A 1153433-nucleotide genomic window follows, 5' to 3' on the forward strand; every position below is an offset into this window, starting at 1 on the left:
GCGGTGTGTTGAGGTTTAAATAAGCACTTTCTGCACAACGATGTAGAAAGTGACTGTGACTGCTGCAGACTGGCTCCCACCTCGGCTCACCAGCTCCGCTCACCGCTCCGCGGTGTGTTGAGGTTTAAATAAGCACTTCCTGCACAACGATGTAGAAAATGACTGCGACTGCTGCAAACTGGCTCCCACCTCGGCTCACCCGCTCCGCGGTGTGTTGAAGTTTAAATAAGCACTTCCTGCACAACAATGTACAAAGTGACCGTGACTGCTGCAGACTGGCTACCACCTCGGCTCACCAGCTCCTAAGAATTTTTGTTATTGAAGAATGATCCTGTCTACCTTGTATCATTTATTGTCAGGCTGGCTTCTGACTGTGTTGAATCAAGGGCAATACTGTGCATCAAATGATACCACGAAGTGACTAGAATATTGAATGCTTAGGTATTTTGAATTACTGAATTGACCAGTCTTGACTGTGCTCTCCAATTTGGGGGTATGGTCATTATATACTGGCTTTAAAATATTAGGGTCCTTGTCCCAATCAGAGTGCAATTCTCGGTTATCGGCTGTCACCAGTGTGGTTCTTTAAAGGTCTTAATTCCCCCACGATCACTGGTCTCTCGAGAATTCAGGAGGGCCAACCTAGACATACTCTTTCTGCAAGAGACTAGATGCATATGCGGGGAGGAACGTAAGGTCCTTTATGCCAAAATGGGGCTTGAATATTGGGGGTCGGACCCCCTACGAAAAGCAGGAGTGGGTTTTCTAGTTAGGAAGGGACTCAAATTTGAAGTTATAAAGACTTAGTCAGACGTAGGAGGAAGAGCCATTGTCCTAGTAGGTAGACTGCACAACACTACTCTAACTTTAGCATCCCTTTATGCACCTAATATGGGTCAGCCCCGTTTCCTTCTGCACATGATCCCAAAGATTATGCTCGAGACCGATGGGAAGGCTATTGTTGGAGGCGACTTTAACATGTGGGCTAACCCTGCACTCGATAGGCAAGCTGGTAACCCAGAGTCGAATGACCCGCCTGATGGTGGCCGAGCTGAAGTGATTCAAATGATGGACCTATATGGGTTACATGATATACGGCACCAGTTTCACCCTCACCACGCCGGCTATACCTGCACTCCACATTCACAAGAATATATTATATATCTTACCGCTGGCTTAAGTGACGCAGCATCTGCCTCAGAGATTTCCCTGATCTCCTGGTCGGACCATGAAATGGTTACCACTACTGTAATCCTCCTGGCTCTTCAGCATAAAAACTCGAAATGGCAGTGCAATGAGTCGCTGTGGAAGGACCCTGTCTTTCAAGAACTAGCAAAAGGAATCACAGAGTATTTTGATACGAATGATACGGGGAGGTATCCAAAAACACGGCTTAGGAGGCTAGGAAGGCGACCTGGAGGGGCATACTGATTAAGGAGGGAGCTGATAAGAAAAGGGAGAGGGCTTAAATAGAAAATAAGATCAGAAAAGAGATAGATCTGCGGGCACAAACCAGCGATGAGGGGAGAAGAGATAGAATAGCTGAAGAGGTCCAAAAGAGGGAGGAACTCTGGTGCTTGGAGGAAGGACTAGTCCTATGCAAGCTCCAATTTCTTAAGCAAAAACACTATGAAAAAGGAGACAAGGCGGATGCACTCCTGGCCACTCGGCTAAGAGGGCAACGAGCCAAGCGATGGGTTTCAGCTATAGAAAGAGAACATAACCCCCTACCAATGGACCAGAAGATTATTCCCAAGGCCTTTGTGGATTTCTATGAGCACCTCTATAAGCCTGAAACCATACAGGGGGAGGCGGAAATAAATCGTTACATGAATGAGATAAACATGCCAAATCTCCCACGGGACAAAGTTGAATCAATAGAGTCCCCTATATCTTCTGACGAGGTGGAGAATTACATTAAAAGGCTACTGTTGGGGAAAGCACCCGGAAATTACTGGTACACTGCAGGTTTTTATAAGACCTTCCTCAGACCCCTCCTCCCCTTCATGGTCGATCTATTCAATCATATCTTGCAAACGGGAATGGCACCCGAATCTATTTCACAGGCAGTAATCTCAGTAATTCCCAAAGACGGCAAAGACCCCAAACAGTGTGCAATCTCCCACCACATCTCCCTCCTTAATGTCAACGCAAAAATGTACACACGTGTATTGGCAGCAAGGCTGGAAACCCATATGCCATCCTCAATACATTCCGACCAGGTCGGCTTCATCCGGGGTCGACAGGGCGCTGACACAACTCGTAAGACTCTACATCTAATAAATGAAGCACGAAAAATGTCAAACGCCCCCTCGCTTCTGTCCATTGATGCTGAGAAGGCGTTCGACAGAGTGGAATGGGATTTCCTGGAAGTGGTGTTACCCAAAATAGGGCTCGGCCCGACACTCAGAAGAGTGGTTAAAGCAGTGTACACATCGCCCCAAGCGTCGGTTATGATGAATTCAGAATACTCTAGGTGGTTCACCCTTGAGAGGGGCACAAGACAGGGTTGCCCCCTCTCGGCAATATTGTTTGTTCTCTCTCTGGAACCCCTCGCCCAAACGCTCAGAGCTAACAGCCGGGTAGAAGGCTGGAGGGTACACGGAAAAGAATACAAACTAGCCCTATATGCTGACAACATCTTTCTCCATATACAGAACCCCCTGTCCTCAATGCCCCGGGCCATACAACTTATTGAGAACTACTGTCAAACGAGAAATTATATCGGACCTCCTATTGCAACGAATATGTGTATATTGGCCTACGCCAAGCTGCTTATAAGCCACTTGCGAAGAAGATCCGTGTTGCAAGGTCCTCACCTTAGAATCAATGTAAGCCGCCAATTTAGGTCAATCCGCCATTTTAGGTTCTCTCTGTAAAGTCACCCTGTGAGTTAAAATGGTGTACGATGTCAGTCCAAAATACAACATGGCCGTCTTGACCTCTGTGTGTAACTAATATGTAACTTGCCTGCAGGCCACTTGTTGGGGTGGTGAACTGAGACCTTGTCCTTCGCTGACCTGTGTGTAAAGGATTACTCGCGCCAATGAAACGAATCTGCGAGCATATGTTAAGAACAATGTATCCAAATACTGAACTAAGAACACTTGTTTAACTACATTGTATTAATGTTTGAGAAGACCTTTATGAGTAATCCTAAAATATACTGTTGCCGTGTAGGCTTGTTGACGTATGTATTAAAGGCAAACTTGTTGCATGTAGATGTGCGAACTCGGCATGAACCCTAGATCAGTAATGTATTAGAGGAATATTAACCCGTAGTAGGGTTGGACATCATGTTCGTAAATGGTATAAAAGAGCAACGAATTCTAATGTACAGGGCCACTCACTGAGCACACTGAACCACGCTGGAGATTGTTGTGTTGTACTGAGGGCCGATAGCTATCCGTTACTTTTCTTTGAAACTGTTCAGTATAAAATAAGGATCTTTGTATGTTCCTTTGTAACCTGTGTTCGGTGTATTTCCTTTTGGGGTACTCAGCTTCGATATTTTGATTTTGTTTTCACACTACGGCTCATCATATGGGTTTAAAATGAACCGGTCCAAATCCATTCTCTTTCCCTTACACAAACCCACTCCTGAGTCATCCATGAACTCTCTCAGCTAGGTTTGGTGATGGGAGGTTCTACGCTACACTATTTGGGGATTAATCTGACAAGAAATGTCGATAAAAATGTATGAGGCTAACTTCCTGCAGCTCCTCTCTGCGTTTCATGCAGACTTGGCGAAATGGCGGCATCTCACAATTTCCTGGATGGGGTGGTTGAACGCCTTTAAAATGGTATGAAAAGAGCCATGCTACATTTCCTGTGGGAGGGAAAGAAACCGAGAATTTCATATAATGTCCTCATACTCCCTAAGGAAAAAGGCGGGGTGGCCCTCCCAGACATCAAAATGTACTATCAAGCGGTCCAATTGCGTGTGCTGATCCCCCACCTAAGGAATAGGAAAGATCTAGAATGGGTCCAACTAGACAACGATAATCTAGCCCCGGCCAGAGTCTTTGTTAAGGAGAATTCTCATTCTATGACTAATTTATTAATTTCCCTTACCTAGTGAGTCCTGCAGCAGCTTTGCTGGATTTCTGGAGTTTGTTTTTCCACTTAGTAAGAGTGTACCCCTTTTTCCCACTCTTACTTGTGTTTTGCCATGTGTATTTCATCTGTTTTTGTTAATGTGGACTCTGGTGTACACCACTTCAGTAGCCCCCTTCTTTTGTGTGTTACACAGCACCTTCAGTGCACTGACACAGGGTTGTCTTTTGGACTTCCCACCGACTCCATTTCTGAGGCTGACTACTGTCCCCCAGAAAAGGGTAAAGTTACCATTAACTTTACTTAGTCATTTAACCACAGATCCAGTACACGCCATCTTACATGGAGTACTGGAAAGGGTTAATCCTTAGCCCTTTTTATCTGTACCTCTTAGAGCATTGTTTCGCTCTTTTAACATTTAGACTTGGCTGGTGGCAGTGGCATCTACCCTAACTTTTCTACCGCGATTATACTATATAAACGTGGTAGTGTTTTAGGCTATTATATTAGCCTCGAACTTAAAACCCACTTGACCAAATACTTTTTCTTTTGGCTCCGGTCGGGTTTATTCGCCATTTCTTTTCATTAAAGTCCTTCTTGTGTTTTACTTTGCGTGGCAAACCAGGTTTGCCTTCTTTGTTCACTGTCTTTTGGCTGGCTTCTGCCAAGAAGCCCTCCTCTAGGCGCTTGGGTATCTAGGTGGGCTGAATGTGAGGGAGGGGTGTAGTCACCCCCTGCACAGGGTATCCTAGGAAACCCGAGACGCACTTTGCCATGATTGGCTGAGGTGGTTGTCCGGGCCGGACAACCCCCCTGCTGCGTGATTGACAGCCAGGCTGTGTGAATGGGGGATTTTCGCATAAAAGGCAGGTCTCTTGGGCTAGAAGTCAGAGTCGCCACTGGAACTACAAGGAACCGAAGAGAAGCGGAGAAGAAATCGACTGCTGCAACTATCCCGTCCCGGTGAAGCCCTGCTGCAGTCCTGAGCTATCTACCCTTCGACGACCAGAGAAGATCCAGTCCGGAGTCTTCTTCCCTTGAGCTTGGTGGGGATAACCAGCTCATCTTCTACAGCCAGAGGATCCTCTTCGTGGTCGAAATCGCTGCACACTGTTGTAGTGGTCCAGATAGCCATCTGAAGAGCCTCTCCTGTTTTTAAGGAGCACACCTTTTATTCACCGTCGCTGCTGCCGGCTTCAACCCTGTGTGGTGCAGACCCCTCCAGACTTCCTCCTTCGCATCGAAGCTCCGGGACGCGTGGGTCTGCAGGAAACTACCAGGAACAACTGCCGTGGCACCAGCCTCTTCATTGAATAAGGTACTGTGTTCTGCTCGAGGAATTAGGGTGAATCCCTTTCCTTCGCCTCCAAGGCTTGTCCTTGTCTTCCCTCCTTCTTATAACTTTTGCTTCCTCTGTTGACAATATTTAAGTACTCCTGGCTATGTTGAATCGTGAACTATCCAACTGTGTGATCCTCGACAACAGGAACCCGGTTCCACCTGACACTCGCACCAGCCTATTGACTCTTGAATTTCTGTCTAAGAGTGTTCTTTGGTTCTGTCTGCCTTGACAAAAGTATTGCTTATGATTTTTGCCCCCAACTCTCTCTGCGTATGTCAGGTGCTAAGTGTGTTTATACCCCGGTAACATTTCTTGCCGCGGATACGCATTTCTTTAGTAAGACCGAACTGTCATTACTGTCAAAAAGTGATCGTAAGTGTATTCCCGGTAACGTCTTTTGTTCCACAACACCGGCCCACTAAAACACAGGGTACTTACCTTGAAGTTATACCGTACAAAGTGAATTGGTTAGTTGTAGTGTATTTTACGTGTGGTTTTCAAATTAATAGAAGTGTTGTGTTTATAAAAAATGGTTTAAAAATAAATGTACTTATATTTTTTACCTGCAACCTTGAGTCAGTGTTTGCTTGAATCACAGGAATTGTGGTCCCTTTGTGTAATCTCTGCTACTGGTCATATACTCTTGTGATAAGCCTGGTTGCTCCGCTACTGCTACCACTTTAACATAGTAGTACAGGCTTGTACCAAAGGTAAAACTTGTATTGCCACCTGTAGTCTTAATTGTGTGTAGTGATCCCTAAGGGCACTGCACAGGATTCTGCCTAACACTGGTGTACAGCGGTGAGGATTTGGAAGTAGAGTGATTACACTTCGAGTGCTGCTGTTGCTTGGGTTCAACTAACCACAAGGCTAACACCACTAATTCTATTTAACTAAAAAATCATGTCAAATATGGAAAGCTACACTGAAGAGGGTCTCTTGAACTACACTGCTGAGTTTGTGAGAACCATGTGTAGGGAGAGTAGTCTCTCTGGTAAAGGAAAGAAATCTGAATTGATTGCAAAGTTAAAGGGAAAACAAAGTCTGGAGAGTGGGTCAGAAGGGCCTACCCCTCCAGCGAATGTGGATACAGATGTTTCTGATTCTGAGAGTGTTAATTTTGAAGAAGTAGATGAGTCCTTGTTAGGAAACCCTACAACTCCTTTGCCTGCTCAGAAAGCACAACCTCTGTCCACAGGGACCCCCACAAGCCCTGCACTTACTCCTGAGTTTATTGCACTTGAGAAAATGAGACTTGAATTGGAAGTGAAACGTATTGATGCACAAACTGTCATGAAACATCAAGAGTTAAGGCTCAGAGAAATGGAGCTGAATCATGAACTAGAGATGAAGAAATTGTCTGTAGAAAATGCTTCTCTCCCAGAGTCTTCTAGGTCTTCCAGCCCTAAGAGACCCCGTATGCCAAAGGAAATGATTGGTATGTATGAGACTAAACTTCATGTTTTGGATTGGTTAGCAATGTTTGAGTACAATCATGGGATTCAAGGTATCTCAGGGAATCAGCTGATACCCTGGCTTTTCTCTAGGCTTCCCCCTGTTGCAAGTGATGCTTTAATGGAGTTGGGGGAGGAGGATAAACAGGATTATGAGTGTGTGATGCAGCATTAATAGCTAGATTTTGTAAGACCCCTTCCAGTATCTTAAGAGGTTTAGAACCCTCAAAAAGCATGATGGTACCCCTTGGGCTACCTGGGTGTGTGAATGTTTGAAAAACTTAGATGGTTGGATTAAGGGTTACAAAGTGAACACTTATGAGGGTTTGAGGAATCTTGAGGAATGTTGGAGTCTATTTTTGATGTCTGCTCCCCTGAGCTCAGACAGCACTTGGCTGATTCAAAGGAGATAGATCCTAAGAAGCAAGCTAAGGCTGCTGACTTGTGGGTTGGCAACAGGGCTACTCACAAGGATTCTGGGGTAACTCAGAAAAAGGATGAGGGAAAGCAGCCAAAGAAAGACAACAAATAGAATTCCACTAATTCCAATCCAAAAGAGGGCCCCAAACATAACCAGGGTAAGCCACAAGGGAAACCGAATCAGGCTAGTGTACCATCTGGTCCCAAACCAGATGGAGGTCAGAACAACCCCCCATTCCAGAGAGTATTTGGAAAATGCTTTGTTTGTGGGCTACCTGACCATGTGAAAGGAGATCCCAGATGTAAGGTTAAACCTTCAGGGGTCAACACTGTCTCCTTAGCCTTCTCCCAGGTGGATGAAGGATCTATGACCAGTGGAAACTTTCAGTTACTAGCTGATGAGCCCATGGGAGTCTCAGCTAGTGTTTCTTTAGTGTCATTGGGTCTTTGGAAACAACATAACTTAGATGTCTACAACTCAATCCCAGATAATACTAAAGAGTATTACAAAGATAGTGTTCTTGTGAATGGTCAGGAAACCCCTGCCATCAGAGACACTGGAGCCAGCTTAACTGTGGTTGGTGAATGTTTTTTCAAGGTGGAGGATGTTGCTAAGGCACCCAAACACCTAACAAAGTTAGCTGGAGGCCCTGTGCAAATGGTTCCCCAGTTACCAGCTCTCATCCACTGTAATGACATGACTGTCAGAATACCTGTAAGTGTGCAGAATAACGTACCTGGGAGGGTCCTGCTGGGTAATGACATTAAAACTATTGGAGTTGTGTCCAGTACTCACAGGACCCAAAGCAGAAGGAAGCAGGAGCTTACACGGTCTGCAAGGGAGAGAACCTTGAGAGGCTCTCCTGAGGACATGATAGAAGAAACTATCACCCCAAGTCCACAGGACTTACTTACTGCTATTGCAGGTCAGAAAGAGACAAAGGGGAAACCCAAGTCTTCCTGCAAGAAACCCCCAAGCACTCCTGTGCCCAGAAGCACATCTCCAAGACTGTCCAAGGTCACATCTGTGATCCTTGCACCAGCTGAGGCTGAGTGTGAGGTTCAACCCTGCATGGTTCAGCTAGATACTGAGGAATCAGATCTAGAAGAAGATCTTACTCTGGTAGGAGATCTTGAACCTGTTGACCACCCTGAGCTTCAGTCTTTACTGGCAGAAGGTGGGCCCAACAGGGAAGATTTCAGCAAGGGACAAAGAGAGTGTCCTACCTTGGAAGGTCTTCGCATACAGGCAGCTTCTCAGCAAATGGGACTGAGCCTAGGAAGTATAGGTTGCACTGGGAAGATGGCCTCTTCTACAGTGAACCAACTGAGTCAACCCCTGGAGACTGCAAAAGACTTGTAGTACCTCTAGTGAACCGACTCCAGTTTCTGCAGTTAGCCCACGAGATACCTTTGGCTGGTCACTTAGGTTTTAAGAAGACCAAGAAAAGGCTCTCTCTTTACTTCTACTGGCCTAAGATGGGCTCAGAAGTAGACAAATTCTGCAGGAGCTGCCACACTTGGCAAATATCTGGCAAGAGTGGAGCCAAGAATGTGGCACCCTTGGTGTCTCTCCCAGTGGTGGGAGTTCCTTTTGAGAGGGTCGGGATTGACATTGTTGGTCCTCTTGACCCTCCCACATCTTCAGGCAACAGGTTTATCCTGGTTGTAGTGGATCATGCCACTAGATTTCCTGAAGCCATACCAATGAGGGCTGTTACGGCTCCGGCTGTGGCTAAGGCCCTACTTGGTATTTTAACCAGGGTAGGTTTTCCTAAGGAGGTGATATCTGACAAGGGATCAAATGTTATGTCCCACTACATGCAAGCCATGTGGAAAACCTGTGTAGTCACCTACAAGTTCTCAACTGCCTACCATCTCCAAACCAATGGGTTGGTAGAGAGGTTTAACAGAACTATGAAGAGCATGATAGGTGCTTTAAAAGAACCCCTTAAGAGAAAGTGGGACCTTCTACTGCCATGCCTTCTCTTTGCATGTAGAGATGTCCCTCAGGAGGGAGTAGGATTCAGTCCCTTCAAACTTCTTTATGGCCAGCCAGTCAGAGGTCCATTGGCCCTGATTAAGGAGGGTTTGGAGAGTGCTCCTTCCCCCAAGCCAGTCAGAGTGACTGACTATGTGATAGGTCTCCGGAGGAGAATGTCACACATGATGGCAGATGCAAGTGATAACTTGAAGGCTGGTCAAGCTCTGGTCAAACATTGGCATGACCAGAAGGCTAACATGGTTGAGTTTACTCAAGACCAGCTTGTTCTTGTTATGGTCCCCACAAGGCAGAGGGCCTTGCAGGACAAATGGATAGGACCCTTCAAAGTTGTGGGTAAACTTGGAGAGATAAACTATCTGGTGGACTTAGGCAACCCTAAGGAGGCTCCCAGAGTCTTTCACACCAACCGTTTAAAGGCTTATGTCTCTAGACCTGATATAGGAGCTTTGCTTCTAGCTTCAGCTCAGGAGGAGGAGGAGAGTGAACCTCTACCTGACCTCCTCAGAGGCTTACCTTTAGATGAGCAAGTGGAAGGAGTTCATCTCTCTTCCAGTCTCATATCAGACCAGCAGGATGAGTGCAAGTTACTGTTAAATCAGTTTGCCTCCCTGTTCTCACTTTCACCAGGCTTGACCCCTTGGGGCCAACATGATATATTCACTGGTGACTGTTTGCCTGTCAAGAGCAGGGGGTACAGAATGTCAGACAATGTAAGAACCCATATAAGGAATGCGTGATCTCGGGGTTATAGAGCCCTCTACTAGCCCATGGTCTAGTGCCAGTCGTGCTTGTACCAAATGCAGGATCCAAAGAGTTGAGATTCTGGGTGGACTATAGAGCTCTAAATGCAGTCACAAAGACTGATGCCCATCCTTTACCTAGGACAGATGAGCTGGTGGACAAACTTGATGCAGCCAAGTACCTCAACACGTTTGACCTAACGTCAGGCTACTGGCAAATAGCCCTGACAGACCATGCCAAGGAGAAAACTGCATTATCCACCCCAGCTGGCCTCTACCAATTTAAGGTAATGCCTTTTGGACTAAAGAATGCACCTGCTACGTTTCAGAGGATGGTCAATCAAGTTCTGAATGGGATGGAGGACTTCTGCATGGCATACTTGGATGACATTGCAGTGTTCAGCCCTACATGGAAAGAACATATTGAACACCTAGGCTATGTATTGCAAGCTCTGGAACAGGCCTATCTGACCATAAAGGCAAGCAAATGTTAAATTGGTCAGAGTACAGTGGTCTACCTTGGACATGAGGTAGGAGGAGGTGAAATAAGGCCATTATCTAGCAAAGTACAAGCTGTACAAAACTGGGCCACCCCTACTACTCAAACCCAAGTGAGAGCCTTCCTAGGTCTCACTGGGTATTACAGGATCTTCATAGAGAACTCTGGGACCATAGCCTCTCTCTTGAATGTCATCTCCTCTCCCAAGTTCCCTAAAAATTTCAGGTGGAATGAGGAGTGCAATCAGGCCTTTGACGGTCTAAAGAAAGCCCTTTGTCAAGCTCCAGTCCTAAGAGTTCCTGACAATCACCAACCCTTCATTGTACAAATGGATGCTTCTAATGTAGGTATAGGTGCCGTCCTTAGTCAACTGGATGAGAAAGGTAGGGAACACCCCCATTTGTTTCATCAGCAGGAAGTTAAAGGATCCTGAGACAAGGTGGGCAACAATAGAACGTGAATGTTTTGCTATTGTGTGGTCACTGTAGCGGTTTATACCATACTTGTAAGGATCTACCTTCATCATTCAGACTGACCACCAACCCTTGGGATGGCTGATGCAAACGAAAGGGGAAAACCCAAAGTTACTCAGATGGTCAATCTGCCTGCAAGGATTTGATTTGTCTATTGAGCACAGAGCAGGAAGTCACCACCAAAATGCTGATGGTCTCTCTAGGATGTTTGTAACCAACTAGAGGTATGAGAACCATCCAGGAGTGGATTCAATCCTCCTGTCCCTTAGTCTGGGGGAGGCGAGTGGTAGGGAGAATTCTCATTCTATGGCTAATTTCCCTTACCTAGTGAGTACCCCAACAGCTTTGCTGGATTTCTGGAGTTTGTTTTTCCACTTAGTAAGAGTGTACCCCTTTTTCCCACTCTTACTTGTGTTTTGCCATGTGTATTTTGTATTTCATCTGTTTTTGTGATTGTGGATTCTGGAGTATACCACTTCAGTAGCCCCCTTCTTTTGTGTGTTACACAACACCTTCAGTGCAGTGAAACAGGGTTGTCTTTTGGACTTCACACCGACTCCACTTTTGAGGCTGACTACTGTCCCCCAGAAAAGGGTAAAGTTACCATTAACTTTACTTAGTCATTTAACCACAGATCCAGTACACCCCCATTTTACATGGAGGACTGGAAAGGGTTAATCCTTAGCCCTTTTTACCTGTACCTCCTAGAGCATTGTTTCACTCTTTTAATATTTAGACTTGGATGGTGGCAGTGGTATCTACCCTAACTTCTCTAGCGCGATTATACTATATAAACGTGGTAGTGTTTTAGGCTATTATATTAGCCTCGAACTTAAAACCCGCTTGACCAAATACTTTTTCTTTTGGCTCCGGTCGGGTTTATTTGCCATTTCTTTTTGTTAAATTCCTTCTTGTGTTTTACTTTGCGTGGCAAACCAGGTTTGCCTTCTTTGTTCACTGTCTTTTGGCGGGCTTCTGCCAAGAAGCCCTCCTCTAGGCGCCTGGATGTCTAGGTGAGCTGAATGTGAGGGAGGGGTGTAGTCACCCCCTGCACAGGGTATCCTAGGAAACCCGAGTCGCACTTTGCCATGATTGGCTGAGGTGGTTGTCTGGGCCGGACAACCCCCCTGCTGCGTGACTGACAGCCAGGCTGTGTGAATGGGGGATTTTCTCATAAAAGGCAGGTCTCTTGGGCTAGAAGTCAGAGTCACCACTGGAACTACAAGGAACTGAAGAGAAGCGGAGAAGAAGTCAACTGCTGCAACTATCCTGTCCCGGTGAAGCCCTGCTGCAGTCCTGAGCTATCTACTCTTCGACGACCAGAGAAGATCCAGTCCGAAGTCTTCTTCCCTTGAGCTTGGTGGGGATAACCAGCATATCTTCTACAGCCAGAGAATCCTCTTCATGGTCGAAATCGCTGCACACTGCTGTAGTGGTTCGGATAGCCATCTGAAGAGTCTCTCCTGTTTTTAAGGAGCACACCTTTTATTCACCGTCGCTGCTGCCGGCTTCAGCCCTGTGTGGTGCAGACCCCTCAAGACGTCCTCCTTTGGATCGAAGTTCCAGGACCCGTGGGTCTGCAGGAAACTACCAGGAACAACTGCCGTGGCCCTAGCCTCTTCATTGAATAAGGTGCTATGTTCTGCTCGAGGAATTAGGGTGAATCCCTTTTTTTCGCCTCCAAGGCTCGTCCTTGTCTTCCCTCCTTCTTATAACTTTTGCTTCCTCTGTTGACAATATCTAAGTACTTCTGGCTACGTTGAATCGTGAACAATCCGAATGTGTGATCCTCGACAACAGGAACCCGGTTTCACTTGACACTGGCTCTGGCCTATTGACTCTTGAATTTCTGTCTAAGAGTGTTATTTGGTTCTGTCTGCCTTTACAAAAGTATTGCTTATGATTTTTGCCCCCAACTCTCTCTGCGTATCTCAGGTGCTAAGTGTGTTTTTGCCCCGGTAACATTTCTTGCCGCGGATACGCGTTTCTTTAGTAAGACCAAACTTTCATTACTGTCAAAAAGTGATCGCAAGTGTATTCCCGGTAACGTCTTTTGTTTCACAACACCGGTCTGCTAAAACACAGAGTACTTACCTTGAAGTTGTACCATACATAGTGAATTGGTTAGTTGCAGTGTATTTTACGTGTGGTTTTCGAATTAATAGAAGTGTCGTATTTATAACAAATAGTTTAAAAAATCAATTGTGATGCTGGAAATGCATCAGAGGAACAGGGCCTCCGTTTCCTTGTCCTTTACTGTTTTTTATCGTGTGTTCTGTCGTGTTTTCCGCTCAGGAGTTCATGTGGGACTCCTGAGCGGAAAACAGCGCTCTCTCTTTTGGTTTGGTGAACAGACCCATGGGATACCCTTATGGCACCCATGGGTAGGGGTACAACCCTGTACCCCTAGTGTTTGTTTTTGTGCACCTGTGTGTGACCCACAGAGCAGGGTATGGGCTGATGGCAGCTCCGTGCTGAAATGACTAGTGCCCTGAGCGTCCTCCATTTTGGGATGCCTAGGCCCCGTCATTGGAATCGGTAGATACCTGATGGAGACAAAATGGCCCCCATGGCCTCTTGCCTTCCATCACCTGTTATCTTGATCTTCCCGAAGTCCCGGGAAGCCCTGCCTCTGTCCCTTCCCCCTGACTGGCTGTTGGGTGGAAGTTCCATATATGGTAGTGTGGGGGAAGTGCCGACCAGACTGGCTGGAGCCTTCTCAACGACCGTATGTTGTGGGTACTCCTGTGGGTGGGACCTTGGTGAATGGAGTGTGTGACGAACATGCATTCTATGTTGTGGGTGTCTAGTATCTGGTGGTTGACACAATGGTTGAGACAGCCCTGCCTCCGAAACCGGTATGAATGCAGCTTGGAGTGTTGAATGGCTCGGTACTTGTCCCAATACACATAACTTGTTGTGAGTGTCTGGAGGGAAGTGAATGGCCTGAATGCATTGTGTGCCTGATTGGCTGCCTACCTGAATGGCCATAGTCGTGATTGGATGCTTCAGTGTGACCCAGCGGAATGAATGGGAGATCAACAGTATATCTGGGGACCTCTGACTGCTAGGAATCGTGTTCAGAAGCTGAAGTCCACTACGACGAGTAACTGGAGTAACTGAAGCTTGATCTTGAAGCCCTGCTGGACGAGAAGAATTGCTGATGCTCTCCTTCGCAATCTGAAAGCTGCTGTGCCTCAAGGACTGACCCAGAGAGGACCTGGTAAGGCGCCCTCTTCCCGAGCTACGAGGGACCATCCTGCACAGCTGATCTTTGCCTAAGCTCCCTGGTAGACAGACCTTTGACAGGCTACTGACCCGATACGGGGATCGCTGCGGAACTCCAAGGAGAAGCGCCCAGACTGTTGTCCACCACTGTCGCCGACCGTCATCGCTGACTGGAGCCGCCGTGCTCCCGTTTGCCTAAGAACCTTCATTGATCCAAGGACGCTCTCGTCTGCATCATTGCTGCTGTATACTGCTGGAGAAGGCCTGACCGTCGGCGCGCCGAGGAGCATCCACCAGTGGGTTTCTCGCCACCCAAAGACCACAGAGACGCTGACGACTCGACGCCCTTTGCTGGGCCACAGTTCTTCAACTCTTTGCGGTCCAGAACTATTGACATTGAGGTGCCCCGCACAACTCTTCCTTGCAGGACGTTTACGCTTCCCCGTCAACGAGCACCGCTAGGAACGACGCGGCCACTTCACCGTCGTAGCTCGACCTGTTCTTCATTGGACGTTTGATGACCCGTGACTCCTGCCTGAAAGAGAGGACACTCAAGAAGGACCGTCGATTCCCCGACACGGAACGCTACAACACCAGGTACTTTGGGGTTGCAGAACTATTGGAAAGTCTAGGGTGAACAATATATGGACTGGGCTTGTATCTTTCTTCTACAGGTTGCCCAGGTGGGGGGATCACCACACAGAACTGTGTTTAATGGTAGTTACCAGTATTTGTCATGCCGCCGTCTTTTGGTGATCGCTGGCGGCTATGGAAGGCTTGGCGTTGGCGGCGCCATTATGATGTCCCGTGTTTTCTTTCTCTTCCTGGTTTGACGGTCTAGTCTTTTTCCCTTGCTTTCCCCTTTCCGTATTTAGCCACACCCTTCTCTGGGCTCTATGCGTTGCAACTTTGTTTCCTTTCGCTTTGTTGCCGTGCTACTCCATACCTTTGCTCCGTACCTGTTGCTCTGTTTTTCCCCGCGCGGGCACTTCACCCCATGCTAGCTTCCCTTCTCTTCTTCTCTGGTTTCCCCTTCCTTACGGTTCCTGCACCGTAGTGGTTTTTCCCCTTCTTGCTTCCTTTCTTTTCGGACCGCTTCCCTGGTCCCTGTCGGTGCTTCCCTTACAGCCCGTTTTCCCTGACCGGAAGGTTTTCCTCCTTTGCGGTGCCTATTTTTCTCTAGTCCTTTGCACTTCCTCCTGCTCATTACCAGTTTGCTGCAAGTCCGGACGTCTCCGGTCCTCAGCTGCATTGTGGAACTTGTACCTCCATCTCCGAGGTATCCTGCTGCTTCTGCTCGTCTTACCTGCAAGTCCGGACGTCATTATCTTCGCGTCCTGAACGGAATCGGCTACAGCAACATCCGTAGAGAGGTTTTTTTAAGCGGCTGCTTTTTTCCTCTCGTATTGGTTCCTGCGGGACAGGGGCCGGCTGCTTCCCTGTTTATCAGGGAATCAGGGTGGCTTCTTCCCACGGACGGCCGTATCGCTTCACAAAGAAGAAAAGACCCAAGCACTGGACTTCTAGACGAGAACCCTCCTCTGAAGAGACAGGTGAGGAGGAAGGGGAGGTGGACATTGATACATCAGATATTGTAGATAATCCGCTTGCTCCTATCAAATGTGACAGTATTCTACCAATTGCTCCACCATCTTGCTTTCCTTCCTCTCTCTACTGCTGGTTTCCTCTTTATTTTGATCTGTGTGTAATTCTGACCGTATGCACTTTAATGAGATCTGACAAGGTTAGTGGTACCACTTTAGAACTGTATATATTTACCATTGTTGATTTCTGAGTACAAAGTGAGTTATCGTGATGGTGTACGTGATCTTGAATATTAATTATATAAAGACTGTGTTTTAACTGATACAGTGTATGGACATTCCTTTGTGGGTGCTTGGGGACTACACTGTACTTAAGAACCAGCTCGCATCACCTCCCGAGAAGCTAGGCCTTGATTGCTCGACCACAACTACCAATAATAGAGAATCTTGGCAGTGGTCCTCTGTGCCTCTCCTCTTCCATATAGAGAGCGGAAGTACAGAACCCCCTCTGGTCTTTACATAGATGTACTTATATTTTTTACCTGCAACCTTGAGTCAGTGTTTGCTTGAATCACAATAATTGTGGTCCCTTTGTGTAATCTCTGCTACTGCTCATATACTCTTAGTAGTACAGGCTTGTAAAGGTAAAACTTGTATTGCCACCTGCAGTCTTAATTGTGTGTAGTGGTCCCTAAGGGCACTGCACAGGATTCTGTCTAACAGTCTAAGAATGGTTATGGGTTCCGAGACCCAAACTCTTGCGAAGACTTCGAGACCACCCCATACTCGGTACTGTATGGGATATATGGAAGGAAGGGGCGGACATGGAAGGTGTCACAATGTGGCCATCTGCCATAAGCAATTTATGGGCCCCAGGAATTTGTGAAGAGATGCCGGATCACTCGAGATACCAATCATGGTTCGATGCAGGCCTGGAGGGGGTCGGGCAGCTGTGGAGGGGAGGGGTACTTTTGACAGTCCCCGAACTTGAGGAGGTGCTCCAACTAAACCCGATCTCGGTCTTCCTTTACCTACGGCTTAAAGGTGTACTATCTAGAGAATACTGGTGAGTAGAAATACAAAGGGAACTCACACCATTTGAGATGCTCCTCGATACAGTGGCTGAAACTAAGGGTTTGATTACATACATGTTCCAAGCATTATTAGAAACCGGCTCAAGGTCAATTGCGAAGCTCAAACAAAGGTGGGAACTAGATTTTGGTAGAGAATTCGACCTACACACATGGGCGAAGATATGTAAAACACCCTCACAGGTATCGATTGCTGCACAGTTTAAATTACATGCTATTAAATTATTGCATAGGTGGCAATACGATCCTCACAGACTATCCAAAATGTTCCAGACTACTAGTCCTATGTGCTGGCGGGAGTGTGGAAAAGGAGCCAATTATTGGCACATTTGGTGGGAATGTCCTCGGGTGCAGGTGTACTGGAGTGAAGTCCTGGGCTGGATTAGGCAGATTGACGGAATCTTCAGAGAGGCAACACCTCTCCTCGTATTGTTTGGCCTGGAAGAAGGTGATGATGAAGTGTCGAAATTAGGTGGAATAGTTCCCCCCCTTACTACTTGTGGCACAAGCCTGTCTGGTGATCAGGTGGAGGGCGCAGCATCCCCCCTCTAAAAAAGAGTGGATCGGAGTAGCCACAAATATATGTACAATGGAAAAAATCACTGCTACCCTTCACGAAAGATTGGCCCAACATGAAGTCCGGTGGAATGACTTTGCAGATACGTACGCTCCTAACCCTGTAAGGAACCCTGCATGAATGCGACAATCGTTGATTCTCTAGTAAAACTGCATCATGACAGCCCAGTAATCTGTGAAGTAACTTGCTACTAATATTGCGACTCTTTGTATTGTTAAGCATGTCAAACACGCCAGAAAGATTGCCCCACATGATAGAAATATACATGCATGATAATGTGCTCCAAATGTGCTGATGACCTGCCCTGAAGCGAGGGGGGAGGGACGGGGGGATTATAAACTATTTACGCTGGTACAGTATCTCTGGAGAAAAGAATGGACCTAATTTTGAATAGAGATTGTAACTCGATACATATGGCAAATGTACGTCACATTTTTTTTCTTTTTTTTTTCTTGCATAAAACCAATAAAACTAAATTTGAAGAAAAAAATAGATAAATAAGGAAGAGGAACCTTGTCTGAGATTCAAGAATTCCAGGTCTGTCGCCTGTGACTTATAACGAGTATCAAAGACTCTGTTCATAGCTGTTATGTGCGCATCACAGTCATACAGGATATAACTGTTTCTCTCCAGTAAAGGATTTTCCCATGCATCGGCAGTGCCACCCAGCAGTAAGAGAACAAATGCTGCTTTGGTGGTTGATTTAGGAAACGCCATGGGGTGGCAAAAAAAGTGCAATTTGCAGTGGTTGATAAAAGTCTCGTATTGTTTTGGGTACCCGGAAAACCGTTCAGGCGGAGCCAACGGGAACTGGGAGGCCATGAGGACTGGAGTTGGATCCCACCCCGGAAAGGGCAAACCAGAACCAGAGGCTGTGGCCCCAGAGCCATCAGCTCCCAAAGAGCGGGAGCTTGAAATGTCCTGCAAAGCATCCATCCTATGACGCATTACGTCGTTAGCGGTGATCATATTGGATCTGAGATAAGCCACCAACTGGGTCAAGGTGGCCAGGGGGTCTGCGCTTTCCATGGCTTCCAATTCTGTCACTCACCGGTTGGATGCCTGAAGAGACCGGAGTCAGCCCTGATCCTGATTTGATTGTAGAGCCCTGGTTAGACCTAAACCCGGGCCTCCTCTCTGTCGAGGGTGAAAACTCTTTTCTATGATATGCCCCCAGACTGGTTTAGCTAGACAGGCAAGGGAGGCCGATCACCTAAAAGAGCGGGAGCACACACCGCCACGAAACCACCTGCAAGGGAAAGGTCACAGATTAGTATTTGGATGGAACGAAAGACCACAATGCAATAGGATATAGCCAATGAATGCCTGTACTATGCTATCTTGTTCCTCTACTGGAAAGGGTAGGAGAGCTGTTTTGAGCAGTACCACAATGAAAGGATAAAATAAAAAAAAGGGGGTTAGTACAGGGAACTACCCCGGACGGCATGCGGAGCGCTCTTGTGTCGGGGAGGTTACACATACAGCAGAGCGTTCCGGTTGTGCACATGTGACAACAATCCTTAGGTTCAAATGCCAAGTGAAGGAAAGGCATGGTAATCTTGAGGAGTCCAGAACAGCAGTGGAGATGCAGTAGACAGGCTAGCAAAAGTGGCAGTAAACAACATAGAACTGAGATGTACCTGCAGGTGAGCCGTGTAATGGTGGACTGGAGCTGATATCCGTAATCCAGGAGCAATCCGAGGTCAAAACGAGGAGTCGATACACAGGAGGTCGCAGTTGTAACAAGACGTGGTTTAAGGGCAGTCCGTGGAGAATGTGGAAGGTTCGGTACACAGAAACAGATTCAGAGGGTTGAAGACGGAAGTTCGGTAACACAGGTTTCAACTTCAATTGGAAGCAGCGCTTCCTGGTGCGCGTATGTTTTTGTCACAACGGAAGCGAGGCACTGGATGTGCATTCCATACCGCGGGCATGTGGTGCAGGCGAGATGGCAAAGGTAGTTCGGGCCCGATGTGGAAGACGACAGCAACGGCCCATTTCCATGGCAATGTCCAACGCCTATGGAACAGAGCCGAGAAGCGCCGTATTCTGTGGCAAAAGAGGGTGTGTGGCTTCTTGTAAGGACTCCGGACAGCAACGTGAGTGACTGTGTGTGCTCTGTGGGGCACAGACAACCCCTGAACCATAACAGCAGTGACTTGGTATCTGTTGGAGGTTTGTCCTTTGCCCCAGGCGGTCCCGTAAGCCCCCAACCTGGAAAGACCACACCTGACACACGTCTTTCCAGTTCGGGCTTCCCAGTCGCTCTAACGCGGCCGGGAACGCCCTGTTTATTTATACTGCACGCGGCGACGTGCAACAGCACGCCGCCGCGTGCGCGTCCCATCACGGGGCAGCGCCACAGTATCTAGTGGATTTTTGTAAGAGTTACCTCACAGAACCGATTGCAAATTGAATGGCTTTTGACACAATTTGTCACAGAAAGCGCACTCAAAATGCACTATTTGAACCCATTAATGAAAAAAAAAGATCTCGGGCGGTCCTCTCATACCCCCAAAACCTTGTTGCTTGTTTTGTGATGCCTTGAAATGCTCAGTTGTTAACGCTCCTTAATGTGAATATGTACCCCCCCACACCTCTATCGAAATAATTCACCAGCCACCACCGCCCACACGTACATATATATCACTGGGACCATGTCGGCCTGTAGCCAACTGGAATTATGGAGCACTTCACAAATTGAGCTTTGATAATGAGCCATAGATTATAAAACCTCATTGAGTGAAGCTAGAGCGCTATTAAGAAACCTGTAATTTCTCCCATGCCCGAGAAACACACTCCCCATTAAGGAAGCATAAGCACCACATGCAACACAGAGGGTCCACAGCCCTGGCTTCTCCATCAAAACCCACAGAAATCAATGCACATTTTCTGAACAAATGATTTGTGAACTCAAGAGCGGGGGAAAATACTTGTTTTCGTTTCTTAATTAGACAGACAAAAGATGGAGCTCAGGTTGCCTTGTCATGTGTGTAATCATCTCCTCTATAATCGCTTCCGGTAGCGAGAAGTGATTGAGTTTCTGTTTCACTGCCTATGCATCTGTCCGTGAGGTGTGCACTGCTACATGAATTCAGATGCTCATTAGAACCGATGACATTCCGATTTAGCTGTTGATTCAAGGAATATTTTTCTGTAAAGGGTTGCACAAATGACAAAGCCAAGTCATATATTTTAGAGGAAATAGGAGAATAACGCAGTTCGGTGAATTGCAGTTTTGAGGCCAGAATGTCACCACAGTATGGGCCTGCGTGATATTTGATATGATATGGCATTTGTAACGCGCCTAAACACAAGTGTTTCAAGGCGCGAAAACCCGGAGCAGAAGTCCACATAAACGAATAGAGAAATAATTATTTGCAGTATTTTCTATTGTGCAATCCCTCAACCAGGACGCGCTTTTTTTTGGCTACTTTCATTGCCTTTGCAAGGGTGAGAAAACGAAAGGGCACGGTCAGAATTCAAGCACATGCATGCAGGTGCCACAGAGATCTCTTGAGATCACCTATCACCTAACCTCCCCAATGCGGACCCTTTAATTCTCCCCAACCCCCTATGGCTCCCCACGGCCTTCTCTCTCTCTCTCTCTCTCTCTTTCTCTCTCTCTCTCTGTATTGTCCCACTTTTTGTACAGCAAGCAAGCTGTTGCTTGGCATATACATGCCTGCACTATATATAGTCCCATACATACGTAAATAGTCTCTTCTCTGCTGCACAACTAATCTACATGCAAAATAACTGCTGCACATGCAAATTCTACAGCTAGTACTGCAGACAAACCACTGCCTACTTTCCATAGGCAACTATTTAATTCACATTTCCCCACAAAAATATGCTGGAGCAGAGCCATGCAAGTTTTTTCTGTTAGTGCTGGCATTGCTAGCAGACCTCATTTTAAATATCTGTAGACAGAGGTGTGGACAGGGTATGGCCTTAGCTTCAGGCCCCACTTGTTAGACAATGCTGGCTACACATCAACCTGTATACAGAATGCAATTTAATGTGAGCCTAAACCCAAAGGCCGGTAGAATATTTCACACATGGAAATAGACAATCTGACATCCTGCTCAATCAGTCGTGCTATTTTCAAGACTTAGACAACCCAGAACATCCTTTGTGACAGTCACATACTTATAGTCATTTTTTCACAGTCGGGAAGCTTGGTTTGATCCATAACGTTCATTGCGTTTGCACATTTCCACAATTAAGTTTAACACGTTTCTTGTGCATCAAACAAGTACAGATAGATGCACTCTCATCAGCTGTCAGCAACACAGCTGAGCTTTCACCAGAACAATACCTGGGCCCTAGGGCGATGGGGCAACGAGGGTGGACTTTACCCCTAGGAGACACCCTGTCTGTAGCAATGCTTAAAAAAATTATGTTTTTTTTTTTACAGCAAGCTTCATGCCGGACTCCCGCCTCTAAGTGGACCAGTATCGAGCCTATGCAGCTTGGTGCGGTCTTGTTTCAGGCGCGTTGACCCTGAGCTATCCTACTTGTTGCCAAGAGGCACGTGGAACCTGCAGCTCACAGAGTCATATAAAAACAATGTTGATTCAGCCTTTCATTCTTGCCAAGTAGATACACTGGGTGGCGTTGAATTACGTAATAGCATAACATATTCATTCCAGTGCCACAAAACATGGCAGATGATAGATAAAAACACAAATGAGGAGTATGTTATTTTACCGAATTACATAAACCTTCAATGTAGTGAGGTAAGCCCATTAGGTTTTAATAAAATAAATAAAGCAGGCATGACATATGTGTGTGTGATGGTTTATTCAATGCACTGATTTCGAAAGAAAGGTTGTTTTTATACAAAGGCGCTTGTCATAGACTCAGGATTGGCATTAGGGCAATTTGCGATTAATTAAGTCTTCAAACAATCAAACTAATGCAGCGTTTAACAAAACCCATGCACTTGAAAAAGCTACCAAATGTTTGTGGGAAACATGCAGCAAAGCACCCGGTGGTTTTTGTCTCTGCTGGGACAGGGGGGTCTCTGTTTGCTGTCAGTCCTGGATGAATGAGCAGTTTTGGAAGCAACCTCCTCTTCAAACTGATATGAAATCAACATTTCCATTAAAACACAAATTCTAACTGCGCGTTACAAAATAGAATCTAGTGCCTTGGGCTTTTTAAATGAATTCTAGCTGTGTGTTACTAATGGAATCTGGCTGCCTAATGCTTTGTTTAAAACAACTCTAGCTGCGTGTTGCTAAATTCAGTCTGACTTCCCTCCTTTTCTGTGCAAAATAATCTAGCTCTGTGTCACAAAATGAAAGCTAGCAGCCATTTTGCCTCAACAGATCAAGCTTTGCTGTGTGTTGCAGAATCACCTTTGACGAGTCTTAAGCAACTCTCTTCCGTGTGCTCCAATATCGGTTTTGGACTTGGCCCATGTATGCCTTAAATATTCTTGTTCTCTGCACCTGACGTGCCAGTGGTTCATTTAAAACTATTCGAGTGGTGTGCCTTTTCTGAAAACGAAGTCTAACTTTCCCTCATGAACATACTATCAGCATTTATTAAGCGCGTTTAGTGCAACCTCTCTCCCTCCTGGCCCGACCTGTAGTCATTATAAATGCTTTAATATTCTCCATCTAAAAAACAGCTGTGCTATAAACTTCCTGCAAAATGGCCAACAAGGTTGCTTCTCATAAACTGAAAAAGCTTAGGTTAAAATGGAATCCTCGGCTGCCCACTTGAACTATATGGCCAATGAAAAGATCACAAATTCGCTGCTTTTCTACTACCCCCAGTACATGTATTCCTATCCTCCATGCCAACTGCACTGCCACTGACTACTTCTCTAAAGTGCCAACGACGAGTATGCTTGTCCTTTTTGCATAGACTTGCATAATAGCCTGGCACTTAAGGGGTTAATGGCAGCACTAGATGCTCTGTTTTTCCGATTTACAACAGATATTTTAACAACAGAACAATTATGGTTCAGGGGGTCCACAAAACGCTAATGTCTTTTGACACAAGCATCCATCCTGATAGCCCTCCAATGAACTCGTACCACCCAGATTTCTGCATGGGCTGCCTCCCTCCACTCCAGAGAGTCTCCGGGGACATGCAATTAACCGCCGGAACAACAAGGGACTAAAGTGAGGGCCGTGCTTTTTATCCTTCTTAGCCAACAACGTGCATGCACACCTGCCGGGACCTTTGCCCAAATTGTGTGTGGTCCATTTGACTCTGTTGCCTCTTCTGTCCCCTGTTGAATGCATCAAATTAAACACAGTCCTAAAAATGAGAACATTAAATACCAGGCCTGCTGCCAAGTAGGCCTTCAATACACATCATCTTCTACAAGATTGTGGCAACTTTCTTTTGGCTATAATTGAAATGTTATTATTTGACATCTTCCCTACTTTTTAGACATTCCCCGCCTAAACTGCTATAAAAACATTGTAAATAATGGACACAAGCACCCAGGTGGGGGCACCCCTCGAATTCATCCTGCATATCTTAATTTTCTGGTGATTCCCTCCAAACCCCACTGGCTCATCAGAGGGACTGGCATTGAAAACCTCCCTCAACTCTAACCCCAACCTAATGGCGGTCGTCACATACAGACCCCTTGGAGACCCCTCAACCTTCCTGAAGAAATGGTCAGACTACAGAAGCAAACTGCAATCCAAGTCTGAAAAGGCCCTCATTATGGACCATCTAAATATCTATCTCAAGGTCGCACAGAAGGTCACTGAAACCATCCTTCACTACAGCCAGAACCTCTCTCTTCAGCCCACATTGGAGACTTATGAGCAAAGCCACAGGCTGGATACACGCATCTCAGCCAACCTGTCCCTCTTGGACCCAAGCATCGCACACCTCGCCTGGTCAGACTACCGGGACCCCATACATAGAGTCTCTGATGGAACGTGGCCAAAATCCAGCTGGCATCCTAATCATCTAGAAATGTATCTCTTTTCGCACTCTGATATGGATAACCACCAAAAACCTCATTGCAGCTTTCACTACCTCGCCCCTGGACGCCTCTTCCACCCCATACGTTGTGCTTAAAACCATTAAGGGAGCCATCACCAGATCTCTGTTTATGCTGGCCCCTGCCCTGCAGAAAAAAATAAAATCACAAGTTAAAAACAGAAAGTAGGTTGTTGATGTGCTGGCACTACTAAAATGAAAGAAAACAGGCAAAATGACATCAAATGGCGCAAAAATAAACATAAAGATGACCGTGCTGTTCGCACTATAAACCAAAAAAGGCTTCGATTACAACATAATCAATCCAAAAAGGAAGGCTTTTCTTATGCTAGCCCAAAATAAATCGGCTGAAGTCTTCAAAATCTCCTGAGAGCTCAGAAACCCCACAGAATGGGGTAGAACCACCACCCCCTCACACAAACAAGCTTGCGTCCTTGCAGCTTTCTCTCAAAACGATATCAAAGAAATATTGCGTAAAATTAATACAGGGCTAGACCCAACTTGCCCCCAATGCTGCCCCCCTCCCCTTGTGCTAGCACATGTTCTTATTTCCAACTCATCACCCCTGAAAACTTGATCAAAACTGTTTTCTGAATGAACACCTTATCACTGCAAAGTCACCCCTTTGCAGCCATCACAATGAAAAAGAACGGAAACATCTTTCTCCTGCCTTGAACATCCCCATCAATTGCTCCTTTCCCTACGTGTAACTCCTTCTGGATCTTAAGAAATCCATCATTGTGCCGTTCATAAAATCAAACATCGGCGGATCATTCAGTTCCAACCATCAACCAATCGCAAACAATTCCTTCATGGGCAAGATCTTGGAGAAAATGGCCACTGAACAGCTCATGGATTAGAGTGAAAAAGAAAATGTCTTCCACAACATACAATCTGGGTTCTGTAGAACACACAGTATGGAATCTCCATTGCTGTACATGAAGGCGGCTCCCCAGTCTGTGGCAGATGAAAACTGCAATAGACAGGAAAGCCGTCTATTTATTAGACTTATCTTCAGCCATCAACACCTTAAGTCGCACTACCCTTCTCCTTCTCCAAGCACCACAGCATTCTCTAGGCATCCAAGGGCCAGTGCTACAACAGTTCTCCTCCTAACTTCAAGAACCTCTTAAGTGTAAGTAGGCTCCTTCGACTCCAAACCCTTCTACACTACCTCGGTCACTAACCTAGGTTCTATTCTTGTTCCACTCCTCTTTATGAAGCCACTTTCGGACGCACTTGAGACCTGCGGTGCTCCTTTCCAGCTGTACACAAATTAATCACTGATTGTCTTCAAGATTCAAAACTCAACTAAAACTTCCCAGAACATCACCAAGTGCCTGGTCAACCTCAAAGCGAGGGAATCAAATCAGAACCTTTGCTTAAATGTGTCACGCCTGGCTTCCAATGTGGAGTGCCTGGATGTACTTGCCTGCACAACACCATGCTACACAAATGGAGATCATTTTCCTAGGCATGAGCAGTTCCAGTGCCCTCCCCTTTGCTATGCCTCCCTGCATGGGCCCCATTTCCTGAAGTTAATCACCTGGACATCTTTGATTGACATCTCTCCTCCAGCAGGCAGTCCCAGGAACTCTCTAAAACATGTCATTTCCCCCCGCATATACGAATATCGATCCTGCCGTTATTCAATATGGGCCACAAAGTGGAGGTTCCAGGGCTCTAGACTTAGCCAGGCTAGACTACTGTACTTTGGCCCATACAAAGTACTGTACTTTAGCCTTCCAAAATACCTTGCACGCATCCTTCTACTAATCCAAGATAAAGCTGCTAGGCTCCTACTAAGACTTAAAGTGTATCGCCAAAACAAAAAATGCCCAGATGGCCCTGCACTGGCTTACATTGGGAAAGAAAAATGATCTTAAATCCCTGTAACTTATTCATCAGCATTGCACAACAAGATGCCAAAAGACTTCTTTGCTCGAATCAAAAGCCATCACCCGTCAGCAACCTTAGGATGCGCTGGTGTTCTCTTAACGATCGCCTTCTGCTTACAGGAAAAGGTGCCCAGGTTAAACTCAATCAGCGCACGGGGCATTCGGACGTAAATCAAAGAGAGATCTCTGTAACATTCAAGTAGTTTACCCGTTACAATGACTCTCCTTCTTGGAAATATTGTTGCCTCCTATGGTTTCTGAACAGATGCAAAACGTTGATTTTGTGATGCATTTTTGAACCACAGACATCAGGCTTTCTCCCAGACTACCATGGTTGTTGTATGTTTTTCCCAGACCTGAACGATCCGAGCCAAGCCATTCTCACACGTTTTTACTGCACTGCTCATGATTGCACTTGCCCTTTTTCCTCTTCCCTACTGGCTCTTACACGGATCTGAACGCACCACGACCTGGGAATTATCAACCTACTGTGCACTTCCTTTATTGTCCACCCCCGACCCCCACCCCCACCCCCTACCTTCTTGGGGTACCAAAAAATAATTTGCACTACAAAAGTCAACAATAAAAAATAAAACATTGAAACAAATTGAAAAGGGACGGGGATTTTTGGGAATTCGAACAATGTTGTCAATATGTCCCTATTTTAATGACCACACCTCCATGTAGCGCCCTGATTGGTCTTCTCTGTAATTAACATCATTGGGTTCATTGCATAATGACAGCGGGCCAGCATCCAATGGGGAGGCTGTGCAACAAGGATAGTCTGTTGAGGTTTAGGCAAATGGACACAATACAAGCACTATCGCATCAATGTCGAGCACTTAATAAATTAGCATGTTCCACCCAAGTTGATAATCATGGTTAAAGTTCTAACACTGCTTCCCTGGCCTTCTGTGTACTGGGGTAGACGTGGCCGATCGTTCGTTTGACAGCCCCAGAGTTCAACATAAATATTGCTGCATTCACCATCCTAAAGCAAAGACCAGCTCCTAGCATTGCAAACCGAGAACACGCTTGTCTCTTTTGGTAAATGCTGCTTTTTACCCCCCCAAAGCATACAAACATGAGACTGGAAGCTGACCGATTCACCAGGTGGTCATTATCAGTCTTGCTGTGTAGTTATACTTTGACCTTTGGGCTCCTAGGTTAGGATAACATTTGTAAATTGCAGCATCTCGCCCTGGAAGAGGCATCATGGCTTAGTTCTTAATTGTATTCTCAAAACGGTTCTAAATCACAGGTAGGGACCTACAGACTTCTTGCTCTGTGAGCATATAGTTTCTACATACAAAAAGAAAGTCCTATATTCTATCAAAAAAACCCTAACACTGTTAAACCCTGAAATACACTAACAGGAAATAGGCTGAAAATAGTGAGGCATAGGAATCAGTGTTATTTTTTTACACATTTGAGATCCTTGAAAAATTATTGTAACGTGACTCACACATGGTGCTTTCTACTTGTGCTGTTTTAACATATTGTATGTGTTTTATGTATTATGATCATTTTTATGATTGTTTTATGAAATTGATTGATTTATGATTAATACAATTTTGTGATATTTGATTCCACTTTTTGTGGGAGGAGTGTAAGGTGACACCGGATAGAATATAGGACTTTCTTTTTGTATATATAAAAGCTTAGTTCTTAATATCACGCAGTATCACAAGTAAGGTTAAATCACAAGTGACCTAGGAAAGAAGGCCGTTTTCAATGTACGCCTAAATTTAAGATGGCTGTGCTCCTATTCATCAAATGAGCCACTATTGGAATTAAAAATAATATTAGGATTGAATATTTCAGAATAAAAAGAACGTAATAAACGTCAACCTAATTGATGTTATACTAATCACAAAATAGCTTTTTACTAAAACCGCTATGTTGAAAAATCTGCTGTGTGCAAAGCATTTCAGTGGGGAATTAGAACCTGTTCTTCCTGCCATATAATGACCCTTATCCAATTTTACAATTTCGGGTGGTACAGTATGTGCTGGGGAGAGGGTAAGAGGCAGTCAGAGTGATGTTTGCAATGGTGGACTGGGATTAACTAGTTATACATGGACGCTGGTAATGACGACTGGTGCTGGGGAAGATAGGTGTGCGTGGAAGTGAAAAATGTTGCACCATAACATATCAGTTTTGCGGCATAAATAGAGGACTGCTGACAGGGTCGCCAGCTCCAATGCGCAGGAGTGGCACGAACCAACCACCCCCACTGTGGTTTTGGGACCTGCAAGTCAAATCTTACACAGGGCTCCACAACTCCAGCAGGGAAGGAGGGTTAGGGGAGTCGATGGTTGGATGGGAACAGGGAAATGAGGGAAACCGGAATGAGGGATAGGAAGAGGATATGGATAGGGAAGGGGTAATAGGGTAAGATCGGTCATCGTCTTTGCAATCTGTACCCTGTAACATGCACCCACGTCCTTCCATACACAGACAATGCCCCTTATGACAACAATAGCACTGGACAATAAAGAACTGCCACTCGGCACATTGCAAAAAAGCACATAGCTTAGGTTTTGGCTGGCCGGAGTGTCCATTGTTGCCTCCTGCGGATTCCCGTAGCCAAGTTACCCTGCAGTACCAGTTCAAAGCTGCAAGAAAGAACTACAATTAGTGCACATGTTGTTAACTGCCACACGTGGCTTTCCCCGTGCGTGTTTACTCAAGCTTCTGACGTTTGGGTTAGTGGTTTTAGTAATAGTGCCCCACGTGGCTAGTTCACGTGCTTGTCACATGCAGGGATTTGTGGGGGCCGCACGTGGCTAATTAGCATGCAGCTTTGGTTCCTAGAAACACATGGCTTTGTAACATGCAGCGTAACGTTCCTGCCCGTGAATAAGTTTGGGTACGCTCCAAAAGGCGAGAAACGACTAATAAGCCATTCCCACAGGCAGTGCGCATGATAAGTATGCGCTGGTAAGTATGAGCCGGTTAGTGTGCTCTGTGCACAGCGTTCTGCTCGCTTAATGCAGTGTGCAGCAGTAACCGGCACTTAGCTAGATGGGAAGCAGGGGCCAGAGAACTGGTGGGGCTGGGCCCCCTGTGCGAGTCCCTGCTCCCTGCAATGGAAGAAAGCACTGCAGGACTTCTCTGTTGGTTGTGAGGGGCCAGTATATCAATCTGGTGGGATGTGGCCCCTGCGTGTGTTTCTGAGGCCGCAGCTGCTTGATGCATCTCTTGTCAGCTAGGAGTCTCGAGCACAAGCCCCAGGCCTTTCTCATGCGGGTTGAAGAGCCACTCCCAATGTGGCCTTCAATCTGTAGTTCTGGGCATAGGACAGGGACGTCATTCGGGGGTCGCCAGAGGTCGCAAGTGCGACCTCTGAGGTCTCCCTTACGACCTATGTGGTCTCCCATGCGACCTCTAAAAAAAAAAAAATGTTTTTTGCAATGCAAGTTCCTGGGCTGTGGCTTGCACCATGTGGCTCTTTAATTCTGGAGTGTCTAGCTTTCTTGTTCAGGCCCCTTAAAAAAGAAGAAAAAGAAGAAAATGAGGGCCACAAGTCTAACACTTTCAGCACTGAACCTAAATAAGAAAGAATAGGAATGGCAAAAAATGTGTCTTTCTGGAAATCTATACAATAATTGCTAGACTCAATAAAGGTTTATTTCAGGCACACTTCAGGGTGGAGTCACTGATTTAGTCTGTTCTCAAACGCCTCAACTCAGCCTTTCATCCTTCTGAGGTCGATAAATGGGTACCAACACAGGTTGGGTGATAGAGGTTGTATATGTCTTCTATGGAAATCGCTTAAGCGTAAGTGCCATAAAATAACACATCATTATCATTTGGTCATGGACGTCTGCTTGCAATCACAGTAATTTGGTAATATGGGCCTTTATACACTGATCTTAACGATACATATGGCGATCCATTCAGGTATGGAATGTACATCACTGTGATATAGTGATATCGTAGCCATATTTTTCCTAGTGTACAATGCTACGTGATGCCACTTCCTGGTTTTGTCAAGGTGAAAGGTTGTGATCCATCGCTTCCCGCAATATCACTTTGGGGTGGGGTCAAATGACATCACTTCCGGTGATGTCATCAGGGGTCAAGGGTCGCATGATGTCACTTCCGCTACCCCTGGCATTTTGATGAAATGACGTCCATGGCATAGGAGCTGCTGGGAAATGCAGCTCTGTAAGCGTCTGCTCTGCAGAGGGCGTAGAGAAGCCCTTGAAATGGCTTTACTGTTCTTTTTATTTTGTATTTCAGTTCATGTTGTACTTTTGTTATGCTTTCAGCATACCTGATGCGCTCTATTGTTTGCCCTGGCCCGGACAACTTCTACTGGCAGGTAGGTAGTGCTTCAAGACTGGTAGTTGAGCATGCATTGAAGCTATTCATGAATGATTTCATTAGCACCATGCATCAGCCCTGACGTAAATCATAATGAGGGCTTTAACGATTGGTTAAAGCCCATATTCTGTGCATCCCAACTAAGAGCAAGTTAGGAATTGTGCAAATAGAAATCTCTTTATCCAAAGATCTCAATTCAAAAACATGTTTAACAAATCTATTTTAAAGCATTGTAAGTAACCTATTTCTCTAATCTTAAGTAGCACCCACCGATTCCAATATTGTCCCAAAATCCTGCTGTAAGTTTCAAAATTGCATTGTCACCCTGATAAAACTAATAAAGCAATCTAGGAATCTTACTGATTCTAATTCAACCCACAAAGTACGCTTCAAAATATATGATTAGAACAAATCCTGAAAATGTGTAGAAAGACTCAAACCTCTCTGCATTGAATTATTATTATGATATTTATTGAGGGCGGACCTAGCTTCGAGAAGCAACAGAGGTCTTTACAGAGGTGTACAACAATACAGATACATAACGGAGCGCTTCACAGAGATATACTAGAGTACAGATGCATAACATAGTGCTTTACGGAGGTAACAACAGAACAGATATACAGCAGAGGTAGGATACAGAGGGGCACAGAGGAGGGGTACAGCTGTACCGGGTGGCGGGGAGGAGAGGGGCGGGCGGCGTCTGGCGAGTCAGGTGGCGCAATGGGCGATATGATGGCCTAGGTGTTGAGGCAGAGGGATTACTCGAAGAGGTGGGTCTTGAGTTCTTTTCTGAATTGTATGTAGCTGGGTGACTTAAGGGTGACTGTCTTATAGATGATGCAGCAAGACTTTAAGGTGATTCATGTGTGAAGAATTTCCTGGTTGGCTCTCAGTGACTACTCGTAGTGCCGAGGAGAAAGTAAAAGTAGGTGGTTCACATACCATGTCTTCCTTTTTGTTCTGGTACATGTGTGGACAAAACCATGTGGTGCTGTGTGATCTTCCTGGGAATTCTTATTGAGAACTTTGAACTCAACAAAAATGTACATTGAATGATGTGATCACAAGTGTTTATTAAGAATTAACAGCCAGTGAAAGAAACAGGAGTTGGTTCTTGTCACTTAAGTTAAAGGCGCCATTGCTGTGTGAAGCGACAAAGGATGAGGCAGCGCTTCACTAATTCAGACCTGCAAACTGGGGTCTAAACTCTGATATCTGCAGACAGACCACATAGCAGCTCGCCAGTATTGTCTACTTTTGATTTAGACCCCTTTCAAGAAGAACGTTCTGATGGCGATCCAATCAGGAACGAAGATTCCGAGTAAATACTGGGCAAGATTACCTGCAATTTACTCAGAATTCTCTTCCCTGCATGAGTGAGCCAATCGGACCGCTTATGGGCACTCTCCCGTTCCTCCCCTCCCTGCTGTTCCGCTGATATTGGTTTTACTTGACCCAACACCTTTCTTTGTTGCTCTGGCCAGCCTTAAGTTTTTCTCTAAGGCACAGCCCCATTCCTCACACTTCCTCCTTCCTTTTTTGTGCGGCATGCCTCCTTACGCCACCAAGACCTGTTCTCCAACCTTGATTCCAACACCCCCTGTGTCCTCATCTTACTTGCTCTCTCCTCTGCCCTTGACACGGTTAACCATGCCATCCTACTGAACCTTCTCCGTGACAACCTGGGGATCACCGGTCAGGCCCTGGCATGGCTGACTTCTTTCTTTTCTGACCGATCCTCCCAGGTTCAACTTGGGTCCTTCCTCTCCTCTATTCTTATCTCCACCTGTGGTGTTCCCCACGGGTCTAAGCTCTCTCCCTGGCTGTTCAACCAATACCTGGCACTTCTTGCCCACAACATTGCTGCACTCTGCCCCAACTTCCAGTGCTATGCGGATGACACTCAGCTCATTTTCAGGCTACTCTCAGCCACCTCTTCTCCCTCTCTGACTCTGACTGACTATCCAGGAGTGGTGCATCACCAATGATCTCTGCCTTAATGCCAGTAAGACTGAGATTCTCCTCATCGGCACACCCGCTCCCTCCTTTCCTGTCACTCTCTGGCCAGCATCTCTAGGTCTTCTTCCTGCTCCCACCTGCGAGGCGAAAAACCTAGGGGTCATCTTTGACTCCACACTCTCCTTCTCTCCTCACATCTCCAACGTCTCTCAGAAGTCACACTACCAGCTGCACCTCATCAGAGGTATTCTTCCTTTCATCTCCTTCCCCCAGAAGCTCACTGTCTCCAAAGCTCTGGTTCTCTCTAGGCGGCACTACTGCAACAGCCTCTTTCTAAATCTGCCTGCTTCTACTCTCCAGCCACTGCAACTCATCCAGAACAGGACTGTGAGATTTGTCATTGGCCTCAAGCCCAGGGACTGAAATCTCTGCACTGGCTCCCAGTGGCTGCGAGGATTAAGTTCAAAACCCTCTGCATTGTCCACAAGTCCTTCTGGGACCTGGGGCCTCAATACCTTCAACTCTCTCTTCCTAAATATCTCCCTTCTAGAGCTCTTCGCTCATCTGCCTCCAACTCCTTCAGAGTCGGTCGCTTCTCCAAGCAATGAGTTGCTTGTAGATCTCTTTCTTTGGCTGGGGCCACCTTCTGGAACAGCCTCCCTGCCTTCCTGAAACTTGAGGAGAATCATCTTTGGTTCCGGAAGCACCTGAAAACCTTTCTCTTTGCTTCTGCTTTTTCTCCTCCTCTTCCCTGCTGAATTCCTGGCTGAAACTGAAACTGCACTGGCTACCGGTCCATCCTCTGATCTTGGGCCCAGGTCCCCTCCCCTGCCAGTCACACTCCTGCACTGCCTTCTGGGCAAACCCCGCACTTGGTGACTGCCTTCTGTATCCCTTCAGTCCCACTTCCAGCACTTGACACCTGATGTCTGCACTTACCCTTGCACTTGCCACCAGCTGGTCGTACTTTTACCTATTATTTATTCTATTATCCCATGTACTGCCCTGTGCCCTACCTCTTCCCCCTTCCCATGCACTTGCGCAATCTGAATGACACCTGGCCTAGGAGCATTGTGTTTGTCTTCCCTCTGTTCCCCCTCCCTTGCCTCGTCATGCCTTGAAACACGTGTGTATAGGCGCAATATAAATCCCATATCATATCAAGCTAACCCGGCTTCCAACTGCATGGCTATGGTGTCATGGCCATGCTGAGGAGTTAGGTCACAGTGCTTATCTCAGCCATACCCCTTTGTTTTTTTTATGGGTAACTTGCTATGATGTCTTAATGTATCCTTGTCCTGTCTTGCTGGCCACCTATGTATGCTGTTAGAATGTTGGTGTCTGAAGTGATTGGCAGCTCAGCAGAATGTTGGTGAGTGTTCCAAGAGTGTCAGTTGGGGCCTGAGCAGGGGTGTGAGGATGGCGAGTGGGTGCGCTGTGAGCTCCCTGTCCTGTAAATATCTTAAGAGTAACTGGAACCCAACCGTGTAAATATGTATAATACAGCTTACCTGCTTTCATACACAAGTGGCTCCATAGCTGGTCTGTGATTAGTCTCCAACTGCACACCAGGAATCACAACAGTAGGTATCGCTCACCCCACTGGTGCTAAAGGCCATAGCCCACATGGGGGCAGATTTCCCGGCCATTAAGTGACTTAAGCTCTCCTTAGTGGCCTTTGGATCCCTCTGCACCTTTAAGGCGGGCTTTCGTGCTCCTAATGGCCAGGAAAGCAACCCCTTGAGGGTGCTAAGCCTTAAATTGGCATCTTTGTGCCACCCTGCATGCCTTCAGCCAAGACCAAGAATTCCGTTGTTTTTGTTCGGTGATAACGCTGCTGCTGATTGAGCAGTTCACACTTCTGGTTGCATTGAATATGTGGAATGCTGCTGACAGTGAGCAGGGGTGTTGACTTTTGGATTTTGCGAGGAGAAAGGGAGATCATTGTAACTGACGTTATAGTGAGTGAGCTATGGAGGAACCAATGTTAGTATTTGAATGTGTAGCCTAATCAAATCACTTCAGGAAAGTTAGGGGATGGGGACCGACGTCTGTTAGAGCAGCATGATGCAGGCTGCTAAAACAGCATACAGGCAATCCTCCAGGGAAACTACCCCATCCCCAGCCTCAAGTGTCAGGCTTCTCATCTTCTCGAGAAAACCCATGCCACTCTTATTATTATTATTATTATAGATATATAAATATAGAAATGTCTAGGATAAGAAGTCTTGCTCGTGGGCCCAAGTTTGGGGGACATTGAGAGCCACTCATTGCATTAAACAAATAAAACAAACACAATACCACAGGATGAGGGATGTAGTGTTCTCTGAAAACACCACAAAGCATCCCTCCACTGCAAAGGGGTACCTCGTGGTTCATATAGTCAAATGAGGAAACCCATGCACACTGAAGCCCAGCATCGTTACTCACCAGTGGTGGAATGCTGGAGTCAGGCTGCGGTTGGGGTGAAACTGCCAGACTAAGATGGTTGACTGCCATTTTAAGATCTCTGTGCACAGAGGCCTGCGCTGGACCTCAATATAAATGAATGCACTTGAGTTAGGTAGTGCAATCATGACCGTGACAATCGGAGGTCCTGCTTTTGATTTCAGTAGAGGGAAAGACAGAGGAAAGAGGAGAGAGATAGGACAAAGTGATGCAAGAGAGATGGGGAGAGGAGAAACATCAAGAGAGAGAGTGGGAGAACAATGGAGGAGAAACATTGAGAGAAAGAGAAAAAAGATGAGGAACATCAAGAGTGAAACAAGAGAAAGGAGAGGTGAAGGGTAACATTAAAACATGGAGAGAGGATAGGAGGAGGAGGAGGAGGGACATCAAGAGGGAGAGGACATGAGGCAGAACATTGACAAAGCATTTGCTGAAAAGGCCAAACCTGGACCCAGATGACCTTCAGAACTGCCGTCCTATTGCAGGTCATCCCTGGCCAGGAAATGGCCACAATACAGTTTCAAGAACATATCGAAAGAGAGGGCCTTTTAGATCGCCTACAATCAGGGTTTCGGCATAAATTTGGTACCGAAACGGCGCTGCTCACGGTTTGGAATGAGTTGTTGCGAGCGGGAGATCAAGGTAAACTACCCCTACTCATAATGCTCGACCTATCCCCGGCCTTCGATACAGTTGACCATAATGTTCTACTTGAATACGTAAAAACTACAGGAAATGCTTCTGTGAGTGATCTTGAATGGTTTGCCTCCTTTCTGAATGGGTGAGGACAACAGGTGCAGCTTTGGGGCTTCATGACGGAAACTCTCCAACAAAGCTGTGCAGTCCCTCAGGGCTCCACGCTATCACCACTCCTGTTTAACCTGTATCTTCACCCACTGATGGACATCCTGAGAAAACACAATATCAGTTTTCAGTCTTATGCTGATGAATACGCTGCTGTATATTAGGTTCAATGATGTAGAAGATTCCCTCATCAGGGTGGGTAGGTATTTGGAAAAAAATGGGGTATGGATGGCCTCTAATTACGTACAACTTAACCCAAGAAAGACCGAGGCAAGTCTTTTTTGGTCCGAAACACCTGCTAGACGCTAATAGTAGTCCCTTCCTTATGTGTCTGAGAAGGATTGTGCTATAGTGGTAGGAGCCCTAGTGAATTCATTATTGCAATGGCTTACTCACTGGAGCTCCTGCCAAACAAATCCACCGGCTACAAAAGGCACAGAATGCAGCAGTCAGACTCGTTTTTGTGGTATCAAAATCTGCCCCAATATCTGGCCTTCAAGTGTCCATTCACTGGTTAGCAGTAGATGATTGCATTAAGTTTAAAATCGGCTGTTTAATATTTAAGAGTTTGAACGGCCTGGCACTGGGATACTTGAGGGACAAGTTAATGCAATATCAACCAACTCGGTCTCTAAATTCAGAACACAAGCACCTGCTTACTATCCCCCCAACATGATGTGTTTTAGAGGAGATTGCAGATTTTCGCTGTTTGCACCCAAACTGTGGAATAGTCTCCCACTGGAACTAAGGAAAGTAAAATCTTTGGCAATGTTTCAAAAAAGCTAAAAACTCATTTTTTTAAATGGACTTGTCAACAACCGTAGGCCACCGTTGATATATGATGGTGATGGTATTATCACATGATGATGTTATTCCATCTGTGCAGGGATACGATTAGGGTTTGTTGCGTGCGCCATATGAATTCCTCAATCAATCAGAAAGAAAGAGAGAGAGACAGGAGCGAAGGAGGAATATCAAGTGAGAGAGAGGAAAAAGGAAGAGCAAGAAAGAGAGACGAAGAGTAGGGACTTCGATAGAGAGAATGGAGGAGGGGAAAGGACAGATGTGTGACTGGGAAATTCAGCTAGAAAAGAAGCTTACAAGGCTAAGGGCTGTATGTGAAAAGCCTAAGAAAACAGTCCTGGCAGAACAAACGTTGAACCGCTTTAGTATTTTACTTACTTCACTTGTGAGCGGGCTGGACTGAGGTAACTGGGCCAGAACTGGCAGGTTATTCCGTTCGCAGTTGTGGCATACAGGCAACTTTCAATTTTTTCTTGGGTTCAAGTTTGTGAATTTTCAACTTCCTGTCAAACAAAAACCTCTATTGACCTGAAAGTATTATTAAGTTAACACGCATCGAGCATCTGAACTTTTCATATGTTTGAGAACTTCGCTGAACTCTAAATACCCTGAGAAGTTAGATGATTCAGGGTGACAACATGTTTTTGCACAAGCCTACCTGCGAGCATTGTGTTGCAGGGAGCCATGATGGGCAGATACTTCACATAACTGAATGAAGCACACGAATGAGCTGCTCAGTCTATTTGTCTAGGGTATGCAGTTATTTGTACAACATCTTAAAAGTGCACTGTTTGGCCGTGAGAATTTGATCGCCACAACCAAACAGATATATAGATAGCGAATGGGAGGGTGGGAAAAGAAGGGTATTGGTGGGCAGGGATGGGAAGGCGGCTCGCTAGAGGAGATTATGAGAAAGTGAAATTGATTTAATGGCTAGAATCAAAATGTCACGATTAAGCAGGCCACTTTTAGTATGGTGCAGGAGAAACCACGTGGATCCGTCAGCTGGGGTGCTTATTCAAGAGGAGAGAATAAGTTGACACGCCAAGTCCTTTTGGAGCTGCAGTGGATTTCTCCGCCTCCATGACCAGAGCCAGGTTTTTGTGCATCACATTAGTGCAGGGATAGTGAAAAAACATAGTAGGCTCTAGAGGGAGAGCAAAATTGCATTACAGTCTGGATTACCAGCCCCTTCCTCCCCAACGCCCCCTCCCACAAGTACTATGGATCTGATTCGCCTCTGCATGTACGTCACACACAAAAAATTATAATTAAAATAACCTATGTATGAGTATTTTCAAACACTGTCAAAATATGAATATGTGCACAGTTCGTCTGGACTAATGTGTTATGTTATCTTGCAGAAATGTCTAGTGTGGGGACATTCAAAGCCGAAGAGTGGAGAAGCCAAGACTGTATTGAAGCTGACAGAGGCACTTTCATAATTGAAATATTGTATTTCCTGGCCCCTCTGTGTTGCGGTGTCCTCTCCCTCCTCGATCCGCTTCTGCCTGATAACTAACCTTCCTCTCATCTCCCAGCCCGCCCACCACTCCTGATTGGGCTTCCCTCCTGTTCAATATTTGTCCTTCCAGGGCAGCCCTCTGCCCGTGCAGCCCTTGTGGCAAAGGGCCCCTGTGCAAAGGGCGGCTCCTTCTGAAGCGGCTCCAGCTAGTGTCTGCAGCTGTCAGCAGGGGAAGCCAGTTGCCAGCTGTCAACCAGCTGCGACTAAGGAAGGTAGGATTGGCCCAGGGCAGGTATAGAATCGCACTCTACCCTGCAACCTGTCCATATAGCAGACTCTCAAACTTGGGTATGTTTTTCTCCTGTTTAAAAATTGCACTGTGAAAGTATTTAAAATTGCATTGTGAAACCTAGGCCTTTTCCCCAATATTCAGGACTCTCGTACTTGGGTGGGCTTTTCTCCCGTTTTAAAATTACATTGTGAAAGAAGTGCCGTGCTGTGCCTTGCCTCCCCGCAAAGCATTCATCTAGCAAACCTTTCTACCACTATCTATGCGCCTCTCGTCCTGTCCAATTGTCAACGTGTCTCGTCTCTCTGTCTAGTGTGCTTCCTCCCTGCCCTGTGTCCTTCCCTAGTGTTCTCCCCTACTCCTTCCCACTCCCTTCCTCTCCTCTTCTCTCCCTACCTACACTATGGTGCTCTCTGTCTCTCCTATCTATTCTAACTGCTTCTTTATCGACTATCCAGCTCTCCTCACTAAATCTGGTAGGAAGAAGTTAAAAAAGGACATCCTGGTCGCCAACCCAGGCCTCCCTATTGCTGACACCTACACCAGTGCCTCCTCCAGGCAAACTTTCACTGACATCCTCTTTGTCGCTCCCTCGCCAGACCTATGGACTGTATATATGGTCTCTGTGCTCTCTCCCTTCTCTTCCTCACCCATTAATGGTGGCACCCAGTGGGAGGCCCTCCTGGCCTCCTTCCACTCCTCTAAGGTCATCATTAATGTTTACTTGAATGGTACCATCTTGGTCCAAGGCCGTCAAGCCATCCTTATCCTCTTTGACAGATGCTTCCCACGCCTCATCAATTTCCTTTCTTCTGCTGGCCCCTCTCTCCCCTCCACGGCTTCCTCGCCTCCCCCTGCTCTGTCCTCCTTGGCTACCTTGCCCTCTCTTCCTTCCACTTCTGCCCCCACCCCTTGGGCTGTTTCTACACCTCTGCAGGGAGTACCTCTGATTTGTACCCTTTCCCAGTAAGTCTTTCAAGGATGGCAACCTTCTCCATATTGCCACTCTAAACTTTCGCTCAGCTGTCAAACACTCCTCTGACATCTGCTGCCTCCTGGAAGAACTTGACCTCAATGTCCTCGGTCTCACCGACATGTGAGAAAGAGCACGGTGGAAGGTAAATACCCCAAGTCTCATCTCAAAATTTATTGGAATGATGTACAGGCGTTGAACTTCTAAAACTCAGATACAGAGAAACTCAAAATACACAAGAGAAAAACATAACAGTACAGTTTCATAATCAAACAAAGTGGGGTTAGTATGTGTTTTTTGGTTCAGCACTAGTTGGACAAACAGACAGTAGGGTAGGAACAGAGATATTATACTTATAGATGAGCCTGTTTTTCTGACAGTCTTGAAAAATATCTTCCTTCTCAAGCTCTTCGCTCATCCGCCTCAAGCTCCCTCGGGGTTAGCCACTTCTCCAAGCAGCGAGTTGGTGGTAGATCTCTTTCCTGTGCCGGGGCCTCCCTCTGGAACAGCCTCCCTGCCTCTCTGAGACTTGAAGAGAACCATCTCTGGTTCTGGAAGCACCTCAAGACCTTCCTCTTTGGTTCTGCTTTCTCTCCACCTCTTCCCTGCTAATTTCCTGTCTGAATCTGAAACTGCACTGGTTACCTGACTACCCTCTGATCTCGGGTCCAGGTCCCCTCCCCACCAGTTGCATACCTGCACTGCCCCCCTGACAACCCTTGCACTCGGGATCTGGTTCTGTATCCCTACAGCCCCTCTACTAGCACTTGACACCTGATGACTGCACTTACCCTCCACTTGCCACCAGCTGACCACACTTATTATTGTCTTATTTATTTTGTTATCATATCTACTGCACTGCCCCCTCCCCTTTCCCCCTGCACTTTTCCCCTCCCCCTCCCCTGCACTTGTGTGATCTCAATGTCACCTGGCCTAGTAGCATTGTTTTCTCTATCTTCCCTCTGTTTCCCCTCCCTTGCCTCGTCGCGCCTTGCAACACTTGTGTATTGGTGCGTTATAAATATCATATCATATGTTAAATCTTCCGATGAAGACTATTTGGACAGAGTAAAATGCGTTGTAGTGGGAGGAGGCACCTCACCCTTTCTGCTGTGCCTTAGTTGGCTTGCTTGGTAGTCACACTTTAAGTGGTCATGGGCTAGCTAGGGCCAAGCCCCAACAGCGTCTAAGATGGGTTACCCCTGGGGTCCTACCAGTGATCAACCCGACCAGCCCCAAGCCGCGCAGTCTTTTCTTTTTTCTAATCTGAAATGCTGACACCTGAAGTAGGGTGACCAGATTTTTCACACAAAAAACCCGGACAGGCCATAGACATAGAAGTAGGACTAACATAAATAAATAAAAAAAATACAGTCCTACTTCTATGTTTATGGCCTGTTGCGGGGGCTCGGAGGGTGTGTGCTCACATGCACACCCCTCTCATTGGAGGAAAGTGGCAGGGGGAGGAAATGGGGCCGTGAAATGCTTTTCACGCCCCCATTCTCGCAGTTAGAGTTGCGCCGGGACCCGATTTCGGGATTTCCTTATCGGGTCCCGGCACAAACAGTGACCGTGGTCACCCACCATTGCAAACCCCGGACGGGGTTTGCAAAATAAAAAAACTATCGGGACCCCGGGACGGAGGGCGATTTCCCCGGACTGTCCCGGGAAAACCGGGACGTCTGGTCACCCTAACCTGAAGCCAGCCGTGTAACCGAACAGCGATTCAGCTAAACCTGCTGTGTAATGTCTCTTTATTCAGAAAAAGGAGGAGGACTGGGTTGGGCAGGCTCTCCTTTTGTTTCTGAGTAAAGAGCTAACATGCAGCAGGAAGCCTATTAACCGTGCTTGGTTGAAGGGCTTCCACTGCATGTTAACTCTTTAGTCAGAAACAAAGAGAGGCTGGGTTGACCAGCCCTCATCCTGTTTCAGAATAAAGAGACATCACACAGCAGTTGTGTGGTGAAAGGGTTGCCTGGAGGGGTCAGCGACCCCCAAAGGCATTTCTTTAACCATGCGCAGCTCCTTGAATACAAGGGCTGGGGGTGGCCTACACACTCGTACTTAGACTACGCCCCTTAACAAGAGTCCCCCCACCCCCATTCAATTGACAACACCCCTTACTTAAAACACAGCTGGCAGCAATGGGAGTGATCAGCGATACATTGAACACCAGATTTAACCTGCAATGCAAAAGCACGGGAGAAGCTGATCCTCCTGTACAGCCTGGAAGCGCCCAGAGGTGATTCAGATGTTGATGCTGCATTGTACTCTTCTCCTCAATCATTAATTAACTCTCTTTCTTTGGGCTGACTATGAGAGGCAATCTAGCATCAACATAGAACCGTCTGAACCGATGGACAGACTTTACTGCTACCAGGACATGCAACGTTGGAAAAGTGCTGGACCTTCGCGAGCCAGACTCCCTGTAGAACGCTATACTAAGTAACTGTATTAACATAGGGATTCATTTTTCTAATTTAAAACTTTTTTTTAGTAGTTGAGCGACCATGTACCGCAATTAATAAAAGGTTATTTCGATGACCTGGTGTTTCTTACATTTTTTTAAAATTCTTCTTTAAATAAATATGACCGCTTTAAAGAGTAACATTTAAACAGTGTAAAGCAAGAATACGCAAGTATTCCTTAGTGCTGTGAAATGGCTGAGCGGAGGTGCAGCATGTTCATATGCTGACAGAGTTCGGCCATCTGCCCTCCATCTTCTGCTGATCGAAACGTGGTCGGTACGGCCCCAATCACTGCAGCGTGTCACATTGAGGCTTGGCTGTGCGTTTGCAGGACAGGCTGCAGGCTCCACCAATCCCTACAGCTGAATACGTAACCATCCAGAAGACATTTGGTAGAATGTATTCCATTACAATGTCCATGCGCTGATGAAGAGTTAAATGTGGGGTGGCATGTTAAACTCCCTTTCTCATCCTAGAAGCTCATGTTGTGAATTAAAGCATTTACCGGATTAATACGATTTACACCAGTGCTGTAAATGGAAAAAATGTACTGGGGGAACCCTCTCATCCTTGTGGGGGTGGGGGGCAGTGTCGGGAGGAGGGGGTGGCGCCGAGGGGTGTGGACCCAGGCTAGGTCATTCAATACAGTATCTCTTAATTAGAACCCAATCCTGGCGATTTGCATGAAAGCAAAGAGCATAATGGGAACATAATGTCCACAATTTAACATTTAAAAAATGTCTTATAGTTATTCATTAAGAAAACCTTTGAGTGAATAATGGGAGTTGGGCACTGCAGTTTTGACTGGTCACACTACTCGCCCTAAGAAAAAGAATTCTGTACATTGTAGGACATATATACCAGTTTGGACAGCTGCAACACATATGTGTGGCTTTGGCTGTTTCTTTATTCAGTTTCCTGTTTCCCATGCCGAGTCTACTGAAAGTATCTGCTTGTTGAAACATGGGTAGCTCATGCATGTGATAACTCGGCTTCAGGACAGATCGCGCAGGGAGGATGGTGTTCTAAAGCTGAGTTATCACATGCAAAAGCAACCCGTGCTTCAATGTGCATACAATTACAAGAGTGATATGCTGTGGACCCTATGTAAATGTTAAGATACTGCTAGGGTGCAGAGAGGACATGCAGCCGCACTTGGCACTACATCCATGTCTCCAAGTCATAGCATTAGTGGGCAGCATCAAAGATGGAGCAAGTTTATTAGTTGGTCACACACAACTCAGGGAGTTCCTTTCACACCCCAAGCAAGGTGGCATGCACCCAAAGCGCTCATACAGATTGAACTTTAGCGAGGCCCGAACCTGTCTCGCACCAACCCCAACAAATACCCTATGTACCACTAATAAGCTAGGAATCAGGCCGGTGTATAGTAATAATACATTTTTATTTAAGGTTTGACAAAATGAAATAGCAACCAAAAACCTCAACCACCAATACTGTGGCACTACACAATATCACAAATTCAAATTTCTTGCACCTATTGACTACTTATATTTCTAATGAACTGGTAGATACTATAACACACATATAAAACTTTGAAATTGTCAGTCACAATTTACATTAGATTTGATTGCAAATCAACCAATGGAAAACATTAACAATCTGATGGAAAAATCGTTTTGGCTTTATTTTGAGAAAAGTAATGTTTGGAAAATGAACTCAAAGAGGAAAATCGTTTTTCAACACACATTCAAAGGACATGTAGTGCTTTTGGGATTCCGGTTTTGGGAGGCACAGGGAAAAATTGGAAATTTCTCTTTACCACACACCTACAAATTAGATGTAATGCTTGGTAATTCTGGTTTGGGATGCAAAGGAATAAATGGTGAATTTCGTTTTGCACCCTCTACATTCACTTGAATAGCAGCATTTTAGGGTTATTTATTTTGGGATTATTGACACCCCCCCTTCGGTACAGAAGACAGGGGTTTCAGAAAGATAGAGTCACCCAAGTACTGTATTGTTTATACCGGCTCTAACACACTGTACTGTAACACACTGTACTTGGGTGACTGAACTTTGTTAGTTTTGAATTTTAACACTTATCCCATAATTTTCTAGATGGGAATTAATTGATTTAACTTCAATTCAATGCGCTAACAATCTACACAGCTTACCCTCTCCCTACTATTTAATTGGAAGGAATATGACAGGCTGTTCCCAACACAATTCATTTTAAATGAATTGGGTGATTTTCTATAATGGAATTCATTTTAATTGGATTTGATAAAATGTGCCAAGCGTCTTTCCAGTACCACCCCCAACCCGCTATGCGAGATAGAGATTAAGGCTGGCAGTCGCACCCCCACACTTTTGATGTCTTTGGGATAGATCTACTTACATGGGAGGCCTTGGTTATGTGGCATCGATGGAACAGCAGGTCTCCTCTGAGGACATCACAGATCTGGGCAAGGGCTTAAGTCAAGCATTTTCTCCTCCACCCAGATGTCCCCTGCTCCTCTGATGGGGGTCCCAGCTAGCTTCTAGATTTCCCTGTCACTTTCTCCAATTCAAGGATTGAGGCCTCTCTGCTAATTGTTCCTTGCAAAAATTCATCAGTAGACTACCTCCAGGAATAACGCGAAAAGCCCTTTCTGATGCAAAATTGACCTCTTATAGGGCTGTTGACACTCCTGCATTATCATAATTCCCATGTTATGGATTGGCTAGCACTCTCCCTTCATCGCCCACTGGCTGCTGATAGGACCAGGAGTTGGAAGATGTGTATGATGTAGGTTGAGGGGGGAGGAAAAATACATAATTTCAAAATGACAGATGGGTTTTACATTTTTGGGTTCTGAAAATCTGGCAGCTATGCACATTTTTCAGATAGCTACATGAATCTATATTTTCGAATTCTACATTTTATGGTGAGTTGGAAAATACTAATTTATTTCGGCACACCCTTTTTGGGCAGAGCTAAAATGTTTCATGCTTGGTGGCTGTGCCGTAATAGTTACACCTCTGACACTACATACTTCCAACAATAATTTCACCATCTACCACTTCATCAATTGTCCAGTTCCTCAGACTTATGAAAATCCCGAAATCATAATTTTGATCATAATTTAAGTTATGTACATCAAACACATTTTTACATGGTCCCAACTGGCTTTCTATCCCCTTTAAAATGTATTTACTGTTAATCAATGGCACTGCATAATAGGTGCTCTGTGTTTCACTCTTATGGCCCCCACCTTTTCCCCTCTAAGCTTCCATTTCTCCTTAAACAAGTGACCAGGCCATCTGCTCGGGCCAATATTTATTCTACCCTCGTCTCCTGAGCTTCAAAGGGTCTTGGCTCAGAGCGAATGCACCCTTTATGGGGATCCTGACCATAATGGTCTTGTCCGTTGGTCATGTTATCCTTATCACCATAGTTCTGATTTCTCTTGCAACATTTCTCTACATTTTTAACTGAAGCTCCAGGCCAGTTTCCTTGATAAACCCAGCCCAAATGTCTGGGGGCCACAGTTCCGGATACACCCATTTCTGTTACATGCACAATTCTGAGAAATAGCATTTAAATTTAAGAAACATATTTGCACATCACATTTTGTATTGCGCCTAGGCTTGCTGGCAAGAAATAAACTCTTTCTTAACAGAATTCTTGAACAGAAATAAGTCAATTCTTGGTATTATTTACACAGATAGGCTATAGTTACATAAGAAACCAGTGTTCAAATTTACAGCAAATGAAATAGGTCTTTCTCTTTACATGCTGTGATTTCATATGATGAAATTAAGTCTCTTTATTCCTGAAACACAGTCTGTCATTCAACTTTATTTCTTTAATGTAAGGCATCATTCCTCCTTGTTGGCTTCCAAATGGACAGTATTTCAAATGTATTTATTTCCTTCCATGTGCACTTCTGCAGCCTTAAATCAGTCATATGTGCCTTTACCCGAAGTCAATATCTGCAGTGCCACATGTCTTTTTGGAATCCATTGGACACAGTTAACAATATTCCAGTTCTGAGTCTCACTTTTCTTTAACTGAGTTCCTGTATATGCTAACAAAATGGAAGGAGGCCCATTCTTGCTCATTCACTAGGCCTTATGTCGTAATCAATGTTTTGTATTGGCTTTTATATTTCAATGGAACTCCACACTTAGCCAGATTCACTCTCACAATGGGACCTAGCTTGGCCTTTCCATCTCTGTCCCTCTGGGGCTGTCTGTTGAACCCATAGTGCAAAGTGACTTTGCTCTGCAAAAATGACTTTATACCAGTGCAATGTGACTTGTGCAACGCGCTAAACTTTCCATTAATTAGGTCCCTTAGGTTTATTTTATTTTGCTACCGTTGTATTCTGTTCATTACTTAGACTATTGTATCTCTCACATATTATTACGTTTTACATTTTACAGATGACTATGGGGTCTTCTGTGACTGTGGAGTCTTCTGGCCCATATGCCACATCAGGCACTTTCTGTATTTCTCCCTACTACACAGGGAAACTTCATCTCTTAGAATACTTGCTGCAGCGCACTCGATTTACATCATCGAACGTGGCCATGCTGACGCAAAGTCTTTTATGGCCTGCACACGGCAGCCGACGTTCTACGCTGCCCTTTTTCTGAGGTACTGTCACAGTTTTCCTCTAATGTGACATATGTTGGTTCCCTTACCTGTTACCAACCTGAGTCTTTCTCCAAACTCTGTTCCTTCATATCTCCCCCCTTGCCTCATCACTTAAATTCCATACCCAGAGATGCCTATTATTTTGATTTATTCAAAGGAGAAATTACTCTCCCTCAATAATAATCTTGACTTTTCCTAACTCCGAGCTCTCAATAAGATCTGAGTCAATAATCAAAATCTTCTTATTAATAAAAAATATAATCATACAATAAGTACAATAACACAGTAAATGTCAAGCGAGAGGACCAAAACAAAACAGAGGCCAGCAGATCAGAAAACAATAAAACAACAAACAAACTGAGGGCGCAATCGCCAGATTCACTCATCTGACCCCAAAGTGTCACTAAAAAAACATGACCATACCTCCCCACGTCCAAAGGCACATATCGTTTTCAAAATACAAATAATAAACATGGAGTGTGTAGAGGATATACTGCACTTAACACATAAGGGGGATGGGGGGATAAAATCCAAATAACTATCCTGGCAGACACAAAAATAATATTATGCTTTCTGGCTGAAATCTCGTACTCCTACACATTTCCCACCCATTCTCCCCTCTACCCTAACCCACCCCAGCGAAAGCCCAGTAAAGGGTCGGTACCACTGACCCTGAAGACTGTTCAGATATATTGTTCGTAAATATCCCAAAGCTGCTGCGCTCACTCCATTCCCCACCGTCTCACATTGGCTTGCCTTTCATGTACACAAACTCAAAACCAGTCCTTCCCACATTCCCGCAAGTGGGCACTCCAGGGATTTCCATTTAATAAGAATGGCTTTTCTAGCAGTGAACAGCATTGTATGCATCAGTCTAACCACATTAACATCATCATACCAATCCCCCACGCTTTCCCCAAATAATATAGATCTAGGCTCTAGCAGTAGCGTCGCTCCCAGGATTCTACACAGCTTCTCCTGAACCATGTTCCAGAATCTCTGGACAATCGGGCAGGACCAAAGCATATGCCCCAATGAACGTTGCTGCCCACAACCCCTCCAACAATCAGAGGACATCAGCAATTTCATTGCGGCCATCTTGACCGGTGTATAATAATATCTTTGAATGATTATACTGAATTTCTCCATTTCCCATACTGTACGAGACCTCATTAATCAGTGAAAAGAATGTGTATATATTTCCACAATCCAGCTGGATGTCTAAATCTGCTGCTCATTGTTCAGCCGGCATCACATTCCTCCCCACATTATTTGGATGCTAAGCAGATGCAAGGCTTGATCTCAGTTGACAGAGTTCGGACCAGGGAGATTATTGCCCTGTGTTCCAGCCAAGCCGTGCACTCCAGTCCCAGCACCACTTTGGCCTCGGCGAACGGCAGTGAAGCCGCCTCTTTGAACAGATCCCGTATGCGCACCACCGCCAGGTTTCACACCGGGCCCATCTCGCTCTCCCTCTCGGACACGTCAGAAGCAGTGCTCCTTACCCAGCCAAGGTGGCACTGATTTTGTGTCCACCCCAGTTTTCCCAAGCAGCTGAGACCAATATAGCAGCAAAGAACCTACAATGGGGTGTCAGGTAATGTGGGTGGTGGGCCCATGGCAAAGCCACAACCTCTTGCGGAGTGAGCGGTTGCAATATCGCCAACTCTGTGTTATGCTTGTAATCTTATTCAAGTTCAGCTACCGCTTGATCCAGCACGCCTGTGCTGCTAAAACTTAGGAGTTCCATGATGGATACGCTAACCCCCATCTTACTTGGAGACGTACAGCCACTCTGTTCTCAATCTAGCTCTCCTTTGTCGCCAGATGAATTTCCCAATGTGCCTATCGAGTTCCCGTCTCATCTTGGGGGGGCACAGGGAATGGAATAATTTGCGCCAGATATACCAATTTAGAGAGGGTATTCATGTTTACATTAATCCTACCCTACAGAGATAAGGATAAAGATGAGGATAAAGCATTCAACTTGAGCAAGTCCGATCGAATCCTCAGGATCAATGCAGGGTAGTTATCATGGACTACAGTTCCCACTGAGGTGCCTACTTGAATGCCCAAATATTTAAGGGTATACATTTGTAATCGAAACAGGTTCACACACCCAAGGATCCCAGGGGATGTTAATGCAAAGCGGCATCACTTCCTTTTCGGCATTGAGGGATAGAACAATATCATCCTGATCCGCCTTTGCAGCTACCACATTTAGGAGTCGTCTTACATTATCATAAGAATGCCAAATTTGGATAAAGCTCATCTGGTCTGGGTAGAACATCTTCAGAAGGATAAGATCTAGTCATTGCGCTAATCCTTTGGCCAGGATTTCTGCATCCATACTGATAAGGGATATTGGTCTATATACACTGCATTCGGCAGAATCCTTTCCAGATTTAGGAAAAATTATGTTAGCCAGCAGCAGTGATTCGGGTAAGGACCCCACATCCTTTGCATCATTAAAGACGGTTGCAAGCCTTGGAGACATTCTATCTACCGACACCTTCTATAGATCGATTGGAAGACCATCTGGGCCGGTGGCCTTTACTCCGGTCAATCTCGCCATGATAGCCACAACCTCATCTTCCTTGATCAGGGCATTCAGTAGGCATAGATCTTCCTCGGATACAGTCGCTGGATTAAGCCTATCCAGAAAATGTGGAAGAAATCCGGCTTTGGGAGCAGATTTTTCATCATAAAGCTGTCAATAGAATTCAACAAAGCAATCATTTAGTGTCCGAAAGCAATGAGATGCGTTCACTGAGACCCCTTCAAGAGGACAGGCAACTGTTGCAGAGGGCTATTAGTATTCTTTAAAAAAGCATTGAGCACATTTGGAGAAAAATTAACTTCTGAGCTGTCAGTGTGGTGCAACTCTTAAGGTCCCTCCATCATTGTTTAGTTTTACCCAGTAGAGCCCGATCCCGTGAAGCCTTTCGTGATCGTTCCATGCCCAGCAGATCTGCCTGAAGCTGTAGTTCGCGCTGCATCCACCCCTTCAATTTAAAGGCCCATTCAGTGATACATTGCCCCTCAGTGGGGCTTTGAATGTGTCCCAACATCCCACAGCAGTAAGGCCAGGTGCTCCACAAAGTCGGAGTGCTGCAGGGCCACAAAGTTCAGTCTCCAGTGCGGGGTTTAAAGCCACACCGTCAGAAGTAACATTTGCAGAACTATTGGGCCATGATCCAATATAGTGATGGGTCGGATCTCAAACAGATCTTCCATGGACAGTTTTGGTGAAACCAGAAGCCAATAATCAACACGTGCATAGTCCCCATAATGATTCCAATAGAAGGAGAAATCTCTTTGCTGCGGATGCAACTCCCTCTACACATCTCGCAATCGGAGCTCATTCATCAAGAGCAGACAAGTGCTAGTTTTTCTATGAAGTGAAGAACGGGAGGGTGGAGGAGGCTGTCCACCCATGACCTGTGATAAAGCAACTTTGAGATCCCCCAACAAACACAGGTTGGCCCATGTAGGGAGCGCTCTGTGTGAGGACATGTGAGAAAAAGTCAACATCGTCGGTCGGCTTCCCCTTCTCTAGGACAAATCTTTCCCCCGGATTGGACAAAGTACTCAAGGGGAAAAAGACTATGCATTTGTGAATGAGGATAGACACCCATCTCTTGCGAATAAATGGAGCATGAAAAGCCTGCCCAACCCACCTCCAAGCCATCTTCTCTGATTAAATAACATCCAGATGGGTCTCCTGGAGAACAAAACCAGCACTCTCATCCCACATCAGGTTCAGCATTCTACAACGCTTACCTGGGTCTCCTAAGACCTGAATGTTCAAGGTGATATGCCTAACCCTAGTCATGCCTGCAAGATAGCCCAACACAAACACACACCATTGGTATCAGTCTGAGAGGAGAAACACAGGTGGCCCCTCCAATATCCGGTCATTTCACCCCACGCACAAATGCATTTCCAGCCCGAATATTGACTACATCAATGTCATAATCCTCCCCTGTAATATCCATATCCCCCCATGGCTCAACCAAGCCCCCCAGCCCATCCGCCACAACATAAAGAGCAGGAAAAACATTCAAACATTGAGTACCCAAGTAGGGAGCCCAATAAGAAAGAGATAAAACCAATGCAGAACAGGTAGGTGAAAATCCACAGATCTCGCTCACATTTCGCAAGGAACTATGACCAAAAATTGGATCAAAACAGTTACAACATTAGAGGGGAAAGATGGGCCACTTAACTGTAATAGAAATAGCGGTTTCTGCCTTGACTCATAGTCACACCCCCAAGTGACCAACAATTAGCTCTGTCATATGTTGGAGGTCAATTGTTACATTGAATGAAGGCAGCAGCCTCTAAACAGCCTCTTCACATCGGTTGCTGGACCTGTGCCTTTCACCTCGCTGGTCGCCACAGGCCCTTAGGTCATCTGCTGTTTTTCTTTTGCCAGCGTGATCTCACTTCGGATGGGTTGCACTCCAAAATTGCCTCCTTAGTAGTGGAGGACTGCAAATCCAGAACAGGGATCGAATCGGGGTCTAGAATATAAGGACAGCCCAAATACTGCCAGGCCTCCATAGGAGAGTCAAACGAGTGCCATTTCCCATCAAGTTGAAAGCACCAAATAGCTGGGAATTTCAAATAGTAGTGATGCAGTGAACCTTTGAGTGCCTTGAAGTTTGGATTGAACTCCCTGAGCCGCTTAGGCATCTCCACCGAGAAGAGAGAGTTGAACCTTCACTCGGTCTAACCAGATAGGACCATGTTGTCAGTATGCCTTCAAGATGGATGATTTATGCTGCAAGTTCAAGAACTGCATATAGTGATGAGCCGGGGTGGGCATTCTTGGCAGGCTTTGGTATTATGAGCTGTGGGCTTGTTCGATAAGGAAATCTCGAAGATTCCCAAGATGAAGCACTGACTGTCATAAAGAATACAGAAAGTCATCAAGATCGTCGCCTTATGCGCCCTCTGGCAATCCGACAAGCCGCATATTGTTGCGGCATGACCGATTTTCTTGGCCATTCAGTTGGCTCCCAGACGCTGGATTTCCTTAAGAGCTGCATCCAATTCCAGGGCAACATCCCATTTATCATCTTACACTACACTGATCCGCTGTTCATTATGAGTGGTCCACTCAGCCTGGGCATCGAGACGACTATTTATGTCCTCAAGTTCCTTTGCACACATCTTGAACGGCTAGATTTAATGTGTGTGCTGGTTCAGGGTCTTCATTTCAGCCAAGATTGCCTTGAATTGTGCCTTGGTATCCATGTAGCCCTTATATGCAGGGTCTTGCGCTGTAATATCAAACTAATTTCCAATTGGCCGCCCGTTTGGACTGGTGGTGGACATCTCCTGCCAACCACAGAGTCTATAGGTATACCCTCACCAGTGGTACTCTGCATGGTCCCAACTTCAGGCGGAGCACCGTTTGCTCTCTGGAGTACTACGCAAGCAGGGGGGCAGTAGTTTTAGCCACCATCCATCCTGGGCAGGAAGGTTGGTCAGTCAGAACAGGGAGAAATCCTGCCAGCTGGGCTGGTGTCTCATGGCCACAGGGAGGTATAAGCAGCAGATTGGCATGGGGCACGTGCCCATCAGCACCATTGGAATCTCCAGCTCAATTCTTACACGCCTCATCAGTGTCTTCCACTGCTCGCCGACATTAGTTCAAGGCAGGCAGAGCTTCGTAGGTGCGATGAACACACCCACAGCGTCTGCTCTGATCGACAGGGCTCAAGTAGTATGAAATGTATTGGCTCACTCCATCTATCCAATGCGAATACAAACTGCGATCATTCCTCGTGGGTGTAGGGCATCCAGTTCCCCAAGCCAAATCCACATAACGTGAGGTAGGCTACCTCAGATCCTGTCCCTGCGGTCTCAGCACCTACGGCCCCAATGTGTTCCAAGATGGGCCACACTGCGTTGTTGCATCAGGGTGAGTCCCCCAGGCCCTGCTGTTATGCTGCTCCACAGGATCGGCAGGTCCTGATACCCATGCCCGCCAACACAGGTGTTCACTGTGCACAGCACCCGACCCGAAGCCGTCTTCCTACACCATGCGCCTAGCGCCGGTCCTGAGAGTGTTCACTCTTGGGGTGCCACACTAGCCAGCTCCATGTCCGGTGGCGTCTCCACAGGCTGCGCTGGGCCTCTGACAGAGCTCTGACGTTCGTAGTGTTTGTGGGCAGCTTCAGGGCTGTAAGTCAGAGGAAAACATGTAGCATGCAATCAGAGGTAGAATGGCCCCCCGCTACAGATGGCAAGTGTTCCGTTAATCACGCAAAACGCTCACTTCATGGCCCCGTCGTCCCGGTGCTTCACAAGAAGACTGCCATCTTGCTCTGGCTCTCGTACACCTCCCCTACCCCTATCCCCCAGAGTCAATAACATTTTGAGCAATAATATCCAATGGCAAAGTCCCTGCCCATTGCCCCTGTCTCTCCCCTCCGTTTCTCAAGCAGACATTGTTTATTTTAATTGTGCTCTCATCAATGCTAGGTCAGCCATTTGTAATGTCTCAGCTATTTTCGAACTCATTTACGATTACCTGGTTAGCAGAGGACAATGATAACAGCTTTCATAACTTAGTTCCCGCTAACTACTCTTTTAAATGGATAGAGTCTGCTGACACAGAGGAATAGAGTTGGTCAATGCAGAGGAGGAATTACTATTATTTTCAAATCTACCATCCCAGTGTGCAACTTTGAACCCCTTAAACTCAAGGAGTCTTCACATTTCTGCTCTTTCATTCTCCAAATGTCTAATTCCGATTCCAGCAGAGTTATTTATGGGTACAGACCCCATGGCCCGGTTAGTCGTTTCCTCGACAGTTTTGAGAACTACCTTATGTCCCTCATCTTTTCTTGTCACAAACCTCTGTTTTTTTTAGACCTCAACATGTGGCTTTATTGTGCTAGTGGTGCAGATTCTTCTGATCTACTGGCTGTAACTGGCTACCACTCCCTACCTCCTTCTGCCACATGTGAAGGCATCCTGAAGTAAGACACAGAGAACAGATTCAACTTTCTAAGAAAAGTTTTATTCACTTCAAATATCAGGATGGAGTAGGGCCTAACTTGCCCTATGCTAAGGTGGGGTTTCCCTCCCTAAAGAAAACCAAGGACAGTCAGTGGCAGTGAGTTTAAATTAAAGGTCTGTCTGTGCCCAAAACCTATACTTGCCCTCACAACTAAATATATACAATGTGTAGGGATGTCAGCAACAAAAGGAATAGTGTTCAAAAGTAAAGTTCTGAGCTTCTTCCAGCTCTTTTGGCTTTCTATCAGCTTCACCTTCCTCAGGTTCCAAATGGTTACACAAACACCTTGATGTTCCCTTTCCCAAGGGTTGAACACAGTTCAAAAGTTCCTCAAAGGTCTTGGTGTCTTCCCTCCCCCAAGGCTTCAACAGTTTCTCAAAGGCCTTGGGTTTCCCTTCCCCAAGTTTCAACACAGTTCCACAGTTCCTCAAACAAGGTATCAATACAGTTATGATATGATATGATGATATGATATGGCATTTATGACGTGCCTATGCACAAGTGTTTCAAGGCGCGGTGCGGCGAGGCAAGGGAAGGAAGGGGAACAAAGGCAGGACGGACAGCGATCCTACTAGGCCAGGTGTCATTCAGATCGCACAAGTGCGTGGGAAGGGGGCAGGGACAGTGCAGTACATGGCAAAGATGATAACAATAAGTAAGTAGCGGCCAGCATGTGGCAAGTGCATGGGTAAGTCAGCCATCAGGTGTCAAGGGCTGGGAGGGGGACTGTAGAGATACAGAGACAGTCCCCAAGTGCGGGGGTTGCCAGGTGGGCAGTGCAGGTGTGAAACGCTGGCAGGGGAGGGACTTGGTCCCGAGATCAGAGGGTGTCCAGGTAGCCAGTGCAGTTCCAGTTACAGCTAGGAAGTCAGCAGAGGAGAGGAGGAGAAAAAGCAGAAGCAAAGAGAAAGGTTTTGAGGAGCTTCCGGAACCAGAGATGGTTCTCCTCAAATTTAAGGGAGGCAAAGAGGCTGTTCCAGAGGGAGGCACTAGCCACGGAAAGAGATCTACCACCAACTCGTTGCTTGGAGAAACAACTGACCCATAGGGAGTTGGAGGCGGATGAGCAAAGAGCTCGAGAAGGAAGATATTTAGGAAGAGAGAGTTGAAGGTATTGAGGCCCCAGGCCCCAGAAGGCCTTGTGGATGATGCAGAGGATTTTGAACTTAATCCTCACAGCCACTGGGAGCCAGTGCAGAGATTTCAGTCCTGGAGAGATACGATCCCTGGGCTTGAGGCCAAGGATAAAGTCTTGGGGAGCCTTCCCCAAGATGCCCACTTTTCCAGCGTACAAAACCGAAAAGTCAGTTAAAATCATCTGGCTCTCAAAATAATATCAGTTCAACTTCTGGTTCACTCCAGTGGGACCACTCAGTCTAGGTGTATTTATCGGACTACCCGGTCCACCCATTACAGCTCACGTAACCGATGGCCCTGCTTTTCTTGGCTTTTCTCAAGTTGGGGTTTCTCGATCTAGGTGCAGTTACCAGACAACACGGTACACCCATTACAGATCACGCAAACGATAACCCTGTGACCTTTGCTGTACTTCTGTATTCTTCAAACTCTGGATAACACATATAGTTCTCTCTCAACCTGTAGTCCTGTGGACTATTGTAACTTGGATCAATACTTATTTCACATTCTTCTTGGCAATTTTTATTAGCTTTGCCACAACTTGTATTTAGTACAATTCACTCTGTGGTATTTTAGCCATTCTCACCACTCTTCTCAGCAGCCTCTTTGGCCTCGCCACAATTTGCTTTTACTTCATCTTGCTTTCACTTCATTCATAAATGCTCATAATGGTCAAGCACTTGTTTTGCTCTGTTGCCATATTCAAAACACACTCAACATATGCTTTACTTAGTTTGGTATTAAATAGAGCTTGTTGCACCCTTCAAAAGTACTTATTATGCTTGGTAGCTTGTTTGTTACTCACAGTCATCTTGATTGACCTTCCGTAGGATGTGCAATATCTTTTAGTTTGTTTGGCATTCAGGTACATCAGTTTTGCAGCCTTGGAGCGCCCCGGTATGAGTGTTCCCTTTTCTGCACTTAGCGGTAAGCGTTCACTCCTCCAGGCTTCTGGTTTCGCTCTTCTTTCTTTCGCCTTCCTGCAGGATCTCCAACAAGCAGTGCTGGCTACTTTCAAAGTTCACAGCCTCGCTCTTCTACAGGGGGAGCTTCTGAGAGCCCCTCTCGCTCTCTACGTGGCCAGGAAGATCTCGGAGGCTTTGGTACCCCACAGCTTTGGTTGTGGGCACAGGGGAGGAAGGATTTCAGGAGCCTCGACCCTCTCACGGCCTGTCTTGACATCAGCATCTCCTTTATGCTCCTGCTTAACCCAGCTTCCCTCCAGTTGGTTCCTCTCCAGCCCGCTCCGACTCCACAAGCCAGCTCCTTCTCACTATGCTGTCTCTCCCTCTCACCTTTATACACCCGAGGCTTGTTAACAGGCTACAGGTGCAAGTCCTCCACAATAATTGCCTGCCCTTGGTGAATCTGATTAGTAGGACATGGCAGGCTATTGTAATTGCACTCAAAAGCCCTCTTCCTTGTCTCAGTAGTAAAGTGGTGTGAATGCCAAGAAGTGTGTATAACTCCTAGTTTTTTCCTCCTTGTCCCAGTCTTTAGAAAACAGGACTGTGGGGCATTTTGGTCAGAATAAAGAGTAGCCTACAAAGGCAGGGCAAGGGAATGGGGATACCATTTCTCACCCAAAGACGTCCTCTCCTCACTCCCCAGGTTTCCTGCACTCCCTCCATTCAGGTGATCCTCCCCCGCTAATTCACCCCAGGGTCGGGATACAAAAGCAATGACCTTTCCCTGTCCATCTGAGCAGAGGATGCCGGGGGAAGAGAGGTGACGACACCCTTAGGTTCCTCACACACATCCAACTCGCATTACGCAGGACATTGCCTGGATGTGATTTTTACTCGCAATCTTAACCTCTTTCACAGCTCCACATTTCCCATATCTTGAACGGACCATTTTGTTAGGCATTTTATTAAAAATGACCTCTTATTCTAATGTCTTTGATTATTTCCCAGGAGGCTACACACTGAAGAAAGCTCCCCTGAGCATTCGTCCCGCCGATTTAGCCATCTTCCTCACTTGCTGCTCTTTGAAATGGCATGCCGACTTTTGTTTAATGGACGCTTAACCTCCTTTCGTACCATGATGGACACAATCACCCTTTCCACTCATCTACTCAGAAATTCTACTACTTCTTAGTATTCACAGGCATTTAAGACTCTTCAGCAATCTTATAGGAAAAAGGAAAGCCTATGGCGTAAAACTAGGAATCTACTTCACCTGCATGATACTCGCACTGCACTTCTCATACACAAACAGGCCAATCTGAAGGCTAAAAGTGATTTCCTTCATATCCATATCAATTCCACCCTTAATTGCCTGCTCAACCTTTCTCAATAGTAAGTACCTTCTTCAATCCACTAGTCCTAAGCAACACATTTTATCCACCAATGACTTGGCTGATGAATTCAATAAATGTTTTCTTAACAAAATATACACAATTTACAACAACCTTCAAAAAGAAGTAATGCCAGAAAGTGTAACTGACCTACTGGAGTGCAACCAGCTCTGTTTGGTCTCCCAACTACATTAGCTACCAAGGTTAAAATTCTCAGGGTAATCCTGGACTCCGAGATGTCCTTATCTAAATAGATTAATGAAGAATATGGCAATCACTCCTGCATCAGGGGAGGTGGAACGGCCCACCAGTCTGAACCTCAGTGAGGGCTCTGGATCATTACCAGCCATATCTGCCCCCTCCACCCCCGCGATGCGGGGGTGATAGTCATTTGCACCCCAGGTTCATCTGTGGTGCTCATGGTTGAATTTATTTTCTTAATTTTTTTTTTTTACAGGAGTTGGACTGCGTGGGTGGGGATTGAGGGAGTTGGGTGTGCAAAGGGTATGTTTTGTTTTTACGGGGTTGGGGCATCGGTGGGGATGTGAGGAGGCAACAGTGAGAAGCTCCCTGTTGCCTCCGCACAACCATGATGGCGCCAACCGGTGAAGGGCCTCAGGTTGCTGGAAAGAGCGGGTGATTACACTGTGTTCTCGCCAATTATTCCAGTCACCGGATTGTCTGAGCAACCTTTCCCAGCTGCAAATAGGTCAGGTACGCCTTCTCGAGCATTCAACTCTTCTGGCGCGTTCTGCCCCATCTTCCACTGACTGAGACTGCCCCAGTGGTTAGGGCCCTGGTAACTTCCAGGCTAGATTATGGAAATGCCCTTTGTTCAGGCCTACCCAAATACCAGCTTCATCGCTTGCAGCTTGCTCAAAATTAAGCGGTACATCAAATTCTTAAATTACCCAGAGAGACTCCAATCTCCGCGGCCAATCACTTTCTTCACTGGCTCCTCATACAATCTCAGATTCAATTCATGGTGTTGTGCCTCGTTGATAAATGTCTGCACCTAGATGTGTCAATTTACCATGATCGAGACGCAGCGGTGCTCAAAGTCAAACCTTTTCGAAAGCCCACAGATAAGAGTGCACTGCTAGATTATGGCAGCTTCCATCGTAAACACGTAAGAAGTATCCTGGCGTTTGGCCAATTTCTCCGATTGAGGTGAACAAGTTCCAGAAAAAAGGCTTTTTGAGAAGAGGCAGCGTTCTGGAAGAGAAACTTGTGCAACGTGGGTACCCCAAGCACTTGCTTAATCAAGCTAGAAAGAGAGCCCTGAATCACAACAGGGAAGCTCTTCTGGAATACTCTGACGAAAGACAGAGTGGAGACAAATTGTTTATTGTGAGCACTTTTTCTAATTTGTCCAACGACATAAAGAAGATCATTAAGAATTGGAATGTATTTGAAACACAAGGGAAGAAACTGGATCGCCCATTGTGTGCTTTCAAAATAGAGTAGGAACCTAAAAGAACTTTTAAGAATGACATATCCTTACCTAGAGAAAAACAGCAATCACTCACAGAAATATGGGGTTGCAATTTGATACACATTGTTGGGGGGGCTGGATCACCAGGCCCCCACCCGATTTGCATCCATGCAGATGGGCGGACCAGAGGGGGCACCCTCCAGTATCCGGTTCACCGCATGGGACATTCCGCTCCTGGCGGACTGCAGGGGGTACCCGTCGTCCTCCTGGGCTCCGGGGCACTGGAGCCACACACCAATCAGACTCGGCCCTGGGGGCACCCAGGCCGGGTCACCGCAATCGCCGTGATCAAACGGCATCACCACTCAAGATAGGCGGTGTTGCCCAGCAGGGGCACGGTCTTCATGCCGGGCCACGTGGCGGGCTCACGGCACGCTGCGCCGCACCAGCATGGTGCACAGAGACACAGGAGTCAGTTGGTGATCGAATGATGAGCTGGAACTCTTATTAACCTGGCCAAATGGTTGCCACCATGTGACCATGATACAGTTCCTGGAAGCCACCATGCAACACACATCGGACATAATGCGGATTCGATCGGCCATTTTGGACAAGATCAATAAGAGTGGCCATACAGCCATGGACAAAAAGAAATGATTATGTAAGGAGCAAGAGTTAATCTTCCTTACACGTAGTTTTGAAAGAGGTCTGAATGAAAGTGTGGAACAGTCGAAAACTGCAGGCTAGGTGTGCAGGCTAAAAGTGGTATCGGTGGGTGGATCACTTATGCAGTAGATCCGCACTTGTGTTTCTGTGTTTTGGCTGAGGAACTAGTGAAAACTAGCCTTAGGTGTTAGAATTTGCATCACCCAGGCAACGAAGTAAACATATAGATGAAAGGACCCCACTGCATGCTTGACGTGATGACGGTTTTCGACGAGCAGGCTTCTTACGAATATTAAGAAATCTGAATGTGCAATGCAGATGAGAAGGAGAGAGGATTGTTTGTTCGGCTGCAGTAAGTAAAGCAGTGTGACATGATCCCAGAGGAATATGTAGCTGCTGTGGAGGTTACATACATGTAATTGAGCGTGTGTGTTTTGCAGGCACCAGATGTCCTATTACTGTTGTAGTTCTTCCCGCACCTCAGCAGGTGTCTGTGAGCCCCCTCCCGCCACAGTCCTCACTCGGACACATCCGTGTGGTTCTGGCTCCTCGGTCGCTCTACGTGGCTGGGAATGCCCCCTTTATTTATACTGCATGCGGCGGAGTGCAACGTTACTCCGTCGCGTGCATGCAGCCCTTAAAGGGGCAGTATTACACTCCTTTTTCATAACAAAACAAAACAGATGAACAAAGGATTACTATCTATCGCACAATTAACTTCACCACAAACAAAACCAGGAGCCCCTTTAATAGCAGCCACCTAGGTCCCCCGGACATTCAGGACTCCCACTCACAGTCTTTACTCTGGGGATCCTGGCAGGCACATGGGGCCACCACCCTCGTCCGGTACCTTCACCACTTTCCCACTGTGCGCCGGTCCAGTTCTCGGTTCTCCCAGCCGTTTGAAGAAGCTAGCATTTCTTGTCACTGATGTGTTTCCATCGGAGGTGGTCACTATCGACCCTTTTACCGCCACCACGTCCAAGGGTTCCGGCTTTCAGGTCAAAGACAGCTTCCCTTGAGGGTTTCGGTTTATCACCAGTACCTCATTCCCAGGCGCCAGTCTCTGTGGCCTCAGTCCTCTCCGTAGGTTCTCCTGCACAGTTCTCTCACAGCGCTCCCGCTCAACTTCCTCATTGTCAATCACGGCGGGCTCCCGCTCACCAATTTCTGGCAGCAGATCTCATGGGCACCTCTGGAACATTGCCTCAACTGGGGACACCCCCGTAGATGTATGGGGAGTTATTCGGTATCCCCTCAGGAAATTGTACAGCGCCCTTTCCAGGCACTTGCCTTCCCCTTGTGCTATGCGAAACACCTTGTTGAGAGTCCGCATCATCCTCTCCGCCTCCCCATTGGCTCTCGGGGGTTACTTTGGGGTGGTGCACGCCGTACTCCTCCATCAGACCAGCGAAGCTCTCGCCCTGGAAGGGTGGGCCGTTGTCAGAGCATAACACCCTGGGCAGTCCATGAGTGGCGAAAATCTTCCTAATCGCCACCACCACTTTGTCAAAAGCCACCGACTCAATGAACTCCACTTCTGGATAGTGGAACAACTCGTCCACCACCACCAGGAAGTGGGTGCCCCTTGACGTGGACCCAAAGTCCGCGTGGACCACTTCCCACGGTTTGGTGCCCCGCGGCATGGTCTCAATTTCAGGCTCCCTCTGGGCGGGGGACGATGCCTGGCACCAAACACAGGACACCACAAATTCTTCTACCCTCCGCTCAAGGTCCGGGAACCAGACCTTCTGGCGTAGGCGTGCTTTGGTCTTAGCCGCACCTTGGTGTCCTTGATGGGCCAGCACGATCATCTGCTGGGTCTGGCTCTGTGGGATTACGATGCGGTCTCCTCTTAGCAATAGGCCATTCTCAGAGAAGGTCAGCTCCCCCTGCACTCTCCACAGTTGTTCCAGTGTGGACTTGGCCCCCTGGGTTCTGGCTGCCAGAGAATCTATGACCATCCTCCATGAGTCCTGCTGGATGGCTGCCTTGAATATCCAGAAGCAGTTGTCCTCCGCCGATGCCTGTTCGAGTTCTTTTACCGGCACAGAGTTGGGTGTAGCGGCCTCTACCACGAGCTGCAGGTGTTCGTCGGCCTCATCGGCACACATGGATGGCACCCCGTCAGTGTCCTCTTGCGGGTTTCTTGAGAGATAGTCTGCAGCATTGTTACTCCCTGGCCTGTACACCAGCGATACCCCATATTCCAACAGTGCCAATATACAGCGTTCTGTTCTGGCCAGAGGTTTGGATGATGATCCCGCCAGTATGGGCAGCAGTGGTTTATGATCTGTAACCACTGTCACGGGTTGTCCCAGGACATAGAGTCGGAAGTGGCAGCAGCCCCACAGTGCGGCCAGAGCCACCCGCTCAATTTGGGAGTACCATTGTTCGGTCTCTGACAGCGCTTTGCTGGCATAAGCGATGGGGTGAACTTCTTGATTCGTGTCAATCTGCATAAAAACTGCCCCAAGGCCAAACTGACTAGCATCCACCACTATCTCGGACTCCAGGGCGGGATCGGAAAACGCCATTATGTCTTCCGCAGTGAGGGCTCCCTTAATGTCATCAAAGGCCACCTGCTCGAGTGGTCCCCACTGCCAGGCCATATCCTTTATGGTGAGGGCCCTGAGTGGCTCCCATCTTGATGCCAAGTTCCTGATCAAACGGCCACAGTACGTGACCATTCCCAGGAAACTCCTCACTTCTGAGACATTCTCAGGGGCTCGGGCCTCCACGATGTCCTTTACCTTGCGTGGGTCAGGAGACACACCACCCGCCCTGAAGATGAACCCGAAGAACTCGATGGAAGTCCTCAGGACCTCGCACTTATCCCGGTGTAGGGTCAGGCCCAAAGTGTGAAGGCATTCAAAGGTCTTAGCCAGCTTGGCAAGGTGTTCAGATTCCGACTTGGCAAACACGGGAATGTCAACACTGATGTTTAGTACACCGTCTAGGTCTGCCAGCGGCCCACGAATGATGTTCTGAAATACTTTGGCCGCTGATGACACCCCAAAGCTCAGTCTTTTATATCTGTAGATGCTGCTATGGGTGGTGAAAGTTGTTATATCCTTAGATTCGGGGTGTAGCACCACCTGATGATACCCGGCACAGAGGTCCAGCTCCCAGAAGAAACGGGCACCCTGGAGTTCTGTAATTATGTCATCAATCGTGGGCGTCAGGTGTCGCTCCCTCTTAATGACCTTGTTGGGCAGGCGCATGTCAACACAGATACGAACAGAGTCAGGTTGTTTCGGCTTCCAGGCTACCACAATCGGAGACACCCATGGTGTCGGGCCCTCCACCTTCTCGATTATGTCCCGCCTCACCAAATTGTCCAGCTCCTTGTCCACCAGTTCTCTGAGGTGAAATGGGACCCGTCTGTGTTTGAGGGCAATGGGCTGAAGCGAGTCATCTATATGCAACTTCACCGGCTCACCAGCAATTCACCCAATCCCTTCGAAGAGAGCTGCATATTTCTCCAGGAGTACCTGAGTGTCATCAACGTATACAGAATAAGTGAAGGTGACAATGCCCATTCCTCTGCCGATGCACAACTCAGCAAGGTGTTGATGCTGTCTGGAGTCATGTAGAATCTGGCCCGTATTGCTGACCCACCATGTTTCACGTCGGCAATGAACGCTCCGTCCAGCGGGATAGGATCTGACCTCCAAAAGTGAATATGCGCCTTTGGCGTGGTCAGGCAGGGTGGACACACCATGGCGTCTTAGTGCTCTCAGACCATGATATTCACTGATGCACCAGTGTCCACCAGGACAGGGAAGGAGAAATCGTTCATGAGCACCTGACATCGAGGTTGTCTCCTTGTTTTCGCCCTCGTCACTCCCACACTGGAGACAAAGAAGACATTTTCTTCCTCCTCCTCCTCTTCCTCCTCCTGGGCTGGGTTGTCTTCGGCTTGATCAACTTCAGCAACATTGGATGACCGCTGCTGCGGAAGAACCAAGCCCTCACCAGCCCCCGAGGGACTACCACTGGAGTAGTGGCTCGGCTCATTCTTGCATAGTGGTCAGCACGCCCACACCTGCCACATGTCTTTCCCGCCGCTGGGCACTCCGCAGGATGAGGTAAATCATACCCACACTTGGAGCATGAGTTGACTGGGGCCGACCCCTTCTCTCTTTGATTCATCCCCCAGCGTCTGGCTTCTCTGCCACGGCCCACCGTACAGACATCTTCCGTTTTGCTGGGGCGCACCTCAGCCTCCATGCGGGACGCATGCCGATCGGAAACCTCCTGGCACTGCCCCAGCTCCACGATGTGTGGAAGGGTGATGCCCGGCTCCATCAGGACTTGTCTGCGCAATTTTCCAGACATGCACCCCTGGATTAGTTGGTTCCTGATCATAGTCTCTGGGTCAACCCATGCACATGCCACCGCCAGCCTCCTCAACCTCCCATAGAAAGTGTCTAATGTCTCATCATCTTTCTGGTGTGCTGCCCCTATGAGTAACCTCTCATAATCTGCATTTGAAAAGGGGAGAAAATAGCCATGGAGAGCGTCTTTGGCAGCGGCATAGGTGGTGTCACTTGGCTGAAGAGACAAAAATACCTTGTGCACCGCCGGCCCAGCACAGTACAGCAAGGTGGCCAACTTGCAGTCATCATTAGTCTCCATCGTGGCCCTGAAATACATTTCTAGTCTATGAATCCACATCTTCGAGTGTGGCCCCAGGCTCGAATGTGCACCTGAGATATCAAACTCAGGCATTGGTGGTGGCGCACCTGGGGATATTACCCCGGGTTGTTGTGCAGCTATTGCAGGGGGCTGCACTGGAGGTTGGACTGGTGGCACAGGAGGCTGCGCTTGAGGTAGAGCAGGCAATGCAGGGGGCTGCGCTGGAGGTTGAACAGCCACTTTAGGGGGTTGTGCTGGGGGTTGAGCTGACAATGCAGGGGGCTGCACTGGAGGTTGGACTGGTAATGGGGGAGCTTGCACCTGAGGCTGACCATGAGCAGGAGGTTGTTGTTGGTCTACTTGCTGGTGAGGCGCTGCCTGTACATCACCATCCATGGCACTGACCGCACAAGCACCCTTGCCTTGGCACACAAAGGCTGCAACTCATGCCACTTTCCTTGCAGGCTTGATGGAAGTCACCAACCCCTTGACCAGCTGAATCCAAGAAAATGTCCAAGATTTGTCACCAGGAGGAAATCACCACCAAATACACAGTGTTAGTTCCACACCCATGTGGTTGAGAGTCCCAAAAATGGAGCCAGGTGGGACCAGAGGTTATCCCACAACCCTAGCAAGCATACCCTGGATCCACCATTCACTCGGTGAAAACACGATGAAAATATGCAGAATCTTCATCAAAACCACATCATATGGTATAAGCAGCCTTCCGCTGCTAAGTGTTGCAAAAATTGGCCCTGGATGACCTACAGGTATTTCAAAATTGAAGACGCGACCTTCCTAGGTCCGGTCGAAAAATGGCCGCCGACTGCGTGGTCTGCACCCTTCCCTTCGGCATGTTCAAACAGTGAAGATGTTATGAAGTCCCACTTCGTCGCCACTGTTGTAGTTCTTCCCGCACCTCAGCGGGTGTCTGTGAGCCCCCTCCTGCCACAGACCTCACTCGGACACGTCCGTGTGGTTCGGGCGCCCAGGTCGCTCTACGCGGCTTACAATGCCCCCTTTATTTATACTGCACGCGGCAGAGTGCAAAGTCACTCCACCGCGTGTGTGCAGTCCTTAAAAGGGCAGCATCACAATTACTGAGGATGACTATTGTAACCACAAGTGTGGACAAGTTCGGCGTCCTGGTACGGATGTCCTAGAGTAAGTAAGTGGACATTTACTTTTGGGTTAATGATTTCAAACAACAACTCGCTCTAGTACAAGAGTAAAATCAGAAATCGGTTTGAGTTTTGAACATCCTGTTCACATGCCGTTTGGTTTCCTCTGGATTTAAGGCAACATAGTTTCATAAATAACTAGTAAATGGCACATGCGACAACTTGGGTGAAGGTTGGTGTTGACATGTACACGTGGTGCAGGGTTGTGTTCTATTTGTGGGTATAAAGGATCCAGTGACTTTTGGCTTATCCAGCTAGGTAAATGTACTGCTTAAATACAAGGTCTGGATAGGGTGAGAACAATTAAATAACGCAAATGGTGCAGGTGGAATTCATTGGTCTGTTTTGATGTGCTGAAGCATAGACATGTGTTCTAAAAAACATGGGCAGGTATGGATTCATTGCAGATTTAACCAAGAGAAAGGATGGAGTCCTCCTGGAAGATTGGAGGAAGTGATCATCCTAGAGCGATAGGACCTAGTAAAATGTGTATTAATGTTGTCATTAAGGATGAATAGCATTTGAAGAGAATTGGTTGATATTCTTAGTCCTCAGATCATATAAGAAAATTGACCAAGAAGTATATGGGCCGATTCATGGAATTATCTGCACAGAAAATAGAGTACTTGTGCACGCAACTGCGCGCAAATCCATCTTTGCCGAATGCACGGTACTTTCCCTGGACTTGCATGGATTTCACGCTGGCTCGGCACATCTGTGTGAGCCGTCGAGGGCCTTGTGCGAGACTATGAGCAGAGCGTGGCCGTGGCCTGCAGAGAGGGCTGGGAAGGGGGCGGAACACCAAAAATGGGGAAGAACTTACAAAAAGGTGGCGGTTCCAAGGGACAGCCTGCAGGCAGTCCCTCGCGTGCCCACTTTTGCGCAGCACACGTTTTAATGGATTCGATCGCGCAATGTCTCATTAATGGCCATGCAATTCCTTCATACGATCTGCCACCCGAAAGCAGGAGTAAGTACACTTGCGCGTAGGATTTTCACCGCACAGGTGGGGTTGCATGTTGGATTTCGGATGCGTGTACTCAACCGGGGGTTCTGATTCAATTTAGGGGTGCACGTAAGTGTAGTAGGGTGCAGCAACTTTTACATGGGTTGGCGTGCAGATTTTCCAAGATATTGCTGAGTTCTGATTTTTGACACGCATATTGTCTGGGTGCCGGATACTGTTATGGGGGACCACGCACAGGGTTCCAGAGTAGCAGGCCTGCGTACGGGGAACCCCACATGTTGTTTTAAGAGTGTGTGTGTACTTGCACCTGGGGGAGTGCTCAAAGGTAGTTGATCTGGCAGTTTATTGCTTTCCGTGTGGGCGTATTTGCGGCGTTCCAGCCGTGACTTGCGAATATGGTTACTTTGCGCAAACAATTCCATGAATACGTGGGGCGTGCATTTTTCTGTTCTGCGTGCAAGTTCATACAGTGTCCTTGGCGCGCAGCCCTTGAGCAATTTCTGCGCAAAAAACTGAATCTGCCCCATAGTGTAAGAGGGCAATGTCCAAAGACTCCTGAAGAAGTTCAAAATGACTAGATTGTGATTTCACGTTAAACGAAACATGTTGGGCAAGCGTGAGACAATATGTTGACATAAGAAACCTACAATTAACCACTGAGGGGTGCTGTTGTTGCATGGAATATGTTAAATAAACGTATATGTATTCTAGCAATGAGTGTTTTTAGACATATTTCTGCACTTTAGGCCAGTATGAATGAGGTGAGCATGGCGACAGAGGGCACTGTGTGTTATATTCATTTTTAAATGGTAGTCCATATTGATGTGTTCGTGACACTGCCTATGTATTAAGATGTACACTTGAGTGCCATACATGAAATATGTTAAAACAGATGTAATCAGAATTTGTAGACTTTGGCATTGTATTGAATAAATAAACATTGTTGTACTATATGCACATGGTTCTTGCAGGTTTTGTTGGCTTGTTGCACAGATTAGCCCCACCTTACCTGGCCCTACATATTCAACTGTACCAGTCTTCCCATTTGCTTCAATCTTCCAACACCGTCCGATTAACTGTTCCCTCAAGTCGCTGCTCTACTCTGTTCTCTGCCCGAAAATCTGGTACAGCCAACCCCGTTCACTTTGATCCCTGGAGGTCTCAGCATTGTTCTATAAATCTCTTTACATTTCAAGTGAACATACTTTGACATTTCCTAATAATATGGATAGTTCCCAATATATTCACCAGCGCCGGGTATCATTTCTATTGTTATGCGCATTACAGTTATGCGCATTACAAATCTATCAAACACATAAAAGGGGGTCTGTGTGCATGACTTTATTCATCCATGACAATTATATGGGTGTCTTGTGTTTATTTTAAAATCAATAGCTGAAACCCCATTTGAAAACCAGAGTCTTAAGTTCCATTGGTTGTTGAATCCATGGCACTGGGTACCACCAGCAGCGGCATTTCTGTCTTCGTTTTCATCTCGTCCTCAGTGTATTTAGGGGTGAGCACCACTCGGTCATAGTCAAAGTCCTGGTCCAGGCAGAAGGGCTCCACATCATCTCGCTGGACCTAGAAAGAGATGAGGGACACATTTGAGTAGTGATACTGGGAAGGAGGCTCAGGGACACCAACATCTGACGAGAGTTCTCTAAACGAGGGGTTTGCAGCCTGTGGCTAGTCAGATGTTTCGGACTGTGACTTCAATGGTCCTTCTCTACTGACTAATCTGATGAAGGTTGATGGGTGTTGTAGTGCAAAACATCTGGAGAGCCAAAGGTTGCAGACCCTGGCTCCAAACAAGTACAGTTAGCAGTTCCTGGCAGGTCATCTTTTTTTTACAAACTCTAAAAAAAAATCATATTGCTACTGTCGACAGCTATGCTATATGCAATACACAGTGAAGTCACACTGGATTTATAGAAATACCGTATGTTCGTTGAGCATGATTTACACCTGTCAAAAAGTACTGTGTGACATGACAAATGTTGTTGGAATGACCTAAATCCTACATTTATTGATTAGCAGGTAGACCCTCCAAGGGAGACAGTTACACCCTTTGCAAACCCAGTGCAGGAAGTGTATCTTGGGGTGGAGTTTTTATTCGATTGTTTGGTGATTGGAAAAGTGAAGCATGCTGCTATTGCACGTCGTCAGGGTGCATGTGATTTGGTTCCACATTTTATGCAAGATTGGATACATTGCTGCGTGAAGTGACACGACTGCATGCACATATCACATCATTAGAGGAACATGACCACTGAGTAATCATTGCAGGGAAGGGATGGGGTCTGACCTTGCATACATCAAGGGGTGTCTTTTTAAATGGTTCGGTCATTTGGGATGTGGCACTGGAATGGCTTGCACACCACGATAGTTTTTACTACTTTTACGTTTTTTTTTGTCTTTAAGCGGTCTGTGTGTTCCACAATCGCAGCCTCTGTAACCTTCCTTAGAAAGCAGCACACTATGTTTTTTCTCTGACAATCAAGTTGTAAATTCACTAAATAAATGCAGACACAGACTTTCGTGATTTACACAACCCTTCAAAACAGAAGCAAGTAATGTATGTGTGTACATAGATGCTTTTATGGAGCGGCAACTACATGAATTGCACATTCATACATGAAAAGGGGGTGGGGCTATAATCTCAGCCAATGAGGGTGCTTTCATTATCTTGCACCTTCTCCCCCACCTCTCCAATTTATTTTCACCATCTCAAGGTTGTCGGAACTGAAGTGTGCACAGAATATAGCGCTCAGTACTGACCACCACTGTGCTGTGCTTTGCACCTGGAACTGTTGTCATGCTGGTCTGAAAACATTACCCCCGCTCCTGTTATTTCAAATCAAAACTGAAAAAGGGATAGGGGGAAAACTGTACCCAGGCCGAAGTTGACGAGAAGCAACGGGAACTGCATTCGACTACTTTTGTTTTTTATTGTTAACAAATGTATTAATTTGTATAAGCATTTTCACAGTACCTCAATGGACCTTTCTTCAGACAAAGCATTCCTCTTCAATCGCTTTCCTAGAGCGCAGGCCAGATTATCAAAACTTTGCACCGGTGCAAGTGCACGTTTGCACAGTATTAGCACCAGGGCAAAATTGGACCCATTTTTAAAAATACTGGGACATATTGGAAATCCTATGACAAGTGCAGTTTGGCATGGCATAAATTAAGTGCAAAGAAAGATACATTTTCAATGCATTTATTCGCCTGGGCAAAGTTTGCCCTGCTGAAAAATGCATTGAAAATGTATATGCTTTCGAAAACCCTGGCGGAAATTGAACGGCCAAAACAAATAGCTTATTTCTTATGCCCTTTTGTTATTAAAGGTTTCCCCTCACAATGTTTGCAGACTCGGGGTGTGTTTATTATTCACACAAATACAACTACTACTGGGCTACTTTAGGATCATTATCATTATCAACATCCTCTCCCAAATCCTGTACAGAGGAAGAGGGGTAGATTTGGCATCACAATTTGGTTTGATTGAAGTCAGAGTATTCCTTCCTCAGATAGAGTGTTTGGGACAGCATAAGTCACTATACCACCACTTTCCTGTACACTTACACTATTATAAATTGAAATATAGTCTACTGTTCTGCAGTAGAAGGAAAACTCCACACTTCAAATATGTTTTGACCAAAGTGCACAAAAAGAAAAACAATCCAGGAGGACCCACTTCTTTTGCTCATCCTACCAACTACGCGGACATACTGCCCCACTCCCCTTGACAGATGTGCTTCTCCATGCTCATACACTCCTCCCACTCCTCCACACCCTCTGGGGTCACACATCCAACACTGATTTCATTGCCCTTCTACCCCTGATATAAGAATAAGGCTTCTATTTCCTTTAGGTTAATGTCCCAATTGCTGTGTGTGAAAGTGGCCAATCAGCAAGGAGGATCTAGGCACAAGCCTGGCTCCTGAATATTAATTTGAGAGTGGTTAGCTCAAAAGATGCATTGCATAGCCACCCCAATCAAAATGAGTGCATTTTGGGAACATCTGGAAGGCCCAAACATACACTGTGTAGATTTAATAAGGTAGCTTCATGAGTGCAACAGTGACAGCAGAGATATGCACGTGTTCTGCTGGTCTGCTGGTTGAAATCCTGGGATGATGACAAAACCATTCATTCTTCAGACGTCGATACATTGAATCTTATAGAATTGGTTAACTGTGACCTTTCGAATTTATGGAGCCATAAAATGGAGCGAACAGTGGTAGTGTTACAAACACGCCACCACCAAATTTAAATTCGATGAAAAAAGTGACATTTGAAGCAACAATAGAAGAGGGAATCCTCAATTGAGGCCATATCTCTACACATTCAGTGCTCTGCATTCCAAGTGGTCAAATGCCTTAAATAGGAGCAGGACTGATGTGATTGACTGGCATAACTCAAGGGCTTTTCTCGAATGGCTATTACAATATCCAGGTTGCAAATGGCTTCCACTCGATGAAGTGTCTGGTATATGGATCTTTTGACACCTACTGACAGTTATGGTTGGTTCCAGTTTCATCTTGGGGCTGATTATTGGTGTCTAATGCGTCCAATTGTTTTCAGTTAGTATGTTTATTTGACCAGTAGAATTACTATTGATGTTTCCACTGTATTCAGTTGAAGACATCTGTAACTGGAATAACCAACAGAGTTGTGGAAGGTCGGGAGTGGGGGTTCAATGTCAGCTAACCAAGCAATGTCTTGTAGGCAGGACTTTAAAAAGTGGAGGTCTTTGTAGTAATGTGTATCTGGGGTGAGGTGGTGACATCACTGCTGTATGGAATATGGTGATGTCAGAGTGTATGGAGTGTTGGGAATGTTATGCTCTGAAAGCTGGTTCTAAGGATTACAGTTGAGAATCATCAGCTGAGCTTGAAGGGACATGCCGATGTTCATCCTGGCAACTTATTGACTAATAAACCTACTGATAAAATGCTGGTCTGGGTGTTCTTCACGTACCAAGTTATTACACTGGCGATGAGGATGGGATCCTGTCATAGAGGGAGCAGCATTTGAAGACCAGGAACATCGCCCTCCAATCCTCATGTCCTAGTTACAGCCAGCAGCCCTGGCCCCAGTGTCAAAGATCTGGGTGCCACTGTTCAGCAGGCCGGGTGGTGCTGATATGAGGTGTTGAATCGGCACATGGTTCGTTGTGCAGTGGAGCGGAGAACTTTTGGTAAAGTGCTCCATAAGTGAGAGCCTAAGCAGGCAGGGAGGTGCTGAACGCTGGCAGTGTCGGTGGACTGAAACTTGTGTCAAGTGCCGTGCAAGGCGGTGTGCGGCAGCTTGGTGCAGTGAAGTTCTGGTCCCGGGTGAGCTGCAGCAGCACCGCTCATTCTGCGCTGAGTTTGTCCCTGGGGCGCATGGGAGCATCCTGCGGGCAGTGCAGGAGTGATGCTGGAGGCGGGGCCAAGCCTGTTTCGGGGGCGCAGGGGCACCCTACCAGGCTGTGCAGGAGTGAGGGAGGATCGGAGGAGCGTCCAGTGGCCAGGTGTGTGGCCAGCTTGCGGACTATCTGACAAGAAGGTGTCTCATTGGTGTGTGCTGGGACGCTCAGAGGATATGCAAGTGGAGGGCTTTGGGGTGAAGTATACCTGGTGCCATGAACTCTCGGGTGGCTGCCGAAGTAAGGTCGGGAGCGGTGGTGTGAGCTCCACGGTGTCTATTGGCACAATGATGATGTTGAGTGGTCGTCACAATTCGTTCCAGCGTGGGCTGCTGGGACGCGGAAGGAAACTGGAACGCCTGCGTAGCAAGGAGCGTGCACCGTGTGTGGACTGTAGTGGAGTTGGTCGCGCTGGTTCGCCGTTCTGCGAGGGAAGCGGCACTACATTGGGCTGTCTTGCTAGCGGGAAATTGGCTGCTGGTAAGTTGGCAGATAGCTGGAACGAAACTGTTTGCGGTTCGCTGCGGGAGTATGATGGAGGAGTGAAAGCCCCACCATTACAGTGCATGGAGGAGGACTGCGGTTTAGAGGACGTCATGAGGAAGAAGTTAAATTGGACGTGTTTTAGCGGAGAGGAGGACATATGTTCCCTTTTGACATTGCTCGTTGCTGTAGTGTCTTCTTCAGAGCCTGTGAGGGTTCCGTTGGTGACTGCGGCCAGTTCCACGTGAGGAGGACGGTTTGTTATGTGATGGAACAGTAGTGAGCATTGTGTGCCAGGCCGGTTTGTATGGTGTCTAGTGTTTATGTTGTGGCCTGTTTCATATGTGTCAGTCCTGCGGGCCGGTGTGCGTGAGTATGCATAAGTTTATGTTGTGGCCCAGTGGTATTTTACATAAATGTTTTCAGATGATATGCTATCCATTGATTAATGCATTTCTTGGTTAACCTGTTTTGTTTTCTTGCAGGTGTGTGTATCTGGGTATTCGGACTTGTGGGTGAGGGTGCATTAGTGTTCTGGAAATGTACTCTATGTTCTTTAATTGAGGATACATTTAATCTAACGTGTATTTTTTTTTTTTTACAGGTGAGGCCCGATTGGTCTTTGACCTGGACTCGCGGGTGGGAACTAAGGGGTTTTGGTTTCCAAAGGGTCTTGCAGTAGTGTGAATTCGGAGTAGAAGCCCCACAAGATGTAATTTGGACAATGATATTGGCATTGGTCTTCAATGTTCCTCCATCTTCTATGTAAGGGCTGTGAGGGTGGAGAGTGAATAATGCTTGCAGAATGTGTTGCTGAATTGTGGTCTGGTGTGTGTGGGTGTGACGTTGGGCTTGTGTCCTATCTGGTGAATGTTGATGTTACTGCAAGGGCAGTCTGACTGGGGCTTAGGTGTCCCCAGTGGTAGTGTGGTGTGCTGCGGTGGTGCAGTTGGCAGGGACTTGGGCTCCTCGGTGCTAGTGTGGTGTCCTGCGGTTGTGCAGTTGGCAGGGACTAGGGGTCCTCGGTGCTAGTGTGGTGTGCTGAGGTGGTGCAGTTGGCAGGGACTAGGGGTCCTCAGTGGTAGTGTGGTGTCCTGCGGTGGTGCAGTTGGCAGGGATTAGGGGTCCCAGTGGTAGTGTGGTGTGCTGCGGTGGTGCAGTTGGCAGGGGTCCCCGGTTTTAGAGTGGTGTCCTGCGGTGGTGCAGTTGGCAAGGGCTAGGGGTCACCGGTGGTAGTGTGGTGTCCTGCGTTGGTGCAGTTGGCAGGGACTAGGGGTCCCTGGTGGTAGGTTGGTGTGCTGCAAGGTTGCAGTTTGGCTGGACTAGGAGTCCTAGGTGTGTGTGGGTGTACTGCCAGTGGCAGTTGTGTGACGCGAGTGTCGTATTGTGGAGGTTATGAAGTTGTGTTTTTGCGCAGTCTAGTTAGACTGTATTTTCTTAGGTGTTCGTGGTTGTGTTAGGTGTGCTCTGTATGGGTGCTGTTGTGAACTGATGTAGGGATAGTGTGCTTGTTGTTGCTCTTGGTGAGCTGGGATCGTGCCCGGGGTTGGCATCCCTGGTGCCCTAGTGTGCAGACTAAGGTGGAAGGTTGTTTGTGCACAGATGGTTTGGCTAGTTAGGTAATATACTTTTGGGGAACGCTGGGGCGTGACCGGTCCTAAGTTTCAAGGGGCAGCTTGAAACAGGTAGTAGTGCTTAGTTTATTATTTTTGTTTCTCGAGGATATTTCAAGTTCTGTTTTATGGGAGGAGTTAGCCCTTATTAGACTGCGTTGGGTTCTTCATTGTTGTGTTTTGAGAGGAAGGAGTGGAGTTGGAGTTGGGTGTGTCCTGGAGTTGGAGTTGGGATGTGTTTGATGACACGGGTGTGGTTTGGTTGTACAATTTGTTGGAGGCACAGTAAGAGAGTGTATTCTTGGGGTGCCATGTAGGTTATGTTTGTCCCATGTTTCCATTGGGTTCGTTGCTAAGCACATTTCCCTAGTGTTATATAATTGGATGTGTTGAGGGTGATTGTGAGCTCCAGGTGGCAGTTTTTCTTGTCGTCAGTGGAGTCTGATTAGTTGGTGCATTACGTGCTGGCCACATGTGTATGTAGGGGTTTGTGTCAGTGATAGTTTTAGTGGAATTCCTCCTTGTTCAAGAAATGTAAGGAGGGAGAGGTGTAGTAATGTGTACTGAGGTGAGGTGGTGACATCACTGTTGTATGGAATATGGTGATGTCAGAGTGTATGGAGTGTTACGATTGTTATGCTCTGAAAGCTGGTTCTAAGGGTTACAGTTGCGAGCTATGCTGGCTTGAAGGGACATGCCGATGTTCATCCTGGCAACTTATTGACTAATAAACCTACTGATAACTTACCTGCTGGTCCAGGTGTTCTTCAGGTACCAAGTTATTACAGTCTTCTAAGGTTCTGGGCCAAGCAAGCCTCCAAAATTACCCTCACAAAGGGTTCCTAGTTCAGTGCTTTAATAGGCAGCAAACCTTGACGTTTCTCTACCTTCCTTAACCCTTTCTCTTCCAGCGCACTGAATGACAAGTACGGTGGTGAGCACAAAGACACAATTAGATTTATTGACACCTATTGTGCTGTTAAAACAGTTCCCATGGGGAAGAAGGGCTTGGGCAGACCTCTATGCCAAAATGAAGACAAAAGGTAAAAAACTCAGAACCACAACAAGTTGGGTCATTTTCCTAGTGATGTAGGCACCTTTTGTTTTTTAATGTACCTGAAGGTCCAAAATGCATTGGCTGCTGTCCCTTCTGCCTCTATTATGAAAATATAACCAACCTAACTATTAAAAAGGATGCATGTCATGAAGCTTAAACAACTTTTTAACGCATGTTTTTGCTTTGTTATTTTGAAGGAATATAAATAATGTGCAGGAGTAGTTACTACAATCAGGCGTCCCCAGTCCTGGTGAAGTTTCATCTGGATTCGTTACAGAGCTGCTTTTTACTTATAGAATTAGCAGCAGGCAGTCCCCCATGATATCGACACTGCAAATGTTTTAATGTGTGCCGATAATGTCCGATCCCTGTTTGTCAAAGGCAAGCCCGTCTGTAACCATCCACACAAGGACTGTGTCAGACCAAACCCTCGGACTGCAGTTCTGCCAACATCTACAATGTTGTTATGATGGTGGGCAAGTAATCACACTACTCGCAAGAGTTTTGCTCTTGCAGCTTCCTCTTAAGAAAGCTTAATTAGGAATAAAAATCACCATATATTTTAAATTGAACTTTATTAGCATTTTAGATAACACACTTCAACCAATATGGTTCCCCTCAACCAGAACCGATCCCCCCACCCCCAACAGTTGACACATCCTTTCACCCTCCCTCCCTTTCACTTCTCCCCTCCCCCCCTCAGGCAACATCACCGGCCACCAACATATCTTCCACCTCCTCCTCTAGCCACACCCTAAAAAGGAGCAACCCCCTATGTAACCCATCAACCCCCTTACTCCACAATAGAACTTCTCTCAGGTAGGCTTGTGGCAGCCCCACCATATATGACTGTAGTCCCCTTTCACCTGGTTACACTTCCAACAAAGTGGGTTATACCTCCTACACATCTTATCCAACACCGTCGGCGGGTAGTGCCACCTGTGCAGCGCTTTTAGGGCCTGATATCTATACTGCAGGGAAGCTGTTGAGCGGGAGACTTCTACACATCAGCACCCATCAAGTGTCATCTATATCCTTCCCAGATCCTGCCCCCATCTAATTCTGGCTGGGAGTGGGTCCCAGGGCTCCGCCAACAACATTATCTTATACAGCTGTGCAATAAGCCCCCTAGAGCCTACCCTCGTCAGCAAGAGCTACTCAAAGTCTGTCAATCCTCTCCATAGGTTCTCACCCCACTGCCAATCGATCAGCACTCCTTTCAAAAGTAGGTAGCGGAATACTGACAGCTTTCCAATGCCCAAACATTCCTCTAGTCTATCCAACGAGATGTAAGTCCCCCTCCCACATTTGACCAGCCCTGCTCAATCCCGCCTCATACTAAAGCTGGAACGCCAGCAGTTCCTCAACCCCATCCCGCAAAACCAGGGCCCAGATACAACTCAGGGGCGACAGCCATGTGAACAGCCACCTATTCTCCCCCCTGCCTTCCAAAGGGACCACAGGACTTCTGGAACAGGGTGATACAACACTGTCCTCGAGATGCAGGACCTTGGCACTCATGACCATTTCTCAAGGGACACTTGGGTCAGGATTGCATTGGCCATCTCCGCCCACTGTTTGTCGGTGTGTGGGTCCAGATGGTCTACCAATAGACGAAGCTGCGCAGCACTGTAGTATGTTGAGAGATCAGAGAACCCCACGCCTCCCTCTTCCTTTGGCAAAATTAGTGTCCTATAGGCGATTCTCTGCTTGGACCCCGCCCAGAGGAATTTGATCAGAGCTGCATTGACGTCATCAAAAAAGGACCTTGGGACCACCACCGGGAGCATTTGGAATAGGAAAGAAATGTGGGCAACACCGCCATTTTAATACAGTTTAGGTGCGCCATCCACGTAAGCTTCAACCTTGCACACCTCTCCATGTCTTTCCGCACCGCTGACCATAATGGCAAGTAGGTCTTGGGAGTAAGGTCTCCATACTGGCGGGACACTTGCACCGCTAAATATTAAAAAAAAGAGTCCTCTTGCACCTGAAATGGCAACCCGTTTATGTATTCCCTCTCTGCCCCTGGCAACCCTCCGACAGCATAGGCCACTGATTTCTCCAGATTAACTTTAAATCCAAATAGTTCCCTGTACCTTACTAAACTCTACAGTAAGCGCTGCACTGACTGCGCCGGGCTGTTGATGTAGTGCAAAGCGGTGTCTGCAAAGAGTCTGATTTTACACATTAAGCCCCCCTATTGCGACTCCCCTCATTTCCTCAATCCCACAGCCCACAACTCCATCACCAATGCATAAAGCAGTGGGGAGAGCAGGCACCCCTGTCTCGTACCCTGCTGCAACAGGAAAGCCTGCAAAGTACCCCTGTTCACCACCACCCTGGACGTTGGCTCAGAGTATAGCACTGTGATCTACCACCCCCATCTTGGGCCCATCCCTATGGTTGAGAAGACATCCCCCATGACGGCCCAACTCACCCTGTCAAAAGCCTTCTCAGCGTTTAATGCCAGCACATGGAGCGTCTCAACTCCAAAACATGGTTGCGGCGAAGAAGACCCACGACAACTCTGACAGCTCTGTTTTGTACAACTTGGAGTCTGTTTGTATCTGTTTTACAGATTCCGACCAGGAGGCTACTACATTAGTCAATCTTAGCATTGATAATTGCTCTCACAATCGATTCTGCATTCATCTGGGAAATGTACGGTCTGAGTTGCGCCAATAATTTAACATAGTAGACAACTGCTGAGTCCGTACAACCCACATTAGACTTCATGTTCAGCAGCTGATCCAAGAGCACGGCAAGGATTTTTACTTTCGGTTGCGGGGCTATTTTCACCTCCCCCAGTAGGAAGCTCTTGTAAGCATGGTCAAGCTTGGCCAATGTAGCTGAAGTACCCACAATCATAAGCTCAGGGTTCATTCTATTTATGGCAAGATTATTACACATCATCCAGTTCTCTATCAGGGTGAAGATTCTCAATTCATGTTCATCTTGTAAATGGATGCCAGTTAGGGGGATGACACACTGGGTGTTATCGGCGTAGTTAGAGAACATAACCCCTTATTGTTCCAGGTATGCAAAGAAGGGGGCCATAAAGATATTATAAATACAGGGAGAAGCACCCGCTCCTTGCAGCACCCCATAGTGCACAGGAATGGGGGAGGCCACTATCTCCTCGAGACAAACCCTGCTTTGCCTGTTAACTAGGAAGGAGCTAATCCAGTTCACACCGAAGGAGAAAAGTTGTCCACTTCAGACAATCTGGCTACCAAGAAAGAGTGGTCAACCAGATCGGATGCGGCTGACTGGTCCAGAGAGATTAGAAGGGAGGTGAGACCTTTGTTGATGCGTCCCAGTAGTTTGGACTTCAACTCCAATAAAGATGTCTCAGTACCAAAGCCTTGTCTGAATCCAAATTGGTAATGATTCAAGATTGGAAACTGGTTCATGTGCTGTGAAATCTGGATGTAGGCAACGCGATCTAACATTTTCAATAGAAGGGGCATGTTAGTAATGGGCCTATAATTAAGGGGGTTATCCATTGCCAGACTGGGTTTTTTCCAAATGGGAGTAATACAAGCCTGTTTTAGGTCGTCAGGGACAAGGCCCGCGAGCAAGGAGGTGTTGACAAATTTACATATAGACTACAAGAGAGAAAGGGGCATGACTTAATGACTATAGAGGAGCAACGGTCACCCGTACATCTAGTTGCCTTGAGTTGCACAACCACCTCCTTCAATTCATCGACAGATATCGGGATGAAGTTAAATACAGAGATGGATGGACTTCTGACAAAGGGTTTAAACCCACTATTGCCAGGTTTTAAGGCAAGCAGATCTTTTTTATGTGTGATGTCCTCTCTTATGTCTATTAGTTTATGTTGCATAGCATTTTGAATTAGCTAACATCATTTAGAATCCTTTACTAGCGAGTATACCTGAGGCTGGGGAATGATCTCTTGTTCTTTCAAGATCTTAAAAAGTTCTTTCACATCCGACTTAGCAGTTTGGATTCTGGAATTGTGGCCTTTTTTTTTTGCTTCCACTATCGCAAGTTTGTAAGTTATAGAAGCCGTTTTATTGACTGCCAGGGATGTAGAAATAGGGTTATCTTTCCAGCCATGGAACAGTTTGTGTGTGGATGATTTCAATTTTGGAATCTGAGCTGACAAACAGGGCTTTCTCTTTTTTCCCTCCATGTGTTTCTTTGGCTTCAGGGGGGCTAAGGTATTGGAAATACGATCCAAGTAAGCTGTAAAATGGAGAGAAATTGTAGCAGGTGAAGCTGAGTCTGCAAGATTAGTTGTGTGATCAAGTAAAGGTTCTATTTTATCAAAAGTGAGATGTTTAAGATTCCGAACCAGAGTGATACAGGAGTTCCTATTCTTGTGTTTAAGAGGAAACGCCACTGTGATGGAAAAATATACAAAGAAATTGTGGAATGTATTGACCCACTCCGCTATTCTATGCGGCATCACCCTGCCAGTTATGGGGATAGAAACAGCAACAATGGTGGCAAAACCCTTGTGTGCGCCAAAAACCTACAAAAACCGTGTGCCTCAGCACACAAAAAGAGGGATGCATAACCTGCCACCCATGGTGCATGTGCAGTGTAATAGAGCACATCTTGCAGAAATGTGCCCGTGGGTTCCATTACCAGCAAACAGAGTGCAGATAGAAAATCAGCACTTTGCAGATGAAACCCAAAAATGTGCCTACAAATGACATTTGTTTTGTTCCCAAAAACTCCAAAATGTCTATAACACAACACTTTTCAACATTAACAATCTTGCCTGGTGCTAAAAGTCATGTATCTAATGAAGCATTGTAAACATACAAAGTCCTGGTATGAAGAGCAAAACATTCATCAGAAAACTGGATTGTCTGAAAACTGACAGCCATGCCAAAATCTGGGTGCAGTACCCTGGGCCGCCTGAATGACAGCTGTCAGAGGAGAACTGAGGAAGCTTCAATTTGACATAAAAATAAAAGTCTGCTGAATTAGCGAACCGAAACAGGATTGTTGCCAAAAAGGAATACAGATTTTAGTTGTGTTTTGATTCCACAGATTTTAAGGCCAAGAAATAAATGTATTTGTATGTGATGCAACAGATGTGGGTTTTGCTAAGTTTAAAAAGTTAATTAGCTTGGCTGAAGTTGCCATAACTTGAAAAGCAGGTTTTTCTCACAAATGGAAGGCCTTCTCTCAGCAGGTATTCACAGGGAGGTGTTAATTGCAGGGTTTGAACAGAATCTGATCCAAAGGGCAAAGGAACAATGACCATCCTTCAACCCAGGACATTGAAGGTGTGAAAGGCCATAAAACTGCTGCAGCACAGGAAACTCCTGGCTGACAGAAGCAAATTCCAAAGGAGAGGGCCACCACATGCTTCAAGGAGTGACAAAGACTGACCATTTGGTGTTAACAGGATATGTAATGGACATTTTTAGAAAATGCACACTTATTATCAAAACGGGTGCAGAATCTGAAAATGGCAGATTAATTACCCTAATTTTTAGCACTGCCTTTGAAAACCTAGTACAACCGGGTAGCTTATTCTGAACAGGAATGGCAATAAATGTGGGTTTATGGGGTTTGTATTTCCGCTAGAATTGTGAAACTTTATACACTCATTCCCATGTTAAACACGCACATTTGTGGAAACTTGCATAAAAATTGAAAAGTGTGTTCATAGCGAAAAGGGAAAAATTCTGTAGAAAGGGGAAACATGATCCCACAGCTATGGGGTTTTGAGGAATAGCCGCTATGTAAAATATGCAATCTGTATATGTGAATTTTATAGAGGTTGCACATGTGTAAATATGTATTTTGCCAAAATTACACTGTGTTCCAGTGGCTAGGGGTAGATTCACAGCATCATAAAATTACACCATAAAGATGACACTCTGTTTCTCTCCTCCAATCAAGGCAGAGAGTAGACTCTGACCCAATCACCTTTCACAGGGGCAAGCTTAGCTAAGCCGGCTTATACACCCCTTTTGTGATGACATTGTTAAGGCATAAATAGAGACAGCAGAGAGCAGATAGGGACTGATTGATCCAGCCACCTTCCTGATTCCGGCAAAACACTATGATCCAGCTTCCAACATCCAGCTTTAAATATTCTTCCAGATCTAGATGCCAAATCTCTTGCCAGCAATAGAGACTATTGATTTCCAGCAAGGCCCCAATCCTCAAATGTATTCTCCCCACTCAGTAAAGCGCTGTGTGGTGTGAGAAGTCCATTTTGAACCAGTATCCAGAAATTTTCTGGCTTGCCACCACTAGGCTTGCCTGAGGAACTCGCCATCCAGCTGATCCAAATAACCACAGACTAGGAGAGCAGATCATGTGCCAAACCGGCGACCTGCCTTTAGGATCCAGCCCATGCCTGATGTGCTGTTTTCTTAGACCAGACCACATCCATGACCAGAAGTGACGGTCCCATTAAAAATGTATCCAGTGAGTATAAATAGGAGGAACTGTGTCCCATGGTATATTTGCATAGTCTTGTCCCTATTTCCAACCCATCATATCTTTCAGTCAAAACCAGTATTGTTATGAGTATCTTTGCCTGGTCTTATCCCTAGCTCCAACCCATCCTATCTCTCCTTCAGAACCAGTACTGTTAGAACTATCTTTGCGCTGCACCTTTGTTTCTCATCTGAAGAAGTCGGGTTTCCTTATCAGGTGGTGACCCTGATCCAGTGACTGTAATCCCTATGTGGTATTCGCTTCTTCATAGTCATCCCCTAGTGTAAGCAAACTCATTTGTCATTTTAAAAGTGCATTTCTGTTTTTCATTCTTGTGCCTATTTTACAAAAATGACCTTTACTAAAACCTCCATAACTCCCTCAGTTTTTGTGATAGAAACAACATTTCAACTCCGACGTGTAGCCAACATCCATAGAATCCAATACCGCACTGCAACTCAGTGCGAGTCTCCCGTTATCGCGAATATCGCGCACGGAAAAGTTTGCTGCAAATTTTCATTTTGAGAAATGTTTACACATGTAAAATAGCTTTTAACTGCTTCCGACCTGGACCTTAAGATCTCAATTGTTTTCTGCTGACCAAACCATTGTTTGTGCTTGTGTGCAACTATCCAAAGCGGCTCCCATAAGAATGTATAACAATTTCAGCAATTTTGACCATATTTGATGTTTTTGCCCAGTCCATTCTAAAGTCAATCTTGAAAGCCAGTCTGACAGCTGAAAGTCAATTCCGTTTTCTCTTGTGTTTCCTGGGGGAAAGTGGGACTGATATTCTGTTTGATTTGTGCCATTCCTGTATACCTGCTCTCTCCTCCTATCTCTTTACATTGCATATTGGGGGGTTGAGGGGTGTTGCAGGGGGAACTGCTAACCACAGTGCTATCTGACTTGAAACAACACAAAAGTATTATTTTCTGTGCTGCATTTGCTTTGCTTATTACCTATTCCTAGTGTACTAAAGACATCATTCAGTGTTCTGTCACTCCATTGGTGATTGTTGTTATCTAATAAAACATATTGTGATTACATTTTAAATACATAAATAAATATTTACCTTTGCAAACCAGCCTGATTCCTGGTTCAGTGTGACCGGTGGGGTTCCAGTAGAAGGGTGCGATATGAGTGGTATATCGTTCAGAATGTTGAACTTTTAGACAAAAATAAATAAGGATTTCAGTTGTGCACTATATGCTGAGCTTTGACTTGGGTGTGTGCCGGATTGAAACCACTTGCAGCATGATCTGACCAGGTCGTGAGAAGATCAGAATGTCATGAATAGAGATATTAGTAGCTAAGATCCAGTCCAGGGTGTGACCCATAAGATGTGTAGGGGCGTGCATTTTTTGTTTGAGTCCCACGTCTAAGAGAGACTGTTCTAATTCCACTGCTAGGGTATCATCAGCATGACATAGCCAGTAGTTAAAATCTCCAAGCAGAACCAGGCGTGCATTCGGCTTTAAAATAGGTAACAGATAGTTAGAGAGACCAAGAATAACATTTTCAGATAGAGAATGTGGGCAGGAGATTCACGGTAGATTCCACATTCATACCTACTTTGATGTGCATGAATTCTATGCCCTCCATTATATGTCCATGAACTTCCCAAATGGACAGTCTTTAAAAATCATAGCTACCCGCCCCCCTCGACCCGCTAGTCTTTCTTCACCATCTCCCCGTTTGATGCAGAGTAGAATTCCAGCCTCTTGTTCCTCATCTCTCCCAAGAGCCTCTCCTTATCAGCATCCTTTTGATTCAGCTGTGCTCTTAAAGCTTTTAGATCCTCGCGGAGTCTGGCCTCAATCAACCGCCTTTCCCTTTTATTCTTTGCCCCTTCCGCAATGAGCAGTCCCCTTTTTTTGTGTGCACAGTCTACTGAACATGGCCTTCGCTGCCTCCAATACCGTGGCCATACATACCTCCCCATTATCATTTGTTTTGAAATATGTCCCTATCTCCTTCCCCAGAAAGTAACAGAGCACCTGGTCTCTCACCAGCGTATCATTGCACCTTCAGCGTGACTGTCGTCGGGGTGGCTTCACCAACCTCCATTCTGCCACCACCAGCTCAGGATCTGACCATGTTACTACCTCAACTTTAGGTCCCCTCATCTCTCCCACCTGTTCCTCTAGGACCAGCAGCAAATCTATCCTCGTGTAAGACGGATGCGGGGGAGAGAAAAACATATAGCCCCCTGGCCTTGGACAATGACCCCGCCAGACATTCACCCAGTAATAACCTTGCAGGAGATACTGAGAGGCAATATTATCCTTACCCACCACCCTCAGACCCCTCCCTTTGCTGACCAGCAATACAACGCTTGGTCTGCCACTAGATTCAAATCACCCCCCCGGGATTGTGGCCCCCTCGCCCAGCCTTCCAACATCGTAAATATCTGGCCTAGGAATCTAACTTGCCCTACGTTGGGCGCGTATAGTGTAGCCAGTGTGACCCATATTCCATTGTAGAGACCCTTGATCCCCAAGAACCAGCCCCTGAACCCCCTCTTGATCTGGACTTCCATCATCCTGAATGCCTTTCCTACCAGGATACCCACCGCATCCTTCTTGCGATCTCTATGCGAGGCCCAGTAAGTCTTACCTATGTCTTTTCCCTTGATTGCAGATTCCGCCCCCTGTTTATAGTGGGTCTGGCTGCCTATGGAACATGTTGCTGGTTAGCGATCTGTTATTTTGGGAGTTCATCCCCATCACATTTAACATAGCCACCCTCAGCTCAGCCATAGCCCTTTGATACTTTTTCGCTGCATGTCCTTCCTATCCCCTATTGGACAACCTACCCTATCCTTCCTTGACATCCACTGCATGGAATCCTCCTCCCACCTCCCCACCCCATATCCCCTGACTGAGGCGTTCGGCCATGTGCCCCAAACATCCTGGTCACACCAGTCAAATACATTCCCTGTCCTGGTCGTACTGCTGACCCCGGCTACCTATCACCCCTCCACACCCACAGCACAGCTCATACCTCCCCTGATCTACTCACCCACAATGCCAAAACCATTATACCCCCATCCCAACTCCCTGTGTAGCCCCCCTTGTTTACCTGCCGCCTGTCTCCTCTAACCCCAACACCCAGAAAGAAACTCCAGGCCACGCAACAGACAAACACCCCCCCTGTCCTGCCCCTCCAGTTTCCCCCTTCCCAATCAACCAGGAAGGAGGATCACCCCAGGAGCGAGGTCCAGGCACCTTAAAACAACATAAGGATTAGCACAGCCATCTACACTCCTTTCATGTGCCATCTCTACGGGGCAATGGGGTATTGAGTTTCTGAAATGTCCTCGCCCCCTGGACCTTGCAGCTTCCCAGTGTGGGCTTCTGCCCTCTGGGCTCTCAGCGAGGGTCCACCCCGTTGCTGCTCTCCTATTGGGGGGATCCACTGTGGATCCACCACAGCTCTTCTGTAACACTCTTGATGTCCTCCTCCGTAACCAGGTGGTATCTCACCCCCTCCCACTGAAACACCAACGCAAACGGGTAACCCCATCTGTACTTTGCTCCCTTCTCTTGCAGCCATCTGGTAAGGGGCCCGCAACTAATGCGTCTCAATAGTGTGTGGGCTGACAGGTCTTGGAAGATGGCCACACTGGAGTCTCCATACTCAATGACCATACATTGCGTCTTCTCAAGGATTCTCGTCATGTCACTGTAGTAGTGCAGCCGTGCCAGGACTGAGCATGGTCCCCTGTCCCCCAGGCACAGTGCACTCTGTCCAGGGTCACCCACTTGCCCCCTTTGGAGCCCAGGCCCATCCCTATAATTTCTTGGATCTTTTGCTCCAGGCTCATGGGGTGTTCCCCTTCTGGCTCCCAAAGAACTAGAGGTTGCTCTGCCTCTCCCAGTTCTTGATATCATCCACCTTAAGACGGTTTCTCTTCTCGTCTCCAGGAAGTGGGCCTCCGTCTGCGCCTCCAGGATCCCCAATGAAGTTTAGTTGGCCTCTACCCCCTTCACTCTCTCCTCCAAGGTCACTATCCTTGCCGAGCGGTCAACCACCTTTGCCCCTATATCAGTCCGCATTCCTCCAATCTCCTCCAGGATGGCTCAGATATCGCTTTTGAATGAATCAATCTCAGCCGAGCAAGGGTGGGGTCCGACGTCACCTTTGGCCTTCACCATCTCCTCACCACCCTAATAGCGATACTGTGCAAGGGCTCCTCTCCAGCTCCTCCACCCGTGACCTCTCTTGTCCACATGAGGGGGCCGGCCCACTCAGGTCAATTCTGTGCTCTCCTTGCCCTCTCCCAACCTCACTGTCTCTGCACACCCAGGAGGGGGCACAGGCCTGCAAAGTTCTCTTTCACCACAGCCCTCCTCTACTGGGGGCTCCCGCAGTCAGTCGTTCTCCCTGGGCTCCCCCAACAGTCCAATTCACTCCACACTACCCCTGCCTCATGGAGGGGACAAGGGGGTATGGCTGCACCCCTGGTCCAGTGGCGTCACTCTGTTCTCCACTCTGCTAGTAGATCCTCCTCAGACTGCCCTCACCTTGTGCCTCTGATCACAGAGCAGGCCCCAAAATGCTCTCTCCAGTGCCTGGTGCGCACCTATAGGGCCACCCAGCGCCCGCAATGACATCTGTCTGTCTCAGGGAGGTGAGCTGTTTTAGGGAGTCACTCACTACCAGGGTGCCGGTGTTCCAGTGGCTGAGTTAAGCTCCCCATAGCCTGTGAGCTCGATTTCTCCCCTTCCTAGCCCGCTGGAGGGATGCACTCCTGCTTGCACACTGGTAGATGGGCCCTCTCGCCCCCGGGACTATCAGTTGCAGGGGGGTTGCCTCTCACACTGCCTCTCCCTCAGCAGCCTCACATTGAAGCCCAGGAGCTCCTGGTGCACTCTCTGCCTCTGCTCCGGCTCCCTGTGGAGTCGCCTTCTCCTCCCCATCCCTTGCCTCATCGTGCCTTGAAACACTTGTGTATAGGTGCGTTATAAATGACAAATCATATCATATCCACTCAGTCCGTCCCCAGGTGGGCTCTGGCCACTGCCAAACTGGCCCTGTTGGCTCTCCTCAATGCATCCCTGACTGCAAGCCGTGGCTGCCAGGATCTGTGCCGGGGGGGGGGGGGGCAGCGCTTGTCGCTGCCTCCTTTTCTTCTTTAGCGAGCCCTTGTTTCGCCTGGGGGAGCTCTTCCCCACCTTCTGGTGCCGGCTGCTGCAGCCTCTATGACCCACGGCCGGCAGCCAACAGCGCTCCTCCTCTTCCGCTGGGCCTCTGTGAGCACTTGCAGTGCGGGTCTCTGTAGCAGGATGTACGCCTCTCATGTTCTCAGGGGTATTGCCGCTCCTCCTCAGTACCGTCCATGCTGCACCACTTCAGCCGCTCAGTGGACCTCTTTCCCATTGCCATGCATGCCGCAACTCTGCCAAAACTCCACCAGTCTCCAGGGAAGGGGACGAAGGACCGCGCCTAGGCAGCCATGTTGCCCGCGCCCCTTGGTGGCCTCAAAAATCACTATATTGAAAGACCAACACATAGGGCAATCATCAATACCCACTCTTTCAGATCATATCTAGCCCTCTCACGACACCCAGTTATCACCTGCACCCACAGGGCCCAATATAAAGTGATCCTTAGTAAGCCACAATCTGACATTACACTGAAAGCTGAGACTTTGTTATTAGAGCTTGAGAAGCAATATCTCCAGTTTATTACAGAGTCTGGGCTCACCAAAGATACTATCCCGGCCATCAAAGAAATGCTAACTATAGAGTATAATATTCTAAGTCAGAATATTTTTAAATATCAGGAGGGAACATTGTTACTATTTTTTAAATTTCACTTACCTGTAAAATGTTTTCACACTCAGAGACACTGCTATGTAGGACTCTTTGTATTAATGTTCTTCCACGGAAATATGGGCATACACATTTGTACTAGTCTACATACCCCTGGGCTCACTCACAGAGATGAATGATTCACTAACTAGCTTGCTTGCTCCTTTCATTTGTGATCCTGCACATGCTACGTTATTGGAAGAGTTTTGCATAAGACTGTTTGACTCATCAAATGTTTCCCAATATTGTTGTGACTCATTGTTGATGTCATTCATTTTAGAACCCTCTTCTCTGAATGTCCCCACAGAAATAGTCATGTACTAAATATTGTCCCTAGGAAAAACAAGACTGCAGAGACAGTGCAATGGTTTGGACCAATAACCCCACTCTGAGGGGTACATTTAAGGCTTAAGGCAGAACCCCCCTACAACAAAAACTGCATTCCAGCAGTCGCATAAAAATGGCTGTGCTTTGGTCTGCTGAGCACATATGGGGCGAGAGTTGAACACAGCCACCCCAGGAATAGCTGCATTTTGTTTGTCATTTATGTGAATCCAGAGAAAACAACTCAAATTTGGATTGGCTGCGCATTGCTGTTCTGTCACTTAACCATTCCAGGCTGCACAGGAAAATGACCTACATTTAAAACAGCATCGCACTGGTGCTACTTTCATTTTTAACATCCCACAATTTGGTTCTATTAAAACTCGGCCCTGTCCGTGTATTTCATTTTGAACACCATCAAATAAGGCCATCCATCCCAGAACAGCATTGTTTCATCAGTAAAGTCCATGAAAATAGAGGTCCAAGTCTGCACAGCTTGGATGTACTTTTTTAAATAAACCAACACATGCAAAGTACCATTTTCAAGCATATCTCTGCATCCAGAAACTGACCAGATCTATAAAAAGCCTTTCAGAATCTAAATGCAAAGGAAACTGTGTGTGGAGGAAAAAAAACACATTTTGTGAAATAAACATGGGAGAAAAAGAACATGGGTAAATCTGATGTTGCAAAGCAGAAAATGACATTGGGAAAACTAAATGTGAAATAATACTGTAGCTCACACAGAAACACAATTGTACATGTGGGGAGAGGGGCTGCAAAGATATGTATAGTGTGCTCTGTTTTTCCCCCCAGAAGACAAACCATCCTGGCTGGGGCCCAGGAATTTCTGTCAAACCAGTTCGGCAGCAAAGCTAATTTCACACTTACCAGTGACTAAGGCTGCAAGGGCAGGGGCCCTGTTCTTATGGACCTGACAGTGTGATAATTACAGGTTCTCCCAGACTGCCAGGCAGAACTGCTCCCACAGACAAAGGATGAGGGTGAAGCCCTGTGTTTTGTTTCAAGGGTGTGATTTCCTCTACATTCAAAATGAAGGACTTCAAAGGGGAGTCATGGAAACCCTTGTGCAAGCTGACCCAGGGGAGACAATTTGGACTGTGGGGTGGCAGCACTGCTCACATCTTTGGCAAATCCACCTCATTGACAATACAGGACATTTATACTTTAAGACATTTTTCCCTGCAATCTGAATAAGCAGTAATATGATATTATGACAGTTTTAATGAGATTTTTTGACAAACACAATAAGACTATGTGCATCTCTCTGGCACGTGGTGAAATGAAATGGCAGATAAAATGCATTTCTGGGGGAAGCATAAATGGCACAGGTATTAAACCGGGGGAAAATATGCCAAATACGGTTTTGCATTTGTGTAGCCATTTGCAGAATTGCAGATAATATGTTTCTCCTGAAAACGGCAAAATTGTGCACAAGGGTGAAGCAACATCGCACAGAATTGGCGTTCGAACCGGCATATTCCTTGTGAAATATGGGATCTGCCTATCTGATTTTTATGATGGTGACTATTGTAAATATGAAGTTTTGTTCCATAACCCATTTTTGTGAAAATTAGGCTTATGAGACAAAGGGAGTCATAAAAGTACACGCACATAAGGTGAGGTCACATCCTTGGAACCAATCAGCCCGCAGGGAGGAGGGGACACCCGTAGTGTGGCCTATCCCATGCAAGGGGTAAGTCCAGAGTACTTCTGGCCAGAATTGTAAAATTCTATGATGTCACTCTGTCTATATAAGGGGTTGATGGGGAGACACAGGGATATTCAACATTAAAAATTCACCCTTCAAGATTCCAAGACTCCAGATGCAGGCAGAACAATCTATCCAGACCCAGGCTTACCCAATAATCCAGGGAGAAAGAAGGAAAGGCCACTGATCCCCTTTAGGAGAATCCAGTGACCAGACCTTTTGCCCAGCTGACCCCTCCCGCTGTCCAGACTTTGCCCAGCTGTTCCCCACCAGAAGAGCCCAGCTGACCCAGCAACCAGATCTCTTGAACCCGTTGCCCATGAGCATATCTGTGGCCCGGTGTCTAGAGGCCCTGCTGGCTGTCCAAATTACCAAACCCAAGCTCGCCTTTTAAGTATCCTATCACCTCATACCCAAAAACTGCATATCCCGCTATTTTACATTGCATCATGTTCAAACCCTATTAAAATCCCATAAAAATCCCTAGTCATTTCCCAAATTGCCAGTATCCTCTGTTCACCCTTTCCTTAGAAGGATCTGTGTAAATCCATATCTGTTAGCATATTTGTATTTCTATTTCCTTCAGTTACCTGTGTAAGTACATAGTATCATTTGGAATAAATTAATTAATTCCCCATTAAAAATTCACGTTCATTATTGTTGCACTTCGAAAGTAACAATTTTGTCAAGTGTTTTTACTAATTATAGCCTTAAAATATAGTTTCAATAGAACTAATCATTGTGCTAACAAAACCAATTTACCCATGTATTTTGCTTTCCTTTAAAAATCTGACTTGCATTTCGCATTATAAAACCCATATCATCATCCCATAAGAGTCATCCCTTCCCCTTAGCATCCTATCTGTTCTGTGTCTTTGTTTCCCCTCCCAAAAACTGATTACCGATCTTGCCTTTTTAGACCATTTTCTTAGCTGTTTGCCAGATTAAAGCCTGTTTGAAATAAGAAGTTGCAATTCTTCCACGTGTGATTTTGTTGCATTGTTTTACTCCCAAAATTAATCTTCTCATCTGTGTTCCCGTTGCTTTAGTGTCCTGCCCAGTAGCCTGTAAGCTTCCTTGTCTCTTTAGTGCAGCCACACAAAATTCAGTCCTATCTATCCTACCGCAAATGTAAACTGATCTCTAAGTAACAAGTGCAACCAGAGTATGCTATTTTGCCCATTTTGAAGTTTTTAATTTGTTGTTTTTGGCCTCCCGTTCTGGAGTGGCGGGTCAAATTTTAAAAAAAATGTTTCCCTCTTCTTGCTGACTCATTGCCACCACTTCCCATTCACACAGATTTTAGTTGGCAGGTGTTTGGGGCAGTGTTGCAGGGGGAGTGCATAACCTGTGGGTCATCTATGCTTGTGAAGAAAAGTGATTTTATTTCCATTCCTATTTAAGGTTTATGTAGATGATGTCATAAAGTTGAATTAATTGTATTATAACATTTTGCATTATATTGTCACCACGCTGGTGATTGCTGCCTTAAACTTTGTTTTGCTGTGATTTTATTTGAATTTTAAAAATAAATATTCCTTTGTTTCACGCCGGCCTGGTTCATGGTCCATTGCGACACAGGGTGTTTGTTAAGGTGGGTGTGAGACGGGTTGGGTGCCTCTGCAAGAAAGAATCCAGAGTTCAAATAAAAATAAAAAGCTGTGCTTTATTGTGCGCCACCTTCAGTGTCAGTAGAAGTCTCTGGCTGGAGTGTGCCGTGCCATCAAATCCGTTACAACTCCATTTTTAAGTCGCTTTACTTCACAATGGCAGTTGAAACATTAACACCCGTGCCAGGATCCTAGCAAGGAAATAGAGCTGTCTCGACTAATCGCTGCTAAAGGGCTAGCTCAAATCCACAAGACTCCCTTTGTGGCACCAGACCTAGATCACGTCAATGTACTGAATGCAGGATTAAGTAACACATCATTATCATTATCATTAATAGCATTCTAATCAAATAGTTCCAGTACCAAGGTAAGGAGAAGCTGGGTGCAAAGACAAATGAAAAAATGTTCTCTGAGAAGTAAAGCATTTGACAACGAAACTTGGATGACAGGAGAGAACTTGAAGAAAGTCCTTGATGAAGCATGAAGGAGCCATTAAACAAAAAAAGATGCATATGCTTAACATATCATCCAAGCGTCTAATGAATAGCAATAACTATTTAAAATTATTAACAAGATCAGAAACGCACCTGCAATGTCCCAGTAACAGATCGACCTATGCAATGATCTATCACAGTTCCTCCACACAATGACTGTACAGATTCAGGCGGAACTAATACTAAAACAAACATTGAGTTTGCCTGCCCTACAATGGAATTCCCCAAATTTTTTTTTAATTTTTTTTTTTATTGAATTGGTTAAAACAAATCAACCTTTCAAAGTGTTACAGAAAGAAAACAAATACACAAGAATAAATATTATACAGAATGTAAAAATGAACAAGAATTAGCAAAAGAAATAGAAATTATTATGACAAAGATATGATATAAGACAAAATACGACATCTAGTCGTATTTATAGTAAATAAATTAACAACAAAACAAACACATAAACCAAGTTAAAACATAATGACAAATTATCTCCGAAGATGCAATCATTAGTTCATAGCACAATTAACAAGACACAATATCAAGAGGCTAATGGGTAAACCTCGGAAGGTGTGACCAGATGAAAATGCAACTGTGTTAATGAGTTAAACATCTAAATTTGTCAGTGACAGGCTTTCAATAAATTTAACAACTGCAATTTGGATAGGCAAGTACGCAGAGTTCAGAATTGTGAGCCATGATGCCTCATAGTCTAGGAAACCTAAATGCCGGCAATGTCGACCCAGGAACTTGAGTCTATGAAGAGTGAGAGCAGGACTCTCAATAATAAGATGCTCCAAAGTCTCAGGTTGGCAAGTGTTCTTACAAAAGCGGCAAAAGTTATCACGATCTGTTATTACCTTGCGTCTGTGAAGAATGGCTTTGGTTGGCCAAATGTTAAAACGTAGACGCATGATTGCAGAGCGGATATTGACTGCTGGGGCTTTGACTAGACAAGGATGGAGTGTTCTCATCTTTTTTGGAGGAAATCGGAGAGCATTGCCATCACAATAAGATAGACATGATTCATTTGTCTTAATCCAGTCAGATTCATACAGCTGACATTTAGCCTTATCAGGATTATTAATTAATGTATCAAGGGAAATATCAGCACTACTCAATGCAGAATAAGCAGTAGTCACCCAAGAAACAAAAAATTTTTGTGTAGTATAAAACATATGAAAAGCGAGTTCTGAGAGTAGTGTGTGATCCCTAGATGCCAGGAGGCATTTTCTGAAAAGCGCGCACAGACGCCAAATGTATAAGGTTTCAAGTGAAATTAGGCCCAATTCATATCTAATCCACGAGATGGGGATGCAAGCTGGTAATTGTAATATCTTTTTCCAAAACTGGCTTTCCCATTTGTGAAAGACAAGTTTAGACTGACATGTGAGAGTTTCAAGCCCATACAATATTGATGGCACTGCTTTCTGATTCCAGTAGGCAAGGGCCGGTGTAATGGAGAATTTGCCATATCTAGACATAATCAGACTAGCTTGTGACGAGGCCGTTGTCACCTTTTTCAAGATCCCATCTACATGAGCATTGAAGGACCCACGCAACTCAAATATCATACCTAAGTAGGTGTACTGCGGAACAATCAGCAGATGTGCCTGGTTAATGTGCCAGTTAAATGATTTGTTTCTTTTGGTTGGTTGATACAACATTATCTGAGATTTATTAGAGTTAATTTTTAAATCATTACGGATAATATAGTAGTCAAAAGCTGTCAACAATTTCTGCAGGCCAATTTGAGTTTTTGATAGCAATACCATATCGTCAGCATACATTAGGGTTTGTACCTGATGGTTATTAATTTTTGGAGAATCTGAGTCAAGATTTTGAAATATAAAAACTATGTCATGGATAAAATAATTAAAAATGGATGATGCCAGAAGACAGCCCTGTTTAAGTCCACAAGCCGTGGGGATGGAAGTAGACAGGGCTCCATCAAGGGTTAATCGTACATAGATACACGTGTCAGAATGGAGAGCCAAAATGATATCAAATAATGTTTGCGGACAATGGTCACGTTTTAATTTGGCAAAGAGCAGAGGGCGGGAAATAGAGTCGAATGCAGAATGTAAATCAATGAACGCGAGAAATAAGGGTTGTTTCAATTATTGGCACTGAGCTTTGATAGAGTTCAGTGCGAAGAGATTAACCTGGGTACCCATACCCGGAATGAAACCAGTCTGAAACGGATCTCTAAATGAATTCTGGAGCGTCCACTTATTAAATTCAATCAGTACAAGTTTGGTGAAAATTTTACTTGGAGAGTCTAATAGTGCAATTGGCCGGTAGTTCTGAGGTAGACACCTTTCGCCTTTTTTAAAAATCGGGATAATAATGGAGGATTTCCAAGATAATGGGATGGTACATGAGTGCAATATGTCTTGAAAAATGCAATACAGTATGCGAGCCCATGTATCAGGATTTAGTTTCAACATGGCATTGGAAATGCCATCTGGGCCAACAGCTCGAGAGGGGCTAGCTTTTTTGATGATTGATACAATGTCCTCAGTTGTAAAAGCCAGCTTCCAATTTGAGGCTCCAACAGAGCGAAAGGTTTCAGGATCAAAGTTGGCATCAGCATACAATTTTGTAAAGTAAGAGATCCATTGTGATTCGTTTACAGCATTTAATTGTACATCGGCATCTCTAATATATGCATGATTGTGTAGCAGATGTCACATTTGGGCCGAGTTTTTATTGGCAAGTGATTTTAACATTATTTCACTGTCATGTTGGAACATTAGTGATTTATGGCCCTTTAACCAGTTTTTATATTGTGTTTTCAACTTAGTGAGCGCTTGCCAACGATTACAAGAAGAGGAGAATTGTATCTGCCGCTTTAAACGCCTAAACTCGGTCTTTCGATCTTTAACCAGCTGATCAAAGAAATGGGTATGTTTGGTTTGGAGTTGCCTGGGAGTCGAAATGGTATGCGCAAATGGTGCAAGTATATCAGTGTATTGTACGCCCAATGTATACAAATTCTTTTGAATTAATATTTCTAATTCATAAAGTCGGTGATCTGTCCATTTCAATCTAGATCTGGCCGAGTTGATAGCAAATCCCCAGCTGACTGAAGAAGATTTTAACGCAAAAGTTTGCCATGAAAGGGTCAAGAGAAGTAGCTTATGATCACTGCCAGGATATGCAGTAATTGCAAAATCCTGACAGAGTTTGAACAATGGCGAGTCCACAAAAATGTAATCAATTGTACTTGCACTGCTATTGCGATACCAAGTCGATTGAGAAGGAGAATCACCTTTCAGGGCCCCATTAATCATAATAAAGTTACGTTCATTCATAAGTTGAATCCACCGAGAGCTATCTTTTGAATATGGATTGTTAGCAATACAATTCATATTGAGATCCCCCAGTATGATGGTGAAGTTGGTGGTATTTGCCATATTTATAATATCCAACAAAGAAATGAGGCCACCATAGAAGTGATCATCAGAGCAGGCAACAGGATTTCTATACACATTCAACAATGCGAGCGAGGCAGTACCCAGATCAATTTTAACTAGTTGCAGATGAGCCCCAAAGGCAGCCCATGCATTTACATGAAGTCCAGCCCTTTGGAGGACGGCAACCAGCAAACCCGAGGTGGGTCTACCTTTAGTTCGAGTGGCCGGTAGCAGAGTGATTTCATACCCATCCCACACCGGGGGGCCTAACAGCCAGGTCTCCTGTAAAGCAAGGATGTGATAGATCACAGGCATAGATTTAATAGAGACATGTAGATGATTGTGCCCTCTGGTATTCCAACATGCAAGATACAAAGGATTGCCGTTTTGACACAATGATGGTTAATTCTGAATGCGGGTCCGAGTATCATACACTGTGTTAATATCACATCTATCAATTTGTTGTCTTTCATAGATGCGTGGATGTGGGGAGGGGACCCTTGATTGAGTCGTATTATCATTCGGTTCATGTGCCAATAGAAAACCCATTTCAAACAGAGCCATTCTCGCTCGCCAGATAGTGTTGGCAACAATGGTCGATGGTATCCATAGTCTGATGATAGAATTGGAAGAGGCAGAGATAAATTCAATTTGTGCTATATCAAGAGTAGAGATATCCCTCAATTCATCAATGTCACTAAAGATGTTTAAGACACTCCTTCTATTCAAGTTATAAACAGGATAAGAACCATCTCGACATTTTAAAATGAATGTGCATGCCGAGAGGGTGGAAGGGACTTCAGAGGATTGAAAGATTGGTGCGTTTGTTGTGGGGGCAGAACTTTAAACTCAGTCACTTGGGACTCGAGATTGTACTGCTCAAGACTAGAAAAGTTGGACGTATCAGAAGGTTTAGAAATGAGTTGAGAAGGGGCTGCCATAGTGGACGTGAATTGAGGTGTGGGCACAGCAGATAGCCTGTCCTCCAGAAACTTGTCAACAGCTTGTTTCAGGTCATTCAATGGGCCCTGATTCGGTACAGATGTTACGGAAGAGGGCCGTCTGGTACTTGAAGCAAAAGAGACAGTTTTAGTAGGTGGCATGTCGATCTCAACTCGTTCGGCACGCGGCTCTAACGTCTCAAGGGACTCAACCAGAGCATCCAAAGGGGGGTGGGGAAGTATCAATGCCGGAATAACAACAGGCGGGGCAAGTGCCGCTTCCTTTGTATGAACAGACGGCAGAAAACTCGCTGGCAACAATGCAGGATCAGGAATTGCCGAGGGTAACATGGGGGGGTGACTCTGGGGAGGATCTTTCTGCCCTGCTATCAAAGACCCACCAATAGCTTTAAAGAAGGCATTCAGAGTGTTTTTGTTGCCTCGGCGAGGGATCTGTTTTTTCGTTTTTTTCATTGCGACATGCGAGTTTTTTGGAATCGTTGTAGCCCTAGACTTGCCACTGGAAGCGGCCAGAGATGCTGCAACAACAGGGTTTGCCGGAAAGGAACCCTCAGGGATGGAGAGTGTGACACTAGGAACAGTGGTCGCAACCTGGAGGGGCACCTCAAGAGCAGGCACCAAATCAATGTTACTTGGGACTGGCTGAGATTGAGGCACAGAGACAGGAGTCATAGTGTTGGGAGGAGCGTCAACAGCACAAATGATATGATGAAAATGAGGCAAAGCAGAGGGGACATACGCGCTTTGCACATGTGAGACACAAATCACAGGGGGCACAGCTGTACTTATGTGCCTGTCTAGATTAGTATAGCTACCACAGGTGATAATTGAGGCTTCACAGCTCGCCAATGGCCTTTCTGGTGGAAAGGTAGGAAAGGGGCACAGCTGATCATGGCGACGACTCCAGTGTAATAGTTCCTCCAGTTGTGCGCCTTGGGTAGCAATTTTTGTGTGCAAGGTATCAAACATTTTGTGCATTCCCAGAATAGAGGTATTGATAGCCTGCAGGGCTAATTCAACACCAATATTGGAGCCTGAAGCAAGCGTGTTGCGAAAAGGCACGACTGCACGAGGCGTAGGAAGAGCAAAGGAAGCAATTGCTGAGTCTATCGGTGTGGAATAAGTAGCTTGAGGAGAGAGGCTGGATTGGGTCACATCACAAGGGAATTTCACAGACTGCAGTGTATCATGATGGCTGGCATATAAGGAAATGCTCATACTATCAAGGAATATGGGGGAAATTGGAGTAATAGACGAGAGAGTGTGGTTTGAGTGCGTGCTGAATTTCCTCCTCACATTCCGTGCTTTTAATGAAGCAAGAATCGTTTTGTCGGAAATACCACGTGAGCGAGCAGGAGTTGACAGCACTATGGATGAACTGGGGTGCACCACACAAGGGACCGTTTGCTGATCCACAGCCGGAAGGTGAGGTCCCGCAGACCCTTGTGACAGAGAAGGGATAGTCCGGAGAAGATCCGCCAACGGGCCCATGGAGGGGTTGGCAGAAGTGAGGCCAACTGGAGTTCTGGGGGACATAGTAAATGCTGGAAAGTTCGTTTGAAAGAGCCCAGTGCTAGGACAGCCAGGCTTGGGATATGAAGCCAAATCTGGCATGTTTGATTTCAGTGAGTACGGCACAAAGGACATTAGAGATGGGGCAACTCTCAAACTGACCTAGAAAACCTGGGAGAACGAGGTGTAGACTATATGGAGAGGACACCAGCACTAGGAAGCCAGACCGCAACCGCAGTAACGCGGTGAAGCGGTAAAGCGGAACTTAGCCGTGAACTTGCTCGTGCATGCGCGCGGTGCGCGTAGGGACGTCTTTAGTAGGAGAAAGAGTGGAAAACACGCCCTTTCCTGGGCAGGGCTAGCAGAATGTGTAACCAGTAAAGCAGTCCGCTTGCATGTGAAGTGAAACACTGGCTAGGCGAGAATCCAAATCCAAATCCAAAGAGCAGAACGAAGTCCTCACGAGCAGTAAAGCGGAACTTAGCCGTGAACTTGCTCGTGAATTCCCCAATACTATTCTCTTTTACAGAAGGGGAAGCAAAATATGGAAATCAGGCTTTTTCCCACTGCAAAATGAGCAGTCTGGTCTGAACTATTAGGTTGCATCCCTTCTGCAGGACCCCACATGTAACCTTAGACATATTTCAGGCTCCTTGGCCATCGTCGGTGAGGTGCAGCTTGGGTCTCTAGGCTTGAGATCGGTGTGGCGGGTCAGGTCATATGTTTTATCAGGACCCTGTGGTCTGCAGTTGATTAATTAACCTTACTGGAAGTGGAAGCTACAAAACACACTACTTTGGCCTTTGCAACGCGCACACACACCCACACATCCCTCCCCTCTCCAGCATGTACTGAACTCAGGCAAGATTTCTGGCTGATAGGCACTTCCGCTTAGTTATCTTTATTAGACACCCCAGAATACTCTTTGGGGAAGCTTTAGGGCGCCAGCCCTTCAATGCACGTAAGGACTGCCAACACATCCGTATGCGGGCGCCGGCGAAGACGCACACCTGCCTGGGTCGGATATTGATTTTTTCCAGGGGTCAAGCCCTAAAAATTAAAGTGGGGAGACTCATCAACCAACACAATGGGATGCGACGTTGCCAGAAATTAGCATATCAAGGTGCACAGGACGAATGGAATCTGCCTTTCATAAAATCAACACAAACACAAAACCAAGAGAGGATATTTTCCTCTAATAGTGTTTTTGAAAACGTTAAAAGAAGTGCAGGTTTTAAACTCGAAAAACCAATACAAATGTTGTCCCTGGGATTTGCAGTACCAAAATGCAACATTTCACCTTTAGTTGTTTGTCATTTTTCATCAGGTTATATAGTGCAGCACTGGTGAAGTGCCCGGCTACAAACCTGAGACTGCTGTTTGATCCACAAGGTCAGCTTTAATTCATAAATTCAAAGAGGTCATTATATGTTTTTCATTTTAGCAGGGGGGGTGGGGGGGACTGGGGTCCACCCTCTGAATAAAGTGGCTGGACTCCGTCCCCGCATGCCCTGCTTTTTGCCTTCAGAATTAGGAGGATTTTTTTTCGCATTGCAATGAAGTCCAATTAAGCATATATTTGAAATCCTCTTCGGGTGCCGTGGGAAGAGCACTCGCGTTAAGTGCTGTGGCGATTTATTCCTACGCAGCCATTTATTTCACAGAATCCACTTACAAATAAAAAGAGAATCATTTCGACGACTCGCATCCTCACAAAAGCACATAATAAGACCAAATGAACTAAATGCTAATATTAATGGCGAAAGGAGCACTTAGGCCCTTTGCATCAGAATCCTGCAAATAAACTGCCCATGGCGGTTGAGTTGTTTCCTTTTCTTTGTGAAAGGGGCCGTTAATAAATAGCGCGGGCATTCATTTGCAGGCCGCGCCCGGTATCATTATGAAGACTGTGCGATAAATGTGCTTGCAGAATTTATGGACCTTTCTCATCCGCTCTGCGCAGATCTTCATCTAGCGCGCCCAAAGCAGCCCCGGCCACTCCATCCTCTTTCCATGCACAACGCAAATAACTCTTATGTGGCTTTCTCGGAGAGTCACTCCCTAGCGTGGCAGGAGACGCGGGGCAACTCCGGAAACAGCCCTGCAATTTGGGAAGAGATCTGGTTCTCGCATTGTGGGCAAAGAAGGGAGAGAAAAGAACCAGGCATGTTGTGTGCTCCCACGCACAATGATACCACCACAGACCAGGGCAGTGGCGGCTGGTGAATTTGGAAGGAAAGGGAGTGTAAATACTTTCCTGGAATTGGGACAAGTTCACAGGACGTTTTGGGATCCACTCACATTAAACGGTATTACATAGAGCATGTTGTAGCACATATTTCAGAGAAACCGTTTAGAAGTCCATATGATGCATAATTGGTTCTGTAGGGGAACACATGAAATGCACCAATACATGCCAGGTCAGCAACCAGGGGTGCAAGGAAACCTACATTTAGGGGGTTGGGGGCTAACTGGTGATGGGAGGGGCCACTTTAAAAACATGGGCATTGCAAGTTTGGAAGCTCCGCCCCCTCGGTTCTACCCCAAGGGTTGTCTGGCATGGGCCCCAAGTATCAAAGGTAGCAGCCCAGCATTACACACAGGCGCACACGTAATTACACATTCACTCAGTCATTTAAACATCCCATTTACCATACACTAGCTCATTTACATGCACACCCAGCCCCCCTTACATCATACACTCATTCACACATGCATGCATACATACATACACAATGAGTAAATATGCACTACTAGTTTCAGAAAAGACTTTCCTCACGTCTCTGCCTACCAAGAAGCAAGTTTGCACATCAGCCCCTTCCCCTTAGATGTGAAAGAACATATAATGTTCGCACACATCCGTGGGGAGGGGGCTGATGTGGGTGTCCATTTGATTTTTGCTAGGCAGACAGGTGAGGGAAGCCTTTCTTGAAACTAGCAGCTTTAAAGTTTTGCTGTGTTTGTGCAAATGCATTTTTCTGCACAAACACAGTAAACCTTTAAAGTCGTATGTTTCAGGAAAGGCTTCTTTCCCCTCTTTGACTAACAGAAAAGTATGGCGTGCAATGCTATTGAGCGAATGGGGCTTCAGCCCCTGCCCCTCAGCTCACATTTCAGAGTGGGGGGAAGTTTGGGGGCAGGGGGCTGAAGCCTGGTTAGCTCAATGGCGTTGCACTCCCGTCAACAGCACTACACAGGAGCATTTTGAAACACATTTTAACGCTGTCTGTGCCCAAAGAAAAATCACGAAGCCTGTCTCAACAATGTATACAATCATTACCCCAAGCAGATCAGGAGTCATGTCTCAAAAACAAACGCCATAACTGCTACTTTAAAACATATGTTCATGCGGTTTGTGCACAAAGCAGATCATGTGGCTTATCAACATTACATGCTAGAGAGTCCACCCCCTTTTAATTTGATTGTTGTCAAGGAAAGTCATGAGATCTGAAAACAATATATCTCAGTGCTGTCCCAATTCAAGCCTAACATACATGCCAGCATTGCCACTGTAAACCCCATTATCACGTTACTTTTGGCTTTAAAAGATGAGGCCTCAAAACACAATCATATCTTTAATACAATGTAAATATTATTATTATTCTTTGTTGGATTTGTAGAGCACTCTACAGGCCACAGGCATCGAGGCACTTTAAGGAAACTAGAGGCTTGCTTGAAGGTTACAATAAGCGGCCCAAGGAAGAATGCTTAGATACAATTTGTTAGGTTGCAGTTGTTCACAGGATTCTTATACATAGTAACACATGCAGTACAGATAGGATTCTTATACATAGTAGTATATGCAGTACAGAGCTCATGGGGATATGCTCTTTAGAAAAAGAGCCTGTTTTTTAGGGCCTTGCGGAAGGCTGCGTGAGAGTCGATGGATCTGATCTGTGCTGGGAGGTTGTTCCAAAAGGTTGCTGCCAATGTTGGGAAGCTAGCGCTCTGTCCCTGTAAGAGAATGACGGCAGGGGGCTGTTAGTGAGATAGAGGCAGATGCAAAACCTGTGCTCTTGATGGGTGCCGTCCTGAATTATGAGTCCTGCTTTGGTTCTATGAGTTCTGGGTTGCCACTTTGTTTTTTTTTTATCCAGAGGGGAGAGCCCCAAATCTGATAGATTATTGCTCCTTGGTCTTGGTTAACTGCTGATGTGAAATGGTGTGGTAGAGCTAAGGAGGTGAGCCTTGCCATAGCTCCATTAATATTTGCCATGTGGGGGAGGGTTATGTGTGTAGTGTAAGGTGGCAGGAGGTCCTAGAGGAGAGTCAGTTAGTCAAGGAGAAGAGAGGAGTAGACACATGTGGGGTGCATGTAGTGGGGAGGAAAGAGTGCACCCAAGATTGAGATAATTTGGTGGTATTCTGGGGAATGATTAGGGAGTTCTGTAGGATGTTAGCAGTAGTATTGGTTTGATTCCAATAAGGTTGCGTGGGGTCTGACCCATGGGTGTCTGCTCCCTAATAATCCCTTGCAGAGGTTTTTCCCAAGGGTTTGTGCTAAGTTTGTATATGGTGTTGGGTTGCTTCAATTGAGATTGCATAGAGTCTGACCCAAATGTGTCTGCTCTCCTACAGTTCTTAGAGTGTTGTGTGTGGGTTTGTAGCATGTTCTTATAATTTAGGGAATGACATTCCTTGGTTGGGGTTCCTATGAGTCAGTGTATGCTGGTTGATGCTCTGATGTTGGTCTCACGGTCATATTAGTGAACAAGCCAGGAATTTAGTTGTTTCTTGACAGCCAGACCGTCTTCTTCAAAGCAAAGACGTTTTGTCAGAGTGATGAATTGCCATCTGGGCCTGTGGGCGCAGCTCAGCTGCAGAAGGGTTATGTGAATTCATTCCAGACAAGACTCCCCACTGGCAGGATTGTGGACTTGGGGGGGGGGGGGGGGGAGGCTGCTTCTCTTTGTTCCTTTGCAAAAGCAGCTAACACCCTTCCCCCAAAGACAGCCACTTCAAGGGAAGCTGGCCTGGCAACAGGAATACAAGGGCACACCCATTCACAAAAAGCTAGGCCTCACACCCAGGTGCTGCATTTCTACAGGCCTTTGATTTATATTGAGAAGGAAAGAGGGCAGGGTTTATGTAGCTAGAGAGAGAGATCTCTACAGTTTGGGAAGATTCTGCCATCTCGGCTCTCTATGCCTCACTTTCTCTTTCGTGTTCCATCCACTACCAAGAGCAGGGATTAGACAACTAAAGCAGGATAGCTTTAGTCCAATAAGCTGTGGGCCTTCACCTTTAAAGGAAGCAGTCTCACAGCACTTCTTTGAGTCATCTTTGGGATCAGGAGCAGGTGCAAGTGGATCTAGGTCACCTGGCCTAACCCCATCCACCTGGCGCCTTCCAGGTTGCCGCCCTTTTTCCCTACTTAAGGAGCCCTTCAGCCTCTTTTCCTTTGCAGATGGCGAGCAGATGCAAGTGGATCTAGGTCACCTGGCCTAAACCCCGCCCGCCTGGCGCCTTCCAGGTTGCCGCTTTTTTTCCCCACTTATCAAGCCCCGCCCACCTGGTGCCTTCCTGATTGCTGCCCTTTTTCCCTACTTAAGGAGCCCCCCAGCCGCTTTTCCTTTGTAGATGGGGAGCAGGTGCAGGTGGATCTAGGTCACCTGGCCTAAACCCTGCCCACCTGGTGCCTTCCAGGTTACCGCTCTTTTTCCCCCTCTTAGCAAGCCCCGCCCAGCTGGACCCTTCCTGGTTGCCACTCTTTTTCCCTACTTAAGGAGCCCTCCAGCCTCTTTTCCTTTGCAGATGGGGAGCAGGTGAAAGTGGATCGAGGTCACCTGGCCTAAGCCCGCCCACCTGACGCCTTCCACGTTGCCACTGTTTTTCCCCACATAACAAGCCCCACCCACCTGGTGCCTTCCTGGTTGCTGCTCTTTTTCCCTACTTAAGGAGCCCTCCAGCCTCTTTTCCTTTGCAGATGGGGAGCAGGTGCAATTGGATCTAGGTCACCTGGCCTAAGCCCCGCCCACCTTCTTAACCCTGCCTCTTCGTTCCTGATCTTAACACTTAGATGAAGGGTGTCTCTCACCCGGGTGTCCGAAGTGAAGGGCAGATGAAGAAAAGGGCAATTCCTGTTTGGACCTGTTCGGACCAGGAGGACCCAGGACCCAAACCCCTGCCCAGACAGCAGGTAAACATGTACCAACATGTGTTTACTCCCTCTGTCCCCACAGGCCATCCCCACCCCCTCTGGTCCCCTCGTGATGTTCCCTTGTGCCCCACTCCCTTCTCGTACCCAGGTGTTTCCTGTTTAGCTTGATTCTTCTACCCTGCTCCCCCTCACCCCCTCCAGCCTACTGCTGCACAAGTCTGTCCTGATACATTCTGGTTTCACCATCAGCGTCTGTAGCCAATGCTGAATTAGACTTTTATGGACTTTCTAGATTCACGGTGCGTCACCCTTACTCAACTCTCAAGCTGGACTTCCTTTGCATCTTGTACTCATGGTGGCCCTGAATCATGCTGTTTCCATCTTCATCTTGTATCATGGCTTGCAACATTATGTGTTACTACGGACTTCTGCAATTGTATTCGATCTCTCCTCTTGCTTCTCCACTCTTTTTGACTGCTTACTCGCTTGTTCCCTCCTCCTCTCCCTTTCTCCCTTTTCCTATCTCCTCCCATCCTCCCCTTACTTTCTTCTATGCACTTACTCTATCAGAATTGCCCCTGGTCTAGTATGATAGCAACCTCGTCTGCCTCCTCTTCCCTCCCCTTACTTGCCCCCCCCCCCTTCTAGCACTATCTGAAATGTTGTCAGGCCTAGTACGATAGTCACTTTTTTTGTTCCTCCCCTCCCTTTCTGCACCCCTCTCCCTCACATTTTGTTTTTCTCTGGCTCTACCAGAAATGTCATCAGGCCTAGTATGGTAGTCACATGTCTGTTTCTATTTCCTTCCCACTCTCCCCCTCCTTTCCCTATCTATGCCTTAGCTCTTGCACTATCTGAAATGTTATCAGGCCGAGTACGATAGTTAATTTCACATCCTTACTGTTCATGGCCTGTAAGAATGTCATTGTATTTTACATTCTTCCCTCCCTTGCCTTGAAGCGATTTGAAACAGATTGTGTATAGGTGCTATATAAATAAACTATCATATCATATCATATCTTTTGGACTTAAACTCTTGAAGAAGATTGTGTTTGAGCCATGTGCGACAGGAGCAGTCCTTTACAGAGTCCTCCAGTTATGAGGTGAAGGCAGGTGTTCCAAGCCGTAGGTGAGATCTGTCCCCTAACAATCCCTAGGGACCTTTGGGGGGTGAGCCTGCTGTTGGAACAAGACCTGGCTCTCTGCCAGCCACTGTGGTACCCAGGCGCTCACTCTGTTGAAGGACCTCTCCAGTTGTGTGCCAACCTCCCTGTGTTTGGAAGCCCAAGAACAAGGACCCATCTTGCCCCCAAGTCCCTGGATTGGGACTCTCAGCACCCTGAGAGCCAATAGAGCCAGGATCTTAGTTTGTGTCACTGTTGAACTGCTTGAGCTGTGTTTCCAGAAGAGTTTGACATATTGGAACCACCAGGACCATCCATTGCTGCCTTTTGTACTGTCTCGAGCTTCGCACAGTGCCAAGAAATCTGGTTTGGCGTTGCTAGACCACAAAGAACTGACAAAAGGTACTATTGATTGTTAACTGCCCCCGTGGACCATCTTCGGGCCCTAGAGACTGGCTAGGCCATGTTAATCCCTTTTTGCAACCTCAAGAAAAATCCTTTTTTGAACATTGTGGTATTTTAATTGCCTCTTCTCCCCATGTCGTATTAACCAGAGCATTGCCTGTTTATCTTTGCATAATGTGGAGGGTCAGAAGAAGGAAACAGACTAAGTTTTTCCATCTTCAACAAGGTTTTATTCAAATCATAAGATAAAGGTCTCACTTTCCCTAAGCTATGGGTTTTGCTATCTAACACAACTAACTAGGGTGCTTGTCGTCAGCTGTGAAGTCCAAATAGGTCTGTCCTCCTTCCAGAACTAATATACTCTGACCCTACTACTAATGCAAAACAACTGAAGACCAAGATAACCACTCCCTTCTCCTGGGACTGCTTTCTAATCAAGGTCTTCTGAATATAGGATTTTTAAATAGTTCTTGGCGATCAACTGCAACTGTTCATTCAGTTCACTGCAGGGACTTTTCCAATTCTCTGGCTTCCCCCTCCCCTGGCCTATTAAGATCCTCTTCACAGGTGCTCATTTTCCTGGAGGTTCTTTCAATCTGTCTTTCTCTTATATACTTGAACGTCTCTCTTTCTTTAATGGCCAACTTATCTCTAGGGGATTAAAACTAACCTTCCTATGGTCACAGTGTTCAGTCCTGTTATCACTTTGCTTTTCACTGAGACGAGTATGATGATCCCAGTGATGATTCCCACTCTTCTCTGGAATGATTCATCTCCCACTGGGATGAGTATGAAGTGCCCAGTAATGAATCTCACTCTTGTGGTTACTTTGTCTCTCAATGGGACGAGTATGATTGACCCAATAGTCATTCTCACTCTTCTTCTTTCTTTGTCTCTCACAGGGATGAGTTTGATGGGCCCAGTACTGATTCTCACTCTCTTGGTTACTTGGCCTCGCACTGGGACGAGCATGATTGTCAAAATAATACTGCTCAGTCTTCTTGTTACTCTTACTTGGACGAGTATGGTGGGCCCAGTACTGAGTCTCACTCTCTTGGTTACTTGGCCTCACACTTGGATGAGTATGATGGGCCCAGTATTGATCCAAACTCTCGTGGCCACTTTACCACCCACTGGAATGAATATGGTGGGCCCATTAGTGATTCCAACTCTCCTGGTTCCTCCTTGTTTCACTGAGATTAGTACGAGTATCATATTCATTACACTTGTTATCATCCCTGGGTCTCCCGCTCTTCCCGTTACCTTTGTGGTCTTGTTATGTCATGTTAAGATTTTTCATACTAAGATACAGTGCAACCGACACCCAAAGGTAACCTGGCGCTAAGACTGAGTAAGCACTATTAACAGAAGAGGAAGGGCTTAGAAGAGTAGAGTTTTCAGAGTGCTTCTGAATTGCAAATGGGCAGCCGCAGAGCAAAGAGCAATGAGTAGGGATTCGACAGCATGGCAGCCTTAACAGAAAATGAATGGCCACCAATTCTAGCATGACGAAACCTAGGGACAGCAAGAAGGAAGGGCCAACAATTCTAGCACGACGAATCCTAGGGACAGCAAGAAGGAAGCGATCCTCAAAGCGTAGCACACAGGTAGGAATGTAGGCTTGAAACTTCGACTGCAAATACTCAGGACCAGCTGCATGAAAAGCCCAGTGCACCAGACAAAGAGATTTGAAGTGCACACGTGTAGCTACTTGCAGCCAATGCAAAGCATTGAGAACTGGAGAGATGTGCTCCCAATAGTAAGAACCAGTGGCAAGACGGGAGGCTAGGCTGAATTTTGAAGAATTTGAAGACGGCGTAGCAGGTAGTGAGGCTGGGCCAGATAAAGAGAATTACAATAATCGATCCGAGTAAGGACCAAAGCAGAGACCACCAGAGCCCGCAAATGAAAAGGAATAGACTGCAAAACCTTTCTGAGTATCTTCAGCTGGAAATGACCAGCCTGACAAACTGAGCTGATCTGGGAGGTCATAGAGAGGGAAGCAGACAGCTTTACACCCACATTCTTGATCACAGGGACAGCTACGGGAAAGGAGCCAAAGGAAGAGGGCCAAAAATACGAAATTCAAGGAGACGTGACAGCAGTAGAACCCACAACCATAACCTCAGACTTATCCCCATTCAATTTGAGGCAATTGTCGCTCATCCACACCCCACAACAGCCAGACAATCTTGGAGCTCAGTGGCATGGCCAGGTGGGAGAGGTCCAGCCGAACAAGTACCTGAGTATCATCAGCATACGAGTAACATCTGAACCCATGGGAGCAGATAAGAGCGACCAGAGGCTGGATGTAAATGTTGGAGAGTGGTAGATAAGGCAGAACCCTGAGGAACCCCACACACCAGAGCAGCAGCAGCAGAAAGAAAGGGCTGGAATGAAAGCAGCTGACAGAACACTGATGAGGATGGAGTGATCAACAGTATCAAAAGAGGCAGAAAGATCCAAGAGGATCAATGCCGCCACTCCCTCCTGATCAGCAATGAGTGTCAGGTCATCAAGCACCGAGACCAGAACAGTCTCGGTACCACGTCGTGGCCTAAAACCCAACTGCAAAGCATCAAACAAGGACATATCTTCACAGAACTGGCCAAGCAGCGGGGAGAGCAGGGATTCCAACAACTTTGTAAAAAAAAGGCAGGAGAGAAATATGGTGAATGTTCGCAAGAACTAAAGGGTCCAAGGAGTTTTTTTTTAGCAACCATGATGTTAGACATACTCAGAGGCAGAATGGCTTTCACCATTCTTAAAGAGATAGCGTCAGTAGGAGAGGTCGACTTCATTCTCTCAACTGCTGAAGTGATATCCAAAGCTGTGAAGAGCGGAAAAGAGTCCCAGAGGGCACAAGATAGTAACATATTCCCCAGGAGCAAAGCAGAAGATAAAACTGGCATCACCTCAACCGGATTGCGAGTGGCAGTGATATTTTCCTGAATATTGTCTATTTTGCAGACAAAGAATTCAGCCAGAGAATCACAAAGTTCTTGGGTCGGAGGAATAGAGTCATCAGAAGTCTCTTTGGCAGACACAGAACGCACTCCACTTAAAAGCTCTTTAGGCTCAGTGAAAGTGTTCTCAATTTGGGAGGTGAAGAACTTTTGTTTTGCCTGTTTAATGGCCAAATGATAAGAGGTGATGGCACAGAAAACAGTCCTATCCCCAGCAGAGTAAGAGGACCGTCATTTACATTCCGCTTGTCTGCGTTTGAGATGAAGAGCCTTGAGGTCGTCACTAAATCAGGGCTCAGACAGCCGACCACGTACCTGGATCTCAACCAGGGGGGCCAGTGAATCAGCCACAGTGGTAAATATTTTGGAGAGAGCACCCACTTTCCCTACTCAAAGGGTTTCCCTACAACACAACTAAACTAGGGTGCTCATCGTCCGTCCTTAAGTTCAAAATAAAAGCCTTTCCTCCATCCAAAACTAGTCTACACTGACACTAACACTTATCTTGAATAACTACAGACCAGGAGAATGACTATTCTCCTGGGATTGCTTTCCAGCAAGTCCTTATCAAAATTGAATCTTTAAATAGCACTTAGCTATTTCTTGTATATGTTAATTCCGTTCTCGTAGGGGACTTCTCCACATACCTTCATTCCTTTTTTCTTCGTTTCTTAAATTCCTCTCTGTAGGCACTCGGGTAACAAAATACTCTTTAACTTGGTTCTTCCCAACAGTGGTTGACAGTCTTTCTAATTCTGATATTAGCTCTGTTAGTTGTACCAGTTTTCTTGTTTTACTTATTATAGCCTTATGACTATTTGTTTCCTCACTGGTATCTGTGTGATGTCCTCAGTGACCAATCTCACCCTCCTTTGTATCTGGCTCTTCACCGAGTCGAGTAGGTTGAATACCAAAAGGACTCTCACTCTCCTTAGTATTTGCTCCTTCAGTGGGACAGGTCAGATGAACCCATGAAGGTTTCTCACTCTTCTTAGTATTGGACCATTCACTGGGACGAGTAAGATTACTCGAATCATTCTATTCAGTTGTTGTATGGAAATGACTATGAATATGACAATCCTTATATATGTCTTGTTTCCCCGGTTTCACACTCTCCCAGTTACCTGTGATGCAATAGGATTGTGTCACTGGGACACAGTTCTCTGTCTCCAGTGCTTTGTATCTTGTCAGGATGGGACTGTCTTCTACTTCTCCTTCTCTGCCGGTGTTTCAGAGTTTCTCCTCCAGTGCAGTCTCAGCATTAAAAGGGGCTTCCTCTTCCTCCCCCTTTTGGCCACTGCTTCCTTCTCGTGTCCACTTCCTGGGACTCTCCACTGGTGAAAATATTCCTACCACACAATTGCTGATGCCGTGCAGCGTAGGCACTTCACCTTTCTGGCTGCCTTACACCAGTCTTCCTCAAACGTCCGTGTTGGGGCTTTGTTTGCCTCAACAAACTCTTGTTAGTCTTTTACCTCTGCAGCCCAGATCGGCCAGCTTTTTCTCACGGCTGCTTGCCGACCTGCAAAGTAGCATTCCCCACGGGTTTACAGCTTCCTTGACCCAGCTGTTTTGAAACTCCCAGCTCTCTCTCTGACACTCTCTTGATCCTGCTTCTTTTATGACGCTGTCCTGGGGCTTCCCCAGCTTCTCCTGATAGTCCTTTTGACATTTCAGCCATAATTATTATGACTCCTTTGGGCTTCTTTGTCCAAGTACCTTGTAGGCACTTATTCTGTATTTCTGTGGCTTTACTCGTCTCAGTACCAGGTATGTGTTTATTGTCTGGTGACACATCACAATAGCAAATAAGAGGCTTCTTCTGGTTTTCTGCCAACAGGTTTGATCTAATCAGACTTCTGAGTGAGTGTAAAGTGAAGGGAGTTCCTCTTTGGATTGGGAGTCCTTCTCCCCAGGGGTGGGAGGGTGTCTCCCTGTGAAGTCCCACTTGCTGCCAGCCCTGGGGGAAATATTGCCTACTGGGCACACCTTCCTAGCCTCACAAGGAAAGGCTCCCCCCTGGGGAGAAGTGACTGCATCCTGCAATTCGTCACACTGTTTTACCTTTACGATTGTGTTGGCTCTTGCTTTCTAGTAGTATGAGGGCTGAGAGGGCGCTTTAGGGCAAGTGTACTCCTGTAAGGCAGAAGTCCTTTTTTCACACAGAGTTCCAAAGATTGGTTGATAAGAAGGAGATCCTAATGGCGCGTCAGGGCATGTGTACTCCTGTATGGCAGAAATCGATTTGTCACAGAGTTCCGACGTTTGGTTGAAAGGAAGGCGATCCTCAGTGTCATTCTGGGTTGAAGGTTGGTACCGTTACTAAAACACAACAGAACATCTACAAACACCATATTCACAACGGTGCTATTCATAATGATGACCTTCATAAACAGGCCATGCAGAATGTTGTCTCACTGACGTTCTTTGGACTGCATAATGGCACAATGCTGCATGTTGTCCTGCTCAACAGATGAACGATGGAATACCAGCTGATTCTCTTACCTAAGTCCAGATTCGCTTGGGTGATGGTTGGACCTTCTCCTACTGGCATCTGGAGGAGCCTGCTGGAATGAGTATCACAGCCTGAGGTCACAGGAGTGATCACTTGCCACTGACTGTCACTGTGGTAATAGCACTGAGACACACATATGCTCCCTATGCAGCCTTCAGGGTACAGGATAGACTGGCACAAAGCAGCGCAGGGTCAAGTAAGGGATAGGAAGTAAGGGATGGGAAATAAGGGAGGTGAGTGCATAGTTGGAAAAGGAGGGTCACAGGGCTCATGTATGAGTGAAGCATGGTTATGTCTGAGAGGGAAAGTAGAGGCTTTCACAAGTAGAAAAAAACACTGTTTATTTTTAGTGTTCTTAGAAGTGCTAGCTTCTGTGCACTATTTTTATGTAACCCCTTTGATAAGAGCTATTCTAAGCTTATCCCAACACAATACATTATGCCAACAACAGCCTACTTTCATGCCTGTCTCCGGAATTCATTCATTCTTTACCAAATAATCACCTGTTTGTGCTGCTAGTTCCCAAAGAGAACATGAATAAATGCCTGTGCTTTCAACCATGCATGTTGGATGAAAGCAAGAAAAAATCAGTCTATCCCAACAATATTTGCCCCACTGCCACTGCTTCATGATGTTTATGCCCAAAGTAAATAACGCTTTTTCAACAATAGATGTCTTCGCTGCCCCTCCTTTGCTGCATGTGGGACCCTAAAAGTTTCTTTGACACCCTATACATGCAGAGACCCGCAAACATGCATACCTACCACGCAATGACACTTCCAGTTTTTTTTTTAAATATCTTTTTCTAGCCCAGTCTCTCAGCTCTGCAGCTCCACTTCATTCCAAGCTGATATTGGAAGTCCGTAACCCCATGAATACGATATGCGGTTTTAAGGGCTCAGATTTACAACCCCTATATGTGCTCTTCTATGCACCTTGGGCTTCAACCTTGATGCCTTCATAATCTGCTATGGACTGTGGTGTCTAAACGTAATATAACAAGCATGGAAGGATACAGGCCCCAACTGCTGTGATAAAGTCTGAAGGGCCAGGAAATGTGAAGGAAGCCACCAACTGCGCAGACAACTAAAGTGTTATAGCGAGGATCCCCCAGTGTCTCTCACACATTCCAAACCTACTTGATTGAGTTATAAGCCAGGACTGGATCATTATTTCATATCTAATATGGGACAACTTGTGGTCTCTGAAAATGGTCTTTTGGGTTGTACTCTATCAAGACTTAGACACATCAGAGAAGTTCCTTTGTGGAATATTCACATTTTTATAGATACTATTTGACAGAGGTATACCTCTCAAACAATCAATATTATTACCTAACAGTACCTTCGACTTTCGGGGAAAATGGTCATTCCTACACTATTTGAGAGGTCCCATTAGAGGTGCATTCCTGAAAAAAAGGGACAGTGTGAAACAAAGGATTTGCAGCCTAGGAAGCCTAGTGTATGGGCAGCTGGGGAACCTTTTACTTCTTGCAAAGCAAACAATGGGTTTTCGGTACAGCTTACAAGACCTCAGTTGTTAGAACAGATAGTACATGAATGAATAGACCAGCACTCTATTAGATAGGTCAGCGCTAATGTTGACATTGCTCATTGAGGCCTGGGCGCTGGGAGGTGTCATGTGACACTGGACACTGGAACAATGAACTTGACGGATTTGAAGGTGCATCTGAAAAGTTACTTGCTTGCGATCATGGAGGCAGGTGATCCCAGGTTACCGCTAGGACGGAACACTCTTCTAGAAGGCTCTGAGTTACCTTATCGGCACCACCAATGCATGTGCATCGACCAAGGACTAGTATAGGAATAGCTTACAAAAAGGAGCAAGGAGTCTTCCTAAGGATATTTAGGGACTTCTTTGTCCAATTTGTCTTAAGGTTTAGTTTCTTTCTCGTCATTGGGTTGGAACTTGCAACGTTTTAACAACCCAACAGTTTGCTGTTGGAAGGTCATAAGGGGGTGAGCTGTCATTATTGTCTTTTACTATTGCATGGCAATGCAATAATCTGCCTCTGTCCTTTGATACTCTTTAAATTATATTGTGTGAACTCCATTTCTCCAACACACTCGATACATGTGGTGTGAGTAGCAGTCTGCCCTCCTCTCCATTGCCCTCTTTTACTTTTAACCATTTAACTTTTTCGACTGGAATCGCTGCAAAAGTTTGAAACTTTGAGAAACCTTGAACCACCTGAAATTCAAGTGCTTCAAGTTTCCCTTAAACCAATTTGAGCGTTACTAATTAGGACTCAGTGATATTTCCTACAAAGGGAGGGGAAATAAAATGGAAGCTATGCAGGAAGTACAACATGCTATAAATATATCGTTTTCCATTTATAAGTATATATTTTTGTGCCTAATCCTGACTTCTCATGCTATCCTTTTCTGTGAAGTACAACCCAGTGCTTTTTGGGAAATCTCCCAATCACCCCCACCAATATTACTGACCAAGTTATCCCCCGATCACTGGCTATGCCTGAAATGATTTCTTTCAAACAGAACCCAAACAGAAGTCTTGGACTAATTTTAATTCTCTTATTCCTGAGAGCCCAAGATTCCAGGCAGCATCAGATTCGGAGCTACTCATACTTTGGCGATCTTTCATCCACCACCAACCCCATGATTAATAGTCAGAACTATTGCTGCAGTCTGAGGCAGTTATTGGCTAGAGTCTCTCTACAGTTTCCTCTGTTTTACTGGGCGGACCCTTGAAAAGCACCAGCTCCCAGCGGAGCGGACGCAGCGCTAACTGCGGATACGACTGCAGTCTGAGGCAGTCTATGGCAGCGTCGGCAGAGGTGGCGGGAGAGACTCTAAAACTGGAGCAGATAAAACTTCTGAACCACACTTAAGAAGTGGCAATATACAGCGACCCCGTGCTGGTGAAATGGACACTTGAGACAAGAACAAAAAGGGCAGCCTGCAAAACCAACCGGCAGATTCACCGATTGCAGGTAGGAAAAGTCGCCTAAACTCACACACAGCGCTCACAATTAGGAAAATACCATCTAGTCCATTGGAATACCCACAAACTGGAGACACAAATGTCAGTCTGTCTCCACTAAGTAAGACAGATTATATACTAGAAAATCCACTTGTGTCCATGACATTCACCCCCATTAAGTACTCCTTACTGCCCCAGCAACATCCTGAAATCAATGAATCATCGAAATCTCTGTTTAATGCGGAGCAACAACAACCTACAGCCCAGGTTTATACGGCTCTCTTACCGCGTGCCCCTGGAGGGGAGCTCCGGGAGGATGAGCCGGGGAAAGAGGTTACTGCGGCAAGGAATCGAGGAATAGCAGAGCAGGCGGCGGTGGACTGCAGCGCGAAGGAACGTACGTCCCGCCTGCCCGACGGGGCTGTAAGTGACTCACGCCCGAAGAATGCTGCAGGGGGCTGGAATCGGTCAAATGGGGAACTGGAGTCCCCGGGGGCACCGCGGTTGGACAGCCAGGTGGTCACTGCAATGGTGCATGAAGTGCGGGGCCGGGGGTGCCTTCTCTTGCTGTTGGGGGCGGACTTGGAGTCGCAAGCACCGCCCGTCCCTTCGCAGAACCAGGAAGCGGGAGGAGGCGGGCTGAAGCCAGTAGGAGTGTCGGCTCTTGGTTGCCGGCTACTGAAGACGCTGGAGACGGCGTCTGAAAAACAAACCCCAGATCATTTAAAAACAACTCAGGAAACCAACTTTAAGAAATTCCCACAAAGTCAGATTAATGCTGGCCTAATGAGTCAAAAGTTAAGAAGAGGACAGAGAGCACAAGTGAATCACAATGAGGGGTGTACCGAATAGTAAATTTACTATTTGGCCGAATGACGAATAGTTGACCAAAGTATTCTGCCGGAGCTGAGTAGTTACCGAATAGTAGATTACTACTGTGTCAAGGTATGCCTAACAAGCCACAACTGTTGGCTTTGCAAATGCTGGTTTTACAGGGCTTCAGTGCAAGACATGCTTGTGAATGGATCATAGCTCTAACTAAGCTTGTAACTAAGCTTTAGAAGGGGAGGACTCTGAAGAAAGAAAGAAAGAAACAGAAAGAGAAAGAAAGAACGAAAGAGAAAGAAAGAAAGAGAAAGAAACAGAAGGAAAGAAAGAAAAAAGAGAAAGAAACAGAGAAAGAAAGAAGAGAAAGAAAGAAAGAAAAAAGAGAGGAAAGAGAAAGAATTGCAGCGTGCCATCCTCCAGGGATAGGATTAGAGAGCACATCACTGCCGTGCTTTCTTAAGCCATTAGAGCTCCTCTCTAGCAGTCTTTGCTTTGGGGCATTCGATGGCTCCTCAACAAAGTGCCAGAGCCCTGGGTACAGCGGGAGGCCCTCCCTGGTCCAGAGGGTGCCTCCATGGAATACAATAGCTGCTCTCGGCTGCGATGGAAGTGTTAATGGCAGTGAAACCAGAGAGCCTGGGAGACAGCTGCAGGCCTTGCCCCCGGTATGTCCAGACAAGAATTCAGAGGCTACTCTCTCCCCAACCCCATGAGGGTGGGGTCTTTCTTCCCGACACTGTCGATTGAAGGAAGAGGGGGAGAGCCGAGCAGATTCCAACCACTAAGTTCAACAGAAGAGGACATGCGTTCCCCACAGGACAGTACTCGCCACACAATACATGTGCTTATACTAAAGAGCCCCAGCATGCACGTATTGTCATGCAGTTTGGGAAATGATTTGAATATGTGACAGGCGGCTCCCCTTTAACTTTCCCACCTCCTCGCTGGTACACCTCCCCTGCCCCCACTCCTCATCTGTGCCACAGAAAGCCTTTTCCTCGCAAAGCAGTGCTTCCAAACAGGGAAGCAGCCAGCGACGCATTCCATTGTTGAAATAACACCCACAGAGCTCCTCACGCTCTGTACTGTACAGAGATTTCTATCAGCTGTTTTTCTTTGTTTTTCTGATGCGCATGACTGTTTGGCACTTACTTCGATGTACCAAGAGTTTTATTGGTGTACAGAAGTTAAAGGGGGGCCTCTGGTGCACACACCATTAAGTGGCTATTAACCCCAGACACTGCTGAATCTCGAGAGCCAAAGTGCCACAGAAGGAACTCTTGCTCGCTCCTTGTGCTACAATTGGATGGGCTGGGACCTCCTGGGGTTCCTGCCCGCAATACGTGACAGCGTGCCTGCTGCCAACTGAAAGTAAATTGCCTTTCAGAACATCATTGGCAGTGGGTTCTTCTTCCACTAATGTACAAAAAGCAAAGGCTGAGGAAATCGGGACAGAGGAGAGTTGACAAAACGCAAAGGGGAACCTATTCGGCTTCAAGTAATAATTAATTAATTATTCGGCCGAATGCCCAATAGCTAATTTCAGCCGGAATTCGGCTGAATAAGGGAATAGTTTCTTACCTGTAACTCCATTTCTCCGGCATTGGTATCTTTCATGGATTCACATGCTTAGAACATTCCCTGTCGCCAGACTGGGAACCCTCGGTACACATATAAAGCCATTTTTCAATAGGAAAACTTTGACACTTTCGTGTCCTATCCACGTTGTTTTTGGGGCTGCGCACGCCTTCCCCAATAAGACGTGGCGGTATAAATGCCCCGCCCCCGCGGCTCCCCATTCAGATTTCAACCCCTCCAAAGAATATGGGGGGGAAATACAGCCTGTACACTGGATTCAGGGGAGGCCGGCGGGCGCATGTAAATCCATGAAAGATACCAATGCTGGAGAAATGGAGTTACAGGTAAGAAACTATTCCCTTCTCCAGCATTGGATCTTTCATGGATTCACATGCTTAGAATAGATTGCACAGCAGTAAACTCTGATATGGCGGTGTGAATGCAGTTAAACTTATTATTAGCACACACTTATATATATATATATATCCGGCCAATTCATAGAACGGCCACCACAATAGCCGACATAATTACCATATGCGCTTAACATCTCTACCCATATGTACACATATATAAGGAAGCATTAATACATACATAAATATATACACACATATATCATTAAAACATGGAGGAAAGAAACCGCACTCCAAATGTGAGGTCAGAAAGTCCCAGAACAAAAAGTAACAAACTTGAGTCAAATAAGAACACGAGTTTAATAAATGGTAAGAAAAATTAACAAAAGATTGGCAAAACACACAACAAAACAAAACAAGACGCCAGGGCAGTGTCCTGAACGACACTTTTTGCGCTTTACTGAGCGCTTGTTCACATATATACACATATATATGTACATTCGTTCCCGTTGGAAGGGGCTTACCTTACTGAAACAGATGGCGTAGGACTGCTCTTCCCATTTGCACACCATCCGCATGTTGCCTTTCAAGGCAGTAATGGCGGGTAAACGTGTGCGGCACCGACCTGGACGCCGCTTGGCAAATGTCTGTTAGCGGAATCCCTGCCCACAGTGCCGCTGAGGATGAGGTTGACCTCGTGGAATGAGCCCTTGTACGTCCTTCTAGCGGTTTTCCCGCCTTGGAGTGACAAAACGTCGACGGGCCATAAGCCACAAACAGCTGCTGCGTAGTCCTGAATTGTTGAAACCGATGAAGGTAGAATTCAGAGCGCTCTTCACGTCCAAAGTATGGAGGGCCTCCTCCGCAGGCGATGAGGGATTTGCGAAAAAAGTAGGTTGAATAATTGACAAATGTTTATGAAAAACTGTAGCAACCTTGGAAAAAAAAAGGATTAGTGGACAGTACCACTTTCTCCTTAAAGAATCTCAAGTACGGTGGATCTATGACCAACGCTTGTATCTCCGAGAGCCGCCTAGCTGACGTAACAGCTATTAGACAAGCCAGCTTCCACGATAAGAACTTCATAGACGAGGAAGCCATCGGCTCAAAGGGCGCTTTCATTAGCCCCGCTAACACCAAGTTAAGACTCCAAGTCGGTGGAAAGCGTTTAATCGGAGGGAACATACAGAATAGACCCCTCATGAAATGTTTTATGAGTGTGTCGCTAAACAAGGTCGACGACTGCCTCCTCTTTGTGAACCTCGAGATGGCCACTAGGTGTACCTTTATTGACGAAAAAGACAATCCACTGTTTGCCAAATGGAGCAGATATGGGAGAAGCTGCTCCGGAGTTACATTTAAGGGTTGCAATCCCGGCTGAGTTTGACACCACGCACAAAATCTCTTCCACTTGCCTGCGTACAACGTGTTCGTGGAAGGGGCCCGCGCGGCCTGCAGGATTCTTTGACAATCTGACGAAATACTTAGGGTACCGAACTCCGAAAAGTCAGGAGCCAAGCTGTGAGGTTGAGACTGTCCGGGTTGTGATGCCACACTGTCCCTGGAGAGGAGGTTCAGAGTTTTCCGAAATGTTATCGGCTTGCCTATTGACAGTTGAAGGAGGTCGGAAAACCACGCCTGTCTCAGCCAACACGGAGCCACCAGGATGACTCGACCCTTGTACCTGCGAATCCATTGCAGGGTTCTCCGTATGCAGGGAAACGGGGGGAAGGCGTAGAGAAACGTGTCCGTCCACTGGAAGGAGAACGCTTCCCCCAGCAAGCCCCTCTGTGACCACCTGCTGGCGTACAGTTCGCATTTCTTGTTCTCCTTGGTTGCAAAGAGGTCCAGAGATGGTCGTCCCCACCTCTTGAAGACGTTCGATAATTGAAGACTGTCTATTTTCCATTTGTGTATTTGGTCCATTTTCCTGCTGAGGGAGTCCGCTTGGTCATTCCTTAATCCAGGGAGGTGGTGAGCTACGATGGTTATATCGTGTTTCAGAGACCATTGCCATACTTTCTGAGCCTCGGTGGAAGGTGCATGCCTCCTTGCTTTCTAAGATAAAACATTGCTGTTGTGTTGTCTGTTAATATCCTCACTACCGATCCTTTTATGTGTGGGAGGAAAGATCTCAAGGCCCAGCGCACTGCCCTCAACTCCAGAATGTTGATGTGCAGGAGCGATTCCCTCGGAGACCACTGACCTTGTGTTTGGAGAGTGCCCACATGTGCTCCCCAGCCCGTTAGGGATGTGTCCGTGACTATCGTCACGCGAAACTCCGGTTCCTGCAGGGGTACACCCCTGGATAGGTTCTGAAAACTGCCACCACCGAAGGGCTCGCAGGAGACCCTCGTCATCGATGACCAGTTTGTCCGACCAGAGTCCTTGGGTCTGGGTCCACCGGTCCGCCAGGAACTCTTGAATTGGCCTCATGAAAAGGCGACAATTGTTCACCAGAGGAATGCAAGACGCCATAGCGCCCAGAACTGACATATATTTTCTCACCAATTCTCTGGCATCGATCCTCCACTGACTTGGTAGCTGGATGAGTTTGTGGATTCTGTCGATGGATGGTTTCACCAACCCTGACTGGGTTTCGAATTGCGCACCCGAGAACACCAAGCTTGTCGACGGAGTAAAGGAAGACTTCTCGAAGTTTACTGCAAATCCCAGCCGTCGTAAAAGTTGCATGGTGGCTTGCAAGCTTGTTTGAGTTGCTACAGGGGAGGATCTCCTCACCAACCAGTCATCGAGATACGGGTACACGTGATGGTCTTGCTTTCTCAGCCAAGCTGCAACTGGAGCCAAACATTTGGTGAACGTCCTGGGAGAGGACTTTAGCCCAAAAGGAAGCACTGTGAACTGGTAGTGAGTATGTCCTACCACAAACCTTAGGAACTTTGTGTCGTTGACGCATTGGTATGTGGAAGTACGCGTCTTGAAGGTCTAGAGACGCCAGAAAATCCCCTTCTTGGACGGATCGGATCACTTCCTGGAGTGTGAGCATCTTGAATTTTAGGCTTTTCAACGCCTTGTTGAGGTCGCGAAGGTCGAGAATGGGACGCCATTTTCTGTTTGGTTTTTTCACTACGAAGTACCAGGAATAAACCCCCTGACCCGTCTGTGATGCAGGAACTAGTTCTATAGCCCCTTTTTGTAGCATAAGCACTACTTCCTGCTGAAACATGCTCAGATGGGGTTGAGCTAAGAATGCTGGTGGAACATGCAGAGGGTTGCTTTTGAATTGCAGTGAATGTCCAAATCTTACGGTGTCAGCACCCACTGATCTGTGGTTATTTTCTCCCATTCGTCGACACAATGTGATACCCTGCCTCCCAGGACGCTCTGGCGCCCGTCATTGTTGGTCTTTGGCTTGCCTATCTCTCGTCGACGACGAGAAGCCCGTCCTCTTCCTGGAGGTCTGGTAATCCCTACGCCGCTATTCCGCTTGAAAAGCTCGTCTGCAGCCCTGCAAGGGGTACGCCAGTCTATTGAAGGATCTGTCTCTCAATGCTGAGAATCTGGAGTTCCCTGATGCTCCCCTAAAGGGGCGAAAAGAACGAAAATTCCTTCCGCTTTGGAGGGCACCCAATGAACGCGCCGTGCCAGAGTCCTCTTTCATCCCCTTTAATGCCTCATCCACCTTTTGTCCGAACAGAAGGTCTCCTTCAAAGGGCATATCCAGCACCTTGTATTGCACCTCAGGTTTAAAGTTGGTGCATTTAAGCCACGCTTGCCTTCGTAGAACCACCCCGTTGTTGACTTGCTTGAATCCTGATTCTGCGAGGTCCACTGCAATGTTTATGGAATGATTTGAGGCCTCTTCACCCTCTCGGACGAGTAAGATCGCCGCTTTCCTATGTTCCTCTGGGAGATGCTCTAGAATTGGTGCCAACCGGTGCCACATTTCTCTATCATACCTGGCCATTATAGCCAGAGAGTTGTCCGCCTTCACTGTCGTTGCACCCACCGACAACACCTTTTTTCCAAAGGCATCTTGCCTCCTGGCATCGTTCTCCGGGGGAGTCATGCACTTGTGCTGGGCCCTTTCTTTTCTCGCCGCCGCTGCTGACACCACCGAGTCCAGGGCTGGTTGGGAGGATAGGCGTTTGGGGGTGGATTCTGGAGCCTTAAATTTCTTCTCCAGCCTACCTTTTATTGCGGGCTCCGAGAAAGGATGACGCATTGTCTGTAAACCCTCCTGCCACACATGATCCAGGATGGGTACTGAGAACATCGACCTCCTTCTCTTTCCCATGTGGTCAAATAGAAAACAGTCTTTTTCTCCTCCTCCTGCACCAATCCAAATTCGGTACACTCCTTGCTCATCATGGCATGGAACGACCCAATGTCGTCCGGGAGAGACGGCTGAGCTGGGCTCCTTGGGGCTTCAAATTCTGCCTCTGACTCCCAGGTTGGATCCCTAGAGGGGGATACCGACACATTCGATAAGGACCTTGCGTCAGAGTCTGAGTACAGCAGCTCTCCCTCTTCCTGGCCTGCTGGTACAGTCGTCAATATCGTCGGAGTTGGCCGACGGGAAGGGCAGGCCCAGCTATCCTCTCACACTCCTCTTCCCCAGAGGACACCGACAAGGCCGCCTCTTGCTGCATCAAAGGTTCCGCTAAAACCAGTCGAATAAAATTGGGGCAGCCGTCGTCGTAGCCACCACCTGCGGCATAACCATAGACGAAGCCGACTGCATCAACGGCAGTGAGGGAGTCGACGATCGCCCTGCCGTCGACAACGGTGGTGCCTGCGCAGTTCCAGGAGGTGTTCCCGCCTTCTTTGAACTTGACTTGTATTTCTCGGACTCTCGACTCGAGATTGATCTATGGTGATCACCTTAGGAGGATTTAGACTTTTCCTTTTCCTTCTTCGATGATGAAGATGATGAGGCTTTCTTCAGGGAAGACTCCCTTGCGGAATGGCTTCCCGACGAACCTTTTTTCGTCGGGCGTGGTTTCTTCACCGGGGGTTCAGCCGATGCCGAACGGAGGGGGGCCCCTGAGGATTTTGAAGCAGAGGCCACGCTGCACGCGGAGCCTACCTCCGAAGGTGGGTACGCACCAGCCCCATCACTCAACCAGGCCACCAACTGCCGACTCCGGTCTTTAAAAGTCTTATGGACGAAGCCCTTACATATGTCACACTTGTCTGCCGAGTGGTGAGGGTGTAGACAATAAATGCAGTCCATATGTACGTCCCCCTCGTAGTCCTTCTTCAGACCGCACGTAGCGCACGGTTGGAACAGAGCTTTTCTCGACATCAGGAAAAAACAAGAACGAACAATCTTGACCAAAGAGTAGATGACGCGAGGTGATCCCACCACTTTGGAAGACGGTTGAAATCTGAAGGGGAGCCGCGGGGCGGGGCATTTATACCGCCACGTCCTATTGGGGCAGGCGTGCGCAGCCCCAAAAACGACGTGGATAGGACACGAAAGTGTTGAAGATTTCCTATGGAAAAACGGCTTTATAAGTGTACCGAGGGTTCCCAGTCTGGCGACGGGGAATATTCTAAGCATGTGAATCCCAGAAAGATCCAATGCTGGAGAATTACTCAAAACCGAATTTCGGTACACCCCTATTCGCAATGTGCCTACAAATATTTCTACAAAGAGACTTATAGCTACAAAGAGTACACCATATGACATATTGTCTAAATTCTTCACACGTAAACCCAAACAACGTGTGGACATCAGAACAGAATTAACAGATTCAGAGATTCTGGAAGCTGTACTAGAATGTCAACCGTTGTACAAAAGTCATAGGCTTGAAGTCAAAGCTGACGCGCAATCAAACAAAGCTGCCAGATCACCCATCGGGGAGGCCCAGGTTTCATTAAAAGATAACAAAGATGGCCAATCGAAAGGATCTACAATATGTGACCCTTTGAACCATGAAATGCCCAGGCACGTGGAGGAAGAGGATTTTCCCCTTCGGTCCACAGGAAAAGAGATAGTGCCACCAGAATACAACACAATATTAGATCATTTTGCAAAAAGTTTTGCTGAAGATCCTATATTACCAACACAGGTAACTCTGGTCCATTGAACGGTAATACAGATCCAAGACAGCCCGATATCACCACAACCTCCACAGGCTCGATCCGAGCAGAATGATTCTTTCACTACTACAAGCTTCAACACTAAAGATCCACTTGCACATCTGCAAAATAACCGAGCCGATTTAGTAGACAGTCTGGAAGAGTCTAAAGATCGAAACGTGGACAACTGGGAAGACCCAAGGTTGAGTGGGAAAGAACCTACCTTGCTTCGGCATTCACTCAAAACAAGAACAGAGACAGTTTGACGAACAAAGAGGTTCTAAAGCCAACAGAAAGGACATCGACATAAACAAAAGACTGTCTTTGGACCTAACAACCAAGAGGAATCAGCAAACATCACAGTCAAGTCGACAACTACAATCACCATCTCCAACTAAAACTCAAGCCCAAAGTATACATACGCCTAAAGACTCTCCAATAAAAAAAGCCTGACATCTTCTCGATTATGTCTGCCATTACCATTGCGCTAACCCCATTCACAAAACTAGATGAGTCGATCCATGAGACTTTGAAGGACCATACATCTATTCAGGCTATGATCCATACAAAACTAATATATTTAGAAGGCTGCGTCAAAGCGATGGATGAGGGATCCAAAAATTAGCAGGACATTCCACATCAATTTAATAACGACCAGAAGCTCCCGAAACAGCAAAGTACAGATGTTGGAACAAATACATCTATAAATCTGCAGGGAAAAGACAAATCCAGTGGGGATCCCCCAGCTCCATGTCTGAACAAACAAACCGATTTTTATCAAATCAACCGGTCCACCGTGAACATAGTGAAAGGAAATGACAAAAACGCAAATGCCAGTAATGAATCAGCAAGAAACTCGAAAGAGGTTGTACTGGTTATTGACGACGAAACAAAAGATGGGGAAGAAAACAAATGCGAAAGTCACAAAACTAATCAAACTAATCAAACATACTCCCTATTTACGACCCCCCAACATAGCGGGGTAAAATTGACAAATACTGGACAAACAAAAGTACCTCGGGGATTAGTACAAAAAACCAGATCCAAAATATCCCAGAAAACAACGGTCGTGAAAGAACAGCTGTCAGGATCACCAAAAACCAAGGAAGACTTTTTAAAGGATGAGGATTTAATGAATCTGACCCAACATTTAAACAAAGAGTCCCCTACTCTGGACTCTTCGGAGTGTAGCAAATCATCACAACGACAAACTAAAGCAATCCTACCTCGGCCTAACACTGCAATAAATTTAACAGATGACGAAAACAAAGTTTCTCCAGCGTTCCTCATAATAGAAGAATGTCGAAATAAAATAATCCCGAGAAACAGTGAACTCACAGAACGGACAAGCGCCCTGAGAAGCAAGGAATCCATTGAGAATGAAAGGTGACCCCAGGGAAACCGCCAAACCCAGGCCAAAGTTCTGAATCAAAAGTTAGACCCAAAGAGAGCGAAAGACGAACCATAAAAGAACAAGCGAAGACAGAATCAAAGAACTCGAGGAAAACATCGTACCATGAGACAAGTCGAGAATCGAGACCAAAAAAAATTCACTACAAAACAAAGACAGAGATATACCGGCGACTCATCGGTAAAAGAAAAATCTCAATGGCTTTTTAAGCTAGAACAGATCTTTGAGAATAAAGACGAAGTGATTCTTAATAGACGATCAGTGTTGTCCCTATTTCAGCCAGTCTCAAGATTACGAAAAATTTCAACAGAGGACTTATTAATCGTAGATCCAAGCCATAAAAATGTCAAAGCCCTTTGTCTCCTTCACATAACTTCGCCAACGGTCACCGACCTGTTAAAACAAGAAATGAAGGCCCTGTTGAAATAGGGATATGATCTAACGGAACCTAGGAGAAAAGACCCTGACATGCAGGCACAAAAACAAAAGCTCTACAGAAAAAAGTCCCCACAAAAGGACCAAGTAGAATGGAGGAATTCATATGAAGATCAAGTGGCTCCATCCCGAAGACTAGCTACACGGATAGAGAGTGCCAAAGCTGAAGACATACTCAAAAATCAAACAACTGTGAAAAAAATAGACAAAAAGGAAAGGGAAAATAACAAGATAGTGACTAGAATTTCACCAGAAAAGTCACACCATCAGAAATATAGAAGAGGCTCTAATAATTCTGTTACAAAAAGGACAATCACGCAGGACATCCAGCAAAAGGGAGGAACCAGCTAATACTCTGAAATCGATGACTCAAGGTTTATGGTCATGGCTGCCTAAAGCCTTATCAACAAAGCGTGAAAAATAGCAATTCAAGCTCGTCAACAACACCATCCCGACGAGCTACAAGACTGATAAAGAGAATACCACCTTGAGCCTAGGCTCATGGAACATGAGAGGTTTCTTACATCTGACAAGTCCCGGAGATGTAAAGCTGGGAGAATACAATATTCTGTGTCTGCAGGAGACGTGGCTCATGAAAAAACCTACTCCTGACGGCTACAAAATCATCTTGGCCCCAGCAAAAAAAGGTAGTATGGGCTGTCCTTCATCAGGCCTCTTCACTGCTTGTCGCAGTGGAATCGGACTTTCGATTGATAAAGTGTTAACATCCAATCAGTCAATAATAACAATACTTTTTCTTTGGGAACAAAAGACAAATTCTGATAAGCCACCAACACGGAAAACAGTGATAAACACTTACTGGAATCCGGCAAAAATCGATCCGCTCCACTACTTGACAGAAATGGAAAGAGTAATAGATGAAGTCATGGCTGAATACCTAGTTCCGAACATTATAGTGTGTGGTGACATAAATGCAATTTGGCAAAGTCAAAAACCTAAACACCCAGTCACCCTGGCAGAACAAAGAGGGAATCTTTGGTTAAAATTGATGAACTCACAACAACTACTGAATCTCAATACAACATTAGGTAAACAGGAGTCTTTGCCTACTTGGAGAAACAGAGAATTGCACTCAACAATAGATTATATATTTGTCACCAGACCTTTGCTACAACAACTAGTTTTCTTTGAAGTTGTTCAAACCAAAGCAAGTGATCATAACCTCTTACTCGCAACTTGGAAAAAGACTGCTCAAACCTCCAAACAATTGCATCTCGAGTTGGAAGTAAACAACTAAGGCAATAGATTAAAGTTGACTGAAAAAGCTATTAAAGTGTTGACCAGCAAATATAATGAGAACCAGGCAACAGCCATCGTAAAAGCAGTGGATTATGGCCCGCTGTTAACGGCCTATAAAATACCAGGGAAGAAAAAACCTCCATTGACAACCCCGAAACATAGCTATGATAAGATCTTAGTTGTTAAACAGAGGGAGTATCGCAACCAGAAAAGGAAAGCAAGCCAACTTGAACCTAATTCTGCAAAAACAAAGCTACAAAAATTGAAAAAAAGTTACCAGTCATGGATAAGAGAACATCGTCAGAAACTCTACCAACAGGATGCAGAAGCAATGTTAAAATCAATTTGTTCAAACACTGCTAGATAATTGTGGACACTCCTAAACTCTACAACTCCACAAAACAAAGATGCAATTCTAAATGGAGTCGGAAAAGCAGCATGGATATCACACTTCAAAAGCCTCTTTGCTTTACCGCTCGGAACAACAGTGATAAGCTCAAGGGGTAGCAGCGTGTTAGGGAGAATTCTCTGTAAAGGCGAATTTCCCAAACCTAGTGAGTCCCCCAGCAGCTTTGCTGGATTTTTTTGGGGTTCACTTTTTTCTCTCCTGCTAAGAGTGAGACTCTTTTCCTCCCACTCTTAGACATGATTTGAGGTGTTCCTTTGACTTTGTATGTGTTTTATGGGCTATGGGGTCCTTTACCCCATAGGGCTTCATGTTTTTTTGGTATGTGGGTTACACAGCACCCTCCGTGCCGTAACCCAGGGGTGTCGTAGCGACCCCCAAACATAGACTCCATACCCTGGGACTGACTACTGTCTCCCAGGGCATGTAAAGTCACCATTGGCTTTACTAGTCCCAAATTATGAACAGAAACCAGTACAAACCATCATATTGTGGACGTACTGGTCGGGGCAATTCGATTGCCCCGGGGTCTGTTGTTCGAGGGGGCACGTCTCCATCCCCCCTGATTGAGTTTTGGCTGGTGGCAGTGGATACTACTTTTTATATTCGACCACAAATATATCTCTATGGGATTTTCCCATTGTTCGAGGCTACCAACTTTAATTCTTTAATTCCTATACCTCGAACATACCGCTGGTTTATTTATTTAATATTAATTCACCGGTTGGTATCTTTTTGCCAGAACTTGATTCTAAAATGGCGTTTGTGTTCTCTTCTGTGACTCCAACCCAAGTCGAGCCCTTTGTTCCACTTTTTGGCAGGCTTCTCCACAGAAGCCTCCAAAAGTGGTGCCACTCTGTCTGGGTACCACAGGGGGTGTTGAAGGGGGTTTAGGCACCCTGGACTGAGTTGCCTTGGCAACTCAAGTCGCACTCTTGTGTGATTGGCCCAAGTGGTGAGCCGGCCGGCTCACCACTTCGCATGTTTGATTGACAGCTAGGCTGAATGAATGGGGGTTTGCTGCATAAAAGCAGGGCTTTGGGGACTGGAACTTCAGAAGTCGCCACAGGACCTAAGAATTCGAGGAGGGAGAAGCTGAGCCGGCCTGCAACGACGACACCACCGGTGGAGCCCTGCTGAATCGTCTCACCACTTTTCCCGACGACAGAGGAGATCTCCAGTCCGGAGAGTCTTCTTCCTTTGACTGGTGGGGATAACCAGTTTTGCCTTCTTTTCACCTTCCTGGAGCATCTCGTGGCCGCCTTGCCCGTGCCAAGCACCCCGGCAACCGGAATAACACGCTTTACCACTACCGCGAAGAGAAGGGTAGTACCTTTTAACCGGAGAACTCCACGGCTGGTTTCTTCCCTGGCAGTGCAACAACCTTCCTCTTTCCTCCACGGCGAGACCTCTTCTTCCTCTGGACAAAACACCGACTTGCACCTGCTGCCAGGAACAACTGCCCCCACTGGAGCTTCCTTCACACTTAAGGTACTGTGTCCCGCCTGGCTTCCCTTGCGACAGATCATTCGGGGTGACAGTAAAGCCTCGACTTTCAAACCTGGGCTGGCCTGGGACAATCTAGCTAACTATGCCTGACTTTAATTTCATCCTTTTTGTACGAACTATCTACAAGACTCTTTGGGCATAACCCCACTGCGTGAACCTGGACCCCTTCTGCTTGCTCTCTCCAAGAGTGGGCCTTGCAATTGACTTCCTTGCTCTCTAGTAGAACTCTGCCTATCTTGCCTTACTGTGGTTCTTTGTAAAAGTATTGAAACTTGTGTGCTTCCTTAACTCTGCCTTTTTCCTCCCTTTCTTTACAACTTATTAGAGTGTCATCTTATGTTAAGCGCTCACCTCTGTCTGAAAATAAGTGGTGTTTCTCACTAAGACTTGTCTAATAAGTGAATAGGGTTGTCTATATATGATAGTGACTGTGTGCTGAATTTACTTACCTCGTTTTTGCTAGTGTAAATTACAAGTGTGTTTTTAAATAAATAATTATATACTTTTACACCAAAGCTCTGGTCAGTGTTTGTTTGTGCTACTGTGTCTCTGTACCTATTGTGTATACTCTGCATACTGCCTAACTCTTCTTGAGGGAAGTCTGACTGCTCAGCCACAGAAACCAAGTGGGTTTACTGCCAAACACCTGTAGTCTTAAATCTTTTGCAGTGGTCCCTAAGGGAACTCCACAGGTTCCTGCCTAACACAGCGCGAACTGGGTAAATCTTGATGACATAGGAGATCTAACTCATCTTATAAAGAAATTGACCAACTCAAGAGCGCCGGGACCAGAGGGAATAACCAACCTGGATTTAAAAACTCATCCAGAAGAGTGGGCAAACGAAATCAGCATGGTTTCCAGGTGATGTGTGGAACTGAAATCTATCCCGCCATCGTGGACAACAGCCATAGTAGTTCCAATATATAAGAAAGGCAACAGCAGCGAACCGTCCAACTACAGGCCAAAAGCGTTGCTGGACCCTATCGGTAAGGTTTTCGGATCACTACTCCTCAAGAAATTCCAACAATGGTCAGGAGAAGCCCCCTGTAATGACGACTATCAGACAGGTTTCAAAAAAGGCTTAGGAACTACAGTCAACACCTTTACTCTTAACATCTTAAAAAACTAAATGTTGGAAGGAGGGCCTAAACTTTACATAGCGTCAATAGATCTAACACAAGCATTTGACTGGGTGGACAGGGCTCGCCTATGGACCAAGTTGATCGATTGGGAGTGCCCAAAGGAAATCCTAGAGACCATAATGGCGCTCTATACAAATACAGAGATGAAAGTGCGACTCAACCAACAAGGCTCAGTATACGAACCAATTCCCAAACTCAGGGGAGTAAAACAGGGGTGTCCCCTAACTCCAGCACTATTCTTGGCCTATTTAGGCAACTACCAATCAACGGAAGTCAACATCCGTTTGTTTCCACCAAAGCTTGGCAAGAATAAGATTAGTCGACTACTGTACGCAGACGACTTGATACTCCTGGACCACACGCCCAAAGGATTACAACGGCAACTGGACAACTTATTGCAATATATAGCAATAAACAATTTAGACATTAACCAGGAGAAAACTAAAATCATGGTGCTAGAGAATTCTACGAAAATAACACAACCATTCAAATGGCATCTGCATACGATTGAGATAGTCAAAACCATCAAATATCTCAGCATGAATCTGGACAGTTCGAAACAAGAGTCAGCCACTCAAGCTACACTTCAATTCAAAATCAGAAAACTGGCAGCCCAAGGAAAGGCAATTGAAAGAAAATGTGGCCGCTTCTCAACGATGCCGGTAATAAACTTTTACAAATCGAAAGTGGTTGTGACGTAGTGTGCACCCCAATCTCTTCCTCCCCTGTAAACACACTCTCCTCACCTGAGCTGCTGGAGTTCTCGGTCTCTTGTAGGCTCCGTCGCGCAAGGTAGTCTCTCCCCTTCTTCAGATGGATATGCTTGTCACGGAGGGAAGCCACACTGACTGCTGTATGAACAGCTGCCCCGTGACTCCCTTTCCGGAATCAAGCCAAAAATCAGGGAAAAACCCAAAAGGGAAAAAACCCTGTAGTGGAGCGTTGACACCCTCCAATCCTGATGACAAGACGGACCGCTGGCAAGAGTTATGATGAGAGGCAATACAACGGAGGTCGTAGCCCGTAGAATGTCCAAGTTTGTCGATGCGAAGGAGTCGCAGTGTCAGGAGAAGTCGGAAGCACCTTGTGGCAGTTCGTAGATATGGCACTGGATCCAGGAAGGCACCACCAGGAAGAGGAAGAAGGTGAGTAGAAAGCACGGCTCTGAGGAACCACAGAGGAAAAAGGGAACGGGGGGATGACTGGAATGGAGAGAGAGAGAGAGAGAGAGAGAGAGAGAGAAACAGGAAGGCAGAGTCCGACGGGACGGAACCCACCAGGAGAGAGAGAGCACAACAGAGCGCCGCTCGGAGCAGTGGCAGGAAAAAACAAATAAAGTGAACAGTAGAATACTGAGGGAGGCAGGAAACACCAGAGAAACAGGGAAAACCCTCTGGCAGATCCGCAGGAGAAAGACAGAGGACCGGAGCGAGGAAACCCGTAAACAGGGAAGCATCCAATAGGGTTGCAACGCAGCGTCATGCTGGGAGGTGGGGAATTAAATACTCCCAGTGGCGCTGCGCTACGTAAGTGGAGCTGGAAGACTGAACACAGAGAAGGGATTAAAACACCCTACCTCTGTGTCTCCAGCTCCAACGCGGAAGTATCCGCCAATTTCGGCTATGGCCGTGACGGCGGATGACAGTTGTCCCTTCAATCATCTACGGAGTGGAAGCGATGCCAAATTTACCCAGATAACTTTGGCCAAAGTTAGAAGCTTATTTCTGGAGAGCGGTCCTAGGCTTGCCCAAATCAACACCAGTAGCATCAATAAGACGGGAACTGTGCCTCCTCTCCCTTGAGGGTTTCTTAAACTGCAGTTCGTTGATGCTATTCAGAAATTGTCTACTAACCAAGAGCCCAGTGCTATACCAGCTGATAAACAGTGAAATGCAAAATTCAACCTGTAAAATGCTTCAATCTTGGAAAGTCGAAAATTGCCAACGCCTTCGACTCTTTGAAAGTGATGAAGAAGAACTAGAAAAAAATCCAACCAGAGTCATAAAAAAATTGAAGGAGCAAGACTGGAACAAGAAAGATCAGGATGTCATACATGAAACATTTTCTGCTAAATCCTCTGCTAGACAACAAAGAAGTCTGGTGGTACAGAATTATGAGCAGAGATAAGACAACTTAGTTATTGGCAACCTTCAAAATTTTACATCAAATAACGACACTGAATAGCTTAAATGTACCGCCGCCCTTTGTATCTTCGCTTCAAGATTCGAACTGACAGAAATAACAAAGAGCTTCTCTTGTCATCCAACTAAAGCCTGAAAACTGAAACTAAGGTGACGGATTGAGGGTATACAAAGGGACTAAGCAAGATTTTCAGATACAAAAAGACCAAATAAGACTTTCAACGGACAAAATTGATGATGGCTACTTTTGTAAAAATAATTTTCTTTTGATTATATACAAATATAAATAAATATTTTTTTTAAAATTCTTACCGCTCTCTGTTACTTGTAGTCTTCTCCAAGCAGCACCAATCTCCTTGTGTCTTTTTAACCTATATCCATAGACCTTGGCTAAATTACACCACTCTCAAAGAATGGAGTTCTATGGATATGCAGATGATATTCAGATATTGCTCTGATGGGATGGAGAACATACCACTAATACCAATGTTCTTTTCTTTTTGTGTGCCCTAAACTGGTCCAGTAACATCACATGGTATTCCAGGATGTGACCATCCATTCTTAGAGCTATCCCTATTCCAGTTAACAAAGTGGACAACATGGGGGTGATTCTGGATAGTCATTCCACAAATTAATAAAGTTGCTGCCATCTATTCTGTTAAAGTGAGATAGCTTGGGAAACTATTTGATCTTGCAAAAGCATTTATTACAATGCAAAAGGGTATATCTAGGCTTGCCAAGATATTAACTTTGGGACTTGAAAGCATGGAAAACACCATTCCTAGGATACTCCTCAATCTCTTCCGCCAAGCTCATAAACACCCAGTTCTCCGAAAGCTTTATTGGCTATTACTGTGTGAATGGCATTCATAATGTCCACTTTCAGAATGTTCCTGAATACCTCAAACCTAAGACCTCCCAGTTCTGCGGACCTCTACAAACCATGAATTCATGCTATGTAAAATGGAGACATTGATCGTTTGTGCCCCCTGCCAAAGATAATTGGAACATCACTCCAATCCACAACCGAAAAGAAGAAAAACTATTTAAAGTGTAGAAAGTCTGTCATGAATTTCCCATTTCCAGCTTAACCATACTGGTCATGTACATAACACTTATTTATCACAGTCTTCAATTTACCACCCAGGTAAACCTTCGGGGTAATGCTCTGTACGTAATACATTATTATTCCACATTTCGCTTTGGTATTCAGGGTCAGACCCTTTTAACTATTTGCTTGCTGAAAATTGTGTATATGTATTGCTCTTACACATACAGCTACCCTAGGACTACTTTGGGGACGTCATCCGTATCTCTAGCAGCATCTTCCAGAACCTGTACAGAGAAAGAGGGACAGATTCGACAACATTATTGTGTTAGGTTAAAAGTCATCAACTTAGTTGCTTGGAAAACCCAGGTTTCTTGAACCACTAGTTTAATTTACACATTGCATTATACAATGCAAAAATATGGATGTGTGTGCAAAAATGTAAAATGTCATCTAGGGTTCTGCAATGAAATAAAAGTCTAAATGGCCACCGCCTTTGCCTGTTTTCACGAATTCTAAGAATTTGGAGAATTAGAATAACCGAAAGCTATTACATTGTAACTGAAGGCTATTTGGACTGAAAAGAAAAACAATCAAATGATACAGAAGTCACCCTCTATTTTGGCCATCAAACCTTCTACCCAACAAGACCTTAGCATGTCTTACTCCATGCGAGTGTCGCTGCCAGAGTCACAGAGCGACTACTTCTTTTGTTAAACGTCTGCCTCTAACAAGGGTCTAGAAGCATGACCAGCTATACACTGGCTAGTTCCAGTCAATCCTCACAATTTAGCAAACAGGACACTGTTTGTTCTGGGACTTGTAGTTTTGCCTTTCTCACTGTAACAATTCCCAAAACGCAAAGTGCCGTTAGCCAAAAAGGAGTTGAGCCACTTGGCCGCTATGAACGGATGGGCTTATTTCTAGAGTTCAATTTCTGTTGATAGCCCTTGTTTTAATAGATTATTCCCTACAACACTTCTCATAGCTCCAAAGAACAATTCAACAAGTCTAAACATGTAAAGAGTCCCACCTGGTCCTGCCAGCTCTGGTCACATTTGATGGAGTATGAACCTAGAATCAAGGAGCAGGTTATCACTTTACAAAGAACATTTCAATGCACAAGTATAATGTGCTCCACATAGGACAATAATAATTTCAGATTAGATGATATAAACTAGAACGGTATAATGGAGAGGGTTACAATTCTAGACTGCATATGGTATGGTCAGTTTGCTTTATGTTGCATGTACACATCACTGGATGTAACTAGTTTTATTTGCAGAATTGTTATCTGGATGTAAAGCTGGGGCTTTGAGGAACATTTGTGGGGAGGGAAGACTCACCCTAGAACAGTTAGACAAAATAAACTACACAATAACATTAGAGAATTTACATTTTTAAGAAGAAACTAGTTGGAAAATAAGAACATGAGAAATAGTGATGGTGAGAGACACTTACAAACCTGTCATTTGAAAGGTATGCCAGTAATTAATGCTTTTTTTTTTAAGTACTCTTCCCCATATAGCCATCTATCGTATGCCTGTAACACCTTCTGCTGTACAGAGTTGGATTGAATCCCAAAGGTTGACTTGTGCTCAATAGATACCCAAATAAAATAATACATGGGAGTTCTGGCACTTTGAAGATGTTTGTTAAGATGTTAAAGGTTTTTCCATCTACGATATCCATCAAGTCAGCTATTATCAATGGTTAAAGTTAGTTAAAGAGTTGCATTCACAGTGAAAGCAGAATTATAAGATAACCTAAACAAAATGCCTCGTGAAAATAAAAGATAGTAATAAGATATGTGGATGGCGTAACTCAGCAAAATCAAGAGGTCTTTAGAGAACCAGAATCTAAACACATGCCAACTGGTCTGGGGAAAGGTCAACCATTAACACAATTCTGTGGCAATAATGCAGCGAGTGTGGGAAAAACCAGTAGATCGCCTGTGAGAAAATTGAAGAAAAAGGTGAGTCTTAGGGGGTTTGCTTTCTTCTGGGGATTACCTGAGGGTCCTGGTAAGTGCTGCAAACAATACAAGCAGTGCCTAGAAGCTATAGTATGGACAGGACAGGAGTTCAGGTATGATGCAGACTTACACCTAGGACTGGCTGTAAATTAGCAAAACTGCATCTTCAGACTTTAGATAAGAAAGACATGCCTTGAACACTTCAGCTATAACAAACAAGGGAGCGCTTCTAGCCTGTTGTCTTCTGACCTTGCATATCTGAATCAGAGAGGCTTTGCATCTATACATGCATATATACACACTTGAAGTTTTCCCTAGTCAACACCAAGCTGGGAAGCAACAAAACATTGTAAAAAAGGGTACACTGTACTTCTAAGCAATATGATCTTCCCCTGTGGGTCAATGTAGACAGGATTATTCCATCGTAAGGATGTGGCCTCCAGCAGGAGAATATCCAAGTGACCCAGGTGCATCGACACACCAAGGCCATGAAGCGAGAAGCAGAAATGCGGGGAGTAAGACTGTCAAATGCCACGATCCCCAGGCTCTGTGGCTGAACAAATGACTGTGATGGTGTGTGGCAATGGAACGTGGAGATCAAGGGCCTTGAGAAACCTGGATTCTAAGATTGCTATGCAGACAGGAATGGAAATAACGCCATCCAAAACTAAGCTGCATGTAGATAAGAAGAGAACAGCACCAGGTATGACAATGCTTACCATATACTGAATGATACATCAGCCATGTGCCATGGCATTCTCCAATCCCTCAACACCAATGCACAATAGCCGCCTCGACTAGACCAGAGAGTGGCAGATTCCAACTTTGCACTGCTGATGAGGGTGACTTCCCTGCCCCTGGGGGGTCAATCCCAAAGACTGCTCATGTGTCCCAGGAAATTCCTCCAATATTTTAAGGAAAGTAACTGCCTCCCGTTTGGTGCAGTCTGGAAAAAGGGGGTCAAAAAAGGGATGAAGAGGGAGAAAAGGGAGCGTGTCATGATGCTCATTTTTTTCCAGTCGCACATGTTAAGCGACCCCATGTTTAATACTCCTCATATTGAAGGCAAGCAATATTGAAAATCACAGCCATGAAACACAAAATGATGCCCCCTCTTCAGTATTCCTAAATGATGAGGTTGTAGCAGGAGTAACTGGGGGATGCATTTGGCGGGAAAAAAAGAATCCTAAATCACAGCATTGCAACAGATATTATCCAACCTTGTAAAAGCATACACCATGCTGACTCCTAAAATACATCAGATTCGCATACATATAAAGAACAAAGAACCGTGCAGAAACTTGCTCCCTCTCACCCCGAAAAAACATGAAGAAATTGTCCATTATTACAAAGGTTGGTTGAAAAAAGACATTCAGACAATTAGATGCAACAAAAACCAAGCAGAGCGTGTACCTTAATAAATAAATCATGGCGCTTTTTTGGAAAGTAGTAGCCATGAATCCAAGATGGAGTCCTTCTTTCAATAGAAAATACTTTAGAAGGTCGGCGAGTCCTGTATACTGGTGAGCAACCTCTGAGGAGTCACTAAGAGAAGGCGGTAAAAATCCACCCTAAGCCATAAGCCGAATAACAGTCATTTATAGCTCGATTTCCATCTCCCCCTTCAGCCGCAGACTTTATTACGCCGCCCTGCGGAAGCTATCGGGAGCCACAGCACTCCATCATGGTTTATAAGCTAATGATCTGCAGCAGGCTAGGCCTCTGTAGGCCTGTAAAGATGGGTTGCAGAAGCTGTAATCAAAGCAGAAGCAGTAAATGCCTCCACTACTAAATCTGTACAAAAATAATGATCCCTGGGAGAAAGGAATTATATGGACCGCTGATGAAGGAAGAAAACACAGAGCAGTCCAAGCAAGAAAGGATGGAGTTAACATGGATAACCCTGGTATGTTTCTAGGGAGCCAGCAGTTTTACATTATAAAATCAATCTTAATGCAGAGAGGTCTGTGCGGGTAGGTTTGGCCAGGAGTGGCCTTCTCAACGCGTTGTTCTGGATGCTCTGCCTGCACCTCATTGATGAGGCTGAATTTATGATATCATGCAGACGTGACGTGGTCTAGCATTTCGGCCATGCTGCTCCTTTTGGGGTGTCTTTCAACCGAAAGCCATTTGGTTGATCCCTTTCTTTAAAAGGAACACACAAACTAAGACATCATGGAATGGTCTTGTGAGAACGTATACAGAGTAATTAGGAGGCAATGGCTCAATAACGTACATCAAATTTGTGGGTACCCTGCACCCTTGGTCGTGTACCACAGATATCAGTGACAGGTCTCTGTAAATACATGCATGTGGTGGATTTGTTGTACTATTGGAAGTAACAGGCAAGTGTTGAAGGGAATCACCTGGATAAAGAGTACGTTTTGCAACCACTAAGCACATGACGACTAGATAACATGGGAGGCACTCGGTGAACTTATTTGGATGATGTGCCCATTTGGGTAGGAAAGGTGCATGAGAAAGGTGGTATCCTCCGATTCGTCTGAAGGGGTGAGTAGGTCATCCTGTAAGCGTGCCTTATCTTCCTGTTTGTTAAGAGGGCTTCACATGGATTTGAAACCCCAAAGCCATTATATTGCTGCTCTACGAGCTAGAGGATTGTGTCCGGGATTGCCATGATTGTATTGGCCAGCGTCACCACAAATAAACAAGGAGCGCCGACATGGTGACAGCTGAGCTACAAGGCACTGGGTGGCAAGCATTTGATAACCATCATGCCATCTGTACCAATAAACTCTTTCTAGACGCTGATTTCTTTGGTAGGACTCTAAAAGTCCTCTTCTTTTATCATGAACGTTGCTAACTGCCCGGATGGCTGAACCAAAATCTGTGGTCAACCTTCCGCCGTGGATTTGGGAGGGAAAAGAAAGTATTGCCACCCAGGCTAAGCCAGGACTCATCTGCTGCTAAAGCTGAACCTAGAAGTGGGAAGGGCCAGATCACTCACACGTCCAAGGTATTATACTTAACATGGTTACATGGCTTAGTTGCGTTTTTTTTTGTTGTTGTATGATGTTGGTTTGTGTTATCATTAGGCCACAACTGCACTTTGGGTTGTTACCTGAATGACGTGGACACACCAACTATTGTAATACAGATTCACGGGGTAATTCATAGAATCCAGCGCACAAGTGGCGCACGCGGCTGGCGCACAGTGTGCACGTGCGACAGTCTGCACCAGCCGCGTGCGCTAAAATCCATTTCCGCACTCAGCGTATTCATGGATTTTAACATCCAAAACCAGCCGTGGCGCAGCGACCCTGCAGCAGCACCAGTTACGCCCCCAAACCCTCCCTGTGCGCCATGCACAGCACACAAATCCCGTACATAGCGCAGAGGCCCCCAACCACAAAAACGCATGTAAAACTCCCCGCGCACCCCTCCGAATACATGTACACCCCGGCGCGGGAAGTTGCACACGCGATTGGCCCTGTACGAGCGGGGTACGTGTATTACTGGGGTTCGCGGGAAGTGTCACACGTGATTGGCCCTGTGCGAGCGGGGTACGTGTATTACTGTGGTTCGTGGGAAGTTGCACACGCGATTGGCCCTCTGCGAGCGGGGTACGTGTATAACGGGTTCGCGGGAAGTTTCACACGCGATTGGCCCTGTGCGAGCGGGGTATGTGTATAACTGGGGTGCGCAGGAAGTTTCACACGCGATTGGCCCTGTGCGAACGGGTTACGTGTATTACTGGGGTTCGCGGGAAGTATCACACGCGATTGGCCCTGTGCGAGCGGGGTACGTGTATTACTGGGTTTCGCAGGCAGGGAGTTTCACACGCGATTGGCCCTGTGCGAGCGGGGTATGTGTATCACTGGGGTTCGCAGGAAGTTTCACACACGATTGGCCCTGTGCGAGCGGGTTACGTGTATTACTGGGGTTCGCGGGAAGTGTCACACGCGATTGGCCCTGTGCGAGCGGCGTATGTGTATTTCTGGGGTGCGCATGAAGTTTCACACTCGATTTTGCTGTCAGAGCGCGTTACGTGTATTTCGGGGGTGCGCGTGAAGTTTCACACGCAATTTTTCTGTCAGAGCGGGGTACGTGTATTTCGGGGGTGCGCGTGAAGTTTCACATGTGAATTGGCAGTGTGGGTCCTCCCAGGTGTCCCCTCTACCCCCTCCATGGCCCCTGCAGGCAGCCCACTCCACAGGGGACTACCCTGCACCCCTGCTCATGTCCCACAGACAGCCCATCCACCATGGGCATGCCCCCCAGCCAAGCCACATGTCACGTTGCAATATGATCACCAACTCATGTCCCCCAGCACCCCCAGCCCCCAGCAGTGAGGGGCACCTGCCAGCAGGCCCCCACTCATGTCCCCCAGCACCCTCACCCCCCAGCAGTGAGGGGCACCTGCCAGGAGGCCCCCACTCATGTCCCCCTGCACCCCCACACCCCAGCAGTGAGGGGCACTTGCCAGCAGGCCCCCACTCATGTCCCACTCATGTCCCCCTGCAGCCCCACCCCCCAGCAGTGAGGGGCACCTGCCAGCAGGCCCCCACTCATGTCCCCTCAACATGTCAACATGATCCACAATCATGGCCCTCATGGCCACCAAAATCCCACGGCACGCCACCCCTGCCCAAATAACCAACCAAGCATAACATACACCCCACATTGAAATGCCCATTACATGAAACAACCCAAATGGCATGCATGTACATCAACACATGTCTGTCACACACCCCCAATGGGTGCCAGTGAATGTGAAAACCCACATCGTGACATGCATGAAACCAATGAGAGAATACCACATATTGAAGTACGGGAACAAATCTATTGAACAAAAAATGTGGTGAAAGAAAATCAAATACCAAACAATGGACATAAGGAAAACAATGCAGAATGTCACAATGATAAAAAAAGGAAATCAGAATCCAAAATATATGAAATCAAAAATGTCTCCAAAGTCTCCTCCAACAAAGCAAATCCAAACAGAAATGAAAAAGTAAAATCTATTGGTCCATGGAAAAATCAAAAAAGAAAATGCCGACAAATCCACACTCCAACTATTTACAAGGATGAAATCCTGGGTCCTGAAATGAAACCTACAAAAATACACTAACTAATGAAGAACTATATACAAAAATGTGGGGTATTGTCCAAGCGCCCCAAAAGAAAATGAAAACCAAAATGAAACCTAACACTAACTATTTATAATGGCAGCGGGCTAGTCCGACGGGTTATTTTTGGATGTCCCGGGCCAGGGCATCATAGAACTCCCGCTCTATGTCCTGAAGGCGGTCCGCTTCCATGGTCCCGAGGGTTCACAGGGACGATGACATGTTGGCCTCCAACTCCCTGCGAATTGCCTCGAGGCACTCGGCCCGCCTCCGTGCCCTCCGCATGGAGTTCTCCGCCCTGACCATTGTGAGCCGTGCCTCTTCCGCCCGCTGCGCTCCACATCTATGGCGTGGCCCAACTGCTGCCACACGGAAGACATTGCAATCCTGGGTCCTCCTGCCCTCTGGCCGATGCCTGCCCCTCCGATGTTGAAGGCCCCGAGCCATCATTGCTCCCACCATGTTGCTGCTGCCCCTGTGCCTGCGCCCTGGCTCTTGCTGCCTGCACGTCCTCCTCCGGCTGGGGTGCAGTTGTCGTGGTGGCCACCCCGGCTGGACGTCCGACTCCCAACTGTGGCAGGGATGTGTCCTCCACCAGCCTGGCCGTTGGGTCAGAGGCAGCTCCACAGGGTACCCAGGTGATACATGGGTGGGAAGATGGCATGGAGGACGACTGGTGCGTAGGGGGTTTAGGTGAGGAGGGGGGTCGCAAGAAGGTCCAGCACACGGAGGAATCCAGCACTGGTGACCCGTCCCAGTAGGTCAACGCGGTCCAAGAGGCATCCGAGATGACGTGCAGTGTCTTCACGAAAACACCGCAGGTCACCTGGCATGCCCCGCTGACGCAATGCTATCCCAGCCAGGACAGGCTCAACACGGTCCCGGATAGCCACGTCTGCAGGGATAGGAAGGCCAGTTGTTGTGCGCCCATCCCCTCCCTGAAAACGGGTCTGGACATAGGCATCCCTGCTGGTGCCGAATGATGCAGTCACAGGATCAGGGACAGGATCACACACAGGCGCCTCCGCAGCGGCCTGTGCTGCCTCCTGTCCCTGCCCCTGCACTGCACCACTGGCACCAGTGAAATCCCCACCTCCAGACCCTGTGTGTGTCCCTTCCACGGCCTCCTCCTCCTCCAAACCCCCCACAAACCTGGATGACTCCATGCCATCTTCCTCCGTTGGACCCTGTGGGGTCTCAGCTGCCCCTTCTGCTGCCGAGGAGTCGATCTCTAACCTCCGCCTCTTGGACCTACCCTCGGCAGCTACGGCCTGGGACGCGGCACCAGACTCCTCACTCCCAGAAGAGATGACAATCTGGGAGGGGAGCCGGGCCTTGCGTCTCCGGCTGGTGGTGCGATCCCTGCCGCTTCGCTCCACAGCACCCTCTCCGCCCTCTTCATCAGTTGACGCTGCAGACAGGGAGGGATAGAACACAGGCATCAGGGCACTGTACAATGGACTGATACACACATGACAGTTGTACATGAGTGGCAGTGTCAAATTTCAGACATGGCATCACACTCCCTAGCACACGTGTCATTTCTACTCACACACATGAGCAATTCCACAGCAATATTGCACCAGGCAGCAGCATCCATACACATACAACAGCATCAGCATCCGAAGGTGAGCCTGACGTCACATGAAACACAGGGAGTACTCAACACATGCACACACACCAACACACTTACATGCATGTGTGCATGTCCACCAACTGTCAGACTGATGAGATAGCCATCCATGTCACATCTGGCATTCAGCCTTCTACATATCAGTGCCACATGCATCCATTTTGCATCACAGTTGCACACTTGTCAAATCCACACAAATGCACATGTACACAGTGCAGATACATGCAGCTGGAACCAACATCCGTGTGTGACACCCCAACCATGCCAACATACATACACAGTAATTCAAACATGTGTGCTCCCACATCTGCATTTGACCTGCATGCTTATCCACACATACACCATCCATGTGTCTCACACATGAGAGGACTCGCATGTGTCAGCCTCACACCCCTGTACATACACATCCATACATGGCCCTACAGAAACACATGCGCAACCTGCACACTACTGGCACACCACGACACGCACAACGTCCAACAAGTATGCATGTACACTTACCGCTCGACTCCAGACGGGTCTGCCTCTCAAGGACCTGGACGTGGAGCGCTGGGCTTATGCGTTCCAGGACCCTCATTTGGTGATCGGACAGGTGGCCCCGGCGCCCCTTGGCATCCGCTTCCTTCAAGAGGCGCCGGGCCTTGTCGAGGGTTCTGGACCTGAAGACCTCCCAGTGCTTCTTGACATGTTTGATGTCGCGGACTGCCACCCCCTCCTCGTTGATGGCAGTCACGATGTCCATCCAGATCCTGGTCTGTCCTTCATAGTCGGCGCGTGAACTTCCAAAGAGGGCATCATACTGCCCCAGGACTTGCTCCACCAGGACACCAACTTCCCTGGCACTGAAGCTGGTGGCCCTCTGCCTCTCTGGCTGGGGGTTGCCAGTGGTGCCAGATGTTGTTGTGCCCGACATGGAAACCCCAGAGGCAGGTGTGGGTGGGCAACTGGGTCCTGGGGCTGGGCTGTGGAGCGATGGTATCCCAGTCGGGAGTCTTCAGATCCAGCAGGGGTGGTCACAGCAACTTCACCCCTGGCTGACGTGCAGGCAGCAAATAGCAGGGCACGTGGGCGGCAGCAGCAGGCAGGCAGGAGCAGATGGCAGGTGCGAGCGTGCTCGGGGCAGTAATTCGGCCTTCTGGGCAGGAGCGTGGTCTTCCGTGTGTTGTCGCGTGGCCAGCTTGATACGGAGTGATTTGGCACGTGAAAAAATTGCAAGGAAATGGCCTTAGCGCGTAAGCGCGTCTGTGATGTTACGCGCGCGGGTGTTTCCTTCGTGACGGGTGCATAGTGAATCAGCACGTGAATACACCGCACGTACGCAAATTCATTGGACCAAAGGCCCTTTAGGCCCTCTGTGACGTGACGCGCAAGGGCGTTTCCCTCAACACGGGTGCATGTTCATCGTACACGTGTAAAAACTGCACATCCGAGTGTCAGCTCGTGTAATTGGAGGACAGGGCCTTAGCGCGCGCACGCATAAGTGACGTTGTACGTGTGGGCCAGTTTAAAAGGTACATGTAGGACACCATTTACTTGTACGTGCTTTTCGTGGAGAGCGAGTGGGTGAATTTTGTACTTCTTGTCGGTTCACAGGCGATTACTTCACAGCGTTTCAAGTTCGTACTCCCCGTTACCTCTGACAGCGTTCACTTCTTCTTTTGTCCCGTTTCCTCAGACAGCGTACAATTCTTCTTTTGGCAGGAGTGTTGCCAACGCGCACACGTGCGTCTTTTTCATGTTCTTTTTCCAGGCATACGGTGAGTCGCGCACGTATTTACCAACTGTGCTTGCCCCGTGTGGCACGTACCCCTTCAGAGGTCATTGTAGGCTGCGTGTATTACGCGTACGCTTATTTTTGTGTTTCTGGGTGCCACAGCGTAGTGCGGGTTCATTTTTCCACGCACGTGGTCTACGAGGGGTTGCGTGCACGTTCATTTTTGTTTTCGGGCTGCCTGTGCATTGCGTGACCTGTCATCTTCCCCCTGGGGTCACAGACAGCCTTGCTAGAGTACTAGGGTACTAATTCCATCTAGTACCCTACCACTTTCACCCCCAATTGCCCAGGACAATAATTTACTGCTACTCCCATACGCACAACAACATCAGTGCCATGGTTGGGAGGCGACCAAGCGGTAAGGGAGGCAAAGGTGGCCGACCTTCAAAAGGTGAGCGTGGCGGGCGCGGTAGGGGACATGACCAGGATTTGCAGGGTGCCCCTAAGCCCCCATGTGTGGAGGACCAATCAGGGACACCCATGCCCCACCCCCCCCATGGTTGTGGGAAACGTAGCTGACACCATCCCAGCTCAGCCCTTGTTGGACCAGCCCACTGTGGCACCTGAACCGGCACAGGAAGACTCCCAGGCTGACTTCCAGGTCAGCATGTCTAACCCACATGTGGCGGTGCAAGTTGTTGTCACCAGGCCACGTGGATCTGGGGCAGCAATGTCATCTGCTGCCCCAAGTAGGCAGGGTGGGGAGGCTGCAGGGGCAGCTGCAGCTCTATCCACCCCAGCTCTGAGTCTCCCAGCCAGGACAGTGTCGGTCCAGGTCCATCAGACCGACGTTGCCCCTGCCAACATCACCCTGCAGCCAATGCCTGCACCAAGACCTATGGTCATTGTGCCTTCACACACTCCTAGTACACAGTCCACCGGCGCTTCTGCTCCTACTGACCAGAGCGGCGTAAGCCACTCAGGATCTGCACCACCTTTGAAAAAGAAGAAGAAGGGTGCTCTGGCACTACAGGCTGAGACCCCAGACACGGCTACACACTCCGGCACGTCAAGGAAGCCTAGCTTTAATGATGCCGAACTTGATGCACTTGTGGCCTATGTGTCGGAACATAGCCGGAAATGGTGGTGACTGCAGGGTGCAAGACCACACCTGGTCAACGTAGGGCACACTGGCAGACCATCGCGGACCACATTAGTGCCCTTGGATTTGTGAGGCGCACAGCTGATGATTGCTACAAGCGGTGGAATGACCTAAAACGCAGAGCAAAGAACAAGCTGGCCTCAAATCATGCCTCTACTCTGGTGACTGGCGGTGGGTCTCCACCAGAGGACAACCAACTCACTGAACATGAGTCTGTTGCTGGAACCTTCATCACAGAGGAACAGATCCAAGGCGTGGGAGACCTAACCGATTACGACGCATTGTCCGGTGAGTGCCCAGGCATGTGTGTGTAATTCATGTGTATGTTGTTTGGGTGACGGGTTCTGATTGAGTGCCAGGTGAGGGTGTGTAGTTCAGAGTGGTATGGGTCACCCATGTGCTTCCTCCAATACATTCACGTGCCTTGGATTTGGGTATGACAGTATCCCTTCTGCCCACAGTAGCCAATTAGTGCCACATTACTGCAGTTGCCCTTGACCTGTCATCTTGCAACAACATTGTTCAGATTTTTTCAGTGTTCATTCTGGCTGATTGTTTCAATTCTCCCATTTTTGCTACGCATTTTTCAGCCCTAATGCCACATATGTGACATGCTTCTGTCATTGATTACACCCCATATTGGCCCACATTTGTTGCCTTGTTATGTGAATGATTAGACCATTCAGGCTGATAGAGTATTGGCCTGCTCACATAAATTTTTGGGGCCTGTTTGAATGTGGAACAGGATAGTTGTTTGCTGTCATGTTAAAGTGACCAACCATTGATGTGTACTTCTGCCTACAATCACTGTATTATTGTACACTGGATGTGTTGCAGTGTGTGGCACATGCATCTTTTGCCACACTATTTAGCATTTTTCATCTCATCATGTCCATCTCACATGAATGGTTGACAGTACTCATTCACTGACATATCGCTGTAGTTATCTAATGTACCATGGCTATGCTACATGCCATCTGTGTGCTGGCATGTGTCATGTATGTGTATTGGACATGCCACTCACAGGCTAATGTGTGATGGCAGCTCTACCCACCATGCAGCAAGTGTGTTGCTTTTCCATCTTGGTGTCCTCAGTGTCTGATTTTTGCCTCCCCTTCCAACTCATTGACAGTGCATGCATGCCAGGGTTATAGTCATGTGGGACATGTGTAAACCATGTACAGGATCTCTGTCTTGTCAGGCCTATGTGTGTGCTATGGTGCTCATGCCCGTTTGCATTTGTTGTATTTCATGTTTTTGCAGTTGATGACGAACTTGATGCTGGTGAGGTTGAGGAGATGGTGCAGACCCAGGAGGGATCTCAGCCACGACCGGGCACCAGTGGAGGATGTGGTGTGGTGGTGGGTGAAAACCCTTTCTTACTGCAGACCATACTGTCCAGGGGTGCCTCTGGGTGCACCTCCCCAGACCTCTATTCAGGTGCTGAATCGGATGATGAGACTTATGTGCTGTCGCAGGTGAGTGCTTCTGGCAGGGATTCTGTTCTGTCCAACCCACCTGCACCAGGGGTAGAACCCTCTATGGGGATGTCAGTGTTGGTAGGTCCGCCTTTGGCAGTTACAGATGCAGGATCACACTCCACAACATCTGATCCTGTTCCTGGGCCAGCAGATCAGAGGGGGAATGCAGTCCTGCAGCCTCAGGCAGTGCCAGCACAGCAAGGTGCAGATCGCCTTGCCCCAAACAGGTGTGGTGCCCGCCGACGCGGTGGCCGTGCGCCACCAGGCAACACTGTATGGGAAAACTCCATGTACGGTATGGCAACCGAACAGGCAGCATCAGTTGAAATGATGGCTCAGGCAATGGAGAGGGTGGCCACTTCCATTATCCCTCCTGAAAGGCAGATGGAGCAACAACAGCAGGCAACAGACTCCACTTGCCAATCACACAGGGAAGACATGTTGGCGTCCAACAGGGACCGATGGGCGGCACTGGAGACTATGCGCGAAGCCATATCAATAGAGTCACAGGGCCACAGGGAAGCCCTGAGGGTAGAACTCCATAACATCAGGGAGACTCTGCTTGAACTTGAGGCTTCCCGAAATTTTAGGGCAGAACAGCAGCTGGAGCAGCTCACACGTTCGCTCTCAGCTGAGCTGCAGGCAACCCGTGAGGAGATCCGGGTATCACGCGAGGCCATGCGTGCAGAAATGCAGGCAACCCGTGAGGTGCTGCATGGGGATCTCCGCACTATCATCCTCCAGAATCAGACCTTCCAGACACGCATGCTTGCTGCCATGGAGGACCATACCAGGGCTTTGCGTGGGCTGCCTCCCATTGCACCACCACCTCCTGATGCAGCAGCAGAGGGTGAAGAGACCGACAGCAGTTCTCCCACAATGGCATAGCCGTGCAGGCCATGAGCCCCTGGTGGGTGTTGGTGTGTACCCTGTCCTCGAACCTCCTGGGTGCCCCCCCCACCCAGCCCCACGTGGCCATTTTTTTTTTTTTTTTTTTTTTTACAGTGTGTTGCCTTGTGTGGCTCCTGTGGGCATCCACTGTGAATTCCGGCTGGGCACATGCAGGCTTGTTCTGAGCTTGGGTTAGATGCTTGGGTTCGTGACACACACACCCCTCCTGCTTCCCATTTCCATGGGCTTGCAAAGGGTGTGACCAAGTGACAGTGACTTACACGGTGACATTGGGCTCCCATGAGCTGTGTGGGCAGTCTGTAGTCAATACTGTGTGGACATCCCTAGTGGGTATTGTTGTTGTATTGAACAATGCATGGTGTATTGATATGTGCTTGTGCATCCATGTCTTCCTCAAAATTTGCAGGTACCTTATTCAAATCTTCACAAGGCCGTCTCCTTTGCAGACGGAGTTCATGTTGTATGCAGTACACTGACACATTTGCGTGGCAGTAACACTCTGCAGTTGGAAGGGGTCGATGTGCTGGCTTATTCAAGTTGTAAGACTACCACTACTTTGACTTTGTACTGTCATGTTTTTGCAATGTTTCATGCTGTGTTGCTGTATTGTGTTGGTGGTAAGTATTTGGTCATGTGTGCTGTTTGTTATTGATTACTGGGAGCATATTGTCTGTGGGCTGTTTCCATTTGGGACAGTGCACTTTGTGACACTTGTGTCAGGTCTTGTGCATTGCTTTGTTTGCTTTCACATTGCATGACATGCCATGGTGTGTTGGGTGGCGGAGATGGGGAGGGGTTGGGTGACATGGCGCTATTTTCATGTTGTATTTTGCTAGGGGGTAGTCATTCATGCAGCATGAATGTATGTCTTTTAATGACACAGCATTGGTTGTCTTTCGGTAGGTAGGGATGCACACAATGTAACACTTGCAGGTGACCAATCTCAGGCTGGTATGGTTGTGACAGTTCACTGTCCCTTATGTCATCATCATTGACTGTCAGCTGGTATGTGCCAGGGCTGTGTGCACTCCACAGGGGTGTGATTTTAGGTGAAGTAATTAGCCACCAGCTGCATACAGGCTGCCTCACAACATGCCCTTTCCCCTCCCATGTGCAGCAGCTGTGCATGTGGTTGGGGATGTGGGGGCACCACCATGTCCACCGGCAGGCCCCGGCATGTTGCAACGTTGTGCAGGACACATGCTGCCACTATGATCCTGCACACTACTGGGGGAGCATATAGCAGCTGCCCACCAGAACGGTCAAGGGAGCGAAAGCGTGACTTGAGCACTCCGAATGTGCGCTCCACTATGCCACGGGTTGCAATATGGGCTGTATTGTATCTTACCTCGGGTGGTGTGTGGGGTTCCGAATTGGCGTCATCATGTGGGTGCTCAGAGGGTAGGCACTGTCCCCTGGGGAGGTGATGATGGGTATCATTAGTGGGGTTGTGACATTACTCAGTATCTGACGTGCATGCAGGTGCAGTGGCATTTATACTCACCAAACAGCCATGTATCGCCATGCCACCCAGCTTCTAGGTCACGGTTTAGTGTTGACATTCTGTATATGCAACTGTCATGGGTGGACCCTGGATAGTTGGCATATACTGAGGTGATGATTCCCTCGGCATCACATACTACCTGCACGTTGATGGAATGCCAGTGCTTGCGGTTTCTATAGATGTGCTCTGATGCCCTGGGACGACGTAGAGCCACATGGGTGCAATCAATGGCACCTAGCACTTTGGGGAAGTGTGAAACCCTGTACAAATCCTGGACAACAGCCTGCCTTTCTGCAGGTGTTCTGGGCAGGTATATGTGCCTGCGGACTGAGGGGCATGCAGTCATGATGGCCAAGACCTGGTGTAGGCAGCGTGACTGCGTGGCCTGTGACACCCCCCCACACTATGGCACTTGTCCGCTGAAACGCCCCAGTAGCCAAGAAGTGCAGTACATTGAGCAGCTTTTCCAAGGGGCTCAGTGCTTGGGAGCACAGGCTGGGTGATGTGAGGTCATCCTCCCACTCACTCACCAGGTCGAGTATTATGTGAGGTGGAAACCTGTACCTCCCATACACCTGGTCATCAGACATCCCAAAAAGGCTGGTCCTGGGTGTAAAAATGTTGGCCCAGACTATCCTCCTCCTCCTCCTCCTGCGGTATCCCACGACCACTGCTGTGAGGAACGGTATATTCATCGTAGCGTCTGAGCTGGTTTGTAGTTTGCGCATACTTTTATGCTGTGCGGGTCCACGTACGCCTGCTTCCTGCTGGCGTACCTGTTTCCGGATTAGCGTGTCTTTTTTGGCACACGCGTTAGCCCCGTTCGATTCCATGAATATGTGATGTAGGCGCGTGTGTGGGCTTTCTGTGCATTTGCCTCCTGTACTTCCCCGCAACGCCCACATTGTCACGCGTTGTTCCCCATTCCGCCTGTTCCGCCCGTGTTCCGCCTACTTTTGTTGTGTGCGCTGCGCTATGTGCGCTTTCGCTGTGCACGTAGCGCACAGTTTGATGACGTGTGCGCCCGTGTACGCCACACAGGTTTTTAGCAGACATCCATGGACTACACGCGCACGGACTTCCATGAATCGCTGTGCGCGGGTTTCGCTGCGATTTTCACACTGCTGCGATTCGCACGCTTTCGCACGCTTGCATGGAAATTTTCAGCGCACATTAATTCCATGAATCGGCCTGTCAGTGCATGTATCACAGCCTGTGTTGATAACATCTATATTAAAAAAACAATAAACAGATTTTAAAATAGATGCTGCTAAAGTTGAGTTCTTTGATCTCGTTGGGAATACAATTATTGCTGAGGGTGCTATAAACGCAACTAGGTCTGCTACCACAACGCAAAACAACATTGGAACAAAGAAGAGATAGGTTTCTTGAGCAGAAATGAAGCTGGTCGACCGGCAGGTGTCCATCAAGACTTCTTTTTACCTCAGCCTCCCTACCTGGCTCACCTTAGTTGGTAACTAATTGCCTCACTCTTACCTCACCTCTGAGACTAAGCCCAACCTCAAATCAATTGTTCTAATGCTTGAGATATCACACATTAGGCTCAGGAAGGTGGCTAAGGGGGGGGGCGGGGGGGGGAGACAAAATCTGTGATTCTTCCACTGCGATGCCTTGTCCGTGTATTTTGGCATTATAGTGATGGGGTGGGAACTGGCAAGAAAGCAGGTGAAGGTGCAAAAATGGTGCAGTCCAGAGAGCAAGGCGTGCACCAACTGAGCAATCTGGAAACCACAAATGGAAAAAGTGGAATGCCCACATTATGGAGAAAAAAAAACACAGGAATTTTATACCTGGAAGCCTTTATTGGGAAAAGTGTTGTGGTCCAGAGTGAAAGGCAGGCAGCCACTGTGCAGTACGGAAAGCACACATGAAAACCCTGATACCCATATTACGAAAACAACACAGAAAAATAATATACCCGAAACCCTATATATCTCAGTCAACATCCTTTCTACTCAACAATAATGTATCAGCTTCAATATGGGATAATATTAGCGCTTTTGTTGCACCAGTTCCACCACTTGAACATTGTGCCGCAAGGCACGATTTACCTGTACCTCCTTTGCGCCCCAAACCTCCCACTCCTCGTGTTTTCTGACTTGGAGTAGACTCTGGATTACATTGAAAAGAGAGCCTGCCGTCTGGTTGGGCAAGGAATGAATTGGGGAATGATATTCTGCCCATATCACCGATTCTTCCATCTGCTCAGCCAAGGCAGTGACTGGAACACGCAGGGATAAAGGATGGAGGGCAGGATAGCGGGTGGCAGAGGTTTCTGCAGCAGGAAGAAATAAGTGCACTCCAGGAGACTTGTATCATTAGCACAGTCCATGAAGAAAGGTAGACCTCATATCATGTACCAGCTCTGCCCTCAAGAAGAGGTCTGCCTAATTAATAAGGGTCTCAGAAACGTGCAGTTGTCTTTTCACAGACGGCTACGGGTTCTGATAATGTATTTTATTTAGGAGTTCCGGATACAGGAGCTGCTAATATGAACCGATTAACTTGTATAACACTGATGTATGTTGTATTCTACTTTGGAGCACTTGGCACACTTGATGGGACGGACTGAAATTAAATCTGAATCTAAAATCGGGGGTGCCTTATTGATAATGGGCAATTTTATTGGTTATATGAATAGGGAGGCATATGATAAAACCATTCAACAGAATTGTGCAATAAGGACAATGCCGGGAATGTATTATTCCTCCTTGGCAACCAATAACGTTTTCCAGAAGAGGATTATTTGCGTCGTGAATTTTGAAGACAGGGCATGATATGCCAGGAACAGTTCAGACACCCTGGCAGCTTTTAGGCTTCTATAGCACAGGGTACGTGTAGCACTGATTATAAGAGCAGTATGGTTACAACTGCTTACTTTAACTGGTAAGGGACATGAACATTGAGCTCATGGTCCAGATCAAACGTGACCCACTTCTGATATCAATAGGAAACTCCTTGGACAAGTATTAACTGGTTATCACACAAGCAATTACGTGCCTAGTAATGGCCAGTGTATTAAATAGGGCAAACATAGATGAGATGTTTTTTACCTGAGGCATTTTTACAGTGCCTTATGAAAGAGCACATTGGGCCTCATTACAAGTCCGGCGGTAACCCTGCCGGTGCTACCGGCGGGTTGCCGCCGGACTTACAATATTTATTGGCGCATGGCTTGTCGGAAACACCGGATGATTACGACCCCAGCATTCCGGGAAGTCAGTAGCCGGTAAATGTTAATCCCCATCCCAATTTGAGTCCCATTGGACTCAATAGGAATGGGGACCACGGAAGCACCGAAGTACTACTCCTGTTGGTGGTGTGACAAATCCTTAGATGTCATCACTTCTCCCTGAGTGGGGGGGGCCTTCCCATGAGACCAGGCAGGTGAGTGATACGCTCACCTGGTATCCACGGGGACGCCACTCAGCCCTGGTTGGATGATTTGCACTCTCAAACCCTCTCCCGGTCCCTTGGTAAGGCCTCTGGTTAAAGATGGATCTGCAATATAGGAGAGCTGGATTCAATACCAGATTGTCTTTATGTTTTCCCACCTCCCTTGGCCTCAACTCCTTCCTCCCCCTTGGGCCCTCTCCTCACCTTAATATTGTAGAAGGTGGATTCTCTGTCCTGCTTCTCGTGGCAGGGGCGCATAGATGTAGGGGGTGAGCAGCGACCAAGTTACTTCACTGGTGTAAGCACCCCCTGTGGGAATCCAGGCCTGCTGCGACTCCGTAGGTTTGCTCTTTACAGTCTTGATATGCAGTTCTTATGTTCCTCTTAGTTCGAATAATAATGTCTTGCTTCTTTCCTTTTTGGTATGGAAAGGCATTTTGGTGTTGTCATGCAGTTTGAAGATGAGCATGGGCCGGTCGGCGAAAGCGCGGTGTGCGCGATGCTGTCCGGTGAGTAATGCGTGCGCGATGCTGTCTGGTGAGTAATGCGTGATGCGCGGTGTTATTTCGCCTTTTATATTGCTAACCTGTGTCTTTTCTCTCCTTGCAGGTTGCGATGTTCCTCACCGAGCGCCGTAATGGTCCAGCAATGATACTGACCAGGAGATGACTACCCAGGTAAGAATTGTGTGGCTTTCTTCATTTGGGAGGAAACGTGAGTAAACGCTTACTAATGCTGTGTTTCTTTCTCCTCTTTCCAGGTTATGGTATACCAGGATGCATGCAATGCCGGATGATGGAGTTTGTACATTCAGGTGAGTGGAACTGAAGTCGGCGATGGATTGAAGACAGGATACCTTTCCAGGTAAGTTTCGTAGTGTTCTTTCTCTCTCTGCATGTCCTTGATTTCAGGTAAGCTGGCATCAAAGAACTGGACACGGTGAGCGTTACGCAGCCCACAGCAGAATAACGCAAAGCATGTTCTGCTGTTTGGGTGCGGTTTAAATAGTCTCAGGTAAAGTAGTCCAGTAAAATAGTCCCAGGCCTGCCACACCCAAAAGACTAGACCGCATAGCTCAGTTCCTTGTAACTGAGCTATGTGTGTGCCTCCATGTTGGCTGAACCCCCCCCCCACTCCCAAGTTAAATAGTCCCAAGTAAATAGTCCCATTCTAATGTTGGTCTTCAAGATGGTTATGAGCCTGGCGCCATAGTCGCCAGGACTGACTCCAAGAGAGTCTTGGATGAGGTTTGAAGGCCTTTGACCTGGCCCTAACTGGAAGGCTGACTTGCCAATGAGGGCCAGGGGCAAAGGTCATGACAGTGAGGCCCCAACACAATAGTCCCCCTGGGGGTGTTGCACAGTGGAAGGATCTCATGGGGAGAGACTCCCCCTCTGGGGACAAGAGCGACATCTCGGGAGAACTTGGTTTAACCACCTCACACCATCACCAGTCACAAAGCCCCACACTGTACACCCCGACACAATAATTAATGTCCCAATGTATATGTGTAGGGCCATCAGTCTAACACCTACTGGGATGAGGAAAAGTCCAGAGTACCCAAGAGTGTCTGATGTGATTAGCACTGGAACAAGGAGGTGGTGCAGCACTATGAAGAATGCTACCTGGAACCAGGGAGAGCATTCTAGTTGTCCACAAAAGCACCTTAAAGAAACTGAGATAAAAAGCGACAACAGACTAAGTGCGTTGTCAAGCCATCCCTGGAGGAGCTGCGAGCGGGGAAGCGGTGCGCCAAGGACAAGAGAAGAGGTTATTGACCGGGACGCTGATGAGAAGGAGGATACCTTCCTACAAGGTTTGGCAATGAAGGACTGACTTGGAAGCTGGCAGAGCCGACGTTTAGCCCCTTAGAGAAGCTGGATCACGAAATTGCATGCAAAAGCGCGGATCGCGAGAGGCCAAAATCTGCGGATCTGCCACAGTGTGTCAGAAGGCAAGGAATGCCACAGAAAGCCCGAAAGACAAGAATGAAGAGCTCAAGGCTGACTGGAGCATATTGGCGGAGACCCTGAAGGTACTGGGGTGGCCCCGACGGTTGGAAGGGGCACAGAAGAGTTATTGATGACCATGCAGGGGCAAGAAGGGAACCTCTGGGGTAAAAGCACACAGTAAGAAAGCCAAGCCTATGAGAAGAGAAACACGGGTCTGGGACCTGCACCCACAAGAGAAGAGAAGTGCAAGCCATCTTCCTTCTGACAGTACTTGGCAGGAGAGTAAACCAACTCTGCCCAAGACTAGAAATGGGGAAGCGTGGATCTGAGACCCTGAAAGTGAAAGACTGACAATGTGGAACTGTGAAGCCAAGTGGAAAGTGACCCGGCGGAGGGAGTCATTCCCACTGGTAGTGTTGAATCATTATCTGAAGATACAAAGAGAAGGGAGTCATTATCCTGTAAACAAAGGACATGGAAAGGGAGTAATTTCCTCCTGGTGGTGTTGTGCCGTTAGTTAAAGATGACAGGATAAGGAGGTCATTCTCCTGGAAAGTAAAGCCGCTAAGGAGGGACCAAGAAGCCTGGGGAAGGGAGTCAATCCCTCCAGGTTGTGGAAAAGCCACAGTCAAGAGAAGGGAGTCATTCACTTGACAATTAAGCAGGTTGAACACAGAAACTTAAGCCGGGGGAAGAGAGCCATTCCCCCTGGTTTTGTATGTGATACAGTAAAACTAGAAGGATCAAACTAAGAGACCAGGTTAAGGTTGTCCTTCCCCCTGGCAGGACTAGTACTGTGCTAGGCATGATTGATCTAGGCAAAAGGAGTCATCCCCCCTCGGGTGAAGAAACTGTGAACTTTCTGATACAGATTGCCATAGGATTGGTAGTCCTTTATTTGTGGAATTCTGGGACCAGGGGAATGGAGTCATTCCCCCCTGTAAACACTTGCAACCAGAACTGTGCTGCCTTGTCCAGGAGAAGGGAGTCATTCTCCCGGTCCAAGAACACTGACGCAGCCTTCTAGTTTAGTTATAAGTGTAAGAGACACAGTTAGAGTTTTGGCACATGACGGTGGACTCTTTCAGTGCAAGGACATTCTGACAGACCCATTAGAACTTTATTTAAGGCAGGGAAACCCATCATAGAGAAAGGGAAAGTTAGGTGTTCCCTTTATATTCTTGGTGAATAAAAGTCTATAGCAACCACTATGCCACCTGATTCCAACCCGGCACTTCACCTAAGTCAATGCCTAGCGTGGGATGCACAATTGAAACCCTTAATTATTTATTTATGTCTTTAAGTTCTTTTATTTCTGAATGATATACCCTTATATCACACCCATCTCTTTGAATCCCCCCCTGTCACACTGAACCAGGAAGCAGGCTGTTTTGCAAAGTTAAAAATATTTATTTTAAGTATTTCACAATATATATCACACTATTTTAATGGTTATACAATGATCACCAATAGTGTGATGTTACAATAAATCTCTTTAATCAGAAAGAGTAATGATAGGAAAAATAATGCAGCATAGAATAATACTTGTGTGGGTTCAATCAAAATGCAATGTGATTACTCTTTCCCCCTGCACACTACTCAATCCCCCCAATATGCAATATAAAGAGATGGAAGGAGAGACAACAGGTTTCAAGAATACAGAATTCAACCAAATAGTATCAATTTCAATTTCCCCTCAGAAAACACAGAGAAAAACAGGAATGATTGCAAACTTGTCAAATGGGTTTAAAGTTGGCTCTGCATGAATGGTAAAAACACTGAAAATGGATTTAATTCACTAAAATGGTTTCAATACTAGTGGGAACCACTTGGCATGGTATCAAACAAACACTCAAACACTAGCAATGAATATTGACTAACTAGCAGGTTGAAAACTTAATTCTGAGGTCAGATGCAATGAACAGCTATTTCACACGTGATGGATTTGAGCCAAACGAATAATGTGTGGCAAACCTTTCCGCATGCAGTAAGCGTGATTGTGGAATAACTAGAAGGAGTTGGGATGCAATTTTGGGTTTATTGGAAAGCTGGGGATGTTAGCTTCAAGTAGAAATTTCATTTCTAGCACACACAGTGAAGAAGTTATGAAGGTTTTGTGGAGGTCGTTTTTTCAGAAAGAGTCCAAATTTGCAAAATAACGTTGTGCTTTTTAAATTTTACAAACAAGGTTTCTTTACACTAGGGAGACTATGAAGCGGCAAACTACACGACAGCGCAGCCACCAGCCCACAATATCACTGGTTGATTTGGCTTGCCGAGACGCTCGCCTTTCTTCAAAAAATATATTAGCGCAAAGATGATTTTAACACTACTATTACCAAAGGACTATAGGGATGAGAGAAAGAGTTCAGGTAAGTCAAAGATTTTCTACAATGCAGTTCTGGATCTAATAGAATGGGTTTGGATAAGATTACTTATGGACAATACATATGCTATTGACAATCCTATGCTATGGATACTCACTACCAATGTTTGGAATGGACCTGTCAGAGATCTGGTCAGGGATACTTTCTGGACTGGAATTCTGCTAGCACACCGGACTGGACTCAAGGCGCTCTGGTTCTGCAATCAGCAAGGCACTCTGGACACTGCACGGCAGAACTGGACTGGATCTCACGGGTTCTGGTTCGCAGCTATCTGGTCACAGCTCTGCTCTACTGGGTTGCATCTTTGGATTCTGGCAATAGTTTTGAGCAAGAAAGCAGCACAGCACAGTCAGGCTGTTCTTTCGTTCCCCTTAGAGGTCTAGGGTAAAATCTGGTTTCAGGATTTTAAAGGCCAAGCTGGGAAGGGTTCAGCTTTGGAAATGGGCCTTTCTGCTTTCAAAGTTCTGGCGTCTGGAATATGGACTTCTCTTGCAAAGTGCTTCGCCAGCAATCAGTTGATGGATGAATGTGTGTCTCTAGGTCCTAAGCTATCTCTACTTTATGTATTTTCTAAAGGGGTGGGTATGCTGAATTATACTAGGCACACCTCTAGGTATTCTATTGGTTAGGGTCTTTCCTCTCCCTTGATTTGAGAAGAAAACAGGGTGTCATCATGATGAGTCCAGGGAAAAACCTCCCCTTTGTTTCTGCACATGAAATCTACTTTTCATACAATATTTTACAAACTTGATCCCAATGCATATTTATATCAGATATTTGTTGGAGCAAGTATTCATCCGAGCCCCGTCACGGTGAGAGCTTGGGTATAGATTTGGCAATTTTTCGCACTTTTAGTCTGGTACCCAATGTCGGATATGTTCACAATTTTACACATATGTGCGCATGATATCTGGGCATAATCATACAAAGTTTCATGTTTCTGACATCACTACAATTTCTACCAAACCACAAATTATGTAGTCATGTCCCTGAACATAGCACAGAGTTCTAAGCACTTTTAAAACGTGACCAGAAATTTCACACTAACAATACTGTAATTTTACAATTTTTACAATTTTCACAGTTCTGTGTCAGTCCTTTTCAAAAATATACTTTTCTGTGTTTTCAGAATATACAACACTGTCTGTCCCGCCACCAAAGTTTTGGTGGCTCAAGAGCAATCCCCACCCCTTTCCTTTGGCAGGGGTTTCTGTTGACACTTGCATCTGCATATTCTTTTCAGCCAAGGAAATCCTTTGTCTCTTCTAGGAGCAGCAGAGCAAAGTCCCCTCCCCTCTTCATTAACACCTGAATGTGAGTTCCTGGCCTTTGATGAGAAGCAGGAGAGGTGCCTTTTGTTGGGGCAAGCTGTGGAATTTGCTTTGAAGTTCTTTGGCTTGCATCAGATTTACTTTAAAGTCAATTGTTACATTTTTCTTAGTTGAAAAATAGACTTATCATTTCACAACAGGCAAACAAATCTCTAATTCCAGTCTTTTTAAAACGGAGATTAAATAGTTGCAACCTATATTGCTTTTGATGGCAAGTCACTTAATTCCAGCCATTTGATTTGAACTGCACAAGTTAAAGCTTCCAATGTGATTAAATGACAGCTTTCATACAGGCAGCCGAAGGTACTGTGCCCATATTTTACAGATTTTCACAGACAAGCACACTTTTTAATGTGGATATTCTTATGATGGATTCTGCTTCTCCTGACATTGTGTGCTTATGTGGATTCCTCAAATAAGGTGATGGGTAACAGCTAGCAAGGATGTTGGACATTTTCTGATGTTTTGAACCATTATTTTGAAATTTCAGCAGCCAAGGAAAAAAGGATTTCCTTGCAATAAATCACTGCCTTTCATGAAGTTTCCATGTGCACTCTGTGGGCAGCCCAATGACAGGTTTCAGCAGTGTGGTCTCCTGTTCCACCACTGACACAGGCAAAGTAGATTGGCAGCCATCTTTTCCGGTTTCACAGTGCAATTTTCAGAGGTTTAGCGCACATAGGGCTTTTTGCGGCCATTTTACTGGTTCTGGTACAATCAGCACACAGTGATGTCGCAGGGCAGAGACTAGTGGGTCAATACATCCCACAGCATCGCAGTGGCACAAAGCTTTCTCTGTACAAATAAGGTTACAATTAGTGTATGATGGTTCAACCGGGCCATGTGATGATGTGTTTTACATATAAATACTATAGGTGGAAAATGAGGATTAGAATGGCATAAGATGGCCCCACCATAGTGTAGGAGGATGCACCTAGCAAACTGATGCTCTAAAGATGTTTGGAGTACACCTCCTATGGTCCCTTATCATTAACTATGCTGGCTAGGCACGATCAGAGTTGTAGTTCAAATCATCTGGGAAGTGAAATTTTGAATACCCCCAACTTAGCATATAATGGCAGCATCTGGGCATGGGAGGCTCTCCAGACATACAACGGCAGTTTCCCCTGTTCAATGACTGCTCTGCTTGGTGTGCCTCTGGCATTTCATGAAGGCATTCATGGGAAGTCAAGGTAACCCCTTGTTAATACACAGCCATCAACTAAATCAGACTGTTGCCTGGTTTTGGAATATATATTTCTTTATTAATCTTACACTTATAGTATTTTTTACATTTGCGATCTCACTTGCTGTGTTGCAATCAGAGCCAGAGGTCATAATTTTATAATAATTGTATAGTTGGTTATTTATAATGCGCTTAATACCCAGAGGTTTCTAAGCACGGACCCGAGGATCGAACCTGTGTTGCTCTGCTGAGTCTTACTCCAAGCCGAGTACTTTGCCCCCGAGCTATCCTCCCGGCGACGTGTGACGATAGATCCTGTTAGATCCCTTAAGGTCATGTGACATTAGATCCTGTGATGTCCCTAAATTCAAAGATAATATAACATGTCCTCTAATTTTATCAGATGTGTGATGCCACTTCCACTACAGTTGGCCTTTTTGGAAAATCGACACCGCTCCTCCAGCCTGACTTTCCTGCCATTCTATTACTCTCTCCCGCTCCCTTGGCATTTATCTTTTACCTGACCAAGAGGTGCATGGAGGAGAACAGGCAATAAGCAAAGTGGAGATGATGCTGACACATCAGATAGACATTAACCACTTTCTTGTAAATACAAAATCTGAAATGCCCTCTTGCACCTTTTCTTGCTTAATAAAACAACCAGTAAATGCACACAGAAAACATTTACTTTAAGAAAAGCCCCATTTCATATTCAACAAGCATTGGCAAACCCAATAGTTCTGGCTTTTGCTGTTGTTCATTTCAGTTTGCGAATATAAATAGCCAGCGAGAGAGAGAGAGAGAAAGGTGCAGGTGATTATGCCAAATTGTTGTGTGGGAGGCTGCGAGCCTTAAAACATTACGATTTAGTATCATATACTCTCCTCCCAAAAAATAAAACTCAGTCATAAGATTGAATTGACTTTTTAAATATTTGTATGAATCGAATGTCACCTCTCCCTGATGAATAGCTAGACAACACAATGGACACCCAGGGGCCTAACGAAATAAGGAATGATGTCACAGATATCATAGGAATAAATAATGAACTGTTGCCATGGTTATAGATGACCAATAAGCACTGTTTGGGAGGCTGCGAGATTCAAAGTTGATCACAAATCACTAGAATCGCTCCACCCTAAAACATAGCGCTAATGGATTTTATAAATTTTACATCTATATAACTGATTGTTTTTATAATTTCGATGTATTAAATGTTATGTCCTCTTGAAGTATGAACTTGTACCAAACCTATTTCTATGTAACAACGAAATGTGAGGATGTTCTTTTATGGTTTAATAACCGATAAAAAAAATTAAAAGTGAAAGATTATGCCAGAAAAATGCTGGTGAGAGGATGAGAACACAGAGAGAGGTTGATGCTGTAGGCAGGAGGGGTGGAGGGGGTGCCAGTGGCAGAGGGTGCAAGCAAGGGCAAGCCAAGAGGCAATGTGAGCGAGAGAGGGGTGGGGCTGGATGGTAAGGGATCAAGGTAGTGAGAGAGGAAAGATTAGGGAGAAAGCAAGAGTGAGAAGAGATGTGATGAGGGTGCAAGGAAGGGATGCAGGCAAGTGTCCCGGAGAGAGAGGCTGAGTGTGCAAGCAATGGAGAGAGTGAAAGTGCATAGAGGGAGTGAAGGTGCAAAGAGAGTGTGAGAAGAGTTCGAGTGACAGCATGTGCAGAAAATAAGGGAAAGAGAGAGAGGGGAGAGCATGAGTGCACGTGTGTCCAAACTCCAATATATGCCAAGTTACCAAGTGTACACAAGAGCATTAACCAGCGCATTTTTGGGCTGTTTCTGCCCAAAGAAAAACTTAGGCTGGGCTCAACAATATTAGACAGCTATGCTACTTTTTAAAAGATTTAAAAGTAGAGGGGGCCAATTTATAGCACCATATGTGATAGCAACATCACTGTCTCAAAACTTGCTGTAAATTCCTAAATATGATTTTAATATGGCCAGTATAGCGAGCAAATATTTTTGAAAGCTAATTCCTGTGTGCAATTTACACAATGCACAGAGATATTGCACACTATTACATTAAGAATAGACATAATAAACAGTTGGTGGATGGAAGTCTTTTTGCTATGTCTAGTGTTTATGTAATAGTGTGCAAAACCTATCTTGCACATATGTTCAAGCTTGCAAAAGTGACTTTTATGCTTGAAGGCCATATTTTGGTAATGTTGGATAATTAACAGGGTGTTCCGAGATGGTGATATCTCCATCTCAAAAGGCGCTGTACTTTTAGAAGCTTAAAAACGGCAGCAGATTAGGCTGATGCAGTAGGAGTAAAAAGATGTATGTTCACAGCTGTGGTCCAAAGACTGAAGGGACCCTTCTCCTGAAACCCTTTCAGGTATGGTTTTTACTCGAGTCCCCTGCCACTCCCCAGAACAACTCCACTTATCTTAGTCAGACCACATAAATGGGGGCAGATCGGCTACAGAATCCATCCTGCCATAGCGGGCAGAGAACTCTAGAAGCATTGTCGAGTGACTTCACCACAGTGTTTTTCTCTCTTCTCCGAGCATGACACAGCTTCAGCGATGGCTATGTTAGGGCCAGGCAAAAACCGTGGTGTGTAAGAATTTCATAATGGAGCTGATGACTCTAGCCTTATGTAAATAAAATATCATGTTCGACCAACAGTTTTATTTACAGATGAAAGGTACTGCGATGGGAGCTGCTTTGGCTCCTGCCAGTCTCGATGGGAGCTACATTTGCTCCTTCCAGTCTGACAATTCTGTTCATGGCCAGTTATGAATCGAAACATGTCCCATCTGATCGAAATCCATGCAGAGAACAGACCAAGTGCTGGAAAAGGTATATAGACGACACAGTATTCATATGGGATGACTCAGAGGAAAGATTCAAAAAACCTTTCTCAGCTGGCTCACTGAGTGGGACCACAATATTCAGTTTACAATGGAATACAGTCACTCTGAAATCCATTTAATGGACCTCCCGATCAAACATCACAATGGGAAACTGAAATGCAGTTTGCATTGCAAAAGCAGCAACAGAAATACTCTTTTGCACTTGGACAGCAACCAACCGACCCATATCAAAAATAATTTAGCATACGGTCAATACTTGAGATGCAGGAGGAATTGTACATCTGTAAATTAATTGTATAAACATGCGAAACAGGTGGATTAAAGGTTGAAAGCACGTGGTTATCCCAGAACATTACTGTCTAGTCCAAGAAACGGGCAAGAATTACAGCCAGAGAGGCCCTTCCAATTCCAAAAAATCAGACCAAAGATGATACCAATAAACAAAAATGACATTCGTCATCACACATGGGTCTCACTTTTTTCAATAAAAAAAGTGATAAGCAAAACTGGACACTGGCACAACTCACCCTTCCAGAAGAACCAGTACCACGATTCGCCTTTAAAAGAGCCAAAAACCTACGAGACCAGCAGGTGCATTCCAGTTCATCAAAGAAGCACCTCACAAAGGCCTATGGAACCTCAGAGTTGTCACTGGACACTTTCAATGTGGCAACGGCTTTGCTTGCAAATTCACAAGAAAAATGCAAACATTTATAATAGGCGAAAGGACGTGGACACTCTGAAACATGACCAATTGCAAAACCATCCTAGTGGTTTATTGCATTGAATGTCCATGTGGCTTACGATGTGTGGGTGAAACTATGAAGGCAATTCATATCAGGATTTCTGAGCACAGATCTAAAACTTGCTGCAAATATGTGACAGCACGGATGGTGAGCCATTACATCGAGCACCAACATTCTCTGAATTATTTCCTTTGGTGAATTATGGAAGTAGTGTTGGGATGGAAATGAGTCTATCCCATCCCCCAGGCGCTTCCACATAAGGCAAACCCATATGAAGTAATCTAACCTACAACAGTCTGCATCCCTGGGCACCATATAGAAACCTTGTAGCACATTCAAGTGAATGTTAACACTAGGAATGGCCACACTCTGCGATGCCATTTTGTAATAGGCCTCAGACGAGAAAGGCCCCAGGCCCATGCTGCTCGTGTTCCCTATTCACAGAGCCCAATTCCTACATAGCATGAAGGCTCTGTATGACCCTTGTTCCCACAGAGGTCAATTTTCCTCTTGTCCCTGCTCGGTTGCGAATATTCAGTATCGCCTTGAGGAATGTGCACAACACAGAGCGTGAGACAGTACCAGGCCCCGGGATGTGTCTATTTATCTCCACTAAACTACCATTGAGCCTCTGACAACCACCCAGCCAGCCCAGTGCTGATCGCACATCAGTAACCTGACCCCCTTCTCCCCAGGCTCTCTGATAAGCACCCGACCCCCAGGTCCTAACCTCCATAAAGCGCCCACCAATGATCTAAAGCCCCCATGACTGTATTTCTCCCTAGCAGCATCACATGTCCAAGAAACATGAGATACAGAGAAGGGTAAATCAAAGATCAATCCCCAGAGGGGAGACATTAGGTTCAGGGACAGTGAGATCAATGGAGCCCTGAATGTATGGGTCAGAATGACTGTATCTTATTCTCCCCTCTCCTTGGCACCCTTTCCTGTGCCGGCCAGGTGCCTGCCATACTGAATGAATAGTCTGCCTTAGTTGCTCAGCTTAGCTAGGAAACAAGGTAGTTTATGTCCGCCCTGACCTTCACTGCAAGGATGAGCCCAGCTGACCCACGTGGAGCCAGATCGACGGATAAGAACCAGCCAATTAGTGCTTGGCATCCCTTATGGAGCAAGCCCATGTGTAGGGTGCCTCCAATCAAGAGCACCAAAATATCTCATATAGCGATGACGCTTTTTGTGCTCTAACCCCATGTCTGATGATGTAAGATCAGAGCGCTCTCGAACAGCAGAGTTATTTGCTGATATTTGTATTTTGTACTAGTAAACCTTGTTACCCTTGCAAAAGCTGTTTCTTGGCCTATTTCCCTAGCAGGTTGTATTTACTCTAGCGTGTGAGTATCAAGGGACTTGCCTTCATTTGGTGACCCCGAGATGTGATTCCTCAGCCCCGTACAGCGTCGATATCCAGGTGGCCTCTCCAGAAGGGCCGTGCTCACCTTCATTGACAAGTCCCCCAAAACGCGTACACAGCAGAAGTGGTCCTTGTGGGTACCAACTTTGCAGAAACCCGCCTGCTCTTTGGAACGGGGTGCGACCCCAAGGAGAGGCCCAGACCTGCTGTGGAATCCCCGCAAACGGAACCTGTCAGAAGAACGTGGACACGTGAGTACAGATTGCAAGGTCTAACAATGTCTAGGGAAGGGTATGGAGCTGTATGGTAGAGGGAAACACGCAATGAATGAAAGTGTATGGATGACGCGGATTGTTGACAGTTGAAATGTTTTATATATGGCCATGGTTTACTAATTTCTTACTTCTTTACGTTATATGGAGATATAAAAGAGGAAGGAAAGGGAGGTTCTTCGTCTGAGGAGAGAAGGTGGCAGCCACAGTGCATTGTCCTGACCAGTGCAGGAAAACAAGAATAAGGAGAAACTTAGGAGCACCGTATAAGTAGAGGGCTCAGGAAAAAGTAGTGGTTGCTGTTTTAGCTTGTTATTTTAGTTTGTTGTTTTCATAGTAATTTTTTCACATGTACGGAGGAGGCCCAGGAGGGGCGTGTATGGTGTGAATCAGAAGTGAGTAGAGAAAGTGTGGAGGGAGTGAATGGGGATACTCTTAAGTGGGAAGAAAAAGTTAAATGTTTTTAATGTATACATTCTATGATAGAACTATAATTGTGACAATATTGGTTGACAGTACAGGGATAATTGTAACGTGCATGCAGTAAAGGGTATTGATTGACACTACATGACTTAAAGGTGTGGGCTGACGGGGAGAACATTGTGCAAATATAGTGGTGACACGTACTCTAGGCAGACGGCGACCATGGGGACAGAGACACCCCTAACTCACACGCCTTCGGGTCCGTAGCAGCTCGACCTGTCGCTGAGAGACAGACATCCTTTTATTCGCAGATAGGTAAAAACACAGTTTTGCTTGAATTGTTTCCCTGCCAATAACTTTACTTCTGAGCTTGGGAAAACACACTGAGTACACCATATTGATTTCTGTTGCTCGCATTTTTAGATTTCAATACCACTGAAGAGAGCGAAGCATACATGGACTGCGGATCAATTGCATTAGCTTGCTCTTCTAATAAGATATATTAACACGGATTCAGGAATGAACATGGGCAGCACCCGCCTCATCTAAAAATGCACTCTAATACTCATGACTAGATCACACCCTCTGCACTAACACAATACTATGAGTGTGCATGCCATTCTCCCTCACTTAAACCTCACAGAGAAGATCACAAATGCCAAAACATTTGCTTTCCGGGTCCCCACACAGCCATAGCCCCGGATAGAGATTACATTCACTCTCTGCTAAAGGATAATTGGTCACGCTCCTCACACAGATGAATATAACTAGCTTTGCATACTCAGGGAAGTAGTTTAGAACTCCCTCACAACATTGTTTTCTTTGATCTTGTCCCCACACTGTAGGTAACCCACCTCTGACAACCATGAGGTCCCTTTAGGACCATTTCCTGCTGCCACTCACTAATTGCAGTGACAGTCCATCTGCCGCCATTGACCGACCGAGAGAAGAGTAGATGCCTGGAGAACCCTCTTGCCTTTCTTTTTAGGGTAAGCCGACGCAGGTGACAATTTGGCTTCTCTAAATAGGTTTGGTTAGTCTCTGTCACGAAACTAAAACACATACATATGTATTCACAGGGTCCATGAATATTCCCCGACGAAGGTGATCTGGTTTGAACACTGGACCGCGGAAACTTGCCACACCCAGCGTTTCTGAAAACTTGCCAGGATTCCCCTGAGACCTCCTCGATCCAACACACGTTGGCAGACACTATTTTGGAAAATTAACTCTAGAAATTGAAAAATAGAGTATGCAAGACATTCTAAGTGATGCAAAGCAAAAATAACTGAACAGGTGTATACTACTAACTGCAAGATTGGGTTGTATATCGTAATTGAATGCTGTTCTCCCTATTTGTTTGATTGTCACAAGGAATCATGGTTAAACATTTGATGTGAACACAAAGATAAAACAAATGAATTAATAATTTGTATTTATTATGTTACATGGAATTATTAAGCGAAAAAAGAGAAAAGTAACCAACTTCCTCTGCATCTTATCTACCACAGATTAAGTGGTTTCCTTATTCCCTTCTTGCTCCCTCATCTCCTGTTTCGTCTCATTTGTTTTTACTATTCTTGGCATCAAGGGCTAATTGCTAAAACTTAAGCTTGTCACACACTTTGGGCTTTCTATCTTTCTCTATATCCATTTATCTAATTATCCATGGTACTGTCTGTAGGTAAGACATCACGTAATGTGTTTAGTATGATGATACATTTGTCTTTACCAGATCTTGTAAACAAATATGGTTTCTATTTAAACCTATTATGGATTGTTTGAACCAGTAATAGTTATTGGGCCTCATTATAAGTTTGCCGGTCCGGGTACTACGGTACCAGTAAGATTGCCGGTACCGTAGTTCCTGCACCGGCAGACTACGATTTGTGCTCGTGGGTGCAATTGCCCATTCGCGGGCGCCGGAAAATCTTGCAAGTTTGGAGGCAGCCTGATGGTTTTTTCCGGCAAGGCTCCCGCCAAACTTGAAATGAGGCCCATTGTCTTATTTGTCTTTTGGTTGTCATACCAGGTAGGCTGAGCGGGCTATCAGGTTGAGATTCCCGACTTTATGGAATTAGATTATGAAAAAGAAAACTAAGAATGACCAATGGTGGAATCTCTTTTTGTTGAGCAGTGCAAGCTTCTGCATACCGCCTCAAAGGAGTCTGAGCAGAGAATGCATCATAACATTAGCACCCTTCTGGGGGAAAGCTAGCCAATCAGGAGGCGCGGAAAGCAGGCTGAATCTACCGTTCCAAACCTGTGTTCTGAGCTGCCTGATGGCTGCTTCCCCCACCGACCATCTTCATCCCACCCTCCCTTCCCTTAATTTCTAATCCCCCCTCATCTTCACTTACCTGATTGCAGAGGGTGTCGCTGCAGCAACTGCTGCTGCTTCCGCTCCGTTGTGGCCGCCCTAAAAATGAAGCGGGGCTCTGTATGGAGCCTGCCTTCCTGCTCCATGGCGGGAAAGTATTTTCATTCAATGAAAGGAATTGAAATACTTTCCACTTAGCCACTCCACAGTCTGTGGAACAGCTGATAATAGTGTTAAGCACCCGTTTGACGAGTTATAAGGCTCGTAAAGTCCCGGGGCCCTCGTTAAACACCATTGCTTTGCTCAGGCCTTTAACTTGTGCTCCAGGCCATTACCACCCGGTATAGCCAGTGGAACGGGTGCTTAACACTTAATTAAAACAGCCATTGGACCTCATTATGGGTCCGGTAGTAGCTATGCTGGTAAAACCAGCAGGTTGCCGCCAGAACCGTAAAATATTACTGGCGCCTGACTTTTTGGTGCCACCGGGCTATTCTGAGTCCGGCGGCCAGGAAGTCAGGCGCCAGTAATTTTGTAATTCCCAATTTCATTGAGTCCCAGGACTCAACGGGAATGGGGAACACAGAAGCACTGGCGCCATTAATAACGGTGCTGGTGCGTCTGTGAAACTCCACGGACGGGTGCCGTTCCGCCTGCCAGGTCTGCCCCTGGCGGGTGGGAGGCACCCACCCACGGAGTCTTAGTGTGCTGGTCTGGAAACAGTCCCGGTAGGTTTACTGGCACCGTTGTTTCCGGACCGCACACTCGTAATGAGGCCCATTGTCCATGTACTAAATCCTGATTTTCCTAATTATAGTAAAACAAGCCCTGACTAGTTGACATGGCAGAAAAAAACAAGCAATAACACTTAATGCGTGATACACAGAGAATTATCAAATGGGATTGCACCATTATAAAACACTTCTGTGAATAAGGACCTTAGTGATGTAACCCACACACGCTTTGCAATGGAAACCATATAGTTGGCTTTCAGACCCACTGTCCTCTGTCCCTTCACTTCTCTGTTCTGTTGTTTTTTGCCATAGGATGATGCACATTTTCACAGTATGTGCCAAAATAAAAAAATCAGAAATGCTCCTCCTACAGTTGGATATTTGGGAAATGTGCTAGGAGACCAGACCTAGGTTCTGCGTAGTTAAGTAATGTTGTTTCTACTTAGAGATTTTTTTTGTAAGCCGGTAAAATAGCTCAGTGGGTTGAGCGCTCACTGCTGCGATCAGTGTGTGATCTTCAGGTTGCAATCCCAGCAAAACCAACTCAGCCTTTCATCCTTGAGTACCAACTTCGGTTAGGTGATATTGTATGTAAATATGTTCTATGTAAAGCACTTTGGCGAAAGAGCTATTGTATGGGAGTGAGGGGTCCCTAGGCCCCCTCGCGTCGTACGCTCCTCAGTACAAGGCTTGGACCACGTGCCTCCGGTAGTGGGATTGCCCCTTGCCCTTATGTAAAGTTAACCACGGTTGACTGCTGCATAGATGGGACTACTGAGCAGGACACGGGTCATCCATCTTTTGTGCCCCCTTTCGACTCCATCTTGGGTAAACAGGCCTCACTGCGATAGTACAGCAATGCTCAGCTCCCCTTTCACCGCAGCAGCCAAGGACAGAGACACACACACAAGGCGCGCAGGCAGCTGGCTGACCCCCACCCTTGCACTCCCCCTGCGAAGGAAAGCTCTGCGCTTCCATTTCTCACGTTGAAGCCGGAGAAAGTTGCAACAACCAATATGATACAGTTTTCTTCCTCTGAGATCACTGCTCGCCTGAGAACCAGCATGTGAACCAGAATGAGCTAAGCACTTTCTGCTCGATTCATTCCCATAAATGTGCAAGCCACCCACCCCCATTAAGAACAATTTATTGCCATCTTGATTGACCCTGCGCTTCCTGTAAGGTATTTTCTTTCAAGTGCCAGACCCTCGCCTGTGCTGCGAAACCCACCCAACACACCCACTACTAACCTTAAACATCTTATCACAATATATGTTTTAATTCATACTAATAGGTTTGAAGTTTAGGAGAGATGGGAAACACAGCTTGATTCTTTTTACATGCACAATAAAAGTCAAGGCCTCTAATTAAAGCCACGAATGACCCGATTGTACTGACAATTATAATGTGTAACTTGTGTAGAAATATGAAAAGTAGCATAAAATGTTTTAGATAATTTGTTATTTAGTGTTTTTCGAATGCAACATATTAGCTTAGGTAGTGACCACAGTGACCAGACCCTGACCTGCGTGGAGCACAAGATATTTGACGTCTGTCATCTCGTCAGCCACTCAGCCAACCAGAAGGAAGAGATGCCACCCACACCTACAGCACCACACCGCCTGGCCAATCGGGTCCATTTAGCATTTTTTGTTAGAGTTACTTTAATTAATATATATACACGCACTGGTGTAAATGTTGGGAGTTTTTTGGGTTATTTCCTAGCTGGAGAAATAAACCATCCTTTGAACTCTTGCAGCCGGGTCTCGGTGCCTTCTTCCCCGAAAGGGGTTGCTTATTTTATTGTCTCTCACACGTACTAAGCCAGGGAAGGGCACCTACATTTTTGGTGACCCCCGCAATGTGATTTAGAGAGGTGCCTCGAGGCCTGCACCGCCTGGCAGCGAGATCCAGGGCGCCCCCCAGCAAAACCATCGCCTCCGCGGTTGACCAGACTGTGCACACCAAGAAGAAAGGGTCAAGGGTTCCCGGTTGACGAATACCCGATCGAGAAGGCTGCTCACCAAGGCAGGCCACGGCTTGGTTGGGGGACGGACCTGAGCGAGGTCCGGCCGTGAGCGGCGACTCTCGGAGTACCTGACTGAACACGTGGAGTCCCGGTTGCAAAGACCCCAAAGGAAGGTAAGGGGAAATACGGGAAGAAGGGAATTAGCAAGAAGGGAAGGTTGTTAAGAATAGGGTCTGTGTGAGTGACGGTGAGGCTTTTCTGATCTATTCTTTATATGGCCATTAGGTGTTGTAAGAAGTGAGAAGAAAAGAAGTGGTATCCTAGCCCGTACGGGGTAGTAGGCGGTGCCGCGTAGCATTTGTCCTGACCAAGTGCAGAATATAGATAAAGAGAAAAATAGTAGGGGTCTCGAGTAGACTCGGAGTAGTTTTTAGAATATTCTTTTTCCGTGGAAGGTAAGAAATCTTGAGTGTATGCGAAATAGTAGGTAGAATAGGGAAGAAGAAAAGCCAGGGACAGTAACGGGAATAGGGAAAGAATAAACGCGCGCAGGCAGTGCATGTGTATGTTGCATGATTATATGTTTGTCGGTCTGCTTTTGTGTATATGTCTTGTTGAACACGCTAAAGTATTTCAGTACAAGTAATTTGTGATTGATAAAAGATAAAGCAAAGAAATAAATTGTGAGAGGTGACCAGGTAACACCTCTCAGAAAGCTAATGCAACATATGGTAATTGTGAGCATTGATAAAGAACGTATTTTTTCCACATATTGTAACTGACATACCAAGTGAAAGGTGGGAAGAGATTCAAGGGTACAAGAACACACAAGAAAGGAAAAGAAACATTGCCATGGGGGGAGTAACCCCACTGGCACATATTTGCCAGCACCTTCCATTATATAGCGACAGGATACAGAAGTATCACGATCAGTGGATCACTGAGATAAAAGGAGACGGGGTTACACCAGTTTGGCCAGAAGGAGGATCATTTGACAAAAGAGTGTTGGACCTAGTATCAACACATTTGCTAGCACGATACAAATGGAAACAGTTACAGAACCGAAGAGAAGTATTAGATTTATGGCGAATGTTTGAAGAAGTTGCCCCCACGGCAGAGGTAGGTACAACCGAATGACATAAAAGCAGAAAAAACCTGAAGAAGTAGGCGGGACACCAAAAGGGGAATGCTCAACAACTACAAACGAAAATGAACTAACAAAATGACTAGGCTAGCGGTAGGGTTTAGTGAACCCCTGTATATACCACCCACCGCCATGCTCAGGGCGGGGCAACAGCCCCCGAACCTCCACCATATGACAAAGGAGGCCTGTACGGCCCCACAAATGCACCTCCTGTGGACATAGCACGTTTAACGGGTGATTTCAACCGCCAGTTAGCACACGCACAAATGGAAATAACACGGTTAAGAGCTTTATGTGACAAAGGGCAAATGCTGCCAGGGGGAGGGGAGGTACCCCCGCTGTCACTGGCAGATCTCACACCCCCGATAGGGGCAGCAAGCAACACAACCCCAGTAGCCTCGGTATCAGGACAATCTATAGCATCGCAAGGGATGTCATCACAGCAAAGACAAGAACAAGAGTGGCAGTCAGGACAGTTCCTGTTTCAATTGAATAACAAACCAGTGAGAATTATACACCCAGATACACCGGAGAGTCAACAAAGTGGAGATCAGGGTGAAAGACAAGGAAGTGAACCCAAGGAAAACTGGGAGGATAATAACGAGCTAGAGTCAGAAATAGAAGAAATATGGGATGATTTAGATGAATACGAAGAGGCAGCAGCCGCAGAGGGTTCCCCACTGCCAAACTGCCGTTACCCAGACACACTATAACCACCATTATGGCAAGGTAGATTAAGACAACGAACAGGGAGGACAGGGAACATACTGGTAAGTAAAACGGGAGAACAAGCAAAACGGGAGAACAAGCAAAACGGGAAAGAAACAGAAACTACAAATGCCACTGATACATAAAGGAGCAGGCAGGCCAAACTATATTCCGTAGGCCCAAATGGACAAAACCAACTTGTTAAAACTCCTCCCCCCGCTGACGGGAGGGGCAGGTAAGTGGATACATGTATTTGAGAAGGTAAGGTTAGGTAACCCGGAAGGAGACTGCACCCAATATTCAAAGCTGAAATATAAGGTCTTATGGTAGACCGAAACACGTGTCATCATAAAAGGGCACTTTGTATAAAAATAAATATATTTCAGCTTTGAATATTGGGTGCAGTCTCCTTCCGGGTTACCTAACCTTACCTATATTCCTTTTTGGGTTTTTTTTCTTGGCAAAACCCTAATACCCGGTGAGACGCGACCGTCTGCGCACAACACAGCTACTTCTTAATATAAGGATAAAACCAGCAGAATATGTCGCCAAGTTAGACCAAACCGCCATAGCCAAGAGTTGTTTGGAAAACATGTATTTGAGAAGAACACAGCAGGCGTGCCGTTAGCTATAGGTGATGTAAAAAGTTTATTAGTATCAGCAATCGGGGACCAAGCAGACACAATCTGGGAAAGAGCAGGGTTCCCGGGAGGAACAATGAGCTGTGATCGACACGATGGATCACCATTCAACAATGTTCGAGCATAAGTGTGGGATGCATTGCGGCGTGCATTTTCCGACGTTCCAGATTTACATGCAGTGATGCAGTGCACGATGGAGGAGAACGAGGATCCTGCGCTATTCATTTTGCGAGTGCAAGACTTATGGAGAAGCAAAACTGGTACGGCATGGAATAAATCAACAGTTTTATTCTATTTTATCATTAAAAAGGGGTTGCCGAAAGAAGTGCAGAAGGCCTTGGACAAAATAGCTGGGATCAAAGCCAAAGGGTGGCCTGAAATTCAGAGCATAATTGTACACCACTGGAGGAGGATCAAAGAGGAGGAAAAGGAGGTCACGCAAAAGAGGTTGGCCGACGAAGCAAAATTAGTACAGATGAAATTAGTGAATGTCACCGCCATTACTGCCAGTGTAACAGCAGAAAGAGGAAATGAAGGAGAGGAAAATGCGGGAGGAAGACCCGTTGGGATATCAGCGCAGTGGGTTGGAGTGGACCAAGGACAGTGGAACGGAGAGGAACAGCCATGCCAAGGTTCACAGTGGCAGAATAGACAGGCCCAAGGAAGAGGTGGGTACCGCGGGCAGAGGGGAGGATACGGAGAAATGGGAAACAGAGGGTATGGTGGGCAAGGACCAAGAGGAGGACTACAGGGGTCGTGTTGGAATTGTGGAAGATGGGGACATTATTCACGAGATTGTAGAATGCGACCATCAGGGTATTTTCAAGGGCAGCAGCCCATGGACAATGAACAGGGGTGGGGCTTCCCACACCCAGGTAGCCCTTGTGGAGCTCCAATGGAAAGGGGGGGACAACAAGATCAGTACTGCTATGAGCCCCAAATGCAACAAAGACAGCCAGCCCCACAACAGCATCAACAGCAGCAGCCACAACAGCAAAACGCACTACAGCCCATGGCAAGACAAAATCCAGTAGGGAACATAAACAATAACCCTTTTGCAGAAGCCGCAAACGGTGCCCCTGCACCATTCCGTGGTGTAACGGTCATAGGTGATAACGTTTTTTCAGTGCCAGGTCAGCAAAGATACCAAGACTAGGACAGCCCACAGGGAGTACTTGCGTGTCCAGTCCTATCCACCACACAAAGTGCAAATGAGGAACCACTAGTGGCGGCAGAGATAGGAAACAAGCAGTTTATCTTTATGGTAGACTCTGGAGCAGAAAAATCATGTCTTACAGAAGGGCGGTTTCAGCTCTCGGGAAGAAATTTGGGGCTATTTTAAAAGTTCCTTAAACAAAAGATCTTGATGTAACAGTAGGGGGAAAAACAGTGCGCGCACCCTTATTGTATTACGAAGACGCGCCAATCAATTTGATGGGATGAGACTTGCTCAGTAAGTTAAACATGACTATAGCCTTTACTGAAAGAGGAATAGTGTGCTCGACGCCAGGGGTATGCCCCGTACGAGCACTCTTGATAATAAGCACGATTGCAAAGGAAATTGCAGTAAGAGGGATCCCCATTGACATGGACATTTTCGTCTATGGAATACAGATATTAGCCCGAGTAGTGCCTGAAATAACACAAAAAGAGTGGAGAATACCATCAGACTTCATATTCCGCCCAATCACACCAACAGATGTAGTGCCAGGTAAAATTATATCTATAGACATTGAGGCAGTTCAAGTTTCCAACAAACGCATTGTGGTCATAGGCCTGGACACGCAGGGACGCGAGTGGAGAAGTGTGCTATGCATAGAGCCAAACATAATGCTAAAATATATAACTGATGAAGAATTGTTTACTGATTACGAGGGGGATGGAGAAATAATAATGGAAATAAGCATACCATGTGACATTATGATCCAATACAGAGAAATACACAACCCACTCATGGCTAACATAAAGGCCCCACTGACAATATTTGAGAAAGACATGGCCAGGGTAGCACCTGAAATTTGGACTACAGGGCCACACGATGTGGGATTATTGCATGAGGTGACTCCCATAAAGATAAAACTGAAACCAGGTGCCCTCCCGCCCAGAGTGAAACAATACCCAATATCCAAAGAAGCAGAGGAAGGTATTAGAGAAACAGTGAATGCACTCCTTAGCCAAGGTATCTTAGCTTAGTGCCATCAACTTCCCCATGCAACACAACGATTTTTCCGATTAAGAAAGCGAAAGGAGGGGCGTGGAGAATGGTCCAGGACCTCCGTCCACTCAATGACGTCATCCAAAAAGAGTTCCCATTAGTGCCTAACCCGGCATCAATATTGTGCAGCATACCAAAAGACGCAACTTGCTTCACTGTCATTGATCTGAAAAATGCCTTTTTCTCTGTGCCACTCGCACCAGAGTCGCAGTACCTTACAGCTTTTACATTAGGAAACAGCAGATATGAACATCGCAGACTCCCACAGGGGTATTGCGAGAGCCCAAGCATTAGTAGGGAGCACCATTATACAGTACGTAGACGATTTACTCGTCTGCAGCAAAACAGAAGAAGAGTGTAGAGAAGACTCGATAACACTGCTTAACGTATTGGCTGCCAAGGGATACAAGGTGGACAAAGGAAAGTTACAATACTGCCTTGCAGACGTTGTATATCTCCGTCAGCAAATATCTAAAGATGGAAAAAGAATACTACCAGACAGAGCAGCCGCCATTCGACACATTATCATACCAAAAACAGTAAAGGACATGCAGAAATTTCTTGGCATATGTAACTATTGCCGAGCGTGGATCCTCGATTACGCAGCATACACACGGTCAATGCTACAAGCACTGAAAGAAGCACAAAAGAACAGAGCCCCAATAAAATGGACACAGGAGACAATTGCCCGATTCTCTCGATTAAAAGACCTTATTTCAGACGCCCCAGTCCTTGCAAACCCAGATTATGAAAGGGAATTTTTCCTGTTTTCACACAGCAATGGAACATTAATGACAGCAGTAGTGACACAAAAGACATCGCTAGGCCACAAACCATTAGCGTACTACAGTGGAATATTAGATCCAGTAATGCAGGGACATTTCGCTTGCTAACAGGCCCTCGCTGCAGCGGCCTTCGCCATTGAGAAAAGTGCCACGATCGTAATGGGATGTTCAGTGACGCTATATGCGGAACACTCATTATTTGCTATCTTGGAAGGATCAAAATCTACTCTCACAACACAGAGAGCCTCTGCTTATGAAATAATAATATCAAGTCCAAATGTACATGTGGTCAGATGCAAGACAGTGAACCCAGCCACATTCATTACAGAGCCATGCACAACTGAAGATTTACAGGAACACGATTGTAGCACGTATGAGGGAGAGGGCGATGACATTCCCAAAGCAAGAGAAAATGCCCTTACAGAAGGAGAAATTTATTTCATAGACGCGTCAGCATCCATAAACTCAGAGACAGGAGAGAAACATGTCGGTATGGCAGTAGTGCGCATGGAAGAAGACACATACGAAGTGATTGTTCAAAAGCTCCTCCCCTCACACTACTCTGCACAAGCAGCCAAACTGACCGCACTAATCAGCGCGTTACACACAGCCAAAGATTGTGCCGTGACAATATATTCAGACTCAGCTTACGTCACCACCACAGTTCACTCAGGGCTATCACGTTGGCGTAGGAGAGGGTTCAGAAGAGCAGACGGGTCCCCCGTACAACATGCCGCGTTGCTAAAAGAACTAATAGAAGCTCTAGCAGAGCCATCGGTAGTAGCGGTGGTTAAATGCCAAGCCCATACCAATAACACAGACGCCGTCTCATTGGGGAACGCGCCAGCCGACGCAGCAGCGAAGGAAGACTCGTACTTCAATAAAACACCCACATCAGAGTACGTTGTAAAAACAGCCACAGCAGAACCACCAGCAGAAGCATACAGTAACACGCCCATAGCACAATTGATAGAACTCCAGAGAAGGGCCCCACCGGAAGAGCAGGAGTTGTGGGGCAAACGAGGATGTAAACAATCAGCCACAGATCTCATTTGGAGACAGGAAACGACAGGCAAGGTAGTGATGCCTGTAGAATTATTAGAAGTAGCATTCCAACAACTGCATTTCCCAGCTCACGTTGCAAAATAACACATTGCCTCAGATATTCAAGAGGATTGGTTTGTTCCTAATCTGCACGAATACTTGTCTAAATTTGTGATTGAATGTACTACATGCCAAACTTACAATTCAGGAAGGACATTACGAATTCTGCGTGGCACTTTGCCACGCCGTACAGGTAAATTCAGAGAATTACATATCGACTACGCCGATATGGGAGAAAGATGTAATGGAGCGAGATACTTGATTGTGGTAGTATGCCCTTTTTCACGGTGGGTGGAAGCGGGTCCCTGTCCCCATCCTGATGCAAAATGTGCTGCCAAGTTCCTTGTGCGAGAAGTATTCTCGTGGTGGGGAATCTGTGACGTGATCCGTTCAGACAACGCCACGTGACCTCTTCAAGGAAGTAACCTCCCTTCTGGGGGTGAAACATAAACTATGTTCGATTTATCATCCAATGGCCAATGGAGTTGTGGAGAGGATCAACAGGCTGCTCAAAAGCAATTTATCGAAATGATGCAGCACGTTGAAAAAAAATTGGGTATATTGTCTGCCCCTAGCACTGTTCCAACTCAGAAATCAACCATGCAAGGATTGTAACACTCACCTGACTCCCACGGAGGCGCTGGCCTGGTTCGCGCTGCTGTGTCCTCTTCTAAGGTGATGCGCAGGGTTCGGAAGATGGACTGGACCGGGCCCCTCAAATCTGGTTTGTCTGGCTCGCAGAAGTATCCTTCTGTAGGCGAAAATAGGGGATTAACTGTCTGCGGGGTAATGCAATCAGCCTCCCACTCTCCCCTCTCACCCTCCTCGAAACCCTTCCATGATTCCTCGTAGAGTCTCACCTTAGGGTCTGGAAGGACGAGCTCTCCATCCTGTTTCTGATGCAGGGGCGCGTTGGTATCCAGTTACTTCACTGGATTTTCGGATTGGTGAGAACCAAACTTGCTTGGCTTCCAGGTAAGTTTTTTGATAAGAGGTTCCCCTTGTGCCCATGCATTAATGTACTAATGCTAGTGTCTTTTTCCCCATAGTGGCCGGGGTACGGAATGCCGGGGAACAGGCATCGACCCGAGATGAGAGGTGAAATCCTTGTAGAAATCAGGTAAGTCTTTAATGAGCGTTTTTTGGTAATGTCTTTTCATTCGCTCATTAACGCTGATGTCTCTTTTTCCCCTTAGGGGCCGGGGTCCGGAAATGCCAGGATGCGGCGCGGACCCGAAATGAAGAGGGAATGAATCAACAGGTAAGTCTTAACATGGAGATTTAGCTTTCCTTATTCCCTTCTCTCTCTCACCTTTTGTTCTGGTCTTTTTCTCCCTAGGCGCTGGGGCGTGTCTGCGAATCCGGATGATCGCTGCTGAACATGGAGGCGCCCTGTAAAGGTGAGTGGAATGCGGCGCTGCAGCGATCGACGCAATGAGCTTTTAAATAAAAGTCTTCCTTTTCAGGATTTTCCGCGAGATATCTCCGGGATGCGGATTTAGCAGGTAAGGACTTTTCTTTCTTCTGTTCTCTTCTTCTCTTCTTTGCAGGTGATCCAGGATGCTGGGAGGCGTGGCAGAAGTCAGGATGCAGGAGCAGACACGGTGAGCGTCCAGCTGCTAGATGCAGAACAACGCGAAGCACGTGTGGCTGTTCAGGTGGGGTTTAAATAGCCTTGGAAGAAGTTCCAGGTATGTATCCTTCCTCCAATCAGGTATGTATCCTTCCCCGACCACGCCCGGATGGTAAATTAGTCCCACAGGTAAAGTAGTTCCTTTCAGGCCTCAAGGAGGCCGGGATCCTGCAGCATGGTCTGCATCAGGTAAGTGCACCCAAGCACTTCCATAATGAGCCTGGCGCCTATGGCGCCAGGACTGATGTCTTTTATGAGCCTGGCGCCATAGGCGCCAGGTCACTGTCCAAAGGGCCCCTATATGGGGTTGCTGGGTCCTTCTTGGGGACTGGATGTCCGCTTTCGGGGACGCAGGGCTTGAACCGGCTCCCCGGGAGCAGGCATCATGACAGCATCACCATTTAAGCCCGCACAAAATCGTGACGGGAGAAGAATGCACACGCCGCTCTCTCCTGTTAGGAGGGGGTCTGATGCGCACAGGGCTGCCACAGTGCTGGGAGAAGAGTTTAAGGAAAACCTAGCACAGCTAACGCGCGCAGTATGCAGCATAGCTAAACAAATTGTTCCACCATTTACTGAAGATGTAGCAACAAACACCTCCATGCTGACAGCAGATAGCCCGGAGGGGCCTTTAGTGCCAGGGGAACATATTTATGTTAGAAATTTTGTAAGAAGGTGGAATTCACCAAGATTTCATGGTCCATACATAGCGGTGTACAGCACCCCAACTGCAGTTAAGGTAAAGGGGTTGAAATACTGGGTGCACCTCTCAGATGTGAGAAGGGCGCACAGTGTCGCAATTCCCCAAAATGAAACTGACTGTGTGGATGCCATAGCTAACACAGTCTGACATGATGAAAACTGCAACTTAGATAGGGAAAGTATAGTGGAAAAGCAAAAGGTTTTAACATATTTTGTCTCTCTCTCTCTCTCTCTCTCTCTCTCTCTCTCTCTTTCTCTCTCTCTCTCTCTCTTTCTTTTCTTCTCATATAAATCGTGTTGTCTTTTCTATTTTTCTTCACTATTTTTATGATAAAATGAAAAGAAATTGTTAAATGCCTAACTGAGTAAAGAAATGAAAAAGAATGAGCAATTGCAAATATGTTTCTTTTCATGATGACTTAACGAATTTGTCTCGCCCACATAGGTTCAACATGACCCAATGCGAAGAAACGGCTGAGCAGGCTGAGATGTTAGATAGAAATAGGGATGCCACTAGGGCCAGTAGATTAAACAATGTGGAATGTGTTATAAAATTTGCTGCAATACTATTTGCAATAATAATGTTTTATTTTATTTGGTATAACGTTTGATTTGTGGCAAATGAAATGAACAAAGGGGGGAGCGGAACTGATATGACAAAACAAGGGTCTAAACTAATATGGACTGGAGCAACAACTATTTGGAAGGGCACTTATAACATTGAATCGAATAGTATAAGGACAACGTCACCCTATGAACAATTGCTTGCAAACAAAACTGCTATTCCATTGTTGAGTAATACTATGGCCAAGGAAATAGAGCTTGGATGGAATGTAAATGACAATTACTATTGGTTGACTAACTCCAGAAATACAAGCATGCACACACACACGGCACCAGAAACCACTACTGAATACACATATGTCACCATGAACAACATAGATGATGCATGGTCTAGAATATTCCCGCTGCAATATCCACGAGTTGGTACCCAATTAAAAAACAAAAGGAGGACAAAAACGGGGGTGGGAAAAACAGATACGATATTTATCATAACCTATTATTAGATGAAATAGAGGACCCCCGACACCCTGACCAATCAAATAAATGGTATTCAGACATGAGCGTCGCAGCAAAGCAAGCAAGTAATGAAAGTTGCTACGTGTGCTCACTTATTCCTCATGCAACTGGAACCCCAAAAATGTTAATCCCACAGGAAGTACCCTTGTCTCAGGCCCAATGTTTGATTCATCTGATGCTGTGTAGAATAAAAAAGACATTTCGAGCACACACAGTCACTATGGAAAAATTGGAAAACGAACAAACTTGCACCAGCAGACGACAAGGAGTAATCTGCCTCCAAGAGCCATTTTTCATCATAAAAGAGACAAGGTATGCAGACGACAAGTGGCATGATCAAACGATTAAATGCAAAGCTGAGGGGCTTCGAGGGCTGCCAGACGAAACATACGAGTGGGCAAAAGAAACGTGCATCCCCATCTGGTCACAGAATATCACCAAGCTGACATGGGTCACACCCCTGGAGAGACCCATAAAGATTCAAAAGGAAATACCGCACAAACTTTGCTTCCATGGAGAAGGGAAGGTGAATATGGGAACCGCGCAGCAGTGCAATAAGACTTTAATAATGCCAGATATGAAAAAAGGCATGGCTGCATTAATGGACATATACTGGATCTGTGGCAAACGAGCCTACCTGCATCTCCCAGCATCCTGGAGGGGCACTTGTGCCCTAGCCAAACTTCACTCAGCATTAATGGTGATACCAGAGAGCCACGTTCAGTTTACAACAAGGCCTTCGGCTGACACATCGACAGCAGGCCAATTGGCTGACACATCGGCAGCAGGGCAATCGGCTGAACCATCGATAGCGCCCGATGAGACAATCACTGAGCCCCCAGCATACAAACTATTGTCAGAAGAAACATTAAGAACCAAGTTGTCACGCAGCAAAATATCCAATTATATTTCGTCCAAATCATCAGAACTCCTTGCTGAAATCCCACAGCAGTATAAGCTTTTCTCATCTGCAGAAACATTCTTTGCATCATTTCTAGCACCAGGCGTTCAAACAAGGGCAAACGCGAAATGGCTGCAGATAACACGCTGGGAGCTCATCCAGCTGGCTAACGACACTGAAGAAGGATTCAACATCATAAAAATAGAGCTCTGTGCACTGCGCCTGATGACGATGCAAAACAGATATGTCTTAGATCTTATCACAGCGATAGACGGTGGTGTTTGCAAAAAAATTGGGGGGGCGTGTTGCACGTTCATACCAACTTCAGATGCTGATAACGGGACGCACGTGATAACAGCAGTGCATAATTTAGGAGAAAGAATGAGAGCAGAAGGTGGAGCAGACAACACGTGGTTTCGACGATCTGTTCATCATGGGTGAACATAGCAGCGAAGATACTCATTCCCATTATTGTCTTTCTTCTCCTAATATTCTGTGTGTGCCAACTGGGACTAAGATGCTGTGAAAATAATATGCCTAATTCTGCAATGATGATGGTAGCAGTGGGCCGACAGACAACGGTGGCTACCATGATAGATGCCCAAGTACAAACTGGAGAATACACCACACCGCAGTATAGGATGACTGCCATCTATAGGCAGTATGGGGACATGGTCGATAATCTACATTACACTACCATTAAAGAACCAAAGAACTTGCTGTGGTATAATGAGGTTTGGATAGATTTAGATGGGGATGGTGGGATATACTTAATGGTCACCCCAGAAGAATACGCAAGAAGAGGTAACAGCTTAAGAAGTTGTGTAAAGCATGGATGCCAATAAAGGGTGCACCTGCTTGGGATGAGGCTGTGGCTGAAGCTGAGCGCTACCGAAGGGAGAACGGAAAGAACGAGATAAGTAGTGTGTTACTTTAGATGTAACAAAAGGGGGGAATGTATGGGAGTGAGGGGTCCCTAGGCCCCCTCCCGTCGTACGCTCCTCAGTACAAGGCTTGGACCACGTGCCTCCGGTAGTGGGATTGCCCCTTGCCCTTATGTAAAGTTAACCACGGTTGACTGCTGCATAGATGGGACTACTGAGCAGGACACGGGTCATCCATCTTTTGTGCCCCCTTTCGACTCCATCTTGGGTAAATAGGCCTCACTGCGATAGTACAGCAATGCTCAGCTCCCCTTTCACCGCAGCAGCCAAGGACAGAGACACACACACAAGGCGCGCAGGCAGCTGGCTGACCCCCACCCTTGCACTCCCCCTGCGAAGGAAAGCTCTGCGCTTCCATTTCTGACGCTGAAGCCGGAAAAGTTGCAACAACCAATATGATACAGTTTTCTTCCTCTGAGATCACTGCTCGCCTGAGAACCAGCATGTGAACCAGAATGAGCTACGCACTTTCTGCTCGATTCATTCCCATAAACGTGCAAGCCACCACCCCCATTAAGAACAATTTATTGCCATCTTGACCCTGCACTCCCTGTAAGGTATTTTCTTTCAAGTGCCAGACGCTCGCCTGTGCTGTGAAACCCACCCAACACACCCACTACTAACCTTAAACATCTTATCACAATATATGTTTTAATTCATACTAATAGGTTTGAAGTTTAGGAGAGATGGGAAACACAGCTTGATTCTTTTTACATGCACAATAAAGGTCATGGCCTCTAATTAAAGCCACGAATGATCCAATTTTACTGACAATGATTATAATGTGTAACTTGTGTAGTAATATGAAAAGTAGCATAAAATGTTTTAGATAATTTGTTATTTTTTGTTTTTTTCGAATGCAACATATTAGCTTAGGTAGTGAACACAGTGACCAGACCCTGACCTGCGTGGAGCACAAGATATTTGACGTCCGTCATCTCGTCAGCCACTCAGCCAACCAGAAGGAAGAGATGCCACCCACACCTACAGCACCACACCGCCTGGCCAATCGGGTCCATTTAGCATTTATTGTTAGAGTTACTTTAATTAATATATATACAAGCACTGATGTAAATGTTGGGAGTTTTTTGGGTTATTTCCTAGCTGGAGAAATAAACCATCCTTTGAACTCTTGCAGCCGGGTCTCTGTGCCTTCTTCCCCGAAAAGGGTTGCTTATTTTATTTTCTCTCACACGTAGTAAGCCGGGGAAGCTCACCTACACTATATAAAGTAACACATCATTATAATTTAAGAATATTATGCAGCGTTTTTCTGACCGATAACAAATAATAACACTAATATCATACAACAGCCAACAATTCCCCCTTCCCTCATCAATTTTTTTATCTCTATGCACATCTTTAACATAAGAACACATCTTTCCTTCTAGTTCAGGCAAAATGCACAATAAAAGTAAATGTGCACAAGACACATCTTTTTCTTTACCAGTAAAAAAGCACCTTTGAAAAGTGGTAGACTAACCTACAAGCAGCTTTACAGCACTAATTGTCCTTTTTCACAAAAATGATGGCCAGGGAGAAATCCCCCGCTTTTAAAGCTTAACCATTGAAAATGTTTCTAAAAGCATCGATTTTACAGAAAAACCCAAACTCCCCTTTACAGCTAACTGATGGAAAAATAGACATGAAAAAAGAATCTGCCACAGATGGAGAGTTTGCGATTTTTTGTAACAGAAATCACTCCTGCCTTCCTGCAGTCATCCCTGAAAAGTGTTCTTTGAAATGCGCCATATTGACACTCTTTGTAAATCTTTTCCAGGGACTCGACTTCCCCATTTTCAGATGTTAAATGCTAAGGGCGAGTATGTTCGTCCTAAATTCCCATACAGAATCATTGTAGGCTCTTCCCACTTCCTCAGTTTGGTGGGTTTAAATGTCAATCTCTTAGTATTGCCAGGGGACGTTTGCATGTCTTAAAATCACGGGAAAAATGGCCGTGAATACAACATATCGTGGCAAAAATGCTGTGTTTTTTTGCGCCACAATCATGTAAAGGATGCGGGGGACACCCCTGCAACCCCCAGACCCATTATACCATTTAAGGGATGTGGGGGCCACCCCACACTCCTTAAATGGTATAATGGGGTACACCTTTACCAGGTCAAACCACAGTATTTTTGCCGCAATTTCTTTTACCGGCAACATTTTTGCCGCAATTTTTTTACCTGATACCCAGGGGACCCCCATAGACCTGGCAGGACCATGTGCCTCAGTCCTCATAGCAGGAGCCACATCAGCAGCGCTACTCCTCATATTAGCAGGACACCGTCTGTTCAATATTCAGGATATATTGTTCTTTAACATTTTTGCAGGCTACATTTTTTATAATGACTAAAACGTCTAATTGTATCACAGTCAACACCTTGATGTCGCATCCCCGCTGATGAAGACAATAACATTTATTTCATATGGCTTTCTTGGGCCCCAAGACATACGTTAAGGCCCACCCTAAAAAGAAATCCTGGTTACACCAGTAGCATCTTTGGCAAGTGTCTTAAACTGGCTGAATTCTAAGTTGTCCATCTCCACTGGAGTTTACAGTTCAAACCCAGGAGGAACTCTTTATTTGATCCAATGGTCCTCATTGAGCCAATGGGCATCATTATGTTAAACCGGCATGGCTGCCGCCGGAATCATTTTTTTCCCCCGGCGCCCGGGAATGGGCAACTACCGGGGCATTACGGCCCCGGCGGACCCAGTAATTGCCCATTCCCGGCCGCCGGAAAATATTGCTCCCCATTCCCATATGAATCCCATTGGACTCAATGGGAATGGGGAGGCCGGATGCACCGGCACCATTCATGAAATATTTCTCATGAATGGTGCCGGTGCATCCGACATGGTCTGCTCGCGGGTGCCGGTATGCCTGCAAGGTCAGACCTGGCGGGCGGAAAGGCACCCACGAGCAGACTTCTTTGTTTGCCGGTCTGGTAACAACAGTACCGGCAAGCTTACCGGTACCATTGTTACTGGACCAGCAAGCTTATAATGAGGCCCAATGTGTGTATGCATGCATTATGGGGTTTATACAATGGGGGAGAATACAGCAATAGAAAGACCTCAAGAGCCTTAAGAGAGGAGAAGTGCAAGAAATGCTATCAAGGGGGCAACAAAGTGTTCACAGAAAAGCATGAAAGATGGGGTCAATGTGATGTGTGTTATTTTGGGGTTTGGGTCCATAGCACGAGAAGGCCTGCTTTCGGATACTTTTCTTCTTGCTTCCCTTTGATTCTAGTCTGACGATATTGTGGCTTTTGGTACTCCAAGAACTTGGAGAGATGGTGAGTTGTTCATCCAGGTGGGATGAAACTTTGTCATTGCCTTGAACGTGATGCAGCAGTACTAAATGTACTCTTTGTCACAAAGTGGGTGTCTGGTGTTGTAAGCATGCAAACACGTTTAGCCTAAACATACTTACATTCAGAGAGTGCTGAGCACGAGCAAGGTTCTCATGTGTTTCCATGTAGGATGACCTGCCACACCTATTTCATTTTTATGCTTTGCATTCCGATTCTTGTACTGCTTTTGTTTTAGTCCCAGGATACAAATACGGAACCAGCTTCTACTGAATTTATGTCCAGTAGCACTAGCACCAGAGACCAATAGCCAATGCACCAACACAAAACATGAAAACATGATAGCCCAACGTCTATATTCAAACATGTTTTAAGTATTCCAAACTATACCAGCCTGGCTGCTGAACGTTTCTAATAAACGCAACCACAGCTATAATGCGGCCATCGTACAACTCGAGTGCCAGCTGCCAAGGAGTGAAATGTTGCCAGGGAAGGCCAGTTCTGCTTTTACCTCTAGCACATGCTTACACAGTGAGCGAGAAAGGGTCCATTAAGTATCCCACTGGTACATCGCATCGATTCGTTTTCAGACATCTACCTCGTTACGAGCTGGTTTGTTGTATGGCAGAGAGGACACTGGAGGCAGAAGCACATATTCAGTTCCCTACGCCCCGGCCCCTCACCACGCGAATGAATCAAATATGGCGTGGAGTAAAATTCATGCATAAAATGCATCTGCCTACATTTGACACATGAATTTTACTCTACACCATTACGGACACGCCTTCAATGCCCCAGTGTGTCTTCAATTTCTTTTTAGACTTGAATCTATGATCAGAAAGTCTCTCTCTCATAAATCTTGATCTAATTTCAAATGCCTCAGAGATACTGGCGCAGTGGGCACACAACAATAATATATATCCAGGGAGTGCCACGGCGTGGGCCTTGCCATGGCCAATGAATGTGCCAGTGCCATGAAACATGATCTCTCTGGCTTCAACCGCTGGGCCTAGGCCCTACCCTGGGCCGGCTACTGGAGTGGCATTGGTGCCACCTAGTCAGGAGGAGACCATTGACCAGCGCTGAGGTTGAGGTCCTTACCTTTCATTGGGCAGTGGCTTCTCTCTGGCGCTGCTGCTGGCCTCCTGCTGGGCTGGCTGATGCTCACAGTCAGGCTGGGGCAGACAGCGGGCCTCGCCACTATCGTGTCGGCATAGGCGCACATGTGCTGCTGCTGCTCACTGCTGAACCTGCCTGACCCTCCCTCCCTCCCTCCCTCCCTCCCTCTCTCTCTCTCTCTCCTGGCTCCAATCCTGGCTGCTGCATCTCTGCGCACAGTCTGCAGACTGCAGCCAGGTCACTAAGCAGCAGGGTGCACTTCACGTGCACCATCCGGATCCGGTAGTCAGCCAGGTGGTGGCCCTGATGCCTCCTCATGTCTGCCTGGGTAGGACACCGTGCCACGCCCTGGTTAAACTACTCTGGTGGGCAGGAATTAAAGCGACCAATGCAAGGTTGGGAAAAGGGAAGCCTGTTGATTGGACTGATCTCGGAACGTTGTTACAACTCACATTACCAAAGCCAAGAAGGGAGCAAGTAGAATGACATCCTTAAGGGCATTTTGGTTGTTGTTGTCAAAAAGCCTGCCCTTATGGAAAGTGAATAGTCAGAAGAAGAGTGCCTTTCTTAATTGAAGGTGTTGAGGTGCAGTAAAGTGAATTTTGTCTTTTCTCAAAAGTTGCTCTGCACAAAGATACAAATTGCTGAAGTTGTGGTAATACATTGTGTTCTCAGGAGATTTAAAACTTCAGACGCACAGTGGAATTTGGAAAACTATGGAGCAGGCAACTATACTCACATGGTGACCTTTACAGAAGTTAACCCGATATGAACATTATTCAGGTAAAATCAGTATTGCTGTGAGGTCATTCTGACAAAGAAATAAACTGTGACTTATACGATTATAAAGAATCTTAAGAAGTACTGCCAAAAGCTGTGGTTCTTTTACTTTGCCGGAAATTGTGTTTCATTAACTCTGACATTTATAAATTGTGGCAAAACCTCTTGACCTGGAACATCCCTGATGCCATTTACCAAAGTGGGAAATCATTGTTCACGGAAGAGGAGATACTTTTCTGTTGGTTGAACATTGGTTTACAGAATTTTCTTTTGACACAGTGAAGGAGCCAACAACTGAACTGAAACTTTATTTTGAATCCTGATTTCCTGGTTTCCTTTTTGTGGTTGAACACGAGAACTAAAACTAACTTGAAACCTGGAGAAGGGGATCCTCCTCCCACCTGTGCCTGTAGTGGGACTAGGGGACGCTCCTCTAGGCCTTAAACTGCTCGTAGTTCAGCTCTGCTTGCTGCTCTGCCCAATCTCATACAGTAGGGCATAAGCCAACTCAAGGTTACTGATTTTATCAGACTCAGGAGGATGGAATGCTGCTGCAGATTTCACACATCTCTGCATCAGGTGTAGCAAGCAAATTAGGTACCTTACACATTATATGTCCCATTGTATGTGTTTACCTACTTAAGGATATGTGAAATAATAATAGTTGCTAATTGAGAGGAAAGCAGAGTAAAATAAAAAAGTTATGGATGCAAGGTTTTGCATTATTCCTAAACCTTATGATTGCGCTGGGCAGCCTTCCATTCTATAATTGTTTATCTAGATTGTACAGTCATAGTCATATTCAAATGATTATTGGTCATTTCATTAAAAGGAGCAGTCCATTATGAACAGCTAGGCCATGTGCCCTCTGCATGAAAGCACAAGCAAGTCCAGCCATGTTTAACCCTTCTGGTCTAGCAGTACAATGCAACAGAAGGTTGCCTAGAGTGATGCCACTAGTTATGATTGATGATTCAATGCCTTCCAATCATTCATTTTTTTATTTTAGATTTATTCTTTAAGAGAGATAGAACATGCTCAGATATGGGTCCTGGTGAATCAAGCTTCTACTCAGTGATTAGTTCCAACAAGTTGAAACAGGTCTGAGGTGGCTGGTGATCCCATGCAGAGGGGAAACTGCCTAGCCTCTCTGACTGGACTGTTCGCATTGGTGGCAAGGCCAAGACAAGTTTGCAAACGGCTAGTGCCCTTCTGTAAAGGCTCAGACAGCCAAAATAATTGTGATAAGAAATGTTGCCCCAATGCCATTGGTTAGAAGTCCTTTAATCCGTCACATTTTAGTTTTGTTGGAAAGTGGGGTGGCGTCATTATGAAAAGGCCTAAACAGTATGTTGTCCACATTTAAGAGCCTGTTGTTCCACTTCCTATGATGGCATGCCATTGTGTTATGCCACTACCTTTGATGTCACTTCCCATGACATCACCCGAGTCAAAGATTGCACTAAAAGGCTAAGACAACCCAGTGTATTTAAAAGTTGGCACCCCTGCTTCAACAAGTGAATATTTAGTTCTTACTGGCTGATGTGTTTCTAGAGGTGAAGAGGTGAGTGGTTTACTGGAGACTCACTGGGCTCCGTGAGAGCAACTGGTGGAACTTTGAAGAAAAGTTGGGGAGGGTGATATGGTGAAAATATTTATATTTAAAGTGACACTTTCTTTTGGAAGCAATTGTGCGGTGTTGCAATCTCCAGAGAATAGCCTGTGTAGTGAGAAGCACAAGCTAACTGTGATACGCTCAGCGTAAATTATCTGCCATTTGTCACTGGTGGCTTTAATAACTCGCAGGTTCAATGGTTTTGGTTTTCAATTTTGGATTTTGTGAGAAACCAAAGGGTGTCTCACCCGCTAGTCCTCAGGGACTTGTCACCCAGGTGGCCAGGATACAGCCATTGCTATTGGATCCAGTTCCTGGGGGTGGACCGGTGCAGGAGGATCACCTGGGTGAGGGGGTCTTCAGGGAGTGGGGGTGAAGCAGCCGATGGCGAGACGCAGTATTCCTCCATTTACCATACCCATGATCCCTCCTATTTCATTGGATTCTCCGATGACCCAACTCCCCCCTCTTTCTGCACAAACACTGGGCCGAAGAAGAGGGTGACAGAGTAACAATACTAACACTTACACATCGCATTGGGCATGTTGCGCTAATTGGGTCAGACACTTCACTCTAAGTGCATACACCTGAGGCCAATTAGCTCTTCTCACATAGATAAAAGTCGGAAGATAGAGACACACTCTGAGCAAGGTGGAACACGAGTTAGAGCAGAACTTCAATGGCGAAGGTGTACCTACTGGAGCAGAGCAACAGACCGAGGGACGAAAGCCACTGATGGAGAAACGCAGGAGTTTCCTGCAGGAGGTTGTTGCCTCCAAAAGGCAGTGGACGACATGTGGAGCAGGCCGAATCCCAAACCAGAAGGCTTCATTGTGTTTCAAGGACGCCAGTGACCCTCTCGGGTGAACGGCAGAGTTGGGGAAGCGAGGCCAAGCCTGTGGTACTAACCTTGACGCGTAGACTGTAAGACAAGAAAAACAAGAAAGAAATGCACACAGCTGGTGAGGGGGGAAAGCGATCTGAGAGAGAGGTGTGTGCTGGAGAAAGACTGAAATGGCAAACATTATATTGCCCAATTGAAGGCTGCACGCGTATGTATGAGCTGCGAAGAAAGGCAGATCTGCGAATGAACCTTGAAGTGACGACAGCTGTAAAGTCAGCGATACTGAATAACCAAGTGGTCTGGAGAAAGGAAGTGGCCCATTCGAAAGTCTCTGTAAAAATGTGAAAAGTTTGTAGTGATAAAGTGAATAAACTGTAAAAGCAAAGTGATTGAAATTAACTGTGAGAAAAGGGGAGAGTAAAAAGGTGAATGTTGAACTTTGCTGCATAATACACTGAACTACCCACACCCGGAAGCACAGGGGTAATTGTGAATTAGAAGTTGGAAAGTGGCAGTGGTCCTGCAGAGGTCTGTAGAAAAGAGAGACACATATTTGAAAGTCTTCGACATCAGTAAACGGTCCGAGCCTGACTGAGGCAGACCGAAAGTGTAATAAGTTAGGGGAAGGGAACCCCTAAAGGAGGTGAATTAAGCCTGCAGGAGAGAATCCCTGCAAGTGTGTTTTTCTGTGAAAGGACTGTGTCCGACTGAGGGAGACCAACGTGAACTGTTTGGTGAACTTTTGCTTTAAGAGGTCTGAGCCCGACATAGTGGGGCCGGTGTGAACTTTTTGTCGAACTGTGTTTTAGAACCGAGAAAGAGAGAAAGAGATTTAACGTAGAAGGCCAGACAGGCCTCGGTCCATGTTTTGAACTGCCTATTGTGTAAAGAGCATGAGCCAGAGTGTGTCATCTTGCCGAAAGGGACCACCTTACTCCATGCTGTCCAACGCGGGGAGGAGAGCTGACTCAGCCACATTTATTCTTTACATTTGAACACTAACTTTTCTTTGCATACATATTCTCCTTTTCACATTTTTGTACAAGGTATAGAGCAGGCATTATGTTTTAGTTAGTATAGGACATTTGGATTTGACTGACACAACTAGGACTGTTTTATTTATTATTATTTGATGGTCGAGACTACTCCAATCCTAGTTATGGGGTAAAGTAGGAGTTTCTCCAACCCCATTGAAAGTTTAATAAAGGTTTTACATGTTGTACCTTTTGTGTCATACTTGTTGTACTTGTTGTACCATGCCTCCCTTACAATAAAAAAAAGAAAAGCTTACACTGTGAATGTGCATATTTTTCAATGTAACACTAGGTAGATTATGCAATGTAGAGATAGGCAGATTTATTTATTAACTGTTCAATTGTTAGGCGCTTATACAGGATGTATAAGGGCCACGCACAGCAGTGAAGCTACTGTGCGATTCGCACGCGAGAGAGGGATTGAAGGAAGAGGTAAAGAGGAAGGTCCTGAGGCTTTTCCAGAATTTATGGAGGTCCTGCTCAAGACGAAGAAGGAGGCTGTTCCAAAGAAGGGAGCTCGCTGAGGAAAGCGATCAACCACCTGCTCTCTGTTTAGCAAACTGCTTCACATGCTAGGAGTTGGTGCCAGAGGAACACAGGTGTCTAGTGGGGGAGTATTTGGCCAGAAAGAGTTGCAGATAGAGTGATCCCCAGACAGTCTTGTGGATAATGCAGAGGGAATTGAATTTAATATGTGCTGCAATCGGGAGCCAGTGAAAACTTTGTAGGGCAGAAGAGATGCGGCTCTTGGGCTTGAGACCAAGAAAATGTCTCGCTGCCCTATTCTGGAATAGCTGGAAGGGTTGCATAGTGGACGAAGGTAGATTAAGGAGGAGGCTATTGCAATAGTCAATCCTAGAGAGAACCAGAGCCCGGGCAACATTGAATCTCTGGGGGAAGGTGAGGAAAGGTAGAATTCCTTTCAGAAGGAAAAGCTAAAAGTGGGACTTCTTGGCAATGTCCTGAATATGAGGGAGGAAGGAGAGGGAGGAGTTTCTCTCTGAGGTTTCTGGCTTCCGAAGAGGGAGCAGGGGGAGAGCCCATGGATGAAGGCCTAAGTGAAGGAAAGAAGTCAGGTGCCGGGGTCCCAATAGGGAGGATCTCTGTTTTTCTGGCATTGAGGCAAAGATCATCAGAAGTACACCAGGACTTGATGGCTGAGAGGCAGTCGGGGATGATGGAAGATGCAAGGGTGTCTGTAGGAAGTTTGAAAAAGAGTTGTCTGTCATCAGCATTGCACTGGACGTTGGGAGAGAAGGGGGAAATGAGATGTTACAGCAGAGTAAGGTAGATGTTAAAGAGCCAAGGCAAAGGAATGCAGCCCTGGGGGATGCCACAGGTGGAGGAGGTAGTAGGGGAGGAGAGGTTGCCCATTATGAATTTGAAGAGCGATCAGTTAGGAAGGAGGTACCGGGCTGGAAAGGGAGGATTATTAAGGGTCGTCCCTCTCTCTCATGTGCTTGCCGTTCCCTTCCTAGCCACGGTGGTCCTGACTGCTAGGATGGCATTTAGAGATCAGTAACCTTTACTGCCTAAACTATTTGCCATCAGTAAGTGATGGCCGAAAGGCAAATATCATATCTGTCTAATCGCACTCTGGAAACAATTAAGTTCATCCCTGCTCTAGGTTGCCCACATTATGGTACAATGTAAGGGTTTGTGCCTTCCAGACACTCAGGCTCCACTGGTTCCTATCTTTCTGCACTCAGATGTTCCTCTCCCTATGTCTCTCTTTTGTACACCATGATTTGCTCTTACTCTTCTCCCTCCTACTCCACACTGTTTCTCCTCACACTACCTGACACTTCTGTCTCTATCCCTCCAATGTTCATCTCTACCCTTCAATCTTACTCACCACTACTCTCCAGTCTCTGCAACCGTACTAATCTCACCTCTCCACAACACTACTACTCTCCTCTCTCTACACAACTACTACTCTCACGTTTCCACACTACTACTCTCTGCTCTCCCAATTACTAATACTCTCTCCTGTCCACACTACTACTAGTCTACTCGCACCACTCACTACACGCTGTTCCTCACCTTTCTCTAAACTCTTTTCACACCCTACTCAGGGATATTCCTTCTCATGGATATAGTATCCTGCTCACTCTCCCAATACACTCACACCCTTCTTCTTGCACTCCAATCCTATACTCCACTCTACTACCCTTAATCTCTCCCAACACCTGCTCCCTCTCACTCTACTTACTATCTTCACTCCCCTATTCTGTTCTCCCACTCTACCATCACTGCTATCTTCAACTTCACACTCTCTCATCCACTGCTTCACTCTCTCAAACTGGTGCCAGCCCCCCTTACAAACACCTCAACTTGCACACTGCCTGAGTTATTCACCCCCAGCCCCCACTATCCTCTGTACCATCCTTCCTCTGCCTGGTCTCTTGGTCTGCCACCACCTCCCCCGACCTCACCAAACAACCCAATCTCTGCCTTTCCTTCCATCTCCTCTTATAATATGGTTCGAACTCCCCCTCCCTCTCCCACTGGCTCCAGCGCTCACCTGGATCTAAGAACCAATCTGTGCCGGTCGCTTCCACAGGGACTGTGTTACACAGGTAAGAGGCTTTCAACCCCCTCTAAACGCCTCCCTGGGGGCAGGGTGGATGGCTCACAAGTAGAGGGCACAAGTAGATTGCTTGCCTCTCACATGGGAAGTGCCTACACTTTGTAATTTCGAATCTCATGGAAGGGGCCATTTAGTTCTTCACCCATGTGAGGTTGATAACTTTCGTACCATAAATTGGGTTAATAACAACACCTGTTATTACAACTCTTAGAAACTGGAGAAATACAGCATGAAGCACTAAATAAAACACTATTATTGTTACTAGAAAAAGGTCAGACAAGTGGCTGGGTTTCAAATTAGCTCCTTTTTGGATTGGACATAAGAATCCTAGCAGTGTCATTCCCAAATAACCTAATTGTCTGAAGGACTAACCCACTTAAAGTGCTGCATATTTAAAACAATTGCATTTTAAAAATGCAGAAACAATACTTTCAAGTCATCCCCAGTAAGGGATGTAATATTTGACAAGTTCTGTGGCTTTTAGCTCACATCATTCTGTGCTAATGCACAGCATTTGTAGGTTCATTTTTAAACTATAAACAAAGACCTAAAAGTACCAGACCACACTGTGATTGTAGGCTAATGTCAACGACTGACTCTGGGTTTCACATGTGTGACATCTGCTTCATGCACTCATCATATTATTTATCCATAATACACACAATAAATACAAGTTGCATATTCTCCAAAAATTAAACAAATAGCAAATGCTCGAATCAATTGGCGGTTGCCAGTTCAAGAACATGGTTTTGTTTTGTACTGATGTGACAAGGTCAGTCCACTGACCTTGTCAAGAGGAGATTGCAACCCTTCTCAGCCTGGGGTGGGGGGAGCTACCAGAGAGAACTCCAGAGTCAGTCCTACCCCAGAGGTCGACAGGGGCAGTTCGGAGGATCCCAGTTCCTGCCCCCTCCCAATGTGCCCATTTGTTTATGTGCAGAAACAATTTACATCACCCCATGCTTATGACTCTAAATGCTAGCCAAGTGTTCTCTTTTCATACAGTGCCATGGGAGGGGAAGCAAAATAGGCAGGAGCCAGAGATCTTACGTGGCAGTTACCGAAGATGCACATAGCACGCCAGCCTCAGCCCACCCGATGAAAAGACCCGGGCGGGTCCTCTGGACCACCAGGGATATGCAATAAATACCTTAACCAAAGACTGGACGTAGGGCTGGCAAGGCTAGACACCCTCAACATGAACTGAGCCACTATACAAACACCATTGTTGGTCCGTGGCGGCCCCAGATGAAGAAAGAGGCAGGGCTGAAGGCACTATATGAAAACATAGTTGTATGTAACACTTCCTGATGGGGAAGAAAGGGACACCAGACCAACTATAGGCTTGGCAGGGGGTTAAAAAGCAACCCCAGGAAGCAGGAAATTGTGGATTGTTCGGATGAGGTCAGAGGAGGTAGTAAACCGAGAGACCAGCAGGAGGAACGACAGTGGAGGGGATTGTGGAGACAATCTTTGGAGCAGGTGAGGCATTTGTTAGTGCGTGCTAGTGGTACTGCATTGTTCTGTGCATGAAAGAGCAGCTAGCGTGTTTAGCAGAGGGAATACATGTGATGTGGTTGTATAAGTGAAAGGAGAGTGTTGGAGTAGAAGGTCAGGCGGAGGACTGAGATGACAGATAGTTGGAATTTATAAAAGAACCTACTTTTTTCTTAAATATACAGTGAACATTTTATTATCCAGCACTACATTAACCACAAAGTTCTATTATCAAACATCTCCAGTTATGGTGATGGGATGGTTCTGATTGATAAAAACGACGTATAGCATCCTATGTCAGATTTTTAGTGTATGGCTTTAGAATTGTGAGGCTTTGTAGTGCTAACATACCATTGGACTGCCCTATTTGGGATCAATTCATTGTTCCTTTTTCCCCAATTGCCTATGTGATAGGTTGATTTTATCAACTAATCAATGTATTAATTGAATCAAATTGTTATATTCATCAGTGTCCAGTTGACCTGGCTCCTCTCGCCGGAGAGATCATTTTTTCTCCGATGGAGATGGTGGCCTTGGCAACTGAACAGCTATTTGAGGGATTACTGTCATTCTCCCCCTGAATTGTTTATTGGCATTGAATGGTTTATTGCCTCCCTCCGTGACCAGCACTTTTTTTTAACACACATTGCACTTTATATCTTTGTATGTTTATTCTTGTGTGTATTCCTAACTATTTAATATCTTCTTAAATGAAATTTGATTAAAATAATAAAAATGTATTTTTTTTTAAGTTTTTCTGTGGTCTGTTTGGGGTGATCGGTGGAGTTGACCTAGGGTTACTGCTTTCATGTCTTTGATGGAACCATGTTTTCCTAAGTGAACTTAGTTTCATATCCGCTGGCTTGACCTTGTTCAGTATTCTGATTAATAAAAAGCCATACAAAGTTTCCAGGCAGGATAACCAAGTATCTCGATGGTAGTGAGCACATAAACTGATCAAACAGCTAGCAAACCCGGTTATATGGCCTTTTCACTGTGTTTTCCGGATTCCCTCCACCCAAGTAACCAGCATTTAGTTATGCAACATATTTGCTTATCTGGCATCATCCCTTGATGTCGGATAACAACGCTTTTACTGTACAGTTATATTTGGCATTCTGCTACACAAGAGACGAAAGAAATCAGCAGTCCTTCAGTGGGCATATGATGACTATTAGACAATTAGGAGAGTGGTTAGTAAAAAGCATATTGTTATTGCCATTGTTATTTTTCTTATACCGCGCCAAAGCCTGTAGGCATCCAGGTGCCGAGAGACAGACAACGGCGGCTACCAATGAAGAGGAATATACTAATAGAAGAGGTAAGTCTTCAAGAGTTTCCGAAACATAAATAGGTCCCGGGTTGGCATAGTAGAATATGTTCCAGTGGCACTATCATGAAATAGATCAATAATAAGAAAGAGGTGACAGCTGTTCACAGCTGAATGTAGTAAAGTGGTCCTTTCATTCAAACAAAAAATACTTAAAGATTGGTAGAGCGCCAAGAGGAAGAAGGATTCTCACTTCTCCATCACTTATTCATCCTTCAAGAACTTGGAGCCATACTTAATGGTTGCATTTGAAGCCAATCTAGTACAACTATCCAAATGCATGTTTATAAACATTTAATTCAGGCAGAAATAAGCGTAAAAAGACTACAGGATGAAGTTGATTTAACATACCAAAACATAGATTATGAAAATCTAGGTATACTAGCAGAAATTGGAAATTCATATTTTTTAAGTAGCACTTCAGATTTCCGGTTTTGCCTTGCAGCCCAGTGACTGTGCAACGTAACAGTGGAGAGGCTAAAAAATGTTATTTGTTTCCATTTGAAAGTGTTTCAAGAGCTACAGAGAGGTTTATCACATCAATTGAAATCAATCCAAAATGTCTTTATTTTGGTGGAATCCGCCATAAAAGATTACAAAACATTACACAAAATACATTTTTATCCACGAGGTTCCGTAAAAACATAACATTCTCTGCAAAAATACACTATAGCACATCAACCACCATGGTATGATGGAGTAAGGAGGCTGATGAGGTGTTCTCATTTTGGCTACAGACTTATTAATAATTCAAAGAAAGTAAACCTGTCTTTCCCCATCTCTAGAGGGGTTGTCCCTGCCTCAACAGAAATTACTTTGGTGCTCGTCAGAATATCAGTCAAAATAAAAAGGTGCCCAATCCAACTACTCTATCCCTGCCACTAAGAACTAAACCACTCAATGTTCCAGTCTTGGTTGATTCAATAGCCGTCTCTAGTGAAAGGGTTTGCTTTACCAAAAGCACTAGGACCAGGAGAATGACTCCCTTCTCCTGGTCTACTTGAAGATGTTTTCAAGACTGTTTCTTCATTTTCCCTTAAATACATTTTTAAAAGTCCTTTCACTTCCTCCCAAGGATTAATGATCAACTGGGCTAATATTTTCTCAATTACTCTTCTTACTGTTGATACCATCTTAGGGCTACTTGTATCATGACTACAGGGGCGATTGCTCCCGAATAGCTCTTGCTCCTTTTTTATCTTTTTCCTGCAAGTTAGATTTCCTACCTTGGCGAGGGAGTTCACTCTTGAGGCACTCTTGATGTTTAGGACTCTTGCCACCACTGTGACAAGGAAGTTCTCTCTTGATGTATTCTTTACTTTGAAAGTAGGCTTGGCATTTAGGGAGACTAACCCTGTGAGTCTCTTGCCTTTTTCCTGCTAGACTATCAGCACGAGTGTGCTGGCTTCTATTTTCAAGGGCTACTGGACTCTTGGTCTTTTCTCACTGTGATGAGAGAAATCACTCCCGAATAACACGTGACTCTTTATCAGACTTGAACCTTCCCCTAGACCCCACCTGGGCCTCCCGCAACCCCCATTACCTTGACAGTGGTCGATGTGTGTATCTGGTTCTTCCCAGGGTCTCGGGTCAACTTCTCGCTCACACCCATCTTCTGCATGTCTTTTCTTCCTTGGCTCCTGGTTTGTTCTGTCTCTGCTGCACCCTTCTGCTTACAGACGTCTGGGTGAAGTTTCCGGACCACTCGATCCACCTCCTGGAGGTCGTGCAACTGCCAAAGACCTTACAGTAGATGTTGCAGTCAGATCTGTCCCAATTCACAGAGCCCCTCCGCCAGGTTGGCAGCATATATTATGACATGAAGTCGGTCAATACGTGCAGTTAACTGGAGTTTCACGGTGGGGCATTAGGTGTGTACGTTATGAATTATGAGGTAACATTCAGAGACTCAGCGAGTCTTGTTTTCCAGTTTGGTGCATTATGCATGATTGTTTTGCGTGTTGAGATAAAAAAAAGTTCGTTTTCCCTTTTGTATCTTGAGAACAGGGTTGGCAGCTTGAAATGTATTGATCTTTGGTTGACAGCAGAACGTTATTGTATTCAGCTGCACGTGGTGCGTTGCCTTTCTTATTAACAGTTTTCAGCAGCACCAGTTCCATGGAGTGCATAAAGGCGCTTTAGTCACTACTCATAAATGTACTGCTGCAGAGTAGTAGTCATTTCGTCACACTGTTGAGAAGTAGTTGGGATCTTGCATAAACTGGGCTACAAAGTAGTCAGACAAAATAAAAGACGTGTACAGGCAACGTTGGAAACACTGCCAGGTCATTTTCTTGTAGATGGCCTCCTCGCCAGGCTTGAGACAGTCAGGCAAGGGGGAAGGAGTTTCTCATAACAAGAGGGCCAACAGGCCTGAGCTTGATACTGGCTTGCTAGCTGAGGAGCCATCTAGTGAGGAGATTGAGACTCAGCAGGATAATGGGAATCACAGACATTAAGGCACAGCAGTGGTAGTTATCCCTCTGATTAGTGAAGACGTACATCAGATATGATTGGATATTGTTCAGTGAGTTTGTATTATGGAGGGTGCATTCAAGGCACGGCGGGTAGCTGAATACTACTGGAGGGCCATCCTTAAGAATACATTGTCCTTAGAAGCCATACAAATCTTTATTTAAGGCTCCACCAGAGGTACATCTATACTTGCATGAGAGGTACTCTAGTGGATCAATGCTATGACATTAGGAAGCAGTATTTTATTGATTTAGGTGTGTTTAGGCAAACACGTGTGTTTGGATAACCTGAATTAAGGACATTTCCTGAAATTCATGAGCCCCGCACAGAGACAGTCTGGGATTCCTCTGGTGCCGAATCCCTTGGTGGGGTGCGAACAACCACACTCTGGCAGCTGTCTGGGATTACCAAAGCGTGTGTTTGCTTCCAGGAAAGTAGAGAAATTCTGGGAGGGGTTCCAATTGCAGAAAATTGTGCAAATAAAAAGGGAAAATGCAGGTGCCCTAACCATAAATTCCATCCAGGGTCACACAATCAAAAATGTGTAAAACGTCAAGGGAAAGGTCAGCAGACCCCAAAACACATTTTCAAAAAGATGGGTCCTCTCTAACACTGGGTCATGACACATTCCAAAAGACAAGCGGTGCTAGTTTTGGTGGGAACTATTCCACAAGAAACAAGTTAAATCCTGCAAAGGTTCACCCAGAGGAAAAGTAACTGATTCAGGAGCTACTTTAGAGGAGCCTCAAGAGCAGGTAGGAAGGGTTACCCTTGCCTTGTTCCTTGCAAAGGACCAGTGATAGACCCACATTATATGCCAGGGCGGCAAGGGGTAGTTGTCGCAAGACAGATCTCTCACCCCCCAGTACAGGGGACTGCAATCTGTGGCTCCCCAGAAGTTTTGGACTATAAGTCCCATGATCACTCACCTTTCACTACGCTGACTCGGGCTGATGGGAATTGTAGTTGATAATATCTGGGGAACCAAAGGTTGCAGGCCCCTGTCCTAGTAAGTGCATCCTGGGCAACAAGTTGCTGTTCCTGAGGTGGAGGCAATGGTTTACAAACCACAGGTGCTACATCAGCTGTGGGCTCCACCAAAGCAATAAGGTTTGGAGGCAGGGAGAAACTGCAGCAGTATGTCCTGGCCCAGTGGTCCCTCTGTGTTCTAGTTCTGAGGTAGAGGGGCGTAGGCCTTTGTGTGGCTTTCTCATGAAGGAGGGAGCACAGAGCAGGACGTGTTTGGTTTGTCTATTCTTAGTTGTCTGTACCACAGGACTTAAGAGGCCCAGACCAAACAGACCCTTCACACACATCTTTAATATTTTCCCCTTTATTTCCTGGATCATCAGGTTGGGGAAAGTGAAGGTGGGTTGAGCCTGCAGTTAGAGTGCAAGTTCCCAGAGGACCATGAGTTCCCTACAACTGAGGTAGAGGAACAAGTGGCTCCAGGAGAGAAACCTGGGCTGGCCCTAGCACCCCAAACATCAGCGTTTGGGGTCTTGCATGTTGTGACTGAGTTTCTGGTGGCACGAGGCCCCGATCAGGCTGACTTTTACCAGATCCTGGTGGTTCTCTGCATACAGGGTGACCTTTTGAAGGGGGGCACCCCGGATCTGGGTGAGGCAAGAGGGGAGGAGAGGAATCTATGCCTGTTGGATAGGCACCACTGCCCTCAGAAAACTGAGGTTTCTGCCTCAAAGGTTCCCTTTGTTCACTGACATAGCGGCAGCCTAGGACTTGCTGAGTGAGAATCCTGTGCCCAACTCAGTTGGCCTATTTTGCCACTGGGTTAGGGAAATTCTCCTTGACATCTCTGGGGAGAGAGAGGGGACAATGACACAGACAATGTTACTCTGAAAATGCTCCTGAAGATTTTTCAGAACTGGGAAATAGAGAATCCACTAAAAGAGCCAAGTCAAGAGATAGCCTGCCCAGGACTTAGAGAGGACTCAGATGGGTGTAGTTGGGCTACCCAACCCCTGGAAAAGGGCACCTATTCCTTGGCCTCTCTGCTGACAGTAAGGTCAGTGAAATAGCAAAAGCCTCTAATAAAGAGACCAACACTGGGGTAATGCATGTGCTGACTAATTGCAGACACCAGGAGGCCCAGATTAGGCAAGTGCATGCCAGGCACTGCAAGAGCATACTGTTCTGACAGGGCTTTGCCCATAGGGAAGTATCCAGATCCAGGAGAAAACGTCTAAAATGAAGGAAAGGGTCATGGAAAAGGACAGCGATGCCTGCTGGTTAGGCATCCTTTTCCCCAGAACACCTAGACAATGTTGCCTCATCCCGCTCTTATGGTCACCGACCTAGAGAAACCTAAACACTCTTCAAGTGGGAGGGGTCGGGTGGTACCTACTCTACTCCAAGATAGACCCTTCAACCCCTGGATGGGAAAGCTGCCCCCTGACCTCTATGGGGAGAGCCAGGGCACTAACTCAGATGGTGCTACCCTCACGTCTGTACATGAGGTTACACTCTCAGCAGTAAAGTGGACTCTCAGAATGTAGGCGCACAATAGGGCCCAACACAGACTCAGTGTGACCAGTTGTGGATTCAGATGGGTTACCCTATGTCTGAATTGCAACACAGTGGCTTGGCCTCTCAGCTGAGAAGCAGGCCAAAGATCAAGAGGTCCAGTCCCAGAGGGACACCTCTAAGACAACTAAGGAATATCCCAGCGTGAGGTGCCTAGGTCTTAGTGCTCTGGAACCATCGAATGAGATCTCTAAGAAGTGTGTATTGCCTCAAAGGGTTGGTTCCCATTTGGTGATACCACAGAGACTGGATTTGCCTAACTAATCCAACAGGGACAGAAGGCAATCGTTTCTTACCTCTAACTCCATTTCTCCAGCATTGGTATCTTTCATGGATTCACATGCTTAGAATATTCCCCGTCGAGACTGGGAACCCTCGGTAAGCTTATAAAGCCTTTTCCCGTAGGAAAACGTTCGACACTTTTGTGTCCTATCTACGTCGTTTTGGGCGGCGCATGCACGCCCCACTAGGACGTAGTGGTATAAATGCCCCGCCCCCGCGGCTCCCTTCAGATTTCGACCCCTCCAAAGTGGAACAGGGTGAAACAAAAATTACAAGATGATTGCATTTTGGGGAGGCCGGAGGGCGCATGTGAATCCATGAAAGAAACCAATGCTGGAGAAATGGAGTTACAGGTAAGAAACTATTCCCTTCTCCAGCATTGGATCTTTCATGGATTCACATGCTTAGAATAGAATGCACAGCTGTGAACTTGAAACAATGGAGGAGGTGTAAATGCAATCCAGCACCCACCCCATCCTGCAAAAGGCGAATCATAATCACATAAGATTCGAAACTAACAACATGCCACAGTACTGCACTGAGTAACATTTATATAAGCCAAAAAAGCATACATAAAACACACGCGTTTACCTCCATGCATATATATATATATATATATATATATATATATATATATATATATATATATATATATATACAAATACATATCCAAACCAGTATAGACCCTCCTCAAAGAGAAAGGGCTTACCTTATTGAAAAAGATGTCGCAAGACTGCTCGTCCCATTTGTATCTCGTCCGCATGCTGTCGTTCGAGGCAGTAGTGGCGGGTGAATGTATGGGGCACTGACCATGCTGCTGCCCTGCAAATGTCTGTCCGTGGAACCCCCGCCCACAACGCCGTCGACGACGAAGTCGCCCCTGGTCGAATGAGCTCTCGGACGTCCTTGTAGCGGTTTTCCTGCTTTTGAGTGACAGAAGGCAATCGTCGACGAGACCCATCGGGCCAGTCGTTGTTTTGAAATTGCCTTCCCCTTTGCCGAAAGCCCATATGCAACAAAGAGTTGCTGCGTAGATCGAAGTTGTTGAGTTCGATGAAGGTAAAATTTTAGAGCTCTCTTGACATCCAGGGTATGCAAGACCTTTTCCGCAGCTGATGAGGGAGTCGCGAAGAAGGTGGGCAGGACAATGGATGAATGTTTATGATAAGTCGTAGTAACTTTAGGGATGAAATGAGGACTCGTTGACAAGATCACTTTGTCTTTGAAAAATCTGAGATATGGAGGGTCTATGACCAATGCCTGTAAATCTGAGATCCTTCTAGCCGATGTTATGGCTATTAGAAAAGCCACTTTCCATGATAAAAACTTCATCGATGACATGGCCATCGGCTCAAAAGGTGCTTTCATTAACCCTGCAAGTACCATGTTAAGGCTCCACGTCGGTGGAAACCGCTTAACCGGGGGAAACGTCTGGAATAAACCTCTCATGAAGTGTTTCACTAACCTGTCACTAAACCAGGGCGTTGATTTCCTCCCTCTTGTGAACCTAGAGATGGCCGCCAGATGAACCTTTAGTGATGAAAAAGACAAACCACTCTTCGCTAAATGTAGTAGATACGGGAGAATCTGTTCCAGAGTAACCCTCAGAGTTTCCACTCCTGCCTGTCCTTGGCACCATGTACAGAATCTCCTCCACTTACACCTGTAAGACTTGTTGGTGGACGGGGCCGTGCAGCATGTAATATCTTCCGAGGGAATGCTCAATGCACCAAATTCTGAAAAGTCAGGAGCCAAGCTGTGAGGTTGAGGTTGCTCGGGTTGTGATGCCACACCGTTCCTTCGTCCCGGGACAAGAGGTTGGGCACCTTCGGGAACGTTATCGGGCAATCCGCTGACAGATGAAGCAGGTAGGAAAACCATGGTTGCCTCGGCCAACACAGCGCTATCAAGATGACTCGGCACCTGTACCTGCGTATCCACTGCAGAGTTCTCCGTATCAGAGGGAACGGAGGGAAGGCGTAGAGGAACTTGCCCATCCACGGGAAGGAAAACGCTTCTCCCACCGAATCTTCCTGTGGCGTCCCATCCTAGACCTGCGCAAACTAAACAGTTCTAAACTAAACAGGGACAGAAATTGCTTGCCCAACCTTAGAAGAGATTCTCACCAGCCTATTGGGCAACTCTAACCCTGAGGAGAGCGGCTGTACTGTTGCCTCTTATTGGAGACGCCAGACAGTGACCTAGGAGGACCCTCTCCTCCACAAAGTGCTGCTGCTCTTTACCCTTGTGGTGGAACGGGGCACTGTTAAATCTTTATACAGTTGTGCCTTTAACAAAGACAATGGTAAATCAGGAAGATAGGACTTCAGGTGGTAAACCTGTTCCCTGGAAGTATACACAAGAGTGTACAGAGGGATCTGTTAGTTGAATCAACTCCCAGTTGTGGTGATCCAGGATATTCAGACTTAGGATTGGGAGGAGTGTTTACCCCAAACCTGAGTAACTCCAATGGGCAGGACCTGGGAGATGACTGGCCACAGAGACCACAAGTAGACAATTTCACCCCCAATTGCTATAGGTTGCTAATCTACTCTTTCCCACTCAGGCGAAGGAATCCTGTAGAAGGGCACGAGCCTTGAACACTATTCTGAGGGAGAGTGGGCAGTTCTACTTCTGAGCCTTCTATTTCAGCAGAGGGTGGATGGGTCTCATGCATCTGGTTTGGATGGAGTCATTGTTCCAGACCGGGCCCACAGCTTTACCCAAAGGGTGGAAGGAGGGAATAGAGACGGGGAGGGCACATAGTTTGGCAATCACCCTGAGAACCGGGACATAACGCACACATTCGGGGATGCACTTGAACTACCAGAGAACATACAGTACTGAGAATCAGAACCCAATGATTAGGATTACCCAGAGGGAAAAGTACTTGGCCACTGGGTGGGGTGTAGGGTGGCAGTGGTAGTGGGTCTGTGTGATCCAGAGTCCCACAAAGGCTCCAAGGTGGACCAAAGGTAAATCCAGGGCACATACAATTATACAATTAGTTAACCACATCCTTACTAGGATTTCGAATGGACATAATGTTTGCACCTGAAAGATGCTATTCCAATGCAGTTAGCTCTCCTACTCATGTTGCTGGTGTAAGGGGGCAACTCAGTAGTGGGTAAGCTCCCCATTTGTTCTCTGGCGTGTGTGACGGATTTAAAATCTCCTAGATTTTCAAAATGTTAGGAGCTCTAGTAATGCATTCTGCCATGAATGTGAGATCTGCTCTGAACAGCCCACTTTCAGACAGAGGACAGTGTTTCAAAATAATGCTGAAATGGGACAAGTGAAAACATGTAACTACGCTGAAACTGTCTACTGAAAAACCCAGAAGATGGCATGTAGTTTAGCAACATGGCAGTCACAGATAGCATGCACATTACAGTAAACAGCCTGCTGGAACCCAAGTTCCAGCAGACAGGGGTCCTCCTTTACCCAAATAATATACGATTGTGTAGTCCCAGGGTCTGATTGCAGTTTAATATCTCAATGTAAGCCGTATCCTTTTGGAATTTTGACTTTTGGGCCTATACATTTATAAAGGCCAAATGCATTTGGTGTCATTTATTGTTAGCTTGGTGGACAGTGACTCATTCCTGGCAGGGGTTCAGCCCACAAAACTCTCTTTGATCCCCCCATCCCACCAGAAGGCTCGTCAGTCACCTTCTCTAGGGGACAGGATATCTCCCTGGAGACAGCTCCCACCAGGGTGCCAATTATTGGAGACCCTTGTATGTAGGAAGGGGCACAGTTGGAGTAAGCTAAGGGAGGACGGTTTGGGTATGTTTGACTAAATTATTTTTGTCCCCCGCCTCCAATTTTAAGGAAACGGGGGGGGGGGGGGAATATCAAACATGGGGAGCGGGTGACACCCCCACAAACCCTGCTCTCCAGGGTTGGTATTTTGCATTATATGCGACCAAATTTCCCCCAAGGCCAAATCACCCATGCAAAATTAGATCAAATTGGTCATTAGGGCAATTGTTTTAGGCCAAGTAGGCTAATACCGGGAGGACTTTCTAGAGGGAAAAGGATTCCACCATATTGAGATTCCCTAGGGCTCCCAAAGGTCCTGTTCCCCTCTGCACCTCCTGCAGACAGAGCACTCTGGGTATGGCATCAGAAGGCAACAGACTTGTGCTATAGCAGCATGGATTGTCCCTTCACAAAAGGCTTAGAATATTCCAGTCCACTTCGACATTTTGCCTATGTATGGGATAGTGGATTAATCTTGGCACACTAGGAGAAGAAGGATTCATCTGGAATCCGGTAAGGAGAACAGCCTGCTCCAAACTCCTCACCAGAGCGATGAAGACCAATATTTTTAAGGCAGAGGCAAGCTCCTCCCGTAACCATCCGAAGGAAAAACCTGTGGTGACTGGCTGGCAGGAAAGGAGCTACTTTAACTAAGACTATTTGTACCTAGGGACCTGCTCATTGGGTTGACAACCCCTTCAAGTGGTCTCTAAAAACGTACATGCGGGGAAGTGCCGAATAAAGCCTTACCTTGCCCCGACAGATGCTGGACAGAGTCCTGAAGCAACTGAAGGACCAAGTAAGTGACCACTGGCTCACCCTGCATTTCTAAACCATGCCAACGTCAGTTTGGGTGACTTTGTCGCAATCTAAGCTGCAGCAAGGCAACTGGTGGACCATTTTCGACCTCTCCCTCGTGTATCTCTGAGCTTTGCTCGATGCTAATGCTCTGTTACCTCTGCATCTGAGGACCACAGAGTGCTCTAGCACCCCCAACTTGTCACTGCCTGCCTCGTTACTAGCTTCTTCAGAAACAAGCCATTGCTGCTGCAGAACCACAATGCCTTATTGAGCCAGTTGAGCTTGCTCGCCACAGAAGGAAAGCTTCACTTCTCCATAACCAAGGTAGCGGAGTCTTCCGCATTGCTGATCTGACACTGCCTGCTGTTTCCCAGCGTCTTCAACCAGTAAGCCATTGCTGAACTGAACTGCATCACTGGATCCTGTCAACGCTGCTCCCAACTCAATCCCGGGTCGGCCCCAAAAGTGTCCAGACTCCCAGCTCAATGCCAAAAAGCCTGTAATGCAAGAATAAAGGGACTGGTAGTGGTTCTGTCACGATGGTCTGCTTTAAAAGGCCCCACTGAAAATGTAAAAACCCACTCCTGGAAGTGAAGTGGAACACTTGTTGCAGAAAGTGGTTGCCTGACTACCCCGCCCTCAAACTCAGAGTTTTTTTTTTATCAGTTATGTGCATTTTTAGTTTAATCTAACTATCACATTGTTATAGAGCCTTGGGTGGACAACTCTTATTTTGCTTTGTTTGCTTCTGCACCAGCTCAAATCCATTCTGGAGAGTATAGCCTGCCCACGCCCTGATCTATAGTAACAGGGGAAGGAGGTCAAGGATGGGTCGGTTTCATCTTTAATATTGGGATCACTGCAGGTTTAGTAGTAGTGCCGCACTGACGCTTAGCCAGTACTCGACACTGCACTCCTGCAGCAAAGAAAAGCAGAAAGGGGCTGGCAGATCTGTTATGTTATGCAGGGACCCTGTAACGAGCAACCCCCAACACTTGAACGAGGTCCCAAAGTTTGGTAACTGTCCTAGGCTTGAAATCAACCACAACAAATCAGTGGTCTCTAAGGCATGTCCCTTTTCTATGACGAGCAAAACAAGTGGCGGATTTACTACATGAATGGTGATGCTTCTAAAATTGTTTTATTTATAAACATAGCAACCAGTCTGCCCCAGGCATTCTTTTCGGGACCCTGTGTTTCCAGTAAACTGGTGTGGGGAGTTTCCTAGATAGCATGCGGGTACCATCCGAACACGGCGGCCTGCGGATCCCCTGATCTGGAAAATTCCTATTCTTCATTGTGCAGGTACATTATGATTGCTGTTGGGGTGATAGAGTAAAGCACCCCCCTCCTCGCCAGCAGCAGGAGAGGGCTGAGACGCATGCTCCCAATACAATATGCGGACTCTGCAGGGATCAAAGTCATTAGAGTGACAGAGTAGGCTCCTTGGGCACGCTTGGAGGCACACAACTGAATGGGTCTTCCCAGGGGCTCTACAGCACAGCTATATTTGGAAAAGGTCGACAGCATACAGCCGACATGTGATCCTGTTGTTGTTACTGCTTCACCGCATTGGCTCTAGACCCCGCCAGGGATAAATATTCAATAATTGAGAGGATGAACTTCCTTCCGGATTTTTGAAGGGGCCCCACTGACAGCAGAATACTTCAGAGCATGGGACACTTGAGATGTTATATCTCTCGTGCTTGCAAGTCCCATGCATGACGGAGGCGCAGCTGTGAGACATACAAAGACATACAAAGAACAAGTGCAATCAAACATGTAAACTGTGTCTTGCATGCTTTCTGTTGCGTAGTGAATACGCCAATGTATGCATGCGCGGGCGGGATCGAGGCTCGCGCATGCACAGTTGAAAATAAGGGCGGTCCGCTGGCAGTTGCCGCCGGGGACCCGAGCAAGTCACACGTCTCTGGCGTGGCTCATTGTGCGAGCGAGTGAGCGCACGTGTGAATGACGGCGGGGGCCCCTGGTACACCCCTGCCAACATAACATTGGCGACGAGGACGACTCCGAAGCGATTCTCCACTCCGACGACATTGGAGGGAAAAACGTCGCTCCGTGTCGGCACGGATCCATGCGCACGGCCGGCCGCCATTTTGCTTCACACGCAGATTGAAGTGGTTGCGGCCCGCGAGGGTGCTCGTGTGCCAGCTGCATTTTGTCTATCTTTTGAGACCAAGTTGTAGAACTTACAGAGACTGTGCTGCCATAGGGCTGTGGCATTAAAGAAAAGTGAACCAGTCGGAAGGAGTGCTGGAGGAAGACACTGTGTCGCAAGTAGGCCTACCCGGCCAGACCAACTCGACACCCACGAAGGACTACGTTCCCCTGTGAGCACCATACATCACAATGGGTGAGGAGGGAGAGCAAGAGGGTGCCATGGCCCCGGTCCCACGCAGGATGCACAGTACTTTGGCTCCCATGCCCGAATTCGATACCACGGGCCCTCCATCCAAATTAGGACCAAAATGGCTCCTGTGGGTCAAAAAATTAGAAATGTTCTTCAGAGCCTCGGGGGAAACGGAGGATGAAGCGAAGATAGCCATCATGTATACCCGGCAGGGACGGAGGTCCACAGAATATATGACTCGCTCAACATCCCAGTAGTCACATATTATGCAGTAAAACAAGCGCTCAGAGACCATTTCCTTCCCATGGCAAACGTGGACTTTGACAGGTTTGTCATGAGCGCCGAAAAGCAACTGGAAAAAGAGTCGCTGGATCAGTTTTGTGCACGGCTAAGGCACCTAGCTAGCTCCTGCCGGTGGGCGAACGAAGAAGAAATGATTCGTAACCAGCTGCTGCAAGGGTGCAGTTCCGGGAAGCTGAGGAGACAAGTCCTGAGAGAACCTGTGCTCACGCTGCAGCAGATTCTGGACACGGGGAAAGCCTACGAACTAGCTGAGGCCAGGGGGGCGAAGATGGACGCAGCATTGCACTCGAGAAAGGAGGAAGAGGCATTTGCGATCGGACGTTCTGGTCCAGGGAGAGCGAGGTGGACACCAAGGAGTGGGAAAGGCTCCACGACACCAAGCACTGCTCTGTCGTACTCCTACTGCGGGTATGACCTGCCGCACGTGGGTGAGTGCCCAGCCAAATCAAGAGTATGTGGCCGGTGTGGCACACCAGGACACTATGCTAGGGTGTGCAGGGCAGCGACACCAGTAGCGGCCTCGAGGGGGGCAGAGAGTCCTGGCAGAAGCAACGCTCGGAAAGTGAGGGGTGTATCGGCTGTCGAACAGGGTATGCAAGACCTCAACATCGCAGAAGAGGAAGAGTAAGAAGAGGACATTTTCTTTATCTCCAGCATTGCTAAGGGCCCTGGCGAAAGTCGACAACCAAAATGTACAGTACTCATCGGAGAAGTCCCTACTCCGGTCCTCATAGACACCGGGGCATCTGTCTGTGTGTTAGCTACCGAACACTACAATGCACTCCCAGGCCCGCCAAGTTTGACTGAGTCCACAGCACGGATATACGCATTTGGAGGAGATGCACCCCTTCCCATCCAAAGAGTGTTCGTGGCTCCAGTATCTCATGGACAGAACAGAATTAAAACAAGGTTCTTAGTCACCAGCGTAAGCCCACATTCCCTTTTAAGTTGTGCTGCGTCAGAAGCGCTGAACATTGTGCACTTCACTTTGGCGGTATATCATGCCGATCTGGAACGTCTGCTGCAACGCTTTGAGATGATTTTTGACGGCATAGGGAAACTAAAGGCCGATGATGGGTCAGTGAGACCGACAGCGCTCAAACATCGCTGCATCCCATTCCATCTGCAGGCTCAGGTAGAAAAAGAGCTACAGTCACTGGTTGACTTAGACATTATTGAAAGAGTGGAAGGACCTACCCCGTGGGTCTCCCCAATTGTGGTGGCCCCAAAGCCCAAACAGCCGGGCGCAGTACGCATATGTGTGGATATGAGGCTACCCAATGTAGCAATCAAGAGAGAACGCCACCTTACGCCCACCCTAGACGACATTGTTGGCGAACTTCAGGGAGTGAAGGTCTTCTCAAAACTGAACTTGAGATCTGGTTATCACCAGTTAGAGCTCCACCCGAGTCGAGGTATATTACCACTTTTACAACTCACGAGGGGCTATACCAGTACAAAAGGCTCAGTTTCGGGGTCTCGTCCGCAGCAGAGGTCTTCCAAAATGCCATCAGGGGGGCCCTGTCAGGACTCAAGGGGGTCATAAACATGTCAGATGACATCCTGGTCTTTGCACGCTCGGAGGCAGAACATTTAAAACGCCTGGAAAACACCCTTGAGAGACTTTGCAGCCTCGGTCTGACTCTGCACAAAGAAAAGTGCGAATTCCTGAAGGACAGGCTGGAATTTTGTGGATTCATATTCCACGCTGGGGGCATCTCCCCAGATCTCGAAACGGTGAAAGACATTCGAGAGGCAGCACCGCCAGCATCCCCAGCAGAAATCAGAAGCTTCCTGGGGATGGTCAACTATTGCGGACGATTCATTCGTGGCATAGCCTCCTTGTCAGAACCCCTGAGGGCTCTGACCAGAAACGACGTAGCGTGGACCTGGACCGGAAATGAACAGAGGGCGTACACGGCCATCAAGAATGCCCTGTCCGGACAAGAGACCATGGCCTATTTCAACGCAGACCGCGAGTCGGAGATCGTGGTCAATGCCAGCCCGGTGGGGCTGGGTGCAGGCCTCATGCAGGCAGACCATCAGGGGACCATGCGCCCCATCGCCTACACGAGCAAGGAACTCACCGAGACAGAGAGGAGATACTCTCAGATTGAACGTGAGGCCCTGGCCATATTGTGGGGGTGCAAACACTTCCGGATCTACATCCTAGGGAAGCCAGTTGTCGTGGTGACAGATCACAAACCTCTCATCCCGATTCTGTCAGGCACATCGTCCAAACCACCACCTCGCATAGAAAGGTGGATGCTCTCGCTCATGGAATATGGGGTCAGTCTACTCTACCGCCCAGGGACACACAACCCGGCAGACTATTTGTCCCGCCTTCCGGGTACCGGGCGACCCAGAGACTCGCAGGAAGTGGCTGACTGCGTAGAGGCTATACACCTGGTGGTGGAGTCGGCACTGCCTGTTGCCCTAGCGCGCCACGAGATCGCAGAAGAATCCAACACAGACGAGGCATTCATTGTAATTAAAGAAGCCGTTGCCAGTGGGGAGTGGCAGGAAGTCCTACAGAACAACTCCCGGAGGAATGTAGGAGCGCAGAAGGACCTACAAGCGGTCTGGAAGGCGCGCCATGAGCTGTCGGTTGCAGATGTCGGTCTCCTGCTGAGAGGCCACCAGATCGTGATACCAAGAACACTGGTGAACAAAGTCCTGCACCTCGCCCACAAAGGCCACCAGGGGATGGCTAAAACGAAAGCACGGCTCAGGTTGAAGGTCTGGTTTCCTGATCTGGAAAGCAGGGTCGAAGAATTTGTGAGGGCCTGCATTCCCTGCCAGGCAGCAAGTCCCGTGGAGAGGGGGCCACCTATTCAGGTAATGGAACGGAGTGACCGCCCATGGGGGATGGTGCATGCCAATTCCGGATCCACGGGCAGAGGAACACACTTCCTGGTGGTGACAGACCAGTGGTCGCGATATCCAGAGGTGGAGCTGGTCGAATCCACGGCCAGTGACCACACCATCTTAGCCATGGAGAAGATGTTCGCCACCCATGGTTTTCCCCTGGAGATATGCGCGGACAACGGAGCTCCGTTCAAAGGACAGCAATTTGCTCGCTACTGTGTGGAAAGGGGGATAAAACATCTCAAAGTCACTCCTTTGGCCAAGAGCGAACAGAGAAGTCGAACGCTTCATGCGAACGCTCAACAAAGTGTTCCGCATATCGATGAACGGGGGAAGAACTCCGACGCAACCTGTTTGACTTTCTCCGAGAATACCGCACGACGCCGCACCAGTCCACGGGAGTCGCTCCTGCGGAAACCCTCTTCAACCGGGTACCAAGAGGACTGTTACCGGAAGTGGAAGGGCGACGTCCGGGAGAGATTGACAACAACCACGTGCGAACGGAGAGGGCCGCTCAGAACGAGAGAGAGAATACGGCGAGGATTACCAGAGAAAGAGATTGCGGTGGAAGACATCATGCTGGTGCGGAATCGGAGACCTGAAGGAAAGCTGTCACTGCCCTACGAAACACAACAGCTGGGAGTGACGCACGTCAAGGGGTCTATGGTCACAGCCGCCAACACACGAGGGACAGTCACCAGGAACGTATCGTTCTTCAAGCGAATAAGATCGGTGAACACGGAAGAAATCGTCACGCAAGGCACAGGGCCGGATGCAGAAGTGCCACAAGAAAACGATGGACCGCCAGAGACTCCTGGGACACCAGAGACGCCCAATGTTGAGGCAGGCAGGTACCTGAGCCGGGAAGGGTGCAAGCCGCCCCAGAGGTTCCAAGACTTTATCATGGACTCTGCCTCGTAACACGTGACACACTGTCAGTTGCAGTTTGAATAGAACACTGTTAATTCTAATGTTTGATAATGTTTGTTGTTCAAGGGAAAAGGGAGGGATGTTGCGTAGTGAATACGCCAATGTACGCAAGCGCGGGCGGGATCGAGGCTTGCGCATGCGCAGTTGAAAATAAAGACGGTCCGCTGGCAGTTGCCGCCGGGGGCCCGAGCAAGTCACACGTCTCCGGCGTGGCTCATTGTGCGAGTGTGTGAGCGCAGGTGTGAATGACGGCGGGGGCCCCTGGTACACCCCTGCCAACATAACACTTTCGGACACATGCTACTACAATATAAATATCAGAACCCATTTTATTACGCCCAAATATATGTAGCCAGGTTTATGCCTACTTTAGGAAACGATCGACACAGATCCAATGGTGAATGGCCCATGTGGCCTGGCATTGACGGGCTGTACACAAAACATAGCTGGAGATTTGGAAAATAATGTTGACGGTAGTGATGCGAATTCAAGCTTCATCAGCTGAGATTTGTTTGATGGGATGCTGAAGTCCGATTAATTACCCTGTATGCAGATTTTGAAAATGACCTCTCTAGTTCCTAAGAGACAGATCACCAACAAATTGGCTGAGAGCACCAAATCCCATTACTAAGCAGTAGCTAGGAGAATTGCCATGGTGCAATGAAGAAGGAGAAACGCTCTGCAAATTGGGACGTCACACCAACCATTGGATCGATTTCCAATGCTATCTCGCAGAGCTAGTCTAAGCCGCTCAAGAATTAGCATGATTTATCACTGTATGCCTCAATGGGCCTCATTACGAGTCCGATGGTAGCCGTGCCGGGAATACCGGCAGGCTGCCGCTGGACCGGTAATACCATTCCGCCTCTGTGATTGCCGGAATCACTGGGGCATTACAACCCCGGTGACCTGGTAATTCTGGAGGCGGAATTCTGGTAATCTCTGTAGGACTCCATGGGAATGGGGATGGAGACCATGGAAACACTGGTTCTGTCTATGACAGAGCCGGTGTTTCCATGTCTGCCTGCAAGCGGGTGGTGTTATTTCCGTCAGGTCAGACCTTGCAGGAGTGACACCTCCCCCGCCTGCAGGGCTCGGAATCAGCCGGTCCGGAAACGACAGTGGCGGCAGATTTACCGCCACCGTTGCTTCCGGACCGGCTGATTTGTAATGAGGCCCAATGTCTTATTTTTTTATTTATTTTATTTTATTGTTCATTTATAAGACGCTTAATACCAGCGAGTGGTTACTAAACGCGGGATCGGGATTCATATCCATGTTGCGCTGCATTGTCTTTGGGGCTCATTCTGAGCCTGCCGGTTGGAGCCGGTCTGGACCGGCATATTACAAGTCTGCATGCCGGAGCCGCTGTTCCTGACAGATCAGACCCTGCCGGGTACAGTGACAACGGTATGTAGACCATCACGGAAGTACCAGTACTGTTAACAATGGTGCCGGTGCTTCTATGGTCCCCATTCCCATAGAGTCCTATGGGACTCTATTGGAATGTTGAATTACAATTTACCGGCGCCTGACTTCCCGGACCGCCAGGGTTGTAATCCCTTGGTGTTACCAGCAAGTCAAGAGCCGCTAAATATTTACGGGTCCGCTGGCAAACCGCAGGTAGTACGGCACGGTTACCGCCCAAGCCGTATTGAGGCCCAACGATTTAGCATTGTCCCATAGGACACTGACTGCTCGTAGCCACAGTTACATCCTATATGTGCTGATCACTGAGAGTTGTACTTCTGCCACTGAGTCTTGCATTGTTTGTGTTTTTGTCCATTCACTTAGCATGTCAAGCTATGTTGCATTATATGCAATAATCTCATACAAGATTTGCAAAATACATCTTCTAACAAGACTCGTCACTTCAAAACCCGACATTGCAAAAGCTTCTCTACTAAGACAGAGTGCATTCACAAATATGTAATCCTGAGTTGGCATCTATATTGTGTGAGGCAATGTGACCTTTTTGACATACATTTTTATATAAGAGAATTTGCATGGGGGCCGTATACAGATTATGAAATGTGTGGTCATCATGTGAGGGTCATCTTCACCAGGGAAGTGTGTAAAGCATTCCATGACAAGGTGTGTTGTGGGGACATCTGCGGCATGCAGTCCTGTCACAACTTCCGCACTTAAGCGATTCAGAGGGCATCCAGAGACCCCTGAAGACTGGGCTAGGTAGATTACATTTTTGGGGCAAATAGTGCATTTGTATAGTGTCAGAGCAATCAATGGTAAAACTTGTCATGCAATCAGTGTAACTTGGCATGTGAATGTGTATCTAGCACATGAGATGTAGCTGGTATATGAATTGTAGTTGCATATGGCTTGTAGTATGTATATGCTATACCTGGCATATGAGCCAGTATGTGGGCATATGGACCTGGGCACTTACTAACGGACCCATTACTTACCGGCAATCTTCATTACTTTGAGTCCAGGTATTTCTCGTCACAGTCCTTGACATGAGGTGAGTCCTCAGAGAATAATGACTGTGACGAGGAAGTAATGGCAAATATGGCTACTCCTGGCAAATGATTCTGGTGCCTGGGTAGGATACCAGTATGCGATCACAGGAGGCTGCATGAGTTATGTATGGCCTTTCCAAGGTACATGGACCAATGACTGTGTATATGAGCTCAACGGGCATTAGATAAAGTCAGGCCTATTGGCCTTGTCAATACGGATTACGTCATGAGAAATAAAAGGTCCTGTAGTTACCTCTTGCACCTCCTGACTGGGAAGGTGAACGGCTGGCAGTGTTCTGAACTGCAGTTCTGTTTGCCTGGCAAAGGATGGTATGTAAGACGTCACATCGTCCTCCGCTTCTCCTGGCAGCAACTGTGGTCCTGTGGAATACAGGTGACAACGCTGGGTTATTTCAGCAAGGAGGGTTAGTTTCACGATCTTGACATGAGACACAATTAGATCACTGAAAACCAAAACCCTAAATGTAAAGGTTTTTTTCCTCCATATTGTCGCCATCAAATTTCCGAAACTCTCAGTAGCTTCCAAAGAATTGTATTTATTAGTTTATTTATTTTGCATTTGAAGAGCGCGCAAAACCCTCAGGCATTAAGGCGCTACCTCGGGCATCAAAGCGCTATCTTCTTCATGGCACTGTTCTGGTTAAATCCCAGCTCCCGCAGATAACAGCCCCTGGAATTATCAGCACCCACAAAATTTACAGACTCAATCCCCTCAGGGAATCCTTGACGCCATAAGAACCGCTTTCTTTACGAGCCTTTAATGTATGGCCCTGGAGCAGCCCCACCACCTATTGGTAAAAAGAGCAGCAGTCTCCTTCAATCGGAACCTCAAAACATGGGTTTTACAAACTGGCATTACCAGCACTGGAACTGGAAAACCTGCACAGGGGGTGAGGGGGGAGGCTCTTGTGGGGAGTGGGGTAGGCTTATGGGATTGTCAGGGGCATGAGGGTGTGGCTGATGTTGACGAGCAAGGTGAAGAATAATGTGGGACGCCTTGAATGTGGACGCTGGCCTCTTTGCATGAATTTAAGTGCATTTTGGGAACGTAAGAACGGCCGCCAATTTAAAAAACAGGCCTAGGACAGTAATTCAAGCATGCAGTCCTGCAGATCATATAATGCACACTAGGCCTGATCCTCATTTCTTCTCTCAAAGTGCTCCCCCTTTTCAGTAAAATGTCTGAAAAGTATGAATCATATACTCCTTTGAACCATTTCATCATTCAGTCTTTGGCTGTTCTGCTGAGCGAAGGAAGACTTTTCTATGCGAATTGTGAATCAGTTGTAAATGGCCGTTCACCACAAATGCAACATTCAGTGTACAGGATGAATTGCAGTCACAGGCAGAGAACTTCCTCAACACGGAGAAGCAGGGGGGGGGCGGGATACCTAGGACCTCCACGGATGCAGTGCGATAAGGCAGAGTCGCCTAAAAGCTGAAACTATTGCATTAGAGTACAGATAGGGAGACATGTCACAAGGGCAGGGGCACGAGGCTTGAAGGTCTTTAGTTATTTGTCTGCCTATCTACTGCCCATAGACATGCTAATCCCCATGGCCAGTCGCTCCCAGTCAAAATGACCTCCTCATGGGAACTCTCCGAGATCGCTTTATTCGAGCCTTACCATCAAACTTTGCACTTGAAGTGCCTACCAGTGTTTTATCAAAGCAGTCCTCTGAGAGTTGACTTAATTGCAGCTGTAAACACGCTACTAGCGTCATAAAAATGTCTAAACCAGGTCTGCCTTCAGAAATTCTTGTTATAATCACTCTGCATGTCCTTCACTGAAGTCCTGTTAATACAAACATTGGCAAAGCAAACAGTTTTGGCTTGTGTATGTATTAAGCCTTTGCTGCCAGGCACTGCCATCATATGCCCAGGTACTCGCACCATTTGCACTGACTCCCATCAATAGTCAGTTAATACCACTATGGCAGTGCCTGGGAAGTGTCTTTCTCATGCCTGCACCGAAGCCAAACTGTTGGCATTGCCAATGCTTTTTTAAAATAAATGTGAACAATGTCCTTTGGCGGTCCTTTGTCTCATCCATCCCTCATCCCGCACCTGCGAACATGCTCCGGGATTGCCATGAGTGTAGAAAATCTTTCTCGAGCTCCCTTTCTTGAACTTTCATGGCAGTCACCTTTTTTTTTGTAAGAATTTGTTGTGGTAAACAAGCTTTTGCATCCCATGTTAAACTCTTCATTAAAAAAATAATTACCACCATGGCTGTTTTGCTTGTGTACTAATTTAAATATTAGAAAAACCAACCCATATTGTTTGTATTTCTTGTGTTCTGTGAGAGATGTGTTCTATGTTTTTATTGAGTTTCTTGTAACGTGATCATTTTAAGAGTGATATTTTCTATATGTTTAATAAAAATTGGTTTAATATTCATGTATGAATGTTTGGGTATTATATTATATATACCATCTGTCTTTTTCCTGTTATGGTTTAGACACCTGTTAATATACCTTCTTTTTGTATAACATGGATAAGAAGTATATGATCCCCATAGCATGCCATATGCCGTTTGAGAATATTGTATTCTAAATAGAACCTTAGCATACCCTCCGATCAAATGTACATGTGTAGCTTATTAGGACTGGCATATGATGTAGTTTGGCAGGCGATGCCACCTAGAACATTTTTTTTCTTACAAGTAATCCTCATTACATAGAGTCATATTCTTTCTCGTCCCAGTCCTTAAGCAATGATGTCACTCCATCATGGCAGATGAGGAAAAACCACTGAAACCTTGACCTGAGAACCTATAAAAATAATTCCCTTTCACACATTGGGCCTCATTATAAGTTTGCCAGTCTGGTAGAAATGGTGCCGGTAAGGTACCAGAGCCATTACTACCAGACCTGCAAACTACGAATTGTGCTCGCGGGTGCCTTTATGCCCACCAGATCTGACCTGGCGGGCAGAGCGGCACCCGCGAGCACAACTCGTCAGTTGCACTGGCACCATTCATGAATGGTTCTCGTGCATCCAACCTCCCCATTCCCATTGAGCCCTATTGGGCTCATATGGGAATGGGGAAGAATATTTTCCGGTGCCCGCGAATGGGCAAATACCGGGTACGGCAAGGCCGCAATGACCCGGTAATTGCCCATTCGTGGGTGCCGGAAAACAAATTATACCGGCACGGCTACCGCCAGTATCATAATGAGGCACTTTGTCATCATTACAAGTTTGCCGGTCCAGGAACTACAGTACCAGTAAACTTGCCAGTACTGTAGTTCCCGGACAGGCAAACTACGAGTTACTGTGGAGTAAATGTTTCCAGCCCATGGCAATGGGGAAATACAGGGTCTGCCAGGGTTGTAATGGCCCTATATTTCCCCATTGCCAGTGGCAGAAAGAATTTGCAAGTTTGGCATCAGCCTGCCGGTTTTACCAGCAAGGCTACCGCCAAACTTGTAATGAGGCCCATTCCTCCTGTCATTTGAAAGCAGCACTTAGGCATCTTGAAAACTCAACTGCTAGGTTGGGTGAGGGGTGTAAGGACTGGAGCGGGGCTATGAGTAGAACATTTTATTTCTCTTTAGTCACTGCTTCCTGATGCATAGAATATTCCACAGATTCCTCATTTAATTTAAATATCCTCCTTACCATGTACAGCAATGTAAAAATATTTAATAGCCACCAGGTGGCGCCATGCTGCTCTGGGGTTAGGTCATCGCGTCTCCCAAGCACCTATATTGAGCACAGCCTTATCCAATGACAAAAGAAGCTACAAAAATCTATTGTGAGGCACTACAAAGGGTACATTTCTACGTCCCGGAACCAACTTGAAGTTTGCACCAGGGACATGACTTGGGGAATAGCAGGCTCCTCCCAGAGAGCATCATACCAAGAAAAAATACTTTGAAGAGATCCCAAATCTTGTACTTTGACCTCTCACAGCTAGACATGAAGGCTTGAATTCCGGGCATTGGGGTGAATCAACCTGCAGCCTAAGAGGATCACTAGATCTTCCCTCCAAGGAGGGTGCATGATTGAGAACCAGGTCCTCCATGCCCAGTCCAATACGGTCAAGATAATTGTTGTACCGCTCTCCTTCAACTTCCTCAATAGCAAGAAATCAGCAAGATCAAAAAGGAACATCAGCAACCATTCCCAGTGGCATCACCCATGGAGCTCCCTGTAGGAAATTCCATGGAGCAGAAGATCTTGCACTTTCTGTTTTGAGGTGGTTGCAAACGGGTCGATCTGTATAAACTCCCAAATGTAGAAGATCTGCTCCACAATCCCGTGCGCACCTCCTATTGTTGCCTAAGTGGTCATATTGATTGCAAAATGAGAATCTGCCAAATTGACCTTGTATAGATCGCTAAGAGCCAAGGGAAATTGCATTCCTGCAGAGCCAAAGCACCCATCTTGGTGATGTAATGCATTGCAGTGGTGGTGTTTCTTTAGGATCTGGACAATAAAAAATGGCAAAAGTCCCAGAGTTACAGCAAGCTGATATGGAAGAACTTCTCTGGATCTTCCCTGTACTGCTCACTGAAAAATCCTGCAGACAAGTTCCCCATCCCCTCAGTGATAGAGCTGTGATTATGGTGACAGTCGGCCAGGGTTGACAGAATAAGCCCCAACCCCACCCGAAGGAGGTTGGTCCTGATTGTCTGCCAAAGCATATCCTCAGAGATCTTAAGGGGCCATGTAACAGTTGAATTGCATTCACTGGCTTCTGAGGGACCACTTTAGTGACTGTATCTGCAATTTTGCTTCCAGGACTATGAAGACACCGCTTGTGCATTCTCAAGAAAACCCCAGCAGGAGTCCCCCATTTGGTTGGAAGAGGCCTACTGTGACTGTATACTTGTCATGCTCCTTTGTGCCGGAAAAGTCATGCCTCATTCTGTATCCAGGACTGCACCTATAAACTGCAAGCGTTTGGAGGGGGTCACAAAGGACTGTCTTAAGTTTACTGGAAAACTTAATTGGTGGACGAGCTTGCATGTTGTTGTTGCCAGGTACAGAGGGGTCCCTTCTTCCGAGTTGGCCCTCAGCAGCTAGTCGTTGAGATAGGGAATAACATGCACCTCCTTCCTGTGCAGATGGGCCACCACCACCATGAGCTTTGTGAAGACTCTAGGGCTGATGCGAGACCGAATGGGAGCTGCTAACTGCTAGGAAGTGCTCCCAAACTCAAAACCAATGCTTGCGATGGCTAGGCATGTTAAAGCAGAATTTAGGTCTGTTTGACCGAAAAAAAGTGACCTTTTCCAATTTGACCAAATTATTTTTGGTCGTTTTTTTGTTAAAAAATGCAGAGGAGACCCCCTGCTTCCCCTCACCTTAACGTATTCCCTTACTCCACCCCACACACACATATATATATATATATATATAAAAAATTAATTTAATCGTAATTCCCCCAAAAAATCAAAGAAAATCAGTCAAATTGAAAATTTGGCCTGCGATCAAGCATATGCTAATACCCAAAGCAGGCATCCTAAAGATATGAACATACAAGCCAGTCATGAGTCATGCAACACCAAGGCCTGGAGAATCTGTGCCTAGGTGGACACCACCATCTTGAAGTGGTCCTTCTGGAGAAGCTTGTTGAGCAGTCTCGGATCAAAGATGGGTCAGAGTCCGCCATCCTTTTTTAGAATCAGGAAGTAGCAGGAATATTAGTCTTTCCCGGCTTCCTCTGCTCACTTGTGCATAAACTAGGAACACTCTTCGAAATTTGTGGTTCAAGAGGTTTTATTTTAGGGTTTGGACAAGAAGGGCAGCTGTGACGTCCCGAGTGTGCACTGGGCATGCGCGAGCCTCATTTGGGCCCGCGCATGCGTAATGGAATAAAGGAGGTCCGTGCGGCAGTTGCCGCCGGGTGATGCAACCGGCAACATCGCGTCCTGCATCTCTGTGTATGACTGTGTGTGTGCATGTGTGAGTGGCTCCCCATACACCGCTGGGCCACACAACTACTGGCGACGAGGCGGGATGCTGCACGAGCGCTCGCGAAACACATATGGCATTTTTTAGCAGCGACGTCACGGCAGATGAGTCACGGACCCGGCGGGTGCATTCCGACGACGTTCTAGAAGCAGGAGCACAGTGGTAGCGGCCTGAGAAGGTGCTCATGCGCCACTGGCTCCATTTCTACTAAATTTTTGGAACTTCTGGTTATCCTCCACACACAGAGGATGGCCCATTGAAGACAGGCGCCACATGAAGGGGACCTGAAAGCTGCAAAATGAAACAAGGGGGCCACCCCACGCAGTAAGAGAAGTGAAGGTACGTTCACTACCCTCCAGAGTCAGGTTTGCGGCCTCCAGCCCAGCAGGAGGTGCCTGTGCGACCTGTGAACATGGCAGACAGTGAAGGAGAGGCAGAAACTGCAGCGGTGGCGGCGAGAGCACAACAGGGAGCCTTGTTACCTATGCAAGAATTTGATGTGCCAGGCCCCCCCTCGAAATTGGGCCCAAGATGGCGGCTTTGGATCAAAAAACTGGATATGTACTTTACAGCAAGGGGGATTAATGATGACAATGCAAAGAGGGCCACCTTGTTATATTCGGCAGGCCTTGAGGTTTTACGCATTTACGAGTCCCTCAACTTGCAGGTAGGCACATACGCCGAGGTGAAGAAGGCGCTGGAGAACTATTTCATACTGCTCTCGAATGTCGACTACGAGAGGTTCCTCTTCTGCGGGGAAAAGCAGCGAGGAGGAGTCGCTCGACCAGTTTTGTGCCCGGCTTCGAATGATGGCCACCACTTGTCGATGGGACAATGATGAGTGCATGATACGTAATCAGGTTCTACAGGGTTGCAGCTCCAGCAAACTGCAGAGACAAGTGTTAAGAGAACCAGGCTGCTCCCTGCAGCAGATATTGGACAGTAGCAGAACATTTGAGCTGGCCGAGTCCAGAGGTGCGAAAATGGACGAGGCGGTGCGTCCAGGAGCATTGGAGGAAGCGTTCGCCATGGGGAAACGGTCGATGTGAAGAGACAAGTGGGGGCAGAGAAAGCAGGAAATTCGCTCTACTGCGGGGTCTGATGGCATTTGCCAGCAGTGCGGCTATGATCTGCCCCACTCAGAGGAATGTCCAGCCAAAGATAGGTCATGTGGCAGATGCAATGGACCTGGCCATTATGCCCGAATGTGTCGCACCCCCGCCCCGGTGTCAGTGCAGAGAGGCCCAGCCAGAGCACGTGGCAGTGGCTCGAGGAAAATGCGAAGCATCGCGGCGTTGGAGCAGGAGATACAGAGGCTTCAAATGGCAGAAGAGGAGGAGGAGGGAGAAGAAGAAGTATTCTTCATCTCGAACATTGCTTCAGGTGCCAAGAACAAGAGAGAGCCTAAGTGCGTAGTGGACATCCAGGGGGTGCCGACGCAAGTGCTCATCGACACAGGTGCATCGGTCTGTGTGCTGGCCGCAGACCACTATCAGCGGATTCCGGGACCTTCGGCGTTAAGCACATCAACTGCCAAGATTTTTACGTTTGGAGGGGATACCCCCCTTCCAATTGATGGCGTGTTCATAGCGCCCGTGTCCAGGGAAGGTAAGACCATAAAGGCACGTTTCTTCATTACGGACGTGAGCCGCCACTCGTTACTCAGCTGTGCAGCGTCCGAGGCCCTGAATTTGGTCCATTTTACGATGGCAGTTTATCAAATGGACATCGAGGAGCTGTTAAACAAATTTACAGGCATTTTTGAAGGGGTTGGAAAGTTAAAAGCACCACCGGTGCGGCTGCACATTGATAATACGATCAGGCCAACCGCCCTTAAGCACAGGCGGATTCCGTTCCACCTGAGAGAAAAGGTGGAAGAGGAGCTTCGCTCGCTGGTTAACAATGACATAATTGAAAGGGTGGAAGGGCCGACACCCTGGGTATCCCCCATAGTAGTGGCGCCAAAGCCGAAGCAGCCAGGGGCTGTGAGAATTTGTGTGGACATGCGTCTCCCCAACGCCGCAATTAAGAGGGAGAGGCACCTTACGCCAACGCTGGACGATATTATAGGTGAACTACAAGGAGCGAAAGGATTTTCGAAATTAGACCTACGAGCGGGCTATCACCAGCTTGAGCGCCACCAAGACTCTAGGTTCATCACCGTCTTCACGACGCACGAGGGGCTTTACCAATTTAAACGTCTGAGTTTTGGCATCTCCTCAGCGGCGGAGGTTTTTCAGAACACTATAAGAGGGGCACACGCAGGCCTAAAAGGGGTGTTGAACATAAGTGACGACATCTTGGTGTTTGCGGAACAGAAGCCGAGCACATGAGAAGGCTCGAGAGCACACTCAAGAGGTTGCACGACCTAGGCCTCACCTTGCACCGCCAGAAAGTTCCTCAAAGATCAGATTGGCTTATTTGGTTTCATATTTCACGCAGCAGGAGTGTCAACGGACCCGGAGCAGATCAGGGACATTCGAGAGGCAGAGGCGCCAACATACCCCACGGAGGTAAGAAGCTTCCTGGGGATGGTGAACTATTGCGGACGCTTTATCAAGGGCCTCGCCTCCTTATCAGAGCCCCTCAGAGCATTGACCAGAAGCGATGCAGTGTGGAAGTGGGAAGGCAAGGAGCAGGAGGCGTTTCAAGCCCTCAAAAATGCCCTGTCGGATGGGGACACCATGGCCTATTTTAACCCCGCCGTAGAGTCAGAGATTGTCGTTGATGCCAGTCCGGTGGGAGTGGGGGCAGTGCTTTGGCAGCCGGATGGAAGAGGAGACATGAGACCCATTGCGTACGCCAGCAAGGCCCTCTCTGATACTGAAATGCGATACTCGCAAATTGAGAGGGAGGCGCTCGCCATTTTGTGGGGCTATCACCATTTCCGCCTATATATTTTGGGAAAGCCTGTGATAGTGGTAACAGACCACAAGCCCCTACTACCAAAACTGGCGGGTCTATCTTCGAAGCCGCCACCAAGAATAGAGAGGTGGATGCTGGCACTGATGGAGTATGGGGTGCGACTAATATATAGGCCAGGCACCAACAATCCGGCGGATTACCTATCACGTCACCCCAACGCTGGAGGTACCAACAAAGGCGGAGAGGTGTCAGACTGCCAGGGACTACTCTGTCATGTGGTGGAGGGGGCGCTCCCCGTAGCGTTGTCGAGATCAACCATTGCCTCAGAGTCATCCAAGGATGAAGTTTTTGACATCACTAAGGAGGCCATTAGAAGTGGAGAATGGAGGGAGATGCTGCGCAACAACTCCCGGCGCCAGCAGGAGGCCCAGAGAGATCTTCAGGCACTCTGGCGGGTAAAGGAGGAGCTCTCGATCTCAGATGATGGTCTGCTACTGAGAGGGAGGCAAATTGTAATCCGGCAGACACTAAGGAGGCGGGTGCTCGAACTGGCACACATCGGACATCAAGGGGTGGTCAAAACGAAAGCGAGACTACGACCAAAGGTGTGGTTTCCGGATCTAGAAGAAAAGGTCGAGGGCTTCGTGAAGAGGTGTTTGGCTTGCCAGGCGGCGACCCCAGGAGAAAGGGCTCCCCCTATAAGCTCGATGGAGCGGAGTGAGAAGCCTTGGGGGACAATCCATGTAGACTTTGGTTCGATAGGTCGGGGCATGTATTTCCTGGTAGCCGTTGACCAATGGTCGAGATACCCGGAGGTGGAGGTGGTAGAATCGACGGCAACAGAATTCCCCACGAGGGCATTCGACAGAATATTTGCAACACACGGTTTTCCGGAGATGCTCTGCTCCGACAACGGGCCGCCGTTTACCGGCAACCAATTTGCGCAATATCTCTGTGATAGGGGAATACAGCACCGCAGAGTCTCGCCACTGTGGCCTCGCGCTAACGGAGAAGCGGAAAGAATGATGCGCACGCTGAACAAAGTGCAGAGGATCTCGTCCAACGGAGGTGATGACCTGCAGAAGAAGCTAGTGGAGTTCTTGCGGGAATATCGGACCACACCCCATCAGTCCACGGGTGTCGCCCCGGCGGAGGCACTGTTTGCCATCAACTGTGGACAACAATCTGTTGGACACATCTGTCCAAAGTACTATTTTGCCAATCCCTTTTGAGAAGTCGAATTATGTACCCTGCAGGAGACTCGTGATGATGCAAGACAGAAACTAAAGCCGTTTTGTGCCCATAGGACCAGAAGGAACCACTGTTGCTGTCTTTTGTTTAAGATCACCTCTGCCCCAAGCATAGAGAAATAAGCATTTAACTTGATGGTGAGGCTGATTCTGGGATACACCCCTTCTCCTCAGGGGAAAGGTCTAAAGGTTAAATCTCCCTCTTTCGGATGATGAAGGAGCAGAGGGAGTTGAAGAGCCCAAGGATTTAGCAGCTTGACTTGAATCCTTACATTTTCGCAAACTCTGCCTTGGCTTCGAAAATGTTAGATCCTTGAAAGAGCATATCTTAAAACCAGATTTGGTTAGGCATGTGTGTCCAGGAATGTTGCGGCATCCATCAAATGCCCTACACAGTCAGAAGAGTCTAGTTCCGTCTTTAACATTTTCCTGGCTATGCTTTTTGCTATTTGCCTAAAAGCGTCCGTAAATCTGATGGGAGATCTGTTCCCACTAGCTCATTGGCTTCCCAAATAGGATGGAGGTACTTTGAACAAAGTGCATTTGGCATTAAGTGTTCTAGAGGCAAGGGTCCAAGGTGCTAACATCTGGCGACACCCATGCACCAATCTGCTTAGATCCCCTATCCAGAAGGACAGAATGAAAGGCTGTTGCCCTTAAACAGGCGGCTGCAGCCTGTAATATTAAGCTGTCAGGGAACTGGTGTGATGTCATGAAAAACGGGCCTGTTGCTCCTGCTTAGATTTTTAGTGCAAGATCTTTGTCCCTAGATTTAGGCAGGCGACAATTTGTCAATTAAATCCCTGCTACATGGCAATACAGGAATTCTAGGTTTCTTTGAGTGTGGTAAGTCAGTGATCGTTCTTCGTAGGAAATTCCTCTGAGGTAGCTACTTATTCTCAAGTGTCAATAGCATGCATGACAATAGTCCTAAAGAGACTACTGTTGAAACTGGATCCCTTGCAATGTCGGAATCTGTGCTTGCGTCTAGGCCACTGGCCTCTTGTAGGTGTTTCTCAAGCTGAAGAAGTGAATACTCAGATTGATCGGGGAATTCCTCTGGCCATTGGTCTCTAGGCACCGCAAATAGGGGTTCCAGGCCACCAGGGATGTTATCATCCTTCTCCTCATCTTCTTCAAAAATGTCCCCAAATCTTTTAGTCTGAGTGTTCCTATCATGGGACCGATAAAAATAGCCATACAACTTATCTGACTCTGATAGCGCTGGTAGTCTCAAGCGGCGGTATCAAGGATTTGCATGTCAGTGAAGCCGCAGTGGCACAGCCTCTGAAGAGTCCACTGCCTTAGAGATTGAAGAAGAGGGTGGCACTGAACTGCAGGGAATAGAGGTAGGAGGCACCAAAAAGGCACTGACCCTTTGAACTTCAAACCAGGGCACCAGCTCTGAGGTGTACGGTGGCAGTGTACAAACTATCTGAAACTGCCATTTTGTGGAGAAGAAGTCTAATAATTTTTGCATTTTCAGGCACCTTCTCAAAAACCTTAAGCTTGTCATGTCAAAAGGATTCCCACAGCGGTTGAGGTTGGGAATGAAGATCCCTCTTTTATGAAGAGTGTGACCAGTGTGCAGAAGAGTGCCTTTCAGATTCAGAGGTAGGAGTTTTTTTCGGGGCCCTACAAGAAGATTTCTCAGGGTTGTCTTAGTTTGGGGCCATAAATAGCCTTTCGACAGACTTCCCAACTGCCTTGGGCTTCTGTCTCTGACATGAGATTCACTTCTCAGAATCATGGCCATTTACAAGACAAAAAAAGACACAAGGAGGGTGGATCTAGGACAGAATGGGGAAGTGGCATTCCCGGCAGGCTTAGGATACCAAATCTTTATGGACTGAAAAAATAGTTCCAGGGGATTGCAGCTGACAAAACAAAGTGAGGGAAAATGGCACTGGCAGCCCTGAGTATATATGGACACATGCCTTTCGGCACAAGATGCCAAGGAGTCGTGATGACTCAAGCGCCTAGACACACAGCACCACCTGATTGCCATTAAAACTTTCTAGAGCTGACTATCAGGAATCTGTAGGAAAAATGCATCCATTACAATTGGAGATTAGCGATAAGTAATCTGCGATTACCACCCTGCCCCCCTTCCTCTACCCTTTCTCTATGCAATGAGGAATTACAAAGCAGAACTAAAGTATTGAAGTCAGGTTCCTTTCAGACCACAGAATTTACAGTAGCTATATGTGAACAATATTCTCTTTGATGACACACAGCAACAAACAAAAACACTTTACAACAACGTGATGACTGACAAGAAGAAAGCTAACCTCAACATTTTTCTTCACCACGTCCACAACTTGTAGCCTGTAAGGAGGCGATATGCCCCTCGGTGGCAGGCTGGCCACTTAGGTAACAGCCTGCCACCCAAGTTAAGGGCTGGAACTCAGTGAAGGTCCCTTAACGAGGGCAGCAGGCCTTTACCTAGAGGGTGGGCCCGCTACTGAGGGGCATTTAGCCATTAGCACCCGTGTAGATGCCTACACGGGTGCTAATGGCGACTTTAAAAACAAACCCAAATAAAGTACCTTGCTTGCGTGTCCCGGCGCTGGTAGTACTGCTGCTCCTGAAGTCCGTAGTTCATGTTAATGACTGTGTCGTCATCAACATGAAAACGGACAGATAGCCGCACTCATTATGTGATTTTGGTACAGAGGTACAGTTTTTAAATGCAGCCTCTTCACTGCAGTGACTGCGGAGAGGGCACCTGTGATCTCTGAACCTGCGCTGTGCCACTGGAGAGCAGGCGCTGTAGATCAGGATACTTATGCAGAAGGTCATAGGTGCACACTATGCTTTTGGCATGAAGTTTGATAAAAGGGTGGGACTGATTAGCAGACCACCCTTTATGAGATAGATTACACGCATCATTTTACTATTAATAAAAATCAATAAAGATAGGGAATACCCACCCTTTCCAGACCGCATTCTTTTACAGTCGCCACACACACTTCCTTTGGTCATGGAAAGCTGGACACTGAAATAATTATCTCCTCCAGTGAAAATCGAAGTGCCAAAGACACCTGTAGGAGTACCACGTCAGACAGAGTTTGTGTTCTTTTTCAAACAACTGTAATTCAGCAGCAATTAGGAGAATACCTTTAAATTAGTCACGTTCTGTATTTTAGAGACAACTACATCTGTTAACTTCTAAAAATGTAAGTTTTAAAATGATGTCTAATTACAGCATGGCTACTAAAATACACTGCTTTGTCCCCATGATTTTCAGTAAAGTTCAGTTTAGGTATGCTAACTCTTATAGTGTGCACTATATAAATTGTCAAGGGGAAGGAGCATCATATTGACACGCACTGGCGGACATTTGAAAATATTCATGATATCTACAGCCTAATCCTTTGGATGGAAAAGATAGGTATGTAACCAGCTGGTTACACAGATCTCTCTGCAGTTTTGCCTGACTCACAAATGATCTCAAATGCCTTGACATTCTCTCTCACCATTCAATCAATTTATCAACTTTGCTTAGACAATCTACCCTGAGAAGAAAAAAAACACCACAATTTTTGACCTCCTTGCCTAGTAATTCTCTATTCTAATATGTCTCTAGCTTTGTCTTTGCCCTTACATAATAACAATGATAACATCACAGGTAACAAGATGTTTATGCAAAGTAAAGAGAACAGGCACAAACCCAAATCTACTGAAACACCATACACTACATTTAGTCTCCAGTCTTCTTTGCTCATTGCTTAGGATTATATTATGTATTTAAACCAATTTAGATCAATGGGAGGCAAGGGCCATCTGAACTTTCCAACTACCCTCCCTGCTGCAACACCATATTCCCAACGTAGTCTCTAGCTCTGTCTTTGCTCTAAAATTGTGAACTTGGCGATATATGAAATTTTGAAGCTTCTCATCCTTACACAGCACATTTATCAGTACCCTTTCCTGCAGCTAACTTTTGCAAATCTCGCTCCCTCTCCCACACACACACCTCTCACTGATGTCTCATGTGAGAAGAGCACAAGCATCGTGCAGTCTTCTCAAGTTATGTCTTCAATACAAGTAACTTCCTGTAACAATAAAAATTATTAAAAAAACACTGCTAAACTGATTAGTTGGAATGGTATTCAATAAAATGTTGATCAGCAAACTCTGCTAATCTTTTTTTGCAAACTAATTGATATACTGAGAGCCAAAGATTTGGGACAAGGAATCAGACCTGTGGAACTCCTTTTACGGTACATAAAGACTACCCTTACCACATGCAACAAGTGGGAGGTTGTCTCAACTAGACAGAAGAAGGGGAAGGTATGAGGGAGGAAGCATCACCTGAGCTTAATGAAAATCGGGAATCACCATTAGAATAAAGTAAGGCTCCAGACCAGAAATCAGCCCTGCTTCCTGAGATATCGACGGAGAACCCAACATAGGGGAATCCCAAGCTCCAACTTCTTCTGGCTGGGGTTACTTCAAATAGACAGGTGGCCTTGGCTGAAACCAACGTAAAGTAAACTTGCCGCCTGGACTCAGAAGGAAGAAATAGCTAAGCCTTTCTGGAATCCCTCTTGAAGAAATTGCAGTACAATATCTGTATCAAAGCGCATAAAATCAGGCACATTTTACTTTTGCCACACCAGTACCTGAATGAATGCCAGGGGTGCTCATAGAACTTCAGTGTCAAAGTTGCACCCATGAAACCCAGAACAACCAGGAAAGCCACTTGCCACCAAAAATGGTTTACGCCAGAGCGTCTCTGGCTTAAAGGTAAAAACACAAAAAATAAAGTGGCTTGGAAGCACCTGAAAAAAGCTACGAAGATAACATTACGGAAACCAAACTGACCTATTATAATGACCAGATAGAAACGGCAGGATACAAAACTAAGGAACTCATTTGTCTTTTTAGGTCATTGAAGAAACCCAGTGCATTAAACCACACCATTACCCCTACTCAGGATGATTGCATGAGAACTCAGAAGGCTTTCTCAGACAAATTGCTATGTGCCCAAAATAAAAATAGGAATGAGTTGGAGAGTTGGAAATCAGACATATACTCCCCCATTATAGAGTGCAGGCACTGGCAATGTGACTGACTATTTATTACCTAGGGAAAAAGACCTCAATCGGGAGACACCCTCCACAGGTTTTCATTTCCCAGAGATATCAGTTGCAGAAACCATTAACATCATGAAAGCGATGAATCCTACAACCTGCCGGGGGATCTTATCCCCTCTAAGATAATTCTGGGTCACCAGGACATCTTTACACATTTCCTATGCAGATTTGTTAATACGTCGCTTAGTCATTGCATTGTCTCGCAAGCTATCAAAGCTGTGGCGGTGACACCACTATTGAAGAAAGCAGGGCTGGACCCCAAAGATGCAGCAAACTTCCGACCTATTACGAATACCTTGTTCTTCTTAGAATTGATTGATAAGGTGGCCACAACCCACTTGCAACTCTATATGGAAAACTCTGGTCGGCTGTATGGAAGGTAATCGGGTTTCCGTTGCTTTCACGGCACGGAGAGTGTCCTGGTTGATCTCCAGACCCATTTGTTGACTATAGGGGAGAAAAGTACATCAGAGTTGCTGATATTACTAGATCTGTCAGCCGCTTTGATCTGCTAGTCCATGGCATCCTACTGAAATGGCTGCGAGACACAGGTGGGCTTGCTGATGAGGCAATAAACTGGGTCGATTATTTTCTGGAAGACAGAAGATCGAGGGTGTACTGTGGGACTTTTTCTCTGATGTGGAGACCATTATTTGTGGTGTCCCCCAGGGGGTGTGTTTATCCCCCCTACTTTTTAATATTTACATAGTGCCCCTATGTAGAGAGCTGGAAAGACTCCGATTTTTTTTAAAACAAATTATGCAGCTGCCTTTCAGTTGTCCCTGGAGCTGTCTGGAAATTACCAGGAGGATCAAGACAAGCTTAGTGAGGTCTATCAAGTTATAACAAATTGGATGACCACACATTGGTTGTGTCTTAATGCCGGAAAGACGGAACTAATGATATACGGATCAATGAAGTCAATGGAGAATTTAGCTCTGGTCTTTTCCAATTTCCTGCTTGAAGGTAGCCAGATAGCAGTACGTTAAGTAAGGTAAAAACCTTAGGCATGCATTTGGAAGCCAACTTTAATGCAGGGGCCCAAGAAGAAGCTATTGTAAAAAGTACCCAATATTACTTGAGAGTGCTCCTTTAATTAAAAAAAATAATCGAGCCAAGTTGGTTAGGGTCGTTATTCTTCCACACATGGATTATTGCAATTCCCTATTGGGCGGTGTCAGCAAAGAAGACATCTTTAAATTGCAATAAATCCAGAACGCGGCAGTCCGTATTGTTTACGGCATGAAATTAAATGAATCTACCACCCTTGCTAGGAATGAATTGCATTGGCTGCCTATATCAACTGGGATTTCTTTATAGCTATTGACTCTGTCACAAGTGTATCTACGGATCTGCACCCAGCTATCTTAAGGAAGGTTCTCAACTTACAAGCCTATGAGAGACCTTCGATCGACCACCGCCCATCTCTTGAAAGTGGATCGGGTCAAGAGAGTGCTTGGAAATGGACGTTAATTTCCAGTTTTGGTGGCATATGCATGGAACGAATTGCCCCAAGCACTTAGAGAAGCAAAGAACCACTTGCCTTTCAGAAAGTCCTTAAAAACGACACTGTTCATGTAAGCATCTGCCAACCAGTCTGTCTTTTTCCTGTAAGTTAGCACCTGGATGCCTTAGGTCTTTGGCGCTATACAAGTGTTATAACATAACATAACTTAAAGATGTCCTATCATGATGAAGAGAGAAAGACAGGTCTGTACTGAGACCAATAGGCTGAAGTGCTATCCTTTCACTTCTATGCCAACAGGCGAGGGTCCCATCGTCACCAAAGATTTTAAGTAAGGGCATGGCACACTGAAGATTCAGTAATAGCTGAACCCCAGTGGTCGAAGTGGGCGGAGCGGTGCTCCTATACTTTTTTTAATTAAGTTTTACAGTTCCTATACTTTTATGTTCTAAAGAAACCGTTTCGGAATGGTTTCGTTTTAAAATAAAAGTGCAGGAAGAGGTTTAGACTTGGACTTTCAGTGCAGTGCGCTGAACATCCCCTTAGTAGCAGGCACATGTGTTTGGGGGTTTGGATTGCACATGGCAGGGGCATGTCGATGGGGTTCATGGGTTGCGGGGGAAGCCCAGCAGGGAACATAGTTCCACTACTACTTTTCATACACTTCGACCACTGCTTAGCCCCAATATACTTGTCCAAATATACGTCACTATAATGTCCTTCTAGATCCCAGACCCCCAAATTGGATGCTCACACCACATGACCCCTAGTATGGGATCTAATTTCCAGATTCGGACTCAATATGGCCGCCTGCACATCTTTTGACAACATGAGCCCAGAAAATGCTGTTAACGGCCAGTTATCTGACCCCAGCCCCATCGATTACATTTGCCAATGCAGAAACCCATGAAACGGGTAGAAACTGGTGAACACGATCCACCCCTTAGTTTTACCAAGCTCACCTCGGCCTTGCAGAGAACAGCCTCTACCTCTGGAGACATTGTCAAGCAGTGGTACTCCATGCCTTCTACAGTCAAAAACAGAGGCGTGTACAGACATTCCCAGAGAAGGGATCCTTTGCCAAGGGAACACGTTAACAAAAATATATATGTTTGCCTGCCTCAGAGGATGCACCCAATTCATTACATGAAGATTGGGTCAAGGAGAGGGACACGGTGGCCAAACGGGTTAAAAAAGTTGGATCTGAGCCCTGCTGACATGAGGTGTGTGATGTGCCTTTACTTAACGGACTAGTGCTTTCGATGAAATAAAAAGAAACCTGTAGATTAACTTGACTATTGTGAAACCCTCTATAATTGCCTCACACCAATTCTTTTTGAAAGGGTCATGTGCACTCAATGAGTCGCATAGAGCGGTAGCATTGACCAAGTAGGCGGGCACTAAGCGCCTTTGGACACAGCATTGCCTCTAGTGAGGAGCAAGAGAAAGGCTTCGTTTTCGTTAATGGTGCACGAGCGCTCAAAACTGTAGCAGGCCACGTTACACGTCATCGACTATTCTGTGGTGAGTAACACTTTGATTTATGCCCCGTGATATGTTCCATTGGTTACATTAAAGGTGGCAATATGATCAGGATTGTCATAACTAGTGGATGAGGCCATGTAACACTTGTGCTTTGGAGGAATGCCTTGGCCACAGGTTTTAATCCTTACACATTAAAGCAGAAAGATTGCCACTTGAGTAACTACAGACATGTTGAGATTACATTGGGGCTCATTTTCGAAGTCCTCGTCATTACAAGGCCGTGTAATTTTCCTCATTTGCACTGTGCAGTGCAAAAGCGAAGTGTAAAAGGGTTGCGTGCATGCTGTCACACTACCCTTTTGCATTCTGCCAAGCAAATGAAGTAAACGCTTCCTGCCCTGTATGCATGACAGACAGCGCTCACAATGGACTCCTATGGAGTCTGCCTGCTTTCTGATGGTTTAAAAAACAAGCAGACTCCATAGAAATCCAGAACCTTTGTGCCAGCATGAACATCCTTACCGGTGCAAATGCTGGAGTATTTGTATGGTGGAGAGAAAGGGCGTGGCAGAATCATAACTTAGGATCCACTCCACCCCTCTGCCATACAAATGAACGCCTGACCCACTGTTGAATGCCTAACATGTTTCCACTACCGGGGCAGAGTTACCCAATATTACTGACCAATCGTCACTAAAAAGGAAGGGGACAATGGTTTCCAGACACCACAAAGAAGAAAGGAAAGGCAGCTTGGACTGCTGCTTGGAGCCACTGGCCTAATGGCACGGCTAGTACTAGTATAGGTGCACAAACAAAACCACATCCTTTTTTCAGATGGTAATTTTAACTAAGTTGGTTTACTTATTTGCAATACAAAATCATTCACACGTCTCTAGTCTGCATCAATGTTCTTGAATGATCTACCCTTGGTACCATGTTTTGTTCTACATTTACAATGTTCCCTTCCATCGAGTTGAACATTGGCCTTTGAAATGCCAGGGAACGTGGTAGTTGGAGAGATCCTGTAATAACCGTGAAGAAATGGTGGCTGGGCTCGACAAGGCTCGAAGATTCGGCCAACATTCACTGCATGGAGCTGTACTTGTTCAGCTGGACAAAAGCAGCAGCCAGAAGTGTTATCTCTAGATGTCTGGTTACAGGGGGGTACTTCTCTCAAACATCTCACCACCACCAGGAGCCCTCTTCTGCTCCTCCCCCTATAATCACACTATATCCAGTGGTAGAAGTGCACCATAAAAAGTTGTGGAACTGTGACCATAGCAGGGGACAGGGTAGGCAGGAATGGAGCCATGTGCAACACATTTTTCAAGGGTTGCTGCCATGCTGGTTGACAACCAATTGAGTTGAAACAGATTTCAGTTTAGTTGTAATTGCTATCAGGTGGTAAGGTGGAGAAGAGAGCTTTATCTCCAAAAACTGTTCCGGAATAGTGAAAATGGTTGCAAAAAGAAGTGGAACTGTTAACAGTAAAAACATTAAAAGTAGTGGAACGCCGCTCCCGGCCGTTCCCGCTCATTTCAATCACTGACTATATCCTTGTGGGTGTTCTGGGTCTCTGATCTTCAGCAGAAGGCAATCACCTTCCTTCTAGCAGAAAGTGCCTATTCTGTGCCTCAGGGATGTTAAGGATAGAGTATTTTTCTCCTTTTCCCTGTTTGGTATTGGGCTGTGAATCTACAGATTTCCAGTAAATTACCCTAAAGACTGAGTCGTTCCCACCCTATTGATTGACAAACTGTAATAGGGGATGTGCGTGTTCCAAGATCCCCCTAGCGTACAAAGGGGACATCTTGGTTGTGGAGTGCAGGGAATTCAAAATGGTGGAAGTGACTCACTGTCCACGTGTTCCCAATCTGCCTTAGCTGTGCCCATGTTCTACCTCCTCAAGAATGATGGACATTAGCTGAATTCTCTAATTCCATGTTGCAAGGCCTCAAGGGTCTGCTGTTGGGAGGGTGGTGGTACCTGCCCGACAATCAGTCCTAGACACACACACACACACACACACACCGTTCTGGGCTTGCCAATCTCCCTGACTAATGCTATACTTTCTCTGACCTTTATCTTCCAGTACTGATAAAATCAGCTGTGCCAATAGAAATCGGTACTATTTTAAAACATGTTCCTAATGTAAAAATTGGCTTTTAAAGGGAAATGCCACAAACGTTTGCTACAGTTTATCATGACCACATTTCAGACTGCAGGGATCTTGCATTCTAGCTGCCGGTTTGCCTTTGGACTGTTCACAGCAGATGTTTACATATATATATTATATATAAAAAAATTATAGGATATATATAAATATATATCTATCCTATAATTGTTTTTATTATTTGTGTTTCGGTTTACAAATAAACTGTTCACACAACATAGCAGCAAGTTTAATACACAATAGAACATTACTTTAAAACCTGATCCAGATAAAACACCAAAACATAATGGCGTCTCACGAGCGTTAAGAGTACCACTCCAAACCCCATGAATAGGTAGCGAGGTTTCACAGTGAACAAACCTCTTCCATACCTGAGAAGAACAAGTTACTTTCTTACCTGGTAACGTTCTTTCGATGGGATGGTCCGACGACGTATTCCATATCTATGACATGTAATCACCACAGCTGTGCTGCTTCGGAAACTTTTTCGGCGTCTGCGTCCTGCGTGTATGACGTCGATGCGCCGCCGTCGAGGACCTCCTCCGACGTCCGACGTCATCCGATGTGATAAGTAGGACGCACGACGCCAGTAGCCTCAGTTGTAGTTTTTTCCCCCAGAACGTGTGACATAAGTCAACTGCCAGTCAGACACAAAGCCTTGCGGAACGTAAGCTGCAATCGCAAAAGAAATTCTGCAGCGGGGAAGGCAGGGCGGGAGCGATATGGAATACGTCGTCGGACCATCCCATCGAAAGAACGTTACCAGGTAAGAAAGTAACTTGTTCTTCGAGGGGATTGGGTCCTCCGACGTATTCCATATCTATGACAGACTCCCAAAGCAGTACCAAAACAAGGAGGAGGGAAAGAATTTAGAATCAAAATTTAGAATAGCCAATCAAATAGCAGAGCAAAGGACCGCCTTGCCAAAGGCCAGATCCTGCCCTCTGATGGAATCGAGGGAATAATGCCGTACAAATGTATGTACTGAAGCCCAGGTGGCTGCATCACAGATGTTGCGAATAGGAACACCCCTCTGCAGGGCAGTAGATGCAGCCACGCCCCTGGTAGAATGGGCCCGTAAGCCAGCCGGTGGGTCCTTACCCGCCAAGCGGTAACACTCCGAGATGGCCAAAATAATCCATCGTGACAAAGTCTGTTTCGTCACAGCTTGCCCCAAGCGCTTACCAGCGTAACCAATAAAGAGTTGATCGTCCACTCTGACCCGGGACATGCGAGAAACATAAAAGCTCAAAGCTCTCCTAGGATCAAGCCTATGGAGCCTCTCCTCTTCCTTACCAGGATGCGGAGGAGGATAGAATGCCGGAAGAACAATCTTCTGGGCCAAATGAAATTCCGTCACTACCTTTGGAAGAAAAGAAGGACGAACTCGAAGGACAACCCTGTCCTTGTGAAAAACAGTGAAGGGTGGCTTAACAGAAAGTGCCTGTAACTCACTCACTCTGCGAGCGGAAGTAACCGCAACTAAAAACACAGTTTTCAAAGTCAACAGCCTCAAAGGGCAAGAATGCAAAGGCTCAAACGGAGCACCCATAAGAAACCTAAGAACAAGGTTCAAATCCCAACCGGGCACCAGGAAAGGCGACGGAGGGAATACATTAGTGAGCCCTTTTAGAAACTGTGAAATCAAAGGGATTTTAAAGTAAGAACATTCTTCAGATGAGCGCTTAAAGATGGACAGCGCCGCCAGGTAACCTTTAATGGTACCCACTTGCAAGCCCCTGTGGGCCAAAGAAAGCAAAAAGGACAGAACCATGGGGATGTCACATGCAAAAGGATCCACATTCTGAACTCTGCACCAGTCGCAGAACTTACGCCAACGGCAACGGTACAGAGACTTAGTTGCGGGCCTTCGGGCCGAAAGCAACACCTCCATCACGTCTTCAGGGAGGTCCCAATCCTTATACCTCAACCTTTCAGAAGCCAAGCGTGAAGGTTGAGGGATCCGACCTCTGGATGGAGAACCTGACCCCCCTCCCGTGAGAGCAGATCGTCTCGGTAGGGAAGACGACGTGGAGGGCAGATGGACAAGTCGAGAAGGTCCGGGTACCACGTCCTCCGAGCCCACGCCGGAGCAATGAGGATCATCCGGGAACCGAACTTCCGTAACCTCCGCAGCACTTGCGGGATGACGGGGACTGGAGGAAACGCGTACAGCAGCGGGAATGACCACTCCACCACAAACGCGTCTCCTAAGGCTCCTTTCGGAGGAAATTCCCGCGAGCAAAACCTCTCGCACTTCCGGTTGACACTGGAGGCGAAGAGATCCACTTGAGGGGTCCCCCAAAGGCCGAAGATCTCCAGGAGAATCTCCTGAGCCAACTCCCACTCGTGAGAGATCGCGCTCTGCCTGCTCAGAGCGTCCGCCGTCACGTTTTCGTCTCCGGCCAGATGAACTGCCGAGATCGAAACTTCCTGCCGGATGGCCCAGAACTCGAGCTGCATCGCCTCCCTGCACAGAGGAAGTGACCCTGCCCCCCCCTTTTTGTTGAGGTAGTGCATGGCCACAGTGTTGTCCGTCATGATCAGGACAGTCTTTCCTCGCACAGTCGGCAGAAAAGCCTTCAGGGCTAGCCTGACGGCCCTCAGCTCCAACAGATTGATATGGAGTCTGGACTCCGACTGAGACCAACGACCGCTGACAGTCAGCCCGTTGGCATGAGCTCCCCATCCCGTGAGGGATGCATCCGACACGATCGTCACCTCCGGCCAGGGTAGCCAAAAAAGAGCCCCCTTCATCAAGTTGCCTTCGACGGCCCACCACAGAAGGTCCCGGGCGACCGAGGGCGGCACCTGAACCGGGTCCGACATCCAGCCGGAGGACTGCGACCATTGCGTCTTGAGTGCCCACTGCAAAGATCTCATCCGCAGGCGAGCCTCTGGCACCAGAAGAATGCAGGATGCCATGAGGCCGAGCAACCTCAAGAACTCGAACGCCGGGAGCGTCTGGGCATGCTGAAACTTGTGCACCATCTGCTGAATGTGAAGAGCCCTCACCTGGGGAGGAAAACACAGCCCCAGGGAAGTGTCGAGCACCGCTCCGATGTACTGGAGCCTCTGTGTTGGCGTCAAATGGGACTTCTTTAAATTGAGGGAGAAGCCCAGCCTGTGAAGGGAGTGGCAGGCGACGGACAGATGATCCAGGACTTGCTCGGGAGAGCTCCCCTTGATCAACCAATCGTCCAGGTAGGGGTAGACGTGAATCCCCCCTTGCCTGAGATGCGCTGCCACCACCACCATGAGCTTGGTGAAAACCCTCGGGGCGGAGGTCAAACCGAACGGCAGGACCCGAAACTGAAAGTGCGAGTCGCCAACCGCGAACCTCAGGTACTTCTTGTGCTTGGGATGGATCGGCACATGGAAGTAAGCATCCTTGAGGTCGAGTGACACCAACCAGTCCTGAAGCTGAAGGGCCTGGAGGACTTGAGAGAGAGTAACCATCTTGAACTTGTCCTTCCTGAGGAGTTTGTTCAAACCGCGCAAGTCCATGATGGGTCTCAATCCCCCGTCTTTCTTCGAAACCAAAAAATAAGGGGAATACCATCCCTTGTTCCTCTCCGCTACAGGCACCAGTTCTATGGCGCCTTTCTCCAGCAGGGCTTGAATTTCCTGCGCAAGGAGCGGATCCGGACACTTCAAAGAGAGGTTCCCCGGTGGATTGTCGCGAGGCCTGTGCCGAAAGGGAAGACAGTAGCCGTGGGTTATGATCTCCAGAACCCACACATCCGAAGTAATGGCACGCCACTCTACAAGATGCTGCGCCAGCCTTCCCCAAACCGGCGAACCATGGGACATGGCCTCATGACTGAGTAGGAGCGGCTGCGGCGTTACCTGAGGGCAAAGAGGCAACTGCCCGAGCGGCCTTGGCACCACGGGTACCCTGTCGTCCACCTCTGGTACCCCTGCGTTGGCCCCTTTGACTGCCAGCTCCTCTTGCTTTACCAAAGGACGAGTAATAGCGAAAGGAGCCACCCCTCCACTGCTGTCCCCTAGGACGAAAAGGCGGAGGTTGGCGAACTGCAGCGCCCAACGACTTCGCTGCAGCTTTTGAGGTCTGCAACCTCTCAAGGCTCTCGTCAGCCTTGCTGCCAAAAAGATGTTCACCATCAAAGGGCATGTTGAGGAGCCGGGACTGCACATCAGGAGCAAACCCCGACTTCCGCAACCACGCAAACCTGCGTATCACGGTGCTCGCCGCCATGGACCTACTGACGCATTCAGCCAAGTCCAAACCCGACTGAACGGACTCACACATGGCATCCTTACCATCCTGGACCATAGCAAGGAAACCATCCCGTTCGACCCCTTCGGGAATATGTTCAGCCGCTAACGCAACACAGTTCCACAGAGTGTGCGTGAAACGCGACAAGGCACAAACGGAGTTGGCCGCCTGAAGCGCCATACCACCAGAAGAAAACACCTTCTTCGCCCAGCCATCAAAACGTTTGTCGTCCCTATCAGGAGGGATGGTAGGGTACGACGCCTGCTTCGCCGGGGCCGTGGCCGCCTGCACCACCAAACTTTCCGGAGTGGGGTGCCTGGTCAAGTAGCAGGGGTCGCCACTGGCTGGACGGTATTTACGCGACAAGGATCTGCCCACAGCCGGGAGACTCTCCGGAGCAGTCCAAGCCGCCGCCACCCTACGCTGTAAAGCCACATGGAACGGCAGTACCGGGTCAGATGGGGGACCAACATCAAGGATGTCCGTCAGATCATCCTGCACAAACTCCCCTGGGGGAGCAGACCATCCCAAATACTCAGACACCCTAGCCATAAGGCGCCGGTATGAGGAATCGGCATGGGAGCCAGGCTCAGGCCGACCAAATTCCACCTCCGGAGAGGTGTCCAGCCCACTGGCATCATGCAGCGACTGCCTCAAATCGTCAAATTGACTATGGCCCGAGACAATGTCATCTGGCACCTGACTAGGAACCAGGCCATCCGAATCCTCATCCGCCTCTGAAATATAATCCAAGTGGTGGAAAGGCACCCGAGAGTGCCCGCTCTTAGCCAGCGCCTTCCTAGGGGGAACACCCGAGACACGGGGCACTTCCGACACGAAAGGCGTCGATGGCGTCGAGCGAATCGGCGCCGACGCCGAGAAAACCGGCAACGGCGCCGAGAGGATCGGCGTCGACGTCGAGGAAATCGGCGTCGACGTCAGATGCAGCGCCTCCAGTATCGGCGGCGTCGACACAGCCCTCGAAGCCGGAGCCCCGAGCGTGTCCCTCGACGACCTGACCGTTGACGGCTTCGACGACTTCCTCGGAGCCGGAGCCTCGAGAAAGCCTGTCGACGCCCTCGACGCCTCAGACGTCGATGTCTTCCTCGAAGACAACACAGGTGCACACGGTCTCGATCGCGTCGAGGACCGGGACTTGGAACGGGTACGGCGAGAACGAGCCTCCTTGTCCGAACGGGACCTCTCCCGTGACTCGCGCCGACCACTCTTGCGAGCGGTGGCTCTCGACCTCACACGGCCGACCCCACTCGGGGGCGCGGACGGTAGAGTACCCTGCGACTCAAGAATCGCCAACATCTTCTTCCCGAAGGAAGCCCATTCCTCCGGCGTCGCACGGCTGGTGGGGTAACCGACGTGCCGGGCAGAGTCCTCTGAGGAGGACCTGGAAGGCGACCGGTGTCGGCGCTTCCGAGAATGCCTCGAAGAGGCTGAGGAGTGGCGAGACCGACTCCTAGAAGAAGACCGACGAGACTTCCGACGATGACGCGGAGAGTCACCCCTCGAATCATCCGTCGAAAGCCCCGCCGACTTCGACTTCCGGGGCTTGGACACCCGACCTACTGACAATTTCTTCTTACGTTCGCGTAAGGCCTTGGACGTGAGCGACAGGCAGTCGACACAGTCATCCGTGTCGTGGGCCTCCCCGAGGCACCAGAGGCAGGCATCGTGCGAGTCAGTCACCGACATCTTGGACCCACACTCCCCGCACTTCTTGAAGCCCGGACGCGGGGTAGAAGACGAAGCGGAAGACATCGTCGAAGGAATATTCACAAACGAACAGGTTCGAAGAACCAGAAAGAACAGAACTCCAATGAGTCGAGGCTAGAACCGAGAAACACGAAGCAACACGTTCGCGGAAAAAACGGAACTGAGGCTACTGGCGTCGTGCGTCCTACTTATCACATCGGATGACGTCGGACGTCGGAGGAGGTCCTCGACGGCGGCGCATCGACGTCATCGACGCAGGACGCAGACGCCGAAAAAGTTTCAGAAGCAGCACAGCTGTGGTGATTACATGTCATAGATATGGAATACGTCGGAGGACCCAATCCCCTCGAACGCAACAACAGTAAGGATGCACAACCAATGATTAAATGCTTCATGGTTTCAACCTCTAAGTCGCAGTGGCCACATAACCTATCAGCTCTTGCCATCCCATTCCTTGCACCACTAACCTCCATGGTTAAAAATAAATTCAGTTTCAATCTTAAAAAGTTGTTTCTAAAAACACGGGATGGGTGTTTCAATTAAAAATTTGGTACCACATTTAAAGGTTTGATTTCAAGTCTAAAATGGCAAAACAAATGATACTTCATAATCAGATCGCTATTACAAATACAATCAAATTCAAATAATTTATTTTTAACTATGTCAGCTCCTCTTTAGTCTCATTCCCTGTAGATAATTTGTCCACACATTTAGGTGCCCAAACCTGCAACACTTTACACAGAGTTTTAGTTCGCTGGTCCTGGATTTTTAAGACGAGCCTGTCTGCAGGCGGGGTCAACACGTTACTGTATAATTGGAGCAATTTCCAATATGCACGTGCTTGCAGAGAAACCAGCCCTAGCTCATGACGAATCACTCCGATCCGGACACCCACTATATGGATGTCAGTGATTTAGTTAGACGCCTTATGCGCAAGAACCCACCGTGGGTTTAACCACAGATGCAATGTTCTACTGCAGAGCAGATGTGCAAAGTAGGTTTGTTTAGTAAAGCACACAGATGTTGTTAGGTCCCACAAACATACTGGCATTTTCTAAAATATGTACGTAGTAGGGCTATCCTTACAAAAAAGGTTATGCACAGCTATGGAGGGTGGAGGTCAGGAGGGATGGTGGAGAGGATTCTTTGAGGAAAGGTGATGTTGGAGGGCAGATTCAAACACTGGGACTGTGGCGATGTCAGGGCGTGCCAGTGTTGGTAAGCAAGGAAGGTGAAAGAGTCGAAGCAAGCGGCAGTACGGATTTATGAATGTTTACCGGCTTTGTTTTGCCAAATGACATGATGCAAACATTTTGTTGCTGATTTTACCACTCTTTGTACCGCTGAGACCAGGGGTAGACCACCACACCTCCATCCCCCCTTGTATCTACCTTAACCAAACTTACCATTTATAATTTTGAAGCAAAAAAACAATCGTAAAGATTGTCATTCAGCAAACGTGTGCAATACCAGTAGTACACAGATGTGGGGGACAGAGAGATTAATTAGAGTACAGGATGCAAGGTAGGGAATGTTGGGAAATAGAGTTAGCCATATGGTGGGCGAGGGCAAGTCCTCGGATAGGTTTGAAGACTAGAAGTAGAACTTTGAAAAGGCATTGATGGATCATAGAGAGCCAGCTAGTGTGGAGAGGGAGCGTAGAGGTGGAAAATGAGCAAGCAAGGCTAGACACGGGAGAGTTGCAAAGTTGAGAGTTTTATTTAGGGGGAAAAGGAGTAAAGAGAAAAGCCCATCTGAAGTCTCTAACAGTAGTAGCATCTGCTGAGTACCAAAGCAAAGAAGGGCATGTTAGTGGAGCGGTAAGTGAGGAGCTGTCAGATCCTCCTAATGTCCATGAGGTTCAGTCTTGTAGCTGTGGTGGTAGCAGTAAAGAATTTGTGGTGGTCAAAAAGAATCCCATGGTTTAGAGCCTTAGAGGCTGGTGAGAGATGGCCAGGGTGAAATGATAAAAGGGAGAGGACGTACGCTGGGAGACTAGAAAGGTAAGCCACGTTGATCATGGAAGAGTTGAGCATCAGACATCAAAGCATATCCTGGTGGAGAGACATTTAGAAACTTGTGTGGCTTGTTCAGCGATACAAGATGCAAGGGAGAAGTAGGTCCCATGAGCAAAGAGGAGGTGTTAAGGATGCCAAGGGAAGAAGGAGAAGTGGTAAGGAGGGCAGAGCATTTAGAGACGTTGCTGGGAGATAGGTGGATACGATTGATCTAATAAATAGGAGGTAGTCCAGAGTTTGGCATGGTCTTAGATGCTGAGGTTGGAGAGGGGTGGTCAACAGTGTCAAAGGCTGCCCTGAGCTACAGAAGAGTGAGAATTGAGGCAAGCTTACAGATTTGAGTGATGGGCCTTAGAGAAAATAGAGCTCAAAATATATAATATAGTAAAGCCTTGAACAGAATTGCAGCATTAAGAGAAAGAGGTAAAGACATAGCTTCGGGCAAATGGCAGCTAGGGCAGGAGTCTAGCACCAATACTGCTGCGCCTATTGAGGTATTTGTGGAAAAAACATTGGACAAAAGATCAAAATCGATATCTTACATAGCAACCCAACACAATAAATAGAGGGAGGGTTGGTATTTTTGCACCAGGTGCAATGCATTTAACAATAATGCAATATGTTCACTACATAGTGTGGGAATGATACTGAGCTGAATGTTATTTTGTGATGGTAGTGAACTGACAGGTGATCCTATGGCCAATTAAGGGTGTAACTTCCTTTCTGAGAACTGTACACTATTAATGTACAACACTTTACTGACAACTTCGGACCCAGTCTATTCAAAATATAGCATCACCAATGAGAATTGCTGATACTAACCCGTTAAAAGTAAAGCAGTTCTTCAAGTACTGTCCATTAAAGGTACAGCCACCCTGCTGCAACCTACATGGACCGTCCTATTAAAAATATAGCCAATCTGGTGAAAGGTACCCATACTGCTCACAAACATTAAGATATACCTGCTAAGATACACTGGTACAGACAGTTTCAGGTATGGCAGTTCTACTACGCAGTACTGGTAATCCCCATTAACATTAAAGCAGTACTTGTTAAGTACCTGTGCACTTATTGAAGGCATGGTAGCACTCCTGAGAGGAGCTAGTATATGTGAGTTGATAGAATGGTCTGACTCCCGAGAAGAAGTGGTGCTGTCTCATCTATAGTCTGTCAGGTTTCATGAGCGGTGTTGGTTATATCCCATTACCAGTCCAGCAAAACCTCAGGTGAAGAGCTGATATTATCACAATAACAGATGAGCAACCCTCTTGAGAACAGCAGAACTCCTATGAGAAGTGTTGGGAATTGATGTTCAGCAGAATTGTTGGTACACCCTTTCAAAATGATAGGAGCACTGGGAAGAAGATGCTGTACACTCAATATCACATGACTGAAAGGACAGTATACGCAAGTGCTGGGCCCAGATAAGCGTTCAGCCCTACTGCGCGCCTCTTCCTCAAAAATGCACACAGGCATGGATGGGTCCATGCCGAACCAATCTTGGCATAACTTGTGCCATCTCTAGTTATGATGCCTGCTTACACATCTGGCTGGATTTTAACTGTCCATTGCACAGTCCTCCAGACGGATTAGACTACTGATCACTGGCCAGCATGTATTCCCAGAGAAAGGTCCCAAGACATTAGACTGGAGGCTCTCTGCTGTTGGTTGCAGGTTCATGTGTAGTCTATTTTGCACCCATAGTCAATAAGGCTCAAAGGCGTAAGCCAGGATGGTGAGCAGTCGGCACCAGAAGTCTTAAGTAGAGAGAAGGATGCTCGTAGGCTTTGGCTGGGTAACACGGAAAATGAAATGCTATTCTGGTTGCACAACTTACCAAGAGTGTGATCTTGAGCAAAACAAGTTTCCTATCCCTGAGCATGAGTTCCCTCCAGTATTAGGGGTGTTAACTGGAGATCAAGGTCAATACCATATATGTTGAATATCTCTGGGGTACAAAACGCCAAAAGAAGGCGAAGGCATCCCAGTGGAGAGCTGGGTCTAGAAGAAAAGGTTGCGAGGTAAGACTTGCCATAAAACAACCGAGGTTGGGGAGAGCGTAAAAAAAATGTAAATGCTTGGCACTGCAGACAGGAAGGAATAGGCGGGGTAAGAATGCAAAAAACAAGTGTGGTATGAAACATAGTCGAGTATAAATTCAGAGTGAGAGACAGAGACTAAAATGTGTTTACATCGCTACCGACCCATGGGGTCGATTGATTCCCACAGGTGTATATTCCATACAGTAAGTTTAACCCAAGCACAGTATCCCTCACCATGCTTTAGTGCCATCTTGTAGATGGCATTCAGTGCCTGCTCTGCGGGACAGTGGATAATGCAATGGCTTGGACAAAGCTTTAAGGGTTGCCAGGGTGGTTTGCAACTAGGGCAACAGCGTGATGAAGGTGGAGAGGTGCATTTAGTTTGACTTTAGGGAGTGATCGAAGTGAGCAGGAACGTCGGGAGCGGTGTCCCACTACTTTTATTCATTTCTGTTTAGATTTGTCCATTCAAATCCCTGTGCAAGGGTAAAGCTATAGGTGCGTTAGTTACTAGTCACTTAGACCATTGCAATACCCCGGCTGCGACACCTTGTCACATGTTGCACTATGCTTACGCCCCCCAGTTCCACTACTTTTTTAGGTACATTTCTACCACTGACTTTAGGACTATCAACGATAAAAGTAAATGAATGCCTGGAAGGCTTCTTGCCGAGGCAAAGGGTATTGCGGCAAAGGGTGCATCAGGTGCCATCCGCTATTTCAAACGTCGGTGACAAGTGCTGTGCATTAAGTGTTTGCAGCACTGTCAGGTAAAATGTAGAAACCCATATAAACAATGTATAGAATTAGAAATGTAGACGATTACATAAAGGTAACAAGTGCTTCTGTCTATTTCCCCCACCCCCGCCACACTGGGCACATCTCAACCCACCTGCCTCCGCCTCACACTAGAGAGGAGCAGTGCAATTGCCTCTCCCCGTCTTGTGATGTTTTTCAAATTAACAGTTCCATTTTCATTTGCAACTCTTTTGCAGCGCTTGTGGTGTGGCGGGGGCCGGGCGAGGAAGAGGGATGATGTGTGGGCCCGCCTCCTGGGGCACCTATGCAATGGATCAACGAGCGGCGCCAATAATCATTGCACATGGCGTCTGTAGATGATGCTCAGCAAGAAGGAAATTCAGAAGCAGGGGTGGGGCATGTTGGCATTCCATCAACGCCCCCTCTCTGCAGGCCCATGAGGAGGGGCAGCAGCCATTAGAAGGTCTCTCCAGTAGCTCTCAGCTGGCCCCAGGCGGAGCTGCAGCTACAGCAAATGATGATCCTAAATGAGCTGCTAATTAAGTTCTCGGTGGAGGTGATTAATTAGCAGCAGGAGTGCCTTGGATGCTGCCAGGGGCCACGCATAGCACGGGAGCGAGAACTCTAATTGAGTGAATATTGACACCAGAAGCTGGCCATGTACAGCTGGAAGATACCGCTTTAAGTGTGTGTGCCCATAATCTCTAGGATGGACTGAAAAGAGCGCCTCGTCCTCAGGAGGCAGCAGTGTGTTATCACCAACAACAGACGCGAGCAGCAGCAGGGGAAGGGCATCGCAATTATAATGTGTGATCAGTGTAGGCGGACAGAACATCTCCATTCGAGAGCGCTCTTAAAAAGGTGCCCAATTCACAATGTTGAAGGGATGTTGATACATGTGTATCTCGAGGCGAGAATGGCAAGCGGAAACGCGACAATACTGATTCGATTCACCTGACGGTGCGGCGACATGGCTGGAAGCGTACCTCACCTGACAGACAAAAACGTTGCGAACTAAGATACATCCTGGGAACTCACCTTTAAAAATACAAATATATTAGGCCCCCAGAACGTTTGGAGGATACCCCTAACATCTCTGAAGCTATAAGAGGCTGTGCAGCGGCATGGTCGCCAGCAGAATACTTACCTTGGCATGGAATATTGCCATGTGATTCCTTCTTTCGAGATAGACATGTGCTAACCAGTGACAGAGAAGGAACGCGAACGTATGTGAATCACGCAGGAGTTAGTTCAGCATATCTGAGTACTTTTGTAACTAGCAGTGCCTTCAAGAAGATCAACAGTGGTCGAAACACGCGTTGGCAAAGGCCAAGACTGTGCAATTGGCAAAGCCCAAGACTGTGCAAAGTAGATTTTTGTGATTAAACATGGATCCGCATAATTCATCCACAACACCAAAAAAAGAATCACAATATTTGAGCTGCTTCAACAGCTAATGAATCAACACGTGTGCTCAAAATCAAGAGGTGACAAATCACAATGTGTGGTCAACATCAAGAGACAACACATCACATTCTGCAATCATACACAACAACGACAACAAAAACCCACTTAGAGATTCCTAAACAGGCAAATCACAATCGGAAATGATTACGAGGCAGTGATCTTCAACAGCACAAAAAAAATCACAAATGATCGTTGTCAAGAGATAATAAATCACAGTGATCGGTCAACAGCAACAGACAAGATTCTACCATTTCAACCATTAACAGCAGATAAATTATCATTCTAGGGGATCAATGTGGGCAGACAACAAATCACAATGTGTGACTGTCCTCTGCAGTCACACAACTAACCAGAAAGAAATATCTGTACTGTTCTATTTTCTCGTCCAAGTCTAATTAACTCACTTCTTCACAAACAGGATTATGTTTCATCTATACTTGCTCTTGAACATCACATGACATCAGGACTGCCTTGCTTATCACGGTTTCTTTTTGTACAATATTTATTATAAAAGCATTATGTCCCCCAAGACAAATACGAACACAAATACAAATCTATGTCAACATGTTCCTTTGTGTGTTAACGAGCGAATATGTGTGTCAATGTACTCAAATAATTATAAATGTTATTACATCTGTAAAAAAATGCGATAATAGATATAACAATACAGTGAGATCTTTATCGATGTACCCACATCAGGATCAACAAGCTCATTTCAGTATAGCTGAAACTATTAAATTGGTCAGATATGTTTCTCTGTTGCACTTTTATCAGTGCGCATGGACAAGCTTCACATCTGTATAAATGCACCCACATTCAGATTTAGAACCATGCCCTTACATCACCTTCAACCTCCTAAATCATGTGCCAATATGCTTCCATCTTGATCAAGGATACTCATCGTGTGGCCCGCAGGCCACCTTCAGTGCTGTTGGTGCAAAGCCAATCCCTTCAGTGATGGAGAGGATGCAGGACCAGCTTGGTGAGCTTAGCCCTTTTCTGCTGAGCCTTTGAAGTGTTATTTATTTCACTATCAACTGCTTCAGGACCGAGACAGAAAGTCAGTCTCACACAGTTGAGGGAGGTAAGCGTGAACAGCTAACAAGAATTAGAAATCTAAACATTTCCCATTAACAAGACAGATACATGATGAAAAAATAAGCATTGACAAAGTCATATGGTTTGGCTTTGAATTGAATAGTTTTTTTTATTATTGGCATTTAGGTAGCACATTTTATTTTGGAATCACAGCATTACATGTACTGTCATTGCAGCCATCCGATTCCAAGTGCAGTTTCAAATGCCTCAGTCATACCATCCTATTGCAGTTAATGTCTCACATTCAGGCACTAATAAATGTGGCCTCCAGACAAAGACCAAACCAAAATGTTGGCACCCTGGAACATGTTTGTGGGTATCTCTCTGGTCATGATCAATGTGTGCACATTAGTATTAACTGTTGAGAATCGGAAGTTATTTTAGGGGTGGGGGGAGTGTTGTTACTAAGAAGACTTCTGATATTTTATCATATATTTTGATGTTCCCATCCTTCATAAAAGAGGGGTGTTATCAGTTGGTATGGGGAGCTGGGGACGAAGTCTGAGGCTTGCAGTAACACCTTTGTCTATTGTAAGGGTGCAGAAGTAGGAGACTGACACACAGGTGCAATGAATGTTGATATGAACCTTTATTATCAATACAAATATAGAGAAAACCTTACTTTCCCTAACTCTAGGAGGTGTTTCCCTACCTCAAGTAAAATACTATGGTCTTGGTGAGGATGCCTGTGTAAATAAATAGTTCACTGTCTTGTGTCGAACAACCTACTTTGCCCGTTACACCTATGAATAAACTAAAGAGGTAGTGGATTTTCTTGGTCCAGAAGGCTCCTTTCATCTGGAAAGCAGATCACATTTCTTGTTAGGTGGGATATTTACCTGAGGGAATAATTCTCTTCCCCAGGTCTCAATCGCTTTCTAAGGCACAAAACAAAGTTCCAGGTTATAATGGCAATAAGCAGTAATCTCAAAAGGTAAAGTTCCAGTTGAAACATCAACATTCCTTATTGTCCATAGTTGTTTCTTCACTATTGGGTTCCAAGAGTATGCCCCTCTTCTCCAGATTTGCTCTCAATGATTTTCCCCATACAAAATCAGGGGGAATTACAGCCTTCCCCTGCACTCTCTTCACTTGGTTTCACGATTTCAAAATGACACCTGCATGCCTCCCTTCCCATGGCTATCCTTGGCTTTGTTCTCACTCTCTCTTGGCTTTTACTTTCACAGTTCACAACCCCAGGGTGAATGACTCCCTTTGCCTGGATTTTTTTGGCTTTAGCTTCACAGTTCACAATGCCAGGGGAATGTCTTCCTTCCCCTGTCCGCTCTCATATATGTAGACTTTGTGATATGGGTCCCAGACCCGGCTTTCTTTAGGGCTTCATCTGGGCAGACCTGGTTCACTCGCCTGCCAGGTCATGCCACAAAGAAGATGGCTAGTGAGGAACATTTCCTCAAGTTGCTGGTCCCCAAGCACTGTTTTCTCCTCTGTATTTTGTTTCTGATAAACCTGGTTCACTCTTCTGCCAGGTACTATCGTATGGCTGATTGTTTAATATATTTTCATTTGGTATATCTGGGTCCCAGATCCAGGGCTTGACGTTGCTTTTGCCCCCTTTTTTCGACCCTGACAGCCCCTGTACCTTCTGGGACGCTGCCGGTTCTTCTCTGTTGGTCGCGTGCTTCTCCCACATCTTGTTCAGCTTCTTGTGCCGCTTCCACAGCTTCTCAGCAGTTTATTCTGGGAGGGTTGCACGTTGTTAGGGAGAATTCTCATTCTATGGCTAATTTCCCTTACCTATAGAGTCCCCCAGCAGCTTTGCTGGATTTGAAGGGTTTGTTTCTTTCTCCTGCTAAGAGGGAGACTCTTTTTTCCCACTCTTAGGCATTTTTGCTACGTGTGTTCTAGGCTATTTTTGGGTTTAATGTCTATGGGATTTTCTCACCCCCATAGAAACCATCTTTACTCACATGTGTTACACAGCACCCTCAGTGCAGTGACACAGGGGTGTCGTAGCGACCCCCAAACATAGACTCCATACCCTGGGGCTGACTACTGTCTCCCAGGGCATGTAAAGTCCCAATTTTTATGAACGAAACCAGTACAAACCATTTTACTATTGTAAGCTACTTCAATTCAACACTACAGCTAAGTCAATGCCTAGTCTGGGATGCTGATGGAAGCCCTTATTGATGTATTTTTATGTCCAGTTCGTTTACTCTGGATGACAACCCGTATATAACACCCCTCTCTTAGAATCCCCCTGACCCCACTGAGCCAAGAAGTAGGTTGTTTTGCAGATTAAAAGGTTTATTTGAAAATGAAACAATATATATATATCAAACTTTTATAATAACTTAATATTTGATAGCACACTTGTGAAGATGATAGTGATCAACAATGGATAATGTTACAGTGGTACACTCTTTTTGATGGCTTATAAGTGATATAGAGAGGATAAAGTAGCTGAGAATGCTTTTATGGCTTCAAGGACAATGCAATGATGAATGAAAATGCAGTACAGAAAATAAACTTGATATGACTTCAACAAAAGACAATGTAATCACTTTTCTTTGACAATTCACCCCCCCCTTTATGCAAGGTAAAGAGATGGGAGGAAAGCACACAGTTCTCAGGAATGCAATCAAATATAATTCAGTTCCCCCCTAGCAAGCTTAGAGGAAAACAGGTAGGAGTCTTAAACACAGGCAATATACTTTGATGTGGTTGCAATTAAGTGAAAAATATGCGAAAAATGCTTTTAATTCACTATAGGAGGTTCAGGGTAGGTGATAGCTACTTTGTATTAGTTCAGGATCACTTTAGCAATGCTCTATGAATGATTGTCAGGTTGCAAACGAATTTCAGCAAAGGAAAGAAAGGACAAATATTTTTACACGTGGCTGAAATTAAGCAAAATTTCAAATCGCAGCAAATTTAGTTGCGTGCGTCGAGCCCAATTACAGAGGGAGTATGAGTTTAGAGCTTGTTGTAAAGCTTAGAATCTCAGCTTCAAAATAAAAGTTAAATCTCGCTTCTATGACAAACGGTTCCGGAGATACTGCCGATTTAGTAAAGGTCGTTTTTCGGATTTGAAATTTTAAAGCTCAGAATGACAGATGACAGTTTTCAGGTTTAACGATGACAGAATGACACGATTCTAGGAGACAGTTCTAAATAGGTTAAAATAGTTTGGATTAGATTATTTTAAACTAAGAGATTGGGTTTTGCACAGTTCTGGCGGTACTCACACTATATTTTGGACAGGAATGCGACTTCGCCACGGATCGGGTCAGGATTGGACTGCGGTTCCCTCGCCACGGACGGTCTCGGCCTGGTTCTGCTCACTAGATAATTCTACCTTCTGGGTCAGCTCTGCTAGCTGCACTGCACAGCGGTCTGGATCTCTGGTTCTGACAAATGTTCTCGGCACTGCACGACGGTCTGGTCTCTGGTTCTGACAAAAGTTCTTGGCAAAAATTCAAACAGCTCGCCCGGCTGTTGAATAGTTTGCAAATGATTTGGAGGCCTGCTGAAAAATGATTCAGCTTGTGGATTCAGGCCTCTCTGCTACAAATTCTGGAGTTAATTTCTGGTCTCTGGAGATTGATGGAGTTGATCTCTGGATGTGAAGTGTGAAGTCAAAATGCTCCACAGAAAGTGAAATAGAAAAATCCTATCTGGCTTCAGGTGGCTCTTTTTATGTGTTTAGAAAGTGGGTGGGTCGGCTAATTCTGCATGCCCAACCCTCTCAACTTATCATTGGCCAGTTCCTCCTCTCTTCCTTGATTGGGGGAACCGGGTTGTGAGTCAGAGTGATGAGGTGGGTTTATGGTCAGAGGATCCTCCCCTTGTCAAATTGCACACAAATCTATTTCTGGTCCAAATACATATTTCCTAGATACACAATTTGTTGAAATTACATGTACATATTACTGATTATTTATGGTCCATGCTTGTTCGACTCTGATCTTCCTGGGGGCTTGCATTAAAAAATGACCACTTATTTTCGTTTTTAGTTGGTTTACCAATGTTAAATCTGTATCAAAAATTACACCACTGTACACCCTCCTTCTACACACATTCCAGTAATTTACTAAGTTTCTAGCATAAACCCAGTGTCTGTAATATCAATAAATAGCGGGGTTTTGCCTCAGAACATGGTACAAAGTTGAATCAAGTCTTGAATTGTGGGTCCATTTCTTGGATTAAGGTTCTCCAAATTGCACATTTTTGTGAGCTTAACACAATATTTTAGAAGCATTTAACTTAAACATATATTGCTGCAATATGATTCCACAAAAGTGTCTGGGTCCGCCCCCAGAAACTTGGGAGTACCACATGTCTCTCTTCTCCCAGGCAGGGCTCTGTTTACAGTCCACACTGAAAATTAACATACCCCATTCAATTGCAAGAGTCTATTGTTTCGGCTGAGGTCAGCAGGCCAGGAGGCCACTCTGCATTTGGTTAGCATGAACCTGTGATTTCCTGGGCTGTTGTGTGGGTCTCTGAGGTGAGAAGGTTTCCCAGCCTCTTGGCCTGTTAATGCAATCAGATTGTCTCTGGGAACAGCAGGTGGTTAAGAGTTTTAATTAACCAGCGGGCCTTTGAAGTTTCCAGCTGTCTCAGGAGGCTGATTAGCTTCTGAATTAGCAGTTCTCCTGTCAGAGTTTAGACCGCTAGCGCCGGTTTGTGGACAAAGCTGGTACTGCACCCATTTTTGGGATCTGTCTTGAATTAATGCATTTCAATAGAGTGATCTTTTGCTTGATAGTATAGGATCCTTGCTTAACATTGTTTTGATGGCATCCTTCCAGTAGAGTGGTGATGTGGAACCCCCCACAAGAAGGTTGTATCTTTAGAGTGGTCTTGTGCCCATGATTTTAGCAACTTTTTGACATCAATAAAAACAGATTTTGAACAGAACCATCTTTCTTTGCACTGGTGGGTGGCAGATTAGGTGACCATTTTGGTGTGCACAAACTGCGCGGTTCTCCTGAATTCTGGCGTGAATGTGGGCGGCGATAGCTCATCCCCACATCTACCCAGTCTATTGATTTAGTTTGTTCTGGGATAGAATAATGGGCGGCGACAGCTCATCCCCACATCTACCCAGTCTACTGATTCAACATGGGTCAAAACCCTTGACAAGCCCCCCCGCCCGACTGCGCTTTGATTTGGAGTCGAGGGGGAGTCGGGTGCAAAGGATGTTTTTGATCCACGTGCTGGTATGTCCGCATCATCTTCTTCCAATTCCGTAGATGACACAGTTCAGCATCTTTTCCTCCATCCAGTTAGATTGATCGGTTCTCCTTGCCGGTGCTGATGGGAATATTGGGCGGTACCCCGGGCCCCTCGGATCTTTGCTCCCGGTCCCCGGTCGTCCTCCTTAGTCAGTCTCTATGGTTTCATCTCTCCTAGGATGATAAAGCAAAAGCGGCAATTCCATTTCCAGTTTCATTTGGTCCCTCTACTTTGGAATGACCCTTGATCTTTTTCCAGTAGATGGTCATCCCATTCGAGGTGACCAGATCATCAATGTTTTGGATTAACTTCCCATGTTTCAAGGGTTTGTTATTAGCTCTTAACATGCCTCTGGTTTTTCAATTAACCAGGGGCTTCACGAACCCGTTCCGTACATAATCCGAATCTGTGATTATGACCAGTTCGTGGAGTTGATGTTGGACGGCAGTGAGGATGGCCTGATGCACAGCCATCAACTCTGCCACCTGACTACTTCGGGGACCAATTTTGTACCCAGCGGAGGGTTCTGGAAACTCCTTCACCCATGCGTTCCCTACCCCGGCCACGAGTTCTTTTTCCCCGTTGTCAACATGGTAAGAGCATCCATCCACATAGACAGTGGGCATTCCCTCACACTTGTCTTCTTCAAAGATTTTGTGTGGGGAATTAAGGTATGCCTCCATGTTGTCCTTAATTTTTAGACTTTCGTCCTCGAGACAGTTTTCTCTGGCACAATCATGCAAGTCAGCCAGACCTTGCGCGAGGGAACTCTTCTTGTTTTGGCCATGTCTGACCTCCACAGGAAAGCCTTGCATTGACAGAATCCAGGAAGTAATTCGGGAATTACTCACATTTCCGGCCCGGATTCTGTCACTTTGGAGATATTGCAGAGGCTGGTGTGGAGTCTCCACTATGATGTGTTCCCCCTGGATGAATGGGCGGTAATTCTTCAATGCCCACACCGTTGCCAGGATCGCCTTCTCACAATCGTTGAATTTTTCCTCCACAGAGGATAAAGTTTTGCTCACATAGGAGATCACTTTATTGACCTTTTCATGCTTTTGGTATAATACTGCCGTCAAGCACGTATTAGAGAACCCTGTCTCCAGGAAGAACTCCTGGTTTCTGATAGGGTAGGCTAGGCAAGGCGCTTGTGAGAGGCTTCTCTTGAGTTGTCTTACTGCCTCAGATTGTTCTGGACCCCATTCCCACTTGACCCCCCCTTCAAGAGATGAATCAGGGGTCTAGTGATCTCTGCGTAGCCTTCAATGAACTTTCTGCTGTAATTAGTCAGTCCAAGGAGACTCCTTAGTTCCTGCAGAGTTGTGGGGTCTTTCAGTTTCTGAATTGCTTCCACTTTCTTTTCCTGGGGACAGAGACCCTGAGGAGTAATCTCATGCCCCAAGAAATTAACACGGGTTCTACACCACTGTGCTTTCTGAAAGGAAAGTTTTGCTCCGGCGGCCCTCAACTGCGTCAGAACATAACGGATCTCCGCTATGTGTTCCTCCACAGATGAACTTTTGATGAGGACATCATCTACATAAGCCAGGTTACTCCTCGCACCCAGGTCGGGCATGGCCTTATGTAGGAAAATGTTGAATTCATTGCCGGAGTTGAGGTATCCGAAGGGGGTCCGGGTCCATGTGTACTGCTGGCCCCCAAAGGTAAAAGCCAGTTTGTATCGGTCCTCCCTACTGACAGGCAAGGTCCAGTATCCATTGGTTAGGTCTATTGCAGTGAATACCTGTGACCCCTAGATCTGGGCCAGCCCTTGGCCAATGTAGGGAAGAGGCCATCAGGAAGTATGGACCCGTTTGTTGAGCTCCCTAAGGTTGGCGCAGAGTCTCCACTGGCCGTTTGGCTTCAATATTCCCAGCACCGGATTATTGAAAGTGCTGTGGACTGGACGGATTATTCCCCGGGACTCAAGGTTCTTAATTATTTCAGTAAGGGACTCCATGGATGCGAGAGGCAAGCGATATTGCTTCACAAACACTGGAGTCATTCCAGGGTCCGTGGGAATTGTTGTTGTGTGGATGTCGGTGCGACCACAGTCATATGAGTCTACCGCAAAGAGATCTTGGAAATCCAAGAAAACTTGTTTCAACTTTTGCTTCTGTTCCAGAGTCACACAGGCATCAGCTAGGTTGACTCTCTCTTCCACCATTTGCCTGAAGCCTGGAAAGATTTCTGGTTTGGCTATCTCAGTGGCCTCCTCCAGCTGGGTGGAGAAGTCCCTGGTCAGAGTGCTGATTTCGACTGGAGGCTTCAGGTGGAAAAGGCAGCCCTCATGGACCTGGAAAATCACCTCATCCCTCCTGAAGTCCTAAGTCACATCTTCCTTACCACGACCCAACAATTATGGACTATGCTCTTGTTGCCAGTGGAGATTGTGAGCATACACCTGCTTGGCAGGAGATGTTTGGAATTGGGTGCTTTCAGGTCCATTTCCCATTTGTCTATCAGTTTGAATGTGGGAATGGCTGGATCTTTTGGGAGTTGGCGGAACATGGCTTCGCTGATGAAGCTCTTACCGTTGTTCACACACACTCGAGCGAGAACAGAGTCCTTCCCATCATTTAACTGAACAGGGATGAACAAATGCTCTCCAATTTGCTGAATATAGGCCAGGCTCTGAGCTGATTTCACATCTTTCTGGACTATAGGAGTGGGAGTGTCTGATTGTGGATTGGTAAAGAATTTCCTTCCAGTGTGGAATACCACCTTAAACTGGAAGGAAGGTTGTTTTTCAGAAATAGAGAGGACCCCCCATCACCAGTCTGTTGTCCTACTGCTATTACTGTCACATCTGGAATTTGGTTGTTCTGGAAGTGAAATTCAACTTGGTCGGATTTTTGTTCAACCATGTGGCAGGTGCCGTTTAAAATAACATGGTTGACACTCTGTTTTAATCTTATTGGTCGGCTAGTCTGGGTCCAGAGGACCTTGTTCACGCAATCTATTAGGGGTGACAACCTTCTCAGGAGGTCATTCCCTAGTAAACAAGGGGTGCCCTCTGGAGTCACTACTATGACCGGGTGTTTCACCTTGTGTCGCCCAATTTTGATGTCCAAATCTGCAGTCCCCTAGACGGGAATTTCCTTCCCGTCAAAGTTCTGCAGTTGTCCAGGAAGAGAGGTGAGAGGAATGCGGTAATTCTCCCCCCTTCCTGCATTTAGTTCATCAAAGGCCCTTTTGGACAGAAGGGTAGCTTGGGATCCAGTGTCCACCAGTGCCAAAATTGTACCTTGCCCCTGTACCTGTACCGGGGCATAGTATCTTCCCTCCTTCTCCTCAAGGGGGCACAGATAATGCACATTTTTGGACAACTGGTGGGCTAACTTTCTGGTTTTGGACATGGCGAGAGAAGAGATTTGGGCAGAATTCTGTGGAGAGCCTGGGGAATCTGAAAGAAAAAGTTGGCAATTTGATATGGTTTTGGGTTCCCCTGGTTCCAGTTCTGGGCCGCCCCCCCCTTTTTGGAGGCAGTCATCAGGATGGGTTTGACCCATGGGATTTTGGTATTGTTGGTTCTGGGATAGAATGATGGGCGGCGACAGCACAATCCCCACATCTACCCAGTCTAGATTGGGATCCCTTGGGACCCATTTTTCCTTGCGAGGAGTTCCCCCATCTCCGAAGGAGAAGATCCTTTTCCCAGGATCCTCTGAGGATCGCTCTCCCTCAAATTGGAAGACCTGTACCTCCTCCACAAAATGGGTCTGTTTGGGTACTTTGTTTCTCCTACCTCCTCTTTGCTCCTTGGGTGGCAGACTTTCAGGGGTAGGAGATTTTGTTTCCGGTTCCTGGGTTTCCAGGGGCTGTTTACAAGTGGGGAAGGAAGCTTCCTCCAAGGCTTTACACCCCCCTTCCCCTTGTGCCTCCTCCCTGGGAACCGGTGGGTTATCGGGGTGCTGCCCCCGTCATTGTTCTGGAGCACCAGGCCCAGGGTTTGGGGCATTCTGCGGTGGCATGCTCATCTGAGAGTTCTGTTGAGCCCTCAGTATGTGACCCAGATCCCGTGCCATATTCTGGACCTGGCGCTCTAACTGTGAAACCCGCTCAGGCTGATATGGGGTCCTGTTTTCTCCCCTGGGCTGATCCCGGGAAGGGTAGCTATCCCTTCTCTGGTAATACCCTGGGTTGGGAAGATTTGGGTACCCCTCCACCCCTGGCCACTCCTCTCCCGGATTAGGTTGTCTGGGCTCAGGGAATTGGGGAAAGAAGGATGGATGGTTTTGGGGTTGGAAATTGGGTGGATACCTGGGAAAAAAGTTCTGCCCAGTGTTTGGGGAATTTCTGCCCTCATGTGGGAAGTTAGGAGGGAAGTTCCCCAGGTTAGGCGCTTGGCTGGATCCCCCCCCTTGGGCTGGAGGAGTCCACATATAACCCAGGATGGGCCGGTTTCCCTTGTAGGGGTGACTTACATAATCAGGGGAGAGAGGGACCCCATTTGTGGGACTACCTCCTTGACTCCCTGTCTGTGACTGGCCCGAGGGCCTTCTGGTGTTAGAGTTATTCTGCGCAGGCAGGTTTTTGGGCCCCCCCATCTCCAAATCTAAAACCAAATCTACCTCCGCCACCTTGACAGCAGCAGGGGTGCTGTTGGTTTTGGGGTTTTTTTGCCCATTACTTTTATTTTCTATGGGCTTCTGCACCTCATAGATCCGGGTGGCTTGCTCAATGACCCAGTCTAAAGATCTTTTCTCGTGAAAATCTCTCACGAGCTGGGTCATTATGTACTTGGGAAGAGCATGGAAAAATGTGTTGATGAATTCTCTGCTGTCCGTGCGCACCCTTCTGGTGGTCTGCGCAAAGGCGCGCTTCAATTCTTGCACGAATTCTTGTGGGGCCTGATCCTCCCCACATTGCAAATTGTAGGCTGCCTTGCGAGCCTCTTGGGGATTTCTATGTACAGAAAAATGTTTCAAGATGGCCGCCCTATATGTGGACCATCTTGAATGGTTTTGGTCCTCCAGCCCCGCAAAGAAACTGGAGTATTCAGGGGAGAATGTCCATTTGATGTACTGGATGCAGCTACTGCTGTCCTTCAAACGGAAAGTCTCCATCATTTGCTCATAGAGCTCCAAGTGTTCCCAAACAGAATACTTGGCATTATTATGATAAGGCGTGATGACACTCCTGATTGCCTTCATCTGTTTTAAGGGGTTCTTAAGCAAGGCTCTTTTCACTTTATTGGCCTTTTTGATTCGGGTAACCCTGGTCCATTCATCCTCTGATTCAGAAGCACTGCTCCCAGAGGTGCCCGTCTGATCTTCCAGGTTTTCCCGGATTCTGAGAGCCTGGGAATAGCTGGCAGAATGTGGGGACCTGGTATCCTGTGTCCTGTGAAGCTCAGAGGAGTCTTCAGATCCCTCCTTGCTACCAGGATTTAATGGGTACCACCCCCCCACTGACCTAACTGGGCAGAGGTTTTCAGGATGCCCTTAGTGGGCCTACTCTCCTGGGGTTCCCCACTAAATTGCACTGTACTTAGGTGCCCATACCCGGATGCCCGCCCATCCATTCCTGGGTGGTACTGGCCTATGAGCCCCATCCTTTTGGCTGGATAGTAATCTGCCATCCCTATGGCCCTGTGCTCATGTGCGCCAGGGGACACGTGGGTGGCAGAGTTCAGGGACTGGGAGAGATGAAGGCCTCTGGTACTAGGGCTCCTGAGGTTATGCTCAGGCGTTTCCCTTTCCCAACGAACCTCATCTCTATCAGCCCCTGCTCCCTGTTGCAATGCAAGAGCCTGCGCTTTCAGTTCCTCAGTTAAGGCCTTACTAGACTATCACTTTCTCCTGCATGGCTACCTGTTGCTGGAGCCTATCATTGTGCTGACAGAGAGCCTCAATCTCTCTCTCTGCCTCCTGATTGGTCCTGGAGTACTGGGCCAGTCTTTGCTGCAGGAGGGTTACCTCCTGAGTCCCATCCCTACTGGCCTGCTCCTTTCTTGCCAGAGCCTCTTCCATCCTCCTGGTGTGCTCTAACAAGTTCTGATGCTCGTTTTGGAGGTCACCTAGCCCCTGGAGGGCCAAGTGATTTTCTTCAGTTTTTCTTTTTAAATGGCAGACTTCCTGGCCTAAGGTGTTCCTTTCCTGACTAAGAGTCTGCATCTGTGCCGCCAGGTCGTCCCTTTGCCTTTGTAAGGCACCAGCTTTCTGGCGCTCCTGATCAAACTCTGCCTGGGTATCCAGGTCTTTCAGGATCAGTTTATTGCTCTCTGCCTTTTCCCTATCTAGGTGGCTTTGCAGGGTAACTACCTGCTCAGCACATGCCCTATTGAAATCTAATTGTTGCTCCAGCTTTTTCTGGCTCTGCAGTAGGGAGTCCAAACCTTCTTGGTACTCCTTCTGCAAGGCCAGAAATCTGGTATCCTGGACAGACTTTTCCTGTTGCAGGATACACATGTCCTCTTTAATTTTAATGAGATACTGTCTGCTCTCATTTTCGGACTCCTGGCTTCTGTGCATCCTCTGTTCAGAAGAGACCAGGTCGGATTGGGCCTTCTCTAACGCGATCTGTTGCCTATTTGCCAGATCTTGGCCTTCAGCACATTTGTCCTGCATGGCTCCCATATATAGATACAAATATGCCGCTATCCTAACCATCTTGTCGTGTTCATCTTTAGCTTTAGGAGCCATGTATAGTTCACTCAGGGCCACATGTAAGGGACCCTGATCTCCCCAGATATCTAACCCACTTGCAGTGACCTGTTGTGTGATTGCCTGCAACCACACATGTAACGCTCACCTGATTCCCACGGAGGCGCTGATCCCGGCTGAGCTGCTATCGTTTCTTCAATTGAGAAGCGTAGAGCTCGGACGACTTTCAGGACTGGGCTTCCTCTTATCGAATGTCTGACTTGCAGGGTAAGTTTTCTGCAGGTGGAAGAAAAAGGGTTAATCACCGTTTGATGGGATTCCTTCTCCCACCAATCGCCAGTTTCTCCCACAGCCTTGCTTTCTACTTGTCTCGGCAAGCTCTCACCTTAGGCGTATAAATGCCGAGCTCTCCATCCTGCGTCTGGTGCAGGGGTGCGTGGATTCCAGTTACGTCACTGGACGAGTTCAGTGTTGAGGCTCAAGTCTTTTGCGGCCTTAGTTGTGGCACTGGTGCTGGGATGCCGAAGAGCGATGCCGCCGTTACTGCATGAGCAGATGCCTGTAAGTATACTGCAGTCTTTAGGCTTTAAAAGATGGGCACCTCAATAATGTCCCTTTTCCTTTGTTTCAGGCCTCGGGATGCTGTGGGCGTAGTTTTCCGTTGCCGCTGCACGTGCCGATGCACGTAAGTATAATGTTCGTTGGCCGCTTTTAATGGGACCTCTAATAATGTCCTTTTTCTAGTTTTCAGGTGCCGGGATGCTGCGGGCTTTATATCCGTTGCCACTGCACGTGCCGATGCACGTAAGTATAATGATCGTTGGCCGCTTTTAATGGCACCTCTAATAATGTCCTTTTTCTAGTTTTCAGGTGCCGGGATGCTGCGGTTGATGCGGCCGCTTCTGCGCGTGCAAAAACTGGTAGGTTAAGATGAATGCGACTGCCTTCACCCGAACCCCTTTTTAATTATGTCCTTTGCCTTTCAGGTGCAGAGAAGCTGCCGAAGAGAAGGCCGCGGTTAGCTCCGTTGCAATCACGGATGGATCAGGTAAGCGGGCGCGGCTGTGAGCAAGTTGCACTTTTCTAACCTTATGTTTATTCTTTGCAGGTTTTGCCTGTGACTGGATTCCGGGATCTGGTAAGTATTGTTCTGTGTCTTTCTTCATCCACAGGTTGCTGCGCGGAAGCTGAAGATGACTCTGGACCTGGAATGCAGGAGCCGACTCGGTGAGCGTCCTGCTGCTGCTGCAGAATAACGCGAAGCATGTGTTTTCCATCGGGCGTGGTTTAAATAGCAGAGAAGTGCTTCCAGTGTGTGTTCTTCCACCGGTTCCACCCAGGTAAGAAAAGCGTTCCGGAATGGAGGGAATAGTTCCTCCCAGCCCTGATGGCTGGGGACTTCAACCAGACTGGATTGTTCTGGGTAAATATGCAGCATGTTCTGCCTCAGGTAAGTCCACCCAAGCATTATTACACTGTTTATCAATATGAGCCCGGCGCCTATGGCGCTGGGACTGAAACCCTTCATGAGCCTGGCGCCAAAGGCGCCAGGACACGGTCCAAAGGGCCCCTGTAGGGGTCTGCTGGGTCCAGAGTAGTGGAAGACGGGTCTGCTTCCGAGGGCGCTGGGGCAGTCCTGGCCCCTCGGGAGTAGCGCCCATGACAACACATCCTGGCCCTGCTCAGTCCATTTACCTCTCACAAATAGCTTATGTAAGAAGTGCTCTCTGGCTATTTTGATGTCTACCAGTGTCGTCATTCTGGAATTTGAATTCCTACCTGATTTACAGAAGTTTGTATTTTATTTTGCAAAAGAGACTGTTTCCTTAGAGCGTTCCTTTGAGGGGTGCTTTCACAGTGTAAAACAGCGTGGTGATCTAACCGGATATGTGTATCCGGTCAGTTGGAACACTGTATTAAGCTGCACAAGTGGTAAATCTAACCCAGAATATCCCGGCTCCGAGCCCCCACTTTGTAAGCAACTTCAATTCAACACTACAGCTAAGTCAATGCCTAGTCTGGGATGCTGATGGAAGCCCTTATTGATGTATTTTTATGTCCAGTTCGTTTACTCTGGATGACAACCCTTATAAAACACCCCTCTTTTAGAATCCCCCTGACCCCACTGAGCCAAGAAGTAGGTTTGTTTTGCAGATTAAAAGGTTTATTTGAAAATTAAACAATATATGTATATATATATATATATATATATATATATATATATATATATATATATATATATGTATGTATATATATATATATGGGATACATTACTCACCGTAATCGTATTTCTGATGCTTGTATCTGCTTAGATTCACATGCTGTGCATAGGCCGACATCTAGTGGAAGCTGCGGAGTATTACAGTTTGTTTTTCGAAACTCGAAAATGGGTGTCGACACAGGCGTGCCAGTAATACTATCCCTAGTGTGACGTCCACTGTACCCAAGATCCCTCACGCGTCTGGGATCCTCAGATTGTATTTTTTCTGACATGAGGAAGCATGAGGAGTAGCGTGAGTACAGATAATCCAAGCAGATAGACAGAAAGGTAAGACTACAAGTAATCATGCGCCTTCTCTCGGAGGGGAGGAAGGGTGGGTCGCATGTGAATCTAAGCAGATACAAGCATCAGAAATACGATTACGGTGAGTAATGTATCCCTTCTGAGGCTTGTGGAATCTGCTTAGATCACATGCTGTGCATAGATTAGCGAGCAGTACCCGAAGAAGGAGGTGGGATGTGAGAAGGGTCATGAGCAAACAGGTGTCTTAGAACCGCTTGTCCCACTTGTGTATCTGTCTTGGAATGAGTGTCAATGCAGTAATGCTGAGTAAAAGTGTGAATAGAGCTCCAAGTAGCTGCTTTGCAAATGGTGTCGAGGGGAACATTTGCAATGAAAGCCAGAGTGGCACCAATGCCTCTAGTAGAATGGGCCCTTGGTGTAAAAGGCAGAGTTTTTCCAGAAAGAGAGTAACACGAGATCGCGCCTTTAGAGACGCGATCCCCCTCTGCCTGTAGCTACGGAGACAAACAGTTGATCTGTTTTTCTTAGCGGTCTGGTTTTATTTACATAGTAGAGGACCGCCCTACGCACATCAAGGGTGTGTAGTTTCACCTCAGCCGAGCTTTGCGGGTTCTGGAAGAAAGCCGGAAGCTCGATGGACTGGTTTACATGGAATTTAGATATAAATTTAGGTGAAAACCTAGGGTGTGTGCGTAAAACCAGTTTGTCTTTGTGGATAATAAAGAAAGGATCCTGCACTGACAGAGCCTGAATTTCACTGACCCTTCTTATGGAGGTAATGGCTACTAAGAAGGCCGTTTTATAAGTCAGGTGTTTGAGACTACTTTTATGCATGGGTTCGAAAGGGGGGCCCATGAGCTTAGCTAGCACCACATTGAGGTCCCATCCTGGCGGTGGGTTCGAAATAGGAGGGTGAAGTCTCTTTACTCCTTCCATGAAGGCTTTAACTACTGGTACTTTCCACCACGATACTTTGTTATGGGATGTGGTGTAAGCCGAGAGGGCTGCCAGGTGTACTTTCAGAGAGTTAAAAACCAAACCTGCGTCCAGCAGGTGGAGCATGTATGTTACCACGTTGGAAGGAGTGCAATCAACTGGGTTGATTTGTTTATTCTGGCACCAAATAACGAATCTCTTCCACTTGACAAAGTAACAGTGCCTTGTGTTTGGTTTCCTGGATTCTTTTAGGATGTCCATACACCTCTGTGGTAAATTGAGATGGCCAAACTCTATGACCTCAGGAGCCATGCTGCCAGGTTCATTGAGTTGGGTTCCTGGTGCACTGTTTGACCTTGTTGCTGGGACAGTAGGTTGTACCAGGCTGGGAGTTTGATGGGCTCGCACAGCGCCATCCTGCGTAGGTGTGGAAACCATGGTTGTCTCGCCCAAATGGGAGCAACTAGGATGAGCGTCATCGATCATCGATTCCTTGTTCATCTTGTACACCACCTTCCTGATGAGAGGAGTTGGTGGAAAAGCGTACGCAAACATCCCTGACCAGTTCATCCACAGGGCGTTCCCTTGGGAGTTTGGCTGGGGGAACCTGGATGCAAATCCTGGGCATTGTCTGTTTTCGCTTGTGGCGAATAGGTCTATAGTGGGGAAACCCCACTGAGGGAAGAGATCTTCTACGATCTCTCTGTGAAGGACCCATTCGTGTTCTTCTGGGAGGGAGTCTCTGCTTAGGGCATCCGCTAGGGAATTGAGCTCCCCTGGAACATGTTGTGCTGATAGGAAGATGTTCCGTCTGAGTGCCCATATCCAGATTTTCTGGGCAAGCTTGGACAGATTTGGCGAACGAGTCCCTCCTTGTTTGTTCAGATAGAACATGGCTGTCGTGCTGTCCGTCCGGATCTGCACCGACAAGTTTAGTAGATGGGGCTCGAACGCCCGAAGCGCTCGGAATACTGCCAGAAGCTCTAGCAGGTTGATGTGGTTCTTGGCTACTGAGTGAGACCAGAGACCCTGAGCTGTGTGGTGGAGATGGTGAGTTCCCCACCCAGTCAGGCAAGCATCTGTAGTTACCACTGCTTGTACTTCGGGATCGTAAAAGGGTTTTCCCCTTGCGAGATTCTCTTTTGTCCACCAGTGTAAGCTCTGTACGAGTGTTGGCGAAACGACCACTAGATCGTCCCACTGACCACTTGCCTGAGACCACTGTTTCGCCAACCATTCCTGCATGGGACGCATGCGCAGACGCGCGTGGGGGACCAGGTAAATGCATGACGCCATCATGCCCAGTAACCGCATTGCTTTGCGTACCGTTATTTGTTGACCTGACTGATAATGTGGAATTTGCAGTAGTATATTCCGAATTCTCTCTTCCGAGGGGAAGGTCAACCCTTTCTGAGTATCTAGGATTGCTCCTAGGAACTGTTTTGAGGTGCTTGGCACCAGACTTGACTTCTTCTCGTTGATAGAGAAGCCTAATTCGTGGAGGAGGTCGATAGTCCTCTGAATGTTTGACCTGCAAATTCTTGGGGTTTCCCCCGTTATGAGCCAGTCGTCCAGATAAGGGTACACTGGGATTGCCTCCCTGCGTAGGTGTGCAGCTGCCACCGCCAGTACTTTGGTGAATACCCTTGGTGCTGAAGCTATCCCGAAGGGCAGTACCTTGAATTGGTAGTGGCGACTGTCCACTTTGAAGCGCAAGTATTTTTTGTGCGCTGGGAGCATGGAAATATGAAAATAAGCATCTTTCATATCCAAGGTTGCCATGTAGTCCCCCTTTTTTAGGAGGGGGATTACCTCTTGTAGCGTGGTCATACGGAATTTTTGGGGCTTGACATACTTGTTGGCAGGCCGTAGGTCCAATACTGGGCGCATTGTCAAATCTTTCTTTGGCACAAGGAAGTAAGTTGAATAGATACCCTTGTTTACCTGGTGTCCTGGGACGAGTTCTATCGCGTCCTTTTCTAGCAGAATGGCGATCTCCTCGAGAAGGATCTTCTGATGTTCTAAGGAGTGTATTCTTTGTCGTGGAGGGTGGTTCCGGGGACACTGCAGTAATTCTATACAATATCCTGTGGACACTGTTGACAGCACCCATCTGTCTGAGGTGATCCCTTCCCAAGCCTGGGTGAAGTTGGAAATGCGTCCCCCTACTGGGGTTGCGTGAGAAGGGACCCTGAACTGAGCGTCACTGCTTTGGCGGAGGCGTGCCACCTCCCTTGTTGGGGCTGCCTCTGCCTCTTCCACGACCTCTTTTGTTACCCTTGCTGTAACTTTGGGTAGACTGCTGGTTGTTGTTCCATTGTGTACCCTGTCCTTGGGCATAGTTGCCTCTTTGTGAATTTTGGCCGCGTGGGCGACGAAAATTACTGTTCCCCCTCTGGTTCGGGGGTTTGTTGGTAAGCTGGCCAAGGGATTTGAGAGTCTCGTACTCGTCCTTGGCATTCTTAAGTGCGTCTTCGACCGCTTTCCCAAACAATAGATCTGGTTCCACCGGCTTGTCTATTAATGAAGCCTGTGTTTCTGTTTTGAACCCCGACTGCCGTAACCACGCATGTCTCTTGATAACAGTACCTTCTGCTATCAATCTTCCTGCGTTGTCTGCAGCGTCGAAAGTTGCTTTTAATATGCAACCAGACACGGCTCTCCCTTCTGCCGAGATCCGAGCCAACTGGCCCTTTAACGGTTCAGGAGCAGAGGCTATGAGCGCCGCGACCTCTTCCCATTGATGGCAGTTGTAACTTGCCAACAGGGTGGTGGAGTTTGCAATCCTTGCTTGGTAGGCGGACGTTGAGGCTACCTTCCTGCCAAACCCGTACAGTCTTTTGCTCTCCTTGTCGGGAGGAGCTTCTGACGATGATAAGGGTGTCCCAGCCCTCTTCCGAGTGTTGGTAACCACTAGGGAGTCTGGTTTAAGATGACCTCTTATATAAAGAGGGTCAGACTGGGCTGCCCGAAAAAGTTTTTCGACTCTGGGGTTGACGGCTCTGGTGAGGTTAGGATTCACCAGGGATGGATCTATTCTACGTTGGATGGATTTAAGGATAGGGATGGTCTGAGCGACCGGCCTCCTCTCTCCCACCAACTCTTCTGCGAAGTCCCTTTCCTCCTGTACACCGTGGGTGTCGATGTGAAAATGTTCTGCTGCGCGAGCGAGAACTTCATTAAGGAGGGGTTGGTTATCAACTGGCGAGTCGGTAACTGGGGCTTCGCTCTCTACCGGGGAATCTACTCTGTAAATTTCCTGCTCATCTTCTACCTCCTCCAGGTCCTCATCCTCCGCATAGTATTCAGACCCGGTTCGTTCCTCCATAATTGTAAACTCCTGGTCCTCTTCAGGGAAAGGTTTTCCTTGGTATCTGGGGTGTGGAGTAGAGTATGGAGTAGAGTAAGGCTGCACCTCGAAGGGGTCAGGTCTTTCGACCCGGGCCTTTTTACTTAGGGGGATAGGATCAGAGGAGCCTGAGGGTGTGGCCCCTTGAGGGTCATACGAAAGGAAATGTTCTGGGTTTTTGTCATAAAAATCAGCTAAGGAAGACATCCTTGACATGACCCTGTCTATGTCCTCACTGGACCATTCTTTGGAACAGAGTATGACTTTAGTAGGCAACTTAGAGGACTTATCAAGGGTACCCTTGCTGGATGTTGATGCCCCAGTCGATTTATGTTTATCTCTCTGCTTGGGGTGGAAGGATGGTCTTACAGGAGTGGAAGGCGGAGCTTTCCGCTGTTTCCCTCCCTCCCCGTGCGTGGAAAAATTTTTTCCCTGCCCTTTGGAGGCCCCAGAGACTTTCGACGCCTGGCGCCGAGGGTCGGGAGAGGTATCTTGCTTCGAGCGTGGGGCCTCGCTGGTGTTAACTGCGCTCTCGGTCTCTTGGAGCGCGGCCTGGGGGTGGAAGTCGTCTTCGTCTTCCGATGATCGAACTTCCGTTAATCTAGGGAGCGAGGCACTCTTGGCAAGAGTGGATGATTGCCTTGCGTCATGAGGCGATCTCGATCGAGAGCGCCCAGAGGACACCGAGTCGGACCGTTCTATCCGTGCCTCTTTCCGAGAAGTCGACGTCGTCGAGGTTCGGTTGGACTTAGTGTGCTTAGTGTGTGTAGGGTGTGTAGCGCTTGCGTCGCCGGGGGTCTTCCCCATAGCCACCCTGCCGGACAACCTTCCGAGGTCGGGGACCTGCGCTCGGCAGTCTTTCGACGCCGTAATGCCCTCGCCGTCCGAAAGTACGGCGTCGCTGCCATCGCTGAAGGCGCCCCCCGCTGCCATGGCTGCCTGCCTGGCGTGGTGGGCCCAACGCTTTGTCGAACGGTCCTTAAGTGTTTTAGGTTTAAACCTACTACACGCTCTGCAGTTCGCTTCGGGGTGGTCCCTCGGCAAGCAGAGATTGCACGTGGCGTGCCTGTCGACCCAAGGGTATTTGCGGTTGCACTTGGGGCAGAATTGGAAAGGGGTACCCTCCATACGCACCTTGAGGCAGCGGGCTGGTAAGTGTAGGAAATATATAAGGTGTACCTATATACCAAGAGTGAAGAGTATGTACCACCCCCCACTCTCCCTACTTGCAGGGCCGAGGCCAGCGGCCTACTAGGCCCGGGCCGAGGCCAGCGGCCTTCCGAGGCCCAGATCCGTCGTGCAGCAGCCGACGGTCGATGTCTTCTCCAGCCGTCGTCGAGTGTCGATGGTCGACGTTGGGGTGGGGAAGGATGTAAATAAATAATTTTAAATTGCAATAATTAGCAAAAGTATGGCTAAGGCCAGGGGACTCCGCAAGATGCTTCCGACCAGTATGGCAGAAAAAAACAATCTGAGGATCCCAGACGCGTGAGGGATCTTGGGTACAGTGGACGTCACACTAGGGATAGTATTACTGGCACGCCTGTGTCGACGCCCATTTTCGAGTTTCGAAAAACAAACTGTAATACTCCGCAGCTTCCACTAGATGTCGGCCTATGCACAGCATGTGATCTAAGCAGATTCCACAAGCCTCAGAAATATATATATATCACTCTTTTATAATAACTTAATATTTGATAGCACACTTGTGAAGATGATAGTGATCAACAATGGATAATGTTGCAGTGGTACACTCTTTTTGATGGCTTACAAGTGATATAGAGAGGATAAAGTAGCTGAGAATGCTTTTATGGCTTCAAGGACAATGCAATGATGAATGAAAATGCAGTACAGAAAATAAACTTGATATGACTTCAACAAAAGACAATGTAATCACTTTTCTTTGACAATTCACCCCCCCCCCCTTTATGCAAGGTAAAGAGATGGGAGGAAAGCACACAGTTCTCAGGAATACAATCAAATATAATTCAGTTCCCCCCTAGCAAGCTTAGAGGAAAACAGGTAGGAGTCTTAAACACAGGCAATATACTTTGATGTGGTTGCTATTAATTGAAAAATATGCAAAAAATGCTTTTAATTCCCTATAGGAGGTTCAGGGTAGGTGATAGCTACTTTGTATTAGTTCAGGATCACTTTAGCAATGCTCTATGAATGATTGTCAGGTTGCAAACGAATTTCAGCAAAGGAAAGCAAGGACAAATATTTTTACACGTGGCTGAAATTAAGCAAAATTTCAAATCGCGGCAAATTTAGTCGCGTGCGTCGAGCGCAATAATGGAGGGAGTATGAGGAGTAGCAAGCCGTTCTAGAGCTTGTTGGAAAGCTTAGCATATCAGCTTCAAAATAAAAGTTAAATCCCGCTTCTATCACAAACGGTTCTGGAGATACGGCCGATTTAGTAAAGGTAGGCTTTCAGATTTGAAATTTTAAAGCTCAGAATGACAGATGACAGTTTTCAGGTTTAACGATGACAGAATGACACGATTCTAGGAGGCAGTTCTAAATAGGTTAAAATAGTTTGGATTACATTATTTTAAATTAAGAGATTGGGTTTTGCACAGTTCTGGCGGTACTCACACTATATTTTGGACAGGAATGCGACTTCGCCACGGATCGGGTCAGGATTGGACTGCGGTTCCCTCGCCACAGACGGTCTCGGCCTGGTTCTGCTCACTGGATAATTCTATCTTCTGGGTCAGCTCTGCTAGCGGCACTACACAGCGGTCTGGATCTCTGGTTCTGACAAAAGTTCTTGGCAAAAATTCAAACAGCTCGCCCGGCTGTTGAATAGTTTGCAAATGATTTGGAGGCCTGGTGAAAAAGGATTCAGCTTGTGGATTCAGGCCTCTCTGCTACAAATTCTGGAGTTAATTTCTGGTCTCTGGAGATTGATGGAGTTGAAGTCTGGATCTCTGGATGTGAAGTCTGAAGTCAAAATGCTCCACAGAAAGTGAAAAAGAAAAATCCTATCTGGCTTCCAGTGGCTCGTTTTATGTGTTTAGAAAGTGGGTGGGTCGGCTAATTCTGCATGCCCAACCCTCTCAACTTATCATTGGCCAGTTCCTCCTCTCTTCCTTGATTAGGGGAACTGGGTTGTGAGTCAGAGTGATGAGGTAGGGTTATGGTCAGAGGATCCTCCCCTTGTCAAATTGCACACAAATCTATTTCTGATCCAAATACATATTTCCTAGATACACAATTTGTTGAAATTACATGTACATATTACCGATTATTTATGGTCCATGCTTGTTCAACTCTGATCTTCCTGGGAGCCTGCATTAAAAAATGACCACTTATTTTCGTTTTTAGTTGGTTTATCAATGTTAAATCTGTATCAAAAATTACACCAATGTACACCCTCCTTCTACACACATTCCAGTAATTTACTAGGTTTCTAGCATAAACCCAGTGTCTGTAATATCAATAAATAGCGGGGTGTTGCCTCAGAACATGGTACAAAGTTGAATCAAGTCTTGAATTGTGGGTCCATTTCTTGGATTAAGGTTCTCCAAATTGCACATTTTTGTGATCTTAATACAATATTTTCGAAGCATTTAACTTAAACATATATTTGCTGCAATATGATTCCACAAAAGTGTCTGGGTCCGCCCCCAGAAACTTGGGAGTACCACATGTCTCTCCTCTCCCAGGCAGGGCTCTGTTTACAGTCCACACTGAAAATCAACATACCCCATTCAATTGCAAGAGTCTAGTGTGTCGGCTGAGGTCAGCAGGCCAGGGGGCCACTCTGCATTTGGTTAGCATGAACCTGTGATTTCCTGGGCTGTTGTGTGGGTCTCTGAGGTGAGAAGGTTTCCCAGCCTCTTGGCCTGTTAATGCAATCAGATTGTCTCTGGGAACAGCAGGTGGTTAAGAGTTTTAATTAACCAGTGGGCCTTTGAAGTTTCCAGCTGTCTCAGGAGGCTGATTAGCTTCTGAATTAGCAGTTCTCCTGTCAGAGTTTAGACCGCTAGTGCCGGTTTGTGGACAAAGTTGGTACTGCACCCATTTTTGGGATCTGTCTTGAATTAATGCATTTCAATAGAGTGGTCTTTTGCTTGATAGTATAGGATCCTTGCTTAACATTGTTTTGATGGCATCCTTCCAGTAGAGTGGTGATGTGGAACCCCCCACAAGAAGGTTGTATCTTTATAGTGGTCTTGTGCCCATGATTTTAGCAACTTTTTGACATCAATAAAAACGGATTTTGAACAGAACCATCTTTCTTTGCACTGGTGGGTGGCAGATTAGGTGACCATTTTGGTGTGCGCAAACTGCGCGGTTCTCCTGGATTCTGGCGTGAATGTGGGCGGTGACAGCTCATCCCCACATCTACCCAGTCTATTGATTCAACATGGGTCAAAACCCTTGACACTATGGAGGTACTGGAAAGGGTTAATAGTTTTCCCCTTATGTTCATTTTCGAGAGGGTACCGTACAGTCCCTCTCTCAAAAGTTTCTGGCTGCTGGCAGTGGTTACTCCCGTAAATATTCGACCGCAAATGTTTCCCTATGGGATTTTCTATTGTTCGAGGCTACCACTTTTTCTGACAGCCTCTAACATACCCCCGGTGCATTTTAATATTAACTTGACTCCGGTAGGTTTTATTTGCCAGAACTTTAATATAACTTCTTTCTCGTGTCTTTCTCTAAACTCCTAACCCAGGTCGGGGATCCTTTGTTCGTCCTTTTGGCGGGCTTCTCCCGAGAAGCCCTCCTTTCGGCGCCACTGAGTCTGGGGTGGATCCATTGTGTGGGAGGGGGAGTAGGACCTCTGGACAGGGTTGCCTCAGCAACCCATGTAGCGCTCTATCCTGATAGGCTGGAGGTTCTCCCGCCAAGATGACCACTCCACTGTGTGAGTGACAGCTAGGCTGTATGAATGGGGATCTTTTTGCATAAAAGCAGGGTCCTGAGGACTGTAAGAGCAAGACGTCGTCACTGGAACTAGGAAGGCGAAGAGGAGAGAAGCCAAAGACATCTGCAATGACTGAACCACCGGTGAAGCCCTGCTGCAGCGTCTCACCACTTTTCTCCACACGACGAGAGAAGATCTTCATCTGCAAGAGCCTTCTTCCCTTGAGCTGGTGGGGCCAACCAGTTTGCCAATCGCCTTTCCGGACCAGCCTTGGTCGAATCTCCCGTGCCCAGTACTCGGAGGCCGGATAGCCAGGTACCAGCCCACCCGGACCGCGATTTAAAGGAGCGTACCTTTTATTCGTCAGGCAGTACCGCGGCTGATTTCATCCCTGGGTAGTGCAGTCACTCGAACCTTCCTCCACGACGAGAGCCCCTCTTCCTCTGCTGGATCACCCGAACTGCAGGAACTACCAGGAACAACCGCCACCGCAGGAGCCACTTCTTCATTTAAAGGTACATTGTTCCGCCAGGCCGCCCTTTTTTCGCGGTAGCACTAAAGGTGTTTTAAATCCTTTACTTACCTGTTGGGTTGGCCCCCCCTCTCTCTTAAAGTTGTCTTTTCACTTTCTGCATCCACCTTTTCAAAATCGTTAACCAAAGAATTGACTGCAGCTACAAGAACATTTTGCTCCTGGGCCCTTGCCCTGTACCACTGACTCTGGCACAGGCCTACTGACTCTGGCTACATTTGTTAGACCTGCCTTCTTTAGATTGATTTTCATCTAGAACTGTGTGGTGCACCTATTTCTTACAACTACCCTTTCCTTCCCATTCTTAAACCTTGTGAAATGCCATTTTGCTCAGTTTTGATTTAAGTATTGCCTATACTGATGCACGGTCTTGCTTAAACTGGCCCACAAACGTATGGGAAGAGTTGCTAGGGTGTGTAGGAAACTATTTCTATATAACTTGTGCTTTCCCTGCCTTGTAAGGAATTGTTAGAGTATCCCTTGTGTGTGGTTTTCACTGTGCCATTTTTCTCAGTTTTCACTCTGGTTCACTTGGTCTACAATTTAACTTGCGAGTGTGTATATCTTTCCTTTGACTTAATTTAAATTGCTTGATGACTGTGATACATGTGTTTAATTAGAAGTGTACAAAATAAATATATAACTACTTTTTAATACAAAGCTTTGGTCAGTGTTTCCTTGTGCCATAGTACTGCAGGCCTATTGTGTAAAACCTGAATACTGCTCATCTCCCTCTTGAGAAAAGTCTGACTGCTCAGCCACAGCTACCAACTAAATCTTTGTGCTACACACTGATACCAAAGGGGATTTATTGCTCTCACATGTAGTCTTAATTTTCTGTAGTGCTCTCTAAGGGAACTGCACAGGATTCTGCCTAACACACGTCACTCCACAACCACACGGTCTGGTTACTGCTTCCACCCGGACCTCCGCTCTTCCAGTTCCTTCGTCTGACCAGGCACGGCGGATCGGTTAGGGATGTCCTGGCTCCTTCGCATGTGTCCCAGTCAGCAGCAGCCTCTCTCTTCCACACTGGACGTTCTCCAGGCTCGTGGGTCTTCCTGGGAGGTTCTGACAAAATGGTAAGTCCTTCCTTTCTCGTAATGCCGAATGAGTGATGATGACTAGAACGCCGACTCAAGTTCTTTGGAGGGCTCATCATTGTTACGCACCTGCTCCTAGTCTCAGTACCTGTCAAGGGGATCTTCATTAAGTCATCCCTACTCTTCCTCCTCTCAGTCACTGTAAGCATATATACATGGAAGTGTATGGTATGGAAGTGAGGGATGTGAAGGCGAGCATCATGGACTGAGGGGAGGTAAAGGAAGTGGGTGGAGGGTGGGGGTGTTGTACCACGTTCTTCCTAGATGGTCGTCCTTGTCCCTAGAGGGGTAGCTTCTCTCCATGAGATCCTCCCACTGAGTACCACTCCCAGGGGGATTATTGTGTAGCAGCCTCACCACCCTGGCCTCATGGGGAAAGGCCTCTCCCTTGGGGAGAGGTGACTACATTCATGGATTTGCCACACTATCCATTGCACATTTATCCTTTTCCTTCTGACTTGCAATGCATTGCTCCCAGGGATGGAAATCTGATGAATTACCCCAGGTGCAGAATAAATATAAAGTCTGTGGATCCAGGGAAATCAGGAGCCCTAAATGAACAAGGCACCATCCTTACCTCAAACAGAATAGGCATAAGCCCCCACTATGTCATGACAGAGATCCTAGCCATTTTCACCTCATATTTGAATCTTGGTGCTGTCAAATGAGCATAAGTGCTTTGTGGTTATATTCACCTTACTGTTAGGGGTCGTAAAAAATGAAATCAGAACAAAGCCTAGCGTGCATTAAGTACTTAGCGATTCAAGCATACATTCATTTTATCACAGACATACTTATCAAATATAAGGACTTTGCTAGCTATTGGTAATATTTGCTATAATTCTAATCTCACAGAACCATTCATGAGACTCTATTTAATCCAATTTTAGCTCATCTTTCAACCTATGTTATTAATATTGTATATTTCAGTGTCTAATTCACAATAAGGGAAAAGTTGTACAACTCTAAAAAAATAAATAAAAAATAAATAAATATATATATATTTTTTTTTTTTACCTGATTCATCCAAATGTTCACTTTGAAAACAGGCTTGCCTTTTGATACTACTAGAGATTTAATAGTGAACCCGTCAAATGATATGCCAAGTTCGTCGGATCATGAACCTCTCCCACAAACTCCCTCAAATAAGGATACTCCTAAAATACAGGATAAGTCTAAAAGTGGGACGCGTATCTCAAAGAAAAACATAATTTTAACTCCAATTAATAAAACACCCAGCCAACATGATATTCGCAATTTTTATGAAAAATTGCAAAGTGGTAGAGCTATGACCGACCCGACTGACTTGGCTTCTCTTGCGACTACTTTAATTAATTTGCCCTTAGCTAAATCTGTTCCAAGTGATCCAAGTTCACCGAAAATCCTTTTCTTAAATAATGATATCCTTGTTCCCCCCTTAAGTGTTACTATTTCCGATCAAACTTTACTAACCATATCACATTCTCCAATCAAAAAATCCAAACCCGTTCAAACATTTGCCACAGTCATAGAAGAATCTATGCAAGAGTCTGTAAATATAATAAATGAAGGTCACACTTCAGCACGAGAAACACCTACCTTGAATGGCTCAATGGCATCTGTAATTATTGAAAATGTAGGGCAAGTTAGCCCAATTAAGTCTCTTTCACCCCATGCCCCACCTCTCCTGAATGTAGGGACTTAGAAAGTTCGAGGGCTTCAGTCACGACTGATTATGCACAACCATGCTCCATGGATTCGACAAGACAGGATGAGGTCTCCTTTTTACAATATAAGGTACTGTAATTAATTTGTTCTCAAAATGCTTGTTGATTTTTTGCTTAGCAGTCAGGAACACTCATTGGTGCCATTTGTCCCCTTTCCCTTTTTCCACAGGGGTATTTATAAAGGGTGCAAAAAGTGTGCAATAAGAGTGCATCAGACTGTCCATCTTCGATTATTACCTTCTCATTTGTTAAAAAAAAAGCTTCTTAAAAAAACCTAATAAAGTAAATGCAACATAACTCTGATCAGAAAATAATCTATATGATTATCGGAGGCTTTGATAATCTGCTTTGCTCAGTAAAAGTGTAAGTATAAGATTCATATTATGACAAATACTGAAAGTGATGATTAGAAATTAATATTATAGATTTTTTAAAACAATCGGCAATGCTTCTACAATTGAAGAATTCTTTTTTTATTTTATTTTTTATTTAAACAGCTTCTGTTGCCAGGAAACCAAACCATTTTGTCTCTCAAAATGTCCTTCTTTCTAGGAAAGGATCTTGCTCAAATAAGAATCAATCATCAGATTTTCTATGACCACCAAAGCAATTTTTAATATTTTGCAGTAGGCGATATGTTGGTAGTGCTTCCGGATCCATGCGTGCTTTACTGTACAGTGATTTGTGACAACGTATTAGCAAATTACTTTGTTTAGACTGTCACTTGCCTGCCACAACTCTGCCCCTAACCCTGCCTCAACCCATCACAAAGTACCCTCCCTCAAATAAGAAGGGGTAGGATCCCAATTTTTGTTCTACATTTTTCTTATTTAGAGCCCTATTGCTCCCCTACTACTACCAATTTAAATCCTCCTCCTCATTCCAAGATGGCCGTCGGTGAATGAACACCTCGCCAGCTGTACTCCCGACCCTCGGGACCCTCCTGATCTGAACGAGCCGAGCAGCCCTCCCCAGGTGTCGTTCAGCTTGTCGGGGCGAGCCGAGGAAATCCGCCACAGAGCCGTGAAGCCGAATCCATCGGGCAGGGAGCAGCGGTGAGGAAGAGCCAGGGGACGCCTGTGAGACGTGCGCACTGTCTAGGGTGCCCAGATCCCTGGCGGTGGCGTCGCGCCAGCGAGCTGCCTGGAGAGGGGTGAGCAGCCCGCCGTGGGGAGCACCGGCCGCTCCCTAGGGAGACGGAGCGAGGAGGTCTGCCGGTTGGCGGGGGCCGCGCGGACCAGGGATTGAGGAAGCCCGAGGCTGCAGCAGATCGAGAGGCGAGACCCGGAGGAGCGGGCGGAACGGGAGGCCCCGTACAACGAAGGGGTGCTGCGGCCTAGGAGGAGTGTGCGGTAGGAGGAGCCGCGGTTTCCCCATCGGCAGAGGATAAGTGCTGTGGGGGCCACAAGGGCCCCGGGGCTGTACTAGGAAGGACCATCATCAGAAAGGTACGCACTGTGCGTCCGCCCCGTTGGAATACTGAAACAAGTGGGGTACAGCTGATCCATCAGTACCGTGGATCAGGGGCTGGGCGGACTGCGTTGGGGGAACGACCAGAGAGCCCTGTTACCACCCGAGGCGAGGGGGGTTCAAAGGGGCCCATGGACAGTTAAATCTTGCTGACACTGCTGGCCCAGGGTGGTGAAAGAAGGCGGCGGTTAGTGGGGGCAGCCCGCAGATCGGGGCACTGAATGAGGGGAAGATAACTCCACCGCTATTGGTGTTGCTCCCTCTCCCGCCGATCTCGCAAGACCCGCCAGGAAAAGAGGCGGAGTTCCGGAGGAGGGGAAGACCGGAGCGCCCGCCAAGAGATTGGGACTTTTTGAACGTGACCACCGAGGACAGTGGATCTGCACACGCTGAGTGGTGGGGGATAATACAAAACAATATGTCCAAGAAAAGGAGTAAAGACATCGGCCCTGCACCCAAAAACATAAAGAAGAGTCAGGAGGGAGACCTCACACGCTTATGGGCCAAAGATACAGGAGGATTCGCGGCGCAGCAGTTTACAGAAGAAGTAACTGGGGTCCAGCAGGCAGGCCCGGGGGAGGAGCAAAACACCCCAGTTACGTACTCCTCGTTAAAGCTTCTACTTACAGGAATAGTGGACCAGATCACCGCGGCAGGCCAGAAGCAGATGGACACGCTGAGGGACGATTTAGCTAGTGTGTTGCAGGAAATCAATGTAGACATTGGCAAGGTGGAACAGCGGGTCGATACCAACGAAAGGGCTATCCAGGACTTGGCAGAGGACGCAAGGAAAGCAGAAGCCCTTCTGGAAACTTTGGCGGTGGCCACCCATAACCTGGAGCTCCAGGCGGAGGACCTGGAAAACAGGTCACAACGCTCCAATATACGTGTCAAAGGCCTGCCCGAGGCAACCCCAGATCAAGAGCTAGAGCATGCGATCAAAGGTATCTTTGCAGAGCTGCTGGAGACGGACGCCCCAAGTGAAATACTGTTTGGCAGGATACATAGGGTTGGCCCCAAGAGACAAGACCCGGGCTCGAGACCAAGAGACGTCTTGGTGGCGCTGCATTCATATTTAGTGAATGAGCAGATAATGGGGAAGGCCAGGAGGTCGAACAGGATCACTTACAACGGATCAGAGATAGCTTTGTACCAGGACTTGGCGCAAGAAAACCTCATAAAGAAGAGGAGAATGGGGCCTGTCCTGGCGCTCCTGCGCGTCCGGGATGTGCGTTACAGATGGGCTCATCCCTTTGCCCTGACCTTTAAGTGGCAGGGGAAGCACCAGAGGGTCTCAACGTGCGAACAGGGCATGGCGTTATTGGGGCAGGATATGGATGATATGCCTGAGCCTGAGAGGGTCACCCCACAGAGGGTGCTGAGAAAACCGTGGGAGTGGTCCACTGTTCGGCCTAGAAAAGCAAGAAAGGGGAGCGCCCAGATATCAAGCAAGCAGTTACCGTCTCCGGTCAACCGGGACCTGCAGGGGAGCCAAATCGCAGAACAAGGTTAAAACTACAAATATTTCACAAATCACCAGAACCATACAGCAAGCCTGTGGAGGGCGACTCAGAAGCAGAAGCAGTAAGACTTCATTTTTTTTTTTTTACGGAGCAGGAGCAAGTGGGGAGGGAGGAGCAAATCTTGTAATGGGATTGGGTGATCCCACAGGGGTGTACCGATGGGAGGCTGGTGGACCAACTCTCGAGATGGTGATTCGAGGGGGGCTGAAGGTCAGTTGGTCTGGCCCACTAGGGGAAGGGGGGTGGAGGGTGAGGGGTAGGGGTAGGGGGGATAAGAGTTTGAGGGTTCAGCGTAAGGTGCAAAGGGGTGGAGGCGACGGAACGAGTGGAGAAGGGAGGGGGCAGGAGGGGCTGGCCCGAATAAGGAGACTCACTTACCTTGGCCTTTAGTAACATGGTGGATTCGTGGTCGATGAAGATCATTTCGCTGAATGTTAATGGCCTGAACTCAGTAGTGAAAAGGAAAAAAGTGGAGAGATTTGTAAGGCGGGAAAGGCCAGATGTGGTTGCCCTGCAAGAAACCCATATTCAGACGAAGGACAGAAGGAGAATAAAGATATGGGGCTACTCTAGAATCCTGCAGGCTGCACAACCTGTAAAGAAAGCAGGAGTCCTCCTAGTGTTAAGAGACGGCTTAGACCTAAAGATAACGGGAAAAGAAACAGACGACCACGCTAGATTTCTAGCCGCAGTGCTAGAAGGGAAGGGTGAGTCGCTAACGATAGCCACCTTATATGCGCCAAATACGGGGCAGGAGGAATTCTTACTATCCGCGCTTCACCGCTTGGAAGGTATAGCAAAATCCTCAATAATATTCATGGGGGATTTCAACATGCCATGGGACCCCAACAAAGACAGAACTAGTGGACAGACCCTGCATCAGGGAGGGCCGTTGGGTCAGCTGAAGGGAAGAATGGCCGACCTATCTTTAGTGGATGCTTGGAGGGAGTTAGAAGCGGATAAGGAAGGTTTTACATTTTACTCCCATGCCCACCGCTCTCATTCGAGGATTGATTTCATTTGGATGTCTAGCAGATTGCTGGGAACTGCAAAGAGTATAGAGCTGGGCCCAATCACATTTTCTGACCATGCTCCATTTGTGATCACCCTAGCTAGAGAAAGGGTTCATTCGGTCCTGTGGAAGTGGACGTATCCAACTCCCCTGTTCAAGGACGACGTTCTGAGAGAGGAGGTGGACAGGGAAATTGAGACCTTTATCGAGACCAACAAGCTAGGGGATACAACTCATCAGATCCGATGGGACGCCTTTAAGGCTACCCTCAGAGGGAAGATAATCGCTATAAAAGCACGAAGAGACAGGGAACTGCAACTAGAAGAGGATAGATTGGAACGGCAGTTGAAAGAAATAATGGGCGAACTTGGCCCAGGGCATTCTTTAGCCACTAGGAGGGAATACAGGGCTGTCCGGGGTCAACTCGACTTGATACAGACAAGGGCGGTGGAGAGGAATTTGCTTCAACTTAAGCAAAAATTTCACATCAAGGCAAATAGGGCAGATCACTTGCTGGCGTGGATGCTTAGGAGGGAAGAGAAGACCAAAACAATAGCGAAAATAAGGGTAAGGAGAACCAGAATCAGCACGAATATTGCTGATATCAAAAATGAATTCACCAGATTCTATGCTGACTTGTATAGCTCGGGCAACCTACCGCAGCAGCTGGTGACCGAGTACTTGGGGAAAATAGAACTTCCTAGATTAACCGGGGAGGAACACGAGGCACTAGAGCAGGAAATAACCAGGGACGAGATCAGAGCGGCCATCTGGTCCCTTCACCCCAGCAAATCTCTGGGTCCAGATGGGTTAATCACAGAGTTTTATAAAAAAAAAAAGCATAGGGAAACGCTTATCCCCACCTCACAGCTCTTTATAATTAAAAACGTAAAGACGGGGCCGTCTCCAAGTCGACGGAAGAGGCGTAAATCATCCTTATTGCCAAAAAAATAAGGATCCCATCGGAATGTGGGTCATACCGCCCTATAGCTTTGATCAATGTGGACGCTAAGATCCACGCAAAGATCTTGGCTGCCAGATTGGATCAGATTATCCCAAGATTAATCCAGCCTGATCAATCGGGATTCGTCAGGGTGCGGCAGACAGGGGATAGTGTTCAAAGGTTGGTTCACCTGATAGAAAAGTCCCATAGGAAGGAGATCCCAGCCATACTGATGGCGATAGACACCGAAAAGGCATTTGATCGGATGGAATGGCCCTTCCTGTTTGCGACAATGCACAGAATGGGATTTGGCCAGAGTTTTTTGGCCCGCGTAAGAGCAAGTTACCAACACCCTACCCTCCGTCTCGCCATCAATGGCCAGCTCACGGAGCCGATCCTAGTGGCGAGGGAAAACAAACAGCGGTGCCCGATGTCCCCAATACTTTATGCGATATATCTGGAACCCTTTCTTAAGGCGGTTAGAGTCAATAAAAATATAGCAGGAATTCCTTTTGCGGGGGTGTCTCATAAGATTGCGGCATTTGCTGACGATATGATTCTTTCCCTAACTCAACCGGAAGAATCACTAAGGGCAGTGGAAAGGGAGCTGGAGCAATTCAGGAGGGTGGCAGAGCTCCAAATAAATGTAGCTAAAACAAAAATCCTGAACCTCACCCTTCTGCTGGGTAGGGCTCTCGACCTTAAATCAGCCTCTCCGTACAAGTGGGTTGAACACTCCCTTCCTTACTTGGGCGTCAAGATAACCAAAACGGTGGAAGCATTATATCAGGCGAACTATCCCCCTCTCCTAAACAGGTTAAAGTCCAAACTGGTTGATTGGGGTCCGTTAGCAATCTCATGGCTGTGGCGTTTTAATGTCCTGAAAATGGCGATACTACCCCGGCTTCTCTACTGCTGTGCGTCCCTACCGGCTAGCGTGCCACAATCCTTCTTTAGAGCCCTTCAAAAGATAGAAACCAAATTCTTATGGAACAATAAACACCCGAGAGTGGCGGCCAAATTAATGAGAGCCCCAGTGGACAAGGGGGACTTGGGGCTACCGGATTTTAGGGTATACTACAGGGCAGCCCAACTGCGGGTTATAAGGGATTGGCAAAGGGATGACCATGAAAAGATATGGAGACCCATGGACAGGGCGGTGGCAGGGGAAGATTTGGAGGGATTATTATGGAAACCCAGAGGGATAGGCCTCCAAGGGTGTATTGTAGTTCCCTCCTCTCAAGAGGAGTGCACGCATGAGATGAGGCAGGTAGAGCGGCGTACCTCACAACTTACCCGTCGCCGTACACACCATTGTTTGACAATCCGCAGTTTACTCCAGGGCATAAAACATCTACATATGCAAGTTGGCGGAGGGGGGATGCAGAGTGGTCCGCGATATGTTCGTGCAGGTTAACTTTAAATGCCAATAAAAACGTATTAAAAAGAAATCCTCCTCCTCTGTCAGGGCATAGGATTTATTGCTGATCCATAATGTAAACGTGCACAAACACAAATGCCCATACCATGTACGCTCTTAAAGCCCTCAAGTATCCAACATTACATCATCTACTAGCTTACAATTTGCCAAATCTACCTTGGAAACACAATTGTCAACACCTAAGTACATATCTTCCTTCTCTCATTTGCATTAAATTGTTCCATCTGACAGGATTGGCATGCACCCATGCTATCAGAAAACATTCTTCTTGCACTGCAGTTTGTAGCATTTATTTCCTACTTTCCCTTCTTTTCATCCTCCGGTTGCTCATTTGTTTTGCTCCAAGAGACTCAGGCCTGGTTACACCCAGCAGAGGCACAGTGCTCCACTCCACAGACATACTTATGCGCTCTGAAACTACTGTGGTGGTAACTTGGTGCACTATTCAAGCTGTGAGAAACCAAGTAGTCCGCGGGGATCTGCTGCTCAGGTGGCCAGTGTAAGGAACTCATGGTGGCAACAGTAAAGACAGATCAGTGATCACAGTTCAAGGGTGTTTATTAAACTGAATAAATGGGTGACAATAACCTAATCTAAACCTAAATCTAACATGGGAGCAAGCTACAACCATCAAATAATAAGGCAGTCCTAGTGGCGTCTTGTCAAATAAAAAAGGTCTATACTAAAAAAAAAAATATTGACAATCCTTACGGCTAAGTTACAAACTAGTGTGGGATAATGTTCACCAGAAAAGAAAGAAGTGTTCACAAAATGTTAAGTCAGGATTATATAACTGGGGTCTCTATTCCCCATATTTTTAGCAAGGTACAAGCTGGCACTCTCGAGCACAGCACCCTCCTGGGCTTCTCCAGCACAGGCTTACAGTTAGTTTCCAAAATATTAGGGATTTCTGTGGCCATGTCTCTTTTATACCAAGTCTCTTGCCACAGAGGGCCTGATGTGCTTTACACAACAAAACAAAATTCCTTTCCGTAATCTTCCCGTCTGGTGATTTCCTTTCAACCGTCGATCCCCCTCAACCGGGCTCCGATTCTTTTTGCAACACTGGCCTCTCTCAGTCGGGTTAACATTTGCCAGTTTAACACAGTTCACTTAGTTGTAACACCCTGCAGGATTCACTTCCCGTAGCTTTTTCCAGCCCCCAGTCAGGCTTTCTCTCAAGCCCCCAGTCAGGCTTCACAGATTTACCGTTCGCACAGCGTTTCCTGCAGCCGGGCGCACACGCCTGTTTCACAATGTCAAAACGTTGGTAATCAGTGAAGGACTTTTGATTGTTCAAGGGATTTTGGCTCAACCCTTGTACAACCACCTTAACTCTCTATGCCGGCCTTTCCTATGGCCTCTTGGCACTATAAAAGGAGACCAGCCAGAGTCTTTCGAATGGGCACCCACATGGTGCCGGACCACTCTGCAGCTGGTTTTTCCCATAGGCTTTAAAAGTTCATTAGCACACAAGTTCTTTGTTCATATCATGTTGCAGTTTGCAACCTTCCCTCAACACGTCCGGTTTACTATCGGTTCTCCGACTCACAAGCTGTGCTGAACTACATTTAGTTTCTTGCCTCTGGAGTCAAGGACGGTACCACGGTAGCAAGCGCGTCTACCTGCCTCAGTTATTAGTGCACGAGGGTCCTGTGCACCGTTGACATCTGTTACTCCATATGTCAGCTGTAGTTCCCGGTCGTAGGGTTCCTTTCAAGGAGGCTTTGCAGGTCTAGGTCTAAAAGGACAAAGGCACTTCCCTCATTGTTGTCCTTTCCATTCTCACTGACTTTCTGCTCTGTTTGAACTGCCGTCCTGGAATAGCTGCTTCCTCGTGCGTTTTTCCTTGTGCAAAGTGTGCTTTCGTGCTCCGCCTTTTATCCCTGTGGGGAAGGGAAAGGGCTGTCAGATGTGTGTAGTTATTGTCAAATGCCTGACTCTGCCTGACCCTTGTGTTGGGACATGTCAGGTAAACGGCTCTGGTGTTAGTCCGTTGTCTTTCAAGGTGTAAGAAAGTGAGCTTACCGGCACCATTATTTCCGGACCAGTGTAAGAAAGTGTTCATGTCGGAAAGGGGAGGGGTTGAGCTTTTAAGTATCATATGGGGTAGGATGGGGAAAAGGTGTTTTAAAGAAGGGGGTACTGCATCTCACCCATCAGTGTCCCAGTTCCACTTCTCGAAGACGCCCCATCCAGGTGATCCTCCCCCACTGGTCCAGCCCCAGGAACTGGATCCAATAGCGATGGCCCTGTCCTGGCCACCTGGATGACAGATCTCCAGGGACTAGAAAGTGAGACACTGTCAGGTTTCTCACACCAGGGGAGGGCCATCGCTCTTGGATCCCAACTCTGGGGGCAGACAAGCGAGGAAGGATCACCTGGGCGGTGGGTCCTTGGGAACTGTGGGGAGAGCATCCAAAGGTGAGACACAGTATCCCAATGGGACGATAAGTGGGGAAGTAGCAATCCCGGATGTTTTTATGGGATATGTTGGTTCCATCCTCCATGATGCAGGCCTCAGTAACCCTGATCCAATAAAGGACAAGAAAGGATTTTATTATAGAAAACTAGGTGAAAAAAAAGATCTAATAAGACAAAGACATGGGGCCTCATTACAGGTCCGGAGGTAACCCTGTCGGTGCTACCAGCGGCTTGCCGCCGGGCCCGTGAAAAATTACCAGCACCTGACTTCCCGGTGCCACCGGGCTATTCCAAGTCCAGTGGCTAGGCAGTCATGCACCAGTAATTTAATTAATCCCCATTTCCAAAGAGTCCCATAGGACTCTATGGGAGTGGGGACACGGAAGCACCGGCACCGTTGTTAACGGTGCCGGTGCTTCCGCAATGGCTTAGCCTGCTGTGACCGCTGCGCCTGGCAGGGTCAGCCCTGTTGGGCACAGTGGCTCCGGCAGGCAAACCCGTAGTTTACCGGTCCGGAAACAAGGGTGCCGGTGAGCTTACCGGCACCATTATTTCCGGACCAGCAAACTTATAATGAAGCCCATGGTCTTAAGGGAAGTATTCATTCACCTTCCACTACTTTAAACCACAGGGAATGCTATCAATTCCCATGCTCATATGTCAGTAGGTCAGGGGTAGAGAGTGACCTGCCGAGAGGGAAAGCCCTCCCTTTCAATAAAACCAAGGCTAGAGGATATTCCTATATCCCCTGTCACTCATCTACTAATGTTTCATTAAATAAATCCAATCTACAGTCACCTTTCATCTCCCCTCCCCATTTTCAAGAAATTCTGAGAGGAAGAAGATACAGCTAAGAACAACGAGGATTACTCATAGGAAAAACATTGGGAAGCAAGACAGGACCTATTATAACCTACTACTAGGGAAGGGAAAAGGTGCCAGAAGAAAGGTACAGGGAATAAGGAGAGGGGTTAGAGGTCATTGCAGTCACGCCTGGAAGGAGCAAAGAGCCCAGCGTTTTCGTAAGTCTGACACTACCTCCATGTAAGAACTGTACAAGTGAAAGGTACATCCTGACTACCAGGAGAACTTTGTTTGCTTGAAGATGAAAGGGGCCTAGGCTTGGGGAAGGGAACCCTGAAAGGCCTAACATGAATTGTGCAAGAGACATTGTTGAACTTTTTAAAGAGAGGCCTAGAATTGGTGAAGAGAACCCTGAGAGGTCTGACAAGCACTGTTTATTTTTGTTTGGAACCAGAAAAGTCTGAGCTTTGGGAAGGGAACCCCAAGAGACCCAGAGACATTGTGAACTTTGTTGATTTGCTGCAAGATCCCCGCATGGAAAGTCCCAATGGCTCCCCTTTTGAATTAAATCTTGCACTGGCAGGACTACACATATTGATAAGACTACCTGAAACCAGCTGTGGTTTACATTTCCTTTATTAATAACACATCCCCCCATTGTCAGTTTATTACTGAGAAAGAAACCTAGATCTCTTAACTGTCCCTTTTGCTGACCATCTAACCTCGGAATGGCAAAGAGGTGGATACAGGAAACTAGAAGGCATGTATATGTGAATGATACAGCGGAGTGCCCAGTAGAAGAATCCCCATAAAGTGTGTCATGAGACCAGGCTAAACAGGCTCACATCAGAGAGGGCTGGGCACATTGACCCGACAAAGATTAAACTCCAGTTAGCATTTTGGGGTATGTACTTCAAATACGTATGAGAAAACTTTACAATGAAGGCATTCCATTGGACATTAATTGCCTCTTCTTTTTTTATAAAGCACGTCTAGACTTCAGTGTTTTGTGCGTCACTAAGCATAGGCCTGTCAAGCAAGTCCATTATGGATAGCTTTTAGAGGCCTTTTGGAGATTAAGTTTGGGAGTTACAACCTACAAGATTACATATACTTTTCAGGTGCGATGTACACACTGTTTGCTGTTACTCTGTGATTTTTGAACAGATGTCACATTTGTTGTATTTCTGAATGTTTTAATCTTAATCAGTCTGATACTGCCTACCAGCTAAGACTTGCTTGGAGGCAGTGGGATGTTGGATGAGCGACATCTGGCTCAAGTTGAATGGGGAAAACACAGAGGTACTGGTTGTTTGTCCTCCCTAACCTGTCTCTCTCTGGACCCCAGCTTTCTGGCCTCCGGTGGTTGGTCCTTTTACCACTCCGGTTTCTGTGTTTAAGGACTTAGCCTCCAAAATGTCTCCTTCTTTATAGACTGAACCCCATATCAGTATTATTTGTCAATCAGGACATTTTCAGTTGAAGGTGTTGCAGAAAGTTTTGTATTTTCTCCCTTCACACTTACACGCCCCACGGGTGTTGCCTCTTTGGTCTTTAGCACTATTGACTACTGTAATTCTTTATTTCTTGCCCGACCTATGTATTTGTTTCGTCACCTTGAAATGCTTCAGAACTTGGCAGCTCCGGCTGCTACTCAATCTCCCTTTGGTACTCATATCTCCCCTGTTCTTGGCTCTTTGGACTGGCGGCCTGTTTCTAAGCGGATTCCGTTTAAATCTCTGTGCATAGTCCATCACGCATTTTATGGACTGGTGCAGAATATTTGTAATCTAAATTCTGCCCGTATGTCTCCCGTCGCTCACTTCGATCGCAGGATACTCATCTCATCCAAGTACTGTGTATCGTATTCTCTTGGATTGAGGATCATGTTTTTTCAGTAGTGACAGCTAAACTTTGGAATTCTTGACCTCCTTTTCTGCAAGCTACTGAGAAACATTTGCTGTTTCAGCGTTCCTTAAAAACTCTTATTGTTAGTTTTGCCTATTAGGTGGCACTGAAAGCGCTACCGTTAAGCCAAAACGATTGTCATTAAAATAAGAGCTTTAAGATAAGAGTTTTAAATAGGGGCTTTGAATGACGGTCTCTAATGCTTTTCAATGCAGATGACATACGAGGATGGATTTGTGTTTGGCTATGTTTCCCACCCATTTAACGCACATCTCTAAGTCAAATCTATAGGATTTTCCTCCCATTTCCACCTTAAACTGCACACCTTTTTGCACTCTTTACCTGCACTTGTATTTTGTGCTGAATTTGTCAGCCATTTTACTTCCAAAATGGCAGCCACCATGGGTTAATGTTAATAAAATGTAATTTGACTTGATTGATGCATTAAAAAATATTTACTGCAGCTTTTGAGATGTTACATATTTTAATGTATTTTGCGCTAAAAATAAACAAGTTACTGTTATATTTACGTTTTGTTCTAAAATGTCTCTCAAAATGTCCATGTACTTGCTTGTGGGTGTCTAGTGTTTCCTGCTGTAATTAGTACCCCATTGGATATACAATTAGTGATATCAGCATGATGTGATTGGATCTCAAGTCTGTGTTTCTTTGCCCCAGGCAGACATTTTATTTCAGCATTAGAAGAGAGCAGTAAGGATGTTTAATTTGTAGCTTTTTATAAAATGTGCACTGCTAATCCGGCACACTAGCATTTCCCCCGCATGCCAGGTGCCGTCGGTACTGCACTCCTGCTGCTCCCAGCAACAGTCCAAAAGAAACAGAGAGCGAGTGGGATCCTGTACGCATTCTCTTTTTCTCTGTGCACACCGGTGGCAGTGCGCCACTCGGTGTAGCTTCCTCACCTGCACTCTGAGATCTCCTGCTCCCCAGGTACTCAAGTCTTGGTTTGCAGGAGATGCTTGCACAAGAAGATAACCTGGAGGAAGGCAGTGAGGGCAGACGGCAGAAACTCTAGATAAGATCAGGAGCTGAGCCGTCAGTGGTACTGTGTGGTGGAGCAGCATGTGCTGTGGCAGTGCTAGAGCAGGGTGTGCTTTCCGAACTGAGACACAGAGAGCTCTGCAGACAGGGGGATCACCACACACAGGGGAGCCCATTTACATGGCACCAGTAAGCTCCTGGTGTGTTCTCACAGCAAATGTTATCTCGGGATTTAAGTCACTTGCTTGTGGTGGATTTTCACCAAAGGGAAAAGCAGTGGGCACTAACTCAGGGCGCCCCTTCCCTCTTCTCTCCCATCACTTTGATACATCTTATAATGGACTGGGGAACCGGGCTTGTGTGTTCACTTCTTGTAGCCCCCTTCCTGTGCCAAGTGGAATAACACGTGCAACAAACGTTTGAAAGCGTAAAAGCAGAAAAGTCAAGTCCAGTCATTTGGGCAGCTTGGGGAGGTCCCTGCTCATGTGTTGCTGGAGCCTAGTAGTCTGTGAGGCCCGGCACGGGAGGCTGCCAGGGAAGAGGACTTTCTACAGAGTATGTGGCTGGCTGAGTACGAGCATGGGATGCAGCAGAGTGCCCAGTGCTTTCTCCCGGCCGTACACCTGGTGCCCAGCCACAGACTGTGATGCCTCTGACCTCTAAGAGCCAGGCCTCCTCCACCCCCATGATGATCGATGAGGGGGCATCAACCCACGCTGTCAGAAACGGTCAGGGGCAGACGTGCCATTTGATGGACACGATGGTCATGAGAGGCCACAGTACCGAGGGGCAGACCCCGGTGCACCTCAAGCTGGTGCTGGCATTTGCACTCTCTGTGTTGGCCCTCAATGTGAAAGGGGCCCTTAGGGGTCCCTCGCGATATGGAAACAAGGAAAAAACCATACAAGAAAGGATGCGCCAGACACGAGGTTCAAATTCCCAATGCTAGGGTTTATTGCAAGCAAAATAGTCCCAATTGGCCAACTGTGGTCTCACGCCCCGCGACGTGTATTCTCTAGACCTCGAGGGATGCAAGAGAGCGAATTACGTACATCAGTTACATATATACAAAATGCATTTCATACAATCAGCTATGTCATGTTTAACACCCCCTTTTATTGAGTTTCTTTGAACTCGGGATGATGATGGACATTTCCGACGTGTATGACAATTATGACACTTTCGTTGTCTATTCTAGTAACAATGTGCAATTTAGAAAGTGCAGACGCATCAATAGTTGTTGAACAGAACACGGTGCTTCTGTTCTTGGAAGCAAGCTGCACACGGGGGAAGAGTCACATTCCAAGCTTTGCTATCTATGAGGTGCTATTCGTGTCCTGGGAGCCAACACGCTCTAAAGGGTTTTGTGAAGGGGGGCCATAAGAAGAACATAATTCAAGCCTTCAGCTGCTTTATTCTAACATATTCTATCACAGTACGAGACTGGCTGGCAGCTGTGAAATGATTAAATGCCCTGCAGCTCTCACTCAAGGCTACAGAGAGGGAGTGTGGGCATTCCTTTCTGGGCGGCTCATGAGGAGTTTCAACGAACTCCTCATTCCCCCGGCCTTGCCCTTTCATATTCAGACAACAATGTTAACAGTTGAGCAGAGTAAGCAGAATTCGCAAGAATTGCAAGCTGCAAAGCAGTTTAGACAGAAAGCAATGAGCAATGGTTAACAAGCAAAATGGCGATTCTTGCTACGTTTAAAATGGCCGCTTGTTGGTCAAGCATAGCAGTCTGTATTTCTATAATTCTGTGCATAAAACCGTTGGCCTTCCGCCATCAAGATACGTCTATCATCCAAATGAAGGGTATTCATTTTTCCAGATTGACAAACGTGGTCACCATTGTGGCCATCCTACTCAGCGTCAGGTTCGAGGAGTGCAGCGGTGTGGGTAGCCTGAGCCCCGCCGGCGGCATCAAGCCAGCAGAAGCATCCTGCAGGAGGCAGCCCCTTTCAACCAGCAGCAGGAGCATCTGGAGGGCGGGCAGGATTCCCTAGGTGGTTGCTGACCCTGAGGAGGTGGAGGTCTGGCAGCCCGGGATCAAGCCGTGGCTGCCCACCCACATGTGGCCCTTGCACTACAAGTTGCTCATCACCATCTTCATGGACAACTTTACGCTAAGAGAACATTACCACTTTTTTCACTTCCTCGTGACAGTCCTTACCAGCAAATCAAGATTGTGAGAAAGGAGTGTAGGACAGTGTAATGAGGATTACCGGTACCCAATGCACTTATTTGCTTTCACCAGGACTACAGTTCCACAATTTTGTGCAAGACTGCCCCACTCTACATGGACAGTTTCAGCACTTTAAAAAAAATGTATTTAAGGAATTTTAGACTGCCCCGATTAACCTCCAAGAATCAATAGAGCGCTTCTAAGTGAAAATTCATTGCAGCTGGAGCCTCTCAAACACGAGTATGTGCATGAAAGAATGTGGTGGTGTGAGTCTGCCCTAGAACACACATGATTATGTGATGGGGTGACAACATCAAAATGGAAAAATATTTGACTGGCTACCGCACAGATGTTTCTTTTACTATGTAAGGCTGTACCCCAGAAGGAAACACCTACTATTAGGCAGATAGTACCAGAGCTTGTTTTCCCATTTGAAAATACTAGTCAGGTCAACTTTAACTTTATTTAGACCAACTTTCTTTATTAGATTTGTATAGTACAAAATATGTTGCCTTTTGCCCATGTTGCACTGCATGATATAATTGGACCATGACGCAGTCCTTCTATGGTCCAGAGTGATGGAGCTTACTCCGATTCCTGTTTTGGTAGCATTCCTTTTCAGAGGGTGGCGCTAGCAGGTCTTTTTGATAGGTTCAGATTGAACCTCCGGTTGGCCTGGGAGAGATCAAAGTTACATCAGCCTCACTTTGCTCCTAATGCAAAGTAATTGTCCATTATCTTGAATTGAACATCGACGTGAAGATAGTTTGCTGCTATGGAAGCAGCAGCCAGAATACATTCAGCTATGCTTTTATCATTAAAAGCACTGCTTAGCATATTGTGTTAGCTAAACAGGGGTTACTTTCAGAGACAACTATAATGGCATGTTGTGTTAGTAAAGCAGGGTTTACTTTCAGAGACAAATATAATGGCATGTTGTGTAAGTAAAGCAGGGTTTACCTTCAGAGACAAATATAATGGCATGTTGTGTAAGTAAAGCAGGGTTTACTTTCAGAGACAAATATAATGGCATGTTGTGTAAGTAAAGCAGGGTTTACTTTCAGAGACAAATATAATGGCATGTTGTGTAAATAAAGCAGGGTTTACTTTCAGAGACAAATATAATGGCATGTTGTGTAAGTAAAGCAGGGTTTACTTTCAGAGACAAATATAATGGCATGTTGTGTTAGTAAAATAATGGCATGTTTGTTAGTAAAACGGTTTACTTTTAAAGACAAATGTAAAGGATGTGACCCTTTTGCAGAATCCCTTCCAAATAATCTATTACTTATACAAAACAAATGCAGGGCAAAATGTGTTGATTTCAGGTAATGTGGCAGATTTTGTCTTTCTGCACATGCTTAAGGTCACCATTTGAACAGGTTCAGGTTTTCCCTTGATCTCCCTTCTGCTTTTGTCACCTATGTTTCGCTTTTGATACACTTTTACATGCATGAAAGGTTTGGGGGCAGAAAGCCTTGCACCTCTTTGTAACCAAACTTCAAATTAGTATGCTATGTATTCCCCTTTTATTAGTTTTAGCTATTAGGGGGTACACCTGTAAACCAAACTATTGGATTGATTGGGTTACAATAGGAGATAGATGTGGTGCGAGGAGGGACATTCACCATTTCAGCATTGTTTGGTTATTTACTCCCCCAGTCCTTTGCCATGGTCCTTCCTAGGTACATTCCCACCGGGTACCTGCCCCTCCCCAACTAAAACACACCCTTCTGGAATGTCTTTGAGCTAGCTCCGTCATGCAGTAATATGAAGCTCTGCACTGTAAAAGGCCTGTCGGTCTTATTTCTAAGCAGTCTTCTGAGAATTAATGGTTTAATTACTTCTGTAAATAACCCCTTGGTTTAATAAACATGCCGTGACCAAGTGCACCTTTAGCCACTTGACTTATAAGCAATATCTATGTCCTTCCATCTGTGCCTTGCACAAAAGTCCTGTTAACAGCAAGCACTGGCAAAACCAAACGTTTTGACTTGTGTACATGGATTAAACAGGCGTTTTCCAGGCACTTAAACGATTGACATTTTGTGGCAAGGTGGTACCATTTGGCAGCGCCTAGCAAATGACTGTCCCATAACCTACACAAACGCCAACGATGTTGGCTTTGCCAATGCTTGTTTAGAACTGGGATTGTTTTGCCCTGACTGTCTTCCTGGTGGGGTTTTTACCGCCAAGATGCCTTTGGGCGAATGTTGCGCTATAGAAGTTGGGTTGGGGTGGGGGGAATGTTTACATGCTTTTCAAAGCGCTCTGAAGTTTCTGAAATGGGCCGTCTTGAATAAACAACCTGATGCATCTCTCCCCCTTAGCAGGTTATGAAAAGGGAAGGCGTGAGCCCTGTAGTACTGGTCCGCCTAGGTGAGCTCTACCTAAGCATAAGCCAAAGACTAGAATTGGAAAGAAACCCTGTGTGGGTACAATGTGGATGTGTGAGCGCGAGCCTGAGAGTGCATCCGCCTGCCTCTCAGCTACATTACATTAGTAGTGGAATAGAACACCACGTAATTAAATGGGACTTCCAGCGAGCAAGAAATCGATTTGTCAGCATTTGTTTTGTAACCAGGCATTGATGCTGCAGGAACTACACATCTGAGCTGGACACCGAATCAATCGCAAGCTGCCCTCTGGGGATCCGGATGCAGCCGCGGCTGAACCTTTAGCTGCTGACGGCTAGCTTCTAAAATAAGGAAGGCTGCTTTCCTTAAGTGTAAACCCAGATTAATATCCTCGATGTCCAATACCTTGCTCCGCCGATCAGTGCAATGATGTATTCACGTCGTAGGCCGCAGGCTTTGCAATGTTTGGTATAAAGAATCGTCGAGAAAGGCAACTCATGGCGACACTGGTGCTCCATTCTAGATACTTCCTCGTGAAACGTGTGGGTATCGCGATCCTTGGCGTGGTGAGACCGAAATGGCTGCATTAGATGCCTGCTTAATATCTGAGGCCAGCTTGTTGCCTTGCCTGGACGCCTTCGTTCACTGTGAATAGTAAGGGCTCATGTCGAGGGTACACGCAGGGACGACGTCGCCCCGTTTACTTTAGAGGCTGATTGTAAAATGAAAAGCATTGACTGTTTTTTTCTGAATTGATGCTGTCCACCTAGCTCGCTGCAGTTCCCATCTTTGCAGGCTGGAAGCTTCACCATTGTGCCATATAACATGATGAAAAATATAAGACACCTAATGTTGAAGTGTCACATTTCAGGACTGCATGTGTGCCATTCATACCATGTTAGTGCTCCCATGTCACGTGTCGGGGGGATAGGATGTTGCGGGAAGGGGAGGGGCGGGAGGTGGGTGTTGGGGGCTGCTCCGCGTCACCGGGCAGCCCCAGACACTGAGGTCGGGATCACCCGACGGGTCCCGCTGTGCGGTGATCACACCGCGGATAATGCCGTGGGGGTCACCCAACGGCGCTCCAGGGCACTGGAGCCCACACAAAGCTGGGATCACCCAGCACACGACGGCCCCGGCACTGGCGGCACCCAGGCCGGGGCAGTCTCCAATCACCATGGTCACATGGCCAACAAACAATGGAGGTCGGCGTTGGCCAGCAGGGGCGCCGGCCTCGTGGTGGGCCAGGTCCTTGGGCCTACACCACGCGGTGTTGCGCCAGGCAGGCGTGTGAAAGAACCACACCGGAGTCCAGGTATGGTGCGACTGCCGAGCCGGAAGCGGCTCGGTACTTTTATTATGTTGGTCAGGTGGCTACGGCCACGTGACCCCTGACAAAATCCTGGGAGCTCCCAGGCGGGGCACGATGCAACACCATTTGTTTTAATAACAACAAAACAAAACTTATGCCACTCCACAATACTGCTCCTATAACCACTCTACTAATTGTTCACCACTTTATTAACCTGGGTGAGTGGCTCTACTACCACAAAATAACTATCAGAGGTTCTGGCACCATGTTGCGTTGTTCACCAACAGGGCCAATTTATACCCATCCGTCTCTGCAGGCCCGGAGTCTTCATGGGGATGTTGGTGACGATACCCATCCTCCACACCTGTGGAGTTGCAGAAAAACAGTCCGTGTCCTCACCAACCATTCACCACTGTCACAAAGGGCCGGCAAAGCCGCACCTGGGGGAGGCCCAGGGGCCACATCAGCCAAGTCCACAGTCTGGGGGGGGCACCTATGATGGAGACCCGGCACCCTGACGGTCGGCCACCTATGATACTTCCTCTCCCTCCCGGGCAGGCGGCCTGATCAAATACCAGTGGCCAAGTTCCTGTGCTGCAGGGCTTGGAGGGGCACTGGACCACCGCCGAAAACCGACACCCATCCGCGGCACTCCTCTTTCCTTCTCGGGGTACACCCCATTTAGCCCTTCAAATGTAGTCAGGCCCTGTCCTGTGACTGCCCCAGATGTTCCAGGGGCTGCACCCCCTTTTTTTTTCTTCTTCTCCCCCGCTCCGGAGCACCTCTCTTCCATAGCGGGCCCCGGTGATGATGTGCCGCCTCCACATGGGGGGGGAGGGGCAGCGCCTCCTCACTGCGGAAACGGGCCGAGGCAGCGCTGTTTTCCTTGCGGCGGAGGCCGCCGCCCTCTGTTCTTTGTCTGCTCAGGGATGAAACCTTACAGCCAGTCATCACTCGAGGAGCCAGGTCTTGTTGGGGCCCGCCCAGCTCTTCTCCACAAGTGGGGGGGACAGCAGTGGCCCACATGGCCGATGCCGATTTCCGTTGTCCTGTTGTGGTCTTTCCAAGCCACGTTCCCTCCGACTTTTTTTCCAAAGAGTTTATTTTTATTTATTTTTATTTATTTACTTACTTATTTCACACTGCAGCGAACGTCGCTGCTCTGCACTCATGGTGGGGGAGGGGTGGTAGGGGCCACCGCAGCTCCCCACGTTCAGTGGGGCAGCAGCTGCTCACCCAGCATTTTTTTTGTTTTTCACGGCGGCGGTCACCGCTCTTCTTTGTTCCTTTTTTTTTTCCATACCGCCGCCATCGCCGCTCCTCACCTCCGTGGCTTGTGGGGGGGTGCAGCTCCCCTCCTCACGGGGCCGCCAGGCATCTCCCTCGTCTCGGTGTGGGAAGGGGCAGCCCCTTTGTTGCGGCAGAGGCTGCCCGCATTTTCGCGGCGCATTGTACCGTTGGGGCAGATGCTGCCTGACACAGAGGTCCTCCTCCAGGCACCACCTGGCCCTTGATGTTGGGAGGGGGCTGGCAGTTCCCTCCCTTTGTTCTCGGGACGCTGCGTCCCTCGACACGGTGGGGTGCACACACACACTGACCCTGGCCGCACGAGCACCCTCTTTGATGAGGGCCGCGGCCGGGCAGCGCACGCCCCTGCACCCCCGTCCATCCGGCTGGCAGCTTTTTTTTTTCCTGTGGAGGCAGCGACCGATGCCGCATGGCTAGCCGCCCGGATGGGGAGGGGCAGGTCCACTCTGTTTCGGGCATCATGCTGCAGTCCACGCTGCCCTTCCTTTTAACTGTGGCCGAGGCCGCAGGACAGTCCTCCCCCTCAGATGGAAGAGGGGGGCGCATCTCACGCGGCAACCGCCGCCTTCACCACACGGTCGACGCCGCAGATCAATCGTCCTTCACACGGGTGGGTGGAGCGGCTCCTCCACCCCCGCCATATCACTTCCAAACCCACAACGGTGGGTGGGGGCATCTCCGGGTGGCAGATACCGCTTGCTACCACGCATGCGGGGCCCCTCACTTCGTCGCCATTGTTGGGGGTTGCTCCGGGTCACAGGGCAGCCCCAGACACTCAGGTCGGGATCACCCGACGGGTCCCGCTGTGCGGTGATCACACCGCGGATAATGCCGTGGGTGTCACCCCACGGCGCTCCAGGGCACTGGAGCCCACACAGAGCTGGGATCACCCAGCACAAGACGGCCCCGGCTCTGGGGGCACCCAGGCCGGGGTCGTCTCCAATCGCCATGGTCACATGGCCAACAAACAGTGGAGATCGGCGTTGCCCAGCAGGGGCGCGGGCCTCGTGGTGGGCCCGGTCCTTGGGCCTACACCACGCGGTGTTGCGCCAGGCAGGCGCGTGAAAGAACCACACCGGAGTCCAAGTATGGTGTTGCTTGTCGAGCCGGAAGCAGCTCGGTACTTTTATTATTTTGGTCACGTGGCTACAGCCACGTGACCCCTGACAACATCCTGGGAGCTCCCATGCTCCCAGGCGGGGCACTATGCAACACCGGGAAGGGGCTGCAGTTCCTGTTTAGAGCTGAGAGAATAAAGATGCTTCCCTACATCCTCCTCTCGTGTCCGTCTCCTCATATGTATGGTGATTGAGTGAGACCGTGTGGGGCCTTAGGAAAGGCACGCTGAAGGATATTACATTTGTGACGAGGGGTTATCGAAACCCTACTCGTGCCAGCTCCTCCTCGTATTGTTGCGAGTAGAGTGGAAGGCTGCAAGTCACTCCGGGGCACGGACCTACCACCCTGCCTCTCTTCACGGGGTGGGTAGAGACCACAGGCGACTTAGGGTCATGCTGTGCTCCCCCACTTCTTCTCCCAGGGCGTGGAGCATGGCTCCGCCCGCACAGGCTTCGACAGAGTTGCTGAATGGCAAAGGCAGCCACAACGTGCAGAAGCGGAGGCATGGGCAGAAAGAAACAAGTGCCGGTCGGAAACAGAGGTGCCTTCACACACAAGTAAGGCAATTAGCAGTAGCAAATAGCAGGCATGGCAGGAGGAGATCCCATTTCCTCCTTAGGGGTTCTTCCAAAGCCCCTAGCATGCCCTTGAGAGTTTTATTAAATCTCTCAACCAGACCATTGGCCTGGGGGTGGTAAGAGGTGGAGAACTTGTAGGTTACCCTGCACTCTTTCCACATGGTTTTCATGTAACTAGACATGAAGTTGGATCCTCTGTCAGAGACAACCTCCTTGGGGAATCCAACACGGGTGAAAATGCCCAGGAGAGCCCTGGCAACCACCTTGGCAGTAACAGTCCGAAGGGGTATTGCCTCAGGGTACCTGGTGGCATGATCTACCAAGACCAGGATGAACCGATGTCCACCTGAAGTGGGAGGGTCAAGGGGACCGACGATGTCGATGCCCACCCTCTCAAATGGTGTGCCAACCACTGGCAATGGCTGCAGTGGGGCAATGACACTGCCTCCAGTCTTGCCAGACAACTGACAAGTTGGGCAGGTCCTGCAGTGGGACTCCACCTCTACTCCCATCCGTGGCCAGTAGAAATGGGCAGAGAGCCTCTGCTTAGTCTTCTTGGTCCCAAGATGACCAGCCAAGGGCACCTCATGCGCCAACTGCAGTAGGAAGGGCCTGTAAACCTGGGGTACCACCAACCTCTTGAGGGCACCAGGTTCAGGCTTAGTGGGCTAACTAACAAGGAGCTCACCCTCCCAATAAATCCGGAATGTCCTAGGCACTTCTCCTTGTGCCTGGGACAGGGCCCGTTTCCTCAGTCCCTCGAGAGAGTGGCACTCTCTCTGTCCCTTACAGAAGTCTGCCCGGGAGGGTCCCCCTTCAGCTAACAAGCATTGAAGGTCGGGATGATCCTCCGGGTTGAGAACTTCTCCCACAGGAGAGTCTTCTGTCTCTTTTCCCACAGGAGTTGAGTTTGGGTTTTCCACTGGACCCAGCCCGTCCGGAGCATGGATCCCAATGGGTGCTGTCGGAACAGCAGGAAGAGAAGGTGTTCCCTCCACAGAGGTGGCCTTCTTGGTCTTCCTTCTTCTTGCCTTAGGCCTCGCCTTTGGATCGGGTACCTGACTCACAGCCAGACCCGGTGTCGCCTGTGACCTAGTGACTGCAGCAGCAGTCATGGGAAGACCATCCGAGATCAACCCCAACTCTACTATATCATTTCCTAACAGAATGTTAGCAGGGACATTGTCCTGAACCAGGACAGGAAGCTTTGCTGTCTTGTCTCCAATCATGAGTGTGACTAAGGCTACAGGTGATAATTTGGGAGGCCCACCAGCTAACCTGGTGGTTCTCAGAGGAGCACCTGCATAGTCCTCTAGCTTGAGCAGGGTCCTGTCCACCACTGTCATGCTTGCCCCAGTGTCTCTCAAACCAGTAGAAGGCTGGCCATTCAAGAGGTCACTTCTCAAAAACCTACGGGTGTTCTGTGGGATAGTCGCCAGTACTTCTGCATACTGGTCCCAGGCCCCAAGGGACACTAAGGAAATCTCTACCGGAGCACCAAATGTGATCCCGGTAGAGGAGGGGAGGACAGTGGCCTCCACCTCAGACACAGGGTAAGGGTAGGTCAGGCTGACAGCCTGTACTCCAAGTGCCTTACCTTTACACTTGGAGTCACCCCTTTTGTGATCCAGAGCCCCACAGTCCCAACAAGCACCAGGAGTGCGGGGTACGGTACTGGAACCACTGGGAGCCTGCTTTGCAGCAGGTGTACCACTACTCTTATTCCCACCCACAGATGACTTATCCCCACTAGATTTTTGGGTCTTGGGAGAGGAGGGTTTAGGTTTACCCGACTGTGACTGCTTGTGGGACTCCTCAGCTTTCTGAGAGGCCCCCTTTTCTTTGTCCTTGTCCTTCCCACTGGAGTCCTTAGGGGACACCCGGTGGGAGACCCACTTGTCAGCCAACCTAGCCAGCTTAAAGGGGTCCAAAATGTTCTGGTCAGCCACATACTGACGCAGCTCTGGTGAACAGGCTTCAGAAAAATGCTCAAAAAACAAGAGGTGGGACAATTCAACAAAAGTCTTAACCTTGTATCCATCGATCCACCCCATCATGTTCATGTGTGCAGCACTCACCCAGTCAACCCAAGACACATTCTCTCTTTTCTTAAAATCCCTGAACCTTCTAAGGTATTGGGTAGGTGTCTTGCCAAACTTGGCAATCAAAGCAGACTTCATACACTCATACTGACCCCTTTCTTCCACACTCAGCTTCAGAATACAGTCATATCCAGTTTGAGGCACTCTGCTTAACAAACACTTAGCCCAATCTCTTTTATCAACATCATGAATCGCACAAGCCATTTCAAACGCTTCAATCCATTGGAGGATAACCAAAAACTCCACCATTAAAAATCTTGTAACGCTTTGCAATAATTCAGTGGGTATCCAGGCCTGTAAAGCAGAGATAGGACATAGCGACTGCCGGGCCATTCTTATTCTGGTAAACATCTATTGGAACCCAGCTAGCTCCAAACTCCGAGACTACATAGAAACTCTAAATGATCTATTCTCCACGGTTAAGATTAATTATATAGGAGCACAGATTGTCGTAGCAGGGGACCTGAACACAGATCTTATTAGTGTAGGAAATAGGAGAAATATCTTACCTAAAAACAGCACCACACAGAAAGGTAAACAATGGCGGGACTTCTTTCAATCATGGGATCTGGACATGATATCTGAAGAAGATAGCAGTACGGGCAATCCCGGACCAACATGGCGCCAGGGAAGGCTGCAATCAATAATAGACTACATCTTTGCCTCACCATCACTTACCCTGCACCCTCCTTATCTCACCTTAGATTGGGAAGGGGGTAGTGATCATGCGAGGTTGGAACTCTATTTTCCTGAAATTCAGTGTTCTACAAATCCACGCATCAGACAGGTCTTGGAAGGCTCAAAGGGGAAATTGAAAGTAGTCAAGTACAAACATGGGGGGGAAAACTTGAACGACCGTTTAGCAGTAGTTCACCCCTCAACATTGGCCGAAGAATGCCATCCAGAAAGATTCGGAAAGTTTGTATGGTCCATTTGCCAACCAAGTGAAGTACAAATGGTGGGGAAACAGACACATCTCCATCACTTCGATGAGGAAACTTTCAAAAGGAAAAGAATCCTGCGACAAACATTGCGAAGTATAAGACAGACCAGAACAGAAGATCCTCTAGGCTGTATCCAAAAGCTTAAAAAGACCAAACAAATTTACCGAAACTGGTCCAAGAACCACAAGCATTTAAAAATACAAGAGGATGGGGAGAGAATGCTTCTGCTTCTTAGTGCAAATAATTGCAGAAACTTTTGGGCAGTATTAAATCAACTCGAAACCGGCCAAAATAGCTCTATCTGCAACCTAGTCCCGGAACACAAGTGGGTAGACTACCTGGCCAAGAACTTCGAAGCAACAGGCTCAAGAGTCATTAGTTTTTGCAATATCACCTGGTCTCTGGAATTCACTGAAGAAGATATCGAAGAACTCATAACATCATCTCCTACCTCAAAAGCGGCAGGTCCGAACGGCCTCAAATATCAGGTGTTAAAAAGCCAGCCAAAACTATGGTCAAAATTGCTATTTCGTCTCTATCAAGGAATCCTGAGGGAAAACACCTTCCCACCGTCGTGGAAAAACGCAATTATCATTCCATTCTTCAAGGGGGGTCATAGGCTAAGTCCAACATGCTATCGACCCATAGCCCTCTTGGATATAGACAGTAAAATATTCGTGAGAATACTACTGAGGGAACTCTCTCTATGGGTGGACACAAATGAGATTCTCCCCCCGAATCAAACAGGTTTCAGGAAGGGTCTCTCTACCAGCCTTAATGGACTTATACTGAACCTGTTGAGCGAAAGCTCAAATGAGAAAGAAGGCTCTCCACTGTATGGGGCATGGGTAGATCTGTCCAAGGCATTTGACCTTGTGGACAGATCACTCCTTTGGCAGAAACTGAATAACTGGGGAATTCCAGCCCCCCTGCTGGCTATGCTCATCGAGCTACACATAAATACCATGATTAGAGTGAGGCTAGATGACGTTGGCAACCTTTCAAAAGCAATCCAGGTCCTCAAAGAGGTACGACAAGGATGCTTGGGTGCACCATTGTTGTTTAACCTATTTCTATCAGATATTGGAGACTTTCCGGCCTCGGCGTCGCTCATCTGTCCCGGGATTAACAGCAGAAGACTACACTGGCTGGCCTACGCGGACGATCTAGTACTCTTGGATGGATCAGCATTAGGACTGTAACATCTTTTGTCCAAACTCAATGAATATGCCAAGTTAAACGGCCTAATAATCAACCCACTAAAATCCAAGGTCCTGATTTTCAAACATCCAAGAAAAAAGGTAACATCAAGGATCTGGGTGTTGGACAATAAGGCAATTCCCCGAGTGGATGAGCTCACATACCTGGGATATGAAGTCTTAGCCCATCCAACTGCAAATAAGGTGATTTCATCAATTCTCAGCAAGATCGCGAAAAATCATCGCACAAATGAAAAACCTGAACGGAAAATTTTGTAAATTTTCATTGTCCCCACTCAAGAAATTTTACATAGGCAAAGCAGTTCCTGTCCTCCTTTATGGATTAGAGGCAAAACCTCTGCTGTGGAACTACGATTGGAACAAAATTGAGGGAATTATTTGGAAATCGTCCATTTCCCTACCAATGTGCACCTCGTCAGTCAGCCTGAGATTCGAACTAGGCCTGACCTCCTTGAGCTGCCGTGCAGAGTGGAAACTTCTGTCGCTTTATCGCAATATAATCATAGCCAGCAGGTCCACTCTTTTTTTCGATATAAACCAACATCTTAAGAAAGCAAAATCAAATCAACTATCGAGCTTAGAAGAAAAGATGGGACAGATTCTGCACAGGCTGGATCTACCTACAGAAATCCTTCTGCAAAACCCCTTGAAAGTAAAAAAAAATTAAAAGTGGCTGACTGGATTGAAACAATCACAGGAGTTAGAAACCTAAAAACACTAAACTCCTTCTTGACAGTAGATAAGAAACTTGGCACTATGCCACGTTACCTGGAAAAACTCCCAGATCGAGAGATAAGAAACAGTTTTCTCAGACTCAGCTTGAACTTAGCCCATACAGGAGAAATATTAGCTCAAAGAAACCAGGGAGAGAAGGCTACAAAATTCTGTGAAATTTGCAAAACTTCGAATCTCCAAACATTGAAACATCTACTGCTGGAGTGCGAAGGCACATGGGCCATAAGGGTGTCTTTACTGAGGAGGTTTGTAAACAGAGAAGGGAGTCTAAGCCAAAATGCATTCTGGAACAGACTGATCTCCGGCCAGGAAATCATGCTCACTGCAGCGATAGTAAAAGTCTCAGAGAAACTTACCATACTAACAAAGTATCAAAAGACGACACGGTTCAGCGAGCCTCCTGGTTGACATTTTCTGGACCTTCCAGTTATTTCCTGGTTTCCGAGATCCTATTGCAATTTTATCTTTGGAAATGCATTATTCTTTCGCAAACATTATTCTTTTGTAAAGGTTTTTTTTTTAAACCAAAAACAAATAAATAAATAAAAAAACAATTGGAGGATATCTGAACCCTCCACAAATACACCAACCAAATCTTTCATAAACTTGGTGGCTGGGGACCTGACACTCTCACTGGTTTTAGCTGAAGTCTCCACTCTAGCTTTCTCTAGCTGGATTCTCTGACATTCAGTGTCCTGGCTCTTGAGTTCAAGGTCCTTATTTCTGAGTTCAAGATCCCTATTCTCGAGCTCCACTTGTTGAGCCAACTCCTCTTTCTTAAATTCAGCATCTATTTCCAACTTGCGGTATTCAAAAGCCAATTTCATCCTTAATAACTCAAGCTCCAAGGAATTGCTGGGGTTTGCAACAGAGGCAGCAGGAATGGCGGCATTCCCAGAAACAGATTCAGCAGAAACCCCAGGGGCAGAGTCCTCATTGGTTGCATTCCCCCCCTCATCAAGAGTTTCACCATCAGTCTGGTAGTCCACCAGGGCAGCTATCAGCTCAGCCCTAGACTTATCTACAAAGTCTAACTCCCTGGCTCCACAAGCACTCTGGAGAGCCTCCAAGCTCATCCGAGTCAATTTGCCATTTGCAATAGACTCCATAGTTTGTAATGCAGTTATCTTGTACACAATTAAACCTTAATTTAATAAAGTGCAGATATCCTTTGTAAGTGGCACGTTATACACTGATTCTTAAAACCATAAGCATCCCACCGCTGCCACCAGTGTAAAGGACCGGTAGGGGGTGTCTGTACTTCTGCTCTCTATATGGTAGAAGAGAGGCACAGAAGACCCCAGCCAAGATTCTCTATTACGGTAGCAATGGACGAGCAATCGAGGCCTAGCTTCTCAGGAGGTGATGCAGGCTGGTTCTTAAGTACAGTGTAGTCCCCAAGCCCCCACAAAGGAATGTCCACACACTGTATTGGTTAGAACACAGTCTTTATATAATCAATATTCAAGGTTATGTACACTTATCATAATAACTCACTTTGTACTTAGGAAAATCAACAATGGCAAATATATACAATTCTAAAGTGGTACCACCCTTTGTATTAGATCTTATTAAAGTGCATCAAAAATACTGTAACAATGTCACACAGATCAATAGAATGAAACCAGCAATAGAGAGAGGAGAGAAAATAAGATGGTTGAGCAATAGGCAGAATACTGGCCCCTACCACAAGACAGTTCTGTGTGGAGATCCCCCCACCTGGGCAACCTATAAAATAAAGATATAGCACAAGCCCAGTCCATATATTGTTCTGCAAGTCTTATTCTCTCCTATAATGTTTTTACCCCCCCAATGTACCTGGTGGAGTCGAGTTCTTCGAAGAGGCGTCGACAGATCCTTCTTGAGCGACACCCTTTCAAGCGGGAGTCACGGATCGTCGAGAGGCGTCAAGGAACTCGGCGTTCGGCGGCGGGGAATCGACGGCCCTTCTTGAATGCCTTCCCTTTCAAGCGGGAGACACGGGGCGTCGAACGTCCGTCGACAAACAGGGTAGAACGGCGTCGATGAGGCGGCAGCTTCGTCCGAGCGGTGCTCGTCGGCGTCGGAGCGTCAGCGTCCTGCAAGGCAGAGGCGTGCGGGGCACCTCGGTGACAATAGTTCTGGACCGCAAAGATTGTGGAGACAGAGGCCCAGCAAGGGCGTCGAGACGTTCGAGTCTTTGTGGTCTTCGGGTGGCGGGAAACCCACTGGCAGGTTTCTCCTCGGCGCGTTGGTCGTCCTCGACTTTCTCCGGCAGGATAAAGCGGTCGACGGTGCGGACGAGGGAGTCCTTCGATTCAAATGTTCTTAGGCAAGGAGCGGACGGCTCCGGTCGTCGGCGGCACGGCGTCAAGTGGTTCCCACGGCTGGGCAACACAACTTCGACGGGCCTTCAGCGGTTACACAAACCTGCGAACCCTGGTCGATGGCAATGGACTTCGACAGCGGCGATGTCCGGGTGCTTCACTTCGATCTTCTCGGCGGTCCCGTCTCGGGTCGGCAGCCTTTCGAGGGTCTGTCTTCCAGGGCGCTTCGGCGAAGATGGGGCGGTGCTCGATGGTCCCTCGGAGCACGGGAAGAGGGCGCCTTACCAGGTCCTCTCTCGGGTCAGTCTTCGACGATTTCAGCAGCCTTCCGGTTGGTCGAAGCAAATGCAACAGCAAGTCTTCTTCTTCCAGCTGGACGTCGAGGATCAGCAGTTCCAGTTACTCTTAGAGTGGAGACTCAACTCCAGAACACTGAACAACTACCAGTGGTGAGAGGTCCCCAGATATACTATTCTGTCCCTCATCCACACTGCTGGCACACACTCAGCAGCCAATCATACAGAAGGGCATTCATGCAGTCAGTCAGCCAATCAGGCACACAGTGCATTCAGGCCACACTCCTCCCTTTCAGACACTCACAACAAGGAATGTGGATTGGGACAAGTACCCAGCCATTCAACACTACACACTGCATTCAGGCCAGTTTCGGGCAGGGCTGTCTCAGTCTTTGTCTCTCATGCCAGAAACCAGACAACCACAACAAGGAGTGAATATTGGTCACACACTCCATTCACCCAGGTCCCACCCACAGGAGGTACCCACAACATACAGTCACTGGGAAGGCTCCAGTCAGTCTAGCTGGGCCTTCACAACAACACCATATATGGAACTTCCACCCAACAGCCAGTCAGGGGGAAGGGACAGAGTCAGGGCTTCCCAGGACTTTGGGAAACAAGGTAACAGGCAATAGAAAGCAAGAGGCCACAGGGGCCATCTTGTTTCCTATCAGGAATCAACTGATCCCAATGGCAGGGCCTGGGTATCCCAAAATGGAGGACACCCAGAGCACCTGTCAAATTCAGCATGGAGCTGCCACCAGCCCATACCCTGCTCTGTGGGCCACCCACAGGTGCCCAAAAACATACACTAGGGGTACAGGGTTGTACCCCTACCCATGGGTGCCATAAGGGTATCCCATGGGTCTGTTCACCAAACCAAAAGAGAGCTGCACTGCCAGGAGTCCCACATGGACTCCTGGGCAGAAAACATGACAGAACACACGATAAAAAGCAGTAAAGGACAAGGATTCAGAGGCCCTGTCCCTCTGATGCATTTCCAGCATCACACATGGCAAACACCAAAGTATGCATCTATTCACTTGAAAACATCCCAAATAGCATCGGTGCCAGCAACTGTACCCATGTGGAGTTGGTGGTCCTACATCACAATGAAGTAGTCCATAGAAACAGAAAATATTTTCACCCAATCATTTTCCAAATGGCATGTGATGCAAACAAGACAATCACACATTGTTGTGCCAGACATCCTGGATCAACGCATGATTCAATGGTCCTGCAGAACTCAACCATACCAAGCAACATGGAGCGACAAGCTGGCCAACGATCGTGGCAACTTGATGAGTAGCAGGCCATGCACAGGGCGTTGTGATTGGGGGGAAGAGAACGATACACCGACTGTGAATTGTCTGGCGTGCGTGGGACAAATGGTCATACAGATGTACTTCAATGTCCATTGGGTGACTTCACAATTTACCTGATAAGACCCCACATGAAATGCGAAGCAGCACAACACTGCATACATTCCAACATTTCAAAGATGACACATCCATCCACAACCACATTTCACATCATGCCACACCACATAATACACAAATCATCATCTTGCCCTCAGGACAGTCATACAGAATTTGGGCAGCACAACATCATTACCGCAATGTGCCCTAGAATGCATGCAAAGGAATCAGCCCTAGCCATGGCACATGACCACAAACCCATAGCACCACTGAAGTGATGCCCCGCAGCACAGCAACATTGATGTAGGGATGGCTGCACACTGGCATAGCGGTACAAAATTTGCCTGGGCCCAGGGTCACCTGAGGCCTGGCCTCAGCCAGGACATTTCCATTACTTGCGGAGGCATGTATCAGGCATGTCGACTTGCATGGTTGAGCCCAGCTTTGTACATTGCAGTCACGCAGATTGTCTGCATGCATGCTTTCAGTAGTGACTTTCAATCACAATGCAAAGAAGACATGTGTGACATGTACAGTCCACAGCAGGGTGGCCGGTAACAGGTACCCATTCTTCACCCCATACAGGCAAAGCCGGCTATCTCCTGAAGAGGTAGCACCTAACCCCTGTATGGAACCCACAGAACCAGTAGGAAGAGGACAATAATATTGCACATACCTGTACCTGCGTCGTGATGGAGCAGGCATTCGGCCTCTCCAACGCACAGCTCTGGTGCCTAAGCGTGCCGGGTGAGGCTCTCCTGTACGGCCATCACAAAGTGCCGAAGATAACCATGGCATGTGTGATGCCGGACTAAATTTTCATCAGGCGGAATGTGCCTATGCCACCTGATATGCAAGCGCCAGATGAGGATGATGTGGATGGTGATGAGGATGAGTCAAAAGGCCCGCAGGGACATGCAAGTGGCAATGTCCAGGAGGGACACGATGTGCGTCAGCATCTGATGTATCAGATTCCATGACATCCAAGGTATGACTATTATGGATGCAGATGGGTATTACTGCCCTGATGCATGTGGTCAGTGCCACAAAGAACAATCTCCCAAATAAGGTACACACACACAATGATGAATACCAAGCCTGTGTTTCAACATTTCAACAGTGTATTGTGAACAAAAGACAATAATTAAGTGCATGGCCCCAACTGTGCAAACGACTTTACCCCCCTCCCCCACAACACTCCCAAGAACACCCTTACCACTCCTCCACCCCACAAAACTACAAAGAACACCCTTACTCCCCTCCCCCCACAACACTCCCAAGAACACCCTTAACCCCCCTCCCTCCACAACACCCCCATGTGAGCCTCATGGTGTGAACGTGTCCTTCTACACATGTGCCACCTAGTCCTTGCTGGCCCTAATTGTCAGTGCCTCCTCCGCCATTTGGTGGTTGGGATGTGGTGCGCCTCAGGTTGCGCAGAGACCGGCGTAGGGGGCTAGTTTGCCTGGAACTCCCAGAGGAAGTGGTGCCGGTTCATCCTGGGTTGTGAGTGGGCATCGGCGCTCAATCGCGTCTGCTATATGGTTCATGGCCTGCCTGAGTTGGGCCATTTCATTGCAGATCCTGTTGGTGCATGCCTCCATGCCCTCCCTTGTCTGCCATGCATACATACAGAGGTCCTCCCGCAGACGGCCTGCCTCAGCCACACGCTGCCCTACTAGCCCAGTGATCTCTGCCTGCCTCTGGATGATGGATGAGAGGTCATGTTGCATGCTAGGTGCTGGTGGGATGACTGCTGCGCCTTCATCCATGCCAGTGGCATCAGGTGAGAATACCTGGGGACTCCATGACCCTTCCAGGGTGGGGGTGGGTGCTCCTCCATGGCTACTCGGACCAGATGACAACCTTGGGCTTGCCAGTATGGAGCGTGTTGGTCTGGGGGTCTGGCTTTCATCAACAATGCCATGTGCTTCCTCCTCATCCGAAAGTGGGGCAGTGGCTGCTGCCTCACCAGTTGAACTGGTGGCAGCAGAGTGCGTGCCCGCCATGCTGGTTTCACTTGCAGGGAGACACACTACCGTGGGTGTTACGATGGCAGCAGGCATGGCCTCAGGCTGCGTGGAACTGGTGCTCCTGCTGCCTTTGTCCCTCTGGTCATGGTCACTCCTCCCGGTTCCCCTTGAGGCTGTGGCGGTGTCCCTTGTGGCATCTCTCCTGGGTTTTTTGGTGGATGGGGGAGCAGGTGTCGCAGTGCGTGGCTCCTCAGTTTCTGTGTGTGATCCTGTAGGGGTGAGAAATGGGGATATTCATCATTTATGGTTCGACCTGCCTTATGCTGAATCATTACGTCATGCCGTTCTATGCATTTGGCCCTCTTTATTGTGGATTCAGGTAATGGGGATGTTGGGTGGGTCATGCATGAATGGGTCTGTGTTGCACGTGTATGTGGTGATGCATGCATGCATGTGGCTGGATCCACGGCATTAATATCGACACATAATTCACACTTCACTGGGCATTTTTGGATGCATACACTCACCTCCATCGGACAAAGTGGCCACGCCATGCTCCATTTCTCCAACTCCCTCTATGGATTCCAATCCAATTGTGGATGTACAGGTCTCCTCTCACTCACTGAGTTAATAGGCGATTCGCTGCCTCCTTCTCCTGTGCCCATAGCCAGGTTGCGGTTCGCTGCCAGTATGTTCCTGACACGGAGCCGGAGGTCGTCCCACCTCTTTCGACAGTCTTTAACTGTGCGGGTGGTGGTGCCCAACGGGCTGACCTTGTTGGCAACCTCTGCCCAGATGGCCTTCTTCTTGAGGATGGTCTCCCGCCGCATGTCGTTGCTGAAGACCACATGTGCATTTGCCGCTAGTGTCTCAGTCAGCATAATGAGCTCCTCATTGCAGAATTTTTCCTTGCGTTGCCGCTCTGTAGATTTTTTTACGGCCTTGGGCATCTTTAGGGTGTCCTGGAAGGATTTTTGTCTGAGTTTCCTGGAAAGGTGTCCTGGATATGGAGGATGGCAATGGATTGTGTTTTTAAAGATGGCCGCCGTGCTATTTCCCGTTCCTGTGCGATGACGCTATTTCCGCATCCGTGTTTTTACGGTGACCGCAATTAGCGGTGACCGCTAATAGCGGTGACCGCAATTTGCATGCAGTAAGAAGGCAGAGGTGCTATTAGCACTTTGGTCGAATCCGTTAATGGACTTTTCGGGGGCTTTTACGACATGGCGGTAGGAGGATTACTGGCATGGCGCTATGCTTGTGTCCGTGTACTCGTACTACTCCGCAATTTGCAGGCTCTTGCGAGGGCGGAGACGCAAATAACGCCATGCCGGTAAATGCCTTTTTTTACCGCACAACGTGTAATGAGGCCCATAGTATCTTATGCCAGCAGGAGCCTCTCGAAGACGGAACAGGCCTACTCACAGGTGGAAAAGGAAGGACTGGCTGTGGTATGGGCCTGCCAGTACTTCCACCTCTTCTTGTATGGCAAACCATTAAGGGTAGAGACCCACCATCAGGCACTGACATTCCTGTATGGAAATCCACAGGCGAAGATGCCACCAAGGATAGCCAGATGGGCGCTACGACTTTAAGACTACAGCTTCAACATTATGCACAGGCCCGGGAAAGAGCACAACCCAGCGGACTTCCTGTCGCGGCATCCCCGCAAGGAACCTCAGAGCTCTCGCTCCATAGCAGATCAGTAAATCCACTACATTGTGCAAGGCTCCACTCCAAAAAGTTTTAATCCACTCCAGATTGCACAGGAAACAGAACGACCAGGGTTTACAGGTGGTCCTTCGTTGCATAGAAACTGGACACTGGAAACAAGCTAAACAAGCGGGGGAGAGCTTCTGCGAGGAAACGGGGCAAGCCACCACCTGCCTGATGGCAGTCAAGGATGAACTGTGCAGTAAAGCTGAAGGACTTCTACTAAAAGGCACCAAATTAGTAATTCCCAGAGCATTACGCCACAAGGTACTAGACCTAGCTCATGAAGGACACAGACGCATAGTATCGACGAAACACATGCTCAGACAAAAGGTATCGTTTCCATGGCTAGACACCCAGATAGAGGAACTTCTCAAAAATTGCCTCAACTGTACTGTGCTCAACCCACACACACGCCCAGAACCCCTATCCATGACAGACTTGCCGGAAAAGGCATGGGACGAGGTGGCAGTAGACTTTTTTGGACGACTAGAACGAGGGGAACACATCCTTGTAGCAGTGAATAAATACTCCTGTTTCCCTGATCTACAAATGGTATCCTCCACCTCCGCATATCACACCATCCCCACCATTGACAGGATGTTCACTGCATATGGCATACCATGCATCCTAAAATTAGACAACGGTCCTCCATTCACCAGACAGGACATTAAAGCATTTTCGGAGTACATGGCCTTCGTCCATTGCCGCATCACACCACTATGGCCGCAGGCGAACAGCACAGTAGAACGCTTCATGAGCAATGTGAAGAGGAGCGTACAAATAGCCAGACTCATGGGGGAATCCATAGAGAAATTACTTTGCGAGCCATTACGTGACAATCAAAATACCCCACACAGCACCACTGGGAAGACACCTTCCGAAGTGATGTTCGGCAGAAACATAAGGACTTGACTGCCCCACATAACCAACCGTCACGAACATTATGAAGGAGATGCTGAAATGAGAGAGAAGGATGCCAAGTGCAAGGAACAAATGAAGCAGCAAGCGGATGGAGACAGGCAAGCTTGATCGAGCACCCTTGAACCTGGAGATGCAGTCGTGGTGCATCAATCACGAGGAAAGAAGGCGATGGCCGCTTTTGACAAAGAGACCCTAACGGTGATGCATGTAAAAGGCTCCCACATCACAGCTGAGGGCACAACAAAAAGAGTTACCAGAAACTCATCTCACTTTAGACAAATGCAAGGCGCCATACTGGACATTGGCCCCAACGCGGAGGACGGCACTGCTGGGTGGGACTCGTCATATGAAGGTGATGGGGAGGACTCCTGCGTCAAGCAAATCTATTCCGGGCCAGAAGACAATGGGAGCCCGAGCCTGTGAGACTTACGAGCCGACCTCGGCGAGCTTGCAACCAACCTCAACATTTGATTAAGGAAATGAACTAGAGATATAATTCTGTTTAGTACCGGGGCGGGAGGTGGGAAGGGGCTGGCAGTTCCTGTTTTCGATTTGAGAGAGTAAAGACGTTTACCTGCTTCCTCCTCTCGTGTCCGTCCCCTCATGCGTATGGTGATTGAGTGAGACCGTGTGGTGCCTTAGGAAAGGCACGCTGAAGGATATCACAGCATGATCCAGGGAAAACATTGCTATTGATGCTTTGAGTTTAAAATATGCAAACCTTTTATTGTTTTCAAAACACTATTAGAAGAAAATATCCTCTCTAGGTTTTTTGAGCGTCTTGATTTTATGAAAGGCAAATACCATTTGTCCTGTGCAATTTGTATGGTTATGCAAAGGCAATTGAATAGCATTTGAATATTTCACCTTGATATGCTAACTTCTGGTGATGTCACGTCGCATTCCGAAAGAGACCCCCCACTTTTTTTTAGGACTTGACCCATACAGCTGGTCGTTAATAGTGTAGGAGTCGGACTTTGTAGATGGGAACCAACCTAAAACAGGGAGCACTACATTCCTTGTTACAGTATATAGCTGGCTGATAGTGATACGGCAGGAGTCAGACTTTGGAAATGGGAACAAACCCAAGACAACGAGCACTACATTCCCAATTAATGTATGCTGCTGGCCGATAGTGATAGAGCAAGAGTCGGACTCTGGTAATGGGTACAAACCCAAGACATGGAGCACTACATTCCTCTGTAATGTATACAGCTGGCTGATAGAGATAGGGCAGGAGTCACACTTTGGTATTGGGAACAAACCCAAGACAGGGAGGACTATGTGCCGTCCCCACTCATCGCACCATTCACACGCTGACACAGGCTCAGCAAGGACCACACAGCTATGAACTTGAGGAACTTAACTTTATTCACAGAGGTCCCTCCCACATAATCTATGGTCACATGACCGTGCTGGGTTTCCCGTGCCCTACTGGCACATGTCACATTGCAGCCAATGATGCAACAGTACAGACTAGATTCCTCGGTAATGTATACAGCTGGCTGACAGTCATAGGGTAGGAGTTGGCCTTTAGTAGTGGGAACAACCCCAAGACAAGGAGCAATAAAATCCTGATTAATTTACACTGCTGACAGATAGTGATACTGCAAGAATCGGACACTGGTAATGGAAACAAACCCAAGAAAGGGAGCACTACATTCCTCGTTAATGTAACCATATCTTACACCCACATCCTGTCTCTTTCCCATCCACAATATTTGTGAAAACCTCAAGCCAGGAAACACACAGAGGAAAGGAAAAACACTTTTCTTGTTTTATTTAGAAGAACAGGAAACACCATGATCTATAAGAAATCAACTGTGGTCTCTTCGGGGACTGGGAAAGTGAAGCATGAGTGTCAGAGTAGAAGTTAGGTTCAAAGCTACTTTTTTATTGTTGTGTAAGTAGCTCTGCAGGCCTCCCTGGCAAAAGCTGTCCTTCAACCATCTTTTGGCTCCACCCTCTGACATTCCAAACATCACACAGTTCTAAATACCAAGAATCAGCCCTACAGCTAATGGGTTATCAGCCACTTTTACCCTCTAAAAATAGACACATACTGCCAAAAAATAAAAATAGGGAGTACAAATAGTCCCAACAAAAAATAGGAAACTGACCTTGTGCCCATGCTTTCACCCACACAGCTCCATACATATGTTTGGAACAGTAGTGCACGTGCACGCTGTACGACAGGAAGAAACTACTATTATTAGTGCTACTATTATTGGCTCTGATTCTCTCTAGGGTGGACTATTGCAACATCCTCTTTCTAAATCTTCCTGCTTCTACTTTCTAGAACAGGACTGCGAGACTTTTCCTTGGCCTCAAGCCCAGGGATCGTATCTCCCCAGGACTGAAATCTCTGCACTGGCTCCCAGTGGTGGCGAGGATTAAGTTCAAAACCCTCTGCATTGTCCGCAAGAACTTCTGGGGCCCAGGGCCTCTTTAACTTCAACTCTCTCTTCCTAAATATCTTCCTTCTCGAGCCCTTCGCTCATCCGCCTCCAACTCCCTCAGGGTCAGTCGCTTCTCCAAGCAACGAGTTGGTGGTAGATCTCTTTCCTCGGCTGGTGCATCCCTCTGGAACAGCCTCCCCGCCTCCCTCAAACTTGAGGAGAACCATCTCTGGTTCCGAAAACACCTCAAAACCTTTCTCTTTGCTTCAGCCTTTTCTCCTCCTCTCCTCTGCTGACCTCCTAGCTGTAACTGGAACTGCACTGGCTACCTGGACACCCTCTGATCTCAGGTCCAGGTCATCCCACGCCAGCGTCTCACACCTGCACTGCCCTCCTGGCAACCCCCGCTCTTGGGGACTGTTTCTGTATCCCCACAGTCCCCCTCCCAGCCCGTGACACCTGTTGTCCGCACTTATCCATGCACTTGCCACATGCTGGCAGCTACTTACTTATTGTTATCATCTTGCCATGTACAGCACTGTCCCCGCCCCCTTCGCATGCAATTGCGCGATCTTAATGAAACCTGGCCTAGTAGGATCGTTGTCCGTCCTCCCTTTGTTTCCCCTCCCTTGTCTCGTCGCGCCTTGAAACACTTGTGTATAGGCGCGTTATAAATGCCATATAGCATATATCAGAAGAAACCTGTATCTTTAATGTGCATGAATAACTAGAAACAAAGGATTCATTTTTACAAAAACATTTCAGTTTTCCAGTTAAAACATATTTTTACCCGCTTATAAACTACTCCCACTGGGAATTGGACTTTTTACTCCCTAAAAAATAATTTTACTCCCAACTTTAAAAGAATAGGCAGTAAAATACTCCCACTTCAAAATCTTATCTGGAGCACTGCCAAGAACCTATCTAGGATGTAACCAAGGCTCGACATAAGAGCAGTGGTTAGTGGGAAAATTGAGGAAGAACAAGGGAAGAGAACAGAGGATGAATGCATACAAGAGAAGGCTCGTGGCATTCCCCAAAATAGCGATCAATTTACTGGACAGAAACAAAAAAGCACCAGTACAGCATGAATCATGCAAGGATCAACAGCTACAGGGGTGTGGTGTAGCCTATGGAGCTGCCATACAGGTGTCAATGATAAGCACAATTCCAGAAGAAGCGTGTTATCCATGCATGCTTTGGTATACTGTGTGGGGATTCTATTTTGAAGAGTGGATGATCACCAAGTTGATAGCAGCGTAAAATGCAATGATCTATTAGTCTTGCAATAGTAGCTTTTTTTGTTGAATTAGTCCGAAATCTGGCATAAAAATAGGCCTCTGGGAACCAGTGGATTTGACACCAGCCTTCCACCAGTGGTTTCTGGATGTACAGCCAGAGAACTGGAAACTTTAAAGTAGTCATTTACACTTGGAAACCTGGCGTATGAGATTTTATATCAGTCACATGCTACATGAGATCCATATAATCACAAGAGAAATTGTCAACAATTTTCCAGAGAGCCTATTTACAATATGTGGATCTCTAAGCGATCCAAGATGCTTTCAGGTCAATAATGAGCCATGTTTTTGTAAACAAAAAAAGTTCCTAGTCCATAGGAGTCTTTCCAGTTTAGCTGTCACTGAACATGACTGCTGGTGATTAACTCATATGTTGAGGGTTGGTCTGCATTCTACACTTTAGGAAATGGTTTTAGTTTCATGTTACACTTCCAGAGTCTGTTTCAGGAGATAAATGACCTCCTTGTGATAGAAGCCTGAACAGATATGGGAAGTATAGAGCGGGGGAGTTCTCAGTTCCATTTTGCCATACTTAAAGGTGGTGCCAATGAACGGCTCTCTGTATACTTTGAAACACCATTTCTTATTATTGAGTTTTGGCTTTTTGGGTGTGTGAAAACACTGCTACCAGCCGCAAACTCTCATGAGAAGTAAAGCTCGGAGAGGTGTGAGATGTGAGAAGGAACACGAAGCAAGTGTTTGGTTATTTACTCTCAGTGACCACCTAATACCATGCTATTTGCCATAGCAATTCCCACCTACTACCCGCCCCTTCCCACCAAAAAAGCATCCAATGTGCTCTCTGAATCTAGAAGTGTGTTTTCTGAGCAGCCTTCTTAAAGGTGTTGGCATAATTTCAGTGATATACCTGCTAAAGCAGCTCCCAGTGTACTAAAACGGTCTTAAACTAATGTTCCTTTACAAACGTGATTTATAAGCAAGTACCTGTCCTTGTATCTATTCCTTGTACTGAATGTCTCTTAAGAATAAGCACTGGAAAAGCAAAAGTTGTGTGTCTTACATATGAATTAGCAATGCATTTGCCAGGAACTGCCATAATATGCCAAGGTAATAGCATCATTCACCAGCTCTTGTCATTTTATGGCTTAGTAGTACCATTATGAACAAAACTGTTGGCTTGAGAATACTTCCTTATTATGATATAAGAGGAAATGGCCGGGTACTAACACTGAAGAAGCCTTGAGGTTGCTCAAACATCCATTGATATATAAAAAGGAAATAACGAAAGCAAAGAAACATTTTTAAGGGAACCAAATTGACACTGCAACAAACACCTCTAAGGCAGTGTTATCTTGTTCTCCGTTTGAAAAGAGCTATGTCATAAAGGTGATACTGGGCTGAATCAGGCGAAGTTTTGCCTCAATACCAATCTCGCAAGGAAACATCAGGGCCTCCACCCATTCCTCCTGCTCCAGCACGCCCATGTACCTTTCCCATTTTCCCTTCAGAGCGGTGAGCTCTTTGGTGCTAAAGGAGTTGAGGGTCTGATATAACGCGGAGCTAACCCTGGAGGGGATGCATTCCGCCAGGATATTGGCTTCCAGGGGGGAGCAAACCGGAGGAGGAGGGACGTGATGACAAGATCTTGGACATGCTTCACAGATTGATGGCTGAAATGTCTGACATCAAGGCAAAGCTGATCACCTCTGAAGAGAGATACCAGGACCTTACCTCAAAGGTAGTTTCTATGGAGAAACACCTTACAACAGTGGATGACCAGGTTACTCGTTTGGCGGATCGAGTCAGACATCTGGAAGAGGTGAATGAGAAATTGTCATCAAAACTTTCTGAGCAAGAAAATGTTTCAAGGCGCAACAATGTGAGGATTGCTGGTTTTCCTGAAAATGCTGAGCATGGTAATCCTATCGCATTCCTGGAGAAAGCACTTGTTTCCATGCTGAATTTGGACCCGAAGCAGCCATTGGAAATTGAGAGGGCACACAGGTCGCTTGGTCAAAAGCCCGCCCTGGGCCAGAGACCTAGACATTTTATTGTAAAGTTTCTGAGATACCCAACAAGAGAGCTCATCCTGAGAAAATCCCGTGAAAATGGTGATCTTGCCTGGGGAGGACACAAAATAATGATTTTTGCTGATTTGAGTAAAGACATTATGGAGAAAAGGAGATGCTTCCAAGTAGCTAAGGAGAAAGCAAGAAGCAAACATCTTAAATACTATATGATCTACCCTCCAATACTCCGTATTGTGGTTGAAGGCAGAGTACATTCATTTATGGATTGCAGGCAAGCTGAAGCCTTTTTAACTGACCTGGATGTGGGACCTATGGAAGCAAGTACTGCACCTACTTCTCAAAAATCTACACAACAGAAAAAGAAAAGGGATAAATAATAGTACTGAATTGCGCTTGTTTGATTTATTTATTGTTGTGTGGTATTTATTTTTATTTTTACTTATACTGTAATATTTCTCTCAGAAATCTATGGGGTTTTTTTTAATGTCAAACCGTTAGTTTAAAACGGTTTCTTTTTCTCAAGCACTGTTGTAAATTCGGCATGGCCATGGGAATCTGTTAGAAGAAGGTACCTTCTGCGTTTACTTGTAAGCGTGCCGTACGTGATACGGTGCATGGCGTACTACGCATTGCTTACGGAGGCCTGGCGAGTGGATTGCGAGGAAGGGTCGGTCTTCAGCAATTGGAAGTAATGTAATTGGCCGTGACGGTGATGGACAAAGGGATGTGAACTTGGATGATCTCTAGGGTACATGGTCAAGCGGATTTTTTTCCTGTGATGAGCGGCTCTGACGGAAACAGTGATTTTCGATGTCGGGAAAAAGGTATGACTGAGTCTCTCAATTGATATGTATATGGAGCTGTTTACCGGTCCTTGGGGGCTGCTCATATCGCACAGCACCATCGTCTCACTTGTGCTGACACTGAGTTTTTTTTTACTCATTTGTATCTCACGCAGCCTTCCCATGCGTGTTGGCGCTCTTGTTCTTCATCTTGGTGAATGTTTTCTATCCCAAGCTTGGTTGTGATCAGCAACTTGAGACATGTATGCGGCCTTGTACATCTTTACGCACGGCCCGTTACATAATGTATGGTAATGTTAGGAACAACCAGCTCCTAACAGTCCTCCAACTATGCGTCATAGCTGTCTGTGTGGCTCTTTCAAAATTTGCAATAACTTTCAAGTAGGGGGTAAACAGTGAAATGGTGTGGTGCTGCCACCTGCAATGCAACGTCGATGTGTTTCTGTCAGCGGCACGAGAAGTGCATATCACAAAGAAGGCACACCATTTCTTTCACCGTCATTTGTGGCTCGTTCATCATCAGTGCCCCAGGCTTGAGATTTGATTTGTCGGGGCTTTTCAATTCATAAAGATGCTTCCTAATAATCCGAGAAACACAGGAGGTTACTGTGACATTTATACAACCTGCACATTCTATGACTTCCTTTTCTCTCTCTTTTGCAATATGAGGGTAAATGTATTATTAGATCTTGTGGGATTTTGGTATAATTTTTGAAAAATGCTCATTAGAATGACATGTGATACAACTGAACATTTACCTTGGTGTTAGTGGATTGGTGGGGAAGTATATGTTTTTGCTTACTACTTGTGATGCTGATAATGTATTCCGGGGCGCCTTTTCTCTGGGTCTTGTGTGTCACTGTTTGTGCACTAGTTTCGGGAGCACCCTTGTAGTAATACATATTGTGGTTGCTGGGGTTAGTGCAAGTAGTCTATGGCACTGTTGTTATGGCTAAGGGGTTTGGTGGTGTGTGTTTACTTTTCTCATGTGATCTAGCAATCTTGTGCTGATGTGTGTACTGTGATAAGGTTGTCTATGTGCTTTTGTGTAGGGCTAATGTGGAGTACTACTCTCTTTCCCTTTCTCTTCTATTCAATCGTTTGCGCACTGTAGTCACTGTGCCACTAAGCACGGACGAGACATTGTTTTATATATATCTTGATTTGGTCATAGGTCGCTTGTTTTGAATGGCTGCTGATGGATAAATGTTTGTTTGCAGTGGTGAGTTTGTCTGAGACTATATACATAGTAGCGCCAGCATTTTTGGAGTGATGGGTCTTTTGGGGTTTTGTTGAGGCTTTCTCAGGTTCCTGTTTGGGGGGGAATATTACTCGTTGTTCACGACTTGTACTTGTTGCACTGTCTAGATGGATAGTTTATACCTTTTAAATTTGGGCACAGCTTTCTGGAGGGTGGTCATGAATAGGTCTAGTTTTGTATATATTGTAACTCATAGTGGGCCCAATCGCTGTTGGGCTCTTTTTTGTTCAATTTACTTGTATATTTGTGTCTTTTGTTTTGTTTGTCTGTTTAGCAAGGTGTGTGTTGTCTTTTGCTCTGACTCGATTATCCATTGTCAATTGCTTATTGTTCATCATTTTGATGTAATGCACTTTATTGAGGTCATGTGAATGGTGATTCTGCTGATTTTTGCTTTAGAGGGAACTAAAGTATGGGCTTATTGACTATTGGTACTTGGAATGTTAAAGGTATGAGGTGTCCTTCTAAAAGGAAAAAATTCTATCCAGATTATGGAGGGAAAAGATTGATGTGGTTCTATTTCAAGAGACACACCTTGAGGATGGCACTGAGAACCTCCTTACTAATTCTAGATATACGAAGGTGTGGTTGAATGGTTATTCTACTAATTCACGAGGAGTTGGAATTTTGGTTAGAAGGGGGTTGGGTGTAAGTGTTGATAAGATAGTTATGGACGATGCAGGTCGGGTCATTTTAGTTGATTTGAAATTTGAAGATAGGCTGTTTACAATCGGCTCAGTTTATGGCCCATGTGCAGTGGGGGGTCTCTTTTTTGATATTGTGACTAAACTTCTGGCTGAGCTGACATGAGGGGAGAAGTAATCATTTTAGGTGGGGATTTCAATTGTGTTATGGACTTCAAATTGGATAGATCTTCGGCGTGCTCCTTTACTGGCCACAGATCTAGTAGAGAATTTTGTGATTTTGTGGATACCTTTGATTTGATTGACTCTTGGAGAGTCTTGCATCCGAAGACAGTATAGTATTCATTTTACTCTCTGGTTCATGATTCCTTTTCAAGGATTGACTATTTACTTATATCAGATGATATGGCTGAGACGATAATCGAAGCTAGAATGTGTGAGCGGCATCTTTCGGATCATTCTCTAGTTTTGGTTAGATTGTGCCTTGCCCCGCACTCTCCGGATTCTGCTAGGTGGAGGCTAAAACCATTTGTTCTGAAAGAGGAAAAAGCATTACAATCGCTTTCTGGTTTTGTGTCAGACTATTTTGCTGTAAATAAGGGTTCGGCTGATAGTTTAATGGTTTGGGATGCGTTTAAGGCCTCAGCTAGGTGTGAATTGATTACTTGGACATCTAGAGTGAGGAAGGAAGGGGAGGCAAAAATGAGAGATCTTGAGCTGGATCTGGGTAAATCACAATCGGCTCATGCTCGTACTGGATCAGTGAGGGATCGTTTAAAGATGGAAAGGTTGTATGAGCAGTTGCGTCTGGAGTCTGAGATTCAAGCAGACCGTGGGACTTTTTATTCTAAACAACGCTTCTGGGAGAGAGGGGATTCTGGGGGTAAATTGCTTGCAAATAGGTTTTTAGTGTTTGTGCGAGAGGTCTTTTGTCCAGAAAATAAAAGATGAGTCTGGTAGGATTATTGTGAAAAGGAAGGATATTGGTGAGTGTTTTCGCAATTATTATGAATTGTTATACTCTGAAGAGCATGTGATGTTAGAAAGTGATCTGGTGGAGTTCTTTGATAAGATTGAAGTTCCTTGTCTGTCTGATGAGGCCAGAGAATTTCTGGATGCTCCTATTTTAGTGGAAGAGGTGATAGAGGCCATTATTAAAATGAAGTCTGGTAAGTCACCTGGCCCAGGTGGACTGCCGACTGAGTTTTACCAATCTTTTGCTGAGCAGCTAGCTCCAGAATTATGTGAACTCTATAATCGGTATCTTATGGAGGGTGTTTTATGTCCTTCAATGAGGGAGGCAGTGATTACGGTAATTCCCAAGGAGGGGAAAGATGCATCGAATTGTTGCAATTATCGCCCCATTTCACTTTTGAATGTGGATGCTAAATTATTTACGAAAATTTTGACTTCCAAGTTGGATAAATATATGGGTTTGTTAATTGGTAGGTCTCAAGTGGGTTTTATGAAGCAACGTCATGGATATGATAATATTAGGACTCTCTTGGATATTTTGAATTTGTCATCCTCAGGAATTGATGATTTGATTTTCATATATCTTGACGCTGAGAAGGCATTTGATAATGTGGCTTGGGCTTTTTTAAATTTTACTTTGGTTAAGATGGGTTTTGGTCCCCTATTTATAAATGCTGTTGGGGCATTACAGTCGGGTATTAGTGCAAAGGTCTGGGTGAATGGGGTACTTTCATCTTCTTTTAGATTATTTAAAGGCACACGTCAAGGATGTCCACTATCACCTTACCTTTTTAATTTGGCTCTTGAGCCATTTTTGTCATATATTCGGCCGTCGGATTGCCTATCCGGTTTTATAGTTGGTGAAGTTGAAGTTAAGGTTTTGGCGTATGCTGATGATATAGTTCTTGTTCTTAGTAATCCTGTAGAGGGGGGAAACATCTTGAAGAATATGATTTCTGAGTTTGGTGGGCTCTCGGGTTATAAAGTTAATTGGGAGAAGACGGTTGTTTTTCCAGCTCGAGACGCTCAGGTGTGTAGACGATTATTAGATTGGAATTGTAAATGGGAAAACTGTAGGGTGAAATATTTAGGTGTCTTTTTGTCTAGAGATGTGAAAGGTATGGTGGAGCTCAATATAGATAAAGTTCTGGAAAGCATGAGGACTATGCTCCGTAGGTGGAGTAGACTCTCTTTATCCATCTGGGCAAAGGTTAATGCTATTAAAATGGTGCTCCTACCTAAGGTTCTGTACATTATTCAATCGCTACCTTTAAGGTTTACGAAAAAAGTTTTGGGGCGTGTGGATAGGGTCTTTCAGGAGTTTCTATGGGGAGTTTCAAGGAAACCAAGGATACCCAGGTATTTAATGGTTAGGAGTGTACATGAGGGGGGTTTTGGTTATCCTAACATTGAAAAATACTACAAAAGTTTTTTGATTAAAAAATGTGTATCCTATTTCTCATTGAATGAATCAGACATTCCAGTTTGGGCTCAGATAGAAGAGTTTAAGATGAGACCCTTCCGAATTGAATCACTGTACTCTCTTGGAAAGTTACCTAAATCGGTCAGTACATTGCAGGCTGTCTATGCTTCCAAAGATGCAGTCACATCATTGATTGTAAGTGGAGGGCAGGGACTTCATTTCTATGGGGAGGCCTCCATTTGGCAGAATCCGGGGTTGCAGATCAATAATAAGATGCTATGCTGGAGGAGTTGGATGAACAAGGGTATATTACTTATTAGAGACATATGGGTTGATGACGGTATGATATCTTTTGAGTCTCTGAAGCGGAAGTTTATGCTACATAATAGGGAAATGGGGAGATATAGATTGTTGAGAGATTTGATTTCTGAGAGAGTATTAATGCTTACTGACCCTATGTTACAAAGACCAGAAAGGTGTAGTTTTATTGTAGTTGCGCCTCGTGCAGTGTCTAGTTATTTGAGGTTGTTCCCGGTAGAAGAGAAATTTAGATCTTCATGGAATGCTCTTCGACTTATGTGGTGTGCTGAACTGGGTGGAGATATTTCTGTGCAGGATTGGGAGGTTGTATGGAAGGTTCCAGTTAGGATGAAAATTGATCTAAATTTACGATATATTCAACAGAGGATTTTGGGGCATCTGTTTTGGACTCCAGTTAAAATGCACAGATTTGGCTTAAGGGAGGATAGTATGTGTTGGAGTTGTTCAACGGAGGAAGGCACTTTGCTTCACATGTTATGGAATTGTTCGAGGGTTAAAGGTTTTTGGAGTGAGGTTTTGGATAGAGTTGATTTGGTCGGGAACATCTCTTTTCCAAGGACACCATCATCAGTTCTTTTGAAATCACCAGTGGGCACTCGTCACTTTAGCTATGCGACTCTGTGTTGGGCTAATAAGGTGTTTTTGGTGGCGACTCGTCAAATTTTACGCCTCTGGAAGACGAGAAAGAAACCAAGTATTGATGAATGGTTATCGCAGGTGCAATTGCTGTCAAGATTTGAGAGGATTAAGTATTATGCTTTACATAAAGAAGAATTTTATAAGGAACAGTGGGAGGCTTTTAATGAACTCTGTGTGAATTAAGTGCTGATGGGCGATGGTTTTTGTTTCAGAGTGGTTAATTTACTGTAGTGTTCTTTTTATTGTGTTTGTCTTGTGTTGTGTGGTTGTGTTTTTTTATTTTTATTTATTTATTTATTTTTTCTCTCTTATTTTCCTCTGATTTTTTGCTAGTTATCATTTCAAATTAGGTTTGTTGCGATTAGTAGAGATAATTGATAGGTTTTTCTTATTTATTCTGTACTATTTGTATCAACTTGTATAAAGCTTTTTTCGTTTTATTTATCGTTTTCTTGTTATCATAATTGTTGTTTTGGAATGATATGTATTTCTTTTGATAAATCTTTAAATAAAGTTGTCAAAAAAAAAAAATAAAGGTGATACCATTTTACCAACATCAACACAAATTGTTGACAAGATGGACTCTGTCGGGGAAAGAACCCCCTGGACCCTGGTCATTCATTGTCTTTTCGACTGTGAGCAGTCCACAACTAAACACTTTGCTTCTCCCTACCTGTTGTTCAGGATCACCATTAGGACTAATACCACCCAAATTGTCAAACAAGTTATACTCTTTGTTTGTAGAAACTGTCCTCCAGGTTTTAAATATCTGTCTTTCTTCTCGAATTTTCCCAGACATATAAATGTTCTGTGATTAAACCTTTCCTGAAACAACCTATGCTTGACCCCACAGACTCAAATAATTTCCACCCGATTTCCCAGCTTCCATTTCTAGCAAAACAAATTGAAAGAAAAGTAGTCAGGCAGATTCAGGAATTTGTTGAAAATGTGAATATCCTTGATGCTACCTAAATGGGGTTTAGTCCATATCGGTCCTGCATCACTTGAGATTCTATGGACAGAGATACCAAAAGCGTCCTCATTTTGTTAGACCAATCAGCAGCATTTGACATAATCGCCCATCATATCCTACTTGATAGATTATACACTTTTAGATTTATGGGCTCAGTCCTCAAATGGTCTAGTCCCATCTCTCCAACCGCTCTCAACAAACCAGCTTGGGTCCCTACCTATTCCAATCTTGGCCACTGAAATGTGGTGTCCCACAGGGATCAGCTCTGCCCCCTAGCCTCCTCAATCTCTACCTCTACCCATTAATGGACTGCACCTTTTATGACAAGCAGGGGTTTCTATCTTTAACTAGTCAGAAGACACCAAGATTACGGTAGACTTAAAAGGCAGTGATATGAACACATCTGAAAGAATAAAATGCTGCCTAGTATCCATCAAAGACTGAAGTGCTTAAAGATAAAGCCCAGCAAAACAGAAATCATGCTGGTAAATGAAAAACCTAACACCTGGACGACCGACGGCCAACCGGATTTGGCCCATGCCCTGACCCTAAACCTCATGTCAAGAACGTTGGTATCTAACTTGACCATAAACTCACATTAAAGAATCAAATCTCTTCAATAACTAAAACCTGTTTTATGATGTTAACATGTATAGTAATATTAATTTAATCGGTTTCCTTTATTGTGGTTTGGGTTAAATTAACCAACCTTACACACATTCTCAAACTAAACATACAAAGTGATTCAACCAATTTAGTTCATGACCTTAGTAAGCAGAGTTTCTTTCCCACTAAACACTCTTTCCCAAAAGTTCTCTTCAAACAAAGAATTCTCATTATGAACAAATCTGCCAAATAGATGCACTTTGCAATCATGTAAAGCAGCACAGTCCTTATGAAATGCTCTCTTGTTTGTATGATCTCTTCCTTGTTACATAATTCACAATGTGTAATAATCTCATTCCTATGTGCAAGTATATGCATCATTTCACCAGTTTTAAGAAGAATTAAGCAGAGTCATCATAAAAGATCCCTGCAAAATGCATTGGAGAATAGATTGAGGTATAATGGAAGTGAGCCCAGTGGCTTTTCACATTTAGTAAGGTTGTTATAAAGCTTAAAAGCCCTCAATTGAGTTATTGTTTGAAACCAGTTCTCTCGAAACAAGATCTTCTTAACTAATGTTGATTATCTTTCAGATTATTTTCAGACATATGGATATGAGCCAAAATCAGTAAAGCTGTGTCTCTCAAGGTATTAACAAGCCATCCTTATTAGTTAGCATACTTGAATTCAGGTGCTCTAGTACTGAGTTTGGAAGAGGGGCCAATACATTCCTAAAAAATGACAGAGCCTTCCATCTCCACCATGCTCCCTTAGATGATAAACCCAGTTCATATATGAGGGCTATAATTGGAAGACAATTTGCATTGTTAAAGCCTTTTTCCAAATTATGCTCTGAAATGTAATATCCCAATTCACATTCCTTATCAAATGGTTAATCTTAGTAGCATATAATGGAGCCGGTATAACTTTAAGTTGATAAAATCCAATCAATGGGACAATGGAAAATCTGGCATACTTAGTTTTTCATCGCTTGATTTGCACAGCAAATTGCAATGCTCTAGTTTTTAATTAAGTTAATATGCATGCCCTACTCAGCGCTGCAAGACGTCACACCTGAAAAAAGTAATGTGATTCACTGTCAACATTTCTGAATATGCCATAGTCCATGTGTTGCACAGTTTTTTCAAAATCTTTAGTGAACCGAATGTTAGTTTTTCTTATATTGATAATAAATTAATTCTCCTTAGCATACATACTAATTCCCAGTAGTAAAAGTTGCAGTCCTCGCTGGGTGTGATCAAACAACATTATGTCATCAGCACTTGCAATCCAGCGAGTCCTAAAAATCCCAATTTTCAGAGACACAAATGAAAAAGGAAGCAAGTAGTCACCAAGATCTGAAACATAGACATTAAACAAACAAGAGGCTAAATTGCATCCCTGTTGGAGTCCTCAAAGTCTCAAACTCTTTGGACAAGCACACCAGTCTAATCAAACTTGTATGGTTATGCTTTAATGGATATGAATCAAAATGACCAGCAAAAGAGCCAGCAAATTGCAGTCTCTCAATTTAACACAAAGGTGTGACCAATTTACAGTATCAAACGCTTGTGTAAAGTCTATTGCAGCAGCATAGATTGGAGGAGCATTGTTCTGCCAAGTGTTCTCCTGAAAACAGTTCAACATAAAGCCATTAATGAAGGTATTTATTCCCTGCCAAAACCAATTTGGAGCTTACACAAACAGTCTGTAGCATCTGCCCAGTTTTCTATTTCTTTCAAGTTGATAGAGGCAAAAATGTTGTTATTGGCATCCAGAAGGGCGATCAGGGATAATTTAACAGATTCGCCCGACCGCCATTCTTCTATACCAGGATTATCACAGACTGTCTCCATGTGCTTGGCAAGCTTTATGATGAAAAAAATCAGATGTATCCTCCAATTTCTTTCGTTCTCCCAACAGGTAATGGTTATAAACTCTTATTTCATCTTTTCTATATTAGAAAAATAGCCGTTACCTTTGAATCCCAAAATATGCTATTATTCGACTTCAGAAAGTACAAAAGTTAGCAGCCTGACTGGTATGGAAACATAGGCAATACAACAATATTAGTCCAGCACTTCGATCTCTTTACTGGCTGCACATAGAGAGGTGAATCATTTTTAAATCTATATCTATTGTTCACACATAAATAGTATCTAAACTCACCCTGCAAATCCACAACCCCTCTCTACGCTCTACACTTGACAGGAAACTTATCATCCCAAAAGACTGGAAAGAGATGCATGCAGAGTGGCCGTACCGTTCTGATCCAGGCCCCTAGAATTTGGATTTCAATACCAGACTCACTTCATAGCACATTTAACCACCTGGCTTTCAGGAAACATCTTGTTACTTTTCTATTTGTGTGAGCCCCCAGTTATTGTTGTATGATGAATGAGCATACTGCCTGCCTCTATAACGCCAAGCTACCCTCGGTTAATTTGTTGCACTTTATAAAACTCAAATAACACAACATGATATAGGATCTGATGTAGGAATTTATTGAGGTTCCTAATTTTTTTTTTTTTAACGTGTCTTAATGTCATTGCAGGTACAGGATTTATTTTGTGTTAAATTTATTTTTCCCATTTTCCATAAACTCAAAAAGAAATCGCATAAAAAATTATTAGTCATACAATCATTAAAAGCAACAATATGAACAATGTAAATCACATAGTATTCAACCCCCGCCCAAACAACAACTCGGAACAAACAAAAGGGAGGAAGTCAACACACAAAACCACACATACACACACAGTCAACAATCCGAGCAACCCACAACCCTCAATCCCATCGACAAATAGAATGAACCACTCAGACTAACCATACAGTTCATTGAAAGATGCCTAATTCAAGATATTTCTCAGTCTTATCCTGCCTAGTAAACCAAACCTTCTCAAACTAGACATAACCTGCAACTCGTACATCCAATCGTCCACCTGTGGGTTTTTCTGTGTCTTCCAAACATTCATTATTGATTTAAAAGCCACTATTAATGAATTATCTATCCAGCAGCTATGATCCTGAGCAACTGCACACCTATCTTTCCTCGACAGCAACACAGACAGCAGCAAATGGGGAATGACTTACCCATGATCAAGTCCAATCTGTCCAAAACATCCATCCAACGCCCCACAACACATGTAACAAGGTTCCTGACGTGTACCACAACCCCAATACAAATCATAGGGCCTCATTACAAATCAGGCGGTGCGGAAATAACGGTGGCGGTAAACCCGCCGCCACCGTTGTTTCCGGACCGCCTGATCCCGACTCCTGCAGGCGGGAGGTGATGTTCCTGCCAGGTTTGACCTGGCGGGTTTAACACCGCCCGCCTGCAGGCGGATGAGGAAACACCGGCAGCATTACGAGATGCTGCCGGTGTTTCCATGATCCCCATTCCCATCGAGCCCGATAGGACTCGATGGGAATGGGGATTAACACCATTCCGCCTCCGTGATTCCCGGAAAACCGTGGTTGTAATGCCTCGGTAATTCCGGGAATCACGGAGGCGGAATGGTAATACGAGTCCGGCGCTAACCAGGCGGTTCTACCGCCGCGGTTACCGCCAGACTCGTAATGAGGCCCATTGTCTATCAAACCCAATGTATGCATGCGCACCGGTGTCCAATACAAATGTCCAAGTACTTTTTGATAGATTAATCCCAGATTCAAATCCAGTTTCGTCCTAAACCCTGCCCTCAATATAAAATTCCCAATGATCAGGCGTAATATCACATTTCAAGTCCGCTTCCCACTCCCGCCATAGCCCATCCCAGCGTACAACATACACTGGTTTCATAGGGATCAGTTTATGGAAAGTAGAAACCATGCGCAGAAGAGTGTTGAAAATCATACATAACGCCTGCCTCTCCTAAAGTGGGGATTGCAGCAGCCCCCAATCTGTGCACCAACAACTTTCAAAGCACTCTATACCTGACAGGCTCCCATTACCCCACGTGAAATCTGTGTCCGACAGCAGCAAATTCTCATTTATCAATACATCACCGATCTTTAGCACCCCCTAGGAAATCGAACTCTGCCAACTCAGAGACCGATTATCAATCTGCAATGCTGGATTGTGCCACACTGAATCTTAATAATTTAGTCACCATTTCTGCCCATTACCCTCAAACCAAGATACATGCGCCACACGAGTAGACTCCATTGAAGGTAAACATTTGCAAAAGAAAAAAGGGGGCGGAAAGCCGCCTTTTTTGTTAAAGGGGGGCTTGACTCAAAAAAGGCGTATATAACGTAGATCAGAGAGGAGGGAGAGGCAACAGCTACCCCTGTTTAACTGTGTCGCTACGGTAGGTTTACAAAAGGCAGATAGCTAGGTTATAGTTGCTAGCTATTAAGGGTCACAACAGAGGAGTGGAATATAATTACATTTATTCAGACATGCATATAGTAATGATCAGTTCACAGCAAGAAAAGAACAACGAAATTGAAAGATCACATATAAGCCTTGTTTGGCTTGTAGAAAAAGAGAGCAAAAACAATATAAATATGAACACATACAGAACTGAGTTAGGGTTAGTAACATATATATAATGTGGATTTCAAATACTACAGTTAGACTGGTAGTATGTCATTGTGGTCTATTGTTTTTGCTCTCTTTTTTACAAGCCAAACAATGCTTATATGTGAGCCTACCTATGACATTAGTGGGGCAAACATGAGGAAACTAGGAGTAATGAACACTAGTTCCTTTCACACTAGTACTGGGACGAGGAAGAGGTATTACCCAAAAATCTCGGGGGGGAAAAAAGTTTGGTAGATTTGACTGACTTTTGACAGTGGGAACATTTCGTACATCTGAAAAATTGCAATCAAATTCACTATACAGTACCATTGGGGTGAACAAGGGCAGCAAGGTTTGCAGGGGTGTCGCCCCACCCTTTTTGCTACAATGGTACCGGGTTGTGGGGTGGCCCCCGCTTCATGTACAGAAAGTTGTAAAAAAAAAAAAAAAGAGGAGGACACTATGGTGCCCATTCTCAACCACGAACCACGTAAGTGAAGGGAACCGCCATCACAGGGAGATGGGGGAGTCGGCGGCAAACAACGACGACTGACGCCAATAGGTAAGTAAGGGGGCAGGTTGGGTAGAGGAATGCGCTGGAAATCATGCAGCTTTTTAGAAATAGAAATTTTGCAATCTAGTGAAATCACGTAGATCCAAAGAAGATGCCTGCAAAGTACTGTGAAGGTCACGCATGTCCCTTTAACTATGGTCAGGCAAGTTCAATTGGGAGCTAAGTAGTTGCAGGTGTATAAACGCAGACACAAGGAGCAACACAGGAGCAACAGGGAGGCTGGTGTGAGAGCTGAGAGAAGGACAGGAATGAGAATGGGCTGGAAAGAAGAAAAGGAGAACCTGTCATGTATTGCAGTGGCAGGTGTGAGCAATCGAAAGCAGAGGTTGCGTGGTAGCAGAGAGGCTGTGGCAGACCGAGTTAGCGTCGGGGGCAGAGTGCACCGGGAATGAGGATTCGTGGATGTTTGAATCCTACCCCGTCAGTGGCCAAAAAGTTTGTACTCTGTGTGGCAAAGGTCACGCAGCAGAAGCACTGAAGTTGGAGATTGTGATGAAAAGTGCTCGTCGAATCAGACATGACGACCAAAGTGTCGAAGGAGCACTTAGAAGCCCCTGTGAGAAGACAGAAGCAGCAGCAGTTTGCATGAAGGTTCGCCGTGCAACCCAGCCACTTTAAAGAAACCAGTGAGTTTCTCTGAGCCCTGAAACCCCAGACCGCAATGCACTCGAATGCTGAAAAGTAACGCTGCAGTATGGTTAAAGCGATTCCCATTAACTGAACTAACACGCGAGCTGAAACTAAGTAGTAGACTATTGTGCGAAGAGTTACTTCACAAAGCAATTAAAAGGCAAGTTGCGTGTGAGGATTTTCACAGCAGGTAAGCGAGTCTTTGTATCCCTTGTCAATGAAAGCTTTATTTCGCGAATCGAAGGGAACGAGAGAAACACTCATTATAAAAGAAGCTTTATGAATACTGAACTGAATGAAAATTTGTTGCAAAACTAAATCGCAGCCACTGAACACTGAGTTGAGCAAAACATAATGGGCAAAGCTGTTAACTGATGAGTCAAACGAGAAAGTGCCCATTTGAAAATAACCTGCAGAAAAGAGTGCAAGTATGAAAGAGACAGAGAGGTGGGAAATGAATAAGTCCACCACAAAGTGAATTATATGAACAGAGAAGCTGCACATAAAGTCAAGAGGCTGACAAAGAGAAACTAAGTGAATGTAAATTGGAACACAGGGCAAAGGTAGAAGAACCTGTGTGGGCTGAAGGGCCTAGGGTTCCTGGTTGTGCGGCCTGTGATGGGTGGACCATGCGGTCTGACAACTGCACCTAGACCAGAGAAATCGAAAATTGTGAAAACCAAAAACATTGTGAAACGCACAAAGAAGGAACACTATAGGTGACCAGTTGATGCAACACAGAGGAAAAGTCAGGTTGACCTGGAGTTATGTTGAACTTTTGAAAACCAGAAACAAGTACAAGTTGCTACATTGAAGTCTTATGGAAGGGAACCCTAAAACTTCAGGAATTGCAGATGCTGTCTTGAGGGCAGAACCCCAAGACGCTTTTCATGTGAACTGTGTTGCCTTGAACTTGGGGAAGAAGACCACGTGAATTGTGTGGAAGTGTAAAGCTTTGAACTTGAGAAAGGTAATCTTGAGACTTTTGAGGAACATTCTTGAACTTGGGGAAGGGGAGCTGAAAAGGAAGCAAAGAGCTGGAAGAAGCTCAGAACTTTGGTTTGATCACCATTTCTTTGATTACTGACATCCATACACATTGTTTAGCTTTAGTTGTGAGGGCAAGAATAGGTTTTGGACACAGATAGACTTAAGTTGAACTCTTTGACTCAGACTTTCCTTAGTTTCATTTGGGTAGGAAAATCCCACCTTAGCTTAGGGCAAGTTAGGCCTACTACCATCCTGACATTTGAGTTAATAAATAATTTCTGTTTGAACTTTGAATCTGTTGTTTCACAGGTCTTGCTTCATGAAGCCTTCTCAATACAGATGAAAAACAAGAAAGCTAATGATACATCCTACATACAACTGCTACAGCCCTGTGGCCTAACCAGTGCAAACTCGATTCTAGTCAGACTCTAAGCTTGCAGTAACCATTTCCACAGTGGATAACCTTATTTTTCAAAAAATCCATTACCAAGTGATGGGCCCATAAACATGTTGCATCAATAATAAAGACTTTGTAAACCCTGTAAGGCTAAGGTCCATCAATGCAGTGCTGTTGGTTCCTATTGCGAGGAACCTCAGGGTGTCCTAACTCCTTTTCCCCAGGATCCTCCTCTCAGGAGGCCCGTGTAAGAACTCATGTTGGCAACAAGTAAGACGGACACAAATGATCATGGTACAAGGGTGTTAATTGAACAATGAATGCTGTATGCAGGTTGGAAAAACGCCTAATCTAAACCTAAATCTAAGATGGGAGCAAGCATTGACAGTTCTGTTCCAGTCTATTAAGGGCCTCGTTGGCCAAGTCTCATTTCTCTGGAAAGTCTCTTGTTTTCGAGGGCCTGAAGTTTTCAAATAACCAAAAAGTTCAGTTAACAAAATGAAAGTTTGTTTCCACAGTTCAATTTGGGCGATGGTTTCACCCCTGGGTCCCCCTCTTCTGGGCGCTGGCCCTTCAACAGTTCTTATCGATATCAAGGCCTTCTGTAGCTGAGTCTCCTGCTTTCGAGGGCCTGATGGGCTCACAAAAAACAACGTACACAAAGTTCTTTCACACAAGTCTCCAAGGTGATGACTTCACCTCTGGGTCCACTTCTTCTGGGCGGTGATCCTTCACGTATCGTATTCCACAATAACACTTCTTTTGTTACTGAACTTTGGGTGATAGCTTCAACCTGGATCTCCCTTGGTCGGGCTAGGACCCCTCTTGACTGCCAGTCTCTCAAATGTTAATATCTTTTAAAACAGTTCCAGTAGACATCCCTCGGCCGGGTTCACTTCAGTCAACACACTGCTTCTTGGAACTTTAGACTTGCCCCCTCTTCGTCAGAATCCCTCGGTCGGGTTCACTCTTGCTAACTTCACATTCACATTACTCTCAAGTGTTGCGGGATTCACTGCCCTTGCTTCTCTCAATGCAGGATTCACTTTCCTTTCTTGCCTTCTCTCAATGCAGAATTCACTTCCCTTGCTTTCACACAGTTGGAAGATCAAAGTCTTAAGACTGTGCAGGGATTTTACTAGACCTCCTGAATTACCACTTTGACCTCTTTTGGTAGCTCTCCTACGGCCTTCTGGTACTTGTAGTTTCGCTCAGATGGGGATCGACCAGAGTCTCTGCCGTTTTCCCTCTGCAGCTGTTCTCCCCTTAACACTTCTCACAGTTCATTGAACTTGGTTTAAACGCGCCAGTTTGCTATTCTCATTCAACACAGCCCAGTTCTTATTGGCTCTACCCTTGACTCACCGGCTGTGATGAATCGCTTGGTTTTCGGCTTCTCTGGAGTCAAGGCCGGTACCAGAGTCACAGGAGCTTTCCTCTCTCCTGCTTATCTGCGTAGGCTTGCCCGTGAAATGTTGGCATCTGCTGCAAGACACTTGCGCTATTGTTCGCAGTTTTAGGCTCTCTTCCACAAAGGTTTTGCGGGCCTGGGGCGAAAAGGGCACAGTCACTTCTCTTCTCCACACCCTTTTGATTCCTGCTGCCTTTCTCCTTGGCTTGAACTGCCACGCCTGGTTAGCCTTCTTATCGTGTTGTCCACTGTGTTTGCCTTGCTCGTACTGTGCTCTCTTGCTCCACCTTTTATCCCTGTGTGGAAGGGAAATGGCCGTCAGTGTGTGTGTGATTCTGATCAATTGCCTGACTTTGCCTGACCCTTGTATTGGGACATGTCAGGTAAACAGTTTTATTACAAGTCTGTTGTCTTCTACATCGAGGAAAAGTGTGGGTATCGGAATTATAGTCTTGTATGCAAAAGGGGAGAAGTTGGAATGTCAGAGTATCCTACAGGATGGGATAGGGTTTGTTTGTGAAATGGACGAGAATGGAGAAAATAGAAGAGGACCCAAAAAGTGGGGCCCTCCCGTCCCCTGCACACTGTTTACTGATGCCACATAGGGCCTTCAAATATATGGATATAGATATATAACAGCAGTTTGTTAGTTGAGCATATAACAATTTATTTGGCAAAGAGGAAAACAAAATTTGCCAAAAGGCACATTCTGTTGTACAAAGTAATTCGTGACGTTTAACATATTAAAACAAATTGCGAAGAAGCAATAAATGATGGAGAGGTGATGCTGTCCAATTGTGGAGTGGCCGACGCGTTTCGAGGGTAACCTCTTCTTCATAAGGGCCCAATTGAACTGTTGACAACATTTCAAGGAGACAAAAAAGTAAAATCTTTTATTTTATTTCCATAACAGTCAAGGACTGACTGACAAGCTGTACATAACTCGGGATGCTAGCGAGATGGTGAAGAGCAGAATACTGGAGATCTAGTATGGTGAAAAGAGTGAACTAACAGATCAAAGAGAAACACTCTATACTAATAGCTAAACACATAACAAAGGAGATGTATTGTGTGAGATCCACCTACATGGTGGGATCTAGAAAATGGCGTGATGAAGAGTCAGACAGATCGAGATAAGCCAAAAGCGGTAGTGGGTTCTAAATAGCAAGGACCACCCTTGAATAGTGAAAAAGCTGAGTCAATATGGGGAGCGTGTTTAAGAAAAAACCATACCCCTCCTGTGGACGGAGAAAGAATAACTCCAAAAGAGCGCTACTGAATAAAATAAATAATACTTAAAATAAACCGGAATTGGTTTTAAAGAATGCACTCACTCGAGTTGCGGGACGAGTAGCCAAGGCAACAGGGGCATCCGTGTGGTCAACAAGTATTCGAAACAATTATACGATGCAGGGCATCTGCAAAGAGACACGTACTGCTGGCACCTAAGTGGGGACATATACATTTCTGTTATACTGGAGAAAAATAAACCTGGGGTCTCCCAACCGGGCAAAGGGACCCAAGTAGCGGTAGCTTACCTGTACAGTGCGGGGAACACTGTTAGTGGAAACTGAAACCGGCAGGCAGTGGCTCCGCGCGGTCGTAACCTAGGGAACGAGCTGTGCTGGGGACACGCCGTCAGACGTAGAAAGGAAACTAAATAATAAACATAGAAAAGGGCATAGAAGCCGGTGAGTGAGGAATATGGAGGCCATCATGCAATGGCGCATAGTGCAAGCGTACTCATAGGGACTGACCAGAGATCAGGATAAATAAGAAAAGTAGAGTTAATATGTTCCATAATGAAACATAAGAATTCTGGTGTTCACCATCGCAACGCATTTTATAATTTTGGTTCTAATGGAACAGAAATTTGTGAATAGTACAATAATCGTTACAGTCATGATAGATAGCACAAATGGTACATGCAGTTTACTCTTAATAGTCCAAAACAAATCATGTAGAGTCATGAGGCTACTCATTATATAGTGAGACAAGTATAATTCAATGGCAAGGGGATAAAAGATTGCGATGTAGCCTATTACTCATACAAGGTTCGAACGAATGGAGAGATGGTTCAATTGGTCATTCGTGAACAGGTGCAAACATTTAAGTGAATATAGGCAAGTCAAACATAGGAAAATACAGTTCCCTTGAAGAAAACATCAAAGTCACAACACTTGTAATGACAAAGAAAAAAATTTTTTTTAAGGTCCGGGATACTGACACTTGTGTATAGTAGTTGGCGATGTAACATGTGAGTTTCACAATTCACTATAGAAAGCAACTCAAAGAGAATTCATCATTCAGACCCTTAGGTTGCAAAGTGTCAAGTGTGTGGATCCAGTACTTCTCTCGCTGTGACAACAGGGATTGGTAATTGCCACCTCTGTGTGGACGTTTGACAATTTCTATGACTTGAAATTTAATTTGTGCAATCGTATGTTGGAATTCGATGAAGTGCCTTGCCACTGGGGATCTGAGATTCTTACATCTGATGGTGGATTTGTGTTCTGACCATCTTTCTTTGACGGGTCTTGTGGTTTGTCCTATGTATAATTTACCACAGGGACATTTCAATGAGTAGATGACACCTGCGGAGAGGCAGGTGGAAAAGTCTCTGATTTTGAATTTCTTCCCAGTTTGTGAAATGGACGAGAATGACCAGGATGGAGAACAGAACATAGGGTATTGTGGGAACTGTAGTAATTTATCTGAGCAGGTTGGAAGTGTGGAAAATAATAATCAGAGGGACGGGAAGACGAGTGATTGGGAGTATTCGGATATGGAACATGAAAACAGGGAATCTGAGAGAGATGGTTTCTGAATACAACAGAGTATGGGATCCTAGGGGATTTGTTACATACAGAGAGGATTGTAGGTTTAGGTAAGATAAATTCAATGGGAGGGAGGTTGGTAAACGTATTATAGCATACAAAGGCCCCATGTATATCGTCTTCCTCTTCATCTTCCCTGGTACAACAATGCATCTCACGAGGGTAATTTCCTGAGCATAATCCTGGGTTCCGTAATCCAGGTGATCCTCCCTTGCTTGTCCGCCCCCAGGGCTGTGATCTGAGAGCATCAGCCCTCCCCATGCCACCCAAAGGGAGACACAGTATTATACGAGGAGGAGGGGGAGGGGGATGAAGCCCCTGAATAAGAGTTTCCCTGAGGTCTACTTGGGGGAATACCTTCAGGTTTCTCACACCAGGGAAAGGCCATCACGTTTGGATCCCAACCTTGGGGGTGGATATGCGAGTGGGGATTACCAGGGTGGAGGGAACTTGGGGAGAGGACGTGTTTAGGTTAGGTGAGACACAGTATCCCCCTTTCTCTTTTCACAATGAGCCCTCCATCCCTAAAGACTTTGTGGGATATTGTCAACCCTTTCTCTTTTCCTCCTTCCAAACTGTCCCCCAGAAACAACACTTTAGTACTGGGACGAGGAAGAGACCAACTAGGAGGTCAAATCTCAGAGACAAAACAGAGGTATACATGCTCCTTTTATTACACCAGATAGTTTCAAACACCACTCTGGTGCTGAAACGAAGAAGAGGGCCACAACCAAGCATGTCTGCCTAATTGCGTTCTCCCAAGTCAGGCAAGAAAACTCAAGGAACCACACCTGCAATCACTGAGCACACCTGGTGAATATAAAAACGCCAGCCGTTTTGAGAGGTGGTCAAACGAGCTGCAGGAAAGGAAGCTGGAGACCCAGGTGGCTGGAGCGGTGTTGTGCAGGAGACAGGGACACCGGTGGTCGGCTTTACGAGAGAGTCTGGAGGTCCTATTACCCGCCAGAGCGGGTCTGCTTTACAGAAGCTGTGGAACTCCCATTGTCCCCAGCTGCTACCGTGTGAACACAGGAGAGCGTGCGGTATGCTCGGTGGAGACTGCAAGGGAGAGGCAGAGTCTGGGGAAGTTAAGAGCCGAAAACACCTGGAGCAGCCCGTCACAAACGACGCCAAGAAGAGGAGCAATGCCGCATGCAACCAGTGAGTGTAAAGCAAATACACACTCATGCGGGGGTGATGTTATGTTATACATATTTCTTAAGTGCGCTTTCGCCAAAAGGGATCATGGTGCTGGCAGCAATAGCATGTTGTGAGGGGCTAGAAGAGATGTGTCTTCAGCAGATAGTGAAAGACAAGATGATCCACAGTGGATGGCAGGGCAGACGTAAGGGCATTCCAGGCCTTGGCGGCGGCCACCGAAAAGGAACGGTCACCGACGTGGGAGAGTCTAACACAAGGGACTGCCACTACAGAGGCTGACTGTGAGCAGAGACAGCGAGATGGCACATACCGTGGACATTTTTGTTGAAGATATTCTGCCCCTATGCCAGAGAACGTGCAGTGAACGAGACAGAGGGACTTAAAAAGAATCTGCTGTTCAACCGGCAGCCAATTAACCTGTCTAAGCAAGGGGGACATATGCGCACCATAGGGAGGACGAAGAATGGTCCTGGCAGGCGCATTATGCAAAAGTTGGAGGCATTTTATATAGGGTGTTCCGGTAGCGCATGCCAAATTCTTTTGAAAATGCCAAACGAACTAAGAGTAACTTAAAGTACTTTTGAATGCCGAAGGAAGTACTTTTAAGATATTAAATGAACTGATACTAAGTGAAAGCAGTTTTGAATGCCACACAGAGTAAAGAGCCAATTGAATACTCATAAATGGAGCGAAAGCAAAGTATTGCATGATACAGACATTGCGGAATGTGTTTCATGAAGCAAGCAATGACAAAGTCAAGAGGATACCCAGGAGGGTATGAAAGTGAGAATTCAAGTACTGGCCCAAAGCTAAGAGGGCCCCAGAAATTGCAGGCAAAAAGGAAACCTGTGTTGGCAAGAGCCAGAGGAACACAGAAAAGCATAACAAAGTACATGGCGGCTTAGTAGGACACGGACAGTGCCTGAAGAGTGTGATACTGAGGAATCAACTGAACATCACTGGCATATGGAAGCAGAGGCAATTGTTTTATGGAAACAGTAAGAAGGGGTATCAGTTTCGTGACCTGTTATGGGATGATCGGGCGGTCCGTCAAATGCAAGTAGAATGAGTGCCCCATATAAAAGAAGCCAAGGAAAGTTTGTTTAAAGAAGCTTATATGTTGTGTGAAAAACCGGAGGGTATTCTCCCAAGTAGACCTCGGTAGACCCTTATTCAAGTGGCCAGGGGAGGGCGGTGCTCTCAGATCCCAACCCTGGGAGTGGACAAGCGAGGCAGGATCACCTGAGTAAGGAAGCATGGGTTTATGCTCGGGGGCATACCCAAAGGGAGACGCAGTATTATACGAGGAGGAGGGGGAGGGAGATGAAGCCCCTGAGGTTTTTCTTGGTTATTCCACATCTACCTCCCTTCCATCCAAAGAAGTTCCCTTAACAACCTCCTCCCACCCTGTTACCCTCAAAACTCATAACTCCCAGAATCCCTGTTTCACCGGTTTCCATTCGAATACTCCCCATCCTTCGACTCCACGTCCCACTGGTTATTCTTTTATGAATACCCAAACTATTATGACAGCAAACTATCGGTCCCACAATCACCCATGTTCATTTGACGATAACGGTTATTCATGTTTGTCCCAAAAACTCTCCTACCCATTTTGAAAACCCTCCAAAACCCGCCCTTCTGAGATCACCAAAAACCCCTCTGAAACAATCCCGTAAGACAATCTGACCGTCCCTTTTCCGACATGAACACAGTTTTACCCCATGGAAGACAGCGATCTTCTAATAAAACTGTTCACCTGACATGTCCCGACATGTCCCGACACAAGGGTCAGGCAAAGTCAGGCAATTGATCTAAATCACTCACACCTGAAGGCCCTTTCCTATCCCCACAGGGATAAAAGGTGGAGAAAGAGAGCACAGTGCGAGAAGGGTAGACCAAACAACGAGACAGCTACCCAGGCCCGGCAGTTCAAGAGGAAGAGAAAGGCGGCGAATATCGAGAGGCTGACAAGGAGAGACACAACCTTGCCCTTTTCAGCAGAGGAAATAGTAAGGCCGAGGACAATAGCCTTAGTGTGCTGCAACAGATGTCAATGGTACACAGAGCGTGTCAATGCTGATAAGCGGGAGCGAGGGGAACTCCTGCTATCGGCCGTGACTCCAGTTACGGGGAAAGCCAAGCAGTTTATCACAGCACGTGAGTCGAGGGGAGAGCCGAAAAGAGCCGGGCTGTGGTGAATGAAAGACGCAGAGTGGCAAGTTGAACTAAGTTCAAAGAACTGTAAAAGTGTTGAGGGGAGACAAGCTGCAGAGGGAACCGGAAGCACGTGAGTGCTACCTCGAGAGACTCTGGTTGAAACTACAGGTACCAGAAGGCCGTAGCAGTGCCGCCAAGGTAGCGGTCATACAGGAGATCAAGCAAAATCCATGTACAGTCAAAAGCCTTTGATCTAACAACTATAAAGAAAGCAAGGGAAGTGGACACAGAAGGGGAAAAGTCTAAAGTCCCAAGAAACAGTGTGTTGACAAATGTCCACTGCAATGGTTTAAAAAGACGTCAAAGATTTGTTAGTAAAGGAAAAGCCATAGTGAACCCGGAAGAGGGAGGCTAAACGTAGAGAGGGGTCAGTGCCCAGAAGAGGGGGACCCAGGGGTGAAGAATTCTCACCCGAAGGAAAACCAGGAAACAAACTCATTTTTGTTGAAGGAACTTTTGGTTTGTTATTGAATAACACTTTGTTGAGAGACATAGTGAACCCGGCGGAGGGAGGCCACCTTTTGAGAGGGGCCCAAGCCCGAATGAGGGAAATCCAGGAGTGAAACCCACACACCCAAAATCCATTAAGAAAAGGAACTGTTATTGATTTATAGAATACAATTTGTGAAGGGTCAGCGCCTAGAAGAGGGGGACTCAGGGGTGAATCCATCACCCAAAGAAAACGTGAAAAGGAACTTGTGTTTATTTGTTTTTGGAATACGTCAGGTCCTCGAAGGCAAGAGACTTTCAGGTGAAACGAGATTTGGCCATCGACGGTCCTGATAGACTGGAACAGAACTGTTGACTCGTGATAGGAAAGCTTGAGTCTGTGCTGTGCTCCAAGATCCCACTTTACCCCATGCTCAAGGGAAAGAAGACCCACGCTACCACATCCTGACATATTATTTGACAACACTTCTTTCTTTCCTTGAAAACCATCCCACACCATTTTTGGAATTAGTTGTAAGGTTTGGCAATAGGGTTCTTAGAATATGCCCTTTTTATTTGACACAACTCCACTAGGACTGCCTTATTTTCATTTGATGGTCAACACTTGCTCCCATCTTAGATTTAGGCATTTTTCCAACCTGCATACAGTTTAATAAACACCCTTGAACTGTGATCACTTGTGTCTGTCTTGACTGTTGCCACCATGGGTTCCTTACAGTTGCAACAGCCTAATATGGAAAATTGAAGTTAAGAAACAGAACTTGGTAAGTGATCTTAAAAGGAGCTGGGAAGTATCCCAAAAACTGCATTATTTTTGAAAGGACGGGAGAATTGAACTCTTGGGGAAGGGAATCCCAATATTTTGTGAACTATTTGGAACTTGGGGAAGGGGAGGCTGGTACTAAGCCCAGAGCTGGAAGGAGCTCTGAACTTTCTTTTGGAACACTATTCTTTTGCTGCGGACTTCCCTACACATTGTATACAGTTAGTTGTGAGTGCAAGTAAAGGTTTTGGACACAGACAAATATTTGATTTGGGCATCCTGACACAGACTATCCTTAGTTTTCATTTAGGTAGGGAAAAACCACTTTAGCATATGGCAAGTTAGGCCTTACTCCACCCTGACTTTTTAGTTAAAATAAAACCTTTGAGTATGAATTTGAATCTGTTGTCTGTGTCTTGCTTCATGATGCCTTCACACTATACATGAAATCAAAGACCTAACTCCTATCTAGAACAGCCATATGCTGAGATGGCCTTCCTCTCAAACTAAAGGCCCGTGTTTTTCTCAAGTCCCCTACGAAAGCACTTGGGTAAATGAAGGCGGGTGGGGAGGGATGCCAGGCAGCCACCCCCCTTCACCTGCCAATCCTTGATGCTTGTTACAAAATATGTACACTGTATCACAATGTTTTGCTTTGCTAGTACATGTTCGACTTTATTTATTTTATTTGTTGTTAGCACCCAAGACCCAGAGGTATCGCAGCGCTAGAATTACATAGGTGAAAATACAATAGGCAGGTACATGATAACATGGCATGACAGTGTTGTTAACAGCTGGTACAAATTATCATGCACATTTGTTAGAGAACAGTTTTGATTTTTTTGCAGAAGATCAGGTAGGAGGGTTCATTTCTGATAGAAAGGAGGAGATTGTTCTGCAGTGCAGGCATGATGGTGGTGAAGCTAGATCCTCCTGCTCTTTTTCTGGTGAATCTAGGGGTGGTAAGGGAGGAGGAGGAATGCAGGTTGCACAGAGTGGACTTTCTGGTGATGCAGTGGGTGAGGTAATGGGGGGCGGTGTTGTGGAGGCAACGATGTGTGATGGACAGCATTTTAGATTCAATGCAGGCCTTGATAGGAAGCCAGTGTGCTTTGCGTCTGATTAAAGAGATGTGGTCTGATCATTGGAGGCCCCACACTACCCTAAGTGCGTAGAGCCTCAAACGATTATTCTATATTGTAATCATATATTTTGTATTATGTCATGCTATGTTGCAACTTGTTTTACTGTGTGCATAGTTTCATGATGCTTGTGATGTCCTGCTAGGTCTGTCACTGTGTCTGTGATCTTGGAAACTTTATTCTGTGAGTAGACTAGAGGGACGGGGCTCAGCAAACCTGTTTACTTTCAACTGTATTCTACTCTATTTGCTGCATAAAAACACACAGTGGTACTTGAGCTATTGCTGTTGTTGTCTATCCTGTTGTAGGTGGGCTATCCTCATATTATACGTACTGAGTGGAGTGGCAAACCTGGCTAGGGTTTCAACTATTTTTAGCTGTATTTGCTGCATACAAACACAAGTGCTGAGACCTGTGCTGATGTTATTGGGCCCTATTCCTTTTCCTGTTGCAGTGGGGAACACCAACAGTCCTTTAAGATGTCACCCTGAAATTGAAGTATTACCCTTCCCCACATCTTGCCCACCCTTGTAGTGGCCTTCTTACTTCAGTGTTAGGCCTGCTCATACAGCTCTGTCAGGCTGCTAGCTACCATTTTAGCATAACGACCGAGCAGTGACAATGACTAAGAAGAGACCATCTCTGAAGGACACTACGTTGTGTTCCTACCCCTGTGAAGGCATCATGAAGCAGGACACAGACAACCGATTCCAAATTCAAAAGCACCAATTCTATTAACTTGAAGGTCAGGATGGAAAAAGGCCTAACTTGCCCTATGCTAAGGTGGGATTTCCCTACCTCAATAAAACTAAGGAAAGTCTGAGTCAAAGAGTTGAACTGAAGAATATGTGTGTCCAGAATCTAAACTTGCCCTCACAACTTTATCTATATAATGTGTAGGGAGTTCAACAACCAAAAGTAAACATGTTTAACACAACATTCTGAGCTTCTTCCAGCTCGCAGCTTCTTTTCAGCTCCCTTCCCCAAGTATAAAACAGTTCCACAAAGAAAAGTCTTAAAATTGCCTTTCTTGGATTTAAGATTCAATAGTCTTATTCAGGTCTCAGGGTTGCCTTCCCCAAGTTCCAAGTGACACAGTTAAGTAAATAAAAAAACGTAGACCACCGGGGATCCGGACAGTGATGGCCGCCTAACCTTGTGCTCCATCAGTTCCAGCCCCTCTGTCGAGATTGGGAGCGAGAAGCAGACCAGTAGGCGAGCAAATGTGCTGCTGGTGTGGAGATAAAGTCCCTGTGACTCCTTGGGCGAAGTTTGAGGTCGGGTCCGTATCGCCGGCCATAATAGCGGGAGCGGAGGCTCCAGAGAGAGGTGGCAGTCCCCAGAGGCCTCTGGGTGCGCTGTGAACTGTGGCCGTGTGGGCCTGCCCAGCGAGATTGACGGTGCTTGGAGGGGTAAGAAGACCCTGCGGGACATTGTAGGTGTGGCTGGTAGCCAGGAGCCGGGGGGAGTGCACTTTGCAGCAAGCGGGAGGTGCCTGAGCAGCCCAGAGCCTGATTGGAGAATAATGGGAGACTGTGGCCTGAGCCTTAGAAGGGGGAGTAGGGGGGAGGGTGTTGCGTGCGAAGCGCAACCACAAGAGGCACAGTGTGGAACTGCAGGGGTGCCAGCCTGCTGTCATGGCATCCGGGTGGCCTTGATACTGAAGGGAGAGGGCTGTGCAGACTAATCCAGGCAGTTACCTGTGAGTAAGGGCCACTGAAGGACTGTGTGCCTGAAGTGCTTTTGACCAAGGGGAGGGAAAGAGGACGTTGGCCCTCGGGCCTTGGGCACCCGGAGGATGCAACTTGGCAGGGTGTAGTGGCAGGGAAGCAGATTCGGCTGCCCACACAAGCTTCACGGACGAGAGTCAGTGTGAAATAAAGGTGCCCTGCACAGGGCTGAGGGTTGGCTCCCACCTGAAGGAGGTTTTGCAGCTGTGACAGGAGTGGTGGAGTGGGCGCCACCGGTACAGGTGTACAGGGGGCTGAAGCCCATGCGACTGGAGTGGAGGGAGGAGGGGCTGAGGTCTCTTCTCCCTGGCGTTGCATGGAGGGGGCCTCCTGAAAGAAGCCCTGACACATGGTGGAAAAGGAAGCTAGAGCCTTGGCCGCTGCCCCCATGTTTGATCAGGAGGGGGAGGCTGGCCAAAAAAGGCTGGATTCAGAGGTCATTCACTGTAGTACAGCTGAGTGCTTACGCCGTTTCAGGCACATGACTAGCATGGACCAGATCAGTGGAGTAGGTCCAGTGATGGCATTGTCCCAGGTGGATGTTCAGTCATTGTCTACTAAAGAAGATATCATAGATGTCCTTCAGGAGATTATGGCTATGAGAAGCAAGTTGCAGACCTCAGTGTCAGACTTGAAGGGGAGAGTGGATGTGATTGAAAACAGGCTGGAGGGGATAGAGGCTAAATACCTCAACCCGGACATCTTCAACATTAAATTTGAAGGCAGACTGAGAGACCTAGTAATCAGGGGGTAGGAGGTACAATTTAAGCTGGACGATCTAGAGAACAGGGAAAGGAGGAATAATTTGTGGATTTTTGGGCTGAAGGAATGGAGAGCAGAGACCCTCACTGAGGTGCACGGGAAGGTGGAGGCCTTGGCCAATTCCCTGTTCGCAGATGAAGGTGGGAAGGAGGTGGTTATCAAGTGCGTAAACCGTGGTGGTATGAGTGGTTTATAGTCATAATGTCGACAGTCAAAATGTCGAAAAATAAAATGTCGACTTTTTTTTTCAATGCATTTTTTTTTATATGGGGGGGTTCCCCCCCCAACCCCCCCTTTTTTTAATTTTTCCCTTTTTTTTAGCTCCCAAACCCCTAAAATAAATATATAATTAAAAAAAGAGAAAGTCGACATTTATTTTTCGACATTATGACTGCACACCGTATGAGTATGGGATCTGGGCCCGGATCGGTGGTGGTTAAGGTCCTCTGATATACCAACAAAGAAGTAGAAGTCCTGGAAAGGGCAAAGAAAAAACACACATTCCAGTTCGAGGGAGCCACTATACAGATTTATCAAGACCTCTCCAGTCTTACCCTGGCAAGGAGGGTGGGCAGACCCCTTACCACTTGGCTCAATGCGAGAGTAGTGCGCTATAGATGGGTTTTCCCCTTCGTCCTGACTTTTGAGATTGAGGACGTGGAATATCGTGTGACGAAGGGGGCAGAGGCAGAGGAGGATCAATGGCACCTTATGGAAGAAGAAAAGGAGGGTGAACTGGAGCAGGAGGAGGGCGTAGAGGCAGAGAAGAAAGAGGCTGGGTGGCCAACTGCAATGAAAAAGAGTTCCAAGGGGAAGCAAGTACAGGCGTTTGAACACTGTCACCGGTGAAATGAGATCACTGTTCATAGGTAGTGGATACTGGGTTGCACTTGTTTTATAGTGGGCTATCATGAGTTTGGTCTGTTTCACTGAGGCATGAGGTTGCTGTATTAGGAGGAGCGAAATTTGGGGCAGTTGATCTTGGTGGCCCGTTGAGGAATGTTTATTAGTTGTTCTTTTCTCTTCGGTTTTTCCTTTCTTCTACTTTTTCCCTTTCCTATCTTCCCTCTTCAATGGGCAGCCCCCCCTTTGAGACCAAGGGGGGAGGGGTGCTGTTTGTTGGGTTTACTGAAGGGCGGGAGCTGGTACGGGGAACTTCATCAATGAAGAACAGACTAAGGTTGTGGTGGACTTCGTTATTCTCGCTCCAGCTTGGTATGGTAGTCAGCCAATGATATGGGGAGCCAATTTCAGGGGTGGGGGGCAGACCGTATGCGAACTGGGACCCTGCATGTCAAGGGGTTAAATTCTCTTAATAAGCATTCCTTGTTGGCCAGGGACTTTAGGAGGAGTGAATAAAATGTGCTATTTGTGCAAGAAACAAGATTGGTACGAGGGCTGGAAAGGAAGATCCTGTGTAGCTCGATTGGGCAATCCTGTTGGGCATCTAGCGATGTTAAAAGAGGAGGGGTAGAGATCCTCATGCATACGCGGTTTAGAACGGAGGAGGTGGCAGTGTGGAGGAATGTAGCAGGAAGGGCGTTGTTTGTCTCGGGCACTATCGGGAGTGCAAAACTCTCTTTTGCTATGCTTTACGCCCCCAACGAAGGGTAATTGAATTTCCTAACAGAGACTATTGTAGAGGTTAGAAGAGAGGGTGCTGGATTCCTGATCTTGTGCCTTTTGCATTCAAATAGATTTTAATAATAACTTCCCAAAAAACATTTGTCATGTTTGTCGATTTTGCATACAGCAGACTAAAACTGCATGTGGTGCCCGTTTTATGTTGAGATTACATACCCTAATCTTGTGCACTTCCTGTATTGTCAAGTGGAAGGGGGGTATAAATAAAGATAGTTTTCATTAGTTTAGGTAGCAATCGATCGAGGAAACAGATTGGAGACATAGAAACTGAAGAGAAGAATGATCCAAAGAGTGTCTCATCGATGGGCCGACTCTGGTCTTCCAAATGTTTCTCCTCATGTACATTAAAACAGGTCTTGCTGCCAGTCTGGCGTATGGTGTAGCCCATTTGCTGTTGCATGTATTTTTGGTTATGCTTTGTCTGATGCTTTGTCTGATGTTCTTTGAGCCACACTATGAATAGTCCCGTCATTAACCATTATTTGCCACAACAGAGGTCAGGATTACTTAGAGGTAATCTTCATTACTCATAGTATCAGTTCTTATCAGTTCTTAATCTATGTGGTGTCCCACCTCTCCAGAAAACCTTCTATTTCTTTTTCTCTTCCCTTAGGTCCCGCCCCTTGCTAGATGTTATAACCCCCAACCCGACAGGCCTAGTTATGCATAACCAAGCCATTGCTCTGTTCAAGCATGTCAGGCGGGAGAAGTGGGATGCATGTACTGTGAAAAGGAAGAGATAGACTAGGAGTAATGATGATTACGGTTAAGTAATCCCCACACTACCTCTACATCCTGATAGAAACATGAAGGCGTCCTCACTTCCTTCTCCCAGATATCCTCTGCTCAGGTGGACAAGGAAAGGCCATCACCTTTGGATCCCGACCTTGGGGATGGATATGCAACAGAGGATCACTAGGGTGTAGGAGAGTTGGGGAATGGAAGGAGGGTGTCTTTAGGTCAGACACGGCAACCCCCATTTCCATTTCACAATGAATCTTCAGTCCCCGATGCCTTTATAACGTACTGTCAAAACCCCTGCCTTTCTTCCTTTCAAAATAACCCTCAGGTGAATCATCAGTATAAAGGGACAGGAAAGAGAAAAATAATCAGAACATCTCCTTATATGGTCATGCTAGCAGGGTTGGACTGGCCGCATCGGCCGATCGGCCACTGGCCGGTGTACTTTGAGAACCTGGGGGCCGGTTTTTCGTGAAGCCACCCCCTGGGCCGTTTTTTTTTAAAATTTACACAGTACACTGTGGCACAGCAGTGCATGAGTGCAGTGCCATGGCGCTGCGCTGCTTGCGTGAGAGTGTGCCAGCAGTAGACAGTGCCACACCACCACGGGACTGGGCTGGGCACGGGCCGCCCGTGGGTGGCCCAAGCTGCCGGGCCCGGGCCGTGTTTTTTTTTTTTACATGTTTGCATCGACTCAGGGCCTGGGCCAGGCTGGCTGCTGCTGCTGCCTCGCTCGCAGGCGCAGCACGGATAGGAAACTGACACCGACTGCAGCAGGGGGTGGGCAGGGGTCAGGAGGGCTGTCACGCATCATCAAAGCAAGGTAACAACACACACGTTGTTGTTACCTTGCTTTGATGATTTGATAAAGCAGCACATTAATTAGCAAATTTGCATGATGCCAATCGATGCATTATAATTTATGCATCATGCAGATGCACCGTGCCAGCCATGGGCGTAGATGATGCTCACTGCTCACTCGCCTAGGGCCTGGGGGGCCGCCCCCCCCCGGCTCGCTCTGCTAATGAAATTAGCAGGCCTGCGCCGGCTGCGGCCTCCTCCTGCCGCCAGGGCTGGGCCGGGGGCTGGACTTGGGCCCCAGGGGGCACAGCACACAGTCTGGCGCCGGCCTCCACGCCCGCCCGGGTCCGGGCCCCGCCCCCAACAAGTTGCTTTCCAATTTTCAGGAAGGTGTTGCCCTTTGTGCAAAGTTGAAAGCAACTGTTGTGCCTGGGGGGCTGGGCCGGGGGCTCTGGGAATATGGATGTGGCTCAGGCTGCGGCGCTGTCCCAGACTCTGTGTCGCCGGGCGGCAACCACATGACTCGAGCTAGAGAATAAATTGGGCGTTCGTTGGGCCTCTCCTCCATGATCATCCCACTACGAGTACGAGAGACTCAGAGACAGCGAGACCGCAGACCGAAGTTCAGCAGGAGGAGCCACCGAGCCAGGCTGTGCTCAGGTAAGATGCACCACAAACCTTGCGCCCCCCCCACACTTCTTTGCAGTTGTGGGTGGGTGTTTGTACAGACTGCCTGTCTGGTTGGGGTTTCCATTTCCCTGATCCCTTTCTTTCTTTTTGTAGGGAGTCTTTGCCACCTTGTCCCACCGCCTCTCTCTCTTTCGACTTCTTGTGGTGGGGGGCTCCTGGGGCCTGCGACCCCTGCCCCCTTTACAGCCGGCCCGGGCGGGGAGGTGTATGTAGGCTTGGAGTGGAGCCCAGTCTTAGCTAACTCTCTTCTTGCAGGTGGCGGGTGCTGGCGGGCACTGGCTCGAAGTGGGGCATATAGCATTGTCTCGGGCAGACGGGCACGCACCAATGTGCCCACAGCTGGAAACGGCAATGTGTTCCTTTTGTGGCACTGTTTGAATAGTGCCCAAGGCGGAGTTTTCTGTTAAAATGTGATGCAAATTGTGCAATTTAAGGAACAGGGTGTGCGTGCGGGGCTGGGGGCTTGAGCTGGAAACGGCAATGTGTTCCTTTTGTGGCACTGTTTGAATAGTGCCCAAGGCGGAGTTTTCTGTTAAAATGTGATGCAAATTGTGCAATTTAAGGAACAGGGTGTGCGTGCGGGGCTGGGGGCTTGAGCTGGAAACGGCAATGTGTTCCTTTTGTGGCACTGTTTCAGTCTGTTTGAATAGTGCCCAAGCCTCTTGTCTATGTAGCAAGCATTGAACTCGCTGAGCCTTTTTAATATTGTATTTGGTAATGTATATGCTGTTGCCTATCTCCAAATGCACCACAGTATCCCTATCTAAATGATATGTGGAAGTGTACTTTTTCATGAGCGTTGTCAACTTTTTACATAACTGGCCATTTTAAATATGTAGAGTGTACTATTTTAACAAATACAGTTGATTAACTTCTGTACATCTCGCTTTTTACTGTGGAGAACGGCATAGGCGCATTTAAAATCCACTTTGCTGGATTGCATTCTAATTGCGCATACATACGTTATCCGTCGGGCTCCTTTGCCTTTTCTAAGTGTATAGCTGGTTTGCCTAATGTTTAGCAGTAGGTGGTCCACTGCCTAAATTGCAAACTCTATAATCTGAACACCTGGGTTCAAACTCCTCCATGCCAACTTCACTATTTTACATGATACATAGTGTTAATGTTCCTGTTGGCATGTATGTGGTGGGTTACGGGTAAGAGGGTGGAGGTGGGGCAGCGCCCTTCAACAGTGTTCTGTCAGTGCGGCCGACTTTCAGAAGTACACTGCCAATGCCTTGGGGAACTAGCAGTATGAGCAGTCATACGTAAGAATGCACAGTCACCGATAGAGTTTATCTATGGTTTGCCAGTTCTGTAGGACTCTTAACTGTGCGAGCTTACTTTACCGTTGGCTTGACAGCCGTGAAGTTTTCTGTTAAAATGTGATGCAAATTGTGCAATTTAAAGAACATTTATCCATAACAATGGAAAACTAAGAAGTAACCCATGCCCCTTTGACTCCCCAAAAAGTGGGCACACACGGCTCACACACACCACTCACTGAGACACCATTATTTTTCGTGTTTGGTTTTGGCATTGCCCTATTGTCCTGTAAGACAGTCCGAGTCTGTTGCTGGGGGGCTAAGCCCTCAGTTCTGCGCCCCGGTTTGTGGTTTTAGGGACACGGGAGTAGTCTGACGAGGCTGCTGCCCCCCCCCTCGTTCTGTTTCTGGGCGTGTACTGGGCCCGGGCCCCTCTCCCGTTTCTCAGGAGTATGTCTGGGTGTCAGGTGTGCGTGCAGGGCTGGTCACAGTACGCCCCCCCTCCCCGGACCTCACCCCCCCCTCGACGACGCTGGCCTGCACACCTGGTACCGGCGACCTCGTGCCTTATTTCAGTGCCAGTTTCCACACACCTGTATTGCATGTTGATATTGGTAAAAATATCAGTGCGCAAGGTTTTCATTTTTGAAACCAAGGGAGTGTGGGGTCAAGCGGGAGTCTAGACCTTCACATTTTGGGGGCGGGGCTAACTTGAGAGACTGTGTAGGAGGGGTCAAACTTACTTGTGTGCTGGCATCTAACTTCTTTACACAGTCTAATGAGACTATTTTGGTTCAGCTTCAATGTTACAAGCAGTTAACTCTCTCATTTAAGTCTGAAAGCGCCCACAGAAAGACTGCCGTGTGAATGAGCTGTGTCCTGTCCCCCACCACCCTTCCAATCACTCCCTTGACATGTTAGTACTAACACCCCATCACGATTTCAACTGCCTAAAAATGTATGCATTCAAATGCAGTTTCCAACAATGAAATGCTTTGCATTACTAATTGCAGGCCTTTGTTAGCTGTGCAGCTGCAGGCGTTGTCTGTGTCTTGTTCTGCCAACGCTGTGTAGATCACCCAGGACAAATCAACTTAACCCAAAATTTAGGGGGCGACTAAACCCCAATCTGCACAATGGTCGTTGCACCACTCGAGCATGTTGTGGCTTTGCTGCATGTCCACCACATACATGCCAACATGTAGGACCCATTCAATTTATGAGATGGTAGTCCATTCCTGTTTTTATCTTTGCCTTCTGTTCCTTGTAGTCTTGGAGTCATAAGGGGCAATCCTAGACTACAAGTCCCAGAACGCTAAGAAACAAGCAGCACCAGACTACCATCTTCTGAATGGAATGGGGCATGTTGACATGTATGACCATACCCTGTCTCCCCGACCATGCTCCACTGCGCCGGGTTCCCTTTGTAGGGCTGAAAGGGAGAAAGATGCCTTGGTGGTGTATGTTGTTCCAGAAACAGGGCCTTTACTGACAGTGTTTTACTGACGTGATGTTGTTGTTTTCAGGCTGGCTTTGACATCCAGCTAACATCAGCCTACCATCAGGTGCTCAAGGCCCTGGGATTGGCTGGCAGCTTGTCATGGACGTGATTTACTAGAGACTGCACGTTGGGATCTTAGAAACTACCCTCAACAGTCAGGCGCCATTGCCTTGTGTCATGCACTTGTATTTGCTGAGGCCCTTATCACACAAGCACTACCGTGGGCAGAGCCTGAAAAGTAGATGCATTGCACACAGTCTTGAAATGCGGCCAAATTTGCACCAGACCTGCAGATGCTCATTTTACTATAGCCGATATGATAGCTTAGTGGGTTGAGCGCTCGCTGCTGTGATGTGTGTGTGATCTGCAGGTTCGAATCCCAGCAAGGTCATCTCAGCCTTTCATCCTGAGGGCGATAAATGAATACCAAGACAGGTTGGGTGATATTGTATGCATATTTATTCTATAAAAAAGAGCTTAAGCGTAAGTGCTATACAATAACATTATCATTTGGCCTTGGACGTCTGCTTGTATTCACAGTAATTTGACAATATGGATCTATAGACAGATATTAATGATACATATGGTGATCCTTTCTTGTATTAAATGTATATCACATTAGTGAAATCATAACCATATTTTTCATAGTGTACTTAGGAACAATGCTATTTCATGGCCATTTCCTGTTTTGTCAAGGGGTGAAAGGTAGTGTTTCATTAATGGCACTGATTCTGTAGAAACATCTGTGTTTGCGCAGTGAGAACCGTGGTAGGCAATGCATTCCTTTCTATAGCATTGCGCTTTGCTGGGCACAGATTCCTCAGTCAGTGTTCACTCTGTATCAAGTCTCACTCACACACATTGTTTTTTACAAGCCCTTGTAGTTGATGTCTAGTTTAGAGCTTATATTCAAATGACCTTTACCTGTTTACTGCAATCCCAGTTCCCTGCAATAGCACATTACTATCTGGAAATGCTTTAGCAATTTGCATCCTCCAAATGAAACAAGGAATACATCAACACATCACAAATCATCCTCTATTGTTTTTTAGCTCAATTTGCATATAGCCTTTATGGACCTGGATGCTTTACTCCTTTTTTTGTGACAGACTACGGTTTAGCCCCTAGCTATTGGGGGATGGTTCGGTGCCCATCATATCTTTGTTACAAGCCCTGCACTGTATGTATATGCTATATACTGTGTTTATTGGGTTTTCGTCATCTTTACCTTGTTTCTTTTTGCAGGCAGGTCACTGTTCAAGTATCCACTCGAGTCAGGCCTTAGCGCGGAGCTACCAACAGCCAGCCAGGCAAGCTCATCCCTGTGGGTAAGTAACCACTAGTGACTGTACATATTCAATGCAGTGCAATGTAAGGTGGTCCTGTATAGCACACTCAAACTACTTTGGCAGCCTTTATTGTTCACACCTGTTGTCTCCCCCCAGATGCACGGCCACCCTAGGCTCCAGTCCAGCATATAAGCAGAACAGTGACCAGGCAGAACTCCTAGCCTATTCCTCCTCTTTCAATCTGGCCACGTTTTGTTATTGTGAATTTGCATCCAGGCCTAATGTATGCTAGGGCAAAAGGAAAACCTGGATTATACCACTCTCAAACACTGGGGTGGAGGGTAGGATGATTACACAAATGTGTGCATTTGTGTGCATGCAGCAGGCATTCACTTGCTATATGTATGTTGCTGCATGCACCCTTGGTGTTTTTCATAAGTTAATTACAATGCAGCTTTCCTTTTTGGGTACTATTTTTTTCTGAGACGTCATGCCATAATACAACGTCCAGGCCACTGCTTGCTCGCCTGGAGAAATAAGATGCATGCATCCAGTTCATTTACCATGCCATGGGACTGGATTACTGTTAGACTCAGCATTTTATAGACCCAGCTGGATATTGTTCTCTTTTTTGGGAGGGAGGTTATGGTGAGGCTGGGGACAGTCGCATCTGAAAATGCTGACAAGCACTTGTTTCCTCTTACTGAAATTATATTTTGGATGTTGGCACTGGCAGCCAGGTTACTTAGACCTACTGTGATAAAGGTAGGAATCCGATGCACAATTAAGCTAATTTTATTTTTTAGGGGAGAAATGGATTCAAAAAAAAGAAAGGGAGGAGCAGAAAAACTAAGAGAAAAGAAGAAAAGGCGAATTGAAGAGGAAATCCGGCAAAACAAAAAAATTGAAGATCTGTTTACAGGTCAGACCATCAAAATGTCAAGTGGTGTTGCTGGGAGAAAAGTGGATGAGGGTGACCAGCCATCTTCTTCAGGTATAAGTGTTAAACCTGGTTCTTCACTGGACCCATCAACAAGAGATCAAGATGTGAGAAGACTAGAAGCCAGAGTCTCTGCAGTTATTGGAGACATCTCAACAGAGGCAGATGCTTCAGCAACTACAATGTCAGCAATCATTGAATGTGCCCCCCAAGAGGAAGTGTCGGAATCAAGTCTGCCAGAAATAATTGAGGCTGTACATCTCGAGGAAGAGGCAGTCGGTGGTGGTACCAGTCTGCCACAAACAATTGAAGATTCCCCCAAGGAAGAAGTGTTGGAATCAAGTCTTCCAGAAATAATTGAGGCTGTCCACCTCGAGGAAGAGGCAGCCAGTGGTGGCACCAGTCTGCCACAAACTAGTGAAGATTCCCCCAAGGAAGAAGTGTCGGAAACAAGTCTGCCAGAAATAATTGAGGCTGTCCGTCTCGAGGAAGTGCCAGCCGGTGGTGGTACCAGTCTGCCACGAACAATTGAAGATTCCCCCAAGGAGGAAGTGCCAGAATCAAGTCTGCCAGAAATAATTGGAGACAACATCATCTCCCCAGAGGAAGTGGCAGGTACTAGTCATTCGGAAGAATCTTTATCTGCTTTACAACATACTGAAGACTCAGGGAACGGGGGTGTGAAGCACAGAGCACGGAAAGATGATCTACAGGTGGCAGACTACTTGTTTCAACATCCAAAACCAGATCAACTTTCCTATTTCTTTCAGCACCATCCAATTCAACCTCCCAAACATAGACACATCAAAGCCAGCTTAGCCTTTTGGAGGAAAGATGGGGGAAAACGGTATTGGTTAAGTTACTCTGAAATACAAAAGGCCCTTTTTTGCACAGTTTGTTTAGCGTTTACTAAACGTGGAGAGAGGGGTCTTTTCATCAACGGGATGAAAAACTGGAGGCGTATTTACCAGCGCATTGCAGAACATGAGGCAGGCCAAGGTCACCGGAGGTGCACAGATTCATATATGTTAAACTTTTCAGGGGTTGACATAGGCGGTTTACTCTTTCACCGACAGAAATTAGCTCGAAGTGAGCAAATCAGAAAAAGGAGAGACATATTGGAGCGCGTTATTGATGTTGTAAAAGTCATTGGGAAAAGGGGGCTCAGTTTTCATGGGAAATCAGAGTCCATGTCCGAGCTGGATAATGAAGAGCTGGATCATGGCAACTTCCTTGAAATCCTTCTGCTCCTAAGTAAATATGACAGACCTCTAAAGGAACATATTGAGGTCATTCAAACCAAATCCAAAAAGAAAACTGGGCAAGGCCGGGGTGCTTCTGTGACCTTCATGTCAAAGACTACAGTTGGGTATGTGATTGAAGCCATTTCCAAACTGATCAAAATGGTAATCTGTCAAGAAATAAAGGAAGCAGATATATTTTCCATTCAGATAGACTCAACCCAAGATGTGAGTGTTACTGATCAGTGCTCTATAATTATTAGATATGTTACTGACACTGTACATGAACGCCTACTAGCAGTAACCAACTGCACTTTGTCTACTGGAAAGGGGCTGTTTGAGTTGGTGCAGAGTGTTATTAAAGATAATGGTCTGGACCTACGCAAGTGCATTGGGAAATCAACCGATGGTGCATCCAATATGCAGGGGCAGTACAATGGTCTCACATCCTGGCTCAGTAAGGAATCCCCTGGTCAAATACATGTCTGGTGCTATGCACATGTATTAAATCTTGTACTTGTAGAGGGGACACAAGTATCAAATGAATCCATGGCTTTGTTTGGCCTGTTAAACTCCTGTGCCGTTTTTTTCAGGGAGTCCTACAAAAGGATGGATGTGTGGCGTGAGCTGTCTGTGGAAGGCCGCACAATCCAAATAATAGGAGAAACAAGGTGGTGGGCAAAGGATGCAGCACTACGGAAAGTTTTTGGCTCCTTTAATAACCCAAACAAAGCAATGTTCATTGATGTGGTTGTTGCACTCAATAATATTGGCTCAAATACAGATAAATTCAATGCAAACGTCCGTTACCAAGCTTTAAACTTTTCTGAATCTCTGTGCAAATTCCAAACAGTGCTCACAGCTCAGTTATATCTCAGAGTATTTAATTCGACAACTCCATTATCTAAGTACCTCCAGACAAGTGGAATGGACATCCTACAGGCACAAAGAATGGTCTTGGACACTACAAAAGCGCTTGCTGCACAGTCAAGAAATTTTGATTCTGTGTATTCTGCAGCTGAAAAATTTGCAGAATGGGCCAACGTGGGCTTGGAAGAGAGAGGCTATGATAAAAGAGTAGAAACTGTACTTCCAGAGGGGAGAGTGGCTCACAAAAAGAGGATGCCTGGAATGAATGCAAGGGATGAGCCAATCACCTTGGCTAAAGACCGGTTTAGAGTTACTGTACATAATGCCATTATGGACAACATTCTTCAAAGCCTAACTAGTCGTTTTAAAACCCACTCATCACTTGCCGCAGATATAGCATGCCTGGATCCCAAAAATTTCAATGAAAGTCTTCCCGACAATGCTCTTACAAATATGTGCTCCTTGCTTGAAAGACTGGATGACTCCATAACGCTACATGGGTTAAGGGAAGAACTCTCAGACTTTGCAAGCAAGTGGACTAAACTGAGGAGGACACTACCAGAAGAGTATGCCTTTGAAGCCCTACACAGTGAAGATCTAGCACTACAAGATTTTGGAGAGCTACCTTTAGTACAGAAATGCAATACATGCCGTAACTGTGCAATATGTTGCTATGCAATTCTAAAAAGGTATGAACTTTTTAGTAGTGCTTACCGGCAATTGTATTTGGCATACAAGTTCATCTTGACCTTATCTTGCACACAGGTAGCATGTGAAAGAAGTTTTTCAAAATTGAAGAATATTAAAACCCGCCTAAGAAACCACCTCTGCCAGGACAACCTCGAAGCCTTTATGCTCATGTCAGTGGAGCGTAATGTGCTTGTCCAATTGCAAAATCCGGACATAATGGACCTGGTTGCACATAAAAGTGCATTGTTGCAGGAACTCTTGATTGAGTGATTTCCAGGATTTTCATGAAGCTGGAAGCAGGATTTCCAGGAGCTGTGGACACTGTCACAGAACTGTATGCAACGTTATGTTATTTTATGAGTTGTGTTGTTATTGTGTCATCATTTGGCTGTGTACTGCTTATTAAATGCAACTCTATTTTCATTACTGGTGTCAACGAGTAGACATGCTTTGAGTCTGGTTCTGCAAAATAAGTATTTTACTAAGTGATGATGTTTTTATTTTTTAAAAAGAACAAAAGGAATGTTATAAAATAATAATAATTTAGCATTTATATAGCGCTACGAACCCTCAGGTATCTGAGCACCGCTTATTAATACCCATGGTGTGTGGTGCTCATTTATCGACCTCGGAAGGATGAAAGGCTGAGTTTGATCCTGCCGGGATTTGAACCTGCATCAGCAGGCTCTGCACAAATGTCAAAGCAAGTGCTCTAATTCTAATTTTTTTTTTTTATAGTGCTTTACTCGCTGTGCTATCGGACCGGTTATCACTTTCCCAGGCGTTTTACATAAAACATAACATGCAACAGACACATGAACCCTCCATAAGTAGCATTTTCTGTTAAGTTGTGAATTGACGCGATTCACGGATGATGGTTTGAGGGCCACTTTTTTTAGGTGAGGGGTGGGCCACTTTTCTGAGGCGAGGGGTGGGCCACTTTTTTTTGTGTGTCCGGGCCTATTTCTAGTCCCAGTCCGACCCTGCATGCTAGACCCACATTCACCTCCTCTGTTTAAATCAAGAAGTTGTCAAAACACATCCTACTTTCCCCCTACCGTTGTAGGTTATTACCAGTCTGCCCCACTGTCACACACATGAACTGTCCCACATTCATATCCCTTTAAGACTGGGACAAGGGAGAGGCAACAAGAAGTAATTGAATACCGCACTAAGGAAAAGATATGCAAAATATTTGGAAATACTGCACAAGTGAAAAGAAAGTGATGTACATTTGCAAACAAAGTGAAAACAAGTCAAAAGCATTTATGGGAAATGTGAACGTACAAGCCATGTGAAAGCCAGTAATGAGAGCTTGTGACGCAAGTGAAAAGCAAATGAAGGGCACTATTGGATATTGTGAAAGCAAGGTGGTGACAAGAATCAACACCACTAAGTAAATTGTGTGAAAGTCACGTGTTGGCATACTGTCAAAGTGAAACAGAAGTATAAATGGACTAATGACGCAGAGGTAAAGAGGAAGCCTGTGTTGGCAAGGAAGTCCAATGAGAATTAATACACATTACAAAGTGCCATGGGTTATCAGTTGGGTGACCTGTGATGGGTGGACTGTGTGGTCTGACAACTGCGCCTAGACCGAGTAACCCCTATTTGGAGTGAACAAAGGAACGTCAAAAGACTGAAGCCGTTTTGTCTAACAAGTGTTAAAGTGATTACAGAGAAAAGCAAGTTAAATGAATTGTTAAAAAGCCTGAAAGGTTACAAAGGGGATTTGGAATCAATATTGAAAGCTGATAAAGTTTGAATAGACTGTAAGCTTGAAGCTAGAAGAGCAGCCTTCTTGAGGATGCGAACCCCGCGAGTTTGTGAACTGTGTTGAACTTGGGGAAAGGAACCCCGAGGTCTTTTTGTGCAACTGTTTTCAACTTGGGGAAGGGAAAGCTGGAAAACAAGTCAAGAGCTGAAAGAAGCTCTGAACTTTACTTTGAACACTGTTGCTTTGATTGCTGACATCCCTACACATTGCATGTCTTTGTTGTGAGGGCAAGTACAGGTTTTGGACACAGAAAGACTTTTGAGTTGAACTTTATGACACAGACTATCCTTATTTTCTTTAGGCAGGGAAATCCCACCTTAGCATAGGGCTCAGCATAAGGCAAGTTAGACCTTACTCCAACCTGACATTTGAGAAATAAACCATTGTATTTGTAGAAAAGTGAATATTTTGTCAGCGTCTTACTTCATGATGCCTTCACAATCCCTCTTCGTTGTCCCAGTACTTAATCTATGAGGTATACCAATTGGATGTGCTGAATAAGAGTAACGAACACACAAACCACTAACATGTGCCACACTACCAGGCACAACTGTTTTCTTTGCAAAAAGAGGAATTCTCATGAATTACATGGCACTACCTCACAGTATCCCCGCAGCAAAAGTACCTGCAGCCACTCTGTAAAGATTAAGACAGAAGTGCAGTACAAAAGGGTTAGAGTTGCCAAGTGGCTGCCCTGCAAATGTCAGTAATCGACACAGCCTGAGCTTTTGCCCAAGAGGCAGCCATTGCCCTTGTGTATCTGCTTTGGAAACCCAGGTTGGAAGCAATACCAGTGGACTGATAGGCCAAGGATAAAGTCTTCCTCACCCATCCATTAATGGTAGGAACCAAGGCATTGCATCCAGGTTGAGAACCCGCAAAGGTAACAAAGAGACTGTTAGCTTTCTTGAAGGGCTTAGAACATTCTAGATTAAGTAATACTACGCCCTCCTCATTTTAAGATGGGTCCAGCCCACTTCCTCTTGAGAAGCAGCATTGGGAAGAAAAGTGGGCGAACCACCTATTATGACATGTGGAATATAGAGGCAACTTTGGGGAGGAAAGCTGGGTCGCGGCAGCAAAATAAGGCATCCTCCTGAATGATCCAATATGGGGGTTGCGATGAATGGAGGGAATTTGTAACTTGCATCCTCCCTAGGGGTTGAGGCAAGTGGGATCTCCCTGGGAGAGACTCCCTATTAGGGGACAAGGACTCCTGTGAGAATCGTCCTAATGCTGTGCACACTGTGGACTACATGGGATGCTCTAAAATACCAGGGACCTTTAAACAACAAGACTGATATGAAGAAAATCTTAAAAAGATGTCACTAGCACCGGGATAGAGAACATGTCCCTTTAAATTGAAGTATCCAATCCACTAGGGTGAGTAAGTTGAATAGACAGTACTCGGCGAAAGAGCAAGAGGAACACATACGCAGGCAAGGCACGGCTCAAGCTGCTAACATCTGGAGGAGGCATAGTAGGCGTGGGCCGTAAAGCCCGCAATTTTCAAGCTTGCACTATACTGAACAGGGAGACACCAGAGTTATGGCAAATCCCCACAGTGAGAAGCCGAACAGGCAGGAGCCACAAGGGAGGTGGTGGCATGACCACAAAAGATCTGTGGTGGGCATCCAGCCCACAAGCTATCAGAATACAGGGACCACGAAAGGAGAAGAGAAAAAACCTCAGGAAGGAAACGACAGCGAAAGCAAACTAACGGCAATAAGGCGCAAGAGGGAAGCTCCCAAAGAAACCAGAATCCCAAAGACGTTCTCCTTCACAGTCGGAAGTAGCAGGAAGAATGGTAATTACGGGAGGCCCAGTGAGACTCATTATACCATGCAAGAAACTCATCCCACAACAATTAACGAGGAAAAGTTGAACATGAAACTGATGAACTTAAAGTGTTGTGACATAAGAGGAAGAACTATAGAGAAGAGAACAACATAAGAACAAGAAAATATTATGAGCTAGAGCTCAGAGGAACTGTTCCGGTGAACATTATAAACAATCAAATAGATCAGAACAAGGTGAACCATAATTGCCCAGGAGAAAAGTCCTACCAAAAAAATAATATTTTTCAAGAATACTTTGAATCTAGTAACCAGGAATACAGAGCTTATAAAATATCCACTAAGGCTATGTACCATTTGGAGAGAAAAGCTAATAGCCCACTTGAACAGTTACAGAGAATGATACAAGAAATAATAAGAGAATATTTGAAGATTATATATTAAAAGGAATCCTAAAACTGGTACCAGAAGTACCCTTAGAAGAAGGGAGCCATTCTACTGACCTATGTTAGTTATCATAGTGATAGGGTCAGTTAGATTGGACAGTGGACCTATTCCTTTGGGCATTCACAAATGACTGACCAGCACCTTAGTAACATTGATAGGGAGCACCTATAGTGATAGGAAAAGTGAGGCCTAATAACTGTTCCTTTAATAAAACCATGTGAAACATGTCCTCAGAGTGTCTGTGTCCTTCTGATTCGCCACAGGGTCTCTACAAGTAATGGTGCATAGTGATAAAACTGTCTGATGGATACCATTTTCAAGGTAACCTCCTCAAAGGGCTAAAAGGGCACTTAGAACAAGAGGGAGATCACCGGGGGCAACCCAGAAACTGCATCAGGTCGGGACCGGGAAAAACCTTTCAGCAACCTGGACATTGGAGAACAATTAGCAGAGCCCATCCTAGTTGATCCCCGGAATGCTCTAATGGTTGCCCACTGAGCTATAAAGGTGGAGACTGTGATGAATCTTGCATGCAGAGTCATCACTAATTCCCAGCCTAAAGTCCCCTCCCATGTGGCCAAGAGAAGGCAGCCGCTACCTGATCTCGACCCTGCAGGTGGTATTGTGCAGGAGGATCACATGGGAGGAGATGGCTGCCCGGGAGAAATGGTGACGCCTTTGAGAGAGATGAAGTATTCAACCTTTTGTGAGGATGAAAATCCTATAATCCCCAAATACCTGATGGCCTATTGCCACTACACAAAACACAACCATGTAAAAAACCCAACGGTAAAATGGGAAAGACTACCGAAACAGAATACATTTTCCTGTTCTGGAATATATGAATCACATGTGATAACACCTAACTGCAAGAGTGTTGAGTAAATATCCTAATCCAAGAAATGTTATTAAACATAATGTTGATATGACATCTGATGTTTCCTCTAACCATCATTTGAAACAAAGTAACTTTGATAAACATAAAAACATTATGGATTCAATGCCCAGAATGCCTTCAGTACTGAGATGAGGAAGAAGAGACAAGAGTTAATGAGGATCACTGGTGAGGCTAAACTGAAAGTGCAGTCTAGTTATTCTAATTCTGAACACCCGAACTGGACATTTAAATGGCTCGGGATCCCTGCTTTCTGCTTGTATAGGAGACTGCTGTGATGTTGCCCATTTGCAGAAGAACATGTCTCCCCCATAATGCTGAGGTAAATGCCAGACAAGCCCAAAAGGCTGCCGCCAACTCCCTCCGGTTGAAAGACCTGCAAGCCTCTGTGGCTGACCACTCTTCTTGATGGAACTGGCTTTCCGTCACTGCACACCAGCCCTTCTTGCTGGCATCCGTAGTTAAAATGGTCAGCCTCGTCTGGGTCAATAGAAACCCCTTCAGTAAAGTATCCAGAGGCAACAACCACTGTAATCTCTTCAAGGATGAGGTTAACGGCACCAGAAATATGCAGGAGGCAATGTGCTCCAGAGTCCTGAGGAAGTCTCTTGCCATCCCGTAGGAAGACAACAATAGCATCTGGAGCGACTCCTGGATACTGGAAGGTCTTGCACTTGGAAGGACCCTCCCCCATAGTATTGAGAATCGGGCACCAATAAAATGGAGTTCCGGAGATAGAGCTAGGTGAGATTTGCCCCAATTGATGAGAACCCCCAGCTCTTACAGAGTCCTGCAAGTCAGATGAACATGATGGCTCAACACTACCCTGGACGATGCCTTGAGTAGCCAGTTGTCCAAAGGGGGAAAAATGTGGATGCCCTGAAAATGTAGGATTTCCACCAATGGCCCCATGATTTTTATGAAGACTCTGGGATCTGTTTTTAGACAACTGGTAGAGATCTGAATTGGTAAAGCCTCCCCCCTACCAGAATCCTCAGGAACTGTTGGCGACCTTTCCAGTTTAGGACATGAAAATAGGCATCCTGAAGGTCTAACAAGGGCAGAAAATGTCTTCCCTGGATCAAGGGTATAACTGTCTGCAGGCGTATTATCTTGAAATGATGAGTCACAATCGAGAGCTTTAGGCTCTTTAGATCTATTATCAGCCAGAATTTCCTGGCCTGTTTGGTTCCCAGAAACAGAATCGAAACCGCTTGAAGACAGGCCAGTAGGCCTTCTTCTTGAGAAGGTCCTATACGGCGAGGATCATTATTTTCTTCCAGGTCCAGCCTTTGGGTGTGGGGTTCCTAACAACCCCTGAACGGATTGGAGCAGTTATGATGTGGTAGCTCCGTATCACATACAGACTGGCCCAAGCACCTTTTGACTGGTGAAGAAATTCTTACCAAAACCATTTCAGGCAACCCCCCAACCAGACTGGTGTCAGAACATCTGCTGTTTTAGAGGCAGCGAAGGGCGTTTGTTCCTAGGGACCCTTCTAGGTCTCTCCCATCCGTGCCTAGGTCTGCATATTCTGAAAGCTGATGTTTCCTCCTGGAGAAGAACAGAGTCTTCATTTTTGCATCCATTGTCTTTCTAAGTTGTCCTGCATGCTTATCAGCACGGAAGACTTTGTGGGCTTTCTCCTCCAGGGAATCTCCATAAAGGGAATAGCCCCCAAACAGTTTCTTCACAGCCACTGTTTTGCTTTGTGTGAGTCTCTGTGACAGTCTTTAATATGTAAATAGAGTGGCCTGCAATGATGTAGCCCATGGCCATGGCAGATGCTTCTACTCCACCAAAGGCCAGATCCGACAGAAATTCCACTTGGGACTTAACCGACTGGAGGAGTGGTGCTGGATCTTTTCCTTCCTGTTAAGCATTTGAGAAAGAATAAAGTCCTTGAAGCACAATCTCTGCTGTGTAGGAAGAGCATGTTGCAGCTCGCATGGCAAGATATACCCCCCCCCATAGGCCTTTCTCAATGCGCCATGCGCCTTCCTTTCCATGACATCTTTAATGGCGTCATTGTGTGCCATGAAGGAACGACCCACCAGACTCAGGAGAATTGTGTCTACCTGTATCGTTTGGGGCAGGGGCTCCACTTATCCCTGAACAGGTTAAAGCTTGTTGAAGAATCTGAGCATTGAAACTCTGTCAGGTTAACTCCATTCATATCTCTTCCTTGATTTCTGTCAGTAGTGGGAACCCCGACTTTGGTACCTTTTTAAACAGAGAGGGTGGAATCTAAGAAGCAGGATCCGCAGGGGAAGGCTCCGGAGTAGCAAACCCCATAAAATGTGCCACCAGGATCAAAGCAGATGCAACCACCTTCTTGTGCAGGTATTTCCCCCTCTGATCTCCCTCCCTAGAGCCAGGCAACTGAGGAAGATGAAATAGAAGAGGAAGAGGAGAATGACTCTGGGGAGGGAGGAGAGGTTCTATGTTTCTTCCTTCCTCTACAACTTTCTTCCGAGATGGCTCTCTTGAAAATCTGAAGTAACCTCCTTTCAGATACCCCAGCTTTCTTTTTCATGGATCTCTCTGGAGTGATGGAAGTGGAACATGGGTCGACATGTCTTCTTTCCTCTGTTTGTTTCCCCCATTGAGTAATATTCCAGAGCTATAAATACAAAGGCCAAGGATAACAAAGCACACAAATAGGAAACCCCAGAGTGTGCGCTATCTGCCCGGTCAAAAGTGGCCTGGTAACCATTGCAACCGGCCTGCCTAAATCACGTAACCCATCGCCTGGGAAACAGCTCAAACATTGCAGTTAATGTGTAATGTTCCCTAAAAGGTGGAGCACTCCCTCCAACTCCTTATCCGCACCCCGGATGCAACTGGGGCTAGGTGCTGCCCAGGTGCGACCACTCTGCAAGGCTTCCAAATGAGGACTCCTGAAGCCAGGACAGCCACACCGCTCCGCAGGGCTGACTTCCCGGAAGTGACATGTCCTGACGGGCGATATCCAATGTGTTACCCGGTGCCGGGAGACCACGACCAGAGCCCGGCAGTGGTGTCACCCCAGAATCTCCTCAACTTGGTCTCCCATTGCTTCACAGTAGACCAGGCAGAAAGGACATGGAGAAGGCTTGCGGGGCCCAGCCCGTCCCGGTAGGACTGTCACCAGGATCACAACAGTGAAATCCCCCTGTTATGCCAGAAGATGAAGAAGATTAATCCAACAACAGGTAGATTCCTGCACGAGGAAGGACATTTTTCAACTGGGGGTGTCAGGTAGTGGGGGGGGGGCTATAACCCCTATGGCGAGGCAGGACATACTTGAAATAAAAAGAAAAGAAGAAAGGTTCCTGTGGAGGTGGAACAGAGATTAAGTACTGGGGCGAGGACTAGGGAGTTAGGGTAATGTGGTGTCACTCATCGTTGTTGTTTCAGATGTTGTTCTCACTACTGTTTCAATTGCATTGCCACTTTTGTATGAGAAAGGAGTACTCTTTGTGATCTGCATCTCAGGTCTAGGCTAGACATATTTAAGGTTTTCTGGTGCTTCTGCCAGATCTGAAAAACCTGGTGCAATGGGCCACTAAACATTTATGAACGGTGTGCTGCCAGATCCTTTAAGTAGATAATAGACCTGTGTGGGATGTTAAAAAAGCTAAAATATGGTTATAGACGGTGCCTGCTTCCGCTACTTGGTAGTAATACAATGTGACTAATCTCTATTATTTTTCTAATATTCAGATGGGCTGTTTGAGCTTTCCCTGAGAGTCACACACAGCATCACACAGCACATAGCTTCATTCCATTACATGCCTAAGATTGGCACAAAGGTGTAGTACTTTTGAGTGGTACAGTGTTGGAGTTGGTGTGAGCTTCTTGTGGGGAGCAAGATGCCATGGTGGAGATAGGAGAAAGGGAAAATAAGTCAAGGTGAGGGAGGTCACTTTCAGTCCTTTAAGTGAGTTAAGAAATCGAGGTGCGTCCCTAACAAGACACAAAACAATATCTGGGGGAGAATTTTAATGAGTCTATGGTGCAGCACAAAAATCACAAGTAACAATGAAACCTTTAAAAAAACGATGGCCTATGTAACTAAAGTAGTGGTCTGAAAGACACAATCGGGTTTCCTATCTGGCATGAACGAGAGAAACATGCATGTTAAAAGTGTGTTAACTATTATATAATTATTCTGCAGTCAAAAAAATTGATTAAAATAAAAAATGAAATCGAAATAGATAAATAACGGTTGTAAACCCTACGTTCTTTTGAAGGAACAGAATTATTCTTATGTATCAACTTTATTCAAATATTACAACTGCAAGACATAAATATCAAAATACTATGGAAAAAGGTATTAGTTACTTACCTGTAACTCCTGTAAACCAGCATTGGTATCTTTCATAGATTCACATGCTGTGAATATTCCCAGTCATTAGGTTGTGAATCCTCGTAACAGAGCAGTTTAATTTTTTAAACTGAAACTTCAGTTACTTCAGTGCTCTATTGTCATCATTTTGGGTCATACTGCCTACAGCCAGTGGAAATGGCTCCCTTAGCTCCACCCCTGGAGGCCAACTTCAGATTTCTGTCTAGCACACGTGGAGTGGCAGTATGAACCAAGAAGAGCCATGAGCGGGGTAGGCGGGAGGGTCAAATGTGAATCTATGAAAGATACCAATGCTGGAGACCAGGAGTTACAGTAACTACATCCTTCTCCAGCACTGGATCTTCATAAATTCTCATGGTGTGAAAAAGATTACAAATCAGTGCCATAGCGGAGGTAAGCCCCTTGTAGCAAAACTTGCCAAAGGAACACTAACCTCATGCAAACACTTTACGGAGTACCGCCTGACCGAATTTAGACTCTGCAGCTGCTCCATCTCTGTCGATGCAGTAGAACTTGATGAAGGTGTACACAGACCTCCACGTCGCTGCTCTGCAGGTGTCCAGAAGTGGGATGCCAGGGGGGAGTGCCATTGTAGCGGCCATGGATCTGGTGGAATGTGCCTTGGGTCTGCCAGGGAGAGGTCTGCGTGCCTGCTGATGACAGAAGGAAATGCAGGATGAAATCCATCTAGCAATGCAAGGTCTCGACAATTGTTTGCCGCTTCCAGAAGGGCAAAGTGTCACAAAAAGCTGTGAAGTTGCAAGGGCTTGTTCCTTCGAGTGTAGTACTTTAACACTCGAACAACGTCTAAAGTGGGCAAAGAGCGCTCTGCTGGAGAACCTGTCAAAGCAAAGAACGCTGGCAACACAACAGGCTCATTGAGATGAAATGTGGATGGCACCTTGGCCACAAATGAGGAACTGGTACGGTACGACCACCTTGGATTTGTGGAATGTTACGTAAGGTGCTTTGCAGGAAAGTGCCTGTATTTCACCTACCCATCTGGCAGAGATGATCGCCACCAGGAAAGTAGACTTCCAATACAGGAATGTCAATGGTGCCTTGTGCATAAGCTCAATCAGTTGATTCATTAGGATGGAGAGGACCACATTTAGTTCCCATGCAGGTGCTGGCATTTTTGATTGGGGGGAACAAACGAAAGAGACTATTTAGAAACTCCTTGATTAGTCTTTGGGACCAAAGGGAAGGTGTGGCCGGAGAAGGGGTATATCTTGAGATGGCTGCCAATGCGCCTTAATGGAAGAGTGATCCAACCGGGACCTGTGCTACAGACAAGTAAGGCAGCAGGGCTGCTGGTTGAATGGTGAAAGGTTTTAGCTTCTTGGTTTTGCACCATATCTTAAAATGTCTCCATGTGCTGCTGTAACAAGCAAGTGCTAGAATGTCCTTGCAGTCTTGAGGTAGCGGGATAGCGCCGGACTTTAGCAACATAGGTGCCAAGACATCAGGTTGAGGGAGGCTGAGTCGTGGTGGAGAATGTTTTCTTTGTTCCTGGGCAGCAAGTTGTGATGAGGGTAAACCTTGATTGGGGTGGGCAAGGAGAGTTCTAGGAGGTTGGAGTACTAGAACTGCCTCAGCTATGCAGGGGTCACTAAGATGAGTTTGCACTGATGTTGTCTGAAGGCCCTTAGCACTTGAGCCAACAGTGGAGTTGGAGGGAAAGCATAGAGGTATTTCACTGTCCATGGAAAAAAAGGCATCCCCGAGGTTCTCAGGGCAGGGAAACCTGCTGGCGAAAGCTATGCAACGTTTTTTCTGGTAGGTGGCAAATTATTCTATGTCCGAGGTTCCCTAGGAGCGGATGACCTGCTGATTCTCCTGTAACGCCAACTCATGACAAAAGCGGAGCTCACTGCTGAGGGAATCTGCCATGGTATTCTGCAGTGCTGGGAGCTGAAGGGGGATGAGGAACATGTGCTGTTGCAGCACTCAGTGCCACAGAGACTGCACCTCCAATGACAGTGTGGGAGACCTTGTACACCCCTGCTTGTGGTTGTAGAACATTGTAGTGGCGTTATCTGTAAAGATTTGTACCACCTTTCTGTTGCCTCTTGGAAGGAACAACTCAAAAGACAGTGCACATCTCCAGGAGACTGATATGCAGCATCTTCTTCTGTTTTGTTCAAAGTCCCCTGGCATGCAGGTTGTCAGATTGTGCACACCTGCCCTCCAGGGAAGTGCCTGTGGTGACTGTGACCTGGTGAAGAGGGAGTCAAAAGGGGGCGCCCTACACCAGATGAGCTTTGATGGATCACTTGCTTAGTGGCTTCCCTGAAGTCGCGATTCAGTCTGATCTGGTCCTGCCATGACTCCTCCATTCGTTTCCAGCAGGCATCAAGGAATTCCTGCAGGGGCCACAGGCTTAGCCTGCAGTGAGGTATAAGAGGGATGCAGGAGGACATCATGCCTACCAAGGACTTGCAGCTGCGAACAGATACTGATTGTGACTTTGCGAGGTAATGCACCTTTGCTAGAAGGGTGTCCACCCTTTAATTTGATGAGGTTGCTTTGCAAGACATTGGGCCTCATTACAAGCCTGCCGGTACGGAAACAACGGTGGCGGTAAAATCATCGTCACCATTGTCTCTGGACCGTCAAACTACGAGTTCTGAAGGCGAGTGGTGTCACTCCCGCCAGGTCTGACCTGGCAGGAGTAAAGCAGACGGAAATGGAAACACTGGCACCGTTATTTGCGGTGCCGGTGTTTCCATTGTACCCATTCCCATGGAGTCCTGCTGGACTCCATCGGAATGGGGATTAACGGAATTACGCCTCTGGAATTACCGGGTCACCGGAGTTGTAATGCCCCGGTGATTCTAGCAATCACGGAGGCGGTAATTCAGTCCGGGTCCGGCGGCAGCCTGTCGGTTTTTCTGGCATGGCTACTGCCAGGCTCGTAATGAGGCCCATTGAGTTTAGATTTGAACCCAGGTACAGTGCCTGCTACGAGGGTACAAGGTGGGATTTTGGGTAGATTATGGAAAACCAAGTGACTGTAGAAAGTGGATGGTATGAGCAGTGCTGTGAACTGCTTTGGCATATGACGTTGCCCTCACTAACCAGTTATTGAGATACAGCTAAACGTGTGTGCCTTCCCGACAGAGGGGTGCTTCCACTGCTGTGAGGCATTTTGTGAATACTTGCGCTGCTGAGCGGAGGCCAAAAAGCAGGGCTTTTAGCCAGTAACATTGGCCTGCTACTAAAAAACGCAGGTAGCAGCGGTATGTCCGATGAATAGGGATGTGAAAGTAGGCATCCTCTAGATCTATGGACACCCGGAAATCGTTGTGCTGCAGCTGCAACAGCACTTTTTGTAAAGTCACCATACAGAATGTTTGGGCTTTCAGATATTTGCTCAGCAATTGGAGATCTAAAATAGGTCTACAACCCTCAGACTTTTTTCTTATCAGGAAGTATCTGGAGTACATTACTTGACCTTGCTGTACATGTAGGACTCTTTGTATGGCTCCCTTGACAAGGAAAACTTGGGCTTCCCGCTGCAGCAGATGATGGAACCTTTCGCCCTTCTGCGGGGATGGTAGGTGGTGTCCTGAAAAATGCCAGCATATGGACCAGCTGGATAGCACCCACACGTCAGTGGTGATGATTCTCCATTCTTGGACGAATTCCGACAATCTTCCTCCCACTGTAGTGTTAAGTGGGAGGGTTCAGCCCTGGGTGTAGGGCTGCATGGAAGACTGACCCCTGGACTGAGAGTTGCTGCATCGGCATAGTTTTATCTGTAGGATTGGGATGTTTGCCTATACATATCTGGTGAGGTGTAGGCTGGAGCCTTGTAGGATGGAGACTGGCCCCTGGACTGAGAGGAGCCGTGTCGCAGGACGGTATTCCTGCAAAGTCCTGGAGAAGCAAGACTTTCCTGAACGAAAGTACTGTCGACTGTGTTGCAGGGTCACCAGAGAGCATGCCATGTCCATGTCAGTCTTGAAGGTTTAGAGGGTTTTGTCCACTTTTTTACCAAAAAGATCCACTCCATTGAAAGGTATGTCAACACCTTTAGTTTGGACTTTCAGATGGAAGTTGGTCACCTTTAACCATCCTTATCGATGCAGGACAGCCCCATTTCCAAGTTACCAAAACCCTGCATCTGCGATATCTACTGAGACCAAGATGGCATGGTTGGAAGCAGCTTCACCTTCATGGAGTATCTCCATTGCTTCTTTTATTTTATCTTCTACGAGGAACTCAACATAAACCATGATTCTCGGTATTACCTGGTAGGAATGGCCATGGCATTAGCCGCCTTGACGGTAGTAGTGGCTGCTGTGATAATCCTTTTCCCGAAAGCATTGAGGCGCTTCCCTTCTTTATCAGGTGGGACAGGGCAGGAACAAGAAGAATTTGCGGTTCACTTGCTTGCAGCCGCGAAACCCACAGAGTCTGGAGTAGGTTGCATTCGCAGACATGGCTGAGTCCGGAACCCTGTACTTCTTCTAGAACCTCTCCTTTTTGGAAGGCACCGTCAATGGGTTGGCCATGGTGAGAAAGACCATATTGCCAAATAGCAGGGGTATTGCCAGGACTGACTGCCTGTGCTGCTCACACCACTGGCACCGGAGGCTATCTTTCTTTTGTGTCTCTAGCATTAATCCAAATATTTTGGTGGCCCTATGCCATCATGGCTTGAAAGGACCAAATATCATCTGGCAGAGATACCCTAGCAGGCACTTCAAGTTCACCATCAGCTGCGATTATGTCATCAAATTCATCAGATGCATTCCGTGGTGTGGACAGATTGTTGTTGGTCATCTGGGTTGTGCTCATCTGTGTCTGTGTGCTGTAGCAGCCTTTGTAGATGCTAATCGTCTCTTGATTAACGAGGAACAGCTGGAAAACCACTGGGCGCTGTTTGAGGGACAACCACTCCTATAGTGGTTGTATTTCGGGTGTAGCTGGTACCCTCTGCTGAAAATCTGAGGATGTCCAGGATGTCCATAGAGATGTCCCTGGGGGAAGGCGTGCCGGGCTGTGCATTTGAATTGGAACTACCTGGAGTGGTGCCTGAACTGGCTCTGATTTAGGATGTCTGGCCCTGGATGCAAAGGGCTGAAATTCCCTTCTGACAAAACCAAAAGTGGTTCATCAGGTGCTTCATCCATTTTGGCCAAAGGTTGAAAAACAGGTTGTCGGCTGATTCTGAGAGCTAGAGGGTGTGGTGGTCATAGAAGCATCAGCAGAGCTGAGGCTGTAAGTGGTGCAGTGAGATAGAACCAGTGTTTTGTGCTGTGGACAAGGATGACGTGATGGTAGGTGTGCTGACACTTGGTTGCACCGTTGGTTAAGGTACCGTCGTCGACGATGACTTTGTAGTTTGTGAGGATGATTTTGTCATAGTTTGCATCAGTAGGACACCATTTTAGTTGTCAACGGTGTGGTCGACCATGACAAGGTCTTTTGAGTTGTCAACGATGTTGCAGACGGAGACAAGGTCTTGGTAGCCAATGGAGTTGCTGACAACAAGGTTTTAGTGGACAGAGTTGCCATACGACAACAAGGTCTGAACATAGTTGCCGACGATGAAAAGGTCTTAATGGTTGGTGTGGGTTTTGTGGATGATATTGACGGTCTAGGTGCTGCTAGCCTACCTTCTGCATGTGGCATGGGTGCGGTAGGAGACTTTTCCAAAGGCCTAGATGGCGTCTTTGTCACATTCAAATCGGAAGTGGCAGGGACTGCTTGATGCATCCTTTTCCTGCTTGACTGCTACGTTGTGTAATTTGACCTCTTACTAGTGGTGGTTCACAGGGCAGAGCTATTGTGCGTTGGCGAAGCATGACTGTACAGAAGCAGAGTCTGAGCCCTTCCCCCCACCCCCCGGCATCATCGAGCCATGCCATGCAACCAGTTGCCGATCACGGTCCCTCAGAGTTTTGTTGGAGAAGGACTGGCAAATTTCACAATCCTCAATGATGTGATGAGGGTGGAGGCAGTAGAGGCACTTGGCATGTATATCTTCTATGAAGAAATCCTTTCGGCTGCATCAGGTGCAGGCCTTGAAAATACTTTCTTCTTTGCCTCAGACATTCTGGTAGGCCCGAATGTCATAATCTCTGAAGACTGTTGTGTCCTGTGGGTGGGATAATAGCGGATGGGCCAGAATGACGCCACGTAGAACTCCGACGATGGGATACTGAATCTGTCGATAAAAAACATACATTTTTATTTTTATGTACTTGTAACTTTGAAAGAAGAGAGAGATATATAGAGGACTCCCAACACGAAACGTGCAGTAACAAATCTGAAGATGGCCTCCAGGGGCTGAGCTAAAGGAGCCCTTTCCATTGGCTTTGGGCAGTATAATCCAAAATGATGATAATAGAGCAGTAAAGTAACTGAACAGTCAGTTAAAATAATTAAACTGCTGTGTTACTGAAGATTCCCAGTCTAACAAAGGAAATATGTATAACATGTGAATCTATAAAAGATCCAATGCTGGAGAATCAATATATACTCTAGATTATATTTTTCCTTCAGCTAATTACTAAGCAGCCAATCTAACTCCAAATGTATGAAACAGACCATGTGCATCCAAACATGGGAAGATAATGACATCTGCTGTGCAAGAGTAGTATTGTTGCTAATCTTTTCATTGGCTGGGGGAAAAATTGTTTTGATAAGTCTGTTTGAGGAGCATCTGTAGTGGAAAAACACAAGAATACTTTTTTTAATTGGTATTTACAGTTTATAAGAAAACATTTATACTGTGAGAAACCGGAGGGTAGTCTCCCACCCACTCTCTCGGGATCTTCCATTCAGCTGGCCGGGGAAGGGCCATTGCTTTTGGATCCCAACCCTGGGAATGGACAAGCGAGGGGGGATCACCTGAGTGGAGGGTCATGAGGGTTTGGGACGATACCCAAGGGGCGAGACATGGTATCCTCCTGTCCCAAAAATAAACCAACCTACTCTACCTCAGCCTTTATGGGGTATCTCCAATTTCACCCGATATCCCCCTCCCCATTTCCTTTGAGACGAGGAAGAGGCAACTAAGATCAATACAGATTACCCATAGGAATAACATGGCAAAAGTAAGGACAACCTAACCTATAAAGAACTCTAGTTGTCCCACTAATAGAGTCAGGCAGTTAATAGTGACCATTTACACTTGACTCCATTTGACTGTTTTATTCACTATGAAAGGTGTGGTTTCACATAGATGGAGGAACGAGTTGCAGAGGGATTTTGGACCGGAGAAGCCATGAAGCTGGGAGCTGCAGGAAGGAGGATCCAGAGGAGAGCGGCATACTGCAATGCTGGCCCGGTGTGCAAGGAGTGCTGCAGGGTGAATGTGGAGCTGTGTCTCTTGCGAGCCGGAGCAATGCAGCTGGGACCCTGCTGCCAGAGTCTGTGTAAATACTTGTTCCCTTGGGCCGTATGCTGCACCCCAAGGGTGTCTGAGGGGCAGGTGGTGAGACCCTGACCTCGACCCAAAGCATCCCAGAGAAAGCGTTTGCCAGCGACACACGACCCAGTGAGTTTCTCATGACAGAGAGAGAAACTCGGCTGCGTGCGGGTGGCTGGACCAGGAAAGGGAGGAAAAAGCAAGATTGGTAAAATGGCATGAAGTGGAAACCAAGAAGGACTATTTTAAGAAGCAGAAAGTAGAAAGAGAAAAAGCAAGCGAAGAAAGGTAACAGAAGTAAAACGGCGCGAATGAGCAGCGCAGAAAGAAAGGAAAGGAAGCAAAGTAGGTTTGAAAGAAAGGGGCAAGCGGTGCGAAGGTCAAAGCAGACTGGAACAAAGTAAGAGGAGAGTGCGAGAGCGCACAATAAAGTGAGGAAGGGGCAAGTGCCCTTATAGCACAGTAAGAGAAGAGTGCGAGTAGGCACCGCAAAGGAAAGTGACAGTTCAAAGGTGCAAGAATGCACAGCCAAGGAAAAGAAGTGCAAGTGTGCACAACCCAAGACAGAAGTGAACTAAACAGGAGGGTGCAAGAAGCACAGTAAAGCAGGAAGGTGCAAGATGCACAAAAGAAGTATAGAGTGGAAAACAACAGTGCAAGTGTGCATGATCAAGGTAAGTGCAAGCAAGAAATCAAGAGGGGGTGAAGGATCAGAGTGGTTGCGCTAAGGAAAAGCAAAGGCATTTCCGAAAGCCTCTGATTCTACCCCATGGGAAGATGGTATGCAAGAAAAGCTGTGATTAAGAAAAAGTAATATCCTGACCAGCTAAATTTATGTTTGGATTTAGAGGGGCCTGAGCTTGGGAAAGGGCCACCTAAGAAACCTAGAAGAAAATTTGATATATTTTGTTTTGAGTTGAACATTGAAAAAAGCCTAAGCTTGGGGAAGGGCACCCTGAGAGGCCTACCTTAGAAATCAAAGTGCATTCTGATAAAATTGACTTTGTGCTTGAAAGCTGGAAAGGGCATGTGCTTGGGGAAGGGGGCCCTAAGAGGCACAGCCAAGATGGACACTGGAGCTATATGACTTTACTGCAAGGACCCTGTTGCAAAGGCCTTGCAAGTTACCCTGTTTGATTGAACTCATTTTGGTAAGCTTAAAACCACGCCTGGCAAGGTTGTCATCGGAAACCAACCCTGGTTTCCCTGTTTTTCTGTTGAACTACTACTTTTTATTTTGGCAAAAGACCCTCTAACATATTTTTGTATAGAGTGGGGGCAAGCATAGGTTTAGACACAGACAGACCTTTTATTTGGACTTTCAGACATTGACAGCCATTAGAAGCACTATTTCGTGGAAAGTCCTTTTCGAGTTAGGATTAGTTAGGTATAACACCAAACCTGAAACTCTAAATACATGTTTTGAAATCATACTTTCTGTGTCTGTGTCTCTCTTGTCCCCATGCGTGTCTCACAATAACTATAAATACTACAAATCAAAACATTACAGATATTGCCAGGTCTGAGCCCCAGCCTACTGAAAGCTCTGGCTACTAACACAAATAGAAGAGACAAAAGGACTAAGGAGCATGAAAGCCGATTTGCAGGGATAGACATTTTGTATATGGCACCTCTTCTCTCAGTGGTCTGACCTCACCTCTTATTGCCTCCACCTGCAAGCTTCTCCTCCTCCGAGACTTCAATATTCACCTAGACTCTGCTGATTCAGCCACTGGACTCTTCTGCAGCCTCTCCCTCCGGTCCGACACACTCAGCTGGAGCTTGGATGCTCTCAACTCAGCAGACATCCCCATCTCCAACCATCTCACTACACCTCTCTCCTGGTCTGACCATGCTCTCCTGTCCCCTCACCTGGATTTCTTAGGTCCACCGGCTAAGCATCTGCCTGCACTGCCAGTCTCCTTCTACATCATTTGACCGATGAAGTGAGTGTCAGTTGCTGCTTTTGGCACCACTTTCATTCCCCCTCCCACACAGACTCTGTCCTTGCAAATGTTCACCTCTCTATCACAAACACCCTTGACATCCTTGCCCCTGTCATGAGGATCTGCTTGAACCCTGCCTCCAAATGCAACACCTGGTATGACTACGACCTAGCCTTTTTGAAACGCACGTGCAAAGTTGCTTAGCGGAAATGGTGGGCATCGGGCACATCCTCTGACAGACTGGTCTGCCGCCTGCTCCAAAGGCAATACAGACTCACCATCCGCTGGAAGAAGAGGGCCAATATCCAAGCCTGCATCCCTGGGGCCACTAACAGAACAGGCAAACTGTTCAAAATCTGCAAGGAACTCACCAATCCTACTGTAGTCTCCACTTCTCCCCTGCCATCCCTGACCCTCTATACCACACTGGCCTCCTTATTCTTAACGAAATCTTAGGACATCCTGTCCTCACTCTCCTCTACCCCTACCTCCACAGCTCTAAAGCCTCCCATGGCCCCCCTGACCCTCTGGCCCCTTCCCCCTTTTCCCCGCTTTCTCACCCATAGTACCGGATGAGGTCTCTAGACAAGTCCTCTCTATGAAAGTCTCCTCCAAACAGCTGTTCTCCAGCTCCTCCAGAACAATCAAGGACAGCATTGCCTCCCTTGCACCAGCCTTGGCTGATTTCTGTAATCACTCCTTTGCCACTGGATCATTCCCCGCTACCTGCACCTCCTCAGAGGCATTCTCCCTTTTCTCACCTTTCCCCAGAAACTCAAAGGGGGTCATTACATGGTAGGAGGTAACCATGTCGCTATTAGCGGCTTGGTTACCCCCTTACCGTGTACCGGGTCCGGGTTCCTTGAATGAGGAATTACCGGGCCATTCCGACCTTGGAGGACCTGTTAATTCCTCATTCAAGGAACCCATCCCCATTCCCATTCGAGCCCCCATAGGGCTCAATGGGAATGGGGAGGGTGCTCGCGGAACCCGCTAAGGGCACCTGGCAAAATCAGGCGTCCTTAGCGGGTTCCCGCGAGCAGACTCGTAATGAGGCAGTAAGGGGTTGACGGCTCCGGCACCCTTACCGGCACCGTTAACCCCTTACCGCCTCACTCAGCATGACCCCCAATGTCTCCAGAGCTATGGTGCTCTCTAGGCTGGACTACTGTAACAACCTCTCCCTAAATCTTCCTTTATCCTCCCTTTGCCCCCTTCAACTAATCCTGAATAGGACTACAAGACTTATCCTTGGCCTCAAGCCCATGGACTGCATCTCTCCAGCCCTAAAATCTATCCACTGGCTCCCAGTTGCTGCTAGGACCAAGTTCAAGACCCTATATATCATCCACAAGGCTTTCTGGGGCCTGGGACTGCGCTACATCCAACTCTCTCGCCCTAAATACCTCCCTGCTTGAGCCCTTTGGTCTTCTAGCTCCAACTCTCTGCTGATCAGACGCTTTGCTAAGCAGAGAGTGGGGGTCGGTCTCTCTCCACCACAGGAGACTCCCTCTAGAATGGTCTCTCTGCCCCTCTCAGGCTTGAGCCAGATCTTCCTAAGTTCTAGAAGCTCCTCAAGACCAGCCTTTTCTCGTGCACCTTCCCTCTCCCGCTTCCCCTATGCTAACATCCCTGTCTGCCGCAGTGATTGGCTGCCTGGTTCCCTCTGAGTTCTAAAGGGCACAATGGCCCCTCCACCCAGTCCACTCCTTCCATCCTCGCACTTAGCATTTGGACCCTCACCTCCTGCACACCCTTCACCCCATGCACCCCATGCAATCCCTGCCACTTGCCCTCCTGTCCTCTCCTTAACACTCGCCTAGCCCCTGTTGCCCTCCCCTCTTGACCCACCTTTTTTCACTTGCACTCTCTCCTCTTTACCCTGAACTTCCCTTCCCACCCTAGCACTTCGCATTTCGCGCAGACTGGCACTCACCCCCCCACCACCCTCTCCCTCGCACCTCTTTTTACTGCACTTGCCCTATCCGAATGGAATGTCACAAGTCCTAGTAGGCCATTATTGTCATCTTTCTCCTTTGTTCCCCGCCTTTCTTTGTCTTGTGCTTCCTTGATACACCATTCTTGTATAGCCACCTTACAAATATCCAATAAAATAAAAATAAAATAGTAGTCGCTTTCAGGGGAGATTTTGTGATTTATTAGTTGTACATCCCTACCTATAAATCCAACAACTTCTGTTACGCTGATGTTTCACACCACATCAAACGGACCCTTAAACAATCCTGGTCCAGCCACCCGAAAAAGCTCAAATAAAGGATAGCTCAATGAAAGTAAGCTCCTTTTGTTCAGGTTGATAGCTCATGAGTTAAGTGCTTGCCTCGGACATGGGGACAGCCTGCAGTTAGTGAGTACAAATCCTCTGGCAAGGCATAATCCACCATTTATCCTTCCAAGGTATATTCAGTGCCATTAAATGGGTAACAATAACACCTGTTATTACAGCTCATGGATGCGGGGGAAATGTGGCAGCACAAAGAATACAAATCCTTATAAAAAAACATGTTGGTAGAGATCCATACAGTTGCTTATGTGGTCTGCTAAATCTGCTCTGTAGTTTGACACCAACTCTATACGCTTTCCTTTCCCTGTCCCTATCCTTACACTTTATTTACTTTTCCATTTTACTCTTTGGTGTGGCAGTATTTACAGAATTCAGCTCCTCCCAATAAACCCCTATTACAAACCTCTTCCTTCATAGAATGTATCATATCCATCTCAAACAGCTCTTACAGTCATTCTTCATAGCCACTCCCCACCCACTGTACTCTCCAAGCGGTTATATGTGATCTTAGCGACCAAAATTACAGAGTGGTACATTTCATTGTGAACAAAATAATGAAAAACACAGATTGAAAAAAAGAAAAAAAATTAAAATGCCACCCCAACCCCATCCCGACCCATTTTAACCCCTTTACCCCACTACCCGACCTTCTGGCCGACCGCACCCAAACACTGACATTGGCGTCCTATTTTTCTGCTGCTTCAGTCTTGCTGTGTGTGGTCCCCCAGGGATCAGCCTTGTCCCCTGCCCTTTTTAACATCTACATTCAGACTCTTGTTTTGCTCATTCGCTCTTACGGCTTCAGTTGTTACTCCTATGCTGATAAGCAAATCATTGTCCGGTTAGTTTCTTCCCAACCGGGCCTCACATCTCAGCTTAGGAGTTGCTTGTCGGCCGTGAATAGGTGGATGGGCAGCAAATGGCTGAAATTAAATGGGAACAAAACAGAGGTCCTGGTGTTGTACCATCCACACAGCCCTTGGGTGGCTGTTTCTTCGCTTGCTCCAACCTGGTCTCCGGCCTTTTGGCCTATGGAATTTAACCGATGTCCCTCCCCGGTTTCGGAGGTTAAGAACCTGGGAGTAATTTTTTCTGCTTCTTTGTCGATGGAGGGTCAAGTCAGGGCCATCTGTGAAACAGGAGTCTTTCAGCTTCGGGTGCTTCATAAGGTTTTGCCGTTTATTCCTGTCCGATTTAGGGCTTTAGTCACAGCTTGCCTAGTTTTAAATCGGCTGGATTACTGCAATTCTCTTTTCTTGGCTCAACCTCTGCATCTCCTCCATGGTTTGCAGCTCATTCATAACTATGCCGCCCATATTTGCACTGGTACCCCATTTGGTGCTCTTATTTCTCCTATCCTTCGTTCCCTGCATTGGCTCCCGGTTCTCCAGCGGGTTTGATTTAAATCTCTGGTGATAGTGCATCAGGCTTTTTATGGTTTCGGTGCGGATTATCTCCAGGAAAAGTTTTGTCCTTATGGGCATGCTCGTGAATTGGGATCTAAGGGAGCTTGTCTTCTCGTGATCCCCCGCTATCAGTTTGAGCGGATGGGTGGCCGCTCGTTTTCTATAGCGGCGGCAAAGTTGTGGAACTCCCTGCCTGTCTCTTTGAGGGATACAGAGAATCTTCTTTCTTTCGTCGGTTGCTAAAAACGTACCTGTTTTAAATTGTCCTTTTTTTGCATTAGCTAATTCTTCAACCTTCTGGTTACTTCTAGTGCCAAGATGCTTTGGCATCCGTGCGCTTTATAAAACAAATTAACAGAACATAACATAACATACCCTTTATTTATTTAATTAATGGTCTCCGTGTTTTTCTGTGTTTTTTCCACTCTGTTTTGTTTCAGATATTTTGACTGGATACCTCTCCAAGCCCATCCTTCCCTCTCCTAGTCCCCCCAAAGCACCTTTAAAAGTCATGAATGTGCATGGAGGGCCTATTTAAGTAATGATAGTTAATTTACAGAACGTTTTTAGTTTGTTATATAACAATTGCACAATGTGGATAAGCTCACCACTACTACTTAAAATAGACCATATGTGCCCAACAATTGCGTTTTATAGTGCAAGGAATATGCAACTTAATGTTAACATGCATGCAACATTTCTAAAAGAGATAAAGAAATACAGCTGTCCACTAAGTGGGCATATTTGTTTTACAATTGCTTTTAGAGCCAAAACCAGTGGCTTTGCCAATGTTTGTTTTCATCTTCCGTCTATCCTCCCTTTCCTACACCTGACCCCCGTCGAGCCTGTATGTCTCTATAACCTTTTGACGATAAAGCAGCCTAAACTATTAGCTTTGACAACAGATTAATAAAACAAGATGATGAAATACAGTTGCTGTGGGTAGGAGGTGAAATAATCAAGAAATCCTGTTGAAACAGTGAATAAACAGTGAATAAATCCGACAATATAGAACATGAAACTGACGAGTACTTTAGCATTCCAAATGACAGAGCGTCTGCAGTGTCCCACATATCACCTGTAGAGTATATGACAATGCATTACTTACCGTAAAAGCATTTCTGATGGTTGTATCTGCTTAGATTCACATGCTGTGCATAGGTCCGACATCCAGTGGTCACTGCGGAGTATTGCATTTTGTTTTTCGTAGTCGAAAAGGGGACGTCGACAAGGCGTGTCTGTAACACTATCCCTATAGTGACGTGCGTTGTACCCACAATCCCTCACGCGTCGAGGTCCCTCTGTTTGTATTTTTCTGCCCTGAGGGAGCCTTATAGACGTGAGTGAGTACAAAAAAGAGAGATATAAAAGGAAGTCTATGTTCCTTCCATCCGAGCGGGGAGGATGGGTGGGCGCATGTGAATCTAAGCAGATACAATCATCAGAAATGCTTTTACGGTAAGTAATGCATTGTCTTCTGATGTTTGTTAATCTGCTTAGAATCACATGCTGTGCATAGACTAGCGAGCAGTACCCGGAGTTGGCGGTGGGTTATGAGAAGGAACAGTAGAGAAAAGATGTCTTAATACTGCCTGTCCCACCTGGGAGTCAGATCTAGAGTGTGCATCTAGACAGTAGTGTTTTGTAAAGGTGTGCACAGAACTCCAGGTAGCCGCTTTGCAGATGGACTCAAGGGGAACATTTGCAATGAATGCTATGGAAGCCCCAGTGCCTCGAGTGGAATGTGCTCTTGGCTTGAAGGGTAGTTCTCTCTTAGCAAGAGTGTAACAGAGAGTGATGCATTGAACAATCCATCTAGATATAGTGGATTTTGAGACCGCATCTCCTTCTCTTCCTGCTGCCACCGAGACAAAGAACTGATTAGTCTTTCTCAGTGGTCTGGTTCTTTCCATGTAGAACATGACAGCTCTGCGTACATCTAGTGTATGCAGACTTTTTTCTCCCGAGCTGGAAGGGTTTTGAAAGAACGTTGGTAGTTCTATAGTTTGGTTTACATGAAATTTCGAGATGAATTTAGGTGCAAACCTTGGGTGTGTGCGTAGAACCACCTTATCTTTGTGAACTGTTACGAAGGGGTCTAGTACAGAAAGAGCCTGTAGTTCACTTACTCTCCTAATGGAGGTGATAGCTATTAGGAAAGCAGTCTTAAGGGTGATATCTTTAAGAGTTGCCTTGTGCATGGGTTCGAAGGGAGGGCCCATGAGTCTGGAAAGTACCACATTTAAGTCCCATCCGGGAGCTGGGTTAGCTATCGGAGGGTGTATCCTCTTTACCCCCTCCATGAAGGCTTTGATAACTGGTATCTTCCACCACGACACTTTAAGTTGGGAAGTGGTGTATGCAGAAAGTGCCGCTAGGTGGACTTTAATGGAATTGAACACTAAACCTGAATCCAGTAAATGGGTCAAGTATAGAATAATGTCAGTAGGAGAGCAGTCAACTGGGTTGATGCTAGTACCTCTACACCAGATAACGAATCTTTTCCATTTGCTAGAATAGCAGTGTCGAGTATTAGGTTTTCTGGCTTCCCTGAGGATGTCCATACATCTCTGTGGGAGTTGTAAATGTCCAAATTCTATGATCTCAGGAGCCAGGCTGCTAAGTTCATGGTCTGAGGGCATGGATGCAGTGTCCTGCCCTTGTCTTGTGACAGCATGTTGTACGGGCAGGGAAGTTTCATTGGGGGAGATAGGGACATGTCCATCAAGTGAGCGAACCATGGCTGCCGGGCCCACATTGGGGCCACTAGTATCATGGTAACCTGCTCCTGGTGCATCTTGTGCACCACTTTGTTGAGAAGGGGAGTCGGGGGAAAGGCGTAAACAAATTTCCCTGACCATTGAATCGACAGACCGTTCCCCTTGGACTGGTTCTGGGGGTACCTGGAGGCGTAACTTTGGCATTGTGAGTTCTCCAGGGTTGCGAACAGGTCTATTTCCGGGAATCCCCATTGCGTGAAGACGTCTAAGACGATGTCTTCGTGCAATTGCCATTCGTACTCTTCGGGCAGGGGGAAGTCTCTGCTGAGTTTGTCTGCTAGCAGATTGAGTTCCCCTGGTACATGTTGTGATAGTAGGAACATGTTGTGTTTGAGAGCCCACTTCCATATATTCTGGGACAGTTTGGACAGTCCTGGAGAGGGAGTGCCCCCTTGCTTGTTGAGGTAGTACATGGCTGTGGTGCTGTCTGTGAGGACCATCACTGTCTTTCCTTGTAAGTGTTCCTGAAAGGCTTTCAGTGCTTTGAACACCGCTAGTAGTTCCAGCAGGTTTATATGCTTGGATGCTAAACTCGGAGTCCACACTCCGTGTGCCGTCTGATGGGATAGGTGAGCCCCCCATCCTGTAAGGGATGCGTCTGTGGTTAGAGTGGCTTTCACTGCGGGTGTGGCAAAAGTTTTCCCTAATAACAGGTTTTCTTTTGTCCACCACCGTAGCGAGAGAACCAAGGCCTGCGAGACCACCACTAGATCGTCCCATTGTCCGCTGGCCTGACACCACTGGCTGTAGAGCCACTCTTGCATTGGGCGCATGCGCAGGCGCGCGTGAGGTACCAAATAAATACATGACGCCATCATCCCTAGCAAGCGCATTGCTTTGCGTACCGTCACCTCTCGGCCTGCTACATAATGGGGAATTTGAAACAGCATGTTTTGGACCCTCTCGTTGGAGGGGAATACGAGGCCGTCCTTTGTTCGAATTAGAGCCCCTAGGAATTGTTTGGTTTGGCTGGGGTCTAAGCTGGACTTCTTTTCGTTGATGGAGAAGCCCAGTTGGGACAAAAGGTCTACGGTCTTTTGGGTATTGGAGAAGCATGTTTCGTAAGAATCCCCTGTTATGAGCCAGTCGTCGAGGTAAGGGTATACCGGGATGGATAATCTGCGCAGGTGGGCCGCTGCCACTGCCAGTACTTTCGTGAATACCCTTGGTGCAGATGCTATCCCGAAGGGTAGTACTCTGAACTGGTAGTGTTTGTCCTCTATTTTGAACCTGAGGTATTTTCTGTGCGATGTCAACATTAAAATATGAAAGTATGCATCTTTCATGTCCAGTGTTGTCATGTAATCCCCTTGTGATAACAGTGGGATTACCTCCTGTAAGGTCACCATACGAAACTTTTGGGGTTTGACAAATATGTTCGCTGGGCGCAGATCTAATACAGGGCGCATGGTTAAGTCCTTTTTGGGTACAAGGAAGTACACTGAATAAATACCTTCTGTTACCTGTGATAGGGGGACGGGCTCTATAGCTTCTTTCTTCAGTAGTTCTTCCACCTCTTGAAGAAGAATGGAGAGGTGTTGCGGTGTCATGCGCCGGTTCCGTGGGGGTTTGTACTTCGGGGAACCGTTGAACTCGATGCAGTATCCGTGGGCTATGGTGGATAATACCCAACGGTCTGACGTGATTCCCTCCCATGCTGAAAGGAACGATGTTAGCCGGCCCCCGACCGGTGATGCATGGGAGGGGACCCGAATTTTCGGGTCATTTGCTGGTATTGGGCGTGGAACCTCTGGGGCTGGAGCCACGACCTCTTCCTTTGCCACGGCGTTGGCCTCTTTGACTGAACTGGGTGTTACCCTGGTTAGTGGGCCAGTTGGAGCCAGAGTAATATTGTTGTTGTTGGTTCTGCTGCTGTCTTTGGCCACGAAAGGAGCGTTTATTACCATAGCCTCGCCTGTTAGGGGGCCTAGAAATTTGATCAAGAGTCTTGATGGTATCAAACTCTTTTTTAGCATGTTCTAGGGCCTCATCTACTGCTTTCCCAAACAGATGCGTCTGTTCAATGGGTTTATTTATGAGGGAGGCTTGGGTTTCGGGCTTAAAACCTGAATTGCGTAGCCAAACGTGGCGCTTGAGAAGTATTCCCTGCACTAGGGAGCGGCCAGCCGTCTCAGCGGCATCTAGGGAGTTCTTAACGATGCCCTGGTTTACCAGTGTGCCCTCTGATATTATAGCTAGCAGGCGAGAACGCAGAGGTTCAGGTGCTTCCTCTGCTTCGCTGCGCAGCTTGTTCCACTGTGCATCTGCGTAGCTAGCTAAAAGTGAGTTATTAGCAATTCTAGTAGAGAAGGCGGCGGAGGTCGTGATTCTCTTCCCCAGTGCGTAGAGTTTTTTGCCTTCTTTGTCTAAAGGGTCAGAGGATGAAGGGCTGAAGAGCTTTTCTATTCTAGGGTTGACCCCTCTTACTAAAGCTGGGTTAGTAAGGGAAGGAGAAATTCTTCTTTTAATAGAAGCCAGGAGTGGAATAGATTGGCTAACAGGGGCTTTTTCTTTGATGACTTTTTCTACAAAGTCAATGTCTGGAAGAGTTTCCCCTGTATCAATCTCAAAATGCGCTGCTGCCTTGCGCAATAGTGCATTGAGGGAAGGTTGGTCATCTATGGGAGAGGAGTTCCCACGTGAATCCTTGAGAGGAGAAGGGAGAAAGGCATCAGGGTCTGAATGTACTGATGGGGATTGCCAAGGCTGCACTGACGGTGAATGCCAGGGCTGCGAGGTAGCTGTATCCTCTTCAAACCCTGTAGCAGTGGTGTAAGGATCTTCTTCGAACCCCTCTTCCTCAAGTTCTACCTCTTCTTCTCCACCCAAACACTCCTCATCTTCTTGGAGGTATTGCTCCTCCTCAGTGAGGTCAACCAGCCTAGGAATCTTGACTCTAGGGTCATCCTGTGGCCATTCTCTTTGTCTTTTGTGAGTGGGTGGGTCTTGGTTTCCTAGAAACCTTTCCATTTTCTCCATGCAAGAATGGAGTCTTTCAAGGGTCTCATGGGGTACCCCTGAATAGTCTAGAGGGGGGAAATTAGTGTTTTCGCCTTCGAATCGTTTCGAACGCTCCCACAACGTCGACGAGAGGTTCCCGTCTCCTTCTGAAAAGCCTTCAGGTAGTTCGGAAGCGTCCTTTGGAGAAAGGGGCAGTTCCTGGCTACTTTTGTGTTTTTTTGACGCGGTATTCGACGTTTGTTTCATCGTCCGCGTACGTTTGTCTTCGGCGACAATTCTCGCTAGGCTCTCGGCCACGATTTTGTCCGTCGAGGCCTCTGGTGTCGACGTTGTGTGCGTTGCGCGTTGTACCTCGACGGTCGCTCTATGGAGCGTTGCGTCGGATGTTTTTGGGGTAGCGCCCGTGTTAGATGGAAGCCCAATCGCTGGTCGCGGCTGCGTTTGCGGGTGGGGCTTGTGACCTTTACGGTCTGCGGTAGACGCCGGAGTGCCCTGCGTCCCCTTCGGCGCTGATGGATCCTTCGTTCTCGACGAAAAAGAGCCGTGGGTAGTGTGTTTAGCCTTATGGGGTTTGTCTGCGTCCTTGTCGCCGGGGTGTTCATCCCCATAAGCAGGGCGTGAGCCGAGCCCGTCGGGGCCGGGGACGGACGACGAGGAGCGGGAGCGCTCCTTCTGGGGGTTCATGACTTCCGTAACGGACGTCGAGTTATCGCACTCCTCGTCACTTTCAGTAACAGCGGCAGCGGGTGAGGAAACTGACTTCGACATCGCGTAGTCCGCCCACCTCTTAACCCTACGTTCTTTAAGAGTCCTGGGTTTTAAGAGCTTGCAGGCTGCGCAGCTGTTCTCTATGTGATCGAGGGGTAAGCAACGATTACAGAGCTTGTGCTTATCTTTCCAAGTATATTTGCCCCTGCAGCGTGGGCAAAACTTAAATGGTGTCCTCTCCATAGCTGAGGCAATAATAGCTGGCGATAACAACCCCAAGGGAAAGAAAAGGGAGAAAGAAAGACATTCTCAAAGAGAAGAGACAAAGTTCTAACCCCCACTCTCCCTACTGTAAGTTGGCCGTCGAGGCCAGGCCACGTGTTCGGCAGCGCCGAAGGATCTCCTCCGCTCTTCCTCTCCGTCGAAAATCAGTTCGGCGGAGAAACAGCTTCACAGCTAACGTCGAGGGGGAGGGATCGTTATCAGTATATTAAGTTATGACAAAAGGACCGAGGTCCGTGGTAAGTATAGCAATGTCTCTCTAGGAGCTCCGCGAAAGGCGACCAGAAACTGGGCGGAAAAAAACAATCTGAGGGACCTCGACGCGTGAGGGATTGTGGGTACAACGCACGTCACTATAGGGATAGTGTTACAGACACGCCTTGTCGACGTCCCCTTTTCGACTACGAAAAACAAAATGCAATACTCCGCAGTGACCACTGGATGTCGGACCTATGCACAGCATGTGATTCTAAGCAGATTAACAAACATCAGAAATGTAGTATGCATGCAAGTGATTTATATAGCGCAGAATGAGTAAGAAAGCAACAGAGTGCTCTGCAATATGAGGGGTTGAACATGGGGGGGGGGGGTTGGCCGTGCTTTGGCAGTCATGTGTCAGTTAAGTTCTTTTTAAGAGCTTGGTTATCAGACCTTTAGTGAATCACAGTACTCATGCAACCAGGCTGATGTTAGCAGGAAGGCTGCTCCAGAGTGTGGGAGCATAGCAGGATAATGATTGCTTTTTGGCCTTCTTGCGCTTTTTGGATTCCAGTCTGGCGATATCTTGGCTAGACAGTGATGTTTTCAGCAAAATAGGTATGTGCCCTGGCCATTAGAGCTTTGTAGGTGATGCAGGCTATCTTAGAGGTGATTCGAGCTTGAAGGGGAATCCAGTGTAGTTCCTTGAGAGAGGGGGAAATGTGGTCTAATTTCTTCGATCCTGCGATGAGGCATGCAGGACAGCATTTAGGTGGGCCAGTGTAATGGTTGGGACATCTGCCAGGAGAGCGTTGCCACCATTTAGGTAAACTTGCACTACGCCTTGTACAATGGATCTGAAATCGCAGGCGGGGGTGTAGCATTCAGCACAGGATTGAGAGCTGGTAAGACATACATTTCTCACCGTAATAGTATTTCTGGTGCTTGTTTCTGCTTAGATTCACATGTTTATAGTCTGACATCTAGAAGGTAATCGCAGAGTATTGCATCTTTTCTTTGAATATCGAAAAAAGGAACGTTGACCTGGGCGTGTATGTAGTGTACCCATGATCCCTCACGTGTTGAGGGCCCCCGGGTTGTTTTTGTTCTGTAATGAGGAAGCCTGAAGAGAATGTGTGATACCCCCTTACCAAACTACAAGAAATCTATGATTTTCTACCCTTGCGCAGATTCAGGGACCTAAATTCACACGATCCAGTGGTCTTGGTAGATCTTTTCCCGTCATAGCGACCTCCTTTTGGAATGCTTTACCACCCACTATCAGACTCATGTCTAATATGAAGCCTTTCAGGAAAACATTGAAAACTCACCTCTTAAAGTGATTTCCTTGACAGAGATATTCCATGCTTTGATAATTGACTTTCTCTTCTGATATTCCTATTATCCCGTCCTTTTGTTGTACATTTGTTTTCTTGTTGCACCCTGATGCCTGAGGGCTGCCGGCGCATTATAAACATATAAATAAATTAAAAAAGAAGATGCAAGACATCTGTTTCCTTCAACTACAAGAGGGGAGGAAAAGTGGGCGCATGTGAATCTAAGCAGATACAAGCACCAGAAATACGATTCACATGCTTATAAGCACATGCTGTGCACAGACTAGCAAGCAGCACCAGGAGATAGTGGTGGAATGTGTGAAAGAACAGCAACAAAGAGATGTCTTAACACCACCTGACCTACCTGAGAATCAGTTTTACAATGTGTATCTAAGCAGCAATGTTGTGTAAAGGTAGGACGAGAACTCCAGGTAGCCCCTTTGCAAATGTAATCTAGTGTAATGTTTACAATGAAAGCGACTGTAGCCCCTGTACCTCGAGTAGAATGTGCCCAAGGCGTAAAAGTTAAGTATCTCTTTGACAGAGAGTAACACATCTGGATACAATTAACAATCTATTTAGTGATCACTGACTTAGAGACAGGATCCCTTTTTCTACCGGTGGCAATGGAGACACAGGATTGATCTGCCTTTCAAAGTGGTTTTGACTTATTGAGGTAATACATCACTGCTCTCCTAACATCTAGTGTATGGAGGCTTCTTTCAGCTGAGTTAGTGGGATTCTGAAAGAAAGATGGACGTTCAATGTACTGGTTTACAAGGAACTTGGAGATGAATTTAGGTGCAAAGCGTGGATGTGTGCACAAAACCACTTTGTCCTTATGAATAGTAACAAATGGATCTTGAACTGAGAGAGCCCCTGCAGTTCACTAACTCTCCTAATGGAAGAAATAGCCAGCTAGAAAAGCAGTTATACAGGTGAGAGCCTTAAGACTAGCTTTGTGCATTAACTCAAAAGGAGAGCCCATAAGATTAAGCATCCAAGTCCCATCCAAGAGTTGGATTAGAAATGGGTGGGTGAAGTCCTTTCACCCCCTTCCATAAAAGCCTTGAATACTAGGACTTTCCACCAGGGAATCTTGCTCTGAGAGGTGGTGTAAGCAGAGAGGGTAGGAAGGTGAACTTTAAGTGAGTTAAAAACGAGTCCTGAATCTAAGAGACGAGTTAGATAAAGAACTATATGTGTGGGAGAACAATCAACAGGGTTGATGTTACTAGTACCACACTAAATGGAAAAACATCTCTATTTACTGGAATAACTGTGTGCTGTATTTGGTGTCTGTACCTCCTTAAGGATGTCCATACATCTTTGAGGCTGTTGGAGATGCTCAAACTCTAAGACCTCAGGAGCCATGTTGCTAAATTGACAGTTTTAGGGCATGGGTGCAGTGTTGTCCGCTGGTCCTGGAACAGCATGTTACAGGGGCAGAGCAGTTTCACCAGAGGGCAAAGTGACATTCCCATGAGATGTGTGAGCCCCTAGTTAATGAGCCCACAGCGGTGCTCTCAGGATTAGTGTAACTTGTTCCTGGTGCATCTTGTCAATTATTCTGTTTAGGAGAGGAATGAGGGGAAAGGCGTAAGCAAATCTCCCTGATCATTTCATCCAGAGACATTCCCTTTGGACACCTTTTGGGATACCTGGAGGCATAGTCTGGGCATTGTGCATTCTCCAGTGTGGCAAAGAGATCGATGTCTAGATGTCCCATTCTGCAAAGACGGTGTACAAAATGTGTTTGTGTAAGCACTACTCGTGCTCTATGGGTAGCTGAACTTCTCTGCTGACCACGTCTGCAAGAAGATTGCATTATCCTGGAACGTGTTGACAGAAGGAATATGTTTTGCAAATGCATTGCGACAGTTTGAACAGCCCTGGAGAGCGAGTACCTCTCTGTTTGTTTATGTAAAACATGGGCATGGTGCTGTCCGATAGGACTAGAATGGTCTTCCCTTGTAGTTGTTGAAAAGCTTTCAGGGCTTTGAACACTGCTAGTAGCACTAACAGTTTAATAGTGACCACACAACATGTGCTGTCTGGAGGAGAAAGTGAACCCCCCACCCTCAGAAGGATGCGTCTGTGTTGAAAGTAGCCTCTACTGCAGGAGTGGTGACTGATTTCCCCTTCAGAAGGTTGTCCTTCGTTCCCCACTGCATTGATAGAACGAGGGCTTTAGAGACAACCACTATATTGTCGCACTGACCGCTTGCTTGACACCTTTCTCTCGAGAGCCACTCTTGCATAGGAAACATGTGCAGGTGGGCATGTGGAACCAGGAAAATGCAGGATGCCATCACTCCTAATAGCCGCATGGCTCTCCGTACGGTTGTCTGACGACCGGCCACATATTGAGGAATCTGGAATAACAGGATTTGGACCATCTCGTTGGAGGGAAAGACAAGTTAGTCTTTTGTCTGTACTAGGGTACCCAGAAATTGTTTCACATGACTGGGGACAAGGCTTGATTTCTTTTCATTGATTGAGAACCCCAGTTCAAAGAGTAGTTCTACAGTTTTTTGGGTGTTCTCTAGACAACCCTGATGTGTGTCTCCTGTTATGAGTCAGCCGATAAGGGTACACTGGAATGGACTCTCTGCGTAAGTGAGCAGCTGCCGCTGCCAGAACCTTGGTAAAAACCCTTGGGGGTGAGGCAATGCTGAAGGGACGCACTTTGAATCAATAGTGAGTGCTCTCTATCTTGAATCTCAGGTACTTCCTGTGCGCTGGCAACATTGAAATATGAAAGTATGCATCCTTCATATCCAAGGTGGTCATGTAATTCCTGTGCTTCAGCAGCAGGATCACTCGCTGCAGAGTTGTCATTCTGAATCTTTGAGGCAGGGTGCAGGTCTAAAACAGGGCATATGGTTAGATTCTTTTTGGGTAGAAGGAAGTTTATTGAATACATACCCTTGTTTATCTGATGATCTGGGATGAGTTATATTGCTCCCTTTTGCATCACTTCTGCCTGAAGGATGAGGAGATGGTCTGGAGACATTCTTCTGTTCTTTGGCGTGTGGTACCGAGGTGTCTGAGGAAATTCAATGCAATAACCCTCGCCCACTGTCTTGAGCACCCACTTGTCTGAAGTGATCCTCTCCCATAAGTGGGTGAAGCATATCATCTGACCACCTACTGGAGATGCATGGGAGGGGACTTGGACCGGAGAGTCAGTTGTTGGCTGGGAAAACTCAGGCGGCTTCATTCCTATCCCTTCCTAAAACCATGCCAAAACGCCCACTGTTGAGGGGCTTGATATGTGTTGGACGCTCCTTGGCCCCGAGTACCAGGGTGAACCTCCTGTACCATAAGAACCATGATCTAAAGAAGGAGCAGCGGGTATTAAAAAACCTGTGCTGTATTACGGCTTGCTGGTAATCTGGTTGAGAGATTTTAGAGTCTCATGTTCTTTCTTTGCCGGTTTCAGAGCGTCATCCACCGCCTTTCCAAAGAGAGCAGACTCCTCTATGGGCTTATTGATAAGTGAGGCCTGCGTCTCAGGTTTAAAACCTGAGTTTTTCAACCAAGCGTGGCACTTGAAAAGAGTACCTTCCGCTTTCACTCTGCCAGCTGTATGAGTGGTGTCTATGGCTTGCCTATGGAATAGAGCTTTTTCCAGGCCTTGTCGGGCAGAGCCTCAGCCGAAAACATGGGAACACCTGCATGCTTTCTGGTCGTGGTGACCACCAGGGAATCTGGAATGGAGTGTCTCAGAATACAGAGGGGATCCGAGGGAGCAGGTCGAAACATTTTCTCAACACATGGATTCACTGCCTTAGTAAGGGAGGGTATGAGCAAAGAAGGTGTGATACGCTTCTTTATGGAGTTGAGAAGGGTGATCGACTGATTAACAGGTATCTTTTCTTTGATGATGTTTTCCACAAAGTTGGAATCAGGCACTGCCTCTTGGGTGATAATTTTGAAATGGTCCCCTGCCTTCTTAAGAATGTTATTAAAGAGCAGCTAGTCGCCAACAGGGGAAGCCTCCCTAGGCTGTGAAACAGGCACAGACTCTAGAAAGATATTGTCAGGCTCTGCCTTGTGAGCAGGGGTAGTGGCCCAAGTCCCCTGTTCATCAGTATTGATCCATGCGTCTGGGTGCTGGGAGGCAGATCTTGGGATGCATCATCCTGGTCTGGGACATAGAACAATTCTGCATACCGATCATACTGAAAAATATCCCCTCAGCGGTCAGCTATCTTAAGGACAGGAGAGGTAGAGTGAAAAACAGGGGACCAAAGTCTAGGAGACTTGTAGGGCCAAGGGTCATCCCCAAAGGAGCGAGTCCTCTTATGAGTGCTCTTTTCGAACCTGTCGGGGAAATCAATAGACTCAGAGACCTTGTCCATACGTTCCTCAAACCTTGCCCTCATCCAGGAACCTGTAGTTGGAGATTCAGGGAGTGGAAAAGCCAGCACTTCTTGAATGGAGCCCTTTTGACTTTCTAAGGACTGTGACGACAGTAGAGAAGAGACCTGGATATAACCTTGAGGTAAACCAAGGGGTGTCTGGGGACCAGAACCACATGAATCTGGCTGAGGAAGTGCCTTGGGCAACTTTTTCCTTAATGTAGGGTGTGCTTTACATAGGGACACGCTTTTAGACATGTCTTTCGACGGCTCTGAAACAGGCCCCAAAATTGTAGGGGGAGCTCTCTGTATAGTTGAAGACTTGGAACAATGCGCCAAACGCAGAGGTGTAGGCGCAGAGGGATGAGAACTAGAAGGTTCAACAGGCGTTGCCGATGATTTTGACAGGCCTGCGGGTGCTGGTGGCTTCTTTGATGGCACCTGTGTGCCCCTGTCGCCAGTGGGTGGATTCTCCATAGCAGTGCATTCAACATGCCTAGTGGGGCTAGGGATGGGCACTCGCGAGTGGCAGACTCCGCAACAATATCTTCGGCCTCCAAACTGGAGCCTTGGCTGCTGGAAGGGTCCTCATCTGAGGCAACAGTGCTGGTGGGTTGAATGGGATTCGGCCTGCATAGCGTAGGTTGCCCACCATTTCATGCACTGTTCTTTAAATGCCTTAGGCTTAAAGATTGAACAGGCCTTGCAGCGCCGCTCGTCTTGGTCACGAGGTAAGCAGTTATTAAACTCCCTAGGAGTGTCCCTCCAAGGGAACTTCCAATTACATGAAGGGCAAAATGTTAATTGAGTTTGCTCCATTATTAAGTAGGAATATAGGAGCTAGACAAGGGAAAGAAGAGTGAAAAGCATGGAAAAGCATTCTCTAAAGAGTAATGTCAAGAAGAAAGGCCCTCCCGCTCTCTACTGTGATAGGCCCAAGCCTGATGGTGAAGCCTGCCGCCAGCCATCGAGAATTCAGCTTGAGATTCTTAAGACAGAAACAGGAAACGTCAGTCGAACCAAATCGGGTGCGTTGAAGATGCAATAATATATAGCAACAAATCTCATTAACGCAAGCTCCGCATTAAAGGTACCGACCAGTATGGTGGAAAAGAATTATCTGGGGGACCTTGACGCATGAGGGATCATGGGTGCACTGCACGTCACAGTAGGGATAGTGTTACAGACACGTCCAGGTCGACGTCCCTTTTCGATCTTAAAAAAAGATGCAATACTCTGCGATTACCACTATATATACAGCATGTGATTCTAAACAGATTCACAACCATCACAACATGATTTTTGTGTCTTCTTGGTGTGTTTTAAGGCAAAGTCCTCAATTGATGGTGAAGCCAAGGGACTTTGTACTAGGGGTGGGGAGAAGCTGTGAGATCCATCATTGTAAGCAAGTTTTTAACTTGGGTGCATTTGGTGGGGGACCAGAGGAGGATGAACTCTGATTTGGTAGAATTGAGTTTCAGTTAGGCACAAGACATTCAGGCTGGAATGGTGGAGAGGCAGTGTTTCAATTTGTGAATATCGTCAAGCCAGTTGACCTTCAGGTATAGCTGTGTGTCATCAGTGTACTAGTAGATTATGATGTTGAATATGACAGAGTGTCCAAGTTGCTACACATAGAAGTTGAAGATGACAAAATAGAGGATGGAGCCTTGTGGGGCTCTACAGGTCACTGGACATGAATGGGATCTGCAGGCAGCCATCTGGACGAGATGGTGTCTCTTTGTGAGTTGGGAGTCAAACCGTCAAAGGACTGTGGCATGAAATCCCATGTAGATCAGGTGAAGAGTAGCGCTTTTTGGTTGACCATGTTGAATGCAGAACAGAGGTCAAGCAGGAATCGGAGGCATAGGTTACCTATTTCCATGATGACGAGTGCCTCATCGATCACATGGATGCTAGCCCCTTTGGTGCTGGATCATAGTCAGAAGCCAGACTGATATTCTTAAAGTAGTGTAAGGAAGGCATGGTATCAAACAGTAAAACAGACAAGTGATTACAGTTCAAGGGTGTTTTTTGAAGTTCAATTGGGATTGAAAACCGCCTATCTAATCCTAAATGTAAAGTTGGGCGCAAGCTACGACCATCAAATAATAATAATGCAGTCTGTCGAGTCAAAATAAAAAGGCATATACTAATAAACCTACTGCCAATCCTTACTTCTAAATACAAATAGTGTGGGAAACAATGTTATGCAAAAGAAAAGTGTTCAAGAAATTATATGTCAGGATATTCAAGCCATTGGCTTCCCTTGCCGAAGTTTTCAGCACTGCACAAGGCAGCAGACTCAAGCTTAGCACACTCTCTGGCTTCTCTAGCACGAGGATGCAGTTCAAAACTTCAACATCAGGGCCGCCTAGGCCAAAATCTCTTTGCCATTCAAAGTCTCTTATTTCAGAGGGCTTGATGCAACACGACAAAACATTAAAGTTCCTTTCTTCTTAGGATTTTCACTTATACACCTTCAAGTGATTTATTGTTCACCCTGGGTGCCCCTCTGCCGGGCTCAGATCAAATTCATGTACTTTTCCAAATTTTCTCTACTTCATCAAAATAGAAGACTTTCAACTGTGCGCAGGATTTAGCTTGACCCGTCGCAGGACCACTAAGACTCACATTTATTCGTTCTCTTTCAATCGATATACCTCCGTTGGGCTCCGACCAAATGTATCTACTTTTGTCACTTATCAGCTGCATACCTTACAGAGACCTTCGATTGAACACCCACGCCGTGCCGGACCACTCTGTCAAAAGTATTCTTGCTTGCTTTAAAGTTCAATCACTCATCAGCAGTTCAACTGCACTTACCTCTCTTATCACACGCGTTAACAATATTTGTTCCAGCGCTCGCCATACAATGTTGCTGCTTGCAACCTTGGCTTCAACTCAGATCGGTCTTGTATCGGTCTCCCTAACTCACTGGCTGTGTTGACTTCACTAAAGCGGTTTTATTCTTGGAGACAAGGACGGTACCACGGTGGCAGGGGATTCTCCCTGCCTTGGTCTTTGACACAGGAGGGCCCCGGGTATCTCTGACACACAATGCAGGATTTTTCAGCCTGGTTTCCTAGTCTTACGCTTTCTATTCTCGAGGTCTCTGTAAAGTACAGTTCGGTGTAGAAAAGGTCAAAGGAATTTCCCTCCTTGCAATCCCCTTCAGTTTTCCATCTTTCATCTCTTGCTCAGATGCCGTCTAGAAACTGCTGTTTCCTCATGTGCTTGGCCTCGCTCAGAGTGTGCATTCACGCTCCGCCTTTTATTCGTGTGGGGAAATGTAATGGAAGTCAGGTGTGTGTGATGGTCAGTAATTGCCTGGCCTCGCCATACCATTGTATTGGGACACGTCAGGTATACTGCTCGGGTGCTAGTCTGTTTTCTCTCATAGCGGGTAGGTTGTTATGCTGATGCGCCTGGGATGTTGGTGAGGGTGTATGGGTTAGAACTGGGATGATGCTTGGTGTGTGCTTAGTGTTTGCATGTGAGAGCTAGGGTAGATATAGGCTTAGGTGAACAGTGAGTGAAGCAGTTGCTGGTAGGGTTCTCTGGAGTTGTGCTGCGATTCTGGACATTACCCATCGTCCTTTCCAGACCTTAAACGGACCAGACAGGTGTACTGATTGAAGCCTTTGTCTTCATCAGCACTTTTTTAGGGTTACCTGGAAGAAGAATGCCTTTATAATGAGGATTTTAAACAATGGGGTGGGAGAAGCAAGGAAGGCAGACAAAAGTTCCCTGAGCAGGGACAAAAGAGTGAAAACGCAGCAAAAAACAGAAAAATGCAATCCAGCAAGCACAAAACACAGGGTCTTAAAGGAAGGAGATGGGAAAGTGGGAAGCAGTCACTGGAGCAGGGAAAAAGGGGGAAAAAAGCAGCAGAAAATGGAGATAAAAACAGACAATCAAGCACAAAACAGGTTTTTAAAGGCAGGCACAAGGAGGAGCCAAAAGTGGAAGAGAGGGGAGGCAGTGAGCAGAGGGGAAAAAGGGAGTATAAAACAGACAAAAGGAAGAAAACAAACATAAAACACAGGTTTCTAAAGGCACGATTGGAAAGAGGAACACATAGGTATGGTATTATTTATTTCTAAAGCACCTATACACAGGTAAGTGTTTCAACGCGCTCAAGGAGGGTGGAAAAATGGGGAAAAACAACAGTCGCTCAGAGCCCTTGAAATTCTGAGACGATAATAGTCTGCACAGACAGAGTAAGTGCCTAAAATACATTCAACAGTTGAGACACAGCAATTAGGCCTGATGGCGATTCTGCCGTTTTAACAGTGCAATTAAGGGGTGAAGACAAGGGAAAACAGACAGACGATCTTCAGGCATGGTGCATTTGGATCATAATAATAATTAATAATAATCATACAAGTGCATAGATGGTCACAGGGAGGGGGAGGTCCAAGTGCACCCGGTCGGTGAAGACTGGGGTAAGTGCAGAGAGAGCCACTCTCTTGGGTTATTTCTAAGTGCAGTGAAGGTCAGTGGGTGTATGGCCCTGAGGCAAGTGTGTGAGGACTGGGGGGTGGGGGGTGCCCGGGACAGGTGAGACTCTGAGGTGCACCAGGTGGCCAGTCAGCAAGCTGTAAGGAAGAGGAGGGAGAAAGGGAGAGAGCTAGGTTAGCAGGGAAGAGGGAGAGAGAAGGAAGAGGAGAAGAGGAAGGTCTGAGGAGTTTCCGGAGAGGAGTGTCATAGGGAGGGAGAGGAGGCATGAAGCAGCCTCAGGAGCAGGGGGAAAGCAGCAACTAAATAGAGACTAACAAGCACAGAGTTTTAAATGGAAAGAGTGGGAGGATTCAAACAGAGTGAGGTAGAGGAAGCAGGAAGAAGCCACAGGAGAAAAAACTAACACAAAACACTGTGGTTTAAAGGCAGGGAGATGGAGGAGCCAGAGCGAGGATGGGAGGGGAGGCACGAAGCGGTAAAAGAGTAAAATGCAGCCAAATGTTGACACACACAAGTATAAAACACAGGGGTTTTTAGGAAGGAAAGGAGTCCCAAGATAAGGGGGAAAATAGGGAAAGAACTTCAAGAAAACCGAGACACAATTGTAGTGTCCCAGAGAGGACACAGATAATGGAGCCAGGAAGCTCTGTCATGAAAGTTGTGCGCATGCGCATTAGGAAGCACGTGCAGCAAGCAGTTTGCCGCGGCGGGGAATAAAGATAGTGTCGCCCCATAACGGTGCCTGTATTTCATATCACCGTAATTGTATTTCTGATGCTTGTATCTGCTTGGATTCACATGCTGTGCATAGGCCGACATCTAGTGGAGGCTGCGGAGTATTACAGTTTGTTTTTCGAAACTCAAAAATGGGCGTCGACATAGGGTGTGCCAGTAATACTATCCCTAGTGTGACATCCACTGTACCCATGATCCCTCACGCTTTTAGGACCCTCAGATTGTATTTTTTTCTGACATGAGGTAGCATGAGGAGTAGCGCGAGTACATAGTATCCAAGCAGATAAGACAACAAGCATCCATGCGCCTTCTCTCAGAGGGGAGGAAGGGCGGGTGCATGTGAATCTAAGCCAATACAAGCATCAGAAATACGATTACGGTGGGTAATGTATCCCTTCTGAGGCTTGTGGAATCTGCTTAGATCACATGCTGTGCATAGATTAGGCAGACCTGTATATTGCTTACAAGTGCATTTATATTTTGCCTAGACCAATTGGCGGACTTTCATAAAATGCACTTAAATTTTGCTTAAACCGTAATTGCACTTAGATTTTGCTCAAATTATAACTGTATGTCTTTGTTGAAAGTAATGAATTTTATGTATTTGTTAAACACACTCTCTCTTTTTTGTGAAATAAATAAGTCAGAAAGAAAATACGTTTTTCTTTGTGTAAAATGATGTTGCTCTATGCTTCTTATGGTGACCTTGGGTTGTTCTAAGTTGGAATAAGTAGGATATCCTGCTGGATACCATTTAAAATCATTTCATAAATTTTCAAATTTAGTCTTTACGGCTTTTGAAACCCTTGTTATGTGTGCATAGATTAGCGAGCAGTGTTAGAAGGAGGTGGGATGTGAGAAGGATCATGAGCAAATAAATGTCTTAGAACCGCTTGTCCCACTTGAGTATCTGTCTTGGAATAATTGTCAATGCAGTAGTGCTGAGTAAAGGTGTGAATTGAGCTCCATGTAGCAGCTTTGCAAATGGTGTCGAGGGGTACATTTGCAATGAAAGCCAGAGTGGCCTCAGTGCCTCTTGTAGAGTGGGCCCTTGGCGTAGAAGGCAGAGTTTTATCTGAAAGGGAGTAACACAGCTGGATACATTTCACTATCCATTCGGAGATGGCACCCTTAGAGACGCGATCTCCTTCTCTGCATGTAGCTACGGAGACGAACAGTTGATCTGTCCTCCTTAGCGGTCTGGTCTTGTCTACGTAGTAGAGGACCGCTCTTCGCAGATCTATTGTGTGTAGTTTCACCTCAGCAGAGCTCTTGGGTTCTTGGAAGGAGGCCGGTAGCTCAATGGACTGGTTAACATGGAATTTAGAAATGAACTTAGGTGAGAGCCTAGGGTGAGTTTGTAGAACCAGTTTATCCTCATGAACAGTACAGAAAGGATCCTGCACTGACAGAGCCTGAATTTCACTGACCCTTCTTATGGATGTAATGGCTACTAAGAAGGCAGTTTAATAGGTCAGGTGTTTTAGACTAGCTTTATGCATGGGTTCAAAGGGGGGACCCATGAGTTTAGCAAGCACCACATTAAGGTCCCATCCTTGTGATGGGTTCGAAATTGGAGAGTGGAGTCTCTTTACCCCTTCCATAAAGGCTTTAACCACTGGTACTTTCTACCACGATACCTTGTTATGGGAGGTGGTTTAGGCTGACAGCGCCACCAGGTGTACCTTAAGTGAATTAAATACCAACCCTGCGTCCAGCAGGTGGAGCATGTAGGTGACAATATTGGAAGGAGTGCAATCAACGGGTTGATTTGTTTATTCTGGCACCAAATAACGAATCTCTTCCATTTATCAAAGTAACAGTGTCTTGTGTTTGGTTTCCTTGATTCTTTTAGGATATCCATACATCTCTGTGGCAGATTGAAATGGCCAAACTTTATGACTTCAGGAGCCATGCTGCCAAGTTCATCGAGCTGGGTTGAGGATGCATTGTTTGTCCTTCGTGCTGGGATAGTAGGTTGTGCCAGTACGGGAGTCTGATGGGTTTGCACGCTGCCAGTTTGCGCAGGTGCGGGACCCACAGTTGTCTCGCCCACATGGGAGCAACTAGGAGGAGCGTCATCGATTCCCTGTGCATCTTGTTGACCATCTTCCTCAACAGAGGGGTTGGTGGAAAAGCATAGGCAAACATCCCCGACCAGTTCATCCACAGAGCGTTCCCCATGGAGTCTGGCTCGGGGAACCTGGATGCGAATCCTGGGCATTGTCTGTTTTTGCTTGTGGGGATTCAGTCTATAGTGGGGAAACCCCACTGTGAGAAGAGGTCTCCAACGACTTCTTCATGTAGACACCATTCGTGCTCTTTCGGGAGGGGGTCTCTGCTCAAAGCGTCTGCTAGTGAATTGAGATCCCCTGGAACATGTTGTGATGACAGGTCTGAGTGCCCATTTCCACATTTTCTGGGCAAGCTTGGACAGATTTGACGAATGAGTCCCTCCCTGTTATTTCATGTAAAACATAGCTGTCGTGCTGTCTGTTAAGATCTGCACTGACAGGTTCAACAGGTGGGGTTCAAACGATCAAAAAGCGCTCTGAAGACTGCCAGAAGCTCTAGCAGATTTATGTGATTCTTGGCCACTGTGTGTGACCAGAGACCCAGAGCTGTGTGGTGAAGGAGGTGTGCTCCCCACCCCGACAGGGACGTGTCTGTAGTGACTATGGCCTGTATCTCTGGGTCGTAAAAGGGTTTTCCCTTTGACAGGTTTTCTCTTGTCCACCAGTGAAGACTCTGTACTAGTGTTGGCGAAAGGACCACTAGATCGTCCCACTGACCACTTGCCTAAGACCACTGTTTCGCCAACCATTCCTGCATGGGTCGCATGCGCAGGCGCGTGTGGGGAACCAGGTAAATACATGACTCCATCATGCCTAGCAAACACATTGCTTTGCGCACCCTTATCTGGCGACCAGGCTGATATTGAGGAATTTGCCGTAGTATATTCTGAATTCTTTCCTCTGATGGAAAGGCCAACCCCTCTCGCGTGTTTAGGACAGCTCCTATGAACTGTTTGGAGGTGCTTGGCACCAGGCTTGACTTTTTCTCGTTGATCGAAAACCCCAATTCGAAGAGGAGGTTGATCGTTGTTTGGATGGTGGAACTGTAAATTACTGGGGTTCCCCCCGTGATGAGCCAGTCGTCCAGGTAAGGGTACACTGAGATTGCCTCCCTGCGTAGGTGTGCAGCCACCACCGCCAGTACCTTGGTGAATACCCTTGGAGCCGAGGCTATACCGAAGGGAAGCACCTTGAACTGGTAGTGCTGACTGTCCACCTTGAAGCGCAAGAATCTTCTGTGCACTGGGAACATGGAAATATGAAAATAGGCATCTTTCATGTCCAATGTTGCCATGTAATCTCCCATTTTTAGGAGGAGGATTACCTCTTGGAGCGTAGTCATGCGAAATTTTTGGGGCTTGACATACTTGTTTGCAGGGCGTAAGTCTAATACTGGGCGCATTGTCAAATCTGTTTTTGGCACAAGGAAGTAAGTTTAATAAATACCCTTGTTTACCTGGTTGCCCGGGACGAGTTCTATCGCGTCCTTTGCGAGAAGATTGGCAATTTCTTCGAGGAGGATTTTCTGGTGGTCCAGGGAGTGTACTTTTTGTCATGGAGGGTGGTTGCGGGGGCGCTCCAGCAGTTTGATGCAGTATCCTGTGGACACTGTGGACAGCACCCATCTGTCCGAGGTGATCCCTTCCCAAGCTTGGGTGAAGTTTGAAATGCGCCCCCCTACTGGGGATGCATGCGAAGGGATCCTGAGCGGAGCGTCACTGTTTGCTGGGAGGCGTACCGCCTCTGCCCGGGCTGCCTCTCCATCTACCGTGGCCCCTCTTGTTACCTCTACTGTAACTTTGGGTATTTTGTTGGTTGTTACCCCACGATGTACCCTGCCCCTGTGAGTAATTGGAACCCCTCTGGGAATTTTGTCCTTGTGAGGGACGAAAATTATTATTATTCCCTCTTTGGTTCGTGGGTTTGTTAGTCAATTATCCCAGGGACTTTAGGGTATTGCATTCATCCTTGGCAGTTTTGAGTGCCTCCAGTACTGCTTTGCCAAACAAGACATTCGGTTCAACCGGCATGTCGATAAGAGTAGCCTGGGTCTCGGGTTTAAACCCTGACTGTCTGAGCCAAGCGTGTCTCTTGATGAGTGCTTTCTGCAATGAGCCGGCCTACATTACCTGCAGAGTCAAAGGTCGTCTTTAGAATGCAGCCGGACACCATTCTACCCTCTGACGCAATCTGGGCTAACTGGCCCTTTAGTTGTTCAGGTGCTGAGGCGATGAGGGCAGCTACCTGCTCCCACTGGTGGCAATTATTGCTTGCCAGCAGAGTGGTGGCATTGGCGATTCTTACCTGGTAAGCAGAAGTGAAGGCCACTTTTCTACCTATCTCATATATCCTCTTGCTCTCCTTGTCTGGGGGAGCTTCAGATGATGATAGAGGTGTACCCGCTCTTTTCCTGGTGGTAGTTACTACCAACGAGTCGGGCTTAAGTTGGCCCCTTATATAAAGTGGGTCTGACTGGGCGCTTCTGAATAATTTTTCAATTCTGGGTTTGACAGCCTTAGTGAGATTAGGGGTGAGGAGGGAAGGGTCAATTCTGCTTTGGATGGACTTCAGAATTGGTATGGCTTGGGCAATGGGTTTCTTATCCCCCATGATCTCTTCTGCAAAGTCCCTCTCTTCCTGAGCCCTTTGAGTGTCTATGTGAAAGTGCTCTGCAGCTCTAGCTAAAACCTCATTCAGTAGAGGCTGATTATCCACAGGTGAGTCAGTGACCGGTGGTTCTTTGTTAACAGGTGAGTCTAGATTATAGACCTCTGCCTCGTCTTCCTCCTCCTCATCCTGGTCCTCGTCGTCTCCGTAATAATCGACCCCCGCTTGGTCGTCCAGCATTTGTATGTCTGGGTCTTCAGCATACTGGTGGTAAGGTTGAATAGAAAATGGGTCTGAAATGAGGCCCTGAGCTGCAGTATCATTATGAGGTCTCTTACTAGGAGGCTGAGGCTCTTTGGACCCTGAAGGAGTAGAGTTGTCAGGGGTACTCTGATAGCTCAGAAAATAATCTGGATTTTTTTCATAGAAATTGGCTAACGAAGACATTCTACTCATCACCCTGTCGATGTCATCAGAGTTCCATTCCCTGGAACTGGGGATGACCACCTCCTGCAGAGGTTCTTCTCCCTGTAGAGTGGGAGGGATAACTTTCGGTTTAGAGACAGGGTCAGGGGTCTTCGATTTATCCTTATCTGAGGACCAATGTTTGTCTTTCTGGACCTGGGGTGCAGATGTCGTCTCTGCAGACTTTTTCTGCTATTTGTCCCCTTTACCATGGGTAGAGGAGTGTTTCCCTGATGGTTTCACTCTTTCAGAATCTTTCGACGCCTGGCGCCGAGATTCGGGGGTGTTTTAGAGTGTGTGCATTGAGACTCAGAGGCAGACGTGGAAAGTGCCCCCGGAACCGACTCTAAGAGTGCTGCTTGGGGGTGTTGGTCGGATTCGTCTTCTGATGACCATACCTCCGTGACTTTGGGGAGCGGGGCACCCTTTGCAATCGTGGACGGTTGCTGTGTGTCATGAGGCAATCTCCACCTGGAATGCTCAGAGGACACTGATTCTGTGGACCGCTCTCCATGTGCCTCTTTCTTCCCAGCGCTCTACACGCGTGTCAAATCTTGGCTGGAGTTAGTGTGCTTAGGTGCAGTAGTGTGGGTAGCGCTCGTGTCGTCGGGTGCGGTCCCCATAACTGCCCCGCCGGACAATCCTCTGAGGCCGGGGACTCACGCTTGGGTGTCTATCGACGACCCTATGCCCTCGCCGTCCGAAACGGCAGCATTGCTGCCATCACTGAACGAACCCACCGCCTCCATGGCCTCGAGCTGCTTGGCGTAATGGGCCCAATGTTTAGTGGAGTGGTCCTTTAGTGCTTTAGCCTTAAAGAGCTTACACACTCTGCAGTTAGCTTTGGGGTGATCCCTCAGCAAACAGAGATTACAGGTGTTATGCTTGTCAACCCAAGTAAACTTGCGGTTGCACTTGGGGCAGAATTTAAATGGAGTACTCTCCATATGTCACCTTATGGCAGTGGGCGAGTCTATGTAGGAAATAAAAGGAGTGCGATTATGTCCACCCCCCACTCTCCCTACGTGCAGGGCCGAGGCCAGAGGCCTTCCGAGGCCCAAAGTCCATCATGCATTCTCGACGGTTGTCCGTTCTTCGGACCGGCATCGATCTTCGGTCTCTCGACGTGGATTGATTTTTGATAAATTATGACAAAATGGCTGAAAGTCAGGAGACTCTGCAACAATGCTTCCGACAAGTATGGTGGAAAAAAACAATCTGAGGGTCCTACACGCGTGAGGGATCATGGGTACAGTGGACGTCACACTAGGGATAGTATTACTGACACGCCCTATGTCGACGCCCATTTTCGAGTTTCGAAAAACAAATTGTAATACTCCGCAGCTTCCACTAGATGTCGGCCTATGCACAGCATGGGATCTAAGCAGATTCCACAAGCCTCAGAAATATATATATACATACATACATATACACACACACACACGCTGCCTACACTGTGAAAAGAGGAATAAAGCAGCAAAAAACAAAAACAAAATGGACACAAACAAGCACAAAGCAAGGGGATTTATAGGCGGGGAAGGGGGTAAGCCACACAGGGGAAGAGAGGGAGCCGGGAAGCACTCTCAGCAGCAGGGAAAAGAAAGAGTGGGAAAAAGCAGCAGAAAATAGAAACAGAATTCAGACAAACAAGCACAGGGGTAGTGAGGAGAGGCACAAAGCAGTCCCAGGTGCAAGGGAAAAGCTGGAAATAAAGCAAAGACAAACCTCAGACAGACGAGCACAAAACACAGGGTCTTGAAGGTGGGGCGGAGCCCTAAGAAGAGGCAGTGGAGGCCGAAAGCAGTCCCCAGTGCATGGAAAAAGTAGGGGAAAGCAGCAAAAAAAGGAGACAAAATGAAGGCAAACAAGTAGAAAATACAGGGCATTACAGTTAGGGAGACGGAGGAGCCACCAAAAGGGGTACAGGGCAGGATGAAAGTAGTGCCAGGAGTAGGGAAAACGAGGCAATACAAAAGCAAAAAAACAGCAAATGCAGATAAGCAAACACAAAACCCAGGTTAAAGACAGGGAGGGGGAGGAGCTACAAAGGAGGGGGGAGAGGCACAAAGCAGTCCCAGGTGCAGGGATAAAAGAGGGACAGGGTAAAAAAAGGAGACAAAATGGAGACAAACATGCACAAAATAGGTAGTTTTATTGCAGGGAGTTGGGGGTTCCATAGAGAGGCAAAGAAGGCGGGAAGCAGTCCAAATAACAGGGGGAAATGGAGCCAAAAAGCAGAAAAAAACAGACAAAATGCAGACAAACTAGCACAAAACACAAGGGTTTAAAGGCAGGGGGGACGCTACATAAAGGAAGGATGGGGGCATAAAAAGTCACAGGAGAAAGGAACAAGAGGGGTTAAAGCAGCTAAACAAAGGAGACAAATGAAAACAAACAAACATAAACCAGCAGGGGTTTAAAGGCAAGGATGTTGAGGGGGAGCAAAACGGGATGGAGGTCAGACAAGAAGCAGTCACAGGAAAAAAACAGTACAAAAAACAGAGCCAAAATGCAGAGAAGATTAAGGATCTAGCCAATATCGCTACTTTTCAACATCTACATACTCATGCAGCACCCCAATGTAAATCATCAGCAATTCTCAACTCACCTATTACTTTTGCACGGACAATACTAAGGTCAATTACAAACGTACCCAAACCTCAACCCCAAATTAAGACATAAAAAGAACTTGCTTCTTTCAACTCCTTTCCATCAGCTCATCATGCCATACTAGATATTACCACATAGAACCATGGCAGGCAACCATCACCCAGTACTCTTCAGGCTGGATTAAATATTAGCTTCTTCCTAGGCATCCCAGGTTATTTGCTACAAATGCATCAACAATGAGCTCAACATGCAGCATCCAGACGCATCCTATGAAGCAAAGATGGGAAAACAAAACACCAGCTCTCCAAACTCTACAAAGGCTCCCTGACAAGAGCAGAATCCAATTACAAATGCTCTGTATATCCCACTGTGCCTTCCACTACAGGTGCCCAGAAGCCACCAAGAAGAAATTCATCCACTACACAACTGTCAGAACTCCTATTGGTAGTCTCACTCTTGAACCGGAAACATCAAGTAGCATCCTCATTCTCATTCCTGCCCAGCAATCTATGAAACACCATAACCATGCAGCTCCACGTAGAGGAAGGAAGACAACGTGGCATTCAGAAAATCTCTCAAAAGTTGGCTGTTAATGAAATAACCACAGATGGGCTAGTAGATGGAAGCACTATCCAAGACTGACCCACTGGTATCATTAGTACATACAAATAATCAAAAACTCAGACCGAGCACTAACACCCCAAACAAGACTGCACTCGAGACAAGGATCACCATTGTGTACTAAGGCACCTGCATATAATATCTAAATCAAGAACACTCTCGAGACTAGACTACATTGAGCGAGTCTCTCCAGCTCCACCTCATCACAGGCATGGGGAATTACAGGCCCTCCCTTATGTGGCCCAATAACAGACTGGCACCAGATGAACCATAACGAACAATGCACCAGAGAACAGCAAGAACTACGCCCTCCTGACTGATACTTACGGTACGGGATCTTCCCCTTTCTAGCCAGCAGCAGACTAAAAAACAAACTCCATTGGTTTAGTCTATAAACATCAAAAAGGAAGTCTCTGGAGCCGCCATACTATCTTCACTTCATCCCCTCCAAGTAACCTACTCACCTTTCAATCTAGTATCACCTCCACACTACAAACAAAGAGCCCCCATCCACACTGCAGCCCAGAACCTGCTATCACAGTATCACCACCATCATTACATTATATGATATGATATGGCATTTATAACGCACCTATACACAAGTGTTAACCACTGCAGGGCCACTGAGAGCTCACTGCATGGATGTTCACTCCTTTCACATACCCACTTCACCTCCCAGACCAGTGGCACTTCTAGTGCCAGCGTGCTGGAAGTTACTCGATCTTGGGCTCTCCTCTGCCCGTAAAATATACATGCAAGTATCACCACTAAACCACCAAAAGCATCATGCCAGCACACAGGAAACAGGAACTTCCACCCTGCAACCATCAACGTTTCAGGTGGCACAACTGCCTCACATTCTACCCCCACTAGCCACCCCTTCCTCTTTTATTCCAGAAACATGAGGAAGAGGCTGCTAAATTGTCAGGAGAGCACTATACAAGACCACTTCACATTGCATTACATGTTGCACTGTTATTCTTTTCAAATGTGTTCATTAGTAATTGTAATACATTCCCCATTAGAGTGGAACAAAGAACAATAAAACAAAACAATAAAATAGCCATTACCGGCGGTCTTCTGGTCCATCTCACCATCTGCTTCAAATGTGTCTGCTTCAAAGAAGTTGTCCACCTTGAGAAGGGATGTAAATGAGAAATTCAAGTTTATCAAATACCTACAGTCACACTGAAAATAGTGACATTGGACAAGAATAGTTCTATCTAAATGAAAACTCAAAACGAATTCCTGCCAATGTGTCATTGTTCAGTGGGAAAACCTCCGGTATCAGCGGTCACCAAGTGAAAAATCAAGAAAGGGGGTGATTTGTTAGGTGGGGGTTGTAGTTAAAGGGGAAGGAGGGCAGGAAGGCTGAAATTGGGTTTACGGGTTTATATCAAAGGTTTAAAGTTTTACCTACGTGGCTATTGACCTAGATGTATAGTGTTACATATTGTCTAAGCTACGTCCCATTGTAAGAGTCTGATCGGGCCATTGGTAGTCACACTTTACTATTAAAATGTAAATCAAACTGGCAATACCACTTTACAGGAAATGTTATGATGAATTATTTTTCCGTTTTTATGAATGTTCATTTAAATATAGTTATCACATCACAAGCCATTTACATAATACCATTATGTTCACTTAAGCCCTGATTTACTTGACCTATTCCACCATGTTTTACCTTCTGTTGTAACCTGCTGGAAAGAATGGAGTAGGACACCTAATGGGTGTAGCCCTACTACCGCCAAGGCAGTGTCTCCTACTGGCTCGATCCGAAATGGCAGTCAGAGACAAAACCGAAAGTTATTTTCGAATAGATAACTTTCTGTTTTTTCTCCATCGTTCATTTCGGCTTCGAACATATATTGGTAATCCCTACCAGACATCTCTGGGTAGGTCCACTCACAGTACTTTGCTCTGGGAACTCTTATGCAAAATTCCATTAGTTGCCATATGAAGAGAGCAAATACCTACTTTGCACTGGTCTTAGTGTTGTTTCGGTGTTACAATTCAGGCATGCCGTACATTTGTTCCAGACGCACATGTTTGATAACTCCACATACGACCGGTTTTCACATGACAAAGTATAACATTTTCGATCATGACAGGTTTCACGCCATATATCAGCTTATGTCGGATGGATGCTATGCTATGAAATGTGATGCTAAAATATGATATTTGCTCATATTCCATGTCATGTCATGATATGTTGCATATGAGTTGTTTACTTAAATACTTTTATTGGGTTCTGAATACATTGAAGTACGCAATCCAGAAACCTTTCAAGCTTTAAAACACACATTAAGAGCAGTCAGTTATTTAGGTGACCTACAGAAGGACATCCTCAGAGATTTAAATTAAGTTAATGAACCCCAGAACTCCCTAAACAACATATATGCAGAAGATGTGGTGGGTATTCTCACGGGCCCAGGGAACAATGGAAACAGTAGGCTTGTGTAGGTGGTTAGCAAAAAGACAAATTTGATTTAAAAAAATAGGATGTATTTGTGCAGGATTGTCCAACTCCAGGCCCGAGGACCAGGATACTGATGGATTTTCAGGATATCCCTCATTAATATTCATGAGAAGAAATATGCATACATTTAGAATCATTGGGCCTCATTAAGAGTTGGGTGGTATTCTGGCGGTAAATCTGCAGGAATACCGCCCAAATTAATTACCGTTACTGCCACCTGGTCCGGTGGAATTACTGCCAGATTACAAGTGGCGGTGGTGGTGTAAATCCCATTTTTTTATGAGTCAGTAGGACTCTATGGGGCTTGTTTGGCGGAATTACCACGGCAGTAATTGTGCCATGGTAATTCCACTGGTTTTTCAGATTTTTCAGAGAGTTGCAGGATTTACCTCCAGCATGATGCTGGAGGTAAATCCTCCACTCCAGGGCCATACTCTTAATATGGCAGAGTGGGAATATTGGCAGTAATTCCGTTACGGCCAATTATTTCCCGTTCAGCCACACTTGTAATGAGGCCCAATATTGTATGCAAATTTATCTCATGAATATTAAATAGGGGTATCCTGAAAATCCGACCTGGATCCGGGCCTCAAGGCCTGGAGTTGGACCACCCTGGACCAAATAAACAGGTGCACTTCTAATAGTGTGTGAGGGTTCAGGATGCTCAGAAAATATTGATAAGGCTCATGAAGTTTAGGCTTAACCCCTTAGAGGGCCATTTCCATAGCCCCAAAATAATTAAATTGTGGCACAAATCTGAGGCCAGACTGAGCTCCACTGACCAATATAGTAAAGATAACAGAAACAAGCAATGGTCACTAGCAGCTATGAAGCGCATGGTTCAGGCAAGACCTGACCTATGTTGCTCTTGTGTGGCCCTCTTGGTCCAGATGCTGGGCAGGTTCCTTTTGGCCCTCTTGGACTTGTTGCCTTGGTACTGACCAAAGTTGATTTTCCAAGCAGACCACCAGCCCTCAGTGGTAAGTGTTCTTTTGCTACTTTGATTAGGTTGACAGTGCTACTAGATGCCTAGACTTCCCTTTTCCAGGGAGTCCTTTCAGTTTTGGGCTCCCCCAGTGCACTTTTCCCCCTCATACTCTGGTTTGGAAAGCCCCAGATCTGTTCTGTGGTTTTGCTCCTTGGGAATGGCGAATGATCAAAGACTTAGTCCCTACTTTCCCCTTTTTTAGGTGGAAGCACTTGCAGGCTTTTTGTGGAAAGTGCGTCTGCCCAACCCCCTGCCAGTTTGTTCCTGGCACAAATGTACCCTGAAATCCAAAATGAGTGTGTCTTAACAAAAACAGTTGGATGGATGCAGAAAAGGTATTGCAGGGATTAGGAAATACATCTCTATCCTGCACCACTTAACCCCTTTTGAAGGTGAGGAGTCTAGAAGGACACTGGGGTTCCCATCAATGAGTTGGCCCCAAGTGACTTCATTACAGTAGAGACAGACATATCGTGGGGGAAACAGATGGCAAACGCACGTGTACTAGTAGAAAGCACAGCTAACTATGGTGTGGTTACTATTTAAGTTTACCATTAAAAAACATCACTATGACGAGAGGTTTAAAAAGGGACTCATTTTAATGAATATCTGCCCTTTTCCTTTTAATCTATAGGCTAGTTGCTCAGGGATGACTGGTTTGCGGCATCTGTCCTCTTCTATCAGAGCAAACTGGTACATTTTTACCAGTGCCCATAACACCCGCAAAAGAATGTGTTGCTGTAAATGCAGCATGTCCAGGCTTAAGCTGCCTGTTGTATGCCAACTAATTGCCTACGTCATACTGTTTCAGGCCTGTCTGCTTGTAAATCCGTTTCCACTCAGTCATGTTTTTTCGAGACATTTCACTCCGTACATTGTCGGTGCTGATATTTAACCCTGTTTATGCTTTCCTCTTATGCCTGTTGTCACTGTTTTGAATATAGCAAGTTCGGTGGCATTTTGTATTGACATCTATCACCCTTTTGCTTTAGTTATTACTCTGACCATTTCTACTACCTCTTGCTTAATTCCTGCAGCTGTTTTACCACTAAATGTTGCTGCTGTATCAGAGTCAGTGGGCCACCTTACGAGTATGGCAATCCGGAAACAAGGGTGCCGGTAGCAACTTACTGGCACCCTTTCCGGACTGCCGTACTCCAAGAATGTATGGCCACAGATCCCCTACCACCATGCCTCCCGCAGAAGCACCGCACAGTGTCCCCATTCCCATGGAGTCCAATCCGACAGCATGGGAATGAGTATTTACTGTTCCACCGCCACTTGTGATATCCTGGTGGCACTGGGATATCAGGTTGGCAGAATCAGTGTCACGTGGTTGGTAACACCGGCGGGTTAACGCCAACCTTAGTAATGAAGGCCAGTGCCTGTTCGCAGTCATCCCGTTTGTTATCCGTTTGTTTTCTCTTCTTGCCCCTTAACACTGGAACTCTCTCCCTTTCCACCTCTACTTCCTACTGTTCTTCCGTACTTCTCTAAGACACCATCTTCTCCAGTCTTTATTCTCTCCTTGAAAATGCTTGTAATTGAATACATCTTAATTTTCATTGTACTGTAACATTTTCTTACAGCGCTTTGTGGTAAAGTGCCCTATTAAAGCCGAATCGATATAAAATCAAAGAAATCCCACCGTCAAATCTCTCCTTCTGAGACCGGGCAATTAGTGCCCATCCATTCCTTTCTTCTCTTATTCCTAGCATTATTAACTATGCCAATACGTTTCTTCATCCTATTGCATTGAAGTCACCTGTTCTCTTCAAAATATTCCTACTTATAATAAGGAGAAAAATGGCCCAAAGTATGCCCTTCTTGGGCCCTCCTCCATCTAAATGCATCATGCCACCAGTCACAGCTGTGGGACGGACAGACGGCTGGAAATCATATAGGAGCTCACCATCACTTTCATTCTGCACATCAAAAGCAGGAGTTAGGTTTTGATCGGCCCCAGCAATGGGGTAGCTAATTGTCAGTGTGGTTCTCAAAGATGGGGGTCCTCAATTTCTCCCTCTTCCCCCCCTAATGTAGGACCACTTCCTCCGTGGTTCAACAGTCATTCTCAATCACTGGGATTCATAGTGTTGCAGACACTTCTTTCTTGGCTCTATGACCTATCGTTTCAGTCGATATCATGAGAATTGCGCATTATTCAACCTTAAGAACATATCCTCAAAACCAAATTCTCGAAGAGTGTTTTGCAGAAAAAGCCATGTTTTATTTTGAGATCACCTGCATTTTTGGGATTGATCATAATCTGACCCATAGGGACTCCCTCTGATCGACTGTGATGTATGCATGACCTATTTCTTGTGGCCTGTCGAGTTGTCATCTTGAAAGGTTTCAGGGTTAGGGTAAGTGTGCCTATTTCATGATGCTGCTTTGAACGGATTTAGAGGTACACATTTGGTTGCATGGATTTGGAAAGCAGGTAAGCCAAATACTTGCACATTACTTGTAATATTTTGGTGGGAACCCATCTGGGCCCAGGCCTTATCATTCTTCAAGTTTGTAACGGCCACCAGATCTAGCTACTTGAATAGTTATACAATTTGTTTTGTGTTACCTTGTACGTGGTTGGGTAGGGAACAGCAGCACCATTCAGTCACCTTAAGGTTCTTGAATTATGACTTGCAATGCAAATCCACTTATTGGAATTCCTAAGTGTACAGTGAACAATTAAACTGAGAAAACACCAACTTGCTTTCTTTTGGGTCTGTGGTAATGTTGCTTTGAGCTATATGTATGGGCCAGGGTGTGTTAAGACAGTTGTCACCGCTTTATGAGGTGAGCTTGGAGTCTGCTTGCTCCTTTACCATGTCCAGGGAAATAACATTCCACTTTTTCGTGGCCAAATGCAGATTTTTACATAATACGTATAAAAAAACGAAGAAAAAAAGAATGGTAGATTTGTTAGAATTTCGGCTGTACGAAAATTAGGTACAGCCGAACATTTTGAACAAATTGACCACACAGTACCATTGAAGCGAACAAGGGGAGCAAGGGTTGAGTGGGAGTCCCCTGCACCCAGTCGTCGAAGTGAGCGGGAGCGGTGCTCCTCTACTTTTTTAAATTACGTTTTACAGCTCCTATACTTTTATTTAAAAAAAAGGAAACCGTTCCAGAATGATTTCGTTTTTAAATAAAAGTGTAGGAAGACGTTGCAGCTTGCACTTTCAGTGCACTGCACTTGAACGTTCCCTTAAACAGCAGGTGCAAGTGTTTGGGGGTTTGTATTGTGTGTGGGAGAGGGCGCGGTGATGGGATTTGTGGGGAGTGGGTGCAGGCCAGCAAGGAACATAGTTCCACTACTGCTTTTCGTACACTTCGACCACTGCCTGCACCCTTGTTCGTTACAATAGCATCAGCGGTTGCGGGGGTGTCCCATGCTTCCCGAATAATAAAGAAACAAAAAACCCTGCAGAGCCAGTTCCCATCCAGCGTGGGTGAAGGGAACGGGAATCCCAGGGATGCAAGGTAACTAAGGAGGTGCGGGAGTTGACAGAAATGTCTGCAAGAGAAAAAAGCAAAGGTTCAGGTTTCGTTCAAATAAATTTCGTTTTTTTCTCCCTAAGACATTTTACTTTCCGATTAATTCATGGACATTCGCAATTTACGTTTGGATTTTATTTAATTTGTATTTAGCCATGTAAGTTTCTACAAATCCAAATGTATTCTGATGGGAATGTTTCAGGCCTTTGACAGAGGATTCAAGGTTACTGTGCATGACAATGTTTTTATTATGAGCGTCACCTTTGCTAATTGCCCCACCTTGCAGCACAGATTTCAAGGCATCCCAAGCCGTATGCGTGGATACCTTTCCATTTGTTTATTTATTTTTTTAAGAGCGCATAGAGAGCACACCACCAAGTGAATTGTTTCTAGGCATTGAGCAATGGAAGGAGGCAGGCTGAGGTGTAGGGAGAAGAGAGACAAGTCTTCAGGATGTATGAAGAACTGTCCAGTGTAAACACTCATGATACGTTAACGAATGACCCATGATGCTTCTAGCCCAAGCAGCGTCTGTTGGTGTTTAAGGAACCTTACTGAGCTTACTAGGTCTGGTAGCTGTACTTGTAGTCTCTGTTGGTAGTGGTTTGTGAAACCTGATAACCACTCTGTAGACTTTGTTGTGAATGAAAGACCCCAAGTGAGCTGGATGGAAATTAATGCTCTAGTCTGGTAGCTGCAGCTTGTAAGGGTCAGGAAATGGGTCTAAAGATGACTGAACAAGATTGAGACTACCACAGGCTCACTGATCCATGGATGGGCTAGGGAGTTGGCAGAGGGACAAACGGTCAGAGGGACACAGGCAAAGCACAGGGAGTCAGCCGCTACCAGCGTCAATGACGGGCTAGAGGGCCGGCATGCTGGACTGGTCAGCAGCCTAGATCAAACAACTGTAAAGGATTCCAAAGCAGTCTACCTTTTGGTTCAAGTCAAAATGTTCTTTTACATTATCATAATGAACTCGGACAATTCTGTTGGGGAGTTTAATAATGAGACTGTGTAGTTCCAGCCACCAGGGACTAAGAGTGTTTCAGGCACTACATATGAAATAGTCATCAGTGCATGGTCTGATATTCCCTCAGCCATAATCCTGGCAACTAGAAATCTTCTAGTATGCGATGTGTCCAACACAAAGTAATCTATTTGGTAGGAAGTCTTGTGTCTTGCAGAGAAAAATGTAGTCTGTTCTGTGGTGTTGATCAGTCTTGAGACATTTATCAAGCAACCATCCTCCTTCAAGCCATCAAGAGCAGATCTAGCCAGACTGTCGCTGCTTGAGTGGATGATTGACCTATCTGTTAGGTCGAATACCTCATTCTAGCAAGGTCAATAAATAAATAGAAGTGCATCCTCCAAAGCTTTGTTGAGAACATTGAAGAAGTACTTAACCATTTGGTTTGGTCCATTTGCAGAGACAATTGTCATCTCACATCCTGACAGACACTGTTGGGGAGTACATCCAACGCCCCAACATGCACGAAAATGCAAGCTCCGAAAATCCCTTTGAAGCAAGGCAGAGCCATAAAGTATGTATCCCGAGAATAAACATACCGGTGAACTGGAAGAGGTCGACTGACCGGGCGATGGGAACAATTGTCGCAAGGAAGAGTGTGGGGGATTTAGTATACTTTCATGGAATATAGCTGGCCTGAATAGATTGATGGATGACACAACCTGGTGCTCCTTTGTGAGGATTTAATGTAATAGCGCTCCAGGAGACATGGGCTACTGAACATGTCTTTTTTCAAGGGTATCAATCTTTTTTGTACCCGCTTTGAAAAATCTGAAGGGCAGACCCAGTGGCGGTTTGTTATTTTGGCTGGCTGTAAGCCTAGGATGGAGGGTAGTGGAGTGTGCAACAGGTTCCCAAGACATTGGATTTCTATCCATGGTAACGGGGGAGTGTGAAGTAATAGACTTATTTAATATAGACAATAGGCCCTCCAACATGCAGCGTAAGGAGACTCTCACATACATCAACGATACCTTAAATCCTGAGTATGCGGTGGAAAGAACTGATTTAAATGTCCAGATTGAACCTCTGGGAGCATTGAAGGATATCTGGGAGGACCAGAACTTGGCCTGGGACATTCCGGATGTAATGGCCGCCCCCACCCCTGCACGGATACACCTGTATTCTGTTCAACCAAAGTCTAGGAGCATGTAATTTATCGGCCACAATGGGTCGTCACTTATAGATTACATTTGGATTTCAGCTGCAGATTGGGCATGGGTTGGAGAAACCGAAGTATGAGCTAGAACAGAGAGTGATCATTACCCTGTAGTAATTTGCCATAAGTACAGAAAGGGCACTTATCAGAGACGTCAAGGGCCAAAACACAGTCAAGTATTGAATATAGAGGGACACGCCAGTAAATCAGTCAAATGGGTTAAAGTGCTAGGATACAAAACCAGTAATATATGCGTCAATTATATGTAATGTTGAGGCCATTTGTGACAATGAGGCCAATGACTTGGCCATTTTGGAGACCTATAAAAGGTTAAATGAAAGTATACTGCCACTTTTCTCTGTCCCCGTAGGGAAGGTAAAGGAGAAGTCAATTTGCAAAAATTAGTGGTACGACAAGGAGTGTCGTGTGGCCAAAAAGAAGATAGTAGCTTGCGTGAAGGCTAAGGAGGGGGTTGATCAATTGAACTTACATCAGGCTCGCTGTGAATATAAAAAGGTAATATGGGGGGGGGTATGTGCTTGACAAATGGAGGTCCTTGGCTGATGCCTTACAAGCCAAAAATAACGTGCTATTTTGAAAATTGGTTACAGATAAGGAATTGAAAGGTGACCAAACACTCGATTGTTGTATCAATGCAGAGGACTGGCGGCAGTACTTTTTGAATCTGTATGGCGACTAGGACTCTTCAGCCCAGTATTCCTCCCCTTGTAGTGTAGGCATTCCCCAAACCCTTGACCAACTATGCATTACCTTAGGTGAGGTTGAACGTGCCATAAATCACCAGAATCGAGGAAGGGCCCGACCTGATCCCAGCCGATTTGTTTAGGGATGAGGTGGGTATCTGCGCCCCGGTTTTGTGTGAGGTTTTTAACTCCATTATTAGGCAGGGTGTAATTCCAGATTCATGGCATAAGGCCATGATAATTCCTCTGTACAAGAAGGGCGGGAGGAACCTTCCGATTAATTACTGCCCGATATCCTTATTGGATAGTGCGGGGTAACTCTTTGGGAAGGTTATACTCGCACACCTCCAAGATTGGGCAGACAGCAATAATGTTATCAGTGACCTACAGGCTGGCCTCAAAAGGAACAAAGGCACTCTTGATCAATGTTTTATTTTGTACATGTTAATCAAGAAATATACGGTTGTAAAAAGAATGAAATTCTAGGCCGTATTCCTCGACCTAAGGACTGCATTTGACTCAGTCTCCAGAGAAAGCATGTGGAACCTTTTAAAAACACGCAAAGCTCCAGCTAATCTGGTCAGGGTAATTAGTCTGTTATACTCTGGAAACAGTGCTTCAGCCTGCTATGGTTTAGGGGGTGAAAACACAACGCCTTTTGTGGTTAATAAGGGGTTAAGGCAAGGTTGTGCAGTGGCACCCCTTTTATTCAATCTATACATAAAATAAATAATTGACGCTTTGTTGCAGGGGAGCCGAGACTGCCCCAAAATGGCATCAAATAAGTATCCCGCCCTATTCTATGCAGATGACACGCTGCTAGTGGCCACAACCCCACAAGTTCTGGAGAAAGTCTTGGCCATCTTCTTGTCTAAATGTAAGGAGTTGCAACTGCAATTGAATAAAGGTAAATCTAAAGTACTGGTGTTTAAACCACATTTCACAAAATATACGTCATTGGTGTTTAAGGTGGATGGAGAACAGCTTGATCAAGTTAAACACTTTGATTATCTTGAGGTAAGATTCCAAGAGACTGAAGGTTGGGTTGAGCAGGTAGGACGCTCTGTTAGTAAAATTTAGTTGGTCAATCAAGGCCTTCCATGTTAGACATGGAGGTGATGCAATTTCCCCTGCCTTGAACTTACATTGAAAGCCGGCCTTACCTGCAGTCCTGTATGGGGCTGAGCTATGGGGACATGCCAATGTAGCCAAACTTATCACAAGTGAGCATGTGTTATTTTTTTAAAATTAGTGTTACTACCAAAGAGCGCACCCTCAGCCCTGGTGCTTTTGGTACTTAACGTTATTTCCGTGGCTAAGGCTGTGGAAACAGGAAGGGCTGGGAAAAAACAGGGATTCACTGAGTCACCTTATGTTATTAGATGGTGGGAAATCAATAGCCTGGTTTCGTCACATTAAAAAATCTCTCTATGGCGTGGGAAGTGGCAATTTGTGGGTCAACCCCGAATGCCAGCCTATTGGAAGAAAGAAAAGAAGTAGGGATGCAGTAGTCAAAAGGAGCCTGTGATCAATTGGTGCCCGATCATATGAAACTAAAATTGCACCTGGCATATCTCGAGCTTAGCCAGCACGGCCCTAAGCCCTATTTGGATAATATTTCTCCATCATATGAAAGGTCCTTATATATGCGAGTAAGACTAAGTAAACTACCAGTGGCCGTCTTCACACAATCATGGAATAACTCAAATGAAGATCAGTGTCCGATGTGTGGGTTGGCAAGAGAGACTATGTTGCATTTTATGTTGAAATGTATTAAATCAAAGTCCTTGAGGTGCATGTATCTGAGACCACAATTGAGGGCGGCTGCGATTAGGAATACAGGTGCAGCCATGACATTTTTGAGGCAAAATGCAGATCCATTTGTGGTGTTTGTGACTGCCCATTATATCCATAGCTCTTGGCTGTTAAGGAAGAAGTTACTGAATCCCACCTCTAACTGAGCCCCAAAGACTTAGCAATTGTCCTATTGAGGCTGCGAGCAGGGCTCGCCTCTATGTTATTAATGTATAGTGTTTGTATTTTGAAATCAAAGAAATCTGCTATACCATGTTTGTAATATATGTTTTAACTTGAAGGTGCAACACCGAATAAAAGTTTGTTGACTGATTGATTGTATCCCCATTCATGAAGAAGTCCCTTTTCAGGCCGAACTCACACCAGCAACAGTGCAGTAGTAAACAAAGTCCCAGACAAGAAGTAATTTATAAGGTGCAAACCATATACACTGGTATACACCCCCATTCCTAACAAGTATAGTGTAAGGAAGACATGGTATCGATTAGTAGACAGAGACACAATGGATACAAGATTTGAAAACCTTTATTAAGTATTTTACTTGGGTTGTTAGAATTCCTAACTGGCCCTAACTCTAGAATGGGGGTAGTCTCAAACATTAACCAAATAACAAACACGTCCAAGTCAGTCTAGTTAAATAAAAAGGCCTATACTGAAAAAACCTAACCTGCCCTCCTTCTCAAATGACAAATGTGTTAAGGGAATATAAAGGAAAATACTGTCCCAAAAGAAATGTCAGAATGGCTTTGGTACCAACTCCCTTCCCCAGGTTCAACCCCAAGGGGTCAGAAAGTCTCTTAAAAACAAAGGATAGGTAGATCGCACAATTCCATCAATCTTGCACACTTTGGCTTACTGGTACAATTCAACGGTTCAGTCTTAGGCTTCAAACTTCTGGTAGTTCAATCACTTCCTTAGGCTTCATCCACCTTGTCCTCAATACTCTGTTCACATTCACTTTCTCAATTTCTCACAGTTCTGCACAGGCCCTCTGCTGGGCTTGAGCCGGTCTCTTCTTTGTGAGGGATCCCCTCCCCACGTTTTGTCTTGGGTATCTTTCACTTTTGAAACTGCAAGAATTTTACATAGACCTCACATGACCACTTTAACCTCTCTTTCAACAATTCTTCAATTCACAATCTTTCTCATTTTGTAACACCAATGCCTCTAGGTGCTTGTAGTTCTTATTCTTATTAGCTTGCCCTCTTGGCCTTTTCTAAAGGTCATATATTTTGCCCTCTCCGTATATTCCGAGTCCACATACTTTACTTTACTCTTATTCAACTTTCTTTCCTTATCGCGATTACTTTCTATGCTTTGTTTCCCACTGTAATATCGTTCAACTCTCAACATTTCACAGAGATTTTCGAATGTGTGACTTCAATTTGCAGGAATACTCTGTTACTTTGTATCCTTTTCTTTCACAATTGTCCTTGTTCATTTGGGTTTTATCGGCACACGTGCAACCTTCCACTTTCAGATTACAGTTACTTTTGTTTTAATACAAACCAGACTTTTGTTGCCTCCGACACACTGGTCGTGTCAATTCCTTCATATTCTTCATGCAGCAGTCAAGGCCTTAACCAACGCCTCCTCTGCTCCTCCCCAACTCTGTGTGCCACCCGGGAGGGTCGCTGGCTTCCTTCTGGTACCTTAAAGGTTTCTTTCCTCCGCTCATTTGGTTTCAGTCTGGGAACGCTTCCGGTTTACGGAAAGTGTGGAATTCTCGCCTGTCTCTCTCTCAATCCTTGCAATTGTCGATCAGCCAGTTGGCTTTCCAGCTTTCACAGCCTGGTTCGCATCAGCCCCAAAAGAGCTGTTCCTTCTCGTACCCAGCCTCGCTGAAAGTGTCTCTCTATGGGCCACCTTTTATCCTCACAGGGAGTGTTGACAAGTGGCAGGTGTGTATTGTTAGGACTACGCACCTGTCTCTGCCTGGCCTCGTTACCGGGACAGAGCCAATGCAGTGGAGGTAATCTTCCTGACCTCATTCCTCATCTTCCTTGGCACAGTACTGTTGTCAAAACAAAGTGGGGAAGAATTATCAGAGCTGTAGTTTCCCAGAAATAAGCAGGGATAGGGGTTAGATGGGTTGTGAAAAAAGGGGATACCGTGTCTCACCATTGGGTGCTTCTCCCCCACTTCTTGAGGACCCCCTACCCAGATGATCCTTCCTCGCTTGTCCACCCCCAGGGACGGGAGGCTTTTCCCTGGCCACCTGAATACAGGATCCCCGGGGACTAGGTTGTGAAACCATTAGGAGTACTGGTAACAGTAGTAAAGGAAAGCAAACTCTTACACTAATTCAATAACCAATACATAGGTAGGCCTCAAGACGAAACTCAGCCATGCCTGCAGCCTAGGACGCATCGTGAATTGGCAGAAAATATCAGCCAGGCCTTTACAAAAAGCACACACACAAAACACACACATACAAAGCTAAACTGAAGTCATAGAAAATCATGAGGGGTAGAATAAGCCACTAGGGCTAGGTATTGTATAGATTCACCTATAGTGTTAATGACGTTGCCCAATCACAGGCTGAGGATTTGTGAATAACCTGTAACATTTGTTGTCGCCCCACTCTTGATTCTCACTATAAATTCAGCCATTTTTTTAATGTAATTTTGAATGTCTTTTTGGTTATTCCCAGCCCAGGATGTGTGTAATAAACCTTTGTCTTTCTCACATCTCATGCATTCATTTTTGGCTCATTGGATTGATTTTCATTAGATGGGTTTTGGGACTTGCCTTGCATATTTGCTGACCCATACGGGTAATCCAAGTCTCTTCCAGACAGCTGCGGGCTCCTCTGTCGCACTCCTGGGCAAGACCAGCCCGCCTGCTCAGGAGTGGGAAGTAGGGAGAAGACTGTGCAGACCACGCCAGGTTTACCCAGAAGCTTACCTGATCAGTTCAGGCCTCGGCCCGCCCCCACAATTGCAGGCCCATTGTGGTGAGAAGCAGGCCCGGAGGAATTCAGAAACCGATAGCGAGCAAGTGCATCTGATCCGAGTAGTACAGCGGGAGAGTGAGTATTATTGCGAGAGTGGAGTGAGTGACAGTGTGAACCACGTGGTACCGTTTGCCTTGTTTTTTCCTTTTTTCCTTTTAGTTGAAACTGAAGAGGGCTACCATAGCGAGGAGCAGCGACATCACGGTAGTCATAAACTTGCTAATTTATTTATTTATTGTTCACTTATTAGGCGCTTATACAATACAGGAAGCAAATACTGTTTCAAAGAGCCCACAGGGCAACATGGAGGGGATAGGGGATGATAGACAATGTAATTACAACAATGTTAAATAATTAAATACAACAATATAAGAAGAGACAAGAGGGAGGGGAAGACAACCCTACTATGCCTTGCGAGTGTTCAGAACATGCGATTACATAGGGTAGAGGGTATTTGAGAGGTGCTTGTGTTCATGAAGAACAGCAGGTGAAGTGCTATGAAGAACGTTAAGTGCAACCTCCAGTGGTGGAGTGTGAGCCGAGGCAAGTGCAGATCATAGCCAGCAGCTGGGATGATAAGATGTGGGAGGTTAGGGCCAAAGGATGCATAAGGGCCATGCACACCAATCAAGCTACTGTGTGATTAGCAGGGGAGAGAATGAGGGAAGGAAGAGTTTAAGATTAAGGTCTTGAGGCTTTCCGGACCTTAAGGAGGTCCTACGCAAGATGAAGAGGGAGGAGGAGGCTGTTCCAAAGAAGGGAGCCCGCTAAGGAAGGCGATCACCCACCTGCCCTCTGTTTAGCAAACCGCTTTACAGACAAGGAGTTGGTGCCAGAGGAACACAGGTGTTTAGAGAGGGAATATTTAGTCAGAAAGAGTTGCAGATAGAGTGGTTCCAGGCTACAGACAGCCTTGAGAGTGATGCAGAGGGATTTGAATTTAATCCATGCTGCGACCGGGAGCCAGTAAAGACTTTGTAGGAATTGAGGCAAAGGATAAGTTTCACTGCCCTATTCAGGATTAACTTGCGCGGTCGCAGAGTGGATGAAGGTAGCCTAAGGAGGAGGTCATTGCAATAGTCAAGCTTAGAGAGAATCAGAGCCTGGGTAACATTGAGTCCCTGGGGGAAGGTGAGGAAAGGCAGAATTCCTTTCAGAAGGAAAAGCTGAAAGTGGGACATCTTGGCAATGTCCTGAGTATGAGGGAGGAAGAGGAGAGAGGAGTCTAAGATGACTCAGAGGTTTCTGACTTCCAAGGAGTCGGCAGGGGGAGAGCCCATGGAAGAATTCCAGAGTGATGGGAAGACGTCGGGTGCCGGGGCCCAATGTGAAGGATCTCCATTCTGCTGGCATTGAGGCAGAGATCATTAGAAGTACACCAGGCCTGGAAGGCTGAGAGGCAGTCAGGGATGATTGAGGGTGCAAGGGCGTCTGAAGGAAGTTTGAAGAAGAGTTGTGTGTCATCAGCATAGCACTAGAAGTTGGGGACAAGGAGGAAATGAGGCATGCCAGCAGAGTAAGGAAGATGTTAAAGAGCTAAGGTGAAATAATGGAGCCCTGGGGATGCCACAGGAGGAGAAGGAAATTGAGGAGAAGGTGCCCAGTATGATTTCGGAAGAGTGGTCAGTTAGGAAGGGGGTCAGTCAGTCCAGTGCCCGATCCGAGATACCAAGGGTGTCATGGAGCCTTTTTATGAAGATGAAATGGTTCATTGTGTCAAATACAGAGGAGAGATCAAGGAGTGTGAGGAGAGCAGGGGAGTTGGAATCAAGGGATGCGAGCAGTTCTTCACAAGTGTTCTGAAGAGCACTTTCCGATGCTCAGAATCCACATTGACGGTTCTGGTGACTGCCAACAAGTTCTGGGTGATGGAGATGGAGCGATAATTGGCTGGGCAGGAAGGGTCTGTTGATGTTTTTAAGGAAGGGGCGCACAAGAGAGTGCTTGAGGGAGGAAGGAGTGGTTACAAAGATCAGCGAGGGCAGGGCAAGAGAGGAAATGTTGTCCTTGATGGTTCTTGATGTGCAGGAGGAGACCTTCATGGAGTTGACAACTCTGGAGACTTCTTCCGGAGAAACAGAGGCGAAGGAGGAAAAGGAGGAAGGAGAAGGGTGAGTGGTCAGGGGAGACAAGAGGGGGGGAAGGATGGGTTGGAAGAGTGCGTGACAAGGCTGTTCAGTATGTTCTGGGTTTTGGAGATGAAGTGTGTGGCGAGTGCATTGCAAAGGGCCTGGAAAGGAGTAGGGGCAGAGGATACTGCGGACAGGTTGGCAAGTTCCCTGCAGATTTTGAAGAGTTCAGCCGTGTTGTTAGATGCGCCAGATACTTGTGCCTGAAGGTGGTCCCCTTTTTTGGCATGGATAGAGAGTCTGTAATGCCTTTGGAGCAGGCGGCAGGTCAGTTTGCCAGAGAGTGAACTTGAGGTTTGCCAGTACCGTTCTGCAGCCCTGCACTTACTTTTCAAGTCTGCAACTTCGGAACCGTACCAGGTGTTACGCTTGGAGGCAGGTTTCAGGTGGATCCTCATGAATGGGGCAAGGATTTCAAGGGTGTTGGTAATGAAAAGATAGAAGTTGCTGAGAGCAGAGTTTGAGTTGGGTGGGCAAGGGGGAATGAAGGTGGAAGTGAAGACAGCAGCTGACGCTTGTTTCATCGGACGGATATTTGTGAACAAGGTTGGCAGGGTTTTTGGAGGAGTTGTCACAAGGCTATAGGGACCCAGGTGGGAGGAGAGAAGAGAGTGGTCAGACCAAGTGAGAGGGGTGACCCGAGGAGATGAGAGAGGGAGGTCCGTGTGGATGATGGCGTCCAGCGTGTGTCCGGCAGAGTAGGCTGGACCAGAAGTAAGAATGGAGAGGGATAGAGCGGTGCAGAGGTCAATGAAGAGGGTGGATGCTGTGCACAATGAGTCTAATTGGATGTTAAAGTCACCCAGGAGTAGCAGGTTGAAGGTGGTTGAGAGTAAGGAGGAAGAGAAATTAGCCTACTCAGAGAGAAACAGACAGGAAGTGCCTGGAGGCCAGTAAATTGTAGCAATGTTCAGGGAGGAGGAGGAGGGAGAGATGATCCATTTGCATACTAGTCTCTCAAAGGAAGAATAGTGCTGAGTGGGTAGGATGGAAGAAGGAATCCACTCAGGGAACATTAAGACAAGCCCACTGCCAGCCCAGTGAGGTCGAAGCTTGGAGGTGATCTTAAAGCCGTCGGGTAAGAGAGTCAAAGGAAGAGACTGAGCTGGCATTGAACCAAGTCTCAGTGAGTACGAGTATGTGAAGGTCAGTGTCTTCAAGAAGAAGGCAGATGTCAGCGGAGTGTTTGTTTGCTGAGCATGTGTTTAGGGTCGCCAGGTGGAGAAGATCACTGCCTTTGAATGTTTTTTGAGGTGAAGTACAGGGGCGTGGTACTTCAGTCAGAGGTGGCAGAGCAGGGGAGAAGTAGGGGCAGAGGCAGGAGAAGGAAGGAAGTTGATGAGATACTGCAGGATCTGGTCAAATTGAAGGAGGTTGAAGTAGACATTAAGGCAGCAGCAAGATGAGAAGAAGCACGGCAAGAGGACTTCCCACTTGGTGTCGCCATTAATGGGAGAGGTAGAGTAAGGGGAGAGAGTAAAGATGAGATGAGAAATCCATGGGTCTGGAGATGGGACAGAGAAAAGGACGTGAGTGAAGATTTGTGTGGAGCATGCACTGACATATGGGCAATTGGGAGGCCAGGGTTTGCAGCAAGAACGTCTTTTGTATGTAATAACAACAAGCCAATCACAGCCTGTGTGTTTCATGCTGTCATTGCCCAATCCAAGATGGCCACTGGCAGTCAAGTTCCAGACAGAAAGTGAAGCCAAAAACCAGAAGGAATGACGCATGCATGCTCTTGTCACCTGATCGTCTAGTCCATCAGTGGTTATTTCTTCCTGATTGGTGTTGCAAGAGGACCCTCTTGTGGATTTCGGCTGGAGATGGAATTTGGTCCAAAATAGCTTCAGGATGTGATGTCAAGGAAGTGTACACATCCCTCAATACGAGGAAGAGCAGCGCTGCTTGAGAAATAGAGTAGGAAGTCCCGCACTAGTGAGGACTGTACCCTCTGTCCACGGTGAGGGACGAGATGCAGAGATCATACAAAATAGTGTGATTTTCAATTGCATTGTATTAAGTGTATATAAAAGAAGTATTTGGTGACCAGAGGCAAGTGTTTGATGTAAGGGTTTGAGTGAGGGGAAAAGATTGGGGTGGAGATCACATTTGGGAGGGAGTGTGGTTTTGGCGATTTTGTTTATGTGCAAAGACGCAGTGTGATTTTGTGGTCAAGTGTTGTTTCCTATGTTGGTCTTTTGTGGTTTTTGGTCAAGAGATAACTCAGGGGTGCGACAAAGGGGGTCAAGCCTTAGAGGTGTTAACCAAGATATTGTTCTGATCCCTTGTGTGGAGTAGGTATTGACCAGCTGCGTCTGTGATTTTGTTGTCTAGAAGAGAATGAGTACTACAGTACAGCATATGTGCAAGGAACTCCAAACTTATAGGGATAAGATAATTAAGTACAGTAATAAATGAACAGTGGAAACCGTTTACAGCATGGCCTGCTGAAGGGCGCACACGATACAAATATAATCCAGCATATGTACACCCATTTATTGTCTGCTTACGAAAGTAAAAAGCTGAAAAAGAGACAGAGTATATTAGAATTATGGAAACTGTATGAAGAAGATGAAGGTGGAGTAAAGGAAAGGAAGATACAGAAGATGCAACTGCCCCACCCCTTTCAGGTAGCACAAGTACGACATAGGCTTTGACACCTGCACAATCGTCACACCAGGTGCCCTCAGAAAGAGCACCCTTTTGGCACAGACTCAGTCGCCTGCACAGCCAAAAGCTACACCCACAACCAGAATGTATCCCTTAAAACCTGAAGCAGGTACCCCAACCCCTTGAACAAACACATGCATTTCGGGGAATGGGTACTCATATTGACCAGTGAGTTCCAGCTATAGTAAAGATAGAAAATAAAGCGCACACGGATTTAGAAGTCCCGATACGCAAAACAGAAGAGGAATTGCAAAGGGCAACGAGGAAGAAGGAGGGGCCTTGCCCTTTGATAGATGCTGACACTTGGGCAGCAGGAGAAATACTATTAAAACTGAATAAAACAATGATAAAAGATGTGAAAGTAGAAACAGAAGAGCCAGAGCAACAGGATGTAGAGTATGAATCTGAGGTGATTGAAAGTGAAGATAAGCAGGAAGGGTGTGACAAAAAATTGGGAAACCGAAGAGGATCAGGAAGAGAGGACCCCATGAGAGAGGAGACTGAGACCTCGTTCCAGATCAATGGCAGCAGTTAGGGGAAAGAAAAAGGTCAGGACAGATCATAGCCCAAAAAGGTAGAGGCAATTACCATTAATGCAAAAAGGAGTAGGCAGATCAGAATACATATCATGGCTCGACATGGATACAAATAATTTAATAAAGACCCAACCACCTCTTGCAGAAGGGATGGGCAAGTGGGTCCAGGTATTTGAGAAACACACAACAGGAGCCACTCCAGCGGTAGGATATATGAAATGTTTATTATCACATAATAGGGGATCAGACAAACACCATTTGGGAAATAGCAGGATACCCAGCGGTCCGATTAGAGAGTGACGCACATGATGGAGCTCCATTTAACAACTGTCAAGCTCGTTTGTGGGATGCATTGAGAAGAACAAGTTACCCTTGGTAAAGGTCTTTCAACAGGATGTTCCTCCCACGTATTCCTCATCTATGAGATCTCCTCTATCCAGCTTCAGCTGCTTCGGAAATCTTTTTTCAGCAGAGGGCGCTGTGCGTTGATGCGGTCGACTCTGTCCCTCAAGGGCCTCCGTCTCGAGGATGACATCATCAAAGATATATATGGAACGTGCAGCTTATGTTGGCTTCAGTTCTGTTTTTTCGTGTTTTTCTAACAGTAGAACTACCAGCATTAATGTGGCTTGGACCATGCCAGACTCTGAAGGAACGTAAACTGCAAAAACATAGAAATTCTACTGCAGTGTAGGCTGGGAGGGGCGATGAGGAATACGTGGTAGGAACATCCAGTTGAAAGAACGTTACCAGGGGTAAGTAACTTGTTCTTCGAATGGATTGTGTCCTCCCACGTATTCCTCATCTATAATAGACTCCCAAAGCAGTAATAGTTTTGGCAGAGGGAGTACGAATTTTTTAATCAAGGGTTGTGTGAGAAACCAGAAGGTGTCTTACCACTTAGTCCCCGGGGATATGCCATCCAGGTAGCCAGGACACGGCCATCGCTTCTGGATCCAGTTCCTGGGGGTGGACCAGTGCGGGAGGATCACCTGGGTGAGGGGTCTTCGGGGAGTGGGACACCGGAGGGTGAGACGTGGTAACCCCTTCCCTGTAACACCTCTACCCCATCTTACCAGGTAGGATATTTAGGAACTCCAACCCTCCCTACCCCAGCGGACCCCCACTTACAACACAAACCCATTCTCACGGACAGCCCACTATGAGAGAAAACGGACTACACCTGAGCCGTATACCTGACATGTCCCAATACAATGGTCAGGCAAGGTCAGGCAATTACCATCACACACACACCTGACTTCCATTACACTTCCCCATTCAGATAAAACGTGAGGAAAAGCACACAAAGAAACAGCAGTTCCAAGCTGGAAGTTTAACAAGAGGAGGAAGACAGCGTAACAGAAGGGGATTGCAAGGAGCGATGTTCCCTTGACCTTTTCGACAAGGAACCGTTACTTTCATGAAACTTCAAGAATAAAAAGCGTAAGACCAGGAAACCAAGATGAGGAATCTTGCATTGTGTGTGGGAGGTACCCGGGGACCCCCCGCGTCGATAATCTTGGCCCGTAGAATCCCCAGCTGCCATGGTACTGTCCTTGGCTCCAACAACAAAGCAGCGTCAGTGAAATCAACACAGCGGGTGAGTTGGGGAGACCGATACACGACCAGCCTTTGATCATGCCAAGGTTGCAAGCCGCAACATTGTATGGCGAGCGCTGGAACAAACATTGTTTGAAACACGTGCGATAACCAATACGAGTAAACTTGAACTGCAGATGAGTGAGTGAACTTTTGAAACCAAGATACGATACCTTTGACAGAGTGCTGTGGGAACGTGTGAGCTCAATTGAAGGTCTCTGTAAGGTATCCATCTGAGAATTGATAAAAGTGAAAAAGTGGCAAAGGATTGTGAATCGAAGTGGTCCTGCGATGGGTCAAGCAAAATCCTGCACACTATCAAAAGTCTTCAATGTTGATACAGTAAATAAAGTTTATGGCAAAGTTGATCAAGTTGGTCCAAACCCGGCAGAGGGAGACTAATTGAAGATTTTGTGTTTAAGTGGATCTGAGCTCAGCGCAGGGGGATCCGAGGTGAATAGTAAATCACCTAAGAAAATTGTGTATATGTGAGATCCTAGAAAGGAAAGGAACTTTATTATTTGTTTGTTGCAACAGGCCCTCTGAGAGAAAAGACTTTGAACAGCAAAGAGACTTTGACATAGAAGGACATGGTGTTGAAGTTTCAAACTGCACCCTCGTGCTAGAAAAGCCAGAGACTGTGCTAAGCTTCAGTGTTCTGCCTTGTCCCGCGATGAAAACGTGGGGAAGGGAAGTCTATGGCTTGAATATCCTGACATATGATTTCTTGAACACTTTTCTTTTGTTTCCCACACTATTTGTATTTAGAGGTAAGGATTGGCAATAGATTTTATTTTGACAAGACACCACTAGGACTGCATTATTATTTGATGGTTGCAGCTTGCTTCCATCTTTAGATTTAGGATTAGAGAGGTGTTTTTCAAACCCAACTGAAGTTCAATAAACACTCTTGAACTGTGGTCACTTGTGTTGTCTTACTGTTTATACCATCCCTTCCTTACAGTTATTATGAACCAAATGAAGGACTACTTTCCCAAAGCTTCCATCCTGGTTTAATGTGGAATCAAGGCAGTAATGCTTTGTAAACATGAGGATGGTAGACCAGGTGGCTGCCTCACAAATGTCTTGTATTGGAACCCCTCTTCGTAGAGCAAAAGAAGTAGCCATGCCCCTAGTGGAATGGGCTCTCGAACCGTCTGGGGGATCTTTCCTGGCCAGTCTATAGCATTCAATAATAGCTAATATAATCCATCTGGACAAGGTTTGCTTAGTTCCAGTCTATGACCAGTATATCCTATAAACAATTGGTCATCTAGATGAAACTTTGACATCCTTGAAATGTAGAAACTGAGAGCCCTTCTTGGGTCCAGTCTGTGTCACCTTTCCTCTTCCTTGCCAGGATGAGGTGGTGGGTAAAAGGTAGGTAATACCAACTTCTGTCCCAGATTAAAATCTGATGTAAACTTAGATCCAAATGAGGGTTTGACATGAAGGATGACTCCTTATATAAGACAGTAAAAGGTGGTATAGAAGATAGTGCCTGCAACGCATTCACCATAGGGGCTGATATTAACGCTACTAACAAAACGGTTTTGAATGTTAGCCTGAAAGGACATGAATATAGTGGTTCAAATGGTACAAACATGAGAAATTTCAAAACAAGATTAATAATAAAATAAGATTAAGGTCCCAAATACGAACTTGAAAAGGAGATGGAGGGAACACGTTAGTTAGTCCCTTTAGAAATTGTACTACCAAAGGTATTTTAAAATATGACGTTTCCTCAGAAGATGGAAAGTACCGCCAAATAACCTTTAATGGGACCAACCTGGAGCCCCAGATTGGCCAAATGCAGCAGAAAAGATAACATCTCTGGTGTTTTGCATAGAAAAGGATCCACATTCTTATCCCTGCATCAGCTGCAGAATTTTTCCAACAGCAGCGGTACAAAGACTTTGTTGCTGGCCTTCGGCTGAAAGCAAGATCTCCATTACGTCCTACAGGAGTTCCCAATCCACGTATCTCAACCTCTCCGAAACCATGCGTGAAGGTTTGAGCATGTTGACCTCTGGATGGAGAACCCAACCCTCCTCTCACGAGAGAAGGTCCTCTCTTTGTGGAAGACGTTTTGGAGGGCAGATGGATATGTCCAGAAGGTCTGTTTACCATGTCCTTGTGGCCCAATACGGAGCAATCAGGATCAACCTCCTGATCACGTGAGGAATTACGGGGACTGGAGGAAATGCGTACAGGAGTGGAAGCTCCCAGTCCATTACGAACACGTATCCTAGAGCTCCTCTTGGGGAAAATTCCCTGGAGCAGAACAGTTCGCACTTCCGGTTGACACTGCAGAATGTGTTGAGCCCTCACCTCAGGTGGCAAGGTTTTCCCAATGTATCCAGTACAGGCTCAATGAATTGAGATTTTTTTGAAGATATCATTTGGGACTTCTTGTAATTCAGGGAGAAGCCCAGTTTGTGGAGTGTGTGGCAGGTTAAGCTGAGATGATCCAGGACTTGTTCGGGAGAACGTGCCCTGATCAGCCAATCATCCAGGTAGGGGTAGATGTGAATTCCCCCTCTCCTGAGACTCGCTGCCACCACGCCATCAGTTTGGTGAATACACTCGGGTGGAGGTCAGCCCGAATGGCAGATCTCAAAACTGATAATGAGAACCACCAACGGCAAACCTCAGGTACTTTGTGTTTGGGATGGATTGGCACATGAAAATAAGCATCCTGAAGGTCCAATGACACCATCCAATCCTGGAGTTGAAGGGCATGAAGAATCTGAGAAATTGTGACCATCTTGAACATGTCCTTCCTGAGGAGCAAACAGATCCACTTGAGGGGTTCCCCAAAGGGTGAAGATCTCTTAACCCCTTAAGTACCAAGGGCGAGGTATCTCGTCCTTGGGATTACCTCCCTGTTGCCAAGGACGAGATACCTCGTCCTTGACACCTAAGGGGTTGATGAAACAGAAAACGTTAGAAGGCATTGAATCGCGAAATACCAATATCATCAAAAAACGCCTTGGCACTGGGGGGGAAACCCATGGCAGTTAAAAGGTTAAAGGGCTTCCTGAGCTTGTTCCCACTCATGGGAGACTGTGCTCTGCCTGCTCAGAGCTTCTGCTACCATATCCTCAACTCCGGCTAGGTGAACTGCTGATAGGGATATTACTTCTTGTATTGCCCAGAACTACAGCTGCATTGCCTCTCTGCACAGTGGTAGTGACCCTACGCCTCCTCCCTTGTTGATGTAGTACATGGCCACTGTGTTGTCCATCATTATCAGGACATTCTTTCTCCGTACAGACGGCAGAAAGCCATCAGCGCAAGTCTGATTGCCCTCAGCTCCAAAAGGTTGATGTGTAGTTTGGACTCTGATGGAGACCAGCGACCGCTGATTGTCAGATTGTCGGCATGGGCTCCACACCCCATGAGTAAGGCAGGAGTAACTACCGTCATCTCGGGCCATGGTTGCCAAAAATGTTCTCTCTTCAGACTGTTGTTCTCGCAGGCCCACCACAGGAGATCCTGTGCAACCCTGTTTGGATCCTGGAGTAGGTCTGACATGTTGCCCGAGAATAGAGACCATTGTATCCTGAGAGCTCATTGAAGGGATCTCATTCCAGGCAAGCCCCTGGCACCAGGAAAATGCAGGATGCCATGAGGCTGAACAACCTCAACAAGTCGAAGGCCAGGAGATGCTGTGCACTCTGAAATTTGGTGACCATCTGCAGAATGTGTTGAGCCCTCACCTCAGGTGGCAAGGTTTTCCCAATGTATCCAGTACAGGCTCAATGAATTGAGATTTTTTCGAAGATATCATTTGGGACTTCTTGTAATTCAGGGAGAAGCCCAGTTTGTGGAGAGTGTGGCAGGTTAAGCTGAGATGATCCAGGACTTGTTCGGAGAACGTGCCCTGATCAGCCAATCATCCAGGTAGGGGTAGATGTGAATTCCCCCTCTCCTGAGACTCGAGGCCACCACGCCATCAGTTTGGTGAATACACTCGGGTGGAGGTCAGCCCGAATGGCAGATCTCAAAACTGATAATGAGAACCACCAACGGCAAACCTCAGGTACTTTCAGTGTTTGGGATGGATTGGCACATGAAAATAAGCATCCTGAAGGTCCAATGACACCATCCAATCCTGGAGTTGAAGGGCATGAAGAATCTGAGAAATTGTGACCATCTTGAACATGTCCTTCCTGAGGAGCTTGTTCAAGTATCTCAAGTCCAAGATGGGTCTTAGTCCTGCATCCTTCTTGGGCATTAGGAAATAGGGAGCAGACTTATAAGAAAGGCTTATATTCGAACCCCAGAAGGGCCGAAACACTGTCGTGTAGACCTTGACTTTCTGAGCCTCAGTGCTGCAAAATAGTCAGATTTTTCCTATTATCGTGTAACTGTGTTCATGTCAGGCTGAGATCCTGGTGTCTGCAGAAGCTGCTGAGCCCCCGACAATCCACCCAAAATGTGGCACTCTGAGCTGATACTATAAACTGCTCAGTTTACCTCACTTCCAGGGGAAGGGGGGAAGGGACAAATTAACAAACACCAGGCTGGAAGCTAAGACTAGCTGGTTCTTCACCTGTGGTAAAACAAACATATAATACACCTTGTTATTCATGAGGCACTATACTAACCTTAAGTATCAATATCCTTTACCAAATAAAGTAAAAACCATACCTGGAACTTCTCTACAAAATGCCCAGAGAAGTAATAAGCTGACTAGACTTCCTTACTAGTTGACTTGAATCTCAACGATCATTCAGCCTTCTTAGTAGGTCCATGAATGTGAAATTAACTTTGCAGGAAATCTTCTTTAAACTCAAGAAGCTTGAACAAAGTCTTAGTTCATTAATAGTAAATGGAAGTTCTAGTGTTTCTGGAAAGTATTTATATTTCTTCTTATTAATTTCTTTTTAGAGTGTTTTTACTTAAATAAACAGTTCTTGAGACTTGCGTCAAAAATATCACGTGGAAATCTCTTGAACTCGCATAGGGATCCAAACTGCGTGAAGATCGTTGAAACGCTGCAGTCGAAACCGCGGGAAAAATCCACACGCGATTAAACGAAAACACGCACACGCGCTGAAGTCCAACCGCGGGAAATATCCACACGCGCTTAGTCCAAGATGCGAACACACGCACACGCGTTGACAACAAACCGCGGGTAAAAATCCACACGCGCTTAGTCCAAGATGCGAGCACATGCACACGCGCTGACGACAAACCGCGGGTAAAAATCCACACGCGCTTAGTCCAAGATGCGAGCACACGCGCTGACGACAAACCGCGGGTAAAAATCCACACGCGCTTAGTCCAAGATGCGAGCACGCGCACACGCGCTGACGACAAACCGCGGGTAAAAATCCACATGCGCTTAGTCCAAGATGCGATCACACGCGCTAAAGTCGGAACAGCGGGAAAAATCCACACGCGCTTATTACAAGATGCACACGCGCGGAAATCTAACCGCGGGTAGAAAAAACACACGCACAAGAGTATCACGCGACACAATAGAGCTCGCGCAAGAATCTCAAGCGAAGACTCTCACGCGCAGGTTTCTCTTAACGGAAAAACCGCGCGCTTGATAGAAAACGTAGCGTAGCAAAGCCAAACATGCGACAGCAATATAGTTCTTAGTAAATATTTTTTATATGAACTTGAAAATCAGATTAAATCTTCTACAATGACATCATAGAAAGAGTCTTGAGTTTTAAAAGGACTTATCTTGTGAAGAGTCTTTGAAACCTTGTTTTCTTTTCGGATAACTCGAAATCTTCTTACTCCTGTTCAGTGCCAAAATGAATCTCCGCAAGATTCCTGTTTGCTTTTCCAGATAAGCCGCTCGACCGCTTGAAACTTGAAACCCCTGAACAAGTTAAGCAGGAGCAGCTTAATACACGACCTCTCAGCTGGGCAAAGACGATGAAAGGCAGTTTAGAATGTTCACTGTCTTCCCTATAAACAATCACCAGCCAATCAGAACTTAGACTGAGGACCTCCATCTTGGCTTGGGGCATTCTCCATAGACTGCAATGAATGTTAAGGGCAAAATTGGCTGTTTTAAAATTAAACTCATAATAACTTCCAAAAACCTTTCTATACTAATTTTCCCCAGACCTAATGTCTCAGAATATGTCACTGTATCCTAACAGTACCTGACAGTTCACTTGTACTTGCATTCTGTGTTATATCTGTTCATTTGTCATGACCCCTGTCTTGATATACCTTGACAGTAGGATATGTACTTGATAGACCATGTGTACTTCATCCCAAGCGATGGGTCTTGTGGATATACTCATTGTAATTCACTTTGCCCTACCAATATATTATTGCTGTTCTGTGTTGTGTCTCCCAGTAGACATTTGTATGTGATTGTTCCAAGCCACAATGAACATTTTGAAACAATGAAGGGGTGTGACTATCATTGATTGGAAATTGGTTTTCCCAATGTGCCTAGACTGTTGATGGGTTTGTGTGTTTTTCTCTACCGACCTGTTCATTTGTGTCTAACGACAATTTAGCCCTCCTGGGGAGAACAGGGTGTTGATCAGGAGCCCCTTGTTCTGATCCTACTTGTTTAGAGGTCTTCTGACTCTCGAAAATGTTCAGCATTTCCTGCCTGAATTATTCTCATTCAACTGGGGTAGAGGCCCAAGTAGGGCAAGATATACTGAGCACTGGGGATGTGTCAGACGAGGGAGAAGAAGGAGGCAGTCTATGATGTCTTGTCTTCGATTTTCCAGAGGACGACGAGATGTGAGAGCCACTCCGCAACCTAGATGTTTTAGTTTTCTTCTGTCGATGAGAGTACCCTCTCGCTTTATTGGAGGAATGTTTTTTCAATGGGGTAGTCGAAGGGGATGTTTTGGGGAGTTTACCTGCCGCCAATTTCCCTTTACACTTCTTCAGAGTATTTCCTGTCATCGATTGACACAACTGACAGGCCGAGGTCTTGTGCTTCACACCAAGGCACCACAAACACTTCCGATATGGGTCAGTCCGCAACATTTTAGCGCTGCAATCTTGCCATTTCATAAACCCAGACTTCGGGGTTGTCGGAACTGAAGACGAAGACATCTTCACAATTACAAAGCAATAATCTGAACCGTGCCATAGTTCAAGAAGCAATAGCTTACACGGAAAAACTGAACTAAATCCAATGGGGGCTGCGCATTCCACATGTACCTTCGATGATGTCATCCTCGAGATGGAGGCCCTCAAAGGACATCGAGTCAACCACATCGACGCACATCGCTCTCTGTGCACATCGCTCTCTGTCGAAAAAATGTTGCTGAAAAAGCTGAGGCTAGATATAGGAGATATATATGAGGAATACGTGGGAGAACACAATCGATATGAAGGACATAACCAGATAAACCTGATGTAGGTTCTATCATGGCACGAAACACGATGAGGACCAAACCTTATATATTAAGTGCCTCCAAGAGATGTGGTATCAACAGTAAGACAGACATACGTGACCACAGTTCAAGAGTGTTTATTGAACATCAACAAGGGTGTGATAAACGCCTAGCTAATCCTAAATCTACAGATGGGAGCAAGCTACGACCATCAAATAATAATAATGCAGTTCCAGTGCAGTCTCGTCAAAAATAAAAGGGGCCTATACTAAAAAGAAAAACTATTAACAATCCTTACTGCTAAATAATCATAGTGTGGGGTAGTGTTCATGAAAAAGAAAGAAGTGTCCACAAAATTATATATCAGGATGTTCAGGTCGTTGACCTCCCTTCTCCACGTTTTTAGCACGGGACAAGGCGGTTCACTCAAGGAAAGCACATACTCTGGCTTTTTAGGCATGAGGATACAGTTCCATTACCAACATCAGTGCGTCCTGCGGTGAAAGTCTCTTTACTTCTGAAAAGTCTCTGGATTCAGAGGCCCTAATGTACAAAAATGATACACAAAATTCCTTTCCTCTTATAAGCATTCAATTTGGGTGACTCACCCTGGATCCCCTCAGCCAGGCTGGGTACCTTTTTATCACTAGAGTCATTTTTATGGATCCCCCTCTTCCGAGCTCAGATCCCCCTTTTATAATGTTTAGAGAATATTCTTTCTTGGGTGACTCACTGTTCACCCCGGATGCCCCTCAGCTCCTTTCTTCTACATAATTAGTCTCCCTTAGCCGGGCTCTGACCAATTGCAGTTCGCATTAAACTATCAAAGACTTTCAAATGTGCACAGTATTTACCTTAACCCATTGCAGGACCACTTCGATCTCAAAGTTCCTTTTACCACAGTTGCCAATCAGTTGGATACCTAACGGAAACCTTTAAACGAGCACCCACGTGGTGCAGGACCACTCTGTCTACGGTATCTTGCTTGGTCTCCCAAATTTCAACCACTCCTCTTGTTTTCAATTATATTTGCATTGGTAGTCACATACATTTCACACACTGTTCTCTTTAAAATCCTTCATACATTGTTGCCACTTGCAATCTGGTTCTAACACAGGCTAGTTTGGTATCAGTCTCTCTGACTCAGCGGCTGTGCTGTCTTTACTGGCACTGCTGTATTGTAGGAGACAAGGACAGTACCACAGTGGCAATCACTCCTCCCCACCTTTGCTATCGACGCGGGAGAGCCTTGGGTGCCCCCGACACACAATGCAGGTTTGTTCAGCTTTAGTTCCCGGTCCTAGGTTTCTTACTTTCCAAGGTTCATGAAAGTAAGGGTCTGAAAGGGTCAAGGGCATGTCCATCCTTGCAACCATCTCTGGTCTCACCGTCTTTCTCCTCGTATTAAACTGCCATCTTGGAACCGCTGTTTCCTTGTGTGCTTTGCCTTGCTCCGAGTGTGCTTTCGTACTCCACATTTTATCCGTGTGGGGAAATGTGATGGAAGTAAGCTCGGTGTAATGATCAGTAATTGCATGACGTTGCCTGACCCTTGTATTGGGACATTTTAGGTATACAGCTCTGGTGTTAGTCCGTTTTCGCTCATGGTGAGCTGTCTGTGAGGAAGTGTTTGCGTCAGGAAAAGCGGGACTGGGGGTTGGGTTCCTAGGTATCCTACCAGGTAGGATGGGGAAAAGGTGTTACATGGAAGGGGATACCGTGTATCACCATCTAGTGTTGCACTTCCAATCCCTGAAGACCCCTCATCCAGGTGATCCACCCGTACTGATCCACCCCCAGGAACTGGATTCAAAAGCGATGGCCGTGTCCTGGCCACCTGGATAACAGATCCTTGGGGACTAGCGGGTGAGACACCTTCTGGTTTCTCCCAGGAGACATGGGAAAAGAATATACTGTTTGTTTACCACATACTGCGAAAGGGTCTTCCCACAGAGGTGCAAGAAGAATTAGAAACAATAGTAGGCATGGAAGCGAACAAGTGGAGTCAAATATAGGCGCATGTAGTACATTTCTGTAAACTCAAGTGCGAGAATGAAAGAGCAGCTGAAGAAAAGGTGCAGCGTGCAAAGCAAAGTAAGTTCTTCTATTCTTACTCTTCTCTGTCTATCTGCAGCGTTTGATACTGTGGATCACTCCCTTTTTCTCTCTTCTCTTTCCACTTTGGGTATTTTGGAGTCTGCTCTCAAATGGTTGCGCTCCTATCTTTTCGCAACAGACTTATTCTATCACCTGGGCTGGACACTCTTTTTCCTCGCTCCCTGTTCTTTATGGTGTTGCCCAAGGCTCAGTACTTGGCCCACTCCTTTTTCCCTCTATACTGCTCCTTTCTCTGCTCTTATTTCTTCTTTCCATCTATCCTTTCAACTTTACCTCCACCCACTCTTTCCTTTACACTTTCAGCGTGCAATTTGGGTGTCATATTTGATCTTTCCCTCTTTTTCTCTCCATATTTCCTATACTGGCCACTCATGCTGTTATGCTCTGTTTAACATTTGCTGTGCTCATGCTTATCTTTCTTTTCACACCACTAAACTTTTTCTCTTTTCCATTGGATTTTCTGTATCGACTACTGTTTGTCTTTATAGCTCTATCTTCCTGACTGTCATTTCTTCCCTCGTCGTTCTATTTAGAACTCCTCGGTTCACATTTCTTCATCCCCTCTGACCTCTATTACATTTTCCTTGCTTTCAATCTCACCACTTCCTTTTGAATCCAGTCTCTTGTATGAGTTTCAATTGTCTTCAAATACACCCATGGCCTGGCCCCTCCTCACCTTTCCTCTCTACTCTCATTCTAAGTCCCCTCATACCCCTTGCATTCTCATAATTGATTTCTCTTGACTGTTCCTAAGCCCCCTTGTGCCTCATCTCGTTTCCATTCTTTCTCTCTTTTGGCTCCCAAACACTGGAACGATCTTCCTCTTTTACTACGCTCCTCCTCAGCTCTTTGTATTTTCCAGACTAATCTCAAACTCTATCTTCTTTCGTCTTTAGCCTCTAAAAATTCAAATTCTTTTTTTGCTGATGTAACTTTCTACTCATTTGTATCAACTTGATTGTACTGTTTATTTTTGATTCTTTTATTTTTCAGCATTTTGGTGAAAGATGCTGTATACATTTAATAAATACAATAGTACAGAAGAAAATGGCAAAGGTCAGCATGAAAAGCGCAGTAGTAACCAATCCCACAGATGGCCTGCAGCAGACAGAACTATCACAAGGATGGGCAAATCATTCTGATAACAATCGAAGAGATAGAGGAGGGGTGAAAGGGGCAAGGAGCAATTCACAAAAAGTGCAAGGGAGGATTTGGGGATTAAGACCATTATTTGGAGGAGCATGTTAGTCATGTGGAAAGGTGGGGCACATAGCCAAGGAATGTCGATGCAGACCTCCTATGCAATACCACCCTGAGCACTCCCAACTGAATATTATGCACCAGACTCCTTATACTGTGGATCAGCACAAGGGGTTTATATCCCAAACCAAGCCATGGCCCCAGGACCCATGTATGCACAGGATCCGCACAACCTGAGAACATAGGTCCAGTGCAAGTAACGGCACCCACAACCCATACAATACCCAACATCAAATATCATGCAGAAAGTCATGCAGCAGGCTCCATCCCAAGCACTTACAGTACCATGGGAACAATATTCCCTTCCACGAAGAACAGTAACAGATTATACTGGAGACAGTGTCCTAGGAAGCAATGCTTTTCCCCTTCCAGGATCAACCACATAAACACAATAGGACAGCCCACAGCAAGCCCTGACGTGTCCAGTCCTCCCTTTCACCCCAGAGCCAGACAAAGAGCCTAAAGTGGGAGTGAGGATAGGGGACAGAAGGTTCACCTTTAGGGTTTACACTGGGGCCACCCGATCCTGTATAAGGGAGTGATGGTTTTCATTGACAAGCCAAAGTATGAACACTCAGGGATTCTCTGGAGATATTATAAAAGGCTCCTTTTACAGAAGAATTACCCCTTACTCATGAGCTAGTAGCACCATTACTTTACAGCACAGTGACACTAGTGAACCTATTAGGCAGGGTTCTCCTCCAAAAGCTAAATATTTACTTCATTCACTGACAAAGTAATTGTGCGTTCTACACCAGGCATACATTACAACAGAGTTGTCATAGTAATACGACGACTCTGTATCACCAACACAAACCGAGCCCTACATGAGACTCTATTCACATATGCAGTGACCATTTTGATTGGCTGGTTACCAGGCGTGCAGAATGTAATATTCCGCCTATCAGCAGAATTCCTATTCAGACCTGCAGTACCAGACAAGACCGCCCCAGGGGCCATTTTCACACTCCACATAGAGGCAGCTATCACAAGGAAAGACACAATCATCTTAACAGGTACAGATGAGGAAGGAATGGAGTGGAGGACAGTACTATGCATAGACCCTGCACTGCCATTAAAGGACATCAAAGACGAACAGCTGTTTGCAGACATGGAAACTGACAGAGATACTATTTGAAATTAGCATACCCTGCCACATGGTAGTGCAACACATAGAAGTACCACAGACAATACTGACAGCCACAGCAACACCATCACAATTACAGGAGGATCTGGCATAAGTGCCCAGTTGTTTATGGACAAGTAATCGACACGATGTAGGGCGACTGAACAGTATAGGGACAGTACAAATCAAACTCAAACTGGGAGCAATTCTCCCCAGAGTAAAACCATACCTACTATCCAAAGAGGCAGGTGAGGCAGTCTATGACACCATGAAAGCACTACTTGACCAGCACATTATAGTGCTCCCCAGACTCACCATGAAACACAGCTCTATACCCCCTGAATAAAGAGAAAGGGTCATCATTGAAATTAATCCAGGATCTATGCCATCTGAACGACATAGTGGTAGCAGAATACCCACCATGAGTGCCTAAGCCTGCATCAACATATGCAACATCTCTGCAGATGCAGTCTATTTCACTGTAGTCGAGCTTAAGAATGCCTTCTTTACCATACCATTACAGCCAGGGTCCCAGTATTGGACTGCATCCTCATATTGCGGAAAGAAATTCCAACACACTTGTTTACCACAAGGATAATGTGAATCCCCTAGTCTTTTCAACAGAGTCCTCTAGATAAATTTAGGAAACATCCATCAGGCCAGCAGAGTACTAATATACGTAGACGATCTATTAGTATGCAGCAGCACAGAAGAACAGTGCAGAAAAGACACAATACAACTTCTGGCAATCGTTGAAGACAGAGGTTACAAAGTGAACAAAGAAAAATGACAGTACTGTCAAAAGGAAGTAATGCACTTCGGACAGTTCATATCCTCAGCAGGAAGGAGGATAAGCCCAGACAGAGCCACAGCTGTAAGAAACACACCACAGCCTAAGACATCAGAGAAAAGCAGCAATTCCTAGGCATGTGTAATTACTGTAGAACATGGGTATTATACCTATGTTATACCCCCGTTACATGCACTCAAAGAAGCACAGAAAATGAAAGGTACACTTGAATGTACTGACGAAATGACAGAATCCTTTGAGGACCTGAAAAAGGCTATCAGCAGTGCACCAATACTAGCAGTCCCAGGCTACAACAAACCATTTTTCTTATTCCCACATTCAAATGTGCAGGTCATGACAGCAGTACTCGCACCACAATATTCCCAGAAACACAACCCATTAGCATACTATAGTGGTCTTTTAGACCCAGTAATGCAAGGACACGTCCCATGCAAGTAAGCCTTAGCTGCTGCCGCAGGCCACGTCCCATGCAAGCAAGCCTTAGCTGCTGACACATTTGCTGTACAGATATCTACGACCATAGTGATGAGATGTCCAATGTTGAACATGCAGTCTTCTCCATTTTAGAGAGAAACAAATCAACCCTCACCACTCAGAGAGCTAGTGGATATGAGATAATCCTGACTAACCTAGCTTTCATGATAGTGAGATGCCACAGTGTGAACCCAACAATACCAAAACAATTTGAGCCCCAAGGCAAGGTACATGACTGTGCAGTGTGCAAAGGAGAACTAGACGAATACCACAGGGTGAGTGAAGACACCTTAGACACAGGAGAAGTGCTCTATGTAGACGGGTCATCAAGTATAGATCAGGAGAGTGGCCAAATAATCACTGGAGCAGCAGTAGTAGGATATGTGAGAGACCACGAGAAATAATTTCAAATAGTGATTCAACAGAGATTACCGTCACGTTATTCAGCACAATCAGCAGAACTTAAGGCACTCATAGAAGTGCTAGAGGCATATTCAGATGATGACATCACCATATATACCGACTCAGCTTACATGACACCTACAGTACATTCAAGCTTAACAAGGTGGAAGAGAAGAGAATACAGAAGGGCAGATGGATCACCAGTCCAACATGCCACCCTTTTAGCCAGATGAATAGAAGCATTGAAAAGTCCCATTCATGTAGCCGTCGTGAAGTGTGCACCGCACTCCAAGAGGAAAGACCTGCTCCCACGTGGGAATGCAGCGGCTGAAGCAGCCACCAAACAGGCAGTTTATATGCCCTTTTTTGATTGATTGATATTTTATTTCTATCGCGCTCGTACACAGGTGTTTCAGAGCGCGACAAGGCAAGGGAGGGGAACAGGGGAGAACAAAACAGCGATCTAACTAGGCCCAGTGACATTGAGAACGTGCAAGTGCATGGGAGAGGGGGAGGGGAAAAGTGCATGGAAGGAGATAAGAAAGCCTAGTGCCTGTTGCAGCAATACAATAAGTGATTACTAGACGTTTATAGTGCCTTATCAAAAGACACATTATTGAATTCCAGGAAAGCGCACCACCAGAGAAAAAGGCGCTGTGGGTAAAAAGTGAATGTGCTGACATAATTTGGAGACAAAACAGCAGAGGTAAATTACTTATGCCCCTGGAATTATTGAATATTGTCATGGAGCAACTACGTATCCCAAGCATGCACCTAAACAGCATATTGCTGCTGACATTATCGGGGACTGGATTGTGCCCAGCTTGGCCGAACACATCGACAAATCTGTGGCAAATTGCATCACATGCCACAAGTTTCATCCAGGTCACACTTTCAAAACATTGAAAACAACATTGCCCCGCCACTCAGGTCCCTTCAAAGAGCTCCATATCGACTACATCGGCATGGTAAATAGGTGCAGCACATACACGTACGCAATATTAGTTGTGTGCCCCAATTCCTGTTGGATCAAAGCAGGACCCTGTGTGAATGCAGACGTCAAATCTACTGCCCAAATTCTTGGTAAGGGAAATGTTTGCCATATAGGGTATTTGGGAAATACTGAGGTTGTATAATGGCCCTCAATTTGTAAACAAATGCTTCAATGAGGTAACAAGATTGTTAAGCTTTAGACACAGACTGTGCACAGCTTACACCCCCAAGCAAATGGGGGGGTCGAGCATTTGACCTGTCTACTTAAGATTAACCCTTTAAGTGCTATGGGTTTTTCCCCCCAGTGCCAAGCCCTTTTTTGGAGATTTCGGTATGTCGCCATTCAATGCCTTGTAACTTTTTTATTACATGAGATATCTCGGCTAAATTTGGCCCCTTTTTTTCCCACATGTAGGCGGTCGTAACACCACCCAGGAATCCTATGTTGCTGTAGGGAGGTGAAAGAAAATAACCGCAAAGGGTGAAAATGGTGAGTTTTTTTCAAAGAATGCCAATAAAATGATGTACAAAGAGCCTGTGTTTTTTTCCTTGTAAGAGCTAGGAACAAATGGTTTGCTGTGCTGAATTCCCCAATTTCCTGGCTTTCAGGAATAGGTTGAGTGGAAACGAAAAAACATTATTTTGATGTGGTTATCAACCGTTTTGTGAGAGGTAGGGGATTTTGGGCATTTTTGCCAATTGGACATGCATGAACGGAATGGAAGAAAAGGGTAGGAAAGCCGAATTGGAGGACAGAAAGGCATACATTTCTGAAAAGTAGACACACTTCCAAGTTTAGGAACGGGTGATTTGCGCGCGTCGGGCAACAACTAGGTAGGGGAAAATGCCATTGTTTGGGGAAAAAGTGGGAAAATTACCGAAAAAAAGATATGTGGTGGACATGGTTGGCTTGGTACAGCAATGGCTTCTATGAATTCTGAGAAAAATAATGCTCCGCTACATTCCCCCGACTCTTGTAATTAGGAAAGCACACATTTTTTGTAGTGTTTCACAAAACATGCAATACCACAAGCCAAACACTGAGCCATGGTACACAGGAGTTTTATGCTTACGGCCTGAACAGACATACTTAGCATGTGTAAATCAGGAAAACCAATGTGGTGAGGAACGGCAAGCATACCTTTTTTGAAAGAGCACAGGCAGGCCTTTTCAAGGGTAGGTGACTTGTGCAGGTTACAAAAGTGTTTGGTGCCTAAAGCAGCGAATAAATGTAGGGCACATTTGGGATATGAAAGGGTTGTGTGACAAAGGGCACCAGCAAATGGGTTGAAACGTATGAAAACCAAACAAACACAACAAATATCATACCTTCCCACGTTCACACACGTGTCCCGATGAAAAAGGTACCTCACATGTGTGGGCGCACCTACCTGGGTGCCAAGGGGAAAGCATAAAAGACCCCTAACCCCAAGTCTTTCCGACAACTGAATTTCACGATTTTAGCAGACAGGCACACCATACAGATATGGGCCCAGGTGTCCAAGCCACCAAGGAAAACGGGGAACCCCAAGCATTTCTGAAAAGAGGACATCCGTGGGAATCCGCAGAGGTCGGACTTGCACAAATCGGCCCAGAATGTATTACCCAGAAACCCAGGCAAAGTCCGAAACGTGACGAAAAAAACCAATTGTTCCGCACATTTCACTCGGCTCAGCCACCGAAACACGCCGCCAAGAACACATTGCCTACCGTCCCGCATTCCCACAGGTGTCCCGATGAAACCGGTACCTCACATGTGTGGGTGCACCTACTGGGGGGCAAAAGGAAAAGGGTAACCCACTGGTAACCCCAAGCCTTTCGACACAGCACATTTTGTCCGTGTGGGCAACCTACAGATTTGGGCCTAGGGTGTAGAAGCCAGCAAGGAAAGCAGGGAACCCCATGCATTTCCCAAAAGAGGACACCCGTGGGAATGCACAGAGGTCTGAATTGCGCGAAGCGGCCCATAATTTATTAGCCAGAACCCGAGACAAAGTGAACATTGTTTTTTTTCCCCACCAAATATCACACTTTGTCAGGGATTGTGGCTAATAAAAACTGGGGCAATTTGCGCAAGGCAGACCTCTGCGGATTCCCACAGCTTCCGCTGGGAAACACCAATGTTCTGCTGGCATGGGGGGCAATTTGTGGCCGGCCCCTGCAATTGTGTCCCAGCCCACCAAAATATCTGCCCAGACGACCCATTCCCACCCACACCACCAACAATCCAGCCCCACTCTCACCCACCCAACTGACAATGGGCCCTAACCATAGAATAATAAAAAACAGTACTCGCATAACGTTGCAGCTGCTCCCGTAGAAAAAGCTGTAAACAAAGCAAACTAAAAAACATGTGTTATCTACCGTCACACCAGCAAAAACAAACCAATACTTTCCAAGAATGCCCCCCCTTTTGAGCCGTCCCAGGTGGTCTACTGAACCTCACCCCCTGACCCCCAGTGAAAACCCATGTGGCCCTTCCTACAGGCAGATATCTGCCCCCAGGGAGGGCTGCACGAGGTACCCCCCCCCACACTCCATTTTGGTGGCGAAGCAGGAAAAAAAATGAAAAATGGCAGGCTGCACTTTAGGGGGGGCTGAGGGGCAGCTTACACTGATAGAGAATTTTGTAATGTGAAGGGGGGTGCACCTCTCCACCCCCTCCCCAATTGGAGGGGCGGCACATCTCATGTAGCCCTCTCTGGGGGCAGATAAGGGGGGGCTGTCCTGCACTCCTCCCTGGGCTCAGGTGTCCCTTCCTAGGAGCAGATATCTGGCCCCAGGGAGGGCTGCATGACATGGCCCCCACTCCATTGTGGGTGGGGGGGGTCACCACCCCTTCCCAGTAGAAAATTCCCAGTCAGTTTGGAGTGCCCCATAGCCTTCCTAAAATGCGGTCCACCATTTTCACTTTTTTCCTTTGGTAACCCAACTCCCCTTGGCGCAGAGGGGCACATTGGTGTGCCAATCTGGCCCCAGTGTGCCCAAACCTTACTGCCCCACCCACTGGAGGGCCTGTCCTACAATTTTTGGTGGCCCTCTCACCCCTCGCCCCAAATGGGTGGCGGGGGCACCTCACGCAGGCCTCCCTGGGCCTCCTACAAATGGCTGCTGCGTTAGGTACAACCCCCTCCATTTGGGGTGGGGGAGAGGGCCACCAAAAATTGGCCAATTGCCCCCAGGGTTCTGCACATATGTGGCCCCATGCTTTGGTGGCCGGGGCGAGAGGGCTGCTTACTGTAAGCAGCCCCTACCTCCACCCGGCTCTCAGACAGATCCCTGGTGTCTAATGGGCATTGCTGGGTGCGGATCGAGCGCTCTGTGCCTGATCCGCGCCCAATAATGCTTTCACAAAAGGTGTCATTGGAAAAGGGAGAATTGCCCCTTTCCAACAACACCTCCCTCGATCTCTGGCTTGAAATACAGTCGGAGATCGAGGGGGAGAAAGGTGCAGACTCACCTTTCATTTTCACTGCAGCAGCCCGAAATGGCTTCTGCGGTGAAAATTACTTTCACGCCAGCCCCCTGGCAGTGAGGGAGGACCTCCCCTCACATATCCTGGGGGTTGGTTACTGTTTTGAGTGATACCTGCTTTTCAGGGATCGCTCAAAACAACGTGCCAAAAAGGACAAGCTATCTCGTCCTTGGCACTACCAAGGTAATGTCAAGGACGAGATAGCTCGTCCTTGGCACTTAAGGGGTTAAAGTGTCCAAATGTTGTGACACTTTAAAGAAGACCTGGTTCTATTGCCTGTCTCTTGCAATGTTCAGTCCACGCAACCAGCCAAGGAAAGACCACCATTTGTCACCTCATGAGGTGGTGACAGGAAAGAGGATGCATACCCAGGCTGCGCCCACATAAACAGTATCGGATGCACATAGAAGTGCTGATTTGTTGGGGGAAGAGTTCAATGTTTATCTCAAAAAAAGTTAATCCTGTGCTAAGCTTATAACTTCCCAAATAAACATCAAAGTGCACTAACGAGCTCCGGCAGACCAACATGACACAGCAACAGGAGAACCCTTTCAGCTACAGCAAGGTGTGAGAAACTAGAAGGTGTCTCACCCGCTAGTCCCTGCGGATCTCGCACTCAGGTGGCCAGGGCACAGCCATTGCCTTTGGATCCAGACCCTAGGGGTGGACCAGTGCGGTAGGATCACCTTTTTGAGGGGTCTTCGGGGAGTAGGAGTGGAACACCGGATAACCAGACGTGCTATCCCTCTCTTCCCTGTAACACAGTTACCACATCCTACCAGGTAGGATACGTGGGAACCTTACCCCCCCTTTCCCTTCTCTAACACTTCCACATGGACAGCCTGTTCTGGGAGAAAACAAACTCACGCCCGAGCAGTGTACCTGACATGTCCAGCTACTATAGTCAGGCCAAGTCAGCAATTACTGACAATCACTCACACCTGACTTCCATTAAACTTCCCCACATGGATAAAATGCGGAGCATGAGAACACACTCCGAGTGAGGCAAAGCACACGAAGGAACAGCAGTTTTGAGTTAGCAACTGAATAAGGGGAGAAAGACGGGAAACTAATAACGGTTTGCAAGGAGCGAAATACTCTTGACCTTTTCAACAAGAACCCGTTACTGTCACAAAACCGTTGAGGCAGAAAGCATAAGGCAAGGAAACCAGACTGAAGAATCCTGCATTGTGTGTCGGAGATACAAAGGCCCTCCTGCATAGCTGACCAAGGCGGGGGGAGCAGCAGCAGTCGCTGTGGTATCTCCCTTGGCTCCGAGAACAAAAAGACATCAGAGAGATCAACACAGCCGGTAAGTTGGGGAGACCGTTGCAAAACCGGTTTGTCAAGGTTGCAAGCAGCAATATTGTATAACAAGCACTGGAACAAACATTGTTAAACGCGTGTGATGAAAGATGTGAGTAAAGCTAAACTGCTGATGAATATTTGAACTTGAGAAGGAAAGATGCAATACCGTTGACAGAGTAGTCCGGCACCATGAAAGTGCTCTATCGAAGGTCTCTGTAAGATATCCTGCGAAGAGAAACGAAAGTAGAAGATTGATGAGAACATTGTGTGAAGTGAATCGAAGTGGTCCTGCGACGGTTTAAGCAAAACCCATCGCACATTCGAAAGTCTTCAATTTTGGTAAAAAGAGGATCCAAGCCCGAACAAGGGAGGTCCATGGTCCAAGCCCGTATGAGGGAGACCAAATGTGCACATTGTGATAAAAAAGGGGTTCCGCGCCCTAATGAGGGAGACCCTGATGTACATTAAAAGCAAGAATTTACTGGTTTCTCTGGTCTTGAGAGTCTATCCAATCTTGTTTTTCTAGCTTTTGTTTAACCGCACAAGCATTGGATAGAAAACATTCTATAGTGGTGTTCAAGCGCTCAAGATCAAGAAGGCACTTATCATGCCAATTTTGTAGCAGCACAGGATAGGGCCTGTTGAATTCGATATGGGGTTACTGCATCCACTACCATAACTTTCCGTAGGAAAGATAAAGACTTCCAGACGATTATTGAGCTCAGAGATTGCAATCCCAATTCCACTCTGACCACTGCCATTGGTAAGCCTTTTGATGGTTTCAATATTTGTTTGCAAAATTTCCCCTCAAGGATATTCCAGATCTTCAATGAGAGATTTAGTGTTGTTTCCCCCCACATAAGTTAAGATTGGCACCACCTTTTGTTTGTAGAACACATTCCATGGGATCATGGTGAACTTGCCGTATCTTGCATGTATTATTGTGCCTTGGTGCGCTAGCATTTTGATTTTAACTTGGAGGTCAACTAGCCTGGCTTTTTCTCCCACATTTTTATTAAATCGAATCCCAAGGTGCTCTATTTTCTATTGGAAATAGCTTCCTTTAGTTCCCAGCTTAAACACAAAAGCGATTATTTGGGATTTCTCAGTATTTATTACCAGGTCATTACTCATTGTATATTGTCGAAGCATATTCAACAGTCGTTGGGGTCCAAGTTGGGTTTGTAATAGCAGCACTAAGTCATCCGCGTAAATCATTGAAGCAATTGCTTGATTGTGGATCTTTGGCGGATCAGCTGTTTTTATTTCCAGTGCTCTTGACAAGTCTGTTAAATACAGTTTATATTGTGTTGCGGCGAGCGAACACCTTTGTTTTACTCCTCACTCGATCTAATTTCACTTGAAAGTTGGCCTTCATTATTCAATCTAATACGCATCGTAGTGTTCATGTGGAAGGCTTTCATTGCATCTAGCAATTCAAATGGGCAACCCCATTTCTGAAGTTTAGCCCATAGTTTCTGCCGGTTCACACTGTCAAAAGCTGGTCTTAGATCGATGAATCCCAGAAACAGATTTGTTTTGTTTTTAAGAGCTTGTATTTTTTTTGTTTGTAAATTTGACTTTATTAAGTTTTGTTCATTGTAAATCACATAACATAAGAAACATTACGAACTTTGAAATACAGAGCAAGGCAGGAATTGAGTGAATATCCTTTGCGTACAACTTTCACTTGTTTCTGGCCCCACCATGCTGTATTACAACATGATTCCTTTCTTCCCTTCTCCTTCCCTCCTCCCTCCATGAGTCAAGCAGGCATTTACAAGGTCTTTGCAGCGTGTGTCACTAGGGATTTATTGCTTTCGGGTAGTATTGGGTATAGGGATTTCCAAAGGGGTGAATGTTTTTCGATCTTGTTATGGTGTCCATGGAGGCGATCCGTTTACTATGCGTTCTTAGACGACTAGTCTGTCTGGGACTGTGGTTTACTTGAGATGTGCTTATTTTTGTAAAGTCCATCCATAGAGCCTCACATTGTGCTGATCTGCCATGCAGTGCTGCCGTTATTTGCTCCATTACACATATGTTAGAGGCAACGTTGATCCATTCGCTTTTAATGGGGAATGATTTGGATTTCCATTTGATTACTAGTATTGCGCGGGCTGCTAATAAATGTTGAGATACCAAACCTCTGATTCTGTTCCAGTCATCGTCCTCTTTCTCGAGACCAAACAATATGAGGTAGGGGTCTGCAATTCTGGAGATGCCATCTATATCTTAGATCCAACCCAGGACTTCGTCCCAGAACATCCTCATGTTCGGAACATTTTGGAGAGCCTTAGGGGGTCATATTGCCACCTGTGTAAGTGTTTGATTGTGTGCAGCTTATACTGATTGGAAATGGATATATGTGTTGCGGCTGCACATATCGTTCCCCATAGATCAGCACTCATCTGTGCTCCCAGATCTCTCTCCCATCTACCTCGCAAGGGCTCTGTGCTCCCCTTCCCTGTGTCAATTAGTTCCTTGTACATCATTGATATCAGACCCTTTGTTTCTGTCTTGGTGTCCAATATCTTTTCAAAGGGGGTGAGGTCCCTGTTCAGCTTAGTCTTCCACACTGTTTTCATTAGGATGCCTTTTATTTGTATATATTGGAAGGTGGACAGGGGGCCTACTCCCAGAGCCTCAATAAGTTCAGGGAGAGGGATAAAATATTCTGTTTTCCGTAGTTGCCCCACCCTTTCTAGTCCAGCTTCATACCATGTTTGGTATCTTTCTACATTGGGGATGTGATTATTGATGCCAGGGGACCACAGGTGGCTCAATGGAGATGGCCATGTGGTGATTTTGTGCATATATTTGCCCTCCCTCCAGATATCCCATATGGTGCTCAATATTGGGTGGTCTTTGAGTTTGTTCAAGTGTCTTTTCCTAGGGGCTCAGAGCCACTCCGAGACCGGGGTCAGGTAGTGGTTGTCCATGTGAACCCATTGCAGGTCTTTTTAATTACACAGGTGGGGGATCAGGACTCGCAGCTGGGCCACTTCATAGCATTTTTTAAGGTCAGGCAGACCCACCCCACCTTTATCTTTGGGGAGTGTTAGGGTATCATAGGAAATTCTTGCCTTCTTCCCCTGCCAGAGGAATTTCACAATAGTGTTCTTGGTCTCGGAGAAGAAACTGTTTGGCATCTTGATGGGTAACATTTGGAAGGGGTACAAGAATCGGGGGAGGCATACCATTTTTATGGCATTGAGTCTTCCAAGCCAAGATATTGTCAATTTATTCCATCTAGCTAGATCTTTACGGAATCGTTGAAGGAGTAGGGGAAAGTTGGCTTCATATAAATCCGCTAAGTCTTTGGTATTCTGTATGCCAAGGTATTTCAATTTGGAGTGCTCGATCCGAAGACCTAGTGGGGAAAACTTGGTTTCATGGTCTTCTATCTTTCCCTGTAGGGGGAAGAGTGTGGACTTGGTTTTATTTTTTTTGAATCCCGAGAGTTGGCCATATTTTTCTAGTAGGGTAAAAGCCAGAGGAATGGATGTCATAGGGTTGGTGATGTGTAGGAGTACATCATCCGCATAGAGGGCCACCTTGTATTCCATTGCTCCCAGGCGAATTCCTTCTACCAAGGGGTCTGCCCTCAATGTCAATGCTAGGGGTTCAAGGGAGAGCGCGAAAAGGATTGCAGAGAGGGGGCATCCTTGCCGGGTCCCACATTCTAGCGTGAACCATCTGGAATATTCACTGTTCACAAATATGGATGCCTCGGGAGTCGTATATACTGCAAGTATTCCCTTTCTAAACCTGAGGCCTACGCCTATCTTGCGTAGGACTGCCATCAGGAATCCCCATTCTACTCTGTCGAAAGCTTTTTCTGCATCTATCGAAAGGAGGGCTGGGTCGTTGGACATGGTATGGGATGTGTGTATGAGGTGAAATGTTTTGCGCATTGTGTCTGCTCCTCGTCTCCCCAGTATAAATCCGACTTGGTCGGGGTGTATAATTTGTGGCATTAACGTCTCTAGTCTGGCGGCCAAGATTCTCGTGTAGATTTTTGCATCAAGATTGGGTAGGGAGATGGGGCGGTATGATCCACACTTTTTAGGGTCTCTTCCTTCTTTGGGAATTACTGTGATCAGCGCACGACTGAAGTAGGCTGGGGCTTTCCCTGTCTCTAGTATTTCATTAAAAAGTTCGGCCATGAAGGGTGTCAGTTGTGTACTAAAGGATTTGTAGAATCTGGCTGCATAGCCGTCTTCACCTGGGGATTTGCCTATTGTTAGCCTCTTTATTGCATCCTGGACCTCTTGTTCGGTTATGGGAGATTCGAGGAGATCCTAGTCCTGGTTCAGTATCTTGGGCATGTTAATCGAGGACAAGTAAGTCTCTATCTCGGATTGGTCAGGATTCGTTTCCGAGATGTATAGGGTCTGATAACATTTTGCAAGGCATTCTGGGATAGTAGGGGGATTGTTGGTTGTGGGAGGGGTGTCTTCTACTATTTCTAGTACTTTTCGTTCAGCTCTCTGTTTTTGGAGTCTGGCGGCGAGTAGTACGTCAGCCTTGTCTCCCTTTTCATACAATTTCTGCTTCAGGAGTCTAAGTTTGCGCACTACCTGCTTGTGTTGCAACAGTTTCAGTTCCTCCCTTTTCATTTTGACTTTGTCAATCTTAATATGGTCACACCCCGTACTCCTCCTGCTGTCTTCCTCAAGCTAGCAAAGTTCAGTTCTTAGTCTATGCGCTATGATTTTGCGTTCCCTCTTCTTTTTCGATCCCTCCCATATCAAGATCCCTCTCCATATGGCTTTCCCCGCCTCCCAGACTATTTGTTTGGGTACTTCCCCAGTATTATTTATTTTGAGGAATTCATTGATTTCAGTCTCCATCTCTATTTTGAAAACTGCATGTTTCCAAAGGCTTTCATTACATCGCCATTTCCCTCCCCTCGTCGGTAGGTTGTCCCACACAATACCTGCTATCACCAGGTCGTGATCGGACCATGTGATCGGAACTATGTCCGAGCGGGTCGTGGTGTTGGCTAGGTCTTTGGATAGGTATATGTAATCAATTCGGGTAATATGTGTTGTGGGTGGCAGAAAAGAAGGTATAGCCCTGATCGATTAGGTGCATGGCCCTCCACGCATCTATCAGTTGATATGTTTCCATCACTCCCGCAAGGTCCGTGCAGTCTCCCCTGACTTGATTTCTTATGTCAGGGTTACCTGATTTTCTGTCTTTGACCAGGTCAGCCCATTGGTTGAAGTCCCCTGCTAGAATGACGTGGCCTGAAGCTTCTAATAGTATCTTTGAGATGGTTTTGGTGAAGAACCTAGTTTGCCCCGTGTTGGGCAAGTAAAGTGTTGCTATTGTTACATTCACCTTGCCTATATTTCCTGTTACTAGCAGGGCTAGTCCGTCTACGTCGGACCAAGATTTGGTTTCCAAAGAATCTATACCCTTCCTGATGAGGATTCCAACCCCTCCCCTTCTGAGTGGCCCTGATCCCCAGAATTCCATCCCCTTGCATTTCCCAAGGATTTGCCTTTCCTCCCCCTTGATATATTTTGTTTCTTGTAGTAAGAGGATGTCTAATTCGGATCTATGGAATTCTCTGGCGACAAGTGATATCTTAGTAGGAGAGTTAAGTCCCCTCACGTTAAGTGTCCCCACCCTCAGGGAATCCCTCCCTCTTGCTTCAATGTTCGGTGTCATCTTTTGTTTGTATGAGGAAATGGCTTTTGTGACATGACCATTGTTGCATTCTTACCCTAAGTTCCACACTGCGTTGTGTGCTTTGGATTGCTAAAAATGCTGCTTCGACCCTGTCTTTTGCCCTGATTTCCCTCCCTCTCCACCCCTCCACTCCCAACTGATGGTGTTTGATTGGGCCCGGTTGAAAGCACCAGGTCTGCATCAAACCACCTGTGGGGGCCGTTTTTTAAAGCCCCTTGATCTGATGTGACATCTCAGTCTCGGTTGAGCCCTCTCAGTGTCCCCCCCTCAAACGATCATGTCAGGATCATAGTGGTGTCTCAGGTTCGAATCCCCTTTTTTGAAAACGGTACTTCCTTGAGCCTTTCACACGTTTTCTTCTTGGGCCTTGAATGCGCCATTCTCAGTCTTTCCATCTTGGTTCGTCTTGGTTGTTTTCTTCTCCTTCTCGTGAGCCGATTATTTCGTTGGTGCAGGTCTTGATTTCTTTTTCGGATCTCAGTCTGACCTTAGTCCCTTTGTACTCTAAGGAGAGGGAGAAGGGGTAGCCCCACCTGTACCGGATATTCTTTTCCTTCAGTCTTTTCGTGAGGGGTCCGCACATCCACCTGAGGGCGAGTGTCAGGGAGGAGAGGTCTTGGTATATTGAAATTTGAGCACCTCCCAAAGTGATGGGCTCACTCCTTCTTGCTTTCTTGAGTATCCTGGCTTTGTCTTGGAAGCGATGAAATTGGGCAAGGACCGATCTCGGGCCGCCCAGGGGGCCGCCAGCCCTGTGAATTTGTTCTATTATGGGCTCATTAATGGCATCGTCGGCGACCAAGAGTTTGATGATGTCATGGAGTGTTTTCCTCAGGTCGGCTTCGGTTTCTCCCTTTCGTTCCGTAATTCCGAAGATGCGGATGTTGTTCCGTCTTTCTATGTTTTCTAAATCATCCAACTTGAGCTTGAAGTCTTCCTCCCGTTGTTCTAGTTCAGTCAACCTTTGGTCGAGTTGTGCTTCTATAGTGTCTATGGATGCTTGATTGTTCTCAACTCCCTCAAGCCTTTCTTCCATATTGTCCAGCCTTTGCATGTTTTTGTCTATCTTGCCTCCTATGTTTGCCCCCATATTTTTGATTTCTCCTAGTAGGGCTGCGATGTTGCTTTTTGCGGCCGCTAGGTCATTTCCTGTGGTGTCCCCAGTCGCCATGTCGGAGTTGTCTGTTCCTATAGGTGTGGAGGCATACGCAAATGGGGCCAATTTCTATTTCACACTCATGTGATCTGTGTGCTGGTCTTGGTAGACCATTAGGGTTCTCGTGAGAGTTTGTAGGGTTGTTTGCTCACAGGAGTTTCAGGCACGATGCTGTTGCTTTGCTTTGTGACCTGTTGGAGTGTGTCTCAGTTGTAGTCCGTGTCCGGGGTGTTATAGCACATTTCTCACCGGGTGCGCCATCACTTTCTCCACTGTTTGTGAGTCTAGACGTCTCACTCCTGGCCCTCACTGGGGTGTTGTCCGCATGTGCAGCGAGTTTCTTAGCTTTATGCACTGGGCTATGGCGAGTTGGGTCTCCTTCTTTACTGGTAATTAGTCCAGGCAGCAGGGCACGATATTGGAGCGTTTAGGTTCATGAAAGGATGATTCCAGAATGATTTCAGGATCTTGGGTGCGGCATTAGGGTTTTTCCAGGTCCGCTCCGATTGTGTCCGTGGCCTTGTAAGAATGTCTGTGGCATGTTATGTGCCCCCGGGAGTGTTGAGAGTGATTTGTTGTTCGAGTACCCCGCTGTTGATCTAGTCCATGCAAGGAAGGCCTGCAGAGTGGCATCTGCCCAGAGTAGGCTTGTGCTTGGGCTGCTGTGCTGGGGTGCACTGGATTTCCTCTGCGGTGGGGCGGGAGGCTATGGCAGGAGGGAAGCGTTGGAGTTTTGCCTGGGCGTCTCCTGCGGGTCCTGGGTTGCCTGTGGCAGCACTCGATCACAGCCTATCTGCTGGTCTCACACCGGGGGCGTTTTGCAGGTGAAGTACTTTTATATTGCTATGAGTTCCGAGGGTATCCCATCTGTCACTCGTGCCTTGATTTGGGAGTAGGTGTGGGGGTTATTCAAATTGGTGCCCCGTGGGTTCTGAGGGACTCTGGAGTATTGCGGGTGAGGGGGCTTTATTCACGTGTAGCCGCTCAATGCCCGTTCATTTGGGGGTGTCGGGTGACAGGCCTGGTACTTATTTGGTGGGGGGAGCCCTTAGCCACTTCTTACTGTCCGCCCTACCTTTTGGTGCATGGAGCGGGCTCTGGTCCTCACAAGGCTCGCGCTCCGGAAGACCTGGTCTGTTGTCAGCACCTCTGATGTTCAGTGCGGATCTCCGGCGTCCGCAAGTCGGATGTCCTGCGGAGGGGGGACGCCTCGCTTCTTGGACCAGCCTTTAGCAGAGGTGTTCGATGTTTCTATTGTTTTGAGGCCGCTTGAGTCCCCCGGGTCCTGAGAGGAGGGCAGCTCTCTTGCTGGTCTCAGTACACGGGCTCAGATGCACTTTCGTGGTCTGGTGGGCCATATCTTTAGGATGTATTTTCTGACCGATCCCCAGTCCGTTTTCCCTGGGATTTTCTCACAGGGTGGGGGGCCTTTACCCGTCTGCCACTTGATTTCTGTCCGTGGGGGGGGTCACAAGTGGGGGCTCAGTCCACTTGTTGGGGAGGCGACCGCAGAGCTCACACAGGGACAATGTTAGTCTCTGCGCCCCGTGGTGGCCAACAGAGCTTGTATTTTTAATACGTTCAAGAGAAAAATATTGAGATCTGTCCCCACACCTTTTGTGAAACCTGTTTGTCTTGGATCGATTATATCTGCCTCAGTGCCCATTTTGTCAATCTTTTTTGGAGATTGGAAGTGAATAATTTCCAAATTACGTCTAATAACGCAATTGGTCTATAGTTCACTGAAGTCGTTCCATCTCCTTTTTTGAAAATTGGCACCACAATTACAGTAGTCCAAGACTTTGGTAATTCGCTGCTGATGGTTATGTGCTCAAATAGGGAGGCGATAAAAATTGTCCACTTTTCAGGATATTTTCTTAGCATGTTTGTTAGTCCGCTGGTCCTGCTGCACTGGACTGCTTTAGCGTATAGGTGGCTTCTTTAATCTCTTCTTTTCTGAGGTGCAAACTCCACAAATTTGATTGTGTTTTTTTTATTTTAATGTTGGATCCTATCAGGTGAGCAAAAACCTTGGAGAAATGATTGATCTAGCATTGCACTGCAACATCACTACTCATAATGGTAGTAAATGAAAGAAAACTCTTACACTAATTCAATAACCAATACATAGGTAGGCATTGAGACAAATCTCTGCTATCCCTCTAACCTAAGTAGCATCGTGAATTAGCAGAAAATATCACCCAGGCCTTTACAAAAAGCATACACGAAGACACAGCCTCCAACAGCAGGGCAGAAAGCTACGTGGGGATTGGTTGAGATAGGTGAACAAACACATTCTTGAGCTTTGAATTTTCAGCAGTGAGATCCTGCAAAGGCAACAAAGAAATAAGAGACCCTTGAGCTAAGAGACTGACACAGCATGTGATTCGTTAAGACCCATCAGCTCAGCGAAGTTCCCAAGTTCATGTTCAAAGACATATGACAAATGATGTTCCTAGTCAGCACATCAAAATGTAATACAGTGAATGTCACACTTTGATAGGGATAAAACAATGAGCAGTGGAAAAACATGTAAGTTACGCAAGTACAGTCAAAGAATAACACTGCCCCCTGTAGGGAAAAACCACACTGAAAGAGATCCAACCACATAGACAGGAACCATACATGGTATCATTACAAATAGAATAGTATTGATTATCCATTAATGGCCTTTTAGGATTGATGAATGGACCCAACAACATATATCCACAGTCCTAGTTTTTTTTTTTAAAACTTGTTTTTATTAGTGTTAGGTACAACAAGTAAATACAGAACTCCCACTCCGGGGCGACCACTGATGCCATGGCAATAAACCTCCTCTAAGCCTGGGGGCGGCCCTCAATCAGGGCCAGTAGCCACGACTCGGGCAAATATTCCCGTGAGGTTGGCAGCATTTCAACAGCTTTTTCAACCTCCTTCCAGAGCTGCTGTATATATCGGGGCATGCCCAGACCATGTGGAAATAGTCAGCCCCTCCCTGTGGCACCTACAGCATGAAGAGAATCTATCTGGATAAAAAACGGTGCAGTCTTGCCGCGGAGTAGTGTACCTGAATTTGAAATGGGTCAGATGTAACTGGTTGTTCAGGGACAGGCCTTTTGTCTGCATTCAAATAAGTTTCCACTGAGGATCTGCGAACCTCTTGCCCAGCGCCTCCTCCCATTGGGCTCTATAATTGTGTATATGGGGGGGGGGTTTCAAGGAGCTGATGAATTCATATATAGAAGAGACGAGCTTCGTAGTACACCCAGGTTGAGCCATGTATTGATGGAGTGGAGGGGGGGGGACAAATTAGGGCATTTAGACTGAAGCACGGCCCGTAAATCGGTAGTATAACAACATTGTGATTGCATTCCAGTCACCCCTCTCCTTTAGGACACCCCAGATGATAAATTGGCCCTCCACTAACATATCCTCCAGTGTGTGTACCCCCAGTCGCTCAAAGTGTTGGTGAAAAATCCTCTATGACCGGGACACACCTCACCGAATACACTTGAGTAGCGGGGGAATGACAGACCGCTGTATTGGTCAGACGCCACAAACACTCACAGGCTTTGAATGTAATTTCCACCGGCTGTATCTCGGAGGGGGGGGGCAACATTTCTTTCTCTATTGCACTATGGGACAGCCCAGGAGAGGGGGACCACCACCATGCAGAGTATTGTATCTGGGCGGCAAATAAGTAATGGTACAAGACAGGGTACCCTAGCCCACCCTCTGCATATTGTAGGCACAGAGTGCCGTAACACACTCTAGCCTGTTTGCCAGCCCACACCAATCGGACCAACAAAGACCGGAGTCTAGACCAAAACTCCGCCGGAGGCCAGGGAGGGGCGTTGTTGAATAAGTATAATAATTTAGGGAGGAGGACCATTTTGGCCAACAAAAAACACTGCCTTTCAGATATTCCAGGGTTTTCAAATAGTTCTCGGTATAGAGATGGACAGGGGATAGGGTCACCTGTATGCCTACACATCGTATCCCCTGAGGAAACCACCTGAAGACCCCGGGAATGTCACCCTGACATACGCCCGGTGTCAAAGGCATTAACTCAGACTTCGACCAATATATTCTGAGGCCCGACAGATAGCCAAAGTGTGTGATTGCTTGCACTAATGGTTGTTGGTTGTCACGTGAGTGCTTAATGGAAAGCAACATGTCATCCGCATATAGGGAAATGATGGAGACCTGTATGTATCCTAATAGAGCGGTGTGCATGATATTCCCTAGGAAAACAGGCAATCGGCTCCATGGCCAGAGCAAACAGGGTGGGAGAAAGAAGACACCCCTGTTACGTCCCCCGGGTGGGAAAGATGTACTCAGATTGCAGATGGTGGTGTATATTGCTGCTCTCTGGCCGTTTAGAGCCGTCTGAGCCACTGCAGTATACCAGGCCGAGCCCGGATCTCCAAAGAACCTCAAACAGGAAGGACCACTCTATTGAGTCAAAAGTCTTTTCGGCATATAGAGCGACAATGGCCAAGGGGATTTCTGAATCAACATTATGCATCAGCATAAATAGCAGACTAAGGCTATTTTGAGTGGACCTGCCTGCTATAAGTCCGGCTTGATCAGGGAGGACAAGTGCCGGCATGTGGGTAACAGACGGTCTGCAAGAATTTTTGCAAGAATCATATTATCAGTATTTATTAAGGATAATGGGCAGTATGAAGAATATTTACAGGGATCTTTTCCAGGTTTCAGCAGGACTGTGATTAACGCAGTCCTGGTAGACTCAGGCAGGACCGCTGAGGAGAATGAGAATTCAAACAAATTCCACATATGCGGAACGACTAGGTTGCTGTACTCCTTATAAAATTCTACAGTTATACCATCTGGTCCAGGGGCTTCCCCACTCGGGAGAGAGCACATTGCGGCTATGATTTCTTCCTCAGAGGGGGGCACGTTCCGACTCCCACCAATATCAGCATGTGACCCCCTGCAGAAATGTCCCCTATAAAGTTATGTGCACCCATACTGCAGGACTGAGAGGCTGGCGTGGCATATAACCCGGCGTCTGAGGTTTAGAACTGCCATCCAGATATATGCCATGAATATCAAAAGGACCCTTGGTATGATCATACAGCATAGAGCCTCAAGCTCAAATTCTGAGAGTAGGTAACATACACAATGGCAAAGCTGTCCACAAATCATGAAAACAGAAAGACACTCTCTGAAATGCGCCACGTGTTCATTCAGAAAGACACTCTCTGAAATGCGCCACGTGTTCATTTAACGTTGTTATTTATGCCCATTGGTCAACACGTGTTTCAGCCTATGTGCCTAGATACCTGTACATAGCATTGATTTGTCAAAACACATGATATAAATATGCAATGTTTTTTCATTTCCACCTCAATTACTATAGCACATTGCAGTTATTGTAAGCTCCTGTTAAATTCTAGTATTGGCACATTTCATATAGTACCCATACAAAATATAGATTATCCAAACACCTGACTAAAATGCATGATACTTTTCTTGCTTTCATGGTTACGTTCCTGTTTATACATCACCCTCCTGCCATTCTTTTTTTTTTTTCGAAATATATTTTTATTGATTTTATACATACACTATGTCACATGTGGCATATACTTTAAGAGCGCTGCAAGCAGCAAACAGTGCCTAAAAGTGCATGTAATAAACAAAAAGAACATAAACAACAACAGGTCAGAGAAATGTTTGTGGGGGGAGCCAAGAGGGGAGGGGTGCCAAGATAGTAGCTATTAGTTGAGTGAAGGTGGTCAAGGGGAAATGTTCATGCTTCTGGATCAGGGCGTCTTGGGCTTTCATTGTTTCATCTCTGGACTTGCAAGCATGGGGGGAGCTCCCCCGATCAGTACCTCTGCTGTGCACTGCCCCCTTATTTTTCAGTCAGTTTTGTCCATCCATCGTGGAGACGGTGGTTGTCGGGCCAGGCCTGGGTATTTCTGCGTATAGTCCAAGAAAGGGTCCCACGTCTGGAAGAATTTGTCTCTATTCCCGAACCGGAGGGCAGTTATTTTTTCCGCTGCAATTATATCCCAGCATTTCGTACACCACACTGCCGGGCCCTCTGGGTTCTTCCACAGCCTAGCTACATAGATCTTAGCGGCCGTCAGCAGGTGGGAGCATAGCTCTGCTTTGTGCCCTGAAAGTGGGAATTGGCCCTCCCCGCTTGCTCCTAGTAAGACAATGCCCGGATCCCATGGGATAGTCAGGCCTGTGATCCTGTTGATGTGATCCAGCACGGATTTCCAAAATTGGATGGCTTTGGGGCATGTCCAGAACAAATGGTAGAGTGTGCCTTTATCTGCGCATCCTCTCCAGCACGCCGGTGGAATCGTCGGGTTGCATTTATTGAGTGTTTCTGGGGTCCGGTACCACCTAACGCATACCTTGAATGCCCCCTCCTTGTAAGAGACACATTTCGAGCTTCTGTGTGCCCTCGCCCAGATGTGGTCCCACTCCTCCAGTTCAATGGACCTCCCAATGTCTTTCTCCCATTTAAGCATGTACAGCTCTTTGCGGGTTGGGTCTGTTCTATCCAGGATCCTGTAGAGGGTTGATATTCTGCCCTTTGGTGGGGATGCTGTGAGAGTGAGTTCCAGGGCTGTAAGGTCTCTGCTCCGGAGGTGCTTCACGTCCCTACTCGAGAGCCAATGACGAAGCTGGGTATATCTGAATCTCTCGCTCTCCGGCACGTTAAATTTCGTGGGCCTCGAAATCCAGGGGGTTTCACTCCTCATAAAAGTCTTGCACCCTTTCCAGCCCTCCTTTTTTCTACCTCATGAAATTCTGGGGTTATAGCCCGGGGTGAATTCCGGGTTCCTCCAGACCGGGGTGAGTGGACCCGTTCTGCTGCGGAGTTTCCATAGATGCGCCGCCTTCCTCCAGCTCACCACCGTGTTTTCGGTTGCCGTCAGGGGTCCCATGCCCTCGCATACGCTGGGTCGTTTCAGGTGTGGTAGAGAGTTTATTGGGTTTGGGCTCCAGTCCTCTTCCAGATCCAGCCAGCGGGGCCTTGGGGTGGAGGGAAGCCAAGCGAACGCATATGAGAGCTGAGCAGCCAGGATATATCTGGCCACACCGGGGGCTCCCAGTCCACCCAACGCCCGTCCTCGGAGCATGAGTTTCCTTGGGATTCGCGGCTGTTTTCCTCCCCAAATGTAACTCATGATGTTATTTTGAAACTTCTGGATAGCCTGCTTCGGGATGGTGGTTGGTAAGGCTGCGCACTGGTAAAGTAGTCTAGGAATCAGGTTCATCTTCAGGGCCGTGATTCTCCCGAACCAGGAAATCTCCTGTTTTGCCAGCGTATCAGGTCACTCTTGAATTCTTTAAGAAGCGCCGGAAAGTTGGCTATGTATAGTCTGCTGGGTGCGCATGGCAGCTGGACCCCCAAGTATGGGAGATGCTTTTTTGCCCAGGGTATGTGGTATTCTTTTTCCAGATCTGACATTAGAGGTCGAGGCAGGTTAATGCTCTGCGCTGTTGATTTGGATAGGTTGACCTTAAATCCCGATGCTTCCCCAAATTCGAGCAGTTCCCTCCATAGGGCCTTCATGGATTCCCTTGGTTTGATCAGCGTAAGGAGGACGTCGGCGGCGTACAGGGCGGCTTTATATGTTTGGGCCTTGATTGTCAGGCCTTGGACCTCTACATTTTGACGTACCCTGTTCGCGAATGGCTCCATGGAGAGGGCGAATACCAGGGGGGACAGGGGAGATCCCTGCCTGGTGCCTCTTGAAATTTTGATTATTTCGGACCTGACCCCATTGATCCTTAGTCTGGTAGAAGGCTGCTGATAGTTCGCTAATGTCCATTTTATGAAATTCCGGCCAAAGCCGAAGTGTCGTAGTGTTTTTTGGATGTAGCCCCAATCGAGCATGTCAAATGCTTTATGCGCGTCAAGGGATAGTACCATCAGTGCCCGCCCCTTCCTGTTGGCAGATTCGATGACATTTATGGTTCTTCTTATATTATCATGGGTGCTGCGGCTAGGGATGAATCCGGTCTGGTCCGGATGGATAATGGCTGGAAGCAAGGGAGCCAGCCTGTTCGCAAGGGTTTTGGTGAAGATTTTTGCATCATATCATAGTTCAGGAGGGTGATAGGTCTGTAGGAGGCACAATGACTCCGGTCCCTTCCAGGTTTCAATAGCAACACAGTTAGTGACTCTTCCATCGAGGGGGTGGTCGTTCCTGTTGATAGGAACGAGTTGAAGAGGGTTGCCAGATGGGGCGAGAGAATGTATGAAAACTTCTTATAGAATTGCGCTGTAAGCCCATCCGGACCAGGAGTTGAGTTTTTCAATTTTGCTATGACCTCGCTCACTTCTTCTGCCGAGATAGGGACTTCTAGGGCCGTGAGTTGAGGATGTGGATCGACCGGCTGTCCTCCTGCTAGATATTTGACTCGTGCTGATGCGGCCGTGGGGGCACCCGACATGATACCCCTGTGATGTGCTGTCATGATTTCCATTTTCTCCGTGACGGAGTAGCGAGGAGTCCCTTGTGCGTCCAGGAGGCAATGAATGGTATTTCTCGATTGCAGCTTTTTCAGTTTGTGGACCAGGAGCCGGTTTGCTTTGTTGCTGTGCACATAGTAAAACTGTTTGGTGTAAGTTAGTGCCCTGGCCGCTTTGTCGGCTAGGTGCATTTCTAGGGATCGTTTTGCCCTTTGGAGCACGCAACTCGCTTTCTTATTCTGGCCTAGTTTAAGGATGCATTCCGCTTCTGTCACTTCCGCCTCAAGTGCGTCTTGTTGCAGCTTGCGCAGTCGTCTGAGTCGGGCTGTGCAGTCGTTTGCCGTGCCCCTAATGACGGGCTTCATAGCGTCCCAAAGCGTGGCCACTGATGTGTCTTTGGTAGTGTTTTCCCTGAAGTAGTTCTTGAGGGCTTCTGCCATTTCTGTTCTGATTGCAATGTCTGTTAAGATCTGGTCTTGAAGCTTCAATTGCCGCTGAGGCGGCTCGGGGAAGCTCGCTACCCTCAGGTTCATTATGACTGGTGCATGATCCGAAAGGGCTCTGTGCCCAATTTGGATGGATTCGACGTCGGGAATGAGAGCGCTGGAGAGTAGCAGAAGGTCGATTCTTGAGTGCCCCAGATGAGCGTGAGAGAAGAAAGTGTAGTCACTTGTTCCCATGTTGGCCCATCTCCATGTATCTATAGTGTCGGTTTCCCTCAGGAATTCTGCCATGACGAGGGCCTTGCTGAAGTCCTCCTGAGATGGAGGGAGAGTTTTGTCCAGGTTTGGGTCTGGAGTCAAGTTGAAATCACCCCCTATGAGTAAGCATCCTTCAGTGAAGGTGATAAGTATGGGTAGGAGGTTTCGGAGGAATGTGCTCTGCGCTGTATTTGGGCAGTATATGGCAGCTATGGTGATGGGAAGCTCTACTAGGAGGCCTTTTAGCAGGAGATACCGACCCTCCGGGTCCCTCTTGATGGTTATGTTAGTTAAGGGTAAATCACGGCATAGCAGAATGGCAACCCCTCTTTTCTTGAGATCAGCAGAGGCGAAGTACCTTTTTGTGTAGCGTTGAAAGGCTATGCGGCGCTCGTCAATCCTGAGGAGATGAGTCTCCTGCAAGCAAATAATGTCGGGTGCCAATTGCGCAAGCCTGTGCTCCACGGACTTCCTTTTCCGGGGGGAGTCCAGACCCTGGACGTTCCAGGTCAGGATCGAGAGCTCCCTATTCGGCGTAGACATTAGTGGGTAGGTATGATGGCTGATTTACCCTGCATATTTCGGTTTGCGAAGCTTGAAACTCCCCCCCCCCACTCCGGTGGGCCAATCCGCCATTGCCGTGGCGATTCCGAACAGAGAGATGAGCCCTCTGTCAACTTGTGCTTTGACACTCCCTCCCGCCTCCAGTCCGCTCCCCCGCTCCAGCTCCTCCTCTCCCTCTGACCAAGTTAAACCAACAAAATGAACTAGAACAAAACCTAAAACAAGAAACAAATGACGGTATCCAGACCAGCCTTCTACCAACAGGGCTGTCGGCTGGGCCGTGGCTACCAGCTGTGTCGGAGACCAAGGGGTCTCATGCTGTAGTGGTGAAAATATTGCAGTTCGAGAGAGATCGCCGCAGGCCACCACGGCCAATGAGATTGTTGAATTGGGATTCTTTCAGCAGAGGCCGAGGAGGCCTGATCATTTGTGAGGCTCTGGGTTCAAAGTCTAGGCCCCTAGGGGGGGCGGCTGCTGTTCTCCGAGGAGGAGGTACCAGGATTAGGGCAGATGGGGCTCTCAGCGGTTATTGGTGTTCTTCCCCCTTGCGTGAGGGCCGCGCATCCTACGTTGACCAGATACCCGGGACCAGGGACGGAGAGACTCCCCACCAGCCCCCTCGGGGGAGCGGTCCGAGCCCTCCGAGAGCTCCTTCTCCGTGTCCGGGTTCATAAACGCTTCAGCTTCCCGAGATGAGGGGATTTGCTGAGTTTTTCCCTACCAGGTGAAGGTGAGGCCTGAAGGAAAGCTCCAGCAGTAGGGAATCTTGCGTTCGCGTAGCCAGTCAGCCATGGGTTTAAGAGCTCTTCGTTTGGCCAGGGTTGATGCTGCTAAATCTTGGAACAGGGCTATCTCCGAATCCTGGAAGTGGATGTGACCCATGGCCCTGACCTCCTGCATTATCTCCTCCTTGAGCTTGTAGAAATGGACCCTGACCAAAGTGTCAGCTGCCCCATTGGGCCTCTGCCTGGGTCTTGCCCTGTGCACTCTGTCCAGCTCCAGGGGAGAGTTATCTGGGAGGGTGATGATGTGGCGGAGGAGGTCGGAAACGTATGATGGGAGGTCTTTCTCCAAGATTGCAGATGGAATTCCCCGGATTCTGATATTGTTCTGCCTCGAGCGGTTTTCAGCATCTTCTTGTCTGGCTTCGAGTGCCTCGCACCTGCACTCCAGGGCCCTAATCCTGTCAGCTCCCTCTCCGATCTCAAAATTCTGGTCACATAGCGTGGTTTCAATTTCCTCGGTTCTTGATTCAATCTCCCCTACTCTCTTGTCCAGCCGGGCAATTCGACTCTTTACTTCTTCAGTACCCTTCTGGAATTCCCTGGTGAGGGCTGATAGGAGGTCATGAAAGTCTGCTTTTGTAACCGCCTGAGATGCCCCGGCTGCCCGGTCATCAGGGAGGCCATCCCCCGTCCCACCTTCGTTGCGCTCACCCTTCTTGTTTTTTAACCCCCAGCAGGCATGATTAATAGCGTTGAGATGTCCGTTTGCTTGGGGGATTTACTGGATTTGGACATGGCGACTCAGCGTGGCCCGTGCCAATAGGATAGAGGGGGGGAGAACCAGCGCCAGACCACTACGGGCACCCGCTCTCCAGCCAGTCCCAGGAGGCCACAGAGCATCCAGGAGGGGCCGAGGCCCAGTCAAGGTGATCAGCTGCCGGGAACTTTGCGTCGGGGGGGGAGAGATCAATAGGCTCCTCCGCAACTCCCAGGCACCTGCGGCGCTGCCCCGTTGAGCGTGATGGGGCAGGTGCCACCTTACCTTGTGATAGAGACGTAGAGAGGGCGATCCGCCCAGGAGAGGGGTACTATCAACTGGCGCAGTTTCGGGTCGTTGTTGACCCCTGAGGGGGTGCTCCGGGGCCGATTCCCCCCTTGGTGAAGAGCTAGAGCTGTGTGGTTAGTGATAGTCTAGGAGCCGGGAGGCACGGGGCAATAGCTGATGGGAGCACGGGTGCGGGGCCAATTGCAGAGTTGGAAGCGTGGAGAAGCCCTCAGAGGCCCCCGGGACAGGCAGACATCAGGAAGAGACTCTGCAGCTCCTGCTGAAGGCGGATCTGATGCAGTGAGATTGCGGATCAGTTCAGGATGGCAGGAGGAGTGTGGAGGTTATTGAGGGGCCCCGGGGCATAAGCGTAGGCAGAGGCAGGCTGTCCGGGAGGAAGTGTCTTTAGTGCGCCGCCGTTAGAAGCAACATGAAAGGGGGGCAGCAGCCCAAGAGGACCACCTTGCTGCAGGAGCGGTGACTAGCTCCGTTGGGCCTTCAGTCCGCCCGCCGCGGGAGATGGGCACCCCCCCCTGGGTGTCACGCTTGACGGAGAGACTGCCGGGGACCCTCCGGCAGTCAGGCCCAGTCCACTCCGACGCGGGCGATTCCGGACGCCGAGCACCTGACGGCAGCTACAACTTGGCGGGGGGGGTGAGGAGGCTGATGGAATGGATCAGGCCCCGGCCAGACTCCCCTCCATCGGAAGATTTATGAGGCTGCAGCTGGGGGGAATCAGGCCCTCCCCAGGCGAAGAGGGGGCAGAGGAGCACCCGCGCTGCAGTCCTGGGCGGCTGTGAAGATGGAACCTTGTTCCGGCACCGAGGGTGGGGGCCTCCTAGATCGCTCGGTGCGGTTGCTGGCTCGAATCCCGGGCAGTGGGTGCCGAGAGGAGTCGCCGCGGCCGGCGGTCCGCCAAGCGGAACCTCAGTGGAAACCGCCCCCACGGAGGTGCGGGAAGCAGAGAGGAGGCAAGCATCCGCAGACACCGATGGCCGGTAAATTCACTCCGGAGGGAGGGGGAAGCGAGGAGGCCCCCAGCCACCACACACCGCGCACACGAGTCAAGGAGTCAAGGCTGTTTGGTTGAAGTGTAGCACTCCGTGCGGGCCAGGGGGGAGGGAGACTCAAGGTTCGCTGGATCCGCGGTTGGCACCAAGGGTTCCGGGGCAGAAGAGGCGGGTGCAGTGAGTCACTGTATCCCGCTGGGTAGAAGGAATGCTGGTGAGCCTCAGGGAGGGTGACGGAGGTCCGTCGCTGCGTCTCTCCAGCGGTGTGCTCCGTCTCTGACCCCCAGCCCCGAGATCAGTGCCAGGCTAGGGAGGAGTCCGCAATCTTGTCCCCTGCACTCGCTACGTCCACAGCGGCCAGCCTGCGACCACCAGATCCATGAGGCTAGCTCTCGTGGAGCGTCAATATGCGGCCAAAGCATGCCGCCGCACTTCAGCTCTCGACAGCGCTAAATTTGGCTTAAGGATCTAAGCTTTCACCGGAGCATAATCGATGGTAGCGTGGCGCCAGCCGGGAGCTCTCACAGAGCAGATCCGACCGCCATGGCTCCAAGCCACGCCCCCCCCTCCTGCCATTCTTATCAGATTATTTTACTTCTACCTTATTTCACCCCATACTTCATATACCACATTAGGGATATGGTGAGGATTTAGTGTCATGTTCCAGTGTGTTAGAGCACTTGTAATGCCTTGTCTTAAGCTCCTTCATAAGTAAGGCTAATGGGCATTTTAGCAAAACCTTAAGTTATGAATATCAGTCACGCAGAGGAGATTATGAGGTTAATGAATTGATTGGCTGTGAGAAATTCAATGAGTATCTAAAGTATGCCCTTTTTTGTTTGTGTCCGTTTGCTCTTTTTTGTTTGTTAAATGTTTTTCGTAATTTTTTCTCTTACCGATTGAATACTACCCTACTGTAATCCCTTACTCTCTGTTTGGGATATGGGTATGTTATGGTGTTGGTTAATGCTTATGATTTGATAGCACATCTCTGGTTTTGAAAAAGGTCCCTAGGACAAAACACGTGTTAACCAATGGGCATAAATAACAACATTAAATGAACACATGGCGCATTTCAGAGAGTGTATTTCTGTTTTCATGGTTTGTGTGGAGGATGGGGAACACTCCTTTGACTCTCTAAATGCGACTTAGTTCACAGACTATATGTACACTTAAGAATTTACAATACTGTCGCAGGAACACTATCCCTGAATCCCCCACGTATAAAATTCTAACTTGTCCACAAATTAGCCACTAGAACATTGTTGGGAAGGAGAGGGGTCTTCCCATCCCTCTAGGCGATACCGAAGAAGATCTAGATGCTAACAGAGCACATCCAGGGAGCAGGGGGATGCACATATAGGGGGTGTGTGATCACCTTAGTACATGCATAATAAGCTACATGGTATATGTGGTTGTTAACACCATCTTGGCAATCGGCAGCCATCTAAGAAGTTAGGCCTACATGCGGCGAACAGTATTTTGTGCGTTAGTATTAGGACCCCTGAATGAGCGAGAACACCACCCCCACCCTGGCAGGTCTGAGAGATCCACAACCTTCCCCATTGTTCAGAAAGTTACAGGTCCTTGCGCCCTCGGAAGAATGCACTCTGCAAGATCATGAGAAACGAGCCGAGGGCCTCTTGGCAGTACCATCCCACGGAACAGATGGCAAGGCCCTCCTGCCACCAACGATCCCCACAGGAGAAATACAGTTCTGCTATACTTTCATCCCATGACCCCCTGCAAACGACAGTGACATCCAAACACAGACCACCAATCATAAAACTTTTTCACCCTCGATCACTAAGATCAAAAGGCAAGGCTATCAAGTCTTCAGAAATGGGTCATGTGATTTGTGTAGCGAGGTGCAGGGTGGCATCAGAGTTATAGCCTAAAACTAAGGTGGAGCGACCTTGAGGGTTGCTGATCTGTTGCTGATCTGTCAGAGACAGAGTGAAGTGTGCCAGTTAGAGTGACCTCGGTTCTCCCCTGAGCCCATCCCTGTATCTGCCACGTGCTTTGTTAGAAGAATAACATGTGTGTCAGAGTAGCTAATTAATCGTTAGGTCAGCTCACCGCAGATGTTGAGCCCAGCAGCCCCCACGTGAAAACAGATGGACATATGAAAATGGATCAATGGCCTGGCATCCCATATGGCGCAGTGCCTACATCTATAGACCACAGCCAATCTGTGTTGTAGTTACTTACCAACTATAACGTTCTTGCGATTGGATGTTCCTCCCACGTATTCCTCATCTTAGATATATCCTTACCTTCAGCTTTGCTGCTTCGGAAAAAATGTTCTCTCTCTCCACCAGAGGGCACTCCACTCGAGGCTGCAGCGCCGATATCCCTCGACGGCATCCGTCGAGCGCCGACGTCATCCGCTTTATAAATGCTCAAGCACACCTGTTGGCCTCAGTTCTGTTTTTTCCCATTGTAGCCAATTTATTGTAGCCAACGGCATGCCTCTTTTGACCCAAGCCTTAAAGGAATTTTGAGAGTACACCACGTAAACTGTACTGTGGGGTAGGCTGGGAGGGTCGATGAGGAATACATGGGAGGAACATCCAATCGAAAGAACGTTACAGTTGGTAAGCATCTTGTTCTTTGAATGGATTGTGTCCTCCCACATATTCCTCATCTTGGATAAACTCCAAAAGCAGTTTTGTATTGGAGGCGGGAGTACAGAGAGATTAGTCATGTATAGAATTAAGTACTTATTTAGCAAAAAGAGTTCCTTGTGAAGAAGCCGAATATAGGGCATAGTGTTTTATAAGTGTGTACATGGATGACCATGTGGCTGCTGCGCAAATATCTTGCACTGGGACACCCCTTTCAAGTGCTGTTAGAGTCACCATGCCCCTGGTTGAATGAGCCCTCAACCCATCTGGAGGATCTTTCCCAGCCAATCTGTAACATTCAGTTATAGCCAATATTGTCCATCTAGACAATGTTTGCTTAGTCACTGCCAGCCCCAATTTATGGCCAGTGTATCCCACAAAAACTTGGTCACACTGACGTAATCTTGCCAATCTTGAAATATAGAAACTAAGAGCCCTTATAGGGTCAAATCTATGTAGCCTTTCCTCTTACTTACTTGTGTGAGGGGGAGGGTAAAAAGCAGGCAGTGTTATTTTTTGTGCCAAGTGAAAATCTGAGACAATTTTTGGCAACAAAGAGGGTTTGATCCTAAGGACAACCTTATCTTTATAAAAGATGGTGTGAGGAGGCTCGCTACAAAGTGCCTGCAGCTCACTTACCCTGCGGGCTGATGTAATTGCCACAAAAAGTATGGTTTTTAAAGTAAGGAGCCTTAACGGACAAGAATGTAAAGGCTCAAATGGGATGCATGTGAGGAACTTTAGTACTAAGTTTAAGTCCCACACAGGTACTTGAAAAGGTATTGGAGGAAACACATTAAGACCTTTTAAGAATTGTGTAATCAAAAGGTATTTTGAAGTAAGATTCTTCATCTGAGGAGCCCTTAAAAATAGATAGCGCTGCTAACTAACCCTTTATCGTGCCAACCTGGAGCCCCAGATGAGCCAAGTATAACAGAAAAGACAATATTGTGGGAATATTACACTGAAACGGGTCCACATTCCTATCTCTGCATCAGTTACTGAACTGGTTCCAACGACATCGGTACAGAGATTTAGTTGCTGGCCTTCTGGCCGAAAGCAATATCTCCATGACATCATCCGAAAGGTCCCAATCCTTGTATCTCAGCCTCTCAGACACCATACGTGAAGGTTGAGTGTCTTGACCTCTGGATGGAGAATGTGACCTTCCTCTTGCGAGAGAAGATCCTCTCTTTTTGGAAGACGTATTGGATGGCAGATGGACATGTCTAGAAGGTCCGGATACCACGTTCTCCTTGCCTAATCTGGGGCAATTAGGATCATGGTTTTCCTGAACTTTCTCAACCTCCTGATTACTTGAGGGATCGCAGGGACTGGAGGAAACGCATACAGGAGTGGAAATTCCCAGTCCACTACAAATGCGTATCCTAGAGCTCCTCTTGGAGGAAATTCCCTTGAGCAGTACAGTTTGCACTTCCTGTTGACACTGGTCGTGAACAGATCCACTTGAGGGGTTCCCCAAAGGGAGAAGATCTCCTGAAGGACTTCCTGAGCTAGTTCCCACTCGTTGGAGACTGCTCTGCCTGCTCAGAGAGTCTGCCGCTGTATTTTGCTCTCCAGCTAGATGAACTGCCGATAGAGAGATCTCTTCCTGTATCACCCAGAACCTCTTTTGTTGAGGTAGTACATGGCCACCGCGTTGTCCGTCATTATCAGGACATTCCTTCCCTGTACAGAAGGCAGGAAGGCCTTCAGAGCTAGTCTGATTGCCCTCAGCTCTAATAGGTTGATGTGTAGTTTGGACTCCGATGGAGACCAACAACCGCTGATTGGCAACTAGTTGGTGTGAGCTCCCCACCCTGTGAGTGAGGCTTCCATCACTACCGTTATCTACAGCCATGGTTGCCAAAAAGATTCTCCCCTGAGGATATGTTCCCTGCAAGACCACCATTGAAGATCCTGTGCTACTCTGGTTGGAACTTGCAAAAGATCTAACATTTCCCCTGAAAATTGGGACCATTGAGTCCTGAGGGCCCATTGAAGGGATCTCAACCTCAATCTGGCTTCTGGCACCAGAAAAATGCAGGATGCCATAAGACCGAGCAACCTGAGAAAATCAAAGGCCGGTAGATGCTGGGCATTCTGGAATTTTGTTACCATCTGCAGAATGTAGTGAGCTCTCTCTTCGGGAGGCAGGGCTTTGCCCGAACAAGTATCCAGGACTCGTCCGATGAACTGGAGTTTCTGTGATGGTATCATGTTTGACTTTAAGTCCAGAGAAAAGCCTAGTTTGTGAAGAAAGTGGCAGGTCTTGGACAGATGCTCCTGGGCTTGTTCTGGAGAACGTGACCTGATCATCCAATCATCCAGGTAGGGGTAGACGTGAATCCCCCCTCTCCTGAGACTCGCTGCCACCACCGCCATCAACTTGGTGAAAACTGTCAGGCGGAGGTCAACCCGAAAGGCAGAACTCGAAACTAAGAATTGCCAATCGCGAACCTCAGGTACTTCCTGTGTTTGAGATGTATTGGCACATGAAATTAAGCATCCTGAAGGTCCAATGATAGCACCAGTCTTGGTGTTGAGTTGGAGAGCCTGAAGGATCTGAGAAAGTGTGACCATCATAAACTTGTCCTTCCGGAGAAACTTGTTCAAGCTTCTCAAGTCCAAGATGGGTCTCAATCCTCCGTCCTTCTTTGGTATGAGGAAATATGGGGAATACCAACCCTTGATCCTCTCCGCTACAGGTACATGGTCTATTGTACCTTTCTGTAGCAGGGTTAAGACTTCCTGCAACAGGAGCGGGTCTGGATGTTTGGCAGAGTTGTATCCCGGTGTGTGATACTGAGGTTTCTTTCGAAAAGGAAGGCAGTGACCTTGGGATACTGCTTCCAGTGCCCAAACATCTGAAGTAATACCCTGTCATTCTTCCAGATGCTGAGAGATCCTGCCTCCCACCGGGGTCTTGTGGGTCAAAACCTCAGAGTGGTTTTGTGGCAGCTGCAGCAGCGGCTGAAGGGACAGTTGCCGTTGCTGGGGCAGATCTAGTACCTTTTGCTCACCCCGAGGAAATTTCCATTGTCCTCTTTGACTGGCCTGTCCCCTTCCTTTTCCAAATGAGGAATAATATCAAAAGGGACGACCCCTGCAGGAAGATGAGCCTGTGTAGGGGCGTTGTTGAGGTTGTCGTATAGCGGCACTGAGTGATGTTGCTGCTGCTTTGGAGGTCTGCAGCTTCTCCAAACTTTCATCCGCCTTGCTGCCAAACAACCTTGAGCCGTCAAATGGCATATTGAGAAGCCTCGACTGCACATCCGTTGCAAAACCTGAGTTCCTCAGCCACGCAAATCTGCATAGTACCGTACTAGACGCCATGGACCTACTGATACTGTCAGCTGTGTCCAAACGTGATTGAAGGCATTCCTCCGAAGCCTCCTTTCCATCTCTTACTATGGCTAGGAACCCTTCATGTTCCTCGCCTTCTGGGATGTGTTCAGCTGCCGCTGTCATACAGTCCCACAAGGTATACGTAAATCTTGCAAGGGTGCAAGTTACATTTGTAGATTTTAAAGCCATGCTCCCTGACGTAAAAATCTTTCGAGACCATGCATCAATCTTTTTATCATCTCTACCTGGGGTATTGTAGGATATGCAACATTTCTAGTAGAAATAGCTGCTTGAACTACAAGACTTTCAGGTGATGGGTGTTTACTCAAATATCCAGGATCTGAAGAACAGGGCCTATATTTTGCAACATATTCTTTATTTACTGCCGGAATAGATTCAGGGTTTTCCCATGCAGTGTTCACCCTCCATTGTAAAGCCACATGAAAAGGAAGTATGGGGTCTTGCTGTGGCCCCCCTGAAAGGATGTCAGTCAGTCATGTCAGTCATATCCTCCTCCTGATAAACAGGTGAATTTATACTCCACCCCATAAATTCAATTACCCTATTCATCAACTTTCTATAGCCTGCATCAGCATGCTCAGCCGGGTCAGGCTTTTCAAATTCATACTCTGCAAGCACTCATATAAGTCTGCCATCTTAGATTGCGGGTCAATCAACTCCTCAGGGACTTGTTTTGTACCAAATTTCACACCAGCAGGTGAAACATCTTTTTCTGCTGATGAATCCCTCTCATAAATGGAGGACATGGTTCTAAGGAAATCCTGTCTATTTTCTGGATGAAATACCTTCTCAGGTGGCATAGACTTCGACACAGGTGTACATTTTGTAACTGTAATGAACCAAGACATCAACAAAAAAGCGTTGATGGCGTTGACGTAGTCATCACCTTTGAGATCGTCGAGGTAATCTTCGACACCTTCGAAGGAATTGTCGACCCCGTCGTAGGAATTGTCGACACTGTCGAAGGATCCTTCGACACCGTCGACTGTGCAATCGACGTAACCTTTTTAGGATGGGTTTTCGACACCTTGTGCTCGACCGCCTTCGATGGAGGCTTCGAGGAAGTTTTAGACAAGGATTTTGATGGCGCATGAGTGTCTGACGCCATTCTTTTGAGTTCTACCCCGATTTTTGCAGTGGTAGGCGTTTTTATGAGGCGTAAGGGAAGATTCCCTGGAAGACATCATTGACGATTTTTTTGTCCGATTTTCTCGTCTTAGATCTTCCCCTGTCACTTTTTAGTTAGTGACGCTTTTTGTGCTTATACAGTACCACACATGCCAATGAGCTTCAGAACGTTCTGCGGCAGCAGAGTTCTTTGTTGACGCTTTTCTTTTTGTATGGAAATAAACTCTTGTTATCCCTGTTATCCTTGCAAGAGATTCTTGGGCCTTTTTCCCTAGCGGGTTGCATTTATTCTGGTGTGAGCATATAGGGGCGTGCCTTAAACATACATCGCTAATGGTGCATGGTATGTACTGGAAGCAGCTTTGTGGGTAAGCCAGCATATTATAAAACCGAGCCCCATAGATACAGAACCATAGTTGAGATTTCAGCATGACTTCAAAATGGTAAACAGGCCTTTAGATGTTTTAGACCCAACACAGAGGGAACCACCACAGTTAAATAAAAGGAGACTGCACTTGCAGATAGGAAAACAGACAGCAGAGCAAGATTGAACCTAGCGAGGAATCAGAACGCTGAGACGAGCGAGACTTGAAAGCGCTGTCCAAGGAGGGTAGAGCAGAGGGCTCAGAGAGGGTTAGGAAGCAAGGCTGAGCCTCGGAAAGGCTTTAGAGGACCCTTGTCTGAATAGCTAGCTGGCCTCTTTATCCCTGGAAGTCACAATACCCGATATAATGGCACTGTGAGTACTGACTAGGAAGAGGGGCACTTTATCTCAGGAAGCCCCAGTGCAGGGTGCAGATCAAGCTTTGGCGCTATATTCCAGTGGGCACAGTGATCACTGTATAATGCAGCTTGGTCACTAAGACTTTGGAAAAGAAGAACATGCAACCACAAAACCCTCTTCAGTGCTGGGGCAATCACAGTGACAAAAGTCACTTCAAACTAAACAAATAGATAAATGTTCCCATTTGGTTCAACACTTCACATTTGGTGACACATTGAGTGTGCTGCAGAATAAGTGGGGCTCCTAATCCTGGAGACTCTGCTAGAGATGTAACTCAAGCTGCACACTATATCCCTGAAAAGGATAGTCCAAGCAGCAATGTGTGAGAATTGATCTGAGCACTAAATCCCTGGTTGCTAGAGACCAGAGTGATTTGCATTCTATTTCCCTGGATACCAAGTCATGAGATGTGTTGGGCACTTTATTCAGTCAAGTTAGCGCAGAGCAATGTTCTTGAGACTGGTAAAGTTGTAGCATGCTAGATATAATATCACTAGGATTGAGGGGGGAGCTATTGGGTGCAGGATCCATTAGCGGAGGGAAGTTTTCTGGCACTAGTAGTTTCCCCAAGTCTGTTGATCCTAGAACCACAACAAGTAGGTGTGGTAAGGAAACGTCACGTATAAAGTGCAAAACCCACCAAGATATGTCATATAGTTGCTGAACTGTCTCTACAAATATCAAAACCCTGCTTTCAATAAGACTGGTATCAGTGAATTCTAAAGTTCAGATGTCCGAATAGAGAACGAGCACCCTCTCCACTATGGGTATCTATATTTCGGAACAATGAGTAGACTGGCAGGTGATGATCTTATTGTTCTCTGAGGTTTATAATAATAATACTGATGATAATGAGGTTATTTATATAGCGCCTTAATCCAAAGCGCTTTCCAGAGCACATATTTACATACACTATCACCCAACCGAACCTCGGAAGGATGAATGGCTGAGCTGGCCTTGCTGGAATTCGAACCTGCGACCTGCAGATCACGCTCAGATCGCGGCAGCGAGCGCTCAACCCTCTGAGCTATGATACAGGCTTTCACAAAGCGATCACTCAAAAAATAGGGGGGCCTGAGAATAATAAAGACATATGCACCAGACACAGAATTTGAAATTCAATGCGTCTTTCCAGAGGTAATCAATGTCGCACCTGTGAGTTTGCAGAGATTTGCTCTCTGTGGCCCAAAACAAGCAGTAAAATGGCTGTGACATTCTGAACTACTAGAAACCTGTGCAAAGCGGATTTAGGCTTTGCCAGATAAACAGCACTGCATGAACTCAGCCGACTAGAAACAAAAGCATGAACCGACTGGACTTGTGTTAAAGAGAGAAATAATATAAACATTTTAGCGTGCGTGATCGAGTGTAAAGAAACAAGCACTGGGAACCATGCGGATTTGAGACTCCAGCTACAAAATGGGTTCCCAGTTGCACTCCCAGGTTCCTCGCCTTCAGTGATGAAACAGGGTGAGGCCCGAGCGCGGTGGGTCAGTAGCTGCCGTTTAATAGTTTCTCAGAACCATTAGTTGTGTGTAGTTGAACACAATTGATGATCTGAGATACTATTAAACGAAGCATTGCATTGTAGCCTGGGAGGTATAGTACACAACAGGGTTTCGGTTTTTGGAATATTAAACTTCAAACATGAAGGTTAATCGATTAGATAACTTGTTCCAAACAACATTTAAAACTGGTTTTCCTCAGCTAAGCTGTCATTTAACCAATTATGGTGCCACTGCAAAAGTAATGTGTAAAAAGGTTGGCAGCAAGTGGTTATTGTTATGGAAGTTTCTAGATATATTGTATCGATAATAAAGTACAGCTTCTTGATAGTCTCCATGGCAATATTCTTGCGGGAGTTTTGCCTTGATCCGGCAGGGTCCTATTGCCTTGAATTCAAGTGGTGAAGGGACCGAGTAAATGCATGCACAACATTCACGCAAGGCGACAGCACAGCCCTGAGTAATTTCAATCGGGAGGAAGCTGCTTCCAAGCTCAGACTGAGGACAGCACCAACCTCCTGTAGGGCAGGTAATTCCCATGACGGGGAAAATATGTTTCATCGGCATAATCAGGGAGTAACATGAGCATTCAATGTATTATTCGCCTCGAACCAGCCCAACATGAGACTGGCACCCGTGATCAATGGTACCATTATTTGCCAAGCCACCCTGTGTGTAATTGTGGGAGCTAGTCTCCACTTTGTCAATGAAATACATCACTTGCTTTTGTCACTGCCCAGGCAATTGACACACTCCGGCCTCCAGGTCAATGGCAAATTTTGCCAGCACCACAATTCTGCTTTTTCCTTTGCTCCGTTTCCCTGGCTTGACTTCTGGGCTCCTCTGGCATTCCAAAACTAGCACTAAGCTTTCTTTTTTCCTTCAGACATGGAACTCTGCCCTACCTTATGCTGCCTATTCCCTGAGAGATGCTAAGGTTACACCCAGCAAGTCTGCTCTGGGACCCAGAACCGGGCTGGTCATTGCACATCTTTGTATTGTCATCACCTCCCAGGCTCACCAGTCCTTGCTCAAAGCAGTTGCCAGGGATTTGGGCTAGTATCAACTCAGTGAATGCAGGTGGCCAGAACCATCCGCACTTCAGCCAGCAGCTACTTCTTCAGATTTCTTTCCCTAAAGGCCTTGGAGATACTGTGCCTAGACTGTCGCTTAATGTTGTGGGGCCTCTTTTGATGAAGCTGATGTTCTTGCTTCTGTGGGGTTTGAAACTTATTTCAAAAGATAGAAGTATCAACATCACAAAAGTTCATGATTTTAAGTCACCACGTTAACCATGGCTCTGGACAACCTCCCCTTTAGATTACTTTTGGATAAACACAAATAACCTTTTTTTAAAAAAAAATATTTTATTAATTTTAATCAAACAAAACAAAACCAAAATACAACCAAACACGCAGTGCATTTTGCAACAAAATAATCACATTAATTCTTAATCTTGGCCACTGCTTCCCCCCTTCCCACCCCCCTTCATGAGCCTGTCTGTTCATCGTTCTCCGTGTCCGCCGCATGCGGCGGGGTCTCGCTTCCTGTAGATTCGGTCAGATCTTGTATTGCTCCAAACAATTCAGCTATTAGTGATTTCCATGCCATCAGGGTCCCTGTCTCTTCTCCCCCCCCTACAGTGTTCGACTCTTGCCATACCATTGTTTCTGCCTCTGCCCATTTCTGTAACTCCTTCCACCATACCTCCACCCGTGGCCTGTGACAAGTCTTCCATCCCATGGCGATCCTCCGTTTAGCAAGCACATATGCTAGGTCTTTCAGTTTATTAACATGCTTACGTTTTGATGATCTGGGGAACCCTCCCAGCAAACAGGCCCAAGCTGTGTCTATAATCAGCGTGACCCCTTTATCGGCTAGCTTTTGTGCCACTTCTCCCCAGAAACGCTCAATTACTGGGCATGACCAAAACAATTGTGTCATATCAGCATTCTCCTCGTCACATTTGGGACATGCTTGTCGCCCAGCGTTTTCAAACTTGGATATCCTCATGGGCGTCATATATGCTCTGTGTGTTATATATAGTTGTATATGTTTTAGTCTAGCATTCCTTGACACCTTCTTACGGTGTCCGAGTGCCCGTTCCCACATCCCATCCTCCATCGGGGTTCCCACCTCCGCCTCCCAATCTAGCCTCAGCTGCGTCAGGTCCTTCCCAACTTTAGACATCACCATCTCATACAGCCTGGAAATCTCATGCCCTCCATCCGATATATCATATATTATTTCTATGATGGCGTCTGGTTCTTCTTCTAACACAGGTTCAGGCCACGTCTCCCGGATTCTCTGCACCATTCTGTGGTTTGTAATGTACTGGCTCGCATGCAATCCTGCCTCCACCCCAAGGACCTCAAAATCCAAAATGGCCCCACTCTGCCAGACATCTCCTAATGTTAGTAGCCCCACAGATTCCCAATGGGTCCTGAGTATAGCTCTCAGCTGCATATCTTCCCCTGCCAACGAGACCAGCGGTACCTGCGGGGAGCAAGGAAATGGGTTCTCCATCATCCGGTACGCCCTACGCCACATCTGCCACCCAAGCATCATCATCCTGGGGCGCTCTTTCATTTCGGACTTGGGCAACCAGATCATCTCCCTTAAGTAAAACGGGTACAGTCATGTCCGAATAACCTAGATTCAGGGGTCGCCTCGTCCGAAAGCCACTGAGCCACATATTGCAGCTGACTTGCTACATAATACACCTCAAAGTTGGGCAGTTTTATCCCCCCTTTTTTGTAAAAGTTCTGCAGCTTCCACAGCGCCACTCTGTTCCGGGTACCATGCCACAAGAAATCCCTGCACATACTGTTAAGTTTAGCAAAGAACTTCTTGGGTACCATGTATGGGACATTGCTAAAACAATGCAAAAGCCTCGGCAGGACCACCATTTTCAGCATTGCACCCCGTCCCATCATTGCTAAGGGCAACTTGACCCAAAACTGCATACACTTCTCAATTTTCCCGAGTGCCACCTTGGTGTTATGCTTGTGCTCCTCCTCCACCGTATGCTACACATCTATCCCAAGATACCGGAAAGAACTTACCTCCCATGGTATTTGTAACACCGGTAACCGCGTCTCAGGGGTTCCCTTATAGTCGCCTAGCGGAAACATGCTGGATTTCTGGGGGTTCACCGCTATACCAGACAGTTCTGCATACCTCGCCATCACCTCCAGTATGTACTGGCGATTTTCTTCTGGGTATCTTAAGTATAGCAACAAGTCATCTGCATATAAGGAGATCAGATGTCGTTCTCCTCCCACTTCAATACCTATCGTATCGTATTGCTGTCTGAGGTATATCGCTAGGGGCTCCGGGGCTAATATATAGAGCATCGGGGACCAAGGGCACCCCTGCCTAGTGCCTCTACTCAGTTGCCACTTCTCAGATATTACTGCACCCATTCTAACTCTGGCCAGTTGCTCACTATATAGCATTGTCACCCACCTCATATAACCGGGCCCCATGCCATACTTCTCCAAGGCCGCCAACAACCACGGCCATTTGACCGAGTCGAAGGCTTTGACCGCATCCAGGGAAACGATCGCCATTTCGCCCTCATCCGTACTACCCCATTCAATCACCCGTCGGAGTCGCCTATGATTATGGGTTATATTCCTATTCGGGACATAGCCCGTCTGGTCTGGGTGTATCAGCTTACTAATCACTCTCTGTAATCTGTTTGCCAGGACAGCCGTCAATATCTTGCTGTCCTGGTTTAACATTGAGAGAGGTCTGTAGGAGCCGCAGCTGTGTGCAGGTTTATTAGGCTTGGGGAGCGGTACTATGACCGCCTCTCTGAGTGATTCCGGCAACCGTCCCACCTCAAACGCTTCATTGAGCATATCCAACATCGGGGGGAGCACCTCTGCCTTGTATGTCTTATAGAATTCACTCTGGAACCCATCCGCCCCTGGGGTCTTGCAGGTAGGTAATTGCCTCACCACTTCTTCTAACTCCTCCAGGGTGATTGGTGCATCTAGCTCCTCCCTTTCCTCCTCACTTATCATGGGTAGTCCTATATCTCCTAATGTTTCCAATATTTTTTCTCGGCTACCCCCCATCTCATCCGCATACAGCGCTTTATAATATTCTGCAAACTCCTCGTTGACACCCTCTTGGATGTCCACTGCGCTACCATCTTCCCTCATTATTGTTCTGATCGGGGGTCTGGGAGCCTGGCTTTTGTATAGCCACGCTAACAACCGTCCTGTCTTATCCCCTCCCACATGCTGTCTCTCGATGTACTTCTTATAATTAAGGTTGCTGAGCCTCTCCCAGTGTTCCGCACATTTCTGTTGCAGCCCCAGTACCCGTTCCATATCTTCGCATCCGCCCTTCAATATTCCCTCCAGTTCCTCTTCTGTCCGTCGTAGGTCCGTTAGAACCCCGCCCTGCAGGCCCTTCGATTTTGCTATCGCAACCCCTCGCATCACTACCTTAAAGGCTTCCCATAATGTACTTGGCGAGTCAACACTGCCCGTATTCTCCTCAAAGTAATTTGCAATCTCCTCCCTTATATCCTCTCTAAAGACTGGATCCTTGAGCGCTTCAGCACGACGGCGCCATGTCGGGATCCGTGCCCTCGGGGGGGCGGTACTGCCACCCCAGAACCAATGGCGAGTGATCAGAGAGGACCCTCGCCTTATATTCTACCTGGGTAACCTCCACCATCACATCCGACGTGGCAAGGACATAGTCCAGCCTCGTATGTAGCTGATGAGGGGCGGAATAATGAGAGTACTGCCTTTCCTGGGGGTATCTAGTTCTCCACACGTCCGCCAGATGAAAATCATCTAGCAGTGTCTGCAATGCTTTTGCCGCTGGGGAGGGCCTATCAACCCTGCCATCCGATATATCTACGTTGGGATTCAGTACACAGTTAAATTCACCACCCCAAATCACTGCGCTACCCATACATATGCCGAGGTTGGCACTCAGAGTCCTGAAATATGCCGCTGTGTCCCGATTGGGGGCATATGTATTTACAATGCTTATCTCTTTATTTTCCACCAGTCCTCTCAGCATGACCATCCTCCCATCCGTCTCTGCCACCTCCTGCAATGGTTGGAACGGAACATGCAGCGCCACCCAGATTAGTACTCCCCTAGCATACGCAGAGTATGTCGAGCCCACCACCACCCCTTTCCATTTCTTAACAATCAGCTCCATCTTCTCCCGTGTCAGGTGTGTTTCCTGCAACAGCGCGATATCTATCCTCTGCCTCCTCAAATACAGCATGACCTTGTTCCTTTTCAAGTAGCTGTTAAGTCCCCTGACGTTCCACGTAATTATTTTAAGGTCCCCCATAGCTCATTCCCGTCCTCCTTTTCTACCTCCAGCAAATACCACCCTCCTGCGCGACACGGATTCAACCATACAGTTCTGCTATATAGGCTCATGTTTGAACTAAAACTCAAACTCCCCAAGACTATACACATATCAAACTCCACGCCTCCCTCCCCTCCCCTCCCCTCCCATCCCATCCCTTCCCCAACAACACCCTTCCCAACTGTTGCCCAGCTCCATCCCTGGATCTCAGGCACCCCCACATCTAGCCCCGACTAATATACTCAGAGCTCAGTAGGGTGAAGTCGCCCTAATGGCCACTTAACTATTAATACCAAATGGGGGTGTTAAGACTAGCTCTACAAGGCTCCTTAATAGAGCACCAGTTTCAGTGCGCACAACACATTATCTATCCTAATCTGGTCTCATCCACTAACAGGTCATATCAGTGACTATGGTCAAGTCCCATAGTCTTAAGCCGCTCCCTCTCCCAGTGTTCTCATTACTCATTACTTATCTCGTCCGTCTCCTTCTCTCGTCTGGATATCGGGTTCCTGGGGGGAACCCTGCATGTCAAGCCATCCCATGGCGTCTTCCGGAGTGTCAAAAAACAAAGTCTTATTTCTATGAAAAACTTTCAATTTCGCCGGGTAAAGTAGCATGCATTATGGCCTGCTTCCCTCAGTCTCCTTTTAACAGCCCCGAAGTTCATTCGGCTCCGCTGCACCATCAGGGTACAGTCTGGGTAGGCCGTTATGTTTGCCTCCCCTCGCTTAATTGTTCCACCTTTGCGGAAGTGTTCCAGTATCCTCTCTCGGTCCCGGTAGTTAAGGATCTTGGCAACTGGCCTAGGTGGGTTACCTGGCAGCGGCCTCCTCAGAGCCCTATGCGCTCGTTCCACAGCGAATCCCTGAGACAGGGCTCCTCCAGGTATCTCCTGCAGCAACATGTTTTCCACAAACTCTGTGGGGTTGTGGCTCTCCGTCCCCTCAGGCAAGCCCACAATGCGGATGTTGTTCCTTTGGGCGCGTCCTTCCGCTTCCTCCGCCCTACTCTCCAAGTTGCCCACTCTCTGTACCAGGATATGCAGTTCCGACTTGTGTGCGGCACAATCCGCTGTATTCGAGCTCGCTTCCTTCTCAAGGTTCTCTGTGCGCTCGGCCAGAGACCTTACGTCCTGTCGGAGTAGATTCACTTCTTCCTGCACTTCACCGACCTTAAGGTCCAACGCAGTTTTCAGTTCAGACACCACTATTTCGAGCTTGGTCTCCCAGGCCGCTTTCAAGTCTGCTTTCAAGTCTGCAATCGCAGCCAGGACCTCCTGATTCGTGCCCGAGGCAGCCATGCCGCCTGCGGGGGGCTTGTCTTTGCTCTTGGCGCTTTCCGGGCCCGGCGGTGTCCTGGCAAATTCGTCCAGCGTGGGTTGCTTCACTTTTAGTGTTGAAGGCTTATTAGACATGACGCTGCAGCCGTATGTTGTGGTTCAGCCCACCTCCTATGTTCCACCAGTGGGGGGGCACACACTCAGTTTCAATATCTTAGGCCTTGCCCAGGCTTGAAGGCAGCAGCACCACACCAGCTCATCCGGCCTACCCCTTTGCACATCTGGATCAGTCTGCCGTTACCAACAAATCCACTCAAACCCAACCACTGCGCAAACTGGGTGCCCTTTCATTCCGGATCCGCCCGTTCCGTGTCCTAGTCAGTTCGTGCACTGCAAAAGGTCAAGCCAGTGTGCCGCCCTCCTGCCACTGATACAGTGTAGCGGGGTCCCTGTATTTCTTTGCGTATTGGCAGCTCCACCTTATATATAGGGAGGCTATGTGTGTTGTGTTTGCCTTAAATCGTACAGTTTTGTTGGGCATTGATTTGTTCTAGCCGCCTTGCAGTCACTTAGTGATGTAGTCCTGCAGTGTTTTCCATGTCTCCTGTACTGCTCTCCTTCACCTGGTGTGGCCGCTCGTTCGTATATGCTTCCAGGGGTGTATCAGCTGCCTGCTACCCATGTGTCCGCTGCAATCAGCCCCTTTTCCGGGTGCTTAGCATCCGATCTTCAGGGGCCTCAGGCTTCTCAGCGCGATCACACGCGCACTCTCGCGGGGTTTTGTACCTCTTTCCCTGCTTTCCGTTGGGTCGCTTACATCCCAGGGTGACTCCGGCACAGGTGGCGATGTTCGGCTGCCCACTCCACTGCACTTCTGGGTGTGCCAGCCAACGTCCGTCCTCGTGTGCACTCACCCTCTCCCCTGTCGCAGCTGTCCTCACAACAGGCTCTGCACGCCCGTTCGGTGACACTTTGTTCAAAAACTGCCTCTGCCGCGTTCCCGGGCCAGCATTATCTAGTGTTACAAAGTCTCATCGCCCGCGTCAGTTTCGCTCAATCCTGCTGCAGCCGCATGTCCTTTTCGCATCCACCCTCCAGTTTCCTTTCAATGTGCACGGCCGCTCAGTCCTCTTATGTGCCGCAGCGCATCACGGCGCATGTGGCCGCTGTGTTCTACTCAATTTCTGGGCGCTTGGCATCCGTGCCTTGGGGGGCTCTAAGCTTCGCCGCACGATCCTGCTCACATTTATAATGGGTTTCACTTTCCAATCGCCGCCATCTGCAGGATTCCTCTCCGCATACGCCGTGCCCCAGATATTCCAGCATGGGCCACGACACACAGTCGCTCACTCCTCTTCTTGCCGGGTATCCCAGCCGTGGTCCGCCCTCACGAACACGCGTCTGTTCCTCCACTACAGCGGTCAGCACATTGGGCTCAGACCACCGTGCCAGAAGTTCCTTTGTTCGGATTCCGCCGCCATCTTTCCTTCAGCCCCGCATCAGCCAGCAGAAGCTACAAAGTGTCACAACTCCTGTAAATTTCACTCAATCCGCCCGCGGAAGCGTGCATCAGGTCCAGCTAACTTTCCCATTTCTTCTGGCTACATTTCTTGCTGCAGTAGACGGTGTAAAAGCTTGCGCTCGTCCGGATCAGTTGTTGGATCGAGGAGCACACGAAGAGAGCAGCCTATTCCATGGCTGCCAAGCCACGCCCCCAACACAAATAACCTTAAATAACATTTATATAACGTTGGATTATTTTCAAATTAACTGAATTCATCATATTATATAAGCTTCATTTTAGATTTGATTTTCTGTCGAAGGTTGGGACCTGCTGTATTGCTCCTTTTTCCCCCATCCCATTTTTTTACTATGAGGCTTGCCTGTGCCAGAGTATCCACTGCACCCAGCTGCCAGACGCCAGTGGCAGCCGCACATTTACATTTTGGGCTATGGGCTACTAAAACAGACCTGTGCCTGTCAATGTTGGGGCAGTAACTCCGTGTTCTGCTATGATAATTTTAGCATGAATGACTTGCCCGGGATCTGTGAGACTGGTAATGCCAAGAGTGCTCTTGGCTGCTCAGGAACATTTTATGGGAGACTTGAAGGTGATTTCACCCCATTCCTTAGTGTATGGTTTCCCAGGAACAGGCTGGGTTGTAAGGACACCCTTAGCATCACATAGCTGGCCCGTCAACCGCATGTGTAAATCCACACTCTGATATATACCATAGAATGGTGATAGCCCAGTCTGAAGAAACTTCAACTTCCTTTGAAACGTATTGGGACTAAACATTCTCCTTAGCTGGTTAGCTGGAAAGATATTTAGAACTGGGTCTAAACACTGCCACATGATTTCCAAATCAGGAGAAAATGGCTGCTGAGTGTGCAGTCCCTATCATGGAGGCAGCTGCTGCCAGTATCTTTTTGCCAGAAGGCTTTGCCTTCCGCTTGGAGGTACTGAACAAGGCCCAGAAGACTTGGATGATCTCTTGCGTGACTGAAGAATCTGTAGCAAGTATGACAGACAATTCATTTGGAGTATTTACAGGGAGCATGCACTTCTAAACATATTGGTTTTCTTCGTGGCAGTAGCATACATGCCCCAGGTTTAAAACCCTATTCCTCTTGGTATATAAGCCTTCAGCGAATGCCTAGAATGGTTGCACCACCAGTACTTACCTTCTTTGGCGTGATATAATCACCCCAATCATCCTATTCATATGAATACCTAAACGTGGTACCCTGGTGTTTGCTTTTCACTCCGTTTCCATAGATGTGACGGCCCCTTTCACAGGCAAGGCTCTCTTGTGGAAGCGTCTCTCACAGACCATGTTTCTGGTGATGAGGCCTTACATTAGATCTCTCATAACGGCGTTTTCAAAAGATCTGTCAAATACAAGGCCCCCCATAGATGAAGCTCTGTTATGGACGAGGCCTCTTGTAGACAAGGCCTCTAATGGACTAGGCCTCCAGTAGACTAGGCCTCTCACATACACGGCCTCTCATGGAAGAGGCTATCATGGACAAGGCTCTGTCAAAGACAAAGATTCTCGGATGAGGCTTCTCATACACAAGGCTTCCTGTGCACAATATCTCTTGTGGGTGAAACCTCTTGTGAAGGGGATGATGCCTCTCTTAGACGAGGTTTCTCAGACAAGGTTTCTTGTAGTTTCTCATAAACAAGGCTTCTAAAAGACAAGGCTTCTTGCAAGTAAGGCTGTCTTAGATGAGACATCTCATAGGTGAGCCCTCACTGCCGAACTTCTCGCAGACAAGGAAGGTTTTAGACAAGGACTCTCATAGAAGGGGTCTCTCATTGATGCGGCCCCTTGTAGATGAGGCCTCACGTAGACACGGCTTGGTCATAGACAAGGCTGCTGAACGACGAGGCTTCTCATAGAAGAGGCATCTCATTGATAAGCCCTCTCGTTGACGAGGACACTCACAGATGAAGCCCCTCATAGATGAGGCCTCTCATAGGTTAAGCCTCTCATTGATGAGAATCCCTCAAAGACGAGGCACCTCGTAGACGCGGAATCATTAACACACCTCTTGTAGAGAACGCTGTTGTGGGCTAGTACTCGCAATTGAGGTTTCTCGTAAATGAGACATTGCATAAACAAGTTTCCTGTGGGCGAGGCATCTTGTTGATGAGTCCCTCATGCACCAAAAGAAGTAAAAACTTAATTTATGTGAGTACCTGGAGATAGTTGTCGCATGTCCCTACTTGGGACTGTACCAGTCAGCCTTGGCTCTGAATTTAAAGGGAACTTTCCCCATCTCCAGGTCTAACTGAGAGCAAATTCTAGCAGCCTGGAATAGCAAGCTGGACCAACAGACAATGATTTAGACCATAGAGAACGTCTTCCCTCACCATTATTCAGCTCTGAATGTGCCCTTGCTACGATTTAATTTATTTACGTGGGCCTGGAGGTGTATTACCTCCCAACATCATTAGTCGCTTGTTGCAGTACTGTTAAGATGACAAACCTTCTTGCTTGTAACAGTGTTCTGCTAATTTAACAACCTACCAACCAACCTAGCTGTGTACTCATGAGCTCTCAAACTCTGCACACCCATTTTTGATGCTGTACCCAAAGCATACAACAGATATGATATGGCATTTGTAATGCGCCGATACACAAGTGTTTCAAGATGGAGAGAAAGGTAGAGAAGCATACTTGGCATCACATCACACTTAATGGATTGTTTGTCATTTTATCAATATACTGAAGTCACAAATGACCACGTTATAAAAAATAAATACATTTCATTTATTAATCAACTCCTCTATGAATTCTCATCTCCATAAGTAATAAATATATTGTTATAACACATCTTTTCGTCATCAGACGTCTCTCCGAAGTACTCTCTATTTGTACATAAAATCAATCACATTTGGTTAAGGATGACAAGTCACATCACTGTACTCGAATAAATCTACTATGCCCCAAACATGGGCTTTAAACCATATGAGCGTTTCAACACAAAGAGTCCAGTCTAGCCCATCACAGGCTCAATGACGCAAAATCCGTTTTGTCCAATACACAGACTCTGCTCAATTTAAATCACAATTCACAGTAATACTATGAAAAACATTTCAAACCTGCCCTGTGGTTACCCAACTAAACCTAAAGTTTAGATCAATACAGTAATCAACCTAAGTCAATATACTTTCATCACATATAATGCAAGCACATTTCTATTGCTTTAATAAAAGAAGACCATACTTTAGAGCAGAGCATTCAAGTCAGCAAATCCCATTGCAAATAAGGTGTAGCACAAAGTCAAAACACCCCAACCAGCCAGCGCCCGTATATGGGTGGTGTGTGGAGCGAAGTGAGGCAAAGTGGTCTTTACGTGGAACATACAGTCTTTTCTGTGTGACCATTGAGGAGGCGTTTCCTGACCCACCTGAACACTTTAATTGTGCAGAAGCAGCGCTGAGTGCTACATGGTGTGTGGAGCAAAGTGGGGCAAAGTGGTCTTTACATGGTCCTTATGGGGCCGACGGGCAAGGGAAGTGACATTGGAATGCCCATTGCATACAAAGGAATACGCGAGCGCTAATTGAGGTGAGCGTGTTAACACATTCTCTGTAAACCCAGCGCCAGGAATAAGGCACACCTTTCGCGTATGGCTAAGCCATACGGAGTTAGGTCCAAGAAACAAACAGGAAATGTTGTATTTGATACGGGCAGGCATCCAGAAACAGATACCGCTGAAGCCATGGGTAACTTGAGTGTTACCTATTACCGGTTGAAAATATGCGTTGTATGGCTCCAATGGGGTGAATCAGGAAATGTATCCGCTTACGACGACTGTGATAGAGGAAACAGGTGGTCCACATGCAGGTATAAATAATTTGCTGACTGATATTGACAATAATTCCCTGTTGGAGTTATGTTATGCCCTACATAACAGCATCCAAATGAGCACTACCTGTATGGTGAATAATGAAGCTCCTGTAGTAACCACAGTTGGAAGTGAGCCTGAAGTACAGACACAGGCAGTTAGCCAATAAAGACTCTCTGTAGGCCGAAGGCTAGTGTACGATTCAATTAGCAAGGTTACATTGCCAGCCGCCATCAATGTTCAATTGTCTCATAACTATTCCAGTGAAGATTCCGCGTTGAACACGAGCCTTGCAGTACTCCACTTCGCAATTAAAATATTGCTTAAACTATGCGGCACTATCCATGAAGACCTTAAGCACCAAGGTGAAGCAATAATGCAATTGCACAAGCTTGTTATGATATGATAGGTTATTTATAATGTGCTTAATACCCAGAGGTTTCTAAGCGCGGGCCCGGTGAACGAACCTGCATTGCTTCGTGTTGTCTTGCTTCCAAGGCAAGCACTTTGCCCCTGAGCTATGCTCCTCCTGTTGGTGATAAAGTAGTCACAGCTGGACAGGGGAAAGAGCAGGCCGGCTCTACGGCTCCACCCCAAATCAATGCCATTCAGTCCAGCATACAAGAAGCAAGTAATATAAATGAGGAAGGTCTAGTTTCCCCAGCAACCTATCCCACAGCTAAACAACAGAGGTTGGCCAAGCGTCTTAGGGGTAGAGGTAGGGGTTTTTAAAACAAGAGAGTACAACAAGCATTGGTTGACATACCGGTTACAAACCCTTTAAATTCAACAATAAACTAAAAAACTTAAGAAAAAGAGAAGCCTGTTTGAAAAGGAGATCAGCACAAAATGTGGGTACATTAACTAGCTGGCTGGTGAGGGACGATTGCCATGTGCAGGCAGTAGTACCCAAGATCCCATGTAATCACACAATCAGTGAATCTACACAGGTATACGGGATGGCAGCACCGCAGACTGTTGACCTAAGTATTGAGGACTTAAATTCGATACCTCAAGATTTTCAACAAAAGAACATTGTTGAGGTCCTTACATTGCAGGAACATGATCCAAAAACTCACCATTGGGTCAGTCTCAGTGACTGAAGGCAAACGGAATATAAATCGCTCAGCTTTACTGGATCTATACTACAAAGTACCGTTGTTGAGACTGTTGAATTCATGTGACTGACTTTGCATAACTGTTGGTTACAGTGCCTGGGAAGGTATCACAGATACATTGCTGCCTGCCAGAAACAGCTTCTTTGATGCGTCGCCACGAGGCATCCCTGAAATATTTGGGTTTCTTTCTAAACAATGTATCCTTTAAAGGTGCCATTGTGTTGTCCCCAATGTAAAGGAAATCAGGCTACAAACGACATTGTAAATTCAAAACCATGTGTTAATGTGGCTGCAAAGTATGATGATGCTAGAGGATGGGAATGGCTTCAGAGATTTGTACCCAACTCAGGCCACATTCAATGAAACAGCACGATCGCAAGTTGTAATACTCGGGGCTTTTCCCCATCTCTTTAAGAAGGGTGAATCAATGGACAAACTTATGTTATGATATATTTGCCCTTCAAAAGACATGGATAACGTTTGACATTGGGATTAATGGTTATGTTGTTTTCCAATCTAAAGCTGTGAAAGGTAGCACTGGTCACCCAAAGGGTGGTTTACTGATTGGAGTGAGGAATTACCTCAATCCCTCTCTTGTACTACCAAAGGATAAAAGAGGTAACTGACTGGCCTTTGAGGTACAATTGAAAGAAGGAGGGGTACTCACTCGAATGCTGGTTATAAACATCTATGGCCCTCCGGGTAAAAGTGTGTCTGAGGACATTTTTGATTATTTAGATGTGATCCTGACTCAGGGCCTCATCACGAGTCTGGCGGTAACCCTTAAATGCAGCGGGAAATCCGCCGGCGGTAATAGGGCGAATTTTCCCCATTGGGCCCAATGGGGAATGAGGAATTCCTGAATGGGCCCAGTGGGGAATGGGCAATAACCCTTCCACCAAACCCGTGATCCGGCACTAATAGCACCAGGGGTTTGGCGGTAGGGCTATTATAGCCGGCGCTAATAGCGCTGGCCTTACCGCCCAACTCGTGATGAGGCCCTCAGTGTGGAGAAGTGGCCATTATTAACCCGTTGGTAATATGTGGAGATTTAAACTCAACATGTGTGGATAGGAAGCAGTGTGTACCGTACAAAAACATAGTTGAATATAGTTCAATGATGCACATGGTATCGAATATCCGGGGGTTACAATGGCTCTTCTTCCTAAAGGAGTGGGACTTAACTCTACTCAATGGCTGTGCTTTTGGAAATCAGCCAAGTAAACCAAGAAGGTCCTGTAGGTCAAAGAAGGCCACACTATTATTTTGCTGGTAACAACTGCCTATTAGAAAATGTAAACACCCTTAATGTGACATCAAGTGAGTACAGTGACCATGCTATTCTTGTATTAAACATCAAGTTGAAGGCAAGAAACTACCACCACCTCCACATAGGACTCCACAGCCTCAACAGGCAGACCTGCAACTGCAACCACAGCTGCATCCATCCAGCAACCTCAGGTCCCCGTGGTCACCTCCAGCACTGCCGCCGCAGCCCCCTGTGGCCCCTCCAGTACTGCCACTGCAGGCCCCAGTGGTTCCTCCAGCACTGCCACCGCAGACCCCTGTGGTTCCTCCAGCACTGCCACTGCAGGCCCCCATGGTTCCTCCAGCACTGCCACTGCAGGCCCTCCAGCACTGCTACCACAGGCCCCTGTGGTTCCTCTAGCACTGTCACCTCAGGCCCCCGCGGTTCCTCCTGCATTGCCACCTCAGGCCCCACAAGCTGCACCCACCGCAGCAGCCCCAGAAGCAGCACTGCCGCCACTACTACCACTGCCACAAGGCCGTGCGCATGGGTGCTTTGGAGACGACACAGCAGACAAGGGTGGTGTGGAAACTGGAGACACGACAGACCACAGCATTGAGGTGCCCCTGTGTTAGGGAGAATTCTCATTTCATGGCTAATTTCCCTTACCTAGTGAGTCCCTCAGCAGCTTTGCTGGATCTCTGGAGTTATTTCTTTCCACTTGGTAAGAGTGTGAGCTTTTCACCACTCTTACTTGTGTTTTGGTATGTGTTTTTACCTGTTTTTATGATTGTGGACTCTGGAGTACACCACTTCAGTAGCCCCCTTCTTTTGTGTGTCACACAGCACCTTCTGCGCAGTGACACCGGGTTGTCGTTCAGACTTCCTCCCGACTCCATTTCTGAGGCCGAATACTGTCCCCCAGAAAAGGGTAAAGTTACCATTAACTTTACTTAGTCAAATTAACCACAGATCCGGTACACCCCATCTTACATGGAGTATTGGAAGGGTTAACTCTTAGCCCTTTTTATCTGTACCTCATAGAGCACTGTTTCGCTCTTTTAACATTTAGACATGGCTGGTGGCAGTGGTATCTACCCTAATTTTCTACCGCGGTTATCTTATATAACCGTGGTAATATTGTAGGCTATTGTGTTAGCCTCAAACTTAAACCTGCTCGACCAAATACTTTTTCTTTTGGCTCCGGTGCGGTTTATTCGCCATTTCTTTTTGTTAAAATCCTTCTTGTGTTTTACTTTGCGCGGCAAACCAGGTTTGCCTTCTTTGTTCACTGTCTTTTGGCGGGCTTCTGCCAAGAAGCCCTCCTCAAGGCGCCTGGGTGTCTAGGTGGGCTGAATGTGAGGGAGGGGTGTAGTCACCCCCTGCACAGGGTATCCTAGAAAACCCAAGTCACACTTTTTCATGATTGGCCGAGGTGGTTGTCTGGGCTGGACAACCCCCCTGCTGTGTGATTGACAGACAGGCTGTGTGAATGGGGGATTTTCGCATAAAAGGCAGGTCTCTTGGGCTGGAAGTCAGAGAGTCACCACTGGAACTACAAGGAACCGACGAGAAGCGGAGGAGAGGTCGACTGCTGCAACTATCCCGTACCGGTGAAGCCCTGCTGCAGTCCTGAGCTATCTACCCTTCAACGACTAAGAGGAGATCCAGTCCGGAGTCTTCTTCCCTTGAGCCTGGTGGGGATAACCAGCTTGTCTTCTTCAGCCAGAGGTCGCCTTCGTGGTTGAAATCGCTGCACACTGCTGTAGTGGTCCGGATAGCCACCCGAAGAGCCTCTCCTGTTTTTAAGGAGCGCACCTTTTATTCATTGTCGCTGCTGCCGGCCTCATCCCTGTGTGATGTAGACCCCCTTCATCGTCCTTCTTTGTGCCGAAGCCAGGAATCGTGGGTGTACGGGAAATTACCAGGAACAACTGCCGTGGCACCAGCTTCTTCTTTGAAAAGGTGTTGTGTCCTGCTTGAGGAATTTTGGGTGAAATCCCTATTTCTTGTTTATAAGGCTTGCACTTATTTTTTCCCTCCTTCTTATAACTTTGGCTTCCGAACAATTGACAATATCTAACGTATTCTTGGCAACTTTGAATCCCGAAATATCCGACGTGTGATCCTCAACACAGGAACCTGGTTCCAATTGACACTGGCTCCGGCGTCTTGACTGGTGTATTCTGTCTATGAGTGTTCTTCGATTCTGTCTGCCTATCTAACATTGCCTATGATTTTTGCCCCCAACTCTATCTGGGTATCTGAGGTGCTAAGTGTGTTTTTGCCCCGGTAGCATTACTTGCCGCGGATACGTGTTTATTTAGTAGAAAAAACTGTCAAAAAGTGATCGCAATCGTATTCACGGTAACGTGTATTGTTTCGTAACACCGGTTCTCTCAAACACAGGGTACTTAACTTGATTTATACCGTACAAAGTGAATTGGTCAGGTGTAGTGTATTTAACGTGTGGTTTTAAATTTTAATAGAAGTGTTGTGTTAATAACAAATGGTTTAAAAATAAATGTACTTATATTTTTTACCTGAAACCTTGAGTCAGTGTTTGCTCGAGCCACAGTAATTGTGTGCCTTTGTGTAATCTCTGCTACTGCTCATATACTCTTGAGATAAGCCTGGCTGCTCCGCTACTGCTACCACTATAACCTAGTAGTACAGGTTTGTACCAAAGGTAAAACTTGTATTGCCACCTGTGGTCTTAATTGTGTGTAGTGGTCCCTGAGGGCACTGCACGGGATTCTGCCTAACACCCTGCTCTTCAGCCCCATGGGCCCAATTAGCCCCCAATGTCCCCCGTTGCCCAGTGTGCAGGATATTGAAGGCCGCCTCAGCAGGATGGAGCAACGGCAGGATGCACTGACATCCCTGGTGCAGCAGCACCTTCAGGAGGCCAAGCTCATACGCGAGAGCGTGCAGGCCAGTGGAAGACATAGTACATATGCACTTGGTCGCTGCACACGTACCATTGTCCAGAGGTTGCGCAGGGTACGGGAGGGATATAGCGCAAAGACGTCCATCACCGAAACAATGGCTAAGTGGCTCCAGGCTTTCCTGGACTGACGGCCCATGGCACTAACCCCCCCCCCCCCCGCACCATCAAAAAGCACAACACCTGGTAGTTCTGTGCAGAGCAGTCCAAGGCGGCAATCTATGTGGCTGTCCCGCCCGGCACACAGCCGTACACAGGAGCCAAAAAGGGAATGAAAATAGGCCATGGACGCATACATGCCCTGTCTGTGACTTGTGCTAATGTGCATTGCAAAACATGACAGTAGTTGCCTAGAGACAATTGTGGAGGGGCAGTGGGGAGGGATAATTGGGGATGGGGAGTGGAGCGGGATAGTTGGGGAGGGGCAATGGGGAGGGATAGTTGGGGAGGGGGAAGGGGCTGGGATAGTTGAGGGGGAGTAGGGAGGGATAGCGGGGGGTAGTGGGGAGGGATAGTTGGGGTGTATAGTATTGGGAGTTAAGACATTTCACATTTGTATATATTTTCTCATCACAAATTATAGTTGGTGTTGCAAATAAATCATGACTGGACATTGATTTTTCAGTGTGAGTGATTGTATTTATGTGCAGTGCCCAGTGCCCAGTGCGATAGCTGGCTTGTGCCGCATGTGTGACAGGTGATTAGAAGTAGTGGTGTATACGTTCATTTCATACAACACTTCCATCCATGCCATCACGGCGCTGTGCAATTGCCAGCTTCTCATCACGGTCCTCCTCCGCCTCTGGTGGGTACATATCCATGTCGGGGGGGCAGTGGGACGTTGTGCTTGATACACACGTTGTGCAATATGGCAGAGGTAAGCACTTTCCCACCTTTTCAGGGTTGTACATTAGTGCTCCCCGATCTGCTCAGGCACCAGAATCTCGCCTTTAACAGGCCAAATGTCTGTTCAAAGGTACACCGAGTACATACATCGGCACGGTTGTATGCCTGCTCGTGGATGTTGTGTGGTTGCCTCAAGGGGGTCATCAACCATGGCATCAGGGGATAACCAACATCACCTGCACGGAGCAACAGAAAGTGTACTTCAGCCCATATCATGTTGCCACAGGCAGAATAGTCTTCATTTGAAAAGACAAACATGCACATGCAAAATGCAGTTTAGCTAGCTTATGTCCTATTTCGGGTACCAGAAATGCACATTGTGAGAATGCGTGTTGGGTGTGTGGTGTGCAGTGGCATTCAGATGGCCCATTCACAGACAACATGACCTTTGACCGTTTTAGTACAACACATAAATGGAACTGGTGTTGAGGGATGTTTTAAACCCACCAGTCCATGCCCTGCAAAATCATCGTGCACTGCTTGCATCAGAAACATCAAAAATGGCAGCCGGAAAGCATTATGCTCTCTAAAAATCACCCAGAAGTGCGCAGGAAAACCTGAAAAATAGGCCGCCTATCCACTTTTGCCTATGTCAGTGGTAACACAGCAGACCACTGCCAAAACCCACCATTGGGCTACCCACAGAGTAACCTGAAACTACTTGAAAAAGCAATGCTGCATTGTAAGGGAAACACAAGCTGTTTTAACAATGTGTTTTTCCTTGGCTGTTAAAAGTGAAAAAAATCATGGTTCTCAAACATCACAAAAGATCCAGCATCCTTGGTGGGTGTTCAACATCAACTTATTTAAAGAATTCACCTAAGCACAGTGTCAGCAGAAACATATTTATCAGAAGAAAATCCACCTTTAAAGATGCTTGAAAGAAAAATGTCAAAAATGGGCATAGTACCGCTGCTCGCCTGTGTCAGAAGCTGGCGATTACTTAAAACGGTCATTTAAACTGATACATTGAAATCATAGTATGAAAAGGAAAGACTTGCTATAAGAAACAATAGAGGTGGATACAATTCAAAACTATATTTTAAAAAGGCTGGAATTAAGAGATTGGTGGATATATTTGTTAAAAATGTAATTTGTATTTTAGGACAAGACTATGTTAAACATTGTGTTAAAAAGTTAAAGCCAGCCACACTGAGCTTCAAAGACATTCCACACCTTCTCCCAAACAAAGGAATCTTTTCCCCTGTGCTCTGCTGAGGATCTGACAGGCAGGTGTGAAAGGAAAAGGGAGGAGCACTTTGGCCTGTGGCTCTGAGTGGAGACAAAGGACTCCCTTGAACTGAAAGGAAATGCTAATTTGGGGTGTCAATAGAAACCAGCCCTGGCAGGAAGAAGCTCAAGTTACTCTCGGGCTCAGCCAAGCCTTGGAGGCGGGCCCAGACTTAGATGTGGATTTTAAACTGGAGAAAATATATGTTTGATGAAAAGACTTATAGAAAATTGTGCCAAACTGGCAAAAATATGCAATTTAGAGGTTATTAAAATGAAAAAGTTGCTCACAAGTAGAAACTACTACTAATTTGTGCGATGTTCAGAGACTGAACCACGAAAATGTTGATATTGTAGCAATTGTGATTATGCTTGGAATATGAAAATTTACAGGAATATGCCCAGATGGTATGTGTATATATGTGAGAAAATTGGTACAGAACTGGTACAGAACTGACACTGAGTAACCGACCAAAAGCGCGAAAAACGGTCATTTGTGAACCGAAGCTCTCCAGAAGATGGGACTTTGACAGACACATGCCTTAATTAATCTGTAATGTAATGGGATATTGGGATATTGTGAATATGTTTTTTTATGAAAAAATTGATTTTCTGGTTAGACACAAAGGGGAGTTTTTTTCTCCCTGGACCATAAACATGACACATCATGACACACTGTTTCCTTCTCGAATCAGGAGAGAGGGAATACTTAGACCAATCAGTTTCCTAGAGGGTGGGTTTAGTATAATCAACCTCCCCACCCCCTTGGGAAATACATAAATAGGGACTGTTGAGGGCAAAGGGACACACACACACACATTCACCCATCAACTGATCGACTGGCGAAGCGCTCTGCAGGAAGAACCCATATCCAGACTCCGGAACCCATATCTAGACTCCAGAACCCTGAAGCAAAAGCCCCAATCCAAAAAGCTGAACCCTTCTCAGCTGGCCTTTAAAATCTTGCAACCTGATTTTAACCCCTAAACTTCCAAGGGGCACAACCAATCCAACAGCCTGGCCGTGCTGTTTTGCTGCTTCTGGCCAAGAACCCTTGCCAGAACCCAAAGCTCCAGACCAGTAGAGGAGAGATGTAACCCAGAACCAACCCGTCAGATCCGATCCAGAGTGCTGAGTGCAGAGTCCAGGTGCCCTGAATCCTGTCCGGTGGCGAGCGAATTCCAGCCAAACCTTTGACCAGATCTTTGACGGGCCCATTCCAAACCATAGTTGTGAGTATTTAGCATAGAACTGTCCATAGCAAATCTCTTAACTTAAGTAATCCTATCCAACCCATTCCAACATATCCAGAACTACATTGTAGAATCTCTTTTGTCTATCCTGAATCCTTCTCTAATCCATATAATCCTGTGATAATTGTAGTGTTAATCATCTTTGCGCTAATATATATTTGCTGGAGAAAGGCAAGCGTCTCAGGCAGATAGAAGCCATCCGGGGCGCCTCTGGATCGGTGACTGTGCTGTCGTGTAGTTTGCGGCTCCATAGACTCCCTAGTGTTAAGAAATGTTTGTTCCTTATCTTCCAAAGCGCATCTTTCATTTTGAAATCTTGACTCTTTTGAGAAAAATCAACTACTAAACTAAAACCTCTGTAACTTTTGAACCGTATATGCTAGGAACAATATTTAAATGTCAAATTGAAGCTGACATCCTCAGCTTACAAATGAACCAAGAACCGCAATTCTGCATTTGGCTCAATTTCATTCCATATAAATTTGCTATTTCTTGCATTCAACCTCTGAATTTCGTTTTCAATCTGCTAATCCTTCAACAATCATTGCTAGTGTTTACTTGGACCTATCCAAAGCAACTCTCACTAGTTCTGAATCCCATTTAGCGATTTAAAATCCATTCTTAGGATTTTCCTATTCATTTCAAACCACATTCAAAAGCATTTGACCTGTTTAAAATCATTCCTGTTCTCTAACCTTGCTGGGGGGTAGTGGGATTAAACTGCATTGTTGATTGTATATTCCTGAAACCTGTGTGCCCTCATTCCATCTCTTCATCTTGCATAATAGGAGGGGATTGAGTAGTAACAGGGGGAAAAGAGTGATTACATTATCTTTGATTGAATTCATATCAAGTTTCATTTCTGTGCTGCATTAATTTCATACCATTGCATTTCAATGAACCCACACAAAGTTGTACTCTCTGCTATATTATTCTTCTCACCCATACTCCTATTGATTAAAGAGATTGTTGATTGTTGTGATATCACCCATTGCTGATCAGTGTATAAATATTAATAAGTGTGATATCTAGATATTGTTCATATTAATAAAAGTGTGATATGTATATTGTTTAATTCATCAAATAAATCTTTTAACTTTGCAAAACGTACCTACTTCTTGGTTCAGTGAGACCGGGGGGGATAAAAACAGAGGGGCGTTATATAAGGGTACATCGTCCAGAAATAAAAGAACTTTTGACATAGAAATATATAAAAAAGGGTTCCAGCTGGGCATCACACACTAGGCAGTGACTTAGGTGGAGTGCTGGGTTGAAACCACTTACAGTGTATGTGTCATTATTGTGTTACAATGCAACAATACCAATATGTCCATGACACAAAACCTGACATATGTACTAGAAAACATTTAGATTTCAAATGAGATGCATGTGTGATTGTGCACTTCTAATAGGCAGGGGGCCTGGCCAATTGGTGTGCAGGCAAATGGTGTTATGTGGGTGGGAGTATAGGTATTAGGAGTTGTGGGTTTGACTGTGTCTGTGCTTCTTTTTGTCACTTTGGTGTGGGGCATTCTGGTACATGTAGTTCTTTTTGTATTGCTGTACAGAATTGATATTGAAGTGTATGCAGTGGATCATTTTCCAAAATTGAGACACGCCTGTCAAGGCCTTGCACTCAGAAGTTAGACTCATCCAGCAGCCAGGTAAGGTATGGTGTTTTCTGCCCCCTCCCCCTAATCCAACAGTGCACATGCCCTTGTAGTTATACTCACCCAGCAGCCAGGTAAGCTATGGTGTTTTCTGCTCCCCCCCAATCCAACAGTGCACATGCCCTTGTAGTTAGACTCACCCAGCAGCGAGGCAGCGTGGAGTTGTGCAGCACCATGGAGTCGTGGGTTGAACCAGGAAATCTGGCAAAGCAATGGGTGATGAGGTGGCAGGGATCACAAACCATCTGTACGTTCAGTGAATGATAAAAGTTTTCTGTTGTGGTACACTGCCTCCACAGCATGCCTGGCCACCAGCTCCACATGTGTGCAGTCCAAAGCACCAATGACGTTTGGCATGCCTGCAAGAGCATGGAAGGCTACTTTTGTGCTAGTAACCTGGTCAGCAGTCCTGGATAGGCTGATGTTGTCTCTAACGTGACGCAGGAGTGCATCAATGACCTAGAACAGGACACACGAAAAACAGGGGTGCGATATCCCATGCAGCTCACCCACAGTGTGCTGGTATGTGCCTGTGGCTAGGAAGTGCAGCACAGACACTACCTTGAGCAAGGGGGAATGGATGTGTGGATATTTATGAGGCTGACCAGATCGTCATGGATCAGGGTCCACTATTGAAGTGATGGTGTCCCTGTCTAGCCAGTACAAGGTGTGGATCTGGCTTTGGCTCAGGATGAAAGGTGTGGCCCTTAAGCGTGGAATTGGTGGTTGCCTGCGGGCTGCAACCAGCTGGACACTGGGGTTTTGCTGGCCCATGATGGCCCTCCTCCTACTCAAGCGCCTTTGCTGCATCCTCTGCCTCCCTGTCTCTTCAAGTAGTAGGCCTGCAGGCTTGGCCTCCAGCTCCAGTACTGCCACTGCTACTGCTAGCATTGTGGTGTTGTAAGGGGTGTGGGAGTGGACCTTTTGCGCTGTAGCCCTGCTCATTGGGACCACCTGTGCTGATTTTGAGCACCTGTGGCATGTTGCTACACACCTGGTCCTTGATGCTGGTGTTTCCAGCACCTTTTTCATGTTGATACCGGCATTTCCATTCCTGTAATTGCCTGTCCATGCAGGTCGGAATGTGCACTTACTGACACCATGCGGGTATCTCAGGCACAGCTGCTGCATCTCTCCTTAGATTCAGGCAACGGTGTTGCCGGATGCGGTCGGGCACTTGCGGTGCCAGTGTTACCGGCATCGCTACTCAGACTATGCTGGTCTGGAAAAAGGTGGCGGTACGGATCTACCGGCAACGCTATTTCCAGATTGGCATACTTGTAACGAGGCCATATGTGTGGAATACATGAAGTGAAATCACATATTTTATAACAGTTGCATATTTGTGTCAAACATAGTGGATGAACATGCATATAGAACATACATTTTTTTGCAATAAATATGAAGACTCCGAAAACAGTTGTAAGGTACAGTTCATGGAGTTAAAAAGAAAATGTGTGTTGACCCATATATAGGCGTTCCAATTTCCCCAAGTTGTGACTGGTGCGGTTCAAATGCTGCATACCTCTCATAGACAAGGCCTCACATTGATGAGGTCACACATAGATAAGCCCTCTCATAGACGAGGCATTCTTTGAACGAGGGCTCTCCTAGACTAGGCCGTCTGAATACAAGGCCTCACCCCCACTAGTGGACAGAGAAGTCATAGTAGGCTGTTTAGTCAACGGGAAGGCTAACAAGTGGTCTTTCACCTAGACCTGGATAAGGCTGTCCCCTTTAACAATGTCATACCCTTTTTTCCATTAACTCACGTGGTAGATGGACAGGGTTCACATGTGTGATGCTGGAAATGCATCAGAGGGACAGGGCCTCTGAATCCTTGTCCTTTACTGCTTTTTATCGGGTGTTCTGTCATGTTTTCTGCCCAGGAGTCCATGTGGGAGTCCTGGCAGTGCAGCTCTCTCTTTTGGTTTGGTGAACAGACCCCTGGGATACCCTTATGGCACCCATGGGTAGGGGTACAACCCTGTGCCCCTAGTGTATGTTTTTGGACACCTGTGGGTGGCCCACAGAGCAGGGTATGGGCTGGTGGCAGCTCCATGCTGAATTTGACAGGTGCTCTGGGTGTCCTCCATTTTGGGATACCCAGGCCCTGCCATTGGGATCAGTTGATTCCTGATAGGAAACAAGATGGCCCCTGTGGCCTCTTGCTTTCTATTGCCTGTTACCTTGTTTTCCCAAAGTCCTGGGAAGCCCTGACTCTGTCCCTTCCCCCTGACTGGCTGTTGGGTGGAAGTTCCATATATGGTGTTGTTGTGAAGGCCCAGCTAGACTGACTGGAGCCTTCCCAGTGACTGTATGTTGTGGGTACCTCCTGTGGGTGGGACCTGGGTGAATGGCGTGTATGACCAATATACACTCCTTGTTGTGGTTGTCTGGTTTCTGGCATGAGAGACAAAGACTGAGACAGCCCTGCCCGAAACTGACCTGAATGCAGTGTGTAGTGTTGAATGGCTGGGTACTTGTCCCAATCCACATTCCTTGTTGTGAGTGTCTGAAAGGGAGGAGTGTGGCCTGAATGCACTGGGTGCCTGATTGGCTGACTGACTGCATGAATGCCCTTCTGAGTGATTGGCTGCTGAGTGTGTGCCAGCAGTGTGGATGAGAGACGGAATAGTATATCTGGGGACCTCTCACCACTGGTAGTGTGTTCAGGAACGTTCAGAAGCGTTCAGAAGCGTTCTGGAGCTGAGTCTCCACTCTAAGAGTAACTGGAACTGCTGATCCTCGACATCCAGCTGGAAGAAGAAGACTTGCTGTGGCATTTGCTTCGACCGATCCAAGGCTGCCGAAATCGTCGAAGACTGACCCGAGAGAGGACCTGGTAAGGCGCCCTCTTCCCGTGCTCCGAGGGACCATTGAGCACCGCTCCATCTTCGCCGAAGCGCCCTGGAAGACAGACCCTCGAAAGGCTGCCGACCCGAGACGGGATCGCCGAGGAGATCGAAGTGAAGCACCCGGACATCGACGCCGTCCAAGTCCATTGCCGTCGACCACGTTCGCAGGTTTGTGTAACCGCTGGAGGCCCGTCGAAGTTGGGTTGCCCAGCCGTGGGAACCACTTGACGCCGTGCCGCCGACGACCGGAGCCGTCCGCTCCTTTGCCTAAGAACATTCGAATCGAAGGACTCCCTCGTCCGCACCGTCAACCGCTTTATCCTGCCGGAGAAAGTCGAGAACGACCAACGCGCCGAGGAGAAACCTGCCGGTGGGTTTCCGGCCACCCGAAAACCACAAAGACTCGAACGACTCGACGCCCTTGCTGGGTCTCCGTCTCCACAATCTTTGCGGTCCAGAACTATTGTCACTGAGGTGCCCCGCACGCCTCTGCCTTGCAGGACGCCGACGCTCCGATGCCGACGAGCACCGCTCGGACGAAGCTGCCGCCTCATCGATGCCGTTCTACCTTGTTTGTCGACGGACGTTCGACGCCCCGTGCCTCCCGCTTGAAAGGGAAGGCATTCAAGAAGGGCCGTCGATTCCCCGTCGCCGAACACCAAGTTCCTCGACGTTTCTCAACGCCTCTCGACGATCCGTGACTCCCGCTTGAAAGGGGGTCGCTCAAGAAGGATCTGTCGACGCCTCTTCGAAGAACTCGACTCCACCAGGTACATTGGGGGGGTAAAAACATTATAGGAGGGAATAAGACTTGCAGAACAATATATGGACTGGGCTTGTGCTATACCTTTATTTTACAGGTTGCCCAGGTGGGGGGGATCTCCACACAGAACTGTGCCTAGTGGTAGGGGCCTGTATTCTGCCTATTGCTCAACCATCTTATTTTCTCTCCTTTCTCTATTGCTGGTTTCACTCTATTTATCTGTGTGACATTGTTACAGTATTGTTGATGCACTTTAATAAGATCTAATACAAAGGGTGGTACCACTTTAGAATTGTATATATATTTGCCATTGTTGATTTTCCTGAGTACAAAGTGAGTTATTATGATAAGTGTACATAACCTTGACTATTGATTATATAAAGACTGTGTTCTAACCAATACAGAGTGTGGACATTCCTTTGTGGGGGCTTGGGGTACACTGTACTTAAGAACCAGCCTGCATCACCTCCTGAGAAGCTAGCCCTTGATTGCTCGTCCATTTCTACCGTATTAGAGAATCTTGGCTGGGGTCTTCTGTGCCTCTCCTCTACCATATAGGGAGCAGAAGTACAGACACCCCCCACCGGTCGTTCTTTACAACATGGTATCTCTGAAGAAGCCCAGGTCAAGTGGTTGCCTTTTACCCTTTAATCCCCCTTTTCTTATTCTACTCTCAGATGAAGATTCTCTGTACAGGTTGTTCCACAACTTACGCTAATGGCCATTCACTTCAAAATACCTTTGATAAAATGAAAATAAACAATATATTAAAGAAGGAAAGGCAGGTCACAAGCATTTGGATGTCCTCTGCCAAGAGTCGTTTAAACCAAAAGGTATGATAATATCTATCTACAGAGAAGAAGGTTTGTAAACATCCCTGAACAAAATACATATAAAATAATCATACGGTGAACAAATAATATGAGGATGTAGGTATCAAAGAAGATTGTCCAGGAATCCTGTCAAGAAAATTACTATAAACCACAGTTCACAAATTCTAAATAAAAGTCACCATGTCAGCTGTGACAACTGAGAGAAAAAGGGTGGAAGAAATTAGGAGTGTAACTCCTAACAAGAGCACGTCCTTGAGAAGGATCCCTGACAGGACTTTTTCCTTCCCTGGAAAAGGAACCCTAAGGAGCTAAAACCACAAGAAACTTCCCAAGCATTGTTATCGATCTAGCAGGCCTATAATTCGTAGATATGTTTGATTGAATTTTTCAGCTCAAAAATATTGAGTGGAGTACAATTGTCTGAGGGCTCCCACGCACAAGATGTGCAGTAAAGAATATGAAGATGACACCTGTGGGATGAGTTCAGGGCTGCCCACATCGTTGGACAGGGGTAAAACATACAAATATGGTGGACAGATCACTGAATTAAATGTAGTTATTTTATATTCATATGTAAAACTGCTTTGTAAATGTACAAATGATTCCCAGCCTGTCGACTGGGAATATTCAACAGCATGTGAATCTATTAAATATTCACTACTGTAGAACTCTTGATTAATTTAGAATACTGTTCATGTCCCTTGGATTACCTTTGATTACTTTTAGTTTACTTTACGTTATATCATACCATTTTGGATTCCTTACAATTTAGCTTTGATTATTTTTATATTAACTCAGATTACCTTAATTTACATTAGATCACCTTTGATTACTTTAAAATCCTTTTGGATTATCATGGTTTACTTTAAATTACTTTTACTTTGCCATATATCACCTTGGAATACATTCAGATTATCTAAATTGATTTTGGATTATTATAGATGAATTTAGATTTATTTATTTTTATTTGTTTTTATTGGCATTTTCAACATATTCAAAACATTCCCACCCCTCTTTCTCAATGCCTTCCCCCCCGTCCCCGTGCATTATTTCGAGAGCAGTAAGACCCTGTGTGTGCTGTCACCACCAGCCGCAACCGAACGTCTACATTATGTCCAGTACTTTCAAATTTTGGGGGCACCATTGCTGCATATAGTCTCCCCGAAGGTAGTCAAATATCATTCCCCAGTCCTTGCAAAATGTGTCTCTCTCACCCTCTATCTCATATGTCACCATTCCATGGCTAGAATTCCCCAGATCTTGTGCAACCATTCGATGTTCGTGAGGCTGGGGGGCGTTTTTTGTTTCCATTTCCTAGCCAAGACTACCCAGGCCGCTATTAACAGAATCATGAATGCTTTCCGTTTGGGCTGCGTAGGAATCTGGACCTCGGGGAAGAGTTTACACATCCATTCCTTATGGAAATAGGTTAGCGATCCGCTGGCCATTTCTTGTACCTGGCCCTTTTTTTCTTCCCAGAAACCCTCCAGCATCGGGCAGTCCCACCATACATGTCTCCAATCCCGTCTCCCTGCCCCTCCAGCATTTTTGTGTTACCTCGGGGTACATGGAGTGCAGTCTTTCTGGAGTGCAGTGCCACTGTATCATCACCTTATGCCATGCTACCCTGGTTTGAATGGATCCAATTAATTTCGGTATTTGTTCCCAAAGGGTCTCGCAGTGCTTCACCGACTGTCTTCTGCCAACGCTTCATATATGTCGAGGTGCGGTCAGGGCCCTCCCCCTGTATGATCGTATATAGCTTTGATATCAGCTGTTTGTCACCTGTATGTGTTGTTATCAACTTCTTGAATGAGGTCAGACCCCTTAGTGCTGCCTTTTTTATGTCGGGTTGTTTCAACCAGTGCCTCAACTGAGTTGTTGTTTACAATTCTCGAATGACCTGACTTCGCCATCCACCATCATGTCTCCTACTTTTCTACACCCTCCTTCCCGCCATCTCGCAAATGAGGTTTGGTCCATCCCGGGGAAAACTGTGGATTACCGAACAGAGGGGTAAACGGAGATGGGATCGTCGTTAGGTGACCCGCGCTGAGAAGACGATCCCAGCGGTCGCAGACTACCATTAATATCTGACTTAACCGTACATTCCGGGGCCGGTCTTGTCTTTTTAGCCAAAACAGTCCCTCCAGGAGTGTCCCTGCTAACAGCTGATCCATCCTAGCCCCCGGCCTGGACATATCATTCAGGAATCATTTGCGTAGGACCGCAGTTTGGTAGCTTTGTAATATTCGATGAAATTCGGCAACCCCAGCCGACCCTTCAATCTAGGAGCCATCAGGGCCTCTAGAGCTATTCTAGGGTGTTTATTTTGCCATTTGAATTGTGATACCAATTTATTAACATATTGAAAAATTATTATGGGACTTTAACAGGAAGCACCTGCCAGCAGTTTCATTACTTGATTTTCTGTAAGCCCCAAGAGCAACAGCTTGGATTTGGTCATATTTATGTTTAGTTCTGCGACCTTCTCCATATCGGAGAGCTCGATGAGCAAAGCTGATATAGACATGTCTGGGTCTGTCAGGGTCATCATCATGTCGTCTGCAAAGGCCGCTACCTTGTGCTCCTCCTCCCCGAACCGTATCCATTTTATGGCTGAATTTTGTCTAATAGATGTCAGAAGCGGTTCTAGATACAGCGCGTAAAGAAGTGGAGACAAGGGACAGCCCTGTCTTGTCCCTCTCGAAATATGTACCTTTTCTGATAAGTGGGAGTTGATTGAGAGCCGCATCGTGGGAGTGCTATAGTTGGCCTTAACCATGCTTATGAACTTAGGGCCTATCCACATCCTTTCCATTACCTCAAACAGGAAGATGCATTCGGCCGAGCGAAGGCCTTTTCAGCGTCAAGCGAGATCAGCACTGCCGCAACCCGACAGCGCTCCATCTTCTCTATCATGTGGGCTAGCCTCTATGTGTTAGCGCATGTCTGTCCATGCCTTATAAATGCCACTTGGTCTTTGCCCGCCAGGTCCAGCCAGAAAGGTGACAATTTAGTCACTAGGACACCCGTGTACATTTTACATCTAGGTTTAGCAGTGCTATGGGGCGATAGGACCCACAGAGCGTTGTGTCTTTGTTGGGTTTGCTGAGCACCACCACCTTTGCCACTGTCATTGACAGAGTTACAGAGCCACTGTGGTTCATTGCGTTAGAGAGGGGCCAACCTTGGGCCCAATTGTTTGTGGAACTTTTGATAGAAACATGCTGGAAACCCATCTGGGTCCGACGTTTTGTTCCCCAGTAGTCCTTTGATTACAGCCTCAACCTCTTCCTTAGTGATTTCTCCCTCTAGTTCCTCCCTGTCAGAGGTTGCAAGCTTTGGCAATTGAAACTTCCCTAGGTATTGCTGTACTACATGTTGGTCTGGATTATCGGATTTGTATAATGACCCATAGAATTCCTCGAAGGAGCCCATAATCGTTTTTGTGTCTGTAGCTATTGACCCATCTGTCTGTCTGTCTGGTACCGTTATGGTACGGTTTGCTTCGGCAGGTCTCAATTGTCTGCCCAGGGGCCTGTTTGCCCTGTTCACGTTTATGTAATAGCATTGGCTTCTGTTAAGTAGAGAGTGTTCCGCTCTAGGCGATCAGAGTAGTTCTAGTTGTCCTCTGAGTTCTTTTAGTTTTTTTTATAAGTGACTTTACACTTTCTTCTGCATAAGGTCGAGATGGTCTCTTGTATCTGGGATTCAAAGTCTATTTCCATAGCTATCCTTTGTTTCTGCTTTTGGGTTTGAAGAGTTATGATCTTCCCCCTCATTACCGCCTTAAATGCCTCCCAGATCCCTTCCTGCGAAGTTCCCTGGTTGTCGCTACCCCTAGCTCCACCCGGATTAACTGTAGCTTCACTATGTTAAGGGGATCTTTCACATCCACATACATTATAACTGGAGTACTTTATGTTCCAAGCCCCCATTGGATTGTCATTTTTCATAAGTGGGAAGTGCTCATCCTGTCTTGGCTGGGGGGTCTCTCAATTTTGTGCTTATATTGCCCCGCCTTCCTCAAACTCACGTCCATTCTAAGGTTTTGATGGAAACCCATCTGGGTCCGACGTTTTGTTCCCCAGTAGTCCTTTGATTACAGCCTCAACCTCTTCCTTAGTGATTTCTCCCTCTAGTTCCTCCCTGTCAGAGGTTGCAAGCTTCGGCAATTGAAACTTCCCTAGGTATTGCTGTACTACATGTTGGTCTGGATTATTGGATTTTTTATAATGACCCATAGAATTCCTCGAAGGAGCCCATAATCGTTTTTGTGTCTGTAGCTATTGACCCATCTCTCTGTCTGTCTGGTACCGTTATGGTACGGTTTGCTTCGGCAGGTCTCAGTTGTCTGCCCAGGGGCCTGTTTGCCCTGTTCACGTTTATGTAATAGCATTGGCTTCTGTTAAGTAGAGAGGGTTCCGCTCTAGGCGATCAGAGTAGTTCTAGTTGTCCTCCGAGTTCTTTTAGTTTTTTTTATAAGTGACTTTACACTTTCTTCTGCGTAAGGTCGAGATGGTCTCTTGTATCTGGGATTCAAAGTCTATTTCCATAGCTATCCTTTGTTTCTGCTTTTGGGTTTGAAGAGTTATGATCTTCCCCCTCATTACCGCCTTAAATGCCTCCCAGATCCCTTCCTGCGAAATTCCCTGGTTGTCGTTGTCTGTAAAGTACTCTTCTATTCTATCTCCCAGACGCTCCGCCATCACCTCATCTGTCAGGATTTCCCTGGGGAATGACCAGGCCTACAGCCCTCTACGCGGTTCCCATTTTTTAAATTTTGACTAATAAAGGTGCATGGTCAGAATACCGATATAGCTCCTATGTGTACCTCCTCCATCTCTGCCAGAAGAGCCACTGACACCCAGACATAGTCAAACACTGGACACGGTCTGATGGACATGCAAGAAGCAGGTGAACCCACATTCTCCTCCTCTCTTCACTCACCAGTGATCTTTGAGAGCTAGGTTTTCAAAATCCTCTTTCAAGAGTTTAGTTGGAAGGCTTCCCCCATGGCTGCTCACTGAGCACCAGTCTTTATTGGGATTCCATGACAGGTTGAAGTCGCCAGAGAGGATATTTCCCCTACTTCACATGTTTCTAGCTTCAGCAGCAACACCTCTCTTAGGAAACCTTTTTGTCCTGTATTTGGTGTGTATAATGTCCCCAGGGTCACTTTCTTGAATCCCATTTGCACCTGTAAGAATAGAAACCTCCTCCCTGTAGATCTTCTAATGTGCATAGCACCTTTGCTTGAAGTGAGTTGTTGAGGCCTATTAAGACCACTGCTGTTCTACTCTGTGAGTTTGTGGTAGAGTTGTGTGAAGTGGCGAAAGCAGGGAACAGATTTATTGGTTCTTTTGATGCAAGTCTCCTGAAGCAATATTATATCCGCTCGATAGCGGTTTAGTTGCCCCTTCACTTTCTTGCGTTTAACAGGGGAATTCAACGCCCTTAAATTATGGGACAGGATTGTAAATGGCATTGGGCTTCATCACAAGTATGCCGGTCCGGAAACAACGGTGCCGGTAAGCCTAACGGCACCGTTGTTTCCGGATGGGCATACTAAATGTTTGTCTGCCGGAGCCGCCGTGCCCGGCAGGTCTGACCATGCCAGACACAGCAGCCATGTTAGGCAGACCGTCACAGAAGCACCGGCACCGTTAATAACGGTGCCGGTGCTTCCCTGTTCTCTATTCCCATAGAGTCCTATGTGACTCTATGGGAATGGGGAATTACTATTTACCAGTGCCTGACTTTCCAGACTGGTGGGGGTTGTTATAACCCGGTATTACTGGCAAGTCAGGCACCAGTAATACCGGCACAGTTACCGCCGGACCCGTAATGAGGCTCATTGTGTCTTTTATGGGACATTTCCTTTTTTCCCTAACTTTGCCAGGGTTTGAATGTGTTGCCTGCTTATTCTGCACATGTGGGTCTTTCTCACTCCTGTCTCTCTTCCCCTCCTCTCCCTTTCAGGCACTGTCCCCACCCCCAACCCACCCTCCCCAAAACTCAACTCCCCCCCCCCCAACCCCAATAACTTCAACTCCACCCTCCCGTCTTCCCTTCCACAGTCAGGGCCAGCGTTTCCAAGAACTACACCAGATACTATCCTGGGGCTTCGGGTCCTGATGAAACCCTGGGGACCTCCTCCGCGGGGTCAAACTACACCCCCTGTTGGATTCCATGATACCTCCCCGACATCCCTCCCTCCGTCTGGGTCGCTACCCCTAGCTCCACCCGGATTAAAGGTAGCTTCACTATGTTAAGGGGATCTTTCACATCCACATACATTATAACTGGAGTACTTTATGTTCCAAGCCCCCATTGGATTGTCATTTTTCATAAGTGGGAAGTGCTCATCCTGTCTTGGCTGGGGGGTCTCTCAATTTTGTGCTTATATTGCCCCGCCTTCCTCGAACTCACGTCCATTCTAAGGGTTTGATGCCCCCTGTTGGGAGACAAGGGTCTGGATAATTGCAGCGGGTTCCTTTCTTCATCTTCCTTCAAGTTCATCATTGACAGACCCTCTTCACATGTCGTGACTCGCTGTTGCCAGCCTTTCCAAAGGAAGAGAAACCAGAACAGGAATGTCCATTTGTAAAAGATATTTTTAGTAATTAGTGCTCTGGTCATCAGGTTCATAGCCTTACTTTTTCATAAGGTAGATGGCGCCAAGTTTTGATAAAGTTGGATTTGGGCTCAGTTGATTGTCACTCCTGGGTGGGCCCTTGCTGTGCGTAGCATGTCTTCTTTCATTGTATAAAATGATAGGGCCACTAGAACGTCTCTTGCCCTTGATCTTGCCTCTTAGGTACTACCCATGGACCCGGTCTATTCTCACGTCTTCCGGTTGCGTCCCTGTCAAAAGGCTTCCGAAGCATTGTTGTATAGTGTCTCTCAATTCCCTATCGAGGGTTGCCTCGCTCAAGCCTTTCCCCTGGATGTTTGACCTGCGAGAGCGATTCTCCAGATCCTCCGACTGCAGCTTGAGGTTGTGGGTGGCCCTAGCTGTTTTATCTCACCTCCTCTGCTATCTCCGACAGGCCTCATTTGGTTAGGTCCACTCTGACGCCCTGGTCAGTAACCTCCCTCCTGATTTCCTGTAGAGTGCTCCGCAACTCATCCATCTTAGTGAGTTGGTCTTGAAAGGAGTTCACCATTCTGTCTTGCATGCCTCTAAGACATTCCAGCAGGTCCTCATTGTTCAAGGCCATGTTATGGGGTTCCCCTTCTTTGGGCTCGCCTTTCGGTAGGCACCCCGAGCCTGTGGTCAAGGCTTCTTCCAACTGTTGGCGCCAGCACCTTTCCAGCTGTTCCCCCTGTGGGTCAGTCGTCCCTTTGAGTTTGACAGGGGCAGTCTTCCCCCTGGCTCCTGGCATCTGTGGGGCTCTCGGAAGATTCTCTGCAGTTGCACCCTCCTTGCTGTCATAACATACTGGTTCACCACTGTAGCCCCCTGTCCTATTCTCCCCTCTGGGAGTCCTCTCACAGTGGGGCGAATCAGCAGTATGATGTAGCATCAAGGCATGGAGGGGCAGCGTTTATCAGCCTGCCCCGGGTGCCATACAGTCTTCCTCAAGTCACAGTGTTACTTTAGCCCAGGGGCTTCTGATATGAATCAATGATGGTTCTCCCGGCGCTTGTGTCTTATCCCTCCTTTTGTAGTCCACTCCAATCGGTTACTCTACGCTAAACTTCCTGATTTGCAAGGGCTTAATGTGTGTGTTGTCCCTTCCAGAGCACTTCTGTGGCTGTTGGACTCCCTCAATGAACCTTTGAGTTTCTCTTAGGGAGCGGTGCTCACACTTATGGGCTGTTTGCCGCCTTTACTCGTGCCGCCTTCACTACTATGGTCCTGTTCTGTTCGGACGGTGCATTCCTTGTTGTTTCCCTGGTGTTGGGGACTCTCAGGACCTGCACGCCTTTCCCCGTAATACTTTGTCTTGGCAGCGGAGAGGGAGAAGCTCACGTCCGCTCAGCCACACATCCCCCCTGCCTTCTCTGCAACTCTGTTCTGTCGTTTTGTTGTCCAAGCAAGGGAGGGGGGGCACCTCTGCACAGCTCGAAGCCTGCCTTCTGTTGTGAGTGATGGTTCCCCCCACTCCTCACCTCCTTTCACTACAGATGTCCACGGCGGGGGGTCAGGCGCCGGGGAGAGGCACTGGTCCACATGATTCTTGCTGGTCTGGTCTTTCAGGGCCTCAACACGACCCCACTGCTTCCGATTCACTCGCCGGAGACCCCCGCTGTTACACCAATGGCCCAGGGAGGCGCGTCCCTTGCCTGCTTTCCAACAGCGCGTCGCAACCCACAGGGTTAGAGCTCCTCTTTGTCGCAGGACGTCCCAGCTACTTGGTCATGAAGGGCAACTTCACTCATTCATTTTCCGCTTTTCTGCTGTTCCCACTTCTTTTTTTAAAAATATGTTTATTTTAAACCAAGGCAGGGTGACAACAGTATAACATAAATCAAGGCATTTAGATCATCAACTAATAATCCCTTCCCAACCCCCAACCGCCTCATCCCATGCCCCTTGGTCTGGGGTCGCTTCCCATTAGTTTGTGTTTTCTGTGTCCGCTTCGGCTATAATTCCCTCTCAGGGAGCGACCCGGTCCCCCAAGGGCCACCGGGTATTGGCAGGCTTATAGGTCAAAGCTGGACATTTCTGGTCATAGTCCAACAGTGGGGCCCAAATGTTCTGAAAACGATGAAGGAGACCGGCCCTTGCCGTTGTTAACGTCTCCGCGATCAAAATGTCACATATTTTCCCCCTCCATTGGGACAAGAAGGGGCAGTCTGGGGCTTTCAAGGAGCAGCCTATCACTATTTTCCCAGCCAGAAGGCATTGGGTCAGCAGTTTGGCTTTATTTCCAGAGCGTGGATAGATCCCGGGGGCCGCTAGAAGGATGGGTCAAGGCTCCAGGGGGAGTGACGTCTGGGTGATCTGCTCAATGGTGTCTAAACAGTTTCCAAAACTGTTGGCATGCCCACCAGATGTGGAAAAAGGAACCTGGTCAGCCGCACACATTCCAGCAGGCGTGGTCTAGAGATTGGTTCATATGATGAAGACTGAAGGGGGAATAGTACCAACGTAGCAGAATTTTATACACGCATTCTCTATTGGTGACACAGGCGGACAATGTGTGCGTTCGGGTCCAGATATCCATCCAGGCCTGGTCCTCAACCGGATGCCCCAGATCAGCTTCCCACTGGGCCATGCATCAGGTTTTTGAAACAAGAAAGTCCCCTAGGAATCGTCTGCATACGGTGGAGATCCTGCCTCGGGCTGGGAGATCTTTGAGAGTTGGTTCGAGGGGGTTGAGGGGACGTGTGGCTGCTTGAAGAGTTTGGGGGTGTGAGCACCAATGGTGTAGCTGAATGTACGTGAATCTGCCTCTTTCTTGGAGTCGAAAAAGCTCCTTACATTGTTCAAAGGTGCAAGGTAGGTCTCCCACATAAAGCTGATCCAGGGTTTCAAGGCCTCCCGCTATCCAGTTCTTGAAGTTCCGGAAGTTCGACCCGGGTGAGAAGGTCAGATTGAGAAAAATTGGGGATAGGGGACTCAGACCACTCAGGATTTCCTTCTGTTTCAGCGCCCAGTCCCAGTAGTTCAGAGTATGCTTAGTTGCTAGTAAGAGTCCTTCCCCTCTTTCTCTGAGAGAGGGTGGAATGTGTGGCAGGAACCGCAAGGGGAGAGGAAGCCGTGATTGTTCTAGTTCCACCCATCTAGGTCGGTCAGTGGTTATTTACCATGCACAAATGTGTGCTAGTTGTGCTGCCACCCTGTAGGATTGCAGGTCGGGGACCCCGAGTCTGCCCAATCTTGCGTTGCCCAGCATTGTTTTTTGGGGGATCCCGGCTTTCTTTCCCCTTCAGATGAATAGGACCATCATTCTCTGCAGGTCACGGAGGGCGGGTGCTGGGATTTCGACGGGGAGGGAGGAGCAGGCATACAGGAATCTCGGGAATAAGTTAATTTTACAGTGAGATTTCTTGGGTCGCCTAGCGTTTCAACACCATCATCCGACTGCGGGACCCGCACGGAGTGATCCAATATGCGGAGCCAAAGAAGTAACAGCTAGCGGCCGACCACCTGGCCCGGGTTATGACGGCACCACAGAGGGATCTGAATAAACAGAAAGAATACCTACAGGAAGCGATCCTCCCTGGCTGCCCGACTCAACCAGGGAGAGCCTGGATGCTCCAATCACAGGTGAGAAGATCGAGGAGGCCATCAAGTCCCTTAAATCCCAGGCAAAGTTAGTGCCTGAGTGAAGTGTCCCAAGGTGGGGGGGTGAGATTTGTCTTTTGTCGGGTCTGGTACTGCATTGAAGTCTCCCCCAATTATGACTTGGCCTTCTGTGAAGTGGGAGAGGGAGGAGCCCAGTGAGTCATAGAATGTGGCTTGCCCGGAGTTGGGAGCATATACTGAGACGAAAGTGTATAGGTCTCCCAGCAAAAGGCATTTGGCTGCCACAAATCGGCCTTCCGGGGATATTTTTGTTTCCAGAACCTGGGGGTTCAGACCCTTCCTGAAGAGGATTGCAGTGCCCCCCTTCTTGGAGCCACCTGAGGTGAAGAGTTGGAGCGGATAACATCGGGAGCGGAGGCGCCCAAAGTCCACCGGTAGTAGGTGAGTCTCCTGGAAAAGAGCTACCGCTGCATCTCATCCTGAAGCCGTTGTAGGATCGACTTACATTTGGCAGGGGAGTTCAGTCCATTAACAGTGAGGGAGAGAAATCTTAGGGTTTGATGTTCCTGGGCTAGGTCCATCTCCGCTGCCGCATCGGGGGGGGGGGGGGTTGGAAGGGAGTGAGTTAGCCATCATCTCGAAGGAATGCTAGGAATGCGTCAACCTGCTCTTCGGGTTTTAACACTAGCCCCCAATGGGAGGCCGTGACTTTAAATGGCAGGGGGGCCGAGATTGTGGGTTTGGCCATCCCCCTGGCCAACTGGGCCAATCGAGTGAGTAAGAGTACTGGGGCATTCCAAGGACTCATAGGTGGAATGTACCTTGGAAATGGGCATGGGCTGTGAGCGGGGCCTGCTGCATTGGTTGTAGCTGTTCTTGGGCTAAGTCAGGGTCGGAGTAGTTCCTTTGGGACAGAGAAGGGAAATAGGTAGTAAGGCGAGGCATAGTTCCGAAGGCCACGGTCCTGCACCAGACTACCTTCTCCTGTTGCTGCGTGGCACCTTAGACCAGGAGGACCGCCTAGGTTTCAGAAGGGAGACAGCTCCCATGTCAGGGGTGTCCTCCGATCTTGATGATGTGGCCTCTTCGGGCGAGGATGGATGCATGATTTTGTTGGCGTCCTCAAGGTGACTGATTCTATGTAAGGTGCCGTTGTGTGAAAACTGTAGGGCTGCCGGGAATAGCCATCTGTATCGAATCCGACGCTCCTGAAGAAAGAGAGTTAGAGGCCAGAGGGATTTCCTTTTTTGGAGAGTGAGTAGCGAGAGGTTTTGGTAGATCTGGAGAGGTGAACTTTGGAAGGAAAGTTCATCTTGAGACCGGCTGATTACCGAGATTGCTTCCTTTGTGGTAAAGAAGTGCACTTTGGTTATGACGTCAGGGGCGAAGTCGGAGTCCACTCCTCGACGTGGGCGCAACCTGTGAGTGCGGTCAAGAAGGAGTTAAGGTTTGTCCAGTTGTGGGAGCAAGGATTGAAAGAAGTCTCCCACATATTCTGCCAGGTTTTTGTCAGGGACAGAGGTCGGTATCCCTCGAATTCGGAGGTTGTTACGCCGGGTCCTATTTTCAAGATCTTGTTTGAATTTGAGGATTTCACATTTGTCTGCAGGGTTCTGATTGACCGTTGGATTTCCCCCAGTGTGGTTACTTGTTCCTGGGAGCAGTCGTCTATCTCCCCCAGTCTTTGTTTCACCTCGGTCACACTTTGATCAGTATGCTCTAGCTTTGTGGTGAGCTCCGTCATGCAGGATCTAAATTCAGACTTAATGTCAGCCATGTAATCTTGTATGTCCTCTTTGGTAGCAAGGACTTCTCTATCCTCTGGGGATTTCTGTGGGGTAAGCTTGGGGGGGATCGTTTTTCTTTCCCTTGTCTGACGACGTGAACATGGTTACGATGTCTGAGTTCTTACCGCTTTTAGTTGCTTAGCCATTTCGCCAGTACGGGCTGAGGATTGGGGTAGCCTATTGTCTGAGGTCCGAGCCTTGTGAGTTGTTGGAGACGGATCCCGGAACTTTGGCTTGTCTCGTGTTGGGGTAGCGGTTTCCATCGAATGTGGCCTTCCAGAGAAAGGAGGGGAGGAGAAGGGGTCCCTAGTTCCTCCATTGGGGTGTGGAGATCAAAGGTTGAGTTCTAATTGTAATTAGGGGGGAGTCGCTGAGTGGGCCGGGGTGCCCCAGGAGGAGGAAGAGATGGAGGGAGGAGATTGCTTTCGTGGAGTTGTATTGTCCCAACACTAGGAAGCTTCAACTGGAGGTGCTTTGTTATTCTAGGGAGTCTGGGGGTAGTCTTGCAGGGCCACCAATTGACTGGGGGCAAACATTCTTTGTAGAGGGCCATCTGGGGCAGGAGTTATGGCCACATACCTCTCTCCCTTTTCTTTTCTTCCCTAGCGGTGCGGTGCCTCGGGAACAGGTTAGCTGGTTCCAAAGTGCTGGGTCCCTCCATCAGTATGAGGTGCACCCATAGGAAGGGCCAGGGCGGGTGCAAACAAGCTCAGGTGGCTCTGCTTTCCGGAGTGTGGGGCCTGGGACGCTGCAGTGCTGTGGGTGGGGGGGAAGCACCTCCTCTAGCCTCTCTGCCCCGGACCCCCAGAGGCTCTAATCCGCAAAGCGGGGCAGGCAGTCGGGGCACCGCACGAGCCCCAGGGTGTGCGGCACCGGATCCAGTGAGCGCGGCTCGGAGGCGGCAGAGCTCCCACACGACACGCTCCAAGTGGGGAGCCCTCCTTATCCGGAGCACAGGTGGCAATGAGGGGGAGTGAGGTCAAGGTCCCCGGAGAGGAGCCTGTTCCTAGTGCCCGAACTCCCGTCCGCCAACCTGGATTTGCGAGGCCGCGGGGTGGCTTCGGCAGGCTCGTTTCAGATCTTCCCAAGGCCATAGCTTCCCGATCCCTCATCGTATGCAGCCCTGGACCTCCTGACGGATCTGTAACTATTATGGGTCCAAAGGAGCGCCGCAACCATTGCGAAGCTCATGAAGCAGTGGGCCTGCCACGGAGGCCATTAAAGGAGCAGCCGCATCGCTGGTGCTCCAGGCCACGGCCCGCTGTTCCCACTTCTTAATGATACATTGGGTACTATTTCTTTTCTTAGATAGGCCGTGGCCTGCTACTGTAGACCCAGATGGAGGACAGGATAATACGTCCTCACACGGCGGCCATCTTGGAATCCCAAATTTAGATTTTTTTTTTAGATCACCTCAGATTACTTTTAGATGACCCTACATTACTATAGTTTACCACAGATTCCCTTTAAATTACCTTTAACATCTTAATTACTTATTTCCTCCTTTTTCCTTGGTACATAATTATAAATCCTTCACCCTTTTTCCTTCACGTTTCCGGCTCCCTCTTCCTTACGCCTCAGTGTATCCAGGTTCTCAGTTGTTCCCTTAAACAAGGCAATTACCGTAAAATCCCAGCTCGTCATTCCAAGTAAGCTCTACATTAGCAGTAAACTGCCAGTTTGACTGTCCCATTAACCTCCCAGTCTGAAATTCACAGTCGGCACCCATGAAATGTGATATCCCCAGTAAATGCTCAACAAGCTTGATATCCCCAGTAAGCTCCCAGTTTGACATCTCAAGTACATTTCGAGTTTAACAATGCCAGTAAACTTGACATTTCGGTAAACTCCAAGTTTGACATACACCGTAAACACCATGGGCCTCATTCGAGTATGCCGGTATCCAGGCGGGAGAGCTGCCAGGATACCCGCATTTGGTAATTTACTTTACCGGAACACAGTCCGGTGGATTACGAGTGCCGGCGGGATGTTGTAAATCCCCATTCATGGAGTCCCAGAGAACTCCATGAGGGGATTTTCCATCATTACGGTTTGGCCGGTTGGGCACCTGGGTTACCTCCAGCATTTAGCTGGAGGTAACCCCGGTGCCCCACCGGCAAACCCGTATTCGGGCAGTCTGGTAAAGTGGCGGTATCCACTTTTTTACCAGACCACCACCCAACTCTGAACGAGGCCCCATGTTTGCCATCCCCAATAAACTGCCTGTTTGTCATTTCACCTAAACACCAAGAGGCCGATTCATGGAATAAATGTGCGCCGAAAATCCCGGCGCAGAGGGGCCAATACGTGCGCTGCGCCGAAAATTAGCGAAAAGCGCAGGGAAACCAGCGCAGGTCGATTCATGGAAGTCCGTGCGCAAGAAAAGCAGAGGACGTGCGCGGAAAAAGCGCGCGGCGCAGGCCGGCGCACAGGTCAACCAACGTCGTGTGCCACGGCCACTGCGCTATCACTCCGAGCGCAGCGCACAGCTCTAAAGTAGGCGGAACACAGGGCGGGACACTCGGAATGGGGAATAAAATGGGGCACAACACTCGGAATGGGGAAGAATGTGGGCGGCACGGGAAAGTATAGGAGGCAAGTGCGCGGAACGCCCACACGCTCGCATACAACACGTATTCATGGAATAGAATAGGGCAAAAAAGCGCACGCTCAAAGCAGCGCACAGGCACAAACAGGCACAAACACGACCGCCACAAGAAAGTAGGCGGTAGCGTCTCTGCGCCTGCAAGAAATGTGCGCTAAAAGGTGCGCCAACAAATAGCACCTATATACAGACATGATCAATGTCCAATACTGTGGCCCTCCAGGACAAATGACGTACAAAGGGGTACCCACAAACACAGACACGCGCTGAGAGAAAAAATAAACGTGTGCGTGCATACCGGGGTGCGCGGGAAGTTGCACACGCGATATGGCCGGGTACGTGGATTACAGGGGTGCGCGGAAAGTTCCCCACGCGATATGGCCGGGTACGTGGATTTCAGGGGTGCGCGGGAAGTTCCACACGCGATATGGCCGTGTACGTGGATTACAGGGGTGCGCGGGAAGTCCCACACGCGATATGGCCGGGTACATGGATTTCAGGGGTGCGCGGGAAGTTCCACACGCGATATGGCCGTGTACGTGGATTACAGGGGTGCGCGGGAAGTCCCACACGCGATATGGCCGGGTACATGGATTGCAGGGGTGCGCGGGAATTTCCACACGCGATATGGCCGGGTACGTGGATTGCAGAGGTGCGCGGGAAGTTCCACACGCGATATGGCCGTGTACGTGGATTACAGGGGTGCGCGGGAAGTCCCACACGCGATATGGCCGTGTACGTGGATTGCAGGGGTGCGCGGGAAGTTCCACACGCGATATGGCCGGGTACGTGGATTGCAGGGGTGCGCGGGAAGTTCCACACGCGATATGGCCGGGTACGTGGATTTCAGGGGTGCGCGGGAAGTTCCACACGCGATATGGCCGTGTACGTGGATTTCAGGGGTGCGCGGGAAGTTCCACACGCGATATGGCCGGGTACGTGGATTTCAGGGGTGCGCGGGAAGTTCCACACGCGATATGGCCGGGTACGTGGATTGCAGGGGTGCGCGGGAAGTTCCACACGCGATATGGCCGGGTACGTGGATTGCAGGGGTGCGCGGGAAGTTCCACACGCGATATGGCAGGGTACATGGATTTCAGGGGTGCGCGGGAAGTACCACACGCGATATGGCAGGGTACGTGGATTTCAGGGGTGCGCGGGAAGTACCACACGCGATATGGCAGGGTACGTGGATTTCAGGGGTGCGCGGGAAGTACCACACGCGATATGGCCGTGTACGTGGATTGCAGGGGTGCGCGGGAAGTCCCACACGCGATATGGCCGGGTACGTGGATATCAGGGGTGCGCGGGAAGTTCCACACGCGATATGGCCGTGTACGTGGATTTCAGGGGTGCGCGGGAAGTTCCACACGCGATATGGCCGTGTACGTGGATTTCAGGAGTGCGCGGGAAGTTCCACACGCGATATGGCCGTGTACGTGGATTTCAGGGGTGCGCGGGAAGTTCCACACGCGATATGGCCGGGTACGTGGATTTCAGGGGTGCGCGGGAAGTCCCACACACGATATGGCCGGGTACGTGGATTTCAGGGGTGCGCGGGAAGTCCCACACGCGATATGGCTGTGTGCTCCCAGGCATTACCTGTACACCCTCCACGGCCCCTGCAGGCAGCACACACCACAGGGAACTACCCTGCACACCTGCTCATGTCTCCCACCACCCCCACCCCCCATCCACCAGGGACACCCTCCACCAGGCCCCCACCCATGTCTCCCACCACCCCCACCCCCCATCCACCAGGGACACCCTCCACCAGGCCCCCACCCATGTCTCCCACCACCCCCAGCACTGTGGGGAACCTGCCAGCAGGCCCCCACCCATGTCCAACCCATGTCTCCCACCACCCCCACCCCCATCCACCAGGGACACCCTCCACCAGGCCCCCACCCATGTCTCCCACCACCCCCAGCACTGTGGGGAACCTGCCAGCAGGCCCCCACCCATGTCCAACCCATGTCTCCCACCACCCCCACCCCCCATCCACCAGGGACACCCTCCACGAGGCCCCCACCCATGTCTCCCACCACCCCCAGCACTGTGGGGAACCTGCCAGCAGGCCCCCACCCATGTCCAACCCATGTCTCCCACCACCCCCACCCCCCATCCACCAGGGACACCCTCCACCAGGCCCCCACCCATGTCTCCCACCACCCCCAGCACTGTGGGGAACCTGCCAGCAGGCCCCCACCCATGTCCAACCCATGTCTCCCACCACCCCCACCCCCCATCCACCAGGGACACCCTCCACCAGGCCCCCACCCATGTCTCCCACCACCCCCAGCACTGTGGGGAACCTGCCAGCAGGCCCCCACCCATTTCCCCCTGGCCCCAGGTCCTGACGATACACAATCATGGCAGTAATGGCCAGCATACCCAGCACAAACACCCAGGCAAGGATTGCATGCACCCACATAGTGAATGCAATCACATGACACAACCCCAAAGGCAAGTATGCAAAAGAACACATGTCTGTCACACACACATACACAATGGGTGCAAGTGAATGTCAAAACCCATATCATGACATGTAAGAAACCAAAGAGAAAATAACACAAGTGTAAGATAATATAAAAATGTATTAAAAACACAAATCAAGTAAACCAATAAAACTTACAACTATGTGGCAAAGTAAATAAAAGGTCCATGTCCGAGAACAAAAATGATAAACCAAAAAACAAAGGATTAAAAAATAAATATAATTTGTCCAAAGCAAAACCATGTAGTAGGAAATCAAAGAAAAACCATTACGTCATGGTGTAAACAATAAAAAATTTAAAAAATGTATCTCCCAAAATATATCAATATATACAGGAATGTTCCAGGGTCCATGAGCCCAACAGCACAAATGAAACCTAATACTAACTAATAAAATAAATATGTACAAAAAAGTGGCCATTGTCCGAGCGGTCCAAAATAATAAAAATAAATAAAGGAAACCTAGCACTAACTAACTAAAAAACTATATACAAAGGCAGCGGGCTAGTCCTGTGGCTCACTTGGTGATGCTGGCCAGGGCATCCTCGAACTCCATGTCAATGTCCTGGAGGCGGGACTCTGTCCTGGCCCCGAGGTCTCGCAGGGACAACCCCATGTGCTCACCAAAATCCCTGCGAGCCTCCTCGAGGCACTCAGCCCGCCTCAATGCCCGATGCATGGAGATCTCCGCCCTGGCCATGGCGAGCCGCTCCTCTTCCGCCCGCTGCCGCTCCGCACCTATCCGCTGGCCAAACTCCTCCCACACGGAACACACCGCCATGCCAGGGTTGCCCTGCCCTCCGGCCGATGCCTGCCCCTCTGATCTTGATGGCCCTGAGCCATGATGCCTCCCACGTCGAGCCCGCTGCTGCCTCCGACGCCACTGCCTCTGCCAGCACAACGGCATCCAGGCTGATGGTAACCACCGACGCCGTCGTGCACGTGCCCTGCCCGATGATGCCGGCACATCTTCCATCTGCTGGGGTCCACTTGCTGTGTCGTCCACCCCTGCTGGACCTCCGACTCCCAACTGTGGCAGGGATGGGATCCCCACCGAGCTGGCTGCATTGGTCGGGGCAGGTCCACAGGGGGCCATGGTGGCATCTGGGCCGGAAGACGGCAAGGAGAACGACCGTTGGATAGCCTGCACAGAGGAGGAGAGGGCCGTCAGATTGGCCAACACATGCAGGAACCCCCCGAACATGGCCGATCCCAATTGGGCCACGTCGGCACGGTGCACTTCGTGATGACGTGCGTGCTCCTCCCGGGAAGCACGCACGTCATCACGAATCACAGCCGTGCGCATCGCGACCCCAATCAGGACCTGCTCCACGCGGCCAGGGGTTCCCACGGCCGCAGGTGGAGGGGAGTCAGTTGACATGGACATCCCCACTACCTGCGGACGGGCCTGGGACGGGGCATCCCTGCTGGTGCATGGTGGTGCACTCACAGGGTCAGGGACAGCGACATGCACAGGCACCTCCACGGTGACCTGTGCTGCCTCCTGCCCCTGGCCCTGGACTGCACCACTTGCACCAGCAGGGATGCTCCCACCAGGCCCCATGTGTGCACCAGTGTCGGCCTCCTCCTCCTCTGTGCAAACCACCAACCTGGATGGCTCCTCACCGTCTCCCGCCGTAGCAGGCCCCTGTGGGGGCTCACCCACCCCTTCCGCTGCAGCCGTGGGGGCATCCCCGCCGCCTTGCTCCACAGCGCCGTCTCCGCCCTCTTCTTCACTAGCCGCTGCGTAGAGGGAGACAAAGGACACAAGCATCAGGCTACTGTAAAATGGTCCCCTAGACAGGAAGCAATAGCAGATGAGCACCCCTGTCAAAGTACACTTCCATCATGTCCCTCCACAACACATGGGTCAGTCCAGGCAAAACACACACAGTAACAGGCATGGTGCATGCCATGCACATTTCCATGCATGTCCAATTGACTCTTGAAACATTCAATGATATGTGACTCACATGCATCATGGCTCATGCATATCACATGCACACACTTCACCTCAGTCACATCCATCTGGCCCCAAACACAACGAACACAGGCGAAACAAGGGTTAGTTGGGTGCGTCACAGAATCTGTGCATTGTCACACACATGTGTCATGCATCCATGGCATGCACAAGTCACAGACACGCAGGTCAGGCACACAGACATGGCTACCATATATGTACCTGGCATCAGCACCCATCCTTCACCCCCATCCATGTCCAGGTACAGAGACTGGCATGCTCTCATGTCCTAAATCTGCATAGGGCTCCCCATGCCACATTTCAAAACATGCAACAACCATGTGGGTCACACATCACTGGTCGCACATGCATTACCATGATGTCCCTGCACACATACATGCATACATGGCCCATGGCACACATACAGGCAAGTATCATAGAACCAGCACACCGCAACATGCCCTGTCTCACACAGTAATGTTTGCACACTTACCGCTCAACTCCAGACGGGCCTCCCTCTCAAGGACCTGGGCGTGGAGCGCTGGGCGTACGCGTTCCAGGACCCTCTTCTGGATGGAACTCATGCGGCCCCGGCCCCCCTCCACGAGGCGCCGGGCCTTCACAAGGGTCCTGGACCTCAAGTCCTCCCAGCGCTTCTTGATCTTCTGGACGTTGCGGGTTGCCACCCCCTCCGCGTTGATGGCAACCACACAGTCGGCCCAGATCCTCTCCCGTCCTTCCTTGCTGGCGCGGGACGATCCAAAGAGGGCATCATACTGCCCCAGGACATGCTCCACCAGGACACCAACTTCGGTGGCAGTGAAGCTGGTGCCCCTCTGCCCCTCTGGCCTGGGGTTGCCACTGGTGCCAGATGTCGAAGTGCCCGACATGGCAACCCCAGAGGCAGGTGTGGGTGGGCAACTGGGTCCTGGGGCTGGGCTGTGGAGCGATGTAATCCCAGTTGGGAGTCTTCAGTTCCAGCAGGGGTGGACACAGCAACTGGACCCCTGCAGATGGCTGATGTGCAGGCACCAAATGGCAGGGCACGGTGGCAGCAGGCAGGCAGGCAGGCAGGCAGGCAGCAGCAGATAGCACGTGGGAGGCTGCTCAGGGCACTGGGGGGGCAGTAACTCAGCCTTCTGGGCAGGAGCGTGGTGTTCCGTGTGTTTTCGGGTGGCCAGCTTGATACGGAGTGATTTGGCACGTGAAATTCCTGCACGTCAGCGTGAAATCCGAGGAAAGGGCCTTAGCGCGTAAGTGCATCAGCACGCATACGCGATTCTATTGGACCAGAGTCCCTCACCGCGTAAGCGCGTCTGACGTGATCCGCACGGGCGTTCCCCACTCAGCACGTGATGACGGAGCACACGTGGAAATACTGCACGTCAGAGTGTCATTGCGTGTAATTGGCCAAAAGTGCGCGTACACGCGATTGGCCAATGTACGTGTATTACATCGCGTGTAATTGGCCAAAAGTGCGCGTACACGCGATTGGCCTATGTACGTGTATTACAGGGGTGCGCGGGCACTTACACACGCAAGTACGTCAGCGCACCTGTATGCCTGCTGCGTGGGAATTTCCACACGCTATTGGAGTGGGAACTAGATTCCAGGGGTGCGAGGGTCACACGCTCGCCTAGAACACGCACAAGGCATTTGCGCACTTATCAATAAACAAGCCAGATGCCAGGATGAACATACCGTTCCTAGCAGCAGTGGCAGTGGGCTACCAAAGGAGGAGGAGGAGGAGAGTCAGGGCCAGAATATTCACACCCAGAACCAGCCTATTCGGGATGCCTGATGACCAGGTGTATGGGAGGTACAGGTTTCCAGCACACATCATACTGGACCTGGTCAGTGAGTGGGAGGATGACCTCACATCACCCACCCTGTGCTCCCAAGCACTCAGCCCCCTGCAGAAGGTCCTGAATGTACTGCACTTCTTGGCCACTGGATCCTTTCAGCGGACAAGTGCCATAGTGGGTGGTGTGTCACAGGCCACGCAGTCACGCTGCCTACACCAGGTCTTGAACATCATCACTGCACGGCCATCAGTCCGCAGGCACATATATCTCCCCAGGACTCATGCAGAAAGGCGGACGTGCATCCAGGAATTCTATGGTGTGGCTCAATTCCCCAAAGTGCTTGGTGCAATTGACTGCACACATGTGGCTCTACGTCCACCCAGGGCAACAGAGCACATCTATAGAAACCGCAAGCACTGGCATTCCATCAACGTGCAAGTTGTATGCAATGCCAAGGGAATAATCACATCAGTATATGCCAACTATCCCGGGTCCACCCACGACAGCTTCATCTACAGAATGTCTACACTATGCCGGGACCTGGAGGCTGGCCAGCATGGAGATACATGGCTGCTTGGTGAGCATGAATGCCACTGCACATGCATGCATGTCAGATACTGGGTCATGACACAACACCACTAATGATACCCATCACCACCTCCGCAGGGGACAGTGCCTACCCTATCAGCCCCCACATGATGACCCCAATCCGGAACCCCACCACGCCACCCGAGGTAAGGTACAACACAGCCCACATTGCAACACGGGCCATAGTGGAGCGCACATTCGGAGTGCTGAAGTCACGCTTTCGCTCCCTTGACCGTTCTGGCGGGCAGCTGTTAAATGCTCCCCGAATAGTGTGCAGGATCATAGTGGCAGCATGTGTCCTGCACAACGTTGCAACACGCCGGGGCCTGCCCGTGGACATGGTGGTGCCCCCACATCCACAACCACATGCACGCCCGCTGCGCATGGGAGGGGAAAGGGCACGGGGGGTGGCAGCCCGTACGCAACTGGTGGCCAACTTCTTCACCTAGGAATCACAGTGCTGGCTAGTGCACACTGCTCTGGCACATACCATCTGACAATCAATGATGACACTACCTGACAATGTCACAAAATTACTCGACAATAAACTGTCAGATACACATCAGCCTGAGATTGTTAACATGGAAGTGTCACTATGTGTGCACCCCTACCTACACATACACCAGCAATGCATCACAACGAGAAGACACAACTCCATCAATCAAATATGCATTGCCACAGGCGATTCACTACATGACAACATTGCCATGTCACCCATTCCCTTCACAGTCCCGCCACTGAGGACACCATGTCATGGTATGTGAGAGCAAACAAACTGGCCATCACAACATGACACCGGTGTCACAAATAGCAGTGCCCCAAATGGAACATAGCCGCACTTGAACAGCTAACCGCGCTGGAGCCACTACTACACACCTGTGTAAGAGTAATTTCAATCAAATTACACACCAACCCACCCTGAAGCCCACCCAAACAAGACACAATGCATGTAATCAATGGTAGTCTCATTACCTGATTCTGCTGGTATGTCCTCACCGTCCAGATGTACAGTGATGGCGCCACGCAAAAGTGTCAGTGCACATCTACCGACATGTAGTCTGACTCCAGAGAGTATGCCCGTGTGAAGAACTGTGTGAAATACCTGCAAAACATGAGCAACATATGTAAGTAGAGGCACATATCAAACCATCATGCATAGTTAGGTGCAACAACAATGTACACTATGAATGTCTACACAGTATTGACTATGGACTGGCCAACAGCTCATGGGAGTCCAATGTCACCGTGTAATTTGCTGTCACTTGGGCACACCCTTTGCAAGCCCATGGAAACGGAAGCAGGAGGGGTGTGGATGTCTGCTACCCAAGCATCTAAACCAAACTCAGGACAAGCCTGCATGTGCCCAGCCACAATACAGTGTATGCCCAGGTACCCACACAAGGCAACACTCTTGGAAAAGAAAAAAGAAAATTGAGAAAAAATGGCCATGAAAGGGCCGGCGGGGGGGGGGGGGGGGCACCTATGAGGTCCGAGGACAGGATGCACGCCACAATCCACCTGTGTGGATCATGGGAAACTAAAACACCCCATAGGCTCGTGGCCCACACGGCTACTCTGTTGTGGGAGATGAGTCGCTATCGCTCTGGCCAGACCCTGCAGCTGACTCAGGAAGTGGGGGAGCTGCCTCAGAAGATGGTGTGACAATGGGAGGCAGCCCACGCAAAGCACGAGTTTGCTCCTCCATGGCTGCAAGCAGGCGGGTCTGGTAGTTCTGGTTCTGGGTTATAATCATGCGGAGGTCCCCATGCAGTAACTCCCGGGATGACCTGACCTCCGCACGAGTTGCCTGCATCTTGGCCGAAAGCGTCCGTGTCAGACGCTCCAGCTGCTCCTCTGTCCTTCTATGGGATGAAGCCTCAAGCTCTAACAGGGTCGACCTGAGGTGACGGAATTCTTCCCTCAGGCCTTCCCTGTGGCGCTGGGACTCCATGGAAAGTGAATCCCGCAGAGTCGCCAGTGCCGCCCGCCTGTCCTTGTTGGACGCCAACATATCCTCCCTGTGTGCCTGGCTGATGGACTCTGTAGCCTGCTCCAGTCGCTCCATCAGCCTTTCTGGGGGGACAATGGAAGTGGCCACCCTATCCATGGCCTGTGCAATCATCTCGGATGATGCTGCCTGTTGGTTGGCCATACCGTAGATGGATTGCTCCCAAGCGGTATTGCCAGGTGGCATACGGCCACCACGTTGACGGGCACCACACCTGCCTGGGGCAAGGCGGACTGCGCCTTGCTGTGCCGGCAAGGCCTCAGGCTGCAGGACTGCATTCCCTCTCTGATCTGCAGCCCCAGGAACAGGATCAGAGATTGTGTGGTGTGGCCCTGCATCCGTAACCACCGGAGGCTGAGCTGCCGACACTGACATCCCCATTGAGGCCAATGGCCCGGCTGCAGGTGGGTCGGACAGAGGAGATTCTCTCCCAAGAACACTCACCTGCGACTGCACATAGGTGTCATCCTCCGAGTCTACACCTGAATACTGCTCGGGGGAGGAACCCCCAGAGACACCCCTCGACAGCACGACCTGCAGCACTTGTGGGTTTTCACCCACAAACACACCACGTCCCTCACTTGTGGAAGGTCGGCCCGGGTTGCCCTCCTGGGACGGCTCAACCACCACATCCCCAGCATCAACAAGTGCTTCGTCCCCTGCAAAGACATGAAAGAGAAAAATGGAAACAGGCATTAGCACCATGGCATGCAACAAGGGCTGATGAACAACAGAGGCAGTAGTTCTACGACACATGTCCCACATGACTGGGAGACCTCCTATGCATTCACCATCACTGGGTCTGTAGGGGAGGCTCAGGGCATACAATGTACAGATTGGAGAGCAACGCCTGCTCACCATGCTGCCTAGCACTGCCATCACACATTGGCCGGTGATTGCCATGTCAAAGGCACATGCCATCACACACATGGCATGTGACATAGCCACCAAGTGAAGAGGGAGAGGAGGGCAACTTTTTTGGATTTCTACCACTCTGGTCCTGACATTGCATCATCACATCAATAAGTTGACATGTTGTACATGGATCTGCTAGTCCAAATTGGCCACGATGCACAGTGCCTTGTCTACATCAACAAAATGCAGTAAACAATGAGATTCCACCTCCCCATCACCTGTAAAGGAATCATATAGCATTCGTGAAGCACCGGTCCAGAAATGTATGAAGGTACAGCGGAGCACTGAGGGGTGGTGGGGCAGTAGGGGATGCCAGTCAACAATCCTACTGGTGCTGGTGTCATTCATGTCACGCAAGTGCAGGGGTGGGTGGCACAATGATGTGCAAGGGGAAGTGGCGGCTGGAAGTGCTGTACAAGGTAAGTAGGACTTGACGTCAAGGGCAGATGGTGTTAGGCGCAGACAAGTGCTGGGGGGGGTGGCCTATAGGGGTACAGAGACAATCATGCAGTGCTGTGGGCTCGGAGGGGACAGGGGAGGTACACACTGCATCTGGCTCGGCAAGGTCCTTGCAGATTTCTATCTGTCCTGCAGAGTTGTCACATGCCGCAGATATGTGCCCTTGGATTGGGGATCTCATCTTGGTGAAAAGGGTGAGGCGCTATTGCCTTTGGAGCATGTGGCAGGCCAGTTTGCCAGAGGATGAGCATGATGCAGGACATTCCCTCTCTGCCACCCGGCACCTGTGGTCTGGGTTCACATGATCCGAGTCATGCCAGGACTCTGCATTGGCATGGGGCTTCAGACAGGTGGTCATGACCGTGGCAAAGACATCCAGTGTACCTGACATAGAGTGGAGCATGGAGTGGGCCCTGTCAGGATGGGAGTGAGCCTAAGGGGGAGCTGGATGGGGGGGAGATTTTGGCAGCATGAGCCTCGACTGACACACACTTCATGGGTTGGAATACCAAGAAGGTGTGTGACAGTGGTGAGGGTGGCTTTGCCTCTGGTGTGGTGAGGGTGAGCTAGGAGGAGAGGAGAATGTGATCACTCCAGGAGAGAGGAGTGCAGAGATGGACGGAGAGGGGAAAGTCAGATGAGATCAGAGCATCAAGAGTGTGCCCTGCAGAATGAGTAGGGACAGACGGGAGTCTAGAGGGTGAGAGGGAGTTGCTGAGGTCACAGAAAGGTCACGTGGGGGGGTCAACAAGCATGCAGGTGGATGCGTACAGCAACAAGGAAGAGGATTTCTGTGTCTGGGGACATGAGTGAGGAGGAGAGGTGAGGACACTCAGAAAGGAAGTAGTACATTTGACCAGTTTTCCCAGACACAGTACGCACAGTTTGTGAATGTCAAGGTGTGGTAGAGAGAGACGTCACACAAGCCATTCCAGAGTGGAGTAGGTCTAAGTAGGAGTGACAGTGGCAGGAATACCCTCAGGGAAGCCAAGGGCACACACCCCCTGCACAGTAGTGGCGGGCAAAGGAGAGGGTCTCCTGAACATCAGGTAGGAGTGTGTGAAGGATGCAGACAGAGCTGGCCGTCAGACATGTTTCCATGAGACCAAGGATGTCAAGGTGCATAACCTCATGTAAGTGACAGATATCGGAGGAATGCCTGATGCAGCCGCAGTGAAAGGAGTGTAATTGTGGAGGAGGTTGACAGCCTTGGAGGACTTACGGGCAGTGCTAGAGATCAGAGGTGCAGCATGTGTAGGAGTTGGAGTGGGAGGCGGAGAAGGATCATGGGAGGGTGCAGGGAGGCAGTGCAGGATTGATGAGGAGAGAGGAGGGGGGACAGCAGGAGAGGTAAGGAAGTTGATGAGATGTGGCTAGCATTTCTCAAGGAGAATGAGGTTGGCCTAAGGGCCTTGGACTGAGATGCTCCCATTACCATGCACATCAATTGTGGCCTCTGAGGATTGGAAGGAGGCCAGGAGTACACCCCAACGGGTCCCACCATTGATGGTGGAAGAGGAGCAAGAAGAGAGGACAGGGACCATGTGAAGGGTCTATGGGACAGGCAAAGGCATGTATGAGCAGATGTCAGTGAGAGTTGGCTTTGAGTAGGCTCAGATGCACTTGTCAGCAATAGGGTGGGTCGCATTGGAGGGCAGGGTGCCCTCATTTGACTGTTAGCAAGCAGGTGTCGTGAGTAGGGCACGATGGTCTGAACTGTAGAAGTCAGGGAAGATAGACCATGAAGAGCAGCATGGAGTGTGAGGGAATGGGGCTCGAAACCAGACGGTACCAAAGCACACAGGTAGGAGGTGGATGTCAAGGCAACATCCACAGTATGACAGCATGTTGGTTGGCATTTATATACAGAGGACGCATTAGCATGTGGTATCATTGCATGTCAGGCATGTGAAGATGAAACTTGATTGGCTGGGGGAAAGTATAGGAATGGTATGTAAGACATCAGATGAATAGACAGGGGAGTATGAGCAACAATGTAGTGACAAAATGACAATTCAAGGGCAACTTCCATGGTGTAGGGCCATATGTGCACTGTTGCCAGTTGGGATAGTGCTGTGGGCAGATGGTGTTGCACTGAACATACTGGATGAGGCACATGGGTGCCACTATCTACTCTGCCACACACCCCCTTGACAGGCACCCAACATGGATGCTTCACACACACACCATGCACATGGATAATACACACATGCATGTGCACTCACCGGATGATGCCTCGTAATCAGGGAGATCTCCCACACCTTGGAGTTGTCCCTCGGTGACGTAGGATCCAGCTACGGACTCGTGTGGTGTGAGTTCTATTTCCTGTGCTGGGGACCCACCTCCAGTCACCAAGGTTGCGGCATGACTTGAGGCCAGCTTATCCTTTGCCCTGCGCTTAAGGTCATTCCAGCGCTTCTGGCAATCACTAGCTGTGCGCCTCACTACTCCAAGGGCACTTATTCTGTCAGCAATGGTCTGCCAGTGTGCCTGGCGTCTGGCATGTGTGGTCTTGGACCCTGCAACGATGACCATTTCCCTATCATGATCTGACACATACTGAACAAGTGCATTCAGTTCGGCGTCTGTGAAGCTTGGCTTCCTTGATGGGCCGGACTGTGCAGCCGTGCCTGGGGAATCAGCCTGTGCCGGACGTGCACTCTTCCTCTTGCGCTTGGAAGGGGGTGGGGATCCAGAGTGTCCTACGCCGCTGTGGACACTAGGGGCAGGAGCCGTGGTGGACTCAGTACTGGGTGTGTGGGATTGCACACTCAGCATGGGAGTAGGTGCAGGCATTGGGGGTAGTGGGATGGGGTCAGGCCTGATCTGAGGTGCATGAACTAGGACCGACACAGTCTTGGCAGGGTGTATGAGAGGTGGGGTGGATGTAGCCACACCCTGGATACGGGGGCCAGCAGATGACCTATCTGGCATAGATGCGCCTGCCCTGATGACACCAATGTGCACCGGTGCAGGTGCAGTGGACCTGCTGACCTGGATGTCAGCGATGGGATCACCCTCGGACAGGTCTGCTGCCACAATGGGCTGGTCCAACAAGGGCTGATCAGGGTTGGTATCAGCCACATGACCCTCAACTGGGGGGGGGGGGGCATGGGTGTCCCTGACTGGTCCTCCAGACTGGGGGGGACAGGGGCACCCTGCAAGTCACAACCACGTCCCCTAGTGGATCCTCCACGGCCACCACGTGTGGCTCGGCCACCTTTGCCACCCTTACGGCTTGCACGCCTCCCAACCATGGCACTGATGTTATTGTGCGTATGGGAGTCGGTGTGCACAATTGTCCTGGGCAATTGGGTGTCAAAGGGGTTGGGTACCAGATGGTATTCGTACCCTAGTGCAGTGGCAAGGCTATATGACACCCCTGGGGAAAGATGACGGGTCACGCAACGCACAGGCACCCCAGAAAAGTTAAGGAACGTGCACAATACCCCTCCTAGACCACGTGTGCTGATGGAAAACCCTGCACTACGCTGTGGCATCCAGTAACACAATGAACGTATGCGTGTCACACGCAGCCTAGAATGACCTCTGAAGGGGTAGGCTACACACGGGGCAAGCACAGAAGTTAGATACGTGCGTGACTCACCGTCTGCCAGGTAAAAGAGCGTGAAAAATGAGCGCGTTTGGTTGGCAACACCCCCGCCAAAAGAAGATGTGTACGCTGTCTGAGGAGACAGGACAACAGTAGAAGGGGACACTGTTTGAGGGAACAGGCCCAGGTAAACCAGTACAAGAGGAAAAAGAGAAAAAGCTGTCAGAGGTAACAGGGAGTACGAACTGGAAACGCCGTGAAGTAAATCGCGTGTGAAACGACAAGAAGTACAGAATTCACCCACTCGCTCTCCACGAAAAGCACGTACAAGGAAATGGTGTTCAACACTACCTTATATACAGGCCCACACGTACAGCGTCACTTACGGCGTGTACGTGCTTGGCCCATGTTCACCAATCACACGCTTTGTCACTTCTGCGTGTGGATCCTTTTTCACCAATCACACGTTTTGACACTCCTGCGTGTAGCTCACTTTTCACCAATCACACGCTTTGTCACTCCTGCGTGTAGATCAATTTTCACCAATCACACGCTTTGTCACTCCTGCGTGTAGATCCATTTTCACCAATCACACGCTTTGACACTGCACGTGCAGGTAACTATAGACGCACATATGCTGGTGACGGGTTTTCGCGCGATTCGCTGAGTGTGGGGTTTTCACGTGCTAAATCACTCCCTATCAGGCTGTCCACGCGTCCAAACACGAAAGACCACGCTCCTGGCCAGGAGGCCGAATTACAGTCCCCCAGAGCCCTGAGCACGCTCCCACCTGCCATCTGCTGCTGCCTGACTGCCTGCTGGCCACGTGCCCCACAGTGCTGGTGGGTGGGGGTGGTGGGAGACATGGGTGGGGGCCTGGTGGAGGGTGCCCCTGGTGGATGGGGGGTGGGGGTGGTGGGAGACATGGGTGGGGGCCTGATGGCAGGTGCCCCTGCACTGCTGGGGGGTGGGGGTGGTGGGAGACATGGGTGGGGGCCTGGTGGAGGGTGCCCCTGGTGGATGGGGGGTGGGGGTGGTGGGAGACATGGGTGGGGGCCTGATGGCAGGTGCCCCTGCACTGCTGGGGGGTGGGGGTGGTGGGAGACATGGGTGGGGGCCTGGTGGAGGGTGCCCCTGGTGGATGGGGGTGCAGGGGGACATGATCAGGTGTGCAGGGTAGTCCCCTGTTTTGTGGGCTGCCTGCAGGGGCCGTGGAGGGTGTACAGGGTACACCTGTGAGGGCCCACCCAGCCTATTCGCGTGTGATAATTCCCACGCACCCCTGTGATACACGTACCCTGGCCAATCGCGTGTTCTACTTCACGCGTACCCCTGTAATACACGTTCCCTGGCCAATCGCGTGTTGAACTTCCCGCTACCCCTGTAATACACGCACCCTGGCTGTTCGCGTGTGATAATTCCCGCGTACCCCTGTGATACACGTTCCCTGGCCTATCGCGTGTTCTACTTCACGCGTACCCCTGTAATACACGTTCCCTGGCCAATCGCGTGTTGAACTTCCCGCTACCCCTGTTATACACGCACCCTGGCTGTTCGCGTGTGATAATTCCCGCGTACCCCTGTAATACACGTTCCCTGGCCTATCGCGTGTTCTACTTCACGCGTACCCCTGTAATACACGTTCCCTGGCTAATCGCGTGTTGAACTTCCCGCGTACCCCTGTAATACACGTACCCTGGCTAATCGCATGTTAAACTTCCCGCATACCCCTGTAATACACGTACCCTGGCTAATCGCGTGTATAACTTCACGCGTACCCCTGATATGCACGTTACCCGCTTTGCGTTCCTTGTTTGGCAGCCCTGTAAACTGGTCCAGGGTTAGCGCAGCCCTTTGCGATGATTTAGCGATTTTGATGGCTTTTCCTTGCGCGAGGGCGTTCTTGGGGGCGTTACTGGCGCTGCTGCAGGGTCGCTGCGATACTCTGCGCCACGGCTGGTTTGGGAGCCTAAAATCCATGAATACGCTGTGCGCCGGATTCGGTTTTGGCGCACGCGGCTGGCGCAGACTATCGCACGCGCACGCTGTGCGCCAGCCGCGTGCGCTATTTGTGCGCTGAATTCTATGAATTACCCTGCAAGTTTACGCAGGTCCAGTATACTGCACTGAAAAATTCCAAGGCAGGGCGTCAAACATTGAGGAGTTTAGTAAATAACAAACCAAGTATTCCTTGAGGTGGTCATTGACCATTTCCTCTAGGACCAAACCCAGGTTCTCTGAAACTAGTACAGTGGTGATTTGGAGCAGTATAAAAGTATATAACATAACTGGAATGGATTTTGGTAACTGTGTATTCAATATTTGTATTTTGTATTTATTTTATTTATATAGCGCACCATGCCCAGGGGCACTATATAATATAATGAGCGAAGCATGAATGTGCTAGAGTTTATTGCGGCCCAGGTGGTCAAAGACTGGAAAAAAGAACCCAAACATGGTTTTGCTGGAAGAGCTGAACTTCATGGAAAGACGCGAGACACTGGCATAGGTGGCAAGCATCAAATAGCTTTGTTTACCTAAAGAAAAATAATATGTCTTCTGTAAAGAGAGATTTATTTTCAGGGTGCTTCTCCCCTTTCTTCTTACTGCAGACTGAATTGTTAAGGAGACCAAACGTGTCTTGATAGGGAGAAAAAAAAAGGAACTTGTGTACAAGCTTGACACGAGGCCAGCTAATAAGGCATGTGAGAAATAATACAGAATTGGTGCTCGGAAGGGACAGTGTGATCTTGGTACAATTACACAAACATGTCGCTCAACAAGCTGGATCTCCTTTGACAAAATTAAATACTGATGTTGGAAAACAAGGATCTGAAAGCGGTTACTGCTCTATCCAAATTTCTGCAGATTGCCTCAATTACCCGAATTCCATCATTATAACCACATCTAATACCACCTTCAATGCACCATGATGGAAGCTGTGGATGGCAAAGCTCACCAGCTAACTTAGGGCCAACAAAGAAACTCAATTGGTGGTTATGCACACAATGTTGCTGCGTTGGCAGGGGTTGATGCTCAGAAACACTTGCTCACTTTACCTTATGTATGTACTTGCAGTGATTACAATGCAGTGGTTACAAGTCTCAACACCCACCACAAAACCCAGTTAAAGACATACTAGGAATGGTGATGAGACCAGGGAACAAGCCCAAGGGAAGCAAATGTACAGCTTTCACGTTCAGCTGAGTTGGGCAGCATCTGCACAAAGCCAGACATGGACAAAAAGGCACGTTCAATGTTATGTCATAGGTAATTTTAGGCAGTAGCGAGGCCTATATAAATCATACGTGGCATGTACAAATGGAGATAGACTCAGTCGTCTGCTTCGAGACTTCCCAGCAGTGCGTGGGACAACTTCACTTTTATTTCTATTACGACGAGCTCCCGTCATCACGTGTCCCACCAAACCAAATTCCAGAACCTCAGGATTCATCCGTCTGGTGCTAGTCCTCCACTTTTAGTCACTAAAGTATAAAGTTTGTACAATTGCCTGGCCTCTTCCTCTGCATTTGAACAAGGGACTTCGCGGCAGGAGTCGTAGCGAGACTGGTGCATGGTATGGGCTGCCAGACCCACTGTTAGTACAAGGCAGGTTGGGCAATGTGTCTTCGGCAGGGGTGGGGTTTCTACCATCCTGGCCCAAAGAAGGCTCTCTGTTAATGCTGGTTTCACCTTCGTTTGTAGATGGAGGGCGGGGGGGGGGGGGGGGGGGCATCTAAGGTACTTTGCCCAGTGTTTTAAAGTGTGTGTATTTCCGCATGAAAGTTGATATGGAGCTGGTTTGAACGTGCTGTCCTCCTGTACAGTAAATATAAATGGAACCCATTTAAAATGTTTAACTTCCCAAGAGTTATTTGGCACTTTATAGGATGGCATCTCCTATATGCAGGGTCAGCATGCCAGCTTCTCTCATACTTTCCCCAGATTGAATTTCATTCTCTGCCTCGTGACTCCTTCCTCATTATATTCTAGGGGCTTCCACTCAAGGATTGTTGGTATACTGGTTCTGACCTAGGAGAAGACTAGTCGGGTCGAACATTGGGTTGTCATCCTGTACTCCCTCATTGGGTTGTCATGCCATTGGCCTACTGCAATTTCTAGTACCTTGTTGAGTGTGTGCATTGACCTTTTGACATCACCTTTCACTTGCAGCCAGCAGGGGATAATTCACGGGTGCTGAATTTGAAGGGAGTCTAATAATTGACTTATCTCTCTTCCGTGAAAGGGAGGTTCATTGTGCTGCAAACATCTTCTGTAGCTTGGTCAGTACTCTAGAATAACTGTATCGTCAACTATCTCCACCTCAGTAAAAGTAAAAAGAAAAAAAAAGAAAAGACAATCCCCACCTCGGGTTAGCAGGCTAACTCATCAATTTCAAGTATATGTTGATCCGAATGGAAGGACCAGAGTCAGCACTGACATGTTCCAGGGTAGTTTCCCTCATGGCAATTACTGAATGAGCGCAGTATTTTGGGCAGACGTGTGACGTTACAGGTGATGCAAATCGCAAGTGCCAACTCCATGTCCTGTTTGAGCCCTGGGAACCATACTTTCTCCCTAATGTGAGCTTTGGTCTTACATAGGCCTTGATGCCCTACGTGGTCCCTTGGGACAAGAGCCACTGGTGTAATTAAGCATGAGTCGCTAAAGAGGAGTAATTAAGTGTCTGATAAGGGCTTGTCTTGTGTCATGAATAAGCTTTTCAACTGTTGCATGACATTTGCGTGTGGTGGCATTGAGCTTCCAGAATACCCTTCCATTTACTACATGCAAGTGCTTGCTTCACCAGACTTAGGCACGCCTCTACCTAGGTGGCCATCCTGACTTCTGTCACAGAAAATGCCTTTGGGGTGGCTGCAGCAACCACGAGGTTCACATGTTGCTAGGAATGATAGAGGCTTTCTCTTCTTGTACTGTTGCTTCTCTGGGATGACGTGACAGGAAATCTGCTGGATTACTGGCACCAGAATGATCGTGTATGCTGAACTCTTACTCCTGCAACTAAAGCAATCGTTTCTCGATTCTGGGTGGTGGGCAGTGTACTGAGCAGTTGAATTTGGGGTTATTGGCTTATAATCAGTTGTGACTTGGAATAGGTGACACCGTAGTGGTACAGGTGAAAATCGTGACATCCCCATACAACCACAATGGCCTCCTTCTTGATTTGGTAGTAGCTGGCCTTGGGGGAAGTGGGAGCCTTACTTGCAAAGGCTACAAGGACCACTTCTCCCGTCGTGGTGATCAGCACAAGGACCGCACTAAAGCCTCTAGGGCAGTGGTCTTCAAATCTTTTAGGGCTGGGGCCCCCCAAGCAAAATGAGGGCAGGCCACCCCCCCAAAACTGCCAAATGGACAGTAAGTCCAAATGGCTATAACTATCGCGTGCCGTCACCGTACCCCACTCGCAGTATAGTCCCTCGGCTCCCCAACCTGCTCCCATCACAGTCTCTGGACTCCCTCATCCCACCCCTAGCCCAGTCCCTGTGCTCTCCCTACCCCACCACAAACCCTGGTCTCTCCAAACCCTGCTCCCAACACTATCCCATGGCAGCCCGCTGACTCGGCTCCCAGCACAGTCCCAGGGCCAGTGGTGGCTGGTGTTTTTTTTTTTTTAAGTGGAGGGGCATAAATATTTCCACCAGATATGTCATAGCGACCGAGCCCAGCGAGGGAGCCCGAAACAATCAAAGGTCCAGTGGTGGCTGGTGAATTTCTTTTAATAATGGGTTAAACGTTGCATTTTGGAGCATACTTGAACAAAAGAAAATGGGTTAAAAGCCAAACAGTTTACAATTGGCGCTGGAGGGCCCAGGCGGCAGGTATGATTTTTTTTACTGGACATCTATGATAGATGTCCAGTAAAAAGATACCATATCTGTCCCCTGGGCCCCACAGTGCCCAACACAATCAACATGATTATGTGTCGTTGCAAGGTACCGCGGGGCCAAGAGGGAAAGCATGGTATTTTTTGCTGGACATCTATGATAGATATCTACCCAAGGCTTCACACCGCATCAGAAGGAGAGCTGATTTTGGCCCGTGGGTAGGGGGATTGTGCAACAAAGGTATTTTTAAAATGCCTTTGTTGTACATCCCTCCTTCTCCCCTCTACGCCCCCCCCACTCACCAAAATCTGCTCAATGGACCAAAACAAACACACACATTCACACAGCAATCACTCATCATTCACAGGAGCACCCATCACCATCCACTAACTCATAACACAAGCATACACATCCATATACATATTTAAATAAAAAAATAAATGAACATAAACATACCTTCTGCAGGGTCCTGAGTGTGGGTGCGCAAACGCCCGGCTACAGGCGGCTCTGACCGTATGTGCGGGGAGGTGCATGAGCTCCCTCTTGCACATACAGACATGCAGTGCCCCAGCCAGCATTTCCAATGGGCTTTGCAAGGCTGGCAAAGCAAAACACCCCCAGCCTTGCATTGCTCAGTAAGCATGTGCGGCTGGGGAACTGAACTGAACTGCGTTTCCCCTTTGACAGTTCAGCCAGCCCAGGAGCACTCTCTCAGCTGGAAAAAGCAGCTGAGAGCATGCTCAGTGTTTCACAGGGCTGGTTCCTCTGCTCCTCCATAATGGGTGAGGGGGCCCCTGGGTGGATGCCCCCTCGCCCATTATGGATGTGCAACCAGCCTCGGACTGGCCTATAGGGCAACAAGGCAATGCACGTACACAAAATGCTAGTGTGGGCCAGTCAAAATGGGCAATTTTTCTGGCCACTGTGGCCCAGTTTTATGAGTTACTTCACTATGCAGCTAATAGTTTTGACCATTGTTACTGAATATATATTCTTTAAATATCACAATTTGCTTTCATTTTAACAAAAAACACCCCCTTGGGTACATTAAACAGACTGACAAAAGGAATGAATATCCATTTGAAACTGCGGGACACTTTTTCATTGGTGCCCGAGACAGTTTTATACTCCAGTCCGATCATGTAAGCCGTCCCCGCCCAGTCCTCCAATTTAGACAAACATTATATATTTTTTACGTTTCATGCTGGGCTCTCGCACCCCCCTGGGGGAGCACGCCCCACAGTTTGAAGACCTCTGCTCTAGGAGCATCTTTGGTCATCTGGAACACCTCTAAAGTCTAAGTAAAGGGTATTTTCCTTTCCAGCCAGATGGTAAAGGATCTCCCTTGAATCTCAACTATCCCTCTCCATCCGCCCCAACATATATTACATGGCCTGCGGTAGCAGCCATGTAGTTATGGTTAAGTTACTAAACCCATAGGAAGAGCACTTTTTGGGTGGCTTATAACTTTGCTCTCCCTGGACGAATCCTCACCAAACTTTGCAAAAAAAGTACATGGCCCACTCGGAATATTTTGCAAAGTTTGGTGAGGTTTGGCCAAGGGGGGGCAAAGTTATAGGGGGGGTCCCAAAATGTATTTTTTTCCCATATACATAATGGGAAAACATTTCTTTCACGCCTAGAGCCCAAACCGCTGGATGGATTTTCACCAAATTGGCGGCAGAAGCGGCGGATTGGTTCTGAAAGTGTGCTTTTGTTAATTTGGTGTAAATCCGTCCAGTAGTTCTATTTTAAATGACCAAAACGTAAGGCAAAAAAATTAGTGATATCTATGTCCGCTCCGCGGACACACTTCCCTGTTCGCTCTGTGGACAGGACACCGATTGGATAATCGGCTTGCGTCATGTCCGCGGACATGCAACGTGTTGGCTGATTGGCTGAGATGAGGCGTGATGTGCGTCAAATTGTTTCGATGCGCCCGCCATATTAGATGCGCGGACATGCGCTGAAGTGAGCATACATCCAATTTTGGGGAGTGTGTTGGTGTGTATGAGTGCTTGGAGAGGGTGGGGGAGTAAGAGATGGGTCAAATGCTGTATTTGTTTAGGTGGGAGAAGGCTGTGATGTGTTTGTGGTGTCCGCGGTCACCGCGGTTGTCTGCGGACCTACTAACACTCAGACATACTAACACTGAGTGCACTACTGGCTATTTTACTTTAGTATGATGTTGGTTTTGGGTTGTGGGTGAAGAGGGTATGTATTGAAGAGTTTGTACGTTGGTTGTAATTATTTTTTAGAATGTTAATTGAAGTGGATAGTTTTGAGATGGATGTATTATGTTTTTGGGTTGTGGTCATTTGGCAGGTGTTTGTTTCTATGGGTGTGTTATGCTGCGGTGGTTGTGGCCAAAACCCGGTTTCCCAAGACTCAGCACCATCTTGCACTGTTTGTAGGTCCATCAACAGTGGTAAATATCCTCCACACCTAAGATTAACGGTGAGAACTAGTAGTAGGGACTTCCACTACCTCATCTTCTTCATCACTCTCCTCTGTATCCTGTCGTGTCTTCCCCTCTGCAGGCCCTCTGGGAGGTGTTGGGGGTGGGGGTGGGGGTGCTTCTGAGACAGCAGTATTACCAGCAGCAGCCATGGATGCCATCAGGACAGCTGTTTAAAAGAACAAGAGCAATCCAATGCAACAAGGAGCAGTCTCTGTCCTGGAAGCCCAAAAACAGAATAAGGAGCAGCTCTGGGGTGTGGCCTTTCATAGGGGTGCTGGGGTGGGCTTCGCGGACACCCGCGCTGTCCCCGAACATTTTGAACACCAAGAAAGGGCTAAAAAAATTCCAAAAAGTATGCAGATGTCCTGGGTGTTAGGCGCGACTTATGGTTGCTTAGCTTACCATAACTGGCGAATTACAGGGTTTTTTCAGTTTTACTTGGAACCATAGCATCCCTTTAACAGCTTTTTTTTCACTGAATTTCAGAGGTTTTTAGTAGCGCAACTTAACCATAAAGTCCCTTTAACAAAGTATTCAAAGTATTTTTTACTGCATATATGTATAGAGGATACATTACTACATTACTCACCATAATAGTTTTTTGATGCTTGTATCTACTTAGATTCACATGCTGTGCATAAGCAGACATCTAGTGGAAGCTGCAGAGTATTACAGTTGTTGTTTTCGAAATTCGAAAAGGGACGTTGACAGGGCATGCCAGTAATACTAACCCTAGTGTGACATCCACTGTACCCATGGTCTTTCATGCGTTGAGGTCTCACAGATTGTTATTTTTCTGACATGAGATAGCAGGAAGTGTAGCGTGAGTACAGATCTATCCAACCACATATGTAACAGACAAGCTCATAAACATCCATGCGCCTTCTCTCCGAGGGGAGGAAGGGTGGGCACATGTGAATTTAAGCAGATACAAGCATCAGAAATACGATTACGGTGAGTAATGTATCCCTTCTGAAGCTTGTGGAATCTGCTTAGATCACATGCTGTGTATAGATTAGCGAGCAGTGTTAGGAGAAGGTGGTGGATTGTGAGAAGGTTCATGGGCGAACAGATGTCTTAGAACCGCTTGTCCCACCTGTGCATCTGTCTTGGAATATGTGTCAATGCAGTAGTGCGGAGTGAAGGTGTACTGAGCTCCATGTAGCTGCTTTACAAATGCTGTCTAGGGGGACATTTGCAATAAATGCCAGAGTAGCTCCCATACTCCTTGTGGAGTAAGCTCTTGGCGTGAAAGCCAGTGTCTTGTCTGACAGGGAATAGCGCAGTTGTATGCACCTGACTATCCATCTGGAGATGGCATTCTTGGAAATGTGATCGCCTGCTCTGCCTGGGGCTATGGAGACAAACAGTTGGTCTGTTTTCCTAAGCTGTCTGGTCTTGTTAACATAGTAAAGGACCGCCGTCCTTACATCTAGTGTATGGAGTTTTACCTCAGCTGAGCTTTTTGGGTTCTGGAAGAAAGCCAGAAGCTCAATGGACTGGTTCTCATCAAATTTAGAGATGAACTTAGGAGAGAACCTAGGGCGAGTATGTAACAAAGAAAGGATACTGCACTGACAATGCTTGTAATTCACTAACTCTTCTTATGGCGCAATAGCCACTAAGAAGGCAGTCTTGTAAGTCCGGTGTTTAAGACTTGAATTGTGCATCAGCTCGAAAGGGGGTCCCATGAGCTTAGCAAGTACTACATTGAGATCCCATCCTGGCAGCGGGTTTGAAACCGGAGGGTGAAGTTTCTTTACCCCATCCATGAATGCCTTGATGACCGGCACCTTCGACCATGATACTTTATTGTGGGAGGTGGCGTAGGCTAACAAGGCCGCCGGGTGGACCTTCAAAGAGTTGAATACTAACCCAGAGTCTAGTAAGTGGAGCATGCAATTTAGAATGTGGGATGGGGTACATTCTACAGGGTTAATTTGTTTAGACTGGCACCAAATAACACATCTCCTCCACTTGTCGAAATAACAGTGTCTAGTGTTAGGCTTTCGTATGTCCTTCAGGATATCAATACACCTCTGTTGTAGGTTAAGATGTCTGAACTCTGACTTCAGGAGCCATGATGCCAAGTTCATTGTGTGAGGTTGAGGGGGCCCTGTTAATCCCCCATGCTGAGTGAGTAGATTGGTCAGGCACAGGAGCTTCATGGAATCGCACATCAACAGTTTGCGCAGATGTGGACACCAAGGTTGTCTTGCCCACATAGGAGCAACTAGGATGAGCGTCACTTGTTCCTTGTGGATCTTGTTCACCACCTTGTTCATGACAGGAGTCGGGGGGAAAACTTAAGCAAATTTCCCTGACCAGTTCATCCATAGGGCGTTCTCCTTGGAGCCTGGCTGGGGGAACCTGAACGCGAAGTCTGGGCATTGACTGTTTCCGCTTGTAGCAAACAAGTCTATTGTGGGGAAACCCCATTGAAAGAAGAGGTGCTCTACGACCCCTGTGTCTAGTTGCCATTCATGTTCCTCTGGTAGGGCATCTCTGCTCAGAGAGTCTGAAAGAGAGTTGAGTTCCCCTGGAACGTGCTGTGACGATAGGAATATTTACAGCCCGAGTGCCCATTTCCAAATTTGTTGCGCTAGTTTGGACAGATTTGGAGAACATGTGCACCCATGTTTGTTGATGTAAAACATTGCTGTAGTGCTGTTGGTGAGGACTTGCACTGACTGGTTTGCTAGGTGAATCTTGAAGGCCTGAAGGACCTTGAACACCGCCAGAAGTTCCAGCAGATTGATGTGGTTCTGCGCCATAGCATGAGTCCACAGACCCTGTGCTGTGTGATGAGGTAATGAGCCCCCCCACCTGGCGAGTGAGGCATCTGTTGTGACAATCGCTTGCACTTCCCGATCGTGGAAGGCAACACTAGATCGTCCCACTGACCACTTGCCTGAGACCACTGTTTCGCCAACCACTCATGCATGGGTTGCATGCTCAGACGCTTGTGTGGTACCAGGTAAATACAAGATGCCATCATGCCTAGCAAACGAATAGCTTGGTGTACGCTTATCTGGCGGGCGGCTTGATAATGAGGAATTTGCAGTAACATGTTTTGGACTCTTTCCTCTGATGGAAAGACCAACCCCTCTTATGAGTTTATTACAGCTCCTAGGAACTGTTTGGTTGTGCTCGGCACTAGGCTTGATTTCTCATTTATTGAGAAGCCCAATTGAAAGAGAAGATTGATAGTTCTTTGAATGTTTTGCCTGCAAATTTGGGGTGTCTCCCCTGTAATTAGCCAGTCGCCCAGGTAAGGGTACACTAGGATTGCCTCCCTGCGCAGGTGCGCTGCCACCACCGCCAGTAGCTTTGTGAATACCCTTGGTGCAGATGGTATACCGAAGGGAAGCACTTTGAATTGGTAGTGTTGGTTTGCTAACTTGAACCGCAAGAATCTTCTATGTGCTGGGAACATTGAAATATAAAAATAAGCATCCTTCATATCCAATGTTGCCATGTAATCCCCCCCGCTTAAGCAGAGGGATTACTTCTTGTAGCATAGTCATGCAGAACTTTTGTGGCTTGACATATTTGCTTGCAGGGCGTAAGTCTAATACTGGGCGCATTGTTAGATCTTTCTTTGGCACAAGGAAGTAAGTTGAATAAATACCCTTGTTTACCTGGTTGTCCGGGATGATTAATATGGCATCCTTTTGGAGCAGTGTTGCGATTTCCTCGAGGAGGATGCGTTGGTCTTCCCTCGAGTGAGTCTTCTGGCACGGGGGATGGTTTCGGGGTCACTGGATGAGCTCCACACAATAACCGCCCGCTACAGTGGACAGCACCCAATTGTCTGAGGTGATTCCCTCCATGCTTGGGTAGAGTTTGAAATACGACCTCCTACTGGAGAGACATGGGAGGGCACCTGAAGCAGGTAGTCACTGTTTTGGAGGTGTGGTACCACCTCTAGACGAGGAGGACCTCCCCCAGCCACGGGATCTGCGCTGCCCCCTTTGGTAACCTTGTGAGGCCTGGCCTTAATTGTTACCCCACGGTGCTCCCTGATTTTGACTGTAGCCTGAACCCCTCTGTGAATTTTGTCCACGTGAGCGACGAAAATGACTATTGCCTCTCTGGCCAGTGGGTTTATTAGTTAGCTGGCCCAAGTGTATCATATTCTTCTTTAGCAGTTTCCAAGGCATCTTCAATGGCCTTTACAATGAGTACGTTGGGCTCAATAAGCATATTAAGAAGCGTGGCTTGCGTCTCTTGCCTGAAGCAGGACTGGCGTAGCCAAGCATGATGCTTAATAATTGTTCCCTCTGCAATAATCCTGCCCGTGTTGTCAGCGGCGTACAGATTACTTTTTAACATGCAGCTTGAAACTGCCCTGCCTTCTGCAGCCACAAGGGTCAATTGTGTCTTAAGCGGTTCAGGTGCTGAAGATAAAGCTGATACCTCATCCCATTTATGGCAGTTAGAACTTGCCAGAAGAGTGGTGTTATTAGATATCCTTGCATGAAAGGCAGCCGAAGAGGCCACTTTCCTCCCCATCGTGTACAGCTTTTTGCTCTCCTTGTCCGGAGGTGCTTCAGAAGAGGCTTAGGGTGTTCCCCCTCTCTTCCTTGTTGTTGTAACTACAAGAGAGTCAGATATGAGCTGTCCCCTGATATAGAGAGAGTTTGATGGAGAAGGTCAGAAGAGCTTCGTCAATGCTGATGCCCAGCAAACAAGGGTCCCGCTACCAGCTATACCAGCGTTGTTACTCCTTATTCAAGCTCTAGGATAGACCATGAGAGCCCTAGACCAGGGTCAGTGCTGGGTCCTGTGCCCCAAGGGTGACCCTAGCTGGAAATAAGGGGAGGAGAGTTGAGAATAAGACAGTGAAAGGTTGTATGCAGAGCAGCTCCACCTTGTGTAACAGAAGAGACCCAGATGAGCATCTACCATATACGCACTGACTGGGATATCTGCAAAGAAGGGAGCTGGGGTTATATCACTGTGTCTGTGTTGGAGAACCAAGAAATAGCTGAGTGCAAAATCTCTATGACTTACACTGTAATAAAGAAGCATGCTCTTCACTATATGTCTGAGACTAGTTTCAGAATAGTGGTCATGGGGGAGGTGAGTAACCTCAGAAAGAAAAGATTCCTAGCACCTTTATGTTTGATCCATCCTAACACATTTTGCTTATTGAGAGCAACACCCTTTTTATTTGTAGATAAACCTTAGTTGCCATTTATTCTAACAAGAAATATTCTATTGCATCTATTCCACACATCTTAAGTCTAACACATGGTTACTCATTAAGCGGCCCTCCAGATGTTTTGGGCTTCACCTCCTATTATTCTTAGTCAGCATAGTGATGAGGCTAGCCCAAAATATCTGGAGTGCAGGGGTCAAAATTATGATTGAATGAGCAGGAGCTAAAAGCAGCTCCTGGGTATCCAGCTATAACCTGCAGTCGGGAGCTAAACTGGGGAACGAGGAACTAGTAATTAGCGTGCCACAAAACTAACTTCCACATTAGATGCAAACTTCTCATTTTGTCCATTATTTATGACCCCTTATGTTATAAATGTCATACAGATGTCGTATAGATGTGTTCTAATGTTTATTTATAGATTGTTCTAGCACACAAAGTTAAATTCACATAGGTGTGTTTGTTCCACATCAGTTGGCCTGGGGAGCCAAAACTAGCTCCTGGTTGCTGTTGGTGATAACCAGACTCTTCTAGGATACAAGCAGGAGCTAAATACCTCTGAGCTCTCCTCAATTTCGAAACCCTGTGGAGGGCCACTACAAAGTAACTATGTCCTAAACTGTAGGAAACCCACCAAGACAGTATGTGATGTTAGATGAATTAATTTCAAACAAATTATAATCTAGGGTTGTCGACAGAAATCAATGACTTTAAATGTGTCTCTGCCCAATGTCTGTCTGGTCTGCATTAGTTGACACATGCAGATTTTTACTCTGAGCCACTTTCGGAGCAGTTGAAGATCGTGTCAGGACACGTATGCATACCAATGTGAACTTTGGTCATGCTCAGAAGATAATAAAATAAGAGTTTACCTTAAACATGCCTGACAGCGGTCGATCATCCAAGTTACAGCCACCAACTAGCCGGCCTGCATCGATCACAATCTAAAATGGAGAAGTCAAAAAGGAAACCAGCTCAGACGTGAAACTGACAACGCATGGTGAAAACATGACCTAGGTGTCGTAGCAGCAAAGAGAAACTAAGAAACATTTTGAGGTTCCACAGTCCACATCAACATCTAAACCAATGATATTCACAGGCATACAGGTCTATTAAATGACTCTGTGCATGTGCGTGTGCAAACACAGGAACACCAGTCCACTTAATAGCCATTCCTTCAAAGAGAAGGCAACAGCCTGTAAAATATAATAAGGCACATAATCACAACTCTTTTTTAGTTTTTGCTATTAGGTGGCGCTGAAAGCACTACCTATAAAGCTGAAACTATTGTCATTAAAATAAGAGCTTTAACATGACAGCTTGAAACTGGGGCTTTGGATGCCTCTTTTTGCACTCTTTGGCTGATTTTCTACTGTGAGGCGGATTTGTCAGCCATCTTTCCTTCCAAAATGGCAGCCGCCATGTTTATAATGTTGATTGAGGCTTTAAAATATATTTCCTGCAGCTTTCAAGTTATGTTACACATTTTACAGTATTTTTTATTAAAAATAAACAAGGTAGTGTAAGAGTTACGTTTTTATTTAAAATGACACAGAAAATGTTCAGATTGGTCTAGTGTTTTATATGTAAGGAGAACCTGATTGGCTATGCAGTTAGTGATGTGATTGGATGTACAGTGTGTGTTTGTTTCTAGAAAGAAGCCATTTTGTTTCTATAATCCTAGCTGAGGACAAGTATGTGAATTTGTGTGCTTTGTATTTTTTGTATTAACGTAGTGAATCTGTGCTGGCAGCGGCGTAATATCAAGCCGCCGCCGGGAAATATTTGCAAAATTAGTGCAATTAATTGAATGTCAGCGGTGGCTTGTCTTTTTTCGATGCTGCCGCCGACATATCAATTTGCTTGACTAACATTCGAAATATATGCTGGCGGCAGATTAATGTTATTAACCCGCCGCCGGCACCCACTGATCTTTCTTTTGCATCTTTGCCGTCGTAGTAGACCGCATGCACCTTTTGCAGGTAGAGTCGAACATTTCCTCGGTTCTCTGCCATTCGAGCCCATCCCATCCTAAAGGTCAGCGTGATCCTGGGGAACGGCTGGCGCTGGCATGAAGGCTTCACAGCTACGAGGCAGGCCAGCCCCTGGTGATGGAATGGAGGAGCCCAGCAGTGTGAGGCGACAACCTCGAACTGAGCAGTGGCTCAGAGCAGCCACTATCTGAAGAAAGGCAAAAAGCTTTGCACTGATGCAATAAGGTTGATTGATTGATAGATATTTTATTTCTACCGCGCTCGTACACAAGTGTTTCAGAGCACAACAAGGCAAGGGAGGGGAACAGGGGAGAACAAAACAGCGATCTTACTAGGCCCAGTGACATTGAGAACGCGCAAGTGCATGGGAGAGGGGGGAGGGGAAAAGTGCATGGAAGTGGGGAGAAGTGGAAAGTGTGAAGCAGAGGAGAAACAGATAAATAACAAAAAATAAATAATAAAGGCAACAAACAGTGGTAATGCAGCCAGCAACTTGCAAGTGCTAGGTTTAAGGCAGCAGACAGGGTACATCTGATAAGTGCAGGAAGAAAAAGGGGGGGCAGTATGGGTACAGATACAGACCCCAGTGCAGGGGGTGGCCCGGAGGCAGTGCGGGAGGGTGGCAGGGTGAGCAGGTACCTGGGCCCGAAGGACAGAGGGTGGCCAGGTGCACGGTGCCAAGAGAGAACAAATCAGCAGGGGAGAGGGGGAGCGAAGGCAGAAGTAAAGAGGAAGGTCTTGAGGTGTTTCCAGAACCAGAGATGGTTCTCCTCAAGTTTTAGAGTGGCAGGGAGGCTGTTAGAGAGGGGGGCCCCAGCCGAAGACAGAGATCTACCCCAGCTCGTTTCTTTGAAAAACAACTGACCCTGAGGGAGTTGGAGGTAGAGGAGCGAAGAGCTCGAGAGGGGAGGTATTTGCGGAGGGATAGCTGAAGGTATTTTGGACCCAGGCCCCAGAAAGCCTTGTGGACAATGCAGAGGGTTCTGAATGTAATCCTTGCATCCACTGGGAGCCAGTGGAGAGATTTCAGAGCTGGAAAGATACGATCCCAGGGCTTGAGGCCAAGGACAAATCTCGCAGTCCTGTCCTGGATTCGTTGCAGAGGGCGGAGAATAGAGGCAGGTAGATTTAGAAAGAGGCTGTTACAATAGTCCAAGCTAGAGAGAACCGGAGCTTGGGATACCATGAGCTTCTGGGGGAAGGAGGGGAAGGGCAGAGTACCTCTGAGGAGGTGCAGTGGGAAATTTGACTTTTTAGAGACCTCAGAGATGTGGGTGGAGAAGGAAAGGGTGGAGTCAAAGATGACCCTGAGGTTCTTAGCCTCGCAGGTGGGGGTAGGAGGAGGGCCAAAAGAGGCCGGCCAGAGAGTGAGGGGAAAGGATGGTGAAGGTATGCCAATGAGGAGGAGCTCCGTCTTGCTGGCATTCAGACAAAGATCATTGGCGGCACACCAATCTTGAATAGCAGTTAGGCAATCAGAGATGGGAGAGGGAGAGGAGGTGGCAGAGGGCAGCCTGAAAATGAGTTGAGTGTCGTCAGCGTAGCACTGGAAATTTGAGCAGAAAGTGGCAATGCAGTGGGCGAGAGTTGCCAGGTATTGGTTGAAAAGCCAGGGCGAGAGGTTAGACCCCTGGGGAACACCACAGGTAGAGAGGAAGATAGATGAAAGGAGGACCCAAGTTGGACCTGGGAGGGTCGATCTGAGAGGAAAGAGGTCAGCCAGGCCAGAGCCTGACAGTGATACCCAGGTTTTCACAGAGACGGTTGAGCAAGATGGTATGGTTGACCGTGTCAAAGGCAGTAGAGAGATCGAGGAGGATGAGGACAGAGGGAATGTTAGAGTCAAGATTGGAGAGCAGATCTTCACGGATGTTCAGGAGAGCAGTTTCCGTGCTTCTGGCAGCTCTGAAGCCAGACTGGTGGTCATGGAGACAGCCAACAGAACTGGAATGAAGTTTAAGCTGAGAGATGGCCAACTTTTCCAGGAGTTTGCCAAGAAAGGGAATAATGGAAATTGGGTGATAGCTGGACAAGAAGGATCAGCTGTGGGTTTCTTGAGAAGAGGATGCACAAAGGAGTGCTTCAGAGGGGAGGGGAAGGATCCAGAGGCAAAGGAGTGGTTGCGAAAATCAGCAAGGGCCGGAGCGAGGGTGTCAATGTGGTCCTTGATGGTTTTAGAGGAACAGGGATGAACCTGTTTTGAAGAGGCTTTCATAGATCGGACTTGTCTAGCGACCTTGTCAGGGGTGAAAAGAGGAAAGGACGAGAAGGATGGTGGGAGGGTGGCTAAAGGAGGGTCAGCAAGCACAGATGGAGAGGGAAGAGGAGGGGTTTGGGTGGAGAGGATGGACAGGATGTCCTGGGTTTTCTAAATGAAGTGAGAGGCAAGGGCATTGCAAAGAGCCTGGGAGGTAACAGGAGGGGTAGAGACTCCAGCAGGGTTGGCCAGCTCCTTGCAGATTTTAAAGAGATCGGCCGAGTTGTTAGATGCCGCAGAGACACGAGCTTGAATGTGGACTCTCTTCTTGGTGAGGACAGAGAGTCGGTATTGCCTTTGTAGCAGGCGACAGGCCAGTTTATCAGAGGATGAACAGGAAGTCCTCCATTTCCTCTCAGCTGCCCTACATTTACGTTTAAGAGTAGCTAGGTCAGAGTCATACCAGGAATTGCACTTGGCTTTGGACTTCAAACGGATCCCCATGACAGGGGCAAGAGCATCAAGCGTATCAGAAATTGAAGAGTAGAGCAGAGAGAGGGCTGTGTCAGGATCTGAGACAGCCAAAGGCGGAGGGGGAGGGGGAGTGGCGGCAAAAGCCTCAACTGACACACGCTTCATGGGCCGAATGTCTGAGAAGGTAGATGGCAGTGTTGGGGTAGGCTTGGCTTGGGGGGAAGAGAGGGAGAGATGAGATGAGAAGAGGGAGTGATCGCTCCAGGAGAGAGGAGTGGTCAGAGGGATGGAGCGGGGAGGTCAGAGGAGATCAAGACATCGAGTGTGTGCCCTGCAGGGTGAGTCGGGCCAGAGGAGAGGATGGACAGGGAGAGGGTGTCGCAGAGGTCACGGAAGAGTGGAGAGGAGGAGCAAGGAGAGTCTAAATGTATATTTAGGTCACCAAGGAGGAGGAGTTGAGTGGTAGAGGCCAGGAGGGAGGAGGAGAGGTCAGCCCACTCAGAGAGAAATGAGGTGATTTGACCAGGAGGCCAGTAGATGGTATCCACAGTAAGAGAATGGGTAAGTGAGAGAGAAAGCCTACAGACAAGGCATTCAAAAGAGGAGTAGGTCTGAGTGGGAATGATAGAGGCAAGAATCCACTCAGGAAAGATCAGGGCTACCCCCCCCCTCCACCGGACCAGGAGGATCTGGGTGCTGAGAGGATCTTGTAGCCATCAGGAAGGAGAGTGTCAAAGCTTGTGACAGAGCTGGCCGTGAACCATAAGACCAAGGGACATCAAGGTCTAGTTTTTCAAGGAGGTGGCAGATGTCAGAGGAGTCTTTGATGGCAGAGCGAGAGTTGAGAGTGGCAATATGAAGAAGGTTGCCAGCCTTATAGACCTTCCGGGGAGGGGTACAGATCAGAGGTACGCCCTGCGGAGGAGAAAGAGACCTAGGAGGGCCAGAGGAGGAGGAGAGAGAGGGCAAGGTAGCCAAAGGGGTAGAGGAGGGGACAGCAGAAGATGAGAGGAAATTGATGAGGCGAGGGAAACACCTATCAAAGAGGAGGAGATAGGCCTGAGGGCCTTGGACCATGACAATGCCATTTAGGTAGACATTTATGATGACTTTAGAGGAGTCGAAGGAAGCCATGAGAACTTCCCAGCGAATGCCACCATTAATGGGAGAGGAGGAGATAGGGCAGAGCACAGAGACCATATGAGGAGTCCATAGATCTGGCGAAGGAACGACAAAGAGGATGTCGGTAAGGGTCTGTCTGGCGGAAGCATTGGAGTAGGTTTCGGCGATAGGAAGACCAGGGTTAGAGGCCAAGATATCCTTTTTGAACTTCTTCCTACCAAACTTGGTGAGACGGGAAGGATAGTCAATGGAGAAGCAGTTGGAGAAGATAGGAGAAACAGAAAGCGCCAGTGAGGTGGACGTGAGGAGAGGATGGAGATACTGGGGGGGCTAAGGCAGGTAGGTGTGGGACAAAAGAGAGTGGGGAGATCACTGGGCTGGCAATACAGAGAAGAACCAGTATACAAGCAAAATACAAAGAATTTCGCAATGGGCAGCAAGATTTGACTTTTTAGCACAAAGCAAAAACAGAAAGATTGACTTTTAAGAGCAAAGCAAAAACAGCAAGATTTGACTTTTTAGCACAAAGCAAAAACAGCAAGATTTGACTTTTTCAATCTTGGAATCGGATGTTAGCAAAGGGGTTTAGGAAGTACTGAGCAGCAGGATGACAACATGGGAGTAACAAGCAGAAAGAACAGTCATAGTCAAAGGCGGTAGGAGTGAGTCCATAAGGAGGGAACTAACCCATAATTCTGGAGGTGGCAAAGTCAAGGCAGTCCGGATTTCTTAGAGGAGTGAGGTGGCAGCATCATTGTGGTTAAGGTGCAGGGAGGACCCCAATTAGCATTCCGGAAGCGGACAGGAAGCAGACAGGGGCCTTGGAAGTGGGCCTTTGCTGGAAGGGCCGGCTGAAGCCTGCCGGTCCCTGATTGGATGGAAGAAAACACTCAGCAACCAATGGGAGTGCAGCACAGGGAGAGGTGGTTCAGCCCAGCCTGCCTACACAACAAAGAAAACCACAGTGGCCATCTTGGAAGGGCGAAAAACAGTCAAATAAGCAGCCATAGTAGGAAAAAACATGTGCTTTCAAAATAGCAAGGCAGCTCCAGGTATTAAAAAGCTCATAAAACGGCTGCACGATGAAAATGCCAAATAAAACAGTCCTTTCCAACAATATTATGCAAATTTCATCTTTTTTCCTTTTCTTCTTTTTTTTCCAATTTTGATTTTTCAGGTTCAATAATTCCCCTGCAGGTGCAGTAATGCACAGAAAGTGCACCTACCTAATGGAATTGTCAGCAGCCAGGCACAAACTCCACATGTGCAGGAGAACAACAGATGGCCAGGAGGGTGGAAACGGGACCTGACTCCCAGTGAGAAGCAGATGAAAGAAACCAGTTCCAGCCAGTGGGCCTTGCTGAGAGGGCCGGCTGAAGCCTGCCGGTCCCTGATTGGACAGAAGAAAACACTCAGCAACCAATGGGTGGTTCAGCACAGCCTGCCTACACAACAAAGAAAACCACGGCGGCCATCTTGGAAGGGCCAACAACAGTCAAATAAGCAGCAATAGTAGGAAAAAACTTGTGCTTTCAAAATAGCACAAGTTAGCACTTGAGCACATCAAAATCGCAGCACATTTGCCGCCTGTAAAATATACCACGAAGCAAATCGGTTGTGTTTCATGCTTGGCCAGGACACAGTATATAATATAAACCTACCTTGCATCCTGCTTACCTAACAAGGCACGCATTTTATAAACTTGGTTCGCCTGTAAATGCACATAACATGGCACTGTGTTTAATGCACGTGCAATTTGCTTGCTTCTAGATCACTAGTAGCCAGCACGGTGGCCAATCAGTGTGATTCTTTTTTTCGAAAGCCCCTCAGCAAACTGTTAATCTGATAAAGCATGTTTCCTCAGGAAAACCTGTCCCATTCTGTGCTATGCAACCATTAAAAATTGTGCAACAGGTTTGAAAACTACATTCTTTTAAATCCATGCTGAACAACTGGAGACATGACATGCATGATTTGCAAATCGCTGCGTTTAATTCCCGTAGCTAGTTCCGCACTCAAATACCCATATAGCACCCAAATATCATAATTCATAAAACAATATATTGGTTTATCCACTGTGCACAGTTAATCAATTTAGCTTGAGGAGCTAATAGTCTACGTTCAACTTCCTCCTTGGTTATTGTACAAAATATGTATCATGTATATTTTTCTTTCTTCAGAGCTTTTTATTTTCTAGCAGTGATTAGCATATTCCTGCCAACACGTGTTTCGACCTCTATTAACACAGGTCTTCCTCAGGGCCAGTAAATCACCTTCATCTTCACATATTTCAATGAAATCATTGTTAGCAATTTATCCAAAAAATAATAAACATAAATCATCCAACATTTTGTGTTATACATTTTCGTTGTGGTAATCCAAATAAAATCATAAAAATTGGTAAATACTGCATAGCGTGTGTGTCAGGGGTTGCGCCACATCATGGGGATGAAGAAAACATTTCATTGGAAGACAGAGAAAAAAAAATGTTGTGTGCAGTGCCAGCAGGAGCTGAAGTTATAAGCCTTGCAAATAAGCAAACTTCACAGACTTTGCAGAGAATGCCTTGCCTCTCCTAGATTTATTCAACGACTTGGATATGAAACTGATGGACACTCATGCCCCCCTAAAAGCCAGCCGCGCTAAGAGCAAACCATGTGTCCCTCGGTACATCTCTGCACTCACCTCCAATAATTGCTCAATCAGTGCCCTGGAGAAATGGTGGTGCAAAAACAGCAACCCTGGACATCTCACCAACCTCAAATCGCTTTGCACCAACCATAGGATTCGGATCACTGAGGCCAAAGCTGCTTACTACCCCTTGACCATTGTGGCAGCCTCTAATACGAGCATAGCCTTCTTCGAAGTAGGAAAGCAGTGTAACAAGTCCTCTCCTGACCCAAGATGCCACCAACTCAGGAACAAGCATTGGTGATGTCAACAGTTTTGGCTTTTGTATAGGGATAAGAAATGCTTGTGCAAGGCACTGCAGTAGTGGTATTAACGGTCAATCAATGGTAGCAGTTGCAAAATGGTGCAAGTACCTGGACATATAATGGCAGTGCTTGGCAAATGCCCAATACATAAAAATACACATACATTGTTGGCTTTAACAATGTTTCTTTTTCTTTGGGACAGACAGGACAGCACCAAAAGCTAACACAGCACTTCCGCTAGTAGCATTCCAACAGGGTCAAGAGGAAGTGACACCACAACCAGATAGAACATTAAGAAAACATGCTTGCCATCACTCCAAGTCAAAAGAATGAACATCTTTAAAAACAATACAGAAAGAAACATCCAGCTCACACAAAGAACAGACATTAATGCACGAAACAACAAAAAGAAAACGAGCTTCAAGACACACTGGGTTAGAACAAAGAATGTAATTATTCCTTCATGTGCTTTTCATTTTTCAAATCATTAGCTAGCCCCTTTTAGGGATGGACTTTGGGAATAGTAATTAAATAGGCTGTTATTTATTTGACTCCTAGCGAGTTCCCATCCCAAGACATTACACTGCCAGGAGCGATGGCAAGGCCTGCACCACGGACTTCTTTACAATTCTGCATTGAGATAATGGAAGCACACAGTGCCCCCACACGCCCCACATTACCCCCATGTCCCAAAAGACAATTAGGAGGTCTGTTGAGCAAAATAAGACCACTCAAGATCTAGGATGTGAGAGCAACAGCTTTAACAATACATTTTCCCTTCCTCTGCAACAAATTACACTTGTCAAACAAAGCTGAAGCTATAGTAGGGCACATGGAAAGTTAGATTTACCTAAAGCACCCTTACCTTAACACACTTGGCTACTCCTCTTAATATAGGATTCCTACCTGGTGGGTGGGGCAATTATTTATCAACAAATGAAAAGGCATCAGTGAATTGATAATAACCGAGCCACAGAGCGGAATATTGAGACGTAACTAAATCAGACCACAAAGATCCTGAAGAAACAAAAGGTACTACCTTCAGGTACAGGTGGCCAAGGTGGACACTTCAAACAAAACACTCACTGGGCCTCATTACGAGTATGGAGGTAGCCATGCCGCTTTTAGCGGCATGGCTACCCCCATACCGGGTACGTGGTCCCTGGAATGGAGAAATACCGGGCCATTCCGACCTTGGAGGGCCCAATATTTCCTCATTCCGGGGAAGATGCTAACAACCGGCTCATTAATGACAGACCCGTTGTTAGCATCCTGGTCTGCTAGCGGGTCCCGCTAAGGACGCCTGGTTTTACCAGACGTCCTTAGCAGCACCCGCCAGCAGACCTCGTAATGGGGCGGTAGAGGGATAACAGGGCCGGCAGCTCTACCGGCGCCGTTATCCCTCTACCGCATTCCTCGTAATGAGGCCCAGTGTTCCACCAAACGTGTCAACACACGATTCTTTAAATTTGCACTAGCTACTGGCAAGTCATAATTCACTCTTGTCGGGTAAGAAGTCGTGTGTGTGTTCGTGTACGTGGAGAGCTAGCAACTGCACCATGTGCTCATCCGCTACATGACCCTTCTAAGTGCATCCCTAGTTAAGCCTATTGTAGAGAGGAAAGTAAGGAGGCAAGCCAGGCTCTCGAGATACCTCACTTGCGATAGGTCTCCTGTATGGCACCTGACATCCAGCAACCACAGCACTTGGGCAAATGACATTCAGTAATAGTACAAACATGATAGCGAGTGGCAGTCTATGTAGTCTGTTTCCATGGGTTCAAGCAGTCTCTGGGGAGAACATGGTTGCAGGGCTGGTGTAAAGTCCCTCTGGAGAATGCTACACTGCCAGAGAGGGAGCAGAAGTAAGGGCCGCTTGTGACTTTGAATCCGTGAGAATGTCATTTCTACCCACTTTGTTGCTCTTGACACTTACTGCTGCAGGGTGTTTTAAGGCAATGCTCTGTGGATATGAGAATGTAGTGTTCTATGATGGCCACAGCACAGAGTTGTGTTAAGACACGTGAGGACGGGGTTGCAGCATACAGGAATGCTCTCCTTGGAAGCACACCACAGTTCTAAAGTGGCAATCCCCCCCCCCTTTAAAAAGAGAAATAAATAAGAAAAAAATATAAAATATCAAAACCCCCACAAAATATATGTTCCGTTTTTTTCCATCTTTGATGTGCTCCCTTCGCAGTTCCACCCTTCTCCTTCGCCCTCGCCCCCAAAACAGTCATTTTAAGGGACAACTAAAAATAGACAAAATAAAACGCCAACTGCACTAACAGACCACAACAATGTATTTTTCTGAAATGTTTCTTTGTAGCCGTGGGTATGGTGTTCATTGACTTTTTTCAGAACCGGAGTCATGGGAATATGGTTAAAAAAGCATGTTTTATATTTTTTTTATACATATATACATATTTATGTAATAAGTAGTCCTTAAAATGACCTTTTTGGGGTACACGGAGTGTAGTATTTCAGCCCATTCGGAGTACTGCTTTGATGTTATACTTTCTTTATTCTGACAATGTGCAAACTCTGCATTTCCCCTTATAAGGTCCATTTGAAGGTTTAAAAAAAAAATTAAATGGCCATCATTTCAAGTTATAATTTTTACGATGCCTGTGATTCCACCAATCCAGTGGTAAAGTTATCGGCTACCAGCATGGCGGAATCACCGGCAGATTACAACAGCTTGGGCGTGCGCATCACGGAGATCTGGGAACAGTGACACCGGAAATGCTTTAAAAGCGGATAAACTCACAAATTGACGGTGCCACGTCTGAAAGCATGCCGCTAACACCGGACGCATTCCCTTGATGACAGAAACACCAGCACTGGAAACACCAGCACCAGAAAAAGCATCATTGCAGGAACTGTAAATTGGCCAGCAGGCATTTTGGAAAACACAATCCAATTTAAATCAGGAATTTCCTGTAGCCATCCACCCCAGGAAACACTGCCAGGATGTCTGGAAGCAGCAAGAGCCGGGTCCCAGAAGTCTGGCTCAGGAAGCCACGTTTCTCGGTGGCAGAATTAACAGCATTGACAGACCACATAGTGGACAATGCATATACTCTCTTTAGCAGGGACAACCGCTGCACCAGCCAGTGGGGCAAGTCAGCCATGTGGCTGGAGATGGCCAGTCGAGTCACTGCGGTGGGGTCCGTCCCTGAACATCCAGGGACTGACGCAAAAGGTGGGACAACTTGCGGCTCAGGGTGCGGAACCTGCTGGCAGCCCACCGCCGTGAATCAATGGCCACAGGAGGTTGGACGGTGTCACCCATCTAATTGATGCAATGGGAGGAGTGATGCAGCTCAATCATGCACCTGGAGGGCATAGAGTGCGTCAGAGGAGCAGAGGCCAGAGCCGGGACCCAAGGGGATGGCGGTGAGTACAATGAGCCACATCAGAAAGCCCTTCACCACACAAACGCTTGACACTAAACAGGCCAGGGAAACATGCACACGGAAAGGGACAGTAGCAGTGACATCTACGTCTAAAGTTCCTGTGCACACATAGAAGACAGGAGTCAGGTACAATCTAACACATGCAATACCATCATACACAACCAGTTACCATGCCCTTGTCTACATGTCATGTGCACTATGGCATGACTGGACAGGTAGTACTACCCCAATTAACATACAAAAGAAAAACCATCAAGACATGAGTCAAAACTAAATGGGCAAACCCCATACATGCATGCACGCAGCAGTGCACAATCCACCTCCACCCCCCACATCTTGACCAGGCCAGGGAACATGCAATGTCCAAGTAGCGTAATGCAAGTGCATTCAAAGTCACACAAAGGCCTCTAACTGCTATGTTTTCTCACCCTAACAGGCACATCCAATGACCGCGATGGCGAAGGTTCATCCATAGGCCATGCAAGGCTCAGGAAGGTTTCACAAAGGCCCACCCATCCAACAACTGTGGCAAGGACAGCCACACAGGCACAGCCAGCAGCCCAGGAGGCCCAGCCATTAGCCCAGATGGGCCAGCCAGCAGCCCAGGTGACACAGTCAGCAGCCCAAGTGGCCCACTCAGCAGCCTAGTCAGCAACTCAGAAGGCCCAACCAGCTTCCCCAGAATAGCACCCCACCCCACAGGCCCATGCACTTGCACGCCCATGGCGGCCATCCAGAGCAGCCATCATCCATCATGCCCCTGCAGCACATAGCACCACCTCTGATGAGGCAGATGGTAGTCAGGACACAGATGAGACACCCCAGCGCTCCATCTATCCCTCCCCCACTTTAAGTCCATCTGACCTCCACAGCCCTCAACGTGCAATAATGCTGTCCATCAGGGGGATGGACGACAGCATCTGGCAGATGCTGGCCCATCATGAGGATTTGCTTGACACAGAATGCGACACTCATTCATCTAGCCCAGGGGCTCTGTGAAGGCAATGAGGGAGTGGCAGCACTGGCGGAGTCAGTGGCAATGTCTGTGTCGGCCAACCAGGATGGCATGGGCGCTCAAGGGTCAGACCACACCTCCAGCATGGCCACCCCTGTCAGGTCAACACAGAGCAGCCCTAGGCACCACTCCCAGACACATTTGGGTGTGCCTACCCGTGGCAAGGGTCCTCATGCCAAGAGGCACAGGGAGTGAAACACTGGACTGGTCGAATAGACAGTCCATAGTAATGTAGTTTGGGGAGGGAGTGGTGGGTGTGTGGGGAGGGGGTTGAGGGTATAAGGGGGGGAGGTGGGCAGAGTAGTATGTAGTAATAGTGAATACATTAAATGTTTCACTTGCAACATTGAGTGGACAGCAGTTATTCAAGTGTCTGAATTTTATTAAGTGAGCACATTATTTACAGTGTCATATCATGGGTGTTGCACAGTAAGATGACCTCAGAAGTAGTTGTCTATGATTTCCTGTCATACAATATGCCTGTCCCTGGCGTACATGTGCATGTGCAATGCCTGGCTGGTGCTGCCTCGCCATCACTGTTATCATCCTCTCCAGGCTCAGGTGGTGGCATGTCAAGGTCTGGAGGCAGGGGCATGTTTCTCCTTATGCAGATATTGTGCAACAGTGCACAGACCAGGACTATCTGCCTCACCTTACTTAGCCTGTACATAAGGGCACGCCCCGACCAGTGTAGGCACCTGAAACGTGCCTTTAGGAGACCAAAAGTCTGCTGTATAATTGCCCTTGTTCGCATATGGGCATGGTTGTATGCCAGGTCCTCCGGTGACTGTAGATCCCTCAGTGGGGTCATGAGGCAGGGCAGCAGTGGATATGCAGAATCACCTGCAAGGTGAGTCATGGCATGCATGTGGCCGGACTGACATTGTAATGGCACATTGTTAGATACCCTGATAGCCCATGCATCCAGTACCATAAGTTCGGCGACAGAGTTCAGTTGTGCCTACTATGTGTGAAAGACAGACATGCTGTGGGCTCGACTCCATGCAGCTATTCAGTGTATACACCTTTAAGGATTTGAAACGCTGCCTTAAACTGGAGCCGGACGCGTTGCGCTGGGGCTTGAGTTCGGCAACAGAGTTCAGTCATGCTTCAGTCAGGCTGAGGGGAGGCTGCTTCGCTATGTCATTTTCTGCTCCTGTTTTTTTGGTTCAAGCATTTGGTTTGAACCTGCATGGAGTGCTGTTTATAATTCCAACTGTGGTACATATGGAAACAGGAGCGCTGCACACTCGAAGACAGCTAAGACTTCATGATTCATCTTCATTGTTTCAACCATCGGAAGCAATGTTAAGTCAACCTTCCCTGTCGATATCTTAAGATTACTATTTATTACAATCATTGCAAGTATCATGCTCCCCGCCCTGTCAATTAATGTTAGCAAAAGACCTGGATTTTACAGACACCGAACTTTTGGAAGCTGACTGTGTGTTTTGATCTGTGGAAAGTGCAACGGAGGGGAGTGCTTTGGCTCCAGCACTTGAGACGGCAGGTTTGAGGGCGGAGGGGAATGTCCCTGTGGGAGGGGTACTGTGCAAGATGGACAACTTAATCAGGAGACTACCTGTACATCGGCTACTGATTTAAGACAAGTGACTGCAGGAGAGAGCTCCTAATTGTGAGCTGTACTAATTGTGATCTGGAAAAAAGAAACTCCATCTTCTGTACTGGCAGCAAGGCCCTCCCGCGACATTGCCGAGATTTCAACCAGAATGGAACGAAAGTTGGTGGGGACACCTGATGGCTCGCACCTATTAGTACATACAATACACCAAGATCTTCCTTGAATAAGCTAGCCTCTCCTGAACAGGTATATGGTGTATCCTACCATTTTCACAATCAGAAGCAGACTGCCTCGTCAAATCCCTTAACCTTAACCCCATGGTATAACCATCTATCTGTGGCTTTGGGGACTGATCCACGTAACACATCCACCTCTTCCTCAGATGTGTCATCCACAAATGGGTCTATGTTCTCACCTACCCAGGACACACACCCACAACAATATTCAGTCACAGTGGCTTTTCAAGCACAATTACAAATTAACAAGGTCTTCCATGACCATTTCATTGGCTCCTATCTTGAAAATGTACTAGACTTTGAATAGCAATTTTAAGGCCATGATCCATTCTAAATTAATTTTTCTCAAGTCATTTATATCAGTAGTACAAACGAGGTTAGACCAGGAGGCTGAAACTTTGGTACAATGGCAGGGGAGATTATGTGATTTGGCGCGAGGTGAAGGCGCAGATAAGTCTGTTATGATGGATGCGATTCCTGAATTGCTAAAATGGTCCCGCTCAATGTTTAAAATGGGGTCAATGAGCGGTTATCCAAATAACAAGGAGAATCTAGTCCACTCTCATGGTAATATCGATGTGGAACAGCCTCATATACTCCCAGGCCTACAAGGTGAAAAACACCAAACATGCACCTGTCAATTAAATCTGCAACGGTTGTATTCTAGCCTGACCACAGGACATCTTTCAGAGGAAAAACGATAAATCAGTGATCAAGCTAAAGCTACAACGATCTTAGATTTGTGGGGATGACAAACTATGGATCAGTTGGACGCTGGTAGGGTATGATGGTCCAGTGGTCGCTGTTGAGCGAATTAATCAAAAATAAGGTCCAGTCAAGTCTTTATCATTAATTTGGTTGTTTATTTCTGGTTAGTTAGCACCAAAGAAAACATAATTGTAGAAATGAATGACAATTTTTGATATGGTAAATCGCTACACAGCCAACGCGCGTTTCAACCTAAGTACTAGAGTCTTTTTCAAGGCCAATTGAGTTAGGGGGTGGGCTTCGAGATGCTGTAGGCTGGTCCTCCCAGATAAGGACGCCAGGGGGGCTGGATAGCCGATCGTTGGCCGGGTCCGGTGAGTTTGTTGCGTGCGAGCGTTCTCGGAAAGCCGAACAAAATCCCCCCTGGCGCCCTTATCTGGGAGGACCAGCCTACAGCATCTCGAAGCCCATCTTGAGTCATGTATGGATTGTGTTAGACTCCATTTGACAACAGAGGTTGTGAGAATTATGCTTCTGGATGCTTCTCCGGCCTTATTGCCAATGGGTTTTGAACTAAGAAATTACTCAATAATATCTCAGGCTTTGTCTAATTTAAAAAAGTTGGACACGCATGTGCAAAGAAACGTTGACATCCTCTAAGTCGAAAAGGAAAACTCCATTGTGTGCAGTGTGGTAATAAAGATTCTCACCTCTTAGGACAAACTTGTGGTCCATTATGAGTGACATTTGCAAACAGCACTGACCAAGACCGGAAAGTCATTGAAGAAGACAGATTGATTATCTTCAGTTTAAGAGCAAGAAGATTGGACCTGGAGGGGCCTTGGTAGCCACCAACAATAAACAGATCAAAATTGGGGGTGGTGGTGGAGATGTGGTGGTGGCTTCCTGGAATATCCGGGAGATTTGTAACCTGTTTAATGACAACCAACTGGATATGGCTTCTTACGACATTCTAGGCCTACAGGAAATCTGTCTTCGACATAGCCCGGTGTGTAATGGCTTTTCCGTACACTTAAATCCGGCAATCAAGGGTGCAAGGGGAAGACCCTCTTCGGGTCTGGATACCTTGATAAGAAACGGGAAGGGCTGGTCGCTGGTTGAGGTAAAAAGCCCGAACCCATTTGTACAAATGTTGATACAGAATTTTGACCACGGTGAATCTCAAGACCCAGAGGTTATGGTGCTATTTAACTCATACTGAAACCCGGTATCGATTCCTCCAATCATCTTTGATGAATGGACAGGAGATCTGATGGATGAAGCTTATATTCGATTCTGTAATCCATTTTTTATTATTTGTGGGGATTTATACATAGGATGTTTTGACGATTTCGGTAACCCCCTTGCACTCTATAAATTTACCACCACGCCCGCTCAAAAAAAGGCATCTCTATGGATGATAGAATTAAGAGATAGAGAAGTAGACATGTTAAATGGTCAGACAAGGGGAGATATTCCGGAAAGAACCACCTGGTTAAGGGAACTGCTTTCAGAGTTACCATTGAAGAGTAGCAATCATACTCTGGTGAGGATCACATCGAAGAACTGGAAGAGAAGACTGGAATCGGTCTACCCTACCAATCTGTATGATAACCAAGGGAGAAATAGAATACTTATCAAGTCATATGGTGTATCTATAATTCTTATTAATTATAAAGGAAATGTAGCTAATGGGAGTCTGGCTTGGGGTATGAATCTATTCTCTCGATTTTTCAGAGGTTAATACGACAAAGAAGAAACCTGAGTTTCGATTGAAACATGTGTATAACGCAGAACTGGTCAAACAGAGGAAACTTCTGCGTAGAGACATCGGAAATTTAAGGCAACAATAACCATGCAAATTAGACAAAGGAAGCAAAAATATAAACATTGTTTAATTTAATTTCAAATGATAAGATGCCAGCAAGAGGCTGAGCGAATGCTTAGTGCAATCTGCAAAAAAAAAATGCACGCTCTTTCTGAGAGCTATTGAATAATAATGCCTCCCCGCAATCATCCTTTTTATCAAATGGAGTATCTGAAGAAGGTTGGGTCAACCACTTTAAAACTCTTTTTGCTTCTAATTGTCTGTACAAGAGGGAAGAGGGTGAGGGCCTTAGCGAGGAATGGGTGTTTGTGTTGTGCTGGACTGCCCTTGGGCAGCACAAAGACTGATATGTAGTGGAAATTGCTCTTCTGTGAAAGTATGGTGAGCTAAAGATTCTGGTTGAGACTCAGGGATATAGGCTGGTAGTAGAGATAAACCCCCTTGTTTTTGCATATTAAGAAGCTTTGGGCTTTGGGATAATGACTATCTAGCACATTTTCTCACAGTGATCACTACTGCATGTAAAGTATGAGCTATGATGCTCACCACTTAATACTGTTCTAAATACCGTTTACTAACTGTATTACTTATTACTATGATACTTATTATTTAGAGAAAATCACCAGTCAGAACTGCCTCTTATATTCTCTCTCTTTCTTTCTCCTTCTCCTTCTCTTTTTATGTTGATTTTCTATCATCATCTATAGTACTCAAGATGACTATTCTGATGTATCTGTAAATCAGAGAATACACATCCTCCTGATGAACCACATAGATTGCTGGGAAACATGTGTCGAGGAATTGCACAATTTTAATTATAAGAGGATTTTTCACAATTTGAAATATAAGTGATACAGAACTAGTGTGTCAAGAAAATAAACTTCATAATAAGAACTGGAGTGCACCAATTGAGTGACTGGAGTTTCTCTTTTCTCAGTACTTGAGAGCTGGCACCAATCCATTTTGGTCCCCATTCTAAAGAAGCGGGATAAACTCATACCAAAGAACTACCGGCTGCTGGCGATGGTAGACGCATCCAGAAAATATTCACCAACGTGCTTCTGGAGCAACTGAATACCTGGATGGAAACAGAGAATATGTTGAGCACATTCCAAAGAGGATTTAGGAAAACCTATAATACAACCACCAACATAGCAACATTACAATATTTAAGGGCACTACGACCAAGAGGGGAGAACAAGCTCTATTGTTGCTATGTGGATTTCTCAAATGCATTCGTCTTGGTCTCCAGAAGCAGACTTTGGGGGAAATTAAAAGGCTGGGGTATTGACCCCATCTTACTCTACTACATACAAACACTTTACATTACAGGAATACAACGGTAGCTGTTCGCCTCAATCAGGAGGGGTCTCTGACAAAATGTACCTCCACCCAGCATGGGCTTAAACAGGGCTGTGCATTGGGTCCCATACTGTACAACCTCTATACGGCTGATATGGAACAAGCATTAAGGGCAACTAGAAATTTCTCGCCAACCATAAATGACGTAAAAATTATTGTAATGGCATATGCAGATGACATTATAATTTTTGATCAAATGCAGATTGGCCTCCAGCATACCTTAAATGCCCTTAATCAGTACGCTAAAGAAAACGTTATGGTTATAAACAAGATGAAAACAAAAACAATGTGCCTGAAGGACTCCCATACCAAACTAAAGAACTCACAGTGGCAATTGGACGGCTCAACCTTGGTAACTGTTAATAAAGTTCTCTATTTGGGTTTCCCAATATGGTCTACACATTGACCTCTCAATATGAAGACCATATATGTACTAAAATATGGAGGAGATGGGCAGCCATAAAGTCATATGTGGAACACAAGGGTGGCAGCAACATAGAAGGGTTTATACAAATATTTAAAACAAGTATATGCCCTGCCATCCTTTACGCACTGGAGATCTGGTCAATTCGGGAAATTGTATGGCGCCACAAATTGGAGGCTAAACTCCTCTGTTCCATTATGAATATGCCTAGAAGGGTCCCAGTGGAGGCTTTGCGCCTGGAGTATGGCCTACAGTATTTATCATCAAGATACTTAAAAGGATACTGTTATACCACAAAATGGATAAGATGGCCTTAGGAACGAACCATCTCCTTCAACTGTTGGGCAAAGACTTGACTAAAAGCTGTCCTAATAACTTTGTTAAAGACCTGCATACCTTCACAGAAGATATTCTGCTGAAACTAGGTCTTACCTTGGATATAATACAAGAGCGACCAGATTGTGTATCACCAATAAAAAGGAAAACGGCAGAGATGTATATGGGTAAGGCAATAGATAGATAGATTGAACAGCCTTAGAAGATGCAAAGAATATTTTCATCAGGCCTTCAAAAATAGTACACCTCAAAGTTATTTACTGAAATGGTCCAATCCTGCCCTCAGAAGATTTACGATGCAACTCAGGTTTAACATTCTAGAGACAAAGGAATTCTGGAATAAGTGGGCCAAAACAGAACAAGGTGATATGTGCAGGCATTGTGCTAGGGAAGTAGAGACTAGCAGACATATTGACAGCATGCAGAGGTCTGAAGCCATTGTACAGTAAAGGATACAGGGGTTTTGTGCGCTCGATAGAGAGTATAAGCGGAAATCAATTTTGGGCAGATTTAATAGGTGCTGATTCTATAGTAGTTAACGCAGCAGCTTTTAATATTTAGAAATTGGTGACTCTTTAGCTAGCCACAGAATTTTTATTAAATCATATTGTATGATTTGTATGCTTTGGAAATAGGATCTCTCCCTATTTTTAATTATGATGTCTTTTTTTCCTTTGTTGTTTAATTTTAATTATTCAGATTGACAAATGTGATGTTTTAATTTTGTTTATTAAAAGTGAAATACTTTTTGTTCTTAATGGAATATAAACTAAAGGCACACACAATAAAAACAAAATCCTAATCACCTATTCCTCCACAATCTTCTATAAAAGATTCAGGACCTGAGAAATTAGTAGAAGAGTTGTCAGCATCTTTTTCAGTATTTCAATACATTTTTTAACCTACAAAAATGTCCCACAAATATCCACTGAAATATATAATGTGAACTCTTCAATCTCAGAACTGCTAATGACAGGTCACTCTTAGTTGAATGCAAAGTAAACAACATGTTGCATAATATATATCATCAACCAATCAGACCTTGGTTTACATCACCTTGATAGCCACGGAAACAGAAGGGCAAACCACTAGCTTCAGCTACCCATGGCGGCCGTTATAGCCGCTGCTACTTAAGCCCGCCAAAATACACAACATCCAATTAGCCTGTAGGTAGACACGGGTATGGAAAACTGCGTAGTTATAACTACAGCTAGGTGTGCCACACTGTAATTGGTTATCTTGTAGCCATGGATATGACCTCCAGTCTTGCTGAGATTAACCACACATACAGTTCACCCAATCAAAACTGTTGTATCGGTAGCCACGGCTTTGAATATATATGTGTGTATTGTGAGAAACCTGAAGGTGTCTGCCTGTCTAAACCTCGAGGATCGGTCATCCAGGTGGCCAGGATACGGCCATCGCTATTGGATCCAGTTCCTGGGGGTGGACCAGTGAGGGAGGATCACCTGGATGGGGTGTCTTCGGGGAGTGGGACACCAACGGGTGAGACGCAGTATTCCCCTACCTGTAGCAACATTTCCCCATCCACTCACCTAGGACATTCCAAACCATGACCCCCCCTTTCTAACGATAACGCTTTCGTACAACACCAAGGACAACGGACTAACACCAAAGCTGTTTAGCTGACATCTCCCAATGCCAGGGTCAGGCAAAGTCAGGCAATTGATCAGAATCACACACACCTGACAGCCCTTTCCTTTCCCTGCAGGGATAAAAGGTGGAGCCAGAGAGCAAAGTACGAGCACGGCAGACAGCGCATTGAGATGGCTACCAGGCAGCAGTTCAGGAGCAGGAGAAAGGTGACAGGAATCGAGAGGGTGGCAAGGAGAGAAGAGAACTTGCCCTTTTCGTCCGAGACTGGCAGAGCATTCATGGAAGAGAGACTAAGACTGCGAACAATAGCACAAGTGTCGTTCTGCAGATGTGAATGGTACACGAGGCAAACATATGCTGATAAGCAGGAGCGAGGAAGGCTCCTGCACCTGTGGTGCCGGCCTTGACTCCAGAGAGGCAACAGCCGAGTGGTTCATTGCAGCTGGGGAGACAAGGGGAGAACCGATAAGAACCAGGCTGTGTTGAGTGAGACTCGCAAAGTGGCAAGTTCTGAACCAAAGCTGATAACTTTGAATGAACTGTAGAAAGTGTGAAGGGGAGACCAGCTGCAGAGTGAAACTGACACCATGTGGAAGCTAACTCAAGAGACTCTGATTGAGCCCCATATGAGAGAAACTACAGATACCAGAAGGCCATAGGAGGGCCAGCGAAATAGGTCAAAGTGGTCATACAGAGGGTCAAGCAAAATCCCTGTACAATCGAAGGACTTTGATCCACAAGCAGTGTGAAAGCAAGGAAAGTGAATCCCAATAATATTGGCCAATTTTGAATGTGACGTGAAGAAGGGTCCGAGCCCAACCAAGGGAGATCCAGGGGTGAAGCCATCACCCAAGCAAAAGGCAAGAGGGGTCCGAGCCTGACTGAGGGAGATCCAGGGGTGAAGCCATCACCCAAGAATATAAAGAGAAGAGGGGTCCGAGCCCGACTGAGGGAGATCCAGGGATGAAACTGTCACCCAAAGTTGATTGTTAAAGGAACTTTGATATATTTGTGGAATACAATATGTGAAGGGTCAGCACCCTGAAGAGGGGAACACAGGGATGAAACCAATACCCAGCGAACATGGAGTATGAACTTTCATTTGTTAAAAGGAAAGTTTGTGTTTTTCTTAGTTGAATAAGTCAGGCTCCAAAAGCAGAGACTTTCCAAGGAAATGAGACTTGGCCATCAACGGTCCTGAGAACTGCCATTTGAACTGTTTTCTCATGCTGGAGAAGCCCAAGACTGTACTGTGCTCCAAGCTCCCATCTTACCCTGTCTCCAAAATGTAGGGAAGGAAGACCTAGGCTACCGCATCCTGACATATTATTTGAGAACACCTAAGGCTTGGCAATTGGTTTCTTAGTAGAACAAGTTGCTTACCAAACTGGTAACGTTCTTTCGACTGGATATTCCTCCAACGTATTCCTGATCTATGACATGTAATGTCCACAGCTGTGCTGCTTCGGAAATTATTTCGGCAGAGGGAGTCCTTGCATCGATGGCGTTTGGTCAATGTCCTTCGAAGGCCTACATCGAGGGTGACGTCATCGGATGGTATAAGTAACACACAGCACCTGTACCCTCAGTTCATGTTTTTCCCCCTCACTATGTGTAGCAAACATGCCCAGAACACAGCATCGACTGCACTCAGCCTTGCGGGACGTAAGATGTAATGGCATGGGAAATTCTTGAGAGGGGTAGGCTGGGAGGGCGATGAGGAATACGTTGGAGGAACATCCAGTCGAAAGAACGTTACTAGTTTGGTAAGTAATTTGTTCTTCGAATGGATTGTGTCCTCCAACATATTCCTCATCTATGACAGACCCCCAAAGCAGTAATAATGAGTGGAGGAGGGAAAAGAATTTAGACATATCCAATTAAATGGCAGAGTAAAGCACTGCCTTACCAAAGGCAACATCCTGAGAATGGGAAGTATCCAGGGAGTAATACTTAACAAACGTGTGTATAGAAGACCACGTTGCAGCGTCAGATATTTTTTACCAGCACCCCCTTCTGGAGAGCTTTCGAAGTAGCAATGCCCCTGGTGGAATGAGCCCGCAAACCCTCAGGAGGGTCCTTGCCAGCCGACCGGTAGCATTCCAAAATAGTGGGGATAATCTACCTAGACAAGGTCAGCTTAGAAACAGCTTGCCCTAAACAGTGTCCAGTATACCCCACAAAGAGCTGGTCGTCCACTCGGAGCTTAGCCATCCTGGAGAGATAAAAGCTCAAGGCTCTTCGAGGATCCAACCTATGGAGCCTTTCCTCTTCATTACTAGGATGAGGAGGATGATAGAAAGCAGGGAGTACCACCTTCTGACTCCAATGAAATTCTGACATAACCTTAGGTAAAAAGGGCAGATGTACTCTCAATACAACCCCGTCCTTGTGGACCAAAGTAAAGGGTGGCTTAGAAGAAAGTGCCTGCAACTTGCGCACTCTTCTAACAGATGTGACTGCAACGAAAAAACAGTTTTAAGTCTCAACAATCTTAATGGGCAAGGGTGCAAAGGTTCAAACAGAGCACCCATCAGAAATTTTAGAACCAAATTAAGGTCCCAGACCGACACCTGAAACTGCAACGGAGGGAGCACATTCGTGAGCCTTTTCAAAAACTGAGTGATCAGTGGAATTTAAGAGCATTCTTCTGAAGAAAGCTTAAATATAGACAGTGCTGCCAAATAACTTTTAATGGTGCCCACCTGAAGACCCTTGTGCGCCAAAGAAAGCAAGAAGGAGAGAACCTCCGGAATCGAGCACTGAAAAGGATCCACATTCTTTCCTCTGCACCAGTCGCAAAACCTACGGCAACAATACAGGGACTTTGTTGCCAGCCACCTAGCCAAAAGCAACACCTCCATCTCGTCATCTGGGACGTCCCAAAACCTATATCTCAACCTCTCAGAAACCATGCGTGAAGGTTGAGAGTCTTCATTTCTGGATGGAGAACCCGACCTTCCTGTCGCGAGAGAAAATCCTCCTGTTGGAGAAGACGCATTGGAGGACAGATGGACATGCCTAGAAGGTCCGGGTACCACGCTCTCCTGGCCCAATCCAGAGCAATGAGGATCATGTGGGTCCCGAACTTTCTCATCCTCCTGAGAACTTGAGGGATGACAGGTATCACAGGAAATGTGTACAGTAGTGGGAAGAGCCACACCACGATGAACGAGTCTCCTAGAGCTCCTCTCGGAGGAAATTCCCACGAGCAGTACCCTTTGCACTTCCGGTTGGCACCAGTCGCAAACAGGTCCACCTGTGGGGTTCCCCAAAGGGCAATGATCTCCTGAAGGACTTCCTGAGCTAGTTCTCACTTATGGGAGACCGCGCTCTGCCTGCTCAGAGCATCTGCCACCATGTTCTCCTCACCGGCTAGATGAACCGCTGATAGGGAAATTCCCTCTCATATTGCCCAGAACTAGAGCTGCATTGCCTCCCTGTACAGAAGAAGTGATCCTACACGCCCTCTCTTGTTGAGGTAATGCATTGCAACTGTGTGGTCCAACATTATCAGGACATTCTTCCCCCGTGCAGACGGCAGGAAAGCCTTCAGCGCCAGTCTGATGGCTCTCAGCTCCAAAAGATTGATTTGAAGTCTGGACTCCGATGGAGACCAATAACAGCTGATGGACAGATCATCGGCAGGAGCTCCCCACCCTATCAGGGAAGTGTCCATCAACACCGTGACATCCGGCCATGGCTTCCAAAAAGGCTCTCCTTTCATGGGATTCTTTGCGTCGGCCTACCACCAAAGCTCCTGTGAGACCGAGAGCGGAACATGAAGGAGATCCGACATCCTGCACGAGAACTAGGACCATTGAGTCTGTAAACCCACTGAAGTGATCTCATTCTCAAGCGGGCCTCTGGCACCAGAAAACCTTAAGAATTCGAAAGCTGGAAGACTCTGGTCCAGCTTGTGAAGGCATGGCAGGTGACATTGAGATGATCCAAGGATTGTTCGAGAGAACGTGCCCTGATCAGCCAATCGTCCTGGTAGGGGTAGACGTGAATCCCCCCTCTCCTGAGATGCGCTGCCACCACCACCATGAGCTTGGTGAAAACCCTCGGGGCGGAGGTGAGCCCGATTGGCAGGACCCAAAACTGATAGTGGGATCCACCAACTCCAAACCTGAGGTATTTCCTGTGCTCGAGATGGATCGGCACATGAAAATAAGCATCCTGCAGGTCCAATAACACCAACCAATCCTGAAGTTGGAGGGCCTGAAGGATCTGAGAAAGAGTGACCATCTTGAACTTATCCTTCCTGAGGAACTTTTTCAAGTATCGCAAGTCCAAGATGGGTCTCAGTCCTCTGTCCTTCTTGGGTATCAAAAAATAAGGGGAATACCAACCCTTGTTCCATTCTGCCACAGGCACTGGTTCTATAGCGCCTTTCTCCAGCAGGGCGAAAATCTCCTGCACAAGGAGCAGATCCAGAACCTTCAAAGAGTGTTTCCCCGGTGGATTGTCATGAGGCCGTTGTAGAGAAGGGAGGCAGTAACCGTGGGCTATTGTATCCAGAGCCCACGCATCTGAAGTAATGGCTCGCCATTCTTCGGGATGCTGTGACTGCCTGCCCTCCACTGGAGAACAATGAGATTTGGCCTCAGAGCGGTTTAGCAGCGGCAGTGCCTGATGGCGAAGAGGCAGCTGCCTGAGCAGCTTTGGCACCTCTACCTCGTCCACCACGAGTGAACGTACATTGGCCATCTCTTTTGCCTTTCCAAATGAGGAGTATAGCGAAAGGAACCACCCTGCCATTGCTTTCCCCCAGGACAAAAAGGCTGAGGCTGTCAGACAGCTGCCCCCAAAGACTTGGCAGCTGCCTTGGAGGTCTGCAACTTCTCAAGGCCCTAGTCAGCCTTGTTGATAAACAGATGCGACCCGTCAAAGGGCATGTTGAGAAGACGGGCCTGCACATCGGGTGCAAAACCGAATTTCTGCAACCATGCAAATCTGCGCATCACGGTGCTCGTAGCCATGGCCCTTGCAACACTATCCGCAGTGTCCAACCTAGACTGAAGGGATTCACACATGGCATCCTTACCATCCAATAGCTAGAAAGCCATCCCTTTCCTCCCCTTCGGAAATATGCTCAGCCGCAAGCAAAATACAATTTCACAGAGTGTGCAAAAATGTTGCAAAGGCACAGGTGGAGTTGGCCGATTTCAGCGCCATACTCCCAGCAGGAAATACCTAGCGCCCATCCATCCATGCGTTTATCGTCCCCATCAGGAGGGATGGTAGGGTACGCTGCCTGGTTCGAGGTGGCCATAGCCGCCTGGACCACCAAACTCTCGTGAGTAGGGTGCGCGGACAGGTAACCGGGGTCACTACTGAATGGGTGATATTTCTTTGACGACGACTTAACCGCTGGAACAGACTCCAGGGCATTCCAAGTAGCAGCCACCCTCTTTTGCAAAGCCACAAAAAATGGCAACACCGGGTCAGTGGACGGACCCTGATACAAGATGTCGGTAAGGTCATCCTGATCACAAGCAACCGGAGGCCTGGACCAACCCAGGTACTCTACAACCTTCAACATCAGTCTCCAATAGGAAGATTCGGCATGATCACCAGGTTCAGGCTTACCAAACCCCATCTCCGGAGACTTGTCTAGGCCACTGGCATCATACAAGGATTGACGCAGATCCTCAATCAGACTTTCCTTGGAAATGAGACACTCTGGAGCACCAGGCATCCCATAAGGAAGACCAAAGGGCACATCCTCCTCCTCTGACCCCTCTTCCTCTTCAAAATATTCTGGAGAGACTTAAAGAACTCCTTCCTAGGGAGAGGAGTACACCCCTTATGAGGGACAGGTTTCAGAGGCTTAGCAGCAGCCATCCATTGAGGTGCAACAGCCACAGGGGCTTCCACCGGTAAATTCTGCCCAATAGGCTCTGACATCGACAAAGGCGCTGAAGGCTTCGAAGGCCTGATCAGGGGTAAAGACCCGATAGGCTCACTCGACGGACACAGTGCCAATGGGGTCGACACCTTCTTGGACAATGTCACAGGCTTCAACGGTATTGTTGGAGACGAAGACCGGGACCTGGACCTTGCACGTCTCTGGTGATCCCCCTGATGCCTTGTCCGAATGGGACTTTGATGGCTCCCGATGTTTATCGCGCTGACTACCCGGGCCCAAGGGCGCACAGGCGTCGGACCAAGACCGTTCCTTGCCGGCTTCCACCGAATACACAGACGGAACTGTACCGTGAGCTTGAAATATCTTTAACATTTGCTCCTGAAAAGACTCCCATTCCTTGGGGGTAGAGGATTTAGTGGGGCATGACATTTTCTTTGGGTAGTCGTCATCTGACGAGGACGAGGAAGGCAAGCGGTGACGCTGCTTCCGGGACTGCCTTGACGAAGAAGAAGAGTGGCGCAAACCACTCCGGGACCTAGACCTCCTGGATGTCTTCCGACGAGGAGACTCTCTCGACTCATCGGTCGACATGCCAGTACATTTGGATTTACAGATCTTGGAAACACTGCCTACCTTCAATTTGCCCTTTTGCTCCCACAAGGCCTTGGCAGTCAACGACTGCCACTTCGAGCAGTCGTCCGTAGCGTGGTCCTTGCCCAGGCACCCCAAGCAGATACGATGTGGGTCTGTGATGGACATCTTGGACCCACAGTCCTGACATTTCTTGAAGCCAGACCGCGGGGTAGTCGGGGTGGAAGAAGAAGACATAATCCCACAATACAAAGTAGAAGACACAAGGCACACTGAGTTCTCGAAGCAAACACGTTTGCAGAAAAAAACGGAACTGAGGCTACGGGCGCTGTGCATCCTACTTATAACATCCGATGATGTCACCCTCCACTGAGGTCTTTGAGGGACATCGACCCGACCCATCGACGCAAGGACGTCCTCTGCCGAAAAAAATTCTGAAGAAGCACAGCTGTGGACATTACATGTCATAGATGAGGAATACGTTGGAGGACACAATCCATTTGAATAGGCCCTTTTTATTTTGACACAACGGCACTAGGCCTGCCTTATTTTTCATTTGATGGTCGACGGTTGCTCCCATTTTAGATACAGGTCTAGATTAGGTGTTTTTCCAACCTGTATACATCATTCATAGTTCAATAAACACCCTTGAATTGTGATCACGTGTGTCTTACTTGTTGTCACCAGGAGTTCATCACAGTATTCACTAGTCCTTGTAAATTGTAGTTTGAGATATATAGAGTGAAAGAGATGGTGGGAGTAGGGTGCAGAAGAATTAATTTATTCAGTAGTGGTAGGGTGGGTGGGTAGGGGTCAAGAGGGTTAGGCTAGGCTGGGTAGGGGTTTAGAGGGTGTGGTTAGGGAGTATGGATGAGGGAAGAGATGGTAGGGGTACAATGGTAGTAAAAAAAGGTCATTAGGGTGGGTGTGGGTAGTCGGGGTAAGGTAAGGTGGGTTCGGATAAAGAAAGGTGGGTATGGTGTGTGGTTGGGGAAGAGAAGGTGGGGGTAGGTTGGGTGGATGTAGAGAGGATGGGAAGCAGTAGGTACGCAGAGCTATATATGTAATGAATATGAACATTGTTAATAGAATAATGTGGTTATTGGGCTTACAATTTGCAATAAGCATTAAATTAGGTATGGAGTCTTAGGTATAGCGAGAAGGGCAAAATGTGAGCTTTTCTGTCTGTAAAAAAAGAAAATATAATTAGAGAATATACTTTATGAAATACAATTAGTTACAGTTGTACACATATGTTCTTTTGACTCTCATAAGTAGTACATCGAATGCACTATCTTTCATACATTTGTGCATAGTACACTGTTGTAGTCTTCACATATAATAATCATTGGGTCATTGGTAAATAAATCCAAGAGGGAAGTAAAAACCCATACAGAAAATCCACGGTATACATTTACAGTTTCGGGGAGCTCCATGTGAAGGAGCACCATTCTCTAAAGGAAGTAGAGAAGGTGCAGTTTACCTTTTGCAAAAGGCTTCTGTGACGTGAACCATGGACCATCGCATTACAGAGATTGAGCACCTCTGTATTAAATAATCTAGTACGAGTACTTTGGTACGACGTGGATGACAATTACAGGAAGGCCCATGAACATCACAAGGAGAAAATGTATGGAACTTGTTCACAACTTCGGCGTGCTCCTGCAGGTGCATCTACTTCTTCTGCACCTCCATCATGACTTCCAGCCACCACCACTTCTGCAGCTTCTTCAACATCAGCTCCGGCCACCACCAGTCAAGCCACAACATCTTCACGTGGAGAACCAAATCCACTTGCTGTAATTTTACCAGTACCCAATCTTTCAGAGTTCAAAATTCTTTGCACTCTATGCCACAATTGGATTGTCCCGGGAGTTGCCACACTAGTTGATTGGGAATCACAGTGGGAGATACAATTCTTTTGCACAGAATGTTTATGACAAGTGTAAGCAAATACACCTTTAACCTCAAATCAACCTTCAACCCTCATCAAGACAAACATTCTATATGGATCAGTGCACCAAACCAATATATTTGCAGTGGACCACAGGAAAGGAATTCGTCCACATCTTCTTGAATCTCCTAATAGAAATAATTTTTGATACAGCAAGCTCTGAATCACAGGTCAAATGCACTAGCAGAATTTACACTGCAAATAAACCTGTACATATTTAATGGCACATATGGCCTCATAACTCCGGCGGTAGCCGTGCCAGTAAAAACGGCACACTGCCGCCAGAGTTATTCTTTTTTTTCAGCGCCAGGCAATGCGGAATCCACAGGGCATTACAGCCCCGACGGTCCCTGAAGAACTCGCTGGAAAAATTAACTCCCCATTCCCATTCGAGTCCCACAGGACTCAATGGGAATGGGGAGGACGGATGCACTGGTACTGTGTGCAACAGTGCCGATGCATCCGTCAAAGTCTGCGAGCGGGTGCCTTTCCGCCCGCCAGGTCAGACCTGGCGGACGGTAAGACACCCGCACGCAGAATTCGGAGTATGCCGGTCCAGTAATAATGGTGCTGGTAGCTTATCAGCACCGTTGTTACCGCACCGGCATACTCATGAGGGCCATACTATCTAAAAAGTTATCCCTTCAAAATAAAAAAGGACCATGTAGCACAGCATATCATTTTGTATTAAAAATCTAATTTGTAATCTTCAGCAACAAAAAAACAATTACTGAAATATAGCTGAGACACACCACAATGCAAATAAACCTTAAATATTTAAATATTTACTATCACTTACTTTCACATCAACCACAGACATATGCACAATGTGAGTTTGGCAATCAGAATGGCAAAAGTCAACAACATGGTGCCTATTATACCTTCCAAAATCAATGGCACAAAAAGATGATTAAAGTAAGCCAACTACTAAAATGGCTTACACATTTTCACTGCAACCTATCACAGATAAGTACACAATTGCAGCAGTAACACCAACCAATTGCAAAAACCAAAACACATACAAAACTTGTTCATCTTTTTTTATAAACGTGGCTTTTTCACCCTCGGCTATAAACACCCTCTTGTAGCCGTGGATACATGACATTTTTCACTAACTCAAAAACATACATTGCCAACCTTTAAAAGTTCAAATGACACAAGGGTAGAAGTAAGGGCATGGAATCAGAAATACATGCAAAATTGTGTGGTCTGACATCCACAGAATAATAAGAATATTGAACAGAAATGTAAAGCTTTATACCCGCAGCTCTATACATAGCCGCCTGTACAGTAGCAACCAATCAAATGACGTGATTCGTTAATGCAGCTATGTACGCCTGCCGTCATGTGCATACCAGCGGGTTTGCCAACAACCAATGACACGCTTTGATTCCATTTACGATAGCCGTGGCTATCAGGAAACATGCTTTTCTGCTCTCTCAGGCCCTCACCAAGTGCTACCAACATCTATACCAGCTCCCCCTGGCCCTCTCATGGCCCCCTCACATCCCCTGCCCTCTCCCATTCAGCGTAAAACACTTCTCTGTTTTGTGACGCAGTTTTACTCAAAATGTGGGCTAATCGTGGCTATACACCAGGCTAAAGTCAGTGCGATGCTCTATAACCGCGTGTGTGCTAAAAACCAATGGAACTACTTGTTTCCGTTTGCCATAGCAGCGGCTGTTGGGTCAAAATGGCAAACAAAAAATGCTTTCCTGCTGTCCAAGGCCCTCACCAAGTGCCCCCAACATCTTTACCAGCTCCCCCCACTCTCCTGATGGCTCCTCCCCTTCCCTGCCCTCTAACATTCCCCTGTAACATTTGTTTCTGGAACGCAATTTCAGTTTAAATGTCGGGTAGCCACAGCTATTCTGTCCAATAGCCGAGTTTACAGATAAGCTTTGTGTTGCAAACTTAGTCCATACACCCCCTCCAACTCCTAAATTTCACATGGTGTCCTCTTGCATCTCCCCTAACTATAGCCTGATTTAATTTGCATGTTTTTGACCTGCAAAAGGCTTTTTTTCTGACTTTCATTTTCTGATACCCTGGTCTATAGCCGTGGCTATCACTCGCCACGAGAAAAAAAAAGTTGGCAGTTGATTTATTTATAAACACCCAGTTTCTTGCCAATTTACCAGAGATATAGCTATCTATTTTGGGGAAGGGGGCACCGCCCTTTCCATCAAATATTATAAAAACTACTGGACGGAATAACCCAAAACCACAAATGAGCCGCGAGCCAACGCTTCATGGGCAAATTATTTTGCACCTGGTCCAAAATCCATCCAGCATTTTGGGCTGTGCGGCCCGTCAAAAATGGACCTTTTGTGTCTGTAAGAAAATAAATGGGGACAAGGCCGCAACTTCTTTTTCTTTTTGTTCTAAATAAGTACGTGTTAAAGAATCATTCCCAAAATGTGCAGTCTGGGTGACCCAGGCATACCTAGTTATCTTCACAATTTCAACCAAATCCATTGCACAAGTCAAACGTTATTAGCAATTCATTTTCTTGGATGGGAGTCTGACTAACCTCACCTATATGACGGCGACCGCTGCCCTATAATACATGCATTGAAGTCATCCATTATTACGTCTCATTAACTATTGTTTCCCATGTAGTCCCTCGGTTTTGTCTCTACCAGGCGTATTAGCCATTTCGAGACATGCAGTTGACACCATTTCCCCCTGCTGTCGTCTAACCTCTTTATTGAGATACAGATCTATTTCTTAACAGATCTCATCTTTTGATGTTAGACAGTTCACAGATCAGCCATGTTAGACATCTATAGATGGCCCATTTACTAGTTTCTGGCCACAGCATACTTTGCTTGGCTCCCTGGTATGTTGCACCTGTAAACGATTTGGCAGCATGCACTAAGCACTTTAACATTGATAGCTGCTATGCACCATACACTTTGATTCAGCACATTCATACCATAGTCATATTTCGTTGGACACCAGGTCAGTAATTCTTTCTTCCTCTGCCGTGCATCTTCACCTTACGAGCATGTAAAAAGAAATTGAGTAGCTTTTACATCACATCAGGGAGTTCCATTAGTTTGAGATGGACATTCTAGTATGTACCCTCCCACAGTGAGTACGATGTATTGTGAATTTGTTTTCATTTGAGATTTTTGTTTTAATAGTGCTGTACAAATTCCATAATGCGTATGATGTTTACATTGGAAGTGAATAATGAAATTCAAGTTAGCAGCTGTGTGAAAGCGTATACAATTGCACTTAAAGCAGAAAACTATTTGTCACTGAGGAGTCCAAGATGGCCGACAGGGTGCAATCATTGTAAGTGGCCGGCAGACTTTAACTGTGAAACTGATGACAGACTAGTAAACTATGTAAAAAGTATATGCTCAGTAACTAGCAATGTGATCAAGCATCAGGCGGAGTGGAACGCATAGCGTTTTTTAATTATGCCTCCCCGGGGCTTGGGCGTAAATAATAGCTTGTCTCTTGAATCACCGTATTGTGCCTTTCGATTGCAAGGTCGCTGGAGTGCAGTCCATACCCGCTCTGTGTGGGCTGTTCAAGATATTACACAGCCCGCGTTAGTGGCTGTGTAGTTATGGTTAAGTTGCTAAACCCATAGGAAGAGCACTTTTTGGACAGCTTATAACTTCGCTCTGCCTGGACGAATCCTCACCCAAAAAGCATATGGCCCACTCTGGATTATTTTGCAAAGTTTGGTGAGGTTTGGTGCACGAGGGGCAAAGTTAAAGGGGAGGGTGTCACAAAATGAATTTTTTTCCCATAGACATAATGGGAAAAAATTCTGTCGCGACTACAGCCCAAACCGCAGGATGGATTTTTACCAAATCTACGGCAGAAGCAGCGGCTTGGTCCCGAAAGCGTGCTTTTGTCAATTTGGTGTAAATCTGTCCAGTAGTTTTTATTTAAACGACCAAAACGTAAAGCAAAAAAATTAGTGATATCTATGTCCACTCCGCGGACACACTTCCCTGTTTGCTCCGCGGACAGGACACTGATTGGATGATCGGCTTGCGTCATGTCCGCAGACACTCGACGTGTTCTCTGATTGGCTGGGATGAGGCGTGAGGTGCATCAAATTGTTTCGGTTCGCCCGCCATATTGGATGCGCAGACATGCGCTGGAAGTGAGCATAAATCCAATTTTAGGGTGTGTGTTGGTGTGTATGAGTGCTTGGAGAGGGTGGGGGAGTAAGATATGGGTCAAATGTTGTATTTGTTTAGGTGGGAGAAGGCAGTGATGTGTTTGCGATGTCCGCGGACATAATGAACAGTGGGCGCACTACTGGCTATTTTAGTTTATTATGATGTTGGTTTTGGGTCGTTAGAAGAGCATTGGGTGTAGAGGGTATGCATTGAAGAGATTCTACGTTGGTTGTAATTATTTTTTAGAATGTTAAGGTTTTGAGGTGGATGTATAATGTTTTTGGGTTGTGGTCATTTGGTAGGTGCTTTAATGGGTGTGTTATGCTGCGGCGGTGGTGAGTTTAATTATTATATACCTAGTGTTTCGTTTGGTGAGGCTGCATGAAGAGTGTTGACCAGGCCATGCAGTCAAGATAGTAGTGTTTGGCAACATGCGCTGCAGCATAAGTTACCCATGGAAGCAAACATTTTGGATTGCGCTGTATGGTCAGGTGTTTTCTTGAATGGATGTGTTATGCTGTGGTGTTTGTGAGTCCAAGTTTCCTCTGAAGAAGAGTACCATAGCAATTCCAGGACATCCTTTGTTTTTTGCATATTTAAGTAACTTTGGGTCTCACTGTAAGTTACTAGGGCAATCCAGATGTTGACCCTTTTGTCACTATTATTAGAGAGGCACAGCTCCAAACTACTGAAGAGGTGCAACCAGACCGAAAAACGTGTCTGGGGTTGCTGTTGGTACTCTTGTTCAGAGTACAATTGCCTAGCTTTTCGGTGCTAGAGTGCCCCTGGGCAGGGCAAAGAGTGATATGATTGGGATATTTCTCTTCTGTGAAAGATAGTGAGCTAAAGAATCTGGGTTAGGCTCTTGCACACAGGACTACTGTCTGGCAGAGAGACTCCCAGGATCCCCCTTGTTTTTTGCATATTTACATATGTTTGCGTCCTACCCTAAGTTACTAGGGGAATGCAGACATTATTATTACATATTTACTATGTGTCTGTATTTGTAGGGTGGCAAGACCCCCCCTCACCGTTCACCTCGCTAGTGACACAAAGTGGGATAGTACAAACACACATGTGCACATTTTAGGACATTCTCGTATGAGCACATTTTGTCAGGGCTCCAGATTTGCTGCTTGCGAAAAATATTCACGTGATTATGCGTGTGAAGTGCAGATGGGCTGAGGTGACAGGTGGTCTGGACTGCCTGTGGGAGTCTCTGGGAGAGTGCAAAGTTCTCCATAGGAACACTGCGCGACTCACGATAAACATTTGTGGATCAAGAACAAAGAAAACAATTACCCATTTGCTTGAATATGGCAATCATCGGATGTTCTTGGAGCGTTTATTGTGAAATAAAAGTACTTTACAAATTGTATAGTTTTGCTATTTATTTTAAAATTATAGTTTTATATTCAAAATTGGGGCACGCTGCGTTGTGAGATGATGTGTGTTGATATTCCGGGTTCTGCGTCAACTAACGGTAACACGTAGGTGATGACTGCTGCACAGTAACGTCCTGGAGATAGGCAGAGAATATCACTAGGTTTGGTGATGTCAGCCTCAGGGGCGGGGCATATGAAGTAGTGCCGCCAGGGAAGTCCACCTTGGGGATGCGGCAACGGATACGATTATCACAAGATGGCCGCGCCCTGCTGGCTGATTTTGCTTGTGTAAAAAAGAGGAAAATAAGGAAAGGTGCATAGGCAATGTTTGTACGATCGATCAACGTATGCTTAAAAACACATGCCCGATCCCTTGGGACAATAATATTGATGAGCCTACTATTCTTTTAATAGATCTATTTTTTGCTCGAATTCGCTGCAGATAATTTTATAAGGTCTCTGTTTCTGTATTATTTTTAATGTCGTGTGGTCCATTAAAAAATGTGTTAAGTACACAAAGTAATGGTTATTAATTGGTTTATATAGAGAAGTGTAGGGACGTTATGGTTAAGTTGTACTAATAAAAACCTATGAAATTCAATGGAAAAACCTTGTTACAGGGATGTTATGGTTCCAAGTTAAACCGAAAACCCCCTGAAATTCGCCAGTTATGGTAAGCTAAGCAACCATAACTCGCGGCACCACCGTGCCTGCTAAGACTAACACTCATGACATCAAAGATGACATCACATGTGCATTTACTTTTCATGAAAAGCCTGTACAAGGGATTCTTATTGTAATGTTCATAAAAAAGTGTCAAGGATCATTGGAATAAATATCATGAGGTATGTAGTGCATTAAGCAATGCATTAATCCAAATAGCATTATATTATGAAGTTTTTTCCAGTATACTATGATACATATGTAGAAACATAGGTATAGTGTACAGCAGACATGATGGAGGTGCAATATTAATAATCTTGCCATGTTAAATACTAAAATTATATGTTTTTTATTACAGTTCTGCATACTGTAAACATAGAATAAGTACCTAATAAAACCCACTTACTACATAATTGCATTATTATATATACATATATATATATATATATATATATATATATATATATATATATATATATATTATAGGGTGGCGGTCACCGCCCTATAGTTAAAGTGAGTGCCTTGATCCATAGGGAATGAGAACAATTCTATTGCTAATAACTTTTGACTTGCAGGATGGATTCTGGCTGATATTTTCCTAACAAAAAGTTTGCCACAGTCCCCCCCCCCAGACTGGACACTTTAGGAAAGATTAGTTAAGAAATTAAAATGTTATTAAAAAAGCAAAAGAACACTGTTTTCAGCCTTCTCCCACTTAATTTTCCCATACAGAAAAAGTCCAAACTTTGTCAAGTCGAAGCACTTGACAAACCACTAACACTTTGTCAAGTCGAAACCCTAATAGACGGAATTGGACCCAATGGGGCACGTAGTCTCGACTCGATTTCCGGGACAGGTTTGGGGTAAATCCGTCCAGGAGCTTTACAAATATTCAAAGGGTAAGCGGCTGCCACCTGCTCCCAAAGAAATAGCTATACCTCCCATGGTGCTTTGCACCAGAGTGGCTGAGAAACGAAAAAGCAACAATTATTTCCAAAATTCTATTCCTAGTAACTTTTGACTTGATGGATGGATCTGGATGACATTTTCAAAACAAAACGTTTGTCAAGCCCCATCCCCCCAAACTGCCAACTTTGGGAACAATGCTTCATAAATTGAAAAAGTTATAAAGAAAACAAACAAAACACCACAGCTTTCAGCCCATTCAATTTCCCAAAGAGAAAAAGTGCAGTTTTTGAACAGCTGTACAGCAAAAACCGTTAGGCAGATTTGGACCAAATAAGAAAAAATGTGGGTACAAAGCGTTGACCTAATTTTCTTGCCTAGCTTGGGGTAAATCCATCCATCCAGTCGTTTCTAAATTATTCAACAGAAAACAGCGTGCACCCTGCTCATTAACATTTTTATATTGGTCTTCGGGTATCCCATAGTTACAACGCCAATAATTATTTCAAAGTAATTTACTTTGAAAATACTTCGGAATAATATATGGGGTTGTGGGCAAAGGTATAAAAAGGGGTGTGGGAAGGGACTTGGGTTAGGAGTGTAGGGGAATGGGACAGTATGGGGGGACCCACCAATTAAAAATTCTAAAGTGAAGTAAAATTTTAAAGTAATTACTTTGAAGTAAATTACTTCAAAGTAATTACTGGCATCTAAATGACATGGAACCGACCTTGGTGCTTTGCAGAAAAGCGGCTGAGAGAGGTAATAACTTTTGACTTGCTGTAATTAATCAAACCAGTGATATCAGTGATTTCATGCATGATGTAATTAGTGATCTTTTATGCCATCTGTTATGTCATCATTGGTCATACACTGCGCAACATGGGGCACATAGTTAAGGTGGACATGCTCGAAATGCGATTGCTGAATATATATAACGGGGCCTGCGGTAGCGGCCCTGTAGTTATGGTTAAGTTGCTCAACCAATAGGAAGAGCAATTTTTGGGTGGCTTATAATTTTAGTGCCGTACGATGAATTTGCAGGAACCTTTGCAAAAAAGGTATATGGCCACCTCTGAAAACTTTTGCAAAATTCTGTTTGGTTTCGTCACGGGGGGCAAAGTTATAAGAGGTGTCCCAAAACCTTTGAAATCCGGATAGACATACATTGAAAAAGAAAATTGCCCAAACCACTCGACGGATATGCACCAAACCTGCATGAGGAGATGCGGCATGGTCGCAAAAGCCTGCTTTTGTGAATTTGGTGTAAATCCATCCAGTTATTTATTTTTAAAATGGCCAAAAATAAGTTCACAAAAAATTGGTGATATCTGCATCTGGTCCGCAGACTCAATTCCTGGTTCGAGGTCCGCAGACGCCTCTGAACCAATCAGGGAGCCACGTGATGTTCGAGAACATTGTACGCACCCATTGATTGGTCAATTAAAAACGTGAGATGCGTCAAAAACCTTTGATACGAACGCCATGTTGGAAAGGCGAAACTGCACACGTAGTCCGCAGACATCGCAGTAAAAACATTAAAAAACACATTTCACTTGTCTAACAAATAAAACTATCTCTGCAGAGTTAAGGGTTGATGAAAATGGGATGGGATATGGCCAGAAAAAGCAAAACAATCAGGTTTTCCTTCTCCAATGTATGACATATACAAACGTCTCAGATGTTCGGGGATATTGCTGTGATGTTGGCAAACTTGACAAAAGTTGGAGGACACCATTGCATATTTCAGCATTACAGGGTCTGTTAAAAGCAGTTTTCGGATGGCTTATAACTTGGCGCCATCCAATGAAACTGCATGATACTTTGTAACATTATTTTAGAGCCGAATTCGAATGTTTTCAAAACATTTGGTGACGTTTCGATAAGAGGGGGCAAAATTAGAAGGTGGTCCCAAAATGTATGAACGGCTTATAAATTTGGTGCTGTTTGACCAATCTGTGGGTAGGTTTGCAAATCGATTGCAGACCCAAATTTTAATGTGTTTGCAAAGTTTGGTAGGATGTTGTCGAGAGGGGGCACAATTAGAGGGAGTTTACAACCTTTTTAGATGGCTTATAACTTTGGTGCCGTTTGACTAATCTGCACAAAGGTTTGCACAGAGATTATAGACCCAACTTTGAATGTTTGTGCAAAGTCTGAATGGATTTCGTCAAGTGGGGCTATGTTACATCACTATTTGTGTACCTACATTTTGACACCTTTCAAAAAACAAAAAACACACAGTTTTGCAGCAAACTAGTACGAGGAGCATTGGAAAGGACCCGAAAGCATGTTTTGCAAAAGTGTTCATGTTTTGTTTTTTGAAAAGTGTCATAATTAAGGTACAAAATATAGTGATATACCTTTGGTGACTGACGTATAACATGTGGCCACTGGTCATGGCCACTAAGAACTGGCAATGGGGTTAAAGGGGGCATGGCCACCAGGGACCGGCTATGTAGTAAAGTTTTTCGAAATCGGGAAAGCCTTAAATGGGAAAGAAAATGCTGGTCACAGCGGCAGTCCGAAGTGCTGCACGGGATTGCAGCAAACTTGCATGAGGAGCATCAAACACCCAGTGTTTTATTTTTACCAAAGTGTCAAAATGTATGTACAAAACAGAGTGATATAACTTTGGTGCCTAGGCAGTGGGCCCAGCCCTCGGCAAGGCCAAATGTTTACTGGGGCATGAGGCAAGGGCGAAGCCCATGCATCATGGATTGTGGAGACTGCCCAAGACTGCAAGCCATGAGCAAGGGTCATTGGTCATATTATGAGGGTATAGTGGACACTGGACCAGGATGTAGGCTAGGTGCAGAGGATAACGGGTGGGTTGGTGGTACTGGGGTCATGGTCAAGTCTCATGCCCTAGGCAATTCAGCCATGACCTGCATCCCCAACATGCACTGAAAATGACACACATCAGTATGCGCTGCAAAAAATATGTTTGTGAAAGGTTTATAGTTCTTTCATGTATGTTAAAAAAGAAATTATTAATAACTTATATTCTATGCTGTAACATCATGAAACATTTTCACTTATAAAACCATTGAAAATCATTGAAAAAGCTTTGTTCGAGGAACATTATGGTTACGTTGCACTAATATGAAATTAATTTTAAAAAACTTTGTTAAAGGAACTTTAAGATTGCAAGGTAAAATCGAAAAAACCAAATAAATTTACCAGATATGGTAAGATATGCAACCATAACTCACAGCACCACCATGCACTGCTAAGACTAACACCCCAGACATCAAACATGACATCACAAATTGCATCATTGATGACATCACATATAACATCAATTCTGATGAAAAGTCCCTACAAGGGGTTCTGTTTCGAATTTTGCTAGCAACATATGAAGGTTGATCGGAAGACGACTTATGAACTACTCCATGTATCACAAAATGTACTTATTGAAACAGAAACATTCTATTGAAGAGTTGTTGTTAATACAGCAGTAGTGGCTGTGTAGTTATGGTTAAGTTGCTAATCCCATAGGAAGAGCACTTTTGGGCGGTTTATAACTTCGCTCCCCCTGGACGAATCCTCACCAGACTTTTGGTGGTGAGGTTTGGTCCAGGGGGGCAAAGTTATAGTGGGGGTCCCAAAACGTATTGTTTTCCCATAGACTGAATGGGGAAAAAACTTTGCTCACGCCTGCAGCCCAAACCGCTGGACGGATTTTCACCAAATTTGCGACAGGAGCAGCGGCTTGGTCCCAAAAGTGTGCTTTGTATCCGTGCACTAGTTTTTTTTAAAATGACCAAAAAGTAGGGCACAAAAAATGAGTGATATCTATGTCCGCTCCGCGTAAACATTTCCCTGTTGGCTAATCGGCTTGCGTTGTGTCCGCGGACATGTGACGTGTTCGCTGATTGGATGGTGAAGAACGTGAAGTGTCAGATTGTTTCAATGCGCAGCGCAGCGACAAATGGGGGAGAAATACAACTTTGGCAAGTGTGTTGGTGTGTAAGAGTGCTTGGGGAGGGTGGGGGAGTAAGAGATGGATCAAATGCAGTATTTATTTATTTAGGTGGCAGGCACCCCCGTTGTGTTCGTCTTATCCGAGGACAGCAGCGCTGTCCTGGATGTCCGTAATTAACCAAAATGGAGGTGTCCTAAGGACACTATACCTGTCCGTGCTGTACGCAAGCAAAATCAAACTGTTCTTAGAACACGCACAGTGCCCGGGATGTCCATAATTATTCAAAATGGGGGTGTTCCAAGTACACTATACCTGTCCGTACTGTCCGCAGGTAAGATTAAACTGTTCTTAGAACACGTGCGGTGTCCGGGATGTCCATAATTGCCCAAAATGGGGGTGTCCTAAGGACACTATACCTGTCCGTACCGTACGCAGGCAACATGAAACTGTTTTCAGAACACATTCGGTGTCCAGAATGTTCGCAATTAACCAAAATGGAGGTGCCCTAAGGACACCATACCTGTCCGTGCTGTACGCAAACCCCGTTGTGTTCGTCATGTCTGCGGACAGCCGTGCTGTCCGCGGACATAAAAAATGAATGTGGTAGCTCATATAGCCAGTTAAAATGTTTGGTTCTATGGGTGTGATATGCTGCGGTGGTTGTGGCCAGGGCCTAGAGTCTTGGGTGCATGGCCGTTTGATTCTTTGTGTATGATATGCTGCGGTGGTTGTGGCCAGGTCCTCGAGTCTTGGGTACAAGGCCTACGGCATACGGCCTTTGGCCATGCACCCAAGACTCTAGGCCCTCGCCACAACCACTGCTGCATATCACACCCATAGAATTGAATATCTAAGAAATATTTGCAAATCTACAGTTTATGTACTGTTTGATTTGTATAGTTTGTATGTGAAGTTTTGGCTATGTCATGTCATTAAGATTGTAGAGTTTGGTAACAAGCACTGCAGTATAACATAGCCATGGAAGTAAACATTTTGTATTGTGGTGTATGGTTACATGTTTGCTTCAATGGTTGTGTTATGGAGCCGTATTTATTATAATATACTTACTGTTTGGTTTGGTAACTGGAGCACATATATTCTTTGTGAATTTCTGTGATAAAAGAAAAGATTATGTTAGTGTCAGTAGTTTAGAAAGACTTTTAACATTGAATAATAGACATTTCTGATTCATTTCGACCCTCATATTTAGTAGATTACAAACCAGTGTACTGTGCAGTTTTCTCAGTTTCTGTGTTTGTTGCTTAAATCATTGGGTCTGTGGGAAAAAAATCCATGTTGGATAAAAAAAAATATTTTTTTTGTTTTGGTATAGTACAGTTATTTCTGTGTTTTCGGTGTTTACTTGTTGCTGGCTAATGTTCTATCTGTTGGCTTGTTGCAGATTGTTAGATAGTTGTTGTTGAATTGTAACTGGTTATAGTTTTTTATTTATATTCTCAAGTTGCTAATCTGTTGGGTTGTTGCAGATTCTTGGGGCAGTTAGACACCTCTTGGCGTATTCTAACTGTTTATTTCTTGTTATAATTTAGTGATATTGATTTATCTGTTTGGTTGTTGCAAAATCTTGGGGCAGATGGATACCTGTTGGCGTATTCTAACTGTTTATAGTTTTCTAATTGAAGTTTTATTAATGTTTATGCACAGATTAGTTATTAAATTTTGGTTTTAAGAATATTAAATAAGCGTTTATAAGATTTGCTGGTAATCTTTGCTTTAAAGTAATGGTACTATCATTACATTCGAACCATCCACAATTCTTTTTTATATATGCAGTGTAGTGACCTCCATTGGTTGTGGTTCCTGCATGGTAGATGATACCTAGGGTTGTGAAGGTTTTCTTACCAAGTGATACTGGACCATGTGTGAATCCAGTCAGCTTGCAGTTGTTTTTAGTACCATCTGCATTATAAAGCAAAAGCATTACTATTACGTATTTAATATGTGTTTGTATTAGTAAGGTGTAGCGATTATCTGAATTTCAGGTACTACATAATCTGCCATGGTTTGCATTTTGTACAAGTTGCTGAAATTAAACGGATTCACAGTTCGGTATGGATACATACACAAAATGTTCATTAGGGATTACTTTGTGTTGCATATTGTTGCACAGAGTGCATGTATGTTTCCACATGTATGAAATCTGGAAGATTTCATTTATAGGTATGTTTTTGTTTTCCAGTACTTGTAGTAAGTACATTAGAATTTCTTGTGGATCTTCTTGTGAGTTTATAGTGAATTTCACCATTCCAGCACAATAGTCCAATTTCTGTCTTATTCCATGAACACTATATGCGTTGTCAGGATTGATGGTTGCATTTCTATGAAGGACTAACATTTGCAAACACAATTGGTCTCTACTGTGTAAGTAAATGTTGTTATTAATTGGTGGCAATTGAAATAGAATATTGATTGCTACATTTTCGTAGCAATTTACACCAGTTATATTTGAAAATTTGAATGGACCAGATAGTTCTGTGTCCAAGTCATTTTTTCGGAGTGTGTGTTGCTTCTTTGAAGAAGTACATGAGTTACTTTGAGTAATAGATTCTTCTTTGTTCGTAGTAATTGATGAAGTAGTAGCTTCTTTTACTCTCTTTCGAGGATTTGCAGTGAGATCCTGTTGCATTTCTGTTTGAAGTAGTTTTCTGTTACAACGTTTTGCTTTTTGTGGAACAGGATTAAATGCAAGGAATATCAGCATTTATTTTAATTGAATCGAAGTTGATTAGAAATAGACCGTCAAGTGTATGTAAGCGTGATTGTGCTACGTAGCTCATGCCTTCTTTAAAGACTGTGTTCCCAATATCTATAAAAGCTTTATCTAGGGTAAGACCTTGTGATTTGTGAAATGCTAGAGTTAGAGAAAATTGTTCTCTGCGTACATACATGTCTTTGAAAAGAAGGAATCGAGCTGTTTAGTGCCCTATCCTTTTTACTTCTGATAGTTTGTCAAAGAGAATATTGACAAACTGAATGTTGTTGTCACGTGGGTATGTTTGAAAACCAACAACTGTACCAAGTGCTCCATTAACAAGTCCTTGCTCCACATCAAGGTTACGTTTAAGCATTACTCTAAAGTTTAAAGATAATTTTAATATTTTCTCCAAACCAGCTGTGTTGGAAATAGAATTTTCTAAGGTATTTAGTCTTGTTGTGGCTTGTTGAAACATGGGTAGTGCCATATCATGTACGTCCAGTTTGTCTGTGCAGCAAAGTTCAATTATTGGTTGCATTTCTTTTTTCAACATTGTTTCATTGAATTTGGAACAGCTTTTAAGAGTTGGCATCAAGGACATACAATTGACATTTTTGTGTGCTAATTGTTCTATGACATCATCTATGACATCAGTAGCACATGAGTTATGGCCATAGAATGCGGGTTTTTAATATTCCTTGTGCTTCTTGAGCTAATACACCAACTCTGATACTTTTTTATAAATGTTGGCGTAGGTGAGGTCTGCAGACTGGCGCATGTTTTCTGTTATTGGAAATGTTGCAAAGGTTAACGTTTCCTATGCTGCCAACAGTTTTACTGCAGAGTTTGTGTCCTAAGGTTTTAAAAATAGGTTCACCTTTCACTGGTGTCAATTGAAGAAGATCTCCGAAAACAATAATGTGTTTTCCTCCAAAGAGCTCTTCGTAGTTTGCTTTAACTACTTCTTGTAATCTGAGGTGAATCAAAGCCAACATTAGGTTGGACACCATGCTCACTTCATCTATAAGTAGCATTTTCATTTGTTTTAATACGCTGCGTAGTTCCATTGGAGCTTCTGTAGAAAGTTTGTAATATTCTAATTTGTTTTGGTGTTCTACTGGAAGGAGTAGTAATCGGTGTAAAGTGACACTGCCTATGTTTGTTGTAGGCAGCTAAACCTGTAGGGGCAGTTACAGCAGCTGACAGTTTGTTGTTTGTCAATTGTTGAAGGAACTTGCTGATGATTTTGATTAAGAATGTTTTGCCTGAACCAGCTTGACCACTGACGTATAGTAGTATAGGTTTGTAATTTTGGCAGGTGCATTCTTTATTTTCATGTTGTGTACCATGTGCAATTTCTTTTGTTACTTCTTGAAAAACGGTACGCTGCTCTTTGTTCAGTTTTGATTGTAGTACAGTTAAGTCTTCTGTATCTTCTTCATAGTGACACATGGTGTTTTCTACTTCTGTCATAGCTAATTCTGCCTCATTTGCTATTAGTGGCTGTCCCAGTGGTTCTTGGCTTTCTGTTACAGAAGGTTGACTACTGTCAGGAGTGTCATTATCTAGTTGGGCCTGGAGGAGTTGTTCTTCATGTTGCTGTTCATTGTACAACATTGTTTTGTACTGTGTAAATTTTACATCGGTTATAGTGCTTTCATTTGCTTTGAAAGCGTCTTCATAGGAGTCATAGTTATCTAGTATCTCTTCTTCTTTTCTCCATGGTTTAAAAAGTTGTAGCAGGGACATGTAATCTAGTTCTTATGTTGAGGAGTTTTTAATGACAATTTGATATGATTAATTAAGCTTGGTTTGGTGAGTTTCACTAAGCTGCCTTCACAATTTGTCACTCTGTATCTACCTTTTTTTTCATCGGGTTTTATATTATTTTTGTATGTGAAGTTTTGGGCTATGTGGTATGACACATGGTTTCCAAAGTGGTACTCCTGTTTGGGTATTATGTGTCTAGTAAATTGTTTTTCAAAATTTCTTGGCTGTTGGGATCATTTTTGGCTATTGTTTCTATGTCATTGTATGATTTTAGAACTCTTTTTCTAGATTTAGCAAGTCCTAGACTTAGCCATTCTATGTTTTCAGATTTTCCATACAAAGCAGTACCTGTTAAACGATCTGCAGCTTCATAGCAGCCACATTCTCTATGAGAGAGCACTTTTATGCCTAAGCTGTACAATTTCTGAGACAGTCATTCCAGAGGTCTTGAAGCTCTGTTTTTTCTGCTTTCGTTAAGTAGGCTGTAACATATCGTGCAACTGCAGTGGAATTGTCTGCAATGTACTGCACATCTATGTTTGCATTCCATAAGAGGGCAATGCTTGCATTGTAATCATTGATAAATGTTGCTTCTTCTGTTCTTTTTATGTAATATGTGTTCTTAGGTGATTTACCTTTAACACTATGTCTAACCGAAGACATGAAGTTGTTCACTTCACCTGTTTCTGTAACTGGTCTAGGGAAACCAAAGCAGCATTTGGTGTAGTATTTCCCTTTGTTTTTTTATTTGCGACGACAATATTTCCCACATGTGTGTCTTTGAAATTGTACAATTTGTGCATGAAGATCACTATTTGTTGCTTCTGATGGAATTTCACAAGTGACATATTTTTCGATAAACTGTAAAACAGTGGCATCACTGTCTTGACCAAATTTAGGAGCATCTTTAATCCATAAAAGCATGTGAATATGTGGTGCTCCTCTGGCTTGGTATTCCTTTCTCCAAAAGAAGTGTTGCACTTCTCCGAGGGGAGGAACAGTTTTATTACAAATAAAGTGTAGCATTGCAATGAAACGATGATGGAAATATCTTGAAAAATTAACAGGATCTAGAGAGCAAACTTCTCCAGGTGTTAGTATATCTATGTTTGTTTTGTTTTTCTTTGATATGCGTAGGAAATCATGTAAATCTTCCCATGCATATTCTGCACAACTTAATGTAACAAACCAAGTGGGTGGGCAAAGGTTTCTTATCATAAAACGTGCATCTCCGTGACGTCGGAACCAGTACTCTTTAGTCCCATGCATGTTTGCTAACAGATTCGTAATGCTGGATTGTAAAACCTCATCTTTTTCTTGCACTTTTTGTAGTAATTGTGTAGCTGACATATTTTGAAAGTGGGTTCCTGATTTCAATGTGTGTGCAACTCTGTAACATAGAGTTGCTAGTTCACTTTCAAAGAGTAGGTGGAATATATATTCCACATTTTGTCTAAATCTGGGATCTTCAGAATACATTTGTAACGAGCGGTATTCTGATGCTGTTATCTGAATAGGTCTATCATCGTACCTTCCTCCTTTCCCAGTAGGAAAGACTAGAGGAAAAGCATGTGTTTCTATACTTTTTCCCATATGCTGATTGGTGATCCTTTGGTTTGTCGCATTTGGTACGTTTCTAGTGCATCATCTATGGTTTCATTAGAGTGTAATGGATGAATTGTATAATGGTCTAAAATATTGGATACTGGAGCAGGATCTAGAAGTTGAAATTGACCAGTTTCTGGTGACTCTTGAATTATTTCAGTTGTTTCCCTTAAGTTTTCTTCAATATTCATTTCTTTGTAGTATTCATTATTGTCTTTTAGATATTGCAAGGCATGTCTAACTTTATGTAAGTCTACGAGTTGTTGCCATATTTTTTTTGTCTTTTGTAGATACTCCATTTACTAAGACAATTAAAATTGCTCTATTGGATGTTGCACTCCCAGAGTGTGCACATTTTCTTTTAGATCTAATGGTAAATAAACTACTTTGCCACGAATGCCTTTCACCAATTCAGAGGGAGGTAATTTTGCTGTTTTTGGTTGAAGGCGTATTATTGCTTGAAATGGGTGCACTGTTTGCATTATGATGCTCTCATATAAATTAAGTTGTTGCAGGGGTTTTGGTAGTGAGAATAATTCCAAATTATTTGTGATAGCACGTGAAGGAATTTGGTTGTTGTCAGGTTTTGCAGTGCAGTAAATGCAAAGTATTAAGGGGTCAGTTATTTCGTATTTTTGTTTTCTGCTATAAGGTAGAGAGCTAACGCAAACCATTTGGAATCTTCATTGTTTTCTATTTCGTATGTTACGTCTATAGTTTTTGTTTTACTTTTATAAAAAGGTCTGCAGCAACACATACACACATGGTTTAGTACTTCAGCGGATGTGCTTTTACAATTTAGTATTGCTTTTTTGTATGTGTGTAGTAGAAGGTTGCCATCCGTACAATTGTTGGTAGTCTGTTGTAAAACTACTGCATTTTGTAAGTGGCTTTCACTTCCAAAATATTTTTTCTGGATATGCTCTATTTCTTTGAGTAGGTCTTTGGCTGCACCATGTAGACGATTGTTATTTAAATTGGCTAGTGCTAAAGCAGGACTTTCAGCATAGTACAGTTTATAGACTCGATTTCTCATAGTTGAATGATGTGTTGATATAATTTTGATATGATGGAAGGTGCTTTTGCAAATAGGTCCAGAAATGCAGGCTAATGAATGTCCTTGTAGTCCTGTGTATTTGCGCACTGGACAGGTATCCATATTTTGCAGCAGTTTCATTTTGATTTTGTCTTTGCTTTTCACATACTGATTGCGGAACTGGCGTAAAGATTTCAAAGATTTTTTGGCAATGTTACACATTGACGTGCATGGCCATTTGTATACTGGACGTTCTGGTTCAGTCGAATGGAGAGGTGATACTGAGTTTTCTGGGGATATTTTTGTAAGCAGTATTTCTTGTTGCATTATGGTATTATTAAGTTTTTCATAACCCCGTCCACTGCTGTGTATGGCAATTGTGTTTGTTTGCTTTTGTTTCTATGCTTCTTCATTAAAATATGGTTCTGTGCCCGTGGTGTGACTCCATTCACCTCCACAGATATTTAGGAAGTTATTTTCTTTTACATTCCATTTATTGAGAAGTCTTTTTTGTAATTTAGTAGTTAGTTTTGTTAGTGGTTTCATTCTGTTTAACACTAAAATAAATAACTTTCTTTTGAGAAGCATTGCAGTGTCTATCAAAGCTTCTAAGATTAATTTTCTACGGTAGGTTTTAAGGGTTGTGCATGATTGGTCTCTTGTTTTTATAAGATTCTGAAGGACTCTGTGGTGGAACATTTTTGCTAAAATACTTTTTTGGTATGGTTACTTGCCACTTTATCAAGATTTATAGGAGCAGTGTTAGCAGTAGTGGTAGCTGAATTCTTGTTAATCATTTACTGTTTCATTTTACATTTTGATAGAGGATGCAAAGTTTCTGTACTGGAAACTTGTGTTGTTTCGCTAAATGACTGTATTAGCTGTTTTGTTTGAACTTTTTGTACAAACTCTGCTAGAGATGGATGCTTATTTTGGACACTTGTTTTCATTTGCCCTATTTCTGCGTTGCTTTCTACACACTTACTTTTTGGTAGGCATTCTTTGGGGTCTGTTGAAAAAAAAAGAAGGTATGGGTTGGCCTGTTCTGCAATGTATGTGTGCTGTGTGCATGAGTGTCTGAGAATGATGGTAAAGATGTATTTGGTGGTGTGTCATTGTGCATTGGGCAGCTACAATTAGTTGGGAAGGCTATTCTTCTATTTGTGTGTTACTATGCTGCGGTTCAGATGACAGTAGAAAGTGAGATAGTGGTGAGGAGAAGCACTAATAGTAAATCTAATGGTATACAATTAAAACAGTTCTTTGTTTTGTAATACTAACATTCTAGGGGCTGAGTTATGTTGTTTGTGTTCCAAAAAACGGGGATTTGTGTGCCATTCTGTCGGCTAATCCCACTTGAATAAATGGGGATTGGTGGGCAGAATGGTGGACAAATCTCAGTTTTTTTGGTGCACAAATTACATGAATCAACCGCACAGTGTGTTTGAGTAACAGTGAGAATATTAAGGTAGTATTGTACTTACTCTTTTTTTGTGGAATGAGCAGTTTTCTTCGGAGTTGTTTTTGTACTTCAGATGCTGCTGCTTTTCAGGATAGTGGTCTTCACTGCAATTGTAAAAGAAAGAAGTAAGTAATGTCTTATGTTTATAGCACTGATGTTAATTTAGACATTGATTTTTATGTTTTTGTAGTAGTATTCTTGTTTGATATCTGAGCATAGTGTGTGCATGCACTTTCCTTTGACTATGTGCAGCCTTTATATTTTACTTACAATATATTAGTTCAACAAGCTTTGTAAATGAGTAGAATACTAAGTGTATGAAACTCACTTGGTTTCTTAAGGCTGTGTTTTTGAATGTTAGGAGAAAGAAGAAATAATGATATACTTATTTTGCAATTTTCATAAGGTAAATGGCAGAAACTGTATAGAAAAGCATGGAATGTATGCATTTGTGAAGGTGTGGGTAATAAAGCAGAAGGATGTGATTTACAGGCAGTGGTGTTATTTCAGCTGGGAGCTTTTCAATGATAGTGTCTATCTGTGTGAGTGTATGAAGATGCATGACCTTATCCTGGCTGTGTGTAATTTTATAATATATTACTAAGTGTTTTTCTACAATTATACTGTCATTTCTCCCATCTTTTAATATTATAATTTTTCAGACAGCTGTGTCTGTAAAAAAATGTTTAGATAGCAGACAGGTTTGGAAGTGACAGTTGATTATAGCAGATGGGAAAAATTACAGTAAGTTCATTTTATAGGTTATACAGGTTAAGTGGCAGTTACTCTGTTTATATGCATTCATAAGAGTTGTACATGTACTGTGCAGAAAATATGCATACCTGTAGTTTGTATTCATCCATGTGGATATGCATGCAGCTGTAAGTAGAAATCCTGGGTGTTAGTCTTAGCAATGCACGGTGGTGGCGTGAGTTATGGTTGCTTAGCTTACCATAACTGGTGAATTTCAGGGGGTTTTCGGTTTTACTTGGAACCATAACGTCCCTTTAACAAAGTTTTTTTACTGAATTTCATAGGTTTTTAGCAGCGCAACTTAACCATAACGTCCCTTTAACAAAGTTTTTTTTACTGAATATATATATATTCAGTGAAAAAACTTTGTTAAAGGGACGTTATGGTTCAAAGTAAAACCGAAAAACCCCTGAAATTCGGCAGTTATGGTAACATAAGCAACCATAACTCGCGCCACCGTGCACTGCTAACACTAACACCCAGGACATCAAAGATGACATCACAAATGTCATTGATGACATCACTGATGACATCAAAAATGTCATTGATGACATCACTGATGACATCACATGGCTGGCTCTGCCTTTTTATCCTTTACTGACATCCTTCAGTAACAGTCAGGAAGTAAAAATTGAAAAGGTACTATATTTGTAGACTTAGGGTCAAGTCACATCATATGAAACATATACATAGCGGAAGACACAGGCTTCAAAGAGAGCAATCCTTTCTGTGCATGAAGATAATCATTAGGGTTATCAGCACTTTCTCATAGTTTTATTTTTATTACTCTACCTTCCCTGTATATGCTCATATTTGTATACATTATACTCACTCTCCTTTCCTTTGGGTGCAGTCACATCATGTGATACACATACATATGGTAAGTAGCAGCTTTGAAACAGAGCAATAGTTTCTCTGTATAAAGACAGTTAGGTTATGAACTCTTTCTGCTACTACTTCTGCTTTTTTGTTTACTTCACTTTCCCTGTATATACTCATATTTGTATGTGTTGTTGTCTCTTTGTGTTTTGTCTGTAATAATTATGTATTAAGTGGGTTTTATTATCTACTTATTACATGTTTCACAGTACGCAAAACTCTAATAAGAAAGCAGTTATCATTTCAGTATTCAACATGGCAAGATTATGAATATGGCACCTTCATCATGTATGCTGCACACACTGCCTATGTTCCTGCATGAGTAGCTTAGCATACTGGATAGAACTTTATAATAGAATGCTATTTATATCAATGCATTGCTTAATGCACTAATTAGCTCATGATATTTATCCCAATGATCCTTGACAGTTTTTGGTCAGCATTATAAGAATCCCTTGTACAGAGTTTTTATGAAAAGTAAATGCACATGTGATGTCATCAGTGATGTCATCAATGACATTTGTGATGTCATCTTTGATGACCTGGGTGTTAGTGTTAGCAGTGCACGGTGGCGCAAGTTATGGTTGCTTATGTTACCATAGCTGTCGAATTTCAGGGGCTTTTCGGTTTTACTTTGAACCATAACGTCCCTTTAACAAAGTTATTTTACTGAATTTCATAGGTTTTTAGTAGCACAACTTAACCATAATATCCCTGACTTCATATACATGTAACATAGAACATACTAACCCCCTCGTAGTGATTTTCATGTCCGCGGACTACCGCCATGTCCGCGGACATATCGAAAATCTGAGCGTGGTGAATGTAAATTTAAATAGTGTGCCCCATTTCCCCTTTGAAGTTGGCTCTGAAAAGAGATGTTTTTTTGTTTTTTTTACAGATGCTTGACAGACACCTGTTATTTTGTATTTTTTTTCTGGTTTATTTTTCTTACTTTACTCCTAAAATCTTCACATAACCTTCTCCAAAGCAACCCTTACATTCCAAAATAGAAAGGCATTTCCCGTAAAAGATAAAGAAATGCCATCTTCTTTAAAATTAACAGCATTACTGGCATCAATATTCTCATTATTACAAAAGAACATACCAGCTCTAAGCATGAAGGCACACATGCCACGGTTGATGACACACCTAGCAATGTTTTGCTGAGGACAAAAAACTGAACTATTGTCCCATATTGCCCTAGGTAGTAATCCAGAAAAAATTACTTTGGCATTGGGAAGGATCTTCATTACGGCTTGAACCAAGCGTTCCAAATCAGCCAACAAAGTAGGGGCACTGACGTTGCCCAAATGGAAAGCACCATAGTGCAAAACTACCACATGCGGACTGTTCATCGTGGCCATATCCTCACAAACTTGTACAATTCCCTGTACATTGCAATCAGGCACAGTGCTCCACACCACCTCCACTCCTTTCACATCAAAGTTCTTTGCAACATGCCTGCATTGAGCGTACTTTTGTAAACCATACACAAACATATCTCCAAGCACCAACACCCTGACTTTCTCTACTTCTGCCATCTTCACCGCACACAGTCTCTATCAACACAAATCCACAACCTCGACATCGGATTGGCTGATCCGTACAGTCTTCTTTCCATGTTGGATTTCCTGGAAAAACCCGGATGTAGCACGCCCTGTCCACGAACAGCCGCGGTGTCCGCGGACGGCGTCCACTTTACTCTCTGTGCCATTCCCTCATTGCATACAGCTAAGTAATCACACAATACGAATAACGTCCTCAGAACACCCCCATTTTGTGAATTTTCGAACATTTCAGGACAATTATCATTTCATTATTCAACATATTAACATTACAAATATTATACTTTCATCTTGTACTCTGCACACAATGCTATGTATCTCCATTAGTAGCTCAGTATACTAGATAGAATCCCATAATACAATGCTATTTATATCAATGCATCGTTCAAAGCACTAATAACGGTATATTTATTGCAATATCCTTGACACTTTTTTCGCAACATTATAATAAAAATCCCTAGTACACAAATTCCATGAAAAGTACATACACATGTGATGTCATCAGTGATTTCATTAATGACATTTGCGATGTCACCTTTGACGTCTTAGGTGTTAGTCTTAGCAGTGCACGGTGGTGGCGCGAGTTATTTTTCATAGCTTACCATAACTTGCGATTTGCAGGGGTCTTTCGGCTGTACTTAGAACCATAACGTCCCTTAAACAAACTTTTTTTAATATCACGCAAACAATATACAAACATGGCGTGCAAAAACCAACTTCTACAGATGTCTTTACACAGAATGTTGCAAAGTAAGAATGTATGCTCGTTCACAGTGAAGGTCAGCTGCTTCCATTTTTTTCTCGGGCCCCGGAGAGGCTCACGAAGCAGACTATAAGGTTGTATTGTGTTTTAACCTTGACAGACAGAGATTGTGATGAAAGACTTCTCTTGAAGGAGTGTTGCTAAAACGTAAGAGAAGATAAAGATGAAATTTCTGAAACGAAACCACTATTATATATTATATTACTATGTGAAAGATCATTTGCACACGCGGAGTCGTATTTTGGGACTGCACCACTCGTAGACAATGGAAATTGCAATTGTACTGTAAGTAACCCTTTAGATTATTTTATACCAAATATAATTACAATAGCGTAGCATTAAAGACCGCTCAAGTTGAACTTGTTCGTTGAAAGTGGCATAATGTTTTCTACTGCGCACTATCACCGCCAAATTGATCCCCTGTCGTTTAGAGGGCTCTGAAAAAGGCAGACGACACAGGGTGGGTTAATAGAAATAATATAACCGGTCTATAGGCGGTCAAGCGCTCTACTCGCTGTGCCACTTCACTGTAGCCTGTCAAGTGGCACAGCGAGTACAACGCTCGCTTTGACATCCGTGCACAGCTTGCTAACGCAAGTTTGAATCCCGGCAAGGCCAAACTCAGCCTTTCATCCTTCCGTGGTCGATAAATGAGCACCACACACTGTGGTTAATAATAAGCACCGCTTAGATACCTCACGGTTCTTAGCACTATATGAATGGGAAAATATTATTATTTTATTATTAACATACTCTGTTGCACTATCTTCGATAGCAAATAGTTTCACGCCCTAATAAATAAAATGATGATTTTTAATGAAGATCGGCTGGTGAGACTAATTTATGTTTTTTAAAACAGGTACGTGGCCCCATTTTGCCTATGTCACTATTTACAGACTCCAGCGGATGGGGTCTTCAACTACCAGGTGCAGGTCCAAATATGCAACTTCATGACCCTCACCATTTTATGGGACAATCGCCAAGGACCAATATGCCCTTACGCAGTACTAGCGGCTACAAACAACATACCAACCAATAGGGTGGTCTAATGGCTCGTGTTTGGAGCAACCTTCCGATTATCAGAGCGACCATTTACTGCTTTTATCATAAACCAACAGCCTATCTACCGCAAAGGAACAACGCATGGCTCCAAACAAACTTTTCCTGATCGACAGCAGAGACAATAGAAAATCGCTGAATATTCACTAAACATTTCATGTGAAAAAAATGTACTTTACCAAATGTACAATCCTGCTGTTTACTTTTAAACCACAGTTTCATATTCCGAATTGTGGCGCACTGAGTTGTAAGCTGATCTAACACCCTCTGTACCGCAAAGGAACATCGCGTGCCTCAACATGAACTTTTGCGGATCGACAACAAAGACAAATGCAAATTGCTGAATATTCTCTAAACATTTGATGTCAAATAAATGTACTTTACAAAATTTACAATCTTGCTGTCTGCTTTTAAATCACTGTTTCATATTCCGAATTGTGGCGCGCTGTGTTGTGGGTTCTGTGTAAAGTCACTTAGGACTGCAGAGAATTGGGCCCGTTTGATGACGCACCCTGTAACGTCACGGAGAGAGGCAGGGAATATGAATGCTTTGATAATATCAGGCTTAGGGGTGGGAGATATGATTTAGTGTCACAAAAGCAAGTCAGCCAGGTCAATAGCCCCAGTCATAGGATTATCACATAATGTCGGCGCACACCAGCCGGATTTATCGTTTCTTTAGTGGACAAAAAGTCGGTTGACGCCCATAGGAAATTGTACTATTAGCGGACAAAAGGAGTGGTCTTAAAACACTTTCACCCTGACAACGAACAATACAAATAACGTTCTCAGAACACCCCCATTTTGTGTAATTGCAACCATATCGGGACACCGCGAGTGTTCTTAGAACACATTCAACTAGACAGATTACAATACGGACAGCGTCCTGAGGACACCCCCAGTTTGTGTATTTACGAACAATTAAGTACACAGCGAGTGTTCATAGCTCATTTTTACCTTCCTTGCGAACAAAAATGACACATACTCCGTCCTCTAAACACCCCACCATTTAGTTTATTTACAAAATGTCAGAACAGCCGTGTTCTCCGCGGACAAATCGAATGCAACAAAAACGTCTAGCACATAAAAAAAAAACATTGACCTATCTCATACTCCCCCACCCTCCCCAAACACTCTTACACACCAACACACGGCACTAAATACAATTTTTTATCCACGTCTCACTGCGCTGTACACGGTCGACGGCGAATACAAGATGGCGGGCGCCACAGAAAATCTGACGCGCTCCACGTCCCTCGCCGTCCAATCAGCGAACACGTCGCATTTCCGCGGACATGACGCAAGGCCATGGGCCAATCGGGGTGCTGTCCGCGGAGTGAACAGGGAAGTCTGTCCGTGAAGCGAACACAGATATCACTAATTTTTTTGCCTTACATTTTGGTCATTTTAAAAAAAACTACTGGACGGATTTACACCAAATTTGCAAAAGCACGCTTTCGGGACCAGGCCGCCACTCCTGCCGCACATTTGGTGTAAATCCGTCCAGCGGTTCGGGCTGTAGCCCTGCGCAAAGTTTTTTCCCATTCAGTCTATGGGAGAAAAAAAAGTTTTGGGACCCCCCCCTATAACTTTTCCCCCCCTGGACGAATCCTCACCAAAAATTCAGAGTGGGCCATATACATTTTTTGCAAAGTGTGGTGAGGATTCGTCCAGGGGGAGCGAAGTTATAAGCCGCCCAAAAAGTGCTCTTCCTATGGAAACAGCAACTTAACCATAACTACACAGCCACTACCGTGGCTGTGTAAAATATATATATATATATATATATATATGTCAACCTTTGAGTGGGGGGTTGTGGGCTTGTGGCTATGTGTATGTTCCCTATACAATTCCACACAGTTTCACCAAGCTGCACCAAAATCTGTGCAGTCACTTGTTAGGACCGTCTGGACATTACTGGCTACATGACATTTGGACACCCCACCCCTTTCAGCACCTTCAATCATGAGATGGTCCGTTCGGAGAACGGACACTTCTGCTAGTAATACATACACATAGGCAATGGCTGCAGCATGGACCACTGAAGTAGAGTAGTTTTAATATGGTAATATTGGCCAGTAGAATCATAAATCCAAGCCTATCAGAATCTTGTCTAATGTTAAACTTTAAATTAACAACAAACAATAAAATAATTACTACACCCATGTTAATCCAAAAATACATATGGAGAGCATCAATGCATGCAAATCTGATGCACATACAGGGAAACTCTGGTAAGGAGGAAAGAAACAGCATGAGCAGAAAATGACACTAAGATTAGAGTTCATCATCATGTATAAAAAATGAATGGTCTGTCTGGGGCCTGCTTATCCCATGTATGCGCTCAGGCCAAACCCTAAGGATAGAACCTTAAGAACATAGCACAAGGTTAAGCTCTACATATGCAGCACCTTTAGGGTATGTGTATCATGTTTTCAATGTATTATCACTAGATCAAGTCATCTGCTTAAAATGTTCACTGCCACTGAACAAAAACAATCGCCCCGGATATGTGTTGTCAACAGTGATGTCATCAATGATGCCATATGTGATGTCATCTTTGATGTTCTGGGTGTTAGTCTCAACAGTGCATGGTGGTGGCGAGTGGTATGGTTGCATAGCTTACCATAACTGGCAAATTTCTTTGGTTTTTCGATTTTACCTTGCATCCCTAAAGTCCCTTTAACACCATTTTTTCAGTGAACATATATATATATATATTCAATGAAAATAACTTTGTTAAAGGGATGTTATGGTTAAGTTGCACTAATAAAAACCTATGAAATTCAGTAAAAAAAACATTGTTGAAAGGACGTTATGGTTACAAGTAAATTCGAAAAACCCCTGAAATTCTGCAGTTATGGTAAACTAAGCAACCATAACTCACACCACCACCGTGCACTGCTAAGACTAACACCGAAGATATCAAAGATGACTTCACAAATGTCATTGACATTATGCCATGACCCAGACAATCTGGCTACTGCCCACGGACACAGGCTATACCTCAGTCACCAAAGTTATGACTATTTTTTGTACCTACATTATTACACTTGTCAAAAAATAAAACACAGGCACATTTGCAAAACCATGCTTTAATGTCTTGCCAAGGCTCCTCACGAGTTTGCTCGAAAACCGCCCACGTTTTATTTTTTTTAAAGTGTCAAAATGTATGTACATACAATAGTCATATAACTTAGCCCCCACTTGACAAAATCCATTCAGTCTTTACACAAACATTGAAGGTTGGGTCTATAATCGTTCTCAAAACTTTTGTCCACATTCCTCAAATAGCAACAAAGTTATAAGCCATCTAAAAATGTTAAGACCCCCCTCTAATTTTGCCCCCTCTTGAGAAAATCCTACCAAACTTTAGAAAGCCATTTATATCTAGATCCAAAATTGTTTTGCCAAATGTTGTGCAGATTCGTCAAATGACACCACATTTATATGCCTTTACAATATTTTGGGACCCCCCCTCTAATTTTGCCCCTCTTGACAGAATCCCACAAAACCTTGCAAAACCATTCAGGATTAGTTCTAGAATGAAACTGCTAAATTACATGCAGTTTCATTGAGTGGCGCAAAAGTTATAAGCCATCCAAAAACTGCTTTTCCCCAACCCTGTAATGCAGAAATAGGTACAGATGTCCTATGACATCTGAAGTGTCCGCAAACACCACAGGACTGCCCCAGGACAACTGGAGTGTTTGCAGACTTTCAAGGGGTGAAACACCCCATTTGTTGGCTTCTTATGGCCATATCCAATCCAATCCTCATCCGCCCCACATCCCCAGAGATTGTTTGTCAAGTTTGACAAGTGAAATGCTGCTTTTTAAAAAATGTTTTCACCGCGCTGTCCGCTGACCCCAAATAAGTCAGCGAATCCAAGATGGTGGGCGCTTCGGGAAAACCGACGCATTTCACATTTTCTAACCAGCCAATCGGCGAGTGCGCCCCGATGTCCGCGGACCACGCAAAAGTCCACACATTTTCTGGCCAATCGGAGGCCAGTCCGTGGACTGAACAGGGAAGTGAGTCAGCGAAGCGGACATAGATATCACTAATTTTTTTGCCTCACGTTTTGGTCATTTAAAAAATAAACTACTGGATAAGCGCGCTTTCGGGACCAAGCCGCCGCTCCTGCCGCAAATTTGGTGAAAATCCGTCCAGCGGTTTGGGCTGTAAGCATGAGCAAAGTTTTTTCCATTATGTCTATGGGAAAAAAAGAAATTTTGGGACCCCCACTATAACTGCCCCCCCTGGACCAAACCTCACCAAACTTTGCAAAACAATATATATACTTTTTTTGCAAAGTTTGGTGAGGATTCGTCCAGAGGGAGCAAAGTTATAAGCTGCCCAAAAAGTGCTCTTCCTATGGGTTAAGCAACTTAACCATAACTACATGGCCCAACCGCAGGCCATTTAATATACATATATATATATATATATTACACAGCCACAGTAGTGGCTGCGTGGTTATGGTTAAGTAGCCGTTTCCATAGGAAGAGCCCTTTTTGGGCTGCTTATAACTCCGCTCTCCCTGGACGAATCCTCACCAAACTTTGCACAAAAAGTATGTGGGTCACTCTGAATGTTATTGGGTTTGGTGCAGGGGGGGCAAAGTTATAGGGAGGGGTCCCAAAACTTATTTTTTTCCCATAGACTGAATGGGGCAAAAAACTTTGCTCACGCCTACAGCCCAAACCGTGCGACGGATTTTCATCAAATTTAGACCAGGAGCAGCGGCTTGGTCCTGAAACGTTCTTTTGCAAATGTGGTGAAAATCCATCCAGTATTTTTTTTTTTTTAAAAATGACCAAAAAGTAGGTCACAAAAAATTAGTGATATCTATGTTCGGTCCGTGGACACACTTCCCTGTTCGCTCCGCGGACAGTGTCCTGATTGGCCAATCGGCGTGCATCATGTCTGCGGACATGCAAGGTGTTCGCTGATTGGACGGTGAAGAGCGTAATGTGCGTCAGATTTTTGGAAACGCCCGCCATCTTGGATCGCGGACGTCCGCGGACAGCGCAGTGAAACTTGGTGGAAAAATACTATTTAGTAAAGTGTTTTGGTGTGTAAGACTGTTTGGGGAGGGTGGGGGAGTAAGAGAGGGGTTAAATGTTGTATTTATTTAGGTGGCAGGCACCCCTGTTGTGTTCGTTCTGACCGCGGACAATACGGGTGTCCTGAAATGTTTGTGAATAAATGAAATAGGGGTGTCCTGAGGGCACTACGCCTGTCCTTATGGTTCGTAGGCAAGTTGAAACTGTTCTAAGAACACACGCGGTGTCCTGAAATGTTCGTAAATTAACGAAATGGGGTTGTCCTGAGGACGCTGTCTGTATTGTCCGTAGGCAAGTTGAAATTGTTCTAAGAACACATCAAGTGTCTTGGGATGTTCATAAATAAACGAAATAGGTGTGTCTAAGAACACGTGCGGTGTTCTGAAATGTTCGTAAGTAAACGAAATGGGGGTGTCCTGAGGACGCTATACCTGTCCGTATTGTTCGTGGGCAAGTTGAAACTGTTCTAAGAACACTCGTCATGTGCGCGGACATTAAAAGTGCCCATATGGCATAGTTAAAATTATGACTATGGGTCTGATATGCTGCGGTGGTTGTGGTTAGAGCATAGAGTCTTGGGAGCACGGCCGTATATAGTGGCTTATCCAGTCTTGGGTGCATGGACAAGACCAAATTTATAAGCACCGAAGTTATAAGCTACTATGGGTGTGGTATGGTGCGGTGGTTGTGGCCGGGGCCTAGAGTCTTGGGTGTATGGTCAAGACCAAATTTATAAACACTGAAGTTATAAGTCACTATGGGTGTGACTTGCTGCAATGGTTATACTTATTAAAATATACTTACCGTTTGGTTTAGTAACTGCAATACATGTATTGCTTGTTAATTTCTGTGATAAAAGAAAAGATCATGTTAGTATTGGTATTTTGTAACGACTTATAACATTGAATAATCAACATTTATTTTTTTACCCTCATATTTAGTAGATTTCAAACCAGTGTACTGTGCAATTTGCTCAGTTTCTGTGTTTGTTGCTAAAATCATTGGGTCTGTGGGGGAAAAAAAATCCATGTTGGATAAAAAAAAAACCTTTTTTGTTATGCTGCAGTCTATCTGTTTGTTTGTTTTCAGTGTTCACTTGTTGTTTCTGGCTAATGTTCTATATGTTGCCTTGTTGCAGATTTTTGGAGCAGTTAGATACTTGTTGACATATTCTAACTGTCTATTTTTTGTTATAATGTAGTGGTATCCATTTATCTGTTCAGTTGTAGAATCTTGGGGCAGTTAGATAGCTGTTGGCATATTCTAACAGTATATAGTTTTTTAATAGAAGTTTTGTTAATGTTTAAGTACAGTTTAGTTAATAAATTTTGGTTTTAAGAAGATTAAATAAGCGTTTGTAAGATTTGCTGGTAATCTCTGCTTTAGAGTAATGGTATTATCATTACATTCGAACCATCCACATTTTTTTTATATATGCAGTATAGTGACCTGCATTGGTTGTGGCTCCTGTGTGGTAGATTATACCTATTGTTGTGAAGGTTTTCTTACCAAGTGATACTTGACCGTGTGTGAATCCAGTCAGGTTGCAGTTGTTTTTGGTACCATCTGCATTGTCACGTAAAAGCATTAGTATTACGTATTTACTATGTGTTTGTATTAGTAAGGTGGAGCGATTATCCGAATTGCAGGTAGTACATAATCTACCATGGGTTGCATTTTGTACAAGTTGCTGAAATGGAACGGATTCACAATTAGGTATTGATACATACACAAAGCGCTCATTGGGGATTTGTTCTTGTGTCACATTGTTGCAGAGAGTGCATGTAGGTTTCCACATGTATGAAATCTGGAAGATTTCATTTATAGGTATGTTTTTGTTTTACAGTACTTGTAGTAAGTACATTAGAAATTCTTGTGGATCTTCCTGTGAGTTTATAGTGAATTTCAACATTCCAGCACAGTAGTCCAATTGTTGTCTTATTCCATAAACACTATACGTGTTGTCAGGATTGTTTGTTGCGTTTCTATGAAGTACTAACATTTGCAAACACAATTGGTCTGTATTGTGTAAGTAAATGTTGTCAACAATTGGTGGCAATTGAAATAGAATATTCATTGCTACATTTGCGTAGCAACTTACACCAATTATATTTGAACGTTTAAATGGACCAGGCAGTTCTGTATCTGAGTGCTTTTTTTGAGTTTGTCTTCCTTCTTTGAAGAAGTACGTGGTTTACTTTCCCTAATAGTTTCTTTTTTGTTTTGGTACTTGATGAAGTAGTAGTTTCTTTTACTCTCTTTGGAGGATTTGCAGTGACATCCTGTTGCATTTCTGTTTGATTTAGTTTTCTTTTACAACCTTTTACTTTTTGTGGAACAGGATATGCTTTTAGATGGGGGGTGTATAGTGAACGAAGTCTATTGTATTCTTAAATGCAAGGAATATCAACGTTTAATTTACTTGCATCAAAGGTGATTAGAAATAGAACGTCAAGTGTACGTAAGCGTGATAGTGCTACGTAACTCATGCCTTCTTTAAAGACTGTGTTACCAATGTCTATCAATGCTTTGTCTAGGGTAAGACCTTGTGATTTATGAATGGTGACTGTATGCAAGAGTTAGAGAAAATTGTTCTCTGCATGCATACATGTCTTTGAAGAGAAGGAATCGAGCTGTTGAGCGTCCTATCCTTTTCACTTCTAAAAATTTGTCAAAGAGAATATTGACAAACTGAATGTTGTTTTCACGTGGGTATGTTTGAAAGCCAACAACTGTACCCAGTGCTCCATTAACTAGTCCTTGATCCACGTCAAGGTTACGTTTAAGCATTACTCTGCAATTTAAGGATAATTTTAATATTTTTTCCAATCCATCTGTGTTGGAGATTGAATTTTCTAAACTATTTAGTCTTGTGGCTTGTTCACACATGGGTAGTGTCATACCATGTATGTCTTGTTTGTCTGTGGCGCTAATTTCAATTATTGGTTGCATTTCTTTTTTTAACATTGTTTCATTGAATTTGAAACAGCTTGCAAGAGTTGGCATTAAGGCCATACAATTGACATTTTTGTGGGCTAATTGTTCCATAACATCCGTAGCACATGCATTATCGCCATAAAGTGCATGAATGTGCCGGGTTTTCAATATTGCTTGTGCGTCTTGAGATAGTATACCAACTCTGATACTTTTTAAGATGTTGGCATAAGTGAGATCTGCAGATTGCTGCATGTTTTTTGTTAATTCTCTGTATTGGAAATGTTGCCAAAGGTTGACATTTCCTATGCTGCCAACAGTTTTACGGCAGAGTTTGTGTCCTAAGGTTTTAAAAATAGGATCACCTTTCACTGGTGTCAATTGAAGAAGATCTCCGAAAACAATAATGTGTTTTCCTGCAAAGAGCTCTTCGTAGTTTGTTTTGAGTACTTCTTGTAATCTGAGGTGAATCAAAGCCAACATTAGGTTGGAGGCAATGCTCACTTCATCTATTAGTAGCATTTTCATTTGTTTTAATACTCTGCGTAGTTCCATTGCATTTTCTGTAGAAAGTTTGTAATAGTCTAATTTGTTTTGGTGTTCTACTAGCAGGAGTAGTAATCGGTGTAAAGTGACACCACCTATGTTGTAGGCAACTAAACCTGTGGGGGCAGTGACAACAGCTGACAGTTTGTTGTTTGTCAATTGTTGAAGGAATTTGCTGATGATTTTGATTAAGAATGTTTTGCCAGGGGGGCGTGGCCAGCAGCCGAGCGACGAGGACGTGAGCTTGCTTCGCTCCCGGGCCGCCTTTCCTGCAAGACTAAAAGTACCCAAAAGTGCCTACTCGATGTGGGTACCTCTACTGGACGTCCCTACCTGTTCCTGGTGAAAATCGGTGCCGTAGAACCCACTTGGCGAGACATTCAAGAAAGCAAGCGTACGCGCCACAGAGCACACAAAATGGCCGCTGCGGACCGCGGATGAACGGAGGCTACCGTGTGTCACCATCGAACCCTGCTCGAATACCGGCGGCTGGCGAGTGCAGTGCTGTGCTGGACCGCACGACAGGCAAAGGACCCTAAATTAGAACCAAGCGAACCCCGGTGCCCCTCCCGGACTGCGGGGAGCGGGACCCCACTGGGTGCCTCCCCGCCTCCCGCCGGTGAAACCCGTGGAACCGTGGAAATCACCCTCCAACGGCAAATCGTGAGGCGGAGGGGATACACCCTTGGAAGCGGCATCAGCGGTTATCGTTCACAGACAGTCAAATCCGCACCAACGTAGCGACGTACGCGCCCGTACACTGCTCCTGCCTGCTGGCACCATCGGAGCGTCCGGAACCGTTGGGGCTCCTCGGGCGTTCAACTTAGCGCTGGGCGCCCACCAGACTCCTGAGGTGGCTCCCGTTCGCTATCGGACAGCTACTGCCTCTATCCTGCGGTAAGGAGAAGGGGGGACGGGAAAGCAGGAACTTGCGTGTTTCCCCCTCGCTGCCGGTGGGCCCGCCACAAGGACTCTCCCAGCTGCCCCTCCATAGCGAAACAGATCCGCCACATTGAGACACACAGATTCCCTGGGATCAACCTACATCCCCATCCCCCCCCGCTGCCCGGGAGAACACTCGGCAGGGTGGCCAGAACACGGTAGCACACGGTGAAATTGTCTCACGACGCACCTGCCTACGTGGGAACACAGATGCAGCTACGCCAAAGAAGTGCTGGAGGGTGCGGTGTTGAACGCTGTGCAATCCCAAAGCACTAAACCTGAACACAGTATCCGGCAGATTGCACCCGGACTAGGAGGGGAAAGAAGCTCTACGACGAAACAATTGCCTCGGACGTTACCGATTAACGTTATAGACCATGCCGGCTGCTATGGGGAAAGACAAAGCAAAAAAATTGACAAGTCAAAGCAAAATGGACCAATTCACCACGGCCGCAGAAAGCGCACAAGCGGACCATGAACAATCAAACACCATGTTAGAAACAGAACAAGACATATCCCTGAAGGATATCATGGCTGCGATAACAAACTCCAGAACCTCCATGGAACAAAAGATGGATAGCATCAGCACATACGTCTCGCTCCTCCGTCACGATCTCCAGAAACTGTCCTCCCGCACAGGAGAAGCGGAACAGCGGATTTCTGGGACTGAAGACGGGCTGCGCACCATGGAACAAAGGATGGCCGGGGTAGTGGCACGTCTGAAAACACTGGAGGAGAAAGCAGAGGACAGTGAAGGCCGATCAAGACGAAATAACGTTCGCATCCTGGGCGTACCGGAGAAAACGGAAGGCCCTTCCATGGAACTGTTCCTTGAACAATGGATAACTGACATGTTTGAACCCCAGACATTCTCGAAGTTCTTTTCAATCGAACGAGCGCACCGTGTGCCCACTGGAAGACCGATACCCGGCGCACCTCCACGCACCATAGTTGCAAAACTGCTGAACTATAGAGATAGAGATGCGTTACTCCAGACGGCGCGAGCCAAAGGAACACTGACCTTCAATGGATCCAAGGTAACATTCTTCCCTGACTACACAAGGGAGGTCCAGAGAGCCAGGCAATCTTTTGATCAGCTCAAAAGACAACTCCAGTCCCTACACGTAAAATACGGCCTGCTCTTTCCGGCCCAGCTCAAGATCTACCACGGCGGGACAACGGTACACTTCACAGACCCAAAAGAAGCGTGGAACTGGGCAGAGAAACACATTGAAGGCGACTGGAAACTTGCAAACAACAGAACCAGAAACAGAAACCGACGTGAGCCACTAGACAGAAGGCATCCAGCTCCACAAACTCCGATGCAGGAACCACCACAACAAGAGGAAATGGGCTGAAACAGTAGCACCAACAAGAAATACTACTCCATCGCGGCCCATTTAACGAACTATCATACCACACTGATGTAAATGAGGCACGCGGCCCGTGAGGCACGGGAGCACTCACTGCATCGGCCAAAGCCACGCCCTCAGCTCAAGACTTGAGACTCGGAACACCAGACTTGCCTAAGAACAGTAAGTCGAGAGAAAGGTGTAAACAGTTCACATTAAGTTAATCTGGCAGTATAGTTGTTTGACGCCAGTAGAGTTAGGGCGACAGATACTTCATGTTGGGGAGGAGTATAGGGAGGGGGGCGGGGATTTGTTTCATGTTAGTTATGTTCCAAGACACCACACCATCTATAATGTCAAAAAGCACACCATCCCTAGCACACCAATTGTCACTCCGATCTTGCCAGCAGACCACACAACACAGATGGAAACGCATGTCCTGACAGAAAACCAGCCTGCCCTTAACCTTGGCAGATATTACCATAGCATGAAACACCACAATGCTATCGAGGGCCCGACGCATACTATTGTCATCCACACACGTGTCAAATGGCAGGAATCACTAACGTGAACAAAAACAGGACAGTCCGAGTGATGATTTGGAATGTAAATGGGATCGGCAATTGTATCAAAAGTCGTCTAGTACTGCAAACACTGCATAGACATTCCCCGGATGTGGTATTCCTGACGGAGACACATCTAGCCAGTACCAACTGCTCATTCTTTAGATGCACCAACTACAGACTAGCATTCCACGCCGGTTTTACCATGGGGTCACGAGGGGTACTGATCCTAATACATAAAAGACTCCCCTTTGTGCCCGCATCCATTACGCAAGACACGGGAGGGAGGTTTGTACTCACGACAGGTACAATTGGAGAACGCTCGGTGACCATGATGGCGGTGTATGCACCTCCTAACCTACTGACCCCCCTGACTAACGACATTACGTCTCTAATTATGAATAATCTTGCAGACCTTACATTGATTGGGGGAGACTTTAATGAGGTAATGGACGTGGACCTTGATAGAACACATAGAAGATCCAGAAATCCGAACACACGTACAAAACTTGCCACATTCACTAGCGCACTGGGACTGCAAGATGTATGGAGAAAGCTGCACCCTGCCACAAGGGAATATTCATACCATTCTGGCGCACATGCCTCGCTGTCTAGGCTGGACTATCTCCTACTGCCACTGAATAACATGCACGAAGTACGTGAGGCACAATTTCTCCCCAGAGGTATATCAGATAATTCCCCACTTGTAATAACACTTAATACCAACAGGTCGATCCCACCACCCAGCTGGCGATTGAACAGCTACTACCTAGGCTTCCCAGAGCTAGTTGAACATATCCAAAAGACCACTGAAGAATATTTTGAGAGGAATACCAACTCAGTGGATAACCCGGTAACACTATGGGAGGCATTCAAGACAGTACTCAGATGGGAAATAATAGCCTGGACCACAGCCCATAAAAAGAAATAAGCAGAAGCAATACGCCATGCCGAAGCGAAAGTGCAAAAAGCAGAAACCAATCACCTAACCCATGACAACTCGGAAACGCACCGCGCACTACAACTGGCGCAGGCGCAACTCCAACACATAGCCCTAGACAATGCAAAACAGGCGCACACTGCAATGCCCGCAAAGATATACGAAACAGGGGATAAAGCCGGGAAAATGCTGGCATGGCTGGAACGTAGAGACCTGGGCTTCAGCCAGGTCAGGCAACTAACAACAGGAGAATCAGAACCATTAGTGACAGACGTAGACATAGCGGAGGGTTTTGCAAAATACTACACTGAGCTATACAAAGCACCAACCTCACCACCCGTAATGAACATCCTAGAGGAAATTACCCTCCCCACCCTAAACACAGAGCAGTCTACTCTACTAGAACAGGTAATCACTGAAGAGGAATTAACCCAAGCCATGTCAGAACTCCAATCGGGCAAGACCCCGGGCCCGAACGGCTTCCCCATTGAAACATGGAAAAAAATAGGAGCAAATGTAATTTCCCCACACTTACTTTGCTTACTACAACACTCACACTCACAGGGCTGTCTCCCCCCTGACTTAAGGAAAGCCACAATTATAGTCCTGCCCAAAGCAGATAAGCCACCCGACAAATGCAGCTCCTACAGGCCCATTTCTCTCATAAACTGCGAGGCCAAAATATTGGCAAAGGTACTAGCCAACCGCCTCCAACAAGTCATACACACACTTATACATCCCGACCAGTGGGGATTCATGCCACAGAGATCCACTAGACAAAACATATATAGGCTGCACACAGCACTGGAGAAGCTATCTGAGATACAGGACCCTCTGGCTTTACTCGCCATAGACTTCGAGAAGGCATTCGACTCAGTCTACTGGGAGGCAATATGGACCATTATGCAACGTATGGGCATAGGACCGCACTTCATGAGTTGGGTCAAACTACTTTACAACCGCCCCGAAGCAGCCACAAAGGTAAATGGACACGTCTCCAATCCCTTCCACCTAGGCAAGGGCACGAGACAGGGTTGTCCCCTGTCCTCCCTAATCTTTGCAATAGCAATTGAGCCCCTAGCAATTCTATTAAGATCTACACAAACATGGAGCGGCTTCAGATGGGCAGACAACTGGGAGGACAGGGTATCCTTATACGCAGACGACTTGTTAGTATATCTGAAAGACCCACGCAAATCCTGCCCCATAGTGACTCGATTATTAATAAAATACGGTGCATTCAGCGGCCTTTGCGTCAACTGGACTAAATCCATACTATTCCCACTGAAACAAATAGACAACGCAGTGCCAGATGAGTGCCCATACTATGTGGAAAAGGAAAAGGAAAAATTCAGATACCTAGGCATCCAAATCACGAACAACCTGACAGACTATGTACCCAATAACCTGTACCCAATAATGACGAGATTTAAAGAAGACGTCCGGCACTGGATGTCCCTACCACTAACACTACTAGGCAGAGCCGCACTCTTCAAGATGCTGGCGCTCCCCCGCTTCCTTTATATACTTCAAAACACGCCACTATCTATAGCGCCCAACGAATTCCGTAAAATAGACCAGACGCTCAGAAAACTGCTATGGAATGGAGGTCACCCTCGCTTAGCATTAACCACACTACAAAGATCTGTATGGGAAGGTGGAATCGGACTGCCCCGATTGCAAACTTATTACTGGGCTAGTCAGATGGCAATAGTGAACGACAGACTCCACGCGGACATGACATTACCACACAACAGAGAACCAGGTCCTAACCGAAATGAACGACCCATACTTAGGTACCTCTACCGGAAAAAAGACCGAGCTACTACCCCATCCATGCTGTCACACATATCCCTCACATGGACAAACATCCACAAATACTTAGGCTGGGACAATAAGCTGACCCCAGCTCAACCGTTGTGGGATAACAAACTACTCCCGGAAGTGAATAAATTTCCAAAATGGCACTCTTGGACCCAAGCGGGCATCACTAAAATTGGCGACATAATAAAAGGTAACGAAATAATACCATTTGCGGACCTAATCACCACCTCCGATCTGACGATAAATGAGCAATATCGCTACACACAACTCAAACACGCACTACAGACCCATCTCCCTGAGATGATCGACATGCCTGAGTACACCCCTTTAGAACGTAACCTATTCCCGGACATGATTAAAAACAAAGTCACATCTACCATGTATAGTGCCAGAACATACTTTGCCACCAGAGAACTAGCGAGCCTGAAAGCCAAATGGGAGGGGGACGTAGGTGACATACTCCCAGAGGAATGGGTAACTGCCTTGATGTTCCCCAGAGAAACAGCGATCTCCTCCAGGCTAAGATTGATCCAACTTAAAGTACTGCATAGAATATATTACCCGAGGGTGCCACTATTCAAATGGGGTAAGATCTCCTCTTCAACCTGTTTGAGATGCAAACGAGACGAGGGCACATACTATCACATACTATGGGATTGTACCATAATCCGACATTACTGGCAGCAGTGCTGCGATGATCTCTCAAGAGTACTGGGTAGAACGATCCATAGAAATGCAAAACTGTTACTACTGGGGATAGATGATGAGGTCGAACTGTCACGCTACGAAAAAGTGCTATTATTCACGACCACTGTGTTAATCAAGAGAAACATAGCGCAACTCTGGGGCTCTGAAACGGCACCAAACTATGAACAATGGACCACAGACGTGAACATTTGTGTCGCAATGGAAAAGAGAGTCTACACGGCCAGGGGATGTCCTGAGAAAGGCCCAAAAATTTGGCAAAAGTGGGAAGACGCACACTGAAAGGTGGCCCCCGTCCGGAAGTGGAATGGCACCCAAGGACATGAACAGAAATTGTAAAATCATACACTACTGGCATAACAAAGACAATTGACAGTGCTAAGAAGCTCTATTGTAATGGGTACGTGGAATGCATTTGTTGGTGGGTGGGGTAGGGACATAACTTTTATCTCACTGCGCGAGACGTATGTTTTCTTTATGTGAAAAAACAATAAAAAATGTTGTATTAAAAAAAAAAGAATGTTTTGCCAGAACCAGCTTCACCACTGACGTACAGTAGTATAGGTTTGTAATTTTGGCAGGTGCATTCTTTGTTTTCATGTTGTACAGCATGTGCAATTTCTTCTGTTACTTCTTGCAAAATGCTACGTTGTTCATTGTTTAGTTTTGATTGTAGTATAGTTAAGTCTTCTTTATCTTCATACTGACACATGGCGTTTTCTATTTCCGTCATGGCTAATGCTGCCTCATTTGTTATTAGTGGCTGTCCCAGTGGTTCTTGGCTTCCTGTTACAGAAGGTTGACTACTGTCAGGAGTGTCCTTATCTAGTTGGGCCTGGAGTTCTTCTTCATGTTGCTGTTCATTGTGCAACATTGTTTTGTAGTGTGTAAAGTTTACATCGGTTATAGTGCTTTCATTTGCTTTGAAAGCGACTTCGTAGGAGTCATAGTGATCTAGTATTTCTTCTTCTTTTCTCCATGGTTTAAAGAGTTGTAGCAGGGACATGTAATATAGTTCTTTATGTTGAGGAGTCTTTAATGACAATTTGAAATGATTAATTAAATTTGGTTTGGTGAGTTTTACTAAGATGCCTTCACAATTCGACACTCTGTATCTACCTTTTTTTTCATCGGGTTTTATATTATTTTTGTATGTGAAGTTTTGGGCTATGTGGTATAGACACATGGTTTCCAAAGTGGTACTTCTGTTTGGGTAGTATGTGTCCAGCAAATTGTTTGTTAAAATGTCTTGGCTGTTGGGATCATGTTTGGCTATTGTTTCTATGTCGTCGTATGATTTCAGAACTCTTTTTCTAGATTTAGCAGGACCAAGACTTAGCCATACTATATTTTCAGATTTTCCATACAAAGCAGTACCGGTTAAACGATCTGCTGCTTCATAGGAGCCACATTCTCTATGGGAGAGCATTTTTATGCCCAAGCTGTATAATTTCTGAGACAGTGTTTTGTCTGATGACAGGTCATTCCAGAGGTCTTGGAGCTCTGTTTTTTCTGCTTTGGTTAAGTATGCTGTAACATATCGTGCAACTGCAGTGGAATTGTCTGCAATGTACTACACATCTATGTTTGCATTCCATAAGTGGGAATGATTGCATTGTAATCATTGATATATTTTTCTTCTTCTGTTCTTTTTATGTAATATGTATTTTTAGGTGATTTACCTTTAACACTATGTCTAACTTTAGACATGAAGTTGTTTACTTGACCTGTTTTTTAACTGGTCTAGGGAAACCAAAGCGGCATTTGGTGTAGTATTTCCCTTTGTTTTTATATTTGCGACGACAATATTTGCCACAGTTGTGTCTTTGAAATTGTAAACTTTGTGCATGAAGATCACTATTTGTTGCTTCTGATGGAATTTCACAAGTAACATTTTTCGATAAACTGTAACACAGTGGCATCATTCCCTTGACCAAATTTAGGAGCATCTTTAATCCATAAAAGCATGTGGATATGTGGTGCTCCTCTCGCTTGGTATTCTTTTCTCCAAAAGAAGTGTTGCACTTCTCTGAGGGGAGGAACAGTTTTATTACAAATAAAGTGTAGCATAGCAATGAAGCGATGGTGAAAATATCTTGAAACATTAACAGGATCTTATCGAACAAAGTTCTCCTGGTGTTAGTATATCTATGTTTGTTTTGTTTTTGTTTGATATGCGTAGGAAATCATGTAAATCTTCCCATGCATATTCTGCACAACTTAATGTAACAAACAACAAAGCAAGTGGGTGGGCCAAGTTTTCTTAGCATACAACGTACATCTCCATGACATCGGAACCAGTACTCTTTAGTACCACGCATGTTTGCTAATAGATATGTAATACTTGATTGTAAAACCTCATCTTTTTGTTGCACTTTTTGTAAAAAATGTGTAGCTGACATATTTTGAAAGTGGGTTCCTGATTTTAATGTGTGTGCAACTCCCTAACATAGAGTTGCTAGTTCACTTTCAAAGAGTAGGTGGAATATGTCTAAATCTGGGATCTTCAGAATACATCCGTAACGAGTGGTATTCTGATGCTGTTATTTGAATAGGTCTATCATCGTACCTTCCTCCTTTGCCAGTAGTAAAGAGTAGAGGAAAAGCACGTGCTTCTATATTTTTTTCCCATATGCTGATTGGTGATCCTTTTGTTTGTCGCATTTGGTACGTTTCTAGTGCATCTTCTACAGTGTCATTAGAGTGCAATGGATGAATTGTAGAATGGTCTAAAGTATTGGATCCTGTAGCAGGATCTTGAAGCTCAAAATTGACCAGCTTCTGGTGACTCTTGAATTATTTCAGTGGTTTCCTTCAAGTTTTCTTCAAAATTAATTTCTTTGTAGTATTCATTATTGTCTTTTAGATATCGCAAGGCTTGTCTAACTTTATGTAAATCTACCAGTTGTTGCCAAATTCTTTTGTCTTCTGTAGGTACACCATTTACTAAGATAATTAAAGATTGCTCCATTGGACGCTGCACTCCCAGAGTGTGCACATTTTGTTTTAGATCTAATGGTAAATACGCTACTTTTCCACGAATGCCTTTCACCAATTCAGAGCGAGGTAATTTTGTTGTTTTTGGTTGAAGGCGTATTATTGCTTGAAAGGGGTGCACTGTTTGAATTATGATGCTCACATATAAATTGAGTTGTTGTAGGGGTTCTGGTAGTGGGAATAATTCCAAATGATTTGTGATAGCCTGTGAAGGAGTTTGGTTGTTGTCAAGTTTTGTAGTGCAATAACTGCAAAGTATTAAGGGGTCAGTTATTTCGTATTTGTTTTCTGCTATAAGGTAGAGAGCTAATTCAAACCATTTAGAATCTTCATTGTCTTCTATTTTGTATGTTAGGTCTACAGTTTTTGTGTTACTTTTATAAAAAGTTCTGCGGCAACATACAAACACATGTTTTGGTACTTCAGCAGATGTACTTTTAAATTTCAGTATTTCTTTTTTGTATGGGTGTAGTAAAAGGTTGCCATGCCTAGAATTGTTGCTAATTAGTTTTAAAGCTATTTCATTCTGTAAGTGGCTTTCACTTCCAAAATATTTTTTCTGGATATAGCCGATTTCTTCAAGTAGGTCTTTTTCTGTACCATGTAGAAGAATGTTATTTAAATTGGCTAGTGCTAAAGCAGGACATTTAGCATAGTACAGTTTATAGACTAGATTTATTTTAGTTAAATGATGTGTTGATATCATTTTGATATGATGGAAGGTGGTTTTGCAAGTAGGTCCTGAAATGCAGACCAATGAATGTCCTTGAAGTCCTGTGTACCTGCGCACTGGACAGGTATCCATATTTTGCAGTAGTTTAATTTTGATTTTGTCTTTGCCCTTCACATACTGATTGAGGAATTGGCGTAAAGACTAGAAAGATTTTTTGGGAATGTTACACATTGACGTGCATGGCCATTTGTATACTAGACGTTCTGATTCAGTTGAATGGAGAGGAAATTCTAAGTTTTCTGTGGATATTTTTGTAAGCAGTATTTCTTGCTCCATTATGATATTATTAACTTTTTCATAACCTCGTCCACCGGTATGTATGGCAATTGTATTTGTTTGCTTTTGTTTGTATGCTTCTTCATTAAAATATTGTTCTGTGCTTGTAGTGTGACTCTACTCACCTCCACAGATATTTATGAAGTTATTTTTGTTGACATTTCGTTTATTGAGAAGTCTTTTTTGTAATTTAGTCATTAGTTTTGTTAGTGGTTTCATTTTGTTTAACACTAAAATAAATAATGTTCTTTTGAGAAGGATTGCACTGTCTATCAAAGCTTCTAAGATTAATTTCCTACGGTAGGTTTTAAGGGTTGTGCATGATTTCTCTCCTGTTTTTATAAGATTTTGAAGGACTCTGTGGCGGAACATTTTTGCTAAAATACTTATTTTGGTATGCTTACTTGGCAATATATCAAGATTTATAGGAGCAGTTTTATCAGTAGTGGTAGCTGAATTCTTGTTGTTTTCTGTTTTGTTTTACATTTTGATAAGAGGAGGCAAAGTTTCTGTACTTGAAGCTTGTTTTGATTCGCTAAATTAGTGTATTAGCTGTTTTGTTTGAACTTTTTTTACAAATTGTGCTAGAGATGGATGCATATGTTGGACACTTCTATTTTCATTTGCTCTACTTCTGTGTTGCTTTCTACGGACTTGCTTTTTGGTAGGCATTCTTTAGGGTCTGTTGAAAAAAATAAAGAAGGTATGGGTTGGGGTGTTCTGCAATGTATGTGTGCATGAGTGTCTGAGTATGATGATAAAGATGTATGTGATGGTGTGTGATTGTGCATTGGGTAACTACAACTAGTTGGGATGGGTATTCTTGAATTTATGTGCTACTAAACTGGGGTTCAGATGACAGGAGAAAGTAAGTTAGTGGTGAGGAGAAGCACAAATAGTAAATCTAAATGATATACAATTAAAACAGTTGTTTGTTCTATAATATTAAAATTCTAGGGGCTGAGTTATGTCATTTGTGCGCCGAAAAATGGGAATTTGTGCACCATTCTGCCTGTAAATCTCTGTTTAACAAATGTGGATTTGTGGACAGAATGGTGCACAATCTCTGTTTTTAGGCGCAGAAATAGCATGAATTAACCCTACAGTGTGTTTGAGTAATAGTACAAATATTATGGTGGTATTTAACTTACTGTTTTTGTGGAATGAGCAGGTTTCTTCTTAGTTGTTGTTTGTACTTCAAATTCTGCTGCTGCTTTTCAGGAGAGTGGTCTTCACTGCAATTGTAAAGGAAACAAATTAGTAATTTTTTTTCTATATAGCACTGATGTTAATTTAGACATTGATTTTTATGTTTTTGTACAAGTATTGTTGTTTGATATTTGAACATAGTGTGTGCATGCAATTTTGTTTGACTATGTGCACTCTTTATATTTTACTTTAAATATGTTAGTTCAACATGCTTTGCAAATGTGTGTGTAAAAGGAAATTAAATAGCAGATAGGTTTGGAAGTGACAGTTGATTATAGCCGATGGGAAAAATGACAGTAAGTTCATTTTATAGGTTATACAAGCTAAAAGTCAGGTAATCTGTTTATATGAATGTATAATTATTGTACATGTACTATACATAAAATATGCATACCTGTAGTTTGTGTTCATGCATATGGATATGCATGCAGCTGCAAGTAGAAATCTTGGAGACTTGTACAGTATTTCTTGTAGAAGGTGCTTTCCAATGATATGACACTTGTACTCAGAGTGATTAACAGTACATTTGAAGTGCTGATCTATGATGATGGAGTTAGATGTAGAAGTCTTGGATGTGATTGGTGGATGGTCGTGTGACTGCTTAGTTATATCCAATGAGGGAATGGCATATAGAGTGAAATGGAAATGGTAGAAGGACTGTCCATGTTACGATATTTCCGCGGACAAGGGATTGGTCAGTAAAGTTTAGTGGGTGTGCTGTGCCAAGAGAGAGTTTCTCAGACACTTTTTTTTCTGAGAGAAGAACAGATAGCTATGGCTGTGTGTTTCAGAAAACAGAATGTTTGGAATTTAGGAGACTCGTGGATACATTGGTTGAAGGTGCATGCAGAAAGCTGTGGAGTAGCTGTAGATCTTGGATTCCTACATGTGGAAGTGCACTGGCATGGAGTACGTGGAATGAAGTGGTTGGACTTGCTACCTCTCTGTGCTACTTTGGAGACAGAGCATCATCCAGACATAATTGTAATTCATTGTGGAGGGAACAGTTTAGGACACGTGTCTGGAATTTCTTTGCAATGAAAGAAGGACTTGGGAAGGTCATGGACATGTTTCCAAATTCTCAAGTAATTTTTTCTCGGATTGCGCAGAGACAAATGTGGCTGCGTTATTCTTCATTTGGTCCCCAAATGGAGAAAGCAAGGCGCAATGTCAATAAGGCTGCTTGTGCCTAAGAGATGTTGGCATGTCCTCTTTTCACAATGAAAATATTATGTTTCGTAGCACATACATTTTTCGCAGAGATGGAGTCCATCTTAATTATGCTGGCAATCAGATTTTTCTGAGAAATTTACAAAATGCATTGTGACCTTTTTTGGAATTACAGCATCCATTTTGTAGTAGGTGTTGACCATTTCAAGTTCTTCAAACACAAACAAACACCACCAAAAGGCTCTTTTCAGAGCAACCACCTCCTCTCAGACAAAACTGCAATGGTTATGGTAGGGCAGCACCCCAAAATTTTAGATGTTCGTGAACTGTCAGCGGACTTCTAAAAAATACACAAGGCCCGGCTCCATTTATTTTCCACTTCTATTTTTAAACTGTGAAAGGCGGCTCTGAAAAGAGCCTTTATTTTATTTTTGTTTTTTTTATATTTTTTTTTTGTTTTTTACACACGACACACTAGTAGAGGAGGGAAAAGGAGGGTATGGGGGGACACCAACCACCGGGATAAGAAAGGGCGGGTGGAGAGAGGAAGATGTAGGGTGGGCCTTACTTAGGTAGTGAGCAGGTCTTCTCGTGCTCTGAGACCAGACTCTCAAAAGCATTTTGAAGTCTCTCCCCCCTGCAGAGTACTGCGTCACAGTACATACACACAACTGTGACCCTCGAAAGGTAAGGGTCATCAGCATTGCGAATGGCCTGTGAGGCAGCTGGAGGAATACGCTCTCCCACAGGAGTGTTCCTTTTGGTGACAGGATCGGAAACAGAGGATGTAGTTGAGGAAGTCAACCTACTACGCTCTTCGCAAGGTACAACCTTGAGAATGGCCCCAGCGTGGAACGACCTTAGGTGTCGCTTCACAGTAGTCGTACCAAAGCTGTACGAACCAAGCCTCCCGCGACTGAGCACCATTTTGCACTCTTTGCAGGTGACTTGGTTCGCACGGGCCTTAGGTCCTTTACCATGAATGGTAAATAACTGCCACACCCAAGACTCACGGCGAGTGCTGGTAGTAGGGACTTTCACTATCTCATTCTCGTCATCCTCTTCATCCTCCTCTGCATCCTCACGCATGTTCCCCTCTTCAGGCCCTTGGGGTGGTGGTGGTGGTGGAGGGGATGGGGGTGGTGCTGAGGCAGATGTAGCACCAGGTGGCAGTAGTGAAGCCATGGATGCCATCAGGTTTCAGAAATAAATCTGGAAAATTGGCAGCAGAAATGCACTGTGTTCTGTAAGATAGCCAGAAACACAATGAGAATGAGCTCTGGGGTGTGGCCTTTTTTTTAGGGGTTCTTGTGCACGGTTTGCAGACACCCGCGCTTTCCGCGGACAGATCGAACACTAGAAAAGGATCAAAAACCCACAAAAAGTATGTAGAAAGTCAGGATTACTGTCTGGGACTTGTGCTATGGTGATTTGTTATTGAAAAATATTGTGGATTGCCTGAAAAGATAGTTTTAAATTGTTCGGGGACAAGAACAGTGTCCGCAGTCAGAACACATGCTCAGCGTGGGCGCGGTCACATGATAGCTTCGCAAACATGTCCACGAAGGGAACAGGTGTCCACAGGATACCAAATGCACAGGAAGTGTTTTGCGCATGCGCTTTGGTGTTCTACGGACACTGTTCGGGTTCTGAAACTAATTAAATGTGCGACACAAGCGAAACGAACAGTTATGAAGAGGCGTTTGTTCTTAGAATAGTTTTAACTCGCTTGCGAACAATACGGACAGCGTCCTCAGGACACCCCCATTTTGATTATTTACGAACATTTCAGGATATTGCCTGTGTTCTTAGAACAGTTTCAACTCGCCTGCGAACAATACGGACAGACATAGTGTCCTGAGGACACCCCCATTTTGTTTATTTACGAACATCCCGGAACACTTGATGTGTTCTTAGAACAGTTTCAACCTGCTTACGAACAGCACAGCCAGGTCTAGCATCCTCTGGACACCCCCATTTTGTTTATTTACGAACTTTTCAGGACACCGCATGTGTTAGTTTGATTACGGACATCCTGGACATCGAATGTGTTCTTAGAACAGGTTGGACTTGTTTGCGAACATTACAGACAGGCATAATGTTCTTAGAACATCTCCGTTTTGGTTAATTGCGGATATCCCGGACATCTTGTGTGTTCTTAGAACAGTTTCAACTTGCTAGCGAACAGTACGGACAGGTATAGTGTTCTTAGGACACCTCCATTTTCGTTTCTTCACGGACATTCTGGACACCCGCGCTGTCCGCGGACACCTCAACTGCTTTTTTTAAAAAAAAGAAATGAATTAGGACACAATATAATAATTTTACTTTATTATATATGGATGTTACATTTATGACAGAGAAGGTGAAGCAGAAACTGAGACAAACACAGGAGAATTGGGGGTTTCAAGAGGATTCATATGAGGTGAAGAAGGGATGGAAGTCTCAACAAAACGTTTTTGTTCATGGAGAGGGTTTGGGGATAATTGACTGGGATATGGTGAGGGGGACAGGTACATGTGGGACAATGGTATCTAGTTTTTTGTTTCAAGTGATCCGCCACAAAGTTTTTAAAATTGTTGAAATTTTCCATGAGTAGGTCAATTTTTTCTTCCATGTGCTGGAGCGTCTTATCCAATATTTCTTTTTGTTTACTATTTTCAATGTTTGTATGGTCTGTACAAAAAATAAAATGTATATGTTAAATGTATATAAAATAATATTTATTAATTGGTTTATATGGAAAAGTGTCTACCATTAGGTTCACTATCAGACATTTCCTCACGTGGGAAATTCTCCTCTAGCCACTCCAGAGTACTAGACATTTCTGTGAGAAAAAAAAATATATCACTTTTATGTATCTAATACAGAAATTTTAGAAATATAGGAGTAAAATGAAGTACACTTACTAGCTACTGGTAAGGTGTGTTTTTACTGGTCTGTACATCTGCTGTTGCTCTTAGTTGTGGAATTTCTGTGAGGTAATCATGTTGGAAGCCCATCTTTCTTCTTTTGGTATATTCCATTTTAGAACATATTGTTTTTAAATGAATGGTTGATGTGTTATATATATATATGGGTTACACTTCTTATTTATTACTATATATAATGTGTATGTGTGCTGGTTTGTGAATTTGTGCAGTGTTCATATGTGATGATATACCAAATAAAGATCACCCCAGACTTTTTGGGTAGTGCTGCTGTTGTCCGCACATGTCCGCGGACATTAGAAGAGTTTGCGGACATCAAATTCAGTAGAGGGGGCTCAGTATGTTCCATGTTACATGTACATAAAGTCAGAGATATTATTGTTAAGCTGTGCTACCAAAAACCTATACAATTCAGTAAAAAAAACTTTGTTAAAGGGACGTTATGGTTCCAAGTAAAACCGAAAAATCCCTGAAATTCGCCAGTTATGGTAAGTTAAACAACCATAACTCGCGCCACCACTGTGCACTGCTAAGACTAACACCCAGGACATCAAAGATGACATCACAAATGTCATTGATGACATCACCGATGACATCACATGTTTGGCTCCCCCTTTATTCCTTTATTGACATATCTAGGGCACATGGTTTTCTTCAGTAGGAGGTAGGAAATAACAATTGAAAAAGTACTATATTAGTAGAGTTATCCCTCAAGTTTTTTTTACAGTAATTCTCTTAGGGTCCAGTCATATCATATGAAACATATACATAATGGAAGACATAGGCTTGAAATACAGCAATTGTTTCTGTGCATTAAGATAATCATTAGGGTTACGAGCACTTTTGATATTTCTTTGTTTTATTACTATACTTTCCCTGTATATATTCATATTTGTACACATTTTACTCACACTACTTTCTTTAGCGTGCAGTCACATCATGTGATACATAGGGTAAATTGCACTTTTGAAACAGAATAATCATTTCTCTACAAAAAGATAATTAGTTAGGTCATGAACACTTTCTGCTACTGCTATTGTTATTTTGCTTATTTCACTTTCCATGTATATACTCATATTTGTATGTGTTTTATTTATTTGTGTTTTGTCTGTAGTAAGTAGGTTTTATTAGCTACTTATTACATGTGTAACAGTATGCAAAACTGTAATAAGAAAGTAGATATTTCAGTATTGAATATCGCAAAATTATGTATATTACACTTCCATCATGTATGTTGCACACAATGCGTATGTTTCTACATGAGTATTTATAATAGAATGTATTTATATCAATGTATTGATTAATGCACTAAGTAGCTCAAGATATTTATGCAAATGATCCTTGACACTTTTTTGTGGACATTATAATAAGAATGCATTGCACAGACTTTTTATGAAAAGTAAATGCACATGTGGTGTCAACAGTTATGTCATCAATGACATTTGTGATGTCATCTTTGATGTCCTGGGTGTTAGTCTTAGCAGTGCACAGTGGTGGCGCGAGTTATGGTTGTTTAACTTACCATAATTGGCAAATTTCAGGGGGTTGTCGGTTTTACTTGGAACCATAACGTCCCTTTAACAAAGTTTTTTTACTGAATATTACATGGCCGCAGTAGCGGCCATGTAGTTATGGTTAAGTTGGTGTTTCCATAGGAAGAGCACTTTTTGGGTGGCTTATAACTTCGCTCCCCCTGGACGAATCCTCACCAAACTTTGCAAAAAAAGTATATGGCCCACTCTGAATTTTTTTGCAAAGTTTGGTGAGGATTCGTCCAGGGGGGGAAAAGTTATAGGGGCGGTCCCAAAACTTTTTTTCCCCATAGACTGAATGGGAAAAAACTTTGCGCACGGCTACAGCCCGAACCGCTGGACAGATTTACACCAAATTTGCGGCAGGAGCGGCGGCCTGGTCCCGAAAGCGTGCTTTTGCAGATTTGGTGTAAATCTGTCCAGTAGTTTTTTAAAAAATGACCAAAATGTAAGGCAAAAAAATTAGTGATATCTGTGTTCGCTTCGCGGACGGACTTCCCTGTTCGCTCCGCGGACAGCACCCCGATTGGCCCAGCGGCTTGCGTCATGTCCGCGGACATGCGACGTGTTCGCTGATTGGGCGGCGCGGTGCGTGATGCGCGTCAGATTTTCTGTCGCGCCCGCCATCTTGCATTTGCGGACGTCCGCGGACAGTGCGGTGAAAGTTTGTTCAAAATGTGTATTTAGTAGAGTGTGTTGGTGTGTAGAAGTCTTTGGGGAGGATGGGGGAGTATGAGATAGGTTCAAAGTTGTATTTTATTTATGTGCTAGACGCTTTTGTTGTGTTCGATTTGTCTGCAGACAACACGGCTGTTCTGGAATGTTCGTAAATAAACAGAATGGATTCGGTGTCAACTTGAAAGTGTTCCAAGAACACTTGTGGGGTCTTGGAATGTTTGCAGGGGGTGTCCTGGAGACGTTGTCTGTATTGTTCGTTGGCAAGGTGAAAATGTTTTAAGAACAATAGCGGTGTCCAGAAATGTTCGTACATAAAGAAAATGGGGGTGTCCTGAGGACGCTGTTTGTATTGTCCTCTGGCAAGTTAAATGTCCTAGGACCTTCCCCCTGTCCGCGGACATAAAAATGGTTGCAATGCTTGCATCTATGGGTGTGATATGCTGCGGTGGTTGTGGCCAGGGTATAGAATGTTGGGTGCATAGCCATTTGGCCATGCACCCAAGAGTGTATGCCCTGGCCACAACCACCGCAGCATATCACTCCCATAGTGGCTTTTAACTTTGGGTCAAAAACTAATTTATAAGGAACAATGTTATAAGCTTGTATGGGTGCAATATGCTGCGATGGTTGTATTTATCTTGTTATACGTACTATTTGGTTTAGTAACGGGAGTCCATGTTTTTCTAGTTCATTTCTGTAATAAAAGAAAATAGCATGTTAGTATTAGTATTTTATAATGACTTATTACATTGTACAATCAACATTTTCTTCTTTTTATTGACCCTCATATTTAGTAGATTACAAACCAGAGTACTGTGCAATGTGCAAGGTTTCTGTGTTTGTTGCTAAAATCATTGGGTCTGTGGGAGAAAAGAAATCCATGTTGGATTAAAAAAAAACCCTTTTTCTGTTATGCTACAGTTTATTTATTTGTTTGTTTTCCGCGTTTACTTGTTCTTTCTGCCTAATGCTTTATGCATTGGATTGTTTCAGTTTTTGTGAGCAGTAAGATATTAGGTATTTGTTTGGATATTGTAAAATTTTGGCCCAGTTAGATACCAGTAGGCGTATTCTAACTGTTTATGTTTTGATATAATTTCGTGGTATTGATTTATCTATTTGCATATTTGTAAATTTTGGGACAGTTAGATACCAATTGGCGTATTCTACCTGTCTATTTTTTGTTCTATTTGAGTGGTATTAATTTATCTGATTAGTTGTTGTAGAATCTTTGGGCAGTTAGATAGGTTTTGAAATATTGTGACAGTTTATATTTTTTTACTACAAGTGTAATTAAGGTTTAAGTACAGTTCAGTTATCAAATTTTGGTTTTAAGAACATTAAATACGCGTTGGTAAGATTAGCTGGTAATCTCTGCTTTAGAGTAACGGTAATATCATTACATTCAAAGCATCCACATTTTTTTTTATATATGCAGTGTAGTGCCCCGAGTTGGGTGTGGCTCCTGCGTGGTAGATTATACCTATTGTTGTGAAGGTTTTCTTACCAAGTGATATTTGATCATGTGTGAATCCAGTCAGCTTGCAGTTGTTTTTCGTACCATCTGCATTGTAACGTAGAAGCATTAGTATTACGTATTTACTATGTGTTTGTATTAGTAATGTGGAGCGATTATCCGAATTGCAGGTAGAACATAATCTACCGTGGTTTGCATTTTGTACAAGTTGCTGAAATGGAACAGATTCACAATTAGGTATTGATATATAGACAAAGCGCTCATTGGGGATTTGTTCTTGTGTCACATTGTTGCAGAGAGTGCATGTATGTTTCCACATGTATGAAATCTGGAAGATTTCATTTATAGGTATGTTTTTGTTTTCCAGTACTAATAGTATGTACTATACGTGTTGTCAGGATTATTTGCTGCATTTCTGTGAAGTACTAACATTTGCAAACACAATGGGTCTGTACTGTGTAAGTAAATGTTGTCAACAATTGGTGGTAATTGAAATAGAATATTCGTTGCTACATTTGCATAGCAACTTACACCAACTATATTTGAGAATTTAAATGGTCCAGGTAGTTCTGTATCTAACTGCTTTTTTTGGAGTTTGTCTCCCTTCTTTAAAGAAGTACCTGGTTTACTTTCCCTAATTGATTCTTTTTTGCTTGTGGTACTTGATGAAGTTTTAGTGTCTTTTAGTCTCTTTGGAGGATTTGCAGTGACATCCTGTTGCATTTCTGTTTGATTTAGTTTTCTTTTAGAACATTTTCCTTTTTGTGGAACAGGATATGTTTGTAGATGGGGGGTGTATAGTGAACGAAGTCTATTGTATTCTAAAATGCAAGGAATATCAGCGTTTACTTTACTTGCATCAAAGTTTATTAGAAATAGACCTTCAATTGTACGTAGGCGTGACAGTGCTACGTAGCTCATGCCTTCTTTAAAGACTGTTACCAATGTCTATCATTGCTTTGTCTAGAGTAAGACCTTTTGATTTATGAATGGTTACTGCGTATGCAAGAGGTAGAGAAAATTGTTCTCTGCGTACATACATGTCTTTGAAGAGAAGGAATCGAGCGGTTGAGCATCCTATTCTTTTTACTTCTGAAAGTTTGTCAAAGAGAATATTGACAAACTGAATTTTTTTGTCACGTGGGTATGTTTGAAAGCCAACAACTGTACCCAGTGCTCCATTAACTAGTCCTTGGTCCACGTCAAGGTTACGTTTAAGCATTACTCTGCAATTTAAGGATAATTTTAATATCTTTTCCAAGCCTGCTGTGTTTCAGATTGATTTTTCTAAACTATTTAGTCTTGTTGTGGCTTGGTCACACATGGGTAGTGTCATTCCATGTACATCTAGTTTGTCTGTGGCGCTAATTTCCATAATTGGTTGCATTTCTTTGCTTAACATTATTTCATTGAATTTGAAACAGCTTGCAAGAGTTGGCATTAAGGCCATACAATTGACATTTTTGTGGGCTAATTGTTCCATAACATCTGTAGCACATGCATTATCACCATAAAGTGCATGAATGTACCGGGTTTTCAATATTGCTTCTGCTTCTCTAGAAAGTATACCAACTCTGATACTTTTTAAGATGTTGGCATAAGTGAGATCTGCAGATTGGCACATGTTTTCTGTTAATTCTCTGTATTGGAAATGTTGCCAAAGGTTGACATTTCCAATGCTGCCAACAGTTTTACGGCAGAGTTTGTGTCCTAATGTTTTAAAAATAGGCTCACCTTTTACAGGTGTCAATTGAAGAAGATCTCCGAAAACAATGATGTGTTTTCCTGCAAAGAGCTCTTCATAGTTTGTTTTGAGTACTTCTTGTAATCTGAGGTGAATCAAAGCTAACATTAGGTTGGACACCATGCTCACTTCATCTATTAGTAGCATTTTCATTTGTTTCAATATGCTGCGTAGTTCCATTGCAGCTTCTGCAGAAAGTTTGTAATAATCTAACTTGTTTTGGTGTTCTACTGGCAGGAGTAGTAATCAGTGTAAAGTGACACCACCTATGTTGTAGGCAGCTAAACCTGTGGGGGCAGTGACAACAGCTGACAGTTTGTTGTTTGTCAATTGTTGAAGGAACTTACTGATGATTTTGATTAGGAATGTTTTGCCAGAACCAGCTTCACCACTGACATACAATAGTATAGGTTTGTAATTTTGGCATGTGTATTCTTTGTTTTCATGTTGCACACCATGTGCAATTTCTTTTGTTATTTCTTGAAAAATGCTATGTTGCTCTTTGTTTAGTTTTGATTGTAGTGTAGTTAAGTCTTCTTTATCTTCATAGTGACACATGGTGTTTTTTACTTCTATCATAGCTAATTCTGCCTCATTTGTTACTAGTGGTTCTCCCAGTGGTTCTTGGCTTCCTGTAACAGAAGGTTGACAACTGTCAGGAGTGTCCTTATCTAGTTGGGCCTGGAGTTCCTATTCATGTTGCTGTTCATTGTGCAACATTGTTTTGTACTGTGCAAAGTTTACATCAGTTATACTGCTTTCATTGGCTTTGAAAGCGTCTTCATATGAGTCATAGGTATCTAGTATTTCTTCTTCTTTTCTCCATGGTTTGAAGAGTTGTAGCAGGGACATGTAATATATTTCTTTATGTTGAGGAGTCTTTAATGACAATTTGATATGATTAATTAAATTTGGTTTGGTGAGTTTTACTAAGCTGCCATCACAGTTTGTCACTTTGTATTTACGGTTTTGCTCATCAGGTTTTATATTATTTTTGTATGTGTAGTTTTGGACTATGTGGTATAGACACATGGATTCCAAAGTGGTACTCCTGTTTGGGTAGTATGTGTCCAATAAATTGTTTTTTAAAATGTCTTGGCTGTTGGGATCATGTTTGGCTATTGTTTCTATATCTTCGTATGATTTTAGAACTCTTTTTCTAGATTTAGCTGGACCAAGACTTAGCCATACTATATTTGCAGATTTACCATACAATGCAGTACCAGTTAATCGATCAGCTGCTTCATAGGCTCCACATTCTCTATGGGAGAGCATTTTTATGCCCAAGCTGTATAATTTCTGAGACACTATTTTATCTGATGACAGGTCATTCCAGAGGTCTTGGAGCTCTGTCTTTTCTGATTTGGTTAAGTATGCTGTGACATATCGTGCAACTGCAGTAGAATTGTCTGCAATGTACTGCACATCTATATTTGCATTCCACAAGTGGGCAATGATTGCATTGTAATCATTGATATATTGTTCTTCTTCTTTTCTTTTTATGCAATATGTATTTTTAGGTGACTTACCTTTAACACTATGTCTAACTGAAGACATGAGGTTGTTCACTTGACCTGTATTTGTAACTGGTCTAGGGAAACCAAATCGGCATTTGGTGTAGTATTTCCCTTTGTTTTTGTATTTGCGACGACAATATTTGCCACATTTGTGTCTTTGGAATTGTAAGATGTTTGCATGAAGATCACTACTTGTGGATTCTGACGGAATTTCACAAGTGACATATTTTTCAATAAACTGTAAAACAGTGGCATCACTGTCTTGACCAAATTTAGGAGCATCTTTAATCCATAAAAGCATGTGGACATGTGGCGCTCCTCTGGCTTGGTATTCTTTTCTCCAAAAGAAGTATTGCACTTCTCCAAGGGGAGGAACAGTTTTATTACAAATAAAATGTAGCATAGCAATGAAGCGATGGTGAAAATATCTAGAAACATTAACAGGATCCTGAGAACAAAGTTCTCCAGGTGTTAGTATATCTATGTTTGTTTTGTTTTCGTTTGATATGCGTAGGAAAGCATGTAAATCTTCCCATTCATATTCTGCGCAACTTAATGTAACAAACCAAGTGGGTGGGCCAAGGTTTCTGATCATACAAGGTACATCTCTATGGTGTCAAAACCAGTACTCTTTAGTACCTCGCATATTTGCTAATAGATTTGTAAGATTTGCCTGTAAAACCTCATCTTTTTGTTGAACTTTTTGTAATAATTGTGTGGCTGTCATATTTTGAAAGTGTGATCCTGATTTTAATATGTGTGCAACTCCGTAACATAAAGTTGCTAGTTCACTTTCAAAGAGTAGGTGGAATATGTATTCCACATTTTGTCAGAATACATTCGTAATGAGCGATATTCTGATGCTGATATTTGAACAGGTCTATCATCGTATCTTCTTCCTTTGCCAGTAGGAAAGGGGGAAAGGAAAAGCACGTGTTTCTATACTTTTTTCCCATATGCTGATTGGTGATCCTTTTGTTTGACGCATTGGGTACGTTTCCAGTGCATCTTCTATAGTGTCATTAGAGTGCAATGGGTGAATTGTATAATGGTCTAAAGTGTTTGCTATTGTAGCAGGATCTAGGAGCTCAAATTGACCAGTTTCTTGTGTGTCTTGAATTATTTCAGTTGTATCTTTCAAGTTTTCTTCGATATTAATTTCTTTGTAATAATCATTATTCTCTTTGAGATATTGCAGGGCTTCTCTAACTTTATGTAAATCTACCAGTTGTTGCCAATTTTTTTTGTCTTTTGTAGGTACTCCATTTACCAAGATTATTAAAGATTGTTGCATTGGACGTTGCACTCCTAGAGTGTGCACATTTTCTTTTAGATCGAATGGTAAATACACTACTTTTCCACGAATACCTTTCACTAATTCAGAGGGAGGTAATTTTGCAGTTTTTGGTTGAAGGCGTATTATTGCTTGAAATGGATGAACTGTTTGAATTATGATGCTCTCATATAAATTAAGTTGTTGAAGGAGTTTTGGTAGTGGATGTAATTCCAAGTTATTTGAGATAGCACGTGAAGGAGTTTGGTTTTTGTCAAGTTTGGTAGTGCAGTAACTGCAAAGTATTATGGGATCAGTTATTTCGTATTTGTTTTCTGCTATAAGGTAGAGAGCTGATTCAAACCATTTACAATCTTCATTGTCTTCTATTTTGTATGAAAGGTCTATAGTTTTTGTGTTACTTTTATAACACGTTCTGCGGCAACATACACACACGTGGTTTGGTACTTCAGCTGAAGTGCTTCGAAATTTTAGTATTTCTTTTTTGTATTTGTGTAGTGAAAGGTTACCATGTGCAGATTTGTTACGAAGTTGGTTGACAGCTAATTCATCTTGTAAGTGGGTTTCATTTCCAAAATATTTTTTCTGTATATACTCGATTTCTTCTAGTAGGTCTTTTGGTGTACCATGTAGAAGAATGTTATTTAAATTGGCTAGTGCTAAAGCAGGACTTTTTGCATAATATAGTTTATAAACTAGATTTCTTATACTTGCATGATGTGTTGATATCCTTTTGATATCATGGAAGGTTGTTTTGCAAGTAGCTCCTGATATGCAGGCCAACAAATGTCCTTGCAGTCCTGTGTGCTTGCGTACTGGACAAGCATCCATACTTTGCAGAATTTTAATTTTGATTTTGTCTTTGCTTTTCACATATTGATTGAGGAATAGGCGTAAAGATTTGAACATTTTTTTGGGAATGTTACACATTGAAGTGCATGGCCATGTGTAAATTAGATGTTCTGATCCAGTCGAATGGAGGGGTAAATCTAAGTTTTCAGGGCATATTTTTGTAAGGAGTACTTCTTGTTCCATTATGGTATTATTAACTTTTTCATAACCTCGACCACTGCTATGTATGGTAATTGTATTTGTTTGCTTTTGTTTGTACGCTTCTTCATTAAAGTATGGTTCTGTGGTTGTAGTGTGACTCCATTCACCTCCACAGATATTTAAGAAGTTATTTCTGCTCACATTTCGTTTATTGAGAAGTCTTTTTTGAAATTTAGTTATTAGTTTTGTTAGTGGTTTAATTCTGTTTAACACAACAATAAATACGTTTCTTTTGAGAAGAATTGCACTGTCTATCAACGCTTCTAAGATTACCTTCCTACGATAGGTTTGAAGTGTTGAACCTGGTTTCTCTCCTGTTTTTATCAGATTTTGAAGGACTTTGTGACAGACCATTTTGGCTAATATACTTTTCTTGGTATGCTTACTTTGTACTATATCAAGATTTATAGAAGACGTTTTATTTGTAGTGATAGTTGATTTTCTGTTAATAGTTTTTTGGGTCGTTTTACTTTATGATAGAGGAGGCAAAGTTTTTGCACTAGAAACTTCTTCTGTTTCACAACATGACTGTATTTGCTGTTGTGTTTCAACGTTTTTTTACAAATTCTGCTATAGATGGGTGTTTATGTTGGAGACTTTTCATTTGCTGTACTTCTGCGTCCCTTTCTACGGAGTTGCTTTTTGGTGGGCATTCTTTAGCGTCTGTTGAAAAAAATACAGAAGGTATGGGTTGGGGTTTTCTGCAATGCATGTGTGTTGTGTGCATGATTGTTTGAGTAAGATGATAAAGATGTATGTAATGGTGTGTGATTGTGAATTGGGAAGTTGAACTACTAGGGATGGGTATTCTTTAATTAATGTGTTACTAAACTGGGGTTTAGATGACAGAAAAAAGTAAGCCGGTGGTGTGGAGAAGAATAAATAATATAGGTAAAGCTATACAATTAAAACAGTTGTTTGTTCTACAACATCTACATTCTAGCGGCTGAGTTGGGTAATTTGTGTACCGAAAAATAGGAATTTGAGGGCCATTCTGACAGGAGATCACTGTTTAAGACGGGGGGGATTTTTGGTCAGAATGGTGGAGAATCTCTATTTTTAGGCAAAGAAATACTATGAATGCACCGTACAGTGCGTGTGAGTTATAAATCAAATATTATGGTAACAATCTACTTACTTTTTTTTCAAAAATGAGTAGTTTGCTTCTTAGTTCTTTGTAAATCAAAATCGGCTGCTTCTATTCAGGAGAATGGGCTTCACTGCAATTGTAAAAGAAAGAAATTAGTAATTTGGTTGCTATATAGCACTGTTTTCATTTTAGACATAGATTTTTTTTAATTGAAATGCTCAGCGCCTTCCTGAAAACCATTAAAACTATATTATGACTAAGAGTAGGAAAGAAAATATCTTTACTATGGTTTGTGGAATTCATAATCTAACAACGTATACCACTATTCTTGTAACTAAGCTTTTCCACGTAATAGTGAGTCATTGTCATCATAGCTCTCAACCATGTGTGTCGCAAAGGTGGGTGAAATCACCTGATTTTGTTTTTGGCGGGTGAGACGCCCATTGGAATGAATGGGCGTGCAGGAGGCTTGGCGGGTGAGTCAGTCCTTTACAAGGCGGGTGACACCCGCCAAAAGTGTGTGAGTTGAGAGCTATGTGTCATAGCCTGCTTTTGCACGTAACAGTGAGTGAATGTCATAGTCTGCTTGTCCTATATAAATGTATGTAAGTACTTATATAAACGAAAAAAATTAAAACCAATTATGTGTTTGTACAAATATTATTGTTTGCGATTTGATCATAGAGTGTGTATGTTATTTTGTGGATTATATGTTGTGTATATATTTTATTTAATAAATGTTAGTTTAATAGTATTTGCATGTGTGTGTGTATGAAGAAATTAAACGATATAAAGGTTTGTAAGTGACAGGTCATTTTAGGACAATGAAACAATGATCGTCCATTAATTTTTCAGATTATAGAAGGTAAAAGTCGGTTAGAAAATGTGTTCATGTACTGTGTAGAAAATATGCATACCTGTACCTTCTGTTCATGTATATGGATATGGACCAAGCTGCAAGTAGAAATATTGGAGATTTGTATAGTATTTCTCGTAGATCGTGGTTGTCAATGGTATGAGACTTGTACTCCGAGAGATACACCGTACATTTGTAGTGCTGCTCTATGATGATGCAGTTACATGTAGAGTTATTGGATTTGATTGGTGGATGGTCATGTGATTGCTTAGCTACATCCAATGAGGGAATGGCACAGAGAGTGAAATTGAAATGGTAGAAGGGCTGTACATGTTACGATACGTTCACGGACATGGCGGTAGTTCTAGGACACCGCGTATTACACCCGGGGAATTTGGGGAGGGGAGGTATGGAAATGAGATTGGATGAAGCAAGGGATTGGTCAGTAAAGTTTAGTGAGTGTGTTGTGCTAGGAGAGGTTTTCTCAGATATTGTTTTTGCAGAGAGAAGAACAGATAGCTATGGCTGAGTGTTTCAAAACACAGATTGTATGGATTTTGGGAGACTCGTGGATTAATTGGTTGAAGGTGCATGCAGAAAGCTGTGGAGTATCTATAGATCTTGGATTCCCACATGTGGAAGTGCACTGGCATGGAGTGCGTGGAATGAAGTGGTTGGACTTACTACCTCTCTGTGCAACTTTGAAGATAGAGGAACATCCAGACATAATTGTAATTCATTGTGGAGGGAACAGTTTAGGACATGTGTCTGGAATTTCTTTGCAATTTGCAATGAAAGAAGGACTTCAGAAGATAATAGACATGTTTCCAAACTCTAAAATAATTTTTTCACGGATTGCGCAGAGACAAGTGTGGCTTCGTTCTTTCTCATGTGGTCCACAAATGGAGAAAGCAAGGCGTAATGTTAATAAGGCTGTTTGTGCCTTCCTAAGAGATTTTGGCATGTCCTCTTAACAATGAAAATATTTTGTTTCGTAGTACATACATTTTTCGCAAAGATGGAGTTCATCTTACTTATGCTGGCAATCAGATTTTTCTGAGAAATGTACAAAATGCATTGCGACCTTTTTTAGAAATATAGCATTCGTTTTGAAGTACGTCTTACGTAGTTAAAATGTTTTACATTCAAACACCTCCCAAAGGCTCTTTTCAGAGCCACCACTTCCTGTTAGAGAAAAATGCATTGGTTTCAATAGGGTAGCAATGCAATTGTTTTTCTGTTTGCGGACCGTCCGCGGACTTTCACGAAATGGAAATGGCTATGCTTTTTGTATGTTCACTTCTATTTTTTAACTGTGAAAGTCGGCTCTGAAAAGAGCCTTATTTTTTTTTTTGATTTTTGTTATTTTGTATTTTTTTTGTTCTTTTTTATACACGACACAATAGGAGAGGAGGGAAAGGAGGGTAAAGAGAGGGGGACACCAACCTAAGGGATAAGAATGGGGAGCTGAGAGAGGAAGATGCAGAGTGGGTTTTATTTGGGTAGTGAGCAGGTCTTCTGGTGCTCTGAGATGATCGTCTCAAAAGCACTCCGAAGTCGCTCCCCCCTGCAGAGTACTGTGTCACAGTACACACATACAACTGTGACCCTCGAAAGGTAAGGGTCATCAGAATTCTGTATGGCCTGTGAGGCAGCTTGAGGAAGACGCTGTCCCACAGAGGTGTTCCTTGTGGTGACAGGATCAGGAACGGAGGATGAAGTAGAGGCAATCAAGCTACTACGCTTCTCGCAAGGTACAACCTTGCGAATGGCCCCAGTGGGGAATGAGCGCAGGTGTCGCTTCATGGTAGTGGTCCAAAAGCTATACGAACCATGCTTCCCGCGACTGAGTACCATTTTGCACTCATTACAGGTGACACGGTTCGCATGAGACTTAGGACCGTTTCCATGAACGGTAAACAACCGCCACACCCAAGATTCACGCCGAAGCCGGGTAGTAGGGATTTCCTCTACCTCATTCTCGTCATCCTCTTCTTCCTCCTCTGTATCCTCACTCCTGTTCCCCTCTTCAGGCCCTTGGGGAAATGGTGGTGGTGGAGGGGTTGGGGGTGGTGCTGAGGCAGATGTAGCACCATGTGGTAATAGTCGAACCATGGATGTTATAGGCTTGGAGATGGAAATCTCAAAATCTGCAAAGTATGCAGCAAAATGCAGTATGCTCTGTGGAATAGTCAGAAACACAATAAGAATGCGCTCTAGGGCGTGGTCTTATATTGGGGTGCTTGTGCGCGGGTCGCGGACATGCACGCCGTCCGCAAGACAGATCGAACATCAAAAAAGGTTCAAAAAGTCACAAAAACTATGTGGAAAGTTAGGATTAGTATGTGGGATTTGTGGTATGGTGATTTTTTAATGAGAAATATTGTGGATTACTTGGAAATGTACTTTTAAACTGGTCGGGGACACGAACAGTGTCCGCATTTAGAGCACGAGATGAGCGTGGGCACGGTCACATGATTGTTTTGTGAGCATGTTCGCTAAGGTAGCGGTCGTCCGCAGGATACCCAATGTACTGACATTGTTTTGCGCATGCGTGTTGAAGTTCTGCGGACAGTGTTCGGGTCCTGAACTAATTAAAATTGCGTCACATGTAAAACGAACAGTTACGGACAGCCGTTTGTTCTTAGCACAGTTTAATTTATTTGCTAACAATACGGACAGACATAGCGTTTCAAGCACACCTCCATTTTCGTTTATTTACGAACAATTCAGGACACCACGAGTGTTCTTAGAACAGTTTCTGCTTGCTATCGAACACTACGAATAGGGATAGTGTTCTTAAGGACACCTCCATTTTCGTTTATTTACGAACATTTCAGGACACTACGAGTGTTCTTATAACATTTTCAACTTGCATGAGAACATTACGGACAGATGTGTCCCCAGGACAGTCACATTTTCGTTTCTTTACAAACATTTCCGAACAACCGCGGTGTCCGTGGACACCTAAATTGGTTTTATCACAAGGAACTGAAAGTAATTACCACACAATATAAGAAAAGTAACTTTATTTCATATATATATACAATTATGACTGGGAAGGTGGGGCAGAAACGGAAACAAAAACAGGAGAATTAGGGATTTCTAGATAATTGGGATCAGGTGAAGAAGGGAAGGAAAGCTCATCGAAACGCTTTGGTCCATAGACAGGGCTGGGGTTAACTGCGTGGGATAGGGTGAGGGGGGACAAGTGCAGGTTGGACAATGGTGTGCTGTTGGGGGTTTCACATAATTTTCCACAAAGTTTTTCAAATCCATAAAATTTTGCATAAGGTCGTCCATTTTTTGATTAATCTGCTGTAGAGTGATATCCTCCGATTGTTGTTGTGAGATGCTTGGAATTTTTGTATGGTCTGTAATAAAAAAAGTATATGTTAAATGTATACAAAATAATATTTATTAATTGGTTTATATAGTAAAGTGTGTACCATTAGGTGGACTATTTTCTAACATTTCCTCTCGTGGGAAATGCTCCTCTGGCCAGTCGAGAGTACTACACATTTCTGTGAGAAAACAAAAATGTAATATGTTTTTTTTTCTAATGTAGAAAGTTTATAAATATATGAGTAAAAAGAAGTGCACTTGATATGTCTGGTGAGATATGTAATCAGTAGTGTATACGTCTGGTCTTGCTGTTGGTTGTGGAGCGTCTGTGAGGTAATTATGGTGGAAGCCACTTTATCTTCTTTTGGTATATTCCATTTTAAAACATATTGTATTTACATGAATGGTTAGTGTGTTACATATATGGGTAACATTTTTTAAGTATTACTACATATACTTTGTATGTGTGCTGCTTTGTGAATTTGTTAAATGTTCATATGTTATGATATAACTATTACACATACCTCCCCAGAGTTTTTAGGTGGTGGTACTGTTGTCCAAACATGTCTGCGGACTGTCAAATTCAGTAGAAAGGGTTCAGCATGTTCCATATTATATGTACATAAAGTCAAAGTTATTATTGTTAAGTTGTGCTACTAAAAAACTATGAAATTCAGTAAAAAATGTTGCTAAAGGGACGTTATGGTTAAGTTGCGCTACTAAAAACCTATGAAATTCAGTAAAAAAACTTTGTTAAAGGGACGTTATGGTTAAGTTGCGCTACTAAAAACCTATGAAATTCAGTGAAAAAACGTTGTTGAAGGGACGTTATGGTTCAAAGTAAAACCGAAAAACCCCTGAAATTCGGCAGTTATGGTAAGATAAGCAACCATAACTCGCGCCGCCACTGTGCACTGCTAACACTAACAGAGTTTGGGATTGTGTGTGTGTATATGAGGGAGTGCTAGAAATGTGGTAGATTGAGGGTAATATGATTAAGTGAGGTGTGTGTGTATGAGGTGTGCGAGTGTGAGGTGTGTGTGATTGTGTTACAGGAGCGTGTGACAGGAGTGTGTGAGAGAGAGGTGTGTGAAAGAGAGATGTGTGTGAGAGCTTGTGTGACAAGTGTGTGTGAGAGAGGGAGAGAGAGAGAGATGTGTGTGAGAGGTGTGTGTGTGTGAGAGAGAGAGGTGAGAGAGAGAGAGAGAGAGAGACAGAGAGAGAGAGAGAGAGAGAGAGAGAGAGAGAGAGAGAGAGAGAGAGAGAGAGAGATGTGTGTGTGTCACGTATATTTTGTAAACATATTCTGACAGGGTTAGGGACCTGACAATATCAAGAGGGAAGAGGTACCCCTCTCAACCTGGGACAAAAGGCCTATCAGGGTATTCCAGACCTGCCCCAGAAGTAGGTTGAGGGAGGGTCCCAGTCTCTATCCCTTATACATGTACTTGCCTGAATATACAATGTTGCTTGTCCCATACCTACTGTGCAACATGTGAGGAGCTTTGTTTCGGGACAGCCAGGTCCCATGCGCAACTTGTCGTCTTTATTCAAGGTTAGGCCTGCAGCCCGGTACATGGTTTTGTCAGGGAACCAGGCTCCATGGTCAGCGTCCGGGTGGCATTCTGGGCTGGTGGTCCGTCCGGGTGCCACCCGGACGCTGACGGACCACCAGCCCAGAAATCTGCTATCCAGCATCTAATCAACGCCCTACTCAGGGTTATTATACATATATTCCGAAGGGAGCCCCCACCCCAACTTCAATGCCTTGAGAAAGACTTCGGTTGAAACGCGCATCGGCTGTTTTTTCTATTGATTACGGTTCACCAACCTGGTACACTGTACCCCAGGTGTTATGCTGCACTTGAAACAATAAATATGCCTGCACACACAAAAACATCTTCAAAGTGATTTGTGTAATAACCAAGGGGCACCAACCCCCTTGCCAGCGCCACCAACAAAGTAGGTTTTGTCAACCCACCCTCTCTACTGTGCAACATGTTTCTGTTTTTGTCCTGTAGGACTGCATCTCCCAGAAATCCTTGTAGCGGAGACCCGACTACACAGCTCACCAGGAAGCAAGGTGGACCTGCATATGAAATGAGGGCAGGACTTAGGTCCTGTTTTATGTTCTTTGATGACCGTAACGGTGGTCAGTCAAAAGGCCGAAAAAAAATATCGAATGACAAAAATATCGAGAAAAAAAATTTCGAAAAAAAACAAACAAAAAAAAATTGCATTTTTTATTTATTTATTTATATGTATTTTTGGGGTCAGGTAAGTAAAAAAAAGGGGTAAAATAAAAAAAATGAAAAAAGGGGGGTCGGGGGGGACCCCCCATTTCGAAAAAAAAAACGTCTTGAAAAAAAATTAATTTTTTTTTTTTTCGAGATTTTTTTGTTTGACCTTTTTTTTCGATATTTTTTTTTCGGTCTTTTCACTATAAACCGACCGTAACACGGTCCCTGGGGAAAAAGAGGCAGCAATTGGCCCACAGAACCAGCTGATGCAGAAGGCCAATCAAGGGGAAGACGGATGACAAAATAGGGCAGAAAGAAAATGGCAGTGTAGGTTGTTCATGTGAGGTCAAAGGAGGAGATGGCGGACCATGAGACCAGGTGGAGGAAGGACAGTGCAGCAGAAATTGGAGGAGAATTATAGAAGGTATGCAAGGTGAGATATTGGTTGTTGAGACAAAGTGGTACTTAGGTGTGAAGAACAAGTCACTTACCAACTGGTAACGTTCTTTCGACTGGATGTTCCTCCAACGTATTCCACATCTTTGACATGTAATGTCCACAGCTGTGCACTTCGGAAACTTTTTCGGTAGAGGGCGTCCTGCGTCGATGACGTCGGGTCGATGTCCCTCGAATGCCTCCGTCAAGGGCGAAGTCACCGGATGTTATAAATAGGACGCACAGCACCCGTAGCCTTAGTTTATGTTTTTTCCCCCAGAACGTGCGGCACCAATCCAATGCCTGCTTGACTGCGGAAACGTAAGCTGCAATCGCATAGGAAATTCTCCAGAGGGGGAGCCTGGGAGGCCGATGTGGAATATGTTGGAGGAACATCCAGTCGAAAGAACGTTACCAGTTGGTAAGTAACTTGTTCTTCGAATGGATTGTGTCCTCCACCGTATTCCACATCTTTGACAGACTCCCAAAGCAGTACCAGAAAACAGAGGAGTGAAAAGAATTTAGAGTACCCAATCACATGGCGGAATAAAGAACCGCCTTACCAAAGGTCATATCCTGACTATGGATCGTATCCAGGGAGTAATGTTTAACAAAGGTGTGGATAGGAGCCCATGTGGCTGCATCACAAATATTCATAATAGGAACTCCCCGTTGGAGGGCTGTGGAAGTAGACACGCCCCTAGTGGAATGAGCTCTCAACCCTTCATGAGCGTCCTTACCCGCCAATCGTAACACTCGGTAATGATGAGGATGCCCCACCTGGACAGGGTCTGTTTGGTAACAGCCTGACCCAATCAGTGTCCAGCATATCCCACAAAGAGTTGATCGTCCACTCTGACCCTGGACATCCTAGAAATATAAAAGCTCAGAGCTCTCCTAGGATCCAACCTATGGAGTCGTTCCTCTTCCTTACCAGGATGAGGAGGATAGAAAGAAGGAAGAACCACTTTCTGACTCAAATTAAATTCAGATACTACCTTAGGTAGAAAGGAAGGATGTTCCCTTAGTACAACCCTTTCCTTGTGGAACCCAGTAAAGGGCAGCTTAGAGGAAAGTGCCTGGAATTCACTCACTCTGCGAGCGGAAGTAACCGCAACCAAGAACACTGTCTTGAAGGACAATAATCTCATGGGACAAGAGTACAAAGGTTCAAACGAAGCACCCATTAGAAATTTCAAAACCAAATTCAAATACCAAACCGGCCCCTGGAAAGGGGACGGCGGGAACACATTAGTAAGTCCTTTAAGAAATTGAGAAATCAAAAGGAATCTTAAAAGTAAGAGCATTCTTCAGATGCGCGCTTAAATATAGATAGCGCCGCCAGTTAGCCTTTAATTGTACCTACTTGAAGGCCCCTGTGGGCCAAAGAAAGTAAGAAAGACAAAACCATAGGAATGGAACACTGAAAAGGATCAACATTTTGTCCTCTACACCAGTCGCAAAACCTACACCAACGGCAACGGTACAGGGATTTTGTTGCTGGCCTCCTGGCCGAAGGCAACACCTCCAACACATCATCCAGGAGGTCCCAATGCTTATATCTATACCTTTCAGATACCAAGCATGAAGGTTGAGAGTTCTGACCTCTGGATGGAGACCCTGACCCCCCTATCACGAGAGCAGATCCTCTCAGTAGGGATGACGGTGTGGGGGTTAGATGGACATTTCGAGAAGGTCTGGGTACCACGCTCTCCTGGCCCAATCCGGAGCAATGGGGATCAAGTGGGAACCGAACCTCCGCAACCTCTGTAACACTTGAGGAATGGCAGGGACTGGAGGAAACACGTACAGCAGTGGGAATGACCAATCCACTATAAATGCATCTCTTAAGGCTCCTATCGGAGGAAATTCCCCTGAGCAGAATCTCTCGCACTTCCGGTTGGCACTGCTGGCGAAGAGATCCACTTGTGGGGTACCCCAAAGGGCAAAGGTCTCCAGAAGGACTTCCTGAGCCAAATCCCACTCGTGTGAGATCGTGCTCTGCCTGCTCAGAGCGTCCGCCGCCACATTTTTGTCTTCAGCCAGATGAACTGCCGAGATCGAAATTCCCTGCTGGATGGCCCAGAACCAGAGCTGCATTGCCTCTCTGCACAACGTGAGTGACCCTACCCCCCCCCTTTTTTGTTGAGGTAGTACATGGCCAATGTGTTGTCCGTCATGATCAGGACACTCTTCCCCCGCACAGACGGCAGAAAAGCCTTCAGGGCTAGCCTGATGGCCCTCAGCTCTAACAGATTGATGTGGAGTTTGGACTCAGACGGAGACCAACGACCACTGGCGCTCAAGTCGTTGGCATGAGCGCCCCATCGTGTGAGGGAAGCATCCGTCGCTACAGTCACTTCTGGCCACGGTTGCCAAAAAGGCTCCCCCTTCATCAGGTTCCCTTTGTTGGCCCACCACAGAAGATCCTGGAAGACCGAGATTGGAATCTGATGGAATCCGACATCTTGCGTGAGAACTGCGACCACTGCATCTTGAGGGCCCATTGCAGGGATCTCATCCTCAGCCTGGCCCCTGGCATCAGAAAAATGCAGGATGCCATGAGGCCGAGCAACCTTAAGAATTTGAATGCCAGGAGATTCTGGGCATGTTGAAACTTGTCCACCATCTGCACAATGTGATGAGCCCTCACCTTGGGAGGCGAGCACTTCCCAAAGGACGTGTCGTACACAGCCCCGATGTACTGGAGCTGTTGAGAAGGTGTCAGATGCGACTTCTTAAATTTGAGGGAGAAGCCCAGCCTGTTGAGGGAGTGGCAGGTGAGACCGAGGTGATCCAACGCTTGCTCGGGAGAAAGCACATGGATCAACCTGTCGTCCAGGTAGGGGTAGATGTGAATCCCCCCTCGCCTGAGATACGCTGCCAGCACCACCATTAGCTTGGTGAAGACCCTCGGGCGGAGGTCAATCCGAAGGGCAGGAACCAAAACAAAGTGCGTCGCCAGCCGCAAACCTCAGGTACTTTCTGTCTTGGGATGAATTGGCACATGAAAGTAAACATCCTGTAGGCCCAGAGACACCAACCAATTCTGAAGTTGAAGGGCCTGGAGGACTTGAGAAAGAGTGACCATCTTGAACTTGTCCTTCCTGAGAAGTTTGTTCAACCAACGCAAGTCCAGGATGGGACTCAATCCCCCGTCTTTCTTTGGGATCAAAAAATAAGGGTAAGACCATCCCTTGTTCCTCTACGCTACAGGCACCAGTTCGATAGCGCCTTTCTCTAGCAGGGTCAAGATTTCCTGCACAAGGAGCGGATCCGGAAGCTCCAAAGAGATTCCCCGGTGGATTGTCGTGAGGCCGCTTTAGGAAGGGACGACAGTAGCCATGGGAGATGGTATCCAGAACCCACGCATCCGAAGTAATGGCTCACCACTCTTCGAGATGCTGAGAGCTGCCCCCAAACGGCGAACCATGGAACATGGCCCCATGACTGTTTTGGAGCGGCTGTGGCAGCGCCTGAAGGCAAAGAGGCAGCTGCCTGAGCGGCTTTGGAACCTCTATTTCTCAGACCGCCACGGGTACATTTTTGCTGACCCCTTTTACTGGCAGCTCCTCTCATTCTACCAAAGGAGGAGTAGTAACGAAAAGAACCTCCCCTCCACTGCTGTCCCCTAGAACGAAAAGGCGGAGTTTGACACACAGCTGCCCTTAAAGATTTCACCGCAGCTTTTGAGGTCTGCAACCTCTCAAGGCTCTCGTCAGCCTTGCTGCCAAACAAATGCGTACCATCAAAGGGCATGTTCAAAAGACGGGCTTGCACACCAGGGGCAAAACCTGACTTCCGCAACCACGCAGATCTGTGTATTACGGTGCTCACAGCCATGGACCGGCTAACACTGTCGGCCGTGTCCAAACCTGACTGAAGGGATTCACACATGGCATCCTTGCCATCTTGCATGAGAACAAGGAACCCATCCGTTTCTTCCCCTTCGGGAATATGCTCAGCCGCTAGAGAAACACAGTTCCACAGAGTGTGAAAACCTTGCTAAGGCACAAGTGGAGTTGGTTGATTTCAATGCCATACTCCCCGCAGAAAATACCTTGTGAGCCCAACCGTTGAAGCGTTTGTCATCCCTATCAGGAGGGATGGTAGGGTACGCCGCCTGCCTTGAGGTGGCCGTAGCTGCCTGAACCACCAAACTCTCGGGAGTGGTATGAGTGGATAAGTAGCTGGGGTCGCTAAAGGAAGGGCGGTACTTCTTTCTTAATGATTTGTTAACAGCCGGAAGAGATTCTGGTGACTGCCAAGCAGCCGCCCCCCTTTTCTGTAAAGTGAGATGGAAAGGTAACACCGGGTCAGAGGACGGAGCTTGATCTAAAATGTCTGTTAGATCATCTTGTACAAAATCTTCAGGAGGACTGGACCAGCCCAGATACTCTTTGACCCTAGCCATGAGCCTCCTGTATGGCGACTCAGCATGAGCCCCAGGCTCATGTCTGCCAAATTACACTTCTGGAGAAGTGTCCAACTCACTGGCATCATGAAGGGTTTGCCTAAACTCCTCCAATTGACTGTCTCCAGAAAATACAGGAGTCACATCAGGCTCCTCAAAGTCAGACCTTTCTTCCTCCTCAAATATGTTGTCCAGAGGGAGGGAAAAACCTTGCCTCGGGACAGAAGAGGGCCTGGAGTCCACCACTGGCCTCACAGACTTAGCAGTAGCCTTCCTTGGAGGATCCACCGTATCAGAGAACTCCAACGGTAAATTTCCGGCAAAAATCCCCGAAGGCGTCGAGGGCTTTGAAGGCTGAAAGCGTCGACTGCTTCGGCATCGAGAGCGCCGAAGGCTTTGCCATCGACGTTGACAATGGTGCCCGCGGTGCCGAGGGCTGATAAGAAGGCAAAGCCTCTATGTCCGAATCCAATGGACACGTCTCTTGCGACTATCCTGAGCCTTGTCCAAACGGGACCTCAAAAGTTCCCTATGCGAGTCGCGTCGAGGACCCGAGCCCGAAGGCATGCGAACCATGTTACGAGATCTTCCTTGCCAGCTTCATCAGAAGGCGTGGCCGGAACCATGCCTTGCAATTGAAAAATCACCAACATCTGCTCCTTAAAGGCAGCCCATTCCTCTGGAGTCGCGGACTTCATAGGGCATGCCTCTTTCCTTGCAGCTCCATCCTCCGAGGAGGACGGGGAAGGCAACCGGTGACAGCGCTTCCTAGAATGCCGGGACGAGGAAGAAGAATGGCGGGAACCACTCCGGGACCGAGATCCCCGGGCCTCCTCCCGACACGTAGACTCACGTCTCGAGTCGTCGGTGGATACCCCCTTGGACGATTTAGATTTTCGGGACGTACTGGGTTTAGAACCCCTACCTACTTGAAGCTTCCCCTTATGCTCCCGCAAGGCCTTGGCAGTCAGCGACTGGCATTTTGAACATTTGTCGGTGTTGTGGCTCTCGCCCAAGCACCACAAACAAATGCGATGCGGGTCGGTGATCGACATTTTAGACTTGCAGTCCCGCCAAGTCTTGAGGCCAGACCGCGGAGTCGGAGGGGTCGAAGAAGAAGACATCTCTAAGATGAAACACATGAGGCGCACCGACTTCTCGAAGTAAACACGTTTGCAGAAAAACAGAACTGAGGCTACGGCGCTGTGCATCCTATTTATAACATCCGGTGACGTTGCCCTCGATGGAGGCCTTCGAGGGAAATCGACCTGACGTCATCTACGCAGGACGCCCTCTGCCAAAAAAGTTTCCGAAGTGCACAGCGTGGACATTAAATGTCAAAGATGTGGAATACGTTGCAGGACACAATCCATTCCAAAGTGAGTTTACAGGGATTGAATGAGGCTAAAGGAGACTGTAGGAGGTTTGAGGGAGTGTGGTTGGGAAAGGTGGCAGAGTAAAAGGAGGGTGTCTAGGAGAATGAGGGGCAGAGAGTGTTATTTAGTGGGAGGCGTGTAGTGTAGTTGGAGAGTATAAAGCGGGCAGGAGAGTGTAACAGTGGGAGGAGTGTGTCGTGCACTGGGAGGAGAGTGTAATATAGTGGGAGGAGAGAGTAGTATAATGGGAGAGAGCGTAGAGAAGACAGGCTAGGGTAGTGGAGAGGGGGAGTGCAGAGCAGTGAGAGTTGAGAGTGGTTGGCAGGACGAAAAGTGGGAGGAGGATGTAAGAGTAGAGGAGAGTGAGAAACATCGGAGGGACAGAAGAGGGAGAGCAAGAGAGAAGGGAGATATGGTGGGAGGAAGGACAGGGAGAAGAGTAGGAGGAAGGGAAAGGAGACAGAGTGTCAGGGCAAGGAGTATAAGGGAATGAGAGGAAAGCCCAAGTAAAACCTGAGTAATTGGAGGCACGTATCCCACTTGTTAAGACCATTGCAATTCTGGTGGGATCCCTTAATAAGATCCATCAATAGAAACCAGAGGGAGTCAGCTCGATAAGGCATTTGCCTTTAGGCCAACAAAGTAGAGGTTACCGATCTCTAGTGACCACCTGGATTTGGGGACTCCTGGGCTATGGAGGGAAAAGGCTTCAGGAGATGAGAGAGAGGGGCGGCCTATAGTGGGCTCCTTCTCAAGCATTTTAATAAAAACCATTGAACAGTCTTGGGGAATTGTTGCATCAGTGAATTGTTTATTGGCGACAATGAGTATAAATGAAATATGAATTCACATACTTCACCAACACCCATGAACAAAGTGCAGAAAATAATAAATGAGACGGCAACATGGTCAACACTTGTCACATATTTTCTACCTTAGTGAGAGCCCATTTGGATCCTTGCTAGTAAGGTGTGTGTCAAGTAGATCCACACACGTATAGTAAAGTAACACATAAGTCATCACTTTTCACTTTGTGTGCCCTCTACTTTCTTGACTTATTTTGTGAGTATCCGTGTGTGGTCTTCAATAGAATATTAACGAGAGAGGCAAAGAAAAGTAAAATGATGTGTGCCCCACTTCCCCGGAACATTATTTATTTAAAACAAATGCTAATAGTGTTTTGTTTATGTTAATTGGCCAACCATAGTGTAATGAGACATAAGTGTCTTTGATTGCTATCTACACAAAAGAAAATGCAGTGTTGGAAAAGTATTCCCCATAAACAAACTGTGGCACAATTCAGTAGACAATTATGTTAATGGAATTTGAACAAAGCACAAAGAAACAATACGAGGACTGAGGAGCAAGAGGACAAGTACGTTGTTTATTTTTTTCAAGAATAAATGAAGGCTTTCAATGTGTCTTAACTTTCAAGCAGGGGATTCCAGTGTCCAGGAGCTAAGACACCTGGATTGATTAAACAACAGAAAGGCAACAGCGCGTAGCATCCTTGGATGACTCGGATCGGTGTATGCCATTTAATACTGTTTCCCAGATAAAGGGGAGCCATACAGTGAAGAGCTTTGTACATCAGCAGTAATGACTTGAAGCCAACTCGAGCTTTCACTGGGAGCCAGCTCAGCATAAGGGATATTTGCGCCACATTAGGTGTTTTCTGACAACTCCGGCTACAAGACTTTGTAAGGTTTGTAAAGGGTGAAGAGACATGGCATGCCAGTAATCAAACTTCAATCCGATAAAGGCACCAGCGATGATGGCACAATGGGTCTCATAGGTCTTAACTCTTTAAATTACTAATGCCAGTAATGAATACTACTACTAACTAACGGAACCAACTAGTGGAGCTTCAGATTTTCTTCAATGGTATGTCCTCTGATACAACTGGATCAAGGGTGACTCCAAGCATTTGCACCTTTTTCTGGACTGGATGGAAAAGCCTGACCTGGGGATAGCAGGGTCGAGTTTTCAGGTCCTGCATATGAATGGGGAAGCTGTTAACAGCTGGAGCTCCTTTTTGTCTTCATTCAGGCTAAGCCAGTCTATCTCTTAACATGGCGAATGATCATGCATATATACAAGCAAAATTCCCTTCCTTATTATCCTCCAAATGGAAGATAATCTGTGATAAGATCATGGGATGATTGTCATATGTTTAAAAGAAGTGGCAAGGTACATAAACCCATGGGGACCCAACATGACACTGATTGCAGCTGAGATTGGAACATGCCTATGCTAACAATGGAGTTTCTATTCTCGAAGATGGAGCAAATCCACTTTTCCAAGTCCTCCGACACCCCACCACCTCATCTGAGCAGTTTTGTCTTACCCAAATGTAGGAAATGGAATAGGTTTCCCTTGATGTCCAGTAACCACACTGCCTCTGAGGATGAAAGCCTGATTGCCAAATACCCAACAAACAATGTTCTTCCAAAATAGACTGAAATTATTTAGTGGATGTATGTTCTAAAATGTTCCTGAGGAACGGCATGCTGGAAATGGGTATTCTAACTGGCACAGATCCAATTATGTTTTGGGTAAAGTGTGTATTGGTGGAGAGGGGTCACCAAGGCATCCGGCATTGTCGATTCCTTAAAGGAGTCAGTCACCAGTTTTACTACATAAGAGGGACACGAACCTCATGGGCAGTTAGTGGGCTTACGGTCTACCACGAAAGCAGTTACATCTGCTACCATTATATGTTTAAATTCAAACAGGTGAGTGGTTATTAATCTGACTTGATGGGGGGCTATTAGTCATGTATCTACAGCCAAACAGAGGATATTCCTCTGTAACAGATTTGCAGAATTGGAAATACCGATGTTAGCTTTAAAGAATTATACAAGATTGAATTTGATTACACCATGAAATCAGAGGCTGAGCCCTAGAAGACTGAGTACACAGTTTATCTAAGTTGCTCAGAATTTTAAAGTGCTCTTTAGAATAGTTCTCACCCAAGGCAGTAGGTTGAGCATAAAAGGTTTTCTTCGCATCTAAGATGGTCAGTTTGTGAAGACTTGCTGGCTGCTTTAAGATAGTGAGAACAACTGGATTTCACCAATTAATCTCAACCGTGCTGAAAGCTGTATTCAGGAACCTAAGATCAGCAGTGAACAATTTACTACATTTGGTACCTGGGTTTACTGTTTTAAACTTAAGTGGTGCTGGTTTATTATTAATGTTGGAGAAGGAAGAATTGCATAGGTCTACAATTTTGCCTGCACAAGCAGACGTCTTATTTTGTATTCCAATTTAGTCAAGGTACAGGTTGAGGCAGTACAGATTAGTTATCTTACTGATATTGCAATTGTACTGGTTACTTTAAATGACAGAGCAAAAAAAGTCAGAGGCAATCCAGCGGGCCTATTTACAGATCAGAACATCCAACAGCCTAACTAGAGGGGTGCAATATTCAAAGGGTGTAAAACTCCAAGTGATGACCCAGTATAATGTTTGACCCTTGATGTGAGTACAGTAAGAGGCCAGAAAATGAAAGCCAAGTCTCTTTTGCACAGAAGAAAGATTAATTGTTTGGGAGTCATTAGGATTTTTAAAATCCAGGTCACCTACTATATCAAGAGGAGCAGAAAGCTTCATTAGCACCAGTTATGTACTCAAAAGGTTTTGTGTGAAACTGGAACCAAAGGTAGGGGGGCGTGAATACCAGGCAGCTGGATAGCATAGGAATTATGGAGTGTATGTTTAGCACTCAGAATATTGTGAATCGAATAGAAGCACAAAATACCCTGCACACGTTCAAAGAGTTTGAACACAAGTGCTGTGCCAAAGGGCTTCCCGTCACCCCATTAACATTGAGCTGGGTTTTAGGTCTAGTGAGTAGATAAATCCTATTAGCACATGGAGATCATTACTGACCTACTAGCAGCCAATCGGAATGTTCAGAGTGGAGTCAATAACTACTGGCATTGACTGAATTCTAAACATTCTATCTTCAAAAGCAAACATGGAAACTACAATGCAATTTCCAGACACGTTTTCTTTCAACAAGGCAGTTTCTCTCTGACAGGAGGGTTTTTGCTGCAACATCCTACACAACAAAGAGAAAGCAAAAACAGTGAAAATGCTTTCACATCGTTATAGAGAAATCGTATACTTTTTTAATGCATGATCATGTTAAATCCGCTCCATTATAAACAGGTTTGCAATATAAATGCTTAACAAATGAAGTCAACCTTATTTAAATACAAATAAAAACACACTTCATTTATTAGCTCAGTCTGTCTATTTACTTTACTCACTATTAAAGTAACATTAATTCACCATAAAAACGGCAAAATATATATTGCTATTGCCACTAGGTGAGAATAGCCTTATACACCTCGGGGGGGGGGGGGGGGCCATTAGCATTATCACTTGGGATAATGATTCTACCCCTGCTTATAACTGAGTGGCGCGTCATTATCCCACGACAATGACCCCTCCCTCGGTCTATAAGGCTACATTATCAAGTATGAAGTCAAAATGATGAATGAAGCAAATATTTGGTCCGAGCTAGGATTGTGCTTTTCTTATAATTGATTTAAAATTATTTTAACACTTTTTTGATAATCCAAGTAAAATACCAAAGTGTTCATGATGAATAATGAAACCATTTTCGTTTGATTGTAACAGGGATGCTAGCGACTTGAAACGTGTGTGGATAAGTAAATAAGCCACAAAAACAATGTATATATGTACATAAGTATATTTAAACATGTATACAAAGAAATATGAAAATATAATTAAAGATTTAGAATCTTTTCCCTAGTTCCTCAATACAGCCACGGGGATAACAAATGGGTTTACTATTGAGCACCATACTTGATGAATCCCACCTCGAAGATAGTGCACCTACACTTAAATAAATAGAAAAAATGCATGGGAAAAAAGGTCTTTAATGTGCTTAGCTGTGTAACCTAATGGATAGTTTTCTACGTGTAACTGAGTATAGAGCATGTATCTGGTTGAATATCAGAGTGGAGCCAATTAAGTGAATTTAAGTGAATCGGAGTGGAGCCAATGCACTGAATTTAGGCGTTGCTAGAGTGCAATCATTGTGTAGTGTTTAGATGAATATCAGAGGGTAAGCAATGTGTGGCTAACCTCAGCTGCATCTACGAAACCAAGTAACCAGGCAGAGCACACAGGCACATATCACACTACATGCTTATGGAAGACAGCCGAAGGGACAGCACATCCCCAGAACATAAATGTGGTCTAGCTGCACACACAAGTATCCTGCTCTCGCATACTCTCCGGACTACCTCTTAGCACCCATCCTCATGCCTGCTCGACATGGGTAGTTAGCTGGGACTTGGCCACCCCTACTTACCCTCGTATTGACTAAAATGCACTCACTCATTCCAACCTCCTCTGACGAACTTCCCATACCTGGACATCAGTCCCCTGAGGGTGTTCAACCAACAGCGCGTGGTAAAAGGCGCTATACAAATGACTATTACAATACAATGTATATCAGTGATGCATGGCACAGCTCAGCTTTGCTTTGAGGCCCAACTCATCATGGGCCTGATTTATAAAGCCTTTTTCAATGGGGTTTTCCCATTCAAAGTCCTTTTCTAAATCAGGCCCCATATCTTTGCAAACTGAGGTACAGTCCCATTGTCTAAAGAGACTTTAGCAACTGTGTAACTTGCAAGATGACTCTTTTGTCTTAACTTGTGAGATCGGTGCTACCAGGGTGACAGCTATGCCGTTTAGGGTATATCCTTTAACAGCTGGGCAACTTTAGGGATTGTTCTACTCTGCTCTTTGCTTTGTTAATTATGAATGTGCATTGAGGGAGTCTATTCAATACAATCCAGCATATCGGAATTAACTTGAGTACCATCATATAAAGCAAGTCAAAAGTACTACCTACTCTTGCTATTTCAAAGAGATTGAATACTAAAATGTAACAACTCCCCCCACAACCATAGATGCAGATGCACATTTGCACGGCATAGTAGGAATAGAAAGACATTACCAGCTAATGACACAGCATAGGCGAACTACAATAAGGAGACCTAATCATTTCTTGGTCACCCTGCAGTTTTTTTTTCTGTGATGTAACATTATCCCTTGCTGATGAGGGAACCAAACCCTGGACGCAGTTATCTATGTTCGGTCTGGTACCAACTTTTAATACTTATACAATTTGCTTTATAACAACTAGCAAGGTTCTACTGATCCACATCTCAGTGTGGAATGGCACAGTTGTCTCAAAAAGGAGAGGCTTAGAACAAAAGTGTAGAAGGATCACTGAAATGGTGACCCTATTATGCATCCTAGTCAGAACCTTATCCCCAAAAGGTTCCATCCTATCACATGACCAGAAAAGGTGTTTGTTTTTGTCCGTTTATACTTTTAAATTCCAGCAGTGATCACCTGGGAGCAACTTATGCTAGAACATCATAGGTGGAGACCAGTATAAACCATGAACTATGCGCTGATGCGCATATATCTCAAGTCAAGGTCCCATATTATCTTGCTTTCAAGTATGTTATACAAAGTTGCAGCCTTGGAGAGGTGGAAGTAAGTGGGGGCTTATACATCTGATTGAGCAGAATTTCATTGAGACCCTGGAATAACTTTTTTAATGCAATCTATCTGTGGTACTCATCAATGTTTAACTTCTACTTAAATTGCAGCCTCTCAAACTCCACCAGGGTACCGTAAACACATCAGTGAAAAACCCAATACCAGCCTTTTGCCAGGATGTCCAATGGCATTTCCATCTCTCTAGACCGTACAGGGTCTATTTCCCTTCACTCAACTGGGCCCCACTTGCGTTGCATCAGCAACTACTGCTCCCCAGCAGCTACTACTCCCCACTTACCTGTGTCAACATATGTAAATGATCGACATTTGACAAACTGCATACAAGAGTAGGCACATTAAACATCCTACAGTGTATTCCATTGTCCGTCTGTGAACGTGCACGATGTCCTTCATAAAGAGCTCCCTCAAAAATGAATTGCTAAAAACAAAGTCATGGGTGTTATATAAATCATACTCAAAGTTACTCATTTCATAATAGTTGTTAGCAGTAATATTTGTTTTATATAGCTAAAAATAAAAAATGTTATCAAACTAATTGGGTCTTTTTTGTAACTATGTATTAATTCATTTTTATTAAAGTCCGTGATATCTCCTTTATACATCCAACTGCACTTATTTGAATACATTCTAACATACTGCTACTTTCAACACTACTGTCCTTAATTTGTCAAATTTAACGGTGCAGACTTTATCAGCCTCGATAATGCCAATGATTTCAAATTAAATTAACCTCCTTTCACTACACCTAAGACCTGCTTTTTCCTAATACCAAGATACTCATTTTTAACAATCCAATGCTGATCTTTTTTTTCAAATTCAATTATTTTACCAAATCATGCGGTATTTGCTCTGTCAAACTGACAGACAGGCATTTTATGATACTTGTAGCCTCTTTGTGAAATACAACGCTAACTTTAAAATGAAACACAATTATGTTCACCTGGCCAAACACCGCAGGATGTATGCAATGAAACGTAATAGTATTAATCATCAAATTCACTCGTACTGATGTATTGAACTCCGAACTACTGTGGTTTATCTCGTTATCCTCAATAATATTCATGTGGCAAATGTCATGGTTCGCAGTATATCTCTGATCCAGCGGCATGATCAATACTTTGGGATCTCTGTGCATTCATTGGCACGTGTATATCAATGAATGCTCTCTAAGGGTACTTGGAGCAGTCTGCTCCTAGCCAGGACATGATTTGCTAAGTTTGCTAAGTTTTTATAACTCATTTATTTCAGGAAAGTGTCTTTTTCTGCTGTTCTACAGGGTGTCAATCATGGTTCGTGAATTGTTTGCCGCTGAAAAATGCTTTTTTTTCAAAGAGAAAAGTATTTCCTGGTCAAAAGCTGTCTGACGCAATCACTATGACACCCTTCTACTCTTACAGGAAAATTCTAGGGCAGTTTGGAAAAAACTGGACACGGAATGACATTGTTACCTGAAGCCTGTTGCAGAGGGGCATTATAAAAGAAAAAGTGAAGTCTGGCTATAGGGGCAAGGACAGGATTTATGTTCATGTGGAAGTGTTTTGCTGTTTAGAAATAAGCGCACAAACCTCGTTAAGCATTTCTATAAAATTAGGGAAGACGCAAGGAATTTCTCCTTTAACTTTTGCGTGCCTCCAAAATGCCCACCCTCCACAAATACCAACCTGAATGCATTGGCAAATTGAAATCATGGCTCTTATATCTTCCATGCTTGCAGCTGTGGCACTGGACATCATAACAACATGTTCTCTGCTGAGCATGAGACAAGGCGATGTGGGGGGGGGTGTAGAATTTTTAATCACTTTATTTCTGGATGGGTGAATTATGGCAATGTTTTTCAGTTTATTGTAGAAGCCAACAAGGTTAAATTAAATGGGGTGAGAGGTTCCATGACGAGGAACTGCTTTGGGACACATAAAAGTACCCCCTTATATAGTGAATGTGAAACACATAAAATCATCTTTACTTCTAAATGAGTGATCATAAGTAGATAAAATTAACACAGACCTCCCTTCAATGTAATGCAATGACCGTCTTAGACTTTTTATGTCATCCCTAAAATCAATATGAGATCAAAATGGAAAGGGTTTAATGCTGTGACGATGTCCAATTATGCAGGCCCGCTCGACAAGACTGGGAGACTGGAGGCCAGTGGAAGCTTAGCACTATACAGTGAACCTGGAAGGAGATTCATGGGGAATCCCCGATGTCTAACCACCCTCCCCAACTGTTACCAGTAGCATAATAGCAACGTCCCGAAAAACCCATTTATGGCAGGTCTTTCCTCAGTGATGAATCATTGTATGTAATCTGTGGGTGCACATACGTGTCCCAGTTTGCCTGGGCCCCAGGCACTAAACTGGAGTGAGGATCATACTCCATTGGATCAACCGTCCCTGGACTTCTGAGCAATTCCAAGGGAGGCATACTCTTGTATTGTACTCTGTGACGATCAGCAGGATAGAGAAGGGCCCTCACTAGACATTCGCAAACAGAAGATGAAGGTGCCCCGAACCTCCATTCTAAACAGACCAGGAGAAATAGGTCTGCAAGCATGAACTGAAAGGCACTACTGAGAGAACTTAATTCCGGCTGCAGGATGGTGGACCATGGCTTAAAATCTTTGGTCTGCTTTCAGGGAAGCAATTGGGCATTCGGGGAGGAAAGTGGGGAGTCATTCTTGCACACCTTTGGGTCCAGCATGGGGGATTAGAAACACAAGGTAGATGATCAGTAAAAGAGAATCCCCTCCAATCACGTTTGCTGTACTAATATAAAGATTACGTAACAATACCCTGCATTATTGGGCACAGAAAGGGGTGAGCAGGAAAATAGGATTTTGCAAAATAAAACAGACCTAAAAAGGGAGTTAGGATGCCAATCCAGAGAACTGATGGTGTAGGAGGAAGAGCAAGTTTGAGTTGAGCGCATGGGTCCACAGCTTACTGAAAACTGTAACTCACTTCCTGGCACAAGTCAAACAGCAAGGAGGCTGTGGTGAAGAGAGCTTTCTTGGGTCTCTAGCCCAGATCCATGAGAAACCATAATGGAGACCAATTTGTTGCCACACGGCAGGGCTGTACCAAGGTCCTGCAGAGGCATGTGACTGCCAGAAGTAGAATAAGTGTTGCTAGTGGGCAGGGGGATATAACCCGGACCATGGCAGAAGTCAGCAATCCATAAAGAAAGAGTTTGACAGAGCCTGTTGCTCCCTGGCTGGTGAGTTAGAATAACCTCTATCTGGCAAGCACAAAGGCGGTGGTAGAAGTTCCTGCTGTTAACACTTGTGGGTATTCCCTAAGGGAGAGCGGACTAATGAGGATTTGCTGGCGGAAGAGTGTGGCAGCTACTTTCAGGAATCTGGAAGGAGAATCTCAGTGAGAGGGTGTCAATGTATGGACCAAGATGCAACCTGGAAGAAGTTAAGAGAGCTGGGTGCTCCACTCCAAGATCTGAGGACTTGAGACAAGGGGATGATGTACTTGGACGCTAGACCCTGTTGAAGGCTAGGGAATGTTTTTTTTTACATTATGCCCCGTTTAGAACAAACCTTTTGCATGCATTTTGTCATAACTCCATCCTGGCACTATTTGCCCAAGCTGTCTTCCTTCATTTTAGTTAGCCTCCATTCCCAGGGGACGGGCTGTGAATTTATATGGGAGGGAAAATGGAGGGAGAAAGATAGTTGGGGAGAGAAGAGAAAGAGCCCAGCAGGGCGATAAGAGTTAGTAACCACTAAACATATTTGTTTCATTCTTCTCATGTAAACAGTTGACTATTGCAAGCCGAGATGGTCTTCCTTCAGTGTTACTCAGACTCCTACACTTTACTGATTCTTCCAACCCCTCCTTGTTACACAATAGAGGTGTTGAACTTATATTGTAATAATAAGTGTTCTGATGATTGCCACGCCATCACCGTGTGTAGTATTTCAAAGATTCCCCCCCCCCGCTGTGATTTGATTTATTGCATGAAATTTTTCGGATATCACTTAACATGTTACTGCTTTTAGACAGCGAGTTAATTGAATGAGAATATCCATTTGCAATAAGACAGTCAATAGATAGCTAAATCAATAAAAGAAGTACATGCATATTATTATAGATTATTCTAATATAAAGTGTGCATAAATTGCACTTTAATAACAGAGCCTAACATAACATATTGTGAACATATAAAAACTGTCATGTGCGCAAATGGGCACATTCTTGAAAGTTGACAATTGCATGGTAAGTGTGCTATTTTTCACGGGAAAGCGCGGATTCCAAAGTGCAAAGCTCACGAGACAAGTGACTCACACGGGCCCAATCTCGTACCTAGCCAAATGTCATTTTTGTTAAAAAGTAACACTTTTCCTACTATGATTCTCTGAAATGTGCATCCATTTCAGTGCATCCAAGAAGACTGTTGTTGATTGTTTTAATTGGATGTGAATATTTGTATACACTTTTAGCAGCAAGTGTCATTACATCCTGACTTGAAATTGCACTTCTTTACACACCTGAGCCTATAATCTTCTGCCATAAACCCTCTTCTCCAACATGTATGTAGGTAAGTTATTTAAATTTGGAAACATAGTGGAATGGTTTCACACACTCTGTAACGGTATAGTAAGAGGCCACCCTCAACACAGGGAGTTCCTTTCCGCTCAAACAAGGTGTAACACAACAAACTGTTTAATGTCAGTTCTTTGTTCAGCCCTATGCCCGATTCATCCAACACCCCTTGGATCCATTCCCCTGAGAAACCAATGAGCCAAGAACCAGGCCATCGCTCAGGACATTTATTTGTATTTATTTGAATGATAGATAATGGAGATTGCACTAAACTATACAAGCACCCTTCTTTGTGGCTCACAATTAAATGTCTTGTTACATAAATAAATCACACAAGCTGGTTATAAAAAACACAAATCACAATACTTTACTTTCTTTGGATTTTAATTCAAGAAATATTCTACATTGGTCAATGAACAAAATCCATTTACATATGCATTGCTGTGCAATTTCGATTTTCAAGCATGCTTAAAAGGCTAGCAGTTTGGTTTACTGATTTGTACAAATGCATATGGCAATTATTATTTCACCCACACTTTTGCTTTAAAATAAACATAGGGTGATTTAGCAGTTGGTTTTTCTCAGATCTCCCACCCCTTATTATATTCTGTGTTGGGGAAACTGGACAGTAAATCATTGGGATGATTTAAGAATTTTGGATTTTAGACCCCCCTTCACTTAAAGGCCTGTGTTGGAAAAGCTGGTTGGTAAAATGGTATTTTTTTTTTAAGTCTTAGTTTAGGGACAAAGACCCAATTACATTACAGTCTATCGTTTTCAGTGCACACTGGGAACCAGCTTTGTTAATTTTGAATTTTTAACAGAAATCCCCCCCATGGTGTTCTGCCAAGGGGAATTAATTAAATTCATATTTGTAGTTAAATACGCTAGGGCTCTACACAGTTTTGCCCCCTCCCCACCCACTATAAAGAGAAAGGATGTAAGGCCAGCAGATTCCCCACCTTTTCGTTTCAAAGGGCTTAATTCTACTTACATTGAAAACCCCAGATTAAAGTTCAGGAAAGCCAGATGCATTTCAGGCCCCTCTGGGAGGACAGATGGTCACTCCACTGTCAAGGATGGTCCCCAGCTCGTCATCATAGGACCCAGTCAGCGTGTAGGCCTCACCAGCCTTAGCTAGCTCCACCCACATGCAATTTCAGCTAGATCTCCTTTTGGTGTTTTCTTGTGGCTGTCAGATGGTAATTTATAGAAGCTCTCTCCTTTTCTGTCATAGTGCATCCACTATATATATCAGTGATGACACCATCAAGATCTCAACATTGGGCAGTGCCCTGCAAGAGTTCTCACAATCAGGATTGGACTGTTACCCTTCTCTCACCTTCAAATCCAGCCTCTCTCTAAGGATCTGTTTAGGAGTTTGGCAAAAACTAGTTCAGTGGCAAAACTTTGTGATTGACTAATAAGTGCCATAATGTATATATTTTCCACTTCAGCTAATCATGGGGACTTTAGACTTTGCCCCTCTTGGAGATTCGCTTCCCTTGTTTCTTTTACAATGTTTGTAGATCAAAGTCTTTCCATTGTGCAGGGATTTTGCTCGACCCTCTGTATGACCACGTTGACCTATTCCGCTGGCTCTGCTATGGACTTCTCTGTTTCTGTAGTTTCTCTCATATGGGATAGGGCTCAACCAGAGTCTCTCGAGTTAACACCCACATGGTGCCGGTTCCCCTGTGCAGCTGGTCTCTGCTTAACACTTTTACAGTTCACAGTTCCTTGAACTTGCTTCAAACGTGCCATTTGCGGTTCTCTCACTCAACACAGCCCGGTTCTTATCGAGTCTCCCCTCGACTCACCGGCTTTGATGAACCGCTTGGCTTTTGGCTCTCCTGCAGTCAAGGCCGGTACCACGGGCGCAGGAGCTTCCCTCGATCCTGCTTATCGGCATAAGCTTGCCCCAAGTACCGTTGACATCTGCTACAAGACACTTGTGCTATTGTTTGCGGTCTTAGACTCTCTTCTCTGAAGGTTACATGGATCTGAGGCGAAAAGGGCAAGGTCACTTCTCTCGTCGCCATCCTCTCATTTCCAGATGGCGTTCTCCTTCGCTTGAACTGCTACGCCCTATTAGCAGTCTCGTCATGCTGTCTGCCGTGCTCGTACTGTGCTCTCTGGCTCCACCTTGTATTCCTGTGGGGAAGGGAAAGGGCTGTCAGGTGTGTGCAATTGTGATCAATTGCCTGACTTTGCCTGACCCTTGTATTGGGACATCTTAAGTAAACGGCTCTGGTGTTAGTCTGTTGTCCTTTGCGATGTGCGAAAGTGTTTATGTTGGAAAGTGGGGTGGGGCAGAGGTTTAGAATGTCCTATGTGAGAAATGGGGGAAATGGTGTCAAAGGAAGGGGGATACTGCATCTCGTCTGAGGTGTCCTACTCCACGAGGACCCCCCCATCCAGGTGATTCTCCCTCACTGGTCCAACTCCAGGAACTGGATCCAATAGCGATGGCCGTGTCCTGGCCACCTGGATGAGAGATCCCCAGGGATTAGCTAGGGAGACACCTTCAGGTTTCTCACACTATAGACCTCTGCAGGAGCATTTCAACGTTCCCTTTAGCTCAGATTCCTGTGTTATTTGACCCAGTGTCTCTTGGTCTGGGTAGTTCAGGATCATAAGCACAAAAGTTCAACATTGACCTGTTCGATTCCCCTTTAGTCGGGGTTATTCTTGATTGTTACGCATTTTTAGGAGTTCACTCACTTTGTTGCTTTATAACAAACCAATGCACCTTTCAAAGAAGCTTTTGAGTGAACTACTTTCTCTCGCCGGACCACTCCGCTACTCAGTATCACTGGCTTCACAGTTATCGGTAATTAAAAGCTCCCCTTTGGTCTGCCTTCCTTCACGTCTCCTCCACATGCGTGCAGCCTCCAATCGTGAGATATACTGTTGCACTTTCAATCTTCTCTGAACACATACAGCCTTTCATTTCACTTGCCAAATGACTGGCTGTGTGCATTCCTTTCTTGTCTTTACTGTTTGATTTCACAAGTCAAGGTTAATACCACAGGCTTGGCCTTGCCTCCCCACCTCTGTCATCGACCAGGGAGGGTTACTGGCATCCTTGAAATACAATGCAGTCTTCTTGTCTGCGATTTGGCCTTCTCTGTATATCTTTCACTGCGCTTTGGATGCAACGACCTCTTGCAGGGATCGCCTGGGATTCTTTACCGTTTGCTCTCGTCCCTCTCTCGGTCGCTCTGCTCCAGCAGGTTTGCCTTCACCCCAGAAGTTCTGCTCCTTCTCGTGTTCCACCTTGTTCAGAGTGTGTCTCTATGTTCTGTCTTTTAGCCGTGTGGAGAGAGCTAATGGGTATCGGATGTATGTCATTAAAGTCAAGTGCCTGACTTTGCTTGACCCAATTAGCGGGACATGTCCAGTGAAATGTGTAAGAGTTAGCCTCTTTACTCTCAGTCACCCTCTTGCTCAGCCCACTGTTTGTGTAGAAAAGGGGGGGTAGTTGGGATATTGGAGGATCCTATAAAATAGGATGGGTCAAGGGTACGGGAAATGGAGGAATATCGCGTCTCACCATCGGTTGCCTCACCCCCACTGCCCGAAGACCCCTCACCCAGGTGATCCTCCTGCACTGATCCACCCCCCCCCGGGTCTGGATCCAAAGGCGATGGCTGTGCCCTGGTCACCTGAGAGAGAGATCCCAGGGACTAGCAGGTGAGACACCCTTTGGTTTCGCACAGTACCCATTGATGACTCCATGGGGGATTTTGGCCGTATTACCGCCAGCCACAATACCACTGAAATTAGTGCATTTTGGTGCTAAAGCAGCAGAATTACCTCCAGAATTTTGCTGGTGGTTTTTACTCCACCTCACTGCCAAACGACTAGTTGGGCGGTGCGGTAATGCATGGTCAAGGTATTACCACTGCATTTTTACTGCACCACCCAACTTATAAGGAGGCCCAGTGAGAGGTACAGGAGGTTTTCACTCAGCCCTATAGCCCTATAGACCTTAACCGTTAATGATCATGATTAATCCACACTTAAAGATTTAAGAATATTTGCACCGCCATGTCCACTGTCTGGCACGTCATCTCTGAGGTGTAAAGAGCAGAGCTGCACGTCTCATACTTCACATAAAAGAATGGACTGTTGTACAGGGTACAGAAAAACGTAAAGGGAGGTGGGTAACCACAATACCTGATGATGCTTTGGACCCCTTTTCAAAAAGATCATGGAGATGACATATTCAGATCTCACAACGGGAGACCAAGGCATTGCAAAGATCCAGAACCACTTCTCCCACTTTTACTGGTCAGGAATCCGTAATTTCATTAAAAGCTTCCTTTCCTCTTGCCCCATATGCCACAACAGTCCAGTTCCAAACACTCCACTTCAGCCCATGCTTATAATTGTGATACCATTTTCAAGGATGGTGATGGATAAAGTTGGAAGCTTAGAGCCATCATTCTTAATAATCTTATAAGCATTATTAGTAGTTGGAGTATTATTGTCTTGGGAGCCATACTGCCCCAAATCTATGATGACAAAGAGCATCTGATTGTGCATACTATTCGGAAGCTGTGCCAATGAGAAAGCAATTATACCACCATTGTGCTGGAGGCCCTTGAAAACCTAGAATACCTTCTAGAAGGGAAATAATTCACTCTAATCACAGACCACGCCCCAGCTAGCTTTCCGTCACAACAAAAAGAAAACAATGCCTTGGTAACGAGCCAGCTCCTCACCTCGGGAGGATAGCTCAGGGGCAATATGTTTGCCTTGGAAGCAAGAAAACATGGAGCAACACAGGTTTCGATCCCCGGGTCCGTGCTTAGAAACCTCTGGGCATTAAGCGCGTAATAAATAAACCATTTTAATACACCGTTAAGGTGATACACCTATGAGGATACAACCAGAGGAATGCGGACAACATGAGCTGGTTCCATGCAGAAAGCTAAAGAGGGAGTCACAAAAAAGGCAAGGGTTGTGTGGGGAGTCGGTAGAATTCCCCATTCCCTTTTGAGAGGGGGCTGAGCCACAAGGGAATGGGATAGTTTATCTGGTCCCCAAAGTGCCTCTCAGAGGGTGGATGGAGCAGGATCTTTGAGGCTGATCACCCTCTCTAAGAAGCAGTAACAGTCCAACAGGGGCCTGCCTGCCTGCCACAAACTACAGATACAGACTACAACTCCCAAAAGGCTTAATTTAAATGTAGAAATGGTTCACAAACCAAAACACAGATTTACACCTGCCCTGCAGCTCAGTTAGCGATCCCACAGAGTTCACAGACCATGATAACAGGATTCCCCTTAGTTACCCGCTCAAATGAGAGAGACAGCGAGACAATTGTGGAACGAGGTCGAGCTGAAACAATGCAGCAGTGATCTCCAAGATGCATAACACCACCAAGTGGCGAAATTACAATCTCCGAAATCCAAGATGGCACAGTGCCTTTAAAGTTTCTTAACCCACAGGTGAAGCCAATTTAAAGATAACCCAATCAGGTGATACAATACCACACAATCACTGCCCCATCCAACTATATAGGCCTGTACAAACACACCCACCACCTAACTAAGAGATATAAAAGGAGTTGGGTTGCACCAGTATGGGGTGCAGACGGGAGAAGAAGGATGCATTCTTCAATGCTCACTGTAAAGACAGGGTATCTACCATGTGGTACAAGGTGGGCACATTTTAAAAGATGTCCAAGAAAGACTGACCAAAATACAAGGGTGTTCCTACCATAGGTCCTGGTAGAGACCAGTCAATGAATGCTGAGAAATAAGAGGTCAGAGACACACATGCCCATGAATGCTTAAAGCAAGCAGTCTTCAAGAGACTGGGCCATTGAAAGGCCTGTACTGGCATGATAAGCTGCAGGAGGCTCAGAAAAGACTTATTTGAGACCATTGAGAATGAAGAGGTTGTGGAGAGGCCCAACTGTGATTCGAGAGGCACTGAAGAACTCTAGAAGTGAAGCCGGAGATAAAAGTGGCTGTGCAGAGGCCTCAGGAATACGAAAAAAAGAGTCAAGACTATGAGTAATTCATGGAAGAACATTCCCAGGATAACTTTTTTGTGTTGCTTTTTAGATTAGGGCTAGACATTTGCAGAACAGGGATTCGGGAACCCGTGTTGGCCAAGCTTTAGAACGTTTACATTGAAGTATGGGGTTGGCCAGGGAGCGAAGCACTTGACAACACTAGGTTTGGATCTTTCTGATGGCTACTTTGTTGGATATTGCGTTCTAGAATAGGATGACCTTGGGACAGACAAGCATTCATTAATACTAAATTCATGATTTACTTAAAGCATTCTAGTAGGTTTTGGAAACACCGGGAGTATCCTACTTTGTCTTGCCCCATCCTTGACAATATTTTATTGAAGACTTTATTATGGTGAAGATTCTGTAACGCTCTCCTGGTATCCACGGGGACGTCACTCAGCCTGTTCTGACCTCTTACGACCTCAAACCCTTCCCTGGAGTCTACTCGAATGGAGACTGGGCCTGAAACACAGGATCGGTAGAGTTTAACTCCCTATTGTCTCTGTGTGCTTGAACCCCTTCTTCCCCGGGGTCCAACCCTTCCCTTTGATCCACAGCTCACCTTGTTTTCTTGGAAAGTGTGCTTTCCGTCCTGCTTTCAGCGCAGTGGCGCATTGATTGATGTGGGCTCGTTGCTGCCTAGTTACTTCACTGGCAAGAGTTCGACAGGTAAGTATAATGAGTCTTCGTTCCTTTCCTTCCTTAGATGATGGCCGGCGTCCGGGGATGGCGGCGTGCTGCTGAGATGAGTTGCGCTGAAGGTGAGTGAGAGCGCTATGCGCGATGCGACCCTTTCGTATTTGTATTGAACCGAGTTCTTTTTCTGTGTCTTTTAGGTGCTGCGACGTTTTCAGCATGGATGCCGGTTATGAAGAAGAAATGCGGTGAGTAAGCGCGGTATGCAGCGCCTCTAGATGTTTCCACGCTAACCTGGAGTGTCTTTTCCCTCTTGCAGATGGATGAGAAGTTCTGGAGACAGAGTTCCCCCAGAGCGGCTGGGATTCAGGTAAGCGTTTGAAGCTTGTACAGGCTTTAAAAATAAGCGAAGATTTGCTGAATGCTTACTAATGCCTTTTTTCTGTTCTTTTCCCTTTTCCTTAGTAAGCGGCGTGCCGGGATGGGAATGACACCACCGAAGATGCCCGCAGAACAGAAGAAGCGATGAATGATGGGCAGAAGCGCCGCAAGGTAAGGCTGTTCCTAACAGTGTTCTTGTTCTTGCAGGAGCTGAGCGCAGAAGAAAGATGCAGGCCTACTGGAGACCGATCCGAACACGGTGAGTGTCACGCTGCAGGTGCAGAAAACACAAAGCATGTTTCTCAGCCTGGGCGTGGCTTAAATAGTCTCTGGGTATCCCAGGTGTCTCTGGGCTGAACCACACCCAAAGGACTAGACTGCACATGCAGTTCTGGGAACCGAAATATGTGGGGGCATCCATCTTGTCCCCATCAATGCACTACAAGTCCAATCCCCAATGTTATCTTACGGGTGTGAGTGAGTCTGGTGCCACAAGCGCCAAGTCTGACTCCAAGTGGGTATTTGGAGGGATGGAGAGGCCCTTGAGGGCCATGTAGGTGATCGTGGCGTGGCTCCAGCCTGACATCTTGGAGGGCTGGGGAGATGAGGGGCAGGAATCATGACAGAGTTTCACATAGTTTCTGTAAGCCTTTTGTCCAAACCCCTACCTGAAAATAAAATAGATTGACCCTAAATATCCCTCCTGTCACTTGTATCATTGCTCAACCTTCCTAAGAAGGAGCCCATCTTGAATAAGAGGTGCTGTACACAAGTATTCTCCGATTACATTCAGTTCTATTTGTGCATTAACATCATTTTAGAATTTATCAACTGCGTGTAACCATCGGGGATGAGAAGCTGATTAGCTGGTTGAGCAAATCCAATGCTTTGATGGCTAGTTTTGTGTTCAATCAGTATGCCAATATTCATTTTTTCTACATAAAAGAATCCTTTGCTGAATCACTAGAAGGTATGAGGAGCAATGACAACATAGAATACAATTATAGCTTATCAAGTATTTGTTAAGAATGACAATATGAAGTCTTAAATTGGATGAATGCCTATCAGTACTGGGAAACTGTTCTAGCCAAAATAATAAAATATATAATTAACCCATGTCATGGATGATTTACCCCACAATGGAGTTCTCCATATGCTCGCTGTATCTAACAGTGATGAACTCCTTTGACATCAAAGGCTTTAGCCTATTCTTATATATTTCTGACCCTCCAGGGACACCCTATTCTAACAACCAAAGTCAAAATGTGTGGAGCTCTTGTCAGCACAGGTTCCTTACAAAAATGTGCAATTGTTTGTGGACAAGTGCAAACCCTCCTAACACTTATAATATAGATTGCGCAATTGAGCGCCACATGATCGCTTCTGCTGCGGAAAATATTTCAAGAATGTGAATCTAGAAAAAGAACAATTTATTTGTTAAGTTTATTTTTTAAATGTTTGTTCATAAACCAATTATCTTCATAAAAATAGGTACAAAAAGTAAAAAACATTCACTAGCAATTATTAAAAACCAACTCTAAAAAGAGAAAAAGAAAACCACACCACGCCAACCGGTGATCTCATATCACACACCATTCATCTCATACCCTTTCATCCCCATTCATACCAAAAAACATTCATACTTGTGCAATGACCGCAATATCTGTCTATTTGTCTCTTTTACAACAAGTACATCTAATCTATACCATAGATTTTTAAACACTAGACATTGTTTATCGTCTACTAAAGTGCATCAACATATATTTTCTTCAAAGTGGTATAGGTTATCAAGATTTCTTTGAACATATACTGATTGCCACACTGTTTTCTAGGTGAACCCAAGTCAGACCCAACTCCGTGTAGAGTAGGATTTACGTTTGTGTCTACTCGAGTTTCGGGCAACTGGACGGTTGTACAAATTCCAACCAGTGCACCTCATCAGGACATATAATTATTGAAAAACAATTTTTGACAATAATTCAAATTGCTGTGTGTTGAATTCTTTTCTTCGAGAGTCAACATGTTATATCTTGCAAATTTCAAGTTCCAAACTTCTGTGAATGAGCTGAATTGCCACTAGATTGTAGTTGTGGTGCAAGAAATGTGCCCAAATGTGTTGCCATTTAATGGAGAAGTAATGGTACCATTTACCAGGTCAGAACCTCACCGCAGTCAGTGATTCCTCTTCCAGTGACTTTGTTGCATCTCACAGGGCCGCCTTTTCTGATGGAAACCAAAGGAGGCAAAAAACAGGGCGGGACGATGTATCATTCGCCCAGATTATATCTGTAGGGTCAATCTGTTACCCTGCTTTCGAGGTGTTCTGCCCAATCGAGGGAGGTCCCATTAGCTGTGCTGGGTCACAGTGTAATTTACACTTTGTGACACCGCTTAATTCGGCTCCTTAGGCCTCTCCATATCTTATTGTTTCTTTTAACACATCAATCTTCTGAGGAGACTCCAATACCTCTGGCTTGCTCAAACATTGACATTTGATTCTAACAGGCTTCTCTCAGGTCTCTCCACAACTTGGTTCTCTCGGAACAACACTCTTAGCAATAATAGGTATTTCTCCCTTCCCTCACTCACAGTGTTTTTGGGAAGACTATATTCTCGACTTCTTACCAGTATCTGGCTTAGTAGGTAGGGCCTCTCCCTAGGTCCTCTGTTTAATGTATCACCGACTCTTGAGGTTAGTGCAGTGGCATACTTTGCACAGAGTAAATGATGTATAACTGACAGTAAATAAGCAATCTCCTACTTCCAGATAGCAGTCTTCCCCTGAATCCAGAGATTGGATAAAAGCATGTCCGCTTGCTCCCAGATTTTTCCTCACACTGAAGTTGTCCAGCCTCTTTTTTAGTGATGGGCTGGTGGACGATTCTCTAAGCCACTCCAGGATTGGTCCTACCATTGAGCAACTTGTTTTGAGTATCCTAGTTGGTTTTGCCTCCTACAAGGTTTTGTTTGAAACTCATTATTATTCCTCTTTTGGCATTGGTTAATTCTTAATTGGGATGCAAATAGTGTTTTCATCGGCTATGAGCATTTAAAGGAGCGCTGGGTCATTGGTGCCATTTTGGCTCCAAACCTGCATGTCTGGGGAGATGCAGGTTTGGCTGTTTCACCCACCTGCCAGCTGCATTTTCCATGGTAAAAAAGGTACACCGTGTCCCTAATATTCCCGCAGATGAATTCATTTCAAAGCTTGGCAGACTGAAAACAACTACAGTTCACTTTTTCTTTGGTATTCAGCGGTGTTAAGGGGATGTGGTTAGAGTTCTCTTTACAACAACCACTCTCTGCACGCATGGTTCTTAATAGTATTCCAATTTTATACTTAAAGCATTCACAATTGCCATGTTTCATGTTATCAGATTCTGGACGTTCTGAGGCATGCTGGAAACTGTAGACTCAGACTATGTTATCAGGCAAAGACAGATCCTTAATGTTAGGGAAGAGTTCCATAACCCCTCATAAAAACATGAGAAGTTTCTACAACATACCCCAAATGGCAACTTTAGGACCAATAAATAAAAAAAAGGTGTGAAAAGGGAAACGAAAGGGAGGGCGGGTTAGGTTAGTGTTGATACTGATGCAAAAGAGAATGGTAAGAAAGAAAATAAAATGGAGGGGTGTAATAGGGTTACTATAAATGTAACAGTTAGAGTAAAGGGAAGGAAACAAGGGGACGAATAAAGAAAAAAGAAAGTAGCTAAGAACAGAGAAATAAGGAGGGCATTTCATATTAAAAACAAATGGAAAACATAATTTTGTCAAAAGAAATTGTCAAAAACAGCAACATTTTCAAATTTATACAAATAAGAACTTTGTCAAAAGGGCAGGCTACTTCCTTTTATTGTGGCTTAGATCACGTGCCTGAAACGTAGAAGTATCTTGGCTGGGACCTAAAATATCCCAATAGGCCATTAGCGGTTACCTGGTCCTCCTCCGGTGGTGGAGATGAGGTCGGAGTGGTATTTCTGTGAGATAGCGGAGCAGTAGGAGCAATGTTTTCCACCAAGAGCCCATCAGGAGTCCGGCCTCGCAAATCCTTTGTCTCTGTGGGGGAGAGAAACAATTAGAGGGTAACACATTTTCAATTCATTTAAGAACAACCAGAACAATGGTAAACACAGTTGACACTTGACCCCAACATGTCCAAAAACGTTACCTAAATAGGATGGCCACATGGTCACAATCCTATGAAGTAACATTAATGAGCCTTCATTTAGAACTGGATTCAGACTAGGAATTGCCAAAAGTGTTTCAAGCATTGCATTCACTTTATAGAATACAAAGTAATAAAAACCGGTAGATAAAATAAAATGAAATGAATTAGTAAAACTACTCTAGTAAAAAAACACAATTTTAGTCAATATCATTGGTCAGCTTAAAATCACCACAAACGTTCTTAACCCCCTCCTTTCGAAGGCACTACATTTACAGATTTCTAATTAAAAAAATCAAATTAAATAGATTCTAAGAGCACCCTTGTAATGCCACATATCCTTTTCCTAAGGGCCCAAGATCATCACATGTACTAGGTGACTGCAAAACAAACTCCTGATTCACTGCACTATTAGCCCATAGAAGGGCTTCCTGAAGATGCCTTACGCCTGCTTCACCAAGAAGTGTCTTCAGCTTCCAAGCTGGAAATAGCTTGCAAGTGCATATTGTGATGAAGCACCAGGGCTCGTCACTGCTCCCTGGGGGGAGCCCTTTCCTGTGAGGCTTGGGAGGTGAGGCGCTAACCAATAGTTCCAATACGGGTGGTAATATGCGGCAGAAACTCATAGGGAGGGACTCCCCTCCTGGGGATATGGACGTTCACATGGGGAAAAGACTCCATGCCACCACCACAGTACATGAACCCCTAACCCTCATGGTCACCCTTTTAATCCACCCTTGATATTGGAACCATGTGCTACTGTAAACCCATGACTGTGACAAGTATAAGACCTACTGAGACGAACACGAATGTGAGAGGCATATGGACTAACCAGATGAAAATCAGCCAAGTATTGTAACAAGGTGGCTCACTGGAGGCATGACTAGTGACAAAGAGACTTTCACAGAGGGTGTTGAGGTTACATGAGGGTGGCGTCAACAGTATAAACAGGAAAGCGTGAACGGACCAAAGAGATCTCATCATGGAAGTCAGGAGTACGCAATCGAAGCCCAGGAAGTTCAAAGTTGGAATGCTGCAGCCAGAGAAATCGCTTCTCTCCGGGAGCGAGAGAGGAAAGGCAAGACGCTGCCGCAGTGTCCTGGGAGGCAGCAGGGAGCCAACCGACTTGGTGGTGGTGTGATCGGTGGATGGTGAACAGTCCCGTCCAGAAGCGACGACAAGACCATGAGCCTGTTGTGGAGCCGCTCAGGAAGCAAGAACGAGGAGGAAAGGCCCCCGTAACCTCGGGAAGAACCAGAACCATTTCCCCAATGCACCACAGGTGACGGCGGGAATACCAGGTGGAGTCCGGGTAGAGGTCCAGCTCACGCAGAGTGTATCGGAGCCATCTCCCTAGCTGCCGTGGCCAAACCCATACCACTGCTCAAACAGAGTGCATCGGGAGGCAAACCCCTCATCGCCGTGGCCATGCCAATAACACTGCTTCAGCAGAGTGCAACGGGAGCCCTCTCCCTCCTTGCAGTGGCCAAGCCCATACCACTGCTCCAGCAGAGTGCAAATAAGGTTGTGGGCTTTTCTACTTCCTGGAGACAGTTGAAAGAACTAGTACAAACTTTTAAAGAAAGTGCTGAAGAATCGCTGTGGAGAACTTTGATAAAGGAACCAGGGAAGGGAGTCATTCCCCTGGCCCTGTTTTGATAGGACAGTGAATGAATTACTATTACGAGAAGACCGAAACAAGACACCAGAAGAAGGGAGTCATTCTCCTGGTGAAGGAGCTTTACTTTCCTTACAGACTTTTTGTCTAAGTGTTAGGGCTAGATTGCTAGGTTTCGGTTGACATAGAACATATTTTGGACGTCATGAAACAATCGAGGTAAGCTCAGGCATACTGTTAGCACAGTTTAATTAGCCTCCCATCAAAAGAAGTAGAAATGAGGATATTATAAACAAAATTCACCTAGAATAATCAAGCGATGCAGGTCTGGTTTAAATAGATTTTAGAATCCAGTAGATAGCTGGCATGAAGTCAATAGAGCTTTCTTCCCATTTGAAACAATTGGAAGCATACTAGGCTACTGGGAAATCAGGAGTCTTCCCAATCAGCGAGTACTTGTTAAGAACAATTTTAGGCTGGGACAGAGTTTAATTCAGAAATTACCCAGGTTTCCATATCGGCAAAGCCGCCTGTTATTATAAATGGTTATGTCTCGATATGAATGTCACAAGGTCTAGTAAAATCGTTTGTTTCGTCATCCATCTGTCTGCCCTGCGTTGTCTTGTGGCACCTCGAAAAACGTGTGTAAAGGCGCGTTATAAATACCAATTCATATCATATATATATATTTTGTAAAGCACCCATGCATTAGAAGTGGCCACTTGGTACTAGATGGCAAATTACTTAACTGAACCCATGAACATTAGACACTGAGCTAATTCAAAGCCACTTCTATATTTGTGAACCTATAGCTCTTTAACAAAGCACAAATTGCCGGGAAGTGAGTTCCATAGCTTTGTGATTTCCAAAGAAAAGGCAGAGCCATCAGTTCATGTTTCCCTAAACTGGTGACTAATCAGAAGGTTTAGTGAACATAAGTGGAGTCCCTAGTTGGGAGGTGAGACTTAAAATATAAGGCTGTGTTGAATGTGATGATTCAGAAGTAGGGTATGAACTATTTAGGGATCCAGGTGACACAGACTTTGGAGGAGCCCTACGAGGCTAACTACCCCCTTTATTGGTCAGTTCATGCACTGAAGTGGATAAATGGCTAAACTGACCTTGTCCTGGATGGGTAGATTGAATGTCTTGAAGATGCCTAGCTAGAATTCCCCATTTACTCCAAATGCTCCTGCTTGCGATTCCAAAGAAAGTAAGGGTGGATTTGAAATGTAATACTCTACGTGGTTTGATAAGGCCACATTGATACTGGGGGTGGAGGGGAGAAGGGGGTTGCCCAGATATGAGGAGAAACTATAAAGCAGCCCAAATGAGAGCCTTTGTCCTGCATCTCAAACAGAGTTAGGACAAACAGCGGGTCGGGCTGGATAATGTCTCGATGCAGCCGGCAGCCATTGGGAATGGCTGTGGGTTCCAAAAAAGGAGGTATCAAGGTGGACTTTGAGACACAGGGTGGTCGGCATATATTGAGATCTCTAGGGTAGACACATGGAAGCCCGGCAGGTCACTTCTTGGCCTTCCCTTAGACACATATAGGCCCCTCCAGGGGGCAGCACGGTAGAAGAATCAAGCAAAACAGGCAACACCTGTGTGCGAGAAGGGAGTGGGGCACAAGGGAACATCAGAGGGGGGCGAAAGGGATGGGGTGTGGGGACAGAGGGAGTAAACACATGTTGGTGCATGCTTACCTGCTTTTTGAGCAGGGGTTCGGGCCCTGGGACCTCCTGGTCCGAACAGGTCCAAACAGGAATTTCCCTTTCCTTTGGCTGCCCTTTGCTTCGGATGCCCGGGTGAGAGATGCCCTTGATCTAAGAGTTAAGAACAGGAAGGAAGAGGCAGGGCTAAGAAGGTGGGTGGTGCTTTGGCCAGGTGACCTAGATCCACTTGCACCTGCTCCCCATCTGCAAAGGAAAAGAGGCTGGAGGGCTCCTTGAGTAGGAAAAAAAGAGCGGCAACCAGGAAGGCACCAGGTGGGCAGGGCTTACTAAGTGGGGAAAAAGAGTCTCAACCTAGAAGGCACCAGGTGGGCGGGGCTTAGGCCAGGTGACCTAGATCCACATGCACCTGCTCCCCATCTGTAAAGGAAAAGAGGCTGGAGGGCTCCTTAAGTAGGGAAAAAGAGCGGCAACCAGGAAGGCACCAGGTGGGCGGGGCAGGCTAAGTGGAGAAAAAGAGCGGCAACCAGGAAGGCACCACGTGGGCGGGGCCTGCTAAGTGGGGAAAAAAGCGGCAACCTGGAAGGCGCCAGGTGGGCAGGGCTTAGGCCAGGTGACCTAGATCCACATGCACCTGCTCCCCATCTGTAAAGGAAAAGAGGCTGGAGGGCTCCTTAAGTAGGGAAAAAGAGCGGCAACCAGGAAGGCACCAGGTGGGCGGGGCAGGCTAAGTGGAGAAAAAGAGCGGCAACCAGGAAGGCACCACGTGGGCGGGGCCTGCTAAGTGGGGAAAAAGAGCGGCAACCTGGAAGGCGCCAGGTGGGCAGGGCTTAGGCCAGGTGACCTAGATCCACTTGCACCTGCTCCCCATCTGCGCAGATTTTCAAAGTCATTTTGAATACCGAAGAAACAAACAGCAGCAAAACTATATGATAAGAAAGCCAAGAGACTGTAATGCTACAACTGTGAGTCTATGGAAACACCAGCAATATAAATGGGAAACATTGTCAAACGCGAACACCTACATGCATTGCGCAAGCCACGAGAGCCAAACTAAGGCAGTTACAATCTAGTTGATATTACCAACAGTAGCATGGGCTATTGGGAACACTTGTTGCTCACATATTGTACAACCCGTGGTGAAAGTTGGCATATAATCACATTATCCAAGTCAAGGAAAGAAAAGTATAAGATCCTTTTCCTATCAGTCATTGGTTACCTTTGAAGTGGGGAAACAAGAGGGGCACAAAGGCTGCCTTTCTGGAAAAAGAGATCCAGAAGGAGAGGAGCATTATTTTCAGAAAAGTGTCAAAGAGCACTAAAAGAAATCTTGTTTGTCCTGAAGAGTTGTTGGGAGTTTTTGAAGTTTGTTGAACAATATAAAGTTGTGTTGAAACATGCATCAATTGATATTAACCCCAAAAGCAATTGTGGTTGTGAATTGCTGTTCAGGCAGGGGAGTATACCCGGACTGCAAACTGTTGGAGGAGTGGGCCTGGCATGGGTGAAAACCAGGTCGAAGTGGCAAATGATCCTGACCAAGATGTAATTTATATTGCTTGAGATACTAAAGGTATACCAAATTGAGTTGGGAATTTCGATTAACCAGTTGAAGCTTTTAAAAAGGTATACCAAATTGAGATAGAACCTTCTGTTGACAAGTTAAAGCTGCTGAATGCAAGTCATCCTGAACAATACAATTATTGGTGCTATTGATGAACTGAAGAATTGATAATGAAGGAAAAAACCTTTTATTTACGGAGTTGGAACTTTCTATTGACAAGTTGAAGTGGAAACAAACTGTGGTTGACCATCATCACAAATAAAGATTTCCTTGTTTTCTTTTCTTAAACTGTGAGACAGATCACGTTTGAACCTGGGGAAGGAGCATTTGCCCAGGTTACAAAGAGACTTTGGTGATATTACCAATCCAATCATTATTATTTATTTGGAACTGCTATATATTTACTCATTCATTTGTTGTATGTATAAGTGTGAGGGATAGATATCCGTTGTCAGAGTGTTTCCTTTGGTTTATTTTAGGCAGGGAAATCCTCATCAGAGTGAGGCAGCAACCTTATTTTATAATAAAATTACAATTGTTGAGAAATCTTCACAAAGTTGTCTGCCTAACATTTCCTACCACTCTCACCTCTCAAAAGAAATTGCATGGCCTCAAGTTGTTGTATAGGTGGCAACACAACCCAGTACGCCTCTCTAAAATGTTCCTGACGATAAACCCCTGCTGTTGGAGGGAATGTGGGGAAAGGGTTACATATTGGCACATGTGGTGGGTTGTACGAAGGTACAAAGTTTTGGAAGGAAGTGCTTTGGTGGATCAGGGATCTGAGCGGATTGAGACAGAGTTGGACCCGATGTTGATGCTTTTTGGTTTGGAGAACTTAGACGAGGAGTGGAGGCGCCTCCCACATAAGGTGCATTTTGCCCTTCTAAGGCCTGCCTGGTTACACAATGGAAAAGGGTATTATTGCCAGGGGAGAAGGAATGGGCCTTGAAGGCAAGAGAAATGTATGAGATGGAGAACATTACAGGTGCCCTCCATAATCTGAGGCCCACTAGAGAGATGAAATGGTCATCGTTCTTGAGAAAGTATGGAGAATGTGAGGATGTCTCCAAGGAGATTAGTCATGAAGGTGATGGAGAGTGATATTGTTGACTTTCTGCTAAGATGGAATGTATGGTGGGATAAAGAAGCCCTGTTGCAGGATTATTTTAGTTTACTGAACTGCGTGTCTATATATTTGCTTTGCTCTCCCCATGCAGAATGTCTCTGATTTTGTGAAACCTTTATTTGGGGATGGAGGTAGGGGGTGGAGTGTGGGGAGAAAAACGACATGCAAGATGAGGGTATATATGATGATGAAACAATATGATTTGCATCTTGTTTTAAAAAAAATAAGCTGAAGTATGTCAGTGAAACACTTGCACCATACAAAGACCATCTCAAAGTTGCCACATTTGTCAAAGATTAGACAGCGTAGGCTAGGGCGAATAGAAGATATATGGCCCATGTTCTGCACTACCCAGTAGATATATTTAAAAATAATATTGTGGCAGTGCAGATACAATTCAATGCAATAGTCCAAAATAGTTTGAAAAAGTGCAGAGGAGAACACTGATGTGGTGTGCAATGGAAGGAATAGTAGAATTGCTTGGAGCAGTTTGAACTGAAACCACAATTAGCTAGAATATAACATTTTTATTATCATAACAGAAGTACTATGTGCTTAACATTTATACATTGGTCTGAAACATTTGGCTCTCGAGATGTTTTGGACTAAAACTCCAATCAGCCCTAGCCAGCATAGTCAAAAGGTGGAGAATCATAAGTCGTACTCCAAAAATATGGACAGCTGCAGATTGCAGACCCCTTTGGTGAGATTGGCATAGATCAAAGAAGAATAGACAGCAACATGGGAAGCAACACCGAAGGAGACTACTGTAAACTAATTTATATGTTTTGCAGTCGCTCTGCTCAGGAAACTGTTCTTCCTCAACTTTTTAATGATTAGAAGAGAAGGGCGTAGCAGATGGTATTTCAATGATCGCCATTCAGCCTTAAAAGAAATCTGGGTGTCGTCCAAGCATTTTCAAAAAAACAATCTGAATGAAGTAATCCGAGTAGCAAGAAACTAAGATAAAGACTGACTAACAGGAGTTATAAGACTAGATCCGTTGAATTTCTACAATCAAACAATCAAAGATTTCATGGTTCTCCTCTTTAAAATGTGAAGACACTCTTAAGGACATTAATATATATGCCACAACGCGAGATCAGGGTACAGAGAATGGCACAAAAGTATCAGGACACAAACACAACTGATATCTTTTGCATGGTAGAGATGATCTGCTAGGACCACAGAAAGTATTAAGGTTGCTCCTGCATGCAGAAAATCTGCTTGTTAAGGGTAGATCAGAGGATGTAAGCAGAATGATCACAGTGATTTACAGTTGCTTGACTGGATAGGACAAGTTGCACATCTAATGATAGTTGACTGGATCAGCAGGGTCAGCAGAGTCCATTGGAGGCTTTTTAATTATTTAGCACCGATTGATATTTTGAAGGTACAGTACGAAAAATATACATTATTTATCAAGCTATTAACAGGTCTACTTAAAATGAAAACCGCTCTATTTTCAGTTGACATATAGCTGTTAATTAGATGTTGGGAAACATGATTTTAGACAGCATAATAAAACTGTCTGTAGTCAGTTTCAACACTGATGTACTAGCAATTACAGTAGCCGAGGATGGTTATTGGTCAGAAGATATCTATAGTGACCATCACAAGACTAACGGTGTGGTGAATGAAGGCAATCAAAAGATATTGATAGATAAATCGTGTCATGGATTGGACTTGAATACCACTGTTCTAATTCTCAGGGAGCAGCAAAAAGGATGGAATATCTTACCCAGACAACTGCAGTCTTAATAATAGAGGTGAATCATTTCAAGATGGCCAACGTCTATATAATAGATTTCACTCCATCCTTAGGTTAACCTGTCCCTGATGAAGGGACAAGCTTCAAGATCGCATTAACATTTCTTAAAGTGATGCAGCCTACCATATAAAAAACAGCATTTAAGAAAAGAGGAGACAGAAGTCACGCTCAAACACACTTGCAACAAGTTGTTGGCATGTTTGAAAACGCCAAAATCTGGCTCCATGACATTGGTATTATGAAGAACTATATGCAGCCGGTGCAGACATTTCCCTCTAAAAATTCAGAAACCTTCAATGAAAACAGATGTTCACAATTAGAACACCTTGGTAGAAAGTTGAAGAGTGGGAAGGGATCATAGAGATAATCAATTCAGAACTAGGTTACAGTGTCACGTGAATCGTTTATAGTGCTTAGCCTATCACACTTTTCAGAGTCAAGAAGATATTTTCCTTTAATATTGTAAGGTCCACAGTTTCATGAACGGACTACCTTGATTTTCTAAATTACTTACCGCTGGTTATAATTAAGGCTTCCGGTTTTATGGTATTTATTTTTCAGCCATTTCCGTCTGTATTTATCCATATTTATTTATGGGCCTTGTTTTCTGTATTTATCCACATTTATTTTTTTGTAACATAAAAAGATACTTCACAACCAGTATTTTTCTGCATTTATTCTATTAAACAAATGTGTTTAGTAAAGCACACATGCAGCCATATAGGAAAGAAATGCTAGCTATTTTTTCCATAACAAACGGTTGCTCCTGTGACTTCTGCTGCCTTAAGATATATGCTGTCAGAAATGTGAAGAACTTTAATGCTATTTTATACAACTTTTACACTCTCCATGCTCCCAAACTGCAATTTGATTGGCCTACGATGTATGAGTGACATCATCGAGAACCAGACTGAAAGGCCTGTTTTTCCCCCATTTTTTATAAATAGATACAGACAGAAAGCAGATTGATTTCCGTCTGTATTTATGTGAAATAATCAGTAAAAACGGAAAAATGGAAGCCTTAATTAAAATGTATAAATGATTGATCGATAGGGCCCCACTTGGGTTCATTATGTAAGTCAGTTGAATGTATTTGCCTTTTTACATTATACATAGACAATAGGGGTAGGTGTGTCTATTGAGGGATGCAGAGGCAGTCTGTAGATGACAATGATTATTTGTACTGTCCAAGAACATATGTTTTGTCCCCCAATTTAAGCTCCAGTTGTCCAAAGCTATACCCTATCACAACTGTAGTAATAGGCTCCATCCAAGACAGAGGAAGCTCTGATTACAATTGGGGATCAGCCATTTCACCCTCTGCAATTCTCTCTGTCATGTATGTGTTAGAGTTAGAAACAGTTGTAATGGTTTATTATAGTGGCCGATTCTTATATGGCACTGAGGGAAACGGTGGTCAATGGGGCAATCGTCCTGCATGCAGTTTATCCCTTCCAACTCACGAGTATGTAACCTTAGCGTCCCCTTTCTGCTACACATTGGGTCTTGCAATGCTCCATTAAGCAAATGTATTGCAGAGGGAGCATTATAAATTAACAGATAAATAAATAAACTCTCCTAACTGCAAAATAAGATGCCCATATTTGTCAATATGCATTTGATAAAAGCACTGGACTTACTATTGTTCAGGTGCATACGCAAAACATAGAATAAACAAGAGAGACTACTCAAAATGTTAAATGGAAGATCTAGAAAACTCAAAATTATGAATTTCAAAATGCAGAATAAACAAGAAAGTAGAGTTTTAAAATAACCAAAGGCTGCATGAAGGAGAAGAAATATGAGGCAGCAAGGAAAGGTATTGCTGGGTAGCTGTTGAGTAGCCGTTAGGTGATGGTAAGGTGAGCAAAAGGAACTTTACTTCCTTTGTTCAGCCACTCTGTAAGGCCCATATGCATGTCATATCATTATTATAATTGTTCTTTTATAAAGGACGTAATATCAACGTTTGGTTTCTAAGCACGGGATCGGGATTTTAACATGTCTGGCACTGAGTTGTCTTGTTTACAAGACAAACGTGTTGCCCCTGCGCTATCTTTCCTCCCCATATGAAAATGACAGACGGAAATCATCAGGATTTAAATATTAAATCCATTGCGACTTGCTTGGAGCCGGAAGGTGCCCCATAAAGGAAGGACTTGGGGCCTCATCAGAAGTTGGGGGGTGCTGTAAAATCGCAGCAGTAATAGCATTAAAACACCACCCAATCACGAGTTTGGGGGAAAGATGACTTTCTGATAATTTTCGGCGCAATCGCCGCAAAAATGCCCTGTAGAGTCCTATGGACTCAAAACAAATGGGGACTTACTTTGCCACCGCCACTTGTGATCCAGTAGTAATTCTGCCGGACCAAGTGTCGTTCACGGTAATTGCGTTGGGCAGTATTCCAGCCGATTTACTGCCATGATACCTACCAATTCATGAAGAGGTCCGTAGTCATCTGAAAAGGGACCACCTGAAGGGAGAAGGGTGAACCAGATGGATTGAAGACTGAAGGAGTTGGGATTTTATTTATTTAATGATAATGTAGTTGGGTTGTGGGAGTTCAATTAAAGCCGCTCCACCATACCTGGTTTCAAAATTTGGGTAACAAAAATTCACAAGGTGCAGAAGTGAACCATTATGAGTTTTAATAAAAAAGAATATACATGAACTTAATTGTTGAACTTTGGAAGCCATTCGAATTTACAGTTTTGATTTTATAGTACTTATGATGCATCATTTTAAATTCCGGTTGTTCACATAGACTCGGTATTCAGTGACCCTCCACTATGTAAAGTGGCCTACGACAGGGCACTGGATTGTTCATGAGTGATCCACTTAGAGGGAGTGGGGTTAAGGCAGAATCGGGTGTGCCCCCTGACAGTCTGTAAATCAGGTATTCACTGGTATGATGTTTCATGCCCCCCTCGACCTCTCTGGCTTGGGCTTAAAACAGGAATTCACAGCACTCTGTATGAAATTTGGTAGTACTGTTTGTGGTAGGCCAAGAAATGACACACCAGACAGGAGTTATAAAGGTATACCTCTTTTATTGAGATGGTAAGAGGTAGGCATTATTTTGATTCCTATAGCACTAAAGGGCAAGCTACAACCAAGGACTGATTTGAAATAAAAGGGAACATGGGGAGGCAACTCAACTTCCTGACAGATCGAGGATATTTTCCTCCTTTTAAAACTTAAATAAAATACCCTATGATTATAAGTCTCAGCCTGTCTTTCTTCCAGGACACCCCTATACTACAACAGAAAGTGTTTTTAAAATGGTGGCCAAACTAATATTAAAACCTACTCTTAAGCAGTCCTTCGCCTTCTAGCGACTTTAACCTATGTAATAGAAACTTCTAAGGAATGGTATTGTTGAAGTCCAACACATTCTAAAACACAAAGCAACTCTTCAGGGTAGGCTCTTGCTCCTGGTTCTCATGAAGGGGGTGCATTTAGGTTACGACAGATAAGGGTGAGGGGTAACAGAGAAGCTGGGATGGACAAAAGGAGGAGGGGGAAGCTGGAGCTCCAAAAACCAAAGAGGGAGGATTAAGGCTGAGTGATGTGATGACAATTGTCGAGATGTTCTTTGAGGGTAGGGTCTACATGTCCTTCCTGAAGGGTATTGTAACATGTTCCAGAGACAGGGTGTGTTGCAGTGAAAGACACGTTTCCTGCTTTCTCCCCTCTCTTGCAGTTCTGTTTTTTCCAGCCTGGCAGTCTTGTGGCTTCGGGTGATATGTTGCCCTCCAGATATGGGAAGTTCATTGTAGGTAGTATACTACTCAGCACTCATTATTGACATCCAGAAAACCTGAGGGTTACAATTTGATAGATCTCCTCAACCTTCTCCTTATTTAATCCGTGTAAACCTTATCCTTCTTTCTCCACATGATTCCTTTTCTCCAATTGTGGAGAAGTCTAAGAGTTGTTATTTAGGATGTATTCTTTCAAATGTTAATGGAAGGCAGAATAAAAGCAGTTGTGCAATGCCAAACTCATACAAACATACACAAATCTAGGGCAGAATTAGCACTTCATCCAGATGAGGTTCTCTGTGGGCCAAAATAGATGCTCTGCCACATTTCCACATTCCAGCCGTTTACATAAGTTCATGCACTACATACGCCCATTAAAAAGAAACAGGGAGATTTTGGGGGACAGTGTGTAGAAAAATGTCTTACCTTAGTGGGGGACTGCAGTGAAATGAGAGAGCAAAATCTAAACTGGATGTGCAATGGTACAGATGTCTCCAGCCATGAGTGTGGGGGTGGAGATCAAATACAAGGATATGCCACTTCCTCCTGTTGCAGGTGTGAGCATTACAGGAGTCCAGGAATGCAGCCATCATAAAACATGGTGGGGGAGAAAGAGCGAAATAGGGAAGGATGTTTTCTGCAAAATTGCAGCCAGGTCCACACCATGGGAAAAGGAAAAGAGAAAATGCTAGGGTTCATTAAAATGGGGAGAGTTACCTAAGGCTTTGAGGAGAACAGGGATGAACATTTGAGCAGTGGAAAGGCATGCAGCGAGAAGGTGCCCTTTCAGTGTAAGCATAGAAGGAATGTTAAGGGGGTAGTACACAGATGTAACAGGTGTAGCCCAGGGAGACGGTTGTACAAAAATAGGAGAGAAAAAAAGAAAGGAAGAAAATAATAGAAAATAAATGTAGCTGAAAGAATGAGTCTGAGAAAAGGATGGAAGGTGTGGGCTAAATAACAGATTGGATGGAGCAATGAATAGGAAAAAAGGCAAAAGAGAGGGGGCTTGGTGGGTAGCCGGTAGCTGGTGTCATGAACGCGTAAAGATAGCAGAAGATGGGCTGGAAGTTGGCTTGTTCTACTATTTTGGTGAATGGTCTTTGGATGAATTGTCAGAGTTAAAGCAAATCCGTGTTGCCACTGACCCTCTGACGAGCCCACCAATATGCAACATCCGCGTGATAAAGGTCTGCCGTCAGTTATTAGTAGTTGGGCGACCAATAAGCAAAAAAAGAGGTATAATCAAAAATGAAAAGCACTAATCCAAATCATGCATCAACCCCTTGCTTTCTACTGCAGTGGGAGATTCAAGGTCGGTTTCAATTTTAAAGAAGGAAGAAATCCACATTCCTCAACCATCAGCATGTGCTGGGTGAATTTTAAAATCACAATCATGCTGCACACACGCTGATGGGCAACAAACATTGCCAAAGATTAAAGCTTGGATAGTTATACAGCAGGAGATTACAAATTCATTATTTCTAAGTTTGTAGTTGTCTGTTAAGATTCTGATAAAGAAAAACGAATAATAAAGAAAATTATGAATTTTTATATGAAATTGCTTTGAGTGAATGTTGTGAAACTATAAAATGTGTTCCTTCTGCCCAAAGTAAATATAGGAACACCCGCCTGCTGAATATCACTGTCGCTGTAGCTAATTTCCAGCCTTGACGGTTGGGGTGTGGGGAAAGTGGGGGATTCAAAAAAATGGTGGTGCTAGTGTTATCCTCATCTATAATGTTACACAAAGAGAAGCCATTTAGAACGAATTACCTGTTAAAAATAAACGTTTAGCAGCATGCAACTAATTTAAAATATACATAAAAAATAATGTCAGTAAAGTAAATTATTAATATTTTCATTGGTTTTTATTGATTTTCCATACCCCAAGGCCATTTCTGCCTTTCAGGTTCATAGTTGCACCAGCTTAAAGGATATTTAACGATCATTAATTCCATCCATTCAGCTTGTGGCCTATAACTGAACACCCTCCCAAATGGCCACTGTGTTATTTTGTGTCGCTGCACGAGCAGTTGGGCTGCCATGAGAGCCCCTGGTCTTGTGACCTGGCTGACTGGGTGGGAAGTCAGATGTGGCAGCCGACTCAAAGTAGGACCGCTCAGCCATAGTGGAATAATATTTTGTGTTTCAGGGTTAGCTCAGCTGGGCAGAACATTGCACAAACAGGAAGCAAGGCCTCTCTCCAGGCCCTAGCTCCCCGGCCTTCATTTCCATAGCAAAGTGAATAATAGATAACGGTCGAAAAAGGCGCACACCGTTTCATAAACAAGAGGTTCATTTGGCGCGTTTTAACAAGAGAAAAAATATGTTTCTTACGCACCAGATTCAACTGAAGTCAGTGTTGCAATGGAAAGGGGCCAGGTGAGAGAGCGTGATTTAAGGCGAATCCCAGCCTAGTGAGACTCATTACATGCATTCTGTTTACCCCCAGCCATCTCTTCTGAGAAGTGAATCTTTTTGTATCAGAAGTCAAGTTCTTTAATAGCAAAGAAAAAAAAATAGATTTACTTAGTATGACAAAGGGGTTTTTATAAATGTAGGATTTATATAACTTGTTACAGATCATAGTTTTTTATACGCTGATCTAATTTAATTGACAAGAAGTATAAAAGTAACTATGATCCAGATCTGGTACATCTGGCCACCAGGGATACCTGGCTGCATTTTACAACCCATCCCCATACCTCTTTCCGCCCCAGACACCTCCGGTTGCTTCATTCAACCAATCCAAGCCCTATTTTAGCCCCCGATGCCCCACACGCACCCCAAACTATACAGTGTAAAATGTGGTGGCAGGCCCCACCACAAAATGCATTATTTGATTAAAACATGAAAGCTACTGAACAGCAAATCTGTGCAAGGCGCCAGAGGTGTCATGTGGTTTGAAAATGATGAACCACGGTTTTGATCAGGTACTAATTTTTTAAGAGTATACACGTAGTACTAAATCACGTTTAGGTGCTAACAATTTTGAAATATTTAGAGTAGCATTTTTTTTTATACAGTTTAGGCACTGTATGATTAAATGGGTTGCTTGGCATCGCATACTATGTTTAAGTGGTTAAGCTGTCATTTGAGCCCAGTCTATCAGTTCCGCGCTTGACCACGTTTCCCAGTTTTGTCATTCAGTATGGTGCAATTGCTCGTGAATGTATGATGTCATTAATTAAAAGTAATACCTGGTAGACCTGACAATATATTTAAAAACCACACAGAAAACGTTATGCAAACGGAGAATTACGAACTTTAATGTGTCCTCCATAAATGGAAGTCAACTAACAGCCAGTGGAGTAACGTTGCTGAAAATGTTGGGGGGGACATGACATCTGAAAAAAAATGCCCCATTCAAATGAATGGGGACAATATCGTGTGCCATGAAAGTTGGGGGGACAAACACCCTTGTCCCCCCTAAAATTACGACCATGCTAACAGCAGAATATTAATTAAATACATCTAACAAATGAAAATGTGAGACAGGTGCAGTTTCTTACAGTCATCGTTTGATACAAATTTGAAAAATGTTATTTATGATGTGAAGAACAGTTGAAATTGTAGGGGGAAAGGGTAACATTTCTTGTCAAATAAGCAGACCTGAAAATAAGCTTGTATCACTGATGGCTTGAATAGTTCCACAAACTCAGAGAACACAGCTCAATGGTTTTTATTGTTTTCATTTATAACACATAAGTATAGTCTCCGTCAGATAGTTTTAGAGGTTTATTCACAAACACTACACGCCAACACGTGTTTCAGCCCTCTCTGGCCCGTCCTCAGGGCGTTTAGATAGGTGATAGTTAGGTAGTTAGGATTCACTGTTTAACATACATTGTAACAAAGTAAGGTGGCATTGTCATAATTGCCATGTGATAGATTGAAAATCAAGGAAAAACCATACCATAATATTAGATCATATTTAACACAATCAGCACCAAGTGCAGGTGCGAGGAGAGAGGAAAGAGACCAAAAATGGGGGAGGGAGAGGAAGAGAAGAAGAAAACAAATTAATAAGTAATACAGTGTGACCAGCCACTTGTAATTAGATGCATCTGGTAGAGAAACCAAAAATAATAATAATTAAGGTCAGCAACTTTATATTTACAATAAAGGCATCTAGTATCCTCCCACAAAATTAGTTGTATAAGAATTCTGCCGTGACCACATCAAAGAGAAAATATCCAATGGAAAACAGACTACTTTTTAGTCACCCTAGATGTTACTGCACTATACACATCTATTGAACATACATTAGCCCTCAAAACTATAGACTACTCATTTAGATCACATTCAGCATCACACGCAGCTCATGTTCAGATGCTCAAGTCCTTCGTAGACTTTACACTTAACCATAATCAATTCATTTTTGATGATGAGTACTACACCCAAACCAAGGGAATAGTTATGGGTGCTAAATACGCACCCGCCCTAGCAAATCTTTTCATGGCATACTTTGAGGATTCATATATCTTTCACAACAACCCATACATAAAATGTATTCCTGTATGGAGAAGATACATAGATGATGTGTTTGCAATCTGGGAAGGCTCACCCACGCAATTTGATGACTTTATGTTATTTCTGAACCAGAACCAATTTGGCATTCAGTTTACTGGCAAAATTGACCCCACTGAGATTATGTTCTTGGACCTTAGGATCTATGTAACCAATGAAATCATTCAAACCTGTACCTTTAGTAAAGACACTGCAGTTAATTCCATTTTACATGCTAAAAGTTGCCATAGAAAGAATGTGATTGACAATATACCACACAGAGAGTTTCTCAGAGCAAGGAGAAACTGCAGTGTAGATGCACAATTTGAAAGAGAATGTAAGTCTATAGGAACCAGATTTCAAGAGAGGTTACAACAAGTCCACCATTCATCATGCACTAAGGAATGTGAAAACAACGACCCGTTCCTCACTACTTACACAGACTGAGTGAGCAAACTAGCAATGCAACTAAATTTCCACAACATGTCAACTTTATCACTAAATTTTCTAGTGACTCCAAATTTATTTACCACATTTTGAATAAACATTGGAACCTTTTACATTTGGATACAGATTTGGGAACCTACATTACAGACAAACCAAGAATCATCTTTTCAAGGGCACCTACTCTTAGGAACCTACTTTGCCCCTCTTCTTCATGAAATCTGGCACCAACAGACAGGAAAATTGGCTCTCACTGAGTACTAGAGCAATGGTTTTCACAAGTGTGGGACCTGTAACTTTTGCCAGTTCGCCTTATCACCTACTAAAGTATTTACATGTCATGGTAACCTGAGCACTAATATTACTGAATTCATAAACTGTCGTTCCAAGTTTATTGTATATGGTATCTTATGTGTCTGTAAAAAAGTATATATTGGCAGTACCATCAGGGAACTGAGAGTACGCATTAGAGAACACCTGTCGAACCTTAGTAGCCAAGACATGAAATTGTCTTTTGCAACATATTGGCAAAAGGAACACCAGATGGAGCACAGAAAGGACATCAGATTTGTGGGCCTACAACATATCAAACCACATGCAAGAGGAGGTAACAGGCAACTGAAATTACGACAAGTGGAAGCTCGTATGATCTCTAGGCTCAGAGGTGTGCAACTTGGTCTCAACCAAGAACATGAATTAAATGTGCTTTTCTGAGAATTTACATGTATAACACTGATATCCGTGGCTGTTACCACATCACAAGAGAACAAGCAGCATGTCGTCTAGATCCCCAAACCAATTTTAATTTGGCACTTAGAATCCAAGTGTTTTAAGACTACTACTAGACACACGTACATATTTTGTTACAACGCTCATTAATCTGTCGAATTCGACTGATCAACCCCACACTAAATTACTTTAACTATTTGCATTTCCTTTCAAGCACATATGTGAGAGCTCAACATGGATCCTTTGCCTATCAAATTTGCAGTACTATTTCATACACTCAGACTCAGGCCGTATGACTTGTGACCCCTTATTTCACTATTGTTGTGCGACCACTCATGCTTTTGCAATACATGCATAGTATGTTTCATCTTGGACATTACCATCTTTGAACTGGCGCCACAGCCTTCTCATGCACGGACTAGCACTATTAGACTGTGTCAACATAACAGATTTTTCTAAACATCTGTCTTACTTTAAAGGATACATGCATTAAAAGCTAGGCATATATACTTTTTTCTACAAGCCAGACGGCTGACCAATCGCTATGGGATGGAACACTTAACTATATACTCAGCAAGTAGCATTAACACCCAGTATACTTTAGTACATTTTGCGCATATTTAACACATTGCCCTGTTAAACTACACTTTAAATGAGCATGTGATTTTTAAGAGAGGCACACCAAAATTCAGCATTCATATAACACGTTACTTTGTTAATCACTCCAATTACTTAAATAATGCAGCTGTAGCACTTAATATCCTTCTGCATATTCCTAAAACTGGTTGAAGTACCAGGATTGTCTGTTTTTCTCCTTTAAAACTCAATGAACACGGCAGTTTCCAAGTTCGTACTCGGTACTTGATTGCTTGGCAACCCTAATTGCAATGCATCACATGACCGTGGGCTTTAAGGCCCATCTGTCCTGTGAATGGCTAGACTAGACAACACCCACATTCCTTGAGGCACACGATTGATGAACGTGCTGGAGACAGCACTCAGACACGCATTGAAGCGATGAATGAGAAGCAGCCACAGGTAAACGGCTGCAAGCTCGGCTCTTCCTTTGAACAATACGGCAGAGCTATGCGCACTGCGACTAATGGGAAACCTGCCTTTTGTGCTTTCTTCCCATGTTATACTTAGAACTGAAAATCGAATTGCAGCAACGACAGTGTGTTATTCTTTGTAATATGCATTTAACCTGATTCTGTTGGTAAGCACAAGCTTTTTAACCCATTATCCAGATTTGATAATTATTTGGTAAAACTGATTATTTGACACTGCAACTAATACACTTAGTAACTAGTGGCACATTTTTCACTTCACAGTTAGCTTTGAAAAAGGAAAAAGACATTCAGCTAAGACATTTGATGAAGGGATCACTTTAACAGGTACCCCGCGCCCTTGAACTGCTTTTTCTCTCTTTGATGTGGTCACGGCAGAATTCTTATACAACTAATTTTGTGGGAGGATACTAGATGCCTTTATTGTAAATATAAAGTTGCTGACCTTAATTATTATTATTTTTGGTTTCTCTACCAGATGCATCTAATTACAAGTGGCTGGTCACACTGTATTACTTATTAATTTGTTTTCTTCTTCTCTTCCTTTCTCCCCCCCCCCAATTTTTGGTCTCTTTCCTCTCTCCTCGCACCTGCACTTGGTGCTGTTTGTGTTAAATATGATCTAATATTATGGTATGGTTTTTCCTTGATTTTCAATCTATCACATGGCAATTATGACAATGCCACTTTACTTTGTTACAATGTATGTTAAACAGTGAATCCTAACTATCACCTATCTAAACGCCCTGAGGACGGCCCAGAGAGGGCTGAAACACGTGTTGGCGTGTAGTGTTTGTGAATAAACCTCTAAAACTATCTGACGGAGACTATACTTATGTATATAGCTTCTGGTTACCAGTATGCATAAACAGTATATGTACCTATGCTAATAACACCTCCAACATACAAGTGGGGGAGAGCGCAACTTGTGAGACATTTTTTACTACACGTGTACACTTTTTTGGAAGGGATACCGGGAGAATCACCCTTCTTTGGCTCACTATTGCAGCTAACCTCTCGGACTAATCCAGTTTCACATTAACTATTTAAAGTAGTGCGCAACCACCCATACTAGGGACTTCTTCCCGGTTTAGTTCACTATTCATTTATAACACGGCAAGTGGGTCAGGCTAAGGAACGTCCCTGACTCACCAATCGACCTCCTTTGGGCTCCTTCCAACCTATTTTTATTTATTTACTTATTTATTGTATTTCTTGGGCATTTGTAAGGTGCTTATACATCAAGGGAAATTATGTTTCAAACCTTGCCCAGGCAAGCCTATTTCCGAGTGGTGTGATGCAACTAGAGATCTGTAACTGGCGTGGGATGTAAAATCATCTACCCTGAAGGCAAGTCAGGGTTTCCACACAGGAGAAAGACCAAACCTCCTCTGCAGCGGCATCTATGGCAGAACAGTCAGGCCTAGCTCAGGAACGAGGCTGCCAGTAAAGTACAATTAATCCCAATAGTTACCCCTAAAGGTAACGACATACTGTTATACTGAAAACTATACACTTTAATATAGAATCACACAGAGCCTCTATTTCTTAAAATAGGTACTGTAGGTTAAACATAGCACATAGGAGCTAATTCCGGGAAGAGTTTACTCACTTTGAACGGTGGAGTGCTAAAGTGCAGAACAAAGGCAGCATACACACGTGTACGTCGCCTTTTGCACGACACATTTGCACTCCGACGTGCAAATGAAGATTTGGTGGCGGGAACTTGGCTGCGCCTGAATGCAAACGTATCCGGTCCTCACTATCAAATTATGTTATTCAGCAAAATGAGCTCCGTACTCACAGTGCATGTATAAAAACAGTAATGGGCCATAGACAGACACTGCCCATTCCTAAACTAACGATATGCCCACAAACCGGATGGTGGTCACAATGCATATAGGCCTTATAAGTGGGTAGTAAAAAAGAACTCTAGACAACAATAAAACACATTTACAGAGCATTAATCAGGACCCAGATGCCTTACATGAATAGCCACCGTACTCCCCCCCCCCCAAACTCCTACTACAGAGCAGCACTAGTAATACAAATGTACACTATGGCCCTCATTACAAGTTTGCTGGTAATCGTTAAAAGTGCTGGTAAATCCATATACCAGCACTTTTAATGTACCAGCAAATTAAAAGTAGGCTGAAACACTGTTGGTGATAAAACCTGCCCTGGAGATGTGAGTCACTGGAATCACTGTTGCCGGTAATACGGCCAACAGGATACCGGAAGGGTCAGGCTCCTGCACCGGAATTACTGGCACATCAGTCTCATTGGCCAATTAAGAGTCCGGATTTGTGGTATTACCCGGACAAATATGCCGGTAACAGTGGCACAATGCTGGTGGAGTTACTAACACCTTAGAGCGGCTGGTAAAAGGACACAGGTGAGGGTAGACAGGCCACAGGTGCACCCAATCCATCAATGTGCACCCAATGTACACAGGGAGAGCAGAAGAGGGCCACACCTTCCCAAACACACTTACCAACAGAACCATGCACAGCCGGTCAAGTGGCACAGCGAGTAGAGCGCTCGCTTTGACATCCGTGCAGAGCCTGTTAACGCAGGTTCGAATCCTGGCAGGGCCAAACTCAGCCTTTCATCCTTCCGAGGTCGATAAATGAGCACCACACACCGTGGGTAATAATAAGCAGCGCTCAGATACCTGAGGGTTCGTAGCGCTATATAAATGCCTAATTATTATTATTATTATTATTATTATTATTATTATTATTATTATTATTATTATGCTGCCACATCTTTCTGTGACAATGGAACTTGAGCTGCTCCATGCAGACGCACTGCTGCTGGGGCTGCAATACCTGCAATGGCGACAGGATGCCAGGGACAGAAGGAGGAGGATGCGGAGGATGCAGCGGATGGCCATGCAGGTGAGAAGGAAGAGAGGTGCAGTGATCCTATGCACAAGGTCCACACCATGGACCTACACACACACCCAAATCATCACCTACTACCGCCTTGAAAGGGCCACCATCAGGGAACTCCGAACCCACATGCAGGAGGAAATGGAGAGCAGAATGGGCATCAGCATACCACTGGCGGTAAAGCTGGTGTTGGTTCTGCACTTTCTGGCCTCTGGCACATTCCAGCACTCTGTGAGCCAGCTGCACGGCATATCGCAGCCTGCATTCTCCAGAGTGCTGGTATAGGTGTTGGAGGCACACCTGCACCATGTGGTCCAACACATCGCCCTCCCAACCACCCTGGCACAGATCGATGCCACCAAGGCCCGTTTCTACGCCATTGCAGGCATGCCCAACATGTTGGCTGCACTAAACTGTACCCATGTGGAACTGGTGACCAGCCCACGCCTCAGAGGAAGTCTACAGGAACTGGAAGCAATTCCATTCCCTCAACATTCAGGTGACCTGTGACACCGACCCGACCTTTATGCACTGCTTTGCACGGTTCCCAGGCACAACACACACCTCTATGGTCCTGTGGAACAGCACCCTGGCTGTGTACATGGCACGTCACAGAGGAGAAAGGACCCAATGTTTGGTGAGTACATTTACAACTACTACTACCTTGCAGCCAGAGTGAGAGGCAATGGGGGGGATGTTAACCATGCCATGAATGCAAGTACAGAAGGCAACCTGCACATGCAGGCCCCACCAGCACACCCTCCGAATTGACAGGCCATAACACAGGGGTGGAACATGACTAGAGATACAGCAGTCACTGACCAGGCCATTACAACACCAACTGGACATTAAAACACACACACACTACAGGCACCAGAATGCAACACTCCTCCAACTCCCATGCAAATGCAGTGAGTAGATAGACATGGCCACCTAGGCACATCAAACGTATATGTCCTGGGGCACCCCCAAGAGTCCATGGGTAAGCCTGCAGATGACATGTAGCAGAAGCGACAGAGGGCAAGGCAGAGGAACAAACACATGCAGAGACACAGTCCAGGGATGCACAAGTAACCGTGCACATGCAATGGCACATTCATTGCCGGAACTGGTTGCTCTGGCCCACACACAGTTGGTGTGAACTCTGCAGGTGGGGCGAAGACTAGGTGCAGTGCCCAGAAACCACAATGTTGCACATGGCGAGGAAGTGGGATGAGGTACCCTTTGAATGCAAGGAATTGTACACTGTCTAACAGCCACTGAGGGACAATGCCCTGCCACCTGAGCTGGCATGCACTCTTTACACCAGAAGTGACACAATCCATCACGAATGGCAGACCTACAGACTACCTGCATGTGTGGACCGGACTGCCATTAGGATTCATGCATGTCAGCAGTTCACAGGCCCACACCATCCCACCATGGCACGCCTTCTTCTTAGTCAGATGCACTAAACGAAATGAGTGTTGGCCATGAGCAGCATGCAAGTATCGCCATGTCCGACTGGAAACCCCCCCATGCAGTACAATACGCATGCAAAGACCGGAAATGTGTCATGCACAGACTGTCCACTAACATGCTGCTTTCACAAGCAGTCCCACCGCCCATCTGACTCGACACCCGTGTCTTTACACTTTGTAGGTGACACTGGATACCCACTGATTCCGTGGCTCTTGACTCCTCTGAGGAATGCACAGACGCTACAGGAACATGCGTACCAGCGTGCCCACATAGGACCAGGGTAACATTTGAATGGGCCTTCAGCCTCCTTAAGGCCCAATTCCGATGTCTACACTGGTATAAGGTTGCACTCATATACAGGGCAGACCAGGTAGGGAACATTGGATGACAATAATGACGACGACAATGACCATGCCATGCCAGTTGGTCCCATGCACCCACACATGTGCGCATTACCCAGCAAGAACTCTGAGAACTTTTTCTGAGTACCCCATTCACTCTGCACTCCCCTAGGACCGTACTGCAAATAATGCATACACACAATAAATACTTGTTGCAAAAAAAGAAATGTCCACGCATTGCTGCTAATTAAAATTTTGTATTGAATAATGTAAGAAACCTGAAGGTGTCTCCATGACTAGTCCCCGGGAATCTGTCATCCAGGTGGCCAGGACACAGCCATTGTTATTGGATCCAGTTCCTGGGGGTGGACCAGTGAGGGAGGATCACCTGGATGGGGGCGGTCCTTGGGGAGTGGAAGTGGGACACTGACAGTCGAGACGCAGTATCCCCTTCATCTAACACCTTTTCCCCATCCTGCCATGTAAAATACTCAGAAACTCAACCCCTGCCCCCCGCTTTTCTGACATGAGCACTTTTGTACAGTACGAAAGACGACAGTCTAACACCAGAGGCATTTACCCGACATGTCACAACACAAGGGTCAGGCAAAGTCAGGCAATTGACCAGAATCACACACACCTGACGGCCCTTTCCCTTCCCCACAGGAATAAAAGTTGGAGCATGAGAGCACACTACGGGCAAGGTAAACTGCACCACGAGACAGCTATCCAAGTACGGCAGTTCAAGAGGAGGAGAAAGACGGCGAGCACAAAAGAGCAACAAGGAGAGAAGTAACCTTGTCTTTTCCAACCTCGGCCCGCAAAGCCTACATGAAAGGAACTGTAAGACCGTGAACAATAGCCAGCGTGTGTTGCAGCAGATGTCAACGGTAAACAGAGCCCTCCTACACTGATAACCAGAGTAGGGAGAGATGCTTGCTACCATGATACCATCCTTGACTCCAGGCGAAAGAAAAGCCAAGCTGTTCATCACAGCCGGTGAGTCGAGGGGAGAGCTGATAAAAACCAAACTGTGTTGAACGAAAGTAGCAAATGGCAAAGTAAAATGGGAAATTACAGAATTGTAAAGTCTTCAAGGGGAAACAGCTGAAAAAGGGGTCCGGCACCATGTGGGTGCTTGCTAGGACGACTTTGGTTAATTCCCCCCCATGTTGAAAACGACTGATGCCAAAAGGCCGTAGGAGAGCAATAGGATAATGTCAAGGTGATCATACAGGGGTCTTGCAAAATCCTCTGTACAGTCAAAAGTTTTGACCGGCAAACTGTTAGAAACCAAGGGAAGCAAAGGAATTGTAAGATTGGCAAGAGTGAACCCGACGAAGGGAGGTCCACAGTGAGCTGTGTGAAAAGACATTAAGATTTGTGAATACGAAAGGAGAAAATATCGTTGAATACAAGCTGTAGTGAACCTGACAAAGAGAGGCTGATATTTGAGAGGGTTCTGAGCCCAGAAGAGAGGGACCCAGTGGTGAAGAAGCATCACCCAAAGAGAGGCAAACATTTGAGAGGGGTCTGAGCCTGGAAGAGGGGTATCCAGGGGTGAGAAGTCTGAGCCCAATGTGTATACAAAAAGGAACTTTCGTTTGTTGTTTTGACCACATCAGGTACTCGGAGGCAAGAGACTTTTTGTAGAAAAGAGATTTAACCACCGGAGGCCCTGATATTTGAGAACGGAACTGTAGTCTCATGCTGGGAAAGCTTGAGCGTGGACTGTACTCCAGAGTCCCTCCTTGTCCAGTGCTCAAAACGTGGAAAAGGGAGACCCCCGGCTATCGCATCCTGACGTATCATTAATGAACACTTATGTCTTTCTTGTGAACCCTATCCCATACTCTTTTTGTATTTAGTTGTAAGGATTGGCAATAGGTTTATTTTAGTATAGTCCCTTTTATTTGACAAGACACCACTAGGACTGCCTTATTATTAGATGGTCATAGCGTGCTCCCATCTTAGATTTAGGTTTTTCCAACCTACTTATAAAGTTTAATAAACACCCTTGAACTGTGATCACTTGTGTCTGTATATTCTTGATACCATGCATTCCTTACAATACAAATGTGCATGCTCCCACACCCTGTGCCCCTCTCCCCCTCCTCACAAACCCCCCTCCCCTCACACCAACCTCACCCTCCACAAACACCCCATAGACACCAAGTGTATCTAAATGTCAGATCAAGTGTCACTAGTGCCGCTTCTTCAGCACAGGGCTCTTGGCTGGCCCATATGTGGATGATATCAACTGGGAGCGGTGCCTTGGGCTGCCTCCTGTGAGCACCAGGGGGGTGATGGATGTGGGTGGGACAGACCCCTGGCTCTGCAAGTGCTTTAGTGTCAGTTGCATTGCGTGTGTGAGGGACTCCAACATGGCTGACATCACCTCATTGCCCTTGCAGATACTTTGGGCCAGGATGAGAAGGGCAGCGGTGGTACGCCCATATGCTCTCACACTCCTGCTGGCTTAGATGCTTTCACACATCAGCCTCAACTCATCCAGCTGCTGCTGGGCAATTACGGTTATTTCCCCATGGTGGTCCCCCATCGCATGTAGTCATGCATCCATGCCCCGGATGTTGGGCATGGGTAGTTTAGGGGGAATGTGAGGGGGGGGATGTTGTGGGCTGTACAAGGGCGACGGGTAGATGGTACCATTGGTGTCCTCATCCTCATCGGATGGTTCCAGGCATGTTGGCCTGGCAGCTGCTGTGCCTGTGGTGGTGTGCTGGGCACAGAAGGGACAGTGGGGCGAGTGAACACAGGTAAGGCACTGTCGGATGATGAATACAGAGTTGCTGTGTCACTTGCTGCAGTTGGTGGTGATGCTGGTGACTGTGCTGTGGCAGTGAGTGAAGGTGACCCTGATGGGTCGCGGATGGTGGTGATGGCAGTGAGGCTGGTGGGGCTGCAGCAGCTGGTGGTGGTAGTGGGGCTGTAGCAGTTGGCGATGGTGGGGCTGTCCCAGCTGGCGGTGGCGGGGCTGTCGCAGGTGGTGGGGCTGATGCAGCTGGCAGCGGTGGGGCTGCTGGTGGCTATGCAGTAGCCCTGCCCTGCTGCCTGGCCCTGCTGGTGGATCTTGTGCCTTGGCAAGTGTGGGTGCTGCAGCTCACCCTCTTGATGTTCCCACTGCATCAATGTCGGAAGACTGTTTCTGTTGGGGAGACATGAGCATGGGGTCAGTGATTTGAGAGTCATGCCTGCGGCCTTGCATCTCACTCATGTGACGTTGTGTGTGTCCTGCTCTTGCCATGCAGCTTCTACGTTGTGTTTGCTACAATGTGTGCATGCGGGTGTGCACACCGACTGTTGGTCTGGCAAGGTGGCTTGTGGTTTTGTGTGCGGTGGGCCTACAATCTGTGTCCTGTCCTCCCTTGGCACACATGGACGCTCATCATGTGTTCATGTGTGGGGTTGTACATATTGGCTATGGTGCTTGTGCATAGCTGCTTCTACCCACACGCCTGTGCATGCATCTCTGATCAGGGCATTTACTGTGTCAGATATGTGTTGTCCATTCTGCCTGGGGATGCAGGTTAATGGACACAGTATTGACATTCACATGGGAGTTTTTACACTTACCACCATCATCTTGGGTCCCGGCTCCTGCCTCAGCCATCCCAACACCCTTGATACCATCCATGTGCAAGATGGAACGGCACCTTTCCTCACAGGGCATGAGGGTGAGGGGTGCCACTGTCCCTCCTCCTTTGGCTGTCGATTCCCTCCTGTTCGTGGTGATCATCTTGCGTACTCTCAACCGCAGGTCGTCGCACCGCTTGTGGTAGTCCCTCTGTGTGTGGGGGACAGTACCCACTGCTGTAATGCTGGGGGCAACCTCCCAACATATGGCTGACTAGCGCAGGGTGCTGTTCTTGTGGTGTCCAGCCCTAAATAGCTCACCAGCAGGCAGGACTACATTTTCCATTAATGCAGTATGTTCTGCCTCAGAGAACTGAGGCTTCCTCACTCTCACTTCAGGTATGTTGTGTTTGTCCCTCTGGCATTGAATGGAAGCAGCAGGTGGGAGATTGAGAGTGGATTGAGTTTTTTTAAGATGGCCACCGGTGAACTTCCCATTCCAACGTTGACTTTCATGTCGGTGCCAGTAATTCCAGCGCTGGTAACTCTGGCAGTTTGGGCTGCCAGTGTTGGTGTTATCAGCAAATCTCTGCCATTAATGCCAGCGATTTGCTGCGTTCGCCGGTAACACTGTGGTGCCGGTATCACTGTTTACAGAAGGGGTGTGTGCGCACACCCGTGTACTTGTGATGTCACAGTATTTCCAGCGGTCACCCTGCCGTAAACGGTAATGCTTGTGGGATGTTTTTACCCATGCATCCAAGCCCTACCACAGAACTGTGCATTACTGGCATTGAAAATATCATGATGGCCAGAACTCCCCAGAAAATGCACAGGGAAAACATGAAAAATAGGTTGCCATCCATTTTTGCCTCTGCTAATGTTAATACAAGAGACCATTGCCAGGCCCTATCCTTTGGCTACACACAGAGCAAAAACCAGTGCAAAGAAATATGGTGCTGTTCAAAATCTGAAATGTATTAATTCAAGACAGCTCCCAAAAGGGGGGCAGTACCGGTGCTCGACACTAACCGGCGCTAGCGGTCTAAACTCTGACAGGAGGCCTGTCTTTCAGGAGCTGACAAGGAACCTAACTCTGACAGGAGGCCTGTCTTTCAGGAGCTGACAAGGAACCTGAGTTAGCTGGAAACTTCAAAGCCTTGCTGGTTAATGAGAATTCTGAACACCTACTGTTCCCAGGCCCCACATCAGAAGGCAGTCTGATCTAATTAAAAGTTCAAGAGGCCTCTGTCCACAGGAAGCATTCACACCTGCCCTCACCAGCAACAGCACAAGGAGATCACAGGTTTCTGTTAACCATATGCAGAGTGGCACCCTGCTCTGCTGACCTCAGTCAACACAATACACTCTTCAGTTGAATAGGATTTGCTGATTTGAGGTGTATTTGTCAACAGTTGCTCTGGGGGAAGGAAGACATTTGATCTCTGAGTCAAGCCAAGCTCCTGGGGGCGGACGCAGACTCAGATGTGAATTCCAGTAAGGGCAAATGTAGGTTTTATTTAATTGTTTATAAAATATTGTATTAAGCTTACAGAAATGTACAATTTGGAGATTCTTTATATGAAAAATGTGCCTACAAATTGAGACTAAGTTCAACTCTGTGTGATGTTCTGAGACCGAACCCCAGGATTTATGAATATTGTGGGTACGGTGTTTATGCTAGAGACATGATAACTTATATTAATATGCTCAGGGAGAGGGTGCAGGTCTGTGTAAATTTTGAGGAAAAACCAATATGGCGAAAGTCACTAAAAAGCGAAAAATGTTGTCGTTTCTAAACCCAAGCTCGTAGAAACATGGGCCTTGAACCAAACTGTACCTTAAGCAATCTGTGATGTGTACGTGTAATTTTAACGACGTGTGTATCTGGGAAACCTGTTAGTTATGAAAAATTCATTTTCTAAGTAAAAGCCAAGGGGCGTTTCTTCAATAGATTGTAAATTGGTAGCCCTGGATGACTCACAACTCTGTTCCCCAGTCAGGCGACAGAGAATCCTATACCCTATCAGGATCCTCAGAGGGTTGGGCATAGAAAGTCAGCCTTCCCACCCACTTTCACAAGACATAAAAAGACCCACTGAAACCCAGGTAGAGGGTCACTTTCCACTTTCTTGCGAAGCACTTTGCCAGACCAGACAATATCCAGAAGGACCATAGACTCCAGATAGACTCCAGAACTTGAAGCAGAGAGGCCTGAACCAAAAGCTGAATCCTTCTCAGCAGGCCTCAGAATCCAGCCACCTAACCAAACTATTCAACAGCCGGGCTGTGCTGTTCGCTTCTGGCTAGAAATTTTGCCGGAACCAGAGACCCAGACCAGACCGCGGTGCCAGTGCCAGAACCCAGAAAGCAGAGCTGTATCCAGACCGCTGTGCAATGCCAATAGAAGACCACACCCAAACCAGACCGCTGTGCAGTACCAGAACTTTTGCCAGAACCAGAGATCCAGACCAGCAGAGCAGAGAGAACCGTAGCTAAACCTGTTGACCAGATCTGTGACGAGGCCCATTCCTTCCAAAATTAGGAGTGAGTATCCAGCCAGAGCTGTGCAAAACCAATCTCTAAGTTAAAATAATCTAATTCAAACCATTTCCACCTATTTAAAACTGCATCATAGAAATTGTGTGTCCATTCTGTGATTTCAAACCTGTGAAAGTGTCATTTGTCATTCTGAGCTTTACTTTAATTTTGAGAATCTGCCTCCACTAAATTGTCTGTATCTTTTGAACCGCACGTGCTAGGAACTAGATTTAACTTTCATTTTAAAGCTAAGATCCTCGGCTTTCAAACAAGCAATGCACGACTTTCTACTCCTTATAGTAATTTTACGCACTCGGAAAAAGTGCAGCAAATTGAAAACTAGCTCAATCTCACCACACGTTAAAAAATAGTCTCTTCCTTGCATTGCTGAAATTAGTTTTCAACCTGATAATACCTCCTGACTCATTGCTAGTGTTGACCTGGACTAATTCAAAGTAGCTGTCACCTACCCTGAATCTCCTAAAGAGAATTAAAATCATTTTTAGCATATTTTCACTTAATTGTAAATCACATTAAAAGTATTTCTGCATGTTTTAAAAGCATACCGGTTGCTCTAAGCTTGCTAGGGGGGAACTGAATTGGTATTGCATTCGATTGTATTCCTGAAAATTGTGTGCTCTCCTTCCATCTCCTTATATTGCATAGAGGGGGAGTGAATTGTCAAAAGAAAAAGTGATCATATTATCTCTTGTGGAAACCATCTCAGTTTATTTCTGTGCTGCATTCTTTTTCAACATTGCATTTCCTTGAAACCATGAAGTATTCTCAGCTACCTTATTCTTTCTATACCAACTCCTAAGTAATTAAAAAAGTGTGCTAGTTTAATATTATCCATTGTTGATCACTGTCATATTCATAAGTGTGCTATCAAATATTAATTTATTTATAAAAGTGTGATATATATCTTGTTTAATTTGTCAATAAATCTTTTCATTTGCAAAACGAATCTAATTCTTGGCTCAGTGAGGTCAGGGGGATTCAAAGAGAGGGGTGTTATACAAGGGTTTATCATCCAGATCTATGAACTTGTCATACAAATATATAAATAAGGGCTTTCATTGGGCATCCCAGACTAGGCACTGACTTAGCTGGAGTGCTGAATTGAATTCATTTAACATACCAGCACAACGGTATTACCAGCACTTTACCGGCAAACTTGTAATGAGGCCCTATGTAATGCAAATAGCACGTACAGGGAGGGAAAGGCATAACAAATTAGCCAACAATGCCCACACGGCCACCAAAAGTTAGAATAAAATTAGGTTGACAATACCAGACCTACAAGGTCACATTACACTCCTAGAAATTCAGTGATACAAAATAAGCCACAGCTAGATACAGTAACAGCTCCTTTTCATAGACAGGAGTATGATGGACCGATTGATTTAAAAATACAGAATACATCTTTTGAACCTATAACATCGATATGCAATTTTTAGAAATCAATGAGTTAACAGACAAACATGCTACAACTTTAGCATTCACAGAGGAGAAAGGTGGATAGAACACAAATCCAACACTAGGACACAATCTGAAATCTCCTGTTGCCCGTCACTTTATAGATGGAGGGCATAATATTTCTCTGATTAGATTCATGATCTTGGCGGTAGTGCACAGATTACTTAGTGATGGTGATCTTCCTAAGAGACTAGCACAAAAAGAACTCTACTGGATAGATCTTTCATATACACTGACTCTGAAAGGGATGAATGAGGAATTAAATTAAGGACACTACATCAAATTTCTCATAATTCAGGTGTGTATATCCTTAAGGCTGTATATAAACATTTACTTATAACTTACCTGTACACATTTATATTAAATGGTGTTTGCTTGGGTTCAAGCTATTGTCAGAATGAACATATAGTGTATATATAACTATGTACAAATCTCTGTTGACTATTCCTTGTACGGATCTCACTCACCAATGTTTGAATACTTAAGATTGTGAGTGATAACCATGGATGTTTCCCTATACAATTGCTATGATCATTCTATGGGCCTGATTCATGGAACGTTTTCCTATAGGATTGCGCCATTATAAAACACTTCCATGAATCAGACCCATATCTTTAACTATCCAATATTCCTTTATATTCCCCCCCTTTTTAATATACTTTTTCATTGCCATTTTAGGATCGAGCATTTTTACTTCACCGTCCCTCCCTTACCTTTATTCTATTTTTACCTTTTTAATTCTATAATTTTTATAATTACCATTTTTCTAGGTTTCTGTTTCCATTAAAGGTTCCAGTATCTTTGTTTTATAGTACCGCATCATTGACCGGACCAGGTAGAGACGTCATTGTGCACGCTACACAATGATGTCATTATGTGTATTACATTAATTTGGCTGCTTTGTTTTAGAAGAGGTAATGACATGCGTCACTGTACCTACCTGCCTCAGTCGCTGTTCCCTTCCTCCATGGTGAGCCCGCTGGAGGTTACTATACTGTTTTCCCCAGTGCTTCCTGCAGGATCGACCTCGGCTCCTGGGATCCACCATCTTCCCCGCACTGCGGCCACGCCGGGAACCAGCGGCCAAGTTTCGTGCATGTGCAGTGCACGCAGTGTGGGTTGTTACCATGGGCAATCAGCGCGGCATCCCCACTGGCTGCTGTGCTCTATTTAAACATGGCAGGAGCCAGCTCCGGTGCATCGCAACCTCTTCTTTTCCACAGGTAACGCTGCTCAGCTCTGAGTCCTTGTTCCTCTTGCTTGCAATAGTCCTTGCTCGCTCCCTTGGAATTTGCTACCTTTCCTGGAACTTGCCTTGATCCTCGTTTCCCTTTCCTTCCAATTGCCTTGCTGGGCCTTATTCCTCTCAGCCTTGCTCTGGCCCATGCCTTCCTTACATGCTTACCTTGCTTGGCCTTTTTTATTTTTTCCTTCCTTTCTGCTACCTTATTCTTGGGCTTCCTGCATCCAGTGAATTGCACTGCTTAGCACCACATTAATATCTGGGCAGTCCTGGTGCTGGTAGATTGGTTCCTGTTCCTGGATGGTGCCCACTATGTGGCCTGGGACTTGGTGTAGATTCCGTCACTAAATAGCATCAGGACTGGATTGGACACCAGCTTCCATACTATCCTGGACCGTTTTCGGGCCAAGCCAGCACGTAATCGGGAAGCACAGGGGGTACACCTTGACAATGAGTTAATGGGTTTATCTATTGGAGAAAACTAATATGGTAAAGATGTTCAAATGCACACTAGAATATAACATGTTATAAATGTCGCCACAATTCACCGAAAGATTATTTGACTCGAGTGTAAGGAAAGTAAGACAGCCTTAACTTAAAGGATATATCACCTTGTTTATTTCTAGATGTGAGGGCAATCGTAGGTTTTGACAGACATGCGTTTGATTTGGACTTATAGACACAGACTTCCATTAGTTTTCTTTAGGTAGGGAAATCCCCACCATAGTTACAGGGCAAATTAGGCATTCCACCATCTTGATACTTAATAAAGTTCCTATTGTTGAACTGGAATTCTGTTTTCGGTGTCATCTCTTGATACCATGCCTGTCTCACACTACCAAAACCTTTTTGTGACTGTCCTTTTGTGTGATTAGAAGGATGGTGTAGGCCAGCTCATGCAGCTCCCACTGCCCACTTTCACTTTCGAGGGTGCCCCGTCCTGCCACCACCACGCGACTCGCTCGCTCCAGGTCCTGCAGGTCCTCCGGAATCGTTGACGACATTCAGACCTCCTAGTCCCGTTCCACCACAGAAAGCTCTCCTCTGCCTGCTGGTGTGGGTCTCCTCCCTTTATAGCCATGAGCCCTATTAAGGGGCCCAAGGTGTGAGCCGTTGGCTTGTCTTGCCTCACCACAATGAACCCAATCAATGAGACATGCCTGACCTTCAGTATTGCATACCTTCATACCCCTCTTCTTCGTCCCAGTATTAGAGTGGTGTTTGTAATAGGAAGTGTGCATTACTTCTAGTTGCTTCTTCCTCTTCTCAGTACTTGAAGGGTACTCACAGGGAAAAACAAGGCATGAATGAAAGTAGGGAAGGGAGGGTAGGTCAGTATTAGGAAAGGGGGATACCATGTCTCGCCGTCTGGCCCCCTCTGCCCAATCCCCAAGGACCCTCTACCCAGGTGATCCTCCCTCGCCTGTCTGCCCTCAGGGTCGGGATCCAAAAGCGATGGCCCTTTCCTGGCCGCCTGAGCACAAGATCCTTGGGGAGTGGTTGTGAGAATACCTTCAGGTTTCTCACAGTAGCCAGCAAATCAGGCTGGCCTTAAAAACACCAACCACTCCAGTGAATAACCAGAGTATGTGTATTAGCCTGTCTATGGCAAGGGACCAGGCTAAACCTGCCCAAACCACTACATACGAAACAGGGCTGTGCGCATTTAGCCTATGTTTGCACAGTGGCCAGTTTAGGCCCTCCTTATGGTTTCCCCAAACAAGGAAAAGGCCCAAAACAATATGGTGATGACGGAAGAGGATGTAATAAAACACATCAGTACCTGAATGGCTACCATAAAAGGTACACTGGGCAACTAATGCAGTGAAAATCGGTTGTACCCCTGGTGAAGTCAAAAGTAAATTACGGCTGCCTCCACACTATTACCCAAAATTGATGTAGAGTGATAGAACCACGCTAGGCCAAAATGTGGTGCTTAAAACGCACCCCATGTCCATAGATGGAGTCATGTAGGATACCATAGGAATATATGTTTTATGTTTAAAAGAATTGCACCAACTTGATCCAGGTAATTGAAAATTATTTATTTAATCCAGGGGCTTCCTTGCGTAGCCTCAAACCACAGGGTTCACATGGAAATGGGCTGGACCCATAGTAAGGATGCACTGGTAATACAACCATTACTCCATTGACTACGCCTATGAAGGAATGAGAAAGCCATCCTCGCAATCTTCTTAAATTCTTAGTTGCAATGGACCCCAATGTTACCATACCTTGTCAATAAAAACCAGGCTTATTGAAGTTTACGCTTATTAAGATGGATTTCTGAACTCTGACCTGGTGAGAAGAGGTTCAGAAGGCAAGCCTAGTTTCTTGGACAATGTGCAATAACACACAGGGCAATCAGCGCACAAGGAGCAGAATTCCTACAAAAGAAAATAACAATCTAAAAGCCAACGAGACTCCTCAGATCAAGCAACAAAATCCGCCTGGAACAAAAACCAAAAGGAAATTCAGCGCCTCACTTTGGGACAGCAATGCCAATTAACCAAGCCACTAACAATCCCCCCTCCCCTCTGCATACACCTCTCAAACTCTAACCAAACACAACCACAAGCCTACAGCACAACAAACTGCACAAACTTCACTACACTGCAACAACAAAACAAAACACACAGACTCGCATAACAGTACACGATGACTACCGACCGTAAAACACCCCAGGCCCAGCCAACGGACCCACCGTGCCTAGGCTGCCAACAGCTGCCAACAGCACATCACTGCTCTCTTGTACTTTTCCAGCTTCTTCCCACTAACTCTCCCCCCTTTCCCTTTCTCAGAGCCGCCATAGTGCCAGGGGACCACTCCGGTGGGGATAGTGCACAGTAAAAATATCCTTTAACATTAACAAGACAGACCAATCAAGGTAGCATTGGTGGCAGTCAAAACTAGGTCTCAGGAGGGGTGGGAAAGCCCAAATTGTGCCTTGCCACCACGTAGCCTGGGGTTCTCTTCCTGCACCTACAAAGTACTTTTGCAGCAATTTGAGTGGTGATTGTTCCTGCTGGCTGCCTTTGCAGCCGACATCGCAGCACTTCCAAGATGGCCACCACTTTCTCTCTTTGTCCTTTGCTGCTCCTATGCTCCTCGGACTCCCATCTGCTTCCCCATTGGCCTGCTGTGTGTTTGTTAAGACCAATGAGGGACCGGCAGGCTTCAGCCAGTCCCCTCACCTAAGGGGCCCAACAAAGGCCCTGTCTGCCCCCATCCACTCCGGTAAGCCACCGCAGTGCCCACCCACCCCCGTCCTGCCTCCTGTGATGTTTGTGTGTGCTCCCTACCCCTCTTGCCCCCGTGATGGTGTGTGTGCCCCCCAACCCCCTCTATCCCCGTGATACGTGTGTTCACCCCCACACCCCTCTTGCCCCCTGTGATGCATGTGTGTACCCCCCACCACCACTCTTGCCCCTGTAATGCATGTGTGTGCCCCCCCTTGATGTTTGTGTGCCACCCACCCCCTCTTGCCCCCCGTGTTGCGTTATGGGCCCCCAACCCTCACCCTCTGGCCCCCTGTGAGGCTTGTGGGTACCCACCAGCCCCCCTCTTGCCCCTGTGATGTTGGTGTGTGCCCCCCACCCCCTCTTGCCTCCCATGTGTGTGTATCCCCCTCTTGATGTGTGTGTGTGCCTCCCACCCCCACTCTTTCCCCCCCTTGTTGCGTTATGTGCCTCCCACACCACCCCCTCTGGCCCCTGTGATGCGTGTGTGTATCCCCACCCCCCTCTTGCCCCTGTGATGTTTGTGTTCCCCACCCCCTCTTGCCCCCCGTGATGCGTGTGTGTACCCCCACCACCCCTCTTGCCCCTGTGATGCATGTGTGTGCCCCCTACCCCCTCTTGCCCCCCCATGATGAGTGTGTGTGCTGCCCACCCCCCTATTTCCCCCTGTGTTGTATTATGTGCCCCCCAGACCACCCTCTTGCCCCCCGTGAGGCTTGCGAGTACCCCCCAAACCCCTCTTGCCCCTGTGATGTTTGTGTGTGCCCCCACCCACCGCTTGCCCCCGTGATGCATGTGTGTACTCCCCTTTTACCCCCCTTGATGCGTGTGTGCCCCACACCCCCCTCTTGCCCCCTCTGATGCTGGAAATGCATCGGAGGGACCGGGCCTCCGAATCCTTGTCCTTTATTGCTTTTTATCATGTGTTCGGTCTTGTTTTATGCGCAGGAGTTCATGTGGGACTCCTGGCAGCACGGCTCTTCCTGTATTTGGTTTGGTGAACAGACCCTTGGGATACCCTTATGGCACCCATGGTTGGAAGTACAGCCATGTATTCCTAGTGTATGTTTTTGGGCACCTGTGTGTGGCCCACAGAGCAGGGTACAGGCAGGTGTCAGCTCCATGCTGAATTTACCGGTGCCCTGAGCGTCCTCCGTTTTGGGATGCCCAGACCCTGTCATTGGAATCAGTGGATTCCTGAGAGGAAACAAGATGGCCCTTGTGGCCTCTTGCTTTCTATCGCCTGTTACCCTACTTTTCCCAAAGTCCTGGGAAGCCCTGACTCTGTCCCTTCCCCCTGACTGGCTGTTGGGAGGAAGTTCCACATATGGTGTTGGAGGGAAGTCTAGGCCAGACTAGCTGGAGCCTTCTCAATGACTGTATGTTGTTGGTACGCCCGTGGACGTACTCCGATTTCCTCACTGCTAGAAATCGTTCAGAAGCTGAAGTTAAAACTGATGCTTAACTTTGAAGCCCACTGGAAGAGGAAGAACTGCTGCTGGCCTTCACTAATCTGAAAGCTGTCATGCCTTCAAGGAACTGATCCAAGAGAGGACCTGGCTAGGAGACCTCTTCCAGAGCTATGAGGGACCATCGTGCACCAGCTGATCTTTGCCAAAGCTCCCTGGTAGACATACGAAAGGCTGCACCGGACAGCCGTCCACCGTCGCCGACCACCGTTGCCGACCGCTGTTGCCGACCGGAGCCACAGTGCTCCCTTTGCCTAAGAACATTGTGATCCAAGGACTCCCTTGTTCATCACTGTCTACCACTTTCTTCCTGCCGGAGAAAGTCAATGCCGCTGATGACTGAGGAGAATCCGCTGGTGGGTTTCTTGCAACCCCACGACCTCCAAGATGCCGACGATTCTACTGAAGCCAGCTGTTGTCACATCCTGTTTGCCGACGCCAGACGCAGACGACCCGACGCCCTTGCTGGGCCAAAGTTCTTCATTGATTCTTTGCGGCAGCGAACACTCGTCGTCGAGGTGCACTGCATGCCTCAGCTAGCAGGACGTTTTCGGCCAATTGTCAATGAGCACTGCAAGAACCGAAGGTGATACCGCAACAACAGTGTTCACCCATCTCTTCACTGAATCTCGACGATCCGCGGATCCTACCTTAAAGGGAATGCAATCAAGAAGGGCCTGTCAACGATTTACCGAAGAACTCTACAAAACCACGTACTTTGGGGCAGTAGAACTTTTATAGAAGGCGATAAAATTCTAATAGACAATATATGGACTGGGCTTTATTTACATGTTGACCAGGTAGGAGGATCCTCATACAGAACTGTGCCTAATGGTAGGGGCCCAGTATTCTGCCGATTGTCTAACCAACTTGTTTTCCTCCTAAACCTATGGTTGATTTCGTTTTGCTGTGTTGATTCGTATGCTATTTGAACTGAGGACTGTTTAGAATAGTCAGAGCACAAAGTGTGTCATTGTGATTGTGTACATAACATGAACCTTATTTATATAAAGACTGTGTTTTCACTAACATGGTGTGTGGAGCTTCCTTTGTGGGTGCTTGGGGACTACACTGTACGTAAGAACCAGCCCGCGTCACCTCCTGAGAGCTTAAGTTTTGATTGCTCGGCCATAGCTACCCTACAGAGAATCTTGGCTGGGGTACTATGTGCTTCCACTCTGCCATATAGAGAGCAGGAGTACAGACACCCCCCTCCAATCTTTACATCCCCCTTGTTGCATTATGTGCCCCCCGCACTGCCCCTCTGGACCCCCGTGAGGCTTGTGGGTACCTCCCACTCCCCCTCTGGTTTCGCTGTGATGTGTTTGCCCAGCACTCCCCCCTCTTTCCCCCTGTGATGTTGCTGTGTGCCCCCCTTTCTTCCCCCCCTTCCTTTCATTGCTAGAGTTGTCTTGAGTCACAGAGGGTTCACCATCAATGACTTTGGCAATGCTTGGTTGACTTTTTTAGACACTTTGACTCTTGGGGCTTCACCCCCTCAACTCACATGCTGGACCTTCCCTGGATCTCCCACTCAGGTTGGCCCTGTATCATGATGTGCCCATTGTCTTAGTGAATCCTTTGCACACATTTTTTGTTCCCTTACAACATTATGTGCCTCACTAACCTCTGCAACTGTTTTCGCTCTCCCCTCTGCCTCTCTGCTCTTTTCACTGTTTTATTCTCTGTTCTCTTCTCCTCTCCTTTCCCCTTCCCCCTCTCTCCTCCACCCCTCTTACTTTTTTCTATGCACTTACTCTATCAGATTGGTCCATGGACCTAGTATGATAGTAACCTCGTTTGTCTCCTCCCCCCCTCCTTATTTGTTTCCCCCGCCTCCCCTTCCAGCACTATCTGAAATGTTGTCAGGCCTAGTAGGATAGTTGCTTGTTTTGTTCCTCTCCCCCTTTCTCCTCCCCACTCCCTCACCTTATGTAATTCTCCGGCTCTACCAGAAATGTCGTCAGGCCTGGTACAGTAGTCGCCTGTCTGTATCCCATTTTATTCCTATCGTTGTCTTAGCACTTGCACTATCTGAAATGTCGCTAGGCCGAGTATGATACTTTTTCTTCAACACATTCTTGTTGTTCATAGCCTGTAAGAATGTTTTGTTCTTTCCCTTGTTCCATCCCTTGTCGTGAAGCGCTTTGAAACACATTGTGTATAGGCGCTATATAAATAAACCATCATACCATATCATATCACAAAGAGCACACACAGTGAACAACACCACAAATTACTCTCAGTCGGGTGTATATATCAAAAATACATATACCTGTATTAAAGGCCTTTTAAATCAAACACAAAGCAAATCTCAGCAGTATTAACAAAACCAACACAACCCTAAATATGAAACATATATACAGTAACCAATGGCCTAAAGGAATATTACACAGTATAGATCCACAACCTGCAAAGAAAGGGGTCACACAGTGCGAATATGTTTTAGGCAGTCCTTCACAGTTCAAACCCCAGCTAAGAGGCAGTCCAGTCCCTAAGATGAGTGGAGCCTTCAGCTCAAAAGTACATTCGGTGCTGGCACACGCAATTGTGCGGTTAAGTTCAAAACGGGGTCTCTTCAAGGGGCTGTAGCGACTCAGGAAGGTGGGTGAGGCAGTGAAGAATAAATTCCCACTATTCAAAGAGGGTGTCACCAAGAGGGTAGACAAGGTTCCAAGAATTGGGAATAGCTTGGTAGCACAGGCTACCTCGATACAGAAGAGTGGCCCTCAGGGGACACTCATGCATAAAAGTGTATGAATGTGCCTGGGGTCACCAGTAAGGGTTGCAAGTACTTACCGACCCTCGGCGCACTCCAGGACCAAACTTCACCAGTCGAGTCCACTTCGGTCACAGGTTTGAATCCCGAAGTTGCGCAGTTCTGCGTCTTTCAGGGGATGTGTTCCCGGGAATGATTCTGTGGTGGGACAGTGGTGATTTCTCTGGTGAAGGGATCAGGCCAGTTCCACTGCAGCAAGTCTGAGGGCACAGGGGGGCACAGCACCAAGGCACCCAGAACGTTTGTCACCACAGCTGGGCGACACAGTGACCGCGTATGCTCTGGTTCAGGCGTACTCTCCGTATTCCAGACCTAGGAATGCTAGGTTTATGAAACTTGGCAGGAGAGTGCCTTATACCCAGAGCTTACTTACAATCGCCAGATGCTAAAGTCGAAACTCGAGGTGGCGGCGGTTCCAGGGCAAAGGTCCTGTACGAGCTGGTCAGTTCACTGGGCGGTCCAGGAACACTTCCGAAAAGGCTTGCTTACATGTTAAGCAGGAGGTGCAGAGAATAGTTGGTCCCACTATTCCAATTGGTCGAAGTGCCCTTGCAGGCCTTCCATAATCGATGCAAAACAGGGGCTTCAACGGGACAACAGCGGGCTCAGGGTGCCAAACCTTCCAGCGGGCCACCAGCGGTTCCACAGATCCGTTTCAGCGGTTCAGATTACTTGGCTCCTTTACTAAGTTCAGTGTGAACTCAGAAGATCGACCTGGAATGGGTGTAAGATGCCTTCTCTTATCCAAAATCTCCTTCGCACCAAAATGAAGAGAAACCAATACGAAATCTGCTCACATTGAGCCATCCCAGACATGGACCAATCACGGACCATGGTGGTCCCAGTCACTCCCAGCACAGACATCCTAGCACCCCAGATGTGTATTGGAACTAGACAGCTCCAGCCCACATCCTGGAGGCACACACACAAGGCATGCAAAAGCTTGCAAAAGCTTTGGTTTGGGCAGGGGTCTGCATGACCAAATAAGGCATTTCCTGGGTCTGCTCGACCTGGGGAAGGCAAAGGGAAAAAATGGCCAAAGGACAGAACAAAGGACCTTGTGGCATTGCCATGTTGGGCACAGGCCACTGTCCTGGGCCAAATGCAGTAAACACGGTTTGGACCATAGAAAATAGTCAAAAATATGTAAAAAGTAACTGCTGCTACCAACTCTGTCCTGGGCACACTTGTGCAATCACCAAAAATCCTAAGAGGGTATCTAGGGCCTTAAAATCGAAAAAGAGACCCCGGCGCACTATACTGGAAGGTACATTGTGCACTGATAAAATGTTAGTAATAGCACCAAAGTGAAAAACTAAGGGAAAAAAAGTCTCCCAGTACTGACACTCTGAAGGGATTGTCAGTTTCCCCAAAACAAAATGAGAAAAAGCCCAGCGAAGTGCAGCTCAAGACTGGGCTCCACTGACAAAAGTCAGGCTACGATGGTCAGGCAACAGCAAAAAGTTGGAGAGTTCACAACTGGAGGGAAAATGTCCCATAAATGTTTCCTAACACTTATCTATATTTTAACGCACCAGACACTTTTACCTCATCGGATATATTGATTTTTTTTAAAAAAGATACATATGCTATTATCATGGAAAACTAAAGGAGCTGGAGCTTACAAAATAATGTAATCTTAGACACGTTCTTATAACCGAACCTAATGTCCAAAAATATTTGTTATGGGCAAGCGATCCTACTCAAAGAGTCCCATTCACTAGAGCACAATTACATTGCTTTGCACTCAGCAAATACCGATTCATGGACAGGTCGCAATAGCATTTTAGATCAAACATGTTTAGTGTGCACTGCACCAATAGAGGACATGGCCCACTGTCTGTTCTCCTGCTCCGTTTACAGAGACATGACAACTGTGACCTTACTACCGGGTTTGAGAGAAATCACGTTTGTCCTTTATAGGCTCATACATTATTCCTGGGCTGATCTTCTTGCTTTTGTTGCCCCCCAGTACTGACCTTCCTGCAGCCTGGGTTGATTTATCTACTTATGGTCCTAAAATTGGTGATCAACTGCCTTCTTTACAGCCTTCGGTTATAGGTGACCTTACTGTGTTGCTTAATACATGTTGCTCCTTGCCTGCTCATGCGGATAATATCTATCAGGTTTTATCTGATCGCCTTCCTGATTTACTTTTTCTTACTGAAACCTGGTTACAGGAGTCTTCAGCTCCTGCTTTGATTCAAGCTATTCCAGATGGTTTTTCTACCATCCATGTTTATCGCCCTTCTCTGCAAATGGGAGGTAGTGTGGCAGTGATTTTCAAAGATTCCCTAATGGTTTCTAAATTGGATTTCCCTCATACTTTGACCATGCCAGATCTCCTGCTTCGTTGTGCTCTATCTTCTTCTCTTATTTGTCATTTTCTGCTCATTTATCGTCCGCCCGGGTCCTATAATGACCTCCTTGAGCCCTTACTGGACATGGTGGCTGACTTACATACACAATTTTCCCATCTTGTTGTGTTAGCAGATTTTAATTTAAAATTTAACAAACCTCAAACTCCTACACTCAGCTCCTTTTTTGATAGTATGACTGATTTGGGTCTTACTCAACTATTCCTTGAACCTACCCACAAGTTGGGCAATACTCTTGATTTGGTTCTGGCCAATGAAGATCTATTGACCATCATCTCTGTGGAACCAGTACTCTGGTCTGACCATCATCTGGTATCTTGCCTACTTAAGAGGGTTTGTATACATTGAAAAAAAGAAAGGCCTCGAAAATATGGCAAAGGGGCTGGCGCTCAGTTGACCTCTCTAATCTGATATTGTTACGGTCACCTGGTCTCCGCAGGGACATCGGGCATTGCTGGGAGGACAGCCGTCTGGACTGCTGGGCTCGATAACTCGGGAGGTGTAGTCTGCTCGGGGTCTGCTCCTAGGATGGGAAAGCGAGGTCAGCAGTGGGCTACTGGTACATGTGTTCGCCCAGACCTCCCTCCCTGTTTGCTCTTCCCCTTCCCTGGGTATTCAATTCTCCCCTTGAATGCTGCTCACCTGATACTTGCGTTTGATGGGCTATCCGTCCTGCTATTCTTTGCAGGGGTGCTGTTGCAGGGCACAGGCTCTGATGGACCAAGTTACGTCACTGGTCCGCTTGCCCAGTCCGGCTGTGGCCAAGACTAGCCTGCCCTGATTTGCCAAGGTAAGTCTTTCCTTGTCTCCTACGTGTTATCTGTCTTTCTCTTGACTTTTTCCGTTGTTTGCTCAGTCTTCCTTCTTGTCGTCTTGCTTACTCCCTTGGTGTTTTAGCGTCGTCCTTGCTGTTAGCATTAGCTTTTACATGCTGTTCTTTCTCTCACATGTTTTTTCCGTCCTCCGCAAGTGCCGAGGTGAAGTTGGTGTCCACGGGGCAAAATGCTCAGGCCTACTCCGCTTTGAATGAGCTCGCGGAGAGATGCAACGTTGCACACAGTAACCTGCCGGTAAGTGTGGCTGTGCGGGATTTAAGTTGCAGGGTGCATGTGAGTCTTTTGTCTCCCCAATCTGACCTTTTGTCTTTCTTGCTTTTCTTCCAGGAGCCGAGTAGCTGTGGTTCCGAGGATCGATGAGACTGCTGCTGGAGTTCTATGACGGCGTCTGGAAACAGGTAAGTGTTGTCCTAATTGTGTTTGTTTTGTCTTCTTCCTTACAGCTGGAGCTGGATGCATTTGGAGCCAAAGCGGGTCCCGATGCTGCAGAAAACAGAGAGCTGGTCACGGTGAGCGTCACGCTGCTTGGGAGCAGTGTAACGCGGAGCATGGATTTCAGCAGGGGTGGAGCTTAAATACTCAGCCACACCCTGCAACTCCCAAAAGACTAGTCTGCATACTCTATGTGCAGGCAGAAACAGTGACTCGTCAATCCTCAATCTTGGGATAAGGAAGGAGCACTTCCTGTTCCAAATGAGCCTGGTGCCAAAGGCGTCAGGACTGAGTCCAGACTCCCTTTGGTGCACAGCGGGATCTGTTCAGAGTGGGGCCCAGGAAATGTTTAAAGGCTCCCACTACATTATGGGGTATGGGTGCCTCTGAGCACCGAATTGTGACAGATATCTAGAGTCAGAAGTAAAGGCTGTGAGGCATCTGCAACTAAATTATCAGGACTCACCAAATGCATTGTGTACTGCTGCAGATTTGGTAGCCCCTTTACAGTTTATTTAGCCTAGCCGGCTTCCCTTAAAGCCTTGGTTCACGGAGAATCTAAAACTATTTTGGCTCACCATGAGGCAAGCCGAACGTAAGTGGCGGATCACATATGATCCCAGCCTAAAACTATGCTACAAATCATGTGCCACTACATACTCTGTTGCTTTTCAGGCAGCCAAAAGAGCTTTTTTTCACCCAGAAAATTGAATCCTCAATTTGCCAACCAAAATCACATTTTGCAGTGGTGAGATCTCTCTCATCAGCAGCTAGACTGACCCCCTTAGCTATTCCCAATCAGGATTGTTGTGCTCTTTTGGCTCAATCGTTTTTTACAAAGATTGAGACAATACACACTAACATTGCTAAGGCCATAACGACAACTACCATTGAGCCTGATATTGTGACTGAATCACATCCTCTCATGTGCCAGGCAGTCTCTGAGGGCTGGTCTTCATTTCCACTGTTCACAGAATCAGACGTTCGTACCAATATTCACCGTATTAAGTCTGGGTCCCCTTCAGACGCCATTCCTCTGGCTGACATCTCTTCTGAACTGCTTTGTGAGATTACCGGTGCAGTTAACAACTCATGTCAAACTGGCAATATCCCCTCTGAACTTAAAGCTGCCACAGTAAATCTCTTACTGAAGAAACCTTCTCTTTAACCACTGTGCCCTCGAACAATCGCCCCATTTCACTACTTCCATTTCTTATTTAACACCTTGAGTCTCTTGTCTCTCCCATGTTGTCATCCTATATGGAAACCACAGGGCTTTTTGATCCTGCCGAATTGGTTTTAGGCCAGGTCGGGGGACAGAGTGTGTCCTAGTCTCAGTTCTCAACGACATGGCCAGGCTGGTTGCTTCAGGAGGGGGGTGGGTGCCCCGATTTTATTAGATCTGTCACCCGCTTTTGACACCGTTGACCACCTCATCCTGCTTGACCGCCTGGCCGAAGTCGGAAGTTCTGTCCAGGTTCACACCTGGTTTACCTCATTCCTGGCCGAGAGAACTCAGACTCTTTAACTATCTCTGTTTCGCTCTTCTGCCTTTTTACTTCTCTGTGGTGTCCCTCAAGGCTCTGCCTTGTCCCCTATTCTCTTCAATTGTTACGCTTACCTGGTCTCTGCAGAGGCGTTGGGGCACAGTTGCAGCCCTCCTGGGGGTGAGGTCGCTCGGGTCTGACTTCACCCTCTGCGCTTATGTGGTGACTGGTGGTAATAGGTGATGCTGCTCGGGACTGCTCCCGCATGGAGAATAGGGGGTGTGAGCATGCCAGCTTGTGCGCCTGATCCCCTTCCAGGCCCCTTCTCCCAAATCGTGCTACCCATGGGAGGCACTGTCCCTGGAAAGCTCACCTGTTGATAGGTTTTGGCGAGCACTCCGTCCTGCTGCTTCTGGCAGGGGCGCTTGTATGATCTGGACCGAGTTCATTCACTGGTCCCTTGTGCGTGGTAGTCCAGTCCTGCTGCGACTAAGCAACTATACTTCGGGTAAGTGTTCCTGTTTGCCTTTGACTTTCCTCATCTGTTTTTGTTGTATTGTAAAGTTTGTTGTCTTGCATTGCTGTCCGTTCCACTTTTGATGTTTGCTCTTTTGCTTTCTCCCCTTGCAGGTGATGTTGCCGGCCCGGCAGAAGCTGCGGAGCTCGAGGCGACAGCCGGAGGGAATGAGGAACGAAGCTGCAGCAGTACAGTAGCTGGTAAATTGTTAACTAGGGGGTGCAAAGTTTTCAAATGTGGCGCGGCCCTGGAACGGATGTTCTAACCTTGTCTTTCTTCTTCTTCACAGGGTCCGAGTTCGTGGATGCGGAGTGCGGTGCTGCAGTGTCTGGATCAAGATCACTGGATGTCAGGAGATGAGTCTGCATATGAAGCAATGAAGCACCGGTTTCCTGGAGGTGAGTATGCAGGAGAATGCCTGGTTTCCAAAGATAAGTAAACTAGTCCAAGCGGCGGTGAGCATCACGTTGCACGCGAGTGCACAGTAACGCAAAGCACCGTCCTTAAGGATGGAGCAGCTTATATAGCTGAGCTTCTGAAGCCACGCCCACCAGGTTCAGTCTGCCTGCCACACTCAATGAGTCAGCACATGAGGATGTTCTCTGGAATAAAGGCTTTCAGCTCCTGGAAAGTTCTTGTAAAATAAAAGCACTCCTGCACTGAAATAAAGTAAACGCACTCCTGCACTGAAAAAAAGTGTTCCTGCTCACATCTCTATATGAGCCTGGCGCCAAAGGCGCCAGGATTGTGTCCAGCCAGGGCTCCTGTGTTTATAGGTCCCAAAGGGACATAAGTGAGTCAAGTGACTCATTGCCCCCATCACTAGATGGGGTGGTTTTTGTGTTCTGGGGCCTGTGGCCATGACACCAATATTTACATCTGGCCTCTTGTGTGTCGCATCCGCTCCTTCGGCGTCAGGTGCTACTTGTATGCCGACGACACTCAGATTCTGATCGGTTTAGATCTTGATCAGGCTGAGATGTCATCGCGCCTGAGAGAGTGCCTGGCATCCATTGGAGACTGGATTAAAAGCAATTGGCTGAAGTTGAATGGGGACAAGATGGAGGTGCTGGTGGTGGGCTCTCCTCCCGATCCTTCACTTTGGGTGTCTTCCTTCTGGCCTTCTTCTTTGGGTCCGCTCCCTGTTCCAGCTGACAAGGTGAGGAATTTGGGAGTCACAGGTTGCCGCTGTCTGTAAAGTGGAACATCTCCAGCTTAGAATTTTGAGGAAGGTTCTTCCTCTACTACCTCCTCATTTACATTCTCCGGTAGTGCCTGCCCTTGTGCAGAGTCACCTAGACTAATGTAATTCTCTGTATATATCACAACGTAAGGGAATTATACAGAGGCTTCAATGTTTGCAAAACATGGCTGCTAGGGTTGCTACTGGCTTCCCTTATGGTGCCCATATATCTCCTGTTCTACGTTCCTTTCACTGGTTGCCGGTTGCCCAGCGCATTGTCTTTAAAATACTTTGCCTGGTACACCATGCCCTGTATGCCCAAGGTGTTGAATATCTCTGTGAAAATTTCTGTTGCTACCTTCCTACGCGGACTCTGCGCTATGCTACATCTGGTTTACTTGTTGTCCCTCTGTTTCGACACTCCCGTTGTGGTGGCCGCGCTTTTTCCGTTGCCGCAGCTCAGCTCTGGAATGGCCTTCCGATTTTCTTAAAAATTCAGTGAATCACGTTACCTTTAGAAAGGCATTGAAAACGTATCTGTTTTAGGATTGTGACTGAATAAATGTGGTTGTCTCTCCTTATTTCAGAACCATGATACCTTTAGGTGAACGAGCGCTTAACAAATGACACTAACATAACATCAAATGACACTAACATAACATTATCGGCCAGCCCTAACCTACCTTTTATGGGCTTGGACGGGCTCTATTAATGTATCTGAAGCGTGCCTTGCATTAAAGGAAAGTCTTATTACCTTTTAAACCTTTTAACTAGATGTGTAGTCACCTGAAATTGCTCAGAGTTTTATTATCATCATTAATTCATTATAAGAAATGTTAGTCAGAGGAATTCTAAAGAAACAATCATACAACTAGATAATTATATTTCAAAAGACTGCTCCATTTTGATGTATTTGCACTCTTAATTGTTTACAGTCAGTCAAAAAGTTAATTCGGATTGAAAAAAAAATCCATTAAACACAAAGCAAAAACAGCACACAAAAAGCAGTTACAATCAATATACCATATAGTGGAATGGTACAGCAAAGAATTACTTAGGGAAAGAAAAAGGATAAATCAAAGGACCCCATCACCCTCTGGGTAACTCCCCTTGCCTGGACCTGACCCCCGAAAAGTCTGTCCGGTCATTGCCCAGGGGTATAATGTTTGCCCCAGACAGGGGGTAGGTCCTCCTGACTGGCCTCAAGGGGAATTCGGAGCCTAAATATGGGAGTGGACTGATTAGGATTCCGCTCCCCGGCGTCCCTCCCGTCCCCCCCCCAATTGACCCAGGACCCTGCTCGCCAGTCTCCAGTCCCAAAAGGCCAGTTTCACTATGTCCTCCGAACTCTTGCCCAAACTGGCCATTCTCCGACAGCCCACCAAAGTTTCCCTGGACACAAAGGAACATCCTCTCACGGATCGTAGACAGTGTACCCTTTTGTTTACAAGAAACTCCCTGGACTCCAACAATTTCCTTTCCATTTTTGGGACCCCGTGAAGATACACTGTAGCTCGACCAGGCTGGCCTTGAATAGGAGGCCAAGATGGACTCCATTTGTGCCGTGAACCACGGGTGATCCCCCCCCCCCAAGATTGGGGCTTTTTAGACCTACAGGACTTGGGGCATAGTCCGCCACCCCACTGAGCTCCCTGTGCTTGGTGCCCTTTGCCCTGGGGTCTTTTCCAATGGCTGAATGTACGATCCCAGACAACAGGCTAGGGCAGGAAGATATTGGAGCTATAATCTCGGGACTCAGAGGGTCTTGGTTCTTAGGATGTGCCAAAGAAGAGTCAGAGTGACCCTTACAAACAATCGGAATGGGAAAGAACTCCCCCTCCCTTTGCTCCCTACCCTGAATGGCTATTAGGGCTGTAAGCAAATTTCTAATAGCAGCCAACTCCGCCAAGACTTGGTTGCACTTACACCCTCCGAATGACAGATCCACCTCGACTGGGAGGTTAGTAACCGGCCCTATAGCCAGGGAGGTATCACATTTTGGTTGCTTGGATGCCCTAAGTGGGGATAGATGGGGAGAGGGGCTAGCCAATGGACACACTGTGGGCATGGGCACACTCCCAAAACTTCTGCTGCCCAGGGGGAGATTGCACACAAGGTCATCGTCAATAAATGGGCTGCCTCCACAATTGGGCTGACCAGAGCAGAGCTAGAATGAGTCTTTCCCGGGCTGGCACCAATGTTAGAGCCTGATGACGGTGTCGAAGCCGCGATGTAGCTTGCAGAAGTGGAGCTTACTAAGGGATGGCTGCTGACTAGTGCTCCGATTCTTGCATTGTCTCCCTCATTGGGCTCCGGCATCTCTGTTCCGGGACAGAGAATTCCGGGGACAGAAAACACCTTGGGGGGACAGAAGCTCAGGGTGGGGACAAGGAGAGAGAGCACAGCTGCAGAAAATGGGTTTGACAACAGGCCAGGATGTCTTCCTCCATTGTGGCCTATGATAGCCTGGGACTCCTGAGGCTTGGAGGTGTGACCCCCCTCCTTCACAAGGATCGGCCAGACTGCCATGGTTGGAAGGTATTGGACCTTCTCTGATCCCTTGGCCGGCAACTATACTGTTCCCCTGTGGCAGCCGACAGCCCCCATCTTTCTTCTCTAGTGGGGGTTTGGGGGAACATAAAAGGGGCTCACCCCCATGTGCTAGGACAGAGTTTTGCACAACCGGGAGGAGGGCTTTGACTGGCGCTCCCTTTTGATCCTGGGGGCGAGGCCTCTTCACAACCAGGACTTTTCGCTTGGGTATGGGTCCACTCTCTTGGCGGGCGGGATAAACCTCTGAACAAAATGGAGGGAGGGGGAAAGGTGAGAACACTGGTGACGGAGGGGGGGTTTCCTTGGTGGGCCGTGGGCTTTCCGAGATCTCAGGGTCTTGAGAAGTGACATTGCGGGCTTAGCAAACACCAGTATTTTGCCCCTCTTGTCCAAGACCAACAGGCAAACAGCTCCTCATACAGTCCCTCGCCTGCACTTACTTCACCCTCTTCCCAAAGGCGGATCCAGGCCGGGCCTCCCTCTTGTTTACAACGATTGTATGTTTTTATTGAAATTTTGTTTTTCCGAAATAAACTTTATTGATTTGTTAAAAGAGTTACAGTGGCAGTAGAAGTCCCTCTAACCACAAGAAGAATTTAGGGAGCCTAAAAAACACAAAAGAGAATCCTATAAAATGGGACAGGAGAACACACAAAAATGGAAATTTGCCCTAATGGCATACACCAACAGATTGGCTCTCTTTGGAATAGCACATCTGCAAGAAACCGCGACAAGATCACCGTCTATAACTCACTTCACACTTGTGGGGGCCATTGGATCAGCAGTTCCCTAGATACCCGCAGTCAGACTTTGTTGCCAAATAAGTCTTGAACTGGTGTTTTCTCTTTTCAAAGGAAGATTGCCCTTTTCTCTTTCTCAGTTTCATGACTATGCAGCAAGAGGCTGTTATCCGAATTTCAATGAACTTACTTCAAGTTTTTGCAATAGTGGCCAATACCTCATGTTGGTACTGCTTTCAGCAGTTCTTGACAACTATAGTGGGCGATATGGGCCCTGGACTCAAATCACACCAAAGGTTTTGATCTGAATTTTAAAGTCATCCAGACACTTATGGACACAAGCAGGATTCGTCCAGAGGATCTTTTTATATCCCTGGAGACTTATGGAACAGTAAATGATGCAGACCTCTAGACTACCTTCTAACCTATCAAGAATCTCCCTCAAAAAGAACCAGCTGTCCTGGGTCAGATAAGCAAAATATTACACATAAAATATGCCCCCTACAATCGTGGTGGGTCGGTCACATTTCCCATTTCCTGGCAGACTTTCTGGTTTCCTGCAAAGGAGCTTGGCAGACTAAGTGCTACCATCTCACTCTTTCCTACCGTGTAGAAAGTGACAAAGCATCAAAACTCTAGTGGCAAAATAAAAAGTGACCCATTCAGACTAGGGATTTCTGGCCTAGAAAAGAAAAGTGAGGCGGATTTGTTACTGTTCTGTTAAGATATGATGGGTTATTCATAACGCTAACGCGCTTAATACCCAGAGGTTTCTAAGCGGGGAACGAACCTGTGGTGCTCCGTGTCGTCTTGCATCCAAGGCGAGCACGTTGCCCCTGAGCTATCCTAAGTCAAATTTCCGACTGCACCTCCTCAGAGGTACTCTGCCTTTCCTCTCCTTCCCCCAGAAGCTCATGGTATCTCAAGCTCTGGTTCTCTCTAGCTTGGACTATTGTAACAGCCTCTTTCTAAATCTACCTGCCTCTACTCTCCGCCCTCTGCAACTAATCCAGAACAGGACTGCGAGACTTGTCCTTGGCCTCAAGCCCTGGGATCGTATCTCTCCAGCTCTGAAATCTCTCCACTGGCTCCCAGTGGAGGCAAGGATTAAATTCAAAACCCTCTGCATTGTCCACAAGGCTTTCTGGGGCCTGGGTCCAAAATACCTTCAGCTATCCCTCCGCAAATACCTCCCCTCTCGAGCTCTTCGCTCCTCTACCTCCAACTCACTCAGGATCAGTTGTTTTTCTAAGAAAGGAGCTGGGGGTAGATCTCTGTCTTCGGCTGGGGCCTCCCTCTGGAACAGCCTCCCTGCCACTCTAAAACTTGAGGAGAACCATCTCTGGTTCCGGAAGCACCTCAAGACCTTCCTCTTTTCTTCTGCCTTCGCTCCCCCTCTCCCCTGCTGATATGTTCTCTCTTGGCACCGTGCACCTGGCCATCCTCTGTCTTTTGGGCCCAGGTACCGGCTCATCCTGCCACCCTCCCGCACTGCCTCCGGGCCACCCCTTGCACTGGGGTCTGTATCTGTACCCATACAGCCCCCCCTTTTTCTTCCTGCACTTATCAGACCTACCTTGTCTGCTGTCTTAAACCTAGCACTTGCAAATTGCTGGCTGCATTACCACTGTTTGTTGCCTTTATTATTTATTTATTGTTATTTATCGGTTTCTCCTCTGCTTCGCACTTCCACCTCTCCCCCCTTCCATGCACTCTTCCCCTCCCCCCTCTCCCAATCTCTTCATGGGTTTTTTTGAACATCATTACATACACAGCACTCATATATTTCAAGACCATATTGTAGTATGGAAGAGATATATTGATGATATTTTGTTGGTTTGGAGCGGGTCTACAGAAACTTTTCAACAATTTACTGATTATTTGAACAACAATACATTTGGGATTGAATTTGTGGGACATATGAGCACCACTAGAATGGAATTTTTGGATCTCGTCATCACTATTGTAAATGGCCAAATACACAATACGCTCCAAACCAACAAAATATCATCAATATATCTCTTCCATACTACAATATGGTCTTGAAATATATGAGTGCTGTGTATGTAATGATGTTAAAAAAAACCCATGAAGAGATTGGCCAATGAGGGGGCATATTTAGCCCCCATGGCCACTCCTCTAGTTTGTGCATAATATTGACCATTAAATAGAAACTGGTTATGTCGAAGCCTGAAAGCCAAAAATTCCTTGATCATAGATATATGGTCAGCATAAGAAGCCGAATGATTTCTAAAGGAAAAATCAATGGTATCAAGCGCTAAGTTATGCTGAATAGCAGTGTATAGTGATTTAACATCATAAGTTACTAACGAAAAATGTTCTAACCACTTAATGGAAGTTAAAGTCTGAAGAGTGTGTGTAGTATCTCGTAGATAAGCAGGCAGTGTGGCAACCAAGCTTTTAATTGCAGTATCTATGTACTGTGAAAGCCCTTCTGTGGCCCAACCTAAACCGCTTAGAATCGGTCTCACTTGTGGTAGCTGGGTATATTCTTTATGAATCTTGGGTAAAAAGTACATAGTGGGCATAACTGGAGCCGTCCGATACAAAAAGCGTTGTTCATCATCAGTAATGAGTCCACGTGAGTGCCATTTTTGAATAAGGTTAGATAAATTGGAGACCGTTTGAAGATTCTGGCAGCACATTTATTGTACAATTTGTGTATCTTCTTGAGTTTGTAATGTTGCAATATGTTACTCATATATATATATATATATATATATATATATATATTCATTTTTTTCATTATTTTCATTATTTTTCCATGTGCTGCCGATGACATGTTGATTTACCAATTCTTCTGGTAATGTATATACCCACATTTCAACATTCTTGTTTGTTGTGTTCTCTGTATTTCATGTATCCTGGTTTACAAATGGGGACTTTTGTATGCACTGAAAAATTGTACACAATAACTGTTGAACAGAGTTTTGCCTTGAAAAAGACCGAGAGAGGTCGAAACACGTGTTGCCACATCACTCTGTTATGTGACATCACATACTGGATGTGAAGAATATTAAATTTTGCAATTTTTCATTCACGTGTTATTTGTAACATATATTGCACAGTGATTGTGCATGAGGACTTTTTACTATCAAGTTGTTCTAACTATTTGTTCTGGCAGCGCATCCAAAATGTTGGAATACCCAGTGTTCTATTCATTTTGTTAAGTGGGTTTGAGGTGCCCGCGTGTTCCCTCAGGGTGCAGCAGCCTGTCCTTTAAGTTTAAACAGGGTCAATTTTGCTATATTAATTGCTCAAGCGCTTACATTTACCTGGCACACCTCAGTCTTCCTGTTCTGTTTTCCACATTAGACCAGGTGGGGCGCAACTGAGCAACATAGTGGATGACTATTTTTTCTTTTAAATATACTTCATGATGGCCGAATACTTAGTCAACCGAGAAAGAGATAGGGTGGCATTGTTCTCCCCCAAGGGTACCCCAGGTAATGCCTTCACGGGCAGCAACCCACAGGCAGAGGCTTTAGCTAATAAATTTGTCAAATTAGAGAGATTAGCTAAGAGAGAAACCAATAAGTATTGGGAAAAAGTTTCACTTGCTAATTATTTAGAGCACAATATGATACCAAGAGGACTGAGAATTCTTAGATTTCCTGATTTTACCAATGATGCTGATCAAGATCTTGCTAGAGAATGGGAAGAAAATCTCACGGTTAGTTCAGAAAAAATGTTACAACTTTTGATTACACATGCAGAACGTGAACACGAAAGAGTCTCAACTCAAATTGAGACTTTACACAAAGAAATCGAAGCAATGGGTAATCCAAAGGCAGTTAAAGACAAGAATAACACTACTATGCATAATATATTGAAAGACTACCAGGACGAGATTAAAATTCACAAATTTCGCAAATTTTTCAGGGATGAGAGAGATTACAAGAATGATCGAGTATATACGTTTCAGGCTAAGTATGATAAAGACAACATAGGTCCATCAGTTAAAACACCGACAGGAAGTCCAGCTTCCTCAGAGGTTGATTCTGTAATGTTCACGGGTTCTTCCTCAGAAGGTAAAGTGGGAGAGAATCCGACTACCTCTTCAACATATCGTAGGAGGGGTTTCATGGCAGAAATTAAAAGGTATAAGAAAGGTAACTTCTCGAACTATGATGCTCCCGCAAACAAACACGTTAGATTTACTGTCCCTTTAGGGCGAGCTATTGCAACACCCAACACATCATCAGAGGAAGAAGAGGAAGAGGATCCAGGGCTAGATACAGGGCACACTCCAAACAAACGTCAAACCAGGGCCAGCCTCATGAACCTTCAAGCCAAATCAATTCTGAAAACCTAGTACATAATCTTTCTTCCAGAGCTCTTACCTCGGCTGAGGTGTCACTTTTGAATAAAGGTCTGTCATTTGCACCAAGTCGTCAACCTGACCTTATTGATTTTCAAATAGATCTGTTCAAGTTTATACGGAAGTTGAAGCTTAAAAAATTCTTTCACACAAAGGTAAAGCAATTTATACCCAGGAATATTCCCAGTTCTCCTAGTCAGATCACGATATCGGATATTGAAGATACGGCATTATTGTTGTCCTTGTCAGAGGCACCCGACTATCAGGAAGGTCAATTACAACAGGACCTGGGCATACAACAATTACCTCTTAAACTTGTAGAACATAAGAAGGCATCCAAATTTGTACCGCCATCTCATAATGAGAGTGTAATAGACACTTTTCATCAGGCTGTTATACAAGATTTACATTTTCTTATGGATCACCCCAAGAATAGATTGCGACATTATAACAATCTTTCCGTGGCAGAACAACAAGCTTTAACTACTTTGATGTTGGATTCGGGTATAGTCATTAAGGAAGCCGACAAAGGCGGTAATATAGTTCTACTAAACAGAGACGATTACATTCAGATGGCAAATGATCATCTTGCTACCCCAGGTTGTTATCAATTATTGCCAGGGAACCCAACTCTTCAAACGGTCTCCAATTTATCTAACCTTATTCAGAAATGGCACTCACGTGGACTCATTACTGATGAACAACGCTTTTTGTATCGGACGGCTCCAGTTATGCCCACTATGTACTTTTTACCCAAGATTCATAAAGAATATACCTAGCTACCACAAGTGAGACCGATTCTAAGCGGTTTAGGTTGGGCCACAGAAGGGCTTTCACAGTACATAGATACTGCAATTAAAAGCTTGGTTGCCACACTGCCTGCTTATCTACGAGATACTACACACACTCTTCAGACTTTAACTTCCATTAAGTGGTTAGAACATTTTTCGTTAGTAACTTATGATGTTAAATCACTATACACTGCTATTCAGCATAACTTAGCGCTTGATACCATTGATTTTTCCTTTAGAAATCACTCGGCTTCTTATGCTGACCATATATCTATGATCAAGGAATTTTTGGCTTTCACGCTTCGACATAACCAGTTTCTATTTAATGGTCAATATTATGCACAAACTAGAGTGGCAGCCATGGGGGCTAAATATGCCCCCTCATTGGCCAATCTCTTCATGGGTTTTTTTGAACATCATTACATACACAGCACTCACATATTTCAAGACCATATTGTAGTATGGAAGACATATATTGATGATATTTTGTTGGTTTGGAGCAGGTCTACAGAAACTTTTCAACAATTTACTGATTATTTGAACAACAATACATTTGGGATTGAATTTGTGGGACATATGAGCACCACTAGAATGGAATTTTTGGATCTCGTCATCACTATTGTAAATGGCCAAATACACACACAAACTTTCAGAAAACCAACAGCTGTGAATTCGATTTTACAAGCCACAAGTTGCCACAAACGCACAGTGATAGAGAACATACCGTTTGGAGAATTTTATCGTGCCCGACGCAACTGTAGTAATTTGGAGGAATTCACTAATGAGGTGGTACAGATTCGAGCAAGGTTTAAACAGAGAGGTTATTCAAATCGCAGTATTTAAAATGGCATACAACGGGCGAGTGCTATATGACGCGAGGACATGTTGATGGACCAGGGGAGGCAAAGACCCACCGGGTTCTCTGATGTACGTATTATTACCAAATATGTTCATAACTCGGAGATGCTATACAAATTATTGAATAAGCATTGGCATTTACTACAACTTGATCCAAATATCACACCTTATATAGCTGATCACCCTAGATTTATTTTTTTGCGGAATCGCACACTTAAGGGGCATCTGTGTCCTTCTTTTTTAGCTCCAACAATCAACTCGGCCAACCCCAGATCATGGTTACCCCATAAGCCAAAGGGCTTTTTCAAATGTGGGACGTGTAATTTTTGTCAATTTGCTATTCAGTCTGATATTTTTGTCTGTCATAATGGTTTATCAGTTCAAATACGTGACTTTTTGAACAGCAAGACGAAATTTGTGGTGTATGCAATTCTGTGTATTTGTGGCAAAGTGTATGTGGGTTCGACCATTAGGGAATTACGGATACGCATTAGAGAACATCTTGCAAGCTTGAGAAAATTTGATTCCAAATTACCCCTGGCAACCCATTGGCAGGAACATCATCAAATGGAAAATGTGCGAAATCAGGTTTATAGGCCTAATGCAAGCGAGACCTCATCCCAGAGGTGGGGACCGCTCTGCATTATTGCGACAATTAGAAGCACGAACCATTTGTAGGTTACGTTGCACTACTTTGGGACTCAACAGTGACACGGAATTACATGTTTTCTTGTAGATGGTCAGGTATAATGTGGCAAACGTGGGATTCATTGTTCATGTGTGCCACTGCGGGAGCCGAGAGGACTGGCAAGGCACCATCGCAGTATCCATGGGCCAAATTTAACTTGTAACAGCATTACTTTAATTATAGCCATATTTCTTCCTTGATTTGGTTTATTTTCTATTTATTTTCTATTTTTTATTCTGTTTGAATTAACAATCAGGATTAGAGTTGATATCGCCACTACACTGCACCTGGCACATTGCTACTACAATCATCCTATTTCACAACACGTCGGCAGATTGGTATTTATTTCTTTTATCATCCAATTTATTATGGGCTGATTGCAGATAAATTGCCCATTAATTACTAAGTTCATTCAGCAATGAATTAAGCAATTCTCCAATGTGTTGTCAAATATCTTGTTTAAGTATTTCGGGTGTTTTATATTATACACACTAGAGTAGGTGTATTTTATTTTAACTTGGTCGATTGACAGACACTACCTTTTTGTTTACGCATTATTTTCTCATGTGATCCATGTCCGAACACGTGACCAACTACCACGTGACCGGAACATATTCTTCATTGACTTCTACGCGTTTCATGTGTTCGGCGCCAAACACGTGATTAACTATCACGTGATCGTAAGGTGCCTTTCTCTATACTCTTTTTCTTTCTCTTATACGGTACGCGGGCTGAACCGCGTTTAGACATGTCTCTATTCTAATGGACTGCTGCAGACGAGAGATTATGGTTGTAAGTGATTTTTACACTATGTATGGGTCAGTGTTTACAACGGAATGGGATTCTGTACTGGATAATTGTTTCATATTAATATATGCATCGGTTTTCTTTAACAGACATGCCAATTGAGGCGGGATGTTTGAACTGAATTAGAATGTCCGATTCGACACAATCCATATTTTTGAAAAGGAAGGTAATGGCTTTCCTTTTAACACCTTCACTTGTTTCTAGTGGCTTTTCACCACTTGGATTCATCTATTATATGTTTCTCCAGATCTTCCGAGTTGGAGAAATGATCTAAGGCAGTGCCACGATACAACTTCAATCCGTTGGTTATCACCCTCAGACACCTAAATATTGAAATCCTAAATAAACGGTAACTTGTTAAATTCCATTTGGCAACTTGGCACAATATTAGTGTGGTGTTGGAACCCTTTTGAGCTCACTAGTTTGAATTGGTTCTATTTTGACATTTTAGAGGTCACTTTCGACATAGTTATAAGTTTTGACCCACTGGGTTCGGTGATATGTGCTGAACTGGTGACTTTTGGCCCCTGGCAGTGGCACGCACGAATTGAATTATAGAATAGATAGACTTTGCTAATAGTGCATGGAGATCTACGTGCACATCACATTCACTTTATGTGGGTTAGTGCTGATATAGGTGACACACGATTCTGGCAGCACATTTATTGTACAATTTGTGTATCTTCTTGAGTTTGTAATGTTGCAATATGTTACTCTTATTATATATATTTATATTTTTTTTTCTTCATTTTTTTCATTTTTTTCATTATTTTATTATTTTTCCATGTGCTGCCGATGACATGTTGATTTACCAATTCTTCTGGTAATGTATATACCCACATTTCAACATTCTTGTTTGTTGTGTTCTCTGTATTTCATGTATCCTGGTTTACAAATGGGGACTTTTGTATGCACTGAAAAATTGTACACAATAACTGTTGAACAGAGTTTTGCCTTGAAAAAGACCGAGAGAGGTCGAAACACGTGTTGGCACATCACTCTGTCATGTGACATCACATACTGGATGTGAAGAATATTAAATTTTGCAATTTTTCATTCACGTGTTATTTGTAACATATATTGCACAGTGATTGTGCATGAGGACTTTTTACTATCAAGTTGTTCTAACTATTTGTTCTGGCAGCGCATCCAAAATGTTGGAATACCCAGTGTTCTATTCCAAATGTTTAAAAAAGGACAGGTTGGCATACTGAAATGAACCTGCTCATATCTACTAACCTGCCACATAGCAGAAACACTCTCTTTCAACAAGTGCCTTCTTAGGGTTTGGCCAGATTCGACCACATGTCAGGCTTTCCTACACGTGATGCCCCGGTTCAAACCCCATTGGCTTCCCTGGGAGAGTCCCCTCGCTAGCTTGGCCTATGAGGGTTGTGCACGAGCGGACGGAAACCCTTTAGACACTTCTATATGAACTGTGGGGAAGTTCGGGCTCTCGCTTTCCACCCGACTTACCTTGCAGCTTGCAAGCGATTGTAATGTGTGCGACTGGCATGGCAATTGCAACACCCAGTAGATGCATGTCAGCTTGCTACGTTTGAATTTATGAAGCCTGCCCTTTGAGTAGCACGAGTAATCCATATGTACCGTCCTTCCGTTGTATGGTCCCTGCCTTTTTGTTAGTCTGTTTTTTTCTGGGTTGTATGCTTTTAACAAGTGTTCTATGGTTTACAATGCCGAGAAATACTTGAAACATGGCAACACATTTAAAATAGTACTTTAATTTCTTCGGCTGACAACTTGACTAACCATTCCATAGTCGGTCAAGAACGAAACCTACTATTTGGTACACCCCTAATTCGCAGTAATGTCCTTTGCTGCAGGATGTAGAAATGCTGGACATATTTCACTCCACTGTGTACTTGCAAGGTGAACTAACAAAGTACCGTTAAGTTAGGCGATGGTTAACACCTGTTCCTGCAGCATTTAGAAGGTGGAGGAATTTTACAAAAAGCACTCTATAAAATGGGATATCGGTTGTTACTATAATATTTCAGGCGGGTTTAGTGATACTCTTTTTAAGTCCTAGCGCCCCTCGCAACCATTACTATCCCTGACCATACATCTGCAGAGAGTGCCCTGAACGGTCTTTCCCTCACTTCATCACTGCACCATCTCTCACGCCTCTCCACTCATCCCTCTCTGGCCCTACTATTTGATTTACTCCTGGTAGACCCTGTTTGCAAGGCCTATACCGAAGCCAAAACTAGTGGCTTTGTCAATGTGTGTTTATATGTTTTGCATAGCCCTTCTTAATGAGGTCACTGTTTTATACACAAACACACAATTTTGACAAGCCAACTGAGGCACAGAGAAAAGGTGCTTGACCAGGATCACGCAATTTTGGTAATGTGGGGAAATCCAGCTTTTATGTTTCCATATTATACCAAGAGTTTCATATAAATAAGAATTGTCCCCCATCCCAAGTATTTATTTTGCAGTAAGCAGAAATTAGTTGCCCAACTTTGATGGTTGAACATGACACCAGGATGCAACATAGCTTTCATCGTTTTCCATTGCCTTATGGAGACACATACCACAGAGAAACTCCCCACCCACCAAACGTTATAACCTATCATTTGTTAGAATTTTCTGTGAAACAGGCAGGGCTCATTAGTGAGCCTGATAATAGTAAACGGTGTGTGTGGGGGAACTTTGAATGCTGGCCATGTTACATTAATTGCACGAATTAGTGTGCATGTGCTTTTATTATTGCATTTCCTTCTCGCCAAATGTTCCCCAGTTTTTAAAGTTATGTTGCTTTTTTGATTTAAATAATTAACCTAGCAGCGCGGGTCTCGGGCGCCTTTTATATTTTTCTGCCTACCTACTTGTTCAGGATTATTTCTTCCCTTGTGGCGGTTTACATGCCGCGTTTTCCGGATCAGCATTCATGTGCCACATAACCAGGCAGTGCAGCGGGCAAGCCTAATGCGCGCCAAAGGCAAGCAAAAGGCATGCCCGTCTGTGCCCATCCGTTGCTCGCAAGGCCTCTCCCTTTGCAACCTATAAAGGGATTTGTTACACAAGAAAGGCACTTTCCAAGCTTGCCCCTATAAATACTGCATGCCTTTGGGCCAGGCGCGCCATATAAATAAATAAAATACAAATAACAAATGCATGGCTGTGCAACTGGCAGGTTTGCGCCTCTTTTTCGGATCTTAACTCTCTTCAGGAGCCTCCAGTTGTACAGGGGCTGTTAAGTAATGCCTGGTCTTTAGTGTGCCATAAATATATTTATTATTTTTTGAGTTCTCATAACCCACACATATTGTGCATTACAGAAACATGTCTGTCATACTCCTCTACCCCAGATATCTTCCATGCTATTCCAGGGGACAGTGCTATTATTCATGGTGACCAAGAGTCCACCCACCCTGGAGGCGCAATGGCATTTGTGTTTAAAAACAGATGAACTGTACTCTCATGCATGATACTTCAAGCAGCAATTTTGAATCCATGTTGGTTTGAGCATCACTCTCTCCAAATTTTACTGCATATTGTTTAATAGTCTACCTACGGCCAACCTGTGATACTTCCTTTTCTATTGAGTTTGTAGACTTTGTAGCTACATTACAACGCAAGTATTCTCATTTAACCATCCTAGGAGATTTTAACTCATGGGTTGATGACCCTTCTGACCTATCTGCAGAGAATCTGATTACAGCTTTGGCTGATCTTAATCTACAGCAGCTAGTCTGTGGCCCTACACATTGTCAAGGCCAAACTCTTGATCTAATATTGTCTGAAAATAAGTCTATACTCCCTTGCCCCCACGTTTCAGGTTGACTGGACAGATCCTTTTGTTATTACTTTTCTTTTTGCTTCCTTTAGCTCTGCTCAGTCGCCCCCTTACTTGGCGTTTCTCTTGGGCCTTCTCCCAAGTGGAGCATTCTAAATTGTCTGATGCTATTCTTAAACATTATGAAGCTTGCTTGTCTAGCTCCTCCAGGAAGCCTTTATCAGCTCTATCTTCCGCCCTTAGTCTAGCGGCAGATGAGCTAGCCCCATTGAGGGAAAAAAAAAAAAGAAATCCACTAAAGCATCTGCCCCCTGGTTCTCTCCCCAGTTGCAGGCACTTAGATTGCAACTTCAACAAGCAGGGCGACATTGGGCCCAAGCTTATCCTATGCTAATAGCGATAAATCTTCTCGCAATGCCGTTCGTCTTGAGTATCATAAGGCTATTGCTGAAGGAAAAGATAGCTATTTCTCAGCTTGCTTATGAAAATGATGTATTATTGTGAAATTGACAATATGTATTGTTTTGCCATATTAAGACACATGAGGCGTTGATTTGTATAACTATGATGGAACATTACGATTGCATTTATTTCTTTGTTATGATATGAATGGACGTATGGATACAATTATTTATTATGATTTGTGACCAAAGTTTGGTACAAGAATATATAATATCACAGGCCCAGAGGAAGGACATCTTTGTCTGAAATGCATAGGCCTACAATGTGATACATCTGCCAATCTAGAAATTATTCACAATAAATTGAATTGGAAGAATTACATTATAAGGTTTCTTGAAGTGACTTTCTCAGAGCTAAACAAGATACCATTACACCAGTACAAAAACTAAAAAGTTATACCACTTTTCCGTGGTAATCATGGCGTGCAGTCCACACTGCTGGCCTCGCGGCCAAGGTCTCTTCTCTTGGATTACATAGTGCTCATCACGGAGGCACCTAAATAGTGAGTATGCATCCCAAGTCTAATGAACAGTGATACACAAAAGAATCATATTCGAATTTGAACATCAAGGTTGTGCAAGCTCACCACCAATTAAGCTATTTCTCAACTCTCATTAGTGCAGCTAAGAATCAATCTCAAGAACTTTTTTCTATTGTGTGAACTTTTTCCTCTCCTACAGTTGCTGGTTCCACAATGCCATCTTTACAGGAGTTGTGCGACTCACTTTCAGATTTTTTCTGTGATAAGATAATTAAGATTCGAGAAGACATCCGTGGCTCTCTCATGGCAGGCTCCGTTCAGTCCTGTCCGACAATGGCCATTAGTGACAGCAAGGTGTTGTTTCAGTCTTTTCCCCCTGCATCGCAGGATTAGGTCAGTAACATTATCCACCAGCTTCAGTCTTCCTCCCCTCTTGACCCTATTTCATTGAAAACTATCAAGGCTCTCGGTCTTGAACTTGTACGTCTACTTACCTCTGCCCTTAATCATTCCTTGAGTTTGGGCTGTGTTCCCGCTGGCCTGAAACAGGCGATCATTTCGCCACTCTTGAAGAAGCCTGTTTTGGGTCCTACCATCCTGAGTAACCTTTGTCCCATCTCTTTGTTACCTTTTTTGATTAAAGCATTAGAGACAGTTATCACAACCCAAATGAGAAATGTTGAGGATGCAGCCATTCTCGATGTTTTCCAGTCCAGCTTTCGCCCAGCTATGGGCACTGAATCGGTTCTTCATTATGTAATAGATGATCTGACCATGATTGTTGACCAGGGTGGAGTAGGGTTGCTGATTCTATTAGATCTCTCTGAAGTGTTCGACACAATCAACCACCTTATCTAGTATCAGCACCTGGAGGAGATTGGACTAGGTGGCTTTGTTCTTGACTGGTTTGAGTCTTTTTTGACTAAACAGATAGAGAAAAAAGGGGATAATACATCTATCTTCTTCTTTGTCACATGGAGTGCCCCAGAGATCTGCCATTTCCCTGCGTTCAACATTTATGTTCTCCCCTTGATTAAGTTGATCCACTCACATCAGCGTCATTTCTATGCTTATGCTGACGACACCCAACTGATTCTTAGAATTGATCGCGATGTAGATGCAACTGCTTCTCGGCTTAAGAACTGCTTGGTTGATATTGCCAGTTGGATGAATGCCAACTGGTTGAAACTTACGCCGAGAAAACTGAGGTTATGGTTCCCAGCCGTTCTCTAGCTGCTCAAACCCTTTGGAGTAATGATTTTTGGCCATCTTCAATGGGGCCTTTACCTATTCTTGTAAAAACCTTGGAGTAAAAAAAAACTGTCATCCCTCTCAGCCTCGCCTCAGGTAACAGCGAGATGTAGTGCATGCCATGCTAAGCTTAGGATGCTTAGAAAAATGCAGCCATACATTCCCCCTGAACTATGGTGTCTGGTAGTCTTGATGTCTATACCAGGAGCTACTGGCTACACTAATGCCACCCTACTAGCCCAGCCTAAGTTTCTGATCCTACGATTGCAGGTGGTACAAAATTCAGCTATTCATTTGACTGTTGGCTTCCCTAGATTTGCTTATGTTTCCCCAGTACTCCAGAACCTATACTGGCTACCTGTTGCAGCCAGAATTAAATGTAAGACCTTATGTCTGGTCCATCAGGCTTACTATGACCAGGGTGCTCTGTACCTCCGAAAGAAGTTTATAAAAGAGACCCCCTCATGGAATGTGCGTTCTGATAACCTTTTCCTTCTACGGGTTCCTCATTTTTCGAGAGCTACTGTTGGAGGACGTGCGTTTTCATTAGCGGCACCAGTCTTGTGGAACTCTGTTCCCGGGACCTTAGTGAACATTTGCCTTTCCGGAAAGGCTTAATAACGTATCTTTTGTAGGTCATGGTTTTTTGCTCCTACATGCCCTGTGGACTCTGTGGATAGTGCCAAGATACCTTTGGGTCGTAGTTTCAATACATACATTATTCATAATAACAGTAATAATAATATTAATAATAATATTAATAATAATAATAATATACAAGGTTATAGAAACATGTTGAGCATTTTGAAACACTTGCCTGTTTATAGTCGTCACATAAATAAACAAGGGAAAAATAAAGGGGTAGACCTGCGCTTTAAACCCTGATCCTTCAGGTATAGTACGTAAATATCCAAGATTGGATCAGTGAGATGGGATGACACTCCTTAGTACATATTCACATTTTATTAGCTAAATTTAGCAAATGGAAAAACATTTTTCACAGTATAAAAAATTCATAAAAAACTTTTCATATCAACATTCATAGCCACATACAAAGCTCATTCATACATTCGCACAGAACACAAGCACCCGTGATACTTATCATTGGGTTTTAAGAGTACGACTTCATTTCATATGTTGTACAATAGACCCAGTCCCTAAAATTAGGTGTTGTGACAAAGCTCATTCATACATTCGCACAGAACACAAGCACCCGTGATACTTCATTTATCATTGTGTTTTAAGAGTACAACTTCATTTCATATGTTGTACATTAGACCCAGTCCCTAAAATTAGGTGTGGTGGTGTGTCTAACACCAGATTTTGGTTAGTCGTGGTCTAACACCAGATTTGGTGTTAGACACACCACAACACCTAATTTTAGGGACTGGGTCTATTGTACAACATATGAAATGAAGTTGTACTCTTAAAACCCAATGATAAATGAAGTATCACGGGTGCTTGTGTTCTGTGCGAATGTATGAATGAGCTTTGTATGTGGCTATGAATGTTGATATGAAAAGTTTTTTATGAATTTTTTATACTGTGAATAATGTTTTTTCATATGCTAAATTTAGCTAATAAAATATGAATATGTACTAAGGAGTGTCATCCCATCTCACGGATCCAATCTTGGATATTTACATAAATAAACAATACCAATATGTTAGGCAAAACAAGCACGGTTCACTTTTAGAGGAGAAAGGAACACGACAAGGAATATATTATCTTTCAAAATTAATGGAGTAAAATATGAATTAAGATTTGACAAGTTGAACTGCTACATTTTGAAAAGAAAATGAGACCACACATGTAAACGCCTGCTCCCAAGTCACATGCCTGTTAGCACTTGGGGTTTCACCTCATGAAATTGTTTCGTCAAGTCTGATGTCCACGAGGTGAGAATGGCCCTGCAGAAGGGCCTGGCATATGGGCGGCAGGCGTTGAAAGAAATAAACAGCTGAATGGGAGGCAATATAGAGAAAGTATCTGCAGCTCGAGGTGCCCCCGCAGATACAGCACGAGGCCACCAAAACAAAATAAAAACTATATGCTCCCTTCAAACTGGCCCTAATTCCCTACACTCATGACAGCCCTGTGCATGAATGCACTTTGCTTGAAGAGATCACACAAGCCCAAAACACATGGGCCACATAGTCTTATTGAAGTATGTTTTGACTTGTTTTTTACAGACTTATTGAAATGTGTTTCAGAGTCTGTGCCAAACCTTCTGACACATTCCCATCTGTTTCCATCCATTATATGGAAGATTGCCAACAATCTAAGGGCATTGGAACTGTGTCTTCCTGTGTTAGAAAAAGTGTTAGAAAGGAGGGAGGTTGTCTGGTTTCTTCATCCTGCTGTCGAGAAACTGAATTAAACAACTTAATATTAAACAGATTATTTAGTAGGCACTGTAATGGAATGACTTGGTTGTGATACCAGCAGGTCACTCCTCCAAAGACATTTTCATGGTGACACATGAGAGAAGGAGGACAACTACCTTCTCCCACGTCACAGAATGCTGTATCTCATGCCACTACACCGCGTGCCCTGTCAAGTCTTTTTCTGTATTTTACACACTATTCCGCAGAACACAATCCTGTAGTTATCCTGAAATTAAACACCTCCTTCCTTAGCCATGAACAATACAGCCACACAAAATGTCACTTCTCTTGAATCCCAGGCTCTAATATGTAACTCTAAACCCCCCCTTCAAGTATCTCACATCTACAGTTACGTCTCAGATTACCCCACCACATGGGCACCTGGCATCTTTACTCCATAGACAGCTCAGCCCCCCTCCCTCCTGTGGATTGGATTGGACAACCTATATCAACAACAATGTTGAGTGGCAGTCCTGCAGGAGAGTCTGGAAGGTCTGTTGCCCATTTCTACTGTTTTCGGTGTGGGGGAGGACCCTTACATAAACCCCTTCCATCCGTGGAGCGGACGGAGAGTGGCAGTCCTGCAGGAGAATCTGGAAGGTCTGTTGCCCATTTCTACTGTTTTCGGTGTGGGGGAGGACCCTTAGATAAACCCTTTCCATCCGCGGAGCGGACGCGGAGTGGACGGAGAGTGGCAGTCCTGCAGGAGAGTCTGGAAGGTCTGTTGCCCATTTCTACTGTTTTCGGTGTGGGGGAGGACCCTTACATAAACCCCTTCCATCCGCGGAGCAGACGCGGAGTGGATGGAGAGTGGCAGTCCTGCAGTCATGACTGTCAGGGCTGCAAGGGCAAATAGAGAAATGCAGGAAATTGATATTAACTCGGAGCAGAACGAACCCCCGAGAGAGGAAGAAATGGAGGAAGAGGGTAGACGCCTGAGGAGCGCCAAACCTAACCAGAAACAGCAGGGTCAAAAACAACAACAAACATTAACCTCCAAGGAACATCTTGCGGCAAACATGGGTTTGCTTCAAATGGGCTCCCCAAAGCTGACGATGCAGCAAGAGCAAGCGACCACCATAAAGGCGCAACCCACCAAAAGCAAAGTCTACTGGCCACCAGTGGTCTTAGAAGACTTTAAACCAGCCCAACACGGCCCCCAGGGACGACCATCCTTACCTGGAGGGGCAACTGACGTGCTGTGGGCAAAGAGCCTGGAAGTCAGGACAGCCGAGGCTTCTGCCTGCCGGAAAGATGCCCTGTCGCCACTCCAAGCCGCTGCGGTTGAGCAGGACCCCGCAGAGGCGGCCCTCGAAGGGGGACCGCGGCCCGCGTGGGACGGCGAGGAGGGGCTGACGGAGAGGGAGGGCACGGCTGAGGAGGTTGGAGCCGCCGGGAGAGCGAGCCTTGGAGTGGGAGCCAGGCTCGACGGTCCGGCGCAGTCCTCCATACTTCCCTCCCCCTCGGAGCGCCGCAGGGCGCTCCCCGCCCCACAGCGGAAGCTCTCGGAGGAGGGCTGCCGGGCGTGGATGTTGCTGAGGGAGGGAGGGGAAAGGAGGAGGACAGTGCAACGGCCTCAGGAGAGGCAGAGCAAGAGGAGGCGGCGGGCCCCCCACCCGAGGAGAACGGGCAGGAGGAGCCCGATAGAGAGCTGCACACTGCAAGGGCATCACCGCCGTATCCACTAGCGGAAGCGAAAGTGAAAGTGGTGGCTCTCATTCACAAAGAGGCGGAGGAAAGTGCAGAGACCAGTCTGGTCTCAGAAAAAAATCAATGAACAATGGCAATCCAACCCTAATAAAAAGAAAAGACAGAGAACAAGTTCTTTGCCCCTCAAGAAACTCAAGAGCCGCAAAATAACGAAAAATAAGATCAGTATCAGAACGAAAAAAATGCCCCAGAAGCTCGAACAGCAACAAAAAACACCAGGACAATTGATGGACAAAATAAATGAAAACGAGCCACAGAGAGGAGAAGGAGGGGCACTTAAAAATTCTATAAAGGATTATTTTTATGCAAACATAAGGCAAAAAGCAACAAAAGAGTACTCCCAGAGGGAACTTACAGATCTTGAAATACTGGAAGCTTTAAATGATTGCTTACCGGTAGCAAAACTACGCAGAGTTGAGCACCACGTTAGTGATAACCTGTCATACAGTAAAAGATTGGCCTCAGAAGGCAGTAATAAGGCACAAGGACAGCCAAGTGTCAAAGAGAGGGCTGAGGGGGAATCACCGAGCTCGACGCCACCCCAAATGAGTCCTATGAATTCACCAAGAGGCCAGTTAAATCCGGAGCCGACAAAAGACACAGAGAAGGGGGAACACAAGAGAAATGCGGACAAAGAGTCAGAAATGGGGGCTGTCATGTCTCAGCGCAAAGGAAACCCCCATACCATTCAAGAGGAGAGCCTTACTACAGTTGATACTGAAGGTTCAAATGGCTTAACAACAGAAAATGAGGAAGGCTCCTGCAAGCTAAACCCTGCAACACCCTCACCCCCTGAGGGTACAGCCCCGAACGTAGACAACTTCATAGGAACAGACAGAGACAAAGCTCACAAAACCCCAAATAAAACGCTGGTGCCTGAAAAACTCAATCAACCAGGGCTCTCCGAAGCCCAAAGAGAGAGCACGACAATAGAAAGGCCATCCACAGCAGGCACAGACGATCTAAATCAAGTTAATCTTATGAGACCCCAAATCAATCAAAACTTGAATATGGGGGGAAATGACAACCGAAGTTCCCATATCGACAAAAATCGAAAAGGAAGAGCCTCATCAGAAACAACAAGGCCATCTCGAGGCAGCTGGACAAATCAGACAACAATGTTAACTGAATCACCTATGAGAAGAATCTCTCCACATCAACTGACCAGCCCGACGGATTCCTCAAATAAAAAAGAAAAAAATTGACTTATTGTCAATTATGTCATCAGTGAACATTGCATTGGCACCATTTATGAAGCTTTACGAAACTATTGCTGACTCCTTGAAAGACCATACAAGCATCCATGCGATGATCCACAGCAAAGTTATCTTCCTAGAAGCATATGTCATGGCTTTGGAAGCCAGAAAATCAAGCACAGTCATAACAAATGACGAGGGCTCGTCTTCCCGACAAAAAGAGCAGTATGGAGAAAAAGAACAAAGACTGGTGAGCAAAACAACGGGGACTCAAACTATAGCTACAATAGACCTCACAACAAATAACTTACCAACAGAGGGTGCAAATAAAGAGGCGAAGTTAATACCGACCGGGAGCCAACCAACAAAGAGACCATCACCTAGACAACCCACTATTGGAAACCAAACTGCAGAAGGTATTTTTCAATTTTTTACACGACCAGTAAATCAAAAGGAAATATCACTAATGAAAGCCAAAGAACCAGAGTCGAGGCAAACAAAAAACCTAGAAGTATCAGAAAAAAGAACCTCCAGCCTATCACCATCAATAATTGAACGTATTGAAAACGAAGAATTGATGAACCTGAGCCAATATCTGCCAGAAAACTCTCCTATGAGCCTAAAGGCACACAGCCCCAGCAAAGCTTTAACTTCACAATCACACAAAGAAAAAGAAAATACAGAAATCGCAGGGAGACATGAAGAAGCGACTAGAGAAAAAGTAGCAAAAAATTCTAGGGAAAACGCGAAAAACACAAGGAACAAGGGCGTTAGATCAATTGAAACAGATAGACAGTCAAAGCTAAAAAGGATGATGAAAGAAACAAAAAAAGAAAACGAAAGGACGAAATCGAGACCCAGAGACAATCAGACCCCAAGAAATCGGAAAAAAGAACAAAGACATAACTCCTTCAAACAGAAAGATGGTGAACGTGGTAAATCAAGAAGGAGATCAGAAGATAGATGGGACGAACAAAAACATAAAAGAAAACCGTACAGAAATACATCACCAGGCAGACCTCGTTCTCAATCCAGGAACGCCCACAACAGAACCAATGCTGAAAAGCGACTCAGCCCATCACAAGATAAAGGAGAAACGATCTTTCGGTACAGATCCAGAACACAGAACTACAACTTAAAACCGAGAAAAGTGGACAAAGCTAAATGGCGCATAAAGCTGACACAAGTGAAAGAAAACAGAGATGAAATAACCTTGAACCGAAATTCGGCGTTAAAACTTTTTAAACACATTCAAAAGCTGAATCAAATAAAATCAGAAGACCTGCTTGTGGTAGAGCCCAGCCATGTAAACGCAAAAGCAAAAACAAAAACGGTACTCTACGTAACATCAACAACGTTGAAAAACCTGATTCTCGATTGTAGTGAAGAGCTGGACGAAAGGGGCTATGATGTCAAAGTGCAATCAGCCACAAGCGAAGAAGATAACAAAAGGGAGGCTGAAAACAAAGGGCGCAATACGCCCAGCAGAAAGCAAGTAGGCAGACACCTAAAAAGCGCCATAGGAACAACCGGCCGTAAGAAATCCCCTGCAAAAAACAAGGAAAGAGCAAGAGCCCTGGAACCTGAAGAGAAACTGAGGGAAAACCAACAAGCCTCCAAAGAAAACAAAAACTATGAAAGTTCCGCAAAAACCAAAGATACAAAAAAACTTAACAATGCCAGGACAATCCCAGAAACAGCGGCCAAACTTTCAACAGAAAAAGTCCCACAAAAAAGATGTGAACCCATGAAAGGCATATGGTCCTGGTTGCCTAAAACTCTGAGGGAAAAAAAGCAAATATAGCAACCCGCGAGAGACGAGCACATTCTTCAAGATAGACATCGCTCGACCCCCCAAAAGTGCAAACTAAAAATGTGCTCGTGGAACACGAGAGGACACACCCACCTACTGTCTCCAAGTGACATGGACCTGGGGTCATATGACCTACTATGCCTCCAAGAGACCTGGCTGACCGAACCCCCTGCAATAAGGGGGTTCGAAGTCATCCTTGCACCAGCCAAACAAGGACGTCGAGGAAGACCTTCATCAGGTTTACTGATTGCATCTAAAAAAGACTCTGGGATCAAATTAGAAGAAACATTGATCAGCAAACAATTGATTCTGATGGTCAAGGCGTCATGAACCCGACGGAATACCGACAAAAATGCCTATGAGAAAGTCACCTTAATCGTAGCAAACACCTACTGGAACCCAGCAAGCATAGAGCCTACCACCTACATAGACAAAATTGAGGACGCGATATACGAGGCACTATCTGAACATCTGGTAAAATACTTCCTCATTTGTGGAGACTTGAACGCTACGTGCACGAGCTCGGACGAAAGGGAGGCGGACCAAGGACACAACTCAACAGGCAAACAACGTGGCAATCTATGGGTCAAATTGATGAATTCAAGAAACCTTCACAATTTGCACAAAGCATTCCCAGACTCAAATCGCCCGCCTTCATGGGAAAGAAATGAATCGACAGGTACCATAGACTACATCTTTGTCACCGAACCAATACTGGTAATAACGAAAGACTTTGAAATTACACGAGTAACAGTAAGTGACCACAACCCCCTGTCAACAACTTGGATGTCAACAAGGCCCCGGAATGATTACGCTGAGCACCAAGTCATAGTCAACACGAAGGGAAACCGCTTACATCTTACAACAGATTCCATTGTGGAAATAGAAAAAGGATTCAGCTCAATGTCAAACCATTTGGGCAATAATAAAACAGACTATACGCCATTTCTGAAGAAGTTCAAGAAGAACCGTAAAATAAAAACAAACAGTGGAAATCCCCCAAGACACGCGTATGACCTAACACTGGTGGAGAAACGCCGGGCACTGCGTAAAATACAACGCAAAGCAAAATCTTCCGGATCTCCAGGGGCTGTGAGAGCGGCGGAAGTGGAAACCAAACTCTACAAAGCTTGGGTAAAAGGTCATAGACTGTCCCTCTACCAACAAGACGCTGAAAATATCCTAAAAGCGATAAGCGGCAAAAACATAAAAGAATTTTGGAAAATCTTGAGAGCGGTTAATGAAACGCAAGAAAATACTATCATAACCGAGATTGGAGAAACTACGTGGACAAAATACTATACTACTATGTACCTGGCACCAACTACCAACTTAAAATTACAGGGCGAAATGTCTTCGGAGCCATGGCTAAACATAGATGATCCACAGGAAATCCGATTAAAGATCAGAGGCTTAAAAAACTCTCATGCCCCAGGACCCGATGGGATTACGAACATTGATTTAAAAACAAATCAAAATGAGTGGGCCAGTCTGCTAAGTAAAATCTTTGGCAGATGCTGCAGGTTGAAAACGATACCACCCTCATGGAAACAAGCACAAATGGTACCAATATTCAAGAAAGGAGACAAAAAGGACCCGACAAATTATAGACCCATTGCGCTCCTGGATGTTATAGGTAAAGTGTTTGGCTCAATGCTTCTTGACCGCTTTAAGATCTGGGCGGAGGAATCACCTTGCAACGACCCACTCCAAACTGGATTTTAAAAAAATCTGGTCATGACAGCTAACATTCTAATGCTAAACGTGCTGAAAAACAGAGTACTGGAAGGGGGAACAAGAATTTTCGTGGCGTTCATCGACCTGACCCAAGCATTCGACCGGATTGACAGGGTCTGCCTATGGTCCAAACTTGAAGCCTGGGACTGTCCACCTTCTATACTAAACCCGCTTAAGGCACTGTACACTGATACTTCAATACACATTCGACTCGACCAAAACGGTCTCTTATCACCCATTCCAACAGCGCGGGGAGTGAAGCAGGGGTGCCCTTTGGCCCCGGCCTTATTTCTGGCATTTATCGGCGACATCCAAGATGAGGATCCAGAAATTCGAGCATTTCCTCCAAAAATCTGCAAAACCCCGATAACGCGATTGCTCTACGCAGATGATTTGGTCCTAATGGATCACACACCAATAGGTCTGCAGCGCCAATTGACAAAGCTCCAAGAGTATATGCAAGAAAATAAACTGCAAATAAATGCAAAGAAAACAAAATTCCTAGTACTAGAAAAATCGACCAGGAAAACAGAAAAACTGAAACTAAAACTGGAAGGATCACTGATGGAGCGAGTGTTCGATTTCAAATACCTAGGAGTAATCCTGGACTCCTCTTCACAAGACAAAGCTATGCAATTGGCCCCGATGACCAAAGTCAATAAATTGGCAGCTCAAGTTAGGGCCACAGATAAAAAGTTCGGGAGATTCTCGCTGATCCCAGTGCTAGAACACTACAAGAAAAAGGTGATGCCGACATTAACATATGGGGGAGACGCAATGATGAACCTACCACCATCCATCTGGACAAAAATTGAGGCAAAGTTTTGGCGAAAAGTACTTAGACTCCCAAACTCAACCCCAATAGCCTCAATTCGACGAGAGCTCAGCTTACCATCTCTTAGAAGTTCAGTCTCACAATCGTCTCTAAGGCTGTTCAGGAAATGCCGGATGGCCGAGCCACCGTCAATATATTTTCTCATCAACCTCGAAATAGAAAGGAACTCAAGCAAATCCCTTAATAAATGGAAAGAAGAAAACATCAGTTTGCTAGAACAGGTACAGGCAGATGAAGAACAACTAACAAAGTACCCAAAGAGAACCTTCACCAAAATCAAAGAACTTGACTGGATAAACACCCTGGAGACAGCAGGAAAAAATAAACTAACCTTACACCTGCCTCCAAATACGAAAAAACTCAATGAACTCCAGGAGTATATAAAGAAGTTCCCATCCAGGAAGGGGAGAGATATGCTGATGAGGGCCCATTTAAACTTACTGCAGACAAACGAGATCTTGTCAATCAGAGGCCAGTCGGAAAATAATTGTTGTCGATTTTGTGCGGCACAAGAAAAGGAAACAATCCGCCATTTGCTCCTAAAATGTGCCTCAAACCAACATATAAGAAGCCGATACTTAAAATCAACCTTCACAGACTTCACCATAGAGGACGAAGAAATATGTTGGTCTCGTCTGATTGGAGGCGACAAAACACAATGGCAAATAGCCACTTACAAAATCTTGGAAGCCATAAACTGGCCGACAAAGGCACATTTTTAGAGAGCTGTTCTCTTTTTCTTTTCTTTTTCACGACCGCAGACAAAAGACAGAAACCTCAAATTTTGTAAAAATCTTTTGATTAAACACAAATAAAAAAAAAAAAAAATAAACAAAAGAAAACAACAATGTCCAATAAACCTTTGAGCCAATTTTTACTAACGCCCCCTAGTGGGCCCTCTCTATGCACAATCCGGCCCTTGCAATGCCATTTAGCTATAAAAACCTTTTAGCTCACAGAGCCACATAGATTTCTTGGCCATCACAGAAACAGGGCTAAAAGACTACTCAGGGCCCACTTTGCATCCTCCACCGATATACTCTACTATCACCGCACAGAAAACAAGACAGCAGAGGAGTGGCACATGTTATGTAAGGTTCTGCTCAAATCCACATCTCACCCTGGTTTGGTAGCCACGGCTGTGAAAATCTCAGTATTATTGATCTCAATAATTTAGGGTCCCACCGTGCCCCACATCTAATAATGTATTGAGCACCCCACTGCGATTGGAATTTTACTAAAAAGGTTTATGGAGATGTTTTTCCCCCCAGATGAAAATCCCCACCCTGCTAATGCTGCTAGGTAATTAATTTGAATATGGATTTTAATGACAGTAACAACCCTCCTTTATTTATGCTTCCCTCAGGGAGCTATACTTTCTTTTTCTGGCCACTGTGCCTACTCGTAAAGGACGCACATTAGAATGGGTTATTAAACATAACATTTCTCTAAGCAACCCTCATACACTAATGATTGACTGGTCTGACCAGGCTTTCACTTACCCTCCTCTCCTCATAACAATTCACCTACTTCAACAGGTAAAACCTCGATCATGTATCGAATTAGGAAAAAGATGTCAACCAGCCATCTCGCTCATCTGATCAATATCAATAAACAGAGGACATCGTTATCAACTAGTTCGCACCTCTCCCAAACGATCGACAAAGTCGCCCCTGTTCTCACTAAACAGATCAAATCTAATACCACTGGAAATAGATGTTCTGCAAACCTCGTTATCCTGAAAAATGTTCTCCTCAAAACTGAGCGAAAAAGGAGAAACACAAAATCACTCAAACAAACCAGATTGAAGTATAAACTTACCATTCTGAACGCAAAGGGAAACATTACACGCATTCACCTTCATTAACGAATTATTACATTATTAGAGGGTTTAGAAAATGCTCAACACACGACAGATGACGATCTGACTTTTCGGAAATGGTTAAAAACCTGGTTGCTTAACACTCCGGGTTAAAAGCTGATCCACTAATCCGAATATTGATTACAAACTATAAAGCAACCATTATGACACCATCTCCATACCCACTAGGCTTCAACAGTTACAGCAACACAATAACAAGCAGATATCAAAGAACTACACATAACACAACCAAACACTACCGCCAATAGTAATAATGCCACATGTCCACCAAACCAACCACTAAAGTTCCACACAAAACACACAAACAAACTGCACCCAAACCTGCAAACCAGAATTCCAAACCCGCCAGAAAATCCCACAAACTACAAAGACAGCTCAATCGCCCACGTGCCAATTCCTCCCAACCCTACTCGCACCAACAGATAAGCACACTCAATCTGCACTCCCCAGATACAGATCACCCTTCTTGGGTGCGGTACCTCATTCCCTTACAGTCACAGAGGCATTTCAAACCTAAGTACTTATGACAGTGGAGTGAGAGGACCTATCATTTTAATGCAGCAAGCTCTATACCCAAGTGTGTCAAAACGAATGCATTCCCCTAGACTGATAAGAGCAATACCAGCTTTGGAATATCCCAAACCATAATCTCTGCAATATCAGATTTTGTATCCTGTCCTCCATTCCCAGACCAGCCTGATATTACCACACCATGTTCTGAAGCTGTGCACTTCTCAAGCCTGGGTAAAGGTGGGTGCCACAAAAAAAAACGAATCGTACAGTTGCACTGTATCTGGGGGTTATCCAGATCTAGAAAACCAAAAATCTACTAACAACCTCCCACTCAACCACCCTCACTCACCATGCATGCCTCAGATGGCTAGAGAGAACCTCCTAGCTACAATGCTTGAAAACAGCACCTCTCTCTAACCGACTTAAAAACCTCCTCAATAAGCGCAAACACCTAAAAAACACACCCGCACAAACGCCAGTTACTGCTTGTTCTACACATATCAACAGCTGAGCAGACTGCCGGTCTTTTCCCTCTTCTCCCCTAAGCAGCTCATCCCCACTTTCCGTTTCAGAACCACGCGAGCACCGGGTGACCATAACAATTGTAGCAGTGCGTGGTATAAATCAAACTGGCATAACCCTACACTAGTATTTTACCACGCCTGTCCCCAACATGATGAGACAAACTGTAGACTTTTTTTGCTGACAAAATCAAAATGATCTCTCCCCACGAAACATTCATCAAACACCCACATGTGGACAAGCCTCTCATCCTCAAGGTTTCACAAAATGTTGAATTGTTTTGGTTTGAGCCCATTTCTTTTTTTCTTTTTAACTTTATTTAAAAAGTTAAAGGCAAACATCACATGGCAATTCAATAAGCACAGACATGAAAAGTAATGCAGTAGCCTGGTACAGATATTAAAACAGGCAGGGTATACAGTTATGAGTACAGCTGAACAAATCGACATACATTTGTGACATAACAGGAAGAGGAGAGAGACGAGTAGAGAGTGGAATGCAATTAGGTATCTAAATGGGAACCCCTCCATCTTGTCAAATCATACCTCACCCAAACATGGCCCACCTGAAGATGCCAGAAAGACACCACAAAAAGGAGTCCAAATATCTTTGGGCCTACACAAAGGAGGGACTGAGGTTATGTATGTTTCCTCCCTGTTGGAGGTACAGCTAAGATGAAGCAACCACTCAGCACGTGTCTGTCCACTTTTTGGTTTCCAATACCAAAGAACACATTTCTTGGCCACAATACATGCTAAGTTAAAAAAAAAAAAGTCCTCTGACCACCACCGACACTTTGCTTATGTACCCCAAGAGGTACTTGGGGGCTAGTATAGGGGAAATGTCTAACATCTCATGAAGAGTTGCAGCCACCCCTTCCCAACAACAGTGTATAACAGGACAATTCCAGAACATGTGCACTGCGTCAACCGGGGCTCGGCTGCAATTCACGCATTCATCAGAGGCGCCACGTGTGAATTTAGCAAGCTTTGCCGTTGTGTATTGTAGCTGGTTCAGCATTTTAAATTGGATCAATCTATATCGGGCACACAACCACACCTCTTTAGTGAGCGCACAAAATTCTGCCATTGGACATCTGAGAACTGGATCCCCAGGTCGTGTTCCCACCTTAATCGTATCGTAATCCTCGTTGGTAGAGCATCTAGCACTAGCTTATAAAGAATAGACACCACTTGCCTAGGTTCTCCACCCATAACAATGGCATCTATGAGTGGATGAGTTTCCGGCTTGTGTGGGAACATTGGCCACAACCGTTTTGCAGCAGCCCTTTTTCTATAATATTGCAGGATAATCATTGGACCACTAGAAAGTTTAGCCATGTACTCCACAAGAGACACTAAGCACTTATCTGGAAAGAGGTCACCCAGCGTCAAATCGGTGTTACCTCCCCAGGACTTTTGCAAGTCAAGATCAAAGGTTGGAGCCAAGTCAGAAAATTCCACAGTGGAACATTTGAATAATAAGGTGCTGTGAGACTCAGTCTCTGAAAGAACCAAGCCCTGGCGTTAAACGTGGTGTGTATCAGATCCAAAGTGCAGGAGTCTAAGTGCCTACCACTGAATATTAATGCTGTAAGGAAGGCATGGCATCAACAGTAAGAAGTAACCACAGTTCAAGGGTGTTTATTGAACTTCTAAAGGGGTGTGATAAACGCCCATCTAAGCCTAAATCTACCGATGGCAGCAAGCTATGACCATCAAATAATAATAACACAGTCCTAGTGGTGTCTTTGTCAAAATAAAGGGCCTATACTGAAAAAAGAAATTCCCAATCCTTACCTCTAAATACAAACAGTTTGGGGGAACAATTTTATGAAAAGAAAGAAGTGTTCAAAAATGAGATCCAGGTTGTTCAGGCCCTTGGCCTGCCTTCCCTACGTTTTCAGCATGGGACAAGGCGGTTCACTTAAGTGTAGCACAGTCTCTGGCTTCTGTGAGAAACCTGAGAGTATTCTCCCAAGTGGATGCCGGGAATCACTTATTCAGGTGGCCTGGGATGAACTGGCCCTCTCTTATTCTAACCCTAAAGACAGATGAGCGCAAAAAGACCACCTGAGTAGGGGAACCCAGGGTTGTGCTTAGGGAAATAACCCAGGGGAGATGCAGTATTATACAGAGGTAGGAGGTGAGGAGGGTGAAGTCCATGAAGCTTCTGTAGGCTACTCCAATTCTGCCCCCCCCTACACCCAATGAATCTCCTTTATCCAAAGCCAACAACCCAACCGTCTTCCGTAAACCCTGCAAGAACCCAAACCCCAGTGACGTGGGAAACAAATCTCCCAGAATCCCTGTCTTGCTGTTACATACCCGAATACTACCGATCACTCTTTTCCACGTCTCTCTGATTGTCATTTCTCACGATCCCAAACTGCTCAAACAAAACACTACCATTCCCACAATACCCCCTGTTCATCTTATGATAACAATTCCAGTCACTCCTGTTTGTTTCCCAAACCCTACCAATCTCTCCCATCGAAGGTCACCAACCCTCCTGATACGAGGGTTGTAATTCCTTATAACACCTCTTCCTCATCCTACCCCGTAGGGTACCCGGAAACTCTACCAACCCCCTTTTCCACTTTCTCCTGTCATGACAAACAACGGACTGACACTAAAGATGTTTACCTAACATGTCCCAACCTGAGGGTCAGGCAAAGTCGGGCAATTAACCAGAATCACACACACCTGACAACCCCTTTCCCTTCCCCAGAGGGATAAAAGGTTTCGGACAAAAGCACATGAGAAGCACGGCAGATCGCACGAGGAGACAGCTATCCAGACCCGGCAGTTCAAGAGAACGAGAAAGGCATCGGGAACTGATCGGGTGACGAGGAGTGAAGCGACCTTGCCCCTTCCATCCCAGACCCGCAAAGCCTCTGTAAGAGGAAACATTGACCGCAAACAATAGCCCAAGTGTGTTGCAGCAGATGTCAATGGTACATGGAGTGTGCCTACGCTAGAAAAGCCAGAGCGAGGACAACTCCTGCTACCATGGTACCGGCCTTGACTCCAGATATAATGAAAGCCAAAGCAGTTCATCACAACTGGCGAGTCGAGGAGTGAAACGATAAGAAGCCGAAATGTGTTGAATGAAAGTCGCCAAGTGGCATAGTGAAGGAAAGTTCAAAGAACTGTAAAATTGTTATGGGAAAACCAGCTGCAGAGGAGACCTGTACCAAGTGGGTGCTGACTCGAGAAACTCTGGTTGATCCCATGTTGAATGAAACTTCTGATACCTGAAGGCTGTAGCAGAGCCGCCAAGACAGGTCAAAGTGGTCATACAGGCGGTCTAGCAAAATCCCCATACAGTCAAAAGTCTTTGGCCGACAAACTGTCAAGAAATCAAGGGAAGTGAATCATGCATCAAGAAGAGAAAACCATTGAAAAGTAAAGGGGAGCGAATCCCGTTAAAAATTAAATGTGAATGTAAAGTGGCAAGAGTGAACCGGAAGGAGGGATGCCGATAAAGAGGAGCAAAGTCTAAAGTCTCAAGAAACAGTGTGTTGACAAACGTGAACCCGGCAGAGGAATGTCTACAGGAACTATTTAAAAAGACGTTAAGATTGTGAAGGAGAGGAAAGCCATAGTGAACCCAGTGGAGGGAGGCCGAGATTCGAGAGGGGTCTGCGTCCAGAAGAAGGGGACCCAAAGGTGAGAAATCAGCACCCTAAATTCATCGAGAAAAGGAACTTTCTAGGGATCTGCAACGGAAGAGGGGGACCCAGGGTTGAACCCATCAACCTTAATTAATTGAGAAAAGGAACTGTTTAATTAATTCAAATAAACAACAAGGACATCTCCTTTGTTTTGCACAAGTATTCACTTTGTGTGATTCACTATTCACTCCTGGATGTTCCCTCAGCTGGGTTCAGGTCTCTTTTCCACAATATTCGTCACCTTAGATCCCCCTCACCCGGGCTCAGATCCCTTTGACAAAATGTTCATGATATTCTTTTTTTTCAGCGACTCGCGGTTCACCCTGGATGCCCCTCAGCCGGGCTCAGGTCCCTTTTATACAATTAGTCTCCCTTAGCCGGGCTCGGGCCAATTTCAATTTACTTCACAGATCGAAAGACCTTCGAATGTGCACAGGATTTGGCTTAACCCGTTGAAGGACCACTTCGATTTCACAATTCCTCTTGTTTTAACATTTGTCACCTTTTTGTTGGATACCTAACAGACTTTCGAATGAGAACCCAAGTGGTTCCGGACCACTCCTTTAGTTTCAAAGTTCCATCACTCATCTACTGTTCTGATTATATATGTGATGCTGCTTGCAACCTTGGTTTCTATACAGAACGGTTTGGTATTAGTCTCGCCAACTCACCGGCTGTGCTGACTTCACTGGTGCTGCTTTGTTGTAGGAGCCAAGGACAGTACCAGAGCGGCAATCGCTTCTCCCCGCCTTGACGGTTGATGCGGGAGAGCCACTGGTACCTCCGACACACTATGCAGGATTCTTTAGCTGTAATTCCAAGTCTTATGTTTCCTATTCACAAAGCCTCATGAAAGATACTGGCTTTCGGTGAAAAGGTCAAGGGCACTTCCCTCCTTGCAATCCTCTTTGGTCTTGCTGTCTTCTGGCTTGAATAAAAACTGCCATCTTGGAACTGCTGCTCCCTCATGTGCATTGCCTTGCTCAGAGTGGGCTTTCATGCTCCACCTTTTATCTGTGTGGGGAAGTGTAATGGAAGTCAGGTGTGTGTGTGTGTGTAATGATCAGTAAATGCCTGACCCTGCCTGACCATTGTAGTGAAACATGTCAGGTATACGGCTCGGGTGTTAGCCCATTTTCTTTCACAGTGAGTGGGAAAGTGTTTGTGTTGGGCGGGGGGGGTTGAATTGCCATGTAGGATGGGGTAAAGGTGTTACAGGGAAGGGGATACCACGTCTCACCATCCAGTCCTACTCCCACTCCCCGAAGAAGCCTCATCCAGGTGATCCTACCGCACTGGTCCACCCCAAGGAACTGGATCCAAAAGCGATGGCCGTGTCCTGGTCACCTGGAAGAAGCCTCATCCAGGTGATCCTACCGTACTGGTCCACCCCCAGGAACTGGATCCAAAAGCGATGGCCATGTCCTGGTCACCTGGATGACATATCCCGGGAACTAGCAGGTGAGACACCTTTCAGTTTCTCACGCTGCCTTAAGGTTAGAGGGGGATATCTCTCAAGCATCAGATGCACAACCTCTGGCCCTGGAGAGTACCAGAACCCTGCATATTGTGCCTGTGACACCAGGTAGTGCAGTTCCATATCATCTTTAACAAAGATAGCCTACCATATAGTGTGATAGGCAGGTTAGCCCTGATTTTATGTTTGGCCTCCAGGAGTTGCATATATTTGATGTAGTTATCCGCATACAGAGTACGCTGTTGCCTAGAGACGATGATCCCAGATATGTGAACCGAGAATCCACCCAGCGGAACCCCTGCAGGTCGGGCATCTGAAGCCTAGCATCTGTAAGGGGGAACAACTCTGACTTGAATTTGTTGACAGTATAGCCCGAGCACTTGGAGAACGTGTGCACTTCGTCCATCACAGGGCGAAGGTTCACCTCTGGATCATGAATATACAGTAAGGTGTCATCCGCGTACAGAGATATGACCTGCTGTAACCCTGACATATGTTTCCCTCTATGCCCATGGTTAGATCTTATTATTGCTGCCAGAGGCTCTATGGTCAACGCAAACAGTAAGGGGGATAGGGGGCATCCCTGACATGTCCCTCTGTAGAACCCCATACTTGTTGACTACGTGAAGTTGGTCTGCACTCTGGCCGTGGGATGGGAGTAGAGTAGTTGCACGAAACTGAGGGAGTAAACCCCAAATTTATAATGCTGCAGGGCCCTCATTCAGTATTTCCGTGACACAGAGTCAAATGTTTTCTCGGCATCCAAGGATGCCACAACCACTTTGGCCCGTGGGTCTATTTGGGCAATAATGCCGAATAGCCTGCAGAGATTTAACTCTGTGGACCTAGCCGGGATAAATCCCGACTGGTCCGGATGAACCAAATCAGCCATATAAGGGAATCTTTGCATCTACATTTATCAGTGACAGAAGCCAATACGAAGCAACCTCGCTCGGCAGCTTACTGCGTTTCTGAAGGACTGTTATTATCATCTCATGCATAGACAGCGGAAGGGAGCTTGCAACCATAGGCTCCTCCCAGACTTGCAGTAGTTGTGGAGCCAGTATTGCACTGTATTCTTTGTGCAATTTAATCTCCAGCCCGTCTGACCCCGGGGGCCTACCCAATGACAGGGCAGTAATAGCACTGGAAATGTCTTCAGGGGTGATAGGACCATCGAGCACCAAATGCGCCTTTTCTGGCAATGCCAGGAGGTCAATGGTGCTACAAGTATTGTGTGAGTTCTATGTTAATGGATATTTATACCGCGCACTACCACCACCGGAGTGGTCCCCTGGCGCTCTGGCAGCTCTGAAAAAGGGAAGGGGTTTGGGGGTGAGTTAGTGGGAGAAAGGTGAAAAAGTGCAAGAGAGCAGTGATGGGCTGTTGGCAGCCTCAGCCCGGTGGGTCTGTTGGCTGGGCTTGGGGTGTTTTACGGTTGGTAGTCATCGTGTGCTGTTGTGCAGGTCTATGTGTGGTTTGTCTTGTTGTTACAGTGTAATGAAGTTTGTGCGGCTTGCTGTGCTGTATGTTTGTGGTTGTGTTTGGTTAGAGTTTGAGAGGTGTATGCAGAGGGGTGAAGTTGTTAGTGGATCTGTTAATTGGCATTGCTGTCCCTGCATTTATGTCTAGGTGTGATGCTTGCTATCATTCACCATTCCATTCGAGTGTGGCAATTGCTAATACTCAATATCCTATTGAGATGTGACGCTGGCTAAGGTTGAGCATCCCATCTAAGTCTGTCTAAGTGTGGCACATGCTAACATTCACACTTCCCTCCGGATGCAACGCCGGCCAATCTTCAAAGTTCTCTCTAGGTGCGGCACTAGTCAGCATGGGCAAGTAGATAAGTGTGTTTGCAATGCAACATTTACAGTCCAGCCATGGTGGTCACAAATCTCACTATGTATGCATGGTATCATCTATGGCAGTCTACGTTATCGTAAGGTAAGGAAGAGAGGTGGGGGCTTTCTGGAGTAGAGTAATTGCTCTACACCCCACCCATTTCATGCCCATTCTATATCACATCAGACATCCCTGTTAGAATAAAGTGATGCGTAGTACGCTCAGAATTCTGAGTTAATATCGGCCTCGGCCGTCAGGGTAACCCGAATGTCGCGTTGATGCCAGTAATCACCCGGGCCAAGTGAAGTGTCACCACCCTAGCAAGGGCCCTACCTGGTCTATCAGACTCTCCAAACCTGCGTGTGAGCACTGGTTTGGTGACATATAGAACCTCCCTGTCAGTTTGTTCTTGAAATTTCAACAGTTTGCCCTTGATTAGGTTCAGCAACGCCCTATCATTAGTCATACAGTGGTCATTTTCAAGCAGCCTAATCTGCTGCTCAAGCTCACAAAGGTCTAATCTGAATCACTTAAGGGTACCGCTAGCACTGGACAACAGTTCACCCCTCATAAACACGTAGTTTTCCCAGACCGTAGAATGACGTGACAAAGAGCCTACATTATTGCTAAAGAACTCCTCAATTTTGGCACAAAGTGCTTTAGTGAGATTGGGACCCTGCAGGAGACATACGCCAGAGGGGACAGGGTTTACATGAGTGTGTGAAGACCAGAGAGAGCACAATGGGTGAATGATCAGCGAATATGCGTGGAAGGACAGAGCACCTACGTACACTCCCCATCCACTTTGTGGATGGAAGTCAATAATCGATCCGAGACATAGAATCCTGGACCGTAGAGTAATATGTATATTCCCTCACCCCGGGATTTAATCTCCGCCAGACATCCGACAAGTGCAGTTGCGACATTATCCAAAAGAGAGTTTGTACTGCCAATGTCAGAGACCAGGGACTGGTTGAGGAGCGATCCATGTAAGTATCAAGGATCGTGTTCATATCCCCATCCCAGACCACAGGTATATCAATATCACCAAAAACGATGTCAGCAAGATCCCAGTCGAAGTCTGGCTCGTCAACATTAGAGCCATAGGAGTTAACCAGCAACATATTGTCACTCTTTAATGTGCCCTTCAACATGACATATCGTCCCAGAGGATCAATATAGCTTTTATCCACAAATAACGTGACCTTGGGGTCTATCAATGGCATTAACCCACATGTCTGCGAGGAGTAGGTGGTGACGAATCATTGGCAGCCCTACTTAGCGGCACTGATATTAGCGCATAGGTCTCCTGTAGCATCAGGATCTTCGGGGCATGATGCTCAAGAAACACCATCAATCTACTAGCCTTAGCAGGGTTGTTCAACCCCCTGCACATTCCAGGAGATAAATGTCAAACCCCCACGCCAGCCCCAGTTCACCTGTTCTCACCATGATCACATACCAAACTCCCTAGAGGACAGCACCACACAACATACATGTGGTGCATTAAAACCTTTGCCCAAACAGTTTAAAACGTGTGAACCCAAACTATGGGACTATGGGAGCATCACTACTCCCTTTTACCCCCCTCCCTCCATCTTGAACCCACCCCACCATCACCCCAAACTCGATGATGCAAACCCAAACCAGCAACCACAGAACTTTCCTGGGAAACGTTGCAAATAGAAACCTTTTCTAAAAGTACAGCCGGTGGCACCGGCTAGCTTGCAATTATAGCTCACTGTGCCTTCAGAACAACCCTCCCAGGCAAGGGACATGTCAGATGGCACCAATGCTCACTCTCCAGCGTCCAGAGTCATTACTACTACAGGAGGATTGATTACTCGAGCATTCCTTAGGGGGAAGCAGGATTGATGCCTCGATATAGGTGATTTTATCAGATGGACTGTCAAAGAAGTGTGCCCTGTCCCCATGCAGCATGCGTGATTTAGCAGGGAATAGAAGGGCATATTGGATTTGTCGATCACGGAGGAGACACTTAACTGGGTCATGGGACCGTCATAGCACCTAGGCACCAGCTGCAAAATCAGGATATATATGGACCTTACTTGATTCAAACTGTAGGGTCCCTTGCGCTCTTGATAGCTTAAAAATGAGTTATATGTCTCTGTGTTTTAATAACTTGTCAATAATTGTGCTCAGGCTGCCCCTGTCTTAGGAACAGGGGCCAAAACAGGATGGGCACGCTCAACAAGAAATTGAGCAGAGAATTGCGACGCCCCCAGACTCTGCTTCAAGAGCTCTTCGATGAACTGCTCCATGGGCCCCTTCCCTGCATTTTCAGGCACCCCGACAATCCAGACATTGTTGCACCAGGAGAGTGACTCCAACTCGTCACCCTTCATCCGGAACGTAGCTAGATCCTTCTTCAAGCAGGCTATGTCACGGTCGTGTTGTGTAACATTGTCCTCTGTGCCGTTAATCCTGGACTCGGCTTCAGTAATGCGCAAGCTCTCCTTGTCCAGCTTGGAGCGCATGGAGCTGATATTTGCGACAATATCAAGTTTCACATTGACAGTGGCAAATCCACTCTGAATAGCAGCCAAAAGGGGGTCAAAAGGTGTAGCTTCAGCCGGCACCTGTCTCCCAGCCTCCTCCCACAAGAGTCTCGGGGCTCACAGTCCTTACCAGTATGCTGGTAAACATATCCATTGTCTCCTTTTTCACAATGCCCTCTGTCATGCTCTGACAAGTCAAGGGACTCGCACTGCGGAGAACTTCAGGCCATGAAAGCGGGGATGGCCACCACACCTGGACCACAGACACTGGCTCACCATGCACAGACTGGCCCAACTTGAAATTGTTGTGCACAAGGAATAACAAAGGTGAATACAGTTCTCTAGGCATATCGATTCACTCCAGCAATGACTGGCCAGGATGTTGCAGACTCAGGATACCTTCGGTCTTGGGATCCTCTGGAGTGAGGCCCCACTTCACACCACTGATCTCGGAGCACCAGCAGAAAAATAAATGAGGAGACCACCCCGGGGGTCGTGATATCAGCGTGAGGAAGCTGGTAGGAAGTTGAGCATCAAAGAGCATATGGCCCACACCACAGGCTCTGGGATACTCACGAGAGTGGAGTTACACAGCCGACAGTCTGCCGGCTGCGTGCAGAGCAGAACGACCTCCACACGGGGTTAGTGCGGTCCAAGGGCCACACACCAGGCACGATACGTCTGGAAGCGAAGTCCCTACCCCACAGAGGTCACAGAAGCCATGGGCTGCGGTGAATGGGCTCTGGAGGATGTGCGAGCACTGTAGCAGACCACTGACACGTGCCAGCCACTGATGTTAGAGAGCAGATCCCGACTCTCCTAGCACGGCTTTCCCCAACGGAGTCAGGCAGCAGCCGCAGCAGATTAAATACAACATTTCTCTCCTCCTCAGCAGCTCACCGGTGGCACAATGAAGGATATTTATAATTTCAGGATGTCGCCAGGGCCAGAGCACATACTCAGACCACCATAGTCGATGCTGCCCAGCAGCGCCCCCAGGGTTTAAGCCCATTTCTATTACAGGCACTAACATTAACATTCTTTATGTTAAGCTCACAAGGTGTTAAAGTTACCCTATCTTTGCAACATCATCTAAGAATGTGCACATGTTCGGAGTCCTCAGATCAAAAAGTTAAACAATAGTTATTTTAAAGTGATCTGTCCCCAATATCCTTAAAGACACCGGAGACATCCCCTTACTTAATAAACCTTCAGTGGAAGCCAAGCTCTGAGCTAACTATCAACCCATAACAAATACATCTTTCCTTTTAAAAATACTTGACAAAGCAGCAACCATTCTTCTTCAAGCCTTTTTAGAAGCAGGCCATCTAGGTTTTTCACCTAGGCAGGAGTACAGAACTTGCACTCTTCGACATTAGCACATCACAGTCATTATAGAGCTCCTCACAGCCCATCAGAATCTTCGAAATACAGTCAATAACTACTGCTATTGGCTGTATTCCAGACATTTTATCTTTAGAAGAAGTCAGGGAAACAACAGAAAAGATTTCTCTGCATTCAAGAAACAGCAAGGCAATTCCCCAGCAATATTTAAATAGGACACTACAACCTAATTCAACAAAAAAATGTCGAAGCTAAAACATGAAACAATGCTTTCACTTTTGTAAAGAAAACCGTTCACTTTAACACTGCACTTAAAGCAAATATATTCTAAATGTTCCAGTTCAACAAAGTAAACAATTATAAGAATTCTTACCTTGTGAAGGCAGTAAAATACATGTTTCATTATGTAATATTTAAATAACTAGGTTAACACGTTTTCTCATTAGTAAACTAACATGCTTTACTTCACCACCAAAACTCCAAAACCATTACTGCTGCTAGCACCAGATGCTAATACGCTTATAGACCGCAGGAGGGGTAATGTTTGCTTGGCAATGTGACCCTTTCCCAACTGGGCCCTTATACAGTGGTCTTTGATACCATGGGCCACAGACTTCTACTCTGCCAAATAAGAATGTTGGACTGCATGCCTGAAAATAATATTCTTTGTCTTTAATCTTGTTTCAGTACAGGAATGTCATACGTCAAGGTTGGTGACTTTCAATTCAATGCAGATCCGAGGTTTGTGGTGTGTCCCAGAGGGTCTAGATTTCTCCTGTCTTTTTAAATCTGGTCTTAAAAGCACCTGCACGATGCTTAGGTGGATAAGGTGGTACATTTCCAAAACTACACAGACGATTCCCATTTGGTATTTCAATGAAATGGGGACCCCCAGGTCAGCACAACCCAGATCCAGCACAGGATGTCAGAGAACATGTTTGGACGGAATCGGGACAGAACCGAGATCGTGCTCACTGCTTCGCCCCAGTCATTGCAAAAAACCATTGAACTATATCCTCACTTTTTCTTATTCAGACACATGATTACCATACAAATCAAAGTTAAAAATGTAGGTGTTCTATTAGATTGAACGCCATCCATGATCCCCCAAGTTAATACTATACAGAGCTCCTCCAACCTTCTCATGATGCTGTTTCGACACATCAAGCCCATACTTTCGGAATCATATTGCTCAACTGTGACAGAGCCATAGTTGGAGCAAAATTGGACTACGGTAATGCTCTCTATGCTGGCACATTAGGATGCACAATCCACTAGCTGCAGTTGTTACAAAACACTGCGGCATGCAATGTTTCTAATTTCACAAGGTAGCTCACGTCTCGCCTATATTGAAACAACTGCACTGGCTACCGGTTGAAGCCAGAATAGCTTTAAAAGTCCTCACATTTGTTCATAAAGCATTAAATGGTCATGCATCCTTTTATATCAAATACCATCTTAACTGGCATACGACCGCACAGCATCTAGGAGTGGCAGAGAGAAGGACAAGGTTTAGAAAGCGCTTCAGACTCTCCAGTGCATTGAGTAGACCCGGGTCTGTCTTGGCTGGCAAACATTAAAAAAAAAAACCTGTATGAATTTAGGGAAAAATTACGATGTTGTTGTTCTAACTTCAGCTGCACTCCATCCATTCATTCATGGCTCCATCCTTAGAAATGAAGGTTGGACGCTTGGATACCTACTCGGGTCGTATAACCCCAACCCAAAACAGTAACAATGTCTCAAAATGTTGGGATTGTCCAACAGTGTCAAAAGGGAGAGGAGCAGATACTACCTACCCCAATCCTGGCCCGTACTAGTAGCGTGATTATTGCGAATAGCCCTTCTCAACAGCCAACAGGAATACAGATGGTGGGCTTGGCTACGATTGTGCTGTCAAATGTAGTCTAAAGAAAACAGGGGCATGAGCCCGTGATGTAGCACATCAGCGAGCAAGAGAATGACACATGCCAGCAGCATCAAAACAAGTAAAGTTATAAAACTGCCCATGCAGGACTTACGTTGTAATGTTGCCTCCTCATGCTTTCCAACCTACCACTGCCGTTTCCGCCCAAGGCCTGGTGCAGGCTCCGCCCCAGATCTGTCCTGAGCTGCATACTCTCCTTTCCCACTAAGTTGTGTTTTCATCAGTGAGTGATGTACGATTGTCTTCTGCCCTGTAGCCCACTCTTTCTACGTCTGACAGGCAAGAGTGTCGAAAGCTATCATGGACCCCAGATAAGCAGACCTTTTTATCTCTGATCCCTTCAGTCAGCTATTAATCGCAGCAGCAGCCAACAGTCCTTTTTCTTTTGCACAGTAAGGCAGCAATGCTGTGGTGTGCAGCTCACAAGGGGTGTGGTGGACTTGCATGTTCTCAGCAATTGTTCCCAAATGGTTGCACGTAAGAACCATTCTTCTCTTATGCCCAGTAGCATATTTAGGCTTTCTGCTGCCCAAGGCCCATCTAAGTGTATGCACACGCCATCTCCACCCACCTTTACTTTACCTCTGCCACATTCTGCCCTCCACTAGTTTCCATCTCTTCAAAAGACGTTGTCCGCCTTGGCCAAACTACACCCCTTCACCACCATCTTGTCCCATTTTGGCTCCATAACAACATAAGGAGATTTTTGAAGCCGACTGAATTAGAAAGTTATTGCTTCCACTCTAATTCATCTTCTATGTTATGCTAGTTCAAAGTATTTTCAGGTCTCTGCTGGGCAGGCTATGGAGAAGGCAGTGTTCTACAGTTGAATGCATTAGAGATCTTATTGAGGCCAACTGCGTACTTTCGGTTATGTCAGAGAACAATTCTTTGGAAGCTATTACAACATAAGCTGTCTGTCAACTGGACACAATTGAGGAACAGTTGGAACAAGGAATTTTAGTTTCAATGCGAATATCTGGCTTCCCCTGAGTTGCCTACTGCCACCCCTTGAGAAGTAGCTAGGCTGGTCTATATCCTGAATGTTTCAAGAAACATAACTACATTTCTACATTCAGTCGTATGACATGCTATCATTTACATATTAAATATATGCTGATGGTTTAGGCGCATCTCAAAAATGAAAAAAGAACAAAACCTTCTCATGGTTAATGTTCTGGTGTTAGCACGGGGCATAATGGAGATAAGGCAAGTTACCACCTGCTGCAGCCCACGTACCTCCAATACTTTGGGCTGGAATGTCATTAAAAGATGGCAAAATCACAATTAAAATGCATAAACTCAGCCTGGGCATAAACACCTCTTTGGAATAAAGACAGTTGGAGAAGCAGTGGTGGCTGGTGAAATTTTTAATTGGAGAGGTGTAAATGTTTGCCTCGAATATGAAGGAGTGAAGGCGCATAGGGAGGGAGCCCAAACCAACCCAGAGGGAGTCAGGAGGTTTTTGGAAGGGGGGGTTGTCAACTCGAGATAAGTTTAAAAACAATGCCTTAAAATGGTGCATCTTCTAGCAGACGTTTTGTGAAAAATTGTTAAAAAGCCACAAAGTCTGCAATCAGCTTTGTATGGCGATCATGAAAAATCCAATCCATGGAAGCCACCAACAGTGCACAGGAGTTTTTCCAATACATTTTCATGATGCCTTTGTCCACAATGTATGCATGTATAAACCAGTTTCTCATGCTGGCTGTGCCCATACATATCCATGCAGACGGCACCAATAGATGTCATTATTAATATATAACAACATACTCTTGTTGGCTTTTTCCAGTACAAATGCCATGCTACAGTAAGAAAGTAAATCCAAACTGACTGCACCAATGAAAGCCATTCTAGCATAGTATGAAAACTCATGTTTGCTTTACCCTATATGCCCAGTAGAAAATACCATGCCTCATAAGAAAGTATATCTAGACTGGCTGAACCCAAGTATGGCAGTCTAGCTATATAATAGCAGACATCATGCTTGCTTTACCCTTGATGCCTAATACTGTTAGGCAGAATCACATGCAGTACCCTTTGGGAACACTACATGCAATTAAGAATACAAGTGTAAGCACAATTTCACCTTTGGTACAAGCCTGTACTACACACTAAAGTGGTAGCGATGGCTGAGCAGCCAGACTTATCTCAAGAGTTTGAGTGAGCAGTAGAACAAGTTACACAAAGGACCAACTAATACAGTGATTCAAACAAACACTTACTCAAGGTTTCTTGGTAAAAGAATATACATTTATTTACTCTGTCAGTTAGGAAACATTACATTAGCATAAGCAGCTCAATATCACACACTAATAAACAACAAAAATACAACCGGTAAGTAGATGAACAAGTTTAGCTGCCCTGAAGTGAGAGCAAAATGGCACTTCAGATACTTATTAAAGGAGGAAAAAGACAAGGTTATAAGAATAGACGGCCCAAATACATTCATAGGCAGGGCAAAGGGTTTTAGTTAACTACAACCAGCAATTCAATTCGTAGGCCAGGGCCAAAGTCAATGGTTCAGAGTCTTTGTATAGGATAGCAGAGTTCTGGTGGATAACGGTTAAGTCTTTGCCACAGAGTTTAGAAGAATTTGGCTAGTTTAAAAGTTTGACGAATGTTTAGGGAAGGACAAGCCTTCGAAGTTGAGAAAGTTTCCACGAACTTCTGCAATGGCCGAAAAGATTTCCGGACCGCGTTGGCCCAGTACCTTGTTAGTGAAGAAGAGCTGTAGCTGAGGCAGTTGGTCCTGGCAGTTCAAGCAGATCTTGCTGTTACTGAGCTTCAGTCTTGGGGACAAGGAGGACGTCGGGAGGTTCCTGCACTGCCCAGGGATGAGGCCAAAAGCTTTAGCAAGACGTCGGTTTAAGGTGGGAGTGCCTTAAAGTCCACAAGCTGGTTTCCTTCCCTCTGGCTATCTGGTTTTCAACAGCACTCTGATGAAAATTCAACCAGATGGGGACGGTGTCCAGGTGGCTTGCGAGCTGGTTGTTCCCACCAAACTCAAGGGAAGAAGTTAAACTTTAAGGGCTTCTCTGTCGATGGAGTTTCAGGCAATTCGGACCTGCAGCAGGGCTTCACCAGTCGTCCAGGAGTTGCAGCAGTCCTCTTCCTTCAGCTCGTCTTTGGTTCTTTCGTTCCAGTGGTCGACTCTGCTTTCAAAGTCCCAGAGATCTGCTTTTAAACAGTTTTCCCCCATTCACTTCGAGCTTGGCTCTCACTCACACAGCAGGGTGGCTGTCCTTGCCGGACAACCTCCGAGTCACCAGCACAACACAATCCGATTGGTTTGCCACCAGGGCCAATCGTGAGCCGGCAGGCATAGCTGGCCTTCCACCAAGGATCTTCACACAAAGGATCAGTGCCTGTCTCGAGCCTGTTCCCCATTGCAGACTGGACACCGGAGGCGCAGGAGCCCTCCCCACTGCAGGAGCAGTGCCCCCAGCAGCCCTGCTGGGCTTACCACAAGCAAGGTAGGCTTCGAGCCCTATTTTGCAGCTACTTTTGCAAAATATCTTTACCCTGCCACCTCACGCGAAAACCGCATGTTATTTACCCATTTGAGCACCAGAGCTGCTGTAATTGCTTTTTGTAGCAATTTATGCAATTAAAAACGAGAATTGCCCCAACTACAGCCGAGTCGCCATTAGAACACACGAGGTGTTCCCTTTCAAAAATGGCCGTCGGCTTCAACACTGAGGACATCTGACCCTTCTGCTGAAAACCTCCTACTCCGAGTCACCAGCACAACACAATCCGATTGGTTTGCCACCCCTTTTCAGGGCCAATCGTGAGCCGGCAGGAAAAGCTGGCCCTCCCACCAAGGATCTTCACACAAAGGATCAGTGCCTGTCTAGAGGCTGCAGAGGCCAGGGCCTGAAACCCTGCCCATTCTCCACCAGCCCTCACATGATGTTGTGTAACTGGGTAAGAAACCCCAATACTCACTACAGTGAAATGACTTGGATGCTACCTCTGACTTTGCCATAGCTCAACGCTCATAATAGCATTCTTTGTATTATGAATTCCCTTGCTTTGCCCATACTATACTCTCTACTTGACACCATGCACTACAGCAGTGCAATGCAAACTTGTTAACCTGTGCCCATCTACCCATTGTGCATTATCCCACCCTGCCTGCCCTGAGCTGCATATTGTGTACTGGATTGCAATTGTGCATTAGCTTTTGAACCTAGATTTTACCTAAGTGTGCATTGGAATTTTTACCTAGTTGTGCATCACCATTTGAGCATGCTATCTACTGTTGTGCCGGTTCACGCCCCAGCACATTGACACAGGATCACTGAAACCCCCTGGCCAATCCAACATCAGCTATGTTAACCTGGACCTTCCTCATCATGTTTCCATTCTGTTTGGTCCCTCATGACATCCCTTGCACAGGGCTACACTTCCGCTCCCACCCCAATGGCCTTAGCAGACCAGCATGCCCAAGACATCATCCCATCCCCTGTCCTACCCCTTTCCTACCTAACATAAACCCTTTCCAGCCTGCCCCTACCACTGAATCTCACCGTATAGCAGATACCTCCAGCCTCCAAAAAGCAATACAGACCACCCCCCTGGCATTCCTACCCTCATGAACCTTACTACTAGCAACTCTTACCCCAGCATAGGCACATCAAGACTCGCCCGACTCAGATCTAGAACACACACCTCTTCGACCCTTCCCAATTTAGGCAATAAACAAAACAGCACCAAACTCAAACCTGCCATTCATCTCATACACACTATACCACCTACTGACCAGATCACTCCCTGCCCAAACGCCTCCTCCCCTCGCACCCTCATCAAAAAACCATGCCATACCAGCGAAACAATCAAAGGTGCACTCATTAACGCGAGATCCTTAGTCGCCCATGCCTTAGATATAGCCGACATCATCTCCCTCAATGAACTTGATTTCATAGCTATTACCGAGACCTGGCTCCACCCAGCCTCCGGCCCTGCACTAGCGCTAGCTATACCCAATGACTATACTATCTACCACATAGACAAACGGCCAAAGGCGGAGGAGTAGCCATTATCGCAAAAAGATCCCTCAACATAAGACACATACAAAACCAATCCCTCCCATCCGCAGAATTACTCACCATCAAACTATCCACAACCCACAAAAGCACAATCACCACCCACCTCATTTACAGACCGCCAGGCCACATACTATCCTTCAATGAAGACATAGCTCTATTACTCTCTAACAATACCAAACCAAACTCACGTCTACTCATCCTAGGTGACTTTAATCTAGGTCTCAACGACGAGAAAGATGATAAAGCAAACACCATCGCCAACACCATCTCAGAATTGGGACTCACCCACCACATCTCGCAACCCATACACAACAAAGGTCGCATCCTTGATTGGATAGCTGATCTTAATTGCAATACCACCATCCTCTCCAACACACCATGCACCTGGACCGACCACCACCTCATCACTTTCACCATCAACAAAGGCACTCAAACACCTGTGCCTCCACCTAATGCTCCAAGCACACTCACAAGAAATAACTAAAACATTACAGCAGAGAAACTCCTCCCTCTACTCCAACCTATCATCGACTTTTCACCCACCACTACTAACCTCACTGAACTAGTAGAGCTCTACAATACAACTATCCTTAAGGCCATAAACACTGTAGCACCACTTAAGCTACGGAAAGCCAAACCACGCGCACATCTCAATTCTTGGTTCACCCCTGAACTAAAAACGCTCCGCAAAACCAAAAGACAAGCTGAATTAGCATGGAAACAGTCACCATCCACCAATAATAAGACATCCTACGCACTGGCCTCCAATATCTATAAGTCAGCAATCATCCAGACTAAAAAAAACATGTATAATGAAAGAATCTGCAACGCCAAATCCAATACCAAAGAGCTCTTCAACATCCTGAGAGACCTCGAAACCCCCTCACCCGTTCCAGATACATGTAACAAAGACATCTCTTGGTGTACGAACATACAAGAAGTTCTCCTAGGCAAAATTGTCATGTTACAAGCCATAATCGAGTCTAAGAAAGAAAGTCTCACCTTCGCTGATAACACCACCCCCTCCAATCACACCCACACCCCACAAAGAGATGACAATAACCTATTTGAATTTTCCACCATAACTACCAAAGAGGTTGAAGAAATAATCAACTCGCTGAAACCCTCCAAAAGCCAAGGCGACATCTGCCCGGCCCCAGTCATCAAAGATGCAGCCAAACATCTTGCTCCTTTTATCACATCCCTCATTAACTCATCTTTCACATCCAACATAGTGCCTAACAACCTTAAGGACTCTTGGGTTCTTCCCTTACTCAAGAAGCCCACCCTAGACCCAAGTGTCTCTACCATTTATAGACCTTTCACGACTGTACCCTTCCTCCTAAAAATCCTTGACAGAGCTGCCTACCTTCAGATACAGAACCACCTTGAGAAAAACAACTTACTAGGACTTGGACAATCAGGCTTCCGCCCTAAACACGGCACCAAGACTGCACTGATTGACCTCAAGACACAAATGGACAACATCAAAGACAATGGCAAACTTGCACTCCTTCTCTTCCTCGACTTATCCACAGACAACACAGCACTCAACAACATTTACTCCATTATCCAAGAATGGATGGCCAAGTACGGCCTGTGCCTCAACGATGGCTTGAGACTGAGCTTCTTCTCCAAGGCTCCCAACCCAGACTCAACAAACTTGACAAACTCTACCAGTCATTCACTATCGACGGCAATAACATCTCCGTCTCCAACAGCGTCAAAACCCTAGGGATTTACCTCGACACCTCCCTCACACTGACAAGACAGATCAACGCCATCTCATCCGCCACTGCTTACACTTGTAAGCTCATCAATGCCAGCAGACCTTACCTCTCACCCTCCAACTGCACCACCTTAGCTAGAGCGCTAGTGCTTTCCAAAGTCGATTATTGTAACACTCTATACCTGGGCACCAGCCAGAAAAACATTAATAAGCTGCAAGTTATCCAAAATAACGCCCTTCGAGCAGCCCTGAACATACCCAAATGACATTCACTGCCGATCTCCGCAAAACAATACCAAAAGTCAAGTCAATCCTATTGATAACCTCCGTCCAAAACGCCTACACTCTCGAGCAATCCCACTGTAAATGCAACAAAGTACCACTATCAACATTACAACCCCAACACAAATCATTAGGCCGTAGCCCCAATTTAAACCTCTTAGCTGGCGTCCAATACAATCGCCCAACAACTTTCTGCCGGATCAAACGTAAACCCATATCAGGACCCAAATTCAAAGTAACCTTCAGAATATTTCTCCAATCTACTTCAGGAATTTTATCCTGAATATCATCCAACCAAATTTCTCGCAATCTAGACTACGCAACCTGGAGTTTCACATCAATAGGCATGAATTGCATATAAGTACGCACACCGTATTCTTCACCCTCCAACAATTTACTAATCTCTGGTTTCAGTCCAATATAACCATCAGCCATTTCCATGCTACTATCTATCATAGCCGCTAAAGACAAGTACCTATCTCTTTCACTCCGCCTCAAATTGAATCTATCCTGTAATTCCACAAAACTCAACAATCAATCCCCATCCATCACATCCGCCAGTTTCAGAATTCCTTTATTTATCCAACTAATCCAATTCAAACATTTATTATCAATCTGCAATGCTTCGTTAAACCATATAGAAGCATCAGGACTGAAACCATAACTCTGTCCATTGTCTCTAAACCACGCACCCATCAACTGTCTAGTTGCCACTATTGTAGCCAACTTCAATCTCCTAACTGGTAACTTATCCATACTGTACACATTTGCTAGATCAAATGGAGCACAAATTTCCCTCTCCATGCGCAACCAGATTGGTTCATTTGCATTCCAGTCTCTAAAGTAATATGAGCTTTTTTTAAGCAAAAAGGCTTTGTAATATTTAATTGAATCAGTGAATCCAAATCCCCCATCCTCAACCTTTTGTACCAGCATGTATTTCGGAACCCAAGGCCTTTTCCCAGAACCCCACAAAAAAGAAGAAAAAAGTGTATCAATATTTAATAATTGTTTTTTATATAACAACAACGGGATGGACTGGAGAACATACAAGATCTTTCGTAAAAGTGGTAAAAGAACCATTTTAATCACATTTATCTTTGCCCACAAATTTAATGACAATCTCTCCCATCTCTTAATCAATAATGACATATTCGCAGTTACCAAATCCAAATTAAATCGTAGCAATTTCTTCAAATCCCCAATAATATGAATCCCCAAATATTTAACCCCCCTTGGCGACCACTTACAAGTCCACGAACGCAAAACATTACAGTCACAGTGGCTAGACAAAGGAAAGACCTCAGTTTTATCCCAATTCACTTTATCTCCTGATAAATCACCCACTTCCTGAAACATTTTTTTAATTACCTCACCACACACTTCAGGATTAGACAACATAAGAAGCATGTCATCAGCATACGATAAAACTTTAAACTTCAACTTTCCCAACCACAATCCCTTTAATAACCTCACATTGTCTAATATAAGTAGCAAGTGGTTCTAACGCCAAATCAAACAAAAAAGGGGACAACGGACAACCCTGTTGCGTTCCCCTCAATAACTGAAATGAATCCGAAATAACTCCATTCACCAATACCCGGGCCCTAACATCTCTATGGACACACTCTACCATTGACAAATATTGGGCCAAAGCCCATTTTCATTAACGTGTATTCCAGAAACTTCCAGTTAACCCTATCGAAGGCTTTCTCAGCATCAAAAAACCCAATGATTTCATTCGAGACCTTTCCAAAACGCTCACCAACCACATTTAACACAGTTCTGATATTGTCATAGCCGTACCGCCTTGGAATGAAACCAACATGAGACCCATCAATCAGAATCCCCACACACAACTTTAATCTGTTGGCCCAAAGTTTAGTGAACATTTTAAGATCAACATTCAACATTGAAATAGGTCTGTAATTTCCACACCTAGTATGATCCTTATTAGGTTTCGGGATCACAACTATCAATGCTTCTTTTCATTGATTCACACAGGATTCCCGATGCTATAAATTCGTTATGAAGTTCACACAAAACAGGTGCTAGTTGAACCTCAATTTTTTTATAAAATTACGAGACTATACCATCAGGACCACATATTTCTAACCCTGCTTGTATCATTGACCTTGTATCTGGATTGTGCTCTAGATACTTAGTATTCGTAATATTACCAGCATATGAATTCACAGACCACCTTTGGATTGCCCTTAATTGAGAGTCGTCTGCCTTTGCTTTGGATTATTCCTGGCTGAGATCTTCAGATTCCTTGTGTTGCGGTGGACTTTGAGACTTTTTATTTTTATTTTGATCCCCTGGAAAGACACTGAGCCTCATTACGAGTTTGGAGGTAGCCCCTTAATAAGGGCATGGCTACCTCCAAACCCGGGTCCGGGTTCCCTGAATGGGGAAATACCTGGCCATTCCGACCTAGGAGGGCCCGGTATTTCCCCATTCAGTGAACCCGAACCCGGTCCATCCCCATTCCCATTTGAGCCCCCATAGGGCTCAATGGGAATGGGGAGCATGCCAACAACGGGCCTGTTAATGACGGGCCCGTTGTTAGCATGCTGGGCCACTCGCGGGACCCGCTAAGGACGTCTGGTCAAACCAGGTGTCCTGAGCGGGTTCCACGAGCGGACCTCGTAATAGGGCGGTAAGGGGATAACGGCTCTGGCACCTTTACCGGCACCGTTATCCCTTTACCGCCTGCCTCGTAATGAGTCCCACTGTGTTACTGAACTATGGACGCTATGCTGCATTGAAGACCAACAGAACTCATAACCACGCTTAGAGCATCTTGTGCCGCCATGGGGGAGGTCCCATTAACCCTACTAGCCTTCCCTCCTCTTTCGTAACACGGTCTCATTACTCCACTTTTCTCAAAAGGACTCTTCACCATAGGTGCAAGGTTAGCTATATTACTGTAATTCCCCTCTTGTGCATACTCTCTTTCTACACTATCCACAATATTGCTTTGTTCTACAGACTACAGAACAGAATGACAGAGCTTTTGACCACCAGTTGACTTGCATAAAAAGAAATACTAGTCTGGCATCCAGGTTACCTAGATTTGTGAACACCAGAATTTTGCATATGGCTACCTTGATTGTTGAGCTGTTTTCCCATTATTAAAACTATACTTGCATTTTCAGCCTGGTGTTTAACTGGTTGTATTTTGCCCTTTCATTTGAATCTTAGTCTCACCTATACAATAGGTGAGATTTTGCTTCATAGGAAAGGTTACCCTCATAGAGGAGACCACTTAGGGGTTAGTCCAGTTAAGATAAGTCTAAAGAGGTTTATATCTGTCATATATGTCCGTAAGAGTTGCATGACTGAATCAATAAGTACCTAATCCACGCTGGGTTGGGTGCACATATCCTTTTTGGAAAAAAACAAAATTCACTCTAACAATTAAGCTTTTCTAAATATGAAGAATATATATATATATATATATGTTTGACCAAAAAAAACTTAAGCTGTCAGAGTGCAACCACTGCTAACAGCCCCAAATCCCTCAACCGTTTTTGTGTGTCAGCCAAACGCTGAAAAGCAAAACTAAATTTCATGTAAAAAATGTCAAGTATATTGTAGATAAACTCTATACAAATGTTTTTCCAGTGGAAATCTACGGCCCTACGTCACTATGTCACTGCTCATGCCACGGAATGTGTAGGCAAGTTACACTGTCAATCTCGCTTTAACTAGTGATGCTAAGACCCAGTATACAGAAAGATTGTTTTAAGACATGCCCAGTGTTGGCCTTGATATAACTGGATTTAATTATCAAATGTTTCGTAAACTGTAGTGCTTGCGAACAGTTTCTCAGCACTTAAAACTCCCAACTACAGACAGCATACAGGATAAAATATAGTGCCATTTCCCCTCACTCTTGCAATAGGTTTCCAACCAACCCTTATGAGCAAAAAATGGTTGAAAGGTGAATAGTACATTTTTCAAGTGTGTTCCCTTCCATTGTTTGTTCTCAAGTCACAGTAGCGGACGTGGCTTACAATAATTTCTTAAGTATTGTGAGAAACCTGAAGGTGTCTCCCTAGTTAGCGCTGGGGGTCTGTCATCCTGGTGGCCAGGGCATGGCCATCGCTATTGGGTCCAGTTCCTGGGGGTGGACCAGTGAGGGAGGATCACCTGGAGGGGTGTCCTCGGGGAGTGGGACACCAACGGGTGAGACACGGTATCCCCCTTCTTTAAAAACCTTTTCCCCATGCTACAACGTAGGACATTCAAAACCACTGCCCCCCCCCGCCTTTTCTGACATGAACACTTTCACACGACACACCAGAGAATGGACTAACACCAGAGCCGTTTACCTGACATGTCCCAATAGAAGAGTCAGGCAAAGTCAGGCAAAGTATCAGAATCACACACACCAGACAGCCCTTTCTTTTCCCCACAGGGAAACAAGGTGGAGCAAGAGAGCACAGTACGAGCAAGGCAGACCGCACAACGAGACAGCTATCCAGACCCGGCAATTCAAGAGGAGGAGAAAGGAGGCGTATATCGAGAGGCTGACAAGAAGGGACACGACCTTGCCTTTTTCGATGCAGACCCGAGAGTCCTCTGCGTGCAAGCGCTGATAAGCGCCGACAGCTATGCAGGCATGGCAGTTCAAGAGAAGGAGGAAGGTGACAGGAATTGAGAGGGTGGCGAGGATAGAAGTGACCTTGCCCTTTTCATCCCAGGCCAGCGGAACCACAGTGGAAGAGAGCGCAAGCAACGCGAACAATAGCACAAGTGTTTTGTAGTAGAGGTCAACAGTACATGGGGCAAGCTTATGCCGATATTCAGGATTGAGGGAAACTCCTGCGCCCGTGGTACCAGCCTTGACTCCAGGAAAGCCAAAAGCCAAGCGGTTCATCACAGCCAGCGAGTCGAGCGGAGAATCGATAAGAACCGGGATGTGCGAGTGAGAGAATCGCAGAGTGGCAAGTTTTGAACCAAGTTCGTTGAACTGTAAAAATTGTTATGGGGAGACCAGCTGAAGAGGGGAGACCAGCACCACGTGGGTGCTAATTCATGAGACTCTGGTCGAGCCCCACATGAGAGAAACTACAGAAACTATCAGGCCATAGGAGAGCCAGCGGAATAGGTCAAAGTGGTCATACTAAGGGTCAAGCAAAATCCCTGTACAATCAAAAGACTTTGATCTACAAACCAAGTGAAAGAAAGGGAAGCACATCCCACAGTGAGAGGAAACCAGGGAAGTGAATCCCAAGAGGGGCAAAGTCTAAAGACCCAAGACGTCTAAAGTCCCAAGAAACAGAGTGTGGACGGACGTAAAACCCGACAGAGGGAGGTCCACTATGAACTGTTTGAAAAGACATTGGAAAAAGTGAAAGCAAATTTAAGAAACAGCAAGAGTGAACCTGAGGGAGGGATGCCAGAGAAGAAGGGTCCGAGCCCGGCAGAGGGAGATCTAGAGGTTAAGCTATCACCCAAGTACTAGCAGTCAAGAGGGGTTCGAGCCCGGCAGAGGTAGATCCTTTGAGGGGTGAAGCCATCACCCGAGTACTGCCAGTCAAGAGGGGTCCGAGCATGACGGAGGGAGATCCAGGGGTGAAGCTATCATCCAAACTTCAAGTAGGAAAAGAAGTGATACATAAAACAGTGGCAAAACATTAAGAAGGGTCAGCGCCCAGAAGAGGGGGACCAAGGGAGTGAAGCTATCACTATGTGAAACTGTGGTAAACAATTGAGAATGGTCAGCGCCCAAAAGAGGGGGGCCCTGGGGTGAACCCAGCAGACATTGGAAACTGAACTTCATTTGTTTATTAAAGGAAATTTTGTTTTTGTTAGTTGAAGACCTCAGGTCCTCGAAGGCAAGAGACTTTCAAGTAAAACAAGACTTGGGCATTTCTCATATGATTGGACTCAAAGCCTGGGACTATACTGTGCTCCAAAATACCACCTTACCCTGTGCACAAAACGTGGGTTAGGAAGACCCAAGCTACCGCATCCTGACATATTATTTGAGAACACTTATTTCTTTCCTTGAGAACTATCCCACACCCTTTCTTGTATTAGTTGTAAGGTTTGGCAATAGGTTTCTTAGTATAAGCCCTTTTTATTAGAAACAACGCCAACAGGACAGCCTTATTTTCATTTGATGGTCGACATCTGCTCCCATCTCAGATTTAGGTATAGATTAGGCGTTTCTCCAACCTGCATACAGTTTAATAGACACTCTTGAACTGTGTCTGTCTTTGGTGTATGCGTGTGTGGAAGGGGGGCATGGATTGGTATGATTTTGCCCGCGTCAAAATTGGGCTTGTGGAGAAATTGACTACTTCCGCCGTGAACAGTTATGCCACGGTCAAATCATACCAATCCATTTATTTGTATTTGCTTAATACACATTTAGGGACAGTTTTGGGTGCTGCAAAAGATATCACGAGAAGTATCCGCCATCCGTTGGCAGGGCACACGAGGAGCCATAGTGTGCTTGACTTCTAGTTGGAATCTGCTGGTAGTCGAATCTAGAAGGGAGCGTTAGACAGCAAGAGTGAGAGAGCGAGAGAGAAAGAAAGAGTGTGAGAGTGAGAGTCAGAGAGAGGATGAAACAGTGAGAGAGAAAGAGGGAGAGAGAGTGCGAGAGAGGTGGGGGGGGGTGGATTGACTACAGGCCGATCTGTCATAAATAGACTACAAGACACTTACGAAGGTTCTGGCTAGGTGTCTAGGAGACAACACAAGGCATTAGCTCCTGGCCCTGCATACAGGTAAACATGAGTTGATCTCAATAGCATCTGTGTAGTAGCAAATGTGTAGCCCGACATGGCAAAGACGTTTTGGCCGTGTCAAGTGAGAACACCAGTTTGCAACAATGAAGAGGATGGGATTTGGCCCGACGTTCCTGAAAATAAATCCTCCATGATCAAGGAAGACCAACATCATTTCATTGATTCTAATGACGTATACAACAGGAGACCAAACTGTGAATGATGGAGGACCCCGCCCCCGCCGCCCCCCCAGCTGGTAGGAGAGCAAGTGCTACGACATGTGATGTGCCTGGCACCCAGCAACCCAATCCAAGACCCAAAGGAAAGGAGGAACCTGAGGCTGCAAGATCCTGCTGACGAGCACCTTTCCTGCCGTGGGAAGTACAGACGGGGAAAGAGACACTGTAGACGTGAGAAGGCAGGTGAGACATATGCCAGTGGCACCACTAACCCAGAGAGAAAGGGATATGAAAAATGTGATGCAAGGCTGGAATAGCCAGCAAATGTATGAAGGATCATGAAAACATAACGGACATCCAGCCCCACTAATCCCAGAGAAAAGGGATATGAACACTGCAACGCTAGGCTAGGATAGCTGGAAAAATATGAGAAGTAAAGAAAATGAGACGGGCACATGGCCCCAATAAATGAGAGTGGAAAAGATACAGACTCAGTCTATCCAACCTGAAACAACCGCTAACAGGGAGGTAGCTGAATGGGTCAAGTCCTTCCTGGAAAACCGACTCATAGTGCAGAGACTGCTCCAGTGCAAATGCATTATGGGGTGCCGCAGGGGGCGTGTCCCTCCCATTCCTTCTATAACATATTTACGGTATCACTCTTTCAGATGCCAGAGCAGAGGGGATGCACTTTACAAACTATGCTGATGACACCCAATGCATAATCGCGTTATCTGGAATCTACGAAAAATATGTTGAGACCATTAACTCAGTATATGGACTGATTCATGTTTAGCTGGTTACAAATGGTCCAGCATTAAACCACAAAAAAATAGAGTTAATGATTGTTAGCACCGGCAATAACATTGGTAAATTGAGCGTAGACTACCAATATCTACAGGCCGCAGTTTGCCAGATAAAGGTGCAGCAGAGAGTTAAGACATTGGGCGTCTACTTAGACCAAACACTGAATATGCGAGCCCAGGTAAACAACCTGGTCTCGACATCAGCATATTATCTAAAACAGTTATCTCAAATGTTGACATTTCCTCTCTAAAAAGAGCTTCGAGACAATAACTGGGGTGATAACACAAAAATCGATAATTGTAGCAGCCTCCTTGTTGGTATCAGAAAACGAGACTGTGCTAGACTGCAAGTGATTCAAAATAGGACCATAAGAACTATTGAAAGATTGAAGAGAAGAGACCATGTCTCGGAAGCCCGCAAAAACTTGCACTGGTTACCGATAGAGGCAAGAATTGAGTTTCGATTGCTGGCGATAACACATAAGTGTTTGAGAGGGAATAGCCCAGAATATGTTAGCAAAACCCTAGAAAGGAAACCGGTCACTTGTCTAGAAACAAGCGAGAAAGCTGGTATATATCGACTATAGGTGCATATCCAGCTGTGTATACCATATTTTAGACCAGGAGACTGGAATCTACAGGCTAAAGTGAATGGGCAAAACTACAACCTCCACAATGCACGGCAGCCAGAAGACGGCATAAACAAGTGAGAAAGCATGCACATACTGATAAACAGTGGTTTACCAAATGATACAATTGGTGCGCTATGAAAAGTACACATTTTTCTGTTAAACAACATGCTAAAAGAGATGCACAAGTTAATATAGGCATAGACACAGAAGGAAGACCAGTAATGCCTCATGAGAGAGTTGCATAACATAAAATGACATCCACCTCATTTCCGCAGGTACTGCTTCGAACCAAACTCAGAATGAATGGAGAGAGAGATACTAATGAAGGCATTCTGAATGTTAATCAAGGTAAAAAGAAATCTATCCGCACTGAGGGATGGTGAAGAGTAGATGCGGGATGGCCCTGTGGGAAGGAAAAGTCACATACTTCATAATACCGTCTATAGGACTAACGGAGGGTGTGTGGACTATGGGGAAGCCATTTCACAAGATAACAATATCCAACAACTGACCGGGAATATACGTTTCTTGAGCAGGTTGCAAAAAGTTATCAACCACAGCAACATGAAGAGGATTGCTAACGAATAAATTAATCCCTGAGACAGAGACGGGTGGCCCAATAAGAAGTGGAACCCCTAACATAGGTAAGCAAGTTTTGCCTTTGCTACTCTGTGTAGAGAAATACACCAGAAAAATGAGTAGTTTTCACAGAAAAACCAGAGACATGGCTGCCCTGTTTGTCTATCTGTAAGCATATCGAAGTCCTGAAACTAAAGAGAAGAGGAAAAGAGAAATATCAAGTATAGGTAAGAATGACTGGGTGCTAGACAAGATCATGTTCGATACCCTGACAAAATGGATCTAAGACCACTGAGTGATGGTTCCTGATTTATTTATTCCCTTCTAGGGAACCTAGACATCAAGACGCCTGTAGAAAGAAATGAGACACTCTCCGACAATCAGAAGATGGAGATTGAGACATGAAGAACAATGGCGTCTTTTAAAAAAAATAAAATTATGAAACTTGACCAGTGTTGTTAAGTATGAGTCCTGAAGAAAGTGGATAGTTACACTTATCCCGCTGAAACCAGTTGACAAAAAAAGTTCAGGGTGATGACCTGATCTCTGAGACAGGCTTAAGAATTGGCAAACTCGGTCTAATGCTATCATTTTAGTGAACTGATTGATTCTGGAATTATAGGAGTGTGAATAGACACACAAAACAAGACAAATTATACCAATCTTCGCATGAGATTGCTTTTTTAAATAAGAGGCATTGTTGTTCATAATTGATAAAACACACTATACGGAAGTAAATAAAAGACGGAATCAACTTCCAAAAGTGTGCACCTAATTTTAGATGTTAGAAAAAGTAGTGAGAGAGGGTAGGGTGAGTCTCTTCTATCCCCTAACCTAGACAAGCGGCACACCGTCGCTGACTAGGGAGACTGCATCCATTGGAGGGATAGTTAATCACTTTTTAGGGATATTGAGTCAGTCATAGGTGACTTTAGATGTAGAAGTTGTAACTTATTAACTCAAGTATTTGTCTGTATTGTGTGAATAAAATAGATAGGCTCATACAGAATTTGTTAGCCCTAAGACTTGTGTTGTAATTTAACAGCTGATGCACCTTTCATAAAATGCTTGTTGCCAAAAGCAAAGTGCACACATGGATGGTCTCCTGACATCTGCAGCACCTGCCCTTCTGTGGCACAGGGAAGGTTCAAAGGTCATGTGCCTTCTTGGCAACTAATGGGACACCATACCCCTGTAGACAAAGGTTTTATTTAACTTCTGCACCTCTTATCTAAAATATCATAAGTGTCTTCCTATCAGTCCACTGGCAGTGTCAACTTAGAATAGGCCATACCTGGTGTTGGTAAAGTGACTGATAACAGTCCACAATAATAAAGCTACACACTACTTAATATCATACAAGTGTCAACCCTGTTAGACAGATCTGTTATAGAAGGCTATGTGGATTCATAGATATCCTGCCTCTATCCACTTCAGCAAGGGAGACAAAAGAAAGGATGCCGATTCTCTGGAAGGCTAGGTAAAAACTCCCTTCAGCACCAGAAGCTCTCAACATCAGATTTCCTAGCAAACATAATTCAAAGAGGCACATTCATAACAAAGGCCAGCCTCACAGCAGGGTGCTGCACACCCTGCAGGCTTGGGAAGAGGACAGGGTTAGTTAGAGTAGTCAGAGCGGCTGGAGGAGGAACTGCGAAAGGTGTTGCCATCTTTTTGTTCTGTGGGACTCTCTATCACACTGACTGGGAAAACAAGAGACCAGGGGCTTGACCAGTCAGTAACGGAGAGGGGCAGGAAGAGGGAAATGGAATCCAAGATGTTGGACAGACCAGATGTAGGATTTGTCCAGCCCACTAAGCTCAAGCTGAGGTGAGGTGTACCCATGAGTAGTAGCCAATCCAATCCCTCCCCGTATTACAAGGCATAGGTGAAGCCACTTACCCATAGCCCAAACCAAGGAAAACACTATCAAATCAAGATATCACAGTAGGTTATTCTGGGTTGTTGGAGCAGGAGGATACAGTTTGGAGGCAGATAGATAAGAAAGAAGTCTGGAAGGAGTAGAAGCTGGAGTGACAGAGGAGTCTGGAGAGACAGAGGGGCAGAAGAGGGAAAATCTTGTTAGATGAAAGTAAAAGGGAACATCAGGAGGTTGGATGAAGTGAAGTTGGGAACATGAGGTAGCAGTGAGAACACAGAGGCAAAGAATGTTATACTAGTAGGTGGCAGGACAGCTGAAATGGTAACATCAGGTGGTGAAGAAAGCACTGAGGTAGAGAAGTTGATACCATGAGGTGGTGGGGGTGCTGAGGTGGCAACTTCAAGTGGCAGACAGATTGCTTAGTTGAAGGAGGAGAAAGTGATACCATCAGGGGGTAGCAGTGTTACAGAGATATGGTAACATCAGGAGGAAATGGTGGTATTGACACTGAGGTGGTGGTAACATCAGGAGTCAGAGACAGAGAGATAAAAGAGGTGCTGTCAATAGATGGTGAAGGTGGTGCAAGAGATGCTGGTAATATCAGGAAGTTAATGAGATTCAGCAAAATCTGAGGTGGTAACAGGAGGTGAAGATAGTATAGAGGAGGCGATAACAGGCTGTGAAAGCAAGTCTGAGGGGAAAGAAGAGAGCCATGCCGCAGTTAGAAGAGGAAGGCTTCATCGGGCCTGGTCAGCCCTTGGAAGGTGGGAGGAAGAATGTAAGAGTGCCAGAGAGGATACGATATGGTCAAAGGTGAGCAGGAAAGAACTAGAAAGGGCCAGGGCAGGGCAGGAAAGGCTAAATGGGATACCTTTCCATATCTCCCCGCTGCATACTCCGGCTGGGTCATCAACTAGCAAGAATACCTGCTAGAGTCACACCTGGTGTATGGGACTCCATAAATCCCACAGCTATTCAGTCTATGGAAGAAGAGAGATTCAGGAAACCCTAAAACCCGCAGTGCACGGAGACAAGAAAGGGGTGAATGAACTCCTTTTCGGGACTGTACAGGAACTGGGAAGAACAGTTAAAGAGCCACAAGAGGCTGAGAAGTCCCAAAGCCCCAGATGACTGTGGGGGGCACTGTGGGACCTCCAGAGTTGGCGCAATCATGTTGGGACACTAACCATCCTGACAATTATGATGCGTTCAGTATTCTCCTTATTTGCTTAAATTAGCAAATAATCCAATAACTAAAGACTTAAACTTGAACCTATGATCTGGCCATTCATCTTGGTCCCAGGCAGCTCTGTAACAGCATATATGTCTAACCTATGTATTGAATAAACTTGGGAATGAAAATGACACAGGGTAATAAGGTTTCCTAGGATTTCTTGGCCACTGTTTTCCCTAAATATATTTTGCTGATGGGACATTCAATTACAAATATATCAGGCTTCAAAACGTGCACTTGCCACTTGCCAACGGCGAGTGATTACTAAATTGTGTACTGTGTGCATGGGGGCACGTGCAATTTTTAAAACAAGGAGATATATGTACACTGTGACAGGGCCATGGTTTTGGCCCTGTCAAGGGGGGCAGAGAGCCCGACCCCTAACGCCCGTTCCTTCAGCCCCTCCTTACCTGTTGGTGTGGTGGCGTCCATGCCACAAGCAGATGCCAGAGTGGAGGCTGTGGGGCCGTGACAGAGACCAACTGGGCTAGGGCCCCCCACTGGAACTGGAACGCCATGAGAACAGCGATGTTGTGGAACACGGAGAGGCCCGGCTGTGCAAGCCGGCCAAGTGTAGCAACTACCTGTGGGACATTGCGGACTGGAACTGAAGCAAAAAGGAGTCCAGTGCTTAAAGGGGTTGTTCACTCAAAAATGGTATTGTTTAAAAAGATGGGCCATAATCTAAAATATATAAAAAATATATTTTTAAAGAAAGTTCCTATGTAGGGAACTTTTGCTTTATTATTGCCGCAAGTGCAGAACTTAACATAAGCACAGGAGGCTCATTAATTTCACAAAACGTCCTAGTGCTTAACTTTTCTGACTTTGAGCCTCATTTCCTTAAAATTTCACGTAGGAACTTTCTTTAAAAATATTTTGTTATATAATATGGCCCATCTTTTTAAACAATAACATTTTCGAGTGAACTACCCTTTTGAGAGAAGGATCAGACTGTATACAACAGGAGTTGTTTCATGGGAGCAGCAGAAGGCCCTGTGCAGATGTCCAGGCAGTGAGGCAGATTTGCCAGAGTGAGCCAACACAGTGATCATTCTGTGCAAAGACCACTAAAGAAACCTTGAAAGGAAGTACACTGATGCCCTGAAAGAATACCTAAAAGTTCAGAATTTAACGTAGTGTAGGGAGCACTGGAGTCTGCTTAATGGAAATTAATGAATATCCTTGGTTTTCACAGATGCAAAATACAATTAGATCTTTGAGGTACGGTGGAGATTAATTAAGAATAAACCCTGATGGGCAGGGGGCTTTACCGGGTTAGGTAATGCCCTGGTGCAGAGTTACAGGCCCGAGCAAAGCAAAAATCGCATTCACAGTCCACCGCTCCATCCTCCCTCCTGCTGGTCCCTTGGTCATCCTCCACCTCTTACTTCTTCTGAATAACCTACACTTCCTGCTTCCTGGTCCTCGCTTATGTTATGCGATTAACCTCTTATTAAACGCAGCACACCCGTAGGCGTATGCTAGAACCAGAAAACGAAGAACCAGAGAACGGTTAAAAAGCAAAGCAGGAAGTATCTCTCTCTTTCTTCCTGGAGATTGGTCTTATTCCCCTGGACAATCTGGCCCTGTCTACTCTCTGTCTTTCCCACGTGGGGCACGTGTGTGTGCGTGTGTGCGTACATAGCAAAGGCAAAGTTAGTGGGTTAAGTCCCGCCCACTTTGCTCACACAAGGTTGCCGTGGAACATTCATGGTTGCCCCATAATGTAAGTTTATGTGTTCATATCACAGAGTTTCGCTTCAGATGGGGGGGATGGGGAGCGGTGGGCTTGGGCGAGAGGAGGATGGATGCTGCTCCCGTTAGTCTCTCATAGTCTAGTGGGTTCCTACCGCATTGCATAAGAATGCCGGAGCCATCCGGTTTGATGATTGCGGTACTGAGTGCATGTGCAGTGGTGCAATGCAATGTGTGTCACTGGGTGCTTGGTGTCAAAATTGCGTCTAGTGGTATGTATGCGTCACCCAAGCGACAAAATTCACACTCGCCACTAGCCATTGGCGAGGAAATATTTAATTGGGGCGAGTAGGTAATTATGTCCAGATGGAGACCTGCCATCCATATGTACCATACAGCTTCATCCTTCATGTGTGTTTGCTCATCTTTCTATTCGATCTTTCCCCCCTTTCTGTCAAAGTGAAAAGCAAGCACACGATGCAACCACCCCCTCACTGCTGTGCTCGGGGTACCGATCACCCTGTGTTTGTTTTCCTTGACAAGTGGTTTTTCAGAGGGTGGGGGGGGGTTCACTTGTAAAGAAAAATGAATAGAGGCCACTTGGCACCAGGGGCATAATCAATGCTCAGGTGCCAAAGGGTATTTATCATTTGAAATCTGTCCCCCAGCTCTTCAGCGCACACAAACTGCTAATGCAGCCGGCCTGCCCTCCCATGTGTAGCCCTGACCTTGGGGTGGGAGTCCGTTTCTTTGTGCTGGGCCTGAAAGATTGTCTGCACTATTATGATCTGGAGTGAAATGTCACAATTCACATTCACTGACACTGCACACAGCCATGGACGACCTCAGTGTGTTGGAGAATTCCACATCATGAAGCACAGAGCACACAAGCAAGTCTTTTTATTTTTTTTTATTGAATTTGGTTGAATTTAATCAACTTTTTTCAATTTATAACAACAATTTATCAAAAGGTTTACATATAAAACGCAATGAAATATAAAACATACAATCATAAAAGATAGCATTTTTTTTCAATTTCACATATCCATGAAATCATCCTTGAATTATCATCGCATATAACAGTAAAAAATGGAAACTAAAAAGCAACTCTAACCAAGTCAATTAAAAATGAAGACCAAAGAAAAAAAGTATGAAGGCACAAATTTCACATATTCATATATCAGAATTATTGTTTGACATTCATGTCACAGACATTTTATACATGGAATAAGAATTGTTAGTTAAACATCATACCCAATTATGAGTCCCTACAGATCACACCATATAGCAAAACATCAATACTGATGCTAATAGTTACATTTGGATTTTGCAATTATCAATCGGATGAAAGAGCAATGAGTGAGTATAACAATCACAGATCCAAGGAGCAGTTATCATTAGGAATCAAACTATTTTAGTAAATTTAAGGCTCGCAAAAAGTTAATTGTGGCCAGCCTTATACTCATACAGTTGGTGGTGGAAATAGCAAGCCATCTATGCTCATGCCTCATCTGGCTAAAGTAGGGCAAATGTTTACTAAAGTGACTTTGTCTTAAGTGCATGAGTTCAGGACAATCTGCAATGACATGCTCCAAGGTTTCAACAGTTGTTGCATTATTGCAAAAACGACACCCTGAAGATTCCTGCGGGATTTCTTTCCTACAGGCTTGAATTTCACAGGTAGGACATAAATTAAAACGCATGCGCAACAATGCATTCCTGACGGCAGGAGAAGGAGATTTACATAAGTAGAAGGCCATATCTCTGTAACGTTTTGCCGAAAAAACAGATGGATCAAAATCTTTATACTTCAAACACAGATCTCTAGTGTCAATCCAATCCATCATGTAGAGCTTTTTCTTGGCTCTATCCGGATCGGTAACAAGGGTTTCAATAGAAATGTTTGCATTTAGTAATATGGTAAGGATGTTTTTAGACTATGTTTTCGGAAACAGATGAGAGGATGACATCAAGTAACTGGCAACTGTAGCTAAGGTTGAATTATCAAGAACAGATAATAAACACTGACGGGAAAGTCAGCTTTTTGGCAATTGTTCAGCAGCATACTTACATGCTGGCACTAGTCATTATTTCTGAAACTCTACAGGGCTGGTGTCTCCCTGCTTACATTTTCAGCATAACCTCTCGTTGCAACAGAAGAAATTGCAGAAATACATTTAGACAAACTATTTTAATAGGACGTGCTACTGGCCCTCAGTGCACTTTCTTGCAGTGAATTGATACTGATTTGTGATCACTTTACATCACTTTACAGTGCCTGCATCCTAAAGTCTGAGGGGAGCACTGCCATGGCTGCTCAATAGTTCAGCACTGAAAAGACACAGAAATGTCAAATATTCGATTTGCTGTATTACAAAGACATTAGGAAACGTTTAAAGTTCACCAGTTTGCGACTTGATATGCGCACCATTTGGACCAATCAATGTCATGGGGAAATTAATACAGGACATCTCTTTAATGAGAATCTGGGTGGCAGGGCATGAAATGTGGTGAATCGGCTGATAAACATACATACCAGTCTAAAATATTTCGAAGATAACGCCACTGCGAACATACTGGGGAGGGATTCGAAAAGAAATTACAGCATATTTTCGGGAATGCTTTGCTTGTCAGAATGAACGCAATTCAGACTTAAACCGGGTGCTTCCAGACTGATTGATATTTTTGTTTTAGTCTAGAGTCTGTCTCATAATACACTGTGCCTTCATATATCTCTTTGTGGCAGATCGCTCTTTAACCCTGATAGTAGGTGTTATTAATAAAACGTGCAATGTTGCTCAGCTTATCATTAATGGCGTCTCCCATCCGTTTGCGTTATGCCACTGATTGGGACCGGAGGACATTGCATTAGAAAATGCAGAGGGTAGCATAATTTCAGTATAACAATGGCCGTGTAAAGTAAATATCCCCCGATCATATTTGCACAAATCCTTGTTTAAGCAACATAAATATACACAGGAATGGTGCAATGCGAGCACAACTGAAACAATGTCCACAATATAACTTTCTGATTGTGTATCTCCAGCATGGACCATAAACAAAGTGAAAACCCCTTATTAAAGCTTAGCTATCTAAGGGTTATATCTATTTTATTTTGTATTTTACATCTTTCACTCAAAGTTGCCTCTATTAGTATGCAATGACAATACTGAATTGTTGATTAAGATTCTGAGCAGTGGGATCTAAAAGAGGTTTGTGGGGTAGGGAGCGAAAGCATGATCTTGAAGTGACAAACATAGCATAATACAGCAATCTTGAAGGAGAGGATCACCTAGCAGAAATAGGGCAGATTGAGATAGTGATTTGGCCAAGATCACATCATTTGTCAGGTGGGAAAACTGAGATTTGAGCCAAGATTTCCTGGTTCGTCTGTTGGCAGTTAAAGGGGGTAACACTGGGCACAACACACTGGACCAGTTTAACTTTTTTATATAGTACTTCTTAGTAATCACTGTATTATGCTCTTCCTATTTTTGTGCATAAGGAGACCGAGGCACAAAAAAAGAGAAGGTAACTTGCTGAGGATCACAAGACTGTGATAAGGCGAGGAAGCTCTGTTTGGAATACATGTCTGTTTCTGTTTGAAAATTCGTATTCTCCACATACATCAGCTCTGTACAAACATTTATTGCTACAGCCAGAGCACGCACACTTAACCAGCACTATCACACAAATTTATTTCTTGTGCGTTAGATAAAAATGGATGGAAAATATTTTCATTAATTAATCCTAGGAGAGGATACAACATATCTTTATGGGAGCCCCACTCTACTGTGAACGGTCAAATACCCTGTTCTCTGGAATTACTTCACTCGGGAGGGTCTACAACCATATTTTAGCTCACTGCACCCTTCACAGAGGAGGAATATTCTCTGAAAGATACAGTGAGCTAAAACATGATTTCAGACCTTCCCTAGTGGGAACCTAACCAATAAACAGGTAATTTGGCTGTGTTTGTGCGCGGTAACGGGTCTCCCATACCTTTGTTGAATTGTTTAGGGACTTGGGGTATCACCCTAAGTTACCCAGGTTAATCCAGACCTGGACCCCTTGCTCACTGTGCTTAGAGAAACACAGCTTCTCCTCACCGAGTAGGCCCAACAAGGCCGAAACATGTGCCTGGGGTTGTTGTTGGTACTCTTGTTCATAGGAGAATGGCATAGCATTTCGATGCTGGCCTGCCCAGCTGGGTGTGACCAGACTGATATGCAAATGGATATTTCTTTTCTGTGAAAGGTACCGTGAGTTCAATCGTGCTTGTAGACCCTCCAGAGGGGAACCTACCGATAGAACAGGTTTTTTGGCCATGTTTGTTCTCAGTAGAGGGGCTCTCAGACCTTTGTTGAAATGTTTAGGTACTCGGGGTTTCACCAAAATTACCCAGGGTAAGCCAGACATGCTCAATGTGCTTAGAGAGGCACAGTTTCACCTCACTGAGGAGGCCCAACAAGGCTGAGACATGTGTCAGGGGTTTGAGAGGAACCTGAGGGCACCCTCACTTCTTCCCATGTAGCCTCCTCTTGGATGGCCAGGGAAAGGACATCGCTTTTGGCTCCTGACTCTGGGGGTGGATATGCGAGGGAGGATCACCTGTGAGGAGGCGACTTGGGGAGTGGAGAGAGGACATCCTTAGGCGAGACATGGCATCCCCCCATTTCCCTTTCACAATTAACCCTCTATCACTCAAGCCTTTATAGGCCTCTGTCAGCCCTTTGCCTGTTCTTCCCCTAAAACCTTCCCAAAAACATAGCAGTATGGTACTGGCACAAAGAAGATGACTAGAACAACTCATCCTCATTTTGTTAATTCAGACACATATCGACCCTAGCCAGGTACTGAGACAAGGAGGACAACAAGAATGAAGCAGTACTACCGTTTGAGTGGTGAGTGGTCTAGTCCTTTTTGGGATAATCATTGAGGCAGGAACCTTAAAAGCCAGAATCAAGAGGAAAATGGAGGCAGCCATGGAATCAGCTGTGGAGTCAGCTGGGGAGGCTAAGGCAGCAGCTGGGAAAGAAACTCCAGGTCAGCGGTGTGGCAAGTAGAGCATCCGAGACCCTTGTTTAGATGCAGATTTTATGAAGCAGGAAACAAAGCCAAGGTGTGCTGGAAGCCGGTAGCAGTCCATGAGAGGGAGACCGGCATGACCGAGCGAAACGGTCACACGTATCCTGATCTGCAGGTGGAGCATCGCTGGGGAGCCATGCCACAAAGAGCCGCTTGGAGAGGAAGGTGAGGTAACGCATGGGAAAGTAGAGATCTGTAGCGGCAGAGACCTTGCAATGCCGTAAACTCGGGCCAGTCAGACTGGGAAACACCTGGTTGGCAGGCGAATATACGATGATAATTATTTTGGATATTGAACGGAAGGAAAGCCTTAGTAAGTGCTTTTGAATGCCGAACAGAGCCAAAGCAAGTAGTTTTCAATATTGAGCTAAAAGTAATTAGAAATACTTTTGATAGCCGAGCAGAGCAAATGCAGCTTTTGAGCACTCATGAGTGGAGTGAAAGAAAGGTGGTGAAAGTAACATATACCATGCACTGTATTTCTGTTCTGAAACACAAGTATTGGCAAAGTCAAGATAATACCCAGAAGGGCATGGTATGAGAAACGAACTATTGGCAAGAGCCAACAGAGGTCAGAAACCTGCATATTATGAGGAAACATTGGCCAGAGCCAGGAGAAACCAAGAAAGAGGACTCAGTTGCGTGACCTGTAATGGTTGGACTGTGTGGTACAACAACTGCGCCTAGACTGACTGGTCCCTATATGGAAGCATCGTTGAGGAATAGCAGCCAATAAAGGGGTACCGGTTGCATGACCAGTAATGTGAGGACCATGTGGTTTGACATCTGTGTCTAGACCGGTGACCCTGTAGGAAGAAGCCATTGAAATTATTAACAAAGAAGTTTATGTTTTGCAACAACCTTTTATGCGACTTTGAATTCAAGATATTGAGCTGCCTATGTGAACTAGCGAAAAGAACCAATATCAAAAGAGCTGGGAAGAGTCCCAAAGAACTGCATTGTTTTGTGAAAGCTGATAGAATGGAACTCTTGGGGTAGACCCCCGTATCTTTTGAACTATTTTGAACTTGGAAAAGGGGAAGCTGATTACAAACCAAGAGCTGGAAGAAGCTCTGAACTTTATTTTGAACACTATTCATTTTGATGTCTACACCCCTACACATTGTATACAGTTAGTTGTGAGGGCAAGTATAGGTTTTGGACACAGACAGACATTTGATTTGGACTTCCTGACACAGGCTATCCTTCGTTTTCTTTAGGTAGAGAAATCCCACCTTAGGATAGTGCAAGTTAGGGCTTACGCCATCCTGATGTTTTTTAATAAAGCTTGTTGTGAACCAAACTTGAACCTGTTGTCTGTGTCTACTTCATGATGCCTTCACAGGTTGATGTTGGCACTCTTGTTTATTCTCTGTGAACGTTACAGTGAGCTAAAAGGTGGTTGTAGACCCTGCCCAGTGGAACCTACCCATAGAACAGGTAATTTATCCATGTTCGTTCTCGGTAGAGGGGCTCCCAGACCTTTGGTGATATTTTTAATTGTTGTTGAGTGTGATGAAGAGGAGCAGGTGGATGCATTATCCTCAACTCCTGCCCCCTCACCGCCGTCATACTGGAATAGTAGGAGAAGAGCCCTATACAGGACTCCATGTGGTATGCCCATACAGCATCAAGTGTACGAGAGACAATATGCACTCAGACAACTGTGCCGAATGTATCCTCGCACTGAGAGAGCAGAAGGAAGTCACGTGGAAGGATGTCAGCACACACCATTGCACATCATGTAGAGCTGAAGTGAAATTTGACATGAGCAGAGTGATGTCATAAAGAAGATATACAAGGCCATACTCAAACGATATGAAAATACTTAAGAGTGATGATGTAACTGAAGCAGCAAGAGAAAAGTACGAAAAGATAAAGTGATCATATACAAAGAAGACAAAGTAATTTGCTCATCAATAAGTGTAAATATGCAGCAACGTGAGGTAGATGAGATAAATAGATGCATGCTATAGAGGAAAATATAATGTGGCAAGGATGGCCATGATAGGAAAATGGATGCCGACTCAGGCAGAGACTCAATCTAGCTACCTCAGAAACAAACCAGGGTTTCAGAGTCAGGAGACGATGGAGAATTAGCTTTGTGTGCAAAACGAAGAGGAGTCTGTGTTGGCCTGTGATCAAGGATGCTATTCCAACGAATAGCTGCAAAGCACAAAAGGAGGCAGACAGATAAGCCATGGACGTGAGACATGTTTCTTTTAGATTAAAGAAGAAGAAAACATTTGCAAGAGCCAAGTATTGGACAATTAACCATGGATAAGGCTCGTACAAAATAGAGTGAGCAAGTTTCTAGAGGCCAAAAGAAGCAACAATACCCAGCATAATTCAACTAAATAGCAGTAAATAAGAGGTCAAAATGGACACATTTATGGTCTCCTCACACGTGATTCAGAAGTCGAAAACAAGGGCTATTCATTAAGCTGTGGAAGAAGAGAGTGATGTGCTTATACTCTCTTAAATGTCCCAGAACAGAGAGCAAGCTACAAGGTCAACTACAGACGGGAAACCTTGGCTTATGGTTAGACTGATGAGAGATGATGGACTAATTGGGATAGTGCAGCGTAATCGGACGTGACTCAAGCAACTGGGTTCTGTTTTGCTTCCATGATGCTAGCCAAGCCGAAAGTTCAAGGTAGGGTGGGAATGCCAACCAATCAGTGGATCTGTGAGGCAACCTGCTATACAAGGTTGCATAGACCAATCCGCTGCCATTTTGTCCACTATAATCAGTATTACACGTGTTTAGAGAAAGTTCAAGGCGTGCCTCACAGCTATGAGACAGACTGTAATCCTGTCTAGGTCGGCATGCCATGACATGCATTTTTAAGATGCTTGCAACACTATTCTGTGGTGTGCATTGAGTAGTAGGAACATTGGGCTGTCTAGGTTGCATGTCATTGGTTCTGCACCTATAGGGTGGGTGCAAAATAGTACCATGGGTTGACCGTTGTGCATCCTTGGTTCATCTGCTGTAGTGCTCAGTGTGGATTTCTTCAGTGTTGGGTTGATGAAGTGAGGCTCCTGCAGCATCAATATTGGTTCATGCGGAATGAATGACAGACAGCCCCGATGATGTTTGGGTGAATGTGTTGAAAGTTTGTTCCCAGTATGCCAGGTGAGCCTGAGCTGGAGATCGTGAAGGTGGCAGGTGAATGATCTCATTCGAACTACTTCCAGTGTATCAGGGACCTGGCTCTATGCAAATAAAATAACCTAGATATTTCTAACTGAGGTTAAATAGCTGGTTTGTGACTTGTGAACCATAACAACTCTCTATGTTTGCACTACATTAGGATTACGGCATCTACATTCACAACAAACGAACAAAATAAACATTTGAAACCATACACTCAACGCCCTACACACACAATAATGTATTCAGAATAGCACGTGCAAAATACAATTCTTCACAAGAGTCAAATACAATAGCCACGGCACATGAGCCCACATCACAAGCATCCCATGCATCCCATGACCAAAAATAACAGGGTCAAAACAAAGTACTCGCAGGAACACATTCCGGATAATACACTCGGGATAACACTCGAGTGTACAATCGAGCAAGGTTGCCATTCACTAACGGGGCCAAAAAGAAGCCAATGAACCTGACCAACTTCACTATGCTTGGAATACTACACTCAAAATTACATGTCGTACTACAATTTATCAGAATAGTCTGACAAGGTTACTACTGTCAAAGTGTTTTCCTTGAATAAACAAATGTATGGGGGAAACTATGAGAGGGAGGCATTTTCCATTGCAGCAGGGATCAGGGTTAATCTCATATGAACTATGGCAACAAAATGCCCTGCCCCTCCCTCACACACCTAGTTTCTTTTCCTTCTAGCCCAGATGTATTAAGGTACCCTTCTTCCTCGTTGGCTTAAGTCACTGCCTGTTCCACCACATATTAAACGACATATAATATGATAATATGATATGGCATTTATAACGCGCCTCTACACAAGTGTTTCATTTCAAGACGATTTGACCATAGGTGCAGAGACTGAGGACTGCAGGCACCATCTGCTTTATCTGTGGAGATCCTTCAAGGTTATTGAAGGAAGGCTGCACACATGAGCCCAACTGATCAAACTGAACTGTACAATGGACTGTTGAGTCGTCAAGGAGGTGGAGGACCAATGCCCCTTGGCTGTTGATGAGAGACGTAAAAAACTCCTCTAAAAGGGGTCCCTGCACACCATCAGGTCATGCTCCATCAGAAGTACGTCAGTATACGTCACGTCCATCCATGAACATTGCAGATGGACTTGTGTTTCAGAATAGGCCCATTGGGGCCGCATTACAAGTTAGGTGGTGCGGGTGCTATGGGTTTGGCGTTAATTTGGTGGATTCACATCCAGCTATGAGCTGGAGCTAAATCTGCCACCTTGATACCAAATTTCGGCAGAATTACTGCTGGTGAAATTGCCGCCACATTTATTACGCCAAAACCCCTCATGGAATCCTATGGACTCTAATTAAATGGGGTCTAACACCACCACTGCCACTTGTAATCCGGCAGGAGTGTCGCCCTTTTTGGTTGGCTTACAACTTGAGCACGATTTGACCATTCAGCACAACACTTTCTATAAACAATATACAATCGTCTCTTAGTTAATTTTGAAATGTTTGGTGTGGTTTCATCAAAGGAAGGGAAAGTTATGGGGATCCCATAACTTGCATGTTCTCATTCATTCACCATAAACACATGTTTGGTCACATTACAGCTTGAATTGCTGCAGAGATTTGAGTCAAACCTTCATGAGGCCCTTACTTCTGTTCAGATTCATAAATCATGTGTGGTTTTACACAAATCCATCACAAACAGTTTCTTTTAAAACTGTCCAAGAATAATAAAAACATACAACAGAGGCCTCTGGTTTCTGGGTTCGTCCAGTACTGCCCACATTCCAATCTATGGCCAAATGGCCCCACAAATGGCAACTTTGTGTTTGGGTCCAAGAATTCACATCTAGGTCGCTCATGGAACAGCCCCAATCCCACAGTGCCTGGGGACTTAGAACATTTTGTGAAGGGCTGCCTTTGGGGTTTGCAAACTGTTTGCAAGGTCCTGCATTGTTCAGCCTGCAAAAAGTAGAAAATCAACATATGGAATGCCTCCCGGGTCCCCCACGAGCCTAGGAAGGAAAATGGTTACCGAAGAGATGCGAAATAGGTCCCAAAAAAGAAACCTACAGCACTTTTTTGCAGGGCTCACAGACCAAACTGTGACACTGCAGACCAGCAAATTTCACTACACAGCTGAACCCGTGGATCCGAGAACCAAGACTGGGTCTTAAGTCCTTGCTCAGACGCAGACAGCATACGCAGTCTGGGCTCAGACATGCAGACCCGATCCTTGGGTTGGTAATAGCCTACCGAACAACCAGGGCCTATTTGATGACCCTTGGACCTGCACTGGTGGAAAAGTGTTCACTGGACCTTTGGATGACTCGACAGAACAAGCGGACACAGGCCATAGATAGTGCCCCACGGACTTGCAAAGTGGCTTCAGGCCAGGCCCTGTGGACATAATTAAGTGGCTTGTGCAAAAAAGACCACTGCCCAATGCTGCAGGTCATGATTGCGGTAGGTTAACCCACAATAGGGGCAAAGGGGCTACCGGTCCTGGCAGCAGACTAGGTCCAATAGCCATCTCTGGCCCTTTGGTGGGGTGAGGCATAGCCAAAGGCAATGCACCCAGCACTGGGACCTCTGGCAATGTGCATATGCTATGGCTAGTTGCTATCTTGAGTGGCACGGTGGCCACAGGTTATGGCTGCAGGCCATGACCAGTGATCACTCTGACTAGTTAGGAGGGCCCAGGTAATGACTAAAAGCCATACCCTGGCTGTGCCCACTGGACACTTTCCTTGGTAGCATAACATAACCAGAGGGCAGGTCAGGGGATACCTTTGCTACTGGCTTTGGCTTCAGGCCATGGCCAATGGGCAGAGAGAGCTTTTCAGGCCAGGGGCATGGGCCACTGGAATGATCCATGAGCCACTCATTGGATTCAGGCTGACTGGGTAATTCATGCACCACCGTTGGGGAAATGAGGACACTTATTTTTTTATTAAAATGTTTCAGTTTACAATAAACATTTCATTTGTCTTATCAAAACATCTTAAATTTCAGTTATACATTTCAATCAATTCTCATTTTCAATTTTATCCATAATCGTCTTCCAAAAATGAAAAATTATATAAATCATCAGTTTCTCAGTCCCTAACAATATCCATGCCCATCTTTCGTCCGAGCTCAGTGTCTTATGTGCAATCTCAAAGTAGGAGTGGCATACATTTCTCTCTTTATCGAGAGCAGGACAGAACATCATAAGATGATACAAGCTTTCTGTTTCCATCTGGTTTTTACATATCCGACAAGAGATTTCTTTATTTACTTGCTGTTTAGTTCTTACTAATCTTTCCCTTGTGGGTAATATGTTCATCAGAAATTTCATAAAGAACATTCTTATGTCTTTGTCAGGGAATATAAACAGGTACGATGGCAATTCATTGATAGCTCTAGTCTCAGTTTTACTTGTCTGATTTTCTTTGTACCGGGATATATATTAATTCGTGGTTATCCAGTAATTATACATTAATTGTTTCTTGGCATGTTGAGGTCTCATTTGCAGCATTTCTTCTGTTATGTCTTCATTTCTTAATGCTATTAATATTTGTTGTTTCCATTTTAATAATGCCCTTGCATTTATAGGATTCGGTTTTGCCTGGAAAATTTGTAATGCTGGCACTTTTTGTTCCCATGTTATTTTTCGGTAAAGATCAAATTTTTTCCAGCGTACCACAGACTAAAGTGATTGTACTGCTGTTTCAGCTCGGATTCGGGCTGTGGGAAAGATTTAGGCAGCCTCATTATTTTCCGCCAGAAAGTAGCTTCAAGTATAGGCCATATTTTTTCAGAAAGGTTTAGTAGTGTTTCACTTCCATATGTAACGATCGGAATAACCTTACTCCTATAAAATGTAATAATTGGTCGGAATGAGAATTTACCGAATTTTTCATGAAGTATGTACCCTTGTCTCGCCAAAACCATTACTTTTTTTTTTACGTGTATCTCCCATTCTTTTTCTTCCATTGTCTGACTAATCACAATTCCCAGCTACTTGTAAGGGGATACAATGCTGATTAGGCTGCTATTAATGTGTATCACTGGTTTCTTTTCATTTTGTTTCGGTTTCATAATAGCCTTGATTTTGGTTTTCGCTATATTTATTTTTAAGTCATTTCTTTACATGTAGTCTGCCAGCAATCCAAGACTCTTCTGTAGACCTTTCGATGTTTTATCAGGCAATACGATGTCGTCTGCATACATCATTATTGGTATCTTTATTGAATTTATTTTTGGAGGAAATATTCTATCCGACATCATTTCACCTGGGAGATCTGATGTGAACAGATTGAAAAGGGTGGCTGTGAGTGGGCAACCTTGTTTTAGCCCATTCCAGGTCTCAATATAGGCGGTCATTTGCCCATCTTCAGTTAACCTTACTCGTATTTTGGGTGAAGAGGAGAGTAACCTTATTGGTTGTAATATATGTGTAGGGCAGTTCCACTTTTCCAATTTGTTCCATAACAATTGTCTGTTCACACAGTCGGAGGCAAGATGTAGGTCCACGAGAACTAACCAAACCTGTTGGTTGGAGGTCTTTGCTTCATGTTTTATAAGGTTCAGGAGAAATAGATTGATCTTTGTGCCGACAGCACAGACGAAACCGGTTTGACGACTCGCAATCCGTTTATTTTCCGTGGCCCATTCCGTCAGTGCCCTCAATAATATGGTAGCAAATATTTTCCCCAATGGGTCTAATAATGCGATGGGCCTGTAATTTGTGGGAATCTCTTGGTCTCCTTGTTTGAAGATCGGGATCAGGACCGCTAGTTTCCAAGTAGAGGGTATTTGGTTCAATTGGTTGATCAATGTGATAATTTGTAGTATCATGTCCACCCATATCTCTGGTGAGTCTTTGATTTTTTCATTTGTAAGGCCATCTGGCCCTGGTGCTCAAGAATTATTCAGTTTCATGATTATTTGTAGAATTTGTTGTTTAGTTATTATGATTTGCCATTTGTTCATTTTTGGTTGAACTGTCAATTCAGGAGTAGCCTTCTTTTTGTATAGAGCAGTGAAGGGTTCCAGCCAACAGGCCTCACTAACATTTTGTATCCTCCGATGTTGGACACATTGTGTTGGATTTCATAAATTCCATAATTCTCGGGTGTTACGGTTGGTAAGGCATGTTAGCATTTGCTCTGAATCCTGTTGTAACATACAGCTTTTATGGGATGTTATCAATTCCGATATTTTTGTTTAGCTGTGTGGATTGCAAGGTGTGATTCTTTAGTGCTCAACTTATATAGGTCTCTACATAGTTTTGTAACTCTCTTTTTTCTTTGCAATCAACGGATCGTAACTATGGGTGTGAGGCAAGTGTTTTTTGCGATCTTTTTGTGGTTGATAATGTGGCTCAAATAACCACTCATAATTTATTTTCTCCAAATCTTTCTTTTCTGTGGCTTGATAAACCTGATTTAGACTTGGTACATCCACTGGCTTAAGTCTCAATCTTGTAGCTTTTGCATTCAGTTCCATGGAAGGGAGTGTCATTTTCTCTTGGTATTTGTCTTGCTTTAGCCATGTCATCGATATCATGCAATGATTGCTATTAATATTCGCTGTGAGCTCTGGTTTTATTAGTGTCTTCGCAATATTCTCCGAGATATGTATATAATCCAGTACTGCTTCTGATGTACCCTGTGACCATGTCGGATTTAATCGATGATTGGTGTTCTGATAAGTTCCAGTAAGGCCAAGGTTTCTTGTTTTCATTTCTTTCATCCAAGATTTAGCTCTTCGCTTTTTGATTTCCAGATTTATCAAAAATATGTATATTTAAATCATCACAAATTATTATGTCAATTGCTGAAAACTTGTTGACTAGTTTATCGAGAGCTGTCAACAATGTATCTAGGTATTGTGTTTCGTTAACCGCTAAGGGATTCCAATACATGTTAAATATGACAGTCCATGCGATCTGTTTACAAAGGAATTGTTGTTGTTGTTGTAACACCACATATTGAATCCATGGATTCAAATTTCTTGCTTCAATCGGGGTCCAAAAAGAGGTAATTTTTATCATCGTAATCTGTCCTGATGATGGCCTTCCTTTTTGTTGTGTGATGGCTGGATTAGTAAAAATGTTATATCCTTCACATGTAGGAGGATGGGACAACCATGTCTCTTGTAAACAGATTATTTGGGATTGTTGCAACTTTGAATGTGTTTGATAAAATAAGTGACCATGTCCTCTAGTGTTCCATGAGGTCAGTACGATATGTTCATTCTGTTTTTCCACTCGTTATGAGGACACTGATAAGCTACTTTAATTTTCTTTTGTTCAGAATGTATATTCTCTACGGATTTATCTTGATGTGGACAGACCTTGGTTAGTATGAATTTCATCTTCCATTCTGTAGGACAAGGATGTATATGAGGATTCCTCGTTTCTTGTTGAGGCGAGGTTCATGTCTGACTTCTCAAATTCTCACCGGAATGGAGGCCGATCATCCATTTTATTAATCGGATGTCATGTATTGTTCTCTGATCCGTCTCCTTCTTAGTACATTTGAAGCCAATACATTGTAACTGGTCATCAGCTTTTAAGATTTCCTACATAGTTGGCTGGTTCATTAGTAGTTTTTCAGCTTTATCAAAATTCTCGTCATCTAGAAATTTGACTAGATTTATGTCCTTCGTACTGATATGCTTCAATTCTGGAATAGCATGGATTACACGTAAACTGTTTGTGCGGTTTAGTATAATCGCAGGCTTTGCCGGTCGTAGATGTGTCATTATAATTATATATTTCTCTTGTCATTTTAGTGGATCGACAAATGTAGGTGTTTGCAAAAATGGGTATACGAAGCTCCTCTCATCATAAATCGGCAAACAAGGTCAATTTTGGAGCGGTTCATTTGTACATTCTCTTATTGGTTTCTGCTCATAATTTCTTGTTTTTTTTCTTCATTTGGTTTTGACTTTTCCATACTGTAATCACTTTCCAGTTCATCAGGTACATCAATACAGGTGAGGTCTATTTGTTGGTTGACATTCAGATTAATTTTTGGATATTGATCTAAAAGTATCATGTCTTTGATGTTCTGATCTTGATCTATATCAGAAACATCCAAAACATTATCATCCGGATAAGTAGACGGATCTAACAGTTCAACGTCCTGTTTTACCTCCTCTCGTTGTGGTTGCATTTGTATTGGTAGTAAAATATCTGTCTTTTTGTTTTGTATTTTTCATTGATTACTGTTTTGTATGTTTTGTTTATTTGAATTCTGAGTATTGCTTGGAGCCGTCAGTAAGCCCTCCTGTCGCTGAGAAATATTCAAATTCCTTAAGAACGCGCGTGAATCTGTTTGTCGTTTCTTATTTTTATTTTCATTAATGGCCTTTCCTTTTAAAAAAAGTTCGCCAACCTGCTTTAAAAATAGATCAAAAGGCAGGGGGTCTGGTTTTTGAGGAGATTGCGTCTCTATTCTTGCTTGATTTATCTCTATGAACGGTGTGTCCAAAGGAATTGTGGTCTCTAACTGTATTCCTTTTTGACTCTGAACATTCTGTACTGTTCACTTCTGTGAGACAGACAGGTCTGTTAATTTTGCCGTTATCTTTGCCATTTCTTTCATAAGTGACATGATAGCTGAGTTTGCATGTATTCGCTCCATTCGATCTGCACTGGCAATATCAGCCAGTCTATTTTGCCATAAGCAGCTTGTTTCTGTCTCAGTGTCCAACCGTTGTTGTATTTGGCAAATAAAGTTCTCGATGTGAATCTGTTTGGTATGCATCAGAGCGATCAGAGTGGCTTGGTCTTTAATAGCGTCAACATTCGTCTCATGAAATTTGAGGAACGGAATAAGTGACTGTGATGTTGTTGTAATTAATATATTTTGTAATTCCATCATTGTTGTTGGTAACCGGGCCATATTCGAGTACTCTTTCAGTTCTTCTGGCATTATGTAATCCGATGTGGCGGGCTCTGAAGGGGGCCGGTGTTCTCTCTTTATTGGCCATTGTCTGATCTCTGTATCCTCCTGCATTTTGTCCGGATATGCTATTGGATTGTCTTTCCAGGAAAAAAAAAAGAGTTTACATCTCTCTAGTTCGGTGCCAGGGTAGATGTATGGCACTTTGTTTCCAGGTTTGTGCCTTTTAGTTTTTGCTCTTGAGCTACCGATAACTCATGTGAACTCATAAGTGAGTTTAATTCCATCATGTCCAGTGAGAGGTGTGCTACTCTATAGGGTTGTTGCTGTTCAATTTCATGTCTATGTGAAATTTTTGTCATATTTTTTTCTTGCACTTGTACCCACAAAGCTCTTGCACGTAGCGCTTTTGCTTTCCTTTGGGCTGTAGTTTTGTTTATGTTAGTTTGTGTTGGGCGTTTCTCGCTTTTACCCTGTTTTGGTATTCGCTCAAGGTCATCGAGGGGCTCTCCCACTCTAGCCGCCTGTTCAGCATCTGGGAGAGGTGCCTGTGACTCCCCTCCTTGCTCTATCATCACTGTGATAGAATGCAGTTCCTCGGCAGCGGCACCAGAGGGCAGCGTCCTCAGAGCCTCCACCCTCGATGCCTCATCCGGGTCTTTGTCCCGCGCTTCCGAACTCGTCGCTCCTTTCCCCACAGCACCGTGGCGCATCCGCCCCTCCACGTCCCCCCGGCTCCCAACCTCTCCTGCACCAGGGGGTTCCACGGCCGGGGGGGCCGCCTTCTCCCCCCAGCCTCCACCAAGACCAGCTCCGAGCACCGGCGGCCGCTCGACTCCTTCCCCATCATCTCAGGCGGGGTCGCGGCACACCCGCCAGAGCCGGATGAAGCAAACGGGAGCGGCGGCGGCGATCCACGAGGTATGGAGGAGATCTGGTGGGGGGTCCCCAACACAGGGGAAGGTTTTTTGGCAGGCTTTTACCAACATTTGTAAAGTCAATATTAATTATGCTTTCGGGTTGAGTAGTACCAGTACTTTTCATTTCATTGTTCTAACTATTTGAGCATAATTCAAGAACTACAATTGTTGTGTTATGGCCGCATACCTTCTTTTCCCGCACCGTCGTTTCTACATTGCTCTTTGTTCGGATCATGGGGGGAGGCTTGGTTTTCTCTTTAGTAAGTGTAAGTGTGGTGAAAACTTGTGAGATTGAAGGTTGTTTTTTAGTAGGTAGCGGGTTTGTAGTCGTGCTCGGTTCAGTTTTTCCTCTCAATTGAGTCCTGGGTCTGGACACATTTAACGGGAGAGGTGACTGCTTCATTTCCCCACCATTCTTCTTAAGGCTCATGGTGAAGATTGAGGGGCAAGGGATGTAGATCTATTGAAAGAGGCCAAGGGGCACAGAAGTGCGAACACTTGATAAAGTGTCCTTCCACCACAAGGCAAGTTGCAGATTCAGAAGAAGTTGCAGGGTCGCCCCCAGGGCCCAAAGACCCGAAGACTCTGCGACTGACTCCGTGGCCGCTCCGCGGGTTATGGGATTTTTTAACTTCTTCTCCCCAATGGTTGTAGAAAGAGGACTGGAACACCAGGAAAATCCTTCAGAGTCTGTGCACCTAAGACTCTGCGACTGACTCCGAAATGAGGACACTGTGCCTGGTCACAGGCCATGCCCATGGCCCAAATTGGAAGGCTAGAAGGGGCATAGTTAGAGGGTCAGGCCAGTGGCCAACTGGCCGCTGACAATGGCCGCAGTCCATGGACCGTGACCACTTCAGGGTGTACTATGGCCACTGACCATGCTCGAAGGCCATGTCGAGTGGCCACTCCTGAAAGTTTAGGAAGCCAGGCAGGGCCCTGGCATCAAAGTGGGGTGCATGGGGCAGGTCAGCTATCCCTGCCCAAGTCAGTGTTCAGCATGGATTGCCAAAGGCCAGGCCCAGTTGGTACTGCAGATATGAAATTGTCTATATTTAAAAGAACAGTGAAGTTCATTGAAAAACCCTTCAGTTAAATGGACTCTGACTAAGGAGTTCAATGAAAAACGCTCTTAAAAAAGGGACGTCGTCAGTAGTGCAGCCATGATTTCTTGCCATGGTGGACCTGCACATTATACATGTGGGTCCAAGGCAGGGGCTCTCGCAACTAAAGGAGACATATTTATTTGTTGGTAAGTTTGACCTATTCTAGGCCATTGAATGTATTTAATTAGTTAAAAGTCACAATGCAATCAAATGTCCACTTCCATTATCCTACAACATAAAGTAATGTTGTCCCAAAAAAAGAATCGCATCTGAATTGTATGACTATGCTTTGAAGACAGTACAAAACTGAAAGACGCATGAGAACTCTACACTCTGGACCAGAGTATTATTGTAACACAAGAACCTGAAAAAATTATCCACAGGGCAAATTTATTTTTATAAATGACGTATCAAAATGTATTTAGAATGAAACAAAAATTCAAAAAAGTTGTCAATTAATCACATGCTACTAAACACTTCATCATTATATAACATAGCAGGACAGCATGGATTTGCCTAAAAATAGTAAAAAAAAGTCAAGCACACTTTACATTTGTTCCATAACAATTGTCTGTTCACACAGTCGGAAGCAAGATGTAGGTCCACGAGAACTAACCAAACCTGTTGGTTGGAGGTCTTTGCTTCATGTTTTATAAGGTTCAGGAAAAATAGATTGATCTTTGTGCCGACAGCACAGACAAAACCGGTTTGACGACTCGCAATCCGTTTATTTTCCGTGGCCCATTCCGTCAGTGCCCTCAATAATATGGTAGCAAATATTTTCCCCAATGGGTCTAATAATGCGATGGGCCTGTAATTTGTGGGAATCTCTTGGTCTCCTTGTTTGAAGATCGGGATCAGGACCGCCAGTTTCCAAGTAGAGGGTATTTGGTTCAATTGGTTGATCAATGTGATAATTTGTAGTATCATGTGCAACACTCAACCATTAATCAACTGTGTCAATCATACATACAACGATTACTAAAAGACATACCAAAAACATTAAGAAGAGGGATTTATAAGTTGTCCCCACAGTCTTATTATTTTTTGTGTTTTTAAAGACAGCAATAGAACTTATTACATAAAATCTATCGCAAAGGTAGACCTAAGCAACAAAATAAAAAGATCACATCCCTTTGAAGTTTTCTCGACTGGTTTCGACGTGGAATGCTGATTTTGTCAACGTCTTCATCAGGAGGAAGATGAACAAGTTACTTCTTACCTTGTAACGTTCTTTCGACGGGATGTTCCTCCGACGTATTCCTCATCTTAGATATCTTAGATATATCCTTCCAGCTCTGCTGGCCTCGGAAAATTTTTTCTCTAGAGGGCGCTGCGCGTCGACGTCCCTCGAGTCGATGTCCCTCGACAGCCGCCGTATCGACGCTCGACGTCATCCTGTCTATAAAGGCCGCGCGCAGCGTCCGTTGCTCAGTTCCGTTTTGTAGCCTACAGTATTACTGTCTGGACTAGACTAATCACCCTGAAGGAGCGTAAGCTGCAACAACAAGGGAAGTAGAACTGCGGGGATGGATGGGAGGGTCGATGAGGAATACGTCGGAGGAACATCCCGTCAAAAGAACGTTACAAGGTAAGAAGTAACTTGTTCTTCGAAGGGATTGTGTCCTCCGACGTATTCCTCATCTTAGATAGGCTCCCATAGCAGTATTCTATATTCGGAGGAGGGAGTACTGACTTCACGCTGTCTTCTATTGATGAATAGAATGCAGTACAGCCCTTCCAAACCTAGTCTCTTGACTGGAGGAGGAATCCAGATTGTAAAAACGTGTAAAGGTATGGACAGACGACCATGTAGCGGCCGCACATATGTCTTTAACCGGCACGCCTCTTTTGAGGGCCGATGAAGCTGCAATACCTCTGGTCGAATGAGCCCTAAGGTTTTGAGGGGGCTCTTTCCCTGCCAGTTTATAACATTCCAGAATGGCTAGAATGATCCATCTGGAAATGGTCTGCTTAGTTATTGGTAACCCCAGCTTGTGACCTGCGTAACCTACAAACAGCTGGTCTGCCTGTCTTATCTTGGCTAGTCTACTAATGTAAAAACTTTAAACCCTCCTAGGGTCTAGTCTGTGTAACCTCTCTTCCTCTTTCCCCGGGTGAGGAGGAGGATAGAAAGATGGTAGGGTAATCCTCTGAGTGATATGGAATTCAGAAACCACCTTTGGGAGGAAATTAGGCTCCACTTGCAGGACAACTTTGTCTTTGTGAAAGATTGTATGAGGGGGTTTACAAGAAAGAGCTTGTAATTCGCTCACCCTTCTAGCAGATGTAAGTGCTATTAATAAAACAGTTTTAAGGGTAAGGAATCTTAACGAACAAGAATGGAGAGGTTCGAAAGGTGTACCCATCAGGAAAGTTAGTACAAGTTTAAATCCCATAGGGGAACTTGGAATGGTCTTGGGGGATAAACATTGGTTAACCCCTTTAGAAACTGTATTACCAAGGGTAATTTGAAATAGGATGGTTCTTCTGCAGTACGCTTAAAGATAGATAGCGCTGCGAGATAGCCCTTAATGGTGCCAACTTGAAGGCCTGAATTTGCCAAATATAGTAGGAAGGACAAAACCATTGGTGTACCACATGAAAATGGGTCGATATTCTGTTCTCTACACCAGCTGCAAAATCTGTTCCAACGGCAGCGGTATAAAGACTTTGTTGCTGGCCTCCTTGCCGAAAGCAACACCTCCATAACATCATCAGGGAGGTCCCAATCCTTGTACCTCAGCCGTTCAGAAGCCAAGCGTGAAGGTTGAGAGTTTTGATGTCTGGATGGAGAACCTGACCTCCCTTCTGTGAGAGTAGGTTCTCTCTGAGAGGAAGTCGAATTGGAGGGCAGATGGACAAGTCTAGAAGGTCCGGGTACCACGTTCTCCTGGCCCAATCCGGGCAATTAGGATCATGGTTCGCCGGAATCTTCTCAACCTCCTGATCATTTGAGGAATGACAGGGACCGGTGGGAACGCATACAGAAGCGGAAACTCCCAGTCCACTATGAACGCGTCTCCCAGAGCTCCTCTCGGAGGAAATTCCCTTGAGCAGAACAGGTCGCATTTCCTGTTTAGGCTGGTGGCGAACAGATCTACCTGAGGGGTTCCCCAAAGGGCGAAGACCTCTTGAAGGACTTCCTGAGCTAGCTCCCACTCGTGGGAGACTGTGTTCTGCCTGCTCAGAGCGTCCGCTGTCAAGTTCGTCTCTCCGGCTAGGTGAACTGCCGATAGAGAGATTCCTTCTTGGATTGCCCAAAACCAGAGCTGCATCGCCTCTCTGCACAGGGGTAGTGATCCTACGCCTCCTCTTTTGTTGAGGTAATGCATGGCCACCGTGTTGTCCGTCATTATCAGGACGTTCTTCCCTTGTACAGCTGGCAGGAAAGCCTTCAACGCAAGTCTGATGGCTCTCAGCTCTAACAGGTTGATGTGTAGTCTGGACTCCGATGGAGACCAACGACCGCTGATGGTCAAGTCGTTGGCGTGGGCTCCCCACCCCGTGAGTGAGGCATCCGTGACTACGGTTATCTCCGGCCAGGGTTGCCAAAACTGTTCTCCTTTCAGAATGTTCTCCTGACAGGCCCACCACTGAAGGTCTCGAGCCACCCTGCCGGGAACCTGAAGAAGATCTGTCATTCTCCCTGAGAATTGTGACCACTGAGTCCTCAGTGCCCACTGGAGGGATCTCATTCTCAGGCGAGCCTCTGGCACAAGGAAAATGCAGGATGCCATGAGGCCTAGCAACCTCAAAAAGTCGAAGGCTGGGAGACGTTGGGCATGCTGGAACTTGGTAACAATCTGTAGAATATCTTGAGCCCTCACCTCTGGTGGCGAGGCTTTTCCCAGGGAAGTATCCAGGATCGCTCCTATGAACTGGAGTCTCTGCGATGGTATCATTTGTGACTTCTTTAAATTGAGGGAGAAGCCCAGTCTGTGAAGGAAATGGCACACGTGATTTAGCTGGATCTGAGCTTGCTCCGGAGAAACAGCCCTGTTCAGCCAATCGTCCAGGTAGGGGTAGACGTGAATCCCTTCCCTCCTTAGACTTGCAGCCACTACCGACATTAACTTGGTGAAGACCCTCGGGGCGGAGGTCAGCCCAAATGGCAGTACTCGAAATCGATAGTGAGAGTTGCCAATTGCGAACCTCAGGTAGTTCCTGTGTTTGAGATGGATAGGCACATGGAAATAAGCGTCCTGAAGGTCCAGAGATACCAACCAGTCCTGAAACTGAAGGGCCTGGAGGATCTGAGAAAGAGTGACCATCTTGAATTTTTCTTTTCTGAGGAATTTGTTCAATTCTCGCAAGTCCAAGATGGGTCTCAGTCCTCCGTCTTTCTTCGGAATAAGAAAGTAAGGGGAGTACCAGCCCTTGTCCCTCTCCGCTACAGGTACCGGTTCTATGGCACCTTTCTCTAGCAGGTCCAAAATTTCCTGCAAGAGGAGCGGATCTGGAGCTTTCTGAGAGCTGATCCCCGGTGGATGACTCTGAGGTATACGTAGGAAAGGCAGGCAGTAACCTTGGGCGACTGTTTCCAATGCCCAAGCATCTGACGTGATAGCCTGCCATACCGTCAGATGTTGAGTCAACCTGCCTCCTACAGGTGTCCTGTGAGGGGAGTCCTCAGAGTGGTTTTGGGGCGGCTGATGCAGATGCCGATGGTAAAGAGGCACCTGCTGTTGCTGCGGCTTTAGAATATCTACCCCGTCCACCTCGGGTAGTTCTTCTTTGACCCCTTTGAGCCGGTCGTCCTCTACCTCTTCCGAATGCGGAGTAGAAGCGAAAGGACTTGCCCCTCGCAGAGGTTCCTGTGGGACGAAAAGGAGTCTGACGGATTGCAGCTCCTAGGGATTTTGCTGCAGCTTTTGAAGTTTGCAGTTTCTCTAAACTGTCATCCGCCTTTTTCCCGAACAAAGAAGAGCCATCGAATGGCATGTTCAAGAGCCTGGCTTGCACATCTGGGGCAAAACCTGACTTTCTCAACCAAGCGAATCTCCTGGTTGATGTACTTGCCGCCATTGCTCTGCTGATACTGTCAGCCGAATCAATGCCCGTCTGGAGGGATTCGCACATAGCGTCTTTAACGTCCTGTATAATATTCAGGAACGCATCCCTTTCTTCTCCCTCCGGGATGCAGTCAGCCGCTGTAGAAGCACACTCCCAAAGTGTATGGCTGAACCTAGCAAGGGTGCAAGTAGCATTAACAGACTTTAATGCCATGCTACATGCTGAAAAGACTTTCTTTGCCATAGCATCATATTTTTTATCGTCCCTGTCCTGTGGGACTGTAGGATAAGCCGTCTTGACATCGGTAGAGGATGCTGCTTGTACCACCAGACTTTCTGGGGATGGATGTTTAGACAAAAACTCTGGGTCTGTAGAAGATAGCCTGTACTTTGCAGACAGTTTTTTATTTACTGCTGGTATTACATCTGGGGTTTCCCAGTTCGTCATGATCTTTCTCTGAAGAGCTTTATGAAAGGGCACCACAGGATCCTCTTGTGGGCCTTTGTCGAGAATATCCGTGAGGTCATCTTGCTGGAAAGATTGTGAAGGTGCAGACCACCCCATGAACTCTGTAATCCTGGCCATTAAGGCTCTGTAGGGGGTTTCAGCATGCTCCCCCGGGTCTGGCTTAGCAAAATCCACCTCAGGGGAAGTGTCTAACCCACTTGCCTCATGTAAAGAATCATGAAGATCCTTTAATCTGCGCTCTTCAGAGGAAAATTCCTCTCTAACTGGGGTTACAGGTCCCTGTAACTCAAATGTGTCTTGTTCAGACAAATCACCCTCTTCTAAAATTGAGGATATAGTTCTCAATTGTTCTGAACTCATAAAGGGAGTAAATCCCATTTCCAAGGCAGAGGGTGCCGAACTTGTCATTATTGGCCTCGAAAACGTCGATGTCGTCGACGCCGACGTCGAAGGCTTCGAGCGTGGCGTCGAAAACAGAGGTGGAGGCCTCGAGGACCTCGACAGAATTGGAATTCTACTCGACAATATCGACGCCATCGACGTCGAGGGTCTGGGGATAGTCACTGGATGTGTGGTCACCGTGACTTTTCTTGGCGTCGACGCCGGTGTCGAGGCCGGCGTCGAGTCGACAGACCCGTGTGTCGAAGGTCCCTTTCGACAACGGCGTCGAAGACATCGACCTCGACGTCGACGGAACATTCGTCGACGGCGTCGACGGAACCTTCGAGGAAGGTTTGGAGGTCATAGTCCTGCTCGAGGGTTCGAGACATGCTCGAGAGGTTTCTTTCGCCGGGTACTGCGACTCGCGGCGTTTTTGACCTTCGGGTCTTTCGACCAGAGCATCGCTCTCGGCAGTCTTCGAGGGGGTCGAGGCCGCTTTCTCGAAGACACTCATCATATTTTTTCGGAATTCCTCCCATTCAGCCCGGCAACTATGTTTCGTGGGGCAAGGGATTCTTTTTGGCGAAACAGAGGAAGAGGAAGACGGAGAAGGGGATCTTCGACGTCTCCTCTTCGAGTGCTTTGATCTCGAGGAGTGATGAGACCCACTCCGAGACCTGGAGCGCGAATGGCGACGAGGAGACGAATGTCTCGACTTCGTCGACAAAGAAGAAGCTTTAAAAGTCTTACCTTTCTCCAGCTTCCCCCTACGCTCCTTCAGGGCCTTAGCTGTCATGGACATACAGTCCTCGCATTCCGAACAATGGTGTTCAGCTCCCAAGCACCACAGACAATTTCTGTGAGGATCGGTCAACGACATCTTTTTCCCACAATCTCGACATTTTTTGAAGCCGGATTGAGGAGTTGTCCGTTCCGACGAGGAAGCCATCGAGTACGGATCGAATAACTTGAGGTAAATAGGATTAATCTGACTAAGAACTGAGCAACGGTATTCCGAGGCACTGAGTAAGCGCGGAAAAACGGAACTGGGCAACGGACGCTGCGCGCGGCCTTTATAGGCAGGATGACGTCGATACGGCGGCTGTCGAGGGACATCGACTCGAGGGACGTCGACGCGCAGCGCCCTCTAGAGAAAAAATGTTCCGAGGCCAGCAGAGCTGGAAGGATATATCTAAGATATCTAAGATGAGGAATACGTCGGAGGACACAATCCCTTCGAAGTAAACATACTGCAAGACAGCAAAGTAACTGCATAAATGTGAGGCAGTAACCTGTCATGAACCTAGCTCTAACAACATTAGTGCCTTCACCACATGCTACCTACAAAATTAAAATATATAGGCAAGGAAAACCCAAACTTTGAAAGAGTGGACATCTATTAGGCCAAATAAAGACGTACCCAATCCTCAGAGTTTATAACCAGAGCGGAAGGTTAGTGAGACCTAGACAAGAGAACCGTGCTTGGTGGTAGAGGACAGACAAAACCATGGTGGCAGCTGAATCAAAATGTGAAAAGTGCATGTGCCACCGAAGGTCAAGAGAGCCATCCAAGCTGCAGAATAGTACAGAGGGCAGAAACTGACCTTGTGTATGTGAGCCACTAAATCCAAGGTATAAATAAGATGGACTACCCAAGTTAAATGGCACCAAACTGTACCAGATGGGTTCACAGGACCTAAATAAATGAAGGTACCATAATTATACAATAATTCTGCAATAAGAGCAAAGGCACCAAAGCTGGCGAACAGCTACATGCCACACGTGCTGTGGAAAGGCTCACCTGATATTCGGCCAGGCCACTGTACAGTCTGTATATGGACAGTGAGTGTCAAAAATTTGACACTTAATCAATTGGGGTGTGGAGCCTGTTGTCCATAATTATGCAAAGTTGCTGTCTAAAATACAGAAGCCAAAAAAGAAAGAAAGAAAAGGGGTAAGCGACCCTTGGCAACCTCATCATAGATGTCACAATCTAAAAGCCCTCTCAAAAGCCACTTAATAAGTGACCCATACAGGCTGAGGAAATACTTGTGTCATGTAACTAGAGGGCCTGACTGGTGAACTACTGGCTGAGACATGCTGTGCAAATGAAGGGAACTACACGTGAGGGGCATTAAAAGGCCTCACTCTGCACTAAGAGAAACCGACTAACTGGAGTACTGGAACTGGGTCGCCGTACCAGCTAGTGCGTGAGAAAGGCTGACTTGACATAAACGAATAACAGAATGACAAGAAATTCACGTAAACTGCAGATCGTACAGAGATTAATGGTCCAGCTTCAGCTAGTATGCGTGCTGTAATGGATACGGGAAAAATGCTACTCATGCGCACTGTCACAAAGTGACAGAAATAACCAAACAAGATGACGTGCTCTACGTACACCTGGCGGCTAAAGAGGCGTGCATGGCTGTTGAGTCTATACTGCAACGGCTGTCACGTGATGACACTCACGTGACCGCTAGTGAAATAGACGGCTTAACGGCATCGCAGGACAGATCTTTATTGAAACATTGTCAAAGACTGCTTGAATGAAATAAAATGGAATGAAATAAAGCAGGGCTACGGAACGAAAGAATAGGTTGCCAACTTACAGACATACCTTTTGCTAAAATGAAAAAAGGAATAAATTCAAAGAAGCGCACCATATGTACAAGGTTCTAGCTGGCATTGAAATCCCATGATTCCAATGTGTTGATGCCTTTGTGGAGTGTCTTTAAGTTAAAGATCCACATTTGTTCTTTATAGGCCAATTTATTGGCTGTTTGCACAGATCCATTAGAAAAGATTTTTTCAATACAGAACCATGTTAGTGTTTCTGTATCATGGCCCATTTCAACAAAATGAGACACTAATGGAGCAGTGAATGTGCGCGTTCTGATTTTAGAACGATGTTCATTAATGCGCACGTGGACCTCTCTTGAGGTTTTGCCTACATAAAGCAATTGCATTGGATGGCATACACAACATTCGTACTTCTGCAAGTAGTGAAGGTGCGTAACTCCCAACTCTTATCATTAGAAAACTCTGTAATTTTTTTTAGAAAATGTACAGGCTGCACATGAGGTACACGGATAATGACCTCTTACTGGGTTGAGATTGATATCGCTAACCAGATTGTGTCGTAGGGCTAGTCTATTAACCCGTGTGAGTTTCCGTCTCAAATTTTTGCTTTTTTTGAAAGCAAAAAGAGGTTTCTGTAACTTTAAGCTAGTTGACTTAAGAATCCTCCAGTTCTTCAAAATAATAGCTTTGATGGTATTGCTATGTTGGCAGAAGGTGCAGACACACACTATCTGTTCTTGGTCTGGGTTTTTTAATTTGGCAGTAAGAAAGGCATCACTCTTTTCCTTGAATGTTTGACCAATTTTTTAGGGTACCCACGAAACAAAAGCCTGGCCTGTAGAAAGTCTGCATGTTTATTGAAATGAGCAATACTCGCACAGTTGCGTTGCAACCGTAAAAACATGCCATATGGGAGATTGCGTAGCAAACTTTTTGGGTGTTGGCTCTCATATTGCAAAGTGGTATTCCTTTCCGTGGGTTTTCTATATAGCTCAGTCTGCAAACATCCACCTTCATCATAAATAGATAAATCAAGGAAGGGAATCCGGGTGGTAGAATATTCAAAAGTGAATTTTATGTTGGCATACGCCTGATTGAGCCAGCCCATAAACCCAGCCAATGTGTGAGAGTTGCCCTCCCATACCAGAAGAATGTCGTCCATGTACCGACGGTATATCTTAATATGTTTGAAGAAAGGATTGATATCATTCAACACATTGTTTTCTTCAAACAGGCCATGAAAATAATCGAAAGATTGGGGGCAAAAGTACAGCACATCGCTGTACCTTTAGTTTGTAAGAAAACGGTGTCTTTGAACTTGAAAAAACTATTGGCCAAAACCAATTCAGCACATGTTATCAAACATTCTGTCGGGACAATGTGAGGCAGAGGGCGTCTGTCCAAAATGACACGCAAACTCGAAATGGCTTTATCTTGTGGAATATTGGTATAGAGAGCCTCTGTGTCTAAAGCAACCAAAATTTGCTTGGAAGCATCAAAAGGGAATCCTTTTACAAGATTTAAAACAGAAACAATTGGTCGACCTGGCAGTTTCAAGATGTCGTTGTGGATTTTAGGGATGGAAGCCAGAAGAAAGACAGCGCTTAATCTCCAAGGTTTTACAAAGGGCAGACCAGAATTTGGAGGTGTACTGTGTTCCTCTATCAGAAATTATCTTGGTGGATATTCCGTGTAGATGAAAGATGTAGGAAACAAAGGAATCACTCATCTCCTTAGCTGTGGGTATTTTCTTGAAGGGAACAGTATGGGCCATCTTGAAAAAGATGTCCACGGTTACCATATGCACTGTGTTGCCCTTTGAATGTGTTACGTCAACAACGAAATCTGTTGAGATAGTGTGCCAAGGGCACAGTGGTAGCTCTGGTTGGGTTAGTCTTCCCACTGTCTTTCCTGGAGCGTATTTAGATTGTGCACACACAGCACAAGAACCAATATATTGAGTAATATTTTTGCATTGTGAGGACCACATAAGTATCTACCTGAGAGATCTTTAGTAGTTCGTATACTACGGTGTCCCGCAATGAGGGAATCATGACACAGGTGTAGGCCTTCCGTTTGTAAACCTTTAGTGGGGAGATAGATCTGATGACCAAAATAAAGTAGACCACTATTGTTACTGATTCCATGTCCTTGTGTTTCCGTATTAGAAACGATGAATGAGGCTGTTTTTATCCACTGTAAAAACAAATCTATGGCAGCGATTGTAATCCTGTGAGAAAACGATACAAAAACCATTATGTTATGTCCATTCGAGGGCAAACAGGAATTAGACAAGGCGTCTGCTATAATGTTCGTAGTGCCTGGTATATGAGGGAACACTAAATCATAATGATGAAAAAAGTGAGCCCAGCAGCCTTGTCGACTGTTTCGGCACTCGGATTTCAACAAGTACTGAAGATTTCTGTGATCTGTGCGGATCAGGGTTGGAAAAGAAGCTCCCATCAGAAGATGACGCCATTTTTGGCATGCTAACTTGATAGCTAAAAGTTCCTTCTCTAGAACAGAATAATGTCTTTCCACTGAAGACAAGGACTTGGAATAATATAATAAGTCAGTGGATGTTCAAGATCGTTGTTTTGTTTTTGTTTGAGTACAGCGCCCACTGCGTGGTCAGAGGCATCAGCTTCCAAGATATAAGCCTGATTTGGATCTGGTTGTTGAAGAATGGGTATATGGGTGAACAGCAACTTGAGCTGGTGAAAGGCCAAGTCAGGTTCTTTGGTCCAGAGAAATGTAGTGTTCTTTTTTAACAAGGAAGTGATGGGAAGTACAACTTGAGAGAATGCAGGAATAATTTTCCTATAAACATTTGCCAAACCTAAACATCTCTGTATATCCTTCACTGAGCGAGGGGTCTGCCAGTCCAAGACAGCTTTATCTTTCCGGGGGTCCATTGAAATCCCTTTGTCGGACAGAACGTATTCCAAATATACGACTTCCGTAACCCCAAACAAGCACTTTTTGGGTTTAGCCTTCAACTGATTTTTTTGCAAGCGCCTTAACACTTCTGACATATGTGCCTAATGGTCTTTTTTCTTCTGAGAGAATATAAGGATATCATCCAAGTAGACGACTACAGTATGGAGCAATGAGTCGGAAAACAAGTGATCCACAAACCTTTGGAAAACCAAAGGTGCATTGGCTAACCCAAAAGGCATCACTTGATATTGAAAGTGGCCAAACGGAGTGCGAAATGCGGTTTCCCACTCATCTCCACTCATCTGCTTTCTTTATTCTGATAAGATGGTAGGCCCCACGGAGATCTAGTTTGGTGAAAATCTTAGCCGTCTTTTCTGTCTCCAGAATATCCTGGTTTTGACAAGAGGGGCAGCCCTACAGGCAGAACCTGGGGATAAAGCGTAGAATGTGTCACAGAGGGTAGCCGCCGGTTTAAATTAGTACATTCTCTTAATTGTTTATGTCTTCTTGTTCAACAAGATTGTAATAGTGGTGACAGAGCCATCATTGACCCATACTTTAATTAGGTATTAAGGTACAGTGATAGTGAAGGCTATTTGTAAATTAATTACACACTCCCGATAGCCTTACTTGGATGGCTTATACATGAGTTTTATTTCATATTGCTCAGCATTCTGGTAATAGAACAATCAAGGTGGTACATACCAGTATGTCTAAGATGAGCAGGTCAATCAAAGCATAAGTCTCAGATTTATAATCATAAGCCAAACATTTTTAAGCACACAACAGTGACAATGTTTCACATTTGTTTTAAGTGCAGTGTGAGTAAAAGCAACTGCATCATATTGTTAAAAGCCATTATAAACATGTACATGTATACAAACAGCATAGTGATGCAGGTATGCATGTGTTACCAAGGAAAGTGGTGCAGTGGATAAGACGTGGGGAACAAAGGAAAGACTGTCCTTCTAGACAAAGTCCCATTTGGTATGGGTTTTGTTATGGTACAATGGTGACCAGTCCTCGGTCTATGTCGGGAATAGACTTCCCAAGGTTGAAAGTGGCCGGGCTGGTGGCGAGCCCGGTCCTCGGACATTTCAGCCCTCAGATGTGGTGCGTTCTTCTGGGCCTCAGGATTGTGTCTCCCTACAATTGTGAGCACACAAAATATAGAACTCTTAGAAAGAGCTACACCTTAGGGTTGTATGAATATCCTGGATCAAAGGAAGAGGGTACTTGTCTTTTTTAGTTATTTTATTCAATCCACGATAGTCGATGCATGGCCTCAATTCTGTAGTGTTCTTTTGAGACACAAAAAACAAAAAGGCTGCCGCAGAGGAGTGGGATTCCGTTATGAGACCGGTAGCCAAGTTTTCTTGTAAGTATACCATAGTGCATTTTTCTCTCTTGGAGAAAGGATAAACATCTGGTTAAAAGGGACTTCCGAATTGGGCACAAAATCGATAGCACAGTCCTCTGGTCTGTGTGGTGGTAGCGATTTGGCAGTTTCTTTCTTAAATATAGTAGAATAATCCTGGTATTCTAAGGGAATCAAGCATCGAACCAATGACGTAAAAGAGGCCTCTTAGGTTGGAAGAGAGAAATTAACACAATAAGGATTTGAGGATAAACATGTAGTAACACAATATTCCAAACCCCAAAAACACAGTATGTGCTCTCCAATTAATGTAAGGGTTGTGCTCTTCCAACCATGGCATGCCCATTATAATCCGGTAACTGATCGTTTGGATAAGATCAAAGGTTTTCACTTCCTGATGATTATGTATAAAGAACTGTATGGGTTCAGTGTTGGCCACAATTGGCCCCCCTTCCAAAGGTCATCTATCAACTCCTTGTACAGGCAGAGCAACCGGTTTCTCCAGAATGAGAATGTGTCTTTCTTTAGCCCAGGACTGATCAATAAATATACCAACTGCTCCATCGTCAACTAATGCAATGGTTTCGATACTGTCCATTGAGGGTGTTCTTATAGTAATCCGCAACACCAATAAGGTGGAAGGATTGGATGTTGTCATTCCAGTGTTACTGCAGGGATTGTGTGTTGTCTCCTGAACTGTCATCCCTCCTATGGTCAGGAGCTGGCGTTTCCCGAATGCCGGGGAGGAGCCAGAGGACGAAGACATAACAAATGATCAGCTGAACCACAGTACATGCTTAGGCCTTTAACCCTGTGACGTGTCCTTTCTTCATCAGTGAGCAGGCCTCTTGCTGTTCCAATTTGCATGAGTTCACTGGTATCTGACTCTTTGTGAAAGGGTGTCAATGGGTTTCGAGCAATGCTAGTCTTTCTTCTCTTTTCTGTCTTCCGCTCCTGAATCCGAAAATCGATCTGCAGAGCAAGCTTCACAAGTTCATCGAATGTCAGAGGACGAGGAACTTGAGTGATCTCATCTTTGAGTTCCTCATTAAACCCTCTACGCTTCAAAGTAAAGCACGCTTCCTCCAGCCATCGTGTAGCTTGTGCTATTTATTTGAATTTAGTAACAAACGTCAAAGTATCCATAGACCCTTGAACCAGATCCAATAAGGAGTCCTGACTGGTGTATGTCAACTCAGGGCGATAAAAACTTAGCCCTGAAGGTTGCGACAAATCATGCATAATTATCCAAAAGGGGATCTCCCGCTACCACGAGGAGAGACGCAGGGGCCAAATCACTGCCAGTTAAGTGAATGATCAAAATGCCGACCTTAGAGTGATCAGAAGGAAATGCATTTTGTCTAAACAAGAAACCCACTAGACTAGCATCCAGAAACTCTTTGTGTCTTGGGATCCCTGTGATATTTCTCAATCATAAGCTGGCTTGGCAATGGAACAGGAGCCATCTCACAGCTTACAAGGCTTGACGTAGTTGGACATTTTCAATTTTAAGCTGCTGCATTTCGTGAGTAAGTCCTTGTACTGTTTTTTATCAGCTCTCCAATCAGATCCATTCTTTCCTTTTCTTGTAGGCATTGCAATCTATCAAGAGCACACCTTACCTTTTTGGCCGAAGGTGCTTTCTTTGGCTGATCTTGGCATTCAACCCCCTGGGCAGCCACCGCGACCCAGAGAGTGAAAGTGGATTCTTGGCTCTGCCCAGAGGGCATGTAGCCTGAGGTGGGAAAACCCAGTAAGGGAAGAAAAACCTGCAAGGAATGGTGGTAGTCCAAAAGAAGCAATGATTCAGCATAAGCAATCCAAATCAGAATATAGAGCCGAGGGCTTGCAAAAACCGGATAGTAGAGAAATGGACTTGGGACAGAAAAAGACGAAGGCGGAAAAAGCAACATGTAGACAAGGTAAGGAATGGGACAACCAACTGCGAGCTAGGAACAAAGGAGGTAGTCAGGAAGGCCAGGAGAGAAGGAGAAGGTAACCAGGTAAGGAGGTTTAAGCAAGAGAGAAACGAGCGTACCGCAATGAAGACATTATTGCAACTTGAGGACCTGCCGGTCCGCCGCCACTAAGTACTCCGGAGACCTCTGGGTTTCCGGGTGTGTGACATCTTCACCGGGCGGATCCGCCATGTTGGTGGGGACTAGGGAAGCACCAGCGCCACCGTCGCCATAGTGACTATGCTGCCGCTCCGGGTCTACGGCGAATCATGACATACATACAAAACTAAATTATTATAATGGTGTTCTCTTGGGCACTACTCAGGCCAGCATGTCATTCAAAATGAGGCTGTTTGTGCAGTCTATAGAATGAGACGTCAATGCCATGTATCCGAGGCTCACTGGAAGATGCAGTGGCTTCCGGTGAACCAAAGACTGCGTTTTAAGGCCTCTACATTGGTGTACAAATGCCTGATTGGTGTTGCCCCTGTGTATCTCATTGGAGGCTCTAGTTTTGATGCCTGGGTTCCTGCCTATTGAAATACTCTTCCCCTTGCACTTAGAGAAATTCCTACAATAGTGCAATTTAATAAATGCTTAAAAACATTCCTTTTTGCTGGGGGTGTAGACTGACTTTTCTGGTGCCTGCATTTATGTATATCTCTACTTGTTTTTTGTTTTTTCTGCCTTGTGAGCGCCCCGACGTGTTCGGATGAGTGACCCAATAGAAAGAACCTATAGATAGAGTTAGATATGAAGAACACTTGAAATGGTAGGAAAAGGCAAACCACTTTGTGAGTCATACAAGAAAGCTTTATAGGTCCGCCAGTGGCATTTGACATTTGGTCAGCTCTCTTCTGTCTTGCAACTCAAATGGCCTACATTAAAAGAAAGAGCAGACAGCGGGCCAAACAATGCCACCACAATAGGAGTGGGCAACACAAATAGCACAGTGCTATACAATGAAATAGGATGATCTGTCCAGGACCATGGTATCATCTGTAACAAAGCTGGGATATGGTGCTTGACACTTGGGTTCCATGGTCTCTAATTTGGCAACCTAATCGCCTCTCCCTACAAACACAATATTCTACCTATTGGGGGTAGCTATCCAGTTTTACAAATCTCGTTTGGGGAGCCAAGCTCAAGACCTGCACCTTACAGATGCTATAATAGTTTCTATAACTAAGGTTTTCTGGTGCAAATATGTCGCTTTGTTGCACAGTAGGTGTTACTGTCAAAGTTTATATACTCAAGTTGATCAACTTCAGAGAGAGGAAAGGCTACTTCTGCCTTACAGGGAATTAGAACTGTGATCCACCATATGAACACAGATCTCTGTAACAAGTGATGGTCTCACTGAGCTACCTTCTGAGCTATAGTGGTACTCAATGCATGAACATACATTTCAAATGTGGTTATTGCATGTGATCAGTATATTCTCCAAAGAAAGGTGAAAACATGACATATGCTGTGCTAAGGTGAATGTACAAACTGTATGTACTGCAGTGAATACTGAATGCATTACAGTATTAATTGATCAATTCAGACCTTAGTTAACAACAGCAAGAAAAGCATGCTCAGCACCTTCAGAAGAAAACTATATAATATTCTAACGCCTTATTTATTTACATTACAGGGTTTTTATCATACATCCATAAGGGCAGCCCCTCCCAGCGTTGCAAGTCTGTTTACCATTCAGCAAATTTTGATCGCTTGTCCAGCTAATTTCACTATTCCAGTCAACTCATGAACAACCAGCTTCCTACTCCACACTCATTCCCTCTCTTGTATTTGATGTCACAGGTTGGGCCCTGGGGAAAAGAGGATGAGCCTTACCCCTCAGGCCACAAACTGTAAACGCCAATAGATGTTATGGATGCAACATAAAACAACAAAACCGAAGAAAGGAATCAATTATGCTTCGAAAAGCAACCATCCCTGTTCCATAGTAATTGTTAACCATAAATCGGTCACTGCTATGCACTGCTCACCAAGTTTCTCTGTATCGCGATTGCTCTTGAAAGATGCAGAAGAGAAAGAGAAGCTATGAGTGAAGGAAAGAAAGAGGAAGAGGTGTGGCAGACACTAGAACCTTTGCTCTAAGAAATGTCCTAAAGTGGTGGAGAGGCCTTGGAGACTGAACAGCGAAATTACTTGCTGTCACAATTTGGGGTAAGGTTGATAATCCCCTGAACTCTATTTATATGCCCATTTCTTGATATTCAACCCCTGTCGGGCAATCTAACAGGGTACCTGGGAGGGTACCTGGAAGGACAGTCGAGTGAACAAAAGGTGTGACCATGCAGACTTCAGCATCTACCAATAAAGACATAGCAAAAGCCAAGAAGGAAATGTGGGATACTATACATTAGTGAACTGTGAATAATTGTTTCCCGCCAAGAAGGCATAGTAGAACTAGGAGGTAGGGGAAGGATTGAGGACCATAGTCCTAAAAAGAACCGGACGGCATCCCATGGGCTCAGGCAGAACCTTACTGCTGCTTAGTTTGTCAGATATAAATGGAATAGTGAACATATGTATGATTTGAGAGGTCTGTTGACCCCTTGGCTTTGGCAGATGTTGAAGCAATTGATCTGAAATTTACCTCTGGAAAGATGAGTGAAGGTGTTGAGGAACTCCTCGTACGTTTGTTCGTGGCTGTTTACAAACTGGTTCAGTACCTCCTGCATTTTCTCGTCCTCTTCCATGATGTCGTTCTGCCCATACGATACACATCCCTCTGAGCTATCCTGTATCAAGAAGACAACAAACAAAGTTAAGGTGTTCTGTGCTGCCAGCGGGCATGGAAAATGAAAAACTATATGGGCCTGGTAAATGTATCTAATGTAAAGATTTCCATTTCTAGGTTTATATTTCAGGATCAGTGCATTTTTGACCAATTTCTGGAGAAGAGACTAGCCCTGTTAATGGAAACTTTGAGAAAAATGCATGTTAATTTGGCATGCATCTATGCTTTGCAATTCACCCATAGCTCTACGATTTGGGTAGCATTCAAAATGAGTTGTGTTGTTTGTCGAATGGTCAATATTAAATGAGCTTTTGGTTTCCCAGTGTGAACTTTGCCAGGAAACACAACAGCAAAATACGGTACATTCAGGTACACCATCAGCTGAATGCACATGAAGAATGAACGGACTTCTACACCCCCAAATTAGAATTAAATCAATATTGGCACATGTGAGAAACTCATGGTGGCAACAAGTAAGACAGACACAAGTGATCACATGGTGTTTATTGAATAATGAAGGCTGTATGCCGGTTGGAAAAACGCCTAATATAAACCTAAAACTAAGATGGGAGCAAGCATCAACTATCAAATGAAAAATAAGGCAGTCCTGGTGGTGTTGTGTCAAAAAGAAAAAGGGCCTAAACTAAAAACACATATTGCCAAACCTCACAACTAATACAAAAAAGTGGTGCAAGATAGTTCTCAAGAAAGGAAAGAAGGGTTGTCAAATAATATGTCAGGATGCAGTAGCCTGGGCCTCCCTTCCTCATGTTTTGGACACGGGGTAAAATGGGAGCTTGGAGCACAGGCCAGTATCGGGCTTCTCCAGCACGAGACGACAGTTCCAATGGCAGTTCTCAGGACCGTCGATGGCCAAGTCTCGTTTCCTTTGCAAGTCTCTTGCCTTCGGGGCTTGACATTTTCAATAATAAAAACAAAAGTTGCTTTAACCAAATGAAAGTTCTTTAGGGTGATAACAATTCACCCCGGTGCCCCCCTCTTCTGGTGCTGACCCTTTCTCAATTGTTTACAAATAACAAAAGTTCCTTTGACAAATAAATGGAAGTTCAGTTTCCAATGTTTGCTGGGTGATGGGTTCAGCCCTGGGTCCCCTCTTCTGGCTGCTGACCCTTCTCAATTGTTTACCACAATTATTTAACAGTTCTTTTCTTAATGAACTTTGGATGATATCTTCACCCCTGGATCTCCCTTGGTCGGGTTCGGACACCTCTTGACTTCACCTTCACGTTACTTTCAAGGGTTACGGGATTCAGGCCCCTTGCTTTTTCTCAATGTTTGCAGTCTTTTGAGTGTACAGGGATTTTACTAGACCTCTTATATGACCACTTTGATCTCTTTCTGCGACTCTCCTACGGCCTTCTAGTACCTGTAGTTTCACTCAGATGGGGATTGACCAGTCTCTGGAATTAGCACCCACGTGGTGCCGGTTTTCTCTCTGCAGCTGGTCTCCCCTTAACACTTTTTACAGATCATTATACATTTCTTTAAACTTGGTTCAAACTTGCCACCTTGCGCTTCCAATTCAACAGAGCCCGGCTGTCATCAATTCTCCCCTCGACTCACCAGCTGTGATGAACCGCTTGGCCTTTCTTGTTCATCGAGTCAAGGCCGGTACCACAGGTGAGGGAGCTTCCCATACTCCTGTTTATCGGCATAAGCTGGCCCTGCGTACCGTTGAAATCTGCTGCAAGACACGTGTGCTATTGTTCGTGGTCTTAGGCTCTCTTCCACAAAGGTTCTGTGGGTCTGGGACTAAAAGGGCAAGGTCACTTCTCTCCTCGCCAGCCTCTCGATTCCTGCAGCCTTTCTCCTTCACTTGAAAAGCCATGCCTGCTTAGCAATCTCGTTGTGCTGTCTGCCGTGCTCGCCTTGCTCGTACTGCGCTCCCTTGCTCCACTTTTTAGAACTGTGGGGAAATGGAAGGGCTGTAAGGTGTGTGTGATTTGAGTCAATTGCTGACTTTGCCTGACTCTTGGGTCGGGACATGTCAGGAAAACAGGTTGCATATTAGTCTGGTTTCAATCACAGTTCAAAAAAGTGTTAGTTCGTTGTCTTAGGTGTGTAAAGGTGTTAGTGTCGGAAAAAGGGGGCGGGGGGCCTGAAGTGTCAGAGGATCCTATGGGGAAGGTTTGCAAATGGGCGAAAATGACCGGGATGAAGTACAGAACGTAGAGGATTAATAGATTGGGACTTTGAAAGATGACAATCAGAGGGACGGCATTGGCAGAGTTTGTGAGGTAAGCAGGAATAGCTGGGGGTCATGACATGAACAAAGGGGATTGTGGGAATCGTAGTGTTTTGTCTGAGCAGGTTCGGAATGCAGAAAATGATAATCAGAGGGACGGGAAGAAGGATGGGGAGTATTCAAATGGAGACCGGTGAAACAAGGATTTTTGGAGTTCTGCTTTTTGGGTGTAACCGTGTTTGGGACCCTAGAGGATTGATTAGGTACGGACGGGTTGTTGGATCTGGGCCGGAGAGATCTAATGGGAGGAAGTGGTGCAGGTGTAATACAGCCCATGAAAGCCTTTGATGTCTTGCTCTCCTCGTCTTCTCCCCTGGTAACATACCATGACTCAGCTGGGGCATTCCCCTGAGCATAATCTCGGGTTCCCCCATCCAGGTGATTCCCTTTCACTCTTTTGCCCTCTGGGCTGGGCTCTGAGCATGTCGAGCTTCCTTTGGCCACCTGAATAAGGGCTCCTCAAGGTTTCTCACACACAGCAGTGTGTGAAGTGCATATTGATGTTCACTAAGTGCTTTAGTTTTCTGATTGCTCCAATCTTGGGAGTTTCAAAAATACTAAATACCCACAAGAACATAAATGTGCCGCTGTACACAGGACAAAAGATCAATCAATCATTGAACAGCTAGCATTGCTGTGCCGCCTTTCTATTATAAATTGAAGATTCACATCAAATTGATTGTTTGGTGATCAGTGATACATGCACACTACTTATAGTGGTCAAGCGGAACTAATTTCCTTCAATTTCCATACTCGATGTACTTCTGGGATATGTGTAAACTGAGCACCTGGCAATGAGGTAGGGAATGAGATGACGTGATTGAGACAACAGTAAATACTTAAGAGGCTGCCCAGATCATGAATGGGACTTTATGCCATTAAACCAATTTACTTAACAGGTAAGTAAACAATGAACCATCTTTACAATTTGGCCGAACACTCAATACAGAGCTGGGCACTGTGGTAGGCTGAGAACTGAGAAACAAGAGATTGTACAATTTGATTCAAGTAATTTTATTTTAAATGTGTGGAAAATGCCTATGGGAAAAACTAGTACTAATAAACTATAACCAAATAATGTTAGGGTTGGGACAACACAAGATAGTGAATGCTTATTGGCTTTGGCTGAACTTCCCCCTCTCCCTTCATAGCTATTTCCTTATTCTTTAGAAGACTTTGTCTTCCTTGGGACAACCTACTCTACAACTGAAAGTTACAAAAAGATGGCCAACAAAATAAGTATCAAACCCTAGTCTTCTTGAATCCTCATCCAGGTAGCTTCCGTAGCTAGTAACGTACAAGTTCTAACAAGTGGTTGCAAGTGGTCTTACGGTCTTGCGGCTCGAGTTGTGAGAGGAGTTACACCCGTAAACCTTTGGCACTATGACAATCAAGATACTGAAAACTGATACGGTAAGCGTAGAGTGACTGATTTGGTTTGCTTTCTGGGTGGACTCCCTTATTCCCCTATACATTCTTTGGTCCTCATGTGTGGAAAATGGCAGCTGCCAAACTGCACAGTGGTAGAATGCTGATAACTGAGAAGGGTTTGGCTTCATTGAAAGAACTGGATGAAAGGGGCACAGAACTGAATAGGCTCACCCAGCCCACAGGAGAATCGGTGGAAATGCCAGGACTTTCACAATTACCGGGAGGAGAGGGGGGGAGCAGGCTCTACTAGATCAGGTCCATTCTCTGTCCCTTTTTCCGAAATAGTGGGCAGATCCTTTTTTCCAAAATAGTGGGCAGACCCCTTCTTCCACAGAATTTATGGAAATATTGCCCATGACTGCGGGGGATAAGCAACCCTCACTCAACAAGGCAGTACCCCTCTAATGCACTATAGCATCCCCTTTGAGGGTATAGCAGATCCACTCTAACTCTTACCCCCTCAAACGTATTCCGCTAACTGGTCCAAACGAGAAGCTGCCTGTTCAGACAGCGATTGAGACAGGGGACAGAGGAAACTGCTTTGACTCACATCTGGCTCCTATGAGAAATCTCAGAGAATCTATTGTCTTGGACCATTCTTTTGAACGCTTATGTGAAAATATGGAGAGCATAACAAACAGAGGTTTCAGAACAATCCAAACAGGGGGGCTGAGGGGATCTTACATTGGAACAAAATGATCTGTCTTCCACTCTTGTTGTGGGAAATTCTTTGAACTCTTCAACAAACAAGCTGAGATCAATTTTCAAGCAACCACTGAATACAAACATTTTTACCCCCCGTAACACCGCAATGAGACGAGATACAGCACTTGGTTCACAGATGGATTCTTTGGGGGCAAGCATCGATCTCGGCCCTACATCTTGTGTTGAAATTATTGCTCAGGCTATATGACAATATTAAGAACCTTGTGCAGGGTAATGAAACAAGTTGGTTGTGCTTGATTCAAACGTTGCTCTATTGCTGCCAGGAACAAACAATGCTTTGTCGGCTTCAAAACCTTCTAATGTGCAGCAAACGACTCTGGATACTACCGTGATGAACCAAGGCGCTCCAAGGGAGACTGCACCAAATCCAGTTAGGGGCCTGGCACAGGACAGACTGGATACTAGCTTGCTATGTCTAAGCCAGACACTGGACACTTAAATGGCCCTACTGGAGGTCCACCTTGTGGAAGACAATCAGGGCCTTGAGGTTGATAAGGCTAAAGACGCTCCCCAGCTGGAAGATCCTAGTGTACATCAGGATGAGATTGTAGCTTCTTCCTCACTAAACAAGAACAAGCTATTCTACCAACAAAATCATAGAAGGCAGCGAAAGAAAAGGAAGGGTAAAGAAAAAAAGAAAAGCAAAAACCTTCCAGCAGCAAACCTTAACAAGCGCAAATGTCTGCAGAAATGTATTGCCACACTGTCCGACACTGATTCTGTAAAAGACCTAGCCCAGGTACAACTCTCCCCAAACAACTCTGTGCCTCAATAGATCTAGAGGGAAATACGGCCCAGGTTGTGGCCCCTAAAAAGAAAACCAAGACCAAACAGAGCAGGATTACCACTTTTTGGGGAAATCGTACAGCTGTCCCACCAACTGACGTGCTGGAACTTGTGGAGGTGTCAGTACTGGCACCACCGGTAGAGGTCCCGCTGGGGCCCCAGGGCAGGTTATGCCAAACGTTCACCACCCAGGTGAAGAGCCTCCAACCAGTTCCCAGCAACAGGTGTTGGGTCCGACTGATTCAGCGTGCAAATTAAGCAGGATACAATTCAGGGTACGGCCATGGGCTGAGAGTTGGTAAAGCAGACCAAGGACCAAATGTTCATGAACAGAAGCCTGATGATGAAAGGCTTTCAGGCAATTCCATCACTGAGAGCATTGCGTTCAATGACACAGAACAGGTTCTCTTTCCAAAACAGGGGGCAAAGAGATTGGTATGTCACTTCACATGTAGCATAATAGCGCAAATAGTTTGGCAAGAACAACACCTGCTGAAATCCTTGGGTCATGAATTACACAACTTGCACTCAACGCAGGCAATTACTGATTTCTTGGTCCCTACTATCCCATCGTGCAGTACCATCATCTCACTATTGAATCTAAATGTACTTGAGGGTACATCAAAGTATTCTCTGGAGGACTTGTCTTGGCTGGAGGCGGCTGTCAAAATGTTCACGAAGGTACAGTCAGCCAGTAAAATCCTCTAGGATGGGGAACTAACAGTCGTAACATGGAATGTGTGTGGGTACATGAACTTAGATAGGGGTGCTGGGAGCTGTGCGAGTGATGCAAGCATAGGCTTTATTCAGGAATCCATGGCCACTAGCGTTTTTCAGTTGGAGTTTTATTTTTTTACATACTGTAAAAAGGTGATTAGAGGCAACAAGGGTCGACCTGGTGGGGTCGGGGGAGGGGGAGGCTGGCCATAGCAATAGATTAGAATCTGGCCTCCTCCCAAAGTGAGGTGGCCACTAAATGTAACAATCTATTGGCTGTCAAGTGTTGTTTGAGGGCAGTGCGGAGGAGGTGCTGTTTATGAACATCTACTGGAACCCTACAAGTCACACACTGACAGTTTTTCATAAGATCCTGGACCGCCTGTTGGATGGGTGGCTTCAAGTAAACAAGCCACAAACAATCATCATAGGTGGCGACTTTAACGCTCGTTGTGCTGATGTTTTGTTTAACAAGGGTCATGATGCAGAGGGTTTTAACACTTATTTCATGGATGCAGGACCTTCCACTATGTGGGGCAACTACTTGTGGAATTGGGGCTTGCAAATATGTCTGCCTGGGGGAGGGGACCTCGCTCAGGGGTTCCGCACTTGGTGCAGGGGTTCGTGGTGCTCTTTGATTGACCACTTTTATGTATCCTCATCCCTTGCTTCCAGTGTGGCCCCCTGCGGCACGGCCCCTTCCTGGTGTGAGAAACCAGAAGGTGTCTTACCAGCTAGTCCCCGGGAATCTGTCATCTAGGTGGCCAGGACAAGGCCATCGCTATTAGATCCAGTTCCTGGGGGTGAACCAGTGCGGGAGGATCACCCGGGTGAGGGATCTACAGGAGGTGGGACTGGAGTGGGACACCGGATGGCGAGACACGGTATCCCTCCCCTGTATCACCTTTGATCCCTTCCTAGCAGGTAGGATACGTGGGAACTTTACCCCCCCCCCCCTTTCCCTTCTCCAACTCTTTTTCACGGACAGCCCGCTCTGGGAGAAAACAGATTCACACCCGAGCAGTGTACCTGACATGTCCCGCTACTATGGTCAGGCGAAGTCAGGCAATTACCGACAATCACTCACACCTAACTTCCATTAAACTTCCCCACATGGATAAAAGGCATTGCACGGGAGCACATCCTGAGCGAGGCAAAGCACACGAAGGAACAGCAGTTTCGAGTCGGTAGCTGAATGAGGGGAGAAAGGCAGGAAACCAAGAAGGGTTTGCAAGGAGGGAAATACCCTTGACCTTTTCGGCAAGAAACCATTACTTTCCAGAAACCTTCGAAGCAGAAAGCATAGGACCAGGCAACCAGACTGAAGACCCCCGAATTGTGTGTCGGAGATACCAAAGGCCCTCCAGCGTAACCAAACAAGGTGGGGAAGAGCGGGAGCCGCCAGGGTATCGTCCTTGGCTCGAAGAACAAAGAAGCATTAGAGAGATCAACACAGCCGGTGAGTTAGGGAGACCAATGCAAGACCAGTCTGGTTGAAGTCAAGGTTGCAAGCAGCAAAATTGTATAACGAGCACTGGAACAAACGTTGTTAAACGCGTGTGATGAAAGAAATGAGTAAAACTAAACTGCTGATGAATGTTTGAACTTGAGAAGGAAAGATTCAATACCTCAATCGATGGTCTCTGTAAGGTATCCTGCCAAGAGAAATGAAAGCCAAAAGATTGATAAGAATATTGTATGAAGGGAATCTAAGTGGTCCTGCGATGGTTTAAACAAAACCAATCGCACATTTGAACGTCTTCGATTTTGACATCAAGACGATCAGAGCCCAACTAAAGGAGATTGATGGTCCCCGCCCCAACGAGGGAAACCAAAAGTAAACATTGTGATATAAAGGGGTGCAAGCCTGAAGGAGAAAGACCCATGATAAATACTGATAGTGAGAACTTGTGCATGTGAAGATCCTAATAGAAATGGAACTTTGATATTTTTTTGTTACGACCGGTCCTCTGCAGTAAGAGACTTATTGGAAAGAAAAGAGACTGGCAGAAAGCCCTGATGTCCATGCTTTGAACTGTGTCCTCATGGCAGAGAAGGCAGAGTGTGCGAAGCTCGAATGTGCCTCCTTGCCCCGTGCTGAAAACGTGGGGAAGCTCAACCGTCCTGACATTTTATTTCTTGAACACCTTTCTGTGATGCATACATTATTGTCCCACACCCTATTGTATTTAGAAGTAAGGATTGGCAATAGGTTTATTAGTATAGGCCCTTTTATTTTGACAGAGACTCCACTAGGACTGTGTTATTATTTGATGGTCCTAGCTTCCTCCCATCCTCAGATTTATGTTAGAAAGGTGTTCAACCAACCCACTGAAGTTCAATAAACACCATTGAACTGAGATCACTTGTGTCTGTCTTCACTGTTCGATACAATGCCTTCATAACACTGGGCAGCGATCATTCTCCTCTAGCGCTTACTTTGACAAGGCCACTGTCAATGCGCTTTGGAAATACCACTAGTCTCTTTGGTTAAGCCAGCGAGAGGCGGCCTCAATTTTCTAGACATCTGGGGACAGGGTTCAAGGAGTGAGGTTACTTTGACCGAAAACGTCTCAGCAAAAAATGTTTGGTAAAACTTTCAATAAATGTCTTTCCCTACTGGTCAAAAAGGGAAATTTGACCAGTACAAAAAAAACACATCTGTATAATGACAAAGTGGTGCTGGCAAGGAAAAAGAAAAGGCAAGACCTTAAGACTTAGGTTGTTGCTCCTGTCCACTTCACAGTATGTGTTCTCTAAAAACATCATTCTATCTCGGTATAAGGGAATTTCTAAATATCTAAAAGTGAACGCACATTTTGAGAAAAATCTGGAAATTCTACAAGCTTTGGTAAGGAAAAACAATGCCAATTTCAAACCAAGGGCCATGGCACACAGGTGGATTGCTCCATAACGGAGCACACAAGGATCGCCTACTTTAGGGAGAAATGTGCATGTCCATGTGGGTAATGTTGACAGTCTAATTCCCCTGACCCAGGGCTCTTCCCTTGGTAGGAGGATGACATTTTAAGGACCACAGGATGAGCGAAGGCCTCCAGAGCGCCGGGCCCAGATGGCATCCCACCCATGCCCATAAATAAAGACTCAGGGGTTTGGGTGGGTCCTCTGTCAACACTATTTAAGAGTGTCTAGGAAACACACAGAGTCCCCTCCACGTGGCACCAGCCCATAATCATACCAATCCACAAAAAAGGAGACACCACTGATCCTAGCAACTTTAGGCCAATCGCCCTGCTATAGTCAATTAGCAAGATTTTTGCCACATTATTACTTGTCATACACCAGCTAAAGCCATTAGATCTTCCCTCATGTTATCAGGTGGGTTTCCGTTCTGGTATTGGGACACCTTAAACGCAACAGTACTTTCAACAGACATGTCAAACACATTTGACACAGTGAGCCTAAACACACTCTGGAGGAAATTCCTTGAGTGGAACATCCCTTTGAAGATGGTCCAACTTCTGAGGTTGTTAGACAGCGTTATAGTGCTGAGGGTAAGGCTGGCTAGAGTGGGGGGTGTTTTATGGCAGACCTGAACGCAGTGTGGCAGTCGGGTGTTACATTTCCTGTGAAAATCGGCACTATGATTTTAAACTGGCTCGCATTTGCCGAGGACATCATTTTGTTTGATAAAACACCAGTAGGCCTTCACTTCAAAGAAAGCTGATTCTCTTCCATCAAAACGCTGCCAACAACAACTTGAAGGTAAACAGGGAAAAAATCTAAAGTCATTATTTTCTCATCAAATTGGCATCCTAAGGGCTTCACCTGGAAGGTGGGCGAACAGCCCCTGAGGTGAGTACAGTCTCTGAGATACTTGGGTTTCAGCCTGACCAACAGCTATTCCAGGGAAGCCTGGAAAACATTCTTGAAGATAGGGTTTACTCCACCGCTTGCACAAATGAAAAGAGTGTATTATCAGTTATGCCGTTACCCCCTTCTTCCTTTGGTTAGGTTCTACCTGCAGAAGGCTGAGCCAACTATTTTGTACAGGCTGGCTATTGTGCCATTTGACACTGGGTCCTGCTTGAACACACTGCAGGGCCAGTTATGGAAAAAAACAGGGCTTGGCCAACTCTCTGCCAAACGTGGTGCTAAGGCATGAGCTGGGACTGGTTTCTCTAGCGGGAAGGGCTGTGTGGAAGGAACTGTCAGAGTATGCTAAATTTCTCCACCCTCCAAATAACTCACTTTACCAAAATTTGGGGAAGATGTCTATCCTGAAGTCGGCAAATTTGATCAACAACTTCAAGAAAAAAATGTACAAATTGTGCACTTAATAGGTTCATTGACTGAGAAACTGAAGATTAGTCCTAATTTGGTGAAGAAAAAAAGTTATTTTATGATGGATTTGTGTAAATCGTGACTTGTTGGCAAAATACTCTCGCTATGAAGAGAGTACGCTAAATTCAGAAGGAACAGAGGGGAAACTCTACAATATGTGTGTTTATGTCCTTGCCCAAAAATTCATAGGTGTACATGCGCTTCCTCTTGAACCAATTTCCAACTGTCGAGCAGAGGAGAAAATGGGGTAAATTTATAATTAACACCAACTGTAGGTTATGCATGGAGCATCCAGTCAATGAAACACTAGAAAACACACTGTTCTGAGTTGCACAACCTTGGGGAAAGCAAGGTTGCGCTACTTGGGTTTGACAGAGCTGTCTGAGATGTTTTTGGTTAGACTTATGTGGGGAAATGGGGAGAAACAGAGTGTGTTCCTTCATACACCATTGTGTGTTATTATGAAACATCTGAAAGAGTTTTAGTTTATAGTGTAGGGCCTTGGCAATCGTAAAATTGAGATAACTAAATAAGCAATTGGGATGAGGTTTGATGAGCTGCTAGTTTTCTTTAAAACACAACTGTGACAATTGATCTTGTTAGGTTTGGAAATGTTTGAAATGTGTTTTATTTCTGAAATGTTAATTTACACTTTTTGTGAAAAGCTTATTTATATAGGCTCAAACACAATAACAAAACCACAAAAAAAAAGTTTACCATTTTGGCCGAAATCAACAGTCTACAATTCTTCTTCAGTTCGTCCATAAACTAATATATACCACATGCTACTCACAGTCTGGGTTTCTCCCCCCCCACTCTCAGCTTTCACCTAGTGTTGTCACCTGGTGTTGTCTCCAATGAACACATGAATAGGTCCAAGGGTGCTAGGCTCAGAACAAAGCCTCCACATGTATTATCAAACTCTGCATTGCTAAGGAAGGAATCACTCTTCAATAGTATGTTATAGAGATAAATCTCATTTTTTTTATATTAGAGTTGTGTGCAAAAAGGCATAAGTCCAACATTTAGAGAAATTAAGACATCAAAATGGTTTGCTAAAACGGAACGATTAGACAAAACAAAATTGAAAGATATTTACAACACACAGTGCCGAAAAACATTTTTTGGGACAATCTCCAAATTGTGTGTGTGCAACAAACCCGACTCCTATTAGGGTTTGCCATGAAATTCACATATTACAGTGTACATATTCAAGTCAACATTTGTGGAAAACACATAGAACAATGGTGGGTACACAAAATTATTTTTCTTGCGTAAACAGCATTAATGTGCTGTAATTTTGGGGGGAGTAGTGCGTCTACACCAGGTGTTTCAGCCGTTTCTAGGTGGGCTAGGTGTGCCTCATCTTTAACACGGCCTTCATCAGGACGGAGTTCTGTGTAGATTGATGTCTGTGCTGCAGGGGAAGGAGACTACAGTCAGGGGGGTTGTCTGAGCCAAAATTATTTAGTTTGAGTGAATCACGTGTGGTTGATGTAAAATCAAAAAACACACATAGTTTACCTATGGGTTAATAGATTTCACAGGCGCTAAATTTGAGATCTGCAAGCCGCATGGGCTGGTCTCTGTATGATCCTGTTGCAAATGACAGAGAACGAGAGAAGGAAAGGGAGGTTGAAGCTAAACATGTCCCCGTTTAAAAAGGCATAAAAAAAGTTTTTTATTATATGCAGGGAAAAAAGTCTTACCTCTCACTGGAGGTCGAAAAATGCTGATCCAGGGTGGTATCAGTGGGAAAACAGACCCGGCTTGCACAGCTAAAAAATATATAAGGCTCAAGGTGAGTGTGGTTACCTCGCAACAACTGTCTCATATATATATAGCAGTAAGTGCAGGGTTTATTTTAAAGTACCTGTGAGGGTTGCAGCATGGGCAGCCTGTCTGCAAAAAAGTACGGACTGGAGCTCCTCAAGCTGCTGAGTCACAGATGAGACTGCAGGGGCCTGACTGCAAAGCATTGGTGACGCTGTTGCTAGGCCCCTGTAAGTATTTATATGTTGGCCATCTTGGAATGGCCCTAGGATCGAGTGAGAAACAGAATGATGGATTCTGTTCCATCCGGGGGGCACAAAAAAAGCTCAATCAATTATGGGTGTGATTGGTGTCAACGCGTGTCTAAAAAGTTAATTTAGACAATATTGTTGACAAAAAGGTTGTCATGGCAACCGTAAACATTGCGGAGTGGCATTGGTTTTTTATACTCTGAAACAACATAGCTAATGGCCCTATGAGGTTGTGATTACCGACAATACTTCATTTCAATATGTTGTGGCATGGATCACACAATGTTTATGTGTCTCAGGAATCTCAGCAGAGAAAAACCGTAATTAAGTAAGTGGACAGTTTGTATTGTATTACTAACAGCCCGAGAGGGTGAGAATTAGGGCGTGTCGCCTGGAAACTTAATACATGGTTTCATAATGACAGACAACATTTGGAATTAACAAAGAAAGTATAGTTATTCATGTAGGTGATTTCATACATTGATCAAAAAAACACACAGTGCCATAATGTCTACTGACTTCTGCATTTCATGAAATGAAAAATGATCATAGTGTTAAGATGTTCATAGCTCATACTCAATTTTTGGGCACATGTCGTTACAGGAAAGACTTTCATTCAACTGACACATTTAGACCAGCCTGAACAGAGTTAAGTCTGTGGACCCACTGTTGTTCTAATTGGGTCAGCGTTTTGTTCAGATCTGTGTGTTTTTTTGATCAATGTATGAAATCACCTACATGAATAACTATACTTTCTTTGTTAATTCCAAATGTTGTCTGTCATTATGAAACCATGTATTAAGTTTCCAGGCGACACGCCCTAATTCTCACCCTCTCGGGCTGTTAGTAATACAATACAAACTGTCCACTTACTTAATTACGGTTTTTCTCTGCTGAGATTCCTGAGACACATAAAAATTTTGTGATCCATGCCACAACATATTGAAATGAAGTATTGTCGGTAATCACAACCTCATAGGGCCATTAGCTATGTTGTTTCAGAGTATAAAAAAACCAATGCCACTCCGCAATGGTTACGGTTGCCATGACAACCTTTTGTCAACAATATTGTCTAAATTAACTTTTTAGACACGCGTTGACAGCAATCACACCCATAATTGATTGAGCTTTTTTTGTGCCCCCCGGATGGAACAGAATCCATCATTCTGTTTCTCACTCGATCCTAGGGCCATTCCAAGATGGCCGACATATAAATATTTACAGGGACCTAGCAACAGTGTCACCAACGCTTTGCAGTCAGGCCCCTGCAGTCTCATCTGTGACTCAGCAGCTTGAGGAGCTCCAGCCCGTACTTTTTTGCAGACAGGCTGCCGATGCTGCAACCCTCACAGGTATTTTAAAATAAACCCTGCACTTACTGCTATATATATGAGACAGTTGTTACTAGGTAACCACACTCACCTTGAGCCTTATATATTTTTTAGCTGTGCAAGCCGGGTCTGTTTTCCCACTGATACCACCCTTGATCAGCATTTTTCGACCTCCAGTGAGAGGTAAGACTTTTTTCCCTGCATATAATAAAAAACTTTTTTTATGCCTTTTTAAACGGGGACATGTTTAGCTTCAACCTCCCTTTCCTTCTCTCGTTCTCTGTCATTTGCAACAGGATCATACAGAGACCAGCCCATGAGGCTAGCAGATCTCAAATTTAGCGCCTGTGAAATCTATTAACCCATAGGTAAGCTATGTGTGTTTTTTGATTTTACATCAACCACACGTGATTCATTCAAACTAAATAATTTTGGCTCAGACAACCCCCCTGACTGTAGTCTCCTTCCCCTGCAGCACAGACGTCAATCTACACAGAACTCCGTCCTGATGAAGGCTGTGTTAAAGATGAGGCACACATAGCCCACCTAGAAACGGCTGAAACACCTGGTGTAGACGTACTACTCCCCCCAAAATTACAGCACATTAATGCTGTTTACGCAAGAAAAATAATTTTGTGTACCTACATTGTTCTATGTGTTTTCCACAAATGTTGACTTGAATATGTACACTGTAATATGTGAATTTCTTGGCAATCCCGAATAGGAGTCAGGTTTGTTGCACACACACAATTTGGAGATTGTCCCAAAAAATGTTTTTTCGGCACTGTGTGTTGTAAATATCTTTCAATTTTGTTTTGTCTGATCGTTCTGTTTTAGCAAACCATTTTGATGTCTTAATTTCTCTAAATGTTGGATTTATGCCTTTTTGCACACAACTCTAATATAAAAAAATGAGATTTATCTCTATGACATACTATTGAAGAGTGATTCCTTCCTTAGCAATGCAGAGTTTGATAATACATGTGGAGGCGTTGTTCTGAGCCTAGCACCCTTGGACCTATTCATTTGTATCTTTTGTTTTCCTAGTTAACCCTCCTGGGTAGAATAGGTTCCACACCAGGAGCCCTATTTTTTGATTCCAATGAACACAGTCATGGAACTTCAGTTGAAGGCCTTTGTCATCTCCTCTCTTGTGGTAACAGGGTCTTGTGAGAATTACGCACAGTCTGGGTTCTCCTCACTGTCTTCAATTTCCTTCACCTGGTGTTTTTTCTGTTGAACATGGTCTGGGCACTCCAGTTGAATGGCCTTTTTCATCTCCTTTCTTCCTGCAAAACCCCTTGTCTGGGCTTCCCCTCTTAGTATAAGACCTCATGGACGTTCATGTGTCCTTGGTATCAGGGTAAATAGGAATTTGCTCTCAGCTGCAGGTTTGGCTCACCTCAATCATACTTCCTTCTCTCAGAGTCCAGTCCATTCTGAACCTCTTTGGCGATTCCAACTCAAATAGTTATTTCTCCCCACCCTCTTTGGGCGCTTGTCAGGCAGGTAGTCGATAATCTTTCCTTTGCCCTCCCACCACGGTATGCCTTGTATCTTTGGGTTACCGGTGGAGCTGTGATGTGCTATTTCCAGTTCCCAGAAGGTTAGCATCTGGGCTATAGCCAGGTTGACCACTTGCAGGGTGCCACCAGGCCCCAACTTTCTGACCTCGGTTCTTCTTCACACTCCCACTGTGTATCCAGGTGTCGGGACTGAACACATCAGTGTCTACCGGGGTCTCCCTCCCAACAGAGTTCTCCCAACCCTTTTTATCCTCCTACCACTGGGGCTGGGTCCCACTTCCACCCCCCCTCAAATTGGTTGCCTCTGTTTGAATTTTGAACCGGGAAGGCTGATTAGTTAATCATGTAAAATACCTTAAATTCTCTAATGAGAGTTGAGGAAAGTTGAAAGGGCGGCGCAGCTATCACCACCATCTTCATCTGTACAGACTAGTGTAAATCCTCCTTAAGCATTTCCACGTCCTCCCTACTTGCTCGTCCCACTGTTCTTGCGGGGCTGGAACTCTGCCCCATGGAGATGTATATGTGTCTTTCAGGTAAAACATACATGCATCTTGACCGAACGCTGTGAACTCGAGAAGTGGCCTAGATGGCATCTGCATAAGCGGGTTGGGATGTTACATCAGTTTGCGATTCCCAGACCTCTGCCTCCACTGCAGTCTCCGTGTTATAATGCCCTCAGTGTAGTGCTCAACTCTTTCCTCAAGCATCAATGCACTATTGTGGGGATTACTGGGTTCCTGGCAGCGTAACGGGCCCATGGATCCAACCTCAACTGCACTCAGGGAGGCACTTCGGGTAAGGGCTGGGTCAACACTGTCCCAAAGGCCCATTTCAACAGCAAGCCAAGATAACCGACTGCCAGAATTTCCCCCAGAGAGCTCACCCCAATGAAGCAGATTGGGGTTTTATTTGTAGTGGTTCACAATCAACCAGGCATTAGCAATTTGGCAACAGGACATTGTGGGTGATGATTAATTTGTAATTTGTGGCTTGTTCATCAGAAATAACTAAATCCAGGTATGTCACAGCCTGGCCTATGGTCTGCTCAGTTTGTGCCACCCTGGCTGGCCATTGCCTCAACTATTTGTCAGAAATCTCCCATTGGCAATTCCATGCCTTGGCCCTCACAACTGCACCCTGTCACATATCTCAGTGCTTGCCGAAAACTAAAGGAATCACAGCAGAAGGCGGGCGCAAGCCTATCGTGGTAAGTAACGAGGAGCAACGAGGGTAACAGGGAGAGCAAAGGCAAGAATAGAGGAAATATTTCCCAAATACATTAATGAACAAGACCAAATATGTTTTGGGGCATTAGTGGATGAAATCAATATCTGAAAGTGTGAATGCTTCAAAAGAATTTCATTTTTGTGCCAGCCCACCGATGAACGGTTCCTAAACGGTTTTTAAACAAACCCAAGACAATTATAATCAGATTTCTGTGGAATCAGAGACAAGCATGCACTAAGTTAACAAAACATATAGGGCCTCCTCGCAAGTTGGGCTGTATCTCGGCTGTAATGCCACCTTCCTGTAATCGCCTTAGAACCCACAAGTCTGGCGGTATTACCGCCGGATCACGTGTTGGGCGTTCGGTAAATCCCCATTCCCCACTGGGTCCATTGGATCCAATGGGGCATTTTTGGCGCTAATGCTGAGGGCTAATACAGCCGGCGGTAATACCGCTGAAAACAGGGCGCTAAATGGGATTTTCACCTCCATGAAAAAGCTCGAGGTAAAACAGCTAATTTAGCGCCCAACTTGTGATATGGCCAAACTTGTGATTGCCCTTAAATGTGGCGGTAATACCGTTACCGCGGCATTTAAGGGCGACAGCCCAACTCGTGATGAGGCCCATAGAACAAAAAAATGATGGCAGCTAGGAACCCCCGGTTTTCATGAATAATGATTTAGCGGCCAAAATTCAGAAAATTGAATCAATAACTGGAATTGGAATGACAAAAGCATATACAAAATATTTAACAAATAAAGGGAAGAAAAGAGGTAGTCTTGTACATTTGGAGCACCAAAGTTTTTCAAGAGCTAAAAGGTCTTAAGACATGTCAAAATCTGGTTACATAGATACACGCATATGTGGAATTATGCCAATTTTGAACTGAATTTAGTCAGGGAACAGATAGGCAACCTATTAAGGTGCAATATGGACAAAAAGCGCAATTCATTATTGACGAATTATTAAAATTATTAAGGATTAACAAATTAAGGGAAATGGTAGGCTAAGCTGGTGCCACGATCTTAACTTAAGCTCATGAGCCACAAGAACACTGTAAACGTTAGGCGAGTCTAAGATTTGTCAAGGATAGCCACAAACATCCAACCACCACGTAGGAAGTTTCAAGGTTTTTATTTTTAAACTTGTAAATAGCTGTTTTGGAATGTTTGTGCGTTATACACTAGGAGGATCACTGCTTCTTCCCTCAACCTCCACGTGGGCTCCCTTCAGTCTAGCCCCAGGCTTCCCTACTCCCCAGTACAAACCATCAGGTGCTCTAACTATTGATGGGTGATCACTACGCTCTTCTATAAACCTCTTTCTGTGGGAAGTCCTAAAGGCTGTGGCCTTTTCGAACTATGTCCATCCAAGACTTCCTAAGGGTTCCTGGTCTTCTGATTCGCCCCTCGTGATGGTCATTTCTCCAAGCTCTTGCCACTAAAATCTCTCTCTCGCTCCTGCACACCTTTCTTCTCATATTGCTTCCCTCTATTTCCATCTCCACACTCGTCCCACTAATGTGTACTGGTTAGCTCTCTTGCTTTCTCTCATTCTCTCTACGCTTCTTTTCCTCTGTATCCTGACGTCTTCTCCACGGCCCACTTCTATTTCTCCTCCTCTCCCTCCTCTCTGTGTTCTGATCTCAACACACCAGATTTCCCACTTCCTTCTCTCCCCTCCACCTAATCCCCACCCTCTTCTCTACCACCACTACCACTGTCTCCACCCTCCGACTACCCTCCTCACTCTCTCCCTCACTGAACTTAATCCCTTCTCCAGACTCATACACTCCAACCTCCTATTCTCCTGCATACGCTCAATCCCATTCACACAACACACCACACTGCACAATTCAAGTTAGTACCTCCCGCTCTCACATACATCACCTTACCTGCACATTCTCTAAAACACTGCCAAAGTCGTTCCATCAGTTGTCTTCACTGTCTGCTTTGCATCACCTAGATTTTGGTCCTCCAACTCCACTCTCGACCTCATATGAACACCCTTCTGTATTTGTACAGCCCAGCCAGTCCTGTACAATTTCTCTTCCTGGCTCCCATTGCCTTTCACAATCAGCTGTTTTGTGGGCCCAATTGTTGACTAGATTTTCCCCTGAGGTTTGGGACATGGTAACCTCTTGGCCATGCCCCATTTTGGGTCTTCAGCACTATCACTGCCATCGCCGGACAAATAGTTTTTTCTTGCCACTTTGGTCTTCTTTCACCAGTAAGGGTCCCCGACTCTACTGACATGGGGTCCATCTGTTGGTGCGGGTTGGTATTTGTTTCGGCTCGGGAGTTAAATGTTCCACGCTGGAGATGACCAGTTCACTTCTATTCCGTATTTTTATGGTTTCTGTCCAAGCGTTTCTGGGAGATGTAGTTCTGAAATACAAACACAAGAACCCTGGCCAATACAGAGGCCGATAGGCCCTGCTTAGATGGCAGTGTTCATGCATTCTGAAGAGTCAGGGAGGAGACGTGGGTCCCTCAAAATCCCCTAAACCACCTACAGGGTAGGTCAGGCTCTGGCAATGCCCTGGTAGGCGCCTTACCCTAGGTTGAGAAGGATCCCTGTACCCATATGCAGTCAAAGATCCTATAGAAAATTGATTACCAATTCCTATGTTACCTACAATATTTTTCACAGTATTATAAAATGCTCCAACTAGAAGCATAAAAAGGAAAATAAATTCATTACAGGAAGAGACAAACAAATGAATTAGGCCAAGAAATGAAAAAAAAAACGGTAAACCAAAAGCTTAAAATACCTGCATGAAAGTATTACATGCACAGCTTTGCAAACAAATATGGCTTGTTGTGTTGAAATGTCGTCACAAAAATTGGCCAAAATGGCCACTTGCTTAGCCTTTTTTTTTTCTTTTTCCTATCACATGGGCGGAGAAGCAGCTCCACTAGCATTCAAGATGTAAACCTGCCAAATGAGGTCAAGAGCAGTGAGACAAAGGAAGCAGAAGCCACTATGAAGACAGGTTGATGGTATCAGCTGAAGAGACCTCATTGTGGGAAGTGCATCGAGCTGAGCAGCTGGAGCTGGAGAGCAGAGAAGCAACCTGAGGAAAGCCTTGACAAGGGAAGTGTGGCGAGATGTGCCACGCGAGCCTGAGAACAGGGTACCCCTATAAAGACAAGGGTGCAGAGATGGGCCACTGGTGCCTAAAAGCAGAGATGTTGCCTGGATGGGGAGTCGCGAGTGAGAAGCCCTACAGAAGGGACTGACCAATTTCCATCTGCTAAGGGGAATCTCCCCCAGATTCTTTTACATTTTAGGAGCACTTTTAAATGGATTCTGCCATGAAAGTGAGTTTCACTTTCAAACAACACTCTGTGTTTAAAAAACTGGTGTTGGAGAGCTTTCACCCAGATTGGCATGTCGGCAATTGGGTGTATAACAGACCTTGTCAACACCCATAGATAAGACACCTACCTGTGTATACTTTTGGCTAGGTATCAGCAAGTGGCATTCCAGCAGCTGTTAGTGCACACGGTACCCAACATAAATGTATGCACAGAAGGAAATGTCCACATGCAGAAGCAGATTACTAGTTTCTCAAATAGGCTCCCTTGTAAAAGCTGCTGGCATGTCTAGAACCAAAGTTATTCTAAATTTCGCATTGCCCTTTTTAAAGAAAAAAGGGGAATCCCTTTGAAGGAATATAAGCAGGTTTCAGGTGTTCTCCTAGGGGATACCGGTGTATCCCCTAGGCTTTTGGCAGCTGGCTGAATCTAAATATAAAGGTAGATCTGATTTTATACAGTGGCCTAGGAGTTATAATTGTCAAAATCCATCGACTGTAATTGCATTATCAACTGGTTCCCCATCATTCCTGCAGATGTCAAAGCTTTTGAGTAGCACTGTTTGATGCTCGGGGCTTCACTTCAGTGAGGCCAGCAGAGGGTGGCCTTTGGTCTCTGTTGGAAAGACCTAACACCCCCACAAAGTAACAGGATATGCCCCCTGTAGGTGGAGTGGAGGCTGATGTTTCAATGGAAGCTCTTGTCACAATAAAGGGATGCCACTATGTGGATGACTGAAGTCCCTTTTATATTAGACAGAGACTGAGGGGTTTGAGGGGGGAGTATATAGTCGCCCAGGACTAGGGTCCCACCATTTTTAAAATGCCTAGGACACAGTTCCTTTTTTTCCCTCCTCCCAACTTCTTGCAGACAAGGCCCCCTGGGAGCTGAAATCAGAAGGCAAGACACTTGTCACAAAAGCTAGGATTGGCCTCCTGTAGAAGGCTTGAGATGGACCCATCCACTGTGGCAAAATGGCTATTTAAGGGTCTGAGGTCAACCCCCCCACCCCCATTTAATGGAATCATCTTGAAGACTCATCCTTAACAAACTTCAAGAGCATTTCACTGGAAGAGTCATTGAGGTGAAAATAAAGATGTCCAATGGCTTTCAATGATGCTTGGTGGCATTACTGTATATTTTATGTTTATTTAGTATTTTAGAGTTGTGGGTTCTATTGTAACATGTATTCGAATTTTAAATTGCATATATAGATGTATGAGTTTAACATGATTATATTTATTTTAAATTATGTATGCATGCTTGTTAGGCAGAAACCTGTGCAGTTCCCTCTGGGACCACTGCAAAAGATTTAAGACTACAGGTGTTTGGCAGTAAACCCACTTGGTAGCAGTCTGTACCACACGGATTCACTTGGTAGCTGTGGCTGAGCAGTCAGACTTCCCTAAAGAAGAGTTAGGCAGTATACAGAGTATTCACAATAGGTCAAAAGAACACAGTAGAACAAGTAAACACTGACCAGAGCTTGTTGTAAAAGAGATATAATTATTTATTTAAAAACCACATCTAGAAAAACACACAGGCACTAATAGTAAGCAGTTCAAAAACACGGTCACTAAAAGATATACACTCCCTTAGAAGAATATTAGACAAGTCTTAAGTAAAGCCCCACTTATTTTCAGACAGCGGTGAGCGCTTAACGCAGATAGCACTCTAATAATTCGTATTAAAAGGGAGAGAAAAGCAGAGTATAATTTGAAACAGATCCCAACACTTTCACAAGAACAAAACAAGAGAGGAAGGCAAGTAAAACCGTGAAGTTAGAGTTCAGTAGGCCGGATCCACTTTAAGAGGATCAGAACGAAATGTGTCCAAGGTCACACGGTTGAAGTGCACAAGAGTCTTGCAAAGGTTCAAAAAGAGTTGGACCAAAAGAAAGGGACCAGTTAGAGGGTCAAGGCGGCCAGCCCAGTGCAGAAGTTTAAGGGATTATTATTACCTTGTAGCAATCTTTAGAAAGGGAGGCCTGGCGGACACAGTACCTTAAAGTGGTGAGAATACTCCAGCAGGGGCAGTTGTTCCTGGCAGCGGATGCAAGTCGGTGCTTCGTCCGGGGGAAGAGAGGATCTTGTCAGGGAGGAAGACAGGTGTCCGTTGCACTGCCAGGGAAGAAACCAGCCGCGGAGTTCTCGGGTAAAAGGAGTGATCCTTTTATTCGCGGTCCAGTGGTAAGTGGCTATCCGGTTGCCGGGGTGCTTGGCACGGGCAATTCGACCACAAGACGTCCTGGGATGCGAGGAAAAGAAGGTAAACTGGTTGTGCCCACCAGTCAGGGGAAGAAGCCTCTCCAGCCGGGAGATCTTCTCTGTCGTCGGGAAGTGGTGAGTCGGTTCGCAGGGCTCCACCGGTGGTGTCGTCGTGGTAGGTCAGCTCAGCTTCTCCCTCGTCGGATTCTCAGGTCCTGTGGCGACTTCTGAAGTTCCAGTCCCCAAAGCCCTGCTTTTATGCAGCATACCCCCATTCACTCACCCTAGCTGTCAATCAAACATGCTAAGTGGTGAGCCGGCCGGCTCACCACTTGGGCCAATCACACAAGAGTGCGACTTGAGTTACCAAGGTAACTCAGTGCAGGGTGCCTAAACCCCCTCCTATACCCCCTTGGTACCCAGACAGAGTGGCACCACTTTTGGAGGCTTCTGTGGAGAAGCCCGCCAAAAAGTGGAACAAAGGGCTCGACTTGGGTTGGAGTCACAGAAGAGAACACAAACGCCATTTTAGAATGGAGTCCTGGCAAAAAATACCAACCGGCGAATTAATATTAAATAAATAAACCGGCGGTATGTTCGAGGCTATGAGAATTAAATAATTAAAGTTGGTAGCCTCGAACAATGGGGAAATCCCATAGGGATATATTTGCGGTCGAATATAAAAAGTACTATCCACTGCCACCAGCCAAAACTCGATCAGGGGGGACGGAGACGTGCCCCCTCGACTAACAGACCCCGGGGCAATCGAATTGCCCCGACCAGTACGTCCACAATATGATGGTTTGTACTGGTTTCTGTTCATAATTTGGGACTAGTAAAGCCAATGGTGACTTTACATGCCCTGGGAGACAGTAGTCAGTCCCAGGGTATGGAGTCTTTGGTGGGGTGTCACTATGACACCCCTGTGTTACTGCACGGAGGGTGCTGTGTAACACACATAGTAAAAACACATGAGACCCTATGGAGTAAAGGACCCCATAGCCCATAAAACACATTAACAGTCAAAGGGACACCATAAATCATGTCCAAGAGTGGGAGAAAAAGAGTCTCACTCTTGGCAGGAGAAAAAAACAAACTCCAGAAATCCAGCAAAGCTGCTGGGGGACTCACTAGGTTAGGAAATTCAGCCTAAAGAGAGAATTCTCCCGCATGCTTTAAAGACATCTATTTCCAATAAAGTATTTTACAACGATGAAGGTCGCCATAGATTGTGTCTCGCCATAAACAGGAGACAAGTCAGAGGACTTTGCAGAAATAACCGTGGGGAATGAGTGTTAGGCAAGTACCCCAACATCTTGTTAACTTTAAAAGGAGACTCATGAAACGGTGGAACTGTTTGAGAAAAGTCTGTCCTGGCACTTACATTTGAGCAAGCACTAGAAAGGCATTCTTTTGTATTAAAAGAAAGCCTTTTCATCTAGGATTTTGTCTAGGCTTGTTGTGGATGCTACCCTACTATATTGCAGTGGGTGGATTCACTCTTCTTTAGACCAACTGTTAATTTCAATAAAGTGTTCATAGCTGTTGCTATGTTGTGACAGTAACATTTGTGACAGTAACATTCCCTTTTGCTTGTGCTTCATCATAGACGTCTATTCAAGATAACAAATAAACGGATGCAGCAACATGTCGCCTGGACCATGTGGCAGCTAATTGTGATCTTGTTGCGAGATCTTTGGATGAAGGCCAGCATTGATGCAATCTGCCATGCTCACCAGGCTCCGGACAGGAAGTGGAGAACTGCAAGGTCACTTATATTTTGATGGTAACCAGGACAGTATTCGTGTCCTGTATTAGAACCATGCCTAACTCTGACTGATGTGCTTCCATCTTTCCTTTGTGCATTATTGCTGGGTGACAACCTGCACAGTGTTCATTTCTTTAATTGTAATCATATCTTATTCTCTCCCCTTCACTCCCCACCTCTACCCCAGAGCCCCTGTGCATTATGTGTTGGTGGTAACCAGGACAGTGACAATCAATAAAGGCAAGAGAGTGTCCGACATGAAGTTCTGGATTGTGATGGGAAAGATTTAGAGGACATGCTCTTCATGGAGGCTACTGTCACCCTGGAGTGGCTGTACAGGATAGCCTACTGGAGGACACACCTTTTCAGTCAGCTCAACTCAAAGCATCTGGTGAATGTATGTGTCATGGGAAGAATTTCCAAAAAGGGTCCAAGACACTGATTTGGATCTGGCATGGGTGGCATGAAACGAGGAAGGGGGTGGAAGTCAGTGGCGACAAAGGACTGACAACAGGGTGGCACCTGTGTGGATGTAGGTGAAGAAAAGGCAGGGGTCTATCTGAAAACTGTTGGGCATAGCCTCAGGTCTGGTACAGTCCCTGCTCCAGTCGCTACTCCAACATCACCCTACTAATGGTAGTGAACAAATTTAAGTTCAAAGGTTGGAGAAGGCACTTTGGACTTGCTGGTGATGAACACATCACCAGCAAGTCCAAAGTGTCACTGAGCCAGAGCAATCTATGGATGGGGTGATACAAATGATTCTTTTGATCTGACACATCAGCGAACATCCAGCAGTAGGAGGCCTCAAAGAAGAGGCTTTGGCTCACTCTGCGGTTCTGATTCCTCAGGAGGTTCTTGGTCCAGGAATGGGTTAATATCCCACTCTGTGTGCAGCTGTCAAGCACAGCACCTCACAAGCGTGAAGTACCTGAGGTCCTGGATGTTTCAGAAGAAGGACTTCTTCAGTTCTATTCTTGAGAACGTCTTGGCAGTGTGTTACCTCTGAGGTGCTCCAGGATGTAGTAAGCTAATGCTAAGGGTCTAGCTCAGCCTCCCCCATGAAGTCTAACACGGAAGATAGTGGAACCAAACCCCACAACCACAGACTCAGCTCCCAGTATTTGTGAGGTGATAGGGCAATGCAAGCACTAAACTGGGAGGAGTAGATGGTAAAGACTGATACCCTTAGGATCAGGATTAATACTGGGTGTTCCGGGGTCCAGAGAGTCAGGCTGAAGCCAAGGAGTGGGCGAGGCCCAAAGAGAAGGAGCAGGCAGAGGAATAGAGGACAAGAGGAAAATACGAAGACCACCAGTGAATAGGGTCAACCCCCCACAGAATAGGCCCAAGACAAGGCCACCCCAGTAGGGCAAGGGACGGAGCCAAGAGAAACAGAGGCAGGAAATTACGGGCAATAGGTAGGAAGGACAACCAAACTGGCATTAGAACAAGCAGCAGGTCCAGAATTGCAGTAGAACTGGGCAGAGTATGGATGCATGTTCTGTAACGCAGCATTCTCTTTAATAGTGGCAGCTGAACAACCGTGAGGCTGAGGCAATGTGATGGTTGTCATGGGAACGGACGCCGGGGCGGCCGCAAAGAAGTGTGATGACGTTGCCTGCTTTGATTGTAAAAGAAAAACGTATTGGACTGGTAGGGGGTTTACCTATGGATTCCCCTTGTATTGGTATCACACAAACTGGGTATCCAAGGTTTATAATTAATTTGTTATTTTAAGCATATTTACCAAATGTGTAACCTAAAACTATATTGCCCTCCAACATTCTAACTAAACCCTAGTGAATGTTCCATCCCTAGCCAGCTCTGGTGGTCTGCTTATATAGGGTTAGGGTAAATAAAAGAGAGACTCGCCCTCATCTATGTACTAATCACCAAACAGGACTTTCATAACCGGAAATTGTTCTGTTCTTTAAACTGTGTGTAATTGGCTTTGCAAATGAAATTATTTAACTTTATTCTTTTTCTTTGCTCTGCGTTTTCACACTTCTAAAATAATTTAGAGCTGATGGTAGGTTGCTCTGGCGTAATTTGTAAAAAAGTGCCCACCGTTATTTGACGGTAATCACACCAGTACACCTAGTATCCACGTTTGTTCAGGATATAGTGTGTATTGGTAATGGAAATCTCTTCCTAGCCTGATGGGCAGAAAAGAGTGGTGCTAAAAAATGAAGGATATTTATTTCCCAAATAGTGGCCCAATCTTCTTGTTTTGGGGTCACTGCTGGCCTACCGGTTTCAGTGGTTTCAAAATGTATTACCCACTTTCTTCAGGGCCACAGCAAATATTGCCATGCTGTGAGGTAAAGGAGATTATATCTCTGCACACACAATCACCCCACCTGCAGATGAGACAAAATAGGAGGGGTGGGGGTTGACATACAAGAAGAGGGTTTTAGTATATTTCCAGTATCTATGGTGGTATTTACAGCCCAACAAATCCTGTGGCTTACCCTCCTATTCCAGTAGTTTCCTCTATGTGGGGTGGCTCTGGTGATTCTTGATTTATTCGGCTGAAAATTAGTTTCACTGTATGCCGTTGCAACCTGTGGATCATTGAATATATATCAGGTTGTACTAGTGGGAAGGTCAATATTGCACGTAAAAAGCTGTGACTATATGGTTAATTCAATTATTCTAGTGTGTAGCTATCTCGTGCGCCTGTTCCGACTGGGTCAGGTGCATATTTCAAATACAAACATTATGGGTCTACAAGCGATGCCACAAGGTCACATGGGGGATGGGGCATTGTACCTGCTTGTTCTGGTCGCGAGCTGGCAGCGAGATACTTCCTCGCGTCTGCTGGTTTGCGAAAGTGTACCGATCGCTCTTCCGGACTCTATTTGGGAGTATGTTTTGATCTGTGTATGTCATGCGTGTGCATGCATGCGTGTATCATGCCCGTACCGCGTTTGAAACAGAAAGCAGACTTTCGCAATAATCTAGCTGTAAAAGAGGCACCATCTTTGTGGTGTCTGCTAATCTATAGTGCACTGATGGGCACAACTATTACATTGGTCTTGTACCCAGTGGTCAAAGTGTATGAAAAGAAGTAGTGGAACTATGTTCCCTGCTGGCCTGCACCGCTCCCCACAGACCCCATCGCCGCGCACCCTGCCACACACAATACAAACCCCCAAACACATGCACCTGCTGTTTAAGGGAACGTTTGATGTAGTGCACTGAAAGTGCAAGTTTCAACTTCTTCCTACACTTTATTTTAAAATGAAACCATTCTGGAATGCTTTATTTTAAAATAAAAGTACAGGAACAATAAAACTTAATTAAAAAAAGTAGAGGAGCACCGCTCCCAACCGCTCCCGCTCAATTCGACCACTGCTCGTACCATGGTCCATCTGATATTTTCGCATGGCACAAAGCTAACAAAGCTATGGTATGTGGAATGTAGGTTCGCCCCGTTTACTAAGGTCACAGCAAACGTTGCTGTGTATGCTGAGGATTGTGTCTATCGGAGACACATCTGAGACATATGAAGTATATGTTAGCTGCATCCATGGATGATTAAGCCGCTTGTTAATTGGTCTGTAGTTCAACCACAATGGATCAGCCCAGACAACACAAAGTCCCTATCATATGCAAGCAATGCAATGTAAGGGGGTATCAAAGTGTAGCTAGTGTCTGCCAGTTGGTCTGCTCATTCAGACCCAGATAGTACGTAGGCGGAGATCCAAAGTTGTTCACGTCTATACAATAAGTTATGTATATTGCCACTGCTCAACGGGAAATTCAATTTCTCGATGATGGTCCACGAGAATTCAGTGGGGCTGTGTTTCATGGACGCAAAATGTTCTACCATTGGGGCAGTCAATTTCTTTGTGCGGATGCATGATCTATGTTCAGCCAGGCGGGTCTTGATGGGCCGTGTGGTCATGCCCACATATCCTAGGCCACATGGGCATGTGATTAGATATATAACATTGCTGCTATTACAATTAGTAAGTTTCTAGCATACACGGTATGGAAGTTATGAAGGTTTTAGTAGAGGTCGGTTTTTCTCAGAAAGAGTCAACATTTTCAATTGAAATATGCGCTTTTGAATTTACAAACAAGATTTCTTTACACCAGGGAGGCTATGAAGCCACAAGCTACACGACAGCACAGCCACCAACCCAGCGATGCCTCTGGATGGTTTCTACCTGCCGAGACGCTTGTCTTTCTTCAGAAAATATATTAACGCAAAGATGATATTATCACTACCATTACCAAAAGGACTATAGGAATGAGAGAAAGATTCAGGAAAGACAAAATATTTTCTACAATGCAGTTCTGGATATAATATAATGGTTCTGGATAGGATTACTTAAGGATAAGATACTTGCTATGGATGCTATAGATACTCACTACTACGGTTTGAAATGGACCCGTCAGGGATCTGGTCAAGATTTCTGGATTGGAATTCTGCTAGCACCCCGGACTGGACTCAAAGCACTCTGGTTCTGCAATCGGCACAGCACTCTGGACTGGATCTGACGGGTTGTTTCTGGGTTGCAGCTATCTGGTTACAGCTCTGCTCCACTGGTTTGGATCTCTGGATTGTAGCAAGAATTCTTAGCAAGAAAGCAGAAACATCACAGCCAGGCTGTTCTTTTTGTGGTTCCCCTTGGAGGTTTGGAGTAAAATCTGGTTTCGGGATTTTAAAAGGCCAAGCGGAGAAGGGTTCAGCTTTGGAAATGGGCCTTTCTGCTTTCAAAGTTCTGGAGTCTTGGATATGGATTTCTCTCGCAAAGTGCTCCGCCAGCAATCAGTTGATGGGTGAATGTGTGTCTGTTTCTAGGTCCAAAATTGTCTCTATTTATGTATTTCCCTAAGGGGTGGGTAGGCTGAATTATACTAGGCACACCCTCTAGGAATCCTATTGGTTAGGTTCATGATGATGCAGTATTTTAAAATCCATGGAGAATCTCCCCTTTGTTTCTGCACAGTAAATCTATTTTTCATATAAAGCATATTTACAATTTTACCAACTTGCTAGCAATAACATATTTACATTACAGATTTAGTGGAACAAGTATTCATCCGAGTCCCATCTCTGTGAGAGCTTTAGTTCAGATTTGACAGTTTTTCACGCTTTTGGTCGGGTACCCAATGTCAGATTTGTCCACATTTTTATACATCTATGCGCATGACATCTGGGCATAATCCTGTGAAGTTTCATATTTCTAGCATCATCACAATTGCTACAAAACCACATGTTCTGTAGTCATGTCCCTGAACATAGCACAGAGTTCTGAGTAGTTTCAAAATGTGACCAGAATTTTCATGTTAACAACACTATTTTTTACAGATTTTTACAATTTTGCACAGTTCTCTGTCAGTCTTTTTCAAAAAGATACTTTCTTGTAGTTTAAGGATACACATATCTGTCTGTCCCGCCCCCAAATTTTGATGGGCCAAGAGCAATCAAGGCCTCTCTTCCTGCTGGCAGGAGTTCTTGTTGACACTTGAATTTGCATACCCTTTCAGTCCAGGAAGTCTATTGTCTCTCCCTAGAGCAGCAGAGCAAAATCCCCTCCCTTTTTCATTAGCATCTGACCGAGAGTTCCTGGGGCAGAGAGCAGAAGGAAGGCACCTTTTGTTTGGGGCACGCTGTTGAATTTGCCTTTGAAGTTCTGTGGCTGGCATCAGAGGTTACTGTAACACACTTTGTTTAAAATTGTCTTTGCTAAAATAAGCTTTACATTTTCAAAAATAGACACACAGATCTCCAATTCCAGTCTTTTTAAAACATAGAAATTAAATTGTGGCAACCTATATTACTTTTGATGGCAAGTCTCTTCTTTTCAACAGTTTGATTTTAATGCACAAGTTTAAACTCCTAATGCACTTAACTGACAGCTTTGACACAGGCGGCCAGCGGTACCGCGCCCATATCTGACAAATTTTCCCAGGCAATCACCTTTTTTAATGTGGATATTCTTGGGATGAAATCTGCTTCTCCCGACATTGTGTGCCGATGTGGATTCTTTAAATAAAGTGATGGTTAACACCCAGCAAGGATGTTGGATGTTTTCTGATGTTTGGGAACCATTATTTTGCAATTTCAGCAGCCAAGAAAAAACAGGTTCTAGAGCACTTCTGGGTCTCCTTACAATGAAGCACTGCCTTTTCAGGTAGTTCCATTTCCCTCTGTAGGCAGCCCAATGACAGGTTTTGGCAGTAGGATCTCCTGTTCTACCACTTGACACAGGCAAAGTAGATTGGTAACCAATTTTTTCCGGTTTCACTGCGTACTCCTTCAGAGGTTTTAGCGCGCACAGGGCTTTTTGCGACTATTTTGTTGGTTCTGGTGAAAGCCGCGCACAGTGATGTCGCAGGGCAGAGCCTAGTGGGTCAATACATCCCACAGAACACATTACACTAAGTTATAGAAGGGTGAGAGCAAGTATGCAAGAGATGTATACAGAGAGGAAAAGAGAGCGAGAGAGGGCAGAGACCATACTGCACTGAGGGAAAGGGAGCAAGTGTATGCACACTGGACACCATGCAAATGGCATGAAGTGCATGACCTAAATCCCAGAAACATGACAAACACAAAATATACACAGAAGACATTGGAGTAAATTAAAGAAGAATGGGAGAGAGGTCAGAGGTTGGACAGTACTCACAAAGATCAATGGCAAGAACCTTGTTCTACGTGCCACCTTTGTGGGTGTAGGCTTAGTGGGCAGCTTTTCAGTGACTTTGGCATCAGCTACAGTTTGCACTTCGGAGGTGGGAACGGACTTCAGAGGTCTGGGTGATCAAATCTGAGCTTCTTTGCCATGGCATGGGTCTTGTATAAAATCCTTTTTTACATGTCCATGAATAATCCAATAATGAGAGCAACCATGGTAAAGCAGATATTGGCTAGGGTTCTAAGCACCACATGGTCCATTGCCTTGACCACAGACATACCTGAATGCTAACTATAGCACCTCTTGACATTCCAGAGGTGGGCAGTGCACAATTCAGGTGCAAGCAGATGCAGTGGTGGAGTTGGGTCAAGGTGAGGAATGCCTGTGCAGTAATTTAATTTGTCTAATCTGTGTCCTGAAACTATTGTATGATCAAGAAGGTCTATGTTGTAAGGGACTCATGGCGGCAACAGTAAAGACAGATGCAAGTGATCACAGTTCAAGGGTGTTTATTGAACTTTATAATTGGTGAGATAAACGCCTAATCTAAACTGAAATCTAAGATGGGAGCAAGCTCGGACCATCACATAATAAGGCAGTCCTAATGGCGTCTTGTCAAATAAAAGGGCCTATGATAAAAATAAATTAAAAAAAATGATTGCCAATCCTTATAACTAAATACAAAAAGAATGTGGGATAAGGTTCACAAGAAAGAAAGAAGTGTTCACAAATGATAAGACAGGATGTGGTAGCCGGGGTCTCCCTTCCCCAGGTTTTGAGCACGGGACAAGGTGGGACTCCTGAGCACAGCACATGCTCGAGCTTTCCAGCACGAGGTTCACAATTCAAGTTCAACAATATCTGAACGTTCAAGGGCCAAGTCTCTTCTCTGCAAAGTATCTTGCCTTAGAAGGCCTGATGCATCAAAACAACAAACAAAAGTTCCTTTGGTAATCTTGTACCTTGGACGATTGCTCTACGCCCCTTGGATCTGCCTCTGCCGCGCTCAAATCATTCTTGCAACTTGGGCCTCCCTCTGTCGGGTTCACTACGGCCTTTAAATTGCAACTTGCAACCTCCTACAGAGGACAACCCTCGGCCGGGTTCACTGTTATCTTCACAGTGCTGACGGGTGATTACCCTTCACCCCAACTCACAGGCATCCCTCAAACCGGGTTTTATGTTTGCCAAATACACAGTTCACTTTACATTCTCACGATGCAGGATTCATTTCCCTTAGCCTTCTCTTGGCAATAGGTTAGAGACTTGAGTGTGCAAGGGATTTGACGTGACCCCTGTAGGACCACTCTGACACCTCACTCCGCCCTTTCGTAGGGCATTCTGGTACTTGCAATTTCAACGCAAAAAGTGGCCAGTGAGAGTCCTTTGAATGAGCACCCCTGTGGCGCCTGACCACTCTGCAGCTGGCGCTTCTCAGGCTTCTCTCAAACGTTCAAACACACACAAGTTCTGTGTTCTTAAGTTCTTGAGTTCATCTTATGTTGCCGCTTGCAACCTTGTGCTCAATATTATTCGGCTTTCTATCAGCTCCCTCCAACTCACCGATTGTGTCGGGTCTGCTGGCTTGGCTTGCTTCTGGACTCAAGGATGGTACCGCAGTAGCCAGCGTGCCTCCCCACCTTTGTTATCCATGCGGGAGGTCCCCGTGCAATGTTGACATCGGGCACTCCACACGTCAGCTGTACTTCCCGGTCTTGTAATTCCCTTTTCGGAGGCTTTGTGGGTCCGATTTGAAAAGGGCAAGGGCAGTTCCCCCTTCATCGTTCTTCCAGGTCTCGCCATCTTTCTCCTCCATTTGAACTGCCGGGTTGGTGTGTCTCTTCGTGCATTCAGCCTTGCTCGTAGTGTGCTCTCGTGCTCTGCCTTTTATCCTGTGGGGAAGTTAAAGGGCTATCAGGTGTCAGGTGTGTGGGATTGTCAATTGACTGAGTCTGCCTGACCTTTGTGTTGGGACATGTCAGGTAAACGGCCCTGGTGTCAGTTTGTTAATGGTGTAAGCAAGTGTTTGTGTCGGAAAAGGGGGGTAGAGCTTCAAAATATCCTGCAGGGTAGGATGGGAAAAGGCATTAGAAGGAAGGGGATACTGCGTCTCACCCGTCGGTATCCCACTTCCACTCCCCGAGGACCCCCGCCCATCCAGGAGATCCTTCCGCACTGGTCCACCTCCAGCAACTGAATCCAATAGCGATGGCCGTGGTCTGGCCACCTGGTGACAGATTCCCAGGCACTAGTCAGGGAGACACCTTCAGGTTTCTCATAATGTGCACTTCCTCATACTGTACCTCAAACCTCTGGTCCACTGTACGTAACTTCCCCTGAGATATTTAATATAGGTTCTGTTCACTGTCTGACATTGTGTTTTATGACTGGGATAAAGTGGGGGAGGACATAGATTTGTGGATCCCTTCATTTTCTTTGGTCTGGGGAGACCAAACAGTGACTGTGCCCCAGTGAGTGAAGGCAGTGGCTGTTTATTTGGTCTATTGTGAAGTAGGGGTGGTATTGCACTGTGGCCTTCTCACCCGATGAAGGACAGGTGCACTACCCCATGTGCCTACTATATCATTGATGGTACAGAGCTTCAGCTGGCATGCTCTAGTCATTCTGCACCACAACTTTCAATAACAGTCATGTTAGTAGGGGCATAGTTCAGCAAAAAGGAGGAGGCTGATATGTTTTACAGTGTTGCGATGAGTTGGTGTGGAGAATTGTAAGTTAGTTCACAATTTAATGTTCGCAGTATGAGCGCCCAGATGCCTACGGGTTGGGTGCGCTCTATAAATTGCAAAATAAATAAATAAACGAGAGGCTTCAGTGTTCGCTCGGGCAATCCTGGGAGTTGATGGCTTATTTGCCCAGGCATCTCCATACACTGTACCCCAGTTTAAACTGCACAATATTAATTCTGTGACTGCCAAGTCTGAGCCAAGAGCAACATAGTCAAGAATAGACTATGTATAAAGGTGAATATTGCTGGTAACAGTAGGTAAGGAAATGGAGTGGCCAAACGAATACAGTAAAACTGAAAAAGCCTGGCACCTTGGTGTCAATGTTATTATTGTGTCTGTTCCATGGCAGGTTGTGATAGACTTTATTTTAGTTCACAAGGAGGCGTCTTACGTGGGATTAGGCTATCGAAGTATAATACATAGCAATCTATTTTGGGGAAATGTACCCTGAATTGGTGATGCTCTTTAGCGCCATCTACAAACCAAAACTATTATATTGGAGTTCAGATAGGAGGAAATGGAATGTTTAGAGTGAAATAGCCTGTAGTTTTTTTTTAACCCACCCATTGACCGCTAATAGCTAGGTTAATCTCTATTGCCATTTCCACCCACCACTTGCCCTGGCCTGCTTAAAGCACACCCTCCTGGGATCTCATTGAGCTATTGCTATCATGCAGTAACTTCATAATTTGTGCTGCACTGGGCCTGGCAGCGTTATTCCTACGCTGTCTTCTGAGAGTTAATGTCTTAATTGCCACTGTAAATGTGCTTCTGCTGTAATAAAATGGTCTTAAGTGGTGCTTACAGCCACTTGATTTTTAAGGCAATCTGTGTGTTGCACTGAGGTCCTGTTGAAAACATGCATTGGCAGTGGCAACAGTTTTAGTGTGTGTATAGGCATTAGATAGGCCTTTGCCAGATACTGCCATCATATGCCCATGGACTCACACCATTTTCCAGCTGTTGCCATTTTATGGTCAGGTAGTACCATTATGGCAGTCCCTAGCAAATACCTTTCCAATGCCTATACAAAAAGATACAGTTGTTGGGCCTCATTACAAGTATGGCGGTCCGGAAATAAGGGTGCCGGTAGCAACAGACCAGCACTCTTTCCGGACCGCCATATACGAAAATGCCAGGAGGGGCCACAGATCCCACAGCAGGCCTGACCTGCTGGGAAATCAGGCCCCTACCGGCATGTCTCTCACTGAAGCACCAGCACTGTTAGCAACGGTGTCAATGCTTTACTGTAACCCCGCCATTCATGATATCCCAGTGGCACTGGGATATCAGGCGGCGGAATCAGTGTTACGAGGTTGGCAGCAACCCGCCGGCAGTACCGGCAGGTTACCGCTAACCTCGTAATGAGGCCCCTTGTCTTTTGCAGTGCTTGATGAACATGGAAGCACATTGGTCTCACGCATGCAGCAATGGAGGAAGGCTGGATATTACATGGCCTGCGGTAGCAGCCATGTAGTTATGGTTAAGTTGCTAAACCCATAGGAAGAGCACTTTTTTGGGCAGCTCATAACTTTGCTCCCCCTGGACGAATCCTCATCAAACTTTGTAAATAAAGTATATGGCTCACTCTGAATGTACAGGACACTGATTGGCTAATAGACTTGCGTTAGGTCAGTGGACACACAACGTGTTCGCTGATTGGTTGGCGTGAAGCGTGAGGTGCGTCAGATTTTCGGAAACGCCCACCATCTTGGATTTGCGGAGATCGCGGTAAAAACATATTAAAAAAACACAACATTGCACTTGTCAAATTTATGAAATAATCTCTGGGGAGGTGAGGGGTGATGAGGATGGGATGGAATATGGCTGCAAGAAGTAAAAAAACTTGTGTTTTTTACAGTAAAATTCAGCGAACAGTTTGGATGTTCGCGAACAGTCCTTTGAAAATTCGCGGACACCTCTGCATTACTTTTTTGGTGAAAAGCAGTTCTTTGATGGCTTATAACTTTGGCGCCACTTAATGGAACTGCATGTAATTTTGCAATTATATTCCTGACCTGACCCCGGATGTTTTTCCAAAGTTTGGTGGGATTCTGTCAAGAGGGGGCAAAATTAGACGGGGGGGTGCCAAAATAATGTAAAGGCTATTAAATGTGGTGCCATTTGACAAATCTACACAAAGGTCTAGATATAAATGTTTTCGTAAAGTCTGAATGGATTTTGTCAAGTGGGGGCTAGGTTATATGACGGTTGTATGTGCATCATTTGACACTTTTGAAAAAATAAAACATGAGTGAATTTCCAGCAAACTTGTGTAAGGAGCATTAAGAAGGACCTGAAAGCATGGTTTTGCAAATGTGCCCGTGTTTTATGTTTTGACAAGTGTCATAATGTAGGTACACAAAATAGTAAAATCCTTTGGTGACTGAGGTGTAGCCTGTGGCCATGGGCAGTGGCCAGATTGTCCAGATCATGACCTTATTCCATGACCTGGACAATCTGGCTACTGGCCATGACCACGAGGGACAAAACATGGGGTTAAAGTGGCCATGTCCACCTGGGACTGGCTTCGTGGTAAAATTATTCAAAATTGGGATAGATTTGAAAAGGAAGAAAAATGTGCTCGTGGTAATATGTTCATAGTTCTCTTTTTGCCTTCTGCAGGCTGCCATGGAAAGCAAATAGGGGCCCTGTATGGAACCCTGCCTTCCCTTTCCATGGTGGCCATCTTGGAAAAGAATTTTCCTTCCTAAACCAAGACGCCGGAGGCGTCCTGGTGTAGGAAGAAAAATCCTTTTTTTTTAGCACCCTGGGTTCCCGCTTTGGGAACCTAGGGTGCTAATGGCCTTCATCCCCCATTACAGGGGTTGACATGGGGGGATAATGGTCCAGAGACCTTGTTATCCACCCTCGCTTTTCTTGGGCTGATAACTTGGGCTGCCAGGCTGGTATCCACCGCTCTATCCCTGGAACGGAGGATAAACGCCACAATATTGCCATTAGCATAACACAAAATGCAAATGGAAATGTTGGAAAATCTTATTGAGTCTATGTACTTTACTGAGAAATATAAAGTAGATGGAGTCTATACGTTTTTTTTTATTTCTATTTTTTAACTGTGAAAGGTGTTTCCTAAAGGTACATTTCATTTATTGTTTTTGGATGCATTTTTTTTTTGGCAGGAGAGCTTAGAACGAAACGTGGGGAAGGAAATGATGGAAGAGGCACCAAACACTAATATGGAGGATCAGGTGGACAGGGGAAAATGTTGCGTGTGTTATTTCTAAGGTAAGGGGCAGTGTTTCTAATGCTCCTTGATTACAGCAGTGGTGGTGTCTCTTGAGGAGGAGAGATGGCATTAGCTGTTTCCATTTTAAGATAAATAGCAGTTTTGCTAAAAGTATGTACTGTGTACTAGATTGTTAATGGATAAGTAGGAATAGGTGTTGGAGGTGTGCAAGGGAAAATTTGTAGTTGAAAGTTCCTAGATCAGTAGAAAATGCAGTTCCGAACTGTTTGCGAAGCACAGATCTTATCGTGAAGTGCGGACGGGTTCTCGGACACATCATCATGCCGCGCGCCAGCATATGGTCATGTGGCACTGTCCGGAAGGTCCATAATGAAGTCAGATGTTCGTAGACGTACTAAAAACCTATCAAATTCAGTGAAAAAACTTTGTTAAAGGGACTTTATGGTTACAAGTAAAACCGAAAACCCCCTGAAATTCACCATTTACGGTAAGCTAAGCAACCATAACTCACGCCACCACCGTGCACTGCTAAGAATAACACCCATGACATCAAAGATGACATTACAAATATGATTGATGACATCACATGTCTAGCCCCTTCTTTTTTTGTTCACCGACATATCTAGGCCAGTTGAGTTTATTCACTTACAGTCAAAAACTTAAAATTCAAAAGGTATTACATTTGTAGATGTTGCTATTCTCACATATTCTTACAGTACTTTCCTTGGAATTCAATTGCATCGTATGATGCACATACATAGGGGAAGAAGCAGGCCTGAAACACAGCAATCATTTCTATGCGTAAAGATAAACATGTTGGTTATACACAGTGGCTCATGATTCTGCTTCTTGTTTACTTACTTTACTCTCCCTGTATAAGCACCATATTTGTATACATTGTGGTCTCTTAATGTTTTGTGTGTAGTAGTACAAGCATGTAGTAAGTGATGCATTATTACCTACTTAGTATATGTTTCGCAAAAGTTTGATACAGAAGCATTCACCGTTTTACTATCCAACATAGGAAAATTAGAAATATTACATCTCTATGGTGTATGCTGCAGCCAATGCCTATGTTTCTGTATGAGTAGGTTCCTGTTCTAGAAACAACACTGCAATGGAATGTTGTTTGGAGCAATACATTGCATAATCAAGTATGTAGTTCATCACCCATCTCCAGAGAACCCCTGACACATTTTTGCCAACATTACGTTCACAACACCTTGTAGGGACTTCCTATGAAAATAAAATGCACATGTGATGTCATCAGTGATGTCATCGATCATATTTGTGATTTCATCTTTGATGTCATGGGTGTTATTCTTAGCAGTGCACGTTGGTGGCGCGAGTTATGGTTGTTTAGCTTAACATAACTGGTGAATTTCAGGGGGTTTTCGGTTTTACTTGTAACAATAACATCCCTTTAACAAAGTTTTTTCACTGAATTGGATAGGTTTTTAGTAGCACACCTTAACCATAACGTCCCTTTAACTAAGTTTTTTCATTTAATTTCATAGGTTTTTATTAGTGCAACTTAACCATAACGTCCCCTTAACAAAGTTTTTTTCATTGAATAAAAAATATATATAATCAGTGACATTTTAGTATTTTACTTTAAAATCTAGCCCTGTGCGTTTCACTTCACCTCACAAAAAGGGACTTAGTTATTTTAATGTGAACATTTCAGTCCCATCCCGACCTACTTTTGTCACATGGTCGTCTTACATTTTTGTCAACCTGCTAATTTGCAGAAATTGATTATTCATTATGCAAATTACTCACACTCCAGAAATGATTGGATGCAGATCCGTTCCTGGCATGTGTTATCGCAAACACTTTCATTACTGGCATAGGGTGGCAAGGGGAGGTGGCACCCGAGCTGAGTGAGCGGCTTTCTGTTGTGCTTCGGTGGCTAGAAGAGTGTTGCAGAGCGATGGACACAGATGGCCCATTTTGAGCTCTGTACCAGAAACACGAGGCCTTAAACACAGATATAAATGAGACCAAACAACAACTTGCTATCAAACTCCTTCGGATATGACCCAGCAGAAAATTACTCGCCAAACACTGGTGGGTTAAATGCAAATTCTTTTGGTTTGCAAAATGAAGCCACTATGTGTTGTTTTAAATGAGTGGGTTATGTTCTTAGGATGTGTACTGTTTCACCATCACAAAGTGAGACTCATACTCTGGGAAAAAGAAGATTATGCAGACTTGATATTTTGGCACGGTCACTTTAAAAAAAACTATCAGTAATGAGCCCCAAAAAAATTAGATGTTTGTTAAAATATCATAGATAGTTTTTTCCCGCCACAGTCATGCCCCCAACAAAATAAAAATGTGTACGAAATGGCAAACACAACAAATGAAAATGAAGGCTGACTACACAAAGCGGATCAATATTGAGATTTCCAAAAATACTTCAAAGGCTATATTTTAAGGGGTTCAAAACAAATATGTTAAAGCATCTGGAAAAAAGGTTAGGCTTCTTTTAAATTCAAAGGAAATTGAATGGCTTTGACCCATAGAATACAGCTGAGTCCCACGAAAAATTTGGTCCAGCTGTAACATAGTCCCTGACATAGCCGTCATCGCTGCGCTTGAATACAATGCGCTGCATGATTTCCATGTTTTCAACCAGCCATCAACTAGTCATCAACTAGTCATCTCTGCTAGTAATTAAATCGTTTTTTAATACAAATGTTAATTGATTTTCACAACAAACAAAACCTAACCATCACACCCGACATTATAAATACAAGCTTCTTTGCACACATTTATATGTTTTTTATTTCAGTCTTCCCCCCACCCCCCTCTAACTCGAGCTTCCACTTCAGTTCCTCGGATTACCTTTCTCTTGGGGTTAGACCCCTTCATCATTCTCGGATGTGTCCTCTTCACTAAAATTGGCATGGGTGGGTCTCGACAATGTGGCTACCATTTGTCTCCATGCTATCAGGGGTCCCACTTCCTCCTCCTCCCCCCTGCTGGCTGCCTCGTACCATGCTACTGTCTCGGCATCTGCCCATTTCAGGAGATCGTTCCACCATACCTTCAGGCTGGGCCTGTGGGCTGCATTCCAGCCCATGGCTATCCTTTTTGCCAGAATGTAAGCCAGGTCCCTGAGGTTGCACATGTGTTTCAGGTTGTGTGGTCTGGTGAATCCCCCCAACATGCATGCCAATACAGATTCCACTTCTAGCTTAATTCCCTTTTTGGAGCCATAGCGTGACTTCCTCTCAGAATTTCCCCACCTCCACACACGCCCAGAACATATGGATCACCCCGGCATCCACCGCCCCGCACTTTGGGCATTTTTGTACCTCTTTGCTCCCAAATCTCGCAATCCTCTGGGGGGTCATGTATGCTCTATGGGTGACATACAACTGAATCTGCTGCAGCCTCGCATTCCTAGTCACCTTTTATGATATCTCTGGCTCTTTCCGACTGTCCATCTTGTATAGGTTCTCCTGCTTCCTCCTCCCAATCCCGTCTCAATTGGAGCAACTCCTTACCGAGTCTAGGCATCACCAGTTCATAGATCCGGGATATTTCATGTCCTCCCTCTGAGATATCGTACATTGTTTCTGTGACGGTGTCAGGTTGTTCTGCTAGTGCTATTTCGGACCACGTTTCCTTCACCCGTTTTAATTATTCTAGTATATGTGATATATTTCCCTGTATGTATCCCAGTGACGTCCACCATCGTCTGGAAGTCCAGTGCCCTTCCCTTCTGCCATATATCTCACAAGGTTGCTAGGCCTACCGGCTCCCAGTGTTTGCAGATCCCTTTCCGCAGTTGCTCATCCCCCCCACATAGCGCCACCAGTGGCGCCTGCGGGGAGCATGGGGTCAAGTTACTCACCGCCCGGCACGCTTTGCGCCATGTTTCCCAGCCCAAGACCAGCAATCTTGATCGCCCAAGAAACTCTGATTTGGGTAGCCATATCACTTCTTTCAGGAAATAGGGGTTGCATTAGCCCTTCAGCAGTCTAGATTCTGCTGTTTCCTATTTTGACAGCCATCTGGTGACATATTGTAGCTGCCCTGCCAAGTGGTTTATCTCAAGGTTCGGCAGGGGGAGCCTTCCCCAGAACCCCATGCTGTTCTTGATCCTTTCCACTGCCTTCTCCGTGTTATATTTGTGCAACGACAGCGTTGTGTGATATATATTAATCCCCAAGTATCTGAATGTTCTTGTCTGCTAGGCTATCCGCAAATGGGTAAGTTCTCCTGTGCGACTCCTCTGTACCTCCCCAGGGGGAACATGCATGATTTTTTGGGGTTCACCGCTATGTCCGAGAGGGTTGCATATCGTCCCATCACCGCCAAGATATATTGCAAGTTTTCCTTTGGGTATCGTAGGTATAGCAACATATCATCCGCGTACAATGATATCAAGGGCGGTCCCCCCTTAGTGTGGATCCCTATTTCTCCATACAGCTGCCTCAAGTAGATCGCTAGTGGTTCTAGTGCAAGGATGTACAGCATCGGGGACCATGGACAGCCCCGACTCGTAACTCTGGCAAGTTGCCATTTGTCTGAAATTATTGCTCCGGTTTTGACCCTGGCTATTGGGGAGCTGTACACCATTTCTATCCACCACAGGTATCCGGGTCCCATCCCGTATTCTTTCAAGGCCGCCATCATCCAAGGCAACCTCACAGAGTCAAAGGCTTTCACTGCATCTAACGAGACTGCTGCTATTTCGCTTGGGTCATCTTCTGCCGGTTCTATGATATGGTGGAGCCGCCTGTGGTTATCGGATATGCTTCTGCCCGGGACGTATCGGGGTGTATACGTTTGTTTATTACCCTCTTCAGTCTGTTTGCCAGCACTGTCGTAAGATTTTTGCTGTCTTTGCTTAGCATGAATAGGGGTCTGTATGACCCGCAGTCTGAGCTTGGCTTATCAGCTTTGAGAAGCGGAATGATTATCCCCTCCCTCAGAGATTCCGGTAGTCTCCCTTTCTCAAAGGCTTCGTTTAGCATTGCCAATAGCGGGGGGAGCACTTCTTGTCTGTATGTTTTGTAGAATTTACTAGGGAGCCCATCTGTCCCTGGGGCTTTGCTTGTGTATTACCACTGTCTCTAATTCTTCTATTGTGATTGGGGCTTCTAGTTTCTCCCTGTCTTTTTCATTCAATTTAGGTAGTCCTATATCCTCTAATGTCTCCTGCTCTGCCATCTCCCCTGCATCTTCATATAGGTGTTTGTAGAATCTAAGGAACCGTTCGTTCACACTCTCTTGGGTGTTCCAGACCTGGCCCACCTCTACGGTTATCTCCCTGATTGCTGGCCTTGGTGTCTCGTTCCTGTATAGCCATGCGAGCAATCTCCCCAGTTTGTTGCCCCCTGCATGTTGCCTTTCGATGTTTTTATTATAATTCAGATTGTATAGCCTCTCCCAGAGCCCCCCACAAGCCTGTTGTGATTGGCTCGCCTGTATGACGTATTCTTGTGAGGTGCCCCCTCTTGTCATAATTGCTTCTAGCTTCTTTTCCGTCTTCTGCAACTCTCACTCTATTCCCACTTGGAGCCTTCTGGATTTGGATATGGCCGCCCCCCTCACCACCACCTTAAAGGCCTCCCATAGTGTTCCCACTGACTCCACGCTTCCTGTGTTGTTTTCGAAGTACCCGATTATCTCCTCCCTTAGGTCCTCACGGAATGCTGTATCCTTCAGTGCCTCGGCTCTAAGCTCTTGGGGGCTGATGTCGCCACGTCCAGACTGGGAGGGGGCAGGGGGGAGGAGCGGTCCGATAATATTCTCGCCTTATATTCTGAACTCGTCATTTCCCTACCAAATTCCGAGGTGGCGAACATGTAGTCCAATCTCGTGCACAGGTTGTGTGGGGCTGCAAAGTGTGAGTAGTACCTATCTTTCGGGTGTTGCTGCCTCCATATGTCTTCCAGGTGGAAGTCTCTCAACAGGGCTTGTAGCGTTTTCGCTGCGGGGTTGGGCTTATCTAGTTTGGTGTCTGACCTGTCCATTTTGGGGTTCAGCGTGCAATTGAAGTCCCCGCCCCATACAATCGCGCTTCCTATGTGGGGACTGATTTTGCTGTATAGTGTCTTGAAATAGGCCACAGTGTCTTGGTTAGGGGCATATGTGTTTATGATGCACAGTTCTCTATTCTCTAGCATCCCCCGGATAACTACCGTCCTCCCATCTGGCTCCGCCATGGCCTGTAGCATCTGAAAGGGCATATGTGGCGCCATCCAAATGAATACCCCTCTGGCATATGCCGAGTATGTTGCGGCCATGGTGGTCCCTCTCCACTTTTTCTTTACAACCTCTAGTTTCTCTTTGGTGAGGTGGGTTTCTTGTAATAAGGCTATATCCACTCTTTGCCTTCTCAGGTACATCATTACCTTATTTCTCTTCAGGTAGCTGTTAAGACCTCTTACATCCAGGTTACGATTCTGAGGTCTCCCATTTGCATCCGTGTCTTATCCCTTCGGCCTCCCACCTTATCCTTCTTTAAGAGTCTATGTGGCGTGGATATAAGCTTGTTCGCTGTCCAGTTCCAACATAAATTCCCCAACTTGCCCTCTGCCCCTTTATCTCCCCAACTACATTCACTGCACACCTCCCAACTCCCTTATCTCCCCCCACCCTTCCCATCCCCAACTGTTGCCCAGCTCCATCCCTGGATCTCAGGCTACCCCGCATTTGGTCCTTTCTCAGTGATGCGATAATAGGAGCCCAGCAGGGAGTTACCGAACTGTCGGTAACCTAACTAATCTATCTATGGGGGTATAAGGATGAATCCCTCCGGTTTCCTGCAATTGTGCTCTGTTCCACTATGCCCTGATCACATTTATTTATCCAACCCATCCCGTGTCTATTCCGTTTGGCTGTGCTCTAGCTTATATTCAAGCCCCATTGTCTAGTATTTACAGCACCTTGTATTCTGCAGTCGCTGTTTTACTTCTCTGATCCATCTTCTTTCTGCTTGTCTGTTTCCGACGGGCAGTTCTGGGCATTCAACCACTCTGTTGCATCCTCGAGGGTGTCAAAGAACAAAGCTCTGCTCTTATGGTACAGCTCAGTTTCGCCGGGTACATCAGCATATATTTGTAGCCCGCCTCACGCAGTTTTTTTTTTCACTGATCCACTGTCGTCTATGCACCAAGAGTGTGTAGTCCGCGTAGGCCGTGATGTTCGCCGATGCTCTTTGTATCGTGCCACCCTTCCGGAAGTGCTGTAGGATCTTCTCCCTATCCTGATAATTCAGGATTTTGGCGATTATCGGTCGAAGGGGTTAGCTCCTGGCGGTGGCTTCCTCATTAAGGCTCTATGCGCTCTTTCCACTGCAAATCCTTGAGTGAGCACCCCACCTCCTATTTCTTGCAGCAACATTGTCTCGACGTAGTCCGTTGGGTTTGGTCCCTATGCCCCTTCCGGTAGTCCCATGATACGTATGTTATTTTTCCAAGCCCATCCCTCCGCTTCTTCCGCTCCTTTTTCCAGGTTACACACGTGTTGTTTCAGGATGTCGATCTCCGATGTATGGGACGCACGTGCAGCAGTGTTTGGCATCATTTCTTTTTTCAGTTCGCCTGTGCGTTCTCCTAACGCCCTGACATCTTGTCTGAGTAGGTTCATTTCCTCCTGAACTGCGCCAATTCTGAGTTCCAGCACTGCTTTTAGTTCAACCAAATGCTGACTCTAGTTTGGTTTCCCAGGTTAGCTTCACGTCCGCAATCGCTTCTAGGATCTGCTGATCTTTGCTTGCCGCGGTAGTGTCCGTGGGGGGAGTCTTCTCCTTGCTCCTTGCCCCTTCTGTCGGTTGCGGTGTTCTTGCGTTTTCCTCCAGCGTAGGTCGTTTCCCTTTTATCTTGGCCTGCTTGCTCACCATCCCTGTGTTATGTGACTTAGTTCGTGCCATTGAGAGTGTGATCTCCGGCTTATTGGACCTGGTGACCTGGTGTATGGTTAACTGTGGTTCATGAAGGAGGCTGTGGTGTGAGTCCTTGTGTGCTTTTTGTATCGTCCCCCGAGTGGGTTGTGCTCTCCCACGTCTTCTGGTGACTGCGCTCCTTGTTCTTTCTGTGGTGCGTCTCCTGTGCCTTACTCTAGCACCCTTATGCCCGTGCCTTGTGTTCGCTTCAGGCTCAGCCCAGCGTGCTCCCTTGTTTTGGTATGTGCAGCTCGCTTTCTGCGCATTCACTGTCTGATTTCCCCCCCCCCCCCCCCCCCCCCAAGTGTCCCCAGTTGTGTCCGGGGCATGCTGGATATCGCCTTATCGAGGGTTTGTGATGGATTTCTGGGCAGAGAGTACCTTGCCAGTGTCTATATTGTGGTTTGCGCACCTTTAACAGCCTAAGTCTGAGCGGGCTTAGCATTCTCTCGCCGCTCCTCTCGGAGCATTGGGGCGGTGTTGCGTTGGGCTTTTCTTAGTCTGGCGCTCTGCTGAGCCACCAGCTATGCGCTCCGCGGCTTCTGTGTTCACCGCCTGCTCGCCGTCCGCGGGGGGCGCGACTCCTCTTTCAGCCCCTCCCTGGCTGCAAGCGGCGCAGTACAGCCTCCGGGGCCCCCACACTCCCAGGTCCGTGTGTAAGGTCTTCCCCGCGGGTCGAGTGGCTCGCGCCACTCGACCCGCTCCTCCTCCGTCATGGGCGGCTCACAGGTTGGCACCTGTCCTTCTGGCACAGGCAGTCTGCCCTCCATAGTACGCGAGAGGCTGCGTTCCGCTCTGAGCACTGTGGGGGCCCGGCTTCTTCTCAGAGCCAGCAGCTGTCACCCTGGCAACGCTGCCCAGCCCGTAGCTCACGCCTCCAGGTTCTTGGTTGGGCTGCGGGCACTTTCTCACCTCACCGGCACAGAACACGAAGTGTGCCCCTCAGACTCTTTGTTCTCCGGCGGCGGCCATTTTGCCCGATCCTCTTCATGACTTCCTCGCCCTCTTGTTGCTTATAACTTGTTCTCCGGGATCCGATTTTGACAACAGTTGTACGCGCTGCGTGCGGTGCCTATTCACACAGCCTTAGAGATGTTCCGAAGGTCTGCACTCCACCTCTTTGATACAGGCTTTCCAGGATTCTGTCAGGATCAGCAGGGGCAATGGAGATATGCTGCTTATCCCATGGTCTGGTAACCACGCCCCCCGCCTAGTAATTAAATAGTTATTGAAGTCTAATTACTATTCGCATGCAATGTAATGCTCTTTTTATTTCACGACTACGGTCTTTCGAAGGGCCTTCATTCACCAAAGCTCTTCTAAGCCATAACAATGGCATCTCACGCTACACAAATATCAAATAACATAACTATAATTTCCAAGGTGCTAAACCAATACTGCAGTCACATTACAAGTCAATATATTGGTTAAATAAGCTGAATGTAAGGATATAAAATTGCAGCTGCCCGATTCACGAAGTTAAGGATTTACAAGTGTAATTTACAAACTATTAAACTAAGCTAGTCGTAAATAAAGACTAGACGAAATTATGTCTAAAATATGCAGGAATTAAACATGGAATTAGTAAAAATTCTCATGACCTGTGCATATGTATGTGGGAAATGAATTTGACAATGTTTGCAAATATCCCTGTTAATTACAACTGGATGTGATGTTCAAAAACATTTGCAACGCCAATTCCTACCCCCATTTCCTTACACTGCTTCTTGTGCACATCTGAACGCAGGTTAAGATGGTGTACTATAAGATTTGTAAAGATGTGATGCACATGTAAGTTAAAGTTACTCCTGAAGGGATTCACCTTTTGTTATATATATATATATATATTCAGTGAAAAACCTTTGTTAAAGGGACGTTATGGTTCCAAGCAAAACCGAAAAACCCTTGAAATTCGCCAGTTATGGTAAGCAAGCAACCATAACTCACGTCACCACCGTGCACTGCTAAGCCTAACACCCAGGACATCAAAGATGACATCACAAATGTCATTGATGACATCACATGTCTGACACCCCCTTTTTTCCTTTCCTGACATATCTAGGCCACATGATTTTCTTCAGTAACAGTCAGGAACTAAAAATTGGAAATGTACTATATTTGTGGACTTAGCCTTCAAGTATGTTCTTACAATAATTGCCTTATGGTCCAGTCATATCATATGAAACATATACATAGGGAAGACACAACCTTGAAAGACAGCAATCCTTTTTGTGCATTAAAATTATCAGTAGAGTTATCAGCACTTTGATAGTTTTGATGTTTTTTTATTACTGTACTTTCCCTGTATATGCTCATATTTTTATATGTTGTACTCACACTATTTTCCTTAGGGTCCAGTCACAACATGTGACATATATAGAAAGGGTAAGTAACAGCTTTGAAACAGAGCAATCATTTCTCTGCATAAAGGTAATCAGTTAGGTTATGAACACTTTCTGCTACTATTGCTGTTTTTTTTCTTACTTCAATTCCCTTGTATATATTCATATTTGTATGTGGTGTCTCTTTGTGATTTGTCTATAATAATGCATTTATGTAGTAAGTAGGTTTTATTACCTACTTATCACAAGTTCCACTGTACGCAAAACTCTAATATGAAAACAGTTATCATTTCACTATTCAACATGGCAAGCTTATGAATATTGCACCTCCATCATGTATGCTGCACACAATGCCTATGTTATTACATGAGTACATTAGTATACTGGATTGAAGTTAATAATAGAATGCTATTTATATCAATGCATAGCTTAATGCACTGATTAGCACTTGATATTTATTCCAATAATCTTTGACACTTTTTTTTTATTAACATTACACTAAGAATCCCATGCACAGACTTTTCATGAAACGTAAATGCACATGTGATGTCATCAGTGATGTCATCAATGACATTTGTGATGTCATCTTTGATGTCCTGGGTGTTAGGCTTAGAAGTGCACGGTGGTGGCGTGAGTTATGGTTGCTTAGCTTACCATAACTGGCGAATTTCAAGGGTTTTTCGGTTTTACTTGGAACCATAACGTCCCTTTAACAATGTTTTTTCACTGAATTGCATAGGTTTTTAGTAGCACAACTTAACCATAACATCCCTTTAACAACGTTTTTTCACTGAATTTCATAGGTTTTTAGTAGCACAACTTAACAATAATAACTTTTAGTTTATGTACATGTAATATGGAACATACTGAACCCCTTCTACTGAATTTGATGTCCGCGGACATGTTCGGACAACAGTACCACTACCTAAAAACTCTGGGAGGGTATGTTTAATTGTTATATCATGCAAATTGACAAGGGGGGTCCTGGGAGTCTCTCTGCCAGACATTAGTCCTGGTTACGAGAGACTTACCCAGAGTCTTTAGCTCACTATCTTTCACAGAGAAGAAATATCCCAAACATATCAGTCTTTGTCCTGCCCTGGGGCAGTCCAGCACCGAAATGCTAGGCAATTCTAGTCTGAACAAGAGTACCATCAGCATCCCCAGATACGTGTTTCAGTCTGGTTGGACCTCATCAGTAGGGAGGAGCTGTGCCTCTCTAAGAATAGTGAGCAAGGGGTCCACGTCTAGATTCCCCTAGTAACTTAGGATGAGACCCAAAGTTACTTAAATATGCAAATTGACAAGGGGGGTCCTGGGAGAGACTTACCCAGAGTCTTTAGCTCACCATCTTTCACAGAGAAGAAATATCCCAAACATATCAGTCTTTGTCCTGCCCTGGGGCAGTCCAGAACCGAAATGCTAGGCAATTCTCCTCTGAACAAGAGTTATGTAACACACTAACCATTCATTTAAATACAATATGTTCTAAAATGGAATATACCAAAAGAAGATAAATTGGCTTCCAACAAAATTACCTCACAGACACTCCACAACTAAGAGCAAGACCAGACCTACAGAGTACTCAGAACATATCTTACCTGAAATAGTAAGTGTACTTCATTTTACTCATATATTTATAAACTTTCTGTATTAGATTAAAAAAATATGATCTTTTTTTACTCACAGAAATGTCTAGTACTCTGGAATGGCTAGAGGAGCATTTCCAACATGAGGAAATGTCAGAAAATAGTGAAACTAATGGTACACACTTTACAAAATAAACCATTTAATTATTATTATTTTATATACATTTAACATATATATATTCTTTTTGTACAGAGCATACCAAAATAGAAAATACCTCTGAAGAAACTGTTACAGATAACATTCCTGACAGCATAAAAGAAAAAATGGATATATTGTTGACCAATTTTAATAATTTGAAAACTTTTGTTGAGGAGCATTTTAGAACAAAAACCTCATACCATTGTCCCACATGTACTTGTCCCCCCTCACCATATCCCAGACAATTATCCCCAAACCCTCTCCATAACCCAAAACGCTTTGATGAGACTTACATCCCTTCTGCACCTGATACCAATCATGTTGAAACCCCCAATTCTCCTGTTTTTGTTTCCGTTTCTGCCTCACCTTCTCTGTCATGAATTGTTAATATATGTTAAATAAAGTTACATTTTTATATTGTGTTGGTAATTAGTTTTAGTTTTTTTAAAAAAAACAATTTAGGTGTCCGCGGACAGCGCGGTGTCCTGAAATGTTTGTAAATAAACAAAAATAGAGGTGTCCTGAAGAACAGTATACCTGTCCGTACTGTTCGCTAGCAAGTTGAAACTGTTCTAAGAACACACACAGTGTTCTGAAATGTTCGTAAACAAACGAAAATGGATGTGTCCTGAGGACGCTATGTCTGTCCGTATTGTTCGCAAGGAGGTTAAACTGTTCTAAGAACAAACGGTTGTCCGTAACTGTTTGTTTGACGTGTTACGCACTTTCAATTACTTCAGGACCCGAATAGTGTCCGTAGAACATCAACGCGCATGCGCAAACCAATGTCCGTGCATTTGGTGTCCTGCGGACAGCCGCTTCCTTCGTGAACATGTTCGCGAAGCGATCATGTGACCGTGCCCATGCTGATCGCGTGTTCTGAATGCGGACACTGTTCGTGTCCCAGAACAATTTAAAAGTACATTTTCAAGTAATCCACAATATTTGTCAATAAAAACTCACCATAGCACAAGTCCCACATACTAATCCTGAGTTTCTACATACTTTTTGAAAGTTTTTGCACCTTTTTTTGTGTTCGATCTGTCCGCGACAGCACGCATGTCCGCTAACCGCGTACAAGCACCCCTATAAAAGACCACGCCCTAGAGCTTATTCTCATTGTGTTTCTGGCTATTCTTCAGAGCACAGCTATTTTTACTGCAACTTGCAGATTACACCATCATCGAGATGGCATCCATGGCTGCACTACTGCCACCTGGTGCTGCACCTGCTTCAGCACCACCCCCACCCCCTCCACCACCTCCACAAGGGCCTGAAGAGGGGAACAGGAGTGAGGATGCAGAGGAGGAATAAGAGGATGACGAGAATGAGGTAGTGGAAATCCCTACTACCCGCACTTGGCGGGAGTCTTGGGTGTGGCGGTTATTTACCATTCATGGGGATGGTCCAAAGGCTTGTGCGAACCGAGTCACCTGCAATGAGTGCAAAATGGTACTCAGTCGCGGGAGGCATGGTTCGTACAGCTTTGGGACCACTACCATGAAGTGACACCTAAGGTCATTTCACTCTGGGGCCATTCGCAAGGTTGTACCTTGCGAGGAGCGTAGTAGGTTGATTTCCTATACTTCATCCTCCGTTTCTGATCCTGTCACCACAAGGAACACCTCTTGTCACAGTTGTGTGTATGTACGGCGACACAGTACTCTGCAGGGGGGAGCGACTTCATAGTGCTTTTGAGACTATCATCTCAGAGCACGAGAAGACCTGCTCACTACCCAAATAAAACCCACTCTACATCTTCCTCTCTCAGCTCACCCTTTGTTATCCCTGTGGTTGGTGTCCCCCCCTTTACCTTCCTCTCCTAGTGTGTCGTGTATAAAAAACCAAAAAAAATATAAAATAACAAGAATCCCAAAAGAATAAGGCTCTTTTCATAGCCACCTTTCACAGTTAAAAAAGTAGAAGTGAAAATAAATGAAGCAGGGCCCTTTGTATTTTTTAGAAGTCCGCGGACAGTCCGCGGACATTTAAAATTTTGGGGTGCTACCCTATCAAAACCATTGCAATTTTCTCTGGGAGGAAGTGGTGGCTCTGAAAAGAGCCTTTGGGAGGTCTTTGTGTTTCAAAAAATAATAAATACTCAACACCTACTTCATAATGGATGCTTTCATTCTAAAAAAGGTTGCAATGCATTTTGTATGTTTCTTAGAAAAATCTGATTGCCAGCATAAGTTAGATATACTACATCTCTGTGAAAAATGTATGTACTACAAAACATAATATTTTCATTGTGAAAAGAGGACATGCCAAAATCTCTTAGAAAGGCACAAACAGCCTTATTGACATTGCGCCTTGCTTTCTCCATTTGTGGACCAAATGAAGAAGAACGAAGCCACATTTGTCTCTGCGCAATCCGTGGAAAATTACTTAGGAATTTGGAAACATGTCCATGACCTTCCCAAGTCCTTCTTTCATTGCAAATTGCAAAGAAATTCCAGACACATGTCCTAAACTGTTGCCTCCACAATGAATTATAATTATATCTGGATGTTGCACTTTCTCCAAAGTAGCACAGAGAGGTAACAAGTCCAACCACTTCATTCCACGTACTCCATGCCAGTGTACTTCCACATGTGGGAATCCAAGATCTACAGCTACTCCACAGGTTTCTGCATGCACCTTCAAACAATGTATCCACGAGTCTCCCAAAATCCAAACAATCTGTTTTCTGAAACACACAGCCATAGCTATCTGTTCTTCTCTCAGCAAAACGAGTATCTGAGAAACTCTCTCCTGGCACAACACACCCACTAAACTTTCCTGACCAATCCCTTTCAGTGCTCATTCTCATTTGCATGACTTCTGAACCCAAAAACCCCAGATGTAACACCCGATGTCCGCGGACATATCGTAACATGAACAGCCCTTCAACCATTTCCAGTTCACTCTCTGTGCCATTGCCTCATTGGATGTAGCTAAGAAGTCACATGACCCTCCACCAATCACATGCAAGACCTCTACATCTAACTGCATCATAGATCAGCACTGCAAATGTACTGTGAATCTCTGAGTACAAGTGTCATATCATTGGCAAGCACCATCTACAAGAAATACGGTACAAGACTCCAAGATTTCTACTTGCAGCTCCATGCATATCCATATGCATGAACACAAACTACAGGTATGCATATTTTCTGTACAGTACATGAACACATTTTCTAACTGACCTTTAGCTTGTATAATCTGTAAAATGAATCTACTGTCTTTTTTCAATCTCCTAAAATCAACTGTCACTTACAAATCTTTATACTATTTAATTTCTTTATACACACACACTCAAATCATGTTAAACTAACATTTTTTAAATGAAATATATAGACTACATATAGTCAAAAATTGCATGCACACTATGTTCAAATCTCAAACAATAATACTTGTACAATTACATTTTTTTATTTCTTTAATTACTTACATTTATATAGGACAAGCAGCCCATGACAATGAGGCACTATTACTTGGAAGAGCTTAGTTACAGGAATAATGGTATTCAGTGGTACATAATAAATTTCACAAGACATAGTAAAGATATTTTGTTTGCTACAGTTAGTCATTGCAATACAATTTGTTCATTAAGAACATATCATATGTAATCAACTGGTGCGACGTATCTTATGTAAATAAGATCGTTTTAATGGTTTTGAAGAAGGTGCTGAGGATTTCAATTAAGAAAATCAATGTCTAAATTAAAAACAGTGCTATATACAAACAAAATTACTAACTTGTTTCTTTTACAATTGCAGTGAAGAAAATTCTCCTGAAAAGAAGCAACCGAATTTGAAGTACAAAGAACTAAGAAGTAACCTGTTCATTTTAGAAAAGAAGTAAGTAGAATATCACCATAATATTTGTATTATTACTCAAACACACTGTAAGGTTAATTCATGCTATTTCTGTGCCTACAAAATAGAGATTCTGCACCATTCTGTCCAAAAATCCCCATGTCTTAAACAGCGATTTACAGCCAGAATGGCCCACAAATTCCTATTTTTTGACACACAAATTAACCAACTCAACCGCTAGAATTAGGTTGTTGTAGAACAAACAACTGTTTTAATTGTATAGCATTAGATATACTATTTATACTTCTCCACACCACTAGCTTACTTTTTTCTGTCATCTGAACCCCAGTTTAGTAACACATTAATTCAAGAATACCATCCCTACTAGTTGTAGTTCCCAATGCACAATCACACACCATTACATACATCTTTATCATCTTACTCAAACACTCATGCACACAGCACACATACATTGCAGAACACCACAACCCATACCTTCTTTATTTTTTTCAACAGACCCTAAAGAATGCCTACCAAAAATCAAGCCCGTAGAAAGCAATGCAGAAGTAGAGCAAATGAAAATGAAAGTGTCCAACATAAGCATCCATCTCTAGCACAATTTGTAAAAAAAGTTGAAACAAAACAGCTAATACAGTCATTTAGTGAAACAAAAGAAGTTTCAAGTACAAAAACTTTGCCTCCTCTATCAAAATGTAAACCAAACCAAAAAACAATTAGTAGAAAATCAGCTATCACTACAGATAAAACTGCTTCTTTAAATCTTGATATAGTTCAAAGTAAGCATACCAAGAAAAGTATTTTAGCCAAAATGTTCCGTCAAAAAGTCCTTCAAAATCTTATAAAAACATGAGAGAAACCAGGTTCAACGCTTAAAACCTATCGTAGGAAATTAATCTTAGAAGCGTTGATAGACAGTGCAATTCTTCTCAAAAGAAACTTATTTATTTTAGTGTTAAACAAAATGAAACCGCTAACAAAACTAATAACTGAATTACAAAAAAGACTTCTCAATAAACAAAATGTCAACAGAAAGAACTTCTTAAGTATCTGCGGAGGTGAATGGAGTCACACTACGAGCACAGAACCATACTTTAATGAAGAAGCGTACAAACAAAAGCAAACAAATAAAATTGCCATACATAGCAGTGGTCGAGGTTATGAAAAAGTTAATAATACTATAATTGAACAAGAAGTACTCCTTACAAAAATATGTCCTGAAAACTAAGAATTACCCCTCCATTCAACTGAATCAGAAAGTCTAGTGTACAAATGGCCATGCATGTCAATGTGTAACATTCCCAAACAATTTTTCAAGTCTTTAGGCCAATTCCTCAATCAATATGTGAAAAGCAAAGACAAAATCAAAATTAAACTACCTCAAAATATGGATACCTGTCGAGTACGCAAGTACACAGGTCTACAAGGACATTCATTGGCCTGAATTACAGGACCTACTTGCAAAACCACCTTCCATGATATCAAAAGGATATCAACACATCATTCAACTATAAGAAATCTAGTTTATAAACTGTACTATGCTAAAAGTCCTGCTTTAGCACTAGCCAATTTAAATAACATTCTTCTACATGGTACAGCAAAAGACCTACTAGAAGAATTCGACTATATCCAGATAAAATATTTTGGAAGTGAAACCCACTTACAGAATGAAATAGCTTTAAACCAAATTAGTAACAATTCTACACATGGCAACCTTTTACTACACACATACAAAAAAGAAATACTAAAATTTAAAAGTACATCAGCTACCAAACCATGTGTGTGTATGTTGCCGCAGAACTTTTTATAAAAGTAACACAAAAACTGTAGACCTATCATACAAAATAGAAGACAATGAAGATTCTAAATGGTTTGAATTAGCTCTCTACCTTATAGCAGAAAACAAATATGAAATAACTGACCCCGTAATACTTTGTAGTTACTGCACTACAAAACTTGACAACAACCAAACTCCTTCACGTGCTATCACAAATAATTTGGAATTATATCCACTACCAAAACCCCTTCAACAACTTAATTTATATGAGAGCATCATAATTCAAACAGTGCACCCATTTCAAGCAATAATACGCCTTCAGCCAAAAACTGCAAAATTACCTCCCTCTGAATTAGTGAAAGGTATTAGTGGAAAAGTAGTGTATTTACCATTTGATCTAAAAGAAAATGTGCACACTCTAGGAGTGCAACGTCCAATGCAACAATCTTTAATTATCTTGGTAAATGGAGTACCTAAAAGACAAAATAATTTGGCAACAGCTGGTAGATTTACATAAAGTTAGACAAGCCTTGCAATATCTTAAAGAGAATAATGAATATTACAAAGAAATTAATATTGAAGAAAACTTGAAGGATACAACTGAAATAATTCAAGGGACACAAGAAGCTGGTCAATTTGAGCTCCTAGATCCTACTACAATATCAAACACTTTAGACCATTATACAATTCATCCATTGCACTCTAATGACACCATAGAAGATGCACTGGAAACGTACTAAATGCGTCAAACAAAAGGATCACCAATCAGCATATGGGAAAAAAGTATAAAAGAACGTGCTTTTCCTCTACTGTTTCCTAATGGCAAAGGAGGAAGGTACGATGATAGACCTATTCAAATATCAGCATCAGAATACCGCTCATTACGGATGTGTTCTGAAGATCCACATTTTGTCTAAATCTGGGAATACATATTCCACCTACTCTTTGAAAGTGAACTAGCAACTTTATGTTACAGAGTTGCACACATATTAAAATCAGGATCACACTTTCAAAATATGACAGCTACACAATTATTACAAAAAGTGCAACAAAAAGGTTTTACAATCAAATATTACAAAACTATTAGCAAATATGCGTGGTACTAAAGAGTACTGGTTTCGACGTCATGGAGATGTACGTTGTATGATCAGAAACCTTGGCCCACCCACTTGGTTTGTTACATTAAGTTGTGCAGAATATGCATGGGAAGATTTACATGATTTCCTACGCATATCAAACAAAAACAAAACAAACATAGATATACTAACACCTGGAGAACTTCTTTTGGAGAAAAGAATACCAAGCCAGAGGAGCACCACATATCCACATGCTTTTATGGATTAAAGATGCTCCTAAATTTGGTCAAGACAGTGATGCCACTGTTTTACAGTTTATTGAAAAATATGTCACTTGTGAAATGCCGTCGGAATCCAAAAATAGTGATCTTCATGCACAAATTTTACAATTTCAAAGACACAAATGTGGCAAATATTGTCGTCGCAAATACAAAAACAAAGGGAAATACTACACCAAATGCCGATTTGGTTTCCCTAGACCAGTTACAAATACAGGTCAAGTGAACAACCTCATGTCTTCAGTTAGACATAGTGTTAAAGGTAAGTTACCTAAAAATACATATTACATAAAAAGAAAAGAAGAAGAAAAATATATCAATGATTACAATGCAATCATTGCCCACTTATGGAATGCAAACATAGATGTGCAGTACATTGCAGACATTCTACTGCAGTTGCACGATATGTCACAGCATACTTAACAAAAGCAGAAAAGACTGAGCTGCAAGACCTCTGGAATGACCTGTCATCAGATAAAACAGTGTCTCAAAAATTATACAGCTTGGGCATAAAAATGCTGTCCCATAGAGAATGTGGATCCTATGAAGCAGCCGATCGTTTAACTGGTACTGCACTGTATGGTAAATCTGAAAATATAGTATGGCTAAGTCTTGGTCCAGCTAAATCTAGAAAAAGAGTTCTAAAATCATACAAAGATATAGAAACAATAGCCAAACATGATCCCAACAGCCAAGACATTTTAAAAAACAATTTATTGGACACATACTACCCAAACAGGAGTACCACTTTGGAAACCATGTGTCTATACCACATAGCCCAAAACTACACATACAAAAATAATATAAAACGAGATGAAAAAAACGGTAAATAGAGAGTGACAAACTGTGAAGGCAGCTTAGTAAAACTCACCAAACCAAATTTAATTAATCATATCAAATTGTCATTAAAGACTCCTCAACATAAAGAAGTATATTACATGTCCCTGCTACAACTCGAAGAAGAAATACCAGATAACTATGACTCATATGAAGACGCTTTCAAAGCAAAAGAAAGCACTATAACTGATGTAAACTTTACACAGTACAAAACAATGTTGCACAATGAACAGCAACACGAAGAAGAACTCCAGGCCCAACTAGATCAGGACACTCCTGACAGTAGTCAACCTTCTGTAACAGGAAGCCAAGAACCACTGGGAGAGCCACTAATAACAAATGAGGCAGAATTAACTATGATAGAAGTAGAAAACACCATGTGTCATATGAAGATAAAAGGAGACTTAACTATACTACAATCAAAACTAAACAATGGGCAACATAGCATTTTTCAAGAAGTAACAAAAGAAATTGCACATGGTGTACAACATGAAAACAAGGAATGCACCTGCCAAAATTACAAACCTATACTATTGTACGTCAGTGGGGAAGCTGGTTCTGGCAAAACATTCATAATCAAAATCATCAGTAAGTTCCTTCAACAATTGACAAACAACAAACTGTCAGCTGTTGTCACTGCCCCCACAGGTTTAGCTGCCTACAACATAGGTGGTGTCACTTTACACCGATTACTACTACTGCCAGTAGAACACCAAAACAAATTAGACTATTACAAACTTTCTACAGAAGCTGCAATGGAACTACGCAGAGTATTGAAACAAATGAAAATGCTTCTAATAGATGAGGTGAACATGGTGTCCAACCTAATGTTGGCTTTGCTTCACCTCAGATTACAAGAAGTACTCAAAACAAACTATGAAGAGCTCTTTGCAGGAAAACACATTATTGTTTTCGGAGATCTTCAATTGACACCAGTAAAAGGTGAGCCTATTTTTAAAACATTAGGACACAAACTCTGCCGTAAAACTGTTGGCAGCATTGGAAATGTCAACCTTTGGCAACATTTCCAATACAGAGAATTAACAGAAAACATGCTGCAATCTGCAGATCTCACTATGCCAACATCTTAAAAAGTATCAGAGTTGGTAAACTTTCTAAAGAAGCAGAAGCAATATTGAAAACCCGGCACATTCATGCACTTTATGGTGATAATGCATGTGCTACAGATGTTATGGAACAATTAGCCCACAAAAATGTCAATTGTATGGCCTTAATGCCAACCCTTGCAAGCTATTTCAAATTCAATGAAATAATGTTAAGTAAAGAAATGCAACCAATCATGGAAATTAGCGCCACAGACAAACTGGATGTACATGGTATGACACTACCCATGTGTGACCAAGCCACAACAAGACTAAATAGTTTAGAAAAATCAATCTCAAACACAGCAGGATTGGAAAAGATATTAAAATTATAGTAATGCTTAAACGTAACCTTGACGTGGACCAAGTTCTAGTTAATGGAGCACTGCGTACAGTTATTGGTTTCAAACATACCCACGTGACAACAAAATTCAGTTTGTCAATATTCTCTTTGACAAAACTTTCACATGTAAAAAGGATAGGACGCTCAACAGCTCGATTCCTTCTCTTCAAAGACATGTATGTACGCAGAGAACAATTTTCTCTAACTCTTGCATACGCAGTCACCATTCATAAATCACAAGGTCTTACCCTAGACAAAGTAATGATAGACATTGGTAACACAGTCTTTAAAGAAGGCATGAGCTACGTAGCACTATCACGCTTACGTACACTTGATGGTCTATTTCTAATCAACTTTGATGCAAGTAAAGTAAACGCTGATATTCCTTGCATTTTAGAATACAATAGACTTCGCTCAGTATACACCCCCCCCATCTAAACACATATTCTGTACCACAAAAAGTAAAACGTTGTAAAAGAAAACTAAATCAAACAGAAATGCAACAGGATGTCACTGCAAATCCTCCAAACAGAGTAAAAGAAACTAAAACTTCATCAAGTACCACAAACATAAAAGAACCCATTAGGGAAAGTAAACCAGGTACTTCATCAAAGAAGGAAGACAAACTAAAAAAAAATCAATCAGATACAGAACTACCTGGTCCATTTAAACTCTCAAATATAGTTGGAGTAGGTTGCTACGCGAATGTAGCAATGAATATTCTATTTCAATTGCCACCAATTTTTGACAACATTTACTTACACAGCACAGACCAATTGTGTTTGCAAATGTTAGTACTTCACAGAAATGCAACAAACAATCCTGATAACACGTATAGTGTTTATGGAATAAGACAACAATTGGACTACTGTGCTGGAATGGTGAAATCCACTATAAACTCACAGGAATATCCACAAGAATTTCTAATGTACTTATTACATGTACTGGAAAATAAAAACATACCTATAAATGAAATCTTCCAGATTTCATACATGTGGAAACATACATGCACTCTCTGCAACAATGTGACACAAGAAGAAATCCCCAATGAACGCTTCATATATATCACCCAGAGGTGGTAACCGGGAGTTACTGTTGAGACAACTGGAAACTAGGTCCATTCTCGATCTTGAAACAAAAAAACCCAGGGGCCACAATCTTGATGAAGAGTTATATACGTTTTTAGGTACCAATTAAGTATACTTCGTGAATTTTCTTGCACTTTTTTGCAATACTAGGTAACTGCAATGTTCAAGAGTGACCCCTTGTGTGTTTAATATTTGAATACTTTTTCATTCCGGTCCACATTCCTATGTATTAATGTACATTAACTCTTCTTTCTTCTTTTATATTGATGCGTTTTACAGGTTCTTTCTCCAAATGATTGTGAAGCATATCTTGCATATGATTGTTTTTAACAAGATTCTTAGGAGGGTATTTTCTATTGATATTTATCACTTTGATCAATATTTTTGTATAGCTTGGTTTTAGGCTTCTTAATTGCTTTTTTACTCTGTCCCCTTATCACATTTTTTTGTCTCGCATTGTTTCATTGTCGATTGATTATTTGTGGCTTGGTATGTAGCCTTTTTAAGGTAATAATTTCCCAGTGATGTTATCTTCCTTGCTGGGCTCATCGAGCGGAAAGGGTCTTGAGGATTTTTTTATAGGGAATAGTTTACCATTCATGGTAGGCAATTTTAAGTAAAGTTTTTTGCACTTGCACTTTATTGGGGATAAATGTGTTGTCTACTTTACAGCCGTCCATGTATGCACGTTTTTTTGTTCCCGTGACATTGTTATTTTATCTATTTGTGAGATATATATATTTATTGACTTTCATTCTTTTATCTATTTGACTGTCAAATTGTATTATGTTACTTAGCATATGCACCACACATTTAGGAACATATTTGTTCATCCATGGACCTAGAGCACTGTGCATTTTATCATTGCTGTTGTCTGGACATTTTTCTCCTTTAAACTTTTTCCCTAACCTTGCTGCTAAATATTATGCATTTTAACAACTGCTGCTATTGCACTAAGCACTTTACATTGCTGCTAAAGCACTAAGCACTTTATATTGTCTCAAGACTGCATTATTAAGTTCGATTTGTATTACACCTCGCATATGTATGCGTAAACTTAGACTTACATGACTATATATCTTTGTTTATTCGAGACTAATGTTGGACACTTAGAATGGCTATATTTTGTCTAGTGAACACATCATGTTGTCGGGCTGCTTGGACAGCATTGAGGTAATGGCTGTTTCAGACGTCATAACGTGGACAGACCTACAAGGCAGGGCTCGTCATTTTTGGCGGTTGCCCTAGAATGGCATTATTTTTTTACTTTATTTTATCTCAGGTACCAGCCTTTGTTGACAGACATACCATTGGAAAACACACGTTTATTTTGAACGATGTGTATTTATATATATTTATATTTCCTTCTTTTATATATATTTTTCCTTTGACACTTGTTATGTACCTGAGGCTTTCTTTTGCCATTTTCCTCCACAGTCCTCGCAGCCAGCACATCTGTGCAATTGTTGCTATATTCTTCATCATATAACATTTGATTGATGTATTGACACTTACGATGTGTTTTTATTTTACTTATTACACTGCATGTTGAAGTGTCTTAAATGTTCTAAGATGGCTGCCATGTGTTCATCATTCTGTACCACCTCGTGAATGGGGACATTCTATGCACTTGTATCATAGAGGTTTTTAAAGCATATATAAGAAGTCCTTCTTCCATGAAACACCCTACCTACGTGAACAAGCGGTCAGTGTACTGCGAAACGCGTCGTTTTGTAACCAGGCTTTCCCTTTTTGCTGCACCTTTTTATTAATAAAGAAACATTTGTGCTGCCTGGATTTGCTGTTATGCCTTTTCCTTGCTGAGACTGGATTTCGTTTCTCAGCTGCTCTTGGGAGTGCAACCCATCGAATTTTGCCCTGTCCTAGGGCATTTTTTTCCTTTTTTGAAAATATATATATATATATATATATATCAATACCTAATTCCATTTTAGCAACTTGTACAAAATGCGAACCATGGTAGATTTATGTACTACCTACAATTTGGATAATCGCTCCACGTTAGTAATACAAACACATAGTAAATACTAATGCTTCTACATTACAATGCGGATGGTACCAAAAACAACTGCAAGCTGACTGGATTCACACATGGTCAAATATCACTTGTTAAGAAAACCTTTCCAACAATAGGTATAATCTACCACGCAGGAGCCACAACCAATTCAGGGCACTACACTGCATATATAAAAAAGAAATGTGGATGGTTTGAATGTAATGATAGTACCATTACTCTAAAGCAGAGATTACCAGCAAATCTTATAAAGGCTTATTTAATGTTCTTAAAACCAAAATTTGATAACTAAACTATATTTTTTTACTATAAGTTTACTTAAGATTTAAGTACAAACTGTTAGAATATTCCAAAAGCTATCTAACTGCCCAAAGATTCTACAACAACTAATCAGATAAATGAATACCACTAAATTAGAGCAAGAAATAGACAGTTAGAATACGCCAATTGGTATCTAACTGTCCCAAAATTTAACAATATCCAAACAGATAAATCAATACCATTAAAATATATAAAAAAATAGACAGTTAGAATACACCTACTGGTATCTAACTGCTCCAAAATTTTACAATATCCAAACAAATAAATAATAAATTACTGCTCCAAAAAACTGCAACAAGCCAATGTATAAAGCATTAGCCAGAAACAACAAGTGAACACTGAAAACAAACAAACAAATAAACTGTAGCATAACAGAAAAAGTTTTTTTTTTATCCAACATGGATTTTTTTTTTCTCGCACAGACCCAATGATTTTAGCAACAAACACAGAAACTGAGCAAATTGCACAGTACTCTGGTTTGTAATCTACTTAATATGAAGGTCCAAAAAAATAAATTGTTGATTATACAATGTAATAAGTCATTACAAAATACTAACATGCTATTTTCTTTTATCACAGAAATGAACAAGAAATACACGTACTCCAGTTACTAAACCAAACAGTAAGTATATTATAATAATTACAACAATCGCAGCATATCACACTCATAGTTGCTTATAACTTTGTTCCTTATACATTTGTTTTTGACTCAAAGTTATAAGCAACTAGGAGTGTGATATGCTGCGGTGGTTGTGGCCAGGGCATAGAGTCTTGGGTGCATGGAATGGCCATGCACCCAAGACTCTATGCCCTGGTCACAACCACCGCAGCATATCACACCCATAGAGTCAAACATTTCAACTATGGCCTATTGAAACTTCTAATGTCCGCGGGCATTATGAGTGTTCTTAGAACACTTTCAACTTGCCAGCGAACAATACGGACAGCGTCCTCAGAACACCCCCATTTTGTTTATTTACGAAAATTTCAGGACACCGCGAGTGTTCTTAGAACACTTTAAACTTCACAACGAACAATACGGACAGCGTCCTCAGAACACCCCCATTTTGTTTTTTTATGAACATTTCAGAACAGCCGTGTTGTCCGCAGACAAATCGAACACAACAAGAGCGTCCACCACATAAAAAAACACAACAATTAACCTATCTCATACTCTCCCACCCTGCCCAAACACTAATACACACCAACACACTCTACTAAATACAAATTTTAAACCAAGTTTCACTGTGCTGTCTGCGGGCGTCCGCGAATCCAAGATGGCGGGCGCTACCGAAAATCTGACGCGCTCCACGCCATCCAATCAGCGAACACGTCACATGTCTGCGGACGTCACGCAAGCCGATTGGCCAATCAGGACACTGTCCGCGGAGCGAACAGGGAAGTGTGTCCGCGGACCGAACACTGATATCACTAATTTTTTATGACCTACTTTTTGGTTATTTTAAAAAAAAAACGAATGGACGGATTTTCACCAAATCTGCAAAAGCACGCTTTCGGGACCAAGTCGCTACTCCTGGTCCAAATTTGGTGAAAATCCGTCCAGCGGTTTGGGCTGTAGGCGCGAGGAAAGTTTTTTCCCCATTCAGTCGAAGGGGAAAAAAAAGGTTTTGGGACCACCCCCTATAACTTTGCCCCCCCCTGGACGAATCCTCACCAAACTTTGCAAAGAAATTCAGAGTGGGCCATATACTTTTTTTGCAAGGTTTGGAGAGGATTCGTCCAGGGGGAGCGAAGTTACAAGCCGCCCAAAAAGTACTCTTCCTATGGAAACAGCAACTTAAACATAACTACATGGCCACTACCGTGGCCGTGTAAATATATATATATATATATATACATACACACACAGTCAGGCCAATGTCAAGGAAATTTCCCCGCACTAACCGTTCCAGGTCTCGAAACCAGACACTCCTCGTGCACCTACGAGAATGTCCTAATGAGTTTGTCAATCTTGCAGATCTCACGATGGTGCAATGTACTACATTATTCGGACACTCGCACATAGAAAACGCTTTCAAAATCTGACCCTAAAAGTAAAAGACAGTCTTTTCTCAACTGCAGTTAATCTGCAAATGCATGCATTTCAAATCAATGAAAAATTAACTTTTGATTTCTGTCAGCTGATGTGACCAATTCATCACCAGAGGAAGCATTAGGCAGATTTGTTTGTGTGGTTTTATAAGAGCACACAAAATCAAAGTAGGCAGAGTGCAGATCAAATACAATCTTGTAAGGATGGGTGTTGTGTCAGGGAGGTCCTGTTGGGGCAGGGAGGGAGCCCGACCACTATCACCCCTACAGGTGCTGGAGTGCACGCGCATGGACTCCCTCCCGGACCCTCTTTAACTGCACAGAAGATGGCCACTGACAGACACTGAGGTGGTAAAGCTGAGGAAGCCAGAGCCGACACAGCAGCGGAATGTTGGATATGGGGAATGTGCAGAGCCAGCCGCATGGAGGCAGGAGGAGGCCGCACTCGCACAAAGGAGTGCGCCACGGGGAAGCCATGAGATAGCGTGGCGTCAGGAAGAACGAGGCTCCAGCAGGTTTCATCTGCAGGAGACCAAACATGGAGGGAAACCCACTAGCCCACCAGGAATTCCCTAATTAAACAAGAATTGACAATGCCAACAGTTTGGGCATTTGTTAAAACATTAGATAAGTATTAGATGGGCCTTTGCTAGTTCCAGAGTAGGAAGGTTAGTTGTGGAGGGAGTGGTCCCATAGGGAGGAGCTAAATTTAAGGCAGTTGGCTGCAGATGGCATTGGCAGGTTAAAGTCCCCAATATGACAGTGGGGCTATCGGTAGGAAGCCACTCAAGGAGAAGGGTCAGAACAGGGAAGGACTTGAGAGGACCAGGAGGTCAATAGAGCCAGAACAGTGAGATATGTAGATGGGGAGTTACATAGTGGCATATTCAAAAGAGGAGGAGGTGATGTCAGACGGCGGTAGAGGGGCAGTGTTGACAGCCTTACGGATAAGGTACCCCTAAGCAGCTGCCCTTGCCAACAGGTTGTGAAGAGTATGAGAACACAGCAGAATCAGTGTGGGCAGCTGCTAGTGTAGCAGAGTCCTGAGGACAGGTGCAGGTTTCTGCGATAGCAAGAAGTGAAAGTTAAGTGTGATCATAATGTACGTGGTCGGGCATGTAGGGAGACAGGCCAAGTGAAAGAGTGTTAGTGGGTGAGGAGAGGAGTAAGTGGGCAGCAGGCAAGGGGGATAGATGAGGTTGGAGATCCTGGGAGCACAGGATCATCTTATTTCAGGGGTGCGGGTACAGTGGGAAAAGAGAAATATGTGGAGGCTAGATTGTGATGCAGGTTACACCAAGTTGAGGCTTAAGGCTATGAGAGAATGGAAGGAGAAGAGTAAGTAGAAAGAAAAAGGGAGCGAAGTCTAGATGAATGAAGGGTAGAATAAATAGGCAAATTAAGACAATCAAGAAAAATAAAAGTTGCAGTCCAACAGCGAGGGTAGGTGGGTGAGCGAAAAGTGAAGGGGTGGATGGTTAGCTGAAGAGAAGCAGGTGTAAGTTCTAAGTTGGTCTAGAATTATGCTATATGTAACCAAAGGACAGTTAGCAGGCCAAAAACAGCAATGCTCCTTGGGCTTGTGAGGTAACGGAAGTTCCACAGAGAAAGGATAGTCAATGGGCTGGCAGTATCCCTATGTGTGGAAGCAGAAGTCAGGTAAAGAGTGAGCTCCAAAAAGTCCTGGCTTGAGCAGGAGTTCTGGAACTATGTCTTTCCGGCCCCAATAGGGGGAGGCCCTTTGTTGCTTTTGGTCCCTGGCTGCAGAGGCTCAGGCTGGATGCCCATGGGAGACTGAATCAGGGAGACAGTGCATCACATGTCCACCTGAGAGTCAATCACAGGGCTTCAGATGGCTTGCACACATGCAGGCAGAGTCCTCGATATTGTAGGACCGGGGAGCTTAGTTTTGTAGGCAGGACCCTCAGATGGCGTGCAGGGTCCTCTGGCAAAGCAGGATTTGGCCAAGTGACATTTCTAAAAACGAACCTCCACACAGTCACATGTCTCTCGGGAAGCCAATCACAGTGCTCTATATGGCTTCCACACTTGCAGGAAGAATCCTGGGTGTTGTTTTCCAGGCAAGAAATCTCCATAATTCCCTTATGTCATAATTATGTCACAGTATGTGACTGGCTAAGTTCCATCATTGGCCTTTATCATATTTAAGACACTCCTATTGATTATACGCCCCAATCTCCATTGGATGGTATTATTTCCATATTTGTGGTCAGAAAAGGTGGGAGACAAAAACATTCGACAGAAATATTGTTTTTCTTCCATAATGTATGACAACAATATGCAAACTTAATGAACCCAACATGACTGTATGTGCATATGCACATGTGGACATGTGGCACAACTGTTTGACATTTTGCTACATAAAACTATGATTTCTTTCATTTTACTAAGTGTTAAATATCCTATACAAGTGTAATTTGAAGTCATAACAAAGAGGAGTCTTTGATCTTTAAAATGCATTTTGTGTCATTTGATACTTATGAGTAATGTTTGCTTTCTGCATGTAAAGTAAACAGCAATTATGTGCTGCTTTAAAATCAAGGGAAATATACATGCCAAAACTTTCCCTGTAATTAACCTGGGAGCCTTGTGCTCGGTACATGAAAACAGCTTTGAGTGAGACCTTGATTAATGATTAATCCCGCCGGGGGACAAGGGCGGCTGGTGTTGGCGTCCCGCAGGGTGTTTGAGGCCCGAGGGCGGAAGTGCTGCATCCGACTCATTCTGCCACACCATTGCGAAAGCAAGGCAGCCGCAATCGGAACTACGGAATTTCGTTGCTGACAGCAAAGGAGGTAATAAGGAGGCAACTGACTATTCTTTCTATTCCCTTGCGCCTTTAAAAAGTGAGCGTTTAAGCACTGCAGACTCATTGTTTCTCTGAGTATATGGACCATTGGATCCAAACCAACCAAACCTGACATAACCCGTGACTGAGCTCTGTATCCAAGCATCTGGGGGCTACTCTCAAACTGACATTGGGGTGCCCGCTACGTTTGCCCAATTTGAGGGACTGTTTTGGGGGTTCCATTATGCCTGAGCCTTTTGGCCAAGACCCTGGGGAGAACAGTGATCTGACATCACCTGTGCCCTATGGCCCTGACCTCAGCCCAGGTCTTGAAATTGATGCCAAGCGGGTAGTCAGGCAACTGAGGAGGAAACTGAAATTGGTTCCTAAAACTGTCCAGGTGCCGTATGGGGTTCCAGTAATCCCCCTCAAAGCCAGACCACCTGTAGCTTTCGGGGATGCCCATATGCTAATTAGTGAGATCTGCCTCTTTTTGGGGAGCCCGAGGGCAGGGGTAGTCCACGAGTCCCAACCAAACATGCCCCATGCTCAGGAGAGTGTTCTCTGATTAACCCATATGGGAGAGGGAGAGGGGGACCCGGCTCCCGTCTGCTCTGCCATAAGTACTGTATACCCGCCTCAGACGGCTCTGGAAGGGTCACCCTCTGCCTCAGACCCTCACCGGGTTTTGGGGTCGAGGACGAGAACAAAGCTGTTACAGCACCTGTGCATCAGGCCAGTGTTACCTCCCCTCTGACCTCCCTTTCGAACAGCGAACCAGCTGTCTCTTCACCTCCCAATCCAACAGCCACTCCTCCACCCGAGAGAAAAAAACAAAAGCTTCACGGGTTCTGCTGTCTGTTGTTGCAAGTGTAACCTGGTTTTAGCCGAACTTCTTGATATCAAGACCCTGCCGCTGAGTCTCACTGTAGCAGCGGCCACCCGAACAGCTGCAGGGGAATCTGTATGGAAGTGGGGAGATGAAGGGGGTGACTCAAGCAAAGGAGCCTATTTTGATCCCCCCCTTTTTCCTCTTCATTCTGATAAGGGTGCCTTCTTGACTATGGCTAATACCACAGAGTCAAACATAGTACCAACCTCTGAACGCCAAAAAAAAGAAAAAGGAGGGGCCACACACTAAGCCTTCACAATCCACGCAAAAGCAAAAAGGCCCCCTGCACCACGTTGCCTCAAATAGGCTGGCACCTACAAATGTACATCTACCCCCAGCCACGCACTGTAGGTTGCCGTGCACCAGGATTATTTCTCTACAAAGAGTTCCTAAACTCTCTTCAAGTTGCCCAGAACCAAGGGAGGCACTTCTGAACAAAAGTTTACACTAGCTGAGAACCACTGGGGGTTGCCCATTTGTGACCAAGGAACATAGTGTTAACTGTGTTAGAATATCCAAATCTGGGGAAGACGACTGTGTTGAACTGAAACTCTGTGACAATGAAATGGCTGGGGATATACTGCACGCCTATAAGTCTCGTATTTCCTATGCTCACAGTGTAATCGACCTGTGTCTTCACCCTGGGGGCCATAGGCTCCCGGGCCCTGTGCTGACAAGTGGAAATGCTACCCCTCTGAGGGGAATCGGGACCAAAAGGCTTCCCCGCAACTATTAACGTCCACATTGTAGCATTGGGTAATCCTGTATGACATATTGAGGGCCGCCGTAGGATACCTGATCTTTTAGGTTATTCTGCCAAAACTGTCTTCTACTCTGGCCATCCCCATTGTTGGATATGTTTTGTTTTGTAAATTTGTGATCGATATGTATACTTTCATGGCAATTTTGAATAAAGTTATGTTGATGATGATGATGATATGAGGCAGTTGACAGGGTTCTTTTGTTCTCATTGTATTTATCCAATGCACACATTTTACTTTATGTTGATCAGGGTCAATAGGTTACCAACTAATGCCCTACTTTGACTTTGACTTTGAAGCTGGCCATAAAATAGCTTTGGTACAACTATCTGGTAATTCCAGATCTCAATGTTGTGTGAAGCCTGTAGATTTCAATTCTTGGAATTTTAAGGTATTTTTCTAACATCTTCCCCTGGGAGACTTCCAAAGGCAGGAGGGATTTTGCTCCTAGTTGGAATGCAGTCCAATTTAAAGTCAGCACAATGTCAGCTGATTTGAATACAGTGTTATCAAAAACAAAAGAACAAGTGCTTCTTTCTTTTGTTAATTTCTAATTGAATAATTTTTATATTCAACATTGTTTCACTCGATTTAAATTAACTATAATCTACTTAGCAATATGTCGTGCTAAATTTGAAAGCAAATAGTAAGTTAGTTTAGAAAAATCACACATGAAGACATTGCTTGACATACATATGTCCACAGTGCAGGCTAGGTTTATTTCCTTCTGGGTTAAAATGTGCACACTTGGGCCTCAGTATTTTTGGATGTGCAGTTCCATTTTCGCAGACACAATTCTCTATAAATGCAGATTCCACTTAAAGGTATTCAAACGTAGTCTTTGGGTGAAATGTACTCAAAGGTCAAATATGTTGAATGTTATCTCTCAAGTGTGCAGTTGATTACCTGCATTCCGCAAGTGGACCCTTGTCATGGTGGTGAGTAAGAGGCAGAAATCATAACTCAAATGTTTCATTCATGGCAATACAGTAATCGCCAGGAGTTTCTCGAGGGAGCACCCACGTGGTGCCGGACTCCTCTGTAGCTGGTTTTTCCCTCTCAAATTAACATTTCTTTGCACTTTCTTCAACTAGCCATTTGCTACTTTTGTTCCACACAGTTTGGTTTCTTATCTGCTCTCCCCTCGACTCGCCGGCTGTGATGAACCGCTTGGCTTTTCTTGTCTCTGGAGTAAAGGACGGTACCACAATGCCAAGTGTCTCTCCCTGGCTTGGTTATCAGCAGAGTAGGACCCAGTGTATTGTTGACATCTGCTGCAAAACACATTGGCTATTGTTTGCAGTCTTACGATTCCTTCTCTGGAGGTTTCACGGGCCCGGGTCGGAAAAGGGAAGGTCGCTTCTCTCTGTGTCACCCTTTCGGTTCTCAACATCTTTCTCCTCCTCTTGAACTGCCGTACTTGGATAGCTGTGTCGTTGTGCGGTCTGCCTTGCAGCTCATGTGCTCTCTTGCTCCACCTTTTATCCCTGTGGGGAGGGGAAAGGGCCATCAAGTGTGTGTGATTCTGGTCAATTGTCTGACTTTGCCTGACCCTTGTGTTGGGACATGTCAGGTAAACGGCTCTGGTGTTAGTCCGCCGTCTTTCGTGGTGTGCGAAAGGTTCGTGTCTGGAAGGGGGAGGGGGTAGAGTGTTTATGTATCCTATGTGGTAGGTTGGGGAAAAGGTGTTATTAGAAGGGGGTTACTGTGTCTCACCCGTCGGTGTCCCACTTCTACTGCTCGAGGACCCCCCCATCCAGGTGATCCTCCCTTACTGGTCCACCCGCTGCACCTGGATCCAATAGTGATGGCCGTGCCCTGGCCACCTGGATGACAGATCCCGGAGAATAGTCAGGGAGACCCCTTCAGGATTCTAATAGTAGTGACAGCAACGCACAATGGGATGACTAAGACATACCACAAACGGTTAAAATGCTGAATGCTTGAAAATAAGGCACAGGTGCTGAAGAGTTAAACACAATTATGGTTATAATCATAACAAAATCTATAACCAGTGATCACTTCTACGTAATTTGGAGTGTCTAAAGATAAACTGGGAATTAAATTCATGCTATAAATGTCAAATATGAAAAATTAGATAAGTCCAACTCTATGAGGTACCACAGGGCTTACAAATAACTCCTTCCTATAACACCCATTATCAGAACGGGTAGAGTCCAACGAGAGGGCGATACAAGAGCTGACATAGGTGAGCAGGCAATCCGATATCACTATAGAAGAACTGGCTAGAATGACACACAATCTGGAACTGCAGTACGAGGATCTTGAGAATCGCTCAAGGCGTCCTAACATACAATTAAAAAATCTCCCAGAACCGGTGCTAAACCCAGATCTAACAATTACATGTATATTAGCAGACATCAGAACAGAAAATGACCCGACAGATATTCTTCTGGATAGGGTTCATCGGACCGGACCCAGGAGACCAGATCCAGGTTCTCGTCCCTGCGATGTACTGGCAGCCTGCACACTGTACCCACAAAAAGAACAAATATTAAGAGAGGCGAGAACAGCAGCCTCGATCATGCACACCGGAACTGCGATCCAGCTGTACCAAGATTTGTCCAGGTTGACTCTTCAAAAACGCAGAGATATGTATATAGTGGTAAAAGCCCTTCAAACATGCAGAATTAGGTATAGATGGACCTTTCCCTTTGGGTTGACTTTTAACCTAGACAGAAGACAGCAAAGGATTACATCAAGGGAATCGGGCATAGCGCTACTACCCATTGAGGAGGACATTCAAGAAGATCTCCCAGAAGAGGCTTAGGCGACATAGGAGCAAAGGATGGAGAGTTCTAAAGTAGGGGAATGGTCTTCCATGAATCAACAAAAGAGGAATCGCAGAGGCTCTCAAAAAAGATTGGAGAGCACGATTTAGGGGCTCATCTCACAAATCTGGTACTCGGTAAACTACCGAGGTCTCCAATCTCAACAACTTCTCCACAAATTATTAACTTGGCCAAAACATACAACTACAAACCGGTAGGACAGACAGCGGCATCTTGGACTCTATCTGTTCAGGTAACAGATGGGGGAGCTAGGACTCTACACACATAGCCCTGGGTTGAAGAGTGAGTCACACCCGGGGGAGGTGGCCCACGGGATACAAAAGATACTGTTCCTCACACCAGGGGACTGTTCGAGGGAAGGGAAGAGGGAGGGGATGGGGGCACTGTTAAAAATTGAAGCAAGGATGTTCAACAGTTAATAAAGGAGGGTGGGACTAAACAGTTAAGGGAGGGGGTTGCCCATTGTGATGATATGTAAGAAGTATACCCAGATATAACAATTTTAAGGTGTAAAACTAATGCAGAAAACCATTCAAATGCTCATCTTGGAACGTGAGGAGCCTCAATACCCCTCAAAAGCACAGAAAAGTTGAGTCCTTCTTTAGGCGTCACCAACCAGACTTGGTGGCGCTTCAAGAAACCCATATCCGGAAGGCAGACAAGGGCAAACTTCGCAAACGGCAATACCCAATTACTCTACAGGCGACAGCTGAAAGCAAAGTTGCAGGGGTGCTTATAGTTATAAAGCAAGGATCAGAGATCCAGATTGTTCGTACGAAGTTACATAAAGAGGGCAGATTTGTACTTGCGATATTAAAGTTTAAGGCAGTAAAAATGACAGTAGCCTCAATAAATGCTCCTAATACAGGCTAAGACAGCTTCCTGAAGCATATTGCTGTCATGCCTACACGCTTGTGTGCCCTTTCCCGGCCTCACCCCAGAGTATGTATTAGTGCCCGAACACATTCACATCCCACTCACAAATATAGGGCTGAGATTCCCGCTGTTGGGAGGGGTTGGGGAAGCCATCAGAGAGAACGTTACGAAAGGAGCCATCATCTCTATTATAGATGGTGACTCCCTTGGCGTATGCATACGCTGTGGAATGGAGCTGCTTCTGGTGGACAGCGCCTGCAGAACCCACCTTTGCACGGCACCCGGGCAATCACCATGTCCCAGACAACGGCACCTGCTGCCATTGATGGACGGCTTCGGAATCAGTCAGCTGTTCATCGGGGCACAGCATTGCACGTCGCCATGGCAACCGCTATGCCCCTTATCGAAACAACACCTCCATTGGCCACAGTAATCAACAACAGTGTGGTTCCTAGCAACCGTACGGTTCACGTGACGTGCAGTGCTTCCTAGGAAATCACGTGACCTGCCTCACAGCATAAAACAAACACCAAGAAGGCAGATAGGGCTTCTCAGCTGTTCGCTGACGGCATTTGGAGTTTTCGTTCCGCGTTCACGTTGGTTTACCTTGTCTACGACCCTCGGATTTCGACTCAAGGACTTCCTTTGCTTCCTCCTTGGTACCGTACATAGACTTTGTGGATCTTCTGGCTATTTGACTTCGGAATGCTTTTGGACAAGTTTCTGATACTCCCTCTGCTCAGTTGAAACCGGAACTTTTCACTTTGCATCCTGGTACTCCTTGATCCACTCTCCAGGCTTCTTATCCTCAGGTGCATCCAGTGTGGCAAACCTTCCTCATTCCTCCTCTCCCTTGGCTTTCCTGCTCTTAGCCCACTGAGGGAACAGGTATTACCTCACCATTTCCTGCATTTCATCCATTGGTCCCTGGTAGGTGACTTTTCTTTCTGTAGATACTCTACCTCGCGTTGCCCTGCCTGTTTTTTTCTCTTACCTGCCCTTTTTTCTTTACAGCAGTCATCCAGTCATCCTGCTCCTACCACCACCTGTGGCCCTAATCCCTGAACAGCAAGTGTTTACTGTCTTGCTGTTGGTTGCTTAGGGACAGAGGTATTCTTGTTCCTCCCGATCTTCGAGTCTTGACAATTGCGGAGCAGCTAGAAACATTTGTGGAAGGAGAAGTATTGATATAGGGGGATTTTAATTTAGCTTGGGATCCAGACTGCGATCGCAGCAGGTCAACAAGATAGGTCACACCTTCCCCTTCGGTAGCCTGAAGAAGAAATTTGCAGACCTATGAAGAGTAGATGCTTGGTTTACTTTAAAGGGGAAAGAAAAGGGATACACGTTCTTTTCTCATGTACATCGCTCATTTTCCCAGATGGATTACACATGTACGTCCACTCCACTCCTTGGATTAATTACGGAAATTACGACCCATACAATTAACCTTTCAGATCATGCCCCAATAACTCTAGATTTTAAAATTCCAAGTTCGACAAATAAAATATGGTCATGGAAATTTCTGCTAGCATTATTTCACGATCAGGTGATATAGAAAGAAACGTCAGGACAAATAAGGGAGTTCTTTGAGCTAAACCAGGAGGGTGAAAGTCATTAAATATCATCTACGATGCCTTTATGGCCACATTGAGAGGGTTTCTAATAGCAGCGGAGGCCAGGAGACAAGCCTTAGAACTCAAATTAGAGGGGGTACTTTCGCAAATTTTTAAGAAAATGGAGACATACTCGGGCCCACAGGTACAAAAGGAGTTCAGACCTTTGCACGCAAATTAAACCTTCATACAACTAAGAAAGCAGAAAAAGCCCTCCTGTTTTTAAAACAAAAATATTATATAAAAGCCAATAAAATGGATCACCTATTAGCAAGTAAACTCCATCAGAAAGCAGCATCAAGGATCAGTCAACGGATAAAACTGCCTTCTGGGGAGCTTACTTCAGAAACTACCATAATTCTCCAACAATTTCACTCCTTTCATTCTAATTTGTATAAATCAGAAGCTCCAGACGCACTTTTGCAAAAAGAATATTTAGAGTCGCTCACCCTTCCTCAACTGGCACCAACAGATAGTCAGGCATTGGAAACACCTATCACTCAGGACGAAGTACTTTGTGTTATCCGGGACCTTCCCTTGAACAAAGCACCAGGTCCAGACGGCTACCCCGCTCTGTGTTTCAAACTATTTAGCAGCATATTAGCCTCAATATTGACAAAACGATATAACTCATTTATAAACACAGTCCAGATCTCCCAATCCATGGACGAGGCGAAAATAATTATTTTTCCAAAACCTGGTAAAGATACAACTAGCTGCGAATCATTCCGCCTAATGGCATTAATAAACATTGATGCAAAAATCTTTACCAAGTTTCTAGCTAATCGCCTAGTAGATCTTATGCCTTCCATAATTCATCCAGACCAAACAGGTTTTATAAAACATAGGCAGGCTCACGACAACATCAGAAGACTGTGCCATATTTAGGAAAAAAGTGGAAAAGAAGCAGATCCCGACAGTACTTGCCTCCATCGATGCCGAAAAGGCTTTTGACCGTGCAGTGTTCTTTTTTTTTATTTTTTTTACTTTAAGTAAGATGGGATTTGGACCGAAATTCATAGGCATGATCAAAGCTAATTATAATAATCCAACTACAAGCTTATGAAGGCGAGCTTCCCCCAGATAGCACGATTCTCCCCACAATGAGAGACAATAATGGACTCTCCCAGGATGGGAATAAGGCCAGGACAAAGTGCGGGTGAGCTTAAATGGGAGTTTATCAATCAGAATAGGGCATGCAAAGAACTCTGCAAACTCCGAGAGCGCTCTGTCTGACAATAGCAAAGACAGGTGTATATATTTACAAAAAACGTCATAAGAACCTACATGCTATAGGGGGCACAAGTTCGTGGGGATTGGGTGGCGACGACTAGCTATAGGTGCTGCTGCGATGTGGTTTGTCGTGGCTGGAGGACGTCACTGGTTACCCTCGTGGGTTGGGCTGGGCCTGGCAGGTCAGCTGGGCTCATCCGGGCGGTGTTGTTGGTTGTGCCAACCGTGGCCAGTGTCAGTGATGCATGTCTTTCCTGACTTTCTGCCCTAGGGCCATGCACACCGCAGTCATTCAACATTGCAATATTAACTTCTCTGGTAAATCTTCCAATAGGTTATTCTACAGGTTAATGCAACACAGGAGGAATGCACCTAGAGTGGGGTCTGTTGGCGATACATCAATACATGGTTACCATCATCCTGTTGACCGGGTATCATAGGTCGAGAGGTTGGGTCTCAGGGCATGGGACAGGCAGTCCACATTATCATGTCTTGTTAGAAGTCATTATGGATGTGTTCCTGTAGTGTTTCCATAATATTGGGTGTCTTAATTTTACAGGGGCCGTTAACCTAAGGTGAGCCGGTGGGTCGTGGAGCCTAAGAAAGGGCGCCTTTGGATCTGTGTTTTAAGGCTGGGGTTTACTGCTGGGCTGTAAATAATTCAGGTGGCAGGCCGTGGCCTTGGGTGCTGTGGGGGAATGTGAATGTTTGAAGCGGCTCCAGCCGAATTGGGGGAGGTGGAGCCGAGCAGCACAGGCCTCTGCTTTTTCGTCTGGCAGGCTTCACTGGGAGGAAGGGGGAATGGCCTTGCTTGTGCTCACAAAGGTATTTTCCTCGTGTGTTGCAGATTTAGGTGGAAGAGACATAAACATGCACATAATATACAATACTCATTGAGTCTTTTCAAAGCTTACGTTTTTGACATTGTTAGTGCCTTTCATATGGCCATTTCAAACAGGTTACTTATACGCTAAGTATTTAACAACCACAACATTTTGTTACATGTCTATACATGTGCGGTAAGTGAGGTAGTAGTAAGGTTGGTGGAGCGCGCAGGAACAACCCGCCAATAAGACTGACGGCAGTGACACATGGTGAGCTTGGACATACATATGGTGCATTTTCGTGCACCCCTTACGTGAGCTCCCAATAGGGTTGCATTTGTCTTCCTTTGCACTCTAGCAGCATTAGTTCAGTTATGGCATGGGACCTGGGGGTGCAGTCTTCTTGGTGTAACACAAAGCATGAAAAAAACCCCGGGACACTTTTACTATTTGTGCATAGCTACAGGGATGTGGGTACTTCATCCCAGATGTCATATAAGCACACATTCTGCCATCTTCACAGAGGTTACAGGTTTTTAGTCGGAGAGGTGGTGGAGAGAAAAGTTTCATCACAGGTGGTTTGCTCCTTAGTATTTGGGGACTCTGCTTTTGTCAGGGGACCATTTTACAGTTCTTTTCCACCCCGGCCCTGCTGGCCGGGTCATACTGGAAACAGCGATACACTGCGGAAGGTGAAATGTTACAGTGTTGGTATCCAACACTAGCTCATGTCCGTCTGTTCGTGGGAACGGGCTCTCAGCGGATCTGCCAGAGAGCTGCGGCCACAGGGATAATTGAAACTCCCCAAGGGTGGGGGCCGCACTGCGGTGCACAGGGCTCAAACCATCTTTATTTCATAAAATGGTTTCCAGGGCCTAGCTAAACTCAACAGGTTTGGTCAATGTCTTCAGCCAGTGGTCCACCCACCACCTGGGCCCTGGTGGCAGGGGGAACCCTTGACGAGCCATGGACTTCACCGGGGGAGCAGGTGCAGGGGAGGGGGTTCTCTCGGACCAATCCTCCCATACACTTATCATAAACGGCCATTTTTTTCTGTCATTTATTTACAACAGGGTACTAAACAAGGTTGCCCACTGTCACCTCTGCTTTATGCACTTCACTTAGAACAGCTACTGGCTAAATTTCGGCAGACCAAGAACATAAACGGGATACATTGTGGCGGCATTTCCCATAAAATCATGGCTTATGCCGACAGCATGTTACTTATGGTAACAGAACCAGCTAAATCTTTGCAGGTAGGTACCCTGCAATTAGAGAACTTTGGCAAGGTGGCAGGATTGAAGATAGATTAATATAGCCAAACCTGAAATCTTAAATGTATCCCCGTCACCTGAAGAAATGCGGGGCCTGCAAGAACATACACAACTGTGATGGGCGCTAGCGGGAATCAAATTACTTGGGGGGGTAATAACCTCTACACTTAAAAGGTTTATATGCAGCTAACTACCCCATATTACTAGAAATAACAGAAGAACAGTTAAGGAAGTGGGATCCCCTTACTATCTCATGGCTAGATAGAATAAACTCAACAAAAATGGTCACCCTCCCTAAAACGTTATATCCCTTTCAAGCACTACTGATCAGGGTACCCGTATCCTTTTTTCGCAGACTACACAGAGCTATATCTGCGTTCATATGGCAGAACAAAAACACCCTGGGTTGCACTGGGTGCACTAATGCTAGCAAAGGAAAGGGGAGGGATGGGACTACCAAATCTCTGAAAATACTACCACGCAGCAGAAATAAGGGTAATCAAGGAATGGTCTATGAGCGAGTCAGAGAAAAGATGGAACAGGCGGTGGGAGGACCCAGACTTCGAGAAGTGTTTTAGTTCGCGAGAAAAGATCACCCCAAAAACATACATGCATGGGACTTCACAGGAAATATGGGATATAGCAGTGAAAAAGTATAAATGGACTACATATCCCTCCCCACTCACCCCCATTTTCTTTAATCCGCAATTCACCCAGGCCTAGAGCCCAACGCATTTACGGAATGGAAACGGGCAGACTGTGTAAAACTCAGGGTTATGTTTCAGGGGGAGGAGGTTAAACCATTTGTGGAATGAAAACAAGAACTGGGCCTTTCTGAAAACTAAACATTTTAATAATTTCAAGTATGGCACTGGTTTCTCGCCCCGCCGGTCCATGCCGCAGCAGTAAGGGAGCTAACACTCTTTGAACTCTATGTAACCTCAGATACAGGGGACAAAAGCCTTATCTCGAACCTACATAAGCTGATGCGGGAGGTAGAAGGTGAAGTGATACCCAGTTATATGCAGCACTGGCAAACAACCCTGGGGGAAGAGATCTCAGACCTGGAATGGGGAAATCTATGATAAATTATTCCCAAACTCACTAGATCAATACAGATCAGAGAATTCTGGTTCAAAATGATGGTGCAATGGCACTACACCCCAGTCGTTTGGGGCAAATGAAATTATCATTGACACAAATGCTGGAGGAAATGCGGAGGGGTGGGCCAATGGGAACATGTATGCTGGAGTTGCCCAGTGTTGACTCAATTTTGGAAAGTGGTGAATAAACACGTTAAAAACGTTTCCCATACAAAAGTGTAGATCGCAGCACACAGGTCTTTTAATGCTGATGGAAGAAGACTTTAAGCAGCAGCAGAAACCAACGCAGAAGGCATATGTAAAACTGCAATTGGTGGCATTGTTAGCTATAGCTCAAAAATGGAAAATGAAAGAAACCCGCAAATCAAATCATGGAAAGGTTCATTAAAATCGGGAACTTTTTAGCAATGGAATGGATGAAATACTCAATACAGGGGGATCATTCAGCTTTCTACAAGGACTAGAAAGAAGTGCAGGACTTCTTACATAAAGACTACAATGTAATGTACTGCCCGCAGAATTTGCGTATAGGAGGCATAGCTTGAGCAACAAAGAATGTTAATTTACAGTTGTACATTCGGCAAAAAAGAAGTGAATATTTGGGTGGGTGGAGTGGGAAGGGGGGCAAAGGGAATTCAGGGAGAAGGTGGGGAAGTTGTTACCTTTGTAATTTACAAGAAATGCCAATAAAATATATTTAAAAAAAGAAAAATGAACCGTTTAATCAATTTGTTGAATACGATTTTGTGAAGGGTCAGCGCCTGGAAGAGAAGGACCCAGGGGTAAAGCCATCACCCAAAGTAGACGTGGAACTGAACTTTGTGTTTGTTTGTTGGAAACATCTGGCCTCAAAGGCAATAGACTTCTGTGAAAAGAGACTTTGCCATCGAAGAACCTGATAGCTGATAGGGAACGGTCGGCTCATGCTGGGAAAGCTTGAGCGTGTTCTGTGCTCAGGAGGTCCATTTTGTCCCGTGGCTAAAAGCCATCCTGACTTCTGATTTGAGAACATTTCTTTCTTTATTGGAACCCTATCCCACACTCTTTCTGTAATTATTTGTAAGGACTTGGCAATTGTTTTTTTTAGTATAGGCCCTTTTATTTGACATAAAGCCACTAGGACTGCCTTATTGTTCAATTGATGGTCGACGCTTGCTCCCATCTTAGATTTAGGTTAGGCATCATTTTTCCACCCTGCATTCATTGTTAAATAAACACCCTTTAACTGTGATCACTTGTGTCTGTCTTTACTGTTGCCACCATGAATTCCTTACACGACAAAAGCATAGAACATCATTGTTGGGTCATGAGAGATGTCCCTTTCACTTTTTATTTAGGCAGTGACATTCTCAATCGATTCGCAATTCATTTGGACACAATTGATCATAAAGCCTGGTCCCGACTGGGGGCAGCCCCATGGGCTTTGACAATACTGAAAAAGAATTTCGGTCAGCTCAATTGCTACCTTATGTGGTTGAAGTTCAAGTGAGAGAAGAGGTTACCATCCCAGGACAAGTGCGACAATTTACAATTCCCCTAAACATTTAGCAAGGAAAGAACCTCAAAAATCAGGATCCTTATATAAATTTGAATTATAGGGGCTGTGGCCGGAGCTCATGGAGTAGGGAGGTGCCTGGGCAGAGCTCCCGTCCAGATCCTGAATACGATCCTGTAAACCAATGGTAAAGGCTGATGAAAGGGCTGCAACTAGGTTCCCTAAGGAGAGAAAGCGATTCTGCTCCCAAAGGGCGAAACTCAGACAAAAATCAGATCATGATTTCTGGTGAAAGGTGCGTGAACTTGAGCCCCTCAGGCAGGCAAGATGGCGGGAGGCGATGCGGCCTAGGAGAGAAGAGAAGGAGGAGCTGGGTTAGATGGTGCTACGCGCAGAGCCTGCAATTGACGGAGCAGCTGGTAACTTTTCTGGACTGCGGACTGCCGGTACCTAGGGCTGCGGACCCAGACAACAGGAGGCGAAGCAACCGCCTGACGCATCCAGCAGAAGCCGAAAGAAGCCCTCCCCAGCGCCTGGACGTGTGAGGGACGCGGCGAGCTGGAGGGCCGCAGAGCCCAGAGGGACAGAAGAGCTGGCGGAGCTGTGCGACGAGGCGGAGCATTCTGAGATGGCACGGCGGTAACGGACCAGCAACCCTGCTGGGAATGAAAGTGGAGCTGTGGAACTCCAAATAGGGTGAGGCGGGCCACCCAGTTGAAGAACAGGAGATTAAGTGAATGCAAACACGCAAAGGCATCGGAGAGGTGACGCTGGCAAAGGCACAACAGCATGAAATCGGCGTTGAAGCAGAGTTTGTCGGTTGTGGGCCCCGCAAGCAACTCAGGAGGTGAGCAAGGCAGAGCAGTCACTGCTGGGAGTTGTCAGAAGGAGGGACGGCTAACTGTCAGTGCCGGGCTCAAAGCGTGGAGGCACACCGTCAAACAGCAGCATAAATACCGAACGCACAAGAGGCAAAGGCAAAGGAGCGGCGTCTGAAACTGGCTGGGACACAGCGGGATTACTCCACACAGATTGAGACGCATTGACTGCATGGGAACCGCAAGACCCGGGATGCAGTGGACAACTGAACGAAAGACTGGAAAGACACTGTAATACAACAACGCGGTACTGATGAGAGAAACCTGGGGAAGCAGGATCGAAAATGGGTTCCGCTGAGAAGCAAACTAATACCAAGGAATACCAGAACAAAGTGGATCCTGACACTGGGGGCACCAAGCTCTGAACACCCATACCACGGGCGAGTGCGCCTGCTATGGTGAATAGCTACGCTGCTTTGGGGGATAACGAGTGACAACAGGCATTGGGCGTGCAAATCAGACAGGAAGCCGAGCACAAATCAGCACTGATAGACACCCAACAAGGTGACAGCCATACGATTTATTGCGGCACACCTCCCTCAGCTGAACTGAACCTTAGCTCTGAGTAGGGGGGGTGGGCGACAAACCAGTGGCCGGCACAGAGGTAGATGCCACAAGCATAAAGAAAGACTACTGTCTTAGGCTTCCTCCTCAGATAGCACACCAAAATCACTCAAGGGCATCAGCGAGACTGCTCTAACCAAACAGAACAAAGGGACCAAGTGTGCAGTGAAAGTAGGGAGCGCGGCCAACACCGATAGGCCTCAAAAGCAGTGGAAAACCGCCATGGGCAGCACCCAGCGCAAGACTAAACACTGAAAACAACGCAAACCTGAAACTTGGGAATTGGAGAGACACCAACAAATGAACGGTTGCACTCGCATGAGTTTATGAACACGTGATATCAGGAAGTGCTGGTGCATGATACTAGAAGGGAGAAAGTTCTGGGCTTCACAGGACGCAACATCAACCTGCAGACCATCAGCACCCTGATTCACCACAGGTGGTTATGTCCCCATCCAAAAGGAAGAAGAAAATCACCATCATGGAATCCTTTGCTGCAGCCAAATCACGAGTACAAATGCAGAACGCCAACGTGGCCGCTCAGACCAAACGGCTCCAGATAAAAACAACAAAGACAAGCAGGTGCTGGAAGCCATTGCTAGACTGCGTTCCTTTATAGACACCAAAATAGAAGAGGTCAAGATGGACATGCAATTGATGCACCAAGACATGCGCAACCCCACGGAGCGTGTAACAATCACGGAGACTGGGCAACGAGAAACGACTGAAACACTGAAAGACATCCAAAACAGGGTGCAGGAACTGGAGAGGAGAAACAAAGTCCTGAAAGAGAGGGCGGAGGACGATGAAGAGCAGTCCAGACGCAGCAGTGTGCACCTACTAGAAATTCCTGAAGGGATGGAAGGCCCTAACCCCACGAACTTTGTAGAAACCCTGTTACAACAGGAGATAGGCGATGGCTGCCTTTCGCAGGGGTTTGCGATGTAGAGGGCCCAATGAACCTTACAAAAAAGGCCACCACCTGGATCACATCCCCGCCCGATAACAGCAAGGATCCTGATCTTCCAGGACAGGGAAATCATACTGCGCTATTCGAGAGAAGGGGGTGAAATAAGAAGGGATAACGCCAAAATCGCAATATATCCACATTACAGCCCAGCTGTACAGAGAGCAAGAAATTCCTTTGTCCCGATCAAGGCCAGACTACGGCAACTAAACCTCAAGTACATGCTGATGTACCCGTCCAGGCTCAATGTGCTATACAAGGGGCAAGCTGTTTTCCTGGAGACACCGGCGGCGGCCACCATGTGGCTGGAACATAACAACATGGCAGAGGGAGAAGAAGCTGTAACATAGCCAGACTCATTGAGACAAAGGGGGGTGCACCCGACGACCACAGAACCTTGAAGAGTGACTAGCTGTGGTATGCTCCTACGAACACTCATTTTCATCCTAACCAAGACAAAGCTCTTACGAAGGACGGGGGAACTGCTGGGCCATTTGGCCTGAGGCAGAAGGCACTCCCGCCATGAAAAAGAACGGTTGGGAATGCAATGGCATTCTGAGATTCAGCCCGACAACTGCACACAGGAGCTTTCTCCCGCTCCGTGTTCTCCGAGGTATGAGACACGATTGCAATATTTGCAAACCACCGTTTGAAATCCTGGTTCGTTACGCTGTCTCACTCACACTGAACCTTTCCCTTCATCAGATTCCATTTGTAAACACGATTGTGTTTAACAACATAGCCGCTGCAACCACGGCTCATCGTTGCGACCCATGCTGCTGTGGGCATTGACAACGAACGTTCTCATCTATGCAACGCTATTAAGGTAACCACAGTTTTTTTACACATCTGTCTGTTTTTGTTATCTACTATACAATTTACTTATTATTTCTATCTATTTTTTCTCGTTTAATCCTTCTGGAAACTCTACCGACGGGTATGTTGACATCGCTATTATTTTCACAAATATATGTAATTGTTATGTTGACATTGGTGCATTATGTTGTTTATGTGCAATTGACTAGACTTGCCCTGAAGAAGGAATTATTTCCGAAATGCATTGGCTTTAGTATGTATTACATATGAGTTGCGGCAACTGCTCCCTCACTAAGAAGATATTAGTGACAGCTTTGTTTTTTCTTCGGATAAATTACTATTTGAAAACCAACAGACTTCCTCTTTATTTTTTATTTTTGTACTTTTGATACTTGAAAAAGAATTACATTTTTGAACTTTGAAAGAATACCAGCCCCTGTCTGGGCCCCATTGAGAGCGGCTGTGTGACCTGGTATTTTTACTCGGTCTCTAGCTTTTGTTGTATTTTTAAGTCAGGGTGTCTCCAGACTTGTCACAGCCAGCTCCTTCTGAACTACAATTTCCATACTTCTACTTCCACATTTGATTATAAGATTGGAAAAGACTCCTAATCAAGTGGTGCCCTCTCTCTTCTCTGTTTGATTTAAAAGTGCTGACATGGAACGTCAGAGGGATGGGCACCTTTATGTGCAGGAACCGGATCAAATACTTTGACGAGGAAGAAAGTCTCCATAGCACTGCTGCAGGAGATGCACCTCAATGCTGATAGCTGCAACAAAGTGGAAGGGCACGGGGGGGGTCAAGGCTTTGGAGCAACATACTTCACGTATGCATGAGGTGTGTACACGTGGATCAGCGACACCGTACCTTCAGCCTATTGATAAAGTAGAGATGATCTAATACTCAGGTGAAGCATTGAGCAGTTGGAGATCTGCATAGTCAACTCCTACCTTCCTAATTGTAGGACCCCAGCATATTTGAACAGGCTGAGTTTGAAAATGTCCCCCTACCGCGACTGCTTTTTCATTTGGGGGGAGGGCGATTTTAATTAGGTTTGCGACCCCATCCTTGACTGGTCTAACCCGCCGATGAGGAGGGCGAGTACAATTCCATCATCACTGAATAAAGTAATAGAGAACCTGGACCTAGTGGAAGTGTGGAGGGAGTTACATCCAGGGAGCCGGGAATTCTCCTATTTTATATCACCCCATGGGCTATATACCAGAATAGATTATCTGTTAATAGACAGGACACATCTCCCCCAAATTGAATCAGCAAAGTACCTTGGTAGATCGATATCAGACCATTCACCGTTACTCATGGACTGGAAAATGCGAGACCCGAAGCCACCCATACCACAGTGGCGCATGCCAGTAGATGCCTTGACGGGCGGTGCCTTTAAGGAGGGACTCCGGAGCAGACTATCAGAGTATATAGATAACAATGTGGGGAGTGTGGAGAGATGGGGCACAATCTGGGAGGCAATGAAAGTTGTAGGGAGATGCCATTGCCAATGCAGGGGGCATCAGACGGTCGTTGAGAAATGACCTAGAGGCAAGCAAGGAAAGGATTAGACAGATGGAGGCCTGCGCCCAGAGAACCAGGGAGGCAGAGTTGGAACTATCGGCAGCCAGGGACAGTAGCCACGACGGCTGAGCTAGACAATTGAAGTTGGACTACATAGCAAAAACCACTAGGTTACACTTCGAAGGAGATAAACCAGGCAGGCTGCTGTCATGACTGTGCAAGAGGGAAACCCCTGAGGCACCTGACCACGGAAATCAAAGATGAAACGGGTGCGGTGCACACATCCCAATTGTCAATTAATTACATTTTCAGGAAATTCTACTCCCAATTGTACATCCACAACACGCTAGTACCCCAGGGTGACATACTGGACACATTAGAGGAAATAGGCCTACCCACGCTAGATAGTACAAAACGTGAAATGTTAGAAGGGGAGTTAACAGCCGAGGACATAGGTGAAGCGATCAAATCATTAACTACCAGCAAGACCCCTGGGAGGGACGGGTTGCCCCCTGTGTTCTACAAGGCATATAGCTCCGAATTAACCTCGGTCCTGCAAGGGGTGTTTAAGGAGGCATATAAAAATAAGGTGTTGCCGGAGACCATGAGGGAGACATTAGTGGTCCTGATACCTAAGACGGGTAAGCTCACGTATGAGTGTGACTCATATAGGCCTTTAGCAATGCTGAATTATGTCAAAATATTAACGACCATATTGGCCAAACGGCTGTCTAAGGTCATAGGAACCATAGTACATGGGGATCAAAATGGGTTAATACCAGGCCGAAACACAGCAATAAACCTGAGACAGCTGCAACACATCATGGCACAAACGACAGGCTCACAGCAACAGTATGCAATAGTCTCATTAGATGCTATAAAAGCATTTGACTCTATATACTCTGAATGGTCAATTGCCCCACTGAGAGAATTTGGGCTAGGTGAACATTTCACTGGGTGGATTAAAATACTCAACGAAACACTGGTGGCTAGAGTAAAAACTGGAAGAATAGTGTCAGCAACTTGGGCCATCCAAAGGGGTACCAGACAGGGCTGCCTATGTCTTGGGCTTAGAGCCGATAACAATACACCTGAGGAAACCATTTTTCGACGCAGGAATCAGAGCGGGAGGAGTGGATCACGTAGTGGATGATGTGCTCTTATACCTAAGGGACCCACATCTGAATGTACCAGTAATCTTAGAAGTGCTGGAGAACTTTGCACGAGTATCAGGGATCTCCTTTAACAAAGGGAAATCTTGCATATTTCCATTGGCGGGGCTGGCAGGGAAAACAGAGGGAGATCTCCCAGAAGTTGGGCTCTGGTGGCAGTTAGCATCGTTTAGAAATCTAGGAGTAAATGTCTGGCACACGCCTGAACTGTTGCACGAGGGTAACACTGAACTGGCGGTGAAGGGACTCAGGAAGCCCATGAAATTCTGGTCTAAACTGCTGCTTTCAGTGATGGGCAGGATTGCCATTATTAAAATGATAGTCCTACCGAGATTTTTGTATTTCTTCCATACCGTCCATTATTATATCCCGGCCTCTTTCTTATGCCTATTGGAAAAGTTGCTAAAGGAGCTTCTTTGGGGTCCCACCAAACACGGGATGTCCCTGACCGCAATCATGCTGCCATACAAGGCGGGAGGGGTTCAGTTACCATATCTCGAGAAATATTACCTGGCAGCGCAACTCAGCTTCATGGCCAAGTGGCTTGCAGACGAGAACACCTCGGAAACAAAGCTGATAAAACAGCTAGCAGCACCTGCACACCTAAAAGAAACACTGTGGGTTCCGTTCGGGTGCTTGGGCCATACCCCATTGATCGTAATGCTAGGCAGGATGGTTTGGGGCACGGCGCTGAAACTTCTGAGACAAGTACACCCCTACTCGCCTGAGACCCCGATTACAGCTGATGTCTGCGCAGCCAGAGCGGACCTGGCAAATGTGAGGAAATGGGAAAGATGCAGCATTTACACCTGGGGGAACGCATATGAGAAGGAGGTTTTCAGGGAATTTTAAGCTATGGGAGAGAAAGAGGGACTACCCAACGTCCAGTTTCTATGGTATCAGAGGATTAGAAAGATGGCAAGGAAGAAATGGAAGGAATGGCCAGAGGAGCCAGTAGCAGACCCAGTACTAATGGTACTTCACAATCTGGGCGATGGATTGAGGCCGGTGTCCAGACGCTATAGCCAGCTGGTGGATGGGCCTAACCACAAAGGTGCAGTGTTGAAACAGACTGATCTGGGAATCAGCATAACGGAGAAGGAATGGGAGAGGATCCTGATGTACCCCCGAGAAGTGTCACGAAACGCCCAATTCAAGTTGATCCAATTAAATATTTCGTATAGGACCTACATGACACCTAGCAGAATAGCTAAATTTAGCATTAGAGCACATCCATTATGCCCTTGGTGCAGATCAGAGAAAGCGGGAATGTTGCATATGTTTTGGGGGTGTCTGAAGACACAGCGCTTCTGGGCCAGGATAGAACAGTCTTGTAGACAGACTGGGGTAGTAAGGTATGCATGGACACTGAAATAATGCCTCCTTGGAGCTTACCCAAGAATAAGCAAATTTAGGCATGTGGACAAATGTATGGACATGGTATGTATATTGGCCAAAAGTACCATTGCAATTGCGTGGAAGGCAGTGGGGGGTCCGCAATATGCCAGATGGCACAGTGAACTAGAACACTGGACAGGGGCAGAAACTAGGGCATGGGAGATGGGGTGTCCAAAGCTGGAGCCAATGCGAGCCCTGCATATGCAGCCTGGAAAACATTGATCTGGGACATGTTCCACCCATTGGACGATAAACCCCCATGAATGAGCAGGGACCATGCTTGGGCTATCTAAGACCCACCAAGTGCAAGACTATCGAAACAAGGAAATTGAATAGACACCCGCATGCCCCCAACAAACGCGGCGACCCTGTGTACCTTAGATCCTCTCTAAGTGAAATGACGAGTAGCCCTATGTGCGATTCAAGTGATGAAGACTGTTTGTTGTTGTTATAATATAACTTCTTGTTGTTGACCTGTTATTGCATCTATCGATTGCAATGATGACAAATTGAGAGGCCAAATGTAAACGTAAACCATAAATGCCAGTAAAAACATTTTAAAATAAATACATTTGAATTATAGGTGGTATTCCAAGTCAACAGTGACTACCTCCCATCATTGGAACCTCACATCCAGGCCAACACCATAACCAGACATCTCTCCACCCAACTGGAGGAAACCGCTGAAATTGCCAAGCCTGAGGTCTTTCCAGGCTTTAAGCAGATGGTTGAAGAACGGATCAATCTTGCTGATGCCTGTGAGACCAAGGAGTAAAAACGGAAGCTAAAACATGTGCTTCTCGATTTTCAGGATATCTTTTCAATCGACTCAGATGAATGTGGATGTGGATGTGCAGCGATACATTCAACCACCAAACCCATGGACCCAGAGATGGCGCCAATATTTGTGAAACAATACCGGTTACCTCTCACGTCCCTGGAGTCACTCACAGAGATTATTAAAAACCTAGAATCCTGTGGGATAATTTGTCCAGTCTGCAGTACCTTTAACAACCCGGTACTGGGGATACTCAAACCCAATGACCAATGGAGACTATGTGCAGACCTGAGGGAGTTAAACAAACAGTTCCACATGTCAAGATAGCAACTTCCCTACATCGATCAAGGGCTGGCACAGATCCAAGGATCAAAGGTTTACACCGCCATTGACCTGACCAACGGTTACTGGACAGTACTTGTGAGTAGGAAAGACCAGTACAAGTGTGCCTTTACCTTTGCGGGGCAGCAATACACATGGACCCAAGCCCCCTTTGGATGCATAAACTCCAGCAAAAAATGTAACATCTTCCCCCATTAGGACATGCCCGATTTGGGCGAAAGGTGAAACCTGGCCTATGTGGATGATGTTCTGATCAAAAGCTCAACTGTGGAGGAACATATAGCAGAAATACACTGTGTACTGACCCTGTTGCCGAAAGCCAGAGCAAAACTGTCCTTCCAGAAGGCACAGTGGTGTAAGACCTATGTGAACTTCTTAGGGCATGAGATTATCCCAGAGGGTCTCAGTCAACAAGCGAAAAAGGTGGAAGCCGTATTGGAATTGAAAGACCCTACTACTCAGAGAATTAAGAAGCCTTTTGGGACTCACTAATAATAGTAGAAAGTTCATTGAAGACTAGGCAGAGGTCACTCGACCTTTGGTCCATTTGTTAAAGGCCGGAGTCAAGTAGGAGTGGAGTCCGGAACAATCGGAGGCAGTAAAACTAACAATGAAGCCTTTCCCACAATCCTCATTTGGCTTACCCCATAAAGAACCAGGAGCTCTTCTTGGAAACAGGGTTTTCAGATACCTGCCCAACAGCGTTATTGTATCAGAAGCACAACAAGGTCAACAAAGTAATCTAGTATGCAAGCAAAACTTCATACTCTGTGGAGGAAAAATTCAACGATTGTGAAAAGGCACTCCTGGCAAAGGCACTCCTGGCATTGTGAGCCTTCAGTAGACATTGAGAAATTACCGCCTGTGTATCCAGGGAGAGCACATCAATGTGTAGACTGTTGGGAAATGTATTCGGAACTTCAATTAGGACTCCACTATTCAACATCGACATTTTAGCAAAGGTCTGAATTTCAACTAGGGCCAAGAGTGTGAGACTTGTGTGCGAGACTAAGGCTGAATTTAATAGATGCCAATAATAGGAATGCACAGAACACGTGCTAGAAAAATAAAGGAACAGGGTGTTATCACTTTGCACCATCGTACCACAGTTCTGGGCTGAGTTGCACTAGAATAAAGACATGAAACTAACATACTAATTTACCTTATCCAAATAACAAAACATATCCCATACTAACCATCAGTGCAAATCAGTTCATGGCTTTTATAAGCCTGGTGATGCAAATTGAAAATCCAGTGTGCATGGCTAATTCAAAATGCAAGCAAATAAATGTTGAAAATGATACGTTTCAGGTAATCTCCAAGAATGCTTTTTCATCACTTTGTGGAACAGGAAGAACAGAGCGTGGTAGAAATGTTACTTTAGCATCCATACTAGTTACATGTGCTTTTCAGAGCTTTCGGAAAGGCTGGCTGAAGTTCAAGTGAGGTGGTTTTGAATGAATGACATGTTGCATCACAGAAAAGGCTGGAATTTTTTACATTTCATCTAGATGCAATGTCTGTTCTGATCTCTCTCTCTCTCTTTTTTTTTCAGGCAAAGAGAGAGCTGAACGGGTCCCCGGACAGTTCAGGACACAATCAATTATTATCCTTGGGATCTTCAGTTAACTGAGGAGCGAGCTAATGTGTCAATGATTTATGATCACATAGCATAGAGTGGGTAAATCGTTTTTAGGTGTTACACTGTACAGTGACATTTTAAACATGCAATTGCGTTAAATTCAAATGTGACAGGAGCCTGTGCTCTGCTGAGATTTTGTTGTGAAGCTCAAGGCCAGTGTTGGCAGGACTCTGGGCATTATCGCAAATGTTTTGAAAACCATTGCAGGAAAAGCTTAGTTTATGCAGCCGAGCGGTTTGAAGCCTATAATTCATTGCAGGGGAAAATATCTGCAAATGGGCTGTGTTTCCGTTTGAAATGTAAACTACATTTCATGTTTTGCACACGTCACTCTGTATTTTGCATATTTCTAACTTCTGATAAAGAATAGCAATTCAAAAGTTGAACCCACTCAGGATTTTCATTACATGTTTGTTCTGTGATGGTAACACGGGGCACTGGGAATAACCAATAGGGAGTTTGTAATATCGCCTCTGGTAAGTTACTTTTCCATGTGTGATAAGTCAACAACCAAACTGGTTATCATACACAGGGATTTAGAAGGGCTATGTGTGTGTGTGAATGGTCATACTTCATTTACATAGTAAATGTATTCTGAGATACAAGCCAAAAGGGCATAAATGTGGTATTGTAAATAAAATATTGCAAGAACATAGAGTCAGCATTGGGAGCGTACTAAGTGCAGTATTTACTTGTGGTTACTGATCCTGGTATAAGAACAATCCTATTAGGCTCACCACTATACCAAAACAAAATACTGCTATACCAAAAAAAGACCACCAACCAAAATGCTGCTAAATACCCCCCTACAGGACTCCTCACCAACCATTGTAATGCTTACAAAGTGACCAAATCTGTAATGTAAATTCCAGAAGTACTTCCTGGATTCTGCCCATGCAAGGCTTTCCTGTGGAGGTCAGATATGGCCAAAACAAGTGGAGTCCTCTAGCGCAAGGATTGGCTGACTTGCATGACTGTGCTCAAGAAAACTGTCTGCCTCAAGGACGAAAGTCTAAGATCCAATGACAATATGGAGGTGTATTTTACTTCCCTGCACAAAGTCAATGAGGAAGACACGTGCCAGGGGATACCCACAGTTTATGTGGATGGGTGTACCTACCATGTTGACAATCACGGGGAAAAGGAACTAGTGGTGGGCATTGGGAATGCCTGGGTACGAAAGGAGCCCTTTGCTGGGTACGAAATAGGTCCAAAAAGTAGTCAGGTGGCAGAGTTGATGGCAGTACATCAAGTCATCCTCACTGCAGCACACCATCAATTCAAACAACTGGTCATAATCACTGACTCTGATTATGTCAGGAATGGGTTTGTGGAACACCAGATTAACTGTAAAAATCGAGACATGCTGTGCGCAAACGATAAACCGCTAAAGCATGGGAAATTAATCAAATCAATTGATAATCGGGTAACCTCTAATGAGAGGACTACCTATTGGAAAAAGATCAGAGGTCACTCCAAAATAGAGGGACCAAACAAGACAGCAACTTACTTGGCGGACCAGTTGGAATAAACTGGAGCCATTTACAGAGATTTCATAGAAACCGAATCCCTCTTGGGGGAAATCCAAGTCACTGCTGTCACCAGGTCCCAAAGCCATGCCAACAATTAACTCTCCAGTGGAGTAAAGAAACCCCAGATGCACATTTGATTACTGCACAAAAAGAGGACACGATTATTGGGAAATGTTATCAACATATTGAAGACCCAGTGATTTCTCCTCTGACAGAATCGGAGTACATCGGGAAAGAGGATCCGCGGGTGTTGATGAGGTTTAACAAAATGTTCCGAAACCAAGACGGTTTGTTGGTATGGAGATTCCTATCTGGATGTGACCAGTGGGTGGTACCTACCTCATTCCAAAGCCTGATGTTGAGTCACGCCCATGAAGTGGCCACTGCCGGTCATATGGGTTTCATACGTCATTAGAAATCTTGCGCGAGGTTGCATACTGGCCACACATGGGGCAGGAAATCGACCTCTACTTAAAGGGGTGTCTGGTGTGTGCTCAGTTCCAGTCAAGTTCTCTCACACACCAAGCTCCCCTACAGAAAAGGGGAATGACACTGCCTTGGTCGGATTTGGAAGTCAATTTCATCGGGTCAGTGATTCGCTCCTCTAGAGGAAACAAATACATGTTGAAGGTAGCATGTTCTTTTTACCAAATGGGTGGAATGTCTTCCAGCCCCGAATTGCAAGGCAGAGACAGCTGCGACACTAATGATAAACCACATCTTCTCTCATTTTGGCCTCCCCAAAGGAATGAGTCAGACCGAGAAAGTAATTTTACCAATGAGGATATGACCAAGATGTTGGAGATCCACATCTGTTAATAATAATAATAATAATAATAATAATAATAATAATAATAATAATAATAATAATATCATCCTAGGGGTAAAAAGAAAACTCCACATTGCCTACTGCCCACCTTCGAGCTGGGGAGTTGAGAGGTACAATAAGACAATTGTGGGTATCTTGAAGTAGTTTGTAGCCAACTTTGGACCTAGTTGGGACGTCCGATTACTGCTTGTCCTGATGGCCATTAGGTCCATGCAGTCTTCTGTAATAAAAAGTCTCCATTTCAGCTCATGACTTTGGCGAAAGATGGTGCTATCTCAACATCTGCTCTACAGAACTTAAGAGCAGATACTGATATGCGCGTCCACTACCCATGTGTACATCGAACATTTAAGGAAACACCTTCAGCACGCTTTTGCTTATGCTCAGCGCAATTTAGAAAAGTTGGCGGAAGGAATGAAAACCTACGACGACTTAAAGACTACCAAGAAGGAGTATGAAGTAGGTGACAGGGTCTACCTGTACAATTTTCAAAGGAACCAGGACATGGAGCGCAGGTTCCTTCCCTCTTAGAGTCATGCCTTTGAAATCGTCGATAAAATCTTACCTGTTGCCTATAAGATCTGCATCCCTAAAAGATAACATACGGAAAAGAAATGGATCCATATAAATGAGTTGAAGAGCTGTCACTCTAGACAGGCTTTACGACCAATTGAGGAGCCCAGTGAGGGTAGAGCCCAGGAGCCATCTGAAGAATGAAAGGAAAGAATGTAAACCCGGATGGAGAATATTACATATATACAGGGAGTAAAGTAATTCATACTCCTAAAGATTGTATATAAATCAGGATAAGGAAAATAATGTTTGTAGAAATGTTCATGGGACTGAAACTCAATGTCAATATAAATATGTTGTTTTGTTTTCAAATTGTATGCCTATTTACTGGGGAAAGAAGTACTGTATAATACTTAACTTCTCTTTTACTCCTCTCTGCAGATGCAATAACTCGTTTACCTTCAAAGCCTGGAGGTAGGAGATTCCCAAAAAAAGGAGGGGTTCCAGGAACAAACCCCAAAATCCAAAGAGAGGGGAACGCAGACCAGAGTGCTCCTCCCTCAGGATGAGAAAAGGAGTGGACATGCTCCAACGGGGAAAGCCATAAAGAAAAACCAAAACCACACTCTCCCTTGCTCTTTCCTACGAGTGACCCGAGTTAAAGAGCCAGGGAGGGGGGTATTTTGGTGCAAATTCAGCCCCAGTGTGACAGAAACTGAGTGGCCATGCAAGGCCCCTATTGTGAGAATGAAGCTGGCTGATGTTGAGACCCATTGGAATATTCAGGACAGTTCAAAACATTATTTTCTGACATAAGGCCTAGTTAATGAACAAAGATGGGCCTCTTTCAACTTCATGAAAATGGACAGGCACTCAAGTGAAGGAAAATGTGCCTGACAACTGAAAACTGCTGGATGTGCCTAATACATTGCAAAAGACAGTTGTGGCTGAAAACGCTGTTTTCATAAAATATGAAAAGCTACAATTTAACTTAAGGAGACAGATAGCAGTATTTTAGATTGACTTCAATGCAACACAAGGCCGATCCAGAACTCTAAGGTGAAGCCAAGCACTTTGCATTGGTCACATTTTTTTTTTTTAAAACATACTTTTCAACATTCAAAATGACATAATTAAACAGGAGAGGCCTACCTGTTGTAGAGGTGAACACTGGTTTCCCATGGTAAACTTTGGCCTATGTGTGAACAATGCAGAAAGGGACACTCATGCCTTTTGAACCAGTATATTAAAGAAGGACCTTACTCATGGATAACCAGCCCAGATGCCATACAAAATATCATGTGTAAAACACATCTTTTCAATTTAAAATGCTATCCTTTACGAATTATGTGAGTAGCTTGTTTTTCCCCATTGAACTAAATCCTGTGTCCCTGAAACTCTGACCTCAAAAACCTTTGGCTGAGGGCCCAGCGGGAAAAGCAAGTCTGTTTCAGTAAATCCAAAGAAGTACAACAGTTTTAGAACAAAAGTGTGCAAGGGTCGGATAAGCCAGCCAACAGAACTGACCTCTTAGACTCTCATGGCCAAATAAAATGCCTCTGAGAGAATGCTAATGGATCTTCATAGACTGTGTTAGAAACAGACACTACTGATAAGGAGATGTTCAGGTCCCATGTTTCTGAGAAAAACAGAACTGGGTGGATTCGCTTGGAATATGAAACTACGCCGCTCCATATTATCTCTTAGCATTTGATTAACGATGGACTCCTTTTTCCGTAATAACGGGAGAACCGTGCGTCGCAATGAGCTCATCCAGGACTCATATTAAATATCACAAAAAAACGGTCAGTTCTTTGTAAATATTAACCATATGCCATGTGTGTAATTTAATTTAGAGATGAAAATGGGTTTGTGATAACCATAATAATCAGAAAGATCAGAAACTTGGTGAGCTGATAGAAAGAAAAATAAATGTGTGTTTTGTAACGTTTAACATTCAGCTCATGGATAAACCAGGAAAAATGACAGCGCCTACCAGGATGGTCGAACTGAAATAAAATGAGTATTCCGATTCGTCATAAATTGTACAATTCAGAAATATATGCGTTTATGCAGTTATCTGAAAAGAGAGATGTCCAATCTGTAGCGTGGTAAAAATCAAAATATGTAAGTGTCATCAACACTATATAATATCAGTTTTCAATTGAAAGTGGGAGAAGGCAAGAGAGACCAGGAGAGCTGCCAAAACCATTGGGGTACCACCTTACCAGGGGAACAAAGCTAAACCAAGGCCTACCTCGAAGGAGAGAGAAAGAAAGACCCTGGCACACTTGCTGGGGACTTTTGCTTAGAAACCTGGGAGCCCTATCTGAGAGAGGCTGGTGGCTCGACAGACCTTGCTGTGATTAGAGGCCTGAGGTGTGAGCTGCCTACCAATAGAGGGTTATAGAATCTGGCTGGCCCCCTGAGCTGAGAATAGAGACCTCCTTTGTAAGTCGATATATCCCCAACACTATCCATTGTGTTGGGAACTACCTCCCTTACTCCTTTCCATTTAATTGTGGGTGAGGGGTGAAATTGTGTAGACCGTTAGCACATTTAATTAAAGTTAATACAATGAATTCCCATATAAAAAAAGATCACAGGATGATTTTTGTTACAATTCGAACCTAACAAATGTCATGCTCATTGTGTTCCACCCCTTAAAATCAATCAAGTATTTGGGTAATCGTATTTTCCTGTAACCCCTGACTTCCTTACAGAAGATGGATGTCCTTAATCCCAAAATAAGAATCCCTAAAACTCTGCCTTTCAAGTGATTGTATGTGTGTTGCAAAACACATTTTCCCACATATTCCCAAAACAGAATCCCAAAGCCTTGCATTTCATTTGAATGTGTGTTCCGCAAACGATTTTCCCATTAAGTTAATTTCCCAAACCTTGCCTTTCAAATAAAAAGCCCAAACGAAATTCCCATTATATTCCCACTCTATGTACCTCGCCTTCAAACTAAGGGGTCATATATAACTGATGCCTCGAGTGGGGTATTGCTGGAAGAAAAGAGCATTGTGATAAACCAAGCAATCACTGTGTGTTTTCCTTGCAAAGAAATCCTATGTGTGTTATACAAGTTGGAGGCCTAACCAAATTTTAATCTGCTAAGCGCTTTGATGTGTGAGACCTTGATCGGAGGGAAAGGAACTCCATGAGTTGAGCGTGACAGTCAGTTAACTGTGACAAGCTCAATCTCCTCCTTCTTCCTGACAGGCATCTTCCTTCTCTCTTCAACTTCCCTCCCTCTCCTTCCAACCCTCCTTCCCTCACCCCCTGCATCCCCCCACAGAGGTGGTGGAACCCCACCTCTGTGCCGCCCCCCTCGGAAATCTTTTAATGGGAACGGCCAGCTTCACTTAGCTAGCCTGAACTCTCGCTGTGCTATAAGACTCCTCTGACATCTGTCTCCTCCATGAAGACCTTGACCTTGATATCCTTGCTCTCACTGAGACGTGGTTCAAGGCCAGCTCAGTCACTGCTTTTGATACTCTTCTCCCTGCGGGCTACAAGATCCTGTCCAATCCCAGGGCCTTCCGGACTGGTGGTGGAGTGGCTTTGATCTTCCCCGAGTGGGTTCCTGCCTCCATCATCCCAACTCAAACCTACTTACCTTTTGAAAGCCTAGTCTGCAGGCCGCCTGTCTCACCTACCTTCTCTCTTACATCTACAGACCCAGCCTCTTCCTCTCAGAATAGTCTGACCTTTCCTCTTCTCTTCTTGCCTCCTCCCCAAACTTATCTTCCTTGGGGATTTCAATATCCACCACGACTCTCTCGATGGGGACACTGTTCTCTTCCGCGACCTCTGCAACACTCTTTCCCTCTCTATTCTTCCCTTTGGCCCAACCCACTATGTCGGACACACCTTGGATGCTCTCATCTCAACATACATCCCTCTCTCTAACCCTCTCTCCTGTTCTGACACTCTCTCCTCTCTTCCTACCATGACCTACCCTGTCCCCTGATGCCTCTGCCTGCACTGCCCGTCTCCTCAGTCATTTGACAGATGAAACGTGCATCAGTCGCTGCATTTGCCTCTTCCTACATAGCTCCTCCACCTCCTTCTTTAGACCCTCCTTCTAACTCTGTTCTAGCTAACATCCATCTCTCTATCTCTAACACCATGGACATCCTTGCCCCAGTCGTGAGGATCCACATGAAGCCTGCCTCCAAATGCAACTCTTGGTATCACTCTGACTTGGCTGCTTTGAAACGCAAGTGCAAAGCTGCAGAGCGGAAGTGGCAGGCATCTTGCTCTGACAAACTGGCCTGTCACCTGCTCCAAAGGAAATACCATCTTTCCATCTGCTCCAAGAAGAGGGCTCATGTCCAAGCCTGCATCTCTGTAGCCATCAAAAACACGGCTGAACTCTTTAAAATCTGCCAATCCTACTGCAGTCTCCTCCTCTCCCCCTCTCCCCCCGCACCAGGCCCTCTGCTCTGCACTGGCCACCCACTGTTCCTCCAAAGCTCTGGACATCCTGTTCTCTCCGTCACTTGCTCCCCCCTTCTCTCACCTTCCTTGGGCCCCTTTTACGCTCATACTCTTTTTTTCTCTCCCATTGCACCAGGTGAGATCTCTAGAGTTATCCACTCTATGAAAGTCTCTTCTAAGCAAGTGCTCCCTTGCTCCTCCAGAACCATCAAGGACAAGATTGCCACTGACTCCTTCCCTCAACCCCTCAAGAACTCTCTTGTGCACTCTCTCCTAAAAAAAAAAGCTGTCTGCTGACCCTTCTTGCACAGCTAACTAGTGCCCTATATTTCTCACCCCTTTCTTGGGCAAACTCATGGAGAAGCTGGTCATCGCCCAACTGACCCTACACACCGAAATGGCTGGATGCCTCCATGGCCACCAGTCCGGTTTTAGGGCTGCCAGAGGCACAGAAACTGCTCTCCTGAACACTTGAAGACCTACTCTCCAACCTGGACTCTAACACTCCCTCTGTTCTGATCCTCCTTGATCTCTCTTCTGCAGATGACACACAGCTCTCTTTCAAGCTGCCTTCCTCTACTTCCTACTCCCTCATACTGACTCCTATTCAGGTATGGTGCTCTGCCAATAATCTCTGCCTTCATGCCAGCAAGACCAAGATCCTTCTCATTGGGATGCCTGCTCCGTGCTTCCCTCCCATTCTCTGGCCAGACTCCCTGGGTCCCCTCCCCTCACCCACTTTTGAGGCAAAAAACTTCGGATCATCTTCAATTCCTCTCCCTCTTTCCTCTCCAAACATCATCGACCCTGCCAAGAAATCCAATTTTCAGCTGCAACTACTCAAGGGCATTTAACCTTTCCTCACATTCCCCCGGAAGCTCAACGTCTACAGAGCCCTGTTTATCTCTAGGCTTGACTACTGCAACAACCTCTTCCTCAACCTGCCTCTTTCCTCCCTTTGCCACCTTCAACTAATACAGAATGTGACTGCAAGACTCATCCTCAGCCTCAAGCCCAGGGACCACATTTCTCCAGCCCTAAAATCACTCCATTGGCTGCCAGTGACCGCAAGGATCAAATTCAAGACCCTTTGCATCATCCACACGGCTGTTTAGGGTCTGGGACCTCTTTACATCCAGCTTTCCCTCCCTAAATACCTCCCAACCTGAGTCCTTTGGTCTTCTGGCTCCTACTCTCTGCAGGTCAAACGCTTGTCCAAGCAGAGAGTGGGAGGTAGATCCCTTTCCTCAGCTGACTCCTCCCTCTGGAATGGCCTCCCTCCCCCCTAATACTTGAGCCGGTACTTCATAATTTCCGGAAACTTCAAGACTTTTCTCCTCCTCCTTCCCTCGACCCCTAAATGTAAATTAAATTGGTTATTTATAGCGCGCTTAATACCCAGAGGTTTCTAAGCACGGACCCTGGGATTGAACCTGTGTTGCACCGCGTGGTCTTGCTTCCAAGGCAAGCGCGTTGCTCCTGAGCTATCCCCCTCAGTTGCAAACACTCCATCTGCCAATACGACTGGGCCTGGTCCCTTCAGAGTCATACGGGGACCAGACCACCACCTACCAGTCCCCCAGCATCCTTTACCAGCACTTGCCCTCAGGCTCCCTTCCCCGGACTAGCCCGATTTGGTCCTCATGTCCACTGCACTCATCCTCTCTGCCCCCCTTTGCCCTGGCACTTTCCACCTTGACTCACCCAGCACTTGCCTGCCCCCACCCTAGGGGGCACCCCACTCTTGCACTTCCCCCTCTACCTCCTACCCTCTTGCACTTACCACCTTGTCATGCACTTACATGGTAGGTTTGTCACATGGCCAATATAACCGTTTTTGCTTTTTTTTTGTTCTACTTTTTTGTCCCCCGCACTCCCATCTTGTCGTGTGGTGCCTGGAAACACCTGTATATAGACGCCATACAAATGTCCAATAAAATAAATAAATGTTGCAAGCACCCTGGGTAGAGTAGCATGGTTAACAGTGCCGAAGTCTAGGAGAATGAGAATGGCAGGGGTGTTGGCATCCAGTGACTTCAGGATAAAGGGTAAGGCAGACTGCGTATCCCTAGCAGATCTGGAGTCTGACGCGGGCCATACACGAGGCTGTGAGTCTCGCTGTATACCAACAGCTGATCACTCACAACATGTTCAAACAGTTTGCCAATGAAGGGTGTTTTGGTAATGGCCAGTAATTTGCAAGCATGTAACAATCATCGTTGGTTTATTTTTATTTTCAAGAAGGGGTAACATACAAGTTCTCCTGAAGGGAAGAGGGAAAACGCTCAGTGCCCTCCAGTGGTGGAAAACGCTCTGCCCTTTTAACACCCTTGACTAATCACTACTACAGTTCTGTGCTCTAGTGTTGGACAGGTAGTGTAAGGAATCAAAAACAGAGTTGCCACATTTTTATGTATTTTCAAGCTTAGTCTCCCACGAACACGTAGCCCTTATACAACTACACAAGCAGGCCTTCTAAAGTGTGATGTTGTTTATTTGTTTCATTCGCGTTTTAAGCCAAAGAGCTTTACACAATTAATTAATTGGTACATTAATTAAAATGATGGCAAAGAAAACAGACTGGAAAAGAAAAAAAAAAGGGAAATTAAATCCATCCAGACAGAAAAGTCAGGGGGCGGATAGCTCAGGGGTAACGCAGCGTAACACGGGTTCGAATCCCGATCCCGCGCTTAAAAACCACCGGGTATTAGGCGCGTTATAAAAAATAAAAAAAGAACAATGACAGTCGCAAAAATCTGTCCAACATATAAAGTCTTGCAAAGTAAAACATAAGTCTGCAAGAAAAAACACACACCTCACCAATCCCTCATCAGATTAAAGTATATGGGGAGGGGGCCAAAGTCACATGTATATTAAACATAAAAAAGCGCCCCTGTTGCGAGGTCAATTCAAATATCACGCCCAAATTAGACAGAATGTCGCCATTCCGTGGAGGGTGCTGCTGCCCTCACCCGTCCCATGGTGCAGCCACCATGCATGTTCCCGCACCCCTCCGAGAACATGACCTCCTAAGCCCCCCACTCCTGAAGCTGGGCTTGCTCCACTACACCGCCATCTCGAGCGACTGGCGATGAACCGCTACTCTGCTGGTTCACTGATTTACGAGGTTTTTTGTTTTCATTTATTCGAAAAACCATTCAAGGCTTTTCATAAACATATGAACAACAATAAATGAGCTTTACAAATTGAGAAACAATCATTTTGAAGAATGAAAGAAACCTATTAGAAATATTGTATGTACAAAACATTGAGTCGTTTGTAGCAGTTCTCCCTTGAAAGGGTTAAAATGAAGTTTGTATGTTTTTTAACCAAAAAAGTAGAAAGGTTGGGGTTTGTCTGTCAGCAGCTGAGGCTGGCTGCCAGCGCAACGGTCACAGGCAGTTACCCGCGTCAAAGCAGGGCTCAGCAGTGCACCTGCTCTGTGCCCACACTCGTGGAACCCTGGGCCCCACTGCACGAGGCCAACCAACGTGAAGGCAGCAAACCTGGGGCGCTGACATTTCTACCGAACTCAGGACAGGAGAAACACAGTAACGGGACAGACACCTCCTGCCAGGTCGGTTCATTTACTTCATCAACTAAGTATGGGGGGGTCGTGTTGCTGTGGGAGGGGTTTGGAGTCAGTAGCATACTGGGCGCAGTACCTTTTTTCTCTGACTTTGATTTCCGAATCAGAAAACGATTTATTTCATCACGATTAGTTTCGCTTACAAATAATGTTAGGAATAATTATAATAACTAATGACCCCCTCTATAGCACTTGGTACCCTGGGTTTTACTGTCCCATAACACTGCGAATAAGAGTTATGACCATTATTCAGCTTGATGGCACTACATTAATCAAGCTCTGGAAGGTGAGGAGCCGAGAAGGCCCTGCTGTGTTTCAAATCTGGGGCCCGCAGTTCACAAGCAGATGTCTGCTTTTAAGAGGCCAATATTATTTCCAAGCAGTGTTCTGATAGATAAGAGGGTAACTACTGCCGACAGCCGTAAACCAGTTCCAGGTACAATAGAAATGCCTTAACCAAGAGTGCCTTCAGCCACTTGATTTATCTTTGCACCAGTTCTTTGCACTGAATTCTTGTCGAAAAACAAGCAATGCCAGAGCCAACAGGTTTGGCTCTACTATAGATATTTGCTAGGCACTGCCGTAATATGCCCAGGTACTAACACTGGTTGCCAGCTTTTCCAAGCTTATGCCCAATGGTTTTGTTAAGGCTAGTTTTAACTCATTGCACAAGCATGTTGCCTCTTCAGAGCACTCGCTGGCAACTGGAAACAGAAATCATTAGCGGAATTGCAAAAATCAGCAAGCAAGTGCCCGTGGTGGGGAACCAACCGAAGAGGACTGCAGGATAGTGAGCGCTAGAAAGAGGTGTGCACACTAGAGATCTCAATCCGGCACCACTGGCTGTGTAGGTAAGGCGACCAGATGACTCCATGTTGTAAATCCGGTGATCTTCACACAAGCTGATATGTATCAATGAGTCGGCTCGAGAATCCAACATTCCTAATATTTGACCATCTGCATTTGTGTTCATTCGAGTCTGCTGCGTCATTGAATCAGCATTATAGACAGCAATAGTAAAGGAAAGTTTCACAAGGCAAGGTATTTATTGGTTATGTATAAGCGCTGCACATGCATTTGCCAGTCATTCCTGGCGTATGCCCAGGTACACACATCATTTGCCAGCTTGTGTTGCGCGTTAACAAACACTAGGATCATTGACCAGATATTGAAAACCTATGCTTGGGTAATCGCACGTGTTGGTTACTATTACATAACAAGTATCGCTGTGTGTAATTTGTTTTAATTTTTTTTATTGATGTTGTTGAAATAAATCGACTTTTCAATATAAAACTTTACATTCAATTGGTCAAAAGATAAAGTATACAGGAAACTCATCATAATTGTTGAAATAACAAGTATGAGCTTGGGCACTTAAACATTAAAAGGCGAGGTAGAGAAAAATGTTCAATTATTATAAAACATCTGACAAAAGGTTAAGAAATTTAACGCTCCCCACACACCAGATAAACAGAAAAGCACTGGAAAAAAAAACACTGGAAAAAACAATTCTTTAACAGGTCGAATTCACTGCATAGAGAAAATTAACAATTGCAATTTGAAGGGAGACGTTTGTCATGCACAATAATGTGCACCATCTTTCTACTAAGTCCAAATTCCCCAGATGAGCGCAATGCCATGAGAAACATTTCAGGCGTTCTTGTACTAGAGCTGGGCATAACGAAAGTATGTGTTCCAAAGTTTCTGTGGTCTTGATATCAAGACAAAACCTGCAAAAGGTTACAGCCCCCTTGGAACATTTGCGTTGGGCCAAGAATTCGCGGGTATGCCATAGATTCATACGCATTCTCAAAATGCCTGATTGTATTTTCTTGCAGGGGAACTTGAGGAGATATGGTTCTATATAACCCAACCTCTTGTGTCTGAATTTTCCAGGCATTGTAGATTTATATTGAAGACATTTGGTGCGAGTCTTGATCCAATCATTACAATAGATTAGCTGTTTTACCTTGCTTGGATTTGTCAAAATCATACTAAGCAACGCATCTGCTTCTTCTAAGGTAAAATAGATAGCACGTAACCACTGCTTAACAAACTGATGTGTGGTGTGAAAAATATAATTCGACAGAAATTGTAGAACATTATGTTCTCGATGGGGCATCAAACATTTCTGAAGAAGGGCACAAATTCTCCACTGGTATTGAGCATTCAGGGAAGTGAGGCCTAGTTCATAAAGCACCCATACTATCGGGATGCATTGTGGGAGCTGTAAAATTGTTTTCCAAAATTTGCCTTCTAACCGATCAAAAACTCTTGACTCCCGTGGAGATTGTGACTCAAGCCCATATAAAATAAATGGAATTGCTTTTTGCTTCCAGTAGAGAACTGTCGGTTTCATCGTAAAAGCACCATAGTGGTGCATTATGATTTTTGTCTGTGAAACGGCCGAATCAAGTTTGCACTTCACAACATCCAAATGGGCATTCACTGAGGCACTACCATCAAAGACCATACCCAGATAAACGTAACTTTGAACTGTAGCCAAATTTATGTGGTTATTGGACCAACTAACGGTAGATCTCGACGTATTACGTGGTCTATAAATGACAATTTGGGTTTTAGCCATATTCACCCGTAGGTCATTGGCCACTATATAATCGTTAAAACCATCATTTTTGGAGACCACATGGGGTTTTCAAAACTAACACCAAATCGTCAGCGTACAGAAGGGTCTGAATTTTACAGTTATTTAACTTGCGTGAGTCCGATGATATTGCCTCAAAGATCTGGCGAACGTCATACATAAAATAATTAAAAATAGCGGAAGCCAAGAGACAGCCTTGTTTTAGGCCACGAGCAGTTGGAATAGCTCTAGATAGAAGGCCTTCCAGATTTAACCTAATACGTACAGATGTCTCACCATGAAGCAATTGAATAATTTGCTGTAATGTAGTTGGACATTCGTCTCTAGAAAGTTTCGCAAAAAGAATAGGGCGAGAGATGGCATCAAAAGCCGTATGAAGGTCCACGAAGGCAAAATAAAGTGCTTGTTTAGAGTTTTGTGCTTGCGATTTAATAGCGTTGAGACAGAGCAAATTGATATTTGTGCCTAGACCGGCTAAAAAAATCCGTCTGGAAAGGGTCTCTTGTACGAGAAGCTTTTGTCCAATTATTGAAGTCCCGCAAGATCAGTTTGGAAAACAATTTGCCCTGGGCATCAAGAAGGGCAATGGGCTTATAGTTGGGTGGAAGTGTGTGTGGTCTCCCTTCTTGTGGATTGGTACAATAAGTGAAGTTTTCCAAGAGTTCGGAATATTGCGAGAAGTAATGATATTTTGAAAAAGTTTATTCAATATATTGGCCCACATTGAGGGATTCGATTTGAACATATGATTGCTGAGGCCATCTGGACCTTTGGCTCGGGAAGAGCTAATTTGTTTGATATAGCCTTCAAGCATAAGCAGGCCACAAACAAGAGACCAACTCTCTGAGCAATCTGGTAATTGGACCAAGGGCACAAAAGATGGGTCCGCATACAAGTTGGTATAATGCTCAATCCATTGAGTCTCAGTTACGCTAACAATCTGCAAAGCACTCTGGCTTTTATGGACACAGTGATTGAAAATTGCCCAGGTTTCGGCTGTGTTTTTATTTGCTATTAACCTGAGCATGTGTTCGTTATCCGCTTGCAAGATACGTGCTCTGTGTTGGTGCATCCAATTACGGTATCTGCATTTAGCCGCTCTCAATTGCTGAATACTATTGGACTGATTTAGCTTACTGATTAGCCTTTTTTTGCAATGATATTCAGTCTTTCTAGCCTTAACAAGGGGATTAAAAGCATGTTTATGTTTCTGAGCCTCTGTTTGATTACCAGAAATCACTGAATATTGAAATGTAGTTAGAAGATTAGTGTACTGTTTTGGATAAACAGAGTGATTATTAGAAGTGATCAAATCAGCTAAGGCTGATAGATTGTTATCTGACCAGCGAAAGCGCGTTTTAGCATTATTAACCACCAACTCATTCGCATAGTAGGACTTATTAGGAGCTACATAATTCCAGTTGATTGTAAGGACTAACAAGTGATGATCACTATGCACCTGAGGGATTATTTGAAAGGAACTTATCTGTCCAGTTAAGTTGGTGTGGGTATACATATAATCTATTGTTGTGTGAACAGATCCCCTGCGCCATGTTGGCTGTGCTGGAATGTCACCCTGAATTGCACCATTGGTCATGTGGAAATTGCGATTCATAATAAAGGACGACCATCGCTTGACCTTGTCAATGGTGCTTTTCCCCTTAGGATGGATGCAATCGAGATTGAGATCACCCACAATAAGGGTATCCGTAATATCAGCAGAGAGGAGAACCAAATCTAGGAGTCTAGTCAAACCAGCGTAAAAGGCAACATCAGTCAACCCAAGGGGGTTGCGATAAATGTTAATCAGAGCAATGGTGTGCATTGGGCATGTGATTTTTACAAGTTGAATAAAGGCAGATACTGAGGCCCAGGCCTGAACAGTAAACCCTCTGAACATATTAACTCCCACTAATAGGCCTGATGATGGTCAACCTTTTTGGCCAGCAATGGCTGGGAGTAAAACAATCTCATAGTTGTTCCATGCAGGAGTTTGCAAAAGCCAAGTTTCTTGTAATGCTATTATGTCCAAGACAGACGGAAACGCAGCAATGGAAGTTTGTAAATGTACATGGCCTCTAGTATTCCAACTAGCAACACTAATGAGGCGTTCTTGCAAGGTTACTGGTGGTTATGACATATAAGACTGGGCACCTTCAATGTTATTTACCAAGAAATCACTTGCATTAGGGTAGGTAGTCATTTGTTTCGCATTATGACCCACTTTTATGCGTGCAGGATCTTGTGCCAATAAGAAGCCCATGTTAAACAATTGTATTTTGGATTTCCAGATAGTGTTTAAGACAATACCCGAAGGTATCCACGGGTGTACTACCGAACAAGTGCTCTCGGAAATAAATTCAGTTTGTTCGATGTCACTTCAACAAATATCTTATAGCTCCATTAGTTCGGAGAAAATATTTAGCACACTTCGAAGATTAAGATCGTAGGTGCCAAAATTTCCTCCCCGACATTTTAGAATCAAAGAGTGACATTTCCGAGATGCCAAAGGATTGGTATTCGTTGCCAACGGAGCAGCATTTTGTGACTGAGAGTTGACCAGTTAGGTGCATCGTTGAATTGAGGCTTTGATGATTCTATGCACTGGACTGGGACAAACTGAGGCAGATTACAAGCAGGCATAGAAAGCTGTGGGATGTCAATTGGTGTTGGCTATAAGCTTGGAAGCAGCCATTGATGCAGGTTCGAATTTCTTTCACGTGGCTTTTGAGGTGGATCGGGAAGAATAGAATTAGTACAGGATGCGGAGTATGCATCCACCGCCTCACGTATTTGATTAACTGGAAAAATGGAAACAGGTATGGAGCTCAACTTGGTGGCTGAGATCACGGTATTATCGCATGGGAGCGAGTCTATTGAGTCTTTAGCAGGAAGCAATTGCTGGCGCTCAGATGCCAGGTCCAGTTCATGAATCAAAGCATCTAAGGGGGGGTAGATGGACACCACAGTTGTACTGGCCACTGGCTGCATGAGGGAAGCAACTGGCCTGTCAGGGGTCTCCAAAAGGCTCTGTGTCAAAGGTAAGGCAGGCAGGGTCTGTTTTGGTAACAACACTAAATCAGCAACTGAGAGAGCAGTTGGAACTTGGATCGGTAGGCTAGGTATCTGAGAGCTAACAGTAGAGAGCAGGGCAGGAGCAGATGTTGGTATGGGCCGGACAGGCTCCAACAGAGGCACTGGGTTCTGGGCGGCTTGTACAGCAACCAATGTCTCAGATACTGGTTTCAAAGTTTGAAAAAAGGTTTTCATAGTTTGCTTCGGAACTCTCAATGTAAAAAGTTTGGAATTCTTTCTTTTAACTACCTTACGAGGCACCTTTGAGGCCCTTTTTCTATTTCCAGGCATTGGTGAGGAGGGTATATTATTCCCTCCTTTAGTGGGAGTCATGAGGATCACAGAAGTTGCAGATGGAGAGGGCTCAAGGGCAGAAGGGGATGGTGGAAGATTAATCCATGATTCATTGAGGGGAACAGGATCATTAGGGACGGAATCAATAGGAACCGCCAATTGACCCTCAGAGGTAATGATGTCAGCAAAAGCTGGAACCAGTGAAGCAGATACAAAGATGGAAGGTGGAGAAGCTGGTGAGCCAATGGTGAGGATCGAGACATCATCGCCGAAAGCATTGTCTATTGTCCGGTTACCATGAGGATTCGAATGTGACTTACTAGCCACAGTTTCTAATAATGTCAAAATTTCATGTACTTTAGCCGATTGTTCAGAGACTTTTGTATCTAATCCTTCAAATAATTTGAACAAACTTTGTAGGTTTAGCTGCATAGCAGCTAAGGTGACATCAAGCACAAAGAAGGGGCACCGGTCACCACTTGAACAGCATCCAATGCGGACGGCAGTGGTACATGGCACACAATTCGGGGTGGAGACATCATTACTACTGGAGGGACAGCCGTAAGCAGCTCAACAGAGTTGTCTACTGTGTGAGGAGAAGTGAAAGTGGAAATCTTTGGGGGAAAACAATTTTTCACTGGGCTCTGAACAGGGCACTCTTGCGTAGGTCGAGCCTGCGCCCTACGGGGGGTTGGATAAACAAAAGAGATAGATGGAGAATTTGGCGAGGACTCTGTCCCCGAAATACCTGAGGTAAGAACAATTATACCATGGGGATCGGGAAGCACGGAATTTTGAGACTCAGAGTGACTAGCATATATTGAGAGATCATGGTCAGAGCGAGGAGAAGAGGTTAATGGCCTCGCCAAGTCTCGGGCACTTTTCCTTTTAATGAAAAAGCGCGGTAAGGGTGTGTGGAGCATGGTATTATCAGATACAGGTAGGGCGGCCACATTGGTGTCGAACATTGGTAGTTCCTGCACTACTGACTCATGAGGGGGCGAGGTCCGTGCAACTACAGGAACTTCAATATCAGTCACAGGCACTCTTAGTACTTTTATACTTTTCGAATTAGCCAACATATTTGCAGGAGGAAGATGGATAATTTTACGAGAAGAGCATGAGAGTCATGCAAAAGGTATGGTCAGTCCCTTTTGATGTAGATTTAAGGGCATACCCGTAGTTAACAAATACGCCATAAGCGTATATTTGTATAACAGACAGACCACATGGGCTAACCTATGAAGAGGGGAAAAAGGTTAGCAATAACAATACAACACGATTCTAATTACGACAATAAAACAACCAAACCAAAACAATGCAAGCAAGAAAACGAATTTCTTGGTGAGCCCAACTCACTCACTATTCTTTACACGAAAATTCTGAAGTTCAAAGATTTCCCATATGACAGCACTTAGCGCGAGTGGGCGTGCAGAGCAGCTTTTTAAATGTCTATTACGAAGGGCAGGGACTGAAATACCTTATTTACAGTTCAGCTCTTTCTTCAAAATTATTAATTCTGCACAATCTCCTTGCCGAGAGAACTGCCACTAGCGCCTAACAGCCGCACAACAGCCAGCAGGCTTGTCTCCACCGGGCTTACCGCCGCAAGTGGGCTTTGAAGCTGAGGTATACCACGTGGTAAGTCACATGGTGAGCGCTAGCCCCGCCTCCTCTAGGCAGCGTCCAAGTGCCTGCACCTGCAAGAGCCCCGTCTCAGCTCGCAGTGCAGGTCAGGTCAGGGCGGTAAAAACGAACGTTATTCACAAGTAAAAAAAGCACTTTTCCTTGTCCAGATACACGCCGCTCGGGCGGATGTCAGTGGGCTTTGAAGCTGAGGTATACCACGTCATAGGTCACATGGTGAGCACTAGCCCCGCCTCCTCTAGGCAGCGTTCAAGTGCCTGCACCTGCAAGAGCCCCGTCTCAGCTCGCAGTGCAGGTCAGGTCAGGAAGGTAAAAACAAACGTTATTCACAAGTAAAAAAGCACTTTTCCTTGTCCAGATACAGTGTAATATCCTAAGAGGAGGGGCCCTGCCTGCGCCGCGCTGCTCAGCATGAACAAAGGCGGACACGGAGCGTTCAAACATACGTCCTTCTTTATTTCTTAACAGGCCAGATCTGGCAACACCACGGCCTCCCGCGTCACTTCCCTCCCATCCTCCCGCCTCCCGGTAACAACTGTCAACATGACATCTTCCCCCATTTTAAACAGTCACCCAACGAGGTGATAAACTCAGCAGGAATATTTTTCATTAAGCCATCTCTTCAATGAGGCGGCAAGCTTTAGCCCTGGCTCTCTGGGATCGAGAGCTGAAAGATTCAGGAGACCCATTGGCTCCAAGGTCCTCATAGTAGTCCTCACGGCCCGAAGCTCCAAAGTCGTCCTGATCTCCTTGATAGGGATCGTCCGATGCATAATCGGTAAGGGGTATTTCCACTCTCCCACTTAGTCGGCGAGTCCCAGACATCAGAACTTTCTTGAAGTGGGATGAGTTGCGGGTGGTGGACCCAACATTTCCCTGAGCCGTGACCATGGACCCCTTCTTTTCCAGGACTATTAGGGGTTCCTCATGGAAGAAAGCTGTGTGCTTGTGTGTTTGGGACTGTCTTACCGCCACACTGTCCCCAACTTCCAGCCGAGGTTCTCGCGCCCTCCGGCTCCCATCAGCGTATGCTTTAATTCACTCTTTGGCGGCCCCATAATGTTCCCTTACTTCAACATCTACCCTTGGTTGATCTTCGGACAGCTTGGCCTGGAGAAGCCTCGTCCGGATGTCCCTCCCGAACATGACTTCTGCAGGGGTTTTCCCTGTGGTGCTATGCGGGCTGCTCTGGTAATCTCTTAGCAGTTGATGCAGTACATGATCATAGGGCTGCCCCGTGAGTTTGGCAACCTGCAAGGCCCTCTTTAGATTGGCAATGAACCTCTTAATCATGCCGTTTTCCCGGGGCCACAATGGAGTAACTTTCTGATGGTGAAACCCCATGTATTCCGCAAACTTTGCAAAGCTGTGTCCACTGAACGTGGGCCCGATGTCGGTCTTCACCACCCTGGGAACCCCATAGGCCGTGAATATGCAGATCATATGATGGGCAGATGCAATGATATGACTTGGCACTCAGGAAAGTGGGAGTATTCATCCATGATGGCCAGTACATGTTTCCCCCTTCGATAGGGCCAAAGAAATCAGCCGCCATGGCCTCCCAAATGCCATCAGGTAGTTTGGATATCCTCAATGGCTCCAGGTGTCTGTTTGGCGTGATGAGGCAACAGGTGGGGCATGCTTTCAGGAGGTCTTCCACCAAGGTGTCTAGATGAGGAAACCACACCTTCTGGCCAAGCATGCGCTTTGTAGAGACCACCCCCCGATGTCCTTCATGAGCCAGTTCAACTACCTTTCTTCTCAGGGATGCTGGGATTACCGCATTGTGAGCCTTCAGTAGCAGGTTGTCATCCGAGAGTACCAGTTCCTCCCTCACCTGTAGCAACCGCTCTATGTCCACCCACACCTTATCGGACGCTGCCCACCCTCTCTCTCTCTGGCTCTCCTCCATTGACCCGACAGGAGTTCTTCGCATATGATCATGCAGGCCGGGTCTGCCTCCACTTCTTGGGCCAGTTGAGCTGGCTCGATCCCCTCTGGTACAGCCTGCTGGACCAGATACCAGAGATATCGGTCAGCCACCAATGGTTATGGGGTGCATCCGGCTCTTGGGCTTCTGGAGAGAAAATCAGCGGGGTTCTCACCCTTCCCTGGTCGGTGTACGATCTCAAACAAATAATCCTGTAGCCTCAACTCCCATCTCGCGATGCAGGATGCCATTTTTGCCTGTTGTTTGCCATACAAAATAGGAGTGCCTGGTGGTCCGTCATCACCCGAAATGGTTTACCATACAGAACAAGAGCAAAATGTTTGCAGGCCCAGATCACTGCTAGGCCTTCCTTTTCTGCCTGGGAATAGGCTTGTTCGATGACCGATAGGCTCCTACTTGTGTAAGCGACAATGTGAGTCTGTGACAGGTCTTTGGGGTCCACTTGAGCCAGGATGACGCCAAGTCCCACGGGACTCGCGTCTACCGTTAGTTCCATCCTACTTTCAGGGTCGTAATAGGACATATTTTCAGCTTTGGTGACCCTTTACCAAATGATTTCGAAGGCTCTTTGATACATGTCTGACCAGTTGAACACTGCATCTTGTTTAGTCAAGGCCCTCAGGGGTTCACCGGCAGTGGCAAAGTCCCTAAAGTACCTTGTGCAGTAACTGGCGAGGCCTAGAAAAGATCTCAGTTCCGAGACATTGGTTGGGGGTGACGTTTCATTCATTGCTCAACTGTCTCCGGATCCGGTGTCATGCCATTTTCTGAAACGACATGACCAAAGAAGCGCAGTGTCCCTTTCCGGAACTCACACTTGTCTTGGTAAAGGGTGAGATTTGCAACTTTGAACGCCTTGCATACCTTTGCCAGGGTTTCGTCGTGTTTGTTGACATCAGTCCCGAATACTAGGATGTCGTCACTATAGTTTATGCAGTTCGGGATGTGCTTTATCACGTTGTGAACCTCGGCTTGAAAGATCTCTGCTGCAGAGGAGACCCCGAAGCTCAGCCTCTTGTAACGATATAGCCCCAGGTGGGTGACGAACGTTGTGATATTTCTGCTTTCCGGGCTTAGGACCAGCTGATGATATCCCTTCTTCAAGTCCAGCTTGGAGAAGTCTCTGGCCCCATTCAGAAGATGGATCATGTCAGTGATGCACAAAGCCATGTGCCTCGCCCTTCGTATGGCCTGGTTAGGCCTCCTCATGTCTACACAAAGCCTGATGGGATCAGAGCCTTTCTTTGGCACTGGCACAATGGGAAACACACAGGTGGTGGGACCCGTGGCCGGCTCTATTATGTTCTGCTCCAACAGCTTGTGTAACTCGTCTACCTTTTTTTTAATATTGACCATTATGCCCCTGTAATCTTGTGCTACAGGGCGGACCGTGTCATCTATGTGTAGCTTCACTTGTCTGTTCCAGAGTTTTTTGATCCCTTTGAAAAGATTGGGGTAGAGGTTTGTGATCATTGCGACGGAGTCGATGTACTTATGAACCATAATTTTATATAGGACACGTACGAGACCCATGTTAATGGCTGCCTTGAAGCAAAGTATGCAGCCGCTCTCATTTTCTGTTGCCAGCATATGTATGGTCACTTTTCTTTCCTGTCCTTTGTAGCAACACGACCCCTCGAATTGCCCTATGCATTTGAGTGGTGTCTTGGCTCCATGCGCATAGATGTCTACGGTGGCAGGGATGAATTTCGGGCTCAACGTTCACCGTAGCCCCTGTGTCGATAAGAAACTCAGTCAGGCTTTTGCTGAGTTTAATTATCAATGTTGGACTGTGCTCCGTGGCTCCTGGATTGCCTAGCACATAGACATATGCTTTCTTCTTTTGTTCACTTCCTGACTAACTGATCTCTGACTCAGACAGAGGTTGCTCTACTAGGTATCGCACATTGCGCATGGACCTCCATTCCGGTTTCATGCAGGGGACGTACCTCCTCCGTTCTCTTCTATCTCGTCTCTGTCTTTTGTCACCAGATTCTCGCTTTCTGGGCTCAGGGTCGGTGTGTATCTGCGAGGGATGTGATATCGTACCAGAGGGCTGTGATGTTGGTGGTACGGTTCTCGTTTTGAACCTCGGAGGCGCTTCTCTCACTCTCTCCCTCTCTTTCTCTCTTTCTCTCTGGATAATCTGCCCACTGACTTGAAAGGACCATCCTCTCTGCACGTGGCACAGCGTTGACCAATAGGGGGGGGACGTGCCTTCATGCGGGTATTCAAAGCCACATTTGTAGCAAAATGGTTCATCCAGTCTCCTTTCCTGTTGGAGGCGATGAACTGCATCCACTGGCGCGGGTGTGCGGGTCGACAGCTCTTTCAGCCCGAGCCAGCGTCAGAATCCCGTCCAGCATGCAGGATTTTCAGAACAGCTTCCTCCTGAACATCTGTGATGCGCAACCTGTGATGATTTGCAACTGCAAGACCTCTGTATTTGAATAGTTAGCAAAGTCAGTGTTTCATTTCAATTTTCAGTCTCATAACATACGCATCCATGGTCTCCCCTTGTGCCTGCTTGGTGCTGTGTGTGAACAGGTGCCGTTCATAATCTATGTTTGTATGCGGGGTGAAATAGGCAGATAAAGCTTCGTTTAAGTCTTGTATGGAATCAATACTGTCAGCAGGCCTCTCATCAATAATGTTGCGTGTGGCTGGGCCAACAGCCAATTTGAGGAGGCATTTTTGTCTGTTATCTTCGATGGGCCCCGTGGCCCCCATGTATAGTTCTAAATCCCTTATCCATTGGGCCCACCGTGGTCCCATGTTGCTAGTGCCTGCAACGTCAAAGGCACCTGGCATTTGTGCAGCCAGGAAATCAGGCAGTCTGTATGGGCCTTGTTCCTGTGCTTGTGGCCTCTGGGCCTGTGCACCCAGTCCCCCATCTTGAGACATTCTTCTTTGTTTCTGTGGTGTTTTAGTCCAATAAAGTGTCCAATGACAACCACGGCCGCCTATCAAGGCACGAGCACCATGTCAGGGCTGCCCACTGCGGCTCTGCCTCTGAAGCATGGGCTGCGCAAAGATGGCCCCTTCTCTAGGCACGAGCACCATCGGTTGTGGGAGCTTCCCTTGTCCCCTCTCACCTTTTGGTTGAGGCAGAGTTGCTGCCTTGGTCCAGGACTTCAGCTTACCCCACGCTAGTGTCTCGCTTCACTGCGAGCGTTCGAATTCATCGCTGCAGCCCAGGATAGCCAGCCGCTCCACGAACGTTCTGATGACGTACTAAATCCCTGTTGTGACCCTGAAGCAGTCCAAGGGGGGGGCTCCAGGCAACACGACACCATGTGTATCGAGCCCTGAGTGGCACGGCCTCTCTGTTCGCCTCCTCCTTCACAGCCTCAGCCTCTCCAGGCGTCCGCTCCGTGCTTTCCGCTCTCACCACCGTGGGTAACTGCACAAACAGTGCAGTCCTGGTCGCCATTGTAATACCCTACGAGGAGGGGCCCTGCCTGCGCTGGGGTGCACAGCATGAACGAATGCAGACACAGAGCTTTCAAACATATGTCCTCCTTTATTTCTTAACATGCCAGATCTGGCAACACCCCGCCCTTCTGCATCACTTCCCTCCCAGCCTCCCGCCTCCCTGTAACCCAGAACAACTGTCAACATGACACAGTGAAAAGCCAAGACACTCATTTGATTACCAGGTATTGCAATGAAAACACCAGGTATTTGCTTCACTTCCAGGTACTGACATCAACAGTTGAGGCGGTCAAGTTCATCACTGCCAGGCATAGGCATCAAAAGCAGAAACACTTGCCCAGCTGCTACCAAATACTGTCATCATACGACCATGTGTTCATACCATTGCCAAACACAAGGCACTGACATCATATGACAGATACTCACCCATGTTTGCCATCATGTGCTCGACCGCTCACTGTATATGCCAGATTTGTCTTCAAATAACAAGGTACTAACATTGGCCAGATATTTCCAACAATTGCCCATTTACTCATACAGTTTGTAACTTGTACCATTTCCATGGATTGTCATCAAATCCCTTGCACCCACTGACATAATTCATTTTGGGTCATATTACAGCCTTTACAACAGTACATATTGTATTGTACTTGCCATTTAAACAGCGCCTTTTAACATTATTATAGTCTCAAAGCGCTGATAGTGGGAAAGCCCTCGTGGATCGAAGTCAATAGTGTTGGAGGTCATGGAGTAAAATTAGAATGCGTGTGTGCATTTGGCCAAATAAAGCTTAGCAGGGCTGGCCAGGCTCCAGTAGACAGCAATCCATGTAGTCATACATGTGGATTGGTGCTGAAAGGAGTCAGGAGATGGCGTGAGTGCTAGAGACTCGCTGTGTTCAGTGTGACTTAATTTGTCATAGGTCTTTGCTGCATTCTGATGTCAGAGGTGTTAGGCAGAGAATTATGTGACTAGCACAACCACATTTTCTCATAATCCTTGCTGTATTCTGATGCGTGCGGATGGCCATGCCTGTGTCCAGTGTGCACCGGAATGGTGCACTTTATGTACCTAGCAGATTCGTTGGTGATTTGTTATTTGTGTGCCCAATCAGGTATTGGCTTCTTCAGTCGATTCTTGCAGCTGCGATCAAATGGTAAGCAACAGTCTATGCTGCAATTATTTGCAACTAGCGGAGCACGGGTTGGACTTCCAGGTTCTTCTAGGCGGATAGCATGACAAGTCTACCCAGACATTGAGTGCTTACTGAACCTTGTCAATTGTTACCTTTACCATGGGCGGCCTATCCTATAGTTCATACAAGCACAATACCTGCCCATCCCTGAAGTCCTTCCACTGCGATTCTGGGGCTAGTTCTAAATTGCCTTCCTGGAGTAATGCACGAGAAACCCCCACCTGGCCTTCTGGCGCGAGACATGGACATGGCACAATTCCTATCATGACAATTCCCTGCAGTGCATCCCACATGAACATTCCTACACGGGAAAAGCGGATCATGGCATATACACACACAGGTTTGTGCAGATCTAGGAAACAGAGAATGTTGGCCGTACAAGGGTGCACACTGCTCCTCTTTAGAGTAAGAAGAAGGTGGGTAGTGGGATACGGGCTGTGGGGGGCATGGTAAAGAGGGGCTGGAGGAGGCCCTTGAGAAGAACCGTTAGGCCTCATGAAGCCAAGGAGAAGAGGCATTGGCCATGAGTTGGGGAGCAGTAAGAGGGGACGGAGGCCTCAGTAATTCGGTTTGTTGGAAAGCTCAGTAAGTGGGAGTTGGGGTTGCAGAGCCACGGTATAGTGGATTCGAGTAGGACTGCTATGAAAAACAAAAATCAGAGAAGGCAGCATGAAGATGCCAGCAATCAAGAGTTGGCAGGCCCCTGTGTGCGGGGCGGGGAGGGCATTCAGCAGACAGCATAAAGTACTGGCAGTGCAATACAGGGAGCCTGTTGACATAGAACCGACATACTTTGTCAGTGTTTACGGCCAAGTACTTACACTTTTGCCAGGTACTAACATCAGTAGCCTGGGTACTCACACTAAGTTGCCAGGCATTTCCATCAAACGGTAAGTCTTGCTACATTGTTTGAGATCCCCATGATATATGATATGATATGGCATTTATAACGCGCCTGTACACAAATGTTTCTAGGCGTGACAAGACAAGGAGGGCGAAACAAAGGGGGGACAAAACAACGATCTTACTAGGCCTTGTGTCATTCACATCGCGCAAGAGCAGGGGGGGTGGATGGACAAGTGCGGGATAAAGGAAAAACAAGAGTGCAGCCAACGGGTGGCAGATAAGTGCACGAGAGGGGACTGTAGGGTTGCAGATACAGCCCACATGTGCAGGGGCTCTTGGAGGCAGTGCAGGATTGCAGCTGGACAGTCAGGGACCTGAGCCCAAGTTCAGAGGGTGACCAGGTGACCAGTGCATGGATCAGGCAGAAGATCAGCAAGGGAGAGGAAGAGAAAAGGCAGAAGTAGAGAGAAAGGTCTTGATTTGCTTCTGGAACCAGAGATGGTTCTTCTTAAGTTTCAGAGAGGCAGGGAGGCTGCAGCCGAAGATAGAGATCTTCCCCCAACTATTTGTTTGGAAAAGCGACTGACCCTCAAAGAGTTGGAGGTGGAGGAGTGCAGGGCTCAAAAAGGCAGATATTTAGGAAGAAAGAGTTGGAGGTAGTGAGGTCCCAGGCCCCAAAAGGCTTTGTGGACAATGCAGAGGGTCTTGAACTTGATCCTTGCCGCCACTGTGAGCCAGTGAAGAGATTTCAGAGCTGGAGATACACAATCCATGTGCTTGAGGTCAAGGACAAGTCTTGCAGTCCTGTTCTGGATGAATTGTAAAGGATGGAGAGTAGAGACAGGAAGATTTAGAAAGAGGCTGTTCCAGTAGTCCAGCCTAGAAAGGACCAGAGCTCTCGAGACAGTGAGCTTCTGGGGGAAAGTGAGGAAGGGAAGAATACCTCTGAGGAGGTGCAGCTGATAGTTTGACTTCTTAGAAGAGGAAAGGAGGGAGCTAGTATTCTGATGAGGAGGTTCTCAATCTTACTGACATTAAGGCAGAGACCATTTGTGGCACACCACTCCTGAATTGCGGAGATGCAGTCAGGAATGAGAGAAGGAGTAGAGGCGGCTGAAGGGAGCCTGAAGGAGAGCTGAATGACATCCGCATAACACTGAAAGTTGGAGCAGAGAGCAGCTATGCGGTGGGCAAGAGGTGCCAGGTATTGGTTGAACAGCCAGGGAGAAAGATTAGAACCCTGGGGAACACCACAGGGAGAGAGAGAGAGAGAGAGAGAGAGAGAGAGACAGAGACAGAGACAGAGACAGAGACAGAGACAGAGACAGAGACAGAGACAGAGAGAGAGAGAGAGAGATATAGAAGAGACGAAGGACCTCAGTTGGACTTGGGAGGGTCGGTTAATGAGAAAGGTGGTCAGCCAGGCAAGAGCCTGATCAGTGATACCCAGGTTATCACAGAGCCGGTTGATCATGATGGCATAGTTGACCATATCAAAAGCAGAAGAAAGAGAGAATAATGAGGACAGAAGGAAGGTTAGAATCTAGGTTTGAGAGCAGGTCCTCACGGATGTTCAAAACAGCAGTGTGAAGGTTAAGCTGGGAGATGGCAAACTTTTCCAAGAGTTTGCTCAAGAAAGGAATAACGGAGATAGAGCTATGGTTGGCCTGACAGGAGGGATCGGCAGAGGGTTTCTTGAGAAGGGGATGCACAAGGAAGTGCTCCAGAGGGGTGGGGCAGGTTACAGTGGCGAAATAGTGGTTGCAGAAATCGGCCACGGCTGGAGCAACGGTGTCAATGTGAACCTTGATGGTTTTGGTAGAATAGGGAAGAACTTGTTTTGACAAGACTTTCATAGATCAGACTTGTCTAGAAACTGAACCCTTAGGGGCCCTTTAAATCAGTAACACAACATACTCAGGACAGGATACGACTGACTCAAGAATTTGGCAAAAAGTCTCCTCCAACTATTTTATTTTCAATTGTCTAAAACGGGGAGTTACAACGGACATCAACAGACGTTCACTCGAGTTCTCAATACATTTTTCATAAAAACACATTTATATACTAAATATGCATCATACATGACGTCATACTATGAGGCAAACTAAGAAAACCTACAGGGGATTGGGAATGTCTTAAGGGGAACATCTAAGTATACTTTGTTTAAGGGATCGGGTTGGCTAGAGTCAAGGTGGCCAACTTATGCCCACCCCTAGTGCAAGTCATCTTTATCAGTTACTAGATACACAATATACCATTGGCTATCAAACTATGAAGGCCCTCTGTTATATGGCTCTCTACTATTGGTTGGCACACTTGTACCCTTCTGAAACATTCGTCTCACAAGCAGCACGTAAGCTGGTAACCCAGGTGTCAGTGGGCGTACTTGAACGTGTCTCCCCACCCAGTTAGCCCATATCTCATTGTTTGTTCCCTATTGTTCAGGTCTGTACGCCCGACTGCTATTTGCATCCTTGACTCACATGACAGGAGACCGTATTCCGGCCTGTTTTGCAGCATTTAATTGTCTTGAATTAATAAACTTGGCACTCATGGTGTTCTTTCTTGCACCATAACAAGTGCCGATTCAGCTTCTCACATTCACTGTTCTTCAAGGATAGATAACTGGTTTTTGGCCGCTCCATCCTTTAACACCAGCACCAGATAGCTATTTCAGGCCTTTCCTCGATATTCATCTGCTTTCTTACTGCAACACAGCTTTTCGATCCTTCTTTCTTCACAGGTCTGAGCTTACAAAATATGTGACACCGAAGTCCAGATTTTATATAATGGCAGCACCGCCTGCAGTTTTCTCACTACGTATAGCTAGCCTTTATGATCACTTAGTCTACTTGCCTTACTGCATCTGTACAGTTATAAAATGGCTTGCATTTTCTGCAGTGCTCTTCACACGCGCAATCTTCATTCCACATATGAAAGTTTACTTGATTCTTTACTCCGCCATCAGATTCTATAAGGTCGATGCATCTTCTTCTTTGACCATTCTTCTCAGTGTGTCACGCTTGCTTCTTGCGACGACAACAACTCTTCTTTCTTTTCATCTTCATATTCCTTTGGGGATCTCCTCCAAGAGATTGTCATCTCTTCAGGGGTGAAGCATATAGGGTCTTCTCAATGGATACCTTTTCTCGAAGTCTCTCTGAGGAATAGACACCATCACTGGTGTTGCGCATGTCGCAATTTCCGGTTTCCAACATATAGGAAGAATGGGACAGGAACTCCTGCAGAGGCATTCAGCTGCTCCTCTACAAAACATTGTGAGGGGTAGCGAGGGAACCATGTGATCGAGGGATGCGCTGGCGTGCATGCAGCGCAGGGGGGGAGCACCCACGATCAAGGAAAACGAGGAAACCACGCAATGGAAGGATGCACAGGAAAGCACACTGCATAGGAGGCCAGTGAATGCACACGATCAAGGATATCGAGGGAACCACGTGATCAAGGAATGTGCTGGTGTGAATGCAGCCAAGGGGTGAACGAGCACACGCGAAGTCTAGAAACGGGGGAACCACGCTATAAAGGGATGTATGAGAGAGTATGCAGCCGAGGACCAAGAGCGCATGCGATCAAGGCTAGCGAGGGAGCCACATGATCGAGAGAAGCACGGGCATGCACACACCTGTGAGAAACCGGATGGTAGTCACCCAGTTATACCCCTAGAATCACTTATTCAGCAGGCTAGGACACAGCCATCGCTGTTGGATCGAGTTCCTGGGGGTGGACAAGTGGGGGAGGATCACCTAGGTAAGGGAACCCTGGGTTATGCTTGGGGGAATACCCCAGGTTAAACATGGTACCATCACAGGGAGGATGGTGAGGGTAACAAAGTCCCTTAAGCTTTTATAAGTTATTCCCGCTCACCATCTCTTCCAACCATTGAATCTCCCTTACCCAAAGGTAAAATAAACAACCCATTCATATCTGATAAATACCCTAGGGTCGCGAACCCCATTAGAATCAAAAACTGCCTCTCTCAGAATCCTTGCTTTCCTCTTCCCTATCTGAAGACTCCCAATCATTATTCTTCCCGTCCCTCTGACTACTATCTTCCGCACTCCCAACCTGCTCAGATAGAAAACTACAGTTCTCACAATCCCTTATGTTCTGTTCCTCATCCCGGTCATTCTCATCCATTTCAAAAACCTTCCCTGTCCCGTCCCATAGGATACTCTGACATTCCAACGCCCCCCTTTTCTGACACGAACACCTTTACACACCCAAGACAACGGACTAATGTAAAACCCATCTACTTGACATATCCCAACCCCGGTGTCAGACAGAGTCAGGCAATTAACCTGAATCAAACACACCTGATGGCCCTTTCCTTTCCCCACAGGGATAAAAAGTGGAACAAGAGAGCACAAGGCGAGGAAAGCGAGCACGGCAGACTGCACGAGATGGCTAATCAGACGCGGAAGTTCAAGAGAAGGAGAAAGGAGGTAGGAATCGAGAGGGTGGCGAGGAAAGAAGTGACCTTGCCCTTTTTGTCCCAGACCCACGGAACCTTCAAGAAGACATAAGACCGTGAACATTAAAGTGTCTTGCTGCAGATGTCAACGGTGCAGGGGGTGAGCCTACGCCGATAAGCAGGAGCGAGATAAACTCCCACAACCGTGGTACTGGCCTTGAAAAGCCAAGCGGTTCATCACAGCCGGTGAGTCGAAGGGGAACCGACAAGAACCAGGCTGTGTTGATTGAGAATCGCAAAGTGGCAAGTTAGAACCAAGTTCAAGTAACTGTGAATGAACTGTAAAAGTGTTAAAAGGGAAGCCACCTGCAGAGAGAAACCGCCACCAAGTGGGTGCTGACTCAAAAGACTCTGGTCAATCCCCATCACATCGAAACTACAGATACCAGAAGGCCATATGAGGGCCAGTGGAATAGGTCAAAGTGGTCATACTGAGGGTCAAGCAAAATCCCAGTACAATCGAAAGACTTTGATCTACAAACTGTGTGAAAGAAAGGGAGGTGAATCCTGCAAACAATTGTGAATGTGAAGTTAGCAGGAGTGAACCCGACCAAGGGATGCTGATGAGAGGGGCAAAGTCTAAAGACCCGAGAAGCAGTGTGTTGACAGACGTGAACCCGACAGAGGGATGTCCGCTATGAAGCCATCACCCAAGTACTGAAAGAGAAGCGGGGTCCGAGCCCGACTAAGGGAGATACAGCTGAGATTTGAGAAGAAATCCGAGCCCAACCGAGGGACATCCAGGGGTGAAGCTATCATCCAAAACTTCATGCGACAAAATAACTGATATATGTAATCGTGGAAAACAATTTGTGAAGGGTCAGCGCCGAGAAGAGGGGGACCCAAGAGTGAACCCATCACCTAGCAAACTTTGGAAGCTGAACTTTGTTTGTTAAAAGGAACGTTTGTTTTTACATATTGAACATGTCAGGCCCTATCGAAGGCAAGAGACTGTCAGTGAAACGAGACTTGGCCATCGACGGTCCACTAAACTCCTTATTTCTTCATTAGTCTTCTCCCGACTTTCTATTGCTCCTCTCTTTGGCCTTCCTGCATCTCATCTTGCCCCTCTTCGTTCTATCTACCACTCCTCAATTTGGGTTCTTTATACACTCTCCCCCCGCAACTCTGTCACTTCTGCAAATGCACGCTCTGCACTGGCTTTCTTTTGAAAATCGTCTACTTTTTAATTTCCTTTGTATGGTTTTCAAGTGCCTCTATGGCCTTGCTCCTTTTGACCTTTCTTCCTTAATCTCTTTCTATTCCCCATCCTGCTCACTTTGTTCTGAATCTCTCTCTCTTCTAACGGTTTCTAGTGTTGCATGTGTTCCATCAGGTTTCCATTCATTTGCTCTTATTTGCCCGAAGAATTGTAACTCTCTCTTTCTCTACACTGCATATCCTCCTTTTCGAATGGATTGTGTCCTCCAACGTATTCCACACCTTTGACATGTAATGTCCACAGCTGTGCTCTTCGGAAACTTTTTCATCAGAAGGCGTCCTGTGTCGATGACGTCGGGTCGATGTCCATCAAAGGCCTCTGTCGAGGGAGACATCACAGGAGGTTATAAATAGGACGCGCGGTGCCTGCGGCCTCAGTTCCGATTTTTCCGCGAATGTGTTCACTTCGTGAGATTCGGCGCACCTCGTGTGTTCATCATTACAATGTCTTTCTCTTCGACCCTTCCGACTCTGCGGTCTGGCTTCAAGACCTGCCGGGACTGCAAGTCAAAAATGTCGCTCACCGACCCCCACTGCATTTGTTTGTGGTGCCTGGGCGAGTCGCACGACACCGACGACTTCTCGAAATGCCAGTCGCTGACTGCCAAAGGCCTTGCGTAGGGGCTCTAAGCCTGTTAAGTCCCGAACTTCCAAGTCCAAGGGGGTTTCCACTGACGATTCGAGGGTCGACTCTCTGCGTCGGAAGGAGTCCTGGGGATCTTGGTACAAGAGTGGTTCCCGCTACTCGTCTTCCTCATCCCGGCACCCTAGGAAGCGCCGTCATTGGTCGCCTTCCATGTCCTCTTCGGAGGAAGGTGCCTCGAGGAAGGTTACGTGCCCAACAAAGTCCTCGACTCCGGAGGAATGGGCGGCTTTTAAAGAATCTATGTTAGCGATTTTTCAATCGCAGGGCACAGGTCCGGTCTCGCCTTCTTGCAAAGCTGGCCAGAATCGGTCTCGTACTGTGGCTCGCACCCCTTCGGGCTCGGGTCCACAACGCAAATCGCATTGGGAGCCTTTGAGGTCCCATACAGACAAGGATTCGAAGAGTCGCAAGAGACGTGGTGTCTCGAAGTCTCAGTCCTCATCCCCAGCAAGAGCACAGCAACCTACTGAGGGCTCGATGCAGCGGCGACTCGGTCGGCGCTGTGTCCGTCCGACTCAGCGTCAACGCTTTACCATCGTACCAGCCCACGGCACCATCGGCGATCATGACATCGAGGTTGTCGACGCTCTCAACATCGAAGCCTTTGGCACTATTGGCGCCTTCGTGGATTTTTTCTCAAAATTTGCCTTTGGAATACCTGGATATCGTGGATCCTGCAAGGAAGGATATGGCGAAGTCTGTCAGGCCAGTTTTGGACTCCAGGCCCTCTTCTGTCACCAGGCCTGGGTTTCAACTCCCTCTGGCTGACATTTATGAAGAGGAGAGGAGAGGTCTGAGTTTGATGACCCTGGTGAACTTAATGAAGCTCCACATTTTTCTGGAGACAGTCAGTTGGAGGAGTTGAGACAGACCCTCCATGATGCCAGTGGGTTGGACACTTCCCCGGAAGTGGAATTTGGTAGACCTGAGCCTGGGGCTCATGCAGACTCTTCTTACAGGAGGCTCATGGCGCAAGTCTCGGAGTATCTGGGCTGGTCCAGTCCTCCTGAAGACTTTGTGCAGGATGATCTAACAGATATCTTAGATCAAGGTACGCCCTCTGACCCGGTTTTGCCATTTCATCTTACCTTACAGAAAAGGGTGGCAGCTGCTTGGCAGGCCCCCGGAATCTCTTCCGGCTGTTAAGTCTTTGACCAAGAAATACCGCCCTTCCATTAGCGACACCAGCTTTTTGTCTGCTCACCTCACCCCACTCCCGAGAGTTTGGTGGTTCAGGTGGCTACGGCCACCACGAGGCAGGCGACGTACCCTACCATCCCTCCGGATAGGGATGACAAGCGCTTCAACGGTTGGGCCGGTCAGGCAGCTGCCTCTTTGCCTTCAGGCACTGTCGCAGCTGCTTCCAAACAGTCATGAAGCCATGTCCCATGGTTCGCCAGTTGGGGGCAGACTGTCTCAGCATCTCGAAGAATGGCGTGCCATTACTTCAGATGCGTGGGTTCTGGATACCCTAGCCCATGGTTACTGCCTTTTCTTCCTTCAGCGGCCTCACAACAATCCACCGGGAAACTCTCTTTGAAGCTTCCGGATCCACTCCTTGCACAGGAAATCTTGAGCCTGCTGGAGAATGGTGCTATAGAACTGGTGCCTGTAGTGGAGGGGAACAAGGGATGGTATTCCCCTTATTCCTTGATCGCAAAGAAAGACGGGGATTGAGACCCATCATGGACTTGCGTTGGTTGAACAAACTTCTCAGGAAGGACAAGTTCAAGATGGTCACTCTTTCTGAAGTCCTCCAGGCACTTTAACTTCAGGATTGGTTGGTGTCTCTGGACCTCAAGGATGCTTACTTTCATGTGCCAATTCATCCCGTGCACAAGTTGTATCTAAGGTTTGCGGCTGGCGACTTGCATTTTCAGTTTCGGGTCCTGCCGTTTGGATTGACCTTCGCTCCAAGGGTCTGCACCAAGCTAATGGTGGTGGTGGCAGCGTACCTCAGGCGAGGGGGGAATTCACGTCTACCCCTACCTGGACGACTCAGTGTCACCTACCGCACCCTCCACAGGCTGGACTTCTCCCTGAATTTCAAGAAGTCGCATCTGTCACCTTCCCAACAGCTCCAGTACATCGGGGCTGTGTTGGACATGTCCTTGGGGAAGTGTTCAACTCCCAAGGTAAGGGCTCATCACATTGTGCAGATGGTGGACATGTTTCAACGGTTCCATGTCATCTCACTGCAGGATGTTTTTTCGCTGCGTTTTTTACTGTGATTTCTTTTATGAAAAAACCCATCAAATTCTTTTTTAATTTTTTTGGGGGGCTTCCCCACCCAACCCCCCCCATTTTCTTTAATTTGTATTTATTCCCAAACACCCACCCCATATATATAAATTTACTAACGCCCCCTAAAACAATTGGTGTGCTTTTTTGGAGAAAACAAAATGTGCAGCAAAAAAAAAACAGTGAAAAAAAACACCCCGCGTTGAAAGGACGTTGTACCGTTTCAACATGCCCAGAGTATCCAGGCTTTCGAATTCTTAAGGTTGCTCGGCCTCATGACATCCTGCATTTTTCTGGTGCCAGAGGCCCGGCTGCGAATGAGATCCCTGCAGTGGGCTCTCAAGATGCAGTGTCGCAGTTCTCCAGCAAGATGTCAGATCCCGTTAAGATTCCACTCTCGATCTCCCAGGATCTTCTGTGGTGGGCCAACAAAGGGAAACTGATGAAGGGGGAACAGTTTTGGCAACCGTGGCTGGAGGTAACGGATGCTTCCCTCACAGGATGGGGCACTCATGCCAACGACTTGACCGCCAGCAGTCGTTGGTCTCCGTCGGAGTCCAGACTCCACATCAATCTTTTAGAGCTGAGGGCCATCAGGTTAGCCCTGAAGGCTTTTCTGCCCTCTGTACGGGGGAAGAGTGTCCTGATCATGACGGACAACACAGTGGTCATGCATAACCTCAACAAAAAAGGGTGGGGGGGGGGTAGGGTCACTTCCGTTGTGCAGAGAGGCAATGCAGCGATGGTTCTGGGCCATCCAGCAGGAAATTTCGATCTCGGCAGTTCATCTGGCCGGAGACGAAAATTCTGCAGTGGACGCTCTGAGCAGGCAGAGCATGGTCTCCCACGAATGAGAGTTGGCTCAGAAAGTCCTTCAGGAGATCTTTGCCCTTTGGGGAACCCCGCAAGTGGATCTCTTCACCACCAGTGTCAACTGGAAGTGCGAGAGATTCTGCTCAAGGGAATTTCTTCCAAGAGGAGCCTTAGTAGACACGTTTGTGGTGGATTGGTCATTCCCACTGCTGTACGCGTTTCCTCCAGTCCCCGTCATTCCTCAAGTGTTGTGGAGGTTAGGTTCCCACATGATCCTCATTGCTCTGGATTGGGCCAGGAGAGCGTGGTACCCAGACCTTCTAAAAATGTCCATCTGACCTCCACAACGTCTTCCCTACTGAGAAGATCTGCTCTCGCGCAAAGGGGGGGGAGGGGTCAGGTTCTCCATCCAGAGGTGAAGACTCTCAACCTTCACGCTTGGTATCTGAAAGGTTGAGGTATAAGGATTGGGACCTCCTGGATGACGTGATGGAGGTGTTGCTTTCGGCCAGGCGGCCTGCAACAAAATCCCTGTACCCTTGGCGTAAGTTCTGCGACTGATGCAGAGATCACAATGTTGATCTTTTTCAGTGGCCATTCCTATGGTTTTGGCTTTCTTACTTTCTTTGGCCCACAGGGGCCTTCAAGTGGGTACCATTAAAGGTTACCTGGCACTTCTGTCTATCTTTAAGCGCTCGTCTGAAGAATGTTCTTACTTTAAGAAACTGAGAAATCAAAGGAATCTTAAAGGACTGATTAATGTATTTCCGCTGTCCCCTTTCCAGTTGCCGGTTTGGGATTTGAATTTGGTTTTGAAATTTCTCATGGGTGCTCCATTTTAACCTTTGCACTCTTGTCCGTTGAGATTACTGTCCTTCAAGACTGTGTTCTTGGTTACGGTTACTTCCGCCAGCAGAGTGAGGAAATTAATTGCAGGCACTTTCATCTAAGCCACCCTTTACTGTGTTTCACAAGGACAGGGTTGTACTGCGATTACATCCCTCTTTTTTACCCAGGGTAGTTTTTGAATATCATTTCAGTCAAAAGGTGGTTCAAGAGTACAAAAGGACACATTGAGGTGAGTATTGCCAGAAAATATTTGGTACACCCTGGTACCCACACAGCTAGCTGCAAAAAGAAAAAACGAAGGATTAATGTATTGTTCAGAGCACCAAGAAAACTAAACAGTAATTGATATAGTTACTCACAATTGAGGAAGGAATGGTGTGACTACTGTATTCCAAGCTAGTATGATAATTAACCCTGAGAAAATATAAGCAGCAATTACTGAAGGAAACAAAGCAAGAAAGAACTAACACTGATGCAGTAGTCTGCTTACCAATAGAAGAAGGTAATGTGTCTTGGGGGTTCATGTAGGAATATTGCAGAAGTATGAATGTTAGTTCCGGAAATAACAATGTTGATCTATTCCCGCCGGCACGAGGACGCCTAAACACAAGTACTTGGTCCTTGCCCCAATGTCCCCAGAGTTCTTTGAAGATCCCAAGCAGAAATCAGTCTCTTAGATGTGTGGAACAATGAAATATTCCAAATCCGTGACAATCCAACAAACGTTCCGAGTTGGCAACAGGTAGGAGGAGCGTGGCAGGGGTAAGCGTTCACAGTCCAGTAAGCGTTACTAGTCGGCAACAGGTAAGGGCAGAGCAACAGGGAGAACCGTGACAATCCAGTAAGCGTTCTGTGTCAACCAGGTAAACAATGCAGAGCAGAATCAGGAGACGAAGCAAGGGTAGCCGAAATACAGACCAAGAGTTCAAAGACCAGGAATCAAGGTAATGAAAGATGTAACGAAGCTTTCAGAACAAATTCAGAAGCAGCGCCGTGCAGGATGGGCGGAGTTTATATTAGGAACAGCTGACTGCACACACCAGTGGTCGAAGTGAGCGGGAGCAGTTGGGAGCGGTGCTCCTCTACTTTTTAAAATTAAGTTTTACCATTCCTATACTTCTATTTTAAAAAGAAACCGTTCCGGAATGGTTTCGTTTTAAAATAAAAGTATAGGAAGAAGTTGAAACTTGCACTTGCAACGCAGTCAACGTTTCCTTAAGCAGCAGGTGCATGTGTTTGGGGGTTTGTACTGCGCGTAGCAGGGGGCGTGGTGATGGGATTTGTGGGGAGTGGGTGCAGACCAGCAGGGAACATAGTTCCACTACTTCTTTTTGTACACTTTGATTCGATCACTGCACGCACAACGCGCCGCCGTAATCCAGGAAGCAAAAGTCTATGCAGTGGAAGCCAGCATTTCCACGGCAACCCATAGCGATCTCTGAAGGAACGCAAACTTCTAGATGAACGTGTTTTCTGAGGGCTTAGGAATGGATGTTTGAGTCCCCAATGATCAGGAATAGAGGCGTATGTACTGGAGGCATGGGGATGTTTCTTCTTGTGTGTACCTAGTCCAAGACGCAATGAGGAAGAGCGGAATGGAACCCTGACAGGACTGGCAATAGTTTATTTTTTTGTATAGGCCCTTTTATTTGACAAGAGGCCACTAGGCCTGCCTTATTTTTTATTTGATGGTTATAGCTTGCTCCCATTTTAGCTTTAGGTTTAGATTAGGCATTTTTCCAACCTGCATATTCAGTTTAATAAACACCCTTGAACTGTGATCACTTGTGTCTGACTTTACTATTGCCACCATTAGTACCTCACAAATGTCTTTCCCCTTCTGTAATGGAATGGCAGGTTAAAAAACAATGGTCTGCCTTTTAACGACTTATATGGCTAGGGGTGGGCTTCTGTAGTGGATGGCGTGGCAGTATTGATGGAGGCTTAGTCGGGGTATGTGGTGTGTGAGTGTGGTAGGTGTGTGTGTTTTGAGATGTGTGTGTGTTTTGAGATGTGTGTGTGGGTTTTTTGAGATGTGTGTGTGTTTTGAGATGTGTGTGTGTGTTTTGAGGTGTGTGTGTGTGTGTCTGTGTGTGTGTGTGTGTGTCTGTGTGTGTGTGTGTGTTTTTGCTTCCTTTTCTTTTTCATTTTCTAGTTTCATGCATAGGGTTGATTGCGAGTAGTGGTTTCGTGATTTATTGTAACGTATTTATTTCATACACAGGGTATTTATTTAATGTGTTATAGTTCACAATTAACCTTTTCACATAACTGCATAAAACACTTAATTAAAACAATATAGGTCCAGAATAAAATCAGCTACAGCAGGAAACACACGGAACATAGTAAAACTCTGATTTGCCTACAACACAACCCTCACATACATCACATTGTAAAACAGCTTCAAATACAATTTGATTTAGAAGTCACACATCACAAAACTCCTGTACCAATGTCATACATCCTCTGAATTCATGCATCAATTCAAAATGAGACTTCCTCTGACTGGGAACTCAGTGTCTAACCCTCATTTGGAAAGCTCACCGAAATGTGGAAAGACACGTTTTAAAAATCGTAAAGTGGTCAATGACCATTTGAACGATTTGTCTGTGAGGATACATTGCCATAGCCATCCAGGGTGTACAACCTTATAATCCTTTATAAGATGGAAGAAGTGGGTCTGGCTTTGGGCACTTAGGTCAGGGCAGGAACCCATCAGATGTTGTATGGTTTCTATCGAGGAATCCACTTTAAAAAAATCAACAACTTCTCCGTTCACGTTGTACTTCACCTTGGCTCCCAAGACTTCATTAGTGAGTGGGGAACAAATTAAAACAGAGTCGTAAACATTGGGTCTGCCAATATTGCCCCAGGCATTTCCTCATATAATTAGGTAAAGTGTTGTATGATTGCACATCCAGCAGGATATCCTTAAACAGATCTTCCTAAAACAAATCAATCATAATGATCCAATCACTCTCCGAAACTCGCTTTTCACTTTGGAAGGATTCGCTACTGAGGAATCCATGGCACTTAATATTTCTAAACACTTACAGTGCCATTCGGTGAGAGCGGACAGAGACTTACTTTCTAACCCACAATTTAAGGAGGGCCCAACCACACCCTCCTTCCGCCAGGTATATTTTCGAAGAAAGTTTAGATTTTTCCATTTCACCACAGCTTCCAGGGAGAATAGACCCATTTCATACCTCATTACCGGGGCAGGCACACCCATAGGTAGCATTAAGATTTTTCTCCAGAAAGCAACTTCAAGCTTGGCCCATTGGCCCGCCATGGGGAAAAGTATCAACCCGCCCCATAAGTCACAACAGGGACCACCTTTTTACAATAATACTCCCTGACGGGGGTTATCGAAAAATGACAACATTTCTTATTTAGGGCAACAGCCTGGGTGGCCAGAGCAGTGATCCTTTGTTTCTTTATTAATAGGTGCTGTGCTCTTTTTCTGTAGGGAAGATTGAGAAACCCAGATGACAAAGTAATTCACTGTATATAAGGGTTTTTCACTAATAGCCTACTTGAAATGTTCTCCTACCTTTCCCCGCCCCTTTGCATTACCAGGATTTTTGATTTTGGAACACTGATTGTGAAGTTGTTCTTTATTGAATACACATCCAAAGCCTTTAGCTGACGCTGCAACCGAATAGGCTTATGATCCATTAGGATCAGGTCGTCAGCATATAAAAAGTAATTAATTCTAGTGCTGGCTAACTTTGGAGGGAACATTTTTGTGTCACTGAATGCTTCACCCAAATCAGACAGAAAAAGAATAAATAAAATCGGGGCCAGTAAGCATCCCTGTTTAAGGACTCTCACTAGGTTGCTGGGGGTCGATAGGCTGCCCTCTCTATCCAGCCGCACAAGGATGGATGTATCTGTATCCAATGTAATCAGGATAACGAGCAATGCAGGAGGACAACCCCACTTCTCCAATTTGGCCCAAAGCTTGTTCCTCAGGAGAGTGTCAAAAGCCATGGAGAAGTCTATGAAAGCAACATAAGGGTTTGTTGTTCTCAATTGCCCCCTAATTCAATAACTTCAAAACAAAGCCGTTCATCTCTGTCCTGACTCCTTGACAAAACCCTGTCTGGAAGACATCCATCATTCTATTCAGTTTCACAGGTCTCTTAAGACAAGGCCTGTGAAAGTCTTAGCAGGGCAGTGCAGAAGGGAGATCGGCCTGTAGCTGGTCGTAGAAAGCCGTGGGCCCTTTTTAAATATCGGACCTACAATAGCAGTTCACCAGGACCTTCTCCCCAAGTATTGTCCTGAACATAGTGTCTAGAATTCCAACCCACCCAGAGTTCTGGATTATTTTTGAGGACACGTCGCCAGGCCATCAGGACCGGGCGCCATAGACTTTTTACTCCTATAAATGAGATTGAACAGATCTTCCAAATCACTGTCATGATGCCTACCCCCGGGGACCCAGACCAAGTCCAGCAACCCCGGAAGCAGGCATCAAGTTATCCCAAGCAAGCCCAACACCCCCTGCTAGGGGCTATTTGGGTCCAGTCCTGGCGCCTATGGCACCAGGCTCATAAGGAGAGTCAGACCTGGCACCATAGGCGCCAGGCTCATAGATTAAAACTTACCTGATGCAGACCATGCTGCAAACTTACCTGATGCAGACCATGCTGCAAGAGCTCCAAGCTAAAAGAGGCTTGGAAGGGACTACTTTACTTAGGGACTATTTTTTACTCGGGCGGGGCTGGGGAGGAATACTTACCTGGGACTACTTTGGAGGCTATTTAAACCACGTCCGAAGAGCAGCACACGCTTCGCGTTATTCTGCATCCAGCAGCGTAACGCTCACCGTGACTGCAAGTCTGCATCCAGCCTTCTGCCACGCCCGCCTCGAGTTTGGAGCTCCTAGAAAAAGGGAGAAAGAAGGAGAAAAGGTTAGAACAAGAGCAATACCTTTGATCCTTACCTGAATTCCCGATCCATCGCGCCTTCGAGCTGGAAGAAAGAAGCTATTTATGCGCGTTGCCTCGCCTAATGCAGCGCCGCGCTGAACTCACCAGCCTTCGCAGCATCTTCACATTCCACCGCATCCTCCTGCATGTTCCCGCCGCACTCCAGCACCTAAGGAGAAGACAAGAACAGCAAGGTGAGCCAAGGGAATACGCAGAGGAATATTAGTTACCCCCCATAGACTTACCTGATTTTACCACCAGGGGTACTATTCCTCTTTACAGGTCGGCGCAGCTTCCACTGCATCTTCGCCGAACCCCGGCCCCTAAGGGGAAACAAAAGGACAGCAAGGTGAAACAAAGGGACTAACAAGGGGAACCCTCCTCACCACAATAGACTTACCTGATTTTACCGCCGGAGGTATTATTCCCCGAGACTTCATACTTTCTCTCACCTGAATAAGGGAGAAAGCAACAGGTTACATATTGACATTATTTTGTTGAACTGTGTTGGAAAATACAAATCCTTACCAGAATTCTACCGGTTGACACGAGGAACTCTTCATTAGGGTCAAGCTGCAACCTGCAAGGCATCGGACAAGAGTGAAAGTCAGGCATTTGAACTCTTACGAACTTTATACTTACGGCGTCTTGCCGGGAATCTCGGAGTCAACATTGTTCTGGAACTCACCAATTCCTTCGAGCCAGTGAAGCAACTGGTTATCAACGCGCTCCCACGCTCAATGCAGGATGAGAGCTCATCTTTTCAAACCATCAGGTGAGACTATAAGAGGGGACATCAAAGGTGATCTGTGGGGAGAACAGCGGGGGTGGGGGGATTTACGCTCAACTCCACCAGTGGTTAATTCCCTTTCTCCATTTGCAGAAGAATATCCCTACGGGCCAAGCTAACGAAGCTAGGTGGGCCAGTCCAGTCCGTCATCTCGGCCCTACGCGTCACATTGGTGGAGACCGCAGCTGTCCAGTTCCGATCGACGCCTCTGTGGGAGCCAGGTGACCGTAACAATCACAGACCAGCTCCCAGTCTGTTTTACTTATCATGACATCAAGCCAGTCCGATTAATATTATCCCACTCAGATTTTTAGATCTTTGTGAAATGAGCCTTCCACATCATTTCGGCAATCAGATTTATTTGGAAACCTGTTTGAGTCTTCTCACTGTCTTTAATTAGGTTCCAGAAGACATGCATGTTTTTACTCGTTATGGCCTCTAGCATTTTTTGTGCGTCCATCAACATCAACTGATGTTGATGTTGATGGACGGTAATGATGCAGCCAGGCCTTACAAGTGGCATTCCGGTGCTTCCTACCCCACGTGTCTTCTTCAGGCAACCCCTTGAGGGAGACCCGTAGCTCTCTTTTTAAGCAATATCGCTTTATCAAATCTGTATCTATGTAACGTTTTTCCCTTTTATTTTTGGGTAGCCGGTTATAAATCTGCTCCCAGATTTCTTGCACGTCCTTACTGGTGAACCCTTCTTCAAATTGAACATCAACCTCCTCGGAAGCCAAAATACTGTTAAAGGCCTTCATCTTATACTCGTTCCAACTAATTTTATTTCCCCCTCGATTTAAATCTAAATAAAAAATGTAACTACTCGAGGTCAACTGTCTCTGACTTTGGGCCCATGCAATTCTCAGCGGGAGATGATCACTCACAGCAATGGCCTCCATAGAGAGTGACTCTTATCTCTGGATAAAATGTCCCTTGTCCCGTAGACATAATCCAGAATATTTCTTTGGGCCCCCTCTCCCAGGTGTGGTGGGGAAATTTCCCCCCCCTTGATGTTCCCATTGAGGATTAACAACCCCCATTCCTCCATCAGTTTCCCCCCATGCCTGACCCCTTACCCAGCTAGATTTGTCAGGACCGGACTCTCTTTTACCAGCCGGCCAATCCATACACCTACTGTTCAGGTCACCACATATTATGATAGAGGTTAAGCATCTACTGACCCAACAGAATAAAATATCTTCAACCGCTCCAAAAGATCCTTTTGACAAATGTTTCCATTATTCCAATAGATGTTAATTAAAAAGGTGTCAATTCTATCGGGGAAGCTCTCTTTATTCCAGACAAAATGTAATTCCCTGAACATAGGGGTGCGGGTTAGCAAAAATCTTCACCACTTCCCAAACCCTATTTAAGGCTCCCGTTAACAACCCTGCCCAAGGGCGCCCCCTGACACCTCCAATGGGTGGAGTGAGGACAACCGAATACCAGTTAACGATAGGCGGTTCTGTGGGGGCGTGGCTATGAGAGCCATGTGAGGAGTCGAGCTCTGGGAGAGCTCCCACGAAAGTGCACACATGCACGCTTCTATGTCCCGAAAATCTGCGTGCCTGTCCATGAAGGCGGCGCACGGATACCCTGCAAGTTTGAAGCCTGGGCTGAGGAAGGGGACGGCCCTGCGAGCATTGCTGTGCCCAAGCACCTTGGGTATGAGACCCTAAAATGGTGACCGCTAGGACCTAACAAAGGCGCCAGCCAACTAAGTGAAGACGGTGGGGGCTGCAGTCGAGAAGGTTGGATGCCGGTAATGGCGCGCTGCGGCTCCTGCGACACCCGCCAAAGAGCCTCTGTGCGGTACCCGGAAGCCAGAAAGAGGAGGCGACCGCATGGACCCCCGCGTTATAACATCCCCGAGGCTGGTTCAGAGAGACACGGCCGCCCTGAAGCTGAGGCGGGTGTGAGATCCAACGGTAGACCCGGCTCGCACTGACGTTCCTGGGAGGCAGTAAAAGCGGTCCGGGCGGACAAAGACGGGCTTGGGACACCTTGAAGCCCTGCGCGTTGCAACATCGGAGCGCCCCAAAGAGCGCAGAAACTGTGTCGGCCCGCACACACTTATGAGCGGGAGCCTAGTGCCCCACATCCTGAACTCTGCGCAAGGGAAGAGGACGGCATTGCGGGCATTGCTGAGCCCAAGTAGAGTGGGTCGGCGACCCCAAAATGGCGGCTGTGTGAGGCCAACAAAGGCGCTAGCCACTAAAGTGAGGACGGTGGTGGCACTGCGGGGGAGAGAGTCGGTTGCGGGCAACGGCGCACCGAGGCCACTGTAACATCCGCTGGTGCACTTGAGTGCGGTGCTCAGAGACCAGAAAGTGGAAGTGACCGCATGGATCCTCGTCGCGTGGTGTCCCCCGAGGCCGGATGCAATGAAGCGCGGCTGGCCCCGACGCAGAGGTGGGTGTGGGACCAGCTGCAACAGGCGAAGGAGATCCGGCGGCGGCCTTGACTCGTGTCAGCGTCTTCTAAACGCAGCGAAAGCGGTCCGAGTTGGACGCGGATGTGCGTGGGGCACTTGGGAGCCCCGCGCGCCTGAACTCTGGATCGCCTTGAGGAGAAAGGTAACTGGTATGGGTGGAACACCCCTTTCAGAGCGGGAGTCGCTGTGGGCACGGCGGACAGGCATACCTGCGCTGCAGTAACTCAGCTGGGGAGTAGGAGCGCTGAGCAGAGTGCAGGACCTACATAGCCCGGATGGGCTCAGGCCCCGGTTTGGATAATACACAGCTTCATCGGGACCAGTCCCGCGGTCGAGCCTCGAGCTGCGTTTGCAAACATGGACACAAGTGAGGCGCCAGATACATCAAGGAGCTAGCGTGGCATCCCACGTAATTCCGGACTAAGAATAGCAGTAACGGAGGCAAGAGGTGGGAGACACCCCCCCGGCCTTGGCCAAGAGATGAACATAGGGTCACAGTGAAGCGTGCCTGGTGAGCCACAAACACCTCCTCTGGGTGAGAAGTGTCAGTGATTTGTCGGGCCTCACGAGTGACGCAAGTTTGGCCAGCATGGAGTGAATAAACCCACACAATTACGTGGGAGGACACAGCCCACTCCAGGAGAAGAACAGGCAGCTCAAGGACACCCCCAGCCTGGCCGGGCCCGGACACAAAAGGCAGCCTATCTTTATAAGGCCGAAGGCCACTAGCGGTGGGTCTTGCCCATACGTCCTTGTCACGCCACGATGACTAACAAACCCTTAAGAACAAAGGGCAAGCAACCCACACTTGACGAATACGCCAGGACATTGCCGGGTTCAGAAGGGGCCAGGAGCAACGACAGGACCCCCACCGGGGGCACAGATAATATGAGCAAAGACCAGGAGATCCTTGCTGCGATTGCGGATCTAAAAGGGATGCTGGAAGACCGGGAAGTGAGCATTATTCATTGATACGCCCCTAACCAAAATACAGCTGCTTATTTTAGGTCTTTATACAGCAAAATTAGCCCCCTACTGGGCAGCGCGATCCTATGGGGAGGGGACTTTAATTATACATTAAATCCTAAAATGGACAGATTAGATGGTAAACTAGACAAACCCACCCCGGCCGCAGAGGCGCTACAGGCCCTGCTGCGAGATTTTGAGCTCAAAGATGTTTGGAGGCAGCTACACCCAGAAGACAGGCAGTATTCACATTACGCGGCCCCACATAACTTGCACACGAGGCTGGATTATATGTTCGCTGCTGTTGAGTTAGTAGGAGAAATGATGGGCGCGGAGTATAAGGGTAGAGTGCTTTCAGACCACTCCCACTTGGTCCTGGAGTGGTGACACCAGGAGGACCTGAGGGAGGCGATCACTGAGTATTTCGACATTAACACTGGAAGCGTTCAATCTGAGGGAACCGTATGGGAGGCATTTAAAATAGTAGTGAGGGGAGTAGCCATATCAAAATCCAGAGGGCTCCAAGGGGGCATAGAACGGGAGTTGCAGGAAACGGAGAGGGAGTTGGAAGTCATAATGCGTAAGGGGGCGCCTCTCGGGATGATGAGGCAAGGATGAAGTTGCTACAACAAGCCAGCATTGAGCACTGGGATAGATTATGTAAGTTGAGCTACAAGAAATATGTTGAAAGGCAGCACGCAGCAGGAGACAAGCCGGGCAGATTGCTGGCCTGGTTATATAAAAATGAAACATCACAACCAGTGATCAGGGAAATCAGAGGGGACGAGGGCCAGATCTGGGATACCCAGGAGGGAGTAAACGAAGAGTTCCTCAGATACTATAAACGTCTTTATGAGGGCGTAGGAGAAGAAATGGATCAAGAGATCCAGGAAACACTAGTAGACATAGGCTTGCCCACATGTCTACTAGTGACATGTGGGCAAGCCTATGCTTGCTTGATATAGAATGGGCAGACTTGGACGCCCCAATTGCTTCAGAAGAACTAGAGACAGTGATTCAGCAGCTGCCCACATGCAAAGCACTGGGGTCGGACGGGCTCCCTAGCGAATTCTATAAAATATACAAACAAGAGCTGCTTCCCCTGCTGCTGGCCATGCTTAATGAAGCGTTTGAGCATGGTAAACTGCCGGAGTCCCTACGGGAGGCAGTGATCATTCCGCTCTTAAAACCAGGTAAGCCAGGCACAGATTGTAGGTCATACAGACCCCTATCGATGCTTAACCAGGATAGCAAAATCCTCACAGCAGTGCTGGCAAACAGGCTTAAGCGTGTCATTGGCAGACTGATACACCCTGACCAAACAGGTTATGACCCTGGCAGGAACATAACTGACAACCATAGGAGACTTCACCACATTATCGACCAAACAGAGAAGGACCCCGGCGAACTAGTAATTGTCTCGCTGGATGCAATTAAGGCCTTCGACTCAGTGAGATGGCCTTGGTTGCTAGCGACTCTGAGAGAATACGGGATGGGGCCGGGGTATCTGAGGTGGGTCAAAATGTTATACAGTTCCCCACTTGCAAGGGTCAAAACGGGTGCCACAATCTCTGACAAATGGCAATTTAGCAGGGGCACTTGACAGGGTTGCCCCCGGTCGCCTATGCTATATATCCTTGCGTTGGAGCCATTAGCAGTCTGCCTCAGACAATATGGGGAGATAGGGATCCACACCGCGGGAGGGTTGCATCTCATATCATTGATTCCATCATTGTATACCGATGATATACTCTTATATCTGTGCTTCACAGAGAAAAACCTACAATATGTCCTGGAGGTGATGGAACGATACGCTACCCACTCGGGCATAGCAGTAAATCCCAAGAAATCCAGCATGTTCCTCCTGGGGAGGTATAGATGCGCCCTTCCGCAGAGTCTACCGGTTTTGCCAATACCCTGGCGAACCAAGACATTTTGATACCTAGGCATTGACATATACCACACGACAGGAGAAGAACATAAACACAATACAGAAAAGGCAGTTGAAGGTATTACGAATAGCATGGGATTTTTGTCCCGAACTACCCTTGGCCATGATGGGAAGAGCGGCTCTGATTAAGATGGTAGTCCTGCCCAGACTGTTACACTTTTTTGTAAACATCCCATATGTGATCCCTAAGAGCTTCTTTGCCAAACTCCACAGTCTGTGTAGGGGTTTCATTTGGCACAACTCCAGGAATAGAGTAGCCCTCTGGAAATTACAAAACTCGTGTGACAAGGGGGGTATAAACCTGCCGAATTTTGAGTTATATTACTTGGTGGGACAGTTGCAATATGTGGCCAGGTGGTTGTCGGAAGAAGAAACGGCTGAAGCCAGGCTGTTGTGTAAGGATCCTGCTCCCTACTTCCTTAGAGAGATAGTGTGGTTGCCTAAACCAAGGGTACTTGGAATGGCGAGACTGTTGGTGCTAGGCTGGGAAATGTGGCGTAGAGCATGGCAAACTGTTGGGGACCCGGCCCCATTCTCCCTGCAGGTGCCGTTAGTGGCGCTGTGCGGAGAAGACTCCCAAATGATAAAAGGGGTCCGTAGATATTGGGAACCGATGGGCCTGGCTACCCTTCGAGATATATGGCAGGAGGGGGTAGCACTGGGCTTTCAGAGGTTAATAGAGGACACCGGGGTGCATAAAGGCCAATATATTACTTGTTCCAGAATCATTAAACGGGTGCGAGACAGTTGGCCTGAGGCAGTGCTTGCGGAATAACCTGATGCTACCATTGAGACGATGTATGCTATCTCGGAAGGTGGGCATGAAATATCTCGCATATATGAGCTACTGAGCACTAGGGTGGGGAAGGAGCTGCTCCAACTGAGGTGAGATTGGGAAGAAGAGGTGGGAGAATCCATGTCAGATGGGCAATGGTATAGAGTCCAAAAGTACCATAAGAAGGTGTCCCGAAACGCGAGGCTCCAGCAGATCCAATTATATGTGACTCAGAGCATATTTGACCCCCAGCAGAATTGCCAAGTTTGGTGGCCCGGTGATACAGAAATGCCCTCGGTGCGGGGAGGAGGAAGCTGGGATGCTACACATGTTTTGGGCTTGCCCGGAGGTGGGAAGGTTTTGGACAGAGCTGAAGATACGCCTAGCAGGAAAAGGGATTAAGCTGGATGTGGAGTCAGCTTGGGCATGCATGCTTGGGGGTTTTACCAGACCGCGCAACCTGAGGCACATCAGTAAGATGAAGGACCTGGCCTACATCCTGGCCAAACGAAGAATTGTAATGTGCTGGAAAGCAGCCCATCGGCCCAGAATTGAGATGTGGTGGGCAGACCTTATGAAGTGGGCAGAGGCAGAGACAGCTGTCTGGTATGAAGCAGTTAGCAGGGGGGGGACCCCTAATAGCATGGAGACAATTGGTGGCCTCAATGGCAGCCTCCTCCCAGGCCGACCATAATGATGACGATACAGAAAAGATAACGGCAATAGTTACGCCTGAAGGAAAGTAAGACGAGAACATGGATACAGGGGCTTGACTTAAAGTGGTGGGGGGGGGGGGGGGGACTGAAAAGTGTATTGTGTAATGTAAGGTTGTGAAGTTCAAACAGGGAAGTCCTCATTGTTTGTAATGCTTGAAGTGTTGTTTATAAAATAATGAAAAACATTTTTTTTAAACGATAGGCGGTTCTGTCAGTCAACATTCTTGAAGGGAAAACAGGTCCACATTTAATAGGTGCACACTGCCCGTCTGCAGCAAGTGCGAAAAACCCCAAGTGCGAAAAACCCCTACAATTCCAAGAGACCATATCCAGCTTCGGACGCACATTGCGCACAGGACCACTTTCAGACTGAACCGCCTTGCCTCGCATGGATGCTGGACGCCACCCAGGACAGTCCTCCTCTCTAACCGGGCGACTCAAAACGTCTTCCCGCACTGTGAAGTCTCTCTCATTAGAGGCCCCCCGTGCTTTTATGGTTAATTTAACATTTCACACGCATAAACAGCGTTCAGGAGCTCAGCCGACTGCACGCTAGGGGCCATAATTGGACCCCCATTCTTAATGGGGAGTTTGAAAAGATCATAACCCCAAACTCTAAACTCATCCGCCTCTGCCAGAACTTGATTAAGCACCATACTATATGCAAAATGGAGAATTACCTTATCCATGTTAAAACGGTTCCAGAATTCTACCCGAATAATGTCCCCTGAAACTAGGTGGTATACGACCTATAATTTCCATTGGATACCTAGTGTTAGGGAGAATTCACATTTTATGGCCAATTTCCCTTACCTAAAGAGACGCCCAGCAGCTTTGCTGGATTTGAAGGGTTTGTTTCTGTTTACCTGCTAAGAGTGAGACTCTTTTTTTCCCACTCTTAGGCATTTTTCCTATGTGTGTTCTAGGCTATTTTTGTGTTTAATGCTTATGGGATCTTCCCAACCCCATAGGAACCATCTTTAGTCACATGTGTTACACAGCACCCTCCGTGCAGTGACACAGGGGTGTCGTAGCGACCCCCAAACATAGACTCCATACCCTGGCACTGACTACTGTCTCCCAGGGCATGTAAAGTCCTCATTGACTTTACTAGTCAAATCCTATGAACTAAACCAGTACAACCCATCTTACTATGGAGGTACTGGAAGGGGTTAATAGTTTTTCCCCTATGTTCATTTTCGAGAGTGTACCCTACAGTACCTCTCTCAAAAGTTTCTGGCTGGTGGCAGTGGTTACTACCATAAATATTCGACCGCGAATATTTCTCTATGGGATTTTCCCATTGTTTGAGGCTACAACTTTTTCTGACAGCCTCTAACATACCGCCAGTGCATTTTAATATTAACTTTGCTCCGGTAGGTTTTATTTGCCAGAACTTTAATATAACTTCTTTCTTGTGTCTTTCTCTACAATCCTAACCCAGGTCGGGGATCCTTTGTTCGTCCGTTTGGCGGGCTTCTGCCCAGAAGCCCTCCTTCCAGCACCACTGAGTCTGGGGTGGGTCCATTGTGTGGGAGGGGTAGTAGGACCTCTGGACAGGGTTGCCTCAGCAACCCATGTCGCACTCTATCCCGACAGGCTGAAGGGTTTCCCGCCAAGATGACCACTCCACTGTGCGAGTGACAGCTAGGATGTATGAATGGGAATCTTTTTGCATAAAAGCAGGGTCCTGAGGACTGGAAGAGCAAGACGTCGCCACTGGAACTAAGAAGCCGAAGAGGAGAGCAGCCAAAGACATCTGCATCGACTGAACCACCGGTGAAGCCCTGCTGCAGCATCTCACCACTTTTCTCCACACGACGAGAGAAGATCTTCACCTGCATGAGCCTTCTTCCATTGAGCTGGTGGGGCCAACCAGTTTACCAATCGCCTTCCCAGGCCTGCCTTGGTCGAATCTCCTGTACGCTGTACTCGGAGGCCGGATAGCCAGGCACTAGTCCACCCGGACCGTGATTTAAAGGAGCGTACCTTGTATTCCTCGGGCAGCACCGCGGCTGGTTTCATCCCTTGGTAGTGCAGTAACTCGAACCTTCCTCCACGACGAGAGCATCTCTTCCTCTGCTGGATCACCCGAACTGAAGGAACTACCAGGAACAACCGCCACCGCAGGAGCCACTTCTTTTTAAGGTACATTGTTCCGCCAGGCCGCCCTTTCTTCGCGGTAGTGCTAAAGGTGTTTTAAATCCTTTACCTACCTTTTGGTTCGGCCGCCCCTCTCTCTTAACATTGTCTTTTCAACCTTTGCAACCACCTTTTCAACTATCGTTAAACAAAGACTTGACTGCAGCTACAAGAACATTTTGCTCCTGGGCCCTTGCCCTGTACCACTAACTCTGGCACAGTCCTACTGACTATGGTCACATTTGTTAGACCTGCCTTCTCGAGATTGATTCTCCATTCGAACTGTGTGGTGCACCCCTTTCTTATAACTACTCTTTCTTCCCACTGCATAATCATTGTGAAATGCCATTTTGCTCAATTTTCGTTTTAAGTATTGCTTACACTGATGCACTGTTTTGCTGAACTGGTTCACAAATGATGGGGAGTGTTGCTAGGGTGTATAAGAGCCTATTTCTGAATAACTTGTGCTTTCCCTCCCTTGTGAGGAATTGTTAGATGATCCCTTGTGTGTATTTTTCACTGTGCCGTTTTGCTCAGTTTTCACTCTGGTTCACTTGGTCTACAATTCATATAGGGAGTGTGTATATTTTTCCTTGACTTAATTTAACTTACTTGATACTTGTGATACATGTGTTTTATTAGAAGTGTATAAAATAAATATATATCTACTTTTAACTACAAAGCTTTGGTCAGTGTTTCCTTGTTCCATAGTCTAGTGGACCTAATGTGTAAACCCTGACTACTGCTCATCTCCCTCTTGAGATAAGTCTGACTGCTAAGCCACAGCTACCAACTAAATCTTTGTGGTACCGACTGATACCAAAGGGGATTTATTGCTCTCACCTGTAGTCCTAATCTGGTGTAGTGCTCCCTAAGGCAATTTAAAGTAATCTGTTCCAATGTCAATTTCTGGAGAACCATTTTATTGGAGGATTCCCCCTTTATACCTTGTACTTCTTTCATTTGATCTCCCTTTGCAGCTAATCTCTGATCCTCCAAAGTCATAAACGGTGCCACCTGGGGATCTAAGTCTTGTTCCCTACAAGGGACTACCCTCTGGTTGGTAGTCACCCTGTTATCCTCCATCTCAGTTTGGTCACCCTCTTACAGCCAATCTACGTTCCTCCAGGGTAACAGAGCAGATCACCCTGGTATTTAGATCTCTATCAAAGGAATTCACAAATTCAACCTGGGCTTCCATAGAGACACCTACCAACTCCTTAGACACCTCTCACTCCTACCAACTCCTTAGTACAATCAGCCTCCTTCCTTTCATGTAGAGTGGTGGCATGAAGGCCCCCCACGTCAGTCTGCCGCCGTCCGCCCTCACACTTTGGTTCGGAGGTGTGGGCGTGGATACATTATGGATAAACTGTGCTGTACGTATGGCCCTTTTTCTTCTAACCCTTTTCATTTTTAGGAACCCTTGTAGTGCACGATATTAGCCCCCGTCTTTTTTTGCCCCTGCCCTTATTGAAGATCTCAAACTTATCAGGAGCCGATGCCATCGATGCCACTGTAAGGACGTCTGGCTCAATTTAATTTAAGAGATCTTCAGCGACCTGAAGGGTGGCTGGGGACACCTGACTCAGGTGCATGAAATCCCCTCCTCCATCTCACTCGGCCACCCAGAGACACATTATCCTCATTACACATTGCAATATCCTTCCAGCACCTGACACGAAGACATAGCACTTAGTAGGTGATAAAATTGCTGCCTATCTCCCTACCCCTCAGGCATTTGATTACCCGCCCTCAAGCCTCTAATACAATCTTCAATGCTTTTTATTTTCACCATCATGGCGGGAAGCGCTTTCTCTTGTGTAGCCACGCCTAGCTCTAGGTCCCTCTGGACGTTGTTCATTGTTAGCAGTGCAAGTTCCAGGGATCTGGCAACCAACCCCAGGGTCACGCATGTGTGGATCACACTGCACACTCTTGTTCAACGTCTGGTTTGGGGGTATTGGGTACATTACTGGATTCCCAGCCCACATCTCCGTAAGGCCCTGCAGTATCGTAGCCCTGCCACTCAGCGGCGCCCGGACCACAAAATGCCATCTAACATTAGCAGCAGTTGCCCCGTGTGGCCTCAATGAGTTTTGACCCTCCACCGATGCAGACACTCCTTTAGAGAAAGCAAAGCTACAACTCGAGGCATTACTCTTAAAAGGGACAGATGTAGGGATGAATTTCTCCTTTGCAGTCTCCACTGGGGGAGGTATTACTAAAGGCTCTCCCTCCTGGGCCCGCATTTCAGTAATATCATTACCTGAATTCCTCCCCCTCCACACACTCTGGAATATTACCTCTACCATTTGAGCCAAAGCCATTAGGTGGCGATGAATGTATCGTAGTGTTGAAACTCTGCTCCTCACCCTTTTTTCTTGGGCTCAGCGGTTCTTCCCCCTTGCAGGGCCCCTGTGACTAAAGCCTTAGGAGTCAAGTTTTAGGAATTAGCATCCACCTGCACTGGGTCCCCACACCCACCTTCACTAGACACATCAGACCCCCGCCCCTTCCCTTCCAAACCCCTGGAAAAAGATAGTTCCCTGCAGGCCAACAACTCCAGATCCGTAATTTCTTCCTGGGACGGGTTTGTCACCTACAACTTCTCACTTCCCACTCCTGTCTCAACCTGAGCCTCCTAAGAGGTAGGTTCAAGCGCCATAGACCTCACACTCCAACCACCCTGATCCCTCAACACAGAGATCTGGGAGCAGACTACCCCTGAATGGTCAGTCCTAAGGGGGGAAGGAGATAGAGGTGTGTGGCACAGACAAGGACTCATTCCCATTACTAGATCGGTGGAGGGACACTTTCCCCGTGTTTTCAAAGAATGCTTCTTTGGAGGCCTGATGGGAAAGGACCTGTGACTTCGAGGCATGGATGTGCCCCTTCGTTGTTGTTAAGGGGGTTTTTCCCCCACAGAAGACAACTTCGGTTTACTAGTTGTTTTCGTCGACTTTGCTTCCCCACATTCCTCCAAGTTAGATTTACTTCTAAGCCCTGAAGCCATGTTCAATTAATCAAGATTAAACTCTTCGCAAATTACTATTTTAGTGGCGAGCATATGATGAAAAGAAGAGTCAATCACACATAGGCACCAGGCGCCCATTTACAACCGATTTGCAAAAATTTGAAAGGGTCCACCTTAGACTGAAAAAAATGAGTTGCACTCACAGTACAAATCCGGAAATAGAAATCGGATGAGCCAGAGGTAATTAAACTGAAGAGCACTCACAATATAAGTAAAAATTGTAAAACAGATAGTACAAAGTACGTCACACAGAAATTAAAAACACAAGGATAAAAACATACATTCACGCTGTAGTTATACACAGACTAAAAACACGGTACAAAATCAACACTTTAAAAGTATCGTGATATCTCGTGCTTAATCACCTGATGCAATCAATAAATAAAATCAATGAAAACTCATAGGCATTTCTCCAAAGTTTGTCGACAGAGTAAAATGTACTGTTAGGACGAAGAATAGTAGGGAGCGGTCCAAAGGCAGGATGTCCGCAGTCACTGCCCTCAGTATTACAGCCTCATGTAGACGCTTTAATTAGAAGCCAGACAAGGGATAGAAATCATGTAATGAGGACAGAAGGAGCGGCTCAAAGCCGTAATGCCCGCAGTCACCACTGGCCCCACAACATAAACAGTAGGGGTAAAAGAGCTTAGACAAAATGACCGTTGCTCTGAGTAGAACTGACACTTCAATCACTATAGTATAGTCGCTTCCTTCAATTTCATTTGCATCTTTCCTTTACGAAGCGGCGCAAGCCACCTAGAAGGTCGACTACTGGAGGGTTGTAAGGAGTCCGAATCAGACGTGCCTCCCACGTTGGAACTCCCCCGAATCAAGCCAACGGGCTAATTATACTAGTAATAAGGCACGCTGAGGGATTATTGGGGTGTGAAACTCGAGAGCCGGCCAAGCGAAAGTAAGTATAACAGTACCTTTAGGCAGAGGCACAAACAGGACCCCACCGTGCTCACCTCTATAACAGTGCGGTTCGCGGTTTATGGACTGCACAGACTGACTGTTCCCCCAACTCTGACTCAACTCCGCCTCAGCAATGGTTTCTATTGCATTACTTGTTGCATTTTATTCCTATATTTGGACTGTGTTGGGGGGGTCGCCTGCCACTGCAGGCGCCCCTGGGTGCTGTTTCCATCAGCACACCACAGGCCCAGTGCCTGTTGGGGTTTGGGGCCTGCCCTGGACATCCGACAGGCCGCTTGGCACTATGGGACATCAGCGCCATCGAGGTGGGGGCACAGCCTGCCAGGCTCCTGACCATGCGGACCTCTGCCACCGCCCTGGCACGAGGGTCCCATGGCACCCGGGCCTGCAGGCCTGGGCCGCCACATGTAGGCCTACGGCCCACATCATTAATGAGACACGGACTCAGACCAACCTCTTATGGAGTCTGCAGCCGATCTGTCTCACATGCCTGCAGGGGCTCCCTCTATTAACTTGGGCCATGACACAGTCATGGCCCATCTTAAAGGGGCAATACACATAGGGGAAACACATCCCCTTAAAGGGGCACTGCACACAGGAGGGTCCCACCTAACAGACTGTTTTTGAAAATGTATAAATAGTTTAAAAAAGAAAAAACTATGGTCTGGGGTTTCCCAGAGCAGGGTCAGAGGTTATGATTTTTTTCCAGCACCCTGGCTGCCCCCTAGCTATGCCTCAACTGTTCTCGCCATCTTCCTCACAACACCCTGTTCAACCTTTGGCCTTCCTGGTGTAGCCTTGCTGGTTTCTTTTGCGGGACCTTCATGTTCGCTTCCACCACTTTCCTCTGCTGAGGATTACTATTTTCCTACTCTTTATCTTGCTTTCATCCAACCTCCCACTGCACTCCTCCACTTTACCTTTATGTTTCCTCCTTTCTTCCTGCTCCGAGTCTTGTTTTACCCCACCCCCATCCTTCTGTCTTGCTCTCTCCTGATCATGCCCTTCTCTAACGCTTTCCTTTCCCTTCTTGGGGAACTCTTTCTTTTTCTTTTTTTTTTTTAAACGTGTTTATTTTTTGGTCGATACACAGGAGAACATACATTACAGCAAGTAATACTTAGTCATTTATCAAGCCCATGAGTTTTTTTCCTTTCGGCTATCCCTCCACCCTCCTCTCGCGGACTTTCAGTCTGTACCCGCTTCTTGCTCCTCGTCTCTGAGAACCAAGTCCAAGCGCTCAGCCGCCAGGGCGTTTGCAATCGCCCTCGGCTTGAATGTCAGAAACGGGTCGCTCTCATCATAGTCCACCAGTGGTGACCAAATGCTCATGAAACGATGAAGCAGGCCCCTACTCGTCGCTGTGATTTTCTCTGCAATAAAAATATCCCAAAGTTTTAGCCACGACAGGATTATCAGTGGGCCATCAGGAGATTTCCATGTCCGTGCTACCGTGATCTTGGCAGCTAATAGTAGCTCAGTCAGGAGGGCTGCAGACCTGCCAGATCTTCGGTATAAGCCTGGGATCGGGGCTCCCAGTAAGATTGAGTCTGGAGCAAGAGGCAACGTGATCTTTGTGATATCCGCGATCGCCAGAGTCCATTGGGACCAGAATTTTGCCACCACTGGGCACGACCACCACATGTGAATAAATGAACCTGGGAGGCCACAATAGCGCCAACACTGGGTGTCTAAGGATTGTTTAATGCGGTGTAGTCGGAGTGGTGGGTAGTACCATTTTAGAAGCAGTTTATGGGCGCTCTCACGGTTGGTGATGCAGAATGAATAAGAGCGAGTGCAAGACCAAATGTCTATCCATGTCTGATCCTATATCGGATGACCTATGTCAGTTTCCCATTGTGTCATGTAGGATGGTCTGGAAATGAGAGAGTTAGGCTGCAATAGTTTGTAAATCGTCAAGATTCGCCCTCGATGCAGAGGGTCTGCGAGTGTCAGCTCCATGGGGTTTAACTCTCGGGTTGCTGACCGGCGAATTGATAGATGGGAGCACCAGTGTTGTAACTGAGCATATGAGAATCTGTCCGTTTCCCTTAGGTTGAAGGCGCTCTTACATTGTTCAAAGTTGAGGGGGCGATTCCCATCAAAAAACTGGCCTAGGGAGCTGAGGCCACCCGAGATCCAGTTGTTAAAATTCGCGGGGTGGGCTCCTGGTGAGAACGCCGGATTGTGAAAGACTGGGGCGGATGGGCCCAGGTCCCTTGGGATACCCCTATGTTTACGTGTCCATTCCCAGGCTTTCAGGGTGAGCTTGGTGGACGATAGAGTGGCTAGCCATGATCTTCTTGAGGCGGGAGTCAGGTGCAAGAGGAAGCGAAGAGGGAGGGGTAGGCGGGATTGTTCAATTTCCGTCCATCTAGGTCGATTCGAGCTGATGATCCAGGCTCGAGTGTGGGCCAGTTGCGCCGCTATCTGATATTTCTGGAGATCCGGGACCCCCAGGCCTCCTAGATTCGGACTGGTCAGCATTGTTTTCAGTGGAATCCTTGGCTTTTTACCTTTCCAGATGAAATGCAACATTTTTCTTTGGAGACATTGAAGTGGGGGCCTAGGGATCAGAATAGGAAGGGCTGAGCAAGCATAGAGAAGGCGCGGGAGGAGGTTCATCTTACATGCCGCTATGCGGCCCAGAAGTGAGATTTCCTGTGAGCGCCATCGTTCGAGGTCTTCTTCCAAGGACTTAAATAACGGCTGAAAGTTTGCCCGATATGTGTCTTCCGGGCAGGCTGTGATTTGGACCCCCAGGTAAGATATCGCCTTTTCTGATAAGGGGATCGAGCAGAGGGCTCCAAAAGATCTTCTATCCTCTGAGTTTAGTCTCACCCCTAGGGCGGAAGATTTCAGGAAGTTTATAGCGAAGCCTGATGCCTTGCCGAAGGAGTGGATTTCTGCTAGGGAGGTCCTTAGTGATTGGGCGGTGTCCGTTATAGTCAGCATCACATCATCCGCGTATAGCGCTATTTTATGTTGTGTGGGGCCTACCTGGAGGCATTTAATTCTGGGGTTCAGACGGATTTGTTGGGCGAGGGGTTCCATAATTAAGGCGAAGAGCAGGGGGGACAGAGGGCATCCCTGTCTGGTCCCGCAGGATAGGGGGATCAGACCAGATAGGTGGCCGTTGACTCGAAGCATAGTTTTCGGGGATTGGAAATTCGCCAGGATATATTTCTGAAATGAGGGGCCAAAGTGAAAGGACTCCAGAGTGAGTCGGAGGAAAGACCAGTCTACTTTATCGAAGGCCTTAGTCGCGTCTAGAGCCAGCACTGCTAAGTTTTGTGAATCTCGCTGCGTTATCTCAACCATGTTTAGAACTCTGCATATATTGTCTGGGGCAGATCGGTTAATTATAAAGCTGGTTTGGTCCGGGTCGATAATATCAGGGAGTACTTTCGACAATCGGTGGCCAGGACTTTTGAGTATATGTTGGCGTCTAGATTTAATAGGGAAATCGGTCTATAAGCCGTGATGTCTCTCGGGTCCTTTCCTGGTTTTAGGGCCAGGACTGTGATAGACTCCTGCATCGATGGGGTGATTGTTCAATTCCTTCGCAATCACGGGAGCAGAGTCGTCAAGGGGGTCACCAGCTGGGGGCAGAAGATTTTATAGAAACGGGTCGAGAACCCGTCCGGGCCTGGGGCTCTCGGTTTAAGGCTCTTAATGGCCGTGTCCACTTCCTCACATGAGATCAGGGATTCTAGGTCGTCTCTGGTCGCTTGGGGGATCTGGGGAAGAGCTGCGTCTCGGAGGTAAGCCTGTTGATCTTGTGGGGAACTAGGGGACGCCATCATCGAGTCCATGAGATGGGCCATTGCGATCTGCTGCTTGTCTTTCTCTGCAAATTGGACTCTCCCTTGCGAGTCTCGGAGGCCTAAGATTGCGTTTCTCTTCCTTATCCTTGCCAGTTTTTCCACTAGGAACTTATTCGCTTTGTTTCCTTTAGCATAGTAGCTTTGCTTAGTTCTGGGCTGTGCCTTCCGCGTAGTGTACTTCCAGCCTCTTCCGGACTATCTGGAGGGCCTGGTGGGATTTAGGCGTCCAGTTCTTTGCTTTGCATGTTGCTTCTGCTTTCTCTACTTCGACTTGTAGGGTCTGTCGGATTTGACGCCTCTTCCTGTGATAGGCTGCCCTTGTGAGATCAGGACCCCTCTAACCACCGCCTTCATCGCATCCCATGTATTGGCCGGTGAGGTGTCCTCATTCTTATTTTCGTTAAAGAAGTCTTTGATAGCTTTCGCTGTCACGTCCTTCAATGCCATATCGCCCAGGATCGGGTCGTAGAGTGACTATTTGCGCTTTGGAGGAGGTTCCGGGTCATGGCCTCTCATCGTTAGTATGATGGGGGCATGATCTGATAAGATTCTGGGGCCAATTATTATATCGTCCGTGAAGGCTAATGCTTGGGGAGAAGCTAGCAGGAGATTGATGCTTGAGTGGGTTCTGTGCACATAAGAATAGAATGAATAGTCACGGGACTCTGGGTGTAGAACTCTCCACATATCCACCACATCAAGGGTTCGGAAGCATTTGAGCAAGGCCGTCGCAATTCTGTAATCTTTGTGAGCCGGAGGGTGAGATTTATCTCTAATTGAGTCAGGGACCCCATTGAAGTCTCCGCCGATTATTGTCTGGCCCTCTATAAATTGTGATAAGGATCCTTCTAGGGTTGTATAGAACTCTTCCTGCTTTTCATTCGGGGCGTAGGCCGAGACCAGAGAGTATAATTGGCCGAATAGCCAGCATTTGATCGCCACAAATTGGCCCTCCGGGCACAGTAAGGAGTCTAAGATTTGGGGTCGGAGGTCCTTGGCAAAAAGTATTGCCGTTCCCCCTTTCTTGGTGCCATTCGATGCCAGAAACTGCAACGGGAATTGCCTGCTCCGGAGCCTAGAGAAATCACCTGGGATCAGGTGGGTTTCCTGGAGGAATATCACTGAGGCCTCCTCGTTCTGGATCGTTGTAGGATAGATTTTCTTTTCTGCGGTGCGTTCAGGCCTCTGACATTGATCGACAGGAATCGCAGTTTCCGATGTGGCTGAGGAGGGTCCCGCTCTTCGTCGAGTATGTGGCACCCTTTTTGGAGGAGAGGAATGGAGGGGGTCAGGCATCATCAATGGGCTTGATTTCGATGTCGCTCTCCAGTGATCGAGTTTTATATTCCCTCCAATGGGAGGCCAAACTTAACTTTTTAGGGGAGGCCAGGATTTTCTTTCTGGCGGATCCCCTGGCCAACAGGGCCGACTTTGTCCCAGGAGCCAACAGGGCTAGGGGCATCATCCAATACTGGGTTTGTCTCCAAGGGTGAAACGATGGCATACACCTTGGAGTGGGGGTATGGACCGTGAGGGTCCCGCGGCAAACTTGTTAGCTTTCATATTGTAGCGGGTAGCAACCTCTAAGCTGAGGTTCTTGTGGAGCTGTTTCATTTTCGGCGTCTCTGTGTCTTTGACCAGGCCTGATAAGCTTGCTTCTGGGGAGGTTGCGTCGGGTCATCTGGAGTAGAGGCCGGACTGCGGAAGGGCGAAGTTCTCAGGGATGCCGGGTGGAGGATAGATTCCGCGTCTTCCAGGTGACTGATCGAGCGCTGGACCCCTTCGTAGGCGAATTGGAGGGCCGTCAGAAACTGCCATCTGTATCGGATCTTCTGGCTCTGCAGGAATTGGGTCAGGGGTTTCAGCGCTCTTCTTTTTTGTAGGGTCATCAGGTAGAGATCCTGAAAGATCTGCAGCGGCGCGCTCATGAAGGATAATTCGTCTTCGCTGCCAGAGCTTCCTTAGTAGAGTAAAAATGGACCCTCGTTATCACATCGGGTGGGGGATCCGAGGATACTCCCCGTCTTGGGCGTAGCCTATGGGTCCGATCAAGGATCAATTGGGTCTGGTCCAAGTGTGGAAGTAAGGATTGAAAGACATTTCCTATGTATTCTGGGAGATCTTTGTCTGGGATAGACGAGGGCACCCCGCGGATGCGCAGATTATTTCTTCGGGCCCGGTTTTCCAGGTCTTCCTGCTTAAATTCCAATAGCTCACCTTTGCTCTGGAGGGTCCGAATCGCTTGATGCATCTCTATTAGGGATGCATCATGGCTTTGAGTCATATCTTCGACCTCATTCATTCTCTGCTCGGCCTCTGTGAGTCGTTGGTCCGTGTGTTCACGTTTCGCGGTAAATTCGGCAATACAAGACCTAAATTCTTCTTTAATATCCAGCATAAAGGCCTCGATATCCCCCTTTGTTGCCAACTTTCCCAGTTCCTCCGAGGACTTCTGCGGAGTGAGTTCCGGGAGGTCAGATTTCTTGGCCTTGTCTGTGGCTAGGAGCATCGTGTATATGTCAGAGTTTTTGGTACCCTTCACAGCCTTCATCATTGCAACGCTCTTAGAGTTCTATCCTGGGAGACCAGACAGGGGGCTGTGCCGGGTTTGTCCGTAGGTACCCCCTTAGGTGGTGACTTAATGCTTCGTGGGGGGCAAAGATGCGATGTTAGAACAGTGTCTTTCCCAGTGAGATCCTACGAGGAATAAGAGAGGATTCTGTGATAGCGGGGTGTTTCGCAGCCTCAAGAGCCGACTACTTCCAAGAGTGGGTTGACCTGCAGGAAGGAAAGTGGGGCGCCCCAGGAAGTTGTTGGGTCGGAAGTCTAGGTCAAGCGTTGAGTGGTCGGTTTAGATGTTCAGGCGAGGGGCTAGTTTAAGGCTGGTAATCCGGGGTTGATGGACTGAGCTAGGCAGAGCTATCTTCCGGGGTTCAGGCTGCTAGGATTTAGCCGCTTCATCGGAATCGTGGCCTTACTAGGCTGTCCAATATAGGGCGAGCTCACCAGCGGCTCGGGATGAGGCAACGCGGGGCAGCCCTCCCCCACAAACAGGGACGGGGGGGCCAGAGTAGGTGCGGGCTGCACTACGCCGCAGGGGCGCCTACCTGGGTATCGGCGCATTGTGTGGCCCAGCTTCAGCAGGTTCAGTCCTGCTGGGCTTACTGCCGGGCTCGTGAGGCAGGCGGAGATGACGGCTCCCAGTCCGTCTCCTATGCGGGACGAGCTTCACACCGCAGAGGATTCTCGCCGTTCCGGAGCTGTGTCGCAGCACCCCTCCAAAGGCACGCCGGCTCTACACAGGGGTCCCTTTGGGATCGCTTCTCTAAGATCCGCTGGTTCGGCTCATGCCCCCCACCGGTCGGTCAGCAGCAGGCGGACGCCGCCTTCTGGAATGCTGTTACAGCACATCCCGCCGTCCGGGATGGGGGAAGGAAGGCACTGATCATCGGAACCCTTCACCAGGCTCCTCCCGGCTCCCCGAGGGTCGTTTATTCGGCTCTCCTTACGCTCCGTCCACCATCCGACAGCTTCGCAGTCGCACAGAAGCTACGCCCGTCATTCACTTCGTCGGGCTGCAATTGTAGATCCCGGCGGCCATTTTGGATGTGGGACCTCGGGCCTGGGGGGTAACGCCGGGCGGGCTGTATCAGGGTCTCCCAGGCTGCCAGCCGACGCGGAAGGCTCCCAGGAGTGCCTCAAAGTCTCATGTGTTCGGAGAGCCGAAAATTGTTGTTGGATGCCCGCTACAAAGGCTGCTTTCTGCTAGATGCCGCGGGACTCAGACAGAGGCCATTAAGGGAGCAGCCACATCGCTGGTGCTCCAGGCCACGCCTCCTTTTGCACTCTTTCCTTCCGAACACCACTAAATACCACAAACAAAAATTAAAACAATTACTGTATGGAGTCCGAAATTACTTGCAATACAATTTTTTTGAATTAAAGGAAGTAAGTACTTTTGTTTCTTATGGTAGATGTTTACCCCTCATTTAGCACTGGGTCTAATGCTTCTTTGGATGGAGAGATCTTCTGGGTGTAGATATGTATAGTGGGTGAGGAAACTATGGAGTGGAAAAAACAGACCATCAAGCATCATGTCTTTTTTCAATGTTTCCGTTGTTTTTTATGCAAGACGTTCATTCCCATCAACGGAAAGTGACCTCTCTGTGTGTTGTGCTGTATTCGCTGACACGTTCTCATTCTCTTAGAACGCAACTCAGGAAATTACTCTCAACCCCAGGCTGTTTATCAGGGCATCTAGCCCCTAATATATGTTTGGAGCAGATTAATGGAACAATTATTCTGGTGGACTTTGATCCGTGCCTTGACGAAAGAGGAGAAGGGATGCTCCAAAAAACACACACACACAAACTGGTTTGTAATCAGAGGACAGCAAAAGTTTCCCAAAAAAACAAATTAGCATCCAAGGTGCAACATTTGTGCACGTGAAACGTCCACATGTCATCTAGGAGTACCAGAAGAGGATAGTATATATAACTTTATGAGCCACAACAAGTTTCTCCAGAGCAGCGTTTCCTCAAAGTTTTATTTTCTGTTGTATTTGTAGCCTGGCTTCTGCTGGTCAGACCCCAGTTTACATTTTGAGATATCAGTTTTGGGGCATCTTTATTTTATTTTTCTTGGCTTCCGACTATGGGCTCCTACGATTTACTCACTAACTTCCTGTAAGCCTTGATGTTTTGGCTGTATTCTGTTCTCTGACCACTCTTGATGTTATAGAACCATTTAACTGGCTCCAGAGCTGAGGAAACAAGGCAGGCGAGGATGCCAGCTTGTGGCCACAACCTCCCTTTAGGGACTAAAGATCCCAAAAAGGAAAAGCAACTTTTTCAGTTTATGTCTGAGGGAGGGCGGGGATCTATCAAGGGTAGTGAAGTAGTGAGGGAATTTAACCCCGGGCCCATGCCGACTCAGTATACAGAATGGACTCCAGGGACTCCAAAATCCTGGTCTACCTAACACCCATTCTTTCTCATGTTCGTCATGGTTTCTCAGGGACCCGGAAAAAACAGTGACCTCATAACAAATACCGTTTGTTTGCTTGGCCTATAACCTATCATCATTTTCTCTTTCGGCTCTGATTGAGGGTCTGGTCCACCTTCGCCTTGAAACCTATTCTTTTGTGGTTCAGACTTAGGGCCTCATTTCACATTTGGAGAGAACTGTAAAAACAGAAAGGAAGAGTATTGTCAGTTTGTTATGGCCTCCTCATTATGAGCTAGTAAACCGACAAGGGGAAAAACATCTCCAGCATACGCATGGAAGTACTACTTCCAAATAAATTAGGGTATTACCTCCGGTCACTGCTCCAGATAAGATTTTGAAGTGGGAGTATGTTACTCTTTATATTTTAAAGTTGAGATGAAAATTATTTTTAGGGTGTAAAAATTTGACTAATAGATGAGTAGACATATGTTTTAACTGTAAAACATAAATGTTTTGTAATATTTCTCTGCACCTAGTTATTCATGCAATTCAAAATATACATTTTTGAACGAGGCCACCAGGGGGCGCAGGCAAGATGGCCGCCTGAGAGCCGAGCTCCGTCCCCGGCCTTGGTATATGGAGGAGATATTGGGAACTGCGTCACCCTGCTACAGCGACTTCGCAAGCTCTGGAAGTCGTTGCACTCCCGTAGCTTTGAAGAATGAAAAGTGCTGCCTATCTCGTGGCCAGCAATCCGGGGAGACATCGACGCAGGGACTGGCCTTGGCGGGCCCGCACCATACCAACCCGCCCTTTCGGCAGGCACAAAACTGGAGGTCGAGCCACTATCACACAAGGCTGACGAGTGCCTGGTCCCGCGTTCCTGGCGGGACACCAGGCTACATCGCCACAGCCACAGCAGACTGACTGCTGAATCAACTGCACAGCAGCCAGGGGGGCCAGGGGCCGACGGACAAACCAGCAGGCAACAACCATCTAGGTGGCAGTGGGGTGCAGAGCCCGAGGAATTGTCGCCGGCTCCAGCGTCACCCTGGGAAACGCACACCACCAAACACACTGTGGAGCCACACCAGACTGCAGCAGAGAGTCCTCTCCCAGCCACCAGATCCAGGGAACAGCTGCCCCTGCAGCTGACAAGTTGGAGAATGGCCCGGATGCACAGGGACACTGCGGCTGCAAAGAGTCCCCGGGGCCTCGGGAAGACACACCAGAATGTGGATACAGCAGAGATAAGGGGCTCCCCCTGAGACAGTAAGTGGCCGCTCCCCCCGACCCACCCCAAATCTCCTTGTAAGGAGGGGGAAATCAAACACACGGCCACGTGTGGCTTAGACACAGTGAGGCCCTACTGTGAGGGGGCAAGAAAGGGGATTTGGCCTGGTCCAAAGGAAGAACTTGAATCCTGAGCCCAGAAGACGACGCAAACGGCTACAGAGACGGACTGGAGGTGCAACACACACCCAAGACAAAATTGGGGCAAGAGGGATACCTATTAGAGGAAACTGACCCAGAACTCGAGAGATCCGGCGCCTGACACGGTGGGCTCCCGCTGTGGCCCCAGCATATCAAGGTACAGGTCCTGGGAGACGGCCAGAGTTACCAGCCACAAATTGTCCCTGGGGAGCTTGGCACACAGCCCGGAGGCACAGGAGTAGACATGGGAGGCCTGGCCACACCTGTCAAATTGTGAGCAATAGAAACTCTTGAGGGGTTTGGCAGCCACAGTTGGAACTAGGCCCATTGACTTGCGATCAGGCCCCGGGGGCACTAGAGGAGAAGACTGAGTGCTTATGAGCTGGAGAGGCGCCCGATTTCATATCATAGTGCTAGGGAGATGGCAGGGGCTAAGGGAGATGGGGAACCCCCCTCCAACTCAGCAGAGCTCGGATCCATCAAAAGCGACATACAGACTATCCTGTAGGAGATCAGAGGGATGCTCAACTGGCCTCTACCGCTCAACTCCTATTCCTTGGAGACTTCAACATCCACCTGGATGCTCCATGTCCCGCCACGGGACTCTTCCGCGACCTTTGCGACTCCCTCTCTCCCTCTATTCTTCCCTCTGGCCTGACTCATTCTGCCGGGCACACACTTGATGCTCTGATCTCCTCAGACCTCCCCCTCCCTAACTCTCTCACCACTCCTCTCTCCTGGAGTGACCACTTTCTCCTCTCCTCTCATCTCTCTCTCTCTCTCTACCCCCACACTGCCAGCTACCTTCTCAGTCATTCGACCCATGAAGCGTGGGTTAGCTGAGGCATTCGCTGCATCCTTCTCTCCCCTTCCCGCACCTATGTCTAACACACACCCAGACACAGTCCTTTCCACGCTCCACTCTGCTATCTCTAATACTCTCGATTTACTTGCCCCTGTTATGAGGATCCGCATGAAGCCAAAAATCAAGTGCAACTCCTGGTATGACTCGGATTTCGTCACCCTTAAACGCAAGTGTAAAGTGGCTCAGAGTAATTGGTTGGCATCTTGTACACCTTCTGAGAAACTGGCCTGCCACCTGCTCCAAAGGCTCTCTGCCCTCACCAAGAAGAGAGCTCACATCCAAGCCCACGTTTCTGCGGCATCAAACTATCCGTAGTAGTGTCCGTTGAAGAGAGTTCTCTGATAAATAAAATATTCAGGGATATATTCCTTGGGGTTTTTAATAAGATAAGTTAGAGCATGTTTTTTGACATCGTTGCCTTGTTGATGTATTGCACAAAGTCCACAAGATATTTATATGTATGTCTATTTGTTTTAATTTTGTAGATCTGTGGGAAAATTCCTTGCTCTTAGTATGCAACACGCACAGAATGGATGCGTGACATAAAAGAAAATGTGTCCTGAAGACAGAATCTATGAAAATACAAAAACAATTGGTTTGAACTGTATTTGAAAAAATTTGTATAGATTCCAGAAACACATGTCGAGTGTTGACACACTGGGTTCCTTAGAAATGGGGAACGTTTTGTCTTGTATATATCACTGATGTGTGGGTATTTGCAAGAGTTGGGTAAAAGCACACCATAGAAATGTGTGTTTATACAAGAAAGCATATTGACTAAGATGAAATGGTGTTGAGTAGAGACAAATACAACAGTTGTCCTTTTTATAATTGTTTTAAATGTATTGTGATAGACATTAAAAATATGTATATTTTTTGGAAATGACCTTGTGTGACTACCTGAAGTGAGAAAGGGTGGATTGTGTATGTGTCAGGCGGATGTCAGACAGCTTTATACCCTGAAAGGAAGGAAGCTGTGTATATGGGGTGTTTTTCTGTGTGATAGATTGTAGTCCTTTCCCATACGGCCCCTAAAAAGAGGACAACACAGCTCTGGTTAGCTGACAGTGATGATGTATCTGTAACCATACTGTCCCCCCACCTGCACTATCCATCCTTGGTCCTTCTGCTATTGCATAAAGCTGGTAGACCCCATAGGAATCTCTAGCATTTGCCCAGGCGTGAGAATTCATGCTGGCACAAATGTCGGAGCATTTGTATGGTGGAGAAGTTGCGTTCTGCCCCTCCTCTCTGCCATACAAATGAATACAAATGGGGGGTGACATAAGAAACATGCATAAAATCCATATCAAAGGATTTTACTTGTGTTTCTTACATTATGCCCCCCCCCCATGAACATGAACCCTCATAGGTATCCACTGTAAACACTGCCTGCCATGCGTAAATGACAGGCAGCTCAACAGGTGAAGCGCTCGCTGCTGCAATCTGTGTGTGATCTGCAGGTCACAGGTTCAAATCACAGCGCGGCCAACTCAGCCTTTCATCCTTCCGAGGTCGATGAAGGAGTACCAAATTCAGCTAGGTGGTAATAGCTGTATGTAAAATGTTCTATGTACATCGCTTTAGTGAAAGTTCTATAGAAAAAACAAATCATTATCAATGTTCAGGGCAATAGGGAGGTGTAAAGGCAAGTATGGCTCCCTTTTGCACTCCGATGTGCAAATGATGAAAATTACGCTATTTGCACCTCCCCTCTGTGTAATTTATGGAGAACTCGAACCTGTCGGCACTAGCAAGCCTCAAACCTATGACCTAGAAATAACACACATTTTATCATTAAAGGTTAACCCCCTGAGCTACGTTACCATCATTTTCCCGCAGTTGGTTTTGCGCATATCTGAACACAAACATTCATCAATCGCTAAATGATATGCGCAAGTACGTTTCTTTTTTATCACTATTGAGAATGACAGTGATGCATTTTGGATCATATTTGCTGGATTTTGTTCTGATTATCTTGCAAATGATATGCGCAAATGGGTTTGTCTCTCGTATTAGCAATGGCCAACTTTTGGATGATTTTGGAAGGAAAGCTAATCACATCCAGAAGCCTGCTTAATTTGAAATAATGTGCGAGGTGAGTTAGTTCGAGAGGACTAAATGGACATATTTAAGTGATGCTAAAACATTTCCTGCAATTGTATTCATATGCCTACTTAAGGTTATTACATTGTTAAATAATTTGTAATTATTGTAATTGTGTAAAGTTGTAATAGCTTATTTTTGTAAAGTGTGACGAGTAACTATAAAATGTGTTAACTGTAACACACTATAATTTTTAAAAACAATACAACCAACTTAACATCAAATGAGAGTTGCCTCCAGCTTCCCTCTACCGATTACACCTTTCCTCTCGCCTCCCTAACCATGTATTCTGCTCCTCTTCCATCTCCGCTAAAACGACAGTGCGACACTACTCATGCTTCAAATACACACCCATTAGATACAGCGCCACGTGACATCTGTTTCACACAAATGCACCTTGCGGATTACCTAGACGAAGATATTCCATTGATGTACAATACATATAAGAGGATACTGAATATAACACCTGAACGGCGTGTACACAGACCTCTGCACTAAAGAACACAAAGGCACATGTATGACAAAATGGTGTTGTAAACATAACAAAATGCTTGCATATTGCAAGCTGTAATCAATTGAATAAGAATAGTAAAGCTAAATGCATGCACCAGCTTCTAATCATTATGATAACCTGGACTTTAATAGGGCCCCACCTCGGGCATACCCCAGCCTTTGTGCTCTCCTCCTGGGTCCCCGTACGGCGTTCATCCGTGCACTACCCCCCTGGCCTCGGCATGAAAGGGAAGCAAACTATAGACCGAAGAACAGACATCTCCTAGCAACCACATGGCGTCCTGTGCAGTTGGTTTGTGTGAGTTGAAGTTCCTTGAGTCTTTATTTCCGAAGTTCGAATCACTGAAAAGACTACACAACCCATGATACCACGCGGTTGCTGTAAACCGGTTGGTTTATATTGATCTTCCTGACTGCTGCACGAGCCGTATGCGAAAGGTTCCGTTGTAGATAGCACATTAACGGGATGTTCGCGAAGGTGATTTATTGGAGGGAATAATTGTTGGCGCTTTATATCCGATTATAAATCTAAAGTGTTCTTTCTCGCGCCACCACACTAATGTTACGGAGGGTCCAAAGGCGTTATGAAGTCTTGTCATAGTATGCACCATATTGTGGCTTATTGATTCGTCATCCCTTCAGCGCCACAATGAAACCTTGTACCTGCCAATTACATTTTCCTAACATGTTTAACGTGAAGCCACCGAACCTGGGCGGTTTCTAGACAATATTGCACCCAGAGCGAAACACTGGAACATCCCCCACTGCACTCCCTCTCCAAAATCATGGAGTCATTGCAATTTAAATACCGTTTTATTGAATTAAAATTAAACAACGTATACAACAATAATTTAACCAGGAATTCATTTTTTACCTAATGTTTTTGTTCTTTGACTAAAAGAAGGACACGCTCCTGCATGTGGCAGCCATATTTTGCTGCCGCATAAGCATCTAAACCTATTTTTCATCAATGTTGCTCCCAATAGAAAGTGTGTCAAAAGCCAATGGCTCTCTTCAGTTGGTGTATAAAGCGAGGCCATTGCAAATGCTCTAGCTAAGAAAGGAAGATGGATGTGAAATATATGGAAAGAGTCACATGGTGGAGAAAAAAGAAGGCAGTCCCCAGATATATTAAGTAGTTAGGTTACAAAGAGCTTATTGAAGCTACTTCAAAGCACTATTAGGGAAAACCAGAGAAGTAGGCAGGGTATTAGGTGAAGCAGTCATGTTGCCATGTAGTTTGAGACTTAGACAAAGTATAACAATACCTGCCAAATGGTGTGAGTGCATGAGAATCTAATTGGAAAACCTGGTATATGGTGAAAGTACCTCAGTGTAAGATTGCAGTATCTAGACAATTGTATGATAAGTTAGGGATGCAATGGCAACAGCTGCCTAATGGTGGGAGTTCCTATGCATATAATGTTAACTTCTGGCAAATAGTTGCGTGCCGGATTGATAGTTCATGTGCGATGTGCTAGTTTTCAGAATAGCACAATGCCATGCGACAAGTTTAAAACCTGCCCTTTTTCATTCTGTGGGCAATGAATCAATTACCATCAGTGGATAATAATGCACATTAATGCAGAGCTTCGAAATGTTCCATTTGTCACTGTGCGACTGATTAGGAAATATAAAGAGGAACTGAGGGCAGTTGACATCGATATTGATGTGGACCCGTATGAGAATGATCTCTGCTCTGAATCAGAGGACACTGTTACTCCTGCCCCTTTATCGAATGGTCTCAAGCCTGCGGCAGGGGAAAATCTCGTCCTGGTTGAAATACAACACGTTCTTAAGTCACTTCTGGAATCCCTCCCGGGAGCGCTACAGAACCATTGATGTTTTTCATTACTCATTTGGAACTGTCGAGGCTTTGTCCATCTTTTGAGGTCAGAGGGCTCTGTAGACCTATTGTCCAAACATAGCTGTATTTGTCTTCAAGAGACTTATTCACTGGACCCTTTATTGCTAGACGGTTTTGTTATATATCAATCACCTGCTAAACGGGGCAATAAGGGTCAACCATATGTGGGTTTACTCACAGGGGTGGTTAACACGCTGATATCACGTAATATTCAGAGCAAAGCTGGGGACCATCTTATGGTGGTAGAGGTTGATTACCATGATGAAAGTGGCTTATGTAGGTTTCTTCTTATTAATCTGTATAACCCTCCAGGAGCGGTAGTGAGAGAACTATTACAAGAGGCAATACAGGATCTACTGTCCTCTTGGTCGCTGAGGCCTGGTAATGTTGTAGTGGCTGTTATGGGGGATTTTAATTGCCACATGACAGGTGATGCACTCATATCTACTAATCCTAATCTCAGTGCAATATGTCTAATGACCCATGGAAAAAGGGAGGTTGAAGGACTAGGCTGGCTCCAATTGTTTGATTCTTGGGACCTCACGATGATTAATGGCCGTACTCCCGCAGACCGGCCCAGGAAACATACTTGGTCAAATGGAACATCATTTAGCACTCTGGACTACATATTTATGTGCCCTAAGATGCAGTCTAGAGTTGTTGATATGAGTGTGACCACTAACAAATGGAGCGATCATGCGTTGCTTCACTGTTCACTCCGCCTTCCTATCCCTCCCTCTTCCCTATTGAATATTGGTAGCATTAAAATCAATTGCACAGGATCAAGAATAGCCTGGTCTGAGAAGAATATAAGAGCGGCCACTGAAGCTCTCAAACCTGCCGCTGCAGATGGTTTCCCTGACTTCAATCTTATGACTGCAAATGACATAGAAGATTGTATCCTGGGATTCTCAGGCAAACACGCCACGGCTAAAATGGGGCATATGTTAAGAACTAAGGGCATTAAATCTCCCTATAATAAGGGAATTAGGGATGCCAAGAGAGGGCTGAGAGCGGAGATTCGGGGCCTTAAAATCTTGAGTCTACCGGGAATCATCTACTGCTAGAAAGTAAGAAAAGCTAAAAACAGATATAGAGCTAGCATTAAGAGCATAAAAAGAGCAGAGAGGAATAATGCATATCCAAGGCTAGTACAGACCATCTGCTCTAGGAATTCTCGCAGAATTTGGTCACTCCTAAATGAGAATAGAGAGAAGGTCAAAGGCCCATTAGCCAACCCTATTAGCGAGGAGGTATGGGTAAAATTCGTACTAGGCCGTAATTCAGGGGAGATGGAGCCTTTAAGTATATCCCTGAATAAGGCCCCTATCCTTCCGCCCTTTGACGTTTCAGCGGTGGCCATCCTGAACAAAATAACTGCTCTCAAGTCTTCTAGAGCCCCTGGCCCCAACGGGCTGGCTAATGCAGTAATCAAAAACCACCCTGTATTCTGGGCCGACTCATTATCCCTACTCTTTAAAAAGATCTTAGCACAGGGGACAATTCCCCTAACCTGGCAAACAGCAATCCTCATTCCTGTCTTTAAAAAGGGCAGTCGCACGGACCCGAATATCTATAGGCTTCTGTCTATGCTCGACATCACAGGAAAAGTCTTTGCCTCATTACTGCTAAGTGAAGTGCAGAAATGGGTAGAAGAGACTAACATACTCAGATACTCAGTAGATTTCAGTGTGGCTTTCGGCGGGACTTCTCCACCTCACACAATCTACTGGTGATGGATATACTTCGTACACGGGCGCTCAGCAAGGGGCAACCCCCACTGTATGCCCTCTACATTGACTTCAAGGCTGCCTTCGACTCTATCCCCAGAGCGAGACTATGGGTTAAGCTTGAAACAATGGGATGCCCCTCAGGTCTCTTATGCTATTTGAGACTCTTGCATCAGAACACCTCCGCTCGTCGTAGATTAAACCCCAAAGGCAGCATGACCAGAAAGGTGATCCAAAATAGGGGGGTAAAACAGGGATGTGTTACAGCACCCTTTATTTACAACCTGTATGTGTATGACATTCCTGCAGTGTTAGCTGAGGTTGACAATTGCCCTCCGAAAATTGGTGAGGCACCGTGCGCAGTCCTGGCGTATGCGGACGATTTGGTCGTATTTGATAACACCATAGGTGGACTCAAGCGCTCTGCTTCCACCCTATGGGATTATGCTAGGATTAATGGCTTGAACATTAACCTAGATAAGACCAAAGTGATTAGATTCACCAGGAAGAGAGCATCCCGAGTGAACCTGATGGTGCATCAAAATCACATACTTTACACCCCCTCCTACCGGTATCTTGGAGTGGAAATCGAGTCCCATGGCGATTATCTTCACTGCAGACAGGGACGCATAACCAGGGATACGCAAGTCACCGCATTAATATCCACATTCACTAATAAGCAGGGTGGCTTCACTCTCTGGGGGACACAACACTTATATATCCAAGTGTTTGCCCCCATGATCATTTATGGCCTTGAGTCGCTTCTCTCATTCGATCTGGCGTGGCTTCAAGTGATGGAGGGCAAATGTTGGCGCCGGATACTGGGTCTGTCCCCGGGAGTTCCGATGGCCCTGATTAGACTTGAACTGGACCTTCCATCACTGAAAGCTATGGTACTTAAAAGGAGGGCAGGGTTTTATCTTAAGATGATTGGCTGCTCTACCAATCCCCTATTGTCCGTGATCCACCAGGAAGTGATCAAAAAACATACCACTTCACCCCTTTTAAAAGCCATGACCAAACATTTCGTAGACATAGGCTGGACGTATAGTGGGGTAACCAGCACCAAGGAAGTCCTAAATGCACTTGGGAAAAAGGTGGACTTGTGGGATTGGCTCGAGAATTTCTCACATTTGAGCAGTCTAAAGACCTACCAATTTGTAAAATACAGATTATATACCTTTATGAAACCCCAAGCATATCTGTATCTCTGCCCTACTAAAAGGCTCAGGCGTTTTATCATCTTGTTCAGACTGGAACAACTGCCCACTTTGAGCAACTTGGGAGCCAGGAAAAATATGTCGCCTGTGTAAATCCCCAGAATGCCTGGAGACAGCCAAACATCTTTTAACTGAATGTCAGACATTAAATTATACAATCTTATTATATCTTGGTGAATTTGCACACAATCCTCTAACCATATGTGAAACATCATTTTGGCTTTATTGCACTAACACCTGCAATATGCACTTGTTTATTGCACTGTATAATGTCTGGCAACAGATTGAAGTAAGTTTGGGCTCCCTGATTTGAATTATTTGAGAACGGTGGTGTCAAGAACAGACATGTCATACTGTCTGGGAAGAGGTCTATTACCAATTCTATTTTCTACATGACTCTGATATAAGCAGATGTTTGGAAAGATGTTTTTCTATTACTTTGTGCTGCTAGGATTGTATAGAACTTTGGGAAAAGATAACAACATATATATATTTTAATATTATTCTTTCCCTATCTGCTTACTTAAATATTTTTTACATTCATTTTGTTTTTTCTTTTTATTCTCCCTGCATATCACATTTGTTGATGATTTGTTTTGTATGATTTGATATTAATGTATGTAATTTGTATTATGTGTAAAGTTTGAATTTATTTTCAATCTATATTACATTAAAGAATTATTAAATGTTCCATCTATATGAAACGCTATAAAATTATATATAATTACACGATGCAAGTAAAATGCCAAAATATTGAAACGCTGTAGTATCTAGGTATTGCATTAGGTTAGAACTGTGAGGTGGAATGTGGAAATGTACAATGTGGAATCTAGGAGGTGGTGGAACGGTTCTACAGGAGATAGTTGGAGAGAGAAGGGTGGCATCTGTTTTGTGTGGCCTGTTATAACATACTTGGGACATCATGTTGTAAATAAACTCGTATCAATGCTCCAATACAAAGCGTCATCTCTATTCTTCAAATGGCGATGAGTATGGGATGCGAATCGTGTCCCTCGATGGGGAACTAGCCACCGGAGTCAACAAGGCCCTCAGTAATGCTGGTACATAGCTGCGCTTCTGTGGAAAGTGCGCTGGCATAGACATAACGCTGTTTGGTAATTGCCAATGCGTAGATGTGCATGAAAGCTTAAGCGGAGCGGTGTAGCATGTGAGCACCGGGTGCATTAACGCTCATTAGTCGCAATATGCTCTTCTGGTGGTTCGAGTAAAGAACCTTACGGCTTGATCCTGCGTGCAGCGGCCATCTTTGTGCAGGCATTGACTATCATGGACAAAGTATGTACGCAGCAGCACAATTTAAGGTGCAAATTCAACGGCATAGTCTGTGTTTGGTATTACAGTAAAGGTAGCAACATTGAAGTACGCGGCAGCACAATTAAAGGTGTGAATTCAACGGTGTAACCCACGTTGGATATTACAATAAAGGCACCAACATTAAAAGCACACGTTCTAGTGGTGCAATTTCCGTTGAGCATTGCATTTGATTTTTTTTTCACTGAGAAGCCTCTATTACCACTCATGAGTGTGAATATTCAAGAGTGATTGAATGATCAAGGTTCATCATAACTGATCTGAAAGTCATATTGTTGCATATCTAAGCAGTAAAGCCAACATAATCCCTTGTGAATAAGTAACATCTTGTAATATTACCAGCAACATAAGTTGAGAACTGTACACTGCATGTCCAATTTTGAACAAGATTGAGAAAATAAAAGTCTCATCACAGTTTAGTAAACTTGCCAGCACCAGTGTGAGCTATGCAGGGGATCACTATCCACCCCCCTCAACCATGTTTAGCCACAGTTGGTGAACCCTTCATTCCATGGGAAGAATGGAAGTACTGTAAAAATTATATTGACACCATAGATAATGGAACTTTCATAGCAATAAAAAAGAAAAAGTTGCTTCTGCATTCTTTAGGCCCAGAAGGGCACAGAGTCTATAGAGAACTACCTCCTCAAGTAATTGAAGGCAATGATGGAGAGGGTGACGGTGCTGATGAATATGAGCTGGCTTTACAAGCTTTGGATATTTACTATCAATGTGGCCTGGGTGGGGAGTAGAGCAATCACTGTACTCCAGGAAGCCCTGCCACTCTACCTATACTCAGAACATAGCACACCAGGCTGTTAATACTAACTAGCTTCACAACTAGTGGGGATTGTGAATATTGGCCTGTGTCACTTTGAAATAGAACTGTGAATATTTGCCTGCGTCACTTTGAGATAGAACTGTGAATATCAGCCTGCGTCACTTTGAGATGGAACTGTGAATATTAGCCTGCGTCACTTTGAGATAGAACTATGAATACTAGTCTGCGTCACTTTGATTTAGAACTGTGAATATTGCCTTTGTCACTTTGAGACAGAACTGTGGGTTTTGGCCTGCGTTACACTCAGAGAGAATTGTTGATATTGCCTTGAATCACATCTGGGGAGTGCCACTTTGAGATAGAACTGTGGATATTGACCTCTGTCTCATTGAGATAGAACTGTGAATATGAGCTGTGTCACTTTGAGATAGAACTGTGAATGTTGGCCTGCGTCGCATCTAGACAGAATTGTGAAGATTAACATCGCGTCACATCTAGACAGCATCGTAAAGACTAGCATTGCATCACATCTAGACAGAAATGTAATACTAGCTTGCATCATATCTAGACAGAATTGTGAAGACTAACAGTGTGTCACATCTAGACAGAATTCTGAAAATTAGCATTGCGTCATATCTAGATAGAACTGTAAAGCTTAGCTCGCATCATATCTAGACAGAATCGTGAAGACCAGCATTGCATCACATCTAGACAGAATTGTAAAAATGGCTTGCGTCATATGTAGACAATATTGTGAAGACTAGCATTGCATCACATCTAAACAGAATTGTGAAGGTCAGCTTGCATCACATCTAGACAGAATTGTGAAGATTAACATCATATCTAGATAGAATTGTAAGCTTAGCTCACGTCATGTCTCGGGAGGATAGCTCAAGGGCAACATGCTCGCCTTGGAAGCAAGACAACACGGAGCAACACAGGTTCAATCCCCGGGTCCGCGCTTAGAAACCTCTGGGTATTAAGAGTGTTATAAATAACATATCATATCACATCTAGACAGAATTGTGAAGATCAGCATTGCATCAAATCTAGACAGAATTCTGAAGATTAGCATTGTGTCACATCTAGATAGAACTGTAAAGCTTAGCTTGCATCATATCTGGACAAAATTGGGAATATTAACATTGCGTGACATATAGACAGAATAGTGAAGACTAGCATTGCGTCACATCCAGACATAATTGTAATACTAGCTTGGGTCATATCTAGACAGAATTGTGAAGGTCGGCTTGCATAACATCTAGACAGAATTGTGAAGATTAACATTGCCTCACATCTAGATAGAACTGTAAAGCTTAGCTTGCGTCATACCTAGACAGAATTGTGAAGATTAGCATTGCATCACATCTAGACAGAATTCTGAAGATTAGCATTACTTCACCTCTAGATAGAACTGTAAAGCTTAGCTCACGACATAACTACACAGAATTGTGAAGATTAGCATTGCATCACATATAGACAGAATTGTGAAGATTAGCATTGCGTCACATTGTAAAGACCGGTAGGGGGTGTCTGTACTTCAGCTCCCTATATGGTAGAGGAGAGGCACAGAAGACCCCAGCCAAGATTCTCTATAAGGTAGCAATGGACGAGCAATCAAGGCCTAGCTTCTCAGGAGGTGATGCGGGCTGGTTCTTAAGCACAGTGTAGTCCCCGAACCCCCACAAAGGAATGTCCACACACTGTATTACTGAAAACACAGTCTTTATATAATTAATATTCAAAGGTATGTACACGATCACAATAACGCACTTTGTACTTGGAAGTCAATAATGATAAATATATACACGTCTAGAGTGGTGCCACTAATGTTATCAAATCTCATTAAAGTGCATCAACTGTACGGTTAAAATGTCACACAGATCAATAACGAGTAAACCAGCAATAGAGATAGGAAGGAACGCAAGATGGTTGAAACAATAGGCAGAACATTGGCCCCTACCTCTAGGCGCAGTTCTGTGTGGAGATCCCCCCACCTGGGCAACCTGTAAATAAAGATATATAGCACAAGCCCAGTCCATATAATGTTCGATAGTCTTACTTCTTCCTATTAAGGTTTTACCCCCCCAATGTACCTGGTGGAGTAGAGTTCTCCGACGATGCACCGACCGATCCTTCTTGAGTGCCTCCCTTTCAGGCGGGAGCCACGGATCGTCGAGAGGTGTCGGGGAACTTGGCGTTCGGTGTCGGGGAATCGACGGCCCTTCTTGAGTGCCCTCCCTTTAAGGCGGGAGTCACAGGTCATCGAACGTCCGGCGGTGAATAGGGTGAACTACGGCAAGGAAGTGGCAGCTTCGTTCCTAGCGGTGCTCGTCAACGACAGAGCGTTGGCGTCCTGCAAGGAAGAGGCGTGCGGGACACCTCGGTAACAATAGTTCTGGACCGCAAAGAGATGATGAACTGTGGTCCAGCAAGGGTGTCGAGTCGTCAGCGTCTCTGTGGTCTGTAGGTGGCGGGAAACCCACCGGTGGATGCTCCTCGGCGTGTCGACGGTCGGGCTTTCTCCAGCGGGAGACAAGCGGATGACGATGCAGACGAGAGCGTCCGTTGATCAATTGAAGTTCTTAGGCAAACGGGAGCACGGCGGCTCGTCGACAGTGGCGGACAACAGTCCGAGTGCTTCTCCTTGGAGTTCCGCAGCAGTCCCCCTATCGGGTCGGCAGCCTGTCGAAGGTCTGTCTACCAGGGAGCGTTGGCAAAGATCAGCTGTGCACGATGGTCCCTCGTAGCTCGGGAAGAGGGCGCCTTACCAGGTCCTCTCTGGGTCAGTCCTTGGAGACACAGCAGCTTTCAGATTGTGAAGGAGAGCAACAGCAATTCTTCTCGTCCAGCAGGGCTTCAAGGTCAAGCGTCAGTTAATCCAGTTACTCGTCGTAGTGGACTTCAGCTTCTGAACACGATTCCTAGCAGTGAGAGGTCCCCAGATATACTGGTGATCTCCCATTCATTCCGCTGGGTCACACTCAAGCATCCAATCACGACTACAGGCATTCATGCAGCCAGGCAGCCAATCAGGCACACAAGGTATTCAGGCCATTCACTTCTCTCCAGACACTCACAACAAGTTATGTGTATTGGGACAAGTACCGAGCCATTCCACACTCCAAGCTGCATTCATACCGGTTTTGGGCAGGGTTGTCTCAGTCATTGTGTCAACCACCAGATACTAGACACCCACAACACAGAATGCATATTCGTCACACACTCTATTCACCCAGGTCCCACCCACAGGAGGTACCCACAACATACATCACCCGGAAGGCTCCAGCTAGTCTGACTGGGCCTTCACAACAACACCATATATGGCACTTCCATCCAACAGCCAGTCAGGGGGAAGGGACAGAGTCAGGGCTTCCCAGGACTTTGGGAAAACAAGGTAATGGGTAATAGAAATCAAGAGGCCACCGGGGCCATCTTGTTTTCCATCAGGAGTCAACTGATCCCAATGTCAGGGCCGGGGTATCCCAAAATGGAGGATTCTCCGCGCACCTGTCAAATTCAGCATGGAGCTGCCACCAGCCCATACCCTGCTCTGTGGGCCACCCACAGGTGCCCAAAAACATACACTAGGGGCACACGGTTGTACCCCCACCCATGGGTGCCATAGGGGTATCCCACGGGTCCGTTCACCAAACCAAAAGAAAGAGAGCTGCACCGCCAGGAGTCCCACATGAACTCCTGCACGGAAAACACGACATAACACACGATAAAAAGCAGTAAAGGACAAGGATACGGAGGCCCTGTCCCTCCGATGCATTTCCAGCATCACACACATCTAGACAGAACTGTAAAGCTTAGCTCGTGTCATACCTAGACAGAATTGTGAAGATTAGCATTGAGTCACATCTAGATAGAATTCTGAAGATTACCATTACTTCACCTCTAGATAGAACTGTAAAGCTTAGCTCACGTCATTCCTAGACAGAATTGTGAAGATTAGCATTCCATCACATATAGACAGAATTGTGAAGATTAGCATTGCATCACATCTAGACAGAATCGTGAAGACTAGCATTGCATCACATCTAGACAGAATTGTAATACTAGCTTGCGTCATATCTAGACAGAATTGTGAAGACTAGCATTGCATCACATCTTGACAGTATTTTGAAGATTAGCATTGCGTTACATCCATATATTGTAAAGACTAACTCGCATCACATCTAGACAGGATTGTGAAGGTCAGCTTGCATCACATCTACACAGATTTGTGAAGATTAGCATTTCATCACTTCTAGACAGAACTGTAATACCAGCTTGCGTCACATCCAGATAGAATTGTAAATATTAGCTTGTGTCACATCTAGACAGAATTGTGAAGGTCAGCTTACATCACATCTAGATAGAATTGTAAAGATTAGCATTGTGCCACATTCAGACAGGATTGTGAAGTTTAGACTGTGTTGCTTCTAAATAGCGATGCCACTAACCAACCCCACTAAACAATCTCACACCTCTGCATACACCTCTCACACTCTACATAACCACACCTTCAAAGCACTACAAACCACACGCACTTTACTACATCACAACAAAAGAACATAACACACATAGCCTTGCACAACAACACATGACAGCTACCCACCAAAATGCTCACCTAAACCCAGCGAACGGTGCTAACCAAACTGAGGCTGCCAACAGCACATCACAGCTCTCTTGTTCTTTTTCCCGCTCAACCTTTCTAACCCATCCCACCCTCTTTCCTTTTCAGATCCGCCACAGCGCCAGGGGACCACTCCGGGGGTGATAGTGCACAGTATAAATATCCTTTAACATTAACATCAACCCAAAACAAATGTAGCTGTGAATAGGTTTTATTTCTACACAAGAAAATAAGACACAAGCGAAAGTGTGGATGAATATGTCAGTGCGCTAAAGAAGTTAGCTACAAGCTGTAATTTCGATGAGGTGTAACTCAAGATGATTTGATCCGTGATCAGATTATTAGCCATACCAACACTACTGTAGTACAGGAGAGGCTGTGGATGTGTGGTGATCCATCTTTAGAGGAGGCAATGGCAATTTCTAAGGGGGTAGAATACACAGTGATATGCAGTAAGGCTAACAAAGATAGGAATTATGATTTGGGTACCAAAGTGACTAAAGTAAATGCAGTAAAGAGGATGAAGTACCCAATGAGATCAATCCTGTGAGGAACAAAGAACGGAAAAACAAGGATGGCAAGTATCCAACAGAAAGGAAAGAAGAGGAGAATGCCAAGTGAACATATATAGGAAGATGTTTCAGATGTCGAAAAAGGGGCACTATGCCAACTCACAGCATTGTCTGGCTTTGAATAACAAATGTTCCAATTGCGGAATGAAAGGTCATTTTGGTGTAATGTGCAAGAATAAGAAAGGTAATCCAAGGATTAAATCTGTACAAGAAGACGAGAGAAGAGGAGTAGATGTCATCATGATGGTTAGGAGTAGTAACAAAAAGGGTACACCTAAGACCATGTTCAAGATTGACGGCATAACGTCTGAACTCACAGTGGATTCTGGTTCCCCGTATACTATTATAACAAAGAATAGATGGCAGGAACTATGCTCTAAAGGTTTTAATCCTGTCCTTAAGAAGTCTGACATTAAGAATCCTGGTGCTTTCGAGGGATCAATAATTCAGATGCTAGGATACAGACTGGTGTTAATCGAATTCAGGGGAAGGTTAGCAGAAGATAAGGTTTATGTGGCATCAAAAGGTGTGAATGTGTTGGGATGTGAAGATCAGGCCAAACTACAAATTAAATTGAATGCTGGAGGTCTGAAACCGATCTCCATGGTGGTAGCCAATAGTGAAAGTGTAGAGTCCAAAAATCCTGAACCAAAATATCTTTGAGGAAAGGAGAAATAATTATTTCCCAATGTCTTTAGTGAGAAAATTGGGAAACTTCAAGGGTACAAACACAAGATATTGGTGAAACCTGAAGTCCAACCCATGTTGCATACTGTTAGACGCATTCCCATTGCCTTGAGAAAAAAGGTTAAGGCAGAACCAGATAGGTTGACAAATGAAGGAGTGATTGAAGAAGTAGATGAATCTGAATGGGTATTTCCTATTGTAGTTGCCAAGAAACCAAACGGCAAGGCTAGGATATGCATGGATCTTAGGGAACTTAATAAATCTATAATTGTAGAAAAGTATCCCTTACCTGTTATCTCTGAAATGCTGAACTTGTTCGCGGGAGCTGATACATTTTCCACTATTGATTTATCGGCGGCTTATCACCAAATACAGTTACATCATGAGTCTAAGAAATTTACTATGTTTATTACTCCATTTGGAATGTATAGATACGCATGGATACCATTTGGTTTGGCTTCAGCTGGGACTGTATTTCAGAGAGAAATGTCACATTTATTGGAAGTGATATCTGGAGTTTATGTTTTCCAGGATGACATATTAGTGGGTGGACAGGGTGCAGAAGAACACGACTAAAGATTGTGTAGGGTTTTAAAAACATAAGAAAAAGGTTGAACCGTAGAATACACTAAGTGTAAGTTTGGAAGTGAAGAGGTGGTTTATTTGGGGCACACTCTGTCTAAAGGTGGTTATAAACCCAAATCTAAAGCTAATGAAGCCATTGATAAAGTGCCTTATCCAAACAGCAAGAATGATTGAGGTTCCTTTTTAGGATTAGCAGAGTACTATAATACATTTGTGGAACATTTCGCTAAAATAACCCAACCATTGACAGAGATGATGAAAAAAATGTAAAATTTGTTTGGATCAGTGAACATGAAAAGTGTGTAGACACTATTCAGAGATGTATTATTGATGCACCATTGCTAGGAGGTTTTGTACCAGGTAGGAAATCTACAATTACAGTAGATGCCAGTGGCAAGGGAATGTGTGCTGTCTTATCTCAAAGTGATGGAGAGAGAGAGAAAATCATAATGTTTGCCTCTAGAGCTATAAATGACACAGAAGTGAGATATTCTGTGGTTGAGAGAGAATTATTAGCATGTTGTTGGGGAGTAGAACATTATAGGCAATATATGTGGCTAGAGAAATTCAAAATTAAAGGGACCACAAATGTTAGTGGAGGTGTTAACTGTAGGAGGTATGTCAAAAGCTACACCAAGGATTGCCCGGTTAAGCCTCAAATTATTCGAATATAATTGTGAAATTGAATATTTTCCAGGGAAAAGGAATGTATTGCAGATTTTGTATCTAGAATTCCTTGTGAAGTGAAATGGAAGGAATTACAGAAGAGGCAGATGAGGATTTGAATGTGCAGGTATGCCGTGTGCTCAAGGCTGTGATTATGGAAAGGTGGAGAGAAGAATATACCGAAGACATGATACTTAATCAAGTGACTGAATGGATAATTAATTGTTGGCCAGACAAAATTGATGATGAATTTAAGGGTTTTTCTGTGGTTAGGGATGAGTGAACTGTTGAAGATGATTTGATTATGAGAGGCAGTAAAGTGATTCCGCCAGCGGTATTGACGGAGAAGATCATAAACTTGGCCCATGAAGGTCATTCGGGATTGTCAGTAACTAAGAGAAAGATAAGAGTAAAGTCTTGTTGGCCAGCTATGGACACGCAAGTCGAGAGATGTTTACGCTTGTGTGCAGCTTGTAATAATTGTGACAAAAATATGGTCAGCAAGACATCGCCTTTAACTCTTATTCAGTTCTGGATGGACCATGGTTGGAGTTGGCCGTTGATATGATGGGTCCTTATGAAAGTTGTGGAAGTGGTGATACATTTTGTAGGTGTTAGTGGACAGATACACCAAATGGCCTGAAGTTGCTATTATGGATTGTGTTACAGCTAAAAGAGTTATTGAATTTTTGGAAAAGCTGTTCAGAAAAGAGGGCGTACCAAGTGTAATCATGAGTGATAACGATTCTCAATTACGCAGTAAAGAGATTAATGAATTTGTTGACAAAATGGGTTTTCAATGGAAATATTCCTCAGTCTATCATTCCGAGAATAATGGTATGGTGGAAAGGTTAAACAGAGTGATTGGTGAGTGCATACAGTTAGCGTTAGCTGACTGCATGGACTGGAAATACAATCTTGGGGATTTATAGTGTAGAATAAGGACAACACTGCATAGGTTCACCTTTCAGGTTGATGAGGGGTGTAGAACCAAACAGTAAAGTTTGCCCATCTTGGCTGAATGACAAGTCAGATGTACCAGTTATTGATAAAGATTTGGTTGCCAACAGGATAGGACTGAGTCAGAGAGATATAACGAATATCATGACAAAATGTTTAAGAGTAGCATTTCCTGGAAAAAGGATGATTTTTTATGAAGGAGATTTGGTGAGAGTGAAGAAGGGGAGGATGAGTAAAAAGGGAGAATCCAAGTTTTCAAAACCTCTCAGTCTTATTGAGTGTTTTAAGAGTGCGGAACTTCGAGAGGGTAGTCAAGGTGTTGAGAGAAAGGGTGAGGAAGGATGAAGATGTCGTGATGAGAGAGTGGGAACACTGGGATTATCCCGTAAGTGCACAAGGCAGGGGTTATTACAAGGAGGTGAGTGGTAATGTATGAAGAAAGTATGCTGTGAGGAATTGGTGTGATGATAGTAATGTGGAAGTGAATCAGAATGATGAGTTGTTTGATTCTTCTGTCCAGGCAGGTAAAAGGAGTTCAAGGGTGTGCAAAAACCCAACAAAATTAATTCAAGGGATTCTTGATGTATAGATAAGTACTGTATATCATTTTAATGATTCATGTGTCTCTCCTTTATTGCAACATGTTTTACTGTGATTATGTTCTGTTATTTAATTTCTGGGATGGTTTCTACTATAATTGGGTTCAAGTCAGTTGTCATTCTACTGCTCTGTATTTTTATTAACAAAAATTAAAATATTGTTTTTGTCTTTTGTTATTACATATGTAGTTGTTTAATTTAGGGTAAGGGGGAGGTGTATAATCTAGGTATTGCATTAGGTTAGAACTGTGGGAAGGAATGTGGGAATCTAGGAGGTGGTGGCACCGTTCTACAGGAGAAGGTTGGAGAGAGTTGGAGAGAGAAGAGGGGCATCTGTTGTGTGGCGCCTGTAATAACTTACTTGGGACTTCATGTTGTAAATAAACACGTGTCAATCCTCTGATACAAAGCGTCATCTCCATTCTGCAAACGCCTAGTAAACTGTGCTTTTTGCTGTTGTCTGATGGCAAAAACTGTCCATTTGTGTAAACACCTTGCAAAGATCTGAGTTCCTTGCTGTTTGATGTCAATAACTAATATGTTTTATGTTAACATATCCTGGCAAAACCTATCAAATTATGGTAACTTAGACATGCAACACTGGGCAAATCGTGAACTTACATAGGCATGTGATCACTATACCTACAGTAGCAAGCTTTCCACTACACACATGTCAGAACCGTTGGCTTTCTTATTTATTACTGCTACAATAATTGGTTTCTACCTTTCCTCATACATTCTTACACAGTAAATAAACCAAACACAAAACCAAACAGAGGAAGTAATCCTCTGTGCGATTCCCTCGGCATTCAATCTTCGATTTTTCCAACTTCTGGCCCTTTGCTAAAACTTAAAAGACAGCATCCAACAGATTGGGGCACAATAATGTGCTCCCCTACTTACTCAAACTGGGTTGCCTCCCAGCAAAGAGCATAATTTGCAGGGCTCAAGTAAATGCTACGTGGTTTTCAGAGAGCGGACTCCGTATTTTAGAAGCAATGTGTAAAACTAGAAACGTCTTATTTGAATATACACTGACCTCGTTACATCTAACAGCGGCTGCTAGGTTCACAAGCCAGGCACTTCAGCACTGCACCATATAACCGATGTAAAACAGCACACAACTAAAGGTGAACTGAGACATTTTCGCGACTGCACGTTCCAGGGAAAACATTGGTATTGCTTATTGGAGTTTAAAACACGCATACCTTTTAACATGTTTAACATGTTCAAAACAATATTAGAAGAAAATATCCTCCCTTGGTTTTTTATGTGTGTTCATTATATGAAAGGCAAATGCCATTCGTCCTGTGCAATTTGGTTATGCAAAGCCAATTGAATGCAATTTGCATATTTCACCTTGATATGCTCATTTCTGGTGACGCCACATCACCTGAGAACATGTCTCCAGTCCTGGAATTTCGTGTAACAGATAAAAGCATTCTGGGATTTGCAGTCTTTCTTTTTCAACTGGATTAACATACAAGAAGCCAATGATTTTCAAAAGGCTCCCCAGTGGTGTTCAGATGACACAGAGTCACTCATTTGATTGTCCTAAAACATCCATCTCTTAAGCAAGAAAATTAGCCATGTCACCTGTTAAAAGAATTTACATGAATGCCAATTCCTCCCCTCATATTACACCTTCCTCCCGCTGTATACTTTTATCTCCCACTCGCACAGCCACAACCAGCGAGGGGGGAGGGGGGCCAAAAGCAATGTCCTGGGCATTTGGGATGGTACAACTGCCAATGCATGACCCCTGTGTAAGGGGGGGTGGGTGGCAAATGGAATGTCCTGGGCATTTGGGATGGTACAACTGCCAATGCATGACTTCATGACCCCTGTGCAAGGGGGGGGGCAAATGCAATGTCCTGGGCATTTGGGATGGTACAACTGCCAATGCATGACCCCTGTGCAAGGGGGGTGGCACATGCAATGTCCTGGGCATTTGGGATGGTACAACTGCCAATGCATGACCCCTGTGCAAGCGGGGTAGGGGGTGGGGTTGGCAAATGCAATGTCATAGGCATTAGGGATGGTACAACTGCCAATGCATGACTTCATGACCCCTGTGCAAGGGGGGGGGGGGCAAATGCAATGTCCTGGGCATTTGGGATGGTACAACTGCCAATGCATGACCCCTGTGCAAGGGGGGTGGCAAATGCAATGTCCTGGGCATTTGGGATGGTACAACTGCCAATGTACGACCCCTGTGCAAGGAGGGGGTGGCAAATGCAATGTCCTGGGCATTTGGGATGATACAACTGCCAATGGATGACCCCTGTGCAAGCAGGGGGAGGTGGGGTTGGCAAATGCAATGCCCTGGGTATTAGGGATGGTACAACTGCCAATGTATGACTGCATGACCCCTGTGCAAGGGGGGAGGGTGGCAAATGCAATGTCATGGGCATTTGGGATGGTACAACTGCCAAAGCATGACCCCTGTGCAAGTGGGGGGGGGCAAATGATAGGTCCTGGGCATTTGGGATGGTACAACTGCCAATGCACGACCCCGTGCAGGGGGCGGGGGTGGCAAATGCAATGTCTTGGGCATTTGGGATGGTACAACTGCCAATTCATTACCCCTGGCCAATGGCATGGACAGTCACCACATCCCACACATCGTATTGCTATACATAACGAAATGGCACAGTGTGCACGTACCCGCCCTCCCAACGGAGCACACCCCAGACATGTAGTTGCAGCACAAGCAAGGCCGACATGAGAAAGAGAGTCCAACACCCCCCCATTGCTCCTGTGCTCCCACATTGCACAGGATGTGTGCCTACCCGCATTGTGAATTGACCACAAATTTACAGTGACCATTGACTGACAGCGCCATGTGGACATCACTGTACAATGCCAAACTCACCAACCACACATGAACCCATGGGCATCAACCTGTGCGCATCGAACCGTAGTCAAATATCAATGCACCAATGTGACCACCAATGGTCCTGGAATGGTATTGTCCTACAAGTCAGATCATAGGATGCCCATATAACCAATGCATGAACCAAACATGATTGTACTGCATATGATTCACAAATGGAAAACACGAACACTAACATGCACCCTTGCTTCAAATCCCATGTAGGTGATGCAGGATGTGCACTCACACCATGGCTGATGACGCCCATTCGAAAGCCAAGGAACAGGCATGAGGAGGCCTACTACAGGGCATACATTCGCACATGTGGCATGATAGACAGAACATTTGGATTACTCAATACCAGGTTCCGCTGCTTGAGCCAATCTGGTGGATCATTGCTGTACAGCCCAATAAAGACAGGCACAATAGTGCTTGTATATGCCATGTTGCACAATATGTGCATGCACGGGAACGTTCCTCTGACCCCAGACACAGAGGATGATGGTGATGAAGATGATGATGATGGTGACGACGATGGGGATGGGATGGGTGCACTCCCTGGCAGAGGTGCCCAGGATGGACAACATGCACGGGCAGCACTCATTCACAATTTCTTCTGAGAGACTCTACATGCACATCATGGCAATATGTAATGTTGTACAAGTTTAAATGGAATGTATGCACATTGAATCGAGTATGTCCACTTGTCACGTCTTGTTCACAATGCTCTATTTTCAACAATACAGTGATGAAGGTGAATTGGAAGGGAAAGATGTACACCCGTGCCCACCCACTTCCCGACGTACTCACCACAAGCAGGTCTAATGAAACAAACCCCATTACAGACCTCCCCCACCTCCCCAATGTACCCACCCCCAACCAGGCCCAATGCAACCAACCCCATTACAGACCTTCCCCAATGTACCCACCCCCATAAAGCCAACACATCCCAACACATCCCCATGCGGACAACAGTCAGATGATCATCCCACTATTTAGGTCCACGCTTGTGTGCAGATGCGTCTTTCCCAGAGGGTCCGGCCAGCCGGCTTGAGCGCCTCTGCGGGCTACTCGCAACAGAGCTCATGGGAGTGGTGCTCATGGATGCAGCTGGTGTTGTAACAGCTGGCACATTGCCAAAATATGCCTGCTGCACCACCAACATTGACTCTGCAATGGAGGACATTATGTTATTCCCCTCCCTCACATGCCGTGACAGGGTCACATTTGTAGTGGCAAATCGGCCTATTGCACTCAACAGCCATTGCACGTAGGTAGCAGTACTCTCCCTCTGCAGCCTTGCCTCCTCCCGCTGCAGCCTTGCCTCTTCAAGCTGCTGCCTAGACTCTCCAATTGTTTTTCAACCAGCTGTGTGAGGCTGGCCTGGTGTTCCTCTATGCGCTGGAGGTGGGTGCTCATTTCGGCCATCGAGGGTGTGGGTGAACAAATTGGGCTGTGCATTCCTGAGGGGCTGAACACCAGGTCAGGTAGGGGACCGATGTCGGCCACGTCATCCTGCTCCTGTTGTGCATCGTCCGATAGTACCACCTGTGCACTGTTGCCGCTTGATTCCTCCTCCTCCTCCCTGGCAACAGGAAGGGCACTGCTTCCTGCAGCCATCATGGTAGCAGGTGTTACTGTGGCAAAAGGCAGCACTGGGGTCTCTGCGGAGATAGGGGCATCCGTGCCAAATGTTGGTGGTGCCGTTGGCTGTGTACCAGAGGTCCTAGCAGTGGCATCCTGCACAGGATGGTGACGTCGGGCACGTGCAGTAGCACATGGCATAGCATGTTGCGCTGTGTCACTGTTGGTTGACGTGCCTGTGGGGGACTGGAGGGCATGCTGTTAGTTGTGTGGTGTGATGTGAATGGGTCCATCACATGCAACGCACTACACAATCTCTGTCCACTTGCATGTACACACATTTGACGGGTGATGAACTCAGGTGTGTGTGTCACAGCTTGAACTGAGTCACGTGCTGTCTGCATGTGCAGGGGGCATGTCTCATGTGCCTTGTGGTTGTGGTCTGGGTAATTGGTGGATGTTTTGGGCCAGTCCTGCCCTGGCTGGGAGGGATGGGTCATTGGTGAATGCGTTGGGCCAGTCCTGCCCTGGCTGGGGGGGTCATTGGTGGATGCGTTGGGCCAGTCCTGCCCTGGCTGGGGCGGGGGGAATGGGTCATTGGTGGATGCGTTGGGCCAGTCCTGCCCTGGCTGGGGCGGGGGGGGAATGGGTCATTGGTGGATGAGTTGGGCCAGTCCTGCCTGGCTGGGGGGGGGAATGGGTCATTGGTGGATGTGTTGGGCCAGACCTGCCCTGGCTGGGGGGCTGGGGGAATGGGTCATTGGTGGATGCGTTGGGCCAGTCTTGCCCTGGCTGGGTGGGAATGGGTCATTGGTGGATGCGTTGGGCCAGTCCTGCCCTGGCCGGGGGGGGAATGGGTCATTGATGGATGCGTTGGACCAGTCCTGCCCTGGCTGGGGGGGAATGGGTCATTGGTGGATGCGTTGGGCCAGTCCTGCCCTGGCTGGGGGGCAATGGGTCATTGGTGGATGCGTTGGGCCAGTCCTGCCCTGGCTGGGGGGGAATGGGTCATTGGTGGATGCATTGGGCCAATCCCGGGGGTGGGGAGGAGGCATTCACACTCATGGGTTTCATCTCTGTGTACTTACCAGCATCGGCAGTTGGACTGACTCTGGCCTCTCCATTGCCGACGCCTTGTATGCCTTCGAAGTGCAGGATACTGCTACACCTCTCCTCCCTTGACTGTAGCCTCAGTAGCGATGCAGGCCCTCCACCTGTGCCAGTGCTCTGCTGGCGATGTGGTGCAATCAGGTTGCGCACCCGCAGCCATAGATCATCCCATCTTTTGTGGCAATCTTTGACCGTGTAGGTGGTCACCCCGACAGCGGTGCACTTCCGTGCTTCTTCCGTCCAGACCTCCTTCTGCCGCTGCTGGGTGCTGCGCCTCTGGTCGGCACTGAAGAGCATGGGGGCATGTTCCACAATGTGCTCAATGAGCACAGTCAGCTCTGGCTCGCTGAAGCATGGCTTCCGCTGTCTGGTGGCTGGGATGCGAGATGCCATCGTAGTGGTGGATTTTGGCTGGTCCCAGAGGTGATGTATCCTGTGGTCTCAGAGGATGGCAGTGGATTGTGGTTTAAATAATGGTCGCCGCTCTCCTTCCGGTTTTCGCTATCACAGTGTTTCCGGATCCGGTAGTACCGTTTCCGCGGCCGCGGAGGCGAATACGGATATACCACTGCTGTGGTTCACGGTGCATGCATGTCCGTGGGTGTATCCGTGCAGGCGGAGTCACCTTTTCTGCAATGGTCTGCTGCACGCGGCAGACAACCGGTAATAGCACCTTATTTCCGTATGCTTGTGGAAGTGTCACTGCCGTCACAGAAAAAACGGATTCCGGACCGGGGGACTTGTAATGAGGCCCAATGATTGATGTAAGTGCTGTAACTGATGAGCATACTGTGAGACAGTCAGGTATCAAAAGAGACACAGACCTCAAAAGTAACAGTTTGAAAACCTTTATTACAAATCTTTGTAGGGTTGGTGTAGTGCCTAAATGGCCCTAACTCTAATGGGGGTGTTCCCTCAACTGATGCTTCTAAGGGCCGTCAATGTCCATAAGTACTAAACCAAGGTCTGTCTGTGTTAAAACCTATGCTTGCACTCACTCTTAAAACAAATGTGATGTTAGGTCTTCTTAAAGAAAAATAGTGGTTCAAAAAGAAATGCAAACCAAGGCTGGTTTTATGTAGCCTTACCGTCAGGTTTAGTTCTGCCAGTTTAAAAATAGTTGAATGCAAAAGGGGTGCCCTTGGAATCTTCCAGGTAGGGCTCTTGCAGCAGGACAATACAGTTTACAATGTTTCTGGGTCTCTTGTGGTTCCCTTCCCCAAGCTCTGACCCTATGGTTCCCAAAACGAAGAGTCAGAGTTCCTTTTGGGCCTCTCAGGGTTCCCTTCCCCAAGTCTAGGCCTCTTTCATTTCAACGATGGCTCTCATAGTTTCCCTTGGGCCTCACAGGGTTCCCTAGCCCAAGTCTATGCCCGCCCTGTCTCAAAATGTTCACTTAAAAGTTCACAAACACAAAACACCAAAAGTTCACCTTGGCAGGATGCGTCTCTCAAAGCACAGTTCTTTCTTGTGAGGGTTCAACAGCCTTTCCTTCACTTTGGAGGATTTCTCTCCCACTTCACTCTCAGTGTAACTCCCCCTTTTCCCACCTTCTATCACATGGCGCTGTAGAGGGGCAGTATCAGAGACTTTCAAGAATGCAGGGTGTTAGCTCCTTCCCATGCGCAACCATTCTGATACGTAGCCCCTCTCCTTACACTCTTTATCTTCCTTCTGGCAGCATTTCCCTCTCCACACCTTTTGCACACTTTCCCTTTTCATGTGTGGTCTTTCAGTTCCTCTTGCAAGCTTTTCTGGTACCTTCTGCCTTTGCATGCCTCTTGCACACTTTTCTGCTTTGCTGTGCGTCTTACACACTTCCTTTACCTTGCTGTACTGCTTGCATTCATTCTGTACCTTGCTGTGCCTCTTGCACACTTCCTCTCTTTTGCTTCATGCTGCCTGCACCTTTTTCACTGGTTCTTTCTTTTGGGTCGCTTGCACCCTCTCTTTTCTTTCTGTTCTTCACAACTCACTGTTTCTGCTTTTTCTGCTTTGGCGCCGCTCACGCACCTTTTTTCTCTTGCTTTCTCTCGCTTTTCAATTTTCATGCCACTTGCACCTTCCGCTGCTCCTACTCCAGCTACCCGCACGCTACTGAGTTTCTCTCTTTCATGAAACTCACTGAGTAGCACGGTGCTGGCGGGCAGTTTCCTCAGAATGTGCGTGTCGAGGTCAGGATCTCACCACTTGCCCCTCAGATACCCCTGGGACCTGCACATGTTTTTGGGGAATGAGCACTGGCCTAGACTCAGCCAGCAGGGCACAGCTTTCCCCAATCCGGCTCCATGGAAACATGACACCCTCACCCCGCTGACACACCAGGTCAACGTCCTGGCATCCCGTTCTCCTCTGGATCCTCTGGGCTCCTCCAGCTGCATCCTCCTGTTCCCTGGCTTCAACGGTCCATCCAGCAAACCAGCTCATTCTGTTTGTCTGGCAAAGACTGGTCTTGGAACAAGAAGGGATCCCCTTCTGGACTCAGCCATTAAGCCTCCATTCTGCTCTCCCAACTGCTTCTCCCTGCACAGCTGAATGCCCCACCTTTTATATACCTGAGCCCTGTTAAGGGGTTTCAGGTGTGAGTCCTTGGCCTCCCTTTCCTGAATCTCGTTAGGCAAGTGGATAGGACATGTCTAACCCTTAGGTCCCCTTCTCTCCTGGTTAGTAAGTGATGTTCAATAGAGTGCAGGTGTGTATAATTGTTGTTAAGTGCCTGACTCTGCCTGACCTCATTAAATGAACAGCCTAGTGGTGTAGTGTAATAGGCCTCTCTTTTCATCTTTCTCCTCACAGTAGTTTTCCCATAGGTAATCTTTTTACCTCTTGTCACCTCTTATTCATCCCAGTACATGTTGGAAATAGGGAGGGGGGAACGGGATGAGATTGAAAATACCCCATAAAGGCTGAGGGGGAGTGTGATGATGTATAACTGGGAAAGGGGAATACTGTGTCTCTGTACCAGTAGATGTTGCATGTGGAAAAATGAGGGAAGATATTTTACCGTAATTCAAAGAGGTTGTCGGAGGGGTAAGGGTAGATTGGTTGTTAGTAGAACAAAGGGGATACCATTTTTCACCAATGGATACCCCACATCTAATCACAGAGGACATTGCCCCAGATGATCCACCCTCGCTTTTCCACCCCCAGTTCTGGTTCCAACAGTGATTGCTGTCCCCTGGTCACCTAAGAAGAGGATCCAAGGGGAATAGGAGTGAGAATACCCTCAGGTTTCTCACAATACACAGACAGAAAGCACCACCCATGAGCACCTGAAGGGAAGTCCTCTAGCACCTCCAGGAACAATGTTTTATTATCCTAAGGATCAAAAGAAATATGTGGGATGTTGGGTGTTCTGTCAACCAAATGTATAATGTTGCCTCATGACCTGAAGTGTGGATGAACATATAAAGAATGCAGACGACCTGAGGTGGGTGACAAAGATATGGATTCCGAAGAAACCACAGTGTGAAGAGGAGGTGAAGAGGATTGAGGAGGTGGTTGAGGACTCGACCAGAGGGGCGAATGTAGAGAAGGAGATGTACACATCTCTCAGGGAGCTCACCCCTTCCCCTCCTTCATATTGGAAGAGCAGCAACAAAACACTGTGCATGACACCTGGTATCGTCCCAATACCGCATCAAAGATATGAAAGACGTTATGCGCTCAGACAACTATACCGAATGTACCCTCGAAATGAAGTGGTAGAAGGAAGTCGCAGACACCATCAGACTTAGAAGAACTATAAGCAAAGTCTGATAGGTGTAAAGTGACGTCATGAAGAAAAGATACAAGGACGCACTAAAACAATATACGAATACACAAAGAATGAAGATGTAACTGAAGTAACAACGTGGACCTTCATGCGAAAGCAAAGATATCCTATATACCCAGAAAATAAATAAGAAGAGATGCAGTAGATGTATATACGCAGAAACTCAAGGTAGTAGAGAAATAATAGAAGCCTGCTACAGTAGAAAATATGATGCAGGTAAAGCAGACATGTTGAGAAGATGAAGGTCCGTTATATGTAAAAGTAAGCTAAAAAACCCAAGGAGAGTGACCAAGGCTGCAGAGCTGACAGGAACTGAAATATAAAATCGTGCAAGAACAAAAAGTATTTGTTTGGCTAAGGATCAAGGATGCCACAGTGAGAAGCAACTGCAAAGTACAAAATGAATCAAAGAGGATAAGCCATTGTCATGATGCCTACCCCCGGGGACCCAGACCAAGTCCAGCAAACCACGCCCGAAGAGGAGCACACGCTTCGCGTTATTCTGCATCCAGCAGCGTAACGCTCACCGTGCCTGCAAGTCTGCATCCAGCCTTTTGCCACACCCGCCTCGAGTTTGGAGCTCCTAGAAAAAGGGAGAAAGAAGGAGAAAAGGATAGAACAAGAGCAATACCTTTGATCCTTACCTGAATTCCCGATCCATCGCGCCTTCGAGCTGGAAGAAAGAAGTTATTTTATGTGCGTCGCCTCGCCTGTTGCAGCGCTGCGCTGAACTCACCGGCCTTCGCACCATCTTCACATTCCACCGCATCCTCCTGTATGTTCCCGCCGCACTCCGGCACCTAAGGAGAAGACAAGAACAGCAAGGTGAGCCAAGGGAATACACAGAGGAATATTAGTTACCCCCCATAGACTTACCTGATTTTACCACCGTGGGTACTATTCCTCTTCACGGGTCGGCGCAGCTTCCACTGCTTCTGATTTTACCGCCATAGGTATTATTCCCCGAGACTTCATACTTTTTCTCAACGCCTGAATAAGGGAGAAAGCAACAGGTTACATATTGACATTATTTTATCGAACTGTGTTGGAAAATACAAATCCTTACCAGAATACTACCCGTTGCCACGAGGAACATTTTAATTAGGGTCAAGCTGCAACCTGCAAGGAATCGGACAAGAGTGAAAGTCAGGCATTTGAACTCTTATGAACTTTATACTTACGGCGTCTTGCCGGGAATCTCGGAGTCAATATTGTTCTGGAACTCACCAATTCCTTCAAGCCAGTGAAGCAACTGGTTATCAACGCGCCTCTGCTCTCAATGCAGGATGGAGAGCTCATCTTTTCAAACCATCAGGTGAGACTATAAGAGGGGACATCAAAGGTGATCTGTGGGGAGAACAGCGGGGGTGGGGAGATTTACGCTCAACTCCATGGGTGGTTAATGCCCTTTCTCCATTTGCAGAAGAATATTCCTACGGGCCAAGCAAACGAAGCTAGGTGGGCCAGTCAAGTCCGTCATCTTGGCCCTACGCGTCACATTGGTGGAGACTGCAGCTGTCCAGTTCCGATCGATGCCTCTGTGGGAGCCAGGTGAGCGTAACAGAACGCGAAACCTACCCACAAATTCCCACCCGGGCGTTATGGATACCTCAGAGACTGACCAATTGGCCCAATTACTAGGGGAACTGAGGGCTGAAGTGCATTCCGCCCGTCAAGAAACCAATGCCCTTAGGAGAGAACTGATTTTGTCAAAGGAGCGAACTGATGACCTTGCTAGGCAACTATTGCAAAGCCAGGCTTGACAAGCACCCCTACCTGGTTCCGGGGAAATCCAGCTCCTGTGTTATCGAGTAAACCTGTGCAAATAAACCTACCAGGAAATATTCCATTAGCTCCACCCGAACGCTTTGCCGGAGATCCCAAAAGGTTTGCCGTGTTTATGAACCAATGCCGCTTGCACTTTTTATGCAGACCTGGAGCCTTCCCAAACAATCAAGCCAACGTAGCCTTTGTATTGTCATATCTCAGCGGCAGTGCAGCTGATTGGTCAATTGCACTAGTTACTCAGGATGACCCAATTCTTCAGGATTTTCAGGGCTTTCAAATCAGCATGGAAATACTATTTGCCCGGCACTCCCAAGGACAGGCCCTGGATAACAAACTTTTGTCCCTACGACAGGGTAACCAGGACCTTCTATCCTACATCGCAACCTTTAATAGGTTGATAGTGGAAACTGGATGGCCTGAGGTAAAACGAATCACGTTATTTCATCAAGGGCTTCGAGGAGAACTCAAGGATGTCTTGGCTCAAGTCGTGAACCGACCTCAAGACTGCGCTGAATATATAGACTTATTGGTCCAGTTAGATCACAGACTTCAGAACAGAAAGGCTGATCGAGCCAAGTTTGAGAATCGGGTGTTGGTCAAAACTCACGCTAACCCCAAAGGAGCAGATGCTTCAGAACCCATGTAAATTGGAGGGGTTAAAGTATCCTTAACCCAGAAGGAAAGGGAAAGGGGACGGCAAATGCAATTGTGTTTATATTGTGGAACTTCTGGGCATTTTCTACGGGATTGCCCTGTAAAACCACCCAAGAAGGTGGTAGGAGCTGCTGATAAAAGCCATATGGAGTCAGACTCGGGGAAACTACCACGCCCAACAAGCGTAGAGGTCCGCTTGCCGAGCTTGAAGAAGGATACTCAGACCTCGCATTTCATCATACCAATGGTCCTCGTAGATCCAGGGCAGCCATCTGATATGCACGCAGTAAGGGCATACATTGATAGCGGGGCCATAGGAAACTATGTGGACTATGAATTGGCTTCCAGGATGAATCTACCTCTCTGCCGAAAAACCACCTCAGATGTTATCACCACAGTCGATGGAAATGAAATTGCCTCTGGGCCTGTAACTCATTCCACCGCAGAGATGACACTATTGGGTCAGGATGGGCATCGAGAGACTATTGTGTTTGATCTAATCAAAGCCCCACAGTTCCAAATAATACTGGGGATACCTTGGTTGGAAACGCATAATCCTTGTATTGATTGGCGAGAGAAGAGAATAACCTTCCCGGATTGTGCACAAACCTGTTATCCAAAGAAAAGTCAGAACGCAGGCCTGGCCACAGTAACCACAGCAGTCATGCAACTACCTCCAGATTACCAAGAATTCCAGGATGTCTTCCAAAAAGAACAGGCAAACACCTTACCTTCTCACAGATCGTACGATTGTCAAATCGATCTCATACCCGGCGCACAACCCCCTTGTAGCAGGATCTATGCCCTTACGGAACCTGAGAACCTTCACCTACGACAATACTTAGACCAGTACCTTGCCAATGGCTTTATTCGCCCATCCAAGTCCCCTGCATCTTCAGCTTTGTTCTTCGTGCCCAAAAAGGAAGGTGACCTCAGAACGTGCGTAGACTACCGTGCATTGAACCAGATAACTGTTAAGAACCGATACCCATTGCCTCTGATCCCTGAACTACTAGACCAAGTGAAGGACGCTTGTATATACACTAAATTAGATCTCCGGGGGGCATACCATCTGGTACGTGTAAAAGAAGGCGACGAATGGAAGACTGCTTTCCGCACTAAGTATGGGTTATTCGAATACCAGGTGATGCCTTTCGGGTTGTGCAATGCACCAGCAGCCTTCCAATACTTCATGAACGATGTCCTTCGTGAACTCATTGACATTTGTGTTGTTGTATATATCGATGATATTCTAGTATACTCCTCTTCAGAATCTGACCATGTGAAGCATGTCCGAGCAGTCCTTGGGAAATTGCGCCAGCACAAACTATATGCAAAACTGGAAAAATGTGTTTTTCATGTCACAGAAGTTGAATTCCTTGGGTTTATCCTGACCCCAAAGGGAGTCCGAATGCACTCACGAAAGGTGGACGCAATCCTTAAGTGGCCATTACCAAGTTCAGTTAAAGGAGTATAGAGCATGCTCGGCTTTGCCAATTTCTACCGCAGATTCATCCCAGATTTTTCACATGTTGTACATCCCATCACAGCACTCTTGCGAAAAAATAAACGCTTTATGTGGACTGAAGAAGCTGAAAATGCCTTCCAAGAGCTGAAAGCGAAATTCACGTCTGCACCCTTATTAAAGCACCCGCACCCTGAACTTCCATACAAAGTGGAAACTGATGCATCCAGTCTAGCCATGGGAGCTGTCCTGTCTCAAAAGGACCCTGAAACTGGCCAGCTTCATCCAGTAGCATTTTGGTCCAGAAAGTTCTCGGCACCCGAGTTAAACTATGCGGTTACCGACAAGGAGTTATTAGCCATTAAATCCGCCTTCAAGGCTTGGCGGCACTATCTTCTCGGTGCCAGGCATACCATTACTGTGATCACCGATCACCGGAACTTACAGTATTTAAAGACAGCCAAGGCCCAATTGTCACGTCAACTCTGATGGGCATTGTTCTTTGGCGAGTTCAATTTCGTAATAACCTATCGACCAGGTTGTAAGAATGGTAAAGCAGACGCCTTATCCCGAATAGGGATGGGAGAGGCAGAAGTGAACCCAGAACCAGTACCTATAATTTCCGAACAAAGAGTTCTTGGCATGACTACTCTACAGACACTAGAGGACATTCAGGTAAAGATCCAGCAACTCTTTGATCCTACAGCCCTGCAGGACTGGGTAAATAAAGGCCCGGACTACTCTGTCACCAATGATCTGCCTTATTACCAAGGGCGGCTATTTCTGCCACACAAGGAACTACAAGAGCTAGTGATTTCCCGTTATCATGATACCCCAATGGAGGGGCACCCAGGTATTGCAAAAACTGAAGCTAAAATTAAAAGACAATTCTTGTGGCCCACCTGGCAAAAGGATATTAAATCATTTGTGATGTCTTGTGGCATTTGCGCCCAAAACAAAAGTCAAAAGAAAAAAACAGCTGGACTCTTACAACCTTTAGACATTCCGCCTACACCATGGCACACCTTATCGTTAGACTTTTATTACTGATATACCCCCATGCAATGGATTTAACACCATTCTAGTTATTGTGGATCTTTTTTCCAAGATGGCCCACTTTATTCCTTTAAAGGGATTCAATCCTGGCCAAGGAGTTCCTCGAAAACATTGTTTGCATACATGGATTTCCGTCCATATTGGTCTCTGACCGGGCCAGTCAATTCATTTCATATTTTCGGAAAAAATGCTGTCAATTGGCGCAAATCGATGTGAGGTTATCGACCAGTCACCACCCCCATACCGATGGTCAAACGGAGAGGACCAACCAGACTCTCGAACAATACCTGCGTGTATGTTACATCAGACTGAGAGTAATTGGAAAGACATTCTTTGGATCACCGAATATGCATACAATAACTCAGTACACTCTGGAACTGGACAAAGCCCCTTTTATACCTTATATGGGCACCATCCTCGAACCTCAGACCTTGACTCACCCCAACACTTAGAAATGCCCGCAGTGGACCATCTGCACGCTACGATTACACAAGCCTTTAAGGAAGCAACTACACATTTAAAACAGGCGAAAGAAAAATAAAAGAAAGATGCTGATCGGCATAGAAGTGATACTCCACAATACCAGATAGGGGACCATTTATGGTTAGCCACAAAACATATACCTCTAAAGGGAACACAGACCTTTAACCCCAGATATTTGGGACCTTACTCTATTAAGGCCATTATCAACCCGGTGGCTGTCAAGTTGGACTTACCTGCTAATATGCGAATTCACCCCGTCTTTCATGTGTCACTTTTGAAGCAAGTGCAACCAGCGACAAGACTAACCAAGCCACCAGACCCTATCCTTGTAGACGGAGAAACCGAATTTGAAGTTAAGAACATCCTGGACTCCAAGCTGATAAAGTCAAAACTCTTTTATTTAATCGACTGGAAAGGTTACGGACCACAGGAAAGGTCATGGGAACCTAGTGACCATGTTCATGCACCCCGATTGGTGAAATAATTCCACCGAAATTTCCCAGACAAACCGAAACCACAGGGAAAAACGACTTTAGGAAGGGCCTTGGGGGGGAGTGCTGTCATGATGCCTACCCCTGGGGACCCAGACCAGCAACCCCGGAAGCAGGCATCAAGTTATCGTAAGTAAGCCCAACGACCCCTGCTAGGGGTTATTTGGGTCCAGTCCTGGCGCCTATGGCGCCAGGCTCATATGGAGAGTCAGTCCTCATAGATTAAAACTTACCTGATGCAGACCATGCTGCAAACTTACCTGATGCAGACCATGCTGCAAGAGCTCCAAGCCAAAAGAGGCTTGGAAAGGACTACTTTACTTAGGGACTGTTTTTTTACTCGGGCGGGGCTGGGGAGGAATACTTACCTGGGACTACTTTGGGACGCTATTTAAACCACGCCCGAAGAGGAGCACACGCTTCGCGTTATTCTGCATCCAGCAGCGTAACGCTCACCGTGCCTGCAAGTCTGCATCCAGCCTTCTGCCACACCCGCCTCGAGTTTGGAGCTCCTAGAAAAAGGGAGAAAGAAGGAGAAAAGGTTAGAACAAGAGCAATAACTTTGATCCTTACCTGAATTCCCGATCCATCGCGCCTTCGAGCTGGAAGAAAGAAGTTATTTTATGTGCGTCGCCTCGCCTGTTGCAGCGCTGCGCTGAACTCACCGGCCTTCGCACCATCTTCACATTCCACCGCATCCTCCTGCATGTTCCCGCCGCACTCTGGCACGTAAGGAGAAGACAAGAACAGCAAGGTGAGCCTAGGGAATACACAGAGGAATATTAGTTACCTCCCATAGACTTACCTGATTTTACCACCGGGGGTACTATTCCTCTTCACGGGTCGGCGCAGCTTCCACTGCTTCTGATTTTACCGCCAGAGGTATTATTCCCCGAGACTTCATACTTTCTCTCAGTGCCTGAATAAGGGAGAAAGCAACAGGTTACATATTGACATTATTTTATCGAACTGTGTTGGAAAATACAAATCCTTACCAGAATACTACCCGTTGCCACGAGGAACATTTTCATTAGGGTCAAGCTGCAACCTGCAAGGAATCGGACAAGAGTGAAAGTCAGGCATTTGAACTCTTACGAACTTTATACTTACGGCGTCTTGCCGGGAATCTCGGAGTCAATATTGTTCTGGAACTCACCAATTCCTTCGAGCCAGTGAAGCAACTGGTTATCAACGCGCCCCTGCGCTCAATGCAGGATGGAGAGCTAATCTTTTCAAACCATCAGGTGAGACTATAAGAGGGGACATCAAAGGTGATCTGTGGGGAGAACAGCGGGGGTGGGGGGATTTACGCTCAACTCCACGGGTGGTTAATGCCCTTTCTCCATTTGCAGAAGAATATTCCTACGGGCCAAGCAAACGAAGCTAGGTGGGCCAGTCCAGTCCGTCATTTCGGCCCTACGCGTCACATTGGTGGAGACCGCAGCTGTCCAGTTCCGATCGACGCCTCTGTGGGATCCAGGTGAGCGTAACAGCCATGTACGTAAGACATATTTCTCTTAGATTAAGCAAAGGAGTAAACATCTGTGAATGCCAAGTATTGAACAAATAAAAGTTGTGAAAGTATATGCAAGACAGAGAAACCAAGTCTCCAGAGGCCAAAGAGAATAATAGCACCCAGTATAATTGAATCAAATAGCACTAAAAAATTGACAGAATGGACAAATTATGGTCTCCTCGCACGTGGTGTAAGACCAGAGAACAAGGCCTTTTCATAATGCTTCAGGAGAAGATAGCGATGTACCCTCATTCCCTTAAAAGTTCTGGAGAAGAGAACTGTCAGCAAGGTCAACTTCAAAGAAGTGGCCTTGGCTTAGGGCCTAACTGATGAGAGATGGTAAGGCTAATTGGCCAAGTGGGCAGCTGTCTGATGCTCCCTGCACCTGCACCTGGGTTTTGTTTTGCTTACGTGCTGCTAACAAGCCAACTGTCTAAGGTTGGAAGAGGATGCCAATCAATCAGGATGATGGACCATTCATTGTTGCAGAATCCAAACCGCTGCTGTTATTCTACTATTATCTGTATTATATGTATTTGGAGGTTGTTCTAGGCGTGCCTATCATATAAAGGGCAGCCAATCATGTTATTAACACCCACATAAATTATAGGTATATATGTTCCCTTAACCAATCCTGCTGCCCAATAGGTTTTTACTGTTAGCCATGTAGGCTGACGTCATAGATGATGCATATTGAGGTATAAAGCCTTTGTGTAATGCAAATGTATTTGAGAGTGAGTACGCTGTGATTTGTTATGCTTGCCAGATTTCCCTGCTTTATTGAACTGATAATAAAGAAGTACTTTGCCATATTTGTACCATAAATGCCATAAGTATTTTGACGTAGATCCTCCTCATTGGCACACTTGCACCCCTCTTTCCCACCACTCTCTGGCTGGCCTCTCTTGGACCTCTTCCTGCTCCCACCTGAGAGGCTAAGAACCTCAAGGTTATCTTTGACTCCACAGTCTCCGTCTCTCCCCACATCTCTGACGTCTCTAAGTTAAACTACCAACTGCACCTCCTTAGAGGTATTCTTCCTTTCCTCTCCTTCCCCCAGAAACTCACTGTCTCTAGAGCTCTGGTTCTCTCTAGGCTTGGCTACTGTAACAGCCTCTTCCTAAATCTGGCCACCTCTGCAACTCATCCAGAACAGGATGCCGAGACTTGTCTTTAGCCTCAAGCGCAGGGATCGTATCCCTCCAGCACTGAAATCTCTGCATTGGCTCCCAGTGGTTGCAAGGATCAAATTCAAGACCATTTGCATTGTCCACAAGGCCTTCTGGGGCCTGGGACCAAAATATCTCCAGCTTTCTCTTCTGAAGTATCTTCCTAACTCAAGCTCTTCGCTCCTTCACCTCCAACTCCTTGAGAGTCAGTTGCTTTTCCAAGCAATGAGCTGGGGGCTGATCTCTCTCTTCGGCTGGCACCTCCCCCTGGAACCGCCTCCCTGCTTCTCTGAAACCTGAGCAGGACCACCTTCGGTTCTGGAAGCAGCTCAAGACTTTCCCCTTTGCTTCCGCCTTGCCTCTTACTCTTCCCTGCTGATCTCCTGTCTGATACTGCACTGGGTACCTGGCTACCCACTGAACCGCCGGGAGCAGGTCCTTGCCCTCCCAGTTGCACACCTGCCCTGCTTCCTGGCAACCCTGCACTTGGTGGCTGTATCTGCAACCCTACAGTCCCCCTACCTGCACTATCTAATACTTGCTGTCTGCACTTAACCCCTGCACTGCCACCTGCTAGCCGCACTTCAGGTTTGTTTTTCGATCTTTTGATCCTATGTCCTGCACTTGCTCTTCCTCCCCTTCCCCTGGCACCTTTCCCCTTTCCTCTCCTGTGCACTTGCATTATCTCAGTGTCACTGGCCCTAGTAAGATCAGTGTCTTGTCCCCCCGTGTTCCTCTCCCCTGCCTCGTCGTGCCTTGAAATACCTGTGTAGGTGCGCTATAAATAAAATATATCATATTCTTTGAGTCTGTCTGGTTATTTGGTCCCGACCGTATTGGTTATAGTAATCCTGTCCAGCACTTGATACGATCCAGGTGCTACTGCACAGGCCTGTGGCCTGATATTGGTATCTGAAGCTATTGATGGCCAGTGATATCTCAAATATGGTGTAAAAACTCTGTGTGAATGAAGCCAATAATAATCACGAAGATGACACATAGCCTGTGAAAAAGAGAAAACTCCTGCGTGACCATGCTCTTAACTGTAAATGATAAGAGCTAGCCCTTAAAATAGTTGTATTTTGTGAAATGTATGCAGTTTAAAACATATTTAATGCTCTGTTTGTGGCTGTTTCAGGTGCTGCACCATAGGAAACTGAGGAAGATGTCTCTTCAGATGATTTCTGTTGTCAATTATTCATCGCTGATCCAGCCTGGTTTTTCACTGCTAAATTTTAAGGACCAAGTTTTCCTTTTTGGACAAAAGGGATGGCCAAAGCGATCCTGTCCGACTGGGGTCTTCCTTCTTGATTTAAATAACAGTGAACTGAAGCTCAGACCCGTCACCTTTTCCAATAATTCCTGTTACCTCCCACCACTGCGATACCCAGCCATATGCAGCATGTTGCTGAACAGCGACACGGAAGAGATCCATTATGTCATCCATGGTGGGAAAACCCCCAACAATGAGCTCTCCAACAAGATGTATGTCATGTCCGCAGTTTATCGAGCCAACAAGAAGACAACCTTCTGTTGCACAGAGAAAGAGTTAGATGGGGATGTTCCATTGGGAAGGTATGGCCACTCCATTAATGTAGTCCACAGCAGAGGTAAAAGCGTGTGTGTGATATTTGGAGGAAGATCATACATGCCTCTTGGACAAAGGAATACAGAGAACTGGAATACTGTTGTTGACTGTCAACCCCATGTCTTCTTGATTGACCTTGAGTTTGGATGCTCCAACTCATACGTCCTTCCAGAGCTTCAGCGAGGTCTCTCCTTCCACGTCTCCTTAGCCAGAAATGACACAATCTACATATTAGGTGGTCATTGCCTTGAAAGCAATACCCGCCCACCAACATTGTACAAACTCAAAATCGATCTCCCTCTTGGTAGCCCAGATCTGAGCTGCACACTGCTTACTGGTGGGCTGTCATTATCAAGTGCCATTGTCACTCAGATCAGCAGCAAAACCTTTGTCATCGTGGGTGGATATGAATCGGATAGTCAGAAAAGGCTGCTGTGCAATGCTGTCACACTAGACGATGATGGCATTAACATCACAGAAAGGGACGTCCCCGAATGGACAGCAGAGGTGAAGCATGGCAAGATCTGGTTTGGCAGTGACATGGGCAACAGTGCTGTGCTTTTTGGCCTTCCTGTAGACAGCAAGCAGCTGTCAGCTGACTCCAACTTTTTTTATATTTTGAACTTTGGGGAAGAACAGGTCCCTCAGTTGTGTAACCTGCCGAGTACAGACGATCAAGAAGACTCCATACCTCTGGAAGATTCAGAAGAGTTTTACATCACAGCAGATGCTAGTCTTTATGATGACGATGATGCGTACAATTCAGACGATGAGGAAGATGACTCTGGAACTGGTTACTGGATCACATGCTGTGCGGGCTGTGAAATGGACGTCAACACATGGGTGCCCTACTACTCTACAGAGCTCAATAAGCCAGCCATGATCCACTGCTCCAACGGGGAAGGCCACTGGGTCCATGCCCAGTGCATGAGCCTTTCAGAGAGCATGTTGCTACATCTTTCTCAGGAAACCTCCAAGTACTTCTGCAGTGAGCACACTAGACTGCCAAGGGACATACACACACCTCAAAAGATGACGCCTGTCAAAACAACCCCCATGAAGCCTTGCCACCGGAAGACACCAAGCAGAGTTATGACTCCCATCAAGAAATCCTTTCTCAGAAGGTTGTTCCAATAGTTGTATCATGTATCTCTTTTTGTGTAGTGCTTTTGTCACATTCTAACATCTCAGAAGCTCAGAATATATAATGGGGATTCATAACTGATTAACCATTTAACATTAGAACACATAGACACATGCTATGAAATCTAGTTGATGAGACAATAACAGAGTCATTACACTTCTGTACAAAGATAGACTCCTACCAGCCGTGGCTTTTTAAGCAACAGCACATTCCATTCCGACACTTAAGGTTTTGATTTTTCTTTTTTTTTAAGCACAGTCAGCAGATCCAAGCATCCAAAATGCTCTTCTCTAAAAATCAGGGCTGAGAGAAGGAATTGTTGATTGTTAGAAAATGTAAAGATTTTTGCGTCCCTTCTTTCATTAATGAACCATGGGAGACCCAGACAAATACCTGAACCACACAGAAATGAGGAGATATTTTGAAATGCTGTCCTGGATGAGGTTAGGATTGTGACTAGGTCCACTAATGTGTGACTGACTATGGTCAGCCCCAGCAGTCTAGCTTTGACTGACCCTGCCAAAGAGCCAACCCTTTTTCAAATGCACTGGCCTGTCGGCAAAATGTGAGTCATTGGGATTCTTCCTCGTCACAGTACCAAGAAAGGGATCTTCAATTAGGTAAACTCCTATTCTTCCTCGTTCCAGTACTTTTAAAAGGGACTGAGTTCTCATGCAAAGGGCCCTCCCTAGTGAAATGGGGACGACATCCACTGATTTGTCACAGGATGCTGTAATATTGGCAGTGTCTGGCGCAAACTTTGACTTCCGAACCTGAAAGTCTTTACTGGTGTCTGGACACCAAAACAATGCATTAGTTCCTTTCAGCAGATTGGTAACAGCAAACTGTGAGAAATTTGGAATAAACTTCCTATAAAAGATAAACAATGCCAAGTAGTTCTGCACCACCTTCGCCTTGAGTGGCTCAGCCAGAAAACAAAAGCTAAAGTCTTTCAGGGGTCAAAAGATATACCTTCTGGCGATACAGTGTGTCAGAGATCAGTAACAGCGGTCTGTTTAAAGCAGAACTTCTCTGATTTAGCTGAAAAGCATTGCAGGTGTATTGTATAATAGAATTCACAAACGTGCTTGGTGTGTAGTGTTTCAGCCATCGAGATCACAATAATATCATTGAGATAAAGGACCACAGTTTGATAAAAAACAGATCCACAAAGATGTAGTCCATGCACCTTTGGAAGACTGCTGGGTTGTTGGCCCATTCAAATGGCATCACTCTGTACTTGTAGTGCCCAAACGTCCGAAACGCCGTCTTCCGCTCGTCGCCTTCCGGATGCTGTTCAAAGGATAGGCATAGCAGACATTCAGCTTTGTAAACATTATTGCTCTGTGTAGGGCTTCTAGTATGCCTGGTATTACATGTAACATATATTTATCTTTCACAGTCAACTTGTTGAGACATAATAGTCCAGACAGGGCCGAAATTACATTGTATCTTTTTTGGGGATGAAAAAAACAAAGCATCAGCAGGGGGCTTGGATTTGGCTACGAGTTCGGGTTCAGAGCTGTTCTTTCAGGTTCAGATAAAATGAATTTGTGGCAATAAGGCACACCTCTACTGGGGAGTAAAACAATAGCAGAAACTTTGATGTGAAGGGAGCTTTTTTCTTCAGGCTCCTGGAGCACATCTTAAAAGTTCATATACTTGACAGAAATCGTCTTCAGGCTGGATGGGATGGTTGTGGTCCTTGGTTTTGTTCCAGTTTGGTATTCCAGGTCATCAACAAAGTTTCTGCGGCCCGGTTTATATGAGGGTTATGTTTCTGTAGCCAAGGGATTCCTAGGATCACAGAAAAATGGGCTGACCATATTAGATCAAATCACATTCTTCTGGTATTTGGTAAGCCCTGTTTTCAGAGTGATAGTGTGTTCCATCGCTAGACTAAAGGCTGTTGGTCCACCCCTTCAATAGAATCTTTTTGTACACGCAGTATTCAACGTTATTTCGCCCAGCTGTCATCCATAAAATGTCCCACTGCACCTGAGTCAATCAGACAGGGACTAAATTGGAGGCATCCCGCTTCCAATCCAAACTTCTTTGTTCTACAAGTAATCCAGTGGTGTCTGTAGGATCAGCTGGAAGACTAGGATTATTTTTGCTATTTTGGCAACTCTTGTAATCCTCACATACTGAGGTTCCCTCTTCGTTTGGGAGAGAGCATTTCAGAACCTGCTTTTGTGGATCACTGGATATTCTTTAACCAGATGTCCTTTATTTCCACAGTGCTCACATATTTCCAGGTTCATTTGGCATGCTCTTTCTTCCACCTTTAATGCACCCAAACGGCTGGGGCTCAGCAATTTCATCTGACACTTCAGAAGCCTTAGTTCCTCAGAGAGAACACATGGTTGGCCCTACCTTGGATCCCCTCTTTTCAGTTTGATGTTCCTACAACTGGCAATCCATTTTCAGGGCCACAGTCACCAGTTTGTTCAAAATCGCTGGTCAGGAGTTCGTCTTGTAGGGCTCTCCTGAATAATGCAAAACAGTTTCTTCAGGCTAATTGGTTTCTTCTGCAAATTGTTTAAACTTAGTAATGTACTGTAACGGGTGTAGTTCCTCGTTGGCAGTCTAGCAGGCTTTCTTGCAACATGTAGGGCAATTCTGGTTATCCAAAAATGCCATAATATTGATCTCGAATCGGACTGGAAGCTGTGACCAAAGGACTGGCCTATGCCAATACACTTCCAGTCATGTTAGAAATTAAGTTTCCCTCCTAGGTTCTATCTGTGGCAAGTTGGAGGAGTTTGAAGGTGAGCTCTACAATCCAAGCATTCAGGCATTCATTGAAATTCTTGTGATCCCCATCACACTTTCCTGAAAGATAGGCTTTCCAGTGAAGGGTCAAAAATTATCATGACTTGGGTTGTGAACAATTGCCATAAGGCAGCATTTTCTTACTGCAGTGCCTGTACCTCAGAGGTGAGGGTCTGTACAGCCCCCATTACTTGTTACACCTGGGCCATCTCAATATCACATTGAGCAACTACTCAGTGGTGTCTGAACCTGTGAAACCCAGCCCTTGCTGTTCTGTTTGTGGTTTTGTTTTGCTGAAATATGGTCGTCCTTCAGCGGAAGCAACCCTGTTGGGATGAAATTCCCCAAGGTGGGTGGTCTCAAAGAAGATGCCAAGCCATGAGGACAAAAACCCCAAATGGGAAAAGAGCCTTAATGAATGCTTCCACGGATGTCATTTGGGGGTCGCCAGGTGTCGCAGCTGCAACCCGTGAGGCCTCCCTTGCTACCCCTGTGGACTCCCTTGCTACTCCTAAAACAGAACAAAGAAAACCTAAAAAATGTTTTTTCAAATGGAAGCTCCTGGGCTGTGGCCAGCGCAATGTGGCTGTTTGTTTCTGGAGTATCTATATTTCTTGATCAGGGCTCGTAAAAAACAGGGGGTTCCACAAGTGTAACGTTTTGAGCAGTGACCCTAAATAAGAAAGAATAGGAATAAGAAAATAATGTGTCTTTCTGGAATTCTATACAATAATTGCTAGACTCATTAAAGGCTTATTTCAGGCACACTTCAGAGGATGAGTCACAAATGTGGTCTGTTCTTAAACACCTCAAAATCACAATGCAGACAAAAACTTCCAAAAAGCATTTAGAGTAGAATAAGCATCCATTTCAGAGTATGCATTTTGCATTTTGCAAGTTGCAGTTGTACCATGTTTTTTTCAGCCGTTGTCTCTGTTACAATCATCACAAGACATTCCATATCGGTGGGGTGACCAGACTTCCTGGTTTTGCCAAGACAGTTCCGAAATTAGGCCCTCAGTCCCCCCGTCCGGAGGGTGATTTTATTTTAAAAACCACAGTGCGGTTTTTGCAGAAGGGAGAGTCCCTGTTCCAGTTTTTGGATAAAGGAAAGTGTGTCTGTATGAAATGATTGAATATTGATGGTGGGCAACAATTATAAATCAAGCGAACATTAGATGAGCATTAAAATTGCATTCCTTTGACCTCCGAGGCTGAGCTTGAACCCTCAACTTTTCAGTAGCCACTGTATGCATTACCAGTTTGAGCCACATAGACTAACTGGGAAACCAAACGGATAGGAAAACATGTAATATTAATCAGAGCAAAAGCTCCTTTGTTAATGAGATGCTTACATAAAAATCAAAACCACACAGTTTATTTGCAGGATAATGGTTCAGTCCTGGAAAAATTACGTGCACATAAGGGAAGAAGGGGGGCAGGAGGGTCTGCCATGATAGTCCTTGTTTTATGTTTGTGGCCGTCCCATTTTTTTATTTTGCAAATCTGGTCACTCTACATCTCTGTGTCCTCAGTCACTTGACGAAATCCCTTTGCCTTAAAGGTTGTGTACAGTGTAGAAATGTTTGACCGTAGCACATAAAGTGGCCCTTGATTTCATTGTGTCACAATTAATGTTTTGTTGTAATGTGTCTATCTTCCTGGCATGCTGTTCGGGATGTTTGTTTGCATGGATGAGGTAACAAGTTCCCAGAGTACGGGATGTCGTGTGAGTGCACTGTCTTCCCTGTGCTACTCTAAATGTTTTAATACACAGTTATGTACCCTTCCAATGGTATGTATTTTGCCAACCTCTGAAGCCTAAAATGTAGATCCACTCAGGCTTGACATGTGGCCAACTTTGCACCAGACCTGCATATTAACTGGCCTGCGTTCAAATCTCAGTTACCAGTTTAATGGTATCTACTAAAGAGTGTAATTTGCTTTATGACTTTGAGAACATTCAGACATGTAATTTCTCATTTTACTTGAGCCAGTAAAATAGCTTTAGCCGTACGTTAGCTCATTGGGTTGAGCACTTGCTGCTATGATGTGTGAGTGATCTGCAGGTTCGAATCCAAACAAGGCCAACTCAGCCTTTCATCCATCAGAGGTCAATAAATGAGTACCAACACAGATTGGGTGATATTGTATGTATATTTGTCCTATATAAAGCGCTTAAGCATAAGTGCTGTATAATAACACATCATTATCATTTGGCCTTGGACGTCTGCTTGCATTCACAGTAATTTGGTAATATGGGGCTATACACACTGATATTAACGATATATATGGTGATCCATTATTGAATGAACTGTATATTGCATTACAGTGATATTGTAACCATATTTTTCGTAGTGTACTTAGGAACAATGCTATTTCATGCCACTTCCTGTTTTGTCGAGGGTTGAAAGGTTGTGTTCCATCGCTTCCTGTGATGTTACTTTGGGGTGGGTCAAATGACATACCTTCCTGTGATGTCATCAGAGGACATGGGTTGTGTTATGATACTTCCGCTACCCCAGGCATTTTGGTGTAATGACGTCCCTGAATGCTTCTTCAAAGCAGGCTGAGCACAAATCACAGAAAATGGAACCAGGAGCGGATTCACTGGAGACGGCGGCAGCTGAGTTCACAAGTTGAAGGAGAGGCTTTTTGTTGCTGAGAAAGGGATGTTCAGGAGCAAGGAATTACAAATACCAAATGCAATAATATTATCTTGGAGTGCAAGACGTAACATGTGCTTTTTTCTGAGGTGACTACACAGCCGCAACTTACCAAAGGAAAGTCATAAGGTGATTGAAGCAGATCCATTAAATACTCCAATTGCATTCTATTGATCATGGGGGCTGTGCCCCCAACTATGTACAACCCACAATGTCTTGTTTATTTTAATTCCCACAACCTTCTTTGAAACAGTACCCAATGTATATTCAAAATAATATTACTGCCTTCTCTCACCCATACACAGATCTGTGCCTGGATGTACTACAATTCTAAGCTCACAGTAGTGATTACACCCAAACATTTCTGACTCTTCTTCATTGGTTTGGCCCACTTGGTTCACTTCCCTGCCAAATACTGCCACAAAGAAAATTACTCATATCACTCTCTTGGTTTGGGTCCCAGACCCTGGTTTCTCTCCTTCTTTGATTTGGCCCACTTGTTTCACTTCCCTGACAAGTACTGCCACGAGGAAGGTGACTCATATCACTCTCTTGGTTTGGGTCCCAGACCCTTGGATATACGTGATTATTTCATTAACGAAAATTTTGATAGGCTACAAGAATGCTTCCCTTATCCTGGTGCTCGGTCTCAGTCTCAGATAGCCCAGGGTAATGACCCCCTTTCCCACCCCTGTTGGACCTTACTCCCATCCGTTCTCCTGGTAATTTTAGAACAGCCTTTTACAACCAGGGGGAATGACTCCCTTCCAGAGGTCTTCTCTTCATTAGGCTTCACGCCTACAGCATCCAACTCTTGGGACCACAACTCTGGCCTCTCTTCTTCTTTGGTTTGGCCACCTTGGTTCCCTTCCCTGCCAGGTACTGCCACAAAGAAGATGACTCCTATCACTCTCTTGGTTTGGGTCACAGACCCTGGTTTCTCTCCTTCTTTGATTTGGCACACTTGGTTCATTCCCTGACAAGTACTGCCACAAGGAAGATGACTCGTATCACTCTCCTGGTTTGGGTCCCAGACCCTGGTTTTGCTCTCAGTGGGTTTATCCCTGCCACTTTTGTGAGGCACTCTCCCTCTCAAGTTTTCTTTATGGCACTTGGGGTCCTTGACCCTTCCCTGGTTATCAACAGGGTTTGTTTCACCACTGAAATAAGGAGGAAAAGGTTTGTAGTATTTCTGCCCCTGCCGTGCCACCCATGCATTATGGTTGCAAAGGGGCCCAAGGACAACTGCCTGCTCCCTCTTGGAAAGCCACCCCACGTCCACTCTGTGCCTCCCTTGCTGTCCTTTAACTTGTTGAGGGCTTTGACATGTCGCTGGGTCCTCCTGGGATGACAGGTGCTCTGTTCTGCTTCTCTGCCGTCTTGCTTTCCCTCCGGCTGTGCGACTACAATCCCAGCTCTGCTTTCCTTCCTCCTCTTGATGCTGCTGGGCACCGGTCTGCTCCTGCCGACCTCCCAATCATTGTATGTGGCGAACTGCTAGTGTTTTTGCAGTTCTCTCCCTCCGGATCACCGATGCAGGTTTGTATCTCCCGCTTTCGGTGCACAGAATACCTGCCATTCTCTGCAGCTGCCCGAGAAACAGTTTTTAGTTAATTGTTAATTTTTATACAATGTTGCCAGCAGTGTCTGTCCTTCTTCTCTTTCATTGGTTTTATCTTTATCCCTCCATGGGGCCAGCTCCTTCTAGTGCTTGGATTACCTACGTTCTTGATTTCTCATTTTCATCTCAGTCATTTCCAGAACCCTAAGTTGTTCTGCCTTATAACAGTACATAGGTCTATTGTCTACAAAGAGGTTACTATAGGAAAGTGAGGTTGGAGTGTGTGGGGGTGACGTTCTTTCAAGGCCTGTACACTAGATGATCATCCTTCTCCTTAGGGGGGAGTCCCTCCCCATGAGATCCTACCACATTATACCACCCCGAGGAGGACTATCAGGTAGCGGCATCACCTCCTTGGCTTCATGGGAAAGAGCTCCCCCCTAGGGAGAAGTAATGACATCCAGTGATTCATCACAGTACCTTTCTTTGTATGCAAGAAGAACGATGAAAAACTATTATTATAGTATATTCACCAGTGGCCATAATGTGATGATACTATCTTGCCCTCCACATACAGTGTATAATACACCCACCTTCAAATGAAAACCTCACATAACTGGAAAGTACATTGATTGGGATCTTTATTCAATAACTCTCCATAAGAACTGTTTAGATCTTCATTATAACAGGAGGAGACAGAGGCATTGTTATCTTCTGGGTGCAATGCAGGAGCTCCATACTCCTAAACTCAAATGCTCATCTGTCTCTCCACTCGTTCCTCACTCCACCTTGCTCCACCCTTGCGGGTTGGTGATGACATCAGGGAACATCCTGCTGGGGCAGAGCATAAGAGAGAAGCTGTGCGCCACACATGTCTGTTCATAGTCACATACTATATCTTGAGTTTTCCTGCTTCTTTGGGGTCTTCAATGTTCTTTGGTGTGATTCATACCTTGGCTTGATCTCTCATTACCTTTCCACTTTCAACTGTATCTTCATTTCCATCAACCACATTATCACAATTGAGATGCTGCTCTCTCTCTAGAGATGTATTCTCATTATACTCCCTTGGCATGATCAGTGGCTCTTGACTCTTCCCTTACATACCCTGTCTACCCACTAGGCTGTTATGCCTCTGACTGGCTTTGCATTAGTACAATGCTACCTTTTCCATCTTTTCCCTCCTTCTTTGACTATGTAGTCTATGCCTGTTTTCTTTAAATGTCCTGGCTGGCTGTATTTGGATAATGTTTTCTTGTTTTTGTGTTTGAGCTTTATCTTAGCCATGTCGTCTGGTTGTATGCCTGGAGTAGTTGTAGCATTGCAAGTGCCATATCTTTTCTTCCTCTTTGCTTGCTTCTTGGCTGCTGTATATTTGATTTCTTGATAGAGAGCATGTGGGCAGTCTCTAATGTCTGACAACCACTTTGGCATCAATCTGTTTGCTCTTTTCCCTCTCATGATCTCAAAGGGCAATATGCTGGTGATACTGTTGGGAGTGGCTCTGTGAGCTGCTACTGCCTGTAGGGCTGTTTCCATCCCAGAGGCGGCTGCTAGTTGCAGACTTTTCTTAATTAACCTGTTTACTCTTTCCACACACTCATTTGCTTGCGGGTGATAGTATGTTGCTTTGCCTTGTCGTATGTTATTGAGTTTTAAGAATTCATCCATGTCGTGAGAGAAGAGTTGGGCACTGTTGTCAACGACAAGTTCAGAAGGGCATCCCTCTCTCTTAAAGAGTTCAGTAAGAAAGTCAATGGTGGCCTTTCTTGTGATGTTTACACATTTCAGTACAATCCACTTGAACATTTAGTCAGCTGCTACAATACCATATTTGCTATTCTCATCCAGCCTCTCTAGAGGACCAGTGAAATCCAGCCCTAACTTTTTCCAGGTCTGGTTCGAATTTCTATGTTTCGTAGTGATGCCTGTCTCGTGTGCAATGCCGTCTCACTGTCTTCACATAAATGGCAATTCAGGACCACCTGATCGATGTCAAAGTCCATGGAAGGCCACCATTAGTTTTCTTTTATCATTTTCTTCATGAGTGTAACTCCCAGGTGTCCTTCATGAGAGTTTTCAATGATGAGGATTCTTATACCCCTGGGAAAAATTAATTTGTCCACCCTCATGATGAACTTTCCATGCAAAGATATTTGGTCTGCTGCTTTCCAATAAGTTTGCAGTGAGTGATGCAGATTTCTTTTATCTGGCCAACAAGAGGTCAAGAATGCCTTTACATTCTCCATGCCCGAATATCCTCAGTGTTGTGGCACATCCACATGTTTTCATCACTGGTGGAATCTCCACTTTCTCTAAGATCCTGAAGAGAGGCCACTATACATTCATTGTTTGAAAAATCTGTTAGGCAGCTATCAGAAGAAGCAGGAAGGTGATACAAGCAGTCTGCATGTTTATTCCTCCATCCAGGGATGTTGTTCACCTGGAATGAATATTCCTGCATTTATACTTCATGAGGCTCCAGCCCAGGTGTTGATGGCGTGTGGCCACTGGCTGCAAAATAGTCACTAAATGCTTGAGGTCTATGATAAAATGGCCATTTCTTCCCCACAAACAATATCTGAAATGCTGTGGTGCCCACACGCAAGCAAGCATTTCCCTTTCTATGTTTTAGTAGTTTGACTCTGCTGACGTCAGTGATTTTGATGCACATGCCACTATCCATTCATCATAACTTCTGGTGAGTGAGAGTATCACCTATACCTTATGCACTGGCATTCACCATGACATTCGTTTCCAAGAGATCTTCAAATAGTTTTATGCATGTTACCCTCATTAAGTCGTCTTTAATCCGATTGAATGAACATTCATATTCATTCGCCCACAAAACTTCCACCCCTTAAGTTTTGGCATTGGTTCGGTTGGGGAAATTCCTGATGAATTTTGCATAGTATTCGGATAACTCATAAACGATTTAAATTGATCTTTATCTGCTCAGGCTGGTGCTTACATGGTAGCTCTCACCAGGCCCCCGTTGATGTGATGGCATCCCCCGAGATTGTATATCCCAGGTATTCTACCATCAGAACTCCAAACCAGCATTTGTCACTGCTTAGGCGCACTCCCGCTTTGCTCAAGTTTGATAGTACATCATGTAATGTGTGGTTTTGACTTGCCAGAATGTCATTGAATTGCAGCTCATCATCTTGAAAGTATGCCATGCTATCTGATTTTTATTTAATAATGGGTCCACAAAGCCTTGAAAGACAGATGGTGCTGATGTGATGCTGAAAGGCATGCAAAGTATTGGTACACCCCTAGGTGCATTATGAATGCTGTGAGTTCCTTAGATTTATTGTGGAGTGGATCCTGGTGGTATACATTTCTCATGTCATTCTTCAAGAATACTTTTACATAAGGGGCAAAAGTTCTGAAAAATTTGGTAAAGGGTAGTTGTCTGTCACAATGTTTTTGTTCAGACTCCTCAGACTGATGCACAGGTGTGGTTTACTGTTTCTTTTTTTGTAAGAACCACCAGGCTGAGCCAACTGGCTGCCTCAACTGCTTCTATGGTCCCCTCTGCTTCCCTGTCATCCAGCAAAGTTTGTAACTCCTTTCTAGCTGTGAAAAGAACAAGCTGTAATTTGTGCTTAACAGGAGTCGCGTCCCTCTTTAATATAATGTTGTGAGCATATTTCTTCATGTGTCCTGTACCCTGCCGAAAATTGTCTTTGTTCTCTCTAAGTATATTTTCATAGTTTTCATGGTAATTGAGTATACTTGCTCTTTTCTGCATGGATCCAATTTTATTTGGAGACTTCTTTATTCATGCCATCCTAGGTCAGCATTGTGAAAATCTGTTGCTTAAACTCTTTTCCTCATACTTTTCCCTTTGAACGTCAAAAAGCAGTGAGCGTACCCTGCTCGCGTGATCGTGTTCGGCAATATACAATCGAAGGCTTGAGCTTTATTGTGTCCGTGCCAAGGCATCTTTTCAGGAGATTGATGGGAAGTATGGTAAGATCGAACCCTGATTTCACCAACATGGAAACCTTCACGTCGTTTACCTATACTTCACAGTATGGCATAGAGTTGGGCTTCATTCTTGTGTCACTCATGGCTGGTATGGTCCGACCTTATTTTATTTATATATTGGATATTTGTAAGGCGCCCATACAACAGATGGTGTTTAGAGTCATTTGACCACGCTGCTACAACACTGACTTCCCACCTTTTCTTGAAGGTGCACCATTTCATGAAATGTCCTACTTTTTTGTAACTCATGCACAGTTCCTGCCTTGCTGAGCATTTTGCATCATTGGCTAGATGTTGATCATCACATCATTTGTAGCATTTGACAGTTTCCAATTGCTTTGATGTCTTGTAGTATATTTCTTGTTACTTTTCTGCTCGGCAGTCTTCCTTGACTTTTGTGATCTCTATATAAGCTTAACTTCTGCATGATCTTGTTTCTTCACATTCTTTCACCCGGCCACAGTCCCCTCTGCTGCTTGTGCTATCGCAATCACCTCTTTTACCATTGGATTTTTTGCATTAATCATTTTCTCTTGTAACTTTAAGTCTCTCTAGTTCGTTACCACCATGTCCCTGATCCAGTCTTCGTCTGTATTTGCAAAGTTGCAGGGAGTCACCATTACTCGCAATACGACCACACACTCATTGATGGATTCTGTCATGCCTTGTTTTCTGGTATAGAATCTGGTTCTGTGCAGTAGTATATTGGGCGCTTCAGCAAATCTTTTGTTCATGCACAGGTTGGCTTATGCGAAGACATCCAAGGCAACATCAGTTGTTGGCGATGGGTGTACTGGCAGACTTTAAAATATCCTATGACCTTCAGCACCTAAGTTGTTCAAGATTACTGCTTTGTTTCTTGTGTCAGCATATTAATATCCATCCAGGGCTTCGACATATATGTCAAATAGTTTCAACCAACTGCATAATGGTATGGAGGGAGTGCCTGGATTGAGTAAAAAAGCTGGTGGGTGTTGTGCTCCGTGCATTTTACTTCACTTGTTGGGGGTATCTTCTGTGGGTTTGAATATCCCATCCTCGTGACCGATGTAGTGATAATATCTTCCCCAGCATATACAGTGTATAATACACCCACCTACAAATGAAGACAATAGATCACTGGAAGGTTCTCTTCATCAGGATCTTTATTCACTAACTTTCCGTAAGAACACTTAGAACTTCATTATAACAAGAGGAGACAGCAGCATTCTTTTCTTCATGGTGCGATGCGGGTACTCCGTACTCCTTGCCTCCCGGGCTTATCCGCTTCTCTGCTATTGCCTCACGCAGCGTAACTCCACCCGCATGCTTCTATAATGATGTTGTGGAACGTCCTCTTGAGGCGGAGCATGGGGCAGAAGCTGAGCACCACACATCCTGCTAGTCCCATGGAGACAGCAAAACCTGCATACACTCGCCATAGCGATCACCCCCATGACATTCGAGAAATTATGGTGCTGAAATCACCACTGAAAACTCTGTTTTTGCTAATGCACTCTTAGCACAGTCATATATATCTGTCACATAATGAGAATTGTATATCCTCAGGAATTTGTTTGCAATATCCTTGACCCTACTTCATTCGCCTTCTAGTACAGTGCCTACATGAAGGCATTGAAACACATTGGGGGTCATTCCGAGGTTGGAGGTAAGGAATTACCGACACCGGTAAGGGTGCCGATGCCAGTAATCCCTTACCTCTGTATTCCGAGGTCCCTTTGCGGGTCCTTCATTACCTCCTGCTTTTAGCAGGAGTAAAGTACGGGACCCGCAAAGGTACTTCGGAGGTAATTACGGTACCGTAATTTACGGTGCCGTAATTACCTCCTTCCCCATTCCCATTGAGCCCTATGGGGCAGAAATGGGAATGGGGATGGGCAAAAGATGAATGGGGAATTACTAGTCCCTCCAACCCTGGAATGGACCAGTAATTACTCCATTCACCATGCCGGATTTGGGACGGTTTCGGAGGCAACCATGGAGCTAATTACTCCATGGTTAGCTCCAAACCCGGAATGAGGCCCACTGTCTCCCCTAGAAATCCATCTCTGAGTTATGTCATACTGATAGGAAAAGCGTAAAAGAGATGCCTGTCTGTGACACCTTCCGATAGAATATGTGCTGTTTTCTATATGAAGAAGGCAGCACTGAGAGTGATGGTTCAAAAGACAACACCAACGAAAGGGTCGTCAGGTAGGTAAAACAAAATTAAAGGATGGCTTTTTTCATTGTGTATTTTTTCTGCACGTGAATGACAATTGCTAAATGTGCTTTACAATCATAATACATCACTGGAATCTCCAAAGCTATTCTTTGTTAATCTCAGAGGGTCAAACAAATGAATTGGCTAGCAAAGCTCTTTCCCGCTTTACATGTTGCTCTGCACGGCCAGAAAGTAGTTGCTAAAGTCCCTAAACCACAATGACCTTTGCACAGGTGGTTCACATGGAGCGTGCATGAATCGGATGTGGGTAATATCATTTGGAACCTGGCTGTGCAAACATAGGAAAATGACGTGGAAGTTATAATCTCTGTAAAATGTATGCTGTGAGTTATGGGCCCAGGCCCTTGGTTTAGCTTTAGTCATTTGTTGCTATGTCCAGCTCATGGAGGCATACTCTTCAATGTGGGAGTTTGCGTTTGGCCAAAACTGGCATATGAAAATGTGCTCCTGCCCAGTTATTGTGACACTATCCAAATGCAATTTCTACATCAAAATGGGCGCAGTAAATGGTGCTGCTATGCAAATACAGACAATAGTTCACCTGTCCTTGCGAGGTTCCCTCTGCTGCTTGTGGTGAATTGCCCACTCCCTGTGCTCATGGTTCCATTGCATGGTGGCACCTATGCATTATTCCTTGTTTATGAAGAATGTCCTTGAGGTGCCGTGTCTGGCAACTCCAGATTTAAACCCCATGATCCTTTTCTGAAAGTCACGGCTCATTCATGTTCTGTGTGCACAATGGTAACTCATCCACCTGTATACAATGGCGGTATCGTCCGCCCACCTTGTGGTAATGCTGGAGACTAGGTATAGTGTGGAGAGCAACAATCCAGGTAGCAAAACATTTACAACCAATGTACAAGCACCTCATAATGTGCGTGTTGTGGCAAGAGTGATGACCACATTTGTGGTCATACTTTCGGAATGTTCTCGCAGTAAAAATACAATGGGGTGCATCGTGCGTCCCTTCACATTCGTCATCTGCGAGAAGATTTGGCAACACCACTTACTTGCAAGAAATGAGTCCCACATTATACCAAACCACCTCCCGTTCCGAATGAACTTGCAGAACCCGATCCTTAAAACATCCCCAAAACTGGTCACACTATACACCTACTTTTCATGTTGATCTGTTTTCTCAATGAAACATATGAATATTCATGATTTGTGATACAGTCAAATGCCGCATAAATGTACTGTGTGGGAGATCTTTACGCGCCCACTGTATGATACAAACAGAGGAACTGCAGGGACAAGTGTAGACTTTGGATGCTTTTCCTTTTGAGCCTATTTATAATAAATGTTGTGACCGGAATTGCAGGCTCTATTACTGATTTGTGGCAATACCTAATGTATGCAAGGGTTGACCCAATGTTATGTGTGTGAGAAACCTTTCGCCAAAGCAGCATACATTCAAAACAAGGCTGTTTTCATAATTATTCAGGAGTATAATATTTCTGTGATGCTAACCAACACCTGTGTAGGTACATTTTAGTTTTTAAGTCGATCTTTAACATGCTTCTTAATACAGCTGTGTTGTTTCAATGAATTGGTTATGGTATGTCCTACAATTCAAATCAAGCCTGAAAGGGTAATTTCATAATTATTCAGGAGTATAATATTTCTGTCATGCTAACCAGTACCTGTGTAGGTATATATTTTTTTTAAAGTTGATCGTTAAAATGCTTTTGAATACAGCTGTGTTGTTTCAATGAATTGGTTATGGTATGTCCTAGAATCTAGTCATAAAGTTGGCAAATAAAGTTATTGCTTGGCATAATTGTGTATGGTTGCTGCAGTAGCTGTTCTTGAGTCCGCCTCATGTATTTATTTGACTCACTGACTGCTCCCGATGCTCAGCGATTTCTCTCTTTGCATCTCTAGCTTTAGACATAGCTGATCATGGTCTCTTCCTTCGACCCTTTAGCTTTATTGTCTTAGTTTCTTTTAGCCACTTGCAGGTCTTGACGTCCCCTCCATGTCTGATTCTTTCATTAGCTTTTCCCGATTCCTCTTCAATTTGTTTTCATTGGTTCGCTATCACTTTCTGGATCCTACCCATGCGTTTCTTTGACCCATCAGTTGTCCCAGTGCTTCTATAGCTCGCTTGGTGCTCCCGATTTTAATCACGAGTTATTTGTGACCCGTGATAGGAGCTAACTATACTCAGTAGCAGCCTTGACTACTCTTCACATTTCTTCTGACTGTATCTTCCTGACTCCAGCCCAAGTGTTGCTTTCACCATTCATCTGTCCCCCTTCTTGTCTGCTTATTTCCTTCTTTGACAAACTAGCTGTTCCCGATTGCTCATCACTTGTATTTTACTCTCTAGATGGTTCCTGGCCTCAATGGCTGTTTCCGACTACTTTGCATGTATTCTGCCTGATCTTCTGATTGGCCATTTAGCTAGCCCAGCCTCTTTTTCATTACTTTCATGGCTTCATTAGTATCTTCTTAGTCCCCTGCATATGTTTCTTTAACTAAGTAGCTGAATACTTGATTGTTTTCTTTGAGTTAATTTGACACATACGTTGCTTTTGATCACTTTCCATTTGCGAGCTGTTTTTGTCCCAAAGTCCCTTTGTGTCAATTGGTGTGCTAGTTCCTGAATTCCCCCCAAAAAACATTCTCATTCCCTTTGTCAGATACTGATCGCCCTCCATTTGTAGATGTTTTGATGCCCCACCGCCCCTTGGTGTTCCTTTTATTCGTTAGCTATTCTTATTTCTGCCCTTCGAACTTTTAATCCCAGTTCGTTTTCCTTGATCTTGCCTTTGTGCTGCTTTGTTCCATGTGTTGTTTGTTTTCCCTGACTCTTATTCATGGCTCCTCCCCATGACATTCTTTGGCCCACCAGCTGTTCCTGTCGCCATCCCATTTTTCTTGGGCCGATGTCAAGATCATATGATACTCTAACCAAGGGCTTCTCACAAGAGGTGTCCCGGCATTGAACGATTAAGGCCCTGAAACATGCAGGTATCCTGGCACTAATTTACAACCCTTCTGAATGAAACCCACAATTAGCTCCATTCTGTAATCTGTTTCCAAATCGTACAGAAGTACTTTAAAGATGAAAAGTCTGTGCTTGCCAGGGCTGTGCAGGGTTATACCTTCAGACCATAATGCCTTGTACTCTGCACAACTGCAGGGAATTTCCAACATACCTCCCAGGTGATCTCGAGAATCAGGATTCAGTCTGCAGTCTGTTTTGGTCCTTGCAATCTTTCCTTCCATCAAACTGTACAAAGGCTACATCCAGGAGGTGATCACTGACCTGCCATTATAACCCGTCTCACTCTGGACCTGGGAGTTCTTGAAAATGTCATGCTCGGGGCAAACAAAGGCCCCTCTTTCATGCTCCATCTTCAGATATGGGAGAACCTTCCCTGAAGAGACCCACCAGCTGCTGCAATGAATATAGAGGTAAACAGAGTACACCAGAACTGGAAGTATTTATGGTAAGGTGACCAGACGTACTGAGTTTGCTGTGACAGTCCGGGAATGAGGCCCTCTTCCTCCCCTCCCTCCTACCCGTCCCGAGGGTGTTTTTAATTTTAAAACCCCCTCACGGCTATGGGGAAAAGGGGGGTCCCTGTTCCGGCTTTTGATAAAGGAAAGGTAACCACTAACAGTTCCAGCACAAAATTATTGAATATTGATAGTGGGCAACCCATCTAAATCGAGCAAACCTCTGAATATTTAAAGTCTTTTATGTTGTGTCCCTCTGACATCCCAGGGCTTAAACCCCCAACTTTTCCAGTACCCACCACATGCATTACCTGATTGTACCACAAAGACTGGTTAGGGAACGAAATCCATATGAAAGCTTGTAGTAGTAATCAGAGAAAAAGCTCCTTTGTTAATGCCATGCTTCCATTAAAGCAAACCGCTCAGTTTATATGCAGGATAGCAGTTCAGTCCTGGAAATATTGTGTGCGCCTGGGGGAAAGGAGGGAGACTGGAGGGTCTGCCGTGTAAGTCCGTCTTTCATGTTTGTGGCCATCCTGTTTTTTTATTTTGAAAATCTGGTCAAGGAAAAGGCAGAAAAAAACACTCGGTCTATGCACAGAATTAGAACTAGACCTTTAAGACTAAATGAATATGAACTAAGCACTAATGAATCTGGCAGCGACCATGGAAGTAAGGAAAGATGTGATGCGCCTTTCACTTGTCCCCAATTGCATTTATTTTGCACCAGGACAATGCGACAGAAAGGCAGTTGCCGGTCCCGGGAGGATAGCTCAGCAGCAACTTGCTCGCCTTGGACACAAGATGACAAGAAGCAACACAGGTGCGATCCCTGGGTCTGCGCTTAGAAATCTCTGGGTATTAAGTGCTTATAAATACGCAACTAAGTCATATTCCTGTAACAGCACCTCGATGCTCCCGGGCTGTGTGAGCCCTTTAAAAATGAAAATAAAATGTAAAACATTTTTTTTTAAATCGCCTTATCCAACATCTCGATGATTTTGTGAACAATTCCAAGGACTCATCTCGATATGCTGACTCCACTGACCATGAATGCCATAGTGAACCCTCTGCGCCGTTCCTACAAGCTAACCCAGATGCTCTGGGTTGACATGATGACCCAGTGCCAAGGCCCACCACACCCACATACTGGTAATGCAAAACTCCTACATGGCCAGAGGGTGACGCGTGATCATGACTCAAAGCAGTGTCACTACCGCAACCTTCCCGAGCCCATGGTTTGATAGAAAGCTGTTGATGGTGCAGCAATAATGGGGTGTGAGAAAAGGAAGCCAACTCCATAGGCCTATAACACCCTGGCTACTTTTTCAAATGAAGCATACAGCAAATGTCCAATGGAAATCGGAGCATCACAAATCTTAGAAACCATCAACTCCTCATCACCACTGACTGACAACAAAGGTAGAGGTGGCAGAGAATGACAAAATGGATCCTAGTGAAGAGTGAACATTAAAAATATGAAAGACCTGATTAAGCCTGAAGGTTATGGGAAATGGCAGAGAGAGAGCTAGAGAACTCTTGACCCATTTCACCAAAAAGGGACATTAAAAACAAGGTGACTACATAACTGGCAGAGGTGAACAGGCAAAAACCGTGCAGATGATGAAACCTTGTCCACTACTGAATAATGAGGTGCAGATTTGAAAAATACCCCTATTATGCTGTAATTTCTTGTAAAAGGGGCATTGATATCAGGAAACATTATCTGGCATGACACCCTTGCAGGGAAACATGTGTATATGCCTGCAACTCCTAAAATAGAAAGACACAACCCTAGGAGCAGAATGCAAAGAACTACAGTATGAAATGTTTGCTATCTATGGCAAAACCTTCAAATGTGTGTGGCCTGCATTTACAAAACAATGCAACTACATCTCTAGTGTCTGATTGGCACTCTTTGATCATTATCGTGAGGATGATATCCAGAGGAAAGAGCATGTTAAACACTTAAAGCCTCACAAACAGCTTCCATAAACTTCCAAAATACCTTGCTCCTATATAACTTTTCAAAAGAACATGTGGAGGCAAAATATCTCCCCCAGAACAATACAAGTCTACTTATCCGTGGTAAGTATAATTATAAACCACATTTCAGTGAGAGACCTCTCAACATGAAAATCAGTAGCAATAGAACCCCACTTCCAAAGGTCTCAACAGCCCCACTCTCTGCTACTGGCAGAACCTGCTCTGAGAACACTAAGGTAAACGAGTTAATAATGGAGGACTTCATCAGACAATGTTGACACCCAAAACTATGCCTGCACTAGCTCTAACATTGTCTTTACAATTGTATGATCAGTTGGTGCGCCATTGTGTTATAATCCCAACACCACTTTATGTAGCTTAAACCCCGGCACAAACAATCTATACCCAAGAAATTAATAATTCGTGGTCAAATAGATCAAATTGGGAAGAGAAGACACAGCCTGCAGTGCTGAACATTCTTCAAAACGTATTTGGTCTTGCCTAAAAACGAACATCCCAAATCAAAAATCTGTTCAACATTGTTGAAGGTTAACTCCCAATATGTATTCAGGATTACACTGAAATATGGGACTGACCTTCACATTGTTGGATGCAGAAAACCATAGGCTATTACACAATCCTATTGGTCAAAGAATAGGAAAATCTATCTTGATGACTATTCCAGCACTGAACCGTTAATAAAATCTGGATATCAAAATGATCTGGAACTCAAATGGAAAACATACTTCCAACAATAAAATCTCTCCAATCTGAGCATGCCACTGTCAAAGAAAATATTGCTATGATAATAGCAATATTTTCCACTGGAAAATCGGGAGTCTCCTGCCTAAATCAGGAGTGTTGGCATGTGAACCGTCTCCTGCCAATAATGACAGTAGCTCCAATGCATTCTTCCTGGAAAATCTATGTCTCCCGATTTCCCTGATGAAATCTCCCTCCCAGGTGTTTTGGAATGTTGGCATGTATGCTACTCATCACCAGATGTTTTTTATTCTCTGATAAACTCCCCAGAATACACAGTCTTGTAAAATGCAAAGGGGCCAACTCTGATTTCAGATTAGTATTAATCAGAGGCAAATGATACCTGTCCTTGGAGGTTACGTCATTCATCCATTGATGTCAACGCACAGAGACACAAGTGTTGCTCCTCCTTAGGCACAACAAAAAACAGTTCCCCTTCTTTAGACTTGGATGGAACAATCAATCAATAATGTAGTGTCTCCTGGAGGTAATTCTACAAGGTCTCTGTCTCACTCTCAGGCAGGGTATACATGTCACCAAACAGAACCACTGATCCATGATCCGATTCTGTAGAACAATTGTGTTCTGTGTGCAGTGTGATCTTGAGGTTTCAGAAACATGTCTAAAGCAGATGTGAACAACAAGAAAGCCACCAAATCCATCAATAGTCCTACATGTGCCTTAGTGACACTCAAGCTGTCCTGGATTAGAGTCTGGGGATCAATATCTTCTATCATTCAAACACTCTCCCTCACAAAAGGAAGCTTAGAACCAAGGAATCCTGAAAACTCGCCATAATCACTGAGATACAATTAGATCAAAAGATAACCTCCCTCCATGATCCGTAACTGAACACACAGTTGTCTCTTGTGAGTAACTGATCCATAGCCAGAAATCTATTATCACCAATGTGAACAACATCAACAAAGTCCTTGAGGTAAACAGGAATTCCAATCCCTTTTACAGAGGTCTTATCTAGGTACAGCCCTGAGTGCTAAAATACAACAAAGAGGAAGCCCCAAAGGTATAACAACAAGAAAAATAACAATAACTTCAATATCTACAGAGACACAACTATGACTTAACTGAGTTCAGGGATTATGTTACTAGACATCAGTACTGCAAGAGCTGAGCAATCCTTAATCAATTGTTCCTTCAGCCCCAAATAAAACCACAAACTATACTGGATCCACCCTACCACCATCCTCTTTCTTCTTTCATAGGGGGACCATGGTCACACCAATCTGCATAGGTTTTTCAGTGCCAAGACATAAGACAGGTTTAGGGCTTGCATAGTGTTACACTTCTCACAGAGACCCATTGAGAAGAAACACATGGGAAGTGGGAGGACGCTACTCTGGCCAATTCGTCCTGTATTCCTTCCTTGAGTTGTCCCTGTTGGAATAACATAACTGCATGCTGGACACCTATGCTACAGTGGTGCATATCACGTGTTGATTCCTTAGCAGAAAATCCAATATCAGAATGTCTGACCAGCAGGTGCATTGTCTTTTAAAATAGCTGATTCATTATTCAGAAGAATGTCAGGTGCCACCTCAAGGGCTTTCTGAAAGGGAAAATATTCAGCTGCAATATGACAACATCACAAGAACACAGTAGAAGGTTGAGGCAGCTGTGGAAGCTGAAGGTAAAATTTTACAATCGGCTACATCACCTGGAACAAGAAAACAGATGCCCCGTGCCGCAGGATGCAAGGCATAGGACAGGAAGTGTACTGAGAGAACAAGACCAACAGAAGAATAGGGAGGGTAGCACTGATAACAGCAAAGGTCCTAAGGTAAAAAACAGTTGAAGAAATCGAGATGAGGTCGAGAAGAATGCTGATGCAAACATCAGCAATAGACAATTGGGAGTGAATAATGAAAGTTAATAATAAATAAGCCAAAAAGGGGTAAGGCAAAGATATAGGGATATAGGTAGACAAGAGGGATTCAATCAATCAATAAATCAATCAATCTGAACATAGATTAGATCAGACCAGAGGTGAAAGGACCCTGGTAAATGGTCTGCCTCCCTTAGCGTTAAGTTGGCACCAGAATGAACAGTCTGTTGGAAAAGTATCTTCTTCAAGCCACAACCAAAAAGCAGGGTATTCCTCAAGGAAGACAGAGCGGATGAGGGAAAGGAGTCCTATTGTAAGAAAGCCTACAGCAGTTTCCAAAAGTTCTTCTTTACACTATAGGAGCTCAACAGATTCAGAGTCAAAACCACCTGAGGTGGGGATGGAGACAGAGCGGTGGAAGCACACAACCTTTGGATTGTAAATTAGATGTAAGGGATTTCCACAATAAAATGAATTATTTTGTAAGTCCAACTACCTAAATCATGGATTAAATGTCACCAATGAAAGTAAACAGCCACGTTTCAACACATACACAAGCTGGATCTGCCTGAAGCCAGCCTTTTCGAATTATAAAGCAAAGGGAAAAACAACCTGGGTTCAAGGAGATGAGACACCGATCTTGTTTCTCATTTTAAAAGAACTAAGAGATTTGAAAGAGACGCAGCAGCAATCTACTGAATATTTCTCATTGGAAGTACAGAGGCAAAGACAAGGAGGCTAAGAGTAAGACTGGGGAGTGGAAGAAGTGGAAACGGGAGTGGTAAATGTCAGGGGCAGTATGCCGTTATGTAGGCTAGAGTTACAGACTTGCATGAAAGTTGTACAAAGTAAAAATAAGGAATGTGAAAATCTAGTCAAAGCTCGAATGTGAGATTTGTTACCATGTGGGAGAATTGTGAACAAAATAGGATTGTGGAGCACTTGTTTCAGAATAAAATGTGAATGACACTCTTCCTTGACTTGACACCCAAGTAGCAAAGACAGCTGAAAATCAAATAAGTATTAAGGCGACTCCTAGTTTGGGTAACATTCTAATTGAGAGAGCCCATCGTGTCCTAGTTCCCTTCAATAGAAGTGAACCTGGAACATGAAAGGCACAGAATCTGATAACTTGCATATTTGACAGCAATTCAAGTACACAGAACAGTGAACCTGAGAAGACTGCAGAAATGTTTTCTTAGTTCTGTAAAGACTAATAATCTTTAACTAAGCATTTACAGGAAGCATCTAGGAATATAGATGTTCGTTGTCACTAGTTCTTTTCTTAAATGTAGAGCAAATACAATGTATGATGCACACAGTAGAAGAGGAATAAATAAAAATGAAAATCATGGGTATACCGTTATGCAAGACCTAAGAAGGAGACATACTAACAGCTTAATTTTAGAATTGTCCCTTACCATAGTTAACACCAAAATGACGTAAGTTGGTTTTGTCTACAATTTGCGACAAGAAAATCCCTCTATCAATTTTGAGCTGTTTAATAACTTGTTTTGAGCACGAAAAAAAGACCCTAGAATATGTGGCTCTTATCTATACACAGGTTTACTAAGCTCCTATTAAAAAAATCTTTGTCAAAACCTTTGCAAATAGGCTAGCAAAAACAGTAACGTCTTTGGACACTCAAGACCAAAGTGTCTTCACAACCAGAAAAAGACTTTCAGCTAACACACATTTCATGATAGAAGCAATTGAATATACAAACTCCACCTTAATGCAATAACTCTGTTGGAGGCAGAAGAAGCATTTGACTTGGTCAGTTGTGATTTTCTCTGGCAAGGCCGGGTACGGTAGTGGTGTCCACAAGCATTTATAGATAAAGTATAACATAGGAAAAAGCATTATCAGGAAATAAATGTGTCAAGGGCTGTCCAATTTCTCCCTTGCTGTTTGATTTGTACATAAAGCTTTTTGGTGGCTAAGATCAGGCCAGACCACACAGCAAAAGGTCGTTTGGATAGGAAGGTAGTGGCGACGACTGCATGGGAGCTGGAGATATTCAACCAAGGATGAGCACCCACTGGAAGTGGCAATTTATGGCCACTAATTGCTGGTACCGAGGAGCTAGTAGCTAGGAGTACTTATGTGCACCTTTTCTTTATTTCTCTGGCTGACAGCAGACAAAAGCAGGGTTATCAGCTGTGTGATGGAGCGCAATTGACATGTCAGTGTGACAGTCTCAGGTGCTGTCACACAATAATCTCAAGCAGTGTAAGTGTACAATATTCTCTAAAAAAAAAAGTCTTCTTAGGTGGTTCTGGCTTTGGTTTCCCAAAAGGCTTTTTTGGGAAGGGGTTATTGTAATGCCCACTGTGTGAAGGCTGTTGTTTTAAAAGGTGGAATTGAAACATTAAGTACAAATGCAGTGAAACATGCGATTTAGAGCATTCACAGTATTGTAAGTTTGGTGGTACAAACGAATTGACCTGCTTTGATGCTTTTAGCCATTAAGGGCTTTTTTAAAAACATGCTTATGGTTAAATAACAAGGTGAATTATTTGCTCAGGGGGTCAAATATGTGCAGAACACAAATACATACAATTCCAACTTCTCTAAAGAAATTGAATAAGTTAAAAAGAAAAAAGCATGTTCTAAAATGTAAAAGAACCAGTTCTTTTAATTTACTGTATGTTTCGTTTCTTTGTGATAATTCAACTTATATTTACATCCATAAAACCCATTGCTTTTTGAAATTTTGAAATACTGAACAAGAGCACATGTATTGTCACATATGCATCAAAAGGTTAAGGGGGCACCTGGCAAATTCCCGATCTATCCAGGTGATAGCATATATCTATATATCAAAAAACTGATCAGGGCGAGCCCGGATATAATGTGACCCATTGTTTATTACACTTATTATCTGAACCAAGAACAATTTACATATATTGAATCAGCAAATAACACAGGATAGTAAACAGCATATCCCAACGTTACTTATAGGACTAATATACACACAGAAGACTGAATCCAAGCTTTACAGCCCATAAACATTATCGCGAGCAGTGTATCACTACATATGCCCAATTAATCAGCTTCATCAACAGTGTTATGAACTGAACACTGTGTTGTGATAGGATTGTCGACGCAACTGTGTGTTGCCCCTTCAGCAATGGTGGAGTGCTGTAAATTTCATTTAAAACCCATTTGAACCGTATTCTGAACTTGGGGAAGGGATATAGCGGCTTCTCCAGACTTTGTTTTGAACACTATTGAGTTAGAATAACCCTAGACTACATTTTTGTATTAGAGTCTGTACAGGGCAAGGCTGCAGTGTTGTGCGGCACAGAACCGCAGAAGACGCTGTCCGTTTGATACATTGCACGTTGCGCTACATCCACGCAGCTTATCCTTTAAAAACCAAGGACCTGACCCTCTGCAGCAATGCCTGCGCAGGACAAGGCCGTGGTTTGTGCATCACATGACCGCAGGAGACGCTGGCCATTTGATACATTGCACATTGCGCTACGTCCACGCAGCATATCCTTTAAAAAACGAGGATCGGACCCTTTCCGGCAAAGCCTGAGCAGGACAAGGCTGCAGTATTGTGCACTGCAGGACTGCAGGAGACGCTGGCTGTTTGATACGTCTCACGTTGCATTACATCCACGTAGTGTATCCTTTAAAAACCGTGGATCGGACCCTCAACGGCAATGCTCACGCAGAACAAGGCCATGGTGTTGTGCGTGCAGGACAACAGGAGATGCTGGCCATTTGCTATGTCGCACATTGCGTTACGTCCACTCAGCATATCCTTTAAAATGCGAGGATCGGACCCTCTGCGGCAAAGCCTGCACAGGACAAGGCTGTGGTGTTGTGCGCCACAAGTGTTTGGCGACAAAACTGTATCAGCGTGGGAGTACGAGTACGTGACGCAGCCATAGGCCAGCATCGACTGGAAGAGGTAGCAGCGCAGATTGTGAGTACGCAGCACAGCCGTCGGCCAGCAGCCACCGTAATGTAAGTAAGGTGCGGGCAGTGAGAGCAGCCACTACTGCTCTCTTCTGAACTACCTGCCCTTTTTGTGTACTTCAACCTATACCCCTAACTACAGTACTCTGTCTCTGCGCAACCTTAGGCTTCCCCTCCCTTGCGGTTAACTGATCCTTGTGTTTTCCTAGTCCGTGCTGTGTCCCTAGTCTGCTGTTGCTAACTGGTGTGTTCTAGGTCTGCCCCCCCCCCCAAGGTTCCCACTCCTCTGACATTGTTGCTACTGTATTACTGTATTCACTAGGCTCTCTCCCACTTCTAGCTCCCCTTTCAACTGGTGTTACTGTGTCTCTGCTGTTCCACTACGCTCTCTCCCCATTCCACTGTGGTTACTGTGGTTACTGTGCCTCACTCCCCCTGCTGTGTGCCCAGCATTTGGGTCTCGCCCTAAGTTACCAGGGGAATCCAGACGTGGATCCCTTGCTCACTGCTCTTAGATAGGCACAGCTTCGCCTCACTGATGATGCCCAACTAGGCTGAAACACGTGTATGGGGTTGCTGTGGTACTCTTGTTCAGAGGAGAATTGCCTAGCATTTTGGTGCTGAACTGCCCCTGAGCAGGACAAAGACTGATATGTGGGGACATTTCTTCTCTGTGAAAAGAACTGTGAGCTAAAGACTTGGTTGAGACTCTCCCAGGGGCCATCCACCCAAGAACAAGTCAAGGGGCTGTATTCATGCTGGTAGAGAGTTTCCTAGACCCCCCCTCTGTTTTGCATACCAAGTAACTTTGGGTCTCACCCTAAGTTACCAGGGGAATCCAGATGTGGACCCCTTGCTGACTGCTCTTAGAGAGGCACAGCTTCATCTCACTGATGATGCCCAACTAGGCTGAAACACGTATATGGGGTTGCTGTGGTACTCTTGTTCAGAGGAGAATTGCCTAGCATTTCGGTGCTGGACTGCCCCATGGCAGAACAAAGACTGATATGTGGGGAAAATTCTTCTCTGTGAAAAGAACAGCGAGCTAAAAACTTGGTTGAGACTCTCCCAGGGTCCATCCACCCAAGAACAAGTCAATGGGCTGTGTTCATGCTGGCAGAGAGTTTCCCAGACCCCCCTCTTTTTTGCATACCACGTAACTTTGGGTCTCACCCTAAGTTAACAGGGGAATCTAGACGTGGACCCCTTGCTCACTGCTCTTAGATAGGCACAGCTTCACCTCACTGATGATGCCCAACTAGGCTGAAACACGTGTATGGGGTTGCTGTGGTACTTTTGTTCAGAGGAGAATTGCCTAGCATTTCGGTGCTGGACTGCCCCTGGGGAGGACAAAGACTGATATGCGGGGAAATTTCTTCTCTGTGAAAAGAACAGTGAGCTAAAAACTTGGTTGAGACTCTCCTAGGGGCCATCCAGCCAAGAACAAGTCAATGAACTGTGTTCATGCTGGTAGAGAGTTTCCCAGACCCCCCTCTGTTTTGCATACAAAGTAACTTTGGGTCTCAACCTAAGTTACCAGGGGAATCCAGACGTGGACCCCTTGCTCACTGCTCTTAGATAGGCACAGCTTCACCTCACTGATGATGCCCAACTAGGCTGAAACACGTGTATGGGGTTGCTGTGGTACTCTTGTTCAGAGGAGAATTGCCTAGCATTTTGGTGCTGAACTGCCCCTGAGCAGGACAAAGACTGATATGTGGGGACATTTCTTCTCTGTGAAAAGAACTGTGAGCTAAAGACTTGGTTGAGACTCTCCCATGGGCCATCCACCCAAGAACAAGTCAAGGGGCTGTATTCATGCTGGTAGAGAGTTTCCTAGACCCCCCTCTGTTTTGCATACCAAGTAACTTTGGGTCTCACCCTAAGTTACCAGGGGAATCCAGATGTGGACCCCTTGCTGACTGCTCTTAGAGAGGCACAGCTTCATCTCACTGGTGATGCCCAACTAGGCTGAAACACGTATATGGGGTTGCTGTGGTACTCTTGTTCAGAGGAGAATTGCCTAGCATTTCGGTGCTGGACTGCCCCAGGGCAGAACAAAGACTGATATGTGGGGAAAATTCTTCTCTGTGAAAAGAACAGCGAGCTAAAAACTTGGTTGAGACTCTCCCAGGGGCCATCCACCCAAGAACAAGTCAATGGGCTGTGTTCATGCTGGCAGAGAGTTTACCAGACCCCCCTCTTTTTTGCATACCACGTAACTTTGGGTCTCACCCTAAGTTACCAGGGGAATCCAGACGTGGACCCCTTGCTCACTGCTCTTAGATAGGCACAGCTTCACCTCACTGATGATGCCCAACTAGGCTGAAACACGTGTATGGGGTTGCTGTGGTACTTTTGTTCAGAGGAGAATTGCCTAGCATTTCGGTGCTGGACTGCCCCTGGGGAGGACAAAGACTGATATGCGGGGAAATTTCTTCTCTGTGAAAAGAACAGTGAGCTAAAAACTTGGTTGAGACTCTCCTAGGGGCCATCCAGCCAAGAACAAGTCAATGGGCTGTGTTCGTGCTGGTAGAGAGTTTCCCAGACCCCCCCTCTGTTTTGCATACGAAGTAACTTTGGGTCTCACCCTAAATTACCAGGGGAATCCAGACGTGGACCCCTTGCTCACTGCTCTTAGATAGGCACAGCTTCACCTCACTGATGATGCCCAACTAGGCTGAAACACGTGTATGGGGTTGCTGTGGTACTCTTGTTCAGGTGAGAATTGCCTAGCATTTCAGTGCTGGACTGCCCCTGGGGAGGACAAAGACTGATATGCGGGGAAATGTCTTCTCTGTGAAAAGAACAGTGAGCTAAAAACTTGGTTGGGACTCTCCCAGGGGCCATCCACCCAAGAACAAGTCAATGGGCTGTGTTCATGCTGGTAGAGAGTTTCCCAGACCCCCCTTTGTTTTGCATACCAAGTAACTTTGGGTCTCACCCTAAGTTACCAGGGGCATCCAGACGTGGACCCCTTGCTCACTGCTCTTAGATAGGCACAGCTTCACCTCACTGATGATGCCCAAATAGGCTGAGACACGTGTATGGGGTTGCTGTGGTACTCTTGTTCAGAGGAGAATTGCCTAGCATTTCGGCGCTGGACTGCCCCTGGGCAGGATAAAGACTGATATGTGGGGAAATTTCTTCTCTGTGAAAAGAAAAGTGAGCTAAAGACTTGGTTGAGACTCTGCCAGGGGCCATCCACCCAAGAAAAGTCAATGGGCTGTGTTCATGCTGGTAGAGAGTTTCCCAGACCCCCCTCTGTTTTGCATACCAAGTAACTTTGGGTCTCACCCTAAGTTACCAGGGGAATCCAGATGTGGACCCCTTGCTCACTGCTCTGAGAGAGGCACAGCTTCACCTCACTGATGATGCCCAACTAGGCTGAAACACGTGTATGGGGTTGCTGTGGTACTCTTGTTCAGAGGAGAATTGCTTAGCCTTTCGGTGCTGGACTGCCCCTGGGGAGGACAAAGACTGATATGCGGGTACATTTCTTCTCTGTGAAAAGAACAGTGAGCTAAAAACTTGGTTGAGACTCTCCCAGGGGCCATCCACCCAAGAACATGTCAATGGGTTGTGTTCATGCTGGTAGAGAGTTTCCCAGACCCCCCCCCCTCTGTTTTGCATACCAAGTAACTTTGGGTCTCACCCTAAGTTACCAGGGGAATCCAGACGTGGACCCCTTGCTCACTGCTCTTAGATAGGCACAGCTTCACCTCACTGATGATGCCCAACTAGGCTGAAACACGTGTATGGGGTTGCTGTGGTACTCTTGTTCAGAGGAGAATTGCCTAGCATTTCGGTGCTGGACTGCCCTGGGGAGGACAAAGACTGATATGCGGGGATATTTCTTCTCTGTGAAAAGAACAGTGAGCTAAAAACTTGGTTGAGACTCTCCCAGGAGCCATCCACCCAAGAACAAGTCAATGGGCTGTGTTCATGCTGGTAGAGAGTTTCCCAGACCTCCCTCTGTTTTGCATACCAAGTAACTTTGGGTCTCACCCTAAGTTACCAGGGGCATCCAGACGTGGACCCCTTGCTCACTGCTCTTAGATAGGAACAGCTTCACCTCACTGATGATGCCCAACTAGGTTGAAACACGTGTATGGGGTTGCTGTGGTACTCTTGTTCAGAGGAGAATTGCCTAGCATTTCGGTGCTGGACTACCCCTGGACAGGGCAACGACTGATATGTGGGGAAATTTCTTCTCTGTGAAAAGAACTGTGAGCTAAAGACTTGGTTGAGACTCTGCCAGGGGCCATCCACCCAAGAACAAGTCAATGGGCTGTGTTCGTGCTGGTAGAGAGTTTCCCAGACCCCCCTCTGTTTTGCATACCAATTAACTTTGGGTCTCACCCTAAGTTACCAGGGGAATCCAGATGTGGACCCCTTGCTCACTGCTCTGAGAGAGGCACAGCTTCACCTCACTGATGATGCCCAACTAGGCTGAAACAGGTGTATGGGGTTGCTGTGGTACTCTTGTTCAGAGGAGAATTGCCTAGCATTTCAGTGCTGGACTGCCCCTGGGGAGGACAAAGACTGATATGCGGGGAAATTTCTTCTCTGTGAAAAGAACAGTGAGCTAAAACCTTGGTTGAGACTCTCCCAGGGGCCATCCACCCAAGAACAAGTCAATGGGCTGTGTTCATGCTGGTAGAGTTTCCCAGACCCCCCTCTGTTTTGCATACCAAGTAACTTTGGGTCTCACCCTAAGTTACCAGGGGAATCCAGATGTGGACCCCTTGCTCACTGCTCTGAGAGAGGCACAGCTTCACCTCACTGATGATGCCCAACTAGGCTGAAACACGTGTATGGGGTTGCTGTGGTACTCTTGTTCAGAGGAGAATTGCTTAGCCTTTCGGTGCTGGACTGCCCCTGGGGAGGACAAAGACTGATATGCGGGTACATTTCTTCTCTGTGAAAAGAACAGTGAGCTAAAAACTTGGTTGAGACTCTCCCAGGGGCCATCCACCCAAGAACATGTCAATGGGTTGTGTTCATGCTGGTAGAGAGTTTCCCAGACCCCCCCCCCTCTGTTTTGCATACCAAGTAACTTTGGGTCTCACCCTAAGTTACCAGGGGAATCCAGACGTGGACCCCTTGCTCACTGCTCTTAGATAGGCACAGCTTCACCTCACTGATGATGCCCAACTAGGCTGAAACACGTGTATGGGGTTGCTGTGGTACTCTTGTTCAGAGGAGAATTGCCTAGCATTTCGGTGCTGGACTGCCCTGGGGAGGACAAAGACTGATATGCGGGGATATTTCTTCTCTGTGAAAAGAACAGTGAGCTAAAAACTTGGTTGAGACTCTCCCAGGAGCCATCCACCCAAGAACAAGTCAATGGGCTGTGTTCATGCTGGTAGAGAGTTTCCCAGACCTCCCTCTGTTTTGCATACCAAGTAACTTTGGGTCTCACCCTAAGTTACCAGGGGCATCCAGACGTGGACCCCTTGCTCACTGCTCTTAGATAGGAACAGCTTCACCTCACTGATGATGCCCAACTAGGTTGAAACACGTGTATGGGGTTGCTGTGGTACTCTTGTTCAGAGGAGAATTGCCTAGCATTTCGGTGCTGGACTACCCCTGGACAGGGCAACGACTGATATGTGGGGAAATTTCTTCTCTGTGAAAAGAACTGTGAGCTAAAGACTTGGTTGAGACTCTGCCAGGGGCCATCCACCCAAGAACAAGTCAATGGGCTGTGTTCGTGCTGGTAGAGAGTTTCCCAGACCCCCCTCTGTTTTGCATACCAATTAACTTTGGGTCTCACCCTAAGTTACCAGGGGAATCCAGATGTGGACCCCTTGCTCACTGCTCTGAGAGAGGCACAGCTTCACCTCACTGATGATGCCCAACTAGGCTGAAACAGGTGTATGGGGTTGCTGTGGTACTCTTGTTCAGAGGAGAATTGCCTAGCATTTCAGTGCTGGACTGCCCCTGGGGAGGACAAAGACTGATATGCGGGGAAATTTCTTCTCTGTGAAAAGAACAGTGAGCTAAAACCTTGGTTGAGACTCTCCCAGGGGCCATCCACCCAAGAACAAGTCAATGGGCTGTGTTCATGCTGGTAGAGTTTCCCAGACCCCCCTCTGTTTTGCATACCAAGTAACTTTGGGTCTCACCCTAAGTTACAAGGGGAATCCAGATGTGGACCCCTTGCTCACTGCTCTGAGAGAGGCACAGCTTCACCTCACTGATAATGCCCAACTAGGCTGAAACACGTGTATGGGGTTGCTGTGGTACTCTTGTGCAGAGGAGAATTGCCTAGCATTTCGGTGCTGGACTGCCCCTGGGGAGGACAAAGACTGATATGCGGGGAAATTTCTTCTCTGTGAAAAGAACAGTGAGCTAAAAACTTGGTTGAGACTCTCCCAGGGGCCATCCACCCAAGAACAAGTCAATGGGCTGTGTTCATGCTGGTAGAGAGTTTCCCAGATCCCCCTCTGTTTTGCATACCAAGTAACTTTGGGTCTCACCCTAAGTTACCAGGGGCATCCAGACGTGGACCCCTTGCTCACTGCTCTTAGATAGGCACAGCTTCACCTCACTGATGATGCCCAACTAGGCTGAAACATGTGTATGGGGTTGCTGTGGTACTCTTGTTCAGATGAGAATTGCCCAGCATTTCAGTGCTGGACTGCCCCTGGGCAGGACAAAGACTGATATGCAGGGACATTTCTTCTCTGTGAAAAGAACAGTGAGCTAAAGACTTGGTTGAGACTCTGCCAGGGGCCATCCACCCAAGAACAAGTCAATGGGCTGTGTTTGTGATGGTAGAGAGTTTCCCAGACCCCCTTCTGTTTTGCATACCAAGTAACTTTGGGTCTCACCCTAAATTACCAGGGGAATCCAGATGTGGACCCCTTGCTCACTGCTCTGAGAGAGGCACAGCTTCACCTCACTGATGATGCCCAACTAGGCTGAAACACGTGTATGGGGTTGCTGTGGTACTCTTGTTCAGAGGCGAATTGCCTAGCATTTCGGTGCTGGACTGCCCCTGGGCAGGACAAAGACTGATATGCAGGGACATTTCTTCTCTGTGAAAAGAACAGTGAGCTAAAGACTTGGTTGAGACTCTCCAAGGGGCCATCCACCCAAGAACAAGTCAATGGGCTGTGTTCGTGCTGGTAGAGAGTTTCCCAGACCCCCCTCTGTTCTCTATCTCTCTTTGCCTCTCTCAGACTGTTGCCACCATCTACAGGCCACGTGACCAGGCTGCCCTCTTCTTCTCTGAATGGGCTGACCTGTCCTCTTCTCTCGTTGCCTCTGACTCTCAGTTTCTCCTCCTCTGTGACTTCAACATCCAGCTGGAAGCTTTTAATCCCCCCTTTTGGCTCTTCCGCAACCTTTTACGACTCTCTCTCTCTTTCCATTCTTCCCTCTGGTCCAACACTCTCTGCTGACCATACCTTAGATACTCTCTTCAGACTCCCCCTCTCTCTCTAACCCTCTCACCACTCCTCTCTCATGGACTGACCACTTTCTGCTCTCCTCCCACCTGACACTGCGTGTCTCACATACAAAGCCTACCCCAGCACTGCCACCTTCCTTCTCAGTCATTCGGCCCATGAAACGAGTGTCAGTGGACCCCTTTGCCTCTACTTTCTCTGCTCCTCCTACTCCTGCAGGTGACTCACACTCTGACACAGCCCTCTCTAACCTGCATCTCTCTATCCCCAACACTCTGGACATCCTTGCTCCTGCCATGAGAATCTGGATGAAGCCTACCTCCAAATGCAACTCTTGGCATGACTACGACCTCGCCGCCCTGATATGCAAGTGTAGGGTGGCTGAGAGGAAGTGGAGGGCTTTGGGCACATCCTCTGACAAACTGGCCTGCTGCCTGCTCCAAAGGCAATACAGACTCTCTGTCTTCTCCAAGAAGAGAGCCCACATCCAATCCTGAGTCACTGCAGCCTCTAACAACATGGCCAAACTCTTTAAAATCTGTAAGAAGCTGGCCAATCCTACTGCAATCTCCATCTCTCCTGTCCCCTCCCAGGCCCTCTGGAAGGTGCTGGTTTCTCGTTTCACCACTAAACCTCAGCACATCCTTTCCTCACTTTCCTCTTCCTCTCCCTCTACCTCTCTCAGGCTCCCCTTAGGCCGTCTCTCCCTCTCCTCTTCCTTTTTTCTCCTTCTCTCTCTCGACACCTGACATTGTTTCAAGACAAGTTGGATCGATGAAAGTTTCATCTAAACAGGCGCGCCCCTGCTCTTCCAGAACCATCAAGGACCACATTGACACCCTCGCCCATGCCTTGCCAATTTCTGCAATCACTCTTTCACCACTGGATCTTTTCTCACTTTCCCCCAGAAGCTCACTGTCTCCAGAGCTCTGGTTCTCTCCGGGCTGGACTACTGCAACAGCCTCTTCTCAATCTGCCTGCCTCTATTCTGTGCCCTCTGCAACTAATCCAGAACAGGACTGCAAGATTTATCCTGGGCCTCAATCCCAGGGACCATATCTCTCCAGCCTTGAACTCTCTCCACTGGTTCCCGGTGGCTGCAAGGACCAAGTTCAAGACCCTCTGCATCATCCACAAGGCTTTCTGGTGCCGGGGCCTACATTACATCCAACTCTCTCTGCCTATGTACCTTCGTTCTCAAGCCCTTTGCTCAGCTACCTCCAACTCCCTAAGGGTCAGACTCTTCTCCAGACAGAGAGTGGGGCCTGTAATCTGTAACCTCTACAGCCCCCCTGCAGACTTGCACTTTCTCAGTGCTGCGCTGCCTGGTGGCACTTACCCAGAGCCCTACTGGCCCTAACCGCACTTCCCCCTACCCTCCCCCTTGCACTGCCCCACTCCCTTCCCCCTGCACCTCTCGTTGTCGCATTTGCACAATCTGAATTTCACAAGGCCTAATAAGATTGTTGTCTTGGATTCCCTCTGTCAATATCATATCATATATCATAGACGTGAGGGCAAGCATAGGTTGTGACACAGAGAGACTTTTCATTTGGACTTACAGAAATAGACTTTCCTTAGTTTCTTTAGGTAGGGAAATCCCCACCTTAGCCATAGGGCAAGTTAGGCATTCCACCCAACCTGATACTGAATAAAAATGATCTTGTTGAATTCACAATCTGTTGTCTGTGTCATCTCTTGATACCATGCCTGTCTCACATATGGTGTCAGAATGGGATGCAGCTCAACTGATACATTTGAAAAGCTAAGTGACGGAGCGTTGAGTCCCACGGTGGGCACTAAGGGCTCCATTGGTTTCGATATTTGTAGTAGTAGGGATGAAATAATTCCCCCAGGAGAAGGGAAATTGATACCTAGTGACCTAATATTAATTCCACCCCTCTGGCTATGGCCTGGCTGACATCTTTCCTTTCTGATCGCCCTTCCCAGGTACAACTTGGTTCCTTCCTTTCCTCAATCTCCCTCTCTACCTGTGGGTCTAACCTCTCGCCCTGGCTTTTCAATCAATACCTGGCTACTCTTGCCTACTGTATTTGTATTTTCTGCTCAAACTTCCAGTGCTATGCTGATGACATCTAACTCATCTTCATGCTTCCCTCAGACACCTCCTCTCCTTCCCTCATCTCCGACTGCCTAATCGCCATTCAAAATTGGTGTGCTGCCAATGATCTTTGTCAAGATGCCAACAAGACTGAGATCCTCCTCATTGGTACACCCTCACCATCCTTTCTCCTCACTCTCTGGCTGGCCTCCCTTGGCCCTCCTCCTGCCCCTACTTGCAAAGCTATGAATCTTTGGGTCATCTTTGACTCCACACTTTCCTTCTCCGCACACATCTCTGACGTCTCTAACAAGTCAAACTTCCTACTGTACCTCCTTAGACGTACTCTTCCTTTCCTCTCCTTCCCCCAGAAGCTCACTGTCTCCCAAGCACTGGTTCTGTCGAGGTTGGACTACTGTAAGAGCCTATTTCTAAATCTACCTGCCTCCACTCTCCGCCCTTTACAACTAATCCAGAACAGGACTATGAGATTTGTCCTTGGCCTCAAGCCCTGGGATCGTATCTCTCCAGCTCTGAAATCCCTTCATTGGCTCCCAGTGGATGCAAGGATTAAATTTAAAATCCTCTATATTGTCCACAAGGCTTTCTGGGGCCTGGGTCCAAAATACCTTCAACTATCCCCCTGTAAATACTTCCCCTGTAGAGCGCTTCGCTCCTCTACTTCTAACTCCCTCTGGGTCAGTCGTTTGTCAAAGAAACGAGCTGGAGGTAGATCTCTGTCTTCGGCAAGGCCCTCCCTTTGGAACTGCCTTCTGACGACCATGAAACTGGAGGCGAACCATCTCTGGTTCTGGAAGCACCTTAAGACCTTCCTCTTCGCTTCTGCCTTTACCCCTCTTCTCCCCTCCTGATCTGTTTTCTCCCTAGGCACCATGCTCCTGGCCACCCTTTGTCCTTCAGGCCCAGGTACCTGCTCACCCTCCTTCACTGCCTCCGAGCCACCCCTTGCACTGTGGATCTCTATCTGTACCCATACAGTCCCCCATTTTTCTTCTGCACTTATCAGATATACCCTATCTGACAAATCACGCACTTGCCTCTGCCTGTATTTATCTATTTATTAATTGCATTTATTTATTTATTGCACTCATTATTTCTGTTCTCTTCTTTGTGCCGCACTATCCACTTCTCCCTCTTCCTCGCACTTTCCCCCTTTTTCCCTTTTCCATGCACTTACACGTTCTTAATGTCAGTGGGCCTAGTAAGATTGTTTTTTTTATTCTCCCCTGTTCCCCTCCCTTTGCTTGGTCGCGCTCTGAAACACTTGTGTATGAACGCGATATGAATAAAATATCATAAATAAAATATATGATATCATACATATATTAGACTAGCATCCCTGTTAGGGATGGCATGTCTTGGCAGGGGAAATAGACCCAAATTTCAGAGGTGAGGTTAAAGTATTAATACAAACCATGGGAAGAATCCCTTCTATGTTTAACATGGCCAAAGGTTGCTCAAGGGGTGGTTGAGAAGGCAATTCTTCCTAGAATAGTAGGGAAAGAAGGCACTGACAGAGGCATTCAGAGTTCCGGGGAAGAGAAGGAAGCTATAAATGACTTCCCCTTTTCTGAGTCTGAAAGAGAAGGTCATGGAGAATCAAATGCTCCTCCAGACTTAGCCGTGGCCCAGAGAAGAGATCCCCTTCTAACTAAAGATTGTTCACAAGTGGTTTTAGAAATTTGAGGATGCAAAAGAAGGGAACCGTTTTTCCTTTTGAAATAAGGATTCCTTTATAGGGGAAAGACCATCCCAGTAAATAAGGTAACATCACAATTACTGTTTCCAGAAAGTCATAAAAAAATGGTCTTGGAAAAAGTTCAGTCCCATCTAACATAAACCATAGAAAACTTTAAAATGATTTAACAGAAAGGTTTCTTCGGTTTGGAATGGAGGCTGATATTAAAACCCTGATGTAGACCTGTATGACTTGTCAGAAAGTTGATACACCTATCCTACCTGTAGGTCCCTGTAACGTAAGGATAGATAAAAGTCAAGATTTTTTCGATGGAACAATCTCACAAAACCTGAGTGCTGAAAAACAGGGCAATTCTTCCAACCATAAGTCTTATCAGTTGGGGACAACCATTTGTGATTTGAACACACAGATGATTATTATATTTTGTTATCCTTATGACTTTCAAATACCAGAGAGATATAAGAGAATGTTCTAGGAGTTAAAATGTGTCCTCTTTAATTTTTCTGATGACCACATTGAGATTGTAAGAATAAGATTGTAAGGGGTCAGCTGCTGGGAATTCAGAGGTATGAAGTTTTATGGGAACCTTTCTCCTATTCAGAATCAAAAGGAAATGATCAGAAAACGATATCAATAAAGGAAAGAAATAAAGATCTGGACCTTAACCCTTTTGAAACAGACTCACAAGATTCCGATCTGGGTAATATACTATCAAGTCAATCTAGTACCTCAGAGGGTGTGAGGAAATCAAATGTCAAGGAAGAAGAGAAGGAAAGCTCAGAGCGCTCTGGGTGTTCAACAAGAAAATCAGTATCTTCCTCAGCAAATTTACTGGGCATTCATCTTCCCCAGATAAACCCTTCTTTTGAAGTAGGGCTTGAAAAAGCTGAATCCTCGAGGGAACCAACAGGAAAAGAAAAGAATCCTGCAGTAATAAATCAATTTCTTGATCCATATTGGAAATGTTATTCATGTAAGGGGTTTGGACATCTAGTGAAAAATTCACCTGTAAATATAGTTGAATTTACCAAATCAATGTCATCCATCCAACCCCACCAACTTCAAAGAAAGCCCATTGCCTTTTTGTATAAAAAGGGAAAAATCACACATAAAATTCCTGTTGTGTTAGAGGGGAAAACTGATTTGGGCAGAATTGCACACCGGAAGTAAAGAAAGTGCTATAAGAACAGAAACACTTCCACAGGGGTGAAAAGAAGAGAAAAGAGAAAAATAAATGTGCGTACATGGCCATTCTCAGAAATACCCTTTAACTCAAATCCCTGTATCTATTCTAGGAAGGAAAATAGATGTAACTGTAGTAGTGATTTTCAACTTGCCAACTCAATTAATCTTAGGGAAAAATGTCCCTCACTTTCATCAATGGGTTTCACAAATAGCCCAAATAAATGTTAAATATCTTGTAGTTTAGTCTAATGTCCCTTTGGAGATCAGATCAAAGTTGATAGTCCCATTAAATGAATGTAACCTCGACAGAATGCAGGATTTCTTGGGCAGTCAACCTATTGGCTCCACGGGAAAACCTTGAGAGGAACAAAAGCAAGATAAGGTAACTTTCTCCTCTCAGTTTCCTTGTGAAGCACTTCAGTTCAACCCTCATTGGGGAAGTGTATTGTAGTGGAGAAGGTAGAGGCTATCTTGCCAGTTCCCACCCCCTCACCACTGTCATATTGGAACAGTCAGAGAAAAGCAATACATGGGACCTCCTGTATTGTTCCCATACCACATCGAGTGTATGAGAGACGTTATGCACTCAGACAGCCATACAGAATGTACCCTTGCAATGAAAGTATGGAAGGATGTTGCATGAAAGGATGCTACATGGAAGGAATCGCCTGCCAAGATGACAGTATGCATCACTGAATATTATGGACGGACGTTAAAGTGAAATCTGACAAGGACAAAGTGATGTCATAAAGAAGAAATATGAACCTATGTGGGAACAATATGAAAATACTTAGTAACGATGTAACTGAAGCCCTAAGAGAAATATGTACCTAAAGCTAAAGTAATCATGGATCTAAAGAAGATGAAGTAACTTAGTGACTAATAACTGCTGAAAATACGCAGGAATGCAAGATAGAAAGAAAACATATAGAAGCTTGCTATAGAGGAATATATAATGTGGCAAGGATGGCCATGGCAGGAAAATGGATGCTGGCTCACGTTGTATTTAACCAAGTTACCTCAGAGACAGGCCGAGGCTGTAGAAACAGGAGATGCAGAACAACAGCTTTGTGTGCAGATCTGACGATGAGTGAAGGTTGACCCAGAGTTAGGAATGCTATTTTTAAAGGATAAGCACAGAGCACAACAGGAGTAAGTGGATAAGTTCTGAACGTGGGACATACTTCATAGATGAAGGAAGAAGAAAATATCTGTGAGAGCCAAACTGCTGGTCAATCAAAAGTGCACAAAGTTCATATGAGATAGAGTGAGCAAATCTCTAGAATCCAAGAGGAGCAACAGCACCCTGAATAATGAAATCAAATAGCAGTACATAGAAGGTTGAAATGGGCACATTTGTGGTCTCTTCACACTTGACTCAGAAGTTGAAAACAAAGGCTATTCATTAGGGCCTTAAGCTAAGATAGTGGTGTGCTCACATTCCCTTGAATATTCCAGGACAGTGAGCAGGCAACCAAGTCAACTACACATGGAAGACTTTGACTGATAGCCTATTGATGAGAGATGATGGACTAATTGGGAAACTAGGGAGTAGTCTGATGGGATTCAAACACCAGGTTTTGTTTCCCGCACGTGCTGCTAAGAAGCCAGAAGTTCAAGGTTGGGATAGTATGTCAACAAATCAGTGGGCTTGAGGGACAACCTAACGTGCAATATAGCATAGATCAATCTACTGTTGTTTTGTCTGCTATAATCAGTACTATACATATTTAGAGGTAGTTTGAGGCATGCCCTACAGATAAGGGCTAGCCAATGATATACTAATCCTTATATTTTCTATAAGTAGATAGGTTCCCCTTAACCAATCTCATCCCTTGATAGGTTTTGTATTTTGCCACTTAGAATGCTGTCATAGATAACGCATATTGGACTATAAGACATCCATGTAATCAAGCTGATGTGTGAGTGTGCATGCATCAGTCTGATGTCTGCCAGCTTGCCCTGCTTTATTAAATTGGTAATAAAATAGTACTTCACCGTATTCTTTGAGTTTGTCTGATTATTTGGTCTGAGATCATTATTGTGATCCCATCCAGCACAAAAGATGCATCAAGGTGCTAGAGCACATTTGGTAGCAGTGCAGATGGTTGCAGTCTAGTCGACCTAGGTCTGATCCCAACCCCCAGAACTGTGGCTACTCTCACAATTAGCCAGAAGACCACAGAACTTCCTGTGGAGATCGGCGCGCAGTCATGTGCAGGAAGAGTTGGTCGGCAGGTCCCCCTTTGATGAAATTCCTGTCCAGTCCCTGCAGAATCCCCATGGACGTAAGGCGAACTGGTCGGATGAGGGAGAGTCGATACCGGAGGACTTGAGCTGAATCATGGATATGAGTAGAGCAATGAAAGTGGCAAAAATAGGGGGATGGATTGTGTTGTAAATAATAAGTGTAAAATATAACTGGATTTTGGGGGGAAATTATAAAGAGAAATAGATACCTCGACTCCTGGTTCCAAGGGGACAGAAGGCATCCCACTAAATTAAGGGTATAATGATTCCTGTGGCAAAACTCACAGAAGAGTGTGCATCAAACTCCAGAATGGAGTGAAACAGTGAAGGGATATATTTACTAAAATAGTAAAGGAAGGTGTACGCAGTAACAAAAAATATAAAAATGCACTTGTGTGGGGTTATAAAACTGTCAACATAAATCTTTTGTTGTGTCTAGAATGATGAACATAAATCGATAGTAAATTAAATTGAAAGAGATTGGTGCAAATATGGACCAAGCAATTTACCTCAATCAAGAAGGGAAAAATCAAAGGAAAGTAATATATAAATAAAGAAGAGACTCTTAAAATACTAATAATAAAATAATGATATAATAAAAATTGATAGAAATTATAAACAAAGGAGGAAACAGAATACCATTGCATAGATACATTTTTTAAAATAAAAAAAGTGAGCAGTTAAAATATATCCCGATTGGGATTATAAACAGTGATTGATGGTGCCTGCGCCAATTGACCGACATGGTATATTTGATCAAATAAAAAATCGAATAAAACAACGGGTATGATCAAAATCAATCCATCATCATAGGGGATACACCTCTTTTACATGAATGTAGGGCACTACCAAGATACACGGCGAAGATAAGGAAATATTATTTGGAATGGGTTCGAGGCACGACCAATAAGACACTCATGCCATGGCCTCAGAAGAGTTTGCTGTCGAAAAACATATTGCAGCATATGATGACATATTTGCATGCCACAAATAAAGGGGAAAAAGCTGCTGAAAGTCTAGCCATTTTGGAAAAATGTACCAGAGTGAGAAAGAAGATCCAGCCTGTAGGGAGTGGATGCTCAATCAGCATAAAGGGGAGGATAAAATGCTTTTGGATACCTTTTACCCTCCTGAACAGAAGAGTACAGATACAGAGGAGAAGGGATTTTACCCTTTAAAGGAATTAAAAGCAGTGTTGGGGTACGTTAATCCAACGTATGTGCCTCCGAGCTTATAGCAGCGCGGATAATGCAGAAGAGAGCAAGAGCAGAGAACGCAAAGATACATCAGCACGCAATGAAAGAAAACAGCATGATGAGAGAAAGGACAGACAAGACAGATCAATGGAGATAGAGGAAGAAGCAGGGAAACAGAAAAAAATAAAGGAGAAAGTTAAAGGAATGACAATAGTGCAGAATGAATGGATGGGAGAACAAATATTCCTTAACCTAGATGATCAGGGCATTGATGGGGTTCAAGGAAAAGAGGAGTGAGAAGAGTGGGGAAAAGAAAGAGAAGGAAGAAAAAAGAGCATACGAAGAAGAGAGGGATAAAGAATACAAGCAAAGGGAAGAACAAAGAAGATATGAGGCAAGAAAAGAAAAGAAATGGAGAGATTGGAAGAGAAGAAACAAGAAGAGATAGAAGCCCAAAAAATGAAAGTGTATAGGTTGCAATGAAGGCGAGAGGAAGATGAATTGAGGGAGATGAGTAGAAGAGAAGATTAAATGAACAAGAGTAGGGTATTAAAAGACGATGAAATTGAATATTTATGCCATAGGAGCATAGTGCCGATTGGCACCCGAGAGCAACTGGAGGAAGAGAGAGGGTCACAACAGCCCTGCAAGGAGCTGCAAGGAATGTCGAGATCAACATGGGCTGGTGAGCAGGATACAGAAGACATAGAGCAGAGACTTGGGAAATTATATACGCACATGAAGGACAAAGGTAGGTACAGAACCCAAGAGAATGTAGAAGATTCCCTATTAAAGGGAAATTGAGGTAGATCAGGCGACGTCATAACAGACGAGTACAGAACATTGTCTTTAAACAGATTAGATCTCGACGACACGGAAGAAGACAACAGTCACACGACCTGAGGCATAACGTTGCTAGAGGATGAGAGGGAGGAGAATGAAAGGCGGAAAGAGAGGGTGCATGCGGGCATTCCAAAGAATCAAGTGCAGAAAAAGGGTTAAAATGATCAGATTTAGAGGACCCTAAAGAAAGAACATCAGAATCAACACCATATGCTGAGCGACTACCAGCACGATTACCGGGGATATATCCCCGCCCTATGTAAGCCGGTTAAGACCCATACCTGGAAGGAAACAAATGGGCAAGACTAGCTCTGCCTTGAAGACAAGAAGTGTAGGTAATTAGGATTATGAACCATGATTTTTACAATTGCCATTATTGGAGAATGGCGGAGGACGACCACAATATATACCATGGCCGTAAATGGATAAAGATAATTTAAGGTGTAAGTTTAACCTCTGGTGTGGGAAAATGGATTTATTAGTTAGAAAGGATGGCATCAGGAATGACGTTAGCTATAGGTGACATGAAAGGGCTGCTAGCAGCTATCATAGGGGAGAGAGCTGACAACATTTGGAAACAAGCAGGATACAAAGGTGTGACTGCACAAAACACGACACACAATGGAACACCATTTAATAATTACAGAGCAAACGTATGGCGAGCGCTCAGCATACAATATCCCGATAGACCAGACATGGGTGTGATTATTACTAGTAAAATGGGAGAAGATGAAGATCCTGTTGCCTTTATTCGAGATATTCAAGACAAATGGCAGCAGGAGACTTGTGGACCATGGGATAAAACGGTAGCATTATTTTACCACATTTTGTTTCAGGGCCTGCCCGAGCCAGTGCAATGGCAGTTGAAAAAAAAGGTGGGAATCAAAGCGAAGCAATGGCCAGTAATACAATTGACAATCGTGCATCACTGCCGATTAACGCTGGTGGAAAATAGAAAAAAGCTTAAATCAGAAAGCAGGAGGAAGCAAAGTTAGTTCAGAAGAGGTTGTCCAAAATAGTCCTTGAGGGAGCAGTATTGACAAGTAATGAAGGAGGGGTGGCACAGGAGAAACAGTCAGGGCAGCAACATAATGCAGGATATCCTGCAGATCAGAGTGGGTAAAATTTTTGGCCAAAAGGAAGAGGGACTGGGCCTAGAGGAGTAGGACGAGGAGGATTTCAAAACTCTCAGAGAAGAGGAGGAATTAATGGTGGACAGCCACAGCAATGTTGAAATTGTGGAATAATGGGACACATAGCTAGAACATCCAGAAGCAGAGGAGGCACGCAACAGAATTGGAAAGCTCCAAGAGGGGGAATGGGTTATGCTCCACTATATAATGCAGAACCATGGGAATATTATGCCCAAGATCACACGTATGCTCAGACATATGCACCACAATCCCAGTGAATGCAGCCAGCACAGCTACAAATTCAATCGCTGCAAGGGCAACCACAGCAGGCACCCATGCAATCACAACAGGCACAATCACAACAAGCAGAGATAGAGCAGGCTATGGTAGCACACTGGAACATGACCCCAGGAGCCCAACAAGCACCAGTGCCCTAATTGGGGAGTGTGACTGTGACAGGAGGAAATCCTTTCACGGGTACAGGGATGAATTTATATCCACAATAGGACAGCTCACAGAGTGACTTAATGTGTTCACTACTATCAGTGACACCAGACCCCCCAAGAGGACCCAAGGGTCAAGGTGACGATCCGAGGCAAGACAATTTTAATTTCTAGTAGACACTGGAGCCACTCATTCCTGTGTCCATGGGGGAAAATACCCAATGTCAGGTACTGCCGTGAATGCTAAAGGATTCTCTGGGGCAATGAGTTTAGTTACTTTTACAGACGAGTTACCAATTTCTATAGCAGAACCTGATATGTCAATGCCATAATTATACTTTAGGCAGATACCAGTTTATTTATTTATTTATTTATTCTATTTATTTATTTGTATTGCGCCGGTAGCTCTCGAGCTTCGGGGCGCAGAGACAAGAACAAAAAGACAAAAAGTAAGACAATAAAACACGTAACACGAGACATTAGGGCTGCATAGGTAGGTGGGCAGGTTGTAGTATATGTATTACTTGAAGATGTGGGTTTTCAGTTGTTTGCGAAAGCGTTGGTAATTGGCTTCCATCCTTAACTGGCCAGGGAGGTTGTTCCAAAGGCCTGCTGTGATTATAGGGAAGGATTTACCTGCCCCATTTTTAAGTCTGAGGGGAGCTACCACTATCAGACCTTGTTCGGCTGATCTTAGCTCTCTTATAGGTTTGTATGGAATGATTTTAGTTTTCAGGTATGCAGGGGCTTTGCCAAAAATGCATCTATGCGTGAGCGTGAGGGATTTAAATTGGACTCTCTCTTCAATGTTTAGCCAGTGAAGTTCCTTCCTGGCTTCGCTGATGTGCTGATTCCTGGTTTTTTGCTTAATGATTCTCACTGCATTGTTTTGCAGAACTTGGTAGCTGTGGTAGCAGTTTTTATTAGCTCCTAGAATGAGGGCATTGCCATAGTCTAGGCGAGATAAGATGGTAGCTCTTGCGACCGTGGTGCTATTTTCCTCAGATAAGTAGGGTCTCATGGCTTTTAGTAGGCGCAGGTGGTATGAGCACGTTTTTTTAACGTAAAGGGTTTGGGCATCTGTTCCCAGGGATGCTTCTAGCATCATCCCCAAGGTTTTAACCTTGTTTATGGAGCTTGGATCTGACAAGATTGGAGCCAAAGACCATAAACTCGGTTTTGTTGCATTTTAGGCACATCCAATTTTGGCCCATCCATTGCTCTACCGCGTTGTAAACTAGGCTTAGCTTTTTGTTGTCCTTTTGATGGTCTCCACTTAGTTCAATTACCAGCTGAGTGTCGTCAGCGTAATTGGTAAAGAACGTGTTGATGTTGTTGAGGACTATGCATAGAAACCTAAGGTAGAGGTTAAACAGGAGTGGGGACATGCTGGCACCTTGTGGGACTCCACAGGTGATTTCTTTTTCTATTGAGAATAGATTTCCCCAATGAACTCTAGATGTTCTGTTTTGTAGGAAAGACATGATGCAGCTTATTGCTTCATCTGAGCAGTTTGCTGTTTTTTTTAGCTTAATATATTCGAACATTACTTCATGGCAAACTAAAAAAAACACCCACCATCAGAAACTCCCCCACCGACCCCTACTTACCTTTTTGCCATCCGCTCATCTTCTAACCCTGCGGTGTCAGATCTGTCCCTCCTACGCAAGTCGGATCTGACGCTGCAGGGTCCGCTTTTCCTTTTTTTCTTCCCGTCCCCCACCTCCAAACCTCCAGAAGCAGGGGACACCCCTGCTATCCCCAAAAGCCATCACTACCAAACATGGGGAGCAGGAAACACACCCGCAATCCCCGCTCCCCATATTTGGTAGTGATAACCCAAACTGATCACTTACAAACGATCAAATGGTACTGGGCAAATTCGGACAGATTTACCATACAATCGTTTGGGTAATACCGACTGAAGGGTTCACAGAATTGAAAAAGGCAATCAGTACAGCCATTGTGTTGGATATCCCAGATTACAATGAAGAATTGTATTTATTCTCCCATTCAAATGGAGAAGTCATGGCAGCATCTCTTATACAGAAGACGACATTAGGACATGGACATACACCACTGGCATATCACAGTGGGATTTTAAATCCAATAATGAAGGGAGACTATCCCTGTGAGCAATATTTAGCTGCTGCTGAATTTGCAATTGTATATGCTACAAGTACAGCTATGGGGTGCCCAATAATGTTATTTGTAGAGCATGCATTATTTGGAATCTTAGAGATGCCCAAAAGTACATTGAACATAAAAAGAGCAGCAGGGTACAATGTGATTATTTCCAGCATTGCGATTAAAATTGGCAGATGTAAAACAGTAAATCCAGCAACGTTTATAGCAGAACAGGTGTGAGAGGATGCCTATGTACATGATTGCACAACGTACACTGACTGTTATAATGATATTCCCCAAGCTAGAGAAAATGCCCTCCGGAGAGGGAATGTTGTTTTTATTGATGGTTCTTCGAAAAATTGAGCAGACAACTGGGGAAAGGCATACTGGAGCAGCGGTAGTGAAACTGAATAGAGAAAGTGAATTTTAGGTAGTAACAAGCATGGGGTTGTCTTTGAATAATTCAGCACAGGCTGAAGAATAAGTGGCGCTCATCGAAGCACTGCAGAGCTTCGAAGATGAGGAAGTGACGATGTACTCAGATTCTGCATATGTGACATCTACTGTGCATGCAGGTTTGTCATGCTGGGAAAGGAGGTGCTTCCTCCATGCAGACGGCACTCTGGTGCAACATGCAGCCCTATTGGATAGGCTTAAAGAAGCATTGAGTGTCCCATTGACCCTAGCAGTCATAAAATGCTCAGCACATTCCCACAGAAACGAAGCCGTAGACGTATTGGCCAAATAAGCAACCTATTATCCACCCACTTCTAGTTTGGAAAAAGGAGATGTTAAACAAATGACAGGATGATGCATGTTAGCAAGCGAGGGATTTAACATGCTTTCTATCGTACAGTTAATTGAAACACAAGGCAGAGCTCCACAAGAAGAACAGGATTTATGGAGAAAGCGGGGGTGTTCATTTTCCCCCACTGAGGCAATTTGGAGGTAGGATAGCACTGGAAAGCCAGTTATGCCTCTAGCATCATTGAGAGTAGAACTGGAGCAGCTTCACTACCCGGCACACATGACTCGAGAGAGTCTAGCTGCAACAATTGCAGAAGAGTGGTGGTTCTCGCCCTGTCTACTAGAGAATGTGGCACAGTTCATTGTGAATTGCATAGCGTGCCAGAACTGTACTGCAGGGCACACTTTGCGAACAGCGAGAGGAGCAATCCCTAGACCCAATGGCCCATTTTAGCATCTACATATAGATTATGTGGATATGTTACAGATATGCAACAGCTACAGATATATCCTTGTCGTAGTATGTCCTTTTTATAGATGGATAGAGGCAGGTTCATGCACACACCTTGAGGCCCACGCGGTGCCAAGTTTGTTGTGCTCAAGGTGTTCCCCGGGTGGGGTTGAGCAAGGTTTTGTGATCTGACAATGGACCGCAATTTGTAAATGAGTTGTTTGAGCAGATAGTACTTCTATTAGTTATAAAACATACATTTTCTTCTTCTTATCACCCACAGGGGAATGGCATCTGTGAGAGATGAAACAGATTTTGAAAAGAGCGCATAGCCAAGTTAAAAATCACTTCAAAAAAGGGATGCCTACATTGCCTGCCCCTTGCCTTGTATGCCCTGAGAAATCAGCCTTGTTCATATCACCATTTAACTCCTCATGAGTTGGTGAGTGGACGATGTACGAGAACCCCACTTGCTCCTCCAACTAGGGTAAGAACTGATGCCCACAGGGTAGTGAAGGCATTAGGTGATGAGATGCATGATTACTTAACAAGAATGATTGTAAGTTTTATGTCTCAACAGATCAAGAACAGAAGGAGGAATCCAAAAGAAGTGGCAAAGACAATCAATCGCATGACACTGAAGATTTGCTGAAACCGCCAAGGTTGTATCCAGGAAACCAGGTGCAAATGCGCAAATGTATACGCACCTGGAGTATGCCCCGCTTTGAAGGGCCACACAAAGTAGAGGAAGCTAGCCCCACTGCTGTCAAATTAAAGGGGCGTAGAGGGTGGCTACATCTACACAATGTCAAACCCTATAGAGGCAAAACATTGACCCCTCCTGAAGATATCCGCAGTGAAGCAAAAGAAGTAGTTCTGCATGTGCAGACCCATCCAGACAAAGCAAGAGAAGAAGTTCCATGCAGTCAGACCCACCTGATGGCTGCAAACGATAATAAGGAATATTAAGTGCACACAAGAACTATAGATTAGAGACCAGCGTTTCTCAAAATTTGACAAGGAGAAAATAGACTTGCAGCTACCTTCAAACTCTTTTTAGACAGGCTTCAAAGAACAATGAGAGAAGAGTCTGGAATTTGAAGAAGAAAGAAGAGCATCGACCATTGTTTATGATACCTATTATCACACTAGTATACACACTCTTGTCTGTTATTTAATCCTGCATATTGCAGACTTATCCAGCCATAAAACAAAGGGCCATACATATTATCATGTTTCTGGAAGACCCTAAAAATAACTGTATTGTCCGTAGAGTAATCATTTCAATAATACTTCAGTTTCTGATATAGAAGTGATTAAAAAGGTGATAACACATTTGCATATTAAAGTAAATAAAAAATGGAGAGGCTTCAACATTTCAGAGGTTCATTGCCATCTAGAAAGTAGATAGGTTTTCATGGAATGCTGATGATGCTATCAGCTGGTGTTATGATTTGTGTTTTTCTCCTTATTATTATGGCAGTTCGAAATGTGGCAAAAGGGAGTACGGATATGAGGAGTATTAATGAAACATCGAATATTGTCCCTGCTAAAGGTATAGACAGCCTGTTTTGTTATAAAAAATAGTAGGTTATTTTGAGTAAAAAGGAAGGTTGAGGAGGACCATGAAGTTATAAATATATGTCTTGATAATTCGGCTCACTTAAAAAATAGCTTATGGTATCAGCGTATGAAGGAAGGGGAAGAGAGGACGTCAGACGAAAGCTGCTATGTCTGTTCCTTAACACTGTATGTCATGAATGCAGCAAGGACATTTATTTCCAGATGGCTGCACATTATGCAATATGTCTCAGTCATCTAGCAACATGTATGACCAGAAGCCAATTTGAAGGAAAAAGGGCAACTTTACGATGGCGAACAAGAGGAACATTTCCATATGAAGATACCTATATAAAGACAAAAAGCAGGATGAGGTAGACAAGCAAAAAAAGTACCTATCAAGCCCAGATTGGAGAATGAATAAAAGTTGTCGAGATGAAGATAATGGACGGCTCAGATATGACTGAACGAGCAGGAGAGCCAGGATGCTGGGAGAGAGCTCAGGTATTGGTATATAGGCATTCTGCCACCAGTACCGTATGGGAAGAAGGACTATTAAGTGCCCTGCACACCTATTGAAGAAGGAACTGTTACCATAGTGCAAATAGTGAATGACAGATGCCTAGAAGGATGGAAGGATGTCACCTGCCAAGATGTCAGAATGCAACACTGAATATTATGGACGAACGTTAAAATGAAATCTGATGAGGACTAAGTTATGTCATAAAGAAGATGTATGAACCTATGCTGTAACGATATGAAAATACTTAGAAGTAACAATGTAACCGAAGGAATAACATGTCCCTAAAACTGAAGTAATCATGGATCTAAAGAAGATGAAGTAACTCACTGACCAATAACTGTAAATACGCAGGAATGCAAGGTAGAAAGAAAATGTATAGAAGCTTGCTATAAGGGAGTTGTACTTAGCCAGGATACCTCAGAGACACTCCAAGGCTGTAGAAACAGGAGATGCTAGAAGGAAAACGTATAGAAGCTTGCTATAAGGGAATTGTACTTGGCCAGGATACCTCAGAGACACTCCAAGGCTGTAGAAACAGGAGATGCAGAACAACAGCTCTATGTGCAAAGTCGATGATGAGTCAAGGTTGGCCCAGAGTTAAGCATGCTATTTTTAAAGATAAGCACAGAGCACAAAGGGAGTACGTGGATGAGCTCTGAATGTGCGCCATTCTTCATATATGAAGGAAGAAGAAAACATCTGTGAGAGCCAAACTGCTGGTCAATTAAAAGTGTACAAACTTCATATGAGAGTGAGCATGTCACCACAATTATATATGAATAACATGATGTTTTCAAAATATGTCTATTTCATCCATCTTTTTCTCTTCTATACAATGGTATTGCTTATTTGTGTTTCATTTTACTGTTTTACCAACGCATTTGTGGCATTTGATCATTATGTTGGATATTAACTAAGTGGTATTGTAATAAGTTAGTTTTGCTTTGAAAAAGACAAAGGTGGTTGAAACACGTGTTGCCATTGATTGGAAAAGTTTGGCTAAAATGAAATCACAACTGTGATTTCAAAGTAGGTTGGGGTTACCTACAGTTCCTTGGGATTGCGGCAGTCCTTGTTTACACCTTTAAAATCTTGTAGCATTCTGGACTAGTTTACCCGAGCTCTCATTTACCTGGTACCCCGTATTCTTGCTCTTATAGAACTGAATAGTAGACTTCCTTCGCACTAAGAGCTGGCATTCACATGCTTACAGTCGGAAAATGAAACTACAAATACTGTAAAAGAATACAGAAGGACTTGAGTTGAAAATAACTTGAGTTTGAGTTTGCAAAACATCCCATGAGAGCTTTGTGTAGTTATCTTTTTTATAAAATGTGTGTAAACATGCAGCATTCCCAGGGGGATTGTCCTTTGTTTCCTACAGAGTTTTGAGCATTTGTGAAAAGAGGATGGAGAACTATGGAACATATTAATGTCAAGTCTAAACAAGCATTAACAATGCCAATAGTTTTGGCATTTACTGCTGTTATGTGCATTTTGCATTTATAGACACGAGGGTGCAAAGCACAGTGCCCAAAGTTTTAAAGGAGGATGAAATAAGGGGTACAGAGAGTGGGTTGGGTGGGTTGCCTTAAGAGAGAGGGGGTATGGTGGGTGTGGGTAGAGAGAGTCAGGATGGGGGTACAGAGATAGTGGGTAGGGGTAGAGAGTGACAGGGTTGGGTGAGTGGGGTAAAGAGGGTGGGGTAGAGAAAGTGGGGGTAGGGTGGGTGGGCTAGAGAGAATGGGGTAGGGAGGATGGTGTAAAGAGAGTGGAGATACGGTGGGGTAGAGAGAGAGGAGGTAGTGTGTGAGTAGAGAGTGAGATGGTAATGTGGGTAGAGAGAATGGGGTAGGGGGTAGAGAGTGTAGAGGTAGGGGGATAGAGAGTGTGGGGGTGGGGTGGGGTTAGAGATACTAGTATGGATAATGCCAACAGTTTGGGCTTTTGTATAGGCATGAGAAAGGCACTTCCCAGGCACTGCTGTAGTGGTACGAACTGGCCATTGATGGTAGCAAGTGCAAAAATGATGCGAGTACCTGGGCATCTAATAGCAGAGCCTGACAAATGCCTAATAATTATACACACGCCTAAACTATTGGCTTTGCAAAAGCTTGTTTTAACAGGACTTCAGTAATGGACATGCATAGAGCTTATAAATAGAGTGGCTGAAGGTAGACCCCATTTAGACATTTTTAGTACACTACGTGTTGTGTTTATACCTCCAATTAATTCATTAACTCTCACAAGATTGCTTCAAGTTGGTCCACAACAAGCACAGCAGTTGGGACTGTGGAGGCCAGGAGTTTTGGAGCGTCTGGCCTATTGCTGACGCAGGCCCATGAAACCCTGAGAGGCAACCCTGATAAATCGAGAGTACTAGGACTCGGGACAAGTCCCGGTATGAGGCAAAACACATTTTGGAGTGATGCTCTGGGTGCAAGCCCTCACAGGGGCTAATCCCTGAAAAGGAGGCCAGAGAAAGGTCTTGAGATTCTCTGGAGGGGCGGCCTTGACGATCTCTCTCCGCCCCCCCCCCCCAACCAACAAATGCTTCAGCCACTTTCTGGAAAGTGCATCACAGTGGCCGCAGATATCACAGCAGTGAAGTGGGCCCAGCCTCTCTAAACACAGGCGTGAGGGCCAGTCGCAGAGAAAGACACCTGTTGCATACGGAAAACCCTACTTTAAGCGGTTTACATGGAGAGAACTTGAGAAAAATGGGGAAAAGGATAACAATTAAAATTAAAAAGTACTGCAGCGATGTAGTGACCAAAAAAAACAAGAGAGCTGTGCCAGGGTCTGATCTAGTCAGTGCGGAAAAATGGAATAGGTGAAATTAATGTGAGGGGCGGATTTTGAGTTCTTTAACAGTTTCCATGTTAACATTTAAAGGCGAAGCCTCCACTTTGCTTGATAGGGCTGCGGTCCGGTTCTCACTCAGCAGGAACTCCCATAAATATAGAGAGAGGAAAGGGGACAGGACATAGGAGTAATAATGTAACAGTGTAGGCAGCGTTCCTTTTGTGAGGTGGTAGAAGAAAGGCAAATGTATGGGACAGTCAACAGGGACGTCATTTAGGGGTTGCCAGGGGTCGCAACTGCGACCCCTGAGTTCTCCCTTGCTACCCCTGTGGTCTCCCTTGCTTCCCCTAAAAAAATATTGTTTTAAAAAAATGTAATTGAGGATCCCGGGCTTAGGCCAGCAGCATGTGGCTCTTTGTTTCTGGGGTGGGTGGTTTTCTGATAGCTATAGCCGTCAAGATAGCTCAGTGGGTTGAGCACTCACTGCTACAATGTGCGTGTGATCTTTAGGTTGCAAATTCGTCTCCCGGCAAGGTAAACTCAGCCTTTCAGCCTGCTGATGTTGATAAATGAGTACCAACACAGGTTGGGTGGTATTGTATGTATATTTGTTCTTTAGGAACCACTTAAGCGCATGTGCTAAATGATAAGACATCATTTTCGTTTGGCCTTGGACGTCTGCTTGCATTCACAGTAATTTGGTAAATGGGCCTATACGCACTGATATTGACAATACATATGGTGAGCCATTCCTTAATGAAATGTATATCACTTTACAGTGATACTGAAACCATATTGTTCGTAGTGTACTTAGAAACAATGCAATGTGATGCCACTTCCTGTTTTGTCAAGGGGTGAAAGTCGTGTTCCATCGTTTCCCGTGATGTCACTTTGGGGTGGGTCAAATGACATCACTTCCTATGATGTCATCAGAGGTCAAGGGTCATGTGATGTCACTTCCTTTACCCCTGGCATTTTTGTGAAATGACGTCCCTTGGACGGTGGGCAGTGAGGTGGTGTGGGGATACTGTGTAAAGGAACGTGGTGTGAAGGGTGGAGATGTGAAGACATAATGAGCAGGAGGCTCAGTAAGTAGCCGTAGGTAGCACAGAGACTTGAGTTTTTGGACAACTAAAAGGAGTTTGGTATCCCTAAAGATCCTAGAGCAGAGTAGACCATTACAAGATGGAACTCTGCTTAAGATACTATACTCGTAAACCATTGCATTTTTTCAAACTATAGTCCCTTCTTAGCTGCTTGGTATACCATGCGTAAAACATAAAAAAAAATGGATAATATTTCCCCCCTATTAATGCTACAGAGTAAAAATATGGAAAGGCTGAGTGCTAATGAAGTAAACCAATCATCTAGGTTAACTCACCTTCTGAGAGTCGTTCCCTAAACGTCTGGGTGGCTTCCAGCTGTGTTTGTGAGCCATAGAGAAAATCATCTGAACCATATCCTGAGTAATTGCTTCACCCTGAAGAAAGCGCGTGACCGTGGCTTTATATTGAGTCACAGAACAGTGTGGGCCTGATTAACAAAACATTTTTAACATTGGAAAGTCCCATTGACATTTTTTTGTAAATCAGGCCCTGTGTGTGTTTTTTATTTATGACCTAAAACGGCAAGGCAGGAGCTTGTAATATGTATTTAATATCTAGATAGATATTATTTATCACCTAAGAAAGAATGTTTTATTTAAGGAACACCCCAATGCAGATGTAATCGCCTCTTTGCGCACTCTGCAATTGTGCACCCTGAATAGGCAGTCGGGGCATATTTTCAGTGGCTGTCACTGTGTGACCTCTCGTCGTAGCACCCCTTCCACGCTTGATAGTGCTGCAGATGCAGTTTGATGTCATCCGGCGCATTGCCCGTGAGGATGAAAGTCTGAGTCGCGTTGGGAGGAGATGCCCTGTTAGAGCCTAGCCCAGTCAGCTGTATGTCCTTCCAGCTCCCACAGTTCTTCCTTCGAGGGCTTGGTGGGAGCTCGGAATAAACACACTGCAGACGTACGGCGCCGACTTCCTAACAGAGCACATCTACACAAAAAACAAGCTAAATCTTCTGTCTTTGCCAATGCTTGTTTTTAACAGGACTTGGTGCAGGAAATAGATATGAGGAGACAAACGTTGCTCATAAATGAAGTGGCTGTAGGGAAAAAAATTGATAGGACATTTTGTTACAACGGGAGGTAGTTTAAAGCTGCAATCAAGTCATGTACTCTCTGAAGACTCTTTGGAAATAACACTGGCAGGACCTATGCAGCATAAAGCATAATCACCTCACGTTTACCATTCATATACTAACCAGGCTTGTTTGTGTTCTGTGTACTTTGCCCACGTTCGAGTAAACGACTTCTTCTCTACATCCTCCACAACTGTTCTTGGAACAGAGCTCCAAGAGACAGGGACAGAGAGTGGAAGAAAAAGCAAAAATACGAGGAATAAGAGAAAGGGCAAGTGGGTAAACTTAATAAAGAAGCAGAATAAATTGTGCCCTAGTCATGTGTATAGCGCACTTAGCACAGTGAGTAGTGCAACATGACCACGGCCATTGCATCCTTTAGAAGCACCATTATCTGTCTCATTTAGTGCTTTGAAGTGGCCATTAGGTCACTTGTTAGAGCTCTAGAAAACTTACAGATAAATAAATGATGGTGTGCGTTTCTGAAGCGCTCAATTACAGGGGGGTGATTACTTCTTCGCAAATCTCCGGTTTCCCAAGAGGAAGGGTTTGTATCACCACGCAACACTTCAAACAGCATTTTGCTAACCAAATATGCCCAGGGCCCACAGTCTACACATCGCGAAGCACCATCGGCTGCGTTGCTTTTTGTTGAGATATTCTGCTAAGCTTTTACATGGCCAGTGGGAAACTATTAAATCACTATTATGTTTCAGCCAAATAACCGGAACTGTACTTATTGTCCCAATGAATAGCAAATTAATTAGAGCAGGAGACGCAGTGAAGGCTTTAAGTGCCAGAGATTGATAAAGGCAGGAAGTACAATAACAGCAACTATATCTATTGTGCGTGGCGTCGGAAGAAAAGCAACTTAGGTACCTGGTGTGACACTTCCCAGGATGGCTGCGTGTATGGGGCCTGGACGCGCTGTGGAAGGGTAATGATGAGACACACGTTGTATTGGTGTAGGAGTGTGGAGTGCCTCGGTGGGCTTTCCGGCTCCCTTTTATTGGTGCCCGTCACGTGGTCTCTCCCGATCACGCCATTACATCGTGTCATCATCACATCCCTTCCCAACTTGCACAACAAACAAAACAACTTTCAAACATTATTATAGTCTGTGGTTGCGGTCATCGGGCCATCCATGTTCTGCTCGGTCACCCATGCTCATCAGTAGATGCTATTCAGGATGTACCCCTGGGGTCGAGTGGATGGTACCAGTCTCGTGCGGAGCGAGTATCGTCCCCCGTCTTCTCTCCTCTGAGTGGTCGATCTTGCTGGGCTCCTTCCCATGTGCCTTGGTTTGGCAGTCCCTTGTGATGGAGTCTCTGCAGGTTCTCTTTGTCCTTCTGTGGGTGGTGTTTTTTCGGCCGATGCAGAATAAGTTTCCATGGGGGTTCTTTCCTCTTGAGTTTCTTGCCACATGGTGCTTGGTATCCGTCTAAAGTGGGACACGTTCCCGGTGACTGTCTCTGCTCCCCGTGTGGCTTTTACCAGCCCATGGTCCAGATGGGTGATAGTCCAGGGTAGAGATTCATAGGGGAGGGCCATCTTTCCATGCAGTGTCCGATACCTCACTTGTGCTGTGTACCCTTCTTGTAGGTGATTAGGTGTTGCTCTTCTTAAGCGATCTTCCCTGGCATTGTGCTCTTGTCTTCTCTGTTCCATCTGCTCTACGTCAGGTTGGGGGGGTGCCAAGAGTGGTGACGGGGAGTCCTGGTTGGATGAGTACCCCGAACATCAGGGCTGGGGGTTGACTTGCATGGCAGAGTGTGGGGTTTGTCAGTAAAATCTGAGGAACTGGTACAGTTCTGGTAGCCATGGACACCCTTTGTCTTTCGCGATGCATACACACTTTTTGATAGATGCCATAAATCTCTTTATGTGTCCATTGGCTTGGGGCCAGTACTGGGCGATGTGGTGGTGACGGAATCCCATGTTGTCGATGAAGTGTTGAAATTCTCTGCTTTTAAACAGGGGACCGTTGTCACTTTTGAGCGATGCGGGTATGCCATGGACAGCAAACATTTTCTCTAACGCTGTCACGACGGAGGCCGCATTGGTGGAGTTGACGGGTTAGACCTCCGGGTGCCGTGTGTACTCGTCCACGGCCACCAAGAGGTAAGCTTCATTGGCAATCGTGCAGAAGTCTACATTCACCATGTCCCATCAGCGCTCGCTCCTGGTGGGGCAGGCCATGGGCTCTGGGGGTCTAGATCTGCGTGTGGCCAGGCATGATGCGCAGGTTTCTACGAGGATTATGAATTTCTGCTGTATTTGCGGCATTCACACACGCAACTTGAGGAAGGCCTGTGTCTTCACGATCCCCTGGTGCCCTTCATGCGCAGGATGGAGTGCTCTCTCGTAGGTTGGTGGGTAATACAATGCGGTGTCCCTTGAGGATCAGGCCTTCTATGGAGACTGACAGCTCATGTCAGATCCCAAATAGGGCTTGCATCATTTCCTGTGCTTGGGGTGTCCGAAGGGTGACGGCTGTGAGGAAGGTTTTCCATTCGCCAGTTAGTATGGCTTCCTTGGTAATTTGGAGACAGAGGTTTTTGTTGGTCTCTGCCGCTATTTCCTCCAGCCTCATTGCTATTGTTTTGACACAAGCGACAATGTGGCATCCATGCTCCTCTGTATCTTTAGCTGCTTCACATTCTTTTGCAGTGGCGGGCCTGGGGTGTCACGACAGAAAGTCTGCAGGGTTGTCAGCCCCGGCTCGATACTGTACTTTGAGGTCGAACTTCTGCAGTTGGAGCATCCAGTGTTCAATCCTCGTTGGGGGGTGTGGTGCTGATCACTTGAAGATTGGCACTAAAGGTTTATGATCTGTCAGTACTTTTACTGGATGGCCTAGGATGTAGACATGAAAGTGTTTGCAGCCCCATATGATGGCGATGGTCTCCTTCCCTATGTGGGCATAATTTCTCTCTGGGGATTGAGCGCTCTGCTGGCAAATGCGATGGGAACTAGGGTTCCTTCCCAGTCAGTCTGTGTGAGAACGGGGCTGGCATCGACCAGTAGTACTGTTTTCCGCAATGTGTCAAAAAGCCATGGTGGTGACGCTGGATAGAGAGTCTTTGATATTTTGGAACGCCGTCTCTTGGGCCTTGTTCCACACCCATGTAGACTTTGTTTTAGTGAGTTCCCTCAGTGGAGGGGCAATGGTGGCTAGGTCGGGGATGTATTGCCCACAGTATGTGCCATACCTAGGAAGCTGTGGACCTCTGTTGCATTGGTGGGGGCCTGGGCGTTTTTGATGTCAGCCACTTTGCTAAGATCTGGGGACACCCCTCTTTCATTGAATACATATCCAAAGAAATTTAGCATGGATTTTCCGAATTCACATTTTTCCTCATGGAGGGTCAGACCGGATTCTTCCAGTCACTGGAGTGTCGCAGCTAGCCATCTATTATGTTCTTCCTCCATTTTTTCTCCTTAGACTAGATTGTTGTCACTGGCATTAGTGACTACTGGGAGGTCCTGTAGTACTTTCCTAATTTCATGCTGGAATACCTCAGCTGTGGAGGAAATTCCAAAGTTGAGCCGGCAGTATCTCCATGGGGGACACCCAAGGTGTGGGGCCTGTGGTTCTTTCAATTATTCGGAGAGCTTCGAGTTTGTTAAGTTCTGCCTCGACTGCTGCTCTCATGTGGAATGGGACGCTTTGGTGCCGGGCGGCCCTTGGTTCCACCCTTGGGTCGATGGGAAGTTTCACTGTCCTCCCTTTCAGGCACCTGATGCCTCAAAATAGCTTCCTTTGGTTGGCCAGCAGATGGTCAATTTCCTTGGAGTGGATTGCAAACGTGAATAGTATCAGCACTAGTCTTTCAGCGGTTGGGCAGCTGAGTAGTGTCTCGATTCCTGCGTTGACTATGTAGATGCGTGTTTTGCAGCTCTTCCCATTGCACGTGAGGGTGGTTTTGAAGTACCCTATGACTGGGCAGGAGCTTTTTGCATCTGTATGTGAATCACTGTATGGGTTACTGCTGCAGCATTGGTCTGGGCCTGGGTCCGGCTTGTTGAACTTTGGTGTCGGCATGACATTCACTGTGGCACCAGACTCAGTCATCATCTTCACTGGGATGTCTCCGACCATCACCATGCAGCTCCAATGCGATCTGCTGTTGTGGGTTTGTTTGCCGCGAGCCGGCCTGACACCCGAGATCATGTGGGCTTTCTCTCTTCTTGATTTGTGGTAGCGGTTTACGCGGTCTGGGGAATGTTCTTTGCCTGATTGTTTGTTGTCGTTGCTGCTGCTGTCAGCATCATACCTGTCGACTGCTCGGGTTCACCTTTTGCGCGTGTCACAGGTCCAGTTGGGCTGTCTGCGTGGGTGATGGTCCGACTGCCGTGTGCGGAAAGGTTGTGCATTCCTGGGCCTTGGAATGCTTTACTATTCTTGGGCTTTTCTGTGAGGTGAATGTTCCTTGGCTCTTTGGGAGTTGAGGCATACCGACGCATAGTGGTTGATTTCTCCATACTTGTAGCATGTGGTGCCATATGCCAGGCATGGTTCCCCTTTGTTTGGTTGGCCGCCACACCATAGACAATCTTTTGGCTTGCTCGCTGCTTGCCCCTGTTGGGTTCGGTTCTGCCACAGTGCATTGATGGTGGTCATGCCGTTATGATATGATATGATAGTTTATTTATATAGCACCTATACACAATGTGTTTCAAAGCACTTCAAAGCAAGAGAGGGAACAAGGGAAAATACAATGACATTCTTACAGGCCAAGAACAGTAAGGATGTGAAATTAACTATCGTACTAGGCCTGACAACATTTCAGATAGTGCAAGAGCCAAGACATAGATAAGGAAGGGACGGGGAGAGTGGGAAGGAAATGGAAACAGACAGGCGACTACCGCACTAGGCCTGACGACATTTCTGGTAGAGCCAGAGAAAACAAAAGGTGAGGGAGAGGGGTGCAGAAAGGGAAGGGAGGAAAAAAACAAGTGACTATCGTACTAGGCCTGATGAAATTTCAGATAGTGCTGGAGGGGAGGTGGGTAGGAAAAAAACAGCAATAGGCGGGTGGAGGAAACAGACGAGGTTGCTATCATATTAGGTCCAGGGACAATTCTAATAGAGAAAGTGCATAGAAGAAAGTAAGGGGAGGAGATAGGAAAAGCGAGAAGGCAAAGGAGGAGAGAACAGAGAGTAAGCAGTCAAAAAAGAGTGGAGAAGAAAGAGTGGAGAGCGAATACAATTGAAGAAGTCAGTAGTAACACATAATGTTGCAAGCCAGGATACAAGATGAAGATGGGAACAGCATGATTCAGGGCTACCATGAGTACAGGATGCCGTTGTGCAGAGTTTCTGTGTCGAGTGGTAGGGGACTGATCATCCGTTCCATTTCTACCATGTGCTCCTCTGTCCTCTCATGTTGACGTCTCATGGTGGGGATGGTGTCCAGTGGGAGATTTGTCTCAGACAGGATGGTTATGCGAAGCTTCTCAGAGGTGGAGGCCATGTATTGTTGTCTGACTGCAAACTCGTCCTCAGGGAAGTCGCACCCGATTGCCATTTCCCATAGCTGACCGTGGAAGTGATCAATGCTTTCTTGTGGGCGTTGTCTCGCCTGACTCATTTTTAAGTGGTCGAAATACACACTTAGTTGGGGCTTACATTTTCTTGTTAGGACAGTTTTCGAATTCTCATAGTCGTCCTCCGTGCCGTGGTTTGGAAGCGCGTTGAAGAGCCTCAATGCCATGGTTCCCAGGTTGAGCATGAGGAACGTTTGGTTTTCTTCATTGACAGTGATCTTGAGTGATTTTACTCTCAATTCTAATCATTGTACCCATAGCTCCCAGCGGAGCTCTGCCCAGGGACCAAAAGACTTGAATGGCTTCATGAACGTGCTTTGCGTGGTATCTAATGACGTGCTGGTGTCTGATTGTGGATATGTGGCATGGCTGGTGTTACAGCTGGGTGTTCTGCCATGGTGTGGCTTTATGCAGGTATAGCTGGTGCTGGGTGTATAGGGTAGCGTGTGTGCCTGTCAGGCCGTGTATCCCATGCAATCAGGGTTGGCTCCTCTTGGAGTCGGCCGTTCTTGGTGGTGTTATGCTGCCTTACACCGGTGTTGGGCAGTGTGCTGCCCTTGGTGGCTCAGCAGGGTGAATGGCTTGCCTGCAGGCCTACTGTATGGGCCTGGGAGGCCAGTCATGGGTCCTTGTGCTTCATACTGGTGTGCAGTCTGCCGCAATGTGCTTATGTGCTTGCTGGTAGTATGGGCCTGGGAGGCCAGTCATGGGCCCTTGAGCTTCTCACTGGTGGCTTGCAGTCTGCAGCAGTGTCCTTGCTGGCGTGGTGTAAACACCAGTTGTAGGGAATGGGCCCAAGGAGGAGCGCAGCTCCTAATATGTACTCACAGCTTTTTTTTCTCTCTGCAGACACTGTATCGGACGCCCAGGCACCGTGGGGTGATGATCGCGACTCTGCATTTGAGTCTGCGGGCTTGGGGTTCCTGGGGCATGTCAGCGGGCCACTGCATGCAGCATTACGCTGTGTCAGGTGATGTGCAGAAGTGGGTGAGCTGGATCCCGCTTCGTCGCCAGTGTGACACTCCATTGGATGGTTGGGCGTATGGGGCCTGGATGCGCTGTGGCCCGGCAATAATGAGACACACATGCTGTATTGGTGTCGGTGCACGGAGTGCCTTGGCGGGCTATGTGGCTTCCTTTTATTGGTGTCCATCACGTGGTCTCTCCCGACCACATCATTACATCATGTGATATCACACCTAGAAATCAAATGTATTCGCCATAACAGAGAGCTGTTTTCGTATGTCGGCTCCACGCTCACTCTGGCCTCATGCAGCAAGCCCAGACAGTGAGCATGCGGTGCCGACAAACGAAAACAGTGGTTGTTTATAGCAGAAACGTTTTATTCCCAGTTACCTTCTTTTTACGCTGCCACTTGTGTGGAAGATAGCTGAAGAGAAAACCTATCCGCCATAACCGACTGCTGTTTTAATTTGTCCGCACTCTGTGCTCGCCATCATGGAGCACTAGGCCAGGAAGGATATATTATATTTACGCAAAAAAACAGTAACACATTCAAAAAATCACATTAAAATACAACAGAGAAACAAACAGCCTAAACACTCTCTTCCAATCTCCAAACAAAAGTTTAAAGAAGAGCTGGGTTACTTGAACACCTCGGCATGCAGTAATAATGCTGAACTAAAATGGCTGCCTGGGGGAAAACAAACGCAGACTGGAGATCACATCATACTGATATCACTAACTGGAGATCCAATTAGGTACTACAGCAGAAAGCACTAGACACCCACATCCACAAGCAAGTCAATGCACAATTTGAAAGCCATTTTACGAAACATGTATCTTTAACAGTAAATTCTTTAGTTTGAAAACCAAATACATACAAATATGTAACATAACTGAAAAGATGCAGTAAATGTTTTTAAAAGCATCAATCAAGTCAAATAACTATTTAACAACATTAAAATCTGGCGGCTGCCATTTTGGAAGGGGAAATGGCTGACAAATCCTTCACAGAGTCGAAATTGAACCAAAGGTGCAAAAGTAGGTGTGGCTGGAAGGAAAATGGGTGGGAATGGGAGGAAAATTCCTATACATTTCACTTGGCAATGAGCGTTAAATAGGTGGGGCACGTAGTCAAAGTACCATGAATCCATCCTCATATGCCAACCTGCATTGAAAAGCATTACAACAAACATGCATCCAAAGCCCCTGTTTCAAGCTCTCATGTTAAAGCTCTTATCTTAATGACAAGAGTTTCGGCTTTATAGGTAGCACTTTCAGCGCCAACTAATAGCTAAAACTAAAAAGGGACTAACTTTAAATCCAAGCATGTATTGACCCAGCCCCCTTTGCACCTACCGTACAGGTTTGTGACAGATCAGTCTTTCCTGTGAGGTCAATTCCAGCTTAGTGAAAGGTTGTAATTTAGGATTCAACCACATTAACTTTGCAATCACAAAACCTGGGCTCATAATAAGCCCTCCCCACTCTACGTAATATTGGGAAATTAATCTAGGTAAATGGGTCTTATTTTCTTTAGCTGTCGACACTCTAAGTAATCTTGGGAAATTTTCTTTAGCTGTCGACATTTGGATCAACAAGAAGTGACTCTGATGGGTGAGCACTGCAAACATGCCTCACTCATAAGATGGTTTAATAGGCTACAGTTCTAGATCCATGTATAATAATGATAATGTAGCATAGATGAAGAGGCGTGATTGGATAAATATAACTGGGAGCTTTATTAGTATATATTAATTAAAGATAGGAATATTAAGAGGGGATACAAATAAGAAGTCTCTGAAGGGAGATCCTTCAGTCTCTCCAACCGTCTCTGCAATCGCTCTCTCCCTTCCACATTCTCCTTCTGGTATCTCTGTAGATTCCACATCCCTGCAGCAAGTGTCATCACAGCAAATGTCACCATGCTACACATCCCTCTTCTTTCTAAACAAGTCATTATTCTCCATAGTCAGTAAAGTACATCGCTCTCTGGTATCTTCTTCCTAATCTTGATACATAGGTCTTCATCACAGTTGGTACATATATGGAATTAGTTGGTAAGGAAATGTTCTGATTCTCTCTCTTTTCAACTATATCACTTTTATCCATACTCTCACCATTGACTTGCCTTTTTACTCCCATAACTCTACCATTATTCCACACTCTCCCATCACTTGTACGAACAGCATGTTTGAACACTTCAATGACTTGAATAGGATGTGACCACTTAATACCTTTCACTCTCAAAAATTCTGGCAACCTCACCCTTACAAAACTACCAACTTCCACTGCCTCATTATCCTTAAATCTTTTCTTGTCATGTCCTGCTTTATTTCTACTTTGTCTCTGTCTAAACATATCGACAGCCTTACTGGTTCCAACTTCCATATTTATCACTTCAGCCATCCATCCAGGACAGAGCTTGGTGATTGCCTTTCTACCTCTGCTCAATTCAAAAGGTGATATACCTGTGGAACTGTGCGGAGTAAATCTGTGTGCCATTATGACATTCTTAACTGCTTCTTTCCAGCCTATACCAGTGGCCCATGCCCATCTAATGGCATCCTTTAAAATCCTGTTATACCTTTCAACCATCCCATTGGTTTGTGGGTGATAAATCGCACTGGTCACATGTTTAATCGATCTTTTCCCTAAATAGTCTTCCATTTCTTTCGAAACAAATTGAGGACCATTATCAGATAGTATAACTCCCGGATATCCTTCCCTACTACATACCTCTTCCATGAAATTGATAATATTTTTAGTCGTGACACTCGACATCATTTTTACTTCTGCCCACCTTGTTAAAACATCAATCATAACTACACAAAACGTCTGGCAGCCTTCACTCCATATGGGACCCATAATATCAATTCCCACTTTCATCCATGGTCTGCTTGGCACATCAGTCATACCCATCGGGTACTCATTACTCACACAACCTTTATCAGATTTATTACAAAGGATACAGTTTCTCGTGACTCTCTCGATCTCTGCATCGCATCCCGGCCACCAGTATGTGTTCCTTATTCTGGACTTGGTCTTGGAAATCCCTTAGTGTCCTTCGTGACCTAGATCAATTATTTTCTTCCTTAAATCTTCAGGTGGAATTAATCTATCCCCTCTGAGCAAGGATCCATCTTGTACACTGAATTCATCCCTGATACTCCACAATGCTTGTACATCTGCTTCCTTGACTTTAGAGATAGGGATTTGTCTTTTGTTTATATTTTCCATCACAAATTGTAGCTTGATATCCTTACTCATTCCTGTAAGCCATTCCTCCTTAGCAATAGCTGTGTCCTGTACCACACATATCATTTCCTGTTGACTCTCTTCATCATCCTTATTATCTTCTTGGGTATTTGTAAGTCTGGATAAACAATCTGCAGCATAATTCCTCACTCCTGGAACATACTTTTTTTTTTTTTTTAAATATATTTTATTTTATATATATAAACCACACAACATTACAACTTGAACATAGATAAACACGTTTAACAACAAACAACACTGCAATCCCCATCCCTCCCCCCTATGAGCCTGTATGGTGTTCGCCATTGGTATCCGCTGTGGGCGAGGGGGCGTCAGCACTCTCAGAGTCAATTGAAGCTGACCCCGTTCCAAACAGTTCAGCTATCAACAGTTTCCATGCCGCAAGAGAGCACATTTCCTCGTCCTCCCCTGCGATACTGGCATCTCGCCACACAGCCGTCTCGGCCTCCGCCCATTTTTGGAGATCCCTCCACCAGACCTCCGTTCGTGGTTTATGACACTCCTTCCAACCCATGGCAATCCTACGTTTAGCAAGCACATAAGCCAGATCTTTCAATTTATCGACATGTCTAAGTTTACGCGCTCTGGGATATCCCCCCAGTAAGCAGGCCCAAGCTGAATCCACTTTGAGTGTGACACCCTTTCCTGCCAGCTTCTGCGCCACTTCGCCCCAATAGCTTGCAATTACTGGGCACGCCCAAAACATGTGTATCATGTCTGCATTCTCCTCGTCGCACTTGGGGCACGCCTGGCGTCCAACACCCCGAAATTTGGATATTCTCAAAGGGGTCAGGTATGCTCTGTGCGTTATATAGAGCTGTATTTGCTTGAACCTGGCATTTCTCGATACTTTTTTATGATACCCAAGGGCTCGCTCCCACAACCCATCTGTCATCGGGGCCCCCATCTCCGTTTCCCATTCCAGTCTCAAGTGCCCTAAATCGCTCCCAGCCTTCATCATCAACATCTCATACAACCTAGAGACCTCGTGCCCGCCCTCCGATGTGTCATATAGTATCTCCACCGGGGCATCCGGTTCATCGGCCAGGGTAGTTTCGGGCCACCTATTCCGGATCTCCTGCACTATCCTGTGATATGTCATATATTGACCCCTGTGCAGTCCCGACCCTGCCTCTAATTCTTCGAACTCCAAGATGGTCCCATCCTGCCAAATATCTCCCATGGTGACCAACCCCACTGACTCCCAGTATATCCGAATGGTTGCCCTGAGCTGCCCATCTCCCCTCGCCAGTGCGACCAATGGGAACTGCAATACACACGGCAGAGGGTTGCCCATCATCCGGCAGGCCCGTTTCCACATGTTCCGTCCCAAAGCTAGCATACTAGGCCGCTCCCTCATGCATGCATTAGCCACCCAGATCACCTCTCGCAAGTAAAAAGGGGAGCAATCCCTCCCAAACAGCCTGTGTTCAGGGGTCTCTTCATCAGAGAGCCACCTGGACACATATTGTAGCTGCGCTGCTACATAATATGCCTCAAAGTTCGGCAGCTTGATTCCGCCCTTCTCATAGAAGTTCTGCAGCTTCCACAGTGCGACTCTGTTGCGCATGCCGTGCCACAGGAATTCTCTGCAAACACTGTGTAGCCTCACAAAAAACTTCTTAGGAATCATGTAGGGGATGTTGTTAAAATAATGCAGAAGCCTGGGCAGCACCACCATTTTAAGCATGGCTCCTCGGCCCATCATCGCTAGTGGCAATCTTTCCCAGAACCTCATACATTTCTCGATCTTCCCCACAGCAAGTTCAGTGTTATACTTGTGCTCTTCCACGGTCGTATGATACACATCAATCCCCAAGTATCTAAAGGATCTCGTCGCCCACGGGATCTGCAACACTGGCAACCTCTCCACTGGAGTCCCCACATAGCCCCCCAGCGGAAATAGAGTGGATTTCTGAGGGTTTACCGCTATACCGGACAACCAGGCGTACCTCCCCATCACCTCTAAGACATACTGCAAATTTTCTTCTGGGTATCTTAGGTATAACAGCATATCATCCGCATACAGGGATATAAGGTGACACTCTCCTCCCACCTCGATGCCGACCGGATCATATTGCTGCCGGAGGTAAATCGCCAAGGGTTCTAGGGCCAGGATGTACAACATAGGGGACCAAGGACACCCTTGCCTAGTGCCTCTGCCCAACTGCCATCTCTCTGACACCACTGCGCCCGTACGGACCCTGGCCAGTGGTGCACTGTATAACATCTCGGCCCACCTAACATAACCTGGTCCCATCCCGTACCCTTTCAGAGCCGCTAGCAGCCAAGGCCATCGAACAGAGTCGAACGCCTTAACCGCGTCCAATGCTACTATCGCCATTTCGCCGTCCTCACCACCACCCCACTCGACCACCCTGTGGAGGCGCCTGTGGTTGTGAGTGATGTTCCTATTAGGGACATAGCCCGTCTGGTCCGGGTGGATCAACCTGCCGATCACTCTACGCATTCTAGTAGCCAGGACAGCTGTCAGGATCTTACTATCTTGGTTCAACATCGACAGGGGCCTGTAGGAGCCACAATCATGTCCCGGTTTGTTTGGCTTGGGGAGCGGTATTATAATCGCCTCCCTAAGTGACTCCGGCAACCATCCCATCTCGTACGCTTCGTTGAGCATTTCCAACATGGGCGGGAGCACTTCCTCTGCATAAACTTTATAAAATTCACTGGGGAACCCATCTGCCCCTGGGGTCTTACTAGTGGGCAACTGTCTCACAATCTCCTTCAGCTCTTCCAGGGTGATCGGAGCATCCAGCTCCTCTCGCTCCTCATCGCTGACCTTGGGCAAGCCTACATCTTCCAGCACTTCGTCTATCTCCTCCTGGCTGCCCCCCTCGCAATCTTCGTATAGGACCTTATAGTATTCCACGAATGCCCTGTTCACGCCTTCTTGGGTGTCTACCTCCTCCCCCTTTTCATTGGTTACCATTCTGATCGGGGATCGTGGGGTCTCACTCTTGTACAGCCAAGCTAAGAGTCGGCCCGTTTTATCTCCCCCCGCATGCAGTCTCTCAGTATACTTTCTATAATTCAAATTACAGAGCCTGTCCCAATGTTCCGCACACTCTTGTTGCAATTTAGAGACCGCCTCTGCATCTGTCCCACCACCTTTCAACTCCTCCTCCAGCGCGGTCTCAGCTCTATGCAAATCCGCCAGGACTCCCCCCATCAATCCCTTAGACTTCGCAATGGCGATCCCCCGCATTACGACCTTAAAGGCCTCCCATAAGGTGCCAGCCGACTTAACGCTCCCTTTATTCACCTCAAAATAAGCAATTATCTCTTCCCTGATATCCTCTCTGAAGGCGGGGTCTTTGAGCGCCTCCGCCCTTAGGCGCCATGTTGGTATACGCGCTCGTGGGGGATACAGTTGCCATCGCATGACCAGGGGTGAGTGGTCCGAGAGGACCCTCGCCCTGTATTCTATATGGTCGCACTCCGCGACTATATCTGGCGTGGTGAAAAAGTAGTCAAGCCTCGTGTGCAGTAGATGCGGAGCCGAATAGTGCGAGTATTGTCTCGCGCTCGGGTGTTTCGCTCTCCACACATCAACTAGGCCAAAATCCGCCAGCAGCGTCTGCAATACCCTAGCCGCCGGACCGGGCCCAGCCATCTTGTCATCCGACCTATCCTCCTTGGGGTTCAACACGCAATTAAAGTCACCTCCCCATATCACCGTGCCCCCCATCCCAACACTGAGCTTGGTGCACAGCGTCCTAAAATATGTCGCCGTTTCCTGGTTAGGCGCGTATGTATTTACAATGCACACTACTTTGTTCTCTACCAGCCCCCTCACCATAACCAACCTCCCATCCTCCTCCACAACCTCCTCAATTAGCTTGAATGGGACGTGTGGCGCCACCCACACCAGCACTCCTCTGGCATAGGCGGAGTACGTTGATCCTACCACTGTTCCCTTCCACTTCCTCCCTACCAGCTCCAGTTTCTCTCGCTTTAGATGTGTCTCCTGTAGCAGGGCTACGTCTATCTTCTGCCTCTTGAGATACAACATGACTTTATTTCGCTTGAGGTAACTGTTAAGCCCCCTAACGTTCCACGTTAGTATCCTAAGGTCTCCCATGGCCTATCAGTAGTTTCCTCCCCCCATCCAAGGCAATCCCTCCCCACTTTGCGAACACCCACTCCCGGTTCCACCCTCAGGCTCATACAAAAACTAAAACTCCCCCCCAAACCCCTACCCCCAACCACTGCCCAGCTCCATCCCTGGATCTCAGGCATCCCTGTGTTCGGTCCTCCTTGGAAACCCAAATAGAGAACCCGACAGGGTGTCACCCTACTAACAGTGACTAAACTAAACACAAAAAGGGGGTGTGAAGGGTGGCTTCAGGCGGCTCCACAACTTCGCAACCATGTCCGCGCAAGGACCACGTTTCATAACCCCTGACGCGCGCATGTTCTCAAGCGAGTTCAGTGACTATAATCTAGTCCCAATGTTCATGGCCCGACCGGGCCTACAGCGTTACTTATCTCGTCCTTTATTTTCCACCGGCCGTCTGAACATCTGACTCCTGAGGGCAGTTGTGTGCATCCAACCACTCCATAGCATCCTCCGGGGTGACAAAGAACAGTAGCTTGCTCTGAAAGAAGACCTTCAGTTTGGCCGGATAGAGCAACATGTATTTAAGCCCCGCTTCCCGCAATCTCCTCTTCACCGTTCCGAAGTTCATACGACTGCGCTGTACCTGCAGGGTGTAGTCAGGATAGGCCGTTATATTCGCCGCTCCTCGTTGTATTGTGCCTCCCTTGCAGAAGTGTTCAAGGATCCTTTCTCGGTCCCGGTAATTAAGGATCTTAGCTATCACTGGCCTGGGCGGGTTTCCCGGTGGTGGCTTCCTAGTTAAGGCCCTGTGCGCTCTCTCAACCGCAAAACCCTGCGACAGGGTGCCTCCCGTGATCTCCTGCAGTAGCATGTTTTCAATAAATTCCGTTGGATTGTGGCCCTCAGTTCCTTCCGGCAGGCCTACGATGCGAATGTTGTTCCTCCGGGCGCGCCCTTCTGCCTCCTCCGCCCTACTCTCCAAGTTGCCCACGCGTTGCACCAGGGCATGGAGTTCACGCTTATGCACAGCGCAGTCTGCTGCGGTAGGGCCCAATTCTTTCTCCAAAGTCTCTGTACGCTCTGCCAGGGTACGCACGTCCTGCCTTAGGAGGTTCACGTCCTCCTGTACTGCCCCGACCTGGAGTTCCATTGCGGTCTTCAGTTCAGCCACAGCGAGCTGGAGCTTGGTCTCCCAGGTCGCTTTCAGGTCTGCGATCGCAGCGAGAACCTCGTGGTTCGCACCCCCGGCGGCCATTTCCTTGGCTTGCGTTTTGTCCTTGCTTTTGGCTCCGTCTGGGCCGGGAGGCGTTTTAGCGTATTCGTCGAGCGTGTGCTGCTTGGTCTTCGCTCTCAGGGGCTTGTTAGACATGTCTCACGTCCTTCAATCCCCGCTCGGATCTGGGGCAGGGTTTCACAGTGCGCCATGCGGGTGCCCCGTTGTTATCACCACTTCTCTGACACTAAGTTCCTCTGTCCTCCGGCACCCCCGGCCATCTTGTCTGTTTACCTAGCTAGGCCAGGTCGCGTCTCACCCTCTGAGGTCCACTTTAGGCCACAAAGGGCCCGGGGCACAGTTCCCGGTCACACCGCACGATCCGGGTATAAAGTATCTTCGATCAGGCCCTGCTCCCTTCCCAGGTCCACGGCCTCGCAGGACTGGGTGTCCTTAATGACCTCGATGCACCCGCGTCATGCACCTACACCATCACCATGCTCCAGTGCGACCGACAGGCGCCCAGATCAAGCACCCCTTTGTTCCTTCGTTCGCCGGCGGCGGCGGCCATTTTCTCGTTCAACGCACTCTCGCCTCCAGATCTTCTTTTAACTTTTTGTTGCGCTCTCACGGTGCAGGCCCGTGTCGAAACATAACCTCACGTTCACCTGAGATTCATGCGCGCAGTCATATCGGTCTCAGCAAAATTGCATCGGTCCTTGCACTGTTTTCAGTCGGATAATGTGCGGATCTTCGGGAGCCCCCGTACAGACACGTCCTTTCACATGGCTTCCTAGCCACGCCCCCCCACTCCTGGAACATACTTGACCACCACATTGAACTCCTGCATCCTATGTACCCATCTCCGTATCTTTGCCGACACCTTGTCCAGACCTCTGTTCATAATAACTCCAAGAGTGGCTTGTGATCTGTATTTACCTCAAATTGCATTCCCCACACAAAACTCCTGAACTTATCCACAGCCCACATGATGGCTAAAGCCTCTTTTTCAATGGTCGCGTATGACTTTTCTGCTCCTTTTAATAGTCTCGAGGCAAACGCAATTATTATCTCCTCTCTGTTATGCAGCTGTGCTAACACTCCACCTAGACCCACATTGCTGGCATCTGTCGTGATCACTGTTCGCTGTCCCCTTGTAAAATTCTTCAGTGCCAGTGCGTTTGTGAGAGCACTCTTTATGTACTTGAAATCTTTTTCACAATTCTCATTCCACTCATATTTAACATTAATTCAGGTGAGATCCCTCAACGCAGCCGTATGATCAGCAAACTTCCTAACATATTTAGAGTAATACTCAGCCATTCCTAGAAATGTTCTTAGTTCTTCTTTGTTGCCAGGCTGAGCCATGTCATTGATGGCAGACAATAAATCCGGCTTGGGTGTAATACCTTGCTCCGATATTACATGGCCCAAATACTCAATTTGCTCTCTGTAGATCTTCGATTTCTCTCTACTCAATGTCATGCCCATCTTGTGCAGTTTCCTTAATGCTCCATCCAAAATCCTATCATGCTCTCTTTGATCTCCCGCAAATATTAGGATATCATCTTGAAAAATAATAATACCCTTATCACCATCAAAATGTGATGCATGGTGTTGTGAAATACAGAGGCTGCCGATACAAGACCAAACGGCATCCTCTTGTACTGGTATAAACCTTCTGGAGTTATGAATGCTGTCAACTGTCTTGAATCTTTGTGCAAACAAATTTGATGATACGCTGAAGTGAGGTCAAGAGTTGAAAATACTTTCGCAGGCCCCATCGTAGATAACAATTCCTGAATGTTAGGAAGCGGATGCCTCTCAGGGATGATACACTTGTTCAGTTCGCTGAGGTCGATGCATACTCTTACTTTCCCCGAGCTCTTCCTCACCACAACCAATGGTGATACCCACTCTGAAGCATCAATTTTTTCAATTATACCTTGTTCCTCCAATTTTTTCAATTCATTTTTGACCTCATCTCTCATTGCCAGCTGAACATTTCTTAGTTTCTGTGCAACTGGAACATAATCCTTTTTAAGCTGTATTTTATGTGTAATCCCTTTTGCACAGCCTATTTTATCTCTGAATACCGACTTCTTCACTGCCTCAGTAGACAATTCACTGGATTCAATAATGTAGACCGACTCTTAAGCACTGGCATCCAATTTGACCTTCAGCCATGCCTGATGCGTCCAGCTGAGTAAGGGTGTTTCTCCTTTCCTCGATACATAAACTTTCACTTTAGCAACCCTATCTTTGAAAGCTAGCTCAGCATCAAATCATCCAAGAATGTCTATCTTCACTCCTCCATAAGCATTTGGTTTGATGTCAGTCTCATTCAGCCATCTTGGGCCAATTTTTCTCCAGATTCTTTCAGGTAATAACGTGTACTTTGCTCCCCAGACAGTCATCATTTTAACTGGATTATCATTTATCTTGATAATGGCCTTCGGACTCTCCAGTTCCATTCCATCTACTGTGCTACTGACAGCAAATACACATTCTTCCTCTTAATTTTCTTCTGCACCACCAATCCAGTTCATATTTGCTTTATAAATTCTACAATATTTGGCAAAGTGGCCTTTGCCATTACAGTTCTTGCAAATGATGTGGATGGCTGAACACTCAGGACTGTTAGCCCAATGCATGGGACTGTCACATCTGTAACACGTCCTGATTCTTCCTCTACCCCTCTGACCAATTTGAGGGTGTCTATTACTTGTGGAACGTCCTCTGTAGTAACTTCCATATCCACGTGCAAATCCTTTGCCTCTCATATCACTGCCATGTTTGTACGTGCCCTGTGTTCTAAGTTCCTCCTTCCATCTTACCACAGCATTATTTGGATCATCAGCCTTATCCGTTTTAGCCATTTGAATGGCATTAATAGAACTTTTCGACTTTACTGTAGTACTTTTCACTTTTTCTTCTGGTGCCTTGGCACAATTCTCCATATGCTCCACTTCCTTGGCTATGCGTAGTACTGTATCCAAATCAGGATCATCTTCTCCCCATAGTCGCTCTCTGATCTTCGTCCTATTACACTCCAACATAAATTGACCCCTAAGTCTCTCATCGAGTTGTGGTCCGAATTTGCAATTCTTCGCTAGCTTCCTCAAGACCGTTATGAACTGCTCCACACTCTCTCCACCCTCTTGCGATCTTTTGCCAAACTTATATCTCTCCAAAATCGTACTTAGTTTCTTTTCATAGTGTTTATTTAATTTTGCAATGCATTTTTCGTATTCATTCAAGTCTTCCTCATCATCATCCGGTAAATTTGGCAGGTCCTCATATTTCTCCTGTCCTGCTGGTCCTAAACAGTGAAGCAATAGTGATTTCTTTCTTTCCACGCTATAGTTTGTCCCACAGACTACTGAAGCATAATGTTCAAATGACTTCAACCATCTCTTCCATGGCAAGTTTGGTTCTCCAGCTTCAAGTAGAAACATGGCTGGTGGCGGAACAGTGTGCATTGCCATACTGCCAGATGCAGGTTGGTCACCTGCTCCTCTGTTGCTAATAATTGCTGCATATTTCTTCGCTAATTAATTCAAGTCCCTTCTTATCTCGCAGCTAATACTTCCTGATGTGCGTTCTGCTCAGACTCTTCAGTGACACCATTTATCAATTAAAGAGTTCCGGGACTTTTTTTTTATTGTCCCTACGGTTCGGCCATGTGTTTTTAAGCATAACTCGGTAGATCGTAGAAAACTTTCCTATGGACCTTACCCGACTTTTCGTCCATTAACGCACTCGAAATCAGCCGCCATTTTCTGATAATCCTATCATTTCCCCCCATCGCCCTGGCTCACCTGCTTTTGCGGCACTAAATCAAATCCCCCGCCCCTGAGCCTGACATCAGCAGACGCGTACCGCCCATTTCCCAACGCCAAAGCACGTTTCGTGTCAACAATCGCTGCGCCTCAGCTAATGAAGTGTCGCCATGGAAATGGCAGGACGCCTCTTTCCTCAATAAGTATAAACACACCGTTTCACAACACACAGCAGCAGATTTTCGATTCCATTACTCTCTGTGTGTTACTTTGAGTATTCTGTGACTCGTTTCTGTGCTCTGGTCAGCTACCTTCGTTGATTGTAGCCCGTGTGAACAGATACCAGTACCACCGCTATAAATTATTTTACTTTCTTTACCACACAATGGCTACAATAATGCCGTATATGTACGAGCCCGAGTACACCGAGGAAGAACTACTGGAAAGGCAAGCACGCGAAAACGATGGGGATTCGGACGGCAGTTGGGAGGACCAGTCAACGGATGAAGAGCCTGGACCATGTCGCATGGACGGCGTCTCCACCTGGTGCACGTGCAATCGGTGCGAGCTAATGCCAACTGAGGAGGAGAACTGCTGCTGCCGTGAAAATTCCGGGTGCTTGGCCTACATTTCGGAAGGCGAGCCAAGTCCGCAATGCATCACCGAGCTGCCAGAGTTCAGGGAAGCCTGCCTCTCACGGACCGTGTTGAGGATGATGATGGTGCTTATGCACGAACTTTGCGGCACTGTTCGTCCGCGTAATCCGAGTAACGAGTAAGTATACTCTGGTTGTGATGTCAGTGATGCCACTACTATTTCATGGTCGTCTCATCATTCGAATGCATGTAAATTGGTTCCATGTTGTGCATTTTCTAGATAGAATTTTTTTCAAGGCAAAATGACATTTTTTACCTGAATCGACAGTGATAAGAAAGTTGTCATTTTAATACAGTTTGCATCTTTCATTTTCACAGGTGGTACAGGCTGGTGGCCTATCGTTGCTTCACTTGGTGGCTTCACGGGAGGCTCGGACACCGCGTTCGGAGAGTAATACCTGCCTGTGCGGTACTTGCCATTAGACAACATTTTCCCAGCGACAGTGGACAATACCGCAGATTTTCCCTGGATGTGCTGCAACCGCAACTTTACAATGTGTAATGTTTATTATTTATGTTCAATTGAAATTAAGATCTAAAATAAAACCCAACATATATTTTAACAATGGTTGTTTTGATTTTTTAAATGAATCTAGTGTGTCTCCATTGAATAGTCTTCCTGTGCCTTGTCTTGTCACACCACATGTCTCCGGCCAGCATCCTCCCTCACGCTGGACGGCCCCCTGCAATCCACATAAGTGTGTCTCCATTCACGAGTCTTCCTGTGTCTTGTCTGCAGGACCACCGCCCCAATCCACCCCCCGCCCTATCAAAGGCAGTTCGCACCGGGGTACTTGTGCTGGCAAGTGGAGCTGTCAGGGAGCGATAAAGGCCAAGAGGTGCCAAAGACCATGTACACTTCAAAGTGGTCTATAGAGCATGGGTTGTTGTTCCCATGTCTACCGCCAGACCCTGTGTCTCCTGCCAAGCATCCCCCCTCACGCTGGACGGCCCCCTGCAAACCGCATAATGCCACGACATATACACGTCATTCATTCACAAACACACCCCTGTTTCGAATTCTTTATAACCTACTTCATATTTCTAATGAGAACTTCTTTGCACTTTGCTAGTCAACCCGTGAAGGTGCTGGTTATCTGCTCTTCGTCTCGGTGAACTTCCGTGACCACTTCGAGGAAACTCGTCAGTTTGCAACCTGTGAACGACAAGAAACTACTCTGATCCCTGCATCTAACTGTTTGCTCGTCAAGGTAAGGCCATGTACCATACTCATTTTGCGTCCAATTTCTTTTCGTTCAAGACAGTACATGCAAGGAACTAGTCACATGTTCTGAGTTTAGTCAAATTATTTTTCTATTTTTTTAAAGTTATTCAAATACTTATCCGCATGTGAATAACGTGTATAGTTCCAAGAACCAAAACATACCTTGCATTGAACCTTTTATGTGTCATTTAATTTTTTAACACATTGGTATTCATAGAGAATTGTTGATCTTTACTTTTCAGAACTTTCCACAATGCCTGCCTGTTCCATTGGCGGTTGCCCTTCGAAGACCCATAATAAATCTGAAGGTACTATAATGCATGTTTTCCCTAAGACAATAGATCAGATAAGAGAATGGGTCCGATATTGCGGATATCCACCCTCTGAGCTTGAAAGTAGAGTCCTAGAAGTCTTTGCGGACAAGAGGGGTGATCGATACCGCATCTGCAGCAGGCACTTTACCTCTGACATGTACTCCACATCATTGCTAATAAAGAAGAACACACCGCGAGCGAGGCGAAAATTGCTCTCAACCGCTATTCCCACTCTATTCGTCCACATCCCTCCACTGGTGAGTCAAGTTTACGTATTTATCTCTCGGCCTTGCGGTAGTGTGTAGCATTAGCTAACAATAATTTCCCCATTTATGTATCCACTCAATATGAAGGCGGAAGATTCTCCATCCGTGTTGTTATTGCAGTCATCAGCCACTTCAAGCGCCTATCGGGTAATCTTACTTGGCTATTCTGCCACTGACTTGTTTTAGGCATGTAAATCAATAGTTTTAATTTATCGTGTAATTATTTTACCTAATGGTACACCCTTGTACTCGTCCTCTAGTCTTTGTTTTCAGTTATAATTATTGTTATCCAAAATAATTCAAGTACTGTCTTTCAGGGAGATGCTGAGGAGTCCAACGTATTGACGACTACCGTTGATGTCACTCAGATGCTCGAGGTACGTTTCAGGACAGTTCCATCGATGGAGATCATCAGATCTTGCATTCTTGTAGCGTGATTGTTACAAACAATGTTTCTTTCGTTTTTAGCCATTGATATGTCCTTCTGTCGTCGCCCTCCTATGTGTCTTCTTTTTTCAATATTGTGTTCATTACTAATGAAAGTCCTATGTTTCAGGGAGTCGATGGAGCATTAGTCCAAGAAGAAGGGGGAGCGTGCAGTTACGGGTCGGCGCAACAGCTTGCAGAAGTGTGCACCGCAGTTACATCGTCCCTTGATGTTCTTATGCATTTCGAGGTATGGATACTGACAGTTCGATGAAGCGAAATCATATGACGTGATTACATCCGCTATACTTCCTTCTTTATTAACGCAAGTACTATGTTTCAGGGAGATGACGGAGCTTCTTCTACAAGAACATAACCCCTAGTAGTTGATGCAGATTTCTGGGTGGTGACACTTCCAACGATCGAGCAAATCGAATCATATTTAGATATCCATTATTTATTTTAGACAACTAATCATTTGTGCAGGTCTATTTAGATGAGCCGTTCACGCCTGCACAAACTTTCTGTTCTTTTTATCAAAATAGAAAACCATACTAATGCAATTACTGTGTTTCAGGGAGTCACTGAAGCATCATCTTCAATAATATCATCAATGGAAGTCTATGAGGAGCACGTGGTATGGATCTTGACAGTTCCATCTAACTAGATCAACAATGCGTGAATAATTGTCGTTTGAATGTTCTACACAAAGCGTTCATTCGTGTTTTGCTATTGAGATGTACGTGGGTATTGGTCCCCAAGTACATTTTGTGTTTTCGATATTATTATACATACTAATGAAAGTTCTATGTTTCAGGGAGTCCATGGAGCGTCAGTGCGTGATGGATGTGCTTATCAGGAAAACATAGTCGTTGCGGCGCAAGAGGAAGTGGAGACATGCACACACGAGTCGGAGCAACAGCGTCCTGATGTTGAAGTTCGAGGCAAGAAAGTTTCAAAGAAAAGAAAGCAAAAGAAGGTTAGTGTCCTGGTCACTATATTATGTTGTTTTTCACTGTTAATAGTTCAATACTGTAAGTTGTGTTTAAACTGAACACCCCTTTTCCAATCTGTCCTCTAGTTGCGAGTGGGTGTACGAACTAGATCTACACAGACAGTGAAGCGAACAAGAGATGTTGCTTGTCAAACCTTTTGGCAGGGACTTGAGACTGGAGAAGCATCGTGCCAATGGGAAGAATATGAAGTGATTGACAACGGAGCTATACCACCACCAGCCATTGATAGTGAATGTCCTCCTGGTAGTTCGGATGCAGTCGGAGATCAATTCACAGAATCCACACCCGCAAAAACTAAGACCGCGAGAAAGTTGAAGAAATTGTTTTATTCACCCATCGCCGGAGAAGGAACAGATGTTGCAATGGAAGAGAATGAAGTAGACGACAATGAAACACCATCAATATCACTGAACATAGCGGAAGACGATATCAGAGATTCTACCTTTCATGTGAGTGACATGTCCTCAACGTTACAGGCCGAACCAGCTGGGATGCAGAGTGACAGTATAAGGAAAGAGGCCAAATTCATTGTATTCGATAGTTGTTTGATTGATATTATTATTCGGATTAAATGTGGGCATTTGGTAGGTGGGGAAGTATGTGGGGAGCCATTGATTAATGTGACTCGTGCAATTCGAGGCACTAACCTTAAAATACATGCCACCTGTACAAAATATCATCCTTTCACATGGTCTGCACAACCTATGCTGGGACAACTGCCAGCAGGCAATCTACTTTGTGCAGCGGCTGCACTTTTTAGTGGTTCAAGTTTTAAAAAATTAGAGTCTTTCTTTCAGTTTGTGGGAATCCATTTCATTGCGAAAACTCAGTTCTACAAATACCAAACCGATTATCTATTTCCAGCCATTAGCGAAGCTTGGAGAATGGAAAAAATGTCTATTGATAGTACATTCGCGGGCAAACGGTTCAGGCTAGCCGGTGATGGACAGTGCGACAGCCCAGGATTTTCAGCCAAGTACTGCACCTACCACTTTCAGGACATGGAAAGTAAGAAAATTGTGAGTTCGGTGGTCGTGCAGGTGTCACAAAGTACATCCTCAGTGGCCATGGAGAAAGTTGGCTTTGTAGCATCATTGCAAGAACTACAATCGCGGGGAATGGTGATCGACCTGATAGCCACGGACAGACACGTTTCAATTGCCAAGACAATGAGAGAACAGTACAAAAATATAAATCACCAATTTGACGTTTGGCATCTTGCAAAATCAATCAATAAAAAATTGTCGGCTGCAGGTAAAAAAAAAGAATTGCAAGGTATTTCACAGTGGTCCAAGTCAATCAGCAACCATCTTTGGTGGAGCTCAAAAACATGTGGAGGGTCGTTGGAAATTCTATTGGAAAAATGGCGGTCAGTAATGCCACACTGTACAAACGTTCACCGATGGAACACGAACCAACATTTCCACAATTGTGAACATGGCCATTTGTCCACAGAGGAGGCACGGAAGAAGAAGTGGTTGATTCCTTCATCACCCACTCACAAAGCCATTGAAAAGATTGTATTTGATAAAACTATAACAAAAGCTTTGAGGGGACTCACGGAATTCTGCCACACAGGAGATTTGGAGGTGTTCCACAATATGTGCCTCAAGTACAGGCCAAAACGATTGCATTTTGGCATGGAGGGCATGATAAATCGGACTCTTTTAGCGGTCTTGGCACATAACCATAATGTTGGCCGTCAACAAAGTAGGACGACCGGAACTTTAGGGACGCTTCGCTACAATAAGGCCTTCACTAAAAGAAGTAAACAATGGGTGATCAAACCAGTGTTTGAGGATATGCAATATGAGTTTATTGAGAAACTTATTGTTGACGTCCTAGATAGGCACATAAATGGAGTTGTGAACGAACCTGTGCAGGGGACAACTGCATTGCCACCCAACATTGCCTCTGTTCCATGTCCACCTAAAGCAGAGCTCATTGAGAAATACACATCACGGTTTAAATGATTGTAATTTGATTGTCTGTTCTCTCGAGTCTCCTCATGTCGCAGGCCCATTGAATATGTGTATCTATCCAACCTTGTTCATTTGCGCATTAAATTAAACCAAACAGTAATATAAATCATTTTTCAAAAAATATAGAATGTCTCCGTATTTATGGTTCTGTGGGGCTGCAAAGCACGCAGACAAAATGCAAAGATGGAGTGTAAATTTCAAGTCCTGTGAGAATGCCTTACACTGAATGTAGCTAACTAGGAATGTGTGCTCGTTCAAAGTGAAGGTCAGCTGCTTTGATTTTTTCTCGGGTGCCAGAATGGCCCACGACTCAGTATAAGGTTCTATTGTATTTTGACCTTGACAGGCCGGGACCACGTAAGAAACGATAATGAATATAATTTCAGAAACGAAAGCCATTTCATGTTCGTTCATTAGAAGAAATAACGTCGGCATAGAAGGAGTGGTATTTCGGGGCTGCCCTACGCACAGACACAATGGAAAATGCAAATATAATGTAAGTAACTCTTTAGATGAGTTTATACCGCAATTGAATTACTATACAGTAGCTTTAAAGACGGGTTAAGTTGTACTTGTTCGTTCTATGTGGCATATTGTTTTGTACCGCGCACTATCTTGGGGAGAACCGTCTACTTTTACGGAAGCACCTCAAAACCTTTGCTTCTGCTTTCTCTCTCCCTCTCCCCTGCTACAACTGGTCCACTGTCTGCGATCTCGGTCCTGGGCCCTTCCACTCTCCACCTGCACTCCCTGTCAACCCCTGCACTGAGGGACTGTCTCAGTATCCTACAGCCCCCCCTTGACGTTTAAAACCCAGTTGCACTGTCCTAGCTATGAAATAATTTCCCGACCGAATATATAAAATTAATAATTTTAATAAAGATCTGATGGTGAGACTAATTTCATTGTTTATGTTTTTCAAACAGGTACATCATGCATTACTGCATGTGTCACGAGTACCAGACACCGGCGGACGGCTTTTTTAATCGCCAGTTGCTTCTCCGCGTGAACAACGTTACCACCCTGACCATTTTATGGGACGATCGCCAAGTACAAGTATGCCCTTACGCGGTACTAATGGCTAGATGCAACATACAGACCGTTGTGGTGGCCTAGTGCCTCGTTGTTGGAACAGCCATGCGATTATCAGTGCGACCGAAGAGCTTATTTTATCGTAAACCAACACCCTGTTTACTGCACACGAACATCGCTTGCCTCAAGACGAACTATTTTGGATCGAGAGCAAATAAAAATGAAAATCGCTGAATATTCTCTAAACATTTGATGTCCAATAAATGTACTTTGCCAAATGTACAATCTTGCAGTTTGCTTTTAAACCACAGTTTCATATTCCGAATTGTGGCGCTGTATTGTGAGATGATCTAAGACCCTGTGTACAGCAAAGGAACATCGCGTGCCTCAAAACAAACTTTTTGGAACGTGAGCAAATAAAAAAGAAAATCGCTGAATATTCTCTAAACATTTGATGTCAAATAAATGTACTTTACCAAATTTACAATCTTGCGGTTTGATTTAAAAGTACAGTTTCATATTGCGAATTGTGGCGCGCTGTGTTGTGTGAGCTGATCTGTGTTGATTTCCGGGTTCTGTGTGGAGTCGCGTAGAAGACGCCTGGGCGCACAGTCACGTCACGGATAGAGGCGGGGAATATGAATGTTTTGATAAAGTCTGTTTCAGGGGCGGGGGATTTGATTTAGTGCCGCAAAAGCAGGTGAGCCAGGGCGATGCGGCAAGTGATAGGATTATCAGAAAATGGCGGCTGATTTCGAGTGCGTTAATGGACGAAAAGTCGGGTAAGGTCCATAGGAAAGTTTTCTACGATCTACCGAGTTATGCTTAAAAACACATGGCCGAACCGTAGGGACAATAAAAAAAAAGTCCCGGAACTCTCCTTTAACCTTTAGTAAAATGGGCACTGGGACGAGTAAGAGCATGAGCGGATCACTCGATCCTCATTTGCAATTTCCCCCAATTTTTTTTTTAATTTTTTTTTATAGACTGTAAATATGCATCACCACCTGCAATATCCTCATAAATGAAAATCGTGGTTATTTACAACATCTTCCTTGAAATCGGGGCCTTTACAATGTTCGTAACTGTAACTGGGTAAAGGGATCCAACTTAAGATGGCCGCCTTTGCGTGACGTGCGTCACAACGTGCGGGTCCTTTTTTCTAAAACGCGAGACTTTCCTCACTGCCCGGATGTTTGCTTTGAATGCGCGGCTCGAGATGCGGCTCGAGATGCACACGTGCATGGTAGACACAACCGTAAGTCCAATTTGAATATAACTATGCTTCTGCAGTAACATCAAAGGATTTAAACACGGCAATCCGATCGTATGTTCCCAAATACAAATACACATGAAGGCAGGCCACTTCTTTCTTGCTCACCTCGAATTGTAGATTGCTTGGATTGGATTAGATCTGACTGCCTCCACAGATCCTTGTCGCCAATGTAGCATAGATGAAGAGGCGTGATCGGATAAATATAACTGGGGGCTTTATTAGTATATATTAATTAAAGATAGGAATATTAAGAGGGGATACAAATAAGGAGTCTCTGAAGGGAGATCCTTCAGTCTCTCCAGCCGTCTTTGCAATCGCTCTCTCCCTTCCACATTCTCCTTCTGGAATCTCTGTATCTCCGTAGATTCCACATCCCTGCAGCAAGTGTCATCACAGCAAATGTCACCATGCTACAGATAACGTACATCATCTAGTGAATTACCCCTTTGCTCGCTCATTGTTTATGCCTCAACCGTGTGGGTTCTCTCTTAAAATTAAAGTGAATTCATTATGTAATATTATTGGGATTTAGGCAGTGCTTTGCTGCTATTTGCATGTTCTTATAGCACTATGAAAGTTGAAAAAGAAGCGGCTGCTATGCTTGGTTACAAAGGATAGAGGGAAAATGCAAGATAAATTTGCTCTTGCCTTGGAGAGTGCAGGTTGGTTGTACCTGGGATTTTTGTGAAGGTTTGTCAAAAGGACTTGCAATATCTCTGCTCAGAGGGGAGGCGTGTGTTCCTACAGTGTGAGGGTGTGTTCATTGGGATTGTGCAAATTAGGTTGGTGGGAGAGTTGCAGTGTTGGCATTTTCGTGTGTGTTGGGAGGGGTGTTCAAGGGGTGTTCAATTGCTGTGTGTGGGTGGCTTCGTCGGTATGCGTATTATAGGGTAGAAAGTAGAATATGATGGTGTTAGTGAGGGGACAGGCAGTGGGGGCCCCAGTGGGCATTTGAAGCATCCTATTCAGTGAAGGCAAGCGGACGTCAGAGTATAGGTGCACTTCTGACCAGAGTCACTGTAGGGAGAACCGCAGAGGTCCATGTGGTGGGCGCAGATACCACGGTGGGTAGCGCCTAATGCACAATCACAACACAACAAAGCAATGGTGGAAGAGATCTGGGAACAGACAACAGTGGGGACACCCAGGAGCAACTAGCAAAAATGCAAAATAGCAGTGGGGCACTAAAGCGATGTACTACAATGCTTCGTAGCAAAAGGGGTCGCCTGGGCCATGAGTCTTGGCAACATAGTTACTGTTACTCACACCTCACTTGGCCTGGTGACTATAGCAATGGCGTCACCATGGGTTGCACACCTTCTGAGTAGAGTGGCGCGGATGGCAGGCACATTTGTCTAGGTCATGTGGGATACTTGCCACCTGCCAAACATTGTTATCTCTTCTCTTCCACCATCCAGAGAATGTGGCTGCCCCCTGCTGCTCCCACTTCTGCTTGCTGGAGACTGGGGAAAGTTCCCCAATGGATTAGGCCCACTAGCAGCACTGTTTGCTGCTCACACCGTAAGACAGGAGGGCATGAGCCATACCATTGTTACTTATGTCTTCAGTCCCAAAAGGATCACATTGTTTGCTGGATCATCCAAGGTACAAACTAGTGAATAGAAGCTGAACACAGATCTGTGGAGCAGGTGCATCAACCGACGGAGGAACCGTACACATTGCCATTCAAAATAGAGGTTCTGCTGGTTTACCTACAGGAGTATAAGTGGAGAAAATAAGGTTGGTACATGAAATACATTATTTTGGGTGATAGGAGTCAAATCAAAAAATGATCTTTGCAAAACGTTAATCATTACATTAGCACTGCTTTGGCAGTCTTTCGTGACATAATTCTTCGGCACGTCTGTGCCATTGCAGACAGGGAATAGCCATAGGCACATGAGCCTTGGTCCTGCCACCAATAGGTGAAACTCAGTCTGCACTGCTTGGCCAAGTCCCTTCTGCACATGAATGCAAGACGCTGGAGCCATTATCAGGCATTGTGCACTAGTAGCTTGGCATGGCGGCTCACAGTAGTGGCAGGACCACGAATGATTTGCATTCAGTGGCACGGAAGACTGCCCATAGCAGGCTAGTGGTTAAGATTGATTGAAAGCCTTGCATCTATCTCGTTTTCCTTCTATTTTGTCTCACTAACTGGCAATGTATATGCTCAGATATGGGTGCCCTGCTTCCAATGCCTAGGCAATCAAGCTGCACCTCACTAATTGGGTCATACATGAACATGTCAAGGCTAGGATGGCGAGTATGGACGACTTTCAGCTCTCCTGTCATGCATACCTACTTGTGGGTTTCTGGCCTAAATAGAATGTATCGTTTCTTTGTAGAGCCCTGTCTGTCCGAGGTTGACATGGTTGTACTGTTTGAGCAACTATTAACAAAGTTTATATGCGAATAGAATCAATTATGTTTATTGTGGGATGTGCATGGGGGAAGTTTGGAAGCCTTTATTATGTAACTATTGGGGGGTTTAGGCTCCGCCTACACACACTCTCAATGGAAATCAGGGGTCCACGATTGCAACCCTGACCCACCCAGATGACTAAATCCTGGAATTGGATCTGAAATTGGACATTTGATTACGCCTCAGACTTTTGAGGAATGTTTGCAACACTTAGGGGTTTGATCCACGCATGTTATATTTGCTGTTTTAAGTATTTTGTGGTGCAAAGAAAGGAAGCTTTAGCAGGGGATGACCACGTAGCTTGGAGGCGGCATTTGATGGCTAACTTAACACATATTTGTAACAATATGAGCTCGGAAAGTATGTGGTCAAGTGCGTGAATTGCAAAAAGGGCTCAAATCTCAGCTTTGCCACTTAACCATGTAACACAAGCGTAAATCGTTTCAAATCACTGTGCCTTACCATTAAACGCACTGCCAATAATCTGAGCACCGAATACTGAAGCGAGGGAGAAACTGATGAGAACTGAACGTGGTATCGAGAGGCTCTGACCTGGGGGCAAAGGGCCCAATCACATTATGTGCAGGGGAAAGGATAAGTGTGGAGTGAGTAGATGCTGCATTTCATGAGTTAGTGCAATACTACTCACAGTGTACTGATAAGTGAAACTTTAAAAATGTTCAGACACAATCTCGTAGGGAACAACAGTGATCTCACAGTTGCTGTGATTGGTGTCCTGGGCCCGTATGCATCTTCTGGGCCCTTGACTTCCCACACACAATCGCCCAGCTTCTGTCTACCCTCAGCATTTGCATACCATCTGGCCTGGAGGCTCGCACTTACACCCAAGCGGCTCTGGCCGTGTAGCACTCGCCGTACCATGCACTTCATCTGTTGCTCACCCACAAACACGGACACTCTATCACCTACCCCCTCTTACCTCTTCCTTGCTGCACTTGCACGTTCTGAACACTCACAAGGCACAGTAGGTGCATCTTTTTCTCCTGCCCCCCCACCCCCCCCCCCACCCCCCACCCGCTGTTATTAATATGTTTGTGTATGTTTTAATCCTGGCTTTTAGGTTCACATTATATTGCTTTTTGGGAAATGTTGTCATTCATTCATAAGATGAACGGGGGTGCAAAGTAGCATGCAATACAATCACTGTGACTTATAGAGCATCATTTGAGAGGTCCCTTTCACCATATTTTTAAGAAGCGGAAGTGTGCATGAAGTAGGGATGTTCGGTGAAACAAGTGGATAGTGGTATTCTACATTGCTGGCTTTAGGGGAATCGTTAATGTTCAGCAGTTACTGTGCTTGTGTTTTACTGTTGTGCGACAGAATACAAAACATGTATATGCTCCATTTCCGGCTGGACTGAATAGCTTTCATCTTTATGCAGTGGATAAAAGGAATGCAATCCAGTTGGATAACATTCGTATGCATTATTTAAAATTTTGTAAGGCTACCAGGTAGGTCCATGCCATTGGGAACAACATACTCTCGTCCTGGGTTTGGCTTTTACTTCAGTTGTACTTAAGCCTATTTTATTCGACCGAAAAGGCTCAAGTTACAAGTCGCAGAATGAAAGAGAAATAAAAGCCCACTCCTAGGTCATGGTGTCCCAGATCGAGTCATCTGGTAATCCTACGGATGTGAAGCTAATAGTACCCACAGTTATGTATTAATGTATGCCATTAACTGACACATCTCCCCACTAACTGTGATTGTATGAGTGATCTGCAATGCAATGGGTGCATCTGATCTCAAACCCAAACACCCCAGTTAGAAATCTAAACCTCCAAGAGAACCAACTGAACTACAAAGTAACATTATTTTCTTATACATTGATTCATTCGTGTCCATAATGCATGTTTGTTATATCTACAGAAATTGTTTGCATTTTGGGTCACTTTGAATCTTTAAAGGTACATGCCCTTGGAATGACTACAAGCAGGTGTCTATCACTCAATTTCTTTTGTTATGTGTAATGAAAGGACAGTACTAAAAATCAGAAGACTTTGTGTTCTAGTACAATGAAAGTGGCCATTTTATCTAATTGTGTCTGAACTACTGTTGGGAAGCAGAGACAATCTTCCTGCACACCCAATCGGTTTAGAATAAGGCAACGACTGCAAGATATAATATAAAGGACCAGAGGGGTGCCTTTAAAGGCCTCTACACAATCACATCATTGCATGCTTCGTAGATGTAGTGCACATGCAGGAACAAACGCCATCTTATATATTAGCAGTCATATTGGAACATAAGTCTTAAACACAGTGCATCAGCCAGCATTCCAGGCCTGTGATGCAAACATGAGGAAAGGAATAGGTTGTATCCCGAGCACTGATGAGAAAGTTCAGAGCCACAGAGATCCATAAACCCTCCATTGTCGTAAAATCTTGCCAACCTTCATGCTCTGGGAAGAATGTGCCCTGCCAGGCCACGGGAGGACGGATGGGCATCTTTGTATGATGCAATCCCACGAGAAGGAGGGCACAGTCCTAATACTAAGTTATAGCACCGAAATGCCTTAGCCTTAGGACCCCTGAATTCCAAGGTACCAACCTGTCAGACCACCGATCGATCACAAAACATCAGAAAGCAGGACTTCCCTTCCTTCACTTTGGGGTCTCGTGATTTGTGCTGCGAGGTGTGCAAAGGGATTATATTATAACCCAGAACAAGGATGTGTGACCTTGGAGAGGTGGCGGCCTGTCTGGGAGCGAGTGAAGTGTGTGAGTGTGTGACCTCGGCTTTTCCCTTAGACCCTGTCTGGTTGTACCGCGTGCGCTGCTACAAAGATAGAGATGTATTGTTTTTCTTTGTACATACTTGCCAATTAGCCGCCTCATGGCCGATGACGTATGCAGCATCACCCGCGTAGAAGAAGATGGACGGACGGGGCTAGGACCAATTGCCTGGCATCCCCTATGGAGCAGGTGACCTATGTATAGGGTCTCACCAACCAGCTGCATGGGTTTCTACTGTATGTAATGATGTCACTGATGACGCTGTGTACCTTCTTAATGCGCTGGTCTTGCACATTTTGTCAGAATGTTCCGCAGCAGCAGAGTTCTGTGTTGCCGCTTTCCATTTTTGTGTGGAAATAAACTTTTTATCCTTGCAAGAGGTGTATTGGGCCTTTTTCCCTAATCAGTTCTATTTTTTCTGGTGTCAGCGTTGGGGGCTTTCCTACACTACTTCACAGTATAAAACAACCTATATTATTGCAGACCTTGCCCTGGTCTGCAGGATCATGGCTCATTAAAACTAATGTATCTCCTTTCGTTGTGAGGGCTCCTGGCCACTTGTATGATGAGTAGGCCTGTTGTGGCAAGTAATCCTTGTTAGAGCACTAAACAATGTAGGGAAGAAATTACTGGGGTACGTCATTATTGTACTGATAGCATTATTGACTGTGGAGGAAATCAATACACCTCGTTTTTGTCCCTTGCCTCCTTATACACCCTGCCTCGGACTCTGGGCCCATAAATAAGAGGAGGGCCTATAACTAGCATTACTGACCAGCTCCAATGCTTCAGTCGATCAAACATAAGTATCACCAATAATTTGGAGCCAGCACACTGGTAGCTAGCTGGAATTGCCTTCCCTTAAGAAGTTGACATGTTAATCCATAACACAACGCTCTTATGTGACTGAAATAGCGGTCCGACGCGATACATATGAAATTAAACTGCAGAGGCATAAATGCTTTTAACTCTTTATTACAGAAAATAATTCATATCTACTCAAACAAGGCTGAACAAAACGTGATGTGCTTCTCTAAATGTTTTTTTTCACATCTCATACTTTGCAATAAGTGCATCCTGCCTGAGAGTGGATGCAAGAAGTCTTGCAAACAGTAAGGCTGGGTCACATATCTAATAACTTCAAAGTGCTCATGGGATCATTTCATAACAAAATCACAATGAAAAGGCAAACGATTTCCCGTGTACGAGAATTCGAGGTATGTCTGCAGCCTGTAAAATATGACACGGATACGGAAACCTGAGTGCGACAATCAACATAAGGCATTTATTTATCGAAGTGCCCATTGAATCAAACATGACAATCGCAAATATATAATACATACACAATTAGAAAAAGATTTGATCAAACAAATGTGCTGTATGTTCTATATATTTTACACGTCTGTATGTTTCAACATCACCTTGTCTGTAAAAAAAATGAAATCCAAGTGATACGTCTGCAAATATCATACATGGTGCATTGAGTGTATTGAGAATAACTGATCATTACAAGACCGGGCATGGGAGGGAGTGTTAGCAATAAAAAGATGTTCATGTGACCTCTGTGTGATACTGCACGGTGCCAATTGCAGTGCTCCTCCTGTTTCACCTGCAAAAGATCACGATAAATGGCACAGATAAAGCATGCATCAGCATAGAGTTGCAGAATGATTATATAGAGACTGCGCACAATACTAACATCACAAATATGAAATATTTAAGATGTGTTTTTGTCGAGCAACAATATATTTCTTAGAGCCCTGAAGAAGAGAAGTAATTCTCGAAACACATGTCAGCTCACTCTGTCTCAGGCTCATTATATTTCAGCTTGCAATATCAAACATTAAAAATCATTCCTATTTTTTGACATTGCTTCGTTTGTACTATTTATCTGTCCACACCGGTATTAATGCATGAGATTGAGCGCATTTACCCCACAGAGACTACATGCAGCAGCTGATATCGACATGTTTGGGCGTTAACTGCTACCTGACAAAGACTGCTGCGCAAAGTTGATGCTAAAGTGGTGGAAGCTTTCGCGGGAGAACTGTCAATGAAACCAAAAGGGAAATGAAGCATGAGATACTTTCTCAGAGGTAACGTGTAAAGTGCTGAACTGAACGTTTGGATATCTAACACCGTTTTGGGATAACTGCTAAAAGTGCCCTGCACTCAGCGGTGGACTGGCCTATAGGGAACTCTGGAGATTTCCCGGTGGACCTATGCACACTGGGCCTCTTTTGTGTGGTATTTCCAAATTTTCTCATAGGAAAAGCATTGGGCTTGCTGAAAATGTGTCATATGGGGCCACTTTTAACATTATTTCCAGGGCCTCTTTTGGTCCCCAGTAATTTTTTCCAGGGCCTCTTTTAGTTCACAGTCCACCCCTGCCTGCACTTGCTGAATCTGAATGACACAAGGCCTAGTAAAATCGTTGCTTTGTCCTGCCTCTGGTTCCCCCTCCTTGTCTTGTCGCGCTTCGAAACACTTGTGTACAGGCGCGTTATTAATGCCATATCATATAATATCCTCTACCTAAACTCCACAAATTGATGTACATAAAGCAAGAGGCATGTATTGTCATATTCTTACTGTAACCTTTTTCCGGATAACTGTTCGGTTACCCATACAAATGTTTTCTTTTGCACTCAGATGGCAGCATCAGGTTGGAGTAATATATTTTTCACCAAAAACAAATGTAAGAAAGAACCCTTAAATATTAAACTCCACATAGAATAAACAGTGCTCCTGGTGTAAAGAAACGAATAAAAACACACAAGAAATGTTCACATCGACTAATGAAAAGTCTAACTGAATGAGTACTATAAACTGAATAGAACCTCAATGAACCAATAAAATGGCCACCTTACCATGTGAGAAAAAGGTTGCTTATTGATGCACACCTCAAATTAAATGGCAATGAAACATACATTTAAGAGATGCTGTAGATTAATTTTAGGTGCGGGGGAGGAACTGAGGCCATGGCACAAGACCCCTACAAACAAGAGACAATTGGAATGAGGATTCAACAAAGGAACCCTCCCGTCCCCTGCACACTTTAGGATGTTTGGACTAAGTCCACTACTGTTTTCTCATATTAATACAAAAAACATATAAACCAAAGGGTTCAGTTGTGTGTTTTTATAGCAAAGCAGTGCAATAGTAGGTCACAAATTTATTGTGACCTACTATTGCACTGCTTTGCTTCTTGAATTTGTAAATGTTTCTCCTTTTGAAATATTGTGTATTTCACACTTTAGATATAAACTTTTGCTATAAAGGCACACAACTGAACCCTTTGGTTTATATGTTTTTTGTATTAATATGAGAAAACAGTAGTGGACTTAGTCCAAACATCCTAAAGTGTGCAGGGGACGGGAGGGTTCCCTTGTTGAATCCTCATTCCAATTGTCACCTTACCATGTGACACAGAGCCAATTAAATCACCTCGAACCTGGCGGCCCTCTTTGTTGCCCTAGACCCCATGTGCTAAATCTCTTTCAAATGGCTGCAATACTGAGTGAGTGCTATAGAAAATCCCTTAGTACAATTTATGAAAATGCATCTCGGTGTTTACCACAAGATTCACTAAAATAGTCAACCTACAATGTCCCTCTCATTCACAAAAAATACCCACTCAGTGTATGGACCAGCCAATGAAATGCTTATATCAACACCACCCCAATCAACCAGTAAATTGTTGAGCTTGCCATATGACTACCAACCAATACAATTCCGGGCTGAGCCAATACAGACCCCTCTCTACTAATCACTGCAAATATTGTTATGTGAATATAGCAAAAAAGGAACAGCTTTAACAACATTGACTCATGATTCCAAACCTAACTACGCAAAGGCTTACACTCGCCCAACCAGCTAATATAAAACCTTGCTTACTGCCCACAAGAAGTCTATAAAGAGCCGGCGAGGACAAGAAATCCAGCATTGCAGATGGAAAGGTCTTACGTGAAGTTTCAGCCTGTGGCCTTTCTCCAGATATATGTAGGGTTGTGCAGTAAAATCACCCTTTCAGTTGTGTCTAAACACAATTTCATCACAACTACAATGCTGAACTTTTGAAACTAGCTACAAATGTAACTTCTAACAATGGTACCTACAATGTTTCAGCTGAAAGTGGAGGTGATAAGAATATTATGGGTAAGAAGGTGCCAAGAGCGGGAAAACAAAGTATCATGTTAGTGTTATTAACAGATGTGCCATTGCCAGCAGCTAATATGGTTGCACATTGGAGCACACAGGATGTGAAAGTATAGGCATGGAGAAGTGTGAGTGGGTGAGGATGACGTTATGTTATGTATGGTATATTGATATGTACCACACTGTGCTACCACCCAAAGGCAGTCTCCAGGCGCTCAAGTTGGGCAGTGGCTCGGGTAAGAGGAGATTGAGATGGTGATAAGCGGGTAGAGAAAATTATGTGTGGGAGTTCCTCCCTAATGTATTGTTATCTGCCAGAAAATCCTGAAACAAACGATCATGGACACGGTTTGTACATTTAGAGGTTTTTGGCAAGCAATGAAATGGATCTTTGAATATGTTTTAGATTAAATAGGTACATATAAGTGTATACTTTGTTATGTACTGGAGATGAAATTACAGAAACAAAATCACATGAAAGCAGTACATGTGTGCACCCACACATGTGCAAGCTTATATGAAACCCACCACAGGTCTCCTTTATCACTGACGATGATGTTCATATAGCCATCGCTGTCTATCAATCATACAAGGACCTCTCCATTAACTGCAGTAGAGACTTTAAAAACAATTCTACCTTAGACGCTATACAAGACTGGGTGGTCCTTCCTGGGGGTTGTGGGGAAGCTCTGAAACGTTGAATAAACTCTCAGACACATGATCAACTGCTCCAAGCGCAATTCGAAGTAAAGTAGTATTACAAGTTGTGCTTCGATGTAGGCTGTATTCTGGAATATACAGCTGGTACTTGATGTAGGCTGTATTCTAGAATATACAGCTGGTACTTTTGGTTTGTGAAAGAACATTGATGTGTGTATTTGGTGGGGGGGTTACTTGTTTACACTTGCATATCAGACTTATCATATCATGAGCGAGTAATATGGACAATATACATTACAAAAATACACAAAGATTTAAGTTCAGTTTCTTGGGAACAACAGTCAGTTGTGTGACCTGTCAAGTCTATTATTTTCCCATCAACTCTTTCAAGTCCCATTTGGGAAAACCTCCAGTTCTGCTGAGGAAGACAATGTTTATGATCTATTTGTCCAGACCATTGCGACCATAGTAAAAAAGTAACAGAAAGTGAACCCCAGCAATCCTTGCAACAGTTCTGTCTGATATAAGCAACCATGTCAACAGTCTGTGGCGAATCAGGCCGCATCTTTGTGTTCTTAGCACGTTCTCTGACATTATGTCACAGATCTTAGTGTGAGACTCTACGCTCTGTTCCTCAAAATGTTGGATTCTCTGTTCCAGAATTGTGACAATGTGTCATTTTGTGTCTACGTTTCCATAATACGTTTGGCGTATTATGAAAACAGCTTGTTGCCAGAGGAGAGAATTCATCAAAGAAGTTGTGTTCTACTTTGCATCACCGTGAACGTGTTGAACGCCTTAAATGATCTTAGCTGTGAACTGTACTGCGATTTGCAGTCTGACATTAACCCCTTAAGTGCCAAGGACGAGTAAGCTCGTCTTTTTTGCATAGACTTGCATAATAGTCTGGCATAAAAAGACATTTCTACACCAGACTAGTGGGTGCATGATTTGCACCAGATGAGTGGCGAATGAACAAACCTTGACACTCATATCCATTGAAAACTAACCCCTCACCATTTTCCTGTCTTTAATGGGGGTGGGCCATGGTTGCACCACACCAACCAGTTTCATTGCTTGATTCTTGGAGTACCCTTGCATAATCACCTGTGTACCCGACTCCTCGATCCTACACCGTGCAGACCTCTGCTGCATTTGGGGAACTTTGCTGAAAAGAGGCTTTACAGCTCCTTGTGTGGAGACACTTCTAGCAAGAAAACCAACTTAAAATGGCTGCCCTAATCAGAACTGAATAGAATCTAAGGGTTCCTCTGAATAATCCATCCCCAGGGAATCATCCAAGATGGCTTCTGTATCTATTGTGAATCTTTGACTCTTCAGGGCCAGGTGGGCATTCATGAACTTCTGGAGATGTTTAGACGTGTAGAGCCAATGGTGTTTCAAAACATCCTCCATTTCATAAAATTTGGACTGCCTGGCATTCATTTTTCTGAACCGTCTGAACAGCTTGTTGCCAGATTCATTCCCTTCGCTTGCCCAGGCACCAATGGAGCCATCGCGTTCGATGATCTCGGGGACATGCGCTAGAGTCTTGTGGAAGTAGTTGGTGATTTTGCCTTCGTACCTGTACTTAAACTTGGTAGAGAGGAGCTCAGCAAATCGCTGGGAGTTGAAGCTGTATTGGCACAGTAGCTCTGGGCACTCCTTGGCTGGACATGAGGACCGCCACACTGGTTTCATCTTCAGGTAGAGGTCCATGAGTTCACGCAGAGCTGTCCTCCTTTCCTCCGAGTGAACCAGCTCACACACTGCCTCAACAGTCTCCTGTGCCATGAGCTTGCGTGCAAAGTTCCCGTTCATCCTCATTATGGGCTTTAGGTTCATCTTCTTCCTGAGGTGCTTGTCCAGGGTTGACTGCCACCTCTTCCTCTCCTCCTTGGATGCGTCAGGATTCTTGAAGACTTCTCCTATCTCAAGTTGGAATATTTTGTAGAACTCGGTCGCATTCCCAATGTCACAATGCAAAGCGTCGATGGAAGGGACGGTCTCAATGAAAGGCTTGGCTGAAACCCCCTTCACCCTGTCCCGTAGCTCGTCAGCGGTTTCATGGTGCCTGTTGGACCTCCACATCTCATACCGCTCCAGGTTCTCTTTATGGCTCCGGGTGATGGAGTGGAGGACAATATTCTGGGAGGCTTCCAGGCGTGTAGAGTCACACATGGTGCAGATATAGACTGAGCCAGAGGCCTCAAGTCCCTCCACTTCCCTCACAAGCTTCTCATCATATCCTGTTCCCCTGAACACAAACTTGAATGTTCGGAGTATGCCTCCTACTTCAAGCATCAGTTCACTGCCTTTCATGGCCTCCCTTTCTGCAATCAATGGGCTCAAGATGGCTGTCAGGGTCTCGTGATCGGATTCATCAGCAAGCATGAGGCACAGAGGTTTGCAGCACAATTCTGAATTAGGCTTGGTTTCTTCAAAAATCCTCACTTTGTCTTTGTTTTGATGGACAGCAATGGTCATCACTGTGAAAGAGAATCGGACTGCTTTTTCAGGGACCGCTGGTCCGCACCCATGCTTCTCACTGACATCTCCCATTCCATCGCAGGATTCTTTGATGACCACGGTGAATGGACCACTGAAGTAGTCATCTAGATCTTGAGCTTTCAGGCCTTCCAGGATATCCTCCTCCATGTCTTTTAAGGTGGCGACCAATGCAACATCATACCTGAAACGTTTTGAGATCGTGTCCACAGGGTAATCATCCACAGACTGCACCAAACCAGAGAGTCCATTTATGATCCCCACGTCTGTTTTGGCTGATACATGTTTCAGGGGAGGCTTCCACTCAAACGGGTGATATCCGGGCAAGAGGGCCTTCTCTGCATTTCGGAGGGCATGTAAGGGCTGGAAGATCTGCCGTCCAGTGGTGGCTTTCACAGTGCGATACATCTTGTGGTACTGGCTGCAGCTTAGGAAAGTGTTCACTCGGATGGCCAAGCACACAGCTGGGTGAAGGCCTACTCCGCGGCCTTGCATCAGGGCTTCCAACTCATCAGCCTGGCGATGTTCATTCCTAGCCCTCAGGGCGAGAAGAAAAAGTGTAAGGCACACTGACTTCACATCTCCGCCCTCCTCCTTGTCAGCAAAGTCTTTGACCTGCATTTTTAGCAACCTGAGGCGATGCTTCTGGGCCCTCCTGGTCAAGGACAGCAGGTGTTGCCTGGGACGCCCCCCTTTGTTGATATGGGCATATGCCTCTTTTCCTTTGATCTCCTTATGGCTGCAGATGTGCTGAGTGTATTTGCTCAGACAGACCTCCTCTGCGCAGTTATCCACTGTGCACCGCAGGACCAATGAATTCAGTATGTTCTGGAAAGATTTCACAGGTGTGGCGAGTTCTGTAGAGTAGCATGGGTATTTGCAGGTGGGGCAGAAGCTGCCCATAAGCTTGAGGCACTTGAGGAGGCAAATTCTGCAGAACAGGTGTTTGCAGGTCGTCTGCACAGGGTCGGCCAAGATGTGCTCACAGACAGCGCAGGAGATGGACTTAATGAAACCTGCCGGGAAGTCAATAACAAGGAGATCTGTACTTAAATGTATCTTCTGGCAGTTGGCAATCTTCTGAATCAGGACTTTGTTGTTTTGGATCAATTTCCTCTTCTTCGCTTTAACTTTCCTAGCCCGCTCGACACTCATCCTCAGCCTTTTAGCCAACTGAAAACTTGACTGTGGCACCATCTTCCTTTTAACCCCACGCTTGACCGAGTGACAGATGCCACAGTCTGCCGAATGGGACTTCCACTCCACAGTGCCTTTCCTGGGGAAATAGACCTCACAGGGTGTGTTGCTGAACCTCTGCTTGATGATGCTCCAGCAGTTGTGGCAGAAGGATGTGGGGTGGACGGTGTCCACATCACTTCTCACGTCGACCTTGAAGACCTTGGCAATAAGCTCTGGCCAAGATGTGGCCTTCTTCTCTTTTCTTCGTAGAACCTCCTGTGTTTCTTGGTCCACTGGCCCGTGCACCGGGTGTCTCTGATTATTTGGGCTACTTTTGAAAGATGTTCCACAGATTCGGCACAACTTTTGAAGGTTTTGTGAGTGAGCTTCACTCTCCCTCATTTCCCTCTCCAACTGGTTGTTGTCAGTTTTGATAGATCTCTGGGGAGGAATTTTGACATTCTTAGCCGGCGGTGGACGTTCTTCCATCTCTGTTGCTGGCAAGTCAACTTCAGGAGCTTGATAGAGAGAGTCTGTCTTCTCTTTCTGATTCTGATCCTCAGCAGGAAGGTCTGCTGATGGTTTATTCTCAAATGAGCGGACACGGAAGAGCTTGAACTTCCATTCGGAAAACTTTGTGTAGGGATGTAGGATCTCAGAAGGCATGGAGTGGCGAGGAACGCTTGACATCTCCATCTTTTCTGGAACAGTGTTTCCTGTAAGAAAGAACCATACTGTGTTAATCAAAATATGTAGGCAAATGTACAGATACATGCATATTTTCAATAACTTTTTGTATGTAGCACTAGTACAGTGACATGATTTCCTAAATAACAGTTGATATGTATAGCCTGCTTAATTGTATTCATTTTAAGAGCCTTGGAACCATGAAACACATTATTTGAATTCATGCACACAGATTGATTTCTGCAGCTGATCCATTAACCTAGCAAGCTCCTTATCAACCATATAACAAAGCAGAAGTTCACATAATATAATGTTTCCCTGCTAGTATATCTGGCTGGTCCACTGTGGATTTCATTCCTGGGGTGCAGATGAGGTGCGGCCATTCCGGTTGCCTCCTGGTTCTCTGGTGAATTGTCCTTTTATGCCATATGCAAGGCTGCTGACTTAGGATCACATGTAATATGTTGTTAAACCGCAATAAGACCGTATTGACGAAACCTTTCACTGGTGCAGTGCTATTTTTGCACACCATTTGTCGAAGGACAACCCTGCATTGAAACAATACGTATGTACAGTGCTTTAAATGGACGAGGGCCCACAATCGCAAGGCGTTGAGAGGTCGAGGCTCGATGGATGGGGCACCTAGAGCGGAACTCTGACAGGGCTCCCCCACATCACCTCCTGCTGGCCCTCTCTGTGCAGTTCTCTGCTCAGGTGGAGAGATGGGCACGTTGCTAGGACACCCTTTGGTGCACCTGCCTCTGCTTTTGTTTCTTAATCTGACACTCCGCCGCAGGCAGCCCTTTCACCAGTGGCTATCTCTGTAGGGTGAGGCGGGCTGAGAGAGTGGTTTTTGCAGCCTTCAGGGTGAAGGGCCTGCCTCCACCTGTTGGAGCCTGGGCGTGAGAAACAAAAGGGGGAGGACAATGCAGCAAAAGGTATAGCAATGCGCCAGTCTCTCCACCTGCGCAGACAACTGCACAAACAGACTTGGCTGGAGGTTAGAGCTATTGAACGGGGGAAAGCACAGGGGCAACGCGCTAATCTTAGAAGCAAAACCACGCAGAGCAACAGAGGTTCGGAGCCCGGATCCCCGCTTAGAAACTGAACTCGGGTACGGTATTAGGTGCGTTATAAAAATGTAAAAAATTAAATACAAATAAAATAGTTAGAGGGAGTCTAGCAGAGCTGCTCCTCTTTTCACACACTGCCGAAAATGAATGAGCTCTCAATGACCCCCTCCCCCCCACCGCTTCATCCCAGCCTGTTAGAGCCTTCTCATCCTACTTATCACACTCATTATTTGCACTACTGGGGTGGTTTCATCTGTGCAAAGTGTATGCTATATAGGCCCAGGTATATTTTCTGGTGACTGAAGCAGTGGTCTAGGTGGGCAGGAGCGGTGCTCCTCCACTTGTTTTTATTAACTTTTACTGTTCCTATACTTTTATTTTAAAAAGAAACCGTTCCGGAATGGTTTCGTTTTAAAATAAAAGTATTGGAAGAAGTTGAAACGTGCACGTTCGCAGCTGGGGCATGTGTTTGGGAGGGGGCGTGGTGGTGGGGTTTGTGGGGAGTGGTGCAGGCCAGGAGGGAACATAGTTCCACTGCTTCTTTTCGTGCACTTAGACCACGGTACCCAACTCATATATACCTTGGCACTCAGTTCTGGAGAATTCATTGGTAGTCAGTGCTGGAAATTGACAAAATGTTACTGGGGGAACTCCCTCCCCCTTCCACGTGGTGGATTGTCAGTGGTGTGGGTGGGACTGAGGGGTGGAGCTAGGTGTTGAATAGTGTGTGTGTCCTGAACCTAGGATTTTGGCTGCTTTGAATAAAAACAAAGTGCATTTTGGGGACATAAGACTGACCACAAATGTAGCAAACAGGCATGTGATAGTAGTTTAAATGTGCATTCCTTCCGAGCATACAATAGACACTGAGTATGATGATCATTTTATCTGTCAGACTAGTCACCTTTGACAGTAAAATGTGCGTGCAAAGCATGAGACATATGTGGAGGTTGGGACTGTTTTCTTGTTTGAGTCTGGCGTGAACTGGTGACCAAAGGACAATAATCAAATGCAGCTTGTAAAGTCGTTGCTCTCTGCATTTGAGACTCCAAAAGCACAGCATTTTGGAGACGTGCGGCAGTCCAGGGCAGGGCTTCCTCAAATTGGGGGGGTTGGGAGGGAGTGGAAGGGGGGCCTCGGTCTACACGGAAAGGTCCTTTTTTCGTCACTTTTTTCAGGCGCACTGCTCCGTCTTTTTCCGTCCCCAAGTCCTTCCCTGTTGGTACTGGTGTTTTATCACCAGTACGGGAGATTACGTTTGAGAGGCTGACCGGCCCCCGTAGGTGGCGCTAGAGGGACAGCCTACATAGCGGGCTGTCCCCTCTGGCCACCCTCTTCCGGCGGTAGAGCCAGCCTCTACTCTTCCTCCTTCTTCCAGGCGGAAGAGGCGTCCCCAGGGACTTGGCTTCCGGTCAGGTTCCGGGGGACGCTTATAAGGGCGGGAGCTGCGGGCAATCAGTCTCTTTGGCCAGCAGCTCCCGCCGTGTGTTGATCCCCACCCACCCACACCAGATATGATAAAAAGTCAGCTTTCAATAGGAAATAAGGTCAGATGACATGTGAGTTTAGCATAAAGCTGTGCAGTTCTTCTTAATGTAAATAAAATAGTTTTTTATGATCAGGGTGAGGCGTTCGTATCACCGACAAAAATATTCATGTAGAGATAGTTGTATTGTGTGGCGTGATTTGTTCCTAATTTTCTTCTTTTGTTACAGGTGGAGTATCGGGGCGGTCCTAGCCAATGAGGGACTTCACGCTGCAGCTTCGGCGGCAGCGGCTCGGGATTGGCCGGGCTCGAGCCGATCCCTCGACGGGCACTGACTTCCCTTCCTTGGGGCTCTAGGCCAACAACATCCTGGTCAGTGCCCATGAGTGTCCTGCTGGTAGTAACCAGTGTCAGCTGATAGTAACCAGAAGTTTGTCAGTTTTTGCCGGTGGCAAAAAGGATGACATGGTTCACCCCTAACCTGACTGTAATGATTATGTGGCTGGGACGTCCCAAGTTTGTCTTGCTCCTAATAAACTGTGACCTTGTACTTTCCAAAAGAACCTTATAAAGTTGTCTGTGTTATTTATTCTGATGTCTGTTACACTGCCCTAAGGAGGTGGGGGTGCCCAATGGGGATCTCCCGGCTATGGAAGAGTAAAGAGAGATTGCCACAGTCCAGGGAAAAGTGAATGGGCAAGGTTGAGAACACAGGCCCTAACTACCAGGCTATGCTCGAGAGTAGCTCCTTATACACTGAAATACCCAATTGGGGATTGGCCGAAACTTTCAATACAATTTGTAAAATGCTGACTTGATACATACTCTGCTTGCTGCCAGTGTTTGGAGTTGATCTATTCTACTGTGCCCGGGACGGTGCCTGCGCTTTCGTGAGATGGTCCTAAAGCAGCATACGGTGGGCATGTCGGCGCTTTATAAGGTACATGCACAATAACCAATTCGGCAGCAAACTAGCAAGGGAACCGCTTGCCATGGTGGACCCTGAGATGACGCACTTGTGGTGAACGTGCTTTATGGGGCGTGGCCGGGGATGTGAAGGGGTGGGGCCTAATCAAAGGCAGCCCGTGTTTTGCTTAGCTTTGTGAATTGTGATATGTCTCGGCTTTGAAGCAACTTGGTTTGCAATGGGGCGTTTTACAAATAAATATAAACGTTTGAAAAGCAAATTTCAAAAAAAGAAGCTGCCCCAATCGTGCCGCTTGTTCAAATGTTGGCCCCTTTGTCTACCCGGATTTCCCAGCGTTCCCGTTGCAAATCTTGCTCTCTGCAAAGCCGGGATACTTCACAAAAGCACAAAGTTGCAAGCTGAGCCTAGCTAAACGCTGCCAGATAGGACAAAATGGTCCAGATTGTATATGGCACCGACTTTTTACACTGCTCACTCTGCATGCCCTGCTAATTTAGACAGATAAAGGGATCCGTGCACAGTGAGATAAGATGATGTGCTTAAGATCAGACAGTTTTGATGATAAGGGGGCGCCAGGATTTCAGTCCAAGGAAAAGCCTTGGTGACAAACATCATTACGCCTTCTGCGACGGAATAACAATATACCATAGGCTCAAGAGCGTAACCTCATGTCCAGCCCTCTTACCATGTGGGGCAACCCAAAGCGTGCATTACGAAGTAGAAACAAAAACAAGAAAATGAACCCAAAGATGACAGATGGAAGTAGGAAAGCGGTTTGCGTTTGCAATGTGTACACAACTTTGTACTCGTGCTTGTTTTACCCAGTTAGTGATGTTGCATATGACTTGATGCGAGCCCCTCGCTGTTTATGTAATTGCTACTCCTGAAGGTCCTGGCGGCAGGCGCGGGTGTGCATGCCACGAGAGCAGAGCTGGGAACTCAGGCACTGGTAAAAGGTGAGCCCTGGGCTCCGCTCACAGGGCTGATATCAGGGACTCGATAGCGGCCAATTGTGGGGGCCTTTTCACAACTGTGCCGGGTTGGGGATCCGTGTAGACCCAGCCCACTTAAATGCCTGGAGGAGTGTAGTGGAGTCCAATGTTGTTGCGGAGCCGGCGTTGTCCTCACTGTGTGCACCCAGCAAACACCTGTCACATCATTGTGACTGTGTATAGGAAGTGGTGCGAGCAGTTTAGGTGGCCAGGGCATGAACTGAGCTAAAGGTGCAGGCACGATCTGTTGAGCTATAGCCACGTTATTATTCCCAGACTCTTAGGACCTGATTAATGGAATAATCTGTGCAGGGAAATAGGGATCTTGCGGGCCAAACTGTGTGCAAATCCACATTCGTCGGTTCATGGAACTGACTGCGCAGGGCTTTCTTGGGACTTGCATGGAGTTCGAGCAGGCCCGGAACGTCTGTGGGAGCCTTCAAGCACCTTGCGTGAGGCACCAGGGTGTTGGTGTGGCTTGCTCAGAGGGCTGGCAAGGGGGCGGAACTCAGAAAATGGGGAAGAACATGCGAAAAAGTAGGCGTTATGAGGGACGGCCTGCAGGCAGTCCCTCGCATGCCCACATTTGCGGAAAACAACACGTATTCAGGGAAACATCCGCGCAGCCTCTCACATTGGTATGACCACGCAAATCCCTTGATCCAGAAAATGGGGAAGAACATGCGAAAAAGTAGGCGTTATGAGGGACGGCCTGCAGGCAGTCCCTCGCATGCCCACATTTGCGGAAAACAACACGTATTCAGGGAAACATCCGCGCAGCCTCTCACATTGGTTTGACCACGCAAATCCCTTGATCACTACGCCACACAAAGGCAGGCATAAGTACAGTTGCGCACAGGATTCACAGCGCAGAGGGTGTGTGTACACAACCGGGGTACCGATCTAACTTAGGGGTGTGCATAAGCAGAGTAGCAGGAACGGTTATGGGGTTCGCATGTAGATATTGGTGGGGTGCCGGCAACAGATACGGAGGACCCTGCACAGGGTCCCCGAGATGCAGGCCTTCCTGCAGGGGACCCCAAGCACTGTTTGAAGGGTGCATGTATTCGCGCAAAGGTAACTGTTCTGGTTGTTTATGCTTTGCGTGTGGGCGTGTCAGGGCGTTCCAGGCGTGACTTGCAAAAAAGGTTACTTTGCGCAGTGAATTCTATGAATACACGGGGCGTGCATTTTTTATTCTGTGTGCTGGCACAAGCAGTGTCCTTCTCGGCGAACGGCCCTGGTGAGATTTCTGCACTTGCCATGAATCGGGCCCTAAAATGCTAAGGTAGCTCCGTTGGTTTAGACACCAGGTGTAGAACTATGCATGCACCCAGCAGGGTACGGTTGGGAATTTAAATGCAGAATCTCACCATCATGCGTTTGATACAATGGACATCACTGCTTTGTACACACATAATGCTACCGCTGCTGCTTTTGTTACTACTGTTATAAAGGAGAATAATAGCCATTTGACAGGTATCTACAAAGCACATGACATGACCCCACGGTATACACAAAAAGGGATGAGGGCGAAGGTCACAAGGCTCCCACTGTAAGGAAACCCACAACTAGGAGCTCTGCTAGCAAGACAGCAGTCAGCAGCAAGAAGCCCTCTTATTGGCAACCGTTGCGCTTTATTAATGTTCTTTGACAACACATCATACGGTGTGGGTACTATTATGGAAGTGCAAACATATTCCAATTGGGCTAATTCGGAAATGCTTTGTTTTGGAAGTGCCACCCATGCTTTATTTTTCTCTGCATAATTGTGTGTAATGTGCACTGGCGTTCTGCACATCATAGAGTTTTCCATCACAACATGAAAATGTTGTTTCCCCCGGAGAGAGGGAGACACACACACACACAAACACACACACACCGAAATCCAATTCTGCACAGCACACCTGCACTGCCCATTCCTTCTTAATGTATAGGTTTTAGAATTATTCAACACCGCGGAGCCCATGCTAGGAGTCAAACATGTGACCTGCAGACTGCACGCACAGGCGCCCAACCCCCTCTGCTACCTTACTGGCTAATCATACTCTCTCTTTGCCGAGGGGGCCCAGACTATAGCATGTCACCAGCAACCAAACAAACGCACACAGGGGAGTCAGGGTTCCTCAGCCGTGAATGAGGATATACATCATTTGTATACTGAAACAAAACTAGCATTCTACTCAAATTAGCACAAAAAGGTAATCCCTGGGAGCAACTATAAATAGAAAAACGGAGAAGTGGCGATGCGGGTTAATGCACCTACTGCAGGAATGTGCTGTCCATTTGAATGCCTCGGGCTTTTCCGTGTTTCTGAGTTCGATAACAGGCACCATCCAAATGTATTCATCGATAATAGCTCCGTTCAAATCTAGACACTCAAACTTGGACGTTTTGCCAGCAAAATAGTTCATTGATTTAAGGAAAGACTTGAAGAGATAGGTCGAACACCGGCAGGGACGACTCGGTCCTTCATCCATGCGAGGTCGATAACTGGGTTATCACTCGAAGGCCCAGAAATAATACCGGCTACTACACGGCTTAGAAGCGGGAGAGAGAGGATTGGAATGCTTCCTCAATCTTGCAGTTCAGCGCGTGACCAAACGTGTCTGTCACGGCGCGTGCACTGATCTCAGGCCCACCGCCAGCCGCCCTCCCCCGGCCCCAACGCACACACTTGCCTTGCCTGGGTTGCTCGGAAGCTCTTAAAGGTACTACCGGAGTGGCATTCTCTCTAGGCACTCCTGCTTGTGCCAGGAAGATGCAGCTGGCAGTGTTGATCAGATAGCTCAGTTGGTAGTCTATTACCTATGCATAGCCATATGCATGAGGGCACTGCCAGCCCACCTCATCCGACCATTGACTGTACATGGGCTGTTTTTGTATACGCTATAATATTTCAATCGCGTGTTCAGCACGTTTCCACTCCCTCCCCCTTTGTCAGATGAGGCCACAGAAGCACAGGCAGATAAGTAGTTATATATCGTTAAGAGCATTTGCAGGCGCTTGTGCGTACCTGGGTACTTAGGCGCTGGTGAAAGCCGAGAAGGCAAGCCTAGCAACAACCCCAGGTCTTAATAAGTGAACAGCATGTGGGCTTGATGCACCAAAAGGAGAGGTGGCCTATTGTTAGGATCAGTCTAAGGCTGGCATCCCAGACCAGTGGTGCCAGGGCCAGGATTGCTTCTCCGCGTTGTATCCCCCCCTGAATCTGTGTGAACTCACCGAGCAGTGATGTTGACATTTTAGAGTAAGGAGAGGGGGGGGGGCAGGGGGTAATAGAAGGCCCGATGAGCGAAACAGAGGACCACAAAGTGGTTGTGAAATTGATTTGCTCAGGATCACACATGTTGGTCATGTATGACAGATGTGTTTAGAAATCAGGTCTCTTGGTGCCGATGTCAGTCGTTTAAACACTAGCTCACATTTCCCCCTTCTGGTTTAAGGAAGCATTTGGCGCTAGATAGACACATCCAACATGACATGACCTTGCTGCAGTGCAAGGTATAGACCCTTAAAAGGAAGCACAGCCTTACCTTGGTGTCAGCTTGTCCCTGGCTTGCTTGTGCTGCTTACAATTAAGTGGCAATGAGACTGTAAGCCCCCCTCTTCTTTCAGCTATAAGGAGAGAGGGCGTCTGCTTGGCTTTTTATCCAGACTCCAGACATGGAGTCCCCCAACTACGCGCAACACTCCTAGCTAGGATAACCAATCATACGCTCCCAGTATCCCCCTTACACCGCCCCTCCTCTGATCGCACCTGCTGTAGCAAAGATGACATTGTTGTTGTTTTTTTTTTTCAAAGAGCCCAACGACTTCTGCCCTTTCGGGCATGACAACCGCGACCACAAGCCAGTGTCGTGCATTCACTCTAAAAACCCAACACAACAAGTTATCGCCAACCACAAGCATCCTCCGCCCCTCCCTCCTCTCCTTCAGTCTCCTGCCCTACCCACGTGAATATTGGAACAATTAATACTGCTTATATATTAACAAATACCTTGCTTTCCTAGTTCTGCGTCTTGATAGCAATTTAAGGAACACGTGTTCATATTTCCAACTCAATGTCAATACCACTAATATGATTTTAAATAGCACTTTAAATGCGGCCAGTCAATGGTGCTCAAATGATCGACCTCGGATGTACGAAAAACTGAATTTAGCCTTCCAAAAAAATAAACATAAACCTTTGGACTGCCGGATTAACAGATCGCAGCAGCAAGCACCCAACTCGCCGAGCTGTCTTTTTGATCTTCATTAGAAGGACAAACAGCAGAATTAGGTCCTCCGGGATTCAAACGTGTCACCTGCATTTTGTCAGCTGGTTTATTATGCACTGTCTCACATGAAGGGCCGCCTTATCGCTGGTAACAACAAAATACCCCCGCTTTACCGTTCACCTCATTACAGATCTATAGGCCCCTAGCACAGTGCTCCAGGCAATACCACCAGCTATAAGTACTGCCACATTACAGGGTGTATTTTCAAAGGGAAAACTCAATACAGTAAAAAAAAAAACGTGGGTAGTGTTAGTTGATGTGGGGGCAATCATGTTTGCCTGAACGGAAAACGGGGGTGGGAAAAGGTGAGCAATTTCAGATTGCACCATTGGGCCTGATTTACAGCAGCGTTTGACAACGGCGCCATAACATTTCAGATGCACACAGGCCCTTTAGGAGGAGGTAATGGCATTAGAAATAAAAGTCAACTCAGTGGTTTCATGCACTGGCTGCCGAGATCTGTATTGAGTGTCAACGCCAGATTGCCTTGAAAGATAATCCGATTTCCAGTCAAATGGCACTTCGGAAAAAAACGAAATGACTAGGAAATAATTTGGGCCTCATTACGAGTTAGGTGGTAAGTGGTAAAATTGGCGGTAACTGAGTTACCGCCAATTTGACCACTACGCCAAATGATGAGTTTTGTTTTTGAGTGGAGGATTTACCTGCAGCAAAACTCTGGATGTAAATCGTCCCACTCAACGCCAAAAAACCGGCAGAGTTGGCGGAATAACCGCAGCGGTAATTCCACCACGGTAATTCCGCAAAAAAAGCCTTATTGGGTCAAATGGAGCCAAAATAAATGGGGAATTACACCACCACTTGTAATTAGGTGGAAAATCCGCCTGAGCAGGTGGCAGAAACGGTAATTCCTCAGGGCTATTTAACTCTGAATTTCCAACTAACTCGTAACGAGTCATGTCACTCCGGTGCCCTCTGTAAGGCTGGTGGAGCTGGGGTAGAGCCTGTAGTATGCCAATCAAATAATGAGAACCAGTATTAGCCTTTTATTCTGTGTGGCAGATATTTTTTCTGAGGTATTTGATAAAACTTAGAAGTAGCTCCAAAAAGCAGTACCATTTAGTAACATGAGTGAACATACCCGGCCTTTACGCATGCCAGGCAGTGCTGATTCTTTGTAAAAATATTGCCTGAAAAATGTCGCATTGGGGCCGACTTTTATTATTTCAATTACCTAAAAAGCCTTCCCTACATATTTTAGAACCAGTGCTATTTACTAGTCTAAACTTCAATCCTAGAATATTTGGGCAAAGTGCTGGTTTGTAGTCATAGTGGAAGCCTGCGTAAATGCAGTCCCCTGGCGAAGTTTCCCACAGGGAGACGTTCCATGGATACCACAGCGTTTACAATCCAATTCCTATGGAATTCGCCTGCTTTTTACTGGTGTTCGCCATTGGTGTTACGCCAGCATGAAAATGTCCTGCTGGCGTAAAAACCATGTGGTGTTTTAAGGTCAAAGGGAAATGGGAGGCGGAAACGTAACTCTCATTCTGCCCCCACCCCCCTAAAAAAAAAACACAAACATGCTCTGCAGCGCACATGAAGGCGTGAAGCCGGGTGGAACACCTCTACGGCTGTGTTCAGTACTTTCATTAATTCTATGAAACAGCAGGCCTGTGTTTGGGACAGCCCTGGACACCACAGTGTACAGTTGCTTTTCACATATTTCCATTATACATATGCACAACTTCAGGGAACCCCAATAGCACGTCATGGCCAGTCGCGTTTAGGTTCGTTGAACCCATATAACTGCCACTCCATGAAATGGCACCTACTGGCAGCTTTTACCTTTAGCTGCTGGGGCGACGCTCAAGGGAGGCCAGAGGGCTCCATTGTGCTCTAGACCCAGGAAGTGCAGCAAATCTGCAGCCTGGAATGGACACAGCCTGCTCCCAAGGCCCAGGACCCCCCCCCCCACCCCCACACCCAGCCTGCAAACCAATGAAAGACAAGTCTGAGTGGGGCTACTTCATCCAGCATTTAGCTTTAGGAACTCCAGGGTTGGACTGGGAACTAAAAGAGGCCCTGGAAATAATTACTGGGGACAAAAAGAGGCCCTGGAAATAATGATCAAAGTGGCACCATATGACACATTTTCAGCAAGCCCAATGCTTTCCCTATGAGGACATTTGGAAATACCACACAAAAGAAGCCCAGGGAGCAGAGGCCGACCTGGCAATCTCCAGAGTTCCCTATAGGCCAGTCCACCGGTACGCTGGTCTTATTGCGGGAGGAGGGACCGGTTGTACGTTGGCCCTAGTTGCAGGCAAAAGAGTGAATGTGACGTATTTTTGCAGTGACGCATTGTCTGGATTTGCAGGGTAGGAAGTGTGGCGTGGTCCCTTTAAGGGCAAGCACGCGACGGAGTGACGTTCACTCCGTCGCGTGCCATATAAATAAAGGGGCGTCGCCCAGCGGCAGCAGAGCCACCGGGGAGCCCACACGAACAGCATCGGTCTCCGTGTGTCTCTGTGTGCACGGGGGTGTGGGGGGCTCACGGGGGCGGCGGGATCGCCCGCTAACAATGGCGACGAAGTCGGATCGATCCCTGGGACAGGTGGCAACGTTTTCGAGATGCGCAGATGATCGCGTGTGAGCGCATCCGTGAATGTTGGCCGCGGAGAGGGGAGAGACACGCGTGGCCGGCGGCCATTTTGACTACAAGGCCTTGGAAACTCACGGCTTCATAACGAAGCATCTGTGAGAGATCCGGACCAAATTTTTGGAGATTCCAGTGGCGGACAGTCACTGCTTGCAACACGTGCTGGTGGAAATGCAAGTCATTTGCATTTTCACTGTTTTTCATCGAGTTTAAGGGTGTAGCTACCTGGAGGCCTACTGGATGCACACTGGGGCCTACCCTGCTCGATTCTTGGATTCTTCAATCCTACACCGGCTGAAGTCTGGAACCTGGTGGTCCTACATTTGCCTGGAAAACCCTCGAACCTGGACATCATCTGAATCACCTGAGGGGCTGGGATCCTCATCAAGGTACTGGTTGTGTTTGGTGTCCAAGTTGCCGCCCCATCACGGGGTGCCTGTGCGCTTTACACCATGGATCAAGGTGCAGCGGCCGCCGTGGCCCAACAGCAGGCTGCTGCTCCAGCCCAACCCCCGCCTGCCCTTCCACCAAGACCATTGCAGAGACCTCCCGGTACCCTACAGCCAATGCCAGAGTTTGATGTCTCGGGCACGCCATCAAGCCTGGGACAGAGGTGGAAGATGTGGATGGATAGGCTGGAAATGTACTTCAGGGCCACGATGGAGACGAGTGACGACAGTAAGTTGGCCACTCTCCTGTATTCTGCAGGCCCTGCTGTGCACGAGATCTTCTTGTCCTTGCAACCAGCGGATGGGTCTTTTGATGCCGCCAAAACTGCGCTCCACAATCACTTCCTGCCCATGGCCAATGTGGATTACGAACGGTTCCTAATGGGCAACACCAGACAGAAAGATGACGAGACTTTGGATGTGTTTTATGGGCGGCTGCGCAGGCTGGCGGCACCTTGTGCTTGGAATGACCCTGATGATATGATTCGCAACCACCTCATTCAGGGCTGTTCCTCTGGTAAGCTGAGGCGTCAAATCCTGCGCGAGCCTGGTATAACACTACCCCGCATCCTAGAACTGGGGAGGTGCCACGAGGTGTCGGAGCTGCGGGCACCAAGGATGGAAGCGGGTGTGCGCCCTGGTAGGGTGGAAGAGGTATGCGCAGTCGGAAGAGGTCGCGGATCAAGACGCCCCATGAATACTCAAAGTCCACGGCCCCAAGTGGCGCAGTCCTCGTGCCTAAAATGTGGATATGACCTCCCGCACCCAGCAGACTGTCCAGCAGCGGGAGTGAAGTGTGGACGATGTGGGGGCACAGACCATTTTGCAAGAGTGTGCAGATCGACGGTCCCGAAAATGGTCCCCAGGGGACCTGTCCGGGCTGGCTCTTTCCGCCCCCAGAGAACATCCAACGTTGCCCAGGTGGACCAGGCCGACGATGGCCCCCCTCAAGAAGGTGAGGAGGAAGAAGAAGATGAAGAGAATGTTTTCTTCGTGTCATGCGTAAGAATGCTGAAATCGCACTCCAAGAGACAGCCGAGATGCGACGTACTGGTCAATGGGGATTCAGTACCCATGTTGGTGGACACGGGGGCGTCCGTGAACGTGATGGCCAGGCAACACTATGATGCAATGCAGGCACCACCACCGCTGACGGCACCGAGAGCGCGCATTTTCACATTTGGAGGCAACCATCCAATCCCACTGGATGGTGTGTTTGTGGCTGACACTCAATATGGCAACTCAGGCATTCGGGCAAGGTTTTACGTCACGCCGGTGAGCACCAACACGCTCCTCTGCTGCGCAGCTGCTGAAGCTTTGGGGATTGTGACATTCGCATACAACGTATATCTTGACGACATCCAGGAGCTCCTGGAGAAGCACACATCCCTCTTTGAAGGCATTGGACAGTTAGTGGGGGAACCAGTCCGCTTGCACATTGATGAGTCCATACAACCGGTGGCTCTGAAGCACCGGCGCATACCGTTTCACCTCAGGGATCTGGTAGACCAGGAATTGGACAACCTTGTCCAGCTGGACATAATTGAGAAGGTGGAAGGCCCCACTCCTTGGGTCTCACCCATTGTCGTCGCACGGAAGCCCAAACAACCAGATGCAGTAAGGATTTGTGTCGACATGCGCCTGCCCAACAAGGCGATCAAAATAGAGAGACACCTAACCCCCACCATGGACGACATCATTGCAGAATTACAGGGGGCGAGATTCTTCTCCAAGCTGGACTTGAGGGCAGGATATCATCAGGTGGTTCTGCACCCTGAGTCCCGATACATCACCACCTTCACCACCCATCGGGGCCTGTATCGGTATAAGAGGCTGAGTTTTGGAGTGTCCTCTGCAGCGGAAGTTTTTCAAAACATCATAAGAGGGGCATTAGCAGATCTGGATGGGGTCATCAACATCAGTGACGACATCTTAGTACACTCCAAGTCAGAGGCAGAACACATGGCCCGCCTTGCAAAGACATTTGAGCGCCTCCGTCTCTTGGGACTCACCTTACACAAAGAGAAATGCGAATTCCTCAGGACAACAATCGAGTTCTTTGGGTTCGTGTTTAAAGCGGATGGGGTGTCACCCGACCCCCGTAAGGTGAAGGACATTAGAGAGGCCCGCCCACCTGAAAACGTCGCTGAGGTGAGGAGCTTTTTGGGCATGGTCACTTATTGTGGCCGCTTCATCAGGAATCTAGCGTCCCGCTCTGAGCCTCTAAGATCTTTAACCAAGAAAGACTCCGTGTGGCGGTGGGGGCCCCTCGAGCAGGCGGCATTTGATGACATCCGGGGTGCCCTAGCGGCAGAAGACACCATGGCGTTCTTTGACCCTAGCCTGCAGACGGAAATAGTCGTGGACGCCAGTCCCTATGGTCTGGGGGCGGTCCTCACTCAAGTGGGGCGCGAGCAGAAAGTTCGGCCAATAGCCTATGCGAGCAAGGCACTCTCGGACACTGAACAACGCTACTCGCAAATCGAGAGGGAGGCCCTGGCGGTGTTGTGGGGTTGCAGGCATTTTCGCCTATACATTCTAGGGCGTCCTGTGACTGTCATCACTGACCACAAACCACTGCTACCCATCATGGCAGGCTCCTCCTCCAGACCACCAGTAAGGATAGAGCGCTGGATGCTTGCCCTGCTTGAATACGGCGTGTCGCTGGTGTATCGGCCTGGTGTAAGCAACGCTGCAGACTATCTGTCACGTCACCCATGTGGGGATGCCTGGGCGTCTGTGTCCGCGGAGGAGGCTGATGAACACGTTCGTCTCGTCGTTGAGTCTGCCACCCCCAACTCCATGCAGGTGGAGGAGCTGGAGCTGGCGTCGAATAATGACGAGTGCTTCGCCATTCTAAGACTGGCCATGCAACAAGGTGCGTGGAAGACGGTGCTTGAAGCGCTTGACCGTCGAACATGCGAAGCCAGGGTGGCACTGGAACAGCTCTGGAAGGTGCGGGAAGAACTTGCATTCTCGGAATCGGGACTCCTGCTGAGAGGCGACAGAATAGTGGTGCCACAGACGAAGATCCCACAGATAATCGCTCTCGCCCACCAGGGCCATCAAGGGGCGCCCAAAACAAAGGCTCGGCTTCGCCAGAAGGTGTGGTTCCCGGAGCTAGAGCGGAGGGTAGAAGAGTTTGTGGCCTCGTGTCGGTGGTGTCAGGCCGCATCCCCAGCCCAGCGGGACCCATCCATTGAGACAATGCCTAGGGGAACCAAGCCATGGGAAGTAGTGCATGCTGACTTCGGCTCTACATCTAGAGGGACGCACTTCCTAGTGATGGTCGACGAGTGGTCGCGATACCCGGAGGTGGAATTTGTGGAGTCGCTGGCGTTTGGTGACGTGGTGATCGCCGTGGAAAAGATCTTCGCCACCCATGGCCTTCCATCGGTTGTGTGCACTGACAATGGCGCACCGTATCAGGGTGAGAGCTTTGCTGAACTCTTAAAGAACTATGGCATTCAGCACAGGAAGGTCACACCCCTCTGGCCCAGGGCAAACGGGGAGGCCGAGCGCATGATGCGCACCCTTAACAAGGTGTTCCGGATCGCCCAAGGCAAGGGTGAATGTCTGCAGAGGGCCCTGTATGTATTCCTACGGGGATACAGAACCACTCCCCATTCATCGACGGGAGTAGCACCGGCGGAGGCCCTCTTCCAGAGGTGCCCTCGGGATGTCGTACCTGAGGTAGGGGCCCGAGAGCCCGCCATCATTGACAATGAGCAGGTGGAGGAAGATCGGCTGGCAAGAACTCGGGCGGAGAACATGAGAAGAGGTCTGAAGCCACCCAACATTGCCCCAGGGGATGAGGTATTAGTGAGGAACCGTCATCCGCAGGGCAAGCTCTCCCTCACATACGAGCCCGCCCCCCTGGATGTTGTAGCGGTGAAGGGGTCTATGGTGACTGCATCAGATGGGACATCGTCGGTGACCAGAAATGCCAGTTTCTTTAGGAGACTGGGTGACCCGGGAGCGAGTCGAGTAGAGGCTGGCGAAGAACTACCCGACGATAGTGGAGGAGATGTCCCCACCATGGACTCGCCTGTTCGCGGAAGAACCGACTCAAGTACTCCGGTAAGGGACAGTGGCAGGAGGTACCCCCTGAGAACAGGGCGTGGGAAACCTGCCCACCTGAGTGACTATGTGACGGACTGATCTGGGGTCATGTTGGCGATGGGTCGCCGGACTGTGTGAAGGCACCACTGGGGATCCAGGGTGGTTGCCAATAAATGGGGGATTCCTAATGTGTGTGCTGTAAAGTAGTGATTAGTCAGTTTTGTGTGCTGTAGAACGTAGAACAATTGTATCCTCCTTTGTGTTTGTTGTTATGGAAAAGGAGGAGTGTGGCGTGGCCCCTTTAAGGGCAAGCACGCGACGGAGTGACGTTCACTCCGTCGCGTGCCATATAAATAAAGGGGCGTCGCCCGGCGGCAGCAGAGCCACCGGGGAGCCCACACGAACAGCATCGGTCTCCGTGTGTCTCTGTGTGCACGGGGGTGTGGGGGGCTCACGGGGGCGGCGGGATCGCCCGCTAACAGGAAGGACCATCGCAGCGGCCGCATGAACGCCGGCGCCCATGGTGGTCATTTTGCCAACCTTCACACCGAGGCAATACAAATCATGCCAGCACCTGCACTGCTACTCGTAGCCGCATCGCACTGAACAAACATGGCTGCTCTGAGCTTTAGTGTAATAACGCGTTACCACTGGAACTAAGGGCCATGCAAGTGAGGCCTTCGCGCCAGTCCTAACGCTTGTGATAACCTTTCATTTCACGAGCACGGGTCTACAACGCGCGGCTCTTCAGATGATTTAGACTACAATTCCCATGATTCATCACCACTGACTATACTGCGTAGGGCCACTGGGATTTGTAGTCCAAAACACCTGGCGAGCTAAAGGTTGCAGACCACAGCGACTACTGCTCAATTAAACACACATCTGTTAATTGTGCCGGCGTTATAGCTAGGAAGGTATCCCTACAAATTATCTTTTCAAACCGGTGATAGGAGATTAAAATCGTTGCCACGAACAAACAGATTTGAATCCGTGAAATATGGTTTAACTTTAGTGTCTGGGCACTAAAGCGTATTAATATGTTCACTTTTGACCATTTATAAACTCTTCGAGCCTAGTTCATGGAACACTTTGCACTGCAAAACTAGTCTTTGCACCACTCTGTGAATCAAGGTGTTTGTTGGCAGTGCAAAGTCCCTTTCCATGGCGCCAAAAGTTCCATGAATTAGGCCCTAAATGTCAGGGTATATTTTGGAAAATCTAAATGAAATTCTACAAGGCAAGAATATATATGCTTCAAAGTGCGCAATTGTAGAATGAAGTTTACTTTCGAAAGATGTCTGGAGCTAACAAAGCTGAGAGCTCTTCTTTTTACTGTGCTGGCACGTGCAGGATGGCTCGCTGGCTTCGCTGCAAACCTATTGACACGCTTAGACCGCCTTGAACAAGCCGCGCCGACGCTGACAGCCACAGCTGCATGTCTTAGTTGCTACAGCGCTGTCCCAGCGTCAGAGAGCCACGATACTCCCAGCGTGACAACCCCCAGTATAATCTAGTTTAACAACCACAGTATATTACCAATTTGACAAAACCAGTATGCTTCCAGTTTAAAATCCTGGTGTACTCCAGTTTGAGAACAGAATGTTGCCAGATTGCAGAGTACGGATATCTCCCCAGCTAAACAATCGCAGTATACTCCAACTCTGATGTTCCCGGATTGCAAAATGTCATTATAGCCCCAGCCAATCCAACCCCCATTTCTGCCAATTTGTCCAACCCTAGAATACTTTTAGTTTGACCATCCAACTATGTTTCCAGTTAGATATTCCCTGCAAAATCCCAGTTTAAAAAAAGCCAATATATTGACATTTCAACACATCCAGTGTAATTATAGTTTGACAACCCAGGTATATTCATTCTATTCTTGAACAATCACAATACATTTTCAGTATGACAACTCCGATATTGTCCCAGTTGGCACACTCCCAGTATGTTCGGAGGTTGCAACTACCAGTATAGTCCCACTTTTTGCACTCATAATGTTCCCAGTTTGTCAATCCGAGGGTACTTTCAGTTTCTTAGATTTACTATCAGTTTTCCTGCCGTTTAAACTGGAGTGTTTGACTTCCCCTCTCGGGATTTGGGCTTGACGTGCCAACACTAAACATGTGTTTCTCGCCCATGCCTGCTGAATGGTTGTGTCTAGTCTTGGATTTTTATTGTGTTTGATTAATCCAATAAGCAACCCTTGAGCGCTCTGATCGTACTCTGTATGTGACATGTTAAACACATACATTATTTATTTATTTATTTGAATTTGCAAAGCGCACTACAGCCCATGGGCATCGAGACGCTGTTGCAAGAAGACGTCTTAGTACACATTCAATGATACTTGGTGCCACAACACATGAGAGAAATAACAGTACACCTTTTACATTGCCAATTATTTTGCCCATTGATTGAATATTTAAATTCCTTATGTCTGGAACATTTGAAAAAACTCTAACGGGAGAGCAGGCAACCAAGTCACCATCTGTTGTCCGCATTTTGTAAGAAAACCAGACCATTATCTTGATATCATTTTCTGGCGTTTTTTAAAGTTACAGCTGCTTTGTCAGGGGTCAATGCATTGATTTCAGGGTCTATCTTCAAAATTGGCCAATGTGTCTTTAAAGTTTTATAAATCTGTGAACTATGAAGAGTGTACATTGTGATAAAGCGAAGCGTCCCTCGGCTGCCTTTGCTTCTTGATAGAGATAACACTTTTGGGACAGCAGGTTAGTCCGACACTTTGACGCTTTCAGCAAGAAAGCAAATTGATTTGTAAATTACAAGTAGTGTGGCTTCTGGTGAATACAGACCATTTTGGAATCTTACTTATTCACCGTGGTCTTTTTTCATGTTGATTTTTCGATGCAGTGTATATTTCTTGCTTTGGAATTAGTCGTTGCCCACACAACCGGAGTGTATTCTGAGTTTGACAATCGCAGCATGCTTCCAGTTTGACAATCTTTTTTTATTTAGTGTAGGTCTAGTTCGCAAACTCACAGAATGAGCCCAGTTATCAAGTACAATGTGAGTTTACACACTACCAGCACACTCCAAGTTTAGCAATTCCAGTATACTGCCAATATACTTCTAGTCTGACAATTCATGTTCACATCACAATACGAGCATATGACCAATGTCATGATTTTGGTAACTTCCCAGTTTCACAACTCGAGGATGTTTCCAATATATTCCCAATTATAACAGTTCAGTAGTGCATACTTAGTTTAACACACCCAAATATACTCCTATTTTTACAATTTCAGATCTATTCCCAAATTACACATTCCTCGCAGGGATGTAATTTGGGGGCAGCCAGGGGTCACAGCCGCAACCCCTGAGGTCTCCATTGCTACCCATGGTCTCCTTTGCTACCCCTAAAGATTTTTATTTTTCACATTTGTTTACATTTTTTAAATGGAAGCTCCTGGGCTGCGCCCAGCTCCATACATCTCTTTGTTTCTGAAGTGGTTTGCTTTCTTGTTTAGGCCTCTTAAAAAGCAGGGGGTTCCATAAGTGGAACACTTTGAGCAGTGACCCTAAATAAGAAAGAATATGAATAACAAATAATTTGTTTAACTGGAATTCTATGCAATAATTGCTAGACTCTTTATTAATGGTTTATTTCAGGCACACTTCAGGGGGTGAGTCACCGATTTAGTCTGTTCTTAAACACCTCAAATTTACAATGTAGACAAAAAAGTCCAAAACGAATTTAGAGTATAATAAGCTTCCATTTCAGAGTATGCATTTTGCTTTTTGCAAGTTGCATTTATAGCATGTTTTTTTCTGCCATTGTCTCTGTTATGCTGTGATAGGGGGGTAGTACTACCCTATAGAGTTTACATGTTTGCAAAATCATTTACATGCAAGCTTTATGAGAACCCTTGTAAGAACACATCTAGATGGGACATTGAGCATAAAATCCCATTAGTAGGTTGCTTGTGAAAAACACACATGGATATTCAAATTGTAGGTATCCAGATTTTTATTATTTAGCTGATACGCTGTTTTGACTTTTTTTTATATAGAAATAATCAATGCAGTACAAAGTTGTGCAATGGAACAACAATATGCTCATTTCAGAACAAAATAAATTCACTTCAACATGTGAAAAACAAGTAATAAGGTGGTCAGAGCAACATGAGAACAAATTAAATGGACACACATAAAAAAAGGGACAACTCATGAGATAATCAGAATGTTGTGAGATCAAATTAAATGAACACAGAGTAGTCACTGATTTAGTGAATTGGAGACTTAGGTCAAGGGTCTCCTGAGCCCGGCTAGAATATGACCTCGTATTTGGTCTACGTCAAGATATAATGATAGAAATGTAAGTGCAGACATAGTTGTCAGCCCAGGGAGGTGTGGGCATTAATGCTGCAGACGTTTCGGCTACGAAGATGGGAGCCTTCTTCTAGGGCCATGAGAGTCAGGTCACTCTGTGTAGGGGAAAAGGAAAAAGGAGGGAATAACTAGGATGTTTTAAAACAAGCAGCAAGATGCTAGCAAGGGTAAAGGGTAAGTATTAATAATTAAGGACAGATCCTTATAGGTTCCAGAGACCTAAACAACTCACCTAAAGCCGGGAGCACCGTGAAGTGCTCGCAAGCGTGGAGTTGCTGCGTGGCGGGAAGAACAAATGAGGTCCAGGAACGGACTCCAGGTGAATGGGTAGAAGGTGCCTGGTTGTGGAGGAGAGCCCCTGGTAGGGGCAAGGATCCTCCAGACTTTCTCACAGGTATCAAGCAGAGACAGGGAGCTTGCAATTTAAACAGGTGAAAAATAAGGGTAGAGGCTGCAATATGCCCATATAGTTGGTAGTGCAGTATTACACATGTAAGGTAAAGAAGAGGGGGCATTACCTGTAGGCCAAAATATAGTAGGCTATAAGCTGGAAATGTGGCCAGGTGGTGGTCAATCCATGGAGGCGCCTTCCAGTAAAGTGGAGGCGAGAGATGGAACAGGAGCACCCTGTTATGAGGGAAAATGGAGGCCAAGGTCAGCATGCTGTAAAAAGATGCAGCATAATATTCATATAAGAGCCAGGAAGCCTGGCCCTCTGTGAGGGCAGCCTGGAGAAAGTTATCCCTCTTACCTGGATTCTAGTGGTGCTGCGGGTGGAGGCGAACGTCCTCTGCCAGAGCCCGTGCTGACTCTGTTAAGGAGCTGTGTCTTCAAGCATAAAGGCAAACGGGCAGTGCGGACGCGCATGCGCTCGGGGCAGTTACCCTGCGTGAGCCGCATGCGCATGAGAGAAGAGGCGCACATGCTGCGTGCGCATGTGCCCGGGGGTAGAGTCGAGGTCCTGAGCACATGCGCACATAGTTGTGTCTGTGTGGTCCTGCAGTGAGGCTCCTAAGGTAAAAGATCAGTGCTGGTGCCGACAGCCTGTGAGAGCCGCGGGTCCTATAGTAGCGCGGTGCCCAAAGGCCAAAAGGAAAGTTGGAGAAATGGGGAGGCACATAAGGGGCAGCAAGCGTGGGACTGAAAAGGGGGGTAAATCCTGTTGGACAGGCATACCAATCCCTACAGTCTATTATCTTAGTGCAATGAGACTGGTGGCATCATACAAATTAAAGTAGCAATAAGGAACCTGCTGGCCCTAACCCCCAAATAATGGCATAACAATGTAAAGTGACTGGTGGCATAGTTAGAAACTGAAGCAGGACTTGTGAGCATAATGGTCATAAGCACCAGATATGATATGTTATGATATGATATGGCATTTATAAAGCGCCTATACACAAGTGTTTCGTGGCGCAACGAGGCAGGGGAGGGGGAACAGAGGGAAGACAGACAACGATCTTACTAGGCCAGGTGTCATTCAGATCGCGCAAGTGCATGGGAAGGGGGAAGGGGGAAAAGTGCGAGGGGGGAGAGAGGGGAAAGAGGGGAAAAGTGCAATACATGGGAGAGGGGAAAGTGCAGTAGATGGGATAGTAGAATAAATAAGAAAAATAACGGCCAGATGGTGGCAAGTGCAAGGTAAGAGCAGTCATAAGTGCTGGTGGGGTCTGTAGGGATACAGAATACAGTCCCCAGGTGCGGGGGTTGCCAGGGAGGCAGTGCAGGTGTGCAAATGGCAGGACTTGGGCTCAAGGTCACAAAGGGTGGCCAGGTAGCCAGTGCAGTTACAGCCAGGAATTCAGCAGGGGAGAGGTGGAGAGAAAGCAGAAGCAAAGAGGAAGGTTTTGAAGTGCTTCCGGAACCGGAGATGGTTCTCCTCAAGTTTCAGGGAGGCAGGAAGGCTGTTGCAGGGGGAGGCCCCTGCAGAGGAGAGAGATCTACCACCAACTCGTTGCTTGGAGAAGCGACGGACCCTGAGGGAGTTGGATAAGTGAAGAGCTCGAGAAGGAAGATATTTGGGAAGAGAGAGTTGAAGGTATTGCAGCCCCAGGGCCCAGAAGGCCTTGTGGACAATGCAGAGGGTTTTGAACTTAATCCTTGCAGCCACTGGGAGCCATGTCTAGTATCATTACACAATGGAGTACGTTTACAGTCACATAGTTGGTTTTCAAGGGGGACATAAAACAAATGCAGGAAGACATCATGGAAATTGGAATCAGAAATAATGAACATGCTGGTCATAAGCCCCCAATACTAGCATAACAATGCAATATGACTGGTGGCATTATTTAAAACAGAGGCAGGAATAGTGAGCATGCTGGTCATAAGCACCAGTTCCTAACAGGTGTGTTCAGGATCGACACACAATTGAGTATGTTCAAGGCACCCAGTTGGTGTTCATGGGGAACAAAAGTCCAATGCAAGAAGACAACATGGCAGAGCCATAACCGTCACCGTGAAAGGTAAATAAACAAATAAAATTGAATTAAAATTGAAGACAGCTAGATGCTACTGGGATGACAATGGGCATCAGATATTGATCCACACATGATGTGGAACGTGGTACATGAAAGGAAGAAGTCAGAGTTAGCGGGTGGCCCCAGGGAAGGGGGATAGACCCCGAACTGTGAGAGCCTGTAGGTGTGGAGGAACTAGGCTAACTGAAAATGGATCTAAGTACTGTGAGAGCCTGGAGGTGTGGAGGAACTAGGCTAACTGAAAATGGATCTAAGTACCCCAGTCAAGGACGACAGACCAATGGGGGGAACAGAGCAAAAGCTAAGACCTGTAGGGCCAGTTTAGATGCTGAATTGTCCTGGTTGTGCCTCGTTGAGGCCTTTTGTGGTGGATTGGAGTTTGAACATCCACCATGCCTCCTTGAAGTTAAATGAATTCGTGATATTGGCCTTATCTTGAACTTTGTCGATGACCCACCAGGAGAAGGAGTCAGGGCCATGTTGGAATTCAATAAAATGGTTGACTAAAGGGGCAGTGGAGTTTTTGCATCTTATCCTGGATCTGTGCTCCCGAATCCATTTGCGTATGGGTCTGGAGGTTTGACCCACGTATCGTAGACCACATGGGCATTGGATTACATAGATGACATTAGCTGATTTGCAATTGGAGAAGTGCCGCAGTTGCCACTCTTTTCCATCAATGGGGAAGGAATTGATTTTGCGTGTTTGTCTGCACACCGTGCATTGTCCGCATGGGTGATGTCCGCGGATCTCCCTCATGTTCCATAAAGTGGAGCGCGCAGTGGTTTTGCTGGTTCTGGCACTGGACAAAAGATCTTTGAGGATTTTGGGCCTCTTAAGTGCCATCTTGGGTCTAGGTTCGGAGGGCAAGCTCAGTTGGACTAGTGGCCAGAACTTCCTAATGGTTGACTTGAGTTTGGAAGTGGTTGGACCAAAAGTCGAAACACAGGCCATGATGTTATCAGCTGTGCTGTTCTTTTGTTTGGGAACCAAGAGAGTTTCCCTGGGTGTAAAATGGGCTCTTTTTTGAGTATTTTTAATACGTTTTTCGGGTATCCCCTGGATGCCAGTTTGAGCTGTGGAGTGTTAGAGTGTTTCTTAAATACTTCAAGCTGGGTGCAATTGCAACGTATCCGGAGGAATTGCCCATAAGGCAGGTTATCCCATAGGCTTTTAGGATGGTGACTACTGTAGTGGAGCACTCTGTTCCTGTCTGTGGCTTTTGAAGATGGTACATTCCAGTTTCATATCCTTGTGTGCGATGGTAAGGTCAAGGAAATTGATTTTTGAGTTACATTTGGTGATGGCAAATTGGATTTCCTGGGTACATGTATTGAGCCACCCAAAGAACTGATCCAGGGTCAAACTGTCTCCTTTCCAAAGAAAGATGATGTCATCGATATACCTGAACCATAGGGTGACTGAGTCAAGGAACCGGTTGGAAGTATTAAGTACGTGAGCCAATTTGTATTCGGCCATGAAAATAATGGCCTTGCTGGGTGCGAAGACAGCTCCCATGGCTGTCCTGCATGTTTGCAGGTAAAATATGTCATTAAACACAAAGAAGTTGTTAGTCAGTGCTATTTCAAGCAATTCGAATAAGAAGTTGATGGGAACCCTTCTTTGTGTCATGTGCTCGGTGGGGTGATGTCATATACATTCCACTGCCAGGTTTTGTGGGATGCTGGTGTATAAGTTCTTGATGTCGATAGTGACCAGGAGGTCTTCCAATAGGTTGAAAGGCTGATTTTCAAATTTGGAAATCGTGTCCATAGTGTCTCTTAGGTAGGTAGGCATGCGTTGAATCAGAGATTTAAGGAAGTAATCAGTACATTTCCCAATGGGTTCCAGAATGGAACATTGTCTCTGTTACGATCATCACAAGACATTAATTATTGGTGTCCTCAGGCACTTGACAAAATCGTTCTGCCTAAAAGCTTGTGTACAGTGTAGAAACGTTTCACCATACCAAATAAAGTCGCTTTTGATTTCATTGTGACACAATGAATGATTTGTTGTAATGTGTCTATGTTTCCTATCTCCCTGGCATGCTGTTCGGGATGTTTGTGTGCATGTATGAGGTATCGAGTGCCCAGAGTAGAGATACCTTGTGTGTGCGCCGTATTCCCTGCGCTACTCTAAATTCTTTAATGCACAGTTATGAACCCTCCCAATGGTATGTATTTTGCCAACCTATGCAGCCTGAAAAGTACATCCACGCAGGCTTGACATGTGGCTAACTTTGAACCAGAATAATGGTGTCCACTACAGAGTGTAATTTGCTTTCTGACTTTGAGAACATTGACAGATGTAATTGCTCATTTAACTAAAGCCAGTAAGCTAGCTATAGGCAATAACATAGCTCTGTGGGTTGAGCGCTCGCTGCTGGGATGTGTGTGGGTGATCTGCAGGTTACAGGTTCGAATCCCAGCATGGCCAACTCAACCTTTCATCCTTCTGAGGTCCATAAGTGAGTACCAACATAGGTTTGGGTGATATTATATGGATATTTGTTCTATGTGAAGCACTTAAGCCTAAGTGCAAAATTATAACACATCATTATCATTTGGCCTTGCATGTCTGCTTGCATTCACAGTAATTTGGTGATATGAACGATGCATATGGTGATCCATTCTTGTATGAAACGTATATCACATTTCAGTGATATTGTAAGCATTTTTTTTCGTAGTGTTCTTAGGAACAATGTTATGTGATGCCACTTCCTGTTAGGTCAAGGGGTGAACGGTCATGTTCCATCACTTCCCGTGATGTGACTTTGGGGTAGGGTCAAATGACATTACTTCCAGTGATGTCATCAGAGGTAAAGGATCATGTGATGTCACTTCCCCTAAACCTGGCATTTTGGTGAAATGGTGTCCCTGAATCCTCATTGGGAAAACCTTCTTTCCTCTCTTCCCAACATGCACAGACCAATTGACCTAGGAGGTGAGGCCTGGTGACCCCATGTTCTGTGCCCTTTTTTTTCAGTTTTTTTTTTAGTTTACCTTTGCTTTTCCTACTCTCTCCCTGCCTTCCCCTCGCTCGATTTGTCCTCCCTCAGCCATATCCTACCGTCTCCCGACCACACTCTCATTTATTGGCCGAGGCCTCTTCCTGGAAGCCCCCGAACTAAAGAACTCATGGGGAAGCATCTTTCCACTCTTCCCGACGTGCGCCGGACACACAACCTAGGAGGTGAAACCTGATGACCACACATGCTGTGCCCTATGCACAGACCTAATTTCATTTTTTTGTTGGTTTCCCTTTGCCTTCCTCACTCTCTCCCTGCCTTCCCCTTGCTTTGTTTGTCCTCCTCCAGCCCTCTCCTCCCCTCTCCCGCCCACACCCTCCATGATTGGCTGAGGCCTCTTCCTGGTAGCTCCGAACTAAATACCTTGTCAGGGACTTTCTTCCACTCTTCACAATGTGCGCAGACCACTCGACTTAGGGAGGTGAGGCCTGGTGACCCCACATGCTCTGCCCTGTGCATGTGCCTAATTTCCCACCCACGCCCTCCCTGATTGGCCGAGGCCTCTTCCTGGAAGCTCTCTTATCTGAGACTCCCAGGGCAGCCTTCATCCCTATTTGCCAGTGTTCATCAATGGACGCCAGATGGGACTTCATGCAGCTACAAGATAAGTTGGCATGGCAGTGAGCACAGCCATTACTGTGCTAGAATAAAACCCTGCCACTTCTATATATCTCCAATGCCTAATGTACCTCTGCGTTCCAGCATATATATAAACTTGCATCATGCTGTGCCTTTCTATGCTCTTTCCCTGCTTCTCTGGCAAACTTCCATATCCTGGTGTACTGCTCATGTGTTGCATCTAATCTTTTCTTAGACGCTGATCATGTTTTGAATTTAGATAACTTTTCAGGCACTGCTCATGCTTTGAAGCATTTTATCACATTGTTAATGTTCTGAATATAGGCATTTTAAGCCCTCTTCATATTACATTTTAGGCCGTTTTTACATTGTCCAAGCACCATTAATTTTAGATTGTTGCTGCATTGTAGGCCCTGCACACCTTTTGAATCTAGCTGTGTTTCTAGACTGTTCATATTAGATTGTCGCTACATTTTAGGCCCTGTGTACCTTTGTACCAGTTGTGTTTCAGGCACTGCCACCTGCCATTCTCAGTAGTCAAACTCCCATCCCCCTAACCACCTCCACCGTCTGATCCCAGCCCACTCCTCCATCATGCCTAACAGTTCTAAGGCTAGAGGAGTTGCCTGGCATATCAGAAAGCAGACAATTTACCCACCAGCGCACCCTCCTCTTCTCCCTCCACCCCCATCCTGTCACAAGTCTCTCCCCTTCTCACCTGTTTTTCCTGTTTGCTTGCGACCTTCTTTTGTGACTTCTTCCGCACGGTCTGGGATTTATATAAGCCTGTGCGCGGGTCTTCGGATTCCAGCGTGCTTCGTTCAGATTGTCCAGGACGGAACAAGGAAGGAACAATGTCCGCGCACAGAGGCACGGAAGCCGTGACTCGAGCGTGGCGAAAATCCAGGAAAGTTCGGTAAGTTTGAAGGATGAAAGGAAAGGAGGAGGAATCAAGGAACCGGGAATAGGGAATTCAGGAAAATAGCCCCGAGCGAACTCCGGCAGCACACGTCCAGCTACGGTGAGCAGTAGCATTGAGACGCACAGAGCCGCGGGGGTGTTTCTGTTTAGTAGTGTGCCGAGGGTGGAACGTAAAGGCTGGCAAGCTGCATTTCGTATTTGATGGCTATGTTGGGAGAGTTACTGCAGTCAGTGCTCTATGGGTCAGGGACCACAAGGTCAAAAAGGGATGTAGGCGACGGTTCATGACAGCATGCCTCCTCTGAAGCTCAGCTCCTCCAGGTTTGCCTGGATGGATAAGGTGGTATCTTCGAATCAGCCTGGGGGCATTCATGTTTGATGTGGGTTTCCAGGTGTGCTCACTAGGTGGATATCCTTTCCATTCGACCAATTATTCGTCGGTACCTAGAATCACAAATTCTGGAGACCTCGTATTCGAGTTGGTCATTGACAATCACTGGAGTAGATCTTGGAGCAGTTCGAGAGGGTTGAACATATGGCTTCAACAGAGAAGTATGGAAGACTGGGTGGATCCTTTTCCATGATTCTGGTAGGCGGAGTCGAAAGGCCACTAGATTGATGATTTCTTTTATAGTAAAGGGAATGTAATACCTGGGAGCCAATTTATTTTGTCGTAAGTGACGACAGGTCTCTTTGGGCCATTTCCAGGTTTTCTTTAGCTTCTTTATGTACATTGATTAATGTTTCAATCCAGGAATCAACCGTAGGAACTGGGGTTGGATGTGGAAGAATGGACGGTAGGACTGAAGGATGAAATCCTTGACTACAGAAAAAGGGAATGGGATTTGATAGCTGAATGATCTAAATTGTTGTATGCAAATTCGGCCACAGGTATTAAGAGTGACCAATCATCCTGGACCTTGGTGGCGAAGCAACAAAGATATTGTTCCAGAGTTTGGTTTACTCGCTCAGTAGCTCCATTGGTCTGTGGATGATAACCCGAAGACAAGGCACGTTGCATTCCCAGTATACGACATAACTGTTTCCAGAACTGGGATATGTACTGGGGCCCTCTAACAGAAATGATCTTGGAAGGTAGCCCTTGAAGCCGGAATATGTGTTCCAGGAAAATCCAGCAAGTTCAGATGAGGATGGCAGTTTGCATAAAGGTGTAAAATGAGCCATATGAGTGAACAAATCAATGGTAACCATTATAGTTGTGTAGCCCCTGGAAGAGGGTAGTTCCACGATGAAATCCGTGGCAATGATTTCCCAGGGTCTTGTTGGTATCGCCGGTTGGAGCAGGAGACCTGCTGGTCTTTTGTTATCATGTTTGTTCTGATTGCAGACTGCACATGACTGGATATGGATCTTGATATCATCCTTCATCTTTGGCCACCAAAACTGTCTTTGTATTAGATGGAGAGTGTTGGTGATGCCACGGTGTCCTGAATGGAAAGTATCATGACATAGGCTTGTGATCTTTTGTCTCAGTCCAGGAGTGGGAATGACCAAGCGATTGTCCTTGAACAGGTATCCGTCCTTTGTTTTGAGATTCCATCGATTGTTTCTCTTAAACTCCTTCCACGGTTCAGAGGACTGGGTTTGAATTCGAATATCCTCCAGGAGAGTAATTGCTTGGGCAACAAATATTGTGTGGGGAAACATCTTAGGAAAGGTCTGATCCTCAAGGGGTTCATAATCAGGATGCCTGGATAAAGCATCGTCTATAATGTTATGTGTTCCAGGGAAGTGATGGATTTGGAATTGGTACTGGGCAAAAAAGAAAGCCCAGCGGGCTTGGCGACTGTTTCTACATTCTAGGGATTGTAGTGCTTGGAGATTCTGATGGTCTATGCGAACTTGAACCGGGTGTTTAGCTCCCAGAAGGAGATGACGCCAATCAGTGAAGGCCTGATGGATGGCTAACAATTCCTTCTCCAGGACGGAATAATGGGTTTCACTGGGAGTCAAGGTGCCTGAGAGATAGGCGATGGGGTGTTCTAGTTTGTCTCCAAGTTCCTGTTTCAGGACTGCCCCAATGGCGTAGTTGGAAGCATCAGTTTCGTCAATTAAGCATGTGTCTGTGTCAGATTGAGCAAGGATGGGAGCTTGTGTAAACTCCAACTTTAATCGTTGAAACGCCGAATCTTGGACTGAGGTCCACTGAAAGGGGGTGTCCTTTTTTAACAATAAGACAATAGGATGAGCAATTTACGAAAATGCTGGAATAAAATTTCTGTAGAAGTCAGCAAGCCCCAGGAAGGATTGAATTTGCTTTACGTTAGTGGGAACAGGCCAAGATAGAATGGAGTCAACCTTCGAAGAGTCCATTCCAATCCCCTTTTGGCTAATAACAAATCTGAGATAGTGAACAGTAGATACGTGGAAAGGGCATTTCTCGGGTTTGGCCAGGAGTTTATGTTCCCGTAGACGTTGTAAGACTGCCCTTAAGTGCTCTTCATGTTTTTGATGGTCCTTGGAGTAGATCAGTATGTCGTCTAGATAAACAATGACGAAGAGGAACAGCATATCAGAAAATACCCGATCCATGAAGCGTTGGAAGACTGCTGGGGCATTAGCAAGTCCAAAGAGCATAACTAGATATTCAAAATGGCCGAAGGGTGTTCTAAAGGCTGTCTTCCATTCGTCACCTTCCTTTATACGAATAAGATGGTAGGCGCCCCTGAGGTCTAGTTTTGTGAAGATGACAGCACCCCTGACGGCTTCCAGGATGTCTGAGATGAGAGGCAATGGATAACGGTCGTTAAGAGTGCATTGGTTAAGGCCACGGTAATCGAGACATGACCTAAACTCCTTGGAATACTTCTTGGGAACAAAAAATAGGGAGACGCCCACCAAGGACTCGGATGGTCGAATAGTTCAGTTTTCCAGATTGGTATCCAGGTATTCCCGGAGGGCCCTCTTTGCAGGTTCTGACAGGATAAACATTCTTCGAAACGGAATTACTGCTGAAGGTTCGGTATCGATGGCACAATCTTCAGGTCTGTGGGGTGGTAGAGCTTGAACTATGGCTGTTGAAAACACATCTTTGTACGCCTGATAGGCCCTGGGAATCTGGATGACGTTAGAGACGCTGACTGGTATTTGTTGATTTTTTTGGAAGTCTTCAGAGGCTTTTGATAAGGTGTTCAGGGACAAACAGTGGGACATACAATGTTCCGAATCCAGAAATAGAGAGCCTGCTGCCCAATTGATATAAGGATTGTGCTTCTGTAACCAGGGCATGCCTAAAACCATTGGATAGTGGGCAGATCTTATAATATCAAATTTAACCTTTTCTTGATGGTGGTTTATGGAGAGAAGAAACTCCTTGGTTTGAAGGGTTATGGGTCCTGAAGACAGGGGTCTTCCATCAATAGCTTCAACAGGTTGCATAGTCTCTCGTGTTTCGCATGGAATGTGATGAGCTGTGACCCAATCATGATCTATGAATATGCCCATGGCTCCTCAATCACACTAATGCCAGGATGGGGTAGGATTCTTTCTTGGAAGGCAATAGAAAGACCTGTAGAATCACAAGGTTATTTTGTCCAGGTGAGTTCAAGGAAGGAATTGATGTGGAGCAGACATCCTTCTCCCAAAACTGTGCCCCATCTAGGATCGGGAGCAGGTGTTTCCCGAACGCCGTGGAGGAGCAATAGGGCACTCTCTGACAAGGTGTTTATCGGAGGCGCAATATATGCAGAGACCAGTGTGAATACGGCGCATCCTTTCTTGTGGGGTAATGGGTCCACGGAATGCCCCCAGTTGCCTGGGTTCTGGATCTGAGGTCGGAGAAACTGCGGGTTCTGGGCTAGAAGGGTGATCTATGACAGCCTTTGGGAATGATGATTTCAACTTCTTTTTCTCCGCCTTTCTTTCCAGGATTCGAAAATCAATTTGCAAGGAAAGATCCAAGAGGGCCTGGAAGGAATTAGGGCGAGCTACCCTGGCTAGCTCGACCTTTATTTCTTCATTCAACCCTTTGCGAAAGAGAGTGAAGCTAGCCTCTTGGGACCAATCAGCTTCCTTCATAAGTTGTTTGAAACGGGTGACATAGGTAAGCATATCCTGGGATCCTTGTCGAAAATCAAGTAGACGTTCTTGAGCGCTGTAAACCTGCTCAGGACGATCAAACATGGCCTTTAGGGCTTCCACGAATCCATTGTAATCATCCAGGAGGGCGTCGCCCGAATTGACTAGGGAGTTGCTCAGGTTAATGCGTTGCCAGTGAGGTGTGATATCATAAACCCTACTTTCGCTCTAAGGATGGAAAAGTAGTAGGGCTAGAAGGTGAAATGCACCAAGCATGAATCTAGGAAGGCACAAAGGGTCTTTGGAGAGCCATCATATTTGTCCACCACTCCTCCCAATAACACACTTTCCTTGGTAGCAGAATCACGAGACAATACCAGCTGCTTTAAGGAAGCATTCTCAGCTTTAAGGTTTTGAACTTCTGTGGTGAGTTCCTGCATGCCTCGCATGAGGTCTTGAACCGTGGCCTCCATCCCTGTATCCATTTCGATTTTTAGGCATCTCAATCTGTCACAAGTCTCTCGCCTTCTCAACTGTTTTTCCTGTTTGCTTGCAACCTTCTTTTGTGACTTCTTCCGCACGGTCTGGGATTTAGATAAGCCCGTGCGCGGGTCTTCAGATTCCAGCGTGCTTCATTCCGATTGTCCAGGACGAACCAGGAAGGAACAATGTTCGCGCGCGGAGGAACGGAAGCCGTGACTCGAGCGCAGCAAAAATCCAGGAAAGTTCGGTAAGTTTGAAGGATGAAAGGAAAGGAGGAGAAATCAAGGAACCGGGAATAGGGAATTCAGGAAAATAGCCCCGAGCGAACTCCGGCAGCACACGTCCAGCTACGGCGAGCAGTAGTGTTGAGACGCACTGAGCCGCGGGGGTGTGTCTGTTTAGTCGTGCGCCGAGCGTGGAACGTAAAGGCTGGCAAGATGCGTTTCGTATTCGACGGCCATGTTGGGAGGGTTACTGCATTCAGTGCTCTATGGGTCAGGGACCACAAGGTCCAAAAGGGACGTAGGCGACGGTTGATGACACATCCACAACGATCCCCGGCCGCCACTTCTACCCAGCCCACCCTGACATCAACCCCAGCCCACCTAGCACAAACCTCTCTACTATCCAATCCCCTCACCCACTTTCCCACCTTCCACTACTCAGCTATCATACCCCTTAGCGCAGCCCTGGCTAAGACTTCCCAATCAGAAGCTCCTCCCACCCTCACCCACCCCCCCTCTGCCAGCCTCACTTTGGCATAGACACATAAGCGACTCCATTCGAAAACCCTCCTTCCCCACCCTCCTTTCCCAATCACATCCCATCCCACTCACCTACAGATCTACTCCCTCCACACCTCTCAACCCCATCCACCATCTCTTCCACTCACCTGGAAACTCCACTAACCCCTCCCACCGCCCTCATCCCCCTCAAGGTGCAAGCTGCCCTACAATTTCTCACAATCTCATTCTCCCCTCAACCCATCCCTCTCACCACTCCCCAACTCCCCCCTTCCAACCCCTACATTGTTGGACCAACCCCCAGTCCACCCTATCCTCCACTCTGCACCCCTTTTAAAATACCAAACCCCTCTCAATCACTCCTTCCCCATGCATACTCATCAGAACCAGATCTGTCGCCAGAAACAAACATATGATATTCAACCTTATCTCAGATGAAAACCTGGACACCCTCTTCATTAGTGAAACCTTGTTCTCTGACGACTGGCTTTCAACTGCACACAAGGTCTTCCACTTTGGATACTTCCTGATCGTGCACAGGCATCCAGTAGAGCAGGGGAAATAGCCATCCTCCACAAACTTCACCTCACAACCCGACACTCTGAGAAAAAACACTGCAGCGATGACTGTGAATCCCTGCTAGACAAATTCCTGTTACCCTCGTTCACCCACATCCTCCTCCTCCTTTACAGACCCCAGGGCTATAGCAGAAATTTTGCTGATTCTCTTTGTGACTCTGTAGCGGCCATCATGATCCTCAACCCACGCTTACCCTTCTAGGTGACCTGAACATCTGGTTCGACATCCCGTAGAACACCCTGGCCTGTCATCTCATCGACAACCTGGAAGCCCTCAGTAAAAACAACTCATATCAGGGCCCACACACATCGCTGGTCACACCCTGAATGCAATTTTTAGCTCAACCAATCTGACGTCCTCCACCCTCACACACACCCTATTCTGGAATAATCACTCCATCATTCCTATTTCACCCCTGACACTCTCACTGCCCCACTCGCCCCCCCACCACCTCCTCTGCCCAAATTCCCCTTTGGAGCAAGGTAATTATCTCCCTGGACTTGTCCTCCTCCTGTCTCTCCACCCTTCCCTCACTCCCTCTCCAAGGAGAAACCCCTTCCCTTGTCCACTTCCAGCGGTGGCTCTCTGATGCCCTCTCTCCCTCCCTTTCCTCCTCCCCCTCCAGGTCTGCCTCCCACCGTATAGGTCTCTCTCCCAGGTGGTTCCAGCCACTCTGTCAAATCCCTCAAAACCACCCAACTACCACCTGGAACGGCAATTGAGGGACAACTCTTCCTCCTAGAACAAAGCAACCCTTGCTAGTCAGATCAGGGCCTACAGGATAGAAATCGGGAAAGCCACAACATCATTCTATAGCAACCACAACCCCTGTAAGGAACTGTAAGGAACTCCAGAAGATTTCTGCAGAATTCAAGACTCCTCTCTGCTCAACCCACCCTTCAACCATCTCACAAGCACTCTATGATGCACTGTCAGGCCATTACTACAACATAGCCATTGAAAGGAACCTCACCATTGACACTTAGCTGGCAACTTTCCCCCTCTCACATTCCCCCTCCTTGCCCCCACCCCCGACATGCACCCTGTTCAGTTCCTTTTCTGCCATCTCCCACCCCAAATTCCTAAGGCTTTGTTGGGTATGCATTCAGCTCCAGAGTGATATGAACTGAGAGGCCAAGCAAGGCCACTACTGCAAGATTAAAGCTGGCCAATGGATGAGACCCATTGGAACATGCAGGCTAGCCCAAAACACTTACTTTGCAACATGAGGCCTAGTGAATGCGAAAAGTGGGCCTTACCCAACATTACCAAAACGGGAAGGCACCCATGTGAAGAAAAGTGTGCATTAAAAATTAATTCTGCTGAATGTGCCCAATGGATTCCAAAAGACATGTGTTGCTGTATATGCTGAATTCTTGTAAAATGGGAAAAGGCACATTTTGACTGAGAAAAACAAACAGCAGCATGGTACATGAGACTGCCATACATTAAAATGGTGTGCATTTGGAAAATAAAAAGGAATAGTAACTTATATCTAAAAGCAAAGCCAAGTGACATATTTCAGTTGACACAAACAGAAACACTTTCCAAAACACAAACTGACATTTAAATGGAAAGGACTATTTGGGTTTAAAGTGGGCACTGATATTCCATTTTAAAATGTGGCCCATTTGTGGACAATTCAGAATAAACCCTCATGTCTTTTCAACTGTTAGATTAAGGAAATATATTTACACATGGAAAGAAGGCCCAAATGCAATGTATGGAAATAAAATGTATGATATGTAAAACAATTTTTTTTTATTTAAAAGGACACTGTTTTCAGCTTGCAAATGTGATTGTAGTTTGTTTTTGCAGTATCCCCATTGAACTGATGGATTGTGAATCTGAATATCTGACCCCAGAGACCGTTGGCCAGTGTATGATAGGAGTGCAGCCTTGGTGGGTTCCTAGGCCGGTTTAAATGCAAGAAAATACATTTGCGAGAGGAAATCCATGGGAAACGGCAGATAAGAAAATACAGACCTGTCCTCTTGGACTGTTATGGCCCCAATAAACTGTTTCTTGGCTTCAAACAGAGAATTCTAATGGAACTTCAATGACTGTTATATAAACATTGAGCCAAACACAGAACCCTGACATGTGACTTCATGTAAATGCAGACCACCAAGAAGAATAGAAACTTAAGAATGCCATATCAATTAATTGTCATTTGATTAACATTGGACTCATTTTCCTTAATAAAAAGAGAATTGTGCATCCCATTGAGCTAATCCAGGACTCATACTATAGATCACAAAAATCCCATCAGTTCGATGAAAAGCATCATTCAATGTATGTAATTTCAGCTAGAGATACATGAGATTGTGACACTCCTAAAAATGACAGAAATACAAAACCTGGTGAGCTAATAGAAAGTAAAATTAATTTGTGTTTTGTGAAGTTTGATGTTCATAACTATTTGGGTGTATGGATAAACTGCGAAAAATTATAGCTCACGCCAGGAAGGTCATGCCGCGGTCAAAGTAGTGTCCCCAGACCCGGCATAAAACGCTGAATCGTAAAATATATATTTTATGGTGGTTACCTGTAAATTGAAGAAAGTTGTCATGTTGTGACTTTCTGAGAAAGAAACATGCAACTTTAAATGTCATTTTAAAAAGATGCATTTCTCTCCTCCCGTCATTATCCATAATCTCGACCACCTTAAACCCTTGCCCTATAGGCTGGTAGAGGCCAGACTAAAGAGGTGAGGGAGAACATGAATGCCCAATCCAATGTGTGGGAATATTCATAATATAGATGTGTCATAAGTACCACATAATAGCATGACCCTATGACCCATGGAAGAAATGGACTGGAGAGACAAAACAGAGAGCGAGAGACAGAGAGAGACAGAAATACAGAGAGAAAAAAGGAGAAAAGAAAGGAGACTTGTGCTTGGAAAACTGGGAGCCCTGTCTGAGTGAGACAGCCTCCAAACCTTACTGGGCCCCGCTGAAGTATGGCTGAGCTGTCCATGCCTGTGGTTTGAGCTGACTCCTACCTGTCCCCAAGAGAGGGTCTTAAAATCTGGCAGGCATCCTGAACTAAGAACAGAGATCTCACAAGTAAGTAGATATGTCCCAAAGCTATCAAATGTATTGGGAAACTACCTGTCTTAATCCTTTCCCTTAAATTGTGGGTGGGAGGGGGTCTATGTAGACCCTTAGCACATTTGATTGAAAATAATTAATTAATTCCCCTTTAGAAAAGATCACAGGATGATTCTTGTTAAAGTTCAAAATGAACAAATCACATTCGAAGTATGTTATAGCCACTATAGCCGATAAAGTAATTGGGTGACCTTCTTTTCCTGTAGCCCCTAACTTCCTTAAAGAAGAGGGAATACCCTGGTCATAAAACAAGAATCTCAAAAACCCTGCCTTTAATATGAATGCGTGTGTTCCCAAACTCATTGTTCCATTAATTCCAAATCCTCAAAGCCCTGTCTTTTATTTGAATGTGCTGTGTTCCCAAACACATTTTCCCATTGATTTAATTTCCAAAACCCTGCTATTCAAATTAAAAAAGCCAAACAAAATTCTAAATATATTCCCAGTCCCTAAAGTTTGCCTTTGAACAAACGGGTGTCACATATAACTGATGCATGGAGGGGGAGGAGTGTGGTGCTCGGAGAGAAGAGTATTTTGATGAATACATTAATGCCTGTGCGCTTTTAAAGTTTCCTATGTGTTAATGTGGAGAGAAATCCCATGTGTGATCTGATTTAAAATTCAACCTGTGTTTTGTTGTTGCAACTGAAAGTTTACTAAGTAATACATGCCAGTCTATTAATTAGTATTTCATATGTGATTATTAATTTAATATTATGCATTCAACCCTCAACTGGATTTACATACATTCATCATGCGCCATCATTTAAAAAAAGTGACACTTAAAACAGTCCTTGCATTAAGCTATACAGTACAAACAAAAAGGACCAACACTAAAATATAGCATAAGAAAGTTGGTTTAGAACATTCAAACATATCTCATAAACTGTCATCATGTGATAGATTAGATTCACATCATTGCCCTGTAATAGTTTTTTTCCACATCACGTTAAAATACTAATGGTCAAGTGAATTGTTATATGCCTTCAAATATTTTATTCTTAAAGTTGTGAGGCTCACATAGTGGCATATAATGTATTCAGCTGTTTCAATTGTCAAAACCCCACATAATGTACACCAGTGATAGCTTCTTTCAATACTAAGTTTAGCACAAACTATTTCAAGCGTCTCTGAAGCGTTTAATTTAAACAATAGATATTGTCTAACTGTCTTCCTATTTGGAAAAGCACCCAAATATTTGGGGGCTTCTAAACGCTCTAGCCACTGCTGTATAAACATTCCACTATTAGCATTAGACACCAATCGTACCATGTCTCTCCATTGCTACACTTTGTATCACATGTTTTAGGTTATGCTTTATTCAGGGTTGAGTATATCTTGTTCACTCATTTTCACTGTCATGGGACTATTTTAAATAGGTGGACCTGAGATGTCCCATCACTCCAAAGTTTTCACCATTTTCAATACACCTAGATGCTTTCAGTACCTCTACAATTGTGGTATCATTATCTAGGTTACTCAACTGTACATACATCATAGCCACTTTATATTCCATTATGTCACATTCTAATAAGATATATTCCATCGGTAGGGTTTTGGGGATCCTAAACAGAATTATTAGGATTTTTGCAACAAACAGGTTCACTTCCTTTTTGAATTTTTTTTACCCCATACATCAGCCCCATATAGGAGGCAGGGTACAATTTTTGCAGAGTGTAGCAGCAGGATGGTACTTAAAGAGCACCCATTTGCTTTTATTTTCTACCCATTACATTTTCCAATTCAGTTTGTTATCCACAAATACTCCCAGGTATTTGTAGCATTCCACCTGTTCAACTTTGTCCAACAACACTCCATCTCATGTTATTAGAGGGTTTACTTCTGGTTTTCCCCAAGAAGGCAATGATTTTGGTTTTCTCTAAATTAATTCTCAGACCATTCTCTTTCGCAAATTTCTCCAAAACCTCCAATTTGTGCTGTAGCCCCATGGGTATATAATCAAGTAACAACAGGTTGTCTGCGTATCCCAGCTACCCAATTTTCAAGGGACGAATTTTGATGTCACATGCTAGGTTGTCATTTAATGCTATTTCCAGGTCTTCCAAGTACAGGTTAAATAGGGTCGATACCAATATACAGCCTTGTTTGACACCTCTACTGGTCGGAATCAGGTTAGTAACTTTGCCCTCCATATCCAGCCTGACTCTAACCAAAGTATTGGTGTAGAGCAGCCTGATCATAAATAACAACCCGTGTGGAATACCCCACTGTAGAAGTTTATTCCACAGCTTATTCCGAAGTATTGTGTCAAAGGTGGCACTAAAATCTATTAATGTCCCATAAACTGGGAGCTGGCGCCTATTCCATGCATACTCTATCGTTGTTAAAAGAGTGATTAGATTATGTACTGTAAAGAATTTTGCACGGAACGCTGACTAGGTGGGCGGAAAAATGTGTTTCTCAGCAATTCACTGAATTAGCTCTTTTATCAACATCTTAGCAAAGACATTTGCCGGGATGTCTGGCATGGCTAACATGCAGTAGTTGGTCGGATCTTTCCAACACACTTTTTTATAAATGGGCAAAATTGAGCTTTCTCTCCATGTGTCTGGGACCCGTCCATGTTTGCCAATCCACCTAAATAGAAGGTGCAATGCCTGAGTCCATTGCTCGGATGATAACGTAAGTAATGCATTGCACGTTCCATCAGGTCCCACCAATCGGGAAGCAGGAAGCACTACAATCATTTTAGTGAGCTCCCTAACGGTGTACTGACCAACCTATTCTTCCTCCATGGTTACATATAATTTCTCAGTCCAATCTTGGGCCAGAAGCGTCGTTTCCATGAGGGACATTGTCACGGTTCGACCGTGGAAGCTGTGGTATAAATGGCGGCTTCATTAAGCCGCCGCGGGATCGGTAGCAACATACTAGCTGTTTCCCAGCTTATGTATATATAGGCGTCCACGTCCCCATTCCGATGCGCTTCAACTCATTTGGACTGCTCGCGTCAGACTGTCCTGTGCGTTGTTCTGTGCTGTTTTTGTCTCGTTCCGAGACCCCTCTTCGAGCCCTCCAGTTCTGCCTTAGTTCCGTTCCTGTGTCCTTCGCGCTGTCGCGCCTTCGCGCTTCCCGTTTTTTCTCTTGTTTTCACTTTCTGCTTTCGTCGGCTCCTGCCCTGTACTCCCGGCGGCTCTTCCCTTTTCCCCTATTAGACCATCTTTACTTTGTTTCTCCCTCTTTTGCCTTTTCTATTTTTTGGTCTGCTTACCTGTTGTTTCCTTCCTGACTGTTCATGTCCATACCGCTCCATAGCTTCATCTCTTGTCTGTTCTTCTTCTTCCCTGCTCCGCTTTTGTCTGCGCTTCTTACTTTCGTTCAGTTCACCCCTTTTCTTGCTCTTGGCTTTCTCCCTGTGGTTCTGTCTTTCTTAGCAGGTATACTCTGTTCCATTTGGCCTTTGGGTGTATTTCTGCTGCTCCTCTCCCTGGATCCGCTGTCACCGCTCCACGGCATTCCATCTCAGAGTGCATAGCCGCCTTCCTGTGTCCCACGGCATCTTCTCTGTCAAGGATCTGGACCTTTTTCCTTGGAAGCAAGCATTGCCATTTGCATGCTGATCCCGCATAAGACTCTTCAGGGTTTTTTGTGCCTTATTAGGCTTTTTCCTTGGATAGGGGCGAGCTCCTTTGGGTCCACCTGACGGTTCTTGTATCACAGTCAAGGTGGCCTCAAGTGGAGAGCGTCCTTTTCTCTATGAAAGAAAGAAGGGAAAGAAAGTAGAGAAGATTGACGAGGATCCTAAACTTCGCAAGAAGGGAAGGAGGGGAGAAAGAGAACCTAACAAGATTCTTACGTCGGAAACTTCAGGTGAGGAGACACAGGGGGAGGTACACACTGACTCTGACAGCATGCAGCGCCCACAAAAACCTATGGCGTCTCTTGAACAATTCCAAGAGATGGTCAACGCCATCCAAAGTCTTCAAGCAGAAGTCCAGAATCTACGGGACGAGAACCAAACCCTAAAACAACAAATAACCGCCAGGGACGAGACTCGTGGAGATTTACCACCCCTTGCGTTCTCCTTTGGCAAGTATGAGGGGAATCCTAGGACTTTGAAGGAGTTCCTGGGCGCTTGGACGGTGTATTTCACCTTCCGCCCCAAGGCATATGAATCAGACCGAGCTAAGGTGGGGTTTGTGGTAACCAACTTGATGGGAAATGCCTTGGCTTGGGATACCCCTTTGATTACTCAAGATGATCCTGCCATTAACGACTACCCCCAGTTTACTCAACTTCTGAAGTCCAGATTCGGACGAGCAGAGGTCCAGTACTCTGCTTATGAGGCCCTACTTGACATCCGACAAGGGTCACAGGATGTCCAAACCTACACCTCCTCATTCAGCAGATTGGCTACCGAAGCTGCCTGGCCGGACTCCGGTCAACAGACCCTCTTTCGCCGCGGGCTACATGAAGAATTGAAGGATGAACTAGCAAGAGTAGCCCAACCTGATTCATTCAGAGACCTGGTCACGCTTACCCTTCAGTTAGAATATCGTCTGCAAGAGAGAAGACAGGAGAGACGAAGGACCAAGATCCCTCTTCCTTCCAGAATGCCAGCTATGAGCCCTCCTAGAAACACTCAACCAGAAGAACCTATGCAAGTAGGGGCCGCCAGAGGTCCTTTACCGCCGGAAGAACGACAGCGTCGTAAGGATCAGGGACTCTGCATGTACTACGGATCCTCTAAACACCTGCTTCGGAACTGTCCCGAAGTACCACCCAGATGGTCGGGAAATGCAGCGCCACGGTACTGAGCAGGGATAGGATCCGGGCAGAGAAGACGAGTCCCTGCAATGTTAGTCAAGATGATACCCCTACAGACGACCATCGCCTCATGGTTTTCTCTATCACTGTGATCTTTGGAGCTGACCCTCCGTTTGAGACCCTCGCCATGTTAGACTGCGGAGCCGCTGGTAACTTTATAGACACTCATTGGGCTCTGGAGCACCGAATTCCTCTTCTGCTAAAGGAAAACCCCATCCCAGTGGAAGGGGTTGATGGCACCCCGCTATCCTCTGGACCCATCACTTAAGAAACTGATATAGGCCAGATGTCTCTTCTACAACATCAAGAACAACTCTCCTTTGACACCATCAGGGCGGCCCATTTTCCGGTGATTTTGGGAATCCTGTGGTTACGTCACCACAATCCGCACATTTATTGGTCTGCGAATATCATCTGCTTCGGTTCCTCCTATTGTACGCGGCATTGCCTCCCACTGGCTCATCCCACATCAGCAGCTAGTCTTTCACTACCAGTATCAACCTCAGTGGTACAGTCGATTCCTCCCTACAGCCAACAGTTTGCAGACATTTTTTAAGACAAACTACCTCGATCTTTGCCTCCTCACCGGGCTGAAGACTGCAACATTGATCTCAAGCCGGGAACTTCAGTACCATTTGGCCATATGCATCCCATGTCGCTCCCTGAAAGAAGGGCGCTCAAGGAGTATCTAGATGCCAATTTGCAGAACGGCTGATACGAGAATCTCACTCCTCGGCGGGGGCCTCTATGTTTTTCATTTGAAAGAAGGGTACCACCGAATTGAGGCCTTGTATAGACTATCGTGGGCTCAATAGCCTGACCATTTGAGACCGATATCCCATGCCCTTAATAAAGGAGGTTTTGGAAGTGGTTGAGGGAGCCAAGATCTTCACAAAGCTCGATTTATGTGGGGGATATCATCTGTTGAGAATCCGAGAGGGCGACGAATGGAAGACGGCTTTTCGCACTCCACTAGGACATTTTGAGTATAGAGTGATGCCGTTTGGCCTAGTCAGTGCCCCAGCTATATTTCAACGTTTTGTCAAAAAGATATTCTCAGAAGTGCTGTATTCATCGGTGGTGGTATATCTTGATAATATATTGATCTTCTCCACTACACCTGCTGAACACTGAAGACACGTCACAGAGGTACTACAAAGACTGAGGAACAATCAACTGCTAGTGAAACCCGAGAAGTGTGTCTTTGAGGTGTCTTCCATATCGTATCTGGGCTTTATCCTCTCCAAGGAAGGGATTCAAATGGATCCAGAGAAAGTTAAGGCTGTGCTGCAATGAACTACTCCAAGGACCGTGAAGGACATCCAACGGTTCTTAGGTCTCGCTAACTTCTATAGAAGATTCATCCCAAACGTCTCTGAAATTGTATTACCCATTACTCAGTTGCTAAAGAAAGGAAGACGATTTGAATGGGATCAGGCGGCAGATCTAGCATTCCTGCAAGTCAAAAGATCCTTTACCACGGCTCCTATTTTGATCCAACCTAATCAATCCTTACCTTTTATAGTTGAAACAGATGCCTCAGGAGGAGCGATAGGAGCTGTACTGTTACAGAAAGGGGAGGACGGTGAGAAGCATCCAGTGGCGTACTATTCCAGAACACTCACTCCTAGTGAAATAAACTACTCTGTGTTAGAGAAGGAGCTTTTGGCCATTCGGCAGGCTTGCATAGAATGGCGACACTTGCTACAAGGATCGACCCATCCATTTCTAGTGCGTACAGACCATTGTAATTTAAGAGTGTTACAGCAGATGGAATGCCGCAATTCTAGGCATGCTCGTTGGGCATACTTCTTTTCTCAATATGATTTTGAAATCACTTACCTTCCTGGGAAAGAGAATGTATTGGCAGATGCATTATCCCGAAGCCTAGAAGAAGAAGACAAGGTTAAGGTTCCTCCGAAGGAGGACTATATCTTATCAGGAAAGAGGTTTATTGGTGTCATTAATTCTTTTTTGGAGGAAGTGGAACAGGCCTCTAAGGTGACACCAGATCCAATTTTGCTACGAACCGACCTAGAAAGGAGGGGACCGTTCTACTTCTACCAAGGAAGATTGTTCCTACCCGCTAAGGACCTACAGATACAAGCAATGTCCTGGTGCCACGATCTCCCATCTACCGGGCATAAGGGCCGTGCAACTACTTTAGACCTATTGTCTAGGCAGTTCTGGTGGCCTAACATGAATCAGGATGCCAAGGAGTACGTGGCTAGTTGTCCAGTATGTGCTTCCAACAAATATTCAGTATCCAAGCCTATGGGTTTCCTACAACAAGAACCTCTACCGTCCCAGCCCTGGGAACTAATCTCGACAGACTTTATAGTCGACCTACCGCCCTCCTTAGGCTATACCACCATTATGGTTACAGTGGACTCTTTGAGTAAATTAGCACACTTTTCCGCGCTCCCAAGCCTTCCCTCTGCTCCTGAAGCAGCAGCTGTCTTCCTGAGGGACATCGTCAGACCGCACGGTTTACCCCGGAGTATCATATCTGACAGGGGTACTCAGCTTACTTCGAAATTCTGGTCTGCAATGTGTAAATCACTGGGCATCAAACGCGCCCTCTCCTTGGGCTACCACCCTCAAAGCAACGGACTTACAGAACGACTAAATGCCACCTTAGAGCAGTATCTCCTTTGTTTTTGTAGTCAAGAACAAGAGAGATGGGCGTCATTTCTATCTATGGCCAAGTTTGCATATAATAACTCAAGACATTCCGCTACTGGGGTTAGCCCCTTCCTGTTCACCTATGGGTATCATCCCAGACACATTCCTTTCTTTGGGTTGCCAACTACTACCGTTCCACATGTTGATGAACATTTGGAGGACCTGCAGTGATGTTATGCTTGAGCTAAAACATGGCACTGGTGCGCAGTGTATTCTGGGGGCACTCAGAGCCGTAATGGATATTTACTCCATGCCTCAGTGAAAAGCTGTACTTACTTTGCTGAGAGCTGAATTTACTTTGCTGAAGAAAACATGCTTTACAAACCTGGTGTGCAGTCAAAGCACTCATTATTTTCTAAGCGTGCGTGTGGTTGTAAGTCATTGCATCTTCTACCTGCGTTCAAAGTATTGGCTCTGCAATTGCGCTGGTGATTAATGACTGTCCGTGCACTCTGGGCGAGCAATACAGGTGCTTACAGAGAGGTGCCAAAATGAAGCTAGAAGCTAGCAGAACTCAATATAAGAGACAGGCAGATAGCAAGAGGCTACCTAATCCCTGTTGGTCTCCAGGTACAAAGGTGTGGTTGTCCACTAAGTTTCTTCCCCGGTGGACACATGCAGGGAAATTCACTGCCCGGTACATAGGCCCTTACCTCATCGAATCCCAAGTTAATCCTGTGGCCTTTCGTTTGAAATTACCTCCCAGTCTTAAGAGGATACATCCGGTATTCCACACCTCCCTGTTAAAGGCATATAAACCAGACCCCTATGGCCGTAAGAAAGTCCGGCCAATGACCTATAAAGACCCACCTCCAGAGGAGTATGACGTGGAAAAACTGGTGGACTCCCGGTATAGGCATGGCACCCTCCAGTATCTGGTTCATTGGAAAGGTTATCCAGAAGAAGAACGCACTTGGGAACCAAGAAAGCATATTCATGCCCCAAGACTGCTCAGGCGCTTTCATCACCCCCATCTGGGTAAACCCGGTGGAGGCCTTCTGAGGAGGGGGCATGCTGTCACGGTTTGACCGTGGAAGCTGTGGTATAAATGGCGGCTTCATTAAGCCGCCGCGGGATCGGTAGCAACATACTAGCTGTTTCCCAGCTTAGGTATATATAGGCGGCCACGCCCCCTTTCTGACGCGCTGCAACTCGTTTGGACTGCTCACGTTGGACTGTCCTGTGCGTTGTTCTGTGCCGTTTTTGTCTCGTTCCGAGACCCCTCTTCGAGCCCTCCAGTTCTTCCTTAGTTCCGTTCCTGTGTCCTTCCCGCTGTCGCGCCTTCGCGCTTCCCGTTCTTTCTCTTGTTTTCACTTTCTGCTTTCGTCGGCTCCTGCCCTGTACTCCCGGCAGCTCTTCCCTTTTCCCCTTTTGGACCATCTTTACTTTGTTTCTCCCTCTTTTGCCTTTTCTATTTTTTGGTCTGCTTACCTGTTGTTTCCTTCCAGACTGTTCATGTCCATTCCGCTCCATAGCTTCATCTCTTGTCTGTTCTTCTTCTTCCCTGCTCCCATTTGTCTGCGCTTCCTACTTTCGTTCAGTTCACCCCTTTTCTTGCTCTTGGCTTTCTCCCTGTGGTTCTGTCTTTCTTAGCAGGTATACTCTGTTCCATTTGGCCTTCAGGTGTATTTCTGCTGCTCCTCTCCCTGGATCCGCTGTCACCGCTCCACGGCATTCCATCTCAGAGCGCATAGCCGCCTTCCTGTGTCCCACGGCATCTTCTCTGTCAAGGATCTGGACCTTTTTCCTTGGAAGCAAGCACTGCTATTTGCATGCTGATCCCACATAAGACTCTTCACGGTTTTTTGTGCCTTATTAGGCTTATTCCCTGGATTTGGGGCGAGCTCCCTTGGGTCCGCCTGACGGTTCTTGTATCACAGTCAAGGTGGCCTCAAGTGGAGAGCGTCCTTTTCTCTACGAAAGAAAGAAGGGAAAGAAAGTAGAGAAGATTGAAGAGGATCCTAAACTTCGCAAGAAGGGATGGAGGAGAGAAAGAGAACCTAACCAAGATTCTTATGTCAGAAACTTCAGGTGAGGAGACACAGGGGGAGGTACACACTGACTCTGACACACATCCACCTGTTTTCACTTACACTGTTGATGGACAGGTTTTGTCTTTTGGCACCATTCACAACTGTTTGGTAGGAATACAGGACACCCGTTAATTGGGATATGTTGTATTCTTAACCTTCAGTACCACAGTTCACACTCCACTCCAAGATGGCGCCTCTGTCATCTACTAAAGTGTATTTTTCTGAATTCAAAAACACGTGTATACCATATACTTGGTACTCACCAGCAGATGGATTCTCCTGAACATGCCCTGGTATCGAATAGGTAAGAAGTGTAGTGATGAGTGTAAGAATCCCCCTGAGTCTCCTCCCCCCTTCAATGACTAGTATAGCCAAAAAGGGAGAGCAGTCCCGGGGAAACCCTCTGGGGAAGAAAACCCTGTTGGATCCGATGAACGTCTACTTCTGGAAGGATGATCAGCAATGCGTATTCCTTGGGGAGGCTCCAGTAAGCATGTCTAACAAGGTGTAGAAATAGAAAAGGATAAACAGGTTAACCAGAAGAACGATAAGGGATATTTAAAGGCGAAGGATGATATAAATAAATGTACCATCAGAGAGATCTGAAATTATAAACTGCGTCTATGTTCTGGACGGCGGTGTCTTGGTAAATGTTGCTAATATAACAAACACAGGTCAAGATATGAGGACAGGAAGAGAAGTGATAGAGATGGAATTGGGAAAAAACTGTTAACATACCGGGAAGAGTAACAGAGGCGGACCTGTCGGCGGAAAAGTGAGGATGAATGCTATGAGAGGACACCTGAGCTTGCCAGGAAAGGTGGCGGTTTCCGTGCTGCGGATACAAATCAAGATGTCAAGTAAGTTGTAAACAGAGAAAGAGAACTTGGAGTTGCGCTTCTAATCCTGTTCTACCCACCAGATGTATCTTTTGAAACCAACAAGGAAAGCGAGCCTGCAATGGCAGACAAATGGAAACAGGCTGAGAACAGTGGACCGGGATGCAGCGTCTCGAGCCGGGGTTTGAAATAGTCTGAAATTGAGAAGACAGAGTTAGATCTTAGAGAGGTTAGATGGGAAGAACAGAGGAGGAAGCCAAAGCCTAGATTATCGCACTTACAGAGCGTTGTTGGAAGAGAGTAGCAACGCATCTGCGCATTGTGGCTGCAGGTTGATATGCCGTGCTCCACAGAGGGGGCGGAGCCACCACGACCTCAGAGAATTGGGAGACTGTACTGCAACAGGCAACATGTTTCGCCATCTTGGGAGTAAAGATGTCCGACACCCGTCTGCGAGACCATTGGTGCCAAAGGGACCATCGGTTCCTGAGAGATGTTACAGCCCCTGGCTAGTGCCACCGTAATCAATAAAGGACTATCACCCCACATCTCCATGGGAACCAGACGGCGAAGATACACTGAGTTGCAATGCGGCTCGGACGACTCACACTGTGTATTACTAAAGAATTTACAAGCATTCTACATCCACTGTTGCACGTAGATGACTTTTCAACTTTAGAAGAGTTCCATTTGAAGGTACTTGAAATATTCTTCCTCGTATGATGCGATCACTGCATTACTCAATAGACGCTCTTAGCCACCACTTGATAGAGCTATTTCTGGCGTCTCTCCTTTCAGCAGCATTACGGCGGAATCAATGTGAGCTGACTGCAGCACCTCCAAGCAGCCACGAAGAGACTTTATCATGAAACCCCTGTACTGTCCCCTGTACTGTCCCCTCTGGTCTTCCTGGTCTCTACGGTACCGTACCATGGCGGCCTTTCAAGCCCTCCAACATGGCGGACGCCGTGTCAGATCTGCGGTCTAGCTCTTGGTAACTCCTCACTAGCTTGATAAGTGCCCTGCCCCTGCGGTACGGCACGTCTCAACGCTCCGTAGTTTCCGAGTTCTTCGGACGCTGCTATTCCCTGTGTTCCTGTTCACTTTCCCTCGGAACCATTGTCTTGTGGTTCCTTCCTTCTCTCCACCCTTCTTGGAGTGTTCGGCCTCTGCTGATTCCTTGCAGTTCTGCCGTGGTTGTCTTCGGACCGCTTCTACTCCTTCTTGGGCTTCCGGATCCTTCGAACTTGCTGCGGTTGCCTTGGACCACTCTCACTCCTTCCTGGGTTCCCGGATCCTTTAAACTTACCGCGGTTGCCTTCTGACCGCTCCTATTCTTCCTGGGGATCCTGTCTTTTCCCTTGTGGAACTTCAGTCACTCAGAGTCATCCTGGGAATTAGTGCTTCCTGAGTCACTGCTCCACCTGGGGCTGGAGCCCCCAACGGACTACTCGACAAAGTGGCGCCAGAGGAAACCCGTCCTTACCTCCACGAGACCCGCACCTCTAAGAAACGCTGGAAGCCTGCACCCATAAAGAAGAGACTTTCCAAGCCTCCACAGGTGAGCCCAACTACAGATGCTGACACACTTTTTGTATGAATTCAGCTCCTGCTGCACCTTTTCTGGAGGTAATAACCAACAAATTTTCAACAAGCGTCCCCCCTATAATACATGGAATAGGATGAACACAGTGATGCTCTTCATTCTGCACAGACTGACACAGCCCCTAACCTATGGCTCCATGCTTATTTACTGTTATAGGCTGGTCTTGTGCATCCGCCTTTCGACCTATGAAGTTAACTGATTGACCTGACTACTGAAACTAAGGCGCCTCTTCCCTGATTGCACCAAGTACCCTCGCCAGTGGCAACAACAAAGCTCCTAATATCAGTGCATATACTACTCTGAACTGAGAAGCCCTACAGCTGGCTTCTCCTCCGGCCTTTTTTCTTTGCCTTATGTTCCTCCCTACCTATAATTGGTAGAGTGTGGTAGCTCTACACATGCAATCGAAAAGCCAATTGTTCGCTTTTCTTGCAGTTGGCAACGTGGGGCTACTACTAAGCCCTCCTACAACTATAGAAAGAAGTTGTTTGCCCACAAAAGAACTTACTAAGGTAATTTAACCCAAGATATTAGGTTCTAAGTTCCACTATTGAACTGTTACTGAGAACTCAAGCTATTCTTAGCTTACTCTCTGTTTCTTTTTACTCTACAGGTGATACTTGTTTAACTCCCCTTCCAGTCAGATTTGCCAAGATAGGAATCTGATATACACTTACCCTCCTGATGAATGTTCATTATTCAATTCCTTAGAACAGAAACATGTTGAGACTTTAACTCTCTGGATCGTAACAGAGACTCAGAATTACTATATATGTCAATTAATTGATGAATGTATGCAATGATAATATGCTCTGCAATACCCATTTTCTTTCTGTAATAAGACTCATTCATTGGTGTTGATGTATTGCTATAGATTTTCTTTAACCTTGTTATTAGCACTCAGGTGCAATTGAATGTACAGTGATTTAATATTTGTTTATCAATTGATTACACTTAATAAAATTATTGTTGGTTTTTATGAAGGTTTGTTGCTAATCACCACCTTAGAAAGTATAACTAGTCTTTCATAGCTCTATCTCATTCATAATTATTACCATTCACAACTGACCAGACTCCTGTATTATTGTTCTCTCTTGCATAGTTTGCTAGCATCCACCATACCTCATTTGAAGCATTAGCTCTATGCTGGATAACCACTTACGGTAGTCACTTTTCGCCTTCTTAATTCGCGAGGGAACGTCCGCATATTCACTTTGTTTTAATATCTCTATGCTAATTCTCAATTTTTTCTTTCCTTTGCGGATGGCTTGGTCAAACTGCAAAGGTGTTATTGTGCACCTTATTCCATCTTTCACTCACTCATGTACCATCTTTTATTGGAGGAGGCAGCCTTGATGGCTGTAAGGATGTGCTCAAAATGCTGTATAGCCATAGGCTCATCCATGTCTTTCATCTCTCGCATATTTTCTATGAAATGTGGCAACTCATACTCCGCTATTACCCTGCCTTTCTCCAATTTACTTGGATACCATTTGACCCTATTGATTGCATTACTAACGTAGATGCTACCATTCAATTCATAGGAACTCTTAATTTCCTTCTTTGAGAACAACACATAGAGAGGCAGATGGTCACTTTCCTCACGAATCCCTACCCTCATGTCCATGACTAGCTCAAGGGCCCTCTCATTTATCAGGATATAATCAATGGTAGACCCATTTTTGCCACTCACCCGAGCAACTGCCCTGTTCACATCACTTTCACAGTTACCATTCAACATGCTCTTCTAGTATGCGGGATACAGCCGCTATACTAACTTTGTTATTCATACCATTAGGAGGATTATAAACATTCACCACTAACATGGTATTGGTCTGGGGCAGGTTGCAGCATATTGTCACTGCAAGGACCATATCAGTTGACCATGAAGTCCCACAGGCAATCCAGGGGTACCTTACCCACACCAACAGGCCACCCCTGGGTGGTCCAATAGGACCCTTCACAGCCAAACTTTGCACTGTACTGCGTCTGTCTATCTATTTCGCACACCTCCCACATCCAAGTCTCTTGGAGTGCCACAACAAAAAACAACTGCATATTAGCCAAAAGGCCTTCTACAGTTGAGTAGCTGACGGCCCCCAAACACGACGACACCTCAGCTTGATCCTGATCCAAGCGGATCAGGATTTGGGTGTCGTCTGCGTATGAGTAGCAATTGATGCGTAGGCGTGGATGAGGCATGTCAGTGCCCAGATGTAAATATTAAACAAGATCAGGGACAGTGACGAGCCTTGCGGGACATCGGAGGTGAGAAGACAAGACGAAGAAAGGAACGGAGGCATGGCAAGAGTCTGAGTGTGTTCTGGTAGAAAAGAAGTAAACCAAGCAAGAACCTGGCCAGATATTCCGATCTGTTCTAGGCGTGACAACAGGATGGGGTGGTCGACCGTGTCAAATGCGACCAAAAGATTCAACAGAATCAGTGCTCCAACCCCGCCTGCGTCAACCAGCCTAGACATATCATCCTGCACGGACACAAGTACACTTTCAGTGCCTCTACCAGGTCTAAACCCTGCCTGTGCAGGATTAAAGACATTTGAAGATTCCAGAAAGGAAGATATAGGGGGGTTATTAGTGATTCCAATAGTTTAGAAAGAAAAGGGAGCAGCGAAATCGGGCGAAAATTAGTAGAGACCGTAGGGTCGAGTGAGGGCTTTTTCAGAAGGGGGACAACCCATGCAGATTTCAACTCTGGGGGAACAAGTCCAGATTGGCAGGACTTATGTATTGCTGATGAAAGTTCAACCAGGAGATCAGGAGCGATCTTCTTCATGATTTCAATAGGGATAGCATCCTCAGGGGAGGATGATTTAATTCTTTGGATAGCCGCTAAAACTTCTGCCTCAGTGAAGACGGGGAAGGACGACCAATTCATAGGGCGTCCAGTAAAGGAGACAGGGGCAGTTTAGGAACATTAGGGATCGATGTATCCAGGGATTTAGAAATATTGGTGCGGATTACTTCAATTTTATTAATTTAAAAAAAAGAAAGATCATTGCACAGCTTTTGAGAAGGTTTGACCATTGAAATGCGGATTTCAGAGGAAGCAAGTGACTTCACAATAGAGAAGAGAGTTTTTGGTTGACACATCGCTGTTTCGATTTTACAAGGAAAAAAGGTGGCTTTGGCGGTTTTAATGTTTGCCAGGTAGATTGAGAGAAGGGACTTGTGTAATTCTCTAAGATTGGGGTCATAATTCTTGCACCATTTACGTTCCACCTGCCTTAACTTCAGGTGGGCAGCTTTAAGTTGTTCCGAGAACCAGGGTTGGGAGGGTATCCTGTGGCCCTGAACCAATTTCAGCGGGGCACAGACATCTGCAGCATCTAGAAACGACTGAGAAAGAGAACTCAACTTTCGTATCAACCATGCGCTAGGGGTGTAGCAAGATTTTTGGAGGTAAAAGCTTAGTAGGGGGACTCACTGATTAAAATGCACAAGTCACTAAATGATGGTCAGACCATACAACAGGTTCTATAATCCCAGGGCATAGCAGTGAGTCCTTTGAGAATACCAAATCAAGAGTGTTACCATGGGCATGAGTAGGACCTTGAACCAGTTGGTGAATTTCAAGATCAGCTAGACTATCAAAAAAAGAGCACAACTCATTTGATCTGGGCGGGTTAAAGTGAAGATTGAAATCACCTAGCACCAGAAAATTGGTGTATTGTAGATTCAAATTCGCCACTAACTCAAGTAGAGATTTCCCAAAGTGTCCTATAGGTCCAGGAGGACGGTATATGAGCAAAAAGTGGGTAATACATGAGGGTGAAATAGCACATCTAAAAACAGAGCTTCCATGTTGAGCTTGTGGGGGCAAAGTAGCTGGGTAGTGACATATTCAGCACAGAAGATGGCAGCCACCCCACCTCCACGCTGTTGGGGTGGGCAGTCATGACGAATAATACGGTAAGCAGAAGGTATGGCTTCAACCAGAGTTGGCGCCCAGCTAGGAACCAGCCAGGTTTCTGTGAGACAAAGCAGTGCAGGTTGCCTACTGGATAGCAGTTCCAAGATTTCACCAGAGTGACCTGGGAGAGACCGAGTATTCAATAGGAGTAGACTAAGTACTCTAGTGGAGGGCTTTTTCCCAGTAATAGTACTGGTGGAGGCAGGACTGATAGGGATAGGGCTGTTGTTCCAACCAGCTGGCCACATTGTGTTAACTGGTGCAAGGGAAAGCAGAGTACTTCAACCTAGCCGTTCTCCCCCGTACCATCCCGGCACGGACGGGCACAGACGGATGGGTGGAGAGTCCTTGGGGATTGGAGGTGAGATGTCCTCAGGTGAGGCACGGTATTCCGCATTTCCCTTTTAGGGAAAACCCTATATCCCAGAGACAGTCATGGGGTATTGCTGTCCCTATCCCACTGACCCGTAAAATGCCCAAAGATGTTACCACTCTAAAAACACTAGAAAGAGGGTGAAGAAGAGAGGGGTTAAGGATAAAATAGGCAAGACATAGTATCCCCCTTTCCCTATTGACGCCTAACCTAACCCTTCCTTGGCCTTTATGGGCTATTGTAAGCCAGCTCCCCTCATTTCCTCACATATGACACTTAACAGTACTGAGAGGAGGAAGAGGTAACGAAGAGTGATGATGAACACTATGATATTTTACCACTCTGGTATTGGGACGAGGACGATGCCTGCACAGTATGGTGAGAGTCAGGCATGTCCTTTTAATCATAATCAGGCAAGCCCAACTGAGAAAATACACCTGCAACCTGTTAAGTGGTTGCAGGTGTATAAAATGAGAGGCAGAGAACACTACAGAGAGCAGCAGGGTGCCCTGTGTGGGGGAGACCACCATGGTGCCTTTTTATGAGGAGGCAGCTGTGGTGGAACCGGAAAAGGAGCCAGGATGCTGATAGGTTCCCTAGAGGACTTGTAGGACCCAAGACAAGTGGCCTGTGTATTTGCCACAGGTTGGGGAACCTCTGTGACACAGAGCAAGCAGCAGGAACTGAGAATACACCAGGAGAAGAAAGGAGGCCGTCCACGAAGAAGCATTCACTTGCCGGCATGCAGAGGGAAGCACGCGGCAGGGCGGCAGGGCTCGTACTGGTGGACTTCCCGGCTTCAGAACCGGCAAGGAAGCAGCGGGAGCCACCGGGAGGAAGTGCTGAAAACCAGTGAGTGTCGGGAAGGGTGCTCGAACACTAGGGCGCTGCTATCGGATAACAATCACAAATAAGTAACGGCCCCCCAAAACAAATGCATATTGAATATCGAACTGAATGGGAACTAAATACCAACAAAAAACAAATGCATAATGAATACCGGACTAACTGGAGATTTAAGACCAAGCAAACAAATGCATATTGAATACCGAACTGAATGGAAATTTGAAGTAAACTATATTGAATGCATATTGAACAACGAATTGACTGAAACCTTGAAATCAAGCATATGAAAATACTGAATGGAAGAAAGCTTTATGGGCAATAGCAAATATAGGACCGCCCATGTGCCCATGTGAAAATGTATTGCAAAAAAGGATGTAAGTGTGACAGAGCGCCATAAAAGGTGGGGTATGAACCAACACCCCCAAAGTGAACTTTTATGAGTGAATGCACTGCGGCAAGGCCAAAGACTGGCAAGAGGTGTGTGACACGTGATGGCAGAGCCCCGAGGCTGACAAAGAGAAGCCAGAGGAGTCTACATCTGCACATAAAGCCAAGAGGCTGATAAAAAGGAACTAAGTGAAAGTGACTTGGTAAACAGGAAGAAGTACCAAACAACCTGTGTTGGCCGAAGAGCCCAAGATTCCTGGTTGTGCGACCCGTGATGGGTGGATCGTACCTGTGAGCCTGAATGCTGAAAACCAAGAACATTGTGAATATAAGTGGTGAAGTTAAAGTCATGGGGAAGAGATCCCTGAGACTTGAGGAACAGTAAGAATTGCCTTTGGAATGGAGCCTCAAGACATTTTTGTTTTTGAACTGTGTTGTTTGGAACTTGGGGAAGGGAACCCAGAGGATTGTTTGGAACTCTATCACCTCAAGCTTGAGAAAGGTAATCTTGAGACTTTTGTGGAACCTTCTTACACTTGGGGACGGGGAGCTGAAAGAGACCTGGGAGTTGGAAGAAGCTCAGGCCTTTGAGTTAAACATTATTTCTTTTATCATAGACATCCCTACAAATTGTTTAGCTTTAGTTGTGATGGCAAGCATAGGTTTTGGACACAGACTTTTAAGTTGAACTCTTTGACTCATACGTTCCTTAGTTTCATTCAGGTAGGGAAATCCCTCTTTAGCATAGGGCAAGTTAAGCCTTCTACAGTCCTGACATTTGGTTTAAAAAAGGATTTTATTTTGAACTTTAAATCTGTTGTCTGTGTCTTGCTTCATGATGCCTTCACACATGTACCTCTGTTCTAAAAACAACATAACTGTAGGAGTTGCTATCCTGGTGGCATGTTAAACGGTACATGTAAGCCATATTCCCGACTCCATCTAAACCGACACCACTTCCACCAGCTGTGACACGCAGCTCGCAGAAACTCACCAAACAAAACCTCCTGCCCTGCCTAAAAGCTCCATAGCCCCCCACGACATCCTAGAACTGTGTACCCTTAAACGCCAGGCACAACTACATAGGAAAAAAATTCCCACCGTCCCTTTGAAAGAGGACTTCGCCAAACTTGCCAAACAATCCAAATCAGCCATTATGTCTGCCAAAGCCAACTCATTCGACTCCAGAATCTGCAATGCCAAATCTGACACCAGAGAGATATTCTCAATATTTAGGGAGCTCAAGATTGAGAAAATCAAGTTCAAGAGATGGCTCCCTAATCATGTTCCGCCAAGTGAATGCCATAGCCTCATTAGCAGCCTACTCAACCAATGACCTAAATGTGGCCAGTCCCTTCCTATCCAGAAACAGCTGCTTAACGGTGGCCTAAGCCATCATTTGGGTGGGCTCCCCAGCATGTAATGGTCTGTATCAGCAACCCTACAGTCCCTTCTTTATGCACTTATGAGCCACCTCCTGCCAGCACTTGTGCGTTAACTGCACTTCCCCCTTCGCTTCCCCCCTCACACTTCTCCCCTTCCCTCTTCCCCGTGCTTGCACAATCTAAATGACACAAGGCCTAGTAAGATCCTTATTTTGTCCTCCCTTGTTTCCCCCTCCTTATCTTGTTGTGCCTAGAAACACTTGCGTACAGGTGCGTTATAAATGCCACATCATATCATATCATAGGCTCAAAGCTGGACTACTGCAATGTCCTCTTTGCTAGCACATCCTCACGTAACATTGGGAAACTCCAAACCATTAAATACAATGCTCTACGAGCAGCCCTGAACATCCCAAAAAGAGAACACATCTCAGAAGCAAGAAAGGACGCCCACTGGCATCACATTCAAGCACCTATCACCTTCAAAACCCTCTCAATCACCCACAAGTACCTTTCCACCACAGCCCTCGTATCTCTCACAGAAACGAATCAAAGCACACTCAACAAGACCTACCAGAACACTGTACACTGACCACCTAGTCCTACCCAAGATTAAACGCACCAAAGCAAGCAGTGCAAGCTTCCCCTACTTAGCAGCCAAACAATGGAACGCCCTTCCCCCTGCACTCAGAGCAGAAAGATTTTACTGGGTATTCAGAAAAGCACTCAAAATGCAGTTGTTCTTCTAATCACGAACCATCGCCTTCATCCAGAAGGCTCCTGTGCACCCTTATACACTGTACTTGGAACCTAATGTTACCAATTTGCTTGTATGCATTATAATTGTCATGTACCTGTAATAGCGCCACATTACCTCCGGGCTGTTTGCACACATTACATATGAAATAAATAAATAAATAAATAACTTAGTTTGAGGTATGGTGGCTAGCATCTCTCATAATTATGCAGGCCAGATCAATTGATATCACACATGTTTCCGCCCTGTGAGCCCAGTTTAGCTGTGCAAGGGCTATGTGCATTCCCCCCCAGCCAGACTGTCTCTGCTGCTCCCAGTAAGACTGTAAACCTGGGGGTTGCTTCTCTTTGATCATCTGCAAGGGCAGCTAACTCCTTGTCCAGTAAAACAGCCACTACACAAGAAGCTGTCCTGGGAACAAGAATCTTATTGCATACACTTCACAAAAGGACTAGCCTCACACCAGGGTGTGACATACCAAAAGGACAGTTGGTCCTACTGACAAGTAAAGGGGCTGGGTTAGTGCAGACAGAGGGAGCTCAACCAGCTTCAGGAAGGTTCTACTATCTTGTTTTTTCTCTTTATTCCTCTTCCTACTAACGGTGCTAACGGTGCCGGTGCTTCCGTGAACAGTCTACCTACCATGGCCGCTGTGCCGGCAGGGTCAGATCTGTCAGGCACAGCGGCCCTGGCAGGCAGACTCCTAGTTTGCCGTCCTGGAAACAAGGGTGCCGGTGAGTTTACCGTAATGAGGCCAATTGTCTTTGTCTAAGAGCCATCATTAACATTGCCTGAAAGCTGAGACCAATCTAGCAATATCGTCAC

The 1153433-nt window shown here is 45.8% G+C and overlaps 3 protein-coding genes across 4 annotated transcripts; 1 reads left to right on the forward strand and 2 right to left on the reverse strand.

The window, feature by feature from the left end:
• Positions 1 to 67144: 67144 nt before the first annotated feature.
• Positions 67145 to 965426, reverse strand: IFTAP (intraflagellar transport associated protein). 2 transcript variants are annotated; one of them, XM_069623346.1, is made up of 8 exons: positions 965272 to 965415; positions 807585 to 807729; positions 662767 to 662888; positions 539961 to 540032; positions 401838 to 401901; positions 331055 to 331172; positions 330851 to 330961; positions 330159 to 330369 (listed from the first exon to the last, which is right to left on the reverse strand). In XM_069623346.1, exons 1-8 carry the CDS (start codon positions 965278 to 965280, stop codon positions 330351 to 330353), a joined length of 660 nt encoding a protein of 219 aa, XP_069479447.1. In that variant the 5' UTR covers positions 965281 to 965415; the 3' UTR covers positions 330159 to 330350. The 2 variants fall into 2 exon arrangements, with proteins under 2 accessions (XP_069479446.1, XP_069479447.1); XM_069623345.1 differs by lacking the exons at positions 330159 to 330369; positions 330851 to 330961; positions 331055 to 331172 and adding exons at positions 67145 to 67402; positions 212401 to 212528 and having other exon boundaries at positions 965272 to 965426.
• Positions 965427 to 999885: 34459 nt separating this feature from the next.
• RAG2 (recombination activating 2) lies at positions 999886 to 1001445 on the forward strand. The gene has a single exon (XM_069625262.1). The coding sequence runs from the start codon at positions 999886 to 999888 to the stop codon at positions 1001443 to 1001445; it is 1560 nt and encodes a 519-aa protein (XP_069481363.1).
• An 89522-nt stretch (positions 1001446 to 1090967) lies between these two features.
• On the reverse strand, positions 1090968 to 1096775 carry RAG1 (recombination activating 1). The gene has a single exon (XM_069623347.1). The coding sequence runs from the start codon at positions 1096763 to 1096765 to the stop codon at positions 1093625 to 1093627; it is 3141 nt and encodes a 1046-aa protein (XP_069479448.1). The 5' UTR covers positions 1096766 to 1096775; the 3' UTR covers positions 1090968 to 1093624.
• Between the last annotated feature and the right edge of the window lie 56658 nt (positions 1096776 to 1153433).

Source organism: Ambystoma mexicanum, chromosome 11, assembly GCF_040938575.1.
Source record: "Ambystoma mexicanum isolate Mex_15411 chromosome 11, UKY_AmexF1_1, whole genome shotgun sequence".
NCBI lineage: Eukaryota > Metazoa > Chordata > Amphibia > Caudata > Ambystomatidae > Ambystoma > Ambystoma mexicanum.

Excerpts from the sequence above, each read along its gene's own strand:
- IFTAP (XM_069623345.1), bottom strand. Across the intron at positions 540,033-662,766 it reads CACCACCGGAGGAGGACCAG|ATTGTGATCGATGCAGGCCG; the intron begins GTAACCGCTAAT and ends TCTCCATTTTAG. Across the intron at positions 67,403-212,400 it reads CCAGTCAGGAGGTGCAAGAG|GTCCAGCGAGATGATGTGGA; the intron begins GTAACTACAGGA and ends ATCTCTTTCTAG.
- RAG2 (XM_069625262.1), top strand. The coding sequence starts at position 999,886 with ATGTCTCTTCAGATGATTTCTGTTGTCAATTATTCATCGCTGATCCAG.
- RAG1 (XM_069623347.1), bottom strand. The coding sequence starts at position 1,096,765 with ATGGAGATGTCAAGCGTTCCTCGCCACTCCATGCCTTCTGAGATCCTA.